Source organism: Pelodiscus sinensis, chromosome 11 (assembly GCF_049634645.1).
Source record: "Pelodiscus sinensis isolate JC-2024 chromosome 11, ASM4963464v1, whole genome shotgun sequence".
Taxonomy (NCBI): Eukaryota; Metazoa; Chordata; order Testudines; family Trionychidae; genus Pelodiscus; species Pelodiscus sinensis.
The window spans coordinates 14,167,304-15,320,736 of NC_134721.1; the positions used below are offsets into that span (position 1 = coordinate 14,167,304).

At 41.7% G+C, this 1,153,433-nt stretch overlaps 4 protein-coding genes and 1 long non-coding RNA gene across 31 annotated transcripts; 2 read left to right on the forward strand and 3 right to left on the reverse strand.

Moving 5' to 3' along the window:
- Window positions 1-52,175: 52,175 nt before the first annotated feature.
- LOC102454172 (contactin-4) lies at window positions 52,176-783,685 on the forward strand. 17 transcript variants are annotated; one of them, XM_075938679.1, is made up of 24 exons: window positions 52,176-52,375; window positions 144,788-144,828; window positions 427,349-427,487; window positions 508,753-508,879; window positions 510,258-510,433; window positions 572,590-572,685; window positions 622,846-623,049; window positions 632,510-632,612; window positions 635,569-635,753; window positions 655,119-655,255; window positions 656,831-656,960; window positions 663,251-663,401; window positions 708,505-708,632; window positions 755,142-755,317; window positions 759,579-759,696; window positions 767,266-767,424; window positions 768,947-769,096; window positions 771,859-771,929; window positions 774,700-774,934; window positions 775,252-775,367; window positions 776,211-776,397; window positions 776,881-776,993; window positions 778,790-778,958; window positions 781,831-783,685. In XM_075938679.1, exons 3-24 carry the CDS (start codon window positions 427,433-427,435, stop codon window positions 781,929-781,931), a joined length of 3,087 nt encoding a protein of 1,028 aa, XP_075794794.1. In that variant the 5' UTR covers window positions 52,176-52,375; window positions 144,788-144,828; window positions 427,349-427,432; the 3' UTR covers window positions 781,932-783,685. The 17 variants fall into 17 exon arrangements, with proteins under 17 accessions (XP_075794794.1, XP_075794798.1, XP_075794787.1 ...); XM_075938672.1 differs by having other exon boundaries at window positions 52,177-52,375; window positions 759,576-759,696; XM_075938681.1 differs by having other exon boundaries at window positions 52,177-52,375; window positions 755,142-755,215; window positions 759,576-759,696.
- Window positions 783,686-791,384: 7,699 nt separating this feature from the next.
- On the reverse strand, window positions 791,385-825,074 carry IL5RA (interleukin 5 receptor subunit alpha). Of its 5 annotated transcripts, none has more exons than XM_075938691.1 (13): window positions 824,936-825,074; window positions 824,024-824,133; window positions 819,919-820,062; window positions 817,877-818,042; window positions 816,045-816,190; window positions 815,578-815,716; window positions 811,935-812,067; window positions 811,671-811,858; window positions 809,572-809,717; window positions 808,354-808,492; window positions 803,449-803,557; window positions 794,751-794,835; window positions 791,385-792,055 (listed from the first exon to the last, which is right to left on the reverse strand). In XM_075938691.1, exons 4-13 carry the CDS (start codon window positions 818,007-818,009, stop codon window positions 791,942-791,944), a joined length of 1,332 nt encoding a protein of 443 aa, XP_075794806.1. In that variant the 5' UTR covers window positions 818,010-818,042; window positions 819,919-820,062; window positions 824,024-824,133; window positions 824,936-825,074; the 3' UTR covers window positions 791,385-791,941. The 5 variants fall into 5 exon arrangements, with proteins under 5 accessions (XP_075794806.1, XP_075794808.1, XP_075794804.1 ...); XM_075938693.1 differs by having other exon boundaries at window positions 808,354-808,489; window positions 824,799-825,074; XM_075938689.1 differs by having other exon boundaries at window positions 824,799-825,074.
- Window positions 825,075-827,989: 2,915 nt separating this feature from the next.
- TRNT1 (tRNA nucleotidyl transferase 1) lies at window positions 827,990-844,827 on the forward strand. 5 transcript variants are annotated; one of them, XM_075938695.1, is made up of 8 exons: window positions 827,990-828,129; window positions 829,120-829,279; window positions 835,961-836,154; window positions 836,561-836,699; window positions 836,961-837,087; window positions 838,737-838,930; window positions 839,106-839,359; window positions 842,641-844,827. In XM_075938695.1, the coding sequence occupies exons 2-8, from the start codon at window positions 829,120-829,122 to the stop codon at window positions 842,884-842,886; spliced, it is 1,314 nt and encodes a 437-aa protein (XP_075794810.1). In that variant the 5' UTR covers window positions 827,990-828,129; the 3' UTR covers window positions 842,887-844,827. The 5 variants fall into 5 exon arrangements, with proteins under 5 accessions (XP_075794810.1, XP_075794809.1, XP_075794812.1 ...); XM_075938694.1 differs by lacking the exon at window positions 827,990-828,129 and adding an exon at window positions 828,538-828,662; XM_075938696.1 differs by lacking the exon at window positions 827,990-828,129 and adding an exon at window positions 828,674-828,963.
- Window positions 844,828-861,042: 16,215 nt separating this feature from the next.
- Window positions 861,043-902,536, reverse strand: CRBN (cereblon). Of its 2 annotated transcripts, none has more exons than XM_075938700.1 (11): window positions 902,380-902,536; window positions 895,828-895,934; window positions 894,302-894,504; window positions 892,395-892,544; window positions 889,890-890,052; window positions 878,665-878,727; window positions 877,215-877,299; window positions 876,101-876,216; window positions 872,707-872,771; window positions 869,600-869,731; window positions 861,043-864,313 (listed from the first exon to the last, which is right to left on the reverse strand). In XM_075938700.1, the coding sequence occupies exons 1-11, from the start codon at window positions 902,444-902,446 to the stop codon at window positions 864,130-864,132; spliced, it is 1,335 nt and encodes a 444-aa protein (XP_075794815.1). In that variant the 5' UTR covers window positions 902,447-902,536; the 3' UTR covers window positions 861,043-864,129. The 2 variants fall into 2 exon arrangements, with proteins under 2 accessions (XP_075794815.1, XP_075794814.1); XM_075938699.1 differs by having other exon boundaries at window positions 895,828-895,937; window positions 902,380-902,535.
- Window positions 902,537-962,690: 60,154 nt separating this feature from the next.
- Window positions 962,691-990,341, reverse strand: LOC102461500 (uncharacterized). 2 transcript variants are annotated; one of them, XR_332707.3, is made up of 5 exons: window positions 989,528-990,341; window positions 984,568-984,662; window positions 982,121-982,340; window positions 980,867-980,941; window positions 962,691-965,556 (listed from the first exon to the last, which is right to left on the reverse strand). It is a non-coding gene; the product is annotated as an uncharacterized LOC102461500 (long non-coding RNA). The 2 variants fall into 2 exon arrangements; XR_012906459.1 differs by having other exon boundaries at window positions 984,568-985,597.
- Window positions 990,342-1,153,433: the final 163,092 nt, after the last annotated feature.

A 1,153,433-nucleotide genomic window follows, 5' to 3' on the forward strand; every position in this document is an offset into this window, starting at 1 on the left:
TTCTGCAGGTGTGGTGAGAAGACACTTAATGAAGCACACTTTGGCTCTGAGCCAGCAAAGCAAAGAAGTCTGTTCAGTCTTCATACTGAAATGGCTTACCTTACACATTTTGCTATAGAAAACCCGTAGGTAGCAAATTATCCAACCTAGTTCTAGCTTTAAAATAGCACAAACAGATGATATATACAAATGTTTACATGCATAACCACATAGTCTAGTGAATTTCCTCTGATGTTTCACTGCAAGGGACATTAAAATGGTTTCTCTAATGTTATGTTATCCACGCTAATAAGATTTAAAGTACAAGTAACCTCTTATAAACATTTAAGCAACCAAAGTTTTACGGTTGCTTTGGTCTTCTGAATAGTACTGAGCTGCTGAGTTCAGTTCTGAAAACTAATGATCTCATCAACCAATCAAATTTAAAGGAGATTATTAAACCTGAAGGGACTAAGATGATCAGGCCCATAGACTATAAAATTTCAAGAAATTGCAATTTTTATCTACTTAAAAATAGATAAATTGAGAATTACTTTGTAGGAAGTAAGTTTCCTTGTTATATTGTTTGACTCCCCTTAAATAGGCACACAGTATTTGGCGCAAATAAATGTTTCTCTGCCATACAACATATATTTATTTCAATTAAATAAAGAATAACAGGCAAATTAGATTACCAGTTACATCATCAAATTAGAGATGTTATATTCTAAGAACATAACATTGTGTCTCTCAAATTATCTTCCAATCCCACCTGCTCTCCGATCTTTATATCTTGGCTATCTGCTTCCCTATGATTGCTCCACAGAAAATAAACAGATGGGGCTGAGAAAAATCCAAAAAAATAAATGGGGTAGAAACGGCCTCAAGCCTTGTGAACAGCATAAGGGTGTTTTTTCAAGTGGGGAGGGGACCTACAAACCTGCTGGAACATAAGATATGATGTGATTTATTTTTTAGCCATATTAAAAGAAGTTCTAGTTTCTTTTGGTGAAAGAGAAAGAGAAATTCAGTTTTTCTTAAATGAGACAATTGCACAGGCAACATGCAAATTGTTTTACATGCTTACCTGAGACAATTGCATGATCAATATTTATATTTGAAGAACATTCAAGAATATTGAAATCTACATTCAAATATGTGAAATTCTGTGTGTGTGTGTGTATATATATTCATTTCATCATACTGAAAAATTTAGTAATCTGATATATGACAAAGATAAATTGCACCTGGGAAAGGCCTGTATTGTCTAGCATGTGTGTGCAATTTATGCGTTCACTTAAGGAAAGCCTCGCTAAACATGTTTCTTTCCTCCTATGCTCCCATGATACATCAGTGTATTGTCTGAGGGAAGAATGCTCTTCCTCTGTTTGTGGCATTGTTTACTGACTGTATATCAGAGGTGACCTTACTAGTGCCCTTTAGAGATTATTTTCTCTTGTCAGTCTTTTCCTAACTTTATTAACTAATTTACATAGGGGAAAGAAAAGAGAGAGGTAAAATTGTGATTGTTGAGTGACTGAAATTTGATATTTAAACAAAAAAAAAAAAGGATGGAAAAACCAAACAAAGCAGATGTAGAAAAGAACACTGGTGGGTTTTTAGACTAGTTTTGTTTTGTTTTTTTATTTGATAATTACATGTCATTCTGAATTACTACTTAATTCTGATGGTGTAGAAAGGGTACAGGAGAAATGTTATTACTCCAATAGGCAAGTAAATCCCATCTTTGCAAGGGGCCTGGAATTTCTGGACAGAAATAGCAGAAGAGTGTTTGAGGTTAATAATACATGTAAGGGCAACTTCATCTTTGTTGAAAGAAGGTGTAACTCCATTGAAATCATTGAAACAATTCTTGTTTTTGTGAGACCAGAGGGGGCTGAAGACTCTGGCTTTCACTGTATTATAGGTGACCCTTGCCCCATTCCAGAAAGACCACTCAAGGCATATGCATCATTTTAGTTTTTTATGTGCCGCTTTTGAGGTGCACTGGGGTTTGTACTGGCCTCTTGTGAATGAATTGGTTCCTTAAAGTTTAAAGTTCACATAAACTATCATTGTGTTTCTCCTAATTGAGAATAATTGCAATTCTCTTCACTTCTTCATTCAACCAAGCCAACATACTGTCATGGAAGCCAAACAGAATGATGACATTCTGGAAGCCCTTAAGTCTCATTTAAGTCTCACTTAAACCCTCTAAATAGGACTAAAGAGGCCTATGTATGAAGTGTATTTAAACCCTTGAGTACTAATTTCACCCTAGCACCAACAGTATGGAGTTATTTTAAATGAAAAAAAATATTTTTGTCAAATTGAGGAAGGTAGACGCATGTCTGAAAGCACTGTTGCAGATATATGCTAAATAGGTAGGATAGAACTGAAGATTAAACTGGCAATGTAGATATTTTATTGCTTTACCTTGAGATAGGCACCTTTGGCTACATCTACACTGCTTCCTTCTTGCACAAAAGCCTATGCAAATGAAGCACGGATTAGCATATTATCATGCTTCATTTGCATAAATAATTAGGAGCCGTTTCTGCACAAGCAATTTTTGCGCAAAAAGGAGCTGTCTCCATAGCACCTTTTTGCACAAAACCCCCCTCTTGTGCAAGAGCTGTTCTTCCTGAAAAAATGAGGAAGAAGAGCTCTTGCGCAAGAGGGGGGGTTTGCGCAAAAAAAGACACTGTGTAGATGGCTCTTTTTTGCATAAAAATGGCTCCTAATTAATTATGAAAATAAAGCACAGTAATATGCGAGTCTGTGCTTCGTTTGCATAGGCTTTTGCGCAATAAGGAAGCAGTGTAGACGTCATGTGGCCAGGAGGTCATCTTTGAGAGAGCAAGAAACAGGGCGTGGGAGGAGGAACATGTATACAAGAGTTATGAATGTTTCAGGAAGTGAAATTCAAGGTGAAAAGTACTGAAGTTCAGTGGTCATGGTCTAATATTTATATGTATTATACATGTGCATAATGCTTTACAAATGTAGCATGATGAGTGGAATTAGAGAAAGGTTGTTTGGTTTCAGGAGGAACCTATTTTGAAATAACACCAGGGTCACAGAATATGTGCTGGGATGAGATTGATAACAGGCAAACTGTAGAACTTTAATATGTAATCCTAGTCACTCAGCACACTTGATAAAACTTTCTTTATTGCAACTTGCAATAACAGCTCTTATTGCTAATGAAATATCAGTATGAAAAAACCCATGTTCCCTGACTCAGAACTGACAGTCTACATGAAGGGAAGGAAGATATGATGGTTACACCTCAGCTGCGTCTAGACTGGCAAGTTTTTCGGCAAAAGCAAATGTCTACACTGGCCGCTTTATTTTGTGCCAAAGCACTGATGTTCTACTGTCCGAAATCAGTGCTTCTTGCGTAAATGCCTTTCGGGCAAAAGCCCTTTTCCGGAAATGTTTCTGCACAAGAGGGCCAGTATAGACAGCTAAAAACTGTTTTGCGCAAAAAAGCCCCGATGGCGAAAATGGCACTAGGGGCTTTTTTGCGCAAAACCGTGTCTAGATTGGCACGGACGCTTTTCTGCAAAAAGTGCTTTTGCGGAAAAGCGTCCATGCCAATCTTGATGCTCTTTTCCGCAAATGCTTTTAACGGAAAAACTTTTGCGTTAAAAGCATATGTGGAAAATCATGCCAGTCGAGACATAGCCCTCATGTTTTGAGAACCAGAGTTTCTAGGTTTACTCATCACTGTCAACCATCCACCAGTGGGTACAGCATAACAATGATGCCATAGAATCAGCCCTTATTTTATACTCCTTACATTCCTCTTGAAGTAAACATCTCTTACCTGCTCTGAATTAGTGGAGCAGTTTTATGAGGTTCCCCAGTTAATACCATGGTAAAGCATACATCAGTCATCGAGCAGATAGCTTCCCATGTGACAGCTTCATATCATCCTTTGGTATAATTAAAGCATGATCAATATCTGATGATACTGAAATTGGCAGAGTACAGTAGCAATTGTACAGGGGAATTGAACCAAGCCACAAAACTAGCTGTTGAGAAGTGGGTGCTGTAGGCAATGAAATGTGATTCAGAATTAAAATGTCAAATCTTACTCCCACGGGAAGGATTTAAACAACACGGATAAAAATGTGGGAACTTACCAAGCAATCATACATCCCCAAATGAAAATGAGTGTATATTTACCTTGGTGCTGTTCTAACATTACTGTTTCAGGTAACTATGGTCTCTCTTTGCTGCAGGGATGATGTGTATGGGGGGTATTGAACAAATAGAATGACAGGTGATCTAGAAAAGTGTCTCTATCTTAAGATATGGTCCATTCCATGTAAACGTTTATAACTCTGCCTGTTAATCAATGTGTAAAGAAGAGATACCACTTATGAATTTGACCTGACATAGGAAAAGGGATCAAATTACCATGATCATGGAAGTAAAAAGATGAGACCTATATAGGCATCTCAGATTGTTGATGCATTTATCTTCTCCTGGCTACATTCTTGCTATATTAGGCTTGTTGGACTCTGGCCCACATTGAGGAAGCAATGAAGGGTTGGCAGCATCAAGAGGAGCTTAGAGAAAGTCCAGTTGCTCCACGGGCTGCACTCTGTGGGTGTGTCTACACAGCAAAGTTATTTCGGAATAACAGCCATTATTCTGAAATAACTATGCAAGCGTCTACACAGCAATTCCATTATTTTGAAATAATTTCAAAATAACGGATGACTTAGTTTGACTTCTGTAAGCCTCATTTTTCGAAGAATAACGCCTATTCCAAAATAGCTGTTTTGAAATAAGTCATGTGTAGATGCTCCACTTCTGCTATTTCAGAATAGCCCCTCGCCAGGGCCATTCTAAGTTATTCCTCCTGAGGTTCTATATCGAGATAGAACAGCTTCATTAGTGAAGCCTGCCTCAGACTAATTTTGAGGCTTCCCTGCAATGTAGATGTGCAATTTCAAAATAAGCTATTTTGGAATAACTGTTCTGGAATAGCTTATTCCAAAATAACTGTGCAGTGTAGACATAGCCTGTTTCATGCCGTGCATGGTCTTGCATGCAGGTTGGTGCAGATAAGATGGCAGACCCATAGCATGCCTGCAGGATGAGTAGAAAGAGGAGTGGTTGTTGACAGGGACTGCAGTGTTCACAGGCTCTAGCAAGGGTTATGCACAAGAGGGAGAGAGATTTCATCAGCACACCACCTCGGTCTGTGCACTCACACAAGAGCCTGCCAGAACCAATGTCTTTCTCCCCTCCCTCATACTCAGTATGTGAAACAGTAACAGCCAGGAGAAGACAAATGCAGGACTCCCAGTGGCACTAACAAAGCAAGAGAGTAGTCAGCAGAGTTTAAACTGGAGAGAGGAGAGGATCTGGTTGAGAGGTGAGACGATATGGGGCTGAGTGGCATGATGTTGCTGAAAAGGAGCAAGATGAAGAAGGAGTCACTTCCCAGTTTGAATCATTATTGAGACCACAAGGAAAAACAAAACAACATGAGTGTGCAACTTTTTTTTCTCTTTGGGTCAAAAGGGTAGTTGCAATGCAAGCTGCTGTTTGTGTAGAAACTGTGCCAGTAAAGACAAGACTGGGAACGTCTGCTCTAATATGCCACCTGCAAACTAGCTATAATGTGGCAGAGACATCTGCATGCAAAAATCCCCTGGCCAGTGTATGCTGAGAAGACAAATCACCAGAAGGCTAAACAAATGTTCTTAATTGAGATGAGTGCAAATCAAAAAGGGATCAGAACATTCGAACCTGGGGTCTTAGTTCAGTATGCCATAGAGATAAGAAATGGTGATAAAATGCAGATCCAAATTCCAGTTGAGATGTAGGACACAGGGAGGTCATGATGCGAACACAAACATACACACACACACATTCCAGTCGCTGTGTGTGAGCATACACACACAAACCAATTGGTCTGATACTGTTATTTTATTTTTTACCTTTGTTGAATTCTTAAGTAGAATACAGTAATAAATTTGCTATCTTTTCCATATAATAAGATACCTCCTGACCTTGGTGGGAGGCTCCTGCATACATTTATGTGAGTAATACATATTTACAGGATTGTGTGCAGAGACCACTGACAATAATGACCCTGGTGACCAATGATAATAGTTGCAAGTCTTCTATTGTCTATGGTATTTCTGGAGTGCTGACTCCAGAATGTTAGCTGCTGTCACATTAAGAATAGTCTCCTCCTTTCCCTTCTCCTTTCAGACTCAAAATTTAGGTTTCTGTCATTATTAACATACCTGAATACCAGAGCTGGATTGTACTGAATGTTTCATTTCTGAAAACAAAAGGGAGCAGAGTTGAAAATCAGAGAGTGACAAGGTCCAGTTCTGTGACTATTACTAACTGTGGGTTGCACTTTACCAATCTGAATAGTATCATGGATGGCAGCTGGTTAAAAAAAGAGGGGTTTCTTCTCCCCATGAAAAAAAATTATATTAAAATTTATTTTTTTTCATCTTCCATGGAAAACTTTGGTTTCTGGCAGAAATTCAAAAACCATACCCTGAAATATTTCCATTTGAAATGCTGTCATAGTTCCACATGGGACTTGTAGATTGGGTATCACAAGCTTCCATTCGCCCCGTCTTAGTCAGGTCCTCCTTCTTACAACAGCCCCATGCCACCTGTTCTTCCCTCTCTGAGGAGAGAAGAGGCATCTGGTCATGGTGCATCATGGGAAGCATGGCCCGGTTGGTGAGCCTAACCAGGAGAATAGATGAGGACATGAGGCATTGTGGCAACATTTCCAAAATGAAATATTTTGCCTTCCAGCTGAAATATTTCAGGTTTGGGGCATTTGGTTTTTCAAAAAACAAACAAACCAACCAAAAAAACCCCACTACACACACACAACCAAAAACCCTGAAATTTTATGCAAAAAATAGTGTGCAAAAATCCAATATTTCATCAAAAACAGTTTCAATAAAAAACTTCTGATGACTCCTATCGTGACTTCAATTGATTCTTTTATATTCTGAGCATCAGGGTATGGAACAGCCATATAATTCTGATTGGGGTTGAAATTTCCCTTGAAATTTGATGTGTTCTGATCTGAGACTTGATATGAGTCTGTGTCTAATTTTGTATGAATATGTAAATTGCACTGTCTGGAACCTGAAAAATATCTTAAGTCAACAGATTCACAAATATTCCAATTTAATTTGGGTTCAGTTCCAAAATATATTTCTCTGTAAAATTCAGACTTACAGATATATTTTCCCCCCATTATACTATCTGCAATCCTACCAAAACTTCACATCACAGATTTGTGGCAGACCTAAAGAAAGTCTATTAAATAAAGAAGTATCATAATTAATTGTAAATTAACAGACTTAAGGGTTTCTGAGACTATTAGGAATAATGGTGATACTATCAGTGCCTGGCGTTAGTTCAGAAGCACTGAAGCTGTAATATTCATTGTTTTCCAAACCATTATTTTTGCTCTACTGAACAACAGCTGCTGCATGGCAGTATTTTGAGCTATCCTGTTAAAGATCCATTCACTGATGCAAATAGGAAATGTTATGTCTTCTATTACTTTTGATAGATCTCCTGTGGATTTTTTTTTACAGTTAAATATAAATCACATGTGAAATCCCTTCTTGTAAATATAGCATATGTACAAGAAGTAAATCAAGTTGATACAATCTATTCCATTGTTGTAATGCATCTCCTATGTGGAATATGTAAGAGAGTGATAAATAATATTTCATATATTACTACACCTGTGTGATATTTCACTAGGAACAGGCAGATAAGGGGAGAACAACTGCTGCAGAATTCTTAATGAAAAGTTAAAAAAAAGACCCCAAAAAAACCTCCAAACCTGTAGTCATTTGGGGATTTTGTACTGTGTTTAATATGGCTGCAGTTGTAGGGCTAAGTTATCTTTAGGCACATCCCCGGGTAATAGATGGAACACTGGAAGAACCTGAGAAACATCCCTCAAACAATTATTTCCATGATTCCCCTGTTACCTTGCAGTAGTTTGTGGCATTCATTTCCCTTTCCTCTCCATGCATTTAGCCAACTGTGTCCAGGAGGGAAACATCAGGATGAACTTCTTTCAGGACCAAGAGCTCAAGTGTAGATAGCCCTAATGCCTCCAAGTATGAGCAATTGCCCTTTTTGCCTTCTCCTCCCCCATCAAAGGGCCTCACTAAGGCTCATCTACATGACAAAGTTATGGTGACACAATTTACACTAGAATACAGCAACCAGTTATTAAAAAACTTTGTGTGTGTGTGTGTGTGTGTGTGTGTGTGTGTGTACACTTGGCTCCTTGTGTCAGTGTCCTTACCAAAAGCACGTGTCAATTTTTTTGTCAGTGTGGAGCATTGTGGGATGGCTCCTGAAATCCAATAACAGTTGACATGAGCAACCCAGTATCTATCCTGATAATGCATCAACTGAATTACATGAGCTCCGCCTCTGTGCCACTCAGAGAGGTGGTGATACCAAAATGGCATAGAGACGTCTGTGGGGCCAACCTTAAATGAAGACACTCACATGGCCAAGTTGACTCAAGGCAGTCTATTGTCAACCTAACCCTATAGTGCAAAGCAGGCCCAAGCCTATTCCAACCTCAGCTCTGAATGCTGTACAAAGCTCAGACAGATGCTTACTCCAAGGGGCAAGTGGGTAGAGAACAGGCAGAGCCACAGATCAACTACTCCTCTTCTTCTCCCCCTCCCCCCCCCCCATCTATTAGTCATTGGAGCTGGCTAGCTACAGAGGGTCAGGAGAAACCATGCTGCATCCCCCCAAAAAAGTATGTTGCGAGTTACTGTTCTTCTCTGTCTTCCTCTTCTATCTCCCATCCTGTGCAAAAAACACCTAGAGGGCAGTGGGAATGGGAGGGAAGGTTGTGCAACAAATATACAACAGTGAGTTTATTAAAAGCCCCGGAATGTATGAGTCACAGTTAGGGAGAGAGAAATCTCTTTCTCTGAAAAAATCCATCCCACAAAGCCAAGTGTACCAACTAGGGCTGTCAGGCGATTTAAAAAATTAACCATGATTGATTGCGTGATTAAAAAAATTAATTGCAATTAATGGTGTGATGAATTGTGCTGTTAAACAATAAAGGAATAATATTTATTTAAATATTTTGGATGTTTTCTACCTTTTCAAATATTTTTATTTCAATTACTACATAGAATATGAAGTATACTGTGCTCACTTTATTTTTTATTACAAATATTTGAGCTACAAAAAACAAAAGAAATCATATTTTTCAATTCTCCCATTACCAATAGTGTAATGCAATCTCTTTGGGTATGTGCACACAGCAGTTTTTTCAGAAAAATGGCCGTTTTTCCAGAAAAAATATCACATACACTGTGCAATCATGTTCTTTCAAAAAAAAATCTAAAGAACAGAGGGATTTTTCTGAAATTGGTAAACATCTTTCTACGAGGAAGAAGCCTTTTTCCGAAAGAGCTTTTTCAGAAAAAGGCATGTGTGGACGGGGAAGAGGGAGTTCTTTCGAAAGAAGAGGAAATAGGAAGAAGCACAGATGCCCTGGTAGCCACTCCATCCATAGTAATCACAGCTTAAATACGAGATAGCGTCCATTCAGTTCTTTCAAAAAAGCAGATCGCTTTTTCAATGTAGTTTTGCTGTGTAGATGCTTTTTTTCAGAAGAAGTTTTTTCAGAAGATCTCTTCCAGAAAAGCTTCCAAAAGAAGTCTGCAGCCTAGACATAGCCTTAATCATGAAAGATGAACTTACAAGTGTAGAATTATGTACCAAAAATAACTGCATTCAAATATAAGACAATGTCAATCTTTAGAGCCTACAAATCCACTCAATCCTGCTTCACATGGCATTGTTTTAGCCAGCATCACAAAATACTTATGTGCCAGATGTGCTAAGATTCATATGTCCCTTCACACTGCAACCACCTTTTCAGTGGACGTCCATCCATATTGATGATGGGTTTTGATAATGAGCCAAAGCAATGTGAACCATCACATGTTCATTTTTATCATCTGAGTCAGATTCCACCAGTAGAATTTTTCCTCTTGGTGGGGTTTTGGTTCTGTAGTTTCCACATCAGAATGGTGTTCTTATAAGACTTCTGAAAATATGTTCAATACCTCATTTCTCTCACATTTTTGAAGGCACTTCTGATCCATAAACTATGGTCAAGTGATGTGGCTATCTTTAGAAATCTTATATTGGTACCTTCTTTGTTTTTTCTCAAATCAAATGTGACATTGTAAATTAGAAATGGGAAATATTATCTCCTGAGAAAATGAACAAACTTAGAGATTGGCTGAACAAGAAATAAGACTGAGTGGGCTTGTAACCTCTACAATTGCATATTTGTTTGTTTTTGAGAGCAGTTGTGTAACAAACTACATTTGTACATTTCACTTTCTCAGTAAAGAGGTTGCACTATAGTACTTCTGAGGCAACTTGAAAAATATTATTTCTGTTATTGTTTTTATAGTTCAAATATTTGTAATAAAAATAATATAAAGTGAGCACTGTGCACTTTGTATTCTGTGTTGTAAATAAAAATATACAAAAATATACAAAATAATTAATACATTTCAATTGGTATTCTATTTTTTGGCAGTGTGATTAGAACAGCAATGAATTGCAATTAATTTCTTTTAATCACAATTAATTTTTGAGTTGATTATGTGAGTTAATTGTGCTTAATCGACAGCCTTAGTACCTATGCTGGATCATCACTGAAACACATTTTGTAAGGATCCAAAAATATACATGTTTGCCCCCCTCCCTCCATACTTCTCCCACAAATATATTGTGCCTTTCTGTACTCTATATTAAAAGATGCACAGTGAAAATGCAGGCTTAAATTCTGAATACAGCAACTTGACCTGATTGAATTCTAAAGTGAGATTACATATTGGGCCACTATCCCACTGTACTATCCCACAGGGCTAGGTTGTGTTGTTTCATTGAGTTTAATTTTGGTTTCAGGTGAGAAGTAGAGCTGGGCTCTCAGGGAGCCAGTTACAGCTCAAACCTATATCTCCACCTATCAGCAGTTCAAGTTTTTGAGCCACACAGAGCTCTCCTGCAGGTTGTTTGCCAGTTCTGAAAATGAGTTCTGTCTAAGCTCAAAAGCTTGCCTCTCTCACCACCACCAACAAAAGGTATTACCTTATCCACCTTGTTTCCCAAATAGGAAGCCTAGTTTAGAGAGGAAATTAAGAACACTAGTTTGGACACAGGCTTTCTGTGTGTGTGAACATTGCAAGTCACTAAGTCTCCTTGGTGTTAGTTTCTCCTTCTGTAAATTAAGATTAATACCTCCCTAGTTCATGGACATGTGAGGATAAAAACTCTTCATGATTGTGAGGTGCTCAGATGAAATAAACACCTCAGGCAAAACTTACCTATTCATTAATTGCCTAAATAACTGGGCACAAAAAAAACTGGGTATTTTTTGGCATGCATGAAAACTCAGATTTGTGTGCACAATGTTATGCAACTGCAAACACAAACACAGGTTTGCAGATGTAAGAGGCATGCAGATCTCTCATGAAAATCTGCTATGCTACTGCTGCAGCTAAATGACACATCCTTTGCTTAGTCATTTCCAAATTATTCTCAAACTATGTAATGTCATTAATATTCATGTAGTTGTGCCTTCATGTTGTATTTATTACTAATCTGTAATTAACCCAATGTTATATGACAAATGTTAAATGCTTACAAATATTCATTCAGTGCTAGATGTCTCCTCTCATAAAATATTGGGTTTCACTGCTGTCCCTCTTGTAACATTAAAAGGATATAAGTAATTATAGAAAGTACATTACAATAATGACTGGCTGTGCTTACAGCTGGGATATTTTTCAGGTTTAGCCTTTTAACAATCTACAATTCAATGCTTTCTCCAGAAATATTTTCATTAGTCTAATTACGGCAGGCAGTGAAAAGATCAGCTTCAATTAATTTCAGAAAGAAGAAAGGTCAATGGAAAGAACTGTTGTTTGAGCTCACTTGTCATCTTAGCTTTTCAAATTAGCATAGCCATTCTTTCCGAAAGTGCAAGTATGAATGCATCAACATTTACATTACGGGGCATAGGTAAACAACTTATTACAGTTTTTGGCTTTTATCATGTACCATTGACACATTGCATTTCTACAAAGAGGTCAGAACCCAGTCACACACAGGAACTGCTTGTATCCATGAGAAATGGGCAGGTACAATTATTGCCTCAGTATTATCAATATATAACGTACCTAGTCTGTCAGGCTGATAGTCTAACAGCTGCCATCTCAGATCTTTTGCTGCCAGTGGCAGCCCATGCTGTTGGAAGTGGGAAATAGGGGTACATACTGAACATGTACTTGTGCTGAAAGGAGGGTCTGTCTTTTAAAAGAATGGATCTTGGGCTGGCCAAATACATGGCAAACTCTTCCTGTTGTTCTTCCTTTATGTCCTTAGTGGGGTGAGGAGAGTATAGAAAATGAAGTTGTGAAAGGCTGCTGCTGAGAAAGAGCCTGTTTGTTTCTCATGCTCTGGACAGACTGTTTCAAATTGCCGACACAAGTGATATTGCAACAACCACTAGTTTGCCAATGTTTTGAAGACCTTTGATTATGTGCTAAGTAAAGTTGATCAAGCAAATTAAAGTCGCCTAGGGTGGCTTCTCCATATATAACAAATTTATCTTAAAATCTTTCTTTCCAAGTTTAGCTACGTAGCCTCCTCTGCAACTTTCCAGAGATTCAAGAAGGATTCTTATTAGCATGTGTGGCATGACAGAGCCCACATAGATTTAGAGGCAAACCTGGTGAGCAACCAAGGGAATGGGTTACAGTAGCTGTGTTTTGCTTAAAAGAAGCACAAAGGATCTTTTTCATGGGGATAAGGCAACACACAATATTTATTTATAATATAACAAAGTACCATATACATTTACACACACACACATTCTGGGTACATCTAGACTACAGGCTTTTGTCGACAGAAGTTTTGTCGACAGATACTGTCAACAAAGCTTCTGTCGACAAAAAGCATCTAGACTACATCCAGTTCTATCGACAAAGCAAGCCACTTTGTCGACATGTGTAGCCAGACAGGAACCCCCCTAGTAACATCCATTTTTGCTTGCCTGGAGCATACAGGGCACACAGAGCAGAAGCCCAGGCTGTGTGATCGTGAATGGCTGTAAACAGACATATGCCAATTGCTAAGCAAGAGGCTGCCAAGGAGTGCCCTTGACTCAAACCCATATTGGTACGAACACTCAGCCGTCCGCGGGGGGAGGAATCTCTCGCCCAGTAAAAAAAAAGTCTACTATTCACAATTTAGTTATCTCTCTTGCAAGTGTAAATTAACATGAAACTTGCTTGTAAGAACTGGCACCACAAAACAGACCAGTACAATTTGGCATCTTAAGATAAGAAAGAGGATACAGGCCCCCAGGGGTATTAAGATGGGTCCAGCAGCACATTTACTCTGAGTGTCAATCTACCATCTATCTGCTGGTCGGGTTAGGTGTTTGATCTCCCGAGGTTCCAAGGGGACACCCACCTCGTATTCGTCTTTCCTAGGAATTGAGAGACCAGCCCTGGCCTGACACGCTGGAGTCAAGAGGCACAGAAGGGGGGGTAAAAATTGTACCTGGATGTGGTCCTTTGTCTTAAGTGTACACATTGATTTAGAGCTCTTTAAAGATTAAGCTGTCACTTGGTACCATTATTTCTATTTTCTATTTTTATTTTCTTTGTAACTATTTTTTTTAAACTATATTTGTTAGCAGTTAAAAAATAGAGCAATAGCCATTGTAACCATATGCTTTTATAAGTCTTTTTAATAAACCTGTAACTGTTGAAGTTTTTAACCTGACTCCTTCAGTTGCTGTAACAGAACCAAGCACAATTTAAAAGAACTTCAGCCGGTCATAAGGGACAGGTATAGGAAGAGCTTGGGCGTTTGGATTTGTGTCACTCCCAGGTGACAGATCCATTGGGGCATCTCTCAGTCTTTCCCAGACTGCCCGCTACGAAGGGATTCTGCATCCTAGCAGCTAAAATCTGAGGTGTAATAAGCTCTTCCTATAAAGCAGACCTGTTGGTCTGCTGGCTACCCTCTGCGATGGCACCCCAGTCCTAGCAGTAAAGACACGGACGTTAAACCTTTTCTCGGAAACACACACACACACACTGCCCTGACTGTCGGCTGACAACATGACAGTGTAGACAGAAAGGACAGTGTACATGCAGTAATGCATTCAGTCGACAAAACTCTGTCGACAAAAGGGGTTATTCCTCATGGACTGAGGTTTACAGCCGTTGGCAAAATTTCTGAGTTCTGTCGACGTTATGTATACTATATGCAGGTATACTATAGGTTATGTATACTATACGCAGGTATCGTTTTGTCGACAAAGTCCACTTTTGTCGACAAAACCCTGAAGTCTAGACACACACACACACATCCTGCTGATGGAATAGTTACCAGTGTGTTGCTTGGTCTAACCTATTGGCCAGATAAGTCAGGTACGAGGAAGGAGTCGGGTTCATGTCAGTCCGGACTGATGCTCCTCTTGGCAGGGCAAGAGCCTGAAGAACCATACAAGACACCCCATCTTTTATAAGTTTTTCTTTCCTTGCAAATCGATGTGTTTTGCCTTGTCAGTCCTTAATCTATCATTCAGCATCACAATCAGTTTTTCTGCAACATATGTTTTTCCGGAGGTTGTTCCCACTGTCATCTGATATCAGTATGTTGACGAGCCCTCCTGGGTGTTGTCTTCTGGCAAAACTTGTTATTGGTTCCCTATCAAGGGGTGTTTGCCACTAACTTCATCAACTTCCACTAACTTCATCAATCTACCCTGGTAGTCTACGTCTTCAGTGGGCTTTTACTTAGTTGATAATTATTTGATGCTTCTGAGTCACCAGTCCCTCCTCTGCCCATTTGAGCATTCAATGGCCTTCACACTTATCTCTCCTAAAACAGTCTCACTCTTATTCACACAAACAATACAATTACACAATTGCAGCATGCTACAAAAGGGTACTTCTAGTCATTTTAACAAAGTTACAAAGTCTTTCAACATTAAACTTCTTTCTATTACAAGGCATTACCTACTATTAACATCATTATGCATTACAATATTCCATCTCTTCACTAGTATGTCAGAACATACTAACATCAAACAGAGCAGGAGCTAAGTTAACAAAGCCACCTGGCCTGTCTGAGACCTACATCTTGGCTATGTCTACACTGGTGGATTCTTGCGCAAGAATGGCCGTTCATCCGCAGAGCGTCCACACTGCCCGCCTGCTCTTGCGCAAGAAGATTTACAGTAAAGCATGGTAAAAGAGGGATTCTTGTGCAAAAGCTATGGTCTTGTGCAAGAGCTCTTTTGCAAGAAGGCAATGTGGACGCAAGGCAGGGGTTCGTGCGCAAGAAAGCCCTATGGCTAAAATGGCCTTCAGAGCTTACTTACTCAAGAGAGCGTCCACACTGCCATGGATGCTCTTGCGCAAAAGCACATGACCATGTGGACATGTTCTTGTGCAAGAGTTCTTGCTCAGAAACCCGCCAGTGTAAACATAGCCCTTGGCTACGTCTACACTGGCCCCTTCTCCGGAAGAGGCATGCTAATTTCGAACTGTGGAATAGGGAAATCCGTGGGGGATTTAAATATCCCCCGCGGGATTTAAATAAACATGGCCACTGCTTTTTTTCCGGCTTGGGGAAAAGCCGGAAAAGAGCATCTAGACTGGCTCGATCATCCGGAATACAGCACTTTTCCGGAGGATTTCTTATTCCTACTTGCAAGGGCTTTATTCTGGAGGATCGCGCCAGTCTAGACGCTCTTTTCCGGCTTTTCCCCAAGCCGGAAAAAAAGCGGCGGCCATGTTTATTTAAATCCCACAGGAGATATTTAAATCCCCCACGGATTTCCCTATTCCAAAGTTCGAAATTAGCATGCCTCTTCCGGAGAAGGGGCCAGTGTAGACGTAGCCCCAGTGTTTAAGTTTAATCCAAAACTTTTGCTATAACATACATCCATTATAACTAACTAACTTATTAGCTACAAAATTCTACGCCTATAGCTGCATGAAATAAATTTTAAATGTTGTGAATTTAGTGACAAAGTGTATAGAAATTGATAATCTCTTTCTAGCAATGGAGAAAAAAATGACTGAGATGAGACAGGAAATTAGCAGTCTATTTGCCTTCCCAATAAATGTGGCTATATCATTGTCAGTAATGAGTCCTTACAGAATGAAGGGGAAGTCAGAAAGCAGGCTCCTTTAAAGAAATGTGGGCCTGTTAGGTAATTTTGCATTTGCCACTTACTATTTAGATAGGAGTTGATGTTATCACTTGTTTCTGAGAACAAGACAGATCTTTTGGTTGGTTTTAAATCTATCTGATGCTCTAAAAGTAAAGGCTCTTTAAAACTCTACCATAACCTGTCATGGTTCAGTGAACTACCTGAGTTCTCAAATATAATGCCTATGATACTACACGCAGCACTGTAACTCCCAAGGGCTGCAATACCACTTGAGAGCATCATCCAAGTTAAAATGGAATTTGTGTAAAAAATAATGAACTCTGGAATTATGGAAACGCTGGCACAGATTTTGACCACAGTTATTTCAGCCATGATTGTATAAACAATGGAACATATCCTCAGTGTGCAGTGTAGCCTTTAGTGAAGCTACACCAGTTTATACCAGCTAAGTGCCTAGCACACTAATTTGTTCTTCATCATAGCAAAAGTTCTACCCAAAACTCAGCTTAGAATTCAATTTTTAAGAGGTGGTGTCAAGGATAAGAATCAGAAGGACATCAGGTTGTCCCTTTCCTACAGCTTTCTTCCTGAAACCTGAATTCAGGAACAATTCATCTAATTTTAGGATCAGTACCAGTAGCTTTAGTGGATGACAGCTGAGTTTGCAGTGCATTTGGCTCAAGATTTATGGCTTCAGGTGGAAACCTGGTAAAATCCAGCTGTTTGGATTTTTTTGAGTCCGTTTTTGGTTGTGGTTGATCTGAAACTCCAAGCACATTTTTTATGGGAAGGGGGGGCTAAAACAAACAAAAAAGGTTTGTCACAAATCCCTGAAAAGTCACATATCTTGTTACCCATAGCTCAAGTTATGATCCTATCACATGGTGGATGTTAGAGATTTGCAGGGACATAGTGGAACAGTTTACACTTTAAGTACATTTTTGTGAAGCTATAAAAAGCAAAGCAGTGTAATTAGTACAAATATGGCATTTGTGTTTTTTCAAAACTAGTAGATTTAGCATGATGTAAAAAAATCATTCATCAAATAAGTGAACACATCTCATTGAATGGCTACTTGGGGTCATGCAAAATTAAGTCTAAAGGCATGGTGGAGGTGCAGGGAACACAAGGTTGATTTATTTCATATATTCACATTATCTATTTTGCATTAATTTAGGACCAGATTCTGATGCCTTTACCCACAGCCACTTTATTTCATGACGATCCGTAATGAGTAAAGAACTATTTCAGATGAGTAAGAGTACCCTAATATAGTTCTTCTTGAATGCCATAGTGCTGTGAGTTACAGTACTGGTCACAGAGGTCTGTTTTCTGGCTACTTTATAACTAGAGATTGCCACTTATTTATAACTAGAGCTTAGCAAATGTATTTTCATAAACCTTTTATTCCCCAAGAAATGCAGATTCAGTGAAACCAAAACTTTGTGTGATTTCATGAGATTTTTGTCAAATTGTTTTAGTCAAAACAACAAAATGTGCCGAAAAAGAGAATCTAGTCATTTTTTTTGGATTGTCATAATTTCTAACAAAAAGAACAAAATTACCCATCTCTATTTATTATTGTATTAACTGCAAGTGGATGGATGGGTTCCTCCCGCTTCCTCTGGAGTTGTATCCAACTCCTCCTTGCTGCTTTTACCTGAATTTTTGGAGCTATTTCAAAATATGCACCATATCTGCTAAAATGTTTGATATTTTGCACCAAATTGGACTTAACTGACTTGGATAATTGTGGTGGGATGGCTTAGGCCCTGAAGCCACCTGCTGGAGTCTTGTGGCCTTACCATGCTGCACCCCAGAAGAGAAGCCATGGAGAAGTCTTCCAAGCAGGCTAGAGTGGCTTCAGGAGAAGTGGCCACTCAGGAGCCAGGGAGACCCTAGAAAAGGAGATGTGGGACCACGCAGCAGCCAGTGCCTCTGGAGACCTCAAGCTGTGAAGATTGGATGATTGGTTTACTGGGGGAGTGGCAGCATTGCAGACAGCTCTGCATGGAGAGCTTAGCGAGACTGATTAACTATGATGGGACTCTGAGATAAAGCCCTGAGGTGAAAGCTATCTCCAGAATTAGAAGCCCTTGGGGGCACCACTCTTTTCTGAAATGGAGAATGGACTGAGGGGAACGGACTCAGAGACACTATATTGCAGGCGTTATGATGGACCCCTGTTAAATGTGTACCCTGAAAGAGGGTTGTGTTTGATTGCACAAGGGGGTGATTCAGCCAGAGGGCTGAGTTGCTGAAGAGTCTCAAACCAACATAGTGCAGGTACACACACTTGTCCAGAGAAGGGCACTCGAAAGAGGAACGCAGACTCATTACAGTAATGCTATGCATCATGTTTTGGATTGCATGCTCTGTGCCATTATTGTTTCATTTTTTAAAATATGTGCACAGTAATGTCCATTGTGCTCTGATCTTAACTCTTATGTTGGCTCCAGTTTCTTGTAGTTATTATAAACATACACAAACCACTTCACCCGCAGGAGAAGTGAAAACAGCTGGATAATGCAACCTTTTTAAGCAGGGATAAAATAGGAGAAATGAGAGAGCTGAAGGTTGTTTTTATTTGTTTTTAAAGCCTTCCTCTAATTTGCCATAAATAAAAAAGATGCTGGGCAGGTCTAAATTATCTGTCTCTCTAGCCATGCATCACAGGATGCAAAAGAAATATCACATATTAACATTTCTCATGGTCAGCTACTGACCATGGCTGGGAAGGCGCTTTATAGCTTCAAGAATAAGTGGATTGTGATGGGACATACAGACTCCACACTGAAAAGGAGGGATTAATGAGTGCTTAGAAGATGTCAGGAAGGACATCCAACCCTTCTTCACTAGGAAGCAGAGGAGAGCTCTGCCATTTCTCTTGCTAAAGAAAGCATGGTTTCATACAAGAGTCTGGGACAGCTTGCTGCCTAAATGAGTCTCCTATTGGATGGGGAGACCAGGCCCAAGAAGACTAAAAGGACTGACATGAAGACAAGGAGGATGAGGATGGGGACCTGCAAAAAGACTTCTCAGATAACACTGGTTTTGAGTTTATAGTATTTGGGGTGTAGGCTCTTTAATACTTGTAATGGGTAAACTTCAAACATGATGGCCAGAGGGCTGAGTTACAGGGTAAGATAGGTCACTGGAAAACCAGAACAATTGTCAACAGGGAAAAGATCCATTACACCTCACCTAGAAGGTGCACATGCTGCAGGAGTGAGTCTACTCTTTCAGGTGGGTCTTGCAGAATATAAAAATTATCCACTGTTCAATCCAACTGGGTATATTTGGGTGAAGGAGGTACTTTCACTATACTCTCAATCCACTCCCCTTCAGTTACCTCCACTGCATTTCCAAAGCCTTTTAGACCACATGGTGAAAATTGCTAAGAGAAAATCCTTTTTATCCTAGCAAAAGTGTTCTGTCCTGATAGTCATGGAGCAATTCCTGGTGGCTATGTCAACAGGTAACATGAAAGGGAAATTTCTGGGTTGTATTCCAGGCAGACAAAAGAGTCTCAACCTGCAGAGCAGCTGTAAGGAGAGAAAGTGAGACAGGATATGTACGAACAGAAAGGAAATCAAAATGTAGCCAAGTGAATTCATGACACAGAAGTTAATTTATGACAAATTGTGTGGTACTCTAATGCCACAGCATTTGGAGTTCCCTGTAAATTATGAGGAAGCATTGAGTATTTGTATATGTACACACAAATTCTTTAAAAACTGAATTCGGGTTGGTTAATTTTGGCAGTGACCTCCCTCCCAAATGCCAACACAAATTGTTAAAAGGAAGTAAATGTGAAATCACGGGATACCTATTAACCTAGTACAGTTCTACTGACTATGATAAGGTAATTTCTTCAGTCTCTAGCAGAGAAGAAAATGAACCCTAACCAATATCATCACAGTATTACACACATCCCTACCTACAGCCTCAGCAACAACTGCAAATATTCAGCACTGACATATGTATGCGACTTCAGTATGTAGGGTGATGTATTTTTCAGAAAGAAGTATGATTTCCAAATTAAGTCTTAACATTCTATACTAAACTGTTCGTAAAAATCAGTTGAGACAAACTTTTCCCATTTCCAATGATGGTCAGATAGGTAATGGATGAGAGAGATCTGTTGACCACTAAACTCCAACCATTGTATCATTTAGTATCACATGTGATTTCACTGGAAAGATTTGTACTGCTATTTTGATATTCTGGAGTTCATAATTACAAAATGATTCACCACATTACGTTCCAAAAATATATGTGTAAGTGAATATGTTCTTAGCACGTCCAGCAATTAAGGTTGGAAGTCCTGCAAGTTTTAATTTTGCAATGGTCCAGATTGCATGATGAGTAATAAACTATAAGACTTCAGACCAAGGAATTTGAGGAATTAGTACCTGAATTGGAACTATGTCATGTTTTCCATTGATCCAGTGTTGGTCTGACTGAAACTTTAGCTTTCCAAGGTGTCTTCACAACAGAGACATCCTACCATCACCATTTTAACAGTTAATATTGTGCAGCTATAGCAGCATAGCCGGGCTTGCATGTTATTTTATAAACATGAATAAGCGGAGTACTTTATTGATTATTTGTTAAGATCAAAATCTGTTCTTAACACAAGAGGTGATGGGATGACTGTTGCAAATGTGCACAAAATGTCAGGGGTTGCTTTTAGGATGTATTGAGTATATAGACAGTTCTTTGTTATACAAATTTTTAAATTTCCTTTTAGTTAACCATTTAAACCAAAGCTGTGTAAACATGACAATGACTTACCTTCCTGAAATCGGATGAGAGTCATGACTGAACTTCCATCTTCTTTGCCTTAGATACTGCAGGCCACCTTGTCTTCACTGCTGATGGACCCTTTCCTCAAAGCTGGCATTGATAGTCCCACTGTCAGCCTTCCACAAAGTTAATCATGTGATACTGTTGATACTGCTCTGCTCCTCCCTAGTGCAGAGATAAAATGGTATATAACTTCTCTATGGTCCCTCTCTTGTAGAGTACTACAGGTCTCCATCTTATTTTCTCTCTCATGCCATGTATGATGCATGTGAAGCTGCTCAGGAAGACTGATGTGCTATTGATTCCCAAGTCCAACCTTTATCCTTTAAATCCACACTCTATGATGGCTGTGTTGTTCCACAGTTTGAAGGAAATAAAAGTTCTGGGGAAAAGCTAGCTCAAATTCAATAAGCTAAAATAGTGCTGACTGGAGGAAAGAACTACCTGGCGTAACTTGCAGAAATATCAGTTCCCCTTCTAATAAGAATATGTCTCCTCTTTTTGGTTAAGATTCTTGGGGTCCTACGATACCAGTCCCAACTCAGGACTGCAGTGACAACAGCTATGTTGCACTTTCACATTTTGAATAGTAAGGAAACTGTACCTATTCCTTAAGGTGATCTATACCTATTCTTTAACATAATCTAGCCTCAAGGCTAGATTACTGCAATTTAGTCTACTTTGACCTAATCCTGAAGGCCTTTCATAAATTAAACAAATCCAAAATGCAAAAGACCATGTCAATTCTACCCCAGGTAAAATTTAAACTCCTGGACCTGCTCTCAATATAATGATAAATATTTCTAATCTTTGGGTATGTCTACACTTGCACCCTAGTTCGAACTAGGGATGCAAATGTAGTCATTCAAAATAGTCAATGAAGCGGAGATTTAAATACCCCGTGTTTCATTAGCATGATCTTGCTGGCGCGTTACACCAATCAACAGCTGTTTTGAAAGTGAAAGTGTGCACCGGGACCGTTAGTTCGAACCAAACCCCTTGGTTTGAATTAACATTACTCCTCATTTTTTGAATAGCTATGTTCCTTGTAATCCCTAGGCAATTTGCAATGGATTAATGAAGGAAACTTCTGATTTAGCAGTGAATCTTCTAACCTGCACTTTTAATGAGATATGTGAAATATTCATAATGAAGCCTGAAACCAATTAAACATTTGTCTGGTTTTAATTTGTTACAAACTCCAGTTTGACCCGGTTCCTAGAAAGGTGTGTCTAATGTGTCCCCAAAAGGTCTGTGAACTCATAGTGAAATCAATGTCTCACAAGATGCTATAGGTATATCCATATTTTACAGTAAAGAAACTGGGGCAAGAAAAGATGATGTTTATACCCCAGTGTCACATTCTGAATTCATGACAGAGCCAGCATTAGAAGTTCTTTCTGACTTTCAGCTGGATGCTTCAGCCCATGTATGCCTCCCATAATTCTATAATCATTTGAGCTGCTTGGAACCTTTTTGACCCAATGGAATTTTGCTAAACGAAGCGGCTTTGGGGGAAACCAAACTGTGTCCACTTGAATGAACATTATGTTGAAAAAAATATTGATGAAAGAGAGAGAGAGAAAAATATGTTTCCATGTACTGGCTATGTCTAGACTGCAGGCTTCTTTCGGAAGAAACTTTTTTTGGAAGAGATCTTCCAAAAAAACTTCTTCCGAAAGAGTGTCCATACACAAAAGCACATGGAAAAAGTGATCTTATTTTTAGAAAGATAGTGTCCACACTGAATGGACACTATCTTGCATTTAAGCTGTGATTACTATGGACGGAATGGCCACCATGGCACCTGTGCTTTTTCCTCTTTCTCCTTTTTTCGAAAGAACTCCTTCTTCTCTGTCCACACACTCCTTTTTCCAAAAGATCACTTTTGGAAAAAGGCTTCTTCCTCATAGAAAAAGGATTACCAACACCAGAAAACCCGCTCTGTTCTTTCGATTTACTTTCGGAAGAATGCAATTGCAGTATGAATGTAACTCAGGTTTTGTCGGAAAAACAGCTGTTTTTCCAACAAAAGTCTGTAGTGCAGATCTAACCAGTGTCAACTGGCAGTTAGGGTACTGGTCTGGAAGATGAGAGACCTGGCTCTGCTTGAATCAGAGAGAGCTGAGATAAAAAACAAGGGAGGGTTTTTGAACAAGGGAGGGCAAGGATCTGAAATAACAGATTTTTCTCTTCAAGGGCTGAGCTGAAAAAGCTAAAGAAAATATTCCAGTTTGAGTCAAACTCCAAACAAGTCTTGGTGAATCTTTTTTCCTTTATTTGAATTTTTTAAAAAAACGAGTAAAACAATGACTCAACGCAACACTTTTTTTCTTTAAAAATAAATTGGATCAATTGGAATACTTGCAATTGACTCAAAATAAGATTTGTTTCCAAGTTTTCACTTGGATTCAGCCACTTTGCCTGGCTTACAAAAAAAAAATTGCCCAAATCAACTTAAACTGAATTTCCCACTTTTCAGGCCAGTGTTCTAGCCACAAGTTGCTGTGTTCTGTGACATTTTACCACCTCTACCTGAACCTCAAATCCTCTTTGAGAACTAGCAAGTCGGTGCAATTCAATTTTCATGAAAACATACTGATGGTTTTGTTTTCATTCCAATGCCAAACAAAACCAAATGTTAAAACCTTGAAAGTTGTCACAAGATGAAATAGTCTTCTCCCTAGCTCTACTTTGTGCTTCAGAGAAGGGAATTTAGGAGTAGGAGACAACACTTAATAGCAATATGAAAGAGTATTAAGGGATTTTTTGCCATTCTGAAAGGGGGGACACAGATGTCAATGAAAAAAAGCAGAACTGACTTCGAGAGAAATCCTGTAGTTTTGCGTTTGCCACTCTTATTTGTTTTACAAAGCCCATGTGCTAATACTACACCAGGAAATATGTGCATTTGAGAATTGTTGCTCTTAGGCTATCTCTACACTGCCCTCTCTTGTGCAAAAACATATGCAAATGAGGCAAAGCGTGGAATATTGCTGCACCTCATTTGCTTAATTAATGAGGCTCTATTTTTTCATGAGAGGCTTTTGTGCAAAAAGGAGCTGTGTAGACCCCTCTTGCGCAAGAGCCATTCTTCCTGAAAAAAATGCAGAAAAATGGCTCTTGAGCAAAAGCCTCTTGCGCAAAAACGGAGCCTCATTAATTATGCAAATGTGGTGCAGCGATATTCCACGCTTCGCCTCATTTGCATATGTTTTTGCGCAAGAGGCACTATAGTGAAGACACAGCCTACAGGTATTACCACACTGGATCAAATACAAATACATCAAAACTCTACGTAGTTTCACTTTGCTTTGTTAGGAAAATTCACTGTGTCATTTCTTCCTTGTGGCGTTGTAAGAAGTGTTTATTGAGTTGATGTATACAAGCTGGAAGGGCACTGCTTCAAGACCTCAAAGACCATCTTAAGAAACATAAAAAATAAAACAAAAATCTGTAGCCCTATCAGGTGTATCTGACCCCACACTACCTTTGACTCTGTCTCTGATATATGCTCTAAGACTCATAAAACAGCAAATATGTCACTGGTGATGTTATATATTTATCAGTTAAACACTGTGCTAAGTGAAAAAAAGAGACCGTGAATGAAGAATGATCATAGAAATGTAGGGCTGGAAAGGACCTCAAACTTACCAGTACACCCCCCTCCCTTTGTTGTGGTAGGACCCAATAACCCCAGAGTGTCCCTGACAGGTGTTGGTACAACTGTTTGTTTTTAAAAGCTTCCAGTGATGGGAACTTCATGACCTCCAAAGAAAGCCTATTCCAGAATTTAATTGCCTTTACGGTTAGAAAGTTTTAATAATATTTAATCTAAATCTACCTTGCTGCAGATTAGACCATCAATTCTTGACCTGCCTTCAGGTGACATGGAGAACAACTGACCACAGACCTAACAGACCTTAACATATTAGAAGACTTTTATCAGGTCCACCCTCAGTCACCTTATCTCAGAAGTAAACCTGCCCAGTTTTTTAACCTTTCTTCACAGGTCAGGTTGGCTAAACCTTTTATCATTTTTGTTGCTCTCCTCTGGTCTCTTTCCAATTTGCCCATCTTTCATAAATCCTGGTGCCCAGATTAGGACACAGTACTCCATCCCAGGACTCATCAGTGCCAGTTAGAACAGAACAATTACCTCCTGTGTCACACATACAACAATCCTGTTAATACACCCCAGAATAGTATTAGCCTTTTTTTGCAGCTACATTATATTGATGACTCATATTCACACGGTGGTCCCCAGATCTTTTTCTGCAGTGCAGCCACCTATACAGTTATTCCCTATTCTGTAGGTTGTCAGCCGATGGTCAGGGAAGTGTGTGTGTGTGTGTGTGTTTCCGAGAAAAGGTTTAACGTCCGTGTCTTTACTGCTAGGACCGGGGTCCCATCGCAGAGGGTGGCCAGCAGGCCAACAGACGCCTCGTTATAGTAGGTGCGTATTTGTTTTTTTTTCTTTCAAAGTGCAAAGAAAGAATACACTTTTCTGTATTGAATTCCATCTTGCTGAGTTCAGATCATTTCTCCAGTCTGTCAAATTTGTTGAATTTTAAATCTGTCCCCCAAAGTGCTTGCAACCCCTGCAAATTTTATAAGCATGCTCTCTATATCATTATCCAAGTCATTAATGAAAATATTAATGAATACCAAACCCAGAACTGACCTCTGTGAAACCCCACTAGATGCACCTTTCTAATTTGACAACACACTATTGAGAACTGAAACAAGACACGGATGATACATATCTACTTTTCAACATGTAACACTGTAAACAAGCCTATTAACAGAAACTGGTAAAATGGTTTTTGAAGAGTATAATGGCTTGTTTTCACAACATATTTATCGTAGGTGGAACATTCATTATCATGCAAACATTTGCCATTTGTACCTTTGGCAATACTAATGCCAGTTAATAACAAAGTTTCAAACACCATTATGCCGTAAAGCATCAAAGTGATGTGCTCATAGAAACATAGAATCCTAGGGCTGGAAGAGACCTAGGAGGTCATCTAGCCCAGTCCCCAAATCATATTAGATTTAAATAGATCTCTCAATTTATTTTATGAGGAAGGAAAGTATTATTACATCCACTTTACACTTAGATAAATGAAGATACTCTTGGCATCCATTGGTTTGATAATTTTCCACTTTTGTTTTGGGAGATACTTAGGTGATCTCAGCAAGATGCAGCCTTCCACCTGCAAGGGGACAAGGACAGGGGAGCTCACCTGGTACAGCAAATTCTCTCATTCAGGACCAGTTAGGTCCTGAGGGTGCCAGACCAGGGAGATGCAACCTGTATTTGTCCTACCCTTGTTGGATGTGGGGAAGAATTGACCACCATATTCAAAAAGAATTTACTTATTTGAAGACTATTATTTGACTACTATCTGAAGACTGTCCTTGTTCAGCCTTCTCTTCTCTAGGCTATCTAGGCTTAATTCTTTTGATCTATCCTCATTTGTCATATTTTTGAAACCTCTTATACAGTGTGTCAGTGGCAGAAAACAGAATAGGTTCTAAATAATCTGATTCCAATGCTAATTCTTCCAAGTTAGAATAAGGGTACAAATGTAAGTCAAAATTGACTCAGAGAGTTCATAATCCCTAAAGTTTGAAAAAAATTGGGTAGGATTTGAGTTAATTTGTTCCCCCATAAATCTTAAATACCTCAACATTTGGGTTTTCAATGGAACTGCTAGAAAATACTTTGGAAAATATCATGGGACCTGCTCTGTGGAATGCTTTTCAGACTACACAATTCAAATTATAATTATACTAACAAATACAAAATTCATATTGTCCAAATGTCCAGATAAGAGCGAAAGATGTTCATATTTATTTCTGATTATGAGCTTACAGACATGAACACATTTGTGGAAATGATCCTAGTTCCCAAAAGTTAGGTTAAAAGCAAATCAAGGCTGCATTTCAATGACGCTTCAGTTAGAGTTGAGTGTCTCTGATGCATCTGTAACCAGTTAGGCATTCCCCTTTGCTTAACTAGTACATTTCCCTTCTAATTAATGAATGGGCCAGGACAAGTTGTGCATGCTCAGTGTGGTCCCAGGGTGAAAATCTCAGAAAATGCACAAATGGCTAAGACACAGTCTAAAAGCTAACAAGTATTTCTCTCTCAAGTACAGGTTTCAATAAATATTTGCTGTTGAGCATTCAAATTCCACTGCCATTCCCATTTAGAGCAAATGGCATAAAGCAACATTTTTTAGGGACAGAACTATCCTACAGACTGTCAAGGTTGGTAGGCACAAAAATTGGATTCTGTTTAGGCTGGCTTTAGGTCAGATGGGGACTCCCTTACTCACACTGGTGAGCCATCACTCTGTGAACTATTCCATTGGAGCCGAGGGGGGTGGTTTAGACATTACTGCTGTAGGTACTCCAGAATAGGCTAGGTATGAATTTCAAGAAGGTGGATTGTATTGCCTGGAGGCATAGATTCTACAGATCTCAAATCATAATAAACACTCCCTTGCCCTCCCACACCAGATGCTTCTCTAAACTAAAGCCCTCCTTTCCCTTGTAGGGACTTGGAGAACAATGGTAGCCTGACATCCCCCCACCTCTCATCACTTTCTTTTCTACTTCAGAGAGCAGCAGCAAACAGCTCTCCATAACACACACTCAGGAACCCTGTGACGGGGGGACTCAGCCCGCACTCCCGGCCTCAGGATCCGAAGCCCCGCGCCCTGCGCGGACGATCAGCTGGCGCCGGGAGTCCGGCGCGGCATGACGGCGCGGGCTGTGGAGCCGGGGGAAACCGGCACGCAGGTGCCGGGAAGCCCGGGCGATAGCTGGCCCGGGGGCGGCCCCAGGAGGGGCGGGGACCAGCAGGACGCCGAGCGGGGAATTCAAAAGGGCGGAGGGAGGGGCACGGAGGGGGGAGGCCATGGGAGAGCAGGGGAGATGCTGCTCTCGGCCTCCTCCGCAGGACCTGAGAGGGACGGCCGGCCCGGAGAGGATTGGGACGGAGCGGAGCAACCCCGAGTCGACGGCGGTCAACAGACAGGCAGCTGGAACGACGGCCCGGAGATCCGGGCTCCGACCAAAGCAGCCAGCGGGGTTGGCAAGCTCGCTGGGAGTCGACCGCAAAGAGTGGACCGTGGGAACGGAGAGGTAGAGGCCGGGAACAGGGGCGGCTTGGGGCCGAACGGGGCAAAGGCCCATGAACTGGGGGCGGCCCGCGACCCGGATGGATAACCCAGCTACAGACCCATAGGCTACGTCTAGACTGGCATGCTTTTCCGCAAATGCTTTTAACAGAAAAGAGCGACTAGACTGGCACGGACGCTTTTCCACAAAAGCACTTTTTGCGGAAAAGCACCCGTGTCAATCTAGACGTGCTTTCCCGCAAAAAAGCCCCGATAGCCATTTTTGCTATCGGGGCTTTTTTGCGCAAAACAATACCACGTCCGGCCCTTTTGCCTGAATGGGAGCAGCATAGTATTTCCACAAGAAGCATTGATTTCAGTGTTCTTGCGGAAATTCAAGCGGCCAGTGTAGACAGCTGGCAAGTTTTTCCGCAAAAGCAGCTGCTTTTGCTGAAAAACATGCCAGTCTAGACACAGCCATAAAGTATAAGCCACAGTCTGCATAAGACATTTTGACATGCATTGTAGAAAGCATCTACACTACTGAGAAACTCTCCTACCCTTGCCAACTTTGTTCATGAATTCAATGGCAACAATGTCATTTCATCTCCAAAAAATGATTGCTAGTATGTCCCTCTGGGGTTTCAAAAGAGATTAGAGTGCATCTCTCCCCCAGCCTCAGAACAGTGGGAGTGTTCCTTGGTAAGTGTGATTATGTAAGAATAAATATTACTATGATCAGAAAACCTCCACAGGCTCAAAACCTGTGGGTGGAAGTGAAAATGTACAATATGTTACTAGCAAGCTGTGTCATCTTTTTTTTTTTTCAGCCTCCGCCACTCAAACCCTATCCCGTTTTTTTAATCATACAGTTGAAAAGGACAAGTATGTGTGGAGCTGCTTTTTCCTAATTAGAAAGCAGGCAATGGTTGACTGGAAATATTGACGAGATAAATTAATACAAGATGTACAAATTACCTCCTAGACTAGAAGGAAATTGGAGCTGTGCCCCGACCCCTTTTGCTTCGTTTAAAAAAAAATATTTGCTAATTCGTCATGTTCCAACTATGTACTTAGCCCTTTATAAATAAATAAGGAAACAAAATTCCTCCTCCAAGGAGCTTATGCTAACTACACTGACAAAACAGAGCAGAGACAAGTAGCAAGTTGTGCGCCTTTGTGAGCTGATGGTGATTTAAAACTCAGAAGCAGAAGTTAAATATCTCTTACAATTACAGACTTGTTTAAAATACATTCTCATTTTAAGGTTCCATGTGTATTAATGTTATATCTGTATGCAATATTCTGCAAAAAATTGTGCTGAAGAAGACTGCATGTGGGGCCTTCAAATACCTCAATGCACAGATACATAAAGACTTTCTTTAGGGCTTTGTGAGCATCAGTTGAAAACATGTTTATAGGCTACATAGTCTTCTTATCCTCCTGTAATCTTCTCTTTAGAAGAAAACCTAGCATTTCTGGTGGAGTGGATTTATTCCAATGAACACCTTTTTGAAAGGAACATATTTAGCATACTGCAGTCACTTATTTCCATTAAAATCCTTTCTATGATCTATTTTAATGCAAATGACTCGTTCAGGATGTATTCACATATCCAAAACAATTGGAAATCTGTGGATCGGTTGGAAGCATCTACAAAGCTAAACATGTTTGGACCCTCTTTGCTTTTCTGGTTAGACATGCATTGAATAAAAAATGTTCAAAGACATTATTATTACATATTACCTGCATTAAATATTTTAATGTGTAATCCTCAGTAAACAGTGATTTTTAAGAGATAACTATTATATTTATGGGGAGGAAGGTAAAGGTTTTGTGGGTTTTGTGCAATGTTTCCTATAATGTTTTCCATCCATGCATGGAATACATTTTGTTACATGCACTGAGGCATGTGAGGATGTGCACTGAGGGTACGTCTAGACTACACCTCTTTGTCGACAGAGAGATGTAAATTAGGCATGTCGAAATTGCTAATGAAGCAGGGATTTAAATATCCCATGTTTCATTAGCATAAACATGGCCACCGCTTTTTTCGACACAGAGCTTTTTTGAAAAAAAAAAGGCAGTCTAGATAGGGATCTGTCAAAAAAGAAACCCTTTTTTGACAGATCCTGTAAACCTCATTTTTTGAGGAATATGGGATCTGTCGAAAAAGGGTTTATTTTTCAACAGATCTCCATCTAGACTTCTATTTTTTTCGAAAAAGCTTAGTGTCGGTGTGGGGGGCCCCGTGGCACCCCCTCCCTTCTGTAGTCCTCCTGAACTACGTGTCTATAGTTGACAGCAGTTCTTCGGGCTCATTACGCCTTGGGTACGCAGGGTGGGGGGTCTGGGCCCACCCTCACTCCCAGACCCCAGCCCAGGGCCCTAAGGACAGGGTCTCTTGGACCTGTCCCACCGGAGGGGTATATCCCCTTAACTCACCGGTGCGCCGGCTCCATGCCCTGCCCTGGGCTGCTTCCACCCTGCCTGCTTGAATTCCCCTTTCCAGTCGTCTTGCGCTCCTAGCTCCTCTATCTCTCCCCCCCTCCCCTGTGTACTCACTGGGGGTCTTTTTATTCCCCCTGTGGTCTGCCTCCCCGGGCGTCTGACGTCACCTCCGTGCCCGGACGTCACTTCCGGCCGCCATTACTCCCCGCCCATGCGGGGCACGTTGCCTAGCAACGCCAGCTGTCCCGCTGCCCAGCTGATGAGCGGCAGTGCTACACCGCCTGCAAGCGGTCAATTCCCGCCGCACTGTCCCCAGGAGCGAAAGGGCGATTGCGGGGTCAGTGCGGGGTGGACCCGCTTCAGGGGGGTAGGCGGGTCCCAGCCCGTCACAGTCGGGAAAAAGCGGATGCCATGTTTCTGCTAATGAAATGCAGGATATTTAAATCTCTGCTTCATTAGCAATTTCGACATGCCTAATCTACATCTCTCTGTCGACAGAGAGATATAGTCTAGACACAGCCAGACAGTAGAAACACATGTTGCAAGCTGTGTGCAATGTGGGTGTTCTGCTAATCACCGGAATCTCTCCTGGGTGGCCACCCAAACACTCAGCTTAGATGGAACACTGATTTTGTGTGTTTGGGGTTTTTTTGGATTTCTTCTGGAGTGTGCATGGATTGTTGCACTTAGAATTATCATATATATATATACACACACACACACGAAATCAAGTTAATAATTATAGGCATTATAGCCTCACACTGTACCCTGAATGGCAAAATGTATGATATGTAGACTGCTAAAACAGGACTTTAAAAATGACCTGCAAATTCCTGGGAAGAAACAACCACAGTAAGAAGGCAGCTAATTGCTGTACTTTCCACAGAACTAAAAATAAATTGGAAGGCAAGACAATAGTGAGACAGTCTGCATGCAGCTATATACAATAGTGACACTTGTAGCAAATGCAGAACCTTTATAAAAGAACTTAAATTAGCTGGATCATTCCTCTCCAGAAAAGATCCTATTGCCTTTTATCTATTTTACCAGTCCCATATTTCCTCTCTTTCCTTTCAAAAAGACATTTAGCACTAGTCTCTATTTTAAAATATTCTTCACTGATAAGCCTGACAAAAGACCATTGTCACATGGATAGTAAGCTTTCATGGCCATCTACAGAGGCAGCTTTCAACTGCTGTTCCCTTCTCCTCTTGCAACTGAGATAAACTTCTTTGGTAGTTGAGCCCTCAGCTCTAATTTCCTCAACATCCAATTAATAGGAGCTCTACATATGAAGCACAAAAGGATCTTTCTGATGGTCCGTATAATATGACTTTCATGGACAGTGTCATCAATTTCATGTCACACACATCCATGATTGCATGTTCAGTAGCCAAACAAAATTGATCCAAATGAGACCAAGGGCAGATTCTCTACAGCTACAACTTTTCTCTCCCCTAAGTAGATGCAAGGGGATCACAATGAGGCTAAGGGTATATGTCAGAGAATGTTCCTGTTGGAGGAAGAGAAAAACTCCCTGTGAAGATGAGTGTGCTGGATCTGGAGGCCCTGAGATTGCAGTATCCTTTTCACCCATACCTTGCCCAGTGGAGTAGGAGGAATGCTGAAGGTCCAAATATGTGCTAGAGCTTAATTTCACTATGCCAGTCCCCCACTGGCGGAGACTGTTAAAGACCCCACACCAGTGACATGATTTAGAGCAGCCGGGGAGTTGCTCTAAGGCTCTGTCTATAATTGAGATGGGAGGTTTTATTCCCAGCTCGCTCACACAGATGTACCCATACTAGCTCTGCTTGAGTGAGTGCCTAAAAAGAGCAGCCTATCTTCAGCAGCATAGGAAGCTGCTCATGTTAGTGGCTCAAAACACAAGCCCGAGCTGCTTCCCGTGTGTCATGGCCCTATTTCTAGGAACTAGCTCAAGCAGAGCTAGTCCAGGTGAGGATCTACATGAGTTAGGAATCACATCTCCCACCAAATTCAGATGTACTCTGCATTGTGCTGTGGCCAAACTCAAGGAGCTTTCCATTAACACTCTGAAAATATCCCCTCTCCTCCCACTTGAGCCCTGGTGAGATCTGACACAAGAGAGTATCTCGTGCAGAGCTACAATTCTGGGGGGAAGGGTGTAAACTCAACTTTCCTTGACAGTGTTCACTATTTGACCCAGGATTGGGCCCAGTTGACACAAAAATAAACTGAAAGCCTACGTAAGGACTTAAGAACCCATGTGATGGATGACACATGCTACTCCTGTTAGTATCTCTGAGAAGCCAGCTTCCATGGGAACAAGGAAAGCTGACAGAGGACAGATGGAGAAACCAATTTCAGCCCCCACCTAACAATTAGATATTCAACTTTTTGCCTAGTTCTTCTCACCAATACTCATTTGCTAGCTCAGCAAACACATGTAGAAGTTTTAAGAGCTCTTCTCCACTTGTTCCACTAACGACTAATACCAACTGGCAGAATACCGTTGGCAAAATCTTAAGAAAATGTTCACTTCCTTCTCATATGAGTCCAATTTAATGGGTTTATTTTGGTCTCTAATGCCCAGCATGGCTTCAGCTTTAGGTGTCTGAGAACTCTGCAAATGAACTGCTGATGTGCACGAGTGTTGCTGTAGACCTGTCAATCCCAGGATATTAGCAAGACAACGTGGGTGGGGTAATATCTTTAATGGATCAGCTTCTGTTTGGTGAGAGACAAAACTTTTGAGCTACATGGACCTGAAAAGAAGCGTGTATGACTGGCAAGCTTGTCTCTCTCACCAGCAGAAATTGATCCAATAAAAGATATTACCTCACCTAGATTGTCTCTCGGGTATGGAGGAAGTCAGCAGCTAACAGTCCCAAGACTGAAACATGAAGAGGGTGATGACATTCTTTTGGAGGGAGAGGTACTTCCTAGAAATAGTTACCACATTGGACTGACAAACCTGAGTTCTCTTGGCCATCAAGGCTCAGTGCATTTTTTGTTTTCTCAGTTGCCTGACAGGGTTTGATCTGGCTGTAGGACTGGTTTCTTATTCACCTCTGAAAGATGTTAAGTCGTATTCACTTGAGAGGGTCCACACTTCCCGATTTTTATGCACACTTCATAAAATGCAATGAACAAAAACAAGCTGCCTCCAAAACATTCCCATTTGAGCATGCTCTCATTCTAGCTCAGCATCCTGTACTCAAGCCTCAAAAGATCAGTACAATTGCTTTCCTTCATACGCACTGAGCCTTCTATTGGCCCTGAATAGCTGTAATAGAAGTAGATTCTTCACTGATAAGAAAGCCTGGGAAAAGACCATTGTCAAATGGATAGTAGGCTGTCACGACCATCTACAGAGGCAGCTTTCAGCCACTGTTCCCTTCTCTTGCAACTAAGATAAACTTCTTTGGTAGCTGAGCCCTCAGCTCTAGCTCTAATTTCCTCAACATCTGATGAGTAGCAGCTCTAAATCTGTCAATACGAAGCACAAAAGGATGTTATTGATGGTCCGTATACGATGCCTTTCATGGATGGTGCTATCAATCTCATGTCATACACATCCATTATTGCTAACAATTTATATTGCATGTTCAGTAAGTCATATGTGGTGCTTTCTGACTTTATGCTGCTGTCCAATATACCATAGTCTTTGTGCTACATTTATCAGACTTAGTATATGGCTGAAATACATTTTTGGGACACCATTCCTATTTCTAAAGTAGCTAGACATGAGGTACTCTTTATTTTTCCATATAACTATTGTGGCACACCTTGAATTATTCTCCATAGTTTGACTCTCTTCCTCAGAAGAAGCCCTGTTAATTAAGGCTGTGGTCTAATACTCATAAATCAACAGAAGAGCCTCAATATAAGCTTTAGATTTATCCTTAAACCTTCCACAATGCATTCTTCCTTTCTTTGGGCTGTTTCTGTTTATCAAAGGTTCATAGGGTTCTGAAAGATTCCAACTGCACTTTTCTCTACCCTTTTGTAATAATAAAATACCATCTGAATCCTACACTGATGCAGTGAGTATCATATATCATAATAGATTACCCAGAAGTAGAGTACAGGAACAAGATGTGTGCATCCATTATATTAATTATACTCCCCTCTTATGCTGCAGGGAGACTCTCTTGCTGTTGGCTTTCTTTCTTAATCTGCCCGTATGGATCTGATTTGCAAAATGAATGGCTGGGTGAGGAATTTCAAGATGTGTGGCTTGCTCCACTGCAGCTCTTCTGGGGAAAAGCCTTTTGGCAGTTGTAATTCTCAGTTGCTGATGGTGACATGGCAAAGTGATTGAATCTCTGAAATATTGTGTCAAGGTGGCAATTAGACAGGATTTTGTATAGAAGTTAGCAGTATGTATCATAGAGAATGAATGAAAGAAAGCATGGTCTCATGGCAAGGGTACTGAACTGGCAGTACTGAGTTCTTCGCCTGGCTCTTTTTCTGATCTGCTGCTTTATAACTAGAACAAGACACTTATTCTCTTGGTGTCTCTGTTTTCCACCCCACTCTTGGGGGCCATGTCTATTTGGATCATGAGCTCTTTGCAGCATGTACCATCTATTGGTATGGGCCCCATTTCTGGTTTAGATCTCTAGTAAAGAATTAATATTTTTTAAAATAAATCAAATCTTTCCCTTCCTATAAGCCCTCCTAAAATTTCAATATTTCAGGTGTTTCATGAGTAGGAAGAAAAGATGTGAATGTTTCAACATATATTTGAATATAATTTCCCAGACATTACATAATTGCTTCATTCACCATTTTTGTAAAAATTACAAAGAAATGGTCCTTGATTCAAGTCCAATGGACCACTTCTATTCACAGCTGCCATTTGCAGATAACTCATGTTACGTCTTATACTAACTAGTGATAACATTCAGTAAAAGGTGAAATTTTGTAGAGTTTAATAGGAAACCAGTATGATACTAATGCTGCAGTACTTTTACCATTACTGAGAAATATTGTAGAACCTCTATGATAGTGTGTCTTTAGTCAATTTTTTAATAGTCAAAAATTAAGCTTAGAGTATACACTGTATGTGCTGAAACTACTAAAGAGCGTCAAAATTTATTATCATGGACAGTGTTCAACCTGAGACATTATTTTCAGAAAAAGACCTTAAATAGGAATGTTTAAGTTCACATATTGCTAATTGACAAATACTAAAATATGTCTCTGTTAGCAAACCATACCAGCACATCTGCAATTTATTATTTGAATGATGTTACTGCTCTGCAGTATACTTTTAGAAATGATTGTTAATAATTTGCTTATTTAATATCCCCTCTAACCCTGGGGAGATTGATGGGGGAATGCATCTGAGTTTGTCTTCTAACTGCTACAAATGGATTTGTCTTTACCTTTAATACTGACAGACTACTACTCTTCAACAACTACTCCCCATCAACAACTAACTGTAAGTTATCATTACTTGAATCAGGCTTATCTGTTATTCATAAGCTAGAAAAAGATGTTTTCCCCTACTACTTTATAGTTTTCATTTTCTCTCTCTCTCTCTTCACAGTTTGCAATGGCCTCCAGAGAAACCTTTCAAATAAAATTTCTTTATGCTGTTTTTCTTGGCACAAATGTATTTTTCTCTCTGTTTTTGAGCGAAAATTAACATTGTTCTATTTTGGTCCCTTTTTTGTCTGTATATTGACAACAGACTTTCTAGCTTAAAATCACCTCTGCGACTGACGGCTCTAGAGAAAATTCAAGAAGTCTTACAATACAATTCTGAAGGGATTCATCACTCTTCCTAGGAGCCACATAAGACATGGTCTTACATTGATAAGTAAATGGGAATTTTGCAGTTGACTTCAGTGGGAGCAAATACAAGCCTACAATGCTAACTTTAGATCCTCACATGTGAAATCACAGGGTCTGCCTGTGATAGTGTTCTATATCTGTGTGTATGTTACATATGCATGTGTGTTGTATAAAGTATGTAAATAGTTAAGGTGCCAGTAGATGGTGCTCAAGAAGCAGTAGCATAGTTTCTGGGTTCTGCAGAACCAGTAAACTGGTTGAGCATTGCAAATGGCTTCCTCTTGTCAAGCTTTTTACATCAGCTCTTAATGGGGCCCAGTCCAATTTCCAAGCTAATCGCAATTATTTTCATGGGAATAATGTTGAAGGGAGCATGACATCTTTTCAAGAGGTAATCAGCAGGGTGCCTCAAGATTCCTTGCTAGGGTCAGTATTTAATGCATCTATTCATGATCTGCACAGGGATTGAACAGTGAGGTAGTGAAATTTGAGTTATTTATGTTATGCAAGTCTAAGGAGCATAGTGAAAAAATTCAGAGGGACTTAGCCAAGCTGTGACAAAAGGTAACACTCTCCTAAATGGAAGTTCAATATTAATAAACACAAAGTAGTTCACAGTGGAAGGAGACATTTAAAAGTCTTGCACCTTGCAAGATTTAAACTCTTTGTATCATCTCAAATAATGGCCTTGATTATCAGTGCAGACAGCTCTGTTTGCCATTGTGGTCAAAAAAGGAATCTATTTAGCTTAACAAAGAGAAAGTTAAGGGATCACTTAATCACAATCTATAAGAACCTACATGTCAAACAAATATCTGATAAAGGTATCTAACAGACAAAGATCTAACATGAGCCAGTTCCTGGCAGTTAGTTAGATGAATTCATACAGGAAACAAGGCATATTTTTAACTAGTGAGGGGGAATAGCCACTGGAACAAATCACCAAGAATTGTGATTGATTCCCTATCATTGGCAATTATAAAATAAAGATTTTTTAAGAGATGTTCTAGTTGAAAAGGAATTATGTTGGTGGAGTGCTGTTTTACAGGAGGTCAGACCAGATAATCACATTGATTCCTTCTGGCCTTGGAATCTATGAATAGTGACTAATGACTAAAAGCCACACAAAAAATCTTCTATGAAGACAAACTGGAAAGATCAAAATTTTGTAACCTAACAAAGGCGATGAAAAGTAGAGCTGACAAGAATCTATAAAATAATGAATGATCTAGAGAAAGAAGATGGGGGAATGTTATCCTTGTTTCATACACAAGGACAAGGGGAAACGCTATTCAATTAAAATATGGTAAGTTAACTGATATAAAGAAAGGCTTTTTCACATAATATATAATGAATTCCATACTCTAATTGCCACAAAATAATTTTGAAACCAAAATTTAGCAAAGTACAAAAAAGCGGAATTGGACACTTATATGGATAACAACCATATCCAAAATTCTAGTAGTGTTTATATAACTTTTATAGTGATATTAAACCAGATGCTTAAGGACTTCAGCCTCTTCCTAACTAGTAAGGGTTAAGAGGGTTTTTCTTTTTTTAATCTTCCTTGGGAAAATGTGGTGCTGGCTCCTCTCAGAAGCAAGATAAAGGATTAGGTGGACCAAATATGATCCAGTAGGGCAAATGCAATGACCTCTGATTATCAAGCCTCCTGTTTCTTGACATAAGTTCTCCCTAGCCAATCATTGAACACTTCATTGGCCTGAAGATCATATCTTCGTGGCTGAGCCTTCTTGGGAAGAAAAGCCATCCCTTCAGCAATACTCCTACAACATGATCCACATGGGACCACAGAGAGAATCACTGAAAATAAAGAAACACCTAAAAGCTGGAGGCATGTCAATCAGACTACAGATTGTAGCCTTGACATGGAATGCTAACAATTTCTAATGCAGCACTTATGATGGAAACTGACCTCAAGTGCCTGGATATATTTAAACTTTTATAAAAAAAAGCAGTATGATTTGGATTGATGAGGACAGGGTAAAAAATATGTTTTCTTTCCTTCTCCTGTATCTCCGCCTTCCTCACCCTCCTTAGCTACCCCTTTTCACTATCCACCAGTGTTCACTCCTGGCAGCCACCCAGGAAAAATTCAAACCTGACCAGCTGATTAGCAGAACATGCATAGTTTCCCACAGACAGCAGCCTGTGTTTCTACTGGTGGTGCACATCTTGCATACCTCAGTATATATAACACAATTTATTCTGCACATATTAGAGGGAATATTACTACTCACCCAAACTGTCTTTTTATCCCTGTAGTGACATGCTTTCTGAATGTAGCACAGTGGCCACAGACAGTTTTGTTTTTCAGTGAGACTCTGGCCGTGCACAGGTATTTCATTAAATTGATTTTGATCAATACATCCCACTAACTAATCTTTGGACAATCAGTGACCACAGGCATCTGTGATAAGTGTTTCTTCAACTATAGTAACACAATATTTTGTTTTCCATTTAAAACATTTACAAGTAGTAAAGTATTCCACTGGCACTAGGCTGTACATTTACTGTCAATAGAAGATTAATAGGCTTGATTATGTAATGATTTTGTATCTCTTCTTCACGTGACTTTCAGAAAGGTCAGCACCTTATCATGCCAACAGTCTGGACGTTGTATGTGCCTGTGTTTAAATGTATTTGCTTCTGATTTACATTTTTCCATACATGTTTTAAAATTCAGAACTTCTCTTTTGTGCTGAACTCAAATGACTGTTGAACTTTTCTTTTAATAACGGAAATAATGTTCACAGCAGATTATAGTATTCTATATAAATGTGATTCTTTATGTACAATGATATAGAGGTGGATGTCATCTTAGAATCTTAAACAGGATTAAAAATAATTTACAGCCCTTGAACTGAGAAGCCGCAAGGTTTTCCCACATTGCTTTATTTTAATGTGCTAATTTACAAATTGCAATTTGGTATCGTTTGCAAATTACTGTATTTCCATTACAAAATCCCTAATTTCAGGATTTGGAAATTCAGACATAAAACTTTGCTTTGGACTTGGGGCATACGGGCATTTTGTTCAACAGCTGGGGGCACATTTGGCTGTCTTCAATGGATGAATATGACAAAAACAAACAAAACAAAATCAAAAAAGGCCTGGATTCTCGTGGGCTGTGTTTCACATTTTAAGATTAAAAACAGTGTTTTGCTTTTACAACTCTAGTTTAGGATACAAGACTGCACGTCTTATTTCAGGAATGCAGAATCAGAATAGTGATTAAGGTGACTTCTAAAAAATTATATCTTGAAAAGTGAGTGAAATCTTCATGCTACACTTTTATGTCCATGAACAGCAGGGACATAAATAGGAACATCTGAAGGCTCTATTCCGGCTCTAAGGATATTAAATGAATTGTTTGGTTTCCATCTGTTACAGTTATGGCCATTTCCTATGATATCTTTGGTAGACTTTACTCAATTTAGTTAAGACATCATCTATTGTATTAAATGAATATGTTATTGTTGGCTAGGATTGTATCTAATTTTGCAGAAGGCCGATTTGACCGATGTGAAACTTGGGGGTTAAATAACTATATTGAACACTGTACCCAACAAGAGAGGACTTTTGAAATAAAAGGTTTGAGTGCTTTTCCTGGAGGAAGTGAATGCAAATTCCCCATTTCGGTCAAGGCAAAAAAATCCAGCTCTTTGAAGCTACATCCTGAGGACTGAGACATTGTCTATGGATCACCATTACATAAGGCGAAGATCAAAGGCCCAAACTGATGTAAAGGAAATACTGAAATAATTATGGTTTTTCTGGTCCTGATTTGGAGAAAGTTATGAGCATTCAGATATGGGGGAAAATCCAGTTATGAGTTTTGAAGGAATGACAACTACCAGAGCTTGAGGCTGGAGTTGGGGGTGATCTCAGATAAACTTTATAGGATGTGAGTAGGTATTTATGGGCTTTTAATATGTTTTCTTTGTAATGTTTTTGCTTTAAGAATAAATGAGCTTGCTTATGAAGCTCAGTGCAGTCATTTGTAACTGGGGGCAATTACAATGGTCATAAAAAAGCACACTGCAGATACTGGCCTTTTATGATCTGGCTTGCTGGTGATATATCACAGTGTCGGTAAAGATCAGTGCAGCCTAGGAACAGGGGCTGATATAGGGCAGGGCGAGAGGGGCGGCCACCCCGGGCTCCGCGCTTCAAGAAGCCCTGCGCATGCGCTGTGGCGCCACCACGCATATGCCGTGTCAAAGGGGGGGGGCCGTGAAATTGTGCTGTCCTGGACCCCGCAAAATCGTCATCTGCCCCTGCCTAGGAAATCACCAGTCTGATGGGAAAGAGATCAGGACAGGCGATAACTGAGGAGCGAGTAACTTCAGGGTTCCCTCAAGAGATCATGGAGGTCAATAGCATCTAGCAACATTACCAAGACTCCCACTGCTTGCTGGGCTCTTAGAAGTAATTCAGGGGTAAATTAGAGCTAAAGAATAGCACAAAACACTGAGGCTACATCTACATTGGCCCCTTTTTCGAAAGGGGCATGCTAATTTTAAATTTCGGAATAGGGAAATCCGCGGGGGATTTAAATATCCCCCGCGGGATTTAAATAAAGATGTCCGCCGCTTTTTTCTGGCTTGGGGAAAAGCCGGAAAAAAGCATCTAGACTGGCCCAATCCTCCGGAATAAAGCCCTATTCTGAAGGATCTCTTATTTAAGAGATAAGAGATCCTCCGGAATAGGGCTTTATTCTGGAGGATCGGGCCAGTCTAGAAGCTTTTTTCCGGCTTTTCCCCAAGCCGGAAAAAAGCGGCGGACATCTTTATTTAAATCCCGCGGAGGATATTTAAATCCCTCGCGGATTTCCCTATTCCGAAGTTTAAAATTAGCATGCTCCTTTCGAAAAAGGGGCCAATGTAGACGTAGCCTGAGAGTCAGTGGCTGGAAACAAACATTATGGGATTGTGGGAGACTTGGCCACACCAGGCTGTGGTAAGTGGACATCTGGCTAACTAAAATCATGCTGGACCACAGATATTGCTGGACCAGAGAGGGCTGGACTAGTGAAGTTCAACCTGTAGATAAATGTCCATCTTACATAAACTCTCCTCCATAATTGGCATTAATTGGCATATTTTTTAGGATTATCGCCCAAGGCTAAGTTCTGAATCAATTTGGAGAAAGAACAACTGTTAGCTCCTAGATAGGATTCCTGAAACAAGTGTCAAAGCAGCTTGGCATAACACCAAGGTGCTTCTTCCATTCTGTTCCTTTTCATTTACTGGACTTTGGCCTCCAGGACTTTCAATTCAGCACCTTTCCGTCAGTCCTAAAATCACTTAAAATGTTGTCTAAAAGATTTATACTCCCAGGAGTTAGTGCATTAGTGTCATAGTCTTTGAAAACGTTGCCATTTATGTTGTCACTTATCTGTGAACTCTAGAATATTTATACATTATGCTGCAAATAATGCTCCTGAAGAAGTTAGTTACAGTCTAGTGCTTTTTAAAATCTCCTTTAAAAATGCGTATTTGGAGTATAACCTCTAACTGTGCGTGAACAATTATTTACATGAAAGGCACTGCCATGGCCAGTGTCAATTCCTTTTCTTAGAGCACTATTAAGTAAACACACACACAGGATATTAACCTACATCAGTGGTTGCCAAACTTTTTACATCCAAGATCACTTTAAAATGTCAGAACAAGCCAGGATCTTTCCTGAGACCCCACCCCTTTCTTGAGGCCCCGCCCTCTTCAAACCTCTCCACAGACTACCTGCTGCTAATGGAAACTCACCATTAATTATACCCAAGCCATTTTGCTAGGGCTGCAGCGGGGGAGAGTGGTTTAATTTAAATTATTAAACAGACAAAGTGTTTTAACTTTCTCATATTAGCTGATCAAACTTCATTTTAAATAAAGTAAAACATTATGTGCCACACAAAATATTTCAATGTTTTCTTTATTTATGGCAGGGATGAGGAAACTTTGGGTTGGGGGCCACTGACCCACAGAAAAATCAGTTGGGGACCACACAAATGAGAAGCAAAAAAACTCCTCCCAAACCCGCCAACCCTCACTGATGTGGCCCCCAACTGAGACGCCTCACTCTTCTGCCATTCCAGTCCCCACAGGACTGAGGTTCAGGGCTTCCCATAGGCCAGATTTACTTCTCTGGGGTTCCAGAGTTAGTGGATTTTGTGACCCCCCCTTAGGCTCTGAGGTGGGAACAAAAATGAGGGGCTCAATGTGAGGGACACTGCTGCCAGCAAGAGGGATCGGGATGCAGAGTCTGGAAGGGAGTTAGCAGCGGGGGGGGGGGGGGGGGGGTACGAAGGGAGTTTGGGAGTTGAAAGGGGTGAGGTAGTAACATAGAAAAAGTTGAAAAGGTGAGAGTGCAGCTAGTTGGGGAAGGGGGCAAAGAAGTGGGGAGTAAAGGAAAGTGCAGCTTCTGCAAAATAAAAGTGTATCTTTCCTCTGCTACAGCATCGTTCCCCTCCGCCCCAGGATCCCCCCAACCTGGTCCTTTGCACTGTCCCATGCCCCTCAGTGCAAGCCCTGCCCTTCCCATCCTGCCTCTGCAGCCTGATCCCCTGCATCACCTCATGCCCATCAGTGCAAGCCCGGCTTCTCCCATCCTGCCTCCGCAGCCTGATCCCCTGCATCACCCCATGCACCTCCGTGCAACCCCTGATCTGCCCCATTCTTCCCCCCATCCTCCTTCAACCCTCTCCTGCTCCCACATCCCTGCGCCCCCAGCGCACTCACTAGCAGGACAGCAGCGCTGGGACTTGCGCTGCTCCCTGGAGATTGCTGGGGCGAGGAGGAGGAGGGAGAGGGGGAGGGGGAGTTCCTTCCCTGCGTGGCCCATCCCTTTGCCTGCAGGCAATGGCTCCAGGGCTGGGGCTGGGGGAAGCAGAGCCCGGGGCCGCCCAGGGCTGGCTTCAGCCAGGCCAAGCGCAGTGGGGCATTGGGGAAGGGGCTCCCCGAACCCGCCCACAGCCTGCCTGGGTGCAGTAGGGCGCTGGGGAAGGTGGCTCTCTGACCCCGCACACAGTCCATAGGGACCAGTGCAGGGTAGCCCTGTCCCCAGCGCGCCACGTGTGCCAGCCGCCCAGCCCCCCTCCCAGAGCAGGCGTCTGCGCGATGCTCCAGTTGGGCGAGATCAAAGAAGAGCAGCTGCTCGGCCAGCAGCCACGTGGTTAGATGGCCAGGTGGCGGCCCCTCTTGGATCCAGGCCAGCTGGAGTGCGGCGCAGCCTCAGCAGTCTGCTCCAGCCCCCCTAGCAATAGCGTTCAAACAGGGGCAGCCACCCCGCGAGCTGGCTGCGACTCTCAGCCTGACGAGCCTGCACCAAGCTCCAGCGGGGCTGGGTCCAAGAGGGGGAGCCAGCTGGCTGCAGTGATCGATCCTTCCGGGCGATTCTAGGGCAGAATGTCAGGACAAGATGCATGAAGGCTGGGGTGAAGGATTCAGAACCTACCACCCAACTTCACCGAGCAGTGGCTTCTTTATCTTATAGCGTGCCGCACAGTGATTTTGCCATTATTTTGCTTGTGCACTGAAGCCTTCATTAGGTAACCCTGTCTTAAGTAACAACTTCAGAGTATCCCCAAGGTTCGCCGTACAATTTTGTTTGACCTTTAATTAAATACCAAGACTATCTTCACTAGGCAAAAGGTATTTGCTACTCCCTCTGGGGGTTTTTAATTCTAGTTCTTCTTTTATGTCAGTGGTTGCAATGAACAGGGATTCCTACTTGTATGCTTTTCTGTTTTGATCGGTGTGAGCTTGTACCCCATGAGTTTCACTCTGTTACAGGTTCAAATGATCCTCCAAAAACACTCAAAGCAAAACTCAGATAAAACAGCAGTTTCGCATGGTTTGACCTCCTTTCTAGTTCAAAACAAAGCTCTGATATGCTTGAAAACAGATTTGGGTTTAGATACCTTGTAATGAATTAGGGGTGAATTCTTCATTTGTGACACAACCTGAAACCAGGTCAAGATTGGCAATGCACAATGTAGATCAGTGGTCACCAGCCGGTCAACCTTTGCAGAGCCATACAATGCAGGGGATGTGCCCCTCCACACAGACAGTCACAACAGGATACACAATGAAACCACAATGAGGAGGTAGGATCTGAATTTGCAACACTGTACATGTATGCCAGACTCCTTTTTAATTCAATACCTGGACATGATAGAACAGGTTAAGGATTGTGCCAGCATTTACATTTTACTTGGATTGGCTTGCCAGCGTGTGTTATAGCATGCGTTGTAACCTTCATGGTAATTAAACATTGTTTGTGTGTGTTTAATTATTATCACCATGACACGTACAGTTGTCGTTAGGATGTCCTGAAGCTGATATCCTGATTGTCAATCATCTAGTCCAATTATATAGAGGTATGCTCCTGAAGGTCGGTCTGCAAGGCATTGTCCAAAATGTCAGCCTTATTATTACAATTGATCTTAAAACAGTCCGCATGGCATTCTTGTAGCTGAATTTATCATCCTGTTTATGAAGTATTTTAGACTATTTTCTAAACAGAATGCATCTGAATGTTGAGCCGGCACCTTTGATTTGTGACTACTTTTGTCTACCTTTGACTTTTTTAAAATGTATTTAGAACAAAGCAGGTGGACTTGTTCAGTGATGGGTGATAAAATATGCACAGAAAATATGCATCAGTGAAATGCTGCTTAAGCAAGTCATCCCTTTGCACAGATGTCCCATGATTTACCTCACGCATCTTATTTGCTTTTGCTCACCACCCAACAGAGGGGAGGTGATGTATTTCACCGGTGTTTGCAAAGATGTTGCATGCTCAGCTGGGCTATGATGATGTATTCTACACATGTCCCTTCTGAAAAATTCGGAAGCATTTCCAGCGTTGATTTCCCCTAAGAGTTATTATCCCCCACACAGATCGGCAGTGCAGTGCCGCACTACCTGGATTTATGAGGTGACCTTGGAGACACAGGCAGTCCCAAATTGAAAACACTCGGCGCTAAACTTGAAAATATATATATTGGATTACTGAGCACCCACTACCATTGTATAAATCAGAATGAGATTATGCAAATAATAAATAACATTTATGGAACATTTCATGCAACACTAGAATTCCATCATGTGCTGGTCAAATGCATACCTCTCACATCTACCTGATCTGGCCCCCCTCCAAGGCTCTTTATAAACTGAGCGCTTGAGTGACCACTCAGGAGAGATTTAAATGCTGCCCAACTGATTAGCAGAGCACTCATAGCCAGCAGCATATGTTTCTGCTGGTGGTGCATGTCTGCACATACCTCAGTGCACATAACAACATTTATTCCACACATGGATGGAAAAAATGAAAGGGAGCATTGCTTCCATCCAATCTCAAATATTGAGCTGATTTCAGTGGAAGCAGGACTGTGCCCCCCTTAAATCCACTGTGGGAGGCTCTTTACTTTGATTATATGAGTTTGAGTCTGTTTCTTTAAATTATTCTCACAGATGCTGAGCAATGACCACTTCCATCAAAGACTATGGAGGATGCTGGTATCAGGCAACTCTCTGACGCTACATCTAGACTAGAGGGGTTTTGTGGGCTACCAAAAGTATCCCACAAAAACCCCACTACATCCAGGGAAGGCGTTTGCTCTTCCACTTTTTTTCGCAGAAAAGCAAATGAGCTCTTTCAAGGAGCCCTGTATATCTTGTTTCACGAGGGATAAAGGCTCCACCAAAAGAGGAGGCTTTTCTGCCATTTGGCCCCATCTAGACTGGGCCAAATGGCGGAAAAGCCTCTTCCGCAAAAGTGCTCGGAAAAAACTATGCAAATAGTGGAGCGTAATTTGTGGAGCTTTTTCTGATAAAGCCAGTAGTCTAGACCTATCCTCAGCATTGGGCCTATAGCAGAGATTGGGGAGAGGGGATGGACCCTGAGACAGTGTGATTCTTTCTTAGTGCTTGGGGACCTCACATGTGATAATATTTTCTCTCCCATACTACTTGTTATAACATCCCAGGCTATGTAGTCTGAGGATGCTGAGTCCCTGCAATTTGTTAGAGAAAGCTCCCTTGGTTTTTGTTTGGTCGTTTGGTTGGTTTTTGGCTTTTGTTTTTTGGCAGAAAACTAGTCAGATAGTTATTAGGAGCTTCATCCTCCTAGCTGTGTGGGGAAACTCAAGTGCTTTGTTTTTAAAGTCAGGAGCTGTTCCAATAAGGAGGTGCTGATAAATGGCAATGAAGCAATAGAATAGAAGCATGTGGTGCGCAGACTTAGGAACAGCAATAAATGCAAACCCAACCTGCACTAATGTTAATTGTCATTCGGTTGATATCAATGTGCAGTTTATTAAACCATAAAGCAAGGCAATGAGCACAGAAAGCTGCACTGAAGATAATTAAATATAATCACAGCTTCAGTTAATCCAGCAAAACCCAGGAGATGCACAGTTCAGGGTAAGCACCCTGTTTGCACTACAGACACTGCTGGAACAGTCATTAAGAACATGCACTGAACTGAGATTGCAACTCACGTGTAAAGGCAGGTCCCACCTACAGCTTTAAACCCAAATTTCCATCTTTCTGGCTTGAAATAATTTTGAATCTCCAAGTAGCTGTGGGCTTATTTATTTGGTTTGGGGTAACAACAAGTGCAGCAGATCTGACACAGTGGGACCCCAACACCAGTTCTCCAGGGATGGAGCAGGCTCTGGCATTAGGAAGGCAGGATAAGGGCTGTCCTGAAAGTAGGGTGCTGGAATGGCCTAGTGGATAGAGCATTTGCTTGGGGAATGCTATTTGATGGGTTTAAGTCCTGTCCCCCTCTTTGCTTACCCAGGCAGCCACAGGGGGCAATACCCCCTGTCCTGGCATTACAGCTGCTGGGCCCAGGGACCAAAGCCCAGTGTCTTCGGCCCTGGGTGGCAGAGCCCAGCCACAGGCCCCCTGCCTCGGGTTGAAGCCCAAAGTCCTCAACCTCTGGCTTTGGATCCTCAGCCAAGGGGACTCAGGTGGGTTTAGATTTTGGTCTCCCATCCTGGGGTAATTAATTTTTGTTCCCAGAAGGAAGTTGTGGTGCAAAAAAATTTCAGAACTCCAGAGCTAGAGACTCTAATCAGGACTGAAATCTTCACGGTATCAGGTGACCTACTGACATAGGAAGAGAGAGAGGTTATTGCTCCAAAGAGCTAAAGCTACATAGGAAAAAAAGGGGCTGGAGCAGTAGAGACGGATACATTATATCTGCAGAACAATCACAGTGATGGAAAATGTATATGTCCTATGCTTCTTACATAAGAACATAACATAAGAACATAAGAACGGCCGTACTGGGTCAGACCAAAGGTCCTTCTAGCCCAGTATCCTGTCTACCGACAGTGGCCTGCACCAGGTGCCCCAGAGAGGGTGGACCAAAGACAATGATCAAGCGATTTGTCTCCTGCCATCTCTCTCCAGCCTCTGAAAAACAGAGGCCAAGGACACCATTTTATCCCCTGGCTAATAGCCTTTTATGGACCTAACCTCCATGAAATTATCTAGCTTCTCTTTAAACTCTATTATAATCCTAGCCTTCACAGCCTCCTCTGGCAAGGAGTTCCACAGGTTGACTACACGCTGTGTGAAGAAGAACTTTCTTTTATTCATTTTAAACCTGCTACCCATTAATTTCATTTGATGTCCTCTAGTTCTTCTATTTAGGGAACTAATAAATAACTTTTCTTTATCAGCCCTCTCCACACCACTCATGATTTTATAGACCTCTATCATATCCCCCCTCAGTCTCCTCTTTTCTAAACTGAAAAGTCCCAGTCGCTTTAACCTCTCCTCATATGGGACCCGCTCCAAATCCCTAATCATTTTAGTTGCCCTTTTCTGAACCCTTTCCAAGGCCAAAATATCTTTTTTGAGGTGAGGAGACCACAACTGTACACAGTATTCAAGATGTGGGCATACCATAGTTTTATACTGGGCAGTAAGATATTCTGGGTCTTATTTTCTATCCCTTTCCTAATAATTCCTAGCAACCTATTTGCCTTTTTGACCGCCGCTGCACACTGCATGGAAGTTTTCAGAGAACTGTCCACGATAACTCCAAGATCCCTTTCCTGATTTGTCGTAGCCAAATTAGCCCCCATCATACTGTACATATAGTTGGGGTTATTTTTCCCGATGTGCATTACTTTACACTTACCCACATTAAATTTCATTTGCCATTTTCCTGCCCCATCACTGAGTTTGGTGAGATCTTCTTGGAGTCCCTCACAGTCTGCTTCTGTCTTGACTATCCTAAACAGATTGGTATCATCCGCAAACTTTACTACCTCACTGCTTACCCCTTTCTCCAGATCATTTATGAATAAGTTGAAAAGGATTGGTCCCAGGACTGACCCTTGGAGTACACCACTAGTTACCCCTCTCCAATCTGAAAATTTACCATTTATTCCTACCCTTTGTTTCCTGTCTTTTAACCAGTTCGCAATCCAAGAAAGGACCTTCCCTCTTATCCCATGGCCATGTAATTTACACAAGAGCCTTTGGTGAGGGACCTTGTCAAAGGCTTTCTGAAAATCCAAGTATACTATATCTACTGCATCCCCCTTATCCGCATGCTTGTTAACCCCTTCAAAGAACTCTAATACATTAGTAAGACAGGATTTCCCTTTACAGAATCCATGTTGACTTTTGTCCAACAAATTATGTTTTTCTACATGCTTCACAATTTTATTCTTTACTATTGTTTCGACTAATTTGCCCGGTTCTTATCTGAGTTGATTTTATTTTGGGATTTTCTTAAGCATGCAACGAGGGATCAGATAGGGTGATGAAAAAGGCAGGAAAATAGGGATGAATTCACAGGAGGAAGAGAGTGGGAAGGACAAAGGAAGAGGACCAGGGAGTTTAAGATGAATGGAAAAGTGGAGAAGAAAAGCTGGTGAGAAGCAAAGTGGGCAAGGCATGTGAGGCAGGGAGCAGAGCAAATGGCCAAAGGTAAAATCAAAGGTCCACAATTGTAATTTAAGAAGTCAGAGTCTAATGACATCACCAACATTCAGAGGTGAAAAAGCAGAGGGAAGGGAGAACAGTAAGAGGGTTATTAGGGCTTCATCCTCGGACCCTTGTGAAGAGGATTCCTTCTAGCTCTTGAAATTTGCTTAGACTCCAAAAGTGACTGCTTATACTTCCACTAAGCCCAAAAAGTGGGCTTCATAGGCAAAGGGGGTTGAAAAATGTTTTGACATTTTTCCTTCCAAAACTCCCATTTATGTCAAACAAAGTGTTTCATTGAACTGTATTAGTTCTAAGAAAATGTCACTGGGATGGCTTCTTTGGTCCAGGGTGCAGTTTCACACAGACACACACAGAGAAGAATTAAGAGCTTGTCAGTTTGGGCTCTGAATCAATGAAAACAGGGACTTAAATGTGAGTCTCTCACTTCCCTGCTAAGTACCCCAAATCACATTGACTATTTCAGGGTGTTTTTTTTTCTCGCGCTTTCTCTTTTTCTCCATGAAAAATTTTGAAATGTCTCATTTTTGCTCCTATGTAGGAAAAGAACAGTTTGCAAAATGGAATTGTTGTTTTCTCATCAGTCCTATGCATAAGACCTGCTTCCCTGCATATGCTCTCACCATCATTAGGTCTTGGGAAGGGAGGGTAAGTCAGGGAGGGTATGTCTACACTACCCCCCCTAGTTCGAACTAGGGGGGGTAATGTAGTCATACAGAGTTGCAAATGATGCCCGGGATTTAAATTTCCCGGGCTTCATTGGCATAAAACCGGCCGGCGCCATTTTTAAATGTCAGCTAGGTCGGACCCCGTGCCGCGCGGCTACACGCGGCACGGACTAGCTAGTTCGGATTAGGCTTCCTAATCCAAACTAGCTGTACACCTCGTGGAACAAGGTGTACAGATAGTTCGGATTAGGAAGCCTAATCCGAACTAGCTAGTCCGTGCCGCGTGTAGCCACGCGGCACGGGGTCCGACCTAGCCGGAATTTAAAAATGGCGCCAGCCGGCTTTATGCAAATGAAGCCCGGGAAATTCAAATCCCAGGCTTCATTTGCAACTCCGTATGACTACATTACCCCCCCTAGTTCGAACTAGGGGGGTAGTGTACACATACCCGGAGGGAGAGGCAGTTGGCCTCATCCTCTACCCCAGGGATGGAAAAGCTCAGGCCTGGGGGCTGGATGCAGACCCTGGCTTGCCAGGATCTAGTCCCCAAGGATCAGGGATCCCCTGCCACTCCACTGTGGGGCTGGAGCACACAAACTCTTACTTGTGGGTGACCTGAAACTAGTTTTTCAGTGAACCCTGACCCAAAAAAGATTCCTTACCCCTGCTCTACCTCCTTTCACTAAATAGATGGCTGTTGGGCATTTCCTTTGGGTAAACTTTAAGGATTTTCAAGGTACATCTTCTCTGAGTTAAAGTAAATAGAGAAGGTTTTGGAGGGTTTTTTTTAATAGGGTGGAAACATAGACTTAGAAGAATTTGATTTTTTTTTAAATCCAATGATAATATCTAAGTTCATTTTTAAATATTTGAAAAGATTTTTTTTATCTGTTTACATGTTCACAGTTGTGCCTAACTGTATTTTAAGCATATTTAAAAATTTGTATTAAGATAACATTTAAGGGAAATTAAGAGTGTGTGTGTGCCCGGCAATCATTATTATAATGTCAGGTTGAGATTCCAAGAGTTAGCTTTACAACCATTGTAACACAAATTGGCAACATCACATTTCAAAATACACCAAGCAAAGTATAATAAGTTCTCAAACAACATTTTTCTTACTTTGCCTATCTATAAATTTTACTTGTTACGGAGGGAATGGGGAGAGAAAGAAAAAGAGTGTTGAAATTGACATTTACTGATGAATATCGAACTCTTCCAAGCCTAAGCTTAGGCCAGTGGATAAAGCATCAGCCTGGGGACCAGGAGCACATGCATCTAGTGCCACTGAACTATGTGGCTTTGACTATATGTCTACAGTGAGAAACCAAACCCTGCTACAAGCCATTCTCAGAGCCTGGGTCTACAGATTCCAGCTTGCCCTGCCGTGCTAACTGGAGCTCTGTGGATGCTCTGGTCTGGCTCTTAAGCCTGTCCAGGGATGAGTTTCAGCGCTCTAAAGCCAGCCCAAGCCCCTACCGCTACCTGACTATTTTTCGCGTGCGCCGGAGTCTCTAGACCCAGGTTCTCCAGTTGGATGTAGGGTTTTTTGGTTTTATTTTGGTTTTGGTTTTTTGCTCTGTAAACATACCCTAAACCACTTTCTCGCTCCGGTCCTCTTTCTCCGCTTTGCCTGCGCGTTTACACTGTATGCTCTTTAGGGCAGCACACTGCCGAACGGGATCCGAATCTGGGAGGGGGTGTCTCCAGAGGTTATTGTCACGTCCGTCAGGATCAGGGAGCGGTGACCCCCTCGAAAGCAAAGGCGAGCGGACTGACTCTTGCCTGCAGCAAAGCTGTCACCCCTGCAGGGGGGTGTAATGGAACCACGGTCAGCGGGAGCCACGCGAACCTGCCCCCTGCAGAGAGCCGGCTGAAGGGGGATCCAGCCAGGGTCCCGGGCTCCCCACGCAGGGCTGGCGGACCGGGGTCCACGCCGGAGGCGCGGGTAGTTGGCACACACGCCTGGTCTTTCGTTCTCTCCTCCCCCACGGGCGGGCGGCCCCGGCTCAGGTTTGGGGGGTGGGGTTTGCGCGGCGCTCACAGGGCTCCCCAATCTCTGACGTTCAACGCCGCGGCCAAGGGCTGCTCGGTGTAAGAACAGCCCTGCGGGCTGCGCGGCAGAGCGGGGAGGCAGCGCTCGGGCAAAGGACGCCTCGGCTGCGCCGCTGCACAGAGCCCGCGTCTCCGCTGCAGCCGCCGCCGCTGATCGCCCGGCCGGGGGGCGGGGGGATCGGACCGCAGCTCGCAGCCTGCTCGAAGGTAAGCCCGGGCGGGGACTGGAGCGGGGCGCCGCGGATCACCCAGGCTGCTGCTGGCGCGGAGAAAAGGCGGGGAGAAGTAGTGGGGGGGGGGGGGGGGGTCAGATGGACCAGACCTGCCGGGGGGGGGGGGGAGCTGCCGGCTTGGCCCCTGCTGCCCCAGCCCGCTCCGGCTGCAAGCGAGGAACTAAGTTTGTTTGTTGTCGGACAGCCCTGCCCCCGCCCCCAGCCCGCCACCGCCGGGGCCAGGACTCGCCCTTGTGCAAAGGGCCCCAGTGCACCGGGCGTAGCAGCGCCCGCAGCAGCCGCTCCCCGGGCGGTCCCTGCGCTGGCGGAGGGTCCGGCGATTCGGAGACTTTGCCAAGGAGCAGGTTTGTTACGGGGGGGGGGCGACGCGCAGAGAGGGGATCGGCCAGTGCTGGATCCTGCGGGACCCCGGCAGCGAGCACTGGGGAGGCAGCAGAACTCCAGGGGCTGAAGTTGCGTGGTGGCAAAGGGGCTTGGGAAAGAGACCCAGGGCATCGGCTCCCCTCCCTTCCCGGCTGATTCCCACCGCCCCAGCCAGACTGCTCCGTTCCACACGGAGGGCTCACCCGGAGAACTCCCGATTTCCCGCTCCGCTTTGCTAGACAGCGGCTATCTGGGCAGCCCCTTGGCCACCGAGCCCAGCCAGCGGCACCCGGGCGGGCTGGCTTCCGCGCCGCATCGTGCCTCCCCGCCAGGCGCTCGGCAGTGGGTCGCGGCGACGGAGCCGTTCGTGTGATTCAGCCCCGAAGGGAACCGCGTTCGCTCCTCCTGCGAACTTCAACCTGGGGGAGCGCTGGTCGCGGCTGCCCCCTTGGAGCCAAAGAACCAAGGGGCGCGAGATCCCTGCAGCATGGCGAAGCCCAGGCGCCTAGGAGAGGAGCCTGGTGCAAGGGGATGGCTCTCCTGTGCTTCGCAAGCCCCGACCGACACGCCTGACAGAGATCGATCAAGCCAGTGTCCTTGGGAGATGCTGGAGATGCTGAGTGCAGCTCGGCGAGGAAAGGACCAAGCCGAGCGTGTGTGCCGGGGGGTGGAGGGGCTTGCCGTGTCGCTACCTAGTACAAACCTATGCAGAACTTTCGCGTGTTGCAAACGAGTGTTTCTTGATGCTTAGGGGGTTTGGCAGCTCTTCCTTTCCGAGGGCTGATGTTAGCTCTCCGTGTGAGGAGTAACATAATGCAGCATGTTGTTTTATTTATCCCCGAGAAGCGTGCCTTGCTCCCTAACCTACAAATTACACGATGTTGCTTGCATAACAAGTGGAATTAGTTTGGATCTTACATACTAATGTTAGGTCACCTTTTGGAATAAATGGAAGCAGATTTCTGCAGGAGGAGATAAAAGGAGGCTTTTGTCTGTGGCCATGTATTTGTTTTTTTCCGCCCCTTAGCAGATGAATGAAGGTAAAATATTAAAGAGATGCCAGCCACATGTATGCATGTACGATTATTTTCCCCTCTTTCATCTTTTGTATCTGCCCTCATTTTAAAAATCTATGGTTCATGATTTTTATATGCTAACAGATAAGTCACCGGAGTTGCATGCAGTAGAAGTTGATGCAGGCTTCCTATTAAAACAGTCCTGCTATTTTGGAAATCCATTATTAAATAGTTATTTTTTAAAAATAACTGTTTCAACTGCTGGGAATGCCATGGGGCATAAGATCAGAGCATGTTTAACAAGGGTAGTTTTCCACCTGAAATAACCCACTCATGTCTCTAGTTATCAGTAATTCTTCCTAGCATCTCTTTCTCTGTGTAGAACTCAAAACTAATATGCAAAATCAGGTGCTAGATTGGTGGTGGGAGAATGCAGGGGAGAAAAAATTCCTGGTGCGTTTGCTGTTTTTCTCTGCAGGAAACTTTGTCTTCTCTGTCTAGGCTCATCAAAGTTTTTGTGTTATTAAATTGCATTTGCCAGTTACTGATCCTGCATAAATGACTTCTCAATAATCTCTTAAAGTCCCCCCACTCCTTCATCTGCTGTTATAACTTCTTATTTTTCAAAGATTACTCCCCCCTCCTAGTTCTATTAGGTTCCCTACTTCCTCCTTTAGAGGAATGTATGCTGCTAATTTTCCCCAAACTCCTGATTCTTTTAGGCAATGGCTTCCAGTGCAGAATACACTACAGTGTATTTATCTTCATAGCTTCTGTGTGCACACCAAAGACAAATTAAAGTCATGATCCAAACACCACTGAAGTCAATGGAAAAAGACTTTGATTAACTTCAACAGGCTTTGTGTCAGTGAACTGTTGAGGGAGGGAGAGTAGGGGTGAAGCTCTAAATGTATGACATTTATAAATAGTTGTACATGTGCTCAAAAAATGTGCATGTTTGAAAATGGTGCCCATTTACACCATAGGTTGTTTGAAGATCATGCTTAAGTGAAATCATACCTAAAATGCCCAGATTTCTTGAAGAGCTCTTTGTTTTGAATGTATTCAGAGGAACTCTGATGACTAGAACTGAAGAATTTGGAAATCTCTCTTACAGTTTAATTTAAGGGCTCCATTGTAGCTGCTTTCATTTTCCTGAAGCTTAAGCTTTTCTTGGATCATGAATGGAAGTTAAATTGCTTTTTCCTTAACAAGAGGAAGTCCAGGGAGCTTTGCCATGGCGTAGGGAAATTGAGCAGTAAAATAACACTTGAGTGCCTTAATCATGAACTTGCATGACAACTCCAGTCATGTGCTATTGAGATATGAAATTCTTTACTGCTGGAGTTATGTGCAACCATTTAGTGCCTCCAAACCTTGTGCTATGAGACAAGTTACAGCTAGTAGCCTCTAGTCTTCTTTTCCATGACTTGAAGTAATAATACGGGGCAGCACTTTTTATCATGACCGTTGAAATGTCCACCATCCTGTACTATGGCTGACTTATTTATATGTGTAGTCTCTCTATTGTCGGTTTTCTGGATGCGGATGTTTTCCTGTCAGCAGAGACTCACCTGTGCTGGAGTCAGAAATAATAGCACTGCAAGCCAGGAGACAAGTGCTGTCATTGAGCTGAAACAGCTCTCAAAGGGTATATCTACACTACAACGTTAATTCGAACTAACTTAGTTCGAATTAGTTAATTCGAACTAAGCTAATTTGAACTAACGGATCCAGACTAAAAAACTAGTTCGAATTGGCGTTTTGCTAATTCGAACTAGCATGTCCACATTAAGTGGACCCTGAACCAGGCTTAAGGATGGCCAGAAGCAGTGCCGGCAGGGCATCAGAGGAGGACTTAGAGCGTGGAGATGCTGTCTCAGGCTAGCCGAGGGCTGTGCTTAAAGGGTCCCGACCCCCACCCCGGACAGACAGTTCTCAGGGGTGCCCCGCTTGCAAAGCAGTCCTGGCTTGGATTGCCCAGACTACCCACACTGGGCACATCACACCACTCAGCCATCAGCCCGGCTGCACTTGCCACAGGCTGCCATCTAGGGAGAGGGGCCAATTGGGGGGCTGCAGGAGAGCTTCCACCCCCAGAAGCCCGCAGAGCCAGCCCAGTCCTCCCCATTGGGGGCTCGTGCCCCATTCCTCCCTCACCTCCTTCCACTTACCCTTCCCTAGCCCCTCTTCTTGATGTACAAAATAAAGATAACGTGTCTTCCAAAATGGAATCTGTCTTTATTGAACAAAACTGGGGGAGACTGGGAAAAGGAGGTGGAAGAGGGGAAGAGAGAGGCTGGGAGAGGGGAGGGCAACTAAAATGATCAGGGGTTGGGAACAGGTCCCATATGAAGAGAGGCTAAAGAGACTGGGACTTTTCATCTTAGAAAAGAGGAGACGGAGGGGGGACAGGATAGAGGTCTCTAAAAGCAGGAGTTGGGTGGAGAGGGTGCATACAGAAAAGTTCTTCATTAGTTCCCATAATAGAAGAACTAGAGGACACCAAAGGAAAGGAATGGGTAGCAGGCTTCAAACTAGTAACAGAAAGTTCTTCTTCACAAAGCAAAGAGTCAACCTGTGGAACTCCTTGCTGCAGGAGGCTGTGAAGGCTACAACTAGAACAGAGTTTAAAGGGAAGTGAGATCAAGTCATGGAGGTTGGGTCCATGGAGTGGTATTAGCCAGAGGGTAGGAGTGGTGTCCCTGCCCAAGGTTTGTGGAAGGCTGGAGAGGGATGGCATGAGACAAATGGCTTGGTCACTGTCTTTGGTCCATCCCCTCCAGGGTCCCTAGGGTTGGCCGCTGTCGGCAGACAGGCTACTGGGCTAGATGGACCTTTGGTCTGACCCAGGACGGCCATTGTAAGCTCAGGGCTCAGGGTCGGGGGTCTCAGTGGACCCCCTTGATTCTCTTGCACACCTGCTCCTAGGTGGCCAGGCTGGCAGCTCTCCTGCCCTAGCCGGCCACTTTCCTGTGCCTAAGTGCGGAGATCGTGGACGAGGTCCACGATCTCCGCACTAGCCCAGGCGGGTGCCCGCCTCTTGCGGTCCCTGGCAAGCTCCCGGGAGCCGCCAGCCTGGTCCTGGGAAGAGGGGGAGGGCTGGGTGGCATCGGGTGGGTGGCTCGATCCGTGCCAGGTGCAGGGTCTGCTGGCTGGGTGCTGGCAGGCTTGCACCTGGCACGGGCACCGTAGCCAGCCCGTGCCCCTTTAAGGGGTCCAGGGCCGGGAGGGGGGCAGACGAGTTTCCCTGGTGTTGGCCAGAGTGGCCACCAGGGAAACCTGGGGAGGGCTAGCCTCCCACTAGTTCGAATTAAGGGGCTACACACCCCTCAATTCGAACTAGCTAGTTCGAACTAGGCTTAATCTTTGTAAAATGAGGTTTTCCTAGTTCGAACTAAGCGCTCCGCTAGTTCGAATTAAGTTCAAACTAGCGGAGTGCTAGTGTAGCACCTATCAAAGTTAATTCGAACTAATGTCTGTTAGTTCGAATTAACTTTGTACTGTAGACATACCCCTGGTGAGTGGGTGACCTCCATGACACGTGCGCCTCTCAGTAACCTGGAAAGCAAGAACCTCTGTTAGCGATTAGCTGGAAAACAATGCTTGCTGCTGAGTTTGAGGTTTATTTTTTACACTTACGTCACTGTTGGGTTAAAATTCATATATATATATAGGAAGTTGGCAGAATTCTTTATCCATGTTATGAGTAACATAAATGTAATGCTGTTAATTTTTTTCCATTACTTTTAAGCTGTAAATAGCTTTTCTTATTTTCAGCTGCATCAATTTCACATGAAATTATAGCCACGTTCATGTTCTGCTTATATGTAACTATCTAGATCCGGAGGTAAACTCCTAGTGGAAGACATGGCCCAGGTAGTTTGCATGTCTTTGTAACTAGTTGAAGTCAAGACTATGCTCCTGCCCTCACTCCACTGGATCCACATCCACTAGCTTCATCAAGGGGGGAAAACTCCCTGTGCTTTGTAGCTGCTGCTAATGAGATAGCTCTCTCAATGTAAGAACACGTAGGCGTAACCCTACACTGAAGTGTGGATTTGAGACACTGCAGGAGAATATTATTTATTTAAAAATACAATATTTTAATTAGAATCACAGAATCAAGGCAATGTAGGACTGGAAAGAACCAGCCTCCTGCGATGAGGCAAGAACAAGCAAAGCTAATTGAAATTAAGAATAATCATGGTCCTATTTCTGCTGATGACAAATTTTGTAAAATCTGGCTTTCTTACCACACCTGTATTTGTGGCTTACTTTGACCTGGCAGCGTTCCTTTAAATATTATCTCTAACTGACTTTCATGTTAGCTGTGATCTGCTTCTTACAGCTGTGCACTTGGGTGGTGGAAATTTTGTGAAGTGCTTGGGGAACCAGATGGGAATATTCCTTCAAACACAGTAATTGTGTATTTTTGTTGCTGCATGAGTGATGTCCTTGCAGCGGGGCAAAGGTAACCACAAACACAGAAAAGTAGCACAAATCAATGAGGGACACAGATCTCAGCTTTAAAACTCTAAACCAGCCAAATTATGAGTTGAAGGTAGTTTCACTGTTATTCAAATATAAATGTAAGTAGGAATGTTGTGATGCTAGTGACTCATTCTTTTGATTATTCATTAGATAAATACCTTATGATGATGCATAACAAATCTAATGAGTTATCTGGCAGTATATAATCACTTTCCATTCCCTCAATAATACCCTGCCCCTGCCCCTGCCCCTGCCCCTGCCCCCGCCCCCGCCCCCATTTGGGGATTATGGTAAGGTGTGCAACCCATACCATTCTTAAAAGGATAGATGGGCCAATTAACAGCATAGGCTGCACCTGGATGGAAGCCAAGCCTCAGTAATGCTTAATTAAGGAAGAAGTTTACCTGGGCAGGGACAGGTGGGACTTTTATAGAGCTAAGAAGTTAAGAACAGAAAAGCAAAGCAAAGGATCCTAGGCTCGGAACCTGGAGTAGGGGGTGGGTTGGGTAGGGTACCCTTGCTGGACAAGTGACACAATTTAGGATTTATGGCAGAAGACTACCTAGCATGGCAGAGAGACCACTAGTCCAGAGAGATATTGGCAGACCCTGGAACAGAGGGGCTGTAGGGACCTGGCCAGAGGGCCACATCATAAAGAGTCCTGGAGGGTGAGATTGGGACAACAGACTGAGTAAATGCTGGAAAAGGTGTCCAGCCTGAGTCAAGCCAGTCCCCAGAGAAGCCACAAGGAAGTGTTTCATTGGTGAGTAGCAAACCCTGTTGCAAGGGCCTAGAAACCTCATTTCCTCATAGAAGCAGAGCAGCAATATTTCATACAGAAAGCAAAGATTGCAAGACTGCATGTATTGTAGTGAGCAAGTAATTTTGTTCTTTGTTTCTCTCGTGATATAGGCACTGTTTTGTTTATATGAGGGGAAAAAACCTATTTTAATGAGACACCAACCAAAAATAAAGGCAGGGACTTTGGAGTTGTTGAAATGGTGGCTGTGGTTATCAATTGACTCAAACTTTTAAAAACACTTAATTTAAAACTTTCATGATTATATGCATGATGCATAGATAATATACTGCCTAGTAAGGCAAAATGTGCAGGCTAGGCTCTGTTAAAATAGATTGGGATTTGTAAAGAGCATAAAGCGTCTAAACTGCAATATCACAGAGTAGATATAACAACATGAAGGACTTAAGCAGGGTAAGCTCTTCACATTGCTATGCCATTTAAAAGCAGTCTTGACTAATTTATTCTTAGCAAATATGGCCTATTTTCTTGAATATCTAATCTTTTAAGATCAAGGTCTCAAAGGTAAACCAAATGATTGCATTAAATAGCTTGAAGGGGTAAGAACTTGATCTTATAAAATGTATTGTTCTGTTAACGCTTCAATAAAGAACCATACACTGAGACTAGTACTATATAAAATTTCATTAAGGGTGAAAGTATTGGGATAAAGCATTCTTAAGCAATATAGTGGTTTGTCTATGTCTGTATTCAGAGTGTGAAAAACAAGCAACAAAGTGACATTTAATATGCAAACAAAGCATGTATTCAGGGAGTAACCATTCAAATGTATTTAGTTTAATTAAAGGTAACACAACATTTTTAAAAAAAGAAACACTCCTTCGTAATGACTTTATAGTTACCATAAATACATTTAGTTGAAATGAACCTTGCATAGCATAATTCAATAGAATGATAGATTATGAATTCACATCAACCAGGTATATGTTAAGTACCAAAATATGACTGTTAATACCTTATACTGTACCATATTACCCCATTCATAGGTTTTAATTGGATCACCCTTCAACAATGAGGTGGTGCTTTTGACCCTTCTGTGGGGGTATTTCTCCATTCTTGAACATTCTTTGTGCCTTTTTACTTGTCCCTTGCTCTCACTAACCAAATCTGTTCCCCTTCTGACATGAACATCTGCTCACCTCAGAAAACTGATCTTTTTCTACATTCTGCTTTCCCAAATTGAGGAGGACAACATAATACTCTCTCTCACAATGTTCCTGTTTCTCACTCCTCTGCCCAGTCTATGGTTTCCCTCACCCATTTAACTATCCCTCTCTAATATCCATTTTTTGTTTCTGGTCAAATTTCTTGTCTATATGCTGTCTTCAAACTTGCATGTTCTGAGAATTCCCTGACTTCAGGGAGTTCTAGAATGTATAATATAGTGGAAGCCAGAACATCCAAGATTAGAGAAGAGCACCCAGGAAAACTAGATTGAGTTGGCCCCTTGTGAATGACACATAACGAAGTAGCAGGGACTTCGATGAGCAGAATAGTTATGCTAGAAAAGGGGTGTTCTTACTAGAATCATACATGCCTTCATTTGAGTGTGATGGCTGCTCTAGAAAGTTCATCCCAATTCTACTTTGTTTGTCCATCTGTGACAGGATAATCAGCTATGAAACAGTATCTTCTAGTGGTCATCCCACCCTGCCACCGAACATGAACCTTTAAGGCTTGAGACAGGAACAAAAGATACATTAAGGCTTTGTCTATGCAACACATTTTTGTGGCAGAAAATATGCTAATGATGGACTCATTAGCATGAGTTGTGATCTCATTAGCATATTTTCTGCTGTTTCTTTTTATGCAAGGGGTGCTTAGGCAAAAAGAAGCCCTGTAGCCACTTCTATTTTGCACAAAAACCTTGTTTTGCACAAGATGCTTTTGCCTGTCCTGGAGAGACATAAGGATCTTGCTCAAAATGGAAGTGGCTACACTGCTTCTTTTTGCGCAAAAACTCCTTGTGCAAAAAGAAGGCAGAAAATATGCTAATGATATTGTGACTTATGCTAATAAGTCCCTCATTAGCATATTTTCTGCCACAAACTTGCAGTGTAGATTTAGCCTATAGAGACTAAGTCCTGGGAATCAATGGTGCTTAGAAGTAAAACCCTGTGCAGATGCAAAATTTTGTTTAGCATCTGTATCTGCAAAAATGAGCCTTGGCTATCTGCATTCACATCCCCAAATGTGGATTCTCACATGTATCTGGATTTGCAGGGCTCCACAGAGAAGGCATCAGGCTACTGTTCCTTAAAGGCTCTGAAACCCTTGGAAGAATGTAGGGAAGAAAGGGCAAGGCTCCCCTCTCACCCGGTGAACTAGGAGGAGGTTGAGAGGAGACCTATAAAAGCTGCCTTCTCCCTCAGAGCAAGGGGATGCTGGCAGAAGAAGCTTAGCTTGTTGTACCCTCCAGATTGGAAGGCTAATTAGGCAGGGGGCTCAGTGCAGGCGAGCTGGCAGAAGGCCTCGCCACTGAGTGACTGAAGGCAAGAGGCATGTGTCCAGCTCCAGGGAGATAGCTGGGGGGAGTGGCTGCTCAAAGGAGAGAGCTGCTGACTGCTTTAAGGCAAGGGGGGGGGGGGGGGGAGGAGCTGCTTCCTGAGCTAGTCCTGGGAGATGCTGTGAGGAATCAGAATGTCTACATGGCAGTGAAATGCCCATGGCTGGATCATGTCAGCTGACTGTGAGGCTCAGTCTGTGGGGCAACTCAGTTGCCGTTTAGACATTCAGGCTTGGGTTGGACCTTCCTCCTGCCCCATGGGATTTCAGAGCTTGAGCTGCAGCTAAGGTCCTGAAATCTCTATTGGACAGTCACATCCCCACAGCCTGAGTCAGCCGATGTGGACCATCTACAGGCAATTAATTGCTGTGTAGAATAAGGAGTCCCTGGGAATACTAGTGTCTGCTGATCTTGTGGCAATGCTGATCTTGTGAGGATACTGCTAAGTGAAGTAAAAGTAGGAGCAGCCTGGGGAAGAATGGTGGAGGGATAGAAGGAATGGTCCTTAACCACAAAAATAGGGTCCCTTGCCTAGAATCCAGAGGTAAGTGCAGGGTTGGGCTTCCCCTAGATCAAGGGAGAAACATAGTCAACAAAGATCAAAGTAGCCAAGAACAGCACATAGAGGCTGGGAAATGGACTTGTCAGCCATTAGACTTTGAATTTTCTGTTTTAGGGGCTTTCCAGTTAACTGCAGGAGGGGAATGGACTGGACAGTGACTTATCTGGAGGGCCAGGCTGCACGCAATCTCAAACTATTAAGACCCCAGCATGATGGAACAGGGTACTAGTCTGAGATAATCACTGCAATGCCTCATGTTGGCACTAGGTGACACTACAGAGCAGAGATTTGATAATGCCACCCTAAATCATATACAGTAGAAGGCAATTGTAGGCTTGACAACTGTATTTTATTTATATGAAATATTTAACCCAATTTATATATTTCTTATTTAAACCTGATATATGGCTTATCAAGTAATCTTACTTCTAGAGAACTAAGATAATTAGTCAAACAGTAAAGTTTATTTTGTTTATAATGGAAGAAAAATTGCATTACAAAAGTAAACCTTCACTTAACTGAGTGGCAATGACATGCAAGAGTGTCAGACCTTTATCCTCTATTATACACTTATTTTGCAGGTGATCACAGGATATTATCACCAATACATATAAATAACATCAGACCTAAATAGTCACTCACATTTTCATATCTGTGCTTCAATTAACACATGGTCAAGACCTAAAATAGGTATTGGTGAAAGGTCAGAGTGTATCTGGATGTATATTGCAGGTTTGTTTATCATCCTATAGGGTTAGTTCATTGTATTCTCCAGCCTTTGTCTCTTATCTATAGCTTGAAGAAAATTGTGACCAGGTCGCTTTCTGAATTTGTTCTGCAAATGCAGGCCTCACTTTAGAGTCCAAACCCACTTCCTCTTGGAGTTTAGCTTTTACTAGAATTCAACAATATGATAAAGTTCTGTTCATGCTGCATTCAGCTGTTATCCCCTCTAGTCTACTCAGTCCATTGCCTTGTTCTTGACTCTCCCTTATACCAAGATTAGAAAGTGACTCACCTCTCTCAGGAGACAGCAAAACTGGCAAATGATGCCAAGAGGGTTATTGTGTGCAATGTATCTCTGCATTTGATTAATGTGATTAAATATTGGGTCAAATTCTGAGTTGATTTAAACCTAATGCACTCCCATTCCACTTAGTTACAAGTTTTCTGGACATGGTACTATAAATCAGGGCAAGATGTGGCTTCTTCAGTTTCTAATATTTCTTGAGGTGAGTTTACTCATGGAAAGTGACAGACCAAGAACTCTGAAATGAAATTCCTCCTTTAGCCACGGGATAGGTCTAGTGGAGTCATTGGGAGAGGCAGATTTGTACACGTTGAGTCCATCCAGGACGGGGATGACTCATCAGAAGGTTCCAGAAGTTATTTTAGTTGTCAAGCCTCCCAAAACCTTGACTCCCTTGTGGGCTAAACAAGGATATGGATGCTTCTCCATTAGGCCACCACAACTATTTAGGCTACTGAATGCCTGTCATCAAATACTAGCCTGTTCAAATACTAGCCTGTTCTAGTGCATGGGGATAAAAGCTCTTTATTCCAGTCTTTTGAAGTAAATGCCTGACTAGTACACAACTCTTGCTCTGATGCTAAACAAGCAATTCTTTTGCAAGCCAGAACACTTGCCTAAAGTAATTTTGATTTTTTCAGAATCACTTCTATTAATTGCACATATATCGTTCAGTTAGGAGATGTCTAATGCCCTCTACTGTGCATGCATAGCTAGAAGTAGAAATCATCATGTATTTTTTTCCTCCTGCAGTGCATTTCAAATATCAGTTCTTGGCAACATGAAACAGGATTTCAAACTAGCCCTTGAAATATGCATGTAAATAGAATTTTTGTAGATACAGCAGATTGGTAATTTGTGCATGCAAATTATTTTGAATTACAATATTTTTCATTATTCTGAGCATATTTGAGTGACCACTGCTTCCAAATCATTATATAAATGTTTTAATCTGAAAGAAGCTCTCAAACATTGCCCAGTGTTTGCAATTGACTGGGAGCAGCTTGTCGGGTTTTTTTTTTCTGAATCATTTCATTGCCTTCATTTTCAAAATGCATGTGTCCAGCTCAGTGGTCAGTTACTGAGTATGTGCAAACTGTTAAATTATATACACATGGAACCCCTTTTCCGTTAGATGGTGGCAGCCAATGCATAGTAGAGGACCTGTGTGTTAGATAACATTGATTGTGGCATTTATCTAGTCATTGGCAACTGGATTTGAGTGTGGTTATTTTTGCAGGTCTACCAGCTCTCATGGGGGGGTGTGCATATAGTGGGCATTGCCCAGGCTTGTATACCAAATTTAGTATCCAACATAACATGCACTGTCCTCCAAGGAATCAATGAGCCAGTCTGGATACACAAGTTTATTTTAGGGCAAGATGTTAGAGGGAGAAGTAGCTTGAGGAAAAAGGACCCAAGGGAAAAGTAATACCGTGCAAAGCACGCAGCAGCATCTTGCTGACCAGTGAATAAAAACAGACAATTCAGCTCTGCCTGGCTGACTCTTCCCCCAGATCTTTGAAGCAGACTTGTCTGCCTAGACTCAAGGCACATTTACATATATGCAAACTGTATGCAAATCTGCATGTAATCCTTAGCAGTATATTCAGCTACTCAGCTCTGCATCATAATGTTCCCCAATAACAATCAGTTAAATCTACCCACCCATCCATTCCTTTTCTCTCATTCCATCAGCTTTCCTATCAACCCGCAATTTGTCTCTCCTCCTTTGTTACCCTTCACTACTCCTGACCCTGGTTGCTCCTCCCCATAAACCTTATTTACTTATGATGTCCTGGTGTTGAGCTAGTCTTCCCAACAGCGGCAGCACCTGTAGTGATTTGACTGATGGCTTAGATTTCCTCCAATTGTCCCTGCCTCCGCTGTTTGTTCAGATGACCCTCCTTTGCTCTTTCCCAACTTCCTTGCTCTTCATTGGGAGGGAACTTGGAGCAGGCAAATAGGGAGTCTTAAGGTATGGCTACACAGCACTCTAAACATGAAATAAGATATGCAACTTGCTCTATGCAAATCGTGTCTCATTTTGATTTAATTTTGAAATTTGGCGTGTCTACACAGCACCAAATTTTGAAATATGCTATTTCAAGACATCCCTTAACCCTTGTGGAACAATGATTACAGGAATACTGAAATGGCGCATGTGCTATTTCAAGACTTCTCTAAATAGCAGATGTTCGCTATTTTGGGATACTGCACTTCCAGTATCATGAAATAGCCCTGCTATATAAAGTTACCCTTAGATACTAGCCCGAACAGCTCTTGTAGCTGGCAAAAAATATGAAAGGATCAATGAGTCAGGGGCTGGAAAGCCAGAAGTTGAGGATACCCTAGCAGTCTTGTTAGAACATGAATGAACAGCTCTCAGAGCAAGCAGTATATTCTCTGGATGGAATGTTGGCAGATGTCTGGCTGAGAAGTGCAGATCAGAGGTGAGAAACAGTTTCAGAGTACAGTAGGAACCCATATGAAATGGTGACAGCAACCTGGGTGTTTGTTATAGTGCAGATTCACATGAAAGGCTCCTGTACTGAAATGCAGGGGAGTTAGTACTGAGTCCTGGACCGAGAATAATCCCAGTACACAGGCTCCCTGGAGAGTTTTCTGAATCAACCGTGCTCACTAGCCAACTAGCTGGAGAGGCATCTCCTTCTAGGTGCTCACAAATATACCTACATCTACACTGGCAGCTTCTTGCACAAGAACAGCCATTATTCAGCAAAAAATTGCTGGCTGTCTACACTGCACGAGCGTTCTTCCAGAAATAAATTTACAGTACAGCGTTGTAAAACAGGGCTTCTTCCGGAAGAGTTATTCTCTCCCCATGAGGAATAAGCCCTCTTGCGCAAGAGCTCTTCCAGAAGAGGCCAGTGTAGACAGGCACTGTGAATTTCTTGTGCAAGAAGTCTCTATGGTTAAAATGGCCATCAGAGCTTTCTTGTGCAAGAGCATCTACACTGCCATGGATGCTCTTGCGCAAAAGCACATTGCAGTGTAGATGCTCTCTTGTGGAAGAGGTTTTGCACAAGAACTCTTTCACAAGAGTTCTTGTGCAAGAAGCTGCCAGTGTAGACATAGCCTGGCCAGTGTGTAAATAACAGCTAGCCTGGTATTTCAGAAATCAACCTGGGCTTGGGAATACACTGCTCAAGTCATAGGAGACAGGTCACTTCAGCTTTCCACTGGGGTTAAAGTGGTGCTCGCAGTCCACAATATGAATCTCCCTCATTACTCAAGGAAACCTGTTTATTAACTGGAACAACACATCTGTGTGAGGTTTAATTTTCCAGTTTGTGGTGAAGATTTCATAGCTTCTTCCCTTCCATCAGTGCTAGCAGGAAGGTCAGTTAGATAAAGCCAAAAGCCTGCAGAATTCATTCTCTCTCTCTCTCTCTCAATACTCCTGTCTCTTTCTTTCCTGTTCTCTCCAACACTACTTCTTTTTCTGTATCTCTTTGTAGAAAGTTTCGCTCATCCTTTCCACATTCTCAGTTTCTTTACCTGAAGAAACTTCTTCTTACAGGAGGATTCTGTACTGGCATCCAGAACTTATTTCCTAGTTAAGTACCTGCTGTGATAAGATGTTTCTTGAAGGCATAAAGCACACGCTAAGAGGAGTTACATAGAAATGCATTTCTGTTATGGCAGTTGCTCTCCATTTCTGTTTTAAGTCAGATAGTTCCCTGCTGTCTGTTTCCTGGTGTCTTGTGTACATACTGCACAGTATATATTACATATTAAACATTTTACTGGGGGATAGTTTGAAACAGTAGGCATATTATCTTACTATATAATTTAGAACTGTCTGTCTCTGAGACTATTTGTTCAAGAAGTCCTCCTAAACAGTAAGGGCTAGGACCATCACATTTGGCATGTAGCTTCCTCTTAACTTAAGCAAGATCAGGGTTTGGTTGTACCTGGAAAATGGGATGTGCCTGGAATGGGATTGTAGCATACAAATGGAAAGGGAGGAGTATGATAGCAGGGACAGTAATACTTATGAATTACAGGAGGGCAACAAGTGTTTCAATAAGCAGCTGCTGGTTGGCAGCATAATCCTGCTGCCCTGGGCCAGAGAGCACTGGTTGGTGGCTTGCGTGTTCCCCCCGTCCTGCCCAGCCCAGCTCTGGGGAGCACTGGTGGGAGGGGTGGAAGCTGGCAGGTGGAGTGCAAGCCCCAGCCCTGGATTGGTTCTAGGCAGAAGCTGACAGATACCCCCACTCCTCCCAACCCCTTGCCTTAACTACTGCATCCCCACCCCTGCCCTAGTCCTTCCTTACCCCAACCCTGACTCCCATACCTCCCACATCCCATAACCCCTCCTCAGTACCCAACCCTGCCTCCTTCCCTAAGCCCCCACCCCACACACACATCCCTGCCCTGACTCCTACACTCTCCAGACCACCAGCACCCTGCCCAGAAGGACCTGAGCAACACCACATAAGTCTTCTAATATCTTTTATATGAAATGCTGCTAATACACTATTTTGCATGAAATGATTGCTCAGGTGAATTTCAAGTCGGATATGCTGACTGAAATTGCAAATGTAGGGAGAAACCACTAGTCAAATAGATCTGAGAATGAGGAGCACAGAATGTAGAGTGACTCAATATTTTCTCAAGTCAAAAGTGGGGGAGGGGGAAAAACCTAGTACTAGAATCCTGCAAAGGTCAAACTAATTTTTTACTCATGTGACAATGGGTAATCCTCCTCGCATTGATACCATGATTGCAAAATCCCTCTTTGTTCGTCACTAGGATTTACTTGCTGGTAATTTAGGGGAATTAAAAATAAGAACCTTTTCCCCACCAATTTGATGTAGTTTCTGATTTCCTTGGAAAATTGGCAATATTGGAAGTCCCCGTCTACCCCCCGAACAGTTACTGATGCTGGGGGTCTTACTGATAGCCTTCTGTCATCAGTGGAAGTCTTTTTATGACTTCACTGGGCTGTGGGTGGGGCCCATGATGAAGATCTTAGAGGGTTTTATAGTCACAGGTGCAGTTTTAGCCCCTTTCTTTCGATCGGAACCAAACAGCAAACTTGATCAAAACTTGCAATAATGTTTTAGTCCTTTGGCTGCAGACTTTCTTGTTGGGTTAATAGTGTAAATGGCTAATCATATACAATTGTACCACGGAGGTAGGAAAATGTATCTAGCAGCTCACAGCGCTCAACTAACTTAATTAGCCATGATCAACCATAACCTTCCCTCTGTCTCTGATATCACTGCCTAATGTTTGCAAGGGCTCTGATTTCTCCCAGTAAAAGTTAATCCTGGTGCATAATTTCACACAGATCCACTTTTTGTTGGTGGAAAGCTATTACTAGATCCTTCTGCAGCACTGGTATAGGATGAACCTCTCTATTCTGGCATCCTCAGGACCGGATCTGTGTTGGACCAGAGAATTGCCAGACTGCAGGAGGTCAATGTTGTCTAGCATCATTCTGAGATAAATAGGATGAAGTTTAATAAAGACAAATGCAAAGTTCTCCACTTAAGAAGGAAAAAACAATCAGTTTCACACATACAGAATGGGAAGTGACAGTCTGGGAAGGAGTACAGCAGAAAGGGATCTAGGGTTTATAGTGGACCACAAGTTAAATGAGTCAGCAGTGTGATGCTGTTGCAAAGAAAGCAAGCATTATTCTGGGATGTACTAACAGGTGTGTTGTGAGCAAGACACGAGAAGTCATTCTTCTGCTCTACTCTGTGCTGGTTAGGCCTCAATTGGAGTATTGTGTCCAGTTCTGGGCACTGAATTTCAAGAAAGATGTGGAAAAATTGGACAGGGTCCAGAGACGAGCAACGAGAATGATTAAAGGTCTAGAGAACATGACCTATGAGGGAAGGCTGAAGGAACTGGGTTTGTTTAGTTTAGAAAAGAGAAGATTGAGGGGGGATGTGATAGCAGTTTTCAGATATCTAAAAGGGTTTCATAAGGAGGAGGGAGAACTTGTTCATCTTGGCCTCTGAGGATAGAACAAGAAGCAATGGGCTTAAACTGCAGCAAGGGAGGTTTAGGTTGGACATTAGGAAAAAGTTCCTGTCAGGGTAGTCAAACACTGGAATAAATTGCCCAGGGAGGTTGTAGAATCCCCATCTCTGGAGATATTTCAGAGTAGGTTAGATAAATGTCTATCAGGGATGGTCTAGACAGTATTTGGTCCTGCCAGGAGGGCAGGGGACTGACTCGATGACCTCTCGAGGTCCCTTCCAGTCCTAGTATTCTATGATTACCAACACTTATACAGCTTATGGACACTTATTTAGAGGACATTTAGGGGTAAATTAGAACTTAAGAATAGCACAGAACACTGAGAACCAGGCCTGGTGGCTGTACACAAACTTGACCACACCCCAGATAAGTGGACCATGGATGTTGTCAGACCAAAGAATGCATGACTAGAGATGCCAAACATAGTAATTGTAGGCTATGCAGGAAATCATTTGGTAGGCTCATAGCCATTTATTGATTTAGTATATGTATTTCTAGGTGTTTTTTTGGCTAACTGTAGCTGCATTCATCATTGTTGCAGAACTCTGACAGTGAACAAAAGGTGCTGCAGGGGTCTATAACTCATGCAATGAATTAATGGATGCCAAGCTTCATTACTTTTTCCAGCTAAAAAGGAGCTTGGTGCCATGTGGTACTCCTATCCAAGACTGAAGATACCTATAACAAGTTGCAGGGTTTTCCTGCCTTATATTTACAAAAGATGAGTGTCACATGTTGAATGTGACTTTTCTGGTATTTATGGCCACGTTGGTGTGATGTGTATGTAATGTTTTAAAGGCATCTTGTCATACAAGATTTTTTTAAAGTGGAGTTTAATTATCCCTGACTAAGTCAATGTTGTAACCTTCTGTGTGAAGGTATGACATATTAAAAAAGAGTGGGTTGACTTTTCCTCTAGATGGCTTGCTGTCTAAACTATATCACATGACTCTACAATTTTCCTCAAAGCAGATGTATAGGTCCTATCCTGTGAAACTCAGCACACCCAATAACTTCAGTGGGAGTTCAGTGACACCCAGGAGAAATTACTATCTCAGGGGATTAGGCACATTTGATTCACAACTGCACCTCAGAGGGTGAAACTTGGAGCTTGTTTGTCAAGGCTGTTCCTCACTCTGGCATGATAAATGCAGAAGTGGGGGGCCCACGAGATCTCCAAAACCTTGCTTTGGTACCAAACTCTCCCCCCCCCCCCAAAATCCTAATACTCAGATTTTGGAGAAATCTGCTGTCACCACCCAAGTAATTCCAAGAAAACCAGGGAAGATATCACTTGGGGAAGCCTCCTCCCTAAAGTAATACTCTCCCCTGCCCCAACCTCCATTTTACTTGGAGTTGGGGAAAAACAGAGGGGATTCAAAGACAACAATGGTCTCTGCCCTGATAACTAGGCACTGAGTCAAAGGACACAACAATCCACCAATACTGGTTAATTAGAAAAAGAAAACAAACTTTTATTATCAAAACAAACCTACAGTTCCAAGCATAGTAAAATGGCTAGATGGAAAGAGCCATCAATTGATCTAAGTACTCAGGGGCCAAAACTTTAGTTACAAAAGAACACAATTACCAGCTCAGACATTAGTTCCAAATTCCCAAATCAGGAAAACAACAAAATTCTAATGGACTATCTAAACTTTGCCCTACTTACACATTGTAAAGAGTCTCTTCTTTGAAGGAGAGTGGAGGCCCATCTCTCTCCGTCTTGGGAAAAAAATGCTCTTCCTCAGACAAAGGATGGAAAGATAAAGACTCCTTTGTCCGAGTTCGAAATTCCTACCTGTATTGTTATTGGCTGACCACCCAATACCTTGCTAGATACAGAGTTAATCCCTTAGTCACCAGGTGCTGGTCAGCACTCCTGGTTATGACAATCTTCCTCCCACAGAAGCAGCCGTGCCCAAGAAAGCATTCTCCCTGGTAAGAGAAGGTCAATCGGGGATAGACAGGAGTGGAGAGTAAGCATCTTTACCTCTGGCTGAGGCACCACGAAGCAATTTTAAAATTCTTCTCCGTGTGCACAGTCAATGCATCTCCAACATGCTGTGTGTGGCTTTGCCCATTCCTACCCAGCCCCAGCTGTTCAACTGAGCTATACCAGCTGGCTACAAACTTGCACCTCTTTGGGCTCTTGTGTGCCCTCCTTCTGTACTAGTGAAAAAGCTCAATAAAAAGTCATGAATCCAAGATCGTTGTCTGATTTCATAGATGAAATTTGTATTCTCTAATTTGTGATTGCATAACTGTATGAGGCTGATTCAGTGTTAGTGACAATATCCTTTTGTGCATTGGCTTGATATAAATCAAGTAGTTTTGGTTTCTTTGATCCTCTGGCTTAATGTTATGTCCTGCTTCCATTTTACTAGTTCTCAAAGGGAAGAATAGAGATTTTTTTTAAAAAAAAAGTTTGAAGGTTAATCTGTATTTTCTGGTACATGTATCCAGTCTGACTAAACTGTGTTATCAGCTTGTCTACTTATTTTTAGCCTTCTGGAACATTGTAGGCAGACTCTGAGCATAAGACACAGAAGCTGAAAATAGTTCAGGAATATATACACTCTCTAACTTGTTCAGTCCAACATAAGAGGTCACAATGCAGCTGAATAGTGCACCTCAGAGGAATCTAGACTAGAGTGTGTGAACAGAGTACTTGGGTAGATTAAGTGATATAGTATGGTTCCTGAACAATGGCACATTAAGGACTTTGAAGACACTATCTGTAATAATGGGCGTAAATGGGCAGACATACAATATTTGTATTGCTGTTTGTTTAATTATATTGAGGTCTTTCTTTGTGAATCCTCACATGAATAAGCTAGTCTCTAAGGCCCCTTCAAAACAATCTGCCAACAGAGGAACAAAGGAGCATGCAGGGTCTGTGAAAAGAAAACGAAACAATTAGACACCCTCCTGATAGGGCAGCCACAGGGAAATGATGAGATGGAAAAGGTTTGATAAACATGGGACAGAGCAAGAAGCAGGGAAAGGAATACGAAGGAGTGAGTGGGGATTGATCAGTGGAACAATGAGGATTCCTCTTCAGTTTTTCTGCCATCACTGGCATCTGTCTCCTCCCTGCTGAATCCTTTATTTATAGTTCTGATGGCTCCACTGCTACTTTAATCGGAGCATGAAGAGATCTGATTTGAAGGGAATCTCCAGTTCCTTAGAGGATTGGACATAGCTGCGATGTCAAAGGAGAAGTAGCTTGGGGGAGGGGGGAAGGGGACTCCCGCTGAACCTCTTTGAGGGGGATCATTGCTAAAGAGTGGACTGCTAATTCAAGTAGCATTAAGGTAGGCTAAAATTCAACCAGATGCACTACAGCCTGAGGGGGACAATGGTAATAGATTCATCTCAACCCTAGCCCATACCCCAGCATGGATTTATCGGTACTGAGTTCTTCTGATAGGCTCTACAGGGAATAGGGGCCTGTGTGGTAGAGACCTCCTTTCCCCTTATAAGCTAAAGAATGTCAGCAAATGAACATGAACCCCGAAGCAACAAAACACTTCACTTCTATGGGATGTCTCAGGTGCTGCTTCAAACTAAGCAGGTGTTTAAGCGCTTCGCTGGATTGGGAACTTGTGCCATTGTCATGCAAGAGGCACTTACTGAGTGCCCAATGGAAAGGGTGAAATACACTACAATTCAAAATGACACTTGGTACGTTAAAAAGAGGGAAACGCTTTCAAATCCTATTCAAAAGCATTTTTAATGTGGAATCTGAGAACATCTATATTGCATACAAAACCCCTCCCACCTCAAAGTCCAAAAGTCTGGGTTCTCTCCCAAATCTGCAAGTCTACCCTACAATTAAACAGCCCTGTTGCCAGCCCCCAGGCAAGGTAGGGAGTGCTCTGGAATCCCATAAAGGGGTGGGACCTTGGGTGGAAGGGGTGGGGCTGAAGGTTAGCCTCTAGTGCTGCCTGGAGTGTCAGCCTGGTTCTGGCAGTAATCTTAAGGGCTTGGGGCTCTGGCTGCTACCTCCACCACTCCAGTGGTGGCTGGAGACCGGGCCCTTTTGAATCACCTAGCCTCAGGGTAGTTGACACCATAGGCACAACAACCCCCATCACCCCATTGGTAGGCCAGCCCTGAAAGCCCAATACAACTAGCATGGGCCAGCCATAGGTGTCTAGTTATGCCTAGAGGGTATTCAGAATTAAAAACGTATTGAGGACCAAATGCTTAACCATTTACTTCCATTTATTTCCACATACAGGGAAGTTTTGTGGCTCTACTAGATTATTTGTTCAAGACAAAAAAAGTTTGCCAACTACTTCGTGGACTGAACAACATCCCTAGACGTTTTTCACTGTGTTTAGAGAATATGGCAGATCTGTTGGTTCCCCCTGTTTGCTATCAGAGAATAAAGTGTCTCAGAACTACTTTATTATTATTTATTAGTGTATTTCAGTATTGGTGTACAAAATGTGGAATCACTACCTCTAGAAAAGTAGATTATCTCTTCCTGGATGGTTAATTTCATTTCATTCAGCAAAACTTGATTCATATTTCTGAACTACCACAGCCAAACAGCTTTCTAAGCAGAGTTGCAGTGCTAGACAAAATTAGATCCAAGTAGGCTGAAGTGAAATATCATTGTTGCAATTGTCCAAAGGGGATGAATGAAAATAATATAGATCAAACTTAAATTGAGTTCAGATACTACAGAAATAACAGTTCTATATCTATAAAATCAATCTGTCAACCTTAGGGTCACACTTGAAAATGGTACTTCTGTTCTTGGATTACCCATCTTTGTCTGTAATAGACATAAGATGTTAGTTCCTTAAGCAGTTTGCAGATTTATATCACTAACAAAGCTGCATGGGCCTTTCCATAAAACAACCAAAAAACTCCACACCTTCAAGGAGTTATTAAATTGCTAAGCTGTTACAATTTGTAGAGCCCTGCGTGGATACAAATTTGTATCCATGCAGAGATCTACCAAAAGTGACTGTTTGGGGGGGGGGAGGGGAAGGAGACTCCTAAAATTACACTAGTGCATTTTATTATTTTAAAAGACTGAAGGAGGAAGCAAGTTCATTGTTCTTATGTGGGTGGAGTGAGAAGGATAAATAGAAGGAATTTATTGAAGAAATAGGTAGTATAAATAGACGCTATCTCTATTGCTTAACTCTTCAAAATGGGCAGAAATGCACCTAATATTAACACTTCATATCAGCCATTGATGACATTATAAATCTATATTGTACGTGACTTAAAATAATAAAGGTCTAGAGTTGCAAAGTTGCATTGTCTCTTTTGACTTTGGATCCAGCTTTAGCTAGTATAGTCCTCATTTTCAGTTTAATTTATCTTACATACTCCAATATCTCTAAAGCAGAGTGTCTTTAAAATTTGTTGTACTGCCTATATTTGAAGGACTACATTAAACTTAAAAATTGAGTACCTAATCAAATACTTGCGATACAAAATGTATTTTTTCAAAAGTAGAATTAAATTACATGTACTATGAATAGGAATAAACACCATAGGGAAACCTAATAATAACTAGACACTAACATATTACAAACCCTTACATTACAGTGGTATAAATCTGCAAATTACTTAAGATTGTGCATAAAACTTTTTTATAATACCTCAGTCGAAGTGCAGCTATCAAATCATGTAGCTGGTTTGACAGCTTTAATTGATTACATTCCCCATAACACAAGAATGTACCTCTCCATTGGAATTTACTTTAGTGGTGATGAAAATTATATACATTATCTTGCTCAGATCATCTTTATCCAACAGCACAAAGAATGCTGTCCTGTAATTGAAAATTCCACCCGTGAACTGTTTCTTAAGTCCTTTAAAAGAGAACCATAAGGCTATGATTGCAGGTAAAGCTAAGCACTTGTATGTTTGCCATGTTGACAAATGCACACTGTATTCACATCCTACACACTTTATAAGAAGCTTTGAACAAAACATGCTTTGTAAGATTTCATTGGAAAACTAATAGTTTGCTGGACAATATTATGACAATGTATGTAACAATGTTATAAAGTATCCTCTGTCAAGCAGATTTGTCTTAAACCTAAATTTACAGATAAGCTTTAAAAAGTCTTCAGCCAGCCAGAGGCAAAAGAAAAGACAAAGAAAATCTGCATTTCATTATACACAGGTGAAAAGAAACAGCATGAAGCTTCCTTCCTCCACTGGACTCCATGTCTCCTTGCTCTCAGCTGGAAAGAACTTTAACTAGGGATCACACAAGAAAATGCTGTTTAAAAGATGGGCAGTACAGGCAGTCCCCGGGTTACGTACAAGATAGGGACTGTAGGTTTGTTCTTAAGTTGAATCTGTATGTAAGTCAGAACTGGCGTCCAGATTCAGACACTGCTGAAACTGACCTCCAGTTCTGACTTACATACAGAATCAACTTAAGAACCCCAGGCGTCCCCAAGTCAGCTGCTGCTGAAACTGATCAGCAGCTGATTCCAGGAAGCCCGGGGCAGAGCAACTCTGCCTGGGGCTTCCTGTAGTCAGCGCTGGTCAGTTTCAGCAGAAGCTGACTTGGGGACGCCTGGGGCAGAGCAGCTGGGGTGCTGCTGGGTTGCTCCAGTAGTGCCCAAAGCGGGCACTGCAGGACCAATCGGCAGCGCCCCAACTGCTCTGCCCCAGAGTCCAAAACAAAAGCCTGGTCTGCTGGGGGGGGGGGGAGAGCACACTAGCTGCGCCCCCCCCCCCCCAGCAGACCAGGGACACGGGGAGCAGAGCCGCAGTGGAGTGCCGCGCCTCTGAGGCTTTGCTCTGGCAAAGCCTCAGAAGCGCGGGAACCCGCCCGGTGCCCCTGGTCTGCTGGAGACGGTCTCCAGCAGACCAGGGGCACCGGAGCAGCTTACGAACGGGGCTTTCTCGCCCCGACCTTTGGGGCGAGAAACAGCCCCGTTCGTAAGTGCGGATCCGATAAGTCGGATCCGCGTAAGTCGGGGACTGCCTGTACTGTATATACAAATAAAGGACATGCGGGGGGAGGGGGGAGAGATCCAAGTTATCTCCTCCTTTCCATCTCTTTTCACCTTAAAACAAAACAACCCACTCCCCTGCCCCGCCCTTGGACATTAGCCTGAAAGTTTGGGTAGCAGTGAACTGAAAACATGGGTAAGGGCTTCACTTTGAAAAAAGACTAGTTAAAGTTTAGAAAGTGTGTTTTTTTTTTTTTTTTTTTTTTTTTTTTTTTTTTCCCTGTAGCCATTTCTTACTTGAATGCCCAATTACTTGGACTCCATTTTTAAAATCTTCATAGTTTTCACTAAAGAATAAAACAAATTTATTTAATCTAGTCTTGTGAATTCATAGTAAGTAAATACTAGAACTGGGAAGGACTTCAAGAGGTCATCAGGTCCAGTCCTCTGACCTCACAACAGGACCAAGCACCATCTAGATCATCCCTGACAGATGCCTAACTAACCTGCTCTTAAATGTTTAGTGATGGAGATTCCACAACCTCTTTAGGCAATTTATTCCAGTGTTTAACCACTATGTCAATTATGAAGTTTTCCTTGATGTCAAATTTAAACCTCCCTTGCTGCATAGCCTCTGAAGATAGAACAAGAAGCAAAGGGGAACAATTTTTTTCACCCTCCTCCATGTAACACCCTTATAGCAGATTCCAGGTATCCAGCCAATTATGCGACCACCTTATAATAGCCCTGTCATGATCAAGCATGCTGACCAGCACCTGGTAACTAAGGGTATGTTTACACTAGAGCGGTTAATTTGAGTTATCTTAGTTAATTTGAATTAACTATTTTGAATTAACACATCTACACAAACTATTTCAAAATAGCATGTCCATACTGAGTGGATCCTGAACCGAAGTTAAGGCTGGTTGGAGCCAGTGCCAGCAGGGCATCAGGTTAGGACTTAGTGTATGGGGCTGCTGCCTCAGGCTAACTGAGCACCATGCTTAAAGGGACCCTACCCCCACCCTAGACAGACAGTTCTCAGGGTTCCTCGCTTTCTTATCTAGCTTGATGAGGGAGATAGCAAAGCATCCCTGTCTTGAAGTGCCCTGAGTGCCCACACCTGGGACACCACTTGGAGCCAGAGCTGCCCCTGGGCATGCCGGTGTGTCTCGTGGGGTCATTGCCATCAGCCTGGCTGCATTTGCTGCAGGCTGACATGCGAGGGGGTCCAGCGGGGGGCTGTCAGGATCTAGGAGACCCTGTGGGAGAGCATCCACTGTGAGGAGCTTTCAGAGCCTCTTCGGTCCTTCCCACTGGGGGCTCATGCCCCATTCCTCCCTTACATCCTTCCACTTACCTCTCCCTAGTCCCCCGTTCCTGATGTCAAATAAAAGATATGTATGTTCAAAAATAGAAACTGGGTTTATTGAACAAAACTGGGGGGAGGGAAATGAACCTCTGGGGAGACTGGGAAAAGGAGGTGGGGGAGGGGAGGAGGAAGCTGGAAGGGGGAGGAAGGGAAGCTCAGGGTTGCGGGGGGTTCACCAGATCTACCTGATTTTCATGCAAACCTGCTCCTGGCTTCACATGTGCCCAGGCTGGCAGCTATCCTGCCAGAGACAACTGTGTTCCTCCATCTAGTGCAGAGATCATGGATGTTGGCAAACATCCCCTACCCCAAACCTGAATAAGGTCCATGATCTCCACTCTGGACCAGGAAAGCATTTGCCTTCTCCAGCCCATGTCAGGCTCCTGGGAGCTGGCAGACTGCTCTTGGGGAGCAGTGGAGGGCTGGCTGCCAGTGGCTTGCTGGCTCATGTTTTGGGGCCACTGGGTCAGGGGCCCTGGTGGCCACTGCTGGCTCTGGGGCTGGCAGGCTTTGAGCTGGCACAGGCACTGTGGCCAGAGTCTACCCCTTTAATGGCTCCGGGGCTGCGGGAGAGGAGAGGAAGTTTCCCTGGTTGTGCCCAGAGTGGCCACCAGGGCTCTCTGGGAAGGGCTGGGGGCCCCCTATTTTGAATTAAGTGTCTACACAGCACTTAATTAGAAATAGCTATTTTGAATTTGGCATTATCCTCGTAGAATGAGGTTTACCAAATTTGAATTAAGCATGCCGCTATCTTGAATTAATTTCGAAATAGAGGTTTGCATATAGAGGCTATTAAAGTTAATTTGAAATAACAGCTGTTTTGAATTAACTTTGCAGTGTAGACATACACTAAGGGTATGTCTACACTACCACCCTAGTTCGAACAAGGAGTAATGGTACGAGGAAGCCTAGTCCGAATGGCAGTGCCCGGCTTTATGCAAATGAAGCCCGGGAAATTCAAATCCCGGGCTTCATTTGCAGCTCCGGTTGCCTACATTACCACCCTAGTTCGAACTAGGGTGGGAGTGTAGACATACCCTAAGGGGTTAACTAATACCTCCTATACCTCGCCAGGTATTCGATGGTCAGCCAATGACAACGCAGGTAGGAATTTCAAACTGGAAGAAAGGTTTTTCTCTCTTCTGGGCTTGAGGCAGACCAGTCTTTTTCCAAGACTGAGGGAGATTGGAGAAAACAGACTTCTTAATGTGTAAGTAGGGAAAAGTTTAGATAATCCATCAGGTTTTGTTGTTTTCCTTGTTTGGGAGTCTGGAAATTGTGTGTGTGTGTGTGTGTGTGTGTGTGCGGTTTTTTTCTTTGTAACTAAGCTTTTGGCCTAGGAACTTGCCCTGTATATATCAGTTGGTGGCTTTTCCCATCTAGCCACTTTAGTATGCTTGCAACTGTAGTTTTGTTTTGATAAAAGTTTGTGGTTTTTTTTAAATTAACTGGTATTGGTTGATCTTTGTGTCCTGCAAGGTTTGTCTGTGTGTAAATGCATGCCTGACTAAGAGGTCAGCTACCATAGACGGCAGCTTGTTTTTCTCTTTTCAGGCCTCTTTGGGGAAAAGAACTTGGAGTACCCCTGGGGTTAGTTTCAAGTGTCTACCCCTGTTTGTGGATTCAAAAACACTTGGTGGCAGCAGATCCCCCAAAATCTGGATATTAGGATTTTGGGGGGAAGTTGTACCAAAGCCTGTAGAGGCAAGGTTTTGGAGTACTCTTGCAGGACCCCATTTCTGCATTCATTGTGTTGTGCCAGAATGGGGAACAGCCTTGATAAGCCTATTGATACCATGTCCCCTGCTTCTCCCTTATCTACAAGGCTTGATATCCTATCAAAGAAAGCTATCAGATTAGCTTGACATGATTTGGTTTTAAAAATCTATTCTGGCTGTTACCTATCTCCTTATCTTCCAGACGTTTGTAGATTAATTCCTTAATTACTTGCTCCATTATCTTCCCTGGCACAGAAGTTAAGCTGACTGGTCTGTAGTTTCCTGGGTTGTTCTTACTTGTCTCTTACAGATGGGCACTATATTTGCCCCTTTTCAGTCTTCTGGAATTGTTTGGGTAACTTTTATGTATTGATTTCCCTACACATATAGAAACACTTCTCTGCCAATTTTTGAGTTTTGGGGTTCGATTTCAACTAAAAAATGTGGCGGTTGTACCCATATGATTTGAAAATAGGGGGGAAAGGTTGTGTAAATCCCTGGAAAGGGAATTTGCCAAGTCTCCCACAGTTTCTAATACTGCAAAGTACATTTTGTGTATTAGGTGTATAAATGAATGGCACCACTTATTCATGCTTCATATGAATTTTATCATTGTTTCTGGTATCTTTACCTGTGCATTAGGCATTGTACAGAAAACTTCAGAAGACTGTCACTGTTCCATGGACTATACAATCCAAACAGGGATGTGATTAACATAGGGCATAACATGCAAGAGATGGCATCAAAGTGATGTATGGCTATGTCATGATTAACATAATGGTTTGTTTTATGGTCTTGTGGACTACATAGGAACTTAATACAAAATTGGAAGTGATCTCTTGGGTTATCAAGTCCGATCCCCTGCTGTCACTGACAACATCGTCCTGGATCTTGATAAATTTATGAAGAAGGTTACATCTAAAATTAAAGTTGCTTCCCTTCCCCCTTACTCCTAGCTCTCAGCTGAGACCTTCTTTGTGTAAGAGCCATCTGAAAGGCAGCACAGAAATGATAGTTGGAGAACAGTGTGCTCATGTCCACATCGCTGGTGCAGAGGAGAGACTTGGAAGGATCATCCAAAAAAGAGACAGAATGGAGGCTATAAAGCTAGAATAAGAAGCTTGAAAAATACAGTAGAAGAAAGAGTAACAGGCATGGAAGTAGAATTGATTGGCAGTTACCCAACCATTTTGTTTTGTCAGAAAACATTTCACCTTTGACAAATTAATTTTTGAAAGACAAATTGAAATATTAGGTGTTTCATAAGATTAAAACAGACTTTGAAATGGAAAACAAATACTCTATTCAAAGAGCAAGAATGTTTCAAACTACTACACTTTAAAAAAAAAAAAAGTCAAAATTGGAACAACAAAAAGCACCCTGATATGTTTCAACTCCAAATATACATATTTGGGTAATTTCATGGCATGGGAAAATTCCAATTTTTTTAACCAATTAGGAACAGAAAAAAAATTTTAAAAAATATTTACCCCATCCCACCAAACAACAATAACAAATCCAGATCCTGCCCATGGAATTTAATCATGGTGACTGTATTACAGCAAAACTCCAATAGTCCAGCATCCAATTGTACGCCACTCCCGATAGTCCAGCATCAAAATGGCAAGAGCCTAGTGAGTGAGCTTCGGCAAAAAATGAGTCACAAGGCAGCAGTTGAACCAAGCAAAACTGGATGGGATCAAGTCAGTCAGCCACTGGCATTGTGTGACACTGGACAGTGCTTGTGCTACAATAGTTAAAAACAATTTATATACGCTGTGTGTGTGTGTGTGTGTGTGTGTGTGTGTGTGTGTGTGTGTGTGTGTAAAATACATAAAACCAGTTTATAGTACCTCCTGATAATCCGGCACCTAGGTCTGATAATCTGGAACCTTTGGGAAGTCTACTGTACATGGATGGAAAAGAACTACTGAGAGTTTTAGGAAGACTATAAAGATAAGTAACATCAAATACATAATTAATCTAGTTGTTCCAACACACAACTATAAAGTAAAGGCTTTAAATTATTTAAGCATGTCATTCTATCATTCTTATTGGTTTTTCAGAATGAGTCAAAATGAAACCTTACCTTTCAATAAAATCAAAATACTTTGATAATTCCCCAGTATTAATTTTCTATGGAAGACTTTGATTTCTGTCAAATCAGCTTGTTGCAAAGGGAAAATATTTTCAGGGAAATTTCAATTAGCAAGTGTCTGGGGTCTTTTGCTGCCCTCCTTCTCAGAGGGAGGGACAGGATGCACTTCTAAGCACCCAAGGTGGTCTCAGGAGATCTGGGGAAGAAAGGGCGGGTGGGCTCTCTGTCTGGACAGTTTGGAACAAGGGGGCAGTTACCCAGTTCAGGAACCAGTCATGTGGAGCCCTGTCAGCAGTATGCTGCTGGTGCAGCTCCCCTAGTGGCCACACTGCAGTATTTCATCCCTCTTCTCTGCTCCCTCTCTTTCCATGTTCTGGAAAACATTCCCATTGAAGGTACTTCCCATTTTTCTAGCACAATGAAACCCTGACCTTTTTTTTTTTTTTTAAGTTAGGGTAAGAGGAAGCTGCATACCAAATTTTGGTGGCCTTTGCTCTTACCATTTAGGAGGAGTTCTTAAACACACTTGCAGACAAACCGACAGATGGACTCACAGACTCTAATATAGATAGCTAGATGGCTTCACTTTATCAAAACAAAATGTTTCCAAATATTATTTTCCATTCCATTGGAAACTTCTGACTTCATTTTGAATAAGAATGAAAACAACTTTTTGAAAGGTTGAAATTTTTAGAAGAATAACATAGAAACAACCATACTGGGTCAGACCAATGATCCATTTATCCCAGTATCTGCTCTTCCCACAGTGAGCAGTGCAAGGTGCTGCAGAGGGAATGAACAAAACAGGGTAATTAGCCTGTGATTCATCCAATCACTGCTTATGTCAATAGAATTTCCCTTTCCCAACCAGCTGTAATTATGACCCTTAGGTTATGCTACACTACAGAGTTACAGCAACATGGATGCAGTGCTATTAGTGCAGATCCTCTAAGATGGGGTGTGGGATAGAGCTTGCCTATTGATTTACTTCAGTCCCTCTGAGTGGTGATAGTTTGGGGGGGGGGGGGAGAAAAGGAAAGATCCTCTCCCACTGATACAGTCTGTCCACACCAGCACTTTAGGTCAGTAGAACTTGTATTGCTCAGGAGAGTAGTTTATTCACATCCTTGAGAGACTGAACTTACACCATTTAAGCTGTGGTGTGTACTCCGCCTCAGGGAACATACTAAGTATAATAATATGGAAGCAAATTCCCTTTTCTAAAGAGAACAAATATACAGTTAAGTCAAAGTTGAAACTGAGCTTGGATTATACATGTATTCAAAGAATAGTTACAATATTTTCAGTACATATTTCATAATTCTGTTCTTTAGAAAGAGGGAACTGATAACACTAGCTTTATCAAACTATAAAATTTTCTACTGCTTTCACAGATCTAGCCTTGTCCCTCAGTAGATCAAGGTAAAAGTGCTGGAACTGAAGCATGGACATACTAACATTAATTTTTTAAACTTTAAAAAACAATGGTCTGATACCATCGATATGTTTTGTTAGTCTATAAAGTGCTATCATGAGTTTTCGTGGGCACAGACAGGTCATCTGAAGAAGTAGTCTGTGCCCATGACATTGAGTCACCAATGATCTATAAAGTGCTACCAGACCAGTTTTTATTTTTTAAGTTGATCCTGTACAGACTAACATGTGCCTCTAACCTACTATTATCCAGTGGTTATCATTAGACGATTTCATAAGATAATGAAATTGCTAATGTATGACTAACAGGTGTAACAGATGTTTCTTAGTGCCATCTCTTGGTACTGGGACATATTTCTCACTGAAATCAACCCATTCTTCATTATGGTAACGATTAATGAAGGGGAAAGAATGTATTGACTGCATGACCTTGTTCTGTTAAGTTCTGTCCATCCCTCACACCTACTGTCTCTCACTCCTTTCATTTTCAGACCTTATCATTTAGTATTCCAGGTATCCGGTTTGATCCATCCTTCAGCTGTCACTAAACTGGCAGATACACTAAGCATTTCTAGATATATATTCTGTGCAGACCGTGCAACAAGATGAGAATCTCACTGGTAGAACTTGGCAAATCATTGATTTGATATAACTCTGTCCTTTCTATTTATAGTTGTTTGCAAAAAATTGAGTTTTTCAAATGTTTGGTGTTTTTTAAAAACATTCAATGACTAATTCCTGGTCTGTAGTTCATTTGGGAACATTTTGATGTATATTAAATGAAAAGTATTTTGATGAGAGACTTAAGGGAAAATTCTTCCCTCCTATAAGACAAGGGTAAATGCCTTTTTAAATTTTTGTTAACTGTGGCATGTGGTTGACTTTATTTGTTTCTGACTTAATTCAAATTGTATTTTATATCCAACCTCTTTGCATAATAAGTGGGCAACAGCAAAACATGATAGCCATTAGGTCTCTTGTTCTGTTTCTGTCGCTAGATTCAAACCTACTACAGTACATTCTTTCATTAAATAACAATCTTTTCTAGGCCTTTAACTCCATGTGCTCTTTCTTGATAGAGATACATGGGAAACAATTTTGTCTATTTCAGAACAGGAATTATTTTTTTTGAGAAGAAAATAGAAAAGTCAAAATCTCTCAAATGTATTCATGAACCAGAGTTTAAAAAAAAAAAAATCAATGTATGGTCAGCTGAAGCATGTTCAAGTTCAAAAGTTGAGAACTTTATGAAAACTGACACTTTCCTGAGGAGAAATTTAATGTCGGTGTGAATCAGTGTTTTCCAACAAAACTGTTTAAAAATTTAAATTCTTGAGCTGGTCTCCTAAAATTGAGAACAGAAGCAATAACTAGATCAAAATCTTAAAGGAAATAGCCACTATCAGTTCCAGGCCAACATATCTAGGAATGTAAGTAAACTTCTGTAGCCTGCATCGATCCTTTGGGGCAGGGGCATTGGTAGTTATTGCATTGGTGGGGGAAAAAAATAATAATGGCAGGGAAAGGCACTGTCATTAATGGGTGGGTTGAAAAGGTTTTATCGTATGTAGGAAACATTTTGGCAAAAGACTGGACTTCTGCATTTTATCTTTCAAATTATGAAGTCATGATAGGTTATTGGTTGATAGAGATCCTGGATGTATGCCAGGGTGTACAGCCTTATACTTGACGCATACTTTTAGGTGAGAAATCTGAGGGACTGTCCCATATTGAAATAGCGTTAGGGAAGGTTTTGGAACAAATTGATTTAAATAATACTAAGTCACAAGGACTAGATGCTCTTCATCAAAGCATTCTAAGGGTACTCAGATATGTTATTTCACAACTACTAATTTTGCTATGTAACTATTGCTTAAATCTCAAGTACCATTTGATTGGAGGATAGCTAATGTAATGCTGATTCCAGAGATGATCCTGCCAATTACACACTAAGTCTAACTTCAGTATCCGTCAAACTGGTTGGTTGAAACTATACTAAACCACAGGATTACCGGACACACAAATGAACACTCTATCTTGAGGAAGAAACATAGAAATCAGTTTTTTTTAAGAGTTCTTTGAGAGTGTCAAGATTCTGGTAGACAAGGGTGATCCAGCTTATATAATCTACTTAGACTTTCAGGATTTCTTGGTGGAAGTTCCTCGCCAAAGGATCTATAGCAAACTAGTCTGTGATAGGATGAGAGTGAAAATGGAATCAGTAGCTCATTAAGACAGGAATAAATGATCTGCTGTCAAAAGAGCATGGTGCTCAGGGATCTGTTCTGGACCAGTGCATTTCAACAAACTCAAAAATGATCTGAATGAAGGGGAAAATAGGTGGCAAAATTTGCTATAATGCAAAATTACTCAAGATAGTGAAGTCCAAAGCTGACTGTGAAGAGCTACAAAGGGATCTCACAACTGGGTGACAGACAAAATGACAGATGAAATTCAGTGATGATCAGTGCACAGCAATGCACATAATGGCAGGGGGAAAAAGAACCCCAATTATAGATATGAATAATGGGGTCTAGATTAACTGTTACTACTGATTGAAGAGACCTTGGTGTCATCATGGATAGTTTCCTGGAAATATCTGCTCAATGTGCAGCAGATGTAAAAAATGCTAATAATTTTGGGAACCATTAAGAAAGCAAGAGATAATATATCATAAAATATATTGTATACAATTCCATGGTACATCAATATTTTGAATACTTTCTATAGGTCTGATTCCATCTAAAAAACTATATACTAAAACTTAAAAGGGTTGTGTAGAAATGGGCCATAGGGCATACTCCAAATTATGTTTATCTTCCATCTGAGGAAAAACTTAATGACACTCTTCAGATCTTAAAAAAAAAATGAGTAAGAGGGATAGAAGATCATAAATTATGTGGAGAATGATGGCAAGGCTAACTCAAATTGCCCTATTTTGTTCAATCCCTCTGAAATATCTGGCACCAGTCACTGTGGGATGTCAGGATACTGAGCTAGATGGAACACTGTTCTGACCCAAGATGGCCATTCTCTATATTATGTTCTTTTGCCACCTTTTATTTACAAATGTTTTTTATAGACATTGTAACTATACAAGTAATAATTAATGCATTATGTTTGTGTCATTTTTGTACCAGGAGGGAAGGAAGAATTAAAGCACATTCAATACTTTTGGGTAGTTTATTTGTCATTCTAACTGTGACTTCTTTGGCCTCAATAGAATTTCTAAGAATAGAATCAGTTTATGGCAAATACTTATTGAGAGAGGAAAAAGAAGAAAAATTTCTTGGCTTTGTCTACACTGCAGGATTTTTGCGCAAGAAGCTTTTTGCAGAAGAGATCTTTCACACAAACTTCTTGCGGCAAAGCGTGTCCACACCTCAAAAGCGCATCACAAGTGATGTGCTTTTAAGCAAGAAAACATCCACACTGCATGGACACTCTTGTGCAAGACAACTCTGATTGTCATTAACAAATGTCCATCAGAGCCCCTGTGCTTTTTCTGATAAGCTCTTTTTGCACAAGAAACCCCTGCGGAGCATCCACATATGCCTTTTTGTGCAAGAGCTGAAGCACGAAAAGGAATATTTCTCGTGGGGAGAGGAATATCTCTACTGGCAAAAGCCCTGTGTCCTGTCAATTTACTCGTGTGTCTGCACAAAAAACGTTCTTGAGGTGTGGACACTCCACCATTTTTGTGCAAAAATGGCTGGTTTTGCACAAAAGCCTTGTAGTATAAACATAGCCCTTGCATTCCAAACTTAAATGCAGAGGCAATATGTCTCTTCATACAAAAATGAAATAAGATATAGCATGGCAAATCAGAAAAACAATGCTCTCTTGAGACAACTAAGACAAACTGATTTAAAAATCCTAATTGACAAAAATAGCTAAGAGAAATATAGTGTTAATATAATTTCAGCTTACATTATTAAAATATTGAGGACTATGGTTTTTATTATGCAACATAAATATTTCATATATGAACAACATCTTGTTTGGAAGAGAGAGATTTCCAGAAAACAGAGCAAGGAAGACCTTTGAGACTCAGTGAAGGCTTAATTTCAATGTGTCTTTGAGCAGCCTAGCAGCACAATAAGTTTTGGATGCTAACTGAGTTACCCAACTATTTCATCAAGCCTAAGGCAAATAAAAAGTAGCACCAACACTCAAATTATCTGTGTGTACTGATAAGCAAAATGCATGATTCAAGCTTGGCTTCTTAAGAAATAAACATTAATATTAAACAGTTACCCCCATCTCCCGCAAATACACACTTTGCATGAAATACTGTGAGTTTGCAAAACAATCTCCTACAACTGACAAGTTTATGGCTGTGGTTGACTAATGAAACAGGAGTGTAGCAATATATTTCTAAAAAATCTCCAATGGTCTAAAAGTACTTTAAAAAAAAAATTAGCACACGTTGTTAAATGAACAGATCAGGGCAAAAAAGTGGGTTTAGTTCTCAAGGGTCCATTAAACCTTTTTCAATTTAATTTGTATATGTTCGCAGTCCACTGAGTTTGAGATTTGAGGTTTAAAAGTTAAACTTAGCCAACATAGTCAAATTATGCTCAGCTCGGTTTAAAAACCCTACCCAAAAATTCCCCCTCAAACCATATGTTGGCCGAAGTTCTAGTTGAAAATCAACCCAGTCTTACTCAAAACCTGGAGTAACTTTGCTGAAGGGGTCCTACAAGTGTGTTTCCCCAATTTTGTTGATCTGTCTGAAGTGTTTGCAAATTACACAATAAATCCCCCCTTCCCCCCCCCCCCCCCCCCCCCCCAGTACAATGAATAAAATGTACTTAATTTAAATAGTGGTGAATATTCAGTAATGGTAATGACCTAAATATTGGAAGTGCTTTCATATGTATTTCTGGAAAATTGCATTAGTCCTTGACCTTTGCTTACTCATTATTTTGTCCTACACATAATTAACACATTCATAATACCACATAAATGCCACTTATTGATATCGTCCCAGGGGCAACTAGTTATCTAGCAGGAACAGGGACACATTAACATTTACTGACTCATTTAGCTTCTCTTCCACATTAGCTGAAGAAATCCCTTTGTCAGATCATATAAACATGTATATTAATAGGCAATATTGGCATAAGTATAGCAAAGACAGTGTTTGGAATTCTGTCAGACTTCAGCAACACTAATTTAAAAGTACTGCTAAACAGTGTGTGAGCCAGTACGGTACTTGTGGGATATAATGAGTTGATATTTAGTTTGACTGATGGAGCATACAGGCAGAGGAAGATTTCGCTGAGTTTGTGATCTATCTATTAAGTCCCATATAACTACTGTATTGATCCTGATATCCTTAAAAATCATCTTGACAGGAGAAACCAAAAATGTCACCTGTAGGTAGGTATATAGGGTCATGTCCTCTTTTGGTGTAGATTAGAATAGCTGTAGTAACTTGAGGGTACGTCTAGACTACATTCCTCTGGTGACAGAGGCATGTAGATTAGACTACCCGCATAGGAAAATGAAGCAGCAATTTAAATAATCGCCGCTTCATTTAAATTTAAATGCTGCTGCGCTAAGCCGATCAGCTGTTTGTCGGCTCAGCGCAGTAGTCTGGACGCTCCGCGGTCGACATCAAAGGTATGCCTGGAAGGTAGACAAATGCCTTTGCACTCCTATCTCTCTCTCTCTCTCTCTCCCCCCCCATTACCTGCCACCTCTGCCCTCGCTCCCCCTCCCGTGCTCTTCCCCAGCTTTTATCCTCCTTCTCCCTCGCCTGCGCTTGGTGGGTGATGTCATTTCCCCCCGCCGTCCCTTCCGCCCTTGTCACGCAGGTGACGTCACCTGCTGCGCCCGGCAGGGCATGCTGCCCAGTGCTTCCCCTGTCCCCTCCTGCTGGGCTCACACACCCGTTGCGCCAGCCCCCCTCCCCATGCGTCTCTGCTGGCGCTCATGCCGCCACCTCTGTAGCGGCTCGGGTGCAAGTTTCTCCAGCATCCTGACTCCCCTCCTGCTGGTCACAGTGACGGGGTTGCCTCACCCCATCACACCATGTATACTCACAGCATCCCCTAGCAATGAGTTCCAAAGGTTGATCATGCATTGTGACACAAGTATTTCCTTATTTGATTTAAAGCTGCTACACAGTGAAATTAATAGAGAGCAGTATCTCCTTGTGTTATGTGAATAGGAAAATAACATTTTTCTCCACAAATTTTATAATTTTATAACCTTTTATCATATCCTTAGTCATCTCTTTTCTAAATTGAGAAAAGTCTTTTTTATTCTCTGAGGCTGTTCCCATATCTAATAACTGTCTGCACTTTTTTCAAGTTCTAATATATCTTTTTTCAGATGGGGTGAGCAGAACTCTGTGCAATCGTCAAGATATGAGCATACCATGGATTTATGTAATGACACTATATTAGCTATCCCTTTCTTAATGTTTTCTAACATTGTTTGCTTGCTTGTTTGTTTGTTTTGTTTGCTTTTGACTGCTGCTGCACATTGAGCAAATGTTTCCAGTGACCTATCCACAATGAGTCCAGCATTTCTTTCTTGAATGGTAATGGGTAATTTAGAACTCATCATTTTGTGTATATATAGTTGGAATTCTGTTTTTTGACGTGCAGTACTTTGCACTTATTAGCACTGAATTTCATCTGCCGTACTGTTGCTCTGTCACCCAGTTTTGTGGGCTCCCTTTGCAAATCATCAGTCAGCTTTGAACCTAAACTCTCTTGTATAATTTTGTATCTTCACTGTTTATCTCATTTTCCAGGTTCATTTATGAAATAGATGAGGAAGACTGAAAAGGGGAAGGGGATTCTGTTGTTTAGTCACAAATTCATCATTATATTTTAACACTAGTTAGATGATTTCAAGTGTCATAATGGTCCCCAAATTCTCATTTAGATTTTAGGATGGTTGATCCAATCCCACTTATCCCAACAGAAAGACTTTTGTTGACTGCTCTGGGTTTTGGATGACTCCATAGGCTGTCAGGGCAGGGACCTTGTCTTTATATGTGAGTAAATGGAATCACACTGTTGGCATGACACAGAAAACAAATAGCAATAATGATAATAGTCTCCTATACACTGCTCTCTTGCATGCAAAAGCAGCTGACAAGGCTGTGACCTATTCCTTTAAATCAGGAAGCAGGGGGATGATCTTTCTGATCACATTAATTTGTAGGTTTTTAAAACCTACGTGTTTGACAAGGGTAAATAAGAAAGTTTATGCAATACTAATTACACTGTCACTGTAAAGATCACATAATCTTGGACCAGATTGTCCCTTCACTGATTCTCTACCATCACCTTGCGATGAGGGCAGATATGTTGAAAAATGCCTAATCTTCTTGAACATCTTCCATTTTCTTACATCATGTGTTTTGACTATGCTTGGAAATTGCCAGTTACTGACACCGGTGGTTGGCCGTAAGGGCAGCTGAATGGCATTGTGGTGTTAAATGCTCTATGCCTTGCAGAGAGACAGAAGGCATGACTGGAGCCTGTTCTGAACTGATTCAAACCGGTGAGCTGGGCTGGGGTCCTTACATTCATGGGGCACTCCCATCACTGCTGTCAGTGGTGAAGCTGCATCAAGGTTAACAATGGCAAGGGATTTGTGTGAGAGAAGCTGAGTGTAGACATAGCCCTTGTGTCAGAAAGGAATCTCTTCCACTGGTGTAAAGCTAGGGGAAGAGAGGGCATTGTCTACTTTGCTAGAGGATGGGGCACTTTAATGGTGGGGAGGTGACAGCAAAATGGGTCAGTGTCATGACACCAACTCATCCCCAGGGACTGGAAGGGATGGGGAGTTGATAAAGGATAACTCAAGTCAGAGAAGCTCCTTTTCCCTGGACCAGATGGAGCAGTACCCATCTGGGAAGTGGCAAAATACCATGTGCAGACCTTCTGTGGGCACTGTTCTAGCTGCTCTTCTCTCTGGAGACTGGGAAGAAATCTTTCTTCATCACCAGATTGACCAAGGTGGAATGAGGTTTTTCACCTGCCCAGAGGTGAACACCTATTCAAAGGAGGAGGGTGTTGAATAAGAAGGGAGCTAGGCTATGATGTCATTACTCATTATGTAAGGTTGGGACAATTGCCCGGTGCTGGTATTCCTTATCTAACCCCCTTTTTCCTCCCTGGGTTACTTGGGAGCAGGCCACACTCACCTGTGTCTCTGGGTGCCTGATGTTTTTAACATAAAAGGAGATCCTGAGTATCCTAGTGGTGAAGTTGTTTAGTTGCTTCAGTCTCTTGCTCCTAAAGGAATATACAATGGTGGTACCTCCACCTGGCTGGCCCTTTACATACTCAATGGTGTGCTTTGGGAGCCTCCAGAAAAAAAATTATTCCAGTAATAATCTGGATCTAATGCCAAGACCACAATTATAAATAATATATCTAATTTAGTTAAAGTTGTGTTAATTCTAATTTAACAACTTAAAGAAACAGGGTTTAACAGATAAGTGGATACCATCAATTAACAAAAGCTTCAGGGGGTAGCCAAGTTAGTCTCTACAGGGTAAACTTAAACAACAAATAGTCTGGTAACACTTTAAAGACTAACAAAACATGTAGATGGTATCATGAGCTTTCGTGGGCCCAGCCCACTTCTTCGATTTGGAGCACCTATGACTAGCACAGCATGGAGACAACCCTCTACCTGCTTCTTTGATAGCGCACCTTAACTCCCAATCAAAAACTGTCTCTCAAATGGTTGGGCTGGGGACCAGCACAGGAAAAGTTGGAAGCCCTTGTGAAAGGATCATGGAGTTACCTGCACTGCACACTTTTATCTGTTGAGTAGCTGGCACTCGAGGATCAGAAGCTGGCACTGGGGGGCTTTGGAAGTCAGGGCTTTTTATACTGTGGACAAGCAAATAATTCACAAACTTTTGGTAGACCAGTAAGAAAGAAAGGAAACTTATCTAATTGGCATTTACACTGCCACCATTTATCCCACTCCACAGAGTGAGCTCTTCTGGATTCAGAGCCCCAGATGCCTGCATGGGTGTGCTTGAAGGTCTGCAGCTGGACTGGAGACAGCACTCGACAAGTTGTGTGTGTCAGTCCAAGCTAAGCAGCTAGCTGCAAAATCCTTCTGCCACTGGAACAGGCCCCACCAAATACCAGCAGCTCTGGTTCACTGGGAAGATCACTCAGGCTCTTTGGACTCAGAGTCAGTTTGTCTTCTGTGCTCTGTGCCAGGCGGCACTTTCCCAAAGAGCCACAGTTACACATACTACCTTCTATGCAGGGTTATACAGGTCCTCCCAGCCACCGCCAAACTCTCTTCCCTCCAGGGACGATCACCAATAGCCTCTGAAACAGCCTGCTAGATCCAAGCACCAGCAGGCTCTAGCTTCAATACAATAGTGTCTGGCCTGGAAAAGGCTCCATACAAGCAATGTGTCTGCTCTCTCCATAATGCAGCCCAACAACTCTCCTTCTCTCCCTTCCTGGAAGCGCAAGAATATCCCTCCTTTTTCCGAAGGGCTCATGAAAGTTGTAGTCTCTAGGGCTAGTTTGCAGCACACAGGATCCTCCCAGTAAGTCAGAGGCTCCTGTAGTAAAAGGGAGCCTGCACTTAGGGAAGGGATACAGTGACCAGATCGGTGGCTTGGTAGAGGAATTTAAGGAGTGGTTTTAAAAAGGGGGCAGTGAAGAAGGATTTGGAGTACCTATGACTAGCATGGCAGGAGACCACCCTCTACTTGCTGCTTTGATAGCATACCTTATCTCTCATTCAAGAACAGGGTCTCATTGGCTGGGGACCAGCACAGGAAAAAAAGTTGGAAGCCCTTGTGAAGATAGTGAAAAGATCACGGAGTTAACTGCACTGTACATGAGTAGCCCTCTAAGTTGCTGTCTGATTAAATCATATCCAGTGTCACTTGTCCTTTCAGTACAGCAAGATAAGAAATAGAGTTGGCTCTTCTTCCATTTAATAAATCACTTCAATGTTGAATTTTGTTGCATATTGTTCAAACACTTTTTCCTGGGTTCCTTTTGGAGGCCTAGCAGCAACTGAATCAGTCCCATGTCCAAGCAATATAGTATATTGACAAGATATCATTGTGCAAGTTTCATTCATGAGCTGAGGGATTTATGCATTGCTTCCATTAAAGCCATACTACCTAGCTTTTTGTTATTAGAAACCACAGCCATTTGCATCTCAATGGCATGAACAGTTTAATTCCAGGAATACAGTCAATTGTATACCTTAAATTGTTGTTCATTGTTTAATTTACTTGCATTAGTATTTATCCCTCTGCCAGACTATCATTAAGCCACATTAACCTTTCGTTTTCTTTCTGTTCTGGCAGTACCCCTGGTGAACTGCTGGTGTTTTTAATGCAAAATGCCACTGCCCGGTGACTTCCCAGGAGGACAATATTCTTTTCACATAATTCCTCCTAATTACTGGCAACATTTTTTTTGTAAATTATATGGCATATTTTTGTCATTCTAATGAGTATAATCAAGTCAAGTATAACAATTGTATATAAACCAAGACTTTTCCCCCCTCAGGTCACTGTCTGTATAACCAATAGAATAAAGCAAATGAGAGAAACAGAGGGCATAAGAGCAATAACTGAATGAAGCTTTTACCCTCATCACAAAGGGATTTGCTAGGCTGCAGTAGCTTCTCCTGCATTCCACTCTCCTAAAGCATTGCTCATAATTTGTCTCTTGCTATCTGCCTCTATATCTTTTCAGAATCCATGAAGTGCACGTGTACCTCCTTGGCATGGTCCCAGTTGTTTTCAAGGACCTGCTTTTAAGATAAAATCAGGCCTGTAATGCTCTAACCTTCACACAAAAAGCATACTGCTTTTTCAGAAAAGTGATGCTTGTCAGCGATGAGCTTCTATATTTTCCATTACTGTAGACTTTCCAAAGATTTTAGCATGATTTCCTGATAGCTGGCAATCTCTAGAATCACTTCTTTAAAAATAAGTTGCTCTGAAAGGCACCTTTCCCTGCAATAACTGCCTAGTAGTTTGTTACTGTAAAGCATCATTCACTCAGGAAGTAGAGTGGTTCAGTGCAACGGTTCCCAACCACTAGGCTGCAGACAAGCGCTGGGCCACAAACCGCTGGCTGTAGCGGCTCTGGGGACTGGGGCTCGGGGGCATGGTGTGGAGGGAGGGTTTGGTAGCAGCAGGAGGTGCGGAGCCAGGTAAGAAACCTTCATCTCCTCCTGGCCAGACCCCCCCCCCTCCTCCCCACAGTCCACTCCTGCACCCAACTTCCCAGCCAGATGCTGCACTCCCGCCTGCTCTTGCACCCATTTTGTTGTCATGCGTGGATGGCTGGTGGCCTGCTGAAAGGTTTGAATTGGGTAGGGTGGACCTTGGGCTAAAATGTTTGAAAACCACTAACCTAGCCTAATGAGTAACTGATCTCCCTTGAGACCTCTGAGAGAGACCCATCACACAACAAATAAAAGGTTAATTTTGAAAATTGGTTTTAGATTCAACTAAGGTAGACAGCGGTGCATCTTGGAGTATCAGACAGCTAGACTAATTTTGTTTTCTGTAATTACATTAGAAACATATTTTCTGTAGATGATTCCCATGTTGTGGAATTAGCTAGCTACTTGACCCTGAATTTCTATAAATAATGTTATTAGGTGGCAAGGATGTGGAAGGATTATTTTTGAAAGACCTATGAATGACTCTACTATCCCTTTAAGGAACGGGTTGGGGCCTTTGCTGAGGACAGCCTGTGTAATCAAGGAGGTCCTGTGCTAGGACTGAGCTTCATAAAGAAGAAAAGGAAGATGAGGGAGGGAAGGAGTAGAAATCTTTTAGGCTGCTGTGGTTTCTCTTAGGCTTCAGGAGATTAGCCTAGTCAGACTCCGAGACTTGGTGTTATGGATCTTAAGTCTGGGGATTCTGAACCAGGGTCTTGAGGTGAGAAACTTATCAACTGTTTACTTTAATTGCTCCATTGCTAGAGGATTATGAAAGACGATCTGCTATTTTCTTCATGTGTGTTTGACTTCTTTTCCTGGGCTTATAAAGTGAATCAGTTGCTGCCTCACTTGAGGGAAAATTAAGATGAGGCTCCCTCACAGTGCAACACCAAATCACAACAGGGTGCATGGAGATGCCCCCACACCTTTTCAGGCTCATTATTTTGAAATTCTCATGTGGCTGCTTGCTACATATAAACTGCTGCAAATCTATCCACTCTCTGACCTTCAAGTTCATTAATTAGGCATGAGTAATGTCTTTAAGATTATCTGATGTCCACATAACTTTTTTCCTCTCATTACCGAAACACCTGTTAAAATACACGTACAGTTAACATTGCTCTTAGACTTCATTGGGGCTAACTAACTGTAAAAGGTCTCCATTTTAGTTCCAGTAATTTCAGGCTCCATGTGAACCCTGGTCAATAAACTTTTTCTCCCCTCAAAAGTGTTTGCTTGATATGCAGAAGGCAGTTGCTCTGTCATCACCATTCAGCCTTTTCTTTCATTTGTGCAATGTCTGCAAGTAGAATGGAAAAAAATATCCCCTTACTTACCTTGAAATTGTCTGTAATCTCCTTTCTCAGGTTCTCAGTTCTGTTTAATATCACAAGTCAGGTGAATAGCTAGAAAAATAGCCAAACCCATTTAGACCCTTTTGTTTTGATTCCTGTCACTGAATGATTTCAGATATTTTCGTATCTCACCATGACAGAGATCAATTCCTGTTTTTATTTGATATTTTTGTCTCCCAAGAAAATAATAGACTCTGCAGATGAAAAATGACTCAAAGTTACTTTTTTTAAAAAAAGTATCTTACCTGTATACAAATATATTGTAAACTGAATAATCCTACAGTGAGTTCAGCTGCGAGTAAGTTTAAAAAAAAGACTGAAAAGCACAGGAAAGCATACGTTTCCTAGTAGTGCTTGCCACTGGAAACACAAATATGTGGTCCATTCCCATTTATATAATAAGTCAGTTCAGTTCTCCTGTCGTAAAGGTATCCTGAATAAATAAGGTTGGAGCCAGTGCCTACGTTATTACAGCCCTCCTATTCCTATCCACTACTGACAGGCCCGTCCAAAGAGTTTGCAGGGGCCAAGGTGCCATGTTGTGGTTGGCTGCACTGTGTGGCCGGGCGGTTCCCAGCCAGGGCAGCGAGTGAGCAGCCAGATTGGCAACTGTCTTGCTCACCTTGCCCTAAGGCTGGGCCTGACAACTGATGGGATAACAAGTAAAGAATGCCATACATGTTATTGATCCTGCCTGTACACCATCCCTCAGAGGACTATTGTACAGCCTTCCCATGATGGATGCCATTAGAATCATAAAATACTAGGACTGGAAGGGACCTCGAGAGGTCATCGAGTCCAGTCCTCTGCCCCCATGGCAGGATCAACTACTATCTAGACCATCCCTGATAGACATTTATCTAACCTACTCTTAAATATCTCCAGAGATGGGGATTCCACAACCTCCCTGGGCAATTTATTCCAGTGTTTAACAACCCTGACAGTTAGGAACTTTTTCCTAATGTCCAACCTAAACCTCCCTTGCTGCAGTCGCGCCCATTAGGAGTGACTACAGTGTGAAATATCTCTACATGTTGGTAAAAGACCACATTATTGTTTGGAAGCTCCCTCAAAAGCCATGCCTGTCATCACTCAGCTTTGACCTTTTTGAATCCGGACAAAAATAAGGTCAGTTGGGTACAGCATGAGGGTTCCATCAAATAGTTCAGTCAGACTCCTAACAAGCTTTACAATCATGCATGTTTAACCTTCGGGTTACATGCGCTTGCTAGTTAAATGACCTACAAATCAGGGTACTGCCACTTCCTTCTTTGTGACTGAACAACACATCCCCCGCAGATTTCTCAGTCTCCCTCTCCACTTTCATCTCACTCACATATACAGTCCCTTCCTGAGCGCATATGCTACTGCTCCTTTCAATTTGGTCTGTAATGGCTCTGTTGTCTTTTCCTTTCTTTCTACTTAAAACACACCCTTCACAAGATCTATTCACATTAATACCGTCTCCCCATTGGGAGACTTCTTACGCTGATGTATCAATCTAAAATACCCTGCTCTTTGTATGCAGGGAATACGATGGTTGTCACTATTGCCCCATATTACTATGCATATGAGGTAGGGATTGCTTGTGGCTTACACACTCTATGCAAAGGCACACTGTGTTGCATGCACCGTAGCCTGGAAATGCTGTAATTATCATGAAATTGACATTATGAGTAATGTTGTTCAAGCTAAAGAAATACCTTCTGTGCACTTTGAAGTGGGTTCTGCTCAGAAGTGAGATGTTTACACAGTTGTGTAAGAGAGACGTGTTTAGCCTTGCAAAGCCAGCACCGCTACAGGACAGTGAACTGAATTCTTTTATATAGCATATCAGCACAGTTGTGGGCTAAGTTTTACATTAGGCTATATCTACACTTGTGACGTAGTGGGGGTACTTGCTGGGCTGTGGTGACCCCTGCTGTCTGGAGCAAGACCCAGCAGGGAAAGCCTCACTAGGCAAAGGTGCCAAACTTGTTGAACCAGTGGCCAGACACCCCCCATGGAGAGGAACAAAGGGAGGTGGAATGCTGCCCTGGCTGGGGGGCAGGGCTGGTAGAGGGTTAGTTAGTTCCTGGCTGGAAGGCAGGGAATAAGGAGCTGGGTAGGGGGCTGGGGCTCCCCTATCTCAAGGGGGGGCACTGAGGCCTCTTAGCCCCAGTTCCTGTAACCAGATTACATCTGTGCTGTGCTGAGCTGGAGGAGCAATAAACCACCCTCAATTCCACTGGCTGGTGCAGTCTGTTTGTGCCATTGCGGGGTGCAGGAGATGGGGAACCCCCAACATGCCATCACAACACTACAAGGTTTTTTGCACAAAAACAGCTGTTTTTGCACAAAAACCGGCAGAACATCCACACCTCAAGCACGTTTTTGTGCAAGAAAATCGACAGAACAGAGGGCTTTTGCTGGTAGGGTTATTCCTTTTTGTGCTAAAGCTCTTGTGCAAAAAGGCAGGTGTGGATGCTCCGGAGGGGTTTTTGTGCAAGAAACCCCTATTGGAAAAAGCACAGGAGCTCTGATGGCCATTCTGTGAATGGCCATCAGAGCTTTCATGCACAAGAGTGTCCATGCAGTGTGGATGCTCTCTAGCTCAAAAGCACATAATTTTTGCCATGTGCTTTGAGGTCTGGATGCATTTTTTGCCAAGAAATGTTTGCGCAAGAACTCTTCTGCAAATGGCTTCTTGTGGAAAAACCCTGCAGTGTAGACACAACCTCTGTGTTGATAATGTCAGTGTCAGAACCAGTTCTTACCATGGCTTCAGGAGCATCAGCTAAGTCTGCAGGGCTGGCAACTTGATTCATCAGATTTCTTCTAGGATTCACTGACAGATAATAAACATACATGCCTTGGCTGTGCTGTTTTGATAGAATGCTAGAAAACTTATCCGGCACTGGCCTGGAGTGGTGGGGGTCGGGCAGTCTACTCACTGGTTTCTCCCAGAGGCTGGCCTGAGGTGACTAGTGTTGTGTGGTACTGTGGCCTGGTGTGGTAGGGGCTGCACAGCAGCTATCAACTGCGCCCCAGGGCAAGCTGGGGGTAGCAGGGCTATGCTGCCAAACAGTGGCTGCTTCCCAGGGCTGGAGTGCTTGCTGCCCCCCTGTGGTCATTCATGAATAAAATTATCCCTCCTATCACACCCCTCCATTTCCATTTGATGCAAAACAATCACATTCCACATAGATCTCGTTGCTTTGGCACAATCAAACTTTTGGTGCTTTAAATTATGGTAAGAGGAAGCTGCATATCAAGTTTGCTGGTCCTACCTCTTACCATTTAGGAGCAGTTCTTGAACAAACACACTCAGAAGGCCAGACAGACAGGTGCACAAACTCCCTAAAGTATATAGTAGATCTCTTTGAATTGTATCTCTACTCTGAGGATTTTAGGGTGGCTTTCCATTTTTATTCTTTTTATGTTTGGATTTGGGGAGACAAGTTGCAAGATGCAATCTATTGGTACCTGTGAAATAATTATATGCACAGGAATTTTCATTCAAAATGTTGAACTAGAAGATTTACCCGGTGTTGATTCGGTACTAAACTCAATTTTTTTTTTTTTTTTTTTTTTGGTTTTTGGAAAATAAAATGAACATGCTACATTAAATTGTTGCTTGGGAGGAGGCTGGAGATGAGGGGTTCAATATGCAGGATCTTCCGGAGAAAGAGGACTACCCCAGCCCTCTCTTATTGTGCAGGTTGGAGCCAGGTAAGAAGCTCCTCTGCATGGTCACTGCAGTTCCAGTGGGCACAGCTGAGGGAGGAGTGCATGTTCCCCAGCTGGGGAAGGTCCAGGTTTGATTGCTCTTTGCGCTCCTCAGCCAGCATAAGGAATGCAGAAAATTGTGTACTTCTCCCTTGCTCCCTGACAAAGGGGAACAGCCAGCAATGTTCCTGTAAGAATCTGGCGGGGTAGCTTCAGCCTTTCCCCTCCCTGAAGGGTACTTGTGGGTGAGAGGCTTGGTTCTGGGGCAGTCCTTGGTTCTGGGGAGATGTGTCTCCAGCCAGCCCCTTTCACCTGCCTGGTTATTTTGTCTTTCCTGAATGGTTTTATGAAAAGCAACCTCATTCCAGCAACATCCCATTTTCCTGGCCCAACCAAAGGTGATGAAAGTCAGTCAGGATAAGTGAAAATTGTTCAAATTCAATGGCAAACAATTTTGAAGAGTTAAGTGGTCAAATTTTTTTAGATAGAGTTGAATGCTAGCAAATGTCTTTGTTAACATGGATGTTAAATTTTAGCAAAAGAGATGCCTAATCTAAACTATGTAATTCGTAGTGCAATAAAGAAGCCAGAGAAAAAATAATCCACGAAGCACCAGTAATAAATTGATTTTAGACCCTCAGTGCATACTGAATTAGTGTTTTTAAGTGTACAGCAAGGAAACACAAAAACATGTATTACTATGCACTGGACTCAATATGATAGATCTTTAACTGCATCACACTGAGGTAAACACCTGTGAACCATTCCATTTTTATAGAAACTCCATACAGTTGAATAGAATTATCACCCCAGTACAAAGATTCTTGAATTCTCAAGTCCATCCCAGAGCAATGATTTAAATGAAGAAAAACCAAAATTATTTCAGGTAAGGACTTGAGCAATGCTGTGTAAATACTCTATTAAATTCATAAAAAAATGAAGTTTTTGTTCTTTGTACGGTACCTAGCACAATGAGCTCCATAACTAGGGATTGTAGATGCTATACAAATAATAAAAGGTAGTAATACTTAAAGTCTAATTGCCATGATTGAGGATTACCAACACATTATATGATATTGCTCACTACTTAAATACGGCAGTATATTGCTTTATCATATTCATTCAGGAATCATACATAAATATCACTTAATACACTATTTAATACAGACATATTTTTAAGGCAAGATGCATATCCTAGGTAAACTGTATCTTAAAATCCTAGTGATGACTGTGCTGGAAGTTCCTAGATATAAGGGAAAAAATGTTCAGATCATAGAAACTGAACAAATTCAGAGATGCATACAACACATACTAGCTTTCATGTCATCCAAAAAGCAACAACACACAGGCATGGATCGAGTAATAAGATCTATGCTCAACATAGGCACTAATAAAAGAAGAAATAAACATCATTACAAGGTCAATGTAGCTAAATTGGTATCCTCACTGTATTATAACAAAGTAATGAGAAACACCTTCAGCTTCAAACAGAAGTCAATAGAACATCAGCAAGCGGCTACTGCAGGCATCCTTTATCTAGCAAGGATCTGACACAACATGCAGACATTCAGGAATCACGCAAACACAAAGAAATGTTTAAAAAGAGGACAAACCACTGCTAGTAAGCAGCAAAAACAACCATTCACATTTTTTAGGTATAGATTGCATTTCTTTTTTTACTGCACGCTGGAGAAATAATGAAAGAAATACAGGTCAAAGCAGCATGTTTGAGGCATAACATTGTAGACAATTGGCTGATCGCTGTAGATGGCCACACAAGTGAAATGAAATTGAGTGCTGGATAAAGGAATCTGAAATGAAAGTTAAAGACAAGGTTGCAGAAATTTCTCTCTAAACCAAATTGTAAGTCACCTGTTGCCAGCAGCACCAAGAATATAACAAATAATGACAGAAATTATGCAGAATAATTATGGTCTAAATAATATAAAAGTGTAAATGTGTAAACAAAAAAGTCATCCTTCCCCTTGGTTTCACCCCAATAAAGGGTGTGAGCTGTCATGTTTAATGCACAATGCAATGATGTATTGAAATAAAGATAAGTGATTAACTATGCATTATACTTAACATCTACCATAGTACTCAAAGTGTAATCACCCTAATTTGCAATTGTAAATCTCCTATCAATTAATTTACACCGCACAAGTAACCATCTGATTATCTTTTTACATAGCTGTATTTACACAGTAATTAAACGCTAAGTAATTAGCATGTAATTGCACATACTTATTTGCACCTTGTAAAGGGAATGGTGTATTTATGCATCATTAAATATTTGGATTTAAAGGAACTATCCACAAATCTTTCACCCATCTTCTTCACCACACTTTCTGTCAAACAGTGGCTGTGACAAGATTTTCACTACGAATTTTTTTTTTTGAGTGGGGAAAAGTGTGCAACTTGAGTACCCTTTAAATTCAGGGCCCCTCAGTATCTCAAGATGGGCAGCAAAAACATCAAGGTACCCAAAATCACTGTTCATGCATGAACACTTTAGCCTGAAACTTTATACCATTTTAAAATAATGGCCATCCCTCCATGCCATCCATCCCCTGCCTAAAGGAAAGCAAGAGAGAAACTGCTAGATCTGTTTTGATAGAATTATCAGTGCATCATATAAGGATACATTGAGACGATTACCTCTGTTCTTAGCATGGATAAATGTTTTCAGTGTAGCATCTTTAAACAAAAGCATTACCCATTAAGATACCAGCTAAGGGCACACTCTATGGATGTCACCAAAGGTAATGGTGGCTTTTATGTCAAGTGTTTCTAATGGGAATTTTATTCCCCTCACGCTGCTGTTCCTTTTTGTTTGGTCTAAAATTATTCTGATAAGACTTTTAAACAAACATAATGTGGCCTATGCAGAAAAATGGGGCTGGAGCATAGTTCTGTCAGTATAGAGACTATTATGTGTAATTCTGTTATATCCTGTGAAGTTGGCGGGGGCAGTGAGTGGGGCAGATTGGCCTATGAACAACAGGGAAGGGTCAACTAAAGTCAGGAGAGGCAACTGATCCCCTTCCACACTAGCAATTTCTGCCATTGCTCTGCTACACCCCAGGACATGGTACCCTTGTAAAATAAATTAGCACTGGCCAATAATTATCACAATGCTGCATCTAAGGTCCACTTAATTACTCCTTATGCTTAGAATAGGGAGGATCTCTGGTAATACCTGGTAAATATTGGCTTTGGAGCTAGATTTCCCTTACCGTGTCATCCTCAAGTTGCTGAGTACCTTCTTTTTCCCATTGACTTCACTGCGAGTTCTTCCAGCAGAATTTATGCTAATGAGATTCATTAGCATAAGTTGTGATCTCATTAGCATATTTTCTGCCATTTCTTTTTGCGCAAGGGATTTTTGCGCAAAAAGAAGCAGTGTGGATGGGTTTTTTTTGCGCAGTTCCCCCATTGTGCACAAGATCCTTATGGATCCATAAGGATCTTGCACAACACGGGGGGTTGCGCAAAAAAAACCCGTTTACACTGTTTCTTTTTGTGTAAAAGCTCCTTGTGCAAAAAGAAATGGCAGGAAATATGCTAATGAGGGACTCTGCTGGAAGAACTCTCAGTGAAGATGAAGCCGAAGAGTCAATACCCTGAAGCCCATATCCTGACTCTCCCCATAACTAAAGGCCAGTTTAGATTAGGACAGGCAAACTCAATGAAGTTTAAGGTATTGAGAGAATATTTAGGATTAACAAAATGAGTGGCATGGAGCGCTACAGGATGATATTAATATTAGCATAGCCAAATTTCCTACCAGGCTGGAGTTTTGTAATACACAATTTTTCCTCTACTCTGCTGTTCTGAATCCCAGTGTATTTACTGAGGAATTTGTTCCCTATTCCTCAAAGATCATTTATATGAAAGAAAATCTTTGTCAGCCTCTTTTTGTTCCTTTTATCCCAGCAACACAATTTCACTGATCCCTGCCAGGCTTCCATTGTCTGGAAATCTAGGAAAGTAGAGCAATTTTCTCATTATTTATAGAAATGCTATGAAAGGCACCAATACATACGCTCTAGGTTCCTTAGATGTAACTCGAAAATACATCTTAAATGCAGCAATATCCTACCACCAGCCAAAGTTTTTTCAAACTCAAATCATCTGCCCTATCCAGCAGTTCCCATCATGGGAACTGAATGTATTGTTGATAATGCTTGCAATTTCATAGCAAATCTTGAAATAATTGTCTTTTCCTAAAATTCCAGCAACTAGAAGCAAGAAACTGTGACACAATCTGTTTTCATTTGTTAAAAAAGGAAGTTACTAGCCCTCATATTTATACTAGAAAAGCATGAATATGTGTAAAGAGTATAGCTCTGAGACAGAAGGCAAATGAAAAGAGCCTCAAATGATTATTTTGTTATCTTTATTTTTAAGCCGATCTCATAATCACTGGGGACCTAGCTATGATTTTGAAGTGATTAATGCTAGGAATATCAAACAGGAGTTTGACTAGAAAGTAAACTTACATTTATGCAGGCCAAATGGAATGCTCCATTTTTAATCCCAAACGTTTAAGTCCATCCCAAATTGAACAGAACACATTGCCCTGCCCTATTTCAAATAGCTTCCCCATATGTCCTTTTACATGTGTTCTCTCTCTTTCATTTTCATACATATAGAAAAATCACTTGTAGCAAGCAGCTGCATTAGTACACATAAAGCATAGAGGGACAAGGTGGGTGAGGTAATATCTTTTAGTGGGCCAAATTCTGTTGGTGACAGAGTTACACATAGCTCTTCTGGACTGAGAGAGGTCCTGAGAATGTCACAGCTAAATAAAAGAGTGAACTGGCAGTTTCGTACAAGAATTAGCACGTATTCTAAGGCCTTTATACATAACCAGAATACATGTGTCACTGGGCAGGGGGAGGGAATGCAGAGGTCTTTTAGAGGGTACATCAACTCAGCTAGATATTTGCCTAGTTTTACACCAGGCTGCATAAAAAACACTAGCAACGTTATTGCCAACTAAAATTTCATATAGACAATAACTTGTTTATACTGCCCTATATACTTTACACTGAAATGTAAGTATATTTCTATTCCAGTTGATTGATTTTTATAATGATATGGTAAAAATGAGAACATAAGCAATTTTTCAGAAACAGTCTGCTGTGACACTTTTGAATTTTTGTGTCACATTTTGTAAGCAAGTAGTTTTTAGGGGAGATGAAACTTAGGGGTGGGCAGGGCAAACCGGACTCCTGAAAGAGGTGCAATGGTCTGAAATGGTTGGGTGTTACTGTTCTAAAGGACCTTTCCAAGTGAAGTGGTCCATTAACACTCTTGTATTCATAGGATTAAAAGGGCAGATAGTGGATTATGGATTATTGCAATAAAGCATATATATCCAGACTCTTTAAGACCATTTTAGTGTATAGAAAAGTTATGAATTTAAACTCCTAGGCACATCTTTGGAAGATGTTGTTCAGGTTTACTTTGAAGATAAGAACTGTTATTTCAGAAACAAGTGATCTCTTTGTGAAAAGTGTTCACCCACAGGTAATATGTTGTTTGTGTCCTTTTATCATTTTCCTATGAATTCATTTGAGGGCACAGTGGAAGTCTGGTTGCACCCACCGGCTACATCTAGACTAGCATGATTTTCTGCAAATGCTTTTAAAGGAAAAGTTTTTCCGTTAAAAGCATTTGTGGAAAAGAGCGTCTAGATTGGCACGGACGCTTTTCCGCAAAAGCACATTTTGCGGAAAAGTGTCCGTGCCAATCTAGATGCAGTTTTGCACAAGAAAGCCCCGATCGCCGTTTTCGCCATCGGGGCTTTTTTTGCACAAAACAGTTTTTAGCTGTCTACACTGGCCCTCTTGCACAAAAACATTTCCGGAAAAGGGCTTTTGCCCGAACGGGAACGTCAAAGCATTTGTGCAAGAAGCACTGATTTCAGACAGTAGAACATCAGTGCTTTTGCACAAAATCAAGCAGCCGGTGTAGAGAGCTGGCAAGTTTTTGCACAAAAGCAGTTGCTTTTGTGGAAAAACTTGCCAGTCTAGACGCAGCCACCTTGTTGTGGTTGGGGCATTTAGTGCACTGGTTGTGGTACAACCATTTACCTACAACATGCACAATAATATTTTGTGTGTGTGTTTATGTATATACGGTATACTGATATTATATTTTATATATACTATGCCCTATGTACAGCTAGGAACACTGTAGGGTTTTTTTGTTTTCCCCCAAAATTTATATATTTTGGCGAGAATCTATGGCATCAGTTGTGCTGTGAGAATAGAACATATTTTTACATAGCCAGTCATTGCACAGTAGCCACAACAAATCTGTTCTAATAAAAATGAATGTTTGGAGAAACAAGGTAATTAACCAACTGGCTATTTTGCCATTGAAAGCTGCAATCAAGTGAGTAGCATTGCTGATACCATATCAAATACTACACCAAACTGTCAGACCTCCTCATGCATATGTTTATGCAGGCAACAGCCAACTATGATGCTCTTTCTAATTTCACTAGGAAGCTACAACTTATAATACAAGCATTAGGGATCACTCTAAATGAAGCCTGTGAGGCTCACCACATTATCCACAGCCATCCTCCTTTCCATATATATTTCCTTTTTTGGAGATCAAAGGGCCACAGCTGTATAACAATACACTATAGTTAACATAAACATGCCATTTTATTCTCATGGGTTCGGAAGTGTAACTTACACGTTAAATAAAACACACAAATATCGGCAGTCGGGTTGTAGCTGGGTAGCAAATGACCAAAATAAATGTAAGTTCTTTCTTTCTCTGACTTTAAGGGCACATCCACACTACGCAGACGATTGATACTGCTGTGGTCGATCTACCCTCTAAATCAAACACAAAGGCTATGTCTACACTGCCCCCGTTTTGCGCAAAAAATATGCAACTGAGGCAAAGCATGGAATATTGCCACACCCCATTTGCATAATTAATGAGGCTCTGTTTTTGTGCAAGAGGCTTTTGCGCAAAAAGGAGCGGTCTACACAGCTGTTTTTGCACAAAAACCCCCTCTTGTGCAAGAGCCATTAAGAACATAAGAATGGCCATACTGGGTCAGACCAAAGGTCCATCTAGACCAGTAGCCTGTCTGCTGACAGTGGCCAGTGTCAGGTGCCCCAGAGGGGGTGGACCGAAGACAATGATCAAGAAATTTGTGTCCTGCCATCCTTTTCCAGCCTCTGACAAACAGAGGCCAGGGACACCATTTCTATCTCCTGGCTAATAGCCTTATATGGACCTAACCTCCATGAAATTATCTAGCTTCTCTTTAAACTCTGTTTTCGTCCTAGCCTTCACAGCCTCCTCTGGCAAGGAGTTCCACAGGTTGACTATGCACTGTGTGAAGAAGAACTTTCTTTTATTAGTTTTAAATCTGCTATCCATTAACTTCATTTGGTGTCCTCTAGTTCTTTTATTATGGGAACTAATAAATAACTTTTCTTTATTCACCCTCTCCACAACACTCATAATTTTATATACCTCTGTCATATCCCCGCTCAGTCTCTTCTTTTCTAAACTGAAAAGTTCTAGTCTCTTTAACCTCTCTTCATATGGGACCAAACCCCTACTCATTTTAGTTGCTCTTTTCTGAACCTTTTCCAAGGCCAAAATATCTTTTTTGAGGTGAGGAGACCACATTTGTACACAGTATTCCAGATGTGGGAGTACCATAATTTTATATAGGGGCAGTAAGATATTCTGTGTCTTATTTTCTAACCCTGTCTTAATAATTCCTAACATCCTATTTGCCTTTTTGACCACCGCTGCACACTGTGTGGAAGTTTTCAGAGAACTATCCACAATAACTCCAAGATCTTTTTCCTGATTTGTTGTAGCCAAATTAGCCCCCATCATACTGTATGTATAGTTGGGGTTATTTTTTCCAACGTGCATTACTTTACACTTATCCACATTAAATTTCATTTGCCATTTTGTTGCCCAATCACTCAGTTTGGTGAGATCTTTTTGAAGTTCTTCACAGTCTGCTTCTGTTTTGACTATCTTAAACAGTAACATCCACAAACTTTACTACCTCACTGCTTGCCCCTTTCTCCAAATCATTTATGAATAAGTTGAACAGGATTGGTCCCAGGACTGACCCATGGGGGACACCACCATTCTTTCACATTTTTTTTTGAGGAAGAATGGCTCTTGAGCAAAAATGAAGCCTCATTAATTATGCAAATGCGGTGCAGTGATATTCCACGCTTTGCCTCATTTGCATATTTTTGCGCAAAATAGGGCAGTGTAGACTTAGCCAAAGGGAGACCCCATCAGTGCTGATACTCCTGCTCTTCATGAGTATTAAGGGGAGCCAGTGGGAGTGTTTGCTCCCATCAGCCTCCTGCTGTGTGGATAGCGTGGAAACACAATGTGAGATACGTCGACTCCAGCTATGAAATTTACATAGCTGGAGTTGCATAAATTACTTTGACTTTCCTCTGTAGTGTAGACCAGGCTGAAGCATGCCCCAAAATTCCTCATGCCTATTCTGTGGAACATGCTACAGTTCCCTCCTCAAGAGGTAACATGGCTATTTGGAGAGCTGCTTCTCCTATCTTCCTCTAATGTCCTGTGGGGTCCACGCACATATAAGGAGATGATTGAGAGTTTTTCCATAATAAAAAAAAAAGTTCCTGAAACTGCACATGATATATTGTTGCCACTTAAACTAAAATTTTGTAAATGAAACTTTTTTTACTGTACACTTGCTCCTGGGCTATACAGCTGTGTGGGGTTGGATGTGAAGTTCTTCTGTGCACACTTGAAATGGAATTTCATGTTGTGTCAATGGGATCAAAACCTAGTGAAGCAAGGTGTTCTAATTTGTGGAGTATGCATTGGGATAGATTGAGATACATGGTTTAGAATCCTAACAAGGCTGAATCCCTCAGTGCTTCATCTTTCAAAAGAAAACGAAATTAACAAGGAATTTACTCTGTGGGTAACTTTCAGCTTAGACCTTAAAGAAAGTGGTCATGTCTGATAGACAGAAATATTAGAAGTCCCTTGACACTTCTTGTTGGGCTTGTCTTGGAGTCCTAGTCAAGCCATTCCTTTCCCCCACCTCTCAATTTTTGTACTGTGTACTAGTAGCTTGGTCCTCAAATGTAGTTACATGGTAATGGTGCATATAGTTTGTGACAATGTACAGATTAAGGGGTGAATTTGCTTTCCCTATTCATAAAGGTAATCGGTTAATTTTTGCCATGCTAAATGAGTGTAACCCCAAGGAGATTAACTAGATTCCTGGGGCTCTGTCTTATGGCAGCTCAGGGACAAGAACACTGAGTTTGCCTTGGCTCCCCCTCACTAACAGGGACAGAGTCTGCCCGGCAACCCATAGGGAGTGAGACGCCCCTCCCAGGGTATGGATACACTAACCACCCTAGTTTGAACTAGGGTGGCTAATGTAGTCATTCGAATTTGCAAATGAAGCCCAGGATTTAAATATCCCAGGCTTCATTTGCATGTTCCCGGGCACCGCCATTTTTAAATGCCTGGTAGCTCGACTACCTGCAATGAGGAGTAACAGTAGTTCGAATTAAGAGTGTTAATTCAAACTACCTAGCCGTGGGCAGGTAGGTCAAGCTACCGGGCATTTAAAAATGGAGGCGCCCGGGAACATGGAAATGAAGCCTGGGATATTTAAATCCCGGGCTTCATTTGTGATTTCGAATTACTACATTAGCCACCCTAGTTCGAACTAGGGTGGCTAGTGTAGCCATACCCCCAGGGAGTTCAGGAGGAGAAGGAGGAGCCATTGTTGGAGGAGTCTGGAGCCAGCCAGGGCAAGGGGAGGGCTGGCTGTGTGGGAGCTAGAACGCCCCAGGCCTGCATGCAGGGTTCCCCCTGAGAACTAGCCTTTAGGGACCTGAAGGCAGGATTTCTCAGGTGGGTTTTATGTCTCCACTGTTGATTCCCAGTTTGTGGAGTTTGCTGGGAGGCTTCCCCAGCCAGGCTGAGTTGGCTCTTTGGCTCCCTCGGTGAGACCAGTCACTGCATGGTCAGCTCTGGTCTGTCTGCTGGTTCGGGGCTGCTGCCTGCTGTGTGTGCGTCTGAATGCTGGGCTAGGAGGTTATAGTTTGAATTTTGGTGCAGTTGTGTGGCCTGCACCTTGAGCCTTGCACCCTTTGTGGTGAGGGGAAATTCTGGGATCGAAGCAGCCTGATTCCTGCCCAAAGAGGATCCCTGCGGGAAGAGACCAGCCCCTCTGCAGTGACTGAGTCATCTCTCAACCTGAGGCTCATTCATGGAGTGTGTGAGTGCACCATCTTTTAGTTAGTAAGTCAGGGTATGTCCACACTACAAAGTTAGTTCGAACTAATGGTCTAACTTTCATAGGCGCTACACTAGCGCTCCGCTAGTTCGAATTTAATTCGAACTAACGGAGCGCTTAGTTCGAACTAGGTAAACCTCATTCCATGAGGATTAAGCCTAGTTCGAACTAGCTAGTTCAAATTAAGGGCTGTGTAGTGGGAGGCTAGCCCTCCCCAGGTTTCCCTGGTGGCCACTCTGGCCAACACCAGGGAAACTCGTTTGCCCCCCTCCCGACCCCGGACCCCTTAAAGAGGCATGGGCTGGCAATGGTGCCCGTGCCAGGTGCAAGCCTGCCAGCACCCAGCCAGCAGACCCTGCACCTGGCATGGATCGAGCCACCCACCCGATGCCCCCCAGCCCTCTCCCTCTTCCCGGGACCAGGCTGGCGGCTCCCAGGAGCTTGCCAGAGACCGCAAGAGGTGGGCACCCGCCTGGGCTAGTGCAGACATCGTGGACCTCGTCCACGACCTCCGCACTAGGCACAGGAAAGTGGCCGGCTACGGCAGGAGAACTGCCAGCCTGGCCACCCGGAGCAGGTGTGCAAGAGAATCAAGGGGGTCCACTGAGACCCCCGACCCTGAGCTTACAATGGCCATCCTGGGTCAGACCAAAGGTCCATCTAGACCAGTAGCCTGTCTGCCGACAGCAGCCAATACTAGGGGCCCTGGAGGGGATGGACTGAAGACAGTGACCAAGCCATTTGTCTCATACCATCCCTCTCCAGCCTTCCACAAACCTTGGGCAGGGACGCCACTCCTCCCCCCTGGCTAATACCACTCCATGGACCCAACCTCCATGACTTGATCTCACTTCCCTTTAAACTCTGTTCTAGTTGTAGCCTTCACAGCCTCCTGCAGCAAGGAGTTCCACAGGTTGACTCTTTGCTTTGTGAAGAACAACTTTCTCTTACTAGTTTGAAGCCTGCTACCCATTCCTTTCCTTTGGTGTCCTCTAGTCCTTCTTTATGGGAACTAATGAAGAACTTTTCTGTATGCACCCTCTCCACCCAACTCCTGCTTTTAGAGACCTCTATCCTGTCCCCCCTCCGTCTCCTCTTTTCTAAGCTGAAAAGTCCCAGTCTCTTTAGCCTCTCTTCATATGGGACCTGTTGCCAACCCCTGATCATTTTAGTTGCCCTCCCCTCTCCCAGCCTCTCTCTTCCCCTCTCCCACCTCCTTTTCCCAGTCTCCCCCAGTTTTGTTCAATAAAGACAGATTCCATTTTGGAAGACACGTTATCTTTATTTTGTACATCAAGAAGAGGGGCTAGGGAAGGGTAAGTGGAAGGAGGTGAGGGAGGAATGGGGCATGAGCCCCCGATGGGGAGGACTGGGCTGGCTCTGCAGGCTTCTGGGGGGTGGAAGCTCTCCTGCAGCCCCCCCAATTGGCCCCTCTCCCCAGATGGCAGCCTGCGGCAAGTGCAGCCGGGCTGATAGCCGAGTGGTGTGATGTGCCCAGTGTGGGTAGTCCGGGCACTCCAAGCCAAGACTGCTTTGCAAGTGGGGCACCCCTGAGAACTGTCTGTCCGGGGTGGGGGTCGGGACCCTTTAAGCACAGCCCTCGGCTAGCCTGAGGCAGCATCTCCACGCTATAAGTCCTCATCTGATGCCCTGCCGGCACTGCTTCCGGCCATCCTTAAGCCCAGTTCAGCGTCCACTTAATGTGGACATGCTAGTTCGAATTAGCAAAACGCTAATTCGAACTAGATTTTTAGTCTGGATCCGTTAGTTCGAATTAGCTTAGTTGTAGCTAAAGTTGTAGTGTAGACATACCCTCAGGGAATTTGTTTGGAGATTTTATAACCTGCTGCATATTAAACTTGTGGAGGGATTTACTGCCTTTTCCTACTTGAGTCCTTTGGGCTGTACTGGACCCAGTCAGCCCCACTGCTAAACCACTGCAGAGAAGAATTTTGCTGTCAAAAATCATCAAGGGCCCCAACAAAGTACGCGTACCAAGGGGACACTAACCTTACAGTTGCTGGGCATCGGTGAACCTAAAGATTGTGTTTTACCTTGTTCTGTTATATTTGTCTCCTGTTTAATATACTTGTGTTTATTATAGTGTATGTGTTTGTGTTATTTTCTGGGAGTCTCCAACTATCTTGCAAATACGTGGGGATTGCCCTAGGTTAGAATTTTCCTCCCAAGCTGCCCTGGTGACCCTGCCAGGAAGGAGTGAGGGGGGTGGAGGCACTGCCAAATAAATCCATAGGAAAAAATAAAGTTGAGTGGGTGGCAGGATCCATCAAAACCTATAAGCAGATTGGCCTTAAAGAAGGTAACCAGGTGGAGAGGGGTGCTACATGTGTAAGTAGAGGAAGACTTGGTAGTAAATAATGAAGAAGCCATCAAGGCAAAATGGGTGAATCTGAGTAATATTTTTGCAATTATAACCATAAAGCCACTTCTTCATTAGGAATAGATCTTGCAATCCAGGGAGAATGGGCAATTATACAGAAATCCAAGAAGAGATTTTAGCTAACTGTGGGTTTAATTTTTTTCTTTTCCCCTCTAATTTTCCCTGGAAACCCATATCATTTATTCACAATGCTGTTACAATAATTGAACAAGTCTTGAAAATAGAAGAAATCTACCTTACAAATTACTACCCAAGACCTACATTATTTTGACAGGTGTCATGGCTGGATAGCGTCACTTGCTCTACTGTTTGAAATGGTATGGTATCTTTGGGAAACAGACTAATAGCTTTCTGTACCTTTGCATGTAGATAGATTACACTGCATCAGGGTTCCCTTCCCCCAACCACCTTTCTTTTTTCCTACTCATAACCAAGCAGTCTGAAGATAGTGAATAAACGGATAGAATATTCCCAAGTACTTTACATGTCTTGTTAACACAGCAGTTTCTCTTCTGGAAGTTGGGGGAGGGGAAAGTAAAAGCAGAAAGATAATTTCCTACCAGAGTAGGTGCCGATGGTGATTTATGAAGCTCACAAAGAATTACAAAATTCATTCATCATAGTTTCTGATATTTCTTGGAAATAATCCGAATATAAAAACAGCTGAGATCTGAAATGAAAAGCTGTCTGGCTACCATATGTCCAGCCTACCAGGCAGCGATAATACAATGCTTCCTAAATATATTTGAAAAAGTATCATGATAAGTGAAACCAGAGTCAGAGGGGGTATGTTCCCTGGAGAGAGAGTTAATTCAGAGTGGGAGGCCAGAAACAATTTAGCCATATGGCAGGAGCAGTCCACAGAGTTTAATGCAGTTCCACTTGTTCAGCTTAACGTGACTTCAGCAAATTCCTTGCAAATGAAACATGGCGGCAAGGCTGGAGCTGAGAGTTTTCTGCAGTGCAGCAGCTGGCAGGATGGAACTTGGTCTGAAGCTCTCCAGAGCCCTGGAGACACAGACCTAGCCTAGTGATGGACCGAGGAGTTTGAAGTGAATGCAGATCAGGAGAAGGACAACCGAAGGAAAGCAAAACCATTTTTTACTTTATTGGGGAAGAAGTCAGAGTGGTCTGCGGTTCTTGGAACTCACCACTGCCACAAGCCTCGCTACGGTTCTATGTTGGCCCACAGAGAGAAGGGTAAAGAGGGCAGTTGCCTCGGGGCCCAGTGATTCAAAGAGGCCCAAGACTCCGGGCCGCTGCTACTGTGGCAGTGGCCAGAGCACGAGGCCCTTGAAATTACTGCCAGAGTGTGCACCACACGCTTCATGTAGCTCTGAGGGCGGGGGAGAAAGGGTACCACTCTGTGTGCAGCATGGAGGACTGATCTGCTCCCATCCCCTTCCCTTCCACCCAAGGCCCCACCCCCTCTGGGAGTATGGAGCTGGGCCTTCCCACCTTGCCCAGCAGCCTGCAAAGGCAGCCAACTCCCCTGGTTCTAGGAGATCTGGGATTAATTCCTTCCCAAAGCAGAACAAAATTAAGGTGTAACACGGGTTTCTTATTAGAGGAGTCCAGAAAGCAAGGAATGACATCCCTCTTTTATTGTCTCATGCACACTGGCTGCTACATGCAATTTGGGGGAATTTAAGACTCCCTAGGTCTGCAGCACTTGGGATCACCACTGCCAGAAAGGTTTACGCAGATGCTTAGATGTGGGGCTTGCAGTGGAAAGCAGAAGAGAGAAAATGAATGCCCCAGGAGGCAATACACCCCCAGTAGTCCATGCAGTGATGCCAGAGTAAAGAAGAGCAGGGAGCCTAGTTTTTACACCCACAGAGAGATGCATTTACTGACACAGACACCATGAGCAGGTACAGAAAAAGTGTCCCACACTAGAACAGGATTGCAAGGAATTTGACAAGCTGAACCAGTTTAGCAGTTCAGGCAACAGCAGTGGAAGGTACCAGAAAGCTTGTTAGACTTGTGCATGAGGGGAATGGCACATCAGACAACTAGGCCCGACGGGTGGGGAGTGCAAAAGGTGCAGTTGCTCCTGTGCCCAGCATTTGTGGTGGTGGCTGGAGCCCCAGGCACATTAAATCACCTCTTTAGCACCATGCAGCATACTCTGTGCAGCTGTGAAGGCATCCTAGGATGAGGGCATAGAGTGGGCACTTTGGGTGGTGCTGAGGGCCAGCAGCTTCCAGCCTTGCCCCTTCTACCTGAGGTCAGCTGCTGCAACTGGATCCATTATGCTTATCATGAAGAAAGCACTGAATAATCCAGTATACGAAGTGTTTGAATGTCTGCAGAGCTGAGGTGTCCTAACATTCCTTACCCTAACCCTACCCTAACTCTGTGATGGGAACCACTAGTCCCAATTTACAGACGCAGAATTGAGTCTCAGGGAGAATTAAGCAACTTACTGGTGATGGCAGAAGAAATTTCCGATTGAACCAAGAACTGAACCGTTACCTGCGTTCTAGATCTAGTTCTAGATCTGTTATATATCCCCTATTACAGGGGGATTCAAAGTTGGGTTGAAGGCCGACCCAAGTAATCCATGGATGGGCTGCAAGATGATTTATTGGTTTTGCTTTCTGCTGCAAACTGCAGCCAATGGGAGCTACAAGGCTCTGTGCCTATGGATGTTTAGATGAACAAATCATCTTGCAATCCACTGAGTCTTATCTGGGCAGGTCCATGACCCAATTTTGAAAACCCCTGCCCTCTACCACCCATCCTATCCTATTGGCATTGGAGCATATATAACTTACATAAAGAATGTATATATTGGAAATGGGAGACTTCTGACTTCTCTGTAAACACTTGTTTATAGCCCATGAATGTCTTAAGGTATGAAACGTCTGACTTTTTAAGATGTGGAAAACAAAAGGTTTTAAGAGTGTAATTAAAGATTTTTATGGCTTCATCTTAGCTCTCTACAAATGGCTATATATGGTACCCAAGGTTTTACAGGAGAGAAATCCAAAAAGTATCTAAAAAATTGCTGTAATAGTTTCTTTGGTATATACAGAATGGACAATGGCATGGACCGATACACAGGTTTTATTGGCATCTGAGCCTAATGAAACTATCCCAAACTCCCGTATTAATACACTTTACAAAATATTGTTTGCAAGGACAAGCATTCAAAATTAAGACATAAGGCAACCTTAATACTGACATTTCCTACTTGACTCCAACATGATCTGCCGCTGGGTGTGCGGTTGGAGCATGCCAGTGCAGAGAAATGTTAGAGGTTTTAGTAGTAAGCTTCTAATAAGCTGTGCATGAACATGTGCAGAAGGTGGATCTCTGAGGCTTATGACTTCTGAGTGGATTTTGGGGGAATGAGGGGTAGAAGGTCTCTCTCTGACACCAAGACGGAGGTGGTAGAGCTTTTCAAATTACATGGTTGGGAGAAATCTTTTAACATTCACAAAAACATTTTTTTTCACTAAGCACCTTCTTAGAAAAGGATGAACCACTTTTAGTGAAACTTGCCAAAAACATTCAGCCAGAGGATGGAAAATGTTAGCCTATAAATGGTTAAAGTTCAGCAAAATTATAAGCATCTGAAAACACAAGTTTACACTTGAAAGTGTTGTTGTAATATACATTGTGTCTTTTGTGCGGTGAACTCATATACCACAGGACCCATGCACAGAAACTACAAGCCAAATCCATGTGTGTACAAGATGGTGTTATCCTCCTATTTACCTGAGCTGTCTTTTCTCCATTACTTCCAGTATTGCATGAATCCTCCTGAAGGAACAGTATGACTGAAGTTGTAATTTCATAACATGAGGTTTCTGATTAGTGGCAGAATTGCATTGAGCAATAAATCCTGAATGCTGTCTCATAGGCAGTAAGATTTATTGTACGTTGGTTGTTAATGACATTCTCCCTTGCTTTGGAAATTTTGATGAGGCCTTCACTGTCGCCCTTCACTGTCGCTTTGTGCACTATCAATTTTATTATGATCCAGGATGTGCCTTATTTTCTTTCTTGCTTCCAGTGCACTGTTGAGAGAAACTGAACTTAGGAAAGATGAAAAATATTCAACTAGATCAACATTAACTAAGAGTGAAAATTAATATCACATTTAACTGATTGTTAGAATGGGTGTTTACTGTTTTCCAAATGCAGAATATGAAGTAATTCCGTCATGATAATATTTGCTAAGTATTATTACCTTTTTGCCCCAAGCTATGGGCCAATATTTGGGTCCTTCCCAGGTTGTTCAGGAGGTGAAATTAATGATGCAAATCAGATATACCTTTGGTGCAATTGGTGTGATGGGCTTGTTTGTTTTACAAAGAGTTTACAAAAAGTCCTATATCCTTGAGCAAAGTAGAAACCCACATCGGGCAATTTCCTTGCTCAGAAATCCAAATCTTCCATTCCAGCAACTACAGTACTCCCAAAACTTTGTGTGTCTGCTTACTTCCAGAGCCATATTCACAGCTACTTTCCTCCATGTATACTAGCTTTCCTCATGCTTTCTTCCTCTCACAAAAATAGCTGCAACTAAGCTCCCGTCATTTTTACAATGATAGGTGCTTGAACTATAAATGCTGGGAGTGCTATTGCACCCCCTGGCTTGATGTGGTTTCCATTATAAACCAGTTTTATAGTTGGTTCAGAGGCTCTCAGCACCCCCACTATAAATATTGTGCCAGCACCTCTGTTTGCAATAAGTCTCAAGGAAACCATTCAGGATATGTCTACACTGCAATAAGACATTCCTTGCTGGCTTGGGTAAGCTCACACTGGCTCTCCGGCCTCAACTTTTATTGTGGTGTAGACATTTAAGCCAGGGGTAGGGAATCTGCAGCTTGTGGGCCAGATCCAGCCCTCTGCTTACTTTGGTCTGGCCTACAGCAAGTCTTCACGTGGCAGGTCAGAAGCCCTGAGCCTCGGAGCCCCTGCGTAGGGTTGGAACACTGTCACCCAGAGCCCATCCCACTATAGGCGAGGCTGGATTAAGAAAGAGGCTTGGGGAGCCCTGAGCAGCAGGCATAAGAGCTCCTGTGCATTATCTGGTCCTGCCTGGCTGGAGCTATATCGCTGAAATTCACTTTGTCTCTGTGCTGCCTTCACCTGCAAGCACCGCCCCCATAGCTCCCATTGGCCTGGAATCATGACCAATAAGAGCTGCAGGGGGCACTGACTGCAGGCCTGCACAGAGCAGTGTGGACCACACTGAGCCACCTGCTTCCTCTATGACCGCCAAAGGCAAGCTGCAGCTGCCCCAGGTAAATGCCCTGCATCCCAACCCTCTTTCCCCAGCCCTGAGTCACCTTCCATCACACCTTTACCCTGTCATAGACCCCACATCCCAACCCTAGGCCCCAACCCTTCCACCTCACAGGGTTCCAGTCTGAGCCTGAACATCTACACTGCAGTTAAACAGACCCATAGCCCAAACCCTGTGAGCCCAAGCCATCTGGCACAACCAAATACAGGTTTTCAGTGGGAATATTGCCATGCACTCAGCTTAACTCTTCTCAAGCATGACCATGTAGCCTAGTGCCTTTAACAATATCTTTTTCCAGTGTTCAGCTATCACTACAGAAAGAAGCATATAATTGCTCCTTCCATTTAGCTTGAAAAAAGGAGTTAGCACACCAATAAGCTTTAGGCAGGTCTGTGAGTGATGGCAGCTATTAATACCTTTAAGCATTACAGTCTATAACTGTGTTTGCATCGTGTTCTCAATGTTGGGAGACAGCACAACTTCTGGTAACGCAAAACCAGGACAAGACAGCTTTTATTTTTCTTGAGATCATGTTCTATACCTTCAGCTCCAGCTCTCTAGTGCACTATATTTTGTTGTCCCTCTTCCCCCTCACCTCCCGGTATATAGATTAGGCATCACACGTTCCACATGGAGTGGTCTGGGGAGAGAAACTCCACTTCCAAAATATTTGTAGGGAAGGAGAAAATGCACTGAGTTAGTGAAGATACGAGTTCCAATCTTACTTTAACAGCTATTCACATTCATGTAAACTTAAAAACTCTCACTGAGCTAGATCATATGTACTTGTCTTAGATGGTAGTCCAGTATTATCTGCTATTTTACAAATAAACCAAGAAATTGCAGTCACTCCAGGTGAAACTGGGAATGTAACTCAGAACTCCAATGTGGAAAAAGTAGACACCATCCACTCATCCTTTCAGAGTGAATGTGCTATATACATATGCCTGGTTGGTGCTTTAGCTCTAGATCATGGTACCTTTCTTACAAGCAAATATAGAACCTAAGAATTTTTTAATCTCAATAGTCTGTTATCTAGTAAATAATTGTGTAAGCCACTGGCATAGCATCTAATATCACCTTTAGTACCTGGTCCATATGGAGGAAAAATCACTTTTTTGATCACATGATACATGTTCTCCTGTATTTTTTTAAATAGTTTGTTTAATTCACGAAGGGAGAGAATCTCCTTTGAAATAGCTTTCATAGTGAAAAACATTATAATGTATCAATGTTATATATAGCATGTCATGGAACAAAATGGAGGTATTCTATGTTTAATTGGTTACATTGGCAGATTTGGTGGTTGTTATGCTTCCCATGTACACATGCAACTCCAGTAGCATCTATGGAAAGTGACCATTGGAGGCAATTTGATCACAATCGTAACCATTGAACAAATATTATTTTTTGGATGGCATAACTTATAAATTCCCAAAATGGCATTGAATTAGTAACTTGGCCCCTGTAATACTGATCACAAAAGGTAATCCAGAAAATAATCAGAGAGTGATATACTTCAAAAGTCTCCAAAGTTTTTAAGTATTTGGTTCCAGGTTTTGCCTTGGCCTGTGATAGTAATGAGCAATGGCATTGAAATTTGGAGTTGCATCTGAAATTTGCCAGAGGGCAGGGCTATTTGGAGCCAGCATTTTGATGGAGATTCACCTATAAGACAAAGGTTGACTATTTAGGCTGGAATCTGTAACCCTATTTTCACCATGTGCATATGAAAATCAGTCTTATAATTTCAGGCACTGTGGTTATGGCTTCCACAGTATTTTTTTAATTGTGCAATTAAAGATACAAGTTTTGTTTTCTGTCATTTCATGGCTGTTCCAATATCACAGCCACAGGCCATGTTGGCTAAGTTCAACCCAGATGACAGCTTTTGTTCAGAACAAACACAGAAAGGAATTAGCATGGAAGCTGAATCACCATTGGACGCCAAGAAAAAAGGCAGGCCCCTCAGGTCATACATCCCTTGGCCAAGAGATGGGAAATGCCTCCACAAAATGTGTAAGTGCTGTAATTAGCCTACAGCATAAAAGCTTCTTTCTTTGATATTATTAATCCATGGCTCTTAGGGGCATTGATAAATGAAAGAAGCTACTGAAAGCATTGTGACTGCATATGGATTGCTGGAATCTATTGTCCTATTTTTTGTTGTTTATTTAGGAGCTGCTGTAGTAGGTTTATACAAATTGCTACTGGAAAAAAAAACCTATATCGCGAGCCATGGAGACTTATACTAAACAAACAAATCAGACCCAAAGATTTTCACCAGAGCCTCAGCTTAGTCATACATTTTCTTTCCATAATTACACACCTGGAAATAACTGCGGGGCAATTCTGTGAGGACATCTTAGAGTACATAGAGCTGATTTGTTTGTGCAATAACACTACAGGTCAGATTATAGTCAGAATCAAGTAGCTCTTTTACTGTCATGAAACATAGAACCTTCCACCTCCCACTCTGCTGGCTGGTGTGTGAGGATACTTCCAGAAATGGAACAGAGGCCTGGAGGTTTTGGTGTGAACAAAAAGGTGTTTATTTTATCCACAGCCAAAATCTGTGATTTGCCACCAAATGCCTTTAATCTTTTAACACCACGAGAGTCAAATAAAATAGTGCATGTCTAAAGGAAGCAGAGCAAAGTTGAGGTGTAAACTAGAGGGTTGCACACATAGATACTGACTTTTATTTTTCCCCAGGAATGTTCCATCTATTCCCCTGGGCTCTCTTCCCCTCTCCCCCCACTCTCCATCCTCCCACAAGTGCCTTTCCACAGCCACTGAGCATATCACCGGATAGCTGTGGCTAGTGGTTGCTGAACTAGGGATGTAATAGTGTAGTCTATTAACCAGTTATCTGATAAGCAAAAGCTTATAGGTTAATGCTATAGACTACATGCATTTCCCTCTTCCCCTTTCCCCCAACAGGGGCTGCTGCTGCCCTGCACTGCTGCCTCTGTATCTGAGGCAGCAGCACAGGGTGACAGGCAATTGGTCCCTGAGGGGAGCTGGTTTTTAAACTGGCTCTCCTTGTGAACCAGGTCCCACCTGGCACCCCTTGCAGAGTGGCAGGGGATGGCCAGAGTGCACTGGCTGCCAGCCCCGCCACTGGGGACTAAAGAATAGTCGACTAACTGATCAGAATTCATGAGGTTACTTGACTATTCAGTTAACCAATATTTAACATCCCTATGCTGAACACCCACTATTTTTTTCTGTGGTGCTTCAACCCCGGAGTCAATGTTGCACACATCATTACTTCTATAGGCCAATCTTATTGCATGTGCCCAGTGCTCTTTGAATCCATCCTTCCTACCTCTCCTCCAACAATTGCTAATTTGTTCAATTAGATCTTTTATTGGTGTCTGGGAGAGAAGTCACTTGAGGTGTCCACATTTCTAACTCCTGGAAAGGACAGAGCAGAGATGGGGGCCAAAGGTTGTTCTGCTAGAAGGGCTTAATGTCAGTCATCAAATGGTTTGTTGATCAATTACAAACCTGCATAGGGGTGTGGAGGAGCTGTTGCAGCACCCGTAGGTTTTCATAAGAATGGCCATACTGGGTCAGACCAAAGGTCCATCTAGCCTGGTATCCTGTCTTCTGACAGTGGCCAATGCCAGGTGCCCCAGAGGGAATGAACAGAACAGGTAATCAACAGACCCTTCTACTGTGACCCATTTCCAGCCTCTGACAGAGACTAGGGACATCATTGCTGCCCATCCTGGCTAATAAGAATTGATGGACCTACCCTACATGAATGTATCTAGTTCTTTCTTGAGACCAGTTAAAGTCCTTGTCTTCACAGCATCCTCTGGCAAGGAGTTTCACAGGTTGACTGTGCGCTGCATGAAGAAAAAATTCCTTTTATTTGTTTTAAAACTCCTACCTATTACCCATTGTTTCACCCAGTAAACCTACGCAAAGGGGCTGACCCTGCCACTGGTTCTACCAGCTCCAAGTCATGCCAAACTAATCTGATAGCTTTCTCTGATAGGATAACGAGCCTTGTGGATAAGGGAGAAGCGGTGGATGTCATATACCTAGACTTTAGTAAGGCATTTGATACGGTCTCTCATGATATTCTTATTGATAAACTAGGCAAATATAACTTAGATAGGGCCACGATAAGGTGGGTGCATAATTGGCTGGATAACCGTAGTCAGAGAGTTGTTGTTAACGGTGCTAAATCCTGCTGGAAAGGGATAACAAGTGGAGTTCCTCAAGGGTCTGTTTTGGGACCCTTACTGTTCAATATCTTCATCAATGATGTAGATATTAGGATAGAGAGTACGCTTATTAAGTTTGCAGATGATACCAAACTGGGTGGGGTTGCAACTTCTTTGGAGGATAGGGATATAATTCAAAATGACCTTAGCAAGTTAGAGAAATGGTCAGAGGTAAACAGGATGAAGTTTAATAAAGAGAAATGCAAAGTGCTCCACTTAGGAAGGAACAATCAGTTCCATACATACAAGATGGGAAGCGACTGTCTAGGAAGGAGCATGGCGGAAAGGGATCTAGGGGTCATAGTGGACCACAAGTTGAATATGAGTCAACGGTGTGATGCTGCTGCAAAAAAAGCAAATATGATTCTAGGTTGTATCAACAGGTGTGTTGTAAGCAAAACTCGTGAAGTCATTCTGCCGCTCTACTCTGCACTAGTTAGGCCTCAGCTGGAGTACTGTGTCCAGTTCTAGGCGCCACATTTCAAGAAAGATGTGGAGAAATTGGAAAGGATACAGAGAAGAACGACAAGAATGATTAAAGGTCTAGAGAACATGACCTATGAAGCCAGGCTTCATGAACTGGGCTTGTTTAGTTTGGAAAAAAGAAGATTAAGGGGGGACATGATAGCGGTTTTCAAATATCTAAAAGGGTGTCACAAGGAGGAAGGAGAAAATTTGTTCCTCTTGGTTTCTGAGGACAGGACAAGGAGTAATGGGCTTAAAGTGAAGCAAGGGAGGTTTAGATTGGACATTAGGAAAAAATTCCTAAATGTCAGGGTGGTCAAATATTGGAATAAATTGCCAAGGGAGGTGGTGGAATCTCCCTCTCTGGAAATATTTAAGAACAGGTCAGGGATGGTGTAGACAGAGCTTGGTCCTGCCTTGAGGGCGGGGGGCTGGACTCGATGACCTCTTGAGGTCCCTTCCAGTCCTATGATTCTATGATTCTATGTCCTGGCCTGTGCCTGGTCTCTCCATGGTCCCACCAGCCTTGGGTCCTGCCCTCCAGATGGCCCTGCTGTGGTCCTGCTGGCCCCAAAGGCAAGAAACCCTTAGGATCCTGTCACCAGCCATCTCTGTGGGATCTGTAGCCCATCATCCGTGGGGTTCAGGCTACCATCCCTGGAGGCTGCGCTGTCAGTCCATGTCCTGCCACTGGCCTGGGGCCCGAGATCCACCTTAAGCTGTAGCTGGGTTGTCAACTCTCCCAGATCTGATACCATTAGTGGCAATGGCATGCAGTCCATCCAGGAGAGTTGGCAACTGTAGGTGTGACCCCAAGCTAGGGCAGTAAGGGATGCAAAAATGTTTGGAGGGAGCACAGCTCAGCACCTCACCTTGAAAATAGTTTCACTGCCACTGCCGACATGGTTAAAACCAATAGTTTTGCTAAATAGATGCCAGAAGCTCTGTGGGTGTGTGTCCACTTTTTTTTTTTTCATTAAATCAATAAGACTCTGCCTACTGATGTGTAAAACGTTCCCTGACATTTTGGATTTAACTTGTGAACACTGAGTCTGTTTATCACTGTCCATCTCAACAGACAAGCTGAGACATACCATCCAGATGACTGTAAAATCTCACTTTACTCGGCCAACAATATAATAGAGACCTGCAGTAGTGAAGGCCCTATCCCTTCTCCTACTGTGCCCTGCCTGTAGGTCTAAGAAATGGTAACCATGCAGCAAATTGTCCTTAGTTACTGCATTCCTGAGGGAAGATAGATGTTTCCACTCCCTTCCCTTTCTCTTCCCTCACCCCCCATTCCAAGACTTCCAGCCTCAGGCTTTAAGAAATTGAATAACAAGCAGGGCTATATGTGGATGCTGCTTCAACTTAGAAACGGTGTTTTCTGCTTACAGGTGTATGCAAAATTAGGCCCACTCTTATTCCTAGATACAAAATGGTAGATAAAAATTTGAAGCTACTTTACAAAATTAAGTTCTGAGGTTTATTTTATAATTATGTGGGAGGTGGTGGTGTAATTCTCTGTCACTTAGATTGCAGGTAGAAGAAACACAAACTACAATTTATGCAGAACAAAGCAAACTGGGCCCTCGGTGGAAAAGCCGCAGCGAACACATTTGACTAGTAGTACTCCATACCTTGCATTAGCTATAAGATCCCTTTTGATTCTGGTATTTGGCCTTGGTTCTTATATTCAAAGCCATCAACCCAGCTATATCAGAGACAACCTCTCTATCCTTGATGCTTCACAACTGCTGAGCAATACTGAGTCAAACCAGTTAGCAAAATACAAAGTTCAAATTCATAATAAATCTCATTCAATGGGGGGTCAAGGTGGGTGATAGAAATTATCTGTGAATTATCTGTGAATAGAAACCCAAGATAAGATAAATTTTCAAGAACTTAAGAATATAATACTGGAGACTGGTTGATAGGAAAAAAGTCCAGGTGCATTCCAGGATACATATTTATTTGGAATAATAGAGATGAAATTGCTACATATATGAAGAGAATTTGTAAAAGAGACAGCCATGTAATATTATCCCACCCTACAATCAAATATATTAGCCACTTCTTACAGTATTGATCTGGATATTGAAAGATGCTAGTCTAGAGCTTGAGTCTCCCTATTCTAGCCGAGCATGAATACATTTTGATTGACTCAAAATAAATTTCGGGGAATTGTGGGTTTGCAAAACATTCAGGTATGTTGTCTTTTCATCACTTTTCAGGGTATGAAAAATGTTCAAAATCTCAAAAAAATCCCTGTAGGTTGGAAAACATTACGTCTTGACAAACTGTAATGAAAGAGTCTTGCCCAAGGTCATACTTCAGGTCATTTGATGAAATGGGAGCACAATGTGGGTCTCTTGAGAGTGCAAATGGTACACGGTTCATTGGAAACATTTTGCCTTCTCTGTTTCAGGGTGTCTGCATCATCTAACGGTTCTAGTCACACACCAACCTAGATGTCACCACTTTGTTTCATTTACTAATTGTTGGAATTGGTCCATGGTTGAGTTTAAGGAGTATTATGTTTCATTTAAGGAAGCTGTCACAGTAGCTATTGGAGTCAATAACCACATTATATAAAGTCTCTCTCCCATACTCTTCTGTGTCCAGACTTCTATTACGGGGGGGGGGGGAAGAACTTGATTTATTTTAATAGAGTGAACTTGTCAGATTTTGTGAAATTCTATGTTGATTTCACATATCTGGTCATGGGGCACAGACCCATTCACTTGCAAATTTCTATGGTAAATTGATGAAGGAAACAAACTGTTCTGTTTTTTGTGGAAGAGAAGGCAGGTGTATGGGAGAATGTGTGTGATCTGAGATTTACTTTTAGTTTTCTTCTGGGAATAAATTAAAAGGAGCCTTCAGAAGAAAAGGAACAGTTAAAAAAAAAACCTACACAAACTGAGTGAGAGCTCAGGAAGGCCAGAATCTGAGTATGAATTCATTTGATCTTCTTATTACAGAAAAGTGAGAGAGCTGTCCTAAAATCTCACTTACCATAGTGACTATAGTTCCTTGGTAAAATGTTTAACTAGCATTAAATATTCAAGTCCTTCATTTGTGGTAATCAATGGACTAGCTAGATTAATATATTAGCTGGCAAAGAACCACTAAATCGCCACTTCAAATAAACAGGAGTTGAATTCTAAAGAAATGCAAAATGGAAGATACAAGGAAGTCAATAATTGCTGCAGATGCTGTCAATAAAACATAGATTGTTTAGGCATGTGTCTGAGCTCTTGACATCTGGTGTCCTGTTACACTGATCTTACTAAGGGCTTGTCTTCAATGCCAAAAATTGCCTTTTGGTGACAAAATAGTGACAGTGCTTGCACTGCAATGCGACTTTTGTTGGGAAAAACACCCAGTTTTGGGGACAAAAAATTTCCAGTCCTGTGAGCAACTTTTGTCTTTCCCCTCCTTTTATTGTTGACAAAGCAGAGTTCACGCTGGCTCTATTTGTTTTGCCGAGAGAACTGGCTTCTGCCAGTATCTGACAATGCTTGGCCTGATGGCTGTGCTCAGTGTTTTGGGATCTCTGCCGCTCTGCAAACATGTGCCCTTTCCCTTTCCAAGCTCTGGAAAGTGTCTGACAGTTGAGTGAGCTGCCTGCTCCATTTGGGGAACAAACACAAAGTAAATCATTGGAATGTTTCTGTTTTGCTCTGCTGCAGTAGGAAAGACTGCTGTGCACCATGGAGAGCTCACAGAGCTACAAGGGGATCCCAAGAAGCACAGAGATCAGCTTTGCCTTCCCACCACACTGTACTGTAGGGCTATGTCTACACTATGAGTTTTCTCGGCAAAAAATACGATAATGAGGGACTAATTTGCATGAATCATTATCTCATTTGCATATTTTCTGCCAATCTGTTTTTTGTGCTGGGTTTTTTGTGCAAAAACAAGCTGTATGGATGTTTTCTTTTTGCGCAAACCCCCTTTTTCCACAAGATCCTTATGCCCCGAAAAAGCACTTTTGTCACCAAATCTTCCAAGTGTAGACATAGCCTAAGAATCAAAATCAAATGCATACACATAGACATGATCAGGTAAATTCTAAAAAGATTCTTAACCACTTTTTCCCCCTTACAAACATATCTGAAAATGAGAAAATTATAGATAGGGGCTAGAAATGGGGAAAAAAACCCTGATGGCCAGCTAGATAACTACTTTGCTAGATCAAGATTTTTGTCTACTCTGTATTTTCTTTCTGATGCATTTTTTTGAAGATGATGTACTGAATTGCCATGGAAAATCTTCTTTGCATTGCATCATTGCCTTAGTACAGTATGGTTCTTGGGCAAAGGATTTAGAAATACAACTATTTGGGAATATAAGTGTGGGGAAAAGAAATACAGAATTAGGAGAAACCTGCTTCTGTTCTTGACAAGTGATAGTCATTTTGGATTTTTGGAAGATGTGAACTTTTCCCTTCCTTTAGCCACCAATAGTTGGCTGGGGGTTATTCCAGGGGGCTATTTAAGATCAGTTCTCCGAAATGGGGCACGTAAGAGAACTGATCAGCATTGTTCTTTCTGTGGGCAGAGGAGACATTCTCACTCCCCTTCTTTTATAGGCCAACAGTGTCTTGGAGACCTCCATGACTATTTTGATGCTCTAGAACAGTGTTTCTTAAACTTTTTAAGACCGAGGAACACCAAACAATTGTTTTTTTTCATGAGGAACACCAAAGATTTTTTTTGTTGAGGGGAAAAAAAAAAAAGGTCAGGGGAGGGGGGTAGAGTCAGGGAATTCCCTCAGTTATTGAGGGGAAAAAAAACCCTGCTCCTTAAAGGGGGGGCATTTTGAATTCTATTCTCCACAGCACACCCCCGACTGCCTCACGGTGCACCGGTGTGCCACAGAACACAGTTTAAGAAACACTGCTCTAGAAAGCAAAAGACTAGGATGAGGAACAGAATACTGATCCTCCTAAAGAGCAGAGTTCTACCATTTACCATCAGTTTGGCTGTTACTTATTAGGCATCTCATTAAAATTAATAACAAATAAATCAGTAGATTAAAATGATAATGTATGAACCCTGGTAGTTCTTCATGGATAATTGTCTACCATCTGATGCAACCCATAACCCTCTGTTTCTCTGAAAACCACTGGCTATTGCAAGATGCTGCTAAATGTGACAACAACTAAATAAATTCAAATAAGCAAAGGAGGATTAACTTTATCAGCAACAAACTTCTATGTTTAGCATTGGAGTCTAGCATTGGAGTCTGGCATACTGTTAAATAATCTTTCATAAGTGTCAAGGTTGATGTGCTGTATGCAGAGAAGCCAAGAATCACATACTCAGCAGTTCAGAGGCTAGTGTATCACTTTGAGGCAATACAAAATGATATAAAGCATTTCATTGAATTTAAAGTAGAAAGGAGAGGAGCATATGTTCTAATCCAAACTGAATTCTTTTGCAGTCATTTATTAGTATTGACAGAAATACTTTTCACCTGTTTTCACACACAGCAAATTGTTTTCCAAACATTTTTCTGCCCTGAATGAAGTGCACCATGTATCTGCACTGCTCCCAGAGCAAACCACTGAATGGATTTTGACTCTGTCACAATGTGCTCTCATTTTCAGAGTATTGTTGTGTGCTGAGGTGTGGGGAGTCACTGGCCCCTGCATCCCCATCCACAGCCAGATGTGACTCTCAGCCAGCAGATAAAACAGGTTTATTAGTTCACAGAGACACAGTGTGAACAGACTTCTTAGCACAAGAACCCATATTCCTCAAAAAATGAGGTTTACGGGTTCTTTCAAAAAAGAGTATTTTTAATGAAAAAGCCGTGTCTAGTCAGCATTTTTTGGCGAAAAACCTCTTCTGCAAAAAGGGTCGGCAGAGGATATGCAAATGAAGTGCAAGAATATGCTAATCAGTAGAGCTTGACAATCTATGTAATCTACTCTCCCCGGGTGAGTAGATTACAACCCGGAAGAGCTGGGTTCGGGTGATCTGTGCATACGCAGAACGATCTGCGCATACGCAGATCGCCGGACAGCGCAGCTGGCGAGTGGGGCTCGCTGTGGCTTGGCGAGCCCTGCTAATCAGCACTTCATTTACATTTCCTCTTTCGAAAGAGGAAAGCAGTCTAGATATATCCACAGAGTTACCGCAGTACAGGACAGTAGAAATCACATGACTTCATGAATACAATCCCCACTTAGTCCCATGAGGTTAGCTCAATGGAATTGGAAAGCCCACTGTAAACAATATAGGAATTAAACATTCAAGTGTAGATGGCTAATATCTTCAGTGTATGACTCACTCTGTAATCATGTCTACATATTTGACAATCTCTAAAGATTGTCATTTACCCACGTGCAGTCAAGCAGCTCAATGTCCATTTTATTTGTAAAGAAAATCAAGAAAATTTCATTTTGAACCCTCAAAATCAATAGAGATTTTTAATACTGCTCTCAAACTGATGATGTGCATTCTCCCACCTTTAAAAAACATTTTCAAAGATCGAATTTTCACATCTGAGAAATTACAAACCATCTGAGTTCTTTGTTTTGACAACATTTCTCTTTGAAGTTAAACAAATCAACCCTGTGAGAGCTACTGTGGCGATTAGACTGAGTCCTCTTTCTGCAAGACAGATTGCACTTAGAGTGCTTTTACCGAATGTTTAGATGAACAAGAAATGTGCTTATGACAAATACATACAGGATTTATATTTCACCTCTCAAATCGTGTCTCTTCAGTTTTAGTTGCCATCATCAATCTATTGCGTTAATGACAATGTATGAATTCAGGGGTAGGAGGAATGCTGGGGATTCAAATAGCTGAGAAAAGTGTTCAAAATTTATCACTTACACCTGTAGGTGAGTAACACGTGGTATTCCTTTTAGGCAAAATGATTACTTGCTGTGTAATGCCTGGTTTTCTTCAGACGGAATCAAACCTGGGTGTTTTATAGCTTAGAACATAAGCCTCTATGGCGGGACTGGGCAAAATATGGCTGGGCTGGGGTGAGTCTGGCCTGACAAGCCACCGGATCTGGCCCGTGGATACAGCGGGAAGCCTCAGGCAGACTCCCTGCTTGCCTCATGTTCCCCCACACCACTCAGAAAAGTCGCTGCCATAGCCATTTCTCTTTCTCAGCTGTGAGCCTGGGGGAAAGAGGAGTGGTGCTTCACATGCTGCTTCCTCCCCTGTCACAATCCCATTGTCTGATTTCTGGCCAATGGGAGCTGCCTCTTTTGAAGAACAAGCAGAAAGCAAAGCAAACCCTATCACCCCAGCCCCCCAGCTTTTATTCACCAAGGGTATGTCTACACTAGCTCGTTAATTTGAGCTAGATAGGCATATCAGGCAACCGGAGTTGCAAATGAAGCCCGGGATTTAAATATCCTGGGTTTTACTTGCATATTCCCGTCCGGCCGCCATTTTTAAATCCCCCTTAGTTCGAACGAACTGCCCGCGGCTATATGCAGCAGTTTAAAGTTAATCCGAACTAAGGACTAACTGTTACTCCTGGTGGACTTAGTTCAGATTAACTTTAAACTGCCGCATGTAGCCGCGGGCAGTTCGTTCGAACTAAGGGGGATTTAAAAATGGCGGCCGGATGGGAATATGCAAATAAAGCCTGGGATATTTAAATCCCGGGCTTCATTTGCAACTCTGGTTGCTGATTTGCCTACCTAGATCGAATTAACGAGCTAGTGTAGACATACCCCAACATACATGGCCTCTGTAGCCTGTGTGGGAATAGGGTAGGTAGACTGGCTGGCTGAGAACCCTACTTGGCTGCTGGCCAGGAGTCACCCAGGTAAGTTTTCCGGCCAAAGCTTGCCTCTGGCACCTCAGTCCCTATACCCTGCCCCCCACTCCTGTCTCCCCATGTGTGAGAGGGTGATCCCTTGATGTGGCCTTGGATGTGGTCTGACCAAGCTCCCAGGGTTCCCTTTCTTGGCTTATTCTAGCCGTATTGGTGCAGTGCCCCCTGGCATCAGGCAACCAATGGCTCTGTCATGGCCCCCTTACTGAATGGGCACAGTGACAACCATCCACCCTTGCCCCAGCAGGGCTAACACCCAGTGTCCTCAGTCTGGTCCTTTGTATGGTTATTCCTCCCTCTCTCTCTCTCTCTCTCTCTCTCTCCAAAGTGCTGCCTCCTGTAGCCTGGCTCCCACAGCAGCCGGTGCGGGACAGTCTCACCTATCGTTCACCTGTGGGGTAGGAGGACCCGGGACTGCCCTCACTCATGGGTCTCAGCCCAGGGCCCTAAGGACAGGGTCAGCGTGGTCCCTGCCTGGCTGGTGAGGGATCCTTCCCTCAACTCTCCAACCCACAGGCTTTAGCACAGCCCTTCCCTAGGCCACTTCCTACCCCTACTGCTATTCTCTTATGGCCATACTGGGGCTATGGGTCCATCCTCAGTGCTCCCCGACCTGCCCCCCCATCTCCAGTGCGCTCTCCTCCCTGCTCTTGAGTTCCAGTATGCTTTTCATCCCCCCACCATCTCTGACCCCTCCTCCTGTGTAGTGTGGGGCGCTGTTGATGTGGGCATCACCGCCTTCTATGTCGGGCGGGCCACCGAGCTCTCATTCAACCCTGCCTCCTCCCAGCTGCACCACAACTGCTGAGCAGGTGGCACAACAGATCTGGCACATCTCCCGTCAGGCATACTGTGTTGCGATTGGTTCCGAGGCCCACCAGAACACCAGCGCCCCATCACACCATGTCCCCCTCCTGAACTGATACTCCCTCATAGACCCTGAACCCCAACCCCATGCCCAGAGTCACCACTCAAACCCCTGCACTCTAGTTCCCTGATCCAGGTCACAAACCCCTCCCTCCTTCCCTAAGTCATAGCCCAAACTCCTGTACCCCAATCCCCTACCATAAGTCACAAACCAAACCCCTGCACCCTAGTCCAGTGCCCCTGGTCAGAACTGCCTCCTTCACCCAAACTCTAGCATCCCACACCCACTCCAGCATCCCAATCCCTTACCCCAAGTTCCTTTCTGCAGCCAACCTCCATCCCAGACCCTACATCTCTTCCGTTAGTCTCATGGAAGAGTGCAGCTCTTTACCACTTTCCAAAATCTTGGAGTGGGCTCCTAGCTAAAATTATTGCCCATCCCTGCTCTATTGCATGAGCTAGAAGCCTGCTGGCTAGTAGCTTCAAGTGTAGAGCAGAATCAATATTCTCTCTCTGTGTCCTCCGTGTCACCAGTTGCAACTGTGAACGACACCCAGAAAGTGTGTGGGTTACATGTGCATTGTCATAGGAGGGTAAAGCTTGTCATAGTCTCCTTTGGTAGCTCAAAGTGCAGGGTAATCTCTGCACGGTCCTCCTTAAGTGTGGTAGATGGGCTGACAAGAGTAGGGGTTGAGTGGAGCCTTCACTCTTTCCCAGTAGCACAACTGAGCCAGCATGAAGAAGAAGTGATCAGCTATGACTCGGTATGTGTACCAGAACGTTTTCTCCTGGAGCCAGAAGAGAACCAGGAAACAAATTGAGACTGAGTCAAAATAAATTCATTCCTTGGTCTGCTCTGGAAGCAGTGCAGCTACGTGCTGCACTGTACTCAGGGTAGGTAAGATCACACAGTCTAGCCATTGCCAACAAATAGTTCTAAAAAGGAACCGCCTATTGCCATAAATGGACTTTTCCTCAGTCTTGTTTCTTTTAAGAAACGAATAAGTAAAAACCTAAACAAGTGGCTGCATGCCAGGGGTAGGCAATAACATGGCAGCAGTCTGCCAGTGTCAGCCTCTGGTGGGGAACCACCACTGTATTTACCTGCATAGCTGCAGGTCTGGTAATTACTACTCCAGTTGGCCACGGATCACCATTTACAGCCAATGGGGGCAGCAGGAAGTGGTGTGGACTGGGACATTGCTTCCTCCAGCTCCCGTTGGTTGGAAGCGGTGATCTGAGGACAACTCGAGTTGGGATTGCTGGGATCTGTGGCCATGCAGGTAAATATAGTGGTGGGAACCTGCCAGGAGCTAATCCTGATGGACCAGATCCAGCCTGCAGGCCAGTATTTGCCCATCCTTGGATTAGATGCCCAAAAATGTCCAGTGGATGCAGCTGAGTTAAATCTTTGGGATGAATGGCTTATTCTGGCTTATTCTTCTCATATTGCAGTTTAGGATCAACTAAGTCTACATTGGCATGTTACAGCACTGTAACCTTCTGGCACAAGGATGTGAAAAAATACCCCCTTCCAGCGCAACATGTTACAGCGATAAAAAGTGCCAGTGTGAATCAGGCTACAGCACTGGCAGCTGCAATCCCAGTACTGTTAGTTGCTCTCCTCATGGAGCTGGTTTACACTGAGCGTTGGAAGAGCTCTTTCCTTGCACTCATGCTGGGGCCACACTTTCAGTTTATAGTGCTGCCACGGCTGCACTTCAAACTGTTAAGTGTAGACAAAGCCTGAAAGAGATTGTGACACATTTGCCAAACTGTTCTGCCAGTCCCTTTCAAGCTCGACTCACCAGGGAATGTAAATTCCATTCAGAGAAGCAGGGAGGTCGGGATGCAGATGGATGTCACCATGGCAGTCCCTTTATGCCTAATCTCTCCTTGTCTAGGTGCTCCGTTGGGAGGTGGGAGATCCAGTCCTACTGTGTTGCAATTCCTATGTAACGCATCTCCTGAGACTGTCTAGCTGTATTCCACCTTTACAGAGAATGAAGGTTCAGTCTGCCCTGAGTGTCATATATGCTCTGAGAACTTGTTGGCATTTGTCTCATAATTTATTTATTTTATTATGTTTGTTTCACTTACTTATAACAAAGAAACAAAACCTGTTCCAGGCTTCCTTCTCAGAGCTGAAATCTACCATTCTTACAGTTTTTGAGGGAGATCTATAGGGTCAAATTCTTGGCTTTCCTTTTCCCCCATTTGCTTATAAAATACAATATGAATTAAAATAATTGTGTTGGAAGGGGTGAGTGGGCTAGGAAAGTCTTTAAAGCAAGTTATTCCTGCTCTGTTCAAACTAGGGATTCATCAGATTCCTTTTCCAAGCCAGAGGAATTTAGAATAGAATGGAGACTTCTCTAAATTATTTCAAATCAGACCCCAACGTCATTTGTATCCCACCCCTCGCATACACAGTGCTACTCCAACACTCCTGAAGATTTGACACCTACAGCTGTGTGGCATTACCCCAAGTTGCTGGGAGGGCAATGATTTTTTATAACTTAACATCTGTAACAAAAGCATTAACTATCTAGTGTGCAATTATGTGTACTGTCATGGCAAATAGCATAACAGTGTTGGTTGCATGTAATAACCTGAACTTCTAGATTCAAGAGTTGAGAAACTCAAGGGAGGTTGTATTCTTTTCATTGTACTCTGAATCCCTCTCACAGACCAAAAGAACTTTCTCCATGCTCTCCACTCATCCAATCACTCACAAATCAAGTATGAGCAGGAGTAACAAGATTTATCTACCTCATCTGGTGAGAGGAGAAATGCACTGAAAACTGTGATGCACTCAGATACTGTGATTATTGGGGCACATTAATATCTCAGGGTACAGCTACACTGCAACACTATTTCAAAATAACTAGCGCTATTCCAAAATAACTTAGTCCGTGTCTACACAGCAAGCTGTTATTTTGAAATAGTGTCAAAATACTGTCAAGTTGGAGTTCTTACTCTGACTCCTGTAACCCTCATTGTACGAGGAGTAAGGGAAATCAGGGGAAGAGTGCTCTATTTCGAAATAAGTGCTGTTTAGACGCTTCTTATTTCAAAATCAGATACACAATTGACATAGCTCAATTTGTGTAACTTATTTTGAGTTAAGCCCTGCAATGTAGATGCACCCTAAGATAGATGTGAATGTGCATTAGCTGGAGTATAGCTTCTTTCTGTTAAGAAATACCAGTCTGCATTAATGTCCAATATACACAAGAATTGCAGACTTCCAGAACTCAGTCGATGCAGAGTTCAGCATAAAGATTTCTGTTGCCAGCTGACATCAAATGGTCTTCAGGCGGTTGTCACAGCTCCCAGTAACCAGCCACCAAAAAGCTGTCTTCACCTGGAAAAATATATTTTATTTTTGTGCAATTAAACAGCAGGTCTGTGACATGAAGCAGTGTCTTCCTTCTTCTTTTTTCTCCTGAAGTGATTTTTTTCCCCTTGAAGCATGTTTTACTCTTCTATATAAAGTTCGGATCACTTACAAATGAATGCTTGGTTTCTTGGAAAAGACAGCTGAGAGAACAAAATTCAGGAGGAGTGACTGGGGAGCCATGTTAAAGAATTGTTGCAAAATATAAAAGGAATGACAACTTTGTATCTGCATTCTGCAGCTCCTTGTGGTGATTTTCAGAGAAAGGGATGCAAAAAATTTTGAGCATCTTAAGAACTCAGGCTATGTTATAGTGCATTATATAGTGGCACCTAGGAGAGCATTATGTTTGTTTCACAGTAATTTCATAGATTTGAATTCCAGTGTGTTTCCCACCTGGGTATAAAGTGAGTTTTCGAGTTGATTGGAAGCTATGACTGATATTTATTCTAAAGCAAAATTGCTCAGGGGTTGCTGGTTGTTAGGTGGTAATGTAGTTTAAATGCATTAGATTTTCAAGTGTGGAAATCTGCGTTCGCTGTGGCTTGTGAGGATACAAGTACAATTACTTTAATCACCATCTCAAACATGTGTCTACCAGAGCACGATACAGTTTGGGTTAGAGCAAGGTGAAATATTTGCAGTGAAATTAAAGCACTATAAACTTGTCCCTCTTCCCAGGTTTTGAGTCAGTGTTTATGTAAATGTCGTGCTTTGCATGAAACCATCTACAGAATCAATGCTTCTGTTTTGAACCTGACATTTCTTTTGCTTTGACTACTGCACGCAGCTAATACAGTGAAAGCTTTGTTTTCTAGCATGCAGAGGGAATAGGGGTTGCCAATTAATTGAATGTGCCAGATAACAAAGCTTATTGGTCTGCCCCCTCTACCCCATTGCTGGCAAATCCGGCTCCTGACAGCTCACTGTAGGCTGAGGGGGAAGGAGGCTCCTGCTGATGACATGAGCCAGCAATGCCGGTTCTCAGTCAGCTGAACAGGCAGGAGTCAGGTGTGTGTGCCTCAAGATGTGGCAGTATTGTGGTTGGGGGCAATGCCGGTAACAAAGTTTTCTGATTAAGAGCATGGGTGGTGTGTATGCTAGGTGAGGGCTTCCCAAGCTTCCAGACTGGCCCTGCCCACACTCTGCCCCAAGAATGCCCACTGGCCATGTACTAGAGGCAGAGTGTTGCTGTCCTTGAGCACCCGCTTTCCCTGTGCTCCGGGGCCAGGGAGGCTGGGGCCACACGCCAACTGCCTCCAGCTCTGCCCTCCCCCACCGCCCATGGTTAACAACAGAGTGCTGGATAATAAAGCTTTCACTATAATATTTTGGTAACACACAAGCCATCATGGCAGGAAGAACGACTAGTTTCCTTCTCGTATTCCACCTTGTGTTTTGTGGCCATGGCTACTGTGCCTCATGACAAGAAGACAGTGTGCGGTGTCAGTTTCTGTCGGCTCATTGCCACGAGGGAGTTCCTTGTGCTGAGAGGATGTGGCTATAATACAAATACAATATGCAGATATGCTCCCACGGTGCTGAACAGCAAACCGAGTAAAATATACAAAGGTCAAAGGAATACTTTCAAACTGAAAGTATCTGTCTGTGTGTTTGGGAACAGACACAAACATGTAGGTTTTAAGTTTTCCCTCTGATTTGTATGTATTGTTTCATAAATAATATGAAACTAACAGTGGGGTCCAGGAACATAGCGAGGAAAATTATTTTAAAAACCAGGAGAATGAAAGAATAAATGGAAAGGAGAAATGGACAGAGGCCACTCAACAATGTGCTGCACTAGGCAAAATGTCAGTGTGATGCCCCCCTCTTACTGAGATTCTGTGGGGGCACAGTCAGCCTTCGGTGGGTATGGTGAAAGGCATCCAAAGGAAAGGGGGAAAAGCCACAACTTGCAGCCACACTCACTAACTCTCTTACTCACCTGTCTGATTAGGTAGCCCAACCACTTGCTCCCTGGCTAGGCAGAATCTGCCTCAGTAGATAATTACCTAATTTTGCCTATAGCTAAAGCAGCTCCTGAATATTTTTAAGGTTTTATAATACTTTGATCATATTTTTTCCTTCATATATTTATTTTCTTTTCCAGACAGGTCCTGAAATTTAACAAAATCATTTTGGGCTCAAATATGTTACCTTTACAAATATCACATTAAGTGGACCCAATTGCAGCCAAATGCTTTTTTCTTGGCAGTGAGCAAAATCACAGTGCTCAGGAGTGAACTTCACTTTAACAAGCTCCTGTATGCTTTTCATCTTCTTCCAGGACACTTAACACAACAATATGGCCTGGAATGGTGAGGGAGTATAATAATCCTAAACTGAAAACAGAAGTGTTTGAGAGGAGGATGGGTAATGGAGGAGGATGTGTCTGTGTTCACAGCAGCACTATCCTGTGAAAGATGGTGGGGGAGAGGCATAGGAGGAGCCTCAATCTTTTGTTTAAAATCTCCCTAAGATATGTTTCACTTCCATCATCTGCTGCTCATCTTATCTAATAAGTAACAAGATCTGCTGCTGTGCAGGAATGCAGAAGTGGGACCAGTCTTAGGATGTGGGTAATCAAGGTGATTATTTTCGGCACACATCTCTGCCGACTTTAACTCAGTGTCTGGGAGTAGGAGGGGCACATTGATTGGTCATTCAACCAGTCAACCTTAGGCAATTTGCTTGGGGAAAAATTTAAAGTTTTCCATCCTAAGCAGCATATGACCTAGAGCAGGACTCAAAGGGGGGGGGGGGGGGAATTAAGTTTACGTGCAATGTTAATTGTGGTATTTCTTGACTTAGAGTGCATAACATCTTAACGTAGGCTTGGGGACTTCCTGTGGGATATATCTTAATCTCACATGCACATATACCTCCACACACATGTACAGTTAGATATCTTATTGAAGTTATTAGAGTGCAGTTCAGTGCTCTTTTGAAAGAAGCAATACGAGATAAATAATCAATTAAGGTGATGTTTTCTAATTAGTTTTTGTATCTGATGTGGTGGTTTTGTCATTCTCTTCTCCTCTATACTAAATGTAAATGTATGCTTGAACATAGGCAGCTAGTTTGCCACTCAATCAGCTTTGCCTTATAGTGTTGTGTTAGGGAGAAGTTGTGACTATGGAGGGATCTAAATAAAAATGACACCAATTAATGAAACAGCAAGAGGATTTCTGCTGTTAATACTTGAAAACATGCACTACAAAATGCGTATGAAACATATCAGGCACCAGCATATCTCAAGAGTAAAATTAAATGAGAAGTTCCTTGAGAGTTTTTCTGGTATCTTTTTAAGTACTACAGGTTGGACCTCTGTAGTCCAGCACCCTTGGGACCTGATCAATGCTGAACCAGAGAATTTACTGAACCTTAGGAGGTCAGTATTGTCTAGCCACATTACCAACCCTTCCACTGCTTACTGGGCTTTTAAAAGATGATTGAGGCAAATTAGAGCTGAATGACAGCACAGAACACTGAGAGCCAGGACTCATGGCTGCAAACAAACTTTATGGGACCATGCAAAACTTGGCCACACCCATGACAAGTGGACATCCAGCTAACTAAAACCATGCTTGACCACTGATGTTGCCAGACCAGATAGTGCTGGGCCAGAGAGATTCAACCTGTACTCAATGAAGAGTTCACGTAAAGGAGAATTAGTTACAAGAAACCTAGACAAACGCAGGACCCATATGAATGCAAGATCTCAACTTTGATAACTCAGAGCTACTTCAAGAGATTTTCAGTTATTTTTAAACATAGCTGCGTTTAAAGGATGCAACCCTAACATAGATTTTTAAAGGCACAAAGGAAGCTTGGGCATTCAGCATCTATGTCTCTTCAAGTGATATGTTAGGGTAAAATGCTGACAGCTTCTGATGAAGCAAAGGTTATTTGAATAAACAAGAATCTACACTTCAAATTCCAATAATGAATATATGCACTTCTGGTTATAGCAACTCAGTCACACATCCATAGTGGAACCTGTCTCTGACAAACACTTCGATGCTCTGAAATGGTTTTCTTCTGTGATGTAGTTGTATCATTTAGACTAGAGTTTCCATTTGCATGAGTGCAAGATGCCTTTGGTTTTACCACTGATGAGTAACGCATTCGTTCCATACTCATGCTCTTGTGCGGATGGAAACTTCAGATCATGTACCATCCAATGAGTTTGCCCTCCTTTTTCATTTAGAGATAAACAGAGAATACGCTTTCAAATGTTATTCTAAGGTCACAAAACTCTTTTTAGTGCACCAATTTACATATGGTTCTCAGGAATGAAAATTAATTCTCAGAATTGTATTCCTTAACATTAGTGGAGTATTTAACAAAGAACACAGACTAATGACACTTGTTATAGTCTGAATCCCAGGAGAAATTCCTCTAATAAATGTTTCAGAATCTGCAGATCAGTTTCAGTAATACTCCAAAACAGTGAAAGGAGGAGTGGATTAAGATCATGCTAGACTGAACTGATTTATAGGAAATCAAAAGAAATTCCTAATTAAAACAATGGGAATCCAAGAGCAAAACCAAATGCATAGTAGAAAATATAACTACAACATGAAAATATGTAATGTCTAGAACTCAAAAGGTGTTAAAGACAGGACTTCAGAACTCATTTCTGAGCTTGATGTGACAGTTTTTATGCAGGAAAATTTCCATCCAAGTCCACACTTGGCTGTTCTTTATAGGACAATTCTTGAAATACAAAGCTGTCATTTAAGCATGTCTGTAAACATACAAATCTTGCAAAGATTTTCATGCTGTAGAAAGTTGTTAGAATGGCAGTTTGTTTTGATTAATCTTAAAATTGTTTTAGATAAAATCATAAATATAAGTTTGCCTTTGCATTAAAGTACTCCCCTAACTTGCAGTTTTATTCAACCCTTCAGGTAGATTAATTTAAATCAAAGCAATTTTAATCATGATTTAAATCAGGAAGCAGTGAACAATGATTGTAATCATTTTTTTGTTTGGACTTTTTAGTTATTTTCCTAAATAAATTTGATTTTTCACTGATGATAAACCATGAAAACATTGATTTGTGTCTAAAGATAACCTTTGCACATTTGGTGTTTCCTTTTGTTAATCAGTAGGATTTATTTATTTAATCTGTTTTATAAATTTATTCTGATTCTTAATTTTTACACTTGTATTATGTTAGAAAATGGTGAATGATGTATTGTTTACTAGACTTTCTTTTATTTGTGATGTGTCTATTTGGTTGTAAATTCAAATTGAATTAAAGTGCACAAAATCATTTATTTTTAGAACCAGTATTAAATATCTATTAAAAATGTCTTGGATACATAAGAAAAAATTGATTTATCAAACAAATTGTGATTAGTGAAATGAATTGATTGTTTCTGTTAACCATGTACGGAAGTTTTTAAGAACTAATAGCTCTCATTTTCTCACACCTAATTTTAAGTTAATAGATTGGAAGAGGAAAACAGATGTCCCTGATTTTTTAAGCTCTTATTGGGTTTTTTTATCTTTGAATGATCTAGCTGAACACACTGAAATAACTCAAGTTTGCAAAAGAAGCTTCTATTGTCAAAATTTGTGTTAGCATTTCAACTGCTTCCAAAGGCTTTAACCATTTACTTCTATCAGGTCCATAATATGACTTTCATTAAAATTTGGCAGAAAACGTGTAATTTTTTTGTATTGTATTCAAATAATTTAAATTCACTAAATTTAAATTAATTAAATTCCCATAGTTTGTCAGTTTCAACTAAGCTTATTTAAAAAACTAGACATTTTTATTTATCCTGACCTTTTGCTAGAATCCATATTATTTAACTTATTACTTAGCAAGGTGCTCAGTTTGTCTGGATTCTGATCTATATGGCTGAGTGTAAAGTTACTCTAGATCAGTGACTCTACCATACTTTCAGGAATCTTATTTGTCTTGCATATTTCAAGTTTCATTTCACTAAAAAACCTGCTTGCATATAAAATCAGGCATCAAAATACAAAAGTATCAACATATTATTACTGAAAAATGGCTTCCTTTCTCATTTTTACCATAATTGTAAAATAAATGGAAATATAAATATTGTACTTACATTTCAGTATATAGAGTAGTATAAGCATGTCATTGTATGAAATTTTAGTTTCTACTGATTTCACAATGCATTTTATGTAGCTCTTTGCAAAACAAGGCAAATATCTAGATGAATTGAAGTGTCCCTTGGAAGAATTTTGTGTACTTTGGGGTACATGTATCCCTGGTTGAGAACTACTGATTTAAATGTGAGACGGTGTAAACAAATTCAGAATTTCCTCCTTTTGGGTATAGGAATACATGGAATTCTACTCAAACCATGAATTCTAAAAGAATTTTATTATTTAACTGCAGATTCTTTAAATGAATGAAAGTCATTGTGAATAAATTGTTCCGTGTACATTCTTTTTTCCATCTCTGGTCATATGCATTCTTCTCAACATCCACGGATAGATTCTGAGATGCTATATATCTCTTGACTGCAGTGGAGTTATGATGACTTTCAAACACTGTCTGAAACAGTGTCAATCGGTCCCCTAGAAATAAAGTATAATTACATGTGATAGATATTTGTAAAATGTGTCTATTACATTTCAATACAGAGCAGCAACGTATAATTTCTGCAAATGAAATTACAGCCAGCAAAATTGTTTAATAATCTAGGAAATAATTTAGAGCTTGAACTTGTTTCCAAGGAATTAAATGGGAGATGTCTACCAAAGACTTAATAGGAGCAGGCATACAACACACAGTTGAAAGACATACAATTCCTTGTTTCTTTCTCCTTCAGTATTGTGCCATTACATTAAATAATGCATCCAGGGATACCTGCCAGCCTCTCTGTCCCAAACTTTCATTTAAAAAAAAATAAACAAGCAAAGTTTTCCATATTCAGAGCAAAGTACCAGACTTGGGTTTGAAAATCAATGAAATACAGTGCAGGGAGTGAGGCTGGTGATATCAGAAAGTCCAACTCCATTAATACCGGGCCTTGTGCTAGGGCTCAGTTTGGCCAATAATTATTAGTTTTTGGCTGTCTTGAAAAGTTAAGAGTAAAAAGTGCTCTGTGCTTAGATCGTAGTATTTCTAAAGTACTACCCACCTACATTTTGTATAAACATTCTTTATTTCATATGGCAACTTGAAAAGCAACATTAATAGTTAACATCCAAATTTGTCACCCACTCTATGGCTTTTGATGGCATTGAATGAATCAGTTAGAAGTTCACTAGATGTTCCATGCTTTGCATATCTTCTCTAATGACAAGATTACATACTGGACTGTTCCTCTTCATTTGTATAATAAGTAACTGCAACACTCTAGGTGAGATTCAAATGCAGATTGCTACAATCTATATTTTGTAGCATAGAACAAGCAGATGGTGGTCTCTAGGGGTACGTCTAAACTACATGGCTCCGTTGACGGAGCCATGTAGATTTGTTGTTTTGGCAAAGGTAAATGAAGCCGCGATTTAAATGATCGCGGCTTCATTTACATTTACATGGCTGCCGCGCTGAGCCGACAAACAGCTGATCAGCTGTTTGTCCGCTCAGCGCGCTACTCTGGACGCTCCCCTGCCGACGTCAAAGCCCTTTGTGGGCAGCCCCATTATTCCTCGTCCCACGAGGAATAATGGGGCTGCCCACAAAGGGCTTTGACGTCGGCAGGGGAGCGTCCAGAGTAGCGCGCTGAGCGGACAAACAGCTGATCAGCTGTTTGTCGGCTCAGCGCGGCAGCCATGTAAATGTAAATGAAGCCGCGATCATTTAAATCGCGGCTTCATTTACCTTTGCCTATGTGTCTAATCTACATGCCTCTGACGACAGAGGCATGTAGTCTAGACACAGCCTAGGATCTGTCATCAAGTCTTGGTGTCACTGTTTTTTCATGGCTTCCAACACTTGTCTTTTGGTGACCATCCTAAAGCAATGAGAATTTCATCTGCTAACCAGAAGTAGGTTCCTGGATTGAAGGTGGAATCTCAGTGTTTTTGAGATTTTCATGAGTGGGCAAGTCTGAGTTCATCGTCATAGAGACATATTTTCCTATTGCTTCTCTTTGGAGGCATTATGGTAAGATCTGCATGAGGATAGAAAGTCAGTCTGTGATGTCAGCAGTCTGACAATTTTCATAGCAGTGTTCAGTTGCTCATTGAGAGGTTTCACGTGCATGCTACCTGTTCATCCTGGCACACAATATCCAGCTGCTGAGAAGATAAAACCTACAGTGGCTACCCATGAGGTGTGAGCTCTGCTTCCCAACTAGTCTTGGCTAGTGTGTGGGTTACTTTATTCCTAGACTTTATCTCGGCAGCATTCCTCATCAGATGCTGTCAGTATGTGAGGCTATGATCCAGAATCATTCTGAGCTCTTTCTGGAAATTTGTGTGGCTCAGTGTAATGTTGCAGAAAGTGATATTCAGGCACCTCATTGTAATTTGATTGCTCTGGTAGAAAATTGAGACAACTGGGGAGGGTGGTTTGGTCGAAGTTGCCATGACCAATAGTACTCCAGTTTTTTAGATCATCTGTGAGGATGTCTTCAGTGAAAATGATAAGTGCTTCAATGATAAGTGCAAGATCATCCATGTATGCAAATTTCTGTAACTTGGTTAATGACATATCATTGATATAAATATTAAAAAGCAATGGTACAAAGATGGATCCCTGTGGGAGCCCATAGTTCAGTAGTTAATGTCTGCTGGTCTGTTCCATTAATTGTGTGTGAAACTTACTGTTGTTGGCATGACTGTCAATAGGTACAGCGTTGTTCTGGGACACTGTTTTCAACACTTTTTTTTTGGTTAAGTAGACCACGAAGTTATACAAAAGCTCCTTTTATCAAGCAACTTATTTTTGCTAGTCCTCTAGCTGCATGCTATACTTAGTATATTACAGAAATATTATAAATCCTTTCATTCAAATTGTTTCTGCATCTTTTACTTTCTACTTTTCGTAATGTGTCCATATGTTCAGTTATTTACTGTCATGGGATCCACTCACTGCATGCGGTACCTCCTCCTCGTGGCTCTGAGTAGTAGCTCTTGTGGGGCACTGCTTTGCTTACCTGGTATGTCTGCCCATATTTTTCACTGTGCTCGCTTTCCTTTTTGTGGCTTGGTCCTTTGACCAAGTCACTAAGGTCCTCCCTTTCTAGGAAATTCAAAAACCTTGCAGACTAGCTGCCTGTCTGGTGTCACCACTATTCTGTGACACTTTCCAATGGCTGGTAGGGGAATCTAGGCCTACCATTTACACTGGGTTCCAGATCAGGGACCATATAAGAAGCAGCAAGTCTATACAATCCTACCCCTTGCTTTGGTTTCCCTAGGTTCCTTCCTATCTATCTGGCTTTCCCCTTTTCCTGGGTTTACCAGCCCAAACTCCTGCCCCCCACCCCACCCCAGGAGTGACTATAGACTGCTTCCCAAAAGCCTCCACCAGCTAACAGCTTCTGGAATTTATATAGCCCTCTCTTATTTTTGCTCAGCTAAGCCCATTTCCAGTTCATGGCCTGGTCTTTGTATCCTTCTTCAGATGCAACCTGGGCAGTTAATTGGCCTCTATAGACACTTCAGTCCCTCTTGGCCTTGTCCTATTGGGTGCGCCCTGCCATCACATTTCACCTAAACCAAAATTTGAGCAGATGGCAATCTGGAACAATTGGCTAACTGCATATCTGGAACTTCTGGGAAGTGGACAGGAGAGTGACCCCTAACCCAAGCTTTGGGGTGTTGGGCCTCCCCAGCTATGAGCTGTGATCTCAAGCAACTGAAAGTCCTCCTAACACTAGCAGTGAAGATCTGCGAGTTTTGGCTGACGGAGAATATTTGTGCAGCGGAGGAAGCTGGGTTTTACTGGGATGTCTTGGCAACTGATAAGAGCTTGTTCAGTCCACAGTTAAGTCCAAGCAGCTGAAAGCTTAAGTTCATATAGCCACAAGTAGAATTCTTGAACTTGAATGTAAGCTACCGAGTGCAGTGAGTGCTCGATCTGAGAGTCATATGCCACTGCCGAGAGCTGTTCAAGAGAGAATTATTTCAAGTAGAAGGGAGATATGAATCATATGGTGGAAAAATCCAGTGAAGTACTTGGCCTCGCTTACTTTTTTTAAACACATTTTGTTACTTTGTTCAGTTAACCCTTTGCTCTTCAAATGGTAGGTTTTTAAAATTACATTCATAATTCCAAAACGTATATGGATTAGGAGAAATACAGGGAAAATAAGGGTAGTTTTTGAACTGGGGAGGGGATGATTGCATTCAGTTGTTTATGCTTGACTCTTGTCATCTCTGGATATATTTATTTAGTGTGTATGGCTACTTTCATGTACATTTCCACTGAATACTAACCACTTTTTGCATCTTAGGTAACTTCAGCCCATCATACCTTTGTGTAAATTTAATTTCCAGCATTTCAGTTTAATGTTGTATTTTCTGAAAACATATGAATGCTTCTTCCTAACTTGCTTCCCCCCTTTTTCCTGGGTTTACTCGTCCTCCAAGGAATAACTATCTTGACTCAAGGCAATTTCCATCCAAGACTTGCCCTGAGTAAAAATGAAGGATGTAGAAATCTGGTCCTTGTAATACTTTAGTTTTCAACTTCATAGACAGACATTTGGATACCTGCACATAATAAGTCCTCTATGATATAGTCTCATCCGCCTTCATTGGCAGCACAGTAGGTATTCCATGTGTGCTCATTTAACTGTCTACTTGTCATTGTAATATTTCTTATTTTCTGGTACAGTTTGAATTGCTAACCTGCAGGTACCCTAACTGTTTCATGTTGTTGTAATAATTGTAGATTATATTCTGTTTTGCACTTGCAAATAGCTCTACTCATTCTACCCCGCAGGTAAAAATGATGTAACACACACAAATAATCATAAAACTCAGTATGCGTTATTTTCTGTATTAATTTATTTTTTCAGGTGGTGGTGAATTGAATCAAGACTACGTACCATGCATTGGAGTAAGTGTAGCTTTTATATTTTAATATTTATTGTTGATTCATCTCTTATGGCTTGAATGCTGGTTTCAGAGGGGTAGTTGTATTAGTCTGTTTCAGCAAAAACAGTGAGGAGTCTTGTGACCCCTTAAAGACTAACACATTAATTTGGGCATAAGCTTTCATGGATTGGAACCAGTGTTCCCTATAAACTGTGTGGTCACTCAGAAGAGATTCAGATGCTGCCCAGGTGATTTAACAGAGTCCCCCCAATTTTTGTTTTGTTTTGTTCTGCACATGGATGGAGAAGACTAGAGGGTACATTGTCTGGGATCTACTTTGACAAAATGAGTTCCAGCCCATCAAAATGTATGCCTAAATAAATTTGTTATTCTGTAAGATGTCACAGGACTCCTTGTTATTTTATGTGCAGTGTTCCACTATCGTTTCTCAGAATTCAAACTACATGAACTTATTGATGTTAGTTTAATTGGTAGATAAGACCCTCTTCATGGTGGAGAAATTGAGTGCAGATATTTTTGAGCAATATAATTTATATTACAGAAATTAGGATTAGAAAAAAAATCCTTACTATATTCATTTTAATTCCCTGCCTCCCCACATTTTTCCAATAGTAACCTCATTTGAAAATCCAGGGCTGTGTCTACATTGGCATCCCTTTCCGGAAAAGGGATGCTAATGAGACACATCGCAATTGCAAATCCGCGGGGGATTTAAATATCCCCTGCGGCATTTGCATTTACATGGCTGCCACTTTTTTCCGGCTTGGGGATAAGCCGGAGAAAAGCGCCAGTCTAGACGTCATTCTCTGGAAAATAAGCCCTTTTCTGGAGGATCTCTTATTCATACTTTCAAGTAGGAATGAGAAATCCTCCGGAAAAGGGCTTATTTTCCGGAGAATCTCGTCTAGATTGGCGCTTTTCTCCGGCTTATCCCCAAGCCGGAAAAAAGCAGCAGCCATGTAAATATCCCCCGTGGCAATTTAAATATCCCCCGCGGGCAATTTAAATATCTGCGGGCAATTTAAATATCCCCTGCGGCATTTGCAATTGCAATGTGTCTCATTAGCATCCCTTTTCCAGAAAGGGATGCCAATGTAGACACAGCCCAGGTGTTTACTTATGCAGGCTATATTTTATTTTTCTTCCCAAGGATCTGTAATAACACTTTTTAAACTTGATGATTATTAAAATATTGAGAATGTAGATTAAGACTGTGTTTATTTTAAGTGACTGACTTTACACTCAAATGACCAATTTTAAAATACTGGGTCTTGAGAAAATTTACGTCACCTGCATTTGAAAATTTACTACAGTAGTTTGAGATGAGATTTTGGCCTCCATGTTTTGTGCTAGGGCGGGCATGCCAGAGCATTGACTGATTTCAATGGTGCAAGGTAAGGCTTTAAATGAGAATTTCATTGTGAAAGAAGCTTGGGGCCTGAATCTCTATTCTCATTCAAATCAAGATTGGTAGCACGAGCTTTACCTATGTTCCCTGTCACTTGTTTTGGATTAGCGATGTTAAAACTGTGATGCTGTTGAATGCTAGCATTTAACTGGCTAACAATTTCACACAACACCTGTCACCACGGGCATGGGGTCCCACTGCAGAGTCCTGCTGCCCTGCCTATTGGCCCCTAACAAGCCAGGACTTCTCTGGCCCAGCCTAACTGGCTGCGAGTGGAGTTCACCATGAGATGCTGCTTAAAACTTTAACATCCCTATTTTGGATCTGATACAGTATCCCATTATATGTAGTCTGGTTTTCACCTCTAAAATTGTGGTAGCTATTTTAGAGGTAAAATTGGCTATGTACTAGGTGTACTCATGGTACTAATTATTACAGTCAGTAGTTTTGTTGGATCCATACAAGCTTTCTCCAAAAGACATTCTTTTATTCATACTGTGGGGGAGATGTATATGAATTCCCCTGTGCTTTTCCTCTAATCTGAGATATGATTACTTTATCTGTACTAGGTGGTTGCAGACAGCACATCATTAAAATATTTATTTTCTTAGTTGTTCTCCTTTTCTAGATTTGAATAATTAAAATGTTTCTCCTGGGCAGCTTGCATCTTGAGTAGAATTCTAATTGAAGAATTTTATATATTTACTTGAATTAGAAAAGAGTACAAATGCCAACTGCATCTAAACAATGGGGTGCTATGAGAAATTGGATTTTTTTTTAATTATATGATCAAGTTTGCTCCAGTGAAACATGTCACTTTCTAATTGTCAGAAAGGAAGAGTTTTTAATTTACTTTTCCAACAGGAACAATCTGTTGTTCAGAAATATTGTCCTGTAGTGTGTATATATATATAATTCTTAAACTGATGCTGTAGGCCTTCCCCAAATGAAATTCCCATTGCTATCAATTTCTGTGTAAAATGAGGGATAACAATACTAATCTCCTGTTGTAACATGCTTTGAGATCTACCAATGAGAAGCATTTAAGAGCTACGTGGTGGTATTATTACTATAGCTCCTCCTACTAAAAGTCATGGAAATTTTACCTGAATAGGAACAGTAGGATCAAGATCTGTGTTACATGAAAAAGGTGTTCACATTTCTCTAGGTTTACGTTTTGCAATCTGAATATCAATTTGATTGAAAAAAAAATTATGCGACTGTAATAGACAGGCTACTACAGGGTACGTCTGTATTGCAACACTATTTTGAAAATAATTAGCACTAATTCAAAATAACTTAGTCCATGTCTACACAGCAGGTAGTTATTTCGGAATAGTGTCAAAATACTTTCAAGCTAGAGGACTTCGTGCTCCAACTCCTGTAACCCTCACTGTATGAGGAGTAAAGGAAGTCAGAGGAAGAGTGCTCTATTTCAAAATAAGTCTGTGTAGTCGCTCCCTATTTTGAAATAAGCTATGCAATTGACATAGCTCAATTTGCGTAGCTTATTTCGAGTTAAGCCCTGCAGTGTAGATGCACCCACATGCATCAACAAAACAACTGCCCTATTTAGTTATCTTCTGTTTAGCAATATTATACTAAATATTTTTACACAAATGCTGACTGTTTTCAACTAGCATATGTTTTCCATTTGTTTTAAATGCTTCCTTAACTGCATGTTTTCCCAAATTTAATATATTTGACTAGGAAAGTATTTTAAAAATAAGCATTTAGTCTCCAAGATCATTTGGCAACTGTTGAATATTTGTAGTCTAATTCTTCCATGCAGTCATGCATGTTGTATTCCCTTAATGAGGCATCATAACTGTTTTGTGATAGACATGTATCTTTCTATGGTCCAGTATGTAAGCAAGATGCTCAGCATTAGCTTTTCATTTTCAGAAAAAAGGTCCAAAAAGTAAAGATCTGGAAGTAAATATTTATGAACACACTTACAATGATGTGGAATCTGTTCTTTTATTACCTGTTGAGGTCACTGGAACATCTGCTTGCAGACAGTAATCTTAGAAAGCTTTTAGCTGAAATACTTTGCATTCAACAGCTAAGCTGCCGGTGTAATTTAATTAGAAATATTGCCAGCAAACATACTGTACTATTGTACTTGAGCTTCAGTATTATCATTTTCTGTCTGGAAATGCTGAACATGTTGGACAATAGCTCTAGGATAGGAAACTGTAATTAGTGTACGTAACAATCAGTTATTGAAAAGATCTGAAACTATTTTTCCCCTCAGCATTTATTGGCAAAGTGATAATTCTGGGGTGAAGGAGTGGTTGTGACAGTTGAACGTTAATAATTGTCACAGACTGACTGGTATTTCATTCAGTTTGGAGACATTTTTCTATTAGCTCTATTAGTCATTAGTCAATGCCATTTAATGGATTATTTGAGATGTACATCACCTCTTTCTGTCTTCTTCAAAGGCACCACAAGCTTTGGCTGTTCTTCTGTTCTTCTCTGCCTATGCTTCTCAAGTCCCACAGAAGAGAAGTATTTTTCCTCTTAGGACTATTTGGTCATTACTGGGCAGTCTCTCTCTCTCTTTCTCTCACTCTCTGAACCCCTATCTCCTCTTTATTTAGGTCTTTTCTTTCTCCCTTGCTTCCATTGCTTCCTACTTGTTTTCATTTATCTTGACAACTCTCCTTACTTTTTTTCTCCTCAGTATTCTTCTTGAAATTATTTGTTGGATTTCTGCTGCCATCATTACTCACTCTCGTGGTATTTTCTTATTGGGGCTTTTTATGACAGGCTAGTGAGAGGTTCTCTACATGCTGCTACTCAAAATACAGTTTTCAATGTCCCTGGCTTAGCCTGGTGTGTTTGTCTATGGATTTTTTTTTTTTTTTGGCCTGGTTAGGCAAACATGTCTAATGGCAATTGTTTTGAAGTAATGTAAAAAAAACAAAAAACAGTAAAACTATTATATGACCTTATAGCTATGGAAGTACTACTGTCAGAGGAAGTGGGTCCCATAACATTCTTTCTTCTATTAAAAGTTTATGCACTATTTTAATAATTTTCCAAAATGGTAGCATTAAACGGAACCCAAAGATGATGCTGTTACTGCAAGGTGCTAGTTTCCATTTGCAAGCTGTTTTTTCTTTACTTAAAGTTGCACTTCTGTAGAGAGATCAAGAGGAAGCTGTCTGTGTTCACAGAAGAACTAGATGAGATCCTTTTGACATGTGCAGTTTGCTCCACACTTGGTAATAGTCTGATGGTATTTAGCACTGGGCTCATCAAGATTTGGGGAATGAAGAAAGGAGGAAAACTATCCGGGGTGGTGTTCATTGCTTGGCTTTAGTTCAGTGATTTTGCCCACTATGGTCACAAGTTAAGATATTTGAACGAGCTCTGCAAGTAGTTTAAATTGAAAGCTGTGGACATCTATCCACCATAGAATAGTGCAAATATATATTGAAAGTTCTTAAATTCCTCATAATGGTTATCTGATTTCAGGGTTATTTCTTTTGCTGTCACATGCAGATTCTTACATTGATCACTTCAAGTCTGGTTTTCAGAATGATGGCATTTGAGTTCTTTGGTATTTACTCTCTCTGAGAAGAGTGCATGGTGCTCAAAATAACACCAAATATCTATTAAATTAGCAACTTGCATGTTTATGAAATCAGATGGAAAAACAATTTGTACATCCGAGCACTTGGTTGATGTACAAAGAGATTACCATGGTCTTCTGAGAAGGTTAAACTGTCATCTAGTTAAATATGTACTGAAAGTAATGCTGCTAAAACTGCTGCCACTTGTGATTGATACTGATGATGGATGGTAGGTATAAATCTTTGTGTGTGCATGTGTGTGTGCAGATGCACACAAATTGCCCATTTTCCAGACATTTCAAGGTTCCTTCCTTAGATTATGATATAATCTGAGTTTCTTGTTGCATTAGACATCTTTTCTGATTAAGGAGAAAGTATTCGCCATGCTGAAATAGCACTAAAACTGATTCTACAATGTAGGCTGTAGTGATTTATTGCCCACTTATTACATGAATAACAGCATTATATTTTGGACAATGGGGGGTCACCCCTATGAGGATTGCTTTTCTATGACAAACAGCTCATGGCTCCTGCATGATAATGGTGGAGGCACAGTGTTATTTTTTTTTCAAGTGCCCATTAATATGATAGATAAAGTCCTTGAAGTGAATAATAAGGTTTAAGTCATTATTAAAGGAGGTCTAGTCCTATCATATTTATTTCTATAATATCACTGGATCCTGGCTAGGCCCACCAATGGGAGAGGGAAGGAGGGGCAAAGAGGATAAGTATCCCAAGGTTTTGTGATTCTACAGGGGCTGGAGCTCCCAGTTGCTGCCACCACTACCATAGCAACAGCAGCGGCGAGAGACCCAGGCCTTTTAGAGTTGCTGTCGGAGCGCCAGTTGACCTGCTGAAGAGTTGCGTGCTCTGGCTGGCTCTGAGAGCCAGCATGGAGGGGGAAAAGGGGAGAGACCATGCCGCCTAGGGTGGGATGAGGGCTGGCTGCCTCAGCCCCACCCTTTAGGCACAAGGCCACACCCCTTTGGGATAAGGGTGCTCTCTTCCCCCCACTTTGCCCAAAGGTCTGTCAGTCCAGTTAGTTCCCCTGATCGTGGTTCTAGCACACACACACACACAGTGTCAAAAGTCCTGGCTGATTTAAACAAAAGGGAGAATGAAGAAAAACAGTATTAAAAAAAAGGCCAAAAATGTTTGTATCCTTTTAGTAAACAATATCAATCTAAGTTTTCCCAGCTTTACACGGGCAGTTTCCTTAACCAATACATTTATGCCATGACTATTTATCAAATCTGGGAGTTTAGATGATGGGCTTGAGCACTCTCTCAGGCTCACAATAAAAATAGCCTGTTGGCTGTTTTCTTGAGTGAGCGCTTGAAAATGGGCAGAATAAATGGGTTCTTCTGACATTGCCTCTCAGAGCTTGTTTGTGTTTTAAGGCTGGTAGAGTGCTCCCACTGCAATCTCTGACTGATCTTTTGGAAAGCACCCTTTTGTAATACGGCAGTCAGAGCAGGTTTGGGAGTTTTGAAGAAATGTACATCATTTCTACTATCACCTACTCAAAGACTAAGGAGAGAGTCTTCTAATGGGTATGAAAGTGGTTGGGGCTGAAAGCAGAGAGGTCTGTTTCAGATAAACTACATTTATTAAATGACAGAGGGAGAGAGCCTTAAACAACAATGATATAGGTAGCTGCTGTCATGAGCACTATTTAAAGGGAATAAAAAACTGCTTCTTGGAAAGAATTACGGTATTGAAAAATGAAATGTTGAATCATTGTAAGCAAGCATGTGGTATTGGTTCTAAAGGGCACTGTGAAACAATATGTCTGGGACAATCAGGAAAATTAAAATTGCTAGAGGAGCTGTTATTTCAGATATTGCATCAATCATCCCATGTCTCAGGACTGTAGACAACTCATGGGATAGTTAAGTGAATTTAGTGCTCATGAAAGATGCTAGATTGACAGTCCTGGAAGTGAGGTTCTCTGTTTACCCCCAGGATAGGTACAGCAGATGCAGAAAAATATAAGTTTTTTCTGTGCGTACTAGTACCTGATCAGAATGGATACACTTTTAGGGCTAAGGAAAGTGCAGTCTCTGTGTATCTTTTAAAATGAGCCTCTGATTTGGTGGCTTATGTGGTTGGCTCCATTAATGAGTTTGCTTGTATAGATATGTGGGCAGAATTGGCATCGTGGCTGATTGCAGGGATGGGTTCCTGGAGGTTTATGATGTAGCTTTGTAGCATGGTTATTAGAATCATAGAATCATAGAATAATAGGACTGGAAGGGACCTCGAGAGGTCATCGAGTCCAGCCCCCCGACCTCAAGGCAGGACCAAGCTCCGTCTACACCATCCCTGACAGATGTCTATCTAACCTGTTCTTAAATATCTCCAGAGAGGGAGATTCCACCACCTCCCTTGGCAATTTATTCCAATATTTGACCACCCTGACAGTTAGGAATTTTTTCCTAATGTCCAATCTAAACCTCCCCTGCTGCACTTTAAGCCCATTACTCCTTGTCCTGTCCTTAGAAACCAAGAGGAACAAATTTTCTCCTTCCTCCTTGTGACACCCTTTTAGATATTTGAAAACCGCTATCATGTCCCCCCTTAATCTTCTTTTTTCCAAACTAAACAAGCCCAGTTCATGAAGCCTGGCTTCATAGGTCATGTTTTCTAGACCTTTAATCATTCTTGTTGCTCTTCTCTGTATCCTTTTCCAATTTCTCCACATCTTTCTTGAAATGTGGTGCCCAGAACTGGACACAGTACTCCAGCTGAGGCCTAACTAGTGCAGAGTGGAGCGGCAGAATGACTTCACGAGTTTTGCTTACAACACACCTGTTGATACAACCTAGAATCATATTTGCTTTTTTTTGCAACAGCATCACACTGTTGACTCATATTCAACTTGTGGTCCACTATGACCCCTAGATCCCTTTCCGCCATGCTCCTTCCTAGACAGTCGCTTCCCATCTTGTATGTATGGAACTGATTGTTCCTTCCTAAGTGGAGCACTTTGCATTTCTCTTTATTAAACTTCATCCTGTTTACCTCTGACCATTTCTCTAACTTGCTAAGGTCATTTTGAATTATGTCCCTATCCTCCAAAGAAGCTGCAACCCCACCCAGTTTGGTATCATCTGCAAACTTAATAAGCGTACTCTCTATCCCAATATCTACATCATTGATGAAGATATTGAACAGTACGGTCCCAAAACAGACCCTTGAGGAACTCAACTTGTTATCCCTTTCCAGCAGGATTTAGCACCGTTAACAACAACTCTCTGACTACGGTTATCCAGCTAATTATGCACCCATCTTATCGTGGCCCTATCTAAGTTACATTTGCCTAGTTTATCAATAAGAATATCATGCGAGACCGTATCAAATGCCTTACTAAAGTCTAGGTATATGACGTCCACCGCTTCTCCCTTATCCACAAGGCTCGTTATCCTATCAAAGAAAGCTATCAGATTAGTTTGGCATGACTTGTTCTTCACAAACCCATGCTGGCTATTCCCTATCACTTTATTACCTTCCAAGTGTTTGCCTATGATTTCCTTAATTACCTGCTCCATTATCTTCCCTGGGACAGACGTTAAACTGACTGGTCTGTAGTTTCCTGGGTTGTTCTTATTCCCCTTTTTATAAATGGGCACAATATTTGCCCTTTTCCAGTCTTCTGGAATCTCCCCTGTCTGCCATGATTTTTCAAAGATCATAGCTAAAGGCTCAGATACCTCCTCTATCAGCTCCTTGAGTATTCTGGGATGCATTTCATCAGGACCTGGTGACTTGCTGACATCTAACTTTCCTAAGTGATTTTTAACTTGTTCTTTGTGTATCCTATCTTCTAAACTTACGTATTAGAAAGAAAACGTTTCAGGTTGGGGGATTGTCTGTAAGTGAGGACTCGGCTTTCCCTTGATATATTTTTTACCCACTGCCTTTTCTTGTTCCCCACCTCCCAATTTTCCCTTCTTCCATCCCGCCTCCCATCTCCCCTATTTATTTTGTTCTTAGACATCTAGCACTCCGGTCATCTGAAGAAGTGGGTTGTGCCCATGAAAGCTCATGAGACCATCTATATGTTTTGTTAGTCTATAAAGTGCTACCAGACTACTTGCTATTAGACTATATGTTGTACAGATAAATAAAACCGAGAGAGAGAGATTAAGTGATTTGTTGCAGGTCACATAGTCAGTGTGGAAACTGAGAATAGAACCTTGAGTCTCCTGAATCAAACACATTAAAAATGGATAAAACAAGTTCACCTCTCTCTAGCCTCTACCAATCGGTGCTAAATTTGGTTTGGTGACCTTGATAAGAAATGTTCCATATCGTACTATTCATCTGCTAAACCAGCTAGTCCCACTGCTCATTTTAATTTAATATTATTTGCACTACTAGTAGTGTGAATGCTTGTTATAGTTAAGAAGAGTCACTAACCTTTGTGATTCAGCATGGTGAATTCACTCACTATTTCCATCTTGTTAACAATGAGGTAAATGCAATGTCTGTATTCCCAAACGTCCACATTCCAGTAATTTAAATATTTTCAGAGTTAACTAGGGCAAAAAGTATTAGTAATCTAGGAAGCCCTTGTGAGAATGAAAGAGAATTTAGAGGCAGCAAGTAGTTTGATTAGAATCTGCATCAAAATGAACATGAAAGAGCTTTCTTGGGAGTGAAAGGCAAGCAAGTCAGAATAGAACCAAAGCAATCTTGAATGCAAAAATCCTACTCAGTTCTGCAAAGTTGAAAGAGGAATCTCTTCTTTGGCTGAAGCAATGGTTGTCATAATGATAAATATTAAAAGAAATAATTCTTTCAAGCTTCAGAACATGAGAGAGGTTGTAGGCAATCTACTTGAAGAAGGTATGCAGCACAAAGAAATGGAGGGTTAAAGAGGTAAACCACAGATTTAGTGAAGTTTCATAATAATCCCTCTGGGCAAGTTTACACAGCAGGGCAAAAGCCAAAATAAGCTACGGAAGTTGAGGAATGTCAGTTGTATAACTTACGTCGAAATACTGTATTTCAGCTTTTTGGTGCTATCTACACAGCAGGAAGTCCAAGGCAGAGCACTCTTCCTCTGACTTTCCTTACTCCTCATAAAATGAAGCTTACAGGAGTCGGAGTAAGAAGTCCTCCAGCTCAACATTATTTTGGCATTATGTAGAAATAACTGCTTGCTGTATAAACACGGACTATGTTATTTCAAAATAACGTCAGTTATTCCGAAGTAACACTGCTGTGTAGACGTAGTCTCTGTGATTGGCTGTGGTCAAAGAAGACTTCTTAGGATTATTCCCTGGTGTGCTGATTATGCCTCTGACACTCACTGCCTTGCTTCTCAGCACCCTGTCCTTCTGGGCCAGATTCTCTGGTCTCCCCTAGACAAGACACAGAGTTGGGGTTAACACCCCCCTGGAATGCAATGCAGACACTGAACCACTTCAGCTCTGGGAGGATGCAATTCTAGGGCACAACATCCAGGAAACCAACCTTCAAAAGGGATCACCCCTCCCCCCCCCCCCGTTTCCCCGCAAAAAATCCATGTTTCTCTGAGTAAAAGTTTTCATGAGGATGTTCACCCTCTGATTCAGTGAAAGAGAGAGCTGCACACTGGTCACCCCCCCCCCCTCCCAACATGCACAGTTATTTACACTGGGCCTGATAGTAAAGAAAGGCACTCTTTATTAAGAACAAACAGCAGTATTTAAGTGGTTGCAAGTGAAAACAGAGATCAAAATAAATTACTTAGCTAAAAGTTCTTCTGAGGCTTTAGGAAGGAGTAGGTTTAATGGAAATATACCCCCCTTCCTCTTTTGTGGCATTCCTTACCTCCTCTGCTCTATGAACACATTCACATGCACTCACAGGCTCTCAGGGGTTTCTACCTTCCTGTGTCAAAGAGATGGCATTAGCTTTGTTAGGTGTTACCAGTTCAGTACCTGACACTAGTGTGGTTTGAATCTGTGGAGTTCCCATAGATCTCCCAGGTTAGGCTTCCAAAAGGCTAACAGCAAAGTCATCCCGCCCTTTCCCTCCCTCCCCCCCCCCCCCGCCCCGTGGGAGTCTAGAATGACAGGTGGACAGCTTGGGTGAACAGCTCCAGCCCCAGCATTCCTCTCCCGGCCCCACCTACCAGAAATGTGGAAATAGTCTTCCTCCCCCTCCTCTGGATCATCTGCCACCTGTCCAGCTGTAGGCACATAGCTCCCAACTATGACAGACCCTTCCTGGGAAAGCCCTGCAGTCTTTTCTATTTTTCCATTGGGTAAACTCATCCATAAGGACTTTGGATTCCTTAGCTCCCACAGCAGTTTCTTAGATTCCAGCTTCTGTCTTAAGGTTTTGCTCCAAGACACATACCTCTGTGCTTCCTGTGGTCAGACCTACCCCCTGCTGTTCCCATGCCCCTCCTGGACAAATTCGCTGGTGCTAGACAATAACAGAGAGTCAGGGCTGCCTTTCTCCGCCCCTCCTCCTTGTTGCAATTTGCCTACTCCTGCTGGAGATGAATCCGAGAGACACTTTCTTGTCCTCTCCGCAGCCCCTGTGGCATTTCCCTCCCCCGCTGGGATTCCAGCACAAGATTCCTTCTTGCTGCTAACAATCCCTGGGATGGACTCCATCACCTTGAAAAAGTCATTTGCCAAAGTAAATAATGCAAAATTCTCTGGCAGAGAAGCAACCGTCAACTCAGCTTGTTTATGCTCTGGCTACCTGTACTCTGGGCAAAGGTGCAAGGATCTTATGGCCACCAACCAATTCTAATTCAGCCAAGTCCCCAAAGAGGATATCTTTCCCCAAAGAGATGAGTTGTACTGGAGTGAAATTTGGCCTCTTCAGTCTATTGACCAAATAAATCAAATGGTCCTATTATCTATTATTATCAGACTAGCCATGCTGGATCAGATCAAGGGTCCATCTAGCCCAGTATCCTTTTTTCCTTCTGTGGCCAATGCCAGATGCTTCAGAGGAAATGAACAGAACAGGGCAATTACTGAGTGATCCAATACCTGTCATCCACTCCCAGCATATGTATGCATTGCTTTTATTTGACCGGGATGCAACTGTGATGGGTCTAGCACAAACGGCGAACCAAATGCCTCCCTGCCACAAAGAGCTTACAGTTTAAGTCGACAGTATTGTCTTGCTTAAAAACCCTGTTCACTAGGTAGCTTGATTCCTCTTGTGTGAACACTTATGGCAGCATGAAGATAATGCTCATTAGTAGATGAGAAGGATATAAAGGCAGAGTCGTACTATCAGGTACCGATGGACTCTGGCACAGCTATCAGAAAGTATCCTCAACTCCTTAGTTAGTGAGGCACTTGACACTTCCTAGATTCAGGCTGGAAGCCAGGCCTGCTGACAAGAGAGGGGTGCAAAAGGAACAACTGCCTTGGGGTCTGACTATTCACAACTGACCCAGCAGTTCCACCATCACTGCTACTGAGGCAGCAGCAGCAGCCAGAGTCTGGGGCTTTTTAAATGGCCACTGCAGTGCTCTGAGGGAGGCGAGGAGGGGAGGGTACAGCACAGCACTGAGGGGTAGCTGCTCCAGTCCCACCCCTTCTGCCTAAGGCCTTCTCCCTTCTTGGGAACATGGATGCCCCCTGACACGCACCTTGTCCAGGAGCCCAGCCATTCTATCAGTCCCACAGAGCCACAATTAAAAGTAGCCCTATCTTAACATGAAACAGGGAAATCAGGCTTCTGAGACTTGTAATGTTTTCTGTTACTCTACTTTAAATCAGCTTCACTAGCTTTTCAACAAGCTAAATAAGAATGAATGTTTTGTGCCTTGGATAATAAACCCTCACCGTATATGTCATCTTGACCAGTTATTAAAATAGTTGCCTTCTTCTATCAATTCTCCTGTTGTTAATTGTCTTGTACACCTTGATTATGCCTCTGGCAGTTTGTAACTGTGTCAATTAACATTTCGGAAACTCACCACAGCTTCAGGAATGTGAATAAACATTAAACAGTTAAATGTTTGTTCTAGAAATATTAATAGTGTATTGACATTGTGTTTTCCAGGCCCTCCCCTGCCCAGCTCTGCCATAGGTGCATGTTACCAACCCCCTGCTCCTCCCCAAAAAAGTATTTAGACCATCAAATATAAATATGACGATTGCTAAATAAATGGTAAGGAAAGAGATTTACAGTGTTGGATTTTGATCTCACACCGGTATAAATCTGGAATATCTGCACTCAAATCCCTGGAGTTAGGCCATTGTAAAAGTAGGTTAAATCAGATCACTAGCTAAGAGTTGAAAAAAAAATCCAGAATATAATTAACAGTAAATCATATATAATAGTCCACACACCCAACCTGTGTCTCTGCAATGTCGGTGTTGTTTTTCTCCTAAGAAAAGAGTAGAAATGTCTAATATATTTAACACTTTTTTTCTAATGCTCCGTACTCCACTGAATTTGATTTTGCTTCACTGAGCATTTATCTGTAACACAGAATTTACTTAAGACTGATTCTATTAACTTTACTTGTGCTAAGTAGTACCTTACTCTAAAGTAAATCTGATTTTGGTACTCAACAGGAAGAATAAGCATGGCATGGTTGGATCCTCTGCTAAAAATAATAGCAACAATAGCAGTGTGTGGGTAAATGGCTTCACTTTGGTTTACAAGAGCAAAGTTTGGTCCCAGTACATTTCAGCTCATATGTTCTTAGGCGTCTCTAGTGCTGATGTCTTCATCATACTCTTTGATTAAAACAATGGAGCAGTGCATCAACCCATCGTTTAAAACACCATACAAAATGTCCTTTTTCAAACCTTGTAGTTTGTTCTCAGGTACGTTTCTGAAGGCAATGTTACCCATTGTATCTGAAGGACGTTTTGCTTGAGAACTTGAGGATTGGATCCTTTAGATCATGTTTTTTTTTTTTCCTTTTTCCTGAACAGATCATTGCATCTAGTTTTGCCAAGGTAAATTTTGTAAACAAACATCCTGTGTTTTTTATACTATTTGCTTTCAAGTAATTTTTCGTTGCCCTACTCTTCCTTTTGCCTGTGATAAAAGTATAAAATGACTTTATGTTCTAGAGTTATGTTTACCTCTTTCGCTAACAATGATCCAATTTTCTCTGACTAGGAGTAGCCGTATTGTTATCAAGGCTCCACGAGGCATGAGAAAGGTCATGAGAATAGGGCCCATGTTTTGCCTGCAATATCTAACTGCTCCCATATGCTGCAGTCTTGTTACTCCCTCCCCTTTTCATTTAATGTACAACTTCCTGTCACCCTTTAAGAACTTATCTCTAAAGCCACATCGACCTTTCCATTTTCCTTCTATTTTATCTAGGAAAAGAATTGCTTTCTGCTGATTGCCTTTACTATAGCATTCTCACTATATTCCAAGCTTTCTCTATCTCTCTCCTTTTACCTTTTCTTGTTTCCACCCATAGAATGATGCACACTAGTTCTCCTAAGCTTACTGAAATCAAGTACAGTATAGTAAACATTCCCAATTTGAATCTCTTAATACAAGGCTTGATCATTGCAGCCCGTGAAGTATATTGCAAAACTACATTGATCTCAGTAATGCACAATCCAACTCATGGTGTTCAGATCATAAACTCCTCTACATCAGCTCTAAGATCTCATTTATTTCCTCTTTAATACATAGTACAAAATCTAAAACTCCATTTTATCTCCTCACTCATAGACACAGGAATTTATCTTTTGTGCTGTCCACTGACATCCTTAATGGCTTTACTCTAAGTAAAAGTTTGAGTTAAAAATCAGTCATGAGTAATACTGGCTTGTGATGTGAATGTGTGTGTGTGAGAGAGAGAGAGAAGGTGAGAGAGAGATCTATGTGTGTTCTAGAATGAAATTATCATTTCTGCCGTGACTTAGGAATACTACTGCAAATTCCTATACCTTGTCTTTGTCTCTTCTTCTGTCTCCTAATGCCACTTATTTAATTGTCTGTGTTTTTAAGTAAGCTCTTTGCACACACTCTTGTCCCTTCAACACAAATTGTACCCTGCAAGACTGACAATCCAATGATCTGATTGTTTTTACCTCTCTTTTTGGGGTATACCAAACACCACAAGATATAAGGATCAGAATTCTTGTCCTGTATCTTTTATCTTTACTTTCTCCCCCCCCCATTGTCTCCTAATATGCTAGTGTAACCCACACACCTACTGTGATACCCTGTACCATGTAGTATCACTTAGACCACCTACAGCAAGAGATAAGAATAAGGGAACTCTACAGCCTAAGCTAAGAGCCAGCTGACTTTATAACTCAAGCTGTAGAGGCTCCTACACTAAGCTCCAGAGGTCCCAGGCTCAAATCTGCCCAGTGGTGGTTATATTAGCACCTAAGAAGGGTCCCTTCTTAGATCTTTCTTCTGTATTTTTGGGCAGTTTCTGCTCTTGATGATAACTCCAGTGTAAATTTAAGTTAATTCCACTGAGGCCAATGGAGTCACCGTGGATTTACAGATTGTTCCTCTTCCCAGGAGGTGGGACTTTCCACTGTGATGTTTCCTGCACGTATTCAGGGTTGTGATAAAGCCAGTAATCCGTTCCTCAGTCCCACAGCCATGGGCAACAATAACTGCATCCAGTCCATGAGTTAGGCATTTATAAAAGCAGATCAAATCAGATTACTATCCTTCTAAGACTCCGAAGTAATCCAGAATATAATCCACACTACATCAAACACAATATTTCTCCCATCTCTCCGATTTCTCTGCAATTCTCCTAAAAAAAATGTAGAAGTTTCTAATCTATGTAAAGCTTTTTCTAATGCTCTATACTCAGCTGAATTTGATTTTGTCTCACTGACTATCTTATCTAGAACAAGCGAGTTCAATACAATGGTGGTGCTTTGCAGGGTTATCCCTTGGGGTGTGTCTACACAGCAAAGTTATTTCAGAATAGCAGCTGTTATTCCGAAATAACAATGTAAGCATCTGCACAGCAATTCCATTATTTTGAAATAATGGATGGCTTATTCCGACTTCTATAAACCTCATTCTACAAAGAATGCCTATTCCAAAATAGCTATTTCAAAATAAGGCATGTGTAGACACTCCACTTCTGCTATTTCAAAACATCCCCTTGCCAGAGCCATTCTAAGTTATTCCTCCTGGGGCTCTAAATTGAGATAGCACGCCTACATTAGGAAAGACTTCCATGGACTAATTTTGAGGCTTCCCTACAGTGTAGATGTAGCCTTGGTGGGCTGCCACCACTATATTTACCTGCACCTCCACAGGTAAGAGCGATTAGCAGCCCTTGTTGGATACGGATTGCCGTTCTTGGCCAATTTGAGCTATGGGAAGCAGTATGGACCAGGATGCCACTTCTCACAGCTCCTGTTGGCTGGAAACATTTGTGGCCAAAGGAGCTGCAATCACCTGAACTTGTGGAGGCAAATGTTCTATAGTAAACTAACTAAAGGTTTATTAGCTAAGAAAAAAGAATGAGAGTTCTTAAAATGTTAAAGCAGGCAAAATATATGTACAGATGAATCAGCTGGAAATGCCAAATGGTGGCAGAGATGTAATAAGCTGCCAGTTTTCCAAAAGTCTTTCAGGATACCCAAATTGTCTGTGGGGATCTTGGCTTTGTAATTCGGCATACTTCCTTGTAAGAGACCAAACAGTCAGAAATAAAGGCTCTTTGAATCCACATTTACATTTCCTCATGGAAGACAAGTTGACAGTCTCTCTACCCATGTTCTCTGATGACATGGAGTGTGGAATCACATTGAGCCTGTGACCTCAGTTCATCATCACAAGGGCCATTTGCTTTGGAATTAAAACCTTGCTGACAAAGTTCCTCATTAGCATTCTCTAAGGCTTTTTTGATGTCTAAGTTATTTAGTTACAATCAGATTTGCAATGTAAATGTTTGCTATTATATTATGACAGGAACAGGTAAGAGAAAACAATGCATCCCATTAGCTGTCTAAAGTGTAAATACCCAAAATAGGAATCGCTTTGATCTATATTAATACACAAGTGAATTGGCCTGAATACCCTTTAGCCTGAACTAGTCAGCCAGGGTCACAACATTAATGATGAAAATAAGGAAAAGTTTATTTAACGGTGTGTATAAGATCTGAGATGTCACAGGTCAAAGCAGTGGAAACAAATGGCAATACATAAAATTGCAATATGCAACCTACAGCATAGCCTTGATTAGCAAAATACCTCCTTGTGTTTAAAGATGCTGAGTTCACCCAAAGTCTTTGCAACATTTTCCAGACAGATTGGTTACAATCATAGAACCCTATGGTTATAAGGTACTGTGAGGGTCAACTAGTTTACCTCCTTGTCAAAATGCAGATTGGTTCGGTGTAAACCATCCAAGACTTTCTGTCCACTCTCCTTTTGAAAACCTCCAGTGAAAGTATTCTACTCAGCTGCCCTACTGTTCTCACAATTAGGAAGTTAATTTGTGTCACTGACAGTTTCTTTTCATTGCACCCTCAGATTTAACCCCCCCTCCAGTTCTATTATCTTTACTTATAGCTCTTAGGCCCCCTGCTTCTTTTTTTCTTGCATATCTTCTCATGTTAATTCAGTTGTTTCATTAGTATCAAGTTTAGCAATGCAAATAGACTTACATTGGTCCATTGTGGGTCTCACAACTAGAGAGAGTTGAGACTATGTAACACTTTAAAGACTAACAAGATGGTTTATTAGGTGATGAGCTTTTGTGGGCCAGACCCACTTCCTTAGATCAAATTATGGAAGAAAATTGGCATGACCATATATACCAAAGGGATATAATAAAAAAAAAGTGAACACATATAAAAAGGACAAATCAAATTTCAGAACAGAGGGGAGATGAGGGGAGAGGTTAATGTCTGTGAGCTAATGATATTAGAGGTGATAACTGGGGAAACTATCTTTGTAATGGGTAAGGTAATTAGCATCTTTGTTGAGACCCAGGCGTAAAGTGTCAAATTTAAGCATGAATAACAGTTCAGAGTTTTCTCTTTCAAGTCTGGTAAGAGTGCGTGTCTACTACCACCTGTCTTGATAGAACCTGTTTATCTGTCAGAACTCCCACCCTTTAAGTATACAATTTTCATGCATAACACTTTAAATATCCATCCATCCATACATCTAATAATGATCAGGATGATTGGTGCATTGTTGCCTGTTGGTTAGACCTCACATGTAGCCTTTTGGTGCCTTATTACATAGACAATAGACTTAGATGACCACTATAAACCCCCTATATATCCCTTATGCCATCTACTAAAGGCACCAATGGGTCCCTGGATCACACCTTTATTTTTTCTTTGTTTGCTTACTCATTCCTGTTTTACTTTCAGTGTGTATAGCTCCTGTATTGAGAACTGTGCCCTTTCCTCATCAGTCCATAGTATAAATCTTCTAGACAGCCTTTAAAATTGGGTTAAGCTGAGCCCACTTGAGCAGTAAGAAAAGAGGGAATGTCTGACTTCTGTACCAGAGAGTCCTGCAACAGAGGTTGAGCTTCATTATATACAATCCTGGAAGCAGAAATTCTGTGTTTTCCTTCAGGAATGTGATGCCTGGTTTAAAGGTAATCGTAATTATTCAGTGACATTCACTCTTTGGGCAGGAAGGGCATGTGGCATTGCTAAAGCTCCCAGCAGGGGCGGATATAGGGCAGGGTGAACGGGGCGGCTGCCCCGGGCCCCACGCTTCAAAAAGCCCCGCACATGCGCCGTGGCACCATTGCGCATGCGCCGTGGCACCGCTGCGCATGCGCATGACGTCACTGCGTATGCGCCGTGGCAAAAGGGGGGGCCCCGTGGACTTACGCTGCCCGGGGCCCCGCAAAACTGTCATCTGCCTCTGGCTCCCAGGGTGGGTGTGTCATGGTTAACATATCCTCTAATTTCATTACTCAATTATTTTCTTCCTTTCTTTGTTCAGAAAAAAAAAGTCAGGAAGGAGTGAATAAATTATGGAGGGTCCAATCCTACAATAGAATTTCACGTGAATTAATTTTTTCCACTAAACATGCAACTTCAGGGAGACTAATAATGCGGGAATGTGGGTAGATTTCAATTAATTGTTTCGGTTGCTAAATAATTTCATTTGAATAAAGGACAAATTCAGAAATTTTGAAAGGGGATTGTTTGAGCATTTCTGAAAGGAAATGTTTTGACTTTTTTTTTCTGGGAAGATGTTTCAAAATTCCATTTCAAAAATTCATTTTTTATTTTAAAAACTATAAAATGCTAAAAATCTCAAAACACTGATTTTTGGGTCCAGTCATTTTAACTTCTTTTGTTTTGCTGGAAATATCATTTTTAATTTGGGTTTGAGTCAAGCTAAAGCATAGTATTATTACGCAGGGTGAGGAGAGAACTACCCCCTGCTCTCACCCCAAAATCAGTTCTTTCCAGAGCTCTATCAGGAGCTCAGTTTGAGGAAGAGGCTCCACAGAAATGCAGCATTGCAAATAAATGCAGCATCTTGGCCCAAGACTCTGTACTTTTGATTTATCATGGAGAATATGGAAAGCTGCAAATTATGATTTTCTATAGATGACTCATGTTGACATTGTCCCATTTTCCTGGTAATCATCAGCCAATTTCCATTGGGTACTCCATCATATTAACATAAGGATTGTGAATGTGTTTTAAACAGGAATCAGAGTATCATATCTATAAAGACTTCTGGTCCCGTTTACCTTTTGACACACAGAAGCGTATTCTTAAGCCAGCGCTTCCATGCTGTTCAGATACTGTCTTCAAGAGCTAAAAATAATTGTGCAGTGTGTTACAAGTAACATGAAACAGGTGGTATTCTAGCTCTCTCCTGGCAATGGACTATTGTGAGTCAGAAGTTAGCAGTTTAATTTCTGGACAAAACTGTTTACCTTGAAGATATCTGGGTATTTTTGTTTGTACTGTTTTTTTTCTTATTGTCAGAACTGATCATATAAATCTGCTTCACTGCATATGTGAGATGCATGCTAAACGTGATTTTATTATTTGCACAATGAGTCTCCAACATCCTGTCGTCTTCATTTTATTTTCATTCCTTTTTCCTTAGTGCTTTCTACAACTTACTGTAACTCACAAATCATATTGTCTCTGCTTATTACCCAAGCCTTGCTCCAGCTGGTGAAATGCAGTCTCTCCACTGCTATTTCAGGATTTTTTTCTTCATCATGTCCTGAGTTTACTCCATGCATTTTTATATACAGGTTTCAAGTATCTTTATAACCCCCTTATACAGCCTATTCCATTAAATTGTTTGCACAAAATTCACTCTATAAAGTAATATACCCAGTGGTTGCTAGGAAAAAAAGGATGAATTATATTTCTGTTCTGCTGCTACAGCCAGATATGATTTTCACTTTAATTTCTGTTCCAGCTTTCTCATATATAATTTTGAATTCCAAAGCCATCTCTGCACTAAAGCACTCCCATGATGTGTAGGATTTTTGACTAATGGGGTGTGGCTAGTACTAGCTTGGAATTTCCAAAAACTACATTTCAGATAGCTAAAGTTCCTGTTAAAGGGAGAAAAGAGGCAGTGAACGTGTAATGCCAAAGAGTTAAAAGGCACGTTCATTTTCAGGTATTCATGTGTGAAAAGGGCCAAGTTTTGTTTAGTGAAAGATGTCAATTAAGAATTGATAATAACTTCTATCTGAACTGTATCCTGGATAAAGAACAACACCTCTTTGTGAGCAAGTGATTTCAGAATGTTACTGGAATTTTGAAGAGTTGCGTAAAGTTTTAGGATTCGGTCTTTTACTTTTGAATGCTCTCTCTAAGCAGCCTTATCATTTCCAATTTTACAATTATGGATCCCAGCATCATTAGCCTGACAAATTTTCTGCTTGGGATTACTGACACCAGAAAGTCCCACATCATAGTGTCAAGGGGAAACTTGTGATAGTTGTTCTTGTCCCTGGCTTTGCACGAAGAGGCATAAATGAATGTGACACTGTTCGTTATTACAGAACATTAGGTGAAGTGTATGCATCAAACTGTATGGTGAATATTTAATGATCCTGACCCTGTGCCATGCAAAGGAAAAGGAGACAATGTAAAGAGAACTGGGCTGGGGAAAGGGTCTAGTAATATTATAAAGTCAAAGTTGAGCTACAAATTGAGTCACAAGGCAACTTTCAATGGCAAAGTGCCTGGGGGGGGGGAGGAGCCATTAATAATCAATCATATGTTTTCACTACTATTTCCCATAAAAGACTTGAAAACAGTTCTGCTTCACTGTTTTACATCTGTGCCTTAAGCCAGTAAACTGTCATGTGTCCTTGTGCGATTTCTAGATTAGACAACTTCAGTAATCATTTACTGATGTAATACTGCCCTCTGCTTAAGAAATGCCAAACTTCATTGAATAATTATAAGCCTGTTTTTTTTTTTAAAGGGATGAAAATATCTGCAAACAAAAAGTGAAAGGTTTACAGATGGACATTTTTATCAGGAAATGCGACTCAGGCTCAGATGTAGAAGTTGAATTCTAGAATCCAGGTGTACAACACAAAATAAGGCCAGAAAGAGCACTACTGTCTGAATCTAATATGTTAACATTAGATCCTGTTACAAATATTGTGTCATACTCTTCTGCATGACCATTAAAGTCAGAGACTTTGTGCAGGAATAAATAACATAATTATTAGTCCATTAGGATATTCTTGATTGGGAGATATCATTCTGCATAAGAAAGCAGCTAATTTACATCTGTATGAATATCAGAAGGCTTCATTGTGATTAAATATCAAAGGGACTCTTTTTTTTTTTTTTTTTTTTCCTGTGCTAACTCATCTGGAATGACCTAATGCACTTCTTGGTTCTGCCTCATTCTGAAACAGAGCAAAATGACTATCTCAGAATAATATACATAGATTAGGGATGTAAAACTCTGTTTAATTGGTTGTCTGGAGCAGCTCCTCTCCGGTGGACCCCGTGCGGGTTAACCCGAACCAGCAAGCATCTCCCATTAAGAGTGATGCTTACCAGTTAACCTTTTACATCCCTAACATAAATATTGTATTTCCTTTTTAATCACTTTATTAATATAGTATTAAAATGACACATGAAAATATCCTAAAATCTCATTTTTAAAGATCACATGGGCCGTAGTTGTTAATCACTGGGAAGGAGGTTCACTCAACAACCTGACTAACTGAAGTAACATAAATTCTGAGAGAAGGAAACCTCTCCTTTATTGTTTTCCTTAGAGGAAAGAAGGTGAATACACCACACAGCAACTGTGTGTGCTGGGAGAATGAAGATGTATGCTGGGGAGGAATGGAGATCCTCCATGAATTGAGGGAATTTCATGTTTTCAAACAATTACCTTTTCAATGTGGCATCTAATTTTCATCTACGTTTTTCTGCACATAATTTTCTGGGAGTGCAACTCTGCAGACAAACAGTGGCAGGTTCTGTGCTAGACTCTGCAAGTCAGCCCCCTATATGTTGTAAACAATTTTCTCAATTTAATTCCAGCTGAAGCTGCAAAACTAAAAGTTTGTTCCAAATGTACAGTTAATACACATTGCATTCACAATAATTATGTACAGCATTCACAGCGGGAGAAATTTAGTTAATTGTTATTTAAATATGTAAATTGAATTTGATCTTTTATCTTCATTGAATGTGACTTACACATCATCATTACTGGTACTCTATACTGACCTGATTTATTTGCACTTCTGTATCCCTGTTATTTTGATTTAGAAGGAACTAAAAACATGCCAATCTGAGACGTTAAGCGCACATCATATTATTGAGGGAAATCAAACATCTATTAGCAAATGCTAATGTGCTCTGGAGATAATACATTATTCTTAGATAGTCACAGTCATGCATCAGCCTCCTCCACACAAAGCTGGTAAAAAGGGTGATTTTTGTAGTGTGTCCTGAGGATTGACAGGAAGAGGTTGTTTTGAACCAATGGGACAACCTCCAAAGTCTAGGATTCTTCACAGACCTGATTTCACCAGGATTTTACTTCCTGTCCAAGGGAAGGAGTCAAGCTTGGGTATCTTTATGGCAGTGTGGGACAGCAAAGTATGAGGTGTCTGAAAAAGCAGGATCCCAAGGTCAAAACTATCACCAGTAACTGACAAGCAACCAGAGAAGACCTCAGAACAGCAATGTAATACTGTATACTTGCAGTGAGAGATCCTGCTTATCAGCAGGCTGTTGAATGCCATATCGGGTTTGCTAAATTGATTTAAGATGAAACCCCAAGTAGGGAAGATTTCAGTAGAAGTGACAAACTTATGAATCAATAAACTGAGACCATATCAGAAAAAAAAGTCAGATATGAGGGAAAGATTTGTGCTGATATATGAATACAGAGCAATAACTAGAAATCTGCTGAAACTTCCAGGTTGCAAACTCAGATTTTTTTAAAAATTAGGCAAACACTTGCAATCAGAAATCCAGATAAAATCACCCCATTGCACCTTGGGTTTGCTATCCTCATTCCATCACATCAGGTCTTTTTTATTTATTTATTTTTTAATCTGGATTGACCATCAGTTTCTTAGCTATGTTACACCTCGATCTCAACAAAGCGGGATGGGACACTAATCTGTGCCATTTAGGCTGGAAGTGAAAGACCTGTCAAAACAAATATCAAAATTCAGAAATGCACCATAGTTTCCTTTTCCTCCTCATTAAGGCATGATCTCATTCCTGTTGAAGTGAATCGGAAAATTCCTATCAAATAAGCCCTTAAAGCATCCTAGTGATCCCATGTATGTTTCTGTCTTATTCAATAAGATGAAATGTTATAGAACCCCCAACAGTGTTTTACAATAATCAGACGCTTTTGGAGTCAGAGCCTTATCCAGTATAAATCAGTGAAGCTATATTAGCTATTGTTTTATCTCACCTGAAGATCTATCCCAAAATCTTTAATGGCTCCATTATTAAAATGGCCCAGAAAAACAAGCCCATTTCGAAACTCCTTTTTATGTCTACTTGAGGTGAATACAATGAGATAGGAACTTTAAAACTGGGATGCAGGTGTGATTCTATAAATATTAGATGCAACATTCTATTCTGCTTTTTGAAAAAAATCTGTTTGGCACTCTGTGGTATGGAGTACATAATTGGGTCCATAGCAAGTGCATAAATTAGATCTGCCTTATGTGGTACTGCTAATTTATGCACATCAAGTTTTGAAAGTTTTGATAATATTATACAGTTCTTTGGAATTCAAAATGTGCAACTTTGGTAACGTAATACAACTCTTTACAGAATTCTGCCTATTTCCTCTATAAGACAGATGCTGTGATGTATCGAAAACTCTGTTAAAACAGTAAGCTGTTACTTTAAGTGGTTTTCCTGTTTGCAGGTTAAGGGGTTCTGTAAGGATATATATCATCTGGGCTTGGGAACAGTCAGTCTGTAGATGCCCCTCCTGTAGTAAGGCTTTAGGGAGCAGCCTGTTTTGTCTCTTTCTGGGGTTCTTGTATGTTACCATTCTGAATACTAACAGTGTTACATTGTACTTTCCAGTAAGAGTGTTTATTTATGTAACTTCTTTACATATATGCTGTAAGCATAACACACACTTGCATGCAAGAAAGGAAGAGTAGTTAGAATCCTGGATAGTGACAGATCAAGGATAATTAATAAAAGATCATGTAGACCAAGTGGTAGAACTGCATAGGGATAACAAATAAGATAATGAGGCCATCATTGCCTCTGATCTATTACTAGAGCTGATTGAAAATTCACAACCTGAATTTCATTACATGACTGCAGTATCTATTTGTTTTTAGCAGAATGTATGCAGGAATTTAGTTTCTCTAATTACTCTATGAACATCTTTTCGGTATTGAAGTGGACAAGGAAGCAATGAGACATACACCAGAGAAAGGTTAATGTTAAGGATGTAACTTCATTAAACAATTAACCAATGAGGAACCACTCCTCAAATTCTCTGACAGAGCAGATTTTAACTGAACACCAATGATCCTGCATTCTATGCACCTGAGTAGGGCCATGAGTGCAATATTCCTTCCTTCACAATCCCCAAGTCTGTCTGGAGATGATAGTAGGAACCAGAGTTCTCTGATATACCCAAATAGTGAGGAGAGAAGGGCAAGGTGGTGCTTATGTGCCCATATCACCCTTTTTTACTAATTGCACAACCCAATTAATATGGTGAGTCTGTTTAAGCTCTGGATTGATCATGAATATCTGAAATATCAGCTGTGCTGCCTAGCTGTGTGGGTGATAGAAGTGACACTGTTGTTGCTTGCTTGGGTGTCAGTGAAACTCCAACACCTAAATGGACTTGGAAAGTGAATATAAAAAGGGCACAAACAGGACTAAAAAGCAATCTTTAGTCCTCAGCACAGGAGCTAACTGCTCCTCCATGAAGCCCCACTAAAGACAATCCAAGTGCATAGAGCCAGTTAGAAGATGCACAAGTGCAAGTATTCAAAAGTATTCATCAAATCAAAGAACAGAAATGATACCATGAAATTTATTTGATTTCAGTGGCATTCTGTGGGGGTATACAATGCCTCCATGCTGATTGCCATGTAGAGTCAATGCCTAAGGGATTATTGGCCTCATCCAGCTGCCATTAAATTAATGGAAAAGCTCATTTTGATATTAATGGACATTGGATCAGACCTTATCTCCCTGACTCTAAATCAAATAGACTTGCAGGAAATCCTCTTTCTTCTCAGGGATTCCGTCTGTATCTAATACATAAAAGATAAAGAGACACTATCACCTTAGAGTTTCAGTAGCGCTATGACAGCCGATTGCCGCCAACTTTTTGGATATACTAGCTGTGCTATTCTACTATAATAAGTTAAATTATATTGTTTTCCCTCTAGGTATTTATGTACCCTCTATTAATGTTTATTGACCTTATCTCCATTTTATAGATGATAAATTTAGGCAGGGAGAGATTACACAACGCTCTCCAGGTTCCTTAGGAAGTCTGTGTCATAGCCATGAACACAGCCCTCAGCTCCTGTGTCCCAGTCTAATGCCTTCACCACAAAACCATAAATCATTTGAGGAATTTAATCTACTTCTTTTTTTTTTTTTTTTTTTTTTTTGAGACATATTATTCAATAGCAAATTGTTCAGAATTACACCCTGGTAATTAAAAGAAAAGCATGAGAGGAAGTAAAATAAATAAATAAACCTATAAAATGACTAAGTGCTTACAAAGCTTCCATTTAATCAATAGCTATGTCACTGGTGATTTGCAAAACTTTACTACATGAATTTAATCAGAGAGGTTTTTCCTGGTACGTGGGAGGCAAGTATACTGATTAATTAATTTCTATTCCGGGAATGAGACAGCCTCTCAGCAGAGCAAATCTGAATAGTTTGGTGACAGAGCAATATGTAGTAAAAATGTAAGCGGACCTTTAGTTTATGTTGTTAGACCCAAGACAAAAAGATAGCTACTGCTGCAGCTAATTAACAAATGCGTGTAGTCCAAAACAGGAAGAGGCATAGTAAAAGTGTGCATATGTGATACAAAGGAAAAGAAAATATAATATATTCAGTATTTTCTTGCAAGGCAGTATGGGAGAGTGCAGATTTTTTATTTCATGGGCATATTGTGGATTATTGGCCAGGAACTTTTTTAAAATCGTGTTTTCAGTTTAGTGCTATCTTAAGATACGTACCATTCCTTTCTGATTTGTATAAAGAACTTTGAGTCCAATATTTTGCCATGTCTAAATAAATTTGAAATTAAAGTGTTGAGAAGAGAGCATTAGAGACAAAATTTGGTATGTAGGTTGGACAGGAAAATGTTTGTGGCTTAGATGGGGTTTTTTTTTCTCCTAATTATCTGCATGTTGAAACTCTCTAGTCTGGCACTCAGTGGTCTGGCAAAATTCGTGATCCAGCATGTTTTTAGTTAACCGGATGTACATTTATCATGGACGTGGCCAACTTTCCCACATTCCCATAACATTTGTTTACAGCTACCAGTCCTGGATCTCAGTGTTCTGTGCTATAATTTTAGCTCTAATTTACCCCTACATGTTTTCTAAGAGCCCAGTAAGCAGTGGAAGCATTGGTAATGCTGCTCAACAATATTGACCTCCCGTGGTTCAACAAATTTTCTACTTTGGTACTGATCAGGTCCTGAGGATGCTGGACTAGAGAGGTTCACCTATAATAGATTTTTTATTGCTGTGTCTAAAATCTGATATGTTTCATGCATGTAAAAAGAATGGACCAGACCCTCAGCTGTTGTAAATCAGTGTAACCCTACTGCCTTCTCAGTTCATGAGGTGGTAGGTTTGGTTTAAGAACATAGGTGGACCTGAATTGGACAGTTCACAGGAAAGAATGGTGGCAGAGTAAAGATCCTGTTTACTGTCAGTCTGATCATCTCCATTACCAGGGCTCAACAATCTATGTAATCTACTCACCCATGGCGAGTAGATTACATCCCGGAAGAGCTTGGTTCGCGTGAGCTGCGCATGCGCAAAATGATCTGCACATGTGCAGAACGCCGGATAGCACGGCTGGCGAGTGGGGCTCGCTGCAGCTCGGCGAGCCCTGTCCATTACCAAGAAGACCTAAATATATAAAACCATATAGGGATGTCTGGAGTGAAGCTTGATTCTCTCAACAAAAGAAATTGGTCCAATAAAAGATATTGCCTCACCCACCTTGTCTCTCTGCAGATCTATTGGCCATGTAGTTCCTATAATTTTCTCTGTTCTCAGAATATTGGGGCTTATGGCAATTTCATCCCACATAAATGTATTCTTTTTCCAGCATGTGTCTGAAGCATTGTTATACATTTATTTTAAACTTCTTGGACTGAACTTCCAATGATAACTGTATAGTACCTTAGAATGATTTTGCTTCATTGTGTCACAGAGAAAGAAAGTGGCAGCCCATTCACTCTTTCATAGTCATTTCTTTATACATTGTCTTGCTCCATTTTTTCATGAATCCACAGTTAACTTTTGTTTTCAAATTCCATCCAAGGAGCTCTAAGATGGGCAATGAAAATTACTGGAAACCTGGAAAAACGTCTGCATAAAGACAGGTGGAAAAGATTGGAACTGTTTAATGTGTGCATGAGTAAATAGGGACATGATGGAATATTCTAAATAATGAATGCTATGGAGAAGGAACTCATATTCACCCTTTCTTACAATACAAGATTAAGGAAAAGATTCAATTCAATGGATATTTTTTTATCACTTTAAAATCTAACTTGTGGAACTTACTGTCACAAGATCTCACTGGGATGAAGATCTGTCTAGGATTCAGAAAAAAAGATGCAGAAGTTATATGGATAATGAGACTACCTGCAGGTTACATTAGTTAAGTAATGGGCAACCAAGGCTAGTGAATGGGACCACAGTGGGACACAAGATTGTTGCAACCAAGACAGTCTCCTGGGATAGGGTAGTCTTGCTAACTGCACTTGTGTACCTAGAATTTGCGGGGTGTGCCAATTGAACTGTAACTGTGCTTTGATTGAATGCAGAGGGAGTTCATGGCTCTCAAGGCAAAGTTATGTGCAGTCTACATACACCTCAGTTCATGTGCCCTTGCTTTACATGCATGTCACTTGAGAAATATCTGTAGGAAAAAAAGGTACACATACAGAAACCAGTGAAATAGGGCAACCTCATAAGCAACGGTAAACAAAATGTCTTGTGGGCCACCTATAGAGCTCCGTTGGGCCACATGTGGCCCACGGACCATATGTTGCCCACCACTGTACTAGATAATAGGTAAGAAAAGGAAACAAATCCTAATACAAACTACTTCTAATTGAAGAAACATTTCTCTGAGCTGGTGGTAGCATAATTCCGTAACTGCACTAGACACAGTATCCTGCACCTCCCTCTGTAGCATCCAGTGATGGTGAGACACGATACTGCATTAGATGGACCACTGCTGTGGCACACTTTGGAAATTCCTGCCTTCCTACAAATTCATTGAAAAGTCACAGAATTAATCCCATATTATTTATGGTCTGTTCTATTGCCCTTTTTTGATGCCTCTGAATGATGCTTTGAAATTTTCTTCTACTTCATTACTCTTTGCAGAATAATTAAAAGGTATTCAAATGCCAGAATTTTTAATTTCATCATATTGTCTTGATAGAACCTCTCTCTAAATTTAATCATCCTTTAACATTTGCTGTATTGTCTATAGGTGGCTGAGATTATCCCATTTCTTACGATACGTCTACCCAGCAGGGGTAAAGTCAAATTAAGTTATACAACATCAGCTACATCAATTGCTTAGCTTAAGTCGAAATAGCTTAAGTCTTCTTTTAGTGCTGTCTATACAGCAGGAAGTCGAAGGAAGAACACTCTTTCTTCAACTTCCTTATTCCCCGTAAAATGAGCATTACCGTGAGTTGGAGTAAGAAGTCCTCTAGCTCAACATTATTTCATAATAAAGGCTTGTTGTATAGAGGTGCGCTATGTTATTTCAGAATAACACAAGTTATTCTGAAATGAACCTGCTGAGTAGATGTACCCTTAGGGAGCTATAAGAGTAGAGTTATCTCTAATAGGTGTTAAAGATGGAAGAGTGCACCTACCTTTAGTTCCACCTGGTAAAGACACTGAGGCTGTGTCTACATTGGCAAGATTTTGCACAAAAGCAGCTGCTTTTGCGCAAAATCTTGCCGCCTGTCTACACTAACCGCGAGTATTTGGGCCAGAACACTTGTGCAAATACTCTGATGCTCACGCTCAGGGATAAGCCCTCTTGCACAAGTATTCTTTGATAGCAGCCTTCAATTTCATAAAGGGATGTTCCAAAAAGGTTCCACTAGACTAGGTTGCCCATCGCTTATCTAATGTGACCAGCAGGTAGTCTCATTATCCAAAGCAGGACCAACCCCAACTAAATTAGCCCAGTCAGGGCTTTGTCAAGTCAAGACTTAAAAACATCTAGGTATGGAGATTCCACCGCATCCCTAGGTAACCCATTCTAGTACTTCACCACCCTTTTACTGAAATAGTTTTTCCTAATATCCAACCTAGACCTCACCCACTGTAACTTGAGACCATTGCTCCTTGTTCTGCCACTTGTCACTACTGAGAACAGCTTTTCTCCATTCTCTTTGGAACCTCCCTTCAGGAATTTGAAGGCTGCTATCAAATCCATCCCCCCTCCATCACTCTTCTCTTCTGCAGACTAAATAGGCCCAAATCCCTCAGCCTCTCTTCATAGGTTATATGCTCCTGCCCCCTAATCATTTTGGCTGCCCTCCACTGGACCCTCTCTAATGCATCCACATCCTTTCTGTAGCTTCTCTTAGTTGTCTGAAGAAAGCCTTGTCTACCTCATCCACCTGATCTGGTGATCTATAGCAGACACCAACCACAACATCACCCCTATTGCTTCCACCTCTAAACTTAACCAATAGACTCTCAACAGGCTTTTCTCCCTCTATATACTGGAGCTCTGAAAATCATACTGCTCTCTTACATACAATGCAACTCCTCCTCCTTTTTTCCCCCATCTGTTCTTCCTGAACAGTTTATACCCTTCCATGACAGTGCTCTAGTCATGTGAGTCATCCCACCAAGTCTCTATTATTCCAATCAAATCATAGTTCTTTGATTGGGCCAGGGATTCTAATTCTTCCTTGTTTCCCAGGCTTCTTGCATTCGTGTAAAAACACCTTAGATAACCAGTTGGTTGCCCTACCTAGTAGAAGTTCATTCTACTACTGTTCTGTACCTAGACAGGATGGTACAAAGCACTTTCACAGCATCCCACGAATAAAGGTAGTTCTGAAGAAGCGTGCAAATTGCAATCAGACACTTTTGATTTTAGTTTACATGCATGAAACCACTAAGAATTCAAGCTGAACTCCAGTATTCAAAGAATTGCAATAGTCAAATAATTCAACTGACCATGTTCAAAATTTCCATTAAGTATCATTGTCAGCACTGACTCTGAGTGCTCATTTCTATCCACATTAAAGAAAAAAACCACCTTTACTATCATCAAAACCGGACTCATTTCTGTGAAATTAAGAACATACATTATAAAGCTATACAGAGGAAAATATGAACAATTCAGAATGTCCTCTGCATTGGCCACTGTGCAGTTTGAACACTCCAATTTTATAAACAACAAATAGACTAGCAGCTCCTTAAAGACTAACAAAACATATAGATGGTATCACCTGAAGAAGTGGGTTGCACCCGTGGAAACTCATGATACCATCTACATGTTTTATTAGTCTTTAAAGTGCTATTAGTCTATTTGTTGTTTTTTAAGTTTTTCCCATTACAGACTAACTCGGCTACCGTTATGAAAAGCAAAATCTTATGAAAGTAAAATCTCCAGCTGATTGCGATGTGACTTTTGTCTTTTTAAAGTTTTTGTGATTCAATTTCAGGTGGCATTTTGGACTTAAGACAATTTTTCCTGAAGACCATGGAAATTGCATTAGGGGCCTGAATCAAAGCCCATTTTCATTGGCTTCAATGGGCTATGGATCATGCCCTTAACAACTTTATTGTTTTGTAAATGTTTCTAAAAAACGAAATCTAGAATTTAGATTAAATTCTTCAAAAGTGCTCCCATTTAATCCAGATGCATATACTGTGTCTGGGTATTGCACATGCCTCATTTGGACCCAAGTAGACACACTTTTTGTTAGTGAATTTTAGAAAATGTAGGTCGGTTTTTCTTTTGCACTGGGATAAGAAGATGTAGTTGTGAAAGCTATAACTGGCTTAAATATAAAATGGAAGTATATTATCATGACATGCAATATGACTAATCAAGAATGGAAATTGTATCAAATATACATTTTGATAACAGATTTTTTTTCTTGTTTGTAAAAAGAGATAAACGTGAATGGATTAGAATAGAAAAATTTCAAGACACAATTTTTGGAAATCTTGAAATGAGAGTTGTGTAAAGTTTGGGAATAATTTGGTTGATTTGTTTTCTTCTTCCTTTATACCAACCACCCCCTTTTCTGTTTAAACCTGGTTGCTGTTCTCTTGAATATTTCTGCTCAGCCTTGTCAGCCACTGTGTCTCATGACATGATGAGCTGGCTCAGAGGACTGATAACTAATAATCACACAATCAGTGATCAAATGGAATAGGTAACTGTAAACATTTTGGAGCCAGGTCTACCACCTGGTTAAGAACTCACTTGTAAAGCAACAAGACTGTAATTTCCCCTTATTAGGCACTTCATGCACAGCAATTAATAGGTCTGTAACTTTGAAACTAGACAAAATGTAATGTGGCAGAATTTGCAGTAGACTATTTTATTATTTTTTTAAAAAAAATATAACTAGTCTTTGAACAGTGACTAGTGTTTTCCAGAGATCAAGCAAAAAAGACGTTTTTATTTGACAACTTACGAGCTGGCTGTAAACTGGAAGAGCCAGAAATCTAACACGAAAGTATGTCCTTGAGATTTCCAGCCCAATTTTCATAACCATAAGGTATTGAATAAATTCCCGTATTTTTTCAATAAGTCTCTGAATTTTCTGGGTGTTCAGCTGGACTGAATCCTGAATTCCAAATCTATAGGGTTTCATTCATCACTATTCATTACACGATGTCATTCGGGTCAATAGTGAACAGAGAGAAATTCATGAATATTAAGGGAATTAATTATGTTAAAAGCAAATGAAGTTTTTCAAAGTCATATCAAGGTTGCTCTCTGTGGTATGTGTCTTCTGTGGAGCTTATTATAAGTTTCACAGTTTGCAGGCTTGTTGGAAAACATACAGATGGAGTCTGCAGAGTGTCTGTGAACTCTGCCAATCTTCCATAAAATTATTTCAGTTTTCTCCAAGATTTTATGTCACTTTAAATAAGCAGAACATTACAACTTGTTGAGTCAGATGCAGGAACCATGGCTGGCTTCAGGGTATAGGGATGGCTGTAAATGTGTTTTCATTTTAGAAACCCAGTGAACCACTAGTGTCCTGATCCTGCAAACTACTGTACTTGAGAGACACATTAATGCAGAGCCGTAGTGAGGTAAATGCAAAACATTAAATATTCCAGAATAACAAGTAAATTTTCCTTTTCAGCAAAATAGTAGAAGTGTAGAACTGGAAGGGATCTTAGGTCATCTAATCCAGTTTCCTCCACTCAAGATAGGTTTAAGTAATAAGTAGGTCATTCCAGACAGGTGTTTTCTAACCTGTTCATAAAATCCTTCAGTGACATAGATTCCACAAACTCCCTATACAAATTGTTCCAGTGCTTAACTACCCTGACAAGAAAAATCTTTCCTAACAATGACACCTCCCGTGCTGTTGTTTGAGCCTATCATGTCTTGTCTTCTTCTATGAAGTTAAGGAGAACAATTTTTTACCCTCCTCCTTGTAACAATTTTTTATGTAATTGAAAATTGTTATATCCTTCATCACAAATATGTGCAGCTTTGTGACAATCCCAGTTTCCATTGGGAATAAAGAATAAAATGAAATAGAATTTTGGTCTGAAATAACTAAGACTTATGACCATGTGTCATGCTGTATTTCAATCAAAAGGTGTTTATGTGGGAATTACAAGAAGTTGTATGGTTTGTTATGTAGGCGGTAAGGTGACATGATTATAAAGGTCCTTTCTGCCCTCAAACTCTAAATGTATGTTATTTTATGAATGGCAATAATTAAACTATACAAGTGAAACCATCATGTTACAGAAAAAATACACGTTTTGTTTTGTTTTGCTTATACAGGTTGAACCTCTCTAGTCTGGCACTCTTTGTCCGGCAACATCTGTGGTCCATCATGATTCATGTTAGCTGGATGTCCATTTATCATTGCTGTGGCCAAGTTTCCTGTGGTCCCACAAAGTTTGTTTACAGCCACCAGTCCTGGGTCTCCATCTTCTGTGCTGTTATTTAACTTTAATTTACTCCAAATATCTTCTAAGAACCCAGTAAGCAGTGGAAGTGTAGGTAATACTGCTAGATAATATTGACCTCCTCTGGTTTGGCAAATTCTTTGGTTTGGCACTGGTCAGGTCCCAAGGGTGCCAGACTAGACAGCTGCAACCTGTATCAAAATGTAACCAAATGCACATTGCTTTAAAACAGGGAAAAAATAAGAAAAAAATGAATTACGGCTGAAGTCAACAGTCCGAGTCTCAGCCAGACTAATAGAGTGAAGTTCAGGGAGGAATCTGAACTCCTTGAGGGGCTGGATACATTACGGGAGTTGCCTCATTTGACAACAGTCTAGTGAAGGCAAGCTGTAGTATATGAACAGCTAATTGGTTCCTAGAATGGCAGTGGCATTGCTTCAGAAGTGGCATTTGCTTGACCTGACAAGGCGTGGTTAAGTTGTGATAGTATTCTTAAAAAATCAAGACAGATAAAAAAGTGGTGTAAATTAGATTAAAAGGACTGAATAATAGCACAAGAAAACACAGGCCACCGTTGCAAGTATTTCTTTGTGAATTTTTAGCAGGTAACAGCAAATTGTTTAATTTGTGCCTCCTCTCTAGAAATGTCATTCATGGAAAAGCAAGCAAACTAAAAAGACAGAGAAAGCGTCCCTTTGTCCTTCAGAAACCTCTTGCATGCTGCTCTCCTAACAGCGCAAGGACTGTAATTTTCATGATAGAACCATTATAATCAACTCAGACAAGTTATTCCCTATAGCCCTGGTCTGTAGGGCTACAGAAAATTATTTTCTCAGACACATGATGCAAACATCCAGTTTTAGCCTTTTGTTTAAATGTAGGTGAGAATTTTCAGAGGCATCTCTCTTCATTTTCTCAGTGTGGAGCAGTTGTGGATCCATTTCTTATTTCTTTAACTCCTGCAAACACCCAACTATTCAGATTCAGTCTCATTACAAAAAAATGATTGAGTAGAATGAGGGAAACCTAGATGCAAACAACTGGCAATAGAAGGAACAGATTCACAGGGAAGGCCCTCAGAATGTGAGAAGAGACCAACAAGGAGACCAACTCCCTTAAATCACCAAGATGAAGGATTGTTTCTGTGTTACAGGATCTGTAGCAGCGTAGTTATGGCACCATCGCTATACCGGCAGATCCCCACAGAGTAGGCATTTTTCCATCCCTGTAGGAATGACACCTCCCCGAGTGATATGGCTAGGTTGATGGAAATATTTTTTTCTTTGCATTGGGTGTAGGTTAGCATAGCTATGCCTCTTGAGGAAGGGTGAGATTTTTCAGACCTCTGAATACTGTAGCTCTATTGACCCCAGTGTAAGACACTAAACTTTTCCCCCTCACAGACCTACTTAGACAGGACCCACTTAAATCATCTACTAGGCAGGAGGTGTCAACAGGTGGTTATTGTGGAAGCAAATTCTAGAGTTAGGTAAAATGAACCATCAACAGCCCCCTTTTCTGTTTCAATCTGGTTGCTGTTCTCTTGAAGATTTCTGCTCAGCATATCAGCTATTGTGTCCCATAACATGATGAGCTGGCTCAGAGGTCTGATAACTAATAACCACACAATCAGTGATCAAATGGAATAGGTAACTGTAAACATTTTGGAGCAAGTCTACTACTTGGTTAAGTTGACAGAACTCACTTGTAAAGCAATAAGACTGTATTTCCCGTTATTAGGCACTTCTTGCACAGCAATTAATAGGTCATTGTTCTGTAACTTTGAAACTAGACAAAATTTAATGTGGCAGAATTTGCAGAATACTTTTTTATTCTTTTTTTTAATATAACTAGTCTGTGAACAGTGACGGACATTAATTGGCTTGACATGAATTCATTAAAGAGAAAATTGTGCCAAGCCATGAAAGGTCAGTGAATGAGACCCATCAATATTGAGGTCAAACAGCAAAGGATGCAGTTAATAACCATCTGTTAATAAGTTTTCTCCAAAGAAAAATTATACAAGTTCAAAATTAGCACTTGTTTTTGACAGGCTATAACAGGTAAACATCATTCTTGCACAACGTGAGGTCAAAATTTGGATGTTAACATTTAATCATTTAAATCTCTCTGTGTGTATTTAAATATGCATTTACAATAGCGTAAGAAATTCAAGCCTGAATCCATATTTAGGCATGTAAGAAGCCTGACTTTCTCAGAGATGTGCTGATCACCCACACTCTGAATAAAGTGACTGTGAGTTATGAGTTTTCAGCATTTCAGGAAGCCAAGCTATTTTCGGACTGATCCAAAGCTCATTGAAGTCAGCGGATATACCTTCAGTTCCACAGGATTTGGATCATAGGCATTTATTTATGGCTAAATATGGATGTAGGTGGCTAATATTATACTCTCTCTAATGTGAAAGTGTTGTTTCAAAACTAGAATAGCACTGGTCTAAATTATTTCCCTAATATAAAAAATACACATTTATTTTACAATTGATGTAATAGTGAAATTAACTGTAAATCTTCCATTTTCCCAGTTACTTTTAAAAAAGTTTTTATTCAGTTTCTTATTCACTTAGGCTATGTCTGCACTGGCATGATTTTCCGGAAATGCTTTTAATGGAAGTTTTCCGTTAAAAGCATTTTCGGAAAAGAGCATCTAGATTGGCACGGACGCTTTTCTGCAAAAGCACTTTTTGCGGAAAAGCGTCCGTGCCAATCTAGACGCGCTTTTGCGCAAAAAAGCCCTGATCACCATTTTAGCCATCACCATTTTAGCCATCGGGGCTTTTTTGCACAAAACAATACTGTGCTGTCTACACTGGCCCTCTTGCACAAATGATTTGCGCAAGAGGGCTTTTGCCCGAACGGGAGCTGCATAGTATTTCCGCAAGAACACTGACGATCTTACCTGAGATCGTCAGTGTTCTTGAAGAAATTCAAGCGGCTATTGTAGACAGCTGGCAAGTTTTTCCACAAAAGCAGATGATTTTGCAGAAAAACTTGCCAGTCTAGACACAGCCTTAGGGTATGTCTACACAGCAAAGTTATTTCGAAATAACTTTACTAGCATCTTCACAGCCAAACCGCTATTTCGAAATTAAATCAAAATAGTGGAGGGCTTATTTTGAAATTGGTAAACCTCATCCCATGAGGAATAGCACCAATTTTGAAATTGCTATTTTGAAATAAGCATTGTATAGATGCTTATTTCAAAATAGGGGGCCTCCAGCCCTTCCCAGGCCACTCTGTGCACAACCAAGAAAACTCTCCCTCTCCCTCCCCCTCTCCCCGGAGCCTTTAAAAGGGTAGACTCTGGCCACAGTGCCTGTGCCAGCTCCTGCCAGCCCAGACCCAGCAGTCGCTGCACCTGACCCAGTGGCCCCAGCATGAGCCAGGCAGCCAGTGCCAGCCAGCCCTCCACTGCTCCCCATGACCAGTCTGCCAGCTTCCAGGAGCCTGCCAGGGGCCGGAAAAGTTAGGCACCTGCCTGGTCCAGTGTGGAGATCAGGGACCTAATTCAGGTTTGGAGGGATGTCTCCAACATCCATGATCTCTGCACTAAACAGAGGAACGCATCCGTCTATAGTCGGATGGTTGCCAGCCTGGCCACCAAATGCCACATGCAAACCCAGGAGCAGGTTCCCATGAATATAAAGGAGTTGAGGCAGGAGTATGTCAGGGCCACAGGGGGCAGCTCCCAACCAGGGGCAGACCCAGACCTCTGCCCCTATTTTGATGCCATGGACCGCATTCTGGGGCGCAAGATAGTCTGTGCCCCCCAGGTGGTCATCGACCCTGGGGCAGAGCTTGCTGCCTCCTGCTGCTCCTACCCCTGCTGCCTCCCCAGCTACCACACATCCTCCCCGCCCTCCCCACACCCCCAGGGACACCGATGCATCCTGAGGCCCCTGCACTCATGGTGCTGGAAAACAGTTTGGCCGGCAAGACTCCCAACCCTGAGCCCTGAGCTTCTCTTCCCCCTTCCTCCTCTTGCTCCCTCCTCCCCTCTCCCACCTTTTTCCCTAGTCTCACCTTAGTTTCATTCCCCCCCTCCATGTGTTCATTACAATAAAGCCTATTTTATTGTTCAATAAAGAGGCTTTGTTGTAATGAAACATGTCTTTTATTGTACAGCAGGAAAGGGGGGTTAGGGAGGGGTAAGTGAAAGGATGTAAGGGAGGAATGAGGCACAAGCCCCCAGTGGGGCAGACCAGGGAGACTGTTACTGCCTGCAGAATGTGCTTTCAAGCTCACAGCATCACGTCCAGGAGAAGCACCAGAGTGCCTAGGGGCGGCTCCAGATCCATGCTGCAGAGTGCTGTGGTGTCCTGAGTGAGGGCAACCAGAGCACACAGAGAAAAAAATGCTTTGGTGTCCCTCAGTGAGGTAGGCAAGCAAGCAGGGAAACCTTAGAACCGGCTGTCCAGGGGGGTCCCTTTAAGCACAGGTCTCAGCCTCAGGCAGCAGCCACACAAAGTAACTCCTGACCTGATGCCCTGCCAGAACTGGTTCCGGTCAGCCTTAAATGCAATTCAGCATCCTATCAGTGTGGATGAGCTATTTTGAAATAGCAAAACGCTATTTAGAAATGCATTTTGTGTGTAGATGTGTTTTATTTTGAAATAAGCCATTTCAAAATAAGCTATTTTGAAATAACGCTGTAGTGTAGACATACCCTTACTTATTAAAAAATTCTTTTTTTATAATTCATTTGTTCAAAAGTCATATTAGTCATATGTTTTATATAAAAAAAGCCAAGGTCTAATAAATTTCTTCAATATTTCTTTAATACTTTAGAGATTTTCTGAATTAACAATTTTAATTAAATATTCATTAACTCATATTAAATCTTTGTAAAATGTGTGTGGGTTGTTATATATTGAAAAAAATCTACCCATTTAAATTTTGCATCACTTGCCATTTAATTTTTTCATATGAGGAAGCTCCACTTCTAGCCACCCCCAAAAGTAATGGGTTCCTTAGGGCTGTGCAAACCAGTCATGGTAAAATCTGGCCCCATCTAGGACTTTTCAACTAGACACTCACGCTAGGTTCATGGAACAGTGCAGTCACTGAAGTGAGCAAACCTTTTGAGTGGACTTGCCCTGCTTTTTTTTATTTTTGCCTCGAAACTCACAATAAAACTGAATGAGTTCCAAAAACATAAAATCAAAACTGAGATGAAATGTTAAAACTCAAACTCATAATACAGAAACAAAATACAGGACTATGTAGCACTTTATTTTATTTAGTCCTGTATTTTGTTTCAGCTACACCAGACTAACACGGCTACATTTCTATCATAATAAAGAGTTCAACTTAAAAGCCGGGCAGCACCAGAACCCAGTCCTGAAGATAAAGTTTGAACAGTGCTCTGTATAGCAGAAGAGATGTTTTTTTCCCCCAGTAGACTCTTTGTCATGGACTAGGTAGCACCAAGACCTTGGCATACTGTGTATAATCCAATGGCAGCTTTTAAAGGAAATCAAAGATATATAAAAAGCAAAGACCCTCTAGTCAAAAGTCTGAGAACTATCCTGAAGTTCTACTTTCAGAAGTAATAAAAGCTTTTATCATTTCATTGCAGCTACCAGTACACGGAATGAATTGCAAAAGAGTCATATGGCTTTCCATATTAGCTAGGGGTCAGGAAGCATTTAGGGTAGATAGGAAACATGCATATATTAGCTTTCTGGGCAACTTGATCATAAATGCTTTTAACGTTATATTAGATTATTCATTTTGCATTAAAAATGTCTAGGGGCTGTTCATCGTAAACTGCCAACATAGGTCTGTGTGTGTGTGGTGTGTGTACAACGTTTCTTGCTGTTAAATGCTTTAAAAATGCTTTAAAAATGCACAAATAGATTGTTTAGAAAAAAAAAGTGTGTGTCTACATAGACACACACACATCAAAACCCTATAATGTAATATACCCATTCATCCATATCTATTAGCAATAGAGATTTTATGATCCTCTTATACCTATGTGTGTTTGTGTATATCTACAACACTTCTTTCTAAAGTTAATCTATTTGTACCTCATATTGTTTTCCTTTTTTGCTCTAAAAAGCAAGAAACGTTGTTCAATTTTTCATCAGCATTATGAAAAATGCCTTGTAAAAGTAAATTGGAACACCAATTACTTTAATAATTGTTTGTATTGCTTACCGAGATGCATTTTAGAGAGTTTTAATATAAAATATTCATTAATAGTATTAGAAACATGTAGTCCTTTAGTCTGGTGTATCTAAAGGTTCATTAAATGTATTTCAGATAGAAATGGTACTGTACCAGAATTCAGCTCAGAGCGCTAATTAGGCATAAAAGCTTTGGTTACGCTAAATGTTCAAGTACTTGTTAAGAATGTACTATTCTCCATCATCATCTTTACTATGGATGTCATTAAAGAACATTAAAGTTTATCAGAAAGAAGTGCTGACACTGACTTGATGTACTATTAGAGATATAATAGTTATCTGAAGATGGAAGTAGGAAGGCTGAGCTTAAAAGGCTTTTGGGCGGTCAGTAAATTCTCATGACAAAGATCAGCCAAATTGAAATGGCCAAACAAGCTTGGAGGTTTGGTAGGGGAGTTAAGAGGGAGAGAGAGGACTTTTCAGCTGTCCAAAGTGACAGGTGCTATAAGCATAATTGCTTTTAGTTAATACCTACTATAATTTACCCCCCCTCCACCCCCTAAGAAAATTTCACTGAGCTGGAAAATTGGACATTAAGGACAGAATCCTTTTCTGAAATATGCACAGTGTATTCTGGAATTTCTCTGTACCTGGACTTTGATACTCTTTTGACTCTATATTCCTGGAACTTATGAAACCTGAAAGGAGAATTTTGGCCCGAAAACCTACAAAATGGTCCTCTCTTATACCAGTTAATTTCAATATCAGTTTTATCATTATAAATATTGGATAGACTGAATATTCTGAATTACCTATAATACTTTACTGGGCTTGGCATAACCACGGCAAGCTGGTAAACAGTTCCCTAATCAGGTCTTCTGCTTAAGAACTTCCAAATGGGTACAAGAATGCCATGCGTCACCTGCAATGGAGAACAAGTTAGTGGAGAGCCAGTCTAAGGGGATTCTAAACATGCTCCAACAGAGCTGCAGAAGACTTCCCTAATGGCTCTCCTCCTCCTTCTATCGATAGGGAGAGGGAGAAATGACCATGATGAAGAGTTGCTGAATATGATCATATATAGTATGAAGAGCCAGACCTTATGTTCTAGTTGAATAGCAGGATATCTGCCTAGCCAGGGCTTAAACGAGTCTGATGGGCATTCTGATTCCTGTAACCCTGATACGTTCCAAGCAGTTCCCTCTGAAGTATACCCCTTGATTTGTCTTGGCTTCATCTTCAGAATATGGCCCATTCTGTGTTTAAGCAAGTACAGTGTCAATAACTCTGAGCTTGAGTTACAGTATGTAAATTCTGAATTAAGTGCCGCAGAGAACTTGTTATAATTATTTAAAAATTTCTTGCCAATGGAACCAAGCTGCTGAAAAAGAGCTTTAGGGTCTGTAGGATGTCAGGCAAAAATGGAGCCCCACACTCCAAAATGGGTTGGTTTAGTGTCTGGCTCTAGGGAAGGGGTGGGCAATAATTTTCACAGGGGGACCACTTCATGACTTGAAGTATGTGGTCATGGGCTGGCTCCAGGCTCCCCCTGAAAGGGATGGGGCCCCAGAGGAAGGGGTGGGTGGGTATAGGGGCTTTAGAGAGAGAAAAAGAGCATGTGTGAGTGTGACACACACACTGTGGGTATGTCTACACTACAGCACTAATTCGAACTAACTTAATTTGATTTAGTTAATTCAAACTAAGCTAATTTGAACTAGTGCATCTAGTCCTAAAAACTAGTTTGAATTAGCGTTTTCCTAATTCGAACTAGCATGTCCACATTGAGTGAACCCTGAACTGAAGTTAAGGCTGGCCGGAAGCAGTGCCGGCAGGGCATCAGGTTAGGTCTTAGAGCGTGGAGCTGCTGTCTCAGGCTAGCCGAGGGCTGTGCTTAAAGGGACCCGATCCCCACCCCAGACAGACAGTTCTCAGGGTTCCCCCCTTGCTTGTCTACCTCAATGAGGGACAGCAAAGCAGTCCTGTCTTGGAGTGCCCTGAGTGCCCACACTCGGCACATCACAGCACTCAGTCATCAGCCCAGCTGCATTTGCCGCAGGCTGCCATCCGGGGGGGGGGGTCAATCGGGGGACTGCAGGAGAGCTTCCACCCCGAGGAGCCCACAGAGCGACCCCAGTCCTCCCCATTGGGGGCTCGTACCCCATTCCTCCCTCACCTCCTTCCACTTACCCCTCCCTAGCCCCCCTTCCTGATGTACAAAATAAAGGACGTGTGTGTTCAAAAATAGAAACTCTCTTTATTGAACAAAACTTGGGGAGACTGGGAAAAGGAGGTGGGAGAAGGGAAGAGAGAGGGTGGGAAGGCAAATAAAATGATCATGGGTTTGGAACAGGTCCCATATGAAAAGAGGCTAAAGAGACTGGGACTTCTCAGCTTATAAAAGAGGAGACTGAGGGAGGATATGATAGAGGTCTATAAAAGCACAAGTGGTGTAGAGAGGGTGCATAAAGAAAAGTTCTTCATTAGTTCCCATAATAGAAGGACTAGAGGACACCAAATGAAATGAATGGGTAGCAGGCTTCAAATTAATAACAGAAAGTTCTTCTTCACAAAGCAAATAGTCAACCTGTGGAACTCCTTGCTGCAGGAGGTTGTAAAGGCTAGAACTATAACAGAGTTTAAAGAGAAGTTAGATAAATTCATGGAGGCTGTGTCCATGGAGTGATATTATCCAGGGGATAGAAATGGTGTCCCTGGTCTCTGTTTTGGAAGGCTGGAGATGGATGGCACAAGACAAATGACTTGGTCATTGTCTTCGGTCCATCCCCTCTGGGGTAGCTGGTGTTGGCCGCTGTTGGCAGACAGGCTACTGGGCTAGATGGACCTTTGGTTTGACCCGGTTCTAAGCTCAGGGTCGGGGGTATCACTGGACCACCTTGATTTTCATGCAAACCTGCTCCTGGGTGGCCAGGCTGGCAGCTATCCTGCCCTAGATGGCCACTTTCCTGTGCCTAGTGCGGAGGTCTTGGATGAGGTCCATGATGTCCACACTAGACCAGGCGGGCTCCCGCCTCTTGCGGCCCCGGGCAGGCTCCTGGGAGCCGCCAGCCTGGTACCGGGAAGAGGCGGAGGGCTGGGTGGCAGCGGGTGGCTGGTTCGTGCCGTGCCAAGTGCAGGGTCTTCTGGCTGGGTGCTGGCAGGCTTGCACCTGGCACGGGCACCGTAGCCAGACCGTGCCCCTTTAAGGGCTCCGGGGCCGGGAGGGCGGCAGAAGAGTTTCCCTGGTGGTGCCCAGAGTGGCCATCAGGGAAAGCTGGGGAGGGCTAGCCTCCCACTAGTTCAAATTAAGTGGCTACACAGCCCTTAATTCGAACTACTTAATTCGAACTAGGCATTAGTCCTCGTAGAATGAGGTTTACCTAGTTCGAATTAAGCGCTCCGCTAGTTCGAATTAAGTTCGAACTAGCAGTTTGTATGTGTAGCGCCTATCAAAGTTAATTCAAACTAACAGCTGTTAGTTCGAATTTACTTTGTAGTGTAGACATACCCTGTGTGTGAGAGACTGACTTTGTGACACAGATTGAGTGTGTGTGGCACAGAGAGACTATGACAATGACACAGAGTGTATGTGCTGGCTGCTGCTGGGTAAGTTTCTGAGAGAAGCCATGCTCTGTCTCTTTAAGATTGTCATGCTCTGTTGTCTTCCTTCTCCCCCACTCTGCTGAGATGGTTCATGGGGAGGGAGAAGAGAGAAGGAACAATGAAATCTTAGAAACCTCTTAAGATAGGTACCCTCCTCTGACTCACCATCCATGCTTCAGATTGGAGCAGCTCCCATGTGTGCTTCCCTTTCCCCAAATCCTGCTGTGCAGAGATGGGGGTCAGGGACAGGAAACTGACTTTAACTCTCCTCTATCCTACATCCCCTCTCTCCTTGCTCTGCACAGCTAGCAGGAGAATCCTGGCAGCAGCTTGGCTGCAGGACGGAGCAGGGTGGGAGAAGGGGCAGTAGAACACAGGCTGCTGACTGTAAATATGAACCTCTGTTAATCAGCTGAGTGAACTGGAGAGAAATGCTGGGAGAGATCTGGCCACCTGGCCTGATTTTGCCCACCCCTGCTCTAGTGACACATAGGCAAGTCTGGTTGATGTTGTCTCCTCCAGTACTGTCAGAGTTGGTGATGGTGCTCATAAGTTACCAAGTCCATGTGTGGCTCTTGGAAACATTAGACCCTACACAGGTCTAAAGCTAGCGGAAAAATGAAGTAAATTTATATCAATTCAGTGGTGTTCACAAGGATACGGACAGTATTCCACTCACCTCGAGTGCTAACAAATTGGATAATTGTGTGTGTGTAGGGGAAGGGACATTGTAAATAGTACAGTTTTGAATCAGATTTGAGAGTACTGGATTTGTGTGCAGGCATCTTTGGTACACCTTTGTCCCCATCTCAAAGTCAATAAAAGTTCATCATAAAGAGAAGTAAGCAAAATAAATACAATGAAATTGACCACTTACTATGTGAGATAGTATTGTGAAAACAACCAGATGTTCTTTTAGTACCTGTTATAAAATAAAGTCTTTGTAAACAAACACTAATTACCTCTGTGATGGGAAAGTAAACAAAAATCTATATCAGTTTAGGATATTATGCTCATTGTAAATTGTGTTCATGAATAATCCAGTTTCCGCATTTATTAAGCAATGAATACATTTTTATAAATCTAGTTGACATTTAGCTCTTTTATTAAACATGATAAATGCCAGAGAAAATTGAATTAAGAAAGCTTGTCACATGTTTTACTACTGGTTTTGAAATTTTGCCGAGCTGTAAATGGACCTGCTTTATATCAAGAATAAATCTGTTGGAAGACTAGGGAGTATTTTTTTTCTTTCATTGCCAGAGGCCCTGACCTTTTTGTTGATGGCTGTTTTTTAACAGCTTCACCTTATGGCTTTATTCCTTTTGATTCACAAGAAATTTGATTATCTGCCCTGAGCAGTAGTCATAATCACAGCAAGAAGAGACAAGCTACAAAGGGGATAGTACAAAATGTTTTCAAATCCTGATAGAGGGAGAGTTTGGAGAAATCTGAACAAAACTCTAAATCAGACATGATGCCATAAACATCTTGTAAAATATAAGTGATTCTCTAAACATATGCAATCCTTCCCTACTGTCCTTGAAGCCACTATAAACAAGGGCTCTGAATCTGTTTTGTGTGTCTCTCCTCCTCTTACCAAAAAGTATCAATGAAATGGTATCACTACCACCATGATGTGTGGTTCTTTTGGCACCAGCCACAACTTTCTGTATTATTGCAAAATAAAATGCATAATTTGTGAAATACCGATTGTTTAAAAACTGTTGTCATGGACATTTCTCCTGCAGGAAGTTAATTATTCTTTGGATTATCACTTTCTGGGTATTTCAGAATTCATCCTCTCCTTCATTATGCTTTGCAACAAGCACTGAGTTTGTAGTTTTTTCTAATTTACATGTAAACCATAGAGGCTTTCAGCCACAGAGAGAGAAAACACTCATTTTCTCACATGAGCATGTATTTCCATTGTATAGGTAGATGCGTGTGGAAGGTGTGTGGAGTTCTGCAATTATTCTACTAAATAGGAGAATTTTCCTTTTGATGAGGTACAGTCACACTCTACATAGACATTAGATTCATGGCTATTTCATCTTCTTCATCCAAAGTCCAAAAATGTTGTTCCATAGCAGCATAACTGAAAATGGAGTTTAGCCTTCAGTATATCAACATGCCATTCAGAAGTAGCAATATAAATGAATGGAATAAGAAGGGTAAAAACCTCTAATTCAGCTGCTGAGTTTTTCTTATTTAATGTAATTAAAGTCCCAGTTTAAGGAAGCATCCCTATCCAGGGCAGCACTGAAGCACACGTTTAATTTTAAACATGTTTAATTGTCATCACAAATAAGGATGAACTTAAACACGTACTTTAGTGTTTTCCTGTTTACGGACCCAGAGAGATGAGGCTTATGGAATATTGCAAATACCATCCTGCTTATTTCAAATACCATTCAGCTTGTTAGGAGGATTATTAACCTAAAATACATTATACTGATATAATGCACTATAAATGTGGGCTGGATTTTCTCCCCGATGTAAATTGGTTTAGCTTCACTGGCTTCAATGGAGCTTTGCAGCTATTTATTGCCTTTTGACCTGACCCATTCTGTGTATGTAGTACTGTTCGTTCTACATTTTTTAAGCTTGAGAGCCCAAAGTTACACAGCTACATCCATGTCCTGAATGTTAGTGGTGTGGAGCACTTGCAATTTCTGCTGATGGTAAAAGGATATAGAAGGACCACTCACAACAAAGCTACTTTTTATTTTGGTGCGTAAAATTAAGTTGAAGTAGTTTTGAAGTGATTCCATGTAAATTAAAATACCGATGTTAGTTATCATAGTTAATATAGAGTAAGAGACAAGAAGAGTGAGGGAAATAAGTGTTCATTTATGCACATACAAAACACTTAAACCATCCTTTCATTTCAGTGTACAGTGCAATTTAGATCTTGCACTGCTGGTCTCAGTAATTAGGAAAAATAATGAAGTGGAAAAGCCAGACTCATGTGACCTGACCCAGAAAATGAGATGGCATGTGACATTCTATAATAGTTTGATATATAGCACACCAAAAATTACCATATGCATGTGAGAGACTGTGTAATTTATTCATGTAGATTTCATTCTAATGCAAGCTTCATACCAATGGGTGACCAAAGCTCCAGAAAATTTTGGCACCTTCCCATGTTAAGTAACAGATCACAGCAAAACAACACACACACACACACACACACACACACACACACAAAGCCTTAGGTGGCAGAGCGAGTCAGAGCCTGGGTCAATTGAGCTGGCCTTGTGGGCCTTATGCTGACTGGCCAAAAACCACAGTGTAGACTTGTGGGCCTGAGCTAGGCTCTGAAACCTGCTGTGGGGTAAGGATCTTAGAGCCCAGGCTGCTGTCTCAATGCAAACTGCCACACTACAATTTTTAGCCCCAAAGTGCAAGCTCCAAGCCCATCTGTTGCTCCAGGCTCCAAGGATATCTGCTGTAGGAGGGGGGTTGGGCCATGTAAACACAACCCCCAAAATGGGTGTCACTTTGTTAGTTCATGAGTAATCTAAGTCGTACTGCTGTGCAACATCCAATTCTGCTAGATTTCATGAAATTGTTCTGGCATAAGGGGAGTCGCGTTGCTTTCATTCCTCCACAATCAGTACCTTTAAAACTAAGTATCCCGGTGACCACAGGACTGGTTGTGTAAGGAAGTCTCACACTAGGTGAAGACCAAGAATGAAGATGACAAATGCAAAGCCCTTCTTTGGTTGCATCTTGCAGAGAGAATTCTGTCCCATCCAGAATACAAGTATAAGGGTACTTGTCATGTGTGGTTATTGCATAATTTTGTTAATCCATTAACCCTTAGCTCTCACTTCAAGAGAATGTTGGCATGGTTTGTTTTAGCTGCAGAACAATTCATCTGGTACAAACCGTGGTTTTTATTGGCCAGTAGCTCTATTTCCTCAGACTCTGAGCCTAAGGTAAAATGAGCTAATTCTGGTTAATCTTGAATATAAGCCCCCTGAGAAAAATGAGGGCCAGTATAGGTTGTGAAGACAGTGATTCAAAACATAGCCGTCTTCTCTCTCAATAAAAGACAGAACTATGTAGCACTTTAAAGACTAACAAGATGGTTTATTAGATGATGAGCTTTCGTGGGCTAGAACCACTTCCTCAGATCAATATGTGGAAGAAAATCGGCACAACTATATATACCAAAGTGATACAATCAAAGAAATAAACACATGTGAAATTGACAAATCAAATTTTAGAACAGAGTGGGGGTGAGGAGGGGAAGGTTAGTTTCTGTGATGTAATGAAATAGGGGTGATAATAGAGGAAGTTTCTGTGAGGTAATCACATTAGGGGTGGTAATTGGGGAAGTTATCTTTGTAATGGGTGAGATAATTAGAGTCTTTGTTTAAACCCATACATAAAATGTCAAATTTAAGCATGAATGACAATTCTGAAGCTTCTCGTTGAAGTCTGGAGTTAAAGTCTCTTTGAAGTAATATGCATGTTTTAAGATCATTGAGGGAATGATCAGTCTGGCTGAAATGGCAAGCAACAGCTTTCTCTCTGTGAAAGAGTCTTATGTCTGTTTTGTGTGCATTGATGCTTTGGCGAAGTGTCTGAGACGTTTGTCCAATTTACATAGCAGATGGACACTTTAGGCACATGATGGCATAAATTATATTTCTGGATGAACTCGGAGATAGCTGAGAGTGTTGGTTGCATAGGGTTTGAGAAGGGAATCTACATACCTGGATAATCCAGTAGTGAGCATACCGATACCTGAGATGATGGGGCGTCCGGGGTGTCCAGGTTTATGGATTTTGGGAAGCAGATAGAACAATCCTCGTTGGGGTTCAGAAGGTATGTCTGTGTGGATTTGGTCCTGAGTAGAGGTGGGGAGTTTTTTAAGGAGACAGCGTAGTTTCTTTTGGTATTCTGAAGTAGGATCAGAGGAGAGAGGTTTGTAAAATGTGGTGTTGGAGAGTTGTCTAGTTACCTCCTGGTCATAGTCAGATTTATTCATAATGACCACAGCACCCCCTTTGTTAGCTGGTTTGATTATAATGTCCAGGTTGCTTTTGAGACTCTGAATGGCATTGTGTTCAGCACGGCTGAGATTGGATGTCGCTTGTTGTTTGTGAATAATGTCAGTCTGTGCCTTGTTGCGGAAGCTTTGTATATAGAAATCTAGATTGTAATTCCGACCATCAGGGAGAGTCCATATAGAATTGTTTTTCTTTTGATGTTGCCATTACAACATGATATACCATTGGTTCTCAATGAAGGATACATGTACTCCTGAGGGAAACAGAAATCTTCCAAAGGGGCACATCAACTCATCTAGATATTTGTCTAGTGTTATCAACAGGCTACCTAAAAAGCACTAGTTAAATCAATGCAAACTAAAATTTCATATAGACGATAACTTGTTTATATTGCTTTATATGCCATATGCTGCAATGTAAGTACAATATTTATTTGTCAAATGTTTTAATTGATAATTATATGGTAAAAATGAGAGAGGAAGCAATTATGCAGTAAAAGTGAGCTCTGGCACTTTTTTGTATTTTTGTTTAACTTTATAAGCAAATCGTTTTTAAGTGAGGTAAAACTTAGGGCACACAAGACAAATCAGACTTCCAAAAGGGGTACAGTTGTCTGGAAAGCTTGAAGGCCACTGTTATAGAGTATTGCTGTCTTTTTACTGTCAAATATTTGCCAAATTTAATCTAAGGATCAGGCGTATCTTTGTGGGGGAGAAGTGATTCCCATAAAGTGTGCACACCAATATACAATGTACAAACAAAGCATATTATGGATTATTATAGGTTCTCACTGTAAATTTAAGATATTACTATAGGCACACAATAGAATGAATGGGTTGTCAAAGCAATAGCCTTCATTGATAAAGCGGAAACTTTAGTTATATTTTCAACATGTGCAAGTAGAGCTAAAACCGGGAGCCAGGTTTCCTTATTGTGCATTAGGAACAAGCAAGTGAAAGCAAGAGAGAGAACTTTTCCCAACAACTTAGGCCTTGATTGAACTGGGAAGACCTACAGTTTCCCACAGGAAAAATGTTTGTCACAATGTTTGTCGACACTCTGGGTAGCACATTTCCAACAGATCTATCACAGGTTCATTATCTTCTTGGTTTGGTATTCCTCTTTTGCTTGCTGCCATTTGTTGTTTTGTTTGTGCCAAGAACCAAGGGGTTTGTGATAGAGAATTAATAAAGTAATATCCTGAAGTTCCAAAAGCAAAGGAGTGCTCTGGCTTAGTTGTGTGGAGGAGCACCGTGTTTCTGCTTTTCAGTGAGTCAATTGACCTATAATGTTTTCCCAAGGAAGTAAGTGCTGAGGGATGAGAAGAAAACAAATCAAGTATCAATTCCTCATCATTCCTTCTCTCCTCCCCCACCTTAGAAAATGAAAATGGGAATAAAAGTGGATTTTCTGAAACAGTTTTTCTGGCATGTTTGACTTGGAGGGCAGAGAAGGAGGAAAAGTATATTTATAGCTTCCTCTGGGATGCTGGTGATCACATGAGGGTGTCTAAGACTAACAATACTTTTTTATACCATTCTGTTCACTGTGAAAGCTTCCCTTTGCAAGTATTGTAGATGTGATAGGAATGTTCTTTTCAGCCCTTGTGCTTTTCAAATAGAGCATGTTCAACAAAGAAGAGTCTTCTTTTCTCACATAATGTAGAACACCTGTCACTCATTATTAGTATAAGTAATATCCTCCATGATTTAGGAAGCTACTGTGGGGATGTGTCCTACAGGAGCAATCAGAATGACCACTGATTCTCTGCACTGCTCTAGAAATCAGGACACATACTGCATTTCCCTGTCATTTTCAGTTTGTGTCATTTGCAGGATACACAGTGGCAAGACCTATCTATTTTTTATCCCTGGAAATTATGCTGACCCTTCTTCTTCTGTAAGTTTCCTGTTTTAACCCCTGTGTCATCCCACTGCTGAGTGGAAGCACATGTGCAGGACCATACAAGTTAGCTCTGTTGTAAGATAAATCAGTGCAGTGTAACCTGGGTATATTCTAAGGCCACGTCTCCACTTACCGGGAGATTGATGCTGTGGAGATCGATCTCCCAGGGTTTGATTTAGAGAGTCTAGTATGGACACACTAAATCAATTGCCAATTACACCTGCATTGATTCTGGCACTCCACTGAGACACAAAGAGTAAGGGAAGTCAACAGGAGAGTTTCTCACCTTGACCTCCCATAGTGGTGATGCTGTGGAAATTCAAACTAGGGTACATTAACTTCAGTTACACTATTCATGTAGGTTGAATTGCATATCTTAGTTCAACTTTGTCCCCTAATGTAGACCTGGCCTAAGTGGAACTCTCTTTTTATTTGCAAATATACACATAAGTCCTGAAATAAGATGATTAAACACCATTAAAATGATAAAATACCTCAGGGCATGTCTACATAGCAATGTTATTTCAAAACAACAAAGTGAGTGTCTACAAAGCAAGCCCGTTATATCAAAATAATTTTGAAGTAACAGACTTCTTATTTCAAATTCTGTAACCCTCATTTCACGAGGAATAGGGTGTGTGTAGACAGCACAGCTATGCTTATTTCGAAATAATTGGCCTCCAGGGCTTCCCCAGATGTCCTGGTGGCCACTCTGTCCACATACATCAAAACTCTATAGTTCCCCTTCCTCCACAATTCTTAAAGCTGCAACCACAGGGGAAAGGGCTTGTGGCACAAAGCAGCCCCTGCCAGCCCAGTGCCACACACTAGCAGTCGTCACTGCATTCCCTGCTGCTATCACAGAGCACTGTGCTCCCTTCAAGCCTCCCACGGCTGCAAGAGAACCAGCCGCTAGCTTACAAGCTCTTGGCTGGGGGCAAAAAAGGAGGGCTCCCTCATGGACTGATGTGGAGACCCCAGGCCTCATTGAAATCTGGGGGGGATCAGTTCAACCTCCAGCATCTCTGAACCAGATGACAAAATGCTAATGTCTATGTTTAGATGTCCAACAGCCTGGTCCAGAGGGGGCACAGTCGCACTCTGGACTGGGTTAGAATTAAGATTAAGGAGCCTACACCAAGTCCAGGGAAAGAAGTTCCCAATCAGGAGCAGCACCCTAGAATTGTCACTTCTATGCCCAGCTGGATGGCATCCTGAGAGGGGGGCAGGTTGCCTCCTCTCCCATTATCATTGACTTTGGCCAGGACATACCTGTCATTAGCCTCCATGAGGGCAGGGCTGTGCAGGAAGATGAGGAGGAGTCCAGGAGCAACACCATGACCGCCAGCCAGGAGGTCAGCCTGTTCCTGGAGCTGCCCTGCCCCCCCTAGGATATCACCATCGCTGCAGAAGGCCCATCAGGTGAGATGCATTACTTTCCCTAGACACATGTAGGGGGAGGTGGTGGGCAGTGAGGAGCTGCGTGCTCCTCACTTGGCCTTCTCGGCCTGGGGATCACACAGCAGCCTGGGGATGTGGGTGCACATGGAGCGCCAGTCCAGAGCAAACAGCTGCAATGAGGCTGCCACATAGGAACCTTGCGCTTCTGCTCACAGGATTCCTGCACAGGCCTGCCTTGCTCCCAAACCTGTGGTGGGACATCTTTCCACCACAAGCCATTGCTGAGGAGGATGGGGTTCTGGACACACACAGCAGTGCCACACATGGCACACAGGCATACCCACACTCTTGGGGCAGCGTCCGCTCCTGGGCAAGCATGGCGAGTTGGAGGACACTGAGCCCGTGCCAGGAGAGCCTGCCAGGAGTGGGAGGGAGCGGAGGGGACCCCAGTAGCACCCTCCTCAGCAAGTGGCATCCGCCGTTCAAACACACTTCCCCCAACACCCTCCCCACCTCTGTCCTCAAGCAGGCAGTGATACAAATCCTCTACCAGTGGGGTGCCACCACTGCTAGACCCGACGTGTGCACAGCATGGAGGGAAACTGAGCCGTCCCATCACTCCCCTCCCAGCTGCCAGCTCCTGGGCTGGCCAACACCTTCCTATGCCTCTGGCCTGGCCAGCACCTTCCTATGCCTGCTTGTCCCTGGGATGTGGAGGTAGTGAGGCTCCTCCCCCCGGGATGTCTGTGCCCCTGAAGGAAAGTGTTCACTGCCTAGACCACAGATGGCCTTGCTTAAAGCACATCGCCATCATCTGACCCGAGACCTTACTGTGTCACCTCATACATTAGAGCTAGGCTTTAGGCACCCTGTCTCCTGACCCTTCTCACTTTTCTTCACAGCTGGATCAGCAGTGAGTGAGGCACATCCACCTGCTCCCATGCCATCCTCCCAACACTGCAAGACCCTGAAAGACCCGCAGGCTCCGAAGTCCCCAGGAAGATCTGCAGTGGGAGCACATTGTCTGCCTACGCTCCCTGCGATGGTTTCTCAAGTGGCAGGACTGCAGACTGGATGCCGACCTAAAGCTGCGACGCATCACCTGGCAGGAGATGCTGCAGCAGGCTTGGGTCATGTGTGCAGCTTTCACCACCACCGTCAATGGCCTGATGGCCACCATTTAGTGGTCCAGCAGCCACCATCCTGCCCAGGCCCCAGCTCCTGCTCCAGCTCCCACTGCTCCTGCTCCCTCCAGGTTCTCCCTCTAGCCCCCAGATGCTGAGGGCCCTGCACACAAGGTGGTGGGACCACCCAAGGCAGCTGCTAGTCCCAGCCCCATCCCTGAGCCTCTCCTCCATCCTCCTCTTGCTTCTACCTCCCTCCCTCCCCCACAGCTTCCTTCCCCAGTCCCTCCCCAATTATATTTACCCCAATTAAAAAAAACATTTTATTGGTACAAAACAAAAAGTTGATTGTGTTGATTGTATCTGAAGAGGAGTGGAACAGGGAGGAAGGGAACACAGGAAAGGGAGGTGTGGGGGAAAAGGGTCACAGAGGGGCACTGCTGAGTCCCCTTGTGGGGAGGTTAAGGAGAGAGTGTCACAGGCGTTCCTGGCTGAAAGTCTCCCTCAGGTCTTCCAGAATGGGCACAGCCATCAAGGGGCCTGCTGGATCTCAGCCATGCACGGCTGAGATCCAGCTCAAAGGTTCTCCTGAGCTGCTTGGACTCTGCTCCCCACAGTGGCAGGAACGTCTCCCCATTATTTTGGCACAGGTTGTGCAGGGCACAGCAGGCTGACACAACAAGGGGGATGTTCCACTCGCTGAGGTCCAGGCAGGTGAGGAGACACTGGAACCTCCCTTTCAGATGGCCAAAGGTGCCCTCCACAACAATGCAGGCCCTGCTGAGCCTACCATTGATGCATTCCTTGCTTTGATCAAGGTGTCCCATGTACAGCTTCATCAGCTAGGGGAGCAAAGAGTAGGCTGCATTCCCCACAATGGCATATCCACATCTCCGACCCTGATGGTGCGGTCAGGGAAAAAAGTGTTGGTCTGCATCTTCTGGAACAGGCTGGAGTTCCTGACTATGTGGGCCTCATGTGCTTTCCCCTTCCACTCAATGTTGATGTCTGTGAAGCAGCCTCTGTGGTCCACAATGGCCTGCAGGATCACAGAAAAGTACCCCTTCCAGTTAATATAATCAGGGGGCCCGGATGGGGATGTGGGTGCCATTAGTGCTTCCCCCACAGTTGGGGAAGCCCATAGCAGCAAAGCCAGCAATGATAGGGTCCACATTGACCAGGATGATGATGCTGCGGGAGAGCTTCCACCCTGAGGAGCACTAAGAGCTTCCCTGGCCTGCCCCACTGGGGGGCTTGTGCCTCATTCCTCCCTCACGTCCTTCCACTTACCCCTCCCTAACCCCCCTTCCTGATGTCAAATAAAATACACGTATTTTCATGAACACAAACTCTCTTTATTTAACAACACTGGGGAGGATGGATTAAACTCTGATGAGACTGGGGAAAGGAGGTGGGAGAGGGGAGGGGGAAACCTGGGAGGAGGGAGCTGGAAGGGGGAAGTAAGGGGAAGAAGAGGGAGGGGAAGCTTAGGGTTGGGGGACTCACCAGCAACTTGATTTTCATGCAAACCTGCTCCTGGGTTCACATGTGGCCTTTGGTGGCCAGGCTGGCAGCTATTCTGCCATAGACAGCTGCGTTCCCCCATCTAGTGCAGAGATCATGGACGTTGTGGGCATCCCTTCCCCAAACATGAATAAGGTCCCATGATCTCCACCCTGGACCAGGAAGGTGCCCGCCTTCTCCGGGCCTTGGCAGGCTCCTGGGAGCTGGCAGACTGCTCCTGGGAAGGAGTGGAGGGTTGGCTGCCAATGGCTTGCTGGCTCATGTTTTGGGGCCACTGGGTCAAGGGCAGTGACTGCTGGCTCTGGGCTGGCAAGCTTAGAGCTGGTACAGGCACTGTGGCCAGAGTCAACACCTTTAAGGGCTCCGTGGAGGGGGGAGGGAGAGGAGTGTTCTTGGTTGAGGCTGGAGTGGCCACCAGGGCACCCTGGGAAGGCTGGAGGCCCCCTATTTCGATATAAGTGTCTACACAGCACTTATTTTGAAATAGCTATTTCGAATTTGGCGTTATTCCTCATGGAATGAGGTTTACCAAATTTGAAATAAGCGCTATTAATTTTGAAATAGTGGCTTGGCTGTGTAGATGCTAGTAAAGTTATTTCAAAATAACAGCTGTTATTTCAAAATAAGTTTGCTGTGTAGACATACCCTAAGTCTTGTCCTGCCTGGCTATATCAGCATGCATGAATCATGCACCATTTTAAAATGTAGCTTCATTGGATTTAGTTAACAATAAATTGTCCATTTGGATGTGAAATAAATGCTCTTATTTTTTTTAAATCAGTTCATAAGATCAATTTATAACACTTTATATTGGTTGATTTTCTGCATGGTTTTAATTGTATAATTGAAATAAAACATAAGAAAGAAAGTGCTTTAAATTCTGCTTACACAGGAATTGTTAGGGTTTTTTATTAAAGTGTTAGCAATTTCCTCAACTTCATATTATTAACCTGTTAATAGCACTTTGTGTAATGAGAACCCTGCAGATTGCATCTTATTCTAAGAATGGCAAACTTTATTGCTTCGTGAGAATGTTGCTGAAAATCCTGGCAATACATGGTCATCATAATTGCTTGGAAAGGAACTGTTATATAAATATATGTACTCTAATTCAAATAAAATTTAATGTGTTGTTTTTAGAATAACCATGAAGTAATTCATAATATAGAATGTAATGTGTATGTGCATTAGCATCTGTTATGAAAGTTCCTAAATGCATGCAGTGTTCCTTTTCAACTATAAATAAGCTTAGTTATATTTTCATTTGGTTTCAAGTAATGAAAGAACTGAGACCAGGTGGTGAAATAGAAGACAAAAAAGTAATTTCTGAAAAGAAAGACAAGGTTATACCTATCTTGATACACGGTACATGAGAGCTCCCCTAAATTCTGCATTCCCAGCCCCTAAATCTAACCTAAAAAGTCCCAGATGTATGTCATATGGGGCAGTAGAATATTCACTTATGCGCAAGTATACAGGAGAACCAAATCTATAGCTGACATTTGACTCCAATTTCCATGTCCAAAGATGCTTCTAAAAAAGAGTTGGTCAAAAAAAAAAAAAAAAGGACCAAAACGTTTAATGGAAAAATCAAATTCAGTTTGATAGAAACATTGCTTGGCCTCTGTCAAACAGCTGAATAATTTTGTTAAAAAAAATCTGAAAAAAAATTGACATGTTGATCTTTTTTCAATTCAATTTTTTTATTTCAATTTTATTTAAAAAACTCAAAGCATTTTTAGTTGAACATTTTGTTTTCCTCCAAATTAATTTGTTCCTGACCTTTTAGTTTGCCTAAACATTTCAAGTATTTTTTGAGTGACCCTGAAACAACTTTCCCCCTACCACCCAATTTTTTGTGAGAAACACAAAATTAGTTGTTTGCAAAACTCTACTCTAAACTTGTTTTGGTTTTGTATTGGACAGTGCTTCAGTTGCCATTTTCACTGTTGTACACCAAACTCACGCCATACAGAGAATGATCCAGAAAACCTTCTAAGACCTGCTTATCTTTATATATTGTATATAGGGGTATGTCTAGACTGCAGAAGACTCTGCCGTGTCCAAATTTTTTTCGAAAGAGCAGACGTGATTTTTTTGGCATCTCTGTAAACCTCATTTTACGAGGAAGAAGGGATGTTCTGAAAAAGGTTTTTTTTCCTGACATTTGGCCCGGTGTAGATGGGCCAAATGTTGAAAAAGCCTCTTCTGAAAAAAAGAAGCGGAAAAAGCTACTCAAATTGTGAACCGCATTTTGTGTAGTTTTTTTCCAGAAGAACTGTGTAGTCTAGACACAGCCTAAATGGACCCAATGATTCCAGTTACTTCACTACTTTGACATTCTTCTTTAAGTCTCATTCTTATTTTTATAGACACTTCATTTTGGAAGGGCTTCCTAACTTTTTTTAGCCGTCACTGCAATCTTCTAGTCTTCTAGACTTCTTAAGAATGGTATGAAAAGAGTTAAAGATGGTTTAGAAAACTGGGGTATTGAGTCCATTGATTTCTTTTATTTCATCAGCTAAAGAATGCAGCCTATCTGGAAATCAAAAGGTGTTCACCAACAATGTATAAATTTAACTTTTCCTGTCAAAGCTCTACAGGTGGTAGATGGCTCATTATAATATCCAGTTCCTTCTTCCTTTAAAAATGGTGAGACATACAGAAGAATAGTTCAGCTGCCTGGGCAAGCTTTTTTGAATGGCTCAAAGATTAGATTAATGATAACCTGCTCATTTTGTCAGCCTGTGGAAGGGAACAAAACACTTACTTGTGTGCTGGAGAGCTCCCAAAATGACACTTGAAACCATGGACACAGTTTTGATATTCTTTTAACAAGTGTGACTGTTCAAATTGCACTGAAGCATTGGGTTTGTAAAAAGAACATATACATATATGTGCAAGTTTGGGAACATGCTGTTTCAAGTCCCTGTTTACATACTGATTTGAATTGCTGAATTAATGGAATCCGTGATATACTTCGGACTAAAGCTACGATGCATGGCAATACTCTAATACATAGCATAATGTGGTGTCAGTTCAAGTAATAAAAAATATAACAAAATGTTTTTCATATCTTGTCTATCCAATAAGGTTAACATCATAACTGGCCTTTGAAGTTGAAAAGACTCATTCTCTGGTGCTTGTAATTCTTTGGGAACACAGCCTAGATTGAAACTGTTTGTGATATTAATTTGGCCATTTAATATATTTATATCAAGTTAAATAACACATGTAGGCACATGTCATGAGCACTTAGTCATGTGCATGTCACGCTTGTTCAAGTAGTGAACTTCCCATGTTTTGGCTGGCTTAACACTAATGTCTGCAGTGAAGCAGTAGGGGGTTCATTTAGCTTAGCATCATCAATTTCTGTTAATATCAGATTTAAAAAAATAACTTGAAGGACAGCTTGAGAATTCATTAAATTAAAACTGCAAATACCAGGAAAGAATCAATAACTAAATTTCTGTTCTAAGGAGAGGTTCCACTTGGGGTGCTAAAGGTTACAATTGCTGGAGTAATGGGGTGTGTGTGTGTGTGTGTGTGTGTGTGTTTGTTTCTATCTCCAGAAGCTTTATAGCACCACCAGCTCCTGTTACATTTGATCGCCAAAGCATTCCTTAACATGGTATTCTGAGAACTGTAATCCTGTTCTATTGGGCAGCCATAGTTTACAGTTGCTTTTGAGGCTGCATTCTATTTAATCTGCCAATTTTTCTCATATAGTGTAACTGCTGTGAAAGAAATTGGAGCTGTTACACTGTTCGCTTTGATACACTTTGTAAAATGCAAGGTGGGAGACAGTAAACCAAACACAGCATGCCAGTAATTTCTTTAAAATTGCTGATGTTCCAGCACTGTGATTCCGTATCCTAGTAAGTTGTCACTACTTTCCCCCCCAAAAAGGAAAGCACTGTTTAAATGTTTCCTTTTCATTTGCATTGACATTGTGGTACTGTATATTAAATGGAATTCTAGACTGAAGTTGGGAGGTTTCACACAATTTCTTGTTTCTAATGAGACCACTCTTGTTGTTATGTGATAATACAGGTCAAATCCCAATGTATCTGAAGGAAGCGTGTTTATCCTTGGAAATATCAATGAACTTAATTATTTAGTTCTATAGCAAAGGGATGGACAATTCCAAGCTCATTAGAATTTCCAAGCACAGACTGGGAATTCTCTTCTTTTTCAGAAAGAAGAGTTTAACTTTTGGTAGTAACCATAGGAGACAGATCCACAACTGGCTTAAATATTCATGGAGGCCAGAACAAATTATAAAAAGACACACTAGATGTCCAGCTTGAAAGCATGTCTGATTGACACAGCAACTGGGAAACAACAGTCCCTGACAGAGGAAGGCAGTATCAGATTTGACATACTGAAATTAATTAGTTTGAAGCAAGGTGCATTAACACCTGATGTGGAAAATGTGAACCATGCAAAGCAAGGATGCAATACTTTACACTGGTCACTGACAATCCCATCTGTCCCTCACTTAACAATGTTTGTGGTTCTTGGGTTGATTTGACCTAGCACATGCATATTCACTTATAGTGTTCACTGAATCCTCATATGTTGACTTTGACATGGGATTCCACCATCAAATTGTCCTAGCTGTATGGAAGTCAGTGGAGTTACAACTACTTATGAGAGGAGAATTTGTTCTAAAAATCTATGGGTATACTACAAGAGCCAGGTACCTGACTCAGCTGTCTTTGGACTGCGGGAAGGCTATTTCTGGCATTGGAGAACTGAGTAGTTCCGGGCTGCTGGAGTGATAAATCGAGTTAGGTGAAAACAAAGATGACTTGATCCTCCATTTCTCTGTCTCCCTTTCCCCAGACAAGCTGAATCTTTTATAGCAAATTTGGCAAGTTAACTAGAAAATATACTATGTAATATTGATGAGAGTTGAAAGTTCTCAAATACCTACAGTATTTCACCTGTTACTTAGTTTGGCCTTTTAGGTGGATAGTTTAAGAATTCTACTACAAACTGCAATGTAAAAATAATGAGCCAGGATATATTCAGCAGCAATGCTTTCGAAACTATATACAGAAAGAAGGTATATGGGATGCACAAAGTGAAAGGAAAAGTGTCTGGAAAAGTGAAAGGAAAAGGAAGTCTGACTCCATGAATCAGATCGAGAGCTGTGGAGATTTTCCTTGTAAGACTGTCCTTCAGAATTAATAGAGAAGAAATGCATAGGATTCCAGAGAAATGATAGAGTGCTCTAGAACTTTTGAAATTTTAGAACCACAAACAAACAGATGTTCAGTTAGCATTTTCAAATACATTTTCTTAGACCTTTGCGATACAAGTCTGGTTGTGTTCATTCTCAAATTCTCTGTCTCTGTGTAAATAAAGGAGCAGGGAAAATACATCTGTTCACATCATATGTGACTATACATTTTTTTTTACCAAAATTGCTGTATTCTAAACAGAGTGACTGGAAAGTACAATCCGATAGTCTTCTAGAAACCAATTCCAGTGTGGTTTTATGTTGGGACATACTATATAAGAGCAAGACTGAATAATGTAAAATATGACAGATTGTGTCTTTGTACTGTTGCATGTTAGGGAGTACTGCTATTGCTGATTTTGTGACACACCTACTATTTATTATGCTAGGCAACAGGCAGAGCTGAACCTGGGACCCTTGGAGCTTAGTGCATGAGCCTCTACAGCTTAAGCTCTCAGATAAGGCTGTAAAGGAAGCTCATTCTTTTTCTCTGTAAATGGTGTAAGTGCCACTACATGGGACACAGGAGGAGTCTGGTTATACTAGCTTGTGAAATGTGGATGATTTCTTTCTTTCCTCTTTAATGCCACTTATTTAGCTACTCTCCTACTTTTTTCATTCATTCCTGCTTCTCCCCCATATGCTCTGAAACTGTTTTAAAGTTCATGAAGAGGAACTTTCACCTACATTGTCAATCCGTCTAAAGGGGTCCTCTATTCTGTAAAATCATCTAGCATTTAATAGGAAATGGTAAATTTATTCTAGGTTTGTTTTCACCGTCCTCATTAATTCTGTCCTACCTTGTGTGATACTTGAAAAACCCATAGAGGTTAACTCTTCACGATGAAATTCTAGATTAATTCTGTAGATCGTTATATTTTTTTTTAATTTCCGGAGAATCTCTTTAATTTGATCCCAAATAATTCTATAAGGCTTTTAAATAAGGGAATTAAAGCATAGAATCTAATTTCTAGAGGGAATTGCTTCTGACATTACGGCTTGTATGTACACGTTTTTTCCTGGTTTTTTTCTCTTGTGCATTTTCTGTGTGCCAGCACAGAAGCATTAATGATGGAATATGGAGCTTTTCTCCTTGACATCACAGTCACAGTTTCCAATCCATCCCATGTCAGGAACAATTACCATCCTACCCCCGCTCTCGCCCCTTTGTTCAGTGGTTTGTTTATAAATCAGTTGGTAGTTCTCAATTTACCTCCTACCTGAATTTATATTACAATAGTAATCCTCACAATTGGCATTAATATGGTACCTTTAACAGTCTCATCAAAGAGACCAGTTAATGGATTGAAAAATGTTATTGAAGTGAATGTTTCCAAGGAAAGTTAAGGCATGTGCAAGTTTACAACAAAAGGCAAAGTGAATCCGGGGGTCAAGGGTGGTTAAAGGGGAAACAAGAAATCATAACACATTAAAAGCATTATGTGTAACTTACCTTGTCCCAGATGATGGTGGGTAGCTTTTAAAAACTCAGTTCAAAATGTTCTCGGGGGTGCCACCCATAAAGTAAAAAAAGAGTTTTAGTCGCTGGCAAAGTTCATAGGCTCATGGATGGAGTGTGCCCTGCAATGTGATGTGTCCTAGGTCCTCTTTGGTCTGGAGAGTTTCCTGAAACAACATAAGAATGGCCATAATAGGTCAGACCAAAGATCCATCTAGCCCAGTATCCTGTCTGCCAACTGTGGCCAATACTAGATGCCACAGAGGGAGGGAACAGAACAGGTAATCATCACGTGATCCCTCTTCTGTCATCCATTTCCAGACAAACAGTGGCTAGGAACACCATTCCTGCCCATTCTGGTTAATAGCCATTGATGGACCTAACCTCCATGAATCTATCTAGCTCTTTTTGAACCATGTTGAAGTCCTAGTCTTCACAACATCTTCTGGCAAGGCGTTCCACAGGTTGACTGTGCACTGCATGAAAAAAACTTCCTTTTGTTTGTTTTAAACCTATTACCTATTAATTTCATTTGGTGACCCTTAGTTTTTTTATTGTGGGAATAAATACATAATTTTTCCTTAAGCGGAGAGGAGTCCTGTGGCACCTTATAGACTAACTGAAGTGTTGGAGCATAAGCTTTCGTGGGCAAAGACCACGACTCCTTGCAGCTTTTGCAGATTCAGACTAACACGGCTACCCCTCTGATACTTAATTTTTCCTTATTCACTTTTTCCACACCAATCATGATTTTATAGACCGCTATCATATCTCCCTCCCCTTAGTCTCCTCTTTTCTAAGATGAAAACTCCAAGTCATTTTAGTCTCTCTTCATATGGGACCTGCACCAAACCCCTAATCATTTTTGTTGCTCTTTTCTGAACTTTTTCCAATGCTAATATATCTTTTATGAGATGAGGTGACCACATCTGTATACAATATTCAAGATGTGGTGTGGGCATACCATGGTTTTACAAAGAGGCAATAAGATATTCTCTGTCTTATGCTCTATCCCTTTTTAAATGATTCCTAACATTCTATTTGCTTTTTTGACTGCTACTGCACATTAAGTGGGTGTTTTCAGAGAATTGTCTAGAATGACTCCAAGATCTCTCTCTTGAGTAGCTGTAGCTAAATTAGTCCCCATCATCTTGTATGTATAGTTGGGATTGTCTTTCCAATGTGAATTACTTTTACATTTATCAACATTAAATTTCATTTGCCATTTTGTTGTCCATTTTGGTGAAATTTTTGTGAAGCTCTTCACAATCTGCTTTGGTCTTAACTGTCTTGAGCAATTTGGAACAAGTCAGAAGAATAAGAAACATAGTCAGGGATGGAAGCCAGTATGATATTAAACAAAACTATTTTTATACACCTAAAAATGATCCTTGGAGGGTTGTTTTGGTGAAGCAGTGTGAAGAGATTTGTATTATTTCTGCTTTATATGTTGATAAAGAAGACTTTAACCTCCAGGATTGTCATTCCAGCACCTTTTACAAGCACTAAATTATCTTTAAAATGTATAAATGAAAAAAGGAACATCACATGGTATCTTGATGTTGAAGAATAACTTGTTTCTAAGTTAATTTTTTATGATATTCATCATCTTAAAGCAATGATTGTCTCTCTAATGCTGTCAAATTAAAAATCAGCATGTCTTTTCTACCACACAAGTGAAAATGAAGCAACTTAAACCTGTCTGGTGGTTGGAGTAAATTCTGTAGCCAAATCTGTGTTCGTTGTTCAATATGTATTTTACAGTCTTGGTTCCAAATTCAGCACTGGTAGAAGCAATTGTAAATCCTTTGAAATAAATGGAATTGGATCAGACCTGAATTTGTCTTATAATCTCCTGTTTATGATCTCTTCCTTTCATTTGTCTGTGAAACTTCCATACTGCAGTTTCAAGTGACTGGGCTTCTGCCAGCAACTTGATGTGTCTCCAGAGTTTGTTTCCTCTTGCTTTTGACCTTCATAGTGTACCTTTATTGATAAAAATAAGCTCAATAATGTAATAATTTTATACAAGTTATCAATAACGCTTTCTTCTTAATTTACTGTGATAATATCTGCTAGTATACTGTGCTCCTTGTGTAGCACTTTACTGCAGTAAATTATCATGAAGCAATTATCGATATGAATGCTGAAATGTTCATGTTGATGTGTTCTAAAACTAATGTTATTGTTCAGGACAAATGCACAAAATTTAGGTTAAATAGTATTTTCTGTGGGATGTGATTAGTATATTTATAGGAATGTATATTATCGTTCCAATGACTTAATAGGAACATCATATACATATTGGTCTGAAGGAGAGTTTTAATAAATTATGAGTTTGTTCCCTATTAAAAGATCACAAAAGCTATGTTAAAAACTTTACTAAGGTGAAGCATTGAAAAGTTAGGAGCATCAAATGTAAGGTCACATGTGCAACCTTATTTCTGCCTTTCCTGACATTGTCAGCCTGTGAAACTCCTTAACAGAGGAAGTTGTTAAGGCCAGGACTTTAACAAGGTTAAAAAAAAATCTATATACATTCATGGAGGATAGGTCCATCAATTCCTGCAGGATGGGCAGGAATGGTGTTTCTAGCCTCTGTTTGTCAGAAGCTGCAAATGGGCAAAAAGGCATGGATCACTTGATGATTTACCTGTTTTGTTCATTCCCTGGGGCATCTGGCATTGTCCACGGTCGGAAGACAGGATAATGGGCTAGATGGACCTTTGGTCTGACCTAGTATGGCTGTTCTTATTTTCTTATGCATGTATTCAATATAATGTTCTCATTAGTTGCATGAAGATATGGGCTACGTCTACACAGGCCCCTTTTCCGGAAGGGGCATGTAAATTTCAGCAGTCGTCGTAGGGAAATCCGCGGGGGATTTAAATATCCCCCACGGCATTTAAATAAAAATGTCCGCCGCTTTTTTCCGGCTTTTAAAAAAGCCGGAAAAGAGCGTCTAGACTGGCCCCGATCCTCCGGAAAAAGCGCCCTTTTCCGGAGGCTCTTATTCCTACTTCAAAGTACTTTGAAGTAGGAATAAGAGCCTCCGGAAAAGGGCGCTTTTTCCGGAGGATCGGGGCCAGTCTAGACGCTCTTTTCCGGCTTTTTTAAAAGCCGGAAAAAAGCGGCGGACATTTTTATTTAAATGCCGTGGGGGATATTTAAATCCCCCGCGGATTTCCCTACGACGACTGCTGAAATTTACATGCCCCTTCCGGAAAAGGGGCCTGTGTAGACGTAGCCATGGTGTTTTTCACACAAGTTTCCTGATCTCAGTCTTCTTCTCCTTTCCCCTCCCCCTTTCAGGTTCCTTGTTTAAGTCTCTCTGCCCAGCCAGTGTGAATGAAGTTGTTTATGCTTCAAGCCTTGTCTACCTAAAGAAATGTTGCCAAAAGTTCCCACAACACCTAGACTAGTTCATTTCCACAAATGTTAACAGCATTGAAAGTCTTAGTATATCTGGGCCACAAGCTTCAATTAAAATTTGCAGGATCTGTATTTTAATCTGTTTTATTCACTTGTTTAAAGAACTACAATCAAAGGTAAATATGATTTAAAAGCTGAGGGCTGAGCACTGTACAGTGTCACTGAAGCTTACTGTCATGAGTTACATGGTTCAGCTCCCTCTGCTGCTGTGTGAGTCAGGAACTGTAACGACGACTGCCCAAAGCTTAAATGCATCACATTGATAAGCAGAGGCATTCTTGGTTAAGGCAGCTCTTAAAAGAATCTTGAGTGATTTTCAACATGAGCAAATACAGACCCAAGGAATGAAACTGTTCCCATTTAATTTAATGAGCATACATGCAGCTCTGATTACTGCTAGTTGGGATCTACTGCTGGAATACTACTACCACTGCAGTGGTATAAAAACTTAACTCTGATATATTGGCCAGTGGATCAATGTAAATAGGAAGAAGAAACACAAGAGCAAAGAAGAAGGAAAAAAGGTATCTTATGCATGTCAGCCTCTTTATGTCATGTTCAGTGAACTCATCAGTGGAACCTAATGAGTGAAATCTTCTCTTCTGTAACCACTTGAAACTTAGAAATGACAGTTATGGCATCCCTCATCCTTTCCTTCTCAGCATCCTTCTTCGTGTGACAAGGTGACACCAAGAGCCTTGGCTTATACAGGCAGTCCCCAGGTTACATGGATCCGACTTACATCAGATCCCTACTTACAAATGGGGTGAGGCAACCCCGCACTAGCTGCTTCCCCCCAGCAGACCAGGGAGACGCGAAGCTAGTGCCCCCCCCCTCCCAGCAGACCTGGGAGACGCAGAGCGGCTTTTCTCAGCAGACACCTCAGCTTGAGAATAAAGGACTGAGGGAAGTGAGGTGTGGGAGAATAAAACTGAGTTCTGGAGAATTGTTTGGCTAGAGTTTTCCCTACAATATGTACCAGTTCCGACTTACATACAAATTCAACTTAAGAACAAACCTACAGTCCCTATCTTGTACGTAACCCGGGGACTGCCTATAGACCAACTTTCCCACTCCCTGTTGGAAGAGCTAATCAACCTACTCCCCTATACCTCTTCTCCCCTTTTAGGCTCTTGGACAAGCTACAAATGAAGTTATCCTGACAGCCTGGCAGCTTGTCACACATTGTAGTGGGCCTTTTTTTTTTTAATTTTCAGGGCCAACTGTAGATATTACTGATCATAGGTTCATAAAAGTGTACGTCTGGAAAGGAATTTGAGAGGTCCTCTACTCCAGCTACCTCTAGTGACGGGGATTCTACGACCCCTATAGAAGCCTATTCTGAAGCTTAACTATCCTTATAGGTAGAAAGTTTTTCCTTATATCTAAACTAAATCTCCTTGTTGCAATGAAGCCCATTTCTACTTGTCCCTCCTTCAAAGGACATGGAGAGCAATTGATCACAGTCCTCTTTGCAGCAACCTTTAATTTATTTGAAGCCTATTATCATTTTGCCCCTTCTTGTTGTTTTCTCAAGACTAAACATGCTCAGTTAGAAAAACACTGTCTTTCTAAACCTTTTGTTATATTTGTTGCTCTTCTCTGGATTCTTTCCAGTTTGTACCCATCTTTCCGCAATTGTGGTGCCCAGATTTGGATGTAGTACTCCAACTGGGATCTCACCAGTGCTGAGTAGAGCTGTACACACCTCTGGAAATATAGCCATGAAAGGCTGGAGTAGGCCTTGAAGCCCCATGCTGGAGGCCTTGTGATTCTGCTAAACTCTACTCCAGAAAAGGACAATAGAAAGATCCTCTGAGATGTCTAGAATGGTTGTGTGATTAGCAGCTAATCACAGGCCAGCAGGTCAGCATAAGAAGGGCTGCAAGGCCAGAGCCAAAGAAGTTCTTTGCTAGAACTAGAGAATGGTAGCTGGTGCTCTGGGCAGGCTGCTGGGACTCTTCTGAAACAAAGCCCTGAGGTAAGGGTGAAGAATTTGTTGGAGCCATGGGGAAGTGGCCTAGAGAATTAGAGCAACAATACAGTTATTTAAAGTTATCTACTGGGTCTCTGGGCTGGGACCTGAGTAGCAGGTGGGCCTGGAACTGCTCTAGTACTGGGAGGAAGTGACCTGGACAGTGTGGTACTCCAGTGGAGTGAGGGGAATTGACTTGTAGCAGCCTCCCTGGAGAGTTGTGGCTAGAAAGGCCTTAAAAGGGTGAAAATATTACCTCCAGGGAAGGAGCCCTGGGGCACCATTCTATTCCAGAGTGAGAACAGAGAAAGACTTACAAAAGGGCACTGAGAGTCTCCTGTTGGAATTGTACCTTGGAACGGGCTTGCTTTAGTTCTCATATGACTGTGTTTTGTCTTGGCTTGTGTCTCTGAAGAACCACCACAAACAGGGAGTGTGCAGGCACACTCACTTGTCATGGGCTGTGTGCAAGAGGTGAGTGCACAATGACATTAGTTCTTTTTGCAATTGCATCACACTGTTGAAACCTATTAAATATGTGACCCACTATAACTCCTCAGCTCCTTTTCAATAGTACAACCATCTAGCCAGTTATTTGTCATTTGTCATTCTGTGTGCTAACCTGACATCAAGGGGGTCCTTTAAATGTCGCATAGCATACTCCCAGAGAACAGGTAAGCTACCACCTGGTTTAGCCCAGAAAGAGATATGTCAAAGCATCCAACTTGTTCCCCTTGCAATCTCCATCCTTAATCTTTTACCAAACACTGCTTGGTGAAATTCTGGGTCAAAAACTTGCGATAGGAGAACTATATAAAATATGTCTCTACAGCTCACAATGCTCTTATTGCCTGTCTCACAGCTTGTCTGCACTGTATTCAAACACAGCCCTTTGGGGGAGAGATGTTGAGCCAGATTCATATCTCAGATAGGTACAAATTGGATGTAACACCATTGTCTAGAGGAATACCTTGTAGGCACGTTGAAAAAAAGGTTTCACATTTGGAAACAAAGTGAATATATCCACTCAGTATGTAGCTAGTTTAATTAAGGATAATAGCTCATTATAACAGAACATAGGGACTTTAGAAATATTTAGGAAAACCTCTAACATTTACACATGAGGGAAACCGTTGATGTCCAAAGGAAGGATCTTTTATGTTAGTAATGCATCACTGTATCACAGAACAGTATATTCTGGGTCATAATCCAGTGTTTTTACCATCTTTTCTCTTTATTAAAGTTATAATTATTCTGAAATAACAGATTTTAAAAAAACCACCTGTTTCATGGATTCTTTACTCTTCAAGGTGAAGTCCATTGAGCAACACTGAGTTCTTATACACCCCTCCTCAAAAGAAGACACATTCTTTCTGCAAGAAGAGAAGCATTTTAACTTCCAAGAATACATAAAATCATGTTGCTAAAGGCAGAGAATTTGTTGTAATAGCCCTTAATTCACTGAAATAGTCTGTTCTGTTTTATGCCATTCTAAATCTAGATAATGTGTTATGTGCCAGCTATGAAAAGAAGTCTGATTTTGATCAAGTTTGGACATGCCTTGAAATGACCTTTCATATATAACAGAAACATAATTCAGATAAGAGAAGCATTGAATCATCCAGTAAGAATAGTTGCCAAAGTGGGTAATTTCATCTGTGTGCTTTATTACCCATGCAAATATTCAAGTTAGCTACTTCCGATGTGAGATGGAGGGCACATTCCTGCAGGAGATATTATGTTTCAAATTACAATATATTATTATAGCACATCTCATGAAGTGACATATTAATCAGCTGTGATGTGACACAAATTGGCATGATAGAACTAGAAAATACAGAGTGACAGGTTTCCATTAGAGCTGAGCCAAGGGTTCTGCACTATTGGTGAAATCAGCAGAAATTCATTTCCCTCACTAGATTTGTGAGAAGTCAAAGCTTGGCATTCTCCTGCTATCTTTCCTAAGGGGGAAAATCTGTTCCTTGTGGGCACAAAACTTGTCTTTATGGTTGATGGAGTAGCCAGCTGAGAACCTGGCATAAATGAAATGAAGCACCTTTTCCTAAGAATTATTCTCTTTCTGCCAGTACCTCTAGAGTTTCTTGCTTTGGGGCTAAGCTGTGCCTGGAAGGCACCACTTGTGTTGGGGATGGTACAGAGATAAACCAGGAGCTCCTATAAGCATTGTGTCTGAGGCAGACACACAGCACCATCAGTCTTTGGCTTGGTGAATTCTGCAGTCCCTCTTGCATGAGGCCATCTTCACTGACTGATCAGAGGTCATATGTTATACCTCACTTTTTACTCTGCCCTTGCAATTTACGGTCCCACAGTCAATAAAGAGATCCCAGCTTCTTGCACGAAGGGAACACAAGGTCAGAGAGTGTGCAGGATGAGGGATAGCTCTTTACATACTGTCCATCGCTCCTTCCTTTTGCACCTTGCTAAGGCCAAATAAGTTATTAGATTATTAAACTAACTATCCTCAGGCAGACTCACAAAGAAGGCTTGATAGAAACTCCTTCTTAATGTCAAATAAGCCCAGAGGGGAGCCACATATGGCAGCTCCCTAACCTCACACTCTGTACAGGCTTCTAAAAAGGAGCGGGGGAGGGGTTCTCTACCAGGATGGCTCTCCCCAGAGAACCTTTAAGGTTTCACAAGGAACCTCTTATGTCCATAGTGATATGAAACAAATTAATTCCTTGCTTCTCCCAGGAAGACAAGGAAAAGAAAACCCAGAATATGCTGCAAAATAAACAGCAACCATAAGGCACGCTTCTGTCTGCCTTGCAAGATAATTCTGAGGTGATTCTCAGTTCATTGTCATATAATTAATTTACTACTAATTACAGGTAGTCTACTGCCCCTTGTATGTCATGAGGGTTAATGGCTTAATTGGTTGCTTTGCCAGAGTCTAAAGTAAATACAAGTATTTTGAGAGGAACATATTCATAGACCTCCCTTTCTACCTTCATTAGTACTGAAGAAGGAATCTGTCTGGGATCATCAGTTTTGCTGATGTAAACTTCTTGCCCATGCCTCAGAAGATGGTAGCACCCATCTGCAACTCCGCTAATAGGGAAAGAGAAACCCATTGTATTACTTCATTGCTTGAAATGGTCTGTGGAAGTCTGTAGTTCTGTTTTATTTCTATTTGGCAGGAACTTGCATGAGAAACTCTAAGTCTTGAATATTCGGGGGGGAGGGGTTGTTGTTGTTGTTGTTGTTTTGAGACAAATCACTTGCATGCCATTGTAATTGGACCATTTCAGGATTGGGGGGTTGTTAGTAAGGTATAACATGTTCCAAAAGATGCATTTAGAGAGAGAGAAAGGAATCCATGCCTTTTTTTGCATAGTGATCTGAGGCCAAGTTGTCTTCTGCTTTTGAAAAGATAAGTTGTTATACAAATAACACATGCTCTGATACATGTTTGTGCTTAGAACATGTTGTGTTGTATTTTTGCAAGTGAAAATAAAGAGCTGGTAGGGCTAAGTAGCACTGGGCCCTATGACTGTCATGTGAAATTTGACTTAGGGGAGAAAGTGAGGGTTCTTATATAAACAAGTAGTGTCTTTCTTTTTATTCATTTGTTCTTCTCCAAATTATCATACCATCTGACCACCTCAAACCTGAAAAAGTTTATTATAACAACATGACACAACAAAGATGCAGTGGAGTATAACTATCCCCATCTCAAAGAAAGAAAAGTGAGTCAGTGAGATTAAGCAAGTGGCAACAGGTCTCCTGAGACCTACTCCAGTGCTTTTGCCACAGGGTCATATAATTAATGTTGTGGCTCATATGCATTTTCACCCTTTGGACACACAACTTGTCCAATAATCAATTATTTCACTGAAGAGCCTCTAAGGGCTGGAACACATGAGAACATAGGATGGTTTAGTTGTAAAACTTTTTGGACTAATGAATGGTTCAAAATGGCATGACTAGCTGGGTCGCATCAACAAATGACTGTGGGTATTGCAAGTACAACTGCTGCTCAGTTGTCTAATATGCTAACTTCATGTTCACAAACAACAAATACCCATTTTCATCCCTATAATGAGTTTTTATGCAACAATGTGAAAACTCCAGGGCCTCTTGTTATCAAGAGATAATCGTATTCTGGCAGTGGCACTTATCATACCTAGTAAATGTCCCAAGGATGTGATTATCTTTGGATAACTTTATAGCCTGCTATGTTCTGTTGTTTACTTAGAAAGACTCTGTAATATCTGTCTATAGTTTATAATATTCATTGTGATAATGATAAAAGAATAAAGTGACCATTTACTTGTTAGTGTCAGGCATTGTGATTAGAAGCCCAAAGCATATTAAATGTGTTATTGCAGAAAAGTAAATGCATTTAAATATAATCTCTTTCCTGGCCTTATTTCAGTAACCCTCAGTGTTCATATAGTTCTAACCAGCAAAATTAATAAGAATTCTGGAAACAAATAGATATTTTAATATCAGTGTGACCTTTCCATCCCATAGCAAATTTATATTGGTTCTCAAATACCTATATAGGAAGCAATTGAAATTTCTGAAGTTTCCCACAATTTATCAGATGCTAAAAGAGTTTCTTAACAAGATTAAATATACCCAAAACAACATACTTGATTTCAAGAAGACAGGGAGGAAGCCATTTTGAAATGATATTGGTGTCTTTGTGAACAGCAGCGTGGATGGGAGTGGACAGGTTTAGACTGAAAGTGGACAGACCAGAATTTTATTCCAGACTCTATTACTGATGCATTTTTGTGATGTTGGGGGAAATCAGTTTACTTCTCTCTACTTTACTTTTCCTATCTGTTAAATTGGGCTAATGCTACTAGGCCAACTTTGTGTGCAAGGTCTATGACAAAAAATAAGATATACTTGACGGATATTAGTAATCAGTATAATTAAGACTGCAGATTAGTTGTATATTCAGGCAGCAGACCTGTTGCCTGTATTTGTTCTCAAATAGTTTCCACCCCCAAAGAGATTATTATAATGAGGCTCTGTTGATCCTGATGTTTGATTACATGGAACTCAGAGCCAGTGAATTCAGTTCCATCCCATCTTGCACAGCAGCTAGAGAATCCTTGGGTGTTTCCTAGCTTGAGGAGGTAGACTGGATGCCACGTAAATTTGACACATGGTTCCTGGTCTCACGTTCCCATTTATGTGTCTGTGCTCAGTGCATCAGTCACAGGAAGCATCAGCAAGAATATTTTTGATGCTTGGAGGGTAATCCCTGTGCATACTGTCCCTTGAAGCGTGCTTAAGGATTGTGGATCAGCAGTACTTACCTTTCCTTCCTCCTCCTCCCACTGAAGAATTTATCAAGGGAATTGATTGGCTTTCCCTGAAGACATCAAGTAACTTCATCCCACAAACCTCAGATTGGAGCAAGGGGGCAGTTCAGGCCAGCGGCCTCCCATGGGCAACAACGTAAATGTCTTGGGCCCTTCAGAAAAGGAATGAAATGGAGGATGGATGGGTCATGCAAACATCACCATCTGAGGTTCATTTCTTGCTTTGAAACCTGGACTAATATTTGAGGTTGCAATCAAACTCTAGTCTAAATAAACTGTGATACTTAAGCACAACTGGATCTTTCCATAACCAGGGTGAAATCAATAGAGAGGCTACCCAACTGCATAGCAGAATGGAGAACTAGATATTTCCTTACTCTCTGAAGACACCCTACATAATTTTATAGCAGGGTTGCAATGGATTATTTTAAATTGGATTGTTCAAGAATTCTATAGAAATGTTATCATGTTCCTCTCTGTTTTCAAAGACTCCTGATGTTTTCTCTTCAGTCCTTCCCCCTCAGACTTTTTTCTTCTTTTCTTCATTCCATCTCTTCAGGGATTTTCTGGTACTAACAATCATTCACTATGTTTGTCAAAGGGTCATCGCCTTACAGTTTTTGCTACTTCAAGCAGAAAATATGAACAATTTGGGAATTCTAAATGGGTGCTCATAGGGATAAATCCTGCAGCAAATATTAGCAAAGATGTGTCCTAGTACACCCTCTGCAATAGACATCAGGCCAGCCAGGGAGAATGCTACAAGGCAATCTTGGGGATTATACCATGGGGCATGTTTTTAGGCTACTTTGAACATGAGCAGTATGTATTCTTATCTGGTGGTTGCTAGAAAGCCTCTTCTCATCCAAACAGCATGCAACATCCACTTGTCATGCCTCCTTCAAACACTAAAGCTTGATCCTGTCCTATTACTGCATGATGGGGATGAATGTGTTTGCAGAGGGCAGTGGTTCAGTCCATAAGCATAAGTTACACTCTGAAGTCATGTTCTGAAAATGCTGCCACCTTTCGGGCTGTTTCAAATCAAGATTTGAAATGTGCCACATTTGGTACTGTTTTACATACAATGTATTAGCCCTTTACTGCTTACCAAATAACAATAAAAAATTAGGGAAAAAACTGCACCTCATTGATTCCATTACAATAATTGGAAAAACATTAGAAAGGGGGATATTTTGAAAATGAAATGAAAAAAAATTCAACTGGAAATATTTTTATTTGATCTCGAAATCTCCCCAGAATAATCTTCAAAATATGTTCTCCTCTTTCCCCAAGAATATTTCCCCATTTCTTCAACAGAAAAATGTTTTGGTCAGAAAATTTCAACCAGATTTAAAGACAGCTCTTCTGATGGAAGGATTCCAGAAGTGATACTTCTCAAATGTCTAAATCCCACCATTAATTTTTTGTTTTTGCATAACTCAAATGCCATTTGAATTTCACTGAAGTGTTTGCCGAATGAGTTTTTGTGTGCAAAAATTGATTCTACCATTGTAGTGCAAAGCTCAATAGAGTCTTAACAAAGAAGACCCGTAATACTTTAGTAGCTAACAAATTACGTGTGTAAATATTTTTGGGAAACAAGAAGACTAGATGCCACTGGAAGATTTAACTCATGTCTAACAAACAATGCTGATTCCGTAATTTTAATCAAATTACTGAATTGGGGGTATACATTTTACTTTTTGTTAGCTTTTCCATATTTTAAAAATATTTTTATCTTGTATATTCCTTTACATTTTCTCCAAGAAACACATACCTCACCTGCTCAGAAGCATTTTTGTAGCCATTGCATTAGTGGGGGCATTATTAATCATGCTGCTGAGGACTGCCTACAAACCAAATTCGGCAGTGGACCATGAGAGCTCCACTTGGCCAGTAAGAATGCTATTGATTGGCTCAATAAATACATAAATCATTTAGGCCAAATTCTATTTTTTTATTGTTTCTGTGGTATACATCTGGTGGGACTGCTCTGAAATCTGCAATTATTTTGGATTTATTGCATTAATTGAAGTAAGAGTGGAATTTCACAGAGTGCCTTTCCCATGGCCTTTACTATGGCCTGTTTACTGAATCTTGTCTTCACTTACCCTGAGATCAGTCTCCCAGGGTTCAATTTAGTGGGTCTAGTAAAGACTCACTAAATTGACCACTGAGGGCACCCTTGTTGATCCTGGTACTCCACAGGCTGCGAGGAGTAAGGGAAGCTGATGGGAGAGATTTTCCCATCGACCTTCCACAGTGGGGATGCTGCAGAAATTCAGCATAAGGTACGTCGACTCCAACTGTGCAATCTTCATAGCTGGATTTGCATATCTAATGTCAATTTTCTCCTATAGTGTAGACCTGGCCTGATATATACATTGCACGTAATATACATTTCTTACGCATGGAACTAGATTGCATAAATGTAATTGCATGTAAAACTCAGCTGCAGCCAAGAAAAGATGAAGCTCTAAAGCATAGAGGGAAAATATCTTTACACGTAGGCTAATTACCATGTGGAATGGATTAGCAAAGTCACAACAGAAACTGCAAGCATGAAGATATTTAAAAGAGGAATTAGACATGCACTTTAAAAGAAAAAGAAATTACAGGGTATTAACATTAGTAATATAGGTAGATGGATTTGCATGAGCTGTCAATCCTTCTTACTCCTCTTAAATAGCATAGTTTTAATCCGATATAAGCCTGGTGCACACTGTTTTGATCTGCATCCAAACTCATATTTTCTCTTAAGCATTCAGGTGTTCAGATATAGAAAGTTTTGACTGGGGCCAATCTCTAGTACTAGACAGAGACTTGTGCACATCAATAATAGAGTCATCCCAGATCAGTGAGTTCAGAGAGCCAGAGGTTTTCATTCCTTTGAACAATGCCCATTCACTTACATGCTTGTGAAACAGAAATGACCTTCAGTGTCCAGTTAAATCTCCTTTGGGATGGTATATAGATATGTTCCTGTTGTGTTGTGTTTTGTAAGTTAAATATGACTAGTTTGAAAGTATTCATTCATTCATTTGCCATGGGGCCCACCGTGATAGGCTCTCTGTGTGGTAAACAAGGATTGATTGTGGATGATGATATAAACTATGGACGTTTACATTAATGGCAAAATTCTTGTTAAAGTGTTGAAAACAGTCTGCTATCTATGTCTATATCCACCTATATATTTTAGGATATTGTCTAGGGTTACCAGGTGTCCGGTATTCACCCAGACAGTCCGGTATTTTCAGCTTCTGTCCGGTAAAAAAAAATCAGAGAATACCGGACACCTAAAATGTCCGGTATTTTCTGAATTTTTCCCCGGCCAGAAAATTTTTGGCGCCCAAAACTCCCCGCCCTCCGACCCTAGCCCCGATGCTTACCTGGTTCCCCAAGGCTGCCGGCACAAAATGTTTTAAGTCCTTTTTTTTTTTTTGCTCAGCAACTTTGGTCCTCCCTCCCTTTTTTCCCTCTTTAACAGAACTTTTTCCCGGTGTTATTTTTATTTTTTGGGGGGGCGGTATTTTTGTTTCAACCATCTGGCAACCCTATTTATGACTCAGAGCTCAGTGAGAGCTTCGTATGTAACAACCAAAAACATTGGTTACAAAATATTCTTCACAGAGAACTTCTGAATAAAGGTGCAGTGACATGGATAATTGTCAGGGCTTCCTGAATGTATTTAATCATTAATTTAAATAATAGAATATCCCTTTAAAATCCTAATATCAGTCACTCACTTTAAGTATGAAAAATGCTCCAAACCCTTCGGAACAAGTAAAGAATGCAAATATTGTAGCTTAAGTAAATGCAGGTATTGTGAATGGAAGATTTACTGACACTGCCAAGGAATTTGTCACGAACTTGTATTTCATGTTTTTTAAAATATATAGCACTGAAATCTGGTAACGTGTATGTTCGTCAAACTCAATATGCAGCATACACATTAAAAACTGTAGCTCTGTGGTATACAACCATCAGCAGAATCTTAGCTCAGAATCAGGCCCATAAGTGGGAAGTGTTCACATCATGCACATAACATGCTTGGTTTATCAGATATGAAAATATCATCCACTTTTTCTTTGGACTTTCACACAGAGTAAGACTGAAGTTATTTCCTGTGAGACCTTGCATCTCTGATAACATTATTGTACTCTGTGGTGATATGACAGGGATCATAAGGTAAAAAATAGATTCACTGACACAAAGTACCATACTGAGAATGTTTGTACTGTACTTGAAATGCATCATCTGTACTAACTTGTTTCCAGAGAAGATGACTGCAAACATGGTAAGTAGGTGGAACAGGAGTCAGTTGGTGCCCTGTAAAAAAGGTGGTTTTAACATGCAAAAGACTGCAGGATAAGTCTTAACGGCAACAACCAGAGTGACCATCCATTTAATTGAGGCCTAAAAGATTAACATTTTAAGGCTTTGTCTGGGATAATGAAAGAATATGCTGTGGTTAATTTAGCAAAGTAATTCATGACGACAAGCTTTGGAGATAATGCTTTTGCTCCTGATTTCTGGGTGTCAACTCAAAACCATTTTTCTCTTGATAAAAGATGTAGACGGCTTAGAAAGTGAGATTAGATTCTAGACACACATGAAAGACGCAGATAGGGTGAAAAAGCACTTTTAAATCTGCCTAGACATTTAGAAAAAAAATTTACTCAATGGAAAGACATGCCCTTTCATTGGCAGAAAGCGGGTCTTATTACTTAATATACAATGCATCAGAAGTCATCTGTTGCAGCTAGAGCAAATGAAGAAGATACTGTACAGGCATTGCTAGGATTTACATTACAAGTAAATGAGACCTTATTATTTTAAGCCTGAATTCCATTATTGATTATAACATACTTATAATAAATCAGGTAAAAGCCTGTATTTAAATTTCAAAGACTGCAGATTTTTTACCACAATTTCTGTGTGGCACACATCTTTTAATGAATGTTAAAAGGATATTGTTCCTAGATAATACCCACTTATTCATAATTGTGCAAGTAATTCAATTGTTAATTTGCCACATCAGGTGTTAGACGAATGTGCATTTACCATTTGTCAACATATTGTGATGTTTTTCTGATGCTTTTAAATATGTCTCTTGTCTTACACTCCTGCTGTATAGAAATCCAAGTCAAAGTCTCATTATGTAATTATTTCTTTTTCCATCCCTATGGCATTGGAACTCCATTATAAATATTTTAAACCAATGGAGTCAATTAAACTGCCATGATTTTCCATTTTATACTTCCTCAATCTCCCAGAATGATTTTTTTCCAATTATGTTCCTTGCTCAAACATTTGAATAAAAAAAGATATATGTTTTATACTATGCCTTATTCGCTAAGCAGTTTGGTTATTTGTCTATGCATCTTGAATAGAACCTATATCAGAGTATGCAATTAATCTTTTTAAAATATCCAATTATTCTCTATGGCCAATATAATATCCTCTTCCAATTCCCCATTGCTAAATGAAAGTCAGAGAAAATATAAAATCAATTAACTGGAAACATTTGTACAATGATTTTATGGGTAACACATAGTATGGTAAACTCTTGTGCATGTAAGAAAATAAGGAAATCATAACCTAGTAATTGGGGATACAAGCTTGGAATCATTTAAATGAATGAATGTTTTAGATTTAGTTTTGTGGGGAGCTTAGGAACATGGACCACGCTCACATCATGTGAATCACATGTATGCATGGCCTAGATTTTGAGTGCCTCCATTTTTGGATGTTCAGTTTGACCCTTTAAAAGGGCCTTATTTTCAGGAAGTACTATTCATCTCCTTGTGAATATCTTTGGAATTTCTAGTTGAGCATGAAAACTCCTTAGTCCTGTTAGAAGTTGTCAGCCATGTGTCTGTGTAATATAATTAACTAAGCAAATTTAAACAATAATTTTAATCTTTTATTACAAACATAAATTATGGTCTTGTCTAAACTAATTTTGTGTTTTTTCATGATTGTGTTGAGATCGACCTTTACAATGATATTGGGATTGCCTGGTTTTGCTAAGAGTAGTTTTAGGCCACTTAGAATCCACATAATACATTATTAAAAAATTATTAGGCATACTTTGTGCAGTTACAATGCCTTCAGTTACTCCTAATTCAAGACAGTTAATGGTTAATGAGGCAAAGAATTTCTGGGATCCAGGTGAAGCAGTTTCCGTAAGAGAAATCCTGACATTGATCACCATATTAAGAAAAGCTGCAAAACTTCATATTTGATAAACACTTTTTACCATTACCAGAATGACATTCACAATATCAGTTGCTCCTTCACCATCCCCTTTAAAATAAACCAAGAAAACATAAATAAATGAAACAAACCCAAGCCAAGATTTCTATAACCTAAAAAGGTCAGCTGCTAAAATGTCCTGATGCTTCACTACTGCCATTTCCACAGAGAGCTTAGATGTGGTAATGGGCAGCCCTACAAAACTCAAAGGTAGTGATGGGCAACGTAACCTAGTGAGTGGGTTGTATGAGTGATCCTCCTTCATCTCAGTGGGCTGCGGGATTGTTGTGACAAATGGTTTCCCAAGAGAAAGTAGTTTTGCTAACTGCATTTCCATAGCTAGAGTTTGCAGGGTGTGCCAATTGAACCGTAGCAGCGCTTTGATTGAATGCAGAGGGAGCTCACGGCTCTTGCAGTCAATATTGTGCGCAATCAGTACCTCACTTCACCCACCTTTGCTTTACGTGCGTGTCACTTTAGTAACAGTGGTAGGAAAAAAACCCTACATGGATGAAAACTAGCAGAATCAGGTGACCACGTGTGTAGGCAATAGTAAACAAAATGTTTCGTGGGCCATATATAGAACCCCGATGGGCTACATGCAGCCCTCCACTGCTCTAAGGGTTTGTCCACACAGTACTTTCATGCACACCAATATGGTATACATTTTAGTATGCATTAACTGGCCCATGTGAACCCTACTGGTGCACAGTAAAAGTTTCCTAATGAATATTAATGTAGTCCTGTTTCGGACTTTATTATGTTAGTTATCATTAGGGAACTTGGAGTGCACACCAGCAGGATTCACGTGTGCCAATGAACATGTGACTAATCCACTATTTAGACCAGTCCTAGGACTCTTGAGTGAAAGATGATGACTTGCTTTCTTTGTTCACAGATTTTTTTCATTGTTAATCCAAAATGAATATATTTTGTATAATAGTTATTGGAAGGATTTTCAGAAACAGAAAATAATATGAGGAAAAGACAACCTATGCCACACTTTTAACTATAATAAAGGTTTCCACATTAATATATAGTGGTTGTATTTGTACAGGAACAAGAGCCTATACCACAGGATTAAATGCTCCCTCTGCCTCTAAAAAGTTACTCCAACTTAATATGGTTTGTTCCTAAATAAATATATTACATATATTACGCTGGGGGTTCCCTGATCCTGCACCCCCGTAGCAGCCAGAACAGTCTCCACCAGCTAAGAGAATAGTGAGGGGTTTATTGATTTTCCAGATACAGCACAGCACATACATGATGTGGCTACCGGGGGCAGGGCCAGGATGGCTCAGGTCCCTAGGGTTAGGGTCCATCACCGCTAGCCCCCAGCTTAACCTATTCTCTCCATGTTTCCCAGACAGCCACTGCCTCCCCCCCAAGGTCCTGCCCCTCAGCCAGGTGCTGGTCTCCACCTTCCTCCCTTTGTCTCTCTCCCTGGGAGGCTGAGCCTAGGTGTCTGGGTTAATACACATTTGGGTGAGTCAGTGGGAATCACATCACAGCACAGGGGGACACTGGGTTACAGAGCAGACAGCACCCCCTCTACGCCACCATGGTATCATCAGAGAGTCCACTGAGAATGAATCCCACGTAATGTGGATAAATCTATTCCATCAAGGCATGATTAACTCTGTGATCATGGGCCTGAGTGAGAATTTTACAGTTATCATTGATTAGGAACATTGCATGGTAATTTATGCATTTTCTTCATCTTAGGTAGCTGGAGAATCAAAGTGTTGAGAGCAGTTCTTAAGTTAAAGGGGAAGACACTAGTATTACAAGCGTATTTAAAGGTGGTTAGCAGTGGTGATGTTATCTGATCCATACATTACTTATAAAATTCAGCAGGAAAGCCATCCAACTCTGAGCTCCTAAAAGACTGCATGGATTTTATGGCCTCCTTTATCTTCCCTGCTGATATAGCTTCCTGTAATCCATCTCTGTGTTTGTTATTTAGCATGGGGACCTGAAAATCCCATGAGGAAGAGGCTCAAATGTGCAGGCTCAGATATATATATACACACAATGCAAGGTCTCAAAGGCCTCTTATTTCCTCAGTTGATATTACCTCTTTAGCATTTAGAAATACAGTATTTTGTATCTATTCCTTCTTTTCTAACCCTATCACACAATAAATCTGTGTATTCTCCATACTGCCAGTGGTTTTCTTATGACTGAAAAAAAAAACCTCAGGGGCTTACATTGTATGTCTTATTAATTCCATATTCTGTCTGTGCAAACCTCATCAGAGTGGTATAATTTAATTTGCCAGCATTGCCTTTATATAAGTCAACTTTACCAGTAAATTTGAGAGTAAAAGGATCTGGCCTAATGTTCACTGAAATCAATGGAAATATGATACAAATTGTAAAATACAGTTACTGCCTCAAAGACTTTACAATCTAAATATGTTTTACATACTGTGGCCAGCAACACACAATTTTTCTTTCTGCAAGAAATTCTAACATAAAATAATAATGATATTCAAAAACTATCATTTTTTATTTTATCAAAGACATTGCAGTATTAAATGAAATATTAAACAGGATTTGTTATTTACATACAATAAAATTAATATTAATATAATAATAAACAAATAAAATGGTAAAGTCAAAATGAAATATTGCTATCTTTTTTAAATGAAAGGATTGTTCTACTGAATGTTTTCAACTAGCTCTTCTTTTTCAGATTACCCTTCCAAGAAGACATATTTGGTTCATCCACACACTCAATGTCTGATTAAAAAGTTGCATTTCTTTCTTCCAAAACTTATGATGAGGGAGGAATTCAATCATCATTTAGGAATGGTTTTCAGTACATTCCTAACTACTGCTAAGTCAATCGTTTTATTTTATTACATTTAGGGAAACCACACAGAAGTTTCATTGAAAATAAATGTGGCAAACTTAAAAAAAGAAAGAAATTTTTGTAATAGACTTTGTCCAGTTCCTTGAATATGGGGACATGATACCTGTATCCCTTCCTACACACAAACAGGAACTCAGCATCATTACAGACCCTTGCATTCAGGTTAGCAAAAAAAGATTGTGAGGCCAATCCTGCAAGATGCTGAGTACCAATTAAGTGAAACGAAAAATTGTGGGTTTAATTTTAAGTATGTGTGCAATCCCAGTGACTTCTGGAAATTACAAATGGACTTAAATTGGCTATGTTGTAATGGGCCCAGCGTGCTTAGCATCAACCAGCATTGAACTATCAGCATTAAGTCTCAGAGGCATCTGGGAAGGGGGCCAGGCTTTGCTTCACATCACTCCCCCTTTGTGCCAGTCAGTAGCTCTGATGTAAAACTCCTGTAGACTTCAATAGAAAATAATAAACTGTCTTTAGTTGGGAGTTTTTTCTTCCCATGTTACTCTATAGAGAATCTATTAGAGAATTATATCCTGGGTATATAATTCTACAGAAAGTTCAGCAAGCTTATGGGGAGGGTTTCATTCTTTGCTGAGTCCTCTAGGAGTTTTAGCATCATTTCTATAGAAGCTAACTAGGTCCTTCCCTTTTAACTTCTTTAAGAAAGTAATTCATGCTGCATTCCATTGAGATATGGTTATGTCAGTTTGTAACACTATCTGTGTGGTGATAATCACCATGATTTCTAAGAACCTTACTGTCATAATCAGGAGTGCTGACCAGCACCTGATGACTAAGGGGTTAATTCTGTACCTAGCTGGCTTGGTGGTCAGCCAGTAGCAATGCAGGTAGGAATTTCAAACTGGAAAAGAGGGATTTTTCTCTCTATTTTTTGTTTCACAGGCAGAGCAGTTTCTTCCAAGTACTGAGGGAGATAGGAGACACTTCTCTTTCCAATAATGGACTTCCTACAAGTTGTAAGTAGGGAAAAGTTTAGCTAATCCATCAGAATTTATTTTTTTTCCTTGTTTGGGGATGTGGAAATAATGTCTGAGCTTGTTAAGTGTTTTTTTTTTCTTTTTTATAACTAAGCTTTTAGCACAGGTACTTTCCCTGAGTATTTATATCAATTGGTGGCTCTTTCCATCTAGCCACTTCACTATGCTTGCAACTGTAGTTTTGTGCTGTTAATAAAGGATTGTTTTCTTTTCTAATTAACTGGGATTGATTGATTGTTGCGTCCTTAGGACTCGGCATCTAGTTACAAGGGCAGAGTCCATTGTTGTCTGTGAATTCCCTCTGTTTTTCCCAACTCCAAGTAAAATGGAGCTTGGGGCAGTGGGAGAGTTTTACCTTAGGAAGGAGAATTCCCAAATGATTTCTTCCTTGGTTTTCTTGGAATTAATTGGGTGGCAGCAAGATTCCCCAAAATCCGGGTATTAGGATTTTGGAAGGAAGTTTTTGTACCAGAGCTTGTAGATGCAAGGTTTTGGAATTCTCTTGCGGGTCCCCATTTCTGCATTTGTCGTGCCAGAGTGGGGAACAGCTTTGACACTTACAAATTCTGAAACAAAACCCATTAAGGATCCACTATGTCTCTCCACGATTTGACTGGTATGTGATATCCCTGCTGGGGTGGAGGCCAAAAAAGGAGGACTTCACAGTCCAGTCTGGCAATAATGTAGCTTCTGCAGTGTCAGGCAAGTGGAATTCCATGCAGAAGGCCATTCACTCCTGTGACTGATTTGTCCCATTGGTAATTAATGAGCTCTCAGATGACTTGGGCTCATCCAAAGGAGGACTGTGAAGATCAAGACTCAAATTGCTCCTGTTTGTTTTTGAAAGAGAGCTAGTATGGAGAGCAGAGCAGGAGGGCATGAGGTTCTAAGTAAGCTTGCGTCTGAGTCCTTTCATCCACTGGGAATACTGCACTGTTACCAAGGCGAGGTAATCTTTATAAGGCATTATTTTGCCAGACGTTTCTTTTCATTGACCTTGGTAGTCTCCTAAGGTCAACCAAGTTTAAGACCTTGTATCTTATAATTACAACACTTTTCCTCAGGAGTGTCTATATTTCTCACTTGCATATTTCTAGCATCCCATTCTCCCCCCCCCCCCCCCCCCCCCCGTGGTTCCATGCCAGTCGTTATAAAAATGTTCAAAAAACTAATATACTATTCTGAGGGGAAAAATAAAACTTCTTTGGGCAAACCAAGAGCTAGATAATAATGATGGTTTCTGAGATTACCTTATGCCCCTGCTTTAGGCTTTGACAGCTCAGACATCCGCAACCTGAGTTGTGTTTTACTCTCTGAGACATAGCAAAAATGAATGTGCTGATGGATTTTCTGCTTGCTCTTAATGAGCTTAATAAGTCCCCATGGGGCCTTTGATATAGAAGAGAAGTCTTTTTTTAAAAAACTCATGTTTTTAATTTTTCATATATTTCTCTTAATAGTGGAGTGACTTTTCCCCATTGACCCAATATTAGCTGTCTTGCAAGAGCAGCATTAGCATGGCATAAGGGCAGTGGCTGAACGGATGGAACATATGATCCTTACCTTTGACACATTTTGGTATAATCAGTTCACAGATGAAAACAAGCTCTTTTCTGAGCAGATTGGTACTAAAAAGGAGTTTAATTTGGTTATCCATTTCTAATCCAAATCCGTAAATAATTCAGTACCTTTATGATTTTATTTGTGACTGGTAAGTAATGTTATAGGCACAGAAACAGAGCTGTATAGACTAATCAACAGATTTTTTCCTTCTTTCCTTTTCTCTCTTGAGACTCAAGAATATGATTTTCTCTTCAGCAGATTGGTTTCTTTCTATATTTCTACTATTTAAATACTGTATGAAGAAATTAAGATAATCATGTCAAGGAAACATGAAACAGAAATATACCTGATCAAATTTGACAGCTAAATTAGCCATATTTGTATATGCTTTCTGTGGATTCTTTTTTATGTGGATTTTTCATTTGTAGTCATAAAACTGTATGAAATTAGGAATTCAGTGTCATGTCTATTTTAATTAATTCTGGTAATTAAAAAGCCTACATTTTTAGTAGATAGCCAGTGAAGTATTAATCAGGGAAAATATTGGATCAGAAATATTTGATCTTACAGCAGATTTAAATGCAAACCTCCATGTGTACAATTTATGCACAGATGGGTGGGGGTCAAGATTTTCTCTTGGAGGTACCTATGCATGCCTATTGAGGCCAGTAGAACAGCAGAGAGGTGGATCAGAGCCATGATATTTATATCCCGTAACTTCCTGACCTTATAAAAGTGAATTGCCCTGTTTTATAGCTCAAAAGGTTCTTATCGTTGAGCAGCAGAGAAAGCTGTTTTTCTATAACAGTTGGGTGCAAGGAAACAGATGAGTTTCTTGTCTCTACACCCTTCATTTGAATTTTTTTTCCGTGAATTGGGGGAAAATTGTAGCTGGCTAGCCTCAAAACAGTGATTCAAGATGAAGAGCTGCTCCTCTTCATGTCCTCCCTGATGCCTTTACTTCATCCACACAGGATTGAGTTTAGTCAGAGAAGGTTTAATGCCCTTTAATGCACTGGGCCTGATTCTATGTTGCTTTATGTTTTGTGTAGTCATCTGCAATTAGGGTTGCCAGATGATCTCCCAAAAAATACCGAACGCACAGGCTAAAAATTTGTCGAGAAAAAAAAAAAAAAAACCCACCCACACCAAATACACATCCTGTGTGGCTACTACCAAGAGCCACTAATCTGGGAACAAAGGGGGAGGCAGCAGAGCCTGCTACCCAAAGCAGAGAGAGGAAGACCCTGGGGCAACACAATGGTAGGGCGGGGAGGGGCGACCATGGGTAGGAAGGTGACTCCCCCCATAGCCTGCACGGATGTCAATGGCCGTGACATCATCATGGGGCACCCTGTAACGTCATCATCGGGCGCCCAGGCCAGTGATGCCCTAGGCAGCTGCCTAGCTGCCCTAGGCAGCTGCCTAGCTCGCCTAGGCTCATGGGTGGTCCCTGTGTCTAGACTACATCCCTCCGACACCAGAGGGATGTAAATTAGGCATACTGAAATTGACTGAAATTGAAACTGAAATTGATATTGATTTAAATATCCTGCACTTCATTAGCATAAAAATGGCCACTGCTTTTTGTTGCCACAGAGCTTTGGTGACAAAAAGCGGCAGTCTAGATGTGAATCTGTCACTCACTAAAGCCTTTGACGACAGATCCCTTATGCCTCATACAACGCCTGCCCCCACCAGGCTTTTGCACACTACCAAAGGCTCCCAGCACCAATCATGGCCCCGCCTCCCAGCCACTCCCCTTGTCCCCGCCAGGCTGCCAACTGGCGCTCTGTCAGAAAAACAGAAAATAATGGACATTGCACATGTCTGGTATTTTCTGAATTTTTTTACCGGACAGAGAGTGAAAAAACCGTACTGTCTTGTAGAATACCAGATACCTGGCAACCCTATCTGCAATAGTGTAATCCATTACCATTCTGGTGTGGTAACACTTTGTGCTCCTTTGCTATGGTGTAAACATGCAGAGCAATAGAGACTTAGATCTGCCAAGTAAGGAGGCAGATCTCTTAAAATGAAGGGGTTATGTTAAGGGATTAGGACCAGTTGAGGATAAACTAGGCCCCTTTACTAAGTGATTCAGTTGTTCTAATATTTCTTTCCCACCCATCTGTATTAATTGATAGACAGTGGGAGAGACCCTAAGTCAGTGGTCTCCAACCATTTTATGCTTGCGATCACTTTTTGAAGTTAAGTGCAATCCAGGATCTCCCAGAATCTTAAATACCTTTGCCCCACCTCCTTTGTGCCCCTTCTCTGAGGCTCTGCCCCTGCTCACTCCACCCTCCCTCCCTTTCACTAGGTTGGAGCAGCGTGTTGTGGGGCAGGCTCCGGCCTTGGATTAAGGGATTTGGAATATGAGAGGGGCTCTGATCTGCAGGCTGTTGGGGTGCCGGAAGGAGGGTTCTAGATGCAGGCTCTGGGAGGGCATTTGGATGGAAGGGTGCTTGGGACTAGGGATGTAGGACTGAGGGTAGAGTTTTGGGATGTGGGCTTCAGCTGGTTTACCTCAAGTGCCTCCTGTGTGGTGGTGCAGTGGGGCTAAGGCAGGCTCACCCTGCCTTGGCCCTGCACCACTCCCAGAGTGAGAGAGGAGGCACCTTAACATCAGCACCCCTGCTCTCTCCTCTGCCCAGCAAGCAAGAGGCTCCTGAGGGGCAGCTCCAAGGTAGAGAGCAGGAGAGGCGCATCATGGGGGGAGGGGCAGCTGAAGTGCCTGCACTCGATAGCCCTGTGGCCAGATCTGTCAGGATCACCTGTCAAAGGCTCCAAGATCTTAAGTGGTTGGTGACCACTGCCCTAAGTACACTAACTGGCTACGTCTACACTACAACATTTCTCGGTAAAAAATATGCTAATGAGGGACTAATTTGCATGAGTCATGATCTCATTTGCATATTTTCCACCAATCAGTTTTTTCTCTAGGGTTTTTATACAAAAACAAATAGTGTGGGTATTTTCTTTTTGCGCAAAAAACCCTTTTCCCACAAGATCCTTAATGATCTTGCAGGAAAAGGGGGGTTTGCGCAAAAAGAAAACGTCTGCACTGTTTATTTTTTGCAAAAACGGTTCACCAGAAAATATACAAAAGAGATCGCAACTCATGCAAATGAGTCCCTCATTAGATTATTTTTTGCTGAGAAAACTCGTAGTGTAGATGTAGCCACATTGACTGGCAGTGAAGTGGAGAAGCAACAGATGTAATATTAAGACCAAGACTGTATGTCCCTAAGAAAATTAAGGGAAAAGGAGGCTGAAGGATTCCTGTTTTTAAAAACAAGGAGCTGAGGGCCCTGTGATATTGCCCTGCCACAACTGGAGTTGCAGAAATGGTTCTGTTTTCCCCAAGGATCCAAGTTATAATAGGTTTCCTAGTCAGGAAGAAGCAGTTATCACTCAACACCACATAGTACTGGAACAAGAGCTATGCATTTCCCATTGGCATTTCAACTTTTCCCTGTAGGGGTGGGACACCTTATAAAAGCAGATCATGAAACACTGCCTAAACCAGTGTTGCAGGAAAGGGCAAGTTGTGAATGAAGAGATCTAAGAGGCTCTTCAGGAGGGATCTAGGTGAGGAAATGCAGCTACATATCAGACTCAAATGGCTTCCATTTACCATATGGAAATGACTCTCAAATCAAGTCACTATTTGGGCTAGTTGAGAATTTGTTATTCTGTTCACACAACTTTACTATTACCAATATCAAATGAAACAGCAAAATCAAACAGATGGAGGTAGCCTGAAAATCGATCAGTTTCCCTGAAATGTGAATGAATAAACTATCTATTCTAGTTTAAGAAGGATCATAACCTGCAAATATGTTCGTACACATGGAACAAATGGAAACCATCTGCAGGCAGACTGAAGTGCCACAGAATCATATAAAATGCATGGACTTGATGCTTTTTAAAGCCTTGAAAGAGAACAGAAAAGGGGGGAAAAATCTTAGAGTAGAATGAGTTTATCTAAATTCTTCTAACATGGGGTAAAGTGACAGATCTGGTAAAATTCTTCCTTTTCCAAAATCTATATTATCTTCTGATTAGATCCTCAGAGGCTTATAAATTGGCATAGTTCAATTGACTTGGATAGAGTTGTACTGACTTACACAAGCAGAATCTTTTAAAGACACAATTGCAGTAAATGAGTGGGATAAATTAAAGTTTTGGAAATCAGAGTAGGAAAGTGTAGGTCTGGCTTGCTAGACCTCCAGTGAGTACAGTGTGTTTAATCTCTCAATTACAAAATCGTATGAATGATATGAAAGACAAAGACATGATCACTGGAGGAAACTATAATAGATAATGCTTGAGACTTCAGAATAGATGCACTAATCAACATAGGAATAATTTAGTTTGTATAAAAATATAAAAAATTGCTGAATCCATGACTGGTTGTCGAACTATTGTACTAAACATCAAGTTGGTTCCTGGAGTTCTGCAGGAACAAAACAGAATCAATGAGTATTATTGTCATGAATTTTATACTGCCAATGCAGAAGACTGAATGGTACGTTTGGGGAACATATAAATGCAGAACCAAATGTTATCTCGACTGGAGCTCTGATGCCCCAGTGCAGCACATTGTGCAGTCTGAAGCAAATAGGATCATCATCAATCTAGAACAGTACCTGGGAAGCAAATTACAAAACAAACAAACAAACAAAATCCATGTGAAATACAAGGGAAGTAACAGCCAATACTGTAAGCCTATGAAAAATCCTTCAATTTTAGGTTTTAGGAGCATAACTGGTAAACAAATAGTGGGAACTGCTGACCACTTATGTCTCAGTAGTACTGTGCTCTGTTCAGAAAGTTGGACTAAAATTCATAATCTAAGGTCAAGCATTCAAATATATTTCAGAGATTTCATTGCTTCCTATTTTAATTTAGAGATGCCTTTTGAAATAAAAGGCAGATGAGTAATTAGATGAAAGTTACCTAGTTGCTAAAAAGAACTGAGACCTAATAAGATCAGTAATTATAGTCTTCTTCAAACAAGATGCAAAGGATCCTTGAGGAAGTGAAAGATTAACAGAGCTGGTAATAACTGAGGCCAAGGTATGTATACAATGTATCGATCACTGGGAGAGCCAAGGATCAGGACAAGCAGGGGGAGGGATGCACCTGCTGAAAAAAATCTTCTTAATTGTGTTGATATTGAACTGGGATAGATACAAAAGGCAGGAAAACCACAAATTGCTGATGGCAGTGGGAGAAAAAAAAGACTACCGAGTTTTTGTCGACAAAAGTGGACTTTTGTCGACAAAACTATACCAGTGTCTACACTACCGCTGAGTTCTGTCGACATAACGTCGACAGAACTCAGCAGTTTTGTCGACGCTGGTATACCTCATTTTACGAGGCATAACACCTTCTGTCGACAGAAGGTGTTATTGCCTGTAGGGTTGCGTCCAGACTACGGGGTTCTGTCGACAAAGCAGCTTGCTTTGTCGACAGAACTCAATGTGTCTGGACGCTCTTTGTCGACGGAAGTTTTGTGGACAGATACTGTCGACAAAACTTCCGTCGACAAAACCTGGTAGTCTAGACGTACCCTTGGTGTTCACACCTTCAGATCAGGTGCTAGAAGTGGGCCTCATCCTCCCTGATTGAATTTACCTTGTTATCTCTAGCCTGATTCTTGCCTGCATATTTATACCTGCCTCTGGAAATTTCCAGTCCATTCATCTGATGAAGTGGGTCTTTGCCCATGAAAGCTTATGCTCCAATACATCTGTTAATCTCTAAGGTGCTACAAGACTCCTTGTCACTTTTGCAGATCCAAACTAACATGGCTACCCCTCTGATAAGAAAAAGGAGGATAGGGGAGATACTGTAGATCCCTGTTTATGTCTGTGGTTAATTTATCTTCAGAAAGACCTGGTTGATCAGTCAAAGGGAAAAAAAACAGCAACAAAGTCTATACATAAGTCTTTGCTGTAATATATATTGTTCACTAGTCCCAGGTCTACAGATACTCTAACTTAGTTGTCATACTCTTTCATGTTCATCCTGTGAACCTCCTGGGATTGAATGGAAATCATGCAGAGCTAGAAGTGTACCTGCCAAACAAGCAAACAAATCCATAGAGGAGTTATTTCAAAATAGTTTTTAAGCAAATACTGAAGGCTGTTTTACTACAATTTCCATTTTTCCCAGTCCGTGTTTATAATTGATCCCAGTATAGATTATTCCTCCAGCACCTCCATCTTCTTACACATAACATTTTAAGCTTAGCTCTCTGCAGACCTAGCATTTAGGTAGTGGTGGTCACAGCAGGTAAGCAGTAGGAGGAAGAGGCACTTTTGAAGCATTGGCTAGCTTTGCTCAAGCAGCAGTGTTTCAAAGGAAAACTGTTTGAGCTCTGAGCCTGGGCTTCTTAGAGAATCACTACCACTCCTGAGAAATTGCTTGCTATCTTAAGCTTGAACCTTGATTGCAGGAAGCTATACTAAGAGGCTCCTATTTCACTATCTTGAAATTAACAGGTCCAGTTTAAATGATGCTTGAGAAGAGAATGATTCCTCCTCTCATGGCCCAAACTCCCATTACTGCTCAGGTTGAAGTTGTCTTTTATAAAAACGAGGTAGGATGAGAAATCACAATTACTAAAATGATGAATAAGGACATAACCAGTGCTAATTATGCAGGCAAAACTCAAGGTAAATGCCAGAGCCCAAGACAGAGTGCAAGTTTTTTTGTGACTACAATTCACTGTGACAAAATCAAGAGGTTTTAGAAAATTATTAAACCTTTCAGAAAGTAGATGTTAAGGAATGTCAATGTGAATATTAATGTTCCCCATAAAAGAAGCTTTTGTGCCTGAAGTCCATGTTCATACAATCAGCAGAAAATTCAAAATTAATCTTTGGTGTATGATAAAAGGCTGAGATAGAACAAAAGAAAAGACGAACATAAAGGGAAAAGACACTGAAGAAACAATATCAGACAAAAAATACCTTGCACATCTATAGCTCCTTATGAAATACACTGTCCTCCCTTTACCCCAGTGATCAGAAACTGTACCAAAAGACAGATTAAAAAGCTCCTCTTATACAAATCAGAGCAAACCAACCCATTCCCTATCACACCCCAAAGACCTGTTCTGAAGCTCACTGAAGTCAGGGAGAGCCTTCATGTTAATTTCAGTGGGCTTTGAATTAGGCAGTATACACCTAATTTATTTTCAGAAGCAAAGCCATAAATTATGATGATCTGTCTCCATACTTAGAGAAATGTTATTTACAATTTTAAAGCATTTTTTTTATTTTGTACTGCGGACACTACCTGGTTGAGCAATTGATTGTGCAGACAGATTTCTTTGTCATATCAGATGCCCTGGCATGCTTGTCCTGCTTAAGCACAATGTCAGGCTCTCCAAACAAGGTGAGACATCTTCCCCTGCCCCACACACCTGCGAAGTGGCCATAAACTAGTCTGGGATAAATAAAACTGAAAGGCATGGCAGTGTTCAACAGTAGCATGATCAAGAGGTCTTCAGAGCTAGGACACCTGCGAATATGCTAACATGCAGTCTTGGAGAAGGTCCAGAAAAACCCAGTTCTCATGCAAAATTCCAGAATACGGTAAAAAATAGTGCAGTAACAGGACACAAATCTCTGATTTTCATATCAGTATTCCTCTCTCACAACTCTCCAGCTTGCAGATTGATCCTGCTTGCAGTTTGCCAGCCCTCTCCACAAGCAGAACAGGGTCTTGCCCCTGCTTTGTGGCTTACTAACAAGGGCTTGCCTCTCTTCCTTGGTTCCTTGACAAGGGCTTGTTTGGGCTTTCCAGCACAGCAGTCAGGTCTCTTCCCTGTTCCCTGGCCCTTACACAAAGCACTAAGTAAAGCACTACAATGTATCCCTACATGATTTATAATAAATTGAATGAAAATAACATTTCTTTGTTTTATTTCTATCTAACACTTGACTTGTATGTGGGAGGAGAACAGAATAACTGCATGTTATGATTTCCTATTGAAGTTAAAGTAGTTCGGGATCTTCAGAATCAGAACACAGAACTCAACCCATGCTAAGATTTATACTGGGGAAAACAATGAACAGTACTGGGATTTTCTTCATAATCATCCTATGATTCTCAAGTACAGAGAATTAGGTCCAGTATAGACACACTCCATTTATATACCTTGTAGTAAGTCCAGTAAAATGTATACATTGAGTATGTCTGCATTGGACCCAACTGTCCTCTTCTTTTGGTGTAAAAGAGGAGTAACTCCATTCACTCTGCTGGGGTGACACTGGTGCAGAACACTAAAGGAAGGAATCAGGTCCTTAGGAGAGTGGCATTTTTATTTTTCCTCCGCAGATCAAATCCCTTGCAGTAAATGTCAGGAAGTAGAAGTTATCCATGGATGATCAAATTATGTCACTGGAGCAAATCTCTCAGTACTCACGGGCTCACTGGGTGCTATCCATCCTAGGCTGTAAACAGAAGCCAAGGAGTAGAAAGTCTACTAACATGGACTAAAGTCAAGGAATGAGGAAAGTGGCTGTGTTGCATGCTCTTGCACTTCATTACAGCATTGGTTTGGGGCTGTGTGGGTTTAGTGAGGCATTACTGGGGTCTGAGAGCTCAGATAGAGAATAATTGCTATGTGTGGCATATTCCTAAATGGAAACATGTCAGTTGGACAGGAGCTAATGGTAGTGCCCCATACTAATTACAAGGCTTCAGTCTCTACTTAAGGAACGCATTTCTTGGAAACTCTGCAAATTTAGATCCCTTAAACCTTTTGAGTACTTCTTTCCTGCCTTCTACAGAGAACAGCAGAATTTGCATGGCATAGTTCCTTGTCCATTCTTTCATTCAATCCAGGATTTAAGGAGACCTTGTGTGGGTGACTTTTGGCACTATACTGACTGAATAGTTGTGGATCTGTCGGTGTCTAGTAGCTCAGTAAATAATCACTCCAATGAAGTATGGTCCTTTCAGCACCCTTATGCACGACTATACTATTGGTACCAAACATTGAAGTTCTTCGCCTCCGATATGTGGTTACTGCCCTTGCAATTTATTTGTACACTCAATAGGACCAATATGCCTAGTAGCACAGAATTATGTGACTGTCAATGTAAAGTTTGATACCACACACAATTTGATGCCACACACTGAATTAAATGACAGAGAAGCAATCAGTTCTGTGTCATTGAATTCAGCAATAGCCAGTAATTTACAATGGGGCTGTATTGTTTTAATAAATAGAAATACCAATGAAATGTAGTGGCTTCTATCTGTTTGAATTTAGCAAGGTCACTGGTAATAAGTTTTTTGTACTGTGTTTTGATTAGTTTTTTGTGTTATGCAGTGCCTGGAATGTATTGATGGTGTGAGGAAAAAAATGCTAATAAATGCAATTAATTATTTTGTTTTAATGTACATGCACAGATATTGGATGTATTTTGTATGTTTTATTATAAGTTTATAAAAATCTTGGGAACCCTTCAGGATGAAAAGTACCACATAAATATAAACTTTTTTTAATGATATAAGCTAAATGCTCAGTTGCTGTTAGTCTATCTCTCCAGATTTCATTTTACATCAGGCAAGTAGTCCAGTTACATCATTTGAGATTCTAGTCAACATCTTTGCTTCTGGTACAACCTGAAGCTAGAACCTATAGAAATGTGAGGGACCAAGGGAGGGATACAAGTCAATTGGATTGGTTCCAGTCCCTCACTCAGTAGCTGGTTCATAGGATGGTATTGATGGGTACTTCAAAGGTGACCTGCTAGATGGAGGAAGAGTTGTGCAATTATTCTTGCCATGGACATGAGGAAGAGTGAAGAGATAAATAGCAAGAGTACGAAAAAGGTGATCAAATTAGACCATTTGCCAATGCTAGTAATTCTCTACAAATGGGAAGATAAAAGAACCTTGTATGCTGTTATGGCATATTGTGTGTTTATTCTGGATATCTTTTAAAAGGTTCCTGTGCATAGGAATTATTATTTGAGTTATAATAACTTACAGATGTGTAGTTATTCTAATAAATTGTGTCACATTTTTGGATAGTTGATGGGTTGTGGATTCACCTCAATCTGCGAAACCCACTCAAGTTACTTGAAAAGAGCTACATGGCTTTTTGAGATAAAATATTCACTCAGCCTTTACTCTCAATGTTTCCTAAGCAAATTGAAATAATTGAGAGGTATGCCTCTCTTGTGTATAGGACAAAGTAGATGTATAGTGTGTTGTATTGTGGAAGTTGCAAGTAAGGAAAAAAAAAAATCATTCTTTGTACATTACTGTTTTCTGGTAAATGAAACTCACATTAATGGTTTTAGCCATTATATATTATCCCCTACTACTTGTATAGGACCAGACTTGAGGGGAAATCTAGGGTGGCTATTGCCATGACAATATAATGCACTGAGACTTTATTACTTTATATAATGTTGTTCAGACATTCCTCCTAGCAGGGTGAACTCATGTATTTTTAGGTGTGTAAATTAATAAGACAAGAAATAACTAAAATGTATCAAAACCCTCCATTTATTTTTCTTTTCTTTTCCCCCCGAGGAACCAGACTAACAGCAAGTGCAATAACTAAAACACTTTGCACTTTCTTTTATGTGAGGATCCTAAAACTCATTTCTTGTGAGATGCAGTAGGTTCTTAAGGTAGAACCAGTTAGTACTATATTTTGACTGTAAGTCTGGTGGGACAGGAATCCACTTTTTTGTTCTGAATTTGTACAATGCCCTAGCACAATGGGATCCTGTTTTCTGACTGGGGCTCTGAGGCAGGGCTACAACACAAATTATAAATAATAGTAATAAACCTCTGGAGCATGTACCTGCTTGTCATTATGTGTACTAGCTTAATGGGCACCAAATCCCTGACTGGAGTACAAGATATTCTTATAATATAAATAATAAATACTAATAATTTATTGTTTTGCGAATGAATAAAGACACTGGGTGGTTTGAATAAGTAACCTAGCTTCAAAGAGCAGGTCCAAGATGGAGCTGAGAGTAGAGTATAGACATGTTGATGCAAAGGTCTGTATTCTAATCCCTAAACCAAAGTCTTTTCTCTATTGAAGTATGGCAATTAATGGCCTTTTTTTCTTGAATGCAATTTTTTTTTCAAACCAGAGATTACACAAATTCTGGTGCTTTCCAATATACAGGCAGTCCCCGAGTTACGCGGATCCGACTTATGTCGGATCCGCAGTTACTAACGGGGCCGTTCCTCTCCCTGGTCTCCAGCAGACCAGGGAGAAGAAGCAAAGCGGCGGAACACGTGGGCAGCGGACAGGGCTGTCCGCTGCCCACGCGCTCCGAGGCTTGGCTCTGCTTGGCTCTGCTTTGCCCCCCCTCCCCCCCCCGTCCCCCTGGTCTGCAGACTGGGGGGGGGAGGGCAAAGCAGAGCCAAGCCGCGGAGCGCGCTGCCAGCTGACAGCCCAGACGCGTCTGGGCTGTCAGCTGATCGCGCGCTCCACGGCTTGGCTCTGCTTTGCCCCCCCCCCCCCGTGCCCCTGGTCTGCAGACTGGGGGGGGGGGCAAAGCAGAGCCAAGCAGAGCCAAGCCGCGGAGCGCGCGGTCAGCTGACAGCCCAGACGCGTCTGGGGTGTCAGCTGGCAGCGCGCTCCGCGGCTTGGCTCTGCTTTGCCCCCCCCCCATTCCCCTGGTCTGCAGACCAGGGGGACGGGGGGCAAAGCAGAGCAAAGCCGCGGAGCACACGGGCAGCGGACAGCCCAGACGCGTCTGGGCTGTCAGCTGATCGCGCGCTCCACGGCTTGGCTCTGCTTTGCCCCCCCCCCCGTGCCCCTGGTCTGCAGACTGGGGGGGGGGCAAAGCAGAGCCAAGCAGAGCCAAGCCGCGGAGCGCGCGGTCAGCTGACAGCCCAGACGCGTCTGGGGTGTCAGCTGGCAGCGCGCTCCGCGGCTTGGCTCTGCTTTGCCCCCCCCCCCCCCATTCCCCTGGTCTGCAGACCAGGGGGACGGGGGGCAAAGCAGAGCAAAGCCGCGGAGCACACGGGCAGCGGACAGCCCAGACGCGTCTGGGCTGTCCGCTGCCCCCGTGTTCCGCCGCTTTGCTCCCCGTCCCCCTGGTCTGCAGACCAGGGGGAGGGGGAGCAAAGCAGAGCAAAGCCACGGAGCCCAAGGGCAGCAGGACAGCCACGGCGCATCTGGGCTGTCCCGCTGCCCCCGTGCTCCGTGGCTTTGCTCCGGACACCTGTGGTACAGCAGCTGGGGCGCTGCCAGTTGGTCCCGTAGCGCCGCTCTGGGCGCTACGGGACCAACTGGGCAGCACCCCAGCTGTTCTGCCCCAGGCATCCTGATTCAGCCACTGCTGGTCAGATTCAGCAGTGGCTGAATCAGGACTCCTGGGGCTGAGTAGCTGGGGTGCTGCTGGGTTGGTCCAGTAGCGCCAAGGAGCGGCGGCGCTACTGGACCAACCCAGCAGCACCCCAGCTGCTCTGCCCCAGGCGTCCCCAAGTCAGCCGCTGCTGAAACTGACCAGTGGCTGACTACAGGAAGCCCCTGCCCCGGGCTTCCTGGAATCAGCTGCTGATCAGTTTCAGCAGCAGCTGACTTGGGGATGCCTGGGGTTCTTAAGTTGAATCTGTATGTAAGTCAGAACTGGCGTCCAGATTCAGCCGCTGTTGAAACTGATCAGTTTCAGCAGCGGCTGAATCTGGACGCCAGTTCCGACTTACATACAGATTCAACTTAAGAACAAACCTACAGTCCCTATCTTGTACGTAACCCGGGGACTGCCTGTAATTTTGTATGAATTTACTTCACAATATTCATTGTTTCAGTAACATTAATGAAACATTATGGGTTCCATTTTGTTGGCTAAATTAGCACTTTCCACACCCAGTAGCCACAGACTGAGTTACCTTAATTGAGAGATTCCCCAGTTCTGTTCCACAGACAATTTGGTGTCTATTAAGAGTATGCTGGTTACCTGAACATTACATATCTTTTCCTTATTTCTAGCTGCTAAATTTCATCAGAAATTAAAATGAATTGCATACTTTCATACATTTAATTTCCCATGTACAGAGTTACTGTAGTTGCCACGCAGTCAGATTTCTCTGGTGGGATGTTGTTCTCACAATAATAATAATTACAATAATAATTGTATAAAAAGTTTGAGAACCTCTGACATAGATGGTAAAGTGTTGAGGTTAGCACATCTGTGATGCCTGTAAAACATAAAAGATTAAATAGATGCACTGTGCATTCTTGAGTGGAGCTAATGCAATGGAGTATTGTTCAGGAAGCTAGCAATATGTCAGGATGCTGGGATTTTCTCAACAGTGTGTTTATGTAGGATTTGCTACAACTGCACTACTTGCAGGGTGATGTATTATGTGTTCCTTATGTAGGCTGTGTCCAAGTTTGCTCCAATAAAAACTGAAGTAATTCAGCTTGATTCAGAAAGCATCTGCCATATGTTCAGACTCTGTGAATGTAAATCCTATTGGGATTAGGGTTTGTTTTTTGTTTGTGTAAACACATCTTTGTCTACTAACTTCTCACTCCCCATTGCTTTTAGCATCTTCAAATAGTCCGCGTTTCCTTAAAACACTTCAATAGTTCCCTTTTGATTGAAGAAGCAAAAGAAACAGCACATTGTCTGATTTTTCATAAAATTCACAGGGTGAGAGACTCTTGGCATTTTGAACTCTGTAATCATATATCTAGTAGCCCAATGTCTGAGAGTCTGTAAGGCTGTAGTGTTACAGTCTTGCCTCTGGGGGGTGCTCTTACCTCCCACCGTGGCACTCGGCACAGTTCTGCGCCGCTCGGCCGGGCTGCCGCGGGGGAGCCCAAATGGCCGCTTGCTCCCCCACGGCGGCCTGGACAAGCGGCACAAAACTCAGGCGAGCGCCATGGCGGGAAGGGAAGGGAAGGGGGGCATGGCGGTGACGTCCATGGCCAGGGGGTGGGGCCCGGTGGTGTACGTCACTGCCCTGCCCCTTTCCCCTCCCGCCATGGTGCTTGGCTGAGTTCTGCACCGCTTGGCTGGGCCTCTGTGGGGGAGCCCAAATGGCCACTTGCTCCCCCATGGTGGCCTGGCCGAGCGGCACAGAACTCAGCCGAGCACCACGGCGGGAGGGGAAGGGGGCGGGGTGGTGATGTACATGGCCCTGCCCCCTGGCCATGTACGTCACTGGGGTAGGATGTAAAAAAACCTGGACACCCTTGATCGGGGCCAGGAGGGGGGAGGGACCAGCCAAGAGAGGAGTGAGGCTGGCTTGGGGGGGAAGCAGTAGCAGCGTAGCTGGCAGGGGAAAACGGGGGGAGAGGTGGCTGGTGGGAAGCAAAGCTGGTCGGGGATGGGGGTTGGAGGCCATAGGGCTGGCCAGTGGGAAGCAAAGCTGGTCGGAGGTGGGAGTCGGGGGCAGCAAGGCTGGCTTTGGGAAATCAGAAGGAGGAACTGGCTGACGGGGGGGGGGGGGGGGGGCAGGGAGAGGGAATAGGCCAGCGGGGAGCCGGACTCACCCGGGCGCATACATATCCCAGAGTGCTGCCCGCCCCATTCATGTATCCCTGATGGATACAGAGGAGAGTGGAGAGAAGTGAGAGGCAGGACGGGGAGAAGAGAAAGAGAGAGACAGTGCGGAGACAGAGTGAGAGGCAGGAGGAGGAGAAGAGAAAGGGAAAGTGAGAGGCAGGAGGGGGAGAAGAGAAAGAAAGAGATGTTAGGGAGGCAGAAGGCGCAGGAGAGCTGAGAGAGATGGGGGGAGGCAGTAGGGAGAGAGAGAGAGACGGAGCGAGAGACTGGAGGCTCAGGAGAAAAGACCGACGTGGAGGAGAGACCTGAAAATCCCATCTTATGACAGGCTAATTGGCTAGTTACTATATATAAGGTGTTTCTCTTGTGCTACTGGGCATGCCTGTGTAACTGTGCTCTCAAAGAAACAAGTTAGATGACAGGTTGTCAGATATTGTTAGTTCCAACTAGTTAGATCATCTCCCACCATCTGTATGATTGGGGAGGATTCAGATATGTCTCACTTACATGGAGTGATGGCTTTATGGCATCACTTCCTTCCTACCCAATTTCCTTATGCAATGCACTCTGGGTGCTCTGTGCAGATGGGGAGGAGGAATAGGTAGGTGGGTTGGGCTCTCTCTGCAGCTCCATCTTACCAAATCTGAGGAAAGAGCAAGCAGTATGATGCTGACAATCTTGATGCTCTGCACAGAAGCCTTGGAGACAAACATACTGCAGGAGACTAAGTACAATCTAATAAAAAACCACCTAGATCTTCATCCTAACTGATGGGACCACACTCACCTGCTCCTCCCCTCACACTTTTAAGAATGAGACAGAGACAGCTGCTCAGCAAAAAAAACCAAGAGGCTTCTACTGAAAACGTATTGCCATGGAGGGGAGACAAAATGGTAGGAATTGAAAGAACTGCCATTCCCTAACAGTAATCCTGTGTTAGAAACAAACAGATATAATGTTTTGTGTGCTATATCTAATTTCAAAGATTGCTAATTATGATACTGGGAGAGATTCTGGTTTTATTGGTGTGGGAAACGCAACTAATTTTCCATTTGGAAAGTGGACTTTGGGTTCAATTAGTATTTTTGCTAAAAATATTTCCTTTTCACAGAAAATTTTGATTTGTTTTTAATGTAAATGCCTAAATCTAGAAATAGCCCTTGAAGCATCATGGAAAATGTAACCCAACCAGAGAATCCATGCCAGAAAGACGAAAATGGGCACAGAAGGCATCCACCCCTACAATTCTTATGAGGCATGTGTTGAAAAATCCATAGGACTTCCATGAGCTGAAAAGTCCATAGGAAAAAAGTGGAGAAAAACACAAAGAATTTTAAACACAAGAAATACAGTGATGGAATGATAGTCACATATAGTCATAATGTTTTCTGAACATTTCCCTCTTTCTAATTAACTCCTTTCTTTATGTCTTCTCATATTGATGTGTGACCCAGAATCATTTATCATATATATTAGATATCTCTTTCCAACTTGATTTTGAATATTAGCTTTAAAATAACACCTCTTTATATACAATCAACACTTTGTTTTTTGGACATGACTGGTTTGGAACATAGTGCATCAAAAATTTTACAACATGTCCCTACTTCAAATACCATTCACTGAAGCCTGAAGCCAGTCATTTTCCGTAAACTCCATTTACTGTATCTATCAATCACACTGGGATTTTTCCCCCTTTAATGTGACTTTAAACTTGAAAACATTTCTAACTCTGAGGAATGCAGGGTCAGATGCAGGGTGAACGTTAATGAGAACTGGATGGATACATGCTGCATCTTCAATTAATGCTTTGTTTTCTGTTCAGAATGAATGGAAATCTGTTCTAATTTCAAGAATACTTCATTTACTTCATTGTGCTACATCATGGAGAACTGATGGGCTTTATTGACATGCATGTGTAAATAATCCATATATGTATTCCCATGGTCAAGTTAACTTACCCTGAGTTTTGTTTTGAAATAGGAATGAACAAAAGTGAGATGCTTAGGCTCTGATTAAATCAGCACAAGGTGAAATGAACATGTTTTCTACCTTGATGGGCTTTAAGAAAATGTTGGAAGGTTAAAAAATGGGGGGAAAAGGGAATTATTTGCTTAAGTCCCACCTGATTATAACACCCTTTCAGAGAAAAATGCTAGGATTTGGCACTCTGTAATGCAGCACGGTAATGCACTGCATCTTGAAATGAAAATTAAGCAAAATGAGAGTCAATAAATGAGGAATCATCTTCTATGGAGCCACAAACTTTCATAAACAACTGGTTTTTATTAAAGAATATAACAACACTCTCCAAACAGTCACTGATTACTAATTTAATCAGAAATGTATGTCTGAAAGGCAATTTGAGAAGTCATCCAGACCAGCCCCCTGCACTGTGACAAGGCCAAGTAAACCTACACCAGTCCTGCAAGGTTATGGATTCTGCAAAACTTTCACTGAAGTAATAGCTCAGCAATTTTTCTTCAGGAGGAGAGACCATACCTTTTAGTCTATGACTCTGTGGGTGGTGGTTGAAAAGACGTCTCTTTATGTCATATTAAATACAAATGTTAATTGTTGGTTATTCCTATTTTATTACTAATTAATAATATGCAAAACATGGACCTAAGCCCTGGTTCCTCATTCTGGGCAAACATCTGTCTACCTCAGCAGGAGTCAATGTGAGTCTTGTATCAGTGTATGAAAACTGAAGCATCAGAATCCAAAATTTGTAAATCTCCTTTGTATTTAATATTGGCCTGATTCTATGAGGTGCTTCTGATCACAATTACCTCTTTAAAGTTAATGAGGGTGTCCAACCCCTCATAGGACTGAGCCTGGTATGCTTTCCAAAGATTGAAGTATGCCAGTGCTTTTTTCTTATATAATCTTTCAGAGATCTTTTTAAAGACACAAATACCATGGGTCAGGAACAGCACAGATGCAGTGATCTTATGATATTTTCCAATGTAGTCGGGTTTAATGACATTTGAAAGAGCTAACTGGACTGAGGATAAGCATGATAGGGTGACATATGGCAAAGTGGATATGGGCTTACCTCCTACTGCTTGAATTCATGTTTGATCTAAGAGGAGTAGAAGGAAATCTGCCTAATGAGAAGATATGATTCCAGCTTGTTTTGCATCTTTATTTCATCAGGGAGAGACCTTCCCTTGCTCAGAGAGTGGTTCTCCCAGCTGAAAATTGGTATCTATCACTTTATGATTTCAGTGAGAAATAGGCGTTTTGAAAATATATTAAGGTGCAAATAGTTATATGCAGACGTAGCACTTAGATGCCTACTGTGCACCCTACTGAGAGTTTAAATAAAAAAGCATGTCAACATTCTATGAATAATAGTAATTGGACAAAGCATCTTTGCTCTAGACCAGTTCATATCAAGGACTTTAAATTTTGGGGTAGTCTTTATTGTGTATCTCTGTGTACACTGGTGTCCTGTCAACTAGTGGGAATAAGCATCTGAATTTGGTTTAGCAGAATGAATGAGAAAATAAGTAATACTAGAAAGGAAATAGATACCTTCACTTGCTTTTAATGTCTCACTATGTGTGATTGCATGGTTATCTTGGTGGTTATCTGAAAACGGGTGTATGTAGTCAAGGTTCATTACATTTACCCTACAGGGACCAGCTTCTCAGCTAGTGAAAACTGCATAGTTCTCTGTTGATAACAGGGCTATGTTAATTCATAGCCAACAGAGGATCTGGCTGAAAACCTCTATCCTACATAGACCGCTATGTAGGACATCCCACTAGGTTATCAGGAAGTTATAAAGATTGTGAATCTGAGTATCATAACTCCATTTTTATTTGGCCTTCCTTTCTTCTTTGTCATACATTGGACTGCCATGCATGCTGGTATTCAGTTTCTTCTTTTCAGAATCTGAGATGGACCTGTGGGTGACTTATTTTAGAAAATAAATGCTCTGGAGTTGTAGTATCAGGATATCACAAACTCTCAGAAGATCTGAGAGCTTCTAGAGAGAATCATTTTTGTGATTGCCTAGTTAGACATTATACATTGACAAAGGTTTATAGCTGCCATATTTCCATTTGTGGCAAATATTGTATGGTTCGATTGTAGATAGATAAGCACTGAGACCTAGTGTGTACGTAAATATATCCTCTCCTTCCACATATGCGTGTGTGCGTGCGCACATACACACAAACACTATCTTTATGCTTTTGTATTGCAGCTATACCCAAACATGCCAGGTACTATACAAACACACAGAAAATCACAGCTTCTGCCTCTATCAGCTTTTAAAGGAGAAATAAGATTTCAGAGGCACAAAGAGCATTTAGTTGCACAACTCCCATTCAAAATCATTAACTCAACTGCAATTAGTGATTTTAAATTCTTTTGAAAATCTCCCCCCAAGACTTTATCAAGGTAATTATCATTATGTAAATGTGCAGTAAAAGACTTTAACATATACATGCATGCATACCTTTCTTTGTAAGTTGCTTAACTTTGCTTCTTAAATATTTAAGCATGATATTGAAAAATATATCTGTGGACTTGCCATATACCAGAGATCTAATAAATTAGTCTGTACCATTTTCCTCCCACTCTCTGCCTGATATAAGAAACATGTTGCTCTCCTCACTCTGCTTCTTTTATCTTCCTTCTTTCTCATGTTTCTGCATTATGTTTCCACCTTCAGTCTATGGCAATAGCACTGAATGCTGATTAGACAATAGTCAGTCCATCCCAAGGCAAAAATGTTAAGGTCATTTCTTCATGTTCTTTTATTGCCTGGCCAGCTCGTTTCCTTGTACTTGTGTTTCAGGTTAGCCAATTATATGCACTTATTTTTATGACACTTGCCCATCTTTACTAGCCTTAATCTCTTTTCCTCTTCATTCCCAATAACATAAGCAGTTTCTATAATCTAGTCAGAACTGAAGTTCATAAAAGGAATCCCTTAAACTGACAGTTTGAAATGAACAACCAGTCAAACTCACACACAGAAGAAAAGAGGAATTTTATTGCAATAAAGTAAAAACAAGTCATTGTGACAGGCTTGGTGGTGCTGCGTGTTATATTCTGCTGCTAATAGGGAAATTTCCAGGACTTCTGTAAAGTTTGAGCTCTCGTTTCCATTTTTGTATTTGAGGAATCACAAATTTTGGCTACCAGGGCTGCCTGTCCTGAGATGTGATCCTATAAAATGTTATTTGGATAAGTAACACACACATAGATTGATAGTGTTGCCTGACATTCAGATTGTGTATTAATTATACAAATTATTTATGAATTTTGAGTTACTTCTTTGAGGATTGACAGGTTCACATCTCAGGATCAGGCCTAGTAATTAAATTATTCTGTAACTAGAAGCCCTGATGTGCACAGTTGCAACACTCACGCTATAGGAATTCTTGTATATTTGCAAATATAGTTTAATAATACATTTAGCACAAACACCCCAACTTAAGAAGATAGATTGGGAATGTACATTTATATTTCCACATACTCACACCATTCCTTCTAGAACAATCTGAAATGTTATCTGTCATCTTCCTCAGCTTCCTATCATCACCAGTGGCCATCATTCTGGCACTTCCCAAGGACTAAATCTCCTCTTACAGCAGATAGATAGGTAGGTAGGTAGGTAGACAGACACATGAGGAATTTTTTGGATCTGGCCCTTCATTTTCAAATATAGCTGGAGTATGTGGCCAGCAATTACCTAGACCTACTTAATAACTATTTTGATTTTAAGATGATCTAGTTATTCTTCATCTTAGTGTTAGTTGTTTGCTAGTATTGGACAAAAAAAATACAGACCTTTAATAAACAGAAGTGTGTGGAATTTGGACCACTCTTCTTCAGTATTATGGTTGTCTCAAAGTTGCCGCAATGGCATTTTTTATAAGGAATCCAGAAAAAGATGAAAAGTGCAGGGATTAAAACATGAGTTTTACTAAGCTTCTGTGTTTGAGGTCCACATATTGTGAAAGGTCATCACGACCAGTAAAATAAATTCCCTCGTTATCTCAAATTCAGTTTTTGGTTCTAGTTTGTTACACTCCAAATAAACACTAAATTAATGCCTGAAAGTTACAATTCAGATAAAAGAGCAGGCCCTTACTATTGCTTTAGGAACAATATAAAATAAGAACATTGAATATAATTTGTGTGTCATTTAAAATGGATGTCGGAAGGCAGCACCAATCTGCTAGAAGCATCTAATTGAACTTCATCTTCTGACAGCAGCAAGATGATGATAAAGAGAAGGAATACAATCTCCTAAAAGACCTTACAGCAATGTTGAAAATGTATGAGAGAAAGTGTTTGTTTATAGTTTCCTTGCCTAGTTCTCTATGAGAGAGTGTGAGGGAGGAGAAGTATTTTATCATGATTTAATGAGACCTCAATTCCGGTCCTGATATGATAGTTCCTACTGGTTCCAATCTGGATTGGGGCATCGTTTTGTGCTTCCTTCCTACAAACACAGCAAGGAAGGCATAGTCCCTGCTCCAGAGAACTTAAAATCTATGGAACGTGCAGGATTCTCTGTCCAAACGCAGGAATCTGACCACATTAAATAATATACAAATCCAGGGGTTAAACTAAGACCAAATCAGGCCTGCCGATGATGATGAAGCCAAGAGGGCAACTGCCCCATAGCCTGGTGATTTTAAAGGGCAAGAGGTTCCCAGTCACTGCAGATACTGTGGCAGAGGCAGTGCACAGAGCCCCAGTCTTTCAATGCACTGTGCGGCATTCTCCAGTCTGCTCTAAGGGCTGGGATATTGAGGGGGAGGGGAAGTACCATGCTCCATGAGGTGCTGAAGGCTCGGGGGGGGGGACACCGTGCTCACTTCCCAGGCCCACCCCGCCCCTGCCCCTGAGTCTCCCCTCCCCCCATACACCCACCTTGCCCAGGGGCCCAGCATATCTGTGGGCTCCTCTGGACAAGATGCAATAAGCAAGCTGCCACTGGATGCAGGAATCATGCTGTAGCCGTCTCTGTTTCCCTATATAAGAGAGAGCTCCAAAAGGCAGCCATTTTCCATGGGACAGAATTCCTGTGCCGTGGTGGGGTACCACCCCATCCTGAACACAAGGCTGTGTCTGAACCGGGGCCTTAGTTTGCAGGTTATTGGCTTTGACATAGAAAGCCCAGATAATAGTTAATATATGTTTGTTGCTGCAAGGAGTCTGTGTCAGCTCTGTAGCCATAGACAATAGATCAGAGAAAGTTGTACATTGAACTTTACCTCACTCACTTGGTCAGGAAGTCTTTTTAGTGAGGAGAAGGCATTAGTCTTTCCTTGCATGGATGTCCAGTGGCACTTGTGCTTTGCTATTTAAGTGGTTTGCCATGAGCTGGAGAGATTGAGAATCAGACTGTATAATCAAGCAGGTAGCATCCTTATTGAAATACCAATTTGTCAGTTTCTCTAGATATTAGAAATCTTTTTTTTCAAAGAGACTAGTAAAAGTTTGAACATCTTATATTTTTTTCTGGTGGGACAAAAAAAATTTTAGCCCATGTAAATGAACAATTTGCATATTTGTGTATAAATGGTGATAGTCCTAGATATTAAGATCCCAGAATTTTTGTTCCCACAAAAGCCAGAATTGTAGAAATATGATCAGTGCCACAGTATCCCCATGACGATGATGGCATCCTGTTTGCTAACCTTGCCTAGCAAGGACAAACATTGTAGAAGTTTAAACCTCAAAGATGGAAACATCATCATTAGACAACTGATTTTTATGCATATTGAATACCATAAAAGTCACTTTCAGCATTACAACGAATGAAATTTACTAAAGATACTAAATATCTCAAGCACTGGCCTTCTAAAATTTTTTATGCTGATTTATTTCAATTTATTTAAAAATACACCAGATACCACCAACCTGTTTTCTAGGCATATTCATGCGTATTATTAGAGCATAGCTGAAATTACGATCACAAACTGAATCCACCAGACCCCACCAGAAACTTTTATTCTTTCCTACTGCTCCCACCCACCTCCTAATCCCTCCACCCCAATGTCTGGGGAAACAAATGAGCCCTGTAGCATGAGGTATACCCACTTGGTTGTTAGTGCACGAATCTGGCTCACATACAGACACATAAGAAGAGAAAGCTCCATGCCATCTGTCCTCACCCACATGGGGTGCCTTAAGCTAGCTCTCTAGCCATGTGAATTACAGGTCTCATTTTCAAAGAATTATGAGACAACTACAACTCAAGTCAACTGGAGTTGTCAGCTCAGCACCTCTCAGTCTGACCCTTATGAGTGTCCTGTGCAGCCTCTATTGGACATAGTAAATGTAGTCATAGGCTTCGTCTATACTGTGGCTTTTGTTGCAAGAACCTATGCAAATGAAATGCAGATTAGCATATTGCTGCATTTAATTCGCATAATTTATTCAAGCTGTTTTTGCACAAAACCAAGCAGTATGGACTTTTTTTTTTTTTTTTTTTTTTTTGCATACAAACCCATTTTGTGCAAGATCCTTATGTTTCTCCCGGAAAGGCATAAGGATCTTGTGCAAAATGGGGGTTTTGCACCAAAAAACCCATCCACGCTGCTTGTTTTTGCACAAAACCTTGTGCAAAAACAGCTTGAATAACTTATGCAAATGAAGCATGGTGATATGCTAATCCACGCTTCATTTCCACAGGCTCCAGTGGCAAAAGCCGTAGTGTAGACGTAGCCATAGAGTGTAACAGGAGAAGAGACCACAAGATCATATAGTCCGGGGTGAGCAATAAGTAGCTTATGGGCCAGACATGGTTATCCAAGGTTAGTTACAAGGGGGCTTCTAGATACTTTATTTACCTGAATGTCCACAGGTATGGCCACTCGCAGATCCTCTAGGCAATGGTTTTCCATTCCCCGTCAATTGACGCTACGGGAAGTGGTGGCCTGACTTATAGGCTATTTATTGTCCATCCCAATATAATCTAATGTCCTATATATCCCAGACTACCAGTACCTCTCAGTGCCCAATCATGAAATCCAACAACCAAAGTAAAACCATAGGAGACTAGCCTACTATGTGCCACAGGCTAAGGAACAGAAAGGGCCACCATCATTGTTCATTTCTGCTGAGGCGTCACAATGGCAGGAAAATAATTAAGTGAGGGACACCCAGATAATCCTGTCCAGTGACCTGAACCCACATGTTGCAGAGGAAAGCAAACAAAAAAGTCACTACCAATCTGACCTCGAGGAAAATTCTTTTTGAACCCCATATCTGATGATCAGTTTGCCCCGAGCATGTGAGCAAGCCAAGCTCTTGAGAGAGAGAGTGTGTGAGTGAAATAAGGTGTGAGAGTGAGAGTACTTGGTCTCACTTCAGAACTCTGGCTCACCTCATACTGTGTCCTATCTCCATCCATGGCCATTCCTGATTCTTCTGAGTTGGGAGATAAAAAAGGAATTGGGCATGATTGGGCAGGAGGTTTGGGGTAGGAGGAGAAGGGAGCTGAGCTTGACATTCTGAAGCATGAGCTTTTAGGAACATAAGACATACACTGGAAGTGAGCACCCAGACTGTTGAGCCCAGTGCCACACCACCACAAGCAACCTTTGCCAGACAATCAGAATTAGAGCATGGAACATACTTGGGACGAACTAAGCACATGTGAACAGCTTTATGGGATTGTGGTCTTAGTGGCCTGATTTTCAAAAGTGCTTAGCACCCAGCAACGTCTATTGATTTCACGTGTCCTGCAAGCCCCATAAGAAATCAGCCAATCTACAAGACTACATAGATAAAGTTAATTAGTTGATGAAGTTCCAGCCTGCCATTGAGCCTTTAATTTTTCTCTTTAGTTGTGGCATTTAATCCAGGTCAGCTAAAACTTCACAGCTGTCCTCCAGCTTGATCTGACACCAGTAACTGAAAACAGCTGATGTCCTGCCTTAGCAAAACTACTGCTATAGCCTGGCACTGAATCTTGTGCTAGAAACAGACTTTTTTTTTAAAAGTCCAGTCATCTGTAAATGTGTTTTCTTATAAGAACACTCGCTGTTAACAGCAATAGCTGTTATGTTTTGTTGGATGGAATGATACTAAAACCAGAGTTTGGGCACCTCAAAACAATTCAGTTTAATTAAGTTGCATTACAAATATACACACAGTGGAAGAGAGACACTTTCTCTTTAAACTCTAAACTGGAATTTATCTCAAATCACTGTATGCTCTTAGAGAGCATGTCCATTTTCAACCCACAAGCATTTAGTGGATGTCATCAGATATGTTACATCAGGCACAGACATCTGACAGAGACCTGTATCCATTCAGTTGATTATAGATCCCAGCTGTTCCAAATCCCAGGGGAGGGTGGAGGGTGGCTTAAGATGGGATCTATGGATCTGTGCTTTGTACTGGGAGGGACTATTACACTTTGGATTCAGGGACACTCGGAGGGGAACATTGCCAGAGGGGGCTAAGGAGCAGAGTAGGGAGCCAGGAATCCCACAGACACGTTAGCTGAGGGGTTGGGAAAGAACCTTTGGTTGGCTTACATCTGGATCCCAATGCGGTACTGACTCGATTCCATATTTTCCAATTGATGGTTATATTTACTGAGGAGAGGTAGCAGACATGTTCCTGAGGTACCTTACAATAGAAGTAAAGTACACGTAGCTCCACATACATACTAAACATGAAATAATTTACTGTAACCTATGTAAACATGAGCACACAGAATTTGCTGCAAGTATTCCAGAGTATATGGAGGATGAAATTCTAATAGCAGAGAACCAAAATTGACCCCAGGCCTGACTCAGTTGACTTCTGCTGACAAAAGACAGCATTGACCCAAGATGTGCATTCAAAGCTTTTATAACTCTGTTTGAGCAGACAGGAATATGAGTGCATCACATCTGAAAGCATTTAAAGTTCTCTAGTGCCTGAAAAGCTCTTTAAAGGTCAACCTAATTAAGACGAAGTTTGTTTGTACCAATATAAAGTAGATACTATTATTGGAAATTCATTGCAATGCAATATATGGCATTTTCACGTACAGTTTAAAATTTTGCAAAGTTAATTTGGAAAGAGCAGAAATGATCCTTTTGCTTCCCTGATGTTTTACTTAAAAATGACATTTTAATCTATAATAATGATTTTTTTTTTGCTATGGTTAAGACAAGTTTCGCTGTTCCTAATGTGTAACAGAGTGCAATAATTAAGCAACTATTTACATATTCTTGAAAATGGGGAGGAGATATCTATAGATTACAGCTCCATTTTGTTGGAAATTTTGAATCAACTTCTGTCAACATGAGCACACAGAATTTGTTGTAGTACAGTAGACTTCTGATAATCTGGAACCTATGGGATTTAGGTGGTGCTGGATTATCAGATATGCTGGACTATCAGGAGGTACTATAAGCAGGTTATATATATATATATACTATATATAAAGTGTTCTTAACCCTTTTTATTGTACATACTGTATACAGTATACTGTAATGTTTTAGTTTTTTTAAGTCTTTTTTACCATTTTTGCTCAGGTCAGCTGCTGCCGCTGTTACCTTGTGACTCATTTTTTGCCAAAGCTCACTCACTAGGCTCTTGCCATTTTGATGCCAGACTATCAGGAGTGCCGGACTATTGGATGCCGGACTATTGGAGTTTTACTGTATTTACTTTCTCTGTGTATGTTTAACGTGTCTCATTGTTCAGGGTACTCCCCAATAGCAATATTTCCTTTTTACACTTTTTTTTTTTAATTTCAAAACATTTAGTTTGAAGATATGACCTCCATAGCTCTTGGCAGAACTACAACAAAATGAAGACCTGCAAATTCATGACACTAAATGACAAGTCTCTATATTTGTAAATCATTTCCTCCGCCGCTTCCCTGATAGCTTTTTTGCCTTCCCTTGTCTCCTCTATTTCCCCCAAACAGCTAATGTTACCATCACAATTATACAGTAATGGGAGTACAGGAAAATACTTTGTTGTGTTGTGCAGACAATAGAGAATTGTGATGTCAGTGCTTGATAGATAAGCAAAAGAAGAAATGCTTGTCAGATAGGGCTGGACCCAAAGGCCATTGTTGGCAATGGGGAGTCTTTCCTTTCACTTTATTAGATCAAGCCCATAGGGGTTTTGTTTGGTTTATTTTTAAGCAGCAAATTTGCATCTATCCCTCCCTGAAAACAAGGCTTTGTGCAAGGATTGCAAGGAACAGGATCTACCAGAGCAGCCCAGAAGGCTTCAGAGCAGGCTGATCATGTTTCCTGTTCTAGCCAGCAAGTTGGAGCAGGGGGTGCAGCTAGGCTGCTCCTAAAGCATATGGGTTTTGAGCCTCTATAACCAAACCATTATGGATCCCCTAGTCATGTGTCAGCCTGTTTGGAGCCCCCTTCTACTGTGCAGTATTCCACAAAGCAGAGGGCCCAAGAGAGTGGATTCTTTGCCCATAGAGAACTAAAACAGCACTGCTGTGGCAAATAAGGCTTCAGACAGGACATCCATTTACCGCCACGGAGATAGGATCTTTAAAATACTATTTTCCGTTAAAAAGTATTACATAATTCAGCAGAGTGGTTTAATTTTCTGATTGTTTTCTCTGTAATGACCCTACTCTGATTTCATGGTTGAGGGCAGGGTCTGAAGATGCTGAGCAAGGAGAGAATCAGTAGCTGCAGCTAAGCAATATACAGAATGCTCCTGACCTAGACTTGGATTGCTTACAGAGCAGCTTTGGGCAGGCTGGCTTTGCTTTTTTATCGCCTTCTTTACACTATTTTGATGGGGGTGACCCTGTAAGGTTTTTCCCCCTAAATTCTATAAAGTGAGACGACACTATCAGATGTAAAAATTATAAATCATCCATTTCACTGAGTTTCTTGGATTTCTTAAATACTTTGGGTTTTGTCCAGATGTTTCACCTAGCTCAGTTAAGTCTGACCTAAATATATCAACAGGAAAAGAACAGCTGCTCCTATATTGCTGGAATGCCACTTTTTCAACATATTGTTTGATGGTTTTTCTCCTTCTGCTAGCCTATTTCTGTTCCAGGTAAAACTGATCCCAGACATTTGCAAAACCTTACAGTTTCAACAAACAAACAAACAATAAAACCAAACAAACAAGCCAAAACAAACAAAAAAGCCCCTTTCATTCTGTACTTTTCAAGGCAGAGCATCTCTCTATATTTATGGATATAAAACACACGGTATCTCAGTTATTAAACAAACCCACTTAGAACTACAATAGCTGAGATGTCAAGAACAGCTGAATGTGAACAACAAAAAGTTTACAGTACAGTAACTCTGGCTGAATATGAGGACAGTGTGGAAATATGGCCCATGTCTTATCCCCTCTCAGGAACACTTGGGACTTGTCTATACTACATGGGAAGGTCAAAATAAGATATGCAACATAGCTTAAGTTGCATAGCTGGAGTTGACTTATCTTAAATCCCCATCCACACAGTGAGAGGTCGACCAGAGCAAATGCTCCCTTACTTTCTCTAGCTTCACTTACTCCTCATGAGGAGTCGAGTACCAGGGCCAACGGGGGTGCCCTTTGAGTTTGCTCTGGCTCGTCTGTTCTACTCCCACTAAATTGAACCCCATAAGCTCGACCGTGGCAGCATCAATCTTCTGTGTAGTGTACACGTGCCCTTGAAGAACATATCTTACTGATATTCAACATGTTTTACTGGTTCCTGATTACTTCTGGCATCAAATCAAAATTCTTAAATCTTAAAAGCATTATAGTAGTTTGGAGTTGGGCTGCATCAGGGTCATAGAGACAGATGTGCTTTTTCTGTGAAAGGAGTAAACCCCTTGGCTGCATCTAGACTTGCATGATTTTGCGGAAATACTTTTAACGGAAAAGTTTTTCCATTAAAAGTATTTCCGCAAAAGCGCGTCTAGATTGGCACGGATGCTTTTGCGCAAAAAGTGCTTTTGCGCAAAAGCATCCGTGGCCAGTCTAGAGGCGATTTGGTGCAAGAAAGCCCCGATCGCCATTTTAGCCATCAGGGCTTTTTTGCGCAAAACAGTTCTTCCCTGTCTACACTGGTCCTCTTGAGCAAGTATTCTTGCTCAAGAGGGCTTTTTCCCGAGTGGGAGCGTGAAAGTATTTGCGCAAGAAGCACTGATTTTGTACATTACAAAGTCAGTGCTCTTGCGCAAATTGAAGCGGCCAGTGTAAACAGCTGGCAAGTTTTTGCGCAAAATCTTGCCAGTCTAGACACACCCAAGCTTCTGAACTAGAGATAAGGTGTTCTTGTCCCAGTGTGCTTGACTGTGAAACAAGCCACTGAAGGAGAAAAGAACTCCAGTGTGTGTGTTATCAGGGCTTGGTTTTCAGGTGTGCAGATTTCATCAAAATCACTGGGAGCTGTGAGTGCTCCATAGCTCTGGAAATGATGCTGTAGTCCTCTTTTTTCCACATGCATTTCTGCTAAAACTGGAAAGAGGAATAAAGTAAGGATGCTATCTCAAAGAGTTGTAAAAACAACATGGGCCCCTCCATATGAATTTGTATTTGAAGCATAGGCAATATTGTGACTGTATCACATTGTTCCCATATGTGCCATGGTTGTGGGTTAATTTTTACTCCTTTAAAACAACTGATTCAATCAATTCATAAATCTTGATCCTGTCTCCTTGTTACATTGAGATTCAGTAGTTGCTGCCAGTGCTGTTCTTTAAATTGTGTCATTCCACCTTTATCCTACTTGATGACTGAGATGATACCTTTTATTATCCCACCCTCCTTGTGCCTGTCCATCCTTGTGAAATGCAGATGGAGAATTGCATTACTAGTGTAACAAAAATAGAAGAAATGTACCACTGTGATGCTTGAATTCCTGATACACTATCCAGTGGTTTTACATGCAGCAGATTAAGATTTTACTCTGATAGCTCTGCTATCTGATAGGTACCAAATGGAGTGAATAGTTCACTATCTAAGCATCAGTAATATAAATACCAAGTTGTGTCTTATGTAGACTACATTAATAGGATGCTCAGCAGTGCCTGCCTGTCTCAGCCTCTCTCTGTCTGCCTCTTACCCACACACATACCCTGTGGTGGCAGCGCGGATGTGCTTTCACTGTGCAGTGTTACAGCTTTTTTTCTTCAACGATGTGATGTCTGCCTGGGAAAGGTCAGGTTGGTGTCCTTGTTGTTCACGGTGACTTTCTTTTTGATTTTCAGAAGAGAAAGCAAGATTAGGGATGTGCTGAAATGTGAAGAGAAACACGACTTGCAGCAAACAAAGAAATTACTCTAGAAGGGGGGGAAGACCCATGTAACACTTTATTATTTTGTTTTTGTGTTTTTAACAAATGCCTGACCGGTGGAAAATTGTATTTAATAATCAAAATGAGTATATCATTAGCTGCTAAGTATGGACCAATGATTTAGCAGAAACTGTTGGTGTGGCAGTAGGGTACAGTGTGTATATATGTATATATACACTGCATTACCTGGAAGTCAGATCATCTAGTTTCTATCCCTGCTTGGGCTAGTGACCTTTGGCATCTCATTCACTGCCTTAGTGTCTCCATCTGCAAAGCAGGGATAATGGTGCTTATCTTCCTTTGCAAAACCCTTTTATTTATTTCAATTGCAAGTGAAATTGGAGGGATGCTTAATGGTGGACGTATTTGGGTGCCTGTCTGTCTGTACTTTTCTATACATTTTTCCCAATAAAGGAAATGCTTTCATTACAGCTGGAAAGGGCAGAATAGCTGTTGCCTGTAGCATCAGGTTTGAAATTGCTAGATCCAGAGGTTTGTATGCCTTCAGGGTGGAATACACTCTTCATCCTTCCATAAAAATAAATTGACTTCTGTGCAGTTTACTGTAGCTGGGTACTAAAAGCCAAGAATCTGTTATGCATAGATGTTAAAAATCGTATGTCACTTATGGTAAGACTAGCACGTGGCCCTGTTGTCTTTAGGTACAGAATGTTCTTCTCTCCCCTTTTGGGCAGCATGCTATGCATCTGTTGGTATCATCTACCCTGGAGTCAGATCAATTTTAAGATACACAGGTGCATGTGTGCATGAGGTGTGTGTAACTATGAGGCACTTTGGGGTTCTTTTGACATGAAAAAGCCTTATACAAATATAAAATACATTATTTCTAGAATAATAAAATAAAATTCATTGGTCAGCTTAATTTTATCCATGAATGTTGGTTTTTCTGAGTGCATAGGGGGACCTCAGTGAGGTTTATCAACATAACAAAGTGCTTTTATTCTGGGATTAAATGAACGGTCTTGCAGTGGGAACATTTTACTGTAATATTATGGATGAAAATGTTCTTTAATTACAGGGTAGGGCATAGTTCTGATGTGCAGAAGTGGCTGTCTTGGAGATTTGCTAATCTCAAAGACAAACTTAGAAGAATTTCCATAGACTCTCATGTAGACATGACTGCACAGCACAAACAAATACAGCAGTCTAAGAGCTAGATTTTTGAAATGCTGAACATCCTAGGACCAATTTGGGTCTAAATCCACTTCTGAGAACAGGGCCCTAAATATTTTTATTTTTTAAATTTGCATTAGTGCTCTCTGTTCATACTCTGCCATCTAGGATATTCTCTGCCCTTCCACAACCCCCGTGTTAATTGCTTAACATGGCAAAACAATAACTTTATTAATAGTATTTAATAGTCAAATCTGATTTTTTGATTAAAGCACTGGACTAAGGCTCAAAAGATCTGATTCAATTTTTAGTTCTAACAAAGACTACCTATTTGAACTTGGACAAATGACTTTATTTCTATATAACAGTAAATGAGAAATGAGAATGATAATACTGTCACATGAGAGTGATATTTTCTTTCCCTGTTTTCTCTGTTTACACTGTAAACCATTGGTCACCAACCAGTAGATCGGGATTAACCGATACATCTTGGAGCCTCTCACAGGAGATCCTGAATGGTTTGGATAGGAAGCTATCAAGCTCTGGCACTTCATTCACTGTCATGCTGCTCCTGCCCTCTGCCTCCACAGAAGCCTCCTGCTTCCTGTGCAGGGTGTGGGAGAGAGAAGGGGGGATTCTGATGTCAGTGTCCCCCTTGCCCCCCACTTCTGTATCCTATTGCCACACAAAGAGAAGGGGATGGAGGAAGCTTAGCAATGCAAATCTCTATCACTCTCACACATTGTCATTTTCACAAACACACATTGTCCTTCACACATCTCCTGACCTAGCACATAGGTTGGTTGTTGTTGTTACTTCTTTTACTGCTTGCAAAGTGCGTTATGTTTGGTTTTTGACTAGTCTGTGCATTTCATAATTTTCATTTTTTTCTTACGTTTACATTTAATTCGAGTAGTGAGTTCTAAAATCTTTGAGTAGTGTGTCCATTGAGAAGTGAGTTCTTTGAGAAGTGAGTCCTAACCTGTTGTGGCTGGAGCAATTATTCTTGTGGCAATTGCTGCTCCTGGAAGTGGCTGACATGTCCCTGCAGCCCCAGAGAACAAGGGCTAAAAAACCATATTCCTTTCCCCAAGAATGTTCCATTTGTGTAGCTGAACTGAAATCCCTTTTGCTGTTGAATAAATCATGACAAACTAACCTGTTAGCTTTGTTTGACAGCATAACAAGCCTTGTGGTTAGAGGGGAAGCTGTAGCTTTGGTGTATCTTAACTTCAGAAAGGCTTTTAATACTGTAGCTCATGACTTTCTCATAAATACAACCTAGATGGAGCTAGTATAATGTGGATGCAAAAGTGGTTGGCGAACCAGAGAGTAATTATCACTGGTTCACATTCATGCTAGAAGAGCATAGCAAGTGAGATCCTGCAGCAATTGGTCCTGGGTCCATTCTGTTCAATACCTTCATAAATTATTTGGATTATGACATTGAGAATTTGCTTATAAAATTTGTGGGTGATATCAACTTGGTGAGTTTGCAAGTTCTTTGGAGGTTATGAATAAAATTCAAAATGATTTGGATAGACTGGAGAAATGGCCTGAAATAAATAGGATTAAATTTAATAGGACAAAAGCAAAGCAATTCATTTAGGAAGGAGTAAATCGGACTATATATATATATATATATATATATATATATATATATATATATATATATATATATATATATATATATATTAGCGGGAATGTTTTAAGCAAGACACAAGAAGTAGTTCTTCTACTTTACTCCATGCTGATTAGCACTCCACTGGAATACTTTGTCCAGTTCTGGATGCCACATTTCAGGAAAGATATGAGCAAATTGGAGACAGTCCAGAAAATAGGAACAAAAATGAGGGAAAATAAAACATGACTTATAAGGAAAGATTTAAAGAAGGGTTGGTTTAGTCTAGAGAAGAGAAGACTGAGTGGGACATTACAATTTTCGGGTACATAAAATATTGTTAAGAATGTAAGAATGGCCATATTGGGTAAGAGCAATGGTCCATCTAGACCAATATCCTGTCTTCCGACAGTGTCAGGTACGTCAGAGGGAATGAACAGGATACGCAATTATCCAGTGATCCAGGAGGAGGGTTACAATGATGAGGCTCGAAAACTGTTCTCATTAACCTGAAGAGAATAGAACAAGAAGCAATCGTCTTAAATTGCAGCAAGTGAAGGTTAGGTTGGATATTAAGAAAAATGTCCTAATTGTCAGGTTATGAAAGCACTGGAGCAATTTATCGAAGGAGGGTGTGGAATCTCTATTATTGGAGGTTTTTGAAAACAGGTTAGAGAAAGATGTTTGGAATGTTCTAATTATTACTTAGTCCTCCTTTGAGTGCAGGAAATTGGATTAGATGACCTATTGAGTTCCCTTCCTCTCCTACACGTCTATAATCAGATATTTAAAATACATCATAGGTAACTATAGTGCAAGCCAATATTTTCTTTTCTTTTTAGCTTTTGAAAGGACATAAATGTATTGCAAAAATAAGACATCTATCAGGGTTAGATATCTTTACAATTGCTATGTTGTTTGTTCCTAATTCATTTATATGCTGTAGACAGACATGATGAAGATATGTGAAAGAAAATCTTATTTCTGCATATCTTCTTTCCTAGTGGGTATTAACAACGCATACGAAAAGGGAATGGTAATTTACATCCTGTGCATCTCTGCTGCCATGTTTCCTCCCAAATGATCCCTAACAACATTATATTATTACAAATAGATTGTAAAGTAAACAGTATTGCAGGAATCACTTTACCCAGTACGGAAATGCAGCTACCTCTGGAGTGAAAAGTAACATCTGTTGAACAAAATGACCCAACTCTTTATAATGCTTTAGGAGAGACAGGGAAGAATAGTTTGTTCAAATGATATTACATGAGGAATTTAGGATGGCAAAGTGTAATTATTGAAATAGAAATGTAACTAGAACAATGGAGCAAAGTTTTCTTCTCTTGGGAAAAGGGCCAGGAGATGGTTAATAATGACATTTGGCCAGTATTTCAGTTTTGTCTCATCAGAAGACTTGGAAAGAAACAGAGAGTTGATTTCTTGATTCAGAGGTCCCAAGTTCCAAAATACCATGCAACAAAGATAAGAATAATCGATTTTAAATTGTTCTGCTAATAATGAGTGAAGACTGAAGTGCAATAAGGTCAGTCTCTTAAACATCTCAGTTCAGAAAAATCTACTTTTCTATTCGAGCATAGGGTTCAGCTCGGCAGCATGGCATGGAAATACTAAATAAAATGATGTAGGAAACATGATGCTATTTAGAGGAAACATTGTAAATTATAAACAGATTAAATATTTAGCTGACAGAGAACATTTTCAGGGTTAACTTCAAACTTAGTGTGGCATTTTGCCAGTCTGTCTAATGCTTTCTTAGCAATGTTAGGTTCAGCTGACACATCGCTCTCACTAGAGTTGGAGTATCATTTGAAATTAACACTGGAGATATAACTGAGTTTCATTATACTTTTTTAAAAAACCTGGCAACAAAGACACTGCAGATGTAGCAATTGCTAGCAATTTTCATTGATAATACAGTAAAAAAAAAATCAGCTGAGCACCTGAAACAGCATAGATGTTCTTTAACTGGAAACATTGCATTTGCAGATTTATACATGGAACACACATAGTCTGTTCCAAAAAAATTGATCAACTTTGCTCAGCTCTGTATTTGTGCCCATTTTTTTTGTCTAAAGTTTAAATGACACATCATTGGAAACAAATCATGAAAATCAGGGGCATTTTCCAAGAACAAATTCACACTTGTGACATATGAACTCTTTTGATTTATTTAAATCCTCTTAAACAACAAAATGGTATATCTGATGTGCACACATGCTGTGCAGCATATGGAATTCAGTTTTCATGCTGGCTACTTCCCTTTAGCTATACCTACACTGCACTGCTTTTCTGGAAAAAGCTACTCAAATTATGAACCACAGTTTATGTAGCTTTTTCCTCTTCTTTTTTTGGAAGAGGTTTTTCTGACATTTGGCCCATCTACACTGGGCCAAATGTCGGAAAAAAAACTCTTTTTCAGAACATCCTTTCTTCCTTGTAAAATGAGGCTTACAGGGATGCCGAAAAAGTGCATCTGCTCTTCCAAAAAAAATTCAGAAGAACAGACATGTTCCTTTGAAATCAACACGAATTCTGCCCATGTTAAGACAGCAGAACTAGACCATATCTTAGATGACAGGAACATATAGGAATATACACATTTAAATTGTATATATTCATGTAAGTACTGTACTTGCACTTTTTATATGCACATATAATTGCATCATATTCACAATAAGGTGATAGGAATAGAGAAACACATTTAAATTGTGTATACTCGTACTTCTTTTTATATGCACATATAATTACACCATATTCACAATGAGGGGAGAATATACCTCATAACATTGTAATGGTTTTTGTAGGGCAGCAATTTTATAACTATATAAGAGAAAAATCAGACGGTGGTTTAAAACTAATCTGTCAGTGGGGAAGGATGATTTTCGTCAGATGAAGGAAAAGATTAAATTAGATTTGATTAGTTTAGACTCTACTTGAGTAGACTCTCTACATTGAGAATCACTAACTATGATGTCAAGCTCAAATCTTTGCCTATGTTTTTTATTCTCTATTGTGGCTTTGCTTTTACCTTCTGATTGAAATGTATATTATTGCATTAGTCATTTATTGTCCCATTTTAGCAACATATAAAGCAACAGTTCTTTTATTCATTTATTTAAATACAAATGTTAGTAGTGTGAATGTAACATTTGAATGGAATTTTAAAAGGCATGTAGACATCTAAAGTTGCATATAAACACCTAGTGGGTTTGTGTAGACAGTGCCTAAAGCTGAGTTAAGTTATTTCAACTTCAGCTATGCAATTAATGTAGCTGAAGTTGCATATCTTAATTTGACTTTAGCGCACAGGGTAGACATATCCTAAGTATCTATCAACACCTTTAGGCTAAATACATTTGAAAAGTCTGTCCCTCAATCACTTTTGGAGAATTTTATACTGGATATCCAAATCCTGTGGGTGCTAATAAAAATCTAAGTCTTAAAGTCTAAATTCAGGCCACACAAACTTTTCTTTGAATGAAGAGATAAGAAATTGTATATGAAATGGCAGGATGTGTACACATGGAAGCTAGATTGCAAATATTCCGATAGGAATTCATATGGCATCCATGTCTTTTATCATATCAAGGGATGCTAAGTACAGCTATGCAGCTACTAATGACTGTATGAATTCTAAAGCTACAGATTGACCTCAGTAAATGCTAGATATACATTTTGTGTAGAAGGGAATATTTTTAAATCCACAAGAAAAAATGTAGCATAAACAGAATTGCCAGTGAAGATAAATAGTCTTTGATAAACTTACAGTTCTAAATTCCCCTTGCATTTGTTTCTTTGAGGATAAGGTTGCTATTTCTCACAGAGGGTTTTATATTTCTGTCTTGCAAAAAAAAAATAGTGCTTCTGCTAAGGTCTGCCTTGCAATTACTCTCTATTGCTCTTGTTGCCTCTCCCATTATACCTGCACTGTGAGCCTCTCTAGAAGGCAGAAAACAATGTTTCTCAAGAATAAAATGTGAACTGAATAAGTTTTCAGATTGGACTGTGCTAGACTAGTACCCATGTGTTAAACCTACATAACCTTGTTCAATATGATGGGATTAGACTGCCATTTAGAAACTATTATGTTAGTTCACATAGGGTGTGTCTAGACTACAGGGTTTTGTCGACAAAGCTATACCTGGGTCTACACTACTGCTGAGTTATGTTGACATAACATCGACAGAACTTGGCAGTTTTGTTGATGGCGATAAACCTCATTCTAAGAGGAATAACACCTTTTTGTTGACAGAGTTCTGTCGACAGAAGGCATTATTGCATCTACACTGTCCTTTGTGTCTACACTCTCATGTCGACAAAGCAGCTTGCTTTGTCGACAGAACTGGATGTAGTCTAGATGCTCTTTGTAGACAGAAGCTTTGTCGACAGTATCTGTCAACAGAGCATCTATTGACAAAAGCCTGTAGTCTAGATGTACCCATACAGTGATTTGATTTGAAAATCTTATATCGGGGTCTTTCTTAGAAGTCCCTCTTCCATATGTATAGTCCAATTGCCCCAGGTGCTGAATGCTTTTTTAGGCTACATCTACACTATAGCGTAGATCAACACTCTGAGATTAATCCACCAGTGGTCGTTTTAGTGGGTCTAGGTAAGACCTGCCAAAATGACCACATATTCCTCTCTGGTGTTACTCTACCCCAAATGATAATGGTAAGGGAAGTTGACAGGAGAGTTTCTCTCATTGACCTCCCACAATATAGAATCTGTGGTAACTTGACCTGAGGTATGCTGACCCGAGATACGTTTTTCACATAGCTAGAGTTGTGTAGGTTAAGTTGACTTTTGTTGTAGTGTAGATGTAGTGTTAGATATGTTAAGTATTATAATCTCCCATTAATGTCAACAGTGTTCTTTGTATATAAATTGCATCTAAAATCATTTCATAGAATCAGTTTTAGATCATGCTTAACATGTTTAGTACAGAAAAACTCTATTGGTCTAACTTAACAAACAATGAATAGCCTAGCAACACCTTAAAGACTAACAAAACATGTGGATGGTGTCATGAGTTTTTATGGGTACAACCCACTTCTTCAGATGAATGGAGTATTAAAAGTCCAGGTCCAAAATAAATAGGGGATTGTGGTCGGGGGGTGGGAGTGGGGGTTGGAAGGGAAAAATAGTGAACTAGAGGGTTCCTGTTACATGTCACAAGTACCCATTGTTTGTTTTTTTAAGTCATTAGTATGTGGAAGGTAGTGTGCTAGCCAGGTAATGTCTTTATTCATACCTTTGTGGTGGGTACCAAACCTGTAAATGAAGTTAAATTCCAACACTTCCCTATGTATTTGGCTTGCGGAATTGGCCTGAAACAACACCGTGTCTTTGAGATCCATTAATGAGTTCCTGGGCAGGTTAAAGTGTTCTCCAGCAGGTTTCTCTGTGTTGCCTTTTTGGATATCTGATTTGTGTCCATTACTTCTTTCCCGTAGAGACTGTCCAGTTTGGCCAATATACATGGCAGTGGGGCATTGCTGGCATAGATCACATTAGTGGATGTGCAGTTAAATGAGCCTCTGATGTGGTAGCTGATATGGTTGGGTCCAGTGATTAAATCGCTTGTGTAGATGTGTGGGCAGAATTGGCACCGTGGCACCGTGGCTGATTGCAGGGGTGTGTTCCTGGATGACTATGATGGAGGTGTCCTGCATGGTACTGGAAAGAATTTGTTTGTGATTGGGGGGTTGTCTGCAAGTGAGGATTGACCTTTCCCCCAAGGCCAGTGAGACTGAGGGGTCATTTCTCAGGATAGGTTGTAGATTGTTCATAATGTATTGGAGGGGTTTACGTTGTGGGCTGTAGGTGATGAGAAGTGGAATTCTGTTGTTTTCTCTTCAAACCCCTCCTATTTATTTTGGAACTGGACTTTTAATACTCCATTCATCTGAAGAAGTGGGTTGTACCCAAAAAGCTCATGATACCATCTACATGTTTTGTTAGTCTTTAAGGTGCTGCTAGACTATTAGTCATTTTTCTAAGTTTTTCCAGTTACAGACTAACTCATCTAATTGAATCTATTGGCCTGGTTAACTGACATTTAAAAGCAGATGGAGATAGCTAGGTAGACTCATTCATTTAATAGTAGACTCATTCATTTAATTAAATGAACCTCTTAAGACTGAAAAATGTTTCAGGATTCCACTTACAAGCATGCAAAATTGACATGTTCTTCCACTACCCTCCTTCTCTCCTCCCCAATCATTCCAAGTATGTCTACAGTGCAGCTGTTTTTCTGAAAATTTTCACTTATGTCCACACTGCAATCACATTCTTTTGGAAAAAAAATGGAAAGAACAGAGATATTTTTCTGGCATGGGTAAACCTCTTTCTAGGAGGAAGAAGCCTTTTTCTGAAAGAGTTCTTACGGAAAAAGGCATGTGTGGACAGGGAAGAGGAAGTTCTTTCAAAAGAAGAAGACCCTAGTGGCCACTCTGTCCATAATAATCACAGTTTAAATGCGATATAGCATCCATTCAGTGTGGTTGCTATCTTTCGAAAAAGCAGAACACTTTTTCAATGCACTTTTGCAGTGTGGACACTCTCTTTAGGAAGAAATTTTTTCGGAAGATCTCTTCTGGAAAAGCTTCTTCCGAAAGAAGCCTGCAGTCTAGACATAGCTGTAAAGTTACTCCCCTAAACTTTGTCTGTATGAAAAGCCAAAACAAATGCCATTGAGTGGATTGTGCAGCTCTTCATTATATGATAGTCCCTTGCTTACATACTTTGTTTTGCTGTGAGATTAACAGAACAATTTAATCTACGCTGTCTACAGTTTAGGTAGATATTACTGGTTGAATTTTGTTATTTTAGAAAGGGATGAAGACTTCTTAATTTTCCATTCTGAGTGCCCATCACAGAAATGATTGACTTAGCCAACTGGGCTGTTCACTTGATTCTGAAATGTATAAAACTTGTGCACATACTTTAAAATGTATATGGCATCCTGCACGACTTTACAAAATCAAACATAAGCTTTTCAAAACAGACAAATAAATAAAAAATAGATTTAGGATAAACTTTTCAAAAGTTCCTGATTGACTCAGATTGCATCTGACGAAATGGGTCTTTGCCCATGAAAGCTTATGCTCCAACACTTCAGTTAGTCTATAAGGTGCCACAGGACTCCTCGCCGCTTTTGATTGACTTAGGAACCTAAGTTACATTTTCCAGAATGAGTTAGCCCAATGTTTTGACAATATTATCTCTACACAATATTGTCAAAATCCAAAAAGTTTTCTTTCTTTCTCAACACTCATTTCAATCAGTCATACTTCTTGAGAATACTTTTGTGAGATGTGTACAACACAAAATTAACTCTGAACAGATAACCAGGAATTCAGAAGGCCATTTTAATTTCTAAATAATGTTACCTTGTATATTGTATACACTAGGAGATTTTGCTCAGAGTCCTGCCAAAACTCAAATTTCAAATGAATCCTTTCAAATAGCATGGGGTTCCAAGAGGCATTATGTTTTTTATGGAAAATATAGTGTTGTTCAAGTATATTTTGTGGCTTTGTAAAAAATGAAGTGCCAATCAGAAGACTTCATGGATGTTATCTGGCCTAAAACTTTAATAACAGGTGTTCCTTGCAGACTTTCAATAGCTAGATTCTGATACAGCTGGCAGCTTTGGCTTTTTACAGCATTTAAATTTGGCTTTCATAGTAACGGAGTAGAGCACACCATCCTAGCATGATAGAATAGTTACAATAGAAAGAGCATCCTTATTTCAGTAATTGGATATCTAGCACGTATTCAGATAAAATAGCAGGCATCCAGTCTAAATATGCTAAGCAGATAAGAAAGTGAACTACAGGACACAATAGTGGCTTACTGAAATCTTCTGACAAACCCTATTTTATTTTTCTCCCTGAATAAATCCATGCAGTAACCCCCTCTGTAATCATTTATTCATGCAATCCTATTGTCTGTTATCCAAACATTAATTACTACTCATTAAGTCACTGTAAACAGTGAAAATTAAAAAAAAAAGATTTAAAAAAAGACATCAGGACTTTCACTGAGAAATTTCTATTTAACGTGGGTTTAGTTTACTTAGAGCATGCCTCATTCAAGCATATTATAGGGCTGATAGGCCCATTATTAAGGTTGCCTGATGCTATTATAAGGCTTTGTTTTCAGTTTCTTATAACTTTTTAGCCAAACTTTTACAATTTGAGCTGAAATATATCTTCTCAACATCTACCTCAGTTTGAATTATTTGGGAAGATCTTTGCCAAAAACAGTTTTGCTGATTCTGAAAATGAGTCTACATGCTTTAAATAGGCCACTACCTGTGACTTTGGGTATCTAATTAATGTTTAAAATCTGACCTTATATGTCACTTTTGAAAATGAGAATTAAGTACTTTTGAAAATCCTAACTAAGGGTATGCTTTGGAAACCAAAATGGAGTGGTTTTCTTATAAAACTCTTAGTCTGTCAATTTTCATTGTTTCCATGGGTGGGGCTCACATCAGAATTGGGTTTTTAGGAAAAACAAGAAGAGGTTGGAGGCAGGACTGTCTTAGGAAATCAATCCATGAAGTGAATGCATGTAAGGCAGCAGGAAAAAGGGAGCATCGAGAAGAAATTAAGGCTATGTCAACACTGGCATTTGATTAACAAAGTTTTTGTCATTCATGGGTTCTTAACCTGAATGATATAAGTTTTACGAAAGCAAGTGCAAGTGTGAAGGCTGCTAATGAATCAATGAATGGCCATATAGCATTTCTGTGATTAGAGAGGCTTTTTGGTGTGTTAAGAATTATTATCAGTATTAATATCCACGTTTTTGTGTACCCAAGAAACTTATTTTTTAATACGTTGAATATATGTCCTGAGATTTAATTAATGCCACCTATATTTATTGTAACAGAAATGTTGTTGTTGACCATGATTCTTTTGCAATGACAGAAAAAAAGAGTTCATTTCAAACCTAAAGTATAAACTTTTACTTTTTCTTTTGCTCAGGCCCCTACTCTGTCATACATAAATCAGTGGAATATGAAAGAACTAGTAAAAGTGACTGTATCCTTCTGGGGCTGTAATTTGGCTCCATGAATTATTAATTATTCAACCAGTATAGCATCAGCTCTTCAGAACTCAATATAAATGTAAAAGGCTCACCTTATCAGTCATAATCTAAGGAGCAGCAGTAATGTAATTCTTACCATTTAGCACTTTGTGGTATGTTGAAAAGGAATAGGATATTAGACCATTTAAACTTTTTGAAATGTAACACAAATTAAGGAAGTATTTTTCTTACCTCTGTGAAATACTGTAAAAAGAGAAGAATGTGCATGGATTTCTCAAGGTTTTTGGACTTGTTCAAGTGATGAAGCTGTTTCATTTGTGAGAGAGTCTGTGGTTGAAGGAAATTATCTGAAAATAAAGAGTTGATACTGCTTGTAGCCACAGCACTGGTAAGACAAAAAGAGAAAAATATATATTAAGGCTTGAAATTAGGATAAAGCGAATGAGAGTACAAAGACATCTGACACTGTAAGTAAAATTTTCCTCTAGAAGAAATATAGTTATCTTCGTTTTTACATACAATATTAGAAGCATATGCTGTCCTTAATTTTGTTCATTGTTACTTAATAGAGGTTTAAAATATGGTCGTTCTTGTATATATCATCCATGTAATATTTAAGCAGTCTCAGAAGAAATTAGAATTTAAAACCCTTCATTCTTTCTTATAAAATTATATTTGCATAGGACACTTACAGATGTATCAAAATCTTGTCCTTTTCAAACATAACCTACCTTTGATAGTGTCAGTCTGAGTGAAATAGCTAATAATAAATTCTCAGCTTCAACATTTAACGTGGATTTGGGTAAGATGTAAATATGCCATTTTTTATATTGTCAGGTGAGAACTAACATTTTATTCAAAAATTTAAATGTTTTGTAAATATTTTTTCTTCACATATGAAGGATAATTTGTTATAAATAAACAACTAAAGAGATTTTCACATGTAAAATATTATAGTATTGCCTCATTTTAAAATATGTTTTAATTTTAATAGAATATAGAAATGGAATTAATGAAAAATTGGATCTTTTTTTAGTACCTACAACTCTTTAATCACCATAGCAGTATAAAATGTACATATGGCGACATTATAGTCAAATTCTAATGTGAAATTTTAACAGGGACAGCTGAAAGAATATAGCACATTTTATAGTTAGTACCATTTGTACCTTATTTTAAAAAAATGCTTCCATCTGTTGACTCAAGCAATTCAGACATTATTAAAGGAGTAGTTCAGGGTGGTAAAGAAAGTGCATATAAAATTGTTTCTCAGAAAATTAATTACTCTATACAAGATTTCAAAGGAAATAAGCAAGCTCCTACACTAATTATGGATTTTTCCGTGATTACATAGAATGGTGAATCATTTGGTACGTGATACCATACTGGGAGGAAAAAATAGAAAATAATTTTTTAATCTTGTTAATTTTTTCTGACTTACTGTTATCCTCCAACTGTTTCTGAGAGTGTAGTGCCTGAAAAAAGAACTGATTTCCTGCCGGGAAATATAAGAACATTATTAATATCCATATTGCTAAAATATCTCTATTAAAAAGATATTTTTTCAACATAAGCAAACCTGCTGACTTGATCTAGGTATCACAGAATTTGGTTTACCATCTGCAATCCCTAAAGCCCTGTCAGGTGCCTTGCTGCAATTTAGTATCATCTTAGAAGTGCCCCCTTCAGAAAATACTTCTTTCTGGAGTTCCATTTTCGTGCTGGAAATGTTAAATCAACCATTCCTTTACATTATTCCTAGAACTACTGCCATTGTTTCATCATGGCAAGTTTAAGAGAGAGAGAAAGCCCTGCAAGTATAGGCAGCTGGTCTTTTATAGCTCTGCATCTATAATAATTAAAGTTGTTCTGTAAAGTATCCATGTTTGGACCACATGCAAGCAAATAAACATGGATGACATACACATGCTGCAATAATTACACATGCAATTTACAAAATAGAACAGTGAATGTCTTACATCAGACATAACCATTGCATTAAATCAGCAGTTCTCAATTTTTCAGTGCTAAGAGTCCCCTTTACCTTAAAAGGACACCTACTCCCATTTAATCTGGACTTAGATGAGACCCCTCTGTGATTTTGCAACCTTGGAAGGGCAGAATAGTTGTGGCTCCTAGCATTTGTACATGAGCATCTAGTCTGAGGATCCCTGTCTTCCAGAGCTTTAGTTGCAAGCAGTCTGTAGATTTGGTGGACATATCTACATCGGTTTAGGTTTAGGTCATGTTTTCAACACCCAAGTGAAGAATGACTGCATTAGTTCTTTCATAATTGATCTTTACAGCACCCCATGTGTGATCCTTATACGTTTGTTCATGTGGAGCATATTCCTTCCGTAGAGTTAATCTGTGTGCAACCTGTTCTAACTGAAATCAAATCTGTCCCGTTTACTTCCATAGGAGTTGCTTTCATTTATGTCAGGGCTGACTTTGAATGTCAGTTACCACTGTGGTTGGAAGAAGATTAAATTAGTCCTTTGTCCATGCATTCTATGAAATGCTGCCTGCGGAAATGTAGAAGAAGTTCTGATGTTTGCTTTGCTCAGGCTGTGAAGCAGAAGGTTTTTCTTTCATTACTAACTCACCACATAATTGTGCTGTGGTGAGGCACAACCTGTTAAAATAACTACTGCATTTTATTTCCGCTATAGGCAGTGGAAAAGGGTGTTTCATTAATTATAAAATCTTTCTAGGCAAGGTGCATTTGTATGCAGGGTGCTGAATAATTTAATGTGGCAAAGGTAATTAGGAATGATTTCTTCATGGAGTTAAACTTTTTTTATTATATCAATTTCCACTATGTTAAAAAGTCTTGAGGGGCATACAATGTGTGATCAGAATATTGTGTCCTAAACAGCAGACCAGTTCTTCAGCTACTTCCAAATTAGCAGGTCTCACTTGTTCACTTGTAGCTTATATCTCCCATTAGCCATTCCGAACACCTTCACATTTATATCAAAGTCAGATCAAGGAAATCAAAATGTTATAGGAGCAGATCACTTTTTTCTTTTCATAGAATCATAGAATAATAGGACTGGAAGGGACCTCAAGAGGTCATCGAGTCCAGCCCCCCGCCCTCAAGGCAGGTCCAAGCTCCGTCTACACCATCCCTGACAGATGTCTATCTAACCTGTTCTTAAATATCTCCAGAGAGGGAGATTCCACCAATGTATTTTGGTATATACTTTCATTCCCTGTCTTTGATTCTATTCCTGGTGAAACAAAAATACCTGCATGGTATCGCTGTTTCCACTGTTTTATATCTAAGTGCGGTTGCATGCCTACAGCCATTTCACAATGCTTGTACAGGCATGAAGCAGGCTAGCCAGAGCACTTCAAGAGGGTCTGTTTCATGCCTGACATAATTCTGCAGCCATCACACTACTCTGAGTATGAAAGCATGAAACTATCCTGCTACAGCACCCAAAAAAATCCTTCTTCATACCTCTCTGAATTCAGCTCCTATATTTCCCTTGTGTATCTGCAGTACTGTATCTCCAATATCCCTGAAGATGAAAAGAGAGGCCAGAGTGTTGCTATGATTGGATCTCATTCACTCTTACTCAGAATGATAGAAGGTTCCTTCTGTCAGGCAGTTCTATACTGTGGGAAAAACCCTGCTCTTATTGACTCACTTGAGTAAACCTGGTGAGTTGGGTATACTCACTCAGGGTGAAAACTAAGGCCAAATTTGGCTTTTAGACTAGAGGAGCATTTCAAATTCTTCTTCGTGCTTTAGGTACCTGGGTTAGTGGATCACATAATATTATTAGTATTTGCGTGGGCAAAGTTAGACATCCAGGGTGTGTTACAGATGCAAGAAGAAATTAAATTGCTGTATTTTAAAAGACAGTTTCAGTGGGTTCTCTTAGATGCTTTTGGGATCTTTTAAGCCCAGACTAAATGCCATTTTCAAAACACATTATAATTTAGAGTAATAGATTCCAAGGCCAGAAAGGGACCTTTATGATCATCTAATTTGATCTCCTATATAACACATGCCATGGAATTCCCCCCCCCCCAAATTCCTAGCATATATCTTTTAGAAAAACATTCCGTCTTTATTTCAAAACGGTCCATTATAGAGAATCCACCCTGTCCTTGGTAAATTGTTCCAGTGGTTAACTTCCTTCAATGTAAAAAATGTACACTGTGTTTCCATTCTGAATTTATCTTGCTGTGACTTCTAGCCTTTGGATCATGTTGCACCTTTCTCTGCTGTATGGAAGCACCTTAAATACTAGCTCTTCCTGTAGATCCTTTTAGACTTTAATGAATCCCTTAATCTTAATCTTCTCTTTTTTAAGCTACATAAGTTGAGCTCTTTGACTCTATCAATGTATGGAAGATTTTCTAACCCTTTAATCATTCTCGGGACCTTCTCTGAACCATTACCAGTGTACCAACGTCCTTGTTGAATTGGATGAGTTCCAGAATTGGACACAAGCAGCTGTCACACTACTGACAAATACAGAGGTACTCTACTCCTACTCAAGATTCCCCTGTTTACTGGTATTCCTGGTAATTTTGGTACTCCTCAGATGCAACTTGAGATTCACATGTTGTGCATCCCAGATTTGCAGTAGCTTGTTTGGCCACAGTGTCACATTGAGAGTTCATGTCCTGCTGATTGTCCACTGTGACCCCAAAATCTTCTTGAGAGTCACTGCTTCCTAGGAGAGAGGTCCCCCATTCTGTAAGTATCACATACATTCTTTGTCCCTTGTCAAAGAGGGGTGGGATAGCTCAGTGGTTTGAGCATTGGACTGCTAAACCCAGGATTGTGAGTTCAGTCCACTGGGGCCATTTAGGGGTCCGGGGCAAATCTGTCAGGGATGGTACTTGGTCCTGCTGTAAAGGCAGGGGACTGGACTCAACTGGATGACCTTTCAAGGCCCCTTCCAGTTCTATGAGATAGGTATATCTCCATATTATTATTATTATATATGTAGCCATAGTAAAATGCATATTCTCTGTGCCAAGTTCACAAGCTCATGCCAAATCAGTGACGTGTTCTCTTCATTATTTACCACTTCCGCGATTCTTCTGTCATCTGCCATCTTTACCAGGGATGATTTTATCTTTTCTTCCACATCATTAATACAAATGTTAAATAGCACAGGGACAAAAACTGTGCGACTGGGAAGAAACCCATGCAATGGTGATTTCCTATTCAGTTACATTCTTGAGACCTATCACTTAGCCAATTTTTAATCCACGTTATGTGTGCCATGTTAATTTCATATCATTCTAGTTTTAAATAAAAATATCAGGTGGCTCCAAGTAAAATTCCTTAAAGAAGCTTAACTATATTACGTCTGCTCTACTACCATTACCGACCGTCTTAGATAATCCCATAACGAAAATCAGGTTAGTGAGATAGAGTCTATTTTCCATAGACACATGTTGATTCGCATTAATTACATTACCTTCCTTTAATTTTTTGTTTATCAAATGCTGTATCAACTGTTCCCATTATCTTCCCTCGGACTGATATCAGGCTGACATGCCTATTACCTATGTTACCCAATTTCCCCTTTTTAAAAATGGGCACAGTATTAGCTTTCTTCCAGTCTTCTGGAACTCCCCCCTGCTCATTGAAAACCAACATTAACCAATCCTTTAAGCTCCCATGTATAAAATTTAAAAATATCTACCTTTAGAAGCTTCTGTTTCACATCCTCCGGATACCAGTGGAAAGGAAAGTTAGCCATAATCATCACCGTATGATGAGAATATGTAATTTGCTTTTCTTCCAAATTCATATCAACACACACACAGTTTCATTAAATGTGACTCTCAAAATGTACAACATAGAGTGTAACTTCTGTTTTCAACAGCTAGGCATTATTGCTTGATCAACTACACTTCTCTTCTTGAATATCTGTATATATTAATAAAATATTGTGTAGGTGGTTCAAAACAGATTTCCCCTAGCTTTCTCCTCCTCGGTCCTCTTAAAGCGGAGGTGGGGAACCTTCTTTGGATTGGGGGCTGCTAACACACAGAAACATCTTTTGGGGGTTGCACAAAAATGAGAAGCAAAAAAAAACCCTGCCTCATGGATGTGGGAGGTGGGGCCAAAAATGAGGGGTTCAGTGTATGGGAGGGACTGCTGGGAAGCAAGCGTAGGGTCTAGATGGGAGGGAGGGTGCAGAAGTGGGTTGAGGATTGGTTATCTGGCAGGGCAGTAGAATAAAGCAGCAGGCTGAGGGTGGGAGAGCTGAGTGGAAGATAGGGTGCAGGCCAATCAGAGAGGCAGGAAAAAACCTCTAGGCACTGCTTTATTGCACTGCTATTTCCCCAGCCGGGGAGAAGAGGCCACCTCATACCGGCTTGCCTGACTCTGTCCTGTAAGGGTCGGAGCTTCTTTCCCCCTGCAGCAGAGAGCTGCAGCTGGTATTCCAGCCCTGTGGGTAGTTCTAATAGTTCACTAATTCTGGGAGGGAGGGGAGCCCTGAACATCAGGGGCTGAATCCAGAGAAGATGGGGGCCAGATCAAGCCCCGGGCTGTAGGTTCCCTACTGCTGTCTCATAGGTAAAATGCACCTGCCTGGATCGTTCCTTTTCCTGGATTCAGCCACACCATCGCAGAAAGCTCAGGAGATTTAATGTTTGAATCCCACAAAAGCAATTTTGTAAGGCTGCAAAATGGTAGCTAGATTTCCAGTTTTTCTCAGAGGAGACCGACTTTGAATTTAAAGTATGTTAGAACTCCTCTTAGGGCAAAGAACATCTGCTAGGCTGTAATCTAATAAGACAAAATCAGCTGAAGATGAGGACTTTGACATGTATATTGCTTGTAACTGCACCTGAGTGACTCTGGCATCTTTTATACATATTGTGGAAAGGGACAGGCACACATGGCTATCGGAATAGCAGGAGGACCAGCCACTCTTTTGATCACTCTTCTGTCTGAACCAAATCCCCTAGTGAACTGTAGGAATGGTTTCAAGGATTAATGTGATTTGTAGCCTCTATTATTATCTGCCCATAAATATAATGGTGTCTAGTGGTTTATGCCCACCCCATTACGTGGCATTGACCTGTACGTTTTCGAGGGTCCCAGTATATATGCATATGTGCATGTGTGTCTATAAAAGAACCTAGGGGATCTTGATAGAAAGGAAGTGATCTTGGGAATAAGTGATGCTTGGGAGACAATCCCATCATTTTATCTATAAGGGTTCAGGGCCAGCAGCCTCACAGAGGAGGCTCAGCTCAGTTCTCACCCAGTCAACTGGAGATGAGCTGGGAGAAGGGGATTAGTATAAATGCAGCCCCTACCTCTTTGCAGGATGTAGACATCAGCAGAAAGCTGGCCCATTGAGTGCTCTGAGGACTAATTTGGAAAAGGGGTCAGCTGAGGGTAAATCCCAGCTGCTAGCTAATTCACAAGAAGGTGAGTTAGGGATTCCTGTTTAAGAAAGACCATTCTGAGCACAAGCCCAACTCAAAGGGGATTGGGAAGGTTTCTGGAACTGAGATGAGAGCTGACCCAAGACCAAGAGAATGAGAGGCCCATGTCCAGAGAAGGATAAAATGTTTTGTAGTGCTTAGCTTTGTTTGTAGTGCTAGAGTTCTAGTGAGGGGCCACAGAGAAGCAAAAGAAGAATGTAATTTGGTTTGACTTGGTAGGACTTTGCTGCCAGCTCAGGGGAAGCTGGGTGAATGATGCTAGCTGGAGAAAGCCAGCCTTGGTCTGACCATAATGCCTGGACTTGGATACCCCAGAGGGGAATGAATTACCTGGCTGTAGGGCTAAACCACAGAAGACACAGATAGAGACGGTCAACGGGAGGTAACCAAAGGTAAGGCACAGCAGCCCATATCCAGCCAGGGAGCAGCTTCTGTGCAGATGAGGCTTGGTCTGAGGTGGGACCCTATCAAACATAGGTTCTTCAAACTTGGAGGGCCAATTTCTCCTCCAAGACCTGAGTTTCAGATCCCTGAAACTTAAAGTAATTTATAGTCTAGAGGAATCAATAGAAGTATCACCTGACCATGTCTTACTAAATGATTTCCCTGCCATTGAGGGGACTCAGACATTGATTCAACTTGGTCTTTTTGTTCTCTGTCTGTGCTACACTATAGTTTAGTCTCCATGATGCTGTGATACTTTTCTCTAATTCTTCTTGTTGATCTTGATGAGGGGATCTGGCAAGGGAAGGGGGATGTTTATTGGCCTGTCATAGCAAGGAGGTTGTCATAGTGAGATGACATGGTTGTCCCTTCTAGCCCAAGAATCTAGGAATCTATTAACAGATCCTGGCCTTAAAATCTAGGAATTTAATTCTATAGAAATTGCCAGTTTTCAGTTATTGCTCTAAATATGTTATTCCTCAAAGAAATATTTTCCTTGTTTGTGATGACAACTGTATCAGAGGGTATCAAAATTCAGAAAGAAAGAACATTGGGTTTTCTTTAATTAATAAATGGTTCTTATGATGATACTTGGGAAAGGTGGGCCTGAAAAATTTAGTGAGCACAAATTACAAATTGACTTTGGAAAGAATAATTTATACCATCAGGGCTTTTTAGATATATAACCCATAGAGAGATAAAGCAGTGTTTATGCATCCCTGAACCAGACATCTGAATGCAAATTCAAAAATACCTGAATAAATTTGTAATAGTCTGGGGTACTGTGCATGCAGAAGACCAAAGGGTCTATCATATTCATCCAAGAATACAGCTGTCTTTATTAATGAAAAGTTTCAACACTGAGAACTAATTTAGTGAACTGTTCATAACCCATGCATAAGACAGAAAGCAGAGGTGGTCCCCACATAAAAGCTGAAGCTGGTGCAGTTTTGGCATGTCCTACGCCCAATTCTCAGCTGTTGGATGCCACTTCATTTCAGTTTTCCTTCGCCCTGGGTGCTGTTACAGTGGTAATCAAGGAGAGAGTGCCAGCTGGACTCTATATCTCAGGGAACAGGATTGAATTTCAAACTGAGGGGAGTGGGTATTGCTGTTTATTTTTCTACTATGTTAAATTATTTGCCTTGCTGGTTATAAATATTACACTTGAAGAGACCTTGCTGACTGTGAATGTTTTCATTCTGCTGAGACATTCCTTTAGAGTACAGCAACCTAAACCGTGAAATACCACAATCCCCACAACAGAAGATTGCAACTGCAATGTACAAATGTGTAAAGCACACACCCAAACATTCAGACCCAAGTTTTCCCAAAGCCTTATTTGGAAAGGGGCAGAATAGCTATTCTCATAATCTCCCTATTGATCTTCTGCTTCTCCATCTGACAGCGCTCAGAGCACACATACATTCAGCAAGTCCTAATAATATATGTATTTTTAAGGTCTTGTTCTACCAAGGTCCCAGAGCTACCGTTGCCCTTGCTCACTGCTTTCTAACCTCTGTTGAAAGTTATTTGGTCCACAATGAGAGAGAACACTCTGACCTACCTCACTCTAGACAGCAGCAACTCCCCTCCCCCCTCCCAGTTCCTATCAAGGCTGAGTTGATCCAAGTAAGGAGGAGTGAACTGTGTCATTCTGCATTTATATTACATAAATATGGATAGGGATATAAATTATATACATTGTGTTTTCTGGGCCACAATTTTAATATAAATATAAAATAATAGAAAATGGGAATAACAACTAAACTATTCCAGGATTTAAAACAGTGGAAATACCAATACTGTGAACAAGTAATCTGACGGATATTTAGCATTCCCAACAGGGAGTCCTTAATAATAATACTAGGCCATAAATAATATTCTAGAAATCCAGCTAAGTGATAAGAAATGAAGAAGGCAAGGGGAATACAAACCCATAGATTTAGGCAACTCAAGTAGATTTTTACCTTCTATGCAGACTGTTCTGCAGTGAAATACATCTCTAAATGAAGACACTAAAAATAATTGTGCTTTGATGGCTTTTAGATCTCACAAATTAAATCAATTTAGAATGTCTGAGCTTTTCCCTGTACAAAATTACATAGCAGAAAACTGTCTTATTGCATGTTCCAAGATGCAGAGAGAAACATATACTTTATGTGCCTAAAAATGTTATGGAAATGCATATTGCTAGAATGGAAGTACATAAGAAAATGGATGGCTATTATCCAGCTGTAACTTCCACTATTTAAATGCAAACAAAACAGGAAAATGAAATGCAATTTTTAGTTTAATCTACTTTCATGAGTCTTCTGGGAAGCCCAGAAGTATCTGAAAAGAGCCTCTGGGACCTGCTGGGTTTAAATATGGATTTTGAAGTCTGTTCAGTAATAAGTGGTATGCTACATTTGGTCTAAAAATGAAGCTTAGCAAGTGACATCTGTGTTTAAATGAATGTACAGGAAGCACATTGGGAGCAGGGGGAGGAAAAGGGGAACGTGCCAAATTAACTGTTCACTTCAGTGATGTATTACCCTTTCTGTTGTCCAGAGTTCAGACTAAATTTATCCTTGGCCCAATCCATTCTAAAACCAACACGTTAAATATAAGTACTTCACTGTACACCCTCTGTAGATTGCTAAAGAAAAGCTATTGTGGTTGAAACAGTTAAAACACACAACAAAATGCCTTGGACATTGACCAAATGATCAGAGAGCATCCGGGGGTGGAGTGGAGGTGGAGAGAAAGGCACAGTGAAATGTGATTGAGATAAACTGTAATGAAAATGGTGAATATATTTTTTCCTGCCAATGAACTAACTTCTAAAGAAAGAGTTGTAATTACATGACATGCAAAATTATGTATCTAAATATCGAGTATGGTATAGAAACTGTGTTATAACTGTCGCAGCACAGAGCCTTTGATAGAAGACTCAGTGCTTTTCTAATCACAAATAACTTCCATTCTGAGAATGGAATAGTATGAAATAGATTTTGAAGTTAATTTTTTTTCTGTAATTTTAAGCCCTAGATTGGCCTGGGACATCTCTGCATTGATGTCCTTAGAGTTACATTTCCCTTCAGACCAATTACAAAGGTTCACAAGGTTGTTTTTATTTTCCTTGATGCTTTTTTAATGAGGCCTCCTAGTAAACAGCACACATTATGCTTTCCTGTTGTATTCCTGTCTGCCGCCTTCAAACATTTATTACTAATACTTCTGGGAAATGATTTATAAATTAAATATTAAGAAAATGTATTTTAAAAGATAGTGATAGTAGTAGTAGTACTAGAGGAATTACTTATTCTTATATTGGGGGAATCTTGCCAGCAGTTTGCTAATGGATGTGTAGAGAAAGTCACGGTTAAAGGACTATCGTGGTTTTTATGTAATAAATAGAGATAATAGACAGAGAGGATTTTTAGTGCATATATTTGGACCTGTGGTTCATTTTAATAAAATGTGTCTAAGAGAGCCAATATTTGTTTATAGCAGCTCATAGATAATTAGCAATGAAGCTAGCATAAAGGACTAAAATGTTAATGTTACAACAGCTTAGCTTTTAAGCGATATTTGGTGTCATCCATGCAAAGATACAGATCTAGTAAAATACACTCCTTGCATGCCTGAAGCATTCTGTAGTCAGGGGAGAAAAATGTGGGCATACTTGCACATGCATGTGCACACACTTATACACACACCTGTGGGAGATATTTTCACATAAGACTGTATTGTCTTCTGTTTGAATTTAGAGTAACAAAGTAATATTTTTGCAAGGATCCATACCTATTTTCTGATAAAACTTAAGTTACTTTTAGGACTCTTGAGTGAAAGATTAAGTCACCTACTCAAGTAGAACTCCTTGTCAGAGGATGTTGTGAAGACCAGGACTTTAACAGGGTTCAAAAAAGAGCTAAATATATTCATGGAGGATAGATCCATTAATGGCTATTAGCTAGGATGAGCAGGAATAGTGTCCTAATCTCTGTTTGTCAGGAGTTGGGAATGGGTAACAGGGGTGGGATTACTTGATGATTACCTGTTCTAGTCAGTTCCTCTGAGGGCACTTAGCATTGGCCACTGTTGACAGACAGGATACTGCGCTAAATGGACCTTTGGTCTGACCCTGTTTGGCCATTCTTATGTGCAAGTGCCCTGATATTTATTATGGTGGGGCTCCTCAGCTCCAGCCATTCCCATTAATGGGAGTTGTGAGTCTTCATTATCTCTGAACAGCAAACTACAAACTTACTTAGGTGCCTAAATTTGATGTAGGTGGCACTTAAGTTTGAAAATTTGTCTTTAATTAAACTTGCTAACCGCTGCTGTATGGTAGTGGTGTTCTCCAAAGATTCCACATGTATATTATTCTCACTGCTGGCTCTTAGTGATTCAGCATGTGACTGATAGAATTCACTAGAGGGCAGCAAGATAATGAATATTCTCTAGGCTGCCTAATACCCACTACTCAGCACAATATAAATCTTAGCCCTGGAATGGGCCAACGAGGTGCTGCTTGATTGTGCTGCCTCTTTAGTCGCCAGCTCTTCTAGATTGCAGAGACTACTTGTCATACATTCTTTGCCCCCCATTCCCTGCCAGTTGGGTTTAATATGCTTGTATGCTAGAGTATGATAGAGAGAGCCAAGACAGTGCAATAGTCAGGCTTTTATTTCTTTCTCCGCAGGCACAGACCTTTCCATGAAGCACTTCCTGAAAGTAGAGTTCCCCATGTTCGTAGATATCACATTATGCATAAATGCACTATATTGCCCCCTGTAGGAAACTATCATAACACTCAGCATGCTGGTTTGATCATTCCTGGTTCACTCATTTTCTTGCCCCTTACTATTAAAGAATGCTTCCCTGTGCCAGGTCTCACATGTGTGTATGTAGCCACAAAACATGAGACCTTGAATAGTCAAGCATTCCTTAATAGCAAGGGGCAGCCACTAAAGGTACCCCTTTTTCTTTTATTCCCTACTCTTCCTTCTTGGGTTCCCCTCTTTCTGTGCCCTAGGACTAGGAATTTAGCAGTTATTTTCCATTTTCTATAAAGTATATCTCCTCCCTGACTCTCAGCTACTTTCAATAATTCAGGGTGTGATGTCACCAATTGAAGTGGTTCTCTGAGCAGGTACTGTTCTCCTAACTCATCTCAAAGCATCCTAGGATGCAACATGTCACCTCAAAATGGCCTGATCCAATACCCAATAAAATAATTCTATTTATTTGAGTGACAGTTGGGTCAGGTTTACGATCGACTTGTGGAATTACTTGCCAGAAGATGTTGTAAAGACCAGGACTTTAAAAGGATTCAAAAAGGAGCTAGATTAAATTAATGAAGGATAGGTCCATCAAAGCTTATTAGCCACGATGGGTAGAAATGGTGTCCCTAGTCTGTTTGTCAAAGGCTGGGAATGGGTGACAAAGGAGTGATCACTTGATGATTGCCTGTTCTGTTCACTCCCTCTGTGGCACCTGTCACTGGCCACTTTTGGAAGACAGGTTATTGAGCTAGGGATACATTGGGTGTGACCCACTATGGCCATTCCTGTGTTCCAGTATATATGCATGTGCGTGTGAGACAAAAAATCTGGAACCTCTGCTTTAACTCGGGGCTCACTCACCTCTCTCTTCTTCTCAGTTTTCCGTGCTCCTAGTCATGCATCAGTGGATATGTTGGGTTCTTTACTACATACTGTTCTTAAGGAAGTTCACTGTTGTACAGGAGGTTTTCTTTGCATTTTTTCATAGAGTTTTTCTTACGTTGCTTGCAGTTTCATTCTCTAAACTCACTCTGATTCCTTCTATTTCTTCCTTTAGTTTTTACTGTAGCAAGGGGGTAAAATCAGTTTAATCAACTCTGTGACCTTAGCAGCAATATATTAAAGACTCTGAGAATCTGTTAGTAGAACATTTAAAGACATACCATTCATTTACTATTTCATTAAAGGAAATTCCAGAGGGCTTTATATTGGTCTGTTCTTTCCTGTTAATTGCATTTTTTGGTTATGCATCAGAACACCTTTACCCTTGGATACAATATGCTTCTCACTGAAATAAGGTATTATACTAAAATGTAGGCACTCCAATAATGTGATATATGACTTTGACCATTTTCATCATTTATATCTTAACCAGTTCATCACATTAATTTGGCATATATACAGCTTCACTGCCCTGTGATGAAAACAGTAGCTTGGCTAGGTAATCAAGATGCAAAATGTTTAAAAGATCAAAGGGAAATATAGAATATATTAGGTACTATATTCTTATAAGTGAAGAACATTATCATAACATTAATCCATTCTAAGCAAAAGGAATCACATTAAGGAGTATTAACAATGTAGATTTAACCAAATCAAGTTGCGTCCCTCAGATGTCCAAGAAAGAATAAGTAGATTGCAGGGCTGGCTCGAGCCATTTCTAGCGCCCCCGGGCAGCGGGCGTGCGACGCATGCGTGGCTCTGCCCCTGGGAGCACGGTGCATGCATGGCCCCACCCCCCGGCGCGCTGCACACCTTACAGCTGCCATCAGGCACCCCCATAGCTGATGTCACCCCGGGCAGCTTCCCAGCTAGCCCCCCCTCCTTTTATCCGGCCCTAGTAGATTGGATAGTTCAGATAAATGTGTCCTTTTTTTTAACTACAGCTATATTGAAAATGTAAAGAGGTCTATATTTAAACCAGTCTAAGAGCAGTCCTTACATTATGAAATAGAGTACAGAATGTTAAACATTTAAAGATAAAAACTGGAACAATTGTGTTACAATGCAAAACTATTTTCTTATAAAAAAATCTTTAAATTACACCATATGAGTAAAGACAATGGTATGAAATTCATATTAGTCTGCCACATCAGGAAATGAAACTAGAAAATTATATAAAATTAATCCTTTCCCCTTGGCAGTTTTAATATTGTAATCTTCTATAGTCATCCTCTCTAACCAAGTTTGAAGGGTCTATAATTCTGCTGTTTTTCATATCCTGTCTCTTATCTCATTGTATAGCTGATTTCAAAGCTGATGTTCTGTGGAGGTTAAAACAAGCATGATTCATCCCATCTATTCTCAGATGAAGATGCTATTATTAGGGGAGTAAGTGGACTAGTTTTTTTGAGATTAGCATTTCTTCTTAATTTTTTGAGTGAAAAGCAATTCATATGAAATTACCAAATGACAAATATTTTCCTTTCTCAGTAGCTGTTGAACCATGTGTATGTAAATGTGGATGTGCATGAGAGGGTTATTATATTGAAGGGGTATTTCCATTAAAAGGCCAATAGTTTATTTTTAATATGATCTGTTTAATTGAGTGGCAGGTTCTGTCAGTGTAACTCCATTGAGCTGGATGGAATTATGCCAGTGTAAAATTAGAGTAACACAGAAGTGAATTAACGGAGTTTTGACTGATTTACACTTTCAGAGGTGGGATCATAATCAGTCACCAAGACTTTATAGTCATCTAAATGTGCAGTTATCACTTTAAAATGTTCACTTGACTTTAATCTATCTTTGTTTAATTTGCTTGCTACTTATGTCCCAAAGACTTCAGAATGGTGTAGTTATTCTATTCCATTTGTTCTCACTGTGTGCTGTGTTTCTTGACACACATTCTATTGGACATCAGGATTCTCAGACTTTTCCTTATTCAGTATTATTTGGTATTTATTGCTGCATAAACACTAATTTTAATTTTACCAAAATAAGGACAGTGAAGTTTTTGTTTGCATATTATTAGTTATTATCAACTCTCACATTAACAGTGGGAATTGCAGTTTCCTTTATTTCCTGTGCATGGCATAAATAATGTTGTATTGTTTATTTGGAGAAACCCATTGTTAGTTATTCATAGTTCATTGGTGATGCGAAACATTTCAGTATGTGCTTGCATTATGATTTAGAATGAATAAACTGTCTCTTAATATTTATTACAATCCATTCAAGTGCAATGAAGGGCTTCTTTTACTCTGGACAACATCAGTGGCATAATCAGGATGAGTTTCACCACACAGTTTGGCAGATCTCTATGGCTGTGTGAGAACCCAAGTCATTCAAAAGGCAGACAACATTGTGATCTCTGATTTTCATGAATTTGACCATCGATCTACTCTCATTCTGCACTTTTGGAAAATGAGAATAATGTTTAACTGAAGAGCATAAGGGCAGATTTTTCTTCTCGGGCGGGGGAACTGTTAAGGAAAAATAAATCCTATGAACTCCTTCTCGGGGAGTTTCTACCAGAGCATACAATTGTCCATGCATTTGTACCTCCCTGTCTGCTCTCCATGGAGTGGGCAGAATTTGAACTCAAAGAACCCAAAGAGGCCAGTATTGTCTGTGTACAGATGTCATGGAAACCTGCAACTCTTTTACTTCCCTGATAAAGTGAATTCTCCTAAAAGCTGCCTCAATTTCTTCTGCCATCATCCTGGCTTCCTGCCAACACACAGAGGGATGAATTAGTTTATAGACTGAGGTTGTATTAATGCTTCTGTGAACTCATTGCTGGTTTCTGGGGTGACGGATGACATGCATTGCATTCTTATTGCCATAGCCCCAAGGCATGCTCCCTCTCCACATAGATCCTTATGGAGGCCTCATTGTGGGGTGCAGTGTGAAGAGGATGATTGTGTAGAGGCAGCTGATTGCCCCTTTCCCCAATACACACCTTTTGCTTCCTAGCCAGGAATCTACTGAATTTTCATCCTCTTTGTCTAAAGGTAGATTGGACAAATCCAGGCCAGAAAACATTTCTTAGTTATCTCTTCAGCCACATTTTCTCTGTCCCAGAGGGAAAAGTGGTCTCTTTTGGTACATGAAATTCACTTTATTACTCTGTGTCTCAAATTCTCTGGAGAGTGTTTCAAATCTACACAACAGCTGTCCTGAGCAGAACTGGCCAGCACTTGCAAAGTGTCTCCGATTCTTCATTTGAATTCTTAACTACATTAATTTCAGTTGCATTTGGGTCCATTTTATATTTGCTTCTTAAAAATATTCTTATGAAGGAGGTTAATGGCAAGAATGTTCTGTGAATATTCAGTGAATATGAAACAAACACTGAATAATTCTGGAAAGCAACACTAAAATTAAGGACCATGAGTATTCATCCAGCTAATCTAATACTGAGAATTTTACACATCCAAGCAGGGAACAGAAAAATTGCACCTTACCTACAGGTGTTATCAAACTAACCAGTTCATTGTGATTAAATAATGAATACTCATAATAATTCATATTGCTTCTGAATAAACTTTGGACCACAGAGAATATTTGCTAAATGATTCCGATAGTAAATAAATATGAGAAAATTGTAAGATGACAGTTTGCAAACAAACAAATTCAGCTAATAAATTATCCGCTCTGAATAATTTTCACAGTGTGTGAAGGTTAGGCTATATCTGGCCAAAAACTAGATGGTTCTGACAGACGGCTATAAAAGCATTCTGTTGCTCCAACAACAATCAGGAATAAATCAGACTCAATACATTGGTTCCTTAATTCTAAAATAAGGAGCCATAGATGGTGTAAATTTGCAGAGTTCTACTGACTGTTAGACACACTGATTTAACTAGCTGGGGATCTTGTCCAAAAGTTTTAGAGGGTAGCACAGGAGGGACTTTAAGCCAGCCTGCATACCTTTTCTGAGATCTGCTGTTGTAGACCTGTATGAGATGTGGAGCTATAGTTCCCTCTGCTTTTGTGAGTGTGGCAGAATACTTGAGGGTCCAGCGGGCTAATATAGTTTTGCATGCCCCTCCAAAGCAAAAGGCCATTTCACACTCTGGAGAGCAATAGAGTGGAACAGTAGGCAGCACAGAGGGTATGTACCCTCTTTCAAGAGAAGGATGCAAATGAAGACATTCAAAGTTGCAAATGAAGCCGGGACTTAAATATCCCGTGCTTCATTTGCATATTGCGTTATGGTGCTATTTCGAAATAACAGATGCTGTTAAGATGCGGTTATTTTGACAGAAAACCCTTCTCTCGAAATAACCCTTATTCCTCATACAATGAGGTTTACCAGTTATTTTGAGAGAAGGGTTTTCTCTTGAAATAACCACGTCTTAACAGCATCTGTTCTTTCAAAATAATGCTATTTCGAAATAGTACCATAATGTGAATATTTAAATCCCGGCTTCATTTGCAGTTTCAAATGTCTTCATTTGCATCCGTCTCTCGAAAGAGGGTGCAAGTGTAGACATACCCTAACTCTGGTGTTACTTCTGTTATTGAAAACCAAGTTCCTTGCCTTGCAAGCCCTGAGAGCCATGAACTCCATTTGATTTCATTGTGTATTGGAGGATGTGCAATACCTTGTAGGATCAGTTACTAAGGAGAATTTCTGAAGGGTGAATGGAGACAATGATCAGCTATTTGGAGGAGAGAGGAATCAGTGGATAGTGCCATGGAACATTTGTTTTAGTTTGTTTGCTTGTTACCTTTCAGTAGTCCATTACGGCTTCTCACTACACATAACAGAATGGCCACTTAATCATACATCATGTTGTCAAATGTACTTTACCTTATCACATTTCACTCGACAGTGTTGACTTTCTTTTGGTTTCCAAATCCTTAACCCTCTCAGCGTGAAGGACCATGCCAGGAGCAAGCCTATATGTACTGGTATTGATTGTGTTGGTTTGTAAAGGCTCCTTAATGTTCCACTCAAAGCAAAGTAGAATTCTTTGAATGAAGGTAATAGCATGGATTGTGCCTCCATTATATATTACTGAAATTCATGGTTCAGATTTGTAGTAGCATGAAGTATTATGCAATTTAATTAACTTATGCTTGGACATTCTAGGCACTTAGACTATTTCTGCATTTGTCAAGATCATTAGATGTGGCATCAAAGTTTTTCAAAAGAGCAAGAATATAATCAATTTTGCAGAGAATTCAGGGGAGGTTGTAGAATTTCCATCTCTGGAGATATTTAAGAGCTGGTTAGACAGACATCTATCAGGGATGGCAGATGGTGCTGGGTCTTGTAATGAGGGCAGGGGACTAGACTCGATGACCTCTCGAGGTCCCTTCCATTTCTAGTGTTCTATGATTTTATAATTTCTTTCTGTGTTTAACAGTATTCTTAATCCAATACTGACTGAAGAGAAAAAGAAAGCCTTAAATTACCTTTGCTGGACTTACGTTAAAGCCCAAGATAGGACATAAGGATATCTGACGTCCTGTTCCCTCCTGTACCATAGAGTTTCTGTGGATGGCAAATCACTTAATCTCAGTTTTCCCATCTGTAAAACCAGAATAACGATATATATCTCACTGGGGCAGAGGTTTCAGGTGTGAAGTACAAGGATAAGAAGAGTAGTGTTCTTGCTACATTTCCTAGGCGGACAATTGGGGAAGTGGTGACATCTCTCAGGACTCAAGTTCATAAGATGTGCAGCCCTCTCTGCACACCAGAGAGTTTTGGCTAAAATCAGATAAATGCTAACCAAGCTTTTAGAGTTAGTCCATCACAAATAATTATCATCTTAAACTTACTGGTCACCTGAATGAGATTAGACATTGAGATAATGTTTACACTTGTGAGGTGGAGCTCGGAGATAGAACAGGAATGACAGTTAACCATACACAGATGTCTCAGGACAACTTCTATGAATAAAACAGGCTGGCAATAAAATCTTGTGGCAGGAGTGAAACTGACAAGTAAAAGATCCTACAGTTTGCATACAAGGCCAGATTGCAATCAGGTATGTGGGACGAGAGTGGGAGTAAGAAGCCTCCTCACCCCCTTACATGGTTAGCAGGGGGTGAATCTACACTGCAGGGCTTAACTCAAATTGTGTAGCTTATTTTGAAATTGAAACTGGGAAGATCTACACAAATTTTGAAGTAACCAAATTTTGAAGTAACGTGCTATTTTAAGCCATCCCTTGACCCTTATGCAACAAGGTTTACCGGGATGGTGAAATATTTCGAAATAACAGGCGGCTTGTGTAGACACAGGACACTTGTTGGCTTGGATGTGTGTCAATAATGCAATAACTTTTCAATGCTGCATCTCATCATTTTCAAAATTTCCGGGAATGTCTTAGGCATCTGTGGGGAGAACCATGTTGATTTTGGTGAAAATCAGAAAAACAAAAGAAGTGTGGGGCATAACTTCTGATTGGCAGAGCCACCAGCTTCAACCAGTGCCGTAACTTGAACAGCCATTAAAACATCCCAGCAAAACAATCCTTGTAGCTTCACCCTCCCTACCAACACAATGTAAAAATGCTGCCATCATGAAAGAGAGAGATGAAAAACACTTGGGGAAATAGGCATGGGATAAGAAAGTAGAGAAACAGGGGGTGCACTTGTAACCACAACAGGGTGGATTCAAACTTGGGACCTCTGGAGCTTAATATAGGAGCCTCTATAGCTTGAGCCCACCTTAGGCTGTAGAGCTCCCTTGTTCTTATCTTTTGACGGTGAACCACACTAGGGCTACGTCTAGACTGGCCCCTAATTCCGGAAAAGTCATGCAAAGCAGGTAAGTCAGAATAGGGAAATCCGCGGGGGATATTTAAATATCCCCCGCGAGATTTAAATAAACATGTCCGCCGCTTTTTTTCCGGCTTGGGGAAAAGCCAGAAAAAAGTGTCTAGACTGGCGCGATCCTCTGGAATAAAGCCCTTTTCCTACTTTCAAGTAGGAATAAGAGATCCTCCGGAAAAGGGCTTTATTCCGGAGGATCGCGCCAGTCTAGACGCTTTTTTCCGGCTTTTCCCAAAGCTGGAAAAAAAGCAGCAGACATGTTTATTTAAATCCCGCGGGGGATATTTAAATCCCCCGCGGATTTCCCTATTCTGACTTACCTGCTTTGCATGACTTTTCCGGAATTAGGGGCCAGTCTAGATGTAGCCTAGGTGTGTGGGTTACACATTCAGAATCCTTGGCATAGAAGGAAAGGGGGGACTCTGGCATGGGTGGAACAGTGAATATACAGAACCTTTAGGGTATGTCTAGACTGCATCCCTCTGTTGGCAGAGGGATGCAGATTAGGCAGGTCGACATTGCAAATGAGGCAGGGATTTATATATCCCATGTCTAATTTGCATAAAAATGGCGGTCACATTTTGCCAACTCAGCACTTTGTCGGCTAAAAGCAATGCAGTCTGGATATGCCCTTAGTGTTGAGGGGCACACAGAATCCCCAGCAAAAGACGAACAGGGAACATGAGGAACGGGAGGCCAGGAGGAGACATGGGAGCACACACATCCCTTGGCATTAAGGGAGAATGGGGGACACACAGAAACACCTGATGGGGAAATGAGGAGCAGAATGGAGAGGGAGAAATGTGGCCCACAAAAAACCCTACGGGGAAGAGGGCAGAGTGAGGCACATTGCATGGAGCAGGAGGGGGGACTCCTGTGTGATAAGGAAGAGGAGCGGGTATTGCTGTGAACTATCGTGAGGGACAGAATTCTGGCACACAGGGATGTTGTTGGGCAGAACAGAAAGATGAGAGGCACCTTTGGGGTCTGTAATCTGCTTGGCCTACAGCAGCTGGGAAGCGGGTGGAATCCTTGGTGTTATTGTGAGTTCAGATACTACTCGGCATGAGTAAAGGAAGCAGAATCTAGCCCCCAAAAGTGAACAAGACATTTGTGAGCCTTATAAGCTTGATGTAATTCAGTTCTAGCTGTGAGGACAGTCCCTTTACTATCCAAACAGGCACCCATGTACATCTCTAATAATTAGTGTTGACATGGGGAAGGGAAGGAAACAACAGCTTGGAAGCAAGCCCTCAAACCATTCATTTCCTCATATTCCTCTAACCAAAAAGCTACAAGAGGCTTCTTAAACAGCAGGCGCTCAGCCTAAAGGCATTGAGTCTGACAGGGCTACTGACACAGAGAGGGAAAAAAATGAGAGGAACAGACACAGCTGTAGCAATTGCCTTAGGTTATCTATGCCTATCACTTCACAAGAGTATTTGTAGCCACAGCACCCAGTGCGAACATGCATTTCCTCCTGGGAGATATCTATTCCTATGTGCTACCTTGTAGTCCCAAAGAAATGTGATGCCTAAATAAATAAGGAATATGCAGCTAGGACTTATTCATCTTCTAATTGTGTACCAGTTCCATTAGATCTCTCTAGCTAAGCACCATATAAACTTCAAATGAACTCCCTGAAATAATAGGGCTTCGCTGGAGGATAAGCAGAGGTAGGAGCTGGCTCTAACATCATAGTGCAGCAGAAGACAACATCAGTATAATGTGACTGTTAGCCATTGGTTGAGTGCTGTGCTCAGACTCCAGCACCCAGAATGGTGGCTTTAGTATAAAGGTGAAAGGTCAAAACACCTGATGTGCCCATGTGACTGCTCAGGAATGTGAATGATTTGGATAGCCTAGCGAAAATTATCTGTGGAAATATACTCCACCTATAACTTACTTGAGGAAATGTGTAAGTATATGCTCATACTCTAAAATGAACTTTAAATTAATTATTTTGGTAATAAACTGGACCATGTGCAATACATAGTTGACTCAGCCAAAATAAGTATTCCTACTGGCCAGGGGGGTTTCTTCCTGACATCTCATTTGAAACTGAATTTTGAAGCCTTCTTATATTTAAATGGTTATTTTGATGAGGTTTTTTCCTCCAGATATACTATTTTTGAAAAACAGATTCCTCCTAAGAGCAGTCAAGTGTCAAATGTAAAGTTATGGATCGTGCCAGCTACTTTTGGATGCATACGCTCCATTTATTCATTATGGCAGTGAAAGCTTAAATGTGCAAATATCCAGGGCCGTTTTATGTACCTGTCATTTTAGTGTTTTTAATGAACATTGATCATGTTCATCCAGTCATAGATTTGAATAAAGCAAATATGCAGCAGTTTCTAAAACACTGCATGAACTTTTTGTTTTTGCATAATGTTTCAGAGAGCCCTCAAGAAGTACCTGAAAAGATATTCACTCTCTTTTTTTTCTTCAATAAAGTATAGGCAAATATAGTTCCTAGTAAAATGCTTCTCTCTGAAATAAATAAATAGATAAATAAATAAATAAATAAATAACCCTTTGCAGAATGAGAAATAGGTTAGCACAGATTCATTTCAATTTTCTTGCTAAAATTCATCAAAAGTTTATTTCAGGATTCACTTGCACAGTATAAGTATGATTTTAATCTCCATGGGGTCACTTCATAGGTTAGCTTGCTGGGAAACTAATATTTTAAATTAAAAAAAATAGGAGCTACCTTTATATATTCGCAATGGTGCAAACATTATACAGTATTCCCTTGAATTATTATTATTTTGCTTGAGCTTGAGCATCTGCACTTCGTATTGGTAATTCCTGACTATTTGGTTCTACTTACCAGCTGCATTTGTTCAATTAAAGCCAAAATTGATCTTCTGTTTGCATAAATCAGGATTATGTAATTTGACGCAAAAACTTCTACCTGATTGTTTCTTTCATATAATGTTTTGTCACATAGAAATTCCAATCTTCCGCAGTGGACAGTCATAGTTCATCTCCAGATGCTAAAGATGCAGGTGTTTTACTATTACATTTGTATTAGGATTTGTGGACCTACAGATTGTCTGTGCCCTGGGGTACAAAAACTTGCAGGAGATAGATATGGAAATGTAAAACTACCCAATCAAACAATCTGCTGACAACCTATCGAATTGACTTAGATTAGAGTAGGTTCTTGATGCAAATTACTACCCAAGAACACTTTTCTTCCAGGTTAAGGACCAAAAAAACCCCACACATACAAAGAAGAAAGAGGGGTAAACAAAACAAGAAACATTTATTGGCAGGTTTGGTTGCCCTTGCATAAAAATACTCATCCATCTTTCTTCCACAATTAATCAATGAAAGCTTAGCTGGAATGCCTTTGATAAGTATTCAGAGAGTAGGTATGTTGAGCATTAGAGTTGTGTTAGGATGCAATAAATTTTGCTGACGTTTAAGTTTGAGGCTGGTCACCCACTACAAACACAGCATTGAATCCCTATCCTGAAATCACCAAATGTAAACCAGCCCAGATCACACATCTTTTTCTGAAAGAGTAAGATAAATCAGATGAGATGTTTGAGAGAGATTGGACTTCAAAATAATGTATCTTTCTATACAGTCTCCAAAATCTTATTTTACTTGACAGATCTCCAAATGGCCCAGGAGTGCCAAAATTCTTTTAATCTATTTTGTTTGGAAAAGACATGTGCATTTTAACTGTCTATAGTGGGTTTCTTTATTTAATTAATAGCAGGTTGGACAGAAATATGCCTTTGAAATGCTGCAATATAGGACACTAGGGCTATGTCTACACTCGTGGCTTCTTGCGCGAGAACTATGCAAAGGAGGCTAAACGTGGAATATTGCCGAGCCTCATTTGCATACCTAATGAGCTGCCATTTTTTCAGAAGAGGCTCTGGAGCCAGAAGGAGCTGTCTATACTGCCCCTTCTTGTGCAAGAAAAACCCTATTGCGCAATGCTGTTATTCCTGAAAATAATTGGTGTAATGGCATTGTGCAAGAGGGTTTTTCTTGAGCAAGAGGGGGCAATGTAGACAGGTCCTTCTGGCTCAAGAGCCTCTTCTGCAAAAATGGCAGCTCATTAGATATGCAAATGAGGCTTGGCGATATTCCACGCTTAGCCTCATTTGCATATTTCTCGTGCAAGAAGCCGTGAGTGTAGACATAGCCTAAGGGTATATCTACACTACGGGATAAGGTTGAATTAAGATATGCAACTCCAGCTACATTAATTGTGTAGCTGAAGTCAAAGTAGCTTAACTCAACTTTTGGCATTGTCCACGCTGCAGGACGTCAAAGGGAGAACACGCTCCTTTCGACTTCCCTTACTCCTTATGGAAGCAGATCTACCAGCATCAATTGGAGTGCTTCTCTCCATTCAAATTAGTGTGTCTTCATTAGACCTGCTAATTCAAACTCTGAAAGATCGACAGTGGCAGCTTCAATCTTTTCTGTTGTATAGACATATACCCTAGGAGGTAAAATGATTAAGGACCTGTTGTGTAGATCTGTACTATAATTTAGGAAGTCTGTAATCCCTAAACAGATGATCCACTTTAGCGGGAGACCACATGACTAGAACAAAGAGCACAGGGCTCAGGGTAGCAGAGGCAGGTCAACAGTGAAAGCTTTTCCAGCCCATCTTTAAATATTATTTCAGGGCTGATCCCATGAATTGCTGAGCTTCTACATACCTGAGCAGGCCAGGCACTGAGCAACCCTTTGATGTGGATAGCTACCCTTTACTTGTATATTTGAGAGGGTAAGGGATGCTGCATTCCCCTAGTTAACAATGTTCTCTCCCTTTTTGTTTTCTTTTCATAGTATAACCTTTGACTTCTGTGTAGTTCAGATGTTTGAAGAAGTGTTTAATGTTTCTAAAACTGTATAGTTGAAAACCCGATTTCTGTAGATCTCAAAGTTTGATTGATCTCAGTTTACCCTATAATGGCTTGTGTTTTAATCACAGCTGATGTGGAATTTTATATATTTTTTCCTAGAAAATGAAATCTCTGCTAAATTAAAACTGATGTTTTTTTTTTAATCGCTGGGAAATTGTAACAAAATATTTCATTTGGGGTCATGTCAAACTGAATCAGAACATTTTATTTGGGGTTAGTTCAACATTAATCTGTTACCATCCCCCAGCCCTTACTTCTGCCCCCATTCTCTTCCAGAATTAGGCTTCCTGTCCGGACATATTTCCCATGATGCATCATGGTCTACTCTCTGGATGAATTATAATGATGTCTGAGGAGTTTCACAAATACAGTGCATCATGGAAGGAGTATTCATCTCAGGGATCCTAGCCTATAGAAGAGATTGGGGCCATAAGGGACCCAAACAACTCTTCCGATGAACCACTGTAATTCGGGGGCATAGATTAAAGATGAAATAAGTGAAAATAAATGTTCCAATTTGATTCAACAAATTTAAACAAAATATTATTTGGGATAGTTGAAACAATTTGTTATAATCAGAAAAAATGATTTAGAAATGTCAACATTTTTAAACTTTCTATTTCATTAAAAAAATCAATATTTTGATTGTGTTCATCCTGATTCAGAGAGCAAAAAAACCCCCTGAAATATCAGAATTTCCTGTTGGGCCAAAATTCCATTTTTACCCACTTTACTTTTGACATACTTTGCTTTTAGCCAAACAGCTCCCCAAATTTGACATACATCTAAGCTTATACTATTTTTATTTGCAGTAACACATCATATTTTGGGATTATGAATGAAAGATACTAGAAAAATTAGTTTCAAATTCTGCCTAAGAGCACATCAGAATTTGTCGAAAAGTGAACTACAGAAAGTTTTAATTAATCTAAGAGTTTGGATATTTACACAGTTCATGTTAAAATGTATCTCTAAGTTTAGGTCTAGAAATTGGTATTGATATCTCAAAAAGGCAGGCTGTTTAAATGTTTAATAATTTTAAGATTCATTTTCCGGATCTTCTTCTGTTCCCAGATGAAACCATGATAAGTGAGGAATTAAAGCAAATGTTAAGCAATTTAAAATACATAAAGTTTGGGTGAGATTTGTTGGAATAGAAATTGTCATAGTGGAAAAGTCAGGCGATCCAGCTAATTAGCTAACCTCTTGTTGACAGTGGCCAGTGGTGATTTTTTAGCCTGATAGAATGAGTGAAATTATTCATTGTAACTAATTAATCTGATGAATTTTGGCATTTTTGTTTGAAGAAATTGATACTGATCTTTTATTATTATTTCAACCTGCTCTGTAGAAAGTCAACCAGCAAATAATTTATTCACTGAAAGTTCTTGTCAATTTTTCAACGTATTATATGAGAATAAATGTTTTTCACAAGATGCCAGCAGATATTCTGCTTTTAAATAGCTCATAATGGCTTTGATTTACAATGTGATAGCCGATACTTGTTTTGCAAGTGATTTGTCAAAAGATTCCTTTTAATTTAAATAGTTCCTCCCTCCCATAAACCTCCTATATTGTCCTTTCTAATGGTATCTAATATTTATGCTCAGATATACTGTCAGAGGAGCACTGACTTTCTGGCCTGTCATATCTAATAGGGGAAAAAAAGGAGTAAGGAGACTGGTTCTCAGCGCACAGATGCTTAATTGGTCAGCCACATGTTTGTTCAGGAATCACTTGAGCATATCACAAGTAGATTTCAAATGAAATAGAACCCACCATTTCACATAATATTGGGGAAACTCCCATTCCTGCTTTTTGCATAGTAGATAGTGCCTCCAGAAAAGCATGTTATAATTTGGGGAATCTGTCTATGTAGAACATATGAATTTCAGCTTGATTTTATTAACTCTCTGTATCCTTATGTGTTATGACTGTAGTGTGCCTCATTCTGCTTGCACTTTGAAGACAGGGAAGTGGTACTAACATGTCTGCCTATTACTAGGTTTCTCCTTAGAAATGACCAGCACCTGAGTTGCACTGGCCAGGCTAAATACATGAAAAAATGAATCTAGATAAAACCAGTTTTCTCCAGCTTGTATGTATGTTTGTTTTGGGAGCAGGGAAAGGGGGGAATTTAGTTTCCACAGATGCAGAAAAAAGAAACCTCGTGTTAATGCTAGCATGTAAAAACTCAGAGGGACGCAAGCAACTGGAGGAGTCTGCATCTCTGACCCTTCAGATTTTTCCTCCCCTGAGCAGAACGAATTTCCTTAAGGGCCCTAATTTGGAGGTGATGTATGACACGTCACCTTCATGTTGGTGCACGTAACAAAATTCATGTGGCGAGAGTGGGGCCAAAGAGTTCTGAGTGTACAATGGGGTTCAGGGTTGGTTCAGAGAGCTGGGGTGCAGGAGTGTAAGGGCTCTGACTGTGGATGTGGGTTCTGGGATGGGGCTGAAGAGTTTGGGTGCAGGGGGGCTCCAGATTTTGGGAGGGGCTGAGGGCTGGAGGTTAGCATGCAGGAGGGGGTACAAACTCTGAGCTGGGGTGTGGGCTTTGTGGTAAGGCAAAAAAAGTCTGCAAAAAACTTCTTGAGCAAGAAGCCTGCAGTGTAGACGTATCCTTAATGGCCTAGTTGGCAGTGCTGTCCAGAGCCATAAGGGTCCCTTTTCGACCAGGCGGTCAAGAACCAGACACGTGGTCACCCTATTTTAATGTCATAGTCATATGTGTAAACTTGTGAGCTCATCAACATTGGACGTACCAATGATTTTCAGTTTCTTTCTTTCTTTCTTTCTTTCTTTCTTTCTTTCTTTCTTTCTTTCTTTCTTTCTTTCTTTCTTTCTTTCTTTCTTTCTTTCTTTCTTTCTTTCTTTCTTTCTTTCTTTCTTTCTTTCTTTCTTTCTTTCTTTCTTTCTTTCTAGTGCTGACTTTTGTGCTAGGTTGAAATGCAGAGTTTTTAAATGAGGGACAACACTCGAAAGTAACTTTCCATATCCTGACTTTCCTTGTCCTAATGATGGTATTTTACTTTAACATATTCTCCCTACCAAATGTTTTACTCTTGTTTAATGACTTAACATATTCCCCTTTCTGCTAAAGTAAGTGTAATATATGACTTCTAGTAGAACTTTATGCACAACTTTTACAAATTGCTTCCACAAGCACTTTATTGCTTTGCAAACAATGACAAATCTAATATCCTTTTATGCCCATTTTTCTCTTTCCATATTAAGAGCTAGTCTTTTCAAAAATTGTATTTAACAGGAAGTATCAAAGACATTGCTATGATGTTACTAAAAATAATGGGAGAGGTGAGAGAAGATGGATGCTCTTTGTATTCAGCACTAGTGGAACTGATTAGCGTTTTTTGTCATAGTGGAAGACCCCATACGGCTTGGATTGACTGAGGCTGTGTTGTTTTCTATTGTGTTTCTCTGCAGTTTCAAATTGTTCCAATTGATATAGTGTGAGACAGAAAGGAATATTAAACCTAGGTAAATGAAAGTCAAGTCACATAGAGAGTGTTCTGCACATGGTAGTCCCTTTTACAGTCAGCTTGTTATTATATGAAATAAAGGTATATATTCTATCCTGCTTCTCAAATTTCCCTATGTAGTTGGAGGAGAGAGAGATGAGTTAGTGATAAAGATAGCCTATGGCAGAAGGTTGATGAGATTGTCAAGTCAAGTGAGAAAGCAATAAAGCACACAAATATTAAAATATTTTGATTCTTAGTGAGGTCTACTTCTAATCTTTAGTTTCTTCTGCCTGAGGCTCCCAGCTCATCTACAGCGTAAAGAGTGATCTCTAAGACCCTGCTGATTTTAACACAATATACCCTTTCTCAGGAGCTTACGAACTCTGTATGTTAAACCTTTCACATCTTGGTGGCTATTGCTTGGGGAGGAGGGGGAGAATGACAACAAGAGCCTCAAATCAAGTAAAACTATATCAAACATGGAAAATAATACATAATAATAATGACAATATTATTGGTATTGACTTTATAAGGATCAGGCCCCCCTGTTATGCTTGGAAATATTTCAAGACACACACAAACCTACTCATCCAACATTCAATAGTATTTATAATTAGAGTGGGTAAAAAGAGAACTTGTGTCCTTTTTTCCATTTGTGTGGCTATGAAAGACTCATGGAGAGACTGAAAAATCAAATGAAGGAGAAATCTATAACATTTTAAAGTTCTGTCTCTCAGTGACTAATAAGCTACGAGCAGATCCTCAAAATTAAGTAATGCCATAGGGGTACATCTAGATTACATGCCTCTGCCGACAGAGGCATGTAAAATAGGCTTCCTGACATAGTCAATGAAGCAGGAATTTAAATATCCCCTGCTTCATTAAAATAAAAATGACTGCCGCGTTGTGCCGGCTCAGCTGATCGTCAGCACACCACGTGAGTCTAGACGCGGATTGGTCGACAGGGACTGCCTTTGTCAACCGCTCCTGTATACCCTGGTTTCACGAGGCATAAGGGTTCCCTGTCGACCAATCCTCGTCTTGACTCGCACGCTGTGTCAACGATCAGCTGAACCAGCACAGCGCGGCGGCCATTTTTATTTTAATGAAGCCGGGGATATTTAAATCCCCGCTTCATTGACTATGTCAGGTAGCCTATTTTACATGCCTCTGTCAGCAGAGGTATGTAATCAAGACGTATCCCTAGTGTGTGTAAAATCAAGTATATCTTGTCTCACTGAAGACAGGAATTTGGTAGAATGAGACATAATTGTTGAGCTCTTCTCTGGGGGATCGTGGTGTCTTATTTTTAATATAGTAACACTTAGTGACACACTGTTGCTTATAGGGAAGTTCAAGACAAAAAAGGAACTATGCCTTCTCTATTTCCTGGCAGGATTCAGACTCCTGGAATTTAGCTCGTTAGTGTGACTCTACTAGAACTCCCCTAGCTCTAAAGGTTTTTGAACCTATGAGGAGCAAAATTGTGCTTAAGCTAGTCACATGCCATCCCATCCCTTGCTAAATGTAAATACTGGCCTCGAAACTTTTTATTCACTTTCCTTTCTTGCTCAGGAGGTGAAACTCTCAGAAACAAAATTCAAGATGATTGAAAACCCCCAGAATATGACTTAAAAGGAGAGAAAAAAGATGCTAGAGAAAAATATCCCTAAGGGAAAGATCAAAATGCTGAAAGGTGATGGGTGGATAGATAAGAATTCTGCAAGATGCGATGGCAGAAAGACTACACTTAGAGTAGTTATTCATAGTTTGCTATCAAAATGGCAAAGCGTATCCAGTTGGGTTATGCCAGGGTCTTTCCTGGATCCAGTATTATTCAGTAATCTGCTTACAAAAATTGCATGACAAGCTGGAAGAGCATGCAAGCACTATGGAGGACAATATTAGAATGCACATGGTTTTGATAAATGAGAGAAATGATCTGCAATCAGTAAGATGAGATTCAGTAAAGACAATTGCAAAGTCCAAAGAAGGAAAAAAAAATCAAATGCACAATTACAAAATGAAGAATATCTGACTAGGCATTAATACCTGAGAAAATGATCTAGGTGCAATTGCAAGGAAGGCAGATGTCATTCTAGGGGGTATTAACAGGAATGTCATATGTCAGACATGGACGGTAATAGGTACTGCTTTTTAGTCACTCTTGAGAGCTCAGCTGGAGTACTCTCTCCAGTGCTGAGCACCATGCTTTAAAAAGAATGTGAACAAATTGCACAGAATCCAAAGGGGACCAACAAACAAATGTGAAATGTCTCAGCTAAGCAGGGTAGCCTTAGGAAAGATGAATGGTCTCCCAAGATTGTTTTTGTTTCAGTGCTTCCTTGTTGGTATCCCTGGCATAATATTAAAATTTATGTGATCATAGAAAAAAAAATCCCAACCAAGGGTGAGTTCTAAAGACTCTTCATAAGCCTTTAAAGTGGTGGCAAGCTAGCTTTTCCCCTAATTTGTCTTATTATTACGCACACAATTAAAAGGTGTGATTAGTTGGTTTAACAATTAACATACAAACACTGGGTAAAACTCAAAACAGGAGTGGATCTCAACTACAACTATTAATAGTGATGATTAGATTACAAAGAACTGTGTACATTTTACCTAAAATAAAATAAAATAAAAAATCACCTGTTCCTCCAGGCCACCTCAGCAGCTTTCAGGATATTTTTAAAATTCCTGTCACTGAGTCCTGGTATCTCAGCTGCTCTCCTTCATAATCAGGAATTTAGTTCTGGGAAATAGCAAATGGTATGTCTACACTACAAAGTTAATTCGAACTAACAGACTTTAGTTCGAAATGACTTTGATAGGCGCTACACAGGCAAACCGCTAGTTCGAACTTAATTCGAACTAGCGGAGCGCTTAATTCGAACTAGGTAAACCTCATTCTACGAAGACTAAAGCCTAGTTCGAATTAAGTAGTTCAAATTAAGGGCTGTGTAGCCACTTAATTCGAACTAGTGGGAGGCTAGCCCTCCCCAGCTTTCCCTGGTGGCCACTCTGGGCACCACCAGGGAAACTCGTCTGCCCCCCTCCCGGCCCCGGAGCCCTTAAAGGGGCACGGTCTGGCTACGGTGCTCGTGCCAGGTGCAAGCCTGCCAGCACCCAGCCAGCAGACCCTGCACCTGGCACGGCATGAACCAGCCACCCACTGCCACCCAGCCCTCCGCCTCTTCCCAGGACCAGGCTGGCGGCTCCCGGGAGCCTGTCCAGTCCGCAAGAGGCGGGCGCCCACCTGGTCTAGTGCGGAGATCGTGGACCTCATCCACTACCTCCGCACTAGGCACAGGAAAGTGGCCGTCTAGGGCAGGATAGCTGCCAGCCTGGCCACCCAGGAGCAGGTTTGCATGAAAATCAGGGTGGTCCAGTGAGACACCCGACCCTGAGCCCTGAGCTTAGAATGACCGTACTGGGTCAGACCAAAGGTCCATCTAGCCCAGTAGCCTGTCTGCCGACAGCGGCCATCACTAGAGACCCTGGAGGGGATGGACCGAAGACAATGACCAAGCCATTTGTCTCATGCCATCCATCTCCAGCCTTCCAAAACAGAGGCCAGGGACACCATTTCTACCCCCGGGCTAATAGCACTCCATGAACCCAGCCTCCATGAATTTATCTAAATTCGCTTTAAACTCTGTTATAGTTCTAGCCTTCACAGCCTCCTGCAGCAAGGAGTTCCACAGGCTGACTATTTGCTTTATGAAAAAGAACTTTCTCTTATTAGTTTGAAGCCTGCTACCCATTCATTTCATTTGGTGTCCCCTAATCCTTCTATTATGGGAACTTTTCTTTATGCACCCTCTCCAAACCACTTGTGCTTTTATAGACCTCTATCATATCCCCCCTCAGTCTCCTCTTTTCTAAGCTGAAAAGTCCCAGTCTCTTTAGCCTCTCTTCATATGGGACCTGTTCCAAACCCCTGATCATTTTAGTTGCCCTCCCCTCTCTAACCCTCTCTCTTCCCCTTTCCCACCTCCTTTTCCCAGTCTCCCTGAGTTTTGTTCAATAAAGAGAGTTTCTATTTTTGAACACACGTGTTCTTTATTTTGTACATCAGGAAGGGGGGGCTAGGGAGGGATAAGTGGAAGGAGGTGAGGGAGGAATGGGGTACAAGCCCCCAATGGGGAGGACTGGGGTGGCTCTGCGAGCTCCTCCAGGTGGAAGCTCTCCTGCAGCCCCCTGATTGACCTCTCCCCCTGGATGGCAGCCTGCGGCAAGTGCAGCCGGGCTGATGGCTGAGTGCTGTGATGTTCCGAGTGTGGGCACTCAGGGCACTCCAAGCCAGGACTGCTTTGCAAACGGGGTACCCCTGAGAACTGTCTGTCCGGGGTGGGGATCGGATCTCTTTAAGCACAGCCCTCGGCTAGCCTGAGACAGCAGCTCCACACTCTAAGTCCTAATCTGATGCCCTGCTGGCACTGCTTCCGGCCATCCTAAACCTTGGTTCAGGGTCCACTCAATGTGGACATGCTAGTTTGAATTAGAAAAATGCTAATTCAAATTAGTTTTTAAGTGTAGATGCATTAGTTTTAATTAGCTTAGTTCGAATTAACTAATTCGAATTAAGTTAGTTCGAATTAGTGCTGTAGTGTAGACATACCCAAAGTGTCTATTAGTTTTTGGTAAGACTGAGGTTATTCAATTTGGTCAGCTATTTCCGGTTTCTCATTGGAAATCATACCAGGGTAGTTTTTACTAATGTATATTATGTAAAGATCTCATATTTTCTGTATTTTTAAGTTAAACATTGTGAAATCTGGATATAAGACAGCTCTGCCTACACATTTTATTACATTTGAAAATCTGGCCCCCGAGCAAGCTGAAACAAAAGGTTTAACTTTAAGATGTATACAATTTTGATTGGGGGTAAAAAAAGTTATTGATAGGAAAATAGTCCAGATGAAAAGATGGGAAAGGGATTTACACACAAAATAAAATGACCCAGGTGAGTAGATCTCAAAATGGAAAAGAGGATATACATCTTCAATTTGTGAAGTTTACAAAGAAAATGTATATAAATTACTGTGTAGATGGCATTTGACTCCGTTTAACATCCATCATTGTTTTAGAACTAGGGATATACAGTAAAACTCCAATAGTCCAGCATCCAATAGTCCGGCACTCCTGATAGTCCAGCATCAAAATGGCAAGAGCCTAGTGAGTGAGCTTCGGCAAAAAATGAGTCACAAGGTAACAGCGGCAGCAGCTGAACTGCGCAAAAAGGGTAAAAAAGGCTTAAAAAACCTAAAACATTACAGTATACTGTATACAGTATGTACAATAAAAAGGGCTAAGAACACTTTATATACAGTATATAATGTATACAGTATATATATAACCAGCTTATAGTACCTCCTGATAGTCCGGCATATCTGATAATCTGGCACCACCTAGGTCTCATAGGTTCCGGATTATCGGAAGTCTGCTGTATTTTGTTGGAGAGGCTTCAAGGAAAGTCACTTGCACATATAGTGGCTATGTCCAGGAATTAGACTTTTTGTGCAGACATTGTTAAAGAGATTCATGTTATATCAAAATGCCAGTTTAAAAAGGGAACTCCAACATATGTTCTTAATATTTCAGTAAAGGATCAACATTTTAAATAGAACAACAATCTAGTTGTTTTTTTAATTGTTGGCAGCAGGATTTTGTATTTCATATTACTGGGAAAAATCTAACTTTTCCTCTGTGACATAATAAAATAGATAGTCCTTGTAATGAAAAAGCTATTATGCAAAATAAAAACTCAGTCACCCTCTTCAGCAAACTTAGAGGAGGAGGGTGTTCCAGTCAATAAGGGGGAATTTTTAGAAAGGTTCACTGAATATTAACCTGATCCTGTATAAGTAAAAAGTAAAAAGTAATGTATGATGTAGTTAAGGCTTTGTTGTGTCTATGTTTTAATAAAAGGGTTTTGGTTTTGTTGTTTTTTTAAAGAGGTTTAGAAAAATCACCTATGAGGGGAGGCTGGAAAGAGTGGGGACAAAGAGAATCCCATTTGTACTGTGTTGGTGTGTATCTTTACTTTTTTTAAACTAGAAAATATTACATCCATTTCATGAGAGGTAAAGATGGAAATCATTAGCAAAGATTAAAAATAAGCAGGTGATAGCCATGCTCAGAGAATTAGCTTTAGTGTCCACAAAGCACCCCTGAAGTCATGGTGGGTACCAAGACATATTTTAATTTAGAACCTATATTGCTTTTTTGTACCTTTGTAAGTTTCCATCAGTTTATCTTTAACATTTCATCTAGAGGTAATTCTGAATTTGTTTTGCAGGTCAGGGTATAGCAATAGCTTTCTTTGTGCATTCAAAAGAATTACCAGAGAGACCAACTTTCTGTTACCTTATGCAGTTTCATATTATGGTTCTGACAAGGTATTAGAGCTAAAGAAGGGAAACTCCTGACAACTCTGCACTAGAGACTTTCCAAGATGTTACATTTGTGTTGATCTATGCTCCCATATGTGCCTACAAAACATCTTGTTCCACATATGAAAGGACCCATTAATAGTAATCATACGTTTTAAACATAGCAGTGCCTCTGCAGGTGGCACTCTTCCTTTGAGTTAGTAATGTACCATTGATGCAAAAAGGGATTAGTTGGCTAATGCTACTTGAGGTGCTGGGTACTGGATCAGATACGGTGTCAAACAGGATATGGATCCTTCTCTCCCCCAAGCAAAGCATTGTCCCCCCATTCTTTAAAACTTAATTTTATTCAAACAGAAGCAGTCAGATATGTGTGCATATGCAGTAACCATGTATTTCCCTCCTGTCCTGACACTAACTCATCCAAAGCCTGCCCACAAGCAGGCCTACTGATGGGAGGGGGGAGGAAGGGAAAGGGGAAACAACCCCAGGACCTGGTGATTCAAAGGGGCCTTGGCAATGGCTGAAGGTGGCTGGAGTCCTGGACTCTTTAAATAGCCACTGCAGCCCCATGCAATGTGCTGCTGAGCCCTGGGTGGTGTGGTCTGAGCAGTGTTAAGGGCTGGCTGTCCCAGTCCTTCCAACTGAAGCTCCACCCCTTCTAGGAGAATGGAGCCAACCCCCTCCTCCCACCTTGCCCATGGATCAAATGAATCTGTTGGCTCACCTGCCCACGAGTCAGACACAAAGGCCACTCAAAGGCTACTCAGCGCATGTCTACACTAAGACATTATTTCAAAATAACTCCCAAAATAGCATGTCCACACTACAAGGGAAGCCTCAAAATTAGTCCGAGGCAGGTTCCCTTGATGTGGGCATGCTACCTTGACTGAAAGCCCCAGAAAGCACTGGGGAGTAATTACTTAGAATGACTCGGTGGAGAAGTTATTTTGAAATAGCAGCAGTGGAGCGTCCACACTACCACTATTTCGAAATAACTATTTCAAATATTCCTCGTGGAAAGCAGGAGTTATTATTTCAAAATAATAAGCCCCTTATTTTGAAATAACTGGCTTGATAGTATGGATGCTCCTCTTGTTATTTAGAAGTAACTCTAGTGTAAACCAGAGCTCAGAGTCCTAGTTCCCCTCCATCTTCTCCCTCCCTGTCAGCCAATGGTCAGGGCAGTGTGTGCGTATGTTACACCCAAGTCTTCAATTGCTGAGACGCAAGGTCTCATCGCAGTGGGCAGCCAAGGAGGCTGTAGGGCGCCCTGAAAAAGAGTTTAACGTCTGTGACTTTACTGCTAGGACCAGGGTCCCGTTGCAGAGGGCAGCCAACAGGCTGACAGAAGCCCCGAGTTTATAGGAAGAGCTTATTACATCTCAGATTTCAGCTGCTAGGATACAGGATCCCTGCGCAGCGGGCAATCTAGGGAAGACTGAGAGATGCCCCAACGGATCTGTCACCTGGGAGTGACACGATCCAAAACGCCCAAGCTCTTCCTATACCTGTCCCTTATGACCAGCTGAAGTTCTTTTGTTTGTGTTCGGTTCGGGTACAGCAGCACGGGTTCAAGTCAGAAGCCTGACACGCACTGGCTTATTTGTAGGAGAAAGAAAGAGAAAATAAAATAAAAGAAAAGAAACTTGGTTCAATATATATATTTATATTTAAAAGTGAATGAGGGCACTCACTTATTTACAAAGTTTATAGCTAAATCACCTTACTAAAGGCAGTTTACAATAGAAATGAAGCAGTTTGACTTAAGAAACTATAATAAAGTAACTAAACTTATAACAGAGTGACAATTAAAGTGTACACACAAAGAAACACATTGCAGGTACAATTCTCACCCCTGCGTTCCAGACTTGGCATGGCCAGCGTCTTTCTCTCAATCCCTCGGGAAGAAGTAGGGTGAGGTTGGGCGTCCCACGGACCTCAGGAGACAATCAATACCTGCCAGCAGATGTAGGTGATTGGAGCTCAAATGGGGAGGGCTACTAAACCCCTCTTTATACCCCTTGGGTTATGAAGGCTTCTTCCTGGTATCAAGTGGCCAATTTAGGAAAAATGGCTTTGAATGCCAAGTTTCCCACAAAGGGTGCAAAGCATAATTCACACCTGGGAAAATGCAGACAGTGGGCACCTCTGGTATGTGATGGGCGAAGATTCCTCTCCTGGGACAGTGCAGGCGTGTCAATTACTGATACTAGCCATCAGGGTGACAGGAGACCTCCCAGTCGTCAGCTATCCCATTTACTGTCTGGTTTCTGTTTATGGTAGAGTCAGGGACAGGCAGCACACCTGCGTTCCCAGGGCATCAAAGGCTGACTGCCTTTCTCTTGCTTTCTGGGGGTGGAGGGGAGACAAGATGGGGTTCATGTTTGGCTACACTCCCACTTCCTGTAATGTAGTTTGCTGTCAGCATCAGGTCACTATCAGCAAATCTGATTAAGCCCTCAGAAACCTGTACAGCCTGCATCACTTCAATGGGGTTATGAAACCATGTAACTGAGAGCAGAATTTATTCCACTATATATAAATCAGTTTGAAAGTTTTGCTCACTCTGACGTACTCTGTATTCCATTCAGGTAACCAGTGACCCATCCTGAAGAGAGTAGGAAATGGTACAACAAATGGATGTTATACAGATTGAACTCTCTAGACTGGCACTCTCTGGTCCGGCAACATCCATGGTCCAGTATGATTTACTTAGTGGGATGTCCATTTATCATGGGTGTGATCAATCCCATAAAGTTTCTTTACTGCCACCAGTCCTAGGTTTTCAGTTTTCTGTGCTGTTATTTAGCTCTAAGTTATCCCAAAATTAAGAGCCTAGTAAGCAGTGGAAATGCTGGACAATACTGACCTCTTGTGATTTGGCAAATACTTGAGTTTGGCACTGGTCCGGTCCAAGGGTGCTGACTAGAAAGGTTCAACCTGTGGACTAATTTGTCACCCAAAGTCTGAATTGTGTCTCAGTCTATTCACCCTGCTTGTGTTTCTACCTCCACTACTCACTCATGGTCATCCATCCTCTTCTCTTTGGCTGTCTTCTCCCCCATTAACCATAATAGTGTGGCTGGCCTCGCAATAGTATCTTAACACTAACTTCCTTCAGGGTCACTCAATCTCTCTATAAGTCTCAATAAAAGCTCTTGCAGCAGAGAATGCTGGCAAACTCACCAATAGAATTAGGGTATGTCTACACCACAGTGTTATTTTGAAATATCTTATTTCGAAATAGTTATTTTGAACCAGTTCCAGCAGGACACCAGGTCAGGACTTACTATGTCGGGCTGCTGCATGAGGCTATATGAGGTATGTGCTTAAAGGGACACCCCCCCGGACAGCCAGTTCTCAGGTTTCCCTGCTTGCTTGTCTACCTCGATGAGGGACAGCAAAGCATTTTGTCTTTGCATGCTCTGGTTGCCCTCACTCGGGACACCACAGCACTTTGCAACATGGAGCCAGAGCTGCCCCTGGGCACTCTGGTGCTTCTCTTGGATGCGTTGCTGTGAGCCTGGCTGCACTTTCTATAGGCTACCATCTGGGAGGTTCATCGGGGGGCTGTCAGTATCCAGGAGGCCCTGCGGGAGAGCTTCCACCCTGAGGAACACTAAGAGCCTCCCTGGTCTGCCCCATTGGGGGGCTTGTGCCTCATTCCTCCCTCACATCCTTCCACTTACCCCTCCCTAACCCCTCTTTCTGATGTTAGATAAAATACACGTATTTTCATGAACACACACTCTCTTTATTTAACAAAATGGGGGGGGGGGGAATGAAACTCTGGTGAGTCTGGGGAAAGGAGGCAGAACAGGGGAGAAGAGAGGATGGGAGAGGGGAGGAGGAAACCTGGGAGGAGGGAGCTGGAAGGGGGAAGCAAGGGGGAAAAGGGGGAGGGGAAGCTCAGGGCTCAGGGTCTCGCCGGACCAACTTGATTGTCATGCAAACCTGCTCCTGGGTTCACATGTGGCCATTGGTGGCCAGGCTGGCAGCTATCCTGCCATAGACAGCTGCATTCCTCTGTCTAGTGCAGAGATAGATCATGGACGTTGGGGCATCCCCCCAAACTTGAATAAGTTCCATGATCTCCACCCTGGACCAGGAAGGCGCCCGCTTTCTCTGGGCCCTGGCAGGTTCCTGGGAGCTGGCAGATTGGTCCTGGGGAGCGGTGGAGGGCTGGCTGCCAGTGACTTGCTGGCTCATATATTGGGGCCACTGGGTCAGGGGCAGTGACTGCTGGCTCTGGGCTGTCAGGCTTGGAGCTGGCACAGGCACTGTGGCCAGAGTCTACCCCTTTAAGGGCTCTTGGGAGGGAGGAGGGAGAGAAGTGTTCTTGGTTGAGGCCGGAGTGGTCGCCAGGGCACACTGGAAAGGCAGGAGGCCCCCTACTTCGAAATAAGTGTCTACACAGCACTTATTTCAAAATAGCTATTTCGAATTTGGCGTTATTCCTTGTAGAATGAGATTTAACAAATTTGAAATAAGCACTCTGCTATTTCAAATTAATTTCAAAATAGTGGGTTAGCTGTGTAGACACTAGGAAAGTTATTTTGAAATAAGGGCTGTTATTTCAAAATAACTTTGCTGTGTAGACATACCTTTAGAGAGGGCAAGAAGCTTCACTGAACTCTTTGGAATCTTCTAGCTGCAGCACAAAATATTTTGGTTGTTTTCCCTTTACATATCTAGAGAGACTTATTTTTAAAAAATAAAGTGTTTTGTTTAGAATAGAAAGATAGTGAGGATTCTGTTCTCTATTATCTGGGTAAATGTGGAATAATTCCCTTGAAATATAGAGCAGCTGAGTCTAGTGTCTGGCTCAGAACAGTTTTTCTCACTAAAGTGACATGTTTGATTGTTTACATTTATATTTTAAGATATAACCTGAAGACTCCTTTCTGGTCATTATTTTCTAGGTTTGTGGGAATTTTTAGTCTGGTCTTTCTCTCTTTGGACCGTCTCCTGTGTCTACTTCCAGGCATTCCCTAAGCCCCACCTTCTTTTCTTTCTTCTCTCCACTCTTACCACACACAGGGTGTTTCATCTGATAGAGCATTTCCTGACACCTTCTTATTCAATGTACCCAAAGATGCCTCTGCTATTCAGTGCTTCTGTTCCAATCACTTCTGGAACTGGCTGCTAGAAACACTTCTCATATTCCTTTCACTGCTTCCTCCCCTCCTTGACACCTCTTAACCAGCCTACAACAATTTGGCTGGCTGAGTAGGTGCAGGAGCTAAAGGAACTATCACTCAAACTCTCACTTTCCCTTGCCAGGCAGCCTTAAAAGGAAAATGTTATAAATAGACATTGAACTTCATAATATTCAGTTCTGTTGTGAAATTTTGAACCAACAATATTGAAGTGCTTTTTAAATTCCCCAAAGCAAGTTCTTAGCATCCTTTGTAAGAATCAGTGTTGAAAAACAAACAAAAAATCCTTTGGCTAATGGAGATTTTCCTTTGTAGTATGCCTGTCAGCAAAATGGATTGCTTGGAGAAAATAACACTTTCTGAATATTTCTCTTTAGTTGGAAAAAAAGTCTTTAGGCTTTGTTCCTTAAAAATGAAAAGCTGCCATGCAACTATCTACCGGTATTGGCCGCTGTCCAAAGAGAGGAAACTGGGCTACATGGACCATTGGTTTAATTCACTATGGCCACTCTTTTATGTTTTTACACACTTTCCCTAAAACTATGTAGAAAAACAGAATATATAATGTTTCCCTTGGTGGGTTGATATTTCCTGTTGTGTGTTGCCTTTTGCTTCTTCAGATCTGGGAAATGTTCTCAGAGTATCACGGGTAAATACAAGGTTGTCCGGAAGGCTTAACATAAGCAGTTGACACATCATGAATGTGGGAGAAGAGCTGCATATTCTCAGCTGTAGAGGAGGCAGGTGTTTGTGAGTGTGAGGGCTCTGACTGCGTTTTAAGGATTACTGGATTTAAAGACAGTACGGTCTCACTTCATTCCCTCAGATGTCCCTTGTGCTGCACCATGAAACTGCAAATAGCATGGTTTTGATGCAGAGGCGTCTCTTGGACAAAGGTTCATCAGTGCTTGATCCAAGTTTGTGACCTCTATCAAACCTTTCATCCAGTGTGATCCAGATTTCATGTTTTGCAATGAAACTCCAAAGGAGGTGACTGTTTGCAGCTTTCACTGTGAATCTCTCACTGCTCTAGTCATAACTCAGAAAAGGAGAGACACTTAAGCTGAACACTCAGTTTGAAGTAGGATTTATTTTAACATATGATTTCATAATAGCAAATGTGCTTGCCATAAAATTCCTTTCATGTTCGCACTCCACTTAGTTACAAACAGAATCTTTCTCGGGCTTTTCAAGCAGAAATCATCTCACCTGTTCTTCTGTGTTGTTCATCTCTGTCTTTGATTCCGAAATGTAGTGTAATACACACAGGTTTTAAAATGATTTTTTCCCCTTGGTGCCTCATGCAGAAAATGTAATAATTTGACCAGATATAGATTTTATTTTGCTCATGCATTGTTCTCTGGCTTTTTTAAAAGAACATAGCTATCCCATTAAACTGATGCTTCTCTTAAAGATCTGTTTGTCTTCATGCCAATTATTCCTTTATTCTCATTCTGATTCCTTTCAATAGAATTCAGCAAATGCCCATCTTCCAGCACATTCTTCTTATAGTTCATACCTTCAGCCTTAGCTTCTGTGAACTGATTCAGTATCTGATGTTGAACTTTTTCTCTGAATGTGAAACATCCTCTGTATAAATAAATACAGCATAATTATCCTTAGAGTCAATACCTGTACTGGTAATATAAGTGTGTGTTCTGTGTCTTTCCATTAATGAAGTACATGGGGATCTGTATTTTCCTTTTTAAGCAAGACAATAATTAAATTTATCTTAGGATTCTAAAGAGCCATGAATAACCCTTCCTCTGCTGTTTAAATGGCTATTTGGAGAGCTTCTTCGCTTACACCATCTGAGGCACCAGATGCATAGGAAATATTCCAACAGATACAGCAGCAGCAGGCGTCTTAGCACCTTTTGCTTGAGATACTGGTTAATGGTTAACAGTAAGCAGGAGACTAAATGAGCAACCTAGCCACCATACTGGTGGATTGTATATGTGCTGATGATGTCTTGAGGGGAGGAAAGTCATTCAAAAGGGATGGCGGGTGAAGATGCATATGATACTATCCGGGGGAGGGCAGAATTACCAGGCCCTGGGCAAGGTGAGGGTGTAAAGCTCCACACTCTCAGATGCAGCAGAAGCAAGGGGGGGAAGGGGCAAGGTCAAGGACAGACAGCCCTCAGCACCATCCAGATGGTATTGTCCCCCACTCGCCACCTGGGGGGTCTCTGGCAGTGATTTAAAGTGCCCAGGTCTCCAGCTGCCAGAGGCCTGGGCTCTTTTAAATGGCTGAGCCCGGAGGTAGTTGACCTCTCTACCCTTCTTCACCAACAGGTCTAATACTGTCTAAAGCACGTGATAGTATCAGCTAGATGCCTCCTAAGTAGTAAGGAAGTTACTATGAGTAGAGTTGGTTTAAGCAATAGCCACTGAATAATTTATAGTTAAATACTTTCATTAAATTCTTTCATGTTTTATTATTTACCCCACTTGCATCACTATGGAAATAATTTGTGCATACTAATTATTGTAAATAGAAATTTCTTTAAAATTTTAAAATCAAATTTTTGTATTTTTGCCATTATTTTCAGACTAAGATTTCTCCCCAGAACAATGCCAACGTGCAGATGAAGTGTATGTGTATAGATTCTTGCCAGTGTTATTTGAGAGGAAGGAAGACCATTCAAAGGGACAGAGGGCAGAGCTGCATATAGACTTGTGGGTGGAGTAGCCTCGAGAATGGTTTGGTTATAGCTTGGTTCACAGAATACAATTTCCATCAATATTAACCAGAGAAATGAAGTGAGAGTCAGACAAGCTACAGTTTAATTTGAATACAGTTGTAGTTAGCACAGAGTCAGCTCCAGTGTAAAAGGAAAGGAAATGGTACACCGAGTTAGAAATAAGGTAGAGAATTTGTACATAATCTGCAATAAAGGTTTCAAACTACATTTTGGTCCTTTCTGCCTTCCAAAAAAAGTCAGAAATGAAATTTTTGCAAGAAAAAGTCAGAAATGAAATCTTCCATCTCCAGGAAGCTATTCTAAAATAATCTTTGTAATTTGTTTTGTCATTTCGAACGAACTCTAGTGGGGGAGAGATGTTATTTAAATGCACAATAATGTTAACTGTTCAATTTAAGAAAACAAAATAAAACCATTTGTTCACATCTTCAGGGAGAGTATATTAGAGACAGAGAAATAAACTGCAAATATCATTTGACAGTTTTATCAGCACAAGCCCAATGAAAGTAGTTAACATGCTTATTTTTTAAAAAAATCTCTTTCCTAAACAAGCAGAAAGTTCTTTCCACTGCCTTATAAAATCTCTGCGCTCTGTTTGTTCCACTTAGACTATAGCTCCCTTTTAGATTTCTGATTTCAATCCAGCTGAGGCTGGCACAAAAATCTGTCACTATCTAAAGGCTGTTTAGAGGCCCATATTGATCAATACTTTATTTTTTCTTTAAAGATTTCTTATTGGCACTGATCACTCTTTTTGTTGCTCTCTAGGTAAAGTAGCAGTTTTGTAGCTGAAAGAAAATGTGGTAGTCTAAACTTGATGCCATTGCTGGCAATTTCTAGCCCTCACAGGTAAAATTTCTCCAAGAACCCCCCAAACACAAAAGAGCCACAGTCATTTGTTTCAGTCAGTGAGAAAGGCTATCCGTGAAAAAGGATCATAGGGTTGGAAGAGACCTCAGGATATCGAGTTCAACCTCCTACTTAAAAAAATGACCAATCCCAATTACGAGTAATATAAGTTTCAGGAAATATCGGTGAGAAACACTCACTGCTATGGCAGGTCTACACTAGGAAACAATTTCAAAATAACTAAAATCAGTTTAATAACTTCTGATTTAACAAAATCAAAATAGTGTGTCCGCACTACGGGGAAGCCTTGAAAATAGTCCGAGACAGACTCCATTAATGTGGAAGTGCTACCTCAACTTAGAGCCCCAGGAAGCACTGGGGAATAATATGTTCAAATTACTCTGGGGAATAATCACTTCAGAATAGCAACACTGGAGTGTCCACAGTGCCGCTATTTTGAAATAACTATTTCAAAATTAGTGTTATTCCATAAGAAGAGCAGAAGAATGGATTTTGAAATAAGCAGCCTGCTATTTTGAAATAATGGGCTAGGTAGTGTGGATGCTCTGTTTATTAATTCAACCTAAGGAAGGTTATTTGAAAATAAAACCCTACTGTAGATCAAGGGATAGAGACCATTTTATCCTTTTAAAGTATATGACCACAAAAAAAAAAAAGAGCAAGAGCTTTCCCAGCCGAATCAGATGTGTGTGTTTAATCCCCCTTGGAATTTTTCTTCTATGCTTGGAAGGATTGACTGGAAACCAAAATTTTCTTTCAATGGGAAAAAAAATTCCAAAATGAAATGGAAAATTGAAATTTTGCAATATCCTGTGGAACAGGAATTCAAAAATTGTTATTTAGAAAAGGTTATAGTGGTGCTTTATTTAACTTTTGATCTTTTTAAAACAGAGTTTTGAGTGTAAAGATCATTCAGTGTTAATTTCACCAACCCACACAAACTAACTATTCCCATTGATGACCGTTGAAATTTACAAATAAGCAATGTAAGGAAATGTAATTTGAGGTATTATTAGAGTTTGATTAAGGGACACTTACTACGTACATATTGACATGTGATAGTGATCATTTATGTTTTAATGTTACAAACATTTCACATGTTGAAACTCAGCATCTATCATTAAATAATTATCTCATGACCATGACAATTTAAATTTATAAAAACAAAAAAGCTTAAAACTCATAAATTTGTGCAACGGTGACTTTATATTTATAACCATTTGTCATGATCATGAGGGTTAGCCAGCATCCTGGGGACAAAGGGGTTAAATATGTCCCTTACCTAAGCTAGGTGGCAGTCAGCCATTAGAAATGTAGGTAGGAATTTCAAACTGGGACAAAGGAATTTTGGGGTTTTTCCTTCCTTTGTCCTGCGTAGTTTCTCTCCAGCTATTGAAGGGGACAGGATGTCTCCCTCTAAGAAAATATTCTTCACAGTCTGTAAGTAGGATAAAGTTTAGATAAATCCGTTAGGTTTTATTATTTTATGGTTTGGGAAATGCGATCTGATTTCTGTGCATTTAAAAATGAGTTTTGCTCTCCTTCGTATCTAAGTTCCTGGCCCATGGTAAATTTCTTCTCCATGAGTATATTATTTTATTACTGTTCCATCTAGTCATTATGCTTGCAACAGGAATATTGTGGTGATAATAACAATTCTTTCTCTTTCCTTTTTATTAACCTGGTATTGGTTAATGGTTTTGTCCTGGTTTGTACTTTAGGGGTGAGATTTCCCAAGTGATCTTTCCCCTGATTTTTGTATCAATACTTGGGTGGTGGCAGCAGAGATTCTATCCCCAAAATCTAGGTTGTTACAATTTTGGGGGGAAGTTTTATACCAAAGCCTGATAGATAAGGTTTTGGGGTACTTTTGTTGTCCCCCACTCTTGTATTTATCATGCCAGAGTGAGGAAGGAGCCATGACACCATTGGAAAAAAAATTGATATAATCTCTTGAAACTATGAAAAAACCTAATTTCTGCCAATCCTAAATGTAATAATGCTTTAATTTTTGACCTTTTCAAAAAGGTTCTGAGGGCCTCCGGCTAGCAAGATCCATGGCAGCTAGCTGGATAGCCTTGAAGTCTGGGAATGCTAGGCTACCCAGGAGTTCACCAAGTAGGCTGCCAAGATCTTCCAACAGAACATTAAATTTTTCTGGCAACATTTAAAATTTTCCTATGCAAAATTTTAATTTTGTGGAAAGTGAGTTTTACCTCAGAAAATCATCACAATGAAAATTCCTGACCAGCCCTAGCAACTGGTTCTCTCTCTCTTCTGATTGTCTACACAAAAGGGGTAGGGAACCTAAGGCCCAGGGGTCAGATGCAGCCTGTAGGGAATAATTTCTTGAACATACTGGATGCAGGTGAAAACAAGCAGAGGATTTATTGGTTCACACAGCTGGTGGAGTACTCATCAGGGGTTAACCCGGTGAGCACTAACTTAACCAAAACATTAGATTATATAGGTAGCAGATGGACGGAGGAGAAGTGATTTGATAGGTATAGCAGCGGAAGTGAGATATGCACATAAGCCAATGGTCTACAACAGTTACACAGTATCTCCGCCCATTGCCAATTAAACATATTATCACTAATACAGATAGTTATTCCTAACAAGCTAAATTAGCCAACATAAACAAAGGCATATTGATGGTCATTTTGTCAGCCGGAAATATAATGCGTCTCCTGCGGGGGTGGTATTGCCTTGGCGCGATCTTTGGGATCCAAGCTTATTTTCTAGGAACAAAACAGACAATGAAAAACAATCCCGCGCAGTTGTTTGGTTGTTTGGTACCGGCCTTATCAAAGTGAGGCCCTTTTGGAATGTGATTGCCAGGGGAACAAGGGTCACAGTAACTGCTGTACTGTTTGCTTCCCAGGGCTGGCCTAATGATTTGAGATTTGAGTTTGTCAGTTCTCAGCAAGATACCATGGGCTGCCTCAATTTACCATACACAGCCCTTGGCTTGCGTGGATCTGGGCCCTGAGTCTCAGGTCTCACCCCTCAGCCTTGGGTAGTCCACTGGTGCTCCAGTCCCTCCTTCCCCACACTGTCCCACCGCAGGGCTAGAGCACAAAAATTCTACTGGCCTACACCCCCCTGAGCTCTGGTCTGCAAGGGGAATGTAGGGAACATCTTTCTCCTTCTCAGTCGGGGCCACAGCAGTGTGGGCTTGTTTTTCTTTTTTTGTGTTTAACTTGTGTGCGGACCCCAACTGATTTTTCTGAGGATCAGCAGCCTCCGACCCAAAAAAGTAACCAATCTAAAAAGGAAAGACCCCAAAACTTTGGGGAGGTTCTGATATAGATTAAATCACTGTATGTAACTCACACTGTCTGTATTTTCATGATACTACCCTGATGAAAGAGCCAATTTAGGAGTACACTTCATTTTACTGATAGTGGCAAGAGAAATATCATAAGAACACTAATATACACTATTGGTATGTTCGGTAATTGTTATCAGGTAGTTTTTTGGCTTTTGTTTTCCAAAAAGATTGCCAGTTATCGTGAGAGAAATTCAGCCAGCACTGCATTTACCACAATGCTCGAAAGTCCATTGCTGTTTGTGATATGGTGCTTTATACACTGGCACTGCTAAACCAAATTCTTTGTTATTTCATACTTCAGAACTACTGGTGCATTATAACATACTTGGAAGTACCTAAGTGCACTTTAGTGATTATTTTTCCATCACTGCAAGCATCCTTAGGTCAGGGAACCATTATTTCACTGGAAATGCAACATTGCCCATCACAAATGTGTAGTAGATACTAATTTTCAAGTGACGGTTCCTTACTTATTCCCTTGCTGTGATGTATTTGTCATCAGTGCAGGTGACCCAATTAGTTCCTCCTGTTTGTCAGTGAGAGGTCCCAGCTAAAGGGAATGAACTGTGTAGCCCTCTTTCCTGCTTCTGAAGGTCAACTCCTTCTTCTTCTGGCCAGGTTCAGAATGCGTACTGAAGATCAGTAGGTGGCTCACCACTAGGATTGTATATTTTGTTAGAAGTCCTTTATTTTCAACTGTTTTACCAAGACTTATTCAGACCTGGAGCAAATGAGGGAAAGCCAATGGCATGGACATGCTTCATAGCTAGGTCTTTCTGCTCAGTGTTGAAATAGGTTCTTCTTCCATGCATATAGGTGAGTCTCCCTCTCATCTGTGTGTGCACACACAGGGACGCACAAAATTTACATATGTGAACTTCCCAAAAGAATGAACATTCTAATTTTTCACTCAGCTCTAATGAATAAATATCTGCTTCTTCACAGCTGCCGCTAATTCACATCATTTTTGGCAGAGGGGCAAGATTGAACACATATAGGATAAAATAGAAATAATAATGAAGCAACAATAAAAAGCAACCATGATTAATTCTCTACATCTCTATTCAAAATATGTTAATGTAGACTTATGGGAGAGGGGAGTTGAATTAAGTTGAAATAAAAACTCTTACACTATGTGGATTAAGTTTAGTAAAGTAAGAGAATGGATAAGAAATGCTAATGACAATGCTAGGATCCCATCATCTGAAAGACCTGAGTTTATTTGCTATCGATGCTGACAGGCCCACAGATGGAGGGGGGCAACTGCCCCAAGTCCCAGTCATTCAAAGGGGCTTCGGGCTCCTGTCTGCCACTGCTGATACTATGGTAGTAGTATCTAGACACACCACAGGGCCCTTAAAATAGCAGAACACCTGGCCCACTCTGGACAGCACTGGGAGTGCCTGGGGGAAGCTAGCTCCAGCCCCACCCCTTCTGGCTGAGTGGAGTATAGATCTAGAGCCCCCTTACCTTGCCCAGGGACCTGGCAAGTCTATTGGTCCCACTAGATACTGTAATCTCCATGTAACAGAGAGAATCTATAGTACTGGGTGGGTGAAGGGGAGAAATACTACAGAATGCCATCTGCAGAGAAAAGCATAGGAAATAGAACACAGCAGAAGAGTTTATGGAAGAGAGACAGGTGACAAAAAGTAGAGAGAGGTTTAAGATCTGAAGCAGAAGAAAGAGATAAATTAGCAATAGGCTTCCAACAAACTAAACTATTTAGTAACAGTAATCACTTCTTGAATAAAAGTGATACATTTTAAAAAAAGAAAATGGGTCTGTAACACAATTAAGTGGTTTTTTTTAGAAAATAAACGGAAAATCTACCTACTATATTTAAATGATTGTATTTTTCAAAAATAAAGTGTTATTTTTATTAAGTTAATTTTTATTTTGGATTTTTTTTAAAAGGGAATTCTTGGTTTTTTTCCATTAAAATTTAATAACTTTTTAAATGGGAATTCTATTAAATATATTTTTGTCTTCATCTCTATAAACTCTTATCATTTGTTATGTTTTAACAAAAAAGGGCTGTAATCAATTTGGTTTCCAATAATACTTTCTTCTACATTTCAAAAAGAGCATTACTCCAAATATCTCATTTCTGTAAGGTTTATTGAGAAGCAATCCTATTCCAAATTCATCCTATTTTTCTGTCACATCTTGATTCGGTCTCTCTGAACATTTACTCACTTATGTCCATTTTTAGAACTGTACGTGGTTTGATGATTCTGTCTCTTTTTTGTTTGGTTTTATGAGAAGCAATCCCATTCCAGACACATCCCATTTTCCTGCCACAACAAACACTTAACTTTCTTTTAAATTTATGATGCAAGGAAGTGGCATACCAAATTTGGTGCTCCTAGCTCTTACTGTTTAGGAGAAGTTCTTGAACAAACTCACAAACTCTCTAAAATATATAGTAGATGATAACCATAACATTATCATCAAATCATGAAAATAATTAAGTAAGAAAAAAATAATTGGCTTTCTAGTTTTTCTCTTAATACTGTTCATTAGAACAACAGGGTAGTGAAACAAATGGAGCTACATTTGGAATTTGATTAAATAATCAATATTTATAGCAACAATAAAGAAAAATAGTGTAGTAAGGGAATTAAAGTGACCTTGAGTCCAGGTACATTATTACTGTATAGGTACTATTTGACTTTAATTTTTATTAATGTAGATAATGGCTTACACGAGCCTTATGTCTGCATTACTAGCACTCTAAAATTTAATTAGATTTTTAGAGCAGCTGTTAATGTCTTCTCTAGGATTGTATAATTCAGTGGCAATACCAGCAAACTTCATCTATTTCATGGCATTGTGCTCTGAAAAGAAGCAGAAATAAGGTACTTTATCTGCAGTACTGTCCTGGATCTTGAGCTTTGTTTGTAAAATAAGTAAGTAAATAAATATGGGCACAGTAATTGCTTGTTATTCTTGTAACGCTGTTTGTATGTAGTGTATGAAGCAGTGTTTCTCAGATTGGGCCCAAAGCTATCAATGGGTTGCTCCAGTTTGTTTACTTAACAGCTCTACAGCCACAGAGTCTCATGGCTTCCATTGGCTGCGGTTCACTGTTTACAGCTAAGGGGAGCCCCGAGGCTCCGTGTTTGCACAGTAGTTAAGTAAACAAATCCATCCACTCCCTTCGCAACTTGCTCAAAGTGGCTCATGTTGAGAAATACTGGTATGAAGCAAGGAAGGGAAATGGCCTTATAAAAAGAAAATATTTTAAAGAATGTTTTCAGAATTAGGATTTTGCTTCCCCCCCATCCCTTTCTTTGAAATTCACATCTTATAGCCTGATCCAAAATCTATTGAAATCAATGGAAACACACACATTGACTTCAGTTGACTTTGAATTGAATTATCTAATGCCTGTTTGGGTGTGGTGTAATGCTTTGTCCCTCTCTAGCACCATGAGTCTTACTACAGCCTTAGCTAAGAGGTTGATGGCTTTTAGCTCATGCAGTTGAGGTTCATACATTAAAGTTCAGAGATCTCAGGTTTGGTTTCCACCGACCAAAGACCAGGATATGTTGGTGTTATAAGTATATGTCAAAAATATGCACGAATTCCTTAGGGAAACATTTATTTTGCTAAAGCAGCATGGCCACAAACACCCAGCCCAACACTCATTCCTGAAGCATTATAGATCATCAGTATAGAATCATAGAACACTAGAACTGGAAGGGACCTCAAGAGGTCATTGCGTCCAGTCACCAGACCTCACAGCAGGACCAAGCACTGTCTAGACTATCCCTGGTATATGTCTGTCTAACCTCCTCTTAAATATCTCCAGAAATGGAGATTCCACAACCTCCCTAGGAAATTTATTCCAGTGTTTAACCACCCTGACAGTTAGGCACATGTGTCTTTAGTATATTCTCCGGTTAAGAATTGTTTGCATCATGGTCTGTCATCTTTAGGCCCACTTTTAAAATACCTTTCAGTAGCTCCTGTCATGGTCAGTCTGAAGAACTGATCCTGGCTGTAGGAGGAACCACCATTGAGTAGGAAAATATCCATCACCCTCTTTCTTGCTACTAGCTGATAATCTTCTGGTCTTCACTTATTGGCAAACATGAATGTAGTTTGTAGTGTTAATTTCTTTCTCTGTATATATATTTTAGAGATCTGTTCATCTGTCTGTTTGTTGAGTCCATCTGTCTGTGAGTCAGTTTGTTCAAGAACTCCTCCTAAATGGTAAGAGCTAGGATCTCCAAATTAGGTATGTAGCTTCCTTTTACCTTACCTTAAATCAGTGGTTCTCAATTCATTTCAGTCCATGGACCACCAGGCCAATCAAAAAATTTTCGTGGCCCACCTCCTTTTTGAGACATGATTTAAAAAAAAGAGCAGACAATGAACATTTTTGTTTGAAATTTATTTCTTACTTACAGATTTTTGGTGCCTGCTCACACCGTGTGACTTTGGACAATGTTCCTGTGGACCACCGAAAAGTCACCATGGACCACCAGTGGTCCATGGACACCAGTTGAGAACCACAGCCTTAAAGCAAGGTCAGGGTTTGGATGTGCCAGGAAAAGAGAATGTGCCTGGAATTTGAATATTTTCCATAACATGGAAAGGGAGGGGGTTCAGGAAAAGGATGCTACACTCAGCCTACGTCTAGAGTACAAGCCTCTTTTGAAAGTCTTTTTCGAAAGAATCTTTTGAAAAAGCCTCTTTTGAAAGAGAGCGTCTAGTCTACAAGCAGATTTTTCAAAAAAAAAAAAAAGCAGTTTACATTCAATAGTGCCTTTTTTCGAAAGAATAAAAAGGCATTACTCCAACAGCTGCAGGGGATAGCTATAGTGCAGAATGACCACAGGGAGCAGTTGAGAATGCAAGGGAGTTGTCATCTAGGTATGTGACTTGCCATATTGCTTCCAATTGGCCCAGGTAAGTGGCCCCTCTTCCCCAAATTCCTAGCCCTTCCTGGTCCTCAGCCCCAGTGCTAGGAGGCCTGTGTGCCCCCCACCCCTGGAATCTAGTTATAAAATAAAAAGGTGCTTGATTTTTCTCCTCTGTTGCTGCATAGTGTAATACACATTTTGTAATGCATTGTAGAACTTTTGAAGTAAGGGTTATAGGTTATATTTATCAATGTAACAAATTTTAAGCTGATTTTACATTTTCAAAACTTTTTCTGCAGGGACCAAATAGTGTCAAAATACTAAGATTAATCTATGTTGTCAGAGACATTTTTTCCACACAACTCCTACGGACTGGAGGTGGTGTGACAAGGACCAGAGAGTTGCAATTTTGGGAATCAAAAGGAAACTATCTTTCAGATCCTGAGTAACTTCATTTATAAATCTTATCTCCAAATTTTTTTTTCAACAGCTAAGGTCAATCAAATCTGCTTGACACTACAAAATTCATCCAGTTATGCGCCCTGAAATAAGTATGAACACAAAGGACAATGAAAAGATGCCACCCCCATTAGTTCAAAATAAGTAGGGGGTAATCATTGTAACTATATAGGTAATACCAGTAATGTTCACTACGTACTTGACGACTACACTGTTAACCACAGAGTAAGCCACTATTAGAAGTTTGGCACATGACTGATGTTGATATCCAAAGACATTACCAAAACATACCACTGGACAAGAAAATGACAGGCATCTTAAATAAGTAATATATGAAAAATTATCTAATTTATACATGTTTTCTTTCTATTTTGGATACTATTGGCAAAAAGTATTATTAAGACTGGAACTAGCATGTGCATAGAACATTCTCATGACCATATCTTTTCCTTTCTACACAGATATGAAATAAAATTAACTGTGTGAGATTAAATGCTCTGGTTTCAGTCACTTTAGTTCAAATTTTGCCCACGGACACTCACATGCAACTGCTGCAATGAGTGTCATACCTACATATTTAATGTTTTCCCATTTCTCAATTAACCATGAGCAGTGTATTATTTTATATTATTTATTCATTATTCTAAAATGTTAGCTGAGTAGCTTTAGTGAACAATTCTTTGTCTTTAGATCAGGGATGAGACAATAAATGGCCCATGGACCAGCTGTGGTTCACTACGGTTAGCTATGGTACACCACCAGCACCTTATTTACCATATGTGCAGGTACGGCCACCTGCAGCTCCTGCTGGCTGCAGATCATCGTTCCTGGCCAATGGGAGCTGTGGGAAGCTGTGCAGACCAGGACACTGCTTCCTGCAGCTGCCATTGGCTGGAACAGCAATCCATAGCCAATGGGAGTTGCAGGTGGCTGTACTGCTGATGTGCAGGTAAATAAAGCACCAGAGGCTAAGATTGGAGAACCATCTGCATCTTATGGCTCAGACTTGCTTTAGATTGTTTGCCAGTACTTCGTTGTGGTTTTCCCATGTTTCCATAATATATATCTCCATAAAAACAAGCTGACACGGTTTTATTGTGTTATCTTTAAATGGTTATGAGAGTCTATTTTAAACACTTTATTTATAATCTCATTTTTATTTACTCAGCCCTTTGATTAAAAATGTAGCAGAAGAAAAGGAAGGGCTTGGTCCACTTTTTTTTACTATACTTTTTTCTTAAAAACAGCTAAGAACTCAGGAAAAGAGGAGAAAGGGGGCACTTACTGCAGTTTTTCATCCCTTTCCTTTAAACAGAAAACTATAAATTGTGTCCTGCAAGCTTTCTTCCCTGTTTATAAGTGATTAACATCTAGTCCAGGAAAGAAATATATTACCAGTATAGAGGGGGAATTTCTTGTTTGTTTATATATGCTCTGCAGTTCATTTGGTCAAAACCTCTTATACAGGTTAAGTCAATAGCTCTTCACTTCCTTTGAATACAAAAGACGGTGCTGAGTAAAGGCAATGAGGGAAACTGAAATAAAGATTAGGCATCTAGTAAAAGCTTTAAATCAGATGCTAGATGGACTGTGTAGAATCTTCCCTTCCTCTCCCCACCCCGATCCTGAACAAATTAAAAAGGACTAAGGTAAACTGCTAAATTTACTAATGTTTCATAAAAAGATCAATATCTAATCTACGTAAGGTTTAATTTACATTTTAATACACTGCAATGTATAATTCCATACAAGAGTTAGAGAAAACCATCAGATTTTCTCAGGGCTGTTGACATGGGAGAGGAGCAAAGGGGGCAGCTGCCTTGGGGCCTGACAATTTAAAAGTTCCCGGCCACTGCTACCTTTGCAGATGCAGCAGCAGCCACAACCATAGGCCCTTTAATCACCACTGGAGCCCCTAGTCCCACCCCTTCCACCTGAGGCCCTGCCCCTTTTGGGGAGCTTGGAGCCAGCTCCCCCTGGGCCTGCTGAAGTCTCTCATCAGCCCTAGACTTTCTCAAAAGAATTTGGTGCATTTGAATATTATATGCTACATAATTCTGTAAATTATAATGCATTTAAATAATCCCGACTCATTGGCAAAGCAAATGGAGCGTGTTTTTCCATGCTCCCAAATGCAGGATTTCTGATATCAAGCTTTCATCCCTTAATGGGATTAGCTGTTTTTCTTTTCTCTTTCCTCTGCCATTTTCATATATACGCTTTCTCCGACCACTCTGAAAGTAAGTTTTCTCTTTCTGGCCACATTTCTCAAAGGTTATGGAGCAGCTGCACTTTGTCCACATTTTTTTCCCTCACTTTGCGACCATCATACATTAACTTGAAATGACATTTAGAATTGTACTAATTGCATGAGATATTTTTTTAAAAGAGAAGGAAGTTGCTTGATATATGTATATCCACACAAAAAGTCTTTTTTGGGGCATTAGATTAAATAATTGCACAGTCTCATTTAGAATTGTACTAATTGCAGAAAAGGATATTCTCTAAAATGAGGAAAATCCAATAAAATACATGTTCCTTGTGTATTCCTCACTTATAAAGCCTTTGTGCAGGTATTTAAGTTATTTCAAATATTACTAGCAGTTTTATGTAATTATTTAAGAATTTTAAATAAATTTTCTATCTGCAGAAAGAGTATATTTTCCTCTAAAATGGAGAAAATGGTGTGGGATCTATATATATTAATTTATTTTCAATTATTACTTTAAGGGTAAACTAAATAGATTTTTTTTAAAATTTTTTTTTTTTTTTGAAATTGCCGCACAGTGAAATAAATGCACATATGGCCAGAAATGAAACTTAGGGTATATCTACACTGCAGATATCACTAGCTCCATTCACACTAGTGTACTAAAAATAGTGTAGCTGGAAGCAGCTTTGATAGCAGCACCAACTAATGGCCCCAATGTGAAACCAAGGGTGCATGAGGGTTTGTACTTGAATGGCTAAACCAAGCACAAATCTGCCTGGACCCACTAGGTACAAACTCAAGCAGCTAGCCAGAGATGCCACATGTGCTATCATAACCTGTTTAAAAGTACATGATGAGAAAAGATGTATAATTATAAATTCTCAGCATCTTTGCTTAAAGACAGTCTAGAAAGAAGTAATAGCACCCAATTTGGACTTTAAACTCTGTAAGTGCTGCGGTAATTGCTTAGAACTCCATTGGAAACAGAACAATATCCTGGAAGACATATAGACATGACTATTAGCTGCTGTTATGAACCGTCTAATGAGGAAAATTAAACAGAGAGGGAAGGAGGGCATTTTCCGGACTTCGTAAGATCTTGTCAGCTTCCTTCTTCTTCATTGCATCATGATAATTATCAAGAGTAAATATTAACTGGAAAAAGTCTTTCAGAGTAAAAATGGATGTTAATAGATTAAAAATATCGGCTGTGTTAGGTAGTGTGTGTGTGTGTGTGTGTGTGTGTGTGTGTGTGTGTGTGTGTGTGTGTGTGTGTGAGATAGTGACCTAATTCCTGGAACAATTTTCCAGTATAAAATAATCTACTAATTTGTAATTATATGATTAACTCACCAAGAACAAAATCAATTACAGGCAGTCCCTGGGTTACGTACGAGATGGGGACTGTAGGTTTGTTCTTAAGTTGAATCTGTATGTAAGTCAGAACTGGCGTCAGCCGCTGCTGAAACTGATCAGTTTCAACCGCGGCTGAATCTGGATGCCAGTTCTGACTTACATACAGATTCAACTTAAGAAACCCAGGTGTCCCCAAGTCAGCTGCTGCTGAAACTGATCAGCGGCTGATTCCAGGAAGCCTGGGGCAGAGCAACTCTGCCTCGGGCTTCCTGTAGTCAGCCGCTGGTCAGTTTGAGCAGCGGCAGACTAGGGGACGCCTGGGGCAGAGCAGCTGGGGTGCTGCTGGGTTGCTCCAGTAGCGCAGCTCCTCGGCGCTACTGGAGCAACCCGGCAGCCCCCAGCTGCTCTACCCCAGGGGTAGGCAAGAAAAGCCTGGTCTGCTGGGGGGGGCACTAGCTGCACCCCCCCCCAGCAGACCAGGGAGACGGGGGTGGCGGGACCGCCCAAGTCCTCCACGGCTTTGCTCCGTCTCCCTGGTCTGCTGACCTGGGAGACGCCGAGCAAAGTGGCAGAGCACGCGGGCAGTGGGACAGTCCAGGCATGCCGCGGCTGTCCCATTGCTGGCGTGCTCCGATGCTTTGCGCCCCATCTCCCTGGTCTGCTGGTCAGACCAGGGAGATGGAGAGCAAAGCCTTGGAGCACGCCCGCAGGGGGACAGCCCAGACGCGCCCAGGCTGTCCCGCTGCAGGCGTGCTCCAAGGCTTTGCTCCCCGTCTCCCTGCAGAGCAGGGAGACGGGGAGCAAAGCTGCGGAGCACGCCCACAGGGGGACAGCTCAAGCATGCCTGGGCTGTACCGCTGCGGGCATGCTCCAAGGCTTTGCTCCCCATCTCCATGCAGACCAGGGAGGAAAGATAGAAAATATGGCAAAAGACCAGCTTGGCTTAACAAGAAGATCTTGAATGATCTCAAAATAAAAAAGGAGTCCTATAAAAAGTGGAAACTAGAACAAATAACAAAGGATGAATATAGGCAAGCAACACGGGAATGCAGGGGCAAGATTAAAAAGGCAAAGGCACAAAATGAGATCAAACTAGCTACAGGCATAAAGGGAAACAAGAAGACCTTTTATAAATACATTAGAAGCAAGAGGAAGACCAAGGACAGGGTAGGCCCACTGCTCAGTGAGGAGGGAGAAGCAGTAACAGGAAACTTGGAAACGGCGGAGATGCTCAATGACTTCTTTGTTTCGGTCTTCACCGAGAAGTCTGGAGGTGTTCCTAACGTAGTGAATACAAGCAAAGAGAGGGTAAGTTTAGAAGATAGGATACACAAAGAACAAGTTAAAAATCACTTAGGAAAGTTAGATGTCAGCAAGTCACCAGGTCCTGATGAAATGCATCCCAGGATACTCAAGGAGCTGATAGAGGAGGTATCTGAGCCTTTAGCTATGATCTTTGAAAAATCATGGCAGACAGGAGAGATTCCAGAAGACTGGAAAAGGGTAAATATTGTGCCCATCTATAAAAAGGGAAATAAGAACAATCCAGGAAACTACAGACCGGTCAGTTTAACGTCTGTCCCAGGGAAGATAATGGAGCAGGTAATTAAGGAAATCATATGCAAACACTTGGAAGGTAATAAAGTGATAGGGAATAGCCAGCATGGGTTTGTGAAGAACAAGTCATGCCAAACTAATCTGATAGCTTTCCTTGATAGGATAACAAACCTTGTGGATAAGGGAGAAGCGGTGGATGTCATATACCTAGACTTTAGTAAGGCATTTGATACGGTCTCACATGATATTCTTATTGATAAACTAGGCAAATATAACTTAGATAGGGCCACGATAAGGTGGGTGCATAATTGGCTGGATAACCGTAGTCAGAGAGTTGTTGTTAACGGTGCTAAATCCTGCTGGAAAGGGATAACAAGTGGAGTTCTGCAAGGGTCTGTTTTGGGACCCGGACTGTTCAATATCTTCATCAATGATGTAGATATTGGGATAGAGAGTACGCTTATTAAGTTTGCAGATGATACCAAACTGGGTGGGGTTGCAACTTCTTTGGAGGATAGGGACATAATTCAAAATGACCTTAGCAAGTTAGAGAAATGGTCAGAGGTAAACAGGATGAGGTTTAATAAAGAGAAATGCAAAGTGCTCCACTTAGGAAGGAACAATTAGTTCCATACATACAAGATGGGAAGCGACTGTCTAGGAAGGAGCATGGCGGAAAGGGATCTAGGGGTCATAGTGGACCACAAGTTGAATATGAGTCAACACTGTGATGCTGTTGCAAAAAAGGCAAATATGATTCTAGGTTGTATCAACAGGTGTGTTGTAAGCAAAACTCGTGAAGTCATTCTGCTGCTCTACTCTGCACTAGTTAGGCCTCAGCTGGAGTACTATGTCCAGTTCTGGGCGCCACATTTCAAGAAAGATGTGAAGAAATTGGAAAGGGTACAGAGAAGAGCGACAAGAATGATTAAAGGTCTAGAGAACATGACCTATGAAGACAGGCTTCATGAACTGGGCTTGTTAATTTGGAAAAAAGAAGATTAAGGGGGGACATGATAGCGGTTTTCAAATATCTAAAAGGGTGTCACAAGGAGGAAGGAGAAAATTTGTTCCTCTTGGTTTCTGAGGACAAGACAAGGAGTAATGGGCTTAAAGTGCAGCAGGGGAGGTTTAGATTGGACATTAGGAAAAAATTCCTAACTGTCAGGGTGGTCAAATATTGGAATAAATTGCCAAGGGAGGTGGTGGAATCTCCCTCTCTGGAGATATTTAAGAACAGGTTAGATAGACATCTGTCAGGGATGGTGTAGACGGAGCTGGGTCCTGCCTTGAGGGAGGGGGGCTGGACTCAATGACCTCTCGAGGTCCCTTCCAGTCCTATGATTCTATGATTCTATCAAACATTGTATCAAATTGCTACAAGTTTTGACACCGTGCATTGATTGCCATGGAACGTCTGTTATCTTTCCTGAAATCTCCTTTTGAATTCGGTGTGAAGAATAAAATGCAAATTCAGAGGTCAACAGCTCAATTATTTAATATTACCACTAAACAGGGAAGGGGAAAGAAAAAATGTATCTAACATGGAAATAATTGTTTCTAGGCTTTTCAGGGAAAAGATGTAGGCCATGTTTGGTGAATCCATGTAATGTGGGTTTAGAGCTAAATAAAGAATACACAATTTGAAAGGCAGGTGAACCAGAGTTATCTATCAACCGAGAAGGTGCAGCTGGTCATGTTACAAAAGCAAGGTTAATGGTAGTAGGCTTGAGAAACTTTAGGAGGAGGCAAGAATGGGACTGAAATTATTCTTAAGTCGGGAAGCTGTGCATTTCTCTTGCTGTTATTTTGCATCACTATAACATAAACACACACAAGAAAAAGAGGATAATGTTGTCATGTTTGGAGTAGTGCTCTGCAGAATTGTTGAACTAATCAGAAACTTTTCCCTGTAGATATACAGCCTTTAAAGAACTAAACTCCCTCCTCCCAAAACTGGATTTCACTTGTCAGAATATTACTGTTATTGCCGTAATACTTTAATTAGACATACTGTAAGCCATTTAGAAATAAAAAGCCAGACAGATTTGAGTGCACTTCACCATAAATATCTAAGAGCAGTGTCTAAATCACTAAGCATTAGCTGCATTGTATCTGTCGGCAACTGCAGAGACAAAAATCAAACCTGTAAATACAGCATGGAAACAAAAAATCGTTTTACAGTTAAGGATATTTAGCAGACTGTAATGATTGTGGGTGCATATTCTTCTGTTCAAGATAAAAATATGTAGTTTGTTCCTGCCAAATACAGTGAACCATGGGGAGTACTAGACAAAGGGCACGTCTACACAGCAGGGCTAATGCTGAAATAAGCTACGCAACTTGAGCTATGTCAATTGCATTGCTTAAGTTGCAATAGCTTATTTTGGCTTTTGGCACTGTCTACACAGCAGGAATTCCAAGAAAGCACTCTTGCTCTGACTTCTCTTACTCCTCATAAAATGAGGGTTACAGGAGTTGGAGTGAGAAGTCCTCCAGCTTGACAGTATTTTGACACTTCAGTGGATAGCCAAGTTAGTCTGTACAGGAAGGATAAACTTAAAAAACAACAAATGGTCTGGTAGAACTTTATAGACTAACAAAACATGTTGATGGTATCATGAGCTTTCATGGGCACTTCTTCAGATGACCGGAATTTTGAATTTAGGATGTGCAGACCCAAAATAAATAGGGGAGAAGAGAGAAGGGGGAAGGAAAAAAAAGGAAGGAGGCGGGAAACAAGGAGCAGAGGGTATGAAAATATCAAAGGGAAAAACAAGTAGGCAGAACTGGTAATCTATAAGCACCTGACGACTGGATAATTAAAAAGAAGCAGATAAGGATCAAAGGATAGCAATTATATAGGAAAGGTACTAACGCAAGAATCTACACAGACAAAGAGCTGTTGGCGTTATATTGAAATAATGGCTTGCTGTGTAGACTTGGACTGTGTTATTTTGGCATAACATCAGCTATTCCAAAATAATACTGCTGTGTAAACATGCCCAAATTGTTAGGAAACAACATGCTAATGACCATACCTTTAAGCAAGGAGGAATTTGACTGGCTATCAGAATGAAGGGAACAGTGCTTTATGGCTGGATGAAGGGGAAGTGAGGAAAGAGTGGGAGGGGGGGAAGAGAAAATGCTCTTGTGATGCTGATATATCTTCTGGAAACCAGATGGGTGGAAGAGTTAAAAGGAGGGTACTCCTGTGTATAAAGCCCTCTTTTACATGGAGCAGGGTGAGCCAGCATCAACTCTCCCTCTCCATTAGTTGTGAAATACTCTTGGCTGTGGACATTACACTAGCTGCCTCTTTTTAGACAGGCCAGGAAGGAATGTTTCCACTACCAGCAGATTACTTTTGTGCAGCTGTTCCCCGAATCCTCTCCCCCTCTTCACCACAGGCTCAGGAATGTCTCTGTTCATGCATGGAATGAAGAGTGTAGGCTGTATTTTGCAATTCATTATATAAATACTCAATAAGGAAGATGTACAGTGACTGGATAAATGCCTTGGAAAAGGAACTTTAAAAGGCGTTCATTAAAAGAATAGAACAGGGGAGGTTGGGGTCTCCTGTGATTGGTACAATAGGGAGCCAACCCCCCCTTTTTTATACCCCACCAGCCTCTGGGGGGTAGACCATAACATTCCTGTAGTGGATTGGCTGTGGAGGAACCTGGATGGAAAAAAGAGAGAGAAGTGGCAAAGCCCTATGGCCAGTTATGGAATGAACATGGGATTGTCTCCACTGTTCTCGTTCATCTGCTGGATAGTCCCAGATATCTAATAATAAATTTGCAGCCTGATTTAACCCATATCAAATGTGTCCTGCCAAGAAATTCAGAATCATAATGACTCAGATACAAAATTAGTGACATCTAAGCAAGAAATATACAAGGCGATAAAATGAGGGTTCTTTAAATACATAAGCAGCAAGAGAGAATGATGAACGAAGGCGTTAGCTCTCTATTTAGCAGAGAGATCGTGAATAAGTGATGAGATCAAAAAAGCTGTAGTGTTTAATCCTGTTTGCTTTAGCCATTACTAAAAAGGTTAATTATTACAAAATACTAAAACACTCTATATTGTCAACAAGGGGGAAGGAATGAAAGCAAAAATAGGGGGTAAAAACAGGTTAAAGACTATTTAAGGTGAATTTGATGTATTCAAATGGTAGTGCTTGATGAAGTTCATCAAAGGGTAGTTAAGGAACTAGCTGAAGCAATCTTAGGACTTCTAGCAATTGTATTTGAGAATTCCTTGAGGATGGGTGAAATCCCAGAGGTCTGGAAAGGGGGTAACATGATATCTATTTTGAAAAGGGAAACAGAGTATCCAGGGAATTATAAACCACTCGGCCTAACTTAGATACTTGGAAAGACACTGGAACAAATTATTTCAAAAGTGAATTTGTAAACACCCAGAGGATAATAGGATTATTAGGAATATTCAACATAGATTTGTCAATAATAATTCATGACAAACCAACCTAATTTCCTTCTTTGATAGGGTTTGCTGGTCTAGTGGATGAGGGAAAGTAATAGATGTGATATATCCAGATTTTAGTAAGGATTTTAGCATGGTTGCACATGATGGTCTCATAAGCAAACTAGGGAAATGAGATCTAGATAAAATTACAATAAAGAGGGCATACATTTGGTTGAAAAATGATAATCAAAGAGCATTTATGAATGGTTTACTGTCCAATTAAGAAGGCATGTTGAAAGGAATCATGCCAGGGTCAGTTATGAGTCTAGCACTATACAATATTTTCTTTTATGACTTGGATATCCAAGTAGATAGAGTACTTATAAAATCTGTAGATGACACCAAGTTGGGAGCATATGCAGGAGAGTATGAGAATTCAATACTACCTTGAAAAATTGGTCTGAATTCAAGAAAATGATATTCAATAACAAGAAATGTAAAGTGACTCACCTAGGAAGGAGAAATCAAATGCACAACTACAAAATATAGCATAACTGGCGAGCTGGGCAGTACTGCTTATTGGATCTGGGGGTTATAGTGAATCACAAATTGAACTTGAGCCAAATACGAGAAGATTGTTATCATTCTGGGGTGTATTTACAAGCCTATTGTATTTCAGACACTGGAGGTAATTGTCCTACCTTAGCTGGCATTACTGAGACCTCAACTGGAATAGTGTGTTCAATTCTGGGCACCACACTTCAGGAAAGAAATGGTCAAATTGAAATGAGTCCTGAAGAGAACAATAAAAATAATAAAAAGATTAGAAAACCTGACCTATGTGGACATTTATTTTTTTTAAATGGGAATGTTGAGAAAAGACCAAAGAGGGACCTGATAAGAGTCTTCCAATATGTTAAGAGCTGCTAAAGAAGAACAGTGGTCAAATGTTCTGCATGTTCATTGAAAGTAGGATAGGAAGTGATAAACGTAATCTGCAGTAAAGTAGACTTAGTTTAGATACAGTAAAAGCTTTGTTGTCTGGCACTCATATTGAATGGGGGTTTCCAGTTAATGGAATATACCAGATACTCAAGTTTATTGCTCTGCCTCTGTCCCCTACTCAGAGGAAACCATGGCGACCAAGTCCTGTCCTCTTTGGGAATGCCGTGGTGATCCTTACCTTTCCCCCAAGCCGCAGAGCCTCCCTACATGGCAAGCAGATGAACGGGCCAGGTGCCTGGGAGATCTCCAGAAGATCTGGCTCCTGACAGCTTGAGGCAAGCTGAGAGGAAAGGAGGCGCCTGATTATTCTGGTGACTGTCAGAAGCCGCACAACAGCTGGAGGCATGAAGCTGTCCAGCAGCATTGGCAGGAGTCAGGTGCATGGGCCCAAAGACGTGGGGGTATACTGGCTGGGGCCAATGTCGGTTAACCAAGGTTTCCAGATATTTGAGTAGCTGGAAAATTGTTACTGTATTAGGAAAAAAACTTTCCAACTACAAAGATAGTTAAGCACCAGACTAGGCTTTCAAGGAAGGTTGTAGAATCGTCATCACTGGAGATTTCTAAAAATAGATTGCTCAAACACCTGTGGTCTGGGTCTCAGCTCAGAGGCCAGATATTGATGATTTCTTGAGTTTCTTTCTAGACTTCATTTCTATGATTTTGTAATTAAGAAGGAACAGTATTAACTTCTTAAAATATACAAAGTGCTAAGGGAGAAATGAAACAAAATCCTGAGATTGCTTTGAAATTATTACAGCAGTATGTGATCAGCCATAATTCATTTAGGAATTAATTGATGCAACAGTAGACAACCATTATTAAAAGTAGAAACAGAACTACTGTGCATTTAAAGAAGTCTTCTTACCGACTCTTTGTATTTTCAAGTACTTCTCAATTTTATAATACAATACCGTCAGATAGGAAGTGTTTGTCTACATTAATCATTTTTACTCTGAACGTTGTATGACAGCAGCTTAATTTTATGCAACCATCAATGTTGCTTCAGAATAAGATACTCTTGCAATGAATCTGACTCACTTTTTAGAAAAGCTTGCTTTCAGAGATTCTGTTATAGGTTGGAGGTCTAAATAAAAAATACTTTAAATTCAAATATATCTAATTTGTAGTTTGCAGACCTTTTAAAACAAGGTTAATGAAGAAAGGCTTTTCTAGTTGGTACTTAATAGATCTGAGTTAATAATTCATAATTTCATAATGTGGTTTATTAATTTTGCCCCTTTTCCTGGAATGTCCTCAAAGGATCTAACAGTTATATCTAATGTATTTGTCTGAATTTATTCAATGATGTTTTTCTTTTGTGAGTATCATGTGCTGTATGGCTTGCTTTTTCAGCTGTATTGTTTATTTTAATTGGGTTTCTATTCCCTGATTGGGTGAGCAATGAGTTTTCTCTTGTAAAGGCTTGCTGGAACTGAATTTAAAATTTGCTTCTGATGTGCATTTTAAGTGTGTAAGTTTAGAATGCTCTTTTTGTAAGCATTCATGCTAGGAGTAGCTTGTGTACATGGGCCACTGGGATGAGTTTTATTTAAACATTCAAATAAATATTGCAGCAAAAGTTATACATTATTGGCACATCTGCGTTATGTAAAGCAAGACAAGGGAACCCCGGTAACACTCAAAATATTCAGATATCTTGCTATACATATTGATCATGGTGCTCTTTGAATTTCTGAACTGAAGAGGAAAAAAAACCTCTCTAGGAAGAACTTATTTTCCAATTTCAAATAGGAGCTTTACATTGGTCTCCCTGACACCAGCTTCCCTTGGTGTACAGCTCCCAGACAGTGATAGTTATAGACTATATATGAACACCTACTATTATGAGCATAACTTTTTCAAATCTAATGATGTCCCTCTGTTTTCTTGGAAAGTCTCTGTCCCCATTTCATTCCTACTTTTGATATAATTTCCTCTAGCCTACAGAGTAAATTTACATCAGTTAAACATATTTTTTTAAAAGCTAGAAACTAACATGAAGCATGTTATAAACCTAAGCCTTGCATTGGCTGATTGGTTGGTTTTTTCCTTCTTCCTTCCTTTGCCCATTTCCTTTTCAGCTCCATCTCTGTCTTTAACTTACCATGCTTGTAAACTGGTAAGAGGCAGGAAGGAGGCCTTTGCTTACCATATGAAGTGCTCGGCTTGTCTACTGTACTATATTCAATTGTTAAAAAAAAATAATATTTAATATGTAAGCCATATCCTATCACAAGTTTGGAGGAGTGTACGATACTAAAAACTTTCTAACTTCCTGGGTTAGCATCATAACCTCACTATCCCAAATATTTGTCCTCTGGGGGACTTCCCAAAGTATTCAAAGTAAACAGAATCTCTGTAGTTATCTTTTTAAATGATCTGGAATCATGCAGTGTAAAAAACATGTGTTGTTTTTGTTCTTATCTGTTTTGTGGAACCTTTTTTCTTAAAAAGTCTCGGGGGTATAGCCGTATTAGTCTGTAACTTGAAAAACAATGAGCAGTCTTGTGGCACCTCAGATACTGCTCATCTTTTTTCTTAAGACAGTTTAAAAGAAAATTAATTGTTTTGCACACCAGTCTTCAACTTTCACTGTAACCTAAAATCAAGATTCCTAAGACACTTACCAGCAACTACTGCTTTCTTTACTCTCTGCCATGACCACATTTCTTCCTGATATCCGGGTCCCTTTGTGCCAGTTAATACTCCATCTCTCCGAGCAACACTTTTCGTTTGCTACCACTCTCATTTTGAGGGCACATTCATGTATAATAATTCTTTTGAATTGATTAATCATGCCTTTGTCTCACAAAACCCTTATGGAATTTTAGAAATGAGTTAAACGTGTCACTTATTCTGGTATATATTTACAAAGTAGATCACAGGAATCTTGGGCTATGGATTACATGCAAATCACTTCCTTGCCAAATACCTTTTCTCACAAACCAGAGGTTAAAACCAGCCATGCTGCATGCAAATAGACAACAGTAGTACTTGCAGACACCCAAACCTTGTTCACCACTAGCTGACACAGAAAAGCTCCTCCCACTTCTGTCAATGCCAACTATACCAAATCAGGAGCCATGGTGATATTAGCAAATTCAGCATACTGTGGGTAGTACGTGGATGATTTAAGGCAGATTTGTGGAAGCAAGTCACAATATTAGAATATCATTAAAAGTTTAAAATTTGTATCCAAAATTCATAGCTTGTATAAAATACTTCTAGATTTTTGTGTTGTCATCCTGGAGACCACCAGAATTCATAGTGATCTTACTTGCAAATTATTATGAAAGGGTTAAAAATATATGTCAAAGTTTCAAAATCTGAGTGGGTATGAAATATATCAGACTTCATGTGATATATTCATTTCCCCTATTATTTTTTTTCATAACTGGAATTCATGAAGTCCCGGGTTGCTATGACTGAAATCAAAGTACAAAAGCTTCAGAGCGGTAGCTGGGTTAGTCTGTAACTAGAAAAAAATTACAAACTACGAATATTCTAGTAGCACCTTAAAGACTAACAAAACATGTAGATCCGTGGTCCCCAACACGGTGCCCGCAGGCGCCATGGCGCCCGCGGGGGCACTTGCGTGCGCCCGCCAGGTGCTCGGGGCTGGCCTGGCCCCAAGCACATGGCGCGGCGCTTGCGGGGAGCATCGGCCCCGGGAGCGCGGCGCTTGCAGGGGGGAGGGGGAAGTGCCGGCCCCGGGCGCGCGGCGCTTGCAGGGGGGAGGGGGAAGCACCGGCCCCGGGCGCGCGGCTATGGGGGGGCCCCAGCCCCGGGTAAGCGGCTATGGGGGGGGCCACCCCCGGGCATGCGGCTATGGGGGGGGCGCCCCCGGGCATGCGGCTATGGGGGGGGCGCCCCCGGGCGCGCAAGTGTCCCCGCCCCCTGGCACCCGGCGGGCAAACGGCCACACCCCCTGGCGCCCGACAACCTCAAAAGGTTGGGGACCACTGATGTAGATGGTGGTATGAGCTTTCCTGGGTACAATCCACATCTGAAAAAGCAGATTGTACCCATGAAAGCTCATAATACCATCTACATGTTTTGTTAGTCTTTAAGGTGCTACTAGACATCATTGTTTATCAAAGTACAAAGACCATGTTGTTCTGAGAATAGACAGCTCTTACCCAATTGATGAAAATCTAACCATACAAATGTCTAAGAGGATAAGTCCTTCAAAGTGTCTGGTAATGTTCCCAATCTTTTCCATTCGTGTATGGAATAAATGTTGTTATGTGCATCAAGGTATGTGTTGATGTGCGCCAATAGAAACAAACAAAAATAGTTGTGGATGCTCTGCTAATCAGGTGGGTAGTATCCAAATCTCTCTTGAATGGCCCCACAAGTGCACAGCGTTCAGGGAACACTGGAGCCAAGTGCACTGAAATATGCAGTGTTCTAACAAATCATTTATTGGCATGACATACTTTTGCATGCCTATTTTTGTAAAATTAAAAATTCAGTTAATATGCAGTGGAGTTACTTCAGGCCTCAATTTGGCCTAATGGTTGAGTGCATGCTTTTCATTATTTGTAGGTTATTACTTTTATTTCATTAATCCGTTTCCTTTAGCATGGAAAACCTATGTATGCACTTAGTTTCATGGCTTCTTTAAGTATAAAGATATTGGTTGATTATTATCATTTTACATCTCTTATGAGTTATTTATAGTGGTCATTTGGAATGGACATGCTAGGAAATTTGCATTCAATCTGCAAATACATTTTTTAAGAATTAATTTTCTCTGCTAAGACAATACCCATAAATATTAGTGATTTCTTTAATGGAGGTTAGGGACAAAAGGACATTTATGATTATGAAGATCTTCATATTATTCAGCATAGTCCAAAGGTATTTCTTGGCTGGTCTTTTCATTAGTACCTTTTGTTCTTTAATGCAAATGAAATAGTGGCTATTAGCATAAATTGCTGGGTCAAGGATGATAACTTACTGTTTTAGTCTATTAAATTTTCCCAACATACTGTCAAACCCCAATGAATTTTATTATATTGGACCTTGTTAGTATATTGCTTTTGGGTTTTATTCTTAGCAATATTTAATTTGAATAACCTTTTTTTCAGAAGAACACTTTCTTGCAGCTGAAGCAACTAAGTGGTGTCAGTGTTAGATTTTCCCTTTCAATATCAAATCTGATAAATGGATACCCCATGGTTAGGAAAATTACATATACTTAATACCTGAGGCAAGTGAGTTGCAAACTCAGCAAAAACTTAAATGATAACCCTGCTTCTTGTAGATGCAAAAGGGAGAATTAACATTTTCCTAGCAGCATTTATAGCAAGGAATTATCTTCATCTCTTATGTATACTCATGGCGAATTTAAAAAACCAAAGCATGGCTGGTGTCTTTTCAAAAAAAGTTACAGGGATATATATTTTAAGTAAATAATGTACCTCTAGCCTTATTAATCCCTGAAATTGCACAGAGAAATCGAAACATTGGAAATACCCGAGTTCTAAGGATTTTCTTATGTTATTAATTAGTTGCATATGTGACCCCCATACATACATAATGCATTCTGCTAGCTTGCATTAATACTGGCTTCAGAATGCCACATCCAGGATAGATCACATCTTTCAAAGTAATGGCTATGGCATTTCCACTGACACCTTTATTTGAACTGCTGTGTGACCATCTTACTCAATGGTAAGGCTATATTATGCCTGAAGATATACACACCCAGGATAGCAGGGGCAGATGACCATTTTGCGCGGCCCCGGGCAGCATAATTCCGCGGGGCCCCCCCCTTTGTCATGGCGCATGCTCAGTGACGCCATGCACATGCGCAGCGGTGCCACGGCGCATGCACGGGGCTTTCTGAAGCACGGGGCCCGAGGCAGCCGCCCCGTTCGCCCTGCCCTATATCCGCCCCTGCAGGATAGGAATATGGAAGTGTCATAAATGAAGCCATTCAGTAGTTGACCGGGGGTATGTCTACACTACAGAGATTTGTCGGGAAAACAGCCATTTTTCCTTCAAAAATTGAGGAACGTCCACACTGCAGTTGCGTTCTTCCACAAGAAAATCGAAAGAACAGAGGGGTTTTTCAGGCATTGTTAATCCTCGTTCCAAGAGGAAGAAGCCTTTTTGCGAAAGAGCTCTTTCGCAAAAAGTCATGTGTGGACTGGGAAGAGGGAGTTCTTTTGGAAGAAGAGGAAAGAGGAAAAAGCGCAGGTATCCTGGTGGCCATTCTGTCCAAGCAATCACAGCTTACAACCAAGAGAGTGTCCATTCAGTCTGGATGCTCTCTTTCAAAAAAACAGATCATTTTTTCGATGCCTTTTTCAGTGTGGACACTCTCTTTTGGAAGAAGTTTTTCAGAAGATCTCTTCCAAAAAAAGCTTCTTCCGAAATAAGTCGGTAGTCTAGACGTAGCCTGGGAGAACTCTGTGGAACTCTTGAAATTCTCTATTAATTGCCATTGGAGAGTCTAAAGCCAGTCTTTTCTCTGAGTCAGGACCGTACCAAAGATGTCCAATCTTGTGTTGGAGCCACAGAACTGTTAGAGTTATCCTCTTTCAGATGAGGCATAAAAGTGAGTTTATAATCCCTTGAGGTCATTAAAGTTCTTGTGACACGTTTAGTATTCTTAACTATGGTTGTTGTGACCCAGCAAAGACTAACACAGGTTTACCTATGCCTGCTGCAGCTAATCACGAATGACCTTAATCTGACTATTCAGAGTGGATAAAGATAAAAGCGTGTTAGCCATTGAAGGGAAGGGCCTAAGTTAGCCTCAGTCTCCTAACCAAAATTCAGTTTTAGTAACAACACGATACTAAATTCCATCTATAATTAAATATGATCATTTTCATTTATCATTCTAATCCCTCAGGTAATGCTTCTGTATGCTGTTAAAAATGTCAGCTACCACCCCAGAGATTGCCAAATCTCACTGGTGAGTGGGAGTCCTTTGTAGTTTGTAAAGACTTTATTATCCTATGCACTGAGACTCTGAATAAATATTGTTTTAAATAAGAACATGATCATAAAGGCCTTTTGGGGTAGGGGTGGTTGTTTCTTAGTCAGGCTAAAGTCTTTGTCAGAAGAATAAATTGATGTTATCTCCTATTCAGTGCACACCTCAAGAATGCAGAATTTCTCTTCTATATCATAGGAATTACTGTAGTGAAACATGTACTATGACCTTTTCCAATGTTTAGCATTTCAGCTGGCTGACTAAATGTCTTTTCTCTTATTACAGGCAGCAGCCTTGCCACTCTGAGAGGCTGAGGTATATGCTCATAATAGAGAGTCAGTTCTGTGCTGAGTGGTGATAGACACTCTGGGTCTTGCAGGTCAGCATCCTGTTGTAAGAGGAATCAGTGATGCAGAATATATTTTTAGTTTGCTTTATTGACAAATTGCTCATCCCCGGAGCAGAGGTGGGCAAACATCATGGAAATCTCTTCTTTCCAGAATTGTAGTCCAACAGCAATGCCCACTTTTTAGGGAGAAACTGCCTCAAGAAGTAACTCTATTCAGGAAGCCCTTGGCTACATTACAAAATTAAGTTACCCTAAGTTAGTTCTACATGCAGCCACCGCAGTAATTACTGCAGTAGTTCATGTACATAGTGTGCCCCTTCTGTCAGTGTTCCCCTTTTCCAGAAAAGCGTCCTGCCAATCTAGACGCACTTTTCCAAGAATGCTTTTAACGGAAAACTTTTCTGTTAAAAGCGTTTCTGGAAAATCATGCCAGTGTAGACGTAACCTTAGGGTATATCTACACCACAAGCCTCTTTCAAAATAAGCTTTTCTGGAAGATATCTTCCGGAATGGCTTATTTCGAAATAGAGCCTCCACATTATAGGGAAGCCTCAAAATTAGTCTGAGGCAGGCTCCTCTAATGTGGATGCGCTATCTTGATTTAGAGCCCCAGGAGGCACTGGGGAGGAATAACTTTGAATAGCTCTGTTGAGAAGCTATTTCAACATAGTAGCAGTGGAGCGTCCACATACACCATCTTTGGAGAAAGCTTTTTCAGAACAGGCCTTATTCCTTGTGGAATGAGGTTTACCAACATCGGAGAAAGCCCTCCTTTGTTTCAATTTTCTTTCAAAATAACGCAATTGCTGTGTGCATGCTAGTATTTTTTTTCCAGAATGGCTTTTATTCCGGAAATATGGTGCAGTGTAGACACACCCTTCCAAAGTTAGGTCAGTATAAGCTGCCTTATGTCAATCTACCTTCACAGTGTAGACCAAATCTTAGGTAGACTGAACCAACAGTGATAGAAATGTAGCCGTGTTAGTCTGGGAACAGTGTGTTCCTCTGATGCTCATTACAGCTCCAAAGAACCTGAAACAACAAAATTAGTGGTACATTGTTGCCTGTAAGTAAAAGAAAACAACAAATGTGCATGCATGTACCAGAACTTGTAAGGATATGCACAAGAGTGCCATCTGGTGAGTACTTCAATAACCGTATTAATTCCTTTTGTTCAGCTTATGACTAAGCTTGATATTAAGGTTGAAAAGCTATCGCAGATGTTTTCTGGACAACAGATGTGTGATAACATGTTAACTTCAAAGTTTTCATTATTAACTCTCCAGTCCACATATGGGCTATATGAAATATAACTTCCTTTTATAGTATTTATTTTTTTTCTATTGTGATAGCACATAAGTAGACTTGGAAAGATTAGACTTTTATTGGTAAATGTTGGTGAAAATTGATTTCACTGTACCCACATAAGCCTATGAAAAATATTTCCGTCAATGGTAACTGAAATGTACAGATAGGAACAGTAAGAAAAATGTTGCTTGAGAGCTTGTTAGAGTTGGATTTAAGAGTATTTACTTTGTATATTTTGATGTGACACTGACAATTTGTGTTTTAATGCTTAAAATCTTTAATTGTTTGAATCTCAGTGTTGGCTGATATTAAATAATTATCTGATTTCCTCCAGCTCTGAAAATTGAAATTGATAAAGAAAAAAAGCTTAAAATTCAAAATTTTGTGTAACTGTGAAAATTTTAAATAGATAAAAAAATTAAAAAGCTCTTAATCACTGATACTGTCTGTTGAAATTATAAAATAAACTAAAACAATTTTAAATCTTCCAAACATAAGGAACCCAGGAAGGCATCACGGTCCTTTTGTTATTAGTAATAAATAACACAATGGTAAACCCTGCCCTATAGATCTGACAGAGTGAATACTTTACCTGTGTAAATAGTCAGCCCATTCACAGAAGACTAGACATTCTGAAGGACAAGTTGTCCTCTGCAGGCAGTTTCAACCAAGGCATATATCATACCTGAGTTTCATCCCAAAGTACTCAAAATAAACTCTCCTTTTTCACCTCAACAATTTCAGGAATGATGAATTAATACACATGGAATACGTTCCACTAATATGTTTTTAATAGGAAGCAAAAGGAAAAGAAGAAAATTATTTGCAAGCAAACCTTTACATTCAGCTTTTATAATTTTAATATTGGTCAATTCCCATCTTTGCCATTGATTCACCTTAAGATCTGGGGCAAGTCATATAGATACAGTAGTAATGTGCACTGTGCCTTAGTTTCCTGGTGTGTGAAATGCTATGACATCACCTATTGAGTTCTATTTCCTGTTATGCAGGAAGTTGATGGCAGAACGTATCTTGAGGGTTTTTTTTCCCCATTTGAAAGCTGAATGTATACACTCCCCTTTTAATCAAGTGTGTGTGTGGCGGGGTGGAGATTTCTGAGAAATGTAATCAAAGGAATAATTTTACAAGATCACATTGTTTCACTTTTAAACAGGAATCCAGTCTGGTTCTGAGACTGATAACAACATTCTCCATAATTGGAGGGGTTGTTAATGCCCAAAGTTCTATTGGTAGAGAATCCAGTTTATTTTTCAGATAATTGCAGTTTCTAGTTAATTTACTATTCTCGCCCTTGAAACCTTTTCTCCACTAACCAGTATCAAAAGATTATGCTACCTGACAGATCTAAGAGGCATTATGCCTTCTAGAATAGCTGATTGGTTGGTGATTAGCATGGCTTAGAGTAATTAATTCTATTACTGTAGCAATTTGGAATTTTTAAACTTTTGGTAGATAGGAAGCTTATAAAACTTTACTTTTCTTAAAATTTAGATTTTGATTTTGGCTTTTAGTTTTGCAGAAATGGTGGTGATAATTTTTTTCCTTTGATTTCCAATAAGCAGGAAAAGATGGAACAGTAGGATGTGTGGTAAACATTGCCAATTTAAGAAACTAATTAAAATAATCCGTCATTTTATAGTTTGAAAACTTTCATTGGAACGATTTGAGTTCACTTTATTGATGAAAAGTCTTAACATTTGAAAGTGACTCTGTACCTCAATTCAGATTTTGTTATTGACAAGGTCAAAAATATCAGCAGTGCAAGTACTTTGTAATTGGCTGTCTGTTGTAAACACCAGGGGACTCAATCTATTACATGCACTTCAGTGCACTAAACTAACACCACATTAAGCCATCAGAGCATAGAATAGCTTTGCTAATCTCTCGATAGTAATTAATGCAGGTGATCCTGCTCATATTAAATAGATATTCATCATATCATGAACTTTTAAAAAAAACCGCTAGGAGCATTTAATAATCCAGCACATCTTGAACCCTTACCAGACATTACGGAAAATATATTAAAAGACGATTTTCTAAAGTAGAAATTCTGATCAATAATAATGTTTCTCTGGGCCATAGAAAATTACTGTGAACAAACACTATGGAGAGGTTTTTTTTCCACAAACACTATCATCCATTTCTGGTACCTGTATGCGAATACAAAAAGAGACATCTCTGTGTCTGTTTGCTCCAAACCACCTCTTAAAGTCAATTGAAATTTTGGGTGCAAAAAGGAATGTAAGATCTAGCCTAGTGTGTTCTATATTTAAAATATCATGGTAATTTTTACAGAAAAGAACTTGTTTATCTTTCAGTATTTGTTTCTTTTCTCATGTTTTACTTTTACATTGTAAGTGCTATGGGAGCACAGACTTTTTTGCTATGAATTTGCACATTTGTTCTATATATAAAAACATTGATGATCCATCTGTTTTGCATGTCCCTTTTACCTTTGTTCTGAACCAAAACTTTCTGGTGACTGTGTTATGACTTTTAAATGCTCTGTTTCCTGCAAATCTTTTCCAATGATATAGTTTATCAGGTCTTTTGCATGTGCTGCCAGCTATCATGTTCTTTGGTTATCCTGTAGACAAGATAATCCACTAGGCCAATGGGTATTTCATTACCTGTGACATATCCAGTGGTTTACCCTTCTTCTGGTCTTCTACAGCTCCATCTAGTTTCCCTTTTAGCAAGTAGAACTCTTCCAATGGAAACCACTGGCAAAATCCTGATGGACCTCAATGAGAATAGGATCAGTTCCTAAGATACAGGAGGAATGCACATTTTGAAAGGTCCTGTTAACCTGAAAAATGTGCCTATTTTGTGAAATCTATCAGAATAGGTAAACCATTTCTCTATTCAAGAGCATTTGAAGCAGAGATGACATGTCCTCCATATCTTTATTTCTAAACATAGAGGTAAATTATTAAAGCATCGTGTAACTCCTGTTACCAACAAAGGAATTTCTGAACAACAGAATCAACATTATACTTTGAAAATTAACCTAATGACTCTTCAGAAAACAGAAATTGTTCTACAAAACTTAATGGATGACTCTGCATAGGCAGGTTTACTATTTTGTCAAATACTGCATTCCAGTATAGTCTCTTCACAACAAAATTTTGCACCTATTCTACGGTAGCCCAAAGCCAACCACACTTCTTTCTGAGAAAGTAGAAACTGTAATCAAGAAGTAGAGAGTCAGTAAAGTAGAGGGCTGCTGACAGTCACACCAGACACATCTGTTCTGTGTTGAACAGGTCTGAATTTTACCTGCATATAAGCATAAATAGTCTCTCTCTTTTTTTAAAAACTATGTCTTGCTTTTTTCTTTTTGCAGATTTTTTTGTCAGTTGCCTTTTTTTCAGTGTTCTTTTATTCTCTGTTCTTTTCTCGTTGTTTTTTGGAACTCCTCTTGTTTTTTTTCTGCTATGCTTTTTTGAATCTGTTTTTCACATATACTTTTTCTGTGGCTTACCCTTTCTTGTATATCTTTTTTTCTTCCCTGTCTTTATATTCTTATCAATCACTTCCTTGCTCCTATTTGTTTGTTCTTGTGCTGGCTGGTTTCATTCAAGCTTCCTCATTCTGGCCACAAAGAACACAATAGGTCTTCCTTGGTAATTTTCTTGCCTGAAAGTAATCCAATCATCTTTCTAACTCAGACCATTCCTGTCTAAAGCACATTTTTGTTTGTTGAAAGACCGGGGTCTTAATATATGAAGGGACACTGCCAATTGAATTATTTTTAAAGTTAAAAATCATATTGAGAGGACACCCTTTAAATATTTTATAAAGGTTTTTCTGTCTGCTTGCTGATGTCTTGAGAGTCTCTTTAAGTGGGCCCTAGAACAAAACATGTGAAGATCCACCAGACTCCCTATCGTCCTATCTGTCCAAAAGTAAGCAAACTTGAAAAGGGGAGGGGGCAAGAAAAGAATGTTTTTCAGTTGTGGTAAATTTTAGTAATTTTATTGGTTACAATAGGCACAAAAATTACAGATTAAATTGTTTTTCTCTCTTCTTTTTCTAATCTGAGAACTTGACCCAAGACAGCACTAAGCAAAGTTGTCACAAGAGAGTGTGGTATGTGGAGTTGTATATTACTCTAAGCACTAAATTATTGTGTATCTAGAACTATAAAAACTTTACAAGGTACTTGTCACAGCAGCATTATAGTGTCCTATTAGTATTTCAAGTTTAGTCTATTGGGATACTGTGAGACATTGAATGTCATGAAGCAGAGGTCGCAGAATTGTGATGTTGTGTGTGCATAACACATGCTTGAGTGTTGTCTTTTGCAAGTTATCTTAGCTGTGCAATGCCTCTATTAAATTAATGCATAGCATTGTATAAGGAAAAATAATTATTCATGCCATAGATGATGTGCTGCACAGTATTGTGACAACATATCACATTTGAGAGAATCATTGATTTCTGTTGTGTTCTCTTCCCTAATCAATTTAACTTCAGCTACTCTTTGGTATGGGAATTCCCCCCTTTTATGAAAACTGACTAGATATAAATAAAATTCTTGGTATGACCTAAAATGTGTAAATAATGCCAAAGGAGTTTGGATCTGATTACAGATGAACATTGTCTTTTTGGTCTTTATACCATCTGTAATTATGTGCAGCATTAACTTCCAGCTAGGTCATCTTGCCTCACTTAAATCCAAACTTTATGGACCAGGATCTAAGTGTGAATGGTTCCACTACAGTCAGTGTATAGGGTCCACATCTTTTCTTATTTTGATATTTATTTGTATTACTGCTACTAAAGGACATAATCAACAAGGATTTACTCTGCTGTGCCAAGTGAGTAAAAAAACAGGCTCAAAGAACTTATAGTGTAAGTCCCCACTGAGGCCTAAACTGATGAGCAGAATAGCAGAACAAACAAGGTGAACATAATAAGAACATAGAATCATAGAACACTAGAAATGGAAGGGACCTTGAGAGGTCATCAAGTCCAGTCCCCTGCTGTCATGGCAGGACCTAGTACCATTTAGACCATCCCTGTAGTTGTCTAACCAGCTCTTAACTATCTCCAGAGATGGAGATTCCACAACCTCCTTAGATAACTTATTCCAGTGTTTAACCACCCCGACAATTAAGATGTTTTTCCTAATGTACCTCCCTTGCTGCAGTTTAAGCCCATTGCTTCTTGTCCTATCCTCAGAGGCTAAGGAGAACACCCGTTTAGATACTTAAAAACCGCTATCATGTGTCCTCTCAGTCTTCCCATTTCCAAACTAAACAAGCCCAGTTCTTTCAGTCTTCCTTCATAGGTCATGTTCTCTAGACCTTTAATTATTCTTGTTGCTCTTCTCTGGGCCTTCTCCAATTTCTCCACATCTTTCTTGAAAAGTGGTGCCCAGAACTGGACACAATACTCCAACTGAGGCCTAATCAGTGCAGAGTAGTGCAGAAGAATAACTTGTCGTGTCTTGCTCACAACACTCCTGGTAATGCATCCCAGAATCATGTTTGTTTTTTTGCAACAGCGTCACACTGTTGACTCATATTTAGCTTGTGGTCCACTATGACCCCTAGATCTTTTTCTACAGTACTCCTTCCCAGACAGTCACTTCCCATTCTGTTTGTGTGAAACTGACTGTTCCTTCCTAAGAATGGTCTGACTGGGCAGACCTAAAGTCCATCTAACCCAGTATTCTGTTTTGCTTGTTTTAAACCTGCTACCTATTCATTTCTTTTGGTGACCCCTAGTTATCTTGTTATGGGATAGAGTAAATAAGTCTTCTTTAGTCACTTTCTCTACATCAATCATGATTTTATAGACCTCTATTATGTCCCCCCTTACTTATCTCTCTTCTAGGTTGAAAAGTCCCACTCTTATTAATCTCTCTTTATATGGTTCCATACCCCTAATCATTAGCCATTCCATGCCCCTAATCATTTTTGTTCCTTTGTTTTAACTTTATCCAATGCCAGTATATCTTTTTTGAGATGAAACGACCACATTTGCACAAAGTGTTCAAGATGTGAACTACCATGGATTTATATAGAGGCAATAAGATATTCTCTGTCATTTTCCCTGTTCCTTTCTTAATGATTCCCAACATTCTGTTTGTTTGGGTTTTTGTTTTTGTTTTTTGTTTTGACTGCCACTGCACATTGAATAGATGGTTCTAGAGAACTATCGGCAATGACTCTTAAGACCTCTTTCTTAAATGGTAAAAGTTAATTTGGTCCCCATCATTTTATACATATAGTTGGGATTATGTTTTCCAATATGCATTACTTTGCATTTATCAACATTGCCAATTTGTTGCCTGCTCGCTTCGTTTTCTGAGATTCTTTTGAAGCTCTTCACAGTCTGTTTGGAACTTCACTATATTGAGCAGTTTTGTATCATCTGCAAATTTTGGCACCTCACTGTTTACCTCTTTCTCATGATCATTTATTGATATGTTGAATATGGACCCCTGGGAGACACCGCACATAACCTTTCTCCATTCTGAAAACTAACTATGTATTCTTACCTCTGTTTCCTTTATTTTAACCAGTTTTCAATCCATGAGAGAAACTTCCTTCTTATCTCATGACCGTTTGGGAAAGTGAGATGCAAATTTTTACATAACAAACTTTTAAAATGTTCTTATTCATAAAGTAACTTTGACAATTAATATGAATTATAATGGTTGGATTGTGCACTGTTATGAAGAAAAGATGCACTTAAAAATGCAAAGCCAATCTTATATTCTTCATTCATCTGTCCTCTTCCTCAACATATTTTTCCCTGATAAAATGCTGTTTGGTAAAGTTACTACAGTGTGGTTACCAGAGCTCAGTGTTGTTGCATAAACATTCTGATAACATTTGGAATTATTAAGGAATGTATTAATTGGGGTGCTATGTACATCTGTCTACTCATAGTAGTTTTGTAACCTGCTATGCTAGTTATATTGTGACTGTCTGACTTGTATAGCTACTGACAGTGATTGTTCAGGTGACTTCCATAGGGTGAAATAATGCAGAACCTTTCTGCTGCATTTCCTGCTGTGCTGGTTTTACGCTGGAGAAAAGAAATGCACCAGTGGTTTTTCTGCTTGTTTCATCTCATCAGTCCCACCAGCTTTTGCTCAAGGATTTTGTGCTTGGCTTTGTACATTCTAATAATGTCATCCTGATCTAAATTCTTTTCACCACATCTAAAACTTCATCTGTTCTCATATGCTGTGTTTATATATGTGTTCTTTACTGCAGTCTTACCAATTATTACGCTATAATCTTGGCTCAAAAATTAACTTTTTTTAGACCAATGCTGACTTATCAGTAGAAAGTTACTAGTATTTTTTCCTCCTGTATATGCTTCCCCACAGTCTTCAATGATCTGTAATGTCACAGGTCCTACTATGCACCCTCCGAACTTTTTGTGTTTCCTCACTTTCTGTAAATCTTTCTCTTTCTCTTTCTCTTTCTCTGCCAGGGCAGCCAACAGACTTTGCTGGGCCCTTTGCAAGATGGGGTAGGAGGCAATTCTGAGACTACAGAAGGGGTGGAGCAGGCAGAAATGGCGGACTCTGGGCTAAGGGATGGGCGGGGGTTGGGCCTAGCCTCCCCCAGCCAGCCCTTCAGCGCTGCTCAGCTCACACAGCAAAGGTCTCTGATGGAAATTTAAAAGGCTTGGGGCTCTGGCAGATGCTGTTGCTGATGTAGTGGTGGCCAGGAGCTCTGGGCCCTTTTAAATCACCAGGCCCTGGGGCAGCTGTCTGCTTTGTGCACCTCCTCTGCCATCAGCAGATCTCTCTGCCAGCAGTCCCTCATGTTTATTCTTCATATACTTTTCCTTCAGGTAGCCATTAGTATATTTTTAACCCAGTACAAATTTTTTTGTATCCACAATGGTCCTAAATCAACATCAGTAGCTCTCTGTATTTCAAAGTTACTTCTCTAGTGGTGTTTGAACAGGGTGAAATTGGTTTCTGTGCAGAGAGTCTGAACAAGGCTTCTATGTCCCTCTTAAGTCCACAAAATAGGACGTAAGTGGACAGGCCTACATGGGGTCAGAGAACTTTTCTTTGTACTTGATGATAAAGCACGATACACATCAAAGGTGCCGAACAGATAATAAGAAAACATGACCCAGTTGTTAAATCAAAGATTATTAATCAGGATTTCTGGGGTTTCTGCCCACATCACTGAATCACTGGATTACAAGTGCAATTTTTCTGAGCCTCTGCTTCCCCATCTGGTAGGGATACTATTATTTTACTTATCTACAGTATATTCTGTGACTTCATGAGCAGAAAATACTGTGAGAAACTTTGATGGATGGTGATTTAGTGAAAAATGTTGTTGTTTTTGGAGGGTTATTTTTAAACTAATTGAGATACACAATATTCTCCTCAGGGCCCATAGTAAAGGACTCAGAGTGTCTGTGAAATCTTCCTGGGATGCAAGAGACATCTGTATTACTTACAAATGTTTCCTGCTCTGAGGGACCTGGCAGGAAGCCTTGTACTCTTCAGCTGTCTGTCTCCCTGGCACATCACACCGCATTTAGTTTCTGAAGTAACGCCACTTTTTAATCTGATATCCAATACCTTCAGGATGGAAGCGCTCACCTCAAACCACAACTCATGTATTTGACTGTCTTATAAGTCTGACATTCTAGTAATATCACACTTTCCATCCTATAGTTGTCTTCAGCCAGGTTTAAGAACGCACAGTGAATCATTACAACTGGATTCTCCCATAGGCAGAATTTAGTGAGTGCAAACGAAATGGTTATTATTTCCTTACCACACCTGTCACAGTAGGTCAAAATAGATATCTGTTTCCTATGCACTAGGTAACTAAAACAACAGCAAAACTTCAAGCATAGTTAATGAACAGCTTCCAAAGAAAGGTAAGGTCTTTGTGTGTAAGGAACTGGGAGAGGTAAGCTAGGAGGTATGGTTGGGGGAGGAATAAGCAGGATGCAAATAAACACGTTCTTCCCAGTCCTTGTTTATGGTGATGGGTCCAATGTCTCTGATGTAACTTAGAGAACCCCTTAGGCTGTTCTAAGTTATGCTGATAGATAACTTGACCTACAACAACCTGTGGCTCATGAAAGGCAGAAAGGAAACAAACAGCCACTTTCCTCATTTCTCAGCTGACTGAAATATGAGCTGATTACAGCTAAAAATTCAGCCTATAACTCCCACCTTACCTCTGTAAGTCATTTCCACTCCATCTCCATCTCCATTTTCCAATGGCCATATTATTTTTCTGCCATCATTCTTAAAGCATCAATATTTGCATGAGAGATCTGGTAGCTTCAAGATGTAGGTGTACACCCAAAGTTCCTTACCCTCACTGGGGAATGCCACTAGTGGCATAAGAACAGTTTTTAGAGTGGGGGTGCTGAGCTGCACCCCCCCTTCCCACATTACACCTTTTATGCCCCTCACCACTCCAGGCTGAGGCCACAGTTAGGAATGGCTGCAGAGCTCCAGGCATGGGGCTGGTGACTGGGGCCTGCAGAGGAGCCCCTAGGCCTCCCAGCCATGTTGAGGCCACCGGGGGCTCAGTTGTTGCCAGGACCCCAGGGCTGACAGCAGAACTGGTAGCTTGGACCCCCAGAGGCACCGATGCCCTTGGGTGCAGGCTGGCAGGGTACAAAATCAGAAGGAGGGGGCTGTAGTACCCCCCACACTTTTACTTCATGCACCTAAGAATGACAATGAATTCAATAAGCACAAAAAGGTCAAAATGGGGGGAAATAAAATTCTGTCCTTTGCAGCCTTTAATTATCATATATATATTATCCCAATGTCTGTGACTCTGTAATGCTGTAGCATTACATGTTGCCTCTGGGGAGCACTGTGGCCTCCCGCCATGGCACTCGGATGATGTCTGTGCCGCTCAGCCGGGCCACTGCAGGGCAGCAAGCGGCGCAAGCGGCCGTTTGGGCACCGCGGTCCCCATGCAGCATGGGGGTGCTGCATGGGGACCATGGCTCCCGAACAGCCGCTTGTGCTGCTTGCTCCCCCACGGTGGCCCGGCTGAGTGGCACAGAACTCAGCTGAGCACCAGGGCAGAGCAGTGATGTACACGTCCGGGCCCCACCCCCCTTCACCTCCCATCATGGCGCTCGGCTGAGTTCTGCACTGCTCAGCTGGGCCTCCACGGGGGAGCCCAAACAGCCACTTGCTCCCCCGCGGCATCCTGGCTGAGCAGCGCAGAAGTCAGTCGAGCGTCACGGCGGGAGGCGAAGGGGGGTGAGGCGGTGACGTACGGTGTGACAGAAGCTCCAGGCCCCCCCTTCCCCCTGGCCATGAACAGATTCTGGCCACGGGTGAGCGGTGGAATGAGGGGCAGGGGGAAGTGGAGGACAACTGGGAGGCTGCAGGATCAGTGCTGGGGTGAATGGAAACAGTGCAGGGGGGCAGTTGGAGCTCATAGGCAGCCACTCAGCCGGTCCGCCGTGCAGGAGCAAGCGGCGCAAACAGCTGTTTGGGCTCCGTGCTCCCCATGCAGGAGGAGGAGAAAAGAAAGAGAGAGTGAGAGGCAGGAGGGGAAGAAGAGAAAGAGAGATGGAGAGAGAGGCAGGAGACGGAAGAGAGCTGAGAGTGAGAGGGGGAGAAAGTAGGAGGAGGGGAGAGAGAGAGAGAGAGAGAGAGAGATGGAGCAAGAGGCTGGAGGCTCAGGAGAGAAGACCGAGATAGAAAGGGAATAGGACGTGGAGGAGAGACCTGAAAATTCCGTTTTATGATGGGCTAATTGGCTAGTAAGTAAAAGGTTTTTCCAAACTAAGGAGGTTGTAAAAGAGCTTTGTAAGCTCTTCAAATAGCTATGCTTTTGAAAATGTAATATCAGAGTATAGTTCTGCTCTAAAAAGAGATGGTAAACAGGACAATGCAGGGCTGCAGGCTTAGTGTGTTCAGTAAGTTCAGTTTACAAGTAAAAAGATGTTTTTCTTTCCTCCAACTGCTATCTCTGCTGGCTCTGTATGAGATCTGCAAGTCAAGCTGTGCTCTTTCTGGCTTGCACATCTCTGTCAGTAGTAAAGAATCTGCAGGACAAATTCTGCCCTTCACTACACCTGCAAAGCCCCATGGTTTTCCAGGATTTCACAGGTGTGACTGACATTAGGGTTGGTGCTGCAGTTTCTCTGACAATAAAGAGCATAAAGAACAAGAATAGCTGAAGGGAAAGGCTCTGACGAGGGAAAGGATCTAATTAAAGTTGTACAGAAAGGTGTGTAACTGGAAGTGAAAGGTGAAAAAATAATCAAGGTAGCATTTAAGATGAAGAAATGTATTGGGCTGTAGACTATTCTCCCTAGGGGAATAGCATAAGGCCCTTTCCTTGAACATTTTAAATGAAATTGGCTAAACATTAGAAAATGTGCTAGAGGGATCAATCCTGCATTTGCAGAGATGTCCCAATACACACTTACGGGGATAAGGTAAATGATACACTTAGCTGAATGTTTTACTGACTAATATGTTGACCAACACCTGGGATTTTAAAAGAACAGTGAAAGTAGCCACTAGCACTCGATGTATTTATCATTTATGATTTTTTCTCAGTATACAATATTTTAGTATTCATAGACTTGTCAAAATAAGACCCGCATAAGACTTTCTAGTTCCACCAACTCATCTTAATTGTCCACCGAACATGCTGTTTCCATTTCTAATTCCTAGGATTCCAGGAACAGAAGCCATTCAATTTTAAGAGTCCAGTTGTGGAACTGAATGATACGGGACTGAAAATGGAATGGGGGCTTTCACTTCTAGATTGCCATTTCTAATTCAGCCAAGGTTGGCAGGGACTGAGACCATGTGGCATCTGACTGGTAGATGAAATGTCACAATTACTAATGGGCAGCAGAGAGGAAATGAATAGGTATGGGAAATAAACACCCCATTCGCCACTGGATTCACGCTGTCCAGAGATTAACACCTGCTGATGGGACAGAATGGTGAGGCCTGTACTGCTTCTTCCTTCGATAGATCCCTTTCCCTGACTACAGCATTTCAATATCCAGGAACCTCTCATGGATGCTACCGTCTTCCCCACCATCTTTGGGGAGTAGATGTTATCAAAAGCTTTTGTTTTGCATGAAAGAAGAATTATTCTCTTTTCTGAGAAGTTGACTATAAAGATTATGCTAGCATTGAGGGGATAATAAGCAGGCAAGGCTGAGATTTGTCTGATTCTTAGAAATATAAGGGCTGGATGTCAGGCAAAACACTGTTAGGGTTTAATGAGAAAAATTGCCTTTAACCAAACCATCGTGAGACAGTGATAGGGAAGTATTAGATCCATCAGACCCTTTTATTCTCATCCGACAATTGAGAGGATGAAGATGTATCAATCCCCCAGACCACAAAACTCATTTTTATCTCATCCTGTGGATATGAAAAGTTAGAAGAGCCCAGCTTCTGTATCAAGGGCTTCTATTAACAATAAACATGGTATGGTTCTGCAAGACAAAATAGTTTGAAATAATTACTGTACTCAGGAGATTGTTTCCAAGAGATGTACTGAGGTTTGAAGTGTGTGTGTGTGTGTGTGTATATATATATATATGCGGTTAAAAAATGTAATCGCGATTAATCGTGTGATTAATTGCATGCACCTCCCCTTTGAAATACCGTGGCAGTGTTTCAATGGAGTAGTGCATTAGGAGCCAGGGATCAGCTGGGCACTCCAGCTGATCCCCGGCTCCGTGTTGTAAAGCCCCTTTGAAGTGCCACTCCGATGTTTCAAAGGGACTTTGCAACAGGGGAGCTGGAGATCAGCTGGGGATTCCAGCTGATCCCTGGCTCCCCTTGCACTGCCCCTTTGAAGCACTGGAGCAGCACTTCAAAGGAGCAGTGCAGCATTAACACTTGTGATTAACGCATTAAAAAAATAACACATTAATCCTGGCCTGAGTTAATCGCAGGCATTAACACAGGTTAATTGACAGCCCTAATATATATATACACACACACACACACACACACACATATATAAGAATTATGGCAATGACTTAGTTTGCCCATATCAGTCTTATTTACTTCCAACAATCTCTGTAAGCATTCACATTTTCAATATCCAGATTAATTTCTGTGAGCAATTCATCATTGTGAAACTACATGTACCCCAGCCATTGACTCATGCAAAATAAACACAAACCTTTTGAAGTGGTAGTGCTTTTAAAATTAGAAAGGTTGAGCCAGTGAAAATATGGACTGAAGGATTTTGCTTTTATAGAAATAAGACTAAAAAATTGCACCAAATTTTAAATTAAGGATTCAGTCATGACACATTCATGGCAGTGTGAGCAATTGGGTTTCCTTAGTGGTAAAGTTGATCAGAAAGAAAATTACTTTTGCCCCACAGGCACATGAAAATCTAACATGCCATCTACATATAAATGTGCTTTTTCCGCATCACATTGAAAGCAAATAAATTCACTGTGGAACTTTATCCCTTATGCTGTAGGAGGTAAGTGTGTATGCATGTTGGTGTGAGAATATATTAAAATGCCATTTGCTGCACTGTTTTGATTCCCTCTCACAGCACAAACAAAATGGTGATTTGAAGACAGCTGCCATATCAAATCATCTGGCATCCAGCCACCATTGCTTTCTTCTTTGAATCTCCCTCTCTTCCCTCCCCCCAACACTTTTGCCCTATGGTTCCCTTTCATAAAAAAGTACTTCACAAAACACAGTAAGAAGACTAGAGTCATTCTTAATAACACATTGCTAAAAATAAAGGAAATATGCCTGTGAACTAGAAGTCCTTAAAACAAGTACACTACCCATAACAGATTAAATAAGCTCAAAAGCAGTTACAGAAATGTTATATAGAATTCAATAGCTTTTAAAATAGCCATATTTTAATTAAGTTGAATAGGTTTCTATAGATTACACAGCAGATGATGCAGTCTCATCATATGACGATAATATTCTTTCCATTCCACTAGTATCTCTGGAGAATGTAAAACAGAAGCTACTAAAGCCAGAGATTTTAAAATCATCATGTCCAGAATCTGTATTCAACTTGCATCCAAGAGTTTTCAGAGAGTTGGCTTTCTGGACAGTTAATGTTGATTTTCAATAAGCTGTAGAGCATCAGAGACATTCCAGAAGATTGCAAGAAAGCTAATATGCCTATATTTAAGAGCAAATGGGTTGACCCAGGTAAATACAGGCCCATCAGCCAGATGTTGATCCCAAGCAAGGTAATGGAACAGCTGATATGGGACTCGATATATAAAGAATGAGAGGAGGGGGATGTAATTAATGCAAATCAATATGGGGTCTCATGGAAAATAGATCCTGTCAAACTAACCTAATATCTTTATTAAGAGATAAGAATTTTGGTTGAAAAAGGTGGTAATATTGAGATCATAGACTTCTTTAAGGTGTTGACTTAATATTACACAATATTTTGATTAATAAACAGAATGATATAAAAATAACATGCCACATGTTACGTGGATAATAAACTGGCTAACTCAGAATGTAACTGTAAACAGGGAATCTTCTTGTCGGAACTGTTTCTGAGGATGTCCTTCAGTGATCAGTTCTTGGACCTAGACTATTTTACATTTTTACTAATGACCCAAAAGAAAACGAAATTATCACTGCTAAACGTTGCAGATGCCACAAAGATTGGGGGAGGGGTAAAGAGTGAAGAGGACAGGCCATTATTTAAAAGGGATTGAGATCAGTGGTGCTCAATCTTTCCAGGCTATTATACTGCTTTAAGAACTCTGATTTGTCTCATGTATCCCAAGTTTCATCTCACTTAAAAACTACTTGCTTGCAAAATCAGACATAAAAATACAAAACCCTCACAGAATGCTATTACTGAAAAATTGCTGGCTTTCTCATTTTTAACCGTATCATTTTAAAATAAGGCAACTGGAATATAAATACTGTACTTACATTTCAGTGTATGGTATATAGAGTAATATAAAAAAGTTATTATATGAAATTTTAGATTGTACTGACTTCACTGGGCTTTTCATGTAGCCTGATATAACAATAGACAAATATCCAGCTAAGCTGATTACCCCCCAGAAAACCTCCGTGTACTCCTGTTTGAGCAATACTGATGAGGATCACTTAATTAAATGATCTAGAAATGCTAAGAGGGAGGGGGAAAAGAAGGGATGAGGTACACTTGGAGGGAGGAAGCAAGGAAGAGGCTGGGTTAGTGTTTTAGAGAATAGGTGGAATGGTGGCAGGGCCTGGAATGTAGGGGGGGTTAAACAGCCCCTGGCATAATGAGAAGTGATACACATTTAAAGTAAGGGCACGTGCGAGGTACTCCACTGGCACCTTAGGGCATATCTGCACTAGATATTTATTTTGAAATAACAAGGCGAGCGCCCACACTACCAAGCCTGTTATTTTGAAATAAAGGGCTTGTTATTTCAACTGTATATGATGACTAGTGGTATTCTGTTATTTTTCTTGTTGGGCCTGGGTACGTGTCTGGCTCTGTCAAAATGTTTCTTCACTTCTCCAGGTAGGTATTTAGGTTTAGAATGCCTGATAAAGATCTTGTAGGTGTTTTTCTCTGTCTGTGAGATTGGAGCAGATCAGGTTGTATCTTAGGGCTTGGCTGTACACAATCAATTGTGCGATAGGTCTTGGATGGAAGCTAGGTAAGAATAGGGGTCAGTACGTTTCTGGGATAGGGTGATGTTTATGTGACCATCAATTATTTGTACTGTAGTGTCAAGGAATCAGATCTCCTGTGTGGACTGGTCCAGACTGAGGTTGATAATAGTGTGGAAATTGTTGAAATTCCTGTGCAATTCTTCAAGATCTCCTTCCCATGGGTCCATATGATGAAGTTGTCAGCATTGTAGTATAAGTAGAGGAAGGATGCTAGGGTACAAGAGCTGAGAAAAAATTGTTTGAGGTCAGCCATAAAAATGTTGGTATATTGTGAAGCCGTGCAGGAGCCCATAGCAATGCCGCTGACTTGAAGGTATAAATTGTCCCCAAATTGGAAATAGTTGTGGTTGAGGACAAAGTCACATAGCTCAACCACCAGGTGTGCAGTGGCATCATCAGGGATAGTGTTTGTGGTAGCTAGTAATCCATCATCATGTGGAATGTTGGTATAAAGAACTTATACAATCATGTTGGCCAGGATGGTGTTTTTAGGAAGATTACTGATGCTCTGTAGTTTCGTCAGGAAGTCAGTGGTATCTCGAAGGTAGCTAGGGTTTAAGGAGAAACTCAACATAGGGTCTGAGGAGCATATGATCTGAGGAGAAAGTCAACATAGCTGGATAATCCTGCTGTAAGGGTGCTAATGCCTGAGATGATGGGACATTTGGGGTTTCCAGATTTATGGATCTTGGGTAGAAGATATAATGTTCCTGGTCAGGGCTCTGGGGGAATGTTTGTATTGATTTGGTCTCAGGCTGTAACAGGGCATTTTCTTGAGCAGGTGGTTTATATTACTTTTATCAACAATTTAATTTGCCCCCAATATTGGATCTCTTTGGGTGTGTCTAGACTACAGAGTTTTGTTGACAAAAGTGGACTTTTGTCGACAAAACTATACCTGCATCTACACTACCGCTGAGTTCTGTCGACATAACGTTGACAGAACTCAGCAGTTTTGTCGACACTGGTAAACCTCATGGGCATGTCTAGACTACAGGGTTTTGTTGACATAAGTTTTGTTGACAGAATCTGTCGACAAAACTTATGTCGACATAGAGCATCTAGACTACATCCAGTTCTGTCGACAAAGCAAGCCGCTTTGTCGACATAACAGTGTAGACGCAAAGGACAGGGTAGATGCAATAATGCCTTCTATCGACAGAACTCTGTCGACAAAAGGCGTTATTCCTCGTAGAATGAGGTTTACATACGTCGACAAAACTGCTGAGTTTTGTCGGTGTTATGTCGACATAACTCAAAGGCAGTGTGGACGCAGGTATAGTTTTGTCGACAAAAGTCCACTTTTGTCGACAAAACCCTGTAGTCTAGACACAGCCCATTTTACGAGGCATAATGCCTTTTGTCGACAGAGTTCTGTCAACAGAAGGTGTTATTGCATGTAGGATTGTGTCTAGACTACAGGGTTTTGTCGACAAAGCAGCTTGCTTTGTCGACAGAACTGAATGTAGTCTAGACGCTCTATGTCGACAGAAGTTTTGTCGACAGTATCTGTCGACAAAACTTCTGTCGACAAAACCCTGTAGTCTAGACGTACCCTCAGTGTTGAAAAGGCATGATAAGCAAAGGGAATCAAGAGCAATGCATTTAATCGCTGCTGTAGGTGATATTTACAGGATGAGGGATTCTATGCTGGAATGCACACAAAAAAACTGGGTGACTGGGCAACAAAAGACAGATGTTGATAAATGTTCTGTGCTTGTAGACACGCCCTATATGCAGGGGACTGGACTAGATGACTTACTGAGGTCCATTCTAGTTCTACACTTGTGATTCTATATCTCCACTGCTTTAATCATCAATACCCCTCTTAAAAAATCTGTCAGGATTCATGGCTCCTACGCATGCTTATCGCAATGTGGTAAATTACAACAGAAGAGACTATATCAAATGTATAATGGTTACATGGTAGGTGACAGTCATCCAGTCAGTGTGGTACATGGAAGTTACAGAATAAGGAGGCAAAATGAGGAATTGCAGAGAGGAAAACGGTCACAATATTTTGTGCATTAAAAATCAGAACAACCCTATAGACACAGGAGGAGAACTCAGCAGGCAGGATTAAGGCAGATTTACAGGATAGAATGAAGGAAGCTTGAACAGTTGCCTCCTGCTCTGGGGGTAAATAGAGGATTTAAGTTTTCATATCTGTCAATCTGACACATTTAATGAGCATTAAATGTCACTAATAATATCTGTTAAGTGGGGTTTACTGAGTCGTTGCAAATGCTGGATCAAACTTAAACAAGTAGTGAAGATGACTTCACCCCATCTGGTGGCTGGACTTGCTTTGTTGGCCAAATCCTATAATCCTTAGTCAGTCAAAACTGCTATTTCTAGTCAGTGGAAATTTAACAAGCCTAAAGACTGCTGATTTTGGCTCTTCTGCGTCTTATCACAGCTGAGGCTCAAACTGATGGTTTGAGCATCTTTCCAGACTGCGGCAAAAGAAACTCCCTAAAAAAAGAAAGCTAGGCTTGCAGGAGTTGGTCTGAGTTTGTCTCTGCATAATGTATCTGATGGAAATAAACATATTATTTAAAAGAGCCTTTTGGCAGGCAAGCAAAAGTATTTCTGAAAAGCAAAAGCTAAATACCTACACCGGGCAGTAATAGTTTTATCCAAAAAAATATTTTTGTCTCCTTTGGCCTAGCAATGCTTGGTCCTTGAAGGCTGTACTCATAGTACAGAAGATCAATTTATGACTAGCAAATCTAGACTCTGACATGGCCTAGCTGACCCTTTCAGTTTCATTCTGCCTCTCATTCTCAGTGTGCTTTGCCAATTAGAACTCCAAAAGCAATTAAACTGTCTATAATTATCCCTGATACCAAGTTGACTTTCTGGGCATTAGCCACGGCACATTTTACAATCACTTACTCTTCAAATACAGAAACCAGTAATTGTCTACAATGCATAGGCTTAACAATTAACAATTATAAATTCTTGTTCATTGGTGAAAGTAAGTGAAGAAATTCCATACCATACAAAATGACACAATAGGAAAGCTAGCACAAATCCTAACTTTGGTATTAGTGCATTAACATCAGCCTCTGCTGAAGTGGCTTTTAGAAATGAGAGAAACAACTGACTACCATAATATTATTTAAATGGAGTATAGGCACCATTTCTGGTAATGGATAGTTTAGAATTCAAATATAAAAAGGCATAATAAATAATACAAAAGAGGCCGAATCATTCAGCTTATCATTGCCCTATAGAGATTTGCTCACTTGCATTAGCTTTCATTTGGCAAACAGCCTTGTTTTGGTTTCACAAACAATTGTTGTTGTTAGTTATGCAATGAAATGTTATTGTTTCCTGATTTGTATATATTTATTGAGAAAATGATGAAACACTTTCCCTACATTGGCTGATCAAGGTTTGCTGATAGTCTGGAAACTGTACATTTGAAATAGAGATTTTAATTTTATTTTATTATTTGATAATTGTGATTCATTTAGGAAGTCATCAGAGATGCGAGAGCAAAAATATCTCCCTCCACAGGCCTCATTTTCTAGTCTAGAATGACTTTTTCCTATTTTATTGCCTACCTAAGATCCATTTTGCGACTTCTCCAGTATGATTTTCCACTTATGCAAAATACTCTTTCAGTAGGTAGTTATCATGTTTAGTGGAAGCATTTCCCGAAGTTCAGTAATTAATGCCATTCTTGACCTCTCATATTTACTGTAGGCAACTCAGCAGGATCATAAAAGACCATAAATAAGCATAGTGCTTTCTTTGAATGGTTTCCTATATGTATATTGTTCCTGATGAGTAATGTTACAATGACGCACAGCAACAACAAAAACCTGGAATCTAACATTGCACAAAGTTTAATGATACTTTTTCAGCACCCTCAGCTCCACTAATCCAGACTGGAAGAACTATCTGTTAGGTGATGTATAGCAGCAGGAAATGCTTGTGATCAAAGTTGTTAGTGTGATCAAGGGCCTCCATGCCCCCCCCCTTTCTTTTCCTAATCTTATTCAACATAAAGAGACAGTTCCAGTTGTTCCTTTTGTACCTCCACATTATCCTCATTTTCCTTTGCAGAATATTTCAGGACTTGAATAGACAAATGCAGTAGTGAAGTGGTGATCTTCAACTCACTATAATCAAATCCGTTTGTCTTTGTGGTGCACAAAACTCCAACGCCCCCATTTGCCAGGCATATCAGGCACCAGACACCATGAAAACTCACTTGCTACATCCCTCAGTGAAAGAAGAACGCCATCCAAAGATAGAGGAAAGTTTCAGAACCCCAATCCTGCATTAGCAGAGAGTGTGGTGTCATGGAAAGAAGAAGACTGAGAGGGGACATGACAGCAGTTTTTAGGTATCTAAAAGGGTGTCACAAAGAGGAGAAAAATTGGTCTCCCTAGCATCTGAGGATAGGACAAGAAGCAATGGGCTTAAACTGGAGCGAGGGAGGTTTAGGTTGGATATTAGGAAATACTTCCTAACTGTCAGGGTGGTCAAACACTGGAATAAGTTACCTAGGGTATGTCTACACTACCACCCTAGTTTGAACTAGGGTGGTTAATGTAGTCAATCGAAGTTGCAAATGAAGCCCGGGATTTAAATATCCCGAGCTTCATTTGCATCTTGCCTGATGCCTCCATTTTTAAATCCCCGGTAGTTCGGACTCCGTGCCCGCAGCTACACGCAGCACGGAGTAGGTAGTTCGAATTAGGCTTTCTGGAACGAGGTGTAATGGTAGTTCGAATTAGAAAGCCTAATTCAAACTACCTACTCCATGCCTCATGTAGCCGCGGGCACGGAGTCTGAACTACCGGGGATTTAAAAATGGTGGCACCCGGCAAGATGCAAATGAAGCCCGGGATATTTAAATCCTGGGCTTCATTTGCAACTTCGATTGACTACATTAACCACCCTAGTTCGAACTAGGGTGGTAGTGTAGACATACCCTAGGTAATTTATTCCAGTGTTTGACCACCCTGACAGTTAGGAAGTATTTCCTAATATCCAACCTAAACCTCCCTCGCTGCATTTTAAGCCCATTGCTTCTTGTCCTATCCTTAGAGGCTAAGGAGACCAATTTTTCTCCTCCTTGTGACACCCTTTTAGATACCTAAAAACTGCTGTCATGTCCCCTCTCAGTCTTCTCCTTTCCATGACACCACACTCTCTGCTAATGCAGGATTGGGGTTCTGAAACTTTCCTCTATCTTTGGATGGCGTTCTTCTTTCACTGAGGGATGTAGCAAGTGAGTTTTCATGATGTCTGGTGCCTGATATGCCTGGCAAATGGGGGCGTTGGAGTTTTGTGCACCACAAAGACAAAGATATTTAAATCCCGGGCTTCATTTGCAACTTCGATTGACTACATTAACCACCCTAGTTCGAACTAGGGTGGTAGTGTAGACATACCCCCAAAGAGGTTGTGGAATCTTCATCTCTGGAGATATTTAAGAGCAGGTTAGATAGACATCTATCAGGAATGGTCTAAAGTATTGGGTCCTGCCATAATGGCAGAGGACTGGACTTGATGACCTCTCGAGGTCCCTTCCAGTTCTAGTGTTCTATGATTCTATGGGACTACTCTCCTCCAAGACGTAATCCCTGATCTTGATCTTTCTCTTTTTTATTTTTTTTTTATTTGCTTCTGGGCTATAGACCTGCTGGAAATTGTGGTTGTGATTCTTCTCCTTGTTGGGCTAGGACTCATCCACCTTGATTCCTGTAGCTGAGAAGGTGGAATATAACATGAGCGGTTTCTTTGTGTAAAATTCTTTCTGGTAAGGGCAAGCCAGTACCTTCTACTTTACCCATGTTGAAGAGAGGGCATGATTTATGCTAACAAGAATAAAATAATTAGAGAATTAGATTCTTTTTACCTACCTCCTCCCTCCCCCTTCTTCCCCTCCAAAAAAACAAGCCTGGTTCTTGGGTATGTTACCATCTTTTAACTCCTTGGCAGTGCTCAAAATAGTATAATGGTCCTGGCCACATTAGAATCTAGATGTCTCGGAAGATAGAAGTTTTAGCCATTCAGAGACTTCCTAGATCCTTACCACTCCCCGCCCAAGTTGCTATGGTAAGCCTGTGAGTTATCTCCAGCATTTCATATCCTAAGGTCCAAGAAGTGACCTTTTATGCAAAACAGCTTTCTATCCATCTAGATTGGTATATACAAGATAATTTACTAACAATGTTTAAAACATGGCAGCAGAAAACCTCCTTTTTAATATCTCCAACCAGGTGTAACCTGTGCAGAATAAGCATGTTATCTCAATGGAGTTATGGTATCTTCATTCCCACTATAGTGTTAGTCCCCCCATATGTCATATAGTATATAGTTTGCAACCAGGGAAGAGACTATTCCACCTTCTTTTGAGGGATGCCTAAAAAGCCTTTGGGTTCTGACAGTAATTAATGAATATAAGAGTGATAGGCTAGTTACAGTTTATTTATATTTTATATCAAGTCAATCAATTTCACAGGAAAACATTGCAGAATACAGTGTCTGGGCATGTTGAGCTGTACAGTTTTAATTGTATGAACATAAAAATTGATTACCCTTGAGCATTATAAGCTGTTTTTTATGGATTGAAAATATTTTCCCTGCATAAATGCAAATTCTTGTAAACAAGTGCATATCTTGCTTTTAATATTTTAAAGTCTTTTAATTGTAGGCATTATGGGTTATACTCTGTGATAATTCTGGCCTTTCCCAAAGGCATCAAGTGTGAGAATGAATTAAAATGGGGGCATTATCTTTATTTTATTTGGAAGGCCATCTTCTGCAGGACTCTGGAACTCAAGATGGGGGGAAAAGGGTGTTTTGCTCAAAAATAGCAAACAATCTGATGCTGAGAAGATACCTTCACAGGGGAATATAAATCAAATAGAAGCAGTGATAAGCTATTGATCTCCCTCCAGATCCCATAATACCCTTTGCACAAAGCTGTATAATATTGCAAAGTACTGAAGACATCAAGAACCTGGAAAGTAAATGAAACACCTTTCTTGACTTATTTTCTTCTTCTGAAGGGGCGATGGACTATTTTCATTTGATAATGGAGAAGAACAGTTCTTCCATCTTGTTGAATGTCTTGGCAATGCAACATTGGAAGTGAGCGTTACATGGCAATATCAATAGGGTTGCCAGATGCTCTCCCAAAAATACCGAATACGCAGGCTAAAAATTTTTCTCGAGCAAAAAACAAACAAACACGTGTGTCAGACATACAAAAAAATACCCTGCACCGTCCAGCTTCAGCACACAACCACAGGAGGTGCCACAAGGCTTCCATCCAGTGCCTGGCCAAAAAAACAGAAAATACCGGACGTTACATATGTCCGGTATTTTCTGAATTTTTTTTTACCAGACAGAGGGTGCAAAAACCTCACGTGATGCACCCCCTCTTGCCCATTCCCAGCATCTGGCAAATAGAGACCAGGGACACATCACTGCTCGACTTTGCAGGATATTGGTGTGCCTGCCAAAGCACCCTGAGATGCAGTGGAGGATTGAGGCGGGCTCACAGGGGGAGGTTGTGAGGAGGCATGTGAGGGGGGTCGGGGGCTCACAAGGGTAGTTGTGGGGTCTTCGAAGGGCGAGCTGTGGGGGGAGGGCTTGCTGGAGCTGCTTGCCCAGGGCGTGGACCAGGCGCCCGCACATGCTGTCTCTGTCCTTGCATGGTGCTTCAGGCGTGGCTGCCGGGTCTGTGTGCGGGGTGGGTTCCGAGCCCAGTCAAGCCAGAGTGCTCCCGTTGCTTGGACCAAAGCGGCGGGTACATGTCTTGCAGTAGAGGTGGGGCCCAGTGACGTCACGGGGTTGGGGCAGCCACTGGCCGCAGCCAGAGTCCAATGGGCTGGGCCCCCGGCAGGTACTCCCTCTAGTTGCTAGCAGAAGCCACTAGAAGGATTCCCAGCCACTCCCCCCACCTGGCTTCCGCATGCTACCAAAGGCGCCCAGCTGGGAGGCGGGGCCGCTATTGGCACTGGGAGCCTCTGGTTGCATGCAGAAGCCGGGCAGGGGGAGTGGCTGGGAGTGGCCCTGCCCACGCCCGACTTTTTCTATGTCCGGTATTTTCTGAATTTTTTTACCAGGCAGAGAGAACAAATACCGGACTGTCCGGTAGAAAACCAGACACCTAGCAACCCTAGGCATCAATGACAATGGTCTACACAGCAGTCTACTCCATTATACTAACGGCATTCTCAGCTTTGATGAGGGTTGTCATGGTAGCAATTCAGATGCCCCTGATTTTTTTAAAAAATCTTTGGCCATTGATGAGGGGAGCCAAGTAGAATTCCAGTCATCACCTGGAAGAGAAGAAAGGTGATTCTTCTGAATTATGCTGATAGAGAGTAAAAACAAATAAGGGTCAGGTGTGAGTGGCAGGGATCCATACCCAAACTCATCTTAAGTAAAGCGGTTGGCAAGTCCCATGTTCTATAGATGGATTAAAAGTCACAACAGCTTCCAGAGACAGCAGATGAATTTTCAGGGAAATCATCCACAGAACATTTAACAGCAATAGGAAGAAAGCAGTTTACCTCTGTGGTTTTTCTTTAATATTGGTTTTGTGGTAAGGCACAAGAGACCATAGTCAGGATCTAGATCCCATTGTTCTAGGTTCATAGGGGTAAATATGCCCAACCAGCTTTAAATGATTTATCATGTTTGCTGCCTCTTAGACATATCCGCAGGAGTGTAATCTAACTACCTGGATCTTTCTTTGTCTGTCATCACTGTAGTGCATGAGCACTTGTAAGAAAGAAGGCACCTGGAAATAACTTCCTGATTTCTTTTAACATGTCAGGCTCTTATCCTGGGCAGTATTAAACTGGGTCTGTCAAATGCTCCCAGCATCATGTAAGACATAACTCAAGTACACATTGGCTGGTTGTAATTTTTTCTAGAGGAGCTTGTAATGTCGGTGTGCCTTTTTTTATTTTCTCATTAGTTTCTTTGGCACTCCCAGACGTCCTGGATGATACTCTTTCATATGATATCCCTAACATTCACATGGGGCTTCAGGAGATGGAAGAAGGTGAATGCTATGTCTTCTGGCAATTTGCTTATTGCTTATAAGAGCATCCTTCCAAAAATCGAAATCTACCTGGGGAGGACTTTTTTCAATTCTTCCCCTGAGAGATGGACCAAGTAATGTTAAACAAGAATAGTCCTCACTTTCAGACATACATGCTTTTCCCCCTGCCCCACTGTTGTTGCTGTTGCAGCTTGCGGAATCAATGTGGCTGTTGTTGTTTCCCTAATTTCTTTTTGTCTTCTCCAACATTCTAAGAAAAGGTTGTGTTTTAAGATACACCCCTGACACATGGATCACGGGAGGTGGAGGAGGCTGAGGGCATAGCCTCTGGCACTTTGTTCACAAGAATATCCTTCAAACATAGATAGCTGCAGCGGCACAGGAGCCAGCAAACAGAGCTGTAAACAGGGGAATTTGAGTGGGAGTTTGTAAGGGGAGTTTGGATATTGGGACTTGTTTGAGGTTTGTTTTTGCTGTTGAGGGAGTGTTTTGGTTTGTTTTTGTGTTCACCGGACTAATAAGATTTTGGTGAGAAAGTAAATAAAACAGAAAGGCAGTAGTGGCCATGGCCAAAGTAGTAGAGAACAGAAGGAGGATGATTGGATGTGGTAGCTGTGGTATGTACATGATTCTGGTGGGGGTACCTAAAAGGAGTTTTGTTTGCATGAAGTGCCGCCTGATAGACCTGATGGAAGAAAAGATCTGAGGACTGGAGATGCAGGTGGAAACGCTGGTCGAGTTTAGAAGGGGGTTTGAGCACATGATGGAGCAAAGGCATGACGTGGCTGAAGGGGAAAGCTTAGATATGCAGATGGAAGCAGGATCAAGGGCCTTAGAGGGGGGACTGCTGGGCGAAGAAAATGGACAATGGAAGCATGTGGCTAAGAGAACCAGGCAGAGGAAAAGATGGGTCAGTGAAGGAAAAATAGAGCTCAAGAACAGGTATGTGGAGCTGGAGAATGAAGAAGGAATATAGCAGGTAGGGTGAAGATGGAAGGGTAAGGAAGAAGAGAAGAGTGGCTAGTCCCATAGATAAAGGGGAAGAGTTAAAGGAGACAACACCAATAATTAGCATTAGGATGGGTTAAAGAGGATTACAAGGGAAAACTGGAATGGCAAGGACTTGCAGCCAGGGGAAGTAAGAGATAGACCAGAGAATCGCACTGTCACTAGGAAAAGGCAGGTCTACGTGACTGGGGACTCCTTATTGAGAAGAATAGATAGGCCTGTAACCAGAGCTGATCCAGAGAATTGAAGGGTGTGCTGTCTGCCAGGTGCTAAGATACGGGATGCGGAACTGAGGTTGAAGAGGATTATTAAGGGAGCAGGATCCATTGATCATCCTTCATGTAGGAACAAATGATACGGCTAGATTCTCGATGGAACGAATTAAGGGAGACTATGCTAAGCTGGGGAGGACACTCAAGGAAATTGAGGCTCAGGTGATCTCTAGTGGGATTCTACCTGTTCCTAGAGAAGGGCAACTAAGATGTGACAGGATTATGATGATCAATAGATGGCTTAGGCAGTGGTACTATAAGGAGGGATTTGGGATGTATGGTCACTGGGAGGCATTTATGGACAGAGGACTGGTCTCTCGGGATGGACTTCACCTAAGTAGGGAGGGAAATAGACTTCTAGGATGGAGGCTGGCTCAACTGATTAAAAGATCTTTAAACTAGTAATTTGGGGGAGACGGTTGGGAAGTGTCCAAGTAATCTCTACGCTGGATTTTAACACTGAGAGGGAGGAAAATGAAGTAAGAAAGGATATAGCTGGGGGGTAGGAGAATGTACATGAGGAAGGGTAGGGTGGATACTAGTCTAATAGGTCATATTGGAGGTACAACGTCCATGCCAAATTGGGTAAAGAATGTGAATGAGGCCAAACAGCAAAAATTAAGATGTTTGTACACCAATGCGAGAAGCCTAGGTAACAAAATGGAGGAACTAGAGCTATTGGTCCAAGAAGTGAAACCAGATATTACAGGAATAACAGAAACATGGTGGAATACTAGGCATGACTGGAGTACAGGTATTGAAGGGTATGTGCTGTTTAGGAAAGACAGAAATAAGGGTAAAGGTGGTAGAGTCGCATTGTATATCAAAGATGAGGTAGATTGTAAGGAAATAAAAAGTGATGGAATGGAGAAGACAGAGTCTGTTTGGGCAAAAATCACATTGGGGAAGAAAACTATCAGATCCTCCCCCGGGACAGTGCTTGGGGTGTGTTATAGACCACCGGGATCCAATTTGGATATGGATAGAAACCTCTTTAATGTTTTAAATGAAGTAAATACTCATGGAAACTGCGTAATCATGGGAGATTTCAACTTTCCAGATATAGACTGGAGAACAAGTGCTTGTAATAATAATAGGGCTCAGATTTTCCTAGATGTGATAGCTGATGAATTCCTTCATCAAGTAGTTGCTGAACCAACAAGGGTTTTATTTTAGATTTCGTTTTGGTGAGTAGCAAGGACCTCATAGATGAAATGGTTGTAGGGGACAACCTTGGCTCAAGTGATCATGAGCTAATTCAGTTCAAATTCTTTGGAAGGATAAAACAAAATCTGAGACTAGGGTTTTTGATTTCAAAAGGACTACCTTTAATAAATTAAGGAAATTAGTTAGGGAAGTTGATTGGACTAAATAAATTATGGATCTTGAGGTGGAGGAGGCCTGGGATTATTTTAAGTTAAAGTTGAGAAGCTGTCAGGAGCCTGTATCCCAAGAAAAGGGAAAAATTTATAGGCAGGTGTGTTAGATCAAGCTGGATGAGCAAGCATCTCAGAGAGGTGATTAAGAAAAAGCAGAAAGCATATAAGGAGTGGAAGATGGGAGGGATCAGTAAAGAAAGTTACCTTATTGAGGTTAGAGCATGTAGGGACAAAGTGAGAGAGGCTAAAAGTCAGGTAGAGTTGGACCTTGCAAAGGGAATTAAAACCAATAGTAAAAGGTTTTATAGCCATATAAATAGGAAAAAAAACAACAAAAGAAGAAGTAAGACCGCTAATTACTAAGGATGGAGTGGAGGCTAAGGATAATCTAGGAATGGCCCAATATCTAAACAAATTCTTTGCTTCAGTCTTTAATGAGGCTAATGAAGAGCTTAGGGATAATGGTAACATAACAAATGGGACTAAGGATATGGAGGTAGATATTACCATATCCGATGTAAAAGCCAAACTAGAACAGCTTAATGGGAGTAAATCGGGGGGGCCAGATAATCTTCATCCAAGAATATTAAAGGAACTGGTACATGAAATTGCAAGTTCATTAGCAAAAATTTTTAATAAATCTCTAAACTCAGGGGTTGTACCATTTGACTGGAGAATTGCTAATATACTTCCTATTTTTAAGAAAGGGGAAAAAAAAGTGACCCGGGTAACTATAGGCATGTTAGTTTGACATCTGTAGAATGCAAGAACTTGGAAAAAATTTTGAAGGAGAAAGTAGTTAGAGACATTGAGGCTAATGGCAATTGGGACAAATTACAACATGGTTTTACAAAAGGTAGGACGTGCCAAACCAACCTGATATCCTTCTTTGAGAAAGTAACAGATTTTTTTAGATAAAAGAAATGCAGTGAATCTAATCTACCTCAACTTTAGTAAGGCATTTGATACAGTACCGCATGGGGAATTATTGGTTAAATTGGAAAAGATAGGGATTAATATGAAAGTTGAGAGGTGGATAAGCAACTGGTTAAAGGGGAGACTACAGCGGGTCATACTGAAAGGTAAACTGTCAGGTTAGAGGAAGGTTACTAGTGGAGTTCCTCAGGGATCAGTTTTGGGGCCAATTTTATTTAATCTTTTAATCGCTGACCTTGGCACCAAAAGTGGAAGTGTCCTGATAAAATTTGAGGATGACACAAAGTTGGGAGGTATTGCCAATTCAGAAAAGGATCAGGATATCATACAGGAAGATCTGGATGACCTTGTAAATTGGAGTGATAGCAATAGGGTGAAATTTAATAGTGAGAAGTGTAAGGTTATGCATTTAGGGATTAATAAAAAGAATTTTAGTTATAAACTGGGGACACATCATTTGGAAGTAACGGAAGAGGAGAAGGACCTCAGAGTCCTGGTTGATTATAGGATTACTATGAGCCGCTAATGTGACATGGCCATGAAAAAGGCTAATATGATCTTGCGATGTATTAGGCGAGGTATTTCCAGTAGGGATAAGGAGGTGTTAGTGCCGTTATACAAGGCATTGGTGAGACTCCATTTGGAATACTGTGTGCAGTTCTAGTCTCCCATGTTTAAGAAGGATGAATTCAAACTGGAACAGGTACAAAGAAGGGCCACTACGATGATTCGAGGAATGGAAAACCTGTTTTATGAAAGGAGACTCAAGGAGTTTGGCTTGTTTACCTTAACCAAAAGAAGGCCGAGGGGGGACATGATTGCTCTCTTTAAATATATTATATATTATAAATACCGGGGAGGGAGAGGAATTATTTAAGCTTAATACCAATGTGGACACAAGAACAAATGGATATAAGCTGGCTAGTAGGAAGTTTAGACTTGAGATTAGACAAAGGTTTCTAACCATTAGAGGAGTGAGGTTCTGGAACGGCCTTCCAAGGGAAGTAGTGGGGGCAAAAGATCTATCTGGCTTCAAGATTAAACTAGATGGGCTTATGAAGGGATGGTTTGATGAGATAACATGATCTTGGTAACTAATTGACCATTCATTATCAATGGTAAATAGGTCAATGGAAGGATGATAGGAGTTACTATAGAGAACTGTCTGGGTGCCTGGTTGGTGAGTCTTGCCCATATGCTCAGGGTTTAGCTGATCACCATATTTGGGGTCAGGAAGGAATTTTCCTCCAGGGTAGATTGGCAGAGACCCTGGAGGTTTTTCACCTTCCTCTGTAGCATGGGGTACAGATCACAGCTAGAGGATTCTCTGCATCTTGGAGTCTTCAAACTATTTGAAGGCTTCAATATCTGAGATATAGGTGAGAGGATTATTCTAGGAGGGGGTGGGTGAGATTCTGTAGCCTGCACTGTGCAGGGGGTCAGAGTAGTTGATCATAATGGTCCCTTCTGACCTTAAAGTCTATGAGTCTATGAGAAAGCACATTTATTTATTCGGGGGGCTGAAGTATCCAGTTGGAGCACATTTGATTCCTTAATCAGTTAACATCCTGAAACACGGTGCCTCCCACCTTTGTGGCTATGAGTCTTTCCTTAGTTGAAAAGTCACTTTGTTGTTATTTGTTATTATTGTTTTTAGTGGAAAAACTGGCAAGGTGGAATGAATGTTTAAGAAAGAGATGAGTTTATGCCTTTGGTCAGATAATTTTAGAACTGTTCATTCAGTCAAAAGATTGAAGTCCAGTAAATGCTGGGATTTTTGTTTCAAAATATCAGCTTCCTCCATACAGAATTGGCAGAATTCATTCTGGGTGAATGTAAGTGCTGGCCAACAAAATTGCTTCTGTTTAACAGGGGAAAAATTGGGCCAAATAATCCGCTATATTAAAATTAGCATAGCTCCATGAACGTCAATGAACCTCCACCAATTTGTCCTGGCATCCTTAGGAACAGGTGAAGGGGATTGTAAATATACAGGCAGTCCCCGGGTTACGTACAAGATAGGGACTGTAGGTTTGTTCTTAAGTTTAATCTGTATGTAAGTCGGAACTGGCATCCAGATTCAGCCGCTGCTGAAACTGATCAGTTTCAACAGCGGCTGAATCTGGACACCACTTCCGACTTACATACAGATTCAACTTAAGAACCCCAGGCGTCCCCCAAGTGAGCTGCTGCTGAAACTGATCAGCAGCTGATTCCAGGAAGCCCAGGGCAGAGCAACTCTGCCTCGGGCTTCCTGTAGTCAGCCGCTGGTCAGTTTCAGCAGCGGCTGACTTGGGGACGCCTGGGGCAGAGAAGCTCGGGTGTTGCTGGGTTGGTCCAGTAGCGCGGCTGCTCCTCTGCGCTACTGGAGCAACCCAGCAGCACCCCAGCTGCTCTGCCCCAGGCGTCCTGATTCAGCCGCTGCTGAAACTGATCAGCAGCGGCTGAATCAGGACACCTGGGGCAGAGCAGCTGAGGTGCTGCCGGGTTGGTCCAGTAGCGCCAAGGAGTGGTGCTGCGGGACCAACCGGCAGCGCCCCACCTGCTCTACCACAGGCCCCGGGCTTTGCTCCACGTCTCCCTGGTCTGCTGGGGGGGGCACTAGCTGCGTCCCCCCCCAGCAGACCAGGGAGACGCGGAGCAAAGCGGCGGAGGACCCGGGCCGGACCGCGGCGCTTCCAGATCAGCGCCCCGGTCTGGCCCGGTTCCTCCACGGCTTTGCTCAGCGTCTCCCTGCTCTGCAGACCACTGAGACGCTGAGCAAAGCCGCGGAGTACCCGGGCCGGACTCGGGGCGCTTCCAGATCAGCGCCGCGGGTCCGGCCCGGGTCCTCCGCCGCTTTGCTCCCCGTCTCCCTAGTCTGCTGGCTCCCCCAGCAGACTAGGGAGATGGGGAACAGCTTTTCTCGCCCCGGAGGAGGCGGGCAGCGGGAGCAGGCGTCCCACCACTCCATTCCTCCGGGGCGAGAAAATCCCCGTTCGTAACTGCGGAAAGTCGGATCCGCGTAACTCGGGGACTGCCTGTACTGTTAAACAGCTTCATCCTTTACTTAGTCTCAGGAGTGGAATCGAAGAACAGTTGTGTCCAAAGCAGTTATAAGCATTCTCAGAAGGATTCCAGAAGAGTATTTACAGAGTGTTTACAGAGTATTACAAAGGTTGAACGTAGTCTGGCAACCTTGGGACCTGACCAGTGCCAAACCAGAGAATTTGCTGGACCACAGGAGGTCAGTATTTTCTAGCAGAATTACAACACTTCCACTGCTTACTGGGTTCTGAGAAGACATTTAAGGATAAATCAGAGTTAAATAACAGCACCAAAACCTGAGATCCAGGGCTGGTGACTGAAAACCAACACTATGGGACTGCGGGAAACTCGGCCACACCCATGAAAAGTGGATATCTGGCTAACTAAAATCACGCTAGACCACAGATGTAATGTCAGACTAGAGTTGTTCAACCTGTAATCCTGTAATAAGTCTCAGTATCAGGAATGTTTGAGTACATGTGTGTGTCTATCCAGCCTAACATTTTTTCTTAGTTACATTTAATTACCACTAGGTGTATCCATAATTCCCAATATTAGAAAGGTCAATGTTGTACATGGTATTTTTCAGCAGTCAGAGATCTTTAGTCCTTACCAAACATCACCCAATTGACCTTTGTTTTATCAAGTATATCTGGAGGAATGAATTCTGCTATGTGACAGTGGCCCAGTACATTCCTCTGCGTTGGCAATGCTGTTGGAGAACAAATGTAGTGATAGCTGCCTACCTATCTGGATGGAGAGTTTGATTCAAAATAAGATGTTTAAAACCTTATGTTGTTGTGCCTACAATGCAGGCATAGAAAAATGTTTTGAAGTACTCCTGGTTTGAGAGCGTTAGCTCAGAGTTATTTTCTCATTTTTGTTTTGGATTTGCCATACCTCCACAAATAATATGAATGCTTCCTTGCATATAGGATCTGCTTGAAAACCCTTGAGGTCAGTGGAAGGACTCTTAGGGTACGCCTACACAGCAGCATTATTTCTGAGTAACTGACGTTATTCCGAAATAACAAAGAGCATGTTTAGACTACAAGCCTTTATTTCAAAATAATGTCGAGCTAGAGGACTTCTTACTCTGACTCACGGAGAGTAAGGAAAGTCAAAGGAAGAGTGTTCTTCCTTTAACTTCCTGCTGTGTAGACAGCGCCAAAAGCTGAGTTAAGCTATTTCGAATTAAGCTACGTAATTGACATAGCTGAAATTGCATACTCTAATTCAACTTCAGTCCTGCTGTGTAGGCATACTCTTATTGACTTCAGTGGACTTCACATTAGCACAAGACTTTGTCTATACACTGCCACTTAGTAAGGCAAACGATTAGCTTTGAACACTTCTCTGTTGACAATAAAGGTATTATCAATGTAGTCACTGAGGGCAGTTGGTCTGAGATAAGTGGAATATGCTGTTACATTATGAGTCAACCATAAGGAGATGTTCAGTGTGGAATCTTGTTTCCTAATTACATAGACTGGCAGTAAAAATAATAATATGCACTTATATGTAGTGCATTTTGTCCAAGGATATCAAACTGCTTTATAAATATTAATTAAGCCTCAAAAAATCTCTGTGGAGTAGGTAATTATCATTGCTGTAAACATTTTACATATGAGACAGAGAGATTAATGGCTTTGTATTCCACAAACTTTTTTTCACAAAATTAGACATATTCCAAGATGCCTAATATTTTTTCTTGCAATTGTAATTGGAAAATTGTATGTTTGAAAATGGCAAGTCATGAAGCTGTCTGTCCATACCTGACATGTTCAGGGAAAAATTAAGAACTCACATTTGGGCTACGTCTACATTGGCCCCTTTTCCGGAAGGGGCATGTTAATTTCAGCGATCGTAATAGGGAAATCTGCGGGGGATTTAAATATCCCCCGCGGCATTTAAATAAAAATGTCCACCGCTTTTTTCCGGCTTTTAGAAAAGCCGGAAAAGAGCGTCTACACTGGCCCCGATCCTCCGGAAAAAGTGCCCTTTTCCGGAGGATCTTATTCCTACTTCCACATATTCTGGAGGATCGGGGCCAGTGTAGCGGCGGACATTTTTATTTAAATGCCGCGGGGGATATTTAAATCCTCCGCAGATTTCCCTATTACGACTCGTGAAATTAACATGCCCCTTCCGGAAAAGGGGCCAGTGTAGACGTAGCCTTGATGTGTAATACTGTGTCTGACTTTTGGAATATCAGGCTTGCAAGGCCATGTAGTAAAAGTTAGTGGAAGAGGATCAGAAACAGGAGTCCTGTCACTGGTTTTTAGTTGCCATGAACTTTTGGGTGTAAAAAGTACAAAAATAATAAAATGCTGTAAAACTTTAAAAAAATTAGTTTTCTCCAAATTTCAGCTGTGTTGATGTATCCGTCACACCTCTTTCGAGTACCTCTATGGGCTCTCATACCACTGGTTGAGAAACACTATTCTAGACAACTGACTTACTTATATAGTAAGACTGTGTCTATACTGGCAAGTTTTTCTGGAAAATCAGCTGCTTTTCCGGAAAAATTTGCCAGCTGTCTACACTGGCTACTTGAAATAGTATGCTGCTCCCATTCGGGCAAAAGTCTTTTTCCGAAAGACTTTTGTGCAAAAGGGCCAGTGTAGACAGCACAGTACTGTTTTCAGCAAAAAAGCCCCTATCGTGAAAATGGCGATTGGGGCTTTTTTTGCAGAAAAGCGCATCTAGATTGGCCACGGACGCTTTTCCGCAAAAAGTGCTTTTGCGGAAAAGCATCCTGCCAATCTAGACGTGCTTTTCCGAAAATGCTTTTAACAGAAAACTTTTCCGTTAAAAGCATTTTCGGAAAATCATGCCAGTGTAGACGTAGCCTAAGGGTACATATAGACTACAAGCCTCTTTTGAAAGAGGCTTTTTCGAAAGAATCTTTTGAAAAAGCCTCATTCAAAAGACAGTGTCTAGACTTCAGCCAGTACTTTCAAAAAAGCAAATAGCTTTTTTGAAAGAGAGCACCTAGGCAGTCTGGATGCTTTCTTTCGAAAAAGTACAGTTCTCATTCAATAACACCTTTTTTCGAAAGAACACTTTTGAAAAAGGCATTATTCCTTGTAAAATGAGTTTTCTGTGATTGAAAAAACTGCCGTGGTCTTTCAATTTTCTTTCGAAAGAATGCGGTGGCAGTCTAGACGCAGGGGAAATTTTTTCGGAAAAAAACCTGTAGTCTAGACACACACTAAGAGGTGACTATCCAAGGTTGAAAATGCACCGTCTCAGCGACAAATTACAAGAACAAAAATAAATTAAATAGCTGCTAAATTTCTGGCAGCCAGCAGAGCTCAACCCCCATTACAAGCACATGACTTTCCCCCGTACAGATAGAACTTCAACTTCTGCAGGGCCTGAACAAATAGGAGGGCTTGAATATCAACAGAATAGGGCTATTTCAGAGCACAGACTTAAGCTTGGAAAAGGTTTTATATGCCACTCTCCCTCCCCATTATTAAGCAGATTGAGGACCTCTGCTGAGCACAACTGTGGTGCTACGTGTTAACTCAGATAGGAAGGTCTCAATCCATGTAAGTCCTTATAGGTAAACTCCTGGGGAAAGGATCCAATGTTTTGTTATTTGTGTATATGGTGTCTAGCAAACTGGTTTTCTGGTCTCTGACTGGAGCTCCTAAGCATTACCATTGTATAAACATTAATCAATCCATCACTTTCTAACTTCCTACAAAGCAGTAAATGTAAAACATTACCAGTTCAGATAGCTCTTTTTTTAATTTTTAATTTGTTTCAACCCATCACCTTTCACAATATCTGTACACATCTTTGCTTTGACAGCTTTCTGTTGGAGGATGTCTGTCTTTTTTCAACCGTTCCATAAATCAATTATGGAAAGAGTCCAGATTTTATGTTTATTTATTTTGTCATCGATGTTGGTATTCCACTTTCAATAAAGAAATAATTTATGACAGCACACCATTGAAGGCTTTGTATGATTGTGTTTTATTTTTGTAATAATTTGTCTCCAAGGGGATTGCACTAATGATTGATGGAGTTTAAGAAAATTGTGGTTCGTATTATCACTTATATGTTGAATCTAGTGCAAATCAGTGGGCACCAAAGTGTATGCAACCCAAACAATAATCAAAAATGAATCTAAATAACTACCAAGCAAACAAGAATTGAATAGAACTTAAAATCAATGCAATCATTTATTTTCAACTTTATTACGGAATAAAGATATCTGTATATATTAATTTGCTTCTCTTTCTATTTACTCCCATGCTTTGCTTACAGATATGACTAAGATACATAATTGCTAATTTAATTAACTTTTTTTTATGGTCTGCATCTCGTAAGCTCTGTGAAACACGTTGGCTGAAGTTCCCATAAGCCAAGAACAAAAATAAGGGACTTACCCCTTTCCTACACAGCCTTCTTATAAACTAGCTGAAACTTAAATAAAGCATCAATCAATTAACAAGTAAATTCCCATCAAGCCCAATATCTGAAATTTTGGATCTGACCCTCTGTCTCTGTAATCAGAACTGAGTCCAATCCATTGAAATCTGAGGAGCTATGACAGATTACATCAACAGAATATGGTCAAAACAATTTCACCAAAGGTGTGGATTCAGATTATTGCATGCAAAGTGAATCAATGTCATTGTTTCTCATTAAATTAATGAAGTATTATTCACTACTTGACCTGCAAATGAAAGCTTTTTCATAAAACTGAGTTATATAGTCTACTTTTCATATTGGTAGGGGCATATTGTACTCATATTTTGTATACATATGATACTTTTAGCTTATATGGGAGCTGGGCGTCAAGCCATTTGCCTCTGCTTCAGAAGACCTTGACTTGGGTTCATTTGGGTCTACTTCATCTTGGCTCATAGAAGACTTATTGTTAGACTGTTGCACTCTTTCACAGGTCCAAAACACTGATCTCATAAAGCACTCAAAGCCTTCAGTTCCCATTGGGAAAACTTGAAGTTAGCGACACTCAGCCTCTCAAGAGACTGTGTCACAGGATAGCAGCATGATAACAAATGAGGTGTACTGAGAAATCTGTCAAGAAGCTTTCATGCAGTGGGTTCAGTTCTTGACTGCTGTAAAATGCTGTGTATGCTGACCAGTATTTTCTGTTTACTTGCTCTCCCCAGCTGTATCCATTCCTTGTCCCCTGTCTTATTCTTAGATTATACATTCTTTGGTAGAAGGGACCATCTTTTGTTCTTGTATTTTTACAGCACCTGCCACTGGGCCAGGGGTTCCCCCACCCAGTCTGGGGTCCTGGTCCATCTGCAGGTCTCTAAGGCATTGTGGTAGTACAAATAATTTATAATAGTGTCTATCACTATACCTTGCCTAAACCCTTTTTATCTACAAACAGAAGAAGATATACTTTTTTTAAAGTTAGTGTTCAGTAACCAAAAGCTCACAATGTCATACCTTACGTATTGATATGTGATGTTAGAGGAAACATCTTCCAAGAGATGATTTTACACCAACTTTGAGCACAGCCTTTAAATGGCTACAATGGCTTACCTTGGTAGATATGGAAACTCTATTTTGCCCCTTTCCTACACTGCTTTCTTGTTGACTAGTAGATTTGAAACTTAAATAAAACATGGATAAAAAACTCACAATGTATTAACAAGAAAAATATAAGTACAATAGTGCTCTCATTTTTAAAAGAAGCTAGTTTTGCTTCTGCTTCTTGCTGCAGGACTGTTATCTTCTGTGAAAAGGTTCTTCCCCACTAGAGTCAGAATCCACCAAATCTCTGTTCCCCAAAGATTAAACCTGAAAAGGATATAAATGTACAGAGAAGTGGTGAAAATGATACCACAGCATGTATGGCAGCATGTAATAGTTAAACAGGGCTGCAGAGAAGACCTGACACAGACTTGGTGGATTATAACAGCATAATTCTGTATATGTAAAGCATCCAGTTTAATTATAGGGATTTATGTAATCATCTTTAATGTGGACATAGCAGATGTAAAGACCTCATTGAAACCGGTGAACAAGTACTGCATGTATGTTATGTTTTTTTTAAAGGATTGACACACTTGATCAGTGAACAAAATTGATTTCCTAATCAGAATCTGTATTCGGATCTCCAGTTAAAGATATGTGCAGCTCTCTCTGTGTGCATCTTTGATTCATGTGCTAATTGTGTAGGTCCTTTGGGGGGAATACAGCAGCGAAGCAGTGTATTTCCTGATTAATGCTGGTGAAGAGACATGCAGTGCTCAGTGGATAGCAGTTAAGCATCTCTAGTCCCAGCTGAGAATATGGTTCCATTATCTCCCAGCTGCATAGACAATCCATAAGGGCCTGTTCTGCCTGGTTGATCAACATAGTGAAAGGAGTGACTTGCTGAGAGCTGAAATCTTTGTTTGATTTGCTGTAACATGTAAAGAGAAACTGGGATATTTTTATTTTACAGTTCTGTAAGTACCAGTTTTTCCTCGATAGCTGCATGTGAATGTGACTTTGCCAGATGCATTTGATTTTCTATTCCACTGCTCTTTGTTGAATCTAACCAGTGAGACAGGATATAATCTGGTTAGAGCTTGCAGTTGTCTTTGGCTTCTTTCTATGGGCATGTAATTGATTCACTTAAGCAAATTAGTTTTCTTTTCTTCCAAAATGTTTTTTATGTACATTAAGGATCTTGTTACATAGGTTGGACTGTGTTGTTTCAAAGACTCACATGAAACTGCTTGCAGACATTTGAGTCCTTTTTACAGTTTTTCTATGCATACCAATGGCAAAAGTAAGACCAAAAAGTCTGGAACAGAATATTTCAGAATTTTGCATTCTGTCTTTTAATGTAAAAAAATACTTGTTGACACAATAGTTCATTCGCTCAAGGTAGCAGCTTTCTGTTTTCCCCATAAACACAGTATGGGGAAAGAGGGGAAGTGAAGTGTTCAGATAGTAGAGAAGTACTTTCAAACTTTCTTTTAAAAACATATATGCATATGTACAATAGAATGTCAATGGTGTTGATTAATTTCAATTCAGTGTTGACGACTGAGTTAAAATGTAAGACAGGTATGTACTATACAGTAAGAATCTCATTTTATTTGGAAGGCATATTATGAAAACAGATCTCACGAACTGAAATTCTGAGTAGGTGTTTTGGGGTTTTTTTAGGAAAAGATGCAATATATCATCATATTTTATATGGCCCTGATTACTGAATATGTAAGCAACCATTATATTAACACCTGTCGTTTACAAAGATGCATCAATATAGCACTGTACTTGCAGAACAAATAAGTTTTTTTGCAGTGAATTGCAAATGATAAGTGACAGTAGTGGCATTGAAATTAATATCAGCACTGATATTTTTCTGGCTTTCGTGGGCTTTGTCTTCCCGTTCTATACATTTATGTAACGCATGGCTTTACATAAAGTGCCCTTGGATTTCTTGTGCTATATGTCAAGCCCTGGAATGGATGAAAGTAATTCAAAATTGTTCTGATTCGTAGGATAGAATAGTCAGAAAGTTAAATGAAATCCTGTGATGTAGAAGGTACATAAGAAGCACAAATATTATTTTTTTCTTGTATACACAATAAGTCTCAAAGCAGAGAAAACCATCGGCTGTGAAGTATGAAAGTGTCTCGCGAGTGAGGGTAGAGTATGTTCTCATTAGACTTGGTTGAAGGGAACAGCACAAGAAAGAGTAAAGTCACAACAGATGGCTACCTACGGTAGTACAGATATTCCGAGATCCTCGGAAGCTAGAGAGAAACATAAGGAAAATATAACATTTAGCAAGAGTTGATGCTAGAGAGTGAATACAATCTTTCTATGTGCCTTCCAAATAGATGCTGGTATTTTAGTATGGAGGTTTCTGCTTCCAAGGAAAAGGGTAAGTCAGAATTAAGTATCACAGAAAACATGTTTAAGGTTAATTGTTCTCAGCAACTGCTTCCTAAGCATTTTTTTTTCATAATTGAAAGCAAGAACTTGTCCTCATTTCAAAATAGAAGGCAACTCCAGTGAGCACTGCTGTAGAAAGAGCTACATGGGTATTACAATAATTTATTTCTTTAGTAATGTTATTTCAGCATTTCTGTAATGATTATGAGCACATGCAGCACGAAATGTGATATTGCTCCAATATGCATTAGATAAACTAAAGTGCTTAGTTACATGTCAGCCTTTTGCAAATATGTATGTTGTCTTAAAAAATTAAAGCTATCCTTTCCATTTGTCTCAGGTTTTTACACTGGAAGATTTGTTTGCACTGTTGCTCAAATGTGACCTCCTAGCCAAACTTAGCTAGCATGTTTAAAATGTACTGCTTTGCAACTACCTAGAGCATGATTTCTACAGAAAAGTATCTTATAGCTGTTGTTTAGTTTTCAGTTTAGTTTAGATTAAGAACTAAGTGATTTTGATAATAGTGTGAGTTATGAAGGAATGTTTACTATTATTTATTTAGCCTAAAGACACAGATATTTTGAATATTAGAGAGTAATGTTTTGCCAGTGCTGATTTTTGTACTGTTTCTTATTATTTTGGGAGATGTAAAAATGTAAGCATTTGACTGCAGTTGTGAGGAGTACTCAGAAGTAGCTATGCAAAATATCCTTAAAAGGAGCTGAAATACACTTGTGGAAGGCAAAAGATGAATTACTACACAGTGTGCTGTATGCTACATATCAGGCAATCAACAATACACAGTGGTAGCATACCTTGCAGGGAGGAGTGAATTTGAAACAAAGGGTTCTGATTTCTATCCAAATGTGCTTAAAAATGTAGACCAGGAAGAAGAGGGAATTAAAAGAAATCTGCAATGCCAGCAATGCTACGGAACAGCAATACAGCGTTTTTTTACTATCCACACTGAATAATCAAATGGGGGAGTGGTTTTATAGGTCTTGTAAATAATAATGCTTAAGTGGACCAGCAAGATACTTAACATGTGAGTGGCTTTTAAGCACAGGAGTTGCAGTCAATGGGACTCTTTATGTGCTTAATGTTAAGTTCATGCTTGAGCACTTTGTTGGATCAGAGCCTTTTATAGCACTTTCCATTTGAAATTCTCAAAAGTGCTCTACACCTTGATGAAAAACCAGGCACCTGTGACATGGCTCTGCCTTATTGTCCCTCTTGTGCAGAAAGTGGAAATTGAGGCACAAATTAACTTGGCAGAGACTTGCTCAAGGTTACAAAACAGCAAGTCTGTGATGAAACCAGAAATGTAAATGTTTGCACCCGATTTCCAGTCTCTTAGTCTAACTACTGGCCTCTACTGACCTACAAAATGATAGTAAAACCAAGCCACTTATAGTAAGATTAGGAACAGTACTTGTTAATTTGATCAACTACATTGTTAAAGTCTCTTCATAGCATTCATTTCCATACATGACAAAAGAAACTTAAAAAAGCCCACAGTACTGATTGCCACTACCTAAAAAGATGGGATAAAAATTGCCAGAAATATAATACCGTTCATCCTTTCAGAGATACAGAACTTGTTGAATGTCATACAAGTCTTTATTCATTTGTTTCTTAGGGGTGGAGTTACAGGCAGTCCCCGGGTTACATACAAGATAGGGACTGTAGGATTGTTCTTAAGTTGAATTTGTATGTAAGTCGGAACTGGTACATATTGTAGGGGAAACTCTAGCCAAACATTTCTCCAGAGCTGAGTTTTATTCTCCCACACTTCACTTCCCTCAGTCCTTTATTCTCAAGCTGAGGTGTCTGCTGAGAAAAGCCGCTCCGCGTCTCCCTGGTCTGCTGGGGGGGGGGGGGGGGGGGGCGCTAGCTTTGCGTCTCCCTAGTCTGCTGGGGGGAAGCAGCTAGTGCGGGGTTGCCTCACCCCGTTTGTAAGTAGGGATCCAATGTAAGTCGGATCCATGTAACCCGGGGACTGCCTGTATATGGAGCAAATTTTTTTCTCTAATGTTAAGCTATTGACATGACAAAATTAGGTCAATGTAAATTATTTGCTAAAAATGTGTATGTAACACATGATTTGTTGCATATTACAATTGCTAACCCTGTGGAAGTTTTAACTGTGAAGCAACTCAGCTGAACTACTGTCACCAGCCTTCCCTTCCTTTAATGCCATCCCCAGCAATAATAACCCTGGAATATACTTAAAATAATGCATTGATTAGGAATTCATAGTAAGTACTTTCATACATGGGGTTCTTATATAACTCTAATTTAAACATACAGTTGATCTCTAATTGTTGCTTTATTACATGATAATATTTTAAAATGAACATTTAAGTGACTGCAAGAGGATCAGATTGCTGTGATTTAGTGTTCCATGTGCTGAAGGAAGAAAGGAAGCTAGCTATCTAATGGAGAGTGTAAACTTGTACATGTAGAATACACGCAAAAGGGAACCATAAGGAATTATTTAAGGGGCACTGATTCTCACTAACATTCAGTGCATGTATGTTGATGTGGAGGAATATGTATAATATAAAACAGGATGATGCAGTATTTTCTGGATGCTATAAGTGCACGTTGTACAATTGTATGTAAATATGCTTGATTGGCATTGTTTCATGTTTGCTATGTTGTTGTTAAGGAAGGTTAATTTTACCCCCGATTAAACTTATATAATGTAATGTATTGAACCAGGAAATAGTTAATTTTTTAAGAGATCAATATAGTATGTGAAAATCATTTGCTTTTTGTTTCCCAAGAATCAGTATGCTTGCTGGACAGCCCAAACCCAATTAACTGAAAGCAGCGATGCAAGATCTCTACCATTGTTGTCATTGCATTTTTCCCTTTCCATCCAGGCAATGCATTTCCATATTAAAGTAAAATATACTCTTATCCACATGGTCTCTAGAATGGTGACAGGGAGGATTTCTTTACACTGTTGATTCCTTAGCTGCAGTCTTATAAATTTTCTTCAACAGCATCATGCATTTGGGTTTAAACCAATGAATGAGAAGATTTTGGAAGTGCAGTTCAATATTGGTTAGTTAATAGTTCCAATGGTGTGCTAGACAGTTTTATTGTATTGTATGAGAAAGCTATAAATCATTGATAAGACATGACTGTATTTACTGCACAAGGACCTGTCCTTCCCCCCCCCCCCCCCCCATAATTAAAAAGCACATGTTCTCTAGGAAGGGATAAAGTAGTTTAGCTCAAAAGTATTAGCTTGTTTTTCAGCAAGGTAAAATCAGTGATTTAATGTTTAGAGGAAAGTATCACGAAGGACTGCAAAGAAATAAATATATTGTATGGCAAGATATAAGCTCTGGTGCTGTAGATTTTAGAGGAGATGGCAGAAGCTGAATATCCCTGGCAGTTGGCAGAAGGGACTAAAGAAGACAGATTTAAGACTTGCCAGAAGGAAACTTTATATCAGTGGGTACATTCAAGTGCCCTGCAAAGGAAATGCAAATAAGGCAGCAGAATCTGAGAGTTCTGTGGTCAAATGAAATGCGCAGAAACAGCTTCAAGCTGAGGAGGGAAGATGTGGTATATGTTGAAAAATATCAAATATAAGACCACTGGGACAAATTGAGAAGCAGCTGTCACGTGCATTGGTAAGATACTGCATAAATTATTACAAAATCTGAATAGCTCATAGTGAGATGTTAAAAAATGTTGTTGCTTCTAGCTACTTTTTGATGCTTTAACATGTTAATAAAATTATTGTCTGCTACTACTCTGTAGGAAGTGGTCACAGTGATACTAGACATTCTGTAGGATTAGAAACACTCTCCCTGCAAGGTTACTTCAAAGTAGTTGCTTGAGGAGCGTTACTAAATAATAATTTGCAATGATGTTGTAACCGAGTCAGTCCCCGTGTATTAGGGAGACAAGGTAGGATCATATATTTTATTGAACCAACTTCTATTGGTGAGAGAGGCAACCTTAAACAGAGCTTACACAAAGCTCTTCTCATCCTGAGTACATTTCCCAGACCTGAAGAATAGCTCTATATGACCCAAAAGCTTGTTTTTCTCAGAAGTTGGTGCAGTAATAGATATTATCTTGCCCACCTTGTCTCACTAAATAATAGGAAATTTATATAGATTTAAAGTATCCTTTCTATCCTTGAGAGCTTATCATTGTGAATGAATGCTTCAAGCTGAAGTGTATGTTGTGTAATTATACCACAAATACGGAAAATGTATTTAGTTAGCAAAAAGATCTTTTTTTAAAACTACTTGTATTATTACCTTCTCTGAGTTTGAGAATCCAAACCATAATAATGCATGTAGGTGTTTTAGACATTTAGTAACATGTTTGGCTTCTTTGCATATTATCAATGAGCCAGGTCAGTAATTACACAAACTTAGTAACTTGAAAGTTGGTTTTGGGTGGGGGGGTTTTCTGCTTCTTTGGATTTTTGTACATTCAGGCACCTTTTAGAATAGAAGAGCTGCTTGCACAGAAACAATTTCATGACACTAAAAGAAATCCTTGGGGCTGCTCTCAGAACAGAGCAAATATTGTGATCGAATATGGTTTCTAGGGAATGTACGTGATGTATGTTGCACAAGCAGATTCTGTAACTTGAAGTGTTCTGTTTGTCTTCTTCTACTATTGATATATTTATGGAGTGGGAAGATGCAATAGCTAAGAGATCCTCCTTGGTCCCACACTATACCTACTCTGTCAGAATCCCTTTGGGAAACCACTTTACTACTGTTAACCTTTTGTAGATATTGTGTTTCCTGTTTAAACTAGCTAGAATACAACACACTTAAAAATTACATATGCTAGATAGCTCTTTAGCCATACTTGTCTGAGAGAAAAATGCTTTTCTCTGCTATTTTGCAGTAAATGTAGCAAAACTGTTGAGGTAAATTTAACAAAATGTCTTATCTTGAAGGTTAATGCTTCCCCACAAATGAGAAATCCTGTGTAAAAATACAAATACAGTGGGGTTTTTTATCTTGGAAAGTTGCCATGTAGATGGATTAATATGTATAATACAAGCGGTGTTCAAATCTAGATCTTCACTAGGTAGATTGACTTCAACGTATCTGACAATATTGTCTTTATATGCTTCCTAAGATGGAATCAGTGTCCTACTTGAAGGGCTAGATAAAAACTACAGACCATTCCCTGAATTCTTTGTTCAAGTAAAACTAAGCTGCCTCAGTTAATGAAGAGATAGTAGATCATCCCACATCTGTCAGGGAGTATTTACCCAACAGAGTGAAGACATGGCATTAAAGGTTAGTGGGGGGAGAGTAGCATAGTTGCTAACTTGAGTAGAATAGGCAATGTTGCACTTCACTAATACTGCAATAGAAATACTTTCATAATTTTGAGCTGTGCAAGATGTGTGGTTTAAAAAAGAAAAGCAACATAGAATAAAACCAGGTAACTTGTCTCAATCATATATTGGGCTATTATAAACTTTTCCCATCTGAGGTTGAAAATTGTGAGTTTTAAATATGGGAATCAGCAAATACTGGTGTAACCTGTTGGTATAACAAACATAGTAAAGAATATACTGAGGTTTGCCAAGTTTCACTTGTATATTCATGGGCAAACACAACTTCATTCTGTTTCAACATGATTGTAAGGTATGGACTAATGGCTGATTTACTAAATTTTCAAGATACTTTTGCAAAGCTGAGCTTTATTAAAGATGGGCCTCAACTTAAAGTTCAGCTCTGAGTCCACACTTCCCCAAGGTTTAAGGATGTTTGCATTTAGAGTTTCAGCTCCAACATCTTGATAGTTTATGCATTTTTGGATTTGTTACCAAAATCAATTGTGGGGGGAGGGAGGAATCTGAAGACCAGAATTTATGAAAACTCAAGGTATAAGATAATAGTAGATAGGATGTAAAATGTTCAGTCACTTAAGTCCCATTTTCAAAAGTGACTTCAGCACATAGAAGCCTTATTCCCCTGCACTTGCAGTGATCTATAACTGTATACTACTAACTGTCTAATGGACAGATTTTTAAAGGTAATTAGGTACCAAAAGATGCAGATAGGCATTAGTGGGCTTTTCAAAATAACTTAGGTGACTCCCATTGATTTCAGTTTGTGTAACGTATCTGATTGCTTTTGAAAACTGCACTAGATGCTCATGTGCATCTTTACGTGTCTAAATACGTTTAAAAAGCTGGCTTTAAGACTCTTGAAAAATGGGATTTAGGAGCCTAAATAATTTAGGTGCTTTGGAAATGTTACCAGAATTTTTGATTATATATTTACTGGTCTTATGCAGAGAAGTATTAAGTATTTCATTGAATCTCATGAGTCAATTTCTTTCATTCATAATGTCCCTTGTTTCTACTGTTACAGTGGATCTAATCGTCTCAGTCTATCTCCAGCTAACTGTGTGGAGATTGTTGGTGTGAACTATGTTTCTGTGAAGAAAGAGTTCAGAGGCTACAGTATCATTAGTGTTGCCTTTGTGGTTGTTGCATTTGCCACACTGCATTTGCAGTTGCCTCTGGGATTTCCTAGCAATATCCAGGGCAGGAGATGCATAAGTTTTTTCCAGGAATTCTGTAGTCCCTTCTCCTGGTGGTTTGTTAACCAATAGTAGTTGTGATTGCAGGGAAGTGGCAAGATGGAGATGCTGTAGATGGCGATCTGAGATCTTAGGGTTCTTTGTTATCCTTTATCTTGTGATGGTAGCTATCTGTCACTTTACAGAAGAAAAGCTGCTGATTTAGCAATTATGTGAAAACTATGCAGCCTCCTGGTGGACGAAGGCACTGGTCCCCTGGGAGGTGGGTCTCCAATGACCTAGCACTATGGTGGCTAAAAATAGCAAAGCTGCTAAGCACTAATGGATCCAGGCTCTACTATATTCAGGTTAACCAACAAAAACAGAATTGCTACTAAATATACAATATAACCACCTTGATGCATATTTTATTCCACAACTCTTTTGTCTCACCAACTCCTGAGGTTTTTTTTTAAATGAGTAGCTTGAAATCCTGCATAAGATTTGAGGTAGCCATTGAAAATGATTTATAGCTGACAGCTCTCTTTTTGCAAAGCCCAGAGATCGAAGATTCATGTAAGATTCATAGTGATGGAGGATACTGATGTTGTTTCTTCCAGAGGTAGAAAAGTAGGGTTTGGTATTATGTGGAACGTGCCTCTGAATTCTTACCAAAAAGCCCCAGTTTTCACTGATCAAGACTATTCCTGATATGCAACCTGTTGATATTGACAGCTTTGGTTGACATATAAAGTGACAGGTCCCCGATGTTGAAAAACTGGATCACTGTGAAATATTGAGGACTTAATGGACAAAGGGATGGTAGGTAAATTCTGATTCCCTCTCTCAGAGAAAGAAGAAACATTGCACTCCACATATAGTTCTATTGAAATCAGTGGGATAACTCATGGGGTAAGGTGCTATTACATGAAAGCAAGGTTATAAGAATCTACCACTAAATGTGCATCTACTATTTTGTATTCATGATCATTGGTGCTCTCTCAAGTATTCAGACCTAATTTTGCCCTCAGCTTCAGAAATTAGGGACCAAATTTTCTGTCATTTGTGCCTGCCTGATTGGAGTCTATATTTGCTGATGCAGTCTGGCTTTGGTAGGCATATACGGTTGTGATTTCAGTTTTTAAATATAAATAGAATACACTTAATGAGCCATTTTCAAAAAGTTCAACAAAGAAGACAAAACAAGTAAAATCACAATGTTAAAATGTTTTCAAAATTGTTTTTTATCTCTATAGGATCAGATCCTCAGCCAGTATCAAATGGGATAGTACATTTAAATCAAATGAGCTATGTCCTTTTACACCAATTGAGGCTCTGACACACATTCTTAAAAATATACCAAATACTTGTTTCTTAGTAGTCTGGAAGCTCCTTTTATGCTAAGTGGCAGTTTGCCTGGTATCAAATTGATGTAGTATGTTAAAGTTAAAGATCTATATACAGAGTGTTAACAAGGTTGTTGCATTTTCCACAGAGACACTAACAAATGATGTAGTCTTAAATATCAATTGATTTAGAATATCTTTTAACCTTACATCAATATTAGAGCTTAGTATAACTCTTCCACAAGAAATCTACAGTGTAATCTTTATACTTCATGTTAGAGTGCATTTCACATACATGTTGCATATCATTGCTTTTATACCTATTCATCCATGTGACTAAATTGTTTAAACTTTTCTAGGCACAAACATTTTGTGTCTGTAGCATCGATAATCAAATAGTCAAACCTTAGAAACTTGCTTTTGTTCTGTGTTTCTCAGTCTGTGTAGCATCTTTCCACCAGGTTCTAGTGCTATCAGTAAAGGACTGACTTATTTTCAGTTCACGCTAAGGTATACCAGCTTCCCTACCCAGATCAAGATTTTCAAACTAGATTAGTGATTAAATTAGTCCCCAATTTGGCATGCCCAATTTTCAGAAAGTGCTGAACATCTGCCCTCTGAAAATTAAGATCCTAGAAGGTATCAAATTAGGAACCCAGAATGGCATAGTCACATCTGAATATCTTGCCCTAGATTTTAGGTTATACTTTTATACTGGACGAGCACATTCTGGTGCTTGAGGTATATAAACTCATTATGCTGAATTTCAAACCCATTCAAATCTGATACGTGTGAAAATCTTACAAGATTGTTTTTAGTTTTATAATCCCTTTATCAAAGACTGGTGGGGATGGAAAGAGTAGAAAGAAATCAGAGGAGAAAATATAAAGAGAATGATATTTTTCTTTAAAAAGGAGGAGGCAGGATGGGAAGAAAGTTTTTAATGAAAAAATAAATACAGTAAACATCTTACATATAGTGTGTGGCAGTGAAAGCTGTGTGATAAATTGTTTTTATATTCACCTTTGACCACTTTACCTGAACATTCTCACTAATCCACCTCTTTTGCTACTACATTCAATATTCCAAACCTATGAAAAGCCTGAAATTCTTTTGTGCGTTCTTTCTTTCCTTCTTTCATTCTGTCTGTGTAGTAATGTTTCCTTTCCTCCAAATGTGCCAGTACATCATACCTCCTTAAAAAAAGAATTAAATTGGTCTGAGCCAATAGACTAATGTCAAGTTTCAAGTCTGATTTCTCCCACTTGATCAGGGCTAGAAAATGGAAGGAGGGGTGTTTCCATCAGAATGACGTTGTTTCCAGCTTTCCCTTGCACTTGATTCTAGGATGTGAGCTCCCAGGATATCAAACCTTAAACTTACTATACTAGCACATATAAACAAAAGGCATTTTCTATAACACTTGAATATTATACGTTAGTTGTCATTTTCCTCTCCAGCAAAGTCCCATGCGGTTGAACTCTATGATGATTAATGTTCTTGGCTTTGAATATGGAGTAATCTGACAAATTTTACTGCTTTGAATTTACTAACTCTATATTTTTTTTCCCTGTAAAATATGGGGCAGGTTCCAAACGCAGGATGGTGTGAAAGATATGGTTGGCAATTACACAGGCCATTCCAAATAACTCACCAAATGCTTCACCACTTGATTGTACCCCTTCCATCTCAAAGTCATGCCTGACAAATAACTGTCTCCCACTCCATAGTAACATATTTTGCTATATATGGAGGAGCAAAATAACTTAAGATGTAATCTTATGATATCATTTCAGTTAGAAAACTGAGTTGTTTTTTCAGTTAACCCACTAAAGTTAGGGAGAAACAGTACAGGAGAAAAATATGTACAAACTGAAGTAAGTTGGAGCTGTTTTAAACTCATGGGACCTCCTACCAGTAATAGTGATTGCTTATAAAAACTCAGTTAATGAGCTCTCATGGCTTTCAGGCAATGATCAGACTGTCATCAAATTTGCTGCAATATTTCTTTAGAGTTACTGCAGGAGGGCAGGGAAAAGAGCAACTTCTCTTTTTGAGAGATGGAAACAACAAACACTGAGTTTGGATGGTAAAATTAATTACAGATGTTTCATAAGCAAAACTTGATTTGCTCCTACACAGTATGTTGTGTGAGCTGACTAGGGTCTCCTAAGAGCTTTACATCCTGGGACTCCCCCCAAAATGTTTACTTTTCTTCTGCATATTACGTATTTCATTGCTACTAGTGCCAACTCTAGGGATAGAGGGACACTTAGTTTTCCCTGCTATAGTGACATGACGACAGCTGCCATGGGATTGGGAAAAAATAAAGTGATTTTTCAAAGTTCTCCAGATGAAGGTACACTCAGCACTATAGTTTAATGGCAGTTGCTTCAGGAGACACTGCAATTAAAAGCCTATAGCTGTCCTGTGCCTGCTTGTTCAGGTTAAGGGGACTGTTTAATTGGCGTATAGATAGGCTCACCACCAGGAGGAGGCAAATGGGGCAATTGCCCCGGGACCCAGCAATTGAAAAGAGCCTGGGTCTCCCAGCCATTGCTAGGCCTGGTCTACACTAAAGGGTAAAGATGACTTAAGATATGCAGCTCCAGTTATGTTAATTATGTAGCTTAAGACGAGTATCTTAAATCACATTTTGGCGCCATCCACACAGCGCATGCTCCTACTGACTTCCCTTACTCCTCATGAGGAGCAGGACTACCCATGCCAAAGAGGGCACCTTCTTTGTTAGAATTAGTGAGGTTTCACTAGACTCGATAATTCGAATCCCAGAAGATCGAATGCAGCAGCAGCGATTTTCTCCGTAGTGTAGACAAGTCCCTACTGTGGCAGCAGCTGGATTGCTGGGCCCTTTAAATTTCCCTTGGAGCCTCAGACAGTATGTACTGAGCGTTGGCTAGGGGTGGGAGTGGCATGGTTCAGACAGTGCTAAGACTGGCTGTCCCAGAGCTCCCCCTTCCAAAAGAGCGGAACCAGGCTTTCCTACACCTTGAACAGGGGCCTGGCAATTCTCCTGAGTGTAGGCATTTGGCCACAATTTAGATCCTGGACTCTAGTATCCTGTGAGGTGGGACACTAAGTTCCAAGTCCAAATATCTACAACACAGTTAAATAGGGCCTTAACCCAAACCTCACAAGCCTGAGTCAGCTGACACAGTCCAGCTGCAGACATCTCATTGAAGTGTAGACATACCCTTAGTGGTGTAAAGACAAAGGATCCTTTTTGGACCTCATACAGGGCTACAGGATGTGACTTTCTTATCTAATGTATTAAAGGCCATTTTTCACTACCTCGAAACACTCATTGACCTATGAAAGGAGCTTGAATGAGTCCAGAGTGATAGACAGAGAATGTGCAGAAAATGGAGTGGTCAAAGGTAGACTTAATGTATGCAGAGTATAACACAAGATCTTACAATTCTTGGCAAAATGAAAGGGGTGTCTGTAAGATGAACTGTTCTTAGTAAAGGTCTCTGAAGAGCAACATTCAATGCAAAACATTTTTAGCACCTGTGTTTCCTTTTCCACAAGAAAATGTTTTCATTTTGATCATGTAAGAAAATTCCCCTTCTCATTTCCACTCTCTCTACTTTCCACCCTTTGGACAAAATGAATAAGAACAAGTGAGGCAGGAAGATTAAAAAACTTGGGAGAGCTACCCAGAAAGAAAAGTTCTGTGAAGATTTGCTCCAGTTCTTACCAGTATCCAATATAGTGGGACCAAATTGTGTTTTTCAGTAGTGTTTAGTACTCAGTACAATGGGAGCCACTTGGTGCTCAGAGCTTTTCAAGATCTGGTCATTTCATTTGAGCATCTAAATGGGAATTTTGCTCCTTGGAAAAACTTTCCAGATGTGATTCCTGAAAGTCATACAGTGAATGCATCTTGTGCTCCTGCGTAAGCCAACAGTAAGAAGAGAATGTGATACCTGTAATATCAGAGAACAGCATAAGAAAGGAACTGCTCAAAACAGACTAAAATAAGAACAACATAAGCTTCAGCCTAAATGCAAACTAAATGTTTAAATTTGAATGTATTTTCTTTTTAACAACTTGTTTCTGGCTTGGTCCGGACATGCTATTGTGAGAATACAAACGTCTAACTTTAGGAGAATGGGTTACCATGGACATTTAGAAGCTCTGATTTAAAAAATTACTTTTTCTGATAAGGTCTGAGTCGCAAAAAAAGGCTTTCTACTTTGTTCATAACTCTTCTAAAGAGATGTCCATTAGAGCCAGGTACTGATATGCTTACACATGTTGAGTAGTACATCACTTCTCAGGACATCCCATTGATTTCAGTGAGGTTGGCAGAACAGAGTCCATAGTATAGTGATCTGGATATAGCAGAAATTCAAGAAATCTGTATCAGTAATAGATGTCTTATGATGACATCCTGTTCAGAGGACCTGTTTCATGGATCAGTGCATCCTTTTAGCAGCAGAGTTTATTACTTCTGGAGTTTTTGTTGTGTATTTGTGGACAAGGTCACTTGGATTTAAATTGCGCTAAATAAAAGTGGTCTTGCTTGCAGAAGTGCTGGATTACCATGGGTTTCCAGTTCATTTTTCATAGCTCATTTGAGGGTCTTGGGCTAATAGTTATTAGTTTAATTGTGATAGTACTGGAAGCAGGATATTTCAGTGACAGATTTGTGACATCTTGTAGTATTTTCTGCATAAATTAAGGCTAATTTAGGACTAGCCCTTATTTTTTCACATTCTCTTATTTACTTCTGGAATCATAAAACATCTAATATCTAAATGATGCTAGATTTCACTTAACTTTTCAGGTATATAATGCACTGTGATTATTCAATAGAAATATGTACATGTATCTCTGTATCTGTTTCTCTCTCTGTCTCTCTCTCTCTCTGTCTCTCTCTCTCTCCGCGCCTCTGGCATGTATCCCGTTGGGTGTATATGTGAGCTTTCCTTTCCCCCAGGTTGCTAGGAGATATTTTTCTTACAAGATTTGTCACTATTTCTATGGTCTGAAAATGGAATTAGAAGAATTGACTTTCTGTTTGTGATGTTTGAAGGACTATTGAAAAGAGGAATTGTTAAAGATTAAATGGTTCAGTACTCAAAATACCATAGGGAATTAATTTGAGGGTATCTTGGTGTATATATTTAAAAAAAAAGTTTGGATAAGATGAGAAAATATTTTGCCAATCTGTGCTATTTCTGTACAGTGAAACAATTCCTACTACTGTACCACTGTATTGGGGTTATTTCATTTTAAATTCCAGCCATTTTATTAACATTTGCTTAGTTCACGTGTAGCAAGGCTAACCAACTTGCAGTGACATATAAATGAGCTTCAAAATGTAACATATTGTGGAAGAACTACCTCCAGTTTTATCCATAGTCTTCCATGGTACATCTCTTAGGAAAAAGTGATAAGCATAATGTTCCTGTTAGGGCAAAATTCTGACTGATAGGCCCTTTGGGCCTTTGGATTTACAGATTGTACTCTTATTTCCAGAGGGGACCCTCCAATGGCTACGGCTTACACCTTTCAGGGAATATAACCACAGACTCGGCAATGGCCTTAGGCATGTAAGCCTGTGTATTTCATCTTTTGGCAGGTAGCAGCACTGGCAGATTATGCACCGGGAGATTACGCACCAGGAGGAGGGCAAACTCACATTAATGCTATTTTTATAGTACTATCTGTATATGTTTGTTTGGCTCTGTGCTAGTATGTATCACTTGCTATGAGTTTGGCAGTTTCTGTGTTTCCTTGTCCAATAAATAGAAAATCTTTCTGCTTGTCAGTGGGTCTGACTATCCATAGTGTCCCTGCTGGACAAATGTTGCACCGCAGGGGCCCTACCTCAGTTTCCCTTCCTGGGGTGGCTTTTGTCAGCTCTCCACGCATCTGTCCATTCTGGAGAGATGGCTTAACCCTCCAGCCCCATCTCTCTCTCACTCAATTTCTCTCTCACACGCACATAACCAAATCTACAAATCCAAATTAAAAAATCCTAACGAAAAGTTTCTTCTGCTCTTTGGGGCTTATCTTCAACCTTTGCTCTAGGCCCTATTCCTAGTCCCCTTCTATGTTACCTTTGAGAGTCTTTTTCTGCTCTGGGCTAAAACACTGGCCCCAGGCTGGTTCCCCTGAAATAACCTTTTCCCTCAAAACCCTTGCTCAGTGCCTTCCACCAGAGCCTACCTGCCCGCTCTCTGTGGCTTTGTTTACAGTACAAGATTTTTGTGGCAGAGAGTATGCTAACGATGGACTCATTAGCATGAGTCGCAATGTCGTTAGCACATTTTCTGCTGATGCTTTTTGTGCAAGGACTTTTTGTGCAAAAAGAAGCAGTTTAGCCACTTCTGTTTTGCGCAAAAGGGGGCTTTTGCACAAGATCCTTATGCCTCAAAAAAGGAGGTACAGGCAGTCCCCGGGTTACGTACAAGATAGGGACTGTAGGTTTGTTCTTAAGTTGAATTTGTATGTTAGTCGGAACTGGTACATATTGTAGGGGAAACTCTAGCCAAACATTTCTCCAGAGCTCAGTTTTATTCTCCCACACCTCACTTCCCTCAGTCCTTTATTCTCAAGCTGAGGTGTCTGCTGAGAAAAGCCGCTCCACATCTCCCTGGTCTGCTGGGGGGGAGGAGGGACGCTAGCTTCACGTCTCCCTGGTCTGCTGGGGGGAAGCAGCTAGTGCGGGGTTGCCTCACCCCGTTTGTAAGTAGGGATCCGATGTAAGTCGGATCCATGTAACCCGGGGACTGCCTGTATAACGATCTTATGCAAAAGGGGTTTTTTGCACAAAAAGGAAACATCCACACTGCTTGTTTTTGTGCAAAACCCCTTGCACAAAAACAGATTGGAAGAGATTATATAAATGAAGCATGAGAAAATGCTAATGTGCACTTCATTTTCACTGCCTCTTCCGGCAAAAATCATAGTGTAGGTGTAGCCTGTTTTCAACTCCTAGTCTGATCCCGCTGTCTGTCATTTTATAAGGCCCAGGTGTCCATTAATCTGTTATCTGACTCTTCTTAGTCCTTCCCTCATAGGTTGGAAGCAGCTGCTTAAATTATAGGTGTGGTTGACTCCCATTTCTCCTTAAAGTGGCCAGTCACCTGGTGACTCTGCTGTAGTGACTGGAAGTGGAGACCTGCTTGGCGTTGGAGTTTCAAGTTCTTTCAGCTGTTAAAGTCAGAGCGCAGCTCACAGTGAGAGCCCCTGAAAAAGAAACCACAAGAATCTGATAAAGGAGGAGAGGTTTTGAAATCAAGCATTTGCCCATCTCTAACACTGACACACTTGAGCCCCTGTGATTATTACTGAACAGAGTTTCCTGCTGTGAGTTCGCTGTCATTTTCATCCTCCTGTGCAGGGACTTCAAAAAAAGAAATAGGATTCTTCCTTACACCCTTTGTAGCCTTATGCCAGTGCTGTTCCTTTGCCATCTGTCTCCAGATTTTTCTGAGTCAGGTCATATCTTCTCTCCTCCCCCACCCTCCGTGTGCCTGCACTCTTCCACTGCAGAAATTGAACACAGCATATCTGCAATACATATAGCATCTTTTTCTCTCTCTGAAGACCTGAATCTCATCCCAACTTATTTCCTGCTGCCCAGTGCCTGGCTCATATAACACTGCTGATCTGGCTATGCTACAATCATCATTTAAAAAAAATATTTATCTTGCTCCTATGTTATTTATGAGTTTTTTGGTTCTCCTCTAGTAATACTTTGAGTTCCCCCTTGAAGAAGTATCATAGCCATGAAATATTGGGTGTGGTAGGGTTATTTTGGGAATGCTTTTGAATACTGCCTTAATTTAATAAAAAGCAGATAATAAAGATGTTCATTTAATTTAAGTGTAGGCTTTGCCAGCTCTCGGCCCCGGTCTACGCTAGGACTTTATTTTGAAATAACCCTCCCAAGGTCGAATTTATAAGCGGAGTGTCCATAGTACCAAGGCCATTATTTTGAAATAATGGACTGTGGAATTTGAAATCTGTACTCCTGCTTTTCATCAGGAGTAACACTATTTCTGAAATAATTATTTCCAAATAATGGTAGTGTAGACACTCCGGTGCCGCTATTTCAAAATATTTACTCTCCAGAGAAATTCTAACTAATTACTCCCCAGTGCTTCCTGGGGCTCTAAGAATGAGGTAGCACATCCACAAAAACAGAGCCTGCCTCTGACCAATTTCAAAGCTTTCCTGTAGTGCATACACACTAGTTCAAACTAGTTAAATCGGGAGTTAAGTCAAATTTACTCATGTTTACTCCATGTAGACATGGCCTCAGTGTTTGGTCCATTTCCTCTCTCTCTGTGTATATTATTTGCACACACTTACCAGTTTAGCTGACAGCCTGTGATTTACCTCATTGCAGCCCACTCTTACACCCCCATGCAGACAGACAGACACATACACACACATATTAAATGCAGATTATATACCTCTTTGCAGTATGGGTCTAATCCAAAGCTAAACGGAGTAAATGGTTGTCCATTAACATCAGTGGTCTTTGGATCAATGGACTATGGCTTAAAATGGGTCACTTCTACCACAAGATATAGCTACTTCTGGTGGCTGTAACTATGTTAATGTGATGGAAATTTAAATACTAACACTCTGCGATTTTTAAATAGCTGGATCAAAGTTTATTATATCCAGTAATTCTTATCTGGCTCCTCAAAAGATTGCTTCAATTTTATAGAATGAAAAAGAAAGAAATACAAAGAAATAAACATAATCAGAATCACAACCTCCAGAGTGAAATGAATTCCCCAAAGCTGGATTCTCAAGCTTTCCCCTTTAACCTTGGCTCTTTCATTTTAGAGCCTTTTCTTTCAATTCTAAAGGTCACTTTGCTTCTTGTGTCACAACTTCCAACACCCACACTCTCTCTCATTCGTTCCCTTCTTCCCTCTCCCACCACACATGTATTTTTATCTCGGGTCCAAGGTCTCTTTCTATCTCCCACAGGTTTCTATTTTGCTTCTAGGTTTCTCTCTGTCTCTGCACTTCCTGCTTCATGTGCTTATTCCTGTCTTCCCTAATATTGATTCTTGTCCATGCTGCCCAGTCATTCTTAATGATTTTTGACATATTTAAGGGAGAAGTGCTTCCTTGTGCACTCTACTCTGATTCTCCCCTGGCAGGATACAAGTAACTGCTATTGCACTCAATGAGTTATAGCTGTATCCTGTGAGGGGCCCACTTGAAGAATCTTCTTGCATTTAGCCTGATCCATCTTTGGGTTCATAACAGATGTGTCCTACTAAGAGTTTTATGTATGAAGTTTTTGCTTGATGAATGCATTGCAAAATATCCCCCTTTGATTATATTGAAATATATTTGACCATTCCAGCTGAAGGAATTACTCATTTCTCAGAGACTGTTTTAGAAGGAATTATATAATCAAAGTCAAAACTTACTTTAGGCATGAAGTGACACTACTGATGTCAAGCATTAAAAACATTCTGTCTCTTTCATGCTGCAAAACCAAGAACAGAACCCTGAGCTGCTAAATAGTCTTGCTTTATAGCTTGCCTTTACTTTTGCTATTGTGATAATTTTTTGAAAGTTTAAGGCCAGATTCTCTGTTGATGTGAGTTGAACTACATGGATTTACACTAGTGGGACATCTGACCCTAAGACTTTAAAGTGATTCAAGGAAACCACCAAGGAAATACATTTTGAAAGTTCAAACCCACAATAATGAAGTTGGTGATGTATCTTTTCATCACTTTTTGTAAAAAGTCTTAATTCTCTTGCTCCAAGCCTGAGGTTTGAATCCTTTATCTAAATCATTAGTACTACCTCCCTGATGAGTTCGTATTTTGACTCTGTTTTTTTTTCTTAAAAATCTTAAATAAGTTTTAAAAGATTTAGTCCTTATGCCATGAAGGCATTTGAAAATATTCAATCTGGATTGATAAATATATCTACATAGCAATAGAAACTATTGGCCATGTCAAGAGTTGAATTGGTACTTAAGGCCTGTAGATAAAGAACAAATGAAAGCTTAAAGGTTAAATTTTAGCACTCTTAGATTATATTAAAACTAACTTTTGACACATTGGAGAGGAGCATTTTATTACAATATTAGATATGTTTTAATCATAATGTGATAGATTGTGGCAGCACGCTATGGGTTTGCAAACAGCGGGCACTTTACAATTTAGGCTATTCCTCTTCAGAGGGACTAGAGTGGAAACTCCATGTGCATGCACCCACAGAATTTCCTCATACACTTTAAGGCCAGAAGGGACCATCATGATCATCTTATGACTTCTTTCATATGCAGGATACAAAAGCTTCTGCTGTAATGTACATCCACTGCTGTAATAGATCCATAACCTGTGGCTGAGTTACCAAAGTCCTCATATCTTGTTTAAAAGCATTACATTAAAGAGAAACCACCATTTACTCTAGTTTGAAATAGCGAGTGACCTATGCCTCATGCTGCCGAGGAATGTGAAAAAAACCAAGATCGCTGCCAATCTGACTTGGGGGAAGGAAGAATTCCTACTTGATAGCAGATATGACAATCAGTTAGATGCTGTGCATGTTGATGAGACCCAAGAGCCACATACCCAGGAAAAATCTTCTGTAGGAACAAAAAGCCCTCCCCATCTGTGCCATTGGAAATACAAGTTGAACCTATCTGCTCTGGGACTCCCTTGTCCAGGCCATGGATGTTGCTGGACCAGAGATCTCCTGGACCAGAGAGACCCGTGCCTGTGAGTCCTGTGGTGGCCAAGGTGCAAAGTGCTTAGCGGCCAGAGCAGCAGTGCTGTCCAAGGGCTGGGGGCGCATAGCCTGGCTCAGGCACAAAGCATGGTGGCTGGTGGTACAGAGCCTGGCCAGGGAAGGGAGCCTGGCAGCCAGGAATGTGGAACCCAGAGGAGGAAAGGGCACCCAATGGGTGATGCCAGTGGCTGCGGCCGGTAGTGGAGCCCAGGGGCCAGGAGGGGAGCCCGGAGTCCAATAGCAGAGTGGCCAGAATTGACTTCCCCTGATCTGGCAAACTACCTTTTTGGGGGGAACGCTCAGGTCCTGAGGGTGCCAGACCACGAAGGTTCAACTTGTTCTTGCTAATAGCAGTGGCAGATGTAGCAAATGTCACTGTAAGCAATCTCGTACCATCCTTTCATATCTTTGGCAAACTCAATCTTGGGGAAAAAAAGAGGATTTTAGCTGCCAGGCTACTACAGAACTTCCACCTGTGAAAGGTGGGGAAGGGTTTGCCACTCAGCCATGGTTTAAATCCCCAAATCTAGAAATCCATTGAGATTCAGGGAGACATCCATATAAACCCTTACTCCGTAGGCCTCTCAACTTTCTCCTGTGTTTTCCCCACCATCACTCTGCTGTCTCCTCACCTGTACAGCTGGAACCCAGCTAGTCCCCTCAGCTACTCCAGACCTGTCTTCACTGCAACATTGAGCTCAAGTTACAACAACCACATTGGGTAACAATTTGAGCTACCAAGAGTGATCTGAGTAGCAGCACAGAGTCACAGGGCTAGCAGAGCAATTGGATTAGATCTAGATGAAGTACTCCTGTTACATGCTTAGCTGGAGCATCACCGTTCCTGGAGCTCTCACACATGCATGCACACACACCAGTAAAGCACCCCTTAACTCAAGCCAGAGATTTTTTGTGTGCAGAGAGGAGTCGAGGTGAGGGCAAATCCTGAGTGAAAACTTTGAGCTACCTGTGCTGAAAAGACACACCCTATGAGGCTGAGGAGAGATGTGGAGCATGTCAAAAAAGTAGAGCTTCCTCCAACTGGGATCCATACGCTGTGGCTGCCCTCCGCTCAGAGGAGAAAAGGGGAACATGGAACCGAAAAAGCTAAGGATAACTGCAGTATATATTTCTCTTCTCGCACTGAAGAACTATTATACATAAATCAATGATGTGTCAGGCTTGCTTTCTTTATTTCCCTTTATCAGCTGCATATGACAAGACAACCCGTGGATTAATGTGACTTCTCATTCCTGAAATTCCATGCTGTCCAGATCATCTGGCATTAGGTTCTCCACTTTAGAAATATGTATCTGGCCACAGGGTTGCTTCCTCCAATAATTGGTATTCCAGTATGGGAAACAAAACAGTCTTTGCTGCTCCCTCCCTGCTTTAGTATGCCACAGCTGGCTGCGGCACACTTACCAGCTTGACAGCCTGTGGCTACGAGGGAGCACACAGACAGTTCTATTTTTTTTTCCTAGCAGGAGCCAGCACTTTGTGCAAGGAAGTCTTTAAACAAATACATTTCTTCTATGAAAAATGAAAGGGGTAGAAAAAAACAATAATATCACATAATCTGCATAGTCAATATGTGCAATGGCAAGCATGTTTTCAACCCTCTGTTGGGGCATCATAAACATGCAGGGTTTTATGGCATTCAGCTAAAGAACAGCAAACATAAATTAGATGCGATGCAATTTCTTTGTTTGCATTCTGAAGTTTATTTCCTTTTATGATAGTAATTAAATCAGGAGGGAAATGCTGCATCGTGGAATGTATCAAATCATAGCCGTAATTACATGAGACCACAGGAGCTACCTCTTTTCACTCTGGACATTGTGTAGATTGCTTCATTGGACTGCCAAAGAAGATTCACATAGCTCAGACAGGCTCTTCCAATCAAATCCAGTTTTGCACGGTTGCCCTCCCAACTCATCAAAGGGGCTTGGAGCCAGACCCGTTAAATCACTGCTGGAGCCCCAGACGGGCATGCTCCGGGAAACTCAGAGAGCTGCCTAGGGTAGACCTGGAGCTCTCTGAGCAGCCCTCAGGTCTTTCTGGCAGAGGCTAACCCCAGCCTTACCCCTTCTGGGGATGCAGAGCCATGCCCACTCACACATACTTTGCCCAGGGGCCCACTGAGTCTGTCGGCCACACTGCTTGGTGCCAGAAGAACTACCGGCTGCTAGACAGATCTCAGTTGTACTTTTAAAGTCTCAGGCCTTCATTATGGGTGTGTAGTGGTCCATTGTCCCCAGAGAAAGGATGCTTAAGCCTTTAAGGAGTAATATTTCCTAGAACTCCCAGGAGCACTCAGGAGCCTCCATTCCTAAAAAAACTGCTGGTCTCTCTTTGATAGTTGGCCAACTCCTGTAGCTAGTGGAAAAGAAGGATACTGGTCCCATGTCTCTGAGGTGGTGAGGTGTCTATTGCTGAAGGAAATGGCAGTTATTTTCAGATAGGCATTTTAAACATGTGTATAGGTTTGAAAATGCTAATGATACTCATGTGTCTAGTAAGACCAACATGCTATTAAGAAGTTTCAGAGGGATAGCCGTGTTAATCTATAATTGAAAAAACCTTAGAGACTAACAAAAAATCCTACCCATGAACCTCTCACAGTAACATGACTCCTGTGATTGCTACCTGAGAATCAGGGCTCCATTCCCTCTATACAGTAAAACTCCAATAGTCCGGCATCCAATAGTCCAGCACTCCTGATAGTCCAGCATGAAAATGGCAAGAGCCTAGTGAGTGAGCTTCGGCAAAAAATGAGTCACAAGGTAACAGCGGCAGCAGCTGAACTGCGCAAAAAGGGTAAAAAAGGCTTAAAAAAACTAAAACATCACAGCATACAGTATACAGTATGTACAATAAAAAGGGTTAAGAATACTTTATATACAGTATATAATGTATACAGAATATATATATCCATTTTATAGTACCTCCTGATAATCCGGCATATTTGATAATCCGGCACCACCTAGGTCCCATAGGTTCCGGATTATCGGAAGTCTACTGTACATTGTTTCACAAGGGACGTGCTTCTTAAGCAATGTTAAATCAACATAGAGCATGGCTAAGCAATCCCTATCAGGAAAGGAGGAAAGTCCTTTATGTGCTTCAGTTCAAAGATACTGAACATTCCTTAAATCATGTTATGAATGTGGGAAGTTTGTCCTTGATCTACAGTGGAGATGTGAGTCCCTCCAGTCTAAGGGAGGGAGCTAGTCCTGTCTGTGCCAGCAATGTTTAGGACTGGATCTTGACAGAAATGCTTACCTAGAGGTCAACCAAACACATTGGGGCAGGGGTGGAGGAAATAAAAGACATGCCTTTCCTGGTAGGATTTTGACAAATGTGCTGCTTAGCTGTTTTAGATTTTCCTAAGCAAGTATGTAATCGCTCACAATCTGTGAAGTATATAAAATGGCAAATATTTACATTTTTGCAAACTGGGATATGATGGATATGCTTTGAATTCTACGAGTGCAATCGTAGCCCCATTAACTCAATAGCAAAATTCCCATTGGTTTCAGCATGCCCAGGGTATTACACTGCTTTTCTATGATTTTGTCATGCTATCATCTCTGCTAGTATTATTTAATTCCATAATTCAAATTCAGAATTGTATTAGGGCAATTTTATAACTGAGAAACTGGTAGTCAAAAATGATGATTTTAAAGAACAACTTCAGTTTGCCTTCATGCATCAGCATAATATTTAATAGTATAAAGCGATTTAAATGTGTTAGCTTTAATAAAAGCACAAATACTTGCATAGTATTAGATTTTAATTTAATATTAATGTGTGTAATAACTGAAGTAAACACAACCAATAATACAAACTGGAATTTCTTTTGTGGCCTTCAACTGTTCATTTCAGTCCAAGAAACAGTCTTTAAATTTGTGTGCTTTCATAAGCCTTAATGAGATTTACACTGTCAGTTCATGAGTTCATTTTAATTTTTGTATTAGAATTTCCATTGTTGCTTCTTGGCTCTACAGACATATCCCACCGTATATTCAGTATTGCTCTCCTGAAATTAGATTTATGAACTAATTGAAGGTTGAGTGGTTCATAAAAGTGAACATCTCAGAGTTACAGCAGGTTAGGTACATAAGTTGCAATATAGTATTCCTCATTTCTTTCTTCTGGTTCTTCAAATCACTGCAAAGAGATTTCCAATGTACTGAAGGCATCAGAATGTCAAGGAATTGCGACTTGTAGTGTTCATGTAATGGAAGTGATGAACTCTTTTTTTTTATTGTCGGGAAAAATGGTTCGTATTACAGGTCCTGTCTAAGATTGGTGTTCATAAAATCGAGTGTATAAAGGTACAAAATGTATAGGAACATTCTTCCAACTGATATGTCATTGGTATGTATATAACATTAAAACATTTGGGTAATGAGAAGAATTAGAGAATGCAATGGGAGTGGGGGGGATAATAATAAAGTAGATGAGCCCTCAATAGTAAAAGGTTCATACTTTGATGGGTTTTTATTCTTTGGTACATGAGGATTAAAACAAAATACACCTTTTCTACCAGGAGTATTTCTATTTACAAAATGGAACATAGGTATTACAGGTATACAATTGACATAAATATCACTCTGCTTCTTATGTTTTTACCTACTACTGTTATAACAACAACGTCATGTAAACTTACTATCACAAAAGAGGTTAAAAAGAAAATAAAAATATTTATCTCTCTTTTTCAGTTTATTGATGTGCATTTGACAGGAGTTCTTGTATGTAGTTTGTTTCAGCAATTCCCCATATAATAATTCCATGCAAATTTGTACGTACACAAATAAGGTGACACACTTGAGTAGTCCCAGGGTCTGGCTAGACTACAAGTTTTTGTCAGAAAAAGGTACTCAAAATGCGAACAAGTGACACAGAGGTGGGAGTGGATGAAAGCCTGACCCTACTTTTTTCTATTCTTTTTTCAGAAGAGGCTTTTCCGACATTTGGCCTGTCTAGACTGGGCCAAATGTTGGAAAATTCCCCTTTCGGAAGTCCCCTTCTTCCTCATAGAACAAGGAATACACAGGGGTTTCCAAAAGAGCTCATTTGCTCTTCTGCAAAAAGAAAAGCAGAAGAGCAAATGCATTCCCTGGATGCAGCAGTTTTTTTCAGGATACCTTCAGTATCCCCCCTGCAGTCTAGCCATACCCCCAATGAAATGGTTAAAGATTCCTCAGTGAAAAACACCCATCTCTGTAACTGATGGGAACCAGACTGGATTAACTTGTGAGCCAACTCCATGGAACATTTCCACTCTGCAAGATTGGACAGATGCTGAGGTAGAAATGATGGGACCATTTTTGTCTCCTGCTCAGATATGACACATAACTTTTAAGAATTCTTTGTTTAATTTAAGTGGCTATGAATGAGATTCCATTACCTGGAAGCCAGTGGAACTACTGCCATGAGTAAAATGACTGCTATGAACATGTTTTCATAGTGTCAGGATTTCATCCACTCCTGCCATAGTGTTGCTTGTTCACACACAGTGGGGTGAGAAAAATATGTTTAAATAAAAATATAATAGAATTGATGAATCACAAAATTTGGCTGGGGGGCTGAGAGTCTGCTGTAGTAGCTGGAAATCAATTTCTCTCTCTTTTAAAGTCAATAATTTTCAAGTTGGCCAAGCCCCTTTACAATACAATTGACCTCATTTGACAAAATTCAAAATAAAAAATAATCTAAGTGAAAAGATGGTGTAAAGTAAAGTGAACTGTAATGTAAGGGTTGCCCACTAAAAAGCAGGAAATATATTGTAAATGTCCAAATTAAAAGGATCAGATAAGACAATTTTTCTGGAAAAATTGTTCATATTAAAGAACACTTTGAACTTCTGGTGCTTAAACTTTTTGACACCTGTTGTCAAATATTTCTCAAATAACTTTTTTGGAATATTTTTTTCCAGTTTCTGAAAGATGTTTGTTATAAATTAACTGACGGCCAATGAAAGAGGCTGTAGTAACCAGGATCATTCAAACCAACAGAAAAAAATTGCCATGAATGCACTAAGGGGTTCTGGACAGATGCCATGTAGAATTAAAGAACTCCTATAAACTGCTAATTAACTTGAAATGAGAAGGAATAAATTTGACTTGAGATTGGTGCCTATCTGAAATACATTCTAGCTACACTATGCACCCGAGACCTTGCAATACACGTTTTTAACTGTTTTAAATCTAAAATGGTAAGAACATAAATGTACTAACCTGAGTACCATGTCTTCCTGGGTTAGTTACAGTGGCTAATTTTAGACTTTTATTTTAACCTTAATCCTGTCTGAAGAAAATATTTGGTGCAGTTTAGATTAAAATTGTCTTTGCCATGCAAATTTGAGCTCAATGTTAAAGATGTAAACAATTGGAACAATAGTAAGAGGTCAGTCTTACCTCGGTTCCTGGAAAAATCATGGAAGGGAAGGGAAAGTTATTAGGAATGGTCAAGCATGACTTTCCCTTTGTGAATCCATGCTGACTAATCTGATTAGCTTCTGTGGACGTGGGAAAGTCAGTGGATGTGATATACCTTGACTTTAGCAAGGCTTTTGATACGGTCTCCCACAATATTCTTGCCAGCAAGTTAAGGGAATGTGGATTGGATAAATGGACAGTAAGATGGATAGAAAGATGGCTAGAAGGCTGGGCCCAGCGGGTAGTGATCAACGGCTCGATGTCTGAATGGCGGTCGGTTTCTAGTGGAGTGCCCCAAGGTTCGGTTCTAGGACTGGTTTTGTTCAATATCTTTATTAATGACTTGGATGGATTGCACACTCAGCGAGTTTACGGATGATACTAAGCTAGGGGGAGAGGTAGATACTCCTGAGGGCAGAGATAGGGTCCAGAGTGACTTAGACAAACTGGAGGATTGGGCCACAAGAAATTGACGAGGTTCAACAAGGACAAGTGTAGAGTCCTGCACTTGGGACGGAAGAATCCCAAGCATAGTTACAAGCTGGGGACCAACCAGTTAAGTAGTAGTTCTGCAGAGAAGGACCTGAGGGTTACAGTGGATAAGAAGCTGGATATGAGTCAACAATGTGCCCTTGTAGCCAAGAAGGCTAATGGCATATTAGGTTGCATTAAGAGGAGCATTGCCAGCAGATCCAGAGATGTCATTATTCCCCTTTATTCGGCGTTGGTGAGGCCACGTCTGTAGTATTGTGTCCAGTTCTGGACCCCCCACTACAAAAAGGATGTGGACGCATTGGAGAGGGTCCAGCGGAAGGCAACCAAAATGATTAGGGGGCTGGAGCATGAGACTTACAAGGAGAGGCTGAGGGAGTTGGGTCTGTTTAGTCTGCAGAAGCGTAGAGTGAGGGGGGATTTGATAGCAGCCTTCAACTTCCTGGAGGGAGGTTCCAAAGAGGATGGAGAAAGGCTGTTCTCAGTAGTGACAGATGGCAGAACAAGGAGCAATGGTCTCAAATTGTGGTGGGAGAAGTCCAGGTTGGATATTAGGAAAAACTATTTCACTTGGAGGGTAGTGAAGCACTGGAATGGGTTACCTAGGGAAGTAGTGGAGTCTCCATCCCTAGAGGTGTTTAAGTCTCGGCTTGACAAAGCCCTGGACGGGTTGATTTAGTTGGGATTGGTCCTTCCTAGAGCAGGGGGCTAGACTTGATGACCTTCTGAGGTCTCTTCCAGCTCTATGGTTCTATGATTCTATGAATAGTCATAATGTCTCTGTGTGTGCAGTAATCTGGAGCTGCAAAAAATTTAGTTACATGATTCTGAGAAAGATAAATATAAATACACAGGCGGCAATAAGAGGCTGATCAAGCTCAAATGGGCCTTGTAAAGATTACTACAGAGTAGAAATAAGATGTTTTAATTTTTGTATGGAAATTTTATGTGTTGATCATGATGCTATATTAAAATCCTTTACCCCAGAGCAAGGTTAAGGTTTGTAATTTGGAGGCTTTAATAATTATTTATTAATAATTAGTAATCTGGATGTTATGTAAAATGCTAAGACGAGTGATTATAAAATCATAGAGATTATAGATAGAAGAAACAATAAATGTATGGAGCCAGGTTTTTCAGCCCCTCTATTTTCAAGTGTGAACTTCAACAGATGCAGCTCACTACATCTGCAACATTAAACTTATTCCCAACTTTTGCTTAGAAACAGCTCTCAGTGTGCTCAACTTAGACGATGATTTTATACATGTGGGAGAAAGGATTGGCCAAGAGCTAGGGCTATTAGGGTGCTTGCCTGGGCTGCACCTCAACTATCTTCTTTGCTGCAGGCTTCTTACATGATCCTGGGCAACATATTTATTTTCTCTGTGCCTCAATGCCCCATCTGTAAAATGGGAATAATAGTTCCTTAGCTCACACGGGTGTTGTTGAGTATAAACAAATTTAATATAATGAGGTGCTCCAAAGTGGTATAGAAACAGATGTGCCTGCTTTTGAGAGAGCATTTTATGTAGAAAAACAGAAATGAAGGCTAGCTTGACTATACCATGAATTCATATGGTCTGTCACTCTGCCACTGCAGTAGTTTGTAAACACTAATTTCTTATATTGTAATTCAAGGAGTGATCTCTTCGAAGAACCCAGGATTGTAGGGCATAGTTCTTTTTCAGTCACTTGTTGTTTTGACTTCTAACCATGTGCGACTTGAAACAAAACTCCCTTTCTCAGAATGGAAATGTGGATGTTGCCGAGCATGCTGTTCACTGTGAAGAATGAAGCACAAATAGCTACAGATTAGTTCTAGGACAGTGAAATAATTTCACGGTATGAGAAACCTATTGTACCTGATTTGCTTTTAGGTGGTTTGGATGGATTTTGTTGTAAATATTGCCAGGAGAGTGTGAAAGCACTGCGCTATTAGATAAATTGGAAAAACAGAGCTTGGTGACTCACTGGCAGGGTGAAAGCAGAACCGGCTGTCATGTGGAGACACCTGCGTTCTGAAGCACACCCCACAGTTACAGCGCCAGCTTTTGTTTCTTGACTTCAGGAATATCAGTTTCATCATGAAAAGGAGTGATAGCGCTTTATGCTTTGAGTCCTCACTGGTGGTAGATGTGTACTGCAGAGCTGGTGTACGTCTTGAAGAAGAATATTTTCCTGCACTTCCAGCTAGATTACAGCAAAGTTTGAGGCAAATCCTGCATAGCTATATGTTCTGTTGTAAGGGAAGGGGAGAAACTCCAACTAGATATGACACATTCTGCCCTTTTCACTTTTGTGAAATATATCTGAACACACTATTTTCATGCATGTATTAATTATCCAGAATTATTTGTTCAGTAATTTCTTCAAATTATTTTAAACCTGTTTTGTTGCTGTTGTGAGCATTTGGGTTATTTTGATTAGACACGTAGGTCACACAGTATATTTCTGCTTGCTGACTGAATAAATGTAACTGTCAGACTCCCATTTTGGGTGGAACAAAAAACAGGTCTATGTAGCACTTTAAAGACTAACAGGATGGTTTATTAGATGATGAGCTTTCGTGGGCCAGACCCACTTCCTCAGGTCAAATAGTGGAAGAAAATTGTCACAACCATATATACCAAAGGATACAATTAAAAAAATGAACACATATGAAAAGGACAAATCCAATTTCAGAACAGAAGGGGGAAGAGGGGATGTTAGAGGACAGAGAAGCCTAAAGGAGTCTGATTTGGACATATGCTTTCTGCAAATATTTTGTCATGTCTCCTTAAAACTAATTGATCTGAAGGACATTCCTGGCAGTAAATTTATCCACTGGAATTTTCCTAGAATATAATCACAAAAGAGGCACATTTGTTTAATACTTTGAACAAATTCAGATTTGTTATTTTTTCAATGTTCACCCAACTCTGAACTCAAACAACATTCATTTTATGAAAGGTCGCACACAGCAAGAATTTTGGGCATGGCTATGTCAGAGGATGCTGAGAGATAAATCCTCACTATTTACTTCTGCTTCCAGCTGCTCTGAGAAGCCTATTTTTTTTGTCAGGAAGGGAAAATACATGGCTCACCAGATGCCATTAGTTTGAAAAAGAAGAAGGCTGTCTTTTTGTCTGAAAAGAGTAGAACTTTAATGGTATCACAGCAGTAATGAAGAGCTAAGCTACTAACCTTATGTTTGAACAAATCTTAAGATAAAGATACTGCTATTCACTTACAGCCATTCAGATTTACTGAAAATAAACTCAGAGGGAAAAATACTACATGCAATAAGAAAATAGTGTAAGTTGCCAGGAAGTGAGATTTCCCTCCTCTCCCTTCCTTGGAAACAGGCACTGTTAACAAAGCAGTATAAAATATTTGGACCTGCAAGCCTTAATTTTCCTGTTTGAGGACCTTTGCTGCTCTGGGCACTTCCTAGCAGAGCTGTGCAGGAGCACTAGATGCCAGAGATATTCCCAGCGATGGTCCCCCCGCCCCTGCGCTACACTAACCCTGACTCCCACCTGGCAGAAATCTGGGGGCGCACGTGACCCCATATGCCCTCACCATGCATCCCCTCTGGTTGCCAGAGTTGATCTAGTTCAGCATGCAGGACCATTTGATTTCTTCACATGGTGCTGGAGTTTCAGACAAGATTGCTCTTTTTAGTGATGGCCTATTTTGTGATGTAGACTAGGGATGTAAAACCCTGTTTAAAATGTTAGCTGGTTAAAGTATATGTATTAACCCATTCCCAGTAAACATCACCCGTTTCCATCCCTACAGTGGGCGTATTGGAAACTTTTTTCATACAAGCTGTTTTACACCCACTGGATAATAACTTTGTATACAACCTACCTCTCTTGGTCTGGACTTGAACCAATATTGTAGAGATAAAAGAATCTTTGTCACTATCAGTCCCTTGAGCCTTTCCTAGGGAAGAAGTTCAGTGGTGTTAGGCACTGAGATACTGGTCATTTATACCTTTCCCTCCTCCCCCATTACTTAAAAAACTGAGAAAGGTAGGGCAGTTGCCAAAACTAACTCTATTACCCCTTCCCAGTCATGTCTTTGAGGAATTAATCACCAGATCTTGAGACAGGGCAACACTTCTGTGGAAGCACCTCCAAAAATCTCTCACCTTCTGTACTGTATGGAACCTGATGGGCTAGTTTTGATTATTGGTGGAGGGTGAAAAAACACCGTGGACTATACCTGTTTATGTTGAGCTGACCCGGAGACAAACATTTCTTGATTTCTGCTACACAGACTGTACTGTCTGAGGTGCAGAACTCCTACTGGCATCCACGGGAATGCTACCTCTGAGTGGTGTACAGAGTCTGCATCCATGACCTCTATGGATACGGGAAGCATATGTCCCAACATTATAAGGAATAAAGCTTGCTGTTTCTAAACCCACCATGTTACGTGTAGTTTATGGTTGATTTTTTGAGCCTACAGAAAATTCATTTATTTTAAAATTGCAAAACAACTGAATGGACAATTTTATTCTGCATGTCATTGGGAATTATTTGGAGACTTGGGAGATGGTAATGTGTTCCACAAGAACACTATTTTTTTCCAGAGACTAAAATGTAATTTATAGAAAATGCTAGGTGGTGAAATTCCACTCTTGTGCGGCTTGATGCTTCTGGATTCTGCAGAACATTTTGGGAGTTCTCGTGGATGCTCCATGAAAATGGTGTGCAGAAATGGCTCTCTTAAGTAAGGAAGAACAGCTTTCTCTGTGTACGGCGAGTTGCATGTTAACTAATGGTGTAGCCTTGGCAGAGCACTCTATCTCTCTGGGCATCAGAGCATGCTTCAAAATTGAATTTTGATTAAGTTCCATTGATGGATCTAGAGGCAACTACACGAGAGACCCAATTGTTCTTGCTTTGGGAAGATTATAGCTACAATATTGGACTTTACAAGTAAGCGAGCAGGAGCGGTGAAAATGGAAGGATCTGCTGTGGTGTGTGGGTAACTTTAAAAGGCTTCAATTCATGGAAAATTCTCAATGGTACCTGCACTTTGGTTTGAAGTGTAGAAAAGGAAGTTGTACTACTAGAAATATTCAGCACTTCTCTGAGGCATACTGCTGCTTTTATTTTTATGTCTTTTTTTGCAATAAAAGACAATAGCGAACACTACAACAGGCAGCAGACAATGATTATTAATTGGTATTTTTGTTACAGTGGTGACCAAGGAGTTGGATCAGGATTTGGGCCCTTTTGTGTTAGATGCTGTACATCAATAGAGACAGAGACTATCATTGCAAAGAGCGGATTGTTTACAATCAAATAAGATACGTACAAAGTGATGCAGACCAGAGACCATAGAATATATGCACATATTTTTCCTTTTTTTTTTAAGTGTGTAGTTACACCCTGGCTTAAAAAAGTTTTGTTAACTGCCTCTCCATCACATCATTATACCGTAAAAGTATATATAATATGAGGCCTGTGTGTTCCATGCAAGCCAGTACAAATAAATTATGTTCAATTCTATGGATTTTAATCCACCAGACTGGACATCATCTCAGTTAGCACACAATCTCGTCAGTGAACTAGGGTGTTGGTGGTTGGAAGCATGTTTATTCTCTTAATCTATTGTGAATAGTCTAGCTGTTATATAGACATTGAGGAGCAAGTTTAAGCATGATATGTTTCAATAGCTGGTGCCACCATGTGTTACTCTCTGTAATATGTTCACATCATCACGTAAACTGTTTCTTTTACTAATGGAGCCTCTTTGTAAACCACCATATATTTTAAATAAATAAATACATCCTGACATATGGAGAGCAATGCACACAGATGGAGCTGAATGTGCCACAAGACTGTTTCTCTTTTTATCCGTTCAGTTGCTTTCCTTGGTCTTCTAAAAGTTCAACTGGTGAATGAAGAAGAGTTGTAGGAAGTGACGGAATCTTACTCTTCGATCGTACGACTGGGTTTGTTTATCACATCGTTGGTCGGTAGTTTTGCTTAGCTGAATCCCAAGAGATTCTGTATGAGTGAGTCAACTCAGTAGGATTTGCTGGCAATTGGAACCTCAAAGGATTTGGATCCGCTGTGCTGTTCTTCTGGGAATGCTCTTTTCATGAGCTATATCCCTGTGATACAGAATAGTAGAAATGATATAAGTCAGTATCTCTAGCTTGAATTTGTTTGAGGTGGTGTACTGAACTTTGTGACAGCCTACGGCAGATGTGCAATTGAGAGAGGAAACCTCATATGCAACGCATACCAAAGACCAAAAAAGTCTGACAAACATAAATGACTAGGGTGAGCTGGAAACTTGTTTCTTGTGGTGTTAAAACGTCTTGAGATTTAATGAAATGAAGTCTCTATCTAGTCCGTGAAAATAAATGCCCAGAAGAGAAAACTAGACAGCAAATTTGATGGGTTTTTTAAAGATATTCAAATGTATGTTATAAAGAGTATCTCTCTCCCATTTATGATGAACACATTCTGTAAATGTGGTACATATAAAGTTGTAAATCATTTGCTTTATCAGCAACCAAATATTAAAATGCATTTTATAATAGAGTTTTGGAGAGGATAATTTCAGCAAATTAACTTGAGATATTTTGGTATCTGACAAATATGCTGTGAGAATAACAAAAGCAAGTAGAATATAGTGAGAGATGCCACTGGTATTCTGCCATTACTTTTTTATCTCCTGGCTATCTCCCCCCTCTCTCTCTCTCCTTTTTTTAATTTTTTTTTAATGTGAAAGGACTGTCTATGAAAGACCAATGTTGCATAACAATTTTTACCTGGATATTCACAGCAATACAATGAGAGGGTTAAAAATCAAGTCCTGGGTTTTCAAGAATTTAAGCTCCATAAAGAAACTTTAAAGAATATAGTTTCTGTGACGACTTGGAATTCATGGGCCATACATTGAAAGCAGCTTCCATTTTGGCACATCATGATTTGTGTGGGTCACAAGATGTCACCAGTGGAAAATGAGCATGTATCATTTAGTGAAACATAGTCTACAGTTGCTGCCTAAACCTTGACACTATTGGAAAATGGTGGCTGCCTACTTACAGTGTGCTTCATGAAGAGAGAATCTTGTTTATGTTCTGTAAACTTCACAGATTGCCAGTTTATTTCTGACTGAAACTCATGCCCTTAGAAGTCTTGCATTGTGTGAATCATGGACAATATTCAAAACCATCTGAACCATCTCTTCTTGTTATCAACTCCTAACTAATTATTCCTGTGTGACTCTTGCCAGCACACTCACAAAGATGTCTAGCCTCCACACAATCTTGATGAAGAAAAACGTGAGGCAGATGCTTCCTTACACAATGCCGTGTAGTCTAGGGAAAGGTACACCAAACTGACTTGTGGCTGCATCATTTTGTTAATATTTCTGTGATCTTGCCAACCCACAGCCTCATACAAGGTGACTATCTTCCACCCATTTCACAGACCAGAGTGTCCCACAAGGATACCTCAGACATAGTAAGGGGTAGGATCCAGGTATCTGATATAAGACAGCTAAAGCTCATTTGCTCTAGCATACAGCCTTTTGGAAGGACTGTGCCAAATTAGGTGCTTCTGTAACCCAGAACAACTTCTATTGGATGTATCATAGATAAATGTTTGACTGCTATTGCTGATGCTAACAGATATGTTTAAAAGACAGAGGCTCACTCTTTTTATATCCAGATGTCCCACATTCATTTTCTGTTCACAACCCAAACAGACAGAGGTGTTACCTTTGGCTATGATATTCTGTCTATAGCCACTAGATCATATACTGTTTCCAGAGCTAGGAGCAGGAATACCGAGGCCCAGAATTTTTCTGCTGTCTTGCCCAAAAAAAAAAAAAAAAAAAAAAAAAAAGTAGTGCATCCCACTGACAAACTATATGTTGTGTTTCCTTGCATTAGTGGTCCGCATATAAGAAATCTGCATCTTTTTTACCCCACCACTTATGTCGCTAGTGAAAGTAGATGTGTGGTGTGAAACTGAAGGTTGTGAGTTTTTAAACCTTATGGAGGATTTACGTGGACTTTATATATAAAGATACACATTTTTAAATGTTAGTACAACGACTATAGAGTAATAGCTGAGATTATTATACATTGACTTAAGAAATTACTTTGAATATTATGTTAATATTTGTTTTGTTCTTTCAGTTTTACTGTTTGTCTTTCGATTAATGGAAGTCACCTTTAATTTCCCATGTTTGAGATGAAAAACAATGTGTAGGAGATTTTGTCAGTGTCCCCAGAGACTGTAAGACCCAATCTGTGCAGGATACTTTGTCAGAACATGACTTAGTAAATTTAACTTTCCAGAAAGCATGCCTTGTTCTCAAAGGCATTACATGAATACTTACAGGGGACTGGGTACCTCAGTATACTAATAAGACACTATAGAACCCCTCACTGATGTTCACTGGTTTGCATTCTGTTCAACTAAGCAGTAATGTGAAGTTGTTTCCAACTAATCAGTTTTTTGTGGCCCAAAATGAGAGTAGTTTTGTGGTTCCTAATTCCGACTCTTCAGGGAACAGTCCCTCTCTCACTGTGTGTCTGTGCAACACCTAGCACAGTAGTGTCATGATATTGGTTGGGTCTTCTAACAAGAGCTCCTGCAGGCCAAAACCATCTTTTGATAAATTTGCAATTTGGCATTACTGTAATTGTTGCATACTTTCAGGGTGGACAGGGTGAGTTAAACATAAAATGATTTTTTAAAACTTATGTTTTCGAAACAAAATCATGACCTTTTTTGTCAGACTCGTGATCACTTAAATGAAAAACTGTATTTGGGATGAACCCTTGACTCGGGAATTCAATTCCTTCCCTTGGTTTAAAAGAGCCAGGGTTTGTGACTTTCAGGGAACTAGAAAGATTCTCTCTTTCTCCCAAAGTTTCGCAGGGATATGTGTGGAGTAGGGAAGGGAAAGAAAAATAATGATTTGGAAGGACTTTGCTTATTTTTTTCAGTTTAAAATAATTCTACAGCACTTGCATGCTTAGTCCACACTTCTTTATTTGGGAATAAATTATGTTATGCATACAAAGTAGGAGAAAGTGCGTATATCCTACCAGACAAGCTGAATGTTTATGTAAAAAAAAATTTTCAGGTCCTGTTCTGATTAATATTCTGAAATTTTAAATCAGGAAGAATCAGACAAAGCATTATAGGAACTAACATACTGTCTCTGAAGATCTGATCTTATATGAGCATTCTTTATACACTCAAGGAGCAGTGTGACAAATTGAGTAAGAACTGTTAATTGAAGTAAGAGTTTGCAGGCGGAGGCCCTCCATAATCATCACAACAACAGAATGCTTCTGAAATACGACTCAGATAATTTGTGCCATTTGTGTCTCATTTATTTCTTACTCAACAAATTGGAAAAAATAAATTAAAACATTTGATTACAGAACTTAGAAACAACTCACACTCATGAGGTCTTTTTTTTCCTCAAAAGTGGTTTGTTGGGTTTTCACATCATTCAGCCCTTTGTTATTCTCAACAGGTAACCAGAACAACTGATACAGATTAGACCATGAAGGGTACGTCTAGACTACAAGCCTATTTCAAAAGAGAGCGTCTAGACTACAAGCAGATATTTCAAAAAAGCGAGCCACTTTTTCGGAAGACAGTCTAGACGCTTTCTTTCGAAAAAGCACAGTTTGCATTCAATAGCGCCTTTTTTCGAAAGTGTACTTTACCGCAATCGAAAAAACTGCCACATTCTTTCGATTTACTTTCAAAAGAACATGGCTGCAGTATAGACACACGTGAAGTTTTTTTTAAAAAAGGCTACTTTTTTTTGGAAAAACCCTGTAATCTAGATACACTTGAACTGATACAGATTCATCCTGTTTTCATGAAACATTGGTTTATTTTCAGCCTTTTTCCATGAAAATGGAATACTTTTGTGTCCGTTCATGGTCTAATCTGAAAAGTCAGTAATTTTGTAATGCCACCCAGCTGCAACACTGACTATTGATTGCGTCATGTAAAGCCAAACAATATTTCACTATTTTTTCTCTAACCTTTTTGGCACCAAGTAGCCACTGAATAATCTATTCAAGATGATAGAATCAGGATGGTAAATATTAAACTTATCCCACACATTCCAAGCTGTCTGTTACATTGTTTGTTTTAAGCATGTGTCAAACAGAGAAAGAAGGAGGCACAAGAATCTGCTCTTGGGAAGATCCTTGTCATTACAAGCCTATAGCCAAGTCTATAAAAACAGGAAAATTGTACAAGGCTGAGCAAAGTACCAAAGGAGACCCTGTGATGCAGCTGCTAGAGGGGAGGATTGGGAGGTATCTTGGGTTCTGCTACTGACTCTTGTGATCTTGCTAAATACCACCGTGCAATGCACTGTTTACATGTCTTGCCTTTATAGCTCTGTGTTCCATAGAATTGTGCTCTATGGAACCCTTTCACAGGGATTTATTTGAAGGAAGAATGGGACCAGACTGGGCCACTGTGTGACAGGCATGATGCCAATGGAGGGGAGGAGGAAAAGGGGCAACTGCCCTGTGGTCTAGTTGTTTCAAAAGGGTCTGGGACTCCTGGCCACGGCTGCTGCTATTGCAACAGCAGCAGCATCTGGAGCCCTGGGCCCCTTAAATCAATTCTTGAGCTCCATGCATCCCACTCTGGGCAATGCTAAGGAATGGGGGAAGTGATGCATGCTCCGGGTTGCGCTGAAGGATGCCTAGGGGAACTATCCCCACCTCTTTTGCCCAAGGCCCCACCCCTTTTGCCTGAGGCCCCACACCTTCTGGGGACGGGGAGCTGGGCCTCCCCCTCCCCACCCTGCCCAGTGGCTCGGTGACTCTGTCAGCCCCACTGCTTATGACTGCACAGACCCTAGCTGTGTATGTGGTGAACAGTTCAATGGGGCACTGCCATACTTAGGCTGTAGTAGTGGCTATTGAGAGGCTCGCCTCTGTTTGTACGGGAGGAATCTTTGCTCCCAATAAAACATTGCTGTACAAAACCCTTGTATTCCTGGTTGGGTGTGGGGAGGAGGGATGACTAGTGTTTGACTCATGTTGCATCCTGAATTTCTGAGTATGAAAATGACTGTTTCTGATCAAAAAAGACCCATGGCTTTCGGGGGTTGCTGTTACATGGCTTGGAAGCTAGTCTGTAAAAAGAGATGAATCTACTCTTAAATCTTTGTGCTACTCACTGCACTGAGTTGAGAGCTGTGAAAATCGTAGGGTACTTGCTACTTTAAATGTGACAACTCATATATTAAGTTTTAGAGTGTTTTGTGCTTACCCTTAGCTCCTCTTTTGTGTAGGTGATTAAAAATGCCTGTTGCTGTCTGTATGTTCAACATGCTTCATTAACAGTGATTTATTTTGGAGTTTAGGGGAATTGGCACTCTGTAGCACACCAATGGGTAGAAGAAAAAACAAACGTGAGATGATTGCTAAGAAATGTGTCTTGCTACTAGTACTTTAACTGAGAGCCAGAGGCATTGTGCAAATTTGATTTCTGAATGTCTGCAAAGTGGAGGGTTTTTATGAAGGACTATTTGTTTCATCAAAGATTATGTGATTCATTTACAGTGGAGGGAGGCGGGAAGGAGAAGGAATTCCATATATTAGTGTTCTCTTTCTGTACAATGTGAACTCACCAGCTCAAGTGCCCTGAAGGCTAAAGGCCTGTTTTGTTTTGTTTTGATGTGTTTGGTTTTCTATTCAGAAGCACTAGGCACCCACAGCTGCAGTTGAAACTAATGAGACCAATGTGTGTTCAGCATCCCTGGAAAAACAATCCCTAAATGCCTCAACATCTATGTACATCTTGTTTTTCAATACCTTACCATGCTCAAAGCGTGTATAGTCAACTTTGTCTGTTAAAATCTAATTACAAAGAAAGGCTTCTTTCAACACAAATTGCTACTGATGGTGGCATTTCCAAAAAGTAAGGTTAAAAAAGCATCTGCACAGGTGTTTCAATGTGCTGTGTTTCAGAGAAGATATAATTAGAGTATCAATCATGTGTGTGTCATTTTCATAGCTTAAAAAAATGCACGATACTTGGACTCCACAGATATTTCCTTTTAAGAATAAGAATTTCTTAGATGAGTTTACAGGATTAATGCATTCCCTTCCAGAAGTGATACCAAAGGCTTTAATTACAAAAGAAAGCATAGAAATTAGAGAAGAGAAGGATCTTTTCAGCTATCAAATCCATTGCCAAGGCTTGGCTGTTTCCTGTTCTAAGGTGTTAATCTAAACACACATACTAATAATTACAGTACCAACACAGCTGTGAGCAATGGGCCGACTGGCATAAATAATGACTATGCATGTGAGAAAAGGTTTTCAGGATCAGGCTCATTGATATGGGAGAAGACTCTGGGATTCTAAGGGTAGGAAAATAAAGTAGTATCTTAGACACCATCAGATTGTAAATATTGATGAATGTTGTTTCTAATGATGCACTTGCTCCCTGTACCCCTCTCTCTCTCTCTCTCTCTCTCTCTCTCTCTCTCTCTCTCTCTCTCTCTCTCTCTCTCTCTCTCTCTCTCTCTCTCTCTCTCTCTCTCTCTCTCTCTCTCTCCATATATTTACTTTTTCTTCCTCTCACAATTGCATTATTTCTATTAGAAGATTTTCTCATAACCCATTAGTTGTCACATTTAATAAATAGGGTGGGTATTTGCGCATGAAATGCCAGTGTCGGACTGGCATGCCAAAAGTCCAAGTGCCGGTTGCAACGGGACTTCTAGGAAAGCTGTTATATAGTACCAGAAAGATAATGCTTCTGAAACTGTAATATCATTCCAGGAAATAATTGCTTTCAGCAACAGCATTTATGGGAATTACTTCAAAACATGGTACAGGTTGGACTTCTCTAGCCTGGGATTCACTGATCCATCAATATCCGTGGTCTGGCACTGTTGGGGACCCTGTGTGTGCTCTGGTGCAGCAGGGCCACAGATGTTGCTAGACCAGAGAGCCAGGTGACATCTGGAAGTGGTGCCCAGGGACAGGGGCAGCAATTCCTGGAAGCTGGAGCTAGGGGCTTGAACCAGGTGGTGGTAGCAAGGCTGGGGTCAGTGGCTGGGAGCAGCAGAGCTCTGTCTGGGCTGATGGCAGAGAATCAGTGACACAAGGTCAGAGCCTAGTTGCTAGAGCTGGTGGCTGGGAGCGGAGCCCATCAGGGAGCTGGCATCCAGTAGCTGGGGTTGGAGTTGGAGCTCAACAGCTGGAGTTGGGGATTGGAGCCTAGAGGCCAGGTAGGGAGGTCAGGGATTAGCAGCTGGAAGCAGAGCCCGGTGTCCAGGTCCAGCAAATGCCATGGTTCGAGACCAGTCAGGTCCCGAGGGTGCCAGATTAGGAAGGTCCAACCTGTACTGGTCCATGAGTTTAGTAAATTTCTAATATCTGCTTACATCACCACAAGGAATGCATTATAAAATAGTTACTAAACTTAATATACTTCCTCCCTTATATATGCATAAACTTTCCTGTGAGATTTGTGGACATTCTGAAGGAGACAAGTGCCATCTGTAGGCAGGTCTTTAACATCACAAATGATGAGAATTTCAGCTTTGATTATGCCACGCTGTCTGGAGCAGACTCCCCATACTACTTGTACATTCTATAATTAGATTTCACCAACCCAATAACCAATGTGAATTCCTGAGGTACCATAAAAGTCTTACCACATAGTCACAGATGGTTCCCTTGGTCATTCCAGTCCCTCATGCCACCCACATAAGTATGACTAGTGATAACTGATTCCCATATACCCAAGATTAGTGAAGATTCAGGCTGCTTCCAGTCCCAAGAGCCCAGTCACATAGCCTAGGTCAATGTATACCTCAGATCTCACACAAAAGACAATGGTCGTAGCAAATAAAAGAGTTATTTACAGGTTAAAACAGACAAATTGTATAAACAAGTGAGTTGCAGTCTGTGGTTCCAAAAGGTGACTGACATGTAGTAATCTGTCAGAACTCAATGTCTTTTAAGGTTGACCCAGGATGACCTTGGGAATCTCTGCTTGTTTCCTAGCAGCAGACTTGTTCAATCAGCAAAGAGATGAAGAATTTTGATGTCAGGTATCTGTATTTCCACAATTCAAGCCGAGGGGATAAGCTACTTTGCATGTGGCACCTTCACAAGTGTAATCTTTGTATTATGATGTATTACAGCAGCCCACTTAATAGTGATGGAGATGAAAGAACCCTCTTCCTGCCTGGGCTGACAAATTCAGAAAAAGGCATTTTTACAGTTATGAAGCAAAACTTCTATATTACCTTACAGCATATGATACAGCCATTACAAACAAGAATAATTCATGTAGCAATGAATATGTGTTTTATGGTCTTATCACTAAATACATCTTTGCAAGTCTAACTTGCATCTTGGGGTGTGTCTAAAATACATGGCTCCATCGATGGAGCCATGTAGATTAGGCTGATCGGCAAAGGGAAATGAAGCCGCGATTTAAAAAATCACGGCTTCATTTAAATTTAAATGGCTGCCGCGCTGAGCCGACAGCTGATCAGCTGTTTGTCGGCTCAGCGCGCTACTCTGGACGCTCCCGCACCGACCTGAAAGCCCTTTATCGACCTCCCCATTGTGCCTTGAGGTTTACCGGGGAGGTCGATAAAGGGCTTTCATGTCGGCAGGGGAGTCTCGAGACTAGCACGCTGAGCCGACAAACAGCTGATCAGATGTTTGTCGGCTCAGCGCAGCAGCCATTTAAATTTAAATGAAGCCACGATTATTTAAATGGGGGCTTCATTTCCCTTTGCCAAACAAACAAATCTACATGGCTCCATCGACGGAGCCATGTAGTTTAGACGTACCCTTGGATTCAAAGGGGTAGCTGAGTTAGTCTATAACAGGAAAAACTTAACAACAAATAGTCTGGTAGCACTTTAAAGACTAACAAAACATGTAGATGGTATCATGTGTACTCCAGTCACCTGAAGAAGTGGGCTGTGCCCACGAAAGCTCATGATACCATCTACAGGTTTTGTTAGTCTTTAAAGTGCTACCAGACTATTCGTTGTTTTTTAAAGTTTTTCTTGTATCTTGGATAATGCTAACATGTAGATGAGCTTGTGTGGTTTCTAGCTATGAATTTGTCCATGATCATCTGAAGCCTACAACTTTGGCAAGAACTCACACCTGGTCTACTAGCATCACAGTTTACTTCAAAATATCTCTCCATTACAGCAAACTTTGACAGTTGCTGATTACATTCAAAAGGCTGAAATAAGCAGAATTTCAGGGAGATTTTCAAAGATTCCATTGTATCTGAGAAATCACTGTGCTGCATTCTAATAAATATCTGTCTCATAAGTTTGTTTTCCATTTCAACCAGGACAGTTCATTGTGATGTTTAAATTATTTTATAGATGAGAAAGAAGACACCATCTTGAATGCCATTCTTAAATATTTAGAAGTAATTTATGGCAATAAGTTTGTGTCAGTCAATGATCTACTTTTCTCTTTCATTTTCCCTGTGTATTTAAAGTTTCTATACAAATTTTGAAAATGTGAACAAAGATCTATCTGCATTCTGTGGTATGATGAATACTTGAAAGTCTCCTTATTACTTTGTCTCACTATGGCCAGACACAAAATTACTATGAAAGGTCCAAATTACTCCCTGGTTTCTGGACACCAGAATTTCTGAAAGTAGGAGGGTAGTGCTTATGACTGCCATGGCATATTCTGAGGTTTCTTTCAGAAGAAGCACCTTCACAGGAGGAGTTAGAAATAGCAGGATGAGCCTCCTAAATGATAGAGTGCCATTTGGCTGCTTTCCAATGCCTATAGAAAAACAAGGAAGAAAACGTACAGAAGAATAATCTGGTTAGCATAGATGTTCGAGATGTGATATGAATGGCTGTATCTGGCAGCTGCAAGCCAGAACACCATGCATCTAGTTCCAGTTCTGGCAGTGACTTGGTTGTTCATCAAATTTGATTGAGTTGCCAACAAACTTATCCCCAAAGCCCACTGAATCAATGGAAGACCTTCAGTCGGCTTTTTGGATGAAGCTTCTATTACCAGCAAGAGTAAGTTTCAGGGTTCTCAAAGTACCAAAACACGCTGCACAGGTATCTGTCAAACACAAGCAGTTTATTTTCTGACAGCTATCAGCTGTGCCTCTTAATTAAAAGAACAGCATGATAGGAAAAGCGGCATTTTGTATCTCTTCTGCAAGCTGGGAACCCCGTTTCAGCTGCGGATGAAGCAGGAGACTGTCTTGGCTTCCAAGGCACTGGTACCAAAGCCCATCAGTGAGGTTCAAATTGTTGTGCCCCGGTGCAGCTTTAAATACAGTGTTTCTACCTTTTTGGCAGTTTAGATATTTCCAGGAGTTACTCATTACTTGCTGATGTATGGCTTAGCTGTTAACTATCCATCTGGAACTGATCTGGTTCTACTTGTCCTTTGGCCTTGTTTGCATGATCAGTACATTAGGGTAAACAGGATTGTTTATATGTTCCTGCCATTCACCCTTATCTACAACTTGTTTTTGCTATACTGGCACCATTGCTTATCTTAAATGGTGTATGTTCCTAGAGACTTGCTTCTGGCTCATCAGATATAGGGAAAAGGGGAAGGTGGGAATGCATGTCTCCCCATCCCTAAACTTACACATACACAGTTCTTCCACAATTAATCCCTACAGCTTCTAGCCTCAGTATTCTCAGTATGTCATCTGTAAAATGGAAGCTATAATTCTTTTCCTCACAGAGATGCATGTGAACCACTTGGAAAGTTGTTTCTTGAAAATCATACTAAAGACTGACAGGGTGAATGTGTTCCAGGAACCTTGTAATTTACATCTACACAGTGGAGCTATTTCGGGTCTTTAAACGCACCCGTTATTTCAAAATAGCGTTTTGAAATAATGGGTACACTATTCCAGCATCCCTGTAACCCTTGTTCCACGAGGGTTAAGGGATTTGTTGAAATAGCACTTTTTAAAATTTGGCACTGGGTAGACAGCACCCTTAATGCCAATTGGCAAGGGGCAAAGAATTGGTGTATAGGGTACAGATATCTCCTGGGTCTGCTATTTGCATTCTAGTCCACAAAAGAATGTGATGTGAAGTCTCAAATAAAAGCCAGTGTCACACTGGTTGTCATTTTGAAATGCATGTACGCATGTTGTGTAAGGAGTTATGTATTTACACTGAAAATTATGACATTCATTGAATGTTAATGAAGGATTGTGGGAACTTCAAAGAAGAAAATTAATAGGAAAGCAAGCAGTTGTGGGAAAGGGAGAGGTGACATATCTTGAGCTGCTAATGAAGGGTTGCTTTAGTATATACAAGGAACATCTTTTTCATCCTTCCAAGGAATTAAATGGGCAATGAGTTTACTGCATGGGGATGGGATTACAACCAGGCTTGGTTGAAATCTTGGAGAGAACTTTGGATGAGAAAAGTTTCTTGCAGACAAGACAACTCCTTGCTGGTGGTTTGGTCTCTAGAATGCATGTTGTGATTTTGTTTTGCGTGTAACCATTTTGTTTCTGATATTCCTACTCACTTTCACTTCAGTCTCTGTCCTTTGATAATACAAAATATTTTTGCTTTCACTGTAGATATATCTCAGAGGTATGGTAATAAGCAGAGAAATTACCCGGAGTAAAAATCTTATAATTTGGTATGTATTGTCATTGGGAACAGAGGGCCTGGTATTTTTGAGAGTATTCAATGGATAAGAGGTGGGATACATAGATAAGACTTCATGCTAAAGTCAGGTGTTGATGAGGCACCTCAGCAACTTTGTATCCCTGTGGCTCTCATAGTTAGTCTTTCTGTATGCTAATAACTGTGTTTTTATGGCATGTGTCTGTATGTGCATTGGAGATATTTTTTGGAAATAGGATACCACAATTAATTTAACCTACCTTTGGCCTTCTTAATTAGGTACCAAAGTAAATGCTACATGTTAATTATTATTCTCAAATTTCACTCAGTTTACTACATGAAATGAGCAGAATAATCCTAAAGATACCTGCTTATTGGTGAGAGTACATTGTTGGGAAACCAGAATGCTAAGAAAAAATTCACAACATGATGTTGAACATAGAGTAAAATTCTAAGCCTGTTACACTGATTTCAATAGGAAATAACTTTCTTGAATTCTGTGGTGTTACCCTGTATTAATGTTACTGTAACAGAGGGCACAATTTGGCACATAGAGCATAACAAGCCTTTTACCAAGTATGAAATCTGTATTACAAAATTGGGTATTTTTCCTCATTAATTGCTACGATAGAGAATTGGCTCAATGTGTTAGATCAATTCGGAGGTCAGTGATGACATTTTTTAAAATAAAATTAATTATTAATACCCTAATCATTCACTTAAGATTTTATTAGTTTCATTGATCAGCCCTTTCTGCCTATCTACAGCAGTCTAATCACCATGCATGTCAGTATATCTGAATATATTCAATTAGTTTTCACCCTCTTCAAATTATATCTCCAGATCATAAGATAAAGATTCCTAGTCTTCTCTGCGCATAGAACCTGACTTTATTAGAAGAATCTTATCAATTTTAACTCACCAAAGCAACCAGGGACTTCTAATGATACCACTTCACTTTCTATTAGTTCATGCAATTTGTCTTGTAAACATGAAGGCCCCTTAACTTTCAGACGTCAGAGATATGAATAAATGATAAGAATGTATGATTTGGTTGGTTTATTGATTTATAATTTTTAAATGCCTGCTGCAGTTATTTCCGGAGAGGAACCCTATATAGAGAAGGGGTATTTTCTCCCCCTAATTTGTAATGGAGATTAGAGTGCCAAGAAAAGATCAGGTTTCATTTGAAAATGCTTGGTTGCTAAGTTCACTAAGAGTTTCCAGTGTGTTTTAGGTTCCTTACCTGAGCATGCCCAGCAAGGTGGATGCTTTAGAAAAACTTCCCAGAGAGAGGATGGGTGTAAAAGTCATGCTCTTCAGACAATTTATTACCTTAAGACAGATTGATGTAACTCTTAAATGTTTTTCAGCCCTGTGATCCTTGGCTGGCCTGATAGTCTAGTGGTAACACAACATGCAGTCATGCAGGAAATCTGAGTTTAGGAATGAGTGCCAAGATGACTGTCACTGCAAGGTCATGAGGAGAGAGAGAAAGAGTCCTGATTTGATAGGCAGAGAGAAGGCCTCACCACCCTCTAGAGCAGGGGCAGACAAACTTTTTGGCCTGAAGGCCACATCAGGTATGGAAATTGTGTGGAGGGCCAGGTAGAAAGGCTGGGGGAGTCAGTGCCTCTCCAAATAGCCAGGCCTGGCCCAGCCCCTGCCCTCTACCCTGCTCCCCCTGCTTCCTGCCACCTGACCCTCTAGAACCCCAGACTTCAACCAATTCCTCTGCTCCCCACTCCCTGACCAGTGCCTGGGACTTCCCTCATCTTATCCAACCTCCATGCTCCCTTCCCTCAACGAACCCTATCCTAGGATCTTTGTTTCCATCCAACTCCCATCCCCTCCACCCGACCATGCTGCCCAGAGGATCAGGGCTGGCAGTACAGCACCTGTGCCATCCACTGTTGAGTTTGTAGTGAAGGGGACAGAAGCAGAAGAAGCTGGGGACTTGCCACCCCTACTTGCCTGAGAATTGGGCTAGCTCCTCCCAGAAAGACTGCCTTGATCCCACTCCCTCATGGGAGCCCGGGGCCTGGACAGAGGGATCCCATGGTTTGGATGTGGCCTGTGGGCCATAGTTTTCCCTCTCTCTGTTCTAGAGTCAGTCTCCTTTGGACAGTGACATTTACAATTTCTGTAGGTAGCTACAGTTTTGCTGACGTACTTGGAAGTTGCCAAATTGTTAAGAGGGATAATACTAATTCTTTCATCTTCAAAGTGTTTTACATAAATGATGAACTAATCACAGCACCCTCATGGGAAATGTGAGGGAGAGAAGCTAAAATGCCTTGTCCAAGGTAACAGAGAAAGTGGAGGATGCAGAACCAAGATTATGTCACAAGAGTCTGATTCTCAGTTCTATGCTCAGATCACTTAAAGTACGTCTACATTTGCTCCCTAGTTCAAGCTAGGGATGCAAATATAGGCGACCGAAATTGCTAATGAAGTGCGGATTTAAATATCCCGCGCTTCATTAGCATGATCTCACTGGCACGTTACTCCACGCAACAGCTGATTTGAACCAGGAAGTGCACGCCAGGACAGGTTAGTTCGAACCAAACCCGTTAGTTCGAACCAAGGGGTTTGGTTCGAACTAACGCATCCCAGCGCACACTTTCACTTTAGAATCAGCTGTTGAGCGGAGTAACGTGCTGGCGAGATCATGCTAATGAAGTGTGGGATATTTAAATCCTCACTTCATTAGCAATTTCAGTCACCTACATTTGCATCCCTAGCTCAAACTAGGGAGCAAGTGTAGACGTACCCTTAGACAGCCCCTCTCACAAATACATTGCTCAAACATACTCGGTAATACCCAAACATACTCTGTAAATCCTCTTTTTTGTTGTGCAGATCCCGACTGATTTTATAAAGCAACAATTTCTCTCTCCCTCCAGGGGTTAATTTCATTTAGCTCACATGGAAAGATGTGCTCTCCCAGTATAAAGAACTGTAATCCTAAATCTCATTGCAATGTATCTCTCTTTTTCTCCTCCACAGATTAAAGGTGTGTAAACTCAAAAGAAGCAGCATCCTATTCACTAGTTATTGGACTCGAGCCTCCTTTAACCTCGAAAACTGAAAATGAGGTTGCTATGGGAACTGCTCATGCTGCAATCATTCATGTTGGGCCTTGCAGGTAAAGTGTCACTTTAAAACTTTTTGATTTAAAAATGTCTCTGTATTTTGCACTAATTCAAAAGTACAGCGAGTTTTGTATGCCCGTGATAAAAGTTAGATTCCATTCTCTGACCTGTCTTTACAAAGGCTGCTGAACCAATGCTCTCAACTTGCTTCTTTAATATTGATTAGTATCTCCCAAACTCGACCCTGCTATTTCAGATAACAGTTCTAACCATTTTTAATTGAGTTGCTATTGACAAAAGCTATCTTTTGCCCATGTTCCATGCCAAGCAGTTCAATGCTCAGTTAAACACTGGTATAATATAAACAGGCCCACAGACAGCAATTCTGGGCTCCAGGGCAAAACAATCAATCACATTCCCGCCTGTCCCTCCCTCCCCACAAGCTGTGCTCACATGAGAGATGTTAGCAACTTTTGCTCCAGACATTCTTTTTCCAGTATTCATGTCTCACAACCAAAATGTAATGTGGGTATGAGTGTTGTATGTAGTTAGATTGTATTTCATATGGACACTGATTTTAGATCCACACATTTTTATTCAGGCATGCTAATATTGTGTTGTTGGTAGCTATCCTCTTGTTGATGTCATCTTCATAGACGTTTTCATACAATAGAGTCCAACTACGAGAAACTGTGTATTTGCGCAATGTCTATACTATTATCGATTAGCTTTGCTTCTTTCTTGATTTCTTCCTTGGTTTTGACTTTTGTTCCTTCATTTTTAAGTCCCGTTCTATGGCGGTTGTGTACAGATAGTTGCTATTTCTTGGTTGTATTCCTCTATGGGAACAGTAATTATGATATTTTCTGCAAAGTCAAGGTGATTGATAATTTCCCCTCATTAATCTTCAGGCTCCACCAATCCTCCTGAGGGAGTTGATCAAGATTTTTTCTTAAGTGTACAGAAAAATTATTGGACTGCATATGCATCCCTATTTGACTCCAGTTTTCACTTAAAACCACTCTGTCAGCTTGCTGCTAGCTCATAGTGCATGCCAAGCTATATTATACAGACTCTGCAGTATTTAAATCAACTTGCTGCTAAAAGCATACTGCTTGATTATGTGCCACAGAGCCCTTCTGGTAGCAGAGTTGAATACTTTTAAGTCAATGAATGTGAAACAGGCATTCGTTGAACTCTGTGGGTGTGTCTAGACTACAGGGTTTTGGTTTTTTTTAAAAGTGGCCTTATTTCAAAAAAACTTTCCCTGCATCTAGACTGCAAACTTCCCCTGCATTTAGACTGTGTTCTTTTGAAATTAAATCAAAAGAACGTGGCGGTTTTGTCAACTGCGTTAAACCTCATTTTACGAGGAATACCACCTTTTTTTGAAAATGCTCTTTCGAAAAAAGGTGTCCTTGAATGCTAACAGGGCTTTATCGAAAGAGAGTATCCAGACTGCCTGGGTGCTCTCTTTTGAAAAAGTGACTCACTTTTTCAAAAGAAGTAGTTGCAGTCTAGAAGCTCTCTTTCGAAAGATGCTTTTTCAAAAGATTCTGTCTAATGAAATAGCTAATGAAATTTTTCTTTCCATCTTTTAAGCTTATAATCTTTATCTAATATATAGTTTTTCTAAACATCATGCACCTGAATTGTTTCAAGTGTTAACTTCTCTGATAGTAATCTGATTTTTTGAAAAAACCTTCTTGAATTCCTTTTGAACATACTTTAATTGCCCATGCTAGTCTTGCTTAGCCTTTTTATCCATTCTTTTTTTAGGATATTGTTGTGTTTCTGTATGGCTATGTCTACACTACCTGTTGTGTCAGAAGAGGCAATGCAAGTGAAGCACTGATTAGAATTTTCTCGTGCTTCATTTGCATAATCTAGTCCAATCCATTTTTGTGCAAGACATTTTTGCGCAAAAACATGCAGTATGGATGTGTCCATTTTGTGCAAAAACCCCATTTAGTGCTAGATCCTTATGCCTCTCTGGGAGGGGCATAAGGATCTTGCACAAAAAGGTTGTTTTTGTGCAAAATGGTCACGTCCACACTGCATGTTTTTGTGCAAAAACCTCTTGAACAAAAACAGATTGGACTAGATTATGCAAATGAAGCACGAGAAAATGCTAATCAGTGCTTCATTTACATTGCCTCTTCTGACAAAACACGTAGTGTAGACATAGCCTATTTGTTTGCTGTTCAGGACAGTCTTTAGCTTTCACATTTTCTTGATACACTTCCCTTTCCTTCCTGATGCATTTTTTTATCTGTGCTATCACCCAGCCTTTCCTCTTTGGAATTACCTCATCTCTAAAACCTCCTATGCTTGTGGCACAAATAAGGTTTTTTTGCCTCTGCCAAGAGCTGCTCTACTGTTTGATGTGACATCTGTATAAGAAGATTAAAATGGCCATAGATTGCATTCTGAAAGTTCACCATCATCATGTCTGTATTTTTGAAAGCTTTGGTGTTAAAACCTGTCTCTTTTTGGGGGGGTTTTGCAAAATGTTAAAGTATTATGTCGGATCCTGACTGTGGTGATCACTGTCCAATAATTTGAGTTACATTTAGGCTTCTATATGTAAGCGGGGGAATGGTCCTGCTCTTGTGGGGAACTTTCCTGGCTTCTATACACCCCGGTGAAATGAACCAGCGAAAGGATCTGAGTCCCCGCTCCCACTTCCTTTTCCCCACGGCTCCCTGATCCTGAGGGCTCCCCCTCCACTCTCCTGAGTAGCAGAGCCCTTGAAACCCCAACAAGGCTGGGCCCAGGTTTCCTGGGGCTTAATCCCTGACCTTGTAGTCACTAGGGGCAGGAGTTAGGGTGTCCCCACTCCGAGGTGCTCTCTTTACACTGCAGGCCTTCTTGGCCCAGTGATCACTTCATAAGGTTCAAAGCAAATACAATTTATTAAACATCAACTGATTAAAGAGAATAGAATAAGAAACAATGAGAATGGTTAAATGGGAACACACAGCCCTGCTCTGTAGCACAGGGACATCAACACAGCAGTCTGCAGAGTGTAAGGACAGTTCACAGTCTCTTCCTTAGAAGCCCTGGATGTGCTGCAAGGGGCTGCAGGCTGGACACGCTTGCACTGGCAGTGACCACACAGCCTCAGTCTCTAAGTGGCCAGACCCCTCTCCCAGTCCAGAGCCTTTCCCCACACTTTGCAGGTCCCAGTAGCTCACCACATCCAGCTGCAGGCTGTGCTGCTTGGCCAGTTCCAGCTCCTTGTGTTGTTTCTCTGATCCTTTTGGCTTTCTGAGCACTGCCAGTCTGCTGCTCAACACAGGGTCTGCACTGCTTGGCCTGTCTGTGTCTGGTTCTGTCGCTGCAGGACTTCTTCTTGTACTCCTCTTTCAGCTCTCTGTCTTTGCAGGACCCCTTCTGCACACAGCTTGTTTGTTCAGAGACAGAGCCAGAACAATCCCCACTTACAACCTGTCAGTCAGGCTGAGCTGGAGTGTTGACTGCTTTCCATTGTCTCTGGGGTCTGTCAGTCTCATGAACCCTTCCCCTTCTGAAGCTGGTAAACCAAAAAACTCCCACAGAGTTTTAGTAAGGGGTAACAGTCCCCTTACATATAGATCCTGCAGTGTAGTCGCTTGTTTTCCAGCATTGTCTTACTAAGATAAACTCAGTTGTATTTTTGTTATACATTATTAAAATTCCATGTTTCCTTATGAATTCATATGTGCTGAATGATTATAAGCTGCTTGTTGATAGTGTGGAACTAAAGCAAAGTACTGCTTGCTCCTTCTGGCTGGAAATGGCAAACCGCAGCCAATGGGAGCTGCAAGGCTCCGTGGCTGCAGAGCTTTAGAATAGACAAAGCATTGCAGGCCTGGCAGGGACTTTACCTGGTGGGTCCGTAACCCAAGTGTGAAAACAAAGGCTTGCTCATAAATGATAAAGCAGGGATCTCAGACTCTCAGCCTGCTGGTCATCCCTGGCTGAAGTGTTTGCACAATCCAGCCTGGGACTCTTGGCAGACTATGAGGGCCTGTCCATTACCAGTCCCAATGACCTACCCCTTCCTACCATGGCCATGTCCTCTGCCGCTCATAGCACCCTTCTCCCCAAGGACATAGCTTCAGGGATCGTCAGGGGCTTGTCGTTCTTCCTCCCCCCCTACTCTCTGCCCATTTATCTCCAAAGCCAAGTCCTCACAGATGGGATGCCATGGGTGGGCGAGGGCAGGGTGATTGCAGCAAGGAGGAGAGTTTGGGGTCAGTAATGGACAGCTCCCCTCTCCAGCCCTCCAGGATCCCAGGCCATATTGTACAATCATTCCACTCATGGGCTGAGAGTTTGAGATTCCTGTGTTAAAGAAATACAGTATAGACCTTTCAAACCTTCCTCCTATCTTGTTAATTGTTAATTGATAGCTTTCTCATTACATAGTATTAATAATCTTAAACACATGCTTTGTTCCAAATGGGGGCAGTTAGGTTTTAATTAATGTTTTTGTCTTCATGTTATTCATCCTGATTGCTGTAATTTATCCTCTGCTTGATATTCAGAATTCTTTAGTCAATAACTTGTGTTTTACTCCCTTTTATATTTTTATCTTTTCATGTTACATTTGAGTACAGGCAGTCCCCGAGTTACGTGGATCCGACTTATGTCGGATCCGCACTTACGAACGGGGCTTTTCTCGCCCCGGATCCCGCCGCCTCTGCGGCTTTGCTCGGGGTGTCCCTGGTCTGCTGGGGGAGGGGGGGGCCTCAGCTAGTGCGCCCCCCCAGCAGACCAGGTTTTGTTGTGGACGCCTGGGGTAGAGCAGCTGGGGTTCTGCTGGGTTGGTCCTGGGGGGACCTACCCAGCAGCGCCCCAGCTGTTCTATCCCAGGCTCCAGATTCAGCTGCTGTTGAAACTGATCAGTGGCTGATTCCAGGAAGCTGGGGGCAGAGCAACTCTGCCTCGGGCTTCCTGTAGTCAGCCCCTGGTCAGTTTCAGCAGCAGCAGCTGAATCTGGAGCCAGTTCCAGGTTACGTACAAATTCAACTTAAGAACAAACCTATAGTCCCTATCTTGTACATAACCCGGGGACTGCCTGTATTCTCTAAAAGCCAGTTGGATATGTGTTTATCCTTATGTACTCAAGACTGGCTGATGATTAAGCCACTTTGTCTAGTTGCCTAAGTATGGATTTAGGTACCTAATTTTAGGTACCCACATTTGAAAAATTTTGCCCAAGTATCTTAAATGTCCTATCTTAGGATGAAAACTAGTTACAAAGCGGTATGCTATTCCATGTGTAGTGCTAAAAATTCTAACTCCCTTGATAGTGTGTCTTAGGTATAGCTCTAGTATAATTCTGTGTTGTTTATAAATAATACATTATCCCAGTCTCACAAACCACAGGAATTCATGCTTATTTTCTATCATTTCCATCTTAAAATCTCATAAAGAATCTATTTCTCCATGAAATATGAAGTAATTTAGTAAAAGAATATTTCAGAGGATTGTGTTTAGTGTTTTAGGCCTGATGTTTTTTACTTTCCTACTTTTCCCATTTGAGATCTAATTTAAATGAAAACTGACCTTAACACAGATTGTTCTGCAGCAGCAGTTTTTTCCTCTCCTGTGCTTTGCAATGAATGTTCCCAATGACATGGTGTCACATTCTGTGTTCCGGTTAAGTTGCACTTAACCCAGGAACAGAGGGGAAGATATCAAGTGTTGGGCAAGTTTCATTTCAGGTGACTGATGAATATATGAGGCTTGGATTTTTGGCAAGATGGAAAAGTGCTGCTGCTTTGGGAATCTTTTTTTTTTTTCTCCTGCATGATTGTGTCTTTCATTGTTTTCTAAAGGTGGTCAAAGTTTTGGATAGGGACATGCTTTGGATTGGAATTTTCCCCTAGAGTGAAATAAAAAATAAATAAAATGGTACTACCCTAGGAAAGTTCTAACTTAATCTCAGCTTCCCAACTGGCCATTCTGCAACTGAAAATAGCCACAGTCTGGTTTGCTCAGGCCATGTCCCCACAAATTGGGGGAAAATGATAAAAATGTAAAAGATGACATGGTTAATTGAAATTTGTTCAATTTTAATATGGTTAATTACTAGTTCTATAGATTCCTTCCTGCATGAGGTACATTAAAATATATATAATATGCTTTAAAAAACTACTACCTACTTCAGAAAGCTTGCAGTCTTTATTTTTTTTATGTATTTTTAGACTATAAACTGTGTCTAGGCATCAAAATATAATTAAAATATAAGAGAACTAAACTTTCCTGCACATAGGAAAAGGTATAGAATGATTTAAGCTCCCTTCAAAGTATCTCTGAGTAAAACTGAGATCTTCCCAAAACAATATACTAATTAAAAACTAAGAAGATGACAGGTAAGTTTAGGAATCCCACTACCTAAATCCTTGATTGATTATATGGGATTTAGTCTTTTGGTTTTATGAATAATCCTTGTTCGGTATTACAGAGGGGGAAGGAAAACTTCCCTTCCAAATATGGCCTGGAGCAAACGTTATTGCTCTTCTTTACTGGAACTCCTCAGTTAACTCATTGTATTGTTTCTATTTGTGAAAATGTGTAAGACTTAGGGTGTGTCTAGACTACCTAGTTTTGTCGACAAAAGTGGACTTTTGTCGACAAAACTATACCAGCGTCTACACTACTGCTGAGTTCTGTCGACATAACGTCGACAGAACTCAGCAGTTTTGTCGACGCTGGTATACCTCATTTTACGAGGCATAACACCTTCTGTGGACAGAACTCTGTCGACAGAAGGTGTTATTGCCTGTAACATTGCGTCCAGACTACGGAGTTCTGTCGACAAAGCAACTTGCTTTGTCGACAGAACTCAATGTGTCTGGACGCTCTTTGTCGACGGAAGTTTTGTCGACAGTATCTGTCGACAAAACTTCTGTCGACAAAACGCGGTAGTCTAGACGTACCCTTAGAAAGACATATAGGAAAAAAAGATGGGTATCAGGGAATTCCACTATGTAACTAGCACTATTGATTCAATCAGGCATTTTGTATTTCCCTAAACTTTCAAAGACTATGTATCATTTGTTGGGTTCAAAAGTATTTTAACTCTCCCTCCCCCCGGTGTTAGCAAGAAAGCTTTGTTGATTTCACCCCCTTCAAAAATGTTCAATCAAACCAAAGATTATAATGAAGTAATTTTCAGTTTTCATAACCAATTACAGATTACTACTGTAATAGTCTGAGATGACTACAACCACAAACTCTAAATCTGAACGCTCCTCTACCTTACTATTCAGAATCCAGATTTGGTTCTAAATTTTCTCATCTCTTAAAAGTAAGGAATTCATTCCAGTGTCCAGAAATCACATTTTAGGGCATCACCAATTGTCATTTTAGGTATCCAGTTAGGAAATCAGCTGCTATTGCCTACTTTTCTGTTCATAACTATGACCTTTAAAGGTAAGAATTCTTAGCTGTTTTCTTTCCCTAGAGAGCAGTTTCTTACATGAGCAGTGTCACTGAAGTCAGTAGAACTATTTTACACTAGTGACTATTCACACAGAGGCTCATAATCTAGTTTAATATTAACTCTCAAGGTGCAATGAGGAGTGCTGGAAAAAATACATTATGTATAAACCAATCCAGGACTGTACTTAAATCTAACTTACAGGTAAAAGTATATTAATTCCTTGAGCTGTCTAGATCTGCCTACAATAAAATAAAACTCCTAACATATCCTATGCTATATACACAATGTTACCTTGGATCAGTCTTCAGAGTTCTTTTGTGCTTTGGTTGTTCCAAGATCTTTTTGATGAACACTAAGGGCATTTCTCCTGGGCATTAATTAATAGCAACTGTGACATACCAGAGTACAATCCAGTAGTACAATGAGTAGTTATGTTACCCCTACTACAATGAGTAGTACAATGAGTAGTACAATGAGTAGTTATGTTACCCCTGCCCTTTAACCTGGGGTGCCCTTTACACTGTTTCACTGTGTCTGTAACACCTTCCCCCATGTCTCAGAATTTTCCCCAGAAACTTATGTCCTGTACTGCCCAGCCCTCTTCTGGACAATACAAATATTTTAAGAGTGTTATTCATTTCATTAAATAACATGCCAGTTTATTATTTCAAATAGATACTTTGACATTTCAATTTAAATACACCGTATTAAATAAAACAGTAAAACAAATGTATTAGAGAGAGAGAGAGAGAGAGAGAGATTTTAAGTGAGTACAAGTAATGAGGCATAAAAGTCAGACATGCTTATAAAAAAAATAAAGATAAGTCTTTTACTAACTCCTAACTTAACAAATGATATTCGAGTCAAGCAAAGTTTCATGCCACACGCTGTAGCAAATTACTGATCAAACTCTCATATCATTACCCTTCCCTCAGAGTTGAACACCTGCTTCCTTTGTTTCTTTAGGTGCAGTGAATGAGAGAAGGATATAGGCCCTTCCTTTTTGTCATTATGAAAAATATGTCCAAGTGAGAACCAGTCTATGTGGAAGGATATTCCCTACTGTTTTTTTATCTGATTGAACTTCCTTTGTCCTCCTTTCCTCTTTGATGACTCTGTGTACTGTGTAAATGCAAATTAAGGCAAGCACACATTTCTTTGTTCAGAACAGACCTATTTGCCAACTTCAGTATGGGCAGAGCTGTGGGGTTTGGAACATGTGTTAACACATCATGAAGGGAATCGTATAATTTTACATGTAATATGGTCACAGATATTTTACAAGGACAGTCCTGGCATATTTTGTGCAAATATTTTTGCATTAGTGTGTATAATGTGAATAGAGGGGTGTATTTTCTGGCAACAATATTCTTAAAGACTTTGCCGTGTTTTTTAAAGTCATGCTTTGAATTGCCAACTTTGCAGAACTACACTCCCCATAATTACATTAATACTACAGTGCCCAATAATCCTGATTTGTTAGGACTGTAAAAAATCCTGATGCTAATAATTGTAAACCCAAAGAGGAATGGCCCATAAAAGAAAACACTTAGCAGGCTTTGAAGAAGATCCAGCAATCTCTCTTGGAAAGCATGGTATAGCCATATGTTACTGAATAAAATATGTATGGGCAAGGATGGGAAGTTGTGTACAATGGGCTATGTGAAGTCGAAGAAATAAAACCAGGGATGTATATGGACCAGTATGTCTGCCCTATACTACAGTTTTCCATGCAGAAAATATCGCCTCCCCCGGAAAATAAGAAAAGAAAAAAGAAAAAGAAAAAAAATCCTTCAGTTTTTTCTGCTTTAGTTTTGTGTATAAACTCTCAGAAGAATGAAGTGAGGGGGAGAAAATTGACTGTGTAGTGACTGAAACTTTGTAGTAATATATGGCTGTTAATCCTGCATATAGAAATGACACAGTCTACTTCGAGATGGTATTTAGATGACATGTGACCTTGAAGAACTAAAACCAGCCCACAAAACAAAATCTTCCAAACCCCATCACAATTTAATTAAAATGATCAAAGCATAAACAAATTATAAATTCTGCTCATGAGACTAAACTGAATCCAAGTTAACCAAAACAGTAGTAGCATAGAAGGACTAATGTGAACTGTGAAAAATCTAGGAAAGTGTTTTGGTGATAAATAAGATACGTCAAAAACTCATGGATGTAGCATAGAAATATGAGTTACTAAGATGAATAATCAAAACGCAAAGCCACTGATTAAAGTGAAATACTTCAATGTAATTGACATCTACACCAGATAACACACCAGAAAAGCACACTCATTGCTACAAAAGAAATGAATGTCAAGACAATCAACTAAGCATAAACTTGTGATTCAGGAGCAATGCACTGTAATCATTTTCAGGTAGCATGAAGATTAAACTTTACAGAAAAAAAAATTACACCAAATAGTTTCTGATTTGAGTTGAAATGATCAAATTAATTTTTACACATGGCACCAGGCCATTCAGACCTGAGGTGAATCTCCAAAATTTGGAGGGGGGGAGTATAAAATCAAATCTATCAATCTATTGCCTCTTGAGTGCTCATATTCCCGTGAAGGTGAAGGAAAATGAGAGTTGGTAGCTCTATTAGTGGAGTGGTGGAGTCAGTGTTACTTTAGTTGATTCAGCTTTTCTAAGAGTGGTACTTTGGTTTACGGTTGGCATATTGTCTAAAGCTAACCCCTTTTTAATGCAGCTTTATTTAGTTTATTCATTTCGTGAAGTTAATGTTTTTGAAAATGTTTGGTTGCCATCAGTAAGGATATATCTACACTACCCCGTTAGTTCGAACTAGCGGGGTAATGTAGGCATACCGCACTTGCAAATGAAGCCCGGGATTTGAATTTCCCGGGCTTCATTTGCATAAACTGGGCGCCGCCATTTTTAAATCCCTGCTCGTTCGAACCCCGTGCCGCGCGGCTACACGCGGCACGAACTAGGTAGGCTTCCTCGTTCCTACCGTTACTCCTCGTGGAATGAGTGCTCTCGATAGGAGGTTCGTGGTCTCTTTGGTTCCTACGTGTCAAGATGTCTTGCTCTGAAGGGTCAGGTGAAAAGTTCTTGTCTTCTAGTTATGATGAGCAGGATCTCTGGGTCTATCCTGCTTCCTTCCTCCCAAACAGATGTTTGCAAAAGCTCATTTTATAATAAAGCAAGACTTGGTTGCTTAAACCCTTCATTGCCATGTATTGTCCTAGCCAGATATACTTCCCTATTCTATCAGTCCCTCATACTCTGCCTCTTGTACTTAATTTTATTTATTCGGACCCTAATCCACACCATTATTTTAAGCTGTTTACTGCTTTTGTGGCTAGCAGTTTTGAGAAATACAAAGTGTGCCAGTCATGTCTCCCCCATTCCTGCAAGCCGTAGCATAATAATTCTGGAAATTTTAGCCACGCCTGTTATCGTGATCACACTTAGCAGTTTCGACATTTTGTTAGCAATTTACAATCAAGCCTTACCCAATAACTGAGAGCAAGAAGTTACATTTCCACATACTTGATTTACCCTGAGGCCCGCCTTCATGCTTGCCTGCACCAGACTTTAATAGGGCCTGGACTTTTTAGCCAGACTTGTCAAGCCAAGGAAGGTTATGCAGGCTCCTCCACAAAGTCACATATGGCCAGGTTTTCAAAAAGCCTCATTGCCAGATTTTTCAAATGTGTGGCACCACTGAAGGGCCAGATCTTCCACAGTGCTCAACTCCTATCCATTTTCATTGTGACAGGTAGGGACAGATTTTAAAAATGGCTTAGCCCTCCAAGTGCAGACCTCTTTCAGAAATCCAGATCCCTCTAAATGCGAGCACCTGAAAATCTGGCATAGAGGATCAAATGCCTTTGTTGTTCTGCTGCTTTATGAAGCATAAGCTGTTTTGAACATAGGGATTATATTGCACATTTGTAACATACTTGTTATTAGTGACTATGTTGCTTTGAGTTGCTCTGAGTTATTGCAAAATGTCTGACTACCACATCCTGGATTTGTGACCCTTTCCCTGCTTATGCATTAGTTCATTAGGATACACAGCACGTCCATCCTTTTTTCTTTAGTATCAAATGAATGAAACAATGCTATAATTGCTCACGGAACAGTAAGACGTGATTTCCCCAGCTATTTAGCAGCTTCCAATTAGTCTCTTTGGGTTTTTGAACGTTCTGCCACAACATGTTATCCCCTCCATTGAGACAGACACCTCTCTTGGGGGTCTTGGGACAGCATCAGTTTCCTGTGGTCATGCAGTGTGTTTCCTGGATATTCAACCTGGGTATCTGATGTCTAAGTCCACATCCTTGGTCATCTCAACAGGCTATGTCATTTTAGTATGTGTTGCTGTGGCTGCCCAGATGTGCCTGCTTTCATATGTTGGTAGTTTTACTGGTAAGTCCTGCCCTGTGTGTGGAGGTAGTTCCTCTGAGATGCTTGCCACTCATCCTGGTAAGAGATGCTTATGGTTCCATCTCAACAAAAATCCTTGTTTTATTTTGATCTCCAGCTTAATCACCTCAGTCTTATCTCCCCCAAAACTATTATTCTAAATGTTAACAGCTACTGCAGGATGCAGTTATCTCAGGCACACTGAGGTTTGGTCACAATGGAATTATTTTATACTTTTATATCTTTCTCTTTCCCTCTGCGCTCATTTGTGCATGCATTCCTGAACTGCACCTTGTTTCTTCTTCAGACGAGGATACTTAGGCCTTATTAGTTTTGCAGGTGACTTACCACTTACTAATGGTACTGCTCTGTGATTGTCAGGCAGCAAGAGGCTCTTTCATTGAATTACAGAATCATAGACTACTAGTACTGGAAAGGACCTTGAGAGGTCATCGAATCCAGTCCCTTTCCCTCCTGGCAGGACCCTGTATTGTCTAGACCATCCCGGATAGACATTTATCTAACTTACTCTTAAGTATCTCCAGAGATGGAGATTCCACAACCTCCCTAGGCAATTTATTCCAGTGTTTAACCACCCTGACAGTTAGGAACTTTTTCCTAATGTCCAACCTAAACCTCCCGTGCTGCAGTTTAAGCACATTGCTTCTTGTCCTACCCTCAGAGGCCAGGAAGAACAAATGTTGTTGTTTTTTTTAACAGCCACCTTAAAATTTTTATGCTATATTTTGCAAGTTTATTATCCACATTGCACAGCTGTTTACTGTATCAGTAAGATTTCTTTCCTGCCTGGCCAATAGGATGCTTCTCGTATCCCTCTTTTACACTTCTCTGTACCCAAGTATCCTTTATAAAAGGCCTTCAACATTTTTTTTTTAGTTCAAGTGGATTTTAACTTATGAGAAGGACATTATCAACCATAGACCACTTATGTGTGAAAGGAACATACTGTTTAAGCATGAATTGTTTTTTTTTCCTTCCAAAGAGTAGAGCATGAATCATGAACAGTAGCATCTCATCCTTCATTATAGTACTCCTTAGCTGTGCTGCATGTGAAGTGAATAAATATTTTGTCAGGTTGATGTGAAGATCTCTTGGATTCAGTTTCTAGATCCATAGTTGTCTGAAAATCATCCCTGATCCTGAATAGCATCTCTGCCACGATTAAATGATTTTCCAGAGTGAAAACGATAATATAGTCCTAATTTACAAGCTTCATTAGATGACTTTGAATTCTAAGCAGTTCCTTACACTGGTCCTTTTGAAATGGGTGCCAACAGTGTATAATCTGTTTCAATTACAAAAACTATTCTATAAATGTAGTTGTAAAAATAATACGGCCAAATACAATTCCTAATACTTCCTTTTCAATCTCTTGAAACATGTGATCTGTATTTGTAAAAGCTCTCAATGCACATGCTGTAGGACTGCAGTGATAGCCTTTCTTTGGGAGTAGCAATGCACCTTAGCAGCATCTCTTGATATCTCTGTAAGGCATGAGATGTCAAAATATTGTAGCACATAAGTAATCTTTTCAGTTTGTCATATTCACTTTCATGCTCTCTAGTCCAGTTCCTTTCCATACCATCAAGTAATAGTTTTTCTCATTTTATTTGTTCAGTTTTTGGTTTTGTCTATGAATTTGCTGAGTGAGTCACTATACCTATTATCTTTTGTTAGTCCTTTTGATTTGTGCTTGGCATCCTAAGGATGGATTATACTTTTGCTGGGTCTGGGCTAAGACTATCTTCTGCTAGGATTTACCCCAAATAGAGAAGTTCTGTGATTCACTTTTGTGTGACCCACTGGAATAATCTCTGGCCATCTGAAGAACTTTTGGCAGACAAAAAGTCTGGTTTCTGTTCTCTAGGTGCCCCAGATGAGGATACCATGTATATACACTTTGACACTTTCAGTGGCATCCAAGGGTTACAGGGTTCTTTGGAATACTTCAGGTGAAGAGGAAATGCTAAAAGGTTTTAACAGGCTGCTGACAAGGGGAGGGCACAGGGGGCAACTGCCCAGGGCCCAGCAGTGCAAAAGGGCCTGGGTCTCCCAGCCATGGCCTTTGCTGCTGAGGCAGCAGCAGTGGCCAAAGCCAAGACCCTTCAAATCCCCACCAGAGCCATGAATGGCGCACTCCAGGCGGCACACTTCAGATAACACAAAGGGCTATAGGTGGTATGGTGCAGACTGGGTGATACTGAGGGTTGGCTGCCCCCAACTCATGCCTTCTGCCCAAAGCCCTGCCCCTTCCTGTCGGCCTCCTGGGTTTGAAGCCGTATCTACTGAAAAGAGTGTTAAAGGTGCACAGCTGTGAGATCTCAGAGTGTAAGAACATTTGCCAAATCCCATTAGTTGCATCTAGAATGGCCAAAAAATGGGTGCCTGCTGTCTCTTCCAAGATATAAAGTCTGATGGGTAAGTGAAAATGCTCCCTTAATATTTTAGTGTTTCTTGGTACTGAGACACAAACACTCCGATCCAGATCTCTTTTGTACAATCACCAGTGAACAAACCGAAGCTGTAGGTTCCTCAACTCTTTCTATTACTGCCGTGGCTCAAAGACATTGCAGTTCTTGCTAGAGTCTTCCTCTCGGGGTGACAGGTACCTTCCTGACTATGTGAATAACAAGGTTTGCATCCTTCTTCAAAGTAATTTCATGCATGACTGGCAGTTTTCCCAAACCTTTGAACACAGCTGTGTCTCTCTGTACTCAGATTTTCATACCTTAAGCTAGCAGTCTAATACAGAACTTAACTTGTCTCATCAGTCCCCATTGTTGACATGGTTCCAGGCCTAATTTAGGTGTTCTGTCTCCTGTAATAATAACAAAGGTGTGATTAGTCTTTTCTTTCTTATGCGACTGCCCATCGCTGGAGTAGGGAGTCCAATGTACACTGTCCGGGTGTTTGCCTCATTCTCCAGTGGGAGCTTTCCTTTCAAAGTTTTCCATAGCATCAGCTGCTGTACCTATTCCATATGGGTATGTCTACACTACAGCACTAATTCGAACTAACTAAGCTCATTCGAATTAGCGCATCTAGACTTAAAAACTAGTTCGAATTAGTATTTTGCTAATTCGAACTAGCATGTCCACACTGAGTGGACCCTGAACCAGGGTTAAGGATGGCCGAAAGCAGTGCCGGCAGGGCTTCAGATTAGGACTTAGAGCATGGAGCTGCTGCCTCAGGCTAGCCGAGGGCTGTGCTTAAAGGGACCCGACCCCCACCCCGGACAGACAGTTCTCAGGGGTTCCCTGCTTGCAAAGCAGTCCTGGCTTGGAGTGCCCCGAGTGCCCACACTCGGCACATCACAGCACTCGGCCATCAGCCCAGCTGCACTTGCCGCAGGCTGCCATCTGGAGGGGGGGTCAGGAGAGTTTCCACCCTGAGAAGCCTGCAGAGCCAGCCCAGTCCTCCCCATCGGGGGCTCGTACACCATTCCTCCTTCACCTCCTTCCACTTACCCCTCCCTAGCCCCCCTTCCTGATGTACAAAATAAAGGACACGTGTGTTCAAAAATAGAAACTCTCTTTATTGAACAAAACTCGGGGAGACTGGGAAAAGGAGGTGGGAGAGGGGAAGAGAGAGGCTGGGAGAGGGGAGGGCAACTAAAACGATCAGGGGTTTGGAACAGGTCCCATATGAAGAGAGGATAAAGAGACTGGGACTTCTCAGCTTAGAAAAGAGGAGACTGAGGGGGGATATGATAGAGGTCTATAAAAGCATGAGTGGTGTGGAGAGGGTGCATAAAGAAAAGTTCTTCATTAGTTCCCATAATAGAAGGACAAAAGGACACCAAATGAAATGAATGGGTAGCAGGCTTCAAACTAGTAACAGAAAGTTCTTCTTCACAAAGCAAAGAGTCAACCTGTGGAACTCCTTGCTGCAGGAGGCTGTGAAGGCTAGAACTAGAACAGAGTTTAAAGAGAAGTGAGATAAAGTCATGGAGGTTGAGTCCATGGAGTGCTATTAGCCAGGGGGTACGAATGGTGTCCCTGGCCTCTGTCTGTGGAAGGCTGGAGATGGATGATACGAGACAAATGGCTTGGTCATTGTCTTCGGTCCATCCCCTCCAGGGTACCTAGTGTTGGCCGCTGTTGACAGACAGGCTACTGGGCTAGATGGACCTTTGGTCTGATCCAGTACGGCCATTCTAAGCTCAGGGTCGGGGGTCTCAGTGGACCACCTTGATTTTCATGCCAACCTGCTCCTGGGTGGCCAGGCTGGCAGCTATCCTGCCCTAGAAGGCCACTTTCCTGTGCCTAGTGCGGAGGTTGTGGATGAGGTCCACGATGTCAGCACTAGACCAGGTGGGCGCCCGCCTCTTGCGGACCTGGGCAGGCTCCCGGGAGCCGCCAGCCTGGTCCTGGGAAGAGGCGGAGGGCTGGGTGTCAGCGGGTGTCCGGCTCAAGCCGTGCCAGGTGCAGGGTCTGCTGGCTGGGTGCTGGCAGGCTTGCACCTGGCACGGGCACTGTAGCCAGCCCGTGCCCCTTTAAGGGATCCGGGGCCGGGAGGGGGGCAGAAGAGTTTCCCTGGTGGTGCCCAGAGTGGCCACCAGGGAAAGCTGGGGAGGGCTAGCCTCCCACTAGTTTGAATTAAGTGGCTATACAGCCCTTAATTCAAACTAGTTAATTCGAACTAGGCGTTAGTCCTCGTAGAATGAGGTTTACCTAGTTCGAATTAAGTACTCCGCTAGTTTGAATTAAGTTCGAACTAGTGTTTTGTATGTGTAGCGCCTACCAAAGTTAATTCGAACTAATGGCTGTTAGTTCACATTAACTTTGTAGTGTAGACATACCCTATGTGATTTGTGAGCCATTTAAGAGCGATCAGTCAATTCTTGTCTATTGGCAGTCTTTGCTTCATGGCATACACTGCTTTCTCACTGGAGCTATCACCATATTCCTGCATTGCATCCCTGGTTTTCTGTGGTCATCATTGGTTAGCAAAATGGTGGGTTCCATACTTCCCCATATTTTATTTGGGTTGGCCCTGCCATAGATTTTTTTTCTTTTCCTTATATTGACTGTTGTCAGTATAATGCATTTTTGTGTGTGTTTTCTTCTTGTCTTCCTAGACAGTGATTTCTTGCTGGGTTCAACAACGTGTCCGTACATGGACACAAGTCTCCTTGATAAACATCGAATGATGGAATGACATATCGCCTCCCACCGCCAGTGTCAGTCACTAACCACAGTAATTTTGTCAAGTGTCCATTGCACAATATAGTGTTGCTGACCTCTGCTTCTTGCACAGTCTCGCTGTTATCCTTTTTGCTTAAAGCCTGCATTTGCAGTTTTGTCTGCTCAGCTGCTTTGCAAAGTTTATGGCTTTTTTTCCAAAGTTAAATCACAGTAGATGCTCCTGCATCTTTGCATCATTGTTGCCTACCAGCCTATCACTAATCAAGGAATCTCTTAGGCACTGAAAATTGAAGGATTGGCACTTATGCTTCAAGTCTATTATGTAATTGTCAGTGCCTTTTGTTTTCCTTTTCTGTGGAGTGAGTCTTTCATACGTTTTGATCTTTGTAGGAGTGCAGTGAGTCTCCTAGATTCTTCCAGGATTCCTCCATGTTCCTTACTAATTTGAGTACTAGTATTGCTCATTATAATTTGTCTGTGTTGCAGAGGAGTTTGATTTCTGGAGCAGGGAAAGGTGTTCCTCTGATCTGTTATTTGATGTAATGCAGGGGTGGGCAATAATTTCTGATGGGAGCCATTCCAATAATTTGGTAAGTGGTTAAGGGCTGTACTCTTCCATGGTATTATTGGATGAGGTGTGGGGTCTGGGATGTAGGTTGGGTGCAGAAGGGAGCTTGGAGTAAGGGACTGGGATGCAGGAGGATGTATGGGATCTGGGAGGGAGTTTGGGTGAAGGAGAGGGCTGTGACTTGGGGCAGGGGACTGGGGTGGAGGAGGGGCTGCAGGGTCTGGGAGGTGATTATGATTTGGAGGAGCAGTGTAGGAAGGGGTGCAGGGCCTGGGAGGAGATTGTGACATGGAGCAGGAGTACAGGAGGGGGTGAAGGGAGTGGAGGGTAGAGAATTGGGGTGCAAAGTCTGGGAGAGGTTTGTGACCTGGAGGAGGGGTGTAGGAGAAAGTGCAGGGTCTGGGAAGGGTTATGGATGGGGATGTGGGAGGGGAGTTCAGGGTTGGAGGAGAAAGGGGCTGAGGTGCCAGAAGCAGCTTTTGTTTGGGAAACACTTATTTGGGCAGCTCCTGGCCAGCAGCTCAGCCTCGTTCCTCAACCAGGGTCTCTGTACCGGCTGCAGGAGCCCTGTGTGGCTGATTCTGAACACTGTGATCCCAGACAGGGGAGAGGTACTTTGTGGGCTTCCTGCCTTGCAAATGGGCAATTCCTATTGGCCGGAAAACAGCCAATGGTAGCTGCAAGATTTTGCTGGGGGCGGGGACAGTGTGCAAAGCCTTTCCCTCATCCCCTGGGCTCGCACCATTCAAAGAGCTGCTCTGAGTGTAGAGTGGGGGTGGATCAGTCAGGAAGCATGGTGAAGGCTTCTGTGGGATGGATCTGGTAGCATGGAGGGTTGGATCTAGCCCGTGGGCCATATTTTGCCCACCGCAATATAATGGCAGCTTGAATAAATCCTCCTCTTTATGTGCTGACTTGAGATGTTCTCCAAACAGTGCTTTCCCGTCAAGTAGGGATGTAAAATCTAATTTCAGATGCTAACCAGTTAAACTACATGTTTAACCAGTTAACCAACCCGTCGCATAGCAGGCAGGGGGCTGCTCTGCTTGGACCGGGCAGGGCTCACTACACTGCGGGTGGGGATGGGCTGCCCCATCTGAATCAACTTGCAGTGCCACAGATCGGGAAGCCACTCTGGTCAAGCCTGGTGCTGGCTAGCTGGTTACCCCGGAAAGCATGCCACTAAGATAATGCTCACTGGGTAACTGGTTAACAGATTAGTCCTTTGCATCCCAACCATCAAGTAGCACCCTACCATGGTACTTCTGGTACCATGTGTTGTTCTGTTACTTCGTATACTGTTATATTCAAAGGAAATATAACTATTAATGGTAGCTGTGTTGCTGACCACTGCACTGTGTCTTGGCTCTGCATTACTCAAGTTTTTATAAAATGTCTGACTACCACTTCCTGGGCTTGTGGCCCTTTCCCTGCATGTGTATTTGTTCATTAGCACAAAGGGCACAACACCGTCTCACGTCTGCAGTTGTAGCATGAAATTCACAGAGGGCCAGTGTGAAGCCTGTACATCCCTCAAGCAATCAAAATAGGGTTTAAGTGGAACATGAGCACAGCCGTCCTCATGCGGATCTTCTGTGCATGGGAGACTGTCAACAGGAGGGAATCATGTACCATCAGCACCTGTCTAGATTCAATAAATCCAGCTTCAGAAACCACATAGGATGATATTTTCCACAAAGTTAAAAATATTCAGGCCTGCTTAATCTTGTATCCCACCCACACTGCGTTTCTTTTCACATTGAAGCCTGTACGAGAGAACAGAGACAGACATTTATGAGGTATATTTTCAGTGTAATTTTCAATACTTTGTTTTCAGACATAAAAATATTGTGTCAACCTCATCTCTGGACATTCTCTCTGACACAAAGGTACAACATAACCAAAGACCTCAACCATATAGCTGTCAACTCAACAATAAAAAAGGATGATGGCCAATATTTCTCAAACATTCTTCTAGGCTTCACAGAAAAAACTCCAGTGTATTTTTCTAGAGTCCTTTTATTTTCATACCAAAAATCAATATAATCAGATCAATGTATTCAACATGTAAAGGGATCAATTATGCCTTAGATATATGGCCATAGATCACCGAGGATCCCATATATGAGCAAATGCACATGTTTGCACAGGAACACATTTTCCAATGTGAGTAAATGAATTCAAGGCAAATATTTTAAATGGGTACAAAGTCTGATACAGTATATGCATAACAAAACATGTGTTGCTTAGGTACCTATGCCAAATGTTTTAGAAAAGCACAATATATAAAGTTAACTAATATAGACACAAATTACATGAAGAGTAATCAGACTAAAAAATATACAGTCTTTTCAGTCTACCCCAATATCCCAAATAAAATATAAGGAGATTTTCAAAGGCACAAATGGACGTTTTGTAGTTTCCAGACCTCTTATTTCAATATTGACAGTAAATAGGAACTGATCAGTTTTAATTATAAATTTTTTTTAATTTATCTTTTTCCAGTCACTCCAGTACCTGACTGTTTAGTTAATGTTTGTATAGTGCTTTGAAGAGATAAACAAGGTATATTTTTATCATTGTTACTTGTCTAACATAACAGCACCTATCATATCAAAACACAAATGACATAGTCAGCTTTCAACTAATATCTGTGGGTATGTCTACACTACAAAGTTAATTCGAACTAACAGCCATTAGTTTGAATTAACTTTAATAGGTGCTACACATGCAAACCGCTAGTTCAAACTTAATTCAAACTAGTGGAGCGCTTAATTAGAACTAGATAAACCTCATTGTAGGAGGACTAACACCTAGTTCGAATTAAGTTGTTTGAATTAAGGGCTGTGTATCCACTTAATTCGAACTAGTGGGAGGCTAGCCCTTTCCAGCTTGCCCTGGTGGCCACTCTGGGCCAAACCAGGGAAACTCTTCTGCCCCCCTTCAGGCCCTGGAGCCCTTAAAGGGGCACAGTCTGGCTATGGAGCCCATGCCAGGTGCAAGCCTGGCGGCACCCAGCCAGCAGACCCTGCACCTGGCACGGCACGAGCCAGCCACCCGCTGCCACCCAGCCCTCCCCCTCTTCCCGGGACCAGGCTGGCGGCTCCCAGGAGCCTGCCCAGGGCTACAAGAGGCGGGCGCCCACCTGGTCTTGTGCGGAGATCGTGGACTTCATCCAGGTTTGGGGGGAGGCCACCAATGTCCACGATTTCCACACTACACACAGGAAAGTGGCTGTCTGCGGCAGGATAGCTGCCAGCCTGGCCACCAAAGGCCACGTGCGAACCCAGGAACAGGTTTGCATGAAAACCAAGTTGGTCTAGTGAGACCCCCCCGACCCTGAGTTTAGAACATAAGAACGTCCGTACGGGGTCAGACCAAAGGTCCATCTAGTCCAGTAGCCTGTCTGACTACAGCGGCCAACACAGGCTACCCCGCTGCGGGCCCCACGCTTAAAAAAGCCCCGCGCTTGTGCCGTGGCAAAGGGGGAGGGGAGGCGCAGAGTTATGCAGCCCGGGGCCCCGCAAAACAGTCATTTGCCCCTGCCCGGAGGGGATTGACCGAAGACAATGACCAAGCCATTTGTCTCAGGCCATCCATCTCCAGCCATCCACAAACAGAGGCCAGGGACACCGTTCCTACCCCCTGGCTAATACCACTCCATGGACCCAACCTCCATGACTTTATCTCACTTCTCTTTAAACTCTGTTATAGTTCTTGCCTTCGCAGCCTTCTGTGGCAAGGAGTTCCGCAGGTTGACTATTTGCTTTGTGAAGAAGAACTTTCTGTTACTAGTTTGAAGCCTGCTACCCATTCATTTCATTTGGTGTCCTCTAGTCCTTCTATTATGGGAACTAATGAAGAACTTTTCTTTATGCACCCTCTCCATACCATTCATGCTTTTATAGACCTCTATCATTCCCCCCCCTCAGTCTCCTATTTTCTAAACTGAAAAGGCCCAGTCACTTTAGCCTCTCCTCATATGCGACCTGTTCCAAACTCCTGATCATTTTAGTTGCCTTTTTCGGAACCCTTTCCAAGGCCAAAATATCTTTTCTGGGGTGAGGCGATCACATCTGTACACAGAACTGAAGATGTGGGTGTACCATAGTTTGATACTTCCCCTCCTCCTTCTTCCCCTGGCTTCCCCCTTCCAGCTCCCTCCTCCCAGGTTTCCCCCTCCCCTCTCCCACCTCTTTTTCCCAGTCTCCCCAGAGGTTAATCGCCCCCCACCTCCAGTTTTGTTAAATAAAGAGAGCTTCTATTTTTGAACACATGTGTCCTTTATTTTTTACATCAGGAAGGGGGGAGCTAGATAGTGCTGTAGTGTAGACATACCCTATGGGAGCTTCTTTTATGGGGCGAGATCATGATATGGCCTTTAATGTTCAATGTTTTTTTTCTGAAGCAATTTCTTGTTTCTGTTCAACAGCATATGGAAGCTGTGACTTTCATAAACCAATGTATTTGCAAAAGTAGAAGTGAAGCAAAATAATGCATGAACAGCTATAGAAACAATAGCATACTTAATATGTGATTACAGTTTTGCCACAGAAACTAATAAAAAAATTATCCATATGTACCACCCAGAACTATTTGGAGAAACCATAGTAGTTAAAAAATGTTGTCACAACACACTCTGCGTTCAGTAAGGTATAAAAATTGTCATCTAAAATTATGCTTAATATAGCCCTTAATGATAGATAACTAAGCATACGTCTAGACTACAAGCCTCTTTCGAAAGAGGTTCTTTCAAAAGAGATCATCTAGACAGCAACCAGTATTTTTGAAAAAGAGAGACGCTTTTTCAAAAGAGAGCCCCCAGGCAGTCTGGATGCTCTCTTTCGAAAAAGCGCTGTTTGCATTCAATAATGCCTTTTTTCGAAAGAGCACTTTCGAAAAAAGGCAGTATTTCTTGTAAAATGAGGGTTTCTGCAGTCCAAAAAACTGCCACGTTCTTTCGATTTAATTTTGAAAGAAAGCGGCAGCAGTCTAGACACAGGTGAAGTTTTTTCGAAAAAAGGCTACTTTTTTTGAAAAAACCCTGTAGTCTAGGCACACCCTAAGTGCTTAGCACTTTTGAAAATTAGACTGGTTATTTAAGCATTTAAATAAAGCCTCATCTTTCTAAAAAAAATTTTTGACTGTTTAGGTACAATCCATATATTTTTTTAAAAAAGACTTCAGAAATGAACTGTTTTGTCGTACTCAAATAAGTACCATCATTTTAATTATTTGCTTCATCTTAGAAGTAGAAATGGGCTTTATTGCTTTTGCATCTCTAACTTAAATTCTTCTATTTTCCCCTGGCAAACATTTCTTGCATTGGTACGTATTTAAGCAAGCTGCTAACATTTTATTCATGTGTCGGTTACCTCAGGAACTGATTGTTATAAATCCCTTTTAATGGCCTTTTTCACAAGGCTATTTCTAGATTGCAGTGCACCCACAGTCCAGCAACTTCTTTTCTATCCCTTTTGGGCTGCAAGTGATAGATTTACCTTTCTTTGATCAGGTCTTCATTGACTCCCCAGTGTTAACTGTGACAGTCATGTATTTTATATTAATGATGATGATGGCTGATCACTCATTGCCGAGTATCATCATCTTCCATGGGAGTTGCGCACCCTCGGGTGGATGATAAGGCCAGTCCTTGAACCACAAGTTCTATTACAGTCCTTGACAGATAGAGGATCTCCAACTGTTGTGGTGTCTGTGCCATTGGTTTCAAGCTCTCTATCTGCTGCATCCTTCATCTGCCTTCACAACCACTGGAACATTACACAACAGTTTTAACTCCCTTTTGCAGTTACCCTCTGTCTGCTTTGCTGTTGAGGACATCTTGGATCACACTTTGCCTGAAACCTCACCCTTGACCATTCTGCCATGGGTGACCCTAAGGGAGTACATGGCTGCAGGTAGTTTCACTCTTGGGGGTGAGGGGTGATTGGAACATGCAAGCCTCTCCACCACTAAAAGATGATGATCCATGGAAAGAATCGTATATATTATTATCATCATCAAACAGAGTCTGTCTTTGTGTGTGAGTGTTTGTGTGTGTGTGTGCGCGCGCGCGCGTGCACACACATATGCATGTGTGTGCATGTGCATCATGTAGTATATAATGATGTTATTAAGTATGATCACACAATCTGGAACAACTTGTTCCTATAAAACATGTCCTATTGTGTACAACTAATAAGAGGAAATATATTTTTCTGATGCTTTTTAATATTCTAATCACAGTGGCTTTGACTTTTCAGGGACCAATTTAAATCTCACTATCTGGCACATCTCTATTTAAAATGAAAGTTGGCAGGTGCAAATGTGTGTAACATTTTGGGCTGCAGTAGATTGAGAGTGCATGACCAGATTCAAGATTCATAAAAACTAAAGAAACTTAAATTTGAATTCAATGTAACTAAGCTTGGGAGCTGAATAGAATAGGTTGCTATATTAGTGAATAGTAGGTCAATTAGTTGATATATTTATGCATGATTTGACATTTGTACAAACATTCCCCTAACATATGTTAAAAGGATATAGATTAGTGAATCTCAATCAGAGGTACATGTACCCCTGTGTGTATGCAGAGGTCTTCCAGGGAATACTTCAACTCTTCAAGACGTTTGTCTAGTTTTACAACAGAAACATAAAAAGCACTTATAAAGTCTGGCCAAACCAAAATTTCATAGGGACAATAACTTGTATATATTGCATTATATACTGAATTGTAAGTAAAATATTTATATTCCAAAGGCTTATTTTATAACTATATGGTAAAAATGAGAAAATAAGCAATTTTTCAGTGGCATCGTGCTGTGACACTTTTGTATTTTTATGTCTGATTTTCTAAGCAAGCAGTTTTAAAGTGAGATCAAATTTTGAGGGTGTACAAGATAAATCAGACTCCTGAAAGAGGTATAGTTGTCTGGAAATGTTGAGAGCCATGGTTATAGATGTTTCAAAATAACATACATATTTTTCTGTGTCACTGAGTTACACTGTTAACATACCGTGGGATTTCAAGGCAGCAGGAACATGTACTTTAAGGTGAAATTCATCTATGAAGGGAAAAGCACTCTGCTTTGGGGCCATACATGGGATGGGGAAGAAAGAACCATGTAATGGATGCAGAAGGAGTTCCCACGATGGCTCACTATCAGCCATTGTGGAGGTCAGCAACTAGGCAGGCCAGGGAGTGATTCATGAAAAGGTCATTGTCCCCAAAACACTGCACAAGAGATAAGGAAAGAAAGAAAACTTTACTTTTGTTCATAGGCTACAGTGGCAGCTGCATGCTGCCCAGGACTGGATGAGTTTACATGACCTCCCAACCCTGGCCCACTGACGAGGGAAAATGGCACTTGTCCTATGCCCCAGAAATTAAAAGGGGCCCGGAGCTCCCTGCTGCCACTGCTACCCTGGGCACTTTAAATCACCGCTGGAGTGTCACGCATTCCCGGCAGTGCTCAGGGATGCCTGGGGACCCAGATGGCATGTTCCATGCAGTGCTGAGGTCTGGCTGTCTCAGATCCACCCCTTCTGCCCAAGTCCCTGCCCGTGGAAGGGGTGGGAGCTGACCCCCACCCCCAATATATCTTGCCCAGGGGCCTGCAGAGGCTGTCTGCTCCCTTGCCCAACCCACCAAGAGTTCACTTGTAAAAAGCCAGGGGTTTGGGAGATTTATGCAGGTGAAGTAATTTCATCCGTTGTGCGTCTGTGTATGAGTTTTCTTCCAGAATGTTACATTCCTTAATTCCCTGGTACTCATTTACAAACTCTTCCTTTTCCATGGAAACACAGCTGTTCTTTGCCCCTCTGGACGTTCGTCTTCACAAACTTACTGTTGAACATGTAGACACAATACATATAAGACTTACTATTGTTCTGCATTGTTCCTTGAGCTCCATAAGTGTAGGTGACAATCTGCAAACCTAGAAGTCCCTGCCCCAATGGAGCTTCCAGTCCAAGCAGCCACAGTTAATACAGGTGGTAGGCCAAAACCTTACATAAGGTAGGAAAGAGATTTTCAAACTGTAAGGAATGTTCCAAGCTTCAGTCCAGTGGGATGAGGGTTGTGCTTCTGCCCGGCAGGGCTCAGGTAGGGAGCAACACCTCCATCCCCTGATTCCCCTCCTTTTTTTCTGGGTGGACGGGGAGCAATCAAGAATTGCATCTCAAAGAGCAGGCTTAGATCCAAACATTTGAAAACTGCTGGGTGAGAAGGAAAGATATCTTTGTTTCATGATTGAGACATCACTATCTATTGCGTAGATCTTTGTTGAGAGGTGTACTGGAAGGAGTGAGCAAGAGAGGAAATTGTAGAAAGGAAAGAAGACAGTGGGGCTGATTTCCACAAAAGGGTTCAGGGATAATTCCAAGCAGAAAGAGAGTTATGGAAAAGTTTTAAAGACAGGAGTTGGGAAAGAGGTAAAATAGCACTTCTGATGATAATAAAATATGTGATCAAGTGAAATGTGACCCAGGTCCCAGGTGAATTCAGCTCAGGAGAAGTGTTACCTGTTTATTGGAGGAGTTTTTCATTAGCTGACAAACTTTTTTTTTTTTCTGTCTCCTAGGCAAAGTCTGGTCATTTTTTAACTCTCAATGATGCTTCAAATCTTAGCCCTCTCCCATTAGGCCCCAGGAGTACAAAGAGCCTGTGTATTCAATAAAAAGAGTGTTGCGGGATTAAGATATCAGTTCCATTACCATCATCATAGTTAAGACATGGATCAGACTTTTGGCAAAGACTCAGCCTGTGCCCTAAACTATGTTGCAGCCTGTTAAACACAGTTAGATCCTGTCAACATTTTAAGTGTGTTTTCACTCGGGGGACAATTCTGTTATAAGCAGAAGTGGTTGTTGTGTTAATAGGGCTTGTTACTGTAAAAGTAATTGTTTGTGGCAAGAAGAACTATCGGTGATCAACCAAGGAGGCCAAACATTGCAATTTGTAGCTGACAACATGTTACAATTTGAGATCACATCTCAGAGTGGTTCCACAAATGTGAAACCTCCCAGGATTAGAGTTGCTCCCCTTGTTAGTATAGAAATCTTTAAATGTTCTGAGGGGTTTTCAAATGCAGTACAAAATACTGCATGGAGACAGCTGCCAAAGGAAAACTATGCCTGCACGCTACTGATAATTGTCTGAATAAAACAAATTAGGTAAAAATGAGAATGAACATAGACATTAAAATATTCCTAAAATAATGATAATGTTTATTAATAGTAGTCCTCGCCGTCCCTAATCACTGTGGAAAGACTTTTGTTTCTTTTTTTTCACAAAAGGTTTTCTAAACTACAAAGGAAAACTTGGTAGCTGTAATGTAAAGAAGTGCCAGAATCTATAAACACATTCTAAATAGTCGTGCCAAACATGCTTCTATATTTACATTCAGAACAGATTCCTCTTTCTTTTAATTCCTTTTAAAATGGTGCCAGACATTTTATTTTCTATATGGAAAGTTCTAATGGGGGGAGGGATGCACAATCCTGCAAACTTTTTTTTTTCCTAATTCAATGAGGAAAGAGAGCAGAATCAAGTCCATCATGAGGCGGAAAAAGATAAATGGCTTGCTATATGAGCTTGAGCAAGCCCTATCCATTTTCAGGGGATAATTCTCCTGGCTAGGTCAGACACAAGACAAGATGGGCGCATCTCAAAAGATTTTGGCAGTTCAGTTCAGAAAATTACCCTGAATCCATATGTTTATCTTTTTGACCTCTTGAAACCCTGAAACAGGGCTAGTAATCTCATGAGAACAGACTTACTTTTTTTTTTTAATCTAATTTGCTTGTACATTCTGATCACACCCCAAGTACTTCATTTTCTAGTGCTGTTCAGAAACTAGGAAGTCTATCGACATGCAGTATGGCCAGAAAGTTTTTCAGTCTTTATAGATTTTGTACTATTTCCATTTCAATTTGGGGATAAAATCCAGGAATTATACTCAGCTATCTTAGCCCATCTATTGACAGCTCTGTCTCAGGGTGCTGTGTTTCCGGGTCTATCAGCAGCTTGCCGTGTGACCTTGAACAAGTAATATCCACTTTACAGGAGTAATGAGAATCATAATTAATTAATGTCTGTGAAATGCATTGATTTGGATTAAGGCACTGTAAAGATATCACCACCAATAATACATATGATGAGTCATTATTCCGTATCCTCTGGTATTCCTGATGCACAGAGAGTGGAAGTCAAGTATGATAGGCAATGCTAGCATGAAGTATCCATTTAATCCCAGTAGCATTTAATGCATGTCCTAACCATGCTCTTTACTAAAACAGCATCAGGGCTTCACCAAACTATGTTGGTTTGCAATTGATACAAAAGGCAGAATACTTAACCCAGGGTTGGTGTAGAAGACTCTCATCCCAGCTACAGCCTTTTTTAGGTAGTGACACTCTGTTTCCCCTTAAGAAAGCCACTACGAGGTTGTGTGGCAGGGGGAACCTAGAGCAAAGCGCAGGCAAGTTGGTCGGTCTGCAGGAGGGGAGCCGCATCCGCACAGCCTCAGCCAGGCACAACCCACCCTCCTCCGGGTGGGGGGAATGGAGAGTGCAGTACAGGTGAGTAAAAATAAACGAGCATACCCCGTGGACATGTATACCCCGAGGGGGGGGCGGGGTTTGTAAAAATATGTACAACCCGCGCGTTATAGGCCCTAATTCATGGTAATTCCATTGTATTAAAGGAATCATTCATACAGCTTCAGTGGCCAAAAAATGGTTTAGCACAAGAAAATATCTGACCCATAATTTCCGGCTTGTTGTATTAACTGCAAGTATGAAAGATACTGAATCCTATAGAGAGAGGCAACAGCAATATAATTTTCCAAGCTTTGTTTTACACACAAATTACTAGGTATTTTGTAGGTTTTCTCCCATCAGTCCCAAGTTTACCTGGATGTGATTCTTCATCTTGTAAGAAAAATTATTGATGAGGATGAAACACATACGGCTCTTTTGCAAGAATATAAATGTTTGGCTGCATGTTGATCCCTTGTGTATTAGATATATGATACCTCTTTTCATTTTAGTTTCTTTTGCTTGGAAAATGAGTTGTGAGGACATTGAAATGAAGTCTGTTAGGGAGCAGTAACATCGCCTCCTCTCATGTTAGTTGAGAATGAAGATGCAAAGTATTACTCTGTTGCTAATAAGTACAATGGCAAAGTATTGTTGATTGCTAGTCTTAGGTACTTTCAAAGTTCTGTGTTCCTGGAATTGTGATGGGATCACAAGCCATACTGTAATCCTTACCCAGTCATGGAAGTAAATGGGAGTGCTGAGAGAAAGCAAGGCCCAGGAAATGCTGGACTGAGAATCAAGAAATCTGGGTTAATTCCTGACTGTAATGCTGACTAACTGTGACCTTGGGGTACTTTCGAAATAACTTAGTCCGTGTCTACACTGCAGGCAGTTATTTCGAGATAATGTTGAAATACTGTCAAGCTGGAGGACTTCTTATTCCAACTCTTGTAACCCTCATTGTACGAGGACTAAGGGAAGTCGGAGGAAGAGTTCTCTATTTCTAAATAAGTACTGTGTAGATACTCCCAATTTCGAAATAAGCTACGTATTTGAAATAGCTCAATATGTGAAGCTTATTTCAAGTTAAGCCCTGCTGTGTAAATGCACCCTTGGAGAATATCTCTGCTGATTTACATTAATTCTTTTGGGCAGGCCTGTTGTCAGATTGAGGACTACAGGTTTGGATCCATAACTTGATCTCTTTAGAAGAAGTTCCAGTTGAATTCATTGCATGTTATAACGCAAAGTGTTGTCTGCTCTATTCCTGGTTTATTTAATATGGATAATTAAACATCATACTCCTTTTAGTCCCTACACATCCCTTGAACTGCTGGAAATAAAAGCAGTACTCCTAAACAGAGTATCTATGGCTATGTCATGGTCACTTTAACTTCTGACTTTCCTTCACCCATAAAGGGAATTATTTTACTTATTCTTTCCATTTTTTTTTTTTTAAAAAGCTCACCATTTATAATAGTAACAATAATCACCAAGGGCACTTAATTTCAGTTAATAGCTATTTGGGTTCAGGTCCCTTGGCTTAGCCTCATGCCCTCATCTCCTCCAGCTTATCATTAACTGCCAAGAAATTCAATTGCCATTGGACATTATAGCTTAAATAAAGATCATTCAGCCATGCAGTCAATGGATGTGTCACTTCCTAGGAGGATGGAATGAAATGGGAAAAGGGGCATTTCAAACCTGGATAATTAATGAAACCCTAGGTGCGGGGAATGATAGAATTGCCCTTTTCTGACAATATAAAGTGTAAATATTGTATCAGCAGAACAGTGCTGGCTAACATTATCTCACAGGCAAAGCAAGCTTTGCCTCGTACCCTGTTTTTAGTTGCTGAGGGCCAACCCTGCAATCAATACTTCGACCTTAGACTGACTACAAATAGGAGTTTTGCATTAGTCAGGGTTGCATGATTTTGTGTTTTATATAAGAAAAGAAAGGAAGGAAAAGACAGAAAAAATCAGTTTCACCTGCTCTGGACCTTTTGTGGGTGGAAGAGAACAGGGAATTTTGTGGCCAGGGAGCAGGACTGCTATACAGCACCTCCCAGCAGATACCCGTCCAGTCCATTTATTGTTGGAAGAGCAGCCAAAGTCATTCCATTGCATGCTGGAGTTTGGAGCTGCTGAATCTGCAATATCATAGATGCAGTGGTCTGTCTTCTGGCCCATCCTCACTGTTGTCTTTCATGCCAGCCTGAGTGGTTTCACTACTGCATTGCCATCCCCCTTGTATTGCTTGCATGCAGCTTGCTATGTGAGGGAAAGGGCTTTTGCTGGCACTCTGCATTATGGGCTAGATTGATAAAACATCTCAGGTATCTAACAGCCATGTTAGGTGCTGAAATCCCATGATCACAGCCCACTGGGATTCACAACACCCTTCCCCCCCCCCCACACACACACACACTTAGCTGCCTGTGGCCTCTGTAGGTTCCTTTAACCACTCTGCCTTAATGTGTGCAACAGAATTTCCAGAAGGGTCTATGTTTCTGCCTCAAAACATGTATACTACCAACCCACAGCAGACATCTAGAAGCTAAGCCCCAGAGTGATTCAAGTATTGAGGAAAATAGGCAATCATCTGCCTATCTTGTCAATGGCACCTGGTCCAGTAAGGTAGCTTAGACTTCATTTTTCGGATCAGATCCCTACCAGTGAATTTACATATCATGGTTTAGAGGTGGAAGGAGGATATTGGCTATTAGCTGAATAGTTAGGGCACTCGTCTATGATGAGAGACACCCCCACTTCAACTCCCCCGCTTCATCTGAGGACAAGAAGTGATTTGAACAAGGGTCTGTCCCTTGGTCTTTCCTATTGAAGCTGTGAACACATAAGAAGGGCCCTATCAAATTCAAAGCAATGAAAAATGTATCGTGGACCATGAAATCTGGTCTTTTGTGTGCTTTTACCCTCTTCTATACTGATTTCACAGACAAGGCAAGCATTTCTCAGATTGGGGGTCTTGACCAAAAGGCATTTGCAGGGGCTTACAAGGTTATTTTAAGGGGATCACAGTATTGCCACCCTTACTTCTGAGCTATCTTGAGAGCTGGGCAGCTGGAGAGCCATGATTTTTGGCCAGAAACTCATCTTGGAAGGCAGCACCCCACAAGCAACAGACTAGAAGGAACAGTGGCAATACCATACCATGCCATTCTTACCTCTGCACTGGCATAGGTGGTAACTGCCTTCAGAGCTGGGCTCTCAGCCAGCACCCACTGCTTTGCAGTTACCCTGCTTTGAAGGCTGCACCACTGCCAACAGCAGCACAGAAGGGAGGGTAGCAGTACTTCCATTCCCATTCAATATCCTTGCAGCCTCCACAATTCCTTTAGGGCCAAAATCTCTCCAGTTACAACACCACGAAATTTCAAATTTAAATAGGTAAGATGATTAAACTTACAATGTTTTTAAATCCTACAGCTGTGACATCAATCAAAATGGGCTAGCCATTCAGAAGGGGCCCTACACGTAAAGAAAGAAACATGAGGGAATGAGATGTGAAAGACAGTGGAGCAAGAGACTGACTCTGTAGCCTGATAGTTAGCATTCCCCTGGGAAGCAAGGATCATGTCCCTCTGCTTCATTTTTTAATTGATCCACAGTTGAATAGCTTCAACAGGAGATATTGAAGGAGCCACATAAGACTAAACCAGAACTAATGGTTAGAGCGCTTATCTGCCATACAGTAGAACCCAGTTCCATTCCCTTCTCCCCCTTGGGTGTAGGGAGTCTTGAATCAGGGAGTCTCCCACATTCCAGGTGTGTTTCCTCACCACAGGGTTAAAAGTGCTGAAGGAGGTTTCTCTTCCTTTCCTCTACTCCACTTTTTGCTAAAGCAGCATAGAAGCCTCATGGCAAGAGATGGCTGAGAGCTGAGAATCCCAAGTAGAGCTAGGCATCTTCCAGCAGCTCAGGCTTGGGGGCATTACTCTGAGGGAGAGATGTAGCTTTTGGCATACCCCTCCATTTCGAATGTCCCAAGGGCTAGTTTAGTCCAAGAGCTGTGTAGTGTGTTGGCTTTAATGACTCCCATTCTAAAGCACCTATTTTTTCCACATTCATTGTATCAAGAGCCCAGGCTCTAAACTCAGGCTTTGTGAATCCCAGTGATTTTTCAAAGTGCTTAAAAATTGTTTGGCATTTCCACTGCTTTGTTCCTTGTGCAACTAGCCCCATGTGTAGATTTCACCCAAAAGCCTCAATCTGAGCAGTACTAGGGTGCCCTGTACTAGCTATTGAGGATACTCAGCATCTCTCAGGATTAAGCTCTTAACATGGAAGGAGATCCTTAAGTATTCCTGCAAAGGAAAGTTGTCTGCCAAAATGGCAGGCATGAGCGTGGTTCACAATAAATACTGTTTTTAATGAGTGAACCACAATATGATACAGTGCAGCTCAATCATTTGAACATTGTTTAATGCTGATGTAGTGAAGCATTTGTCAAGTACTGTGACAACTTGCACTTTGAAATGTATTTACCCATGACAGGATGCGCTGAGTCATTATTGCAAGGTTTAGAAAAGTTTTCTCATAAATTATGATAGAAAAAACCCCAAAACTTGTAAGTTATCACCTCAGTGCTTCAATTTGTCTCCTTATTTTTCTAGTGCTTTATTTTTATTTAGCAATAAAATATACAGATTTAGCATCATAAATCAAACCTAAGACACAACTGTTAAATAGTCCATATCATATTAATTAGGCACTGCAACAAGGCAAGCATTACAACCATTTATAATCGAGTACCACACAAGTTGCTAATCAATGAAAGAGGCAACTAATTAACAAGCTGGCAGTCAGCATCTTGAACAGAAGTTGGTGACTTTCAATTTTATTTAACTTTGCAGGTGCCAGGGAGTCTATGAAAGAATTTTTACTCTGCAAAGTATCTTAATTCCACCTTTCTTGATTTTGAAAATATTAAAGAGCATATCTGTTTTAAGGAAAACAGTGTGGCTTTAAAGCAGCTTATATCCACATTGCACATTTTATTAGAAAGAAAAACAAATCACCAGCAATTAAATTGTCCTATTTGAACTCTTCATGAAGTTGGGTTCAAGCACAACTTAAGTTAAAAAAAGCTTCACTTTAGCATCTGGATGGAGTTTACTATATATCATTTTAATTGGTCCTTTCCAGATGACTCCATAATAGAAAACATGATACCGAGTTAAGTCCATTGTTGTTATCATTATTTGTTAATAGCAGACAGTATGTCTAGTTTTGTACGAGATATTGACACACAAATTATCTGTGCACCCAGGAGTTTGCCCATGTATGCAGCGTGTAACATGGTCCAGTAGTCTTTACCCTTCCCTTTTTAGTTTGGTGCCTGAGAATTTGATGTTTTCACTCTGTTTGTGGTTGTGGGTTCTTCTGCTGGAGATCTGAAGAGGGACTTGAAAGAAGGGAAGTTGATCATCAGCATAATGAGAGAATGAGTAAGTTCAAAATGTAGGGGGGAAGGCAAAAAGAAGAGTGAATGAAGGGCAGGGGGCGGTCAGATGCCCTGGTGGAGTGAAAGAGGATGTGACGTTTGAAAGATACTCAGATGTTGAAGAATTGCTTCAAGCCCCTTTCAGTGTCAAATAATTCTCTGTGAATGAAGGGAATTTTGTTCTAAAAAAGAGAGCCTTTGTTACTGGGATTAAAAAGCAAACATGCATGAAGATGACCATTCTGTTTGAGTTCAGCTGTCTTAATTAGGGCTGGTCATACTGTTACTATAGTTATACTATAGTTACTACTATACTGATACTATATTGTTAGCTTGGACTCTTAATTCTTATGGATTCATGATCTTGAGCACATAATGCAGACCCAATGCCTATAGTTTACCAGTGAAAATGTCTCCAGCATTAGTTTTGATTGTCACAAGCAGCATGGCACTTGCCAGAGACAGTAAGTAAAAATAACTGTCATTATCATTGAAAACTCCTGGGTAGATTCAGAGATTCCAAGACTGGGAGGGATCATTATGATTCTTTAGTCTGGCTTCATGGATTACACAGGTCATTCTTGTTCTGAATAGCTAGCTGTGCACTGTAAGTGCCAAGCATTCCTTATGGGGCGGGAGAGGACTTCACGCGCTCCCTCTACCCTAAGGTCAATCAGGGGTTGGGAGCGGGGGTGCACGAAGTCTCTCACCCTCTGCCCCTGCCCTGTTCAAAACAGCTGGTGGTTCACTCTAGGCACCACACACCCCTGGTGTGGGAATAAGACTTCATGTAATCCCCTGCCCCCTAGGTCTCGACTGGCCTGGAAGTGGGGGAGTGGCAGGGCCATGGGCTGGATCCGGGCTGTCGAGGCTTTCTTGCCCACCCCTTGTTTAAAGCATCTGTAGATCTTCAGCAGGAATTTAACTTGGCTTGCTCTGGAACACGGAAATATCTTCAAGTATTTACTTACAAATGTATTTGAAATGGATGCATTGGGAACTCCGGAACCTCCAGAATGTCTATTGTTTTGAAGAGAGCTTCCTGTGGTTTTTTTTCTTGGACAGCAGTATCCTTTTACAATTTTCTTGCCAAAAATTGATCATTTGAGAGACGTTTGCAGTAGAGATTTGGATACACAGTATAGCCTACCTATTGGAATATAATTGTATCTAATGTTTGAAAAAATGTATAGACCTGAGACTAGAGCTTATGCACCAAAAGACACTATCTTGAATGTGCTAGCTCCCCACATAGGCTAATGGCAATGGGCCTCCTAAATGCTAACCACTGCTGGACATGTAACTCCCCTGGTGCTACATTAGCTCATATGTTTTAGGAGTATGCTGGTGTCAAAAAATTTCTGATATGTATTAGGTCACAGGATTGATTTGATATTGGTTGCTAAGTTGGAGCCTTTCCATTTTATTCTTGTATATATTCCTGATACCTGGAGATTGCCTGGCAACAGAGCAGCATGGTCCAAAATGCAGCTTTGGTCTAAAAATTAATCCTGCAAAAATGGAGAAGCTGAACCCCCACCAATTATGGATGCCTGGTTCAGTGATATGGCTGACCTTGTAGCTAGCAAATGATCGGCATTCCATAGAAAAGGAATGCCTAAAAAATGCAAAGTAATTTGGTTTGACCTTTTAGAGGTCTATAATGTACCTAGTCTGAAGATAGATTTGTTGCTTCCTCTTCCCTCCCTTTGCCCTAGCTCTTTATTTTGTGTGCTATGATCAACCAAGTGTTTGGAATATTTGTTATATCTGAAAAATTATAATTAGAAATCATTTGAAAAAGACAACCAGACGCACGTGCTTATATGTGCAATATCACCTTTTTATCTAGGGAGCTGTATTAGCAAACACTAGGAATAAGCAAGATTTAATTTTTTTGAAAATATGTGAATGAGTGGAAGAGGAGAACTTTAGGGGGCAAATTTCCGCTTTGTGAAAAAAAAATCCAAAATCCTCCCAGTTTGTTGCAACTGGGGTGAAAAACAAATGAACACGCACACATAGACCCCTAAATCTGACTACTCGTATAATAACATCCCCTTGCATGACAATAGAAAGTAGAAAGGTTTCTTATCTGTTTTCTCTGCCTTGGTTAGATTATCTATCGATGGATCGATCGATCTATCGTATTTCACCTCGCAGCCTGAAATGCACCAGTCTATCTTGTACAGACTGATGGATAAATAATTTCTATTAGTTAATTATCATTTCATGTCTGGTTTAGATGTAATAAGCCAGTAGATACCAGTCATCCATCTGCAGATGTAGATACCAGTCATCCATCTGTAGTTATCAAAATATGAATGGGGGGGAAAGGTCAAAGAGAATCTAAACACTAATGTGTGCAAACAAGCATGATGGATGTTAGTTTCCAAAAGTGCTCTTTCTTTTGTGCAACTTCTACATTATCAGCAAGAACAGAGGGATATGAATGATAAATCACAGAAGCTTTCCCTGGTGAAATGGCAACAATAGCAACAGCAACAATAACAAGGTCTTTGGGTTGCATCATGGGAACTGGGAGTAGAGAACAAAATGCAATAATATGTATCAGCACTGATGAAACATGAAATCACAGCACCCCAGCAACTGAACAAAAAACAGATTGCACTAGGAGCAAAGTTGAATAAGAAAATGCAAAACAAAACTATGTGTTATAAACCAGTACTTCAATCACAATGATTGAGAACAGGCATAGCTAGAAGTATTTTGAGCTCTTCTCTGCTACCACACTGCAAACCTGACCATATTCTGCTTCAAGTGTGAGATGAATTTTTGTCATTGCATTCTTGCTAGTGGTATGTACATATTTTTTTTTTAAAAAAAGAACTCTATGAAAATACTTCACTAGCTACACGGTTCTCCTCCTGGGGAAACGATGACAGAGAGAATGATCCATATGCCAGTCAAATCCATTAGTGCACTATCAGAAATTGGTCAGATACTGAAGATTGAATATAACCCTGTGCTGGGGATCAGTAAAGATTGCCTACGATGGCCCAATACTTGATGCTATGCCACCTTTACAGAAATGGAATAAAAGGACTACACTACTGTAGAATCTAGTACCTGCCCATAGGACTCTGGGATGAAAAATAGATTTTTTTTATTCTTCAGGGATATCAATACATGCACACCTACCTCTACTTAACATTTTCTGCTGACATAGAAAGACATAATAGCATTTCTATGACAAAGATGTTCTCACTGAAATGATCACTACAACCAAAAATAAGTGGTATTTTTGGTAATTTTTATAAGTTCTGAATCCTCATGAACCAAATGTAACAAACTACATTGCACAAACTTGGTTGAAAGCTCTATGTTTCAATTTATTCTGAGAATCATCAAAATCCATGTGTGTGTGAGGAGGGTTGCTACTTTTGAAATAACCTTGCTGTGCATAAAATATACTTATAGCTTTTGATGCAATGTTAAAATCTGTCTCTCAGATGTTTGCAAGATTGATGTGTGAAAGGTTATTAGCCTTCTGTTAGGTCTTACACATTTGAGTCAGCAGCACAATTCACAGTTCATGGGTAAGGTGCTGTAGTTAAAAACTATCACACAGCCTTTCAACACATTTTTTTTTTAGCATTTCTTGTTGTGAGACCCAAATACAGATAAAAGCTCCCTCAAGCCCGTCACAATGGAATTTAGAGATTATCTGGAATCTTTAATTGCTTGCTTATAAAATTACTCTCTTTTTTTTTTTTACTATAAAAGAGAGGGAGAGATGCACATGAACAAACACAGCAATTAATGAGCATTTGCAGAAATTAATAGAAGCTTGCAACATTGCTTTAAAAAATAGATGTTTTTTAATATTTATCAGTTGACAAAATGTGGCCCTACAATGGATGGGATTATTCACATGAATAAAGAGCTACACATGTTTAAAAGTTTGAAAGTTTGAAGAAATAGGATTATAAGGAATACATTTCAGACTGTTCATTTTGGGCTAAAACTTTAAAATAGAACAGTGAATACTTTTGCAATGAATAATTTTGCATTCTTACTGTTGACTGTATTACCTATGTATTAGAAATCCTCTGGTGATAGCCACAGTGTTATGGGACATTCAGCAGGGTGGTCCAGGATTCTGAGGTAGGGCAGAGCATTCTCTCTGATGCTTGGCTGGGTGGTTCTTGCTCACATGATCTCAGTCTAAAGGTGTATCTACACGGCAGGGCTAAAGCTGAAATAAGCTACTCAACTTGAGCTACGTCAATTGCGTAGCTTAAGTCGAAATAGCTTATTTCCACTTTTGGCTCTGTCTATACAGCAGGAAGTCCAGGGAAGAGCACTCTTCCTCCGACTTCCCTTACTCTTCATAAAATAAGAGTTACAGGAGTCGGAGTAAAAAGTCCTCCAGGCCAACATTATTTCAACATTATGTTGAAACAACTACTTGCTGTGTAGACGCAGGGTATATTATTTCAGAATAATATCAGTTTAGACATAGTCTAACTGATCACCATATGTGGAGGTGGGAATGAATTTTCTTCCAGATTAGATTTGCAGTCACTGGGGGGAGGTTGCCTTCCTCTGCCACCTTGGATATAGGTGACACAGTTTCCAGTATTCCACTTAATCATTTCTTTGCCATTGTGAGAACCTCAGACGTTGTTGCACCATATCCTTCTTCTTCTCTGCCTGTGGCATGTAATAATTTAGTCTCCTGGGGCTGTAAAACTTTGATCTCATTTCAGTTCTTGGCTTCAGTATGTGGGTACTGGGTAGGGTTGATGGTTTGTGAAGTCAGATGAGATGATCTGCTGGTTCCTTCAGACCTCAGACACTCTAACTCCTGCTCTAAATAAAAAATGAAAATAATTTAGAGAAATAAGATGTCTTCAGCCTCAGCCTCCTTTAGTGAAATCCCACAGCAAAGTAAGCAGGTATTTTTGTAATATTGTTACAAAAGAGAAAACAACATTCTGGGATGTATTGGCAGGAGTGCTGCAAGGAAGACACAAGAAGTAATTCTTCTGCTCTACTCTAATTAGACCTCTGCTGGAGCATTGTATCTAGTTCTGAGTGCCACATTTCAGGAAAGATGTGGACAAAATGGAAAAGGTCCACAAAAGAACAAAAGAACAAGTCTAGAAAACATGACTTATGAGGGAAGATAGAAATAACTGGGTTTGTTTACTCTGGAAAAGAAGACTGAGAGGGGACATTAATAACAGTTTTTAAGTATTTAAAAGGTTATTACAAGGATGAAGGAGAAAAAATATTCTCTTTAACATCTGAGTATAGTACAGTTAGCAATGGGTTCAAATGGCACCAAAGGGAGTTTTAGGTTGGACATTAGGAAAAAAGTTCCTAACTGTCAGGGTGATTAAGCACTGGAATAAATTGCCTAAGAAAGCTGTGGAATCTCCATCCATTGGAGATTTTTAAGAGCAGGTTAGACACACACTTGTTGGGAATGATTTAGATGGTGCTTGGTCCTGCCATGAATGCAGAAGACTGGACTTGATGACCTCTAGACCAGTTCTATGATTCTATAAGTGCGGCTCCTATGAATTTCTTTGTTTTGGTGTCATCATTTACTCTGTTTGAATGTGGCTATTTTTGTTCGGAGTGAAGAACCTGACCACATTTTTTTTCCCTAGTTGACCAGAGTGTGATCTGTTTGATGCCAAACAGATTTTGATAGATTTTAAGGCCACAAAGGAGCAGTATGCTCATCTCATCTGATCTTCTAGGTAAAACAGGCCATGTCATTTCAACCAGTAATGGGTGCATCAAGCCCTTAGCTTCCTGGCTGAGAGAGACCATATCTTTCCTGCTGAACTGAAAGCACCCCCAGAGAAGAGCTTGGTCTAGGTCCTTTCTGAGGACAGGGCAAGGAGTAATGGGCTTAAAGTGCAGCAGGGGAGGTTTAGATTGGACATTAGGAAAAAATTCCTAACTGTCAGGGTGGTCAAATATTGGAATAAATTGCCAAGGGAGGTGGTGGAATCTCCCTCTCTGGAGATATTTAAGAACAGGTTAGATAGACATCTGTCAGGGATGGTATAGACGGAGCTTGGTCCTGCCTTGAGGGCGGGGGGCTGGACTCGATGACCTCTTGAGGTCCCTTCCAGTCCTATTATTCTATGATTCTATGATTATGACTTTATTCTCAATTTTGTTAAGAGTTAGATTTTTTTTGGTTGATTCACCAAATGCGCCAAGTGTTGTCAGTGAAATAGAATATTTCTCTGGAGTGAAAATGAAACAAACTGTTAGCCTAGAGCTAAAATTAAATCTGCTAGGTATGATGGGTAATATGGCACCTACTGTGCTAGGCAAAGTTAGTTTCTAGACATGGGTCATTAGATATTCTTGGATTGCTCTCTCTATCAATTTGTCCTCTTCTCTCTCTCTTCCTCCTCCTTCTTCTACCACCTCATACCTCTGTTTTCTCCCTCTTAATTGTTTTTTTAAGTCACATGTTTTGTAGATGCCTAAATTAATGAAGGTGCTCCTTTCACCAGGATGTGGCATTTGGAAGGTTAATGGTGAATTCTCAAATGGTACCACCTGGGTTCTCCAACAAGGATGTATTTTATCCATGTCCTACTCAAGAGACAATAAATTGAGACAAGGATTTGCCTGACAGTTCTTTCATTATTGCATTTAGTATAGAGAGGATATTTAGGACCTAAATAACTTTTTTTGATTGAATGGTCTATCCAATGATTAAGGATTTTTCCCCCTGCTTTTATTCTTATGGGATTCTGAACAGTGGGTTAGGGAATGGAACTGTGTACTTACTGCTTGGATTCCAGCCTTTGCTCTTCTGTATGTGTTCCAGGATGTTTGGCAACTAACTTCAAAAGCCTCTGGTTGTTTCCTTTCCTAATACTTCTCTGACTGTCAAATCTATGGGGGCATAGGTTTATCTCCTGTTCTGTTTGTACAGCACCTAACACAATAGAGCTCCTGACTCTGGCAAGGTTACTAGAAGTTATTGTATTATGACTAATAATCAGAAATCCGGGACAATTCTTTTTCTTTTAAATTGAAGATTTCAAGCATTTGATATCTGTTTGGTGCTGGTTTTAGTTGGTTTTGCATTCTAAAATGCCTTGACTATTTGAGATATGTAATTATAATAGTATCAGAAATTTCAAAACAAAGCATCTTCTCAAATTATTCTATAGAGCAAATGAAACCTGGGAAATATCCCAGTTTAATGGCACAATACTCACATAGCAGACCTGGTACCAGCTTCCATGGAAACTAACATTATCTTCTGACTTCTAACTTTCTCCTACTCACTAAGGATATGTCTACACTACCACCCTCGTTCGAACTAGGGTGGTTAATGTAGGCAACCGAAGTTGCAAATGAAGCCCGGGATTTAAATATCCCGGGCTTCATTTGCATCTTGCCGGGCGCCGCCATTTTTAAATCCCCGGTAGTTCGGACTCCATGCCCGCTGCTACACGTGGCATGGAGTAGGTGGTTCGAAGCAGACTTTCTAATTTGAACTACAGGCAGTCCCCGACTTACGCGGATCCGACTTATGTCGGATCCGCACTTACGAACGGGGCTTTCTCGCCCCGGAGGTCAAGGTGGCGGATTGCTGCCTGTGAGCTCCGGGGCGAGAAAGCCCCGTTCGTAAGCTGCTCCGGTGCCCCTGGTCTGCTGGAGACCGTCTCCAACAGACCAGGGGCACCGGGCGGGTTCCCGTGCTTCTGAGGCTTTGCCAGAGCAGAAGCGCAGGAACCCGCCCGAGGAGCGGTGCTACTGGAGCAACCCAGCAGCACCCGAGCTGCTCTGCCCCAGGCGTCCCCAAGTCAGCCGCTGCTGAAACTGACCAGCACTGACTACAGGAAGCCCGAGGCAGAGTTGCTCTGCCCCAGGCTTCCTGGAATCAGCGCTCATCAGTTTCAGCAGCAGCTGACTTGGGGAAGCTTGGGGTTCTTAAGTTGAATCTGTATGTAAGTCAGAACTGGCGGTCAGTTTCAGCAGCGGCTGAATCTGGACGCCAGTTCTGACTTACATACAGATTCAACTTAAGAACAAACCTACAGTCCCTATCTTGTACGTAACCCGGGGACTGCCTGTACCGTTACACCTCGTTCCACGAGGAGTAAGGGTAGTTCGAATTAGCCTAATTCGGACCACCTACTCCACGAGGAGTAACGGTAGTTCAAATTAGAAAACCTAATTTGAACCACCTACTCCGTGCCGCATGTAGCCGCGGGCACGGAGTCCGAACTACCGGGGATTTAAAAATGGCGGCACCAGGCAAGATGCAAATGAAGCTCGGGATATTTAAAACCCGGGCTTCATTTGCAACTTTGATTGACTACATTAACCACCCTAGTTCAAACTAGGGTGGTAGTGTAGACATACCCTAACAGTTTCTATTTTAATAACTGTGAGGGTGAGTAAGACATAGTAAAGGAATATGGAGAAAACATGAGTCTTGGTTACTATGGAATTTCTTTAGTCCTGCCTTATAGTAGAAATACATATACTGACATACTCTGTACAAACAGTATCCTACTCATTAGCATCATTGAACAAGAAACTACAGTGGTTTAAAAATGATTTGAATTGTTTTTGAGGTCTTTGGAGGATCTCATGTAAATTCATTAGTAACTCAGTAGTAACCCACACTGCATTTAAAGTAATGAAAAATGTATTAGTTTTGCTATATAAATATATTAGCCTCCACTCTGTAGTTGAATGAAAAATGTATTTGCTAAACTATACAAATGTATTATTGGCCTCTATTTAGGTTGATATGCTTATATGATGCTTAACTTCAGCTAGTCCTTGAAGTATAAACACTGCTTAAAATATACAGTAAATGCTGGATTATAAATAGCTTCCTTTGGGTTTTTTTTAAAGTGGCAGAAACTATTCAGAGAATATGTACATAGGAATGTAAATATTGCCATTGCTTATCTTAAAGATGATTTGTTAGTCTGTACTTTAAAAAAAAGTCCTGTGGCACTGTAGAGACTAACAAATGAATATATATAGTATATATAGTGAGCTTTGCCCATGAAATATCACTCTTACAGGCCTTGAGGTACAGGCCAACCCTCAGGAACAGATAACCCCCTAAACTTAAAACAAATTCTCTCCAGCGACTACACAGCACACCTCAATCACCCAGGAACCCACCCCTGCAATAACCTCTTATGCCAACTCTGTCCATACATCTATAAAAGCGACATCATCACTGGACCTAACCACATAAGCCACCACATCAGAGACTCATACAACTGTACATCCACTAATGTGATCTATGCCATCAAGTGCCAGCAGTGCCCCTCTGCCATGCATATTGGCCAAACTGGACAGTCTCTACAGCAAAGGATTAATGGACACAAATCAGATATTTGAAATGGTAACACACAGAAACTGGTTGGGGAATATTTTAACTTGCCTGGGCACTCACTAATGGATCTAAAATGTGATCTGTGGAACAACAGCTTCCTGGGATGCAGACTATTCTGGAAAGGTCACTGAAGGATGTTACTGAGGATGTGAGCCCTATTACTATGACAACCAAGGAGCCATTAACACTCAAGCAAGTTGTATAGTTACACTATACAGTGTCTAAGCTTTACTTTTGCAGTAAGCTATACAATGTGGAACAATTTTAGTTATTACAAGCCAAGCTTAAATGAAAGCCTTAAACCAGAGCCAATTAGCCTGTAATTGCATCTTTGTGGTGTGTAGCACTGACATAAATCCTGGGAATTTTAGTGTATCTGTATAGTTATTCAGGACCATGGTTCTTAACCAAGGGTACGTGTGTCCCTGAGAGTACACAATAGTCTTTCAGGGATACATCAACTGATCTAGATATTTGCCTTGGTTTACATCAAACAGGATACATGAAAAGCACTAGTGAGGTCAGCTCAAGTTAAATGTCATACAATCACTTGTTTGTAGTGTTCAGTATATTATATCAGTATTTCTCAACCTGGAGGGGTCATGATTTATTTTACAATTATATCATAAAAACAAGAAAGTAAGCAGGTTTTCAGCCCTATTGCACCATCACACTTTTGACTTCTTATGCCTGATTTGGTAAGCTTGTAGGCTTTAAGTGAGGTGACATTTGGGGTATAGTAAATCAGCTTCCTATAAGGGGTACAGTGGTCTAGAAAGGTTGAGAGCCACTGATGTAGCATGTTTCATTCAAGGACTCCCAAGGTCACTGAAACTACAAATGAAGCTTCACAGAAGTCACTTGCTATCACTCCATAACTCACAGGAATGGAGAGTTGTGGTGAAGGAGGGTTGTTGTTTGTTGTCTCAATTCCTGCAACTGGTTGCAACTTGGACCATCTAGTGCTCAATTTCTCCTACTTCCCCAACTTATGAATAACTGTTCCCCCAATTAATCCTCACTTCTTTCTTCCCTGACCTCCTTTGGCACATAGTTGAATGTTTGCTGAGCTTTTGCCATTACAGTACTGAAAATGGTATGTAGAGGAGGGTGAAAGTGTTGTACTCGACATCACTCATCTCAGACAACACCTGCTCCTTAATTTAGCAAAAGTGCTTTTTATTTTTGCTAGACTTTGATAGCAAGCCAGGATGCAGAAAATATGGGTCAAACATTGAATCATTACTTAGAACACATGTGGAATGTGAACTAGGTTTAGCAACTGCATCTGGCCCCGAACAGTGAAGGCAGCTATGCAGGCAAGAGGATGGGAGGGCCTTAGAAATGCCTGTTGTGAAAAAAATTCTTCTTCTTTAGAGGACACTCACGTACATATATATTGAAAATGAGAGTGAAAAACTGAACTGATCGACTCGGAAAGCTATTTTTTATGCATTCATTAGCCTATTTATTCAAAGATGCAGTATCTTCTCCTGCAGTGATTCATTATTATCACATACATTGTACACCTTTTAGTTAATGAGAATCAGCTAATAAATAGCTCTGACACAATAAAATAAACCAAAGGTGGTTCTTTTGCAGCAGGATACGGGATATTTTGTTGTGTAATTTCTTGTTTGATAAAATAAACTCCCTATTGTTTGCTAGAGGTAGGTATGTTGCAGCCATGAACTGCAAGACTAAAGGACCATTTTCCCTCATGCAATTATCATCTTCATTTGTGAGAAGACACTCTGAGTTTCAAGTCACAATAGTTTCTTTGAGTTTCCGCCCTTCACCTTCTAGCTATACTTTCAGCAGCACTTCTTTCTATGGCTGGACCAGAACTTTCTCCATGGCCTGGAAGAGAAGAGGCAGTTAGGAGATAAGTCATAAGCATGCCTGACCAACCTGATTGCCTTCTATGACAAGGTAAACCATGCTCTGTGGACATGGGAAAAATGGTGGACGTGATATAGCTTGACTTTAGCAAGGCTTTTGATATGGCCTCCCACATAATTCTCACTAGCAAGTTAAGGAAGTATGGATTGGATAAATGGACTGTACAGTGGATAGAAAGCTGGCTAGATTGTCGGGCCCATTGGGTAATGATCAATGGCTAAATGTCTGGCTGGTGGTCGGTATCAAGTGGAGTTCCCCAAGGGTTGGTACTGCGGATGATTTTGGGGGATGATTTGTTCAACATCTTTTTTAATGACTTGGATGAGGAGATGGATTGCACCCTCAGGAATTTCACAGATGACTCGAAGGTAGGAGGAGAGGTAGATACATTGGAAGTTAGGGAAACGGACCAGAATGATCTAGACAAATTGGAGAGTCAAAGAAATCTGATGAGGTTCAACAAGGAAAAAGTGCAGAGACCTGCATTTGGGACAGAAGGATCCCAAGCACTGTTACAGGCTGGGACCCACTGGCTAAGCTCCAGTTCAGCAGAAAAACACGTGAGGATTACAGCGGATGAGAAGCTGGATATGAGTCAACAGTATGCTCTTGTAGCCAAGAAGGCTAACATCATATTAGGATGCATTAGGAGGAACATTGCAAGCAGATCTAGAGCAGTGATTATTCCCCTTTATTCTGCACTGGTGAGGCCACATCTGGGGTATTGCATTCAGTTCTGGGCCCCCCATTACACAAAGGGTGTGGACACATTGGGGAGAGTCCAGTGGAGGGCAACCAAAATTATTAGGGGACTGGAGCACTTGACTTACAAGGAGAGGCTGAGGGATTTAAAAATGAGTGGGGATTTGATAGCAGCCTTCAAATATCTGAAGGAGGCTTCCAAAGAGGATGGAGAGAGGCTGTTTTCAGTAGTGACAGATGCCAGAACAAGGAGCAATGGTCTCAAGTTGAAGTGGGGGAGGTCTAGGTTGGAATTAGGAAAAACTATTTCACTAGGAGGGTGGTGAAGCACTGAAATGGGTTACCTAGGGAGGTGGTAGAATCTCCATCCCTAGAGGTTTTTTAGTCCCTTCTTGAACAAAGCCCTGGCTGGGATGATTTTGTTGGTGTTGGTTCTGCTTTGGGCAAGGGTTTGGACTCGATGACCTCCTGAGGTCTCTTTCAACTCTATGATTCTATGATTCTTTTAGGGGGAGAGGAGAAGATCCAATGCCCTGCCCCCTTCTGTCTATGGTGTTTGTGTGGGATGGGGAGTTGCTCCTTAGACAGAACACTCCTCTGTTCAATCTGTTCTCTACAAGTAATCAAAGGAGGGAACCTGAGGGCAGTTAGCTTTTCAAGGATAGTTAACTGTGTCCATTGGAGCAAAAACTGTTAATAATAAATCCCAGCATTTCTGTGTAAAATGAAATCTGTTTTCCTACAGGGTGAAGGAAATTCAGCCAAAGACAAGGGCTTGCAAATGAGTAAGGGAATAGTTTGACTGTTTTATTTCTTTTATTTCGTATTCTTTAACTCCAGAAATCCTTTAACTCTCCATAGCCTTAGCAGAAAAAAAGCCAACAGTATTTAAACCTCATCTCAGGAGGCATACTTGGGAGGTCAACAAATGCCTTTGATGTTGACCGCTGAGCGTCCAGACTACCGCGGTGAGCCGACAAACAGCTGATCGGCTCAGCGCAGCAGCCATTTAAATTTAAATGAAGCAGCGATTATTTAAATTGCTGCTTCATTTTCCTATGCTGGGTAGCCTAATCTACATGCCTCTGGCGACAGAGGCATGTAGACTAGACATACCCTAAGAGAGGAAGAATTATGACTGTTTCAATAAATGAGCACTTTATCATATTGGAAAACCAACACAAATATTAATGAGAGAGAGAAACTAGAACCACTATCTGCCTGCTGTTAATGTGATTCAGGGCTAAATGTTTACATTCAACGCATATATTCAAAGCAGGCATGTGGGTAGGTGGGCTGGCTAATTAGGATGCTGTCATCTTTCACTGTAGAATTGATGCTTTAGTCATAAGAACTCAGTGCATTGTGGTGTTCTTTCATTGAAGGATCAACGGTATCAGAGATCACGATAGGTTTTGCTCAAAGTAATGGTGCAGTGATTAGTTCACTTTTCAACAATGAACAGTGACATGTTACCTACAGAGAAGAAAAAAGAAATGCCTGTAAAGCAGTTGTAATGTGTTTGGGTAAAGCTGCTGCTTTCAATTTCCAGAGATACAAGATGACACTAGATTGCCTTTCTCACTGATAGATACAGTGGAACCTCTTCTGAGTCAGATTACACACAGTGAAACTGTGTAGAGGAGCAGCTTTTCCATAGGAGTAGTGGGGGCAGACTAGTTTTAAGATTGATAAAGTTATGAACTGGATTATATAACAGGGTTGACTTTGATAGCAGGGAAATGGACTGAATGTCACAGAGGTCCTTCACAGTCCTGTATTCCTTAATACAATTAAAGTAAAAATTTATTCCATTACAAAACAATGGGTACATTCACAATTCCTTTGATAGATCATTTCTGAATGGCTTGCTGAGGGTACTATCATTTGGTGGGAGAAAGAACAACCCCTCCCCCTTGTTTTCAATGAAGCAAGCATGTCTGCAGCGGAGTACAATGGGACCTCCAAACATTAAAGTGAGGCTGTTGAAGGAACATCTCTCATGTTGTAATGGGGAAGAGTTCACAGGGCTGGAGGCAGGTCTGATAAAGAGGTGAAGCAAGCAGCACAAGTGTACAGGGCCCCAAGCTTGGGGTGGGGAGGCAAAGTGGAACATCTGTGTAAATAAAGTGCAATAGGAGAAGTGGGGGGGGGGGGGGCAGTGAGCATCATGTAGATGACTCCCACATTTCTCTCATCTGGCATAGCAGGGAAGTATGTCTGAGTTTCTATCCCTGATCTCCTGCCTGTGGCATTAGAGCTGTTCTCCACAGAATAAAGTTATAGTCAACTTCCCTATGAAAGAAATATCACTTCCATGTCCCTGTGCCCCCTAGAGATAGAGAAATCTTTGTGCAGAAGGCTCTTTCTCCTATCTTCAGGCAAGCTAGCACCATCCCAAAGCTGTCAGCCAGGAAGTACCACTTAAAGCCCATCTGAGGTGTAGGGTTCACCTACGGAGAGCAGCAGTTCCTGATTCCAGGGGGAGGGAAATAAAGTTTCCGGGGCGGGGAGAGAGTCTTTGTTTTTTCATCACTCTCTTTGCACTCTGTCCTCTGGAACGTATCAGCACTGGAACAGTTAATTTTTTAATCTTGTTAATTTCTTAATTTATTTTTCTTGTATACTAACTATTTAATTGTTAAAAAAATGTAGGTGAAATGTTTGTTACTGGACTCTTTCTCTAATATATTTTACTACATTTTATTGTATTTTTTGTTAGAAATGAACAGGTGATAAAATACGTTATTTGGGGGATTTAATTGTCTCTTTTTATGAATTGTCTGAAAACAGATTGGGATTTTCTATGTTATTTAATTATGGTTTTGTTCATTGTTTGCCTAATAATTTCTAGTTTTGTTCATGAGCTGTTTGTTGTAAATATTTGACATTGGATCCTTGAGCTTTATTGCTTAGTGTGGATTGGAAACATGGATCACATGGTATGTTTCTGTGTTCCTGGTAGAATCATCATAACTCATAGTATTAAGTTTTTGCTTCAACAGTAAAGTTTGAGTTAAAATTCATTAGTCTGGAATATTGTCTTTAGATGTGTGGTTTCCTTGACTTTTCATGCAGGGAAACTCATTTACTGAAGTATTTGTGAAAAGAATGTGCACACATAGTCAAACCAAATTGGCTTAGAAATATGGATGAAAACATAGAGAGCTTTCTGTAGTATTTACCCAGCTCTGAGTGTTACTCTTATTAAATGGGTAAAATTTATTTTAGATGTTTCTTTTAATTTCTCTATAATTAGCAGCCCTGCTCTCCCTCAGTATCTTCTTTGATACCAGTGAAAAGGCAGTTTCCAATCTTTTAACTGAATGTGCACAGTATATTTTCCTGACCATCATCCCATCTGTGAAATTATTTTCATGTCCGATTTTAAGCTACTTATTTCCCTTAATAAAGGAAAAGTAAGTGGAACAGGAAGTCCTGCAGACTTCAAGAGGCTACCTGTGCCAGTAACAGTTCAACTGTTGGAATAGGCATCATAAACTGTCCCAACGTTATCAGAAATGTCTCTTTCTCTAAGGAATTGTTTTCTCATTTTTTCTTTGCATTCTGTTAATATTCTCCTGTCCTCTTTTATTTTCTCAAATGTGCAGTAGTAAAAGTTAAAAGGTAAGCTGATTTTTCTAAAGGGATCACCTAATACACTGTGCTGGTGTTGGGGTCATTGAGCTCAGTGTTAATGTCAGATTATTCAGGATGTTTGCAGTGTCCCGCCTCTCATCCAAATGAGTTCTATCTTCTATTCCTGCATTTTCTTAAGTCAAATGAGAAACAAAAAGTTTTCTGCTGAAATACGTTTTTGGCTCTGAAAATACAGAGTTTTTAAAGAACAGTAAGTTTTGTTTATATTTTATTTATAGCTGATATTTTTAAAAAAGGAGAAGTTGTGACTATTTTAGTATGTAGTAGATGACTAATAATGCTATATTGTAAATAGGAAGTGTAAGCAGGATTCCTCTTAAGAAGGTACTCTTGACAAGATCTTTGAAGAGTGTTTCATTATTAATGCTGACAATGACGGCCTGTAAAATATGGCTTTTGCATGGCACTTTATTGTGCTACAGGTGGTTATTTAAGACAATCAATTCACAAAGAACAATTTATTCTTTTTTCATGCTGTTAAAGCAAATTGGTATGTAATTAGATTTATATACTGAATAATCTCATTTGCATATCCAATTAATTCTTTCTGTTTTAATTTGCTAGGGTTGAATTCACATTAGTAGTAAAAATAACACTTAAATTATCAAGGACTCAAATTTTCCTTTGCTATAATTTGTTCAAGATGTTTCATTAAAAGTTAGTCCTGAGCATCCCTTTTCTTTTTAAAAGCCATTAAGTAAAATTAAAAAAAACCAAAGCCAATCACACCAAAACAAAAAAATTAATCCTGTATCAGAAAAATATTAAACTTCTTTTTTACACAGACCAAAGCCAATAAATTTTGAGTTTAGGTTGGTGTGGTAAATATAACAGTTGCTCTGGATCTGAGTGTTTACCTTTGAGGTTAGTGATACAACTCACAGGTCTTCATGGGGTCTAAAACGTGTTTCCAAAACAGTCCCTTCAAATCATGAATTTCTAAATCTGAACATAAAAATCTATGTGAAAATTGCCTAATTTGCAGAGGTACTGAGAACATCCAAATTTCCCTTGCTTCAACAAGGGATGGAATTACTCATGAAACTTTTTCAACTTGCTTTTTCTACATATATTTTTAGGTGCCCAACTTTAGGAGCCTGTGTAAAAATACTGACTGAAGATTTGTTTCCCACACTCTTATTTAAACCTTTGTATTTGGCATCCTTAGTAACTTTAATATTAAGACAGCATCGAAACATTATGAAAAAGAAAAGCATCTTCCTTTGATGTGCTTTGGAACAGTAAGTTGTTTAAAAAGACTTAGAAATTTTATAATTCAAGTGATGGTGATATCAGCCTCATGTGATATTCCATAGTAAAGAATGTTGTTTTGAAACCAAACATATTAATGCAGCTTGAAACATAGTAGAGATGTACTTCATTTGCGTTAAAAGCACATGAAATAGTCTGAGTGGTAAGGCTGGTTTAGTGCTTTTATTTAAGATCAATTAAAAATAAAATCTTTTTTGGAATTATAATGTAAATAAAATAAGTATCAAGCTATCCATGCTATTGGAAATCACTATAAGGAGGATTTTGTTTTGAACAACATTGGACTTTTATAGTTCAAGATTTTTAACGGAAACTCTGAATGAAAGTGGCAAGGGAATTGTTCTGCGCTATGTACCAACCATTGCTTTCTCCCAAATCAGAGAATACTGTAAAAAATTGAAAAGATGTTCACCTTTTTCATTTTCCCCTTACACTGACAATAAATACACTTCACACAGTATCTTCATGGCTTCTAGGTATTGTATGAAGTAAGTGATATTTTTTCACATTGCTTATGCCTGCCTAAGACAGTGTGTCCAAGAAAAATTTTTAACACAAGATTTCTGGTCTGGATGAAGTTGGGAAATACTTGAAATGCCATGATAGCCTGTACTTCTGAGATTTGTGGGAGTTAGTGACCTGATAACCACTCAGACTTCTAGGCTCTGATCCAAAATCCATTGATACCCAAAATCCATTTAGGTCTTCTATTGATATCCTCCTTGCCACAGGCTCTAATCTATGTCTCTCCCACTCCACCCTGTGACCCTACCCACCAGTGGAATGGAATGCTGCAGGAGAATGTTGAGCTGTTGACATGTAAAAGTAGGGAGGGTGGTGAGTGCATTCAAGAAGCCAACTCTCACTTTATGGCAATGTCTACACTACTTTTTTTTGTGGAAGAGGCAATGCAAATGAAGCGCTCATTAGCATTTTCTCATGCTTCGTTTGCATAGTCCCTTCTGATCCTTCTCGCGCACGAGGTTATGGGGCAAAAACAAGCAGTGTGGACATGTCCATTTTGTGCAAAACCCCCATTTTTGCACAAGATCTTTATGCCTCTAGAAACGTCCACACTGCTTGTTTTTGTGCAAAAACTTCTTGCGCAAAAAGGATGGGAAGAGACTATGCAAATAAAGTGCAAGAAAATGCTAATGAGTGCTTCATTTGCTTTGCCTCTTCCACAAAAAGTTCTTAGTGTAGATAAAGCCTCCGTGAAGATGCATCAGCACAACGTATTTTCAGTGCTTCCAAGCTATTCTCAATTGCAATCACCAAGTTGGGGAACATGAACATAATGGGCCTATAAATAAATTTTCTGTTTTCTGTGACATGACTAATGACCAGGAGAGGTGAATGGATTGAATTTTATTATAAAACCTATTTTTATTTTATAGTTCTTTTTTCATACACAGTATCTCAAATTAATGGGATACCTGTAATACAGTGAAAATCTAGGTAATTAAAGCAGTGTACAAATTCTCATCCAGATGAGCGTATTAGAACCTATTGTACTGAGAGTGGGAATGCTGGTCAGAACAAGATACCTAGTTATTTCAAAAAGTGAGTTGAGACATTTAACTTCTATGTGGGCAGGTAATGACAATAGCAAAATGGATATCACTGAGGGTCTCATCTGAAGAAAATGTAATGACCTAATAACGAGTCAGATTTTTAAGATCCAAACCCAAATACAGGCTGCAATTATAGCATGTTGGTGCAGGTGATACATGAGTCTAAACTTCGTTGTGCAATATAAGCCTCTGACCTTTTGTCTGAGAGGTGAGTGAGCCACACTGATGTAGTGGCTTGGGCCTGTCATCATGGAACTCTTACCAGACGGAGGTTAATGGGGATACACATGGATCACAAGCGTTAGTCCTTTCATTTTTCTCAAATATGCTAAAAATATGTTATTTAAAATAATGTACTTATCGGGCCTCCTGACCAGAGGAGGAGGGACAGTGGTATCGGTTGGAGCCCTGCACTTCTTAAATCACCGTTGGAGCTCCATGTGGCTCTAAGGGTGTGTCTAGACTACCTAGTTTTGTCGACAAAAGTCCACTTTTGTCGACAAAACTATACCAGCGTCTACACTACCGCTGAGTTCTGTCGACATAACGTCGACAGAACTCAGCAGTTTTGTCGACGCTGGTATACCTCATTTTACGAGGCATAACACCTTCTGTCGACAGAACTCTGTCGACAGAAGGTGTTATTGCCTGTAACATTGCGTCCAGACTACGGAGTTCTGTCGACAAAGCAGCTTGCTTTGTCGACAGAACTCAATGTGTCTGGACGCTCTTTGTCGACGGAAGTTTTGTCGACAGTATCTGTCGACAAAACTTCCGTCGACAAAACGCGGTAGTCTAGACGTACCCTAAGAGAGCACGGCATGGAGGACTGGGTGCCCCAGCCCACCCCTCCCAGCTGTAGCCCTGCCCCTTCTACCTGATGACCCATTTCTTTTGGAAGCACACAGAGGTGCGCTCCTCTCCCCCAGTACTTATACAAATTAAGAGGCAAAGATATCCCATGCAGTTAGCTACATGCAATGCAGAAAAATCAAAATGGCTAAAGAGGACTATTTGTTGTACTATTGCCTGTGTCTCCTACTACTGCATCCACTCTCTGACGTTGTGCTGTTTCCACTAAACATAAAAGGTGAAGTTCCCACTGAAGTGTTCATGCCTTTCAGGGAATAACAAATACTTCATTTGTGTTCTGCACACCAGTGTGAAATACAAACAAGTTGGAAATCAGTGACAGCTATAAATAGGACAAACAATTTCTATGTGCTAGTCTTACTTGATGGGAAATACTTCACCTATTCCTACTTAGTAATAAACAAATAAATTACATAATGGGACCAGGAACTGTATTAGCTTTGTAGGCGGATATAAGAAAAAAATGTATATAGATTAATGCTGTAAACTATTTGACCAAACTACAAACACAGCTTTCAAATTCTAAGGAATAGAACAGTCTGTAAACATTTCTATGTATCAGGAAACTAAGCAAAAATGACCTCTAGCTCTGAGGCACTTATTGAAAACCTATTTTAAATTGAATACACAAGCCAACATAATACAGGCAGTTTGATAAGAAACATTAGAGAAATCCATAACATGAGGCTTTTTATTATAGGTTTATTACATCAATCTCTCCAGTGGGTAATGGAACTTGTAAATATACTCTTATGTAGGAGTCTCCTTGCGGGCTTTTTATTCATGCTGAAGTAAGCACAGCAAACTTATTTGCTGTCAGGGTACATTGAATTTAAGATTAGTATTTATTTTGGTTCTAAAGAGGTTTAGCTTTTGTGAATTGAAAGTTGAAACAGCTACATGAAAGGAAGATAGAAGTACAGGGAATGCAGGAAACAAATTAGTTTTCTAAGTGTTCTGTAAACCACTATTGCACACAAGGTGTTGGTGTGTGTATGCAGTATTTGTGTGGTTTTGTATGCATCCTGGCTCTGTAATATTTTTCTTGTTCTACGGGAAGGAACTATTTGATTTTTTGTTTCATTCATTAGGAACTGAATGCTTTTCAGTGAAATTTACCCAGCAGGGGAGGAAATCACATGTGGGAGTGTGTGTGAATAAGTGAGTGTGTACACATGCATGTGTACCTCTGTACTATTATAGATGGAGCAGCAATGATGCTTATAATGGTTGCCAAATACTTTTAATTATAACCCAGTTTCAGCTGCTGCTAGCTTTAACGGACTGTAACAATTCAAGCTGAAATTTTTCTGGTTGATCTGAAAGAATCATAAGAGTTCATCACATCTCACCTACTGTATATGACAGGCCACCTATGTCACCCGCACACTAAACCCAAAAGCAAAAATTAGATGGAAGTAGTATCACCTACATTATTGTTTGTCACAGACAACCTCATATTCTTACTTTTGAAAGTTTGAACAAAAAATGGTCCAGCCACTCCCAAGAATGACACAAGTGAAAATGGGCAGTGTTTCAAATATTTTAAAAAGTGACCGTATTGAAGCATGTAGGGCATCCATAGTTTGACATGGGAAACTGTAAATTTGGTAGGGAGATCACCCTAAGGTCAAATCAGTGTCTTTCTCCATCCCTCTGAAAAATTGACAGGACTGAGTCATGAGTCACCGGAAACTGCAATTTGCACACACACAGTGGAAGTTTCTCAGTAGTTCTTCCTTCTTTATCTGAACTTTCTACCTGTACTGTAAGTGCTCCCTGAGTTCAAATCATCTCCTACATTGAAGACTCAGGAGACCTTCTCTTGTTTTCTCCCCATCATATAATGCTCTAGAAGCCAACACACAATGAATTTGAAGGTTAGACTACATGACCCTTCTAATCTTAATATTCTGTTATTCTAATTTCTCATCTCAATTCTTCCAGCAACTCACGTTAATAATATTATGCCATAGTCCTTATTATTGAGCAAGTCTTCACATCCTACTTTGGCAGGCATAATTCCGCCCTTTTGCAAATTAGGCCTAGATTTTCAAATCTGACCAATGATTTCAGAAAATATTGAGCATCCACCTTCTGAAAAGTCAAGCCCCTTTAAGGTGCCTCCATCTGGACATATTTTGAAGTATACAAAGTTACTAGTCACCTTTGAAAATCTTGGCTGAAGCAACTGAAGTCTAAGAGGTCATTTCCGACAGAGCTGGCAATTTAACCCAGTTCCCTAGCAGACCAGACATAAGTTATTTCTTCTTCTAAGTTATTTTCCTTTGTTATTTCTCAAAACCACAATGAAGTATCTATTAATAAGTGGTCTATTTTTTTCAAAATTATGACCATTGAAAGTATTTTTTCATTTTAATGTTCATGACATTTCTGTGAGGTGGTATTATGGGTACAATGACATTATAAAAGGATTGGATAAAATTTCATACATTTCCTCTGAAAATTTATGTAGAAGTGAAAGAAACGAGAGAAAAGCTAGTTAAAAGTAATTAAATAAACTGAACTGAAATTGTTTCTGAACAACATTTAAGACAGTTTATTATAGGATGAATCAATTTAATTACAGCTAATTTAGTCTGAGGACAAAACTGCTTAACTGTGGGATGTTAATTGTTAAAGGGTCAAAAGACATGATAAATAAAGTGTCAGCAAAGTTAACACTTACCACATTGTGGCAACTTGGATATTGCAGTTAATTCCTAATAGAGTATAATGCTATAACTCTTGCGCTATGTAAAAACTGTTGGTAAATATTTTTGATTTGGTTCGGGGGGTTTTTTATTGGAATATATTTGACAGTTCAGCACTTAACATCATGTCACATATGCCTTGCAATCTTCATTCATTAGACTTTCTGAATGCTGTTTGAAGTCCATCTTTATATTTGTCTTTCTACAGAACAGAAGTTCCTCAGATCTACTTTTCATTTGTAGTCATCAGAATATGTAAAGATTATGAATATCACTTAGCATTAATATTGCTCTAGACACAGCTTTCCCACAATCCCTGCCAAGAACTCCTCTTGAGGGAAAAGGATCTCGCTGCTGCTTCCACAGTGGTACACTCTGGCCTTAGTTGATGCTCGCGTGCATAAGCTGGGGAACATGAAGAGCATTTCTCCTCCAAAGTGCAAGTCTTGGGCAGGCATGGAATTAGCTGCCCTGCACACACACACACATGCCCTGTTGGCATTGACCTCTGGAAAGGCAGATGTTAACTTATAGCTATGCCAAATATGTAGTAGCTCATGCTTTTAGTTAAATCCCAGTATGTCAGCCAAAATGGCAGCTGTCACACAAATTGGGGCTTGTCTAGTATTCAAACTCCTGAGGCCTTCGTGCCTAAAGATGAGTTTTCTCTGCCTGTTGGTCTGTGCATCTACATGTTCTGCTCTGTGACTGATCCATGGAAGATGTGAATCTGTAATAGCTCCCTACCAAAGGACCTCGATCTTTAATTCAGGCTGTAGAAACTCATGAATTTTGGCTATGGAAATCCCCAGCTCAGTCTTCTCTGTTGGTCAAAATGGTGGTAATCACATTTTCATATTCTTTGGAGTGTCAGTCCTTTCTTCAATTACTCATATACGTTTATAGATTGTCTTGTAAGTGGATGTCTCCACCACCACAGTGCAAACCCCAAAAAGCAATGATGTAGCAAGTCGTAGGTGGAACATTGTTAACTACTTATATCCCTGACACAGTTCTACTGACAATAACAAGACTCCACATTGTCACAAGGAACTGCTTTTTGCCTGCAACTGATAAGGAAGCAACCCACAACATATTAATTTCTCCCTCAGTAGAATGCAGTCTGACAAACAGTCTCAGCAGTATTAGCAAATATGTAGGGTTGACATGTATAAATAAGTTATTCACAGAGTGGGCTATATATTTACATGGGAAGCATGAGTCGGAAACTTAAGTTTGCCTCTACAATACAGAAATCAGTGCATAAAAAGCACTGAAATGCAGCTCCTTTATTGTCAGAGCTTGATAGTAAAGAAGGTAATTAGTGTTCAGCACACTGCAAAACAGTGTGTGTATGTGGGGGGGAGGGAGTAGAGCAGATGGAGGAGGCTTTTTTTTTTTAAAAACCAGGATCCTAGTTAAAAGCCCCTATTTCACAAAAGGGACCTGGGATCATTCATGTCAGCAGCAAAGATATGACTGGAGAGTCTCAACAATCATTTCCTATTTTGATGAGGAACGTTCCATTTTAAAATATTTTTAATCGGAAAGACCATTTACAAATAAAGCAGAGATATGTTAACTACCCTCATTGCATTTTGTGGGTGTAAGAAATCCATTTACGTTAAGTCTGCTAATCCAGCCATCAACACCACAGTCTTGTCCAGCTAGCCTTCCTCTCTATTTAGAATGTGCTTATCAACTTTTTTTTTTTTCAGATGTAATATTGATGCCATATGTTTCTTCTGGGTTCATTGCCTCTTTACTGAGAAATCTTAGGAGAGCTCTGTTTGAAGGTATATTCTGCACATAGCGGTGGTGGCAAAATTAATGAGCATTGAGGTGCTAATGACACCACATGTATATGTGATAATTCTGCGGTTGATGTGGGTCACTATTACTAATGTATTATTTTCATTAAGATTTAATGAGATATTATCTTTACAGTCCATTCAGCTTTTGCAAGGTAAATGTTGTTTTTATTAATTAAAAACATATTAATACTCTTCACATAAAGCTAGTTTTTGGTAATCCTCTAAATACTATATAGACTTTTCTTCTTCCTAATAACCAAAATCTGATACTTTTTAAAAAAAATTCTATTTCCTATACAGCAAGTTGCGAAACAAACAGGTCATGAAAAACCCTTTGGAACATCTTTGATTTTCTGCTATTTTCTGAACATTCTAATGAGAAAACAGAGTACAACCAAAGCAGTCTATAAATAGTTGTTCTTAGTTTAATTACTTTGTCTGTATATTTCTCATTATGACATGGAATGGCTTACTTTTTAAATAAGTACAGTGTAAAGTTAAAATTAAAGCTCTCAGACAAAATAAAAGGCTACTTAGAGAAGTTCTTATTTGTCTTCAAGGCATTTAAAAATAATCTGTAGACTCTGTGTAGTGCAGTTTTCCATCCAGCATAATCCTCTAATTTCAATATCGAGAAACCCATTATTTCAATTGTAATGGAAAAAAAATTGCTGAAGCAGTGCATACATTTTGATTACCTACTGAGCATTTTTCTTACTGAGTAGGAAATGATATTTTTTCTTTAATCGGCTTTCTTTTCGTTTTTATGACTTGTAATAGACATCTCTCTCCAATTGGTTTGTGACCACCTGATAAAGCACTGGAGGTCATAATCACTCTGACCAGTAATGTAGGTATATTAATATTCTTCAGTTTTAATGCCTTAGGAATGTTTTGTCCCTTTTGTTATTCTTTGACCTATTTTACTAGGATTAACATTTGTTATTTTCTATTGAAATTCTAGTCCAGGGTTTTGATGATTTCCTAAGATCTGCTGATTTACCACAAATACAGAGGGTTTAGTGCTAATTTACTTTAGAGGACCATACCAACCCAGTAGAAATAGCATTATGTGTTATACTTACACCAACTGTATTTGTTTTATTGTATTAGAAACCTCTGGTTTTAAACTTTTATTCTGAAGATCTACATAAATTCTCCCTGCATTTCATTTATTACTGCACTGCCTTTATTAACAGTTGATCTGTTTTTTATCTGTGTATCAATTTTATTGTGATGCATTTCTTCAGAGATTTTCTTAACATAACGTCCTTCATTATAACATCAAAACAAGTGCTTCCACAGGGGGCAACTAGCTGTGTTTCATCTCTTGAGATACAATTATTTTGTGTTTATCCATAATGCCTTGGGGGGGTGTAATGTAGGGAATTCTCTATGCAGGTATACAAAAGACTCTCCTTATTTGTTAGTGCTGAAAATATTAATTCAGATGGTCTTGCATCATACTTAGTTATCATTGTTATTAACTCTACTGTGCAAAAGTTTGACTTTGTCATTAGCCTGGTTCAAAGGCCTTTGTAGATTTGATAGATAGCTGTGCATCTGTTATCCTTGTTTGCGAGTGGTTTAGATAGAAAGACTTTTTCCCTGGATTTATGTATCTAAAGCAATTGTTCAATATTGCTCAATTAATATTGAAGTGTAACTCAAAGTACATATCTGAAGTATCAGCATTAACAGCTTCAAAGTATATGTAATAACATATATTAATATATATCAATAGGTATTATATAAAAAGTTGTAAGATATAAATCTCTGGGAAACTATTTTTAATGAGAAACAGTTTTTCATCTCTCAGACCCATTTAAATATTGTATTAATCCATTTTTGACCTGACATGAGTCTCTTGTCACAAGAACAGCCATGAATGAGATTCACCTTGTTGGATACCTGAACAATGGTCAAGGTTTGAATGGACCACTGAAAATGAACAGATTTTCACCTATCCAAGTGTTACTACCACATTAGGAGTATGTCTATACTACATGCTTCTGCTGACAGAGGCATGTAAAATAGGCTACCTGACATAGTGTCAGCCGATGGTCAGGGCAGTGCGTGTGCGTGTGTGTGTGTTATACACCCGAGTTTTCAACTGCTAGGACACGAGGTCCTGTCACAGCAGGTGGCCTTAGAGGAGGCCGACGGGCGCCCCGAGAACTTTTATGTCTGTGTCTTTGACCACTAGGACCGGGGTCCCTTCGCGGAGGGCAGCCAACAGGCTGACAGACGCCCCAAAGTTTGCAGGGAGAGCTTATTACACCCGTGCTTTTAGCTGCTAGGACTGAGGTCCCGTTGCAACGGGCAGCCTAGGGAAGGCTGACGGATGCCCCTACGGATCTGTTCCCTGGAGGCGACATGATCCAAATGCCCAGCTCTGCCTGCATCTGCTCTCTATGACCTACTGGAGTTCTTTTAAATTGTGCTTGGTTTTGTTACAGCAGCTGAAGGAGTCAGGTTAAAGCTTAAACAGTTACAGGTTTATTAAAGAAGCTTATAATTTATATGGTTACAATGGCTATTGCTCTATTTCTTAACTGCTAGAAAATATACATCTTAAAAATGGTTACAAAGAAAATAAAGATAGAAAATAGAAATAATGGTACCAAGTGACAGCTTAATCTTTAAAGAGCTCTAAGTCTATGTGTACACTTGAGACAAAGGACACATCCAGGTACAATTTTTACCCCCTTCTGTGCCTCTCAACTCCAGCGTATCAGGCCAGGGCCGGTCTCTCAATTCCTAGGAAAGACGAATACGAGGTGGGCGTCCCTGTGGAACCTCGGGAGGCCAATCACCTAACCTGACTAGCAGATAGATGGTAGATTGACGCTCAGAGTAAGTGTGCTGCTGGACCCATCTTTATACCCATAGGTGCCCGTATCCTCTTTCTTATCTAAGATGCCAAATTGTGTTGGTCCGTCTTTGTGATGCCAGTTCTTACAAAGGAGTTTCAACTTAATTTACACTTGCAAGAGAGATAACTAAATTGTAAGTACTGGACATTCTTTACTGGGCAGGAGATTCCTCTCCGCACGGACGGCTGTGTGTTCGTATCAATATAGGTGCCAGCCAAGGCAGTTCTCACAGCCTCGAGGTCAACAATTGGCATATCTCTGTTTACAGCCATCCAGAGTCACTGTGAGCTAGCATATCTGGGCCTCCTGCTAAGGCTTCAAAGACTATGCTGATTTTACTGCTCTGTGTTCCCTGTGTGCTTCCAGGCAAGCAAAAATGGATGTTATAGGTGGGCATTCCTGTCTGGCTACACACAGTCAATGAAGCGGGGATTTAAATATCCCAGGCTTCATTAAAATAAAAATGGCCATCATGCTGTGCCGGCTCAGCTGATTGTTGGCACAGTGCGGCAGTCAAGATGCAGATCGTTCGACAGGGAAAGCTTTTGTCAACCGCTCCTGTAAACCTTGTTTCACGAGGCATAAAGGAGCGGATGACAAAGGTTTTCCCTGTCGACCGATCCGCATCTTGACTGCCACTCTGTGTCGACAATCAGCTGAGCCAGCAGAGCACGGTGGCCATTTTTATTTTAATGAAGCCAGGGATATTTAAATCCCGGCTTCATTGACTATGTTGGGTTGCCTATTTTACATGCCTCTGATGGCAGAGACATGTAGCCTAGACATACGCTAGGGCTGAAGCACATTAGAAAGACAACAGCAAGAAGTTTAAACCCAGTTGTATCGATGACTTCACTTTCCCATGTCGTATATCAGGACAGCTTTTATAAGCACTACATTATACAGAAAAAGATGGAAATAATAGTGGTTGGGTATCCAAATTACACAGAGGGGTTGTGAAGATTAATTACAGTTTCTAAACCCTTTTGAAGGTTAAAGTATTTATATTATACGTGCAGAAAGGACCTTAAGCACTCAGATACATTTTAAATTTATACCAGTATCTTCACAGAAGTCAATGGAGTTACTATGCTTTTATATTGGTGACTCAGAACATTAAAGTACATGGTGTGATTGTGTGAGATTGTTTGTGGAATGTGTTTACATTTAGTGGGTATGTGTTTACTTCAGTCCCTCTACAAATGGAACACCAATTAGAGTAAATGGGCATGTGAAAGAGTCTGGAAGATTGGATCCCATAAAAGAAAGAAATGGGTTGATCAAACATTATTGGACAGTGTTGTGAAAAATCTCTAATGCCTAGACAACTTTGCTCATACTCAGCAGACATAAAGGAAGAGTGCTGAAATATGCTTGCAATCTCAAATAGAGTATTTTGAAGTAAAAAAAATCCAGAGAGAGTTCTAAAGAAAGTGCTTTTAAAATCTATTGTTCAAAAATTGTACGCAAATGATTCAGCACTGCCCATATCCATTGCAAAGTTTGTCTGTGTAATGTGCATTAATTATTGTACATCTGAGGAAAAGTGGAGTGTCTTATAACAGCTCCAGTTTTAGGTCAGAGTCTCTTTCTTAAGATTGACTCATTGCCCTCAGACAGTGTAAATTTGTGTAACTCCAATTACTGCAGTAGAAGTACACAGATTTACCTCAACTGAGAATCTTTCTCCATGTCCACACAACATATCTTAAATAACATAAATCCATGTATACAAGGTAGTCACTTGATATTGCAACACTGGGTGCTGTTTTGAGGATTAAACATTTCCTTTATTTAGGAGAAGTAAGAAAGCCTAGTGAACATTCACAACTACCCATAAGCCTACACCATCAGCTTTTGAAGCTATGTAATATATGTTGGCCAAAGCATCTGAAGATGGAACTTGATATAGTGAGGAACAAAATCAGATAAGCATTGCTTTGATATGACATTAGGCCATAATAGTATAAGAAGTGGTTTTTGTTTTCCCCAGTCAGTTTTCTTTAGAGTCCAACACATAGCTGGTATATTTAGGTTAGGAGATAAGTAGGCATTCTAGGAAATTAAAAAATCAAAGAGGCAATTGCAGTCAGCTGATGCCTAGTTTTGCACCAATGAATGAATGAGGAAAGATGAGCAGATTGTCCATCCCTGGCAATTGTTCCAATTGTGTTTGAACTTTGGGCATAAAAATATGTCTTTATTGTGCCTTCCTTTGTTGAGTGATATACTGTAACTACTGTAAATAACAATGGAGGGCCATATGCATGGTTTAGAGTGTAATATATCAGCCTGATTTGTGTTATGAACAAGTGCTTAGAAGCGGAATTTCCCTAGCGTTATAATGTAATAAATTGATAGGTCTGACTGGAAAACAAAAATCAGGCAGAGAAGAATCTTTAATCTCAGTCTCCCACCTCCCAAATAAGTTCCATAACCATTGGCTATTCTGGAGAGAGAGAAAGAGAGAGAGAGAGAAAGCATCCTGGATATGAAGAATCTATTCAAATAAAGTTTTGTTAAAACCAATATTTTTTGGTGAATTGGCATTTTTAATGAATTAAAGTTTTGCCCCAAAAATCCCAATCCACTCTAATAAAGAGTTTACCCTCCAGGTTCCTGGTGTTATTGCCGCCTTCTCTGATGTTGCATCCCACAAGTTACTGCAAAGCTTTTCCCGTGTGACCAAGACCTAAAACATAATGTTTAATTTGTAGGACAGACACCCTCTGAGTCACATACTTCCCAACTGAGGGAATTCTAATGGAGCTATTGACAGATCTCTCCCTCTAAAGCATAAACATATTGTTCCCACTGGCAACTTAAATATATAAAAAATTATTAATATTATCCATAGTAATTGTAGATACAAATAAATCTTGGGAAAGACTGTGCTTATCTCCCTTGTGATCATTCTGTATTCTCTTCTTCCTTGAAATTCACCATGCAAAAAATGCAAATCCCAATCTGTGGATTTGGGAATCTGTGTGTGATTTAATTCAATTACAGACTTTTTATAAAAGCAGCTGTAATGTAAACAAACAGGGCCTGCTAAAAGTGTGACTGTTTTTACAATGATCTGTATAGTTTTAAAGGATTAAATGATGAGGGTAAAGCAAATCAGCTTCATTGATTTATACAGGGAATAGCAGAACTGTTTTCTCGTCGACCTACTTCTTTGAATCCCTGCTTTGCCAGATCAGATTGTTACTGTTTTACTCAGCACATTAAAACAAGCTGTTTTAAGCATGAGCTAGGACAGCCAACATTATAGTAGTGAGTTTGACAGGTCAGGTGACATCAATGAAAACTTACTTTCTGTTGCCAGATATCATTCCAAAACTGACTATGATGCCAATGCAAATGGTCTGTTTAATGTAGCATTTTCTCGAGCAATTAAATGTGTTAAATTAAGAGATTCTCCTGTGTAAAATAAAGCAAGAAGAATTCACTCTGCTCCCTCTTTGGACTTCAACAGTCTTACCCCTTCCTGCAGCCCACACTGTTCAATCAACCTTCCTATATTTCAGAGAGCTGCTTTATACAGTGATGGCTACCTATAAGTCAGACTTGACCAATAAAAACATTTATATTTGGTGTGCTTCCTCCTCAGGAGTATCTCCTGGTTAGCCTGCTCTCATGTATAACAGCCAGTGATGCATTGCTTCTTGTCTGCCCTTCCGTGTCTCTTTTAAAATTATATATTATACTTATATTTTTTTGCTGTAAAAAAAAAACCTTTCCATTCCATTCATTATGTGATTGAGGATATGACTATAACATGTAAACATCAAAGACACTATACATGTATAGACATACAACATCCAGTGATTGTCATAGCCAAAGGGTGAGATATTCAAAGGAGCCTAAGTGAGTTAGGAACATATCTCCCTTTGAATTTTCAATGATGCTTAGGTGTTTAACTCACCAGACTATTGAAAAATTCCACCCAGACCTGATTCTCTCAACACAGGATACAAGTAGACTATTTCCGCTGTTGTGTGGTGGGAGAATTGTGGTTCTTGCTCTTCTGTGACATCTCTTGACAAGAATTAGTGTAACTGAATTAACATGCATTTTTTTAAAAAGAAATAGAGGAATTCTCCCTGATGAAAAAGAAACATTTCAAAGGCCCATGACTATGTAGTTATTGTTATCTTATAATAATGACTTACTATTTATGACACAATAGCACCTATGGGCCCATTATGGCTCCGGAATGTATTGTGCCAAATGCTAAACAAATACTCACCAAAAATGGTCTCTGTCCCAAAGAGTTTACAAATTAAGTATAAATAATTATACATTTAACTTGTATTAATATTCATATATAGCTATAGTTATCTATCAGTAATTGAAGCACTACTCTATGTGGTAGAGGAAAACCAATAGGAGATCCCTGGAACCGTTACATTGCTCAATCTTCACCCACAAAAGATGGCTCATGCCAAAACAAAGTGGTAATGGCAGGGAGTTATAAAAATTGGTCCCGCCCTCAAGGGCCCTGAATGAGAGAGGAAAAGTATTTATGCCCATCACAAATCAGCCACATGTCTTTTAGTCTCTTTCTGGAGCAGTTGGGGGATCAGGATTACCAGAAGTCAGATTACAGTTCATTGGTAGAGCTGAAGGAATGTTGGCACGGAATTAGCTTCGGGTACTTTTATCCAAATCTGGAAGAAACGGGGAGAGAGGGGAAGAAGAAGAACATGAATCAATCAGATGCCATCTGGCTTTTTAATGTTGGTCTTCGTATTAAAAATAACAGTACTTTTCTTTTAAACAATATTTCCACGATTTCCATAATTGCACATCAGCCTTACTTGTACTGGATGCAGCCTAGTACATATTTATATGAGTCACCAGCTCACAGTTCTCAGATGTAAGCACTGATCCTCTTAAAATTTTACAGCTATAAACAACTAGGGCCCATAGCACTCCTACTGTATCCTGTTGCACATATTGAAGCAAGGCTAGCAAAGGCTAGTATTGAAGCAAGGCTAGTAATATTTGCAGTATTATATCATGGGTTTTTTTTCTGCTGAACTTACAAAATGTTGAACTATAACACAGAACAATGAATTTTGGTTGCTCTGTTGGCAAATGGAGCCCTGCACAATTGCTATCCATTGAATGCAATTTAGGTTCCATATCCTTCCGTGAAATAATCATGACAGACATATTATCTAGAACTTGCTCCTATCCAAGAAAAGTATTAAATTGCTCACAAGGCACTGGTAATTTTATCTGCTTATTCACAAATATTTGAGCACTGAATCCCTTGCTTAAACCTTTCAGTAAACAGCAGGATACAAAGTTGGCAGGAATCAGCTTTGGTGCCTGACGTACTTTGACCTAAAAACAAAAACATTGGGGTCTCCACTGATGTTGTTATGATTGAAAGAGAATTCCTTTCACCTTGATGACTTCTGCAAAAGGTTGTTCTCTTTGATCAGAGAATCTGTTCATATATTTTAAGAATTCATTTTACTTTTTCTAACCAGTAGATGATACAGGGATTAACGGCCACTCTAGTCTCCAGTATTTTACACCTTTGCATAAGGTGGTTATTCCATAACTTGTATTGACTAATGTTTTATTTTGTAGAAAAAATATTATACGTAGCCTTATGTTTATTATCTAGATATTTTGAGTTTAAGGACATCAGGTAACCTAACTTGTCATAAAAACATATACAGAGAGATGCAAACTTTCAGCTAGACAGGAAGCTATTACATCAAAGGTAACCCCTTGAATTATTCCCAGAAATGAATAGCAGACCAGGGCAGTCCCTGGAGAAAATTGATAACTTATCTAAAAACTTTCTGTGCTAGACCAAACTCCTGAGTGATTTTTAGAGTAGATGCAAGTAAAGTTCAGTGTAATAAGTTACATGGGTTGCTGTGGAGAGAGCTCGATCAAATAGGAAAGGCCACATGCCAATGAAAAGATGTTCTTGGTTATCTATTTGGATACACTGGTAACTGAAGTCTCTAACTGTGTGTACAAAATCAAAACTATTTGACAAAGAAAGGACATGCTTTCTCAGAAACAGAAGCAAGGACGATTTCTCAGCAGTCAATCCTGTCACCCTTGTCAAGACTGAACAGCCAGTTTGTCCCAAACCAAATTTCAGTTCCCTAATAGAGAAAGAATTAATGAGAAATTGGTTAATAGAGTATTTTCTGGTGTATATAAGCAATTAGCTTTGAATTACAAAAACTCATGGCCACAGTTCCTCATGTATGAAGCATGACTTGCACCTCTGTGCAGTGTCTATGACAGGTCATCAGCATGATGCATGAGGAAGAAGAGTAGAAAGAAGATGGTTAGAAACAGCTGTCTAAATGGTTGAGAGCAATGACGTTCTCGGAGCAGGCTACCAGCAACAAAAAAATTTTCCCTCAAAAAAAATTTCCCTCAAAAAGGTCCCACTATCAGGGTATGTCTACACTACCCTCCTAATTCGAACTAGGAGGGTAATGTAGGCATACCACACTTGCAAATGAAGCCCGGGATTTGAATTTCCCGGGCTTCATTTGCATGAAGCCGGCCGGCGCCATTTTTAAATGCCGGCAGTTCGAACCCTAATCCGAACTAGCTGTACTCCTCGTGGAATGAGGAAATTCAAATCCCGGGCTTCATTTGCAAGTGCGGTATGCCTACATTACCCTCCTAGTTCGAATTAGGAGGGTAGTGTATACATACCCTCATTGATTGACTTCCCCAATTTGGAACTACAAAAGCCAAGATCTGGTAGAATTAACTATAAAATATGTGGTAATTTAGTTGAAATTGTACGTTCACTATAGATGTGCCTGAATTCTAATACTAAAATAAATGTACAACATTTTTCAACACCAAACAACAGAACCCATTTTTGTTTTAATGTGCTAGGCAATTATACCAATTTGAGGAAGTCCAGCTACAACTGGTAAAATTTGAGGCATGTGAATGTGCGTGTATACTTCAGAAGAAATTCAAACGTAACCTTTATTTCTCCCTCTGCTCACAAATATGATAGTTTAAATAATCCTATGCATCAATTTCCTATAATACTGTATCATATCTGTTTAGCGTGGTTCTGCACATGCTAGTGGAGGAGGAGCTCATGAGAAACTTGTTGATAGAATGTTTTCTGATGTATATAAGCAGTAAGTTTGAATTGATTGGGCAGATAGCAAAGTGCCTTCCATTTTTACTGCATATACATTTGGGAGAATGAAAAAGGTCAAAAGAGAAGGAATAACCAACAACTAAAAACCAAGTTTCACAGTATGGGTTTGGTTTGGTTCAGACATGCACCAAAACTGTGGATATAAAGTCCAAACTCCATGGTCTACACTACAAGTTTTTTTGGTAGAAAATATGCTAATGAGAGACTCATTAGCATGAGTTGTTACATCATTAGCATATTTTCTGCCATTTCTTTTTGCACAAGGGGTTTTTGTGTACAAAGAAGCAGTGTGGATGGTTTTTTTTTCAAAATTGGGTTTTTGCACAAACACGAAAATTCTACACTACTTCTTTTTGCACAAAAACCCCTTGCTAAAAAAGAAGTGGCATAAAATATGCTAACGATGTTGCGACATGCTAATGAGCCCCTCATTTGCATATTTTCTGACAAAAAGCTCATAGTGTAGACGTAGCCAATGATTTTCTGGCAATGATGGGAAGAGCAAAAGCTAATAAGACGGGGCACATGTAAAAGAAACATATCAGATTTTTAAAAAAAGCTTTAAAAACTTCTAGATGCAGCATCTTTAATTCATGAAATAACCCAATGCTTCAGTGGTGTTTTTGACTTTGACTTATTTCACTAAAATCCCATACAGATCAACTGAAGAATAAATTCATTCTCCAGCAGCTTCTGAAGATGCTGCAAAAACTACTATCTTATTTTGCTTCTAAAAACAGAATCCATATTTATGATAGCTTCTCTTCTTGAAGTTCTTTGTATTTTTTCTTTATCCTATAGTATCGCTACAGATATTGCTATAGTTAAGCAATAGCATTTGGAATATCCCATTATACTTCTGCATTTCCATGGTTGTACATCTTTACTCTAATTTCCTCCAGGCTCAAACTTAACTAATAAGACAACAGCACAGGACTGATTTTGTTTTTTAAACTACTTTTCAGAAATGTCCCTTGGGCAATTTCTAACTTTCAGAAATTGAAAACAACAAATAAATATGCGATGGGTTTGTCTATCTTTCATAACTTATCCCATGTTAAAGGATTTGGAGATATACCCTTGTGCTTTATCTATTCTTAATATGCATTGTAATTGTGCATTGTATCATGTGTTATATTGGGCTAACATAAGTAAACCCTAACAGAGTAGTGTGACTATATCTGCTTGTCAGCTGTGGCATGCCAACTTCAGGGAAGTTTGGTGTTAGAACGTTTGGGTCAGTAAACCAGACACTTCATGTTTTTTGTCCTGTAATGAAGAGAAAGCATCTGTGATCATAAGCTTAGTGAGGAACTGTTGGGGTGACACAAGTTACAGTCTAATAAAATAAAAAGGTGGTTGGAAAATGCTGATACAATTAATTTTCACATTTTCAAAATGAAACCTTTTAATTTCTCAGGCTAGATTCACAAGAAGACTGATGTAGCATACTCAAAAAAAAAAAAAAAAAAAAAAAGAGGAGATGGGGAAAGGGGTAGTAGTGTTGACCATATATAGCCAATAGTCCAGCAATTAGGGTACTTACCTGGGAGGTGGCATACCCACAGCTGAAGCAGGGACTTGAAGTCAGGTGTTCCTTGTTCCAGGCTAGTAGCTTTTCTGAAGTGGGATGCTCTTAGTATCTCCTATAGAAACAATTCCACTTTATATAAAAAGTTAAATAGTTAAATATTAATTGGATCAAGGACTGTCATCCCTACCCCCAGATGAGTGCCCACCTCCCAGACTAGAGAGCCATACTTATTCTCCCTGGATCAGTGACTGATCAACTCTGCTCAGTGAGCTTTGAGTAAAAGCCCACTTACATTGAGCTGGATGTACATTTAACCTTGTCTTTGACTTTGATTCTTATCTTTCAGATACTTAATTTACAAACATACGGTGGTCTGCCCATTCCCTCAACCAACTCAGTGCCAGCACTCTTCCATACCTGCATTTGTACTGGACTAGTTTTGTTTCTTTGCATCCTCAGAAGCAGAGGAAAACTATGGATTTTTGTGGTTCTTTTACTGGCCACAAGGTGTATTTGACAACACTCGCAGCTGAAGTGCCAGTTGGCTCAATATGCAACACCACTTCTCTCGATTCCACAATTGCTTACACTCAGCATAATCGTGATCTCTCAGCTGGCTTTGTAGGCTCTGGGACTGGGCCGGGTCTTGGGAGCCACACTTTGGAGCCAGTGGAACTGCGAGCAGCTGCAAGCTGACCAACTCGCTGAGCTCCTGGACAAGATGAGGGAGTGCTGGCTCCATGCTCCCAGAAGGGATGGGGTTGTCAGGTGGAATGGCCAGGGCCAGGGAAGCCCCCTCAGTGCCACCTGGATCGTGTCCCCTCACCTTCAGCACCAAAGCACACCTTGTGGGGCTCTACAGCACGCCATGCAGCACTCTGGTGGGGATTGAAAGGCTAGCAGCAGTGGTGACCAGGAGCTCTTGGCCCCTTTAAATCACAGGGTCCTGGGGCAGTTTCCTCTTTTGTTCCTTCCCCCCATCGTCACACCTGTCTGTGGGAAGTAACGGAGAGACAAGAGTGGAGATGTCTGGTGGAGCTGCTTGGAGTATGGTCCTGTAGGCCTTTGCTCAGAGTTGCAGAAGTGCAGTGAGTGAGGTCAAGAGTAATTGCTTGTCCTAACCTAACTTACAGGAGCCACCAGCTGCTCCCACCCCATGTAGGAGTTTGCCATTTTACTAGGCTGAGTGCCTCAACTTGGTAATACTCTTTTCCATTATCTGTGATGAATTTGTAATGATCTTAGTCACGGCTAAGGTCAATTGATTGTAGGTTGGTGTTGCCAGATCCTTTATCTTTGAGATCTGTGGAGTATGACAATGTTGACCTCAAAGGATTCAAATTGGTTTATGTTGAGAATGTTCATGGTTGCATGTCTGGTCTTAATCATCTTGGTTTCTTAAAAACAAGTTGGCATGGCTATTATGCAGCAAGGGAAGGATGCCAAGCATCTGCAAACATACAAAGGTCAGGAAACCATCCTCCATGAAACAGCTCTTCTTGCAGGAACATTTATATTCATTTTCAAATACATTTTAAAGTTTTTAGCTGTACTCTATCAAACTAAAAATTCCTGGTGCAACTTGTTTTTTTTTCTTTATTTGTTTTTTAAGTCTGCATTCTTAGCAGTATGATTTATTTATTTTATTAGAAATGTCCTTTGTGAAATCTCATTCGAATCCGTTCAATATTATTAGCAACATATGTCTGTGCACTTGATGTAATGAAAGGTAATTGAAGTGAGACAAAAAAAAAATAGAGAAAAATTGAGAATGAGTTTAGCTCATTCTTGATCTGGAAGTCTTCATATAAGTAACTTACTTGAAGAGCATTATGTTGTTTTAATCAGTGATGCCCTTCAGCTGTCCTATCTATCGGGCTTTTTATTTTCCTGAAAAGAGCTGCTGTTCCCAAGGCACAATTTTGTCTTGCAGAAATACCGATTTGTAACTCTGTGTGAAAATACATTGCAATAGGTAGTTAAAATTAATTCCCTAGGAAGAAAACAAGGAAAGGATTTTTATCATTTAAACTGGATATATTCCAAGAATTGTCTCTTCAATTTTATTAGCTTTCCCTACAGTGTGAAATATTCAATTAAAGCGTCTCTCAAATTGGCCATAATTTTCAATGGAAATTTTAAAAGTTCCACTTAGCTAACAGTATCAATCACTGAGTGTAATGTTCAGAGAGAATAAGAACAACTTCCACCTGTTTGTTTGAACTAAAATGTTTAACCTCAGTTTACTTTAAAGTCCTTTCAAGTTTCATTTTAATAAATGTACGGACAGACAATGCTTAGTACTTAGCATCATGCTGAATGTTGTCTTACTTTGCCTGTCTGGTTTGAACTACTCCTTGATATAGAAAATATACAGTAGATTATTTTTTTAAAAAAGCTTTCAAGATCTTTAGGGTTATTTTAACCAAATGTTGGATCTGATGTTATGAGGAAACCTATACATTTAAAATTGTAGTGTAAATAAAATATGAGTTTCAGATACCTAAACAGAGTATATATTTTATATGATGCATTACTGACTCAGTAACATATGAAATAGTAGACTCTCCTTCTTAAAATATCTGAGCTAATATATGATTGAACATAAAATGAAAATGTCAGATATGAGCAGCATATATAGTATTTGCATATAATTTAAATACTATATGGTTTTTCCATGTGGAATATATTCTAAGAAGCCTCTTCCACAGTATCTTCCAAATATGTGTGCATACCCGTGTTGGTTGGTCAATTTCTATGCTTACTCTCATGAAATGGGTAATTTTATTGATTAATATAGGACTTTGCAAATAAGTAGTCTTGCAATTTTATAGACACACATTATGAGAATATAGAGAAATTGCCCCAAAATCAATAGAGAGGGAAAATATGCAAACAGATTTGCTTCTACCATATTTCCTGTTGTTTGTAGGTTATTTATGGAAAAGCAAGTAGTGGGAGGGTCAGATCAAATTGACCTGAAAGTTTAAATAAATTAATAAGGTGGTGGGGCTGGAAGTGAGATCTGTGGGGATATAACTACAGTACTAACTTTAATATTCTGTGCTTATCATAGTTGCATTTTTTTAAAAGTATGCAATATTAATTCAGGTTTCTTCCATAACAATTGGTAATGAAGCTTCAGTAAAAGTAGCTGAGGTGAATTAAATATAGAGAGGTGGAAGAAAACAGGGAAAGGGCTTTTTACAAATGGAGAGCTTAGGTATTCAAGAGGAGAGGTTTGAGTAAAATAGGGTGAAGATGATAGGATATTAGACAACCTTAAAGACATTTGTTGATGTAAGATTAAGTTACATCTCTCAGGGTACGTCTACACTACACTGTTATTTTATTTTACATAATTTATTATTACATAAATAATAGCTTATTTCGAAATAACACATCTACAAACAACATACATTTTGAAATAGCATTTTGCTATTTCAAAATAGCACGTCCACACTGAGTAGACACTGATTCACATTTAAGGCTGGCTGGAACCAGGTCCAGCAGGACATCAGGTCAGGAGTTACTTTGTGTGGCTGCTGCCTGAGGCTATCTGAGGCCTGTGCTTAAAGGGACGCCCCCGGACAGCTGGTTCTCAGCTTTCCCTGCTTGCTTGCCTACCTCAATGAGAGACAGCAAAGCATTTTGTCTCTGTGTACTCTGGTTGCCCTCACTCGGGTCACCATCGCACTCTGCTATGTACATCTCAGACACTTCGCCAGAGGATTAATGCCCACAAAACAGATATCAGACAAGATCACAAAGAAAAAACAGTTTCTTGCCATTTTAACCAGAAAGGACACTCTCTCAATGACTTAACCACCTGCATTCTGCTACAAAGACCTTTTACATCTGCACTTGAAAGGGAATCCTCTGAACTGTCATTCACGTTAAAATTCGACACTCTCCGGGAAGGAATGAACAAATGCTCAAACTATCTTACCCATTGCCAAGATAGCTTCCCCAATTATCACCTCTAATACCATTAACTCACAAACATCCCACTCTCCCCACCTCTAATATCATCAATTCACAGACACTTACCTTCCTTCCTTCCCCCCCCCCCCCGCATCCCCCTTCTGTTCTGAAATGTGATTTGTCCTTTTCATATGTGTTCATTTTTTTAATTGTATCTTTGGTATATATGGTTGTGACTATTTTCTTCCACTATTTGATCTGAGGAAGTGGGTCTGGCCCACGAAAGCTCATCATCTAATAAACCATCTTGTTAGTCTTTAAAGTGCTACATTGTCCTGCATTTTAATACAGATAGTGGCTCAGGTCTGGGCTTTCCTGCAATCCCAAGACAGTGTATTGGAACCCAGACATGAAGGGTAAAAATATAGATACATTCCTATGTTCAATGTATACCTGGGACCTGATTTTCAGCTATGTCTGAGACTGTGGTTGCAGGAGGCCAGTTGTTAATTCACAGCTGTCCCGCTTCAATAGAACTTGGAAGAGAAGATGACTTTCTTCTGCAGTATTTGTTACGGGACACTGTCAAAGACAGGATGCTGGTCTACATCCAGCTTGGCAGTCTCTGTACTTTTGTGTGTCTCCTTAAATCCAAGATAATGTTGTACATGTTGAATGAAAGCCTCTCAAGTATAAGAAAGCATGTACCTTTCAAAGGAGTTAAAACCTTGATCTTTGCTTCTGGTTATTTCTGCTGATAGGAAAAAAAAAAGATGCTTTATGGAGGTGAATCACTGTTCACAACTGGCCCTAAGCTTAAGGCTCCTCCATGTTCATTTTGGGTCAACTGACCCTGTACTGAGTAACAGATGCAACTCAAAAGAAATCTAGGATTGTGAGAATACACAAATAGAAAGAATAACTTATCCATAAGGGTATTTCTTGTGCTTTCACAGAAATGTAATAGGTCTGTAAAGAATGACACAGATCACACAGTAGGTGCTGGAAAGTGAAGGATCAAAGAGAGCACTATGAGAGCACAAAGAGAGCATCTACTACCATATGGTAGTAGATCTTTGTAAGGTTATTGAATCATCGTTTTATAGGAGTAACTGCCTAAAAGAAAGTATAATTAAAATAATCGCATACATGTTCTCCCCCACTAAGACAGATGCAAAGCTTACTAAACTCAATAGAAGGACTTCCATTGATGTCAAGGATCTCAGTTGGTAAATCATGGCCCATGGGTAGCTGGTATATTTTATATATTAGGTAGGTAGGCAGGCAGGAAGGTGTATAGGTGAGTGAGTAGGTAGGTAATTTGGCTATGGGTGTGTATGTGAGAGAGAGAGAGAAACTAAAAAAACTAATACTAGTTTTATTTTTATCTTGTTTTTAACAACTTCATCTAGTAAACTTGACACTTTATGTATGGGTTTAAACAAAGACTCTAATTATCTCACCCATTATAAAGATAGCTTCCCAATTATCACCCCTATGTCATTACCTCACAGAAACTTACCTTCCCCCCTCACTTCCACTCTGTTCTAAAATTTGATTAGTCAATTTCACATGCGTTCATTTTTTTTTTTTTTTGATTGTATCACTTTGGTATATATGGTTGTGCCGATTTTCTTCTACTATTTGATCTGAGGAAGTGGGTCTGGCCCACGAAAGCTCATCACCTAATAAACCATCTTGTTAGTCTTTAAAGTGCTACATAGTTCTGTCTTTTGTTTCAGCTACACCAGACTAACACGGCTGCGTCTCTATCAATATCCTTAGATAAGTAAGCCTTTTAGTGCAAGGACCAGGTTTTTGGTATATATTTATACAGTGACTAGCCCAGTGGGCTTGTATCCATGATTCAGATCTCTTGCCATTACTTCCATATAAATAATCATCATTTGTGGTGATAAATTTGAAAGCTACTGATTAATTTACAATAATAAGCATTGCATAACAAATCTCTTTTCACAAAATGACACATTATAGTAAAGTAAAATGTATTTGCCTCATAATATACTAGATACTGCATGTATTAAATTAATTTTTATCCAGCAATATTGTAATTTAAGCAAGACTATCATATTTATGGTGCAAATACTAGTTTTCCACATACAAGAAAATAGACAAGCAATTTTATCCTGTTTATTAATTGCTGCGAAGTTAGAGTTCTTTAGAATGGATCTTCAACTGGCATAAATCAGTGTAGCTCATTTGTTATTACACACAATCAGAGGACCATGTTCTGGTTTCAATAATACATGAGTTTGTGGCAACATGACTGTGTGGACTATGGACTAAACAGATTGGACCTGCATATCTTGGCTATATACAGACAGTAATTAGGAAGAGAAAGAAGAAAGAATAGCCACTCAGAAATACATTGGAGAAATAAATTTAATTGTGCTTTGTAATTTTTCTCTCTCCCTTTTGTTCTACTTTTGTTCTAACAGCTGCTCACAGAATTTCTCATTTATTTTCTTTAACCAATGCAATTTTTTTTTAAATCCAACTACTATTTTTAGCTGTGTCTGTTGTTGTTGTTAAGTATCAGAAAAGTTGTTGTTGGGATGGGATGGAGGGTAAAAGAAAAATGTCAAGTGCATGCATTTCAGTATGTGGAAAGCAACTTACATTTGGTGTCATTTTGTTCTGGGTTTGTGTGGATTTAATACATGTTAATTAAATCTATTATCAAAATCCTTTTTTTTCTGAGGTAATTTCTATCTTTGAATTTGGTATCTTTGTGTGTTGTGACTAGTTTGCTAACTACCCAGCACAATGCCTACAAATGATGTAAATAAATTGCGCTTATTTCTTAAAAGTATAATGCCAAATTTCACGTGTCTACACATTTTATGAACCAGTATGGTTGATGCTTAAAAAATGTCTCTCATCTGTTTGTCAAAATTGGTGCACTAGCTGAGGAGGAAAATGTAAATTCTTGGATCTGGACTTCTAACACTCCTGTCTTCTGAAGAAGTGGGTTGTGCTCATGATACCATCTACATGTTTTGTTAGTCTTTGAGGTGCTACTAGATTATTTGTTGTTTTTTTAAGTTTTTCCTGTTACAGACTAACTCAGCTACCCCTCTGAAGTAAATTATTTAGGCACCAGTACTGAAATCTGATCACTGTAGACAGTTCATTGGGTCTCTTTGGAACTGGGGCTTATGGGAAGGGACAATGGAACAGTCTATGAAGCAACTAATCCACTTCCATGGTCTCTCTCCAGACATGCTGCATTTCTGGTGGACAAAGACATCCTTAGGATTTATGGGCTCCTATGCAGTACAGGACCTCTCCTTATCTAGCAAATTCTCTCATTCAGGCCTGGTCAGGCTCCCAACAGACCCAGTCCAAGGAGGTCCCCTGCCTCCAGTCTTCAAGCTCACCACTTGTTGCCAGCTCCCTGGGCATCCCAGGCACTGACTCCTGCCATGGTGCTTTGGCCTCATGCTCCTGAGCGCTGCCACAAGGCTCCAGCCTCCGACCTGCTCGCCCCTAGCTGATGCTGCGAGGCTCCAGCCCCAGCCTCACTTGCTATGGGCTGCCATGGGGCTTTAGCCTTTGCCCCATGCTCCTAAGGGCTGCCAATGGACTCCGGCCTTGCTTGGACTCCTATTGCTTCCAGTCCTGCTGGCCCTCCTGCCGTTAGGCTCCTGGAGACTCTGGTCCAGATGCATCTGTGGTCCTGTCAGACTACAGATGTTGCTGGACCAGAGAGTACTGGTTTTTCAGAGGTGCCACCTGTACTATTAAACTGATGCCCCTGTGCCCAATGGCGGCCTGGGTTAGGGGGGATGATGATTTTTTTAGGGATGTAATTTGGTAATTTTCAGAAACAAACTAATCAAATATTTTTAAAGCAAATTTTAAATGAAGGTACTGGAATTTAGAAACTGACAGCATATACTTGGAGTGGACAAATGCCTGTCAAGTGGCTTCCTTAACACTTGAATGACTTTTTCACAGGTTCAATGTTCTGCTAATAGGTCTAGTAGGCTTTTTCACTTTTAAGTTAATTAAATCCATTCTTGAGGAAATAGAGCTCCAGAACAGGGATAGGAAGAGGTGAGTGGATGGAATGGTACCCCAGCTTTTCAAGTGTCCTACATGACTACAGATCCTGTATATGACTAAGGATGGCTCTGGTAGAATATTGGCGCAGAGTGAGATACTTATGACCCTCTGGAACACTGAGGTTTTTTGCCCCACCTTTCATACCAGAACCATATCGATTTCTCTGCCAAAGAGGAAATATTGACCTTTGTAGGAATAAATCACTTTAAATATCCTTAAAATTGTACTTTGATGCCAACTACCATATCTCCCTGGAGTCTTCCAAAGACCAGCAATAAAAAAACAAGTTTTCTGTGTTCCTTTTTATTAGTTTGAGTATCTGAGTTTAACAACAACCATCCCCTTTTTAAAATGAGGTATATTTTCATGTGATCTTGTGACCTTCAGTATGATGTGGTGCAATGTAAGCTGACACATCACACTTGAAATTGAAATAATATGAAACAACACCACAATGTGAGTGAACTATCTTGATGTGGTGTAACATAGATAATGTGGTCGATATAATAGATATCTACATCAGCAAGCTTCCCTGACTAATAGAATTTCCCCTATTTCAGCATGATCGATCAGTTTGTCTATGATATTTCTTGGCACCCATTGCCCTAGAATTTGAGCCTTAGAACAACATGTCTATTGAAATTAGATGCTTAACAAAAATAGAATTAGCATTAATTATTGGGAGAATCTGAGAAATTGAAACATTCTTTAATTTTAGTTTAGAAACCTAGTCAGTACAGGTATAAATGATGAAGCTATAATTTCTATGGACTACATTGCAATTCCTTTACTCATGCTGCAAACTTTACTCTTTAACTAGTCCATCTGATGCCTATAAAGCTACTCAAGGAGTAAAGTACCTATGCATAAAAGAAGTGAGTAAGGATATCCCAATCTAAACCTAAGATGGTTGTTGTATTTCTATTTCTGCCACCAACAGTAAAATGCACACTGCTATAATTAAAGAGTAGAGATTATGTGAAATTCGTTTTGAATAATATATGAATCAATCAGACATATTTAATAGTATTTAAAAATAAAGATAAATACAACAGGTGAAGGTATTTGCTTAGAGCATCCCCTTTTGTGCTGAGTAGAGGAGATTTGGGAAATGTAGCTTTGTGATAATCTTTATGCAGTGTCTTTTTCAAAGGCAGAGTTTTCTTTCTGAGGTAATTGCTGCGGTTGTTCTGAAATCTCAAAATAACTCAGCAGAGTTCTCAAATATATACCATAGGTCACCTACATTGGCTCTATGCTCTCCCAGCTGCCTGCCCATGATCTGCATGGATCCACTCAGACACTTCTTCCTCATATCTGATCGCTTCAGGGTTTTTTAATCAAAGTATTACAGTTCCTTGGCTTATTTCTAGCCTCACCATCACTTCTTTCTTTCTCCCACCCTTGCCAGTTCTCTTGAGAACAGAGAGCCTGAATGATGTGCAGGAGCAATACCAGGAAGTCTGATCGCATAACTTAATGTAAAATAAATTACTTAAATGGCTAATTCAGTTGTGAATCCTTATCCTTCTTAATTAGGAGATTGGAGCCACTCAGAAGGCTTCAAGTTAGAACTATACTTAGGCCACAACCTGTAGTGGTAGTTGAGAATAAACATGAGTAAATGGAGTTTATTCCACTTCTAATTTTGGGCATATGGAATTTGGGTTACGTTAGTTTATCACATTCTTCAACACCAAAGTTGTAGCTGCTTTGCTAGCTCTTCTGCAAGAGCAGAGGCCCCCAGAAAATTCCTGTTGACTTGACTAGGACTCTACAAGAGCATAAGTATTTGCCATGCAGATTGTGTTGTAGCATTAAGGGCCTATTCCATAAATTTTATAGAGGGACAGATCAAACTCCTCTTAAGGTTAATGAAAAGGCTCTCTGACTTCAAATGGAATCCAATTGGGGCCATATGACATCTAGCAAAGAACTGTTATTTACAATACTGATTAGCAATTTAAAAAAAACAGCAAAAGCTGTTTGACAAAAGGAAAAGAAAGGTGAACTAGCTTTGAAAGAAAGAAATTAGCTTTCTTTTATCTACAATTAATATTAAGATAATATCAAATCACTCAGAAACATGATCTGTAATGGTAATAAATTTATATCGTAATACAAACTGTGTGTAAACATAATAATGTTGGTGTTACTTTTTTAAATACTTTTTTATGTTTAATTATGACATGATGCTGGTGATTCCAAGAATTTTCTATTAACATATTATAACAAGTTATAAAGCTCAGAAATTGTCTGGATCATTGTTAAAATGTGAATCTTTTACAACACTTTAAAAAGTCCAGTTAGATCACAATGGGAGTTTGCCCTAATTTGTAGTTTTAAAATATCTTTGGCCTGAGTTGTTAGTTGCTAATCTTTGTTTGTGAGAAACTAGAGTAGTATTTGCATTTCTAACAGTTGTATCTAATATAACTCCTAGAAAACAATCCAAAAAATCATGGATAATAATAAATCTAACATACTGATAGATTTTTAATTCGGATTCTGATTATGAAATCAGGACATTCTGTGGTTCAGATAAGCATGCAAATGCAGATGTTTTTCCAGTTCTTATCCAGGCTTATCTATTAAAGCTTAGGTAAGGAAACTGGGCCACAAATCTTGTGATAGCTTTTTTGTGAGTTTTTTTTTCTTTTATATTTTTGAGTTGCACTTAGGTCAGAAGTACCACCTGCTTTGTCTCCTTCACACAATTTAAGTTCTGCTGCCAATTTTAGTCTAGAAGGCATAGGAGCCTGAAAGCAGAAGATTGGAGATGAAAAGCTAAATTAACTTTTTAAACTCTTCTGGAAGTTCTAATAGTCATTGTTTGGTTGACGGTTTGCATTGCTTTTTATTTTCACTGAACCAGATAGCCTCTTAATATTGTACAGTAATTTAGGGTGGGTGGGCATGGATGAGAACCTATCCAAGGTTGTATATTATTATACCCTCTTTGCTATTGTTTTTAGCTCTTTTAATCTCTCTATTCTCTCCTTCCTAATACCTAACCTTCTCCATATTTTTTTTTGTACTTTTATTATGCATGGAGCTAAATATTAGCATTGCTAAGAATAGGCTAACACATTCGTTGCATAATATCTTCACTCTTACCCACCAATCTAGGACTATTTAATTTACACCTTGGAGGGAAGGAAAAGGAAGTGCATATTTATTTCTGAAAAGTTCAACACCTATTTGCCACGATCTCCACTTAGCCATTTTTCTGTGGCTAAACATGTAGGAGCTTATCCTACAATAAACTTAGACCTGGTCTATACTGGAGAATTTAAGTTGACTTAACTACCTTATACAGTGGGTGTGAAAAATTCATACCTTTGAGTGGCATAATCCCTAATGAAGCCAGCACTATGTCAATGGAAAAATTCTTCTGCAGAACTAGCTACTACCTCTTAGTAGCTGGGCATTAGGAAAAACTTCCTAACTGTCAGGATAGTTAATCACTGAAATAAACTGTGTAGGGAAGATGTGGAATCTCCATGAATGGAGATATTTAAGAAATGCCAAGGATGGTCTAGTTGGAAATTAGTCCTGCCATGAGTGCAGTGACTCAATGTCCTATCAAGGTTCCTTCCAGATCCAGTATTCTGTGATTCTATGAAGACAAAAAATAGAGACAGTATCTATGCCCTTATAATATGAAAGGTATTTTACAATACCATGGCCAAAGAATCTCTTTGAAATGACAATATTTCAATGAACCCATTCATTATAAAATCCTCAGTACACAGAGGATTAACAGTACCCAATTATCATGCAGGATTTTATAAGGCCCTCTAAATACCTGTAAATCAATTGCTCACGTTTTAATACCAAATTTAAATATGGCTTCAGAATAAAATACTTCTGAAAGATGATGTCTACATCAAATTATGTTAACCATAAACACAATAATTTTAATAGACATATGTGTCGGCCAGGGGGATAGGCCTGCTCACAATCAATTGCAGAACTGAGGACTATGTGAAATTCTAATCTGCCAACTAGTTATATTTGTGTTCCCTGTAATGAAATCCCAGCAGTCAGTGTAAAAATAGTGACATAAGAGATAATATAATTGTAAGATTAATCTTTTTGGCTTCTTTCCCAGTAATAGAGTTGCTATATGGTCATCTCTAGGGTTAATGATATGCTATATACACCTCTCTCTGATACTTTATATTTGTAATATTATGGTTCTGTAACTGTATTAAGACATGTCACATTTCTGTTCCATATAACACAGATGACAATATGCTGCATGGGCCAGTTTTCATTCAGGAACCAAACAGTATGATTTTTCCACTGGATTCTGAGGAAAATAAAGTAAAGTTGAACTGTGAAGTAAAAGGAAATCCTAAACCAACAATCAGGTTTGTTATGTATTTTGCTATTCTTTAGCATAGTCTGTCCATGATAGTGTCTACCCAAGGCACGCATCTGTATGCATCTCACACAGAGAAGTTCTTTTAAAAATTGGGGTATGATGTATTTGCTGATGTGTTTCGCTTTTGAATTTATAAAATTGATTACTCTGGCTTAGCACTTTTAAAACCCATGGAACACACTAAACACAATAAATGAGTTAATTGCATCCTATTCGTATATTGTTAAGGCTTCTTAAGAGTTGCTTTGATCCATTAAATGAGATTTTTGTGATTAAAATCTTTATTGCAATACACTGAATTTGTCTAAAATCCCCTAAACTTTAATGTTTAAAAACTGGTTTTGACACCTTTCTCCCTCCCTCCCCCCCCAAGAAAAAATTGCACAGTAGCGCTGTGTGCAAATGAGCAGTGTGATGTCAAACTTTCTGGGCACAATCATGATCATTTCTGAGCAAATTATCTGCATGTAGAACTGAGAATCTGTTCCTTAAGCTCCGTGTGCTCCCCTGTCTTAAAAAGATGTAAAATTTCAATAATGCTATTGGCTTTATAAAGTACTTTGAGAACCCTGGATGAAAGACGCTACAAAATGTAGTGGTGCTGTTGTTATTGTACACAATTCATCTTGTTCTAACAAATTTAACCTGGTGTTCTCCTTCTTATCCCTCCACCCTTTCTCCCCCATCACAATTTTGCTCTCTAGTATAAATGCCACTTTGAAACAGATTCAAATCATAAGACCCCAATCCTGTTGCTGTCTTCTAGCAATACTTGGCATTTAATGTAGTAGAGTTGAGTGATTCACTCATACAAATATATTCAAATGTCTTCCCTGTAGGTTCTAATAGAGGGAACTGATCTGAGGATCTAACCCTTTATATGTTCCATCATGGGCTGCTAGAGATGGCAGCTGTATTTGGGGAGCTGTGCTGTTAGAAAATCTTGATACTCCCGTTTGTTAAAACATCTGCTGTGAGTGAGTTTTCTTAAATGTAAAAACAAACAACTAAGACAGAAAAAGAAAAAAAGCTACTATGGAATTGAGTGGTTCAAAAATACTTTGGGGGCTTCCCCTTGCAAAATGATTAATTCAAAAAACTAACAACATCAATAACAACCGCAAAAACAATAAGAACATTAATCATATCAGTGACTGAAATATATGTTAACGATGTTGCTCTAAAAGTGAAATATTAGAATGTTTCAATGCTGTGCAGGAAACATTCATTTTCATGCTGGTTTTAAATATAAGAAATCAAATGGATTTAAATGTTTTCTGTATTTACTACACGTTGCTTTAGAAATGCACAGAAACACTGGTTTATGTTAGCAGAATTCAACTCCTGGCATTTTTGTATTCTAGGTGGAAGTTAAATGGGACCAATGTTGACGTTGGTATGGATTACCGCTACAGTGTAGTGGGAGGCAGCTTGTTGATCAATAACCCCAATAAAACCCAAGATATTGGAATGTATCAGTGCATAGCAACAAACTCATTTGGGACCATTGTTAGCAGAGAGGCAAAACTTCAGTTTGCTTGTAAGTAGCAATTATATCCCATGGCAAATACTGCATTCTTACAGCATAATGCTGGAAAAATGGTAAGGCCTAATGGCTGCCTTTAACAACAAAAAAACTCATCTAATTTGTATTCATTATTCTTTGCTTAGCTGCTTGTTTTGTTTAGAAAATAACTGGAGTGAGAAGTGGAAATGTTTTCTTTTGTGACTATTTAACTAAAGGGGCTTACCGCACATAATGGGTATACTTGCATATCTGGGAAAGACAGTGGAAGTGTGAGCATGTGGCAATACGAAACCTGCTACTAACATTTTTTTATAAATGAAAAGTAGAACTGTTCAAATGTGATTTTTTTTCCTCCTCCATTGGAATACAGAGATTTTAAAGGTTCAAAGGTGCCCAAAGGGACATGCCTTTCAGAAACAGCAGTTCCATAATGACAATTTTCATCACTGTTGTGACACAAGATCCATATGGGAGGTACATACCCGACAGAGTTTTTAACTGCTGACATCCTGTGTGGGGTATGCACATACACAACATTGACATTAATGTAAAGGTGATGCACAATTCTGAGTTCATTATATGTGTTGTTTATGTATTATGTATATTGATTTATTTGAACATTTTAGAACAACCATAGTTTTTAAGGTGGCTTTATAATATTTACTCAGAGCCTAGTCAGCATTTTTGACACCTTCATGAATGAGGAAAGCTAAATAGGTTTTATGGGAGCAAACCTGCATTGTTTTAAACCAGTCAGAATTCTACATTTGAAGATAGAGTTCAGGATGAGGATCCTTTCAAATATAGACCTGAAATAATAAAGAGCTATGGCCAACCTCCTTGGCTAGCTGGCATAATAACACTGAAGGAAATCCCTCCTTCATACCTATAAGCTCTAGGGTATGTCTATACAGCCAACTAGATGCCTACAACTGGCCCATGGCAGCCAACTTGAGCTTTGGCTAAGGGGGTGTATGTGGTTGTTTCATTGCTGTGTAGACTACCTGGCTTGGGCTCAGGCCTAGGCTCTAGGATCCTGAAAAGTGGGAGGGTACCAGAGCTCGAACACCTGCCCAAAAATCCTCATAGCCATGAAACAGCCTTGCAGCCCAAGCCCCATGTGTCCAAGTTGATTGGCATGGGTCAGCAGTGGGTGTCTACTTGCTGTGGAGATGGACATTCAGGCTATGTCTACACTGGCATGATTTTCTGGAAATGCTTTTAACGGAAAAGTTTTCCGTTAAAAGCATTTTCGGAAAAGCGTGTGTAGATTGGCAGGATGCTTTTCCAGAAAAGCACTTTTTGTGGAAAACAGTCCGTGGCCAATCTAGACGTGCTTTTCCGCAAAAAAGCCCCGATTGCCATTTTCGTGATCAGGGCTTTTTTGCGGAAAACACTACTGTGCTGTCTACACTGGCCCTTTTCCGGAACAGTTTTCCGGAAAAAGACTTTTGCCCGAATGGGAGCAGCATAGTTTTTCCGGAAAAGCACTGATGATTTTACATTAGATCATCAGTGCTTTTCCGGAAATTCAAGCGGCCAGTGTAGACAGCTGGCAAGTTTTTCCGGAAAAGGGGCTGATTTTCCGGAATAATTTGCCAGTGTAGAGACAGCTTCAGAGGCCTTGTGCCATGGCAGTTGCAAACTATACCTTAAGAATAATTTTCTCCATGTGCTTTTTTGTGTGTCAGGTCCTAGTGTTTCTTAGGTATAACTTACACATCAGTGGAAAGCTAGGCTTTTAATATAATACAATATGTTTAATGGACTGGCTAATGTCTACAATTAATGTGATTTTATTACTCTACTAAAAGAGTAATAAATTTATGCCAGATTCGTGATATGCAAAAAGGTGATTTGTAATGAAAAATAGAAATGAGGGAAGGTAAAGTCTTCCCTCTCCCAGAGTAGTTCACACTTTATTATCAGTTTTTCTTATGCTCTGTTTGTATTTTCCCATGACTAAAGATGCTCTGTCACTGTAGAGGACTAACGAACAGTGTCCTCAAAACTAATCTAATAACATCAGATTTCAGTATGTCAAGGGGATTGTTTCATAAATATTATTTTGGGTCTGCATCTCTGCATATCACATGCTTCACAGCAGCTCAGATCTTGCAAATCAAGGATTTCCACTATCCATCAGGTTAAGGGTTTGCAATATCATTATTCATAGCTAAGCACTTGAAAACAGTCTGTGCTGTAATCCTGTCATTTATGGAAGTCAATAGGATCTCAGCTTCTAGCTACCTAAAGGACTAGAGCTGATGTACTAAGATAAAAGTTCAGTGATGTAAAGCAAGGTCTTGCTCCCATCAAAATCAATTGTCAGACTTCCACTGACTACTTGAATGGGAGCAGGTTGTGCCAATATTTTCATTAAGCCATTTTCCATCAGTTGACCATTAGCTGGTAATCACAAAAACAATGCTGTGTTTAAAAAAACCAACCAATCATAATATTTTATATTTATTTTCAAAGAAGGAACTTCAGTGTCTATGATGTTTATAATGAATTGATTTATCTTTCTTGACAATAATAAATCTGGACTGTAGTTGGAGTTTTGATAGATGACCAGTCGTAAGACAGGCTTGACTGATTCTTAATTTAGAGGATTGCTTTAAGAAGCAAAGTTTGTTTCTTAGCACTTAAAGTGATGATGGATGAGGGCTTGGATAAATAAATTGTTCAAATTTAGATCAATTAGATTTAATCATGTTAGGAACATTTGGCTTGGAGATGGGAAGAAAACAGGCATTTGTCAAATCAGACTCTGCTCTTTTGCATAATAGTAAGTCATTCTTCTGAGTTATATAATCAAAGAGACTGCAGACAGAACAGGCTGAATTCTGTAACTCTGACTATGGTTTAATTTTATCACACAAGCTCTGACTCTGCACAGTATAAATCTGTTTTAATAATGCATGTGTTTCAACATGGTCATTTCAAGATATGTGGATGAATTAGTGCTATTTAATACAATGAAATAAACAATAAGAGGCACTTGTTGCAGGAACTAGGAGTCCTACCTAATTCAGACACATAACCTCTTTCCCTTATACTTTTTTCAGACATTATCATTTTTGAATTGCACTCTGAAGGTTTTTTATGGAATAATCTAAAAATATTTCCTAGCAAGAATCCATTCTAGTAACTTGAAGTGTCTCAGTAAAGTCCATTTGCCCTCAATTCCTCTCTGGATTTTTTCCTTTTACCAGGGTCATTTACCCTGAATTTAACCCCTTTGTCTGTCATTTGGAGACCTAGAAACTTGCTATTATTACTTGCAATCTCTGACCTACCTGCAGCTCCTGCAATTCAACTGTGGTCTCTCAAGCATTGTTACCATTACGTGTTATGACATTTTCAGCTGTGGAAAGCCATTTTGTTATAGAGTCCAAGCCTCGGTTGTTTTACCAACCAGAACCTTTTTCTGCTTTGCCTTTAAAATGAACAATCCATCTTTCTCTAGGCTCTGCATTTAGTCTGTTTGCAATCTCTTTTTTATTTGTGAGCTAAGTTATTGCCAGCCCTTTTGAGACTAGCCCTCGCTTTTCAGTGCAAGGGTTAAACCCTGAATCCATGGGCATCATTAAAAGATGTTCATTCTTATTTCAAGGGCTAAATTATTCTTCTCTAGCCTTTTCACTGCAGATTAAACTCTGAAGTAGCTACTCAGCCTCCCATGGAGGTCAAAGAGGGTCAGCAATTTATCCTGAAAATATGTATTTAGGTTACAAACTAATTATGATGAAAGTGCTAATATATGCCCCCAAATACTTGCTTTGTTATACATTATTAACATTTCAAATTTGTTCCTTTTTTCCTTAACATGCTAGTTATCTCTTAAATTGAACACATTTTCGAAAAGTAAGGCGTCTGCTATACCACACTAATGGAATATGGATTAAGGATTCTTTAAATCCTGTGCTTGTGGCAATACAGATTCACAAGGGGAGGAAAAAAAGCCTTAAACACTTAATACAAGACCCAACAATTGCTTTTCAAAATGATACATGAAAACATACTTAAACTAAATTAAATTGTGTGTGATTGTGGGACAATTTTATTTGCTGTACAGTAACCTGTGTTCAGAAATAAAGGGCCTGAAGCTGATGGGGAATCTTGCCTAGGTAAGAAATGCAGTTCATGTACTATAGTTTTAAATGTATTCCTCTATTCAGAGATAACAACAAGTGGGGTTCCTCAGGGATCTGTTTTGAGACCGGTTCTGTTCATCAACGATTTAGATATCGGCATAGAAAGTATGCTTATTATTTGCAGATGATACCAAGGTGGAAGGGGTTGTGACTAATCTGGAGGATAGGGTCATAATTCAAAATGATCTGGACAAATAGGAGAAATGGTCTGAGGTAAACAGGATGAAGTTTAATAAAGACAAATGCAAAGTGTTCCACTTAGGGAGGAACAATCAGTTTCATACACATACAGAATGGGAAGCGACTGCCTAGGAAGGAGTATGGCAGAAAGGGATCTAGGGGTTATAGTGGACCACAGGCTGAATATGAGTCAGCAGTGTGATGCTGTTGCAGAAAAAGCAAACATGATTCTGGGATGCATTAACAGGTGTGTTGTGAGCAAGACACGAGAAGTCATTCTTCCGCTCTACTCTGTGCTGGTTAGGCCTCAGTTGGAGTATTGTGTCCAGTTCTGGGCACCAAATTTCAAGAAGGATGTGGAGAAATTGGAGAGGGTCCAGAGAAGAGCAACAAGAATGATTAAAGGTCTAGAGAACATGACCTATGAAGGAAAGCTGAAAGAATTGGGTTTGTTTAGTTTAGAAAAGAGACGATTAAGGGGGGACATGATAGCCATTTTCAGATATCTAAAAGGGTATCATAAGGAGGAGGGAGAAAACTTGTTCATCTTGGCCTCTGAGTATAGAACAAGAAGCAATGGGCTTAAACAGCAGCAAGGGAGGTTTAGGTTGGACATTAGGAAAAAGTTCCTAACGGTCAGGGTAGTCAAACACTGGAATAAATTGCCCAGGGAGGTTGTGGAATCTCCATCTCTGGAGATATTGAAGAGTAGGTTAGATAAATGTCTGTCAGGGATGGTCTAGACAGTATTTGGTCCTGCCATGAGGGCAGGGGACTGGACTCAATGACCTCTCGAGGTCCCTTCTAGTCCTAGTATTCTATGATTCTATATGACCCCAGAAGTTATGCTTCCATTGATGCCAAAGGTTCCATTTACTTCAGTGGAGTCAGATCAGGCCCTGCTAGAGCACAACTGTATCACAATGTGCCCGATCCTTCAAGAAATTGAGAAAAGTGCCTGATCCTGAAATTCTTAACCCTGTCTGTATCGTGCCAGATCCAACTCGCATTAATAGCAATAGAATTCTCACCACTGATTTTATGGAGAGGCTGATCAAAGCAATGTAACCTACTTTAGGAGAGAGAAGTATGTGTGAGTGAAAGAGCACTGTTCTTACTGTCCATGGGGTTTGGAGGCAATAGCTGAGGGGATATTTGGAGTGTGAGTGTGATCTCTCAGTCATTTTTTATCCTCAACTCAGATTGTGTGCATGCTATTAACAATAAACAAGGTGACATGTGAGTTTAAGATTTATTTCTACTTGTCTGGGGACTCTGCTAGTGCTTAAACTTATCTGTGCATAGTTTCTTCTTCTCAGATTTATTCTAGAATTCACCAGCAATATCCTGGGCTAAATGTTGTCCACAGCTTTTCTAGAAGTAAGCCTCAAGTTGCCTCGTATGCATGAACCATGAGGGTATGTCTACACTACCCCCCAGTTCGATCTAGGGGGGGGTAATGTAGTCATACGAAGTTGCAAATGAAGCCCGGGATTTGAATTTCCCGGACTTCATTTGCATAAAGCCGGCGGGCGCCATTTTTAAATGCCGGCTAGGTGGGACCCCGTGCCGCGCGGCTACATGCGGCATGGACTAGCTAGTTCGGATTAGGCTTCCTAATCTGAACTAGCTGTACACCTCGTTCTACACCTCGAGGTGTACAGCTAGTTCGGATTGGGAAGCCTAATCCGAACTAACTAGTCCGTGCCGCGTGTAGTCGCGCGGCACGGGGTCCCACCTAGCTGGCATTTAAAAATGGCGCCCGCCGGCTTTATGCAAATGAAGCCTGGGAAATTCAAATCTCGGGCTTCATTGGCAACTCTGTATGACTACATTACCCCCCCCCCCAGTTCGAACTAGGGCGGTAGTGTAGACATACCCTGATTCTCAATACTCAAGGGCTGCTCAAAATGCTTGGACCAATCTGAGTGCTTAATTGCTGTTCTCAGCATAAAAATTAGGTGCTCGGGTATCCAATCCTCTCAGTAGCCCTAGAATGGAAGAGCAGCTGTGTGACTAAGAGAAGATTGTAGACCCCAGTACCAGTTAGAGAGACAATTCTTACAGGACGTGGGTCTCCTATTACTACATAAACACCAAATGAAACTTTTGGTGGCATATATGCAAAATACCATAAATGTGAACACAAACAGGAAATATTTGCTTTTTAAGTAGTTGATACTGATTCATGGAAAGATACTTTCACACTGACTTTATTACTGAATCAGATGATTGACATCAGTTAACACATCAGATAGATATTGGTGTACAAGAGTGACATTTGTTCACTGCGGGCCTGCTGATCAGGGGGAGGGGAACAGAGGGCAGTTGCCCTAGGGCAAGGGTGGGCAATAATTTTTGACGGGGGGGCCACTCCAAGATTTTGGAAAGGAGTCAAGGGCCACACTCTACCATGATGATAATGTAAGAGATGCAGGGTCTGGGATGGAGTTGGATACAGAAGTGATCTTGGGGAAAGGAATACTGAGGTGCAGGAGGAAGACTGGAGTCTGGGAGGGAGTTTTGTGATCAGGGGCAGGAGATTGGGGTGACAGATCTGGGAGGATGTATAGGTGCCAGAGGGGGACAGAGAGTTTGGGTATGTTGAGTGGTGGGGCAGAGGATTGGGACAGAGAGGGGTTGGGGTGACAGAGGAGGCTGTGGCCAGGAGACTTACCAGCCAGCGGCCAAACCAGTCTGCCTGCCTGCAGAGCTAAGGCTTACAGAGCTTAAAACATTTCCCAACCAGCCAGACTGCCTGCTTGCCTGGCCATATGCTTCATTGAATAACTGACCCAAGGAGAGGGGGTATGGTTATTCTTGGCTGCCTGTTATTCAAACAAGCAGTCCTATTGGCTGGCTTCTGGCCAAAACTGGCCAATGGGATTGTGCTGGGGGTGGAACGGTTCCTGAAACTTCTCTCCCTTCCCTCCAGTTTTGAAACAGCAAGGAAGCCCGGCAGCCACGTTTCTGCACAGAGTGCATGGCTGTGGGGCAAGCAGAGGAGCCTGCCTGGGTCTCTCCGCTGCCTCTGCGGGCTGGATCCAGTGGCTTGTCAGGCAGGATCTGGCCTGCGGGCCGTATTTTGCCCAGGCCTGCCCTAGGTCTTGGCAATTCAAAAGGCCCAAGGCTCGTGGCCATAGCTGCTCCTGCTACAGTGGTGGTGACTGAAGCACTGAGCCCTTTAAATCGCTGCTGAAGACCTGCACCATTCTGCTTGGGGTCCACAGAAACTGTCATCTCTCTGGTTCATTATAATATTATTGGGCAGCCATATGGTGGTTGATTTGCAATTTTTTTTAAAAACTAGCTCTGTTATATGTCTGAACTAATTGGAGCCCAGTTCATCTGAGAGGCTAACCTACTTTTGGTATATCGATCTGGTGGGGTGCCAGAAATCTCATTTGTGATGTTAAGTCCAGGCCCCTTTCGAACAGAAACTGTACTGTTCTAGGGATCTTGACCTTCTTGGCAGAGATCAAAACCCAGGGCTAACCCCCATGCCTGCTCTCCTGGAAGAATCCAAACCATCACAAACATTTTGTCCAGTCCCTTTCAATCCATCCATCGCTAACCAAAGAATTAACAATAAAAGACATTCAGGTACTTTTATTCATGCTGAGTAGAGATTGGGAGGACTTGCAGAATAAAAAAATTCAGAATCAGACCCTCTGCTCCCTCTACAAAAAGAGGACAGCTTAGAAGAGCTGGTAAAAAAAAAAGTGTGATATTATTTCAGTTCCTCTGGTTTTGGTAATAAACTTTGACATTACATTAGACAGATATTGATTGAGACCTATAACAGAGCTGGTTTTATTGAATTTCAAATCAACCACAATATGGCTGCTCAATAATCAACTTTTGTTCAATGATTTGAAAAAAATTAAATCTTTTATTTTAAAACCCATTTGAGTTAGTGGAATGAGGGTGAAGGATGACAGTAATATCTCTGTCCCATACTCACACACACTCAGGCGTGTATAATATAATGCTACATTTCAGATTGCTCCCTTTATTTTCTGTAAAGCAGTCTCCTAATATGATCAAGTTTATTTTGTGAAATGCTCAACTGTGACTTTCCCAGCAGGCCTGAGTAAGGCCTCAGAAGCAGCCCCAGAAGAAGATTCTGACTCACTCTCGTATTTTCCCTTCAGGCACCTGAATTTCTTTTATTGTTCTTTCTTTGGTCCGTGATGGCTGGATTGAAAGAGCCTGAACAAAATGTGTGTGATGGTTTGGATTCTTCCAGGCAGTGTATGTATGTTACCTGACATACTGAGGATGCTGAACCAAGGTTCTGCCCAGTTCTGCTGCCCACCTGGGAAAAGGGTAGGATTTAGCCACTCTATGAAGCCTGACCTTCACTGCTATCCATAATGCTGGAAGCCAGTAGTGGGATGCAAGAGAAGGCCGGGCTCTGGTGTTGCTGAGGTAGGCAGGGTAAAACTTGGTCCAAAGTGTTGGACCAAAATTTGACCTCCATTCTTCAACAAGATGGACAGCTAGACATGGAAAGATGCAAAGGCAGTAACTATATGCAGTTGCTTTGATGTAAATATAGACTACACACATTGGGATTTATTATAAAATGTCTATATAAAATGAGACAGGTTAATACATTTTTCACAACTACATGTTCTCATCACGATGATGATGATTTTACAATAAAAAAATCTAGAGGTACAAAAGCAACCTACAGTTCATTAGTCATGAGGCAGTTAACTCTTCTAAGTTGATGTGACTAAAAGATGAGATTGTATAAAAATGCAAGTGTAGCCAGACAGGAACCCCTCTTGTAACATCCATTTTTGCTTGCCTGGAGCATACAGGGCACACAGAGCAGAAGGCCCAGGCTGCTGTGACCGTGAATGGCTATAAACAGAGATACGCCAATTGCTGACCAAGAGGCTGCCAAGGAGTGCCCTTGACTCAAACCCATATTGATACGAACACACAGCCATCCGCGGGGGGAGGAATCTCTCGCCCAGTAAAAAAATGTCTAGTATTCACAATTTAGTTATCTCTCTTGCAAGTGTAAATTAACTTGAAACTTGCTTGTAAGAACTGGCACCACAAAACGGACCAGTACAATTAGGCATCGTAGAGAAGAAAGAGGATATGGGCCTCCAGGGGTATATAGATGGGTCCAGCAGCACATTTTCTCTGAGTGTCAATCTACCATCTATCTGCTGGTCGGGTTTGGTGTTTGATCTCCCGAGGTTCCAAGGGGACGCCCACCTCGTATTCGTCATTCCTAGGAATTGAGAGACCGGCCCTGGCCTGACATGCTGGAGTCGAGAGGCACAGAAAGGGGTAAAAATTGTACCTGGATGTGGTCCTTTGTTTAAGTATATATATATACATAGTGTTAGAGCTCTTTAAAGATTAAGCTGTCACTTGGTACCATTATTTCTATTTTCTATCTTTACCTTTTTCCTGTAATCATTGTTAAGACATATATATATATATTTGCTAGCATTTAAGAAATAGAGCAATAGCCATTGTAACCATATGATTTATAAGCTTCTTTAATAAACCTGTAAGGCTACGTCTACACTGGCCCCTCTTCTGGAAGGGGCATGTAAATTTCAGCAGTCGTCATAGGGAAATCCGCGGGGGATTTAAATATCCCCCGCGGCATTTAAATAAAAATGTCCGCCGCTTTTTTCCGGCTTTTAAAAAAGCCGGAAAAGAGCGTCTAGACTGGCCCCGATCCTCCGGAAAAAGTGCCCTTTTCCGGAGGCTCTTATTCTTACTTCAAAGCGGCGGACATTTTTATTTAAATGCCGCGGGGGATATTTAAATCCCCCGCGGATTTCCCTACGACGACTGCTGAAATTTACATGCCCCTTCCGGAAAAGGGGCCAGTGTAGACGTAGCCTAACTGTTTAAGCTTTAACCTGACTCCTTCAGTTGCTGTAATAGAACCAAGCACAATTTAAAAGAACTTCAGCCGGTCATAAAGGGACAGACATAGGGAGAGCTTGGGTGTTTGGATCTGTGTCACTCCCAGGTGACAAGATCCGTTGGGGCACCTGTTCAGCCTTTCCTAGGCTGCCCGCTGCGAAGGAACCCCTGTGTTCTAGCAGCTAAAATCTAAGGCGTAATAAGCTCTTCCTATATAACGGGGCATCTGTTGGCCTGCTGGCCACCCTCTGCGACGGGACCCCGGTCCTAGCAGTAAAGACACGGACGTTAAACCTTTTCTCGGAAGCATATACACACACACTGCCCTGACCGTCGGCTGACAGCAAGTTTCTCTATTTCTGTCTTAATTTAGCTTTGGAATATGGACATATCCCATTCTGTGTGAACAGCCAGTATGACTGGGCCCTCTGCAGATTCACGGGTACTCACATCCATGAATTTGAATGTGGTTATCCCCAGCTCATTTTTGCAGATATAGATGTAGATGCACATTTTGTATCCGTGCATGTCTCTAACTATAATTTAAGTCTCAATCCTTCATCAGGATCCTTTGATCTCATATGGAGTCTCCTCTGAAATCATCACAACTTATTTAATCTGAGCCTTACTTAATCATTTCCCCTTTTGTTTCTGGAAGTCTACCACACAGAAGCAGAGGAGGGGGAAAACCACTTTGAAAAAGAAAATAAAAGGAAAGAAGATGTGATTACAAAGCCACCTATATTAGCAGAACTCTGAGAGGTGTTTTTCCTTCGAATTAATATTCTGAACTCACTTTTTGTTAAATTGGGTAGATTTCATGTTGACACCTCCATTTGAATGTCAATCCATAATATTTCTGGGACTTCAGTCTAAGGCTTTGGTTTTGCTCTGGGCCTTGCTTCCTTTCTCCTTGCAGAACTACTAAAAGACTCAGGGATGTTAAACCTATGTCATTCCTTATGCCTGTATAGATTCTTCCTGGTGCTTACTTGGGTTTGCAGTGTGGGGAAATATGGAGGGTTGGAAGGGTAGGAGGAGACTCACTTAAACCTCTGTAGTCCACGTATGAAGACTTTTCAGTCCCCTTCCCAGGGACAACTGGGATTGCTCACTCTCTGTTTCCCTAAGTATGCATGGCACCCAAAAGGGCCTGCAAGGAGGTAAGGGTGTATGCCTGATGTGAGCTATTCACCAGTCATTGGAAATCTGTCATAAAGGGTGGTAGCAGCAGGTGCCCTAACTCAGCACATGCGGAGGCTCTTCCTTGAACCAGAATGTCTCCCAGTGTTCTCTCTGTGGTAGTGCAGCTCTGCGTGGCAAGGCTGTGCCCACAAGGAGCCCATAATCAGGACCAGGCTAACTCCTCTTGGAATCTGTGGGGGATTGTTACTTTCTCTCGGAGCCCAATCTCTGTTCTCGTTGACGTCACTGGGAGTTCTGCTATTGATTTCAAACCTCTAGTGAATTCTGCTGTTTGTTGCATTTGAGCTTGATTTCAGTGTGAGAACCTCTGCTAAGTTGTTGCATAGTGTATTTTCACTCAAATTATACATGTGTTTCCCCTGGGATTCTCACAACCAGTGGAATCTTTTCAGAGGGCACCTTTGCCTACCTAGTTTCACATCAGATACATTGTAATTTTTACTTGATGTTTTACATTTAGTTCTCAACCTGTCTTTTCACCAGCTCCCATATACAGTAACTGTCTCCTCTCTCTTTTAAGCAGTTGTTTTCTAGATACATGTAACGCTGACAGGCAGCACTGAACCTGGGATGTCTGGAGCTTAGTGCATAAGCCTCTGCTGCGTGAGCTAAAAGCCAGCTGGCTCTCAGCTTAGCTGTAGAGTGAGCAAACTCTGTGGAACTGGCCTTCTCATGGATATTTGACACACTCTCATGATCTGAACAAAAACTTGAACTGGATAGACCATTATATTCAACACCCAATTGACATCAAAAGCTAAATCTGGGACTCTTCCAGCCCACTCAGTTAGCCTCATTAGCACCGGCACTACAATTAACAGGTACTTTTTTCCTCCCTCTCCCTTCTTTTTCTCTTATGTATTGTGAGGTTCCCCCTTTTTTCTCCACTCTGCTCATCTGGGGAGGTGAGTTTTGCCCACAAAAGCTCATATATATATATACCTTAAACACACCTTAAGTGCCACTACTTGGGACAGTGAGCCACACCCAGAAGGTATATGGGTTACATACTTTCCCTAGCTGAGGGCACACCTCCCAAGCTTCAGAGACATCCCATTGAAATCCCAGACAAGCCCCCACTTGTAACACTGACAAGCTGAACCAAACCTGCCACCTCTGGAGCTTAGTGCATAAGCCTCTACTGTTTGATCTAAAAGCCAGGTGGCTCTCAGCTAAAGCCATAGAGCACACTCATTCTTCCCCTCTGTATAAGTGCCACTACATGAGACAGTGTACCACACTCAGAAGGTATCTGGGATACATACAACCTACCCCAAACAGGACAAGTGAGCTTTTCTCGCTAATGTTTGGCCATTTCTGGTTGAAGATTGTGGAGAGACAGTCTGGTGGGTGCTGCCGCTTATTGTGCAGTTTTACACACACCCATCACTGGCCCATTGCCAAGTGAGTCCGCTCTTAAGAGTGCTTGTGCACTAATCTTGTTAATAGCAACATTCTCATTGATCTCAATGGGAGTAGGATAGTGCAGCTACGTACTCACACTGCTTAATGCTCTTCTGGAAAGCATTTAGCGTAGTACTATGATGAATGTGGTATCTGAGCCTGGATAGAATAGAATAGCTCCTGCCAGTCTAAGACCCAATCTTTCTCTCCTTAAAATCAATAGCAAAATTCCCATTGACATCAACTGGAGTAGAATTGGGCCCTTGAAGAGAAATAATCCTCAGGAATTTGCCTACTTGCTGAAACTAACAAATGTAAGATGATTTACAGAGTCTTATGGCAAGTGTTTTAGTCTAAATTCTCCAGGATGCATTTATTCATTATTCATGGATCATCACACCAAGTACCTTGAAGATGAGAATGGGAAGGAGGCGGGGAACAAGAGAGAGAAAACAAAGCTCATGATAGTGCAGATGGTACTGGGGAAATGTGCACAGCAAAGAAGTTGTTAAGAGCACGCATAGTGTTATGTGAGAATGAAGAGCATTTGGAAAACCTGGTGCGTTGGGAATAGCAGGAGTCCAAAACTAACACATAGTTAATAGCACAATGCCAAGAGAGACCTACATTGCCAGCAGTGCTTGGCAACAGGGAATACAAAGTCACAAATATACTAGATGCAGACAGATATGTAAAGCCAAATTTTATTCTGCTGCTGAGCTGTAGGTAACAGGCAAATTCAGAAGAGGATTATTTAACAAGGGGAGGAGGGATCACATATTGGGTCCGATGCTTTCCTCCACTGCATAGTGCCGGAAACACAAGGAAACAAAGCTGGAAGGGAGATGAAAATTGTGGGAAGAGGAGTGGAGCAGAACTGATGGATGTGCTTTCTTTGAACTGCCAGCACAATTGCTGAGTGCCCTCTGCATGACTGGGGGTCCCCTGTGAGTTTGAGGAGTGTGGCTGGCAGAAGGAGGAAAGTGCAAATAGGAATAATAGGATTAAAAAAAATAGGGAGACTTTTACAAGTGCAACATGGTAGGCTGCGGAATAGTCCCCCAAGGAGAAGTAAGGAAGCTTCCTTGCTGTGGATATCCAAAACAAATCTGGACAAAATACTAGATGTGCAGCAGGGAACGAACTTGCAATGGCCACTGGGGATGGAGTGGAGAGGTCTTTGAGTGTAATGGGTCTTTTCTGTCTCTAATTTCTATTATTTATGAAACGTGTACAGACATCCTAGTCAGTTTGATTTTTTTTTTTTTTTTGGAAAAGCATAGCTTTTCTGATCCACATTAATGCTTCTCCTGCACTGATGTATAGAAACTGAGGAACCGCGCTAATGGAAGATAGATGTGGCACTCAGGCAGGGCTAGGGCCAGGATAGCATACAGAGGAAAGTGTTCTCCAGGCGGCAGACCTTTCTCTAATATTATAAGAAAGAGAAACTCGATATGCCTTGCTCATTGTCTTCATAGCATTCATTTTTTTCGTAACTTTGTTATGCTTCTTCTTATTGTTCTCTTTTCTAAACTCAAATCATCCTCATCTTCTAAATTTTTAGTATAGAACTCATTCGGGCTATGTATACACTGCAGCATTATTTTGGAATAACTGACATTATCCCGAAATAACAAAGGGTATGTCTACACTGCCACCCTAGTTCGCTAGGGTGGCTACTGTTAGCATTCAAACTTACAAATGAAGCCTGGGATTTAAATATCCCGGGCTTCATTTGCATGTTCCTGAGTGCCGCCATTTTTAAATGACCCGTAGTTCGAACAACCTGCCCATCGCTACACGCGGCACTGGCTAGGTAGTTCGAATTAAAGCTCCTAATTCGAACTACTGTTAAACATCCTTGCAGGTGGAATAACGGTATTTCGAATTAAAGCTCCTAATTCGAACTACCATCTAGTCTGTGCTGCGTGTAGCCGCGGGCAGGTTGTTTGAACTATGGGGCATTTAAAAATGGCAGCACCCAGAAACATGCAAATGAAGCCTGGGATATCTAAATCCCGGGCTTCATTTGCAAGTTCGAATGCCTACATTAGCCACCCTAGTTCGAACTAGGGTGGCAGTGTAGACATACCCAAAGAGCATGTCTACACTGAAAGCCATTATTTCGACATAATGGCTAGCTGGAGGAGTTTTTACTCTGCCTCCTGTAACCGTTATTTTATGAGGAGAAAGGGAAGTTGAAGGAAGAGTGCTCTTCCTTCAACTTCCTTCTGTTCGCCAAAAGCTGAATTAAGCTATTTTGACTTAAGCTGCACAGTTGACATGGCTCAAGTTTTGTAGATTAATTCGACCTTAGCCCTACTGTTTGGATGTACCCTCTCTGACTCTGAACATTTTTCTTACACTCTTTGGGTGTTTTTCTACTTTACAGAATAACACACAGTTTTGTAGAAGAGGGTTGTATGATATTTTCAGTGCTAAAATTCTGGGTGATGTATGGAGGGTGGGTCATTATTGTTTTGTTAACTTAATGGTCAGACATTAAGGGTTAGAGATGTGAGGAACTATTCATATGGTTGGTGCACAGAACTTGCTTTAAAATGGTATTTGTCTGAGCGTGTCACTTAACCTCCTGCCTCAGTTTCCCTGAATGAAAAAAGTGAATTAAACTGATGCTTTCCCTGGCTTGTAGTAAAGACTAATTAGCTAGCATCTGTAAAAGATTTTGAAGCTGAAGGAAATAGCCTGCCTATAAATGCCAAACTTAAAAAACAACAAAAGGTCTGGTAGCACTTTATAGACTAACAAAGTGCTACCAGACCTTTTGTTGTTTTTTAAGTTTATGTTGTACAGACTAACTCGGCTACCCTCTGAAGTTTATAAATGTTACATATTTTCTTTGCAAAACCAACCAACCATTTTATCCTTTTCATTTGTTGCTGTTCACTGTATGAACAAAATAACGGTTAACATAAGAACAGCCATACTGGGTCAGACCAACAGTCCATCTAGCCCAATATCTTTTTTGCTGACAGTGTCCAATACTAGATGCCCCAGAAGGAGGGAACACAACAGGTAATCCTCACGCAATCCCTCCCCTGTTCTATTATCATATACCTTTGTTTAAAAATGCATTGTATTCACATTAGTATGCTGTGATTATGCTAGGTATTGCTAAATTCACTCATCGTATGTTACTTCATTGCAGGACCTTAAGGGCTAGTCCATGGTGGTTTGTTTCCATTCCTAATAATATAAATCATGTGATATGTAATAGTGATCCACACATTGCATACATGTCTGACCATTAAAATATAGTAAGTGTGGGGACTTATTAATAAATAAAGTATTTTTTCGGCGCTGGTGTGATGGACTATACTTGCAGTTGAGGTAAGCAAAGTCTGCTGAGCCAGGATCATAGTGTCTGGGACTCCTCTAGCAGGGCCCATCTCTACAGTAGCTTCTTCTTTCCCAGTGTAGGTTAAGGTAGTTGATGAAGCAGAGGCAGATGGGGGAAGAAGCTAAGCTGGAACCCATTTTGATCCGCTTGCAGGGGTTGGGGTCAAACAGCCAATAAAGCTACATTACTGAATTACTGAGCTTACATTAATGGTTGTGGAACACCTGGAGGGTCTCCCTCCTCTCCCACTGTAGTGTAGACCAGGCCTGAGACACAGACCCAGCATGTCCCCAAAATAATTAGATTGGGTTAAAAATCATGAGAGAGTTTTAAAAATTAAAACCTCCAGCCATAATTACTGTGTAATAATTTCATTTAAAAAATTTAGCTATAGATGCACAAAAAGTGAAGGTGGAACTTTGTTCTTTAGGAGAAGGAGATTCCATTTACACCCTTTTAGCATTTTAGGTTTGGGAATCTACCATGCTATCATGCTTCATCACCCTCAGAGACATATCCCATACACATTTGTCTCTCTTCAACCTATTCCCGGTGTAGACCCTTAAGAATTAAGAAGCCATCTTATTTGAGGGCCTCATCAGTTCAGTCCCATTATAAATACTAGACGAAAGATGGTTCTGTACCGGTGGTAAACTTTCCATTCATAAAAACAATGAGGATTCCCGTGGCACCTTACATCTAATTAGATACACGGTTACCTCTCTGAAACTTCTTTAATTCACAGGTTTTAAAGAATCAGCAACTTAGCTCAAAGTAATGGGAGCTGGTAACTACTTTCAATAAGGGTAATGTAGCATTTCTTCAGGAGAATCTATTTGAAAAGCACTGAAAGTCATCAGCTTTATTGTTTTCAAGCAGGCTTATTGCTGACCCAACTTTGGTGTAAATCAAGAGCATTTCCATTGCTGTGATAGAATTACTAATGTAAATCTGATGTTAGAACCAGGACCAAAACTGGTTCAATGCAAAATATTTTTTTAAATGGCCCTTATTTGGATCCTTAATTGTTTGGGACCCAGCACAATATATCAAGGGCCTAATTTTCAGAAATGCACTCCCATCTCATTCAAGTGAGAACAAAGCATTTAAAAGACAGGCTTTAGGTTTTCCAAATTGGGTATCCAAAAGCAGAGGACATTTTTGAAAATGTCATCCTGAGTGACTTGCCTATTGCCAAAGGCAGGAAAACACAGCCACAATTTGAGATTAGGATGCATGCGTTTTTGATTACCAGCCAGAAGCTTAGTCCATTACAATATGTTGCATCACATTTATTTTGCTTCATTGCTTCCATAAACTTCTTAAGGATAAGATGGTTCAGACTGCAGAATAGCTGTTAAAGCCCCCCATTTGAGACATTTAAAACTAGACTGGACAAAGCACTAAAATAATAATCCTGCACAGGTGTGGTGATGAAGCAATTAATTTACCAGAGTCCATCTTTGATAAGTAGGGATCAAGTCATTTCTAGTGAAAGTTCTGACCCATAATTTTAATATCTCTTTGTTGTGATATCTAATTAGATACAATGTTAATATAGAAGTATAGATGTGTCTGATACTTGGTTTCTTATCTTGTTATTCAATCCTTAACTCTCAGAACTGATTCTGATATTGAAAGGTATGTGTTCAGCCAGATAATCTCTCTTGTGGAAGCCATTTGTGCCAGCAACACTTCTGCACAGTGAACACCAACATGAGTTCTTGCACTTTGTACCATCTGCTTGTGAGTGCAAACTAGAGATAAAACATGAGCATTTCATTTCCGAGGGTGCCAAAATATTGATTTTTTTTTCACCCACCAAACAGAGGTTGTTCCTAGGGCTGGCTAAATATTTTCTACATGACATACATATTTTCTTTTTTTTAAAGTAATGTTTTATGGGGGAGATTACTGAAAATCTATATTTTGATGTGCTATTTTTATGAAAATGTGAGTCTCAAGTGGATATTTTTATGGAAAATGCGGTTATAAACTCCCTGGAGAATTTAATTTTAACAGATCCACTCACATTTTTTGGATATTTTCTCTATTCTCTAGTATGTTCTGTAGAAATCCCTATTGATTTCATTCAGAATCATACTAGAAATGTTTATTTGCTTTAACCAAGAGGATTTTTTTTAAGTGCAGCGAATGGCTTTGAGACCTATTCCTCTCCCCCTTTCCTCCCCCCCCCCCCACACACAGTTTATTAAAGGAATTTGTTTTATATAAATGCTTCTTTAAACATAATTATTATGCATGACTTAACAGATAGTGTTCAGCACAGTGCGACGCAAATGGCAATAACAAACACAATAATAATGCACTTGTAATGAGACTACTTTTGGGGGTTGACCTACCAGTCCCAAAATAATTTCACTATGATAGTGGAAAAAGAAAATTATTCCCAACCTTATACAGGAAACGATTTTTACAATATTCCCAAAGCTGTAATGATTTCTGTAATGTGTGGTGGTAGAGCAAATCCCATAATTTTTGCTATTAGTTGCTAAGAAACAAATCATAATTGCTGTTCAAATTCTTTACTGTTGTAGCCTCTTATTGCCATGAAGTGCATTCATTTTCTTTCTGAAGATTAAATGATCAATGAAGTAATTCTTTCAACAACAATTAATAATGAAAACCTTTGCAGAAAGCCACCAATGCCTCTGAATTTTTCAGGACAAAAATAAATATATAAATAAGAAACACAACAACAGACCTCCCTAATTAATTTATTGACATTGCTGTATGAAACTGAATGAAGCTGTTGGCACATCTGAAAGAAATCATTTCCAAGGTGGTAACTGTAATTTCTGGCTGTTGAAGATGATGCCTTTAATAAGCAGTAATTTAATTACCAAACCTCTTGAAAGTCATTATATTGGATGAAAAAATCAAATCTGGAAAATAAACCCTCATGAGCTGGTGGCTGTCTCTTTGGCCCACAAACGTTTGGCAAATGATTTCTTGAGTTCATCTCAACTTTGAACTTACATTCTCATCCTTCCCCAAGATCTTGCAGCAAGGACTAGAAATCTAGTTCTCCAGGTTCCTCTTTATCTCCTTCCCTTTGTTCAGTTGTTTTCTGTGGCTATTCTTTTGAACCTCCATGTGTGTCACTCAGGCATTGAGTTGATGGAGTCACTGGCCCAGGAATTTTGGCAGATTGCCCAAATCAGCTGAGCAACCAGATGGTGTGGGAAGCAAGTCATCTTAGGGAACTGGTTATGCTGAATGCTGATGGAGAGAATGTAGATCGTATGCAACTCCGATACAGATGGCCAGTGGAGCCTAACCAGTCAGAAGGAAGGGCCAAGAGCTAAATAGAGTGAATAGGTGTATGTTAAGAGTAATTTGTGTCCAGAGCCAAGGGCCTGAGATGAACTCAGATGATCATCTGCCAGACTCCCTGGGCCTGCATGGGTGTGTCTAGACTACTGAGTTTTGTCGACAAAAGTGGACTTTTGTCGACAAAACTATACCTGCGTCTACACTACCGCTGAGTTCTGTCGACATAACATCGACAGAACTCAGCAGTTTTGTCGACGCTGGTAAACCTCATTTTACAAGGCATAACACCTTCTGTCGACAGAGTTCTGTCGACAGAAGGTGTTATTGCCTGTAGGCTTGCGTCTAGACTACAGGGTTTTGTCAACAACGCGGCTTGCTTTGTCGACAAAACTGAATGTAGTCTAGACGCTCTTTGTCGACAGAAGCTTTGTCGACAGTATCTGTCGACAAAACTTCTGTCAACAAAACCCTGTAGTCTAGACATACCCCATGTGTCCATCATCTCAGGAGCTCTGCTACCCAAATGTCCAAATGTTATAATTATTCACTATCCACATCTCATTAGCAGGTGTGTGTCATTGTTTCTTGGAAGGCTTGTGAAAGGAACAGGATTGTTGGAGAGCTAATTGTACAAGTCCCAACTTGCCCACATAGTGACTTAGTCGCATGCTCAATCCAAGATATAGTTCATCAGAGTGAATGTCTGATGCTTAGTGGGCAATTTTTTAAATTCCCCCTCTTCCTGAATCCCCTTTTTTCCCCATGGGATTGTAGTCTAAAACATTAGCAGTTCTGTGAAAACGTTGGCATGTTATATTTTTGATATCCTGAACCAATATTTAGCCCAGAGGAAGGCAATAAGCAGCCTGCGGGCTGGATGCAGTTCACCAGGGTTAGCCGTGATGGGCAGTCAGATGTTTTAATTACCAGTGAATCTTCAGGTATAGTTGCTTGCTGCTCCCATTGGCTGTGGATCATTGTTCCCAGCCAATGGGAGCTGCAAGAAGCAAGACACTACCTCCCGCAGCTCCCACCGGCCAGGAACAGTGATATGTGGCCAATAGAAGTTGTGAGCAGGTGTACCTGCAAATATGCAGGTAAATAAAGTATCTAGTGGCCCGCTAGGAGTAGCCCTGATGAATTGAATCTAGCCTGCAAGCTACTTATTGCCCACCCCTGACTTTGACTTACATTTAACTATTGATCAGGCACAAACGGTCTCTTTCAGCTCCAGACTTTCCCAGGAAATAAAACACCAAAGTGCATTTTCTAAACTGTAGAGGCTGTTTTCTTCCTTTCACTAGCCACTGCCCAACAGACTGCTGCCCCACACATCTTATAGATGAAGAGACATCCCTTATAAACATTCGGTCAGGCCTGTTTCCAAGCAATACTCAGACAAACAAGCAGTCACATAGTGCGTTTTGTACCATCAAGTAGGTGAGGCCCCTTAAAAATAAGCTTCATTTTTTGTACAGCTTGCCCTTTAGTAGTTTGAAAACCCAGATGGACACTTGCCCGGTTCACAGGCTGACTGCCTGACCAAGGCAATCTCACAGCTGAGCACAGTTTAGATTATCCAATTTGAATGGCTTCGGCATGTCCATGTTCTTCCCGATCACTCAGTGTGCAAGCTGTTCGCAAGGTAATTTCATGAACTAGGCTTCAGATGAGGTTAAAGGCAGCAAATCCTGGTTTCCCTGCACATGGCCAAATAATTGCATTATTGCAGCATCGAGCAGCAACACCATATGCAGAAAAACACCCCTCTCGCTGAAGGAGCTCTGTGCCAAGCACAGGTGTTCTCCAAGGAGAGTCTGGCAGGCTAGATCTCAGGAACCATAAAGCTGACATATACTGCACCAGTCCTCCCAAGCCCACACTGGTATAGGTGACTCGTGGTAGCACTTAGGCACTGCACCATGTCCCCACTATTTAATTTTAATTGTTAATGGGATGCCCCCTCAATGTTCCTTTCAGTGACCCTTCCCCAACATGCACCAGTCTCCTATACACATTGGGCATGTTTATACTGCAGGGCAAAAGTCGAATAAAGGTATGCAACTTCTGCTACTTCAATTGCGTAACTGAAGTCGAAATAGCTTAATTTGGCTTTTGGCACTATCTACACAGCAGGAGTCAGAGTAAGAAGTCCTCCATCTTGACATTATTTCAAAATAACAGCTTGCTGTGTAGACGTAACCATGGACCACATACCATTGGGATGTAGGGCAGTCTGTCCAACATAGCAAAGCCTGTTAGTCGCTCCGGGTATATCTACACTGCCACCCTAGTTCGAACTAGGGTGGCTTATGTAGGCATTCGATGTTGCAAATGAAGCCCGGGATTTAAATATCCCGGGCTTCATTTGCATCTTGCCGGGCGCTGCCATTTTGAAATCCCCGTTAGTGCGGACTCCGTGCCCACGGCTACACGCAGCACGGAGTAAGTAGTTCGAATTAGGCTCTCTAATTCGAACTACCGGTACTGAGGTGTATTTAAATCCCTGGCTTCATTTGCAACTTCGAATGCCTACATTAGCCAGCCTAGTTCGAACTAGGGTGGCAGTGTAGACAAACCATCCCTGTTCCTAGATTAATAGGAAAGCATCCGTTTTGTGAAGATGGGTCTGGGTTTGGTAAACAGAGCAAAATCCAGGAGATAGGAGGAGAGAAGCAGCATCTGGAACATTTTTGAAAGAACAGGTCTCTTCCTTGCACTATAAACTCTTGAAGAGCAAGGAACTGTGTCCTACAATCTGTAGGTGCACTCAACACTTAGCGGGGTGGGGGCCCAATTTTTTTTTTTTACACTTGCTGATGTTTTTACTACAGTTGGACTTAAGATATTCATCCAGAATTGTGCTGGGTCCCTTGTGATCATGTTTCTATGATGCAGGAGAGTATGTTCAGTGAAAAATGACACATGGAAATCCCCTTCTCCCCCCCCCCCCCCCCCCCGGAATATCTGCTTAGGCAACTGCTTCCAAATACAAATTTTCTTCTTTGCTCGCATCATCATTTCACACACAGCTGTAATAAGCACATTAGCAATCTTTCTAGTGTCAGCTGTACAACTTCCACACCTCTTCAACCACACACTCTAATGAGTACGAAGCTATTCTAAGCGCCATGCGCTTTTCTGGAAGAATAGGATCAATATGCCGTACACAACAGAGGTGTAAGGATTTATATTCAGTTTGTTTCTCGTTGAGGGATATAAATAAGATAACTGTGTTATTACTTAAAACAGTTGGAGTGTTTGTAAATAATAGGCTCACCCTATCCCAGAGATAGTAATTTTGTAAGCTTCTTTTGATATTCAGGAAATGGTTTTCAATTTATATCATACAGAGAGTCTACTATTGAAACAAGAAAACAATGCACAAGGGAGTGTTATGTCCTAATATAGATGCAGTTTAAAAGGACTATCATGGAAGTAGCTACTCTCAGTGTTTGGATGGCTGCCATCAATTTCTTTGTTGTACCTGACACAGCAATAAGTTAAGTAACTGTGGGCCAGTGTAAGCTAACCAGGTTGTTAAAAATGTGCTTTTGACATACAGACAGAGATGCTGCAAAAGTGGAATATCTATAATATTTGTCCATCTTATCTATCTTGGTATTTATAAATTATGCTTACATCTGTGACTGCAATAGTGCCCACATTTCAAAAGTGGCCTCAAATTCTAGAGGCCTCCATTTCTAGTTGTTGGAGTCTATACCACTGTAAATTGAGATAGCTTCACAGTAGCCAATAAAGTCAACTTACCTCCCCCTGTTTACACCATTTGAGGATTTGGGTCGCAAGTGGGCATTGAAAGACAGATGCACTCAAAACTGAAGACAAGTTTTGAAAATCTGGACTTGAATGCTTATCGGATCGCTAACATAGTGCTTGAAAAATGTATTCAGAGTTTTATAGACACAATAGAGTACATGTGTCCCTGCCACACTTGTTACTCAAAATTTCTATTAATCTTTGCTTTTGTGAAAAATAGCCACCTACAATAACAAATCAAAATAAAAAACAAAACTCAGGACACCATAGGACAAAACAGCAGATAAACAGGTGACCTGTTTGAATTTAAAATTGAAAGACTACAGTTAAAATGTGATTGAAAGATCCTGCATTAATGGGTAATGAAAAATGTTATTGTCAGCTGAATTTTTTTAGGTATACTGAGAGATAGTGGACTCTGAAGTGAATTCCCTTACCTGAGCTTTAAGCACATAATCTCTTGAAAGTGCCTGTAACAAACAGAATTACTGTCATTAGAGCACTAAAAAAAAGATAATCGTTCTTAATATCTAAAATGACTGGCTCTTCTGAAGGCAAGGTGAGGTAGAGTGAGGTGGTAATATCTTTTATTGGACTGTCTTCTATTGGTGAGAGAGACGAGTTTTCAAGCTTACACAGAATTGTTCTTCTTCCAGTGTGGGAAATGTGTTAAGGCTAAGTGCACACTGCCACTTTACTGCACTGTAATGTTCTCGCTTGGGAGTGTGAAAAATCACCCTCCCGTGAATGCAGCAAATCACAGCTCTGTAAAGCGCCAGTGTAAAATGGACTCCCAATGCTGTTAGCTACTCCCCTTATGGAGGTAGTTCACACAGAGCCCTGGGAGACTCCCTCCCAGCTAGTGATGGGCAACCTAGACTAATGAGTGGGCTGCATGTGCAGGCCTCTTTCATCCTCGTGGGCTGCAAGATTGTTGTAACCAAAACAGTCTCCTAGGACAGATTAGTTTTGATAATTGCACTCCTGTACCTAGAATTTGTGGGTTGTGCCAAATGAATGCACTTTGCATGCATAGGGAGCACACAGCTCTCACAGTCAGTGTTATGTGCAATCAGCATGCACCTCACTTGCTCTTGTGTTACTTTATTAATACTAGTAGGGGAAAAAAGCTACATGGATGGAAACCACTGGAATCATGGGCAACACAGTAAACAGAATGTGTCATGGACCACACACAGAACCCCAATTGGCCACATGCAAACCTTGAGCCACAAGCTGTCCACCACTGCTCCCAGCACTAATACTGCTTTCACACTTTCACTTTAAAGCCTCATAAAGTCATAGCTAAATACAAGGTGAAACAGATTGAGTATAAGTAGTTAATACCAAAAGTTAAGGGATGATTCAAATTGAAGTGGTCCATTAACACCCCTTTAGCCATTGGGGGAGGAGCAGGGAGGAGGAACTGGGTTGGGGAGTTGTTATTGAGTTATGGTTTATTACTACAATCTCTAAATCCTATGTCTCTATTCAGTCCATAATTTTTAGTGTCTTGCAAAATTACAAATTTAAGATCCCAGGATCTTTTTAAAGTTTATTTTCAGTGGCATTTCTAACATGGAATCTGACCTGATTACATGTTGTGGTGATTGTTTTCACATGCATTAGATCTAGTTCTAAGTTTAAAAAAATCACAGTTCTTTTTCCCCATCTCATTCATCTCCTGTTCTTACTTGAAGGAAGATTCTTTCCAGACTTGTTATAACATCATTATTTGTTCTAATTGCTTCTTCCTTTTATTAAAACAAATAAAGGTGCAATTTCTAAGTAGAAAGTAAAACAAAGAAATCAACAACAAAAAAATTCCGTATGTTTAGATTCCTAATCAGTGTAAATCCCTTAAATTAATGAAATTAATTGGGCTACAAATGGTATATGAGTCAGGGTACAATTTGGAAGGATTTCCAAAAATCTGTTCTCTGAGAACTCAGATTTGTCAGTTACTTCCATAGTTATTTATTAATAATTGTTAATGAAGTTAAGGACTGTAACATTTTTTCTGGGAAACGAAGTAAATGGAAAGGCTGCCAATGACTTCAGAGAGCTGTGGCCCATGCTGCTTATTAAACTGAAGGTAAAAGAGCACTCATTTGAACACAGCAAGGCTAGGGATAGAGATGTTAAAGTTTTTGCAAAGCTTTGCTAATTAGACTTTATGAGTTACAAAGCCTGCCACTGTTTTCAGTTGCTAGCCACGCTGTACATTGTTGTGGTTTGTGGCAAAGTATTATGATTTACTCAGATTATAACTGAATTGAAGCAAATGTAAAACTTCCCATTTTTTTCTGATATATCTGAAGCACATGCTTGATCCTGAATATTCAGGACAGTTCTCTCTTTAAACCAACCATATTTTTAGAGGTCATTTGATCACCACAGGTTTAATCAGCCAGTTACACATCACTAACATTAACTAATGGCTCCCTGCTCCAGTTTTATATGTGTATAATTTCTCGCTCATTCAGTCACTCACACTCACACACAATTATATATATAAATATACTATATTTAAAAAGTGAATGTAAAACTTCAGTAATAAGATTGAGGAAGGTCAAGGTGATTTTTACCTTATACCTGTTTACCACAGTCTTGCACAGAATCTCATATTGTATTATTATCAGCGACAATTCCTGTTCTCTTCTATCTCATTCCAAAAGCCTTTGTAACCTATCTGTATTACCACCAAGTTAGTTCTAGTTCGTGGCCCATTTGGCTGTTTACTTGTAGATTATTAGAGACTCGGTGGAGTTTGTTTGAAATCAAGCTCTGTCTTTGAAGGCAAAAATAAATAAATGAAATGGGAATGATAATAGTCCCTTAAAGTTCAGTAGCCAATTGTGAATATTAATGTCTCCTTAGCTGTGATGTTAATCCTCTGACCATGAATAGGTTTACTGAATATTTTTCTGGGCTTTTTTTTTTTTTTTTTTTTTTTTAAACAAATCAAAATACAGGAGAGGAGTATTGAGTAACATCGATTGCTAGGTAGCTTATATTGGACGGCTCATCTTTATGTACATGGAAAAAGTCATGCTGTAGGCATTAATGAGTATAGTACATCTGGAATTTATGAATGCTCACTTTATTTTATGCAGTGGAATAAGAGGGATAAATAAACAGAAGAAGCAAACATACCATCAAATGATGATATTTTGAGAATAAATAGAACAGTCAAGCAATCCAGGTGATCCTTGTCATTCCTCAGGGATTCTAATTATTCAAAATGAGAAAACTTAGGCCAGGTCTACACTACACCAGAAAAGTTGGCTTCAGGTACACAGCTCCAGCTATGCAAATAATGTAGCTGGAGCTGACATACCTTAAGCTGAGCTTGGTGACAGTGAGAAGTACTGGTGCTGGCGAGGGCACCTTCAGTGCTTGATTCTGTGGGTATTTCCTGACAGCATAGTATCAACGTGCTTCTGTGAATATTTAGAGCTCTATTTTGTAAGGGAATTGAGAGGCAGTTTTGAGAATTTGCAGTAACCTTTGATATCAGTGGGAACTGACCACCCCAGCACCCAAGTTACCTGGAAGCTGCCTGGCCTTGCAGCTGCCTATTTAGATCCTCCCAGGTGCTCAAGGAACATGTCGGGGGACCTGCCACAGCTAGAGGAGAGCTGCCTCACTCCCACCCCCAAGCTAGCCCAGACTCCGATCTGCTGTGCCCGAGCGATGGCTTGAAACCAGCACCAGCCTGAACCTGCTGTGGGAGGGGTGCCCCTCCCCTAGCATGAATCCAGCTGTGACTGGGGAAGCTCAGCCCTGGACCAGCCACAACCAGAGCACAACCCTGGCCTATCCCCAGCTGCAGCCAAACCAGCCTAGCTCTGCCCCAATTCTATTTGTGGCCAAGGTGGTGTCCCCCAACTCGAACCAGCCCTGGCTTGAGCTGCTGCCTCTGCCCAGGAGCTGCCATATCAGAGAAAGATGCCTTTTCCTCCAGCCTAGATACTGTCACAAGGAGAGAGAGTCGGGGGAGGGGAGAGTCCTCTCTCCCCACAGTACCCCTGGAACATCCTCCTTCACCCCAGTCCCCAAGACCCAGTTCCAACCGATAGCCTGCACCCCCAGCCAAATCCCTCACACTTTTGCATCCCACCCTCTGCCCCAGACCTCAGCCCTCTCACACACTCAGAACTCCTTGGCCCTACACCCACCACATGAATTTTGCTACTTGCACCAATATGACGGTGATGCATAAACACAGAACAAAAAATGATCTCAGCCCCAAAAAGAGTATAAGAGAAGAGGCCCAGCCCTTTCTGGAAGGGCAGAATCACTCTTCCCCCCTCTCCCTTTGCCCAGGGGCACTCCCTCTTCCTCCCTCCCCTCCTGCCCCCCTGCTCCCCGTATGAGAGGAAGCAGAAAGGTACTTGTCTGAAAACTTTACAATTGGCTAGTAGAGGCTGACGTCATAGGCTGATAGGGTAGGGAAAGACTACGAAGGGCCTTGAACATTCTGGTACATGTACTGGTGCCAGCGAGAGCACTTTCCGCATTAGATTTAGTGGGTCTTTCCTAGACAGCATAGTATCAAGGTGTTTCTGAGATCCCCCTTTGTTCCCCCACCTGACTATCAACAGCTGCAAGCAACTTATGACTGATATGATAGAGGATAGAGAGCCAAAGAAGGATGCAAAGAGAGAAGGGACACAGATTAGTGGGCTAGGAGAAGGGTCTTTCCACCATTGCTTTTATCAAGATGAGAGAAAAGGATGTTGCAGTAATGGAGATGTGAAATGATGAGAGCCGGAACAAGAGTTTTAGCCATCTCTTACAGATACTGTGCAGCAAGAATCTGAAAAATTTAGAAATAACTTGGGATGTGAGAAACTAGAGAGAGATCTGAGTAGAAGCTGACACCCGGTTATGGACAGGATGGTAATGTTGTCCACAGTGATTGAGAAAAGAGGTAGCAGGAAGGCTTGGGAGGAAAAATTAAGATATCTGTTTAAAGTAGATAGACATTTTTTATTACATCCCTCTCACTAACCTATCCCATATTGCTTGTGGTCTTAGGACCCCAGCAAAGTCATAAGCATGTGGGTGCATAACTAGCTGGATAACCATTCCCAGAGAGTAGTTATTAATGGCTCACAGTCATGCTGGAAAGGCATGACAAGTGGGGTTCTGCAGGGATCTGTTTGGCAACTACTTCTGTTCAATATCTTAATCAACAATTTAAGTGATGGCATAGAGAGTACGCTTATTATGTTTGCAGATGATACCACGCTGGGAGGGGTTGCAACTCCTTTGGAGGATAGGGTCAAAATTCAAAATGATCTGGACAAACTGGAGAAATGATCTGAGGTAAATAGGATGAAGTTTAGTAATGACAAATGCAAAGTGCTCCACTTAGGAAGGAACAATCTGTTTCACATATACAGAATGGAAAGCAACTGTCTAGGAAGGAGTACTGCAGAAAGGGATCTAGGGGTCATAGAGGAGCATAAGTTAAATATGAGTCAAGAGTGTGACACTGTTGCAAAAAAAGCAAACATGATTCTGGAATGCATTACCAGGAGTGTTGTGAGCAAGGCACAAGAAGTCATTCTTTCACTCTAATCTGTGCTGATGTCTGGAGAAGGTCCAGAGAAGAGCAACAAAACTGATTAAAGGTCTAGAAAATATGACCTACGAGGGAAGACTGAAAGAAATGGGCTTGTTTAGTTTGGAAAAGAGAAAACTGAGAGGGACATGATAATGGCTTCCAAGTACCAAAATGGGTGTTACAAGGAAGAGGGAGAAAAATTATTCTCCTTGGCCTCTGATGGTAGAACAAGAAGCAGTGGACTTAAATCGCAGCAAGGGAGGTTTAGGTTGGATATTGGAAAATCTTCCTCATTGTCAGGATGGTTAAACACTGCAATAAGTTGCCTAGGGAAGTTGTGGAATCTCCATCTCTGGCGATATTTAAGAGCAGGTTAGACAGACACTTGTCAGGAAATATCTAGACAGAGCTTGGTCCTGTCATGAGGGCAGGGGACTGGACTCAGTGACCTCTCATGGTCCCTCTCAAGGTTCTTATAGCAGGTTCTACTATATTATGATTCTATGTGATTAAGTTCCATTAATTTCAATGCAGCTAATGTGCTAAACTTAAGGCTTTGTGAGGTCTTAAATTGTACATTTTTTAGGCGAGGGACTTCTTTTATGATTGTACAGATTTTAGCACAATTAACCCTTCAAACAGATTGAATTTTCTGCATATTACTGCAATAAAATAATGATTAGCAAATATTGTATAGACATATTAATTACCCTAGAAAAATTAAACAAGAAAATACATATTCTGCTTGGTAATTAGCACACTCAGTTTGTAATTAAGTGAAATCACCAGCATTTACTGAAAGGAACCAATGTGTTCATTTAATAAAACCGAGTTTTATAAAAACAAATCTGTAACAGAAAATAACAATTTTCAACCATATATTGTATCTTGTTTAATAAACTTGCCACTCTAGATGCAGCCTCATAACTGTGTTTTCACAGTGGGCAGAAGAGCTGGGGGCCTAATCTCTTGATACTTCTTTCTCCTCTTCCCCTTTCCCCCAAATAATTGAAATCCCAATGAAACTTCTATTCCAAAAGTCAAATTAGAAAGCATCCATCCCAAACCTTGTAACTATTTCTCAAATCAGTGACTAAAAGTTATTCATTAAAACACAAACTCTTAAACTAAAACACTATTAAGCACTGTATCATCACAGCTTTTACTCTCAACTACACAGGCAGCTATTCCATCCTGACACCATAGCAAGGACATAGGCAGAAGAATTTATCTTTATGTATTTGTGAAAAGGATGACATAAAACCCTGTTTTAAAAAAAAGTCAGTCACAGGTTTTATAGAGACAGTGTTGAGCTATATTAGACCCATAAATATCAAGAGGCAAATCTTGTCTAGTGTTTCAGGAGCAAAAAGCTTTAATGTTTTTGGGTGTTAGTCATCAGTTAAAGTGCTTTCTGCCCACTTACTTATAGACAGGCTATGATTTCTTTTAAGTTATGTCCTCTAAACTTTAGTTTACTGAGCTGGTCTGGGGTATGCTATTTAAAGTCTGCATTATGGGCCAAATTAGAAGATTTTGTAGTTTCCATACAGTGAAATTTCAGTACTTCAAATGCAGCAATGCAAATGCCTTCTTTTTCCCATCTGGTAGTGTATTTGTGTCCAGGATATAGAAGCATGGGTCTGCTGAGTGTGTTAGAGCTATACAAATCTGGTACAAACAATTTGGAAGACTGTGTATGAGCAATCTCTTGATAGAACATGTTTTATCCAATCTAAAATGAGCAGATATGCCAAGCTCTCTGGTCTGTGCTTTCAATAATATGTCATTTCTGACTTACTCATAATTGCCTGTGGCTGAATTCTGTGGTTCGTAATCAAGCAAAATGTCCATTGACTTTGTTGAGAACAACAACATTTTGCCTTAAAAATCATGCTACATCATAGATCCAACATTGTTTACATCTGAAAAGGTTATACACTATTGGAAACATTTTTTTACACAAAAATAGCTATGGGGTATACAAACACAAACCATTGACTAACAATGGGATTTGAGTTCCTAAATCTTAAGCTGTTTTGAAAATCCCATTGTGTTTATTGTCTATGATAAACCTGAAAATGTAGCTAAGTGTGAAGTACAATAAATTTGCCTTTGCCTTGTTTAGTAAATTACCATATTAATTATGGCCTGGGTCCTCAGTGAAAGATTAGATTCTTAATATGGGAAATGGCTGGTGACATTTTTAAGTTTGCAAAAATATATGTTACCTATATTTTTACAGGGTTGCCAACTGTTGTTACATCACACTGTTTTTACACCACTTGTGCTGCTAGAAACATACTAAGGCCTGGTCTACATTACAGTGGAAAGTCAAAATAAGATATGCAACACCAGCAATGTTAATTATGTAGCTAGAGTTGACATATCTTAAATCGTGTTTCTGCACCGTCCACACAGCAGGAGCAAACATTCCCACTGGCTTCCCCTACTTATTGCAAAAGGAGTACCAGACGCCAGCCAGAGCTGCCTTCAGTCTTGGATTGATGGGTCCATTCTTGACCCACTACATTGAACATCAGAAGATCGACGTCTGAAGCATCAACCTTCCATGTAGTGTAGACATGGCCTTTGAGTATGGGTAGACTGCAGCAAGGAGGATGCTTTCAAGCATATGTAAACTAATGCATATTAGTGCACTAGTTTGAGCAGAGCTAAAATTAGCAGTGTAGCCGCAGTGATAGTCAGCAGCTTGGGCTACATTGTTGGGGATTCTGTCAGGATTGTACTTGGGCAGCTAGTGTGATCCTAACCATATTGCTATTTTTAGCTTCTAACTTAAGCAGAGCTAGCATGTCTATATCTACCCATGCTGGGAACCATCCTCTCAGATGCTGTATACGTATATCCCTTGAGCATAATATCATCCAATATTTTTCCTGTAAGCCCTGAATCATGTTCTATCAGGATTTAATAATGTGTAAAGAATTGATTGATTTAAGCATCTGCAGCTGTGATGATACATCAAAATGAGTAATTATTTCTCATATGAGCTGTAAATTTTAAAAAAAGAAGGTAGAAGTGTAGTGGATAAGAAAGAGCACTGAAAATTTTTTATTTCAATCATTATAAAACACATTTAATTTAATAACAAAGGGTTAACCAATGGATTATGATTTTTTGACAGTGTGTTATTCAACCAAATGCACAACTGTGCTTATTTCAGCAAGATACAGTCACAGAAATTGGCTTTGTAAAAGACATGTAGACACCTGTCACAACCAGTTTGAATCATTTTTCCCGTGTGTTTTTGTTTTTGCTAATAGTTATGAAATATTCTTCATATGTATGTAGCACTCTTTTAGTTTTGGAACTGGAATAATTACAAAAAGCATTCCAGATTCTAAAAATATGCTAAATATTTTTTATACGAGCTTAAGGAGAAACAACCATGGAAACACTCCTCTGGCAAACAAAGAAATGCAAAACAGAGCTTGGCTTTCGTAAAAGATAGGGAACTCTTTGTCAAACCCCCAATGACCTGAGACATGCAGCCTCCTTAGGGAAGTCTTACTGTTTTCATTCTTGTTTTCAGGGTGCCTGGAGTTAAGTTGTTGAATTATTTCCACATTGAAGCCAACAACAAGAAGCAAGTGGGTTTAGTATAAAAATGCTTCAGATTTTAAATTAGTTGAGCATAAATGAAGATGGGCTTCACTACTTACAATAGAGGTCAAACATTACGTTAGCTGTGTCTCATGCTACTTCTGGTCTCCATGAATCCTTAGTAAAACAAGTTCCTCAAGCCTTTCTCTTGCTACTTGGTGCACTTTTGATCTCTACAATTAAGCTATGCAACCTTGGCATAAAAGATCAAATTGTGAATTTCAAGACCTTTCTGGAGGTAAAAGTTATATGCTAGAGTTTCCAGATTGCACGTTGCTTTAATCTCTGGCCATGTGGACTTTAGTCATATAATTAAGGAAAAATACAGCAGCCCTAGTTTGCTGATCATTTAATCTTCTTAGCCTATAAATATTGATGATTGTGTTTGCTGCGAATCTTAAAATAAGGGGAAAATGTTGCCTACCCTAGCCAAAGTTGGATAATTATAGCCATCAAATGCCATATGTTCCAAGTTAAAATTTCTGTATGAAGTTTACTGAGGTAAACTACACAGGCTTGTGGGTAGTTGGCATTTTTAAGTCTTTTTTTTTTTACTTTTACTTTTATTCCATCAGCTATGATGTTTCAGAAGTGAGTCATGCAATATCCTCTATAAACTTGATAAACTATAAGGTAAAGTTAAATGTGTTGTGGTATCATGCCAGTTGCAGCTGGCAAGTTCAATGACCTTGGATATTTTTCAGTGAGTTAGCATGGTTTAATCTACTTCAGACTGGCATCACTTCATTCTGCCAAAATAAGGTGCATTCATAAAAGTAAGGAGTTTGAATATGGCATGTTAATAAAGGTCACAGCAAAAGCTTAGTATTGCACTAAAAGGAAATTTGAGTTTCTGCTAAAGGAAGGGTGTTAATGCATGCATGCTAATAATATCTTGCACTTATCAGGTTTGTTTCATCCTAGGATGTCAAATCTCTTTGCATATATTAATTAATTAAGTTTCTTTTGAGCTAGATAGTTCAAATTTTATTATAACCATCTTTACAGATGAATAAACTTTAACACTGAGAAGTTAAGTGACTTACCGAAGGTCACATATTGAGCCAGAGGAACAAATCAACATTTTTTTCCACAGACTAAACATGTCACAAACTTTCTTACAGCCGCATGGGTCCAATGACAGTTGATTAAGGGTGACAGCCCTATGGAGATGATATAGTCTACGCAGAGTTCCTCAATTTTTATAGGTTGCTTCTTCATTATTAGAGACTTATCCACAAAAATTGTGGTGTGTGTGTGTGATTAATTTTTATTTTCATAAAGAAGCCAATAGTTAAAAAAAAAAAATACAAGAAGTAAATGACCTAAAGCATGCGTGTGTTACCAAATACATTGGATATTTCATACAATATCCAATAAAATGATGGAGTTATGCAATTTTCTGACTTGTCAAAACTGCAAGACCAGACAAAATAAAATCAAACAATATGACATAGACTTAAGAGGTTAGGAGTCAACCTAGAACAGGTGCAGAGAAGGGCTACTAGGATGATCCAAGGAATGAAAAACCTACCTTATTAGGCTATGTCTACACTGTATTGCTTTTTTGGGGATACCGGGAAAAAATTTCTAAATACTTTTCAAAAGAACAGATGCGCTCTTTTGCCATTCCTGTAAACCTTGTTCTATGAGGAATAAGGGATGACTCAAAGGAGCACTTTATTTTACAATATGGCACCATGTAGATGCACCAAATTTCAAAAGAGCCTCTTTTGACAGTAAATTGAAAAAAGATACGTCATTTGCTTACTGCAAATGGCTAAATTTTTCCAGTTTTCCAGTGCAGTCTAGACATAGTCTAAGTGGAAGCTCAAAGAACATGGCTTATTTAGTTTAACCAAAAGAAGGCTGAGATTGCTTTCTATAAATACATCAGTGGGATAAGTAACAGGGAGAGAAAAAGAGTTATTTAAATGCCAGTGGGCACACAAGAACAAGTGGCTATGAATTGACAATCAAACTAGTTTAGGTTTGAAATTAGGGGGGAAATTCTAACCAGGAGAAGAGTGAATTTTTGGAACACCCTTTCAAGGAAAACAGTGGGAGCAAAAAACTGGCTTCAAGATTGAGCTTGATGAGTTTATGGAGGAAATGATATGAAGAAACTGCCTACAATGGCATGCAGCCTCTCTTTGTCGGCCAGTAGCAAAAATCCCCTCTAACCAGAGATGGGACACTAGACAGGAAAGGCTTTGAGTTATTTCAGAGAGAGAGGATTCTTTCCCAGGTATTTACCTGTTGTATCTTGACCATACACTCTGGATCTAACTGAGCACCACATTTGGAATCAGGAAAGAATTTTCTCCTGGATCAGACTAGCAAAGACCCCTATTGGGAGTTGGGGGAGTGGGGAGGAGGTTTGCCTTCTTCTGCAGCATTGAATACATGTCACAGGTCTGAGCTAGGGTAACCTGAGAATTCTCAATAACTTGAAATGTTTAATCCATTATTTGAGGATTTCAGTAATCAGCCAGAGGTTATGGGTCTATTACATGAGTGTGGCCTGTGATGTGCAGGAGGATAGACTAGATAATCACAATGGTCCCTTCTTACTTTAAAGTTTATGAGTTTACAAGCAGTAGGTAACAACATGTACATGTGTGTGTGCCTGCACACACACGCGCTCACACACAGACATACACAAGAGAGAGTGGAGCGGGAAGAGGAAGGGAAAAGGTTGTGGTCTGGAATAAAGAGCTGGTGTTATTTGAGCTATCTCAGCATTCTTTATCCAAATTTATGATGAAACAAGATCTAGAGTTGTTTCATATATATTATTTCTCTTTATATCAATATTGCTGCTAACTCTGTCTGAACTGAATAAACTTTTCTATTCCAGGTAATCATTACAGTTCCCAAGAACTTTTGTGGTGGAGTTAAACACAGTTTTGTAATAGGTACATAATCTAGGATATAATGTTTCAGGTGAGATTTGGTTGCTAGAGCTGTGCTCTGTTTTCACCTTTCTGTTTTTCCATCGTTTCCTGAGAATTCCACAGTATATGCATCACACTTCCTTTTTTCTTTATCACAGCACCAATGAATGTTAGAGGACAAAGCCCCCATTATCCATAGTCTCTGTGACATCCAGTACATTTTGAATAGCACCCTTTGCTATGTTAGGTGTAGCCAGAGATCCACACAATCTAATTCTCTCAAATTTTGTCTGTTGCCTTAAATATATTTGGAAGACTTAGACTCTCAAAACTGGAAGAAACCTTGAGAAATCATCAAGTCCATCTAGACCATCCCTGACAGGAGTTTGCCTAACTTCTTAAAAAACTCCAATGATGTAATTCCATAATCACCCTAGGAAATTTATTCCAGTGTTTAGACACCCTAATAGCTAAGAAGTTTTTCCTAACATCCAGCCTAAATCTCCCTTGATGCAATTTAAGCCCATTGCTTCTCGTCTTATCATCGGAAGTTAAGGAGAATAATTTCTCTCCCTCTTCCTTTTGACAGCCTGTTAGGTACTTGAAAGCTGTTATCATGTCTCCTCTCAGCTTCTCTTTTCCAGATTAAACAAGATGAATTATTTCAGTCTTCCCTCATAGGTCATTTTTTCTAGACCTTTAATCATTTTTGCTCCTCTTCTCTGGATCTTCTCTCCTTTCTTCACATCTATCCTGAAATGTCAAGCCCAAAACTGGTTGTAGTACTCCAGTTGAGGCCTAATCAGTGTAGAGCAGAGTGGAAGAATTACTTTCTCATGTTTTACTTACAACACTCCTGTTAATACATGTGTGACAGGGTGTACCAGGTCCCAAAGCTGGAGGCTTGTGGCCTTATCACACCCCCATCCCAGAAAACCATGGAAAAGTCCTCCAAATAGGCTAGAGTGTCTACAGCAGGAAATGGCCTATAAAAGGAGCTGCAGGACCAGAGTCAGCTCAGTGCTGCTGTAGATTTCAAGGAAAGCAGACCATGGGTGACTGACTGGTGAGGGAGTGGAAGCACCACAGAGAGCTCTGTGTGAGGAGCTATTGTGGACTATATGATGAAGCGTGATAGAGCGCTGAGGTAAGGGCAAGGACACTGTTTCCAGGAGAGGAAGCCCTGGAGGCACCATTCTCTATGTGAGCGGGGACTGAGAGACCATACAGAGGGCACCAGTGGATGTTCAGTGACTCACACAGGACTATGTCTTGGCAGGAGGGCTAAGTAGCCGCAAAGTCTGAAGAACAGAAGCAGGGCAGGCACATGCACTCAGCCAGATGGGTGTACTCACAGGAGGTGAGTGCCACCCCATTACAACATGCCAGAATGATGTTTGTTTTTTTGCAGCAGTGTCACACTGTGAATTCATACTCAGCTTGTGATCCACTATGACACTTAGAGACCTTTTTCAGTCTTCTGCAATTTCTCCCATCTTCCTTAACTTTTCAAAGATAATAGCTAATGGCTCAGCTATCTCCTCAATCATCTCCTTAAATATTCTAGGATGCATTTCATCAGGCCCTAGTGACTTGAAGACATCTAGCCAAGGACGTCCTTACGATTTATGGTACTACTAAACTGGTGCCTCGATATTCAATGGCAGCATGACAATATTTTAGAGATGTAATTTTATAATCTTCAGCAACATATTAATTGTTAAAGCAGGTTTCTAAGTAGTGTCCTGTAGACAGACTAACAGTAAATTCAGAGACTGACTGTATACACCTGGGTTAGGCAAATGCCTGTTAAATGGCTTCACTACCACCTGAATGGCTCTTTAATGGGTTTAATGTTCTGCTAATAGGTCAGCATTCTTTTTCACTTTCAAGTTAACTAGATCCTCTCTGGAGGAAGCAGACTCACAGAAAATGGATAGGAAGAGGCAGGTGGGTGGGCATTAAGATCCAATGGTGTGCCAAATTTTTGGGTGCACTAGGCAGTTGGATGTTCTCTGTATTAGTAAGGACAGCCCTGCATCTAACTTTTCTAAATAATTTTAACTTTATTTTTCCTATTTTAACTTCTCGACCTACCTCATTTTCACTGGTGTTCACTATGTTAGGCATTAAATCACCACCAGCCTTCTTGCTGAAAACTGAAATGAAGAAGTCACTAAGGACCTTTGCATTTCTTCATTTTCTGTTATTGTTTTTCCTTCCTCCTTGAGTAAAGGGCCTAACACAATTTTGTTACCCTTTTATGTCTTTGGCTAATTTGAGCTCATTTTGTTCTTTGGCCTAACTATTTTTATTTGTTTTTACTCATCCTTTTAATTTTACCTAGTTTTCACTTTTTGGAGGATTCTTTTTTTATTTTTTTAGATCATTCAAGGTCTCTGGGTTAAGCTTACATAGTCTCTTGCCATACTTCCTGTCTTTCCTATGCAGTGGAATAGTTTGCTCTTGCACCCTTAATAATGTCTCTTAGACCACTTTATAGCTAACTTAGATTCCATTATGCTCAGTCATTTTTAGAGCTGATTACATCCATTCTACTAATATATAAGGGAATCTAAGTCACTGTAAATTACACAGTAAAGAACTGGAAGGAAAGCATAATTTAAATAGAACAGAGGCTACTTTCAATTACATCTTCTTACAACATTGGCTGGGCTTTCGATGTGTATGCAACAGTTATTTACCCTCCCTTAGACATTAGTAGAATAAGAGAAAGAAAAAGGGAATTGAAGTCAATCTAAAGGGATCATAGGTATTGTAAAAGGATTTGAATTACACTTTCACATTTGAATCTGGTTCTATGACTTTATAGTCAGAGTCTGAATCATTCATTCTAGTTGGAATCTGAATTGGCATACCATAAATAATGAGGGAACTTAATTAGCTTCCTTTTAGGTTTTCCTAGGGTTAGGATTCAAATCTAAATTTGTAACTTTTGTGAATTCTATGTCCACATCATGCAAGGCCTACAGTATTCTCCTGATATTTAATAATATTGGAGTTTTTGAATTGTTAGATTGAAATCTGTTCTTGGTTACTCTTGATGTGCACCCATTTAATTGGGAGCTGAATTTGGCACAATTAAGAAATCCTATTTTGATTGCTGTTGCTTGATTTTATTTTAACCTGAGCTTCTCATTTTCTGAAATATATATCACATAATTAAAGCTCCTCACTAAAGGTAAATTAGTCTCAGAAGGGTAACTGTGTTAGACTGTAACTTAAAAAAAGAGTGGTCCTGTAGCGCCTTACGGTACGTCTACAGAGCAACGTTATTTCAGAATACAGCTGGTCCCCGAGTTGCGAAAAGTCAAGTTACGACCGTTCGCATTTACAACCAAAGCTCCCATGGAGCAGTTGTAAAGGTGGTCCCCAAGTTATGAATGCAACCCACGCTTACAAACAGCTATGTAACTCAATGGAGTCCAAGTTACAAACAAATTGATTTACAGCCAAGTGTTTGGTCTGTAACTCATTCATAACTTGGGGAGAGGCTGTAACTGGCTGAAAAGGAGGCTTAGCAGGGGCAGGTTTCCCTCGAGGCACATTCTCTCTGTGCACAATAAAGGGGGGCACGTGGCACCGGTGAGCACTACACCTGGACCTTCGTGGTAGAGTCAGCACCGCTCTAGTCTGAACCAAGACTCCAGCATGACAGGGGACTTCCTGGAGCCCTCCACTCCAGATACTTTTGAGGCAGCAAGGGATTTGATTGAGCTGACCTCTTCCCTGACCTCAGCACTGAGCCCAGCCAAGAATGTGAGTCCAGATAGCAGCACCCCGCGGTCTCGGCACCTAGCACCCCGGCAGCAAGAGGGCACCATCACCCTGCCCTGGTGACAGCAACTTCGACCCCAGTCCTAGGTACGGCACCGCCTCCAGCCTCAGCATTGGCCACAGTGCTCACTCCCTCCTGTATACCCTTCCAGCACCAACACAGGCCCTAGCACCAGCACCAGAATCGGCACCAGCACAGACCCCTCGGGTAGCACCAACCATGGCACCAGGTCCTGTGAACACCGGCCCTTCTCCATTGGGTGCACTAGCACCACCACCAGTCATGCCCCTGCCTCCTCTCTGGCACTGGGGGAAACCGGAGTTGATAGCCCGGTATGCTCCAACCGGGAGGTCGCCAGCCACAACTGCTACTGCACTGCCCTAGTCGACCTCAGAGTACTTTACAGACTGGGAGATAGAATCAGTCTGGTTGTCCCGGGGCTTCTGGTCTAGATCCCAGCACCGGTCCTATTCCCGCCATCAATCGCAGCATCTCGACACACCACCAGCAGCAGTGGCCTCAGCCTTCCCCAGTACTGGTGTTACAGAAGCCCTGGCCACTGCTCCAACCCAGTGGCCTTTCTAGACCCCCAGGACCTATCACCAAAGCCAGGGAATGGGCCCTTCTAGACCAGAGTCACTCTTCTCAGGGCCATGAGCTCCTCCCTCAGTGACCCCACTGACTCGCTCCCTAACATCAGGCCAGTCTCTTCCCCCGAGCCAGGCTTCCCCAGAACCCATTTTGGAAAGAGGATCCCCCATTGCTCTGCCCTCTGCCGTGGTTCCTTCTGCAGCCTCACAGGCCCCCTCATAAGCCTGTGATCTGGAGGCAGTGGGCCATGAAAAGGTCCTCGTCCTCCTCACCTGATGAGGCACTTGGTGGGGCTCTCCCCTCCCTGGAATCAAGGTCCCATCAGGAAATCCATTGCCACCTGCCTCAGAGTCTAAAAGTCCAGGCAGACAGGGTGTTGGACGATTCAGACCCTATGGTTGACATCTTGCAGCCCGACACCACTACCAGAGTAGCCTTACAAATCAATAAGACTGTGACCAAAATCACAAAGACCCTCTGGCAAAACCCGGCCTCTATCCTGCCGACAGATAAGAGTCGAGTGGAAGTACTTCGTGCCGCAAGAGGGAAACAAGAACCTCTTCTCCCACCCACCTTCGGGGTCCCTGGATGTTTAGGTGGGGAACCAGAGGGAGAGGCAGGGCCAGCCTGGCACTACCCCTAGGAGCAGGGATGCCAAGAAAATGGACCTCTTGGGCAGAAAGGCCTATGTATCTGAGGGCCTTCAACTTCACATAGCGAAACAGCGGGTTCTGCTGAGTTTCTATGCATATAACACTTGGGCAGCCACAGACAAGTTCACTGAGCTGGTCCCCAGGTACTCTTGGTCTGAGTTTAGAGCCCTTGCAGAAGAAGCCAGGGTAGTCTCTTGGGACGCCCTCCAGGCCACCCTGTATGAAGCTGATGCAGCTGCCCGCACTTGGCCATGGGGCTGGTTTTGCCTCGCAGCTCGTGGCTGCAGGTGTCTGGAGTGCTCCCTGAGTTCTAGACCACTATTCAGGACCTCCTGTTTGAAGGTCCATCCCTCTCTTCCGAGCAGACCAACCAATGCCTGCATGATCTCAAGGATCCCCAGGCCACCGTAAAGTCTCTGGGAATCCTTACACTTGTTACACTATGGCGTTCCCTGTCAGGCAGGAATGTTTCTAGGCCCTCTTAACTGGGTACCCACCCTGATTTCTCCCACTGTAGGGGGAGAAATGGTAATGGGAAGAATGGCAGATGCTGGTCCTGACCAGTCCTGAACCATGGCCAGAGCCCATCCAACAAGCCCTCAGGGCCTTGCTAAGGTTTTTGAGGGTATGCATGAGGACAGCTTACAAACCTCACCTCTCCTGTTCGGGGACCACCTATTCCCTTTCTGCCAGGTCTGGGAATCCATTATCTCAGACCATTGGGTCCTAGAAACAGTAGGAAGGGGGTACACCATTCCCTTCCTTTTAACCCCGCCCTTTCACCCCCCTGTCCCTGCCTCGTCCCTCTTCAGGGACTCCTCTCATGAGCATCTCCTCCAGGAAAAGGTTTAGTAGCTCCTAACTCTAGGGGTGGCCAAAGTGGTCCCCCAAAGGGTTCTTGGGCAAGGGCTTCTACTTCCAGTATTTCCTGATTCCCAAGGGCAAAGGAGAGTTTCAACCCATCCTAGATTTCAGGGAACTCAACGCCTTCATCACCAAAACCAAGGTCAAGATGGTGACTCTTGTGTCTATCATCCCCTCCCTAAGTCCCGGAGACTGGTTTTGCTGCCCTCAATCTAAAAGGTGCCTACTTCCATATTTCTATTGCACTGCACCACAGGCAATTCCTCTGTTTTACGGTGCGCCAGGACCACTATCAGTTTATGGCCTTCCCTTTTGGCCTTTCTATGGCCCCTCAAGAGTTCACAAAGTGAAAGGCCATTATTGCTGTAGCCCTGAGAAAGAAGGAAGTCCTTCAGCTCTGAGAGCTATGCATCGAGGCGGATATTCACCCAGTTGCCTCTTATCTCCTGGGGTCCCAGAACACTCTGGAGGATCAGCTGAGCAGGTCCTTCTCCTGCCACAAGTGGCTGACAGTAGCAGAGCTACAGTGCTCAAAGCATGTGCAGGGAAACCTTCCATTAGGACCACTTACCTGGACAAGTAGAAGCACTTCTCTATCTGAGCTACCCAGAAAGGGGTATCACCCATGGATGCCCAGGTCCTGGACTACCTCCAAGTTCTTAGATTACAGGGGTTATTCTCCTTCTCAATTAGTGTACACTGGTGGCCAGGTCTGCTTTTCACCTGGGCTCCTGAGGCCAAAACCTCTTTGCCAATCCCCTGGTAGACAGGTTTTTGAAAGGGCTGGACAGACTTTATCTGCATGTCTGTCAGCCCATCCCTTAGTGGGACCTCAGCCTGGTCCTGTCCAAATTCACGGGGCCTCCCTTCAATCCCGTGGTGATGTGCTTGCTGCTACACCTTTCTTGGAAAGTGTCTTTCTTGATGGCTATCATGGTGGCCAGGCATGTGTCCAAACTGAGAGCCTTCACCTCAGACCTCTCCCCACTCCATATATGGTTTTCTTCAAGGATAAGGTGTGGGGTGGACATGAACAATACATCTCAAAGAACAACAGTTACAGAGGTAAGTAACTGTTTTTTCTTTTTCGAGTGATTGCTCATGTCCATTCCATGTAGGTGACTCCAAAAGCAGAAACCCTCCAAGCCAGTGTCAGAGTTCTAACCTTCAACTGAGCAGAGGACAGCCCTACCCAGGACTGCATCCTCCCTAGCCTGATGGGCAGTGCGTAATTATTGGCAGAAGTGTGGACTGAAGACCCTTATCTCTGTAACTGTTGCTCTCTGAGATGTGTTGTTCATGTCAATTCCAAATCCCACCCACCTCCCCTTCTTCAAAGTAGTCCAGTAAGAAGGAGCCAATAGGGTGTAGGGCCAACAGGGGTATATATTAGCCAACATAGTAGTGCCACTCTAGTGGGTTCCCTTGCAGGCCCAGGGGGCACTGCTAAGGGAAAAACTTCCAACAATGCATGCATGCAACACACACACACAAGCAACACATCTTGAAGAACGGTCATGAAGGTAAGTAACCAATTTTTCTGTCTTGTTTGTATAGCCTTTTTGGTGGTTATGAAATGAATGTATCCTCATAATAATTTCTCTGCAGTATAACTTTCACCCTTCAACATTATCATTACTTAACAACAAATGTATACTATTTTGGAACACTCAGATTAATACAGCCAAAACTCACATATGCATATCGATGTTAATTAGGTTTTTTAAAGCAATTTTAAAAAAGAAATCCTGTCTTATTTAGTTTGAAATCAAGGTTCTAAAAATAATAACCTGCTTTGAAAGTAGGTCCCTGATTCACCTCTTTCTTCTTCATCTTCATTTTTTTCCAATCATTAAATAATCACAAATTATGGGACAAGACAATGCATAAGTTACTAACGCTCAAGGGCCATAGAAATTTACATAGAGTATAATTTATGCAGATTCTATGTACCTAGTTGATTTTTATTTATTTCCTACATTTTAATGCTAACGTAAAATGTTTATTCTCTAGAGTAATTTTCAATTACAGTTCTTTTTATTTCATTTAAAATGCCCACTCAGTGGAACAGTTGTTGTACATGTGAGGGCTGGTAAGAACATAAGAACATAAGAACGGCCGTACTGGGTCAGACCAAAGGTCCATCTAGCCCAGTATCCTGTCTACCGACAGTGGCCAGCACCAGGTGCCCCAGAGAGGGTGGACCGAAGACAATGATCAAGCGATTTGTCTCCTGCCATCCCTCTCCAGCCTCTGACAAACAGAGGCCAAGGATACCATTTTATCCCCTGGCTAATAGCCTTTTATGGACCTAACCTCCAAGAATTTATCCAGCTTCTCTTTAAACTCTATTATAGTCCTAGCCTTCACAGCCTCCTCTGGCAAGGAGTTCCACAGGTTGACTACACGCTGTGTGAAAAAGAACTTTCTTTTATTAGTTTTAAACCTGCTACCCATTAATTTAATTTGGTGTCCCCTAGTTATTCTATTATGGGAACTAATAAATAACTTTTCTTTATCAGCCCTCTCCACACCACTCATGATTTTATAGACCTCTATCATATCCCCCCTCAGTCTCCTCTTTTCTAAACTGAAAAGTCCCAGTCGCTTTAACCTCTCCTCATATGGGGCCTGTTCCAAACCCCTAATCATTTTAGTTGCCCTTTTCTGAACCCTTTCCAAGGCCAAAATATCTTTTTTGAGGTGAGGAGACCACATCTGTACACAGTATTCAAGATGTGGGCGTACCATAGTTTTATACAGGGGCAGTAAGATATTCTGGGTCTTATTTTCTATCCCTTTCCTAATAATTCCTAGCATCCTATTTGCCTTTTTGACTGCCACTGCACTCTGTGTGGAAGTTTTCAGAGCACTGTCCACGATAACTCCAAGATCTCTTTCCTGATTTGTTGTAGCCAAATTAGCCCCCATCATACTGTACGTATAGTTGGGGTTATTTTTCCCGATGTGCATTACTTTACACTTACCCACATTAAATTTCATTTGCCATTTTGTTGCCCAATCACTCAGTTTGGTGAGATCTTCTTGGAGTCCCTCACAGTCTGCTTCTGTCTTGATTATCCTAAACAGTTTGGTATCATCTGCAAACTTTACTACCTCACTGCTTACCCCTTTCTCCAGATCATTTATGAATAAGTTGAAAAGGATTGGTCCCAGGACTGACCCTTGGGGTACACCACTAGTTACCCCTCTCCAATCTGAAAATTTACCATTTATTCCTACCCTTTGTTTCCTGTCTTTTAACCAGTTCTCAATCCAAGAAAGGACCTTCCCTCTTATCCCATGGCCCTGTAATTTACACAAGAGCCTTTGGTGAGGGACCTTGTCAAAGGCTTTCTGAAAATCCAAGTATACTATATCTACTGGATCCCCCTTGTCCGCATGTCTGTTAACCCCTTCAAAGAACTCTAACAGATTAGTAAGACAGGATTTCCCTTTACAGAAACCATGTTGACTTTTATCCAACAAATTATGTTCTTCTACATGCTTCACAATTTTATTCTTTACTATTGTTTCGACTAATTTGCCCGGTACTGAAGTTAGACTTACCGGTCTGTAATTGCCAGGATCGCCTCTAGAGCCCTTTTTAAATATTGGTGTCACGTTGGCTACCTTCCAGTCATTAGGTACGGAAGCCGATTTAAAGGATAGGTTACAAACCACAGATAATAGCTCAGCAATTTCCCATTTAAGTTCTTTTAGAACCCTTGGATGAATGCCATCCGGTCCCGGAGATCTGTTAACATTAAGTTTTTCTATTTGTTCCAAAACCTCCTCTAATGACACTTGGATGATAATTGGATGAGTCTTCCCCTCAACCCCAATATGATAGCTGATTTTTGTGTGTCATTATTTGATTTGATGAAAACAAAAACATATGGGAATTAATACTCATTTGAATAAAATACAGCATAAATTGTAGCCACTGATCATGAAAGCCGTGGTCGGAACATTTTTAAGAGTGGGAGTGCTGACACCTCTTTTATCTGTCCTTCCTCCACTCCACAAGAGGTCAGGTGTAAAGTCTTGATGTGCAGGGCCAGCAGCTAGGACCTGTGGCATGGGGCTGGCAACAAAGAGCCCAGTGCACGGGCTTGAAGTAGAGTCTCCAGGCATGCAAGGACTGGCAGCTGGGACCCAAGGCCTGGAGCTGCAGCAGAGTCCCCAGCACACAGAGAATACAGCAGAGCCCCGGGTGCATGGGGCAGCAGCTGGGAGTCTGGGTGTGGAGCTGCCAGCAGAGCCCATGGGCAGATGGCCGTCAGCAGATGTGTCGGGAGGCAGCGGGCACCCTGGGCTGGGAGCCCAGAGGTGCTGCAGCACCTTCCTGAGCCCTAGTTCCCATGCACATGCACTCAATCTGTGATGAGCAGGGATATGGGATTTTTCATACATATTCAGATCATCAGTCCATCAAGTTAAACATCCTTTTGACAGCGAGGAGTCCTGTGGTGCCTGACAAAGTGGTTTTTGCATCTCAGTGTTTTTTACCCCCGAAAACTTATGCCCAAATAAATCTGTTAGTCTGTAGGGTGCCAAGGGACTCCTTGTTGTTTTTGCAAATATAGACTAACACGGCTACCCCTCTGAGACTTCTTTAAAAAGGGGTCAGTATCTGAGCTTTCAGAATAAATTCCTTAAAAAAAAATCTGTTAAACCAACACTGAAGTGCAGCATCGGATTATAAAGCTTCTTTCCTTAGCATGTGACTAGAAAGAGTATTTTCTCCTCTTCACACATGACCTTGCTGCCACAAAAAAATCTGGACTACCCTGACGTATCCTGATTGAGGGTCTGATCTTACAATGTATTTGAACACACAGAGAGCTGAGGCGGCTAGAGTATGATTTTTTTTAATCATCTCAGGGAGCCCCAATGATAGTCACATTCTATTTGTCTTTTATAGAAATGCTCATATGGACTTGACATAAAATATGACTTTGACACCCATCCTTCGAAATAAATAAATGAAATATCCTCAAACCAGTTTCACCGATATAGAATCACCTTCCCACTCACTACTGCCCTGGGTACACACCCAAGAATCACATTAGCCCTCTTTTACCACTGTGCTGCATACAGAGCTCAGGGATAGCTGCTTCACCATTATGATCCCTAAAACCTTTTCTCATTTACTCCTTCCTGGGATAGTCTCCCATTCTGTCATTACGGCTCACATCCTTTGTTTCTAAGAGATGTAACTTGCTCTTGGCATTATTAACATGCACTTTTGTGATAAAGTGGCAAGTACCTCCGTGGCATCACAGTGAAGAGGTTAGGCCAAGTTGTAGGGGCCAGTTATAATCCCTAAGTGTGGGTGTCTCATGATTTCTGGTTCCATGTGGGTCCCCCAAACCGCTACTTATCTGTAATGAGGGATGACCAGCTGGGGAGCAGCACCCAAGGAGTGCTGGTCCCAGCTGAGGAGTTCCCGCTCTAGAGCCAGGCTGCTGCAGAACTCCCTGGTTGCCTCTGAAACTAGAACTCCACAGCTGCCTGGCTCCATGGCTGGGGCTGGAGCTCCGCGTTTGGGACTGGGGCCAGAGCTCCCTGGCTTCCTTCCACTGGGGCTGGAGCTCCCCAGCTGCTGGGGCCAGAATGGAGCTGGAGCTCCATGACCAAGGACCTCCATCCCCAGTAGCAGCCAGAGAACTCTGGCCCCGGCTACAGAGCTCCAACCCTGCTGTGGAGCCAGGCAGCTGCGTAGCTCCAGCCCCAGCCGTGGAGCTTTGGCCATGGTACTCCAGCCCCAGCAGAAGCTTAGCTGGCAGCAGCTAGAGAGCTCCGGGGGGCTGGGGCTGTAGCAGGGCTGGGTTGGAGCCCTAGCTTGGGGCCACTAGGGCAGCATAGGCCAATAGGGGTGGGACCTCCCCTGGTCCGGAAAATCCCCTCCTTTGAAACCGGCCAGGTCCCATGGATGCCAGACCAGAGAGGCCCAACTTGTATTATGTTCATGGCATATAATTAGGGTTGGCAGGTGTCCGGTATTGGCCTGGAGAATCCGGTATTTGCGATCTCTGTCCGGTAAAAAAAACAGAAATTACCAGACACGTAAAATGTTTCTGTTTTTCTCGGATGGAAGGCCACATGGGACATTTTTCCCCTGATGCATCTGGCGGGGACGGGGGGAGAGGGGAGATTTAACTAAGGTCAGACTCAATCTGTAAACTTTCTTCTTGCCTGAATTTTTATAATCTTCAGATAAAGCTTTTTCTTTACTTTAGTTGTTTAAGAAGTCTGATTTAAATGCCTTTAATTTCACCTGCACTTTTGTTTATTTTGGTTATGTGAAGTCATCTTAAATTTGTTTAAACAAATAAAATTGTTTTGAAACCAAAGGAATCAAGAAATCATTGGAGATTTATACTCATCATGATCGAAGCCTTGTTTCTCTCATAAAGCTCACATAATCCTTTGTGGTTGTGATATATAGTTTAATTCTCAATGTCATGCTTGGTAGCCTATTATGTTATAAAACTCCCAGTGTAAATGAAGACCAAATAATTGTATGATACATCACTGACAGCGTCGTGAAAGTGCTATACCACTGGTAAACATATTTGTATATTTTCATGATGCTTAATGTTTTATTCATCTCAGTCACTTCACATAATTGAGTTCTTCTCATTGAGAAGTTGATTTGTTTATGACATTGGGAGCATTAACATTTCTTGCATCTCAGAATTTTCATTTTAAGACAAGTTAATTATCCAAAATCTTTTTATAAAGAATATTTACAAAAATTCAGAACCATCTCTTTTTCTCTGTCAGCATAGCTGAGCTTAACCCATCCAACAAGTCTTCGTGCCCATTTTACCAAAGCTCTACTATCACCTGCTAAGTGCTGTAGAAATCTGGACATTATATTCTGTTTGGTAGCTTGCTAGTGAGGAGGGGAAGAAGTTACCTTGTGTTGCTGTGGGGCTGCTGAATGAATTTGTTTCTCTGGTTTCCTCCTTCTGGCTTCTGTACTCTTGAGTGCATGTCTCAAAATTGAAGAACCTAGAATGGACTGTACAAAGATGAGTTGACTGATATCCCCTTCCTTCAGTGTGGGTTTCAAAGGAAGGGAAATGATGTCTTCATGGGAAGGAGGTGCTTGGAATTGCTGATGTACAATTTATAAATCCTGATATTGTGAGGTTGTACTATGAAAAACTGTTTTATTGTATGTGGGTCCACCATTGCTGACAGCACCTGCAGCATGGGCACCCCTGACAGATACAAGTTAAGGATGGGGGTTTACAGCTCACAGGGGATATGGGAAAAAGCAGAAAGCAGCTGCATCCTGAGACACAAACAATTTCCCTGGTTCCCTGGTGGAAAATAATCGGGAGAAGAACAAACACGAGATTTAAGGTAAATAAACAGGAAAAAAAGTCAAATAGAAAGCAGAAGCACGGAGGAGGAGAAGGCAAGGTGATAGCAGCTAGATATGGGATTCCTTGATAGAGACTAGCTAGCATGCAACAGCCTTCATGAGGTAGAGGAAACCCTACATTCCTGGATCCAGATTGTGCCCCAAAGTCTCACAAGAGAACAAGGAAGTAAAAAATAAGAGACATTTGTGGCTTCAGATGTTTGTTTTGCATGATCTGTAGTCTCCTGTGCTTTGCATTATTATGTATAAAAAGAGCATAATAGTGCTAGAATATGTTTTGTGTGTATGTGGACTGCTTCACCGCTTCTGCATGCCTTCAGGAGAGTTAAACTGTAAACCAAAATCTTTACACCGTTGAGATGGAGTTCTAGGAAAGAGGTGTGATTATGTAGCTGGGGTATCTTTGGTGTCATTGCTAGTCCTGGAGGTCCCAAGGAGATGTGCTGAGAAGGCCCATTTCTAAGAAAGAAGAGCAGACCAGGAGTCAATGTCCAGAAAATGTGCCAGACAGGCCACGGTCTTTAGAAATATTAACACACCTTGGGGGATCCTAATCAAAGAGGCTTAGGTTTCCCTCATAGCAATCTAGTGCAAGGGTGGGCAAAATATGGCCCATGGCTCAGATCCAGACTATCTAACATTTCTGTTCGACCTGCAGTGGGGCTGTGGGCTGCTAAAAGACCACAGAGCAGCACAGCAGAGCTCTCAGGTAGGCAGCAGTGGCCCTTATGTGGTCACTCAGGAGAGATTCAGATGCCTCCCAGATGATTAGCAGAGCACCCACAGCTAGGTATTTTGTTTCTACTGCTGCTGCACATTCACATATGCTTCTGTTAACATAAAAATTATTCCGCATGTGGATGGAAATAATCTGCACATGGCGGAAAAAGATTAAGGGGAACATGGGTAGGCAGCCTGCAGGTCGTGACCCCATGCCACTCCACGAAGCAACCAGATGCTGCTGGCATGTCTCTGCATGCCCCTGGCAGGGCAGGGGTGGCTCCTTACAGTGTCCCTGCCCCTAGCACTATCCTCACAGTTCCATTGACTAGAAACCAGCCAATGGGAGGTGGTGCTTACAGGTGCAGGCAGCACACAGACATCCCCCCCTCCCACCAGCAGAGCTCGGAGTCATGCCAGAATCACTGGTCACTTTCAGGAGCAGTGTCGGGCCACCAATGGCAGCCAGCCTGCCTGAGCATCCTGCTGAAGTGAGAGCCACCTGTGATAAGCACCTTCTGGTCAGATGGTGCATCTCACACCCCCTCCTGCATCCAAATCCCCTGCCTAGGTCAGAATCCCCTCCTTTGAGAGGGAACCCAATCCCGACCCCTCTAGACCAGGCACCACTCCCTGCTTTCCTATCCCTTCCCTCAGGCTGGCGCTCCATCCTGCATCCAGACCCTGCATCCTTTCCATTAATATAATAGAAATGTGCGGCCTGTGACAACTTGCCACAATTGGAGGAATGGCCTTGGCATGTGAAAATTATGGTCCAGTCTTGGTCTAGTGTGTGGCTGGCAAGGAGCTGTGAAAGGGAAAGAAAAGAAATGGGATTCTTGAAATGAGTCTAAAGTTTTGAGCAATGGGGGGGAAAAGAAGATGGTGGAGGAAAAAAAGTTGAAAGGAAGAGAGATGGGGAACTTGGGTCAGTGGCTAACAGAAAGGGAGAGTGCAAATGGCTCTTGGCAATAGGAGAGAAGCATCCAGGAAGAGTCAGCAATAGAATGGTATATCCAGGCACCAGACAACTGAACATGGGCAGCAGGAGTGGAGGGACATAAGAGAGAGAGAGAAATATTGTGATGCTTAATTGATTCTCTTAATTCAGAAAATAGCTGGCTCTACACTATGCATACCGTCACCTCACTCAGTGTAAATCTAAGAACAAAGTTGTAATTAATTTTTTTATTGAAAATCTTTAATCATATTAACAGCCTGTCAATGGTGAGTAAAGTGATAAACTCACTTGTGAGCCCTTGAGACCAGTGAGAAAAACAAAACAGAGCTAAAATCAAGGCTAGGATTAAACAAACATATCTCAGCCATCAAGAAAAAATTGAAGCCTCTGCCATTGTTACTATATCTGGTAGCTAATGGAAAGCCTTACACAGTGTTAGGCACCTTCTCAATAGCTCAGCATGCACTTAATTCCGGCTCTCAGGAGGTGTTTGTTGTATTGCAGCATCAGTGCCTAGACATACCATGGTTCTTTAAAAAAATACTCAGATGCTATAGTGAGAGAAGTGATTATAAAAATCTAGATAGATTATTTTGCACTGATCTTCGTTGCAAAGTATGTGAGTGAAACCCCCATCCCTGACTCATTGTTTTAGGCGACAAATCTGAGAGACTGTCCTGGATTTTGGAGTCTGTAGAGGAACTTTTGGAGCAAATTAATAAATTCAGTGGTAATAAGTCAGCAGGACCAGTTGGTATTCACCCAAGACTTTAGGAGAAACTCAAATATGAAATTGCTGAACTGAGGTATGTCATTTAGGGCATGTCTACACTACAAAGTTAATTCGAACTAACAGACGTTAGTTTGAATTAACTTTAATAAACGCTACACATACAAACCGCTAGTTCGAACTTAATTCAAACTAGCGGAGCGATTAATTCGAACTAGGTAAACCTCATTCTACGAGGACTAATGCCTAGTTCGAATTAACTAGTTTGAATTAAGGGCTGTGTAGCCACTTAATTCGAACTAGTGGGAGGCTAGCCCTCCCCAGTTTGTCCTGGTGGCCACTCTGGGCACCACCAGGGAAACTTGTCTGCCCCCCTCCCGGCCCCGGAGCCCTTAAAGGGGCACGGTCTGGCTACGGTGCCCATGCCAGGTGCAAGCCTGCCAGCACCCAGCCAGCAGACCCTGCACCTGGCACAGCACGAGCCAGCCACCCGCTGCCACCCAGCCCTCCCCCTCTTCCAGGGACCAGGCTGGCGGCTCCCAGGAGGAGCCTGCCCGGGGCCGCAAGAGGTGGGCGCCCGCCTGGTTTAGTGCGGAGATCGTGGACCTCATCTACACTAGTCCTGTAGTGTAGACATACCCTTACTGCTTAAATTGGTCTCTGTACCAGATGACTGGAAGATCCCCAATGTATCGTTGATATAAAGGCTTTGGAGGTGATGCTGGAAATTATGGCTAGTAAGCCTAACTTTCAGCAACAGGCACATTGATAAAAACTACAGTAAAAATAGAATGATTAGTCCTGTAGCATCTTAGGGTATGTCTTCACTACAGCACTAATTTGAACTAACTTAATTCAAATTAATTAATTTGAACTAAGATAATTCGAACTAATGCATCTAGACCTAAAAACTAGTTTGAATTAGCATTTTGCTAATTTGAACTAGCATGTCCACATTGAGTGGACCCTGAACCGAGGTTAAGGATGGCCGGAAGTAGTGCCGGCAGGGCATCAGATTAGGACTTAGAGCGTGGAGCTGCTGTCTCAGGCTAGCTGAGGGCTGTGGTTAAAGGGACCCGACTCCCACCCTGGTCAGACAGTTCTCAGGGGTTCCCCGCTCGCTTGTCTAACTCGATGAGGGACAGCAAAGCTGTCCTGGCTTGGAGTGCCTTGAATGCCCACACTCGACACATCACAGCACTCGGCCATCAGCCCGGCTGCACTTGCTGCAGGCTGCCATCCGGGGGGGATCAATCGGGGGGCTGCAGGAGAGCTTCCACTCCGAGGAGCCCGCAGAGCCACCCCAGTCCTCCCCATCGGGGGCTTGTACCCCATTCCTCCCTCACCTCCTTCCACTTACCCCCCCCCCTTCCTGATGTACAAAATAAAGGACACGTGTGTTCAAAAATAGTAACTCTCTTTATTGAAAAAAACTCGGGGAGACTGGGAAAAGGAGGTGGGAGAAGGGAAGAGAGAGGGTGGGAGAGGGGAGGGCAACTAAAATGATCAGGGGTTTGGAACAGGTCCCATATGAAGAGAGGCTAAAGAGACTGGGACTTCTCAGCTTATAAAAGAGGAGAGTGAGGGGGGATATGATAGAGGTCTATAAAAGCACAAGTGGTGTGGAGAGGGTGCATAAAGAAAAGTTCTTCATTAGTTCCCATAATAAAAGGACTAGAGGACACCAAATGAAATGAATGGGTAGCAGGCTTCAAACTAATAACAGAAAGTTCTTCTTCACAAAGCAAATAGTCAACCTGTGGCCTCCTTGCTGCAGGAGGCTGTGAAGGCTAGAACTATAATAGAGTTTAAAGAGAAGTTAGATAAAGTCATGGAGGCTGGGTTAATGGAGTAGTATTAGCCAGGGGATAGAAATGGTGTCCCTGGCCTCTGTTTTGGAAGGCGGGAGATGGATGGCACAAGACAAATGGCTTGGTTATTGTACTCGGTCCATCCCCTCCGGGGTAGCTGGTGTTGGCCGCTGTCGTCAGACAGGCTACTGGGCTAGATGGACCTATGGCCGTTCTAAGCTCAGGGCTCAGGGTCGGGGGTCTCACTGGACCACCTTGATTTTCATGCAAACCTGCTCCTCGGTGGCCAGGCTGGCAGCTATCCTGCCCTAGATGGCCACTTTCCTGTGCCTAGTGTGGAGGTCGTGGATGAGGTCCACGATCTCCGCACTAGACCAGGCGGGCGCCCGCCTCTTGCAGCCCCGGGCCGGCACCTGGGAGCCACCAACCTGGTCCCGGGAAGAAGCGGAGGGCTGGGTGGCAGCGGGTGGCTGGTTTGTGCCATGCCAGGTGCGGGGTCTGCTGGCTGGGTGCTGCCAGGCTTGCACCTGGCATGGGCACCGTAGCCAGACCGTGCCCCTTTAAGGGCTCCGGGGCCGGGAGGGGGCAGAAGAGTTTCTCTGGTGGTGCCCAAGTGGCCACCAGGGAAAGCTGGGGAGGGCTAGCCTCCCACTAGTTTGAATTATGTGGCTACACAGCCCTTAATTCAAACTACTTAATTTGAACTAGGCGTTAGTCCTCGTAGAATGAGGTTTACCTAGTTTGAATTAAGCGCTCCGCTAGTTCAAATTAAGTTTGAACTAGCAGTTTGTATGTGTAGTGCCTATCAAAGTTAATTCAAACTAACGTGCAGACATACCCATAGAGACTGACAATAGTGTGGCAAGGTTAGTCTCACTTCTGGATTCCAGATTCCTCTTCAGTCCATAATCTCACACATGGGGCCCACTTGCCTTTACTGGGGTTTGGGCTTCTGTCCCTTGGCTAAAAAGGGTTCTGGGCCAAGTGCCCCCGGTCAGCCAGGGTGGAGTAAATAGTCCTCCCCAGCTACCGGTTGAACTCTCAGGCTAAGTGGGGGAAAGGGAGCAGAAACACTCCTTATTGGAGCTCCTCATCCCCCTTGCTGTCTCTGGGGATGCTGATGTTCTCCTTCTCAGTTTCTCTGATTCTCTCCTTATCTGTTATATTCTGTCTCACTCCAACTTTCTCTCCCTTCCTCTAGGGAAGGCTTTTTTAAAAAAATTAAAAGAACACCCCATCGCAACCTCAAGTGAGATCAGCTGACCTTAAATGATTTATAACAGCCCAGTCTCATCTGTTCCCACTCCACCTGTGATAACTCCCAGGTCATCTGATCCTGACTGCCCTGAAGTCACCCTCTCCTAATTAGCAGGATGATTTCTGCTTTTTAGAGCTGTCTCTCTCTCTAATCTAGTCCTCCAATCTCCCTTGTCACAATAGTATAATTCGCTCATCTGAGGAAGTGGGTTTTGCCGATGAAAGTACATGATACTTATATAAATATATATATATAAATATATAAATATAAATAATTTATATATATATATATATATATATATATAAAATTTGTTATTCTCTAATGTGCTACAAGACTACTCATTGTTTTTAAAGTTAACAAACTAACACTGCTACCTCTCTGAAACTTTTAAACAATAAAGAATAGAATTATTGCATGTGCAAATGAACACCATATGTTGAAGAGTCTACATGGCTTTTGTTAAGGGAAATCATATCTCACCAATGTTTAGATTTCTTAAAATGTATCAAGAAGTATGTGGATAAGGGTGATCCAATTGATATATAGTATCCTTTGATATTCATAAATGACCTGGGAAAGGGGGAAAACACAATCCCAATTATACATACAAAATGATGGGGGTCTAACTTGCTTGTTACAACTCAAGAAGGAGATCTTAGAATCATTGTGGACAGCTCTCTGAAAACATCCATTCAATGTGAAGCAGTGATTAAAAAAAACCCGATCAGAATATTAGGAACCATTAGAAAGGGGGCATAAAATAAGAGAAAATGTCACTATATAAGTCCATGATATGTCCACACCTTTAACATTTTATGCAGTTCTATTTTTTTTAAAAAGGTACATTAGAATTAGAAATGGTACAGAGAGGAGCAATAAAATGATTAGGGGTATGGAACAGCTTCCTTATGAAAAAGAGATGTAAAAGATTGGCCCTATTCAACTCTGAAAAGAGACAACAAAGGAGGCATCTGAATGAGGTCTATAAAATCATGAATCATGTGGAGAAAGTTCATAGGTTAATTTAAATGTTATTTACCCCCTTTACGTAACATTAGAACCAGTGGTCCCCAGATGAAATTAATAGACACAAGGTGTAAAACAAACATATGGAAGTACTTCAGAGGATGCACTATCCACCTGTGGAATTCATTGCCAAGGGATTGTTAAGGGCAAAAGAATAATGGAGAACTAGATAAGTTCATGGAGGATAGATCCATAAATGGTTATTAGCCAAGAGGGTCAGGAACGCAACCCTCTACTTTAGTGTTCCTAAACCTCTGACTGCCAGAAGCTGGGACTGGATGACAAGGGATGGAGCTCTTGAAAAAAAATTGCTCAGTTATGTTTATTCTCTCTGAAGCATCAGGCACTGGCTACTGTTGGAATACATCATATTCAGTTAGAATGACCATTGGTCTGACCCAGTATGCCCATTCTTATATTCTTATATATTGCTGCAAAGCCGTCGCGACTCCATAGTTAAACAAGAGTTCTGTTTTGCAGAGGACTTCATCCTCTGTTTCTGTATGAAAACCACAGCACAACTGCCTCAAATTTTCAGCACGTAATCTCAGAGTGAAGCTTGAATTTATGAAGGAGTTTCAAATAAATCTGTTAATTACTTTTCAAGTTCTAATTAAAAATTGGCTAAAAAAAGTTCATGTTCTGAATCTCATGACTTTTAAGGGCTCTTCTAGCTTACAAAGCGCAAACTGTAGAAAGTCAGACTGAAGCAAGAGCTCTTTTACTAATGTAATTATTTTTAATTAACTAAAAGAAAATCTTCCTTATGTTGTCTAAAATCTATGAATTTGTGGGCAAGTCAGACTATATGAGAATGTGCCAGGTTAGGAGTGATAGCTATGGGGGGAGATACACATAGCTGCACCATTTGCGCTGTAATTCACAGTAATCTGAAATTGTAAAGGGTTATTTTCACTTCTTCTCTGGTACCATCCCATTGATCTTGATGATAAAATGTATAGAGCACAGTTTCTCATGTACTTCTTCATGCAGGGGTGGAGAGTCACTACAAAGTTGTGCTGCCTCTGATCGAGGATAGCATAAATCAAAGAAATAAAATGTAAGAGTGACACTTATGCAATAAAGCTGCATCAGGAGCACTTTTCAGCAAGTGCATTAAACTTTTGTATGACAAGTGGTCTTGCTTCCATGTATTGATTGTTCAATTGTGCAGAATTTAATTCTGAAATGGAACATTTTGTACCTATTTGAATACGAGTTTCTAGGCAACATTCTCCTGACCCACTTTGCACAGCATCCAAGAGTACAACAGAATCTCTTTAATCGGCACTTCATTAATACTGACACACACACACTCACTCAAACACACATATATATTTATAAACAAGCCCCCAAAAGCTATACATTGCCCTCACTTCTCACAAATGTTATACTAGTAAGCAGAATTCCCTGTAGGCTGAGCATTTGGGCGGCCACTCAGGAGAGATTCAAATGCTACCCAGCTGATTAGCAGAGTGCCCACAGCACCCAAAATCGTCAGCACGTGTTTGTGTGGGTGGTGCACATCTGTGCATGCTTCTGTGTAGAACACAAAATTTATTCTGCATGCAGATGGCAAAAATTCGAGGGAACATTGCTAGGAAGATACTGTTTGCCATAGTCAATTAATTTTTACTCTATGGAGATGCATAAATAAAACAAAACTCTGCTCTTAAAAATAAAGGAATTAAATGTGTGAATAACTGTTCACAAGCAGACCCTTCTTTACAATATAAGGCCGAGCACACCTCGAGTCCTGCAAATGCCCATGCATTCATTTACAAAATTCAGTCATTTGCAACGTGAGCATGAGTGATAAATGATTGTCTGTATTCATAACCCGAAAATTACCAGGAAATGCGCTGTGACCATTACTCTATTATCTCGCTAAACTCACTCATGTGCAGACATTTTTCATAGTTATAACCATTTTCTTGTCATAAATAGATTACTGGTTTTTCTGCCAACACACTGGTGTCCTCCAAGTGATTTTCTCACAGCCACAAAGACCAGCTCTGGGTTTAAACTTACCATGATGTTGTGTACTTTCTCCCATGCTGACAGAATAGAGTTACTGGTGACATGACAAATGACCTAAATACTTTTTTTAAAATCACCCTTAATAGCAAAATCCCCAAGAGCAGTAAATCAGAATATTTATTTTAAAAAATTCTCCCATTGCCCAGTTGAGCTGCGTGTCAGCTCGTAGCATGCCCTGCCGTCCCCCCCCCCCCCCCCCCCCGCCTCCAGCCCAGCTGAGCCACATACTGGCTTCTGGCCCCACCTCACAGCCCAAATGAGCCATGAGCTGGCTTCCAGGCCCTACTCTCCTGCACTGTGTCAGGACTCTCTGATCCTGGAATATCTATGGTCATGCCAGACCAGAAAATCCTGGATTTTAGATGTGCAGCCTATAGATATATGTATTTAAAATGTCCATCTATCTCCCTCGGTTTTTCATTAGTACCAATAGTGATCATAATTTTTTTCTCCAGATGGTTTCAGGTGTGCAGTTTTAACTTGGAATTTCCCAGATGACGATACTAAATGGTATTAATAGTGGCTGTGGTAGTGTCATTATTATTTGCTAAATGCACGTTCATGTATACACATGCGCACACACTGGTTTTGCTTATTAAAGGCTTGATTATGCAACTCGTAATCATGTTGGTGACCATTACTCATGCAAATAGTTTACTGGCCTCAGTGGGACTATTTCAGTGATGATGTTCAAAACAATATGAGTAAGAGTTTAAGAACCCCTACCTGTACAATACTGGTAACCTCAGAAGTTGAAGCCTGTAGAAAAAAATACTGATATTGGCTTAAAAAATCATGCAATTTTTTTTAATGTTTTTTATTTTAAAATTTGGCTTCTTATTTCTGAGCCTCTGGTACGCCCTTGCTTCATGTTTTCAAGCTTTTTTCCACAATCCCAAAGGCTGGAAACTGACTTTAACATAAAAATGAGATCATCATGTCATGACTTCATTCATGAAGTGGACAGTAATCAAGTCGTGCATAATTTGTGATAAAATAACCAAAATTTAAATTTAAATGATACATTTTAATAGCTCTAGAATCCCATATTTTTGTTTGTGAATGCAATGTGAAAAACAGTTCCCTGCATTTATTTGCTGATTTTTCACTAATCCTCTTCATCTAACATCATTGTTAAAACTTTACTTGTTGACTTGAAGAGAAGTGATGTTGGTGAAGTTTTATACCTGAACAAAGATGGCTCTGTGGATGAATGGAATCACAACTGAACTACCTGAAAAGAATCTCCTGAGTCATCTAGTCCAATTGTTCTCTGTCTTTCCAGATGACTGTACCCTTTTCAGGAATCTGGTTTATTCTACATACCCCAAAATTCACCTCACTTAAAAACTGCTTACAAATAATATTAAATAAATCCATTGGAATACAAATATTGTACTTACATTATATAGAGCAGTGGTCACCAATCAGTGGCTCAGGATCTATTGTAGATCTTGGAGCCTGTGAAAGGTGATCCTGACTGGTTTAGCCAAGAGGCTATCAAGGACCAGCACTTCAGCTGCCCATCCCCCTATTGCTGTGCACCTCCTGCCCTTTGCCTTGGAGCTGGCCACCTCCAGGAGCCTCCTGCTTGCTGTTCAGGGAAGAGAAGAGAGTGCAGGGGGTGCTGATCTCTGGGTGCCCCTTCTCCTACCCTGTATTCTAGCTTCACAGAATGGAAGAAGGGGCACAACTGGGCTTGGGATAAAGGGAGTTTGTTGACTGCTTTTGAGAGTGGTACAGGACCAGGGCAGAGGTGAGCCTGCCTTAGCCCCGCTGCACCACCACCCAGAAGCCACCAGAGGTAAGGGGCACAAAAGAGGCAGGACAAGGGTATTTGGATTTGAGGTAGATCCTGGATTGCACTTAAATTAAAAAAGTGATCTCATGCTTAAAAAGGTTGGAGATCTCTGATATAGAGCAATATAAACAAGTCTTTGGCAGTATTCCCTGTAGGCCGAGTGCTTGGGAAGCCACTGGGGAGAAGTGAAAATGCTGCTCAGCTGATTAGCAGAGTACCCAACGCTGAAAGCAGTCAGCAACATGTGTTTCTACTGGTAGTGCACATCCACATATGCGTTGGTGCACATCACAACATTTAGTCTGCACACAGATGGAAAAAAATTAGAGGGAACATTGGTCATTGGCTGTATGAAGCTTTAGTTTGCACTAGTTTCAGTTGTGCTTTTCATGGAGCTTGTTTTAAAAGTAGGCAAATAGCTAGATGACTAGTTGTACCCCTGGAAGATCTCTGCATACTCCCCAGGCATATGTGTGCTCTGACTGAGAACCTCTGATCTACTCAGTCCCTCTGCTTTGGGAAACTTTTATTGCAGCCCTTACTCATACGCCTAGCCCAATGATCGGTGACTACTTCACATGGTTAAAAGCTGCAGTTCAAGCCCCTGAGGCAGAATTGCCCTACGACAAATTCTTGAGTCTGTTTTGAAAGTCACTGATGTTATTATTTCAGCAAACCTCCCTTGGCAGATTATTCCACTGTCACACCAGCTCTAGTGTAAAATATCCTATTTAATTTATTCTCCCCCAGCCCCTATTATGGTTTCAGGCCATTAGTCCTTATGTTACCATGTTCAGTGGGAATGAAATTCAATCATACATTCCTTGAACAATCATAAATCCCTTTGAGTCAGTGGGAGTTTTGGGGGAAGAGAAGGAATGTGGGAATGCATCTTTAAAGGCATTACTTTCTCTTTTTTGTATTCTTAATTCTGAAAGTGTATTTTTCCCTGCTTAAAAAGACATCACCATTGCTTTTCTCTAGGCTACAACCAAAGCAATAGGGTGTGAAGGCAAGGGAATTCTCTCTACCCACTACTGTCTGTTACTTGATACTCAACATTCAGTAATTTCCCAGTCAAGAAATATCACTCTATTTTTTTCTTCCTTATTTATGCATGGCTGTGTGTTCCCTATTGTTGTTGCTACATATGTTCACAATCTTTAATGAAGGTCTGTCAGTATGAACTTCTATCTCCATTTGGAGTCCTGTTGCAGTGACCAATGCCAGCTGATACAATGCAGAATTAGCACCCAATTTATTATGACACATTATTTAATTTGGATTGAAGCTTTGAGATCTTTGTGTTGCTTTCATTTTCCCCAGGGGTCTGGTCATGGAAAGGGCTTAACCAGTTGCTAAGAGTCCTCATTTTATTTATCAGCACCTTAATCTGCTGACTCCAAAAGGAGCTGAGCCATGTTAATGTTTTGGACTGTTATAATTATCACAACTCATTCACAGCAGCATGTGCATTTCCTTAATCTCCCTTCATGAGACATCCATGCTCTGAATACTGTGCAATATTCTTCATTTAAAAATACAAATAGAAAAAAACTTATATAGTACGAGGATTTTTTTAAAATAAATGTATAGCATAGGGGCACTGCGGAACTTTGCTAAAATGCATTTGAACCTTGTAAGTAACTGATGTCCATTGTCTGCATACTGATCACTCTTTTTTGTTTAGATTGTGAGATCCTTTGGGCAGAGACTGATTTTTGTGTTCACAATTTGCGCAGCACTTAGCTCAATGGAATTTTTAGGAGCTCTCCTAAGACTAATTATGATTTTATTATTATTATTATTTATTATTAATTAATCCCCTGCCTCATCCCCAAATAGACTTTCAGTTTTTGTGTGTTCAATGTGACAGAGATCAGGGAGAGCACTCAGGCCGTGAAGCAAGAGAGAATGAGGCCCCTGTCTTGCAAAAAGTTTGACATTGTGTATCCCTAATCATCAGAATAAAACTATGTGAGTGTGTAAGTGTTTTGCAGGTTTGGAATCTAAGACATTACTGTGAGATTAATAACTGAATATCACCATGGTTAAAATGAAAAATTGAGGCTTCTTAATAGCCAAGAGCATGATCTAAAAACCTGTGTTACATCTACAGTCGCATTAAGATCAAAGGGGAATAAAATTTAAGTCTAACTTTTTGCACTTTCTATCGGCATAATGACATTCCTGCTGTTCATTTATCCGCAATGTTTTTTTCTGTGGTTTTCTGCTGTGCCAAACAGCAATTTGGGGGTTGGCAAACAATGGCTCAGCTGCACTGAAAGACAAAAACAAAATGGAAATTTGAAAGCAAGCCACTCTGCAAGATAAAAAGGCCATTGGGGTGACTCAATATGCTAGAGCTCTTGCACAGAATTCCTGTGGCCGCTGATGCTGCTGATCAATACTTGGTGCTGCTAGTTGGGTCACAAATTGTAACCTCAACAATTAATAGTAACTTTCTCAAGCTCACTGTGCAAGACACGGGGGGCGGGGGGGAGCACGTTCTCACTGTGCCTAATACCTCAGGGAAAGGACGGGAGAGAAATGGAGTGAGGAATGTAGTGCAATAAAGCTTTGTGCAGCTAGCTTATGTTGGTGGATCAATGTCAGTATTAGCAGGGTGCTTCACTATGGGGAATCTTCTGAATTGCAGATTTGTGTCCAAATATGGGTTGCCTGGGACATCAATAACAAGACTCACCCAAAAGGGGAAGAATGATCGTCTGTGGGGGAAACAGGCATGGATTATAAAATCAATGAGGGTTCATGGCAATGGTTTCTTTCATAGTGTGTTAGAACATTAACTGCACAAGCATAATACATTGGCACCGTCATTTCTGTGGGTTTCCTCTTCCCTAGGTAAATGTCCACCACTACCAGTCCATAATTACCCAAATATTTATTGAACCTTTTGCTTCCTCCAATGTTTGGCTGCTCTGGATAACAACCTGTCCTGCCTGTGTCATAGGAGCAAACTTCTGCAAGCATCTTTTCCAAATTGGTGTTCATTTTGTATCTCCATCAGAAAATAAAATAAGCAGCCCTCACATATGCAGTCCTTCCAGAAGAGAATACTGATGCCATTTCATGCACTCTTTCTTGCTAACAGACCTTGAAAACTTCAAGACAAGAACAAGAAGTACAGTGTCAGTCCGACAGGGTCAGGGAATGGTTCTGCTGTGTGGACCACCACCGCATTCTGGAGGTAAATCATATTAATAAATCCATTTTCAGTATTCAGTGACAATTTGCAGGTTTCTCCATCTCTTGCTCTAGTACCTTGTTTCAAAGAGTTCTTAAAGTTTCCATCCAGAGAAGAAGCAGGTGATAGTTTTGGATTGAGAGAATGATCCTTGCTGGACATACAGATGCTTTGGTAAATCTTCATACAACTTGGTTTGATAAACCCAGACGAAGAACTAAATTACGTCATCTAAATGCATGCACGTAGAAGATGAAATTAGTGCAGAGTATGCCAAAGTGGAGCAGATGCACCTCATTACATGGAGTTCATGGAAGCCTGTCTATTTATGCTTTGCATGTTTGATCTTTCGCAAGTTTTCAGCTGGCAGGGAAGATCAGGAAAGAGGATGGCTTACACGTTGAGCCTTTTTCCATTGCAATATTATTTCATTCACAATGGTAAATTTCACCCTCAGGGCAGAGAACTTATATCCTGTACACCAAGCTTAGCCCTGAGGTACACATCAACTCTGAAAACTATAATAATTACTTGACTACACTGTTGCTTTAAAGTGGTATGGTAAAAAAATAGAAAATGTAAAGCAATTGTTTTCAATTAAAATGGTATAAAGATCTCTCATTTAACCTATGTAGATATGTGATGAGTCGTGCCAAAACTAGCTTGGTTGGCTGGGTGTTTTAAATGTGTATTTTCTATGCTGTGATTCTCACAAATCAGGCATTGGAAAGATAATTAGTTAGCTGTCTATTATATCGATTGATTGATATTGGACTTGATTGCAAGCAGTGCATTGTGTGCCCAACAGTCAATGAAGTGTATTATACAACTTCTGTGTATTGGCACTAATCACTGTCATCAACAACCATTTTGGCTGGATATACAGCCAAATGATGTTTACAGTAATCCACATATAATTTTCAGGTAATTTCTCTCTCTCTTCCCCCCCCCCCCTTTTTTTTAATTGTAATCATGTTTGTACTTACTGAACCCATTTGATTTTGACCAGCTGTCAGGAATTTTGTCGGGTCTGCCAGACTTCTTTGGCCCCTGGGCTTCACAGGCCTCAACTAGACTGCTACTCGAAACAAACAGAATTTTAAAAGAATGGTTTGGAAGGCCTATGGGTCTGATATAATGAACTGTAGGATATGCTACTGCTTGCAAATCAAGAGAGCTTTTAATTCTGAATATCATCTGTAAGTTTTGACCAATCTTCTTGAATCAGGAAATCCCATTCACCCCCTATTGAGCATAGTAGTTATGACACCAATGACATTGTTCTGCATTTTAAGTTTGGAATATTTTCTTCACCAAGTTGCATTCATTACCATCACTGTATAGGGAAAGGGGAATGCCACAATGAGGATATCCTTTTGCTGATGGGTTGTTGTTGTTTTTAAGGTTTTCCTTCAGTTTAGAATATTGTTATCAGACTTACAACTTCTGGAATCTCTGTGGAAATATCCATTACAAGGACATGGTTGTTTCATTTGCAATATAAAGCACTTTGTTCCTACTTAAAGGTTAAATTTGGGACCTACCTACACCTAGATTGTGCCCTAATGGGGCATCTGCATTTATTAACTGCAAAAAAATCTAGCATATAATAGAATGGCTGAATCCCATCAACTCATGTAATCATAGAATCACAGAACTGGATGGAACCTCGAGGGGTCATCAAGTCTAGTCCCCTGCCCTCACAGCAGGACCGAGCACCATCTAATCTACCAGCGTAAGGTTTTATACATATCCCAGTGCATGTCAGATTACCCAGTTTTTCCAGTAGAGGTGAGGGGGCCAGCAAAGATCCAATTAAGCTTGCAATTTTAAGTCAGAGGGACTGGCACTGGAGGGTGCTGCGAGGAAAAAGACCCAGAGGTTGTAGTGGCTGACATGTGAAAAGTCAGAAGTGTGAGAAGTTGAAGAGTCAGGTAGGCATTTGTCCGTAAAACATGCTCTGAGCTGAATCCTGTTACCCGTCATGCCCAGATACTCAAAGCCTCCATCACCTGCCACGCACTACCAACTGCTTCAGTTTTTTCTCTCTCCCTCTCCCACCACAGCTTTAAAGAGGTTTGTCTCCTTCCCTGTGACAAGTTTCCTGACTTGATTTCCCCAGTGTCAGGCTGCATATTTCCTACCCCTGTGATCGGTCCCCTTTACTTTGAATTTAGTTCTTGATAATGTGACATAATCATTTTACTCCTTTTTTATTGTTGTTGCCTCCCAGGTGCTCAGAAGTCTGTTCATCTTGTGTTCATACCGCAGTCTTGGGAGGAGTTTTTTGTTTTCTTTATTTTGATGAGGGTTAAGGGGGTCTTTCCCTTCTGGACTGTTTTAGTGTTATGATTATGTTTATTACCGTACTGAAACCAAAGATGTGCTGAACTTTGCAGGAGGCTGATACTTGATCTGCATTCAAATCTCTGTTTTTGAATAGAGGAATGGGATTTAAACATATCTCCTGAGATACTAATAATGATAACATGTCTATTATAATCATACCAGTAATGCTGAACCTGTTGCTTTGCAAAAATGCTAAACCAACATTACTCTAATGCTTAAAATTGTCTTCTTAAAGATACAGGCTTCAGATAGTTTCAAGCTGTATGTGTGTAAGTGTGTCTAACCTTTCATTTATAATAAGTTCACCATCAGAGTCTAGGCATTTCTCACCAAAAATAAGAAAAAGCCTATTACTGTCTAAAGGCACCATATTTCCTCATCACACCCTAGTTTTTCTTCTCCCTCCTCTATTTCTACCTTACTTTGTGAGCTGTCTGCAGTTAGTTTCTGTGGCTGTATATTGGTTACCTTGGAAACTGCTGTAGTCTGGAATATGAAAATGCTACTGGACTGAGTGTCAGAATGGTGGCCTGTGTTTCAAGTGATGCATGAGTGCATGTAAAACCAGGACAATTTTATTATAATTTGTAACATAAAATATTGTTACACTCTTGTGCCAAATCCATCCTTGGTAACTATATTGGTGAATTTGGCCCTCTGTTTGTTGCAGGCTATCAGTGCCAGTTAAACCAAAATGTACACGCCTAGAATCAGTGATACTTTTCCTGCATACTTCTAAAACACATGTTCCCACAAAACCAGCTCTAACCATATTAGGCTCTCTCCTAACATCATCAGCCCTCACAACTTATCACCCATCCCTACCCTGACGCTGTCATCACCAAGTAAAGGAGCTGCCATTTCTCAGTTGGGGCAGGAAATGGGGAAACTTCTAAACAACAAATAAGACATAAATCATGTTATCTAGAATGACTCTCTCTCACACCCAAGAATTAATTTAGCTGCCTTAGAAACAAACCATCCTCCTCCTATCCTAACCTTGATGAGCCCCGCCTCACCCTTATAGAGGAGTGATATATATATAACAAAAACTCTTCTGCCATGAAAATTAAATGTGTACCTTAATTTAGTGCAAGCAGTGAGAAGGCCAGGGGAATTCCAGATTCTGTGCTGAGTTGTTTTTTTGATTTGGTTTGGGGTTTTTTTGCTGTGAGGAATTTTTTGCTATTTTGCAAATAAAATGGCTGAAATGCAGATTGAACTATGTGTAAGTGACTCAGAAAGACCTTTTGAATGTAAATGTATTCGGTGATGACAGTAATGCTCTAAAGAGGTGATAAAGCTATTTCCCATTACTCTGGTATGAATATATACAGCATGTAAGGAGAGGCATGTCATGGTGACTGTGAGATAAGCACATTGACTTCTAGAGCCCAGCAAGGCAGAAGACGGAGAATATTATTACTAGATCCAGAGTTAGTGTAAATTGGCCCAACTCCAGTATAGTCAGTAGGGCTGTGCCAGTCTACAGAAGCTGAGGTTCTAAACCATTTTCAATGAGAAGACATTTTATGAAAGGTGAAGTAATGCCAGCCTATTGTGACCTAGATCCTGATAATCTCACTTGCTCTGCATGTTTGTTTTTTAAACAGGACCTAATTTGTATGTAATATAATTCACCCTGCTCAGCAGGGAATAATCTGAAGAAATGGTGGAATTTTTAGTCTCCAGAGCTAAGGTGGTTATTTCCCAATTGTGTAGATTACATTTCAGTTAACCAACTAGCTTGCTCACAATATTCATTAGAAACCATTTGCTAATGATTACTGAACACTAACTGCAGATACTTCCCTTTCCCACTGTGAGATGGGCATGCAAATATCTGGTGTTTCTGGCAGGCACTCTTTCTAGGGAAATTCTAGGGCATGTTTACACTGCATTCCTCTTTCGAGAGAGGAATGCAAATGCAGACAAGCGAAATTGCAAATGAAGCGAGGATTTGAATATCCCATGTTTCATTTGCATAATTGCGTCCAGATGCTATTTCGAAATACCCTATTTCAAGATAAAAAATGTCGTGTAGATGCGGTTATTTTGAAAGAAACCCCTTCTTTCGAAATAACCCTTACTCCTTAAAAAATGAGTTTTGACGGTTCATTGCAATTTCGCTGTCTGCATTTGCATTCCTCTCTCGAAAGAGGGATGCAGTGTAGACTTATCCCTAGTGTTTTGTTAGTGGAAAACTATAACAGCTTCCATCCCATGGGTATCCTAAAGTAATTTTTACAGACTAAAACTGTCGCGGTCACTTCGTCCAACGCTGTTGTTCTGCCATCTCTGGAATGTAACGCAGCAACTGTTAAATGCTTTCCTACAGCAATACACAGCCGTTTTAGGCTAGACATGAAGAATACTGTATGTAATTGAAAATACAAGAGCAATTTAGATAGAGAAAATACAATTATCTGATTTAGAATTTGATTAGGACATTGTGCTGAATGCCATCTCCTGGCAGATAGTGCCAAGGGACCTTAAATTACTTACTGAGGACTAGGGATGGCCAGAAAAACAAGAAATCTGTTTCAGGAAAAATCTAAGGTGTCAACATTTGTTTTTCTTCCACATCTAGATCTAGACATTTTGAATTTTTTCTCACAAAGCCCACAAGAGAGACAGACACCACCCTCTTCTCCCCCAGCATAGGTAATGATGCAGTAGGGTAGGCATTCATGTGTGAAGAGGGAGACCCAGGTTCAAGTGCTTATTCTGCCTGATTCAGAATAGGCAGTTGCATCTGGGCTTCCTAGGTCTCAGATGAGTGCCTTAATCACTGGCCTATTACCTATTCTGAGGTGAGTCTCTCTCTTTGACAAATTGACATTTTATGACCAAAACAAAATTATTTCCAAAAAATCCCAACTACCTCTAGCTAGGACAGTGGTTTTACATATACAGTACATATATTTAAAAAGAGCATAGTGCCCTTAATACTGTGACACACATGGACAAGCACCATCTAGAGACTCATCTCCACTAGCACATTCTCAACTATTCCTTGGAGAAAACTCAAGGTACACAGTGGCTCAACCCAGTCCTCCTTGGCACCTCAGACAGGGTGAAAGCAGTAGGTTTATGGCAGCAGGATAATTTTTCTGCTTTGTTTTATCATTAAGAAAAACTAATAACGGTTCATCGCATTTTTTAAAATGTCAAATGTTTCTACTTTTTTGCTTCCCCTCTCCTCCCTCATTCCTCGCAATTATAGTTTGCTCTATGTATGTAAACAGAAGGTTGGTCTTAGGGACATATCTGTTGGATTTCATGTGCTAGTTGAGCTTTGAGCCATTTACTATCATACAGATACTAAAAGAATCAGCTTTCTTCTATTAAAATACTAGCAGTAATTTATCCTCATATGAGGCAAATGATTAACAAGTAATTTCAGCATCTTAAAGTGGACCAAATACAGTTTATACAGAAATATTTGGCCATTCCAATGTAAGATACAGCATAACGATTCTTATTTCAAAATGAGCTGGAAATACCCTCTGTGAACCTAGTCCTTTTTTCTCCAGCAGAAAAAAGAAATGTGTATTTCTGAGGATACATTTTCGGCAGGGAGTCAGCATTTAGTCAGATCAGTGCATCAGAGTGTTCCATTGTGTTAAACAGTATAATGATGCGACATGCTGAAATGCTAAAATGCTGGTAGAGCACTGGAAATTTGGAAATAGACACCTATTTGGAGCTGAGGAATAAAGGCAGGAATGGACAGAAATCAAACATTTGCCATTGTCAGATGCTCAGCCCTGGAAACATTACATAGATGTGCACAGAAGATTGGCTTGTCCTGTTTACAGGACTCTGTCTTTTAGAAGTTCACTTTTTTCTCTTTCCCCATTTGTTCACTCATTCCTATTAAGCAAATATAAAATAGGGAAGAAAAAAACTACGAATAATAAAAAACTGCCCACGTTATCGTCTTTGTTCCTTAGCCAATTTATCCTATCACATGCATAGATTTCTTCCCAGTATTTCTCAGTTCTCTCATCATTAAAAAGTCGATTTCTAATAATTCCTCCATTCATACCACCACATCTAGAGCCACTGGGAGGTGCTGACAAAGTCCTTTATCAAGATGGACCTTAATAATGGCAGTGCAGTCAGTAACTTTCATTCAGTGGAGGGGAATCAGAGTGATGGATATGTCTGAGATCAAGGCTACTCAACTTTGGAAGCCCCGGGGGCCACAATGATACTCACAGCACATGCCGAGTGCTGCAATTTAAGTGCGGTTGCACATATATGCAAATAGCTTCTTTGATACTGATGGGCATGAATACAAAGATTAAGTCAAGACTACACAACACACAGGGCCCATTTAAGTCAGATCTGCTGATATTAATAAAATGCAATATGTACCCGATTTCCACCCATACGACAGCACTTTTAATGACCAATAACAGGAATTTAACTACTAAAACGCTTATCAACAGAAGACCATTATATTGACTACTTTTTTGTTTTGGCGTCACAATTTTAACAAATCAAACAAAAAACGCCAAAACAATATTTACTGAAATATAAGTACAATCAATGTGACGTTAAAGGCACCGAGCGGAGAAGTGTCATGGCTAGAAAAGGAACTCAGGAATCCTGCTTCCCAGAATCCCTTCCTTTCCCCTGCCCATCCCACCAAGCACCAGCTCCCACAGTCCTCACAGAGCAGAGACTAGAACCCGCAAATCTAACCAACAGACCCACGCCCATCTACAGGAAAGAAGAAGCCAGAAATTTTAACACCCAGTTCCCTGCTCTAACCCAGTGCTCCTGCCCTCCCCCAGAACCAGGCACCCTCCAGCTCTCCTGTTTCAATCCAATGCCCCTCCCTTCCCCCATAGCCAGGTATCCCACAGACCCCCTTGCTCTAACCCAATGCACTCACCCCTCTCCCAGAGCCAGGCACCCTCCAGTCCTCCCGCTCCAACCCAATGCCCATCCCCTCCGCTAGAACCAGGTACTCTCCAGCCCCTGCTCCAAACCACTGCTCCTCCCCTTCCCCAGAGCCAGCCGCCCCAGCCTCCCTGCTCTACTCAATGCCCTTTACCTCTCTCAGATCCGGGGACATAAATCTAGTAGGGCAGAGGGTAACGCCCTGGGTCTCACCAGAGCCATGCACTATTCCCTCCAGGCGTTGGGGCCTGTGAGCAGAGCGGCAGTGAATGGTCCAGGCGTGCGGCTCCAAACTTTCCACTGAAGGCATGTGCCACTGCCTCCTCCCCAATCCCCTTTGCAGGGCAAAAAATCCCAGACCTTTTTTGCCTTTTAAAAAACCTGTGCAGACGGCGATTTAACATGTAAAAACAAATAATGTCTGAGAAAAACCAGACGTATGGTAACCCTACCCAAGCCACAGCACAGACCTTTCTCACCCTGGCCTCACCACCTGGCTCCACCGCCGTCTCGCTGCCCAGTTCTGCCACTGCCTTGCCACGTGCCTTTTGCTGGCCCGGTAGCTCCTGCACACATGCCGATATGACTTGGCACGGGGAGGCACTGCCACTGTGGCAGATGTGGCAGGCTTGCTTTGCCACCACCTTTTGCTACCACCCCTCCCTCTGCCGGCAGCTCCCATGCACATGCCGATGCAGCTTGTGTCAGTGCCATGCCGCGTGGCTCTGCTCACAGGGAGGCGCTGCTGCTGTGACAGATGTGGCAAGAGTGCTCTGCTGCTGCCTCTTGCCACTAGGTTTGCCAGGTGTCTGGTATTCAACCAGACAGTCCGGTTTTTGGGCCCTCTTTATGGTAAAAAAATCAGAAAATACCGGACATGTGCAATGTCCGGTATTTTCTGGTTTTCCGTCTGGGTGCCCGACGGAAGCCTGGCGGGGGGAATGGCTGGGAGGAGGGGCGCAATCGGCGCTGGGAGCCTCTTGTTGCGTCTGACATAGGAGTGATGCCTTGGGGAGGAGGAGAAGCTCTGTCAGTGCTCCTGAGCGCTTTTCAAGTGCGTTGTGTAGTGGTAGCCGGACTCACTCGTGTTTTGCCAGGACCATGCACGCCCTGGGATCTGCGTGTGCCTGGGTCAGTCCGCTCCCTGCTGGCAGATTCTCTCCCCCACTCCCCCAACCAGCCCTGTTTACCCCACCCCCCTTCCCGGCCTGCCCCGCTCCCCTCCCGGCACTCAAGGAAAGAGCAAGATGAGCAACCAAAGTCACAACTTCAATCATTTTACATTGTAAACACTTCAGACCAAAAACATCACTTTTTTCACAATATTGGACAATATTGGATGCTGATTGCAGTCTCCGTGTGCTACCATAAAATTAACTATAGGTTGAACCTCTTTAGTCCAGACCCCCTATGTCCTGACCGGTGCCGAACAAGAGAATTTGCCAAACCACGTGAGGTCAGTTTTGTCTAGCCGCATTGCCAACACTTCCACTGCTTGCTGGGCTCTTAGAACACATTTAGGAGTAACTTAAAGCTAAATTACAATACAGAACAATGAGAGCCAAGACTGGTGGCTGTAAATAAACTTTATGGGACCACAGGAAACTTGGCCACACCCATTATAAGTGGACATCCAGCTAACTAAAGTCATGCTGGACCATGGACGTTGCCAGACTAGAGTACCAGACTAGAGAGGTTCAACCTGTAATAATAAATCCTAGTATCTCCTACAAAGTACTTTAAAAATAATGGCACTTTTAAGGAAAGTAAAAGACCTCAAAAAATTTGGGTGGCTTTCTTGATGAGATAAGTTGTGGATGCTCAGCATTTCTCAGGATTAAGCCTATCAAATAGATAGCAAAAATAATATTTATAGTGCGTTACATTTTTAAAGTTATGTGCTATCAATATCATTTAAAGCTCTATACACTCCATAGGGGATAGGACCCACTTGGAAATATTTCAGGGATTCTTTCCCTTTAAATGGATTCCAGTACAAATCTTCGTATTTAATGTCTTTTCACTAATTCATGTCAAATCAGTGCTAATACACTGGTCTTTATTCTGTGCATTTATGGAAATTGGGACATTTAACTGTCACATTTACTGGATCTATGTTGTTGCTGAGTGCTGTGTTACCTACTATACAAATAGTAATTTAATTTTTGAATACTTGCTAACAATATCTCTGCTATTTCATTATGAGTGTGTAGATTAAATGGTGACATTGAACTGTTTACGTCTGAGCCTATTTCAATGGCATTGTTTTACAGAACACTAACAATCTCTGTTTGTAACTCTTGCAGTCTATAGAATGGAATAACTGCAAGGATACTGGACACACTCATGTAGTAAAACCCACAAGAGTGGGACAGAGGGCCTAAGACAGTTCATGTGATTCTCCATTTGGAGTTTCTGATGTACAATCCTTTTAGGAGCAGTGCACACAGGAAGCAGGGGCAGGTAGCTCCCAAACATTAGTGACCCTTAGGGCTATAAATTCTGTCCCCTGGTTCTCTAACCTGTTCTAGTTTGGGGTGACTCCCTTCCTCCAAGAAGTATAGTGCTGCAAGAATCAGGTTTGGCTGCCCCCTTCCTCTCCTGCCCCTCCTTTCTCCCCCCTCCCCCGTATCTTTGCTATTTTTCTTCTACATGAGGAGAGGAGAGTGTGGAATCCAAATACATCCCAAAACATTAGTTCTGGTTGATTTTTGCCGTTATTGTCCCTGCCGTTCATGAATCCCCTCTCAGAAAGTAATTATTTGTCCTTGATATATTCCTCCCATCATCGATTCCTGGCAGGGAAGAGTTAGCTGCTGCTGCTACTGTTGTAATTGTTTGTTTTTTGCAAAAGAACTATGCTAAAGATTATTAAAGTTGCAAACTCAAGCACTCAGAAATTGGGAAATGCCAGAAATAAGTTTGCCTGTGCAATTTTAATTCACCCCCTTAATTATATGTATTTTGATACTGTCTTTGATTACATGATCATATATAATTTTTTTCCACATCTCCCCAGCCTCATTTCCTACCCAGGATTGCAGAACATTGTGTAGTGAACATTGTATAGTGTAGTGGCAGACCCCTACATCATTTGTTGCAAATTGGAAGGTATATAGTAAATGAGACAGGGTACAGAAGGAAGAGAAAAGACTGTTATAGAGTTGAGGACGTTGAATGATGCCCTGGAGAACTGAATCCTGTCCCTGCTTTTGCCACAGCATTCCTGTGAGATGCTAGTCAAGTCACTTAAACTTCTGTTTTCACAAGTGGTTATTAATGATGTGTTCCTGACTTCGGATCCTGCGTTTGCTTTGCAGAAGTGCTTACAACTGCAGCTGAACTCAGCAGGAACTAGGCTTTGAGCATATAAAGTGCTACAGAATGCTAAGTGCTCTGCAAGACCAGGTCCAATGTGCCTCAAATTGGCACCACAAATGCATGAATATGTTTTTACCTTTCTTTCTGTGCCTCCATTCAACAGCTGCGCAAAGGGAAGCATGAAAATTATTTTCATTATTGTGTGAGAAGTACTCATATTCTAAAGTGATAAGCACCCCAGAAAAGCTCAGGAGGAAATTAATAATTCTGTCTTCAGAGTAGGGCATGAATAGTGTGACGTAAATAAGGCATGAGGCCATGCATTAAGCATCATGGAGAAAACAAAATATTGACTCTTCTGTACACTGAATGAGGCATGATTACAGCGGAAAATATAGTATCAGATCAAAAAATTAACCCATACACACAAAGGGGCCAAAATAAGATTGCATAGGTAAATTTAGTTTGGGCATTTCCTAACATTTGGTGCATTACTTGCAATCTTAATAATCTTTTAACATGGAGTTTTGTATGTGGTTTCTTAGCTCTTAAAAAAAGCAAACAGAAAAATGGAAATTCCATCATTTGGCATCATATTGAAATACATATAGACCATTAGCAGGGATGGAGCCTTTAAATCTGCCAAACAGACTTCTGCCACTTAAACTAGTGGGATAACTTAGACCAGTGGTAAATGATTATTCTCCACATAGGCCAGCTCTAGAGGGATATGGGACACATTGTCAGTGGGTTTCACAGATATTCGCTGACCACGGAGGGTGCAATTCAAGATTCTGGAAGTGTGTGAGCTCTAGCGGACTGATCATTGCCTACAAGCTTGCCCCATTCTCTCTAACAAATCCCTATTTGAGTCCTATCTCTACCCCATCACTACCCCCACATCCCAATCCAATTCTCTTTGCCTACTGCCTCAATCCTAGTCTTCATTTCTCAGGCTTCTGATCCCAGTCTCTGGCGTCTCGTGTTATCTGCTTAAACGAAGCACACGAGATCTTTTATAGGGGAAAAGGCAGTACGCTGCATTTATTGAGAATACAACAGTTGTATATGCTTTTCAATCACTCATACACACAAACAACATACACGCAAAATCTCACCAGACGATGTCATAGTTACCAGTCCAGAGTCTGTGTCAATCTAGGGTCCAGCTAGATTGAACACGGGGGAGCAGGGCCTTTGTCGGTCAATCAATTCGATGCTCCTCTGGATTTGGTGTTGCCAAGACAAACCCAAAGTTCCATAGCAAAGCACCCTGCTTTTATAATCATTTTCTCCTTTGAAATCAATGGATTCTGCTCTGTCAGCCTGTGACCGGAATGTTATCTTGTTGATGTCAGTCGTTCCCAAACATCTCTTGAAGGCTCATCCCGTCCTGGATTGTTAATCAGTTGTTTTTAGGGGTGCCCACCCTTCACCTTCAGAGCCATCAATTCTGCCAATCTGATCCATTCTTGACCGTGGGTACGCACTGACAGTTTCTCTGCTCTTCGCAGTCTGTCTTTTACAGTTTGTCTTTACCCCATTTTCTCCCCTTCTCTTTTCACTATCTGACTCTAACCATGACCTTCACACCATATCTCATTCATACAAACAGTCTTTCACACAGAATCCTTCAAAGGTAAACAATACTGTTTTATATTAAGCAAAAGCAAAACAATTCACATCAGAGGCCCGGGCCTTCAATATTTCTATCTCATTAACATAGACACAATATGAGATCCTGTCTCCACTAGGAGTAACGGTAGTTCGAACTAGGAAGCCTAGTTCGAACTGCCTAGTTCGTGCCACGTGTAGCCGTGCAGCACAGGGTTCGAACGAGCGGGGATTTAAAAATGGCGGAGGCCCGCTTATGCAAATGAAGCCCGGGAAATTCAAATCCCGGGCTTCATTCGCAAGTGCGGTATACCTACATTACCCCGCTAGTTCGAACTAGCGGGGTAGTGTAGACATACCCTCAGGTAGAAGAGGCGAGGGAAGGAGATTAGTGCCAGCATGGACAACCCTCCCTTAGAAGCATGAGTCAGGAAAAGCCCCTAACCCCGGTGAAAGGGGGGCGAAGCCAAGGTAGAGGAGGACCACCAAAAGGCACATGTTTTAGATGTGGCCAGGAGGGACCTTTTCAAAAGGATTGCGCTTACATGGACTGTACATATGCACAGGCCTTAGCAAGTGAAGGAAGCGGGGAAGATGGAAAATTTTGAGAAGGGTTAAGGTGGGGGGACTGCCAGTGAAGGCCCTAGTTGATTCTGGGTGTGGTCAGACTACAGTACAAGCAGATGTACTGAAGGAAGGAGGGCCCAGAGGACCGCCAGTACACATGCAGTGTGTGCACGGGGATGTCCACCCATACCCCACAACATGGGTACAGATCACGGATGGCCCATACAAAAGCTGCTGCTTTGTAGTGGTGGCTCCGAGGCAGGTGTATCCTGTCCTGCTGAGGCACAACTGGGAAGGATTCGGACATGTGATGGATGAGTGGGGACAGCAGAAGAAACATGGGAGACAAAAGGGTATGGTGGGAGAGGCATCAGACCCCCGCGAAAACCAAACCAACCAACCCCGAACTCCCTACCGGATGGAGACCCTTGACTCACTAGCCCCACATGAGCTATGGAGTGGAGACTCCCTGCAGGAACAGAGAGAGGATATGGTGTTGCAACGAGCCTGGACAGAAGTCATGGAGAATTGTGCTGACTGTTACAAATCAAAACTTTGAAAACATCTGTCTACCACCCTCAGACAGATGGCCTGGTAGAGAGGTTTAACCGAACAGTAAAAAACATTATTGATGAAATTCGTAGAGGAAGACCCCAAGAAGTGGGATAGACTTTTGCCCGCCCTGTTGTTCAACAGTGTGGGAAGTACCCCAAGCCTCCACAGGGTTCTCGCCCTTTGAGCTTTTGTATGGGCGACAACCCAAGGGAATATTAGATATTGTCAAGGAAAACTGGGAAGAGCAAGGAACACGAGTCCAGGGGTTGGTACAATATATATTGAACTTGCAGAAAAAATTGCAGGCCTTGGGGGAATTCATTCAATCCAACTTGGAGTCGGCCCAGGCGAAGGAGGCAGGGTACTATGACAGGGGGACACAACTAAGAACCTTTGAGCCAAGGGACAGAGTATTGCTCCTACTCTCGACACAAGATTCCAAGCTGCTTGCCAAATGGCAAGGCCTCTTTGAAATAGTTAGGTGGGTGGGAGAGATGGACTATGAGGTACGGGTATCAGAAAGCCAGAAGGACACTAAGATTTACCAGGTAAATCTTTTAAAGGCGTGGAATGCGAGGGAAGGGTTAAGGGTTGACCCGGTGATGCCCGACCTAGATCTGGGGCCATGGGGGAGGTGGGGAAGGAGCTATCCCCTCATCTCTGCAGGTGGGAAAGAAGCTGACTCCAGCCCAACGGGAGATACATGACCTGTTATGAAAGTTCCCACGAGTCTTGAACAATCAACCCGCACACACAACCCTGGCGTATCATCATGTCGCAACAGAGCCCAATAAGAAAGTGTGGGACCTGGTCCGGCCACTTCTGCGAAAGATGTGGGAGACAGTCAGTGAAGAATTACAATGGATGCTGCACTGGGGCATAGTTGAAGAATTGCACAGTGAGTGGAGGAGCCCGATAGTACTGGTCCCAAAACCCGATAGGTCAACCCAGTTCTGCATCAATTTCCACAAAGTCAACAGAATATCCAGGTTTGATGCCTACCCGATGCCACTGGTGGATGAATTATTAGATCATCTCGGGCTGGCACAATATATATCAACCATTGATTTAACCAAGGAATATTGGCAGATCCCCTCACTCCTACGTCCAAGGAGAAAACAGCGTTCTCAATGCCATTCGGGCTGTACCAATTCATAAAGTTGCCATTCAGACTGCATGGAGCGGCCTCCACCTTCCAGCAATTAATGGATAAGGTGCTGCGCAACCATGGTTGATATGCAGCCGCCTATATAGACGATATAGTGGTTTATAGTACCTCCTGGCCTGAACACCTACAGAGGCTGGAAGCTGTCTTGAGGTCGCTACAAGAGGCAGGCCTCACTGCGAACCCTCGTTAGTGACATTTCGGAGAACAAGAGGCCACCTATTTAGGGTATACACTGGGGAGGGGTCAGCTAAAACCCCTGATCGACAAGGTTGGAGCCCTAAGAAACTACCCCCTGTCAACAACCAAAAAGTAGGTAAGTCAATTCCTGGGGCTCGCAGGCTATTATAGACACTTTGTGCCAAATTTTGGGACATTGGCTGCCCCTCTGACAGACCTGACTAGGAACTCGTTGCCTAAGAAGGTACGATGGAGCCCAGAATGTGACTAGGTGTTTCATGGCTTGAAAGATCGGCTGACCCACACCCCCATGCTGGCACAACCAGACTTCGAGAAGCCCTTCACACTACAGACAGATGCCTCGGAGAGTGGGTTGGGGGCCATGTTGTCACAAGAGAATGCGGGGGAGGAATACCCTATTGTGTACATAAGTCACAAATTGTTCCCACGGGAGCTCAAGTACTCTACTATTGAGAAAGAAGCCTTAGCAGTGAAATGGGCCATTGATATGCTTTGCTATTATCTTTTAGGAGACCGGTTTTGGGTAGTCATCCACCACGCCCCGGTGTAGTCTAGACATACGATCTGTGAAGACTGTGAGGGGGCTATCCAGTCATGTGCAGGAGTCACGAGGGGCTAGATGCTAGAGCACACTCAGGGTATGTCTACACTAGCCCTCTAGTTCGAACTAGGGAGGCTAATGTAGGAATTCAAAGTTGCAGATGAAGGCCGGGATTTAAATATCCCGGGCTTTATTTGTATCTTCCCGTCCAGTCGCCATTTTGAAATTTCACTAGTCCAGACTAACTGCCCATGGCTACACGTGGCAGGGAGCTGGTAGTTCGAATTAAAGCCCTAATTCAAACTACCTGTTATTTCTCCTGCAGGGGGCTCTGAGAGGGTATGTCTACACTACCACCCTAGTTCGAACTAGGGTGGTTAATGTAGGCAACCGAAGTTGCAAATGAAGCCCAGGATTTAAATATCCCGGGCTTCATTTGCATCTTGCCGGGCGTCGCCATTTTTAAAGCCCCGGTGGTTCGGACTCCGTGCCCGCGGCTACACGCGGCACGGAGTAGGTAGTTCGAATTAGGCTTTTTACACCTCATGGTGTAACGGTAGTTCGAATTAGAAAGCCTAATTCGAACTGCCTACTCCGTGCCGCATGTAGCCGCGGGCACGGAGTCCGAACTACCGGGGCTTTAAAAATGGCGGCCCCCGGCAAGATGCAAATGAAGCCCGGGATATTTAAATCCCGGGCTTCATTTGCAACTTCGGTTGCCTACATTAATCACCCAAGTTCGAACTAGGGTGGTAGTGTAGACATACTCAGAGTGAGGGGTCATTTTCCAGGATAAGCTGTAGATTGTTGATAATGAGTTGGATGGGCTTAAGTTGTGGGCTGTAAGTAATGAGAAGTGGAATTCTGTTGTTTTCTCTTTTGACCCTGTCTTGAAGAAGTTCATGTCTAGGTACTCTTTTGCTCTGTATAAAAGGTGTACATTTTGTTAATTAAAATAGAAATATGCACCAGTACGTTCAGATCTGGATGCTTGAAATGAGGTTCGTACATTTCGATCTTGTTTCCATTTAGGAGCCTAACTTTAGGTACTCAATTTTCAAAATGTCGGTGTTGATTAGTAGAGTGTTATTAAAGGAAAGTGAGTTGACACCTTGTTCTTCTGAATTATTGTATCATACGTGTTACAAAGCTCCACTTGCATATTTCCATCTTCACAAGGGGAAGGGAGTTATTAAAGACCAACCTGTTTAAGTAACTCTTAACTATCTCCACCCATCACTTCTGAATTGTGCTTGTATGGTCTGTGCTTTTGAGCTGATATGTTGACAGGGAATTATTTTCATATCTTTTTCACATAATGGATGAGCTGCTATAGGTGCTATATTTTTTCCTTGCCTGCCTTTTTCAATAGCGGAGAGAACTTTTGCTTCTGTTGCACAACTCAATCAAGTAGAACTAACTAAATATTAGCATTTGACAGAAGGGACGGCAATTTTGATTTCATCTCAATCTCAGCCTTCCGTGCTACATGGTAGGAAGTGAAGTGCAGCTGCCAGCCCAGTTTTCAGAAAGCACTGCCAGTTGCAGCAACAAAGCTCTTCAGAAAAGTCCTTAACAGGGGGTGTCACTCAAGGGACATTCAAGGGTCACTGGTCGAGGAAACATTCAAGGGTGGTCTTATGGATGGGCCAAAAGGGTGAGCTCTCAGGGCACCATAGCCGAGGGGGAGGGGGAGAAGCACAGTGGTCAAGAAGGTAAGAGGCCCATTAACTGGGTTCCATCCCCTCCTCTGACTGGATGTGTTGACCCGCACAGTATCCAGGCTTGGCAGAAGGGAAAAGTAGACTGGGACAGCTCCCAGACAAGGGAGGGATATGAAAGATGTTGTTACAACTTGTGACTGAGGATGGATCTGCAGGAGCCCCAGCAGGCTGGAAGAGCACCCTGGAGCTAGGACTGGCCTTTCCCACTGGCCATGAGCCACTCCACACTGGGCTGGGGGGTGAGGTGAGCAAAAGGTGGAGAGTTGCTTCCAGCCAGTGCTCCTGAACTCACCTCAGGCTGCCTGGTGCAGCTAAGGTGACCAGATGGCAAGAGTAAAAAAATGGGGGTGGGATGGGGGTAAATAGGCACTTCTATAAGAAAATGTCTGCCCCCCATAGTAGCTTCTCACCCACCCTGAATGCCTAGGTCAGGGGAGGATGGGGTGTACCCACGCTAGTGTCAAGCACTCCTGGGGACACAGAGTAGTATCTGAAGTTGAACAACACTGAGGAACAGAGGTAGAGGAGCTCTCTCAGCAGGTTTCTAGCATATTATGATAACAGACCCTCCGCCAGGTTCGTGCTGTGCTACACTTCAGTTAGTGCCTTTCAGCCCTGCCATCCCCATGGTGCTTTGAACAGTCACCAGCCTGGCATTCTTGCTCCTGGTTCCAGAGGCTTACATACTACTGGGGGCCAGAGCTGAGTCTACAGGCAGCCTGTGCCATTTTCAGTGGGCTCTGCTGCAGGTGAACACCGTCCCTCCTGCTGTTTAAAAGCTTCTTTAGTGAACTCAGTGTCTGTGACCCTCACTAAGAAAGGGCTCCAAAATACAAGTTCACCCAAAGCACCAATCTCCTGAGGCCAGCCCCCAAAATGCATTTGTCCCCATCAGAATTTTTCTGAAAACCAATGATGAGAATTTCACAGGCTGAAAAACAGTACAAGATTTTTGTTTGAAAAAATGTGGATGATCTATTATATGAAACGAATAATTTTCTGTTCAATAATCTCTGCATGGACCATATCCCAGGGTTTTCCTCTCTTACCCAACTCTGCTGAGGATAAAGAGGGAAGGGAGAGGAAAGCAGGAAAAGTTGAGCAGGTTCAGTAGGGCTCCCTGCTAAATAGAGGAAGGTACTAGAGGTAGAACCACTCTAGTCCAACTGGCACACTCTGGCCTGGCAAACATCTGTGGTCCGGCGTGATTTTCATTAGAGAGATGTGCAGTTATCATGGGTGTGGCCAAGTTTCCTGCAGTTCCATAAAGTTTATTTGTTAGCTGACAGTCCCAGCTCTCAGTGTTCTGTGCTGCTATTTAGCTCTAATTTACCCCAAATGTCTTCTAAGAGCCCAGCAAGCAGTGGAAGTGTTGGTAATGCTGTTAAGTGTAAGCACGATTTTTATGTTTTATCTACTTATTTCCTTGTGCCAATATAGTAAAATTGTGTGACAACATGAACACTTTGTTATGAAGAGAGCTGATAAGTCATGGCTTGGCATAGGCTTATATAGAGTATATCAGTACAGTCAGACATTACTAAGCAGCATTGCAATCATAGTTTTGTTTACTCACCTTGGAGAAATAAAAATAAAAAGAGACCAACTCACTAAAATATTGACCTCACGTGGCTCGGCATCCATCAGGTCCCAAGGGTGCCGGATTAGAAAAGTTCAACCTGGACTCAAAATGAGAAAGGATGTACAATCTAGCCTGGATATCACAGTCTGGCTCCAAATACTGCTTACCAATGCCTGTCTCCCAGCCCCCAAAAAGAGAGGTCACAACTTGTATGAAGGTGCCATTTATAAAGAGCTAATAAATTATTAATAGACGTTTCAACATATATTAGTGTCCACCACATTTAAAAATTGCTTCTAACAATGGCTAATCACTATTTTGTGACACCCTCTTCTGATAACATTTGTAACCATCTGTTCATAGGCTGCTAATGTCTGTAACATTTTGTCATCATTTAAAACCATTTGTAAATGGAATTTTAATATCATGTGTGGCCGAAAAAGCCCAAAATAGGCAAAGAGAATGGGCCACGGTAGAATGAGGAAACAGCCCCTTGAGACAGTATGAAAGAGCAAACATGCCAGGCAATGCCCACTGGGAAATGAGGAATTCTTGAAGAGCACCTACTGAGAGATATTCATTTATCCTCCTTTTTCTGAATCCGTCATGCAGGGAACATGGAGAAGAGCATGGTACAATAGACCCAGCCATGGTTCACTGTGGGTGTGTCTAGACTACATGGCACCATCGACGGAGCCATGTAAAGTAGTTTACCCGACATAGTCAATGAAGCGGGGATTTAAATAATCCCCGCTTCATTAAAATAAAAATGGCTACCACGCTGTGCTGACAATCAGCTGATCTCACTAAACGAGGCTATTTTTATTTTAATGACTCAGGGATTATTTAAATCCCCACTTTATTGACTATGTCAGGTAAACTACTTTACATGGCTCCGTCGACGGAGCCATGTAGTCAAGACAGACCCTGGCTACGTCTACACTGGCCCCTTCTTCGGAATAGGCATGCTAATTTCGAACTTTGCAATAGGGAAATCCGCGGGGGATTTAAATATCCCCTGCGGGATTTAAATAAACATGGCCACCGCTTTTTTTCCGGCTTGGGGAAAAGCCGGAAAAGAGCGTCCAGACTGGAGCGATCCTCCGGAATAGGGCTTTATTCCGGAGGATCGCGCCAGTCTGGACGCTCTTTTCCGGCTTTTCCCCAAGCCGGAAAAAAAGCGGCGGCCATGTTTATTTAAATCCCGCGGGGGATATTTAAATCCCCCGTGGATTTCCCTACTCCAAAGTTCAAAATTAGCATGCCTATTCCGAAGAAGGGGCCAGTGTAGATGTAGTCCCTGTGACATGACTTAGGATTCCTTACATTTAGGATTATTTCAGGCTCCCATGCAAAAGTGGGATGCTGCATCAGAAAAAGTGCTATTTTGTCATGTACCTTTTGGGATCCGAATTCTGTTTATTCTTTTTGTTTAGATGGAAAGGAACACTGGATTTCTATACATTTTCTGTTTCTCTGGCTCTTGTGTCCTCTAACACAAGTTTTTGAAAAGTCCTATTTTCTGTAGGAAACAATCTGTATATGTGCAAAAATGAACTTTGCAATGAGCACACAGAGTCATCAGAATGGGCTGATTTAGAACAGAGAGTAACAGAGCAGCCTGCATCAGTGACCTGTATTTAATATTAAAAGCTATGCTAAAAAAAACCCTCACACGATTGTATTCAGTCAAGTTAATGGGGAGGTTTGATTCACTGGTTTCACAGTTGTCAAACTGATGAATCTGAAAAATCGAACTTTCATCACAATCAAAAATGGAATGAAAATGTGACCAGGTAGGTCATTCTTTGATGACTGGGAGGTGGAGGGAGGTACCGGTAGCTATCACTAAAACTGCTTAAATTAGCACTAATGAGAGAGCTTCTGCCTAGAAACATTTAAGATCTCAAATGGTGAATTTTCATTTGTGTCACTAAGACACATGTTTACTGAGGTGCGTGAAAGATAGAGGGAAGAATAGAATACAAGAGGAGATGAAATTGGTAAACAAACCCTAGCCAGATAATAGTATAGCCCATATTAGAGACCTACATGTGGACAAGAGAGCTACTTTGTGAGAAGAGGACCACTTCACCACTTCACACTCAAATTAAAGAATTCTACATTGAGCTAACTTTCCCACACCCACATGTTTAATATTATAATTCTGGATTACACTTCCTGGAAACTGGTGGTCGTGATCCTAACTTTATTCAGTATAAATGTGGGAAACAACTAGGCTCCTTCATACAATAGATATCTGACACAGTAGAAGACACTGTCCAAAACACAGGCCAGGCAGCATTGGTCAGTGGCTGAGCTATGTTGTTAGAGGTTTTCCATTGGGTATTATTTGCTGAAGCTGTGTTTATTAAGGTATGGCCAGAAACATCATCGAAGGAGACAGAGAAAGCACCCCAAAGAAGCACCAGACATAGGTGCAGTACAATTAGTACCATGACCTTGAGAAAAAGCTAAGAGAAAGATAAGAACTTTTGACTAAGTGCTATCCAGAAGAGCAGACAGCCTCTACGGGCCCCTGAACAACGTGGGAGTGTGGGGCATCTTTGAATTGCCAGGCCCTGGGTAGTTGTCCTTCTCTTCCTCCCCCCCCCCCCCTTCGGTGGCCCTGATGCTAGCTGGAAAGGAACTTGGTACTGTGAGCAAAGAATTTTGTGATCATTCTTTGTAATGAAACAAGATTTGATCTATCGTAGATTTCACCACATAGTGATGATGACCTGGAAGATCCTACATTTTATCCAACTACTTGGATCAAAATAGTAACAATATTAGAAACAGCAATGCAGCACAATAGAGTTCCGGTCCGTGACTGAGATTCCTAGGTGCTATGACAAAACAAAAAACTAATAATTAAAAAGTGCTCATGTATTCTGAGGAATAAATTGCTAGTCTCTGAAAGCAATCACATGACATAATGCAGACAGAGAACCCCAAAATCTCTGCAGTAATATTTTTTGGGCCAGATCCCCAGCGGTTGTGAATTAATACGGCTGCATTGAAGCCAGTGATGGAAATCCTGTGTATCAGGTGCAATCATTTATCAACAGAACAAATTGAATGTAGGTTATCTCATTAGGTACTAGTATTACAGATAGCCTGTAAACAATGAGTCAGAACAAAGAGTCTGTTACTGGACAGTCCCATAGCATATGCCTTAGAGCAATATTTGGAAACACATACAAGCTATAAATCATTTACCTTTTAATACTTTTTTGTCTATTCCTTTATGGAAATCAGTTTAAAAATTACAAGAAAAGGAGCTATTGATTAATTAAAGATGACAGCACAAGGTTAGGCAAATGTACAATCAAACATAATTCTGTTCTCTCTGATTTAGCATGTTGTAGAAGTCTCCTAACCTGTATAACAGATTTCTTGAAAGTTAAAATCACTCATAAAAATCTCTACTTCAATATCAATTAGAATGGGTTGAAGGTTGTAACTTCCCTTTAAAGTACATGGTCTATCATTTATTTTTTATATCCTGCTATGGCCACGGTTTAAATTATTAAGATCAAGTAGTGAAAAAGCTTCTCAGGAGATTGACAAAGATGAGATTAAAATTAATTCTCCATAATCCTTGTTTTAAAACTGCTCATTTAGTGTGTGTATACATTTGTCAATGTATTTAAAGGTGGGAGGGAAATAGAATAAATATTTTGGTGTTTGGAACTTGTTTTTATATGTCCTTTCACATATGTGTCCTTGAGATGTATTTATTAGTGTGTCATCAATATGATTCTGACAACATTCTAATTATGGTTAAGATTGTTTTGTTGTTGTTTTGTTTTAATTAAGACTTCTAAGAAGTTGCAAAACACTGTTTTAGGTTACAGTGGGGCAAATCCACTTTACTTTTGATTTACACTTCCTTACCTACTTACAAGGCCTTATCCAAGTCAGTAGTCCCATTGATTTTAGGGGGGACAACTTTTGTGAGCTAAAGTTGAAGGAGTGAGGCATAGCTGAGAGTGGAATTTAACTCAGACATTTGGAGCTAGTTGGTGTAAATTGATTAGCACCTTTGACTTCAGTGGAGCTTCGCTGATTTATGCCTCTGAGATTTAAGAGTTTCTGTTTATGAAATGAGGCAATACATTTGCATACAGTTTCCTCTTACAGTTCCCTTTACCTCTTCAGGATTAATATGTAGAATGTTTTGGTATGGTAACCCCAGTATGTATAATTTATGCATGATTCTTGAAGATTTTTACCCTTCAGTCACTTAGGAGCTGCAACTCTTCATGCAGACTAATGATCTCCTGCTGACTGGCTGCCCACTTGCAGTTCTATCTTCAGCACATCTGTCAGTGTAGCTTCCCTAGGGATCTGTATTCAAGTTTGAAACTGTGACACATGTGCATTAACAACCCAGTGACTTTTCTTGTTAATAACTGACTAAATCTTTGAAAACAGCAAGTTTTCTCTCGGAACACCTACTATTTTCCCTTCTATGCCAGTTGGACTGTAGGACTGTCAAGAGATAGACAGCAAGAGAAAAGACATCTGGCATATGTAACTCATGCTGCGCTCACAAAAACTAAAACATAACGGATTCATCTCCCAGGTAAAGATTATGGCTGATACTGAAATAATAAGGAACAAAATATTAATGGAATTTTTTATTCTTTCTCAGTGACGGCTCATGACAAAAAACCAAACAAATATTCTTTTAAGTTCAGCATGTGCATAACTATCTAGCTAAACTGGGGTCTATATTGAATGAATATTGAGCAGAGACTACTAATAGCTGAAACCTTAGAAGAAAGGGCACAGACTGTAGGCAACCTTCAGGCCCTTCTAATCAGTCCTCACATACCACAAAGCACATGAGTGCGACAGTTCTCTGAGTACGTCTACACTACATGCCTCTGTCGGCAGAGGCATGTAGATTTGTTTATTCAGCAAAGGTAAATGAAGCCGCCATTTAAATGATCGCGGCTTCATTTACATTTACATGGCTGCCGCGCTGAGCCGACAAACAGCTGATCAGCTGTTTGTCGGCTCGCCGCTAGTCTGGACGTTCCCCCTGTCGACATCAAAGCCCTTTGTTGGCAGCCCCGGTAAACCTCATTCCACGAGGAATAACGGGGCTGCCGACAAAGGGCTTTGATGTCGACAGGGGGAACGTCCAGACTAGCGGCGAGCCGACAAACAGCTGATCAGCTGTTTGTCGGCTCAGCGCGGCAGCCATGTAAATGTAAATGAAGCCACGATCATTTAAATCACGGCTTCATTTACCTTTGCCTACAACCCTAATCTACATGCCTCTGCTGACAGAGGCATGTAGTGTAGACACAGCCTCTGTGTCCATGTACCCACATGTTATATATGCAAAACACTGCACAGAGGCATCTTCAATCTTGCAGTCAGATTTGCTTGCCCCTGTAGAGTCACATTTAGGTTAATGTATCTGAATGAACAGACATTTATTCACATAGAGGTATTATGTTAACCCACATGGAATGAGGTAGTTGAAGGCAAAATGTGACCTTCAGTTAAAAAAATTATGAGCAAGGTCATGTTACAGCGAAAATTGCAGCTTTTGCATTTCCTCTGTGAGTGTAAATTGGTAACCTTAATATTGGATGAACATTGGATAATTTTCATGTGTTTTTAAAGAAAGAAAACAAAAAGAAACTTGCTGTCTTGTAAATAAATATTAACCACAGTACAGAAAGGGGTTTTGTTTTTCAGCAAACAATGTGTCTTAGAAAAGTCCCAACATAACTTTATTTACAGCAGTTAAATCCAGCTCATATATATATAAATATGTTTACCATGCATGTTACAATAGCATCATACACTGTAAAGTAATAATAATATCTACACAGATACAAAATATTTTTGATAGTCTGTGTGATAGTCTGTAATATTTTTGATAGTCAGTCACAGAGATCCCCTTGAGGCTGTCACTGATGTGGTGAGATACAACTGAGATACCCCTTACCTGTACCCTATCCTGCTGAGTCAGTCCCTCTGATCTCCTCCCCCGATGGCACAGAGTTGTGATCACAGCCCACAACAGAGTAGCACAGACACTGAGCTCAACACACAGTACCCAGATGCACCACTCCCATGGGACAGAAGTGAAGATAAATCCATTTTGTAAAAGTTTTATACAGTGCAAGCTCATGAATTGTTTGCCCCTTTATCAATGAAAGAGAGATATGCCCAACCGTTGCCCCCCCTCCTGGTAACAATTATTTGCACTGGATTCAATAATAAAAGTGACTGTATTAGGTATAAAAAGCAAGATTTAAGTGGCTACAAATGAAAGCAGACAGATCAGAGTAAGCTACTAAACAAAATAAAATAAAACATTCCAGTGAAACTTAATACAGGCTATGTCTATACCGTGCCCATTTGGTGCAAGAAATATGCAAGTGAGGCAAAGTGTGGAATATCACCATGCCTCATTTGCATAATTAATGAGGCTATGTTTTTGAGCAAGAGGCTTTTGTGCAAAAAACCCCTCTTGCACAAGAGCTGTTCTTCCTGAAAAAAATGTGGAGAACGGCTCTTGCACAAGAGGGTTTTTGGTGCAGAAATTGAGCCTAATTAATTATGCAAATGAGGCACGATGATATTCCATGCTTTGCCTCATTTGCGTATTTCTTGCACCAAATGGGCGCGGTATAGACATAACGTAAGAGAAGTTATTACAAGTCATAATTTCTCATCCTACTTCTTATTTCAGGTGAAGTCCTCAGGCCAGAAATGTCCTTTCTGGCCTGGGTCCAGCAGTCCTCCATACCTCTCATTATAGTCCTTTTGTTTCCAGGTGTTTTCATGTATTCCTTGGGGTGGGAAGGCACTCTTTAAGTCAGCTGAAGACTATCACTGTTTACTTCACTGGCCTTATATAGAATTTTCCTAGGGTGGAAAGTCTTTGTTACATTCCCTAACACCTTGGTGGAAAAGTATAAAACTCAAGATGGATTACAGCATCTGGTGAAATGGGCACATGTCTTCGTAGTAAACAGCTCTCCCCCACTCAATTGTCTGTTGCTTAGGGGCTATTAGCTCTGTGTCTGTCATCTTCATTGTTGGGCTGGAAATAGGCTTTTCCCCACATGAGCACGTTGATAATAAATCTACAGTCAATATTCCTATTTCAGATACAAAAATGGTACAAGCGGGCAAATAAAATATATACGTTCAGTGGATTGCAAACTTTCTAATGATATGTTACATGAAATATTTAGCATAAAGCGTATTTGAGTTAGGCATGTTCCTATTCAGAAGCACATTTCTGTAAAGACTATAGGATGCAAGCTCACAGTCTGATGTTTCTGAAAAAGGACATCTCTCTCATACCATTTTGCTAACTGTTTCAACCTTGGAGCTGATATTAATGCACATCAGTAAGAAAATTCTCCACAAGCAACTTTCTTTTAAAGGTTTGATCTAATCTCTCATAGCTACAGTAAAAGGCTGATCAAAGGTAGCGAAAGCCTGGTATTAAAGGATTAGCTAGGTCACATTGAAATATGTTTTAAAACAAGCACAGGGCCTTTTAGATCAGTCTTGGCTCAAGAGAGCATACAAAAGAAAGGCTTCAAGGTAACTCTCGATGACTTTAAACAGAAAACAAACTGACAGATTAAATCTGTGAATTTCTCTTTAAGGTGATATGTATAGCTTTATTAGTACACATAATAAACTTGGAAAATATAAGTAGTGGTTGAATTATGTAAAGGACAAATATATTCTAGTGTTAAAGTACACAGCTAACTTGAGGCATCTGGACTCTTCTTTGAATTCAGTTTGTATGTCATTAGCAGCTCCTAATTTTTAAGTCAGTCCTGTCTTGATTGTTGTTCTCTCTTCTTCCTATTTAATACTGATTAGATCCACTATTGAGATACCTTATCTCTGCTTGGCAGAGTGGGATGAGTGGTTTTGTTCTATCCACTCTGTGGGCCATATTGTGCTATTATTCTTTTAAGGAATATTTTCCCCATAAAATCAATGGGGAAGTAAAAACAGAGAGAATCATATGGCCCCATGCATGATTCAGTAGGAATTGCTGTGAAACCATCTTGGCTTAAATAAGGCTATGTCTAAACTACATCTCTCTTTCGAAAGAGGGATGTAAATTAGACAGATCGAAATTACATATGAAGCCGGGATTTGAATTTCCCATGCTTCATTCGCATAATGGCGGATGTGCGTTCTTTTGAAAACAGATATTTCGAAAGTGAAACCGCTGTCTAGATGTGGTTCTTTAAAAAAAATAAGCTCTTTTTCGAAAGATCCTGTACTCCTCAAAAAATGAGGAAAATAGGCTCTTCCCCACATGAACAAAAATGAGGAGTACAAGATCTTTCGAAAAAGGATTGGGTTTTTCTTTTAAAGAACTGCATCTAGACAGCGGTTTCACTTTCAAAATACCCATTTTCAAAAGAACATGTGGCCGCCATTATGCAAAAGAAGCATGGGACATTCAAATCCCAGCTCCATTTGCAATTTCGATCTGTCTAATTTACATCTCTCTTTTGAAAGAGGGATGTAGTTTAGACATGCCCTTAGAAGAAGAACATAATTGCAAATACAGGGAAATTGGCCCATTCATGAATACCTAGTGCTGGTCTTGTGGAGATAACTTCATGAAGTTATATGACACTGTCCTGTGCAATAAAATTTTCTGGCAATCATTATTTTAACATTTGGGGACAGAGTCACACCAAACACACATAGAGTGCAATTTGCAATGCTTGTAGCATTGCGTGGAAGCAGCTGTGCCATGTGGGGTTTGACTCAAAGGATACCAACCCAGAAGTCCTAAGAAAGGAGACTAGCTTTAAATTCTATAGACCTGTCTACAAAGTTTGCCTAGGAGAGACCCTGAGAGAGTCTGCTGGCCTGGTCTGGCCTATCCTTTCCCAACCCTGTTAACTTTGGGGTCTGTGTTCTACCCAGATATAGATTCCTCCTCAACATAGTAGGGTACTGGGCAGTGTTAGTAGTGTTATCTCTGCTTGAGAGGAGACCCAGTGGTCCCATTCCAGGAGCAAATTGAGTTCAGCTTAAATGAGATCCGCACAAAAATGTGTGTAATAAAACCTGCAACCAGGGAGTATTCAGTTGTTTTTAAGTTTTATTACAATCTGGACATTGGGGAAAGATTGTCACAAGTTTCCTCAATTATTCTTTCCTTTATTTACAAAATTGGATTGCTTTTTGAAGCAAACCTTGGTCAAGTTCCAAGTGAATTTGAGACAATTTATGGTTATGGCCGCAGTCAGACCAAAAAACAAAAATGTTGTGATGTCAGTTGTTGTGTGAATTGACACTGGAAAAAAGTTTTCTATCTGAAATTATCAACAAAGATTTTCACAGCTATAGAATTACTAACCTTTCCCCACCACCATTATCCAGTTGAGCGCAGAAATTAAATAAAGAAATTAGTTTTAAAATGCAGAAGGTTAAATTAATTGGGGCTGCAACAATGTTCCCAGAAGGTACTGGTTCTGATAGCAGTTTGTTTATTACATCTGTATACCTGTGACAGATTGATAATATCTTGTGTTATCTTGAATAAATCTTATGGAATTAAGTTAAACTTTAGTAAGTTAAGTTTAACATCTTTGGAGTTCATTGTATTAGAAATGTGAAAGTTTATGTCCTATTGTGAGATTGCATGAAATTCCTTTACCAAGAAGGCAAGATTAATTCTGTCTTTGTATAATGTTGGAAACTTCAGAAGCCTTTTTTTTTAACATGTATGAGGTAGATTTCTAAGGAAGTACCTTGGGATGAGGGGAAAGCAAACTCTCTTCTCAGAAATCAACCTTTGGAAGGTACACACTGGGAAGAGAGTCCCATTGTGTAGTAATTACCTGTTTCTGGAAACTCCAGATTAAAAACCTCTAAACTGTATAAAGAGTGAACTGAACAGATTCTGAGTGTGCTTGTTCTGAGCTGAAGCTGTGATGACTTATAACCACAAGCATACCCTTAGGGTGGAGGATTGGAGGATTTATCCTGGGCGTAGGACATGACACACAGAGGACATGAAGGGGTGCATGCACCCCAAATACCAAGGTCAGGAGGGGCCAGCAGCAGTTGGGGCCAGAGTCCTTGGGCATGTGGGGTGGGGACTGCTCCCACATTCATGGGTGAGAAACAGTGTGATGTGGCCAGAGCAGGAGAGCAAGCTCGGGCTGGACCTCCTACTGCTAGTGCCAGCCCCCTGGACTTGCTAATCCCCCAGGCTGCACTGCTTAAGGTTAGGTGTAGGGAAAGGGGCTAGGAGAGGGCGGAGCCAGGGCAGGGTGGAGCAGTGTCAGGGAAGAAGTAGGGAGGAGTGGAGCAGGGGTAGGAAAAGGAGGAGCCTGGGACAGAGGGGGGTTATTCCAGCCCTTCCCTGGGCTGGGGGTTTGGGCATGTGGCCAGTGGCCCCCCATGTTCTCCCCTCACCAGTTGTCCCTGCATGTCAGAATCTGTTAGAACTGGGGTTAACTCTGGTAGGCTTATTAGTCCAGTGGTCTCCAAACTTTTAAGCACAAGATCACTTTTTGAATTTAAGTACAATGCAAGATCTACCTCAGACCTGAATAACCTTGCCCCACCTCCTCTGTGCCCCTTCTCCGAGGCCCCATGACCCAGCTCGCTCCACCCTCCCTTCCTCCCCCACCATCCCTCATTTTCACTAGTCTGGAGCATAGGGTTGGGGGTGCAGGATTAAAGTATTTGGAGTGTGAGAGGAGCTCTGAGCTCAGCTGGGGTACCGGGGGGTTCTAGGTGCAGGCTCTGGGAGGGTGCAGGCGCTTTGGGGTGCAGGAGGAGTTCATGACTGGGGTAGGGTTTTGGGATGTGAGCACCAGCTGGGCACTGCTTACCTCAGGTGGCTCCTGGGGAGTGGTGCAGTGGGGCTAAGGCAGGCTCATCCTTGTCCTGGCCCTGCACTACTCCCAAAAGCAGCCAGCAAACTCCATCCCAAATCCTGCTGTGTCCCCTCTCTGCTCTGTGGGGATAGGATACAGGGTGGGAGGGGGGCACCTTTACATCAGCGCCCCCTCCTCTATGTCCCCTGCCCTGCACAGAAAGCAGAGGCTCCTGAGGGGACAGCTCCAAGGCAAAGGGTAGGAGGATGCACAGCAATCTGAGGGCGGGGCATTTGAAGTGCGAGGCTTGATTTGATAACCTTTTGGCCAAACCAGTCAGGATCACCTGTCAAAGACTCCAAGATCTACCAGTAGATCCTGATCTACTGGTTGGTGACCACTGCCCTAGTGAGAAGAGAGAGAGATGCGAGTCTTCACCCAAGGGAGACAACAGATAGGGACCTGGAAGCTGGAGACTGGGTGCCCTTGCTGGGCCACTGAGGGATGTAGTTGCCCTAGTCTGTGACTGTACCCATGAGTCCTGTACATATGATGCATTTTTTATCCACAGTTTACTCCAAGCACCATTTACCTGCTTGCTCGGCTGCCAGGGAAAAATCTGCTACCCATGAGAAGTTTCTGAAATAGGTTTGTGTATTTATCTGTAATAAATACAGTAACAGGGGACTTTTGGTCTTGCAATGTTTTCCATTCTGTCATAGATGGGGGCTACTGATGACTTTTCTCCCTGAGGGAACTTTGTTAAGACTGTGTCAAAATCCCCAGTGGCATCTTGGGATAATAATCGTTAATGTTTATTGTTGCTATAGCAACTAGAATAGCAACCTGTTTGTAGGAGATAAGCTAGGTCAATTATTGAACAACTGTCAAATATTTAACATTTCAGAGATATAGAAAAGCAGAGATAAGGGATGGGTCTAACTGATTATTGACTCAAATTCATGTAATACCATAGTTCTTACACCTTTTTAGTTCCTTAATGAAAAAAATAACTAATTAGTGTATTCACAATATTGTAAGCAGAAAAAGATAGATTTTAATACAGAAATATATTGTACAGGAAAGTGTGTATATGCATAATGTGTGTGTATAAGTGCATATATTACAGTATAGAATCACTTCTATCACTTATTACCATGAACTTCTGAAATGTATACAATTAGCACCATTGAAGTTATTACAGGATACTTTTAAACACGTGCATAAATGTTTGCCGGACTGCGGCCTATCATATTTATACACATCTTTATTATGAATATTTCCTATCAGATAGGCCTTCAGTTTGCAATTTTCATTCCTTTAAAAAAATCCCTTGTTTTGCAACTCAAAGCTCTCAGGTTTGAGGAAAGTCCTTAAAGAGAGAGCATTTTTAAATATGCTTCGTGAGTGCTCTATTCCTTGTGTGAGTCACCAAAATCGTCTGTCATTGTATTTATTGAGGGCCACATCATATCCTTTTATATAAAACTGGTCATATACAACAGTACAAAAAGGCGATTCATGGATTTTTTTAGTCCAAAAGTAGTAAATGCTCTCTACTGCTATTGTAGGGTTTTTACCATTTTTGTTGCAAATCGATGGTCATTGAGTATTTGTGACAATCGTGTAAGTTTTATAAACTTTAGAACACATAATTTTTATTCTGAAAATGTATTATTTTAATTTGTCATCCCGTTAGGGGGCACAAACCCTGGCATGTGGCTTAATGACCAATCACATCCCATGGTTAATGAGTAGCAAATAGTCAATATGATGAGTAAGTGAATAAATCAATGGTCTTAAATTTGGTTCTTAAAGCAGTTCAGTTCTCTGTACTTCTCGACTCCTTTTTCCATTTACCGGGGGTCAGAAGTACCCATGTTTCTTATCTACTGCTTCCAATCCGTGGCATGTTTTCTTCCATTCTACTTTGCACTGATTAGGCCTCAACTACAATATTGTATCCCATTCCAAGCACCACATTTCAGGAAATATGTGAAGAAATTTGAGAAGGTCCAAAGAAGATCAACAAAAATTATTAAAGGTCTAGAATTCATGGCCTATGAGGGAAGATTGAAAAAACTGGGTTTGTTTAGCCTGGAAAAGACAAGACTGAGAAGGAATAGGATAACAGTTTTCAAGGACTTAAAAACAGTTCACAGTCATGCTCAAAGTGCATGACAAGTGGGTTTCGGCAGGGGTCTGTTTTGGGACCAGTTCTGTTCAATAGCTTCAACAACGATTTAGATGAAGGCATTGATAGTAAACTTATTAAGTTTGCAGATGATACCAGGCTGGGAGGGGTTGCAAGTGCTTTAGAGGATAGGGTCAAAATTCAAAATGATCTGGAAACATTGGAGAAATGGTTTGAGGTAAACAGGATGAAGTTTAATAAGGACAAATGCAAAGTACTCCACTTAGGAAGGAACAAACAGTTTCACACATACAGAATGGGAAGTGACTGTCCAGGAAAGAGTAAGGCAGAAAGGGATTTAGGGGTCATAATGGACCACAAGTTAAACATAATTCAACAGTGTGACACTGTAGCAAAAAAATCAAACATGATTCTGGGATGCATTACTAGGAGTATTGTAACGCATTACTAGGAGTGTTGTCGAGAAGTCATTCTTCCACTCTACTCTGCACTGATGAGTATATTATTTTGTTACTTTTCAATCTAGTTATTATGCTTGCATAATAACAGGAATATTGTGGTGATAATAAAAGTTTTCTCTTTTTTCTTTTTATTAACCTAGTATTGGTTAATGGTTGTGTCCTGGTTTGTGCTTTAGGGCTGAGATTTTTCTCCCCTGGTTTTTCACATCAATACTTGGGTGGTAGCCATGGAGATTTTATCCCCGAAATCTAATTTGTTAAGATTTTGGGGGAAAGTTTTCTGCCAAAGCCTAGTAGATAAGGTTTTGGGGTACTTTTGCTGGTCCCCACTCCTGCATTTATCATGCCAGAGTGGGGAAGGAGCCATGACACAAATGAAGAGAAATATCATTGCTTTTCTCACCTGATCCTTTTGTGGTTTCTCTGCCAGCTTCATTCCTTATGCCTCTCTTCTCCAAGGGGAATATTGGTACTAGACCAGGAGCAGATCTAAATTTTAACCTGTGATTCCAAGTTGTAGCAAATTCTGAAAATTCAATGATAGTAAAGTGAGAGCTTTTTGCAGGATCTCTTCTTTTATTTTAAAATTGAATGAACATCAGCAATAAATGTCAATTAAAGAAGTGGGGGATTCATGCTTTAAAATGTGGCTTGAAACAGTCTAAGAATAGATCAAGGTTGCCCCCATATCATACACATAGGAATTTGTCAGGTTGTAATAACAAGTGAATATTGACAGCAGCCATATTCTCATCTTTGCACATGAGCTTTGTGAGACAGTGTCGTGTGACTTGGTGCAGTGTTTGCTCAGAGTAATATCTGTCAGTAAACAGATATAGTCCAATGCACCTCAGCTCCTCTCACATTTTATGTTACAAAATAGATTATGGTGGAAAGAAATAAAAGTGAAGGATAGCAACATTTGGGAGAGGGAATGGAATGGTAGATACCAGAGACAGCTGGGATGTGTGTGATATGTCAGTTCTGTGTTCTTGTTACCTCTGTTTGTTGCTGCTTGGGGAAATACAGCAAAATACCGGCTCCTGTTACTTTGTTAGGTAAGTCTCCATGGAAATTACTATGGAAATTCAAGCAAGTGTATTAAATATAATGTTAAGAGTCTGATTTCAACCCTCCATAGTCAAGAAATTTACAGATAAATCTGTCATGGGTCCTTTTGCTTGGCATCCTTGAGGCTTGGCCATGAGAGCTTACAGCACAATATATGGTCTTATATCACAAGCTGCTGTATTATGTGAATGGCAATAACATATTTTTATCCATTACCTATATCCCAGCAATAATCATCAGTTATCAAGGCAAATGCAGATCTGTTCTCTAGCCACAATGCCAGGCCCCTAATATCAACTTATGTAGGTGGTTAGTTCTGCACATTTGATTTATTATTATCTCGTGTGAGAAAAACAAATATAATCTGTGATAGAGAGCTCCAGAGTTTACAGGAGCTAAGGGAGTGGTTCTTAGGATCACTAATCTGGAGTACTCAATGCAACATGTGCTGTTCTCTCTCCTAGGGGATCAGCAGGGTGCTCCTAAGGCAGTGAGTGTGCTGCTAGTCTTAGGAAGCCCATGGGAATGTAGGGCACAACCCTCCATGGATTGGGAGAACCTTGAACAGCCTCAAGCCCCAGGAGGAGGCCTAGAATTTGTAGTGGAGGGGGAGAAAAGAGGTGACGCCCTTCCTATTGGATGAAGTCATTACAAAGCCCTCACTTCCTCTTTCTCCTGCCTCACTCTGTGGAAAAGCCCAGCTTTGCGGCATCTTCATGCTCAGAGTTCAGCTAAAACCCTGCAGATTGGGGCTGGAACTTCTTATCGATAGAAAAAGACTGCGTTTAAGGGGATGGAATGCATGCATATGGGATGCAGGAGAGTTCCATTTCTAGTATCCTCATGCTTCTTTTCTCCAACTTCTCTGTTTCTTCTCCCCTAGTTCCTGAACCTGCCATTAGGTTTAAACTGGCAACGGGGAGTAAGAGTAACATCCCCCCTTCCTCCTGGCCATATGTTCCTGTACAGAGACCCAGAAGGGAAACAGGCAGATGAGGGAGAAAGGGAATACAGACACAACTGGAACCTGGCCCACTGTTGAAGGGGTGACAAAAAGGGCAGTTGCCCTGGGGACCCTGATTCAAAAGGACCCAGGGCTCCCGGCCAGTGACGCTGCTACTGTGGCAATGGCAGCTGCAGCCCTGTGCCATTTAAGTCACTGCCAGAGCCCCGTGAGCTGTGTCCATGTGGTTCTGAAAGCTGGGGGGAGGGGCATGTTGCTCCAGGCTGGCTGCCCAGACCCTCCCTTTCTGCCTGATGCTCCACTCCTTCTGGGAGCATGGAGCTGCTCCCCCACACCTTGCCCAGAGGTCCACACAGGCTATCAGCTCCCCTGGGTAGAAGGCACCCAGTTAGGGCTCTTTCAGGAAGATTGCAGAGAGTGTAGAGCTGTGTGCACACTACAGTTTAAGTTGGTACAAACTATATCTCTCCGGAGTGTGAATGTACCACCCCACTGAGATGAGTGTAACTTACACTGCTAAGCAACACTGTGGACGGCGCTATGTTGATGGGAGAGATTCTCCTGCCAACATAGCTACTGCGGCTTGTAGGGTCTTGAGTAATTAAGTCAACAAGAGAGTTCTCTCCCATCATCCTAAAGCAGCTGCATCAGTGCAGCGTTGCCTCTGTATGCTCTGTGGGGGAGCCACCACCTCCGAAAACTTGGCTCTTTTGTGGGGATGGAAACTTCAGCCACCTCTAGAGTGGGAAGAAGTTAGAATGCCTGTGGCAAGAGTAGAGGGAAGTATGGGCCACATCCATCTCCCGCTTCTTCAAAAAGGGGCTTCAAAGCCAAAACTAATAATGGTTCGTTTGTTCTCAGCAATGTCAAATCATTTGTATTATTCATATGATGCGCCTTAGCTAACTGAAAGGTGGGCAGAGTGGTTTGTTAAACTGATTGCAGAAGAGGCTGTGCAGTTGTGACGAATGCTGTAAACAATTATGCAGGTTGGAAGCCTTTTTCTGTCTGCCGTACCAAGGCTTTAATCTAAGACACTTTTAAGGAGAGAGGAATACATTAATTGACATTTTCCCTTCATTTTGATCACATCCTTATTATTGCAGCAGCTTGGAGACTTGGCTTACTCTTCAGAGAGTACAGGTATGTTTGTGTGCAATGAAAACAGCCAAAAGAATTGTCTCTTTCTGCAGAATTCAGCAGAGAGAAATTGTGCATGTTACACATGAATCCAATGAACTCTCTTATAATGCTGTGCCCTATAGTGCGATCCGTGTCTGATGTTGTGTGAGTGGCATCGTTATAAATGCACAATCTCTGAGCTTAAGTGAAGTCCCTCGTGGCATAAAAAATCTTTTTTAGGGTAGGGGTTTTTTTTTGTTTTGCTTTGTTTTTATTTTTATTAATTTTTAAGGTTAATTTGTTTTTGCTTGTTTGTTATGCTTTCAATAATAATAAGGTTTACATTTTCCATTTCAAGTTTATAGCTAGAGCTGAAAACTATCTGAAGATGAGAATAAATAATACTTGAGGCTTGACCCATCTCCTGTTGAATTTAATGGGAATCTTTCTCTTAACTCCACTGGTAGCTAGATAAAGCCTTCCCATACCATTCTCATCTCAGGATTAAAGATAGTTTTTAAAAGCGCTGAAAGTATAAATATCCCCACTCTACCAACGATAAACCAATCACAAACAGTCTAAATGATTCTCTCAAGATCATACGATGAATTCATGGCAGAGTCCTTATTGAGGCAAAAGACCACTTCTCTGTGGTCAGGTGAATATCTTATTGTATACTTTTTCACAATATTGAAAATCTTAGGGAGTTTATAACCTCCTTACTCTGATTAGAAAACAAAATATTTGAAATATTTCCTCTATTTTTAAAGTAGTTTATATACACCCCACTACATTGTCATTGTTCCATACATGTGTCTTTAATGAGTGTTTCATCAAACAAGGTAGAATATGGCCAAAAATAAATACAGATTTGATCTTAAATACATAAAAACATAATGCCCTAGATTCAGTCCCAAATTACATCCAGATAGTTATTGCAGATGTAAATCATAGTTGCATTCACATATGTAGGGTTACCAACTTTCTAATGGCACAAAACCAAACAATTTTGTCTTGCCCCTTGCCCTGCCCCTTCCTTGAGGTCCTGTCCATGCTCCACCACTTCCATGAGCTACTGCCTCCTCTCTCTCCACCCCCTACATTCCCCTCCCTCACTTTCATCATTCTGAGGCAAAGGGTTGGATTGCGAGGGATGGGCTCTGGGGTACAGCCAGGATGAAGGGCTTAAGATGCATCGGGGCCACTGTGTGGGGGCCAAGGGGTTCGGAATGTGACGGGGGGACAGACTCTGGGTGGGAGTTTGGGTGCATGAGGGAGTTCAGGTTTGGGCCAGAGGGTAGCGGGGGTGCAGACTCTAGGGTGGGGCCAAAGACGAGACATTTGCAAGTGGGCACCAGGAATGGCTTTAGGCTGGAGGTAAAGAATTTGAAGTGTGAGACAAGGGGGTTGGGATGTGGAGGCCTATGCAGGATCTGGGCAGCACTTACCTGAGGTGGCTCTCAGGAAATGGCTGACAGGCCTGTGTGGCTCATAGTCCAGGGGCCTGGGAGGCTTCAGGCTCTCCCTGCACTCACAAGTACTGCCCCTGCAACTCCCATTGGTTGTGGTTCCCAGCCAATAGGAACTGTGGAACTGGTGCTCAGGTGCACTGTGCAGAGCCTCCCTGACCCTGTATGCTTAGGAGCTGCAGGAGCCTGCCTTAGCCCAACCGTGCAACTTTTAATGGCCTGGTTGGCGATGCAGAATCTCTTTTTGACCAGACGTTCCAGTTGAAAACCAGAGGCTTATTCTCTGTACATATAGCTGAAGGTAAAATTGGTATCCATCCGTCTGGATATTTCTATATTCTCCACCCTGGTAGGGAGAAGATATATAGATTCTATGGGTGTATGTACAGAAACAGTTGATGTGCAGCAGCCAAGGGTGTAAATCTATCCTGTATTAGCATACCGTGCACTAAGTGTTCACCTGGAACCTGCTACAATTATAAGTTCCCTACTATGTATTGACCTGCAGCCATTTCAAAGTGTACTAGGGAAACTTGCATGGTAGCAGGGTCCATAAGAATAATTGATAACTAGCACATCAGCATGCTGTAGATTCATATCCCAGCTTCCCCCACACTAGCTATTCATCTAGACAAGCAGTACACAACCCCAAAAAAGACATATTACAACCTGTGGGATATTTAAATACAGAAATAATAATAATTTAGTAGACATATATGGTCAAAAATGCAACAGTCAAATTAAACAGATGTGAGTTGAAAATAGAATAATTTATAAGATAGAGCGGTAAATTTGGTCTTTTACATTACTTTCCCTTTGTGTGTGTGTCCTATATGATTTGGTTTAAATTTTAACTTTGCTCTTTGCTCCTTTTAGGGATTAAATAAAATGCTCCAAAATTGTGCAATACGGTCCCTAAATACCATAGTAGCACAATAGTAATCTTAAATGTTTGGGGCTGTTACTATGAGAAAAATGAGTCTTGATTGATAGATAGATAGATAGATAGATAGATAGATAGATAGATAGATAGATAGATAGATAGATAGATAGATAGATAGATAGATAGATATTCATTCTTTTAAAGATCTATATACATTTTTCATGTATATGAGATTTTACAGAAAATGTTGCAAGGTCTGTGATTAAAAGGGAGTCACAATTTTTACTCATTCGTTGAGGATGAAATGTTGGATGACAGTATATAGAGGAATTATTAATGATCTGATATAGCTTTGTAACTTTCAGTAAAGCCTATAAAATCGAGCATTGCATATTACAACACACTCTTATTAAAAGTTATAAACATTCCCCGTTTTGTTTTTAATACTCAATTTAATTTTTTTATTCTTCTGTTTAGCTTTATGGTACATGTAATCCTGATGTTTTAATTGTTTTAATAGCCTTTTCCATATTCACTACATAGACCTTTTACATTTGCTCAGTGGCAGGCCTACTTTTATGGAAGATGTATATTTTGTCTAAAAGCAATACAAAAATGCTGTTATTGCTATGAGACATGAAACATGTGTTTTGTATTCACTGAAAGATTTAAATGACATGGGAGCCTAAAAGAGCATTATTTTGGCAAATCATCTGTTCTAATTAAAATAATAATTCAAAGCATAAGTCCTATTCAGCTTTCAGTAACATTTTTGACAATTTTGTAAAAGTTATTATTTGAGAACTTTTTGCAATTAATGCTAGCTTCCTTTAAGTCTGTATCTTTTCCTAAAGTGGAAAATATGCTGCAGTTTTGTCCTGGGGATGTACTGGGGATTATGCTCCATTTCATATAGATTCTCATCAATTAATTAGAAATGTAATGAAATGTGACTCTCATCAGTCAAATGCAAATCTTCCCTGGCTTTGTGCCATGCCACATATGCTGGGCCATTCCACATAACCGGGGAGTAATGGAAATGTGAAAGGGGAAGGGTATATACAAAAATGGAGAGACACCATTTAACTATTAGTGGTTTATATATTCAGTGATTACTCTAAGAAAAAAATTCTCTTGTACTATTTTACAGAAAAGTGTAATGCAAAGAATATAGTTCCCAAATGCTGTGAGCCAGATTCTATTCTCATTCACACCAGAGTAAATGCAGAGTAGCCACTGAAAACTGAGAGAATCCACATTTAAGGTGTAACTCTCAGCCTCTCTGGCAGAAAAGGGCAAGAATGTTGGGTCAATAGTTTATTCTCCAAGAATTGCAGTTTCAGTCAACCCAAAATTATCTGTGAATTGTAATATTGTTATTGGACGAACTTCTGAGAGAGAGAGGTTTTTGAGGCAGACACAACTTTTCTTCAGGTCTGGGAAAGGAGCCCTAGCCTCGTGGAACAGATTGTTTAGCATAAATATTTAGCTCATATTGTAAGGCACCATTGAAGATATCGGTGGAACAGCCTGTTAACACAACTGAAGTCAATGGACAAAAAGAGGGAGTTAATGCTAATAAACCATAAATCCAGGATCTGTTCAATCCATGATCTTTGGTGTCTAGTAGAATAATAAATTTAAACCCCCAGGTTTGTCTTTTCAAAGTGTAGTGCATGTCCTTAGAGCAGACGATATCTCCAATATAGACAGTAATTTCAGTCAGAAAAAAGTTTTTTCAGGGTCCATTTCGGAAGTCAGCAAAAGAGAGAGACAGTGTGTCTATGTGTCCATTCACATTCCTCCACCATAACCTTAAACCCAGTGATTAGGGTGTGTGCCTAAGATGTGAAAGCTCTGGATTTGAATCCCCATCCCAGATTAGGGACTTGAACTCAGATCTTCAACCTACCGTACCATCTTAACCAGTGAGTTCTATTCTCTCCTATTGAAACCATTCTACCTTTTATTCATATTTGTATATTCATTAGGCCAGACTGAGAAAGTGAGGACTATTCTATAATCTGGTCATTAAAAGCACTGACACTGGAAGTAGGCTCTGTGGTTTCTGATCTCTCTGCCTGATTAATAAGTAGGGATTTGCTATAGAATCTGGTAAAGTCACATTTCTAGTATAACTGAAAGTGTTTCTCAATTTGGGCAGAGGTTTGACATACTGGAGAGGAGTGTGGATTCTGAAGTATTCCTCAGCTAGATCCTGCCTTTCAGGACAATTGAATACTGTGGAGAAGTATATATGATAATACCCATGGGATTTCCCATAAAGCCATACACCGCGAGTACACCTAGAGCAGGATAAAGTCCTCAGGAAAATGGTACAATGCTCACAACTTTATTGTTGCAGGTCAGGAAAAAGTTATTGTGAACAGTGATTGTCACAGAGTAAAGACAATCAACGGTTGCTTACCTAGTAGCACTTCCTTGAACCAAATAGAGAAAATAATTGGGTGACTCCATCCCTAAACTCTTGTGTACAATGACAGGACCATTTGTTCATTGGCATGCCTTATAGCGCCTACAGATAACAAGAATCTGTGAGGCTATGTCTACACTGCTCTGGTTTTGCACAAGAAATATGCAAATGAGGTTAAGCGTGGAATATTGCTGAGCCTCATTTGCATAATTAATGAGCGGCCGCTTTTTGTGCAAGAGGCTTTTGTGCAAAAAGTAGCTGCCTACACTGCTCCTTCTTGAGCAAAAACCCCCTTTTGAGCAAGAGCCGTTCTTTCGCAGTTTTTTCCTTTTTGCTCCTTTTTCACAAAAAGCAGCCTCTCATTAATTATGCAAATGAGGCTTGGTGACATTCCACACTTAACCTCATTTGCATATTTCTTGCGCAAAACCAGCGCAGTGTAGACATGGCCTAACAGAGGACGGGGACAGACACACACACACACACACAGAACAACACTGGACTAGGATGCAGGAAACTGGCTCTGCTTTGCTGGGTGACCTTGGGCAAGTCAGGTCCTTGTGCCTCCATTTACCCATCTTCAAAATGGGATAAATGATAATGATTGTAGGAGAAAGAAAGTGCCTGAAGCATGGATCTGGTGCTTGAACCAAAGTAAGCAAGAGTTATACTATGAGTAACAACACAGGCCACGTCAAAAGCAAATGTTTGCCTGCAAGCCAGAGTCTCTCGTCACTAGAACTGCTAGCACTGATAAAAGCACATGAAGTATGTAAATACATTGCATCAGGACAGTACAGGAACACCCATCTGAGTACATGGTAAAATAGTTTGAAACAACAAGAGTGAAAGCATAACAAGGGATAGTGAATGCTTTGAAGGAAAGTACAAGGGGAGGTACAAAATGTGTCATTAGTGCATAAGATGATATGTATAGTGGCTATCATAGATTGTTCATTTCTGTCTATAAATATAAGGGTACCTCGACTTAATTCTTTGGCCAGCCTAGGGGGACGATAATGAAATCCATACTATCGACTGCACCCTGTCCATTGTCCCCGGGTACAAATATGTGGGGGCTCGGAGGCCATCTGGCTACCGACAACTATTCATGTACTTTGTTCAACAATAAACCTGTCTCAGGTGCCTTCGTATCTTATTTGAGTCTGTGGTCTTTGGGGGCTCTCGTGAAATCTATTATGCTAGCTACCTGTGCAGAAGTGGCACGATATACTGAGGGAACATATGAAAATGCATAACACCAAATGTTTATCATCACTGACAGAGAAGGAGACTAGTCATGAGGCCACACCAGTGAATCCTGAATTTACTGTATCGAAGTCCTGAACTTCTCTAATGATTACCTTTGTAAAGCACCTTGAGGTCTACTGATGGAGAGTGTCATCTGAAGAAGTGGGTTTTGCCCATGAGAGCTCATTATTCTCTATATTATTCTCTATATCTATATCTATATCTTGCCACTGGAGAGAATTATTATTTGCATGTAAGAAGGTTTCTGTTGTCCAGGGTATTATGCGTGACCTAGCAAAAGTAACTGGGCTTGGCTAGAATGCATATATTTTCAGGTCATCCAGCTCAGCTAGCCTCTGAAATCCAGAAACCATGGTCTTAAGATGGTTATTTAGTAAATCTAGCATGCAATGGGATGCACAGCATTTCAGAGAGGATAGGGAATGGCAAATCATATGCTCACAAAATGTATAGTTATAATTCAAGGATTGCGTTTAAAAAATAAATTGTCTGGTCTCCCACCAGAAAAATAAAATGAGTCACAGAGACTCAGAGTCACATGTCAGTGACCCAGAAAACCTTTGCCAGGTGGAAGAGAACTATAGTTCTTTAGCTTGCACCATGGAAGGAACATCAGGTGTTCACAGTATCATGAAAGCTGCATAAAAGAGCCATATGGGGGTTATCTCTTTTTCAGCAGATTCAGCTCTGTCAGAGAATGAAGACTGAGCACCCCTGCAGCAAAACTGTTCTCACAGATGCAAATGTTCCTGAAGAAACTGCACTTCCTACCTATATTATAAAACCCCTGTGAATTGAAAGAGATAAAACTAAGCATGCCCTCTGAATGGAAGGTACTCTAGAGTAGCCAGACAGGAAGTAATGACATAGACAATAAATCAAATAGAAGGCACAGACATCTCAGTGTGAGACAGCAAGTGGATGCAGCTAGCAGAAAGAAAACACAAGAGGCAGGATGAGGTTACTTATTCCTTTCTGTCCTCCACCATTGCCTTTCTAAAAGATACCATTTGCTCTGTGTTTGTATCATGCTCTGAACACCTTTCTGTAATTTTGCATCTCTGCACTTCCATTTCCTAATGATATTGTTTCTATCGCAGAGTGATTCCTGTCTCTGCTTATGTCTGTAGACTCTCTCATGGCTACTCGTGTGAGAGGGCTCTGCCGCAAAAAGAGGAGCTCTGACTGCAGGTATATAACAAGCCAGAAAAAGAGACAGTATCTGGAACAAGATTTTTAGAAACTAATGTCTAAAGTTAGGTTCCAAGATCTTTACTTAAGTAGCTTAAATAAGTGGTCTGTTTACTGAAGTGTTAAATAAAGTCGATGGGAGTTATTGGGTGTTTGGAAAATCAGGTCATTCATTTAGTTATCTAGGTATGGACTCGAGTCTAAAACTTTTTGTTTTCAAATCCTGGCTGAGATTTGTCAATGTGTTCTTTTTGTTTGTGGCTTATAGCATTTAATAAGGATTTGTGATCAATATATTCGATTCTGAAATGTGACATAGTCCAAGCTGATGTGAAGCTTAATTATCACGCATAGGGAGAGGGCATGTAGTGGGGGAGAATCTATGGAGGTGATGAAAGAATTGAAAGAAAGGTTCCTCTCTTTTGATGTGGCACCTGAGAAGAAGCCAGGAATGTTCATGGGGCTTTGAACTGGGATAAAGGTTGATGTTCCACTGATGGATGCGTTTGAAATGTATATTCCACTGCCGGTTGCTAATCCGTAACTATAAAATTAAATACTAATAATGTTAATATGTTCCATGATATCTCTCTGTGCCTGAACTTTCCTTGCAAACTTATATTTCCCATTCTTCATGAAGTTTGATGATGGCTAACTATATGAAGTACATTCTTTGGTACTACTGTGTGGTGCATTTCTCTGTCATGTGTTTGTGTAGCTTCCATGTCTGTGACTACATGTCTCTGCACTTTTCTTCCACTATTTATTTCAGCTATAGAGAGACCAAGTTTCACTCAACAATTTCCCCACCTTTTGCTTTACTAGTCTTCACTTGTACTGAATTTACCAAGGGTTCCCTTGAATTCTGAGGGATATTATAGGGTTTTAACATGCTGTTCCATATCTACATTATCTTTGCTCCCAAGCCACAGAGCAGATGCTAGTATCTTGTGACCTTTTGCACAAAGAGGTTCATTCTTTGAAAAAAGGAAATCTCTTTTCCTTCTCTTGGTATGTGATAAGCTTATTGCTATCGCACTGAGCATCCAAGTGTTTACAGGAACACTAACAGAATAAGCTCAGACCACCAGTTTTCCTTGATCAGTAGTTTGTGTGCTTTGGGGAGAGATGAGGGTGTTGTGTAAAAAAAATTTTTTAACATGGACTGCGTAGGAGAAAAAGTTTCTTGTTTAATACCCTGAATCCAGGTGAGTTTTAAAAAATTGTACAAGCCTGTGATCATGCCTTAAAAGTTCTGAAATAGCAGTCTTGAAATCCTTGCCAAAGTGTCAATTTGCCAGAAGTCTTTTAGGATTTTTGACACGGCTTTATCTCTTTTGGAAATGCATGCAGTCAAGGCACCTCCCCTCATGGAAAGTGCATCTCCCTAGAGCAGTGGTCTCCAAACTTTTTAATCACAAGATCACTTTTTCAACTTAAGTGCAATGTAAGATCTATCTCAAACTCAAATACCCTTGTCCCACTTCCTTCACACCCCTTCTTTAAGGCCCTGTCCCAGCTCCACCCCTTCTCCAAGGCTTCACCCTGCTCACTCCATCCCCCTTCTTTCATCCTCACTCACTTTCATCAGGCTGGGGTAGGAGGTTGAGGTGCAGGCTCTAGTCTTGGGCCAAAGGGTTCAGAGTGTGGGAGGAGCTCTGGACTTAGCCCAGGAAAGAGGATTGGGGTCCAGGAGGGGTTTCAGGGTGCAAGCTCTGGGAAGGAGTTCAAGCCCTCCTGCAATCACATCTGGGGCAGGAGATTAGGTGTAGGATGAGGTTCAAGGCTGGGACAGGGGTTCAGGAAGCAGGTTCTGGCTGGACACTGTTTAACTGAGATGGATTCCAGGTGAGAAAACAGTGGAGTTAAGGCAGGTTTACTCCTGTCCTGGCCCTGCACCACTCCTGAAAGCAGTTGGAATGTACAGCAACGGCTCCATGGTGCCATGTGCAGCCCCTCATCTACAAACACTGAGCCCACCGCTTCTACTGGCCACGGTTTCCCATTATTGATCAATGGGAGCTGCAGGAGCGGTGTCTGCAGGCAAGGACAGCAAGTGGAGACCCCTTACTCTGCCTTTCTCAGGGGCTGCAGGGACATGCCAGCCACTTCCAGGAGCAGCATTTACCATAGGTATAATTACTCCAGCCAACTTCCTACTCAAAGAATAAAATTTAAGTATGAGAGAAATGAAAATTATGAACTGCACAGACCAGTCAAAAACCAAACATAACCTACTTTGCAAGTAGTAACAACAAACCCCCACATATGTGTTGGGTTGGGAGATGAGAGTGAAAGGACAGTGTGTGTTTGTGAGAATGACAGAGATTTCCATTGCCAAAGTCTCTCCAGCCCCTTCTTTCTCTGTGGAGATGGGGTTTAGGAGTGGAGTCAGGGAAGACACCTTGACATCAGCGCCCCCTCCCTTCTCCTTCCCAGGCTCACAGGGAGGCAGTTCCAAGGCAGAGGACAGGAGCAGCATGACAGTGGATGGAGGTGCAACTGAAGTGCGAGTGTTTGATAGCTTCCTGGCCAGACCAGTCAGGATCACATGTCAGAGGCTCCAAGATCTACTGGTAGATCCTGATCTACTGGTTGGTGACCACTGCCCTAGGGAGAGGAAGGTACATTATGCATGAGGAGCCAACAAATCAGCTGCTATCAATCAAATTAAAACCAATCAAGCTCCACAGATTAGGTACGTCTAGACTACAGGCTTTTGTCGACAGAAGTTTTGTTGACAGATACTGTCGACAAAGCTTTTGTTGACAAAGAGCGTCTAGACTACATCTAGTTCTGTCGACAAAGCAAGCCGCTTTGTCAACATAACAGTGTAGATGCAAAGGACAGTGTAGATGCAATAACTCCTTCTGTCGACAGAACTCTATCAACAAAAGGCGTTATTCCTCATAGAATGAGGTTTACCACCGTCAACAAAACTGCTGAGTTCTGTCGATGTTATGTCAACAGAACTCAGCAGCAGTGTAGACACAAGTATAGTTTTGTTGACAAAAGTCGACTTTTGTCGACAAAACCCTGTAGTCTAGACACACCCACTGTTACCAGTTGTTACCAGTTGCAAATCTGGCTCAAAATGCATAATATAGTGCATCACATTTGAGGGATCTAGTTCAATGACTTTTAAAAAGGCAAATAAAAACATTGTATGCAGTGCAGTAAAACATTGTCTGTTAGCCAAAATTATCTGAGAAGGGAAACAAATTGGAAAACAGAATGTCACAGTAAGTTCTTAAAATATAATTGGTATCATCCATGAGAAACTGTGAACTATTCTGTGGACAACCTTTAGACTGGAAGGCATCTTGTTATAACCCACGTAATGAATCAGTCACCTACTCAGGGTTGTCCCTATGATGCCTGGTGTCCTACGCAGCCCAAGGACCTGCATCCCCCCTGCAGAGGCGGTGACCATTCCATGGGGGGCAGCACTCAAAGCTGCAGGGACACAGTGATAGGAGTTGTCGGGAAGCAGGCCCAGAATTGTGCGGGGTCAGGTCCAGGGCAGGGAAGCTGGCAGGAGAGCAGGAAAGAGGTACCAGGTAGAGAGTAGTGCAACCTTCAGGGCAGAGGCCAAGCACGGGGTGGCTGTGCAACCAGCCAGAGATGGGCAGCAGTTTCCCCAAACAGTTGGTGGATGGTAGCTAAGTGTAGCCCACCAATAGTGGCTGCTTTGGGGTCCAGCAGATAGGACTACCCAGCACTGCCCATGCCTTGCTGTCCCATCCCACCAGTAACCCTAGCAATACACAACATGCAACTGCCGAGGGCACCATGAACTCTGGGGCACAGTGGTGTCCCAAATTTCGTGCTGCCCTCAGCAGCTGCGTATACTTCATATGCCTAGGGATGGCCCTGCACCCACCAGAATCACCAAAAGCTCTTTCATACTGTAATTTAAGTGTCTGTTTTCTTAGATGTTACAAATTGCCTATGGGACAGGAACTGTCTGTCACTTCCAGAGCAATTAGTCTGTGAAACCTTATCAAAAGAAATCCATCAAGTTTGAACAGACATAAATATTGCACAGGGATCTCTACAGAAATCAAACGGAGTATTGTACCGTATGTGTTTACATGTTGCTACACAAGGAAATGTACTTAAGTCTTCTCCAGTCTGCTTTATTTCCCATCTTTTTTATTATATCTTTTGATTCCAAGTCACTGCAATACCACGATAATAAAAACTCTGCAGTTATTTTAGATAAAATAAATTAGAATGATTAATTTCAGCTTTAGAAATTCAATCAATTGTTTTAAATACTGTACAGCACAGCTGCCTTGATAATGCTGTTTTATCTCTTATAGTTATAGCAGTTAGTAGTTATACAGATGTAGTGCTCTGCAGTGTAACTGAGGGCACATCTTCACTCGCCGTGCCAGAGATTAATGTTCTGGTTTTCAATTTAGGGGGTCTAGAATAGACCCAGAAATAGAACACTGAGGGCAGCTCTGGCTGGTGTCTGTACTCCTCGTTGTTGCAAGGAGTAAGAGAAGCTGATGGGAGCATTTGCTCCCATTGTCCTCCCACAGTAGGGACAGTGCCAAGCTCGTCTTAAGGTAAGCCGACTCCAGCTAATTATTCTGTGTAGCTGGAGTTGCGTACCTTAAGCTGACCTTCCATTTCTAGTGTAGATCTGGCCTGAGTTATAATCAGAATAAAGCCGAGATTTTCAAAACTGGTAGTGATTTGGAATGCCTGCTGCTTTTAGGAGGGAAGAGTGAAATCCAGCTTGATTTTTCAAAAGTGCCTGAGCATCCATTCTCTGAAAATGTGTTCCCTTGCAGTTGTCTCAAGATGGACTTCCACAATTAGAAGTTGGTTTTTAATCAGCCTTCTCTATTGCATACAATGTCCACACAGCCTCCTTCACTCTTGCAATCTGTTTGATTAGGGTTTCTAAGCTGACACTGAAATTGTGGAATGTGTTATTAATTGGCCATGCTGCATTAACTACATAACATTTTTGGTCTTTGGCTTTTTCCTTGTTTTGCCAGGGGACCAAGGTCTGTAGATTCAGTCAAAGCTAAAAACTGCTCTTTGCATTCTAAAGCAGAAATGTTTGTCTATTGTTGGATGCTTCTGGGTAAACAAGTTAATTGTTCACCAAGAGTAAATTAAAACAATTATAAATACTTTCAGAAAATAATAAGCCTGCTGAGAAGTGCTACCTTGTTTACTCCAAGTATCCTCTTGACATCAGCATGGGGTTACTTATAATTAGGTGCACATGTGTAAATACAATGATTAGATAGTCCCATATAAGCATAATTATATCTTCCAAGAAGTCTAAGCAGACTTATAATCCTGTCATTAATAAATAAATAAATTAATTAATTAAATGAAAAACACAACAATCTGCATACCCCCTTCTATGTGTGTAAACACTGGAACATTAGGACAGAATGTATTTCCTAAAGTACATAACAGTAGTTGAGGTCAATTACAATTATGGCTCATTAGAATATTATACTAAGAATATGCTTTTTTACTATAATTAATGTTCTCTTCACAAAGTTACAGTGATCTTTCCTTACTGTAATTTCTAACGTTTTCAGTGTTTGGGTATTAGTCTTAGACAAATATAATAGGGTTATATTACATTAACCTAACTTACAAACTCTGCAATCACTTGCAGTTTGTCTTTCAGTTTTTTTCTTTTGCAAAAAACTTCCAAAGGCATGTTATAAATTAGAATATTATGTAATTAGTCACACTGAAGATTATAGCTACTTAATTTCATGTATTAAAAAATCCCAAAGTATAAAACCATACAGTTCAAAAGAACAGATTAAGGTGGGTTCTACCATAATTTATCTTGAAAAGAAAGAAGCAATTAAGCTAAGAGTATTATTCATGATGCAACAAAATGAAATTGTCATGGAGTGGTCCCTTCTGAGTCCTTTCAGGCCTTTATCACAGACCACAAACTTTCCGGGTCTCTTTTACCACCATCTTTATTTATTTTATTCTGCTAGCAAGCCATAGTGTGTGGCGTTAACGGGGTAAAAGGAACTTAAGCTACTGTCCTTTCATAACCCAGGTCCCTGCCGGCTCTTTAAGTAGTTCCCTGCTGGCTTTTGCCACAGCTCATCCAATTCTTTCTGGAGCTGTGTACTGGGCACACCCCTTTCCTTTCACTTCTGCATATATTTACAATTCATAGCCAGCTTCCTCACCTGCTTCCAGCAAAGGGAATAGTACTACTAACAGCAGTCAAGCCTGCCCACCTCTGTTTTCCTTCAGTCTCCCAGCTCTTCCTGCTACATTCCTTCCGGTCTACTTACATGGGCATAGTTGTTGAAGTTACTTCTTCCCACTTTGACCCCCTGAGCTGTACCTCACTCAGTTAATTGGCCTCTTCTGTCAGACAGGACTCAGTGTAAACAGATGGGGATTTGAGTGCCAGAGTGCTGAGTTAGCTCCTGAATCAGCACACCCTATTACAGGTATGTTCTTGGTGAAAAAGGCATGACAAGTATTGTCTCACACTTAGTTTCCATTTGATAAAACTTCCTGAACTGTCAAACCACAAAGTCTGAATTCTCTGTGAATAAGGCAGATAATAAATTTAAATAAATGGATGTGCATCCAAGTGAATCATGTGCACACACAAACACCATCACCCCTGATTTGGATGTACCTTTTTGAAAGATGTAGAATTTGCTTGTGAAAGCTGGTTCACTGTCAACAGTTCTTAAGAGTGAATTACAAAGTTTCCCTGCCACTGACAATTGTTTATGATGGTTCTATATTTCATCAGCATAGTGGTGGAAAGCCTGATGCTGCTATCTGATAAGTGCAGAATGACATTTATGGAGCCTTGACTTGGGAATTCTATGTGAGCATAAACATCAGCTGGCATGATAGGTTTGCAAATTTGGGACCAAATGCTATGTCAGCAGTTGCTTTATTTCCTACTATACTTTGTGTCAAAAGCTTTCAGTCCTTGCAGGAATAAAATAGAAGCCTGAATTTAAGCCAGTATAGTAGGATATTATATTTAGTTTTAACATTTTTCTTTGTAAATATATTAATAAATATATGACTACATACATGTTTTATTGTAGTAACAGGATATTGTGGCTATTTGTAACAATTTTTCAGATTACTTTGAACTGATGATGCAATATACGAAGCTGGGAATTTGGTGAAATTGCTTAAAAACTGAGTTTTTGCATATAAATCAAAGAATTCCCATAAAAATCAGCATTACAATTGATGTAAAAAGTCCAAAAAATGAAATGAGATCGAGAGTAACTTATAGAATAGAGGGTTCTTAATTCTGCTTCTTTGCAAAGCCCTTCTAGTTTATGCCAGGCTGTTCTTGAGTCGTCTTTGCCATAAATAGCTCCAGTGCCTGCCTGTCCTACAGCTCATCACTTTTCTAAGCCATGTGAAATTGGCATGATTCTTGAGAGTTTCAGAAAAGCATTTATGAAATTAGTGAGTTTCTTATTAATTTAATTTTGTTCTGGTTTGGAAGAACTGAGGCACAACAGAGACACTGGAGCTAAGAGCTATCTGTCTGAAGACTCAGAAAGACACCACTGCACCAGTATACAAGATTATATTCATATTTGTACAAGCAAGACGTTTTCATTTCATTATGAGTTAGTGTCCCCTTTTTCTAACTACAAGAGACAAGGAGAAATTCATTAATAGTATTTCAGTTCTGTTCTGGGATGGAACCATATTTAAAAAAAAAAAAAAACACTTTTCTTTTCTTTCCAGAACTGACGTATGCATGGATCTTCAATGAATATCCATCATTTGTGCACCAGGATAATCGTCGTTTTGTTTCTCAAGAGACTGGGAATTTGTACATAGCAAAGGTGGAAACATCTGATGTGGGCAACTACACGTGTGTGGTGACAAACACTGTAACAAATAATAAAGTGCTGGGGCCTCCAACTCCTTTGATATTAAGGAACGATGGTAAGATTTCTGCTTTAGGCATTTCTGAAGCAATCTTTGCACTTCATTCATAGTAAAGATAAATATATAATCTCAACTTTCTAAAGATCCACTGAGGATCTGAAGAAGGCAGTTTGTGGTTCTATGTCTCAGAAATCAGTATTTGTAAAGCTGGTTTTGTGAATGATCCTTTGTCACTGAAAGATTATACATTAGCAGGGGATGGTTATAAAACAAAATAACTTGGAGACACTTGACCTGGGACAGGGAAGAAAACTGATTTTAGTGAATATGCTGCAGTTTTGCTCATTTGATACAGCCCAAAAAAGAACAGACAAACTGTTCATTGTTTCTGGAAGCTATATTTCCCAATATTTTTCAGATCGAATGAATGCTATTTTTAGTTGCCAGTGGAGTGATACAAGAAGGAGAAAATAACGAAAGATTTCTAATTTTAAATGTAAATGTGTCTGTATCATATTCATTTTTAAGAAGATACATAAAACTTGTAATTGCTTGCAGTCATCAATTTAGGCCGTAAGAAGTCAATGGAGTAATGGGGAGCCGAATTTGGCTTTTTAAATCCAGAAGAAGTTACCCCAGACATGAAAGAAAAAGATGAAAGCTAAAAGCTGTCAAGTCTTCCATTAGTATCTACAGAATAAAAATAGCCTGTATGTTATTTAAGATCTTCAGTAACAATATTTTACACAAATCATATCATGCTCTAATTCCACTTACTTCAGTGGAAGTGAGATTGGACTCTGAATCTGTGGCTGGTCTTGAAATGGAGCATAATGTGATGGTGCTTGCTTAGTGGTACTTGCTATGAAGTGCATCGCCATGGGCTTTACCCTACTGAATTGTTTCACTGCACTCACGCTATCATATTTACAGGGCCCAATTGCCTTCCTGAAGTAATTCACACAAATATACTCCAACTCCTTTGAAGTGTACTCTAGGGATTATTATGGATTTGACATTTTAATTGAATTGCTGAGGAGCCCTGGAAAACATTGCATTAAATAGGAAAGGTGCTATGATTTCCACTATATGTTCAGATTTCCCCTAACTCAAAAGTTAGTATCTTTAAGTTGTGCCCAATTTGTGTTTTCAAACTAAGTTTGTCACAAACATTTATTTCAAATAATTTCCAGCGTAGTTTCTAATACAACTAGTGTTGCAATAAAATGCGGACTTAATGTGCTATGATGCATCAAAAGAAAAAACACAGAACATATCAGATCTATAAAGATCATGAATGAATGAAATGGAAACCACAGAATAGCCGCATTGCATTTCAACTGGCAAATATGTTTTTCTTATCTTTTGGATTTATGCCGACATGTCCAGTACATCTTAATATATGACACATTATTCTCATTAGACCACTGTGTCATTAAATTAGCAGACTAAAAGGTCAATTCATCAACAATTAATGTCCCAGTTATGTCTAATTTCAGTTAGAATTTCACTGTGTATCTCCCACTTTACTTAAAATACACTAAACTGTTATTCATCTATCTACTGTACCATGCATATGATTAAATACGCAGCCATATGGTAGCATTCTTGTCTATGGTGAGATGGAATAAGAAGCCTCCCTTCTACCACCAGACCCCCAACAAGGGGGCTAGACTATGGATGAAATCCCCCGTGGAAAACGGGAGCTTGAGATCCTTTTTACCGCTTTGGCTCCTTTCTGCTGGATTGAAGGGCAGCATAAAGTGGTGGGAGGGGGAGGCTTTAAAGCCCCAGTTATGCCTAGGGAGAATTCCCCCAGAACTGGCACTGTGGAAGATGGCTCTAAGATTGTCTCCTGAGGACCTTCTCGCAATCCTTGGTGTACGATGAGTGTCAGGAGCTGAGGTAGGAAGAATATGTCTGGGGCAGAGCCACAGCACTGCATACATTCAGAGGTAGCATTTCAGCCAGTTGTGAATCTTGACACTCTTAGGGCTGTCTAATTTATGCCAGAGTTCTCTCCAACTCCTGGAGCAGTATGGGATCTGGTGGCACAAATGTAGCCTAAAAACACTTTGTCCCTCTGTGCAGTGGCTCTCATGTCCCCGTGAGTCCCAGTCACCTCATCCAGCCATTCCTCCAGCTGCTAGATCATTCTCAGAGTTTCTCCACAGGTCAACTGGCTCCCAGTCCTGTTCATTTCTATCACTGGCTCCCAATCCTGGTTTCACTGTCCAACTAGTCCCATCTTCTCCCTCCCTCTCCTAACCAGTTCCCAGGCCCTGTCTCCTTGCTAGCCAGTTATTGATTCCCTTTCCCCTTGTCTCCCCAGTGCCACCAAATCCCTTGTCCTGAGCATTTTCCCCTCGCCCCAGATCCAGCTTCTGTCCCCACTGCATTGAATCAGATCAGGGGTCTGCAACCTCTGGCTCTAGAGCCAAATATGGAACCAAATATGGCTCTTTTTGTCAGTCCCAAAATACATGCAACTTTTTAAATTAAAATGAAAGATTAATTCAAAAAATTAAAAACACGTAATTACTCATGTCAACCTGGCCTTTTTTGTCTGTTTCACCTTTAACTGTTTATTTTAACAACCACCCATCCTCTCCATTCATTGGAAATCATGTATATTCTCTTTTTATTTGATTGATTGAGAAATCTTTCTATCATCATACATGATGGTGAATGCTGTGAACCCCAAACAGTAAAAATGGCAAAGAGAAAGAGAGTGATGAACTTTGTAAATGAGAAAGAAGTACAGATGGATAATCTTGTGTCTATGTGTATGGACAGTGCACCTAGCATTGTCGGCAAATTCAGGAGTTTCTTTACTGTTTTGTCAGAACAGCTGAACTACCCACTTTTGAACTTTCATTGCAACGTGCATCCAGAGGCACATTGTCTGCAGTCTTATGGAACCAAACTCAGGCTACATCTAAACTACACCCCTCTGTCGACAGAGGGATGTAAATTAAACGTATCGAAAGTGCAAATGAAGCTGGGATTTAAATATCCCACGCTTCATTTGCATAAAGGTGGCTGCCGCTTTTTTCTGAAATGGATCTTTTAAAAAAAAACCAGCAGTTTAGATGGGGCATTTTTGACAGAAGCACAGGATCTTTCAAAACGGGGCATTTCTGTTGAAAATACCCCATCTAAACTGCCGGGTTTTTTTGAAAGCCCCGTTTCGGAAAAAAAAAGCGGCAGCTGCCATTATGCAAATGAAGTGTGGGATATTTAAATCCCGGCTTCATTTGCACTTTTGATATATCTAAGTTACATCCCTCTGCCGACAGGGGTGTAGTTTAGACATAGCCTTAGAAATATAATGGAAGTGGTCATTCGCATTGTCAGTTAGATTTGTGCATGAGCCCTTAATCTCTGTCGATTTCAGTCACTGCTCAAGGAAGTGGGTTCTGAGTATTCAGATCTACTAATGCACAGTATAAGTTTGCTAGTTGTCTCATGGCAAAGTTTTGTCTCATTTTGCTGTCTTCATTAATGAGATTTAGTCATTTTGGGATATGAAGGGTGTCGAACATGCTGAGCTTTCAGACTATGACTCGTTACTCAAGTTGTACTGTCTCATCAGCATTGCTGGTGATTTGAATGAGTTGAACCTGAAGCTACAAGGGCAAGGAAATAGAGTTCTGACTCGCCTGAGTCAAAATTGACTGTCTTCATCAAAGATATCAAGACAAGCAGACTCGCAAGTTTTGAAAGACTATGAATGTTTCGTGATTTGTATCAGAGAAAGAATCCAAACAGCAGTCTTGATTTGCAGTAGCTTGCTGGGTTTGTTTCTGAGCTCCTGATGGTATTCAAGTCTTGTTTTGTTGACTTTCTCAAACACAGTGCTCTGTTTAAGTTTATGATTCGTCCACATAAAGAGTCCGTCGAATAACTGGATTTGACAGTCATTCCAGGCATCTCAGTCAGGCTGTGTCTACATTGGCACCCCTTTCCGGAAAAGGGATGCTAATGAGACACTTCGGAATTGCAAATCCACGGAGGATTTAAATATCCCCCGCGGCATTTGCATTAACATGGCTGCCGCTTTTTTCCGGCTCGGGGTTTGGCCGGAGAAAAGCACCAGTCTAGACGCGATCTTGCGGAAAATAAACCCTTTCCCAGAAGATCCCTTATTCCTACTTGAAAGTAATGGAACATGGCATGGAACATGCCGCTTTTTTCCGGCTCGGGGTTTTGCTGGAGAAAAGCGCCAGTCTAGACGCGATCTTGCGGAAAATAAACCCTTTTCCGGAAGATCCCTTATTCCTACCTTTCAAGTAGGAATAAGGGATCTTCCGGAAAAGGGTTTATTTTCCGCAAGATCGCGTCTAGACTGGCGCTTTTCTCCGGCAAAACCCCAAACCGGAAAAAAGCGGCAGCCATGTTCATGCAAATGCCGTGGGGGATATTTAAATCCCCCGTGGATTTGCAATTCCGAAGTGTCTCATTAGCATCCCTTTTCCGGAAAGGGGTGCCAATGTAGACACAGCCTCAGTGATTTGGAAATTAAAATAGCAGATTTCAAGGAGTCAGATATTTGGGTGGAAATATTCATAAAGCTGAATTCTGATTTAGAATGCCTTGCTCAACAATGTGCAGAATTGGCAAAACCACAAAATGGGGTGACATGAAAAAATTGGATCACAATGATAATCTGAATCTGCAAACTTAGAAAGAACTTCCCATTCCATACAACACCATATATAACGTCAGCTTGGCCTTACTTTCAATGTTTGGCTCTGCCTCTACGTGGGAGCAGGCTCTCTCTCATCTGAATCCCATCAATGGTACTTTATGCTCAAGGATGACAGGAGACAGCCTGAATGGGTGCATGAAGCTGAATTTCACTAGTTATGATGTAAACTTCCAAGCATTGTGTGAAAAAATGCAGCAGCAGAAGTCCCATTAAATAAAGGCTATGAATACAATGTTTAAATTATGCTATTATTAATCATCATGTCAATTATCAATAATATTAAGTTGTATATTTTCAGTCTTGCAAATGGGCATTCTTATACAGCTCTTTCTTGACCACTTGTTCTGAATTTTGATGTAGTTTGGGCTCTTTGGTTTGAAAGGGTTGCCGTCCCATGACTCAGATAGTTTCAACTTGCAGCTGGGGTACCAATGTAACCTTTGGGTGGGTTCTTTGCTCTTCTGTAGTACTTAAAAAACCCAACTCCCATAAAAAGCAGCTGGAGATTCTGAATTTAGTCATTGTGAACTTTCAGCAAAGATTTCACTGCATCCAAAAGGACTTTCAGCAACAGTTTCAATCAAGTCCAAAAGAACAAAAGGAATTTATATAATTCTTAAGTAGTAACTTTATAAAATCTTATGATAAAGAGCATAATATTTAATCATTTCATTTTTACAGCATAACATGGCTACTTTATAAGCCACATATATTGTCTTCACAGTTCTATATAAACATAAATAAAGAAATTAAATCTGAATTGGTCAGTCCCCACAAAAACACATTGAGAAGAAACTGTGGTTGAGCTCACCAGTCTCATTTGGAATCTTTGATCACCAAATCTATACAGTCTGCTGAGTCAAAAGCAACATCCTTCCTCTACTTGCATGTAGAAATCTTCAGCTTCCTCCTCCTGTGCTGAAATCACTCAGTTAATTAGTCAGCTAATCAATTAACCAGCCACCAGTTAAATATATAGATTTTTAAAATCTAGTTACAAGAAAAAACAAAACTCAGAATAGAAAAACAAATGACTCGTTCTATATTATCACATCTATAAAAAGAAATGTCATTGAATCATACTAGTTAACAGTTAAACTAAAACAGTTTAGCTAAAATTAAAAATTTGAATTATACAATTAAAACAAAAGACATAGTTTTCCATGCCAGTTTCCTTTTACTATAATTAACACAGCCAGGCTTCCAAGTAGGAGAGTTAATGATCTCACTAACATGCTGTAAAATGCTTCACAGGAAAAACAGGCCACTTTCTGCTCCTGTAGCTCAGTTTCTCAGCACCTACTCTGTGCTCATGTGGTCTTTTGCAAAACAACTGCCTTAACTACTTGCCCCCATGTAGCCTGAGTATAGCAACAAGGAGACTATTGAGAATGCCCAAAACTACCGCATCCAGTTCCAAAAACTTCTGGATGTGGAGTGCTAATTGTCCATCTGCTTAGCAATGATGATACCACTCATTCCTATCCACCATCGCCGCCACCACCACTTTGATAAATCTCTTTATAGGATCTGTCCCTACCAGGCACATGGGTTATACCAGAAGATGGCATTGAAAGCGCATTGAACTGCTCTCAGTTCCAATCCTCAATCCTGCCCCAGGTCAGAGCAGCTGAGATCCTGTGGTCTGGATGGTGTGTGCTCATACAGGGGGATGGTTCTGGCACAGTCTGAGCAGCAGTAGGAGCTGCAGAAGTCTTGTGCATGCTCAGAGAAGATGGAATATTTAGAGATTTTAGAGATTTGAATGTGTTGAACGGTAAGCTACAAGAGGAAGGAAATGGAGTTCTGACTTCTCTGAGTCAAAATTGACTGTCTTCATCAAAGATATCAAGACAGGCAGACTTGCACATTTCAAAAGACTAGGTCTACGCTAAAGGGGAAGGATGAATCACGATACGCAACTCCAGCCATATTAATTATATAGCTGGATGCAAGTTTCCCCACCGTGACCACAGCAGACAATGCTCCCATTACTCCTTTCAGGAGCAGGAATACCAGCCACAGATGGAAGTGCCTGCAGCAGCATTGATCTTCCACTTAGTGAAGACATGGCCTAAGTCTTTAATGAAGCATGTGTGAAGGCCGATATTTCAGAGGCCTTCAAGTTGGCCAAATGTTGGTAGATTTCCATGGGCACAGCAAACAGCACATCCCAGCACAAAGGTCATGCTTCTGCAAATTTCAAGTTTCTTCTCCGATGCATGATGGCACTAGAGCTGTTCAAATTAAAGGTCACCAAAATATTTTTATCATCCAAAAAATGAAAGACTTCTTTTTTGGAAACAGCAAACCTATTTTGGCTGATATTTTTAACAAACACAGCAAAATCATCATGAGGCAGACATCCAGAAGAGAAAATGTCCATCCAAACAGTTAATTTGGCCAGATTTTAAGCAACTAAAAACAGGGTCTTATATTGAAATGTGTCAGGCAGACTTAATAATGAACAGCACTGTCAGCCCCATCCATAATGTAATCTCCAAAGACTGAAAACTATTGGGTCTAATAATTCATACTGAAATGCTTAGAATAGTGCCAATGCTTATGAATAGAAATGTTTATGAGTTCCCTGATACATGTATGTGTCTTGTTAATACTAAACTGCTCAAGATAGTTAAGACCAAAGCAGATCGTGAAGAGCTTCCAAAAGATCTCACCAAACTAAGTGATTGGGCAACAAAATGGCAAATGAAATTTAATGTTGATAAATGTAAATTAATGCACATTGGAAAACATAATCCCAACTCTACATACAATATGATGAGGACTAATTTAGCTATAACTACTCAACAGAGAGATCTTGGAGTCATTGTGGATAGTTCTTTGAAAACATTCACTCAGTGTGCAGCGGTAGTTAAAAAAGCAAACAGAATGTTAGGAATCATTAAAAAAAGAATAAAGAATGACAGAAAATATCTTATTGCCTCTATATAAAACCATGGTACACATGGTTAAATAGTGTGTACAGAAATGGTTGCTTCATCTCAAAAGAGATATATTGGCATTGGAAAACATTCTGAAAAGGGCAACAAAAATGATTACAGATTTGAAATGGGTCCCATATGAAGGGAGATTAAAAAGACTGGGACTTTTCATCTTAGAAAAGAGAAGACTAAGGAGGGGTAAGATAGAAGTCTATAAAATCATGACTGAAGTGGAAAAAGTAAATAAGGAAAAGTTATTTACTTATTCCTATAAGAACTAAGGGTCACCAAATGAAATTAATAAGAGCAGATTTAAAACAAACAAAAGAAAGTTTTTCTTCACGCAGCTCATAGTCAACCTGTGAAACCCCTTGACAGAGGATGTTGTGAAGACTAGGACTTGAACAGGCTTCAAAAAAGTGCTAGATAAATTCATGGAGGTTAGGTCCATCAATGGCCATTAGCCAGCATGGGTAGGAATGCTGTCCCTAGCCTCTGTTTGTCTGGAAATGGATGAAAGGAGAGGGTTGACATGATGATTAACTGTTCTGTTTACTCCCGCTGGGGCATCTGGCATTGGCCACTGTCGGCAAACAGGATACTGGGCTAGATAGACCTTTGGTCTGACCCAGTATGACTCTTTTTATGTTGTTTTCATAGTAAGTGTTAGTATTAATATTGTTAACAAATATACTTTATTCAGATGATCAAATTTATATGGCAGATGCTTTTTATGTAATATAGAGAAAATGCTCATTTGAACTGGATTGAAGGAATGTTATATAATGTATTGTTGTATCAGAACACATAATATATAGGTCAAAGAGTAAAGATGGATTTGATGCAAAACTTAGCCCCCACACACCTAGCCTAGGCATTTTTAGATATAAAACAATCCCACTGTGAAAACACAAAGCAAATAGCCTTCCTAGCTTCTTCTTGCTCTCATTAAACTTGCACCATACCAGACTTTTATAAAGCAATGACACACACATGGCACTAGAGCAAAGAAAAAGGACCACCAGAGCTACTTCAATACCTTTGATTTACCAACTCTGTGGGAACCTACGCTTCCTAAATTCTGAATCAGTCTGTTCTGTTAGTAGTCATTTTTCTTCATCAGGTGTGCTGTTCTCTATCCCCAAAACTGCAGGATTGTCTTCTTGAACAGCCAGTTCTCCTCTTTTGTATGTTGAGTTCCCAGGGAAAAACAGTTAAGATTTAAACTACAGTCATCAATTAGTTTATAATCACTATCAGTGAAATTATATGTACCAGTTTTAAGGCTCTGCAATCCACCAAAATGTGGCAATTTATCATAAATATAATAGCTTTTTATGTGCACAAATTTTTAAACAATTTCATAAAAACCCTGTCATGATACATGATTTAATAAGATAGTTACAGATCAAGAAATTACTAGTACAGTATACGCACTCTGCGCATTTAAATCCTTGAAGTTAATAGGAGCCCTGATTAGCCTCCAGTGCTTTTAAAAATTTGTGTAGTGGCTATTTGTTCTGCATTACATTTTCCAAAAGGTGGTAATCTGACTGTATTATCTTTCATTATTTTACATGATACCTGCAAAAGAATTGAATATTCAAAAGAAAAAAGTAATGGAACCATGAAGAAATTTAATCTTAGGCAGATGGAGGGGAGCTGTGATGGAGATTTTTCCTCTGGCAGTAAATGGGAAGAGAGCCCACAGTGCTCAGCTGTTAAAGACAGGCCCTGTTTTAAATGAGCAGATTAATTGGGCAAGTAATGATGTATAGAACAGCTCTGTGATAATGCAGAAACACTTGAGAATATATTACAAAAATTCAGCCGCACTTTAGCATCTATTATATGTTCACAGGGGTGATGGGTGAATATGAGCCAAAAATAGAAGTGCAGTTCCCAGAAACTGTTCCTTCTGCAAAAGGAGCAACTGTGAAACTGGAATGCTTTGCCTTGGGAAAGTAAGTTTTGGTTCATTATTATTACTTTAGCTTGCATCAGTCTAACAGTAATATATATTATAGTGTGTTTTTTAATCATTTGTTTTATTTGTGGTATAGCTATTTGCTGATTTCCTTTACATGTAAGAGACTTGTCTTAGCTTAACCTGCCATCAAAAGTGTGATTGCTAAGTGAATATATTCTGTTACTAAGTTTCTTTTGGCACCTAAGAGGCTGTGAAAAGTGTCATGTGTTGCAATTAATGTACATTTACACAATTAATACATGGGGAGGATGGGAAAGTAGAGTTGTTGGTGCTTGCTCAGTGTGTGTGCTGAAATGGAAACTCTGTGAATAAAGTCAGTTTCTAGGACATTGACTTTTCTCTCCAGGCCACTGCAAACAATGTGAATAATGGCCTAGCTGATAGACCAATTAAAAATTAATTATGCAATCAGTGACCAAATTGCTCTGGTTCCTGGGCAAAATATTCACCCTGGGGAAAGACAGGCCATCATATATGAAACAGAGGAAGCTGACCAGAGAAATGGTTATCTTAATCAGGCCAATACTAGGCCTACAAGGGACCCAAACCTGCTCCCTCTGAATTTCAGTGGGAGTTTCAGTTTAGGCCCATGGATACATAAAATCAAAAGAATAACGCTGTTCACTTTCCAAAAGAAGTATTAGGAATATACATTTGAGCGTTTTGGTGATCAAATCAAAGAATGAAAATTAAGCCTGTGAAGTACCTGTTGAAATGTTTACAAGATGGTAACCAGCTCTCACTTAGCACTATACATAAATCAAGTTGAATCCCTCTAGTCCAGCACCCTCCTGACCTGACCAGTGCCAAACTAGCATGAACAAGGCCACCACTTTTTTTTGAAACAAAGGGTTTTTTCGAAAAAAACGGTAGTGTAGATGCGGATCTGTCAAAAATAAAGCGTTTTTCGACAGATCCTGTAAACCTCATTTTTTGAGGAATACAGGATCTGTCAAAAAAGGCTTTATTTTCGACAGATCCATGTCTAGACTGCTGTTTTTTTTAAAAAAAAACCTCCATTTCGAAAAAAGTGGTGGCCATGTTTATGCTAATGAGACATGGGATATTTAAATCCTGGCTTCATTAGCAATTTTGACGTGCCTAATTTACATCTCTCTGTCAATAGAGAGGTGTAGTCTCGATACTCCCTTAGAAGACATTTAGGGGTAAATTAGAGCTAAATAACAGCACAGAATACTGAGAACACTGTTAAATGTAAACAAACTTTATGGGACCATTGGAAAGTTGGCTACACTCATGATAAGTGAACATCTGGCTAACTAAAATCATGCTGGAGCATGTGTAACCCACACACTTAGTGTGGATACTGAGCAATGCAAGTGGAACCTAGACCACAGCAACAGTTAAGATCAAGAGACCTCTACAGCATGGGCTGTGAGCCAGTTGGCTGTTGACTCAGAGGGTAGAGGCTCTTATACTAAGCTTCAGAGATTCCCAGGTTCAAATCTGCCCGGTGGTGGTTACAAGCGGGAGCTTGTCCAGGATCTCAACTGGGTCCCTGAAGCTCGGGACATACTTTCTCATCTAGGGGAAGTATGTAACCCACACACAGTGGCTGTGTCTACACTCGTGGCTTCTTGTGCAAGTATGGCCATTCTTGCGCAAAAATCCGCAGAGTGTCCACGCTGCCTAACCACTCCTGTGAAAAAAAATTTACAGTATGGTGTGGTAAGAGAGGTCTTCTTGAGCAAGAGCTATGCTCTTTTTTAACAGGTGTAAGCCCTCTTGCGCAGGAGCTCTTACGCAAGAGAGCAGTGTGGATGCTCAGCAGGGATTTCTTGTGCAAGAAAGCCCTATGGCTAAAATGGCCATCAGAGCTTTCTTGCACAAGAGAGCGTCCACACTGCCATGGGCACTCTTGTGCAAAAGCACAGCTCGCACATGGCAATGTGGACGTTTTCTTGCACAAGACCCCTTGCGCATGATGTTCTTGTGCAAGAAGCCACCAGTGTAGACATAGCCCCTGTGTGGTTACTGAGTAAGGCAAGTGGTACCTAGACTACAGAAACAGTTAAGATCAAGAGACTTCTATAGCATGGGCTGGGATCCAGCTGGCTTTTAGCTCAGAGGGTAGAGGCTCCTATACTCCACTTCAGAGGTCCCAGGTTTCAATCCGCCTGGTGGTGGTGGTTACACATGCAGGCAAACACACCTCCCGTGGTCCTTCATGGTCTGCCATAGGGCCAATTCTGGCCACTCTGGGAAAGGCAGAGGTGGTGTGCAGTCTCGCTTCCCTCCCCTGGGCTCCAGCCAGCCAGGAGAAAGCAGAGGCGGCGTGCTGCCAGCCTCCTTCCCCTGTGCCCTGGCTAGCCAGGGGAAGCCTGTGGTTGATTCCTCCCTTCCTCCCGCAGGAGAGAGATCGGGGGCAGGGCTCGGGCGTGGGGGTGGGCGTGGGGGTGGGAGTGGAGCAGCCACCAGCTCCTCCCACAGCTCTCACCCTCCACACACACACATACACACACAGAAATTCCTATGTACGGGCCTACTACAGATTTTGCTGAACCATAGAGTGCCAGACTAGAGAGGTTTAACCTGTACATCAAGTTGAGGTGAATGTGCATGTGTAACCACCCCTCTAGTTCCTGGCCCACAGAGAGAATAAAGGACCTATTATTGTAGCCAGCTGTTGAATATCTCTTCATCTCACATGGTACAGACCTGTGCATTTGGAGCTAATGACTCAAGGTTCTAGACCTCAGAAGGGGAGGTAGGGAGTGGCTTATCTGAGGATTGGATGTGCTGCCTGCAGTTTGAATTCATTGCCATATATATATAGTGTATGAACACAAATTATTGATTTTAGAGAAACAGAACTTCTACTGGTTTTACAATTTAAAATAAGAATTAATAGCCCAGTAACATAATGTAGCTTTTATTATGAGATTCTTTTGCTTTATTCTTCTTCTTAGCCCAGTTCCTACTATTAGTTGGAGAAGAGCAGATGGTAAACAAATACCCAGGAAAGCCAGGAGACACAAATCGAGTGGCGTTCTCGAAATTCCTAACTTTCAGCAGGAAGATTCTGGTTTGTACGAATGTGTGGCTGAAAACGTGAGAGGAAAGAATGTGGCACGAGGACAGCTTACATTTTATGGTAAACAGCATGTCAACTTTCCTTTTTTTTTTCTTTATTGCAGCACAAGCAATATGTAGTAAACATTTTGTTAGGATGGCTTTGTTTTTTAATGTTTTTAAATTATTTTATTTTGCCAGTAGTTGTGCTCAAAGAGTGCAATTTGAAATAAAATAAAATCTTTCTGAGTAGGGCATATTGATCGTGACTAAGAAGTGGGGGGAAATGAAAACATGCATTGTGGAAAGGAGACGGGCATGGTAACACACAGAAAGCAATTGTAAAGCAATTTATTTGCTTTTCCCTACAAATAGCTGCAAACCTAACACTCCTATGAGGCATTCTGGTTGTTATGATTTGTGATTTATTATGAGAGCTATGTGCTGCCCTTCATTAATCATTGGTAATTGCTCTTAGCTGGTTAAGGGCAGGTTTTAGAAGGGGTTTTGGTAGAAACACTACACTGAAAACAGTTGGTGATTAACCATATCAGTGCCTGACCAATTCTTCCCTCTGAAACAACCATCTGTATCTCTTATTATTATAATCAAATCACAGGAATTTTTCTGAGCACAATGTAAATGTAAAATTTCAAGCGCATGAGCCTGCTATTAACCTTGTGTTAGTACCTCTAATCCTACCAGAAGTGTCTGTAGATATATGATCATCTGTTAGAAACTCAGCTCCATCATTCAAATTGTGTCAGGCTTTAGGAAATGAAATGAGCTTGCAGTTGCAAAATATAGAATCATAGAATCATAGGACTGGAAGGGACCTCGAGAGGTCATTGAGTCCAGCCCCCCACCCTCAAGGCAGGACCAACCTCCGTCTACACCATCCCTGACAGATGTCTATCTAACCTGTTCTTAAATATCTCCAGAGAGGGAGATTCCACCACCTCCCTTGGCAATTTATTCCAATATTTGACCACCCTGACAGTTAGGAATTTTTTCCTAATGTCCAATCTAAACCTCCCTTGCTGCACTTTAAGGCCATTACTCCTTGTCCTGTCCTCAGAAACCAAGAGGAACAAATTTTCTCCTTCCTCCTTGTGACACCCTTTTAGATATTTGAAAACCGCTATCATGTTCCCCCTTAATCTTCTTTTTTCCAAACTAAACAAGCCCAGTTCATGAAGCCTGGCTTCATAGGTCATGTTCTCTAGACCTTTAATCATTCTTGTCGCTCTTCTCTGTACCCTTTCCAATTTCTCCACATCTTTCTTGAAATGTGGCGCCCAGAACTGGACACAGTACTCCAGCTGAGGCCTAACTAGTGCAGAGTGGAGCGGCAGAATGACTTCACAAGTTTTGCTTACAACACAGCTGTTGATACAACCTAGAATCATATTTGCTTTTTTTGCAACACGTCACACTGTTGACTCATATTCAACTTGTGAGTAGACTAAGTTACATTAGATTTACTAATTTTGGGAGTGAAGTGGAATTATGTTTTTTGGGGGGGGGTTGTTTGTTTTTTTAAGTAAGAAAACACTGCTTAATAATGCTCATGGGTTTGGATTTATTTTCATTTTGTTTCTTTTTTGAAACCTTCAGAATACACGTGTGTGGGTATGTGAGTGAAAGTGCACACGTGCACACACACACACACAGGTGTCCTTTCTTTACACCCCCAACAGTCTTCAAAACTCTGTGTCATGTCTACACTATAGAGTTTTGTCAGAAAAACGGCCGTTTTTCCCACAAAACTTGCGGAACATCCACACTGCAATCACGTTCTTTTGCAAGAAGTTTTAGTGGAAGATCTCTTGCAAAAGAAGCCTGTAGTCTAGACATAGCCAGAGTTACCAATCAGTTTCTAGACACAGCCTTTTCTGGAGAATGTTGGTGTCTTCTACAGAGGGACTGCTTGCTCAAGAGTGATTCATCGGTCTCTCTCCTTCACTGGTACTAAGCATGGTTATTCTTTGTGTGACAAGCTCTATCAGCCATGGAGGCTGGATTGACCTCTAAACCAAATCTGTGTTCACCACCAGAACAATACAGCATGTCATTGCTGCACAGCTGTCATAACCTACATTAGAGTATAGTAAGTAAACATGATGAATTTGGTGACCTTAGTTCAATAAGAACTAATACCATAAGAACAGCTATACTGGGTCAGACCAAAGATCCATCTAGCCCAGTATCCTGTCTGCCGAGAGTAGCCAATACCAGAAGCCCCAGAGGGAGGGAACACAATAGGTAATCATCATGTGATAATCCCTCTCCTGTCATCCATTTCCAGACAAACAGAGGCAAGGGACACCATTCCTACCCATCCTGGCTAATAGTCATTGATGGATTCAATGAATCTATGTAACTCCTTTTTGAGCCCTGTTAAAGTCCTGGTCTTCACAACATTCTCTGGCAAGGAGTTCCACAGATTGAATGTGTGCTGTGTAAAGAAAAACTTCCTTTTGTTTGTTTTAAACCTTCTGCCTATTAATTTCATTTGGGGACCCCTAGTTCTTATATTATGGGTACAAGTAAATAACTTTTCCCATGCTGGGAAGCTTGTTCTACCATTGTCTGTGCTCCTACCTTTTCTTTGAGTAAATAGAGGGTTTTGGTCTCCAGACCTGCTGATTTGTTTCCATTCACGAATGCTAATTCCGCTTTTTGTTTTAAACTTTTTATCCTTGGTAATATCATTTTGAGGTGGGCATCCTGGGTGTCAGGTATAAAAGTAGGGGGGAAGGCATTGCCTTTCTAAACTGCCAAGTGTGGCCCCACCCACATTCTCCCCCTGCTTCAGCATGGCTCCTGGGCTGCCCTCGGGCTTCTGCCATACTGAGGCTGGGGCCATGTGCCACCCTTCCCATGCTCTGGAGTTGGGGAGGCTCACAAGCAGGGCCAGGGAGGGGGACTTGGAGACCTACCCCTGCAATGGGGATGACTTTCAAGGGGAAGGGGAAGGGGAACTGGAGCCCTGCCCTCTGGTGGTGGGGGGCTTGGCTCCTGAAGGGGCCAGGGCCTTGGGTGGAAGAGGCAGGGCTGGGGGGGGGGGTTGCCTTCCCCAGCCTTAGGTTCACCCACCACCCATGGCTGGCATAATCTGACCAGTTTTCAAAGATAACATTTATTTGGCAGACATTCAATGTTGAAAATGTTCCGACCATTTTCGAAACTTAGACCCTGAAACTTCACCTTGAGTTTCATAGAAAGACTCAAAATTTCCTCATGAAAGTAACTTCACGTCACTATTGGTTGTTTTTAAAGGTTTTTCACATCAATAGTTCAATACGAGTAGCTAATACCGAGAAAAAGCATATTCCTTTAATCCTTTTTCTTTTTAAAGATGAGAAATACATCTTTATGGAACTATAACTAAGGTTGTTACCACTTTTCAGGTTGTTTTTAGTGGGTCAAAGGTTCACATCCTGAAAAGAGGAACACTCCAGAGTATTTGATATGGAAAATCAGACTTGTCACTTACTTGCAGTATTGCTCAGTGAAATGTTCTATTGCAATGCATGCCCTCAGAGATTAAAATCTGGTTCTAACAGTGTTACTCTTTTAAACTGAGTTATCTGCCTCTATGAATAGTGAAAAAAAGAAAATGAAATTCAAATTGGCCTGCTTGCTGTAGATAATCCAGGCATACCTCGTTTCCGAAGCACCAAAAGTGGTTGACAAAGTTGTCAGGAAAGGCTGGCTTTTGTTGTATTTATTTATTCTTTTGTGGATTTTCCCCCCCTCCGCTGGCATATCAGTGACACCACAGTTGTTTGGCATTCTCATTACATCAGGAAAGGATAATTAAACATGAAAGATGTAGCCTTCCATCAATTTCTCTGCTTTGAGACACTAAAATATGTTATGTTGCTTTCCAAAGGCATGTATTCCCATTATCCAGCTGTCCTATTTTATTATTAGAAAATGTACCAAATTGATATAATTATAGTAAGTACTTATATTTCTCAACCAAAAGCACATGACAAACCCTTTGCTTTCCTTGTGTGTGTGTCCGGGGGGGGGGGGGGGGGGGGGGGGATTTTTTTTTTTTTTTTACTGTAAGATGCTATCATAACATACATGATACCATGTGTCTTATGTCTGTGATTAACTCTTAGGGTACGTCTAGACTACAGGCTTTTGTAGACAAAAGTTTTGTCGACAGATACTGTCGACAAAGCTTCTGTCAACAAAGAGCGTTTAGACTGCATCCAGTTCTGTCGACAAAGCAACCCGCTTTGTCGAAATGACAGTGTAGACGCAAAGGACAGTGCAAATGCAATAACTCCTTCTGTCGACAGAACTCTATCAACAAAAGGCGTTATTCCTCGTTGAATGAGGTTTACAGCTGTCGACAAAACTGCTGAGTTCTGTCGACATTATGTCGACAGAACTCAGTGGCAGTGTAGACGCAGGTATAGTTTTTTCGACAAAAGTCCACTTTTGTCGACAAGTCCCTGTAGTCTAGACACACCCTTAAATACTAGAAGCTTCAGGGGGCAGCCAAGTTAGTCTGTTACAGAAAAAAACAACAAATGGTCTGGTAGCACTTTATAGACTAACAAAACATGTAGATGGTATCATGAGCTTTCATGGGCACAGCCCACTTCTTCAGATGACTGGAGTTATGAGTAGGGGATATGAAAACTCGAAATAAATAGGAGAGGGGAAGGGGAGGGGAGAGAAAAAGAAAAAAGGAAGGCGTGTGTGAGACAGAGCATCATTAAGTATCTGGAGAATGGGTACTTAAACTAAAGCAGATAAAAATAAAAGTCAATAGATAGATTGCTAAGACAGGAAGGATACCACTCGGGGTATGTCTACACTACAAAGTTAGTTCGAACTAACAGACGTTAGTTCGAACTAACTTTCATAGGCACTACACTAGCGCTCCGTTAGTTCGAACTTAATTCGAACTAACGGAGCGCTTCGTTCGAACTAGGTAATCCTCATTCCACGAGGATTAAGCCTAGTTCGAACTTACTAGTTCGAATTAAGGGCTGTGTAGACCCTTAATTCGAACTAGTGGGAGGCTAGCCCTCTCCAGCTTGCCCTGGTGGCCACTCTGGCCAACACCAGGGAAACTCTACTGCCCCCCTCCCGGCCCCGGACCCCTTAAAGGGGCACGGGCTGGCTACGGTGCCCGTGCCAGGTGCAAGCCTGCCAGCACCCAGCCAGCAGACCCTGCACCTGGCACGGATTGAGCCACCCACCCGATGCCCCCCAGCCCTCCCCCTCTTCCCGGGACCAGGCTGGCAGCTCCCGGGAGCTTGCCCGGGACCGCAAGAGGCGGGCACCCGCCTGGGCTAGTGCGGACATCGTGGACCTTGTCCACGATCTCCGCACTAGGCACAGGAAAGTGGCCATCTAGGGCAGGAGAGCTGCCAGCCTGGCCACCCAGGAGCAGGCGTGCATGAAAATCAAGGGGGTCCACTGAGACCCCTGACCCCTGAGCTTACAATGGCCGTCCTGGGTCAGACCAAAGGTCCATCTAGCCCAGTAGCCTGTCTGCCAACAGCGGCCAACCCTAGGGACCCTGGAGGGGATGGACCAAAGACAGTGACCAAGCCATTTGTCTCGTGCCATCCCTCTCCAGCCTTCCACAAACCTTGGGCAGGGATACCACTCCTACCCCCTGGCTAATAGCACTCCATGGACCCAACCTTCATGACTTGATCTCACATCCCTTTAAACTCTGTTCTAGTTCTAGCCTTCACAGCCTCCTGCAGCAAGGAGTTCCACAGGTTGACTCTTTGCTTTGTGAAGAACAACTTTCTGTTACTAGTTTGAAGCCTGCTACCCATTCCTTTCCTTTGGTGTCCTCTAGTCCTTCTTTATGGGAACTAATGAAGAACTTTTCTGTATGCACCCTCTCCACCCAACTCCTGCTTTTGGAGACCTCTATCCTGTCCCCCCTCCGTCTCCTCTTTTCTAAGCTGAAAAGTCCCAGTCTCTTTAGCCTCTCTTCATATGGGACCTGTTCCCAACCCCTGATCATTGTAGTTGCCCTCCCCTCTCCCACCCTCTCTCTTCCCCTCTCCCACCTCCTTTTCCCAGTCTCCCCCAGTTTTGTTCAATAAAGACAGATTCAATTTTTGAACACAATTGTCCTTTATTTTGTACATCAAGAAAAGGGGCTAGGGAAGGGTAAGTGGAAGGAGGTGAGGGAGGAATGGGGTATGAGCCCCCGATGGGGAGGACTGGGCTGGCTCTGCGGGCTTCTGGGTGTGGAAGCTCTCCTGCAGCCCCCCAATTGCCCCCTCTCCCCAGATGGCAGCCTGCGGCAAGTGCAGCCGGGCTGATGGCCGAGTGCTGTGATGTGCCCAGTGTGGGTACTCAGGGCACTCCAAGCCAGGACTGCTTTGCAAGCGGGGCACCCCTGAGAACTGTCTGTCCGGGGTGGGGGTCGGGACCCTTTAAGCGCAGCCTTCGGCTAGCCCGAGACAGCATCTCCACGCTCTAAGTCCTCCTCTGATGCCCTGCCGGCACTGCTTCCGGCCATCCTTAAGCCTGGTTCAGGGTCCACTTAATGTGGACATGCTAGTTCGAATTAGCAAAACACTATTTCGAACTAGTTTTTAGTTCTAGACGCGTTAGTTCGAATTAGCTTAGTTCAAATTAACTAATTCGAACTAAGTTAGTTCGAATTAGCGCTGTAGTGTAGACGTACCCTCAGAGAGCTGTTAGCAGCTTCAGTTGTTATTAAGTAGGTAGAGTCCCCACCAGCCCATATCACAATTGAGTCCATTAGCATGTGAATTGAATTTGTGGATAAACTGTGATTCCAGTCCTTCCCTATGTATCTGACTTGTGGAGCTGATCTGTGACAAGACAGCCACCTGCAGGTCTGTTAAACTGTGGTTAGGCAAGCAGAAATGTTCACCAACAGGCTTCTGTATGTTCCCTTTACGTATGTCCGATTTGTGTCCATTGATTCTTTCCTGCAGAGACCGTCCAGTTTGTCCAATATATAGCAGTGGGGCACTGCTGGCATTTGATGGCATAGATCAAATTACTAGATGTGCAGTCAAATGACCCTTTGATTTTGTGACTTATGTTTGCTCCAGTGATGAATTCGTCAGTGCAGATATGTGGGCAGTGTTGACATCCTTTTTGGTTTCAGGGCTGGGTCCCTGGAGGCTTATGATGTGGTTGTGTGTCATGGTTATCAGAAAGAATACGTTTCAGGTTAGGGGGTTGTCTGTAAGCAGGAATAGGTTTTTCTCCTAAGGCCTCTGAGAGCAAGGGATCATTTTCCAAGATAGGGTTGTAGATTGTATATATGCATTGGAGGGGTCTGAGTTGTGGAATGTAGGTAACAACAAGAGGAGTTCTGTTATTTTCTCTTTTGGGTCTGTCTTGAAGTAGTTCATGTCTGGGTATTTTTTTTGGCTCTGTCCATTTGTTTTTTCACTTCCCCAGGTGGGTATTTAAGTTTTAGGAATGCTCTGTAAAGATCCTGTGAATACTAGTGAATAAAGTTCTCTTTTTTAGCCCTTATACAGGCAGTCCCCAGGTTACGTACAAGATAGGGACTGTAGGTTTGTTCTTAAGTTGAATTTGTATGTAAGTCGGAACTGGTACATATTGTAGGGGAAACTCTAGCCAAACATTTCTCCAGAGCTCAGTTTTATTCTCCCACACCTCACTTCCCTCAGTCCTTTATTCTCAAGCTGAGGTGTCTGCTGAGAAAAGCCGCTCCGCGTCTCCCTGGTCTGCTGAGGGTGGGTGCTAGCTTTGCGTCTCCCTGGTCTGCTGGGGGGAAGCAGCTAGTGCAGGGTTGCCTCACCCCGTTTGTAAGTAGGGATCTGATGTAAGTCGGATCCATGTAACCCGGGGACTGCCTGTATATTGCTTAGCCATACACAAGTTTAATAGTCACCGGTATGCTGTTCAGTATACCTGGCTTTGCAATCTGCTCTCTATTGAGCTGGAAAAAATGTGCTTTCCTAGCAAGATGCAGTTTGCACCTCTCTGGCTGAAGATTTGCAAATTCCCCCTGCAATGCAGTGCACCTTCACACTTGAACCTATTGCTACATCCAGGGCTCCCAGATGGTAGGAATGCATTATTGCCTTATCACTGGACTCGCTCCTGGGCTTCTAGCTATGGCTTTTTCATTGAACTGATTGAACTTGGAAGTGAGGGTCCTCAGAAGTCAGAGCAACATGTTTTGATCCAAAGTATTTTTGAAGTATTCATTTTAACTTGAACTCTATTTTTAATCTAACCACTCCTAAATTTTAAACTTGATAACCTTACATGAAGCAGAGATTTATCTCTTACGCGGAGTTGTAAATCCAACCTTTGTAGGGTTTTCCAAGGTGACTTTTTTGAGCTAATTCTAAGAGGAAGCTGCTTTTCTTCTCACAAAGCCAGCATCAAGATCATTTTTTATTTATTATTATTTATTATTTGGCATGGCTACTGGGAGCTATGCTCATGAACCGGATCACGTAAATTAAAAGGCAGTTTATCTCTCAAAGAGCTTATATCATAAGTATAAAACAGGAGACAGCAAGTGGACTCAAATGGTCTGAGAACACAAAAATAATGGTGATACCTTTTCGACTACTGTGGTTAAAAATGGGAAAATGGCCAAGTTACAATTAGGCTATAATTCTGCTGAAATCAGTGAGGCTGATTCTCTACTATCCTGTACCCATGGAAAGCAAAATGATACCACATCATAATATTTTATACTCACATTGCATTTTTTTAGTAGAACTGTAAAGATCTTGAGCTGAGCATAATTTTTTAGCTGAAACTGTTTTCAGCCAAAAAAAATGCTATTAATTGACACTAAAACATGCCCATGTTTGTGCCAGTTTTGACAAATAGTGTCAAAAAACAAAAAAAATCAATGTTTTGTTTTAACTTTTCTTAAATGAAATGTTTCACATTTTTGATACAAAATGATTTTTTGTTTTAGAATTTCCTTCTATATTATTTTTTAAAGTTAAAATCTGCTTGAAAATAAAATATTTTTCCATTTTTCTATTTACTAAAGATTTCAGTGTGAGGTTGAGCCAAAACATTTTTTTTTTAATTTTTAGAACATAAGCATGGCCATACTGGGTCAGACCAAAGATCCATCTAGCCCAGTATCCTGTCTTCCAATGCCAATGCTAGCTGTCGCAGAGGAAATGAACAGAACAGGTAATCATCATGTGATCCCTCTCCTGTCATTCATTTCCAGCCTCTGACAAACAGAGTCTAGGGACACCATTCCTATCCATCCTGGCTAATAGCTATTGATGGACCTAACCTCCATGAATTAATCTAGCTCCTTTTTAAACCCTGTTAAAGTCCTAGTCTTTACAACATCCTCTGGCAAAGGGTTCCACAAGATGACTCTGCACTGCATAAAGAAAAACTTCCTTTTGTTTGTTTTAAACCTGCTACCTATAGAATTTTTAATGTTTTGAATTTTTAAAATCAGTTGTTAGCACAGCTCTGTCAATGACAAAAGTCTTAAGTATATTGCACTAATGCTATTATCTTTGGTGGAGAAAGACAATAGTGCTGACTTTATATAATTGGACTTCCATAAGACCTCTGATTTGGTATTGCATGACACTTTGATTAAAATTAAAACCCCAAGAACAGTACAACATGAGCATGCTACACTTAAAGGGATTTAAAAACTTGTTAACTGAATCATCATTGGACAGTGTCTAGTTGGATCATGCTAGGAATGGTTCTTGGCCATATGCTGTTTTAGATTTTTATCAGTGACCTAGAAGACAACATAAACTCATTACAGAATTTTTGCAGATGACACAGATATTGGGGGTATGGTTAATAATCAATAAAACAGGTCACTGAGATGCAATATTTTGGATTGCCACAATGATTTGGATTGCCTGGTCAGTGGAGTATAATATGTATTTCAGTAGCCCAGAAAAACTATTCATAGAATCATCGGGCTGGAAATTGGCCTGGAGAGGTTAGCCCATCCAGTTCCCCATGCCGAGGCAGGAACAAGTAAATATATATTGTCCCTGATAGCAGTTTGTCTAACATGTTCTTAAAACTTTCTGATGACAAGGATTCCATTTCCATAACCAGCCTTAGTGACCTATTCCAGTACTGAACTGTCCTTGTAATTAGAACATTTTACCTAAATATCTTACTTAAATATCTATTGCTGCAGATTAAGCCGAAAGTATTTCTTGTGCTATGGTCAGTGGACATGGAGAATAATCCCCATGTGTTTGATACGACACTCCTATTAATACATGGCAGTTTGATATTTCTCATTTTTGCAGCTGCATTACATTGTTGGCTCATATTCAAGTTGTGATCCACTATAATCCCCAGATCTTTTTCTGAAGTACTCCCATTAGCGAATTATTATCCATTTTGTATTTCTGACCAATTCTCAATGTTATCAAGGTCATTTTTTAATTCTAATCCTGTCCTTCAAAACACATGTTATCCCTCCTGCTTGGTGCCATCCACATATTTTGTGAGCATAACCTTTATTTTGTTACCCAGGTTATTAATGAATATATTAAATAATACAGCACCATGAGGGAACCCACTAAATACAACCTCCTAGTTTGGCAGTGAGCTATTGTTGGATTGTGAGGGACCCGAGGCAGGGTGGTGACTGCCCTTTATTACCTTTATCCTAGAATCATAGAATCCATAGATCATCCTTGAGAGATCATCAAGTCCAGTCCCCTGCCCTCACGGCAGGACCAACCACCATCTAGATCATCTCTGATAGATGTCTGTCTATCCTGCTCTTAAATATCTCCAAGGATGGAGATTCTACAATCTCCCTAGGCAATTTATTCCAGTATTTAAAATGACAGTTCGGAAATTTTTCCTACTGTCCAACCTAAACCTCCCTTGCTGCAGTTTAAGACCATTGCTTCTTGTCCTATCATCAGAGGCCAAGGAGGACAATTTTCCCTCTCCTTTCTGTGACACCCTTTTAGATACCTGAAAACTCCTATCATGTCCCCTCTCAGTCTTCTCTTTTCCAAACTTCTCTTTCCCAAATCCTTCAGCCTTGCCTCATAGCTTGTGTTTTCTAGAGCTTCCGTGTTTCATTTTTGTTGCTCTTCTCTGGACCTTCTCCAATTTCTCCACATCTTTCTTGAAATGTGGTACCCAGAACTGGGTACTATACTCCAATTGAGGCCTAATCGGTGCAGAGCAGAGCAGAAGAATGACTTTTCATGTCTTGCTCACATCACTTCTGTTAATTCATCCCAGAATCATTATGCCCTCATATGGGAGCACTGGGAGGCTTGGGGGATGTATGTGACTCAGCTCTTATGAGCATAAAATGTATGCACTCCTACAATGGAGTCCACCTTGATGATATCATGAACAAACCTTGTTAGATAGGAAACTGTTTTTAAAGATTTTCTCAAAGAACTGGCACATGAAAGCCATGATTCTACAAACACTTACGCATATCCGTAAGCCCATGTATAGCCCCATTAGCTTCAATAAGAATAAAGTTAATTTAAATCCTTGCAAGCTGTGGGCTGAATGTGCAAGACAGATAAAGGAAGTATTAGGTCATGTTTACATTTGAGACCTCACAGCTGTGCCATTGCCCCCCAACTTGCTCCACCTTTGGAAGATCTCCCATGTTAGCTACTCTCCTGTTGACATAATTAAATCATCACCAATGAGTGAAAAAAGTGTCTCCCGCTGACTCAGTGCTGTCCACACCAGTGCTTCTGTAGGCATAACATATGTCACTCAAAGAGGTCTTTTTTCACACCCTGGGGGACATAAGTTATACCAACAAAAGTGCTAGTGTAGATGTGGCCTTACCATTCTAGTTATACAGATGGGGACTGGAAGAACAGAAAGATTAATTGACTTGCCCGGTGTTCAGAAAGTTGGTAGTAAAAATGGGAATTGACCCCAGATCTCCTAAGTGCCAGTATAGTCCCTTAATCCCAAGACCACCCTTCCTTTCGGAGTTCCTTAACACTGCTGCCAAACTTGCTGGTGTAGTGCAGGTCTGAATTTTGGAAACTTTAAAAAGAACACATAAAGTATTCAAATGACTAAACAAATTAGGGTACTACTAAGAAGTAATAATGGAAAAGTTCCAATAGATAATACTTTCTATAATCTCATTTATTTCTATGTAGTATCTATTTCTATAGTACATGAGCACACCAAACAAATCTTTAAACAAGAAAACCTGATGAGGCTGAAGAAACATTCAAAGAGCTGCTTAGTTTATATCTCCCTTGAGATAATGTTCCATACAGAGCACTTCACTGTTGAAAAGGATGGGGGGAAACATTAAGGTAGTAGGCATTATGATTTCTAAAAATGGCAGGATAGAGAAAGTACAACAGTCTTTTGTCATGAATTGTATCGATTTACAACATTTGGTAATAAAAACTTAATTGGAATGGCCCTTTATTCAGAGTCAATGGCCTTCCAATTCAGTCTCTAATCCTGCAAAAAAAAATGTTAGTCCTTATCTTTACATACATGAGCAGTCCTGTGCTACTGTAATCAGGCCCCATTTTCATTTATGCTAAAGCAGTGTTTCCTAAACTTTTTAAAACTGAGGAACTCCGAACAATTTTTTTTTTAATGGGAAACAGCAAGGATTTTTCTGTTGAGCAAAAAAACCCCCCACATGTGACCAGGCCCCAGGGAAAATTTGTCGAGCAAAACAAAAAAAACCCACCAAACCAGGAAGGAGAGTAAAGGAGGGTCTTGAGGCAGGGTGTCTGGCCAGGAGAGAGGGTAGAGAAGGGAACTCGGGGCAAGGAGGGTGCAGGAGGGGACTTGGGGCAGGGTGTCAGAGCAAAGTCAGAGAATGTGGGGTCTTGGCACGGGGAGGGGTGTGAGGGGGGGTTGGGTGAGGGGTCTGGGCATGAGGGGGGATGTTTACCTGGCTTGGCACCCTGCTGCAGCAGGGAAAGCCTCCGGGGAGCATGATCTTGTTCCTCGGGGTGGTGAGGGGAGAGCTCAGTTCCCACCCATGCAGCAGGGAACCAAGCGTAGCTGCAGCACCAGGCCAGGCTTCCCACTGGCAAGGTGGGGGGAGGAAGAATAGAAACCCTGACTGTCCCCTCCAGATTAAACTCTGCCACTTCCCCAGCAGGGGGCATGCAGAGCCCAAGTGCACCCCGAGGGAGGGGGGGCAGCAGAGCCTGAGCCGGGTTCCCCACAGGGAGCAGTTTTAAAATGCCGAGGTCCAGGAGCGGCTCCTCCGCTCCGGCCACCCCTCCCCCACCCAGCAGCAGTGACCGCTGTAAAAGCTGCCGCCTGCACACGTGAAGGAGGAGGAGGCTGCGCAGCAGCGGAGGCCCCGTCGGACAGGGGCTGTCCTGTGGGCTGAGGGGGAAAGAGGGTAGCTGCAGCGGGAGCTGTCTACGGGCTCTGCAGGGGGTGTGGGAGCAGAATTTTTTCAGTTTTCTCCACGACACACTGGAGTACCACGGAACACAGTTTAAGAAACGCTGTGCTAAAGCTTCTTTATCACATTCTGGAAACGTAAAGCAACCTGAAATGTAAATGATACCGGATTCCAGATCTCTTCTGCGCTGCCAGATAGGTGCAGAGGGGTTCTGGTGTATCAAGCACAGTAAGGCTTTGTAGAGCTGGGCTTGAAATCATAGGCTATTGTTTTCAGTTCAAAATGACCAGCGGTGAAAGAACAGTACTGTTAGGCTAAAATACAAGAATATCAATTTGATATTTAGTATAGTTCATTACAGGTTGGACCTCCCTTGTCCAACACCCCTGACCTGTCCTGAATGAGGGAATTTGCCAGATCAGGAGAAGTCCCCTATCACTGGCCTCCTAGGACATTCCTCCTCCCAGCAGCTGTCTTCGCTCCAGCCTGCCACTGAGCTCCAGCCTGCAGAGCTTGGACCTGGGCTCCGACCCATTGGGGCTCCCCAAGGATGGAGCTCCCCAGCTGCTGCAGCTCCGCTTCTGCCCCACACGACTGGGAATCCCCACAGATGGGGCTTGCCAGCTGCCCAGCTATTGCTGCTCTCCGATGAGGATCCCGGGGAATGGGGCTTGTCGGCTGCCCCACTTCTGCTGGCTGCCCCATTACTGTCCCACTTAGCCAGGGCTCCCAAGTGAGTGCGCTTGCTGGTTTCACTGGCCAGGACTCCCTTGGGTGGGGCTCCTAGCCAGTTCGTACTCCTGGGCACTGGGGCTTTCTGGTCCAGCAACATCTGTGGTCCTACTGGACCACAGATGTTGCTGGATGAGGGATCCTAGATTTCAGAGGTTCAACCTGTATTGAAAAACAAGATTTGGAATGATGATCATACGACCTTCCAACTTCCCTCAGTCTTTTGCATTATATGCAGTCAGATGTATCAGTGAATGCACAGCAAAAACTTCAAGCACTGGGGCCCTCTGCTTCCCTTTATAAAAATACATGGAATCTGGAATACATGGGTGATGGTTCACCCTTCCCCCCTTGCTTTATGAAATGGATTTATGGAAAGAAAGATACATAACTCAAAGGGCTGGCTGGACACACTCGAGGAGGGTGAACCAGAGACCCCAGGTGAGGGACAGCTCTGGTTTGGGAAAAGAAACAGTTTTAGGGTGAGTTTACAATAAATTTGTGCTGAGAATTTTAGAGTTAGAATTAGCTAAGCCTTTTTGTTGCTTTTGATTTGTAATCTACTTTGCTCTGCCTGTTCTCGCTTAAATCCTACTGCCTGTACTTAATAAAATCACTTTTATTTTCTATTAAGCCCAGTGTAAATAGTTATTACCTGGGAGAGCAATCAGTGTGTGCATTACCCCTTTCATGGCTAAAGGGGGCTTGCCCAAATAATTCATTTGAGGGTTTTGATCCCATTTGGGGAGTGGTATCCCAGGAAGCTGGGCCCAAAATAGCACTCTCCTTGGACCTGAAGAGGTTCAGTATCTGTACTGCTTCTCAGAGAGGGAGAAGAGATTTTGGCTCAGGACCTTGGCTGAGAAGCTCCAAGGAGCAGGAAGGTGGGTGGCAGTGGTCATGTGAGCACTCCAGAAGGCACCCCCAAGAAGTCTTCTCTGACCTCACCCCATCACAATATGACTGTCATTACAAAAGGAAAAAAGAAAAAAAGAGAAAGTATGTAATTGTACAAAATATTTAATGAAACAGGAAATAGGCTGGTATAACTAGGATACACTATGTCAAATGAGATGCACTATAGAAAAATATAGGTTGAACCTCTCTAGTCTGGAAATATCTGGTCTGACATGATTTCAGTTAGCTAGATGTCCACTTATCATGGATATGGCCAAGTTTCCCATGGTTCTGTTTCTACAAAACGAGGGGAGGAGAGGGAGCAGAGCCATCTGGGGAGACACTTGGCGACCCTTTTGAAATGTAATGGCGACCCATATTTGGATCCTGACCCATAAGTTGGGAAACCCTGATCTAGACAGTGCTTGGCCTTGCTGTGAGGGCAGGTGACTGGACTCAATGACCTCTCGAGGTGCATTAGAAAGACCAATTTAAATAGTATGTTTTGTTAATTCTTTAAGTTCTTCCTCTCCTACTTCTGCTATATTATGATATTGGCCAAAGGATTTTGCGCGTGCTGTACAAACAGAGAAGAGACAGTCCCATGCCTAAATGAGTTACTTTCTCCAGAAGCAAACAGATGAAAGCTAGGTGTTGAGGATACAGCAATCAAGCAAATGAACCTGCTGAAGTTGCTTTTTTAGGGAAGATAGAGAAAAGGAAACAGCTTGTTACCTGCCTCCACTTGGTCACCACAAATGTTAACAGATTAAGGATGTTTGAATTCACGAGACTATTTTCTTCTTTGTCCCAGTCTAATATGTGTGCTTAAATGTTACTAATAGGATACAAACATCATCTATTATGTAAATGCTTTAGAATAAAAAAATGGTTGAATTATTTTGTTCAGCAGTTTTGGTTAGTACTTACATTTGGCTCTCTGGTCCGATTCCCAGGTTACTTTCAGTCTCTCCATAAAGGATAGCTATAAGAATAGGCAATCTTCTAGGCCTTCAACAGAATATCTGCGGTTAATGATGAATTGCACAGCTTGTCCCAGACCTTCTGCTGCTATAAATTGGCTTAGCTCCACTGAAGTCTATTATACATCAATTGTGAATCTAACAATATGTGTATTAATTGCTCTTTTGCTTCAGACACATCTTTGCTAGTCTTATCCAGTCAACCATTTTTTTTGTATTTTTCCTGCTTTTTTTTCCTTTCTCTCATAAATGTGGCATATGCCAATTTCTTGTGATGTTAATATTATTAATAAATTAGCCTCCATGCTACTTCCATGATTTCAGGAGTTCTTCAGGGGACTGAAGAAGCTCTACCAACAAAGAAGCAGCTTTTTCAGTGTAGCTTCCCTTAAACTGGCAGCTTGCTGCCATGTCAATCACAAATCATACTTCATCGCACCCCTGACCTACATAGTTATGATGTCAAAAGTTTGTAGGACACACTTGGCCTAGTGCCCTTATTCTGGTTTTTTAATTAGTCTGCTTGAAGTTTTGTATCAATTTACTGCTCCTTTATATGATCCCCAATGGGAGACATCAACATTTCATTATATTATGTCAGCTGGTGTTGGTGGCTCAAACACACCTACTTCATGAACTACCTCCTTGTATTACTTACAACTAAGTTAGGAGGATGTCTTGCATTCTCTAGAACAAATGCTTCTATAGAGAGTTTGACCTAATTAGGAATGTCTCCCAAAGAGAAGCACAGAACTGCATTCCTCTGAAACAATAGGCCCTGCTGTTGTCACTGAGATTTATTGTTGACCTACTAAGCTTTCACTGTAGCTGTCTACATCATAAATAGCTTTAGGATAAAAAGCTTAACAAGTTCACATAACTAGAATGGATGAACACGGATGATATGGTTCAAGTCTATGGCTCACAGGTGCTGCACAAAGGATGGAAATGAATAGCTTCACTTGCTACTTGGATCATTTCCAGCATCAGAAGTTTGAGTCTCGATGCAAGTACTTGCATTAGGATGTATGATTTTGTACCCTGAACAAAATAAAGGCTGGAGCATTTTAAAAGAAGGGGTCTGATTACTCCTTCCAGTTCATGAACACAGGCTCAGTCCTTTAGTCCGGGACTGGACAGGCAAAAAGCTGCCCTTTGCCTGGGTGAAATCTTACCTTATTCAAAAAGTGTAAGATTAATAGCTACAAAAGGAAAAATTTAGCAAGATTTAAAATGTCACCTATTATAGAATGAGCTTTTATCATTCACTGGAGACATTTATAAGTGCCATTCCAACATAAGTAATAATACCATATAGCGCACTGTGCAGATTATGTAGATTTTCTTCATCTAAGAGGTGCTTTTGATTACTTTGTCCATTTTTTAAAAAGAGCAACTAACTTAGGTTAGCAGCTGTGAAATGAAGAAAAGAAAAAGGAGGATTTATAGAGCACCTTTCGTAACGACAAGTATCCTAAGGCTTTCTGCAAAGTTATGAGGTAGATGCTAATAGTAACCATGTAGACAAATTGTGAACTGTAACTTGGAAATAGCATTGATTCTTGGCACTTGTTGCATCGAGAGGAGGAAAACTTAAAAGTTGAAGTAAGTAAAGCCAGTACTTTAAAAACTACTATATTAAGGTCCTTATCCTCTGAACCTTATTGATGTGAGATGCCTTTTTCTACATGTGTATCCCTTATTCACATGAGTAGCTGGAATTCATGACCTCATGTCTTATTCAATACAGTGCGGGACAGTTGCCACCAATCTTACTATGTTTCACAGCCTTCCCATTTTATATCTCTTGAGATACAAGCCTAAAGTAATACAGCAGGGAAGTTGTCCACCTCTCCATTTGTCATTGTGAGGTCTATTTAATTTCTACAGTCACATCATTTCACCATATTAAGTTTGCTTTTCTGCTTTTCTAAGTTCCATTGAGTATTTCTGTGGTGTATTTAAGATTCTATGCAAATTTCTGTTAATTTTTTGCATTAGTTTGTTGTTTACAGATGCAGCGGAATGGGAAATATTCAATGTAGCTCATGTAGAATTAGGTACATGTGGATCATGAACAACAATGCCAGTTAAGACTTATTCCCCAGACAGAACATTAAAAAAGTATCCCAACTCTTTGAGATTTCTTAGGTATATCAGCAGGAACATATAATGACAGATATGGCAGTATTTAAAGTATAGTGAGGTCAACTTTCCATTCAACTTCACATTTGGTGGTTGTTACAAAGTTTGATTTTTTTTTTACCTATTCTTTCAAAATTTTCTCTGATCCCTCATCTCAGTCTAAAAGGGATTTATAAAGCTGTTGGCTTTGTTTGAGAAATTTTAATTATTTTATCTGATTATAGAAGGAAGGTATTAAAAAGTATTATCCAGGTTCTGAGAGACCTCTGCTGGTAATATTTTTTTAAAAAAAATCCTTTCAGGTGTGTGTTTGTTATTTTAAAATAGGACAAATCTACCTTTAAGATAAACCTGAAACACAACTAATTTTAGTACACCCTGAAACTCCAAATGAGTTTTTTTGAAACATTCACTGGAGTTTTGTGCAGTACGCTCGAGGCAAATCCATGCCAATGTGAATTTGTTTAGGATAACATGAACTGAGTGGTTTTTCCAGGTTTCCAGCAAAACTTGAGAGTTACAGCTCTAGAAATTATTCTCTCAGTTTTGAGTATGAATAATCTCAGCGTGTGAAAACCTACCTGACACAAAACTTTAAAAAGTTATACAGATACCTACAAACAACAAATGACAGTTTTCACATGATATCTCTTTAGAAGTTTAAGTATGTGAAGCCAGTACTCTAAAAGCTACTGTATTAAGGTCCTTATCCTCTGAACCCTTATTGACGTGAGATACCTTTTTCTAAATGTGTATCCTTTATTCACATGTGTAGTCCAGGTTTTGCAGGATCAGACCCTGATAGGCCAAGATGGTGTTAAGAGCTGAAATTAGATCTGAATACAAACTATCCAAAATGTGAGTTTAGGCCCATTACAGAGAAATAAATGAATACAGTGCTTGAATCTGGATGTTAACACTCCCAAATCTTAAAGCTTTGGATTGAAAGCCCAGTTCTATTGAGCTATTTAGGCCCAGTTCATGAAAATATTCTTATTCAGGAAAGTTTTAACTTCAAGCACCATTTATTTTAATGTCATTACTCATGTACTGAAGTATTTCATTTCTGAAGATGCAATTTTTTGTTAAAACGTATTAAAAATAAAATTTTAGAAACTAGGTTATGATCCTGTTCCCATTGTCTTCAAAAGCAGAATTGGACTCCTTGGGGGGGGGGGAATCTCCACAAAGAATCCAGTGGTATAAAACATATGATTTTTTTTTTTCAAGAAAAATATTCAGGAGTTGCTGGCATCTGGAAAATAGACTCTTGTTTACAAACATGTGGGTTCATTCATTACTTTCTGCATTCCAGCACCACCCAACTGGATTCAGAAAATAAGTGATGCTCACCTAGCTATAGAGGAAAGCATCTTTTGGGAATGTAAAGCAAATGGAAGACCGAAGCCTTCATACAGCTGGCTAAAGGATGGCGAATCACTGATGCCTCAGGTAAGATTATTGCTGAAATCTGTGCCCTTGTTCTTTGGATGCAATGGTGGTTTGCAGAATGTTCTATAAAGATTCTGCTGATTTGGCAGCTTTTTAAGGACTGCATAGTTCACTGCCTTTAAATAGAAGTGCAAACTGTGATGGCACCTTAAAATTCAAGTCATAGCATCTTTTCTATCCTCTTGGGTGAGTGCCATTGCATGACATTGAGTTCCTGTATTACAAAAAAATAGTCCATTGCTTTCTGTAGGTGGATAAGGAAGGCTTCAGGACAAGTTTCTAAGAGATTTGTATTAGAGCAAACAGGGTGCATGAAACAACCATATTCATAACTTTCTGTAGCTCTTTGAAATGAGTGATTCATAATGCTATTGTGCTGGTTGAGAGGCCCCAGTAAAATCAGGCAAATGGTTGAATGGTACCATGTGGCTTTCCTATATAATGTTGTTTTCATTTGATAGTTTTCAGATGAACTTCAGATGTTAATGAAACTTTGGCATTTCCAAGAGTCTCTGAGCAATAAACCAAATTCCCCTTGTTCAGATTTGCTCCTGTACAGGCAGCTAGAGACCTGGGTTATCTTTAGCTGTGCCTGAAAAAAATGCCTACAGATTAGAAGTGGGGGGATTAAGCTCGCTTACCGCCCACACCCCCAACTCTTTCTCTCATTAGAGGGCAACTTTGAATCCCATGATTATCTCAATTATACAGCATAACTAAAGCAAATTATGAAAGCGTTATCAGTGCAGCCTTCATTTTTCTCCCTCTACTTAATGTGAAGAACATAGTTGCCTAGATTTGATCAAACCCTAATAAAGATTGCACAAACATTAAATTGCCACCCTGCAGCCAACTAGAAAGCAAATAGCTCTTTATAGTACTTATTTTTTAAAAAAATGGTAGAACTCCCAGGAGGAGGGAACATTTTGCTGTACTTATTAAAATTGATAACATGAGTTCCATATCCTTAGGCTGACAAATGATACCATGGTCTTTTGTTCCACACGCTAATTTTACTTCATGCTGGTCACTAGCAGATGGTCTTGTTCTTAAATCACGTTAGTGGCAGAAATAAAGTAAAGGATCATTAAATTATTAACATCTACATTTTTCCCTGGTAAACTGCAGCTGATTTTAAATGTTTCTTTCTGCAACACCTAAAATGATTATTATTCCTATTACACTTCAGAGGGATACACGCTAATAACTCAACTGTTTTAAATGCTCTCAAGAATGTATTTGACCATCATGATACACTACCTTAAAACAGAAGTGCATTTTTAGATTCCAGTTAATCTCTTTGAAAGGGATATTAATCTGAATGGTTTAGGTATTAAATCAATGAGAACTCAAGGGAGAGTCCTCCAATTTAAATTGCATTTACCAACTACGATATTGGTTTTTCCATTTAACGTCGAACCTGATATAAATTTAGTTGACAGACAAATAGATTGTAGCATGTAAATTGTTCATATTTCTTTTTTTTCTTGTCCCCTGTGATATAATATATGACCCAGCTGCTGTAACATATAAATTCTAAGGTGGGCTTTCCTTATTTATTTTGCTGTTCTACAGGACAGAATTCAGATAGAACACGGAGCACTTACAATAACAAATGTGAATCTGTCAGATGCAGGCATGTATCAGTGTGTAGCGGAAAACAGGCACGGAGTCATTTTTACCAGTGCGGAGTTGAGTGTAATTGGTGAGTTTGCTTTCCTAAAAACTGAACATTTCTTGTAACTTATACCGGTTTTACTAAGCTTAAATGTTTCAGCCAAGAATACATCAGTATTTCTCTGATGCCAAGGAAACGATTGTAATAAAAACTGAGGCAGAAAGAGGTACATGGAATAAAGAATTTCCACATCACTCCATCTTGTTATTAATACAGGTACCTGAGCATGAAAAGTTGGTGGCATACCACACATCTCTTGGTGTTTAGAAGCTCCTATATCAGACTTTTAATAAAGCATTGGGAACCAGTGATAGTGCAGTTGGGACCTGATCCAAAACATGTTGAACTCAGTAAATCTGTCTATGGAATACAGAGCTGGAATTGAATCCTCTGTAGGAAATATTACAAAACTTTTCTCTTTGACTTGCCTTTTCACCCTACGAACGGCACTCACAACACCAGCACCCTCTTCCACTCCTAAATGCCTAGAAGACTTGTACTCTAAAAGAGTTTTGACCTCACAAAAAGGGAGGTGCCAGAGACTCCCTGCTGTTCAAAGGGACTTCATTATTGCTCATGACTTGACGTGGAAAGCAGTATAAAACCCCAAGGCAAAAAGAGTTTGACTTCTGGGGTCATGCCCATGTTATAGATCCATATTAGTGAGTATAATGACAGCTGTAAATTATAATAATATTGCTGTTCTTCCTATCTATCTGCTTACAGTGAACTTGTTCAATGGCTATATTACAAGAGGGTTCCACTGTATGCATTTTTCTTTTGCAGCTGTCTACTCTGAGTATGTGCTGAGCAGCTCATTTGTCAAGTGTGTGTCAATCAATACATGGGATTTAAAAAGTGTTATGCACTCTGAGGCCCATTCTTCAAGTAAACACATGGGCCAGATCTATTGGCCTCGGTTACACTGGAGTATGTTAAGAGTGACTCACTGAAGTGAAGTTACACCTGGTAAAATTGGCGTAAGCAAGAGGAAAATCAGGGTCAATTTGTATAGCAGTAGACCAGTGGCTTTCAAACTATAGGTTATGACCCCATACTGGGTCATGAAATGTCAGGCACTGGGTCTTGTTGCTGCAGGGGGATCTGGTGACTAGCAGTTGGCTAAGGCAGCTACCTGCCTGTCCTGCCACCGCAGACTGCACTGTGCCCTGGAAGCGGCCGGCAGCAGGCCCGGGTCCTAGGTGGGGGAGGAGAGTGTGCACAGGGTTCTGCGTACTGCCTCTGCCCCGAGCATTAGCTCCGCACTCCCATTGGCTGGGAACCTGTTGCTGGCTGCTTCTGGGTGCAACATAGTCTGCAATGCCAGGAGGGGCAGGAAGCTTGCTTTAGCATCCCCTCTGCACTGCTGACTGGGAGTTGTTCAAGGTAAGCCCCTCCTGCCCCAGCCTGATCTCCTCCCCTCCAAGTCAGAGCCCACTCCTACACCCCATACCTCTTATTCTCAGCCTCACTCTGGAACCCACACTCTAGTCAAATTATATTGGGTCATGAGCATCAACAATTTTTTTCAACTGGACCATGAGGAAAAAAGTTTGAAAGCCACGGAACTAGAGCAAGTTCAGAATGTAGAGAAGAGCTGTTCCTTGTATATTATACAGTCCCATTTAACCAGGTGCGGTTGGCTATCCCTTCGTGCCTTAAAAGACTTTCAAATAACAGAAGCCAACTAGCCTGTTTTACAAGGATCCATGAACTGAGCCTCACCCCATCACTTTGAAGTGAAATCTTATCTCCTTATCTGCAAAAGGGAAAGCGGATGAGACTCAGGAGTAGCTCCATAGTATTTCTTGGCAGCATAAAACTGATATGAGATCAGAATCTTTCCTAAAGGGACTTCCAGGAGGTGTATGTCAGAGTCAGGGATAGAACTCATGTCTCCAGATTCCTTGTTCTGTACTGAACTAGAAAGCTGCCTTTCCTTCCTTCAGTTTAAGCTTGAGAGTAGCTAATTTGCTCACTGACATTGCTGGGAAAGTCCTTCCATCAGAGAGAAAATAGGGGACCAATAAAGAGGTCAGATTGCAAGCAGAATTTCAAAGGTGAAACTAGAATTTCTTATTAAATGATATAGTTTAAGGAGTTTTTAAAAAGAAGGTTCATACTACTGTTTGATTTGCTTTGTCCTTAAGAACAAGGCATGAGGTGTGTTCTGCACATCACATTTCAATGTAGGGCATCCTTTTATCAACCTGAGAGATGCCTACATAGAAGGAAAAAAAACCTATTTTCATCCTGAAGATTGTCACTGTTGCTGCTCAAGGAAAGTACAATCATGTTCAACAAATTAGGCTTCACAGAGATAAGATTTATTAGGTATGTTGCCTACTGTATAAAAGAAATCCAGATAAAGCCACTGATGCTTTTCCAGTCTGTTCAGCACTGTTACACAAATGAGCCTTGGAAGGTAGGCAGAACCTAGCATGAGCTCAAGTCCCAGATTCCTCTCTGCATACAGGCTCCACTTGGCATAGGGAGCATGTCCAGCATGTCTCAGTAATCTCTGGACGGTAGAAATGGCCTTTAGGAGCTGTTGGCAGCTGATGTCATTTAGAATAGCTCTGAGACTGTTTTCTCATTCCTGTGGACCGGACAAGTTCACAACCAGCCCTAACATCAGGAGTACAAACACATGGCTGAAAGTTAGTGTTGGTGGGTGTTCTTGACAATAGCCCAAGAGAGCACAGAGAGGAAAGAATATAGTGCAGTGGCTTCCCATATCCCTTCCAGAAACATGAGGAGATGGGCTACAACAATAGTGGTGAGCAGGGACAGCCCTAAACTAGCTGCCAACAACTGGTGCCATAGGCGAACCATGCAATCGGCACCCCTACCTCCAAACCCCTCGATGATATTGTGCCACCATTTGTCGCCCCATTTAACTTGGCGCCCTAGGTGACAACCTAGTTCACCTATATGGACGGGCCGCCCCTGGCAGTGGGTTTAGATGCATTTTACCTTGATACTTTACTTCTTAGAAAATCCTGTTCTTCACAAGGTCAGCTTCTCTCAAAGCGGCAAGCAAAAATCCTTGTTTCTCTAGTCTGCCTGCCTCTTCAATAAATCCCTACACTAGTATGACACTCTGCCTCCTTATACTGCATTATGTCGCATTTCATCAGGCCCTGTGCAAAATATAATAGAAGCAAATAGTGCCAGGAAACATACAGTGTTTTCCATTGTCCCCAAGCTCAAATATAGAACAAGTATGAGAGTGCTGCTCCGTACATAACTAACAAAGGCCTTAAAGTACTTGTCTTTAACAACCTGCAGACAGAGAGAAAGATATTGTTAATTCTATATTGTCATTCTTCCTCTTAATGTTGCAGTGTCTCTGTGCTGTTAAGGAACTGATCTTCCTTCTAAATACAGGCCAATTATTTGTTCCAGAATAAATTCTTGAATGGAAGAACTGGTAGAATATTGAAAAACCTGCTTTATAAGATGTATTGGCAAATCCCAGACCTGAGTTTAACTCTCTGTGATTCCTAGGCTTGTCTTATATGTTCACAAATAGCTTTGGCTGTTGCTGAATATTCACTCTTTGCTGTGTAAGTCATAGTAGGCTTTGTGGGGATTTTCCCTCACACAAAATGACAATTCTCCAATAAATGTGGTGCTCATTATTTTCCAGTTTAAAAAGTCACAGCTATCGCCTACCATCGGGAAGTAAAAAAAAATACAGTGTAACTCAGGCTGCCATACATAGATAGGCCCACCGATGGGGTGGGGAGGGCACCAGAGCCAGGGCCTCTAAATCACAGCCAGAGCGCCACGCACCAGGCTGTAGCCAGTTCTGACAGTTACCTGGGGAGGGGGGGAGGGATCACGGTGCAGCACGCTCCAGGCAGTATTGAGGACCGGCTGCCCCAGCTCCGCCCCTTCTGTCTGAGGCTCCACCCCTTCCAGGAGCACAGACCCGGGCCCTCATACTTTGCCCAAGGGCCCAGCATCTCTGTTGGCTCCCCTCTACATAGAACACATGTATAACAGTAACAAATAGGGAATAGTCAATACAAACACTTTGCAAACAAACCATACCTTGAACATCAATTGACTAAACTGTTCAATAAACATGTATAAGTAACTGATCTGTTCAAGGATTCCTCAGGTCTGGCCCACGAAAGCTCATCACCTATTAAACAAACTTGTTAGTCTTTAAAGTGCTACATAGCTTTTCCTTTTGTTTTAGCAAGATCAGACTAACACGGCTACCTCTCTACTACTATTCACGGATTGATTTCCAAATTTTTCAACAGAAAAAAAGGTATATTTTATTTTAAAGTTGGTAATTAATATTGCTCTCAAAGAGCAATGTGATCAGTTCTGATATATGGTATATTACTATGTAGTGGTCCTCACAGTGCACCTTCTATTTAGAAAGGTTCTTTGGCTCCAGTGTTGTTTTTCAGGTGCTTTAATAATCTTCTATATAACATACCTACTTTCAGCTATGCCAAAATGAAACTATCCATGATTACAGAAAAAAGGCAGGACAACTCAGAGATTAGTTGACTCTCAGATTCACAGAAACTGAAGATCAGAGTTTTCTTAGGTCATATAGTCCCCCCGTCCCCTCCCATTCAGCATGTAATTATTCCTTACACTATTCTTTTTGCATTGGGAGGCAGAGTGGATGGCAGAAAATTGAGTGGCAGAGCAGACACTTGAAGAAAATTGAATTTCTCATGGGTTCTACTCTGCAGTTTTGTGCCACGCTGCTGCTTCAGAAGCATTTTAGACATAAGTCGAGTTTGACTTCTATGTTAGGGGGCTAGGTAGCTCCAGTCCAGACAATGGAGTTATGCATGAGGAGGGCACATTTCATGCTTTCCTGAAGATTGGAGTTTGAGGGGAGGGGGAGGGGGGGACAATGCACCACCCTCCATTCCTCTCCATACAATACCCATGTATTTAGATCATTATGTATAACATTTACTTGATGTGACAACAGTGAACTAAAACTCTCCTGAAGTAGCAGGATAACACAAAACTGTAAAGCTAAGCCAAATCTTTGGGCTCATTTCTAGAATTACGTGCCATAAAAAGAAAATGTCACTGATTTTTGGCCATATAGCATTTGATGACCAGATTTGATGTATTACCAATAGAGCCCTACCAAATTCATGGACCATTATGGCCAATTTCACAGCCATAGGATTTGAAAATTAGAAATTTTCACATTTTCAGCTGTGTAAATCTGAAATTTCATGGTATTATGATCCTGGGCTCCTGACCCAAAAGAAATTTGGGGTGGGGGGAGGGTGCAAACCTGTTGTAGGGAAGTCATGGGATTGCCACCTTCACTTTTATGCTGCCTTCAGAGCTGGACTCTAAAGGCAGTAGTCTCAGAGTTTCCTGCAACCGCAGGAGGTTCCAAGATGTAGAAGTGGGTCTAGATGTAGAACTGATTTCCCCTGTGCTGCTGGGAACACCCAGGTAGGGGCTCTTCACTTCTAGTCCTGGCCAGCTTGGGAGGGACAATACATGCTCTCTTTTTGCAAAGCTGCAGAAAGCTCTGCACCCCATGCCCCACACTCAGCCGCAGGAACCTCTAACAGAGGTCCCAGAGTCCTTCAGCAAGGGGAGGCATCTGGAGGTGGATCTATCTGGTCTCTCCTCACCCCCAGCAGTTATGCAGGGGTCCTGTCCCTCCACTGCCCCATCAGAACTAGGAAACCCCTTTTGATGGGGCGCTTCCAGCAGCATAGGGGAGATACAATCTAACTCTACAAGTCTCCAGCTGCAGGAACCTCAGGCTGCAGCCCAGTCCCAGACAGCATCCTGCAGCAAGGGGAGGAGCCAAGAGGTGGGTCTTGTCTGGTCCACCACCACCACCAGAGCAGTTTGCAAAGGAAGGACAAGTCTCGTCCTTCCCCTGCCCCATCGGAGCTAAGAAGCCCCTTTGATAAGATATTCCTAGGAACAAAGAGACACCAGATTTCAGGGGAATAGAATGAAAAATGAATGTCATAACTCTTAAGAGTCAAACATGGTCCCAAAGCACTGTATTACAAAATATAGCTGTATGAAATGTATTGTGGACTGGTCCATGGTCTTTTGGTTTTGTTCCCTTTACGTTTTTCTACTAAATATATTTTTCCAAATAATTTAAGCTTTTAAACACAGAGGCATCTATTTTCCTCATCAATATGTATGCAAAGCTCCTGATGCTGATAATTATGGAAGTTACAAATGTAAATTGGTGAAAGGATATACCAGAATATTCTAATGTTAAAGGAAAGCTGATCACTTCTTTCCAGAGTGAATTCTAAGCTGCTTCTGCTTTTCTTTTTCAGCTGTGGGTCCGGACTTTTCCAAAACCCTCTTGAAAAGATTAACTCTTGTTAAAGTGGGTGGTGAAGTCATCATAGAGTGTAAGCCAAAGGCTTCCCCCAGACCTACTTATACTTGGAAGAAAGGAAAAGAGATCCTAAGAGAAAATGAGAGGTAATCTCTGAAAGTAACCACTAGTTTTATTAGCTTGCTGCAGCCCATGGGCTTTCTGCAATGAGAGCTAAAATTATCATTAATAGTTTCCAGGAAATGACTTGCAAATAAATATGAAAACAGCATGTTTTCATGAGTGGTATTTGGGGGTGAGTCTTCTATTCCCCTTGTGTTCATCCCAGTCTCTGCAAACATCCCTACCAAGAAGCTTATCGAGTAAAGATACTGTTTAAAGAGCACATATTTTGCCTTTAGATTACTCAAAATAGTGTTCGTTCTTTAAAAAGATTTTCAAGGAGATTCAATTCCTGAACCTCTTTTTACTGCAAATTACTCTCCCCTTGTAAATTATTCAATCTCCCAGCACACATCAGTTATTTATGGTCAATAACTAGTTTGGTAATTATAATGTCTAACTTAAAGACAATACTTTCTGAGTGGCCAAATCACATTTATTTTATACCAGGGATGATATTTGCAACCAGCCTCAACATAGCCTCTAAATTTGCGCACACACATTTTGCATATGAAGTCAGTTGATATTGAATATTTTAATACCTGTGTCTTTTTCTATCCAATTTGTGCAACAGTTGTGCTTGCAATTGTGCACCAGAAAAAATTGGAAACCATTCTTTGAAATTTGTCTCTAGTGAATTTATGAGATTGTGTTACATGCCAATTTTGGTGCTCCTTTATCAGGACAGAATCCTGAACTGCTAGCAGAGAGCTGGCATTGTATAGGTCTTAACATTGTTACCCTGAGTTCTATGTGTTTATTAAAATGTTGTCAACAAAAATATCATATTTACATTCAAGATTTCTGGTACTATTGGTTTTCATCTGCTCACAAAGATGATTTTATCCTTCATCTTATGGAATTTTCAGTCAGTCCTTGACAAAATCAGCAAATACAGAAGTGCCCAAATACTACTTTGAAAATATGTATCAATCTTTTCAAAGCTTAGAATGGTTCAGGTTTTGTTCACAATAAAATCATGCTTTGTTTTATCTGAACTGCTAACCTGTAATAACCCCATTCTCGTTATCAGTAGAATGGTATGTTGGAATTTAGGTTAATTTATGGCCAGATGCTGAAATTCGATGGTAAGACGAAGTTGTTCATTCGCTTGCAGTATCTAACCTTTATTTATTAAGCTCTTGCATTATGTACTCTTTGCTTTGAACTCTTGAGAGACCATTTTCAATTGGCCAATCATTTGGCTTCACTGTCTCTTTGATCTCATTAAAGTTGGTGCAAGTTTTCCTATCCTGTGGATGAAATGTAGAACTACCTGTATCAACTAGAATACAAGGCTAATTTAAGTTAAAGTTATAAAAAAAGGGCTCAAGATATATTGGGTTTTAAAACTAAGATACCTTGTTCTTCAGACAAAGGCTGTTGAGAATGGAAAATGTTAAACAATAAAGCCTTTTCTGTCTGAGAATTGTGAGCTCACTCTTCTTGCATTCTGCTCTAATCAAACTCTGTGTCTGGATAAGCTTTCCTGTGCACATTTTTTTCATGATGTGTGGTGGCAGAGTTGAGGGAAGAAGGGAGTGATGAAGGTAGGTTTGTTTGGATAGAAGGCTACTATATAGAAGGCAATGAACACAAATATACTTTTCTCATCTAAAGATGTACTCTCACTAAAGGTACGTCGAGACTACAGAGCTCTTCCAGGATACCGGAGGTACCCTGGAAAAGCTCTGCTGCATCCAAGGAACACATCTGCTTTTCTGAAAAAAAAATTCGGAAAAGCAGTCGTGTTTTTTCGGCATCCCTGTAAACCTTGTTTTACGAGGAAAAAGGGATGTTCCAAAAGAGGCTTTTTTTCTGACATTTGGCCCAATGTAGACCAATTGTTGGAAAAGTCTCTTTTGGAAGAAAAGCAGAAAAAGATACGCAAATTGAAGTTTGCGATTTGCATATCTTTTTCTGATAGAACGCTGTAGTCTAGACAAAGCCTGTGATACCCTGCTAAGCTCAGTTCTTTGGACTTCAACTTTATCCTCCCAGATGAAAATATGAATTAAAACATGAAAACTGTACTTTGACTCCTATAGTTATTATTAAAAGAAGTTTACATACGGAACAGCTAATCTGAAATGTTTGGAGCTAGAAAGTAATAGAGGCCATTTGAATTTAAGCAAGGGTGGTTCACCAAAATATTGCTCATCTATTTATAAAGGTGGCATCATTTCAGCTTCTAGTAGGGAAAAAAATTAATAGATGAATGGTTCAACAAGACACAGATTAATTGTGATATATTAACTAATCATTCGTAAAAGTCTGAGAAAATCACAGTATCACATATGGTCCATGTAACTAACCCATAGTCACTGGAGAGACCCAGGCAAGAGCCAGATGCAATTGTGGAGAAATAGCAAAGATAATGATGACTAATGCAAGATCTGACACATGGCATCATATGGCATTCTTTTGTATGGACCCAAGTAGAATTAAAGTTCTTCCAATTATTTCTCCCAGACCTAATGCTTTAAAAAGACAATTTTCCTTCTAAGAGTCACATATTGTATTTATTAGTACAAGATATTCAGTTCTACATCTCAGCAGATAGGCTATCAATGGGATTGCAAGCTGCTTGAATACAAGATAAACTCTCTCTTCGGCAACATTTCATTTATTGTTAGAATGAACTTCAAACTCAGACTTTTAAAAGGCACTTAAACCATTGAGAGTTGGTTTTTCTTCACCCTACACCCCACATCCTGCTTTTCAGTTTTTCATAGCATGACTGTCTGTGCTCCTATACTCTTTCTGGTTCTCTAAGCGCACCCAGCTCAGTTCTAGTCTTTTGCACTTGCTTTGGGGTGGAAATATGCTATTCTCCCATTCTTAGGGCTCCTCTATGCAATGGGTTAGTATGCAGCTAGCCATTGTGTGGCTCTACAGTGCGCATGCCTGCTGCACACTAACTAGCCTATTTTCAAGCATACCAGCCATATACACAAGCCCTTAGACCAGGACCTAAGTTCACTACCCCATATACACTAACCAGTTACCACTCTGCATGTCCACATATATTTTGAACATCTGCTTGATCCTCTCTGTAGGAACCTCTTATTTTACAGCTGGAACAATGTGTCCAAGAAAAATGGATCTTAGAAACAAATAGCCTCTGTACACATTTTGGTTTGGCTAGTGTTCCCTTCAGGCTATGCTAGATAGGTTTTCCCTGTAAGTTACAGGAATAGAGCTGATCCAGTTCTCGTTCTACCAAAGCCCAGAAGTTCCAGCCCGTTTGTCTCGGTTTCTGAACCTACTTACCATAAACTAACAAGATGGTTTATTAGATGATGAGCTTTCGTGGGCCAGACCCACTTCCTCAGATCAAATAATGGAAGAAAATAGTCACAACCATATATACCAAAGGATACAATTTAAAAAAAATGAACACACATGAAAAGGACAAATCACATTAAAGAACAGAAGGGGGATGTAGGGGGGGGGGGGGGGGGAAGGAGGTGAATGCCAGTATCATTAACTCACTGGCATTCACCTCCTTCCCCCCCCCACATCCCCCTTCTGTTCTGTAATGTGATTTGTCCTTTTCATGTGTGTTCATTTTTTTAAAATTGTATCCTTTGGTATATATGGTTGTGACTATTTTCTTCCATTATTTGATCTGAGGAAGTGGGTCTGGCCCACGAAAGCTCATCATCTAATAAACCATCTTGTTAGTCTTTAAAGTGCTACATAGTCCTGTATTTTGTTTCAGCTACACCAGACTAACACGGCTACATTTCTACCACTACTTACCATACTGATCAATAGCTTCTCTGCTTACCAGCCAAGGTGTGACATCTTTTAGTGTTTCAGCCTGGGTTTTTTTTCCAGTCAGCTAGATCTTAAACTGAAAGTCCACCTCGTGTTCAGCTGCAAAACGCATACATTGTGCATTGCATTACATTGTGCATTGCAGTTAAAAACAGAAGAGATGCTGGCCATATCACTCCCTTGTGTACTCTTGGCTGTGAAACTAAAGTGCCTTTCCCCTGTCACCAGGATGAGCCATTGACTCAGGGGAACTTTGACTTCTGACCCGTCAGCAGGGCTTCTCCAGGAGAATGCCCCTGCAATTGCTTCAGCTCCATTGTTTGAGCAATTACACCCATTGATTCTCAATGAGTTATAATCAGAGGCCTGATTGATGTCTCTGCCCTGCAGGAAGGTGTTGAAACTGCCTGATCCCCTTGCTCAATCTAACATTTCATTTTAGAAGTCAAGCACACAGACTTCCACACACTGTGGTTTAGATCAAAATAGGCAATTTAATACAGAAGCCTTGTGGGCATATTTGATCTGACCCTGGCACACCAAAAGTGAGATTGTTTGTTTGCTTTGCCTGGAGGAGTCTCAGCACAGAACTCACTGCCCCAGAGGAAGGGGAGGCTAAAGTAGCTATAAGCCATTTTTGCATCCTCACAGTCCAGTTGCTGGATCAACTCCTCCCCTCCATGTAATTTACACAGCTTTAGGAGCCCATCTAAGTTGCCGCAGCCACCCTGGGCTACCCTATGGGGCAGCAGCATGGTTCAGAATCTGCGAAGCCATGCCATTCCCATCCTGCCTCAGCTCATCCCTATCCCAGGGATCGCAAGAGGCCCTCATAGTTAGGGTTGCCAGGTGTCCAGTATTGACCCAGACAGTCCTATATTTTCACCTCCTGTCCGGTAAAAAAAAAAATCAGAAAATACTGGACACCTAAAATGTCAGTTATTTTCTGATTTTTTTTCTCTGCCAGGAGGTGAAAATACCAGACACCTGGCAACTCTACACACACTCAGCAACTGGGCCCGGCCCCCTCCTCCCTCTGACCGAGCCCCTCCGGGACCCCTTTCTCCTTCCCCCCCCCCCCTTCCTCTTACTCTGTGTCGGAAGAGAGCAGGGGAGCTTTTTTCCGACACAGAGTAAGAAAACAAGATGCTGGGTTTCTTTTTATTTTTGTATTTTTTTTTCTCAATAACTGTCAGGGTCCTTTTTTTGTGTTTTTGTTTTTTGCTCAACAACTTTGGCCTCCCCCTTTTTTTTCTCATCAGTGGTTTTTTTTTGGGGGGGGGAGAGGTTCAGTATTTTTGGTTAAACCATCTGGCAACCCTACTCATAGTATAGTCTTATAGATGTCTTCCGCAGTGCCTGTGCCAAAGGAATTCTTTGACAGGAACCAGCCCATCTTAAACCCCTTTATGCCGCTGCATCTCTCTTACCACGCACAAAAGGAGCCAGAGCTGGAGTGAATTTTTGGGTTCAGACTGAGACTAAAACTGCCAACGGTCCAAAGGCTTGTGATAAATCCTTCATCAGCTGGTGCCTTTAAATCCAGGCTGGATGTCTTTCTAAAAGATATGCTTCTGCTCGGCCATAATTGGCTGAACTTTATACCGGACTGATTGGTGAAATTCTCTGGCCTATATTAAGTAGGTCAAAGTAGTTTATCAGGGCAATCCATTCTTGAAATCTATGAAGAAAAAAAGCAAGTGGCTGAGATATTTTCATTGGAGGCTGGAGCCAGAAGTTTAGGGTAGCACACGAGAAAAGCTGCTTCCACAAAATTTCCAGTCTAACCAGCACTGTAGGTTTGTGAAGTTTGGATGAGTACCTGAACTGCTAAGCCCTTTTCCTAACTGAGCTTCAGTTCCGATGCTGTGAAAACTAATTGATGTGGACAGCCCTTCTAATTCCAAGAGGAATTATAAGATGTGTGAATGTGCCAGATCCCTGGGTTTCTTTGAATTCTGCCATGTCATGGCAATTGTTCAAGTTCTTACTTCTAGGCTCTTGTGACTTTGCAGACAAGAGAATAATATTAGGGAACAATGTCTAGGGGCTGCATTTAAGATGTGGTCTACGCTAGGGAGTTATTTTGTAATAACTCCCCACTACCAACCCTTTTATTTTAAAATAACAGGCTGGTTATTTTGGAATAATTACTCCTGCTTTCCACAAGAAATAATGGTTTTTTCAAAATAGTTATTTTGAAATAGCAGTAGTGTGAATGCTCCATTTCGGCTGTTTCGAAATAATTACTGTACTCCTCAGGTCATTCAAAGTAATTACTCCCCAGTGCTTCCTGTGGTTCTAAGTAGAGGTCGCACATCCACATTAAGGGAGCCTGCCTTGGACTACTTTCAAGGCTTCCCTGTAGTGTGGACACACTATTTTGAAATAGTTATTCTGGGAACTATTATTTCAAAATAAGTTATTTTGAAATAATTTCCTGGTGTAGACATGCCCTGGCAAAGTGATTTTTACCCATGAAAGCTTACACCCAAATAAATCTGTTAGTCTTTAAGGTACCACAGGACTCCTACTTATTTTTGTCTAAAGGCAAAAATAACATACACTGTGGGCTACTGGAAATCCTGCTCTAGAGGCTACTGCTATCTAGGAGGCAGAGCTAAATGTGATGCTTGTGGTTTGCCCAGAAGGTGCAGCCTATCTTAGAAATGAGAGTTTTATTGCTTTAGGTTTTGTATTTTTCTCTGGAGGTAGAACTACTGTGTACTGTGCCCTTAATGAACAACCTGCCCTGGAGGTATTGCTGACTGGTGTTTGAGAGCTGTACCATTGTGTTATTAGGAACTCTGCCCTGAGGTACAATTATATTATTGCGGTCATTAAAGGTAGTTCATCTCCATTATAATGGAAATCCTGCCTTAGAGGCACAACAGCATCAAAGTAATGTTAGCAGCCTGGTTCCAGAAGCTAAATTATATATAACTATAGCATAGATATAGCTATATTGCAAATTCATCCTTGGAAATAAGGACCGCTTCTACATAGCTCTGGATCCAGAGTTCATTACCTGTACTTGGTGCCACCCGAATGGTCAAATGCATTATTCACTGCCAAGAGCCTGTTACATTTTCTAAATGCAACAGAGAACATAATCCTTGTGGGAAACTTTAAATATGGCTAAAGCAGCCCAGTGGAGGATTTCACTGCACTAGAGTAACTCTTATTAATGCTGTGCTACCACAACAGCTCCCATCTTCCGAGTCTTCAACATAGACTATGTCTAGACTGCAGGCTTCTTTCAGAAGAAACTTTTCTGAAAGAGATCTTCCAAAAGAGAGCATCCACACTGACTGGACGCTATCTCGCATTTCAGCTGTGATTACTATGAATGGAGTGGCCACCTGGGCACCTGTGCTTTCTCCCCTGTCCTCTTCTTTTGAAAGAACTCCCTCTTCCCCACCTACACATGCCTTTTTCTGAAAGAGCTCTTTCAGGAAAAGAATTCTTTCTCATAGAATGAGGATTACCAATGTCAGAACAAAACCTCTGTTCTTTCGATTTTCTTTCGGACAAAAGCGATCGCAGTGCGGACGCAATTGAAGGGGTTTTTTTCGGAAAAACAGCTGTTTTTCTGAAAAAAACTCTGTAGTGTAGACATACCCAAAGGCTGTGTCCAGGACATTCTAGACTTTGGCAATTCCTGGTTCTCAGAGTAGACTCTTGGGACTCTGATCACCTGGCTTAATGTAGAGTTGTTCTATCTTATGCCAGGTCTCTGGATAAGGAATAGTAGGTTGCAGACTTTTGCACTACCCCCTCCCTCAAACAATTTGGCCATATAATTAATTAATTTTTCATAAGTATTTGTAGACTAGCAGCAGGGTCTGAACATAATCAACAGATCCCAGTGCAATAGGGGGAAGAGAGAAGATTTAGGCCCTGCCTTTCTTCTGCCTTCCCCCACCCTTTTTGAAACAGAGCCAGGCCTGTAAATATTGAAACAGTTAATGAAAACTGTGGTCAGAAGAAAATGTGAATTGAATCATGGTTACAATGGAAACTGAGACACATTCAGTCACTGGGCCTGATACAGCTCTCAGTTACACCAGTGTAAATCAGGGAGAACGTCATTGGACTTAATTGTTACCCCAGTGGGGAGCTGGTCTGAAAGAGGAGATTCATATTGTCAGGGGAGACTTTTTTTAAACGCTTGCATCTTTAATGCAGGTTTTTGATTAAGTTATTTTATGTTTCAACTTATTCCCTATTTGTAACAATTTTTTCTTATCATTAAATCCCATATACTGTTGGTCAACAAGACTGGGTGGGGGGAGTCATGACAAACTTGTTCCAATGGTGTTTCTTAATCCTTTCATAATAATTCAATTTCAGCTAATGCTACAATGTTAGATTTGCTATCTAAACTTCTGCTTTAAAATCTTTGTTTCAGGTGGTCTTATTATAGCAAGCTTTACATTTATTTTTAATTACAGTATGGTTCCTGCAGAGAACTTATTCTGTTACAATTAGATGCCTGATTCAGCTCTTGCTTTTACTGGTGTAAATCAGAAGTAATTCCACTAAAATCAGTGATTGTAGTGCTTACCCTTGGTTTACAATATAAAGGAGAGAGAATTAGGTTCTGGGTGACTACAGAAAAATCCAGGTGGTACATAGAGAACTGTCAACTAAAGCTCTGATGTTCACTCACAACCATGTCCATATTCCAAATTGAGACGAAATATGCTATAATTTAGTGTAATTATCCACCTGGACCCATGTTGTTATATCAGAAAGCATATAGCAAAATCTTTTTAAAATATACGTTCCCCCTTCATTTTAGCATAACTTCTACATCCCAGATAATTATAACATGGCACAGTCCCAAAAGCTTGCAAGAAGTACTATATACACTAAATGGATAAGGTTCGGCATGTTCAGCCAAAGGAGCATTGTAGTTAGCACAATATGATTTATTAATCTGCATTACCAAATTCCCTGAAGCCTCAAGGTTGGTGTTTCTCTAAATACCTTATTGCATTTTGTGTGTGTGTTTGCAATGTTATATAGAAAGAAGATTTCTGTCTGAACTGCTCTTATTCCCCAGAATGTACCTCGCTGTTGGGGTGTGTCTAGACTACAGGGTTTTGTCGACAAAAGTGGACTTTTGTCGACGAAACTATACCTGCATCTACCCTGCCGCTGAATTCTGTCGACATAACATCGACAGAACTCAGCAGTTTTGTGGATGGCTGTAAACCTCATTCTATGAGGAATAATGCCTTTTGTTGATAGAGTTCTGTCGACAGAAGGTGTTATTGAATCTACACTGTTCTTTGCATCTACACTGTCCTTTGCAGTTTGCTTTGTCGACAGAACTGAATGTAGTCTAGATGCTCTTTGTCGACAGAAGCTTTGTTGACAGTATCTGTCAACAAAACTTCTGTCGACCAAAGCCTGTAGTCTAGATGTATCCTTGGTGTGAAATCATGGAACTGTGGAAGAGTATAAGACAAGAATTAGAGCATAGGTCCTGCAGGTTCTTTTTCTTGTTCTGCTCTTGATGACCTATGCCACACTCTCTTTCTCCCTCCTTTCATCAATGTAAATGCCTAAGTATCTGGGTTAATCACACTTGCCCACTTCACTGGCGAGCAGGGGATTATGAGGCTGAATGAATGTTTGTAGAGCATTGGGAGATCTTCAGATAAAAGGCACTGTATTAAATAGTAGTATTCATTTTAGAATGTCGGTCTGGCTGCACATGTATCAAAGTGTAACCCTCTCTCATGGCCAATCACAAAAAACAGAATTTGTAGTAACTGTCTAAATGGCAAATGCGACTCTACAGACATTTCTGCATAGCTCCAGTAAGTAACCTTTGCGGGGATGATCCAAGAAGGGTTTAGCTAAAGGAAATTTTCCCCAAAGCCTCAGGGTTTGTGGTGGGGCTGCTGTGCAGCCATTCCTCTGATGTTTCTGTAACTGAAGAACATTAGTGGCACATGGAGCACTATATATCCTCTCTCTGAAAGAATTTAGAACAGTGGAACTGTATAATGATGGATCCACTCACTGCTCTCCACCTCCTAACTCCTGCTGTGTATGGCTTCTGAAGACAGGCACTACAGAGCTGAGCTCCACAGCACATAGGATGTACCCGATCTGCTTTCATGACGGTTCACAGCTAGTCACCCCCTGCCCCGCTACAGAATTATAGTGATTCATTTATGATTTAATACCTTCTATCCCGATGAAGGGGATGACCACATTTGGCCCTTATGCAGCCTTAGATTTTAACATACTCTCTTTCTCCAGGTGTGGGTAAGTGTGAAATCATGTCTTCCTTTTTCAGATGTAGAGTTGTGCAATAAGCAGAGAAAATGGCAAGAGACCTGGTGCTGTGCTTTGCAGGCATTCATCCTTGTCTCCATCCAACACACCTCGAGTCCCATGAGCTTTTACAGTTACAGCACTCAGTTTGCCTGCTGATATAAAAACCAGAGCTTGTGCATTTCCAAACTAGTTAATTTTTTGCTAAAATAATTAGTACAGTATCTACAAAATTCCCAATGTTTTCTGAAAGGCGTTGAATTAACTGACCCTGTTACCAGACACACACATACAGTGGAACACAAAACTAACTTTACTTATATGCCAAAAAAATTTACTCTCCTCCCGTTCTGGCTCATGTTAAGCTCCTTTACCATTAGAACTCTCTCCTTTGTAGGAACATACAGTATGTGAATTGTTTATTCAGTTCATTTGTAAGGGAAAAAAGGGATAAAAAATAAATGGTGTTCAGAGCTGCTAGCAAAGAATGGGAAAGTCTCCAATTAAACAGCCGCTCACAAGGACTTGTATAATAGCAACATCTGTTATCTTAATTAAACAAGTTTCTTTATAAAGGGGCCTTCACTGTGCGCTTTGTTACAGCACGATCTGACCTAGATACTCCCGGCATGCTTGCTATCTTCATGGGAATTTTCCCAGTTGGGCCCATTTATGTTGTAGCTTTGACAAGCTCTGTGAAATATGAGCGCACAGGCACATGCACAAACACAAAACCATATTGTTCATGTCCAGAAGGTTTTTTTTAATGAAAACCGGTGAAAACAAAGAAATGCAACTTTCAAACTGATATTCTTCTGTTTACTCACTAAACATAGGTACTGCGGAGCTTAGAGTTCTGGTACATTGCTTTGTAAATGTATACAGGTTGAACCTCTCTAGTCTAGCACTCTCTGGTCTGGCAACATCTGTGGTCCTGCATGATTTTAGTTACTTGGATGTCCACTTAACATGGGTGTAGCCAAGATTCTCATGGTCCCATAAAGTTTGTTTACATCCACCAGTCCTTTCTTTCAGTGTTCTGTGCTGTTACTTAGCTCTAATTTACCTCTAAATGTCTTCTCAGAGCCCAGTAAGTAGTGGAAGTATTGGTAATACTGTTAGGCACTATTGACCTTCCATGGTCTGGCAAATTCTCTGGTTCAGCACCAGTCAGGTCCCCAGGGTGCCAGACTAGAGAGGTTCAACCTCTACTTCTGTCTTATGAAGACTTGAGGGGGCAAGCTAAGGATAAGTATATTCAAATGTGCATGAGGGCCAGATTTTTAAAGGTAGTGGAAGTTAGGCATCTGTCCCTAAGTCCAATTTTTAAAGTAATTGAGGAGTGAGCCCAGTGCTTTTTTTGTTTAAAAAAAAAAAGTGCTGATACTCCAGGGGAAAAAGTTGTTGAGCTGTGACTGGAGGTGCTGGAACTGCGTCTGGAGGTGCCGGTACTGTGTACCAGGCAGTACCATCACAAAAAAAGCACTGCATGAGCCTATATCTTACTGAAAGTTACTTAGGCTCCTTACTCGCTTTGCTTGGCTTTTGGAAATGTTACCCATAGTGTCAGCATTGATGTTTGGATTTCACTGTATTGACTCCTTTGTGTTACTTAAACACAGAAGACCACAAATTGTATGAGAGTCAACACTGTGATGCAGTGGCACAACAGGCAAATATTACTGAGGGATGTTACTAACAGGAGGCCCATATGCAAGACATGGGTGGTAACAGTTACATTGTACTATGTGGTAGTGAGGACTCAGCTGGAATCATCCCAGGCAGAGCCTTCCCAAAAGTGGTGGGACCAGGGACTCTGTCCTCTCTGTAGCCACACCCCCATCCTGCCTCTTCCACATGGGGCCCCACCTCCAGCCAACATGAAAGCAAGAGCAAGCTGAGAGCCGCAGACCCTCCACCCACTTGAGGTGGGGGCACCAAGAGCATCCCTTGACCAGTGTCTCCTATTCTGGGCAAGTGGAGAGTTTGCAGATCACCACAGCTGAGCACACGGTTCTTATCCAGCCTGTTCTGGCTGGGTTATGGGACCTTGGAGCCACAGCCCAACCATGGTCAGAGCTGAGTGGCTATGCAACTGTGAGGAGTCATGGATCCTCTACCTGCCTGTACATGACCCAGGGGCTACTTTCAGCCACTCTGAGTAGGTAAAGGGTCCACAGCATGCCACCCCTGCTATCTGGGCTCCAGCTGCCAGCCTGGCTGGGAGGAACAGGGCATCGGGGGAAGAGGAGGAACAGGGAGAGGAGACCACGATGAAAAGTGGGCAGACGAGGTCCAGCCACTTTCAGAAAGTCTGAGGACCATGGTCCCCAGGATTTCCCTATGCCATCAGTGATGGCTGGAGCACTGTTTCCAGTTTTGTATTAAAAAGAAAGAGGTGAACATATTGGAGAGTCTGAGGAAGAGCCACAAAAATGTTTAAAAGTTCAGAAAACCTGACCTAGTAGGAAATATTGAAAGAACTGGGCACAAAGTGTGTATGTTTAGTCTAACAAAGACGAAGGGGAATTAAGTCTTCAAATAAGTAAGAAAAATAGTTATAAGGAGGATGGTGATCAATTGTTCTGCCTCTCTACTGAAGGAAGGACAAGAAGCAATTTCCTTTGTTTGCACCAAGAGAGATTTAGGTAGGATATAACAAAAAACTTTCTAACTATAAAGATAGTTACACTCTGGAATGATTACCCAGGAAAGTTGGATAGACGTAAGAACCAGTTAGATATATACCTGTGAGGAAAGATCTAGGTAGACTTTATACTGCCTCAGTGGGAAGGGACAAGCTTAGATCACTTTTTTAAGTCCCTTCCAGACCTACATGTCTAGTATTCTCTAGTTTTTCCATGCCCGCCTAGTCTCTGCTATAGTTACAGGTTTATTGAGCACTTCAACTAAACAGGAATCCCTAAATCATTTGACACTTACATTTCACCAATACTGTTAAAAGAAGAACATCAATCACATTCTGAGGTTGAAGTTGAATCAGATATTTCAGCTCTTTCTTGGTGTCCTTTCTTCACTGAGTCACCAATTAAATGACTTGCCCAGATTACCTCACCAGCCAGGCGCTGGAAAGGAATCCAGTCGTGCATAAGCACAGCACCCTTGACATCACTCCATAGGCAAAACAGGCCTAGGATCTAACAGGGTATGGCTACACTAGCCACTCTAGTTCAAACTAGGGTGGCTAATGTAGTCATTCGAACTTGCAAATGAAGCCTGGGATTTAAATATCCCGGGCTTCATTTGCATGTTCCCGGGCATCGCCATTTTTAAATGCCCGGTAGCTCAAACTACCTGCCCGCGGCTACACGCGGAATGGGGTAGGTAGTTCAAATTAACACTCTTAATTCAAACTACCGTTACTCCTCCTTGCATATTTAAATCCCTGCTTCATTTGCAAGTTCGAATGACTACATTAGCCATCCTAGTTCGAACTAGGGTGGCTAGTGTAGCCATACCTACAGAGACTCCCTTTGTCACTTGAATAGGGTTTTTCTGTAAAGAAATATACTGCTTATTGAAACATATAAGAAATGGCACAGTATCATATAAATTAAAGTTACCTCATCAACGCATGTTTTGAGCCATTTCTGATTTCTTGCTCCAGCTCCAGCTCCAGCCCCGCTGCCACTGGGCTTGGGCTTTGTCCCCCCTCAACCCACTGGCCCCAGGACCAGAGTTACTCTAATATGCTGCTGCGGGCTGGGCATGGAGCTCCCTAGGGATGCCGCTTCCAGACTGCTGCTAGCCACACTTCTGCCGGTCCAGCCGGCGGTCTCCAGAACCAGGGCTCCCCTGCCACAGCTGGCCACGGCTGGGGCTCCAGGCCACTAAACTCCCAGCTGTCTCCCACTCCAAGCTGCTGGGGCTCTTTGATCCAGCAACATCCATGGTCCTCCTGGTCCACAGAGTCCTGGATTTAGGAGGCCAACTTGTACTTTATTAGTTTTATCCTACTGCAATTCATTTTATTCAGAATAATGAATCTATTGACTGCTCATATTAATAGACTAAGAAGAATTTGGCCTGTTATTAGAAATCTAACTTATTTTTACATTGACAGTGTAATGTACACTCCCCTTTAAAAAAAAAAACCATAAAAAACCTAGTTTCTTAAAGAATCTCAAACGAGCAGCAGTCAGCCAAGCTGTTAGTTTTTATATTTGTTGTTTTGCTTACGCGATTGAGTGTATTTTCTTAGCCAGATTGGTTATTTAAGTTAAGCAAGTAGGTCCATATTCCATAATAACATATCAGGGAGCTTAAAATTTGACCTATAACTTTAAACAAGGATATATATTTGTACAGCTTTCTGCTTTCTCTACAAGATGCATACTGAGTGATAGAGAGGCAGAGATTTTTCTGTTCAGCTTTTACTAGGGGGCTGTGCCCCCTGCTCATTACACTCGCCAACCCCCATCTGTCTAGGGGTAGGTGTGTGACCAGGTGGGAGGTGGCAGGAGCAAGCTTGGTGCCTGGCCAAGGGAGAGGAGGCAAGAGCAGGCTGGGGGTAGGTATCTGGCTGGGGCGAGGGGCAGGAGCGGGTGAGGGTGCGGGATGGGAAGCTGGGGTAGGGGAGGAGGGTTGAGCTCAGAGGTAAGAGGGGACACAGTTCAGCCGGAGGGGGATCACGCTCGGATGAGGGAGGGTACTTGGTGCAGCCCAGAGTGGGGGTCGGGCTCAGCTGACGGAAGGGATGCAGGGTAGCTCAACGGGGGTGGTCAGGCTCGGATGGCAGAGGAGATGCAGGCTGACCCGGGGCAGGGATCAGGCTCAGATGGCAGAGGGGCCTGGTATCACCCGGGGGGAAATGAGGAGTGGGCTTGGATGGCAGAGGGGACCCAATCCTAGCCGCTCCTCCCCAACAGCACAGGCCTCCAAGACGTGGAGCTGGAGCAGCCCATGCCCAGAGGGGACGGTGCCAAGGCTGAAGGAGAGCAAGTGGCTGAGGACTGAAGTGGAGGTGGGCAGCGGGCGCTGGCAGCATGAGGATGCAGATGACATGATGATGTCACTCTCTTGTCCTGCAGGAAAAAATTTTTTATAGAGAGAGACTTTTTGAAACTTTTGTTTCTTAAAGAGCTTTTAACAACTTTGCTTTTCTGGGAGGAAAGTTATATTAATTGCTATTTGCTCCCCAAACCTGCAACACTGTGTTTTAAAGAGTAAAATTTTAAGACTTCTTCTCAAGTCACTAAAATTAGGAAGATTTTGCTCAATGGAAATTCTGACTATCTTAACTACAGTTTTATATTATAACTGTACCATTGCAGTAAGGGAAACTCACAAGTCAGATAAGAAAGAGAAAGCAAATTTACTTTTCCTCACAGTTTAGATGTGTCTTGAGTTAAAGAGGATTAATACAGATTCGAGGATGGGTTTGCTGGTTGCCTTGAACCTCCTTAATTATTTCTCAACTATTCTGAACATCAAAAAGAAAATGACAACAGGACAGAAAACTCATGTTATCCACATGGTGCTTGTGTGCAAACAGAGATGATGATAGTTTCATATTGATAACGTGACAGATGGAGTGTAAGAGTTTGTTTTGGACATGGAGTCTAGTGGCATTCCGGCGAAGACCAAAACCGCAAAGGAAGCTTCAAACCATTGTCTGGCATTGATTGTGTTGGCTATTTCTTTTTCATAAAGCACCCATGCAATTTCTTTTAGGAGAGCGGGTAGCCAAATCATCAATAACGTGTCGTTTTTTCATTACATCCTGCTGTGGTAGAGTGAAAAATGACACTGTGTAAATAGCTTTCTGAGGTTTGAATTGACGTTACAGCATTTATCTTAGTTCTCAAAGAGGTGGCTTTCCCTTGTCTGAACATGTGAAGTAACTTACTTTAACCCATTTACTACAAAGGAGAGCTAAAATGAAGAAGTTAACTACTTGATTGGACAGAGAAGACCAAAATCACTGGGTATCCATTCCTTAAAAGGAGTCATTTTGACTGATTATTTCCTAGCAGAACCTGTGTTTCTCTGTATTTTAGTCCGGGAAGGATCAAAGTGTATGATGTCACACAAGCCCACGGACATGAGTTCAGCACTTTAAATCTACTTTGTGGCGGGTTTTTGTTTGGTTGGTTGGCTTTTGGGGTTGTTTGTTTGTTTGTTTGTTTGTTTGTTTGTTTGTTTGTTTTGATAAAATACCTTGGCTGCCTTTACTACATGCTTAGATTAGCTGGCATTTGGAAGTGACTCTGAATCACACATGGTTTTTCTATGCTCTGATGAGCAGCCAAAAGTGAGCCACGGAGGCTGAGCCGTGAGGGTCTTGACCTTAGCAGTTGCAAAGACTGTGCAGAGTTCTAAGGAATAATACTTTCTCGGAGTCTAGTTCTGCTGCTCCACACAAGACATTTGTGATACTGTAGCTGCCCATTCCTAGAGGTAGATTCCATGAGCCAAATTCTGCCACCAGTGACAGCCGAGCCACTGTGCTGAGTCAAAGGGAACTCCATGCGTTTCACTTAATGGCAGTATTCAGACCTGTCATTCCACTTTGCTTTATCATAATTACGATAGTTGAAACATTGTAAAGGATAACAAGAAGGGCGGCTGTAAATAACTGAATATTTAGTTCCCACATAGGTCTGACAAAAATATTTTGGCTCAACCTAAAAGGAAAATGTTTCTAAGGGTGTGTCTAGACTAAATGCCTCCTTCGACGGAGGCATGTAGATTAGCCAGATCGGAAGAGGGAAATGAAGCCGCGATTAAAATAATCGCGGCTTCATTTAAATTTAAATGGCTGCCCCGATCTGCCGATCAGCTGTTTGTCGGCAGATCGGAGCAGTCTGGACGAGATGCGCCGACAAAGAAGCCTTTCTTCATCGGCACAGGTAAACCTGGTTTCACGAGGCTTACCTGTGCCGATGAAGAAAGGCTTCTTTGTCGGCGCGTCGCGTCCAGACTGCCCCGATCTGCCGACAAACAGCTGATCGGCAGATCGGGGCAGCCATTTAAATTTAAATGAAGCCGCGATTATTTTAATCGCGGCTTCATTTCCCTCTTCCGATCTGGCTAATCTACATGCCTCCGTCGAAGGAGGCATGTAGTCTAGACACACCCTAAATGTTTGGGAACTACAATGTCAAAAAAAAGTGTTGGTTTGAGGGGCGAGAGGAGGTTGAAACTTGGAAGATGTTTTTAAAATAAAATGGGGGTGGCCAAAACAAAATGTTTTGAAAATATGGAAACAAACCCTTTTGACATGTCCACATTTCTTATTTTTTTTAACAAAATCTATTCACTAACATTAACAACATTAATTTTGCAAATTGTTTCAGTGGGCCTGTATGGGCCTGTATCTGATCTGCATTTTTTTTCTTCCAAAGAGAGTTTTTTTGCATGACAAACTTTGCCCAGCTCTAGACGGGACTCTGAGTTCACTTCATTAGTGAATTGAATGAGTTCCAAGATTTCCTAACATGGGAGCAGCCTTTGCTTCTCAAGCTGACTGAAGATCATTAGTTTAAGGAATTACTTTAACAAGATTAGAGTCTAAAGGTCGGACTCTCCACTGGTGTATATCAGCATAGCTCCATTGAAGTCAAGGGAGCTATGCTGGTTCCAACAGCTAAGAATTTGACTCTATGTGCACTTTGCTCTTTTTAGTTGACCGCTCTCTACAATACCTCGGGCTCATGAGATGGGCAGGAATCCACTTACAGAAAAATATGTTTTACTGGTTTCCTGATTCAGCTTTAATCCTCAGAGCCAATCCATTTCACTCACCTAAAGCAGCAAATGATTATTAGTTTGCCTAGGACAAAGGCTACAACTCAGTACTTTATTTATACAATTATTTTCAAGTATCCCAGTATAAATCTTCATTAAACTGACCCCTCAATGGACAAGTTGAACGATGGCCTAGGTACTGGAACCAGGGGTGCAGGAGAGGGGGAGATGCTGCAACACTCCCCACTGCCACCTTGGAGTGTTTTCCATTACATACAGAGTTTACAGTTTGGTTCAATGGCTTTTAGTATTCCCACTATAAAGGCTGTTCTAGCACTCATCGAAGATGTGCTTAGAATTAGGTATGTAAGCAACTAGTTGACTATCCGATAAGAAAAAGTCGGTTCTAAATACATTTAAAAATCAGAAGCGCAGTGGGAAATACCTGGCACAAGCCAGGAATCAGCTGGCCCAGCTCATGCCCGGTCCCCTCTGCTGCGCTTCGGCATTTTAAATGTATTAAGAGCCTACCAACTCTTAATACATTTAAAAGGCAGAGACGCACCAGGGCTAGCTCCTGGAGTCGGGAGCTAATCCCACAACAGCTCCCCCGCTTATCAACTAATTGACATGTCAATTAGTTGATTAAACTAAATTTAACATCCCTACTTAGAATAAGGCAGAATATGGGAAATGGTAGATGTATCTTATCTCTTACACTTCCATTTAACATGGGCTGGACAAGTTTCTCTTTGCTTTAGTTATCTCTGTTGCAAGCAAAATATTACAAAAAAAGACAGCTATGTTGTTCTAGGATGTAGTTTACTGAAGTCTTCAGCCCTTCCCAAGGGGAGGCTCCGCATCCTTCACTCTCGATTAAAGACTCCATTCAGCAAGTTATGAAGAATATATGCCTAACTTTAAACATGCATTTGTGCTTTAATACCTTGGGGTATATCTATATTTGCCCCCTAGTTCAGACTAGGGAGTCAAATGAAGCATACCGAAGTTGCTAATAAAGCACGGGATTTAAATATCCCGCACTTGATTAGCATATTGTGGCCAGTCGCCATTTTAAAATGCCGGTCGCCCGATTTAACTTGCCGCATGTAGACGGAGTAGTCCGATCCAAAACCCTTCCCTCGAATTAACTGTTACTCCTCATGCAATGAGGAGCAACAGATAATTCGAGGGAAGGGTTTTGTATCGGACTACCATGTTTACATGCGGCGAGTTAATTCGGCGACCAGCATTTTAAAATGGTGACCGGCTGCGAATATGCTAATCAAGAGCGGGATATTTCAATCCCGCGCTTCATTAGCAACTTCAGTATGCTTCATTTGACTCCCTAGTCCGAACTAGGGGGCAAGTGCAGACATACCCTTGCTGATCTGGGGCCTGCAGCAATGGGAATTAAAGGAGCTTAGTGCCTCTCCTGAGGAGCCCACAGGATAGGTGCCTGATAACCTGCACTTGGAATAACATAGAAACATGGAATCCTGTTTTGAAATTACAAGTCTGCTCTTAGTCCCCATGTTGTTTTGTACATCTACTGGGGCCTTAAGTTGTTTCCCTACAAATTTCACTTTCCCTTGTGAAGGGCATCTCCACAAAGACAATAATTTGAAAAGCAGATAAAAATGTACTGTGTTAAAAGTTTACTGTATTCACCATAATTAGATTTTTAAAATTCTTGAGAAGCATATAATACTGTGGCACCCTCCCATTCATTGTTTAAACATGCTGCAGTGCACTTGATACAATGCAGGTCTCCCTCTACTCTTAAATAAACTAATTTCTCATTGAAACCTCATGCTAGAAAGGGCATCACATTATGTCAAATCTTCATTTAGTGCTGTTCTCTCCTCTCTGCAACCCCTGCCACCTTTGTAAAATAGTCACAGCAGTCACAAAAATGAGCTAAGTCTGCCACCTCATTTTACATATCACTAGTAAATGGTTTACCATAATCATCCACAAAGTCTATAGAGAATTAGGAACACAATCAATTTCTATGAGGAGACTTAGGTCTAGACCTCCCTATTAAATTGTCACAATGTCGGAAGTATGAGCGTCAAAATGCATATTGCAAAGAAATTGCAATTATATTTACCTTTTTTTTTTCATTGACCCTTGAATTCAGTTTTCCATCCCCATGGCTGAATTTTAGAACACGCTATCAAAATCAATCTGACTGAAAAATGCTTACTTCATAGCCCCATAAGGGCTCGTATACTAAGGGTCATTCTGGAAAGTTAATCCTAGCAAACTAAGAGCTGGACTACAGTTGAAATATACCCCAGTATGTCAAGAAGTTAAAAATTCACAGTCATGAATAACATAGTTTAGCAGACCTAATTACTCATGTAGAAGGACTAGGTCGACAGAAGAATTCTTCCATCCATCTGGCACTGTCAACACCAGAGACTAGGTTCCTATAGCTATTGTATCTCTGGGGCAAGGAAGTTCAGAGACAAAGCTGATATAAATTCTTAAGGTAGACCAGCCAACGGAATTAAAGTGGCCTTAATTTAGCTGAGCTTAATTCTCAATTTAAAAGGTTTAAAGTGAATTAAACTAAACTGAATGAAGGTTATGATAATTATGAATCTGTCCACACAGTGATTTAATTCATTTTAACAAATTAATTCACTATAAATACCCATCTTTAGCTAATTTGGAATAATTTTTCTGTGTGTGCCTGGAGACAAGCCTGAAATGTTCTATGCATGGGACAGTAGTATGTTTTCATTATAATTTAACCATTGTACAAACTATAAAATGAATTAGTTCTCCTAATGTTATAATTTTATGGATATGGAGAATTTGAACTTTACTTATTTGCATGTTATATAGATTTTGTGGCTGTAGCATTTAGTATGCTTTAAGGTTTGAAATTGTGATCCATAGCTCATTTCTAATATTCTTTGATGCAAAACTTCTCATGATTAGTTGAAAAGTAAGGGGAAAAAAGTAAATACGCTTAGATTTTATGAACACACAGTTCTTAAGAACAGCCACAGTGGATCAGACTAAAGGTCCATCTAGCCCAGTATCATGTCTTCCGACTGTGGCCAATGCCATGTGCTTCAGCAGGAATGAACAGAACAGAGAATCATCATATGATCCATTCCCTGTCACTCATTCCCAGCTTCTGCCAACAGAGGCTAAGGACAATATCCCTGCCCATTCATGCTATTAGCCATTGATGGACTTAGCCTCCATGAATTTATTTAGCACTTGTTAGAACCCTGTTATAATTTTGGCCTTCACAACATCCTCTGGCAAGGAGTTCCACAGGCTGACTGTGTGTTGTGTGAAGAAATACTTCTGTTTGTTTGTTTAAAACCTGCTGGCTATTAATATAATTTGGTGACGCCTAGTTCTTGTGTTATGAGAAGGAATGCTTCCTTTTCTACTTTCTCTATACTAGTCATGGTTTTATAGGCTTCCATCATATTCCCCCTTCAGTAGCCTCTTTTCCAAAAGTCCCAGTTTTATTAATTTCTCCTGATATGGAAGCTGTTCCATACCCCTAATCTTTTTTTGCCCTTTCCTGAACCTTTTTCAATTTCAGTATATCTTTTTTTGAGATGGGATGTCCATATCTACATGCAGTATTCAAGATGCGGATGTGACATGGATTTATATAGAGGTGATATAATATTTTCTGTCTTATTCTCTATCCCTTTCTTAATGATTTCTAACATTCTTTTCACTTTTTTTGACTTCTACTGTACACTGAGTAGATGTTTTCAGGGAACTCTCCACAATGATTTCAAGATCTCTCTCTTAAGTGGTAGCAGCTAATTTTAGACCTCATCATTTTATTTGTACAGTTGGGATTATGTTTTCCAATATGCATTACTTTGCATTTATCAACATTAAATCCTATTCGCCATTTTGTTGTCCAGTCACCCAGTTTTGAGAGATCCTTTTCTAGCTCTCTGCAGTCTGCCTGGGACTTAGCTACTATCTTGAGTAATTTTATATCATCTGCAAATTTTGCCAGCTCACTGTTTACCCCTTTTTTCAGATCATTTATGAATGTTTTGAACAGCACTGATCCCAGAACAGAACCCTGGGAGAGACCACTATCTACCTCTCTCCATTATGAAAGCTGAAGTTCAATGAAAGCTAATGGGAGTTTTGTGCATACATTAATAGAACAATACAATTTCCTTTGGACATTTTTTAAGTAAAATACAAATACATTCTGGAAATAATTATAAAATATTTTTATCAACACCTCTGCCGTTTTACAGATATCACATTTACCCATAAAGAACTAATTGCCTCTTCCTTGTTCATTATATTGAATAGACATTTGTGTCATGCTATTGACATCAATACTGGACATTAGAAACATGTCTATTAAAAAGTGCAAAAAATGGATCTTTGCCCTACCCCAAAATAAGAAAACAAAAGAAAAATCAGAAAATTTCTCATTGAAAGCAAAGATGTTTTCCAGTTTTATTAATATCGTTACTAATGCTCAAAGGCCCTGAAATTATGAGTTCAGAGTCATAGCATTCTTTTTTATTAGAGGATTTAAAGAGTTTCTAAAAGGGTCTGGATCGATAGGCAGGAGAACACAGTCCTCATTTTATCTCCAGAAGAGTTATAATATTAGCAATAGTCATGCAATCTTCACCAACCAGTTCTCAACTACACAACTGGAAAGGTCATCTGTAAGTTTCATGGAAAAATTCAGTGTCCGGGCATCTGAAGTCCAGTTAAAAATTAAGGACAGATACAGGATCAAACTAATGATCAGCATTCCCTGTAAACTGAGTGCTTGGGCAACAGCCCAGCAGAAATTCAGGTGCTATCCAGTGGATTAGCAGAGCACCCACAGCTGCTCACAGTAGACAGCATGTGTTTCTAGTGGTGGTGCACATGTGCACACTCCTTGGTGCAGATAACAAAATTTATTCCACCCAATGATGGAAAAACTTAGAGGGTACCTTGCAATGGTCCCTCTAGCTCAATATCCCATCTTCTTACAGTGGCCAGTGCCATATGCTTCAGAAGGAAGGAAGGGGATAGTTATTGAGTGATCCATTCCTTATTATCCAGTGGGAAGTGGGCAGTTGGAGATTAAGGACACCTAGAGCATGAGTTCCATCCAAGCATCTTGGCTAATAGCCATTGATGGACTTTCTGGTTTCCAGTTAATGCTTCTTTAGGGCCAGATTGTAATTATACAACTTACCTTGAGGAACAGTCAGACTAAACAAGTCTGAGTTACAATTCCGTCTTTGGCACCACCTTGTTCCATGGAGGAAGTAATCTACCCCAGTCCTTTGCCAGGTAAATGCCATCGGAATCAAGATTTGCATGCTTCCCTCTCCTGCCTATGACTCCTGCATGAGGGATGGAGTAGCAGCTTCAGAGAAAGTACTTTTCCCAGGTTATCCCACCAGCAAGTGTAAGGGTAACCCACACACCTGTGTAACCCATACACCTAGTGTGGTTTACTTAAGCAGGCATCTTCTACCCCCTTATTCTACTGTGCAAGTGCATGGGACAAGCCATGTTCTTATTCTTAGTGCGATATCTTATTGACTTGGAATGGAGCTGTTCCATTCATTTTATGGCGGTTGCCTAGCACAGTCAGGCGAGAATTAATTTGTTAATACCAACCAGAGCTGACAGACTCCATTGCCCCGTGGCCTATGCAGTGCTCTAACCTGTCAGAGATGTTTTAATATTGAGCATTTTATGAATATTATTTTGAACAGACTTCTTTAAAAACAACACACAGTCCTGTGGCATCTTAGAGGCTAACAAATTTACGAGGTCATGAGCTTTTATGGGTAAAACTCACTTCATCAGATGAGTTGGAGTGGAAATTATAGAATCCAGAGTATATATAACAGCAAAAAAGTTACCTGTCAATTGTAAGATCTGTGTTAATGAAGCTAATTAAATCCGGCTGGATGTGTCCCATTCATATCATGTGTTATAGAAATACAAATATCAAAGGTTGGGAAGGTGCCTTTGTAGTGTGTTAAACAGTTAAAATCTTTATTCAAAACCAAGTTCATAGTGTTGAACTTGTAATTGAATTCCACTTCAGCAGGCTCCCTCTGTAATCAGGTGATAAAATTCCTTTGTAGAAGAATGGCTATTTTCACATTGATTATTGAATGTCCAGAGAGGTTCAAATGTCCCTTACAGATTTATCTGTGTTACCATTCCTGATGTCTGATTTGTGTCCATATATCCTTTAATGCAGAGACTTCCCAGTTTGGCCAATATACATGGTAGAGAAACATTGCTGAATGGCACTTGATGGCATATGCTACATTAGTGGATGTGCAAGTGAATGAGTTCCTCTCTCCCTCTCCGTTCCAGTAAATTTTTTAGCAAGTTGGCCAGCAGCCTGGCTCAATCCTTGCTTGCAATGGGTTCAGGACTTACCCCTGCTGCAGCTCTGCATTTAAAGTGTATTAGCAGCTGGGAGGGCAGGCGGTCCGGCTTAGTCCTGGCTCACCCTGGATTTGGGTGCCCATATCCCCCCCGTCCTACACAGGGACTGCTGCCATCTTCTCAGAAGCAGCAGCACAAGGTCTATGTGGGGAGCTGGTTTTTAAACTGGCTCCTCTTGCAGACCAGCTTCTTTCTGGCACCCCACACTGCTGCCTCTGATACACTGGCTGCTTACCCCACCCTCAGGGACTATAGAATAGTTGACTAACCAATAAAATTTCATGAGGCTACTCGACTATTCCGTTAACCAATATTTAACATCCCTATTGCAGAGGTAGGTTTCTGAGTTCCTGTGGTGTTGTGTGTGGTAAGTATTTGTGTCAGGTGGAGGGATCTGTAGGTGAGGACTTTTTATCAGTGGGCTCAGCTGTGACATTTCTCAGATGGTACCTGGTGGGGGCACAAGGGAGTGGAGGGGCAGAGGGAAAGGAATTGGTACTTTTCGGTAGCATTGTCTCTGGCAGGCAGCACACCTCCTGGATACAGTGAGAGGTACTATGGGCTTACATCTTCCTGGGAAATAGTGTCATTTGCTCTCAGCTATTAAACAGCTGTTACTTTCTATACTGGCTATGGTTACATTTCAGTGACTGTGAAAGTGATCCCAATGTACTATATGTAAAGCTAAATTATTCTTCCCACCTTGTGAGTGCCCTATAGCAAAAGATAGAACTAGCCATTCCCTGCAGTGCAACAGTGCAGGGAATGGGTGTAATCTGTCTCCAAGTAGCAGAGAACTTTTCATAGGAGAGTGCCTAAGCCACACGCACACACACTCCAAAATTTTAAGAAATGCTAAAGTTATATTCCTAAAGCCAAGTTCAGATTCATTCATTCATTCATTCATTCATTCATTCATTCACATATACACAGTATTCCCCTAATCCAAATAAATGGATTTCAGTAACTTTTTTATACATTTTAAAAGAAAATGTTATTAATGGTTGAGAGTTTCTTTTCTATAATTTTTTCATAAATTAAAAAAAATATGCTGATTCTACATTCAAGGCTAAGCTTTAAGAAAGTCATGTGATGAGTTTAAAATCTGAAGAAATAACTATATGTCTGGATGAGAAAAGGATTTCTAAAGAACTTTTCTCAGATATACTAGCATGCTCTCATAGTATTTTTGATGAGCATTTAAATATTATTTCTATGCCATTTGGAACATGCTAATGTCAATTATAAGTGAAGTGGGTAATATATCTTTGTATCTTGGACATTTTTCATGGAAACTAACAAAAAGAATGTCTTGTATTTGAAAGACTATGCCTTTGGGCTTCCATTCAGATGGTATCAGCTGGAACAATAAGCTGAGAATGCATTTACTGCTTCTGTTCTAATTTCATGAATGGTTCCGCAAATGGTTTGTGTCAGCAGCTGATTCACACAGAAAATCTGTATGAATGTACGTATTTTCCACATAAGAAAATAAGTTGTTTTTACAAGCATCTGAGGAGTTTTATTTTAATGTTTCTGTCCTTCATCCCAGCATGCCTGCAGTACATAGAAAGGATTAGAGCTTGCCATTCCAGTCGGTAGAGTTGTTACAGTAGGAGGCTGGAAATCACAATGCTTAGGGTTTCTAGTGCTTCTACTGAATCTGAGTCACCTTGGGAAAGTCACTTATTCGCTGTGCCTCTGATTACAATAAGTTATTCACTGAGCCTTTGGTTACAATAACTCAGATAGGCTGGATAAATTAGTTTTTGTAAAGCACCTTGTGTGGAATTCACTTCATGTGCATAAAACTTCAGGTAATTGGGATTATATAGCAATCATGTGATGTGTGAATTCTCTCCAAACCATGGCCTGTCCCCTGGTCCTGCTAAAAGCTAGAGTAGCAGTTCTAGCGCCAACACTCCATTTAAAATGTATTTTGTGGTGACTGAATCTATACCATGTAAGACCTTCCACTGGCCAATTTCCACACCCCTTTCCTAGAACGTAAGACTATAAGAATGGTCATACTGGGTCAGACCAAAGGTCCATCCAGCCCAATGTCCTGTCTGCCGACAGTGGCCAATGCCAGGTGTCCCAGAGGGAGTGAACTGAACAGGTAACGATCAAGAGATCTCTCTCCTGCCATCCATCTCCACCCTCTGACACCATTCCTTACCCATACTGGCTAATAGCCATTAATGGACTTAACCTCCATGAATTTATCTAGTTCTCTTTTAAACCCTGTTATAGTCCTAGCCTTCACAACCTCCTCAGGCAAGAAGTTCCACAGATTGACTATGAGCTGTGTGAAGAAGAACTTTCTTTTCTTTGTTTTAAACCTGCTGCCCATTAATTTCATTTGGTGGCCCCTAGTTCTTGTATTATGGGAACAAGTAAATAACTTTTCCTTATTCACTTTCTCCACACCACTCATGATTTTATAGACATCTACCATATCCCCCCTTAGTCTCCTCTTTTCCAGCCCCTAACCATTTTAGTTGCCCTTCTCTGAACCTTCCTCCCACTTGCTGCCCAGCTCTCATCAGTCTAGGAAAAGCCAGCCCAGAGATCTCATCTAGGAAACAGAAAGGGGCTGAAGCAATGCAGTGCAGTTTCTCTGCTCACAGCCACCAGCACCTGGGGGGTCAAAGACTGTGTGGGTCTGGTGCTCTCTGGAGAGGGGAATCTGGAAATGGAAGATGATAGGAAGGCAGAGCTCCTCAATACTTACTTTGCTTCAGTCTTCTCGCAAAGTATAGCATTTCTAGCTGACTAGTGAAGCTATTGGAACCCATACACCTAGGCTATGTCTACACTGGCGCGATCTTGCGCCAGAGATATGCAAATGAGGCTAAGCGTGGAATATCGCCAAGCCTCATTTGCATACCTAATGAGCCGCCATTTTTGCAGAAGAGGCTCTTGCACTAGAAGGAGCTGTCTACACTGCCCCTTCGTGTGCAAGAAAAACCCTCTTGCGCAATGCCGCTACACTGATTATTTTCAGGAATAATGGCATTGCGCAAGAGTGTTTTTCTTGCGCAAGAAGGGACAGTGTAGACAGCTCCTTCTAGCGCAAGAGCCTCTTCTGCAAAATGGTGGCTCATTAGGTATGCAAATGATGCTTGGCGATATTCCAAGCTTAGCCTCATTTGCATACTTCTGGTGCAACAACCTGCCAGTGTAGACATAGCCCTAATGTGGTTACTGAGCAATGCAAGTGGTACCTAGATGACAGCAACAGTTAAGACCAAGAGACCTCTACAGGATGGGTTGGGAGCCAGCTGGCTTTTAGCTCAGAGGGTAGAGGCTCCTGTACTCAGCTCCAGAGGTCCCAGGTTCAAATCCGTCTGGTGGTGGTTACACTACCATAGACAATAAAGGGGAAGGAATGCATATTGGAGTAAGTAAAGAACAGTCAGAGATCTTCTGGCCCATAAGCAATGGCTCTGTGGGTTCTCTGAGACTGGAGCACCCATGTGGGAAAACTGGTAGATGCTCAGCACCCACAAGCACACTCTCCCCCCCCCCCTCCCCGCCACCACCAATGCCTGCTGCCCACCAGCAGGCCAATGGATCAACACTTCCTTCTCCCTCCCCCAACCTCCACCAGTGTTCCCTGGAAGCTAGTGCAGTTACTCAGGAGAAATTCCAATGCCACCCAGCTTATTAGGTTTTTGGTAGGTTTTTGTTTCTACTGCTGGTGCACATTCACACATGCTTCGGTTCACTTAAAAATATATATTCTGCCCATGGATGGAAAAAAATCCACCCCTGGGTGGAAAAGATTAGTGGGAACATTGCCACCTGGCTGCTACAATCCACTCTTTTGCAGTATGCCTGAGGTTGGGAGGAGGAGAGAGGATGTGGTGTGCTCAAGGGAAAGGGCAGAACTGGGTGGAAAGAGGAGGAGCAGAGCAGGGGCAGGGAGAGACAGGGTGGGGGTCTGTCCTTGAGGGACTGGATGGAGTTGGGGGTAGGACTTGGGGCAGAGCCAGAGTTGGTGCCTGTGTTTTGACCAATTTGAATGAATTCGAATCAGTGAGGTTGGAGAGTACTGCTGGAATTAGCTGAAGAAATCTTGGAGTCAGTGGCAATAATATTTACAAACTCTTGGATGCCAGGAGGGTACCAGAAGACTGGAGAAGGGCTAACAGTTATGGGAGTTTTGTGATTCCTTCTCCATCCTATCGCAAAAGGGAGCTTGTGCCTGAAAGTGAGGGAGGGTGGAGGAGACGTTCTCGCCTGTTCACCTCAATCTGAAGGAAGCCCTGACTTAGGCTATGTCTACTATGGCAATAGAATGACAAAATTTTGTCATTCAGAGGTGTTAACATCCCCTCGATAAACAAGGGGATGACAGCCAGTGTGAACAGCACATTGGGGCTAACCCCACGAGTTGGAGCTGAAAGTATTTTTGTCAGCAAAAGAGCTGACAAACAGTAACTACACTGCCTGATGTCTAGCAACACAACTGTAGCATCACAATCATATCGCTAAAAGCTGCATAGTATATACAAAGCCACAGGCTATTTGTGGAACTGATGGGAGTTAGAAAGAGGTCAGGTGGGGGGGGGGCTGAGAGACAAAGAGAGGAAGTTAATATAAATCCAAGCTGTACTGACTTCTGCTGGTGTGGCTGCTCTGAACTGTGGAATTTCTACTGAGGGATGGGGATGGGTTGTTCCTGGGGAGATGCAGATGGCAACCGGCAGGTAACTGGCAGGTAAAGTGATTTTGAGGGAGCCATACTGGTGGCGGGAAAAGCGTTGGAGATCTAGCAATGGTGAAGTGTCACAAGATTTCTGATGGGTGGTTAAGTCTCCGGAGAGCACGTGTATTTGACTGGCTCTAGTGGATCCTCTCAGATCAGTGCAGTTCTTGGGAAATCTGAGGGTTCTGGTCTGCTGGATGAACCTTTCATTTCTCTGTGGGGAAAACTCCTCCCTTCTGACAGAAAAAAAAATTGTGAGACAAATAATTTTTTAAAGTATTTTGTAAAATTAGACCAATTCCCTAATACATCTGAATTCCAGTGAGGAGTTTCTTTCACTTTGAACTAAGGGCATTTTCAGTGGGGTGAGGAATCTAAATTTGAAATTTTGTTTTGACAAATATTAGCTTTTTCAGGAAAATATGAGAAATGTCCTGCATCAACGGGGAAGCTACACTTGGCAACATATTGAAGAAGAGTGTCTTGTACAATTTGTACTTGTGAAGAACAATCACCTGGAACATTGATTCAGTTATGTAGGTGGTAAATTGGTTAGAAAACTCTGAGGTAAACTGAACCCTGCATCTTTCAGTGGATCTGGCTTTGGGAGTGCTCTGAGACCACAGAAGGAAAACAAAGTTAAAATAAAATGAAACTTCCAGGAGGTCTTTCTAATTAATAATCACATGGGAGTGCATTTACCCTACTGCATTTAAAAATAGGCAATCACATTTTTTAATATCCCTGGTTTATAGCTAATTCCTGATACTTATCTCCTACGGAACACAAAATGGACTGCCTTCAAAGAAGTGAATTGTGGTTTCAGAGCTTACTTCCACTTTAATTATACTATTGTCAGATGGGATAGTATACTTAAGGCTGAGGAAGATGTAAGCTATAATTTTTCCAGGTTATTGTTCAGAAGAATTGCATATATTATTCTAAAAGGATAAGAAAACATGTAAACCTTTCCTGAGATTGTTTGTCACTATTAAAAGACCTGGCAGTTGTGCAAGATCCTTATGCCTTCCCAGGGGTTTTGCACAAGAAAGGCATAGCCACACTGCTTGTTTTTGCGCAAAAACCCCTTGTGCAAAAACGGCTCGGTATAGATTATGCAAATGAAGCGCAACAAAATGCTAATCAGCGCTTCATTTGCATTGTCTCTTCCAGCAAAAGCCGTAGTGTAGACAAAGCCTAGGAGGGTCATAATCTGAACCAAGGCCTTTCACACTAGGTTGAGCAGTCACCCACCGTCTCACTCAGTCCAGTAGCAATCCATCTGAGAGTCGTTACTCAGCTTCCTGAGTAAGATACTCCCAGTCTGCCCTATCAGTATTTTGAAATCTCTGCATATTTTACTGAAATAAATCAATGGTTAATACTTGTGTTGCAGGACCACTTTAATAACCTCAACCTTCCGCTTTGTTCAATGGCAAAGAAAAAGAAAAGGGTAACCAACTTCCCTAAGGCTATTAGATAAAAATAACCCAAGAGAGATACTATAATAAATAAGAAAATTCATCTGAATCATGCAAGATGCTGAGCACTTCCTAAGAGCCTCAGCACTCTTTCCCCTCCATTGAACTTATGGCTGGATTTCAGGGAAGGAGTCAAGCTCGCAGAAGGGGTAGGGCATTAGGCAGAAGGGGTGGAGCTAGGGCAACCAGCCCTCAGCACCACCCAGAGAGCATTGCTCCAGTGGGGATGTAAATACTTGTTTAATTGGCTAACTTTTTAAATAATATAATGTTAATCATGTAACCATGGAGAACTGGTGCACAGTGGCTGAGGTCCCCTGGTTGGCGTGGGTGGTGGGTGAGAGGGGGCCTGCTCTGGCCAACTGGGGTCCTGCTGTGCTGCATGATGGTTGGGGGACTGCTCCAGACAGCCAGGGTCCTGTTGTGCCATGCTGCGCCACGGATGGGGGCTGCTTCAGTTGGCTTGAGTTCTGCTACACTGCACCACAGATTGGGGACTGATCACACAGGGGTTGCTCTGGCTGGCCAGGGTCCTGCAGTGCCATGAGCAGGGGACTGCTCCAGTTGGCCAGGGTCTTGCCTCACCGTGTCTTGTAGGGTTGCCAGATAGTTTCACAAAAAATACCGAACATGGCAGGAAAAAAATTGGTTGAGCAAAAAAAAGTTGTTGAGCAAAAAAACCCTGCCTTTAAATCCTCCATGCCCCCACCAGATGCAGCAGGGGAAGAATGTCCCAAGAAAAACAGAAAATACCGGACATTTTACATGTCCAGTATTTTCTGGGATTTTTTGCCAGACAGAAGCCGCAAATACCGGACACCTGGCAACCCTATGGGCAGGGGCTGCTCCTCCCTCCCAGCCCTCTGGTTAACCATTTACCGGGTAAGCATGCTGGTAAGGTTAATGCTTACTGCGTAACTGGTTACCTGGTTAAACTTTTACATCTCTAAGGGTGTGTCTAGACTACATGCCTCCTTCGACGGAGGCATGTAGATTAGCCAGATCGGAAGAGGGAAATGAAGCCGCGATTAAAATAATCGCGGCTTCATTTAAATTTAAATGGCTGCCCCGATCTGCCGATCAGCTGTTTGTCGGCAGATCGGGGGAGTCTGGACGCGATGCCCCGACAAAGAAGCCTTTCTTCATCGACACAGGTAAACCTGGTTTCACGAGGCTTACCTGTGTCGATGAAGAAAGGCTTCTTTGTCGGGGCATCGCGTCCAGACTCCCCCGATCTGCCGACAAACAGCTGATCGGCAGATCGGGGCAGCCATTTAAATTTAAATGAAGCCGCGATTATTTTAATCGCGGCTTCATTTCCCTCTTCCGATCTGGCTAATCTACATGCCTCCGTCGAAGGAGGCATGTAGTCTAGACACACCCTAAATGCCACCCAAGCCCTGAGTGCTACCTGGAGTGCACCATGTGGGTCTCTGGCAGTGATTGGAAGGGCTGAGGCTCTGGTCACCAGTGTTCCTGTGGTAGTGGCAGACGGGAGCCCGGGGTCATTTTGAATCAGTAGTCCAACGGCAACTGCCCCCTTTGCCACCCCACCCCACCCCACTCTTGTTGGTGGGCCTGCTGGATTGGGTCATGCATTAGGATAAATAATATCCTAAAATGTTTTTGAGCCAATACTGTCTGTAGAATTATAGCTAGAGCCTGGACAAATAAATTACTAGGAATATAGAGTCTGGTCTGTCTGATCGGTGCTTCTTTTTTTTTTTTTTTTTTCTGCTAAGGTTCAGAGGATGGCGAGTGAGCCATTTATCATGCAGGCTGAAATACAGGTGCATTTAACCTAAATCTTCCCACCAAAGACAGATTACCTTTTAGAAGAACTCTGTCACCACAGTCTCTTTTCAATAGCCATGTCAACCACTGTCACAAAGGCTGTACATGAAGGGATCAATGGTAGTTTTATCTGAAATTGCACTCAGTGTGTGTTTCTTCCAACTGACATTCATTTAAATTCTTGCTCTAAGACATCATTTCTCCTCGTAATAGAAAAAGGATCAGGCATCTTAAAAAAATGTTTCTTGGGGAGCTAAAATTAAAAATGTTTACTTGGCTAAGCATGAAATCTTTCTGATTTATATGTTTAATCAACAGCCAGAGCAAGAAAAGATCTGCTTGCATTTCATAAATTGAAATACTAATATTATTATTATAAAAGTAGCAAGATAGCTGCTTTCGTTGCAGAAGAACTAATATACCCAGTTTGGAGAAAAGCCACCATATAATTGTGAGTACAGACTGGATTTCCCAAAACCGTCCAATCCAATCTCCTTCATACAGAAACAGCCAGTGTCCAGTAGGAGCAGGGTGTTCCTGGACCAGGCAATTCTGTCTGGGAGTCCCAGTGGCAAGAGGGCTGGTGATTCGGAGCCCATCGGGGTAAGGCTAGGACTGGCGCTGGAGCCAGAATAGCACAGCAGTAGCTGCAGCAGCCCCAGTAGCAGGGCTGGGTCCATGGCAGCCTGGGGTTGGGGCCCGGGCAGTCTGGGCTGCTGGGACTGCAGTAGCATGGCAGCCCAAAAGGAGGGTGGCGGGGGCCGGCATCAGGAGAGAAAGTGTTCTGGGGAGCTGGTGGCAGGGGACCTCTTCTGGACCAACAAATTCCATTGTTCAAGACAAGTCAGGTCCCGAGGGTGCCAGACCAGAGAGGGCTAACCTGTACTTCACTTTGAAGAAACCATCCTATATATAAAAAATCATAGCCCAAAAATCTGCATCCATACCACTTGTTCATGGAAGGCAAAAATGTGACTGTTGCCCACTTAGCCCACCATATGCATTGCCTTCCTTCCCCGTTTATACCACAGAACAGTGAAAAGAGGCATGTTGAGAATCGTATAAACATAAATACCTGCAATATCATCAGATTTTTCAAATATTGATGCAGTTGCATGTGCTTTGCAAGATAGTAAACAAATCAGAATGAAATATATTAGCATTTTGCATGCCAGCAGGCACCCACATGCTCAGGTACAAGGGCATCCTTCTCTCTGAGCACTGCAAGGTAGGGAAAAGCTGTTAGATTTAGTCTCACAGACCATGTCTACACTAGGAAAGTACTTTGAAATGACTACATTCAACTTAATAACTCCTGATTTTAAAAAATTGAACTAGCGTGTCCACACTACAAGGAAACCTAAAAATTAGTCCAAAGCAGGCTTCATTAATGTGGATGCGCTACCTCAGACCTAGAGCCCCAGGGAGCACAGGGAAGTAATTAATTTGAATTACTCTCGGGAGTAATCATTACAAAATAGCGGCACCAGAGTATCCACACTACTGCTATTTTGAAATAACTATTTTGGAATTAGCATTACTCCTCATGACAAGCAGGAGTACAGATTTAGAATTCTGTGGCCCATTATTTTAAAATAATAGTAGCCCAATGTCTGAGAGTCTGTAACGCTGAAATGCTGGCTGTTCCCTCTGGGTGGCGCTGTTGCTGAAATGCTGGCTCTTCCCTCTGGGTGGCGCTGTTGCCTGAAATGCTGGCTGTTCCCTCTGGGCGGCCCGTGCTGCATGGGGAGTGCGGGGCCCAAACAGCCGCGTGTGCTGCTTGCTCCCCTGCGGTGGCCCGGCTGAGCGGTGCAGAAATCAGCTGAGTGCCAGGGCAGGAGGGCATGGGGGCGGGGCGGTGATGTACATGGCCAGGGGGCGGGGCCTAGACGAGTGTGCATCCCCGTCGGAGACAGAGGAGAGCGGAGAGAGGCAGGAGGGGGAGAAGAGAGAGAGATGGAGAGGGAGGCAGAGGAGAGCTGACGGGGGGGGAGTTGGGAGGCAGTAGGGGAGAGAGAGAGAGAGCGAGAGACTGGAGGTTCAGGAGAGAAGAGCGAGATAGAAAGGAAATAGGATGTGGAGGAGAGACCCGGAAATCCTCTCTTATGAAGGGCTATTGGCTAGTTTTAAAATAATGGGCTTAGAAGTGTGAATGCTCCACTTATAAATTAGACCTTGGTGGGGGATTATTTTGAAATAAAGTCCTAGTGTAGACCAGAGCTGAATCCCTGATAGATTTTTTTTTTTTCATTAAACATGCCCTTCAGGACTGGATTTTACAGTACATAGTGCAAGGTTGGTATTCCTAAGTGAATATCAGATTGAAATAGGGGTTTGCATGATGATGTCTTCAGACACACACAAGTTCTGTCAGATTTTCTTTGAGAGTTGGTAGGGGCTATCACTGATATCGAGGTTTGTGATAAGGTTAGGAGATCTTTTGTCTGAGTAACTTCAAGTCACCAGGCATCAGGAGTCACTCCTGGTCACAAGGGGGTGCTCAGTAGACAGGATACTCATTTATATAGCCTGATCCCGTTTCCATTAAGTCAATGATAAAAACTTGCAGAATCTGATCCTAAATTCATTACTTGTTGAAAAATATAACTTCTACTGAAAGTTCAGCTTGAAATCTTTACATTTCTCTTTCTTAAGGAGACTTTGGCCTGTAATTCTCCTTTATGTGTTCTACTTTCTGAGATCTATGCCAGCTAAATGAATAAATGCCTTAAGGCATGTTCTCCTGTTGCTTCAAAGACAGTTAAGTATATTTGCAATCACATTGGCTATGGAGCATCAATGAAAATCTGTCATGAAAACTGTGCATGTATCAGTTTTAGGATAGACCTCTTCTTTAGGGTGACAGGAAGTGTGCAGTTTTGTCCTTTGCTGCTGCTGCAGGGGAAGAAAAATCAGCATTTTTACCATCTCCCCTGACTGGTTTTGATTTACAAGAAGAACAAGGTCAGCTCTTCAGTAGTTAGAACCCAAAGTCTCATCATAAGAAACAGATTCAGTTTATCTCATAAGTCCAGATATGTTCCTACTTTCGATGGATCTGAAATCTCTAGTTGATAGCCAAGACCAGAAGCTTCTGTACGTTACAGATAATGTACTATGATGCAGATAAGGTGACCTGCCTTTACATAGGGGTGCCGAAAGTATTTGTATTCTCTTTATTTTTCCACCTTGATAGTTTTATCTTCTTTGACTTTTCCACAATAGTATCAGTGATTAAAAGGCAGGCCTGCAGCTTGGTCAGTTTCACTAGCCTATACAAGAGTAGAAGCAGATTTACATTTTCAATTCTTATCTAATGTTATCAGGATTCCTGGGAATTAGTAGGGAACCCGGTGCTCAGTATCAGATGAATAGTGGCAAGTTAATCAGTTGTTGAAAATTCAGAGGCCTTGAAATATATCAACCCTGGAATCTGGAAAATACCGCCTGGACCACAAACTGACTTCAAAAATAAAAATCATCTAAGCATGAACAAGGGGAGTTTATCTGGCCTCAGTGGAACCTTTCAACTTCCATGATACTCATGGAGAGATCAAGTAAATGTGGTTAAGCTGCTTAATTATTAGTGTATAGTCATAATAAAATAATATGATATTACTTACCCAGCTAGTAACCATCTTGCAGTCCTACGTATAGGGTAAAGACATGATTGAGGTAGATTCTAATGGTCCGATTCTGAAAACGCGTGAGACCAAAGGGAACACTCTATGGGATCTTTGAGAATATTCACATGCAACTTTTCTTGGTTCAAGTTACAACCGATGCTAAAGTATTCCGAAATAGTGGCTTAAGCCATTAGTTTAAAAAACCCTGCTATGTCCAGTCCTTTTTAAGAGGACACTTAAGCCTCTAATGATGGATATTTCAGATATGAATTATTCATGAATAGGATGAAAGTGCTCTGCAGTTTGCTTCCTCTGGTGGTGACCTTCACAAGCCTCTTTGCATGGGCCTAGTTTCACTGAGTGCCTTCTGTAAGAGTAGTTAGAAATACAGTTTTAGCAGATCTGGAGCATTTGAAATGCTTATCTCAATGGTAGGGTTGCCAGATGGTTTCAACAAAAATACTGAACACACTTGACATTTCATCACAATCTACATTACATCTTATTTAGAAAATACCGGACATTTATATTTTCTCATGTATAGTTTCTCAATTTGTTTCCCGAAGAGAAAGCTCAAATACTGGACTGTCTGGTTCAAAACTGGACACCTGGCAACCCTACTCAATGAGCTTGGCCTAATTTTAAAGGGTGCTGAATTCTTTGTTGTAGAACACAAACACACACCCCCAAAAAATAAGATATACTTTGACAAGCCACCCAATATTTGGTTGAATTGGGCCTAAAGTTGCCAATTTTTGTCTTTAAGATAGGAGGGATGGGTGTCAGGTAACATAGGCAGGGGAAAACTGTGCCTCTCCCAAACTAACTCCACACTCCAACCCTAGGCACCCTCCCACCTTCTTCCACTTCCCCTCCTTTGCTACTCTTCTATAGCCGAGAGGCTGGGGCAGGCAGTTGAGGGCCAGTGTGCACATCACCCTGAGACTGGTGCCACACTGCGCTGCTCATCCATTCTCCTGGTGGTGGGGGCGCTGGGACTTTGCTGCCTTGTCAGTGTTCTGAGGCTAGGAATGCGCCAAATAAACTTCAGCTTTTGCCACTCTGTTGTCCTGTATCACCACTGCCAGGTTTCCAGGCGTTAAAGTAGTACTTGGTTCAGCCCAGTCATTCTTCTGAAATATTTGAACTTTTGCTGAGTGGAGATTCTGCATTTCCTAAATACCCGCTTAGCACTTTGGAGATGAGGGGAGAAAAGAATAGGAGAAGAGAGGGAAATGAATGGTGAAAAAGATAAATCTGTCAAACCTTTCCAGGGGTGAAGTTACAGTAAGCCTGGTGATTTCGTGAGAATTAGACTTGCTTGATGTCCATGAAGTGATTATTGCCAGTTGAGTCTGGACAGATACTTCTATAGCCCTAATAATCTGTCACTTGTGAATCTTTAGAATAAGAGTAACTCTTAGGCATGTCAACACTAGGAAATTATTTTGAACTAATTTAATTTGAAATAACTCCCGAAATAACAAAATTGAAATAGTGCCCCCACTACAAGGGAACCTCGAAATTAGTCTGAGGCAGACTCCACTATTGTGGATGCACTACCTCAACTTACAGCCCCAGGAAGCACTGGAGAGTAATTATTTCAAATTACTCTGGGAAGTACTTATTTCAAAATAGCAACAGCAGAGCATCCAAACTACCGCTATTTAAAAATAACTATTTTGAACTTAGCATTATTCCCCAAGGAAAGCAGGAGTACAGATTTCAAAATAACCAGCCTGTTATTTTGAAATAACAGGCACGGTAGTGTGGATGCTCTGCTTATTATTGAGAAATAAGGGGGTTATTTTGAAATAACTCCCTAGTGTAGAGCAGAGCTTAGAGGCCTAATCCAAAGCCTATTGAAGTCAATGGAAGCATATTAAAGAGTAATATTTAGATAACACCGTGTTTGTATGGAACTATATAAATAATAATGACTGCCAGAGACTGAAAAATCATTGGCACTGAATTGGAGTAAAAACCCGGCAAACTTTGTGGAAACTTCTCCCATTTTGTAACTATGTTGCCAAATGCCTATAACTGTAAATTAACGTCAGAGGGGTAGCCGAGTTAGTCTGTACAGGATAAATTTAAAAAACAACAAATAGTCTGGTAGCACTTTAAAGACTAAGAAAACATGATGATGGCAATGTAAATTAACTGTAAATGGTAGCACTGATAACATTCTTCAGGGAGAACTACTGGTGATTTTTTTTTCTTATTTTCAAGTTGAAGCAGTTTTAAAGGACTGTTTAATTTGAAGAAAAAAAAATGTACTCAGCAGTTGACATTTGATTCTCCACTAAAGCAATACATGCATTTACAGAGAATGTTGCTTTTGTTAACATCGTTCCTTGCAACTAATTAGAAAAAGTGTTGTTGGGTATATTTTAGAACAAAATGTATGCTGAGCAATGCTTCATTTAATTTGAACTTCTCATCTCGAAAGAACTTTTTTAACCAAACTGCTGAAAGTAGTTGATGAAAACATGTTTTCTTGCAACCCAATTAGTAGTTTGAGAGCCTTCAGTGGCCTGTAATGAGCCTGTTCCTTTGTTTTAAAGTGACTACATCTATAAAGAAAGCTTGTGAAGCAGCTAAAGTCATTGCTACTTTTTGAACTCTTTTGAACAAATTTAAAAGTGCTGAAATGATTGTTCCTGTTAACTTCTATCATATGAATTTCATACTGAGGGCCAAAATACATAGGCTAGAAGACTACTTCCAGCAAAATGGACCATGAGGCCCTCTTAATCAATGCATTATAGTTCAAACAGTAAGCTTAAGGGTCTGATCTATTTACAAATATACATTTGTCTTACATAGCCATGTGCCAGTTTTAATGTAAAACGTTAGCATGAAAGTAAAGGGATTACTTATCAGAGTGTGGTTTCAGAATTAAGAGTGTATTCCCAGCTTTTAGAATACATGTTGAGGGGTTTATTTAGGTACTTATTGGACTGTTCACAATCTCATATCATCATTAAGAAACACCTGCCTGTCAGTTTTGAGAGCCCCATGCATCAACCTCAAGTTTGGAAACACAAGTGACATAGATCCTCATTCAGTAGAGCAGCTTTCACCCTCCCCTGAAATGTGCATCAAGCTGATATTAGACTCACTGGCATCAACCAAAGGTCACTTCTTTGGAAGCTGAAATCCACAGTTCCTTTCAAGTGATCAGCAAACTGAATTTATGCTGTGAAGGGAGCACGTACAGACAAGGAAAGGGTAGCATTTGGAAGCTGGAGAGAGAGAATTAGACAGAACTCAAAATTAGAGCCATTTGAACACTGGATAAAATTAAAATGCATTATTCATGAAATACACTATCTGATAAATAGCTTCCTACTAGCTCTACGTGAAATAAAGATCTACGATCCGTCCCCTTAGGAGCACTGTGCTAGTGCTTAATAGCACTTATCTAGCACTTTTAATCCACAGACCTCAAAGGGCTTTCCAAGGTACATATGGAGAAACAGATACTGAGAGGGTAATTGACTTGCCTACTATAAACAGGAAATCAGAGGCAAGGCTAGGAAAAGAACTCTGACATATTGGTTGTGCTCTGTTGACTAGGCAGCACTGCCTCTTGGATTCAGTCTATTCTGCACTCCATGGAATCCTGTCAGACTCTTTTGTTCACCCTTGATCTTGCTTTGTCCCTGTCTGAAATCTAATAATCACCTTTTGAATAAATATGCTCCATCTATTTTGTCACCTCGGCTGCACTTGACTCTTTTCAGCTATGGCCTCATCCCATATTGCTTCATTCTTCTCTCTTTACAGCTTCAAAGTAGGAATAAGATCCTCCGGAAATGGGCACTTTTTCTGGAGGATCGGGGCCAGTGTAGACGCTCTTTTCCGGCTTTTCTAAAAGCTGGAAAAAAGCGGCGGACATTTTTATTTAAATGCCGCGGGGGATATTTAAATATCCCCCGCGGATTTCCCTATTACGATCTCTGAAATTAACATGCCCCTTTCGGAAAAGGGGCCAATGTAGACGAGCCCAAGTAGTTTATTTCCTGACAGCTAATAGCTGTGCCCCATAAATGGAAGAACAACATAACAAAGAAGAGGCATATCTTACGTCCCTTCCTGCAAGCCTGAGACCCTGGGCAGGATATGGATGAAGTGGGAGGTTGTCTCAGCTTCCGAGGCGCTGGTACCCAAAGCCCATCGGTGAAGTCCGATTTGCTAGGCTCTGAGGCAGCCTTAAATACAGTTTTCCCTGCCTTGTTTGGCAGTTTGGAAATTTCCAGGATTTACTCATTACATGCTGATGTAGGGCTTAGCTGTTAGTTATTGATCTGGTTCCAATCTGGATCTTCTTGTTCTTTGGCCCTGTTTATGTAATCTGTACATTAGGGTAAACAGAATTGTTTATGCGTTCTTGCCCTTTACCCTTATCTTATACTTGTTCTTGCTATACTGGCAACAATGCTTATCTTAAGTGGCGTATGTTCCCATAGACTTGCTTCTGACTCATCAGTAGTAGGGAAAAGGGAAAGGGGGGAAAGAATGCAGGCCTCACCACCCCTAAACTAACATGTACAAAGTTCTTCTGCAATTGACCACTACAAGTGGTGAGGGTTGGATTAGGAGGATAAGGGTGTATGTTGCGGTGGGAGTCGATGGGTAGGATTCACTTTGGGGGAATGAAGAATAAATTTTGCTCTTGCATTTGTTGTTTATGTCAATTTGAATTTTTAATGCATGGCCACCTTTCAGAAAAACCCTTCTATGTTTCATATAAGTGTTCCTGGACTGGAGCCCACTTCATCAGCTATATGAAATGGAAACTTCAGTTTGGCAGGGATCTATACACATGCAGAGATGGAAGTGTGACATTACTATTCAGAGTACCAGTGCTAATGTGTAATGTCACACACTCATCTTTGCATGTGTATATATACCTACTTCATGTATCTAATGAAGTAGGCTTCAGTCCACAAAAGCTTATGCCTGAATAAATTTGTTAATCTTTAAGGTGTTACCAGACTCCTCGTAGTTTTTGCATAAGCAAACTGACATGGTTACCCCTCTGAAATTTTTATGTTTGCGTTTTAAGACTTGAGGTGAATTATAGCATCAAGTGCTTCCTTTGAAACAGCTGGTACTAGCCTCTGCTGGATTTAGGATACAGCACAAGGTGGACCATTGGTCTGATCCATTATGGTGATCTCAATGTTCCAATGTACAGTTCACAACATCGCACATCCACTGATAGGTAGCAGCAGACTTGTAAAGACAAGTAACAACATACCAGTCACCTCTAATTATTAGGGAGGTAGCACAGAATCTAATAAGTAGCACTAGACTTCTGCAACAAAATGAAAAAAAATTAAAGCTCTCTGCAATGACCTGATGCAAATCCCTAAGCTATTCAAACTGCACACACTAATATATACACAATATAGTCTCTAGCCTGCCAAGTACTGCATAGATTTCTCACAACTCCTGCTATTTGGCCTCCATGAGGTGGCACGGCTACTGTTATAGGTACCTTGTACAGAGAACTCAGAATCTCCATTGCTGCTTTACCCAGGTCCATGCATCGACAGCGGATATGCCAGGTGGTGTCTGTCTCTTCATTGTGCATGCTGACAAAGCACTCAAGTGGCACGGGGGTTGCACTAGTGCTGGCTTTTACACTTCCTCAGTCTGAACAGTGGGAAGGAGCATGAATTGTTGGTAGGAGCATGCACAGTTGGATGTGATAGCTGAGAAGGGTAGGTAAATGGCTCAGGCAGATTTGCTTTGACCTCCTTTTGAGCCCTGCATAAGAAATATTTCCCAGTATTTCACCTGGAAAAGAGGCCAGATGAATATGAACGCATGATAAATGGCAAGAAACTCACATTTGTAGATGGCATGACAGAAGGTTAGACAATGACTGAAATGGTGGATTGTAGTTCAAAATACATCACAGGATTTTTCTGCTGCTTTTTAAACACAACTGTGCTTTTCCCTGAACATGTACAGCTCTGTTCTTTTCCTCACATTTAATATCTAGTCTTGCTGGCATACATTCACCTCCCTCAATACCAGTTCCTCATTCTTCCTCCAGAAAATATCTCTTGTGTTCCAAGTGCTGGGGACTATAGTGGATCACAAACTGAACCCGAGTCAAAATTATGGTGCAGTCACTGAAAAAGATAATGTCATTCTGAGGTGTATTGACAGAAATATTGTATGTAAGACATGGCAGGTGATTGCCTATTTGCTCAGGCCTGGTGAGACCACAGCTGAAGTACTGGGTCTAGTTCGGGTCGCCACACTTTAAGAAAGACATGGGCATATTGGAGAGTCGAGGAGAAAGCAACAAAAATGATAAAAGATTTAGAAAAGCTGACCTGTAAGTAATCTTAAAAAATGGATATATTTTTAAAAAAGAGAATTGAGGAAGAAATTAAGTCTTCCAATCAAGAGGACAGAGATCAGTTGTTCTCCATGGCTATGTCTAGACTGCAGGCTTCTTTCGAAAAAGGCTCTTTCGAAAGCATCTTTCGAAAGAGCCTCTTTCAAAAGATCGCGTCTAGACTGCAGGCGGATCTTTCGAAAGAGAAATCCGCTTTTTCGAAAGAGAGCACCCAGCGAGTCTGGATGCTCTCTTTCGAAGACGGCCTCTTTACATTGAAGAACGCCTTCTTTCGAAAGAGGAACTTTCGAAAGAAGGCGTTCTTCCTCGTGAAACGAGGTTTACCGCCATCGAAAGAAAAGCCGCGTTCTTTCAAAATAATTTCGAAAGAACGCGGCTTGAGTCTGGACGCAGGGGAAGTTTTTTCGGGAAAAGGCTACTTTTCCCGAAAAAACCCCTGAGTCTGGACACGGCCCATGTGTTTGAAGATAGGACATGAAGTAATTGTCTTTGTTTGCAGCAAGGGAGATTTAGGTTCGATATTAGGAATAAATTTCTAACTATAAGGATATTTAATCCTCCAACAGAGGTTGTGGAATCCCCATCATCTGAGGTTTGTAAGACCATGTTAAAGAAACACTGTCAGGAACCATGTTCCCTCTAAACTGCATGGAAGCATAGCTTCACAGATGATTAATCAGCCCCGTCCATTCAGTCAGCTCGGTGCATGGAGCCCTGAGCCTCTGACTGGGCAGGGCTGATTAATCACCTGTGAAGCTGTGCTGTCATGCAGCTTAGAGGGAACACTGGTCGGGGCAATCTAAGTTTACTTGTTATGGCCTCAGCAAGGGGGCTAGACTCAATGACCTCTTGAGGTGTCTTCCAATTCTATCTTTCCTCGATTCTATGATCATCATATAAGGAAAAAAGGTAACTTGGTTCTGAAAACTTCTCTTAGGGCACAGCTTCACTCACCACACTGGAGATCGATGTTCCAGTGTTTGATTTAGAGGGTCTAGTATAGACCCGTAAATCGAATACAGAGGGCAGCTCCAACTAGTGCTTGTACTCCTCACAGTCACAAGGAGTAAGGGAAGGTGACGAGAGCATTTGCTCCCATCATCCTCCCAGGGTGTGTCTACACTACAGGGTTTTGTCAACAAAAGTCCACTTTTGTTGACAAAACTATACCTGCATTTACACTGCCGCTGAGTTCTGTCGACATAACGTCGACAGAACTCAGCAGTTTTGTCAACATCTGTAAACCTCATTCTATGAGGAGTAATGCCTTTTGTAGACAGAGTTCTGTCGACAGAAGGCGTTACTGCATCTACACTGTCCTTTGCGTCTGCACTGTCATGTCGACAAAGAGGCTTGCTTTGTCAACAGAACTGGATGTAGTCTAGATGCTCTTTGTCGACAGAAGCTTTGTCAACAGTATCTGTCGACAAAACTTCTGTCAACAAAAGCCTGTATTCTAGACGTACCCACACAGTGGGGACAGTGCCAAACTCAGCTTAAGGTAAGTTGCATACCTTAAGATGACCTTCCAGAACTAGTATAGACCTGGCCTTAAATTCTGTTGACTTACAATGTGGAGAATATTCCTGAAGTCTGTGAACAAAGAAAAGCCAGTGTTTGCTGGGTCTTAACACATTTAGCACATCATGGAAAGCTGCTTATAACTGAATGGATAAGATATGAGTTCCATAACATGAGTGTGGATGCTGGGATTCAGGAGGGGTAACAGCACACAAAAAAGCTTCAGTGCAGAATACATGAGCATTATTACAGACGAGCGGATGCCAGATTTCCCGTAAGTGTGGTGCTCAGTGGGAAAATGAATAACTTTAATGGAAGCTGGGCTGTGATAACACCACAACATGTGAAAAAGTGCCAAATAAGCAGAGTTGCCACACAATCAGCGATTGGGCTTCAGCATACTGAATTTAGGCATAAAGTGGCAGCACACAAGCACACGTGTCTGCCAACCTAATGGTATTGGGATCAACATCCTAAATGCTTTTTGGAGCTCCCATTTATGCACATAACCTAAGGTGTAGGGAATTTCAGTGGTAGGAATGGGGATATTCGGTGTCCTTACTGAGAGTTGCAGCAGTGAAAATGAGCACAGAAAAGGTAAAGTGTTGCCATATGGTGAACAAGCCCTAAAGGCCAGTCCTGGCCTAAATGTAATAAAATATATAGAAGAGAATAGCCAAGGATCTTTTCCCATGCTCTGTGTTAACATTCAGTTCTCCAGCTGCCCTTGCTGTGCATGCAAGGTGTAACTCTGCATGTTTCAGGAATTCTTTTGCTACAGAAATTTTATAGGACTTCCCAAACCATGATTGTATAGGGCAGTGCTGTCAGACAGGCCATGAATGAAAGTGCAAGGAAAACATCTAGTTGGTAGGTGTTCAATAAGCAGAAAATGCACCCTGATTTAGGTACATTTTGGTAAACCTTTATTTGAGAAACCACAAAGTGTCTTACAGAAAAAAATTACAGAAAGCAAGTCTAATTCTGTAATGACTCTGTTTTCCAGTATTAAGAAAGTGACTCTAGATTTTTAGCTATAGCATGTGCACCACATATTGCAAAAGTTGTTCTAGTGAGCACTGAATATCAAAGTGCAGGTTTACATAAAACTTACATGTGCTGCTGGAGTGTAAATTAAAGTTGCCCTCAGGTAAAGACACAGAAAATTCATGTAAATGAGGCCTGCGTTATTTATAAATTGGACCCTGGGAGATTTCTGTCAATTGAACTCCCTCTGTAACTGGCAATGGATTGTGTAGTGTTCAAAATGAAAATAAGTGACACAGACTCAAAAGAATTTTATGCTACCTTTAAAAAGACCTTCATGCCTGATTGTCTTTCCAGAATCAATATTTTGGATGATGGAAGCCTCCGAATTGTCAATGTTACTAAGGCGGATGCTGGAAGTTATTCCTGTATAGCCACAAACCATTTTGGGACTGCTAGCAGCACGGGAAGTTTGGTGGTGAAAGGTAACAACAGTTCTTATTATACATCGCTGATACTTCCACCTTAATCTCTAACAGAGAAAGAAGATGACACAGATGTTCCATGCTCTTTAATTTCTCTGATCCTGAGTGGTTCTGAATTCCACCAGCTCCCAGTGAAGTTAATGGGAGCTGTTGCCACCCCACCCCTTCTGTTGTAAAGCTGTATGACTTGTACAGAAATTGCAGATTCTCACATGTCAAAGTTTCCCAATGATTTTAAGTATCACAGAGAACAAAGAGATGGTAATAGTAAAATCTGTTTGATGTCTTGAATAATATTTATAGCGAGGTGGTACTATGTTATGTCATACAAATAAGATTAAATGGAGTGAAATATAGGAATATAAGAATTGTTGGACTGCATCAGACTAATGGTTCATTAAGTCCACTGTCCTGTCTCTGACAGTCACCAGCACTAGACACTTCAGAAGTTGCCTCCCTAATGACAGCTGTGCACTACAGCTTCATTTTAAGTCTATTAAAGTCAGAATACTCATGGAGGAAATTTCTTACCCTAGACAGTTAATGGCTAGCTTCTGTCCCTATAAAAATGATTATCTAATCTAATGCTTCTGTAAATGTCTAATCCTTTTAAAAGTCCTGGTAAATTCTTAATAATTGCAGGTTTATGAAATAATGCGTAACTTTTGCTCTTGCAATATATCTTTTTATTTTCCAAAATACAAGAAGTGTTTTGTAAGTTTTGATTTATTTATGAATTTATGCCACTGGGTAATATTCTTTATACATCCCACGAATCCCAATTGTATGCCCAGAAATTCTCTCTCAACAAATATTTTTAAAAAGTAAATATAAAATGTCTGACAAAAGGATTTAAGATTCCAGCTAAAGTTAAATGCAGTGACACTGACAAATATCTTAAAGATAACTGCTCATGAGAAGTTGTGTGTCTGATGAATTATTATAGGCCACAGGCGTATAGATTATTACACTGATAAACACTGTCCATCTCTCTTATTTGTGGGAAATGTTATATTGGATAACAGATCAGGAGAAATTGATTTATTATTTTGTACTCAATCATACAGCTCTAATGCTGTCATTTTTAATTTTCCCATATATTGGCATTGATGGACAGTATTGGTTTAGAGGTTCTCCCTATCAATTATTTCTGCAGTATACAGAGACTTCTTAAATATGCTTTTAATGCCCATTTAAACAGGTGCTTTTTATAATCAGAGTATATTTAAACAATCAGTCTCAGGACACCAGCCCTGAGAAATACAGTGATCCCCCCATGATACTATATCTACTACCAGCAGTGAAAGTAACTTCAAATTTCTTACAGGTACTGTCCTATTGCAAGCTGGGTCCCTGCCAGCTCTTCAAATAGCTTCCTGCTGGCTTTTGCCGCAGCTTGGCCAGGGTGCACCAACTTACTTTCACCTCTGCCTGCTATATGCCTGTCTGTACATACGTGATGCAACACATTAATGCTCATGGAGCAAAATCTTCCCTAAGATACTGGGTGTGCATGCATGTCTGAGGCTAGGAACTATCCATATTACACTACAGGTTGAACCTCTCTGAACAGAACTCTCTGGTCCAGCAACATGGGTGGTCCAGAAGGATGTTCCGGACCATGGGTGTTCTAGGACCAGATAGTTCCAATGAAGGGCTGGCAGCTGGGTTCCTGGCAGCTGGGCTGCAAGGCACGACCCAGCTTGGCTTCCCGGCTTAGCAGGGAAGGTGGTGGTGTTGGGAAACAAGTAGGGCAGTGGAGCTGGTGGCGGGCGGTGGAGAGAGAGAGAGTGGCCAGTCCAGGACTCGGGGGAGACCAGTAGCAGGAGGACCAAATATAACCTGTCCAGGTCTGGAAAAATTCCTCATCCAGAACCGGCCAGGTCCCGAGAGTATAGGACCAGAGAGGTCCAACCTGTATTAGATCTTTTTTCTCTTTCTCTCTCTCCTTAATTTTATATGCTTCTCTTTATATTGGAAATGTTTTAAGCCTATTGGGGCGATCTTCAGCTGGTGTAAATTCACATAGCCCCAGCGAAGTCAAAGGAGCTTCGTGGAATAATACCAACTAAAGATCTTAATGTTCTTTGCTTCATTTCCCCTCTCTGCCACGCACACACTCTCTCTCTTCCCCCTCCCCCCCCCCTTGGGACCTCTGGATGCTCAGTGTAACTTCCTGTCACTTTTGCAATACCATCTCAAAATTCAGCTGTCTTTTTCCAGGCAGATCTCCCATTGATGAGGCTGCTGCATGTGTGAGAATTGAAGGGTCAAGCCCTACAGCAGGACTGTGTTAGGCAAATGCACCTGCACAATGCATATTTCTTTTCTTTCCACTGTGTACCTTTGTGCAATTTTTATTTTAAAATGAAGGCCGGGGGGGGATGATAGTATGTCTTAGAGATAATTAGACTTAACACAGTCACTTCCAGTTTGTGCAGCTTGTGCCTCAGCACATATTAGTCTCTTTGAATAGGAAGTCCCTGAAGTTAGCAATAGGTCTGTGTCTAAGGTGACTCTGGATATTTGAATCTGTTTTCAGCATAACAAATGAGTCTGAGTGTAATTCTGGAAGCTCCTGGAAATAGGACAGCAGGAAATGGTTGTACCCCCACATTAAAGGTTCTGAACACCTCCTATAGGAGGCAAAAGTCTTTGTGCCCCACCATGAGGTCAGCGGGAGTTTTGGACTTCAGTTGGGTGCAAGAGTCTTGAGTGACCTCTGCTCTCATTAATTTTAGTAGAAGCTTCAGCTCCTTGTCGATTTAGAACTCACCTTTTCTTAGAGAAAAGTCTAATTTGTGAATCCTTTGTAAAATAAGATACTAATTTAAATACATTATTATAGTCTGGAAAATATACGCAACAGAACATAACAGTCTTATTGACTTGGAACGATACAGTTCATGAACCCATTATAAAGAAAGCAGATAGGCTGGGAATGTCATACAGAAGTTACTGGGTGGTGCAGGGGCCCTCCCATAGAATGTGATGAAGTTACACAAATTTATGACAGCAGTGAAATTGACCTTGGGCTCATGCTTTGAAAATGGACGTATCAAACGACTGCGAATCCCCATGTGTGAGCACTCATTTGTGCACATCACAAAAAGACCACGGCATTTGCCACAACTAAAGCTGGTTGTAAATCTCAGATCAGGAGAATGCAGGGGCTAGACTTGAGACATTTGTCCAGTATTGGGTGCAGTGGTGGATTTATGTGAAACAATTCTTTCCTGAAACATAGCCAGCTCAACTGGGACACAATTTTCTTTGGGGGTCAGACCAAGGCTGTGGAATGAACTCTCCCAGGAACAAAGGACCATCATAAACCTCCCCACTACTGCTCCAAGTTCAAGTGCATTTCTTTGACTTTGACGTCTCTAAAAATCATGTTGCCCTGTTTTGACCAAAAAGTTGGTCAAAGCTCAGAACCCTAAAGATGTTCCAGATTAATGTGTTCTATATTTTCTTTGGTGCCATTTTGGTTATTTATAGGGAATTGTACAAAACCTTGTGTCTCTGAACGCAGAAGGAACCATAGTTTACAGAGTGCCAACACCAGATCCTGCATTTGTCCATGGTTATACTGTGCACTCAGGCAGCTCCTGCTTGGCTTTCTTCCCTCTTGCTTCTTCTGCTTCTGTCCCAATGGCATAGTGAGGGGCAGGCATGGGGGGATAGTTGCCCATGGGCACCAAGCTAGGGGGCAATAGTTTAGTTCCCCCCTGTCATCCCTCAGCTCACCTGCTCTTCCTCCCCACTTCTCTGCCCCCAGCCCGACTCTCCTCCATCTCTGCCAGCAGGTTAGTGAGGGCAGGGGTCTGGCCCCAAACTGGAGGGGGCAGAGTAAGATGCGATACAATTCCCCCCTCCCTCACAAGAGTCGGGCTCAGCCATGTGCCAGGTTCGGGGGCCCTGCCATGCGGCAGTGGGTAGGGGAGCGCAAATTTTGCCTTTGCCTCGAGGTGCATAACACCCTCGCTACACCTCTGTTCTGTCTTTGTCTGTTCTCAGTTTTTGTGTGATAACTTTTCCCTATTCACTCTCTATACATCCTCATCCAAAACAATACTCAGCCAAAATCTCTTAGATGGGTTCATACACTTTTTATTTTACACAGAGGCTCATGCTTGCAATTACATGAATTGAAGGGTGATTTCACACCTATCAGTCTCAGTGGGGGTTTAATTCAACCCTTTACAATAAACAGAGCAAAATGTATATGTATCAAAAACAATCAGAACAAGACTCTCCACTCTACATGCCTCTCCCCCTGGAGAGCAGATGAGAAAACAGTCCCTGACCGATGTCAGTCACATTGCTCAATATAGTACTACACGGTGCCAGGATACTATGGTAATGGGAGTGGCATTAGAAACTAGGTACATAGGTGCTCAGACTGTGGCTGCTTGGGACACTTCTGCACCCTGTGGCTTGAAGTGGTTTCCATGATAGACAAGTGAGGTCCCAGCACCTCTACCCATATCGATAGAGAAGCATACTTTCCTCGTTTGTGTATGAACTGTAGCATCATGTTTTAAAGTATAATAATAATAATGGATCTGTTTCTGAGGATAAATGTGACTCTAATCAGCTCTACTGAGGTGTAAGTGTAGGAAGAATTTGCTCTAAGTCCTTCTTCTCAGCATGGGTAGACAGACACAAGCTAGCATGCTAAAACTAGCAGTCTGGCTGCGGTGGTTTGGGCTAGCGACCAGGGTTCAAACCCACCCAGTTTCCTGGTGCCAAGCCACCTCCCGTGCTGCCAAGGCATACTGCTATTTGTAGCATGAGCTAGCACAGCTCCCTGCTGGTGCCCCGGCGAACCCTTAGGGATTGATTCTGATCTCACTTGGATGTAAATCAAAACGAGCTCTATTGAAGTCAAAAAAAGTTACACAGCCATAAAACTAGCATAAATATGATGAGACGCACACCCTGGATCTTTAATGTAAATATAATTGATACAGGGTCTAATTTTTAGAAATGCTAAGACCCACATTTCCTGTTGAAGTCAGGTGCTCAACACCTCTACCAATCAGGTTGTTATTGTACATCCATAAAATATTTAGAAATATTACTTTGTTTAGCTAATGCCATTGAAAAGCAGTAATTTTGTAATGTAAGACTTATCTGATTCTTCCTTATTTATTATTCCTAGAGGCAGCCTGTTTGCTACTCAGGGGAAGAGTATATATTACATCTGGCCATTGTTTATTGGTCATGTGAAATATAAGGTCACTTTATGTTAAGGTTATAAGAGATTAGCAAGTACTATTATTTCATCTTCAATGCTCAGTAGTAACTTGATCCCATTAACATTAATGGAGACGTACATATGTGTGTGAAATGCAGACTATAACCTGAGGTCTGAGACATGGATATTAACAATGAATAAAATTCTAGAATCTAGCTCACAAAAAGTGTAAAAGCACATAAAACTCTTCTGAACTCTGACTTGTGCATTGTGTTTTTACATTGAAATGTCTGATTGTCTATGTCTTAAGTAACACATGTAATAGTTGCAGGGGGAGAGGGGAATATTGCTGAATGCCATATTTTAATTCAATTTTGTGGTCTACAAGAGGCCTAATTTATCTGACCTTAAGTTTTTTTAATTCTTTTTGATCTCATTGATTAGAAAACCATGAAGGTCATACATCAGAAAGACATCTTTTTACAATCTTTCTGTGTTCTTCCATTAACAATAAGCATTTTTTCTTTTTAAAGTCCTATTTCCCTCTTTCTCCACCAAATTAAAAGAGAAATGCTGATGGTATCATATAGAGGATGAACAAAGGTAGAGGATTTGGAAGGGAAAGAAAGGAAAGATAATATCTCTTATACCAAATACAGGGAGGTTTAAAAAAAGTCTCTAACAAACAAACAGAGAGGTGAATAAATATTTGTATTATGCATGAGCAGATGTCTTAAAATATAGCATTGAAACAGGTGCCCATAGGGCTGTTTAGTAACACGCCATTGTCAGATATTCCGAACTTCAGTGGTTTTCAGAATATGCTTTTGCTTTATTCTCTTAGTTCTAAATAAAAACTGTCCTGGCCAAGATTTTGAGACCTAAAATCTTGAAAACCTTGCATGTTTGGTTTGACCTTTCCATTAAAAAGCAGGGATTGCATCTATATAGATAGGAAGCAATTCAACAGATATTATTAGGAGATATGTAGAACATAGGTTGTGTTTGTTAGTAGTATATACATATTAATTTTCCATCTTTTTTCTCATTTTTGTTTTACCTGAGACTAAATGTTCTAATTCTTCCATGACATAAAAAGACTTAGTACCAGAGTGTTTACATGACAAATAGAATAAATAGTGTCTGGCATATACTGTAGAATACTGACTTTATTTGTACTTGATGTAGTTGCATCAGTGGCTTTTTATAGTGGCAGCTCTGAGAGGACTGATTCTGATATTAATTACAAAGCTGAATACATTAAGTATAGAAGCTTCAGGGGGTAGCCGGGTTAGTCTGTACAGGATAAACTTAAAAAATGACAAATGGTCTGGTAGCACTATAGGCTAACAAAATATGTAGATAGTATCATGAGCTTTCGTGGGCACAGCCCACTTCTTCAGATGACCAGATTTTTGAGTTTACGATGTGCAGACCCAAAATAAATAGGGGGAGAAGGAAGAGGGAAGGAAGGAAAAAAATGGAAGGGGGCAGGAAACAAGAAGCAGAGGCTATGAAAATATCAAAGGAAAACCAAATAGGCAGAACTGGTAATCAGTAAACACTTTGGCTACGTCTACACTGGCCCCTTCTCCGGAAGAGGCATGCTAATTTAGAACTTTGGAATAGGGAAATCCGCGGGGGATTTGCAAGTAGGAATAAGAGATCCTCCGGGAAAGGGCTTTATTCCGGAGGATCGTGCCAGTCTAGACGCTTTTTTCCGGCTTTTTCCCAAGCCGGAAAAAAAGCGGCGGCCATGTTTATTTAAATCCCGCGGGGGATATTTAAATCCCCCGCGGATTTCCCTATTCCAAAGTTCTAAATTAGCATGCCTCTTCCGGAGAAGGGGCCAGTGTAGACGTATTCCTTAAGAAGCAGATAAGGATCATAGGATAGCAATTAGAGAGGAAGGGTACTAACACAAGACTCTACACAGACAAAGAGCTGTTGACACCTTCATTGAATGTTTGGTTGATAATGTCCCAGCCTTCGGTTATCTTGATAGAGTAGGGCATCAGAGTGAGAGTTGAATTTGTGGATGAACTGCAATTTCAACGCCTCTCTGTGTATTTGTCTAGTAGAATTGGTTTGTGACAAGACAGCCACTCAAAGATCTTTTAAAGAGTGATTAGGTAGATTGAAGTATTCTCCAACAAGTTTCTGTATGTTCCCTTTATGCCTATCTGATTTGTGTCCATTGATTCTTTCCTGTAGGTACTGTCCAGTTTGTCCAATGTATATTGCAGTAGGGCATTGCTGTCATTTGAAGGCATAGATCAAATTACTGGATGTGCAGATAAATGATCTTCTGATTTGGTAGCTTATGTTGTTGGCTCCAGTGATGAATTTGCTTGTATAGATATGTAGGCAGAGTTGGCACCACAGGTGATTGCAGGGCTGGGTTCCTGGATGCTTATTATGTGGTTGTGTAGAATGATTACCAGAAAGAATTTGTTTCAGGTTGGGAGGTTGTCTGTAAGTGATAATAGGTTTTTCCCCCAAGGCCTCTGAGAGTGAGGGATCATTTTCCAAGATGGGTTGTAGATTGTGTATAATGCATTGGAGAGGTTTGAGTTGTGGACTGTAGCTAATAACAAGTGGAATTCTGTAATTTTCTCTTTTGGGTCTGTCTTGAAGTAGTTCATGTCTAGGTACTTTTTTGGCTCTGTCAATCTGTTTTTTCACTTCTCCAGGTGGGTATTTCAATTTTATGAATGCTCTATAAAGATCCTGTAGGTGTTTGTCTCTGTCTGTGGGATCAGAGAAAATCCGGTTGTATCTTAGGGCTTGGCTGTATACAATAGATTAAGAAACGTGTCTGGGATGGAAGCTGGAGGCATGAAGGTAACTGTACCGGTTGGTGGGTTTATAATTTAGGGTGATGGAAATTTGTTCATTATATAATTGTACTCTAGTGTCCAGGAAGTGGATTTCTCATGTGGACTGGTCCAGACTGAGGTTGATGGTGGGGTGGAAGTTGTTGAAATCTTTGTGAAATTTTTCAAGAGTCTCTTTTCCATGGGTCCATATGATGAATATGTCATCGATGTAGCGTAAGTGAAGTAGGAGTGTTAGGGGGCGAGAGCTGAAGAAATGTTGTTCAAGGTCAGCCATAAAAATGTTGGCATCTCTTCCTTTTTCCCTATTTATTTTGGGTCTGCACATCCTAAACTCAAAACTCCAGTCATCTGAAGAAATGGGCTGTGCTCACGAAAGCTCATGATACTATCTATATGATTTCTTAGTCTATAAAGTGCTATATTGTCTATTGGCTATATTGGTTAATTGTTTGGCCAAGCAGTAGAGTATAGCTTCACAGTAGAGGCCTTAGCACTGTTCTAACAGAAAATATTTATGCTGAAAGTATTATTGCTCCAAAGGCTGGTTAGCTGTAATTGCATTATAGATGTTCCTCACTGTATTGCACAGTGTTATGTCAAACACTACAATAGCATACACTTTGACCTGATGTAAATAGCTAGATTAATTTCAGGACAAGGGAAAATCTATGGGGTTTGGAAATAACAGTCTGGTTCGAGTGACTTTATCATTTCCTGGGGTCCTAACCCACCGTGAGTAGAGAATGGGGTAAAGTCGGTATACTTCTATAGACTGTAATTTTTCTGCTTTCCAGAGTAGATTTTAACAGTAGTTTGGTACTTTCATGCAACTATGGCAATGACAGGTTCTGGTTATATTATTTGCCTGCTTCATTTTGGGAGTAGTTTTCCAGCTATCATCCTGCCCGAACTCAAAACAGCAAATAAGAGATTTAAACAGTTGTTTACTTTTATTTGTGTTTGTGTCTCAGACTAGTTTGTACCTATCTCAGATTGGCTGCTTCAGTTTTCAACTACTTGTACACAGCATTAAAGAGGTCTTTGCAAATAGTGTCAGCTTTCTCTGGGGCTATGTCTAGACTAGAAGGTTTTTTACACAAAAACAGTTGGTTTTGTGCAAAAACCGGTGGAGCATCCACACTTCAAGTGTATTTTTGCGCAAAAAAAAAATACAGGTGCTCTGATAGTGTCAAGGCTCCTTCCCCCCTCTGGCATGATGAATGCAGAACTGGGGGCCCACAAAAGTACCCCCAAAACCTTATCCTTCCAGGCTTTGTTTAAAAAAAACTTCCCCCCAAAATCTTAACAACCTAGATTTTGGGGATAAAACTCCGCTGTCACCACCCAAGTAATGATAAAGAAAACAGGGAGAGACTACTTGGGAAATCTCACCCCTAAAGTACAAACTAGGACACAAAAATTAACCAATTCCAGGTTAATAAAAAGAAAAGAGAAATAACTTTTATCATCACCACAATGTTCCTGTTGCAAGCATAATGACTAGATGGAAGAGTCACGAGTGATATTCATGGGGAAACTCCACCAAGGGCCTAGAACTTAGTTACAAGGGAAAGCAAAAACATTTTAAAAAAGTGCACAGACATCAGTTCCCATTTCCCAAACCATAAAACAATAAAACCTAATGGATGTATCTAAACTTTACCCTACTTACAGAAGAGTGAAGAGTCTATTCTTGGAGGGAGACATTCTGTCTGATTCCCTCAGCAGCTAGAGAGAAAAACTGCCCAGGGTAAAGGAGGGAGAAACCAAACATTCCTTTGTCCTTGTTTGAAATTCCTACCTACATTCCTAATGGCTGAATCTACCTAACTTAAGTAAGGTTAACCCCTTAGTTCCCAGGCTGCTGGCTAACCTTCATGTTCATGACAGATGGCTATTCTGTGAATGGTCATTAGAGCTTTATTGCACAAGAGCATCCATGAAGTGTGGACACTCTCTTGTGCAAAAGCACATCACTTTTATGATGCACTTTTGAAGTGTGGACACGCTTTTGCACAAGAAGATTTTGAGGAAGATCTCTTCCACAAAAAGCTTCTTGAGCAAAAACTCTGAAGTGTACACAAAGCCCAGCAGTTTGGGGTTCGATTCACCCAGCCCCACCAAGAATGTTACTTTGTAGATACACTAGACTTAATGAGCTGTGTTTAAAATTCTGTGGTTTGACAAAATTCAGCAAATTCTTCTGAGGAATGTATATATCCTTTGTCTAAGAACTTTTCAGGGATTCCATATCTGACAGTTCATGGATTATTGTAATGTTTTAAATAATGTCCTGGCTTGTAGTTTATAGAGCGTTGTATTAACCAGTACTAATACCGGCTTTATTGTTTCACATAAACCACATCCCTGATCTGGATTAGCTTGCAACCTCTGACTCTTTTGTATGTCACGTACACCTTTTCTTCAGACACTTTGAAATAAGTGGTCAGCTTGCTACCTTGTGCCAGGCTGAGAAAATATGTTCCTGCCTCACATTTTGTACTATATCCATAAGTCCATTGTGAATTTGCTTTCTTGCACCTTATTTCAGTGGGTGTGAAATAACTATTTTCTCACCTTCAAAAATTAAGATTACTAACTGCCTTGCTCCACAACTTTTCTATTCTAGAAAAACAATGTTTTCTAATGTCTGGCCATATATGCAATAATTCCTGTTTCCAGGTACTACTAGACTGCAGAGTTCTTCTGGGATACCAGAGGTATCCCGAAAAAGCTCTGCCGCGTCAAAGGAATGCATCTGCTTTTCTGAAATTTTTTTTGGAAAAGCAGATGCATTTTTTCAGCATCCCTGTAAACCTCATTCTATGAGGGAAAAGGGATGTTCCCAAAGAGGCTTTTTTCCCAACATTTGGCCCAGTGTAGAGAGGCTAATTGTCAGAAAATCCTCTTTTGGAAGAAAAGCAGAAAAAGATATGCAAATTGCAGTTCGCAGTTTGAGTACCTTTTGCCAATAGAACCTTGTAGTCTAGACACAGCCTCTGAAATGTTGTTCCAAAAGTGGCTGATGTTGAATAATTTAGTGTGTTAGAATTTTCTTCAAGGAGTTTAATATTATTGGGCAGGTACTAATGATCACACTTGCAATCCAATAGAATTGTTTGTAGCTTCTTTTCTGCTTGGGCTTAATGCTCTTCAGATGGGTCTGAGTGACTTAGTAACACTCCGTAGCAGTCAGCCTGTTTGAGGCACTACTGAACCAAGGCTATTCATAGAACTAAGGTAGTTCCTGCTTGGCAAGGTCAACTTTTCAAATAAAAAACCAGGAAAATACTGAACCAGGCTGGTTGCAAAAAGATCTATCATATTATGGAAAACAATGTCATGTTCTTTATCTTAAATTTTATTCATTGACTTGTTTTAGTAAGGCCATGGTGGAGATTTAGCTTCAAACAGCGTGGTGCACACTTTGCCAGCTATAGTAGATAACTATAAGAACAGGCTGTAACTCCACTCCTTTATGTGCTTGTTTCATGCTCTTTATTGGAATGATTTAAACTGGATTGGTTCAACTTCATTTCCATCAAACAATGTTCCAATTAGCTCATCTCCAATACACACAGCAAGCTTTTTTCTGGATTCAGATGTACCACGAAGGCTGCTTAAAAAGAGACTTTTGTTAGTGTTTAGCTTCTTTCCCACAATAGCATTGAGTAGAGTTTTCGGGCCCCTGAAACACCTTTATAGATTTTAACAGTCTTCCATTGCAATTCTTTTCATGGTAAGATGATGTTTAGATTGTCAGGTGGTATGTTGTCAACTGAAACTAAAGATAAACCCAGTTTAATTATTGCAAGATTTAAACATGTTTCCAGTTGTGTACCTTAAGATGCTTGAGTGTTCATAACAGAAATCTCCCTCCTTAGCATATCTGTGCCTTATGCTTTAAGTTACTTAGGGTAGGTCTAGACTGCATCCTTTTGTCAGCAGAGGGATGCAGATTAGGTAGGTTGACATTGCAAATGAGGCAGGGATTTAAATATCCCATGCCTAATTTGCATAAAAATGGCCCCGCGGTTTGCTGACTCAGCACTTTGTCGGCAAAAAGTGGCAGTCTAGAGGAGGATCTGTCGAGAAAGAAAGCCTTTTTTGACAGATCTTGTAAACCTCGTTGCTGAGTCGGCAAATGTGGTGGCCATTTTTATGCAAATTAGGCACGGGATATTTAAATCCCTGATTTATTTGCAATGTCGACCTGCCAAATCTGCATTCCTCTGCTGACAGAGGGATGCAGTCTAGACATACCCTTAGTTCCATAGCCATAGAAACTCTTACTTGTACAATGCAATGGAACTAGAAGGCTGAATTTGATGAATACAGCATGTGCTTTGATATAAAGTTTCTTTGGGCTCTCTGGTGTCAAGTTAAATCTAACAGTATGACCATCTGAATTTACTGAGATCAGCAAATGGTTGTCCTGTGCATGACTGATCTATTTCTCAAACATTAATACAGACTATTGTAATACAGATGTGTTACATTCTTCAACTTTGTCCTTATCAAGTGTTGATCAACATATAGGTGGGTTAGTTTGAGTCATATTTACGTGTCTCTCCCAAGTTCTTCAATGTATGAAGTTTAGAACAATAACTGCTATTTTCAGGGTATATTATTTCATTGGCAGTGCTTTAACTACAATATTTCTGTACTTTAAGGTATGTCTACATTACAAAAACAGTCATTTTTCCTACAAAACTTGAGGAACGTCCACACTGCAATTGCGTTCTTCTCCAAAACAATTGAAAGAACAGAAGGTTTTTTTTCCAGCATTGGTAATCTTCATTCCATGAGGAAAAATCCTTTTTGCAAAAGAGCTCTTTCACAAAAAGGTGTGTGTGGACAGGGAAGAGGGAGTTATTTCAGAAGAAGAGGAAAGAGGAAAACATACACGTGCTCTGGTGGCCATTCCGTCCATTGCAATTTCAGCTTACATGAGAGTGTCCATTCAGTCTGGATGCTCTCTTTCAAAAAAGTAGATTGCTTTTTCGATGCAGTTATGCAGTCTAGACGTTCTCTTTCAGAAGAAGTTTTTTCGGAAGATCTCTTCCATAAAAAGCTTCTTCCAAAAGAAGTCTGCAGTCTAGGTGTAGCCTACATGGTGCAAATTTTATGCAAGTATTTGGGCTTACTGTAGCCTTTTTTTTTCTCTTTTCATACTGATGGTCCATGCATTTCTCCAGCTATTGTTTCTAGTTATGACTGAGGTACTTCCTGGGACATAGCTTTTATAACAGTTGTTTTTCACCTGGAAAAACTTTATTCCTTCACCCAGAAGATATTCCGCCGGAGAGAATTTGCATTGAATACTTTACTACCTCTAACCATTTTATCACTGTCTGCATAGCATTAGCCGTGATGTTTGACTTAAGAATTCTAAATCACTAGTCAAATATCTCTTTGTATTATTCCCCATAGAATTTTTGTCTGAAAAAATCTGAATTTGTTCCAGACATAAGGCATATTTCATATTTACCAGAATAAGATTTTAGAACTTTAATATCCTCTTCATGGATGTTCTGTGAATTATGACCCAGTCTTCCATCATATCAGTATAATAAATTGCTGCTTTTTTTTCTTTTCTCTGAGATCTGTTCTGAGGTGATGATGCTTTGTGACTCTCATTTGCTTTACATCTCTTTCCCAGCTGACGTGATGTACACTATCCAATTTTAAACTCCTAAAAAAGTTCAGAATAGCACCAACCAGGAAGTTTGCTTTCAGAATGAAAGGTGGTATGGCCAGTCTGTTAATTTCAGGAACCAGCTGCAAGGCTATGTCTACACTGCGAAGCTTTTTTGGGATATCAGAGGTATCCCGGAAAAGCTCTACCATGTCCAAGGAACGCGTCTGCTTTTCCGAAAAAAATTTCAGAAAAGCAGATGCGTTTTTTCGGCATCCCTGTAAACCTTGTTGTATGAGGAAGAAGGGATGTTCTGAAAGAGGAGGTTTTTCTGAAGTTTGGCCCCACGTAGACAGGTCAAATTTTGGAAAAGCCTCTTCCAAAAAAGAGTGGAAAAAGATATGCAAATTGAGGTTCGTAATTTGTGTATCTTTTTCCAATAGAACTCTGCAGTCTATACACAATGACTACCCCTAAGGCTGTGTCTACGCTACAAAGAAAAGTCAGAAAAAGATATGCATATTGCGAACCCCTACACGAGGCCAAATGTTGGGGGAAAAAACCCTTTTTCAGAACATCCCTTTTTCCTCGTAAAACAAGGTTTACATGGATGCCAAAAAACGCATCTGCTTTTCCGAAATTTTTTTCAGAAAAGCAGACACGTTCCTTGGACATGGCAGAGCTTTTCAAAACACTCTGTAGTCTAGACATACCCAGAGAAGAGAACAAGTTACAATGTACACTTAATGTTGAAATCAGCAAGGGAAGGGGTTATACCTGTCACACTGTCTGGTCTGTCTCACCACTAAGAATGCCACATTCAATACAGACTGTCAGAAACAGGACAGGCACACCCCAAAATAGGTGGTAAATTTGATATTAGAGTTCACCAGGCTGGTAAAGAAACTGAACTGGTGTTTTACCGCACAGGTTAACAAGAAGCTAAAAAGATAATCCCCTTAGACATCCCAGTCTAGTTTACCACCCACGCAAAAGGACTTCTGTGATAATTAGAGCCAGAAATCACATGTAAAGGTCTTGCAATCCCAAAGGATCAGACACACAACCCAGATCAAATTCAGATCTTACCCAAAAATCACACTGATAATTAAATCTTTAGTAAATAAAAACTGTCAGTTTAAAATATAAGAGAAAAGTAAAGAGAATTATTAAGAAATGAAATGAATCATATACATCATAGCTGACTTCAGATTTTGTAGATCAGAATAATAGCAATGATGTTAATCTGGTAGCTTGGAATAAATCTTTCTTGATCAGCGGTTCTCTGACTTCAGAAATCCTGGGACCCCCATTTTGTTTTTAATTATTTCACAAACCCCCCAACACTGACTGATTCTTACATTTGAAGAAAAATCCATGTTCATTAAAAGCTCTATTATTATTATTATTATTTATAAACTATTGAAGCACTAATGCTGTTATTTATTTTGTTATTTATTATTAGACAGAGATACATAATATGTCTGGGTAAGGAACTATTTCTTATTTTTATTACCATTAAATCTAAATAGATAGAAAACTATACCTCTTCCCACCCCCACCTCACCTGCAATTCCCCTTCCCTGCTTCTTTCCACCCTCTATTGCAGCACCTCTTGCATGCTGTGAAACAGCTATTCCACAACATACAGGAGACCCTTGAAAGGGAGCTGGAGGAATTGATCAGTGGGGTCACTGGCCACAGATACAACTTGCAGACCCCCCAAACTACCCTCATGGCCCCCCAGGGGTCTGTAGACCCCAGTTGGAGAAACGCTGTTCTAGATCATCCAAAAGATTGGAATCCAAATAATAGTTTAACTATAGAATTTCTTAGTGTATGTCTACACTGCATTCCTCTTTCGAGAGAGGAATGCAAATGCAGCTGAGCAAAATTACAAATGAAGCACGGATTTGAATTTCCCATGCTTCATTTGCATAACTGCGTCCAGCCGCTATTTCAAAATACCCTATTTTGAGATGATAAATGCCGTGTAGATGCGATTATTTTGAAAGAAGCCCCTTTGGTTATTTTGAAAGAAGGGGTTTCTTTCAAAATAACCGTGTCTACACGATGGTTTTTAACTTGAAATAGGGTATTTCGAAATAGCAGCTGAACGCGATTATGCAAATGAAGTGCAGGAAATTCAAATCCGCACTTCATTTGCAATTTCGCTTGGCTGCATTTGCATTCCCTTCTCGAAAGAGGAATGCAGTGTAGACATACCCTTAGACTCCTTGCATTAATTACATAGGGCAATCCTAGTAGTTAGCCAGCTCCATCCAGTGGCTTAAACTTTCCCTGTTTAAAGTTCAACAGAGTAGAGATGATGCCTATGGTCCAGTATTTATTGCTCTCCCACAGGCTGACAAGCCTCCTTACAGAAATTGTCACAGCAAGACTTTTCTCTGAAGACGAATAGGCAATGCAGACAGTTTGTAGACCTTCATTATATAACCCCTCTTTGAAGTTAGCCTTCTACTTAAACAAACCAGATACTCAGAGAGGTAGTCATATTAGTCTGTAGCTTTAAAAACAATGAGCAGTCCTGTGGTACCTTAGGGTGTGTCTACACTGCACTGTTATTTCGAGATAACTAGTGTTATTTCAAAATAACAATGTGAGCATCCACACAGCCATTCCATTATTTCAAAATAATTTCAAAATAACAGATGGCTTATTCCAAAATCTGTAACCCTCATTCTGTGAGGAATAACACTTAACCCCAAAAATTTTGAAATAAGGCGTGTGTAGCTCCATTGCTGCTATTTCAAAATATCCTCTCGTCACGAACATTCTAAGTTATTCTTCCCCAATACCTCTTGGGACTCTAAATCAAGATAGCATGTCTACATTAGGGAAGCCTACCTCGGACTAATCTTGAGGCTTCCCTGCAGTGTAGATATGCTATTTTAAAATAAGCTATTTTGGAATAACTATTCCAGAATACCTTATTTCAAAATAGCCATGCTATGTAGATGTACCCTTAGAGACTAACAAATATATTACATCATGAGCTTGTGGGTAAAACCCAGCTGATGAAGTGAATTTTACCCACAAAAGCTCATGATCTAATATATTTATTAGTCTCTAAGGTGCCACAAGACTGCTCATTTTTAAATCAGAAACTGTACATTTGATTTGCATAAGGAAATTGCTATTCATTATAGGGATGCAAAACTGACAACTATCAATTATTATAATTAGTCATGCACATTATATATGCATCTTTGATTTTAAGGCTGATTGAGTACAGTCACATACATAATGTAAAGCAACATGAAATCTGCAAGATGATTTGGTTACATTGGTAAACTTCTAACAGGGTATAGGTCAGCCGTCTCCAACCTTTTCAAGCACAAGATCACTTTTTGAATTTAAGTGCAATCCAGGATCTACCTGAAACCAAAATGCTTTTGCCCCACCTCCTTCGTGCCCCTTCTTCAAGTCCCTGCCCACTCCATCCTCCTTCCCTCCCCCATCCTCCATCACTTTCACTAGATAGGGGCAGAGGGTTGGGGCGCAGATGATCATCTTGGGCTAAGAGATTTGGAGTGTTTGAAGGGCTTTGAGCAGAGCCTGGGGCAGAAGTTGGGGTGTAGAAGGAGGTTCAGGGTAAGGCTCTGTAAGGGAGTTTGGGTCTAGGAGCTCTCAGGGCTAGGGCAGGGGCTTGGGCATGCAAGAGGGGTACATGACTGGGACAAGGATTCAGGATGCGGGCTCCAGCTGGACACCGCTTACCACAGGTGGCTCCTGTGTGGTAGTGTAGTGAGGCTAAGGCAGGCTCCCCCCATTCCCTGGCCCTGTACCACTTCCAAAAGCAGCCAAGAAACTCCCTCCATCCCAAATCCTGTTGTGCGCCTCACCTTCGTTCTGTGGAGATAGAATACAGGGTGGGAGAAGGAAACAGCTCCAAGGCAAAGGGCAGGAGATGCGCAACAGTGGGGTAGGGGGAGGAGGAGCAGCTGAAGTGCCAACCAATCAAGATCACCTGTCAGAGACTCCAAGATCTACCAGTAGATCGCAATCTACTGGTTGGTGACCACTGGTATAGGTAAACACAGGCAAACTCATTTAGCATTTACTCTTCCTTCTTATCACTACACATAAACAGGTTAGCGATTGCTAGTCTAATTATCATTTCTTTGATACTCACACACAAGTTAATTGTCCTGATTACAATTGCAATACTTCTTTTTAAGCCTGGAAGAGTCATACACAGGTTAGCGGGTTTGCCAGTGTCACAATACCCATTCAGAAAAAGGCATAGCTTCTATAGACCCGCAATCAAAAAGAGGCAATTTGGACTACCTATGGTTTGGCTGTTGGTAATTACATCTGATGTCACCATGTGTTCAGCTAGTATCAGAGCCAAAATTATGCACTTTCCCATCCCCCTCTTTTGACTGTTGCAAAGTTCTTGATGATGGGTGAGACCATTTTAAAATATTTTGAAGCTTTAAGGGGTAGCCATGTTAGTCTGTACAGGATAAACCTAAAAAACAACAAAAAGTCTGGTAGCACTTTATAGACAAACAAAACATGTAGATGGTATCATGAGCTTTCGTGGGCCCAGCCCACTTCTTCAGATAACCAGAGTCATCTGAAGAAGTGGGCTATGCCCACAAAAGCTCATGATACCATCTACATGTTCTGTTAGTCTATAAAGTGCTACCAGACCTTTGTTGTTTTTTAAGTTTAAAATATTTTGTTAAGTAATGAGGGGCCATTTTTATGGAGACTCATTGTATATAAGTAAGATGAGAGCAGTCGATAAAAGACAATACTAGTTTAAATAAATAATTTTGGGTAGAGAAATCCAATTTTGGATTAACATTTTAAAAAAAAACACTATTGATCTCATGCTTCAACTAATCCAGATTCTTGTAGGTTAAAATTCTATGGCAAAAAATACAGGTGACATAGAGACATTTGATCACTGATTTATTCATGGATTTTTTTTCTTGTTTAGATTTGGGGTAGAAAAATAAAATTGATTCCAACTTTGGTTTTCAGTAGAGATAACATCTCTGCATTTCTTTATCACTTTCTAAAGGAAACTGTTACCATTTTCACATAGTCTGCTGAAGCTAAGCAATATGTGTGAACACTGAAAAATGTTTCCTGTCTTCTGACTCACAAACAATTGGAAATCAGTAATGAACACTAAATTTTAGCAATTAACAAAAGCAATAACGTTTTGCCATTAAATTGCAACTGAATTCATTCTCCCTAATTGGACTGTTTCCAATGGCACCAACTATTTTTCTAGGACACATTTAAGTATCTTCTAGTAGAATTAAATAGGATCCAACAGTGGGTTTTGACTTTTTTTTCATTTGCGGAGCCCTAAAAAATGTCCAATGAAGTGTGGACCCTTTTGGAAATCTTAGACATAATCTGCAGACTCTCCGGGATCCGTGGACTACAAATTGAAAACCACTATTCTAAGCTAAGCCTACTTGGATAGAAGTGACGGGTGTGTTGTCAATGTCCAGTAGGTGGCACTCTTGCCTGTGCGAATGGCATACCATATCATACTCTTAAGGAGCACTGTATTTCAAAACATACCTTTTATCAAATGACGCAATAAACCAAGTTCCTGACTATTTTTGGCAATTAAAAATCCAGTGACATTTTTTCAGGAACAGTACTGTAATTTCAAGCAGCATTCCATTGTGTTGCCTATCTACATTTCCTCCTATAGTTTTACTTGGGGTAAGTTATTCTGCACTTCTTCTAAATACAGTAGTTGAATAGTCTCATTGTATACAACTTTGGGATTTTCATGGTGAGAGACAAGTCATTTCCATTCCACATCATATATGTAGGGTCAAATATTCAGATATCCTCTTCAGAAATCAAAATGTGTTGGGGATATGCATATTATGCATGCAAAACCTGCATTTAATAATACTTACAACTTAGACATCTCATTTCAGCTCAAGATCTAAAAAAAGTACTTTGGAAACATTGACTAAGGTAGAGTGAACACCTTTTTCAGGTAAAATAGATTGTATTATTTTAATAGCTCCATTTTTTTCATGTGAGTAAATTAAAATACAGCAATTGCAAATTGCCCAGGATCATACAGCAGCACCAGGCTGGAACCTGGATCCATTCTATAATCTTTGGACCATACTCTCCTCCCCCTCAAATTTTGCAGACACAGTTAAGGAGGACTGCTGAAAATGTGACCCATAGGCTAGCACAGTGATCTCCAACCTTTTAAAGTATGAGATCACTTTCTGAATTTAAGTGCAATCCAGGATCTACCTCAAACCCAAATACCTTTGCCCCACCTTCTTCGTGCCCCTTCTCCAAGGCCCCACCCCTGCTCATTCCATCCTCTCTCCCTCCCCCATCCTTCCTCCCTTTCGTCAGGCAGGGGCAGAGGGTTGGGGCGCAGGCTTTGGTCTTGGGCTAAGGGATTTAGAGTGTGAGAAGGGCTCTGAGCTGAGCCTGTGGCAGGAGTTGGGCTGTAGGCGAGGGGGTTCAGGCTCTGTAAGGGAGTTTGGGTCGAGGGGGGGCTCAGGGCTAGGGCAGGGACTTGGGGTACAGGAGAGGGTATATGACTGGGACAGGGATTCAAGATGCAGGCTCCAGCTGGACACTGCTTACCATAGGTGGCTCCTGTGTGGTGGTGCAGTGAGGCTAAGGCAGGCTCACCCCTGGCCTGGCCCTGCACCATTCTCAAAAGCAGCCAGCAAACTCCATCCCAAGTCCTGTTGTACCCCCAATCCCTATTCTGTGGAGATAGAATACAAGGTGGGAAAAGGGGAACAGCTCCAAGGAAAAGGGTAGGAGATGCACAGCAGTGGAGAGAGGGGCAGCTGAAGTGTTGCACTTGATACCTTCTTGGCCAAACCAGTCAAAAGCACCCATCAGAGGCTTCAAGATCTACCAGTAGATCCCAAACTACTGGTTGGTGATCACTGGGCTAGCATATAACATGGGTGCATGCCGTGGAATGTGTGATTTTACCATCCGCAGAGTTCTAGCTAGAATGTCTTTTGCTTTTGGCTTTCTTAATAGCAACATGACAAGCAGTGCAGTCATGGACCATTAGTACTGTGTTGTACTAGAGAAAGGTCAGTAATTTCTCATAACATTTGATAAAGAGTATAGCAAGCATAATGGCTTACTGAGATTTGCCCTCTTTCAGGGCCTCATCCAACTACCACTGAGTTTTTCCATTGACAGCACTGGGAGCTGCTTCCCTCCTATAATTGGCTGACTGTATATCATTATAAAACAGCATTGTTTTAATTTATGATCATTGCTGAAGAGAAAATGCTTTGAGAAAAATTCTTGTTTCTTGCCCTTTTTACATTCAATTCCAACACCTAAAAGATGTGAAAAGTGAATAGAACACACTCAGGCAGCTGAATTAAAGTGTAAAGTATAGTACTTAGCAATTAGGAAAGGCTGTTCAAATGAAATAATTACTTTTTTTCTTGTAAACACTTACTGATCATAAGAAATAAAACTGGTAAACATAATATGACTGTTTAGCTTCATTAAACTTGTAGCAGGCACTTAATTTTTTCAGGCAATTCAAATGGTCTTCTGTAGTACTGATTCACTTTAATTGAACATATTACCATGAACAGATAATAAGAAATATATTGAAGATATCCATCTGGCTTGCACTGAAAACCTTGTGCATTTCATTCTCCATGGCTGTCACTGGCCTTACTAATTGCTTCATTTTGGCTGTTTTACAATCAGTATGATTTAGCCATTAATGTGATAAAAGTCATACTGGAGAAACACTAGATATTAAAAAGCATAGATCTCTGACTTACCTCACTTGCCAGTTTGGAACTTATCTCTAGCATTATTAAAGTTATATTTTTAACAGCGGAAATAAAAATATATTGACTCCCTCTTTTTTTTCAGTTTAGTTTCTTATTTTGCCTATCTGATTCTGGTTCACAGAAAGCTGCAAAATGTCTATTCTATTCAGAAGGGTTTTCTTCCTCCATTTACTCTTTCAGTCAATTAGTGGTTTTAAACCAGATAATTGCACAGATAAATAAGCATGTCAAGACGGGAGCATATAGCTTGTGTTTCTAAATATCGGTTTCAGTACGTAAAACTTGTGGGGAAATGACTTTTTTAAAAGAGGTCAGCCAGACATCTACATTCACTGTAGAAAAAGAGAGGGTTTTATTTTTCCATTTGTTGCCCTGTATTTTCAGTTTAAACCCACAAGGCACAGCTAACAAATTTACACAAGCTCACGTGTTAAGCCTAAGAATTATTACAACCTCTCCTACCATAAAGAAGCTTGGAATAATTCATGAAAAGGTTCATGACTTCTGTTTTAGGAATTTACTTACCCTCACAGTGAAAAGAAGAGGTTCAAGAGTTCTCACTCCATTTCACTGTCAATAGATGATTCAGTCGATTTGCTTGTTGTTGAACATCAAATTCAGACATCAGTCCAAAAAGGAGATGACCTTTAGGTTAATCATAAATGCTCAATGAGATGAAAGCAGGTTAATTAACGCTTTTTCATCAACTTGTTCCAATTTAATTTAACATGATCCATTTCTGAAAAAATTAATATTTTGCCATTTTCTTGAATACAAATGAAAGTTCAATGTTGCTAACATGAAAGCATTCTCAAAGCATAGATAGTGGTTTTCTGATCTCTATCTGATGCCTACTTATGTCTACATCTGAGGGTGTATGTGTCTGAGCTCAAAATATCAAGAACCAGTTACTTTGCACATGGCCAGATGAAAGCTGTTTTAATTTCTTAGCTTGGGAAGAGCAGCAATGGCCCGTTAACTGAAGATTATGAGCACAGTGAGTGTGTTTACAGGAAAGCACATATATTTGTTTTTTCCTACCCACTTTCTTCAACTATCAGCAGTAGAAAGTTAGCTCATCTTATTCTGGGCTCTGACAAGCAAATGAGAATATTTGTAATTTTTAGTACAGGTTGAACCTCTCTAGTCCAGCACTCTCTGGTCTGACAGTATCCATGGCTAGGCATGATGTTAGTTAGCCAGATGTGCATTTATCATAGGTGTGGCCAAGTTTCCCATGATGCCATAGAAGTTTGTTTATAGCCATCAGCCTGGCTTTTAGTATTCTGTGCTGTTATTTAGCTCTAATTTACCCCTAAATATCTACTAAGAACCTAGTAAGCAGTGGAAGTGTTGGTAATGCTGCTAAACAATATTGACCTCCTATCTTTGGCAAATTCTCTGATTCAGCGTGGCATTCTCTGGTCCTGAAGATGCTGGACTAGAGAGGCTTAACCTGTAGATGAGAGAATCTTCAACTCCAGGAAGTCAGGCAGTAACATCCTGGGGAGAAAGCCACAAATGTGTTTGACAGATTAAGGCATCCAAGGAATGCGTCTGCTGTTCTGAAATATTTTTGGAAAAAGCAAATGCACTTTTTCGCCATCCCTATAAATCTCATTCTACAAGAAAGGAGGGATGTGTCAAAAGAGCACTTTTTTCCAAAATTTGGCATCGGGTAGATGCACCAAATTTCAGAAAAGCCTCTTTCAAAAGTAAATCTAGTGTGGTTCCCTGTCCTGTATAGTGGCACTTACACCACTTACGGTGAGAGATAAGAATGAGTGAGTTCTATAGCCAGGTAAGTCTCCCAGACACAGCCTGCCTCTGGCACCACAGTCCCTTCCTCTCCCAACTCTCTGCTCCCCCTCCAGCCCTCATACCCCACATACCCCAATCCTCTGACCTCCTCCTTCACCCATACCTCCTCCCAGGCACCTGCACCCCAACCCTTTGCCTCAGGTCACAACCCTTCCTGCCCTAGGTCATAACCCAAACCCCTACACCCACTCCAGCACCCCAGGCCCTTGCCCCATATCACAATCTCCTCCTGCATAAGATCACAACCCAAACACATGCACCCCCTCCTGCACTCAATCCCCTGCCCCAGGTCACAACATTTCCTTCACCTAAACTCCCTCCCAGAACCCAAACCCCCTCCTGTACTTCAGACCTTTACCCCCAAGCTTTCTTCTTCACCCAACCTCCATGCCAGACCCCACACCCCCTCCATTAATATCATGAAAGAGTGCAGCCCTTGACCACTTTCCAAATTTTTGAAGTGGCCTCCATCAAAAATTATTGCCCACCCCGATCTATCACAGTTACTGATCTAATAAAAAGCATTATGTGAGAGCTAGGTATTATTATTTTTATTTTGTTTCCTAGTAAACATATAAAGAGAGATGTGGAGTAGTGATTCACTTATTGGAGTCCTAAATTAATATCCTGATTTAGGTTACATTAGAAAGTGATCTTAGTGATTTAAGGTTTGACACAAGTTGTCCAGGTAACCAGAATGTCTGGTATATTTCCAGATGATTGAGCTTCTGTGCTCAAGAGAGCCATGAATGAAAATGACAAGGAGCGGTGTTGCAGAAAATGATTAAAGGACATCAGTAGAGTCATGGAGGATGGCTACTATAGTAGCTACCAAAACAGGGCCAAATTCATCCATGATTTAGCTGCACTGAAGTCAGAATGAATGTCCCATTATGTCTTGGAGCAAGTACCATCATTTATATGTGCGTGCACAGTGCCTAGTTCAGCTGAGCTCAAATCCCAATTTATTATTTATGCCCAACTCAGATAGTTTCAGCCAAACTTTGTGCTTTTAATTTCTCACTTTCATGAATGCTAAACCCATTCTTAAATTTAACCCTTTTAAAAAAATCTTGAAAATAAATTTGAAATATGAAAATAATGTGACATGTTGGTACACAATGTGTTTGTCTCACTTTGTATACCTTTACAAGTTAGCTCTTGAGTCACATTATGAAGTGATCTACATAAGGAAACCTGTGATCATTTTGGAGTCAAAATCTGTGAAAGTGTGAAAGGCAAGTAATGGTAGGGATGATTTTAAATAGTGCTTCATATTGCACTGTTAGTCAGGAGTGAGAACTGGAGATTTTCAGCAACCCAGGAAGAAGGGATGAACTTGAGAATTTTACATGTGATTCTGCATTGATTCGTCTGCTTTTTTTCACATCAGTGCCAGTAGGTTATCAGTAACAGAATAAAAGCTCAGCTATCAAAATAAAAGTTGGCTGTCTCAAGATCTGTTGATAGAACAAGGAAACATTAATCAGTACCTTGCAGGATTGCCAACTAAATTGAGAGGAGGTTATCACCTTCACCAGAAAACAAATTACTGTACATGGAAGTGTTTTAAGGGAGGTTTGTTTTGAAGGGTTTCATTTGATTGGGCTTCTTTCAATTCTTGGTGTTTGTTCCTGTTAGACCAACGTGTTTTGTCTTTTGTGTTGGGTGCAGTCATAGAGAAAAGGATCAATAGGATAGAAAATAAAGGTATATTTTAAACAAGAATTATTTATACATATGTGATAGTATCTCCCTCTGTTATGCAGTCATCTCTTAGGCCCTGTTCTCTACTTGGTCCATATACAGGCAGAACATAACTTTACATGGAAGACCTGACCCCATATTCCTTATCTTTTTGTGCAAATCAAAATTGTGGTGGTGTGGAACCAAAGTGAGATGTAACAGTTACAGGAACTAATGCTCCCACAGCTTCCTTTACTCCTTGCAACTGTGAGAAGTACAGACACTGGCTGGAGCTACCCTCAGCATTCAATTTATGGGTCTACACTAGACCTACTAAATCAAATGCCAGAAGATCAACCTCTGAAGTGTCAATCTACCGATAAGTATAGACATGACTCAAGTATAAGTTGCTATCTACTGCAGTCCAGATTGTTTCTTTATTGTACAGGAAATGCACAGCCCAGCTGATTTCTCTTTTTTGTGTGGTACTGAAAAGCTTAAGTGTCTTGGACTTGGCATTTGTGTTGTAGAATCATTTCTCTCGGGAGCTATTTGCGAACACTTCTACTCACTTTATTCTAAGTATAAAATAGTGACAGCAGATTTTATTTTAGAGGAATACTTTGGTTGAAGTCATCTCTGGGATTGACTCCACAGCCCAGTCTACAGAGAAACCACTGCAGTCACTGTAGACTGTTGCTATCCAATGCTAAAAGTGGAGGTGATACAGCCAACAATATTTTAGCCATGATTAACACAGCACAACCTCTGAGCAGGTAGAGAAAGTAATGAGTGAGAGAAAATGGGGAAAAAGAGAAGTAAAAGAACTAATAGGGAAAAAGCAGAAGAGAGAAGCATCTAGTTTTGTCCATTGTTACCTTGTGTCCTCTCTCCTTCTCTGTTTGTATGCTTTGTCTAAGGCCAGGTCTAAATTAGGAAATTAGGTCATTATAATGATGTTGCTTGGGGGTGTGAGTGACTCAGTTAAACCAACCTGATCCCTGATGTAAACAGTGTTAAGATGACAGAAGTCTGCCATGGACATAGTTATTACCAGGCCCACTGACAGGAGGGATGAAGGGGGCAACTACCCTGGGGCCGAGCAATTCAAAAGGGCCTGGGGCTACCAGCTACCACTGCCAGTGGATGGATCCCTAGTGGTTTAACTCAACACAGGAGCCCAGAGTGACACTTTCTGGGTGGCATTGAAGGTCTGGTGGGGGGAGGCTAGCACCTTCCTCTACTCCTTCTATCTGAGGCACCGCCTGTTCTAAGAGTTCAGAGCCACCCCCATCCACCTTGCCCAGGGGCCCAGAAATTCTGTCATTCCCCTTGGCTATTGTCCCTTGGGGAAGTGGAGTCCCTGTAAAACAGGAGAAGCCCTTTTGTCAGCAGAGGTAGTGTCTTCACTGAAGTACTACAGGGGCACTGCAGCAGCGTTTTACATATGGACCTGCCCTAATACTTAGACTTTGAGCTCCATGAGGCAGGGACATCTATTTATTGTGCTTTTACAGCACAGTGGGACTCCATCTATGACTGAGGCCATCTGTGGCTATCACACTACATATCATAAACCATAATAAATTTGCCAGCTTCTGATAAGATTATTGATATATATATATAGTAATTGATTACAGCAACTTCAGCTTTCTGGGGAGTGAGTGCTACCTGTCACTCAAGGACAACTCCTCATAGCAGTTAAGGAAGTTGGAGCAAGATTGGTGTGTTCTCACACAGTTCTCAGACAAAAGGATAGTGGCTGAAAGTGCCATTGTCTGGTAAATGTCTTGGAAGGTTTAGAGTTTTGCCTATTCCTTGAGACTAATGACCAATTCATGGTATGTCATCCATGAGACGAAGGATTAGAAATGAACACTTGATTATGTTTATTGGAAATCCCTGTTTCCCATTGATGTCTAATGATGTTCTCTAGCTTTGGTGATTCCAGAGTTATTAGACTTTAAAAATAGTTTGTTTTGCTCTTATGGTTGCATATTTACTACATTCTGAGCTTTAGAATAACATCTTGGTCTGCATCCTGGCTATGGAGGTAACAGAACAGAGACAAATGTGGGGACGTGATGGGCATAGAGAGATATGCAAGAATACATACAGCTCCATGCAAATGCACATACTATATCAATACCTTATAGCTGATGTGTTTGAGTGCATACATATTATTGCTTAGGGCCCCTTGAAAATCTAAGCCTAATACTTTTCTATATTTATGATCCTTTTCATTCTAAATATGTTTTAAAACACCACAAATCAACAATCTCAAATGGTCAAAATTCTTTTGGATGCTGCACATTTGACACGTAGAACCCATTGCATGGCATCACGTTTGTGAAATAACAATGGCTTGTGGAGAGGGAGGGACTGATGATTGATCCTTGAGTGACTTGTAATTTATCAAAGACCAGATATGATTGCTCCTGTATCTGATTAACCTTCTTCGTAAGATGGCCATCTTTTTTGTAACGACAGTAGATTATTCCATGCTTGCAAAGATGGATATCAGCTAGTATTAATCAATAACCCACAAAAAGTGACACCCCTAATTCACTGGATTATCTATAAAGTCTGTCACAAGTGGTACAATCATTTGTCAAATATTCCAATTTCACATAAGGTGCCTTGGAATTAAAGGGCCTTTTATTTTAGTGTGAAGCAGGTAAAGCAAAAGGTGTGCTTTGTTTTTAAAATGAAATCAGGCACTAATGCTAACTGCTATATAAAAGCAAGCAAAAATTTCCAAGAGTGACAGATTTGATTGTCATTTCTAGACCCCATTACATATGATTCTTTTTGTCACATTTGTACGGCGAGAGTTTGATTTAATAAGATAACATTGCCCAGGATAAAATGGAGGTTAAAATGAATCATTATTCTCTGTTCTTATTTAAGAAATGCCCTTTGTGCTCTCTCTGGACCAGATATATTTTCCATTTGCTTTGTCTTCATGGTGCTATAATAGTGCATCCCTCCCCAGTATCCTTTGAAGCAATTCCATTCTTAATGTGTTTTCAGATTTAAATTAACCTTCATTTACTATTCAGCCACACAAAGAGCACATATTTCAGTATGCAGAAATGTTTGTTTGGTGATTGACTGCTTGGTCCCTTTCTGGGAGCTGGAAGGCATTTATTCCTGGGAGGGAGACTCTTACATCATGTTTAAATAGTTTTCAATCTGTGGGAAGCTTTTTTTTTTCAATGTCATTTACGAAATGTGTTAATAAGTTGAACCAAAACTGCCATTTGGATATGAATGAAGCTAAGACAGAAACTACCACTCTTAAAAGTGAACAGATGGGAAGCTTAGACCAAAAGGCAACAGAACAGTATTTTGCTCAAACTCTATTTTAAAAAGAAAAATTGCCCACATTAAAACAAAATGGATGCCTCGTATCAGAAAAATGCCTCAAGAGACTCACTGTAGCATATATCTAGAAAGTGTAGAAACCCTCCCTTTATAAAATGTGCTTCTAACGTAGCAAAAGAATAAACCGTATTTAGTTTCCAGGGTTGAAATCATGCAGTTTCCTGCTCAGAAAAGCATTAAGCATGTGCTTAATTGTTGAATTGGGGATGAATTGCTGAATCAGGACCTTTGTTCCTTTAGGAACAATTGCTTTTCTCTCCTGCTATGCCTCACTCCCAATTATATATATAGCCATAAATCACTGCCAACCTTTATTACAGAAAAGTACGGTAAAAGTGTATCGTCTAGAACAGTAGGGGTTAATGTTTCTATTTTCAAAAGGGACTTAGGAGCCGAAGTTGCATTGGCTTGTCATGAGAAATTTTACTGTACATCTAAGCAGTATCATGCTACTGCAGCAGATAGTCAATAATAACAGTAGAATGTTAAAAATTTTCTTATAAGAGACGTGTTCCTTATAAATCTGTTCCTTTGCTTGTGAATACATCTGCACAATGGTTTATGGCATAAAAGACATAGCAATGTATACTGGGTATTTGAAAACAGCAGCCCTGAGTCTTATTTATTATATGAAGACCATTCCGTGTTGCCTCCCTGTAAGATTGACAGCATATAAGTGAAAGCAATGCAGCTGGATGTTGTGATCCTGTAAAGCAGAAGATTTTGTTTAACTACTCACCTTTGTTCTGACCTTTCTTCATTCCTTACTAAAAATGAAGTTTGGCCATGCCCCATGAACTACTCAAACAATCCATTAGGATAGCTATGGAAATTAGCATAGCAAACTATCACATGTTAGTTTAGCTTTTCACCAGTTATTAATCTTCTCAGTTCAGGGTCACATTTTCCTGTCTTCAGCATTTTTCACGGTACCTGATGATGTGTAGCATGTTAAGAGACCCTAGAAGTTTGATAGTCACTAAGCTTCAGATGTTTTTGACTTTATGCTCCCTCATTATAAGTAGGTTCTTGTGCACATGTTGCATTAGGAAATAAAAAGGGGGGAAATGTTGCATCTTGTCTGAATATTTAGTGTGTTCTTATGGGTGATTTCCAGTCTTTGAACACATATCAAAAGCAGAGTGAGTCCAATTCTACTGATTTATATTATCTCCAGTCACTCCCTTGTCCACAAGGTCTTTCATAGACTGGAAGATTATAGAAGAGACCATTATGAACACTTGTCTGACCTCATATATAATAGGCCCTAAAATTTAATCCAATGAGAGCCCTGCATTATGTACAATAATTTAGAAAGTCTTCCAATCTTGATTTAAGGACTCCAAATAATGGAGCACATACCACATCTGTTCAAATGGCTAATTATTCTTGCTGTTGAGAATGTGCATTTTGTTATGCCTTTGAGAGATGCAGTCATATGCTAGGGGCCTAGATGATATTTATGGATTATTAGGGCGAAGGTCACAGGTGAGATAAATGGTAGCATACGTTTACATGTCCCCTCATTGTAAGTGGGTGAATTTGACTCAATCATTGCATTTTCATTGTCTTACAATCTTGGCCCCTTTAGCTAAATATATAGGTATCGGGTCAGTGCCACATGAATGCTGTGAGCTTTTAACACTTCAGGTTAATCTGTGTCTGCTATCTTAAGGCAGATATTGCCACTTTTAAGGCAAACTTTATTTTCTGTAAAAGTTTGGCAAATTTTATGAGGCCACAAAGGCTGCTGTTGAGAATATTTGTCCAAGCTTTTATTCTGCCTGCCCAAAATCAAAAGTGTAGCATTCTATCATCACTGTCTGCACAGGCAAACGTCTCAGAGGGGTAGCTATGTTAGTCTGTACCTTTAAAAATAAGTAGTCCAGTGGCACCTTAGAGACTAACAAATATATATATATAGTGTCATGAGCTTTTGTGGGCAAAACCCACTTCCTCGGATAAGATGAGCTTGAGTGTCTGCACAGGTGAAAGTATCATCCAGATGTGCTTGTTTAACACACACAAATTCATGTGTCCTTTTAGTCTTTTTTTGTTGTCACAATGTTGATTGTTATTAGTCTGCTTCTGGGGGCTTTTCAAGCCATTTCATGTGGTTCCCCATCTGCTTAATTTCACACCTTGTTTGCCAATATGCCCTTTTGTCATCAGCATTCTGTTTCTTGACCAAATTACATTGGCAAGTGCTTCTGATTCCATCACATTATAATCTACAGAAACAGAAAAGAGCTTATTTAGTTTCTACCCAGGCTAATTTATACCTGTGATGGGTTGGATCACAGAGGTTCCCTTGCAGCTGTCACCCCATGAGATGATCATACCACTGTGCCTGTTTGCTTGTCCTCTGGAGCACCCTACCATGCTGCCCTGCTGGGCCAGAATCTCTGGTCTTCCCCAGCAGAGGCACAGAGTTGGGTAACGGCCCCCCCCCCCCCCCCAGCCTGCAAAATAACACAGAAACTGATAACAGTTCAGCTCTGGGGACTTGACAGCACCCAGCAATACAACTCTCAAAAGGAACCAAACCCACACATAAATCCTTCTTATTCTGTATAAAAGTTTTTACGCAGACAAAGCTTATACAGTTTGCTCTCTGTAGTAATGAAAGAGATATACACAGTTGTGGCTCCCCGTCCCCTCAGTAACAATTATTTATACTTTGTTTGGTAAGTGGTTTTATTAAGTACAAAAGGTATGGTTTAAGTGATGGCAAGTGAAAACAGACCAATCAAAGTAAGGGTATGTCTACACTACCACCCTAGTTCGAACTAGAGTGGTTAATGTAGGCAACCGAAGTTGCAAATGAAGCCCGGGATTTAAATATTCCGGGCTTCATTTGCATCTTGCCGGGCACCGCCATTTTTAAAGCCCCGGTAGTTCGGACTCCGTGCCCGCGGCTACACGCGGCACGGAATAGGTAGTTCGGATTAGGCTCTCTAATCCGAACTACCGGTACACCTCGTTCCACGAAGAGTAACGGTAGTTCGGATTAGAGAGCCTAATCCGAACTACCTACTCTGTGCCGCGTGTAGCCGCGGACACGGAGTCCAAACTACCGGGGCTTTAAAAATGGCGGTGCCCGGCAAGATGCAAATGAAGCCCGGGATATTTAAATCCCGGGCTTCATTTGCATCTTCGGTTGCCTAAATTAACCACTCTAGTTCGAACTAGGGTGGTAGTGTAGACATACCCTAATTTACTAAGTCAAAATGAAAAAACTACACCAATTGTTACAGATCATAATTCTCACTGTAATCCTTATTTCAGTAAAAGTCCTTCAAGAGAGAATTGATCTGTTCTTTGATCTGGGTGTAACAGCTTCTTGTCCTCAGAGTTCTTTGTTTTCAGGTTTCTTCATATGTATCCTCTTAAGGTGGGGAGTCCATTTCAAAAGCCAGCTGAAGACGATCATTCATTGCTTCCTTCCCATTCCTTAAGTAGAATTTCTTCAGGGCCCTTTGGAAAATACCAGATTCAAGATGTATTCCAGCACTAGGTAGCATGGTCACATGTCCTGGCAAACTCCAAAATACCCCTATCCCAGAAAATTAAAGTCAGCCTAACGTGGCAAGGGAAAAGGCCACTGCTTTACATAATTCAATAATGTAGTCACAAACTAAGACTGAGTATAAACATCATTCATAAAATAGATCATCGCTGATTCCTACTATTTTCATTTTCTGTGTCTCTTTTTCTGCTTTATTCTATGGTACAGGTGGATATTTTATGTTCCCAGAGATATTATAGCTTTGTAATTCTCTTATTCTTCTGCTTACCTTTTTCCCTAGTCCTAGAACAACGTTGAAAGTATGTATTGAAATCAGCCCCCTTGTTCCACAATAGATGTCCTGTTAAACTTGTATTCCCTATCAGTCCCCAAGTGTGGCTTACTACTACTACCATATCATTGAAATATGCCTGGAAAATGGTGAGATCATCTATAAGCTTACTGGTCTTTTGTTACACCTTATAGCGACATAGTTTTTAACACCTGATGTTAAAGCCAAAAAAGTCAGCAAATAAAATTTCAGCAATGATACCAGAATGACCTAAATTTGGAGGTGAGAACATCTGCTCACTCAGGTGAAATTCATGTGCTAGGAAAACTTTAAAAGTCTGCAGCTTACAGAAAGGAAGCTAAGATTTCGTTTTACTTGAAATCAACATCATGCTGTACAATGTAGGGCAAAATCTCCTTTCATAATAAATGTCCAATGAATGTCAGACACATCCAAGACCAAAATGAAAAGGCAACAGACATCTAATCACCGGCCCTTGTCAACTGAAACTAACTATTGGAAATCTTTGAACAGCTACTTACTGCAGAAACAAATAAGTCAAACAAACATATTTCAAAAATCATCCCCCAAATTCTAGGGTTATTATTTATCTTTAAAAGGTTAAATTTAAATCTAAATCCTTGCAAAGTAAAGCTGTAAGAGTGCCCAAGCAAAAATTAAATAGTAGACATATGGCCCAGAACTTTGAAAGTTAACGCTGATGTTTGCATCAGAAAATCGGGTAGCTAAGTGGGTAGGCACTAATATTTGCACTTGAAAATGATTCCAGTCCACAACTGCAGGCACAATTGTTTGCATCTACAAAAATACATGAGGAATGGAGGCCATAGTAAAAATATGGCCCTATGTCTGCTTTTCCTATGGGGACATTTCTATTAGGATGACCAACTTTCTAATCACATAAAACTGAACACCACTGCCCAGCCCCATTCTTTCCAGCCCCTCTCCCTCCATCACTCGCTCTTCCCCACACTCACACACTTTCACTGGCATGAGGCGGAAGGTTGGGGTGGAAGGGTGAAGGCTCTGGCTGGTGGTATGGGCTCCAGGTGGGACCAGAAATTAGGGGTTCAGGATGTGGGAGAGGTATTCAGGCTGAGGCAGGTGTTGGGGCATAGGAAAGAGGTGAAGGCTCCAGATGGGGGTGCAGACTCTGGGGTGGGAACAGTGATGAGGGGTTTGGAGTACGGGGGTGGAGGCTCAGGCAAGGACAGGGGGCTTGAGTATGAGAAGGTTGGGGATGCAGGGTGCGGGCTTCAGGAGGCAGTTTGGGATACAGGCGAGAACTCCAGGCTAGAGCAGGTAGAGGAGGTTCAGGAGGGAGTATGGGGTCCCAGTGGTACTTACTGGGTCTCCCAGGAACTGGTCACCTGGTCCCTGTGGCCTCGAGGCATATGGGCAGCCAGGGAGGTTCCATGTACTGCCCTTCTGCTCATAAACACCACCCCTGCAGCTCCTATTGGTCACAGTTCTGAGCCAATGAGAGCTGCGAGCCAGAACTCAGGTCAGGGTCAATGAGCAGAGTCTTTTTGTGCCTAGGGACCACAAGGATCTGATGACTGCTTCTGTAAACCATGCAGAGTTAGGGAGCCTGCTTTAGCTCTTGGTCCTCATTGTGCCTCCAACTGGACTTTTAACAGCCAGATTGGTGGTGCTGTCTGGAGCCTACAGGGTCCTTTTTTGATCTGATATTCCAGTTAAAAAAATGAACACCTTGCAACTGTAATCTCTGTGCACTTCAGGATCAGTCGAGGCCTATGAAATCAGCTACAACAATGACTCAATATAATTTATTGAACTAGCTTTTCAGTATTGTTAATCAAAGTAAATTCCTCCAGTATCAACCGTGATTACACAATCAAATGTGATAACTTTATACATTTGAGTGAAATGCAGTAAAACTGGGATCTGTTATTCTTCCCATTTGCATGGGTTTTATTTTTCCTATCATTCTCTTAAATACATGAGTCCATAGACTGTCTGGCCTCAAATGTGCAGCTACTGCATAAATTTCCTGCCTCTCACAGAGGATGCTAAAACCTTCAGGGAACCTTCTGCATAACCCTGTTGTGTTTTATCTGATCGCTGTACATCAACAGCTGTACATTCTGTCCATTTTCAATACTGTTGGACTTGACCCTTTGTGCTTGGCGTTGCTTTCCCTTGTCTTAGCTCCTTGTTTGAAGCATCTGGTAATTGAACAGAAGCTTTTGTACTTGAGCATTCATGCTTGAACCTGAAATTACTTTGTCCTCCACATTGGCTTTCATTAAACATCTAATGGATACCCTGATGAAAATACATGGTATGGGAAGTCAGTACCTTGTGTACTGAAATGGCATTGGCCTATATGGCACCCTCCTTTCCAACTCAGAATAATATCCTCTTCGTTGCATTCCCTAGCAGCCATTTGGCCATTCTGTGCCAGAGCTGCTCTTGTTCTCTCACGCATTGCCTCTAAGTCTGTTACTAATATGTGGGTATTAAATGGTCCTGATGAGCTTGAAGAAAACTTATATGAGTTACGTGAGCAAAGACTCACTGTGGGTATGTCTACACTACAGTGTTATTTCGAAATATCTTATTTCGAAATAGTTATTTCAAAATAGCTTATTTCGAAATAACACGTCTACACACAAAATGCATTTCAAAATAGCATTTTGCTATTTCGAAATAGCACATCCACACTGAGTGGACTCTGAATTGCATTTAAGTCTGGCCAGAACCAGTTCCAGCAGGGCACCAGATCAGGACTTACTGTGTGAGGCTGCAGTATGAGGATATCTGAGATCTGTGGTTAAAGGGACCCCCACCCCCACCCTCCGGCCAGCCAGTTCTCAGGTTTCCCTGCTTGCTTGTCTACCTCGATGAGGGACAGCAAAGCATTTTGTCTCTGCATGCTTTGCTTGCCCTCACTTGGAACATCATGGCACTCTGCAGCATGGAACCAGACCTGCCCCTGGGCACTCCGGTGCTTCTCTTGGACACATTGCTACGAGCCTGGCTGTACTTGCTGCAGGCTGCCATCTGAGAGGTCCATCGGGGGGCTGTCAGTATCCCGGAGGCCCTGTGAGAGAGCTTCCACCCTGAGGAGCACTAAGAGCCTCTCTGGTCTGCCCCACTGGGGGATTGTGCCTCATTCCTCCCTCACATCCTTCCACTTACCCCTCCCTTTCCCCCTTTCCTGATGTCAAATAAAATATATGTATTTTCATGAACACAAACTCTATTTAACAAAACTGGGGTGGGGGAACAAAACTCTGGTGAAACTGGGGAAAGGAGGCGGGAAAGGGGAAAAGATAGGGTGGGAAAGGGGAGGGGGAAACCTGGGAGGAGGGAGCTGGAATGGGGAAGCAAGGGAAAGAAGAGGGAGGGGAAGCTCAGGGCCCAGGTTTGGGGGTCTCACCAGACCAACTTGATTTTCATGAAATCCTGCTCCTGGATTCGCATATGGCCTTTGGTTGCCAGGCTGGCAGCTATCCTGCCATAGACGGCTGCAGAGATCATGGATGTTGGGGGCATCCCCCCCAGATCTGAATAGGTCCATGATCTCCACCCTGGACCAAGAAGGTGCCTGCCTTCTCTGGGCCCTGGCAGGTTCCTGGGAGCTGGCAGACTGCTTCTGGGGAGTGGTGGAGGGCTGGCTGCCAGTGGCTTGCTGGCTCATGTTTTGGGGCCACTGGATCAGGGGCAGTGACTGGGCTGGCAGGCTTGGAGCTGGCACAGGCACTGTGGCCAGAGTCTACCCCTTTAAGGGCTCCGTGGAGGGGGGAGGGAGAGGAGTGTTCTTGGTTGAGGCTGGAGTGGCCACAAAGGCACCCTGGGAAGGCTGGAGGCCCTCTATTTCGAAATAAGAGTCTACACAGCACTTATTTCAAAATAGCTATTTCAAATTTGGCGTTATTCCTCGTAGAATGAGGTTTACCAAATTCGAAATAAGTGCTCCGCTATTTTGAATTTATTTCAAAATAGCAGTTTGGCTGTGTAGATGCTAGTAAAGTTATTTCAAAATAACGGCTGTTATTTCAAAATAACTTTGTTGTGTAGACATACCCTGTGTTCCAGGTAAAGAGCCAGGACAGGTTTATTCTTCCTCCATGAGCTAGTGTCAGTTCCCATGTGTGTAAAACATAGGAGGTAACTGTCCCACTCCATTCGGCACTGGGGATACCTCAGCTAGAGGACTATGTCCAGTCCACTCTAAGGGTATGTCTACACTACAGTGCTAATTTGAACTAACTTAGTTCGAATTAGTTAATTCGAACTAAGCTAATTCGAACTAACGCATCCAGACTAAAAATCTAGTTCGAATTAGCGTTTTGCTAATTCGAACTAGCATATCCACATTAAGTGAACCGGGGTTAAGGATGGCCGGAAGCAGTGCCGGCAGGGCATCAGATGAGGACTTAGAGCATGGAGCTGCTGCCTCAGGCTAGCCGAGGGCTGTGCTTAAAGGGTCCCGACCCCCACCCCGGACAAACAGTTCTCAGGGGTTCCCCGCTTGCAAAGCAGTCCTGGCTTGGAGTGCCCTGAGTGCCCACATTGGGCACACCACAGCACTCAGCCATCAGACTGGCTGCACTTGCCGCAATGTGCCATCTGGGGAGAGGGGGCAATTGGGGGGCTGCAGGAGAGCTTCCACCCCCAGAAGCCTGCAGAGCCAGCCCAGTCCTCCCCATCGGGGGCTCGTACCCCATTCCTCCCTCATCTCCTTCCACTTACCCTTCCCTAGCACCCCTTCCTGATGTACAAAATAAAGAAAATGTGTGGTCAAAAATAGAATCTCTCTTTATTAAACAAAACTCGGGGAGACTGGGAAAAGGAGGTGGGAGAGGGGAAGAGAGAGGGTGGGAGAGGGGAGGGCAACTAAAATGATCAGAGGTTTGGAACAGGTCCCATATGAAGAGAGGCTAAAGAGACTGGGACTTTTCAGTTTAGAAAAGAGGAGACTGAGGGGGGATAGGATAGAGGTCTATAAAAGCATGAGTGGGGTGGAGAGGGTGCATCAAGAAAAGTTCTTCATTAGTTCCCATAATAGAAGGACTAGAGGACACCAAAGGAAAGGAATGGGTAGCAGGCTTCAAACTAGTAAGAGAAAGTTGTTCTTCACAAAGCAAAGAGTCAACCTGTGGAACTCCTTGCTGCAGGAGGCTGTGAAGGCTAGAACTAGAACAGAGTTTAAAGAGAAGTGAGATAAAGTGATGGAGGTTGGGTCCATGGAGTGGTATTAGCCAGGGGGTAGGAGTGGTGTCCCTGCCCAAAGTTTGTGGAAGGCTGGAGAGGGATGGCACGAGACAAATGGCTTGGTCACTGTCTTCGGTCCATCCCCTCCAGGGTCCCTAGGGTTAGCCGCTGTCGGCAGACATGCTACTGGGCTAGATGGACCTTTGGTCTGACCCAGTACGGCCATTGTAAGCTCAGGGCTCAGGGTCGGGGGTCTCAGTGGACCACCTTGATTTTCATGCACACCTGTTCCTGGGTGGCCAGGCTGGCAGCTCTCCTGCCCTAGATGGCCGCTTTCCTGTGCCTAGTGCGGAGATCGTGGACAAGGTCCACGATGTCTGCACTGGACCAGGCAGGTGCCCGCCTCTTGCAGTCCTGGGCAAGCTCCCGGGAGCCGCCAGCCTGGTCCCGGGAAGAGGGGGAAGGCTGGGGGGCATCGGGTGGCTGGTTCGAGCCGTGCCAGGTGCAGGGTCTGCTGGCTGGGTGCTGGCAGGCTTGCACCTGGCACGGGCATCGTAGCCAGCCCGTGCCCCTTTAAGGGGGCCGGGGCAGGGAGGGGGGCAATAGAGTTTCCCTGGTGTTGGCCAGAGTGGCCACCAGGGAAAGCTGGGGAGGGCTAGCCTCCCACTAGTTCGAATTAAGTGGCTACACACCCCTTAATTCGAACTAGTAAGTTCGAAGTAGGCTTAGTCCTCGTACAATGAAGCTTACCTAGTTCGAACTAAGCGCTCCGCTAGTTCGAATTAAGTTCGAACTAGCGGAGCGCTAGTGTAGCGCCTATCAAAGTTAATTCGAACTAACATCCGTTAGTTCGAATTAACTTTATAGTGTAGACATACCCTAAGAAACATGTATAAAGTGGAGTGTTCAGAGGAAAAGCACGAACTGTCTGACTGTGAGGGTACTTAAGCACAGCAGCAGACTTTCAAGGGAAGCTCTGGAATCCCCTTCACTGCAGGTTATAAAGCAGGGGTGGAAAACCTAAGACCTGGGAGCCAGATGCGATCCCCAGTTTGCCTGGATCCAGTCCCTGAGGCTCAGAGCTCCCCTCCCCCCAACATTGGGGAGCCCATGCAGGTGCTATAGCCCATCTGCTGCCCCACTGCAGGGCTGGAGGACATAACATGTACTAGCCTGGGGTCCCCATAGGGCCTGATGGTGAGGAGAATGTGGAGCGTGTCTTTCTGCTTATCAGTCGAGGGCCATGTCAGTGAGGTTTGGGGTTTTTTTAATTCTGACTTGTGTGGGGCTCCCAACTGATTTTTCTGTGGGTCAGTGGCTTTCGACCAAAAAAGGGTTTCCTGCCCCTGATGTAAAGAATAGCTTAGATTAACACCTGTCAGGGATGGTCTAGATATACATTGTCCTACCTCAGTGCAGCGCACTGGACTTGATGTCCCGTCCAGGTGCTTTCTGGCATTCTATAATAGTCTAGTCTCCCAAAGGCAATAGTACTTTGATCTCTGTTTAGGTGTTGGGTTTAGTGTGGTAGTGGTGTGTGATGTTGAGGGCCTATGATATCCAAAAGACAGGCTAGAAGATCTGGTGGCCCTTTCTGGTCTTAAACTTTGACTCTATGAAGCTCTCTGGAGATCAGGGTCTTTGTCTACATGTATGCTTTTGCAGGGCTGAGCGAAATGCCATTCTTCCAGAGATGTTTAATAACAGTAGAGAGCAGAGTGACAAGGCTCCTCATGAGCCCAGTCTGAGCCATTCTTTACTTCAGTTCAGTGGGGTTTTATGATAGGAGCACATGGTCTAATGCAGCAGTTCTCAGACTGTGGGTCGGGACCCCAAACTGAGTCATGACCCCATATTAATGGGGTGCTAGTGCTGGCTTAGATATGCTGAGGCCCAGAGCTGAAGCCAAAACTCATGTCCCAACTTCTAGAGCAAAAGCCCATGTCCAACAACCCAGGGTAGTGGGGCTCAGGCTACAAAGCCCCTGCTTGGGGCTGTTGTCATTGGTCTTCAGCTTTGGAGTTCCTCCCAGGGCAGTGGGGATTGGGGCTTTTATAGTAGAGCTCGGGTGGGCTCAGGCTTCACTCCCCCATCTGGGGTCATGTAGTAATTTTGTTGTCAGAAGGGGTCAGAGTACCATGAATTTGGAGAACCCCTGATTTAGTGGTTAAAATATAGGAAGAGTGGTCACTGCTCCTAGGTTGTTATTCCATTGAGTCTTGGTCATGTGACCTTGAGAGAATTGTTTTGGCAAAAAATGTAAATGTAGGGATTTGAAGCTAAGTAGCTAAATCTGTATATACATATCTAAATGAGCTGTCTGATACTCAGAGGTGCTATCTCTGTGGTGCCAGTTGTTGCGATGATTTTTATTTATAATATAGTCATGCATGGAGGCTCCAATCAAGATTGTACAATGTGGGTCATATACAGAGGAGAGAGAGAGAGAGTTCCTGCTCTGAAGAGTTTAAAATATAAATAGACAAGATTAAAGGTGGGAAAAGGGAAGTGCTTTTTTCCCCATTTTACAGATGCAGAACTGAGACACAGAGAGACTGATTTGTCCAAAGTTTTACAGAGAGTTTGTAACAAAGCCAGGAACTGAATCCCCTTCTCATGGGCCTGAGTCCAGTGTTTATGTCACCAAGTTTGCCTTTTTCAGTCCAGTACCCTAAATTCGTATTTTAATCCCTAAGGGTACATGTACACTTGCCCCCTACTTCGAAGTAGGGAGGCAAATGAAGGTGACCGAAGTTGCAAATCAAGCGTGGGATTTAAATATCTTGCACTTGATTAGCATAGTCGCGTCTGGTCACCGTGATGGAAATTGGCTAGCTGCAATGAGGAGTGCAGTTAATTCTAAGTACGGGGTTTTCCCTCGGAATACCGTGTCTACACGTGGCGAGTTAATTCAGGCTAGTCAATTTCCAACGTGGCGACCGGACACGACTATGCTAATCAAGCGTGGGATATTTAAATCCCACGCTTGATTTGCAACTTCGGTCACCTTCATTTGCCTCCCTACTTCGAAGTAGGGGGCAAGCGTAGACGTACCCTAACTTTAGACACTCACATATGAAAATATTGGCCTCACATCTCTTTGTCACCAGTCACTTGACATGCTCAACTCCTTCTGAATCACAACTCCTTTTGTTAGTCTCAAGTCCTGAACAATGTTGCATTTTGGGATTTAAAATACTCTGTTCACCCATCACATTCAGGACAGAGGAGGCTTCATTCTTTGTTTGCTAAGCACTTTGACATTCTTGAATGGAAGACACCACGGTTATTAACATTATCATATTTCTATCCCTTTGCAGTCTGAGCACATAACCTTGCCAAATAAGAAGTGGACACACTTAAAATGCAACATTATATGCCAGTGCAATGCAATGGACTCGCAAACCAGCCTAGTTGTCGTTAGTAATGCCCCATTCATCTGAGAGCTTTTTGATCACTAGGGATAAACTGTTTATCCACTGTGGAGTCATACTCAGTTGTTGCTCAGTCGTTTCATGTAGAAGCTGACACAATCGCATGGAGCACTGACTTGACAAAAACGCATCTGCCTCTCCCTGTCTGCCTCTGATTTATTCATGTTGCTTATTTTGTGCCACAGCAGATTGTGTCCCACTGTGTCACGTCCTCTAGATCAACATGACACAATATAGCACGGCATGATCGACAACAAGCAAATACAGCAATGCGGAGCTGTTTATTCTAAAACAAACAATCCCCCTAATGGACACAGAATCAATAAAAAAAATCAGGGAGAGCTGGTTTCTTTTCAAATTGGATAATTTTTCCCCCTGCAGATAGTATCTGTGATACATACAACAAGGTGGTTTGTAACTATAGATGCATCGCAACTTCCTCAAATGAGACATAGAATCCAAATAGTGCAATTAGCCAGAGATGATTTTCTTCTGGTAGAATAAAAGTGACAAAAGCAACAGTTACAGCAGGGACATTGATGACAAATGCTACCCACCTCTTCTCACTTCAAGAGTTAACAGGAAAACTCTTGCTAAAAATTAAACTGAGCTAATCAGGAATGCACCCAATTCTGGTAATCTGCAATCAACAGTAAACTAAGAGAAACAAGGAAGCTCAAAAGATAGGTCAGAATAGCTTGAATACTCTCTGAGCAGTCTTTGTGTGTATTATAGGCCAGATTCTTAGCTGGTGTCAATTGGCACAGCAGCATTGAAATCAATAGAATATTTGATTTATACTAAATGAGGATCTCATAAGCTTTCTAAACACACTGGAAACTCAGCCAGTGCCTCATCTGTCAGATATTGTTGGCATGCAAAGAAAAATGGTATGTAAAATAAGAAAATGAAGTTTCCTTTGCATGATAAGCACTAAAACTGTGGTCTTGAAAATTGCTGACCTGAGGGGGAAGAAAAGAAAAAAGCTGAGTTCCTATTCTACTGAGCTTTCAGTGACACCTACAGACAAGAGTGCTAACTACTCATCAACACTGTTTGTAGCAGTGAAGCAGATCAAACTGTAAATCTCATCATTTACTGTCGGTCCTCTCAATACTTATCGAGAAAAACCTTTCTATTAATTATGGTTGAAATCCCTCCCATGTCAATGGAATTTGAATTCTTTCATTGTATGTCTGAGTTGCATTTGTCCCCTTTGTATATTAATCTACAATATATGCTCACATATATGCACACAAAACACACTATTTCTTTCAATTGCTCTTTTTTTTAATCTGTCATTAGTTCCTTTTCAAAACTGAAGAGTGGATTTTTTTTTACCCATTTGGTAAATTGAAGAAAATAAAACTTACCCTAGAGAAATTGAAAATTACTTTTTTTCAATTAAGTATTCAGTGGTATTTCTAATAGTATCTGTGCAGTAATAATAGCTGAAAATTCTCAGAACTCTCATTCAACACTTTTTATTGCTCTTATTTTTAAAGCCATATCAAAGTGCATAAAAGAGCTTTAATAAACAAATGTTCACTTGAATCACAAATAAAATCCCTTTCAGTTTAACAACTTTCTTTAAAAAAAAATAGCTGCCTTTGGAAGCCTTCTTCTGTGTGAAAGTTGCTTAACAATAAAGATTGCTGAGGAAAATAATCTGTATTTTGGAGATCATCATGGTGGAAGAAGAAAAAAGCCTAGCTCTGCTGTAGTATATAGGTAAATTATTTCTTGTGTAGGAACTGAGGGTATGTCTACACTACCCTCCTAATTCGAACTAGGAGGGTAATGTAGGCATACCGCACTTGCAAATGAAGCCCGGGATTTGAATTTCCCGGGCTTCATTTGCATGAAGCCGGCCGGCGCCATTTTTAAATGCCGGCAGTTCGAACCCCGTGCCGCGCGGCTTCCTAATCCGAACTAGCTGTACTCCTCATTCCACGAACTAGCTACTCCTAATCCGAACTAGCTACTCCGTGCCGTGTGTAGCCGCGCGGCACGGGGTTCGAACTGCCGGCATTTAAAAATGGCGCCGGCCGTCTTCATGCAAATGAAGCCCGGGAAATTCAAATCCCGGGCTTCATTTGCAAGTGCGGTATGCCTACATTACCCTCCTAGTTCGAATTAGGAGGGTAGTGTAGACATACCTTAAGAGCAATAGAGAATGAATAAATAGTTATTTCATAGGAAATTTTGACTAGCTCATAAAAATCTTTGTTTTAACCAACTTTGAAATTGGGAGGTGAACCAGAACAAGTTTGCTGTCACTGAAACACTTTCTTTGATTAAATAGGTGCTTCAAGCTACAGATTTTAACAATGTAAATTAAATAACTTTGATTGCTATTTATCTTCATTGTCAAGGTCTGTCCACTTGACTGTCCTTAGCTGGTCTATGCTAACACTTAACATTTGCTGCTGCACCTAGGGCTATTAAATAAAACATTTTTTAAACTTTTCAAGTCCTTGCAAACACATCGATAAGCATTCTCCCCTCAGTGATTTGTAAATTGCATCACAGAGGGATCACATCCATGCTAAATATGATGATATTCTACATCTCAGGTGTCATTTGTCATCAGTCTGTACCAGCCATTCAATGAAAAACAGTATGTTAAAATATAACATTACTGTGCTTCTCTACATTAAGGGCATGTCTACACTGTGGACATTGACCCTCTGGATGTCAATCTTCTACCGTTTGATTTAGTGGGTCTGTGGGTCTAGTGTAGATCCCCAAATCAAACACTGAGGGCAGCCGCATATCGGTGTCCTGTATTCCCCATTCTTTGAGGAGTAAAGGAAGCCGATTGAAGCATGTACTCCCATCAGCCTCCCCCAGTGTAGATGCTGCAGTGGCTCAGGTTAAGATAAGCTGAGTCAAGCTGCACATTTTGCATAGTTGGATGGCATACCATAAGCTGACCTGCCTGGTCTAGTGTAGACCAGGCCTAAGGGAAAGGAATTAGGAAACTGAGGCATGGGCTCCAGAAGCTCCTATTGGTTGCAACTGGGATTATGCTTAGCATCTCTGAGTATGCTCGTGTGTGTGTCTGTGTCTGTGTCTGTGTGTTTCATCAGTCAAAAAGTATTACTCCATGCACTTCCTTTTGGTGATAGTCTCTTGCATTTTTGTAGGATGTCACAGGAATCACAGACTAGATTCTGCAAAAACTAGACACTAATATTTATTTATCCTTCAAGATAAATTATAGGACATTAGTAGTAGCTGAAAGTGATGAGGACAAAAGTTGGAGGGAAAAAAAAGAATTTTCATTTTTTACAATTCCAAAGAGTTAAAAAATCATTTCTGATTATCTAAAAAAAAATGTTTTCACAAAATAGTTGATTTTGATTTTATCATTTTAAATATTTTTAAATAAAATTACTGTAAATTTTTTAATTAAAAGAGGTCTCTCATTTTTATCTTGAAAATGTCAAAAACTGGCCATTTTGACATTTTTGTAAAATTGTATTGACTCTTTTCCTAAATAAAAAGTGCAACAAAATCAACATGAATTCAAGAAATATGCTGATGTCCCTAAATCTGCATTTTAAAACTAAATGAAAAGGTTGGTACCAAAAAAAATCGGATGTAATCCTGCTAGGATTTTAGTGTAACATTAACTATGTGTTACGGCACAGAACCTATGATAGGTGGGGTTTGGCGGGGGGGGGGGGGGTATTATAATTATATTAAATTATTTGGGGGATGGGTGGATAGAAATTATGACTTTAGTTTTCCTTTGAAATGCAGTATCCTCAACTTCCATTAACTTTAAATCACAGGATCAGGCCCACAGAGAATTTTCCATCAGTATAGCAACATCAGTGTAACCCTAACTGATATAAAACCTAGAGTAACTTGCTAGACTGATGTAACATGTACTTTCAATCTAGTGTGACTTAATCCATTCCAGAGGGTTTGTGTGTTGGGAAGGGGGGGACCAATATGCTTAATCTCTCAGACTCTGAACCTCTAGTTAACACATACCCTTTATGATGGAACACAGCAGTCAGTACAGATGTTGTGGCACTGCTCATGGTAATACTATACTTGAGTTGTGAGGTACCATACTGTATTTCCTTATGTGTTCTTCTTATTTTCCTGCTACTTATTATGGAAATCCATATTACCCAAGTCTTCCATTTCTTGATGTATTTATGTAGTTAGTAAAAGAACAACAGTCCAACTGCCTTCTAAAGTCCTTATAGTTTGAAAGTAAGATCCAAACCCTAACAAAATCAGTGAGACTCTTCCTGTTGACTTCAGTGGGGTTTGAATCAGGCCCTAAATACCCAGATTTTAAACATTTACGTTTGGATTAGATACCTCATGTCAGAGATTCCTAAACAATAATTTTATCATCTTACTGTGGGAGGCCAACCTAGGTATTTCAACAATCTGCCTGGTCTTCATGAACCAATGTAGTGTACTCTGAACCCTTATCAGATTGGGCTCTTCAGGTGAGTTAGATGGCTGGACACCAATCTTCCTGTGTTTGTGAATCACTCTGGGGCCTGGACATGAGATGAACTCCCAGGAGCCTACAGGAAGGCAGCAGTTTGCATGCTCAGAGGCAGAAGCAAGGACAACCTGGGAACTTTTACTGCAAAGGCTTAGGTGTCAAGTAGGTTTACCAAATTTCTAATCACACAAAACCAAATACTTTAGCCCTGTTCCTTCCCCAGGACACTACATTTGCCCTCCCTCGGTGGCTCACTCTCCTGCATCCTCACTCACTTTCTCTGGGCTGAGGAAGAGGTTTGGGATGCAGGAAGGGTGAGAATCTGGGCTGAAGGTGCTAACTCTGGAGTGGAGTCAGAGATGAAGGATTTGGGATGCAAGAGGGGGGCTCCAAGCTGGGTGATGTGACAAAGGGATTCAGACTGTGGGAGGGGGCTGCAAGTTGAGGTAGGGGATTGGGGTGGTGGAGGGGGTGAGAGCTCTAGGGTGGGGGCAGGTTTCATGGTGTGAGAGGGGGCCCTGGGCAGGGACAGGTAATTGGCAGGGGAAGGACTTAAGCTGGTAGTGAAGGTGCTGAGGTGGCATGCTTGGAGTGCAGGAGGGGGCTCTGAGTTTGGGGGGAGGGCTTAAAGCAGAGGTTTGGGGTTCAGGGCTGGGGTGCTACCTTGGGCAGCTTCCAATCAGAACCAGCCAATGGGAGTGTGAAGCCAGCGCTTGGCTGCTTTCAGCGTGCAGCATGATGTCAGGACAGGTGGAGACTAGCCTCCCTTAGTCCTGCAGCACCTTTCAGATTTGCTTCCCCTTCCTCCCACACACTTCCATACCTGGTCATTACTTTTTATTTTCATACTCCTCTCCCGACACTTCCAGTCTATGGTAGGACGCAGACATCCTGAAAGATTTGCCGGTTATATTTTCTACTGAGCTCAGTCCTCTGAGTGAAACAGAGGGGACTCGTGGGCCTGTTCCAACAAAATGACCAGCCTAGTTTTACAAACTTATAAGTTCAGTTGTTCCATTTAATATCCTTCTAACTGTAAAGTTCTTGCCATAACCTTCTAACATTGTAAAATGTTCACCCATCAGTAAAAGAGTTGCCACAAGCTTCCTTGTGTTTTAATCAGTTCTGGACCTCTATATATTCCTAAAGGAGACAGGATTCATTCTTTTCTTGTGTGTTCTCTCTTTATTATTTACAGATCCAACACGGGTTGTGGTGCCACCTTCCAGCATGGATGTCACTGTTGGAGAAAGTATTGTTCTGCCTTGCCAGGTATCTCATGATCACTCGCTAGATATTATGTTTACTTGGTCATTTAATGGACACCTGATAGACTTTGAGAAAGACGGGGATCACTTTGAAAGAGTTGGAGGGGTAAGTATTAATACTAACCACTCCCAAAAGCCATTCACGTTACACTGAGACATATTAATGACCACAAAGAGCATAGAAAAGGATTGTCTATACAGAACCAAACTTAAAGGGAAAGAGAAAGTAGTGATATATCCCTGATAATAGTTAGAATTTTCTTGTGTTTTACTGGCTACTAAGAAAAACAGTAAACATTTTGTAGTAATTCATATAGACCAATATGACTGAGATTTCTCAAGATCTATTTTTTTATGGATTCTTGGGGGGCATATTTTGTGCTAAATAAAGACTAACGAGACCTACAATATAATGGCAGTTGCAGTTCCCTTTGCATAGAATAGATTTCTTAATCTTCCCCAACGTGAATAAATTCCTCAATGCTAAAACAACAAATATAAATTGAATGCAATTGTAAAAATCTGTATTCACATAAAAAGTAGAAGGAATTTGGGGAATGTACTTTTCTGGAGCACTGGAGTCTGTTTGATTAGCCTTTATCATTGTCAGAATGTTTCTATACCTTCATGAATCAATATGTATTCACTCTTGTGTCCAGTTTGCATTTTCAAAGTAAGTATTTCACCCCCATAATTACATAATCTGCAGAGTATTATGGACATTGTTGACTGTGGGATCAGGTTTTCTTTCAATGTTTTACCATCTAATTTTCCTGTATGGTTGGTTGATATTAACACAATTTAATACTTTTTTGTTTATCTGAAATATAAATGGTGACACTGGCTAATGCAAATATTTTTAATGCTCAAAGAATGTGCTACTCCTAGGACAGAAAGATTGTCCATGAAAAGATGTTATTGAATAAAAGAGTCAGGTTCGCCATTATGGTCGCATTCAAAATGTAAAGTAGCTCATTATAGAATAGATTATGGATTCGGGAAAGCATCCATAAATCTCTCTCTGCCCTATGAATTACATTGTTTCATTTCAAATGCACTTAACTAGTGACCCCCACAACTTTCACCTCTAGGTGAAATTTAAATGCAGCCCTGGAAGTTGTTACTGTCTGGTTACTGCCCAGCAGCCTTTGTGAAATGTGTCCACTTTCTTCTAGAATTGTTTGGAGCATGTCAGAAAGCAACCGCTGTAATCATCACTAATTAGCATTTTGTTAGCAGTCTAAGAGCTAAATGGGCAGAGAGCATGAACCATCCTCTCTTGTCTGCTGAATGAGGCCTGATAAATGAGTGTGACAGTGTAGGGGAGTTTGCCTGACTACTATTTGTTGCAAACTTCTTCAGTCTGTCAGTAGAAAGCTTCTGTCTCCTTAGCTGTAGAGCTAATGCCCTTGTGGCCATTGAGCTCACTGAAAAGACCTCCAGGCCTTAACCTTACAGTATTATTTTGTTTTTAGAACTTCAGGAGGTTGGGCCCAATTTTATCCTAATTGAAATCAGTGGGAGTTTTCTCAGTTAGCTGAATGGGTTCAAGTTTTGGCCATTTTTATTGTACTAATGGGTCATTTTCTTTTCTCTTAAAGGATCCCCTGCATGGCAGACAGTACAGCAGGAAGAGCACCATGAGTCAGCCAGTCTTTCTGTGTGGTACCTTGTCTGTGACACTATGTTTGAGGTTTGACTGAATAGATGTAGGTTGGCATTTTCAGAGGAACCCAAAGAGTTAATGCATCCAAATCTCATTGAAATTCAATGGAAGTTGGGTGCTGTTTAGGGATGAGCCCGTTTGAAGATCCCAGCTGCAGTGAATAGATATCAATTTTCAAAGACACTAAGTGGAAGTTATTTCTCAAAGTCTCAAGCCTTAAATATTCTTTTGCAGTCAAGGTCTTCTATATGAAGATGACAGTCTCATGGTGCTTTTGGTGTTCCTTTCAGTGTTCACAAGCAGGTTTCCTCGTGGGGCCTGTAGGAAAGAAAAATGCCATACTACTTAGGTACAAAGTCCTAGAGATGCCTTTGAAAAGAAAACAAGGGAGCAAGACAGAAATAGACTCTATTTCATTACTCACATCAATGCTTGGCCTCTTTACTCAGATTATAGGCATAGGTAACTCATTTGAAAGGGGATTTAATAGTGTGAAACCACTCCCAGTAAGAATGAGACCACATTACACACAAACCCATGAACTACCATCCTGAGGTAATAACTTCCAGTCAGTTTCAACAGTATTCAGGATTAAACTGTTGACCTAGAGGTGAAAAGATCCTCTGAATCATCCAAGGCACCTTAACATCTAAATTCTTAACAGTCATCTGAGGCAATCGAAGACATTATTGTCAATATTTTGAAATATGAACAATACACTCGCTGGTTTCATGGGTTTTCATCTGTAATCGGTTGGGTTTTTTGTTTTTGTTTTTGTTTGTTTTGGTTTGGTTTTTTTTGTTTTGTTTTTAATTTTCATCCTTTTTGAAATAGCAACCATCTATGGAAGTCTCAAACATTTGGGTACTATAAAATGTATGTGATTAAATCATTACAATGGAGGTTTAAAAATAGGAATACAGCCGCTCCCTGAGTTACGTCCACCTCCACTTACAACTATCTGCCCTTATGACCAAAGCAGTCGTAAATGTGGATCCAAGTTATGAACGGCGATCCGCGCTTATGAATAGCGCGGTCGCCATGTAACTCTATGGGATCTGAGTTACAAACACTTTGAGTTACGGACCAAAAGTTATGGTCCGTAATTTGTTCATAACTCAGGGAGCAGCTGTAACAGATTCATTAGTCTCTCTCCACAACCAACACATTATTCTTCTGATTAAAAAGAATTGATAACATAGATGAAAACTTTTCACTCCTTAAATTTTCGAGCAAGGGGTTAGTTATGTGTGACTTCTTTTGAAGTCACCTGAGCCCACAGGACCAAAATTCCTTGGAGTTTATGGAAAATAAAAGGTTTGGGTCCACTTCTGTCTCAGATGAATAAAAATGCTGATAAGTGGGTTGTGTGAAGGCACAGTACCGTATTTCATACGATGTAAAACTCCATGTTCCATATCATATTACATGCTTATATACCCGACTGTGCTAGAAAAGATGAAATATAATGAAATACAAAGTATTGCCCCAAAAAAGCATTAGCTATTGTATAGGCTATGTTCATCACACAGGTGGAAATTGCTTTCATTTTGAAATTCTGTGCTGTTTTTCACATTTCTGATTTTTAGTTTAACCCACTACATTTTATGCAGGTCTGTTGAGGGTTTACTCTCTAACCTAGTTGCAATATAAAAGTGTTTCTTATCATTCATTCATCCTGAAGATTTTTTCCATTGTCTGCTTACATTCAGTGAAATCAAATACAGACTCACTAGAATTGGAGGAGGGCAAAGGTGACTTTTATGGACATTTCACAAAGGCAGAGTCACTTCTAGACTTTAAACAAAGTGATGGTCTCCATTTACATTTGTCGAGAATGAAAAAGAAAATGCAATATATGAGCCTTGTTGTTATCAAGAGGGAGGGCTTGAAGAAAATGAACCTGGAGATACAACATATCACTCAAAGATCTGCACTCTAGAGTACACCACAACAGTGACTGCTATTTCTAATAATTGCACTTGATAGGGCTACACAATTAAAATTGCAAAATTGGTTAGTATTCTTCAATGAAAATGCCATAATCACATTGAGATTACATTGAGATTTCTAATGTTCTGAAAGCATTGTGTGTGCTGAAAAGTATAGAAATACAGAGATACATATACATATGTAAACATAATTAGTTCTCTTCAGGTGTTAATCAGACATGTATTAGTATTGTCCTATGTAAGGTTATGCAAGATTTCCTTGGAGAATGCTGTTCTCAGGATCTTTAATATAAATGTTGGGCAATCAAAATGCTGGCTGTAAGACAAGGTTGTCAAACTATTGCAGATGCCTCATAATTTAGGTTGATTTTCACCTATGAAATGCCTGTAGGCAGAACAGAGTTATCTGAATGCCAATTAAGTCTATAAATTGGATGGCTGGAGAGATAAATAAGGAACCACAGAGAACCCAGCTCACAAGTTTTGTCACTTCATTTTAATGGTAAAAGTATCTCACTGACCTAAACCCAGGCTCCCCCATCCCTTGTAGAAATTATAATTTTAGAAATGCTACTGCTCTTATCTTCAAGTCAGGTTCACATATTTTTAATAGGCCACAGCTTCCCTTACTAATGTTTTCATCAGACGGTGTAAAATAAATCCATTAGTCACAGTGTCCTTCATGTGATAATGATGTTTAGAGCTCATTAAAAAGTAATTGTAACCACTTTTCCCTACTTTATCAGCAGGATTCAGCTGGTGATTTGATGATCAGAAGCATCCAGCTGAAGCATGCTGGGAAATACGTCTGCATGGTGCAAACAACTGTGGACAAGCTATCAGCTACTGCAGACCTGATTGTAAGAGGTATTTGAATTTTGTTGTTGTTGGCAAACTACTTTTCGCACTATCTGCTGTTCTTAGTAGTACAATGCATGGTCTCACAGAAATTCATTCAAATCCTTACACGTTATCATTATTGTAAGAAATAAGCTCCAACAGTACAGTTTCTAAACACTGCACACAAAAATCCTACCGTGTGTGTGTATATATCATCACAAAACTTTCATAACCTGCAGAAACAGGATTTTGTATTGAATTATTTTTGCATGTGAAATACTCTCATGTTGATTCACTCATTTGGTCGTTGTCAGTCATTCACTGCTTCTCCAGATTAATCGTGATTTAGTAAAGCCACCAGCATGGTGAATTTTGAGATCAAATCCTTAATGTTCTTATATAATAGGTCAATGTGGCCTTTAATTTGAATGTATTGAATCTCCATTCTGGGTCACTAGTAGGAATATAGCCTGGATTCATTGTGCAGTTGCTCTGTGGGAAGAAAAAAATTGGTAGGATAGACCAAGCCAGTCCCTAACATGCCCATTCTACTCAGCAAGGTGCTGAGCAATTCTCAGTTCCTACCAACGTCCGCCAAACCTCAATACCTCATGGGAGTGGACTCTGTCCCAAAACCCAGACCTGCAACCTGCACTAGTTGCCTTTGTTAGGTGGCCTCAGCAAAACAGTTATGACTGGGATGGCAATTGAGATCAAATCGGACTTACACCCCACTGGGTCAAGGTAAGGCACAAACATTTTGGGCAGTGTGAGAAGCATTCTGATCTGCCAATGGAAGGCTTTACTTTTTTTTTGCTATCTCACAGTGTATTCCACAAACTTTCATTTCCCTCCAAAAGGAAAAAGAGAGAACTGTGTAGGTATGGCTAAACCCTGCAACCCTCGCCTATTGGCAATGTCAATTTTGTCAGATTAGAACATACAAGATTAGGCCATAAACTCACCATCGTAAATGTACCCCTGAGATCAACATTCTATTTTACGCGTTTAAATATATTTACTGCTTTAGGATGTGAATGCTGAAGTTCTTAACCACAGGCAAGCTGTCAGAGTCTAGCGGAGTAGAAATTATTATTTTCCATTTAAGAAAACAACCATGGTTTGTCAGTCCTTCCCTTGTGGCATAGAAGATATAGTTGCTGTTCTGATTGTATACTCCATTTAATGAGGATGATGCTCAGATTAGCACTTAAATGCCAATAAATTAAACTAACTATTTAAATTAGTAGTCCATGAAGTTGTTAAATGATATTGTATACTTCATTTTACAGGAAGGAATTTGTCAACACCATCCTTAGGCAAAAACATATTCTAAAGAGCCCAGCGAAAGCAAATAACACTTAAGGTCTTTTGTTCCTAAACTCTGAATGTCTCTTTATTGAATTAGCAAAATAGTTGAGAAAAGCTACACCTAGAGGAAGAATGACTGTAACATTCATGTTTTCTCATGAATCTACTAACACATGCTGTTGACAGCTGTTGATAAAATAGTATGTGCCAGATCAAGTCATTGTCTGTGAGAGCATGTGTGAAGCAAAAACACATTCATTGCTATGCCTGACATCCCCTATCTAATAAGGAAAGTTGCTACCCTGTATCCCCAGGGAGCTCAGTACTCCAGTTACACTGCTGTTTTATAGTTTTTGTCCTTATTGTTTCAAATAAACATTTCTGCATAACCATTTCAAAACAGTACACTGATAAGAATATTAGTTAGGTAACTTCCTATAAGCCAGCCCTGTAAGCAGCCAACAAGAACATGATTCTCACAACAAAATGACCACAATGATAGCAGAGTGTGACCTTGCCACCACAGAAAACACCCGTCTGAAACTTTTCCAGCAAGATTTTGGTCCCACGATGACTACACGTACTCTTGTTGATTCTGCCGCCTCAGTTGAAAAGTAGTGATATTTTTGTGACTCTTTGTACCAGCCTTACCAAAATAAAGAAATGTAAGTGGAGGGGAAGAAAGGGCCAAGGAAAAAATTGGAACTTTTAGTATCAGGTTGGGTGAGGAACCAGAAAGTGGGTAATTGATTGATAAGGATTTATATATGCCAGAAGGGCAGATAAATATATTGTCTAAACATTAGGGTATGTGGCTGGGAGCCACACCTCCCAAGCTTCACTTTTGGCTCTGCCACTGACCCTTATGAATAGTCACTTATGTTCTCTGTACCATACCCATTATTAGGCTGAATAATACCTATTGCACCACTGCGAGGCATATTGAGAGACATCCTTACTAGCAGAGCTGGGCAAAGTTTCTCAGTCTAACCGTGTATTTGACCAAAAACATGCAGTTTCAGCCTGACCTGTAACCATTCGTAAATGGACATAAATTATTTTAAAACAGAGAAGGAGGAAAAGGTATCAATGCTGTTTCCCACCTGACAACCAGGGATTAGGGCACAGACCTGGAATGTGGGTTCAAATCCCTCATATTCAATTGACTTTTTTTTAATTCACCAAAGTTTCTGTGATTCAATTCCATCCAAACTCAATTTTTTTTCTTGAACTGCCGCTGAATTGGTTAATCAGTTATTTGCCCAGCTCTACTTACTAAAGGTTGATGTGGAGTCACACCAACACAGAGGGAGCTGTTTGTGATGATTGGGCTATGGGTGGTCAGACAAACTGGTCACAATCAGGAGTCAAGCCAAGGGTCAAAGCCAGAGTCAGAGTCATGGATAGAACCAAACATCAGGGAGTTATGAACCGGGAGAAGAGGAAGATTTCAGATGAAGAGGAATTAGGCAGGGCTCGGATGGTATGAGTTTAGGAAGGATCCAAAGAGGCAGCTCACCGGGGATAGACCTAGTCATTCAGATAATTTCCTGGGCTTCCTGCTGGCTTAAGAAGTACATACAAGACACTCTGTGGTGTCAGACATCTCTCCCAGTCGGGAGATTTTTGTGGGCAGAGCCCTGAGTGAGCTAGAACTCTACTAGTCCTCTTCTCGAGTGATTCCAGTGAGCTGCCAGAACCGCAGTCTGGATACTACTTGGAACCTGTAGGACCATGTTCAAGAACTGCACGTCCTAAGGCTATTAAAAATCAATATGTCTTCCAGAAAAGGAAAGCCATCCTTTAGAACAGGTGTGGCCAGCCTGAGAAGGAGCCACTGTTTACCAATGTACATTGCCTAAGAGCTATAGTAATTTGTGAGCAATCCCCATCAGGTGCCTCCTCTCCCATCTCCAGCATCTTTTGCCCACCAACAGCCCCACCAATCAGTGCCTCCTCTTCCTTCCCTGCACCTCCTGCCCACTGCAATCAGCTGTTTCGTGGCACTCAGGAGGCTCTGTGAGGGAGGGAAAGAGCAAGGGCGCAATACGCTTGGAGGAGGAGCTGAAGCCAGGAGTTGGGCACTGGAAATTTGGTACCTGGAGCTGCAGCCTGGAGTCAGTGCCTGAGCAAGGAGCCACATATTAACTTCAGAAGAGCCACAGGTGGCTCCAGAGCCACAGGTTGGCCACCCCTGCATTAGAAGATTGCAATCTATACTTATGTAACAGAGGAGCAAAGGGAGAGTCATAGCTGTGCTACATTCTGCCCGTCTGTACTCATCCTGGAGAGGCTACCTCCAAAAAGACAGTAATCCCTGCATGGGCAACAATACTGGCTCTTTCAAGACCTCCTTCAATGTTCTTGAAGCACAGATGGTCTGTGCTTTGTCTAGATGAATTTCCTTCTCATTAGAATGATACTCTATTCATATTTTGCCCTTGCATAATATGCAGAATGATACTTTCCACACAGAGAACTCCCTGCACCACCCAAAACTAAAGAATAAAATACAAAATCCCATAACAAACAAATAAATAAAAAAACCATAGTTTGAGCCCAGAAAAGAGATGAGTCAGAGACTCTATGAAATCTACTAAGGACTTCATTGTAGATACCAATTTTCAAGTAAGACACTCAGGGCACCTTTTTTTTTTCGAAAGAGGATCTTTCGAAAGTGAAAGTAGTCTGGATGTGGTTTTGTCAGGGAAAAAAATCCTTTTTTGAAAAAACCACGAAAACCTCCTTTTTTAAGGAAGAGCATTTTTTGCGGAAATTGCATATCCTCTTTTGAAAATTCTACATAGTCTAGACATAGCCTCAGATTCTATGGTTAGGGGTGAGAGAATAGAAACAAAGGATAGATTTTTGTTCTGTTCTTCCCATCTCCCCACCTTACAGGGGCGTACAAAGATTGTTCCTGTGAAGAAAGCCACTAAGGTACTGTGGAGATAAGCCTGGGGAAAGGGAATACATCCCACAAATGTGTATTAATAAATGCAAAGAAAGCAAGCTTTAATAAGTATATAGTATAGCCTTTCAAATTAGGTTAAATTAATTATATGGGTTAGATAAGATGTGTTATTCATACCTAGAATTCAAATAAATTCAAATAAATTATGTTAGAGGGTACAAAACAAGAAAAAATGATAAGCTAATACTTAACAAGCATATCTGTACCGTTATATAAATAACAAATAAGCCACTCATTACAGGCTTAGAGTTCAACTCATTCTGATTCTCAAGTAAAGATAGTGTCTCTTGTCTGTTCATGCCGGCAGCTAGGGCAGGCTCACATTGCTGTAGAGATAGTAGATTGGTATCTTAATTTCATTTTTTTCTTCCCTCCCTTTTACAGCTATGTCTGTAGTTTTCAGTAGATTTAATTAGTATAACGTTGAAGAGCTTCTAGGGCGTTTTCAGACCATCTTGTCAAAGGAGAATTATATTCTCTCAGAGTTTTGAAAGTAAAATGTGTCACAGTCCTTGCTTCAAAGTTTGTTATTGGAGAGGGGTTGTTGCCTAATTTGTAAGACAATTGACTGGGCTGGCTATGAAAGAAGGAACTCTTACAGCAGATAATCTAAAATGATATTATATTGGCTATTTGAATAAGGCACTAGGAGAGCTACCTAATTACATCTAATTAATTTAGATTTAAAAGCTGGAAAATCTTGTAAGTAAATTTCTGCTAAATTTTGAAAAAAAATTGTTTTTGTCTTTGGCAGCTGGCAACAATTTGGAGAAAGAGGGGGAAGAGTATTATAAAACCTTGTGTGTTGTTTTTATTTTAGATTTTTGAAATTTAATTGAAGTTTAAAATTTTTGAAGCAACTCTAGTAAAGCATTTTCTTAACCAGATTTTAAATACCGTATTTTCTGGTGTATAAGGCGACTGGGCGTATAAGACGACCCCCTAATTTTCTAGTTAAAACATAGGTTTTCGCCTATACTCGCCGTATAAGACTACCACCCCTTAAGAGGCCAACCGGCAGCGCCCCAGCTGCTCTGCCCCAGGATCCACAACAAAAGCCTGGTCTGCTGCGGGGAGGCGCACTAGCTGCGCCCCCCCCAGCAGACCAGGGACACAGGGAGCAAAGCCGCAGCGGCAGCGGGGTGCCGCGCCTCTGAGGCTTTGCTCTGGCAAAGCCTCAGAGACACGGGACCCCGCCGCTACTGTGGCTTTGCTCCCGGTGCCCCTGGTCTGCTGGGGACCGTCTCCAGCAGACCTGGGGCACCGGGAGCAAAGCCACAGCAGCGGTGGGGTGCCGCGCCTCTGAGACTTTGCGAGAGCAAAGCCTCAGAAGCGCGGCACCCCGCCACCGCTTCGGCTTTGCTCCCGGTGCCCCGGTCTGCTGGGGACCGTCTCCAGCAGACCAGGGACACCGGGAGCAAAGCCTCTGAGGACGCCGGCAGCGGGACAGCCACGGCGCGTCTGGGCTGTCCCACTGCCGGCTTCCCCCGAGGCTTTGCAAAGCCGCGGAGGGGCTTGGGCAGCGGGGCAGCCCAGGTGCGCCTGGGCTGCCCCGCTGACGGAGCCCCTCCGCGGCTTTGCTCCGCGTCTTCCTGGTCTGCAGACCAGGGAGACGCGGAGCAGCTTTTCTCGCCCCGGAGTACGCGGGCGGCGGGACCGCGAGGTCTTGCAGTCCGTGTCCTCCGGGGCGAGAAAAGCCCTGTTCGTACCTGCTAGTCAGGGACTGCCTGTATGTTTACACCCGGCGTATAAGACGACCCCCGATTTTTGGGGGATGTTTTTTAGTATAAAAAGTCGTCTTATACGCCAGAAAATATGGTATGTCTTTATAACGTATTCTTGCCTTCCTTCTTCATAGAACAAAATCAGGGAAATCAGAAGCTTGGTGCCTTTGACCTTTTTCTATACACATACATTCTACCTATGCAAATCATGGCTTGAATTTGCAGAAGAATTATCTCTTTTATCACCAAAGGAAACCCAAGTGGTTATCAGGCAAAGTTTCCCCCTCCCCACCCCAATTTCAATAGCTAGTGGAAAGGAAGAGTCTGACTTCTTGGAATTATGAGACCAAACTTTTGTGTTTCGTCTTTTGAACATTTGGTCCTATTGGTCAATTTTTTTGGGGGGGGACATTGCTATTGAATGCTTTCTTGTAATTGCTGTTTCACACAGAGGTCTGCGCACATTCTAAACTAATTACACAGGATTATTTCTACAGTGAGGTGACTAACCTGTATATGCTATTGCTTTAAAACCCTGGTTCTGCAAAACATTTAAGCATGAGTTTAAGTTGTCTAAAAAGCTTTTAAGCATGTTCTTATGGTTTTTTTAAATTAAATTCTCTGCTGTAGCATCTACATCAACTGCAGCAATTCTCTTTACTGTCTTGATGGGCTGCAATGCTGGTCTGTCAGTAAGGTCACTGGCAGCTCTGGGTGGGGTTTGGTTTTAGTGCTGGGCAAATTGGATGTTTGCCTAGGGCACCAACTTCCTGGGAACACCACCGTGCCACTTGGTGTTTCTTGTCTGCTGCGACTGGCTGCTTTTGCCCCACTCTGCTTAGCCATTTATTTATGATCTTCTCTGATTGGCCAGCCTTTATTTTGCTCTGCTGATTGGATGATTGTGTAGCTGTTGTGGGGATTTTCTTTGTTTGATTTAGGGAGGTTTTGTTTGTTTGTTTTGCTACACCTCTGCTGTGAGCAGTTATGAACCAAAAACAGTTTTTCACTCTGGCTATGTCTAGACTGCAAGCCTCTTTCAAAAGAGGCTCTTTCGAAAGATACTTTCGAAAGAGCCTCTTTCGAAAGAGAGCGTCTAGACTGCACGCGGAACTTTCAAAAAAGCAAGCCGCTTTTTCGAAAGGAAGCACCCAGTGAGTCTGGATGCTCTCTTTCGAAGAAGCCCTATTTACATTCAAGAACGCCTTCTTTCGAAAGAGCACTTTCGAAAGAAGGCATTCTTCCTCGTGAAATGAGGTTTACCACCGTCGAAAGAAAAGCCGCATTCTTTCGATTTAATTTCAAAAGAACGCGGCTGCAGTCTAGACGCAGGTGAAGTTTTTTCGAAAAAAGGCTATGTTTTTCGAAAAAAACCCTGAGTCTGGACACAGCCTCTAAGTGGCAAAACAGCGAGGGCTGTTCCTATGTCTAGATGCCAGAGGCAAAAACCACAGACTAATCCCATCCTAAGGCTAAGCTTCCTGTTCATGAATCTTAAATCAAGAATAGAACATTCCTTCCTTAATGTTCTATATTAGATCACCTCAATGAGTTGAATTGAACTGTTTTGTGTGTATTTTATAACAGGTCCACCAGGCCCACCTGAAGCTGTGACAATAGATGAAATCACTGACACTACAGCTCAGCTATCCTGGAGGCCAGGAGCAGATAATCACAGCCCCATTACTATGTATGTCATTCAAGCAAGGACACCATTTTCTGTGGGATGGCAAGCAGTGAACACAGGTACATGCAGCATTCTGTAGAAACTAAAATTGACCAAGAAAGAATTCTGTACAGATAAAAGCTGTAAACACCTATACAGGATGACTAAAATTATCAATGCAGCCAACACGTGCCTCCAGTATGGTGATTATAGCTGGTTGGGAACTTTTCTCCAAAACCTTTGTCTGAAAATGCCAGTTCAGTGAAACTGAAACTTTTTTTCCAGTGTAAATAAGACTTGTCAGGAAACATTCCTCAGGTTTGGTAAAGGAGAGAGAAACAGACAGATACATGTGATTCACCCACCTGCTTGCGAATAGCCTTGTTGTTAGGTCATTTGTAGAAGATGCTGGTTAAAGTCCAGGTCTGAATAAGGAATTTCTGTATGGATCTTCCACATCCTAGGTGAGTGCCTTGCTTATTACAGGGTAGGTCTCTCTTATTTTTCACAGAAAAACTTCAGAAGGTTTTGGATCTGTGGAAAATGGAATGGGAAAAATGGCCAAAATCTCAAAAAGTTTCATCAAAGGGGAAAACCACTTCCCTGTCAAGCTCTAACAGCAATACATTTGATCTTTCTTAATCCTTTGTATGGTTTGCCAACCTTGCAGTGGTCTGACTCAACCAGTTTTTCGCATCCATTTTTATGCATTTTGTTATTGGGGAAAGGTTTTGTTTTGTTCTTTCAATCTGCTGTGCTGGAGATGTACAATATGACGACAACAATGGTACTTAATGTCATCTTTCGGGTGACAGACAGCATCATCTGGAGGACTATCTCTTCTGGCAGAATTAGTTTTTCAGTGGAGGAAGAACAAGATTCCACCATATATTTGCTCATTCTTTAATATGTTCATTTGATTCAGCTACTTGTCGTGAATAAGTTACAATTTGATTCAGCTATTTGTTGTGAATTTGTTACAATTTGAAACAGTTGTCTCAATTGTCCTAAGCAAAAAGTTTACAGTGCTACAATGTGTATGTAAAGCCAGTATAAACTATGCAACTCTTTAGAGTGAACATAGTAATGCTGATATAAATAAGCTTATACCAGTATACTACTTCTTGCATGGGAAGGGAAATAAACTATAATACTGTAGGGCATCTGTATAACTGCATCCACACGAGGGTTTGTACTAGTTTATCTCAATACTTAAACCTAAAAATAATCACATGGTAAAAAAAACTTTGTGTAGATCAGGCCTAAGTTGTGTTACCTTTTAATGAGACCCTATAAGGATCCCAAGGTATTTCTTTGTGGATGAAAATCAATTTCTAAAGCATAGATTTCCTTAATGTCTGCATATTGTTTGTTTGCAGCCTGCTTTGCTTCCTCCTTACTAAGAGTTGACAAAATGGGAAAACACACTAAGGGCCCAGATTTATAGTCTGTAATCATTCTGCCCTCAAGGTGATCATCTATTATTTTAAAGCTTCAAGACTGCACCTATGGATTAAGAGACTACTGTTAATCAATGACTGAATAAGTATAATTGCTCAAAATGTACAATTCTCAGTCTCCTAACCTGTGGGTATATTTCAGTTCCAGATGTCATTGATGGCAAGACGTTCACTGCAACCGTGGTGGGCTTAAACCCTTGGGTTGAATATGAATTCCGAGCAGTCGCAGCCAACCTCATTGGGATTGGGGAACCAAGCAGATCATCTGAGAAACGAAGAACTGAAGAGGCCCGTAAGTAGTAGAAGGGAAGCCCTATAAAGTCTTGTTAAAAGAGCACTTGACCATAAGCAATAGGTTACCTGGAACAAGGTTCATTATCTAGTTTCTCCTCTGCCTCATGGTATAATATTCACAAAGAACTCACATAAATAGAGTAGAATAGAATTAATACAAAAGTTAGGCTCAAGATGGGCTTTACTCCATGCTTTCTAGAAGTAAGTGACTAGGAATACTTCCTCCAGTTCCCTCATGTCTGTGTTGCCCAGCTGAGAAGAGGCATTAAAGGTTAATTCAGCTTCCTCTGAAGATATGATGGATCACTGATGTGAACCAGTCTAGCAATTCCTGTGTTAGCCCATATTTGTGTGGAGGAAACACTCTAGACAGTAGGGTGCAAGATGCTGACTTTTTTCTACAGGTCAGAGGTGAGTTTCTGATCTACTTCTTTCAGGGTATATCTATACCTAACAATCCTTTAGGCAGAGTATAGAGTACATACATTCCATACCCTCCCAGCAAGGGATGTAAATAGTAGTATATCCTGAGGCCCTGATTTGGTGAGTAAAGACACAACTGAACTTTTAAGGTATGTACCCTGCATAACAGGCTACATCTACATTGCATCCCTCTGCGCAAAAGCCTATGCAAATGAAGTATGGATTAGCATATTGCTATGCTTCATTTGCATAATTAATTAGGGGCATTTTTGTGCAATAGGCTTTTGCGCAAAAAGGAGCCATCTACACAGCTCCTTTTTGTGCAAAAACCCCCTCTTGTGCAAAAAGGAACTGTGTAGATGGCTCCTTTTTGTGCAAAAGCCTCTTGCACAAAAACCGTCCCTAATTAATTATGACAATGAAGCATGACAATATGCTAATCCACACTTCATTAGCATAGGCTTTTGAGCAAGTGGGATGCAATGTAGACATAGCCATAGTGTACACAGCCAAGCAGTGCCTCCCCCAACAGGGTAACATCACAGAGAAGGGCTGTAGCCCATGGGTCAGATGCAGTTCACCAGGATTAGCCTTTGGCAGAGTGCCAGTATTTCATTTACCTGTGCATCTGCAGGTACGGATGTTTGCCGCTCGCATTGGCTGCAGATCACCATTGTTGGCCAATAGGAGCTATGGGAAGCAGTGTCCCGGTTTATGCCACTTCCTGCAGCTCCCATTGGCCAGAAATGGAAACCTATGGCCAACAGGAGCTACCAGAGGCCATAACTGCAGACATGCAAGTAAATAAAGTGTCAATGGCCTGCCAAGGGCTAGCCCTGGCAAACCATATTCAGCTTGTTGCCCACCCCTGCTCTAGCAAGGAAAGGCTTGGATAGTGAGGAAGGCAGCAAAGAAAGGCTCTGACAGCTCACCACTGGCTGGAGCCTTTCCCCACTGCAGTGAAAGACTCCAGCTTTGTGAAAAGGCTCCCCCAACTAGGGCTTTTCCCTGTAGTGATACATCAGTGTGGTGGCAGCTTGCTTTTCACTGCAATATGTAGCTGCCCATACTCCGCACATTGCTTCTAGCAGTGTGCTGTGTTGGTGTTGCACAAGAGGCAGACTACAGAAAGTGCAGCACAGAAGCAGAGAAGAGTCTAAGGTAGCTTTTAAGTCATCCTGATGCCTTCTTGGTCCTGGGCCGTGCCATGTTCAAACAGCTCAGGGGACTCTGGCGGCATGGTGGTGAGGGATGACCAGGAAATATAAGTTCCTTTAGCAAAAAATATTATTGCAGTTTGTTTTCATTCTCATATAGAAAAAAAGTGAGACCTTTAGAATTTTTTTTCCACAAAAAACCCACAAGAGACAAAGCCATCCGTGCATGTCAGAAGAGCCAGCAGGCTGGTGGCTAGAGCACTCACCTCTGACATGACAGAACAAAGACGTGAACCTGAGTCTCCTGAATGCAAGGAGGCAAACTTCACCACTAGGCTTTTGGCTTCTCTGGGGTGCATTGGTCTTGAAATTCTTCTTGAAACCAATATGCTTCCATGAAACATTTGGGTGAGACAAAATAATATTTCCAGCAGAAATGCTTTTTGTAAAAAAAAAAAAACCCTTTCAACCAGTCTTAGTTACTGCAACTTCTGTAAAATCTTTAAGCAGGATATGAGGTATCGCTTCAGGCAATTATCACCAGAATTATTCATTATGGCTATGTCTACACTACGGGTTTTGCCAGAAAAGGCTCACCCAAACCACCAAGGACAGGAGCTAGGACGGCTTAGGCCCTCCCTAGTCGTGGGGACAGAAGAGCTGCAGCCTTGGCCTGGCCCTTCTCGGTGGCTGAGGGGATAGCTGGGCCTGGTGCAACTTCGGCTTAGGCCTAGCCTGGCTTCACCCAGCTCCTCCCGGTGGCCGGCAGGAGGCTGCAGAGCTGGGGCTGGTTGGGAGAGGACCAAAGAGCTAGGGCCTGCCGGGGGGCAGGGGACCAAAAAGCCAGGCCGGCCTCGGAGCCAGGCCCTCCCCAGTGGCCAGGGGTCAGGGGGAAGAGCCAGGGCCGGAGCATAGCGAGCAGGGGGCACAGTCCCCTAGTGGAATATAAATATTTAAAACTAGCAGTTAGCACCTAGATACATGGATTATAAGTATGTTCTTTGTCCGTCTCATTTACAAAATATGAAAGGTATCTGTTTCCTGTGCTCAATTTGATAGTCAAGCTCATGGTCCCACTGCTAATTGTGCCTCTTTCTCTGAAAAATCAATCAAACTTCTAGCTTCAAAATTAATTGCTTGTGCTTTCACTGCTACCCACTGTAATATTTCTTTTACACAGTTCCTGAAGTCACCCCAGCTAACGTCAGTGGAGGCGGAGGGAGCAAGTCAGAGCTGGTCATTACCTGGGAGGTAAATTAAGTATAAACCAATGAGAGAAAGAATGCACACGATAAGAGAGATGCATCACATGTGCGATGTTGATGCTGACTGATTTTACCCCAGTGTATTCATTCTCCAACGGGGTTATGGCTGACTTACCCCTATGACTGTGGCACAATAAAGGTCCTTTATTGAAAAGGTTCCTGTCTTGGATTCAATTAAATGAAACCCGATCTGCTTTTCTATGCCCATGGAGACTCTCCAAGCAATGGCACTAATGCATATTTGATGTGCAAGGGGGTGGAGCTGACTATACATGGGCGGTGCAGGAAGCATACACTGTGTAGTAGTGAGCTCAGCTCCACAATAAACCCTGCGCAACAGCACGGATAATGCAGAACACAGATGGGATAGGGCAGGGGGTGGATCCTTTTGTCCCCCACCTCAGGACCAAATTCAGAAAGGTGCTGATTTGCATGAGTTGTGGCTGATTTGCGCCAGGCTATTTTCACTGAATAACAGTAAATGATCTCGAGGTGGCTCTAATAAAGGTACGTCATACAGAACTTGCACTAGTAGTTGATTTCAGTCTATCACAAAGGCTAGAGACGAAAACCCAGATAAAAAATCTTGAAGGAAATTGTGGGTGAAACATTGGTGGTTTTGTCTGCTCTTATTTTCATATTGTGGTACAATGGAGTGAGTTAAACTAGTCATCAACATCTCTAGATATGATACTGCCCATGCTCAATATTTCTTTTTCAGCACCTGGCAGCTATGAGTCACCAGGGGTATTTTTTAAGATTATTAAAAATCTGCAAATATGGTTTTGTCCTCAACATGTGGCTCAGTGTATTGAACTTTATCCTCCCTTGAACTAATTTGTTTCACTGAATCTCAATATATTTTTTAAGTCTTAGAGATGTTAAAAACATCAACCATGACTTTGAATCATATTTTGTAAGTACCTCAGGGTATGTCTACACTAGCTCGGTAGTTTGAGGTAGGTAGGCAAATGAGGGCAACCGGAGTTGCAAATGAATCCCGGGATTTAAATATCCCGGGCTTCATTTGCATCTTTCCGGGTGCCACCATTTTTAAATCCCCCTTAGTCCGAACTCCGTGCCGCGTGTAGCCGCGGCACGGAGTAGGTAGTTCGAATTAGGATCTCTAATTCGAACTACCATTACTCCTCATTCTAATTCGAACTACCTACTCCGTGTCACATGTAGCTATGGACACAGAGTTCGGACTAAGGGGGATTTAAAAATGGCGGCGCCCGGGAATATGCAAATAAAACCCGGGATATTTAAATCCTGAGCTTCATTTGCAATTCTGGTTGCCCTCATTTGCCTACCTAGCTCGAACTACCGAGCTAGTGTAGACATACCCTTAGTTTTAAATTCCTCTAATCAACACACAGGCTATGTCTGGACTGCAGGCTTCTTTTGGAAGAATCTTTTTTGGAAGAGTGTGTCCACACTGCAAAAGTGCACTGAAAAAGAAATTTGCTTTTTTGAAAAATAGCGTCTACACTGAATGGATGCTATCTCACATTTAAGCTGTGATGACTATGTATGGAGTGGCCACCAGGGCACCTGTGCTTTTTCTTCTTTTCTCTTCTTTCAAAAGATCTCTCTTCCCCATTGACACACACCTTTCTCCGAAAGAGCTCTTTCGCAAAAAGACTTCTTCCTCGTAAAAAGAGGATTTCCAGCGCCGGAAAAAACCCTCTATTCTTTCTATTTACTTTCAGAAGAATGCAATTACAGTGTGGACGTAACTCACATTTTGTCAGAAAAATGGCCATTTTTCCGACAAAACTCTGTAGTGTAGACATACCCACAGTCATTTTGTTTTCTTTTTTAATCCATGTAATGCTAATTACGGAACACTCACTCAAAGTTATTCCCCCCTTCCCGTCTCCCCCGTCCCCCTGGTATTTAGAACACACTTAAGACCTGTTGGCTTTAGTGAGACTAAAAGCACATAACTGAGTACAGTCCTATCCTCTGTTGGGTTGCTTTTATTGACTTGAGGCTTTTATTTCTTTTGTTTCTTTTCTAACTTTAAAAATATGAGTGTAGGCAATTGCAGCTGTTCAAGAGTGACCTGAAAGAGACATGTTTCTTCAGGACGTGGTACTTGATTTGCCTGCCTTTCTCCATCCCTTTTAGGACATGTCACTCTCTGCTACCTTACAGCTTTTAGTATACATCACATTATGCTCTTTGTCTGAAAACAAGTTTTGACCAGAAATTTGGAAACTGCACACAGTGTAGCCAGAAGAGCACACAGGCTAATGCTTTACATAGTTATAAAGTCGGAAATTTCAATAATACATACATATGTTTTATGTCAGTTTATATAAACAATGGAGCCATATGTTAATTTAGATATGCAGATGGGAAATTAACTGGAGAAAAACAGGAGCAGCCCTGCAGATTTAATTTACCTGGAATAGGCTAAAGAAATAGGGGCTATTACCTTGCTGTAGACAGCCCTAAGATGGGTAAGCAGTTATGTGTGGAGGTAGAATGTAGCTCAGCATGTTTTATATGGGAATTTCTATAGGGCTTTGAGGAGCTGCCTTGCAGATTTTTGGCAATTAAGTGCTTTGGCCTAATTATTAGCTGCTCATATTGTAGAGCTCCAGTTGTTTTCTGTTTTGAGTATGCCATTCCGGGTGGGATTTTGTAAATGGAGCAAACCAACAATGGAAGAATGTGATATGGAGAAATAAATCCATGCAATACCTGACACCACTGATTATACTGTGTATGATCTGCCTTCTTTATAGACAGTGCCTGAAGAGTTACAGAACGGAGGTGGCTTTGGTTACGTGGTGGCATTCCGGCCCTTTGGCACAATAAGCTGGATGCAGACAGTAGTAGCCTCTTCTGATGCCTCCAGATATGTGTTTCGAAATGAGAGCTTGCCGCCATTCACTCCCTACGAAGTTAAAGTGGGAGTGTACAACAATAAAGGGGAAGGTTCTTTTAGCCCGGTGACAGTTGTCTATTCTGCAGAAGAAGGTACAGTATGTTGCACGCTGCACTTCCTTCTCTTGCATTGTCTGATGCATGAGGTGTGCTGCTAACTGTCTTTGGAAGGATTTAATATCCACATTGACACCTCCGTGGATATCTAATCCTTGCTCTGATTGATGGTGAGTCACAACCAATTCTTTTGATGGTCATTAAAGTAACATTGATCACAGTGAAATCTTTTGCTATTAATGGGAACGTAACCAAGCTCTCTTCCAATGAGAGGAGTTTGTAGTTAAACATAAAAATTAAACATAAAACATACATTGAGACCTTTTTTTTTCTCCTCCCATCTGTACATACAGAACCCACCAGAGCACCGACCAATGTCTTTGCCAAAAGCCTTTCTGCTTCAGACATTGAAGTTTATTGGGCCTCTCCACATGAGACTCAGAGTAAAGGAAGAATACAGGGTTATGAGGTATGTGATATCAGACTGGAACAGACTTAATACAGTTCAATGAGAAGATCATAGCAATATATAATTGAAGGTTGCTCAAACACTGCTTCTTACATGTGCATCTTCTGGCTGGTGATGAACTAAAGCAGCCCTTGCTCACCTCTTTTTCCCTGCACACTGGAATGTCTTTTTTGAAAGTACAGCCAGAGGTGAAAGTAAGTGGGTGCACCCTGGGGCACAACTCTGGCAAAAGCTGACTGATCTGCGGCAAAAGCCAGCAGGGAGCTATTTAAAGAGCTGGTAGAGTCCTGCATTGCAGTAGGACAGTACCTATAAGAAATTTTAAGTTACTTTCACCACTGAGTACAATAAATATATATATATAATCCATGGTGAAAATGGGTATCAGGCTATTGCAGTGAGGGGTATCTAGCATCCCTAAGGATTTGTGAAGGCCAGAGTAGTCCGCAGTGAGTGAGTAAGTGCCATTGTGTGGACAACTGAGGTCTGTAAATTGTTTCATTTTCTCTACTTCAGAGTCCACTGCTGGTAAGAAGCACTGGCCTGTGCATTTATGAATAGAAATCAGCATTTCCAGGTGTGGTCTTCTGTAAGACTGAGACAATGGCATCATTTACAGAGTGGAGCAGGGAACATTGTCTTCATAGGAGTCTCACTTCCAGGATGGTGAATGGCCCATTTGACGGTAGTTAAGGGCAAGTTAACCATAGAGATAAATTTTACATGATCAGTCTCGGGATTTCACTGGCTGCAGTTCCATCACTATGAAGAATTAAGGCATGGATAGGCTCAATTACACTGAGTTCAGGAGGTAAATGTACATATTCTTGTGGTTTTTTTCAGGTTAGATGTTGGAGACATGAAGATAAGGAAGAAAATGCTAGAAAAATCAGGACTATTGGTAATCGAACATCTACAAAAGTCACTAATTTGAAAGGCAATGCACTATATCATTTAGCTGTCAAGGCATACAACACTGCAGGGTTGGGACCCTCCAGTGCCACCGTCAATGTCACGACCAAAAAGCCACGTGAGTATCCATTATGCTCATGGTCTGACATCAGGATGCCAACATGCACTTTCCTTGCTGGCAATTTCAAAGTCTCTCTTAGTTTGAAGGTGCTATGAGATTCTTCTTCTAGCTCTATTCCTCCTGCAAGAGCTTCTTAGGGTTGTTGTCAGTGTTCCCTCTAAGCTGCAGGGCAACACAGCTTCACAGGTGATTAATCAGCCCACCCTGTCAGTTAGCTCCATGCATGGAGCCCCAAACCTCTGACTGGGTGGAGCTGATTAATCACCTGTGTAGCTGTGTTGTCACCCAGATTAGAGGGAACACTGGTTGTTGTGGTTTGTTTTGTCGGGGTTTTTTTTTAAACAACTCTTCGGAAATCATTGCTGTACAGGAAACAGCATCATTCAAGGTGCCTATCTCTTCTGGTCATAGTCACATCAAGGAACTGAATCCCTTTACATTGCCACTTAACAATATAATACTTTGTATATTTTAATATAGCACCAAGTCAGCCCCCTGGAAACATCATATGGAATTCATCCGACTCCAAGATTATACTGAACTGGGATCAAGTAAAAGCACTGGATAATGAATCGGAAGTGAAAGGATACAAAGTGGGTAACTTCTTAGCCCGGGCACTTCAGTGTTGTTATTTATCTGTCTTTTCTGCCTCTTGACACTGCTCATCAGATCAACTCATCAGATTCAAATCCTCTGGGATTTTCACGTCCAGTTTTGGGTTAAAATGACTTTATCCATGAATCCAGAGCTGAGTTTAGAATAAAATCAGAATTCAAGAGGAGGGTGAAAATACATCCAGTATTGGCTAGAACAGTCCCATTTTTAAGCCCTGTCCCAATCCTCAGTTGACAAAAGAAGTTGCCAACTAGGAGACCTTCAGCTTCCTCTCAGGATGACCTTTCCCTGCACCTGCCCCCATGTCTTACTTCTTCCCAGTCTATATAGTCACTGGCTCGTCAGGCTGCAGGAGACAATCCTCAGGCCTTTTCATCAGCCCTACTCTGTTCTCTTTAGTTGGATCTGACAGGCCAGGGGCTAATTATGTGCTCTTGCACCAGAACTCTGTTACCCTGGGCAAAACTCCATAATCCCTCAAAAATTCATTCCAAAACCCAGGCAAATCTCAACCATTTGGGCCAAGTTTTAATCCACATTGTTGGGTTTAAAATTCAAACCAAAAGTCAGCCTGAAATGGTAGAAGAGAAGTCCTCACATCTAACAGGGTGGCTTTTTTTGTCGTTCTCTTTTTCTGTTGTGTTACAATTGCATAGTCACATCATTGCACTTACATGCAGAGAGCAAAACTGCTGCTTCCTTTTTTTTCTGGAAATATGCCTATTTTGTGACAGGATTGAATACATAAGTTGAATTTCCAGATCTTAGGAGGACAGAAGTTAAATCAAAGAATCAATTTATTCTGTAGAGTTGCTTCTGACGCTGTATCAAATACCGCCAGTCCAGTTTTCTGAAGCACTATACTAAGAGATTTGACATCTCTAAATAAGCGAAAGGATTTATTTTAGTTTGATCCTTAGTAAGGACTAAAATAATGCTGAATTTGATGTCTCTGGTGCCCAGAATTGAGAAAGGAGGCTTAGGAGTCTTTCTAATTTAAGGAAAATCATATTCAGCTCCTTGCATTTATCAGGTATAAATTAAGGTGTCCTAATACTAGATTGAAGGAGGAGGGAGGTATCACAGTGATTTTGAATAATGTTCATATGTACCTGGTTAGCACTGGGAATGGAAGGGTGATTTATTCCTGGCTCATCTGATTACAAGTCAAAGCAGAATCACCTTTGTTTTTTATCTTCCTGTAGAAGTGCTCTCCCCTGCTCCTCCTAACAAAGCAGTGAATAAAGAGCACAGCAGCACCTGTTCAGTACTGTTTCTGAGGGCTGACCCACAAATTAGATTGCACTTTTGAAACACCAGCATGGCTAGAGCTAGCTGTGCTATAGAGCTTCTGAAATTGCTCCAGCTGATGGGAAAATGAAGTTTAATCAAGCTGAGAGGCAGAGGTGCTCTGCCAATTACAAGGGCCTCCGCTGAGTGTCATGTGGCTTTATGACAGGGCCACATATCAGAATGCCAACAAGAGCCGCGTTCAGCATGCTCCTGCTGTAGTTATCCCTCAATGCCCAGTGGTTTCACATCAGCACAAAGTGAAGAATTCACAAGTGTGGTTTCCTAAGGCTCCCGTCAGGTTCAGACCAACACATCTATGAAATCTGCCATAACAACAGAGACAATTCTGTGTGGCTCAAGGAAGGAAAAGATCAATAGTAAATATGCAGACCATTATGGAGATGATCCTTTCAGCTATTTCTTTTTTCTCTCTCTCCCCCTTTCCCTCCATTTTCCACTGCCCCTCTCCAATGTCTTGTAGGTTTTATACAGATGGAACAGACAGAGTAGCACATCTGTAATTGAAACAAATAAAACATCTGTGGAGCTTTCTTTGCCTTTTAATGAAGATTACATCATAGAAATAAAGCCATTTAGTGACGGAGGCGATGGTAGCAGCAGTGAGCAAATACGAATTCCAAAGATATCAAGTAAGATTGTTGTCATTGTGAGGGTTTATGCTTGTGTTTCCAGACCACAACGCGTGAATTCTTCATGCATTTTCAGATGGCATCCCATTTTTTGCACACTGAAATTGAGCTCCTGGCAGAGTCATCTTTATCTGTACACAGAATACCCACCCACTTCTTCCTATCCTTGTTCTGTGGCTCTACTTCCTCCAGAGAGGATATAGGGTGTGTCTAGACTACAGAGTTTTGTCGACAAAACTGGACTTTTGTCGACAAAACTATACCTGCGTCTACACTACCGCTGAGTTCTGTTGACATAACGTCGACAGAACTCAGCAGTTTTGTCGACGCTGGTAAACCTCATTTTACGAGGCATAACACCTTCTGTCAACAGAGTTCTGTCGACAGGAGGTGTTATTGCATGTAGGGTTGTGTCTAGACTACAGGGTTTTGTCGACAAAGCAAGCTGCTTTGTCGACAGAACTGAATGTAGTCTAGACGCTCTTTGTCGACAGAAGCTTTGTCGACAGTATCTGTCGACAAAACTTCTGACAAAACCATGTAGTCTAGACGTACCCATAGTTAACTTAAAAGTGAAAAAAGCCTGCCAGACCTATCAGCAGAATATTAAACCCATGAAAGAGCCATTCAAGTGGTAATCATTTGATAGCCACTTGCCAACCCCAGGTATATGCAGTCCATTTCTGAATGTACTGTGTTAGTCAACAGGACCTTAGATTAACGTTTGCTTTAAAAATATTTCATTGGTATGTTCATGAATATTATAAAACCACATCTCTGAGAAACTATCCTCCTCCCCTGGGCTGCCTTTGACCCAGAGACTCCTGTTTAATAGTACTATGTAGGACCCTATAAATCTTAAGGATGTCCCTGGCTGTGTGTGCCATTTCGCATATGCAGAATACTTTGTTGCAGCTACAAAAAGTGGCTGCAAACTGGAGCATTCAATCATAGAATCATAGGACTGGAAGGAACTTTCAGAGACCATTATAAAGGTAGGTTACAAATTTGCGCATGTATGTAGATAGTTATGCTGGGAAACAACAAACCACAGATGAGATTGAGCTCCCAAAGCTTTGTATTAACCCATCCTCAAGAATAAACTACATTCAACAGCAGAGTAAAAAGAGTTCTATTTTACTGAGCATTTCTAGACCAACACTCTCATGGGGTTTTTTCATTTGTCATTACAGGTTTTGATATCAGTATATTGTATCTGTGGTTTTGGTGCAATCTGACCACAAAGTGTACAGTGTGATGTGCAAAAACCATATTAATTTATACTGTTACCGTATACCAATACTTCAGTGTATGGTGGGTGCATATTTACTTATTTAGGGAAATGATGCTTTATCTCCATAGAGAGGAGCTGCTATTACATTGCATTGGTCTTATAAGATGTATCCCACCTTCCCAAGGGATTTCCACAAGCAATGTTAAAGCTGACAAACAGATTTAATCAGGTGGATGCGGGGGAGATTGTGGCCAAGGGCCAATCCTGCCATCCTTACTCTATCAAAACTCCACTGCAATAAGGATGGCAGGGTTTGACACACGCAATGGGAAAGTCAGAAGAGCCCCAATCCACTTGAGCTGGTAAAATACTCCAAGCAGGATTCGAACTGATGGAGCAAGACACTGAGCTGCAAGTTTAGGGACGTGTTGCTAGGCTGATTGTTTTTGCAGTTTCTGCAAGGCTGACCTTGGCATAAATTTGTCAGAGGGAAAAGCAAAGCAGAGGGTGTTTATGCATGTTCCGAAGGGAATTTTTAGGGCCATGTCACTTTCATTTGAGTATGTTCGGATTTAACTCCAGATTGATGGTTTTACTGGGAATCTTTTAATATTTCTCAGCACTCTGGATGCTATACTCATACACAGCCATTCTAAGGGACTGTTTTGCCCTTATGTACAGAATAATTCCACTGAAGTCAGTAGTGTTGCAAAAAAGGCAAACAGCATTCTGGGATGTATTAACAGGAATGTTGTAAGCAAGATATAAGTAATTTTTCCACTCTACTCTTCACTGATTAGGCTGCAACTGGAGTATTGTGTTCAGTTCTAGGTGCTACATTTTAAGAAAGATGTGAACAAGTTGGAGAAGGTCCAGAGAAGAGCAAAAAATGATTAAAGGTCTAAAAAACATGACCTATGAAGGAAGATTGAAAGAGTTGGGTTTGCTTAGTCTGGTAAAGAGAAGATTGAGAGGGGACATGATAACATTTTTCAAATACCTAAAAAGTTGTTAGAAGGAGGATAGAGAAAAATGATTTTCTTTAATCTTTGATGATAGGACAAGAAGCAATGGGCTTAAATTGTAGCATGGAAGATTTAAGCTGGACATTAGGAAAAATTTCCTGTCAGGGTGGTTAAGCACTGGACTAAATTGCCTAGTGGGGGTTGTGGAATCTCCATTCCTGGAGATTTTTAAGAACAGGTTAGACAAACACCTGTCAGGCTTGATCTAGATGGTGCGACTGGACTTGACCGCTTAAGGTTCCTTCTAGTTCTTTTCTATGATCCTATGATTCCATGAAAAAAGTAGGTCCCACTAAACAAACTGAATCTAGAAATGGAGAAGCAGATGGTTATGTACAAGAAATACTTGCAGTACTTGCAGTATTTCATGAAGGCTGCTATAAAATTCATAGGCCAATTTGCAGTTTGGATAAACTTTGCAGGATCATCTGAACTCTTGGGTCCAAAGACAAACTAACTTTGAACTGACCTTAGGAGATTACATCCTCCTCATTTGTGATTTGTTACCCATTTAGCTGAAAAAATGCATTTTGGACTCATTGTGGCAGGTTTAATGGCTACAGACTGAATCCTGTTCTCATTATTTCTTTTTCTCTCTCTCTTCTTTTCTCAGATGCATATGCGAGAGGATCTGGTACCTCTACTTCAAATGCGTGTACGTTGTCAGCCATCAGCACAATAATGATATCCCTCACAGCTAGATCCAGTTTATGACAAAAATTGCATAAAGGACTTCCTGTTTATAATATAAGCAACATTTAGCTAGTTGTTTTGAAGACACCCAGTACTAAGTAATATTGTTGTTCAAGTACATCTTACTACTGGAAAAAATGTTTTATGCTTCTTTAGGAATGGCATTATACAGTACTTCCTCAAAGCAAATATAGCTTTGTTTGAAGTTTCCTTGGAAACTCTGCAATGCACTGAAAACATCTGTAATACGATGTTACCAAAGCAGTTTACATATGTCCTTATATGCATATTTTTTATTATATATTTAGTGTTTTATAGAATTTTTTAAAGTTAACATATGATGTAGATATTAATTTTTCCTCTGCTATAAAATGCTACAGACAACACTATCATAAAAAAATATGGTTTGGAATTTTTTCCTTTAGGATTAAGGGTTCAAAGTTGTTGTCAGTAAATTGGTTACAAATTTAATGTACAGTTTTGCAAAGGAATACATTGGGAAAACTGTTTAGGATTTGATTCGTAACTCAAGGCAGCTGTATTTAAATATAAGTTATATGGTTCCTATGTTAAATCAAGTGCTTAAGATATTTTTCATTTTGGATCAGCTGAGCAAGCAAGATAAAATTGAGATAACTTTCAAGAACAGCTACAAACTTCAAAAATGAACATACAAATTTATGTTCTAAGCCAATAATTTAATTGCAGATTAAACTTTCATTTTACTGTATTTAAGTGGTTTTGTTTTTATCACAATTAACATTAAATTGGACATTATAGTTGACATTACTTAGTCATAATCTCTTCCTATAATAACATAACCAAAAGTTACTGGAGCAAAAGAAAGACCAGATTCTGATCTTAGTTACCTTGGTATAAATCCAAAGTAATGCTAGTTTAAATAAATTATTTTTGGGGGGATTTACACCAAGGAAATTATAATCATAATATGCATGTCTTTAAGATTTAAAACTAAATCTGGCTTCCACTGTCTGAATATGTATTTCTTTTCAGAGTACATTTTACATGTAATTCATAAATCTTCATAATTTAATTACAAAATAATGTTTGCTTATATTAATGAGTCTTTTAAGTGTAGGTCATAAACTTAATCTGCAAATGCACCACATTTCTAGTGAATAACTCTCTAAAGTACATTTTTTTCATGTGTATGGTCCCTCAATAGTTCTGTGCTAAGAAGTCTTTGTTTCTTTAGAGACTCTTCATACAAATGTTAGAATCATATTGGAAAATGACAATACCAACAGCAAAATAACTCTTCTTGAGTAAAGGACTGTTTGTTACTATGGGATAATTTTGTAAGTGCGCTCAGATGGACTGATGCTAGTAAAAAGGCAATGGAATTTTCTATAAAAATTTTCAAGTTTAAATGCGCTGCGGTGGTTTATTTTTTTTCCTGATAGCTTGAATATGCCTGTAACTTGTCTTTTTTGCTTACAAAATAATACAAGTTAACTTTTAAACTTCTAAATATATTTATTCGGTAACTCATAATTGGGATTCCACTTGTGTAAAAGGCAGGGGTGTTAACCAGAGAAATATTGTCAGTATTTCAAGCTGTGTTCCTTTCTTAGTTTGATATGGTTACTTCTATGTAAACACAAAAACAAAAAAAAACACACAAAAACAAGAAAATAAAGAAAAAAGCCTATGTAGTTTTCTCCCCCCGTGTAAATGATATTTATCAGTGATCTAGCAGATGTAATCTTTTTTTAAAGGTATTGGTAATAAATATTCTGTCATTTGTAAAGATACTTGTCTTTCAGGATCATTTTTCCTAAATACCCGACTGTAATTTGAGACAAACTTCAGCATTACTGTACTGGTTATCTTGGATTGCTAGTTATTAGAAAGTGGAATGGGCCTTTGCAGTCCATCCCAGAATTATGGAGGACAGAGAAATCCAAGCACATGAAGTTTCTTATTTTGCTTCCTCCACTATAAAAAAGACTATCTAATGAATTTTGAATGATTCCAAAATCTTATATAGCTCTTTGACCTTTCAAAGTGTATGGGAACTAATATCAGAGGCCATGTCTACACTATGCAGAAGAATGATGCTGCTGCGATTGATCATCCAGGATTCGATTTAGCAGGTCTAGTGAAGACCCGCAAATTCAAACTCACCTCTAGTCAGCACCAGTAATCCTATTTCCATTGATCTCCTGCTGTGTGGATGGCAATTTAAGATATATGGACTCCAGCTATGTAATCAACATAGCAGGAGTTGCGTATCTTAAGTCGCGTATCTTCCGCTCCAGTGTAGATCAGACCAGATCAACACTGACAGAGAATCTCAGCATCTCATTTAGATATGGAAAAAAGAAACTGATGAAATGTTTATTTTCACAGATCCACTGAAAACTTATAATAGTTAAGGAGGAAGAACATAAGCTACAAAAATTAAGCCACAGGCTTGGCAGATAGGAAGGAACTGCAGTCAAAACAAGTACACGTGTCCAATTTGCTGAGAATGTTTGCCAATAGAGTAAATACAGCCCAGAGGCAGGGGACCTTGCTTCTGAAACCTATGGGAATATTAATTCTGTACATAAGGATATAGAATCTTTATCAAGATTCTTGCTGGCTCTTGGGGTCATTGCTAAAATTTTCTTCTGACTGTTTGTCCAATTCTAAATAATACACAATTTCAATTAATCTGTACCTGGAAGGCTGCTGCTTTGTGTTTTACAATGTGCATCAGGGTAGTCAATAGGCAGGCTCTGGGCCAGGTCCAGATCACCAGATGCTTTTGAACAGAGACCAAAATCTTTTTATTTACTTATTATTTTCATAATCTTTTATTATTTTTTTCTGAAGTCTGGACCTTGACTTGACTATATCTTGCCAAAGAAAGAAAGAAGAAAGACTACCCCTGAATTTGATGCTTAGGATATCAAGAATGTATATATATCACTATTAATATGGTAAGGGTTCACCTTGATTCAACCATATCTTCAATATCTAGTATTATAGTTTGTTGGTGCTGCTGGATTTAGGGTAATGAAGATGGCATTAAAATCGTGAGTTGGCTCTTACACAGCCCATAATGTGGCTTCATAAACTCAGTTTTCTGCTTGCAAATATGTTCTGGATCTGCTCTCACTAGATGCTATGTGTTCAATTGATCAGCAAACAAACACTTCTCAAAAGGGTGTGGAAGGGAGCTCATTCAGTCTTTATGGGTACTTAAGAGTCATTGCTGAATGGACCAACCAAGAGCTCCACGCTGTGCAAGCAAAGGTGCAAGATTTCCAGACAGCTCTTCCCAGTTTGATGCTCTCTGGTTCAGCACCTCAACCAACAGAGCTCTTCTTACTGACTTCAACTCTCTCCGCAAACAAACAAGAAAGGGGAAATTGACATCCACAAAGCTTCTCTCCTTCACATATTTCAGCAGAATGGTGTGCTGTGTGTATACCTTGCTGCATTACATTTCTAGCATTGAATTTCAGGTGCACCAGTGTGTGAAGGTGATAGGATTATAGCACTCCAATGATGCTGTACTTTTTCAAAGGAACCAATCTCTATTTTGGGATCAAGGGAGCTTAAAAATCAAATGACCTGGTAGCATAACTCAATTTTAAATTTGCAATATTCAATCACACTAAGAATGGAGTGGTAGGCATTTTCCATGCTGACTCCAGCTGATGTTCTCTCAAACATTTGTGTTTATATGTAATGAATATATTGGGTTTGTGTGTCCCTATTAAAGACCAAATTTGCAAGAAGTATTCACTGGGTGCCTAGCACTAACATACTGAACCAATTTGTAGCTCAGATCTAAAAACACTGGTATAAACAGGCCCAAATTTTATTTCAGCACAGCTGTGGCCAGCCTGACAGTGATAAATCTGGCCCATCAGCTCTGCCGTGTTACACTGTAAAGAGGAAATAATCATGAAATGGTGATAGTGATAACACTCATGGTTAATTGCACTATATCAGAAACTTTTCAGTGACTAAAATTGCTGTCTTGTGGCTTAAATTGGTAAATGACAGTAAGGACTGACTTACTAGAGTGTTGTTTTATTGTTCTTTTTAAATAAATGGCTAGTCCCTTTAAGCCATAAGCAAAGCTTCCCAATATACATCAACATGAGAGAGGCAGTATTGTGATATCACCAACAGCAAACACAAAGGCCTACAGCCTTTGCTGGTAAAGTTAATGGTGCTAAGTTGATTTATACCTGCTTAGAATCTCATCCCATTAAAAGTATGAACCCAATATAAATCTGTGCTGTTGGCAATAAAAGGTGCTGTAAAGAGGAAAAAAACAGTGATTGCCTTGAAAAATACGTTTTTCCTATTATCAGATACACAAAAACATTTTGTCTTCAAAAGGAAATTTACATCTTGAACATTTTTGGCCGTGTAATAATAATAATTATCTCTTCCATACTTCTGTTTATCTGCAATTCTCAATGTGCTTTATAAGGGCATGTGAAATCATGATGCCCTTTTTACAGAGGGGGAAATTGAGGCACAGGGAGGCAAAGTGACATGCCCAAGGTCACACAGATAGGAATAAAACATAGGCATCTTGATTCTCAGTCCAATGCCTTTTACAGTGATCAAACTGTCTCTTATTCCTGGATTTCATTTCAATTATATTTGCAATTCACCTGATCAGACTTTATTTCTAGAATCTTAATGGAAATTGTGGGGATTAGACAAGACAACAACCCTCTGGATTTCAGAAGAGTGTATAAGCATAAATACATCGTATTGCCCATCTGTGGGAAGAACATACACATCTAAGGGACGTCTACACTTGCACCCTAGTTCGAACTGGGGATGCAAATGTAGGTGAATGAAATTGCTAATGAAGCGGGGATTTAAATATCCCGCGCTTCATTAGCATGATCTCGCCGGCGTGTTACTCTGCTCAACAGCTGTTTCGAAAGGGAAAGTGCACGCCGGGATGCGTTAGTTGAAACCAAACCCCTTGGTTTGAACTAACATTACTCCTAATTTTTTGAGGAGTAACATTAGTTCGAACCAAGGGGTTCAATTGGAACATTTGCATTCCTAGTTCGAACTAGGATGCAAGTGTAGACGTACCGTTAGATACCAGACTCTCAACAGTTTGTTGCAGGATATATTGTTGTCATGTTATATTTAAGTGGGCTAGATTAGGCATAATATCTTACACCACAACTAGTGTTGCAAGTAAGGTTTTTGCAATCTGGTCCTTCTTGAGTAAGCAAGTCATTTCTAGAAGAACTAAGAAACTAAAGCACTATTTCTGAAAATCTATACACGTTCTTGCATGTTTTCGTCAAATCTTCACAAATGTTTGTGTAATTTCATCATGCACCATCCATCTGCCTCATGCCAATAACACTAAAACTTCAAGGATTGTCTTTCATTTTTATTTGAGATGTTTATCAGAAACACAAATATTTGTCCTGGTATGCCAGCCAAATATACCTGTCTTTTATGTTTGATCAAATTTTTTTGGCTACATCACTAGCGTGGCTGATACAGTCTGCGCATTCCAGACAGTTTCTAATCACTAAACCTACAGTAATACAATGCAAAAATTATTTAAATATACTGCATAATCCCTGCTGTAGCTTTCTGTTAAAAAGAGCTTAAAGTAGAGAATTAGATTTAACATTCTAATATAATAGAATCCTAGATGGCATAAATCAAATGAAGTACATCCATAGCAAATGCATTCTCCTCTGTTCTTATTGTAAGCTTCTGTTGCTGTAACACGCTTTGTTTTTAGGCTATTGTAGCTCGGCTCCTCAGATCCATTAAAACCACCTGAAGGGAGATTTTTAGGCACAAAAATTCAAGAGAGTCATGGCAATTTATACCAGTTTGGGAACTTGCTAATTAAATGAAAAGTAAGTCACATATTTGTAGAGCCCTGCCACTCCGTGGATATCCGCTTCAGACCAGGTTTGTGAAGAGTGGAGCAGATGCAGATACAACCAGTCAGGGCTGACTCCTCAGTGGCAGCTGGGTCAGAGCATCTGGCTCAGGCAGCCTGAGGAGGGGCGGGGGGAAGGTGCACAGGGGCCGGCAGTCAGTTGGCTGGGTCTGTGGGGCAGTTAGGAGTCAATGGTGGTCTAGCACCCATTCTCTGCACTGCTTCCCAAGCAGTGGCTCAGGACTCTCAGGAAGCATTAACATGTCCCCCCATGAGGGTTCAGTCCCACAGTGCTGGCTGCACTCACGGCCCACCAACTCATGGACAGTAGAGCCCACCCCAACTGCGGGAGTTGGAGCAGCACCTACATGAAAGCTGTCTCATCCATTGGATGAATCAGGGCAGCCACTCCAGGCCCTGTGCTTTTGGGAGCCCAGCGGTGGCCGCCCCAACTGTCCTATGGACGGGAGGGATCCGGTGGATTATGGAGGCCTGGCACAGAGCCATAGCAGTGGCCTCCCCACCATGCAGGCAACAGCAGCTGGAGCAGTCTGGCAGACTGCTTCACGCTGCCCTCTCAGTCCGTTGTGCTCAGCTTCTCCATGGCGGGGAAACCAAAGCGCTCCAGCTCCAGGGTGCTCCACTTCCTGACTGTAGAGAAGTGTGGTGGAGTGGGCCAGGAGAGAGAAGTACAGAGCAGGCTGCCAGACTGCTCCAGTTCACCTATGTGGTGAGCATAGGGGGAGGACCCCTGCTGTCCCACCACACCAGGCTCCCTTAATCCCCTGGGCTGTGTTGCTCGGGGGAGGGGATTAGGGGGCAGCGCAGGGACAGGGTTTGTGGAAGGGGTGGAATGGGGGCAAGGCCTGTGGCAGAGGGGTTTCCCCAGGCCTTGCACCTTCTTTGGGATGACTCTTCCCCCACCCCTCTGCCTCACTGTGATACAACACGTGCTACTGCTGTCAGGTGCCATTATTCGCAAGCCCACGGGAGGTAACCCACACACCTACTGGGTTTGGCTCTCAGTCCCATGTAGGTGGCATTTAGACCACTTACAGAGAGAGAGAAACAATGAGTTTCTTCTACACCCTTAGCTGAGTGGCAGCTGGGTTTTAGCTCAAGTGGTAGAGACTCTCCAAGGTCCCACGTTCAGTTTCTCCTGTTGACATTACACCGCATGCAGTGTGACACCCATAGCCCTTCACTCCATGCTATCTCTTCTCCTCAAAGATCCATGTCACCCTTTACCCCCAAGTCCCACTCTTGCACTGCCTCTTCCTTGAAAGACCTCACATCTCTCTTCCTTACCTCCTCCCCCAAAGGCAGTTTGCTGCTGCAGGTGCAGATAGAGGTAAAAGATGGCTAGAGGATGACCATTTGATCCTGGTATATGCAGATCAGATAAGGATCCACATTTTTTGTAACCAACGCAGGGCTTTCCCTATTTAACACCTGCCCTGGATGGTGGCGGCATTAACTTCCTGATAGTATTAGGAAAAAGCTCTGCACAAGTTGCCACACCTCAAGCTCAAAAGCAAAACAAGTTCCAAAACAAAGTTGCCTGTTTGGTTCTGAGATGCAGTTTTATTTCACAGCGTGCTCTGTGGATTACTCAAAACGAGCATATAAATTGTAAGGGAGGCAAAAAGATTAAAATAAAAGGTTACTAAAAAGAAGGCACTTGTGGCTCAGAGTTTACAAACATTTATAATTGCAAGTTAAGATGACCAAAATGAGCCTTATCTACCATTATCCTACACTCTGCTTAGCAGGGATATGAAAGGTTAACCAGTAACCTGTAGAGGCTGGAGCAGCTCTCCACCTGCTGTGGGCAGGGAGTTGTGGACAGGGGATGCTCTGGACATCCAGAGCAGCCCCTGGCTGCAGCCGTCCCAGGGGCCGCATAGACAGGGGCTGCTCTGGTGTGCACCACACACCCCTTTAATCAGTTAACCCGTTAAACATAATGATTACCCAGTTAATCAATTAAACAGGATTTTACATCCCTACTGCTTAGTCAATAACAGCAGTGCAAAAAGCATGCAAATACAAAGGTTTACCCCGGTTTTGCACTATTGTAACTAACTGTACAAGCCTGCAATGGGACACCCAGAGCCCTTCACCCCATGTCATCTCTTCTCCTCAAGACCCATGTCACCCCTTACCCTTATGCACAGGGTAGCGGAGACTCAAGCCCTGATGTTTGGACTCTGGTTAACTACTATGAAACTAAGATCTTCCTATCTATATCTCACACACCATTAAAGCAGTTCTAATAGCCAAAACAAAAACAAAAGAAGGAAAAAAGCCATATTTAAATTAAATCTCTGAGTACAGTTTTGCTAATTAGGTAGTTAGGAAGTTCCCTTATCCATAAGTTGTTAGTATTTGCTTATACTTCTGTTGATATTTTACAGATATTAAAACACAGCTTTTGCAAACTGAGAATCTTACAACTTAAGATGAGTTCAACAGAGAGAGGCTGCTGGGGGAATTAGTATTAAAAAGGGGAAAGCTGGCGGGATAATGGAGTTCATAGTACCAGGTATCAGGGCAGACAAAGGGGGAACCCTCAGAATGTCCCTCTGACATGTATATGGGCCAAACTGGACAGTCTCTATGACAAAGAATGGACACAAATCAGATAGTCAAAATGGTAACACACAAACCTGTAGGGGAACATTTTAATCTACCTGGGAACTCATTAATGGACTTAAAAATAGCCATTCTTCTACAAAGTAATTACACAAGCCAACTACAGAGAGAGAATGCAGAATTGACTTTCATATGCAAATTCGACACCTTCTCACTTGGTTTGAATAAAGACTTGAACAGGTTAATACATTATAACACCAGCTTTCTTTACATTCAACACCCTATTGACATCAAAAGCTAAGTATGGGACATTTCCAGCCCATCAATTAGCCTGGTACTACAATTGACAGTTATTTTTCCCCCTCGCCCTTCTTATTCTGACAATTCTCCTCCCCCCTTTTTTTCCCCCACTCAAGATCATCTCATCTAAAGGAGTGGGTTTTGCCCACTAAAGCTCATGGACACGCATATATTTTTGTTAGTCTGTAAAGCTAAGCCTAGACAGTGGCACTATTTCAAGATACCAGAAGTATCCCAAAATAGCTATTCTGTGTCTTTAAACACACCTGTTATTTTGAAATAAATTGAAAAATAGTGAGCGTACTTTCCTGGCATCCCTGTAGCCCTTGTTACACAGGGGTTAAGGGACATTTTGGAATAGCGCTTTATTTCAAAATTTGGTGCTGTGTAGATCATGCCAAATTTTGAAAAAAGCTATTTCAAATTTAGATCAAAATAAGATACTCAATTTGAGCAATGCACAGTGTGGTGTAGATGCACCTAAGATACCACAGGACTACTTGGTTTTAAAGTTACAGGCTAACCCAGCTACCCCTCTGGGACGTTTAAAAGTGACAAAGGAACCATCATAATTGAGTTCCATTTTATATCATGAGGGTTGTTTGTATGGGAAAAGGTGAGTTTAAAAGGGGGAGTAGAAGGAAAAGGATTTGTGCAGATAGAACCATTACCTCTTGAAAAAGTTAATTCACTGTATTTGATTTTTGAGCCTTTCTGGCCATGTCCTTCCTTTGCTCAGAAAGAGCAGACTCAAATACGGTTTGTACCAGTGTGATAACTCCCTATCTCCTTCCTTAGAACATAGGGTCCTAGGAAGAAAATATTCCAGTAATCAGAGAACCAACCCCAATGGAAACCAATTTTCCAGCCCACTCTTATAGAACTGGTTCCATCTGGCCAATTTCAGCTCCGATATAACTAGAGGCAGCTTCACTAAGGTTAGTGGTCTTCTGTCTCATAGCTGCCAAGCAGAAGGTCTTTGGCTCTCGTGGAAATGAATATATTTTCTCATGCTTTGATGATAGATGCTTACAGAACAATCACTTTTCCTCTTAAAAAGTGACATATTTGTATGTGCTAGCTTGTAATTAAGCAATTGTATCTTAGAAGCAACACATTTTTCTATCTTTGAAGCGCTGATGAAGTATGACATGAAGGTTCATCTAATCTAAGCTGTTGTCACTTACAGTAACACTTCTGTAAGTTTCAAGATCATGGATGGATTAATATTTTAGATCACAGAATCCTCAAGGACATCAAAATAAAGGTCTTCACTATAACTTCCGAAATCTTCAGGACAGCTTCCAGTTTCTGTTTCAGTTTCACTGGTGCAAATACGTGCTCTCTGAAACACAAAGACTGCTTATAGTATCCAACCTGATAGGTGAAAAATGCTTCCCAGATACCATTCATTATGAATATCGAACCATTACACCATACTCCTTACCAACTTCCCTCTTTTGTTCAAAGTTCACTATGATTTAAAAAACATACACTTACAAAATATAGAATTTTGCTTGAGATTTAATCTCTGAAATTAATGTATTCCAGAAGCAATGCACCAATTAACTCATCCAAGAAATATGAAATTTTGCAGGGTGCAAAGTCTGTCTCAGCAAGGAATAAAACTGTGTAAAAGTTTATACTACAATTAACCCATTTCCTAGTTGTGGCCATTTTGCTGACAAATGTCACTTCTGGCACTGGAAGTGTGACATCCATTGGCAAAGGTCACAAATCCAGCTTTGCACAATATTTCCTTCACTGGCAGAAGAAAAATGCTAAAGCACAGACTGTGGGAGAAATGGCACTATCTGACTCCACAGACCTGCCACAGGTGTATTTGGTGTCAGATCTAATTATTTTCATTGCAAAAATCAATGCTTGACTACTTTTTAACTCTGTCCTGCTAGCACCACAATGCTAATAAGGCTCTGAGAAGGGCAGTGTGGTGCACTGTACTAGCATGTAAGAGACTTGGAGTTCTATCCTGCTGTAACCTTGGGCAAGTCCCGTAAAATCATGGCCCCACTGATCTTCCATAACATCAGTGTGTCCAGATTTTCATCCTTCATCTTTACCCTTAGCTTCCCCATTTGTAAAAGGCAATAACAGACCTGCTAGTCTGGGGGCATAAAGAGGGTAGCTGCCCCAGAGCCTGGTGACTCAAAAGGGCCCAGGACTACTGGCCACAGCAACCACCACAGAGCCCTGAGACCTTCAAATTACCACCACCATGCTGGCTGGCATGCCCCTGAGGCTAGCCATGGCCCCACCCCTTTCGAGAGTGTGGAGCTGTCCCCCACAATACCTTACCCAGGGCCTGGCAATTCTGTCAGCCCCCAGGCAATAATGATACTTTCCCACCTTTGTAAAATGCATTGAGATCTACAGAGAAAAAGCATATGAATAGTATTATAAAACAGGGAGTCCATCATATAGACACAATGGTGGTGCCAGATGGGGTTTCACAGGTGCAATCATGAGTAAAATATAGTCTTTCTTCCTGGTAATTAATCAAAGAACACAACTGGACTTTCATGAGCCCAAGCTAAGTTTGTAGGGCTGGCAGTGAGATAAAATAGCTGTTTATTTGTACACTGACTAAAGTTGCCTTGGAGTCATTACCGGGATGCCATTTTTATACAAGTCCTTTTCTGAGCTGAACTACAGTCTTGTGTTAAATATTTAAGAACTGAGGGCCAACACAATTGCACCCATACTGGCAATATTACAGGAGACACCAGTATTGGCCTGGCAGTGAAATGGTCCCATCAGAACAAACTAAAGCATGTTGGAGGGGGTAGGGGAAAGTTTGTACTGATGCTGCTCATGTTGTATTATAATATTCTATTGCTAGACAAAGACCTTCTGCCTCTGGGGTTGTCAATCTGGTATCTTTTGCCTGCACAAATTCACTTTACATAAAAAGATTGCTAAGTAAAACCCAATGCTGTTCTTAGCAATGTAAAATGCTCTTTGTCTCTGTTCACTTTTTCTAAAGATTGCTTAGCTGCTATGTTAATATTTGCTATTTCTCTTATTCTAAACTCAGTTTGTCATATCCAGTCATGTTATTTTCCACAGTTGACTTTACTTTAATTAAAAACAAACTGAAAGCTTATACAATAATCTCTTAAGCCTGTTTCCTTGATCAGACTGTGGAATAACAAAAGAAAACTTTTCAGAGTGGGGACTTTTGATGCAAGTAACTATAAGGCATTCTCCATAAGAAAAACAAGGCAAAGTTACTTATTTTTTTCAGGAAGTAAGAGCAAACATAAAAAGGCATAAAAACTGCTTAGTATTAGCTCTACAGTGGGCAAGCTATAGGCATGGCAAGATCAGAGTCTGTAGTGTCATGCTTCACATTAAAAGGTGGTAGCAGGTCACATCCACCAACACCTGCTACCCATGCGCCATAGCCAGCCCTAGTTTAGCTCTGCAGATCTGTTGTCTTTGAGGATATTTCTTCAACCAAAGTTTTCTAGTCAGGCTTGGTCCTTTTACCAGGACTTGGCCTTATACCTTTAACTTTGTGGTTTATTTTTAGCATGTGTTTAATATACTAGAGCTATGCAATCTCACCCCTTTAGGATTTCACACAGATACACAATCCACAAACAGGGCAAAGCCCTCACTAAATTCAATGGATCTTTGCTAATTAAACTAGCTTGAGAATCTGGCCACAATTGTGGTAATTACACACTCAGCCTCACTAACTGCATGTACAAATGGCTAATTCAATGTCTAGCTCACCATTTGTGCTTGCAGTTATGATTGTGTGAGTTACTGCATTAATTGCACACAAATTACGTGCACACATGTCTACATACACTAGTCTGAAAAATATGGGTCCCAACTAAAATTTACATGGAACGTTATAATAATAAGACCAGATCTTAATCAAATAAATGTTAATTGCTCTCTAGGAAGACAATACAAAAGAATAACATGCTTGGCATATGTCTAGGAAAGAGGCAGCCGCCAAAGCCAGTTAATAGTTTCTTCTTTATAAATAATGTAACAATGTCTTTTACCTGATAGTTGTTATTTAGAAACAGATTTTTTAAACTGTTTTTGGGTGTTGGAATTGGTGGAAAGAGTCTCCTCCATAAGTGGCACCTGTGGAAACAATAAAGCAGGCTTATGAAAGAAATCAGGAGTTTTCTTCTCTCTGCCGTGAATAACAATGATTTTATTCTCATGGGTTCTGTTGTCACATACACAGCAGGGCCCACAGCCTCACCACGCTCCAAGGCAAGGTGGTTAGGATGGTTCCCTGCTCCCAGAAGGATCAGAGTCTCAGCCAGAAGGGGTGGAGCCTGCCGTCAGTGCCACCTGGAGCACACTACCACACAGCCCAGCCCAGCCCTCCCTCCCCAGCCTGCAGAGCCTCCTGGAGTGTGCACGGATGCATTCCGGTAGTGATTTAAAGGGCCCAGGGCTCCAGCTATTGGGCCCTTTTGAATCACCAGGCCCCAGGGCAATTACTCCATTGCCTCTGCTTATTAGCAGGTTTGCACATACACTAGACTCCTCTGACCCCATTCCTGCTCAGACTGATTCCTCCTACAGGAAGGAGAGCTGGGCGAGAAGAGCTAGGTTGAGGCCAGAGCAAAGAGGAAGGAGATGCCACTTATTCCTACTGACTGGTCAGAACAGTTGACCTAGCACACAATGCGTAGAGAAGGGCTCAGTGAAAAAGAATGCAGAAACTTATGCTTTCCCCAGGGCAAAGGGCAAGGAATGTGAGTTTGTGACATAACCTGTTCTATGAGATGCTCCTGGATGGTGCAACTGTAATCAATGGGTCTAAATAGAGATCTCTATAGACAAGTGTGGGGGCGGGTGTAGGAAAAACTGGTGCTTGGCAAATGCAAAATTAGTCCTCAGCAGCTAGTAGTCCCTGAAATTGGGTGTAGTTTGGGGCATACTCAATAGGTTTCTGTAGCTGGACTCCTCTGGCTGCGCCTAGATTGGAATGATTTTCCAGAAATGTTTTTAATGGAAAAGTTTTTCCGTTAAAAGCATTTTTGGAACAGAGCATCTAGATTGGCACGGATGCTTTTCCACAAAAGCACTTTTGCGGAAAAGTGTCCGTGCCAATCTAGACATGCTTTTCTGCAAAAAAGCCCCGATCGCCATTTTCGTGATCGGGGCTTTTTTGCGAAAAACAAATCTCAGCTGTCTACACTGGCCCTTTTGCGCAAAAGCTTTGTGCAAAAGGGACTTTTGCCTGAATGGGAGCAGAATAGTATTTCTGCAAGAAGTACTGATTTCTTACAGTAGGAAGTCAGTGCTTTTGCTGAAATTCAAGCGGCCAGTGTAGACAGCTGGCAAGTTTTTCCGGAAAAGAGGCTGGTTTTCCAGAAAAACTGGCCAGTCTAGACACAGCCCACTGAGTGTAAGTAATCAGGACAGCAGTTTTGCAAAGAGCCACATGACCTGTATGAGGCCATGTGTTCACTAAGGGGAAGACTGACACTGCCACAGTCGATCTTCAGGAGTTCGCTTTAGTTGGTCTAGCCCTGAGGTCTTTTCCAATTCCCAGACTCACTACATCAAACTCAGAAGGCACCCTTCCCCCATCAGCAGCCAATACACCTACTCCTGTGAGGAGTAAGGGAAGCTGACTGGAGCATTTGCTCCCATCGGCCTCCTGCTGTGGAGACATCTGGAAAACTGGTGTTGTCTCCAGCTATGTAATTAACATCTTGATCATGATGCACATCTTGATTCGACCTTCCCCTTTAGTGAAGACCAGGCCTGAGTTAGGAGAAATTAAGCCTCATTAGCAGACAGGAGATTGGCTTTTTCCCCTAAGCATTTTGCAGGATATTAGTGATACTGTTAGCCTCCAACAGGGAGTCTTTGGCAGTATTAATGTCATAAAGGGGAAATTGGGAGGAAAAACATTTCTTTTGATTGCATGTTTTGTTAGCCAAAGAAATGGGTTATACCCATGAAAGCTCATGCTATCTTATTTTGTGTTAGTCTCTAAGGTGCTGCAGGACTAGTAATTGTTTTTTACATTTTTTTCAGTTACAGACTAACATGGCTACCCCTCTGAAACATTTGATTTTAGCTTAGCTGTTTTAGTTAAAATGTCTCAACCAGTATGATTCACCAACTCTGCTCTTATTTAAATGTGATGATGGGGAAAGAGTCATTTTATACTTTGCTATTCTTAGTTTTGTATTTTTCTTATGTCTTTGTTTTATTTATATACCAAATCAGAGGGGGTGGTTAACTAGTTGGCCGACTAGCTGAATAATTTTTAGCAAAGGAGGAGGAAGAGTCTGCATGGATGCCAGTTGGATTTCTTCAGGCAAGAGGAGGTAAGGTCTCATTGCAGTTCAAGCCCTGCAAATCCAGAGATATCCATGGTATATCTGCAGATACTTGCATCCACAGACACAAATTTTGTATCTGCACAGGGTTCTAGTTGCAGAGTTATTTTTCTCAGCATACATTATAGATTTTCATTGTGGTGATCAAAGACTGTAACTGAGATTCTGAAAAACTCAACCTAAACTTTTGAGTTACTTCTCACTGTGTATCTGTGGGGACTAACCTGTTTAGATTCCTTTTTGTTTATGTATAACTGTGAAGATCATGTATGCGGATTATAAAGGTTGCCTTCTTATGTTGCAGAAATAGCATTATAAGATTTTATAAAGTTAATACTTGAGAATTAAGTTCATTCCTTTTGGACTTGGCTGTGAGGAGGTGACCCTGTGCAATCCTTGCTGAAAATCTTCTGGGTCTCCATGTGCTTTTCTATCGAGGTTGGGCTTTTTTTAAGGCACTGAAGAAGGGCAATGAAGTAAACTCTAGTCCACCCAAAAGATACACAGCTATATTAAAACTTTCTCTTTTCATTTTGTGAAGTTACAATCTGGCCTCAAGATGTTAAAAACACATTTTTGTGATAACAAGCACTGCAGATCCATGTGTATTTCAAGTGACCATGCTGCTGCCACAGAGCATTCAGAACTCTCTGGTTCATTTCTCTCTGAAACCTTTTCTTTCCCCTTTTCTCACCCTATCTACTCTTTCTGATCTTAGCTTAGCCCTAAATAAAAACCTAGGGCCAGATCCTGCAGTCTTAAATGGGAGAGAGCTTTGCCTGAGCAGGATTATAGACGTTATCCCATAGTAATTCAGATTAAGATTTTGTCATGTTTTTGTTTTTGTTTTTTAAGTAAAAGTCATGGACAGGTTGCAGGCAAGACAAAAAAATCATGGAAGCTTGTAACCTGTTCCTGACTTTTACTAAAAATATGGAGGAGAGGAACTAAAAACCAGGGGCTCACTTCTGGCTGCTTCCCAACTCCCTGGGCAAGTTGTGCTAAAACAGGGTCAGACAGCTGCTTTGGCAGGGGCTGGAGAAAAGGAAGTCATGAAGATCTGTTAAAGTCATAGATTCCGTGACTTGTCTTTAATATACATGGCCTAATTCTCCGTCCCATAATATGCTGGTATGATTTAAGAAAAATGGCACTGGTTTTAAAGCAGGGCCACAATTAAAGCAGTCTCTGTAGATTAGATGCTCAGGTCGCACTATATCTGCCCCAGTTTCATCTGTGTTGGTTGGGACTGAAGTGAGAGCTGCCTCTCTGCTGCACTGTGTTGTGCACTGTTTAAGAAAGAGGCATCCTGTACCATACTCACTAAACTACTGTAGGTGACTCGTGGCAGTACTCTAGAGGTGCACCCTCTTCTGTATCCCCATTAAAGTTTTAATTTGTAATTGGGATGTCCTGTTATGCTCCCTCCCTGTTTCTCAGGGTGGCCTGTACTTCTTTCTCCTGCAGATATTAGTCCCTCTGTAAACTACTGATCTTTTTTACAACTGTCCCAGTTCCTGGGGGTTGGTCAAACTCTTGCATTACTATCACTTTGACCCTTTCAAAAGCCTTTTTGATTTCTACTAAGCTCTTTGTATTCCTTCTGATCAAAGTCTCTAAAGTAAATTCCTGCTATTAGCTCCTTTTCATGTCTCCCACTTAGGCACTTAATACTATACCTCACAGATAATCATGGCAAATGTTGAAGGTGCTACTGTGCAATAGGTGGCCATTCCCTGGCTAAAATTGCTATTGCTCAGTAGGTCAGTGTTAAAATACATATTTGTGCTTAGCTAATTATTTAGTGACAGGATGATGCAAATTGCAAGTCACAAAAGGGAAGACTGAATAATGAAATAATGAAAACACAATGAAATCACTGTTGTACAGGCAATAAGGAACAGGAAATCAGTGTTGCACAGGCAATAATCTTATGCCTGGGGTGTGTGGCCAAGGAATCATTGGGAATGGGGAAGAAAGAAGGAGCCTAAGAAAGAGATTTCCAAGGGACTAGGCACTTTCTCTCTTTCCAAGAAGAAAAGATGGAACATTCTGCATGCTCCTTGGAATACGATTTCACACAATGATTTGGAATGTGCATGTCATTCAGAGTAAGGCAGCTGGGGATCCAGCTAAAGAATGAGATAGGGCTGACTGGAGATGGTCCTTCTGTACATGCTGCTATCATTTCAGCTCTTGCCAGGTGAATTGTTTGAAACACTTAGGATATGTCTACACTGGCCACAATTTCCGGAAAAGGGATGCAAATCAGGTAAGTCAGGATAGGGAAATCCGCGGGGGATTTAAATATCCCCTGCGGATTTAAATAAACATGTCCGCCGCTTTTTTTCCGGCTTGGGGAAAAGCCGGAAAAAAAGTGTCTAGACTGGCGCGATCCTCCGGAATAAAGCCCTTTTCCGGAGGATCTCTGAAGTAGGAATAAGAGATCCTCCGGAAAAGGGCTTTATTCCGGAGGATCGCGCCAGTCTAGACGCTTTTTTTTCCGGCTTTTCCCCAAGCCGAAAAAAAAGCGGCGGACATGTTTATTTAAATCCGCGGGGGATATTTAAATCCCCCGCGGATTTCCCTATCCTGACTTACCTGATTTGCATCCCTTTTCCGGAAATTGTGGCCAGTGTAGATGTAGCCTTAGGCTATGTCTACACTGCAGGCTTTTTGCACAAGAACAGCTGTTCTTGAAAAAACTTGCAGAGCGTCTACACTGCATGCACATTCTTGCACAAGTAAATTTACAGTAAAGCATCGGAAAAGAGGGCTTTCTTGCAGAAGAGTTATTCCTCTCCCCATGGGGAATAAGCCTTCTTGTACAAGAGCTCTTGTGCAAGAAAACAGTGTGGACAGGCAACATGGATTTCTTGTGCAAGAAACCCCTATAGCTAAAATTGCCATCAGAGCTTTCTTGCGCAAGAGAGCATCCACATTGCCATGGACGCTCTTGCACAAAAGCACATGGCAGTGTGGATGCACTTTTGCACAAGAACTTTTGCACAAGAATTCTTGCGCAAGAAGCCTGCAGTGTAGACATAGCCTTTAAAGGATATATCTGCACAACCCTGTTAACGTGAGTGATTGTCACCTAGACTGAGCACTTATGGTAGGGATTTGCAGTGTGGCTGCTCATTATCCTAACCAGGTGTGTGCACTCACACTGCAAAGCCCTACCCTACTTACCAGGCATGTCTACATTGCAATAAAAGGCTTGCAGCATGGCCACAGCTGGTCTGGATCATCTGACTTAGGGTGTAAAATTGCAGTGAAGAGACGCAGGCTGAAGTCCGGGCTCTGAGACGCCCTGCCACACGGTCTCAAAATGTGGGCTCCAACCTTAGTTCAAACACTATTAGCCTCCCAGCCTGAACCCAAGTTAAACTGACCTGGGCTCAGAGACTCTGTGCCATGGGGTTTTTTAATCACATTATAGAAATATCCCAATATGTGTGCTGCACTCATGTGCGTGTATGGCTAGGACTGCAGGGGCTTCAGCATGTTCTTTGAGCTTACACGAGTGGTGTTGCTCTGTAATTTCTTCCCAATGAATTGTGAGAGAACTGATCTGTCCTAGGCACAAAAGGGGAATTGTGGGAAGGCAGTGGAGGACTGACAGCACTCAAACGAGTGAGCCTGTGTCCTTATTTCAGAGGGGGTGAGCTATGAGCCGGAATGAAAGTGGAATTGGGAGTCTAACTCACACCTCCAGTCATACCAGCTAGCTTAGGTTAAGTCTCTATGTAAGAGGGGTTGGTGTGTTTGATAGGAGGGGAATTAGAGCCATCTCCTGAATTAACTCTGCACTGGAGACATCTACAAAGTGATTTTTTTCACAACCAAGCTTTTAGTTTGAAAAGAGCAACTTCCTGGGAAGAAAATCAGCTAAGGACTTATCAGGTGAGAAGCTAATTTAGAAGCCATTAGGGAAATTAACAGGCAGTTAGTGGACAGTGCTTAAATTACTGGGAGCCTTTTTATTGTGAATCTGATGGCTGCTGCTTGATATATCTCTGAGGGAGAGGAGTTTGAAATTGCATCATATTGATTCTTTGATTCACCATTGATGAACTGACTTCTTGATTGATTTATGATTCTGTTCCTTGATCTCTGGGTACTGCCAGAAATCCAAAACGCTTCTGGGTTTGCTCACAGAGGCTGCGTCTAGACTGGCAAGTTTTTCCGCAAAAGCAAGTGCTTTTGCGGAAAAACCTGCTAGCTGTCTGCACTGGCCACTTGAATTTCCGCAAGAACACTGACTTCCTACTGTCTGAAATCAGTGCTTCTTGTGGAAATACTATGCTGCTCCCGTTTGGGCAAAAGTCCTTTTGCGCAGAGCATCGGAAAACTCCACACCCACAAACCTGCCAGCCAGCATTTCAATCAAATTGGCCATTCCCTTAAGGACCTGACAACATGCATCTTACAACAAAGAATAGTGATAGAGATGCAGCCGTGTTAGTCTGCTGTAGCTGAAACAAAAAACAGGAGGACTATGCAGCACTTTAAAGACTAACAAGACTCCTAATATCATTACCTCACAGACACTAACCTTCCCCCCTTATCCTCCTCTGTTCTAAAATCTGATTTGTCAATTTTATATGTGCTCACTTTTTTTTTTTATTGTATCACTTTGGTATATATGGTCGTGCCAATTTTCTTCCACAAATAGATCTGAGGAAGTAGGCCTGGCCCATGAAAGCTTATCACCTAATAAACCATCTTGTTAGTCTTTAAACTTACAACAAAGAGACTTTAACACCAGATTGCAGAGGGAGACCTCAAAACTCTTATTTATGCTAAAATTCAACACGTTGCAAATAGGCCTTAATTGAGATAATAATTGTTTTACATATTACAAAGACAGCCTCCCCACCTTCTGATATTTGTAGTATCCCCAGAGTAGCCACTTAATTGACTCTTACAATAAGCAATTTCCTCCTTCCTTGTCACTTCCTCCCCCTCACCCCCAGCTTCTGTTCTATGTAGCTGATTTGTCAGTTTAATAATTGTTTTACTCTTTTCCTTGTATCCTTCCATTATATAATGGTTGCGTCAATTCACTTTCAGCATATGATCTGACGAAGTGGGTCTGCCCCACGAAAGCTCACCACCTAATGAACTATCTTTTAGTCTTTAAAGTGCTATATGACTGCTTTTTTTTTGTTTTACCAAGATCAAATTAACACAGCTACTTCTCTGTTAAGACACATACAGTGTGTGAGAGTGACAGAGATTTGCATTGCCAAGCTCCCACCATCCCCTTCTCTCTGTGTGGAGATAGGGTCCAGAAGTGGGGGGAGGAGGGACACCCTGATATCAGCACACCGCCCCTTCTCCCTCCCACACCCTGCACAGCAAGCAGAAGGCTCCCGGGGGGGTGGGGAGGGGTGCAGCTCCAAAGCAGAGGGCAGGAGCAGCAGGACAGTGGATGGAGGGGCAACTGAAGTGCCAGCACTTGGTAGCTTCCTGGCCAAACCAGTCAAGATCACCTGTCAGAGGCTCCAAGATCTACCTGTAGATCCTGATGTACAGGTTGGTGACCACTGACTTAATGGCTCTTTCACAGGTTCAATGTTATTCTAATAGGTATGGCAAGCTGGAAAGCTTTTCACTTGTAAGTTAACAGATCCACTCCTGGTGAAGAGTCACCAGTCTGCAAACAGCAACAGCTGCTGTGGGCGCCTTCAGGAACAGTCTGAATAAGGATAGGAAGAGGGGCCAAGTTGAGCTCTAGACCCAGGGAGGCATTGTCTCCTCTTTCCTTTTATACCTGCCACCTATGGATCTGCTACCAAATACGTGCCAAACCAGTCTGAGAAAATAGTTAACTGCTAAGGGTGAGAGTCAATACTGGGTTGGATTTCTGATGGAGCTGAGCATTTTTACCTCCCAATGAGGTCAGTGAAAATCAGGCCACATGTACAGGTGCCTAAATATGGATTTCAGATGCCTGTTTTAGGCCACAAGTTTGCAAATATGAAACCTGTCCTTTGTCTTTAACTGTGAAAGATGGCTTGTCTTAGCAGCTTTTGCTGGGCCTAAAAGAAGCATTCTTCAATGGAGATAAATGGCCAGCAGAGTCTACCTTAGTGAAAACTAAGCAAAGTAGACAAGGTAACTTCCTGACAGTCCATCTCACACTAAGACAGTTTCAGTCTCTCTTTCAACACATGGCTTTGGAATTGAAGATTAAAATTAATCATTCACGATTATTAGTATCAAATTCACTGAACTTTTATAATTTAATCTATATTCTTGATACATATTAATCCATATTTTAATGATTTCTCATGAAGATTTAAATGCATTACTCTGTACTCAAAGGGCTTTTACTTTGATATTAATCTATAGTTATCCCCTAATCAACAATACTTACTTTCTGCATATTATAGCAATCAGCAGTGCCATGGAACATATGAATACTAGAAGTGCAGTGAGAACTCTGTAGACCTTGGAATCCACTGAAGTCCTCAGCTGGTCTTTTCCTGGATTTAAAAAAAAAAGAGAGAGAGATATTTTTTTTTTCTTTGAAAAAAACACACTGGGTAAAATTCTTCCAATAGATAAGCTCTTGGAACCAAACTGACTTCATTCAGTGGGTTTATACAAGATCATAATTTCTTTCTCTTTCTCTCTCTCTCTCAAATCTTTTATACCTATGGCTGGGGAACAAGCTGTAACAAATTAAGCTTCACAGACTTCTTCCACATAGTTAGGTCTATATTTATGCACAGAAGAAAGCAAGCTAAAAATTGGCATGAATCAGGGCCAAAGTCATTATCAGTACAAAGCACTCTCCTATGTTAACCTACTGAGTTGTGCAATTGCACCCAAGAGCCAACATGTCTGAGTATGCAATAAAGACACAGCTTGCTTATGATCGTGGTCACAAATAACTTGCTTTCCGTTAAACCACCTTTCAGTTAATAATATTAATCCTTTTAAGTCAGGAGTTGGATTTTCCTGGCTTAATAGTCATGGCCAATAAAACATGCAGTGAGACCACCAATTTTTCTTTGAAGTCAGTTGTTTATTGTCCCTCAGGCAGAAGTCCCTGCTCCAACTACTGGGGAGAAGAAACATGTATCAAGGGAAATATTCCTATTTGACAAAGATGTCCCTAATGTCATGTTTCATCACTCAGAGCTATATAAGGAAAACATTTAACACTTGAACATTTAGATTTTTAAAGTTCAAAGATTGCCTGCTACCCATATGTCTATGAGAACTGCACACAACCTATATCAAGGTGACAGAATGACTGTACCTGGATAATTGAAAGGACTGGTCAGCAGAACAGTATTCAGGTTTCCAGAAAAAATATTATTCAGCTTCAGTACAGATTCTTTTCTGTGAAATAAAGGACTAAATGTCTAAGCCTGCAGATCTTTATTTATGTGCGTAGTCACCCTGTAGTCCTTGGGACGATGGATGTGGATTATCATATGAAAAATAACTGTGGGATGGGGGTCCTGTACTGTTGCAGTTCAGAGACCGGGGCAAACAGGTCCATATGCAAGAATTTCTGTGCGGGGAGGGTGTGAGCCATGGAGAGGGGCTGGTGCCTGCCCTACACCCGTGGGCCAGCCCTGCCCCCAGCCTTACTCCTGGTGGAGGGAGGAGGGAAATCAGCCCCAGCCTTTACCTGGCCTGCTAGAGCATTTGGGGGATTGTGGAGGGGGGCTGCGTTTGCACGCTTTGCACCTCCTCCACGTATGGGTCTGGCAAACTGTGTGCATATTAAATACCGTCATTGATGTAACTAGTTTTAAAAAAATTGGTTATAATTATATTTCCAAAAAATGAGGTCAAAGAATGTAATGCTCTGTCCTGGCCAGCCGTACTCCATGCAAGTTTGAAGGGTGGCGTGGAAAGTGTCACTAAGATGCATTGTCAACTAAGTTCTAAAACTGAAGTGAGCTATTCCTGGTTCCCTGAATGAAGTAGAATAGTCCTGAAACTTCTCTGTGTTATTTTGGTTGTGTGTGGTCCTAAATTGCCATAAAATAAGGCAGAAATACAAATATCTGATTGTAAATAGGAAAAATCTAGCAAGCTTAGCCAAAACAGTGTTTTGTCGGGAATTTCTGTGTTGGTTGGGTTTCTTCCAGATTTTAAATGAATGATTGTGGTGGTACATCAGTTTTGTCATCTGTTTGAATACATTTCATGTTTACAAATAATTGGTGATGCAACATGTAAGCTTGCACGTTCGAGTTCTGCAGAAAACATGTGAAACCAGGTCTCTACCGCAGACTCACTGATGCGTAAACAGTTCATTGTCGTAGGCTAGATCAAAGCTAATACATTCTTCACAGACAAGCAGACTAACAGTTTATCCAGTTATCCTCTGCAGATTCAGTGAGTGCCGAAGTTACCACATTTTCTACCCAAGACAATACAGTATTTCTTCATACTTCAGATAAGAAATAAGGGCCCAGTTAATGGAAGCTTCAAGAACTCATAACTGGGTCTTAACCTTGGTAACTCAGATTTCGTGAATGTGGCAAATAGGGTCAATTCTGATCCCTGATCCATCGCCAAAGGATTAATGCCCACAAAACAGATATCAGACAAGATCACAAAGAGAAAACAGTTTCTTGCCACTTTAACCAGAAAGGACACTCTCTAAATGACTTAGCCACCTGCATTCTGCTACAAAGACCTTTTACATCTGCACTTGAAAGGGAATCCTCTGAACTGTCATTCATGTTAAAATTCGACACTTACCAACAAGGACTTAACAAGTCTTTGAACTTTCTCACCCATTATCAAGACAGTTTCCCCAATTATCACCTGTAATACCATTAACTCACAAACATCCCACTCTCCCTACCTTTAATATCAGCAATTCACAGACACTTACCTTCCTTCCTCCCCCTTCCCACCCCCCCGCATCCCCCTTCTGTTCTGCAATGTGATTTGTCCTTTTCATATTTGTTCATTTTTTTTAAATTGTATCCTTTGGTATATATGGTTGTGACTACTTTCTTCCACTATTTGATCTGAGGAAGTGGGTCTGGCCCACGAAAGCTCATCATCTAATAAACCATCTTGTTAGTCTTTAAAGTGCTACATTGTCCTGCATTTTGCTTCAACTACCCCAGACTAACACGGCTACATTTCTATCACTGATCCAGTACCTCATAGCAAAGTTACACAAACTGGGGGGGGGGGGGGGGAGGGAGGGAGAGATGCAGAATGTATTCGGGGTGTGAGAAGGAGAGGGGTATCTGGTGGCTGGGCATCTATCTATGAAGGTAGTGCTGCTACCAGTAGCAGTGGAGAAGAAAGGGTGGCATGGCATGAAATTGCTCATCATTATTTCTGCTCTGCTGCTGCTGGCATGGCCTTCAGAGCCTATGCCTAGCCAGCAGCCACTGCTCCCCACTTTGTTTTCAGAGCTGGACTGCCATAAACGTACTTTGTAGTGGATTTGGGGTGCAGGGGGCCATAACTACTACAGGAAAAAAAAGGGAGGCTTCAATCAAATAAGTTTGAGAACCATGGCTTATAGGAGCTCTTTCAGTGAGCCGAATTTGGTCAGAGCCTTGCACTGCTTTGGCCCCATGTCTGAAGGATACTGTGTTACCAGGAGCAGGTGAAGGTACCCACAAAATCATTAAGGCCATTAATACATTAATGTTCACTAGAGAATAGGTATAAGGATGTTGGAGAGTTTGGTAAACAGGAGAGAGCAAACTGAAGAACTTTTTTTTTTTTTTTAAGAAAATCAGGAAGTAAAGAAATGTAACTCCAGAGATAAGAGTGAGAGGAGATGGCTGAGCACAAACAGTCGATAATGTGTCATGATAAGATAACTGCTACTTTTATGAAAACATGTTCCGCAATCAGGAAATGCAGTGTCAAGTGGATCACATGAAGGCATTAATGTCTGCCAAAGATACTAACCTTCACAGACCCAATGGGAGTTCGGGTAACTTCTAATAAGGTGCACCTGACCTTACGATTTGCTCTGGCGTTTGGCATTAGCACACCAGAACCCATATCACATGGGTGTGGCAAGCACATTTCAAATGTAAAGAAATATATCAGCTAGTAGGGCATGCTGATATTCTCTGGTGTGATGGATCTCAGACCCAGGTGTGCCAACTTCAAGCAAGCGTCATGTCATGTGGAGAGTAAAATTGTGCCAGGCTAATAATAATATGGAGACACCTAAGGAACTGCAGGTTACTACAAGAGGTAGTTTTGGTACTACAAGAGGTGACCTTCATTTACCTGATTCAGTATTGTCCCCTTGCTCTTCCACTGTCAGTAGGCAGGATGGAGCACTATATTGCCTCCTAGAACCCTCATGTCATAGGTGCCAAGTAAGCACAGCTCTCACTGAACCATACCCACAACTCTTTGAAATCAATGAATCCTTTTCAACCAGCTCTAAAATTCGAACCAGAGAGTTACACTTTCTGGCTCTTCTGTATTAACAATAGCATGGCATCGTGTTCACAACTCCATGTTCGCTTTTATTAAGCTGTACTTATTGATTTTTTTTAATTACAAGCTGAATTTGTATCTATTTTAAAGCGTCCCTTCAAGAAAACTCTTCAAACAAATGTTTCAAGTATCCACATGCCTCTTTGAGGATGACCCACAAATAGCAAAGAATAGCAACAATTAAAAGAGTCAGTGTGTATCCTCAGATACATTTGCATGGCTTTCATCAGGGGTACAAGTGCCCCAGGGGCCCAACAATTCGAAAAGGCCTGAGGCTCTCAGCCACCACTGCTGTTACTGTGGCAGCAGTGGTGGCTAGATCCCCGGGCCGTTTAAATTAACACCTGATCCCCACAAAGCACGCTCTGGGCAACACTGAAGGCTAGGGGTAGGTGTGGCATTCTCCAGGTGGTACTGAGGCTGCCTAAGGGAAGCTAGCTCCAGCCCCACCCCTTAAGGGGACACAGAGCCTGCCTCCCCTCCCATCTTGCCCAGGGGCCCAACGAGTCTATTGACCTCACCAGCATTCATTGAAGTTAATGGTAGATGTACATTGCTTTAACGGTGTCCCAGGCCTCTGTGTGTCAGAAACTGGGAATGGGCAACAGGAGGGTGATCGCTTGATGATTATCTCTTCTGTTCATTCCCTTTGGGGCACGTGGCATTGGCCACAGTCAGAAAACCAGATACTGGACTAGATGGAACTTTGGTATGCCCCGGTATGACCATTCTTAACTTCAGATGCACACGCTTAAACAGAATTTAACCTTCAGTTACATATGCACTAAAATAACTATTAGACAACAGACATTTTGGTTCTTACCAATATAAAGAGGTTCAGTCCAGTCACTCCAGAATCCTTTCCCACACCATGACTGAAGATTAGCTCTTATCTGTATGGAGTTTCTACAGGTGTCATCAATCGTTAAACTGAAACTGTTTAACTTAGTTTTCAATATCTGCTAAAAACAATGCAGCTCTGTCACAGAGTTCTTAAAACAAATAAGGTCAAGACAGCAGGTTACATTGCTTCTGTTATTAAAATTCAAAAATGATTTACAATATTTACTTATGCATAAATACAACCATTGTTACAAAATGATTTATTGTGTTTGTTCTTTTTGTAAACTAATTTTAATGGTCTAAAGATGGATACCAAAACTTGATTTTCAAACAAAACCTTGATATTTGTTGCTCTAATTTTGCACCTGCAATGAATTATCTCCACCAGCAATTCATTCTGGCTGAATTTTTCATCCTGATGAATCTAGGTCCAGCCTGTCAGATTTATACATGCATAGCACCTTTGAAAATCCAACATTAAGAATCATAAATTGGGCTAGTTAAAAAGCCCAATTTAAGACTCTTAATGTTGGATTTTCAGAGTTGCTAAGCACCCACACCTTTGACAGACTAAACCTAGATGTGTCAAGATGAGCATAAAAAAAAAAGGATGAATATTTTATATTGTTGCCTTAGGCTACATCTAGACTGCCCCCTCTTGCTCAAGAGAATATGCAAATGAAGCAAAATGGTGAATGAGCCGCCATTTTGCGCAAGGGGCTTTTGCGCACAGCTACTTTTTAAGCAAAACCCCTTTCTTACGCTGCTCTTCCTGAAAAAAGCGGCAGACCAGCTCTTGCATATTCTCTTGTGCAAGAGGGGGCAGTCTAGACATAGCCTTAGTGTTTTCCAAGTTAAAAACGTGGGTACAATTAATGGTAAGATCCAAAAATGTGCTCTGACAAGAAAACTGACAAGAAAACTGATTTTAAAATTAGGAGTTAAATCCTTGCCCCATTAAAGTCGGTGGGAGTTTTGCCACTGATTTCAGTGAGTCCAGGATTTGACCCTACGTCTCTAGATTTTAGAGGATGGTACCTGGAGTTTTGGTTTCATGCATCATTTAAAACTCAAAAGTTCTCAATGAACCAAAAGATTTTTTCACTAGATTACATATGACTATATCCTGAATATATGAGAGAGACAATTCATTGGTGAATTCTGTATAGAAATACCTCAATTTTTAACAAGCAGTTACCTGTTGGTCATCTCTCTTACAGTTGTAGATATTAAGTTCGTATTCAAAACATTGCTCGAAGAGAGAAGAAGCCGGATTTTTCCACTTGACCAGACAATTGTTTTGTTTTAAAACCACAGTGACATTTCTGGGAGGATTCACTTTCTCTACAAAATTAAAAAAAACAGTAAAGTCTTAGCCATAAAGCAATTCTCATGACAGAGTGTTGTTCAAAGATTGGCTAAGGTTTGGACCTGGTTGAATTTACAGCCCATGAGTTTCACTTTGAGTTTGCTGTATGGTAGAAAGAGGGTTAAGAGAACAGAATAAATTAGCAGAAAAATGAACACTGAGAAGTAGGTAAAGCCACTGATCACATATATAGTAGCCCAATGTCTGAGAGTCTGTAACACTGAAATGCTGGCTGTTCCCCCTGGGTGGCCCCTGCTGCATGGGGAGTGCGTGGCCCAAACGTCCGCTTGCGCCGCTTTCTCCCCCGTGGCAGCCTGGCTGAGCGGCGCAGAAGTCAGTCGAGTGCCATGGCGGGAGGGGAAGAGGAGCAGGGCGGTGACGTACATGGCCAGAGGGCGGGGCCAGGATGTGTCCATCACCGCCCCCCTTCGCCTCCTGCCATGGCGTTCGGCTGACTTCTGCACCGCTCAGCTGGGCCACCGCGGGGGAGCCCAAATGGACGCTTGCTCCCCCGTGGCAGCCCGGCTGAGCAGCACGGAAGTCAGCCGAGCGCCACGGTGGGAGGTGAAGGGGGTTGGGGCAGTGACCATTTGGGGGCCATTTGGGCTCTGCGGTCCCCCGAGTGAGAGGCGGAAGGGGGAGGAGAAGAGAAAGAGAGACAGAGAGAGGCGGAAGATGGAGGAGAGCTGAGAGAGAGAGAGGGGGAGGCAGTAGGAGGAGGAGAGAGAAAGAGACAGAGCGAGAGACCGAAGGCTCAGGAGAGAAGACCGACTTGGAGGAGAGACCTGAAAATCCCGTCTTATGACGGGCTAATTGGCTAGTATATTAATAATAACTAGAAATGACTGAGAAAATTATCTCCTTTTGTTAAAATTCTTTACAAGATTTTTTGAAATAAACTTTTAATTATTTCATGACATGCAAGATTTGACAAAGAGGAGGTAAAAAGCTTTTTTCATGAAAAATAGGTCTTGTTGCTATAACTTTTTCCCCACTCTTCATCCTCCAACAGCCTGTGCCGTCAGATATCATTTCATCTTGTCTGATCTTAGGGTTGGATCATGCCCCCTATAAGCTGCTCTCCATACACAGATCTTGCCTCTTCTGTGCCAAAGATGCATCTACATGTTTTGCTGAGTCCATCTGCATTGTAAGACCTTTCCATTTTTCAGCATCTTTTTGGAAATATGGTGACTGGAACACAATTCTTCCAGACCTCATGTTGCCATAAAGGTTCTGAAAAACTGAAAGATGTTCAGAGAAGAGCATCAAAACTGATTATGTGGATACTCCTAAGAAGTAAGTTTAAACAGTTAAATATGCCTTTCTGAAAGCGAAGTATGAAAGGAGATGTGATAAATCTACAGCTAAGTGAAGGATATAAAAATTAAGATAAGAAAGGAATTATTTAAGAGGATCCCAGCACTATAAACTAGAGCAAAAAGGTGGCAGTAGGAAAAGGAAAATTAACCTGAATATGAGGAAAGGCTCCTTTCTAACAAAATGTATTAAACTGTAATAAAAAGTGGTAAAAGCTGTATTGCTTAAGACATTTAAAGCTAGACTGGATAAAGCAGTAAAAAATATTATGGGAAATCATATGCTGGCAGACAGATATATTAGATGAACCAATCACTCTTTTCTTTATCTTATTTTTATTGTACTACAATTTAAACCAAACTGTTAAAATCACACTCAGTTAAAATAATCATATTTCACCTGATTCCACTCTTACAATTCCAATTTCAGAAAATATCCATGCAAAACCCTAAATTGGACCATGGATTAGCCAAAATATCAGTGAACTTCAGCAAATTTTTAGAGATTTTAATGCCAGACTTTTTAAAGCTTTCACTGCAAACGTTTCACAAAGATTTAAGAAGTTATACTTATATTTAAATATGTAAAAAATGAAAATATTTACTCACCAATGGCCTTTTGATCAAATAACTGTTCATAAGGTTTAATTGCAGTATATTTGCTTGACCCATTAATGTGTATGATGACTTGGTCAAATCCACTAGTCTTTATATAAGTGTGTGAAATTTGGCAACCAATATTTCTTCCCCATTTGTCTTTATTATATTCTTGACACTCTTCAGTGTAGCCATTATACCTAAATTAGATTAGTTTGTAAGACATTATTATCTGAAAGAAACTAATAATTAGTAAAAATAGAAGCAGACACTTACCTGTAAAATAGAAAATATTTTGTGTCTTTTGGGGCTGCTTGGCCAGCAAGCCAGGTGCAATGAAGAGATGCAGAGTTATTAATGCTGGTGTAAATCATACAGGACAAGTTAGCGACAGAGGTCTCAACAGCACCTATACCACCAAGAATACATAAAAGTTCGCACTTGTAAGGTAAGAAATGCTAAATATTTACTAGCATGATGACTAGTAAATATTACGACTCATGAGTCTTAAATAAAATAAAATACAAATAATTACAATCTATTTTTCTTCTATATGTTTACATTTGATCTAATATGTCTATATCAAAATATTTATATAAGATTGGGATGTCTCATTACTCCTGCGTGGTGAAGCACTTCAATACAAACACTACAAATATTTTTATACCGCGGGACATCACCATGTATTCCGTGCATGCCCCTCAGTTACAGGAAAAACGTTTTAGGAAGTTTTAAAATATTTTCTCTTAGCCCCATTCACTTGAAGAAATTTCTTTAAACCTCATTCCAGCAAAACATTTAAACGTGCTATTCTAAACTTGATGGTCTATTTATGAGTACGACCCTATTTTATATTACCGAAATTGCAGATCCTCCATCTTCCACTACAGTTTTGATTGTAATGAGCTTACTTTGCACGGCCCATGATTTTGCATAGATTTTGAATGTGTAGTTAGTATTGCACTAATATTCAGTGCTATAAAACATTAAAAAAAGCTAAAGCTGCTGAACCTGATCTCTGTGAAAGTTGTGTTAAGACTTTTAGACTTCTGAATTTTATATTGCATCAGTCACTTTTTTAAAAAAATCAGTATGATATAGTTATAGTAAAATGGCTAATAAAAATAGCAGAAATAACAATACTTTTCTCTTAAACAACTAAGTCTATTATGGGGTTTTTTTTTCAGATTACTACCATTAATAAATATCCATTATATCATTTCCATGACTTTTCCAAGTCTTGTTTGCAACTCAGCTGCAATTAGTTGAAGATTGTCCTATGATTCAAGTAGGGCCTTATTTATGAGCCCAAAAAGTTAAAGGTGTTAACATGATCTTGTAACTTTCCAATATTAAATAGTTTTTAAAAGTTTTAGCATTTGTTAAAGACCTCTCCCTGCTTAGTACTATGGCAAACACATCATTATAAATCTCTTAAACCTGTTAAAGATACAGAAAAAAAGGGAAAACAGTTAAAGCATTTGAAATTTTAAGTATTAAGTAAGACTTTCAATTTAACAACATCCCTTATTCCCTTTTCCTTTGCCTACAGAAAGTCTTTAAAAGGAGGGGAAAAAAACTTGTTTGATAGGCTCTGAAATGGTCCTTTTGGGGGAAAAGAGAAAAAATTAGTTGAGATGGACTGGAGAGGTTGTTGCTGTTGTTTTGCTTTATAGGAAATGGGATCAGACTTTTAAAACAATACTATTACATACAAGAGGAGAGAAAAGAACAGAAGAGATAGAAAATGCAGCTTCTGTTTCTGGTATTGACTCTCATTTTCAACTTTGCTGTAGGAGAAACACAGGCATAGCACAGTCTAATCAGCCTCTTCAAAAAATGGCAAACTTGTAACATTGTAGGACTATTTAGGCATTGCTTTTATCTGCCTCTCTGGTCAGAGACTTACCTACATGTTGAAAAATATGCAGTCTGGGTTGACTTTCATTAAACAGGAGGCAAAAGAAGAAGCATAGGAAAAGGAAGAAAGAAGGTCAGGAGGGCAAAAGACAATGGCTGCATCTACACTGGCGCTCTCTTGCGCAAATACTTTTAACGCAAGAGTTCTTGCTCTAAAGTATTTGCGCAAGAGAGCATCTACACTGGCATGTGCCTTTTGTGCAAAAGCTGTGCTTTTGCGCAAGAGCATCCCATGCCAGTGTAGATGCTCTCTTGTGCAAGAAAGCTCCAGCAGCCATTTTCGCCATCGGGGCTTTCTTGCGCAAGAAAGTCCTGTCCCTGTCTACACTGCCCTCTTGCGCGAGAACCCTTGCACAAGAGGGCTTTTTCCCGAGTGGGAGCGTCAGAGTTCTTGTGCAAGAACACTGACGATCTTACATTAGACAGATCTTGCCAGTTTAGACAGCTGGCAAGATTTTGCGCAAAAGTAACCGCTTTTGCACAAAATCTGGCCAATGTAGACACAGCCATGATGTTTGGGATTTAGCCAGAGTCAGTGGAGGTTGTGATACTATCTAAGTCCCTCTCCTTAGCTAAGTCTCTTCATAACATCTTTTGGTATTAAGAGGATCACTGGTGTCACAGTATATCCCAGGGGTCCAATAGGCTTTGAGAGTGGCTGCCATGAAGATGATGAAGAAGCTTCCATGACCATGTGCCTGTTCTTCCATGTCTTAGTCAGTGCTTACTGGCAGACAACTGCTGTTTAGGCCCACTAACGGAGTGGAAGGGGAAGCGGGAGACAAAGATCTTACACATCCTGTTCAGGCCCGCCAACAGGGGTGGAGGCACAGGGAGTAATTGCTCTGGGACCCAGTGATTCAAAGGGGCCAGGGCTCCCAGTAACTGCTGGGGTATAAAATTGCTGCCTGAGCTCTTAGTGCTGACTGCCCAGCCTCACCCCTTCTACCTGAGGCCTTGCCCCTTCCAGGAGTGTGGATTTGTCCCCCGTCCCCCCCAACACCTTGCCTCAGGGTCCGCAGAAGTTGTCAGCTCTGCTGATTACCTGATACCTCTGCCCCACTCCTTGCTCCAGCAAAATGATCACTCAACCTTGTATTGGTCAAACAAGGGTAATCTTGGCTGAAATTTAGAGTATCAAGTATCTTCTGATCTTAGGGGGTTATGTGTTGTCTAAGGATGTTAAGAGTGGGTAAGTGACTAATTGATTAGTTGATAAGAGGCCCCACTGTGGCTCTGCAGTTTAAATGTAGTAGGAGCCGGGTGCACAGGCAGCCCTGTTCCTACTGCATTTAAACTGCAGAATCACAGTGGGGGTAGGTCTCAGACTCAGCGTGAGCCAGGACTGAGCCATCCCACCTTGTGCCAAGTCTCAGACAACTTCACCTCTGTATTTTAATTGTAGTAAGAACCACCCGGGGGTCACAGTGGGGTAGATCTGGGACCTGGAGCGAGCTGAGACTGAGCAATCCCAGCTCCACCAGGTCTCCGACCTCTGCCTCCCCTGCCCTCCCCCCCACTTCCCTGCACCACAGATATGGTGCTGGGGGGGGAGAGGGGAACCAGCTTTTAAGCCGGCTCCCCTCAATACCAGCTCCTACTTCCCCTTGCTTGCTGCCTCTGATACAGAGGCAGCAAGAGTGAGGGTGGAGTAAATAGTCTTATCAGATATTTGACTACTCAGCTAGTTGCTTACATCCCTTAGTTGTCCCTCCTGAGGGTCAGATTCTAATATCCATACTTAGACAGAAGTGTCTTGCTCCACAGGTAGTGTTACTGATGGAAAAGAAGGGTAAGCCATGGAGTTATAATCAAGAATAAGATACTAATCAGTGTGACTAAGGGTCTTGGAATCTGGACCAAAATAAGAAGGATGTCACACAAAGCAGGGAATATGCCATCCATTTGTAGTTTTTAACATGTCTTCCATTTCATGCTTTCATTGTCTGCAGACTAGACCATAACATAAAATTAAATCCTTATTAGTACCACATCTTACCTGATGGGGGTTGGAGTTCAGCTGTAACCCAGTTACTTTCTATTTTAGAGTTGTTACACAGAAGCTGTGTTTGAAGACGTGCAGAAAAGCCATTATGAAGCACAACTGTACGGGTACTGTGAGTGGAATTGGTGGTATACTTGAAAAATAAAACAACGTATGAGTATCAAATGCAATGGAACTTAACCTAGTTTCTCACTCAGGGAGCCAGCAAAGATAGCTCTTACAGAAGTGGTCTTTAAAGGTCAATTCATATTGTACTTCAAATCATGTGAAAATACTTCAAATGTGTTGCCTGAGATATGAGAATTTCCTATTGGGAATGGATTAAATGAAGATTTCCCTGTATAGAATTTTGGTGAAACATGGACCCAAATACTATTTATATACTGGCATCAATCCGCATTAAATGCAGGGAAATCAGTGTATTAGCCCTGCCTAGACAGTCCAGAGTACTTGACACTTACTTTTTCACTCTCAGGAGTCAGAATTTCCACGTCATAACTGACATGACAGTTCTTTTGTTCTTGACCAGGGTTTGGTTTCCATTGTAAAAGTACTTCTGCTAGAGCACTGACAGTGAGAGTGAAGTTCACAGGTGGGAGAACCTGAACTGTTGATTAACAGAGAAAACAAAATAATTGATGATATAGCAATGAATATATTAATAATAGTGAATGGTGAGTAGTTCAGAGAATAGCTACTTACAATATAGGAAAATGGTTACAGGCTTAATTTAAATGTTAGATTACATTCTTTTCATTAGCTTCTTATAAAACATGTCTCTTATACTTGGGTAAAAGGCTGCAAGTTAGGTGCAAATAGATAATTAAATAGGAATTTAATTAAAAACTAACAAAGTAATCTAGTTTTCATGCAAATTTTAGCTTGAAGATCACAAAATTTAATAACCTGCTATTATATCTGGCTTGTTTAAAAAAAATAGTTTGGGGTTCTTCAAGTTGATTTAGATGGATGGATGTCTGTGAGTAGATCTCTCCTACGGTTACAATGAAATCCATGGGCATTTGTGATGGCCCAGAGCTATGCTGCCCTCCAATCGATTTGTACAATCCAGGCCTTACAAACAAGAAGGTACTGAGTTTTATCCCTGGGAAGACTATATATTACCCTATAAAAAGATAGCTAATTGAAAATTACAAGAATGTATATGTGTAGGTTTTCAAGGATTTGATTTTTATTGGTAAACAGCGTATACATCAATTTCACCAAACACATACAAACCAACAAAAAAATATTTCCATGAATACTGTATATACTCGAGTATAAGCCGAGTTTTTCAGCACATTTTTTGTGCTGAAAAATGCCCCCCTCGGCTTATACTCGAGTCAGCGTCTCGAGAACTGAGGAAAGTGAGTACGCTGGTCAGGTTCTAAGGCATCCAGGTTGTTGTATCTGTCAGGAGGTGTTATTGTTATGGACTGCGCTGTAAATTCATCATCAAAGTATCTCGTGTCAATTTCTGAGGTCTGAAAGCTCTATGTATGTGCGATGAACAGCGCACATACATAGGCTTGTTGGCTGCACAGTGACTGCCAGTGATTGGCTTGTCACTGTGCTGTGGGCAGGGGGCGGGTCCGGAGGCAGAAGCGCGGCTCGGCGCAGGCTGAAGAGAAGAGATAAGGTAAGGGGCCTGAATGGAAAGGATAAAATCCTTATGGAAAGCAGGATCTGCCCAGGGATTGTGGAAATATTTTATCCTCTGTGTCGGGGGAATGGTATATGTGGAGAGGGAGTTGCCATCTGCAAGTTTCCCTCAGCTAAAAACACGAAAACAGCTAGGAAGCCGGGACACCTGAGGAAAAGAGCTATGGGGAGCTGATTGAGCTTGGTTGCTGATTGAGCTAAGGTTGTTGTACTTTTAAAGTTACGGTATTTTTGATACCATATTGTTTTTGTTGACCCCCTTTTCCACTTACAGAGCTAGGTTATTGTTTTTCTTTGAAATAAATATTCATGCAATTTTATTGGTATCTATCTTCATTTTTTACATTTACCAGTAGCTGCCTCATTTCCTACCCTAGGCTTATACTCGAGTCAATATTTTTTCCCAGTTCTTTGTGGTAAAATTAGGTGCCTCGGCTTATATTCGGGTCGGCTTATACTCGAGTATATGCGGTAATCAAAATTTACAGATAGGCAAACTAAGACACATGCCACTTGAAAACTTATTAGAGTTTGGCTTAAGGATTTTTACAAATCCACAAAGAGAGAAAAATAAGCATATAGATAGCAAAACAACAAAATATTAAAGTTTTAGGAGAAGAAAATGACTCACTTCCTTTAGCTTCCAATAAGTTTGTTTGAGATGCCATTGCTGTCCAAAGGAGAATTGGAAAAATGCTCAACACAATGGCCATATCCTCCTGGTAATCAATGCTAATCGTTATCAGCACATGCTTCAGAACCATTTCAACTTCAAAATACAAGAGGTAGCTCTTTACCTACAAATTAACACACACAAAGTTCATAGTGTAACATCTGCAGTTGCTACATATGTAACAACAAAAGTGAGAAATGATGCTTTCAACTTACAATGCTTACCCTTACTCCTTCCCATATAAGCACACATCTTGCCATTCCCAAATTTCTGTTAATCACATACCCAGAGGTGGTGTGGGAGGGGTGGGGACAGGGTGCATCATAGTCACATCCCCCCCCCCTCCAATTTCTGCCAGAGCTTGTTGTTCCCTACTCAGTCATATGATGTAGCTGAGTCCCCTCCTTGCATGTCAGTGCAGAGGAAGTGAACTACACTCAGAACCCTTCAGGGAGTGGCAGGAGCAACAGCTGATAGCTGCAAAGAGGAGCTGCTGCTTTCCAAGAGGGGAGACTGAGCAGAAGGGGAGGGGTGGACCTACCTATGGATTGAGCTGTTCTGGGGGTGGCTGTACTATTAAATTGTGCTCTCCCACCCACTGTCAGAAAGTACAATAGTCTCTGCACACACCACAACCCTCACTCTGCCCTCCTTCCCTTCCACGTGCTTCATTTTACCAACATACTCCCTGTCAACACTGTGATTGCTGGATGTGCAGGAGGGTGGGGGGATTTGGGTAAAGGCAATGATGGAATCCTGGTATCCCTGGGCAGAACCAAAGTTGTGGTGTGAGACCTGTTGTCTACAATCTCCCCAGAATTAGAACTGTAAGGCTACGTCTACACTGGCATGATTTTCCGAAAATGCTTTTAACGGAAAACTTTTCCATTAAAAGCATTTTTGGAAAAGCACGTCTAGATTGGCAGGATGCTTTTCCGCAAAAGCACTTTTTGCGGAAAAGCGTCCATGGCAAATCTAGACGCGGTTTTCTGCAAAAAAGCCCCGATCGCCATTTTCGCAATCGGGGCTTTTTTGCGGAAAACAGTACTATGCTGTCTACACTGGCCCTTTTGCACAAAAGTCTTTCGGAAAAAGTCTTTTGCCCGAACGGGAGCAGCATAGTATTTCCGCAAAAGCACTGACGATCTTACATGAGATCGTCAGTGCTTTTCCGGAAATTCAAGTGGCCAGTGTAGACAGCAGGCAAGTTTTTCCGCAAAAGCAGATGATTTTGTGGAAAAACTTGCCAGTCTAGACACAGCCTAAAAGTAAAGGCTCTGCTGTTATAAAATGATCACTCGTTAGAAATTACTTTCAAGCTTGTTTATGGTTTACCTTAAATGTTGGATATACCTTGCATCAGGAGCAGAATTCAAATCCTACCTTCTTGTTGCCTGATTTTTTTAGGGGTTAATATTATATTGTATGATCTGGGCTACAGGCTCCACAATTGATCTGATCAGAAGCGAATGAGACTGCACATAGTCTTGCAAGGACCCTTGGGGTACATCTACACTGCAACGCTATTTTGAAATAACTAGAACTATTTTGAAATAACTCAGTCCGTGTCCACACAGCAGGCAGTTATTTCGAAATAGTGTAAAACTACTGTCAAGCTGGAGGACTTCTTACTCCGACTCCTGTATCAGTCATTTTATGATGAATAAGGGATGTTGGAGGAAGAGCGCTCTATTTCAAAATAAGTGCAATGTAGATGCTTCCGATTTCAAAATAAGCTATTTTTGAAATAAGCTACGCAATTGATGTAGCTCAATTTGCATAATTTACTTCAAGTTAAGCCTTGCTGTGTATATGCACCCTTGGAGAATATGTCAAGAACACTCATGCTGAGCACAGAATACAGGGTTAGAGACTTGTGTATTAAAATAAGTGGAAAAGTTAGCAAACCTGCAAAGCACAGAATAAAAAAGAAATGATACAATCCTGGGGATCCTTGAGGTATCATCCCTTGCAAAAGCTACCTAGATTAACATACTCACACTCTTCCTTGGGGAACTGGTGGGAAGACACAAAGGGCCAACCTCATCCCTGGTGTCTTTTGATCCAAGTTCTTTAATGCTCAGATTGATGGGTGAATAATGAAGTGGAAGGGTCAAATGCAGAACAGCCAAGAAATCCAAAAGCTAAAGAAAACAAAAAGCTATGGAAAAGCTACTCCCACATGGTGGTCTGCCCTTTTAGAGGGTTGTGGTACCATTCTGAATATGCAGGTCAGGGCCCAGCCTTTCATGCCCAAATCTAATTTCCTCAGCTACATTATTTTGAGAGTGCACATACTCTATAGGCTAACATATTCATTCATATTAATAACAGATCCATACATATTAAAGCTAATTATTTCATTCTCAAACCTGTTACCTTTGACATAAACAATTACTTCTATATTCTTGCGGTGTACCTTGTGGTTACCAATAGGTCTAGGGTTCTTTGGTAAACACAGTCAGTTCCCTAAAATCTAAAGAATAACCAATAGGCCATTTATTCATAATGAAGGTCAGAAAACTACTAATCATACGTGTGCTGTCTTCAGCTAATCCTACAGGACACAAGCCTATAGGTTCCTTGCATTGCAGCCAGACATAATGAAGTGATGTATAATGAAAGGGTTCAATAAATGAGAACTGCGTTATAAGTAATCAAACAGCAAACCAGTAAATAAAGAGAGGCTATAATAAAACAAGCTAGCAGGCTAGTCCTATGAGCTATATCCCAGGAACTTTCATGTTTGCGTTTATTAGCAGGTATAAGAGCAGCCATTTTGTTTCTGTTAAACTGACATGAGAGATTACTTGAAATTGGAAGCAGATTTGGCTTAACACATGATGCTCTTCTGCAATCTATGAGAATTGCAAAGAATCATGCCATGCAATCCACATGCTTGCACAATGTCTCCAAGATCACTAACCTCAAAGGCATTATAGGTCCTGAAAAGCCACACTTTCTGTGGAATTCACCATTGGCTGCAATTACTGTGGCAGCTATAAATTGATGGAACATAGGTTGATTTAAGATTGTAGTGCAGACATGCCCTAAAATGGGTTATTTAATTGTTGCCTAATCATATATATAGTGGCCCAGTGTCTGTGAGTCTGTAACGCCGAAGTGCTGGCTGTTCCCTCTGGGGGGCGCTGTTGCATGAAATGCTGGCTGTTCCCTCTGGACAGTGCTGTTGCTGAAATGCTGGCTGTTCCCTCTGGGTGGCCCGTGCTGCATGGGGAGTGTGGAGCCCAAACGGCCGCTTGCTCCCCCGTGGCAGCCCAGCTGAGCGGCGCAGAAGTCAGCCGAGCGCCACGGCGGGAGGAAAAGGGGGGCGGGGCGGTGATGTGCGGCATGACAGCGGCTTCAGGCCCCGCCCCCTGGTCGTGAACATCACCACCCCACCCTCCTTCGCCTCCCACCATGGAGCTTGGCTGACTTCTGCGCTGCTCTGCCAGGCCGCCACATGGGAACAAGTGGCACAAGCGACCGTTTGGGCTCCATGCTCCCCATGCAGTATGAGGAGCATGGAGCCCAAAAAGCCATTTGGGCTCCGTTGTCCCCCGAGTGAGAGGCAGGAGTAGGAGAAGAAGAGAAAGAGAGAAACAGAGAGAGGGGCAGGAGGTGAGGAGAGCTGAGAGAGAGGGAGGGGGAGGCAGTAGGAGGAGGAGAGAGAGAGAGAGGCCAGAGGCTCAGGAGAGAAGACTGACATGGAGGAAAGACCTGAAAATCCCATCTTATGACGGGCTAATTGGGTAGTCTGTATGCAATGAGATAGAAATCATACCAAAAAAAAAATGTCTGTGTAAGAGAAGACCAAATGTGTTTTTCGAAAATATGAAATATAACATTTTAGGGATTTAACTATTGGTTAAAACAGTTAACCAGTTAAACAATTACAATTATGTCTTTTACCCAGTTAACCATTAACTGAGGTTGATCCAGTGAGCTGGGGCAAGGCAGTCAGGGCTATGGAATACAGGGGAGCTGGGATCTTGCTGGCCACGCATGGTTGAGGCTATTTCATGAGCCACTCTGGCATGGTCATGGCCAGGGTCCTATCTGCCTGCCAGGGCCTCTTCAGTCTGACTTGCCCATTGCAGGCAGGTCCCTGCCTGTGGTCTGCTGCACTCAGGTGGGCTGTGTGGATGCCAGGCCTGTCGCAACTTGGGTCCCTCTGGCTGGCCAGCAGCCCAGTGCATCCAGGACCAGCTCTGGGCTGGCCTGGCTAGTTGACTGGCAGGGTTTGGGCAGGGTCCGGTTAACTAGTAAGTAAGACTAATGCTTAACCTTTTACATTCCCTATAGCCCTTTTTTTAAATTCTGTTTGCAGATCCACATAAAGACTGTTAGTTTTAGTTTTCCAATAAACTAAAGGTACAAAAAATCTACAGACACTGGCCAGATCATTGTTCTGCTAAAATACATTCCAGTTACTGAAAAACTGGACTACAGAAGTATTAAAACACACATAAATCCTAACAAAGGGAGGTCTGAGCCTTACACGGGCAAAACAACAGTACTTACTGTTTAGTTCAGGTATTATTTAAACCAATGTAATCAGAGTATTGAACTGGATTTCCACTTATGATTACACTTATTATCTATGAGAAGTGCTTTATTATTGCATATCAGTACAGCAGTATCCTGAGATAATGTTTTAAAGAGAGCATTATACAATTTCTCTGAGTAAATGGAGAGCACAAAATAGGGGAACCTTTTTTTCAAACTTAAGTGCCTAAAATTAGCTTTCTAAAATCCCCAGCTTTTCAGATGTTCTAGAGACCCACTTCTTATTGGCTATATCTACTTTGAAATGCTATTTTGGGATACAGGAGTATCCTGAAATAGCTAGCCCATGTCTTAACAGCAAGCCCGTTGTTTAGAAATATAACGGACTTGCTATTCTGACATCCCTGTAAAACCTCATTCCACGAGAAGTAAGGGATGTTTCAGAATAGCGGATTATTTCAAATCTGGCACTATGCAGACAACGTCAAATTATGAAATAAGCTATTTTGAAATACGATTAAAATAAGAGATGCAATTTGCATAGACCAAATTGTGTATCTTATTTCGAGCTATGGTGCAGTGTAGACGCACCCTATACTGACCAGTAATTTCAGAAGGCTGACTTGGATGGAGGCTGCTAGCATTCAGGAGTCCTGCAAATCAAACCATCTATATAGTAGCCAAAAGATGGATTCAGATGCCTAACACTCATGTTTGTAAATTTTTATCTTGGAGTCAAGCGATTGGGGAACTCATGTTCAGCTACTTATCCACCATGACCCCTAAATCTTTTTCAGAGTTGCTGCTTCCCAAGAGAGAATCCCCACCCAATCCTGTAACTGCAGTCTACATTCTTTGTTCCCAGGTGTACTGATTGACATTCACTGTACTAAAATGTATATTGTTTGTTTGTGCCTTGTTCATCAAACGATCCAAATCACACTGAATCGCAGATCCGTGCTCTGTTATTTTCCATTTCCCCCAATTTTTGTGTCAACTGGCAACTTTCTTAGTGATTTTCTTTTCTTTCCAGATCCTCCTTGAACATCATGTAAATGTGTGTCTACACATCCCCTCTTTAAAATAAAGGTTCTTTATGGGATGGTGCAGTGTGGCTGCTGTTTTGTTTGTGAGTAATCCCTGTGTATACCATTTGTAATGGATTCAAGCTTGATCCAAAACCTACTGAAGTCATTTGAAGTCATTCCATTATTCTTCCACCAGGTACTTTCCCTAGGACCGAAGGACACTAAGCCCTGGTCTGCACTACAGAATTATTATGGTATATAATTACATTGTTCAGGAAAATGAATAAGCCAAACCCCTGTGCAGGTAGTTACACCAACCAAAGCACTGGTATAGAGAGTGATATATCCCATTGACATAGCTACCCCCTCTCCCAGAGATGGATTAACTAAACTGACAGGAGAGTGTTCTCCCATCATCTTATGGTGTTTTTATTAGTGACCCAGTGATACTGATGCAGTTGTCACGAGCAGCATTTTAAGTGTAGACATGCCCTAAGATTCCTGGAATCTCTATTTCCCTATTTGAACAGTTGGAGAAAAATATGATAAATAATCCAGATCTGTTTACCTTGACTGAATCTTATGTTGTTTTCTCCTTGAATCCATGTTGTTTTAGCTCCAAATCTTTTCCTTCCTCATTTCTTTTCTTATTTCATACTTCATTTTTCCATTGTCCCACTACAGACAAATTAAAACTTGTAAGGAGTCATTTCCATACTCACATGATTACTAACTTTTTAGATATATTTCCTATTGAACTTCATCACCTACTGGCAGGGTCGTACATTAAATTACATAAAATGCAATCGAACAAAAATGTATGCCATGTAGTTGTAGCAATGTTGATCCCAGAATATTTCAGAGACAAGGTGGGTGAGGTAAAATTGGTGTTAGCGGGCCACTCGATTTTGAATGGTCCTTTATACTATGTGCTATTTATGCTAAGCAAGCCTTTCCTCCTTGCATTTTGCTGTAACCCTGGTTGTCCCTTTCCCAAACTTGAGGAAGACCTCTGTGTACCTCCAAACTTGTCTCACTCTCAGACAGAAGTTGGTCCAATAAAAGATATTATCTCACCCCTCTTGTCTCCCTAATCAAACAAAATATCATTTAAAATAATTAGACAAACTGATTAGATATCTACAATAGCATTAAGTGCCTATTCACTAATAACCACGATAAATATTCACAGTGAAATAACAGGTAAATACATTTTGATTGTGTATGGTATAAAGTAAATACTGTAGAAGATGATAAATACTACCTTCCATCTTTTAAAAAAAAAAAAAGGAAAAAAGCCAAGGTTGCAGAGAACATCTGTTAAAAATTATGGTTTTTCTTACTTATTAGCACATCTGCAGTCTAGACCATTGTCTAGGAGTTTACTGACTGGAAGCAGATTCCAGATGCTCATTTACCAGTGCAGAGAAGACAAGGGGATCTGTAAAAGGGATACTCTTGCACTCCTCCAAAAATGTACCTTGAGGTTCCCCGCAGAATCCCAAGGGTTCACTTCAGTCTCTTTGCTCTGTTTCTATAAACTGCCTTCTGGGAAGCTTTCTCTATGTTTCTTTTATAACTCTGCTCTGTGTTTAAATGCAACTCTGAGAGGTACGTTAGCAATGATGACAGATGACTAAGTAGACGAGGGTGCAAAAAAAAAAAAAAAAAAGGAACTGTGCCTATAACCACAGAATGAAGAGCTTTCTTAATCAGTGAAATGTTTGTAGTTCTACCTATATTGATTTAACTATATACCCTACTATGGTGGGTCTATCAATAATGTGGAGTAGAGCAATATGATACTATGCACCACAATGATTTTTGTCTTTCATACAAACTGCATCCCCAAATGCTCTACAGGATTAAAGAATGCTGGCACAAAGTGACAATTAAAAGTTATAGCAGAGAAAGTGAGAAATTAAGAGGCAAAGGAAAAACATATTTGGAGAACTGATTAATAGGGAATGCAATTCTGTCCTTATCAATTAAAGGTTTCTGTAAAGGAGTAAAAAGGAGCCTAGTTTTAGGGTCAGCCTGCATTTAAAACAAGTACAGGCATAGCTATGTTGCAAGACCACCTCTGTATAGATGCAGCTACATTAACAGCAGAATACTTCTGTTGCCATAGCTCATAGTACTTGTAGAGATGATTTTCCTGCATTGGCAGAAAAACGCCTTCATAGCTATGTCACATCAGCCAGGTCTACACTTAAAAATTAAATTGGCATTCTGAGGCATGAAAAATTCACACCTCTCAGGCCACCTTTCCCCAGTGTAAATGTGCATAGGTTGATAACAGAATCCTTCCATTGAACTAACAGAGAATACCTGCAGTGACAAAATGCTAATGTGTCAGCTTACTTTGCTTGAAATCTTCAGAGGAGTAGCCGAGTTAGTCTGTAACAGGAAAAACTTAAAAAACAACAAATAGTCTAGTAGCACCTTAAAGACTAATAAAACACGTAGATGGTATCATGAGCTTTCATGGGCACAACTCACTTCTTCAAATGAAGATTTAAAATAGTGTTCTCCTAGTTCAACAGCTGCCTGAAGATTAGTATGAACTTGTATTTATTTATGGGAATTTTTTACTGAATGCAATTATAAATTCATTATAATTATTTATTAAATATACAGTTTGTTTCTTTTGTTATCATGGTTTGTTTGGTTGGGTTTTTTTTTCACTAAGTAGCTGAAGTCATGACATTGCTGTTCCTTTCTCTTGTGTGTGATGTTTTCCCTGGTTATTCATTTATATTTTATTAAAATCTCATTTTCTCAATCCTTGATACTTGCGTGATTTTTCCTTTACCATATGAGTATTTAACCTGTCTGTAGCTGTTCTCAGGAGCACCTGTAGCCTGCTGCACAAGGGAAGCATTTCCTACTGTGCTCACCTTAAGAAGGAGGTCAGATGCTATATTTGCCAGAAGTCCAAATGTTTGCATTATGCTAGTTCAGTGAATAAGAAACAATCTGGGTCAGAGTTTGTATTAAGCAAACCTCTGTAGTACTTTCCTTTGTGATTATCTTAAACATGCCAGAGGATGGACCAACATCAGCATCTTCCCAAATTGATTATGGACAATCATTGGACAATTCTGACCCTGAGTTAATCATCTAATACCTGGAGTATCAACTTCAATGGACTTGTAACATTACCTTTGAAGCTGTATATATTTTTTCTGGTCACAATATTATCCAGGTGATTTTTTTAAAGCCAAAGGCAGCATATAATGTCCTGACCTTCTGTATTAGTGAATTCAGCTCACTGACTATAAACAGTATGAAGAAGTATTTTGTTTTATATTAAAATTACTAACCATTATTTTCAAGTGACCCCTTGCTCATGAGAGCAAAGGTAAGGAGTACACTGGAAAATTACTTGGCTAACAACAGGAAATGAATCCATGAATTTATGAACTCTGAATTGAAAAGACCAGATACCTTGTTATGCTCTTTTATGAGGTACTTTGTAAAAAAAAAACCAACCCCCCTGATTTTTAATTTTAAAGACCTCAAGTAAGTGCTTATATATCTTTTATGGTATTTTTAATATACCTGTCCCCGCGGTTTAGGTAATTATATAAAGCTGTTGGAATGTTTATATTTTTAAAACTTTGCCTCAGTTTTTCCATCTGCATATTACCTACCATACAATATAGTTTAGAGGATTAATTAGTATCTGAACAGAGAGGTTAGGTGACTTCTCCTAGGCCAGTTACTAACAGCTGAGATTAGAACACAGGGAACTTCTGGCTTCTGTTATTTTATTATTCATATTCAGGGCTGGACATGGAAGGTGGGGAACTCAGCTCTGGGTTCCTTGGAAGGGATGTGGCCATAGGCAGAAGGAGGGGGACGGTGTGAGGGTAGGGGCAGTCAGCTCTCAGCACCATCCAGATTGCACCACACAGAGCTCTGGCAGCAATTTAAAGTGCTCACAGCAGCAGCTCCCCTCCACCTTTTTAAAATGCTGGATCCTAGGGCAACTGCCCCATTTGCCCCCACCCATCGCAGACCTGTTTGTATTTGGTGCATGGTGTATGGAGTATTAGGTGTATGGTGTATTGAAAACTGTATTAAAATAAGATGCTGTCATTTTAATTGGTAAGGGTTTACTGGTCCTACTTGCAGGCTAGTGGGCACTATAGATGAGTATGTGATGTGTGTCTTTCTCAGTAGAGAGTCTGCAGAGAGTCCGCTCTAAGTGGGGTGGGGCGCCTTATGCCTTTCTGTTTAAGAGGATCACCAGTTTTGTGTGTGTATTTTTGAGTGCTTGTGTGTACTGCTTAGAATTCTGAGCAATAAAGTAGTGTTATGTTGCAGTCTTCCAGCAGCAGTATTTTGTTTTTATATGACATATATATATCATGGCAAATACTATTATGTTCAGCACCAATCCAGACCCCGACTGAGATTCAAGTCCAATTTTGACACACACACCTATAGTAGGAGGCAGTCCCTGCCCCAAAGAGCTTACAATTAACAGTTGAAATATGTTCTGTTTTATTTATATCCATAATGCATTTAGACATGTCTGTTTTTACAACTGTTGCTGCACACAGCACCTCTGTTTTCCATGGGCTCTAATGAAATCAAAAGACTCGGGACATCTCAAATTTGATCCATGGAAATACATCTCTCTCTCCAGGCAGAGCCCCACTCAAGGTAAGAGGGTGTAATAAGTGATAGAAATGTAGCCGTGTTAGTCTGGGGTAGCTGAAGCAAAATGCAGGACAATGTAGCACTTTAAAGACTAACAAGATGGTTTATTAGATGATGAGCTTTCGTGGGCCAGACACTCATCATCTAATAAACCATCTTGTTAGGGTGTAATAAGGCAGCTCCTAGCTGGAGTTCTAGCCCCAAGTCCTACCACAGAACCCCAAGTCCTGCCTACAACTCAGCAGCAGCCTGGCCAGTTCCAATGGGCTCACTGTGAGATTTGCAGTACGTGCTCTTTGTCATAATGTCCCAAGCAGGGGATTGCATGGGAGTCTCGGCCCGCACCTCCCCCAGGGGCCAGCAGGGGGCGCGCGGTCCCCCAGTCCGCACCTCCCCCAGGGGCCGGCAGGGGGCGCGGAGCCGTCCTCCTCCTGCCCCGCGAGTGGCTCCGCCCTGCTCTCGCGGCGCTCAGCGCTCACGCGCGCTTCTTCCCGGAAGCGGCGGTTTGGGCGGCGCGTGGGAGCTCGGCAGGCTGGGTAAGGCCAACCGCCGGCCGGGCCGGGACTGGCTCTGGGGGGGGCCGCGCGCCCGGCGGTGTTTGCCCGGGGCCGAGCCTTCCCCCCAGAGCGGGGCCGGGGTGGCTGTGGGGGGCGCCAGGGGAGCGGGGTTCGGTTCCTGGCCCCGCCGCAGCCGCCCTGCCCGCCGGTCCCGATCCGGAGCGGCGGGGCGTGTGGACGCTCTCGATCCGGATCCGCTCTCGAGCAGAGGCGCCGGTGTTCTGGCCTGGGCGTCGCAAGCGGGACGCGCTCCCTGCCGTGGCCGGGCCGGCGTCCCCGGGTCTGAGCTTCCCTCTGCGAAGGGGGTGGTGCCCGCCGGTCGGGCCGAGGCTGCCGTTGGCGTCGCCCTGCGGAGCCTGCCCCTTCCCCTCGCAGCGGCTCCGCAGAGAAGCGAACCGGCCCCCTCCCCGCTGACTGGCGCGCTCCTTCTCTGCAGATGTGGTGGGAGCGGTTCCTGCAGCGCTGCAGAGCCGGCCGCCGCCTCCTCCCCCTCAGCCGCAGCGGGGCCCAGAGCCGGGGGCGGCGCTTGGTCACCATGAAGCTGGAGTCTCCCGATTTCCAGTCTCTCTTCACCCCAGGGCTGAAGAGTGTGGCAGGTGAGCGCCCCTCCCCGCGCCATCCCGGGCGGTGACTCCTGCTCCAGTCCCCCCCTGGCAGCGGAATTCAGACCCAACACTGTTGCTCAGTAGCGAGGAGCGCTGTCAGCGCGGATCGGAAGTTGGGGGAAGGGGGGTCCATGCTGCCACCCAATAGATGAGCCTAATGCAAAGGGAAACTTATCTCAGCCTTGTGTTGGCATATCATGCTTTGAGTAATCGCTGTGTGTGGGCACAAGGGTATTTCTCACCAGTGGAAGTACATATCCATCAGAGTGCCCTCTCTGAGTTGTCTAGGCCTGGATGTAGAGAGGTGTGTCTACTGCATGCTGGAACATGTATGCTTTCATTTAACTGTAAAAATGACTGTGTGAATTGTTCCGTATTCATTCCATAAACTCTTTATTCCGTCACAAATGAGCTCAGAAAATGTAAGGTGGAATCATGCCACGCAACGTGCAGATATTGTTCTGTATCAAGTTGCCTTGCAGAAGCACAAGACTGTGAGTACCAACCTCAGGGCACAGTGTCAGAAATCAATGCGCAAAGTCCCAAAATTGTTTGTAGGATCTAGTCTTAGATTTTACCGACAGAATTCAGAACATGAGAAGTAATTTTTTATTTACTGTATTCATCACTGTTAAAGCCTTAACTGGTGAATTGTGTCCAGTTCAGGGCACCACACTTGCCGAAGGAAGTAGACATATTGGAGACATTCCAGAACAGAGCAACTAAAATGATTAAATGTGATCTGTGAGGAATGATTGAAAAACGGGTGCATTTAGTTTGGAGAAGAGAAGACTGAAAGGAAAGATGGCATAACTGTATACACAATTTAAGACTGGCATTATAAAGAGGAGAGTGATAAATTGTTCTCCTTAACCCAGGAGGACATGGCAAGAAATAATCATTTAAATTGCAGTAAGGGAGATTTAGATTAGACATCTAGGAAAAACTTTCCAATTGTCCAGGTAGTTATGCACTGGAACAAATGACCTAGGGTGGCTGTGGGATCTGTCATCAATGGTTAATTTAAACCCTGTTCGGAATGGTCTCTAGATAATACATAGTTCTGTCTCAGTACGAGGGACTGGACTAGATGATCTCCCTTCCAGTCGTAATTTACTGTGATTCACATCAGATATGCCTAGCTTGCAAGTAAATATATATATATATATATATATATATATATATATATATGTTTGTATGTATGTATGTATGTATGTACAGGCAGTCCCCGACTTACGCGGATCCGACTTACGTCGGATCCGCACTTACGAACGGAGCTTTCTCGCCCCGGAAGTCGGGGCGAGAAAGCCCCGTTCGTAAGCTGCTCCGGTGCCCCTGGTCTGCTGGAGACCGTCTCCAGCAGACCAGGGGCACCGGGCGGGTTCCCGCGCTTCTGAGGCTTTGCCAGAGCAAAGCCTCGGAAGCGCGGGAACCGCTGCTGCTGCCACTTGGGTGCCGGTGCCTGTGGTCTGCTGGGGACCGTCCCCAGCAGACCACAGGCACCGGGACCCAAGCGGCAGCAGCGGGCCGGTTCCTGCGCTTCTGAGGCTTTGCCAGAGCAAAGCCTCAGAAGCGCGGGAACCCCCGCTGCTGCCGCATGAGACCCGGTGCCTGTGGTCTGCTGGGGACGGTCCCCAGCAGACCACAGGCACCCGGACTGAAGCCGCAGCCGCGGGGGGGTCCCGAACCTCTGAGGCTTTGCCAGAGCAAAGCCTCAGAGGCGCGGGGAACCGCCGCTGCTGCCGCTTCAGTCAAAGCGGCAGCAGCGGCGGTTCCCCGCGCCTCTGAGGCTTTGCTCTGGCAAAGCCTCAGAGGCGCGGGACCCCCCCGCGGCTGCGGCTTCAGTCAGGGTGCCTGTGGTCTGCTGGGGACCGTCCCCAGCAGACCACAGGCACCCTGACTGAAGCCGCAGCCGCGGGGGGGGGGTCCCGCGCCTCAGAGGCTTTGCCAGAGCAAAGCCTCAGAGGCGCGGCACCCCGCTGCCGCTGCGGCTCTGCTCCCCGTGTCCCTGGTCTGCTGGGGGGGGGGGGGGGGGGCGCAGCTAGTGTGCTCCCCCCCCCCCAGCAGACCAGGCTTTTGTTTTGGACTCTGGGGCAGAGCAGCTGGGGCGCTGCCGATTGGTCCTGCAGCGCCCGTGGGCACTACTGGACCAACCCGGCAGCACCCCAGCTGCTCTGCCCCAGGTCCTGATTCAGCCGCTGCTGGTCAGTTTCAGCAGCGGCTGAATCAGGACGTCTGGGGCAGAGCAGATGGGGTGCTGCTGGGTTGGTCCAGTAGCACCCCAGCTGCTCTGCCCCAGGCGTCCCCAAGTCAGCTTCTGCTGAAACTGACCAGCGCTGACTACAGGAAGCCCCAGGCAGAGTTGCTCTGCCCCGGGCTTCCTGGAATCAGCTGCTGATCAGTTTCAGCAGCAGCTGACTTGGGGACGCCTGGGGTTCTTAAGTTGATTCTGTATGTAAGTCAGAACTGGCGGTCAGTTTCAGCAGTGTCTGAATCTGGACGCCAGTTCCGACTTACATACAGATTCAACTTAAGAACAAACCTACAGTCCCTATCTTGTACGTAACCCGGGGACTGCCTGTATTTTTTTCCCCTCATCTGCACAAACCCTGGGCTGTCACAGTCAAGCTGGGTTCTTTTATTTTGATCATTGCCATCTTCCAAATTGCTCCTTGGCAGCCCCTTTGTCTTCAGATTATAGGCAATATCTTTGCTAAATTATCCAAAATTGATAATCTGTAGATTATGGGGGCTGTATGCTAGGGATATGAACTAGCTAGTCAGTCCCCTCCCCTTGATGCCTCTATAAGAAAGAGGCAGCAAAGGGGAGTAGAGGAGAGGGTCCTTTAAAGCAGCACCACCACCGTGTGTAGCCTATGGCCAGACCCTGAGCTCCATGCAGTGCTGCTGCTTTGAAATGTCGCATGCAGCCCAGGGTCCCCAGCTGACCCACGCTGCACGTGGAGTTTCAAAGTGGCAGCACTGTGTGGAACCCAGTCCCCAGCTGACCCCAGGCTCCACGTGGCGCTGCTGCATTGAAATGTTGCGGGGGGCTGCTTGAGTCCCCGACTGGCCCCATGCTCCCCACAGCGCTTTCACCTTTAAAGTGTAGCAATGGCCCTAGGGTTGTTGCTACACTTCAAAGGCGGAGGCACCCTTATGACCAATCGAATAGTCGATGCAAATTGCATCGACTATTCGATTAGCCCATTAATCTAAATTTAACATCCCTGCTCCATGCATGAAGTTACCTTTGGACAGAAGGTTTCTTACTGATGGTGATTTATGAATTTATTAAATGGTAGGCAGTTGGGATCTAAAGTGATTTTGTCACTGAAGATGGCCGAAAACTAAGAGCGTAAGAACGGCCGTAATTTTGTACCTAAATTATTATGTACGCCTGTTTCTTCTTTTACATGAAGTGGTCTAAAAAACCCACTGTTTTGCTTTAGCACAACGTTTCCCGAACTATGGGCCGTGGCCCGGTACCGGGCCACGGGGAAAAAATACCGGGCCTCGGCATGGCTGCCAGGGTGTTCTGGGCTCCCGGACTGTCCGTGCAGCGCTAGGTTCCCCAAGCCCTCAGCCGGGCTGGGCGGATGCAGCCGTATGTTTCAGACTCCTGGCAGAGGCATAGTGAGGGTTACCAGGTGAGCTCTTATTGCTGGCTGTGGAGGGGGGTGGAGGGGTTGGATATGGGCCACAGGGAAGCAGGGTCGGGGCAGTGGAGGTGCCCAGGGGAGATAGGGAGGGGAACCGGGTGGCGGAAGCAGGGCTGGCCAGGGGAGATCGTGGGGGTGGGAACCGGCGGGCGGAGACAGTGAAACTGGCTGAGGGAGATCGCGGGGCAGGGCTGGCCGGGGAAGATCGCGGGGCGGGAACTGGCTGGCAGAAGCAGGGCTGGCCGGGGGGCGGGAGCGGTGGGGCTGGCCTGGGGAGATCGTGCGTGCGGGGAGAACCAGCTGGCAGAGGCAGGGCTGGCCGGGGGGGTGGGAGCGGTGGGGCTGGCCTGGGGAGATCGCGGGGGTGGGAACCTGCTTGCGGGGGCAGTGAGGCTGGCTGGGGGATACCGTGGGGCTGGCTGGGGAACTGGCCGGCAGAAGCAGGGCTGGCCGGAAGGGGGTGGGGGGACGACAGTGGGCTGGCCAGGGGAAATCGCGGAGGGTGGGGCGGGGGGGACCGGCTGGCAGAAGCAGGGCTGGCTGGGGGGGGCAGGAGCAGTGGGGCTGAACCAGGGGAGATCGCAGGTGCGGGGGGAGCCAGCTCGTGGGGGCAGCAGGACTTGCCAGGAGAGATCGGGAGAGAATCGGCTGGCGGGGACAGCCGGGGGGGGCGTGTAAGAATCAACCAGCGGTGAGCAGGACAGTTCAGGGCGCACGTAGATCCTAAATAAAAATTTAAAAGCAGTGCCTTTTAAATATCCCCACTGCTGACAGTGAGGTTTAAAGGCACTATAATGTGTCAGAATGGAGAGAACCTGGTGCATTCACCATCTGGAATGAGAATATGGATAAAAAATTCCAAAGATGTTTTCAGCTTTCTGTAAATAAATGAGCCTCTTTTCAATACATGATGTAGTGGTGCAGGATTTTATTGGATTACGGTCCATTTTTCCAATCCATATTCTCTTAACTTGCTGGTAAGAATATTGTGGGTGGCCATATCAAAAGCTTTGCTAAAGCTGGCTCTGGGGGCTTTGGGAGGACCAAAACCACCATATTTGCATATTTGTAATTTGCTTAATGAATATGCAAATATGCAAATGAATGTTACTGGTCCTCCGAAAGCTCGTGAATGGATTTACTGGTCCCCATGTCAAAAAGTTTGGGAACCCCTGCTTTAGCAAGTTGTGACATTTTAATACATTTTTAATACATGTTTATATATAATACACTGTTAGTGCTCTCTTATTTTTAGTTTAAAACAAATCTTCTTGAGTCTGAGTTTTTCTTTTAAGCTTGGGTTGGAATAACTGAATTTGATACATTGAACTAGAGTATTGCATTTGATCTTGAATTAATATGTAGCAAATTTCGATGTTATTGCATCAGTAAATTTCTAAAGAAGAAAATTTTAGAGGTTGTGAAAACTGCACAGTAATAATATTTGGTAAATTATAATGTCACTTGAAGAAGTGTGATAGTAGTGTACTGACCATACCTCTCAACTTTGAAAGGAGTCTTTTTGAAAACCTATTGTAATATATAATATATATATAAAATTCTAGTAAAATTAACTTACTGCCTGAGAGAAGATACCTATTTGGTTTTTAACACAAGAATCTTGCAGATGTTCTGAAATAAAAGTACTGCAAGGCTTGCAGGAGCCACTTTTGGTAATTAAATGAGGAAGTTGCCCCTTTTCGGTAAAATAATAAGACAACAGAGAGATGTACTTTGGAATTTATACTAATGATTGTCACATTTGCCACTGGTTTAAAAAAGAATATATAGCAAAGAAGATAGTGCAGCTCATAATTTGTCAAGAAGTGGCTGAAGGCAGCAAACTAACTCTGACTAGTTATTTTAGTTCTTTAAGGCAATAGGGGCATTTCTTCATCTTCTGTGGAACAGTTCACACAGCTTTGGCTCTTTTGGGTAATGTTGTTTGTAAATTTGGCTCCTGAATCAGCGAGGGCTGAGTATCATTACTTTATACTGTTGTTCACGTGTTTTAAATTCACACAGACCCAATGGTAGATGTGTGTTTTTTCAGGCACTTGCACAGTTCTTCTTCTTTACGTTTCCAGTGGTGTTATTCAGGCTTGATAGCAAGTATAACCATATCCAAATTACAGTACCCTAAATACAGGTTGGACCTCCCTGGTTTGGCACGCTCAGGACCTGACTAGTCCTGAATGAAGGAGTTTGCTGAACCAGGACAGGTCAATTCCATCCCTCTACTGACAGGACTTTGGGCTCTCCTGGGATCTTTCAGTAGACCTAGTGCAGCTCCCTTGTCCCCGGGCCACCAGCTCTGCTAGCCATTCCATGCCACCGCAGCTCTGCTCGCCCCAGGGCTACCATGGCTTCAGTGTCCAGGGACCGGTGGGACTCTGCTGTCCCAGAGCCGCCACAGCTCTGCAGCCCCACGGTCACTGGGACAGCCGCAGCTCTCAGGCACCTACACTGCCACAGCTCCAAGATGCTGGGGCTGCTGCGGCTCTGGGGCCACCGGGGCTGCTGCGGCTCTGAGGCCACCAGGGATCCGCTCCTTGGTACTGCTGGGCTCTGGGACCACTAGGGTTCCGCTCCTTGGGGCTGCTGGGCTCTGTTATCCTAGGGTCACCGCAGCTTCTGTTTGTGCCAACCCTGTGGCCACTCAACCTGCTGGTCCAGGGGCTCTCTGGTTCAGCAACATCCATGGTCCTCCTGGACCAGGCATGTTGCTGAACCAGAGAGTTCTGGACAAGAGAGGTTCAACCTGTATTTATTTGCTGAATGCACAGGGTCTATATTGTCTCTGTTTGTATTTTATGCCCCAAAAAAGCCTCTGTTAACATGGTCTACTTGGCTAGATTTTCAAATGTGTATATGCCATATCATAAATTCAAACATGAATTTACTTAACTGATCACCTTTACGTGTGAGCCAAATCTACAGCTGGTTTAAGATGGATATTACATTTTTAAAAGAAAACAATTTTTACCCTGATTTTTTTTCCCCCTGCCAGAGTTATTTGAAAAGGAAAAGTATGAATTAAGAATAGCTGGAGGTGCTGTCAGAGATTTATTAAGTGGAATGAAACCACAAGATGTGGACTTTGCCACCACTGCTACACCTACTCAGATGAAGGAAATGTTCCAGTCTGCTGGTATTCGTATGATCAATAACAGAGGAGAAAAACATGGAACAATTACTGCCCGGGTAATCACAAACTTTGTTTATGAATTATGTTGGCTCTTAGTAGTTAGGAAAGATCTGTTAGTTGTCCCTCCCTGTATAAAAGCAGGATATATTGCACCCAGTACAGGACTTATCCAATAGTAAACTGCTACTATGTTTGATCTTACCCAAAGAACGCATTGCAATTATTTCTTCCAAGATTTGACTTTGTTTTGTGAACAAAAGTATAGTACCCCAAGTAGCATCAGACAGTTAAAAATGAAACCTCAGCTGGTTTAAAGGCAATGAACATTTTCTAATTTTTCTGTTCATCAAATTCATTATATATCTGTTTATATGCTGGATATGCACAAAGAAACATTTAACTCTTGTACATCCTTTTCGCTATTGTGTTTGAAGATAAAACAAAGTATTGTGTGAATTACAGCTCCATGAACAGAACTTTGAAATTACCACACTTAGAATTGATGTAGTCACTGATGGACGACATGCAGAGGTGGAATTCACAACTGACTGGGAACAAGATGCTGAAAGAAGAGATCTTACAATCAATTCTATGTTTTTAGGTACATGATTCCAAAAATAAAATACAGTTTCTGTCTTAATGCAAAGATTATGTTTTATCTAGCCTTCAACCAAAGCCACAATCAACCTCCACTTATTCCTATGTAATTCCCCTATCTAAACTGGAAGTTGCTCACATAGGGGAGATCTGACAAATCAGAAGACATCTTAGCCTTCATGTCTTCTGTCTCAAACATTTTCTTCATCTACCTAGTAATAGAGTATCTTGTTAAAACTAAGTGTATAACCCTTTTTTGTACTAGGTTTGGATGGCACGCTTTTTGATTATTTCAAAGGTTATGAAGATTTGAAAAACAAGAGAGTCAGATTTGTTGGACACGCAAACCAGAGAATACAAGAGGATTATTTACGAATACTGAGATATTTCAGGTAGTATCATTTTGCTTTTCTAAATAAAGAAATGATTAACATTATTTTCAACAAAATCTTCACAAGGACACTACATTCCACAGCTAGTTGCATAAATAGAAACTTAGTGCATCATGAAAAACACACAATCCAAGCTCATATAGTGCCTTGTTCTCGGTAAGGTGCTGAAAATCAAGAACTAAATGTGATTTTCGTAATCATTGTCCCTCTTCAGAGAAAAACAGGAAAATAGGCCTTGCCACATTAAGGTTTTCTATAGCCTCATGTCCCAGTTGTTAACAAAAATGTAGATGGAGAAACATGACTAGGTTACATTTTAGGGATGTAAGCAACTGGTCTACTATCCAATAAGCAAAAGCTTATTGGATAGTCAAGTAGTCCCTCGAGTAGTTGCTCCCCCTTTGCTGCCTCTATTTGAGGCAAGAAGAGCAGGAGCTAGTGCTAGGGGGAGTTGGCTTAAAAGCTGTCTCCCCGCTCCACCCCTCCAGCACAGTTTCCGCAGAGGGCAGGGGAGGCAGTGGGGGTAGTAGGTATTGGGCGCAGGCTGGGAATCAGCTGCACCTCTGCTTTTTAAATCTATTAAGAGCCTACATTTTAAGACTGGTGTACAGCAGGGGGACCCGGCGCTAGCCGGAAATCAGCTGGCCTGGCTTGTGCTGGTTCCCTCCCGCTGTGCTTGAGCCTTTTCTGGCTCTTAATACATTTAAAAGGCAGAGCTACAGCAGGGTTAGCTCCTGGGGTCAGGAGCTAACCCTGCTGTGGCTCCCCTGCTTATCAACCAATTAATGGAAAATCCATTTACTAGTCAATTAGTTGATTCAATGAAATTTAGTATCCATATCACATTTAGAAATATGAAATTAATTGATAACATGAAACTCAATTTACTTGTTACTCTGTGCTCTCTCAATGGACCTAATGTTACCATGCCTAGAAATTTTCAGCAATAAATTTGATTTTCTTTTGTGAATGCCACTGATTTGGTAGCAGATGTGCAGAGTACACTGCAGTAGCTGGGAAAGTTAGTGGCTGTGATAGGTGTGTGATTCTTCTATTGAGCAATGGGAAGTTTTAGCATTTGTTTCAGGAGAAGTAAGAGTGGAATGGTTTATGAATGACATGTTGTCTGAGAACATTCATGGAAAAAGGTATTAAGAAGACAAAATTGGATAATCCTTAGAAATTTCTTGGCTTACTGTGGTAATAGGTCATAGCAGTTGAGGGCTAGATTTTTAAATGTATGTAGCCATCTAAAGATACAGGTAGGCACCTACTGGAATTTTCAAAAGTGCATAAACAGATTAGGTGTCTGACTCATCTTACGCATCTAGTCTGTTTAGGTGCTTTTGAAAATCAGGTCCTAAGACTAGTTCTATCCGAAGTTCTGCACCAACTTTCTGAGAGACCTTTTGCAACTGCGCCACCATTTCATCTGTAGTATGATGGTTCCTTTGAAAATGCAATGTACTTTGATATAAATGGATATAAAGCACTATAGAAGTTCTAATTATGTAAGTTTAGTTGCACTTTAATACTCTGTGAATACTTTGAGATTAGGACAGTTTAAATATTGCCTAAGGTAATTCTTTGAGAAGTAATAAACAGGAGAATCATCAATTGTAATAAGATTTAGTATTTTTATTTTGTAGGTTTTATGGAAGAGTAGCAGAAAAGCCTGGTGACCATGAATCTAATACTCTGGAAGCAATTAAGAAAAATGCCAAAGGTTTGGCTGGAATATCAGGAGAGAGAATTTGGGTGGAACTGAAAAAAATTCTTGTTGGAAACCACGTAAATCATTTGGTTCGACTTATGTATGAGCTTGATGTTGCTCATTATATAGGTAAAGTACAATGGGTGTTGCATAAGAATAACTGCAGAACAGCATATTAAGATGGTACTAGTCTCCATAGTCATTTATGTGTTTGTGCAGTACCTGATTAGACCATTTCTTCTGGTGATTTGATAGTTCCTTTTGTAACAGTATTTCATGATGCTTTTTGTGTGTCCCCCTTCAGGATTACCTGTTAATGGGAATTTAGAGGAATTTGACAGAGTCAGTAAAAATGTTCAGAATCTGTTTCCAAAACCAATGACCGTTCTAACATCACTGTTCAAGGTGCAGGATGATGTCATAAAACTCGATTTGAGGCTGAAAATCTCAAAAGAAGAGAAGAACCTTGGCATTTTTATAATGAAGCATAGAAGAGACTTAATCAAAGCTACAGATAGTCCAGAACCACTTAAACCATATCAAGAATTCATTATAGATGTAAGTGTGTTTCACGTAGCTATTTTATTTCTTTTATTAAACTCAAAGGTCTCATTTAAGACAGACAAAAAAAGATGCATTGGATTGTGCTGCCTAGGACCTTCAACAGGGAGTTGGGACTCGGGGGTTCTAGTCCCAGTCATGTCCTTGACCTGGTTTGTGATTTTGAATTAGTTACTTCTCTCCACACCAGTGTTTCCTTACCTACAATATAGGGATCATGATACTTTCCTTACTTTTAAAAAGTACTTTGAGATTTATGGATGAAAAATGCTATACAGCAGGGGTTCTCAAACTTTGTGATACCGCGACCCTGCTCTAAGTTGCTTGTGACCCCCCTCTGTGTTGCTGCAACCCCCTTGTAAGTTGCTCACAACCACCCTCAAAGGCTCATGACCCCCTGCAGGTCGGGACCCACAGTTTGAGAAATGTGGCTATACAGCGTTAATTATAGTTTACTCCTGAGGAAACTCTGTGCTAAAAAAATTAAAATTCTGTTAGGGATATTTGTGTGTATTTGTTTACACAATTAACTGAAGTCTAGGCATAGTGGTTAATCCTATCAGTTACATGTGCATGCACACACAACGCACCCCTTGCTGCTTTTGACAGAGATAGTGGTGGGGGGCAGGCAGGAGCAGTACTCAGAGGAGCCAGCTTAAAAACCAGCTCCCATGGAGCCACCTCCTCCCCCCCCCCTTCTGATAAGAGGCAGCAGCATGGGGGATGGGAGGGGCAAGCGGGAGCCAGTACACACAAGAAATAAGCTTTCAAACGGGCTCCCTGCACTTACTCCCGTGGAGCCACCTACCTCCTATGTGGCTGCCTCTCCCTGTGAACACTGGCTCCTGCCTGCCTCCCTGCCTGCAAATGTGTAACTGCAATGGTTACACATTATTTATTTTTATTTTTTTAATATATAATTTATTTATTTAAAATATTTTACCCTGCTTCTCTATTTAAAATATCTGAGGTGGCTAACAAAATTAGACACACACAGTTTTTAACATCCCTAAATTCTGCACACTATTATAAAAGTCTGCAAAATTCTGCATATCTTATTTATCAGAACAACCAATAATTACACCAATTTCAATTATTTTGGTAATATGCTTCAAAATACCTGTCAGCAAATATGTCTAACAGTACAGCCAAAAAAAAAAAAAGATTTGGTAAATATTTGACAAATAGATTCCTTACTAGGCAAATTAATACAGAACTTTGAGTACCGTATTTTAGCGAATATATCCCGCACCCGAATATACCCCACGGTTTTTCCGAATTGAGTAGAAAAAATCTTGTATACCCCACGCACAAGTATAACCCGCAGGGTATATGAAACTTTTCTTTCAAACTGTGCCGGAGTATATTAGCTAATTTATGGTGCCAGGGGGGAATTAGCTAGCCTAAACGCCCCGGTTCCTGCGCAGCCTCCAGCTTCCGGGCAGGGAAGTGTTCATCCCGTTCGTTCCTGCGGCTGCGCAGGAACCGGGGGATGAGCGCTCCCCCACCCCTTTCTTTGGCTGCATAGGAACCAGGGGGGATGAGCGCTCCCCCGGCTGGAGGCTGTGCAGGAACTCACCAGGTGAGAAGAAAAAATATTGTATACCCCACACCGGAGTATACCCCATGGGGGCGGGCAGGGTTTGTAAAAATGCATATAACCTATGGGTTATATGCACTAAAATACGGTAGTTCATTTATACTATAATATAGAAATGTATTTCTCATACCCCTCTGAAAAAGAGCAAAGGCTTTGAGGGAATCTGGGGTAACTGAGCAGCTGAGGGAAGAGAGAAAGAGCCTGGGAGTAAACCTGGAAGGCTGTTGGATATGGGTGGAAGAAATACGGAATCGTACAGGAGATTAAAGGTCAGAAAGGAATTGTTAGGGAGTTAATTACTATATTGTAGCATTTGTAAAGTGGAATATCAAGGTCTGATATTTTGAGGCCCTCTCAGTGTCAGAGCTACCATTCACATGGTCACCTGTATCACATTTTAATACTTAAGCCAAAATTTTCAAGTGTGATTGTTTTGTGTTACATACATATAGATTTCAGAAGTTTATGTCCATAGAAGTAATATAATTTTTAGCAGTGCTGTGCTGTCCCAGCTCCTTAAGATAGCAGCTTTTGCATGGGGTTTATCAGCCTAACTTGAAGGCAGCCCGCTTTGAAATGTTGGACTTGATCATCTGAAACAAAAGTTCGTCAGTGCTGCACAATTCTTTTCAAATGTATCTGGCAAGTTTTTTAATTTGGTTGAGACTATCCAAGCTGATCTCTACTGGTGCATTAACACCGAAGAAAAAAGGTTGATCTCAGGGGACCCTATATCATGGAAAACGTTATGGATCAAATTCAACCATTTGAATGGTGCACAAAATTAACTGGAAGCTAGTGCAGTCTCTGAAACAAAGGTATAAGATGCTCCCTTTGAGAAATACTATTAAGTAGGCAGCCCTCCCCATTCTGTTACAGCTGAAGCTGTCACTGCAGTACTCTAGGCTCGAGATGAGCAAAACATGGATCACTTTTAGTCAATTATATATTGAAAATATTGCCTACCCCTGTCTGGGTTTCCAGAAATTCTTCAAAGATCAGCCAAAATTAGCAGGTTGTAAAGCTAAATAATAAAAGACTGGTTAACTCGGGATGAAAAATACCACTTTCACTGTTTGTTCTGATTTATTCAACTTCTTATCTTAGTCAGTCTGGTATCTACAGTATGCATCTTGCAAGTGGCAATCTTAGTTAGCTTCCCAACATCTAATCGCCTACATCAGGGGTGTCCAAACTTTTTTCAAAGAGGGCCAGATTTGAAGAAGTGAACATGCGTGAGGGCCGGGTCGGAGGCGGGCAGAGAGCACAGGGCACGCCGGCCTCACGGCGACCCGGGGGCAGGGCGAACCCGCAGCCGAGCGGGGGAGCGGGGCTGCGGATGTGCCCTACAGGGCAGGCTCTAGGACCGCGGAGGCCATGGGCGGCGGCGCGGCCGGAAGCAGCGCGCTGGGCGCGCCAGTTCAAAAGAGCTCCGGGGAGCCAGGAGAGGGGGAGGAAGCGGGGGCCGTATTAAATTGGAACACGGGCCGCAATTGGCCCGCGGACCGGACTTTGGACATGCCTGGCCTACATAATCTGAGTCTACCAAAATGTAAATGTTATGTATGTATCAGTAGGGTACCAGTTGTGGTGTGTGTTTGTCATGTTGAATAAGAATGGATCTGAGACTAAGCTATTTTCTGGCATTTAATAGTTCTTGTGTGTTTGTGTTTTTAAGTCTAGGGAACCAGATATGAATTCCAGGATCTGTGAGCTTCTAAAATACCAAGGAGAAGAGCATCTTCTAAAAGAAATGCAACAATGGTCTGTCCCTTCTTTTCCTATCAGTGGACATGATTTAAGAAAAATGGGAATTTCTTCTGGAAAAGAAATTGGAACAGTGTTACAGCAGTTAAGGGATCAGTGGAAGAAGAGTGGTTACCAAATGGATAAAGAAGAACTCTTAAGTTGTGTAAAGGTGTAGGATTTGATGATAGTTTAGCAATGCACATAATTGTATTTACCTTGTTACAGGGAGAGTCAAAATAGTTGTAAATATAGTGCTGTTACCAGCCAGTATTGCTTTTGAGTTCTAGACATTGAGGTGTGGAACTGTTTCATGTTCAAAATTCATACTAAGCTCTGAAAGCAGGAGTTTAGCTATGTGGTAATGTGGGGCTTTATTTCTGCCAATCTGACTGAAAACCTACCTCTGATATGTTAAAATGGTAAATAGTACATACTTTGGTTTTGTATCTTCTATGTTTCTAATGGCACCCAGAGGTCACACAAGGATTCTTGTTGTTCTGATTTAGCTACAAACAAGGTGAATGACTTCTGAGCTCCAGATAAAAATCTCTTTAATGCATTATTTTTGCCTGGAGGAAGTCTTGTACTTCTATAAGTAATGAGATCTAAATATTTTTTGTAGTCAAAGCTGAGTATCAGATAGAATTGCTGAAGAGAACATTTTACAAACAAATGATGTCCTGTCCTGTGAAACAACCCTGTTTTCCTAAAGTTTTTAGTTATTTTAATTCCAGAATCAACTGTAGATTAAAAAGATGTCTAGGTCAATATCATAAGAAGTATCTACTTGGGAATAAGTACTTTTTATGTGTCTTATGATTTTTTCAGTCTTGTTTCTCATTTTACAAGTGTACAAATTTATTGGAACCCCCTGCCCTCTTTCAAAAGTATATTTTAATTTTTGTGCATATAACATTGAAGTCTAGAACAGAGCCAGTGCTGCTGGTCCAGTTTTCTCCTCCCGGTGTCAGGTATGTTGTCATAGTAAAAAGAAGCACCTCTTATTCCCCTAATTGGTTAGAAGTAATGCATTTCCCTACAATCACAGTTACCCAAGAGAGCAAAAGGGTTAGGGTGTTTTTCACTTGACATACCATGTGCAAAATGAACCTGAACTTTGTACAGTAGTGATCTCTTTGATGTACTGACATTCCAATGAAATATGAGCATGGAAAATCATCTAGCATTTGAGGGGATAAAAAACTGACTGTACAAATATATTTAGTACAGTACTACTCCCACATCTCCCAAAATAACTGACTTAGGGCCTAATTCCTGTCGCCCTTACTTATGTTTTAGTTCCTTTCAGGGAATAGTTGAATTTAAATCAATGGGGTTATTTCAACAAAACAGACGACAAAACTACTCACTTTAGGTGGCAGTAAAATAGAGCAATTATACAGCATACTGTGTATTCATGTACTTTTCTATATCTAATTATTATTGGAGGGAAGGTGGTTGGAATTCCAGTTATTTACACAGTGAAAACATGATACATTCTGTAGCTATATAGGGCCAGTGATCAGAAATTGAGCAAACCAATCCTTGTCTGCTGTTTTTGTTATTAAAAGTCTGGTTGCATTTTGTTAGTCTGATTTGCTTATCACAGCATTCTACCTGCACAATGTGTTTAATTTTTTAAAAAATTTGTTGGGGGGAGGGGGAAGAAATGTGATACAATGTAGCGCTGAAGTAGATCCTTTCCTAAGGAATTAAAATACTATATAAACCTGAATTTAATCCTTAAAGCAACCCAGTGAAGTAACAAAATTCTCTTTTCAGGATGAAACAGAGAGGGTTTGGTGTCTGTAACCTTCCTATCCTTAAAACTTCACATTTGCAGCAGATTCAAAAGCATGTTGCTTTGATTGTAGTGTGATTAAAAGCAATCACCATGTTTTAATTGCAACCTACTTAACACCTCAGATCAAATAGCCCAGTTATAGTTCTTAGTCAGTTTGGGGTCCCTGCCTCAGATGCACTGCATACTCAACATTTGCTTCACAGAATTTGGAAAAAATTTAAGATGTGAAACTGTAAAATCAATGTTCATATTTGTAAATGATTGCATAACATTTTAAATGAACTATTTTATTAAATTCTACAAAACATTAAAGCTTGCTCTTAGTAGTTCTATATTCTAATGTAGTATGAAGTTTAATTATATTAAATTCCACAATTAAGCATCAAAGCTGTTGTAGATATGGGCAAAATAACTTTGTGTATTCCCTAATCGTGGTTTGTTACACTATTGTAAGTTCTGAATATCAGCCACTTTAAAACTCAGCTTCTGGATTTTATACACAGTGATCATCCCTATTCCTAAATATTGTGGGTCTTTCTCTGAGGTGGTTGCCCACATTATGGTGGAATGGATTATTTCTCATGGCTCTGAAGCCAGAGTAATCAAGTAAATTTAGGTCTGTTCGATGTAAGATGCCTTGCGAATACCTAGATGCTTGGCCCCCACCAACATTATGTGCCTCTCTAAGCCTGTTGTAATAACACCTCTGAGTAGCATAGAGTCCTGATCAATCTAATTAGGTCCACATACTGTTGGTGCAGACATGTTGGTTATGTTGACTGTTACTGACCTTTACAAGCCATCCTGCAATGGCCCACTGTGACAGTACAAGCCCTGCTCGTGAGGATGCATGCTAGTGACAGAAGCCAAGCGTGCATCCTCACAAGCAATTTAATAACTGCAGTGGCTGTCTGATGGTGTAAGTTAGGTTGATGTAATTTTGTATTATAGATTTCGTGTACCTGGCCCCTTTTGGTGAGAAGGCATGCTTCCTCAGGTGTTGTCCTGCATCATCAAAAGTGACTACTGATTCTGGTTTGATACACCATGTTCCTTCTAGCCTTCAAAGAGCTCCCAAGCAGCAGAGGAAGATTCCTCACAAAGAAAGCATGGAGGAAGGAAGTGCTCTTTATAGCTACTCCCACACTTGCTTCAGCCTTGTAGGACTGACTACACAATCAACTAGAAGGGATAGAGGGCAGAAAAGCTGCAAACAAGGCAATGATACTCCTCTTCTGTAGTCTTCCAGGGTCCAGCTAGATGACTGATCTGCCTGAGATGTCCATTAATGGGAGGCTTAGGGAAGGGCTAATATTTAGAATGTTACCAAAGATCTGAGGCTGAGGTAGCAACCATCATGAGAGAGAGGAGTTCTTTTCATTCAAGATTCGTAGTGTAGCACAACATGACAGATTCAGCCTTTCTTGGTGCACCTGTTGGACTATCTCAGGGCCCCAGTTGGTTGCAGGTCTATTGGTTCCTGTGCAGGGCTGGAGTAGTGCAAAGCATCCAGAGCAAATGCGTGAATCCTGTCCATCAGATCAATCTTAAGAAACCCATTGATCTCCTATGACCCTAAGGCAGCCAACTTGTCTCCATCTTCACTGTCCTGCCAACATTGCCTGAAGCATCCCTGGTTGTCTTTGCCTTACCCAGCTGCATCCAGCTCTACCTTCTTCCACTCCCCAGGGTGGCATGTCAGCTACCAGGGTGCCACTGAAGTAACTAAATGAGTCAGCCTCTGATAACGCAGGCTGGGGCTCTTGGAGGGCTGAAGTTTCAGCCACTGGAGAAATTAAAACTCCATTTCTAAAGAACTGAGACTCTCCAGCAGTCTCTGAATCATCAGTGTGAAAGTCTCCTTTGTTCACAGCTTGGGCAGCATCAAACTGCATGTGAGCGATATTGTGTAAGTGTGGGACATTCCTTAGCTTGGTGAAGGAATGCATCCTCCCAGCTGGGCCAGAACAGCTCATCTGCCACAGACTGTACTTCACCTACTGCTGAAGTTGCTTAAGAGAGGTGCCTAATTTTTGTGCTCCTGCTTCTAGCCATCTGATTTGCCAGGCTTATTCCGGTAGTACTTTATTGTATCTATTCGCCTCTACGCTACTTGCCACTTCAAGCCAGTCCTATCATGGTTGGGTTTTTCTATAGCCCCTGTCACTGCAGTATTTCAGTTCATACACACACATGCACGCGGGTAGGAGAATACACAGAAGTGAACACACAGCATGTGCGCATGCCAAACCATTTACCCATACAGGCCTGCACACACACAGGAGTACACCCACACCTCTCCCCCCAGATATACATTTGTTTGTGCACACCTACACCCAGGCCCACACACAAAGCCAAGGCCATGTGCTCTTGCTCTCTCACACACACACACATCAACTCAAAAGGCTTTGTTTTACCTCTGCCTATGCAAAAGAATAGTGCAATTGGATGCTCACCCTTCCTACCTAGCAGGCTCTCCCACTGGCAGTGAGCCAGATCCTTTCCCCAAAGGAACCTGAGGTTAACTAGGGTGGCCCGAGCATTATCTGTGGCTGCATAGCCACATGCCAGTGTGGCCCTGCACATTCTCCTATGGTGGAGGAAGCATCATGTCTTCCACATGCAGCTTTTCATGCTTCACCTCTGCCTGGCAAATTATGGGTGCCTATTGCCAGGGATTTCCCTAGCTGTACGAGGTTTACTTACACAAGTGGCAATTCCAGCCCTTCATCTGGTCTTCATCTGCCCTCTGCTATTAGCTTCCTTCTTTGATCCCAGTCCGGCAAGTAGATCTGCCAGCCCCACTCGCATCCTCTCCTCTCCCATTGCACCTGTGTACTGCCCTAGAACCTCTGTGCTGGCTTAGAGGGGCACATTAGCAATTCTGCCTGCAGGACCAAAGCCTTAGTTTGCCAGCGTCCAGCTCTGATGACCTTCAAGACATACTGCAATAAACACCCTACTTTCCACAGAGTGGGAGAGGCCAGCTGGCCTGAGCAAAGCATAGAGTGATGGGCTCCGTCCCTCTGGGTACCAAAAGTTTATTCTATGCCATGCATATCCCCCCAAGAATAAGGGATTGGCACACTGTAAAATCAAAATAAAGCACTCATGTCTTATTGGCTTTTAATTAAAGCGACATTCTCAACAAGATGCTTCAATAATATTTCATATAATTGCTCTTACTCATGGGTAAGAGGTTTGCAGAGGCTAAGTGTCGCCAAAATTAAAATGGCTGACTATGCAGAAGGCCGCTGCTGGATGTGGGTGTACGTGCTTTGGAGGCATGCCTAGCTTGCCTGCCTTTGCATCCAGGGAGCAGAAGTGTCAGAAGCTCTCCAGAAGTGGGGGGCACTGTTCCATTGTGTTGCCATCCTCACTCGCCTCTTGCTGCTTGCTCCTCTTCACTCCCTTCCCCTGATTCCCACCGCTCACTATTAAGGCAGGGCCTGGGATTTAGCTATGGAGAGTGCAGGGGGATCTGGCTGGGCTCACCGCTCTCCCTCTCCCCTGCCATCATACTTGGCCTGTGCTGCCGTCTCTGGCCCCAGGCTTCAGCCACATGGTGGCAGGTTTCATCTCCTGGATGCAGGGCCTCAGACTGAGCACGCTCACTCACTCCTGCTGCCCTGCTACCATCGCTAGCCTCAGGTGGGCATCATTCCCCAGTGACAGGGATTTGGGCCTGGGCCCCGGGCTCTAGCTGTGGGGCTTTGGGTGCCAACCCCTAAGCCATGTGGTGCTGGAAGCCAGCCCCACTCTCATCCTCTCCTCTCCCAGGCTATGTCTACACTGGCGAGACCTTGCGCTAAAGTAGTGGCGCAAGCGAGCATCTACACTGGCATGTGCTTTTGCGCAAAAGCATCCTGGCCAGTGTTAGACGCTCTCTTGCGCAAGAAAGCTCCGATGGCCATTTTAACCATAGGGCTTTCTTGCTCAAGAAATTCATGTTGCCAGGTTACACTGGCCTCTTGTGCAAGAACAGTTGCGCAAAAGGGCTTATTCCTGACCGGGAGCGTCAGCGTTCTGGTGCCAGAAGCCCTGAGTTCATGCATTAGAATGTCAGCTTACTTGCGCAAGAACATGTGGCCAGTGTAGACAGGCAGCAAGTTTTTGCACAAGATTGTGCCAGTGTAGACACACCCCCGTTGTTTTTGGCCCCCAGTGCTGCCTGCTTTGGTTGGTGCTAGTTTAAGAAAAGTCATCGTCAAGGTGCAATAGTTTATCATCATGTAGATAATTATCACTATTGCTCAAGATTTATCTGAAATGCATAGTGCACCTAGTAATCAAGAGAACTAGTGTCTCCAGGGGAAAAAGATAAGAAAGAGCGCAGTTCATTACATAGCGAAGAACAGTTTTAAAAAATGAATTAGTATTCTACACACCATACTGGTACTACTGCACAGGACTTGAAGCTGTGTGTTTCGGAAATGTGAACTAGCTTCTATATAAAAGTAAGCCATAATGCGGGAAGTCTTACAAGGTGTCAGAGTAAAAATAAGGAAATTGAACTGTAACTGGATTTAATGTTTTTCAGTTGACCTGGTTGGCTCTAGAATGGCAAAACAGAACTAACAACAGCTGGGAACTGTCAGTGCTGGAGTTTGAGGCACTGGGAATGCTAATTAATAAAGGGTGGTGTGAGGGTCACAAATCCTTTTTGGAGTTGACTAATCGACACAACCTTCATTCAGAACTGTTACACACTGAAGATCAGACCTGCTGGCACCTAAATGGAGTAGGCAGCTATGGTTTCGATCATTTTTTACAATAATTCCCAATTATTTCATCCTCCCACCCTGCTCACCCCATGCAACTGCAGCTCATTAACAAAAGCAGAATGAACAGATTAGAGGGTGGTGAGAAGGAAATTATACCTGCTAATTTGAAAAACCTTTCATTAAGCACTGACATTTAGTTGAAAAGTGAGGAGCCAGTACTGTAATATTACTTACTACCCCAAAACAGCATTAACGCGAAGATGCCTAATACCCATCTAGCACCACAAATGTGCCTATTCTTAGTGCCCTGGATACACGGGAAATACAGAGTGAAGATACACATTGCCATGATGCCGCTTCTCACCAGTCCAACCTGTGAGGCTCAACCAGGCCTACTGAGAGCGGAGGGGGGGAGCAAAAGGGGGCAGGCTCCCCAGCATTGCTACTGCAGATGCGGTAACAGCCTGAACCCTAGGCCCTTTAAATCACTGCCGGAGCCACACACTCCATGCAGCTCTGAGGGCTGGGGGAGCAACCTGCTCTGGGCAGCACGGCGGGCTGGTTGCTTCTGTTCCACCCCTTGTGCCCAAGACCCCACCCCTTCCAAGACCATGGACACACTCCCTGCTCCCCCTCCCCCCGCCCCTTGCCCAAGAGCCGGCTGTTGGCGTCAATGGGCTCAACATTTCTACCCACTGTCCAACAGAGCCTGAGAGGGCTCTGGTTGACCAGTTGGCTGAACCCAGTTGAAGCACTTAGGCTGCCTCACTGTTATGGCATCCACACCCAGCTACTGAAATGAGGCTACTCATTTCAGTGCCTGCCCTGCTGGTGACTACGTTGGTATGGCACACGACAGACATGGCCGCTGTCTTGCTCTAGCATCTCTCTTCCACTTGAGTTACCATTTGTCAGTAGCTCATCACATGGCTAGAAGAATCCACTCTCTGCACCTTTTGTCAGCATCCCAATCAAATCTGGAAGCCAGTCAGAAATAATCCCAGACCACATATAGCAGTGACATTTACTGCTGGGCCATGATGGCTGCAGGAAGGATGGTAAAACTGGTCCCGTTTAAATGAGAATTGGCCCTATTGATGGGCCTGAGATGTATAGGACTGGAAGGGGACTGCAGTTCCCTGCATAGGGATGATATAGGCAATAGTTAGTCTTGCTAACGGGTGTTTGTCTAATCTGCTCTTATAAAGCTCCAGAGATGGAGATTTCACAACCCCCTAGGCAATTTATTCAAGTGCTTAACCACCTTGACAGTTAGGAAGCTTTTCCTAAGGTCCAACCTAAACCCCCCTTGCAGCAATTTAAGACCATTGCTTCTAGTCCTATCCTCAGAGGTAAAGGACATTTTTTTCTCCTTCCTCCTTTTAACACCCCTTTATGTAATTGGAACCGGTTATCACAGCCCTTCTCAATCTTCGCTTTTCCAGACTAAACAAATCCACCAGCTTTTCAATTTTGCCTTTTTGTTGCTCTTTTCTGGCCTTTCTCCAACATGACCACATCTTTCCTGCAATGTGGTATCCAGAACTTGCAACACTGGTTGCCAGATTGATGACTCCCATTGAGGCCTAATCAGTGCAGAATAGAACATGGCTCTTCCTGCCTCACCCTCCGTCACCCTCCCCCCGAACCAGGCCTGGCTGGCCCTATGCCTTCAGGACAATGCCTGGCGCTTGGCCGCTCACTAACTCACTGCCCGGGCTGGAAGCGGCCCAGCCACATGGTGCAGCCAACTGCAGTGTGCCCCCTTGGGCCCCGCAAACTCTTTGGCCTAGAGCACAGTTCTCACTTCAGCCTACCCCAGTAACCCTCTGACCCCAGGCGCACAGCTCTCCCTTCAACATCCTGCCACTCATCTGTCAACAATAGACTACAGACTTTTGTCAACAGAGGCTTTATTGACAGATACTGTTGCCAAAGCTTCTGTCGACAAAGAGCGTCTAGATTACATCCAGTTCTGTCGACAAAGCAAGCTGCCTGTCGACACGAGAGTGTAGACGCAAAGGACAGTTTAGATGCAATAACGCCTTTTGTCGACAAAAGGTGTTATTCCTCATAGAACGAGGTTTACAACCGTTGACAAAACTGCCGCGTTCTGTCAATGTTATGTCGACAGAACTCAGTGGTAGTGTAGAGCAGTTATAGTTAAGCCTATGAAATGAGGCTTACGGGATCTGCCAATGAAGGGTTCTGGGGTCGGCAGATCCGTCTAGACTGCCGCGCTGTGCCAACAAACAGCTGATCAGCACAGCGTGGCAGCCATTTTGATTTAAATGAAGAAGCGATTATTTAAATTGCCGCTTCATTTCCCTTTGTCGAGTAAACTAATCTACATGGCTCCATCAACGGAGCCATGTAGTTTAGATGTACCCTAAATGTAGACTGTGCTACAAGATCTCCTTTTTGCTGACGACTGCACCCTGAATGCTGGATCAGAGCAGGAAATTCAAGCCAGCATGGACAAATTCGCAGCAGTATGCGACAACTTCGGCCTTCTCATCAACATAAAGAAAACCGAAGTGATGCACCAGCCAGCTCCAAAAGCCCAACATCAAGAGCCCACTATCACAGTGAAGGGACAAAAGCTGCAAGCAGTGGACCAATTTACATACCTTGGCAGCACCCTCTCCCGCGCAGTGACAATTGACATCGAGGTCAACTGCAGAATCGCCAGGGCAAGCTCTGCATTCGGCAGACTGCTGACCAAAGCGTGGGACCGCCGTGGAATAAGCCTTGTTACAAAGCTTAAAGTCTATCGAGCAGTAGTGTTAACTACCCTGATGTATGCCAGTGAGACTTGGACTGTATACAGGAGGCACGCTAGGCAACTGAACCACTTCCACACGATTTGCCTCCGCAGACTTCTGAGGATCCGGTGGCAGGACAAGGTGCCAGACACAGAAGTCCTTTTTAGAGCAGGCCTGCCGTCAGTTCACACCCTGCTGATGAAAGCCCAGACACGCTGGGCTGGCCATGTTGCAAGGATGCCAGACCATCGCATCCCTAAACAGCTCTTCTATGGTGAGCTGTCTCAAGGAAAGCGATCGCACGGGGGACAAAAGAAGCGATACAAAGACACGCTTAAAGCCTCTCTCAAGTCCCTGGATATCGACACCACCTCCTGGGAGACCCTGGCACAAGATCGATCGACATGGTGATAACTGATCCACCAAGACTGTCAAACATCTGAAGCCAGAAGGACAACCATAGCACAAGAGAAGCGAGCACTCCGTAAAGTCAGAGTTGCAAACGCTGCAACAGTGGTGCCTACACATGTCTGCCCAACATGTGGCAGAACATTTCGTGCCCGCATTGGCCTTATCAGCCATCTGTGGACACACCGTGGACAGCCCATAACCCGTTAGATGTCAAGGTCCTCTTCGAACACAATGGACGAACATCATCATCAAATGTTAACTAATTCCCTTCTTAAGGATTAGGCTCCGTATAGCAGCTTGTAGCTGAAGCACCTGGTGAATGTTTGCAGTGTTCCCTGTAAGCTGAGCACAAGGGCAGCCAACCAGGCAAGATTTAGGTGCCGCCCAGCTGATTAGCAGAGCATTCACAGATGCTCAGTCAGTACCATGTGTTTCTATTGATGGTGGACATAACAAAATGTATGCAGCACATGGACAGAAAAAAAGAACGGGAATACCATTAGTGAGTCTCATTTTTAATGGGCAAACCATGTGCTGTGGTGCTGTGAGAGACTTGCACAATAATCATTGTGCTAGAGGGAAAATGATAATACTGAGAAAGGACTTATTGGGAGGTGGGTGTCAGGGTATAGCCTACATCGCATATCATAAAAAAGATTAAACAAGTTATCAGGTTGCATAAGGAAAATAAATGCCATGTGCAAGCAGAGATGTCTTTTTCCTAATAGGTTAACCCCTAACTTGACTTAGCAACAGCTAATACATTGGAGTTGATCTGAAGGAAGACAATATAATCTATTTTGCTTGCAGAAAATGAGCCTAGTTCCTCTTGTAGCCTCATTTTCTCTGAGATAATATTTCTACACCAGGACTGCATTAATGAGGATTAGGGCTTTTCTTCTGATGGGTTTCTGGCAGTACTATTAATTTGCTATTTAAGCATAACTCACAGCGGTGTGTTTCTTCAAATTACCATTTTTATCCTTTCCCATTACTGAAGCAGAGAGGAGTAGCTCTGGCTAAAAATGCATGAGATGGTTGTTGCCTTAGCTTTCTGTTGGACACTAATCACACAGTAGAAAACTGGCCATATGCGTGTTTTTATATGCACCCTCTCTACTTCAGAAGGACTTTGAGGGTGTTTGCTCCTTTATCTGAAATTATCTCAGATAAAATCAGTCAAAAAGGTATGTGCCAGCCATGCCTTTCTTTCAAGACACATTCCAGTCAACTAGCATTGGTCCTATTTTGGGTAGACAATCTTAGCCAACATCGTCCAATCTTCTATCCTGTGTAGTCAATGGGAAAGAAAATTTTCAGACATGAATGGACCAAGGAAAACCATAGAGTCATAGGATGTCAGCATTATATCCCCAACAAAGGGCAGGTTAAATTGAAGACTGTAACTGGTGAGATTATTAGCAGCAGAAAATGTACTTGAGCAAATATCTAACAGTGCATTTTGTATTTACATTGAGTATGACTAGGATGCTGGACTGGGACTGCTGTGCCATAGATATTCATGACAAATCACTTAAACCCTGTGCCTCAGTTTCCTATCTGCAAAATAGGGGTAATACTTCCTGATCATGCAGAGGAGCTGACAAGACAAAGCCTTTCACTCCCACTGACATCATGGCAAAGCAATGACCTATCATATACCGAGAACAAGAGAATGCAACCCAGACACAACAGAGACTGAATTCTAGTTTTAATATGATCTATGGACTGGGTTATAAACCCAGGACTTATATTGCCCTCAGCCCCCCTAGAAGAGCTCCTGCTGATGGCAATGGGAAGCCAGTGCAAAGATCAAAAGTAGAATGCATCTTGTGCATGGTATATTAACTTTAGTTGCGACTTTTGTGTATGGGTACAGTACCCTATAATCACGTAGTAGAGGGAACATCTATTTCACTTTAGGACTGTGCTATTTCTCTTCTTTCCCTGTCTTCCTTTCTCTGCTCCTCTCCCTGCAGCAATTCTTTGTTTCCCAAATGATCCACTAAAATGATAAGCAATTAAATAGTGTTGGTATTGTTGATAAATTGTATAGTCAATTACTTGACCACACATTGGTTTGTTAGTTCAGATGTTGGTGTGGTACAGGAGAAAGTTTCTATATAGTACCACACTCTGAAGAGCAAACTTATGCAGCAATGTTATATTCACAGTATGCAGCAGGTGTGTTCCCCAAGTTAGTCATGTCAGCTGGCATTATTTATGTGATGTTACAAATTACATATTTTCTTTACATGCCACTAGAATCCAGCCCATCAGTTTGTTTTAACTGCCTATACTCATTCTGTTTTTTTTATTGTGTTTTGGATACTAGCATTCCAGGTACTGAGCCATGAAGATCCTCCCCTAGCTTGTACTAAGACATAGAATTAATGGATCTTGATTTTGACAAGTTTCTGCTCTGCTTGTGCCAGGTGCTTACTTCAGCAATTGCAAGATGTTATGGGATACTTAGCAATAAACAGGATTATAAAACAGGCTATATCAGTTACAATATTTGGTCTTAATGTTATAATATTTGGGCTTAATCTAGTGTGTGTACATCCTACCCCCCAAGCACTGCTCAGATCCTTAACCCAATTATTTATTTTTATTCATTTAAATCATTGCTCTGGGTTGGAGTTGGGAAGGAGGAGTTCAGTATACAGGCTGCCCCAGGAGAAAGGACAACCCCAGCCCTCTCTCAACAGAGCAGCTTAGGGCCAGGTGAGATGCACCTCTCCATGACCACTGCAGCTCCATCGAGCACAGCTAGGGGGAGGAGTGCACGTTCCAGAGAGAGATCCAGGTTCATTTGCACTCCCCAGCCAGATTGAGGAATGGAGCAAACTATGCACTTTCCCCTCACTCCCTGATGAAAGGGAACAGCCAGCAATGTTCCCATATGAAGGGGAAGGGGAAGGAGGAACTGGAAGTCCACCACCCTCCTTAAAGGGCACATAGAGAGTGGGAGGTTCAGGGCTGGGGCAATCCCAGATGGGAGTGCATGTGTCCAGCCAGCCCCTTTCACTTGCACGGTGATTGTCTCTTTTCTGAATGGTTTTATGCATCCCCATATGGATGGTGGGGGGGGGGGGGAGGGGAGCTTCAGCCCCCTCACCTCCACCCCCACAACCAAACCCTGTCCGTTATATAAGTTATGATAAGAGGAAACTGCACATCAAATTTGATGGTTCTAGCTCTTACCCTTTAGGAAGAGTTCTTGAATAGATGGACAGACTCACTCATTTGCTCATTCACAAACGCACTGATTATATATCTAGTTATACATGTTATTAATATGCTATTTATGTATATGCAAGCCAGAATATATTAGTCAACAATATTATCACATCATTGGGATCCAGGGTTGCCATTCCAATGAGCGTGGCAATGAATTCACACATCTATGACTGTTTCAGGACACTTAATCTGACAGGAGACCCTCACTGCATTGGTCACTGTTAGAATCTGTTCAGTACCATGAGGGTTAGAAACTTGGCTCAGTGTGTGGATGGCAAAATAGGAACATCTCATGGGTTCTACTCTTGATTCTGGCATTGACTAACTCTGTGACATGCCTCAAATCATGCCATATCACTTTGCCTCAGTTTATCTAGCATAATGTAATATGCCTTCCTTTACAGAGCATTGAAGATTTATTATTTTAAATATCTTGAAAGTTTATTGCATAACAGAAGGGCAAGGTAACATCTTTTAAGGCAGCAACCTTCTTTTGCAGTTGTATTTGTAGTTGTATATTTGTAGCACAGCTGAGCAGTTGTCCATTACTAAAGCTCCTAGATGCAACAGCAAGGCAAGAAAGAATAATATGATGACTTTGTTTGGCTTCCTAAATTGCAAATATGAAAGAAAGCATACTCCAACAAATCCAGAGTTAAATCATTACGATTTTGCAGCTGCCCAGACAGTACACTAATGACAAAAGCAGCATTTTTATTTTTTCTCCTCTCTTGAAAGTCTTATCTCTTATTCCTAGTACAGGATATAGAATTCACCCACAAATAGACACAGTTTGATTTATGAAGGGGCTTATCCAGCATTTGCCATAAGATGACTTTTAAAAAAAAAAGACAAACCTGTTTCCTTTACATGAGAAAATGATTATTTAAACCTAATTTTACTTTCTGACACAAAGTTTAATTGACACCTTACGCTCCCTGAAAGCAACTGTTATTCCTAGGTGTTGGGCAATGTCACAGTACAACAAATACATTTCTAATGTAATTGTAGTATATTTTATCACAAGGACCACACACTACATATTCAAACTGACCAAGACGGTGCTAACATGGCCCCAGTACATTACAGCTCATGGATGCAAGTTACAATCGGCAGGTTCTTACATTTTGTGTTATTCTCACTTTTCCCTCCAGCATTTGTTCTCAGCAAGTGGCAGAGTTGGTCTGCTAAAGCCGTTTTGCACAAGGCAGTTATAACATAACTACAGATTATGGGTAGAGAATTTCCTTTCTGCGGTGTAACCAGAACTAACGGCAGGGGAAAGGGCAAGGCAAGTCCTTGCAAGGGGTAAGATGGAAAACAGTGGAGTGTGCTAGTCCATTATGGACCTTATGCCACTGACCAAGCTCCCAGACTCTCCCTGTTGTTCTAACTTCCACAAGGGCCAGGTGTCAAAGGATTAGTAGTAGCAAACAACTCTCTGCAACTGCCATTATCCTTCAAGCACAGCTCAAGAATCAGGGTCATGGTACTGATTGCAATGCATAATAAAACCAAAGAAGCAGTTTGTAATATTCTTACTATTGCTCATTGTGTGACATGGACAGCCTCCTTCACCGTAATACAGTTTTCTTACCTATAGCTTCATTCCACTGTTCAAACACAATATAAATGAATCTTTTGCTTGCCTTGGAGTTGAGATTTTTGAGCTGTATTGTTATTTGAGGAATAACAATAATACTATGGGCCAGATCTTCAATTGGTAGAAACTGTGATCGCTCCATGAATGAATTTACCAATGTACAGGAGTTCATGTTCTGGCTTATTTGTGCAGTCCCGTATATCCTTTTTTTATTAATGAGAGTCTATTGGGCTTGGCTCCTCAATAACTCAAACACTTTAAAAAAATACCTATTGTCTTTTGAATGAAATATAGAACATGGCCCCTGTTTGTGGTCAGCACAAATGCCATGAACATTTCCATAGAAAAGCTTGGTCAATTATACTGTGCCTACCTGGATATAAAGTGGCTCATAGATAGAACTCTTGCCTGTATCCTGCACCCTGAAAGCTGTTCTTGCTTCATACTGAATCATTTGATTACCTCGTGCAAGTCACTTCTCCCTTCCTCATTCACCAAAAGAAAATGACAATACTTTAGCCGCATTTTAACAGCAGAGGCCTATACCTGAATATTAACTAAGTATTAACTTCTCCCCTATGCTTTCATTACTGAAAGTTAATCTTTACTCCCTAAATTTTTGTGAATGCCTGTTGTGCTCTGGTAGAGTGTTCTGTGTTTTACCTCATACACTGCTATACTTAATTTGGAGAAAGAGTGATTGATTGATTCCTCTATAGCATGTACAATCAGTGTTTATGCATTGAGATCCATTTGGATGAATGCGAAGGCAAAGCATTATCCTTATTTTACTTGTCCATCTGGTATAGATATGAAGGCTCATTAACTTCAGTGGGATTCTGTCAGTCTCAGATGATAGTTTTTATGACAATACTAACCTTTTTGTTCCTACATATTACAAATGGAATTACTACTGGGTGAGGAAAATGTGCACAGAGAATAAAATACAAATTGCAGCCTTTTATAGACAAGTGCTGTTGTATTCAGACATAGATGAAGCTTTGCAATCAATTTGTCCTCTAAGTCCTCTAAAAGTCATATTTATCTTTTTAAAGTCACACAAAGATTAAGGAAGTCATAGAACATGCTGCCATTCCAGACCCCTTGTAATTTCTCTATGGATTAAATAAAGCCCGTGATATCATCTTTATCCTTATCAAGTATTTTATCACTGATTTTATTCAGGTGGTTGACCTTTCTTAGAAGCGTCAATAAATCAGCAAATCCTATAGAACACTTTGACGCATGACTGGTTATAGTCTAATAATTCTCTCCCCCCTCCAAAATCCTTCTCAAATTTCAGTGGAATAGTAAAGATTGTTACTTTAACAGACTGTTAGTGCTAAAGGAGCTATCAGCACCCTTCATTATCAGTACCTGAAAAAGGACAAGGATTTAAAGTCTTGACATTTTAGGTAATTTTTTTATAAACTGATAACACAATCGTTCTTTGAAAGTCTGAAATTCAATTCAACATGCTCCACTACCTGCATATAACCTTAAGTACAAGTTGTAGAGCCTCATTTAATCATAATAGCTTTAGACAACTCTACCTAAAATGCACATACAGCTTGGAATCTGGTCTCTTCGCATGGTGTATGCTTACATTTCTAGGCAGAATCTATGCCCAACATAATAGTTGTGCATTTAATCCTGAGTGGATTTGCACAATGCTAAAAAGTGTGAGATCTTTCCAAAAAAGAAGTTGTACAGCTTACATTTGTACAACTTGTTTATGAGAAAATGCATTCACAGTTTTTCCTCGCATGCTAGATCTTTTGGGGCCAGGAAGAAGCTAGAAATGCATAAATGTAGCTCTGAATAACTTTTCAGCCATGTGATTATAAAGTGCTGGAATATGCTAAAAATAGCAATCACTTCCACAGTCTGAACGCTGTCTGATCTGAAAAGCCTATGCAGAAACTTAGCTATATACCAGCATTGGTGAAAACAAGGAATGGGGCAAGATTCACCTGGAATTTGGCAGTAATACAAAATGCTGCCCTGGTGTCATTCAGGCCAGGACTGGGACTTAAACTATATTTCAGGATTGTCTCCTTCAATTCAGGGATGTGTGTCACCCTAAAAGGGCTATAAGGTAAAGAGCTCATGGAGAAGGGAAAAGCAGTAAAGGAAGAAGGACTTTAGTGTTTCATCTAAACCCCCCTCTTCAAAAACAAAACAAATCCAGTAAAACTGCTGAGCTATGTGTGCACCATTTTGTGTATATATTGTATGATTCTTACACCTTTTGTCCTCCTTTGCCTTTTCAGGCCAGGTCTATACTATAACTGGATGGTCAGCTTAATATATGCAACTCCAGCTACATAAATAACATGGACCTGACAGACCTTAAACCAAGCTGTCACGTTATTGGATTTTAAAGTGAGCAGACAGATCACTGCTGTGCCCATTTGAGGGCCGGGGGGGGGGGGGGGGGTTCCCCAAATTTGATACAAAGTGAGCCAGGTGAGGTGTCAAATGAAAGCTTATGTCCGATTCTATGTATGCTACTCTTGTACTTGTGTGATGTTTGTATGTGGCGTTATAAATATGGATTCTGTGCGGATACTGTGAACGGACTGCCTGTCACAAGGAAGGAATGTCCAATGAGTGACTATGCTAACTAGCACAGCTCCAAGGACAATGGCTCTCAGGGTGGCCAATTCACACCTGAGGAATGCGTCTGAAAACCAGTCATGGCTGCCAGCACGTGAAACAGACAGGTCACCTGACCATGTGACCTGCTCCAGCTTGAGACACACCAGGATGATGATGATGGATATAAAATGCCATGAGGTGGTCTCCACCTTGTCTTCAATCTTGCTACTGATCCCAGATGCAGCCTTGCTAGGGACAGGAAGCCCTAAAGGATTGCTGACCCATCCTGGCATAGGCTGTACAACGAAGACGTCTAAGCTAGCTCTTTGTAACATCTTTACTAAGAGCCCGCATCAGGAACTTGGTGATTGATGTATGCAATGTATTCTCCTTAACAACCTTACTTACAACCTTTTCTTTCTTTTGTTAATAAACCTTTAGATTTTAGATTCTAAAGGACTGGCCCACAAGTGTGATCTTGTGGGTAAAATCCAAAGTATAAATTGGCCTGGGATTTGTGGCTGGTTCTTTGGGACTGGGAGGATTCGTTCGGAGTAGATGAGATTGAGTTCTATAACTTCTCACCTGTGTGTAAAGCTCAGGGCTGATTGTGGCACAGAGACAGCTGGGATGCTCGAGGGGTTTTGCTCATGAGGTTTCCTTGCTGGCCAGATTGGCAGCTGAAGTACTCTGTGTGACTGGTTTGTGACTTGTTTTGGAAAGGTTTCCAGTCTAGGGCTGTAAGGAGCCCTGGTTTTGAGCAATTCGCCCTGAGCAGACGCCCTCAGCGGTGCCCAGACCCGGCCTGGTCAGTCACACAAGCTTGGTGCCATTTCCACAGCAGGACAATGGGAGAAATGCTCCCGTTGAATTCCCTTACTCCCTGCGACAGCGACGTGTACCGGTGCCGATGGGAATGCTATCAGTGTTCAATTTAGTGGGTCTTTACTAGATCAGCTAAAATTGAACCCCTGAAGAACGATCACCAGAGCACAGAGTAAGTGGAGATATGGCCTTAGTGTTCACACTCTTGGAAGTGGAAACAGTATCCTCTGTATTTTAGAGCACACCTAGGGGATCTGGATGCCAACACAATCTAAATAATACAAAACTGAATGCTATCTTTATTTCCCAGCCCAAGTACCACCCAAAAACATTATCCTAGGCATTTGTTTTGAAATACGTTTGAAAGAGTTTTATTTTTTACAAATGTCTGCAAGCAATGAGATTTTCTGAAAACTTGTTTCAAAAGGCAGAGAAAGGAACAGTTAAAGCAGAGCGTGCTACCCTAACTGCAACTTTTAAAAGGAGTTTTAAACAGTCAGATGAAAAACAGGTGGATGAACAAAATGTTTCATGTACAAAAATAGCATTATTATAAAATAAAAGATATAGAATTCCAAAACACTTTAGAACAGAAAAAGCTGCATGCAACAACGAACCATTTCATTATGGTTCTGTTTCTGCACCAAAATTTAAAAGATATTCTGAAATCTTGATATTTGTTAGTGAAATAGTCTATCAGATCAATGTGGTATCCTAATGCTACTGCAATAATGGCTTTAAACCGATGAATGTGAAACAACTATTTTCATGATATTTACTGATTTGTTTAGTACTTGGATCTTAGAAGTAATTTCTGTACAATATTTGTGAATAATTTACTGATAACAGCTGACAATCCTAACATTGTAGTAGTTCTTCCCCCAAAAAGAAACCCCATTTTTCTAAGCATAGAAAAATCTAACTAATGTACAGAGAACCTTTTACAATTCTACTTCCATACTATAAAACACATATTTTACATAATAAGGATCCCTACAACAGTGGTAGATTTTAATGGCTAGGTGTCCCTCAACAGGATTTATCTTCTTTGCAATTAACCTGACTCACACATGTTTTCAACTTAGAAAATGCCATGAACTTTGGTAATGGTAAAAATTACACAGAAGTTTAGACAGAGTGAAAAACTTTAAATTAGTGCTAAATTAACGTCTGACTAACCTCACTCAATTATATTAGTTTTACATTTTTATATATGCACAATACCAAAAATATGCCTACTTCATGGTCAAATATTATCGCACAATGTTATTCTGATATTTTGAGTTGAGGCAATCTGATACAGACCTAGCCAAAAATAAAACCATGCTATTAGGTTTGGTGATAGCTGAAGACAACATTCTTTCTGGAAAAAAAAAAAAATCACTCACCGCAACTCAGTGAACATTAACAGAAAATGACTTGATTTTCAGAAGTGCTAGGCATCCACAAAGCTCATTAATGTCAATGGGAACCTCAGGTGCTTAGTACCTTTGAAAAAAAAAATCTAACTATATGTTTTTGTGTTTACTACATTAGGAAAAACACACCCTCAATGTGATTCAAATGAGTATAGTACAGATAGCTCAACGACTCTTGCTCTTTCACACTAGCACTTAACATTATTTCAGTTTTTTGAAAGCTGAGTAAAAAAACCGAGGAAAATCTAGAATGCTTTAAGAAAATGAATAATCTTTAACCCTCTATCTGTTCAGAATTATGTTTCAGCTAATATTGCTTTTCCCAGCTCACTGGTAAGAATGTTGTAGCATAAACTTAAATTTGATTTTACCAATGTATATGGGATAACAAAAAACATCATAGAAACACAGAGGTAGAAGGCTTCAAGAAACTAAACCTGAGTTACACTATCATTTCTCTTTAGATATCTAACAAAGTTTTCTAATATCCTTTCAGCATACAACATCTTGTATTACCTGAAAATCTGTTTTTGACTGCAATACAATAACACCATGGCATTATTAGTAAAGTCAGCTTCTGGTCTCAAAGATACTTGTCCTTATTCCATTACTGGAGTTACATATTAATACTACGTAAAATATACAAACAATCATAGTATGTGGGGATGGATGAAACATTTCATAAATATAATGTTAAGCATTCTAGTATAATTTTGCTTTAACAATACAAGTAACCATACACACAGGATTTCTAAGATTTAGTTTGAACAAATAAAGAATGAACAGAAGAGCCTCACAAGAAAAAAATATATGGGAGAAATCTGTCTTCTTCAGATTCTACCAACAAAGTGCATTCTGAAAAAAACTGCAAAAGCTGCACCCTTTTTGGCACCCTTTTCTGTCGTGCAGTGTTTCAAAAACAAACCTGCCTTTGATTTCTACTTTATATAGAAACATTACTTCTTTATCAGGAAAGAATGATAAATACACAGTCTTTCACTTATGATATGCAAAGGTAAAAAGCAGTAAAGATATGCTGCTCTGCCCTCGTCAAAATGTGAGTGATTTCAAATATTAAGTAATCTGTGAAATACTTCACCAAACTTTAGGCATGTATAAAAGATAATTAAGCTTCAGAAGGAAATTGTTTTATAAATGTAAACCTATTTAATTTTACTGACTGAAATGTATTAATATATTATGGAATTAAATGGCAATATATTTTATGCACCGGAATAAACTTGTACATTTTAGTAATTTTGTTTTTAAATGATTGCTGATCAACATGTCAAACATGCTAAGTATATGAAATAACTGATAAGGACAAAACAATTGATACAGGATTCCTTTAAAAAGGAATTTTATACAGTAGTTGCTTTAGCAGCGGATATCAGTAAGTGCTTGGCTTCTATCATTTACAGCATCACTACAAGGATGACACTAACCAATGGAACATCAATCAGTAAAGAGGTTTAGACCTCATACATTCTTTGATATTTGGGCAAACATTTAAAAAGAGCAGTGTGAACATAAGAGTATTTCATATAGTTAGAAACAAAAATTTCTCAGCCAAATCTACTTAAAGTATGCTAGTAGCCAATATCCCACAAACAAAACTTGATATTTACTATCATACGTAAATTGTATGAATCAAATACTGTCTATTTGATTTATCTTTTGCCTTAATTCAATAGCAGTAAATATCTTCTTAAATTATACAGTGGTAAGTTGGAGTAACTGTTTCAGCATTTATCTAACATTCCTAGAATCAGATGCATTTGCTGGTCTCTCACTATGCTTCTCTTCCCAGTGGTCAAAATTTGAAAATACAACATTCAATTCCCAGAGTATCGGGAAATAACAGTATTTTGTCTGTGCACCAAACCCAATTTTAATGATGCCTGTCTGTCTTTGCTTTCATTTCTTAAACTTATTTAAGAATGCAAGCATCAGAAGTAACATTGAGCATATTCAACTGACACACTCTGGTGATTGCTTTTTCATTCCAAAAACAGATTACTAGATTACAAGCAAAGTAATGGTGATCTATTATGGACTGATCCATCTTCCATTTCTGGAATTCTAGGCAGGAGAGCAGAGCGGGTCAATCCCCAGAATTTTTGAGGAGACAGATCTTTTTTAGCAGCTGTGAACTTCCACCCCATGTGATTCCCACAGATTCTGCACTGGGCTATAGTCCATGCATATCTTTAAAAAAAAGAGAGAAGAGTATTTTTAGTAGGAGTCACATTATCATTCATCAAAACATTTTAATGGAACTGAAACACAGGTAAGTAATTCAGTAAGAATAAAATATATGCTTCATTTGGGATTTTCAAATGGGTTTAAGGGATTCAGGCACCCAATTCTCATTCATTTTTTAACAGGACATGGGCACTAAACTCAGTAATAGGACTAATTATTGTATGCCAGTACAGGAGCATAAAATACTTAAGTGTATTATGATTGACTTGCTCTAAAGACATTAAGGAGATATTTAACAGGAAAGTGGGGGGAGGGGGGTTCGGTTTCTGATGGATTTAAAAAAAATGTGGCATCTAGCTTGTCTGAGCAATAGAATTTTTCTCTTAAAAGCTTCAAAAGGAAGAACACAAATATTCTCTAGAGGAGAAAAAGGACAGAGGAAACATCTGAGGGTGAGAAGTAAGAAGTAACTTTGGAATAGATAATATGAATCACCAAATGACTTCTGTGATGAATGTGTGAAAGGAAAAAGGATCCTCTGAGAGCAGTTAGTAAACTGGTCGTTCCATAAACCCTGCTAATCTCCTCCTATCTACATTATTCAGCTCTGACAGGTCAACTTTGAGGTAAACTAAGCAGCAAGGTGAGAAAGCGCAATTTTACATGTGTGCAAATTAGTCAAGTACCATGGAATAGCTATTATGTTAGCTATATGTTTAAGTCAACAAATGAATGCAAAATCCAGTTTCTTTGAGAGACAATAGCTTACCATAGAGAACTTGCTGGTTTAAAGTGAGTTAAATCAGATGAGGGAATTATTTCTGATAGTATGGGACCGAAAGAGGCAGAAATCCATTTATGGATTAAAGTTAAGGACAGAGTTGTAGAACACAACCTAAATTTTAAATTACAGTATATGTGAATTATGATGGGGTTAAAGGTTTGAAGTTGATTTTTAAATTATTCTAAAATATGCTTGTCTATTCAAACCAAAAGGTTGAATGGTTGTGGGATGAAAGGAGGTATGGATAGCAGCTTTAAGGGACCATACATTTCAGTTGAAAGGCTCATATTGGTTGATTAAGAAAGTAAAAGATAAAGGACAGAAATAAAACAAACAAACAAACAAAAAAAAATCAAACCCTCACATCCAATAGGTCCATATCCTGATATTTTAGAAGAGAGACCTCAGGACAGGCTGAGGTAATGGGGAAAACACTTTAATACAGGAATCCAGTTATACAAATGCAACTCTTATTGGTTGCACAAGTTGGAATCAAGCTTTCAAAAAATCATTAATGTAATTTTATCTGAGAAACTGATGTGCATCACTTCCCCTTACTAAGACTTGTTCTTTTTAAAATAAAACTCCATGGATAAACCATGAACAACTTTGGTCTAAAATTTGTTCAGTTTCTCCTCTGCTTTTTGGAAGGATTTGATAAAAATGTACAGGTGCAAGAATTGTATCTCCAATTTAGTAAAAAAGGATTTTATTTGCATCTTTTACTTGCAGAAGTTTATTCACTTTTTAAAGTGCTTGGAACTCAATAGCTTCAAAATTAGGCAGCTAGTCCAGCAGTGTTACAAGTGCTAAAATGATTATTTCTAAAATGGTTCATGAATAAACTAACAAAAATAGGTAATTATTCCAGCCACACACTACATACAATAGAGGTTACTTCTACAATGACTCAGAAATAAACACCTCTGTTATTTTGAAAAAAACAAATATTTTACTTTCTCAAACAGGAGCACTGCATATTAAATCAATATCCGGATATGGTAATATTTCTATTTTTCCATTATTATTAAAGCATAGCAGACAGTTCATGGATTTTTAAAATATTCTATATAGAAACAATTCCACTTATGCATCATATTTTCTGCATTTGCCTTTCAATTGTTTATCACTAAAGATAGATACACAGATATATGGCATTTCTCCAGAATTTATCTGTTTATGCTGTATTACTCCCCATTTAAAATTACAATCTTGTTGTTTGTGCTTTTTGTAGGGACAAGACTGGCTCTATAGAAATAATTAGACAAGTTTATGGAAAACACTCTGTATGTCACAGACAGAGAAACTCTTGGGAAATAAATATCCCACTGATTTGCTTCAGAAGCTGAACTGTTTCTAAATCAGTGGTTCTCAAACTTTTTGGCCTGTGGACCACAGGTTGCTAATGGAAACTCACCGTTGATTACATAATTACACACAAGCCATTTTGCTAGTGTTGTTGCTTGGGAGAACAGTTTAAATTAAATTATTAAACAGATTAAGCCTTTTAACTTTCTCAGGTTAGTTTATCAAACTTCATTTTAAATAAAGTAAAATATTAATTTATGTCCAACACAAAAGGTTTCAAATGTTTTCTTCACTTATGGCACGGGTGAGGAACCTCTTTTGGGTTGGGGGCCACTGACCCACAAAAATATCAGTTTGGGACCACACAACTGAGAAGCAAAAACAAAACCATACCCCACACAACTCCTGCAAAAAACCTTCAATCTTCACTGATGTGGCCCCTAACTGTGACACCTCATTCCTCTGGTATTCCATCCCCACAGGGTGATGGGAAGGGACAGGGAGTCTGAGATTCAGGGCTTTCCATAGGCCAGATTTACTTTTCTGGGGTTCTGGAGATACTGGATTTTTTGGACCGCCTTAGGTTCTGGGGTGGGGAAAAAATGAGGGGTTCAGTGGGTGGGACAGGGCTACCGGCGAGTGGGATAGAGATGGGGTGCAGGATATGGGCAGGAGGTAGGGTGCAGAAGCAGGCTGGAAGTAGAGTGTCTGGCCAGGGGGAGGGAGCAAAAACAAGGGAGGGTACAGTGTGTGGTCAGGAGGGAGGGTGCAGGAGCAGGCTGGGGGTAGGGTGTCTGGCTGGGCAGGAAGGTGTCTGGCCAGGAGGGAAGGTACAGGAGCAATGGGGGGGTGCAGGGTCTTGGCAGGGGGGGGGGCAGTAAGTGAAGGGGATTGGTGTGCGAGGGTCTGAGCATTAGAGCGGTGCTCATCTGTCTTTGCACTTCCTTTGTTCCCATTGGTTGGTGGTTGGTAGAGAGCTGCTCTCTTGTAAGACTGTGCTACTGGTAGTAGGAATTGCTCCTACAATATATTGTTATCAGAAGTAGCACAATCCTGCAGGCTATTGTTTCTAAACAGAAGAACCAAATGTTTAGAATCACTACCTGTTTCAGTGCTGGAGGGCTCCTCTATTGTCCTCTGCACTGGTTTTTTGTTTATGGCAACCTAAATGGTACCTTGTCAGCACAGAAATTTTGATATTCCAGATAGTTTTTCACGGTTGTATAGAACAAGCTAGGGGGTGAGGCTGCATAGGGCACAGAGCAATACAGAAGCGTTTCTTGATTTACACCAGCTCTTCAGTGATGGCTGAAAGTGAGGGACAGAGTTCCCTAGTAACTCCACTCCTTGACATGCATCCTCCTGGCTTCCTGGGGAAACAGGCAGCCCCCTCCAGTGGCTTCTGGAGGAGCCCCACTCTGCACGGCTGCACTATAGAGCAACTTGTCCCCCCCGCCTCGGAAATGCAGCTGCCTGCACCACTGAGCAGAAGGCAGGATGGGCAGGTCTCGAGGGGGAAAGACCTTCAGTCTCCTCTGGATGTTTCCCCAGGCCTGTAGCGTGACAGTGCAAGCCCTACTGCTCCCAGGGTTTCTCCAGCAGCTGGCATGACATCTTCCACAGTCAGTATCTGGAGGTGACAGAGAATGCAGGCAGATGCCACGGCACAGCACGGGGAGGTGGATAACGATCTCCAATCTAGCAGAGCCTGCTCACCGCAGGCAGGGCTGGATGCTGGGTTGCAGCAGTGCTGGAGGGCTCCCAGCAGAGGCGAGGTGAGCGGATTGCTGCTTCCCCACCGGGCACTGTCAAGACCACTGCCCAGGTAACACCAGCCAATGGCAGCAGTGGGGAAAGCCTCACTGCCGTTCCCCCAGCAGGGCGGAGGGAAGAGCTCAGCCCCCCTTCCTTTTCTACCCAGCGGGAAGACAATGCGGGCTCCCCACCTCATGGGAGAAGAGGAGGGGTGGGGGCTGAGATTGAACTATGGACCATCTGAGAGGTGGCCACAGACCACCATTGGTCCACGGACCAAACTTTGAGAACCATTGCTCTAAACAGATAATTTAAAAGTTGTCCTTGAAGCATTAGCTGATCACTATCCAGCAGATTTTCCATTTTATTTTAAAAGGTGGGTATTCAAAATCTCCATCTTATTTAAGAAGTTAATTGTCCACTTGTATGATTTATACATGAGATTTTCCTTGTAATTTTTTTTTCCAGACAATATGAGTAAAATCACATAATTCTGAAATTATAAATACAATAAATATTTCACTTGGCATTTTTAAGAACAGAGCATTAAAGATCGATTGAGGAGACTGAGGGAGAATATATGTAAATTACATTTAATCCCTTTCAAGGATAGCGATGAATCAGTAGTCAGGAGTCAGTATTAAAGTGTGCACCACTTGAAGTACATAAGATGAATGTACTTAACATGAATAAAATGTATAGACATGTATACATTTTAGTTCATGAAAAACAGAATTCCCAACCACAAGCAATATAAACAAGCAGTTGAAAAATAAGATCCTCAGAGACGTAAATAATCTCTAGTCATAATGACATTCATAGTTTACTATGTGGAAAGTTCTAGCGCTGCAAATTACATACAGAAGGCAATTTAAATGGGGACTACAGGAGGAAGTAATAGTAATATTCTGGAGAATGTTTTTAGAAAGAATGAAAGATGTATTTCCATTGCTAACAGATATTAGCTGCTGGTTCTTTCTCTAGCTCTGAGAAAGACTGCAAACCCTTTGGGGACACAGTGTCCATTTTATAATGGAGGTCTGACACCTGACTGAGGTCATTTGGCTACACTCATTTATCAAGTTATTTATCAAGATGTTAGTTGGATAATTCAAAGAAAATTATTCCAAAACAACTTCTCAAATGTGGTAAAATGTATACAGAATTTAAAAGGCACAAGAGAATTCTGAATACATTTTATCCTACTTCTCTAATTTATAATAGATTAAGGAGGAATACTAAATTTACTTTTTCCTTCATTTAGAATAGTTTAACGATCATTTAAGAGTTTTAGAAAATAACAAAATGTCTGCTTCTCAATGTTTGCAGGCCAGAATGCACTGAAGTCAGAAATATGAACTTCTATTATTTGCTAATAAGATTTCTGAACTGTATTTTGTAATTCTGGACTAGATTATTAGAAGAAAGAAATACTATTTTACCCAGGAAACCAACTGTGCTCTGTAGAAGGTCGGCCATTCAGATTCAAGTTGCAGGCTTTGTATACTGTAAGGGTCTCATGGACATATCCATGAGGATTCACATATGCTGCCATAGGTCCACACAAGGATAAACTACAATGGAGAAATAAGATCCAGTTATGTAGTTTAAGATATATACATATATATCAAAAAGACAGACACACACACACACAAAAAAAAGGAAAACAGCTGAAAAAGGTTCATAAAATTAAAACAACTCTAATCAGAAAGTGAATAGAAGCAAATTGCCAAATACTTATACTATATTGCATAACAAGCAGTCTAATAAGCTTGTAGATAAGATTTATTGAGTTACAGTATTAAAAATTAAAATATGTATGAACATCTTTATTACATGAGCTAATATACAAACTTATTTGGAAAAGTATTGTGATACATGTAGGATCCGACCCTATGATCCTTTACTCAGGGTCAGTAAACTTTACTAATGAGAGCAAATTCTGACAACTACTTTCTAGGCCCTTTTTCAGGAAAGACCCTTAAACACATGCTCAAATATTAAAATAATCTCATGCTTAAGCCCTGATTCAGGAATGCACTTAAGTGTTTCTTAAAGGTACCAAACTACAGACCAGATGGAAAGTTGACATGGAAAATGCCTCATTTGGAGAGGCTGGTGGTCTTTACCTCATCAATGTATAAACAAAACACAGCGTAGTTTTCCATTCACTTTTTACTTGCTTATGGTAAGCTTTTACTCAGTGGAAACACAAATAGTAACACTACTCATCCTCTTAATTCTGCTTTTAAAAATGAGCAGTCAGCAAAAACAAGCAATTACTACACTAATGTCTCTCAATTAAAAAAAGTAGTTAAAAGAAAACCCACAAATTAACAACATAGTAGCAACTAAGGGTTTCTCACTATATCATTTAGATAAGGAATGAGCTTCAATTACCACTGTCACTAACACACTGATTAACCCCCTCCAACTCCTCCCCCACCTCGAGCGCGCGCACACACAAAATATGAAGAGCTTTTGTTAAGCCAAAAAAACTTTTAATGTTCATATCATCATAGCTCATAGACAGATACAGTAAAACTTCATTAGTCCAGCATCCAATGCTCCGGGACTCCTGATGGTCCGGCACCATCAGGAACCCGGAAGTGCTGGGGCAGCCAGACAGGCTTCCCCCATTCAGCTGCTGCTGAAATTGACCAGCAGCTGAATCGGGGAAGCCGGGAGCAGAGCAGCTGGGGTGCTGCCGGGTTGGTCTCGTAGCGCTGCCCCTCGGGGCTGCGGGACCAACCTGGCAGCACCCCAGCTGCTCTTGGGGACGCCTGGGACAGAGCAGCTGGAGTGATGCCGGGTTGGTCCCGCAGCCCTGAGGGGCAGCGCTACGAGACCAACCCGGCAGCACCCCAGCTGCTCTGTCCCAGGCGTCCCCAAGAGCAGCTGGAGTGCTGCTGGGTTGGTGCCGTAGCACCACCCCTCAGCGCTGTGGGACCAACCCGGCAGCACCCCAGCTGCTCTATTGCAGGCATCTCCGATTCAGCTGCTGCTGAAACTGACCAGCAGCAGCTGAATCAGGGACGCCTGGGGCAGAGCCGGACTATCGTAAGGGGGGGCTACGAGGGGTCTGGGGTGGCATCCCCTCCCATCCCCTCCCGGACCACTTCTGATAGTCCGGCATATCTGATAATCCGGCACCCCCTGGGTCCTAAAGGTGCGGATTATCGGAAGTTTACTGTACTAGTTATCTTGGATAAAGCTGAGATAAGGCTACCATCAGTAGTAACTGTTTTTAAGAAGTACTATCCTGAAATACCTACTAATGAGGACAATGGAAAGGTCATGCATACAAGAATGAATTGCCTATTATAGATTGAACCTCTCTGGTCCAGCAACATCCGTCCAGACACCCTGGACCAGAGAGCCCTGGGCGGGGCCAGCAGCAGAGAGTAGAACCAGGAGCCTGCAGGAGACCTGCAACCTGGAGGCAGGAAGCCCAGAGACAGGGCCAGCAGCAGAGCCAAGGGGCCAGGAAGGGAAACCAGCCAGGTCTGCTGATGGATCTGGGAGAGCCTGGAATCCATGACCAGGGGAGCCAGAACTGATTTCCCCAGGTCTGACAAACTCCCCCCTTTTTTTCCCCTATTTATTTTGTGTCTGCACATCCTAAACTCAAAACTCCGGTCATCTGAAGAAGTGGGCTGTGCCCACAAAAGCTCATGATACCATCTACATGTTTTGTTAGTCTACAAAGTGCTACTAGATCATTTGCTGTTTTTTAAGTTTATCCTGTACAGACTAACTCGGCTATCCCTTGAAGCTTTCCTTCTTAGGGACCAGTCAGGTCCCTAGGTTGCCAGCAGTGTTCCCTCTAAGCTGCCTGGCAGCACAGCTTTACAGGTGATTAATCAGCCCCGCCCAGTCTGAGGCTCAGGATTCCCAGCACAGTTGACTGACTGAGCAGGGTTGATTAATCACTTGTCAAGCTATGCTGCCCTGCACCTTAGAGGCAACACCTGCAAATCTCTTAGGATGATTTTTAGACTGTTTGATGTCACATGATTTCCAATGTGACATCTTCCTTGCATCACAACATATTAATGGCACATGTAGGATATTCAAATCACATACAGTAATCTAAAGTCACTGCTTGTTAAAATGTAGAAATATAATGCGTAAGATTTTTTTCTTATTTTTGTGTTAGACTCAGAATATTACAGTGATATACAAGAATTCATACTCCAAAATTCATCAGAAGAATAACCCTACAATGGCCAGATGGTGGGCCAGATAATATAACACAGACTTTCAAATTTCCACTTCTAATATTCTAAAGATAATCATAAATAACCATTTTGTTAAATGCGGACTGGATGATGTCAGTTTATTTTATCAATTTGTTTTACACTGAGAAGTCCCTATATTTATTGATCAGCACAGAATGATCTCAGAAGAATAAAATTCAAAGACAAAATGAGAGTTGTAAGAAGAGCAAGACTATTAATACATATCTAATTTTCATCTACTGTAATGTGGACGTAAATAACAATTGTATCTCTTCCAAAAAAAGAGATTAAACTGATTAAAAACTCACCTGAATATTTCATTCTTGGTTGTTATTTCTGTGTCTTGACATTGCTTACAACAAAGAGAGGTACACTTAAAAAAAATAAATTATACAATTAACAGGACAGCTTTACTCATTTCTGCTCATCTCCCAAGTATAATATAATCCCAAAGCCTGCTTTTTTTAAAATTTAAGAAAAGGCCTCTATGTAACTGTAATACATTATGAAATGGTCTATTCTTTCAGGAGCTTTAGAAAAAAACTAGTTTTCTAGAGAAATAAAAAGATGTCACCATTTAATATGTGAGATAGAAAAGGAGGACAAATAGAAACATGTGTGATCAGGTTCTGAAGTACTGGGAGAGAGTACTTTTAATCTCTTGAAGATAAATATTTTGTAAAATTAAAAATATTGATTCCCCATTCTTCTTCCTCCACCCCCTTCCTCCTTTAAGGATTCTAACAGACTAACTGATCATTTACAATTACTACAAAATAAGATGGAACAGAACAATTCATTACTGACCTTGCCCAAAAAATAAGTCTTTAAAAATCATTTTATTATAATACTTTATTCCAGTGTATATTTTTCAGTGTAAAATATTTTTTTGAAAACATATACATATTTTTCAAATTGTCAGTGACACAGTTTAGAAGGTTTATGGAACACAAAACTCCTTTAAGTATGTTCCCTTATAACAATTTATGTAAGCCACAGTTTGAACTTTTGGTTCCAACTAAGTTTTGACCCCTAGCCCTTGTGCTCTATGGTCTGCTCACTGCAGCATGTTGTTCCTTTTGTCTCCTCTTACTTATGCCTTTCTTTGTTTTTTTCTGTGATGTACACTAAACACAGAATGACTTCTATCTAATAATGTGCCTACTTTTTTTTACATTTCTTCATGTCTCTCAACATTCATTACTTTTTGCTGTATTTCCCCACCATTCACCTATTCTCATGTGCCATCTCCTATTGTTCTCTCATTCTACTGCACTTAGTTTAAAATAATCAGAAGAACTGAAGCACCAGACTCGACCCATATTCTCCTTTATTCCTGAATAGTGACATGCACATTTTAGCTCTATATAAATATTAAACAATAATAAATTGTTTATCATAAAAGCAGTTCAAGTGTTATTCACAAAAACCCATTACTAATGCAATATATTTCATGTTCATTGAATGGCATAAAGACAGACCAGATTCTGATCAATTACATCAAAGTCAGTCAGGAATAAATCAGAATCTGGCTCAGTGTGTACATTATCAACTTACTAGCCTTATGCAATATATTACTGCAATTAATACAGTACTTGAAGAGATTTACATAATCCACTTTTGTCCTATAATGTTGGGTCAGGAAAGAATACAGACAAAAAAGTCATTACTACATATTTTGTAAGGGCAATTCAGGCCTTATGTCTTCAGTCTTTCCGGATTAAGATGCACCACATACAGTAGATGAGCAGTTTTTGGAATTGTATGGATGATAACATTAGCGCAGTAGCGCAGTTTTATAATTTCAACCACCGCATGGGGGTGACTAATCTTCTAAATGATTAGAGAAATACCACCTGAAAAATTTCCGAATGCAGAACTAAAATCGTTGTAATGTAGGGCGGGGAAGTAATCATGGGATACAATCCAATCAGTCAATCCTTCCACGTTATGGCATAATCAAGCATGCTCAGACCATCCCAATTTGTAAAATCCCCATTTTTAAGGACAGATTAGACAACCTCCCATGATAAGCTATTCCAGTATTTAATTATTCTTATAGGTGGAAAGATTTTCTTAATATCTAAACTAAATCTCCCTTTCTTCAGATTCAACCCCTTATTTCTTGTCCTACCCTCCAGTGGAGGTGGAAAATAATTGATCACCATCCTCTTTAAAGCAGCCTGAAGAGCTATGAGATGAGGGAACTTTGAGTTAATATATTTTCAGCAGTTACATGGTTACTTAATTACATGTATTTTAACATCCCTAGATCCCACTCAATGCAGCCTCCAGCCAGCATCAATGGAGAGAACTATCGATAACTACCCTTTGAATATGGTCTTTCAACCAGCCGTACACTCACTTTTCAGTAATTTCATCTGAACCATGTTTCCCTAGTTTGCTTAAGAAAATGTTATGTTGAATCATGTCAAGAGCCTCAGTGAAAATCAAGATAAACCACATCTACTGCTTCCGCAGCAGTAACCCTGTCAAAGAAGGAAATTAGGTTGGTCTGGCATGATTTTTTCTTCACAAATCCATGTTATTTATTACTTATTATCCTATTTTCTCTAACTACTCACAATTTGTTTAGTAATTTATTCCAGTTTCTAAGTTAGGCTGGTTGGGATATAAGTTTTTAGGTTCTCTTTGTTCCCATTTTTAAAAAGATAGGTACTATGCATGCCCTTCACCAGCCCCTTAGAACCTCACCTATCCTCCAAGTTCTCAAAGATAATTGCTAATAGTTCTAGATCCTAGTATGGTGATATGAACACATCTAACACATTTATATTTTTTAACTAATTACTTCCCTATTCTGGCTTGTGTTCCTTCCCCCTTATTAGTATTGATTGTATTAAGCATCTGGTCACCATTAACCTCTTTAGGGAAGACTGATGCAAAATAGCCCTTAAATGCGTCAGCCTTCTTGGTGTCATCTGTTAACAACTCAAATGCTCCTTCACTCTGTGTATTTCTGGTAGCTCTTTCATGTGAAGTTAGCACATGTTCTCTTGGATAGCTCATTTGAGCACATAGCTACTGTAATTCCTGCATTAGATGGTCATGCTTAATTTTTAGTTTCAGAAAACCCATATAATGTGCAACAAGAGACATTTTAAATCATCTTGGAATCTTGCTGCTCATCAGGATAGTGGATGTTTGAACATAAAAATAATTTTAATCCAATATTTATATAGTCTTAACACTAGAGGGATATATATCACACTTTACAAAGCACCAAAATCCATTCCACTTATCATAGACCAGCAATATTTCATTACCATATGTTTTACTGTAAATGCAATGTGATTTTTGAAAAGATTATACTAACTGGATCAGCCTTCTAGCACCATCTCTTGGCTAGCAGAGTACAATGAAGTGTTCGAAGATCATCATAAAAATAATTGTCTCTCTTTCAAGATGATAAAAAGACCTCAAGTACTATTTGGTACAGAAAAAAAGAAAATACACTGCGAGACTGCTGCTACATATAATGTGGCAGCCAATATCAATGGAATACATCTTCCAACAAAGTAAAAAATAAATAGAAAAAATAAAAAGATCAAAAATGCCACCTTCTAAAACACAGCTTGGAATTGGACAATTTTTTTGTTATAGATTATTCAAAGTCTACTCTTATTACCTATTGACACAAAAACCAAAATATCATACATTAAATATATATAAGATACTTACTTTGTTCATAATATCTAATTCACACCGTAATCGCTGAATAGCGCTACCTATTTTAAGCAGCTGAATACGTAACGAATCATCAATTGGCAGGCATGCAGCAACTCTGTAAGAAAAATCTGGAGAAAAATAGCATGTCTGTTACAGTGTAAGAAATAAAAAGATAAAATATGGGTATCTTTTATTCAGTTATCTATGCCTGCAAAACCCTTTTGTAAACAAGAAAAGCAAACCTGTACTGACAAAAATATACTCAGTATCCAAGTGGCACGGTTGACTCTAATATGTCAAAGTTTGCTTGTGTGTCAGGGGAAAGATAGGCATTTTCTGCATGCATTCATTTCTGGGTTTTTTTTTCTTTAGATTAGTACCCAGAACAAACATATAACCAACAACTGTCAAGTATATGAAATGCGTAAATGAATGTCATCAAAGCACTGTTATACCGCAGAATAAACACAGGCCTAATATACTTCTACTAGAGATGTAAAATCCTGGTTAATCAGTTAAACATAAGGCTGGCCAAATGTAGCATTGGTTAACCGATTAAGTGGGATCTGGGCAGCGGACAGCCTTCAACCCATGGGGCTCCTACTCTCTGCCTCATGCTGGGTCCTGGGCTCCCCGCAGACAGAGGCTGCTCAGATGCAGGAGCAGCCCCTATTCACAGGCAGGCCCCCCCATGGCGCTGGAGCAGCTCCCTGCCTACAGCAGGCGGGGAGCTGCTCCAGTCCTCCCCAGTTACTGGTTAACCAGAACTGGTAAACATTATCCATTTAGGGTGACGCTTACTGGTTAACCAGGTAACCGGTTTCGCTTTCACATCCTAGCTTCTATAGTCCCATCTCGTGGTCAGATGATTCAAAAGCTGGACTTCCCAGCTTTAAACAATGTTTAGACATTCAGGAGAAAAGTGCTAAAAGCATGTTAGAAAAGTTTTGTAACACAGTTTTGTTAATGGATCAGCAGTGTTCATGCTTTCAATACACAACATTTGTTCCCAGTAGTAGTCATGGGCTAGCCAGCAGGAAAAGAACACCTGTTCATTATCTTTAACAAAATACAAGAGAAGAAAATACAAATTTGCTGAAAACCAAGCAACATAATTTTACAGTACCTATTGGATTTGATGGAAGAGATTCGTCTTTAAGATTTTCATCCCACTCATGCAGTTGCCTCTTGACTCTTTCCATCAAGGTTTCCTTTCATTAGAAGAAAAGGGTAATTTAAATACATTTTTTCCCTTTAAAATAAAAGGAAAATGGGGAGTGAGCTATGGGCCTCTAGTGGACATTAACTTTTGAAAAAAATTGCATGAAGACAGCTTATATATAGGTCCACATATTTTAAGCTATTAAGTTAAAAATCAGCCTAGGTTTCCCATCAGGCAAGGCAATGACGCTACTCAGAAACAACGGATGATCTAATAAGTTTTGGAAAAGAAATTAACTGCCTTTAAAGGATTTCTATGCTAGGACAGTATCAGGGTAGCTGGTGGTAGAACTGTTCCCCCTCGTCCTGTGATCAGACTCAGTCTACTTCCTTCCACTGACTTCAGTGGGACCTTAAGATTTCATCATACAGGAGGTAGTACACTAATAACCAGGGCTGGTAGTGTTGAAATTCTTCACACAATGTATACTTTATTCTGTTTATAATTCTGGTAAAAACTGTACAGACTGTATTGGGAGGGAGGGGAACAGCTGATTGATTTAGTACTCTTGAACCACCAAACTCTGGGTGTCCCTAATACAGGCTTGCCAGATGGAAGAGGTTCACGTATATTAATTAAGGCAGAGGTAGAGAACCTTTTTTGGGTTGGGGGCTGCTGACCCACAGAAAAAAAAAAATCAGTCAGGGGCCGCACACAAATTAAAAACAAAAAAACAAACAAACAAACAAACCAACCAACCAACCCCAACCACCCTCACTGACGTGGCCTCCGACTGAGAAGGAAAAAGACACTCCCCACATTCCCTTTCCATACCAGAGCCTAGAGGGGGCCCAGCCTAGTAGATTTTGTATGCTTCAGTCCCATGTTGGGGCAGCAGGGGAGGGGTGGCTGGAGTGCCAGCACAGGCTCCCTAATACTGGGGGAGGGGGACGCCTGAGCCTCGGGGGCCGGATCCAGGGAAGCCATGGGCCAGAGGTTCCCCATCCCTGAATTAAGCATTCTAACTGTGTATTTTTTTAAATTAATTAAACTGAACTTTTCAGTATTAGATCAACTATATGCGTAGGTCATATTCGGTGATAATTAGTGGTTTCTACTAAAGCCACATACAAAATCTCTAAGATAGCAAATAAAAATCCAAACTACTGATTTGGAAATAAAAAGAAACAAAACCAGATATTGTGTTTAATATTTTTGCAGTACATTTGTTTAAGTCTGTTAAATATATTTTAGAATACATGTCATTTTGGGTAATCTTTTAATAATGCCACAGTCAGTGCTTAAAAAGCACAAAATAAAAATAGATTATATGGTTTTGTGCTACCTAATAATGAAATATCCCAGAGCATAAAATTTAATATAGATTCCTGGATAAGATCTGGTTTATACTTACAGCATCATATAAAGAGTAGAGCCACGGTGGCCAAGAAGTCAAACTAGCACAATGAAACTTCCGCTGAAAAAGAAAACATAACATTTATTTTTGAATTGTAACAGATGGTTTATGTGGATCCTCTACAAACAGATATGGGGGAGAGAGGGGAAGAATTATCTAGGAAGATGTCTACATATTTAAAATGCCACCAATTGTCTGAATCAAAATAGCACCACTGTGGACTTGTTAGCACCTTCAATCCAAAAATCTCAAAATATTTTTCAAATACATTAAGACCCATAGTATCCAAGTTGCAGATTTACAAACAATTAAACTGAATCAGAGATTAAATTAAATTTAATGACAAATAAGTAACAAACAGGTGTAGGCTTTAAAGATACAGCAACACCCTCAAATCTAGTCAGTTTTATAAAAAGTTATCAATAGTTCCAGGTAGTTTCTCTGTCAATTTTTGTGGGCTTTTACAATCATGTCTACATCTTCCCTTGCAATATGAATGATCCCCTCCCAGCAACAGTGAACTGACTGACTACACAGGGCAAACAATGGGCCACATAATTACCAGGTGGAAAATGTCCCTTTGACTTCAGAAGAATGACAGTTTTTAAAAAACTTAACAATGGTAAGGATTACTTGTAAAAACTACAGGTAAAAGTACAGTAAACTTCCGATAATCTGGCACCTTTAGGACCCAGGGGGTGCCGGATTATCAGATATGCCGGACTATCAGAAGGGGGGGGCTATGAGGGATCTGAAGTGGGGTGGGAGGGGATGCCATCCCAGACCCTTCATAGCCCCCCCTTACGATAGTCCGGCTCTGCCCCAGGAGTCCCTGATTCAGCCGCTGCTGGTCAGTCTCAGCAGCAGCTGAATCGGGGATGCCTGCAATAGAGCAGCTGGGGTGCTGCCGGGTTGGTCCCGCAGCCGAGGGGCGGCGCTACGGCACCAACCCAGCAGCACTCCAGCTGCTCTTGGGGACGCCTGGGACAGAGCAGCTGGGGTACTGCCCGGTTGGTCCCGTAGCACTGCCCCTCGGGGCTGCGGGACCAACCCGGCAGCACCCCAGCTGCTCTGCCCCAGGGGTCCCCGATTCAACCGCTGCTGAAACAGATCAGCGGCTGATTCCAGGAAGCCCCGGGCAGAGCTGCTCCCCGAGGGGCAGCACTACCAGACCAACCCGGCAGCACCCCAGCTGCTCTGCTCCCGGCTTCCTCGATTCAGCTGCTGGTCAGTTTCTGCAGTTTTGTGTCAGTTTCTGCTGGTCAGTTTCTGCAGTTTCTGTCCGGCTGCCCTAGCACTTCCGGGTTCCTGATGGTGCCGGACCACCAGGAGTCCCGGAGCATTGGATGCCAGACTAATGGAGTTTTACTGTATTCACACAGATGTATGATTTTTAATTTGCCCCAAGTTAAACAAACAAAATCTGTGGACAAGCCAGGAACAGAGCCCAGATTGTCTGAGTCACAACCCTGTAACAGCTCCCAAAGTAGATCCAAGAAGTGCTTCCTCATAGTAAAATCAGCTGTTAAGGACATCTCATATTAAAAATAAAAAACTGGTCAAATCATGAGTCCATTGCTACCTCAACATTACTGAGGAGATACAAATATTTGTATGTGGCTATCATCAGTGCTAAGGTTATTTTTACGAATGCTTACCAAATATCAATATGTATTCCCAATCTATAGAAAACCTATTTAAACAAGATAGGCACTTATTATTTCAGCTTAGACATATTAAGCATGGCACGAAAATACTTATACCTCACCTGCTTAACAGCATACCTGCTTAACAACTAAGGTTCAAATGAAGTGGAATGGGAAACATGTCTCAAAAGAAGATGAGGGAAACTTTAAATAAAAGCATTGGGGATTTATTCACTGAAGATATAACAAGCAGCTTTACTTTTTTTAGAGGAGTAGCCGTGTTAGTCTGTTTCAGCTAAAAACAACAAGGAGTCGGTTGACACTTTAAAAAGACTAACAAATTTATGAGGATATAAGTTTTCGTGAAATACAACTCACTTCATCTGATGAAAAGCTTATGCCCTAATAAATTTGTTAGTCTTGAAGTGCAACTGGACTCCTTGCTATTACTTTTTAAAAACCAAGTAATTTTTGCATTATAGATACCATGAGTGTGGTTCAATGCCTACAAAAATAAGAGTACATACACACAAGCGCAGTTGGAGAGGTACAACAAACCATAAAAATTACAGTAAAATTCTACTGTCAAGAGTAATATGTGCTTGCTGAATTGTTATCAAATGTGAAAATGACTAACATGTTCATTTGATTTCTGCTCTAAAGAAACGGTACCATACAACAGAGGAGGGTTTCAGAGAAAAAGCATGAAAGGGAAAAGGCTCAGCAACATCATCTCTCAATGTTCAGCCTGTCCAACAGTAACACACTGCTTTTCAGTTAATAAAATATCAAATCTCTGCAGCAAATGCTTTTTTCAAAGAATTAACAAGAGAAAGAGAGATTAAGATATCAGCCATAAAAACAGTTACCTACTTTTTAAACTTGTTTTTCAAGATGTGCTGCTTATGTTCATTCCAAGTACACATATGCACATTCACGCAAGGTTTTCAGAAGGTATTTCCCATAGTGGTCCCCATCAGGTCAGGGGTGAAGCCCCCTGGACTTGCACCTTCATGGCGGAAAATGGGTTCCTGTCAAACCACTGATTCCTCAGTTCCTTCTTGAAGGAGTAATCCAATAGAGGAGTAGGTGGTGGTGGTGTCTTGGAATGGACACGAGCAACACAACTCAAAGAACAACAGTTATGAAAGGTTACGATCCTTTCTTCTTCAAGTGCTTGCGCACATCAAGTCCAAGAAACTAACTCCCAAGAATTTCCAGAGCAGAAGGGGTTGAAGTTCACAGATTCACAGACTGCAGGACTGGTCTGCCAAATGCAGCATCATCTCTAGTTTGCTGAGTAATGGTTAAGTGTGACATAAGGGTATGGCTCAATGGCCATGTTGCCACCTTGCATCTATTCTGAATGGGGAACTGCGCCAGGAAGGCTTCTGAGGAAGCCTGTGCTCTTGTGGAAAGCACCATTAAAGCTGGGGCAAATATTTAAGCTAGGTCCCAGAAAAGCTTGACCCGGGATGAGATCCCCTTTAGAATGATACCAGGAGCCCCCTCATCTATTCATTAACCGCAGTGAAGAGCTGCACTGATTTTAAAAACAGCTTTGTCCATTCAATGTGAAAAGCCAGTGCTCATCTGACATTCAAGGAGGATCATCCATTCATGGTTACTAGCTTAGGGAAAAAAAAAATAAACACTGGAAGAAAAATGTCCCAACTCATGTGGAATTGCAAAATTACCTTTGGAAGGAAGGGCAGATGTGGCTGCAACTGTAGAATGGCCTTGTAAAAAAACAGTACAGGTTGAATGTCTGTGGTTGGGCAACTTCTATGGTCTGGAAGGACCACGGATGTCACTGGACCAGAGAGTCCCAGCCACAGTTGGAAGCTCAGCCAGCAGGCAGCCTGTAGGGTCAGTGGCCTAGGGAAAGGAATCCCAGCCAGTGGCCAACAGTAGGCAGCAGCTGGAGTAGAGTTGGGCAGGAAGCCTCTGGGTGGGGGAACAGAGACCCTGCAACTGGAGGAGAGCAACCGCTGCTGGCTGGGGGAAAGGATCCCCACGGGCTAGAGCAGTGCAGCAGCTAGGAGTGAACACTACTCTTCCTTCGACTTTTCCCTTACTCTTCGTAAAAAGAGGGTTAGAAGTCCTCCAGCTCACAATTATTTTGAAATAATGGCTCACCGTGTAAACACGCTCTTATTTCGGAATAATGTCAGTTATTCCGAAATAACGCTGCTGTGTAGACATAACCTTAGCGTGCAAATAAGGAGCAAGGGTTTTTCATAAATCCCTGCTGAAAAGCACAAGAGATCTGTGAACCATTGCTGTCTGGCCCAAGTGGGTGCAATTAGAGTGAACTTTGCCTTGTCCCGTTTTATTTTCTTTTTAATCCAGCAGTTTAGGTTTATAGGAGGGAAGGCACAAGAAAGACTGGCATTCATGTGAAGAAGTGAGTTATGCCCACAAAATCTCATGATACCATACATGTTTTGTTAGTCTCGAAGGTGCTGCAAGACTATTCGTTGTTTTTTAGGTTTTTCCAGGACATGAGTAATGCTTCCAAAATATATATCTCACTGTTTTAAAACAAAGCTTGACATTTTGCATTGTATTTAGTTGCAAAGAGGTGGGGACTTCCTGTATCAGCATATGGAGACTTCCTGTATCATTGATGTTTTCAGTAACCACTTCTGGGTATCTACAGTGATTCACTTACCTGGTCCATCCAATTCTTGCTCTTCCCTAATAGATGTGTAACTGGAGTGTCTACACAAGCAAATGTACCTTTCCCAAAAAGTCACTGCTTTCTTGCAAAGATGAGTAAAATGGAAACTCCCTGACACTTTAAATAAAGCATTGTCTTTATCAAGGTCTAGAGAACATGACCTAAGAAGGAAGACTGAAAGAACTGGGCTTCTTTAGTTTGTAAAAGAGAAGATTGAAGGGGGACATGATAGCAGTTTTCAGGTATCTAAAAGGGTGTCACAAGGAGGAGGGAGAAAAATTCTTCTCCTTGGCCTCTGAGGATAGAACAAGAAGCAATGGGCTCAAACTGAAGCAAGAGAGGTTTAGATTGGACATGAAGAAAAACTTCCTAACTGTCAAGGTGGTTAAACACTGGAATAAGTTGCATAGGAAGGTTGTGGAATCTCCATCTCTGGAGATATTTAAGAGCAGGTTAGATAAATGTCTATCAGAGATGGTCTAGAGAGTACTGGGTCCTGCCATGAGGGCAGGGGACTGGAGTTGATGACCTCTCGCGGTCCCTTCCAGTCCTAGTATTCTATGATTATAATTACATGGACAACTTTGTGCTGGAGATGAAGTAAGAAAGCTCATGATGTCCAATTAATGTTTCTGAGCTTTCTTCAGACAGCTAATGGAAGCCTCTCCCTGTCAACTCCAACCTGGACCTGCCCTAGACTTGCTGCAGCCAGAGGAGAGACACCCTAGCCCCAAACCAGCTCTAGCACAGACCTGGTACAGCTGGGAAACAGGTACCCGTGCCCTAACCCAGCCCCAGCACGGACCTGTTGCGACCAGGGGAGAGGTCCCCCTCCCCTGGGCTGGCCCCGCTGGAATTGCCATGGCTGCAGAGGCACCTCTCACCTGGCCCAACTGGCTGAGGTGAGAAAGGGCTGGGGTTAGTCCTCATCCCCACCCCAAGCCCTCATCCCCAATCCCACCACAGAAACTGCATCCCCAACCACAGCCTCTCTCTCTACCCCAGTCATGATGCCCTCTCACACTCTCAAGCACTCCGTCACACCCTGATAACAAAATTAACTCCACACATGGACATAAAAAATTAGAGTGAATACTAGTCTGTACGTTGTCAGTAATTATTTGACAGCCAATATTATAAAGTACTAATATCGAGATGGACATGTGATGATGGCAGGCCAAATACTTGCTCTTGCCCAGGCTGCAGGTGTTAACTAAGAACTGACAGCATCACAGATGGGGACTAGACCAGGTCAACCTATGTGTTAGTTTTGTTCAAATAGATATTAAATCTTACAAGAATGTACAGTAGAACCTCAGAATTAAACACCAGAGTGCAGAAATGTGTTTAAAATAAACTACTAAGAAAAAGAAAAGAAATTAAAGAGATTTGACACGGTAAGGAAATTTTCTGTGCTTGTTTCATTTAAATTAAAATGGTTAAAGGCAGCATTTTTCTTCTGCATCCTGAAATTTTGAAGTTGTATTAAGTTAATATTTAGTTGTGAACATCAAAAGAACCATCATAATGTTGTGTTCAGAATTATGAACAATCTCCAATCCTGAAGTTCCTCTGTATATTAAAAATTAATTCATATATTCTTTATTCTCTCAAATTCTTTATGGTGCTAAAAAATATTTTTGAGTAGTAAGGGTAGAGTACTGGTCCGTACCCTGTGAGTGACCTATATTCAGGAACTTCTTGTGATTACTTACTATAATCCATACAACTTTGTGGGGAAACAGATGTGCAGGAAGAGATCCACTCACACTACCAAAAGACAGCTTGATTGGTAAGGAACAAATATTACTGCAGAGGATTTCTACAGGATGAAATGGGGATCCATAAAAACAAGGTTTGGGGGACTTGCCAGTTGCAAGGACTTGGTTAGATTTCTTTTTTTGCTTATCAATCATGTAGCCTACAGATACTATAAAGGAAATTCTATAAGTAATGAGGCAAACAAAAAATGGTAAAACATATGGTAAAAGTCAATCATGGGAAAATATTTTTCCATCCGCAAAAGGGATTTTTTTTGTCTCATACACCATAAAAAGAGAGACATATTAGGGATTAGATAGGAAATTGAAACTGCCATCACTGCACAAATTACAGAAGGAAGACACACAAAGGCTAGCTCTTTAACTTACAGTCATGATACTATCTAGATTTTGTTAGTCTCTAAGGTGCTACAGGACCATTTGTTGTTTAATTTTTTTATTTTAAGTTAAAAACACGGCTACCCTTCTGAGACTTTTAAAGGTGGTAATGTATCTAATTCTTTCTAAATGACACTGAACTAATCTCTGATTAAATCTTTGATTAAATAATTCCATTTGAGCTTGTGATTTGGCAATCTCAAATGGTTATTAAATTCAAACACGCAGCAGCAGCACAGACTGATTGTATTAGTAAACTGACTGATTAGCTACTGTAACTTGAGCTGATACATACATCTACTGCACTACTAGCTCCAGCAGCAGCATCACTTGCACTTCAACTCACTTCCTTGATAGGCCAAACAGATCAATTTTAAAACACCTCTTAATTCAAGCCAGTGGGTTTTGTATGAGGATGATGGGAATGAAGTTAGAGGCAATACCTATGCAGCGGCAGTCAAAAAAGCAAACAGAATGTTAGGAATCATTTAAAAAGGGATAGAGAATAAGACAGAACATTTTATTGCCTCTATATAAAACCATGGTATGCCCACATCTTGAGTACTGTGTATAGATGTGGTCACCTCATCTCAAAAAAAAAAAAAAAAAGATATATTGTCATTGGAAAAAGTTCAGATAAGGGCAACAAAAATTATTAGGGGTTTGAAACAGGTCCCATATGAAGAGAGATTAATAAAATTATATATATAAATTTAAATTTAAAAAAACAATCTTTCTAAAAGCACACCAAAAGAATAAAAAAAGTGCACTAACAGGTCAAAAATACAGTTTTAAGCTAGCAATGTAGGAGAAAGATTGGATGGCTAACAGTTAGCAACTACCTGGAATCATACTTAGCTCAAACCACCAACCCTGCCCTCCCAGGCAAACACCGCTTCCTCTAGTCCACTCCAGAACCCAGAATGGCTGGCCTCGTTTGTATACATATATGCATGTGTTGAAAATCCCATGACAGACAGACAATAACGGTGGCCATTTAATAGAACGATTGTCTAAAAAGACTGTGACTTTTCAGGTTAGAAAAGAGGAGACTAAGGGGAGATATAAAGGTCTATGAAATCATGACTGATGTAGACAAAGTGAATAAGGAAAAGTTATTTATTTGTTCCCATAACATAAGAACTAGTGTCACCAAATGAAATTAATAGGTAACAGGTTTAAAACAAATGAAAGGAAGTTTTGCTTCACACAGTGCATGGTCGACCTGTGGAACTCTTTGTCAAAGGAGGTTGTGAAGACCAGGACTTTAACAGAGTTCAAGAAAGAGCTAGATAAATTCATAAAAGTTAGGTCCATCAATTGCGAGGATGGGTAGGAATGGTGTCCCTAACCTCTGTCAGAGGCTGGGAATAGGCGACAGGAGAGGGACAGCTTGAAGATTCCCTGTTCTGTTCACTCCCTCTGGGGCATTTGGCATTGGACGCTGGCAGAAGATAGGATGGTGGGCTACATGGACCTTTGGTCTGACCCAGTATGGCCGTTCTTATGTAACACTTGTATCAACTTCAGTAAATTGTGCTGCAATGACACATCCTTAGGGTTTTTTGAAATTTTTATATTGTAAATTATCCCAATTTCAAGTCACTAGCATGATGATGCAACCCTACAACATAGAGAAGGAAATATGCTCCGCTGATGCAAATCCTATTTTGGGGAAATGAGTGAAATTTAAGTTAAATTCCCATCAGTCAAGACCAACATCTTATTAAAGTTCAAGATTAGCTTCTCCTCTCCTGTATTTTCTTTTAAGTGAATTAAATTCTAAAATCTATATTTACAGCAGCATAAATATAGAAACACTAATTCATATATATTATTCTTTCTTTCACTAGTAATTAGAACTTGAAGAGTAGATGCAACATAGGGAAAAAAAGGTTTCTATGTGAACCTTGTTTTGCATGTTCTGTTTTTAAATATGTAACCTTAATATTGCATTACAATTAATTTTCTGAATTTAAATTTCAAAATAGGTAATAAAAATATATACTGTCTCTTCTGCAAATGAAATGTGTGTTGAATATATGCCAAGAATAACAAAGTAGCCCCAGAAACATAGTTTGTCCAAAAAAAATTGGACCCTGAAAAATTTAGGCACTGAAGTTAAACACTTTATATAAAAAATTCAGACATGGGTATCATACTGCAAATATATGAAGAGATATGTAAATTACAGCATGAATGTGCTCAAGAATAGGCACATTTCAGCTTCTTTGAGTTAACTACCAAATTCTCAGATGGGATAATGAAGATGCAAAGAATCTAAGGAGCACTACACACCTGATTTCTTTCGATTCTGCAGAGGTTTGGTCTTCAGAAAGGCTGGATTTGCATTTTCTGTAGACGAGTAACTTTCTGCAGGTGATGAACTCTGGCCATAAAGCACCTGTTTTCACTGCAAAAGTGTGGGGCAACCTGATTAGCATATGCAGGGAAACAGGAATTTGCAATAAGATATGCCCTGCCTTCTTTCTGATTCTTTTTAGTAATGAGGATGAAACAAGATTATATTTAAGTGAAAAGACGTTAAGCAAATATCCGTCTGGAAGTAGTCAGGATCCTTGTGTTATTCAGCAAAGGGAATATTAACATAATTTGTATTGGATTAATACTCAGAGCCCTCAATCCTAAAACATGACACCATATTTTTTTAAGAACCAATAAAAAGACTCAGAAACTCCTACTTCTTGATATACATATTTAGCCTGTTTACGAACCCCATTTATATAATTTCCTTTACAGTATTTAGTAGAAGGCAGTAACATGCACTCAGAATGTGAGGTTGTCATCTGTGCTTTAGGATTTAACATCACAAAGGAAAGATATGTACTTAGATATAAAAAATTAAGCACAATAGACCCTCACTAACTTGCACTTTGTTAAACTGCACAGCCACAAATGGAAAGTAGACTCCCAAGTTTGCTTGAGGACGACAGAGGCTCTGATGATGGGAAAGTTGCCTCCCTGTGGATAGCTATAGGAACACAGTGTCACATAAAGATGACCTCTTACTAACATATCAAATGCATGGAAGGAAATTAGAGTACCTGCAGATGTTCCTTATGCTACTTCACTGGTGCACGTTCTCAGTGCTCCCACAGATCAAGCAAAAAGATTAAAGGCAGCTTAATTTACCCAGTCACAGAAAAAAAAAGAGGAAATTATAGCACTCTACAATTTTCCACTATAATTCAGTTAACACATCCCTCCTTTCTTCCACAGCCAAACCAAAGCTCTGGCACTTGCACCAAGACAGCAGCAGAAACAGTAGTAATAGTAGCAGCAGCATTGACTGATAGTTTTCAAGACAAGGCATGTTAAGAAGTCCTTCTATGTGCCCACAAAGATCATCTCAAGTTGCTGATCCTATTCCCAGCTCTCAGTAATCAGCACTAAGATAGTGGGATTCAATGATGTAAATGATAAAGCAATCAATTTTTTTTTTTGGGGGGGGGGGGGGGAGGGGAGGAGGAACCAAACCAGATACACTTACAGAAGTGGCCAGAAAAACAATGCAGAACAAACATTTGCTAGTTTGCTTATGTGATTGTCTCATAAGACTGTGTCTAAAGCCTTACTAAAATCAAGATGTATCACAGGCATGCTTCCTCCCCACTCAGGAGGCTAGTAATCCTGTCAAAGAAGGAAACTAGGTTGATTTGACATTTTTTTGAACAAAACTACGCTGGCTTTTCATTGTGTGCTACTATGCTCTAGATGCTTACAATAATCTGATTGCTTACTAATTTGTTTCAGGATTTTTCCAGGTATCAAAATTAAGTTGACTGGCCTATAATTCCCCTCAAGTACCAGAAGTCAGGGTGATAATTAAAGAGGAAAGAAACTGATGGATGTTCTTTGTACATTTTTTTTAAAAAAAGAACTGACATCAGAAAGAAAAGTAAATTGTTGTGAAAGGAGCTAGAAATCAAGCCCTTAGATTTATTTCTCATTATGTAGCAACCACCACAATCTCCTAACACTGACCATCCCAAAACACAGAATGCATCTGTAAATAATGTCTTGGCAGTCTGAGATTCTTACACATAAAACAAAAGAAAGCCATTACAAACATTAACAGATTTCATGTGGACTTAACCACTTAAGCTACCTAAAAAGGCATTCTTGTTCCTGAATGAAAGTGTCCACATGGGGAGTTAAGCCAGTATAATTATAGCATAATAACTGTAATAATTGTAGTTCTGCTGGTGAATTTTCCCATGTACACAATCCTTATACTTTCCTAGCAATTCAGCAAGATGCGCACATACACCATTACTTCCTAAAAATAAAAATAATGGAGATTGCCTATCTCCTAAAACTGGAAGGGATCTTGAAAGGTCATAGAGTCCAGTCCCCTGCCTTCACAGCAAGACCAAGTACCATCCCTGACAAATTTTTGCCCCAAATCCCTATCTGGCCTCCGCAAGGTTTGAACTCACAACCCTGGGTTTAGCAGACCAATGCTTAAACCACTGAGCTATCCCTCTCCCAAAAGCAACAACATGGTAATTAAAATAATATATAACTAATCTAATACAAAATGTGTAGCTGCCCACACTGCTGTCCATTGAAGAACAACCCACACAATCTGCAGCAACAGCTGAAAGTTTACATATATGGTCCAAGTTCGTGCATTTTTCTTTAAGGAAACAAGTAGAAATTATTGATTTTTTGAAATGCCATCAAAAGTTAAACACACAATTAGCTTCTGACCTTTTGATATTTCTGCCACCATTGATGTATGTGTTGGTCCTGCCATGTTGTGGGTTTGGAAGAAGGAAATATGTGGCATCTGTTGAGAGATTCCAGCTGTACTGCTGACATAGTTGAAGGTAGCACTCGCTCAGGAAGGATCTGTACTTTAGCCTGTTGGATGCTGATCAAGGAAGAAAAATCATGAACGTATTAGAAGGACAACAGTTTGGATTCCACCACCTATATAATTACGTACAATAGAACAAACCTTGATGTAGCACTGTAATACTTTCACATTTAATGAAATGGCTTCGTGTTTGAAGTTACTTAAGTCTAACTTGTATAAATTAAATTATTGCTGTGATTACACAGCATAGAATTTATGTATCTGAAAGTAAACAGAACATAGATTAAGGTATCTCACATCTTTGCTATATTTATTTCAAAAAGTGTGGTCCACTGAAATTTGTTCAGATAATAAACAACCAGAAGCACCTCTATGTGCTGAGCGTATCCCACATTTTCAAAACAACATACTGAATAAAACATCACTGTTTAGGAATAGTTGTTTCTTAATCTCTGGTTTTTGTTTTTCTTTATAATTAATAAATATTCCTTTATCAGATCTTTTTATGCAAGAATATTAAACTAGCAGTCAATTAATAGATATCAAATTCTTAGAAAGGAAGTTTACTTTCTTTAAACCCCAAATCTTCTGTGAAGAGCTAGATCTCAAAATCAGCAGAAAGAGGATAAACTGTATCTTTTAATACTGTACTTATACACCAAATCACCTACTCCCTAAGAAAATTAATGTACTAAAAAAAAAAAAAACCTACCAGGAATACTGTTTAGAAGAGAAGTATTGTATACATTGTATTCTCTTAACAGTGCCATGCATCAAGAATGCTAAAATATTACATATTAGCTTAGACGCTGATTTGAAATAACATGTGGAATCACACAAGAAAAACATGGGACTTAAGTTTCTGCTTCTTTTTCTAGTATATTTAATGTGTATTTTCCCATTGCACATTTTAGGAGTAACTGATGCCTTGACCTACAAATGCAGATTATATTACAAAGTGATATTTTACTGTTTACTGCAGATAAATAATAGGAAGAAAGTGAGCAATATGAAAAAGAATGGCACCCATTAGTTTGAGATAGTCACTTAACATGACAAAACAACAGAGCAATTTAAAATGTTCAAGAGAAATATACTTAGGTAACCTTTGATTTTTAACTGTGGTTCAAAAGTCATACTGGGGAAGTTTAATAGAGCACACTGGCGTTATTAACTATGTATACATTGCAGATACTGTAAATGCAGGGAACAGTTTCAAATATGAGAATGCCTCCCCAACCATGCAATAAAACTAAATGAGTGTTGGAAACTATATTACAAGATCTGAAAAATAACACCAATAAATGTAATCTTTAAAAACTTTTACATTTTAGAAACTTAACACACAAAGTTCCTTAAGATTTCACATTTTCTTGATTCATATTATGCTGTTGAAATCCAAATCACATGTAGACTGTAATTATCATAATAAATCACTCTCTCAGCAGAATAAAACAATTGTATCTTTACCACCTTCAGATATTCAATTTTCATAACTACAGTAGCAATCATATCTATTAACTGTGTACTGCCATCTTGTGTTCAAACAACAACTTTGTTGTTTCAATATTCAAATGATCAGGGCTCGACAATTAGTGTAATCTACTCGCCGGTGGCGAGAAGATTACAAGCCGGCACAGCCGCGCAGCGCGTGCAGCGCATGCACAGCGTGCCGAACCATGCAGCTGGTGAGCAGAGCTCGCCGCCACTTGGCGAGCCCTGCAAATGATAAGTGACAGATAAGCAAACCCATTAGAAGGCTCAGCAGTACTGGCCTTTGTAAATGGCAACACATTATTTATTTTTTTATTTAAGATTACTATAAAGTAACAGCATGATTAGTTAATTAAATACCTCAATTAACTGATATTCTAATGTGTCTTTTTTAAAACAGAATGTTGGTGCACTGAACACTGAAACCAAACATTTATGTTGCTCCTTTTACGCAGGTGGAGAGGAATCTCATTTCTAAATGTAAATTTTTAAATGAAAACATTATGGTACCGCCCATAGTACTCAGTAGGGATCACAAAGCACTCTATAGCAAAGTACAGTCTCTCCCAGGTGATTACATTTTAAATAAAAGATCCAACAATATAGAACATAACAGAAGGAGAAAGGGGAAAACATAGGTGACAGTACCAGGTATACATGGATGACCATACCAGAAACACAAGGTTACATATACTCTCAACAGAGTATACAACTTAAAAGTGTCTAATATTCAGTGACAATAAAAGATTTCCCACCATTACAGGTAAAATGTGGCATTGGGAAAAACAAATTTTCTTCAAAGAGAAAAGCAGTGTCACATATTTTACAAAACAGTTACAAAAAATAATGGAAGTCAATAATTTTGCTGTACACAAAGATACACATGTTGTCTATTTTCTTACCCATCTGATTGGGTTCTTATTTCAAGCACTTTGAATCTCTGTCTTCCCACTGCTTTCACTTTCACTGTTTCAATTCCAAACTCCTGTTCTTCTCGGTAGGCATATATTTCAGCTGTTGTTCCAAAATGTGCTTCCCTTTCACGTATATTGCTGGGGGGGGGGGGGGGGGGGGAGGAGGAGGAGAGAAGAGTATAAGATGCGTGTTACCTACTCTACAAATTACACTGTTCATACAATTTCCAATAACCCTCCCCCCTCAATTTTTCACTCATTCATCACTTTCTAAAAAGTCTCCTTTACAGCTAAAAATATCCCTGCTTTGTCTCAACTTACAAAACAACAAATAGTCTTGCAGCATCTTAGGGTACGTCTAGACTACATGGCTCCGTCGACGGAGCCATGTAGATTTGTTTGTTCGGCAAAGGGAAATGAAGTTGCAATTTAAATAATCGCGGCTTCATTTAAATTTAAATGGCTGCCCCGCTCTGCAGATCAGCTGTTTGTCGGCAGTCTGCACACTCCCCTGTCGACATGAAAGCCCTTTATCGACCTCCCCGGTAAACCTCATCCTACGAGGCATAATGGGGAGGTCGATATAGGGCTTTCAGGTCGTCGCGGGAGTGTCCAGACTAGCGCGCTGAGCCGACAAACAGCTAATCATCTGTTTATCGTCTCAGCGCGGCAGCCATTTAAATTTAAATGAAGCCGTGATTATTTAAATCGTGGCTTCATTTCCCTCTGCCGATCAGCCTAATCTACATGGCTCCATCGACGGAGCCATGTAGTTTAGACACACCCTTAGAGACTAACAAAAAATGTACATGGTATCATGCCTGGAATAGGATTGCTTCTCATAAAACCAAACAGAAAAGAGTCAGAACCAGCAAACTAAGTACAGTCAATTTTGAGGACATGACTAAGCAAATGTTGAAAGAGAGCTCAGGGGAGCCTTAGGGTGTCCAGGGCCTCAGGACAGGCATGCCGGGTGCAACCTCTGTCTGCCAGTCTCAGCACAGAGCTGCCACAGCCGGTCAGTTCTGGGTCAGCGGGGGGCGGAGGCGGAGGGGGGGGGGAAATGAAGCTGTACCTTCCTTACCTTTCTCCATCCGTGTCAAGTTTCATCCCTTCCCCAACCATGACAACTCCGTGCTGGTGCAGGGAGAGTGGCCCCTCCACTCCACCACATCTGCTTCATGCGAGGGCTAGAGGAGGGGGTGTCTCCCACCCAACCTGGAGCTGTTCCCAAGCTCCTGGGGAAAGAGGGTTCTTCCATGGCTCCCACCCAGCCTAACCTAGACTTGCTCTCCATCCCCCCCAGCTGTGCCCACTGGAACTACAGTGGCCATAGAGAGGTGCTTCTCATCTGGTCCCAAGCTGTTGCAGCGAGAGGAGGCTGGGGATCTCCTCTCTCCCCTGGGGTAGCCTGCACATTGAACCTCTCATCCCTAGCCACACCCCAGAACAACGATTTAAAGGAAACATGTACATTTTCATTTTATTCGTCAAAAAAACAAAAATTGAGTTAATTATCCGAGCAATGCTAGATAAATCTTCTATAAATAAATAAAGTTCCTGAAAATAAGAAGCTAATCTCTGGTTTGTGTCCTTAGGTTCCAGACCCTGAGACTTTTTATTTTAAGCAAAGTGGGGCACTGCATTGAAACATTTAATGCAATCAATAAAATATTCAAATAAAAATGAAAATGTATTTTTCCTTATTGTAAAGGGGATTATTTCTGTTACGTTATAAAATAAATTAAGTCTTTTTATAATTAGGCATACTTAGTTTTCTAACACACCACTTAATCATGTAATATACTGCAGAAGTATTTCAGCCATCTGTTCTGCCCAAGGAAATCAGTGATAAACATAAGCTTCATGGCATCAGTAACTACTGAGTATTTTACCTGTACGCAAGAACAGCAAAGGTTCTGTCTTTCTGAATTAAATTCCGCACCATGCTAACCTCTTGAGGGCGAAAAAGCTGAAGAGGCAAGGTTTGTCCAGGAATCAACATTACCACCACATGAGGCAACACTGGAATAACTTGACAGCTGTCATCATCATGCACTGTTCTCCCATGAAACTCTTCCATATCTGAACCCAAATACTACAAAGCAAAAGATAAACATTGCAGCATATTACCCTCAAAAGTAAATAAGTTTGGTGCTTTGTAGGTATAAAGCAAGACCAAATGTATAGCCTGAGGAGATGACAATAGAATAATATTGCAAAATTTCTAAAAATATTGAACAATGAAGAAATTATGGATTATACAAAAATGGTTCTAATGGAATATAGGTTCTTTGTGGACTATATCTTAATATTAATATGGCACCATCCCTCAACATTCACAATCACGTGTACCCATCTTCCATTAGTACTCATGTAACATTCCTGTGGCAACACCACCAATTGCTTACGTGGAAAAGTAATATTAGGAAAATATATAATGATTTAGCAGCTAGAAATAAGCATGAGAACCATCACCAAGTGATCATTTAGTTCCCTGCAGCTCACCAGAAAGCACTCCATAAGGGCTCTGGCCTGCAAACTGCACTTAAGTTACAAAAACGTCCATGGGATCTAGTAATGCTGTAAAACAGGTGGAAGGGAGAAGTATAATATTTGTAAACGGTGTTACTGCTATGATTTTAAACATCGTTTAGTAGAAACTAGGGCATCATCAGGTATCTATAAAGGACAACAGTGCAGGAATCCTGTAACACTTTAATATCAAAAGAATATTTTACAAGCTGTTCTGCTGACTCTTCAATAAACAATCTTGCATATTCTTATCTTTGGATTGGCACCCATTCAGCTTATATTTTTTTAAATGCTTGGTCTTTTCAGTATGTAAAAACTTAAAATTTAAATTAAAGATTTTTCAATTAACTCGGAAAGGGTGACATACTTTTTCTGGAAGTATGAAGTATTATTTCCAGATAAAACTGGCACACCAGAGGTTGCAGCAGTGAACCCTTACTTTTAGTGCTTTGTCAGAATGCCTCAACCTTAGTCTGGGAGTATGAGAGGGTGGTGGCTTCAAGTAGCCATTCAATTTTACGCAGAAAATAATGGTGTCAACTGCAGCCATTCTTAGGATATAATCTCTGGTCAACTAAGCATACAGTAGAGTTCACCAACTAGAACAGTGCTAAATTAAATACCCACCATTTGTTTCTTGTAGAAGTTCAAGTTAAGTCATATGTTCCTCTGGCCTCTATTTCATTACTACTATAACTAAAAGAAATGATTCCTAGGACAATATTTGAAATAATAGGGTAAGTAACCTGATAACAGTAGGAATACCACTGTATGTATTTAGAATCTTTATTTAAATCACAGCCTGTACATTTACATACAACTGGATCAAACCTTCTTCACAAGGATGCTCATATTGCTGTGGAAGGCACAAAGAAAAACCACATACCACATGTGATGTTGGCAGACTGGTGTCAAAATTAATATTTGGCTTTTCAGCATCTTTATTATCTTGATCTTCAACTTCCATTTCAATGTCATCCTCTTCTTCACTCTCTGCTAGCAAGAAGGAAACAGAATGTCATAAAAAAAGTCAGTGTTAAGCTGCCTCAAAAACTCAAAGCATTAGGAAAATGGGAAAAATAACAACCAAATAACCCTCGTATTTATAAATTGGTGAAAAACAAGTGTGTTTTACTTTTATGGGAAACTATTTTCTCACTGTTGCACAGAATCAAATTTTCAGACACAGTCATGAGTTAGTAATATGTTTTCAAGGCTCCAACAGAAACAGGTACAGCAATTATTAAATGAGCCAATACTGTCACCAAAGACGTTTGATTGTAGTGAAAGCAGTACTTCACCTTAATTCCAAATTCCTACTCACATTATGCAAAGAAATAAATTGGAAGAATCCTGAAGACTATGATATCTAACAAGAGGTTAAATATTTTATTAAATGTATTGTACTTTGAAGTCTAGATAATTGCAAAATAGAAGTTAGTAACAGTATGTACTCAAAATGAGTATTTTACTCATTTGAGCCCCTCAGACAATATTTCTGCCAAGTTTTTTTGCTGCTGTTAACCTCTCATCATGATATGAAACACCCACACCAATCAGCAAATGAAATCGTGTTACTACAAAGGGAAGCAATTAATCTCATTCTTTAGAAACAGCTGTCAAATATTGAAGTAAATAATATATAAAATGGGAGGAATGTAGTAATCTCTTGCACTGCAGTAATTATTGCTGTTCCTTCTAAAAATATTGTCAAACAGAATTTTTAAGTTGGGAATGTCCTTTGTAATCCTGTGTCCATAATCTATACACAGTAAATATATCTTTTACATAAGAAAAGTATTTAGTCATTCAATGTTTAGAAGAGCTACTTCACTTACATATAACGTGTTTAAATCGGTAAATATTTTCTAAAAGTTGTATTAAATGTAAGAAACAGAGGCAAAAAATCAAATTAATACGTATCTCTATAAAATGCTAACTAGTAATTATTGTACACATGACCACTGACTATCTAATGTTTACCTTAGTTTGCATCCAATATACAGTGCATTGAGCTAATTTCACAATAGTTCTCTTTTAGATGTAGGGCACTCATATTTTTTCTTCAGAATAGGAATGAAAGTAACCTTGATATGACATATTCATGCTTAGCTTTCATATAAGCTTTCTAACAGAGATTTAAAGGATTCTAGCAATAAATACATTTGGATCTCTCTGATCTGGCACCCTCTGGTCCTGACTGGTCCCGGATGAGGGATTTTGCTGGACCAGGGGAGGTCATATCTGGCTCCCCTGCTACTGGCTCCCCACCAGCCCTGGGCCAGCCTCCAGCCTCCTCCCCAGCTACCACTTGCCACCAGTCTCACTGCCCTGCTGGTCCCCCCACTCCCACCTCCTTCCCTGCTATGCCACGCAGCCCAGCTCCCCACTCAGAGTTAAAGGGGCACAAGAAAACAGAAACCAATGGCCTTTCCAGGACTGCATTATAATGCATGACACTTTGTCTGTAAATTATCTTAAAATAAAGTAAATATTGAATAGATTGCAAAACACTGAACATGACATTTCTCAAATTCTTTTCACCCATCATAAGTGTATGCGACAAATGCAAGCTTTTCCAAGTGCTTAGCTGATAATTTTCTGTTATGTGGAACATATAATTACATTTGAAAATGTTTTGCTAATATATTTTACATAACTTTCCACATAGAAATCAGATCATGCCCTCCTCTTGTGTTATGAACCTCGCACATATCACATTTCTTCCTCTCATATGAATATTTTAACAAGCTGGCTCAATTCTAGGTGCAAAATGCACACTAATGGAAAATGACCAGGTCTGACAACCCACTAATCATATTTCCTATATTGCTTTAACTCTATTCTGGAGTGGTAAACACTTAGACATCTTCCCAGTTATTGTTCAAATACATTTAATTTCAATTTAGAGTTGTTTTCCACTGCCTCCTGGGAAAAGTCCTGTATATATTATAAAATCAATTGTATTCAAGTCAGCTATAGGTCTCCCACTTGCAAAAATCTTTTGGGTATAATTTTTTTTTAAGTTGATAACCTTCCATCTAAAAATGAAATTCTGGTTTAAATGAATTCTAATTAAGTTATATTATTAGGTAATTTTTTTTGTTGATCTTTTTTTCCTTTTAAAAGAGGCAGGGAGAAAAGGAGGAGATGCTTTGTTTGTTTGTTTGTTTGCTTGAAACAGAAAGACTAGAAAGTCACATTTGTAGATTAAAAATCAGTTCTTCCCTGCAAGTTTTGCATAGCATTGCCAAAATACACATGAACTGCTGCTGTGTGCTGACCGAGTGAGCCTGGATGCCTGTGAGGAATGATGACTCATTTTACTGCAGTAGCACAATGTGAACGTTGAAAGAGCATCAATGTCTTTACTTTTCTACAACATTTTAATCACAAAAAAAGGAAGGCAGAAAGTGTGCATTACTTTCTCTTAAACTATTTGATTTTTTTTCAGTTGGATGTAAAATGTGACCGTTAGTATATTAAAACTATTCCAAAGTCATGGCTAGCACCCAAGATAACATTCAAACCATATGATATGAGATACCCTACATTTACTTTGTAGGGTAAGGCAGACCACCATTCTAGGTATTCAAACTAATCTCGTTAATCACAAATACTAATGAATTTACTCTCCACCTTTGTGAAGATTTTACAGCAGGGGAAAGCAGGTGCCAGGAAAATATTAAGGCAGGCATTTCAAAGTAGTGTAAAAGATTTAGGTATAGACTCACTGCAGTTCAGTGGTAATTAAGCACCTAATACTCAGTAGGGATGTCAATGGTTATCATCCTTATTGCGTGATGCTAATCAGTTAATTGGTGGCCCTGCCACACTCCCATCTTATTTAAGTGAATTAATCATTATGTTTCACTGGTTAACTGATTAAATGGGATTTTACACGCCTAATTCTCAGGATTTATCCACAATGAAACTTTTACTATTATAACTATACCAATATGGCTGCCCATATGGCCACTTATTCTGGAATAGGAATTACTTTTTCTAGATTTATTTTTAAATGAATGCCTTTCACCATGTTAGTTTAGGTTTGTTTGGAAGTGTTATAAATTAGTGTGTCCAAGTGGAGAGTTACAGAAGTTTAATTATTAGTGGTTTCCTTATGTTGGTAAATTTCCCCGTGTAGACAAGCCCATAAGCTGCTTTAAAATTCCTAGCTTAACTTACTGAGGCAAGCTCACAAAGGAAGTCTGTGGCAGGAGGAACTGACTAGATCTCAAGACTAGTGCTTTAAACACAAATCACTGCAGCTTTCCAGTTTATTAGCAGAATTTGAGAATTCAGACTGTGTATTAACATCCTGAACAACAACAACAAAAATCTTCCTGGACTTCAAACTGTTATAACTACTTCTGATCTACAATTAAATGTATTTGGAGTAGGAATGTAAGTGACTAGTCGACCATTCGATAAGCAAAAGCTCCCAGTCCCAGACACTGCACCTCTGCGCCCACTGGCTCTTCATACATTTTAAAATCAGAAGGGTGGGAGGAGGAGAAGAGAGGCACAAGCCAGAACAGCTGATTCCCAGCTTGCAATGGTTCCCCCAGTTGTGCTTCAGCCTTTTTACATTTAAGGCTGGTACACAGAGGGGGAGACCCCACGTAAGCTGGGAATCAGCTGGCCCAGCTCATGAGGGGTCCACCCCCTGCTGCCCTTCAGCCTTTTAAATGTATTAGGAGCCAGTAGCTAATACAGGCAGTCCCCGGGTTACGTACAAGATAGGGACTGTAGGTTTGTTCTTAAGTTGAATCTGTATGTAAGTCAGAACTGGCATCCAGATTCAGCCGCTGCTGAAACTGATCAGTTTCAACAGCGGCTGAATCTGGATGCCAGTTCCGACTTACATAGAGATTCAACTTAAGAACCCCAGGCGTCCCCAAGTCAGCTGCTGCTGAAACTGATCAGCAGCTGATTCCAGGAAGCCCGGGGCAGAGCAACTCTGCCTCGGGCTTCCTGTAGTCAGCCGCTGGTCAGTTTCAGCAGCGGCTGACTTGGGGACGCCTGGGGCAGAGCAGCTCGGGTGCTGCTGGGTTGGTCCAGTAGTGCGGCCACTCCTCGGTGCTACTGGACCAACCCAGCTGATCTGCCCCAGGCATCCTGATTCAGCCGCTGCTGAAACTGATCAGCAGCGGCTGAATCAGGACTCCTGGGGCAGAGCAGCTGGGGTGCTGCCGGGTTGGTCCAGTAGCGCCAAGGAGCGGTGCTGCGGGACCAACCGGCAGCACCCCACCTGCTCTACCACAGGCCCCGGGCTTTGCTCCACGTCTCCCTGGTCTGCTGGGGGGGGGGCGCACTAGCTGCGTCCCCCCCCAGCAGACCAGGGAGACGCGGAGCAAAGCGGTGGAGGACCCGGGACCGCGGCACTTCCAGATCAGCGCCGCGGGTCCGGCCCGGGTCCTCCGCTGCTTTGCTCCCCGTATCCCTGGTCTGCTGGCTCCCCCAGCAGACCAGGGAGACGGGGAGCAACTTTTCTCGCCCCGGAGGAGGCGGGCAGCGGGACCAGGCGTCCCGTCGCTCCAGTCCTCCGGGGCGAGAAAATCCCCATTCGTAACTGCGGATCCGACGTAAGTTGGATCCGCGTAACTCGGGGACTGCCTGTACATTTAAAAGGCAGAGACACAGCGAGGTGAGCTCTCAAGGCCGGGAGCTAATCGTGCTACGGCTCCCCCTCTTATCGACTAATCAACTAGATGACGGAAAATCCATTGACTAGTCGATTAGTTGATTGAACTAAATTTAACATCCCTAATTTGGAGTTCTCTGTGAATCAATGCTCAGCACTCCTGTAAGTCATATCTATGGATTTACACAAATTTTATATTGAATAACTAATTCTCCTTTTTACAGGGGTATAGGTATGAACTAAAACAAAGTTTCCATTCCTACCTTTTAACTATGGATGTTAGAGTGTACATGACACTTTAACTGATAAATGGATATTTATTGGTTAAGGGTGTCAGTTACATGCAGCCTCCCAGGGAGGTGGCTTCACTGTGGTAGGGCAGTGAAGCCTCCTCCCAGGGAATTGGGCCTGCAGGGGCTGGAGGCCTTAATCCCAGGAAGGCTTCACTGTGGGTTCTGCACTATAAAGCTAAGATTTATACTGCAGAGCCTGCAGCACATGCAACCACTGAGATTTTCAGTGGTTACACAGTTCCCCTATTACATGATTTTTAACTTAATTATTTTGCCCATCTATCCTGCCTAGCTGATGTTTAACTTCTGCACATTCCCTGCTGTAAGCAAGTCAATACTAAACAACTAAATGATATACGAAGGCTGCAAGACTGCAGCTTCATTCATAAAACATTGTTTCCTCTGCATACCTTACCACCTGCTTAAATACGGATTGCAATTAGGTGAGCAGCAGTCAAAAAAAATCAGTGAATGCTTCCCATTTCTGCTCAAGCTTCACTACACACAAACTAAAGTAAAAGTAAAACCAGCAGTAGATGCTGCTGCTCCTCCTTCTGCCCAAGAGCCTTCTGCCAGGGCTATTATCCTGGTAGCAGACTGAGTCATCCCTGAAAGCAGGAGGGATGGCAGTACATAAATATCAGATCCTGATACCATGTGTATGCCTTCCCTGCCTCCACACCTCACCCTCTGCCAAAGCACTTTCCCAAAATATGATCAAGCCTAGTCCCCCAATGAAAAATCTCTCTCGATATTATGTCCCTCTAATATTATTATTTGTATACTACCACAGCAATCCCTCCCCCACTGCCAAGACCTCAGGCTCCCTTTCTAGCACTCCCCAATCTACTCAGACATCCGACAGGACACTTCCCTGGATCTGGCTCTCATGTGCCTCCCCACCGCACCACTGCTGCTGTATCCCACCACCCGGCATCACTTCCTATTTCCCAATATTGTCCCAAACTTGCGGACCGCAGTGACATTTCCAAGACAAACTGCACCCCCCTGCGCCAGACGCCTGCCCCTCCCTGCAGCCCCACATCTCACCAAGCCAAGCCCCCTCCGTGCTCCCGCTCCCCACCACAGTGACAGGCACCCCCCCCCCCCCACTGCATGACAGGCCCCCGCCCCACTGCAGCTCCGTGCCCCACCACATCCCCAGCCCCCCTCCACATCCCTCTGCCGCCCCCCCATTCCCCTCACCCCCCCCGCACCACTGCAGCTCCGTGCCCCACCACATCCCCAGCCCCCCTCCACATCCCTCTGCCGCCCCCCCATTCCCCTCCCCCCCCCCGCCCCTGCCCTCGCGCCCCCTGCACGTGCCTCTCAACCCCCCATTGCCCAGGCACCTGCCCTGGGCCGCTGCTCCCTCTGCGCCCTCACCCGGGCCCTGCCCCCCACCGCAGCCCCCTCCAGCCGCGCGTCCCGTCTCCTCCCCCTCGCCCGCCCCCCCCCGCGCCGGGACCCCGCCTGGGGCGACGGCAGCGGCCGCTACCGGGTAGGAGCTGCAGGTGGTTCCCCATGTTGTCGTCGGGCTCCCCGCCGCCTTCCTCGGCAGCCATCGCTGTTTACCCGGAGAGGAGCCTGGGAAGCCGCCGGGCGGGAGGCGGAGCCGCGAGCACAGCGACCCCTAGCGCCGCTCTCGCGGCAGAGCCCGGGGCGGAGCGCGGCGGGGCTCAAATGGGCCTGGAGCGCAGCCCCCGCCCCCCCCAGCGCTGCCCTGCGGGACCGCCAGAAGCCGCCGCGCCGCGCGGGGGGAGCGGACCTCTCCTACCGCTCCCTGGGACCTCTCCGCCTCCCCCCACCATCCTGGGCAGCCCGCAGCGCGGCTCCTCAGCCCCGAGGGGTTTATTTGCTTCAACCCCAGACCGCCCTTTCCCCTCCTCGCGGCTGCGCTCCATCTGCTGCCTTCCCTGGACCCCCTCTTCCCTCCTGGAGCTTTCCACTTAGCGACCCTACGCCTGGGAAAAGCACCCTCCACCGCTCACAAAGAGAAAACAGTTTCTTGCCATTTTAACCAGAAAGGACACTCTCTCAATGACTTAGCCACCTGCATTCTGCTACAAAGACCTTTTACATCTGCACTCGAAAGGGAATCCTCTGAACTGTCATTCATGTTAAAATTCGACACTCTCCGGGAAGGAATGAACAAACACTCAAACTATCTTACCCATTGCCAAGATAGCTTCCCCAATTATCACCTCTAATACCATTAGCTCACAGACATCCCACTCTCCCCACCTCTAATATCATCAATTCACAGACACTTATCTTCCTTCCTTCCCCCCCCCCCATCCCCCTTCTGTTCTGAAATGTTATTTGTCCTTTTCATATGTGTTCATTTTTTTAAATTGTATCCTTTGGTATATATGGTTGTGACTATTTTCTTCCACTATTTGATCTGAGGAAGTGGGTCTGGCCCACGAAAGCTCATCATCTAATAAACCATCTTGTTAGTCTTTAAAGTGCTACATTGTCCTGCATTTTGCTTCACTTGCCAGGGCTTTGCCTCCCCCCCCACCAGCTTCTTAGGGGGGGAAATGATGCCCTAATCAGACTCTGGCAATCTACATTTCTAATCATCTAATAAACCATCTTGTTAGTCTTTAAAGTGCTACATAGTCCTGTATTTTATTTCTGCCACTGTATGTTATATATGCTGTCCCTCTCTCCTACCCTCCCTCTGTCCTGGTGCTTTCGATTGTAAATTCTTTTGAGCAGGGAGGGGTGGGTTGTTATTTTGTACAGTGTTTAGCGCACTGGGGCCCCAGTCTCAGTTGGTCTCCAAGCGTTATAGTAGCAACAAAAGTCTTCAAGTTAACCAAAAGGCCTGCATAGTAAACACACTGCAGGGAGCAAAGAGAAAGTGCAAGAACCCATTCTGGCTGCTAATTCTTTACATTCCAAAAATACACTCCCTTTTTTCTCTGAATAGATAAAACCCTTATCTCCTCTCTTGAGTTCTATAACCTCCTTTTAAGGCCTTCTGGATATCCACTTCCGTGCCACAATTTCAAGGTAATTGAACTTGTAGCCTCCTGTTGCAATCTCCTTCAAGAGTCCCCAGTGCAATCTCAGGCCTCTAGCTGTCAATTGTCACAACGGTACCTGTGATTCACTACCTTCTGACCAAGGGTTTTAAGACTGTATATTTCCCTGCCATATACTGTAATATCTCTGGCAAGCCAATTTGTGATGTGACATGTTTTCTCTCCCAGGACTATGACCTGCATATACCAGCAATTATAAATTATCACAGAGTTGCATGTGGTTGCACTGTGTGTCATTCTCTCCACTTCCAAATTCTGCTTGTTAGTCATCTTTGTGGCCCTTCAGACCATATTATTATTATTGTATCGTATTATTTACTGCTGTTTTGTTCCCCCAGACTTTTACATACTGCATCAAATACAAATATCTAAGGCTTAAGGTAACTTATTTAGTCTGGTGTTTAATCATATTGCTTGTCTCCACACACACACCTAACCAAGGATACCAGCTTTGATCTCCCATTTGTCTATTCCACAAATAAATATTTGCACTTTAATTTCATGCTGGTCCATATGCTTTATGTGTCTTCCCTTTCCCCTAACAGCATATTTATTTACACCACGATACTTAATTTAAAAAAAACTGAGAAAAAACATCTGTGAGAATTATCTACCAAAATATGAGATGGGATTACAACATCTAATGGCCTATGTGCACAAAACTGCTCTCAAGAAATATTCTTGGCTCATATTTGTAATACAGGGATTTTTGTTGTTGTTGTTGTCAAATTCAGATGAGTTAATCCATCATGGAACAAACCAAACTGGTCTTTTACACAAAAATATACTTTGGATAATTATTTGTCATTAGGAACAGGATTCATATACTCTCAAGAAAGAAACTTATTTAGGAGTCATTAGGGAGTCTACTGTGTACTTTGAGGCCAGACCTTATAAAACTAGAGATGAAAACTAAATTGAAGACCAAATAGGACCATGCTAACCTCGTTCGATATTGGAGGATGCTTGAAACATAAACTCAGATTAGTATTTTGTGGGCCAAATCCTCAAATGGTCTAAGCACACCAGCTTTAGTGTAGCTATATTGATTTACACAAGGAATACCTAGTCCTACGTATGGCCCATGCTTTATAATGAGCCAAATCCAAAATACACATCTTAACACCTCAAAGGTCTGATGCGTTTGAATCTTGTTTTTTGGATCAGTACGTGGATCATTTCTCAGCACTCTTAGGGTACGTCTAGACTACAGAGTTTTGTCGACAGATACTGTCGACAAAAGCTTCTGTCGACAAAGAGCGTCTACACTACATTCAGTTCTGTCGACAAAGCAAGCTGCTTTGTCGACATGGCAGTATAGATACAAGGACACTTTACATTCAATAACGCCTTCTGTCGACAGAACTCTGTCGACAGAAGGTGTTATGCCTCGTAAAATGAGGTTTACCAGCGTCGACAAAACTGCTGAGTTCTGTCGACGTTATGTCGACAGAACTCAGCAGTAGTGTAGACGCAGGTATAGTTTTGTCGACAAAAGTCCACTTTTGTCGACAAAACTCTGTAGTCTAGACACACCCTTAATGTAGTCCCGATGATAATGCTCATTCCTGTCCAAATAGTTTAAAAATAACATTGTTCAAATGAGTTCAAAACCTACATCCTCATCTCAGGAGCTATGTTTTTGAAATGGTACAGTCTGATAGGAAGTTTGGAAATCCTCAGGGAATTGATATTTTCAATCTTTTATTTACAAAAAAGTATGATGTACCTTTAAGTGTTTCCCCAGTACTACTAAAAGATTTTTCAGAATCAACAAAAAACCAACAGGCAGTTTAATGAGCATCTGGAAGTTGGAATAATCAAATAATATTCTAGTGATCCATAATGTGGACTGGTCTGCATTTTGAACCCAGATATATGGTTATTACATGCTAACAAAAACAAAAAATGTCAAATCAGTATGACAACATGAGCATCCATAACTCCAGTTGGTATTGCCAACCTAAAGTATTCAAAAATACCGAGGTATTTTTATTTGCCCTTTGGTTTTTGCATCATAGGTACATGCATGCTTGGGTCACATGTTCAGCTTTTCTCCTCAATAATGAAGGCTAGGGTATTTGAACTAGGTGCTATGATATCCCCTTAAACCATCTGAGCCTTTTATTTGGCCTCTTGTTATTTGTTTAGAAGCCATTCAGAAGCCTGCTGGGGCAGCAGTGCACTTAAGTAGCTATGTGTTGTATATTTGTATTGAATTAATAAACACAAGTTATTTGAAATCCAGTCATACTTTTTTTTTTTTTAAATCAATACTGTGTAGAAAGGAAAGACACAACTAGGAACATTTTTTAAAATGAAAGCTGAGATCTCAATTTAAGAAAAACACAAAATATTTAGACTCGTGATAAAACTGTGAGTACTGAGAATGCAGACTGCAAGACAAGAACTCTTGAGTTATAATCCTGGCTTTGTCATGGACTCCTTGGATAAGTCATTAAGCAGTCATAGGACCTATTTTAAAAAGTGCTGAGCATCCATAACTCCAGTTGGTGTCTAAGATTAGAAATCCAGAATTAGACAATTGAAAATGTAAGCCTTAACCTCTGACTTCGTTTCTCGCTGTGTAAAATATGGATCTTTTTTCCAGCTTTCTGCACAGTGGCTTTGTCTGCAGTTGTTAGATTGAAGGGTACTGTTATTTATTTTGTTCTTAATTTTGGTAAGTGATATTTTATTTCAATATTGTTAAAAGTAATTTCATTTTTTTAAATCAATAGGTTAATATCAGCTTTTGTACAACATCAGGCAATCAAAGGTTGAAAGGTCTGATATCACAAAATTTAATTCTTTAATCCATTCCAGAAGAGATTAGTCTACTCCAGAGTTTATATTGAATTATCAGAAATCAATTTAATTTGTATACTTACTGTTGTACTAACCTAGGTTTGGTAGAGGACAAGCAACAAGAGTGTGTATTCTTAGAGGGTATGTCTAGACTACATGCCTCTGCCAGCAGAGGCATGTAGATTAGACTACCTGACATAGTCAATGAAGCGGGGATTTAAATAATCCCCCTTCATTAAAATAAACATGGCCGCCACGCTGTGCCGGCTCAGCTGATTGTTGGTGCAGCATGGCAGTCAAGACGCAGATCGGTTGGCAGGGAAAGCCTTTGCCGATCGATCCCTTATGCATTGTGAAACAAGGTTTACAGGATCGGTCGGCAAAGGCTTTCCCTGCTGACCGATCCGTGTCTTGACTGCTGCGCTGCGCCAACAATCAGCGGAGCTGGCACAGTGTGGTGGGCATGTTTATTTTAACGAAGTGGGGATTATTTAAATCCCCGCTTCATTGACTATGTCGGGTACTCTAATCTGCATGCCTCTGACGCCAGAGGCAGGTAGTCTAGACATACCCAGAGGGTGCATCTACATGCATCCAAAGGTCGAAATAAGATACACAATTTCAGCTATGCAAATTGCGTATCGTATTTCAATCTAATTTAGAAATTGCTTATTTTGATATTTGGTGCTGTCTCCCTTAACCCTCATGGAACGAGGGTTATAGGGTTGTTGGAATAGCAAGCCTGTTATTTTGAAATCTATTCCAAAATAATGGGCTGATTCAAAAGATGCAGATAGCTATTTTAGGATACCTCCGGTATCCTGAAATAGCACCGTAGTCTAGACATACCCAGAGAGACCAGAAAACTATAGTAAAAATCTCAAACTATTTTACTTAATTTGGTTTGAGTCAGTGAGTGGGTATACATATCCCGAGATATTTTAATTAATCTGGTTAGTGCCAGACTGTCTAGGAATACCTTAATTTATTGTTATTCAAACTAAGTTAATGCATTTGAAGGAGCCCATATTGCTCTTCCTTCATTTATTCTTTTGACTTGTCTATTGGAAAAACACAGAGACAGCTGCAGTGAATTTGCATTTTATTATTTCAGGAGTACTGTGTTTTAGAACTCTGGGATATGTGGAGCACAGCAGGCAAATGTATGTTATCTGCCTGTGTCCTAGAAGACAGTGTTATAGTGGGGGGTTAATGGCCATATGCTACTTGCAAGACTACTGATGACTAATCTGAATGGCTTTGGTGTCACAGAAGGGTAATCACTTACCTTCCCAGAGGAAAACAACAGAAGAGGAGTAGCAGTTTAAAGGAAGTAAAAAATCGGTAAATTATATTTCCAGAGATTAGTTTGGCATTGGCAGAGTGTGACATTAATAATACAGAAAATAAAGACCCTGCCTCTGAGTAGACAGTACATGAACATTAACATCACATGCAGTCTGCAGTATTTTATGGCTGCAAACATATGCCAACATTACCACACACATCAGCAAATTATAAACATGAAACAGAATTTACATTCTTTGGCTACAGAAAGTAAAAGTCTACTTTGAAAGCAAAAGAGAGAATTCTACTTCTCTAAGTATGGAGTAGAGGAAGTTGATATATTCACTTGGGGCCTCATTTATGATTTAACTATTCGCTCAGGCCAGGTCTGCACTAGGGGGATACATTCAAATTAAGATAAGCAACTTCAGCTATGTTACTTGTTTAGTTGAAATTAAAGTATCTTAACTCAAATTTTGGTGCTGTTCACACTGCAGGAAGATGAAGGGAGCACACACTCCCCTAACCTTCCCTTACTCCTCATAGAAGCAGGACTGCCGGTCTTTACAGGGACCCTCTAATTCAAACCCCGGAAGATTGACTGTGGCTGCTTCAATCTTATCTGTAGTGTAGCTATGATCTTACAGAAATTGTCCTATAATTACGATGACCATATTTTCCTAACCAAAAGTGGGGACACATGATATAAGGACCCTACCATCAATCAAATATTAGCCACACTCCCTGACCCCCGTTAGCCATGCCTCCTAATCCCCTTTAGCCACGCCCACCTGGCACAGGTAGTCCCACCCCTGTGATAGTACTTCTGGGGTAAAGATGGACACATGACCAGAAGTAAAAGATGTCATGTGCTCCCTCATAAGTCATGTGCTTCTGCACCTTAATCATTTTTGTTGCCTTTTGCTAGATTTTTTCCAATGCATCCACATCCTTTCTGTAACGGGGGGCGCAGAATTGGATGCAGTACTCCAGATGTGGCCTCACCGGTGCCAAATAGAGGGGAATAATCACTTCTCCAGGTCTGATGTTAAAGCTCTTAGGATATGTCTACACTACAGCGCTATTTCGAATTAACTTATTTCGAATTAGTTAATTCATAGAATCATAGAATCATAGAATAATAGGACTGGAAGGGACCTCGAGAGGTCATCGAGTCCAGCCCCCCGCCCTCAAGGCAGGACCAAGCTCCGTCTACACCATCCCTGACAGATTCGAAATAAGCTAATTTGAAATAACACATCTAGACACAAAAACTCATTCAAAATAGTGTTTTTCTATTTCGAAATAGTGCGTCCACACTGATTGGACGCTGGATTGCATTTAAGGGCAGCTGAAACCGGTTGCAGCAGGGCATAAGGTCAGTAATTCCTTTGTGTGGCTGCTGTCTGAGGCTATCTGAGGCTCATGCTTAAAGGGACCCCCCTGGACAGCCAGTTCTCAGCTTTCCTGCTTGCTTGCCTACCTCACTGAGGGACAGCAAAGAGTTTTCCTCTCCGTCTGCTTTGGTCGCTCTCATTTGGGACACAGCATCACTACGCACCATGGTGTCAGAGCTGCCCCTGGGCACTCTGGTGCTCATGTTGAACGTCTTGTTGCAAGCCTAGCAGCAATTACTGGAGGCTGCCTGACACCTTCTGCTGCAGGCCAGCCCCCTAGCCCTCCCCCTGCTCCCCCTGGGGGCCCTGGAGGAGCGGTGCCCAGACGCCAGCATGCCCTGCCGCATCTGGCGTCTGGACACCAGCAGCGACTGGTGGGACCACATCGTCCTGGAATGCTGGGGAGACCAACAGTGGACCCAAAACTTCAGGATGAAGAAGGACACCTTCCTCAAGCTCTGCGAGTGGCTCACCCCTGCTCTGCGGCGACGAGACACTCTCATGAGGCCCACCATTCCCCTCCACAAGCGGGTTGCCATCGCTCTCTGGAAGCTCTCCTCGCTGGATAGCTATTGATCCGTCGGCAACCAGTTCAGTGTGGGGAGATCCACCGTTGGAGCGGTGCTCATGCAGGTATGGCACTCACCGGCCACTGGGCCAGGAGGGGGGGCTGCAAGGAGGACATGGGCTGCCGCTCCGTGCCGCGTGTAGCCGCGGGCACGGAGTCCGCACTAATGGGGATTTAAAAATGACGGTGCCCGGCAAGATGCAAATGAAGCCCGGGATATTTAAATCCCGAGCTTCATTTGCAACTTCGAATGCCTACATTATCCACCCTGAGTTCTTTTGGAAATGTGGCCCTAGGGTGTACCCTGGGGCCTGCAAGAGGCTGCATTGCTGTGAAGGGCTGCAGGCTTCCAATGAGGGCTGACTTCACTCAGGGTTCACACCGTATAATGCTGATGAAAGCTCTGGCTGGATTTGGACTGTGACAAGGCAAAGCGGCTGTAATCAGTATGGCCCAATAAACAGCCACACTGGGGAGGAAGTAGGTGAGAGCAGGCAGGGCTGGTAGGTTGAGTCACTCGCTGAGCACCTGCTTTAATTTGTACTGAAGGAGAGCAGCTCTCAGGGGGAGCATTGAACTTGGTCTTGTTCCCCTCAACCTTGAAATGTCCCCTTTGTTACAGTCTGGGAGTTGGCACAGGGTTCGTGTATCCTCGGCTGCTGCCTTAACAGGCCAAGAACACATATCAAAGTCTGTGCATCTGGCTCTTGGACTTTTGCAATCAAATAAAATTTCTATTTTCCTATATTATTTCATTATTTTGTATCACTTGTCAGATAGGGCCAGATGCTTAGCAGGTGTAAAATAGAGTAACGGTTGAAGTAAACAGAATTACTTCTATTTATACCTGAAATCAGGCTCATAGTTTTAAAATGTGATATTTACTTCTCTCTGTCACTATAGCTCTTGGTTTGGGGCACCTCTCTCAGCAGACGGAATGCTGCATAGTTTCAGACAGTCTTGTTGCTGCAGTAGAAGCTCCGACCAGCTCTATCTGAATAGAAAATGAAGTTAATGTAGGACTCACTTCTGCCATCCCTGCTCAAAATGAAATCAAGGGAGGGGGGGGACTACTGGCAGCACACTGAATGAAGTGGGATGTAAACGGTCAATTTACAAAGCTTATCTTGGATGTGTAAGTGTTTCCAAACAGCAGTTTAAGGGAACAAAAGATTTAAACAAGGCACAGTAAATCACTGAGTAAGGGAGCATGAATGTTATGCTTACACATGTGTATATTAACCAGCAAAGTCAAAGATTAAATTGTTTCCATACATTATGTAGAATGGTTTAAAATCTTGGTTTAAACAAATTTATACTAGGAACTGATTCATAAATTAGACTCAAGTGTAAAGCATCACTATTTACTTTAGGGCAGTGTTTCTCAAAGTGTTCCGCAAAACCACTTTGAGAAACCTGTTACCTGACCACTCCAACGTGTTTACTTACCGGCGCTGCGGCCAGGGAGCCTCGTGGCTCCTATTGGTTCCATTTTGCCATTAGAAGCCAAGGGGAACCACGGGAATCCTTACCCCTCCTGCACCCCAAGTCTCTCATTTCTAGTCCCACACCAGAGCTTCTGTCCCCAGTTAGAACCCTCATCCCTTCCCACACACCAACCTCCTGTCCCAGTCCAGTGAAAGTGAGCAGAATGGGGGAAGAGCAAGTTAGCAAGGGAGGGGAAATGTACTGAGAGGGGTGAGAAGGGCATTGGGGAAAGGGCGGGGCAAAGGCATTGGCCTCAGGGAAGGTGCAAGCCTAAGAAGTTAGGTTTTGTGCAGTTAGAAAGTTGGCAATCCTAGTTTAGATGCACAGTTCATATTATGTTACCACCATTTCTCATGCAGAGAAGTCACTCAATAGTGAACATACGTCAAAAATCGTAATGCAAGCAAATCTTTACAACAGTATTTGGCATACAAAAGTATTTATAAAATACACCATGATTTGACTTGAGGATTGCTTCAGATTTGGCTGGCTTCACAATGGAAAAGTTAAGTTTAAGGAGAAGGCTGTATTTTAAGTGTAACCTCAGCAGACCACAGAATTTAAAATGCATTACCCAGACACATTTAACACCGACAAAAGACTGGAACAGGTGCAATGATGGTTTTTAAAACAAGATGGTTTTTAAAACCTCGCATATAAAAAACATTTGAAATATACATGCAAGTACTAATGGGGACCCCATGTTATATTCAGTACATACTACTAAGAAAAAGTCTTTCCAAACATCAAAACCTACCGGTTTGCTTATACCAGTATTTCTCAAACTGTGCTCTGCAGAGTCCCAGGACTCCGTGAGACATCTCCAGGGGCTCCACAAGGTTGACAAACTGGAAACGTCGATAGGTACAACACAAACAATCAGTGGACCGCTGGGGCTCCACATAAGTTTTTACGCATGTAAAGGGCTCCGGAGCCCAAAAAGTTTGAGAACCACTGGCTTATACTATGCTACTGTATAGCTCAATGAAGTGTCATTCTGCATCCCATGCTCGATAGTACTTGCTTTTGTGAGGGATTATTTTAGGGGATTAGAAGTATGCTTATAAATTAGTAGCCCATGTGGTGATACAACTTTTGCCATAAATGGTTCAGTAGCTAAAAAATCCATCCTATGTAAGCAATTCAAAGATTTGGTAAGGAACCATTTGGCTAATTATTTGCCAAATTGTGCTTGCACTGTTCTTGCCTCACCTTGCTTCTTTAGAATGATTAAGAATCAAGATTAAGAACCAAATTTTGCTTCAGTTTCATTAGTGCAACGTTTGTTATAATTATTGAAAGACTGAACTGTGTTGCTGATATTAAAATAAAGAAATTGTGCTCTTTCTTACATTCTCAGTTTAGGAGATTTGTGATAATATTATTCTCCATCCTGTTCTCCCCTGGGGCAAATCTAGTTCACAAAGAGTACACCTACACAGCAGCATTATTTCGGAATAACTGGTGTTATTGTGTGCGTCTACACTACAAGCCTTTATTTTGAAATAATGTTGAGCTGGAAGACTTCTTACTCCAACTCCTGTATCCCTCATTTCACAAGGAGCAAGGGAAGTCAAAGGAAGAGTGTTCTTCCTTTCAACTTCCTGCTGTGTAGACAGCGCCAAAAGTTGAATTAAGTTATTTTGACTTAAGCTACGCAATTGACGTAGCTGAAGTTGCGTAGCCTAATTCAACTTTAGCCCTGCTGTGTAGACATACCCAAAAAGTTTTGCCTATAAAGCTCCCGACTGGGAGAGATGCCCAGCCCTACTGTTTGCTGGGATGCACTTCATAAGCCAGAAAGAGGCACAGGTGAGTCCTGCCTGACCAATTAAGTGAGTCCTTGGTTGGCCAGAATCTTTCCCCTTGATTAAGAGTAAATATAGGCTAATGCTCAAAAGAAACAGATATTTTGACATAATCATGACTAATTCAGGGGGATAATTATTTGTAAATACTAAGGTTATTAGGATTTAATACCACTATGTACCAGAAATGAAAAAAAATCACAGTGTAAGGCCTATGTGTCACATCAGCCCCATTTTAGTCCTTTTCTTTTCAATAGCTTTGAGAGTAAAGTGGGTTTTAAGTGATAAACAGACATTGTTTTGCTGTCTATCTGCACAGGGCTGAATTTAATTCTGTGTTTTATTCCCCAGCCTACTTGCTTGACTCTTGGTTCCTGCACTCCTCATTCTAGATCCTGTCTGCTTCTAGTTCCTCCTTTCCAGCCTCATACCCAGACCCTGCTCCTACACCCTACTTCTGACTCTGATCCCAACTCCAGTTTCAGGCTCTTTACCCTAACCATTAGGCACGGCTCCCTATGCCCCATTCACTACACAGAATTAATGCACATTGCTTCTTCTGGCTCTAGAAGGTATTTATATTAAATTATGGATTGTATAAGGCAACCAGTCCCTCTAGATTTGAACATGCTACGTACACAATGTTCCTTGCTCCTGACAGCCCAAAGAGTGAAAAATGAAGGAATGAACTCAGTTCTCCTGGATAGCCATCCACAGCCCTATCACTAGGCCAGCAGCATAGCCCAATCTGCAGATTATGTAATAATACTGATTACTTAATTCCCAGTTACCACTTTGAGGTTAGATAGGGTCTTGTCCCAAGATCAGGCCCAGTATTATTAAAATTACTATACAATCTCACTACGGTATGTGCATCTCACACCATCCCTAGCAGGACGATTTAAACAGTTACCATTATCGTCCTCATTACCATCACCTTCCTCCTAGTCATCAGGCACCTTCCCAGGGCTACATCTCTGTCACCTACTGCCCACAGGCTGGGATGCAACTTTTATAATATGCTTCTCTGATGCCACTATATCTCATGCACATTCACTAGGGGTTTCTTCCCTTTTCCTTATTTGTATTTCATTATCTTACTAATGCTGAGGTGTCTTTTTTCTATAGGTTAGTATGCTTATATGTGTAACTCCCATTTCAGCTCACGAGCACACCTGCCAACCCTTGTATAAGTGGATTTGTGGTTATTACTTCCATGTTCTTTGTGGTAGTACTTACTAGAACATTCTAGCACCTCTCATAAAGCAAGCTGTCCTTGGTTCCTAAAATCTAAAGCTAACCAACCATAGACCTATAACAAGGGTTCCTTAACCACACTTACACTAACACACTTCAGCTAATGTCTTACAGGACACAGGCTATTGTATTAGAGCATAATGTGTTAGTCTTTAAAGTGCAACTGGACTCCTTGTTGTTTTTGCTGAAATAGGCTAACACGGCAACCTCTTTGAACAATACTATAGATTTCTTCCATTACCCCTGAATATAAAGAAAACAGCTAAATATAATCAAGGCAAGGAAGTTAATATAGTAAAGGCAAGCTAGCCCAATGGCAGCAGTGGGCAATAAGTGGTCCACAGGCCAGGCACTGTTTGCCAGGGTTAACTTTTGGCAGGCCACCAGATGCATCATTCACCAGCATGTCCACAGGTGTAGCCATTTGGAGTTCCCATTGTCTACAGGAAGTGGTGGCCCAGCCCGCAGTGCTTTCCACAGCTCCCACTGTCTGGGAACTGCGGACTGCAGCCAATGAGAGCCGTGAGTGACCATACCTGCAAAGACGTAGGGAAATAAAGCATCTGGTGGCACACTAGGGGCCAACACTGGCCAACTGCATCTGGCCTGTGGGCTGCTTATTGCCCTGCCCCATCCTATGTACTATAGCAGGCAGATTCATCATAAAGTTTTCTAATACAATAAATTGGATATTGGGCTTATTTTGTTCTTGGTTACACTGGCTCACACTAGTGAAGTAACTCTTCTATAGATGAGACCAGAGCAGGTCCAGAGCTATTAGGTGCAAAGCAGAGCACTCTGGGTGAAAAGCTAATGTTTAAGGTAACTTATATTATTGTCTTCCATTTTATTTTAAAGTAAAGTCCCATGTAAGAGAACAAAGTAGAAACCGTTATTGTGTTTTATTCAGAACGGACCATTAAAAAAAAGAAGAGAGGCCAGGTGTGAGGGGGCATCTGCCTCGCACTGGCCCTATAAGCTAAAACCCAACCCTGGGCTAGGACTGGGAGCAAAGCTCACAGCTGAGGCTGATATTGCCCATTAGGGCCCAGCTGTGAGCTATATAAATAAGGGCTCCAGGAGGCAAAGCAAGACAGACTCTTGCTCTAGCTGGGGAACAGGAGGAATCTGGTGCCAGGGAAGCTGGGGGTTTTCCGAGACAAGGCAGGGCAGGGGAAAGGCAGGCAGAGCTGGGGAGCCCTGGCCTGGCCTCGCCTCGCCTCACTCCCTGGAAGTGGGGCCTGAGGCAAGGCCCGAGTACACTGGGCTGCAGGGAATAGGGGTGTTAAGGACTAGTCAACCACCTGATAACACATTATATATTATAACACATTAATACAATGTGAGTTGGTAGATATTGATACACTCCCTCTCAGGAGTGTCCTCTTTTTTGAAAATTCAAATATGGTAACCCTAGTTTTGCCTATGTGTTGTTGTGTTGTAATACAAATATTATGCAATGGCGGATTTTACAGCCTCAGAATGCTTGATGTCAAGCTTGGAATAAGAGAAATATATGCACTTGCTATATATTTTTGACACAATGACTTTTGCCCAAAGAATGATGCTATTTCAAAATCTTTTTGTTTTTTTTAAATTTTTTGCCCATGAAGAAACAGATTTAAAAGTTGCTCAATAAAATATGTGAGAGAAATGCATTTTAGAAATTGTTTTATGACCCAGGAAAGTTTTTATTGAGTCTAATAAAAATGCACTAGATACTGATAAAACCATAAACTAGTCCATTGATCTTTAGTTTTAAAGCTTTTATAGTACCCTAGTGAGGAGCTGGACACATTTATGAAAGTTGTGGTTCTATCCTGTTTTGGTGTAATCTTACAAGACTATCATCCCTCTTCCAAGCACTAGCTCTAACAGAGCAGAGGAGGAGGGAAGTTGCCATTAACCCATTGAATGCAAAGGCAGAATATTTCCCTCCCAGTCTTCCTGCGGCTGCTTCCCCTTAGTGAAGACTGATGAGGTGGTGTTGGTACAGCTGATTCACTATTCAACCTGTATTATTATTAGTAGTAGTAGTAGTAGTAGTACTGCAGGTTGGACCTCACTGGTCTGGCACCATCAGGACCTGGCCAGTCCCAAACGAGGGGATTTTCTGGACAAGAGGAGGTACCTCCCCTCATAGCAAATTCTGAACTGCTCCCCCCCAGCTCGGCCACCAGCCTGGCCCCGCTGCTTCATGGTCAGCTGTGGCTCCTGGGCCTGGAGCTCTGCAGCCAGGAGCCCGGGTTCCATGGTGGGGACCCCACTACTGCCTGCCTGCTCCCTGTCCTCCAACACAGGGCTCCCGGCTGAATTGCCAGCCCCCCTCCCCCTCCTCCCGCTGCACTCCTGCCCTGTGGCCAGACCTCCTTATATCTGGGGCTCTGTGGTCCAGGAACATCCATGGTCTATGGTCCTGGGATGTTTCCTGGACCAGGGATGTTGCTGGAACAAAGGGTCCTGGTTAAGGGAGGTACAACTTGTAATAGTGGTATAACATAGAGTGCCTAGACCACAAACCAAGACTCATTTTTCTTGGTGCTGTACAAATGCATGAATAATAAGGAAATAAAGAGACAGTCCCTGCCCCGGGGGCTCACAATCTAAGCATAATTTAGACTTTTTTTGTGAATGCAAAACCAGAGGATGTGGTGTAAAATTTAGTGAGAGAGAGATTTCTAAACAAGAAAGCAGACAAGAAAAAGCTCATTAAGTGGATTTCTCAGTTGAAATATTTCATTGTTGAAATAACAGTATTGTATGTCTAAAAGTATTGTACATGTTAACCATATGATTTCTTCAATCAATAGATTTCCAGCCAGACAAGGTCCTTCGTCCCGGAAAAGACAACATTTAAAAAAAACCCTACACAAATACAAAAAAACCACATTTTAAAATAGGCTTGTACAGATGGTCAGGTCATTGTGTTCAAGTTTACACTGTCACTTTGTGGACTGTACATGTTCTGCAGAAATCCAAAAATTCAGTTCCCAGGGGTACCCTGCCAACATCTTTCACCCTGACAGAGTAAATATAGGCTGATGCTCAAAGTAAACTGATGTTTTGACATAATTACAGCTGATTCAGGGGGATAATTATTTGAAAATATGACATTTCATAGGATTTAATACCACTATGTACCAGAACTGAAAAATTCACCACAGTTTAAGGCCTATATTGCACTTGAGTCCCATTTTAGTCCTATTCTCTTTAATAGCTTTGAGAGCGAAGTGGGTTTTAAGTGATGCACAGGCATTGTTGTGCTGTCTGTCTGCACAGGGGTGAATTTCATTCTATGTTTCAAATGACAACTTTCTAAAATGGGAAATTTTAAAATCTCCAAGATGTAAAAATTTGCCATTGATTTTATATTGCATTTTGGATGATTTTATTCTTTCACTGGTTATTAAAGCTGTTATTAAAAGCCTGTTAAAAGCCAGTGGAAAATAAGCATCACTCCAGTGAAAGCAAAGAGAGATCTTCTACAAAAGGACATAAAGACCTTCACACAGACAAGAAGAAAAAAAAAAACACCTGAGAAGCTCTGATGTATCCCAATGGAACCTTTAGTTTAATTGGTAGAGAAATAGAATCCTACAATGGCTTGCAACTGGCTCCGCTCAATTGCTCGGATGATCCCCAAACAAATTCTAACCAATGGAACCAGTCCAAAATCCTCCAGATTCACAAAGAAGAATTTTATGGTTCACAAGTTTTAAGGCCATTGAAAAGTCAACAAAAATATTTCCACTATGAATTGACCTTCATTTAGTGATACAGTAATTCCTCATTTAACACATGCCCGCTTAACACGTTTTCGCGATAGCACAATTTTTTTTAAGGAACGTATTTTTAATTACATGACCATCCCCAGAATAACACAATTTCCCCAGCTGGCCCATTGCTGGCGGCTGCGCGGGGCTTTCCCCGCCTCCCTGCAAAGCGGCGGAGGGTTCGCCGCTCACTGCTCTGTTCCCCACTGACTCCCCCTCACTGGATGCAGTGCGGATCCCAGTAGACCCGTCTCAGAGGCATACTCCCAACCCAATCCCCTCCCTTCTCTTCCCCTTTTCTTCCCCAGAGCCAAACACTTCCCCTCCTTGCTGTAACCCAGTCCCCTTTCTCCCCCAGCCTTATGTCCTGGTCCCAATAGACACCACCGTTTGAAGCGCAATCCCCACCTTTTCCATTATTTTTAATGGGAAAATATAGATTAGTAAAGTCCCTAGGACAGATTGTCAGGTGTGTGTATGGGTATGTCTAAACTGCAAATACACACCAATGGCTTGGCTAAAACACCTGACTTAAATTCTCAGAGTTTGGGCTAGGGGGCTGTTCAGCTGCTGGGTAGACATTTGCGCTTGGGTTGTTGCCTGAGCTCTGAGACCCTACTACCTTGCAAGGTCCTAGAGCACAGCAATTAAACAGCCCCTTAGCCCCTGTCCTGCAAGCCCAACTCAGCTGCCATGGGCCAGCCATGGGTTTTAATTGCAGTGTAGACATGCTCATTCTCTGTGCAAATTTCTGCTCACAAATAATAGCACCTTTTTTCATAGATGTAGTCAATTGCACAGGCATATAAAAGCTATGTGTCTAAAGTATGTGAAGCACTAATAAAAGCAGGATCTCAAGTGTCCAACTATTAATAGTAGCAAAGATTCCATTTTGTAGGTGCAGTCATTTTCCCAGGCATACACTTGCATACATAGAAAAGGAGGTCAGTTCTGAAAATCTTGACCTAAAGTTCTAAAAATTGAATTATCCAATGAATCTTACAAGCAAAACAATCAAGTATAAAAACGTACTCTTAGAAAATCAAAGCAGAATAGAAAACCCAATTACTGTCTTTATAATGATGCTGCATTCTCAAACTTATTGTTGTGAGAGCCCCTCACCAGGATGTCTGACAGATTTGTTGGGCCTCTGGGCAAGATGAGGGTGGAGGCTCTGTGCTGCTGGAAGGGGTGAGGGACTAGCCTTCCCCAGCCAGCCCTCCAGCGCAGCCTAGCGCTTACGGCATGGGACTCCAGTGACAATTTAAGGGGCCCATGACTCTGGCCACTGCTGAAGTAGCAGTGGTGGCAGCTGCTGAGATCCTTTTCAATTGCCGGGCCCCAATGCAGCTATCTCCTTTGCCTTCCCTATTGGTTGGCCTGGGCACACCTCCCCCCCGCCCCCATTATAGTCAGTATATATAAAGGCTATAAAATGAAAGGTTTGGGGAGGTTTTTAAAGGCACAGGTATAGAGTTAGATACCCAGGAACTAAGAGCGTCTCAGCATCTCACTCCACTGGTGCTTCAGAAATCTTCCCCACAGAGTCTATAATGATATAAGGAAATAAAAAGGGTGGAGGAACAAGAAACTTCGCTGGGGGGAAAGTGGTTTAGAAAGGCAAGAGAAGGCTGTGTAACTGCTATACATTGTGAGGCAAACAAAATTCAGAATATATTTCTACTTTTAGGTAAGAGGTGTTTGGGGGCTGTATTTGAATTTCAGTAGTTTGATCAGTAGGGTCAGATAATGAAACGACTAAATCTAACTGTTTTGCATGCCACAAAACTGATTAATTCTCTTTTCATGTCCTGGTTATAAGCAGCTGTTAAAAAGGATAAGCTGGCTTCCTGGAGTGCATGGAGCTCATTTTATTATGCTCAGTTCAGACTAGCCATGACAGCTAGGGTAAAAGAGCAACGAGAATCAATGAGCCTTCCATGTTGAGGTTGATAGGTTTACTATCCATGAGACAGGGATGTTTTCTGCACAAGAAGTTCATAGACAGAACAGGATTTTTACACTGCCAAGCAACCAAATAGTCTGAGAATGTTGGTTATAACTTATGGGGGTGCTGTCTATTTAGAGAATCCCAAAGTGCATTGCAAATTGACAGCATCAAATGCTTCACACACTGCAGCAAGGGTGTGACACTCAAGAATGGTAGCAAGAAACTACTAACTTCTGTGGGTGGGAAATGATGGGGGCAGGTATTAAGCCCCAGCGCTCTTCCCCCCGCTCCCAGCCAGAGCACTGGGCAGATCAGGGTCAGCCCTGCTCCCCAGTTGGAGCGTTGGCCTGAGCAGGGTAACCCCACTCCTGGCCAGAGCATCAGGTTGAACGGGGTAAGCCCTGGCACCTTGGCCTGTGTGGATGGGCCTGGATGCAAAGTGGATGAGCTACAACCCATTAAGGCCCACGCACAGCTATGCCACTGCTTTTAGGGTAGGCTTTTCAAAAGCCTTCAGCACTTCTGAAATTCTTGCCCTTATTTTCCAGCTCTAGTCACCTGACATGGATCACAGTTTCAAAGATTAATGTGCACCCTGTGACACTATCCAGGGCTGTGAGGCACCTTGCTACCACCCATACTGAGCATGAGGTAACCTTGTCCGTGCCTGCCAGGGATTAGTTCAACTCCAGTGGCCACAGGAACACAAGCACTCCCTTCTAGGCCTCTCTCTCTCCAGATTAGCAAGAGGCACACTCCAACCCCCAAACTCTCCACGTGTCTGCCTCCAACCCCCAAACTCTCCACGTGTCTGCCAACTCCTGTTCCACAGGTCACTCAGGCTACATCTACACTACAAGGCGGAGCATCCACTCCTCAAGCGCATTTTTGCACAAGAAAATCAACAGAATGGATGGCTTTTACCGGTAGAGTTATTCCTTTCCCCATGAGGAAGAACTCCTTTTTGCGCAACAGCTCTTGCACAAAAAGGTGTGGATGCTCCGGAGGGGTTTTTGAGCAAGAAACTCCTCTTGGCAAAAGCACAGGTGCTCTGAAGGCCATTCTGTGAATGGCCATCAGAGCTTTCTTGCACAAGGGTGTCTATGCAGTGTGGACACTCTCTTGCGCAAAAGCACATCATTTTTGTGATGCACTTTGAGGTCTGAATGCGTTTTTGCGCAAGAAGTTTTTGCACAAAAACTCTTGCAGAAAAGGCTTCTTCTGCAAAAAACCCTGCAGTGTAAATGAAGCCTCACAGTATAGACAGGTTCACTGCTTTGAAAGAAGGAATACTCCCCCATCTCATCCGTGCCATCTAAGATCACAGCTCCTATTGACACACAGCACTTATATATTTATTTTTACAGTAAAAGTTTAGTGTTGGGAACAAGTGGTTACATATAAAATAAAATTATAAGATGCATGCTAGCCCCTAGTCTTACTTAACTAGATACTGTCATGTCTTACAGAGCAATTTTTACCCTAAAGTCTTTCTAGCATTATACAGCCCCACTTTACAGTAATCTACTGTAACTTGCCTCCTCGGTGAAAGATAAAGGGAATCGGTTTGCACCCTCATATATCAGAACAGTCTATTATTCTGAATTATAAACAGGACCATCTCTTTGTCCACACACTGGTTGTTTTTTTCCTGTAGAATTCATAGTCTCTTAATCGACATCTGGCTCAGTGCGCAAATAGGCATTCATAGACACACAATGGCCAGACATGGAAATAGGTATCTGCTGCCCTTGTGCCTGAAAGAACCTCTCTGAGGGTATGTCTACACTAGAAAGTTAGTTCGAACTAACGGACGTTAGTTCGAACTAACTTTCCTATGCGCTACACTAGCGCTTCGCTAGTTCGAATTTGAATCGAACTAGCGGAGCGCTTAGTTCGAACTAGGTAAACCTCATTTTACGAGGACTAACGCCTAGTTCGAACTAGCTAGTTCGAACTAAGGGCTGTGTAGCCCTTTAGTTCGAACTAGTGGGAGGCTAGCCCTCCCCAGGTTTCCCTGGTGGCCACTCTGGCCAACACCAGGGAAACTCTATGCCCCCCTCCCGGCCCCGGACCCCTTAAAGGGGCACGGGCTGGCTACGGTGCCCGTGCCAGGTGCAAGCCTGCCAGCACCCAGCCAGCAGACCCTGCACCTGGCACGGCACAGAGCCACCCACCCGATGCCCCCCAGCCCACCCCCTCTTGCCGGGACCAGGCTGGCGGCTCCCGGGAGCTTGCCCTGGACCGCAAGAGGCGGGCACCTTCCTGGGCTAGTGCGGACATCGTGGACCTCGTCCACGATCTCCGCACTAGGCACAGGAAAGTGGCCGTCTAGGGCAGGAGAGCTGCCAGCCTGGCCACCCAGGACCAGGTGTGCATGAAAATCAAGGGGGTCCACTGAGACCCCCGACACTGAGCCCTGAGCTTACAATGGCCGTCCTGGGTCAGACCAAAGGTCCATCTAGCCCAGTAGCCTGTCTGCCGACAGCGGCCAACCCTAGGGACCCTGGAGGGGATGGACCGAAGACAATGACCAAGCCATTTGTCTCGTGCCATCCCTCTCCAGCCTTCCACAAACTTTGGGCAGGGACACCACTCCTACCCTCTGGCTAATAGGACTCCATGGACCCAACCTCCATGACTTGATCTCACTTCCCTTTCAACTCTGTTCTAGTTGTAGCCTTCACAGCCTCCTGCAGCAAGGAGTTCCACAGGTTAACTATTTGCTTTGTCAACAACAACAACAACTTTCTCTTACTAGTTTCAAGCCTGCTACCCAGTCCTTTCCTTTGGTGTCCTCTAGTCCTTCTTTATGGGAACTCAGGAAGAACTTTTCTGAATGCACCCTCTCCACCCAACCCCTGCTTTTAGAGACCTCTATCCTGTCCCCCCTCCGTCTCCTCTTTTCTAAGCTGAACAGTCCCAGTCTCTGTAGCCTCTCTTCATCTGGGACCTGTTCCCAACCCCTGATCATGTTAGTTGCCCTCCCCTCTCCCAGCCTTTCTCTTCCCCTCTCCCACCTCCTTTTCCCAGTCTCCCCCAGTTTTTTTCAATAAAGACAGAGTCAATGTTGGAAGAAACGTTATCTTTATTTTGTACATCAATAAGAAGGGGGGCTAGGGAAGGGCAAGTGGAAGGAGGTGAGGGAGGAATGGGGTACGAGCCCCCGATGGGGAGGACTGGGCTGGCTCTGCGGGCTTCTGGGGGTGGAAGCTCTCCTGCAGCCCCCCAATTACTCCCTCTCCCCAGATGGCAGCCTGCGGCAAGTGCAGCCGGGCTGATGGCCGAGTGGTGTGATGTGCCCAGTGTGGGCACTCAGGGCACTCCAAGCCAGAACTTCTTTGCAAGCGGGGCACCCCTTAGAACTGTGTGTCCGGGGTGGGGGTCGGGACCCTTTAAGCACAGCCCTCGGCTAGCCTGAGACAGTATCTCCATGCTCTAAGTCCTCCTTTTATGCCCTGCTGGCACTGCTTCCGGCCATCATTAAGCCCTGTTCAGAGTCCACTCAATGTGGACTTACTAGTTCGAACTAGCAAAACGCTAGTTCGAACTAGTTTTTAGTTCTAGATGCGTTAGTTCGAACTAGCTTAGTTCGAATTAACTAATTCGAACTAAGTTAGTTCGAACTAGCGCTGTAGTGTAGACGTACCCTGAGACATACTGCCTCCTAGTTATCTGCCTTAAGACCATACTATTCAGAATAGACACAATTCCTTTACTGCTGTCTGTACCTATGATTCATATGGATTATGATGACCAGTGGGCCTTTAGCTCTCAGCAGAGACCTGCCATGCCACTCACTAATGAACTATTATACATATATCTGACCCAGAGAATCCCCATAAAATCCTATGCAACGGCTAGCACCAAGATATCCCTTGCCAAAGTGCCACTTCTTGTTGCCAGTCTGCACTTAGGATTGGACTGTTGGTAACCAAATCTATTGTGGCAAACTAATTGGAGCATAAATGGTTCAGTGTCTTCACATGAGTCATGCTGAACTTCTTTAAGGTTCCCTTGCACTTATATTCCTGCTGTTCCAAACTATTTTAGTTTCAGTGCTTTCTGGGTATCTATCCTGCAGTTCCCAATACAGCTTCCAGAAGTAGTGGATTTTGGGAGATATCTAGAGGAGGTCACTGGAAACTTACAACCAGATTATTACAGATCCTAAGAGATGTATCATAGTTCCATTGGTATGCCAGCTGTGAACTGTCAGAGCAAAGCTGTGTTGCACCCTATGCCTCCCTGCCCCTAAAACTTCCTTAAACTGGGGCCCATAGTCATAAGTACAAGCTCTGCTGGCTTTGCAGCAGTGGAGAGCACTCTCAGCTAGGTAGCTAGTTTCTCGTCCCCTATACATCTCAGCTAAGGCAAAAGGGATGGAAACAAGCCAGAGCATCTGGCTTAGTATTTTCTGATCTAGCACTCATAAAGTAAATGAATTCATCAAGTAGCTAAAGCTGTTCTTTCCTTATCCATTGTCATTTATTTAGAAATCTAGCAATGACTGCTTTAAATTAACTCTGTACTTAGAAACAATAGTTTGCACCAGTCATTTTTTCATACAAGAAGAAATAAACTGCTATGTTACACAGTTCCGATGCAAACAGATTGTATTTTCAGACATTAGGGATCTCTGATGATTATTGTCCATAACTATATAACTGATTTGCAAGTTTTTCCCTTCTTGACTAGATTCAATGGCCATGTTTATGATTCAGTTAATTACAAAAGAACTAAAGAACATCATTCAGCAGTGACATTAATTTAAATGATTGCCATGCATTTCCACAGTCAAGTTCTTCCAAGCTGTTAGACAAACTTTACCGCCCATAAAGAAGGCAATGCTCACAGAGGGGCAGATTTTAGTCACCTTTGAAAATTAGATTTCTCATTATTCATTCCATCTCCCAAGTGCCCTTTTATACACATTACATGCAACTCTTGGTGCACACAAAGAACTTGAAGGACCAATTACAGAGACCAACTTTCAGACTGGCTGAAAATGTGGCCCAGTTTTAATAGCATATAACTTCTCATACCAATGTCAACACAGTCCCTTTCTGCTTCCACATTACAAAAGGGTCTTTGACCATATGATCACTCAACATAATTCAAAATGTCGAGGCAATAAAAATTATTTTCCATTACTTGATATTATAATTTCCCAGATGATGGAACAGTGACTGCATTATAGTACCCTAATGATATAATTCATATATCCTCTTTTTTCTTGGCAATTTCATTTTTAAGTACTTACTAAATCCACCTGGCTTAACTGGCAAGAGCTGACAAGATCAGAGTCAGTGTATGATTGCTGTAAGTTACTGATTGTGTGTGTGTGTGTGTGTGTGTGTGTGTGTGTGTGTGTGTGTGTGTGTGTGTGATTGGAATCATTGAAGTGCTTAGATCTGTAAAAAAAACCTAAGTTTTGAGGATTGCAGCACCAGTGACATGAGAAACTCACCTAGTTCAGCAATAAACTCCCTGATATCCAGTGATGAACATAATACCAACAGAATTTGTAAACAAGATCCTGGCTGTGAACTACAGATCTTAACTGGGAGTATGAGATTAGGTCCCTGGAACAAATCCTGGGATAAAGTCAGTCAAACGTAGCCCTTTTCACCCTAGTGTGGGTCAGTGGATCCCCAGCCACTCAGAACTAGGCCATCTGTATCTCCTAGCAAAAGTATCTGAAATAAATAGCAGTCCAAATTCATTCACAGCATAGAGTTTTGTGGACTTAAGTTCTGTCACTCTAGAGAGATTAGGTGGGTAAGGTTTTTTTTTTTTTTTTTGGCATAATTTCTGTTGGTGAGAGACACAGGCCTGTGAGACATAGAAAGAGAGAGCTCTTTGTCATGTCTGGGAAAGCTATTTTGAGTATTTTGAGTTGTGATGCTCAAAGTAACTTTCACAGATCTTGAAGAGGAACTCTCTGTAGTTTGAAAGCTTGTCTCTCTCACCAACAGCTATTTGTCCAAAAATAAAAAAAGATATTACCTCACTGGCCTTCTCTGTTATCCTGGAACTGATACAACTTACAACTACATTGCATGCTCCATCATCCTGGCATTTAACCTCTCTCTCTGAGGGACATCTGTTCATCCAATAACTCTGTCAACGGATAGATTGTACAAAGTAGGAACCTGAGGGATCCAAACCAACTGGCATAAAGGGGAAACAAACTGAAACACATGATCAAACGCCCCTCCCCCCCAAAAAAAGACTCTATAATTGACAGTGTTTTGATAGAAATATAGATTAAAACAAATGTGTTCCTATGCTTCTGAAGATTAACCTACGTCCTGTTCACCATTATGATCTTCATCCTAGCTAATAGCTGTAGAGACAGACACACAGGATCACATTCTATTCTGCGCGAGGAATGCTTTGTATTGCTAATGGAAAAATAGCCTCCCAGGTAGTGTAACCAGCCCTGAAAGCATCTTCCCAGTGAGAGTCATTGTAGCAACTCATGCCATTCCTTGTTAGTTTAAGGAGAGTGCTTGGAAGAAGGAGATGTACGTGAGTTTCCCTGTGCCCTTGTAATTCTTGGCTGTTTTCATGGGCCCTTTGTCCAAATGGCTCCCACTGCAGACTCAAACAGCCTCCAAATGTAGGATAGGGGACTAAAAAGGGCTGAAAGCCACCTTTATACCGCCTTCTCTTGAGACGCACTGTGTGCTACTCAGCTGCAGCCCAAAGGGGTTACACATGGGACAGAGAGCACATCTTGGGCATGGCACTGGGTAAAGATAGATATCAGTGTGGTAACGTTTTGCTGGGGAAAAAACTGCACCTTATCAGCAGGCTTTACTTGTGCTGAGAAAAGGCAAACTTAGTTCTGCTGACTAAGAGACAGGTCACTTATTAAACCATTCAGCTACGAAGGAGGTGGGTTTGGTGGTGGCAAAATGATCAGGAGTGGTCCTGACAGAAGAACCCTTAGGCACACCCATGTTTGACAAGAGGATATGAACTGATTTTTATATATTATTGTCAGTGTAATAAACCATACACATGGTCCCCTTAAAGACTCAGTATCTCCTCTGAACCAGGGAAAATGAATTTTACTCACTGTCAGTAATAAACCATACCCCCAAAGAAGGGAGTATATTTGGATATTATGTAGTGTGTATGTTGAAGAACAGGGCACACTGCAAGTTAAAGGTTGCTTTCTTGCAGCCCTAAGAACACTGACAATAAATAAGCAGTGTATTGGATCCACTTAGGTCTATTGAGATTAGACTCACATTAGACGTATGCAAGGTACTATTACATGACATGGAGAACTCTCTGTTCTGTGGGAAATTCCAAAACTTTTCATTCCAGTTTGGAATACAACCACATATTGAAATGTCAGAATGTCCTGGGCAACTTCTGCTTTTTGACCAACTCTAATCTTGACTTGCCTGGCTAAGGAATGCAGTACTGGGCCCAATGGCAATACACTGGAAGTGTTGTTCCATTTCCCTGACACAGAATAAAAGGCAAAGAATCTCTTCCTTCAACTAAAAAGAGTGAATGTATTTTAGTCACTCTGAATGTAGACTAATACAGAGCTGATTGATTAAATAGTTAATGCCAATTAACTTTAGTTAATGTATGCACACTGCTTTTAAATCATAATATAATACTTAAATACTAAGTATTATTTGAAAGCATTCTACTTAAGACTTTTCTAAAATGGATATTAGAGTATTATTGTATTGTTTATTCAGAACAAACATCACTGTGGGGGATATTCACATACCATACCAGAATTTTCAGGGGGATGAATTTTCTTTTGGAGAGAGAACATGAAAATAACTATTTACTCTAAATGAAACACCATATGAACTTAGCTTCAACAAGCCAATCAATACTGATCAAATGTATTATTTTAAATAATGGTTCTCTATATTATTATTGATTCCAGTAAAATGATTAAAGTAAGAGTATGAATAAGTTTCAGAAGGAAAACAAGATAGATATTAATGTCATCTTCCATCTTCTTATGAGCTAATACAACCGGAAAGTATTGATTATTTAAAAGCTCCAAGTAACCCGAAACCATTAACTTAGTACATACCAACCATTTGCTGGACTTTTATATGGAATTTTACAGTAAATACTGATGTATTTTCTGTTAAGGATCTTAGGGTTGAAGTATATCAGGTACTTATTTGAAGTGCCAAATATGCAGGTGGTTATATACTGGCTCACAGCTTTGTTAAGCAGGAGTAGGGGCAGCCATAACTCAAAAAAGTGTGACTTTTTTTTAGAGCCATTTAGAAATGGATAAGCCTTGAATTCAGTTTATGGTTTTCTTTAATTCCATAAACCTGTCCTTTTTAATTGTATATTTTGCATTACTTTTTATTAATTGCTGCTTACTCTCAGGAATCAGGGAAGATTAATGACAACTGGGATGGATTCATCTTCCTTTTTAAGGAAATGCAGTGCCGGACACGCTCACCGGAGTGTAGGAGGAGCTCCTGTCTACATTCCTTCCGTATCCCTATGACAGCTACTCCTTAGCAGCCTCTTGTTGTCAGATTTCTCTGTGTGGTTTTGGTGGCTGAATTCTTCCATTCCCATTGGGTTGCATATCTGGCCCCACAGCAGGGTTCCCTTCAGTGGGTGGCATATCCTTGATGCCTGGGGTGGGGGTTGAAGTAGGGGGAGAAGGAGTGAGACAGACTCATTCTCCAGCTAGAGCCAGTCTCAGAAGATTCTGCGAGTTTCAGCAGGGCTCCCATTACCCAATGGGAGAGTCTCAGATGGGAGGATTCTTCTGTCAGTGTCACTTTTCCACTGGATCCCATTTCCAGCTGGGTTTCCTTACCTCTGGCATAGCAGCAGTTTGTGAATCCAGTAAATTCCCTCCCTGGCTAGCTGCTCAATGTCCTTGGCTGGGTCACTGATGGACAGTGGCAGCTAAGCCATCAAGTTCCCTAGTTTGGAGAACTGTGCTGAGTTCTAATGGAAAGGAAGGAGAGGGGGCTCCATTAGCATTCTACTGTCAGCTCCCAATCTCCCCTGGGCCAGCAGTCCCCCAAGTCCCTCTGCTGGAAACACTGGGGGAGAAGAGCTAGACCCTCAGTCCTCCTGCCCCCAAGGGATCCTGGAGCAAAGGCAGGAGACAAGAAGGGACCCATGGCCAGGCATAAACCTGTCTGGAGCAAGGTTTGGAACATGGTCCCCTTAAAGACCCAGGATCTCCTCTGAACCAATGAAAAAATGAATTTTACTCAAGTGTATCTCATTCCCTTCTCTGACTCTGCCTTCCCAGCTGCAGGTCCTACAGCAGGGCTAGGCAATAATTTTTAATGGGGGGCCACACCAAGATTTTGGTAAGTGGTCAAGGGTTGCACTTCTGTGGAGAGGGGTGCAAGATCTGGGATGGCGGAGGGGTGTAGAAGGGAGTTTGGGAAGAGGACTGGGGTGCAGGAGGAAGTATGGGATCTGAGAGGGAGTTTGTGTGAAGGAGGAGATTATGGTCTGGGGCAGGGGCTTGGTGTGAAGGATCCAGGAGGGGTTATGGATTCAGGAGAGGATTCTGGCTTGGGGAAAGGATGTAGGAGGGGGGTGGGGTATGGGAGAGAATGGTGACCTGGGGGAATGGGTGCAGAGGGTTTTGGTGGTGATGTGAGGGAAGGGAATGGGGTTTGGGGTCAGGGAGGAGAGGGATTCAGCAGGGGGTTCAGGATCTGGGAGGGGGTTGTGACCTGGAAGAGTTGAAGAGAGGGGATACAGAGGGTTTGGGTGGTGGTCTGGGGCAGGTAGTTGGATAGGGAAAGTGTGCGTGGGGGGAGGGGGGAAGGGGCGGTACCAGAGGCAAGCTCTGTCTGAGAGGCACATACCCAGGCAGCTCCCAACCAACAGCTCTGCAGACTCCCTGCCTGTGTGCTGGGCAGCTGCTCCATGTGGCTCTGCTCCAGCACAGGGAAGGAGGTGGGGTGAGGAGGCTTCATCTGTGGCTCCTGCCTTCACCAAATTTCTTAACTCTTATTGTCCGGAAACTGGCCAATGGAAGCTGGAGGATTTTGCTAGGGGGCGGGGACAGCATGCAAAGCTTTCTCCTCCCTGCCCAGTCTGCACCGCAATTAGCAGTCTGCATTTAAAGTGGCTGCAACTGCCATGTAGTAAGGGTGTTGGCAAGGTGTCCATGGGCCAGATCTGGTGACTTGGTGGGCCCTGTCCTACAGCCTACTTTACCTTGTGCAGAAGTTGACACACTGTTGGGGAAGGAGGCACATAAGGATCAATGGATTGGTGTGCGTGCTGTGCCAACGAGCTCACCTCCATCTGCAGGGCTGAGACATTGTGCTCAGGGAGGAATAGCTTATTCATTGATTATGGCACTTGAGAAGGGGACTGTCACAATTTGTCTTGGTCTTTTTACAGTAGGACAATGTTCAATGTCTGGGCTGGTCCCATCTTTTCTGAACTCCGGATTCATGAACAGCTTTTCAGGATGGAGAAGATCCCTTGCATCTCACTGGCTTGAAAGCCCATAGTCAGAGGAAGAGAGTGACTGTGAGGGCAATTTCTCCTTTCCTGCATCTCAGGGCTGGTAGGAGAGAAGAGCTGATTCCCTTTGGGCCGCCCAAGTTCTCTTGTGAGGAATCTGTCACTGTTCTGTGAGCACCATCTCCTGGATCTCATGGCGGGAGCAGAGGAGGTTGGGTAAGGTTGGAGAATTTAAAGCTCTTACTGCCAGCCATTTTCTTCCCCATCCTTAAAGGAGGAAGGGTCCAACATAGCACTGCCTTGACTAAGGATGGCTCACTGGGGTGCAGCCTAAGAGGACAGACTGGAAAATGGATTTCCTGACTATGCTCATCTCTAATATGTATTGGAACCTGTTGGTATCTAGGGACTATGCCAGCAGTTTCCGCAGCATGGCATGCCTGATGTTAGACAAAGCCTTGTGCAGAGCCTGTCATGGGTCATAGCTGGGAAATTCAGAACTTCTCCTCCCTACCAATATCCCCCAGTTCGACCAATCAGCATCGATTCTCTGAAATGTGGGAGGCTGAGGTCTCACCACACATCCTAAAGGAAAGTCCAAATCAGTCTGAGAGCGTTGCCAGCCCCACATCTTTGGGACAGCCTTACACAAAGCCACAAGGAGGGTGTCTCTGAAGTTGCCCGTCTTGCACCTCTGCCCTGCCTGGCTGATGTCAGAATCTCTCTGTGAGGCCACCATCTCCCCACCTCCCCAATAGGCTGAGATACTGCAACAGGCTTTTTCGATGTCCCTGCCACATCAACCCCTCCCCTGCAAGGCTGATGTCCTGCCCCTAGCAGATAGATGAGAATAAATTGCTCTCAAATAGGCTACAGACCGGCAATAGTTCATAATCATTTTACAGCAAGTATTTGAAAAGAACTGGAATGTTAGAGAGAATCAGGAACTGCACAGAAGCAGTAATTGCAGAGAAGTAGCACAATCAATCAAATAAATGATTGCTTGTGACTTATTATTTTTGGTCTTAAAAGAGAACAAAAGGACCTGAGTCTTCCCTGCCAATAGCCTCTTCAGCAAAAGTCCAAAAGGATGACCCAAGTCTCTGAGCACTATGCCAGCCCCACCTCCTTGTGAGGGCCCTCACAGTGACAGCAACCCCTCACCTCCGACAGACCCTCCCTCCTTGGTGAAGGTAGGGAGGAATCCAAAAACTGGGGGGAAGAGGCGAGAAGCAAGAGAAGAGAAAGAGGGAGGGAATGAGGAAAAGGGAAAGGATGCACACTCAATGTCTCCAGTTATTCTATGGGATAAAGTTGTTAGGAAATCCAATCTCCTTAACTTAGTGATTTCTATGCCTAGAATTTAGCTGGTACCAGGTGGATCAGAATCAACAAGTTCCAAACGTCTCTGAAGCAGTAGTAGGGAAGGAGAAAACTCCAATGAGGTTCCTTCTTATACTCACACTCATTAATCGTAATTATCTCTCAATCAGGAACAGATGATGATTTTGCAGGGACCAGGGCAGCACAATTTCATGGGGCCCCCCCTTTAACATGGAGCATGTGAGGTGGCGCCATGGAGCATGCGCGGTGGTGCCATGGCGCATGCGCGGGACTTCTTGAAGCGCGGGGCCCGGGGCGGCCGCCCCACTCGCCCTGCCCTATATCTGCTCCTGCTCTCAATGCCCAAGGAGAAACCTTGAGAAGGAGCCTGCCTGCTGCAAAGCCACAGGAATCTCTGAGGTTGCCTCTGCCTAACATCTCTGACCTGCCTAGCTGTTGCCGGGGTCTCTGTGTGAGGTCACCATCCCCCCACCACTGTCCTCCAATAGGCTTAGGCCCTGCAACAGACTATTGTGATGTCACTGCCACACCGACCCCCCCCCCCCCCCCCTTGTAAGGCTGACTCTGGCCAGCCTCTCTGGATGCTTGAGTGTTTTCCTCTGGCTCATCCCACTTAATAACAGCTGAGTCTGGGGACCAAGCCAGCTATACAGTAAAGCCCTAGAGGCTGCTCCCTATGCCATACACAGTTTTTTATGAATTAGTAGACTTTAAGGCTGGAAGGAACCATAAGAGCATCAAATCTGACTCCTGCATATCCCAGCCCCCCTGTGTATCACAGTAGCTATGTTCTGATTCAAGCACACACTAGGAAAGCATCTACTCTCTATTAGAAGCTATCAAGAAATGGAGAATATATTAGTTAGTTACTTTGTTCCAGTGGTGACACATCCTCACAGGGAAATAACTGTGCTTTATTTATACTATGAATTTGTCTGTTTTCACCTTCCACCCACTGGTTTTATTCTGCCTTTTTCTGTGACATTAAACAGACATTTAGAACCTGACATTCTCTCTCCAGGAAGGCACTTGAACACTTCAATGAAGTCACCTCTCAGTCTTCGTTTGTAGAAACTGAACAGCCCTCAGTTTGTCTGAAATCTGCTGGGCCCACCTTGGGCAGAGTTGTGAGGAAGGTGTGCTTGGGAGAGGCCATGATCGCTCTATGGGGTGGGGCAGTTATGGGATTGTTTTGCTGAGGCTTCTGCCCCCTATGCATAAAGCAGTGCTCTACAGTTCTCTCCTATCATGAAGGAAACCACCCATAGGGCTGAAATGATCAGGGTCTCTCCTGAAGTCTCTCTTGTTAGTGGTTGAGTTCCATTGTCACGCCATGAGGGAGAGACAGTGGCTCTTATGGTATGTCCTGCGTAATCCTGCAAAGGCAGTGGCTCAGGAACAGTGGATATTACTCATTACAGCTGCCACGCAGTTGGGCATAGTCAGTGTTGTGCTTATATCTCTGTGCACACTGGTAGGTGGTACCAAGAAAGCAGCACAATGCCACTCAAAGTCTAGAACATACACCCTTTGTGCCAGAAAACCACAGAGTTCATTGGAGAGATCATCTGTAGGATATCAGACAATGGTAGAGAGCCCCAGTCTCAGGAGTGAATTTAATCAGAACAATGGGAGGGTATGTTTCCACTAGCCCCCTAGTTTGAACTAGGGAGGCTAATATAGGCATTCGAAGTTGCAAATGAAGCCCAGGATTTAAACATCACGGGATTTATTTGCATCTTCCAGTCCGGGCGCCATTTTTAAATCCCCTTAGTCCAAACTAACTGCCTGCGGCTACACGTGGCAGTCAAATGTTAACTCAAACTAAGTCCTTAGTTCAAGTTAACGTTTGATTGCCGCGTGTAGCCGTGGGCAGTTAGTTCGGACTAAGGGGATTTAAAAATGGTGCCCGGACGAAGATGCAAATAAATCCCGGGATATTTAAATCCTGGGCTTCATTTGCAACTTTGAATGCCTACATTAGCCTCCCTAATTCGAACTAGGGGGCTAGTGGAGACATACTCGGAGGGATAATTGGGAATGGTTTAAGAACAATTCACTAGATACCCCAAAAGGCACAACTGAGGGAGGAGGCCACATTGGTGAAAAATCAACCTGACTGAGAGGAGTGGTGAAAGCAGTTGTAAAACACTGTATATAAAACAAATGGAAGAAAGGTGAAGTGGATAATAATAAATGTAAATCAGAAGCTGAGAATTTCTGGGGAAATATGACAAAGACCTAGCATGTGATATCCTCCAGACATATTAATTCAATGGAAGGAGAACTATAATACTGTAGCTACTACAGTTAGAGAGTGTTAAATGAGCAATCCCAGATAACTTGCAACCATAATTATAAAATTGCTGGCTGATGACATCTTTGGACAATGAGTGTTGATTTCAATAAGTCCTGAAATGCTGGGACTGTTCCAGAAGATTGGAAGGAAGCTATTGATAGGTCAATGTTTAATAAGAGTAAACAGTATGACCTGAGTAACTATAGGCCTGTCGTTCTAACATCAGTCCCAGCAAGAGAATAGAGTGGCAGTCACGGGGCACATTTAAAAATTGTTAAAGGAGGGGAATGTAAAGAATACCAATCAACATGGGTTTATAGAAAACAGATCCTGTCAGACTATGATGATATCTTTTTTTGGTAAGGTTCCAAGTCTGATAAAAGGAAATAGAGTTGTTGTAATGCACTTGGACCTCTGTAAGGCCTTTTTCCTTAAAAATCTAGAAAGATAACAAATTTGTATGGCACACATTCAGTAGATTAAAAGCTGGGTAACGGATAGGTTGTGGGCTCATCAGAGTCTGATTGGTGAGCAGGGCAGGTTTGCTATTTAATATAGTTATTATCTCCATCACAAAGTCCCCTTCAATCTAGCTTCTGTTACCAGGCTCCTGATCTGTCCCAAGTGCTGAAATCTGAGCAGAATGTCCATCATCAGTGAATGTTTCCCAGGAACACTGAAGCAGCTCTTGGCTGTCTGCTACCCTATAACATATGGGCTCATGTGGCACTGCCCTCTACAGGAGGCAATTGGAACTGCTTGACTGTGTGTGCCAGACCTCAGCCTCTAACCAACAACTGGAGATTCTCCTTTAGCATATGTTGGAGACAACTGGGATTCTTGGAGTCAAGTGTCTGATGCTGTCATAGCGAATTCCCTAGTGGCTATGCTGGATGGGGTAGTGAAAAATGACACTCTTGCTCAGTTTGCTGGCTTTGGAGCTTGCAAATGCCATCTCCCAAAAAAGTTGGGTTCTGATCAGCAGCACCACTGGCAGTCCCGAGCCCTCAGCCTGCTCATTTGCCTGCAGCTGGTGGTGCTTAAATCATGTCTGCTCCTGGTCTCATACATCACTGATCCCCTCATTCTCAGGCAGAGATCCCTGCCCTACCGAGCTTGTAATCTAGGTGTAAATGCAGCTGCGGCTTGGGCCTCTTTACCATCAGTCTGTGTAGACAACACAGAGGTGAAAACTGGGATGAGGCTGTGTCACCCTCTCAGCCTCCCCCTTGGGGCGTGTAGGCCAGGATTTCCCTCATATGAGGCATCCTGTCCTGGGTTAATCTAGGCCCATTATCACTGGAGGGCCACTCGTACTTTTCGCCTACCGGCGACTCAAGGGTCCTGTCTCTGCAGCCCGTAGGGGCAAAGTTCCACAGTCTCCAGGACCCCACCTCAGTGCCTCTGGGTCAGTGACCCACCTATTCTTTCTCTTGAGTTGGGCTACTTCTGAAAATAGTACAGTTCAGTTTCTGGTGGGGTAGAGGAACTCGGGCCCTCCCTCTCAACCAAGTTCCAGCCCAGAACCCTGAAGGACAGGATGCCTCCACATTACCCAAGTGGGGAGGTGTCATTCAGTAACTCACCACCCCTGATGGGGGGGGCTCTCCTCAGCTCCCCATCCTGGGTTACTTCCTACTATGCCTAGACGCTCCTCTGATACCCGCCACTCATCGGCCCCATCAAGGAGCTTACCCACTGACTCTGGCATCATCTTTGCTGGGGTAATGGTCCTTGAGGCACAGGCTCCTGTGGCTCCCAGGAGTCCCCTGATGTCCTGATGCTGGACTTTGGCTCTTCCCCTGAGGGGTCTCCATGACAGCCACCCAGCTCTGCAGGGATTGGAGCTTTCCCCGTGGCCGCTCGCCCGGGACACTCTACACCCAGAATCTGTGGCTGTCCCCTCCTGGGGCTGACGGGCAGCTCTCCCCTCCGTCCTGCATCACTTCCAGCCCTCTGTGGCTGCCCCTCCCATCGCCCGCCCCACCACTGTGGCATTGACGTGCTCTGTCCCCCAGGCCAGCTGTGCTGGACTGGCTTTTAAATTGGCCGCGGGGCCACTGGAGCATGCACAACAGCGCCAGAGAGTGCTACGTGGCTCGTTCCCAAATGTTGGTACCCTCTTGCCTGGGGGACAGGACAGGGGTCACCCCGTCACAAGCTGAATTACAGCCAGTGTACTTATTAATGTTGCTGTAGTGCCAGGGATCAGGGGCACAGCGTGTTAGGTGCCAAACAAACAGAACAAAAACCATTTCTGCCCTCAAAGAGCACACAAACTTCAGTGGAAGGGCTCCATGCTGTTCCTGGAAACCCTCACCAGGCCACTTGCTGAAGTCCTGGGCACTTGAGAGCTTATCTCTAGGACATGAGAGGGGAAAGGACCATGTAACTGTTCAGTTTCCATAATCCTTGTCCGCCATTTCTTTAATCTGAACCTTTAGTAATAAAACTCGGGATTCTTTGCATTATCAATCTATATGAGGGTATGTCTACACTACCACATATTACCAAGGGTAATATGATGCTATATATTTGTGTGCATCAAATGTATATAACATCATCTGTCCCTCGAATTAAAACTGCCCAGCTGATGATGGCTAAAAATCTTTACTACATATTAGATTCAAGCATGGCCAAACTCTGAGGTGGGGTGGAAGGAGGACCGGGGCTGTAGCAGGACGGGCTGTACCTTGTTGGGATGGCCCTGATAGATGAAAGTGACATTCTCACTCGTTGGAAGCCACAGGAAGTGGAAATATTCTGCGTCTGGGCATCGCCTGCCCTGGCCAGTGCCCGCTGTGCCCTTCTGCCTCTGGTGCTGCCTTAGGGTATGTCTACACTACCCCGCTAGTTCGAACTAGCGGGGGTAATGTAGTCATCCGCACTTGCAAATGAAGCCCGGGATTTGAATTTCCCGGGCTTCATTTGCATGAAGCCGGCCGGCGCCATTTTTAAATGCCGGCTAGTTCGAACCCCGTGCTGCGCGGCTACACGCGGCACGGAATAGCTAGTTCAGATTAGGCTTCCAATGGAATGAGGTGTACATCTAGTTCGGATTAGGAAGCCTAATCCGAACTAGCTACTCCGTGCCGCGTGTAGCTGCGTGGCACGGGGTTCGAACTAGCCAGCATTTAAAAATGGCGCCGGCCGGCTTCATGCAAATGAAGCCCAGGAAATTCAAATCCCGGGCTTCATTTGCAAGTGCGGATGACTACGTTACCCCCGCTAGTTCGAACTAGCGGGGTAGTGTAGACATATCCTAAGGCAGCACCAGAGGCAGAAGGGCACAGCGGGCACTGGCCAGGGCAGGCGATGCCCAGACGCAGAATATTTCCACTTCCTGTGGCTTCCAACGAGTGAGAATGTCACTTTCATCTATCAGGGCCATCCCAACAAGGTACAGCCCGTCCTGCTACAGCCCCGGTCCTCCTTCCACCCCACCTCAGAGTTTGGCCAAGCTTGAGTCTAATATGTAGTAAAGACTTTTAGCTATCATCAGCTGGGCAGTTTTAATTCGAGGGACAGATGATGTTATATACATTTGATGCACACAAATATATAGCATCATATTACCCTTGGTACTCAACATTATTGTTGTGATTAACATCTTTCCTGAAAGCTCTGGAACAGGCGTCTCAGATTCCTGACCCACGGGCCATCCCTGGCTGGAGCAATTGCTCAATCCAGCCTAAGACTAATGGAGGGCCAATGGGGGAGGGGGAATACACCTGTTCATTACCGGCCCCCAAATCCTGCCCCTTCCCACCATTGCCCTGCCCTGTCCCTCCATGGCACCCAAGGACGTAGTTCTGGGGATAATTAGGGAGGTCTGGTGTAGCGCAGTAGCAGTAGTTGGGCCCCCACGCTCGTCATGCAGTGGCACGAGTGAGTGCAAACCACTTGCCTGTGGCTCTTGATGCCACAGGAAGTGAATGGGGGGGAAGGGAGCACAACTGTTACCATATCCCCTTGGTGATCTCTAAAACTCAGAGAAACTTGGTGTCCTCAGAGACGGGTGCCATGTGGGGAAGAAAGCGTGGCAATGATGGGAAGGGGTCGGGCTTAAAGGGACAGTCCCAGAAAGCACCCCCATCCCACTGGGAGTCTTGGCCTGAATTGTGTAATTCCTCCAGCTGGGGATGGCCTTCGGGCCGGGAGCTTGAGACCCCGATCTAGAATCTTCATGGAGATCCTCATTGGTAAATCAATGGATTCTGAAGTCTCATGAAAAGCCAGGACAGAAAGTGTCCCAAATGCTTTTTTCTAAGAAGTTGTCAGAGTATCTACCTCTTTGCAAAGTAGAGCACAGAAGACTGCAAAAGTAAGTGTTTAAACATTGGCTTTTAATGGCTCTGCAAACATGTATATGTGAACATAGCATTGGGCTATAAAAGCACTGTATAATATGGATCACATTTTCAAAAGTGACCTATACATTTTCAGCTGTGCTGTTCCAAATTCACATTTATGCCCACAAATCAGGTGAAAATAGACTTGCTTGAGAAGCTTAAAATGTAGATTTTTTATGCTCATGTGAAGGAAAAAAAGGAGTGACATTTTCAGAAAGTGTGTTTTGGACCCATATGATTATAATTAGAGCCAAGCAAATAATTTGCAATGGAAAATTTGTTCAAGGAATCCAGCTTTTTTTGTTTTTTTGCCCGTGGAATAACTGCAAGTGGCTCACACTCTCCTCAGATTTATTCATCATGTGAATTTATTCAGCAATCACCTTTTCATATTTTCTTCTCTATGGTAGGATCACAGATATTCAGATTTCAGGTTATGCTGCTCGCCTTAGTCAGTATTTGTCACATAGCATTGTCTCCTCGATAAGATAACTGCTCAATCTCTTCTAGCATGAATACTTGCAAAACAAAGTAATAGAGATTTGCTTACCGTTAAATGAAAACACAGGTCTCCCAATCACTTGAAAAACTCTTTAAGTCAGCTGGGAGCCGATGGAGCATTCATACTTTCCCACAGAGAAGAATAGTGGTCTTGTGGTTGAGTCATTGGAGCGAGGATCAAAAGCAGCATTAATCCAATGCTTGGCTCTGACGTAGGCTTCCCAGGTGACATGGAAAAACCAAAATACACAGGACCAGAAGACCTTCCTGAAATCAGTGGAGTCATATAGGAACAGATTCTCTGCTGGTGTGTGGAAAACCTTATCAACTTTATTATAAAGACCTAAATAGAGTAAAACATTGTTAAAACATGTTGACTTTTCTCTCTGGAATCCAATCTTGGACTGGGATCCCATGATTCTAGTCATTATACAGGTTTCAGATTTCCAAAGCATAGTAGAGTTCCTTTGCATAGTTATTATTACTAAAAATACTATTGTTGAGGTCCTAGCATAGTTCTTTATTGCTAAAACTTGGTCGGGCAGCACTTTACATATACACACACACCCATACAGTTAGTCCCAACAGGGAGCAAGGCGGATGGCTTTTTTCCAGCTTCTGCTTGAAGTTGTCCACCAGTGATGTAACAGCACCTATCATGCCACCTGGGAGGTTACAATCAAGGCTGAGGGTCATGACAGCACTGTGATATCTGAGGATGTTGCTAAGCAATGACTCCAAGCTCAATTATACTTTTGTTTAGACAGACAAATATTCAATTTGCATTATTTTAGATTTTTCTTAACTACAAATAATTAAGTCTGTAAGACAGTGAAGTAATATTCTGATTGTAGCTATCATTCAAACTGTATCTTTTCTCCTAAACTGATAAACTAAGGATCCAAAATGAATCTCACTTCACTAATTTTGTTTTTGCTCTTTACCACTTGTACAACACAACTACATGATTCTTTGTGCCTCAGAAATAAAGAAATGTTTAATAGGCAGGGTTGAATCAAATTAGTCACATTCTATTGTCTGTGGTCCGAGTTATTTGGAAGAAACAATGATTTACTGAAGTTTTAAATATCAAATGTGTTTTCAAGTAAGCTAATGACAACTATAATCAACATTTCCATTTTACACATTTACATTGTCTTAATTCTTCCCAAAGTACTTTAGTAAATGAGTTTGCTTTTAGCTCACTGAATGAAGTTTATCATAACTCAGTTTGCTGAGTCTTACATTTTTAAATACAATCTACAGATATTTTAAATAAGGTAACAAAGTCACATTCATAATCATATACTGGGTTGTGTTTGAACATTTTTTAAATACATACATGGAACAAATACCCGGGGTAACTTTGAGGACTTTTTATTTCACAAGCAAGGAGAGACCAGGAAAGCTAATTGCCTATCAGATAGTATGAAGGTGAGAAGGATGGAGATGGGAAAAATCTGGTCTCAAAGATAGCAGATAGTGGTCTCAGAAGAACCTGAGTATCCTATATGAAACTAAATCCTGCAGGTCTTATACCAGACTGTAGTGGGAACGTTGCTTGGATTATAAGGACTGCAGGATTTGCCCTATTGGGTAGGAGGGCTCATTTCTATCCAGCAAACCAAATGGGTGAATAAAAGAAAAAGTATCTGAGTCAGTACTTGGGTTCCAATGGTTTTCTCCATGGTGAAAACTCCATTAGCATTAACAGGGGATAACAGTGGTGCAAACTGCATGACCTCTACACTGCCAGGTGACCAGGAGCCAGATGGGGCAGTCCAGAATGTCTGAGTGAGACCAGAAGGTAACTGTTGTTGTAGATATAGGGAGGAATTAACCATCTGCCAATTTTGCTGGTGTTTGGGGCCAAACCTAGCTCTGGCAGAACATTTAGGAAAGCCTTGTATTCAGTTAAGTCTCGCTGTTACCTTTACCCACTGGTTGAGAAGTGTCAAGATTAAAAGTGGGCAATCAGATACATTTCCACCATTTTCCAGAAAACAGTCAGATTCTGACATCCTTGAACATCTCCCTGCTTTATATAGGGCTCCACATGAGTAAGGAAGGCAGAATCAGGCCTCTGGCAGATGATGGTTTGCATTATCTGGGGTGCAAGAATCAGGAGAGATTATAAGGCAGGTGCATACTCTGTGCCCTTTTGAAGTGTGATCGAGCTGCCTCGCTAGAATACTCTTCCCACTTGCACTGAAAGAATATAGTCAGCCAGAATCACGCTTGGGAATTTTGCTGCCTCTTCAGTCATAAACATAATTTAAGTCCTGGCTCAAACCCAGTCTAGTCCTTTGTTTCTTTGTACACATTTACATCCATTTGTCAGTGTCATACCTAGGCAAGAGCCCCAGCTTTGCTTTTTGAAACATGTACACTATTTATGGTGATTTACATATGAAATGCCAACACTATTATTTCAGAGAATCAGCACATTCTTAGACTGTTTCTTTTTAAAGCTTTAGGGCACTCACTTTTTTTTGTTAGAGGAATAGCTGCAAACTGTTTGCACATTTGCATCCTAATATTCATATAAGTAACAGAAGGGAATCCAAATTCTCTCAGAGATATGAGTAACTCCACTAAAGTCCAGTGAAATCCAATGAACACAATGCAAAGCCTAATGTGAATAACAGCAAAATTTGTGCCATTAAAAATAAAGAGTAAAAATCAAGGCTGCAAAGCCTGGGAAATACAAATCTAATGCATCTAAAGCACTCAGCCACCAGGTGGTGCAGGTGACACTTGGCCAGGCGGGTAGGGGCCTCCAAGCTGAAATGGACAGATTTTTTTAGCTTTCTTTTAGAAAAGTAAATTAAAATCAGTGTTTGGTAAACAGGAAAGGAGAAATGAAAGATGTTAGCAAAAGAAATGTTGTTTATTTTCTATAGCCTAAGAATACTTCACACAAGGAGAGCAAAAATAATAAAAAAGCAAAACAATAATGTTACTGGAGAATCATTGCTCATTCATTGCTCATGTTAGCAGCTATGTATTTTAAAACAACAGTGCTAATTATCAGGCTTCATAGCCATCAGGAATCTGAACTCTCTTCAAAGTACTTTCAAAGATTATATTATATTTTAGTGGGGAGCTAAGTTCTCTTGACTTACTGCCAGAGCATCTAATATTTGTAAAGATGGTTGCTATCCAGAGACTATCAAATTGGCCTGTTGCATCACATCAGGAAATATAATGTCTTCAGTTTTTCATCCTTAACCTCCTCTCTAAAGTCAGGAGCCAGCTGGCTGGTGACACACAAAAAATCTTGCTATTTCTTCATCTCCTTATGCCCATCAGCATGAGAGAATGGACTTATTTTCGTTTTTACTTCTGTTTCTTGCAACTAGTTTTGAAAATTCTTTGCTGGTACTTACATATTCTCTGCAATTTTCCATCCAGAGACAGATTCTCAGTTGGTGTAAATTGATTTTCTGCTCCTGTTTTTCTCATCTTCATTCTTCTCCTCACTCTTTCATATTTTAATCATTCTACCCAGAAGGCAGTTTATTGCTTTTCTCCTACCTTTTGCTAGTTCTCCTTTACAACCCAGTTTAAACATATTGCTCCTCTTGCCCTTTCTTTGTAAAAAATGGACCAGGATGAAGTCTAATTGAAACCACTGCCTCCATCTGAGCTAACCCCATGCTCCTCCACATTTCCTGTTTTCACCCTCTTGATCCTCCACACAGTTTAAAATTCCAGTAAAATAATTAATGCCAAAAAGTCTTTTGACTTCAGCATTCTGCTTTCTTTACAAGTGTAGCACTACCATGTCCATGGAGATCTATGTTCTCATTGTCTAGTTCTGAGAGGCGTGTGTATCCTTACAGCAGTACTAGCCAGCTACACTATTAGAAATTAAGTTTTTGATTTTTTTTCTTTTTTTTTTCAGTGAAAAATTGGATATTGTTGAAAGAAAAAATCCATTAACATTTTCAGCTTTAATAGTTTGGGGATTAATTTTTTAAATACAATTTTAAATAAAAAGTCTGGCTTTTTTGGTATTTGAAATGTTTTCTTTTAAATTTTTCCTTTCCTTTTTTATCTCCAGTAGAAAGCATAAAAAAAAAGAAAAAGTATTTTCTGACACTTAACTGCATATTTCCCATGAAAAGTTTAAATAAACATTAAAAGTGATAAAAGTAACACTTTCTCTTGCTCTCTTTTTAATAAGAGGATGGGCAAGGGGAACCCAGAAAATCTGAAAAATGGTCCTCTCATAAAAATTCAGTTAGAAGTTTTTTCAGTGGAAAAACAAAAAGTGAAAAGTTTCAAAGGAACCCAAATCATTCACTTTCTTTTGAAATTATTCGTGCTCTCACCTGCTCAAATTCTTAAAGACATCACCCTCAAATTTCTACCAGCTACAATGGCAATGCGCACACAGTGTGTAAAACACTGGTTCCGTTAGCTGGTTTTCGTTACCTGGGTTTGAAAGAGGTTTACTCTGCTTTAGTGCCAATGCCCATAGCCACTGACAGAAAGAATTACCATGCTGAATTATTTAAGTGTACCCTGCAAGTGCCAAATCCAATCCTTCTTAAAGGCATTGGAAAGAATCTCATTGGTTTTGACTGTGTTCCAGTTTATCAAGGTGCATCCTATATAGATTCAGGTCCTCTGTACTAAAAATGATGGGTGTAGTTATAGCAGCTCGAAGGTTGGGAGGAAGTAAAGAGGGAGTAAAGGTTCTACAGGGATTTGGATGACTCTTGTAATAATAGCTAAAGCATTTAAGACTCCATTCACTAAAGTTAGCGTTTGTGTGCTTTCCCCTAGCACTCACCCCCATTAGCACTACAGACATAATGATACTGTAAGCTTATTTATTCATGCTTGGCTCACGGCCAAGCAGGAAATTTGAAATAGCTTATAACTGTGTTAAATGTGTTTATAAACAGAGACAAGGCAAGGTGGCTTTGTTACTGTAAACATCCCCTAATAGCTATTTGACTACTTGTTATCCCAATCAATAACTAAGTAATTACAAATACCCCTCCCCATACATTCCAACCTTCCTACAGGCATTTTATCTGAAAAAATGCTTGCCAATCTGCCGCCTCTAGCAAGATTTAAGTCTCCTCAGCCACTGCCTTTAAAAGCCTACATTTCTCTTTAATCTATAAGGCAACTAAAATATGTGCACTATGCTAATGATAGCTGGTAATCGAAACCTGAATGCAAGATGCCAAAGGAAACCCTTTACAAGACTCTGCAGGTTGATAGACCACTAGAGAGAAATAGGCCAGGTCTACACTAAAGGGGAAGGTTAAATTTGCTTCTGTTCTAAGCAAATAAGATACACAACTCCAACTATGTTAATTACATTAATTAATCCTCACAGAAGCAGGAGTACCAGCCATCGATGGGAGCATCCTCTGAGTTTGTTTTAATGGGTCTTAATTAGACCTGCAAAATCAAAATCTGGAAGACTAATCACAGCAGGTATGGATCATGAAGACATAGCTCTAGAGCAGTGATTCCCAACTTTTTTCCCATGTAGGAACCCCTACAATAATTTTTCATATCCCAAGGAACCCTTATCTATGAAAATGTTTGCTTAGCCAAAAAAAGTTGACAGCAGGGAGCGCAATTCAATTTCTGCTAAATTATTGTCAAGAAAATGTATTTGTAAAGAGCTATTATATACATATGTCAGCTTACATTGTAAGAAAAAAAAATTGAGCATTTTTCCTGTCTATTTTTGTATTATCTAATCTTTTTTTCAAATATCAAATTAAAATAAAGTTTACTTAAACATCAAAATAAAGTTCACATCCAAAGTCAATATAAAGTTTATTTTCAGTGAGACACTTGGGCTTGTTTCTTTTTGGAGAAATGTTCAATTCTTGGCCAAATTTTTGACAAACACACTTGCAGTTCTTCCTCGACAGACAGCAGACGATTTCTTTCTTTGCTTTTAATGTTTGTAAGACATGAGAAAGCTTGTTCACAGAGGTAAGAAGTTGAAAACTGGAGTAAGATGTTCACTGCTTTTGCTGAGATCACAGGATACTCTCTTCTTATTGAAATCCAAAACACATCAAGTGGCACTTCATTGAATTTTATCTTCAAAGTTCGATTGCACTGTAGTTCAGTCAGTTCTTCTTCTTCTTGTAGACTGAGTAAATTTTGTAAGAACTCAACAAAAGGGCCCCTAACCCAGTCATACATTTCTGATGACAAAGAAGGAAAGTATTGGTCAAGTTTTTCTGTCAGTGATTCCAAATGACTGGTAATTAATGGAATGACTTCTTTATAACCTGCCTGACTCTGAAACTGAAGTAGGAGTGGAAACATTTCAATATTTCCACTTGAAAGGTGTCTTTTCCAAATCTTGAGTTTATTCTTGAATGCAAGAAGTTTGTCTGTGGAAGTTAGAAGGTTTTCTTTTGGGCCCTGCATGGTGGTGTTCAAGGTGTTTAAGTGCTGATAAATATCTGCTAAGTAGGCTCGTTACAGCAGCCATTTTGTATCTTCAAGAAAGTCAGAAAAACTGGCTTTATTATCTTTGAAGAAAAGCAGTAGTTCCTCTCGCAGCTCAAATACCCTTGTTAAAACTTTACCTCTTGAAAGCCATCTAACATCGGTGAGTAGAAGGAAAGTCATGTGGTCTTTTTGCATATTTTCCCACATCTTTGCAAACATGCGTGACTTAAGAGGGTGCTGCTTTATAAAATTGACCATGTTCACAGCTACATCAAGGACTTGTTTTAAATCCTCCCCAAGAGTTTTTGAAACATGAACTTCCCGGTGGAGGAAGCAGTGGGTCGTTATGACATCAGGGTTTTTTTCTTTGACGAGTGTAACAAAACCTTTTATTGAGCCGATCAGTGAGGGGCACCATCAGTGCAAATTCCAATACACTGGCTCCATGACAAACCACAGGATGCCAAATAAGAAGACAAGATGTTGAAAATGTCTTGACCTTTGGTCGTTTCTGGCAGCTCTTTACAACAACAAAAATTTTCCATTATTTCACCTTAGTTTTCAAATTGTATGAATGCCAACATCTGAGCTTTAGTCGTTAAGTCTGTTGACTCATCGACTTGGATAGCAAGTTAGTATATTTTAGTATTTCAGACAAGACATCTTCAATGTTATGTGACATGTCATCCACACACCTAATAATAGTATTATTAGAAACAGGAACTTTGTCAATTTCACTTTCAGCCTCTTTGCCTATCATTGTACTCACTATTATTTTACAAGCAGACATTATTACGCTTTCAGCAATTGTGTGACTTTTCATTTTTTGTGCAACTAGATCAGCTACTAAATAGCTTGCTTCTTGAGCTTTTTCACTGATAATTACCTTCTTCTCAAAAACTTTACGTTGTTTTCCTTGTGAATCCATGGTTTCTGTAAAGGGAAATCATGTCTCACTAATCTGTTAGGGTATGTCCACACTACCCTCCTAGTTCGAACTAGGGGGGTAATGTAGGCATACCGCACTTGCAAATGAAGCCCGGGATTTGAATTTCCCGGGCTTCATTTGCATAAGCGGGGAGCCGCCATTTTTAAAACCCCGCTGGTTCGAACCCCAGCCGCAACGCGGCTACACGGGGCTCGAACTAGGTAGTTCGGACTAGGATTCCTATTCCGAACTACCGGTACACCTCGTTCCACGGCTACACGGGCTACATGGCTACACGGGGCTCGAACTAGGTAGTTCGGACTAGGACTAGAGAAGCTAGATAATTTCATGGAGGTTAGGTCCATAAAAGGCTAGTAGCCAGGGGATAAAATGGTGTCTTTGGCCTCTGTTTGTCAGAGGATGGAGAGGGATGGCAGGAGACAAATCGCTTGATCATTGTCTTTGGTCCACCCTCTCTGGGGCACCTGATGCTGGCCACTGTCGGTAGACAGGATACTGGGCTAGAAGGACCTTTGGTCTGACCCAGTACGGCCGTTCTTTTGTTCTTATGTTCTTAATCCAAAAGTCGTTGAAAGTAATCAACTGTTTTATTTGACAAGCGGCCGTGATTAGTAGTGAAGTGTTGATTTAACTTGGCCAAGGCCATAGCTGTGTGTGTTAGTTCCCCCCCCCCCCCCCGCCCCCAAACAATGCACAATGGAACGGGGCAATTTTTGTCTCCAGTCCATGTAAAACCCATGGCCAAGTAACTTTCATTGTAAAGGCGATTTTTTTTAACATCAGTCACTTCTCTTCCTGTTTCACTCATACTTAGCTCTGATAATTTTGATTAATTTTCACTGTCCTCTCCTTCACTGATGTGCCTTCTTTTCATATACTTCCACATTTTTTTTATTTTCAATGGCCATGTGAAAATACTGTTATGTAGGTGAGATTTTAGATACGTGAAAACAACCACAGTTTCGGTAAAAACGTTAATTACAAAACTGCACAAAGACTACAAATCTAAAAAATAGTGAATGACCATAACATGCACTAGAAAAGACTAGAAACATGGAGAATTTTGGGAAGCAGAAGGGCAGGCACAATACAACTAAATATAACCTTAGATACAACCTGACCAAAACAAAACAAAGAGGCAGTTGGTAGCGTACGAAGATTACTCCAGTATTGTCAATTGCCGGACAAAAATTCCCGCAATATTTTGAGGGATATTTGGAATTGTTTGCGGTATTTCAAAATTTATTTATTCCACTATTTCTCACGGAACCCCTAACGATGGTCTGCGGAACCCCAGGGTTCCGCGGAACCCTGGCTGGGAAACACTGCCCTAGAGAGTAACTTGTTGTAAGACATTCAAACAGAAACAATGATTGCCTGTGTTGAGGCAGTGCACATATGGATTCCTGTCTGGCTATCAGCTCCCCAATTCCACCTGCTGGAACTGGTGGCAGATACAGAGCTGCAACATAATAATTTTCATAAATCCTGTATGTGAGAAAGTCAGTGAGGTGGCTCTTGTATATTAGCCTGTCCTGCATGAATGTCCTGCCTAAGGAAGCACGGCTGGAAAAGCAAGGCAGGAAGGCAATGACTCTCAGATAAGACTACCAGGCACACACTTAAAAGACAATGGGGGAAATCTTCTAGTTTGAATATTCAATGGTACTGTCTCTGTCAAGTCACAATCCTTATTTGCCAGTACTGGGAGCTAACAAAAGAAGAGGCTATAAACACTAGTGTGTGTGGGGAGGGGTGCTCACCTCACATGAGCACCCCCATTTCACCACATGTGGGTCATTTTTAAAAGCTTCACAGCTACTCAGCTCTCTGGTCAAGTGACACTCTGTGCAATCGCAAACCCCTTCTGGGATACACCTCTAACACAAGCCCATCCCAGTGCTCTCCATAGAATGTCTTTCAGTTCAATGCCATTGCCTTAGTTTGTTGCCTCGCTCTGAACAAGAGTGGCGCCTCCAGGGCTTCCCTTCCTGGAGACAACTCCTTTGCCTTGCCTTCAGGGCTTTACCTTCAAGTCCATCCCTCTCTCAGCAGCTCTCCCCTGGGAGCTGTTCCTAGTTAGTCAGTCAGGGTATGTCTACACTACCCCCCTAGTTCGAACTAGCGGGGTAATGTATGCATACCGAACTTGCTAATGAAGCCCGGGATTTGAATTTCGTTCCTCGAGGCATACAGATAGTTCAGATTAGAAGCCTAATCCGAACTATCTAGTCCGTGCCGCGTGTAGCCGCGCGGCACGGGGTTCGCACTAGCCGGCTTTTAAAAATGGCGGCGCCGGCTTTATGCTAATGAAGCCCGGGAAATTCAAATCCCGGGCTTCATTAGCAAGTTCGGTATGCATACATTACCCCCCTAGTTCGAACTAGGGGGGTAGTGTAGACATACCCTTCGTCAGTCCATCCACCTGCCGCCCTGACCTTCTCCCTTCCAGGTTTGGGCTGCAATTGAGCTGCCTTTAGTCCTGTAGCTTCTTATATAGTCCCTCCTGGCTCCTGGTTGGCTGATTTCCTCCTAGCCATTCTAGCCACCTGGAGGACCTCTCTATGGCCCTTTTGGCCTTGGGGCCTAACCCCACTACAGCTGGATATCCTAGCAAGCTAAACATGTCTTTAGGCTGTTTATTGTTTTAAGGCCTGTTTTCTATATGCTTCTGTTTTAAGCAAATAAGACTTTGCTTTAAGCTATTTGGTTACTGTACTGACCACTGCTCCCCTAGGGAATAGACCTGCAGAGTCTGAGCCCAAGTCTGACCTGCTGAGATACTCATCGTTAGTACTTGGCAACGGCAGACCAAGGTTTAGTCTGAGAGTGGCAGAATTGTGTGATTACACATCGAGAGAGGAATGGTGGCTTGAGACCCAGCATATGAGGGGAATGTATTGAAAAAGACCCAGAAGGGTCAGAGGTGCAGCCAGCCCAGTCTCTTGTGACAGACCTATCTTTTGGAAGTCTCACTGTACGAGCTTCCAGAAAGGAAAAAAATTTCCCCTCTTACTTACGTCAAAGAACATGTATAACTCTGCATTTGGAAAAACCTGTTTTGGGCCTTCACAACCTCATTTTACTGATATTGGGAAAGCTTAGCTACTGATCAACCAACCCAACAATAAAGGGCTAGTAACATTGTCATTTGTTTTATAAAAAGAGGAACTAAGAAGAACGTGCTATTTAACATGAACTAAAGTCGGGCCACCCCTGTGTCTGCGCCTTGGAGAACAGTTTTATTTGCATGCAAATGTGTCCCCTGACTGCAGGGCCATGTGAGAAACATCTGTACTACTGTGACATACCAAGGCACGATACAGACTAATGGGGAGTGAGAGACTATGTCAGCACTGCCCTGCAACTTTGGGTGCCTTACAATGCCTTGCTATAGTAGCTCCCACCTGGGAAGCTCACTAACAGCATTCCAGCATGCAAGCCACACCCTGAGTATCTATGCATAGTAGCAGCTGGCCAGCTACACTCTGGCTTTTACCAGCTTTGATTATACTTCAGGGTGACCTCAATCCTGGAATCGTCTCCCAGAAATGTATGTGCTGATCTTTGTCACCCTTTCCCGGCCAGTACAAATATATTCAATCCATTATTTACTTAGGGGAATAATGACAGGTACTGTAAAGAGTTACCCGACTACAGTGGATTAGATAGAACAATAAAACAAGTGTATTAACTATGAAGAGATAAATCATAAGTGAGTTTAAGTAAGGAAGCATAAAAGTCAGAAATGGTTACCAAGAAAAACAAAGATAAAATACATACTAATGCCTGCTTGGGAAACGTAGTTGCAAAGCAAATTTTCTCACCACAGCAAGGTTACGGACTAAATTCTTGTCAGGATCCCGCAGCGTCCAATTGCTGTTTCCTTTTGTCTTCTCAGGTGTGGAGAGTGGGGGGAGAGGATTGCCTTGGGATGTTTGCCCTTCCTACTTGTAGGTTCAGTCCCCGTCTTGAAAAACATTTCCAACTGAGATCTAGGAGCCATACTGTCTATGTGGAAGGATATTCCATGCTGACATTTTTCACCTGTTTGAATTTCCTTTGTTTTCCCTTCCTGGTTGATGACTCTGTTTACAACCTAAATCCAAATTAAGGAAAGTGAACATTCCTTCCTTTGTTAAAGACAGATCTGACTTTGGCCTGGCTAGGACTGTGTGGTTCAGGACACGTATTAATAACACCATACAGGAAAGTCTGATAACTTCACATACAATATTGCCACACATTTTACCAAACCAATACTGACCAGTGAATTATGAGTTTTAAAATGTATCTTAATTAGCCATACATCATACAAAGATTATTATGGTAATGTGTAAGAGCGTCTTCTACCACAAATACCAAGTTTATTTATTAGGAATAATTATCAGTTTTTCTCTGCATCACATTTTCTAGAACTGTAGTTATAAGCACAAGTCCAGGGGGGTGAGCAAACAAATTGTTGGCCACTTTTGGGTGACTCAGTGCTAGTTTTCTCCCTAGCATCAGCTGAGAAAAATCTAAGAGCTGCTATAAATTGAACTGCTGATAAGCCGTTCTTCCTCCTCCCCCTGCCTCCCCGGAGCAGTTCCAAATGTGGCTGCATAAACTATTTATATCAAGAAGGATAGAACTAAAATGTTCTGCCCCATAGCACCAGCATATGACATTTGAACAAAAGAAAAATCCCCACTAGCTGCAGTAGTATTAGTTCATATGTGTTAGAATGCAGCCACAAGAAAGCACTGTGATGCATTTACATGAGAGGTCTGTTATTCCATCCAGCAGAGGGCAACATTTGCCAGCTTTGTGTAATGCCAATTGCATAATGCAAATTCTAGTTTATGGTAGCATGACAGGTGTATGCACATTTATGCAGCCATAGCTACTGGGTACTCACAGTGTGGTGTGTTTAATATTGGGTAAAAGCATCCAAAGGCTTGAAGAAAAAGACTGTAGAAACCAAAAATAAACATTTATTTAAAAGGGATGAAGGAAACACTTATTTTAGCTCAAGGCCTCAATTGAATTATTAACATAGCTAGACATCTGAATACTTGTTTGACATGTATATTTTGCTATTTTAGCTACATTTCAATCTGGAATGCACTTTCTACTCTAAGAGTTGACTGTGGGCTTGTCCCTGAGCAGCCCTATTGCACAGAAACAGTCCCAAAACAGAGGTTATTGAAATATTTTGATTGATGTTTCTATGGGGAAACCAGGCCCAAAACACATTCAAAAGGGCAGGGGAGTTGACAGTTCCACCAGGTCCCCAAACATATGGGTGGAAAGGCTGGGGCCTTGGGCGGAAGGGGTGTGGTTGGGACAGCTAGGTCTCAGTGCAACGCAGACTGTGGCACACCCCTCAGCCCTCAGATCTGTCCAAAGCATGTCATGCAGCACTCCAGCGGCAATTTAAGAGGCCTAGGGCTCTGGGCACTGCTGCTACTTCTAATCACCAGGCCCTGAGGTAATTTCTCCCTTTGTCCCCCAGTTGGAAGGCTTGCAAAAGGGTATTTTGAAAGAAGTGTCAATCAAACCAAACTAGAAATGCTTCAGTTTTGTGGTACAGGAGAATGTTAAAAGCATGGTAAAGATGAGAACACAATCTTGAGGCACATGTGACTCCTAAAAATGAAAAAGATTTCTACTTTTTCAATGTCCTTGGATAGCACTCAATTCACTACAACTCAGCAGCTTCATGAAGCTCTTTGCCAGTTGACGCAACCCCTTCCTCAGTTTAATTTCATAACATCAGAACAGACATTCCTAAATTATAAGCAGTCCTGAAAACGTTTCAGAGAGGAGTGCAGGTTCCCAAAGGCACACAATTCAAGTTTTCTCTTTATCTTACATATAATAGAGCAAACCCAAACATTTTAAACTTTTCTGCTTAGGATCCCTCAAAGGTCAAGGACCTTGAACAACTCCACCTTCATCTGCACTTTTGAAGGCTACATCTAGACTGCAGGCTTCTTTTGGCAGAAGCATTTTTCAGAAGAGATCTTCCAAAAAAACTTCTACCAAAAGAGCGCGTCCACACTGCAAAAGTGCATTGAAAAAGCGATCTGCTTTTTCAAACGCTAGCGTCCAGACTGAATGGATGTTATCTCGCATTTAAGCTGTGATTGTTATGGACAGAGTGGCCACCAGGGCATCCGTGCTTTTTACTCTTTTCTCTTCTTCTGAAAAAACTCTCTCTTCCTGTCCATTCATGCCTTTTTGCCAAAGAGCTCTTTCACAAAAAGGCTTCTTCCTCATAGTATGAGGATTACCAATGCCTGAAAAACCCCTCTGTTCCTTCGATTTTCTTGCGGAAGAACATAATTATGGTGTGCACATTCCACAAGTTTTATTGGAAAAATGACTGTTTTCTCGACAAAACTCTGTGGTGTAGACTTACCCCTACTCTCATTTCATCCTATTGCTTTTTTGTTGCTGTGTATCCACTCTCATAAATGTTCCCTTTGCCTCCGTTACGATTCATGTGCTTAGAACAGCCTTCCATGTTCCATGCATCCTGCCAACTCTGCCTCCTTCATTATCATACCCCACCTTAAAGCCCATTTCCCTTGCAAAGGTTTCTTATTCTGCTCTCCATAGTTGAGGGTTTGTCTCTGTGCTGCCTTGCCCTTGGGGTTGTCATTCACACCTACGCAGGCTGACTGCAGAGTGGTGAATGCTGATCTGGCGGTGTTATATCTGGCACACGACAGTGGAGAATCAGGACTTGTCTCTCCTGTCCACCTCTTGCTTCTCAGCCAATGCCTCGTGCTTTAGAATTGTTTTATACGGTAATGTCCTCATGGCTTTGGCTTGTTATGTATTTTGAGGAATGACATGAGAAGGCCTGCTGATGGGGGAAAAGAGGAGACTGGGGGCAGTTGCCTCAGGGTCTAGCAATTCCAAAGGTCCCAGGGCTCCTAGCCACTGCCACTGCTACCACAGGTACCATTACATCGCCAATGGAGTGCTATGTGGCATGCTTCAGGCTGCTCTCAGGGCTGGCTGGGGGGTGGGAGAGCCAGCACAGCACACTCTGGGTTGTGCTGTCTCTGAGGTAATTCTCTGAGGAGAACAGCGGAGTTTTGTCTGCAGCTGAGGGCAGTAATGGAGAAACTGAGGCGGGATTGGGCCGTGCACGTGAAGCAATGGATGCAAATGGCAGAAGACGCCACGTGCGCATGCGCAGCCCAACCAGCTCCTGCTAGGCAAAACTCCAACAAATGGTCCCATTGGGACACTACTCGAAGAACCTCAAAGGTATTTAGAAGCCTAACTCCATCTGGAATCAGTGCCTAAGTAAGAATACCTAAATATCTCTAAAGGTCGGTGAGTACATGCTTTGTCATTTTTAAAACGAGATTTAGGAGCTTCTGGAAATTTTACCTGATATTTTTAAGGATTTAATAGATGTTGCTTCTCAGCCTTTTGGCTAGGATCAACTGTAGTCACCCATGAGCTTATGAACTTTGCTAGAGACTAAGTCTCTTTGCTTTATGGGTGGTGCCCCTGAGGACAGTTATTGACTGAGTTTTAAATACCCATCCACCTATATCCAGGACAAGGCAGGTTATGCCTATTGATTTTTAATGTGTGTTATACTTTGTTGTTTACCCTTAACCCACCCTTGGCTCCCAGATTCACTTTGCCTTTTATTGTAAACTCACGCATGCCTTAACTTTGTTTGATACATTCACTTCAATAAATCTTTACATTTAAGGATTACTAGGTAGCTTCTCCCCTTGTTCACTATGCTCACCAACCCCCCTCTATCTGGACATAGGCACCACAGCTCTCTCCCCAGTTGCCGGGGAGGGCCGTGCCAAGGCATGGCAGCCCCAGCCTGCCCCTTCCTTCCCCTCATCGTGGCTACTGGGCCGAGGCCGGCCCAGCCCCAGCTCTTTTCCCTCAGCCACTGGGGGGGGAGACACTGGGCTGAGGTGCACCAGTCCTGGCTCTCTGCCCCTAGCTGCTGGGGGGGGGGGGCGAGACTGGACTGAGACCATGGCGTGTCAGCCCCGGCTTTCTCCCCCTGAGCACTGGGGAGAAGGGAGGAGGGAGGGCAGGAGGAAGCAGGTGGGACACAGAATGACAGGTGTCACTCTGTCATCCCACAGGAAAAATATGTTTATATATGGAGAGAGATAATTCACTCCCAAGAAAGCCACATTAACCAATGAGTAAAAGGACATAAGACCAACGTGGTTTTGCTTGGAGACAAAGGGGTGGCTTTGTAGAGGCCTATAGAGGAACCCATTTCCTGGGGCCTGACCTGAAGAAATGCTCAATGTAAGCTCAAAACCTTGTCTCTCTCACCAAAAGGTCCAATAAAATATATTGCCTCCCCACCTTATATCTCTAATTAACTTAATGTCAACTTAGAAATGTATTTTAAAAGTAGATAATTAAATCTGAAATAATTCCCCTGTAAACTTATTAAGCATGTTCATAATTATTCTGCAAGCAGACACTAGATTGCAGTTGCACATCTGTCTTTTTAATTCCTGAGAATTTCATTTTCTTAAAAAAAATCTACTCATCATTTCTTCATTAATTCTGAAATCTGAATGTACGTAATTCCCTCCTTCTACCCCATGCCCTTTCTCTTGTGACTATTAAGATGATGTTCAGAGTCTGGATGCAGGTTTCACCCTTTTGTTATTCCAACACTGCAGAAGGGGATGGAGAGTTGTCTTATGCTTGAAACAAGGGACTAGAACCAATGAGAAATAAACCGAAGACCCCTGAATTCTAGTCCCCAATTTGTATCTAACCTTCTGTGAGATTTTTTTTTTTTCAATTCAAGTAACCTCTTGTCAGGAGAGATTTTGGCAAATCAATAATGTTTGCAATTCTCACCAACTCCCCACTCTCTGGATGTAGGCTCCTCAGCTCTCCCCACAGATGCCGGGCAGAACCCGGCCAAGGCATGGCAGCCCCAGCCTGTACCTTCCTTCCCCCCATCCTGGCTACTGGGCAGAGGCCAGCCCAGCCCCACGACTACTTGCTGCTAAAGGTAACCAAGCTAGCAGACCATAAATAGGGAGAGGGCTGAGGTACCACAAAAACGTCAGCTTGACCCAGTATTCTTCCTGATGGTAAGATCTCCCTTGAAATTGCTGAGATATGCATTTAGAAAACAGGAAGGTTGCTTACATGTCAGGAATGTGTCTGTCAGGGCCTCAGGGCATGCAAGCATCTGGAAAAAACACATCTGGCTAATTGATGATCAGAAGCAAACCTCTTGCCTATCCTTTAAAATTGCTTGCTTAACAAGTCAGATGAGTGCCTTAACCCCCGGGGCTATGAGATGGGGCTTCCTCAGTTTCTCTTTGTAAAGCCCTTCCACGGTGGATGAAAATAATTGGAGAAAAGTGACTGGGTCTTGGGTCTCCCACCTCGCTCCACGAGGAGTAACGGTAGTTCGAATTAGAAAGCCTAATTCAAACTACCTACTCCGTGCCGCGTGTAACCACGGGCACGGAGTCCGCACTAAGGGGGATTTAAAAATGGCAGCGCCCGGAAAGATGCAAATGAAGCCCGGGATATTTAAATCCCAGGCTTCATTTGCAACTTCGAATGCCTACATCAGCCACCCTAGTTCGAACTAGGATGGTAGTGTAGAGACATATCCTGACAGACTAACATGGCTACTCTTCCAAAACCTCAGGCTACAGTCATTCACATATTTTTTCCCAACTCTGCTCCCCTCCCAATCAACTTTTTTGAGAAGGTAGCTACTGAGAGAATGCTTTCTGTATTGGGCCCTGAAGGCAAATTAGACTAGGGTTTATGCATCACACTAGGGCTTAGCCAGGCCCCTGGACAGGAGGAGGGCAAAGGAGGTAGGGCCTGGTCATTCAAAGGATCCTGGGGCTCCCAGCCACTGATGTTGCTACTGAGCAGTGGCAGTGGCCCGAGCCCAGAGCCCTTTAAATTGCCACCAGAGCACTGGGCACTCCAGGCAGCTCTAAGGGCTGGCTTGGATGAGAGGGGTGCAATGTGCTCCAGGCAGTACTGAGGGATGGCTGTCCCTAGCCCCATTCCTTCTGCCCAAGACGCTGCCCTTTCTGGGAGCACAAAGCTGTCTCGCACCTTGCCCAGGGGCCAAGCTATTCTGTTGCCCCCGTTGACTTATGTGGCCACACACCTGCTGTGAGACATGCCCAGAGCCAGACACACAGGTGCCTAGGGAATTTTCACAATGCAACTGTAGGTGCCAAGAGATTTTAGGTGCCTATAGAGTTTGGTGGCAGCTGAGCACAAGACATGGGACGTACCCAAATGGAACCTAAATCTGGGACTGAGGTACCCAAAGAGTCAGGTGCCTAAGCTGCTTTGTGAATCCAGCCCAGGTGACTTCCCAAAGAGCTATAGGAAGTCTATGGCAGCTGGTTCGTGGCATTCCCACTCTGGGAGGGAGTGGGAGAAAAAGAGATGGAGCACAAATGGAAAGGGTAGGGGCTGTTGGAAGGGACGCAATAGTCACAGTGGCCACTGGAGGCAGCAAGCACGCAGGGGAGAGACCATTGGGGGGACAGCCACACCACCAAGAAAACGGCCAGCAGGACTGGGGCTGGACCATCTTGCCTGCCAGAATACTAGGCAAGTGGAGCCCCGCTGTCCAGGAGACAGCCACCTCCCCAGAGGGGAGGGAGAGAACTCCTGATGCCCCCCATCACAGGAGGAGCCAGGAGAGAGGGAGAGAGTCCCTAATGGCCCCCACCCCCCATCTTGGGAAGGGCCAGGGGAGAGGGAGAGCTGCCACCAGTTTCTCCATCCCAGCAGGGGCTGGTAGGAGGGAGAGAGGACTCTGTCCATCCCTCTTCTATGAGAGGGGTCAAGGGAGGAGGGAGAGTCCACACTGCACCCCCGCTTCCCCATGCTGGGGAAGGAGGGAGGAAGAAATCCCTTGCTCACCCCTGGGGACAAGATGGTAGGTGGGGTGCATGGTCCCCGCTGCCATGGTCTATCCCCAATGGCTTCCCCCACCCCCTGCCCTGTACCCCCCTTCTCCAAGCCACTGTCCTGAGCCCCCTTCTTCCAGCCCCTGGCCCTGAAACCCTCCTCATCCCCAACTTTCACTCTTACAACCCCCCCATCACATCCTCCCAGCCTCCTGCCCTGAGTCCCCCCACATCTCCATGGCCCTGCACTTACTCCTGCAACCAGCCTCCTGCCCTAAAGGACTCAGGCAACTTTGAATAAGTCATCTAGTGTATATATGAAGTCATCAAGTGCATATAATTGTGGTTAATGACACTGGGGCTATGTCTACACTGGCACCCTTTTCCGGAAATGCTTAAAACGGAACAGTTTTCCATAATAAGTATTTCCGGAAAAGGAGCGCCTACATTGGCCCAGGAGTTACCATTATAATGATGCACTTTTCCGGAAAAGCAGAATCCCGGAACCATTTTGAAGAGGGCAAAGGCCACCAGACCTTTCTGGGGGCAGGGCCAGAGCTCCGTTCAGACACGTGCTTAAAGGGGTCTCGCCGGACAGCCGTTGGTCTCCTGCTCCCCTGCGTTGGGACCTCTGCCAGGGACTGGCACCCTTAGCACATTTGGTGGTTGCCCTCTGAGTTTTGGGGACACCACCCTTTGGCCCCCAACTGCTTTTCCCTGAGTTTTGTTTTTTCTGCCCTGCTCTGTCTTCCATGGAGCCGTGGGTGGCCATGTGCCTGCTCGGGCCCCTGTTGCAGCTGTACAAGTGCCTGCTCCTCGTGCTGCGGCCTGGTGCCCTGCTGTTCATGTACCAGGAGGCAGAGATCGCCTTGGACTCCCTCACCAGGGAGGCCCTGGCAACCCTGTCGCATCAGCAGCCCACCGTAGAGAGGCCCGTCTGGAGTTTGGAGAGCAGCACCGACTGGTGGGACCGGGTGGTCCTCGGACTATGGGACGACCAGCAATGGATCAGGAATTTCCGGATGAGAAAGCGGACCTTCCTGCAGCTGTGCACCTGGCTCACCCCCACGCTGCAGAGAGCCGCCACCCGGCTGCGGGCACCCATCCCCGTGAACAAGAGGGTCACCATCGCGCTCTGGAAGCTGGCCACACCAGACAGCTACCGCTCGGTGGCACAGCAGTTTGGAGTGGGAAGATCAACCGTCGGAGTGATTGTCGTGGAGATAAGTCCCAGGGGGAGTGGGATGGAGAGAGGGTGCTGCACTCCAGGCCCAGGGACAGCCAAGACTCCAGGCTGGGTCGCCCAGGGGTTTGGGCCGTCCCTCCCTTGCACAGGCCCGGTGGTGGTGGGGGTGGCCGTGGGGGAGGGGGGCCCTGGGGTGTGTGTGTGTGTGTGTGTGTGTGTGTGTGTGTGGGTGGGTGTGTGAGGACAGAGGGAATCAAGGGGGGGCCCAAGGGAGCGCACACTCACCCCTGCCGTATGTGATGTGTTCCCTTGTGTTTCTCTGCACCCTTCTGCAGGTCGTCCACACCATCAATGACGTCCTGCTCCTGCGAGGCATCCGCCTGCGCGACGTGGATGATACCATGGCCGGCTTTGCAGCCCTCGGGTTCCCCAACTGCCACCCACATCCCCTTCCGGGCCCCGGAGCATCGAGTGGGCCATTTCATGAACTGCAAGGGGTACTGCTCCATTGTTCTGCAGGCCCTCGTGGACCAGCGGGGCCGCTTCCTGGACATTTACGGGGGCTGGTCCGGCCGGGCACATGATGCCCACATCCTCCGGAACTCTGGACTCTTTCGCAGGTTGGAGGCGGGCACCTACTTCCCCCAGCGGGACTTGACTGTCGGGGATGTGCCTATGCCTATCTGCGTCGTCGGGGACGCGGCCTACCCCTGATGCCCTGGCTAATGCGGCCGTACACAGGGCAGCTGGACCAGAACCGGGCCCAGTTCAACGACCGCCTCAACCGGGCCTGAAACCCAGTGGAGCTCGCCTTTGGACGTTTAAAAGCCCGCTTCCGTTGTTTGCTCACCCGTCTCAAGATGGGTGAGCAGAATGCAACGGAGGTACTGGCTGCATGCTGCGTGCTCCACAACATTGTGGAGCGCAGTGGGGAGGCCTTCCTCCCTGCATGGATGGCAGCCGAGGCACAGACGTTGGAACAGCCCGACACAGCTGCCGTCCACCAGGCGTGCCAGGAGGCGGTGCGCATCAGAGGGGCCCTGGTGGACATGTTTGCCCAAGCCCTGTAGTAGGGTCGCCTGGGTCTCCCCAGACTACTCCCTCCCATCCTCTACCCTTCCCTACCCCCTCCCCTTACCCCCCCCCCCCCAACTGCAAAGCGTCGGGTCAAAGCACATCGGCCGTCATCGTGACTGTTCATCGGGTGCATCGGGCTTAGTTAGGGTTTTTCTTTTTAGTTTAGGCTAGGGTTTAGGCCACCATCGCCTTCCTGAAGAACAGCCAAGAGGATTCAGGGTTTGTGCGGAAGGCTCAAGTCAGCGTACCTGATTCCAGTCATCTTCGAGGGATCTCCTGGCTGTTCCTCTCCTGAGGCCCGGAAGGACCAAAGGATTGAGGTGGCCAGCAACACTACCCAATTGTCCTCCCTGCACCTAGACTATGTTTAATAATCTGTAGTGTGCATCTTTTAACCGTTCTTGCTTGTTAGCTATGTAAATATAGTTTGTGGTTTACATTTTACTGAAAAGTCTCAGTATTTCTTTATGCGCCACAAACCAATGAGCACTTACAAAGCCCCCCCCCCCCGGTGATAGAGTAAAAAAGTTGTTGTCCACAGTTTGTAACCCTGTTAAATTTAAGTGGCTAGTTGGCATCTCAAATCATTTCTTACAGTTACTAGAGTAACACAATAACCAACACAAGAATGAACTGAAAAATAGAAAACTTTTTATTTACAAGGGAGAAGAGGAGGGGACCTTCAACTGGGACAGGGAGGGGGGGGGACCTTCAACTGGGACAGGGAGGGGGGGGGACCTTCAACTGGGACAGGGAGGGGGGGGGGACCTTCAACTGGGACAGGGAGGGGGGCAGCTACTGGGACGGGTGGCCCCTGCGAGCGCTCCTTCGGGAGAGGACCTGCACACGCTGGACAGGCCGCATTGGGGCAGGCTGCATGAGGAGGTTGGCAGGAGTAGGGGCAGGAGCAGGAACAGGGACAGGAGCAGGGGTAGGGGCAGGAACAGGGGCAGGAGCTGGGATAGGAGCAGGGATAGGAGGGAGCATGGGCTGTGCTACGGGAGGGATGGCGGGGGCATGCAGTCCGGCCATGCCATAGTGGATGGCATGCACTAAATGTGCCGTGAGCACATCCATTGAGCTGCGCATCCCTCTGCACTCAGTTAGGAAGGCAGCCCAGCCCTCCTGCCGCCACTGCAGGTCCCCCTGCACCCGCTCTGTAATGGAGGCCTGGATTCCCTCCACGGCGTTCACATGGCGGCGCAGAAGCTGCTCCCTCTGACGCAGCCTGTGCCTCTGGGGTTGGCCAGTTGGGGGTGCCACTGCTGCCACAGTGGAGGGTCTGGTGCTGGGTCCCGCTGCAGGGAAGAGAAGAAAGGATGGGTCAGTCAGGCAGGCTCCACCCCGAGCTCAGGTGACCCCACAGTTGTGTGGCTTGGGCCCACTCGGTTCCCCTCCTGCCCCCGTGTTGTATGTTTGCAAGGAGGACTGCCCCTGGAGTAGGGTGCTCCCTCCAGTATTGTAAGCACTGGTCTGTATCCTGGCCCCATGGAGGGCGGGACGGTGCTTGTGCTGCATTCACCTGTGGAACTCCCTGCCGGTGGAGACTATGAAAAGTTTTGGGCTAATCACTGGTGTTTGACAGGGAGCGAGATGCATCCCCACACAGTGCCTGGGAGCACATCTGGTAGAGGCGGTCTGGGCTCTCAGATCCCCTCACATGGGATATCTCCTGAACGGAACCAGAAGAGTGACTGGGTGGGGGGGTGTCCCATCCTTGCAGCAAAACTCAGGGGCCCTTGTCCCTCCCACTATCCCTCCCGCAAGGCCAGTAGCCCAGGGACATGTGTGGCCACAGTGGGGACTTCCCTCGGGGAACCAGCCAAGGCACCGGGAGCAGGCGAGGGGCTCGGTGGGGGTCACGGTCACAAGACTGTGATGCTGCGGTTTTCCCAGGAGCAGCTGGCTGTGCCTCACAGCCAGGCATGGGACAGTGTGCCGTTCTCCGTGCTGCACCCTTGGCGGAGGTGCGGACTCTGGGCTGAGTCCCTGGGGCCCTGGCCGGTTCCAGCCGGCATCCACCCTTCCCCCTCGTCCCGCCGAATGTGTGTGAGCAGCACGGTCCCAGGCGTGCCCTGCAGCTTCCTGCTGCGGCCACATGCAGCTCGGTCACCAGGCTGCACATGCTGCTAACTGCCTCATGCTATGCAGCGTGCAGCTCACGTGGCCTGAGTGACATGCTCTCCCCCTCCTCCCTCTGGGTACCTGGCTCCACCCCCGCCTTCCGCCCCCCGCCCTTTGGGAGTGCAAACTGAAAAGACTCACCAGTGGGTTCCTCCCCGGCCTCGGCCTCGGAGGAGTTGCTGGAGGGGGCCTGCTGGGCGGTGGCAACGCTGGCCTCCTCTCCACCGGATGCGCTGCCGCTCTCCTCTCCCTCCCCCGCCTCGGCGTCTGGTCCTGCCCCCCTGCCCTCGCTGGCCTGCACGTACCCCAGCCGAAGATCTTTTACTTTGGAGCGGAACTGCTCACAGTTGCGGGCGGGGTGTCCCTGCTGTGCCAGGTTGTCGGCCAGCCGCCTGTATATATTGATGTTGCGGCGCCTTGAGTGCAGGTCGTGGAGCCCCTCCTCCTCCTGCCAGAGGTCCAGGAGGGTCTCCAGCTCCCTGGGGGTCCACGATGGGGCCTCCTCCACTGGGGGTGCAGGTTGCTGATTGCCCGGACCTGCCATGCTGGGTTGCGAGGTGGCTGCTGGGCAGCACAGCAGGGTCTGCGGCACGCTCCTGCCACGTGTGCCCAGCAGCCTCTGAGCTCTTTAAGAGGAAGTCCAGGGCTCCTACGGGGTCTCGCGGCGTCCAAACCGCTTTTTTCCGTTTCTTCTGCTTTTCCAGAAAAGCTTTTTACACTGGCCCTTTTCCGGAAAAGCTTTTCCAGAAAAGGACTTTTGCCCGAGCGGAAGCAGCATAGCTTTTCCGGAAAAGCGGACGATATTGTACAGTAGATTGTCGTTGCTTTTCCGGAAAAGCAAGGGGCCAGTGTAGAAAGCTCGCAACTTATTCCGGAAAAGCGACTGCTGTTCCGGAATAAGTGGCCCAATGTAGACACAGCCTGAGAGAACGTATATTCAAGAAAACACTAAAACAGATTCTAATTCTCTACCTTTTGAAACCATTTTTATGCCATGGCAACTCCCGTGTAAAACAGGTGTAACAAGGTGGAAAACTGGGGCATGAACTTCCATTTCATCGGGACTTGCAGCATACACACCAAGGGAATACTGTGCTCCACTTTTCATATTTGTGTGTTACGAATTGGAAAAATAGTTGCAGCATCTTTAATGTGACCAGCACAAAAAAATGAATAGTACAAAATAATGTGGATAATTTCCTCCCAGTTATCTGCCCTTTGCTGAGAATTACATTTATTTGATTTTTATGCTAAGAAAAAGAACATGTGATAAAATAGTAATGAGGGGTTTTTACTTTTTTGTTGGCAGTCTAAGCTCTTTATACACCAAATTAAGTTAGAAGTAAATTCTGAGTCACTATCGTTGATGTGAAAAGTTAGATGTTCTGTGCTGGGCTAGTGGTATGCAGTGAATACCCCCATGCCATCATAAATAATCCAAAAATTGATCCTGCCATCATTCACCCTTACTTTTAAGTAAATTGCCCATTGATTACCATACCATAAGTATGCACTGTTGTAGGAGTTGATCAGATGTTGCTGTAAACAACAGCATTAGAGACAATGTCTCCTGCATTATTGCTTTGTTGCCATGGTGATGTTGCAAGGCCCAATTTCCAAAATGCTTCAAAGCACTCTGCATTTCCCATTGTTCTTAATGGGAGCTCCTGGTTGCAGACCACTTTTGAAAATCTGGCCACTTCGTTTAGGTACCTCAGTGAGAATGGAGGTCTTTTGAAAAGTCTGAACCTGTTGCAAAGATTGAGTGCTTTGGAAATCTGCTATAATGTTTTTTTCTTCAGAACATATGAATACATTCTTTGTTTAGGACCTCATCCTACAAGCTGAATGGACAGCAAGAGTTCTCAGCGCTATACAGGAAATCCGCAGGACTGGACCCTTAAACTATTTTCATCACATTGAATGTTAAAGTTTTGCAATTAAAATAGCAAATTCTCACACCAAGCAGATAGGCAATTCCCTTAAACCAGACTTTTCTCAGTGAGTTGCATACATGTACTGAAAGGAATATTTACCCTTTGTGGCCAGTTTGGTTTAACTACAAAGAACACAGAAGTAAATGATGTGATCTTTAAAGATCATTAACAAGTGTTTATTCTCATTTCAATGTAACTGTTAAATCACCCTTGCGGTTAGTCAAAATATTAGACATGACTTTATTTTACAGGGCACAGGTAACATTTGATTATGTTCAGCAAATTGTGTAACAGCTATCTCAGAAATCAATGTGTACATTAGGGATTGGTGAAATAGCTTTGAAAATTCAAGAACTCCCCCATCAATTTCTGCACCTTGGCTCATTTTTAGATACAACTGATTCTTACCTGGATGTTTGAAAATAGTTATTCACATTTGTATCTCCTACGTCTCATTTCTGTGAGGTTCCACATTTCCAGATTCCAAATGGGACCAAAACCTCGCTTTGTGAGAAAGGCTATTCCAATCCAATCAAATAGACAAATCTCAAGATCCAACCACATAATAGAGCTCTGACACTGTGGACGGTAGCCCATCAATACCTTTCAGCAACTGAGCAAAATCACCCTGCTGTGTACATGCAACTAGTACTTTAATTCATAGGGAAGATATTACACATGACAATGTAAGCTTGTCTCTCTCATCAACAAAGATAATACCTTATCCATCTTGTCTCTCCAATATCTTGGGACCAGCCTGGCTATATAATACTACTGCAGGCACATTGCAATGGCTGCATCTGTTATCTAGTAGGTCAAGCATAAGGCTGGAAATTAGGAGACCTTAACTGTAATTCCCAAAATATCCCTGCCTGGCTATGATAAGTTAGGAAAGTCCTTTTACCTCTCTGTACATTAGTTTCCCCATATGTAAAAAAAGATATATGGATACTCAGAACCATCCTGAGGGGAGCGCAGGGTCTGGGCAAACCTCCTGCCCAGTGCCCTAGGCTTAGGGCCAAGGGAAACCCTTCCCACCCCATGCCTCCTCCCCTGAGCAACGTGGCCCAAGGGATTATGGGGGGGCCTGGTGCAGCAGCAGCAGGGGTGGAAGCTGGAGGTCCCCAGCAGCCTGCTCTGCTGTGCCATCCTCCTGGCCCACTGCGCCCCACTTTCTGCCGAGAAGCTGAATGCCGCAGGCCAGGAGAAGTTGGCTTCTGGGTCACTCTGGGTATGTCTACACTGCCACCCTAGTTCGAACTAGGGTGGCTAATGTAGGCATTCAAAGTTGCAAATGGAGCCCGGGATTTAAATATCCCGGGCTTCATTTGCATCTTGCCGGGCGCCGCCATTTTTAAATCCCCCTTAGCGCGGACTCCGTGCCCGTGGAACGAGATGTACCGGTAGTTCGAATTAGAGAGCCTAATTCGAACTACCTACTCCGTGCCACGTGTGGTCCATGGGATAGTTGGGGCTGCTTCTGTGAGTCTGCCACCCCAGATCGTCCTATGGATGGGATGGTTCTGATGATACTTATCCACCTATGAATGAAAAGTCCTGAGTATCATTACTTCTGGGGGGGCCAGTTTTACAAAAGTGCTCAGCATCCTGTCGTACCCATGACTTTCAAGTCCGGTGCTTACAGTTTAGCATGCACTTAAATCCTTTGGGGGTTGGGGTCAAAGTGGTCCGCACCTGAAAGTATAAAGGGAATCACATAAGTTGGTCTTAAAAACCAATTAGGTGCCCATTCTAAAGGCTTCACTTTTCTCAAATCATTCGGGCAACTGGGCGTTCTGAAAGAGTTCAATGCACAATGGGTTTAGAGGCATACACTAACTGCACATTTCTCCAGCCCTTTTCATACCACTGTATATCAGCAAGTGCAAGCCTTCAAGAAACTGTAAAAATTGTATGTTCACTAAATGTTCTTGTCTTCCACCTTCCTTCTGGAAGGGCCCAGGGATGGGGGTGTGAGATCAGATTTGCTTCTGGCAGAAATAAATGGTGAAAAATTCTGATCATTCACTTTCTATGGGGGTGGAGAATTGTGCTCAAATAAATACTTTTGATAGAAAGGTAGTGAGTTTAAATAGTTGTAGGAATTAAACTATACCTTTAACTGGTGCCAAAACTGAGTAATGTGTTTGATTCTACAAATCATTTTACTTAAGGGAATAAAATCCAATTTTGCAGTGATTACATGGAAGATATAACTCATTTTGCTTCTGTGAAAAGTGCATTGCGTCAACTTCTGAACAAATACAGATCTTCCAAAAAGTGGACTTACAACATGCATTTATATAAAATTCTAGAAGAGATTTCTCTGGACAAAATAAATCTATAACAATTAGGCTTCCATATAGCAAAATTATTGTTAAAACAGAATTTTATTAAATTAGGCAGATGCTAAAATAAAGCTATGATTTATTAAAACCCACATTTGATTTTTTTTAAATAATGGAATAAAGCTATTTTTTTTCCTCACAATTACAGCAGCAAACACATCCAGAATATGCACATATTGCCTGACCCTGGCCAATCGAAGGTACTCTTGCTATCCAACTCGATAGAAAACCATAATTCATGTGCAGTATCACATTTATGACCGTTTTACTTGCAAACTGCATCTGGGTTGGCTGGCAGCCAGTGTGAGAAGCAGCTTTCTACAATGAGGTTAACATGTTTATTGATGGAAATTGCATATTAAATTACTAAAAAATAGGTTTCTATTTCAGACTGGAACAAAATAATTGTTTGGCCATGTTTTTACAAAAAACACAAAGGAGTCCACTGCCGTCATACTAACTTCGCTTGCAGTTTAGCACTTCTAACTAGCTAAGCTATATAGGCGTGTGCCTAGTACATGCATAAATCTATAACGTCTAGTCGAAACTTCCAGCTGGGTTTGATGATTCAGGATGTAGCCCTCTTCCTTCTGAGCTGTGTACGGAGCCAATTCACAACATTATGCAAAGGAGAAGTGGTTTGTTGAAAAGTCCATGTTTCAGATGGGTACGTGGGTACATTGGATTAGAGCAAGGCCACCCAAGTGGGAGGCAGTAAAGGAGACAGTTGCCCAAGAGCCCTGCAATGTACAAGGGCTGCGGCTCTTCACTGCTCCTGCATCATCCAGAGACCTGAGCCCTTTAAATCACTGCCAGAGCCCCCCATGGCACAGTCCAAGGTGTGCTGAGAGGGAGGCACAGTCCAGACTGGCTGTCCTAGCCCCACTGCCTTTCACCCAAGTCCCTGCCCCTTCCAGGGAGCCCAGTGCCGAACCCCCATCACATTGCACAGGGTCCAGGGAAGTCTGTCACCAGCCCTGAACTAGAGGTCTTGACAGCAAGCACATAGGGATTAGGAGTTACAATTATAGTGCTAGGAGTCAAATGAATTTCAGGTCAGTAGGCTAACAGGATCAGGTCTAAAGTCTTCTTTTTACCCTCCCTCCCAAAGTGATCATGTTTGCTTCCGGGGCACTATTAAACAGCAGCTACATTCCATCCCAATGGTGGCTACACTTCTGCGGTGGGTGAAACAATCTCACTTCACCAAAGGTTCATTCCTTCCTCTGTGAGAGCCAGAAAAAAAAAGGAACTCATTGGGTTTCTTTCCTCCTTTCTTTGACCCAGTTCATGTCCTACAAGTGAAACAAGTTGGGTCCAGGGCATGGCTGCTTCTGGTGGCACTGTAGCTACAGAACCCTGCAGGGAACCATTCAATACAATACTGTAATGCCAATGGTGTCTGCATTATCGCATGCTCTTTCCCGGCCACAATGAATGAAACTCACCTCAAGCTATAATTCAACAGCAATAGCAACAGGAACAGCTATGCAAGATTTCTTCCCCAATCCACCAGTCCATTGCCACCCGGCCCCCAACAGTGCTAACTTTCCATCTGATCTCACCTTTCTGGTAGTAATGCCTCTTCTAGTATTAAAGATGCCAGCAGCAGCCTCTCTCACCCTGGGCTAAGGCTTTTTGCTAATACCGGTAACATACCCAGTGGACTTTAAAAGCTTACTTCTAAACTCATTTTATAAATGAAGATATTCTTTGGTAATTCTCAGCTGGGGAAATCCTCTCCTGCCAGGAGCCCGACAGGTTTTCACACAAAATAGGTTTCTTACAAACAGGTTTAACATTTTGACATCCCTCCTCATTTTGACAGATAAATCTGTATCAAATGCTAGGTAAAAAATAGATATATTTCACAAGGCAATTGGCCTCTAAGAGTCTCCTCTTAGAGAATCTTTACTATAGGGGGGGAAAAAATCAATCTTCAGATATTCTTCCCTCACCTGTGTTAACACCTTGGATTATTAAATTGAATGTAAGAGAATCTAGCTTCTATGCCATCATCTGTGCTGTGTGAATCTCATTCAGTGTGGGCACCATAATGAGGCCACTTTATTCTTGTCAGCAGGGATGTGACAAATGTCCTTTCTCCACTATTTGGGTGTATGTCACGCAGTAGCAGTTTGCACTGGCTGAATGGGAATAATCGGTAACCTCCCGATAGGTCCCTATTTTTTGTTGGAAAATTGGCTTTTCAGAAACACTAAAGTTTTAAAGCATGTGATACGCAGGACCTGTCACGTGTTCTTCAAAAACTTTTTAACCACAAAGTTTTGGATTTTTTTCCTGTTCCTCAATGGAAAAAAAATCACAATTTTCATCATTTTGATGAAAATGATTTTTTTCCTTTTTGCCAAAATTTCCCCATGTCCCCCTCCCCAACCAGCACTGCTCTCCTGCTACGATGGAGGTTCCAATAAATGGCTACTACATACTGTATATGGCAACACTCTTCTACCTGACAGGAAGGAGGGAAAGGATGGTACCTGATTAACTGTAGCCTTTCACCACTGAAAAGACGTGATTTAATGTAGACACTCTATAAAGGGCAGCCTATGAATTAATTCCGGGGGAAAGTTTCAAAAAGCTATAAAGGGATTTAGGATCCTAAGTGACAAATTCATGGTTTTCAAAGGGATGCAGGCTCCTGAATGGTTTAGGTCCTTTTAGAAACATTCCCATTAGGCCTTTTAGAAATTGTTACCTAAGAGATTCAAATAATATCCACAGCTTTGGAATGGGGAGTGGGGGAGGGGCATAGAATGTATACTTACGCAGGGAAAAAGACCATGGGCATGGACGCAAGTGAGCCGGGTCAGTTAACTCAGACTCATGGGGCTTGAGCTGCGGGGCTAAACATTGCTGTGTTTAAACATGGTCATGCTTAGGCCAAGACTTAGAGCTGTGTGAGGAGGGAGGGTTACAGGACTGGGGTTCTAATCCAAGCCTAGTGATTTTTCAACCGCGGAGCCCAAGACCCATAAGCCTGTGCTAGCTGCAGGGTTTTTTATCCATGTGTAGACATAATCTTAGAAACAAATAAGGAAAGGCAAGGTTGAATTTCAATGGCCTTTGGGAGCCTAAACCACTTAGGGTCTTTTGAACATGAGTGTAAATCAGACGGAGATGGGAGTGAAGAAGGAGTCTATGGCATTGGGGAAACTAGCCAAATACTGTAACTGTTCATATCCATATTTCCTAACATCTGTTGTTGTTTTTTTAATTTTTGCAATTGGTTTCTGGATAGTACTGGGACTCCACTGCAATGCTCAACATTAATTTTTGATTATAGGCTTCTGTTTGGAAAGAGAATAATGATTTATGAAAACTTTCTCTATCCATGGCAGTTATATGGCCCCTCACTAGCACAGTATCAAAGGGTACATCTAGACTACATGCCTCTGTCGATGGAGCCATGTAAAGTAGTTTACTCGGCATAGTCAAAGAAGCGGGGATTTAAATAATCCCCGCTTCATTAAAATAAAAATGGCTGCCGCGCTGTGCCGACGATCAGCTGATTCGGCATAGCACGGGAGTTTAGACGCGGCGCAGTCACAAGGGAAGCCTTTGTTGATCACTTCGGTATGCCTCGTGAAACAGGCATAGAAGCAGGACTATCGGCATAGATGGAAGCATCCTCTCAGTTCAAATTAGCATGTCTTTACTCTACCCACTAATTCGAACCCTGAAAGATCAACTGTGGCTGCTTCAATCTTATCTGTAGTGCAGACATGGCCTAGAAGTGCAAGGAATTAAACAGATTTCCCAAATGGTAAGCTAGCATCCCAATCATTGGGATCATCCTGCTATTTGTGGCCTTGCTCTTTAAGCTCTCCAGATACAGAATTCCTATCAATTTCAAGGAAGGCTTTTCATTCTATGACACTTAACAAAATTCACACTCTTTTGTGCAGCACAAATTCAGCATTGAGCCTTAGTGGGAACTGTATTGCCAAAAAATAGTAAAAATCAAAATAGTTCCAGGCAAGATTCCTCTTTGTACAGCTACAAAATGGAACAAATGTTTTAGTGCTCATCACAGATCTAAGCAAACACTATGTCACAGAGGAATAGTCAATGTTTTGCTTGTTCGTGGGAAAATGTATGTCAATGCTTTTAAGATTCGGGATTAATGTATTAACTGAATATAAAATCAAAATTTCCTCTTCTCTCCTTGTCAGTTTCTGGTTTTATGCATGAATGCAAGGATCTTTAATTTGGGCTGCAAAACACCAAAGAGGGAATGCTTATATTCATAAAACTATCATACACTTGTCACAAAGGTTGTTTTATAAAAATCCACAAATACTGATTTTAAACTCTGGATTTTGTAAAATATCTATTTTAATACAAACCTAATGTTGGGGCCTTGATGTCTTGATAGTTTCCCTTTCAGGATCTTTCAATTGTTAAAACTTTAAAAAAAATTCATGAATCCACTATTTTCAGTATTAGATTTTTGTAACTTTTCTTCTTCAAAACGACTCCAATGTTTTCAGCCTTGATAATTTCAAAGTTTCCCTTTCAGAGTCTTTCAAAAATTAAATCTCCCAAATAGAAGGGATGAAATTCCAATGCCTAAATACACACCCATTACCAGTGGGGCAGAGAGCCACCACAGGCCCTGGGGCAAGGTGTGAGGAGGTGGTGCTGTGCCCCTGAAAAGGACAGATCCGCGGGCAATCAGCCCTTAGCACTGCCGAGAGTGGTGTGTGGACCCCCAAAGAGTCAGAGCTTGTGCAGAGCAGCGCTCTGGAGACAATTCAAAGGGGCCCGGGGTTTTGGCTGCCGCTGCAGCCACTGTAGCAATGGTGGCGTTTGGGAGCTCCGAGCCCCTTTGAATCTCCAAAACCTGGGGCAATTGTCCCCTTTGCTGTCCCTCCCCATCAATGGGCCTGTCCATTACACTAAAGAGCATGACAGTAAAGAAATATATAATGAGAAATAGGAAGCTTCACTCACCAACATTAAAGGAAAGCAACATGAAAACATGCCACAAGATGAACGGAGCTTATTTCCTTGGCAACTCAGCAGAAAATAGTAACCTGTTATGTAATAAAACACATAGATTTACTCACTAACCTGATTGTAAAATGAAATGGGATATACAGAGCAACGCTTTCAAATCCATTAACCACAAAGGATATTAGCTGCAACAGTAAATTTGGTGTTTTAGTATTGTTTAATATGGTTTAGCATTTACATGGTACCTTTCATCTAAGGACCTCAAAGTGTTTTACTAACCTCATTTGAGCCTCATAAAAACTCCTTTCCAAAGGGGAAGCTCACTCACTTTATAAGACTTTTCTATAGTGACACAAATGGAAATAGAATTCAATTCCCTGGGAGAAGTATTATAGGTACAGATCGGAGTGATACTCAATCACGCTCTCATGACTCAGCCTGATTTTGATATATTTTTACAAACATGGGTAGAGAATGTTTATACAATGAGAAACAGTCAAAACTCCTGTGAGAACATCCCCCTGCTAGCCAGAGTTTCTGTCCACCTCCCCCTTTTTTAGTAAATCCAGTGACCTTTTAAATGACAGTTCCTGCATTCTTGCTTGGGTATTGTTGTGAACTAGCCAGTTGAGACCACCAAATTAGCTGGATTTTCTAAGAGGAGCCCTGGATGTAGTTTCAAGCTTCTTCTACTTGTCCTTTCCCCCACAAATACAGAGAGCAGAATAAGAAGGAAACACATCTTCTTCCACTGCAGTGACTGATAAATTAAATTAAAGAGATATCTTTGTGCACTTACTGGAAATGAAGGCTTTAGAGCTTCACTTCCTGGAATTTAGCTGTTAGAGATGCCTTTGTATTCCAAAGTTACTTTGCCTTACTAAGACTTATGAGGAGCATCATAGTTCAGGACAACTACGCCTTTATTCCCCATGTGTGGTCTAGTAAGGGATTTTGTGGATCCCCAGTGAACACCTCACAGATATATGCATCTTTCTCTTTCTTCTAATTGGGGTATTTCCAGGCTGCTGTGTATTCCCAGCAAAGTCAGATTGCCTCAGCAGGCTTGCTTACTTTTCTCCTTAGAGAAGTAAATGATATAATTGCCCCAGTTAGGTTACCACACAGCTCTTTCTAAGCAAGGACATTTATTCTTAAGCTAAAAGCATTATGCTAACAACATATTAAAATGATAAAAGGACGTGCACACTTGCTAATAAACATTCCAGTGTTCATTCCAACTCAGATTCTGACCAGGCAACCCCAGTTCCTACTAATTTTTTCTGTGGGATTTAACCGAAAGTCCTTCCTTTGCCGATTGGTCCCTGAAGAGTCCAATTTGAATCAGCATATGGGAGCTTGTATTCAGGTTTTGTTATCTCTCTGGTGGTGTAACAACCTAGTGAATTTGCCTAAGAATCCATTGCTGTTCTTAGTTCCTGGATGTCTACAATCCCTCTTTCCCATGGAAAGGTATGTCTAGACAGCATCCCTCTGTCGGTAGAGGGATGCAAATTAGGCAGATCAACATTGCAAATGAAGCAGGATTTAAATATCCCGTGTTTAATTTGCATAAAAATGACCACCATTTTTGCCAACAGCACTTTGTTGGCAAAAAGCAGCAGTCTAGAGAAGGATCTGTCGAGAAAGAAAGCCTTTTTCGACAGACCCCGTAAACCTCCTTGCCGGGGGATGCAGTCTAGACATACGCTAATTGCATAAATACCTGACCCATAATGATACATACAATTAATTCTATAAGCTTTGTCCAAGAAACTACCATCTCTGTGACAGACAGATTTCTGCACTCCAGCTGCAGCAGTGGGAGCAGTAAAGCCACTACTTGATCCCCCTGCAAACAGTATTTGTAGGTTAGGGTCAGCAATAATCCTGCCTGTCATCCTATCTAAAGATTCAATAAAGGGCACCAAAAGACCCAGGAAGGGCTCATCCCAACTCAAGAAGCATCAGAATATACCAGGTGGTTACCAGTTTTCCCAGAAACAGGAAGAGTGACAGGGGTCATTGGTGAAAGTAAAATAGAGAACAGCTTGAGGAGTGTGTGGGGTGGGGGAAGAGAAGGAACCCCCCAGGCATAAGGAAGTACCTGGGAGTTCCTCTGGAGGCTTAGATGTGCACAGTTCTCTCCTCTAAATAAGCATGAAGACATTGGTTAACTTCCAACCCCTTGTAACCCAAACCTTGTAGTTTTCACATCAGTGGATAATTAAAGTGTCCAAGCCAACTACATGGCAAAGGCCATGGAACTGAGCAGTCCACTAGATAAAAGAAACTGCACTTGTAAGAATTTGCATTTTCATTTCACACTTCATAGGACATAACTTAATTAGCAGAAAAATGTCTGGAAGTCCCAGAACAATTCATGAGTTTATCTCAGTTTTATTTTTTGAGCTAGTGGGAAAAAATAAAATTATTTTGGAATTCATCGTTTTCTCCTCATGTTCTCCCATCCTTGGTAGAAGCTGTAAGTATTTCAGTTTGGCACATACATATTTTAAAACTAACCGGGGGTATGACAACTATCATGTAGTCATTGAGATGGAAAGGAGTGATTTGGCATTTTGGAGGCATCTGTCATGTTTGATGAATGTGTCTGGTGATGAAGGACAATGAAAATGCAAGATTTCCAGCTGGTGTGAGGAAAAAGTGTGTTTTTTGATGTGTAGAGTAGACGTGATATCACAGAACTGGAAGGAACCTTGCAAGGTCATCAAGTTCAGTCCCCTGCAGTTACGGCAGGCCCAAACACCATCTAGATCATCTACGACAGGTGTTTGTCTAACCTGCTCTTAAAAACCTCCAATGATGGAGATTTCACACTCTCCCCAGGCAATTTATTCCAGTGGTTAACAACACTAACAGTTTGGATGTTTTTCCTAATGTCCAACTTAAATTTCCCTTGCTGCACATTAAGCCTATTTCTCCTGGTCCCATCATCAGGAGTTAAGGAGAACTATTTTTCTCCCTCCTCCTTATAACAATCTTTTAGATAGCTGAAAACTATTATCACATCCCCTCTCAGTCTTTTTTCTAGACTAAACAATTATTTCAATCTTCCCTCAAAGGTTATATATACTAGACCTTTAATTATTTTTGTTGCTGTTCTGTGCACCTTCTTCAGTTTGCCCCCATCGTTCATGAAATGTGATGCCCAGAAATGGACACAATAATCCAGCTGAGGTCTAATCAGCACAAGCACAGAACAGAGTGGAAAAATTGCTTCTCAGGTCTTGCTTACAGCACTCCTGTAAATGTTAGCATTGCTTTTGCATTGCCCGGTCAACTCTTCATGGAGCTCCCAGACAGAGCTCCCAGCTGGGAACCTGGCTGTCTGCAGCTATCAAGGCCTTCCTCCGCCCCCCACACACAGATCTACTTAAGGTGGTACAAGCACTCCAGCTGAGGACATGCACCATCAGCAGGGGGAGGGTAGTGTGGACATGAAAAAAAACTTAGTATAGGTTGGACCTCATTTGTCTGGCACCCTTGGGACCTCTTTGGTCCCAAACAAGGGGATTTACTGGACCAGGGAAGGTCCTTCCCCTCATGGCCAATGCTGCCAGTGGGCTAGGGCCCCAGCCCACCAGGGCTCTACATGCCACCAGCCCTGCTGCTGCCAGAGCCAGAGCACCACAGCTGGAGCACCACAGCCAGGGCAGAGCTCCAGCTGCCAGGCTCCATGACCAGGGCCAAAGCTTCATGGCTGCCACTGGATCTGGGGCTGGAGCTTCCAGGCCGCTCCAGACCCAGAACGGCCAGAGCTCTGTGACTGCAGGGACAGGACCAGATCTCCTTGGCTGCCGCTGGGGGTCAGAGTTCCTTGGCTGAGGCCAGAGCTCCACGGCGGCTGCCTGGCTGGAGCTCTCCCGTTGCTGGGGCCAGGGACCTCTGCTGGAGCCAGAACTCCCCTCCGGGATGCCCATCCCACTTGTACACCCTCCCCTGACACTGGGCTCCCAGCTAAGTCTCTGGTGCTCCTGACAGTACTCTTGGCCCACTGCCAGACCTCCCTGTTCCTGGGCTCTGTGGTCCAGGAATATGCATGGTCCATTGCTGGACCATGGAGTACCAGATAAGGGAGGTACAACCTGTCATTACTCAAGTGTATGGTGAACAAAAGGCTTTATACTGTAAATTCTTTGGAGCTGGGGGTGGGTGTAGTAAGATGAAGACCTAAAACATAAGCCCGTTCAGCACAGGCCTGGTTTGAGGCTGAGGCTTAGCTAACAATGGACAAAAACATGGCTAACATAAGGCAAAGCTAATCTGTGAGCAAAAGGCAGGCCCCAGCTCACAGAACTTGGCACAAACAGGGCTAAGAGTGCAAAACACTAATTGGTAATAGGCCCTGGTGCAGAACAATAATTGGTACTGGTCATAAGTGGAAAGCACATGATATCATTAGCTCATTAAAAAAAGACCTTGGTACCCACTCCTCACAGATACAAACTCAGGTTCAGGAAAGGGTCTAAAAATGACAGCATGATGGATAGAGATGATCTAATCAGACCACAAGGTACAGGGTGATGTGTGGTATCTAAGTAGTCTCAGAGTGGCAACCTGATACGTCAGAAGTGAGGTGTGATTTGTTGTACCTGTATATAAGGGGGTGCCTCAGGGGGGACAATCCTTGTATGACCTAGGGGGCAGTAGAAATTTCCTACAGAGTCATTTCATTGTGGCAAGTACATTTGTGTAGTAGTTCAGTAGAGTCAACTGACAACTATTACTGTATTTCGCTTTACAATAAACCTGGCCAGGCACCTTCAATCCTTATCTGGTTTGTGGTCTTTGGGGAGTCTCTGTGGAGACTAATGCTACATCTAGACTACAAGCCTCTTTCAAAAGAGGGTTTTTCAAAAGATACTTTTGAAAAAGCCTCTTTCGAAAAAGAGCGTCTGGATTACAACCAGTACTTTCAAAAAAGCAAGCTGCTTTTTCGAAAGAGAGCATCCAGACTGCCTGGATGCTCTCTTTTGAAAAAGCACAGTTTGCATTGCATAGCGCCTTTTTTCAAAAGAGCACTTTTGAAAAAAAGGCATTATTCCTCGTAAAACGAGGTTTTCCGCGGTCAAAAAAACTGCTGCGTTCTTCCGATTTACTTTCATCACTGATCATACACGCAAGCAGCTTTCTGGTTATCATCACCAACAGAGCCAGAGACCTGTGAGGACACCTCGGCAGTCAATCCCGATGGCCCTCCCTGAATAACTACAGTGGGGTTGTTTTGGTTGTAAAGCGCAATGTAATCTTGGGTCATGCCTAACATACCATTGCATAATAAACAAACAAACAAAAATAATGAATGCTGTGCATGTCTACACTGTCTGAGAAGGCTAAAGCACTTGCTGAATTATATTGCAATAAAATGTGCAACTATGTCCTTTTTTTCTTTTCCATACATATTCTTTTCCCTCCACAGAAGACCCATGTCCTAACAAATCTCATCAATACTACTTGGTTTTCTGAGGCAAAGGACTTCCAGCAAGTCTGGTGACATTGGTGGATAGCAGTCCTTCTCTTCAGTCCAGGATGATGGTCTTCAGAATTTAGAAGACAAAACAATCCCCTCTCCCTTCACCCCTGCTGTGAGCAATAGGAAGATGCTTCCAGCTGCTACAGGCATGAAGAGAACCCTTAAACTCTTGTGAATAACTCAGCGAAATTCTAGGGTTCAGGACCCTGGAAAAGTAAGACACACATTTTGTTTTTGATTCATCTGAAAAGAGCACACTGGGGTGCATCTAGACTACGTTTTTCTTTCAAAAGAAGGTATGCAAATTCAGCGTGAATTTGCATATCTTCTTCCGATTGCTTTTCCGAAGGAGGTTTTTTTGAAAAAGCAAGCAGCCTAGATGCGGTTCTTTCGAAAAAAAAAAAAACTTTTTTGAAAGAACGCTGTAAACCTCATTTTTTGAAGAAGAAGGGTTCTTTCAAGAGGGTTTTTTTTCCTGAAAGAACTGAATCTAGACTGCTTGCTTTTTTGAAAAAAAAAAAAAAAAAAAAAAACTTTCAAAAAAGCGATCAGAAGAAGATATGCAAATTCATGCTGAATTTGCATATCCTTTCGAACAAACAAAAAAAACCCCATACTCTAGACATGCCCAAAGAGTTTGATCCAGTGCCCAATGGAGTCAAGTCTTTTACTTCAGGCACCAAATGCTGGCATTCCCTTTGAGAAAACAAGTCAAAATGGCTTCTCGAGACAGGTGTGGCCAATCAAGACACCAGAAGAAATGCCTCGTTACGTCACCTATTTCACTTCCACCATATAGTTATCCAATTTCCACTGGAAAGTCAAAAGGACTTATACTATAGGAATTCTCTGTGGAAAGCTGCCTCAGAAACATGGCAGATAGTCAGACAGCACACAATATTTTATGTTCCATTTTGATGAAAAATTCAGTGATGCAAAAGAAAAGCTTATGGACCAGAAAAAAAAAACTATTTTGGACTGTGTTTAGTATTTTGCTTCAACAGTATAATGCAATTCCTAATTCTTACAAGAATCACTACAACCACTATGAAATTCACACCTTGCCCTCTGGAACATAGCAGACAAACAATTTTTTTGTTTGCTTTAAAAAGGTTTTAACTGGGATTAGGTTCCATAGTACAGATCCAGACTGGGATTCTGTCTTCCCTGATATTTCTCAGTTGATGAATGATATGTTGACTGATAAATCACAAATCTTAATAGAATGACTAATGATGCAACTGCCTCAATAGCTGGTAGATAATATAAGACATTATATATTTGCATCATGATTGTCTGTCATTTATTCCACAGTGATTGATGGCAAGTCGGGAAGTTACACACTTTTGCACCCCATTCTAGTGGGCTTATGGGGCATCCATGTATTGTGGTATTGTCTTTCTGTCTAAACTCTTACCGCACCCTTACCTCGAAATAGCTTATTTCAAAATATCCCTTACTCCTTGTGGAATAATGAGCCCGTTACATTTCAAAATAATGGGCTTGCTCAAAAGACATGGAGTAGCTATTTTGGGATACTTCAGGTATTCCAAAATAGCTCCGCAGTGTAGACATCGCCTCACTGTTCTAACACAGCTCCTATCCCATAGCTGCTGATTAGTGTTAGAGGAGACTCAAGAGTGAGGTTCTGGTTACTTGTGGTTATTATAGGTGACTTGACATATTTTCCAAAATTGGGCTGTAAGCCCATGTGTCCTACCCAATTGCCAGGTCAGGCAATTACATTGCCTAAATTACCCATTATAGTTTCAACTGTAAGGTATTCATCACTTCCAAGCCTCAATAGTTGTCTAGCAGAACAATAGCTTTTCACACCAGAGGAGGTTATATTCCAGTGTGTCAAATATGTAAATTCTTTTGGGATCCTATGGAATGAAAAAACACTATGTAAACACAAAATATTATTCCACTGAAATCAACACAGCTATTCATTAACTAGATGTTCTTTGCCTTGTGAATAAGAATCAGAATCTGACCCTTTACCATTGATGAATGTTTACAGTTAATCAGTTTAATTGAGCCTCTTCATGATTTTGGATGTCAGACAGGAAGCAAATTTCATTTCAGAGTTTGCTGAAGTTTCTAGTATAAGTAAGAAAGGTATTTTTCATGTTACAGCAGAAGGTTTACATGCATTTGTTGAAGCTTTTCTTGAAGTATTAGGTATCCAAGCAATCTCATTTGCTTTTCAGTTGCCCACTTAATACACATTTCAACTTCCATCTATAAGATCCACTGAGAAATAATGCCCACTAAATCCTCTTTTTATCAACTAAGCATGTCTAGTATATAGTCCCAATGTCATCAGTCAGTTCTGAAAATTTAATAACTGCATTCCGCTGTCAAAATGAGTTCTTACTTGAAGGAAAAGGTCAATATGAGAGTTTTCCCCTCCTTTCTATAACATTTCTACCGCTTCTGATTTCTGTGAGGTTGAATAACATCTGCCTTTCTAGATGCTAATGCACATAATACAGTGTACTACAATGGACAGATTATTAGCTATTCCTAATGTTCTTACCCAGGCAAAACTAATACTGGCTTCAAAGGTCCTGGTCCTCAAAGGTACTGAGTGCCAGCATCAAAAGAAGAGCTGTATTGAGCTTTTCAGTAGCTAAAAATCACCAGTTGTTACTGCTGTTTCCTTTAATGGGATAATACAATGATCCAGCTCATTCACTGTGTTTTAAAACACTGAATTAGAACTAGATTCTGTCAATTTTGCTCCTGTTGAATAATATCATAATCCACAAATAGCCCCATTGAAAGATCAATGGGGCAGCTGACTCATTGGGACTAAAGGTGGCAGAGTCTGGCCTATAAGGAATAATTATATAGATATTGATCTAGATTCAGATATAGATATTTTAGAGTGCATCTGCCTGTGTCTGTGTCTCTCTGCATGCCCGTTGGGTAAGAACTAGGGCCACCTTCCTCATCTCATAACTTAAAGCAAGGTCAGAGTTTGGTTGTGGTAGGACAAACAGAAGTCCTGGGAGAAGGACAGTTTTCCATAAAATGCAAAGGGAGAGGTTGCTGTTCAGAGGGCCACAATAGAAGCGTGGCCACTGGGGGCAGCCAAGGGAGTGGCCAGTAGGGCTGGCACTCAACCATTGTGCCTGCCAGCACCCTGGTAAGTAGCCTCTCTGCCCCAAATTCTTTCCGTCATCCATCGGCCGCAGCACTGGGGTAGATAGAGACCTCTGGTGGCTGTGGAGAGGGAGCCCTGGGGGAGCGAACAGGCCCCAGGAGGGTGGGAAGGCTAGGCGGGTGGGCAGGAGAGAATAGGTCTCTGGAGGATGGGGAGAGAACAAGCACCTGTCCACCAGTCTTCTCATATCCCCAAGGCCCTGCCCTGGAGGACCTGGGCAATGCTGGGTAAGTCTGCTAGTATTTTGTTTATTGCCTTAATCAATTTGTGAATGTAAGATTTTAGTTTTGCATTTACAAATCTCTAGATGTATTGTTTGCATCCAAAATTGCTGCTATTTTGTGCCATCATCATTACATGCAGAAATAAATCTATGATTTATCCAAGAGCTGAGCAAATAATTGAACTGGTGGCTGAAATGAATTGAAATATTTTTTAAATTTCATTTTCTTAGGTTTTGGGGTTGTTTAGGTTTTTTTTTTTAACATCAACATCTTTTTATAAAAACCCAGCTAGATAAATTTCTAAACAAAACACTGTTTCAATATGAAAAATCGAAATGTTGAGATTTGAACATTTGAAAACAAACAGTTCAAACTTTTAAAATTGTTTTATTTTTATTTTTTATTCAGCCAAACCTCTTCCTGAATTCATACCAAATTGATCAACCTGAAACTGTAATTTTGGGCATTTTTTTTGCCTTGCTATATTGTACATTTATTGCAACTGAGCTAGCTAGATGCACTCTACTAAACATTTGGCCCTTTAACACTAACATATGCCTTTTGTTATTTCGTCATTGCCGAATATAGTTCACCATGAACATTTCCTACCTGACATTTTTCCTACGTATCAATCTTAGGTCCTTATGTGGCCCCCAATATACTTGGAATTGGAGAGCATCACATTCTTTAATGTACTTATTTTCACAGCACCCTTGCGAGGTATGGAAGTGCTATTATCCTCAATTTACAAATGGGAAATTAAGAGATAGAGACTCATACTTACCCAACTTTACACAAGAAGTTAGAGGTAGAAAAAAAATAGGAATCAAACTCTTCCCTAATCCCAAAGTTTTGATATCTGGAACAGAAATATATGCCACAGATAAATAAAGTCCCAAAAAGTCAGGTAAGCCAGATTCAAATTTTTTCATCGTGACAGAAGAAAGGAAGTCAAGGAAGACATTAATACGAGGACAGAATAAATTATAGGACAGGAGGAAATAAAAGTTAAAAACAAATCAACCCACTTACACACTGAGACAATTGTAAATAGATATAATGAGACCAAGACTCTTTTTTAATTTCTTTACTCCCCATTCTTCACATACAATTATCCAGAGGCATTCTGTGTATTTTGTTGTCATAATGCTGATTGTTTGTGGTTTTAAAATAAAACATTTCTTTAGTTTTCGGCTGATGACCAATCACAGAACCCTACAGTCTTGGCACTGAGAAAGGCTTATTTGCTGATCCTAGCTGAACCCTAACTGAAATTGAAATTGTTCACTCAACATAGCTAGTTATAGACCCATAATGAAAGCGCCAATAGACACAGTAATGCTTAAAATGAAAACATTGATTTTCTCATTGTTATATGTTGGGTGAAAAATGATTTGATTATATATTTGGCTACTAATGAAAACTCATTAGCAGAATTTTATTTCTTGCTTATATGCACCTGCAATCCATTTTTCTTGTCCTAAGGATTGTTTCATTTAGTTTGCAGGCTATAATTTCTATTTCTCGCATTTAAACAGATATTGGCAGTCAAAATTCAGTATCTGTGGTCTGAAATAGCTCTGGGCCATCTTTCTGACAATATAATCTTCATAGCATTAAACCTCCTAGGATTTGTCTCATAGACTTTAAGGTCAGAAGGGACCATTATGATCATCTAGTCTGACCCCCTGCACAGTTCAGGCCACAAAATCTCACCCACCCCTCCTAGAATAATCCTCTCACCTGTATCTCAGATATTGAAGCCTTCAAATACTTTGAAGACCCCAAGATGCAGAGAATCCTCCAGCTGTGATCTGTACCCCATGCTACAGAGGAAGGCAAAAAACCTCCAGGGCCTCTGCCAATCTACCCTGGAGGAAAATTCCTTCCCGACCCCAAATATGGCGATCAGCTAAACCCTGAGCATGTGGGCAAGACTCATCAGCCAGACACCCAGAAAGTTCTCTATAGTAACTCCTATCATTTATCATCATTTTGTCATCATTTATTCTTACACATTTTTTAAAAAACAACTTACCTCTTAGTTTATTAGTTAATTTTCTTTGTATTTATGTGAGCTAATGATAGATTCTGATATCTTGGTCTGTAGTTTCCCACAATTTGCTTTGTGGATCACCACAAGTCTTCTCTCCATCCTCTTTTCCCTGACAAGCAGGACACGCAATTTCATCTCAGATACTAGTTTTATCTCATTGACTGTCAGCAGAGGAAAACAGCTTCTCTGTGGCACAGGAAACCTAGGAAAACAAAATGCAATGGGACTTCCACAATTTTTCCCTGGTGTATGACTCCCACATTCCAGAGGCAAGCTTCCAGTCTCCACTCATGCAAGTCAAATGGCACAAAGCTGGCTAGCTCCATTGATTTGTAGAAAGTGATGTCAATTTACACCAGCTGAGGATCAGGCCCAGTGACAATATTTGTATGAGCACAGACAGCAGGGGTTTATATCACTGTCATTACTATAATCATTATCCTAGCAAATAACCCGTTACTCAACAAAATACTGCTAAAACATATGGTCAGTCGCCTTCTTTGCAGGGATATATTGTTATTTGTTCTTCAATTAATTCTAATACAAATGTAATTTTGTTGCGATGCCATCTGTTTCTGTTTATTTGTATAACTTTTCTGTGTGCGCGGATGCATTTTATAGCCCAGAAGAATGAATTACTGTCCTTAAGAGTATTAAAAACGAAAAACACCTAGGCTTGGTGTACACTACAGGGTTTTTGTGCAAGAAGCTTTTTGCAGAAGAGATCTTGGGCAAAAACTTCTTGCGCAAAAGCACGTCCACACCTCAAAAACGCATCGCAAAAGCGATGTGCTTTTGTGCAAGAGCATGCCCACACTGCATGGACAATCTTGTGCAAGAAAGCACTGATGGCCATTCACAGAATGGCCATCAGAACACTTTCCTTTTCCTGATAAGCTATTTTTACACAAGAATCCCCTGCAGAGCATCCACACATGACTTTTTGCGCAAGAGCTGTAGCACAAAAAGGAGTTATTCCTCATGGGGAGAGGAATAACTCACTGGCAAAAGCCCTCTGTCCTGTCAATTTACCATAGTTTTTTTGTGCTGGTTTTTGCGCAAAAATGGCTGGTTTTGTGCAAAAACCTTGTAGCATAGACAAAGCCCTAGTGGTCTCAATTGAAGTTAATGCCATTCATGTCCATGGATCCAGCCCAATACTGGACCAAGACTAAAGCAAATTACTCAAAGAAGATGAGAGGTGGTGGTGGTGGTAGCTTCAACCTCTCTAGTGAAGACAGAAGTGGTTAGGACATTTAGATGGTGGACAATGTAGCAAGCTCAAACAATAGAGAAAAAGCCATGACTCTGAAATCATTCTGCAGAATATGAACAGCACAATGAAGAGCTGCATCTATAGAACAGCCATCAAATGGCAGGCTTAGTGGGAAAATGGCAGGCCTACCGCTAGAGCAGGGCAAAGGAGGCCATTACTCAAGGGCCCAGTGAAGTAGCAGCAGCAGCAGCAGCAGCAGCAGAACCCTGGGTTCTTTAAATTGCTGCTAGAGTTCCACCCCTTCTGCCCCGCCCAGCCTCTTTAGGAGCATGGAGCCACACCTCCCCTCACCTTGCCCAGGAGCCTACATAGGCTGTGAGCTCTGCTGTGCCTAAGATATTTTAAAGTTATTTATCCTGGTGTGAAAAGGAGGGGATAAGAACATTCCGTGCAGCACCCCGACACTCATCTCTAAGATCTCCCTGGAATCGAGGAAGATGGGAATGGCCAAACTGGATTACAGTGGTGATCCAAGCAGTCCCATCTCCATCTGTCGAAAATACCAGATGCTTCCAGAGGGTGGTGCAAAAAACCTTTTGAAATGGACAGTCTGGAATAATGTGTTCCTAGGGGAAATGTCCTCCTGACTCTTTCCGTGAGTGGCTGGAATGAGATTTGCTTTAGTTCATGACTTTTCTGAGAGAAGATAATCAGTGTGAAAGCAGGTTTAATTTGTTATAATATATGCAGCTGAGTAGTAGATTTTGATTTCTTTGTTGCCCTTTCATCTTAATATTGTAGTAACATCTCTGGAGACTTGCACAGTTATTGTAACACGGGTAACATGCGCCACACCAGTGTCAAGCTCCACCCTGTTCCCACTGAGCTTACTGAAAAGCTCTTGCTGACTTCAGGGGGGACAGGATTGGGCCTTTTTGGGCAGGGGGCTGGACTCGATCTCCTGAGGTCTCTTCCAGCCCTCGGATTGTAGGATTCTATATTGTAACAGTTTCCCGGTGACATGCCAGTCATAATTTCTTTAACTGCATTGTGTTAAATATTTTAAACTATTAATTACCCCTTCCCCCCCCCCCCCGCTCCTATTTATAGAAAACAACACAATACCAAACACAGCAAAAGGCCAAGGCATTCTAATGGCAACCTCACTGTTACCAAACCATAGCTCAAAGGGAAGCACCATGTAGATATCTACCAAAGGGACACATCCAGTCTCAGCAGGTTGACGAGGGGCTGGAAAAGAGGGCAGAAGCCTTCTTTGGTAGGTAGTCCTGGGCCTTTTTTCAGCAGCTAGAATGAAAGATGAATATGGTCCTTAGATTCTGGTTTTCTTCCTTGAGGAGAAGAACCAAACTGATAAAGGAAGGGTCCCTGCAGCATTATGGGATCATATTAGTTATAAGTGTGATCCCGTGTGCATAGGCAAGAGCTATGGCTCTCTCTTAATATCTCCTGTCAGCATCCTGTAGCTGCTCATCTTTTTGAGGTGTCTATATCAAAGGGCTCTAAGGCAGATGCAGCAGCAGGACATTTGGTTCTAGGTGAAGTGAACAGAGTGCAGTTTATTTGGCAGAGTGCTGTACCATGTTTTAAGTGGCTCTACCCATATCTCTCTAGGCACCCAGAGAGGGCAAAGACTTCATGCACTCTCCCATCCCCAGGCCAGTCTGGGTCTGTGGGCAGGGGAGCATGGGAAGTCCTGGTCCCACCCCTTCACCCAAGGCCCTGCCCCTTCAGGGGCAGCCTGGGGCCATTTCAAAAATTTGTGAAGTGGCCCCCACTTCAGAAATTATTGCCTGTCCCTGAACTACACGGTGAGTTCTAGAGATACTAATGTTTCCTATTCTTTCACTTTCTTCAGCCTCATTTTCCATTTTCGAGAGGCAAGATATGACTGGAACAAAAGGAACAAAAAGGAAAATTTCCGAGCATTTACAGGTTAAGTACATATCACATTGATCTATGTGTCTGAGTCCTGGCTGCCAAGGGTCCCTAGGCCCAACGTAAAGCCAGTGATTCATTGATTGGGGATCATGGCTCATAAAAAGTGGAGGCAAGAGACACCAAAATTAGACATACTGGTAGAGACAGTGGATGTCGTCAGCTGAAGCCTCGTGTCTTTTGTGTTTGATTTTAGTTGTTGGATTTATTCATTTGCCAGATCAGCAAGCCAGACTCTGATTTTATTTGGACACGTGAATTAGTGGAGTTCCTCTGAATTCACTCTGGCATAGAAGAGATCTGAATCAGTGACTTCCACATGGATTGATAAAATGCTTGCTCTATAAACACCTTCCTATCAATTGACTTCATTAGCTGAGGGTCTGATGCCACTCCTACTGAAGGCAGGAGCAGAGCCTACATGTGTTTGTTAAATGTTAATGTTTCAATTAAATCGATCTTTCACTTAAAGAAAAGTCCAGAAAAAGACTCAAATGAAAGCAGATACTGAAATATAAAAATGGTGAGGTTTTTGCTGCCTCTTAAATCAGACAGACTAGCATGCAACTGCAGTTCTCCTGAACTCTGCAGATTAAATTCCCTTGCTGTGATGACCACTATGAATTAGTGAAACTTAATCTTCCTTCCACCTGCTGTGTGTGTGATTATACAGAAGTCTAATCCACCTGGTCCTGAAAGAAAGCAATTTCTGTTTTTAGTTTATATTTCTTTGTTGCCTGCTTTACTTCTCTTTTGGACTGTAAAACTCCTTACCCTACATTTTAAAGCAGAAATAAGAATTCAATTAAAATGTGTAAAGGGAAGCGATGGAGGCCGATAGTAATTGCTTTACAGCAGATACCACAATTGATGCTCTGAGGATTTATTTCAAAGCACAGAAGTCAAATTAGAAAGCTGGCTTTATCTGGATTTGAGTTGCTTTGATGAAGTCACTATGTCTTTATGTGTCTTGGTTTTTAGCTAAACTGTTTTTAATGAGAATGTTAATAATTGCATTAACACTAAATCATTTTATAGACACAAGAGGATGAAATGCAAATTATGCCTTTCACTTAAATATGTGTACAACAAATGCATCCACTCTTTTGCAATGAACGATTTGCAGAGCCCTAAAACAAGTTACGAGGGAAAAGAGAATTCATCTGTTGTACTACTGGTGAATAATGAATATTATCAAACTCAAACATAGTTGTTTAATATATTAAAGGCAAACAGAGACTAAAGAGACTGTTTCATGGTATTTTTCCTGATGGATGTGTTTAACAAATGTAGGACTTGGAATTTCCACTTGAGTATGAAGGTGAAGTGAAGGTTGTAGGCCTGTCCATAATAGTTGTTTTGAATGTGTATTAGTTTGCAAGGTTAGTAGATTTCCTTTTTAAAATATATGCTAGAAACCTAGGAAATTCAGATATAAGGTTGCAAGAAAGCCAAACCTTGAAAGTATGGAAACTCACATACTCCTCTGCCACCCTCCATAGCAATGCCCTGGAACCACTAGAAAGTCACACTATCTTATCCAACCCTGATGAACAGTTTTATTTTATTAGTGACCACAAAGACTAGAAATGCCGTAATCTTAATTACACTGTGGTTGGGTTGCCTTATGACCTGTTTTATAGTTATACGCAGTACATAGTCAAGAATTTTACAACTCTCTGATTAAACAATAAACTATCAGATTGCCTGATTCTGTGTGGCTGCCAATTATTGTAGTGTCATTAGACACAGATCTAATATTACTCTATATACAAACCTAATAAGCCCAGAGATGTAGGAAGCAAATTATGAAGCTAATGTTCTGTAGTGAACATTTTCAATAAGCTGCATACAAAGAACAGATGGTATGCTGGGATCACAACGGGGGCAGAGTTAAGGTAGCTGAACTACCCAAAAAGTGCATTTCCTTACTTTCACCAGTCAGGGTTTTTTTGCAAGCTTTAGCCAGAAGTCTGAATTTCCTACACTTCTAATTTTTCAGAATTGTTTATATTTTAAGGCTATTGTTCCTTAAAAATACATTCTGAATTTTTAATATATACCTGAAACTTTATTTCACTTTAAAATAAAAACACATTGATGTTTGGGGATTTCCTTATTAATTGTCCTAAATTGGTCTGGAACTTGAAGGAGTTTGGAAATGGTGGTGGGAGGATTCCTGATGAATGCAGGAGAGGCTTCTCACTAACGAATACCTCCTAAGATCCTTAGGACAGCCTGTTTTCTGTGGATACCAGGGCTATGTCTAGACTGCAAGCCTCTTTCGAAAGAGACCGTCTAGACTGCACGCGGAACTTTTGAAAGAGCAAGCCGCTTTTTCGAAAGAAAGCACTCAGTGAGTCTGGATGCTCTCTTTTGAAGAAGCCCTATTTACATTCAAGAACGCCTTCTTTCGAAAGAAGCACTTACAAAAGAAGGCGTTCTTCCTCGTGAAATGAGGTTTACCGCCGTCGAAAGAAAAGCCGCGTTCTTTCGATTTAATTTCGAAAGAACGCCGCTGCAGTCTAGACGCAGGTGAAGTTTTTTCGGAAAAAGGCTACTTTTCCCGAAAAAACCCCTGAGTCTGGACACAGCAGGATGTGCACAGCAATAGAGTTCTGCCTGGATAAATCCAGCAATTCAGCTGGCAAACCTCTCTGGCCCACAGCTCTCTCTGCCTCTCTCCTTTTGGCTTTGGCTAGCAAGTGGACCCAATCCAGAGCTTTTGGAGACTTACCACATCATTATCCCCTAAGATGGGGAAAGGGAGGAACAATACATTTTGGAAGTGGCTCCGGGACACCCCAGAAGAGGTAGGGCCAGGAGAGTTCTCATGCTTCCCTGCCAACAGACCCTGATTGGCCTGGGGATGGGGGAGAGCATGAAGTCTTTATCCTCCTCCCCCAGGGCCTAGAGAGAAATGCCAGCTCTTTAAAAACAGCTGGTGGTTCTCTGATGCCATGTGCCCCTAGCGGGGGTAGGAGACTTTGTGAACTTTCTCCACCCCCAGGCCAATCAGGGTCTCAAGTCAGCGGGAGCATATGAAGTCTCTCACCCCTACCCCCGCCCTGTTGGGGCACATGGTGGTTCCCTCTAGTATCACATGCCTTGGCAGGGGAGGAGACTTTGTACTCTCCCGCATCCCCAGGTCTTGATTGGCCTGGGATTGGGGAAGTGCCAGGACAGCCATGGACCAGACCCACTGGCTTGGTGGGCTGGATCTGGCCCACGGAGGCTGTCTTGCCCAACCCTGCCCTAAGTGATAGGAGTTGCCAGCTCTTTCCAGCCTTAGGCCCACTTAGGCTCTAGATCTCAGCTAGGATACCCAGCAAACCAGATTGTGTCTCTTTTTTTTGTGTTGGAAAATTAAACTTAAATTGAAACGCAGGGTATAATAATTTGTAAAGCATTTGCCAAGTCATATCAAAGTCTGTAGATGAGTTCTACCTAGACCCCAGAAGTAATGTATCACTTTTGAGGTCAACATGATTGCCACTGATTTCAGAAAGGAATGGTGCTGTTGGACTGATAATGAAAAGTCAGTTGTAACCTTAACTCTGGAGTGGTTACCACCTTCCGTATCACTACGTTCTTTAATTCACTAGAAAAGTGGAACTTTTTCTTTGGTTCACTAAACTCTAATAAATTAAACATTCTTGTATCTATACCACCTGAGGTTCCATGGGAGTGTCTTTTGAAGAGAATGCATAAATCTGTCCAAGGAATCAGAGCATGTGAATTTAATCAATATTCTGATTGAAGTGGCTTCACCACAGCAATTCATTTAAGAAGGTCAGAGAAGGCGCAGGGCTTTCCTTATGAGTGGGTAACCATTTGGGTATCGTGGTTGGGGGTCACTGTGTTCAAGAGGCAAGGAGCAAGGTCATCATGGGGCATGGGGCCATGGAAGAGAGTTTCAAAGGAGGTCAGGGGAGCCAAAATACAAGCTGACGTAGCCTAAAGCTGATCCTGACAAAGTGGCATCACCACTGCCCGTGGAAGCAAACATTCATGCTGCAAAAGCAGCAGTAATATGTGTTTATATAGCAGCCAACGTCAGTCCCACACTCCACGCTCTTTCGTTATATTTCCTCCTTTCTCTCCAACACCTCAGAACAGATTGCTCTTGCCAGATGCCTGAATAAATTCTCTATAAGTCTGTGCCCAAGAGCCACTGGTGGAACAGGGGCCATACGAGTAAATCTATGGATTACCTGTTTATCTCTTGATGCCATGCTCACTCCACATGTAGTGCTCCCGTTGTTTTAAATTGGAACTCCATGCTTGCTAGCTGACAAATGAACTTCTGTTGCATTGATAAGCTTAGTAGATGAAGCATCATAAAACTATGCATGATCCACACTCAAACCTCCAGCTGATGTCAATAGGAGACTAGCACAGAGATGAAGAGTTCTGCTTCTGCCAACCTTACTGGGCAAAACTCCCAGGGAAGGATTGTAAGACTGGACTCCCAAGGCTGAAATGGAAGTACTGTTCCTTCTCAGACAGACTCCAGGGGCAATATCACTGGCCCATTGAAGTCCATGGACTGACTTCAGTTGAGCCAGGATTTCATTGCTGCCAGTAGTTTAATTTTCTTGGTTATCCCCTTCATAGCTTTTGAAAAGTGCAAGGCCTTGTCAGAATTCTCTCATTTCCTCTGGTTGGCGTGGGCAATAAGAAACTTGGTGGCAGAGCTGCCTGCGATTACTCATGACTGTCACAACAACGGCGTTACTACTTCCCGTAGCTTCAGAGAGAGACACAGAGAGAAACAAAGGGCGATGACAATTGCAGCAAAATCATCCAATTAATTTGAACTTTTCATTTTTTCAAAGTTCTTCATCTTATTGGCAAAACAAATACAAAAGATCATTAATGTTGCTTCTCCTAATGACACACAATCTCCATTTTCCCCTTTAAGGCAAACTATTATTCACTGCATAAAGGAAATTTAAAAGGACTGTATTTGTCTAAATTCTTACATCAGTGCTAAAACTGTTAGTTTCAAGGTGATGGTTCCCGATCAACCTTTAATAAAACACAGGGGAGCTGACAACCACACCAGGACCCTGGGTAAGGGGTGGAGGTTGCTCTGCACTCCTGGATGGGGTGGAGCTTCAGGTGAAAGGGGTGGAGCAGAGGGAAGTTGGCCCTCAGCACTGCTTGGATCACGGTATCCTCCCCATGCTCAGAGCATGCCACGTGGCACTCCGGTGGTGATTTAAAGAGCATGGGGATTTAAAGAGAAGCAGGTCCAGTGGCGAGAGCCCTGGACCCTTTGAATCACTGGGTCCTAGCACAGTTGCCCACTTCCCCCTCCCTGGCAGGCCTGATAAAAGGGCATGTATAGAATCTATGAGGTACATTCTCCCCTCACTTGAAACAAATGGGAGTTATCCAAGGATAATATAAGCTATAGGTAGGATGCATAACTTTCCAGAAACATGGTGGGCAGAGGTCAAGCTGAACTCTGTGCAGTCCGGAAAGATGAGGAGCTAGATTAGCTGTGTGAACTTTGAAGGCACACAGGGAATGGGGCAGTCCCCAAAGCAAGTTAGGGTTTCTTTTTGCTGTGTTGCAACAGATCCCTTCCAGTGCAAGTCTCCACATGGGAGAGCTATTTTGTGGTTCCTATATATTACAGAGGTACAGGGACATCATAGCACTGAATCTGTCTGACAGGGCCTGAATTCTGTGCTTCTTTATACTCTGTTTAACCTTATTCATCTCACAGAAGGTGGGACTGAATTTGGCATACTAGACTGTATTGCCATTGATGTTTTTGCAAAGTGTGTCGGTTTAGCCCTATAGGAATAGCCTGGACATTGCAGGTAAAGTTTGAGAAGAGCTTGCATGGCATCTGTCTCTCTCTTTGGTGCCTGATTATATAAGTCCCGAAATAAAAAAGCAGCCCTTGAATGTTAACACACAGAGAAAATATCCTCACTTTCAATCTTAGCCTGCAACTGTCACATTGGCAGTATGCTCATCAAAATTCCTATATGTGGGCCCAAAGTAGGAGCATGTTGTGCAGCCAGTAAATCAGAATTGTTCCTTGAGCTACAAATAACTGGATGCTCAAGTCAGCTGGATTAAATATGAGGCTATCAAATCCCCCAAAGCAAGATTCTGAGATTCATTGCAGGAGTCTGTTGGTCTGTCTATTACAGTGTCCCACAATACACCACTTCTTAGACATGACCACAAAAAAAATGCAGCTATGCAGCCTTTCCTCATTTAAACAGACATTTCTTTGCTTTGAAGGCCTCTTACATCTGCCGTCCCTTAATGAGCTAATGTAAAACCTTTAACTGAGTTTCCCTAATTGGATTTCAAGCTTCTTCCAAATTGCTCCCATATATTCCATCTTCTAAAATAACCTCCACATGTTCTCCCATTCCAATAGTCCTTTAAATTTAGAACATGCTGAGACGGGCTAAATTCTGTTCTCAAAAACTTGCCTGTAAATTCCGCTGACTTCAGTGGTCTTTGTGCAAAAGTATTTGAGGACAGAATTTGTCTCTTAATCTTTTAGAAATCCTATGTGGGGTTTATGAAAACATTGTGTTACAAGAGCACTCTATTTCTGTATTTATGCAAATAGTTAATAGATGAACTGGCAGCAGATGGAGCACAAAATATGCATCTGTGTTCGTGGATTTGATAGGAGCAATAAAACTTGTGAACTGCAAAAACCTTCATCTGTGCCCCTCTTTACAGAGAAGTTATAACAGTCTTACATGTTCTCAAGTTCATCCCTTGAAATGTACAGTGACAATGCAGCCCAGTGAAAACACAGAATTGATGCATTTCCAATAATTATCAGTTGTACTGGCTGTAGTTTGTTAATAGCAATTGAAATTATTTCTAATTTCCCAGCTGCTTTACCCATCATATATCACATTTTACACAATGAAACAATAATATAGGATAAAATACAGTTTGTAACAATGTCCTTGGGTAATAAATGGACTAAAAGGGTTACATGTGTAATGGGAAGGGGGAAGCATGAACATGTTTCAGGCCCTCCTGGCCCATAATTCAGAAAGTATTAACTTTGCCAGCTGGAAAATGTCTTTTATTTCTCCTTAAGATACAAAAGATCTTCCACCACAATTTCTGTGAAACACCTGTGTATCTGTGGGAATACCTCAATGCACAGAAACTGTTCTAACTATTGCAATGTACACTTGAATCTCTTTAATCTGGCAACCCTGGGAAACAGGGTATGCTAGATTAAGGAGATTTTGTAGATCATGGAGGGCACTGGGCAGGGTGTGGGAGGGAGGGAGAGTGTGAGGGGTTAGTGGTAGGGTGCTTACGTGGCTCCATGCTTCTCTCCCAAGCACTGTCCCCCACCACTTGGGGAACAGCAGGGGAAGCCTGCAGCAAAATGCTTTGTTGCCATGCCATTCCCCCAGCTGGTGGGGAGCGGCAGCACACATAGCTGCTTCCTCCTTCACCTGCCAGGGTCCGTACAACAAGGTGTTCACGGATTAGGGACACCTAGGGTCTGTCTAGACTACATGGCTCTGGCACCAGAGCCATGTAGATTAGTTTACTAGACATACCCAAATGAAGCGGCAATTTAAATAATCGCCACTTCGTTTACATTAAAATGGCTGCAATGCTCAGCCGATCAACTGTTTGTAGGCTCAGCGCGCTAGTCTAGACGCTCCGTGGTCGACATCAAAGGCATTTGTCGACCGCCCCATTATGCCTCGTGGGATGAGGTTTACCGGGGCAGTTGACAAATGCCTTTGATGTCGACCGTGGAGTATCCAGACTAGCACGCTGAGCCAACAAACAGCTGATCGGCTAAGCGCGGCAGCCATTTAAATTTAAATGAAGCAGCAATTATTTAAATCACCGCTTCATTTGGGTATGTCTAGTAAACTAATTCACATGGCTCTGGTGACAGAGCCATGTAGTCTAGACATACCCCTAGAATACAAAGGTTCAAGTGTATTCTTGTACTGTGGGCATACTTAAGAGGCTCAAATCAGGATCCCCACAATGGGAGTATTGCTCAAGTAAGAATTAAGAAGAGATTACAAGATTTCACACACTGGGGAAATAAGGTTGTGGATATCCTTAGCATCACTGTTACATGCACATAATTATATGCATGTTAAGGCTCATGGCCTTGTTAGAGTCCACAAGACCTTCAGGGAAGAGGATATACCCCCTTCCCCTGCAGGCTAGATGTGTTGTGTCTTTTGCTCTCTTTACACAAAACAAGGAAATGAAGATGCTACATGGTCACAGCGGGGAGCCAGATAACTGTATTTGTCAACATGCAAGGCCCAGCTGTACACACACTGCTGCTCTGATCTGTTCCTGGCATCAACTAAAATGGAAGATACTCCTGGTGAGTCTATTTTCTGTTTGATTTTATGAGAATCAATCCCATTCCAGGCACATCCCATTTTCCTGGCACAACCAAACTGTTACCTTGATGTAAGTTATGATAAGAGGCAGCTGAATACCACATTTGGTGGTCCTAGTTTTTACCATTTAGGAGTTCTTGAACAGAGAGACACACAGACAGATGCATGCACAGAAACACTCTCTCTGATATATGGTAGACAAGTATCTAATACTGCCATGCTCTATACATATCAGTGGCAGCCATATTATTATTTATTTGAATTGCAGGAGCGCCAAGAGGTCAACACCAGTGTTCCCTCTAATTTTTCCATCTTTGTGCAGAATACATTTTATGTGCACCAAGGCACATGCGGATTTGTACCACCAATAGAAACACATGCTGCTGGCTGTGGGCACTCTGCTAATTAGCTGGACAGCATTTGAGTCTCTCCTGGTGACCACCCAAGTGCTCAGCACACTGGCAAGTCCCCATTGTGGTAAGCACTCTACAAACACTGAACAGAAAGATGTTCTCTGTCCAAGAGAATAAAGTTTTTATGGGATGACAACAGTCTTGAGGTCTTGATTAAGAGTAGGAGTATCTCAATGCTGCTCCCACTGAAACAAATGGTAAATCCCTCGTTTATTTTGATGAGAACAGGAAAAGAAGCCAAACGTGTTTTACTGAATGCCCTCAGACACTGAATACTACATACAAATGCTAATACTAGGCAGAGCTAGCCTGATTCAGTGGGTGCACGACACTAAATGGCTGAGGGGGTATTGACCAACTACAACAGCTCCCTCTGCCCTGGCACCACACCCCTAATCCTACCCCAGACTATCCTGCCCCCAGGAGCAGCAGCTCCTGTCCTATGGGCTTGTGCCCAGCTGGCCACTCTGAGCATTGTGACATGATACATGAGGTCACAATGCCACTCATTCAGATTTGGTCTGGCCACTCTTCCATCATGGAACTATCGAAATGGAAGGCTGAAAGGACCTCAGGAAGTTATCAAGTGTAGTCCTCTCGAGGAAGGACCAAGTAAACTGAAACCTTCCCTGACGTTGCTTGAGATAGGGACCCTATTCAAGTGTACCCAGTGCCCACTGGCTAATCCAGGCCTGATTTCTGAGTGTGAACCCCAGCGAATGCTGCCCTGTCATCTTAAAGACATACTGACAATTTTTGAACAGATGTCTTCAGTTTATTAGAAGGTGGTTCTGCAAAAAGTTATCTAATGGCAGCAAAAGCAGCATGACATTTCTTAGAGAGAAAACCTAGTTTAGGAATTATTCATGGCCTTACATACACTCCTGTGGACAGCCAACTGACTTGGCGGACTGAACATACAGTAATTGGGTTTACAGTAGAATGAAGCTCTGACTGAAGTGCCTAGTCTTTTGAAAAATGAGTAATCCATATTATATATCTCATTACTCATAAGCAAGTACAAAAGCCACCCCATCGATTACAGAAGCACAAGTGCAGGGTGTTGCTAGTGTTTTTACAAACCACTGCTCCACAACTATTTTTACGGAATAATTTCTGAATATTTGATGTATCACATTGTGATCCATAATTCAGCTGTTGCAGAAAGGCTGTGGGGGGGGGGGGGGGGGGGGGCGGGGGACTGACATTTCAGTTTGCATTTGTAATGCATGAAGGCCCTGCAGTTCCCATGTGGCAGGACCCTACCCAGGCAAGGGTGGCCAGGGTCCTGAGAGTTAATGCACAAGTTATAAAAACCAGGAGAATAGAAATTAACATTGCCCCAGGTTTATAAATAAAATTATTCTAACTCTACTCTAGTGATATATGCAAATACAAGGGACTTCTTTAGCAAGCCCAGCAGGCAGTAGGTGTTTCCATTTTTGCATATTAACAGCAAGAAGAAAAGGGCATGAGATTCTTCTTCATCTGAATTGTTTTTTCCACTTGGCTTTTACAGTTTAAAGAAGAAGTGTCCAAAGTGCTATGGGGCTGTGAGTGGTTCAACAATTTTACTACTCAGGAGGACATACAAACATTTTCTTTTGAATTTACCCCCCACTAGTTTGGACTTTCATCTGATCAAGTGGAGTTTTGCTTATGGCAAAGACTTAGAGAAGCAGAAACATTTAATAGGGCTCTGTGGAAATGTCTTTCAATAGATGACATCCGTGCTATTGTCCTATTCGGGACAGTACTTAAGCACATGCTCATGTCAAGCATATGCTTACGTGATTTCCCAAATCAATGTCTATAGGTTTTTTAAACCATTTTATAGGATTCTCTGCAGGGCTGTAATTCTCTATGAAATTCTGTTGAAAGATCCAAAACATTCATGCAACAGTTATTTTCCATAAGGAAATGCAGGGAAGATGGGGAGAAAGAAAAACCATGACAAAAGGGAATAGGAGCTTGACAGAGGATAGGAATGGGAAGAGGGGAGGAGAGAAATGGAGAGAATGGAAATGGAGAAAGAAAAAATATAGATGAGAGTGGAATGGAAATAGAGAAAAAAAGAAAGAGGAGAAAAGAAGGAGATAAATAAGTGTGAATGGATTCCATAAGAATGACAATGCTGGGTCAGATCAAAGGTCCACCTAACCTACTACTCAGTCTTCCTATTGTAGGGGGTTCACTCACTTTTTTCTTTTCGCCCAGCTCCTCCCTCCAGGGTGGCCAGTAGGGGGAAGTAGCTGGCTGCTCGGACGTGGCCAGTTTGGGTGTGGTGGCGGCTTCAGGGCACTGCCCTCTGGCAGCGACCACTACTTGGCTGCTCCGCACCTCCCTTCTGGGGGAGAGTCCATGTTGTTGTAGTCTGCTTCTCCTCCAGGGTCCTCCCGATGCTCAGGGACCCCCAGTTCTTCTCCTTGGGTACTCCTAACTCCCCTCACACCGTCCTGGCCTCAGGCCCCCTGCCAGCCCCTTAACAGCCCCTCCGGGCAGGTCGCAGGATCTCCAGGCCCCTACTCCCTGATCACAGGCGCACCTCTGCCTGCCCTGTTGCCTTCTGGACTTATGGTCAGGGCTTCCCTGGCTCAGCCTCCCCCAGCATCCTGTGCAGCTGTGGCTGCCTCCTATGCAGCCCAGCCCTTTAGGTCTGCCTCCATTGCTCAGTCTAGCCCTTCATGACTGCCTCCTAGGCAGCGCTGGGCCTCAGGCCGTGTAGCCTGGGTTCCTCCTACCTGAGCCTCCCCAGTCCCACTCTCCTCCAGTGAACCTCCTTTTTCCCTGGCCGTCAGATCTTAACTGCTCTCTCCTCCAGAGCAGCAGGCATGTCTCTCTCACTCCTCCCAGGAGTTGTTCTTATGGCCCTCAGCTGGGCCCTCCTAACTGCCCACAGCTGGGCTCTCTTCCCTCCAGCTCCTTGGCCCCTTAAAGGGCCAGGGCAGGGCAACACCCTGCCACACCATCCAGTTGCATATGTCCCAGAGGGAATGGAGCTATGCAAATTGCGTATCTCATTTCAATCTTATTTGAAATAGCATCTTTCATAATTTGGCGTGTCTACACAGCACCAAATTTCAAAATAACCCACTATTCTGAAATATCCCTTGCTCCTTGTGGAATGAGGTTTATTGGGATGTTGGAATAGGAGCCCAAAATAACAGGCTTGCTGTTAAGGTGCAAGATAGTTATTTCGGGATACTCTGGTATCCCAAAATAGTGCTGCAGTGTAGATATAGCTTAAGTGTGCCATCCCCTGGTGCCCATTCCCAGCTTCTGGCAAACAGAGGCTATACTGTATGACAGCCATTAATGGCTGTCTCAGACAGGAGGAAAGCAAGAATATGGGGGGGGCAGGGTACAACAAAGCACATAGGGATGGGAAACAGGATAGGTTGTGATCTAAGACCAAAATGTCAAGTGAGTTTATTTCAGATGATTGTCTTGTATTTTATAGCATTCCCACAGGAAACAGATTTTTAAAAAATAAAACAATGCTGATGAATTGACTTTGAAGCAATGTCAGGGAACCATCCAGGAATTGTTCTGCCTCTGCAGGAGTCTCCAATTGAAAAACAGCCACGCTGAGGGTGGAAAGTGGCAGCTGGTGATAGCAAAAACCAGCTCTTGGAGAATCAAAGAAAGGAAAACTCTGGGGTCCCCAGTGACATGAACAGCCTTTGGTTCAAAAGTGAAGAAACATGTAGCACTTGGATTTCCCTATTGTGTTCTTTTCTTCCTTGTCTGGTGAGTTGAAACAAAATCCTTCCCCCATAAAAACCCAGTCTTCAAATCCAATCATCTACCCTTCTGCCAATTTTATCTATCAGTGTACACTTAGCTAGCCTGCTGCATGGGATCATCCTAGAAAGACAAAAAGTCATCTTCCTAATTGAGTCTCCTATGGTTCATTGTGGGAAAAGGCCTAATTGAGAGAAGACAACATTTTTTAAAGTACATGTTATGACACTCTCTATTAAAAAGAACTAGGCAAAGGAGAGAGAGGCATGAGGCATACATCACAAGAGATGGACAAGCACACACATAGGAAGAGAATGTTCAATGTAAACTGATGCCTAGGAGAACCTTGAATTAAAAGAGGTTTCGACTTTAAAATTACGTTTTTCGTGTGCCCTTGGTTTGCTGCCTGACAGCAGGATTCCCCTGAGAGGCTGCAGAAAGATCTTTGCAGTTCTGCCCACAATGCAGTGTCATATCGAAAAATCTCCTAGACAGTGATTGCAGATCAGAGATGCTGAGAATTATTAGAGCAAGCAATTTACCACTATCCAGATGCAAACCAGGATAACTCACTGCACATGCATTAATAAACAAAACTGCTATTTGAAGGCTGTACCACATGTGATGGCATTGAAATTCAGATTTTTTCCCTTGTAATTACATACAAAACAGCATATGAAAAGACTCTTTCACAATTACATATTATGCCTAACAACAACTTTAAAGACCCCAGCAGCCTCACACCAGCTAATTATTAGCCAAAACACCAACAAAAAATTCTCAGTCATCAAGTGTACTAATGAACCAACATTCTAATTTTGGAGACATGACTATTGAAGAAATCCTAGAAATCAGTCAGAATGCTGCCAAAATGCCACTGCCACAAAATAACAGATTGGAGTCAGAACCAGAGACATGATTAAGGCCCTGATCCACGTAAGCACATGCTTAATTTTAAGCATATGAGTGGTCCCATGGGAGTCAATATGCTGGAACAGGCAATAACTGAACTCACCCAAACTGCTGAAAAATGACTGCTTTTGGTTCAGTTCAAGGGATAGGAAAAGGCTTGTCTGGTTTTTACTGAACTTGTTTGCCTTTCACTGAATAATTCACCATAATCTCTGCTTTTAATAAGTTCTGCTCCGACATATACATAGTTGGTCCTCTTATGCCTGTTTTGAATAACACTTAGCACACTAATTACCCTCATTATGTGATAAATAACAGTAAGAAGAAGATAGGAGTGAACATAGTTTTTCTATTGAATTGAACAGTGAAATCTTTTCTATTGAATTTTTAAACTGACCTATGTCATTACATAGGATGAGCTACAAATTCTATAGAAAGGATCTAAATTCAGTGAGCCAGCTTCTTGGCTGGTATAAATTAATGCAGCTCCATTGATTTCAGTGGTGCTGTGTCACTTTACATCAGTGAAAAATTTGGCCTGACAAGCTTTTAGGGTGGTTCTATCGCTCTATTTTGGTCCAAGTTCAGTGGGACATTCAATGAGAGCACTCACATACTCAGTGTGAGGCATGTTTATAAGCCAGGAATGGGGAGCCTCCATCCCACAGGCTAGATCTAGCCCCCTGCTTAATTTCATCCAGCCCCCAGAAAGTCTCCGCACCAGAGGCCAGAAGCCCTGAACTTCATGCCCTCTCCTGGACCTAGAACCGTAATCACTGGCTCATGCAACTGTTGCAGGGAAGCTAGAGTACTAGGTTGGTCATCTGTCCCTGTGGACCATAGGGATGGGTGACCAGGGAAGCTCTGAGTCCACATGAACCTGTCCTCATAACTCCCATTGGATGGAAACTGTGACCAATGGGAGCTTCAGGTGTGGGCAGAGCATAACACACACACAGCTGCCTGACCACATCATGGGAGCTTCCAGGTGTGACACAGGGCAGTGGCAGGGGGGAGCCTGCCTTAGCCCTACTACATTGCCGCCTGGGAATCACGCAAGGCAAGTACCTATTGCCTGGTGCCTGGTCAGAGCCAGTACTCCTCACCTTCTCCTACACTTCAACTGCAGTCCCGAACCCCTTTCCAAAACCCCAACCCCCTCCCAGAGCCCACATCCCCACCCCAAAACTCTTCCCAAGGATGGAACCCCCTCCTGCACCTTAACTCCCTCCAAGCACCTGCATCCCTACCTCAAACCCTCTGCCCCACCAGCCTGTACCCTAACCCCCTGCCCACTTCCACACTCCAAATTCCTCAGCCCCAGTCTGGAGCCTCCTCTTGCACACTGAAGTTCACAGTTATAACCCCACCCCAGAGCCCAGGGGAAGTTCCAAGCCTCCACACACACCCATGGGGCTGTGTGTGGCCCACGACTGATTTTTGTTGTGAGTCAGTGGCCCCAGAAAGAAAAAAGCTTCCTCAGCTGTGGTTTAAGCCTCTTCCTTGAAGGTTTGGGATCTAAACTTCCACTCATGTTGGGCATAAAGATAGATTTCTTTTAAATAGCAATTTCATTAATGCTTTGCCATCTGTAAATGGGCAGCTGAGTTACTTACCACCAGAATGGAAGAAGAATATTTTGATATATTCTCTAAACACAGTACAAACTAATGGGGCTTTTACAGAGAATTGTGATGGAATTTCATTCTAATGATCAGCTGCACAGTCACCAACAGATGTTGCTGTGGCAATTGGAAATCATTTGGCTAGCACTACAAATAAAGAAATAAATACATACATTTCCTGGCTGTTGATGGTCATCTATATTTGGAACATTCAGTTAATTTGATTGGCTGTTATGAGTGAGGGGATGATTTGAAACTATAAGTCATTTTTCCCCTGGAATTGTGGATAACCCAGTCTATTAATCTGACAATACATTTAAACTGAGTTATTGTGACAAGGGACTTCCATTATCCATTTCATCTTGTTGCAAACTGTCAGAATAAATCTCAGGGGATTAGGGAAAAAAGCTGCCTTCCTTTGTTTGCAATTTTTATGTGCCACAACAGTTTAGATTTGGTTCACTTTAACTCATGATACGGTATAAATGTACACGATGGAGATTCATTGCAAGCTCAGTAGAGAAAAGTTTACAGTTATGGGAGAGTTTGCACTAAATAGTTTGGAGATTCTTTTTCCTTCAAGATATTTATATTTATTTGTGTTAGAGAAGCACTTACCAGGTACATATATAATACCCAACCTCTAAGTGACAGTTCCTGCTCTGAAGATCTTATAGCTTAATTACACAAGGCAAACAAATGGTAGGAGATTGTTAGTTCCTGTGTTACCAATCCAAGAGCACATTGGAAATCCATGGCAAAGCCAAGAATTTAAGCCCATCTTGGGGTACGTCTACACTGCCTCATTATTCCAAAATAACTAGCGCTATTCCAAAATGAGTTTGTCTGCATCTACACAGCAGGCAGTTATTTCAAAACAGTGTCAAAATACTGTCAAGCTGGAGGACTTTTTACTCTGACTCCTATAACCCTCATTGTACGAGGAGTAAAGAAAGTCTGAGGAAGAGTGCTCTATTTTGAAATAATTGTTGTGTAGATGCTCCCAATTTCGAAATAAGCTATTCCGAAATAAGATACGCAATTGTCGTAGCTCAATTTGTGTAGCTTATTTTGAGTTAAGCCCTGCAGTGTAGATGCACCCCAATTGGTGTCTTAACCACAGCAACACTCTTCTTTTTGGCCTTAATTTGGTTGATTTCTGTTCACAGAAGTTTTAAATGTTTAAAGTGACTTGTTTTGCAAGCCAGTTAAAAGTAGATTAGCGCAGCTTTGGGAAAACACACATTTTCATTTTGTAATTATTTATTAATTGGTTCCAACGGGAAAAAAGATGATGCTCTAGTTGATATGCAGACATATTTGCTAACATATAACAACTTTTTAAAACAATGAGTAGTCCTGTGGCACCTTAGAGAATATGAAAATGATACTTTATTTATTAGTCACTAAGGTACCACAGGACTACTCATTTTTAAAAGTTGTTTTTAAAGTTACCGACTAACACGGCTATCCCCCTGAGACTTGCTAACAAATAGTAACTGAAATCAAAGTTCAGATAAACCAACAATAAAGGTTCAGATTCTGTAATCCTTACTCATTTAGAGGAATACCCTACTCATTGAGATTCACATGGCAATCTTGGAGAGCAAGATATGGCTTTAAGATTTTATTAAGAGATAGGAGCTTAAAATTATTCTTCTACAGCCATTCTTCTGACTGATTTTCAGAGAATCACTTCCAATGACATCACCAAGAAACAGAAATACACAAATCTTCTAAACAAAAGACCAAATTTTGGTCTCAGATCCATGAACAAGGCTTCTAGTAAAGTCCACTGATTAGAATAATGCAATGTTTAATGTGAAAGTACCATCATCCATCCAGGATGACACAGAGCTGGGAGGTATTGCCTTACAGTTGGGAGGACAGAGTATCACATAAGAATATCTGGATGACCCTGAAAACTGGTGTAGTAGAAATGGGATGAAATTTAATACTGCAAAGCCATGCAGTTAGGGTGCATCTACGCAGCAGGGCTTAACTCGTAGCTTATTTTGAAATAGCTTATTTCGAAATTGAGAGCGTCTACAGAGCACTTATTTTGAAATAGATCACTCTTCCTCTGACTTCCCTATGTAATACAAAACACAGGAAATTCCTAGTGTGACCTTCTAGTCCCTGACACACAGCACGGCTGACACATCCTAGCGATCTAGCAAATAGACTGAGCAGTGTACACAATAAGTTAATAAATTAATCAAAAAGTGCTATTTGGGGCCACTGAATCTATTTGCAAATTTGGGTCAAATTCAGAGTATAGTTTCGGCTAAAAATAAATGAGTGAAAAGATCAAAATAATCGCCCTGTAATGTTTTGACATTTTGAAATGTGTGCATTAACAAAATTGCCCTTCAAACAAAAAAGGGCAAAAAAGTTTAAAAACTCAAAATGTAAGGAAACACGTTTCAGGTTGAATGAATGGTTTAGTGTGACCCATGGCAAGCATCTCTGGCTGCTGGCATAGCCCCTTTCTGGCCAGTCTTTAGGTTGCTTGACTCTAAACCAATGTTTCTCAAAGTGGTCTGTGGATCCACTCAAAGAAACCTGCTAACTGGCCACTGAGGTTTTGTTTATTTACCAGCTCCGCAGCCCCAGAACCTTGCGGCTCCCATTGGCTCCAGTTCAACATTTGCAGCAAAGGGGAGCCGCGGGAAGTGGATCCGTGGACCACTTTGAGAAACTCTATCCTAAACCAGTGAAGAGTTTACTGGGCAAACAAGATAGCACTAATGGCTTCTTTATAGCTCCAGCTCTGTGCTTCAATGAATTCTCAGTGGCAGCAACTCCACCAGAGGTACAACAGAGGAAGCTGAGTGCAGACAACAGTCACCATGAACAGACAACATGATATGGATGAAAGCAACTGAGTCCTATGTACACTATAATTCACACAGTACCACTGGTGGGGCTACATCTGGTTAAGTATGGCTATGATCTTTGTAGTGGTGGTATTCTTTAAGGGTCAGATTCTGTCATCCATGGTCATTTAAAAACAGTACTTGACAGCAGCAGCAGTCCTACTGAGTTCAGCATAAATGCTCCCAGAATGAGGCTCTACTAAGTATGAGTAAGAATAGCAGAACACTGAAATATGACAGGGAATGAGTCACTATGTAATGTCTTGGGGACAACAAAATATCCAGTTGAACTGTATTGTCAAAGAATAACCAAGAGGGAAAAACGCTAAATAGATACAGTTTATTCCATCACCTATTTTATTTAAGTAAGAAATTCTATAAGTACACAACTGCTATGAGCTTGCTATCTTTGTGTATGTATAAAAGTAGCTTAGCATGTGATGCGGCTCTCCAAATATTCTGATCAAAGACCAAAAAAAAAAAAACCAATGGCTATTCCTCTTTGTAGGTTGGGGTATGTCTACACTACCCTCCTAGTTCGAACTAGCGGGGTAATGTATGCATACCGCACTTGCTAATGAAGCCCGGGATTTGAATTTCCCGGGCTTCATTAGCATAAGCGGGGAGCCGCCATTTTTAAATCCCCGCTGCTTCGAACCCCGTGTAGCGCGGCTACACGGGGCTCGAACTAGGTAGTTCGGACTAGGGTGCCTATTCCGAACTACCGGTACACCTCGTTTCACGAGGAGTAACGGTAGTTCGGAATAGGACCCTAGTCCGAACTACCTAGTTCGAGCCCCGTGTAGCCGCGCTACACGGGGTTCGAAGCAGCGGGGATTTAAAAATGGCGGCTCCCCGCTTATGCTAATGAAGCCCGGGAAATTCAAATCCTGGGCTTCATTAGCAAGTGCGGTATGCATACATTACCCCGCTAGTTCGAACTAGCGGGGTAGTGTAGACATACCCTTGCTGACCTCTGTTCAATGACTTATAAGTGTTCTAGCCAGCACTGCCCTGGGATTGTGCTTAATTTGGGAAGCCCATGCAGGTTTACATGTGGTCTGCACATGAAAAACACCCATTGAATTCAAGCAAATTTTTATTTAAAAAGGAAAGTAGCTTGCAAGTAGCAAAGCCCCATGAGCCTGCTTAGAGAGCTTGCTTTTCACCAGTCCCAAAGGACCATATTGCTTGTGCCCTTGCTGATCCATTACTGAATTAGAGCTCTGAAGGTTGCTTCTTGCAGTAATGATACTTTCACCCCTACCAGGCACTCAGTCATTAATTACCCACCACAAGCTCATTTCAGTGTCTCTGTAAAAAATCCAAGGAATGGCAGATATAATGTGCTGAGAATCTGCTTGTTTATGTTATTTAGATATTTAATAGTGAACCAGAATGGTTTAAAAGAAATTCTATAAACTGCCAAAGATCTCCACCAAGACACATGCACAGGCTCTTGGAAGACTGAAGGCATTAGCAAAATATGGAAAATAAAAGCTTTAGGATGGTAAATAAAGCACACATTAAAAAAAAAGAGGGGTATAGTCTTAGCAACTGTTGTTTGAAATACTTTAAGCGTAGGATGCAGTATGTGTGAGATATTGAGAAAGGCTGCAGAGTAAAGATACCTGTGGCCATTGTAAAATTTTCTGTATAATGTTATCTGCCAGTAGACAAGAAGCTGAACTCTTGGGTGGCCACCCAGGACGGATTCAAATGCCCCCCAGCTGACTAACAGAGCGCCCACAGCCAGCATGTGTTTTTACGGGTGGAGCATGTCCGCACATGTCTCAGTACACATAACATTTATTCCGTACATGTATCAAACAAATTAGAGGAGACTTTGCCTTGTAATGTGAAACAGTGAAAACTCTAATTCATGACCATTCCCAAAGTCATCTTTTGGTCTCAGTGGGGCATCAGAATGCTAAATACAAAACATTACAACATCACAGTGCCACACTTTTCTTTGATTGGCCTTGGGAGCAGAGAGAAGATGCAGCGCTTTATTGCCATTGCAAAGTATTCATTAGTTTTAATTATTTTTTAAGTCCTAAAGGGAACCATTAAAAATGTAATCCCAGATAGAAGGGAAAAGCAGCATTATATGACCATAAAGAACAAAGCAGTTTAGGATATGCACCGGGGTGGGCAATAAAACAGCAGCAGTTTGCCAGGGTGAGTCCCTGGCGGGCCACTGACACTACTGCATTTCCATAGTTCCTGACCATTATAGCTCCTATTGGCCATTCCTGGCCAATGGGAATGGCAGAAAGCAACGTGGACCAGAACACTCACAGCTTCCCGCTGCTCCCATTGGCTGGGAACACAGATCACCTGTACTTGTGGAGGCACAGGTAAATATAGCAGTGGTGGCCTGGATGGGGCTAACCTTGCCAGGCTGGATCCAGCTGGCAGGACAGTATTTACCCACCCCTGATACACGCACTTTTAATTTATACTCATACAAGGATAAAAGGTAACATGGCAACTGTCATATAAAGTAACATTTACTATGAAAGAGTCAATGTGAAGCTCAGCTGCGCTGTCATATGGAGCGTTCCATTTATTTTCACCCTTTCAGCTTTTTCACCCATTCAGCTTTTTGCCATAATATCAACATTTTGTCCATTTTCATGGGATTCCATTCCATTTCTCAGCCCTGATCCAGCAGGTGTGTAATTTGATTGACTTCAACTGAATTACTCATGTGCTTAAATTCACACAGATGCTTAAGGGCTTATCTGGAATAGGTCCCAAATTGTGCAGTCTATACTCAAGCAAAGGGCTGATTGAATGGCAATGGGAGTTTTGCCTAAATAAAAGACAGCAGGATTTCATCCTATCTTTTTTTTTTTTTTTTGGCCTCATTGTACTCTCATTGTAATCAACAGGACTTCTATCATGGAGTTCACTAGAAGGAGGATCGGGTCTATTATCTCATCATTATGCATCACTAAATGAGGATGAAAACGTAGGGAATGTCTACACTACCACCCTCGTTCGAACTAGGGTGGTAATGTAGGCAACCGGAGTTGCAAATGAAGCCCGGGATTTGACTTTCCCGGGCTTCATTTGCATAAAGCCGGGAGCCGCCATTTTTAAATGTCTGCTAGTGCGGACTCCGTGCCGCGCAGCTACACGCGGCACGGACTGGGTGGTTCGGACTAGGCTTCCTATTCCAAGCTACCGTTACTCCTCGAGGAATGCCTAGGAAGCCTAGTCCGAACTACCTAGTCCGTGCCGCGTGTAGCCGCGCGGCACGGAGTCCACACTAGTGGACATTTAAAAATGGCGGTGCCCGGCGAGATGCAAATGAAGCCCGGGAAATTCAAATCCCGGGCTTCATTTGCAACTCCGGTTGCCTACATTACCACCCTAGTTTGAACTAGGGTGGTAGTGTAGACATACCCAGAGAGACAAAGAGTCTGAAGCAGGGCTGGGCAAAATATGGCCCGGGGACTGAATCTGGCCTACCAAGCCACTGGATCTGGTCTGTGGACCACCCAGCCAGGACCCTCAGGCATGCAGCAGCCATGGTTTAAAGTGCAGTCCATGCAGATCTCTGCTTTGCAGGGAGAGGGAGGCTGCATGTGATCTCCCAGGCCTTAGCCCAGGCATGGGCAATAATTTTTTCCTAGAGGCCACCCCAGAAGGGGCGCGGCCTAAACAGGGAGGGGCAGGGCTACCCCATCCCTAAACCATGATTGGTCTAGGGGTGGGGGAGCCCCTTTGCTCCCCCTTCCCACTAGGCACCCATGCCCTGGAAGAAGCTTGGCACACTCCCCCACCCCCAGGCCAACTGGGGGAGGGGGAAATGCAGGAAGGCCCCATGCGCTCACCTGCCCCCAGGCCCTGATTGGCCCCAGGGTGGGGGAGCGCGCAAAGCCCCCTTCCCCCCCGGCCCTGCAAGTAGAGCACGGTGCTTCAAAGTGCCACATACTCCTGGCAGAGCGGGAGGAGGTTTCGCGCCTAGAAGCACTGCGTGCTGTACGCAGGGCGGGGGCAAAGCGGAGAAGGCTTTGGGCGCTCCTCCACCCCCAGGCCTTAATTGGCTTGGGGGCGGGGGAATAGCAGGGCCTCCGCGGGCTGAATCCAGCCCACTTGGTGGGTCGGATCCAGCCTGTGGAGGCCCTTTTGCCCACCCCTGCCATAACCCAATCCTCAGCTCCTATAGGCTAGAAAGAACCGGGCAATAGGAGCTCAGAGATTAGCCTAGGAGAAAGGGCCAGTGCAAGACTCTTTCCCCTCTGGGAGTTGAGAGCCATGAAGAGGGAACAAACCTGCATTTTAAAGTGAACGGGGGTTGCAGCAGGCAGGGAGCCCAGCCTTCCTTGGGGGTTCTGCAGGGCTGCTGGCTTAGGTAAGTGCCTCCCAGTCAAAGCCTGCCTCTGGCACCCCAGCCCCTCCTGCATCCCAACTCCTTCCCCCAGGGCACCATCCGAACCCTCTGCATCCCCTGCCCCAGGTCAAAACTCCCTCCCAGACCCTGTACCCCCTTCTACATTCCTCCCCCAGGCCAGAATCCTCTCCTGCACCCAAACACCCTCTCAGACCCTGCACCCTAATCCAGCGTTTCCCAAAGTGTGGTCCGCGGCCCAGTACCGGTCCTTAGGAAAAAAAATACCGGTCCTCAGAAATATTTTCGCACATGATTCTTGTGAGAGAGCCTGCCGCCATGGTGTCTCTGCCAGGCATGCTCCCGGGTGGTGGGGCTAGATCCGGCGGGTGCTAGAACCCAGGGAGAAAGTCGGGCACTGTGCGCACCGATGCAGAATGCTCAGTGCCGGACTCAGCCGGGGGAGCTGGCACCGGCCGATAAAACGGCCGGGATTGGGGCCAGGAGGGAGGATGGAACAACCTGCTGGACAGATAAGGCCAGTGCCACGCCCCAGGGCAGGGTGCGGCCCATGGTTTCACCCACAAATGCAGGCGCGACTGGGGGAGGACACGGGGCTACTCACCTGACCTCCAGGGCCCATACGAGCCGAGTCACCTGACAGGCCTGAGAGGGACCTTCTTAACTTACCGGTCCCAAACAGGGGGTGAAATAGATACCTCAAGGTTGGAGTCGGGAAACGGCCCGGGGTACTCCACTGGGCCCACTCCTGTTGGCACTGGGGGCTTTGGGAGGACCAGAAACAATTTATTTGCATATTCAACATTTGCTAATGAATACGCAAATATGCAAATACATGTTACTGGTCCTCCAAAAGCTTGTGAATGGGTTTACTGGTCCCCAGTATCAAAAAGATTGGGAATCACTGCCCTAATCCCCTGCTACAGGTCACCACCCAAACCCTCTGCAGTCTGCACCCCCTTCTCCCAGGTCACAATGCTCTCCCAGACTTTGCACCTCCTCCTAGAGGCCCTCCCCCAGGCCAGAATCCTCTCCTGCACCCATACTCCCTCCCTGACCCTACATCCCATCCCCTGACCCAGATCACAGCCCCCTCCTTTGCCCAAACTCCCTCTCAGAACTCACACCGTCTCCCTCACGCCAATCCCTTACCCTGTGTGCCCTTCTGCACCCAGCCTTCACTCTAGGCCTCACAACCCCTCCACAGAAAAGTGCAGACCTTGACACTTTCCAAAATCTTGGCATGGCTCACCACCAAAAATTATTGCCCATCTCTGGTCTGAAGGGTATGGAGCTGACCAGATTTCCTGTCACAGGAGACCTGTAGTACCAGACTGAACAAAGCATTAGAAAATGTACTGCAAGAACAATTCATCCCTAGCAGCAGAATGGATGTATAACCTAATGGATGTCTTCTATTTTTAACTTGGAGATCTCTGTTGTTTTCACTTGTAACTTCCAGCAACATTTATATTCCTGCCACACTTCTGGATTCAAGGGGAACTTTGCCACAGCATTCCTGATTAGCTGGCATATTTTTTGAGGGAAAAAAAAAAGATACCTGGCAGCTCTCCATTTTGCCATTTTAGAATAAGCATTAAACTCCTTCTCTCTTTGTCACCTATGGCACTTCTTTTCCTCCAGTATTTGTTTTTACAAGAATATTGAAATTCAAAAGCTAACCTTGCAAACCCTTACTCAGACAAGTTGTCCTTATGGCATATAACACAGGCAATTTTTGGTGGGGGGCCACTCCAAGATTTTGGAATGTGGTCAAAGGCCGCACTTTTCTGTGGAGGAAATGCGAAGTTTAGGGTGGAGGTTGGGTGCAGAAGGGTGCACGGGGTAAGGGATGGGGGTGCAGGAGACGATGTGAGGTCTGAGAGGGAGTATGGGTGAAGGAGGGGGTTGTGACCTGGGTCAGGGGATGGGGTGTAGAGTCAGGGAGGGAGCATGGGAGCAGGAGAGGATTCTGGCCTGGGGGAGGTTCTCTAGGGGGAGGTGCAAAGTCTGGGAGGGAATTGTGACTTGGGAGAAGGGGGTGCAGGCTGCAGAGGGTTTGGGTAGTGACCTGGGGCAGGGAATTAGGGTGCAGGGTCTGGAAGGGTGTTCGGGTGGAGGAGAGGATTCCGGCCTGGCGGAGGGGCATAGGAGAGGGTGCAGGATCAGGGAGGGAATTGTGACCTCAGGCAGGGGGTGCAGAGGGTTTGGATGGTGACCTGGGGGAGGAAATTGGGGTGCAGGAGGGGCAGGGGTGCCAGAGGCAGCCTCTGACTGGGAAGTGCTTATCTAAGCCGGCAGCCCTGAGTAACCCCCAAAGAAGGCTGAGTTCCCTGCCTACTGCAGCCCCAGATCATTTTAAACTGCAGGCTTGTTCCCGCCATGTGGCTATCAGCTCTGGAAAGGGGAAGAGGCTTGTGCTGTCCCCATCCCCCAGGCCAATCTCTCAGCTCCTATTGGCTGGAAGTAACCTATATTGGTTGCTTCCAGCCAATAGGAGCTGAGAGATTGGCTGGGGTCAATTCTTATTCGCTGGTTGTTTCCAGCCTATAGGAGCTGAGGATTGGGCTGGGGGATCACTTGAAGTCTCCCCCTACCTGCAGAGCAGAGAGCGCAACAGCTGTGCACTTGAGGGTCCCGGCAGGGTGGTCTGAGGGCCGGATCTGGCCCCCGGGCTGTATTTTGACTTAAGCCTTAGGGTATTTTGGGCACTTGAGTGACATAGACCTTGTGTGAATCATCTGCAAAGGGGCAAATTTTACCCTATAAAAAGCAGTCTCATTGTCTTGAAGAGGTCTGCATACAAGTAAGGATTATTCATCTGAGTGAAGGTTTGCAGAATCAGACCTTAGCTGTGGCTTCACCATCTTGGACTGGATTCCAAAGTAGTTATAATAAATATTCAAAAGAGAAACAGGATTTAAAGCCAGCAATGTCTTTAGCTTTTATTCACTGACTAACCCTATCATACGGCGAGGGAGAAACATAAGAAAAGCAAAGATTTACAGGAGTGAAATCTTTCCAAGAAGCAGCCACTAATATAAAGTACATCTAATAAAATCTGGAAACCATAAAATCATAAAACTTTAATATACATTTTATAACTTTTTTAACTGTATGTCAAGGACTATGATATAATATACACTGTTATTGTATGTGAAGAGGAGCAGAGATAGCGCTGTATCCTCTACAGTCTTGTTAGAGGAGATCATATTAAATAAACTGTGTAGAACAAAGCAAACTGGGACTTCTTCATATTTCTCCTCCAGACTCCTCTACCACCATTTGTGATCTAAACCATCACAAGTCAGCAGCAATTCAGTCCCTAAAATCAATGTGGATTATACAGATTGGACCTCCCTCATCCAGCATCCTTGGGACCTGACTGGTCACGAAAGAGGGGGTTTGCCGGACCAGAAGAGGTACCTCCCAACTTGTCCTGTGATGAACTGGTACCTCTGCTGCCTGCTTGGCTGGGAGCTCCACAGCTAGGGCCGACCCCTGCTACCTCCTGGCTGCAGGGAGCAGAACTCTCTGCTGCACAGCTGAGTTGCTGGCCCCGCCCCCTCTCCCGCCCCCCCCCCGTGCTCTTGCCCCACAGCCCGACCTCCCTATACTTGGGCTCTGTGGTCCAGGAATGGAACATCTCTGGTCCTGCTGAACCATGGATGTTGCTGGACAGGAGAGTCCAAGTTAAGTGAGGTACAACCTGTACATGCTCATGCTTTATTACTGTAGGTCCCAACCTTTTCGAGCATACAGACCCTTTTCAAGCTATTACAATTTCACAACTCTCCCCTCCCCCCCCCCCCCCCCCCGGCCTGGAAAAAGAAAAGAAAAGAAAAGAAAAGAAAAGAAAAGAAAAGGATTGGGCCTACCATGGTCCCCCTGCAGTGCCGTCATGAACCATCGGGGTCTGTGGGACACAGGTTGGGAACCACTGCTTTATTATGATAATCTAATTATTAAATACACTTAAGGCCTGATTTAAAAGTCCATTAAAGTCAGTGGAAAGATTCCTATTGCTTTCAATGACTTTGGCTTAGTTCCCTAATACATTTTTATTATAATGCAGGATGAATGGGTTAAATGTCCTAAAGTAAACCATCAAACACCCTTCCAGGTTATAGAAAAGAAAATATAAATAGGAGCATAAATTACAGAAGGCAACATTTTAAAATAAAATCCTCTGTAAATGAACAGTGTTGGATTCTTAATTATTGGTATTGTTTCTTAGGCAGCAAGTGTGCTCCATACTATACAATACACAAAAATAAAGACAGTGTCTGCTGCAAAAAGTTTCAGGTGAGGTCTTAATGCTAATTTTTTTAAACCATTTTCAATTAAATCCATGGGATTTAGGAACATCGGAATAGCCATAATGGGTCAGATCGCTGGTCCATCTAATCCAGTATCCTGTCTTCTGATACCAGAGGCCAATGCCAGAGGCTTCAGTGGGAATGAGTCGAAAAGTCAATCACTGAGTGACACAGCCTCTGTCTTCTAGTCCCTGCTGCTTGGGAGACCCAGATCATGGAATCATGTGTTCGACCATCTTGCTTCATAGTCACTGATGAACCTATCTTCCATAAACTTCTCTAATTCTTTTTGGAACCCAGTCATAGTTTGGGCCTTCAAAACATTGACGTCCCAGAGGTGACTTGTGCACTGTGTGAGGACTTACTTCTTTTGTTTGTTTGAAACATGCTGCCTATTCATTTCATTCGGTGACCTCTGGTTTTTGTGCATCTGGTATCAAGTACAGTAGGCGTATCATGAATGTATATAGAGGCATTATATTTTCTGTCATATTATCTAGCCTTTTCCCAATGGTTCCTAAAATTCTGTTAGCTTTTTTGGCCGCTGAGTTTTACCTAATTAATGTCAGTGGGAGCAGGACTAGACTATCACTCTGTATTTTTGATGATCGTTCCATAACATTTAGAGGACATGCAGACATGCATAGGTGTGAGTAATTTTACTTACTAGAGTAGTTCTGTTGATTCAAAATAGAGTTTACCTTGGCATTTAGAGGACTGTAGAAGCCTTATGCTAGAAGTATTCACAGAAAAGATTTTTACTCAAAATAAAGATTTTTTTTTTAAAGAATGAAGTTTAAACTGGGGAAGCTTAAATATTAAATCCTGCAGTTAATCTCCCTACATCAAGTCAAACCTGATGTAACCTTATTACAATGAAGATGAATTTAGCCTATTAGTTTTGAGAGATAATAAACATCTAAGACAAATACTGCCTTATCACACATTCCTATCTGAAGTAAATATTCAAACCTAGCAACTGAAAGACATTAAGGGAGGAAAAAGCCACATCACCTGTTTGTGTGTGTGCATTTATAAAGACTACAAAAGAACATTTATTTCTGCTGTTAAAGGGGTACAATCAAGCTTTCTTTACAAATGGCCAGTAGAAGTTAACAAATGAGGAAAAGAAGTACAAGGGGCTTCTTGCGGCTTTTAAAAAAATCTTGATCATTCAACATTTCTTCATTTATTAAATGTCTAAGTCAATATTTTTAATTCCAAAATTCAACTTGAAGCAGCATAAACAGACAAACTCTAATGTCAGAGCAAAGCACCAGGAAGCACGTGAGCTGGACTCCAAGACTTTCCTTCCTCTGGGGAAAGACGCCAGCTTTAGAAATGCAAAAAAGAGTTGAGCTCAGAGAAGTGACACAGGTGCTTCTCATTTCACAACCCTAAGCAACAGAAGGAATAAAGGTCACTGACTACACAGGAAAAAACCAAACATCCACTCAGTTGGGACTGGAAACAGACTATACGTAATGGAGCTTGTGCTTTAACCCTCAGTATAACTGCCTCATTTCCAACAACTAAATATTTATAACAACCCCTTCATTTTAGACCCTCTTCTAAAAAGCTATCTCTGCCTTAAACTACGTACTGTACTGACACCATGAAGTTAATCATTGCTGGTTGTTCTAATTTACATTAAGGCCTCTCTACACCTCTTTGGAAGCATTAAGCACTTTAAAGTGTGCGCAACTACAAATTATATCTACTCTATATCCTCATTAGGCTGACGATATGGTGCTTATTATTAATGAGTTCCAAAAAACAAGGTGGGTGAAGTATAGCTTTTATTGGACCAATTTCTGTTGCTGAGATAAAAGTTTTTGAGGTTACACAGAACTTTTTTCAGGTATGTGTAAGCTTGTCTCTCTTGCCAACAGACATTCATCCAATAAGAGATATTAACTTCACCCCGCTTGTCTAATATCTTGGGAATGACATGGCTGTAATAGCACTGCATCAGAGTTCCATGGCCTCTAAGTTTTTGAGAAACATGTCATCATGCCTGACACTGATTAAAATGACACCCGTAGTAAGTGTAGAACAATCCTCAAATTTACACTCTATTCCCTTCCTCCAAAGTGCAACTGATGGCGTTCGAACCCTGATGGCATAAGCAATTGTTCAAAGTTTTACAGTGTCCATTGGCTCCTCCTCCTCAACCTCTCTGTGGTGAAGAGGAATTAAAAATTATAATTGGAATTATAACTGAAAGTTGTCTGACAGAGAATCATTTAACTCGCCAAGAAACAGGACTAAGACACTGATACACAAAGCCCTTTGCATTTTGATACAGGTGCCAGATTCCATTGATCTGGTCCTTCACTCTTTAAGAGTTGGGAAAAACAGACAAGCACTTAGATCTATTATAAAGGCTTCAAAATGCTAATGAACTTGGAAAATCAGCTAATTAAGCCTCCTACATTAACTGTCCCCTCCCAAGATATCCCTCCCTTGCAACTGGCCATTTTTCCATTTCTTTTCAGCATGACACAATACAATTAAGATGTCTCTAAGAACTTATTTCATGAAGAGCAAGAAAGTTAATGAGTGTTCCGAGGTTATTCCATACTCCTTTAGAAAAGCATTGTGCTTCTCCCCCTCCCCCCTTTGCTGGATGATCAGGACAGATGAGGACCTCATTTTAAACATTTCGGGCCAGATCCTCAGATGGCGTAAATTAATATAGTAAAGTTAGTGTAAATCCAGTGATTTCAGTGGAGCGATAGTAATCGACAATGGCTAAGAATCTGATCTGTCATGTGATTAGTGCATCAATTTGATTTTACAGCACTGAATTCATACTTTTCCAGGACACAGTTTCATCTTACCCAAATGAGCTATAGTTCCACCTGAATGTCTTAGTTATCCCCCCTGCTGATTGGATACAAATGGAATGAACTCATCAATCAGCAGAATAGTCAAGGTAGCACATTATGTCATGTCCAAAATGAACAGAAACACTTACTTTCACACCGAATGAGTCATCTGTAAAAACAGCACAGTTGTCAAGACTAATTTGATTCTCAACATACATTGCACTGAATAGATACATTTATTTAGAAGATTTAAATGAAGGAAGCCATAAGTATATTTACGTAATGCATGCTAAAATAAATCTGCTCAGATAAGTGTGTTATTTTTTGCTTATGACAGTTATCGCCGTCTTTAGAGCCATTTCATTCAAAGTGATTAATTTATTTCAATAAAGTATCATAAAGCATCAGACCCATTCAGGAAATCAGTTTGTTTGTAATGATTCTATATTAGAATTGCACTTGATCCTGAGCGCTGTGTTGTAGCCAGACAGTACATGAAATTAGGCACAACTGGGAGAAAGAATCAATCAGTCCCAGCTATGGAATTGAGATAATAATGACTCATTTGACTGGATCACTTTAGAAAATTAATAATGACAGAGGTAATTACTAACCGGGGATAGTGGCCGTGCTCATTATTCTCCTCTTATTCTATTGAATATTAAGTATTATGGAGACATTTTGTCTCCAGGCTTTGAATCAGTGAAGGGATTCCTTTCACAAAAAGTCTGGGCTTCTTTTTGAAATCTTAAATCAATTGCAACATTTGAAATGCACCATGCACAAGGCAGCAAATAACACACTCTTCAAGTATGAGAACATGTCAGACAGGTTCTTGCAGCAATGTGTTAGAGAGGCATTGGGCAAAATCAGCATCCCTCCATTGTCTTTAATTTACATCAGCTGAGAGTCTCTCTGGGTTTGGTGAACGATTTCTCCATTTCTCAGAAGATCCCATCATTTCATTAAAAGTTATATCCCCTGTACTGCAGCCACCTCATCCTCACCAAGACAACAGAATGTGGCTTCCTTTACAGTCCATCAACCTGACTCCTTAATAGCTAGACAAGTCAATGTCATGGGATACATGGCACTCCCTCTCTTCAGGGGCTGAATACACTTTTTTTGCAGTGATCTCAGCCTTTCCAGCCCAGGGGAATCAGATCCAGACTTATAGCAGACTTCTAAACACTTCATCCTTAAAATGGCCTGGTGCACATTTCCAGCAGAAAATAGTCTTTAATATCTTGTTTATCTTATGTTGAACAGAAAACATAGAAAGTAAATATCCTGTCCATATGCAGAAAATTTGAATTCACTTCTTAATAATTTAAAGCAGAAACAAATTTATGATTCTATAAAAGATCAGGTATCCATTTTCTTTCCATTATTTCACTATTTGCCCATTTTTTCCTAGAATAATCTGTGTCATATCCACTTGTGTTATGGAATGGAGTAAATAATTCTTATTTATTTACTTTTTCCACACCTGTCCTGATTTTATACACCTCTATCATATCCCCCATTAGTCATATATTTTCCAAGGTGAAAAGTCCCAGTCGTATTAATCCCTCTTCATATGGCAGATGTTAAACCCCTATTCAATTTGTTACCTTTTTCTGAACTTTTTCCAATTCCAATATATATTTTTTGAGATGAGACAAACACATCTGCATGCAGTATTCAAGATGTGGGTGTACTATGGATTTGTACAGAGGCAATAAGATATTTTCTGTCTTATTTTCTATCCCTTTCTTAATAATTCCTGGCATTCTGTTTGCATATTACTTTAAAAAAGTCTAACTTTAATAGCTATTATTTAACACACTGCTGAGTTACTGTTGAAATGGAAATTAGTTCCATATTATAATATGATACGAATAGTCATTGATTTTCCCCTTAAACACAGACCCAAACTGTTTATTGAGCCTTTTCTTCATTATTATTAGGCTTGGAAAGATTAGATTTTTATCAGTAGATGTCAGTGTAGGTTGGTTTCACCATACACACAGAAACAGATGAAGAAATATTTCAATCATTAATCAAACTGTAGAGATGGGCAAAATAAGAAAACTGTTGCTCGAGAACTAAATGGAATATGATTTAAGGATATGTAATTTGTTTATTTTGGAAGATAATGTTGACAATTTGTGTTTTAACAGTACAAAGTTCTAACTCTTTGAATATTTACATCTTCTGGCATTAAATAGTTATTAACTGCCTCAATGTCTCACAACTGTGAACATTTGAATTGATAAATATGGGGATGGGGAGGGAAAAATGCTTAAAAATAAGCATTAATATTATTTGTTGAAATTACAAATTCTATCAAGCCAAAATTATTTTTGACTATTCCACCATTACACATAGAAATAGTCTAATGCTACAGTTGGTATCCTTTTTGTTCTTAACATGCTTTAAAATAACTCACTCTTATTGTCTTTCATTCTGCTAGCCATTGGGTTCTCCTTGGTTATGTCTAGACTGCATCCCTCCATTGGCAGAGGGATGCATATTAGCGGGGCTCAACAAACCGTGGTGAAATCCACTCTCCAGCCCCTCACCGTGCATGTGCCAGACCCGTACTGTGCATGCGCGCCTCACCAGTGAATGGGGCGACTGGCTGAAATCTACTCGCCACGAGCGAGTAGATAAACAGATTTGTCGAGCCCTGCATATTAGGCAGGTCGACATTGCAAATGAGGCAGGGATTTAAATATCCCGCACCTAATTTGCATAAAAACGGGCATCGCATTTTGCTGACTCAGCACTTTGTCAGCAAAAAGCAGCAGTCTAGAGGGCGATCTGTAAAGAAAGAAAGCCTTTTTCGACAGATCCCTTATGCCTCCTGCAAGGCTTTCTTTCTCGACAGATCCCCCTCTAAACTGCCACTTTTTGCCAAAAAGTGCTGAGTTGGCAAAATGTGGCAGCCATTTTTATGCAAATTAGGCATGGGATCTTTAAATCCCTGCCTCATTTGCAATGTCGACCTGCCTAATCTGCATCCCTCTGCCAATGGAGAGATGCAGTCTAGACATACCCTCTGTGTCCTTTTGCTTCTCTTTTCAGTATTTTGTAATTCCAAGCTTCTAATTCATATTCATTATTATCAACTTCCCATTTTTCCATATACATTTTTAAAAATGTATAACTGCTGTCACAACTCCCCTAAGACAGGTTGTTTTTAAAATCAGAACAGTTTGGGGAATTATGGTGTCACAGGGTGCGGTCACAGAAGTTCCTTTAGGATTGCTCCCAGTGTGCTGATCATGCCACTGACGCCTGCCTTCTTCCTCTCTGGGGCTTACCACCACCCTGTCGTGCTGGGCCATATCCTCTTCACTCCCCAAGACAAGGCACAAAGTAGGGGTTACTGCCGCCCCCACAGAGCAATGCAGACACAGAACCACTTCAGCTCTGGGAGGATGCAATTCTCGGGCTCAGAACCCAGGAAATCAAACCTCCAAATGGGACCAAAAACCTCCAAATAAATCCATCTTTCTCTGTGTAAAAATTGTACAAAGGGAAAGCTTTTCAGGTAAGCTCCCTTTTTCAATGAAAGAGAGATAAGCACAGTGGTTGTTCCTGCATGATAATAATTCTTTACACTGGGCCTGATAGTAAACAAAACAGTGGGATATAAGTGGTTGCAAGTGAAAACAGATAGATGAAAGTAAGTTACTAAATTAAAATGAAAAGAAAATGCAAAGCTAGTACTAATTCCCTATGGCTGTGTCTACATTGGCACCCTTTTCCGGAAAAGGGATGCTAATGAGACACTTCAGAATTGCAAATGCCGTGGGGGATTTAAATATCCCCCGCGGCATTTGCATGAACATGGCTGCCGCTTTTTTCCGGCTTGGGGTTTTGCCGGAGAAAAGCGCCACTCTAGACGGGATCTTGCGGAAAATAAGCCCTTTTCCGCAAGATCCCTTATTCCTACTTGAAAGTAGGAGACTTTCTGGTCCAGGGTGGAGATCATGGACCTTATCCAGGTTTGGAGGGGACGCCCCCAATGACCATGATCTCCGCACTAGACGGAGGAATGCGGCCGTCTATGGCAGGATAGCTGCCAGCCTGTCCACCAAAGGCCATATGCGAACCCAGGAGCAGGGTGAGACCCCCAACCCTGGGCCCTGAGCTTCCCCTCTCTCTTCTTCCCCTGGCTTCCCCCTTCCAGCTCCCTCCTCCCTCTTACCCTCTCTCTTCCCTCTCCCACCTCCTTTCCCCAGTCTCCCTAGAGGTTCATCCTCCCCCCCCCAGTTTTGTTCAATAAACCCAGTTTCTATTTTTGAACATACATGTCTTTTATTTGACATCAGGAAGGGGGACTAGGAAGGGGGACTAGGGAGGACGTGAGGGAGGAATAAGGCACAAGCCCCTGGTGGGGAGGACCAGGGTGACTGTGAGGGCTCCTCGGGGTGGATGCTCTCCCGCAGGGGCCTCCTGGATCCTGACAGCCCCCCGATGGACTCCCCCAGATGGCAGCCTGCAGGAAGTGCAGCTGGCTGATGGCAACAACCCCACAAGATGCATCGGCATGCCCAGGGGCAGCTCTGGCTCCATGTGGCTGAGTGCTGTGATGTCCCAAGTGTGGGCACTCAGGGCACTCCTAGACAGGACTGCTTTGCTGTCCCTCATCGAAATAGACAAACAAGCAGGGAACCCTGAGAACTGTCTGTCCGGGGTGGGAGTAGGGGCCCTTTAAGCATGGAGCTCAGTTAGCCTCAGGCAGCAGCCTCACACATAAGTCCTAACCTGATGCCCTGCCGGCACTGGTTCCGGCCAGCCTTAACTTCGGTTCAGGGTCCACTTAGTGTGGACGCACTATTTCAAAATAGCAAAACGCTATTTCAAAATAGTTTTTGTGTATAGATGCATTATTTCGAATTAGCTTAATTCGAATTAAGTTAATTCGAAATAGTGCTGTTGTGTACACATTCCCTAAGAAACTTATCGCATGCAGATTCTTACCCTACAGAGCTGTTCTAATTTCAGGTATAATCTTCAAGTCAAAGACAAACTCTTTTTTGCTCTAATTTGGCTCTCCAGCCCTTATTTAAAGTTCTTTGTATCCTTTTGGGGTGTACCAGGCAGTTTCCCCGGCCAATCGAAGACAAAAGGGGCAATGGCTCAAGGATGGAGCTGGGAAAAAAACAAGAAAGCCAATATCCCTGATAGGAGCTACCAGGCTTCTCACCAGGAGTGGGGCCCATTTTTGCTCCAGCACTCCACAGGAATGCAGTCCAGCTGCTCCCAGGATGCTGAGGGCAGTGAAATTGACAAGAAAGCTAGCAGCCAATATAAGTAACATGGTGTCTATAAAGATAAAGTATTGCCCTAACTACACTGATGTAAGCCCTACACCTCTTGTGGAGGTGGAGTACTGATGCCAGTGTCGTAGGGCATTTACATTGGTGGCACAAGGCTATAGTGTAGACATTGACATAATTAGCTGCTTTATCTTGACCTGTGTAGTGTAAAACAGGCTTCAGTTGGAGCTCCACCATGATAATACAAGTTTTTCCCCCCCTACACATTATGGATAGGTGCTTAAGGAGCCAATCATCCTGATATCTACCATGATTTGGTGATCCGTAGCAGACACCAACTAGTATTCAATCTTAAAGCATGAGCCTCTAACTCTTCAGTTAAAAGACCAGCTCCAGTAGCCAAGGACGTAGCAGGTTCATCACACTTATTTGTATCCTACCCACCAATAGAGGAGTACCACACAATTTTAATTGCACATGCATGTTGGATGGCAGCATTTAAGACTACTTGATTTTTTCAGCGTAAAGGTATCATGGGTACCTCTACACTAACTCGTTAGTTCGAGCTAGGTAGGGTAATGAGGGCAAGCGGAGTTGCAAATGAAGCCCGGGATTTAAATATCCCGGGCTTCATTTGCATGTTCCCGGGTGCCGCCATTTTTAAATCCCCCTTAGTTCGAACTCCGTGCCCACGGCTACACGCGACAGGGAGTAGGTAGTTCGAATTAAAGATCCTAATTCGAACTACCGTTACTCCTCATTCCACGAGTAGTAACAGTAGTTCAAATTAGGATCTTTAATTCGAACTACCTACTCCGTGCCACATGTAGCCGCGGCACGGAGTTTGGACTAAGGAGGATTTAAAAATGGCGGCGCCTGGGAAGATGCAAAAGAAGCCCGGGATATTTAAATCTCAGGCTTCATTTGCAACTCCGCTTGCCCTCATTACCCTACCTAGTTCGAACTAACGAGCTAGTGTAGACGTACCTGTAGGGATTTCATCACATGCAGAATCAGTACAATAGGCATCCAGTGGGCATTCACCCGTGGAACTCTTAAATCCCAGTCAACCACTAATGTAAAGAGTCATGGCTTTTATATGAAAACTGTGGTATCATTAACATTATTTAGGTTTAGTTACATGGTTGAGTTAAATAGTTTTCTAGTAAGTCAGGAACATTCCATCTATGTCTTCAACTGAGCGTGTGGTGATTTCCTGAAATGTCAAGAACAACAGTGACATGAATTCAGCGGGGGAAAATGATGATTATTTTAATTTTTAACTATAGCCAAAGCTTTAAAGCTTCTTATTTAGCTGCATGACAAACTCTTATAAATACTGTCACCAAGTCATACGGGAGACCGGTTGCTATACAATGCACACAACCAATTATTCTGTTGCTGACAGTCTGGCATGGCAAAACAAAACTCCTTCTCTAGCAAAAAGAGGAACAGATTTTCAGTTTATATCCTGCTCCTTCCACCTGGAAAATCAATATTATAATTCCCATTGGCAGGATCAAATTCTTGATGGCACCATACTGCCAATTAAAGATTAAAAACAATTTAAGACCACTGCTCTCCCAGCAGCAGGACCAGGTATATCAAATGATTGATTTTTTATTTGTATGGCATCATAAAATGGGTAAATTGGCCAAGTGCAGATGAACAAGCTTTTCTTGTAATGCTGAGACCGTGAACAATCCATCTATTTCCACCCCCACCATAATTATGATACCTGGTTCTAATATAGTGTTTCTCTTCATTTTGCAGATGGGGAAACTGAGGCATTTAGCGATTAATTGACTGGGACCAGATGAGCCAGGAAACCACTGGCAGAGCTGAGAATAGAACTCGTGCTTAGAGCCCTGCACAAATTCAAAATTTATATCTGCATTTGCATCCATGAAAATGAACTGTGGGTATTTACATCCATGGATGCGGATACCCATGGATATAAAGCGGATATCCACGGATTTGCAGGGCTCTACTCATTCTTGACAGATGTAATCCCTCAAGGGCACAAAGAAGTCAATGGCCTAATTCAAAACTTGTTCAAACTGATGGGAGTCTTTGTGCTTTAGAGCTACAACTGGATTACATAGCACTGGAAAATATTTCAGGCTGCATGCAGCTTCATACAATTATTCTGAAATTCACCAGACCACTAGGGCCAACATTTTCTAAGGGCCTGACACCCAAAGATGAAACCAGATTTTACCAAACAGTTCAGCACCCTGGCTGCTGGGCTCTTTGGAAAGTCTGGCCATAAAAGTCTAGTGGGAGCTGCCTCCTACTGAGCACTTCTGAAAATCTGCCCCTTATTTGTCTAAATGGGAATCAAGCTGTTTTGAAAATCTGGCTCTAATTTCAGGGCCAAGCATTTGACCATCTGACCCAAGTATACAGCAAGTCAGCAATTTGGAAGCCTGGGGATCCTGAAGGTGGGATGAACAAATTAATCTGGTAGAATGAGCATTTTAGAGTTTATCAGAACTGTAGACACTTTCCAAGTTCTCCATCTCCACCTGCAGCTGTTCTTCGCTTACACACATGTAGTGCTCTATACAGCCATTTAGGAATATGCCAGTTTCAGGCAAGCCAGCCCAAGTTTTGTAAACCCACGATCATTACCTATTATAATATTTTCAATGAGCCATGTCTGTTCTGTGCATTTCCTTTTCCAGCACCAATAAAAGTACCACATTTCTGTTCAAAAGTGCATGCAAACTCAGGGAGTTAATTACCAACTGGCAACGGAACAGAATGCTAATCCGTTATAAAGTGGACTGTTAATTGGTGTTAAACTGCCATTTCCCATATTATCAAACTGACCTGGAGCACAGCAGTGTTAGAAAGCCAGCCTGCCTCTAATTTCTGGCAAATGCAGATTACAAACTTTAGGAAGGAAAAATAAAAGACAAACACACCCCATTAAATTGAGACTATGCTGAAACACGCCTAGAATAAACCAAAATATGATCCCACTGGTTAAAATGACAGCACTTTTATCTGATGCATATTGTACTGTGTTTTCCATCAATATCTTCTTACAGCAATTAAATGTAATTACAAGCAGGAGGGAAAAATGAAGTAATTAGACTGCCAGAATCTGATACTTTTAGTTACATTGAAGAGCACTTGGCTCTTCAGGGAGTTTTGTGGATTTCACTTGTGGAAATGCCCACAGACTGCAGAACTATTCAACAGGAAGCTGGCTATTAGAATAGGCCCCACAGGACACAGCATATGTTATACTCAGTGCTCTGCATTGAAAAAATGAAATCTGAGGTAATTGCTCTAATTTATGCAGTGTGCTTGGCCATATTTTCTGATCATTTTTAAAGTGAGCACACACACACACACACACACACACACACACACACACACACACACACACAAAGGCTACTAAAAAAAGTGTAAGGACCAAAATAAATGTCCTAGAAAAGTGTTTTTAAAAAACAATGGTCCTAGAGTACGTTAGGCTATGTCTACACTGCAGGCTTATTCCTAAACAACTCGTGTTATTTCAAAATAATGGAGTGCACTTTTACACAGCAAGCCTGTTATTTCAAAATAATTTTGAAATACGGGCTTCTTACTCCGACTTCTGTAACCCTCATTTCACAAGGAGTTATGAAAGTCAAAGGAAGAGGGTTCTTCCTTCAACTTCCTGCTGTGTAGAAAGCACCAAAAGCTAAGTTAAGCTACTTCGACTTCAGGTTTGCAATTACTTAGCTGAAGTTGTGTATCTTAACTCAACTTTATCCCTCAGTGTAGACGTACCCTTAGTATCATGAGTTTTTGTGGGCACAATCCACTTCTTCAGATGACAAATATGGAGCAAGGGACCCAGAGTTTAAAATATAAAGCAGAAAAAGGGAGAAGGGGAGGAGAAAGAAAGGAAGAAAAAGGGGGGGAAAACCTGCCAATTAAAGTGTCTGTACAAATGAGGCTAATAGAGTAGGCTGCCCATGCCTGATACGTACCTTTTGATGTCTTTGTTCATGCCCTACAAAATAGTATCAAATTTGCATATGAAGGCTAGTTGCACAGATTCTTTCTCTAGTTGACTCCTGAAATTGTTTTGCAAGAGAATAGCCACCTTTAAAACCATTAGTGAGTGCCTGGGCAAGTTAAAATGTTCCCCAACTGGTTTCTATGTGTTAGCATTTCGATTATCTGATTTGTATCCATTAATCCTTTGTCATAGAAACTGACCAGTTTGGCCAATATACACGGCAGAGGGGCATTGCTGGCACTTGATGGCATAGATCACATTAGTGGATGTGCAGTTGTATGAGCCTCTGATGTGGTGGTTTATGTGGTTAGGTCCTGTGATGATGTCGCTTATTTAGATGTGTGGACAGAGTTGGCATTGGAGTTTATTGCAGGGGTGTGTTCCTGGGTGGGTATGTTTGAGGTGTGCTGCATGGTTGCTGGAAATAATTTGTTTCAGGTTAGGGGGTTTTCTGTAGGCAAGGACGGGCTTATCCCCCAAGATCTGTGAGAGTGTGGCTGTAGATTGTTAATGATGCGCTGAGGGGTTTGAGCTGGGGACTGTAGGGCTACGTCTAAACTACATGGCTCCATCGACGGAGCCATGTAGATTTGTTTGTTTGGCAAAGGGAAATGAAGCCGCGATTTAAATAATCGCGGCTTCATTTAAATTTACATGGCTGCCGTGCTGAGCCGACAAAGAGCTGATCAGCTGTTTGTCGGCTCAGCATGCTAGTCTGGACGCTCCCCTGCCGACATGAAAGCCCTTTATCGACCTCCCCGGTAAACCTCATCCTACGAGGCATAACGGGGAGGTCGATAAAGGGCTTTCAGGTCAGTGTGGGAGCATCCAGACTAGCGCGCTGAGCCGACAAACAGCTGATCAGCTGTTTGTCGGCTCAGCACGGCAGCCATGTAAATTTAAATGAAGCCGCGATTATTTAAATCGCAGCTTCATTTCCCTTTGCATACAACCCTCATCTACATGGTTCCATCGATGGAGCCATGTAGTTTAGACACAGCCATGGTGATGACTAGTGGTGTTCTGTTAGTTTGTTTGTTGGGCCTATTTTGAAGAAGCTGATGCCTGGGTACTTGTCTGGCTCTGACAATCTATTTTTTTTCACTTTCCCGGGTGGGTAATCCTACAGACAGAGACAAATACCCACAAAATCTCTATCGGACATTCTTAAAAGTTAAATACCCACCAGCTCCAGCTCCCACCCTATTCAGATGGTAAACTGGGCTCTGAAACCTCCTTTCTCTTCTGGCCTTCCCATAAGAGGCCCAGCACATTTTGGGGGTTGGAGAAATAAATAATCCCAATTTGGATCATGGTGCATTGCCATAACATAAACAAGAAAAGCAATATGAGTAATTGAAAACTGGCACAAGCAGAAGCATTACTTGGGGTTGCAGCACAGGGATGGATGTCAAGGCTTCTAGTTCTAACCTTGTCTCTACCACTGATATGCTGTGTGGCTTTGAGTAAATCAATTATCTGTCTGCCCTCGTAAAATGGGGACAATCCTCAGATGCTTCCAAGAGGAAAGGAACAGGAAAACAGACTGAAAATTACTGAGGGCTGGAAATCATGTCTTCTTACATCTCTGCTCATTATAGAGTTTTTTATAGTGCCCCTTGGGATGGTTTCTAAGCACATCTCCTAAGTGTCTACAACAATTATGCACTTCATAGCCTTTACTGTAGATTAAAAAGAAAACAATCTCCCTTGGAAAGCCAGTAAACACAAAGCAAATATAACCAACCCTACAGATCATATTTTCAAACACTTTCTTTACGTTTGCACCTGCAGTTGATTGCACCTGAAAGTTAGAGGCCAGAGTGAAGTGGCTCTGACAATCTGAGTTGAAATCCTGGCCCTGCATCTTTAATTTGTTTATTTCTAAGCAGGAAGGCAGAGATCGAATTTCAGTTTAGCCTTCTGTGAGATTTCAATTCTAGTCAAAAGTATCTTTTCCCCAGGCACCTTTCAATTGTAGAAAGATTGCTCTAGCTCATTTATGTTCTATTCTTCTTTGGATACTTCTGTCTTTTGCTTTGTATGCCAAAAGTGCAAACTCCATCATCTGATTTAAATGAAAGCATCTGTAGGGACTTGGTTTTTCTTTTTAACAGAGGATCTTCTAATTTAAGTAGGTTGCCATTACCAGAGGCATTCCAATGGTCCGGGAAGCCCGCACACCACACCTTCCTCTATCACCAGTGCATCTATCAGTGGGTCTCCAGTATTCCTCTTCTTCTTTCTTTCCTGTTATTCTGCATTGGAAGGCCTAAGAGGATTACCTGCAGCACTACTATCTTTATTTATTTTCCCAAATCAATAGAGCTATTGATAGCCATACTGACTCTTTCATAGTTGGTATCATTTATTTCACATAGATTATCATCATGGGGAAACCTTAATATATTTTAGGTCACTGCAATATGACTGACTCACATTCTAGATGACAGTAAACCATTTTTCTGGGTACCAGCTCTGTTTGGATATTACAGCTATTGTAGTGCAAAAATGCCTACAGGCACAGAGGTGGAATATTTTTGCCAGCATACTCCATTACATTTAGATTTCCTGGAATCCACCAGATGGCACCGGCACAGTATTGTTAGTTATGTCGATCTAATTGCATGGCAAACAGCTTTTTGAGAATTGCTTACTGTCTGCTGTGATGCAGTTCTTACTTGTTTTTTCATAAAGTGGTAGCATTGCTATAGTAAAAGGTCAGTCTCCCAGGACCAACAAGAAAGCCCATCATCTTTGCTTTGTTTTCCCAAGATAAAAGTCCTGCATAAGGCCTATCATCCAGCAGTCTATGGACTTCTTTCAGAAGTCTCTGAATAGGGCCTGACCTCAGCCTGGCCTTTCTTTGAGCAGTCTCTAGAAAGGTCCTGGCCCAGGTTTTAGCTCCAGCACCAGGCAGATCATCTTTCACGGAACTAGCACAAGTGCTCTACTTTTTCTCCAAGTCAGCCATTATAGAGATGGGCTTTCTCCCTGTTTAACCCCCGCCTCCAGGCTTAATAGCTCTCTCAGCTGTAGCTCAGTGCTGATGGAGCCCGCAGGCTGCCATTAATCCCTCTGGATCAGAATAGGGTCTGTACCTCTTCCTACTTCTTTTATGTCCTCTCACAATCAGGATATAGTGTTGATGACCAGGTTGAGAGAGTCACTTGAACATTTCTCTTGTGCTCATCTTGCTTACCACTTTCAAGTGCCACATTCTCTCACCTCTTCTCTTGTTCCTTTACTGTTGTTCCATTCATTGTTTCCACTTGTAAATTCTCCAAGGCTACATCTACACTGCAGGCTTCTCGCGCAAGAACTGTTTTGTGCAAGAGTTCTCGTGCAAAGGTTCTTACACAAGAGTGTGTCCACACTGCCATGTGCTTTTGCACAACAGATGTGCTTTTGCGCAAGAGCGTCCATAGCAGTGTGGATGCTCTCTTGAGCAAGAAAGCTCTGATGGCCATTGTAGCCATAGGGGTTTCTTGCGCAAGAAATCCATGTTGCCTGTCCACACTGCCTTCTTGCGCAAGAGCTCTTGTGCAAAAAGGCTTATTCCTCATGGGGAGAGGAATAACTCTTCCACAAGAAACCCTCTTTTCTGACACTGAGCTATAAATTTACTTGCACAAGAACGCACATGCTGTGTAGACGCTCCGCAAATTTTTGCGCAAGAACTGTAGTTCTTGCGCAAAAAGCCTACAGTGTAGACATAGCCCAAAAATTCCTTCCTTTGCATTTCATCTGATTGTGCAGCCTTATTTTCTGCCGCTGACTTAATTTTTCACACTCACCCTTGCATACCTTCCTTCAGAAAAGAAAACAGCTGGAGCATGACACAAATGTAGCTCTTTTTCCCCTTTGTTCAAGAAAATGAGCACTGCAAAATTTCCACCTGAGAGAGAGAACAATCACTTGATAAATTGGAAAATGCTTGACAAGCATGCGATGTAAAAGGCAGCTGGGAAAGTGCTGTCAAAACACGTGATCTGCCCACTATAAGCACTTTGTGCTTCAGTTACTTATATTTTGGTTTTAATCTCATTTTGTTCATATAAACTGATATGCTTCAGGCTGGATCTAGGTACTGCAATGGTAAAAATATACTGTAAATATGACTATGGACTATCACTTGTGAGAATAGCAACAAACTTAATTAGCAGAGTACTTACAAATTATTTTGCGATATACGACAGCCCTCAAAACACAAAATGCATAATAGGATAAAACATGACAATTTTCCAGGTCTGCCTAAACATAGATAAGCATGTAAGAGGGATGTCTCTCAAAATAAACTGTCCACTCAATACTGCAGCAGTATTTTGTCATTCCTCATCCATGATCAAGTACAACGCCAGAGAATTCGGCACCGTGCCAGCCATCTAAACGAGATAAGAGTTTTTTTTCATTTTCCCTGTAAACACAAATGGTTTAATTTCGTGATTTGATTTGGTGATCAGAATAACCAGCCTTACAATCTCTCTGTCATTGTCTCATTTTTTGAATAGTTTTTTATATTCAATACAATTTCTTGAGTGTTGATACCTGTAGATTGCCAACTAGTGCATGCAAGCCAATGGGTAGAAATAGGTCTGCACATTCACATAAGATTGCTTGGTATATGTCAGGCCACGCGCAAAGCTAGTAAATGAAGCTCTAACAGAGAAGTTAACTGGTCATCACTGCCCATCTGAGACACACATTTGCACATTTCATAATACAAATGTGCAAATATATGCAATCGGGGGTGCATTCCAGCATAGGTGCACAAGGAGGCGAGGAAGATAGTATGCAAGAAATACAGTACCTCTCCCTGATCCACGCTCCTGCACAGGAGCTGGCCAAAATCCTGGTGGAGAACACCATCTTTGCTTCCCACTAATGCTCGCTCGTGCCTCCTAGCATTCATGTGGTGATAGCTGTTTGAAAGGGGCCATGAGTAGTTGTGTCCTCGATCCTCTCTACATAAAGCTGGCTGAACATGCTGTGCTCTGTGCAAATGTGGTAAAGCTACAGTCTCATATGTGCACCCTTTACTCCCAGAAGCCAGAATTTCTAATGGGGACTCCAGGTGCCAGGCAATGTCTCTGTAACTCCTCCAGCAAGGTCATGGTTGCCTTGCCCAAAGACAACTGCTAATCAGAATGGAAGGAGGGGAAAGATGAGTAAACAACTGAGAATGAAAGAGGATACATGGATGGAAACCTTGAGACTAAACGCCAGCATTTTCCAGGCAGGCTGGGAAATTCTCAAATCTCCGTCACTGAGATGTTTCCATTTTACTTGTCAGGTATGGCAGCGGTGGAAAGTCAGGAGCTAGGGCAGGGTTTAAGCTGTCTGGGAGACCTTAACTATTCTCATCTAATTCCACGATTACAGGAATGGTGGCACTAGAAAAACCATGGTAATGTTGCTAAATATCCACAGATTTGCTCAACTGGATTTAACATTAGACACCCTTTAACTTAATACTTTTTCTAATTCTGAGTTTATAATATTTGTGTAACAGACACTTTACAGGAAAGTTTTTCATTTGTGTTCCAATTATTCTTTTCCATTTCACACCAGAGAGTCAGCTTTTTCTTTTTTCTTTTTGTATTCCGTATATCATTGTCTCACTGCCAGAAGCCCAAGTAGGTGCAGTGAACCATTCTGCTGTGTAGAAAGGTATCCTCATGGCATGGCAGTAAAATTAGTTTAGCATTTATTATCAATCACGTTTCACAGACAAGTTGTAAGATCTTGTGTGCTATTTAATGGAAATGAAGTATGATTCAAAATACATAAAGGGAAGTGGCTCTCACATCTCGATATTGCCCTTTTAGAGTGTGAATAATCCATAAAAAATCATGTTGAACAGAGCTTTTAATTCATATTTGATCACTTTAATATTGACATTAGAATGAACTGCTTTCATTGAGACCCCTCATAGAGGAAGGTGCTAGTCCGTTGTGAGGAAGGGTATCATAATCTGGCCTTTTTGTGTTTTGGGACAAGTGGGAGTCATTGCAAGCTGCATCTCAGACATTTGTAAAAGATCATTTTGAAAGAAAAAATAATCTGGGAAGCACTTTAAAATGTAATACTGTAAGATTTCTTCTTTTTTCCAAACCTGCCCCTCAAAGATCTGCACTTCTCCTTTAATGAGGGGTTTGAAAGACCGTTCTGTTCCACTGAGAAATGGCATATTTAGGCAAAGCGTATATTTTAGCATATGCCTATGAGAAAAATCGTTCCCCAGCAATGGTTGAATATTCTTCTTAACAAGCATTTGTTTCTAATAATCAGCCTGGAAAATGTCTGTTCAGAGCTGGGAGGAGGAGAAACTTGGGTCATTATATTTTTATTTTTTCCTTTGACTAGTGATTGAATATAGTTTTTTTGCCAATTTAAAAATAAAGATTTGGATAGGTTTTTTTGTTTGCCTGTGCATGTATACATGTTAGAATCCTTATGTTCTGAGAGCCCATATAGAATCAGAGAATACTAGAACTGGATGGAACAACAAGAGGTTTCCAAGCCCAGTCCCCTCTACTCATGGCAGGACCAAGCACTATCTAGATTCTCACTGACAGGTGTTTGTCCAACCTGCTCTTACAAATTTCCAATGATGGAGATTCCACAATTTCCTTAGGCAATTTATTCCAATGGTATTTATTCCAGTTCTGGGGCCCCCATTACTGAAAGGATGTGGATGCATTGGAGAAGGCCCAGTGGAGGACAACAAAAATTATTAGGGGGCTGGAACACATGACTTCTGAGAAGAGACAGAAGATATGTCTACACTTGCCCCCTAGTTCGGACTAGGGAGGCAAATGAAGCATACCGAAGTTGCTAATGAAGCGTGGGATTTAAATATCCTGCACTTGATTAGCATATTCGCGGCCAGTCGCCATTTTAAAATGCCAGTCACTTGATTTAACATGCCGTGTGCAGACACAGTAGTCTGATCCAAAACCCTTCCCTTGAATTAACTGTTACTCAGGAGTTACAGTTAATTTGAGAGAAGGGTTTTGGATTGGACTACCGCGTCTACACGCGACAAGTTAAATTGGGCGACCGGCATTTTAAAATGGCGACCGGCCACAAATATGCTAATCAAGCACGGGATATTTAAATCCCGCACTTCATTAGCAACTTCAGTATGCTTCATTTGCTTCCCTAGTCCAAACTAGTGTAGACATACCCGGAGGGATTTGGGCTTATTTAGACTAAAGAAGAGACAAGTGAGGGGGGATTTGATATCAGCCTTCAACTACCTGAAGAGGGATTACAAAGAGGATGGAGAGAGGCTGTTCTCAGTAGTGACAAGTGGAAGAACGAGGAGCAATGGTCTCGTGTTGCAGTGGGGGTGTTCTAGGTTGGATATTAGGAAAAACTATTTCACTTTGGAGGTGGTGAAGCACTGGAATGAGTTACCTAGGAAGGTGGTAGAATCTCCATCCCTATAGATTTTTTAAGTCCTGTCTTAACAAAGCCCTGGCTCGGATCATTTCATTGCAATTGATCTTGCTTTGAGCGGGGGGTTGGACACAATGACTTCCTAAGGTCTCTTCCAGCCCTAAGATTCCATGATTCCATATATACCAAACATTCCTGAGCTAAGTGCACAATTCTCTTTTTTCCATCCATGTAAAATGCTGCATAACAGTTGTCAACTAATGTGTATAGCTCACCTCTGGCTTCCTTAGAAGACAATTGCTAAACCCATATTAGCTGCCATAGGGAGAGGCTACTCTCCACAGCTTTTAAAGTTCTGATTCACTGGCAATATTACATTACACAAAGGGAACCCCTGTGAAGCAGATCAGCTAGTCAAGGATGGGAGTTATTATGGTTACTTATTTGTGACTATTCTACTTGATTTCCCATTATTTTAATGTTCTGGCTTTTCTTTGATATATATTGATTTAAATGATGTATTTCCTAAATGTTTTGAGAATCTGAGAGAGTATCTGAATTTTAAACTATTCCCTCCAACCTCAGTCCTTTTTATTGTTATATTGAACCGGGTTCTAAAAACCATACTTCACATGAGTAAGTCCTCGCTCATATAGGGCTAGATTGTTCCAGTCCTTACTCAGATGCACAGTAGGTATCCAGAGCTTCAGAGGGTAGCCAAGTTAGTCTGTTACAGAAAAAAACAACAAACGGTCTGGTAGCACTTTATAGACTAACAAAACATGTAGCTGGCATCATAAGCTTTCGTGGGCACAGCCCACTTCTTCAGATGACCGGAGTTACTCCTTACTCTATTGCTCAGATTGTGAGTCTGGCTGTAGGGGGGGAGAGTGCAGGTCTATTTGCTCAACATGCTCTCCTGTGAGCAAATGGGCTTGAAAGAGGCAAAGAAAGGGAAGTTCTGTAGCTCTGCATGATTGTTCCCTCGAAAGTCTAATATTTTCTATCCATGTGTAGAATAACATTTTATGTGCACTAAAGCATCAACAAATGGCACCACCAGTAGAAACTAAAAACCTAGCTGTGGATGCTCTGCTAAACAGCTGGGAAGCATTGGGATCACCCATTCGCAGCTGCACAAGTGCACAGCTTACAGGGTACACTGCTCTGCACCCATGTCCAACTCCCACATGCTAAATAGAATAGCTGTGCACTTATTCCCTTAGGGCAAAGAGAGAGGGTGTGGGACTCTGGGTCCCAATTCATTGTTGTGCCACCTCTTGTGACAGTGAAGCTTTGTGCTACCCCTTTACTCAGGGCAGGTTAGAAAGAGCCCCCCCCCATGGGTTTTTTCCACATAGTAATTTCCTACTTAACACTCTCTGCTCTTCGAATGTTCACACTAGGAAATTGCTTTTGCATTAAACTGTATATCTCCAAGGAAGCAAAATTATTTATCACATTTCCTAAAATGAAGGTTTATTTTATGCTCAAATACGTGTTGATAAAAATGGAGCAATATAACAACATGCACAAAGCTACCCTCTCCCCAGATCAAAGGGAAATTTCTTATCTTTGGCACCTGCTGGCAATTAATCCTATGCCTGCCTGAACTTACAATTAGCATGCTACTGTAATGTTACTCAATTATACAATTCCAAGGTCCATTCCCAGCACTGTTTTCTCTTGGCAGTTCTGCTTTGTGCTGATCATTTGAGTACTATAAAAGTCACTAGGCACTTGTTCCAATGAACATGAACTGAAGCAATGTCTGACTTAACCCTTGGCAGCCTCCGGTGGTAATCTAGCAAACACTAGCCTGCATGATAAATGCAAGATGCCTTAGGTTATGAGGTTGAGATATCTGATGAGGGAGAGGAAGATGTGACACTTCCCAGCTGGGTTCATAAGAGACATTGGCAGATCCTGGAGGGAGCTGGCTCTGGGCTCACCAGAAGGGGCGGAGCCTCAGTTGGAAGGGGTGGAGCTGGGAGCTAGTCTTCTCCAGCCAGCCCTTCAGCACTGCTGTGCAGCGTAGGATATCATGATAATTTAAAGGTTGCAGGGCTCCAGCCACCACTGCCAAGGTATGAGTGGTGGTGGCCAGAAGCCCCAGGCTCTTTTAAGTCACCGCACCCTGTGGCAGCTGCCCACTTTGCCCCCTCACCTTTGGCAGGCCTGCTTCCCTGTCCTCCCCACGGCTGTGAGGCACCTTGCTACCATCTGCCCTTAGAGTGAAGGCGTCTTGGCTGTGCCTGCGGTGGGTTAGCTCCCAATTGGCCGTGGGCAATACCAGCATTCCCCTTTAGGTGAATGTCACTCTGCAGGTTAGTGACTGGCACAGACCAATCTCTGAGTCACCCACGCCCTGGTGTGAATTAAGCTAACTCAAATTAAGACCCATTTATTTCTGAATAAGATCCACACAGAGCTTTAATGTGGTTTAACTATCTGACTTCAGATCTTCACCATTAGTTGTTTTGGATTAATCTTCCTGGAGGTCATCATGCAGACAAGCCCCAAAACATGTAAGTAGTTTACTTGAGCAACTCCATTATTAATTTTATATACACCCTTGGAGACTTTTTCTTAGCAGCTTAATTATCAGTAAGAACATTAAACCACACATTTCAAGAAGCCTCGTTTCTGATTGTTCTCTGCTAACAGCTTAATGTACCTCTTAATTTCCTCTAGTAACCTTAGTTGTTGGCTTATTAATTAACACAACAAAGAGTAGATTCATATTTGCATGAACAATTCCATGGTCAAGCAACTCACTAGACACAAGATGTAGGCTTTCCAATGCTCTTAGCTGCAGTATGGACAAAAGTATAAAGCATCTCTAATTCCTTATAGAATAAATACACTTTCTATATTCTAGGCTTCTGAAAATACAGATGTTTCTGACATCTGTGTTCAATCCAGACCTATTCTTCCATTAGTATGACTGTTATGTTTTTTTAAGGGGTGGGGTTGGGGGGGAGTTGTATGACATAGATCGGGGAAATAGACTTTAAATGTTTACAATAACAGCACCAAACTGGCATAATTATAATGTACTAAGCGTCTCACAGATTGCAGGAACATTTGGCCTACTGTAGAGTAACAATATATCCCCTATAACACCATTGTCACAATGAATTTCTTATCAGTCTTTTCTCAAGGCAAGTTTCTTTTGTGTATTCTCAATTATGCTTCATTTGTTTTTATCACAAAATTTAATTTGAAGCAGTTGCTTTGCAGATGGGTTTAAAGCAATTTAGATGATCCAGGCAAGAGGAGACAAAACGATTACTGGTATTGTATATAAAATTAAAACCCATTATAGTGTAGAGAGAGGAAATGAGCATGTTGGGAAAAGTTCAGGTATATGGGGAGTAGCAGTGTGTGTGCACACATTTAGTCCCTGACTAGTAGCAGTTATCCCCATGTCAATGGGAGAGATTTCTGTTTGAATCGTCCTGACAAGCCCGAGAGGTATTTCAAGTGGAGGTAATTGTCCCATGGCCTTAGAAGCCATTTATGTTGATGTGATCTCTTTGTGGTTGTCTCAAGTCATTGCAGTTGCCTCTGACTGTGAGAAAGTGACATTTAGCATCTGCAGCACCAGATTTGGTTGGAAAGAGAAGATCTCAAATTTTGCAATCTCGATAAAAACATCCAAACTTTTTCTTAAAGTTACAAAATGCAAAGAATTCTGTATTGGGTTGGAGGGAGCAGACAGGCCTGACAAAAGGGTTTGCGGGCACAAGGCAGGATGCTGGGAGCGGGGCCCTGGTCCCAGCAGGTGGATGGTGACTATTCAGCAGTGCGGGGCCCCGAAAGTGCGGGGCCCAAGGCATTTTGCCTTGCCCTAAGGCTGGGCCTGGGAGCGGATTTCATTGTATTGTTTGCAGAGTGAGGATTGTCTCTCAAGCAGACTGCATTGGGCTAAGTAATCGTTAGGAAAGAGAAGAGTGCCAGGAATGGAAAAGGATATCAGTGAGAAACAGTATGAGTCTGAGGGATAAGGCACAGGTCTGGAACACATGTGACTTTGCTTCTATTCCCACTTCTACTCACCTACTGCGTGACCTTAGACAAGTCACTTCATTTCTCAATGCTTCTGTTTCCCTTTCCATCCTTTCTCCGTCTTCTCTGTTTAGAGAGCAACCTTTTATGGACAGGGACTATCTCTATACGTTTGTACAATGCACAGCACTATGGGGAGCCGTTTCATGTGGGGCCCCTAGACACTACCTTACTACATATTATAAGATAGATTTAGCCTCACATCTGGAGCAGCTTCCATAGCCCTTGTGCCCTCTCCAGGTTGACCTAGGAGGTGAATTGGATGATCCTGCATTTGTCCATTCTTTTAATCTCTAAGCACTGGGATACACCCAGCAATCCCCTAATACTGTCAGAAGCACTGACCACTTACTCAGTGCTTCTTAGGATGTAAAGTATCCAGAAAGGATCCAGATGTAAACAACAAAGATGATTAAAGGGATGGAGTGTAAGACACATGAGCAAAGGCTGAAGGGACTGGGTAGGTTTAGTTTGGAAAAGAAGGGTATGTCTACACTACAACGTTAATTCGAACTAACTTAGCTCGAATTAGTTAATTCGAACTAAGCTAATTCGAACTAACGGATCCAGACTAAAAAACTAGTTTGAATTAGTGTTTTGCTAATTCAAACTAGCATGTCCACATTAAGTGGATCCTGAAGCGGGGTTAAGGATGGCCAGAAGCAGTGCCGGCAGGGCATCAGAGGAGGACTTAGAGCGTTGAGATGCTGCCTCAGGCTAGCCGAGGGCTGTGCTTAAAGGGACACGACCCCCACCCCGGACAGACAGTTCTCAGGGGTGCCCCACTTGCAAAGCAGTCCTGGCTTGGAGTGCCCAGACTACCCACACTGGGCACATCACACCACTCAGCCATCAGCCCGGCTGCACTTGCCGCAGGCTGCCATCTGGGGAGAGGGGGCAATTGGGGGGCTGCAGGAGAGCTTCTACCCCCAGAAGCCCGCAGAGCCAGCCTAGTCCTCCCCATCGGGGGCTCGTGCCCCATTCCTCCCTCACCTCCTTCCACTTACCCTTCCCTAGCCCCTCTTCTTGATGTACAAAATAAAGATAACGTGTCTTCCAAAATGGAATGCCTTCATTGAACAAAACTGGGGGAGACTGGGAAAAGGAGGTGGGAGAGGGGAAGAGAGAGGCTGGGAGAGGGGAGGGCAACTAAAATGATCAGGGGTTGGGAACAGGTCCCATATGAAGAGAGGCTAAAGAGACTGGGACTTTTCAGCTTAGAAAAGAGGAGACGGAGGGGGGACAGAATAGAGGTCTCTAAAAGCAGGAGTTGGGTGGAGAGGATGCATACAGAAAAGTTTTTCATTTGTTCCCATAAAGAAGGACTAGAGGACACCAAAGAAAAGGAATGGGTAGCAGGCTTCAAACTAGTAAGAGAAAGTTGTTCTTCACAAAGCAAAGAGTCAACCTGTGGAACTCCTTGCTGCAGGAGGCTGTGAAGGCTAGAACTAGAACGGAGTTTAAAGGGAAGTGAGATCAAGTCATGGAGGTTGGGTCCATGGAGTGGTATTAGCCAGGGGGTAGGAGTGGTGTCCCTGCCCAAGGTTTGTGGAAGGCTGGAGAGGGATGGCACGAGACAAATGGCTTGGTCACTGTCTTCGGTCCATCCCCTCCAGGGTCCCTAGGGTTGGCCGCTGTCGGCAGACAGGCTACCGGGCTAGATGGACCTTTGGTCTGACCCAGGACGGCCATTGTAAGCTCAGGGCTCAGGGTTGGGGGTCTCACTGGACCCCTTTGATTCTCTTGCACACCTGCTCCTGGGTGGCCAGGCTGGCAGCTCTCCTGCCCTAGCCGGCCACTTTCCTGTGCCTAGTGCGGAGATCGTGGACGAGGTCCACGATGTCTGCACTACCCCAGGCGGGTGCCCGCCTCTTGCGGTCCCGGGCAAGCTCCCGGGAGCCGCCAGCCTGGTCCCGGGAAGAGGGGGAGGGCTGGGGGGCATCGGGTGGGTGGCTCGATCCGTGCCAGGTCTGCTGGCTGGGTGCTGGCAGGCTTGCAGCTGGCACGGGCACCGTAGCCAGCCCGTGCCCCTTTAAGGGGTCCGGGGCTGGGAGGAGGGAAGACGAGTTTCCCTGGTGTTGGCCAGAGTGGCCACCAGGGAAAGCTGGGGAGGGCTAGCCTCGCACTAGTTCGAATTAAGGGGCTACACACCCCTTAATTCGAACTAGCTAGTTCGAACTAGGCTTAATCCTCGTAAAATGAGGTTTTCCTAGTTCGAGCTAAGCGCTCCGCTAGTTCGAATTAAATTCGAACTAACGGAGCGCTAGTGTAGCGCCTATCAAAGTTAATTCGAACTAACGTCCGTTAGTTCAAACTAACTTTGTAGTGTAGACATACCCGAAGAGATTAAGGGGGTGGGGAAACAGCATGATAGTAGTCTTCAGATACTTGAAAGGCTGCCATAAAAAAGATGGAGAAAAGCTGTTCTCTCTTGCCACAGAGAGCAGGACAAGAAGCAATGGGTTCAAACTAGACCAACATCTCCAGAGCAAGTCTTATGCATAGAATGATTACTGCCCAGGGGAGTTTTTTTTTTAAACAAACAGTTAATATAGTTGCCCTAATATTGAATAGCATTCAATATCTTAAATCTACTTGTAAAACTCCTCTAATTATAATGAATCTAATCTGTTCATACTGTCCATTGTGAATATCTTCCATTCCCCACACCAACTCACCCTCCCTAATTCAAACAATTAAAAAATGGATGGAATCAAATTGCTGAGCCAAGAGCTTTCTAAATAATCCTCGTTCTTTTAACAGTTCGAGACAATCTTTCATGCATAAGAATATCCAGGGTTACTAGAGAATATTCCAGCACCGTCATGCAGCAGATGATGTTGGTGGAAAATAAATATTACAAAAATAAAGGTTTTTAATCACCTTTTAACTTTGTGCAGAAAAGTATCAAAGTTTTATTGAGTCATGAAATGAGTTGTATTGTAATATTCAGAACCTCTTAGCCCTTATTGCTTGAGTAATCATAAAACTGAAGGAAGAAGGATTGACTTCTCCAGGAGACTCCAAAGTTTCTTTTGGAGGGGGAGCAGAGGGAGTGGAGAGGGAAGCTGGTATTTCGGTTTGATCCAGATTAATCTCAAAGGAATGTGCCACATCTTTCCTAGCAAACAAATTGTTGGTTTTCTTAAATAAGACTCATCACACTCACCCAAATGTTTTGGAGCTTCAGTGGTGGATACAAAATGGTGTGATACTATCCTCCTGTGTTCTGTCACGTCCTCATAACAATTGTGTCACAGGAAGAAAGATGGGCCAATATAGGAGATACTGGGCTGGTCATTTATAACAAGAACAGTTGTAACAAATGAAACTGAGTTATAGCCATGAAATAATGGTTTCCGGTGTATGAATTTCCCTTTAGAGCTAATAGAGGACAAGAATTAAGGGGGGATTTTTTGTGGATAAAATATACCCAATTCACATGTTTCTAAATACAAGACTGGGGAAGGTTGCCAAATGAGCAACAAGTCTTGTGGCAGTATCTACAGGCTAGTGGGCAAGCTGAGTCTGTGATAGTTTACCTCTCTCGTGAATTCTTAATTAAGGAATAGTTTGCTATGGCTAAGCATTCATAAAGAGGGAAATTTTGTTTTCAAAAACTGCAGACATTTAGATTCATAGAATCATAAAATACTAGAACTGGAAAGAACCTCAACCAATCATCAAGTCCTTTCCCCTGTCCTCATGGTAGGATCAAGCCGGATGTTACTCATATGTCTATGTTTAAACACCTTATTAAGTGACCTGATTTTAAAAAATGCAGAGAACCCAGCAGCTCCCTTGTGGGTTCTGAAGCCTTATTTTAGACATCCATCTTTTGAAATTTTGAGCGTAAGAGATAACTCCAGGTCCCATGTAATTAATTCCAGGCTACCTAAGTTGGTAATGCATAAGTATTATTTTCCATATATTAAATTGCAAAGACAGAGTTCAGAATGGAACTGATATTAAGTGAGGCAGTCACAGGAAATGATCAATTAATAGTCCTTGACATTTAATATGTTAACCTACTGCAGCTAACTTTGCATAAGATAACTAAGAGAACCAATCATAAATCAAAGATTTATGTAATTCAGTGGCATGGGGTTTGCTTTATTATCCTCTTGAGATAGTGTGCATTTTGTGATACATTAGATAAACATACATACAATACATGCAATTACTTCAATATAAACCCACTATCTTATTTATGACCAAATGCAAGGGCTTAACATACTATAGAACATAAAGTGAAGTTAATCATTATAAGCCCATGAGACAGCTTACAACAAGAAGATATCAAGGTTTGCCACCACCCTGCCAAGTTAGCAAGATGCATGGTTCTTTCTAAGGGATATCCAGCAACAAAGCAAAGGCTGGATTTGGAGCTACTTATTGTTCCTACACTAATAATTATAGCAAGAACGCATTGCTCTGCTGCTTAGTATGAGGTTTGCACTGAGAGATGTCTTCCGTTAAGTCCCCACCCCGAAGGCCAAAAGAGGAGGAGTCCCTGAGAAGTGGTGAAGTGCAGGAAGGAAGCAGCTTGTTGGAATTTGCCCAGAAAGTTTTCACCCAGTTTCATAAAGCTCCAGTGGGACAATAGATGGGCCTGCAGGACCAACACAGCCCCTCCTCTTCCGGTCCCCCCATCCTTAGCATACCCAGGAATACCTGTACTGAGGTTCTTGTGGTAGAGTGGCATACTTGTAGAGACAGGTGTTGTGCCCCTAGAGTGTGTCCTCTGGGGTGGGAGGTTATGATAATGGGACCAAAAATTCACACTAATTGTGAACTCAGCTGTGAAAAGTATGTGAAAATCCACAGGATGTTGGTAGTATAGGAAGACACTTGCCTTTTGTGAGTATCTCCTGTCAGCTGGGTATAATCATGCACTCTCCTATTTCTGTTCCTGGTACTCTCTGCTGGTGATTGCATCAATCAGGCAGTTCTGTGGGGTCTCAACTCTCGGGCTAGTTACAGAAAGTCTAAACTTGTTCTCTTTTTGGGGCTTTCGGACTCCACCAGCAGGTGGACCCAGGCCTGATCAGTACTCCCAGTCCAAACTCAGGGACCCTAAATGTGGCAGCCACATGCTGCTTTCTTTACTAGTGACTATTGCTGCATTCCCTGCTCCCACCACTGTCCCCTCTCCCCCATCTTCTTGGGTTCTCCATCTGTTCCTTTTTGGAGCAGGAGTTCCCCCAGGCTTCTTTGCCTGAAGAGTTTCTCAGCCTGTATTCTGATTTCACAGGGTCTTCTTTCAGGCTTCTTCGCCAGGAGAGCTTGTAACAGTCCCTACCCCCTTTTAGGCAGAGTTATTTTTCCCAGGCCTCTGTATATGAAAAACTTTACCATCCTATCGCTTGTTAAGCAGGATTTCTCGCAGTCTCTTCACCTGTGGAATCTCACAGCATTTCACTCCTCCTTCACCTTTCTAGTCCCAGCCAGCAGTTGCCTTACTCTGTAGTGCTTTTTCACTGAGCCTGCTGAGCTCTGATTGGCTGCTTCCCTGCAGATTTACTAGGCAGGCCTGGAGGACACACCCTCACTGCATCTTTTCCTGAGATGGTATGTAACAGGACCACCGGGCCTCCAACTGAGTACACCTCGTCACAAGAACCTTATCAACAAAAGTTGATGGGAAAAGTGATGAAGGGGAGACAGAACGACTGAATTAGTCCAAACCATAAGAAACATATTTCAAGAACTATATTAAAATCTTTCTTGGCAAACAAGAAAATCCAAGTCCAGAAAAGAATGAACCAAACTTTGTGTGTTGAATCTGAGGCCTATTTGACAGACAAAGTAATGGCGGGATGGACTAGTCCTCCCTTTTGGTGTCCTTAAAAAAATGACATTAAGGAAGAAAAATTGGCTATTGAGGTGAGCTTCCCAGTCATGTCTGCTGCCTCCACCATCATCTCAGACTCCAGACTTTCAGCTGAATGCAGAGAGATGGTCCTCACCAGAGAGAATGACCCATATAACATCATCACCTTGACTAGCTCTAGCTGAATTCCAAATACCTTCTGAGATGAGACAGGATTGTACTTCAACAATAGCCTCATCACCTCAACTACCTTCTTTTCTTCAAGAATAAGAACAGTTATCGCTATCTTTGATACCATCTACGACTCTGTCAAACAACAAGATTTTTTTTCCTTCTGAAAACTTTCTCCAGCAAAAGAAAAGAGGTAACAAGAGAACAAGAGATGTACTTAAAACAAAAGCCTTATTCGGTGCATGTGAAAAAAGCTTCAATGTTTCCTGCCTCTCTTCTGCACTTTGATAAAGGATTAAAAGGAGTTTTTAATGGTGTGTTTCCCATGGTACTGAGGCTCAGGTCTCTGAACACTAAACCCCAGGGCTTGTTTAAAGCTGCTTAATGTTGGACGGTGACTGACTTATGTTAATAAATTTGGTCTATTAATTCTATCTAAATTAATGTAAAAGGAGGCTGTGATGGTTCAAAGACACCACTGGGTAACTGACTCAGGGCCCAGGAAGGCTCTCCATCAACCTGGTGTCGGAATATAAGGCTGGGAGATCAGAGTGAAATGTATCAATCAAAAGCTAATATTTGGATTTTGATCTAAAGCCCTGATATCATGATGTGGGCATTTTTAGTCAACTCATTCCTTTAATGGGTAGCTCCACTACATTGCGATAATGTTGGCGGTAGCTTTCAGAGTTTTGTGTAGTCTGATTAATTCTGAACATGAGCAATTATTTCAGGAGACAAAAATCACCCACAGAGGTAAAACTTGCAGAAATCAGTAACAAATAACTTACTCTGAAATCACAAAGAGGCACAATGCCAGATCTAGAAGAACTTGGGGTGCAGTTTGGTAAGGCACCATTTAGAGAGCAAAAGGAGAAGTGGGACATTGAGAGACTGTATACTCTTAGGGTATGTCTTCAGTGCAGAATTTTTTCATAAAAACTGCTGTTTTTCTGAAAAAACTTCAGTTATGTCCACACTGCAATCGTGTTCTTTCGAAAAAAAAAAATCAAAAGAACAGAGGGGGTTTTTCTGATATTGGTAAACCTCTTTCTATGAGGAAGAAGCCTTTTTCCGAAAGAGCTCTTTTGGAAAAAGGCATGTGGGGATAGGGAAGAGGGAGTTCTTTTGAAAGAAGAGGAAAGAGGAAAAAACACAGGTACCCTGGTGGCTACTCTGTCCATAGTAATCACAGCTGAAATGCGAAATGGAGTCCATTCAGTGTGGACGCTAGCGATCTTTCGAAAAAGCAGATTGCATTTTAAATGCACTTTGGCTGTGCAGATGCTCTCTTTCAGAAGAAGTTTTTTCAGAAGATCTCTTCCAGAAAAGCTTCTTCCAAAAGAAGTCTGCAGTGTAGACATAGCCTGAGTATGTTTTTAAGAGTTTTACTGTGGCAGCTCCCACTAATGCCATTCTACAGTAGTGAAGTATAAAATCAATAGCGAAGAATCAACAATCCTATTATAATCCCATTTTGTTCAGGGGGCTTATAACTCAGCCCTGAGAATTTGTACTGTGATGCAGCTTGGCAAGAAAGGTTATGATTAATTTGGCAGGAAACTTCTCAAACACACTTTGGAACTTGCGTGCCCAAAATTGGCTTTGATTTTTTTAGCAAAGTGTGATTTAGTAGATAATTAGCCCATAATGTAGTGCTGCTTTGGGAAAGTATTAAACTTTCAGTATATGGAGATTGATTCTGATCTGACTCATGCTAATGCATTATTAGTTGTATTAATGTAGCATCTAATGGCCAACTGAGATTTGCTAGGCACCGTATAAACCAGAGTAAGAGAGAATTCTTGCCTCAGAGTTTTCAGTTGAAATAGACAATACAGACATAGGATGGGAAAGGAAACAGAAAAAGAGAGACGGGGAGTGACTTGTCCAAAGTCAAAGAAGGTCAGTTGCTGCAGGCTGAGAATAAGAAGTCAGGTCTGCTGGGTCCAAGACCAGTGCTCCATCCACTAGCCAATGCTGCAGCCAGTGTTCCTTCTACATTTTTGCATCCATAGGCAGAATACATTTTTTATGTATAGCAATACATGTACAGATATGCATCCCCAGTAGAAATGCATGCTTCTGGCTGGGGGGCGTGTGAGTGCTCTTCTAATTAGCTGGGCGGCATCTGACTCTCTCCTTGATGGAGGCACAAGTGCTTTGCATATAGGGACCACTGGTGGCATGTGGTGGAAAATAGGTGCAATTTCATTAGTCACTGAAATTATACCAGTATGAAACTGGGTTTCAGACCACAATTATGCATTTTCATACAGTATATAAATATGCAATATGGGACAAATTCCATCCTCTAATATATGCCCAGGGTTTCCATAGACTTCTTTGTCAACCTCGTCGTTCATTCCAGTACAAAAATTTACCTACCCAACTTAACACTCGAAAGATGATACTGATGGTAGAAAAGCCATTATGGTCTCATTGACAATGAATGTCTCCAGTTAAGAAAAGCTAAGTGCACTGGGCCAACTGCAACACACCAGCCACCGTGTTATTTTCTCCCCCCTCCCCCGTAATCCTAAAAAGAAGCTGCAAAATATATTCCCTTTCAGAAGAAAGCAGGATGAATGAATGTCATGTTGCAACACTGCAATTATTCATTAAGTCATGCTTCATAAATGTGGGTCAAAGTATGCTACTCTGAATGGCGTCATCAGTATGGCAAATTCATGCACATTTCAGAATGCACACCCTGGTTCCTGTACGAAACTGAGGAAGTCAGCTAAGACACTTCACCAACTCTGCACCATGTCCCAGTAGCACCCCAGAAAATGCAATACAGGGAACAAAATTTGGAGCTGACGGCCCTGTATCTGTCAATTCTGTCTTCCTGGTTTAACTCAAGTGGCAGACCACCCACAACCATTCCACAGCCTGGAAGGATTAGGAAAATGAACTAATAAGTGACCAAGGAGGCATAAACTACACCAGAACTCTCGCTTTGTATGGCCTCCTAAATCCTGAACCAAAGGCCAGAGAAGGCAACGTGAAAAAAAGCATTGCCATTGACCTCAATGGATTTTGATCAGTCCTCTAGATCTTATTTCAGGAAAGCACTTAAAGATGTATTTTAATTAAGTGGAACTTAAGCACATGCTTAACCACTGTCCCAGACAGCAAGGCTTTCCTGATAAGAATCTCTACACAACAAAATGAAGAATTTTACTATAATGATAGCTGCAGATTTTCATAACCCCTATCCTCTGGATCACCTTCAAGTTGCTTAGAGACTCCATGGAACTTCTGCACCATTATCATCTGCTACTGCAGACATATTTCATCCCATAGCAATGCCATGCTTGTCTCAAGCTGTTCACCATGGGCACACATGGACGTTTAAGAAACTCTGACAGCATATCACTCATTTTGAAGTCACAAATATATAGCTGTGCAGAAATTCACTATAACCCACTTTGTTCGTAAGTCAAAAGTAATAACCGACCTTTACTATATCCCTGGCTGTAATGATGCCTTACAATAAACCAAATGTGGATGACTTTCTCCATAAGAGATGTGAATAAAATTGTTCATTCACGTATCCTATTGAATTTGGAAAGTGATACATGTCACCATACAAAATTCTGGCGCTTCAGCTATTAAATAACATAGCACTTTTAGGTTTGCAACGACTGCTAGAATAATATCCTTTGATGCAAAACTGCTCTCTGTAATACAATGATGATGGAGAAATCAATATGATCTGCACTCCGTGCATTACTGTGAGCTGTTTGGATTCTTCTGACAGTTTCATTGAGTGGTGACCTGACCCTCGCAAACACATGTAAAATACATTACACACAAAATGTTCTGCTTGCCTATCAGAGCAACAAATTTGCAACATAAAAAATCAAGTTCATGCTGGCCAGCTGAATCCCCAAAATCAGACTTACCGGACAGAATTCTAAAGGCACAATGAGCTGTAGAGTTCTGAGTGATTAAAAAAACATAAGCACAGAGTAGGTACATAGTGTATACTGGTATCAGAATAGAAGAAACATTTGATTTTCCAGTGTATGTTATTGTAGCTAGGCATTATGACCTAGATTGGAGCTGGCCATTGGGTGCAGGAGGAGAAGGAGGGTTGGTAATGAAAGGAACCATCTCCTCTTGTGCCTGTATGAAAGAGCAATCCTGTGGGCATAGAGATAACTCAGTCCTGGTCCCCCTAAGGCTCTGTCTACACTGCTTGTTTTTTGCAGAAGAGGAAATGCAATGAAGCACTCATTTGCAAATCTCATGCTGTCATTTGCATATTCTCTTCCGATCCTTTTTGGGAGGAGGTTTTTGTGAAAAAAACCTGCAGTGTAGACAGGGCCATTTTTTTTTGGGGGGGGGGGGAACAAATAAACAAACAAACAAACAAAAAAACCTTTTGCACAAGATCCTGTAAACATCATTTTTTGAGGAATAAGGGAACTTGCACAAATGGGGTTTTTTTCCCCAAGAATTGGCCTCATCTACACTACGGGACTTTTCGGCAAAAACCTCTTTCACGAAAAGGATCAGATGAGAATATGCAAATGAAAGCATGAGATTTGCAAATGAGCGCTTCATTTGCATTTCCTCTTCCGCAAAAAACAAACAGTGTAGATGGAGCCTAAGAGTGCAAGCTTCACTAAGGCAAAGGGGAAGGGTAGAAACAGAGCAACTTTCTGTTGTAAAACTGAACATTTCTGAGTTTTCAATGAACATGTATCTTTTTCATTTTTATCAACATTTTCTGAAGAAAACCATTCCATTTTACAAACCACTGTAATCATAAATAAATTTAAAACTGATCTGAATGTACTCTAATATGTGATAGAAGAAAAGCAATATAAGGTCACCTAAACCTTCACAATATTGTTCTCCTAGCATGGTGAACAACAGCCAACCACATTTGTTATTGGAGCTGGCCAAAATTTTTTGCATAAAAAAAAAATCACATTGGTTTTGAATGCGGTTTCTGTCAATGAATTTTTGTCAGTGTTGAATTTTCTGTGTGTGGAAAAGTGTTGATTTTTGACTAAATGTTTTACTTTTCCCATTACAAAATGCAAAATGAAAAAAATCATTTCAAATTGACATTCTGAAACAAAACAAAAATGTAAATTTTATTTTAAATTAAAATCTTGTTGGGCTTTTTAGAAACTAAAAAAACTTCAGATTTCCATTTTTAGATTTGTATGTTCTGCCCTTACTATCTGTATTACTCCCTCCTCCTTTTTCCAAATAATAAAAAAGTGTGATTGAAAATGTATGTTTGGATGAAAAAAAAATCTTTAGAAAACTCAAAATTTTTCAGATGAAAATTTTCAGTTCTTCCACAGAATTTAATAGGGTGGGCACAAGAGGTAAACTGTTCTGTTTTTAAAGGCTTAAACAATTGTAATATAATTTTAGTCTCAGTTCTTGCTGCTCTGCTATCATTTTTGTTTCCATATTATCAATTGATCTAGTTCACAAAGCTTTACTCCAGTATCAGACTTTCCCCAAATCTGTGACTATGAAGACGCAGAGTTTTAGGTCTGCCTCTGCAAGATAGATGGGACAGCTGTAAAGTGTGAATATTACATCGTTTATGTGGTCTATAGATCTTGAGCAAATCCCATATTTTGAAGGTAGTATTATAGATCCCGAGAATGTCCTACAGTTCAGGAGAAGTGTGACCCAGTGACTTGGTTTTGATTCAAGCCTATCTCTATTTTGCTGCTTGGTCTAGAATTTAAAATGGTTTTCATGTGTCCAACTAACTGCAAAGGTGTTGAAATCACCACACTATGCTGTACTAGCATGCTGGGTGCAGCAGAAAGTGCAGGCTTCCACCATTGTGTCTTTCTGGGATGGTGTGTGTGGCTAGCAGTGATAAGTAGACCTGTTGGGTGGCAATCTGACTTGTAAATGGGACAGTTCACAACAGACCTCTAGCTGGAGGTAGCACAAATGAACAGTTCATGTTTCACTGATTTGATGTGGTCAAATCATCTGTAAATTATATACTTAGCTGTGTTACCAGTTAGTCATTATTCTATCACTTGATTGGCTGCCAATTCTATCCCTCCTAACCATATGCATGGTTGTAAACCCTGAAAGCAGCTGTCTCCAAAGCAAGCCAGCTCAGGAAGAATAGGAAAACAAATTATATAAAAGCAGATTAACTTCTGTTTAACATCTTCTAAAATATCACCCTTTCCCCCAACAGCCTCTCTAATCCTGCTTTTTCAGTGAATTCTGTCTCTTTATTTGTTATTCTTATCAGCGTGACTTGAATTTAAAGCATTATACTTCACATTGCTGCCTGAGGGCCTATTATAGTTATAATCTTCAGTTTGTTAGGTTTCGGGGACTGCTTTTGCACCATCTCCTGCCTTTGAATTGCTGGTTTTCTGATAGCCTGGTGCCACACATATATATGGCTATTGGCTATGCTGTTCTCAAGTCATCACCACTGATCCACTGTTCAGAAACCCAGAAATTTAACCTTTTCCCTCAGAACACTGCATGGACATGAGTTTTCTGCTTAGAATGGTACAGGGAATTCACCCATAAGAACGGCTGTACTGGCTCATACCAAAGGTCCATCTAGCCCAGTAGCCTGTCTGCCAACAGTGGCCAGCACCATGTGCCCCAGAGGGGGTAGACCGAAAACAATGATCAAGTGATTTGTGTCCTGCCATCCATCTTCAGCATCTGACAAACAGAGGCCAGGGACACCATTTCTATCCCCTGGCTAATAGCCTTTTATGGACCTAACCTCCATGAAATTACCTAGCTTCTCTTTAAACTCTGTTATAGTCCTAGCCTTCACAGCCTCCTCTGGCAAGGAATTCCACAGGTTGTCTATGCACTGTGTGAAGAAGAACTTTCTTTTATTAGTTTTAAATCTGCTACCTATTGGTGTCCTCTAGTTCTTCTATTATGGAAACTAATAAATAACTTTTCTTTATTCATCCTCTCCACACCACTCGTGATTTTATAGACCTCTATCATATCACTCCTCAGTCTCCTCTTTTCTAAACTGAAAAGTCCCAGTCGCTTTAGCCTCTCTTCTTCTGGGACCCGTTCCAAACCCCTAATCATTTTAGTTGCCCTTTTCTGAACTCTTTCAAAGGCCAAAATATCTTTTTTGAGGTGAGGAGACCACATCTGTACACAGTATTCAAGTACAATGCAAAAGAGTTCTTGTGCAAGAAGCTGCCAGTGTAGACATAGCAAAACATAGAATCATAGAATCATAGAATAATAGGACTGGAAGGGACCTCAAGAGGTCGAGTCCAGCCCCCCGCCCTCAAGGCAGGACCAAGCTCCGTCTACACCATCCCTGACAGATGTCTGTCTAACCTGTTCTTAAATATCTCCAGAGAGGGAGATTCCACCACCTCCCTTGGCAATTTATTCCAATATTTGACCACCCTGACAGTTAGGAATTTTTTCCTAATGTCCAATCTAAACCTCCCCTGCTGCACTTTAAGCCCATTACTCCTTGTCCTGTCCTCAGAAACCAAGAGGAACAAATTTTCTCCTTCCTCCTTGTGACACCCTTTTAGATATTTGAAAACCGCTATCATGTCCCCCCTTAATCTTCTTTTTTCCAAACTAAACAAGCCCAGTTCATGAAGCCTGGCTTCATAGGTCATGTTCTCTAAACCAGTTTAGTATCATCCGCAAACTTTACCACCTCACTGCTTACCCCTTTTTCCAGATTATTTATGATTAGCTGAACAAGATTGGTCCCAGGACTGACCCTTGGGGGACACCACTAGTTACCCCTCTCCATTCTGAAAATTTACCATTTATTTCTACCCTTTGTTTCCTGTCTTTTTACCTGTTCTCAGTCCATGAAAGAACCTTCCGTCTTATCCCATGACAATGCTAATTTACACAAGAGCCTTTGGTGAAGGACCTTGTCAAAGGTTTTCTGAAAATCTAAGTATACTGTATCTACTGGATCCCACTTATGTTCTTATGTAATGTATAAGAAGTTCTTGAAGTTGCTGCCTAGAGCTCAGACAAAGCGTGTGTGAAAAAGGGTTCCCCATTTAATTCTCCAAATAATGCTGCTATGGGCTTCACTTAGCTCAAGGTAGACATGTCATACAAATGTTTGATTTTTTTTAATGTGTCCTATGCAAGTTTGGTAATTCCCATTTGGGGAGTTACCTTCGAATGCTCAGCTCACAAAATAGTTAGCTCTTACATGATAATTTTATCAGCACATATCAAAGTATTTCACAGATGAGAGCAGTGCCATTGTGCCCACTTGACAAAGAGGGAAACTGAGGCAGAGACGTGCTGTGCCTTTCCCAAGGCCAGGCCAGAGCTGAGAAAAGAATGCATGACTCCTGAGGTCCATCCTCTAGGCAACTAGAAGGACCTACTCCTATTGATCATTTTTATAGGAATAACATATTAAAGGGTTTGAAAAGCTATTTCTTCTAATTTCTTCTTGGCAAAGGCAACCATGCAGAAATGCTACTTAAATGTTGTCAACTTTACACATTTGCCATCAGTCTCTCTTTTCTGGGCTATGCAGAGCATGGGACTTGAATTCAATTATTTTCTTCCCCCCTACCCTCCATATCTCACCATAATAAAGTCTTGATGCATAAAGGGTTAAAAATTGGGCAAATATTCTCTCCAGATGGTTAATGTTGCTTAGCATAAGTATCTGAACAACTGTGTCACCAGGGGCTAAATCCTCTCTCAGGCACAGAACCTGAGTAGTCAAGCCCAGGGGTGGGTCCAGGACCATGCGGTTGGGATGCATGCTGGGTAAAGGAATAGGCAGCAGACCCTCTTTGCCAAGGGCCCTAGTTCCTGAGATCATGTGCTAGAATCTCAGCTTTCATTAAAAAAATCCTCTAGCCTGCCAGAACTGTGAAGAACTGGCCGAAAACAAAACAAGTGTAACAGAGGCAGCAATGTGTGCCTGAGTTTGCAGAATGCCTGTACCAATAGCTTAGATGTAGAGATGCTTCTAGATGGACTGTTTGGACCAGGCACTCTTCATTGGGAAACACTGCTAACATCACTGCCAGAGGACTGGGTGTATAGCAAGAAGAGAAGAATTAAGTGGGTCTTGTCTATTCACCCATTCATAACCTGGCAGCTGGGATACATATCGGGGATTCAGTGCTGCCACCTGTCTTTTAAGGGGTGGAGATGATCCTACAGATACCTCTGCTGCTCCCAAGGAGAAAGGGTCCATATGCCACAGTCCCTGATTTGCTTGAGAATAAGGAAGGCGCCATACCACTACGGCTGCACACGGAGGGTGTGTCTAGACTACATGCCTCCTTCGACGGAGGCATGTAGATTAGCCAGATCGGAAGAGGGAAATGAAGCCGCGATTAAAATAATCGCGGCTTCATTTAAATTTAAATGGCTGCCCCGATCTGCCGATCAGCTGTTTGTCGGCAGATCGGGGGAGTCTGGACGCGATGCCCCGACAAAGAAGCCTTTCTTCATCGACACAGGTAAGCCTCGTGAAACCAGGCTTACCTGTGTCGATGAAGAAAGGCTTCTTTGTCGGGGCATCGCGTCCAGACTCCCCCGATCTGCCGACAAACAGCTGATCGGCAGATCGGGGCAGCCATTTAAATTTAAATGAAGCCGCGATTATTTTAATCGCGGCTTCATTTCCCTCTTCCGATCTGGCTAATCTACATGCCTCCGTCGAAGGAGGCATGTAGTCTAGACACACCCGGAGTTAGGGCCAAGCAACTCTGTCCTTGTGTGCCCAGGGCCTCAGATTGCTTTAATCTAGCCCTGGGTACACAACACATTTGTTCCTGGGGCATTTGTTCCTGGGGGGTCATAGCGCTGGGCAGGCCGCCAGCTCGTTGTGCAAGATTAAAGGGGCCACAACAAGATGTTCTGGAGTTCGGGGTTTTTTTTTTTTTTTTTTTGCTTAACCAAAATTTTCTCAGACCTGGGGGTCATGAATTAAAAAAGGTCGAGCACCACTGATCTAGCCTTGGCTGGGAGTAGTCTATGCCTAACCCCTCTGCTTGTGAGGAAGAGCCGTTGCAATTAAAAGAATCCTGGAAAAGCATTGCATTTAGCAATATCTTGCTAAATATTCCTCCTATTGTCGTTCAGGAGAGCCTTTTCCAATTTTTTGATGGAAGATTGGGCTGGAGAAAAAAAAGGGAGTTTTAAACATTTTTGTACCCTTCATGAGTTCTTTAAATAACATTCAGGCAAGTTTGACAGGCTTTACATCTTACCAGAAGGAAAGAGATCACACTTTAAAAAAATTATAATTAGAACTGCCAGGAACTGTTTGGTCTTCTGTCCAAACATGACTCAAAATCTTGCAAACCTAGTGTTGTTTGATGGGTTGCTCATAGTTTGTCACAAACAAGATTTTTAAACTTCACATCAGTTCTTATCTTATGCTTTCCTTCAATCTGTAATGAAGCAATTTGCTTTGTTACACTGTCTCTGTGGGAAGATGCAATATATTACTGTATAAAATGAAAAGTAAACACAGCAAAGTAATTAATGTTGAACAGCATATGCAAGCCATGTGAATATTCTAGTAGGGTGACGGGCTATGTGCCTCCTGAATACAATTTGAAGTGAAAGCACTCAACACCTTTCAGGATCAGGCTCGCTGGGCACGCATTATTCTGAAAGTCTGCCAGAAAAACAGCAGTAGCATTCTTCCATTACATGCATTTTGTTCTGCCAAGGACTCATCCCTTCTATTGATGCTTTACCTCAAAAACTTCTGCACTCTGTGTTCTCCCCAAAACAGTTCAGCTCACATAAACTAACCTGCCATTATCCTCTTGCTTCAGTGTAGCAGCTGTATCTGACACCTCCTTGATAATGCACAGGGTAATAACAATAATAAAAGATGACAGAGGCTTCTGAGGCTTTATACAAACTTTGTACCATATTGGCTGGTGTAGAATGACTTTTTCCGGATTCACTCAAACAATACAAATAAGTCCTTCAGAACCCCAGGAAGGCCGCTGAAAGTCTCCTTTGGAGTTGTCACTTTTCACTGAATCTTAATGGAAAAATTCACAGGAAATATCCTGAGCCTATAGATATTCCTGGGTGTCCAGCTGCACTGTAGACATACTCAAAGAGGACTCACTGGAGGACCAATCTATTCTGAACAAACTGCAATAACAGTTTCAGAACACCACTGTGCCCTGCAACTTTAGTGTCATTTAACCTGGATCAATCTTTGCAAACAACCCCCAGCCCTTTAAAAATAAGAACTTTGGAATTACAGACCCATGCTATGCCATACTGGTGCAAAGAAATTAAGTGTTTGGTTGGGGGGGGGGGGGAGTGGTTTGGAATGGAGGGGCTAAGATACATGTGGGACAGCAAGTTGGCTGCATGCCTTAGAATTGGTGGGCCACACTAACAGTGACCATCTGGCCTGCCTTTGGGACATGTCTAGGACAGCTCCTGTAAGTATTAATTTTTGTTGAACAAAGCTATTCTAACATACTGTTTGCATCTGTTAGTCTATTTATATGGTACAATAATTTGAGGGGACCTGACATTTGGCTGCTCTCCTGAAATTTTGTGCATAGTCACAAGCGGGGAATTCTGAGGGACTGGCCAAGAGGAAATAAAGTAGTAATGTGGGGTTAGCAGTCTGAGGCCTGCAGGCCCAGCGAGGCTGTTTGAGACACGATATAAGAAGGAAAAAAGTAGAGACAGAAATTTGGGAAGGATGAATAATTGCATGAAAAGAAGTATGTAATTGCACATAATAAATGAGGAAGGCGTAACAAAACAACAACAGAAAAAGAAGAAAGATTAATATTTGCCCGTTTTTCAACCATTGTTCTTTACACAGGAAAACACTAATTCCTTCTGTGGATAATCCTCCACAAACCCATGTTACAAGGTTGCGGTATCAGTGGGGATTAATTCCCAGAGAGTTAATAGCACAGCTGCACTCATCCTAGCTGATAGCAGAAGTCATTTTGATATTGTGTTCATGGCAAGGAATTTTCTTTGTCTCAAAAGTTGTTTTTCACTCCCACACTTCTACCGCCTTTAAAGGAGTAGGCCCAATTCTCATGTACACTAAGCCATTTTAGTACTGCTCTGGCAACATGAAGGAGCATTAAGAACAGGGCAAAGAGAATAAGCATTAGGCCTTTAGGGCTACATCCACAAAGGGCACTTCAGCTCTGTGTTGCAGGGACTAATCTTTAGGCACCCTGACACTGGCACACTGATTCTTTGGACAATACGAAGGAGAACTGGGTGCCTAAGAATGGGTTTTATAGAAGCCAGCACACTGAGCAGGAGTCACCTGAGGGAGCCAGTAGGAAAAGCTGAAGGAGAGAGATTTAGCCTATCCCTGTCCCTCTGAGGTTCTTAGGTGACTAACTCTGAACACAAGATTCACAGCTATGAATTCCCCCCTAGAGGAAGGTGCCTAAACCAGATCAGCCCTTTCTCACAAAAACCAAAACCAAACCAAAAAACAAACAAACAACCAGAGGAGGTGATAGTGGCACTACCTATCTCCACAGTCCGTCCCACCCACCCAACTGCCCTTTATATCCTGCAGACCTATAGCTAGAGCTTTCACCCAGATACAGAGACCCACATTCAAACCCCAGACCTGCCCCATTGCAGATGAGTGCTCTTCTGGGGTGGGTCTTCCACATTGCAGATAATTACTGTGCTCTTCTGGGGTGGGTCTCTCCACCCACATCTACACTAGGGAGTTGTTTTGAAATAACAAGCAGAGTGTCCACACTTCCAAGCCTGTTATTTCAAAATAAGGGCCTGGTTATTTTGAAATGACGACTCCCTGCTTTCCACATGGAATAACGCTTATTTCAAAACAGTTATTTCAAAATAGCAGTAGTGTGAATGCTCCACTGCTGGTATTTCAAAATAACTATTCCCCAGAGTCATTCAAAGTAATTACTCGCTAGCGCTCCCTGAAGCTCTCAGTCAAAGTTGCATATCCACATCAAGGGAACCTGCCTCAGACTAATTTCAAGGCTTCCCTATAGCATGGATACGCTATTTCGAAACTGTTATTTAGGGAGTTATTATTTCAAAATAATTTCCTAGTGTGGACATGCCCTCCCGTTCCAATTTGTGTAAAGGACACGGCCATTTATTGGAGCAGGGACTGGAACTGGGGTTTTGCAAGAGAACATGCAAGCCACTGGGCTGTGGAGTCACTCTCTCTCTCAGGCCCAGTGACTGTTTCAGTATTTCATGGGAAGTGAAACCAATTCAACAGGAGCGATTGAGACACTCACTCTGAATACACTAGCCCCACGTCAGGTGAGTGGGGTCTTTTACATTCTGGACATAAAGGGAAAATGAGCACCATCGCCTCCCTCTTCTGCTATAATTTTGCAAGGGGGCCGTTCTTCTTGGTGTGCTCTTTCCTGATAGGCAGGAAGCAGGGACTCTCTAGTTCAGAGCTGGGCAAGATGCGGCCCACCCAACACTTTGATCTGGCCCGTGGGCTGCATCTGTCTGTTTTCTATCTGTATCCTGCTTCCCCCTGCCACTGAATTTCCAGGTGGTGGCTCGAGCAGCAGGATCCTATTTAAATGGCTCATGACTCCCAGTCGTGGTGCTATGCTAGCAAGGGCTGGAGCCATGAGCCCTTTAAATAGCTGCAGCAACCCAGTGTGGCTGCCATGCAGTGCGGTGGCGGCAGGGGCCAGAGCCCCAAACCCTTTGCCATTTTTGCAGTTCAAAGCCTCTGGCCCCAGACAACTCTGAGAGGAGGCTAGTCCCCAGCTCTGCCTCTTTCAGGGGTGAGGGCGGGATGGAGCCAGCCCGTGACCATGAACCAAAATTCATTAAGTGACCCCCTTGCAAAAATTATTACCCATTGTGGTCTACTTTGAGAATCATGCTGGGGCTAAGGTCATGTGCAAAGCCGCCTAAGCCCTACCCCCCCAGCATTAGTGTAGGCCCATGGGGACTTTAGGCAAACAGAGTGGTAGGTGACAGCTAAGCAGGCATTTTGATTATTTATATATTGTCTTGGGGCCCCAAAAGAATGGCAGTTAGGTGCTAAATCCTTTTATAGGCACCTAAAAATCTCAGGTCTGCCATGATGTCTATGCAGATGGATTTCTACATGTGAATTGGGCCCCACTGAAGTCACTGTAGCAATTGCAAGGGAACTGGAAACTGCCCATAGGGAAATCACTGAAATCTTCAGATCTTAGGTCTAGCAGATGTTAGCACCATTGGCTTTCATACAGTTTTAGGTTTGTTCAGAAATGAATCAGGTCCTATGACACCAATGAGAAGGGGGGAAAAAATCCACATTTACTTTTTCCCCCTTCTCTTGTGAAAGTTTCTCCGTAAATGGCCCTCAGTTCTGCAGTACAGATTAGAGAGCTGTTGAGAACATGAAATGCAGAGCACTCATGGGTAGCAGTTTCCTAGCAATGAGGGAGATGAAAAAAACTCTCAGAATAGCTCTTCCTTCCATTTCTTCTCATCTATTGTTTTTAATCTCTCACAGCAACATGACAATCAAATACTTTGCTTATACCATGTTTGTCAGGTGAAACAAGGCAGAGAAAAGGGTGCTCGAGATGGTTTAACTGAGAAGACACGAATGTCCCAGGTGTTCTACAAGCTGAATGCATTTTAAATCTTCTTGGTGCCCCAGGAGAATGAGTTATAACACATTACCCAGATTGGCTAAGCTATCAGTTTGCTTAGTCTGCTGGGGAATATAAATATTTAGTGGATAACTCAAAACCAGAAGATAATCATTTTCAACACTTCCCCATGTTTGAAAATCAGGATGGAACCATTTCATTGACTAGAGTCACCAAAGTGGAAAATTGGTGTAAGATATAAATCATGTCCTCCCAGCTGATGGTTGTTGACACTGCTAGCCCACTCTATAAAGCCTCATTAGCACTGACAACTGTACTACAATTGACAGGTACCTTTTTTTCTTCCCTTCTCTTTCTGTTATAAATTCTGAATTCCTGTTATTTCCACTCCAGCTTCCAGCTCATCTGAAGAAGTGGGTGTTGCCCATGAAAGCTCATGATTCTTTATATATTTTTGTTAGTCTTTAAGGTGCCACGGGACTACTTATTGTTTTTATATAAAAGAAACAGATGATTGCGGTTTTAAATCACTCCCATTTGGGATTAATTAACTCAAATTTAAGATGTACTAAAGGGCTGCAGAATTGGGTCCTAAAGCATCAACAGTTATAACTTACACAGACATAGGCTCACACACGACTGAACTAAATTTGTTTGCATCTTTAGAGGGGCAGCTGTACATCCTTCTGAACATTACACTTAGCTTCATATTTTTTATTTTAAAATAAGAAGCCTGAACCCCTAATTCTGGTGACTACAAGTTGGTAAAAATCTAAAAATAGCTCCATAAGAGCCTTCCAATGAGGTATACAATGGGCATATGTTCCCATATCAATTCTTAATGTTTACTTTATTTCAATATCATGAGATTGAAACACAGGACTTCTGGGAACAATCCCAGCTCTGCAATAGAATTCTAGGTCATCTTTGATAAAGCACGGGAGCACCTGGAGCAGCAGATGGCAAGACAATGAGGCTATCATTGGTGGATTTAATTTTCCTGGATTAAGAAGTGAATAGAGTATGAGTGGTCTGATCTACTAAAGACACAGTAGCAACACTGGCATAGGAAATCCTTCTGGTGTACTCGTGACTACCTGTTTGATGTCACAGATTCTGATAGGAATGTAAATCTATAGTCAGCTTGATACCATTCCTCCTCAGTTATTTCCATTTTTATCACATAGCAGCCTTTACTCTCACTATTCAGCCAAAAATAACTATTTGAAATTGAAGTGCCACAGAGTGAAAGTGTCACACATTTTTCCATTTGATTGTTGATAGGGGAAAATATAGATCCTCACTAGTTTTGTGATTTGGGGCCACTGAATCTGTTTAATGCTACAAATCTGAAGTCTTGAGCACTGCTAGATGCATGAAAGATGAGTTGGCGTAAAAACAGTGAAAAAAATAATACCAATCCATTCAAAGAAACTGCATGCTGCTAGCTATAAGGCTACATGAGTAATGCATACTACTTCACAATACCTTACTGTCTAGTACAGGGTGAAGCTCTCTAGTCTGGCACTCTGGTCTGGCTACATCTGTGGTCCGCTATGATTTTAGTTAGCCGGATGTCCACTTATCATGGCTGAAGCCAAGTTTCCTGCAGTCCCATAAAGTTTGTTTATAGCCACTAGTCCTGACTCTTTCTGTTCTGTGCTGTTCTTTAGCTCTAATTTACCCCTCAATGTCTTCTAATTGCCCAGTAAGCCGTGGAAGTGTTGGCAAATGCTGCTAGACAATATTGACCTTCTGTGGTTTGGCAAACTCTCTTGTTCTGAATAGGTCAGCTCCCAAGGGTGCCGGATTAGAGAGGTTCAATCAGTGTACTGTGATCAATGGGGCAACTCGTGTGGATCAGGACTATTCATGGGAACAACAGTTTGTAGGATTTACCCTAGGATGAAAGCTTAACTATTAGCTGCCCCCTGCTGAGCACTTTTGGGGTAAATAAAGAAAAATATTGAGTTGGAAAGATATTTTATGCAAAGAAAATATGAGCTATTGTTAAAATTAGCCTAGTTTATGATTTAAGCAAAGGTTAGCAAATGTAGAGTAACATATTTCATATGCTGTGATAATGGGCAAAATTCTTCTCTGGCACAACTTAAGTGGCTTCAGTGGAGTTACATGAATAGTGGATTTGATCCAATATATATATATATATATATATACACAGAATCACCACAGCAGAATACTAAAATAGATTGACAGATGTGAAGATTACCAGTGGGTACCTAGATTTGGAATTTATAGATGAGTTTCTTGTTTTCCTATAAAAAGGGTTATGGCAGGATTATGTGGAGAAAATTGCATGCATTCATAGTAAATTTTATGTAAGAGTGTCTCCAAGTTTTATATTAGTAAAAATAACAGGTCCCACCAAATGCATTATTCTAACAGCACACTTGGGGGGGGGGGGGAGGAAAAGTCAAATTACTCAAGTTTTCACAGTTATCATATTTAGAGGAAGGAATTGCTTAGACTGTTACTATGTGTATTATCAGGACAGTCAATGAGACATGAAACAAGGACAAACTCCATTTGCTGGGCATAACGCCCAGTTTGGAAGTAATTGCTGTAGTAGAGTAGCAGCTGCAGATACAGTCAGATCAAATCCGAAGATCAAATGCTTATTTCATTTTGATAAAAATCATTAAACCACAAATCAATTTACTTTGGGCTACAGTCAGGAAATGACTCTGTATATACCATCTGCACATAACTGTCCCCTAATAAATTAAAATGGCAAAAGTGGCTTTTCTTATATAAAGATATAGATTTCATCAAATTATAAACATTTATCATTTAGATTTTGTTTAGCAGCCAAAATAATGCATTATGTTTAAAATCAGCAATGAAGATATCACAATATGCTGGGTGTTCTGCAATATTCAGTACTTCAGGAACTCTAATGGGCAGCCTTGAGACTTTTAACAGCATTTGAAATGCTCCTCCTTCACTTTCCCATTTGATCTCATCATGATGTCTACAGAGAAACAAATGGGTTATTGATACATTCATGAAATACCAAGGAAATTTTGACCTTGAGACTTTCTTTGGGAATGGTCTAAAATGGGAGGAAGAATGTAAAATAAAGTGAGTTTGTATAGCAACGCAAATATTTGTCTAATTTAGCTAATAAAGTTAATTTTGTAATTTAATACGTTTTGGTTGAGAGAGCTTTTTCATTGTCCATTATGAAGGCTGCTTATGTTTATGTACAGGCTCAACATAGTAGATTTAGGATGACATTATACATCATACCTTAAAGGTTTCCTCAGTGGATGGACATTTTCCAATGTGACTACCAGTCCCCCATTTCCACTCTCTCTGCATCACATCAATTATAGACATCTTCTCTACTGAAAAGTAGGTGATGGTAATAAGGACAACAAAGTTACTGTGCATTATGGCTTCTTTAGTGGCTGACCTATGCATCCTAACTAAATAAGATTGAATTACAGTGCATTATGACTTCCACGTTAGCAGATATGCTGTGGATAACATCAAAGAAAGTTCCTAAAACTTGGATAAATACAGCGATACTATGCAAGAATTTATCATAGCCATAGGGATTATCATAGCAGGGCCAGATTTGATACCATTAGTTCTATTGAGTAGCTTCTTCTCCTGCCCCTCCCTTCCCCCCGCCCCAAGTAGTTCCACTGAAGACAACAGCACCATTTTCATAAAGTAAAGGTATCAGAATCTGAACCTGAGTTAATTACATTTACAAACAAATCTTAGCCTCCATTATGACTGTATCAAGGATCTCAGATGCTTTCCCTACAGAATGAGTACTCCACTTAGGAAGGACCAATCTGTTTCTCACATACAGAATGGGGAGCGATTGTCTATGATTCTATGAGCTGAATGTTCTGTACATTGATATCTATGTAGCTTCCCAAGTCCACCAATATTGACCAAAGATCACAGCTGTGTCTAATTTTAATCATTTTTGGACCAAGAATCAATTTGAATATTTAACCTTAACCTACCTACCAACAGAGCTTATTTTATTTTTGCGTCCATCCTTCAGAAAAATCTTTACACCACTGATTGATGGATACAGATCTAGATCACTAGTAATGCCACCAATAAGGAAATATCAAGATAATTCTATTTGACCTGCCCAGTAGAGCTGTGAAACATTTATTTTCTGTGTTTAACAGTAATGTTTGATGTTTCGTTTCTGCATGGCTTTGCACGCTCTCACCTAACTAATGGTTTTGCAAAAACTTTGATGCTTCAGGTGTAGGCTATAAATGCTTTGTTTATTTTTTTAAACTGACATTTTTAGTTTTAAAATTGGCCAGTACTCCCTGGTAAATGGGTCCATATGTCCTGAAGTTTAATTTGAGTGTCCTGAAGAATGATGAATTTTGAAACAAAAGGAAGTTTTTCTTCACCCAGTGGTCCTTGTGGAACTCCTTGCCAGAAGAGTTTGTGAAGACCAGGACTTTATAATAGGGTTCAAGAAAGAACTAGATAAATTCATAGAGAATAGGTCCATCAATACTTATTGGCAGGGCTCGCCAAGCAACGGCAAGGCCCGCTCGCCAGCCATGTGGTTTCCCGTCATTCTGCACATGCGCAGATCGCTTTGCACTGGCTCTTCTGGGTCGTAATCTACTCGCCACAGGCGAGTAGATTACATTATTTGTTGAGCCCTGCTTATTAGCCAAGATGAGTAGGAATGGTGTCCCTAACCTCTGTCAGAGGCTGGGAATGGGTGACAAGAGAGAGATCACTTGATGATTCCCTGTTCTTTTCACTCCTTCTGGGGCTTCTGGCATTGGCCACTGTTGGAAGACAGGATACTGGGCTAGATGGACCTTTGGTCTGACCCTCACTCCATATTCCACAGAAGGATGGCTCTTGAGTCATGCTGCTATGGCTTCTCTTTCAGTCAACTCCTCTGAGATGGAGGTGGAAGGGAGTGTCTTGTATACTCTGCCTTGAACATTTGTTAATGCATCCTGCACAATACTCGGTTAGGAAACTTCATTGAGAACAAGGCAATTCCCCACAAGGCCTAAAGCTAGACTTCTCCATGTCACTTCATGTCCTCCATTACCTACAGAGAATCCAAAGAGAAGTTTTACTGGGGTCTAAGAAAAGGGTGAGAGATGTCCCTATTTATGTAAGCTCCCTTTTTGTCATATTCCTCCAATGAGGTTCACACCAACTTGCCTAAATACTGAATGCTTTGAGGAAGCTCTCTGTAAAGTATATAACTGGAAATTATTACAATTCTTGCAATCTACAAACAGCATTCCAAGATAAAAATCAAAGTCTAAAATGAGCTTTGAAGGATTATTCTCTAAACGAATCTAATAGTATAGATATTGGACAGTTTAAAAATAACTAAACTCCACCAATTTGAATTTATATTTTTAAAATGTATTTCATCTATGCTAAGCCTAAAGCTATTCTTTCTTCAGGCCAAACCTTTCAAATATCAACCAGAAAGAAAGGTGGTTATTCTGTCGAAGCATAGTTATCATCAGGAGGCTGAAGGAAAGTTGGTCTTCTGATTGTGATACTCATAATGACATTTATGCGGCAAGAATTTAATTAGACTGAAAAAGAATTTGGAGTAAAGATGTCACAATAACTCAAGATAATGTGAAGACAGTGTAAAGGCATTCAGTCTGTAATCTACTACCTCCCACACTAATTAAAGATAAACCTGGAAGAATTGGTGGAGTGACTGGAAATTAGGAGTCATTAGAATGCATGCTGTAGATTAGATTTTTTGCTTTTTTATGCTTTGTTTAGATAAGGCCACGTGTAAAAAAAATGTAAAAATGGTGGGCAGATATATTGTTTTAAATATAAAACATGCTAGCTTTTAATATGACTGTCACAGAGTGTGGTTGTTGGCAGTGATTTGTTTTTTCTAAGCAACATGGAATAGTGACCTGTATGATGCCTAAATTGCAGTAAATTGCAGCTACTTGTACAGAGGGCATCCAGTTCATTTGTACTGTTATTCATCCAGTGTATTTCTGTTCCCTCATGATAAGTTCTGTTCCAGACACTGGCTTGCACTCTGTGCATTCCATGTACATCAAAAAATATTAAGCAGGATTCTTCTGAACTAAAGCTTAGTTAACTGAACCCCATATAATGATACTTAGCAAGCAAGTCAGGAGGCAAATGCAAAATATTTCAAGGTGGTCAGTAAAAAGATCTTTAAAGACCTATTTGTAAGTCCTTTTTTTCCCCAACAGAACACTTAAGCTCATGCTTAACTCTAAGAACATGGAAAGGCACCATTTTATATTTTTACTAAGACAGTTCAACTTTTTACATAGGCTGTTTACACCGCAGCGTTATTTTGGAATAACTGACGTCCACATCCACAAACAAGCTGTTATTTCGACATAATGTCAAAATAACGTTGAGCCGGAGGACAACTTACTCCAACTCCTGTCACCCTTATTGTATGAGGAAGAAGGGAAGTTGGGGAAATAACTGCTATGTAGACAGCACTAAAAGTTGAAATAAGCTCTTTTGACTTAAGCTACGCAATTAGCGTGACTCAGGTTGTGTAGCTTATTTCGAGTTTAGCCTTGCTCTGTAGATGTGCCCATAGTGACATTCAACAAGGAATTCAACAAAACTTCTTCACATTTTCATGGTAAATTCAGATGTAGCCCTTTCCTCGCTTGTTTCTAATAGTGCCCATCTGCACTAATGTAGAATAGTGATAGAAATGTAGCCGTGTTAGTCTAGTGTAGCTGAAACAAAAAACAGGACTATGTAGCACTTTAAAGACTAACAAGATGGTTTATTAGGTGATGAGCTTTCGTGGGCCAGCCCCGCTTCCTCAGATCAAATAGTGGAAGAAAATTGTCACAACCCTATATACCAAAGGATACAATTAAAAAAAATGAACACATATGAAAAGGACAAATCAAATTGCATCCTGCTTCAAAGGCTTTTTAAGACTACACTTGAAAGAGAATCCTCTGAACTGTCACTATATTCGATACTTTACACTTAAGTCTGAATAAAGACTCTAATTATCTTACCCATTACAAAGATAGCTTCCCCAATTATCACCTCTAATATCATTAGCTCACAGACATTTACCTCCCCCCCTCCCCCATTCTCCTTCTGTTCTGAAATTTGATTTGTCCTTTTCATGTGTGTTCATTTTTTTAAATTGTATCCTTTGGTATATAGGGTTGTGACAATTTTCTTCCACTATTTGATCTGAGGAAGTGGGTCTGGCCCACGAAAGCTCATCACCTAAGAAACCACCTTGTTAGTCTTTAAAGTGCTACATAGTCCTGTTTTTTGTTTCATCTGCATTAAGTTACCATATACACAGTACCTGCTTGCAGGCCTTGATACAGTCAAGCTTCGCTGTGGTGCCCAAATTCATCAAGAAAAAAATACAAAGGATGACTACTAATCAGTGGCGGCCGGTCAATACAGGCAACCTAGGCGGTCGCCTAGGGCACTAAGAAAAATGGCCGTTGAGGGCTTTGGAGGCAGGGGCACCGCGCTGATCCCACGTTTCGCCTAGGGAGTCAGTTGCCGGCAGCTCGTCTAAGGGCGCTCCTGCTACTAATACACCCATTTATTTCTTATATCTTAAAATGGCTTTCATCCAACTTTAAAATAATGAGTGGAATGGAGTTACCACTGACTACTTGTGCAGTTCCTGGTGTCTCGTCTGGGAAAGCCATTCTCACTGCATTAGGTACCCTTTGCTGCTTGTTGCTTGCTCTATAAGCTTCTGGTAACTTGGCCCTCTGCTCAGGTCACCATTTATTACATCTCTTCTGGGGTTACAAAGTCCCACAGGACCACCGTCCAAATGCCAATTCCTTATCGTGTTCAGTCTGGCTTGGGAATATGACTCACTCTATCAGTGACTGATCGAGGGACCTGAGCCACTCACTCAGGACCCTATAGCCAGGTCCTCAGTCCCCATCCCTCTTACTATTTCCCTGGGTTCCCTTCCTACCTATCTTCTCTGCTTCTGGACTTACTACGAGAGCGTACTATAGTCTCCATGGCTACTTCACCCTCTCTTAGCCTCTTGCTAGACTCCTTTGATTAGGGGAGGATCCCAGGGCTTACACTCTCCACACCACAGATGCCTATTCAAAACATACGAACAAAGGAGATAAACAAACAGTACTTTTGTTTGTAAATTGCTGGATTGATTTATGTCTATTTTGATGGTTAGGTACATGCCACCTTCTACATCCACGTTCATCTACCGCATATATGCACATTTCTAATATATGTACATAACTCACTGCGTATTTGTGCGTCTACACACACACAAATACAAAAACAGAGTTGATTGCCTAAGTGGCAACATGCAAATAGAGGACCTGAATTTCATGTAATTGAATGGATATTTATATGCATAAATTAAGCAAACAAGTGTATATACCAACCTCAATAACATCATCTAGTCCCCTCTATTCTTGCCCTGATTCAAGGTCACAAGTTTGTTTGTTTTTAACAGCATTAAAATGCTGTTTCCAGCTTTCCACTGTTCAGTGCATATGGTACTCCCCATGCCCATTTCCTATTGCAATCTTTCTGTCACCTATAACTCTGGCCTCAGGCTTTCTACACAGGTGTTGTACCACACTCATGCTTTATTGCTGATGTGGGTGTTGCTGGCACTGCTGCTGTTTTCCCTCTGCTCTTTTTGGTTATGTAAATTCTATTTTCCTCTACACTAGCCTGTCACACAAAGGTACGTATAGAAAGAATCTGAATAAAAGCTATACTGAGTCAGTGGTAGGGCAACCTTCAGTATGTGTAATTGTAGTATGTTGTACCCCACCCCCAACCAGCTTTTAATGTTGCCTGGAGTGCACTGCCCAGGGCTCCAGTGGCAATTTAAAGGGCCAGGGACCATGGCCAGGAACCTTGGGCTCTTTTGAAATGCCCTCCTTCCCCGCCCCCCATTAGCAGTCCTGGGGTCCATAATTACATTCAGTACATTTAATTATTACCTGACATTTGGCCCCATGTAGACGGGCCAAATATCAGAAAATCCTCTTCCAGAAAAAAATGGAAGATATGCAAATGCAAGTGCAATTTGCATACCGTCTTTGAAACCCCCCCCCCCCCCCCCGCCAGTGTAGCTGTACCCTTAGTAGCCCAGCATTGGCCAGTCATACTGTTGAATCAGTGTTGCTTACTATTTTCTGTGGGCTGATCAGCGACCTGCAACAGATGTTCTGCTGTGTTACAAGTCATGATCCCAAAGATGCTGTGCCCACAAAGAATTTGCATTGTGTAGGACTCAAAAATTGTAAGAGGTTTTAATAAAACTATAAAAAGAGAATCACAAGTACCTGTATAATTAAGATTGTGTATTTATTGTAGACAATTATTGTTATAGTAATAGTAAAGTCCTGATTTTCAAACTCAAAAACGGACTTTATTCAGTATCAAGGAATAAAGATTTTCATAGCTTCTTGAAAATCAATTCATTGAAAGAAGACAATTGCAACTTGAAATGCAACTGTTTATAGCAATGCCCAGAAACACCGTGAACAACTCAAAACAGTTAAAATTGCTCTGGTCCATGTTCCTCCATTTATGAAGATAAGGTTGACACCTACACAGAGCAGGGTCTTCTCAGCCTTTGCCCCTAGGCTATGGAATTCTCTCTGTCCCCCGGGAAATTCTCCTGGCGCCAACGCTGGCACTTTTTTGGTGCCAGGCCAAGGCCACCCTTTTTTCCTGTGCTTTTATGGGGGTTTAGTTCTCTGTGTGATAGTCCTCTAGGGATGTTTTAGCAGGTTTTATGCCCCCCCCCTTTTGGGGGTCCTATATTTTACGTGTGTGTGTATGTGTGTGTGTATATATATATATATATATATATATATATATATATATATATATATATATATATTATAGTGTTTTTAAAATGTTGTAAGCCACCTCAAATATTTTAAATAGAGAGACAGGAGAAAATATTTCAAATAAATAAATAAATAAATTAAATAAAGTGTCATCTACTACGCGGTTTACCCTATGCAACATAATTGCATTATGATTAATGAAAAGTAGAAAAAAACCCTATAAAATATTTATTTTTACATCATTCATTTTGAATGTCAAGTAAATAAAGGTAAAATTTCATTCAAGCCTTCCCGTTTTTTCTCTGCCCCATTGGTTGAAATAAGATATGCAATTTGAGCTATGCAAATTGCATATCTTATTTCAATCTTATTTTAAAATAGCTTATTTCATAATTTGGCACTGTCTACACAGCTCCACATTTCGAAATAAGCCCTATTCCAAAACGTCCCTTACTCTTCGTGGAATGAGGTATACAGGGACATCAGAATAGTGAGCCCGTTCTATTTCAAAATAATGGGCTCGCTGCTAAGACACAGGGTAGCTATTTAGGGGTAGCTCTGGTATCCTACAATAGCACAAGAGTGTAGACATAGTCTACATTTAATGTGCGGGGCATGGTACCAAAGCCAAAAACCCTTGGATCCCCCCCCCCCCCCCCCCCCGTGTCAACTGCAAAACTTTGGAGACTGGATTCCTAATCATAGAATCATAGAATAGAATCATAGAATACTAGGACTGGAAGGGATCTCGAGAGGTCATTGAGTCCAGTCCTCTGCCCCCATGGCAGGACCAAATACTGTCTAGACCATCCCTGACAGACATTTATCTAACCTACTCTTCAATATCTCCAGAGATGGGGATTCCACAACCTCCCTGGGCAATTTATTCCAGTGTTTGACTACCCTGACAGTTAGGAACTTTTTCCTAATGTCCAACCTAAATCTCCCTTGCTGCAGTTTAAGCCCATTGCTTCTTGTTCTATTCACAGAGGCCAAGATGAAAAATGTTTTCTCCTTCCTCCTTATAACACCCTTTTAGATATCTGAAAACTGCTATCATGTCCCCTCTCAATCTTCCCTTCTCTAAACTAAACAAACCTAATTCCTTCAGCCTTCCCTCATAGGACATGTTCTCTAGACCTTTAATCATTCTCGTTGCTCTTCTCTGGACCCTCTCCAATTTCTCCACATCTTTCTTGAAATGCGGTGCCCAGAACTGGACACAATACTCCAATTGAGGCCTAACCAATGCAGAGTAGAGCGGAAGAATGACTTCTCGTGTCTTGCTCACAACACACCTGTTAATGCATCCCAGAATCATGTTTGCTTTCTTTGCATCAGCATCACACTGCTGACTCATATTCAACTTGTGGTCCACTATAAACCCTAGATCCCTTTCTGCCGTATTCCTTTCCAGACAGTCGCTTCCCATTTTGTATGTATGAAACCGATTATTCCTTCCTAAGTGGAGAACTTTGCATTTGTCATCCTATTTACCTCAGACCATTTCTCCAATTTGTCCAGGTCATTTTGAATTATGACCCTATCCTCCAGACTAGTCGCAACCTCTCCCAGCTTGGTATCATCTGCAAACTTAATACGTGTACTTTCTATACCAATGCCTAAATCGTTGATGAGGATATTGAACAGAGCCAGTCCCAAAAGAGACCCCTGCCAAACCCCACTTGTTATGCCTTTCCAGCAGGATTGTGAACCATTAATAACTACTCTCTGAGTACGGTTTTCCAGCCAGTTATGCACCCACCTTATAGTAGCCCCATCTAAGTTGTATTTACCTAGTTTATTGATAAGAATATCATGCGAGACCGTATCGAACGCCTTACTAAAGTCTAGAAACCATGTCTCAAAGGGATGGCTTTTATCCAACTGAAGTACAGAACCAGGAGCCTATTGCCTAGAATATATGTTGTCATCCATAGCACACGCAAGCTGGGGATACTGCTACTCCTTTCATAAAGGATATTAAAATGCACAGGGCAGAACTCTTCTTCCTGACCCTAGCCTGGCTGTATACAGCAGAATGGCTCATCTCATGTTACTACATAGAAGGCAAGATTCTGTTTTTCCTGTCTTGTCATGTGCACAAAAACACTCACATACATATTTGCTGGGTTGGAGTCTCATTCTGTGCTAAATCTACCAGATATAACTTTGAATGGACACAAAATGTCAGGTTAGTAAAAAAAGACACCAGCTTAGTTACTTATGCAGAGCAGAGCTGAATTTGAGATGATAGTTTTCACAATGACTGGACCAGTTGATTTGCATATATTCAGATCTTCCATACCTTGATCTTTAAACAACTGTTACTTTAAAAGAGTTCTGATGACTAAACTAAACTTTCTTGTCAAACATTCCCCTTTATTTTAATTGTTTAAAAATTGTTTTTAAATATTCAAATTTGAAAGTGAGATCAGTATCTCAGTAGTTTTTAATCTACCAATTTAATTCCCTTGCTTATTTATTAATAGGCCTGCTTTCTCTCCAGTCCTACTTTCCTCCCTGGCATATTGCTAAAAAGTCCTTTATATGCAGCTCATTCCCTGTGGCAAGGATGATTATCAGAGCTAGCATTTGAAATATCTAGCCTCAATCATGCAGTACCTGTGCTTGGGCACAGCCCCACTGAGCACTTAAAGAACTCCATTGACTTCAATAAGACTCCATGAGACACTCACTGCAGGATCAGGACTAACATCTGTATTATAATCATACGTCTAAAAATGAAAGGAGAGGAAGAAGAAGCAAAGCAATGATTAGAAAGATGTCTGCTTCCCAATCTGGATTTTGCTTACTTCTTTCCCAGGACTCAGAGTCTCTCTCTCTCAACTGCTCCATTTATTGACAGATGCAAAACAAGACTAATGAACTATTGATAACCCCAGCACAAAGGATTATGAATCAAAGCATGTTTATTCCGTTGGTATTGATTTAAATGTCATAACTGCTGGGCAAATGAACATGATAGTTTAGATAAATTAACTGAAATACTAAATAGGTTGTGCCCGGTCATTTCTTGTCACTGAACAATCATCTGCATATTTTACATTTTTGGGAAGTTAATGATTTGAGATATTTTAATGGTGAATTGAAGACCTAGGGCAACATAAACATTATAGTATAACAGGACATGGTAGTGGGCAGGCCAGAGTAATAGAGCTGCTATCTGTTCTGAAGAAAGATGATGATTAAGACATACCATCAGTTTCAAGCCTTCTGGCCTTTCAAGCAGGAAACAAGAAGGGATGGTGTTTCCATCCCCAAGTGGAGATTGGTGGTCTACAGATATAAGTTTGTAAACAAGTTATTCTTCCCTGGAATTGGTTATTCTGAGTAGACACAAGGAGGAGAGTGGGCTGGAGGGGGTCAGAGTTTCGGTGTGCTGGTCATCCCCCCAAAGTGACATTTGCAGCTTACAGCTGTCATTTTTTGGGTTGTTCAGAGTAAAATTGCTAACTAGCATCGATGTACATAGGAACTAAGTCCTGTGTCTTCAGCATCAGGCAGAATCAGCATGGGAATGCATAGTTCGCACCACCCGCAGAATTGTTAGGATTTTTACTTTGGGAGAAGAATAGTCTAGATTGAATTAAGATAATCTACAGTGATAAAATCTGTTCCTTTCAAGTGGCGGGTCTGGGGACAATTTTAGAGGCACAGAGGGCAATTTGGCACCAAGCTTGAGTTGAAAGTCAATGGGAATTAGATGTCCAATGATTATTTCCCTTTGAAAATCTCCCCCTATGTTCTTTCCTAAGGCTTTTCTTCATAACTATCCTGGTTTGATAAACAAGAGTCCCTTAATCAAACCTGCAGGTTGCCTTTCCACCTTCATACTTAATAATCAAATCCCCTTAGATCATGACAAGTTCAGGCACAGAAATACAAAATGTGTATACACAAAGGAACCGAAGTTGCACTTTTTAATTAAGTCAAGGAGGCCATCTTTGTTGAATTAGCTCAGCTCAGGCAATAACAATCCTCAAGAGCCATAAAGGGAAGCCTGTGTCACTGTGGAGTCTGGAGAACTACTATTTTACTTTGATTCTATTTTAGTCATCTGTTGGAGGGGGGAGGGGATTTTAAAAATATAGTTGAAGTCATAAGAACAAGATAGGCTTTGAGCCTCATGTTTAATAGTGACAGTGGAGAACTCTCTCTAATACTGCAAAGATTGGATTATTGCATGAGAAAGATTCCTCACCATTGTTATTGCTGGTATAAAGCTGTATGTTTGTCTGGGTTTTTTATTTTTTTTAAATGCTAGTAAAAGATTAATTTGGTGCTTCAGGATCCTGAACTACCATTTCAGCTGAGCGCTGTGGTTCACAAAGATGTATCAAAAATGACAAAATTCAGAAGTCAGGAGATATCCCATAGCTCGTAAGATCTCACACAAGAAGCCATAGTCACAGCAATGGGGAACCAAGAACGTGGGAAGCATTAGAAAAAGATCTACTGCCTGAAAATAAAGAAAACAATCAAATGAAATTAGCCATCCTCCTCTGAACTGGCCTTCACTAGTTAAACAGTAGCCAGCTCTTGGCATCCTCAAAATGAAAAGGCAGGTAGAAGAAGTTATAAATTTCAGTATAGCGATTGTCAGAAAGTCAACATTTACCAGCAGTTACTGTACCACAGTCTCCAAAATGCAGAAGTTATTTCCTGTTTGTTCTGAAGGGCAATACCAGAACATGTGTAGTAATGGCTAATAAATGATGACTTTTTGTTGGCAACCACTCTACTTGTTTCCAGGTTTTTAATATTACTGAAATTGTGGGAAACAACAGTATTTGTTTTCCTCACCACTGTGAAGCTCAATCTGTCACACACACATAAAAAGCAAATGAATCACTGTGAAGTAGTTGGAAGATTCCAGCATTAGATTAACGGGTATATTCATGATATTGGAAAAGCAAATATTTATGAACCACAAAATCTTCATTTCTATTTACATGCTACCTAGGGTGACCATATTTCTCTATGCCGAATACAGGACACCTGGTAAATTTACTTGTATTCAAGTGAGTTCAATGACAATCAATCAGAGCTATGCAGTACAAACGTTCAAATTAACATCAAGTTGGCTGAGCTCCCGTTAAAAAGAAATATTGTGTAGTAGTGGGAGTCCTCCTCAAGTGATCCCTTCCTTGTCACCCATTCCCAGCTTCTGACAAACAGACAAACCTTATTTATTTTCTTATATTTAAAGTTTGCACAGAGAGAAGTAACACACACAGGGAGAGGTGAAGCACACACATTCCCTACATCTCTCTCACACGGGAATGGGGGAAGACTGAATGACCTGACCCTAACATCCCTAGTCAGTGCTCTCCACCCTCCATGCCCAGCTGGGCCCCTGGGATGGACACACCTCTGCTGGTACCTGGCACTGCATCTTCTCAAGGTAATAGTTGTGGGGCACAGAGGGTCACAGGACCCCTTCCTAGATTTCTGCAGAGTCCCCTGACACAGGCAGGCTCCAATACATTTTGGAGGTGAGCTTAGTTAGGCAGGAGAGGGGACAATTTTTACCTTAGCACTTGGGAGTACTGGAAAGGAGAGGCTGGAAATCCATTTCCCAGTCTGTCCTCCTAGCCTGCAGCCCAGTGGGCCATCCTTGGTCAGGGAAGTGCTATGTTGGGCCCTTCCTCATTCAGGGTCAGGGGAAGGAGATGGAACTTCAAGTCAGGGCCCTGGCTGGCTGTGGCAGTGAGAACTTCAGATTTCCCATCTCCCTGCCCAACCTCCCCAGCTCACGCCATCAGATGCCTTCCTAGAGAACCATGTGTGCCTAAAAGGAATCAGCTCTTCTCTCCTACTGGCACTGAGATTTGCGGGGAGGAGAGGAATTGTCACAGTCATGCTCTTTCTCTGACCAAGGGTTGAACCAGGGAGGGGCCAGGGGTCTGTCTCTCTCCTAATGAGCTGTTCATGAATCCAGAAGTTCAGAAAGGATGGGACCAGCCCAGACATTCAATATTGTCCCAGTCTAGAGAGACAAAGAAAAATTGTGACAATCCCCTTCTCAAGTGCCATGATTAATGAATCAGATATTCCACCCTGAGCACAATGTCTCACCCCTGGGATGGGGGTGGACTCATTTGCACCAGTCATTGGTTCTTACCTGCCTCCTTCCCCCACAGTATGTCAACTTCTGCATCCGGTCCAGAGTGTCCCAGGAGAGAGCCAAAGCCATAAGGAGCAGCAGAGCCCTGCTCTGATACATCAAATTCAGGGAGAAGAATGGTGAAAGTGACCTCTGACCCCAGCTTCCTGATGCCAGGCATAGACAGGCTGGTTTGAATAGGCTGTAGGACCTGAAGCGGAAGGGGCTGTTCCTGGGAATGTTCCCTTTGGGAAGGCAGAGTCAGAGCAGGGACTGAGATAGACTTAATTCAAGTTGCTCTTCTCCTGGTTTAGTGGAGATCCTGGGACTGTAAGGGGACTACGTCACAACCCCCTGCTCCATCCAGATTCCTGCCTGGCCTTAAGTCCCTTCTTGTCCTTCTGGAGCAGCTGGGGGTGCAAGGTGCCCTCATGGAGGGTCCTGCCCACATCCCCTTGCTCCAGGATCTCTTGGGGGCAGAAAGAGCTGAGGTCTAGCTCCTCTCCCCCCAATATCTCCTAGCTGGGGAAGATTGGCAGCTGACTAGAATGCTAATGAAGCCCCCTCTCCTTCTCTTCCATTAGAGCTCAGCACAGTTCCCCAAACTAGGGAACTTGGTAGCTTAGTTGCGACTGTCCATCAGTGACCCAGCCAAGGACCCTGCTGGCTGGCCAGGGAGGGGATTTACCAGCTCTACAAACTGCTGCTAAGCCAGAAGTAAGAAAACCCAGCTGGGAAGTGGGGACCAATAGAAAAGTGACACAGAATCCAGGCAATGGGAGCCCTGAAGAAATGATCCACCTCCATCTGAGACTGTCCCCCTTTGGGTAATGGGAGCTCTATTGAAACAAGACAAATCCTCTGAGACCGGTCCCAGCTGGAGGTTGAGTCTGCCTCTTACCTTCTCCCCCTACTCCGTTTAGGATCAACCCCCACTTCCCAGGCACCAAGGACACTGTACCCACTGTAGGGAGCCCAGCAATTCTGAGAGGCCAGCGATGCATCCCAGTGGGAATGGAATAATTCAGCCACCAAAACCACACAGAGAAATCTGAGAATGAGAAGCTGCTAAGAAACATGAAAAGCTTCCCTGAGAATCTGAAACCACTTCCATGCAAGTTGTGGCAAAGGGTTTGCCAAGAACTACTGGTGATGTTGGACTTCGGGGCTGTAGTGCCCTAGTGTAGTGTTTCTCAGACTGGGAGTTTTACCTCAAAAGGGGGAGTCAAGGTGAGTGCATGTGGGTCGCTAGGAGGGTCACAGTATGTTTGGGTTTTCCTAGCTACGATCTCTTCTTTAGTCCTCTGATCTCGGTCCAGCTGGATTTTGGAAACATGAAAAAAAAAGCCATGATTTGTCCTTGCTTTCAGACCTGAGTGGTTGGAATGGCAGCTTCTCTCAACTACTGAGCCTGGAAAACATTGCCACTGCCAGCAGCAGCTCAGAAGCAAGAGTGGCAGTACCTTGCCCAGCTTGCTGCACTTCCTTCCGCACTGCTGCTGCTGGTGGCACTGAATTCAAAGATGGGCTCCCATCTTGGAAGGTAGAGATGCTACTAGCAAAGGCACTGAAGGAAAGGAGGTAACACGATGCCACACCACCCTCCCCTCTGTGCTGCTGCTAGCAGCAGTGCTGTCATCCAAGCTGAGCACCTCACTAGAGACCATTGCTCTGTGGCCAACAAGCTCAGAAGCAGCAGCAGTGCAGAAAGAAAGGTGGCAGTAACGTGTCATGGCACCCTTCCTTCTGCCCTGCTACTGGTGGCCGCAGTGACTTCTGAGCTGGGGGTCCTGTCAGCAGCCACCATTCTCTAGCTGCTGTGCTGGGAAAGTAAGTGCTGCAATCAGCAGTGGCACAGAAGGAAAGGTGGCAGTAGCAGACCTTCTGCACCGCTGCTGGTGGCAGACAGCCTTGTGCACTTGGTGCCCGTTCTCTCTTGCTGCCCAGCTTAGAAGTTAGAGCCACCAGAAGCAGCACAGAAGGAAGGGTGCCAATAGCATAGCATGCTGCCCTTCCTCCTGTGCTGCTCCTGGCAGTTGGGTTGCCATCTGGAATGGGCACCTGACCAATTGCTACCACTTCCTGGCTATCACCCTGTAAAGGACTCATTGGCCCAGTTCTCGAGTCGCTGGCCCTGCCGGGCCTCGATTGCCCGAACCCTTGGCCACTGAGGGTATCAAAACCCGATTGGTTGGGCGGTAAGTAGGAAAGGAGGAGAAGGGGGACTTGGGCCCACCCTCTCTGAGTCCCGAACCAGGGCCCTAAGGTCAAGTGGTAGACTTCCATCCCTTAGACCTGACTGACGGGGCGTTGCCCTTAATGCAGCAGGCTTACATGCCTAGCCCCGCCCTGGGTCGCTTCCTCTCCCTTCCCTCTCACCGGATTCCCCATCCTTCTCTGGTTTCCCCCATGGCGTCCTCAAAACACCACATCCTTTCCTCTGCAGATCCTTCATCCCAGCTCTTCCTCCCTACGACTCCCTCTTTGCCCCTTTTGGACCACCATCCTTGCCTTTTGTCTCCTCTGTGCTCTCCCCTTCTGAGGCCTCCATATTTACATCCGGGGCCTCTGCCCCGGCCCAATCCCCTCTGTCCCCACCCGAGTCACTCCGTCCCCTACCCGCTGGGGAAGCATCCGGTTGCCTGGCAACCTCAGCGCAGCTGACCGTGGGTGTGCTGGTGCCTCCGCCAGTGCCGGCCTCCACCTCCCAGCATTCTGCAGCTTCCCATGGCTGGGACAGGCTTGGGGAGCTCTGCAGCCCTGATCCCACCGTGGGACTTGGCGGACTCACACTCCCGCCGCTTTGCTGCACTTCTCTGTCTGGGAGGGGAGACCCCATGACTGCGGGGTGTCCTGCTCCATCACACCCCCTTAGAAAGCAGTGCCACCACCAGCAGTGAAGCACAAGGAAGGAAAGAAGGCAATACCATATTATGCTATCCTTCCTTCTCTACCACTGTCGGTGGTGGCTGTGCCTCTCCAGTTGCCTAGACTAGGAGATAGAGCTATGACTAGCAGTGGGGCAAAAGGAAGGACAGCCATACCGTCACTTGCCACCCTTGGCTATGTGCTGTTGTTAGTGGCAGTGCTGCTTTCCAAGCTAGGTGCTTGGCCACAAGCTACCACTCTATGGCCTCTCAGAGTGGAATTCAGCATCACCATTGGTAGTGATACAGAAAAAAGGAAGGTAACACCACACCAGGCCACCCTTCCTTCTCCACCACTGCTGGTGATGGCACTGACTTTCCATCTGCCCAGCAGTGGCACAGAAGGAATTGCAGGAACATACCATGGCACCTTCCTCCTGCATTGCTGGTGGTGGCAGGGTTGTCATCCGGGCAAGGTGCCTGACCAGTTGCCATCACTTCTCAGCCTCCCCTTTAAAAGCAGTGCCACCACCAGCAGTGGCACACAAAGAAGGGTGGTAATACCATATCATGCACCCTTCCTTCTGTCCTGCTGATGGCAGCAGCACTACCAACCAAAGTGAGTTCCCAGACAGTGGCCACCCAGTTTGGAAGGCCAGGAAAATAATCACAGACTTTTTTAACGTTTCCAAAGTCTGCCTGGAGGCAGATTTGAGGACCAAAAAAGAGGTAATGTCTGGGAAAACATGGATAGAAGTGATCCTACTCACCGTCATCCAACACTAGCTTTGTAACCCCGTTTTGAGCTGGGCGCCTGAGTTAGAGAAAGGCTGTACATGGGGATTCCCCAGTGATCCTAAGGTCCAATACACACTGAACAGATCACAGAGCGGGCCATGCCAAATTGACAGTGCATTCTCATCAATTTCATGGCCAGTTGATTTCCATATTGGTCAATTTCACGATTTCAAATGTTTGTGTGTGAAATTTCAGGGTGTTATAACTGTGTGCGTCCTGACCCAAAAACAGGATTGTGTGTGGTAGGGGAGGAGTTTGAAAAGTTGTTGTGGGGATGGTTTCCCAAGAATGACCCCTCTGCGGCCTCTAGAGTAATTTCCACCCTCATTTCTGCACAGCTTATCAAATTAGCTCTCATCTTCCCAATGGGAAGGAGACCTCTGAAGAGTTCTATAGGGATTTCAACAACTTCCACACCAGCACCAACCTCTGTCTGGACCTGTTCACACAAGAAATCTATTTTCTGGATAACTGCAGTACAAATAAATGATGGTCACCTAAACACAACACTGTACTGGAAATCCTACTGATCATTATTCTTACCTACATGCCTCTAGCTTCCATCCAGGACACGTCACATGATTCATTGTCTACAGCCAAGTCCTGAGATACAACCAGATCTGCTCAAATTCCACAGACAGAGACAAAGGCAAGATCTTTATCAAGCATTCTTAAAACTTTAAATACCCCCTGGGGAAGTGAGGGAACAAATAGACAGAGTCAGATGAGTACACAGAAGTCACCTACTTCAAGACAAGTCCAACAAGGAAAATAACCTAACACCACTGGTCATCACCTACAGTCCCCAGCTTAAAGCCCTCCAGTGCATCAACAATCTACAACCTATCCTGGAAAACAGTCCTTCATTCTCACAGATCTTGGGAGACAGGACAGTCCTCACCTACATATAGCCCCCCCCACTCCCACCCCCACCCCACGAACATGAAGCAAATATTTACCAGCAAGCACACACCACAGTACACTTACCCAGGAAACTACTCCTGCAACAAACCCCATTGCTAATTCTGTCCACACATCTATACAAACACCATCATCGCAGGACCCAACCACATAAGCCACACCATCAGAAGTTCATACAACAGCACATCCACTAATGTGATGTATGCCATAAAGTGCCATAAAGTTGCTCTGCCCCGGGCTTCCTGGAATCAGCCGCTGATCAGTTTCAACAGGCTGAATCTGGATGCCAGTTCCGACTTACATAGAGATTCAACTTAAGAACCCCAGGCGTCCCCAAGTCAGCTGCTGCTGAAACTGATCAGCGGCTGATTCCAGGAAGCCCAGGGCAGAGCAACTCTGCCTCAGGCTTCCTGTAGTCAGCCGCTGGTCAGTTTCAGCAGCGGCTGACTTGGGGATGCCTGAGGCAGAGCAGCTGGGGTGCTGCTGGGTTGGTCCAGTAACACCGCTCTTCGGCGCTACTGGACCAACCCAGCAGCACCCCAGCTGCTCTGCCCCAGGCGTCCTGATTCAGCCGCTGCTGAAACTGACCAGCAGCGGCTGAATCAGGACGCCTGGGGCAGAACAGCTGGAGTGCTGCCGGGTTGCTCCAGTAGCGCCCAGAGCGGTGCTGCGGGATCAACCGGCAGCGCCCCAGCTGCTCTACCACAGGCGTCCGGAGAAAAGCTTGGTCTGCTGGGGGGGGGGGGGCACACTAGCTGTGCCCCCCCCCCCAAGCAGAACAGGGAGACGTGGGCGGCGGGACCGAGACGCGCTGTGGGTCCTCCCGCCGCCCAGGTCCTCCGCCGCCCGGGTCCTCCGCTGCCCAGGTCCCACTGCCCGGGTCCTCCCGCCGCCCGGGTCCGCCGCCCGGATCCGCAGTTACGAACGGGGCTTTTCTCACCCCGGAGGACGGGAGCGGCGGGACACCCAGATGCGCCGCGGTCCCGCCGCCCACGTCCTCCTGGGCGAGAAAAGCTGCTCCACGTCTCCCTGGTCTGCTGGGGGGGGGGGCTACCAGCAGACCAGGGAGACGCGGAGCAGCTTTTCTCACCCCGGAGGACGCGGGCGGCGGGACCGCGGCGCATCTGGGCGTCCCGCCACTCCCGTCCTCCGGGGCGAGAATAGCCCCGTTCGTAACTGTGGATCCGACATAAGTCGGATCTGCGTAACTCGGGGACTGCCTGTATGTATAATGTATGTATAATGGTCTTTTAACCAACAGTCTGTTTTCTTTTTCAGTAAATCTTAGTTAATAAGAATTGTCTGTAAATGTATATTAGGGTAAGATCTGAGATATTCATTAACCTGGTGAGTAACGTGTCCAATCCTTCTATTGGTAGAACTTTTTATATGATGAACAAGATTTTCAGTAATCCTTATCATAATTGACTTGGCTATTTGGGTGGGAACTCAAAGCTGGGTTGCTTTAAGGGAACTGTGTCTGGCTTCTGGGCAACAAGTAAGTTATTGTAGAAGCTGTTTGTCTCCTGGTTTGGTGAATATACATATTAGAAATGACCACCATTTTTTCAGATTGTCTGCTCCATTCCTTTCAGTTTGCACTGCCTGAGCTATCTCAGAATGGCTCCCATAGAGTCCTGGTCACAATTATATACAATTATTATAAAATTACAATCTTGTCTGACGAACAAGCCAAATCCCTTACAGCAAGAAAAGTCTGACAATTAAAAGGACAATTGCACATCCCCTAATCTCTTGAACAAAGGTGGGGAAACAAATTCCTCAGCATTCCTCAGTCTAGGAGTTCTTCATCCCCTTTCACCTTAAAAAAATATATCTAAAGAGACCCTAGGGAATGTGGTATACAAATTCAAAGGAAAGTCAGAGCAGGACAGAGGGTGGACACCTAACTTCTTCATTTAACCACTTGCAATAATTAGGATTGTACTGTCTGCTTCACTACCTAGTCCTGAACACATTTCTTTTGATTGTATTTCCTTCTGATTTACAACCAAATTGCACTTTCTTTCCTCTTCAGCAACTTCTGCGGGTCATCATGCCATTTCCACTCTGACATTTCGGTGAGACCTAAGCATGTGTTTAAATACCATGTTAAATATGGCCCCTAGACTTCTGGGCTGGAGTAAGCTTCTTGTATTTAATTTTTGGGCAGGTGAACTAATTGTGAAGATCTGGCTATCATGAGAGAGCACTTGATGGAGTATCTTTTTCTGTCCCACAGAGGTAGAAGTGCAGTCATTATAGCACTTCTTTTGTACACATTTATTAAATACTCTTGAATAGAGCACAATCTGCATGTCACATCTTAGGCAAAATACTGAAAATAAATGGATTAACTCTCATGTACAGTGTGGTGTGCCACATTCCCGTTGATTCCATTGATCACATATATCTTAGATAAGCTGTACTCCATCAGCTGATAAATTGTTAATTGTATTGCTAGGGGCTATACTGGAATGATGTCACCCTCCTCTTTGTAGTAGATACTTCACTATGCTGAAACGAGTTTTATACTTATATAATTTAAAGTGTATTTCATGTTAATAATATATATATAAAAAACACCTGACAATCCTGAAAATGTCTCTTCTCAGGGCTGACTGGTTCCCACTAAAATATCTGATGTTGGAATGATGGCTATGCAGTTAAATTATGCTGACCTTTCAAAAGAAGTTAATTTTCCTTTAGGATACACAGATGTTTTCTTTCATCATCCTGGCTGTACTACTAATGATTAAACACGAAGAGCAAATGCATAGCATAATAATATACTGTAGACTTATATAGGACCAAAACTAGCACCATTAATAAAAGATCTCTCACATAACACCCCCTGCTCACTCTCCCATCCTTCAGGTCCATTTAGGGTCAAATTAAGCCCTAGGATCTCTTTATGTATCCCCTAATGGAATCAGTGGTAGACACACACATGTCTATCTGAGGGTAGAAGTTGGTTTTTAATGTACAAAAAGTGGTGCTGAAGGAGTTTCATGAAATGTCAATGTGAACACATCAATACACTATGGTATCACCTTATGGCAAGCCATGGCATACCAACTTTCTCTTCACTGGAGGTCTCCTGCCAACAGTGATCTCTCTCTTCCTGTGACTTGGCTGTCCAGCCAGATCCCTTCAAAATCGCTCCCTTCTCCAGGATAGCTCATGAACAAAAAGCTAGATAATTATCACAAACAAACAGAACTCCTCCTCTCGTACATCAGGATTTGGCCCTTACTTCCCTCAGGGAGGGGCCTCCAGGCAGTGGCTATCTGGGAAGCCACCTTTCCGCCCTTTCCTCAAGAGCTGAAGTTTGACTATCTGTGCTCCTTCCTAGTCTGCCAAGCAAGCTGTTCTGCTCCCCCTTTAAGCTCCTCCTCCAGCCTGTACATGTCTTGCACGTGTGATGTGGCAGAGTTGGCTGAGCACAGAGCAGCTTCTTAATCTTTTATTGCTCAGTGTGGGATTTGTCTACCCATCACAGCAAGCACCATATCGTTTTTGAGATCCATAATCTTAGGCTGTGTCTAGACTGGCAAGTTTTTCCGCATAATCATCTGATTTTGCGGAAAAACTTGCCAGCTGTCTACACTGGCCGCTTGAATTTCTGGAAGAGCACTGACAATCTCATGTAAGATCATCAGTGATTTTCCGGAAATGCTATGCTGCTCCCATTTGGGCAAAAGTCTTTTTCCGAAAGACTTTTGTGCAAAAGGGCCAGTGTAAATAGCACAGTAGTGTTTTCCGCAAAAAAGCCCCGATCGCGAAAATGGCATTCGGGGCTTTTTTGCGGAAAACCGCATCTAGATTGGCCAGGGACGCTTTTTCACATCCTGCCAATCTAGACGTGCTTTTCTGAAAATGCTTTTAATGGAAAACTTTTCCGTTAAAAGCATTTTCGGAAAATCATGCCAGTGTAGATGTAGCCATATAGTATACATACCGTGTCTGAGATCCATAATCATCCCCAACAATGACAACAGGTTGTCTAAAGCGAGGATAAACTTGTAAAAGTGGTTCTGGGGGACAGGGATGGCCTTTTTATTTCATGTCTGTATAGCACCTGATGCAGTGGGGTTCTGATTCACGATTGGGGTCTCTAGGTACTACTTTAATACACATTAGGAAATACTACTCATAACACTAGGGCTGCGTCTAGATTGGCATGATTTTCTGGAAATGCTTTTAATGGAAAAGTTTTCCGTTAAAAGCATTTTCGGAACAGAGCATCTAGATTGGCACGGACGCTTTTCCGCAAAAGCACTTTTTGCGGAAAAGCGTCCGTGCCAATCTAGACGCGCTTTTCCGCAAAAAAGCCCCGATCACCATTTTCACTTTGCGCAAAAGGACTTTTGCCTGAACGGAAGCAGCATAGTATTTCCACAAGAAGCACTGATTTCTTACAGTAGGAAGTCAGTGTTCTTGCGGAAATTCAAGCGGCCAGTGTAGACAGCTGGCAAGTTTTTCTGGAAAAGCGGCTGATTTTCTAGAAAAACTGGACAGTCAAGACACAGCCTAGGTAAAAAAAATAGTATTTGGCAGAATCCACAAATATGTCATAACTGTTTCTAGTTTCACAAAGAGAACTTTCACAAAACAAAACAAACAAGGTTAGTTTTAAATTAGCAAAAATACCCTATATTAACTTGATACCTAAACCTTACTTGAATAAAAAAAAAAACTTTCTCCCCAAGGGAGAAGTGTGTGTACATCAAATACAATTCTAAAACTACAGGAGAGGTATTAGTGCCTTGTTGTGGTTTTCTAACAAAACTCACAATTTTTATTATTTGATGTGTTGAGATAAGTTGCACAACCAACTATTCAGTAACCCTGCTTATTAATTTAGGACCCCTTTGTTTTCTATTATGTTTTATATGAAACAATTATTACTCTGAACAATGGAACATCTTCTACAGAAATGTAGTCTGATCTAAAAAAGAAATGATCATTGCAAACTTCAGGACTCAGGGGATCCTATAGTTGTAATATTTTAGCACTAAGTAAGAGGAAATCAAATTATGTGCTATGAGCCATGGTACAGCGTTGGCTGGTACAGCGTTGCTTAAAGGATAAAGAAGACTGAACTAGAATATTGGTTACAATATTATATTACTAATATTGGAATATAAGCCATCTGGAATCAGAAATTGCTGTTCATATCTACTACCTCCACTCCACTGGTGTCTCAGACTAAAAATTAATGGGCCAGAATTTTCACTCCCTGCATCTTGTGTAGTCATTTAAAAGCAAAAAACTGGAGGTGTGGAATGGTGCTACTGGTGTGAATAGAGAAATCCAGGTTAGTAGCATTTTGCATTCCTCTTACACAGGAATTAGAGTAAAGTTAGCAGAACTACTCATGACCCAAATGCTACGCATGCATACAAATACCTTGCTGAACCTGGGCATAAGTTTCTACAAAGAGTGCAAAGTAGAGGTGAATCAGGCCCATTGACTTAGGACCAGACTCTATTCCTATTTAAGTCGATGGCAAAGTTTTCAGTTACATCAGTGGGATGAGGGTGAGACCATCAGTCTGTATTTTTTAATACAGGCCGTGTCTAAATTATACCCCTCTGTTGGCAGAGAGATGTAAATTAGATGTATCGAAAGTGCAAATGAAGCAGGGATTTAAATATCCCGCATTTCATTTGCATAATGGCACCTGCCGCTTTTTTTAGAAATGAGGCTTTTAAAACAAATGGCAGTTTAGATAGGGCATTTTTGACAGAAATGCCCCGTTTCGAAAGATCCTTTACTCCTCAAAAATTGAGGAGTACAGGATCTTTCGAAACAGGGCATTTCTGTCGAAAATACCCCATCTAAACTCCCAGTTTTTTTGAAAAGCCCCATTTTGAAAAAAAAGCGGCAGCTGCCATTATGAAAATGAAGCGGGGATTTAAATTTCCCGTGTTTCATTTGCACTTTCAATACGTCTAATTTACATCCCTCTGCCAACAGATGGATATAGTTTAGATGTAGCCTTAATGCCCAGCACTTACATATCCCCTTGCACCCAAAGAATTTCAAAGCACTCTGCAGACGAAAACATCCATGCCAAATGTCACATAATAGAAGAAAGCAAATCTTGGAAACCCGATGGAAATAGTCTGTGGAGCTAATTTGAAAAGAAATGTAGCTCTAATAATTTCTCAATCAACCTCCATCAAGTGTCAATTATCTACAGCAGAAATGAGTTATACAGGGCAAAAAAATGTATTGGCCAGACAGCACAAAGACGGAATCAGGAACATACCTGCTACCCTAAAAAACGCTGCTTATTCTTTTTTCTACATTATTCACTTTCTTGGGCAAAACCACTTCTTCAAATGAGCTTGAGTCTGGGTTTTGCCCATCAAAGCTCATAATACTATATATGTTAGTTTCTAAGGTACCACAGGACTACTTGTTTTTAAAGTTGCCGACTAACACGGCCACCCCATGAGATTTTTTATTCACTTTTGACATCAAAGAAGATCCATTAATGCTGGCTGCCATGCTAACTCTTCTTTCATGGCTACCATTCAGGGAAACTGACAGCCATGTTGGGCCTCTGGGCAACGTGTGTAGGGGGTGGCTTCACACTCCCAAAATTGGCAGGACTTCAGGCAGAAGGGGCGGGGCCAAGTGAAAACTGAAATAGAATATTGGTTCCTTCCCTCTCCCTCCACCCCTCAGTGCTGCATGGAGCACTCCATGCAGTGCTCCAGCGGCGATTTAAAGGGCCAGGGCTCCGGGCACCATCTTTGAATCACTGGGCCCTGGGGCAGTTGCCCTCTTTGTACCATCAACCCCCATCAGCAGGCCTGCTTCCCTTGTATGCAGGGCATAGGAGCAGAGCGGCAGCCAAGCCAGCCTTGCTGCCATTTCCAAAGTGGGAGACCGAAAGGATCAAGGGGATAAAGGCCATTCATGTGTCCAGTGAGGGATCTGCAGACTGTTAGCAGAGCTGCCTATAGTTCTTGGGTTTACTTAGTCAATTTAGGACTCTTTTCCTGGCCCTCCTGCATCTCTGTAGGCCTTGCATAAAGGTGAGATGGTGTGGTGGGATGACACAAAACTATCCAAGTTTTGGACTCCATATCCCTGGCCTGTTCATTGTGGACTTGATCCAATGCTCATTCAAGGCATTGCTAATCTTTCAGTTGGATCAAAGCTCTTTATTGTGAATGCGACTATATAAGTTATTACTGGAATTGCTTCACCCAGCACTGAAATGCAACAAGGTTTAGGGTGGAACATAACTGTTTAAACATTCCACAGCAACATTATCCAAAAGGGACTTGACCCAAGCCCACTGGAGTTTTTCCATTGACTTCAGTGGGGTTTGGTTCAGACTCTTGAACAGCAGTTGTTAAGAAGGCTGTATCCAATTGATACTTCTGGTGGATTTCAAATAAGCATCATAATAGAATTTATTTTAGGATTTGGCCAGATCACCATAAACTACCCTTTTTTTCCCCAATCTTTTAACCAGTTACCGATCAATGAGAGGACCTTCCATCTTATCCCATGACAGCTTACTTCACTTAAGAGCCTTTGCAAACATTTACTTTGATTTGGAATAATTTTGCAATTTGGCCATGTTCACATTTTTCCATGAACAGTTGTGTGGATAAATGTTTGTTCACCTGAGTGTTAGGAAAAGGGCTGTTCTTCATGCAAACACCTTTATTAAGACATACAAGGATGTATACTGCTTACATTGCAAGTGCTTGCCTCATTACAGTAGCTCCATACAGCAGCGTAAGGGATACCAGGTGCCTTAACTAAACCTATACAAAAAATAATGAATCAGCAAAGACATGCTCAAAGAATGTAGATCACAAACAACCTATCAGCTAAGATATGTTTTCATAAACATACAAGCTGAAAAAATAGCAAACAATGAATACATTTGTAGAAATCAATGTATATCTTGCAGATAACTCAAACTACTTCACAACTGATCGCTTTAGCAAAGAATCCCACAATGTCAAGCCATTTCCCAGGCTTCGAGCGGTGCTAAAACCTACAGCTGCTCTCCTGACAACTTCCATGAGTCAGGCATATACGGTCAAAGCAATATTCTGCAACACACTGAAAAATGAAAATGTGGGGAAGCCTCAAATGAATTGAATATATTAATAAAATACATACTACAAAAGTTACTGTACTGAATGCACTGCTAATTTTCATAGTGAAAATCATACACGCTATTTAAAAAATGTACCCGACCCTGCCACAGAATTTCCATTCTATTGAATGAGAACACTGTTGACCCTAGGGATCTGGGCAATATATTGGTGTCCTATACAGCCCAGCACAGGTGCATCCCATGTGGGGGGGAGTGGCCATTACACAACTGGCTTGGGCAGGGGGGGAGGGAGAGGAAGGGGAGAGGGCTGATGCCGTGGGAAAAAGATTTCCAACTCTCCCAGACCAGATGCCGTTTACTGCAGTGAAGTCTGGTCCATCCAGTCCAGGAGAGTTGGCAACCTGGAGCATGGTTGGGAAGGTGACGCAGGCAAGCAGGCTCTAGAGCAGCAGCAGGGGACTACAAGCAGCCAAGCGGAGAGAAGTGGTGCTTTTAAGGGGAAAGCATTATTTCTCTCCAGCTAACCACTGTGCACCTGCCCCCTACTCCATCTGAGTTCTCTAGCCCGTGACAGCCACTCACTGCAGCCTGGTGAGTTGGGAGCTGGGTGCTGAGCCCTTGGGGGCAAGGGGGTGGCGGGAGGGAAGGGCAGGTAGCTGGGGGATAGGGATGGGAGTGACTGGAGCCCATACATAGCATGCAGCTTTCTAAGGGTTTGTCTAGACTACTGACTTTTGTCGACAAAAGTGGACTTTTGTCGACAAAACTATACCAGCGTCTACACTACGGCTGAGTTCTGTCGACATAATGTCGACAGAACTCAGCAGTTTTGTCGACGCTGGTATACCTCATTTTACGAGGCATAACACCTTCTGTCGACAGAGTTCTGTCGACAGAAGGTGTTATTGCCTGTAGGGTTGCGTCTAGACTACAGGGTTCTGTCGACAAAGCAGCTTGCTTTGTCGACAGAACTCAATGTGTCTGGACGCTCTTTGTCGACAGAAGTTTTGTCGACAGATACTGTCGACAAAACTTCTGTCGACAAAACCCGGTAGTCTAGACGTACCCTAAGACACCATGAAATTTGGTAAATGTTACTATACAGTTTAGTACCAGTTTGCCCCTGAATAATCAGGGTCTTGACAAGAAGCCACGAAGGCTAACTCCTAGAGGATATGGACATACACATTGGTGTTGAGGGGATGGGAATTATACAGTATAGAGCAACTCCGCAGAGTTTCAGCTGTTCCGCCTCTTAGGTTAATTGAAATTTGTACACTCAGTAAGCCTTTTGGTCCATTTACCTGTTATACATTACTAAGACAACAATGCAGAACTTAGCCTCCTGAATTTTTCTTTATCTAGTTTTATTGCAAAATCATTTGTATAGAGGAAGCCTTCGAGGTTTTCTACTCTGGTCTGTGACACAATCATGTATTCAAATGGGAAATAGGAGGAAATAGTACCAACTTCATCACACAGCAATTTGGTGTCAGGTTTTATTTGAATGAAACCAAGTTGCTCAGCTTTGTTCTTAAATCACAGTTCCTCTCTCGCACTTTGAATATTTGGGCTAAGATTTTCAAATGTAATTAACGATTTGTGCTTTTGGGATAATTTTTGGTGCCCTATTTGTGAGGCTTTAAAGGATCTAATTGTCAGGCATTCAGCCCTTTTTGAAAACCAGACCTTTTTAAGGTATCTGAAGTTGGGCACTGAAAAAAAATCACAGAACACTTAATAATCTTGTCTTTTCACTCTATCTTTTCCAACATAAGGATAATTGGCTGTTCTGCACACAACACATTATTATTTCCCATAACTGCAATAGTAAACATTTGCAGAGTCTATCTTTTCGCTCCTTTAGGAGTGATTTGTTGTATTTTCTCAGTGCAGATAAATGAATGTGTGAATAATGAAACATTCCACTAGATTTCAAATTTCTCTAGAAGTCACAGAATCTCATGGACATAATTGGGTAGTAAACAAAATCAGCCATTGTTGAGGAATCCTAATAATATTGAAGATTCCTGATGATGTAGCTAATTAATTATTTGTTTTCAGTGTTGGTTTTCAAGGTGTGATGTCCTCAAAGGAGAATTAAAATAGTTATTTTAGTTCTCCCATTCTTCAATAACAATGATATATAAATAATAATACAAAAGGATTCTGCTGAGAGAAAGAGAATTCCAAAACATTGCATTGTGACCCTTAACATTTTGTTATTTCCCTAACTCTAAAAATACACTTTATTCCCCCTTACAATAAAAAAGAACTGGATTAAATTGGGTCAATTTTAAAAAAATCTACTGGTTTGAAAGATATTACCACTAATACATGGATTTACCATGTTGGCCTGAACTGAACTCCCGTTCAGGTAAATGAAGTATCTTCGGCTATGTCTACACTGCACACTTATTTCAAAATAAGCTATTTCGAAATAATAACCCCCTGAAATACCTATTTCAAAACAGCATGTCCACACTACAAATTCCCATCGAAAGAGCGCAGATTTATATCAAAATAGTGCATCCACACTGATTGGAGCATGAATCACATTCAAAGCCCCCTGGAAGCACTCTGGGAAGGGCATCAGGACAGCAGTCACTTCCTGTAGTTGCTTCCCAGGAAGTGACTGTTGGGGCTCCCCTCTACAGCCATGTCTCAGACTCTTCTCCATTGCCTACCTCCTTGAGGGACAGCAAACTTTCACCACAGGCTCTGGTTGCCCTTGCGGATGCCACAGCATGTCCATCATGGAGCTGGATCTGCTGCAAAGCAGCCACCGGCTCTTAGACCTCCTGCTGCAACTCCTGGTGCAGTTTATGCAGGATGCCCACGTGGTGCTGCAGAAGGACAATAACCAGCCTGGATTGGGGGCCTCCTTACCCAGGCTTGGACACTCCTCCTGCACCACATGCCCAGCCATCCTCCCCTGCACACTGTGCACTGCTGCTTCTAGTGCCCAGAGACCAGTTCCAACTGGTGGGACGGCATCGCCCTGGAGTGGTGGGAGGACCATCAGTGGCTCCAGAATTTCTGCATGCGGAAGGACACCTTCCTGGAGCTCGGCGAGTGGCTTACCCCTACTCTCCAGTGATGGGACATCTGGATGAGACTTGCCATCCCCCTCCAGAAGCATGTTGCCATCACACTTTGGAAGCTCGCCACTCTGGACAACTACTGCTCCGTCGGGAACCAGTTTTCCGTGGGGAGATCTACTATAGGCACTGTGCTCATGCAGGTTTGACTTTCTTATTATTGTCCAAGGAGGGTGGTGAAGCACTAGAATAGGATTCCCTAGGGAGGGGGGTTTCTCCTGGTGTGGAAAGAGGCTTGAACTCGGGGAACTCTCGAGGACTCTGGCAACCCTGTGATTCTATAGGTGCTGAAGGCCATCAACACCATCCTGCTTCACAGGGTCATCACCCTAGGCAACATGGACACTATCACCACTGGCTTTGCTGCTATGGACTTCCCCAACTGTGGGGCGGCCATTGACAGCACCCAGATCCCCATCCTGGCCTCCAACCACCTTGGACTTTATCAATAGAAAGGGGTATTTTCAATGGTGCTGCAGGCCCTCATGCACCACTGGGGCTGGTTCACGGATATGTAAGTCGGGAGGTCAGGGAAGGCGCACGACACCTGCATATTCAGAAACTCCAGAGGATGCACGCCAGCACATTTTTCCCTGACTGCACCATCGGGGTGGGGGAAGTGGACATACCTATGTGCATTGTGAATGACGCAGCCTACCGCTTGCTCCCCTGGTTAATAAAGCCCTACACGGGACACCTGGACCCATTAAGGAGACCTTTAACAATGGGCTCAGCCTCATTGTCATGGAGGGTGCCTTCGGCCACTAAAAGGGGAGGTTTCAAAGCCTCCTCACCCACCTGCACCTCAGCAACCAGAACATCCCCCAGGTGCTGGCAGCCTGCTGTGTGCTCCATAACCTTTGTAAGAACAAGGAGGAGACTTTCCTGCCAGGGTCGGAGGCAAAGGCTGAGTGGCTTGCCACGGCTTTTGAGCAACCACGCACCTCAGCTTCGTTCCATGTCCCACACACACCAGGTTCAGCAGTAGTGGCATCCCGCAGAGGGAGAATGTCTATTCCTGCCCACTGTGGGGAGGGGTGTTGGGGGAGGTGAGTGTGAGCAGCAGATACCACTTGCTGTGGAGGATGATACTAAGGTCCACCTCTCTGTGCTTGACCAGAAACAGATGCTGTCCAGGTGTATGAGCATGACCATGAGCCATGTGTGGCACTGCCGTGTGTTTCCATGACCCCAGCCTCCTTATGGTAGCTTGTCACGGGAAGGTGTTCCACCACGAAGTCGGGAGTATGGCAGGCCTGTGCAGGAACCTTGAGAGAAGGAGCGATGGGTTCCTATGTGGCAGCTTCAGGAGACTGGGTGCTCCGGACTGGCGCTCCATATGCATCCACATGTACAGGCTGTTGTGTGAGCCCCAGGCTGAGAAGGCCAAGTGAGGAGCATGCAACACCTTGCAGCCCACCACCTCCTTCCCTCCCCACTCCCTCCTTTTCTTCCCCCTCTCCCCTTCTGTGTATAGGGGAAATAATGGAACTCACTTGAAGAGCTTTCCCTGGCATTATCCAAGGCCTGGGGGACATCCTGGGAGGGGAGTACCAGCTCCAGACTGATGACCACCTTCTGGCTTTTTGGCATGGTGTCCTGGCTGGCCTGCTCCTCCTACTCCTCCTCTTCTTCATCCTCGTTGTCCTGGTCCACAGCTATGCCCTCCTCTTGGGTGTGGCCAGACTGGAATCCATGACGAGATGGGAGAAGGCAACTGGCCCCCTTCCCAGGATGGTACCCAGCTAGGAGTAGAACTGGCAGGTCTGGGATGCTGTTCCAGAGCAGGAACTTTATTCTCTGGCCTCAGTGTAGGCCTGGTGCAATTCTTTGGTCTTCATGAGCACCTGGCCCAGCATGCGCACATGGCCCTTCTGGACCAGGTTGCAGCCATCCAGCCATACATATCAGCATTCCTGTGCCTGGTGCAGGGATCCTGGAGGTTGGACTACTCACTCCAGACCTCTAATGAGATCCAGGATCTCCACACCAATCCATGATGGTGCCCTCTTTTGCCCCTGGCCAGGGACTTCAGAGGTGGCTGCTGGCATGTTGGCATCCTTTGGGGGCTTGGAAGGAGCACTGGGGTGTGCCATGGCAGCAGTGCAGAGTGCTGTTGTGAGGCATAGGGCCAACAGGGCTCCTGTGGTACCACAAGCCATTTCCCTTCTGCCTGCAGCTTTAAACCTTGCAGGAGAAGGAAGCTATAGAGTTTTGAGGGGTGTGGACAGAGTGGCCACCAGGGCAGCTGAGAGAAGCCCAGGAGGCCAGTTATTTCAGAATAAGCACAGTTGAGTGTCCACACTCACCCTATTTCAAAATAGGCATTATTCCTCATAGAATGAGGAGTTATTCCCTATAGCAAGCCCGTTATTTCAAATAATTTCAAAATAACGCACTTGCTGTGTGCATGCTCACCTTGTTATTTTGAAATAACTCTGTAGTGTAGACATGCCCTTCTTTCCATTGACCTGAATGAGAATTGGATTAAACCCATGAAATGTTGTATCAAATCTTTCCAACGGGAAGAGGATTTTAAATTTAGATAGCTGTAAGCTATTGCCAGCATGCACCTGCCAATACAATTTTTAACAGCCACAAAACATTTTTTTTAAAGTAGGTGCAGATCTAGATGAGGTCCGAAAGGGCCCGTGTCAACTGTTCATACTGTAAAAACTAGGAGTCCAGTGGCACTTTAAAGATTAACAAATGTATTAGGGCATAATCTGAGCTCCTTGAGATGCAAACACATTATTGCATCAGTTCAGTCAGTCTACAGGAGCAGAAAGACATGAGTTAATCTTGCAGGTGTTTGTGCAATCCAGAGTTGCAGCCAAGAGATGAGAGGACATTTCAGAAGAGAAAAGTAGTATGATGCATATATATACTTTGTTTTTTCACAATATATATATTGTGAAAAAACAAAGGCAAGCTTGCACTATATAGGAAGAAAAGCCAATTGTGTGATTGATTTGGCTGATTGCTATGCAGCCCACTGTCAGGATAAGCAGACTTTATCTATTCTACTGTTCTGTCAAGCAAGCAGACAAGTCTGTGCCATTCTGAAAGTTGATAGAATGGATCTTCTTCCATCTGCCAGTTACAGTGACCTTGGAAATCCCGTGGACTGTAACATTCATTCTTTTTGAGATAACTGCTTAATCACCAGGTACACTGAGAAAAATTACACAAATCAAAGATAATCAGGGTAGGAACTCTCTTTGTTCCAAGCTAGTGTGTGGATGATACAAACATTTCCTCTTTTCCTTTATTCCTCATGATTTGTTTTAAATGTTGTCAGCATGTGCCTTAGCTTATTTGGAATGCATTTGAAAAAAAAGGTATCAGGTTACAAACAGTGTTTGCCACTCCTGAGATGAAGTAATCTTTGCTGATAGGAAGCATCATCATTTATCAGTGGGGGAAAAAATATTTAAATAAAGTGTAGGAGGAAATTTCCACATAAGAAGTATGATTTGACAACTTGAAGAGCTCATGACAGTTAAATTACAAATAAAGAAAACGGCTTTGTGAGGCTCACTGAGGAGACAGAACAGAGGGAATATTTTTCACAACTATTTGTTTCAATTTGAAGATGAATTTTATTTTGACTGTCTTCAACTCTGCCCTAGGGCTTGTCTACATACTGCCTTGGTCCACACTAGCTGGGGTATAAATCCTAATGTACACCAGTATGTTGCACACAAAAGGGTCCACGTGGACTCTGCTGTTGTGGACTTAAAAGTTAGCTTAGCGTGCCTTAGGCTGCGTCTAGACTGGTAAGTTTTTCCGCAAAAGCAGCTGCTTTTGCAGGAAAATTTGCCAGCTGTCTACACTGGCCGCTTTGAATTTGCGCAAGAACACTGACGATCTAATGTAAGATTGTCAGTGTTCTTCCGCAAATACAATGACTCTCCCGTTTGGGAAAAAGCCCTCTTGCGCAAATGCTTTTGCGCAAGAGGGCCAGTGTAGACAACTGAGAACCGTTTTGCGCAAAAAAGCCCCAATGGCGAAAATGGCGATCGGGGCTTTCTTGCACAAAACCACATCTAGATTGGCACAGACGCTTTTCCGCAAAAAGTGCTTTTGCGCAAAAGCCTCCGTGCCAATCTAGATGCTTTTTTCCACAAATGCTTTTAATGGAAAAACTTTTCCGTTAAAAGCATTTGTGGAAAATCATGCCAGTCTAGACGTAGCCTTAATGTAGTCCTGCCTCAAAGGGAACTGTGTTAATGCACACTAAGGAACTTTTAGTGTGGGTGGGTGAGAGAAGGAGACACATGGTTCACTGTGCAACACAGAGGTGCACTGCTGTCTACTCTGTGTATTAGTCAAGCGCATAGCTGATCTCCTCTGACATTCCAAGGGCTGAGTTTCTCCAGTGCAAACACTGTTGAAAAGTTAATTTTAAACTCAGCAATTCATCAGTGGAGAGATTTCCAAAAGGCACAAATCTGGAACCTGAACTGTCCTTTGTGCCTTTGAAGATTTCTGTCAAAACTGAATTTAAGTTTGTATATTTATTTTAGTATTCATTATTGATGCGCTGTTGGTAAATTACTCTAATCCAGTGGTCCCCAACCTTATGGGGGATGCCAGGCACCTGGGGGCGGGGCCACGCATGCGCCGCTTGCCCCGGGGGCGGGACTGTGCATGCACCACGCGCCTAGGGCGGGGGCCACGCATGTGCTGCGTGCCTGGGACCTGGGGCGCAAGAATGGCTTGGGCTGGCCCTGATCACTCGGCGGGCACACACAAATGCCCTGGGCGGGTGTTTGCTAAACATTATTTGCTTTAATTGTATGTACATAAACATGCTTTCTTAGATGGCAGGGATCCTTTTCACTATGTGTACTACATGTTACATGTTTTGGCAACAGGTACTATTCAGTGACCGATGTCCAATATGTCCCATACATTGCTTGGAAAATTCTCTGATATCCAAAATACCATCCAATTTTTTTCATATCAAAGTGTTTGGCTGGTTTAGGAGATTGGGATTGGGATCTGGGAACTGGAATAGCTTCCAAATGCCAAATTTTAATCCATGTTGGCCTGGGCTAAAATAGAAACCAGTGAACTACACAGGAATACAGTGTGTCGTGGCAATTTGAACAAATACCCAGCCATCAGGAACACCTTGAAATAATCTCTTCCCCACCACAGACTCTCTGTGTTATTGAGTAAGTAATTTGCCTTCTACATGTCTCAATTTGCCTTCTACATGTCTCAATTTTCCCTATCAGTTACAACAATTTCTTAACATGGGAGAGGTATTGCAGGGATTAACTAAAGAATATATAGTGCTTTTTTCCCCAGCAAAGAGCTATATTCTAACTGAAACAGAACAGGATTGACATTTATTTCATAGTTTTTTCCTACATGATGTTTTGTGATAATAAAATGAATTGCTGTTTTCCACAGATAAACTCTACCCTAAAACAGATGTGTATATAGCCATGAGTGAACCTGGGTGAATACTGACAAGAATTTTCAGGAATTTTAATTCACATTTGCAAATTAACACACTTTAACTAGGTGTGTTTACTTTCTATCAATATTCTAGTAAAGAACTTCACTGGCAGGAACATTCATCAAAACAGAAAGTTTTAGCTGAGTATATTCATATTCATATCCAATAACAGTAGACAGAGAATATTCATGGGAAGTGAATTCAAAATTCACAAGTATTCACACTAGAAATCTGATTCATAGGATTATGCTCAGTTAATCAGAGAATAAAACCCTTTCATGTTGGCTGCTGAAAAAAAACCTAACCAAATTACTGAGCAAGTATTATTTACAAAAATTATTCTGCAAATAATTTGAGAAAGCCAATAAATTTGAGAAAAATCACACACTGTGCTGACAAGCACAAGGGAAGAGAAGTTCATCAAAATGAATGTTTCTTTATGAGTTTTCCCACAGGAAAAAAATACATGAATTACCCAAGGAAGAAGATACCAGTGGAATATAACCCTAACTATAAAAATTCTCCACTTACAAATTAAGCAGGATCAGGCATACATTAGAATCCATGGTTTTCTAGTGAGTGCAAAACAACTAAATATATAAACTTTTGTTTTCCTATACATCTGAAGACAGATGTAGCATTGTGGTAAAGGTTCTAGGGCTTAGATCTGGGTTCAGTTTCCATTCAGTACAACCTTCTTGGGTGTCCTTGTACAAAACAATTAGGAGCAGTGACTCCAACAGCCTTTGACTCAGCCCTTTAATCTCTCTGTGCCTCCATTCCAATCCATACAATTCAGATAATAGTTCCTTCCTCCCACCCTTTGCTTGTTTTACCTATGTACATCATAATTTCCTTGGGGGTTGGAGGGACTGTCTCTTCCAATGCGATTATACAAGAGTGCCAAACATAATGTGGCTCCAAGCACTCATCTAATCCAATGAATAAACAACAACAATAATAAAAACAACAATTTATCTGACCTTGTAATTTAATCACAGAAGGGGCTGGGCATTCTGTGGTCCTTTAGTATAGCTTGTAGCTTTTGTGTGGGCATAAGTGGGCTTGTGCGGGACTCCATTTTTGCTACACAATCTCAAATTGACATCTATCAAGCTGTCAAAAAATGCTAGAGATTCTGACTCAGCTGCATCTATTAAGCAAGATAATGGAGATAATTCTTTCAGGTTTTCAAGAGAACAATGCAAGAATGGCATATATAATATTACATTTATTAATATGACATTTATTAGAATACTAAATTAATGGAAAATTAATAATATTTTCATCTGTTTAAATGGTTTTCCTTGTTTAATTAGTATATAGATATATGGGGTGTGTGGTAACATTGCAAAGAATGACTAAAAGAAACATGTGTTTACTTGTTTTCAAGAGCAATCTTTTTATATTCAAGTAGCCAGAGTTTTCCTTTTTGTTACTGGATCAAGTTGCACTATGATAGTTGCAGTGTAACTGTCATTATTGTGGATACCTTTCTAATGCATGCAGCCTAACACCATTTAATTTTTTTCACATAAATGCAACTGTGTTGGAAGCAGCATGTGGGTGGCTAATTTTTCTCCTCACGTTTTCCTTGCCAGTAGTTAACATTAATCAAGCCCTGTAGAAAAGCTGAAGGAAATTAAGCAGCCCCCAAGGTTCTGGGTGGGAGGAAAGAGAAAGTCTTCCAAGTAACACTTCTGTTATTCACATTTGTATAACTTCATACAGATACTCTATGACGAAAAATGGAAGATTAATGAAATTTTTTTTGGCATGAGCAGCAAATAAAGATTTAAAACAGAAATATCCCTAGTCCTAAATATTTCCTAATATGGAGCCTGATTCAAAACCTAGTCAAATCAAAACAGCATCCCTTTGATTCCAATGAGCTTTTGATGGGACCCAAGATTGACACTGTGAAGATTAATCTCATGGGGTTTGAGTTAGTGGGTCTAGTTAAGGGCCCACGAAATTGACCACTGATGGCACCCCCACCAGTTCCAGGATAGTACTCTACTGGGTTGTGAGGAGTAAGGGAAGTTGACAGGAAAGTTTCTGCCATCAACCTCCTGCAGCGAGGCCACCATAGAAATTCAGCCTAAGACTTTACGTTGACTTCAGCTGTGCTATTTACATGGGTGGAGTTGTATAACTTAGGTCGACTTTCTCCCCTAGTATAGACCTGGCCTTACATCTAAATACTATCGATGAGCTTCCTCATATACCAAACACTATCAAATGAAAGTGAAAATGTGAACAAAGATCTAAGGAGTGCCATGACCAGTACAGGTACAAGGAATTCTAGTTATAAAGGAGGGAAAAGAGTATCTGTTGTTGGAAGCATTTAAATAGCAGCAAGCAATTAAATACATGTTAAGGATAGTGGCTTATTCCCAAAGGTTTACAGGGGATCTTGTACTGCCCCTCAGAGATAACACAGTTCAGTGGTGAGAGACTGGGTGAATTTAAGTGGGTTTTGTCCCATCTCAATCCTTTATTGTTCTAGGCTCTGAAGAGGTCTCCAGCATAATTTAGACAGCCCTGGGAGTTTAAGTTATAGCAGCTTCTTAGGCTGCCATGTGGGTGGGAAGACTGTTCAGAAAATCCACAGCACCTCATGCTGCAGCCCAGCCTATTTTTGCCCCATTCATCTCCAGCTCTGCCCCGGCAAGCCCCTCCCACTCCTGCCAAGCCTTCCAAGGAGACCCTTGTTTGCCCTCCCTACAGTTATCTTGTGCAGTTCCTATGACAGGGGAGTTCTCTACTGCCTGGAACAGGGGCTTTTAGGGCTTCTTTTACCACTCTGATGCCTTCATCCTGGCCAAATGAGCCAGAGCAGGAATGAGAATCTCACACTTAGGTCTAATCAGGAGAGTAAAAATGTTGGTAAAAATCAGTTCATTATTGTTCTGTAATATCTAATGCAATCTGATTCTTAAAATAAGAATCACCTACCATACCGCTAAGTTGCTTTAGCATTTTATTTGCAATGAGAACAGAGCAGGTCCTTCATCCCCTTTATTGTGCATTTCCATTGGGGATATTAACAAGGGCAACGGTTTCATTCTTATTTCATGTATTTTATGGGCTCCTCTGCATTTTTTGCTTTTCCAATCAAGCGCATCTCATTAACCTAATCGTGAGCCTGGCATTGCAATTTTCTCAGTCCAAGTACCTCATATCTAATTAAAATGAACAGTGTCAGATCCAGACGAGGTGGCACAATGAGGTAATTCAGTGTGTTTTTAAACCAAAGGCAGCTGAGTTGAGTCATCAGATAGCTTAAGTAAAACAGGTGAGAATAAACTCAGTCTGACCTGAGATTCCAGAGCACAGCACATAATCACCATATCATTCAGCACAACTGACCACGTCTACTCAACGGCGTAATTGATAAGATCACTATAGGTCCTGTCCACCATTAGGTTGGTAGGAATGACTGTGGTGCCCGACTGATTGATGTGCAGTGGTCCCTCATAGCAACACAAAGTACAGGTTGAACCTCTCTAGTCCGGTACCTTGGGTACCTGGCCAATGCTGAACCAGTGAATTTGCTGGACCATGGGAGGTCAACACTGGCAAGCCACATTACCAACACATCCATCCACTGCTTACTGGGCTCTTAGAAGACATTTAGGGGTAAATTAAAGCTAAATAACAGCACAGAACAGTGGGGCTATGTCTAGACTATGGAGTTTTTCCGGGATACCTCAAGTATCCTGCAAAAACTATGCTGCATCCAGGGAAAGCATCTGCTCTTCTACTTAGTTTTGCAGAAGAGCAGACACACTCTTTAGGAAGCTCTGTCTTCCTCCTCCCATGAGGAAGAAAGGCTCTTCTGAAAGAGGGTTTTTTTCCCGGAATGTGGAGCGCAATTTGCATACCATTTTCCGATAAAGTACCATAGTATAGACATAGCCTGAGAGTCAGGACTGTTGGCTGTAATTAGATATGAGGTACTTTATGGGACCATGGGAAAGTTGGCCACACCCACGGTAAGTGGACATTTGGAGAACTAAAATCATGCCGGACCATGGATGTTGCCAGACCAGAGAGTGCCGGACTAGAGAGGTTCAACCTGTAGTTAAGAATCTTTGGAGTAGCTCTCAGCTCTGCGTTCGCTCACACAGTAGGAATCCCTGGTGCAGGGCATGTGTCAAAGGAGGGAGGGAGGAGACACATCTGCTGCAAATTTAAATATCAGCAGTTGCCCAGCTACCATATGTCTATAGGAGCCATGCAATGTGGTAGCCACGTTGATCCCAAAATATAAAAGGAGAAAAGGGAGGTGAGGTAACGACGTTTACTAAACTGACTTCTGTTGATGGAAGGGGCATGCTTTTGAGGTGCACAGAGCTCTTAATCAAATCTGGAAAAAGGTAACCAGAGCATCTAAGCTAAATAGAAGGGGTGTCCATTGTTAAGCATAAGGAGTTCACACACAACTGCACAGGGGCTAGCCTGTGCAGAACAACCTTCAAAGCAAGCAGCACCCAACCCCTATAAGAAGCTTTGTTCTTGAATTTGGCCCATTCTGCATGATTCAACCCTCAGTCTCAGATGTATTCATAGCACATGCCCAATTCTTTTAAAGCTTAAGAAATCCCCCTCCTGTTTGGCCTGTTCATTACTGAGCTATGCTTGGATCACAGCCTGCAGCACAGCATCAGTTTGTTGTATGGCTTAGTAAAAAGAAAAAGATTAATGTCTTTCTTATTTTCAGGTACCACAGCGGGTGCTGCAGCATGTGGGAAATGACAGAAAGTAATCCTCAGCATTCTGCTTTCAATGCCCAACTGAACTAATCAGAACTGAGCAGAGCTTCATCGTAAACTCTGATTTACTTGGTTTTAAAGATTTCCAAAGTTAAGAGAAACTTAGATTTTTCACCGAAGTGGTTCACACATAACTCAACTCAAATGCAATTAATAACCACCACACAGCTGACTCATTTGCAAAGTAATCATGAAAATATGGATCTAAGGAACTCTTTAATGAAGACACTCATGCCCGTTTTAGAACACTGTGAGATTTCATGGTACCTTGTTGATTATCTCTCTCTCATTTTTTATTCCACAGTAATATTAACAAGGACGAGAACTCAGACAGAATTTCACAAAGTGTACTTATGACATAATTCATACTGCAGCTCAATACTGAGAAGCCCACTCTGTACAGATTAAATACAAGCACCATCATACACCTGATTTTTTTAATATTAAAGTTGTGTTATTTTTAATAGCCTGAAAATGCCAGGCACTAGGCCCACCCATGGAGATGGGAGGGGGTGGGGGTGGAAACAAAAGTAGTACAGGTTGAACCTCTATAGTCCAGAACCCACTGGTCTGGCAATATCTGTTGTCTGGCACGATTTCAGTTAGCTGAATGTCCACTTATGGGTGTGGCCAAATGTTCTGCAGCCCCATAAAGTTTGTTTACTGCCACCAGTCCTGGCTCTCAGTGTTCTGTGTTGTTATTTAACTCTAATTTACCCCTTAATTTCTTCTAAACACCCAGTAAGCAGTGGAAGTGTTGCTAATGCTGATAGACAATACTGACCTCCCATCATTTGGCAAATTCTCTGTTTCATCATTGGTCAGGTCCTGAGGGTGACAGATTAGAGAGGTTCAACCTGTTGTTGCCCTGGGGCCTTGCGATTCAAAAGCAGCGGCTGTATCCTCAGCCCCTTTAAATCGCCACCAGAGTGCTACCCAGGGAGCACTAACAGCTGATGACGTGGGTGTAGCAAGCTCTGGGAGGTGCTGACACCTGGCTGCCCATGGCCCTGCCCCTTCTGGGTGTATGGAGCCGTCCCCGCCCCACACACACACCTTGCCCAGGAGCCCAGCAAGGCTGTCAGTCCCCCTGCCAGGCACAGATCCTATGGGCTTTTTAATCCTTCTCCTTTAACATGTTAAGTTCAAGGTTAAAAAAAAAAAGATCAAGATTTACAGTGAGCAGACACCAATGAACTGCATGCCTACATAGGGACAATGCATCCCGGTGACTAAGACGATCTAGTAGCTAAAGCTTAGTACCAGTCATCAGAAGAGATAGATTCTTTATCAGGCCCTGCCACCAATATACTGTGTGACCATGGGCTACTCTGTGAAAGCACCTCACCTTTAGACCCGGTAAGCTCCCACAGCGCCCCTTTACATTATTTGGTGTTTCAGTATCTCAGTACGGGTATATCTATGCAGTTGCATAGCCTATTTAGAAATCTGGCATTGTCTACTCAGCCCTAAAGTTTGAAATAGAGCGCTATTCCGGTGTGTTCCTTATTCCTTCTGCAACAAGGTTTACAGGAAGCCGGAATGGGACACCCGTTATTTTGAATGTATTTAAGATGCTATTTCGGGATAGCAGACATTATTCCTAAAGAGCGCTGCTGGGTAGAGGTACCCTATCTGAACAGACAGGCACCTGACCTCTGAGGTTCTGTTTCCCCATCAGTAATATAGGGATAACAACCCATCCCAAAGGGGTGCTGTGAGGCTTAATCATTATTGTGTGTAAAGCACTCAGCAGTTCTTAGCTAGAAGGTGCTACAGAACTCCAAACTGATGCTTGGATTAGAGTCTAGAGACCAATCTATCTTAGTTAGAGGTGCTTACTGTCTTGGTTCAAGGCAACAGTTAAGACAGAATGAAATGTCCAGCAAAGAGTTTTCTTCTCTTCTCAGTGTAAGCGGGGGAATGGTCCCGCTATTGATAGGATAACGAGCCTTGTGGATAAGGGAGAAGCGGTGGATGTCATATACCTAGACTTTAGTAAGGCATTTGATACGGCCTCGCATGATATTCTTATTGATAAACTAGGCAAATATAACTTAGATAGGGCCACGATAAGGTAGGTGCATAAATGGCTGGATAACCGTAATCAGAGAGTTGTTGTTAACGGTGCTAAATCTTGCTGGAAAGGGATAACAAGTGGAGTTCCGCTAGGGTCTGTTTTGGGACCCGTACTGTTCAATATCTTCATCAATGATGTAGATATTGGGATAGAGAGTACGCTTATTAAGTTTGCAGATGATACGAAACTGGGTGGGGTTACAACTTCTTTGGAGGATAGGGACATAATTCAAAATGACCTTAGCAAGTTGGAGAAATGGTCAGAGGTAAACAGGATGAAGTTTAATAAAGAGAAATGCAAAGTGCTCCACTTAGGAAGGAACAATCAGTTCCATACATACAAGATGGGAAGCGACTGTCTAGGAAGGAGCATGGCGGAAAGGGATCTAGGGGTCATAGTGGACCACAAGTTGAATATGAGCCAACAGTGTGATGCTGTTGCAAAAAAAGCAAATATGATTCTAGGTTGTATCAACAGGTGTTTTGTAAGCAAAACTCGTGAAGTCATTCTGCCGCTCTACTCTGCACTAGTTAGGCCTCAGCTGGAGTAGTGTGTCCAGTTCTGGGCGCCACATTTCAAGAAAGATGTGGAGAAATTGGAAAGGGTACAGAGAAGAGCGACAAGAATGATTAAAGGTCTAGAGAACATGACCTATGAAGCCAGGCTTCATGAACTGGCCTTGTTTAGTTTGGAAAAAAGAAGATTAAGGGGGGACATGATAGCGGTTTTCAAATATCTAAAAGGGTGTCACAAGGAGGAAGGAGAAAATTTGTTCCTCTTGGTTTCTGAGGACAGGACAAGGAGTAATGGGCTTAAAGTGCAGCAAGGGAGGTTTAGATTGGACATTAGGAAAAAATTCCTAACTGTCAGGGTGGTCAAATATTGGAATAAATTGCCAAGGGAGGTGGTGGAATCTCCCTCTCTGGAGATATTTAAGAACAGGTTAGATAGACACCTGTCAGGGATGGTGTAGACGGAGCTTGGTCCTGCCTTGAGGGCGGGGGGCTGGACTCGATGACCTCTTGAGGTCCCTTCCAGTCCTATGATTCTATTGTGGGGAACTTTCCTGGCTTCTATACCACCCTGGTGAAATGGACCAGCGAAAGGATCTGAGTCCCCGCTCCCACTTCCTTTACCCCACAGATTCCCTGATCCTGAGGGCTCCCCCTCCACTCTCCTGAGTAGCAGAGCCCTCAAAACCCCAACAAGGCTGGGCCCAGGTTTCCTGGGGCTTAATCCCCGACCTTGTAGTCACTAGGGGCAGGAGTTAGGGTTTCCCCACTCCGAGGTGCTCTCTTTACACTGCAGGCCTTCTTGGCCCAGTGATCACTTCATAAGGTTCAAAGCAAATACAATTTATTGAACATCAACTGATTAAAGAGAAAAGAATAAGAAAAAATGAGAATGGTTAAATGAGAACACACAGCCCTGCTCTGTAGCACAGGGACATCAAAACAGCAGCCTGCAGAGTGTAAGGACAGTGCACAGTCTCTTCCTTAGAGGCCCCTTAGAGGCCCTGGATGTGCTGCAGGGGGGGCTGCAGGCTGGACACGCTTGCTCTGGCAGTGACCACACAGCCTCAAGCTCTAAGTGGCCAGACCCCTCTCCCAGTCCAGAGCCTCTCCCCACACTTTGCAGGTCCCAGCTGCTCACCACATCCAGCTGCAGGCTGTGCTGCTTGGCCAGTCTCTAGCTCCTTGCGTTGCTTCTCTGTTCCTTTTGGCTCTCTGAGCACTGCCAGTCTGCTGCTCAACACAGGGTCTGCGCTCCTTGAGCTGTGTGTGTCTGGCTCTGCTGCTGCAAAAACTGCCCCTCAGCACACAGCTTGCACTCCTCTTAGCATTCTCTCAGCTTCCTCCTTGCTCAGAGAGACCCTGAACAATCCCAGCTCACAGGGAGGACGGGTTCTGGCCTCTTGCTTTTCTCACTGGCCTGTCCAACTTGTCAATCAGGCTGAGCTGGAGTGTTGGCTGCTTTCCATTGTCTCTGGGGTCTGTCAGTCTCATGGACCCTTCCCCTTTTGATACTGGGAGCTGACAAACCAAAAAACTCCCACAGAGTTTAGTAAGGGGCTAACAGTACATCAGGTTTCCAGTGCACATCTACAAATGCATAGCTTTGCTTTTCATTTCATTTTTGGATAGCAGTTGTGTGGAATGGCTTTATTCAGACAGAACAATTTCCTGCCCAGCTTTAGACTAAAAATGCTTTTATCCCTAAAGAGGGGAAGTGGTTCGTTTTTCAGAGGTCAGATGCTCATAGAACAGATGAAAGGGGCAAGTAAAATCTGCAATCCCCATTGTTTTAGCTCAGAGCTTAAATAGCTTAGAACACCTATACGCCCAGTTAGAGAGAAACAGGCATGGGAGGAGCTACAGCTTTATGGGAAGAGAAAAGTTTCCTTGCTTCAAATGATAGGACATTTTTTCCCTCATTAGTCCCCAAAACAAAATGAAGTTAGCAAAAGGCACTGTCAGTCCCGCCGATGAGGGGTGGGGGAGGGGAGCAGAAAGAAGGGAGCAATTGTTCCAAAGCCCAGAAATTCAATAGAGTCGGAGGCTCCTGGCCACCACTGTTGCTACTGTGGCAGTGGCAGCACCCAGAACCCCAGGTCTTTTAAATTACTGCTGGAGCATGGCATGCTCCAGGCAGCACCGAGGGCTGTGGGATGCCCACTGTGGTCCAGCAGCACTGAGGGCCAACTACCCCAGCCCCACCTCTTCTGCCTAAGACCGCACCCCTTCCAGGAGTGTGGAACACCGCCCTCCCTCCCCCCCCCCCCCCCCCCACACACACACCTCCAACCTTGCCCAGGGACCTGGTGAAGCCGACAGCTCCCCCGGCCACTGCACAGTGGAACAAGACCAGGTTTGGTCTGTAATATAACTAGTAGTCCGCATGGGGCAGCTTTCTCACTTTGATAGTTTAACTTGCATGAAAGTATTAAAAGCATATGTTCAGGGGACCTGTGTGTCTTTTATGACACATGCTGGGGGGCACTGGGGACCTTAGTCCAGGAACTAAACTGCTAATCAATCAGAAAGCAGACTGCACAAGACCCCTGTGTAATGGAGAATGTACAGGAGATGTTCAGAGGGCATATAACAGACAATGACAGAGTAGGCTAAGACAAGGCCTGCTGCATAAACACTGCCTCAGGTTCCTCCAGCAAATGGAATTTACCAATTTGGGCCTATCCAATGGATCAAGAGAGAAAACCACTGAAAAGTTAAAAGGAGGAAGATCTACCAGAGAAAGGGAGGAATTGTTTTCAAGGGAAACTGACACATGGCAGTGAGCTACTGTATTGTCTCATAGCTCGACTCAGAAGCGTTTCCATAAGCTCTTTCAGGACCTCAGATCTGAAAAAAATGTGACCATGCAATATTACAGAAATAATGTATTCATTCAGACTTCCAGAAGCATAAGAAAGTGCTTTTCCAGGGTTCTAGGTGTCCTTATTATACATTAAAATACAACTAAATGAAATGCAGAAGCCTCCCTAAAAGTCAGCTCCCCTTTAAAAAAAAACACAATTAAAACGTCCCATTCCAGACCCAGAGATATCTGACATGTACATGATAACGGATACCTATACTCAGACTTCCTAGTTATTCCATAGTCTTCTGAATTATTCAGAACCAAATCTTTTGCAGGCAGAGCCAGTGCTACAAATGGTATCATGTCTTACCAGGATGGGTGAGAGGGCACATGACCACCTCACTTCTATGTGACTCCTTCCCCCTCCCCACTCCAGGACTCTTCATACTTTCCTCATCCCCTGCCTCCCTATGATCCAACCCTTACACGGGAGGTGGAGTGGGGGGGGGGGGGGGACTGTCTCTGTCCTCCCGCTGTGCTTTTGGAGCTGTAGTGGTGAAAGGAGCCGGATACCCGATTCCTATCAATATTCTGGCCCCGCTCTACTGCCTCAGTTTTTGCATCCAGGGTCTCCTCGGTCTGCACAACAGTGAGCACCTCCAGAGAATGGTAGACAGAGCTGGGGATGGTACGTCAGAGGAGCTGCCAGCGTGGAGCTGCCTGGTGACCCCACATTCTCCTTTTCCATTGTGGTTTTCAGGAGAGTCCTGAACCACGGGACTCACCCAGGAATTACAGCAGGGAAAAGAACAGAGCACTAGCAGCTCTTCTGGTGACTGCGCCATCTCCTGTGCTCTGGAGGGGATGCTAGAGGAGACACAGCTGAATGGAAGGGAGGGATGAGGGGTGGTACCACAGGACCCTCCTGGGAGCCACAGAGGGGAAGGAGCAGAGCATGGGGCCATGGGAAGGCCCCATGTCTGTACCACCCCCATCCCACCCCAAGCCCTGTCCTCCCACAGGGCTGGCTGCTGTACAGATGGAGCTGGAGGAGACTGCATGGAAAGACTGAGGGCAGTAGAGCCCCACATTTTGGTGGCTCCCTCATTTTGAACCTATGTCCTTCTCTCCTAGCCATGTGTTTCCTTAGTTGTCCCAAGTAATCTTTTAAAACCTGGGTCCTGTGATCCTTCCCACAAGTCTGGGGGAGAGGCCTTTAGAAGTGGGCAGGCTTGTGCCCACCCATCCTTCCTGGTTTTCCAATAAGGTTCCACGTTCTGCTGCTCCTCTTTCTGATATGCCGTACCGACTGTAGATATCTTGCTGGTTCAGCGTACCAGACCTTACTGCCCCATTTGCACAGCTGGGTCTAACGCCACTGAAGCCAATGGAGTTGCACTGGCAAAGAGTTTGGTCCACCGACTAACTTTGAATAATCCTGAATTAAGCACTGAAATCTCTTAAGAGCAGAGACTGGTCTCTGTTTCATAGGCACAAATTCACTGAAGCCAGCTCTTATGGATTGCAGAATGTCCTATTAACAAGGGGTCATTTGGCGATGCCGTTAGTTGCATTGAGTGGTAATTTACTCCACTGATAGTTCCATTGATTTCAATGAGGACTTTTTGTGGAGTAAAGTAAGAGAATCACAAGCTGGCATGAGAAACCTCACACTTTATCTTTAATTGTCTTAATCAGAAGAATGGTAGCACCAAGGCTATTATCAGATGCTGGAAACATTCTCTTTTCCTAGAAGGCTGAGTTTTTTTCTGTATTTTATGTAGCTCCCAGGATCATGATTAATCTTTATTTAAAAAAAAAAAAATCAATAAGTTCTCCCTACTCCCTGTTTACTTTAGGTTAATGAGTGTTGTGTTGAAAAGCATTGAGGAAACTTTCATACCAATGAATACCCTTATTGATCTACGAATTATATATTTTTATATAGACTATATGTAAGTGACCAATCCCCCACAATATTTTCATTATTTCCTTCATAAACTACCAAATGAAATTTTAAGAAAACATTATCTCTTAGTATATTTAGCCTGAATTTGAAAATGTAGCTTTTAATAAAAGCTTCCATTTCCTTTTTGTAATTTTAATCATTTTCTGAAACTAGTTGTGTACAATATATTTTTTCAAGATTATTGGGTTTTAATTATGTTTTATTGCAATGGATTTTTTTTTATAGTTTGGGCACCTAGAAATTTTCTCTGATGTTAAGATTTGTGGTAATTTCATACCTATGGAATGTAGGAAAACTTGGTGAAGGTCAACTCCATCAACCGTTTACAAGTGCACATCTCTTTCTAAAGGCTGAACTCCATGTTGTGTGGAAAGTGTCATGACTGATTCAGTACCTTAGAAAAAGTTTCAAATTACATCTGCATGGTCATGTCATCACACAGGTTGGGAGTACCCGATTCCTGTGATCAGATTAGCTTTGGTCATATCTTCTTATCACATAACGACTGCAATACTATTCAATAACAGTGACTGATTTTAGTAGCAACAATATTTAAGCACTGGCTGAGCCACATTATTAAAAGAGGGCTGTAATTTTTAGCTGAATTTTTCTACTCCTATTTAAAAGCAGGCATAAAAATTTAAGCAGAAAATTAGAGGCAAAAAATTGACCTATTCTATATGGCTCTTTCCCTTCTCAGAGCACTTGATACCAACCCTTCTTCATTATCCTAGCTTTAGTAGAGCTAACTGCCATGACTCCCAAGTGCATTTCTACCTTCGCTTGGCTTGGATTACTTCTACATGCAGAATCTTAGTAGAACCCAGTGCTCATTACTATAGTCCTATTGTGTTTCCTCTTGGCAGGCCTTCAAAAATCTCTTGCATCACTCCCAAACTTGTTTCCATGATTTTAAATGGTACCACGTAAAGAGAGAGGACACACATGGTGGAGGAGAAAGCAGTGCCAGTCAAACATGTCCAAGCCTACAACAGGGGTTTGAGGATTTGATGGTGTCTGTCAGTTCAGCTTATGAAATATGGAGTTAAGAAGTTGTTATTGACTGTGAAAACTGCTGTATCAATGAATGCCTCTATCTGCTAATTGTGCAAGCCATCATGGGATGGCAGGTCTGTGCCAAATCTCAACTAGACCAGTACAATACTGGGTTATTTTATTTTAATAAAGATGGGAAAGAACTTGCCTGTGCAGGGAAAACAGTTCTCTCCAGCTTCCCTCAGTTGGAAGACTGGTCAGTTACTGGTAGCAAACTAAAGAAATTATAGTGATAATTAAGAGGATTAAGAGGGGAAGACCCAGGAAGCCATATTGGAAGTTTTGAGTGGAAGAAAGGGAAAAGGCTGGTTAAGGTCAGAGTTCAACTGGGAATGGAGAGCTCCACTTTTCAGAACATAAGCCACACAAAACAGCAGAAGAACTCTGGATATCCCCAGACAATACAGATCCAAGGCCAAAGAATGTTCCGGAGTAGCAAGGAAACTGAGGCAGGAATAGACACATAAAGGTTTATTATTTTTGTATAGATTTGTGCATTGCATGTGTGATGTAGTAAAGAGCATTGGTTTCAGAATCCTATGCAAAAAGTGCCTCTGTGTTACACTTCATTTTCCCCTTGAAAAAGTAAACTGGACTGGAACACCACAGGGATGGAGTTCTTTGAAAGGGTGTATCAAGCTTCAGTAGCAGTCCAAGGGGACTGGGCAGCTGCATCAGGCAGAGACTCTGCACCCTGAGAGTATGCCTAGAACTCCCATACAAGGACTTTGTTTGAACTCCACAGGCTTAAAACACATGGGATTCAGTGGCTAGATCACCTTGCAGCAGTCTGGAGAATGGCCAAGAGATGGTGTCAACTGGCCTCATGACAAAGGACAAGACACTTTTGGAGGGTGGACACTAGGAGGAGACACAGGGCCTGATACAAAACCCAGCCAAGTCAATGGCAAGAGTCTCATTGACTGCAAAAGAGCTTTGGATCAGATTTTTAGAAAATGGGGGCAAGAATGGAGGGGAAAGGCAGTTCAGGAATCAAGAAGAAGAAAAGGGAAAAAAATCAATAGAAAGAAGAAAGGAACAATAGAAGAATAAAGAGGAGATGAGATGATAAAGTTGGCAAGAAAAGTGAAAGGTAATATTGGACTGAGAAGTGAGAGATACTAAGAAAAGACTTGGTTTATACATTAATGTGTTGGGGGAAAGGAGGTGAATCCATGGGCTGTTCATAGCCTGAGGTTGGTGTGGAACACATAAGATGTGTATTTTTCCATTTCAAACTCTGTCAGTTAGAGCTGTTCTTCATGACTAGTCTCTCACCTCCATCCTTGTGCATCTCATTACAAGTGATCCATTGACCTGGGTTTTTTCTGATCACACAGTGACTGTCCTGAGGGCTCAATGTCCTTAGTCCTCCGTTGGTCTATGATATTAAACTGAATCAGCACAGATTATGGGAGTCACTAGGCTTAATAGCCAATTTTCAAAAAGGTAATTCCACATAGTGAGATACGGAGCTTTATATCTGTGAGGTAAAGCAACTGTGCACGTTCACAAACATGATTTGTCACTGCATTTTGAACAGTTGGTTGTTCCAAGAATACCATGTTACATTGCTAAAGAAGCCCGACCTTTGCAGGCAGCACCACTGGCATTCTCTTGAAATGGGGGGGGGGGGGGGGGAAACTAAACTCTTCTTTTTACCTTTTGCTTTGATTTAGTTCTTTCAAGATTAGGTCCTGGCTTTAAGGAACAGCCATGGTAATGGACAATGCAGAACAGCACCACTGCAGAGAAAGCCCTGCCTCTGAAAAGCAGAGTGCTCTCAGAGGCTATGTCTATACTGCAGGTATTTGTCAGCAGCATATGCTAATGAGGTGCTCTCATTTGCATATCTCTGCCGATGCTTTTTGCACAAAACCAGGCTGTGTAGATGGGTCCGTTCTGCACAACAATACCCTTTTGCGCAAGATCCTGTATACCTCCTTTTCTGAAGCATAAGGAATCTTGCACAAAAGGGTTTTTTTTGTGCAAAACGGCCCCCTCTGCACTGCTTGTTTTTTGCGCAAAAAGCATCAGCAGAGATATGCAAATGAGAGCACGACAAATGCTAATGAGCGCTTCAGTCATATTCTCTGCCGACAAATACCTGCAGTGTAGACGTAGCCAGAGTGCTTCCTCTTCAGGTCCAGGCAGGCCTGCCAATGGGAGGTGGGGGAGGCAAAGGGGCCATTGCCTAGGGGCCTGGTGATTTAAAGGGCCCTTTAAATCACTCCCAAAGTGCCCCACTATGCGCTTTGTGTAGCTTTGAGGGCTGGAAGGCCACACCATGCTCTGGGAGATGAGCAGGACTAGCTGATCCCAGCACTGCCCCTTCCACTTGAGGCCCCGCCCCTTCCAGGAGCATGGACCCAGGCCCGAGCCTGCTCAGGCTGCCTGCTCAACTTGGTCCAGGAACTTATCATTACCACTACTTTAATAGTGCACAGCCTGCTCCAACCTTGTGCTAGTCTCATTCTGCTGTGCACAGAGTTCATAGACAGAGCACTACATTTGCCCTATCCTCTTTGGGCCACCATGCATTCCCAGGGATCCAAGAGGGGACATGAATTTGCAAGTGTCAGGAGGGAGAAAGTCTCTCCAGTACACAGATCTTGCCCTTACTGCAAATGACCCATAACACTTTTTGCTCACCCCTCTGGAACTATAGGTTCTCTCAGCAGGGGCAAGTAGGGTTGGTTTGACCCATTATAAATGCTGATGAGCTGTTTGTTCAAAATGTGGCGATGACTCAAAGCAGCTTCAAGCACATGATGCTTTGAGTCTGATTAAGAACATGGATTTTACGTTAAAACACACGAAAATGCTTTGAAATGCCTTCTAGCTCCAGCCTCCCTAGCAACAGCCCAATTTGGGGGTGTATAGTGTGAGAAACAGAGTGCTAAGAAAGGGGAGGAGGTAGAAGGACTTCTAAATTTGCCTGTTGCTTCTTAGCAACTAAAGAGGATGGAAGAGTTGAGAAATAGGATCTCACACATCAGAAATTCACTCTCAAATGTAACCGTACAATGAAATGTGTTTGCCATGATGAACCCAGATCAGGGATTTACAACAAAGATCTGTCAGTCCTCTAGTTATTTTTTTAGATCATTCCTACTCTTTAACTTGGCCATTTAACCATTTTCTAATGTAGCTACTTTTCTAGACATCACATGCCAATTCACATTTAAGTGGGTGCAGGGTTTATTGATTGCCATGACATTTGGGCATGCTTCAGAGACAAGGTTGGCCCTACAGCCTGATGAAGTTGAAATGATCTTTTCCTAACTTGGCACACAGCAACTATTTTGGATCAGACTATATAAAACGGTAAAGAACTAGAGAGTTGGGGATAGTGAAGCACTGTGCTGGCAGCCTTATACTGTGGCTCAATGGCAGACTATATACAAGACATGAAAGCTAAATTTCCCTTATTTCCAATTTGCAGGGAATGACAAATATCCAGGGACATTTGGGGGGATTTTGTGTGATTGTTCATTTGCCCTCATTCTAAAAGAAGATGAAAACAGTTTCATTGTAGCAGACAAGCTGGATTGTATCCATGAGGCATTACACATTTCCTTTAAATCACTTTACAAGTGTGCGCTTAGACAGAAAGAAAGTGCACACATTAATCTCAGCTAGCATCCTATTGGATCGTAAGGCCAGAAGTACATGTCGTACAGTCAACTATTGAAAATTCTGTTGTATTTTCAAGACACCAGTGTATGAAATGGACTAGAACAGTTGAACTGGTGAAGGAAATGCTTTAATATAAGATCTATTACAGCCTTATAAGGTGTGAGCATTTTCCAAAAAAATACATTGCAGATGCTAATCCATTTTCAAGACAACAGTGTGTAAAGTGATAGACCCTCTTAAAAAGATATGAACTGATGAAGCAAGTGCTTTACTGCAAAAGCATACAGATTTATGGCCTTGAGTTCCTTACTCCATGCAAAAGGAACTGCAAGTAGCCACAAATACTTCAGTTTATAATGCTGCTCAGAAAACTCATTCCTCCTTTGACTCAACAGTTTAACTAAATCAGTGACAACTTTGTAGCTGGATAAGCAGTGGCACTAGAAGGAAGACCTCTCAAAAATGCCAGGATCAAATGTCTCCAGGCATAACGCATCTACAGTGGACAGAGAGGGTTGAGTAATTTTATTTTTACATAAAGCACTGTAAGAGCATTATGAGAAATTAAAAGACACTTTTGTAAAGAGGCCATAATGGTCACAGAATGATTAGAGCTTCGTTATTCTTCATAGAGCAAGAAACACGACCCTCCGCCTTAAATATAAAAAGAGTAAAATGTCTGTAGTGTAACTGCTTTACCTTATGATGTACATAAATGTTCCATGTTCCATTTATTTTTGTGACAGAGGTGACAATGACTGTCAGAACTTAGCCCATTTACCAAGAAAGATGATAATCTCCAAAGAAATATTAATAACTGCCCAGTAGCTGTTGCTTCAATTTTTCATCCCTGGGGAGTGAAGGTTATTTTCATCTCCTAATTGCTTAAAGATTTCACTACAGAATTGTGAGACAATAAATTATGTCCCATCTTAAATCAATAGTCACTGGGGTATTCTAGCCGCAAAGGCAATGCTCAGGGATAAGTAAAGGTAGAATTTGGACCTTGTGATTTTGGACCTTTGATTTCACACTTTTCCTCAGATGTCCACATCTTTTGCACATGCTAATAGGAGTGCCTGTGGTGCCTGACCTCCCAGAATTGGTAAGATTCTATTTTCTTTCTCTCCTTTGATGGTCAGAAAAGAGTGTCTGAGACCCAGGGCCCCCATATTCACAACAAAATGGAATATTTACTCCCTCAGATCCTACCACTCTCTCAGATCCCCCCCACTTCTGGTGTGCTCCTCTCCAGAGGATGCAGGGCCTGTCAGAATGATCCAGTTGTATTTTTGAACTAGCTTGAGAGTGTGAACATGGGCCACGGATTGTCAGGATTATTCCTTGGGCCTGTAACCTTCCAATCCTATGAAGTATTAGAGGCCACATTGCCACAGATTGGAGTCAAAGGTTTTGGGCACTATATATTTATGTCCATGAATCTCAGGAGTTAGAGAGGGTTGATTAGACAGATCCAGAAAAGGATTCTCTGCACAGGGCTTCCAAAGAGGTGTGTGGCATATAGGGTGGATATTGATGTTACTGGGGAAATTTTGCAACTTAAATGTAGCTGGGCTGACCTGTTTGCAGATTTGGAAGGGACGGAGGAATTTATGAGAAGGCCTGCTCTTGCTCAGGTGTTTTACGTGTGCCAGACCTTCTGCCCACCATAAATACCAGACCTTCTCGGCGTCGGTCTGCATACTATGTGCACCCTGCTTTAGAATCTCCAAGTGACTTCATAACGGGGTGGAAATGGGGTGTCTAGCCATAATTCAAAAAGACAGAACTCTGCGCAGTAGAGTTATAATTGCCATTATTGATGATAACCCAGCCTATCAGAACTGGAAAACCCAGGTGTCCTGATGGAAGTTAATAAAGCACAGCAAGTAACATTCCAATGTGTGATTAGCCCTCTCTAACTGCCCATTGGTCTGGGGGTGATATGCTGAAGAGGTGGCTGCATGAACATCCACAATCTGGAATGTCTCCCGGCAGAAGTGAGACAAATTGTGGCCTTCAGTGACAGATTGTTTGATTTCAAAGCCCACAGGGCCACCAACGTGCATCACTAGCAGCTGGCCTGTCATTTCAGCTAAAGGTAATTGGTCACAGGGAATGAAATAGGACATCTTAGTCAGACAGTCTATGACCGTGGGGTCCATGAGCATGGTGTTGTGGCATAAGTACAAAGCCTCTGATAAGGAGCACCCCAGCAGTATGTATGCACTTTGTCACGACTCCATCCTCTATGGCATTCCTTTCTCAGGGAGAGGTTTTCTGGCAGAAGGGACTTCCTGCGCAGTTCTTGGAAGGAAGGTCACAAGAACACTTGCACAAGAGGGCTTATTCCTGAGCGGGAGCATCATAGTTCTTGCGCAAGAAGCACTGATTTCACACATTAGAACGTCGGTGTTCTTGCGCAAGAACTTCCTACCAGGCAGCATGTTTTTGTGCAAAAGTGGCTGCTTTGGTGCAAAATCGCGCCAATGTAGACACAGCTCTAGGGTATATTTGGATTATCAATCTCCTACTCCTTTTGCTGGGAGAGAGAACACGAAGAGTGAAGGAAGGGCTCTTACTCTTCACTCTATCAGGAGCATTCGCATATTGAGAATAACAGATCGTCAGTCTTTCGTTACTACTAGGAAACCATATAGCTGAGTTTACCGGTCTGTTCCTTCTAACAAGTTGTTACTCAATGTTAGAAGAATGAGCTAGTATAACAGAAATTGGTTCAGAGGATCAGCTGGCTGCATTTACTGTGGGAGTATTCACAAAGAAATAGACTTAAAAAAAAACATTAAAGTTGTATACACAACCTCAGCTATTTCTAACTTACTGATTTGCCACTAAGTCCAGCTCCTGGGTTATGTACAAACCTGAAGGAATCAAATACAGGTAGCATAGTCCTTAGTTTGGTAGAACAGCCAGCGTATCTACTCTTACCAGCTTCTCTTGGCAACAAAAAGCACTGGCATTTGTTTTTCCCCACTTCTATTTTCTTCTTGTTTCATGGCTCATAGCATGTGGCAGCCATGTGTTGGCTGAAGTTGAGTTGAAGGTAATGGTAATTCACTGTTATGTCTCTCCAGTTAAAGCTTTGCATCTTAGGAATCATTTCACTAACTGCCCAGTTATTTAGTCCTGAGAATGGGGAAGCAGCTTTACAAACAGGGAACACTTAAAATTTACCAACTTCCCCATTCAGAGTTTTATCGCACACCTATACAAATCCCAATTCTTTAAAAAAAAATACATCACAGACCACAGCAGGCTGAATGTTGTGCTCTGTCCTTGGGGAACACTGGTTCTTGGAATAATAGATACATGGTCTCATTACTGTGCCAGTCAGACAATGAGTGAACAACCAATAAGTGTTCTCAGCAGTTTTAATTCAGTCTCAGTTTATTAACAAATTGACCTGGCACCTGACTGAGAGACCACGCTTCCGTTTCAGAGGGAGGGAATGCAGGTTTGAATTAATTCTTTGTGGTTGAGACAACACAGTGGAATGAGTTTCTGGTCACGGTTGCAGTGTCAAGGCGTGTCAATGTTTTTAAGCAAAATTTGTATAACGAGATCAGATTTAACAAATTAAAAGCGTATTAGTCATTTCTGTGCTTGGGAGTGGTTAACATCAAATAATTGTTAATTATAATTAAGGATAAAAAGGGGAAAGCCACTGTCAAAAATTTAACCCCGTGAGTCACCAATAAATCCCAACCATGAATTGATTCCATAGATTTGAATGGTCAGGAGCGCTGTTAAACCCTCCATAGATCTCTTGCATTTTAAAGTGCTCAAATGCATTCACTCTCCTTTGAGGTTTCCTTAGAATTCTCGCTACTGTAGGCATTCCAGGGGTGGAGTGCTGCCCCGGAGTGCACGCCCTCCCCATGTTCTAGGGTCGGGGAGGCTCAGGCTTCATGCCCTCCTCCCTCCCCATGGTCTGGAGCAGATGGGCAGCATGTGGCCCATCCTCTCTGTAATAAGGACATGGCATGGGCAGAAAGGGCGGAGCTGGGGTAGGGTTAGGGGCTTGCCTCTCCCAGCCGCACATTCACCAGCTGCCCATGCGGTTACTGATTGTGTCTTGCACTCTTAATGTGTTCTTGAGCTGCCCTTTCAGACCCTTAGGGAATATTATTATTGCTAATCATACTTTCCTCTCACATTGCATGTGTGTGTGGAAGGGGAGGGGTTTGGGTTTGTGGGCTGGTGCAAAAATATTGTTCTGCTCTCACCTACTACAGTAAGTCAGAGATGCCTATGCCTGTTCCTACACTAGACCACCCCAAAGGAAGGGATGGGGAAGAGATTCAATCAGTACCTAAAAATAGGAGACTAGACAAAGAGCTGCACTGCATCTCATTGTGTCCCTGAGTCAGAGGAGGGAGGGAGAACATTAACTGTAGCTTCAGCCCTGAGTCAGTTCCTGCAGATAATTGTATTGGCAGTTAGAGCCTGTTGTTGAGGAACAACTCTGTGAGTTTGTTGGCAGCAGCGTGGGACACCTCCTCCCCCAACTCTGAACACCTGGCTAGCTGGCAAGTCAAGCAGCGAACCAGATACCTGCAGCTGCACGTTGGGACAGTGGGGTGCAGAACCACCTGCTGTACATGCCACAAATCAATTATTTTATGTGCGGAAGGACGGGACTAGCGAGCAGGTTGATAAGAGATAGAGCGTGTGTGCGCAAACCACAGTCGAGACACTTCCTTGTGACTGTTTAGATAGGAGTGGTTTTTATCACGCAGTCAAGAGGATACTCATGTTTTTAATAAATATATTCTTTCGGGCTTGGGTTTCTAACAAACCTCAGTAGTCTATGTTGCTTTAATGGGAAGTGTTAATTAAAAGCCATTTGCTCTACACAGCCTCAAGAGCACAGGAGATCATCCATTCATAGTGAAAGGGCTTGTCTATCATTGAACTACAAGCAGGGATGCTGACAGCCACTCTGGACCCCTAGGAAGGTGGGGGCAGGGCGGTTCTGTGCTCCCAGAAGGGACTCAGGTAGAAGGAGCAGGGAGCTCTCAGCACCTCCCGGACTGCACTGCACCAGTCCCCACCCCAGTCCTTAGTGCCACCTGGAGCATGCCATGTGGCACTCTGGAGTTGATTTAAAGGGACAGGGCTACAAGCAACACCACTGCCACAGAGGCACCAGCAGCCGGGAGCCCTGGGCCCTTTAGAATCTCTAGGCCCCAGGGCTGTTTCCCCCATTGTTCTCCTCCCTCCCTGTCCATGAGCCTGACCACAAGCACATATTGGGGACAGAATTTAAAGTGATCAGCACCTGAATTAAAAGCCAGATTTTCAAAAGAGCTTATGTGTGGGCCACTCTCCGGTGGCAGCTAAACTGACTGATTACAGCTTGGGCTAAAAAGCTAGGGCTGTCTGCCTGGGGGTCGCAAGCAGCTGATATGAGCACACATCCATAGGTGACATTCCTCTCCCATGTGGGCAAGCCCTAAACAGCCTGATCTGCCGAGCTCTTGTGAAAACCTGGGTCATAATGACTTAGTTAGAACTAGATGAGCTTTAAATACAAAAAGGCAAGTTTTGCTCCATAGGTAGATGCTTTTAAGTACTCCCACAACTAAGAGAACAGATTTTTATTGAAAGGCTACATAGAGCCCACTGTAAATAACACACACATAAATTTCATGGAACTTGTAAAAGTCTGCATGGCTGAAGTAAGTCACAGAGGAAATTTTTTAGTACAAAAATGTTAAGCTGCATAGTCTGTGTATACTTTTGATGTCGATGAAATGGCTCTAGCTTTTGATTTGGATCTAGGACACAATATAGGTGAAGGCAATTCTGCATACCCATGAACAAAGGGAAGTAGATCAACAATTCAAAGATTTCTTCCAGAGTACATCTTCTCAAGTGTTGATCTACTCCCCTTTGTTCATGGAAATGCAGTACTTTCCTCACCTTTATTGTTTAGTAGGCAGAAAATCTCTGGAGCGGAATACATTAACAATACGCAGCAGAAATGCTCCAAGCATCCCAAATATTCTGGAAAGACAAAAAAAAACAAAACAAAAAAAGTGGATTGCATGGGGGAGGGAAGGGGGAGAAGAGGAGGTTCAGTGGCCAATGATTGTTACATTAGAAAGAGCATTGGCAGACGATCTAGAGAAATTATTATTTACCTTTATTCAGCACTGTTGAGGCCACATCTGGAGTATTGCATCCAATTCTGATCCCATTACAGAAAGGATGTGGACGCACTGGAGGAAGTCCAGTGGAGGGCAACAAAATTATTAGGGGACAGGAGCACATGATTTACACAGAGAGGCTGAGAGATTTGAACCTATTTAGTCAACAGAAGAGAAGAGTGGAGAGGGGAGGGAGGGGGGAATTTGATAGCAGTGTTTAACTAACTGGAGGAGGGTTCCAAAGAGGATGGAGAGAGGCTGTTCTCAGGGGTGACATAACAGAACAAGGAGCAATGGTCTCAAGTTGCAGTGGGGGAGGTCAAGGTTGGATATTAGGAAAATCTATTTCCCTAGGAGGTTGGTGAAGCACTGGAATGGGTTACATAGGGAGGTGGTGGATTTTCAATCCCTAGAGGTTTTTAAGTCCTGGCTTGACAAAGTACTGGCTGGGATGATTTAGTTGGGTTTGGTTCTGCTTTGGGCAGGGGGTTGGACTTGATCACCTCCTGAGGTCTCTTCTAGCCCTAGAATTCTAGGATAGGGAGGGGTGTGCAAGGCTAGTAGTGGTAGTGCAAAGATGCAGTGTGCAAGTTCAGCTGCTCCCCCTCACTGGTGCATCTGCACAGCCACTGCTGTGTACTGGCTCTTGGCCAACAGAGCTCTGCCCCCTGCCCAGTTTCCAGCCAGCACTAGCTGCACGCTGCTGTGGCTGGTGAGTGCCGCTTGTGCCAGGTCATCCCTGCCCTAAATCATATCTTTACACTTGTAGTACAAAGGAAGGCTGTTGCTGAGAGCCACATAACACACTGTATTAACCTGCTCAAAAAAGGGACATAAGATCAATCCACCTCTTCTAGGTATTTTATGTAGAGCACTGAAAACCAGCTGTTCAAGTAACTAGAATGTTGTAATAGGAGACTAGGAAGATGCTGCTGGCAGGTGCTACTTGTAGAGCTTTTGTATCATACTGCAATGCAGCTCTTGTATAACCATCCTCTAGCCAGCTTTTGAATCCAAGCTAGAAACACACACACACGCACACACACACACACACACACACACGTGTGTACCCCCACACCACATGCATATATACTGATGTGTGTGTGTCTGAGAACACATACGTACAGTCACAGAGATATACTACTTTTGAACAGGCATGACCGACAATGATAGCATCTGGATTTGCTCTGTCCTTGCTAGGGATGAATGCACCACAGAAAATATTGAAAAGGACAAATTCCATTACTTACTAAGATGTGAGTATAATCTAGCCAATGCAGTGTAACTTTGCTAGATAACCGGCACAAAACAGACACCAGCAGCTGACTTCTGAGCAGTCTACTATGAACTTTTAGCTTCATTATACAAAAATCCATAGTAAACTGCTGTAGAACAAAATACAGACTTCAACCCTTATTCTGCAAGGGATCTGCACATGTGGGACACTGCAGATTTATAGTGCTTAAGAGTTATTCACAGACAAAAGTTTAGTGAAAACTGATATTTTCTGAAACACAAGACACAAAGAGAAGCAAATTTTATCAAACACATTGACTCTCTAAAACCCATTTGCCCCACTCAATCATTCAGTAATTTCAATAATCTAATAGCCCATTGTTTCCATACCTTAGTTCTTTAAATCAGGTATAGCTACACTTACAGCACATGTAGCCTGCATGCCCAGCCAGTGTGGATATGGACAGCAGTGTAGATGGTGAGGCACTGCTTAGGTGATTAGAAAACAGTCACACCAGAACCTTGTCCACGTCCTCTCTCTGCCTGAGCCATGCATGCATTGTCCACACTGCTATTTTTAGCAGTGTAATGTCCTGTTTCCCCACTGCATCAGCCTTTCCCAGCCACAGTAATAGCCCTGATGGTGGGAAAGACTCAGCCCATGAGTGGAAAGGTTCTTGCAACCTCTCTTTGTGGAAACTTTCCCTGCTGCTACCCTACGGCCAGCACCTTTCACTGGCACTTATAGGTAGATAATAGCGTGGTCAGTCTGATTTTCATGGTGGCATGTAACTACATGAACCCTACATGCCACAAGTGTAGACAAGGCCTAACAATGCCAGCAAACTCCTTTTACACTCACAGCGGTCAAATTTGCCTATGCTGAATATGGGGCACCTGGTAAAATTCTTCATATTCAAGTGATTTCAACAGGAATCCATCAGAACTGTGAAGTAAAAATGTTCAAATTCACATCAAGTTGACTGAGCCCGTGTTAAAAAGAAATACTATGTAGCTGGAGTCTCTATTTACCTTATCTTTAAGGCTTTAGTTTTCACACAGGGACGTGTTTGCATTTATGTGTGCGCACATCTCTTTGAGTATGTCTACTCTAGCCCCCTACTTCGAACGAGGGAGGCTAATGCAGGCATTCGAACTTGCAAATGAAGCCCAGGATTTCTGCCAGGATTCAGACCAGAGGGCATGTCTACACTGCAGAGTTTTTCCGGAAAAACGACACTTACGTCCACACTGCTAGTGTGTTCTTTCAACAGAAAGTCAAAAGAACAGAGGTGTTTTTCCAACAGTGGTAAAGTTCATTCTACGAGGAAGAAGCCTTTTTCCGAAAGAGCTCTTTGAGAAAAAGGTGAGTGTGGACACGGAAGAGAGTGTTTTTTCAAAAGAGGCCTCCAGGAAAAAGCACAAGTTTAGCAAGCTGGGACTTAAAAACCTCTAGGGACGGAGATTCCACCACCTCCCCAGGCAACAGGTGTCTCCATCCACAGAAATCACAATTGAAATGCAAGATAGCATCCAATCAATGTGGACGCTATCTTTCAAAAAAGCAGATGGCTTTTTCATTGCGTTTTTGCAGTGTAGTCGCTCTCTTTCGAAAAAAGTTTTTCTGGAAGAGATTTTCCAGAAAAGCTTCTTCCGAAAGAAGCCTGATCTAGACATAGTCAGGGTGTGTCTAGACTACACCCCTCTGTCGACAGACAGATGTAGATTAGGCACGTTGAAATTGCTAATGAAGCCGGGATTTAAATATCCCACGCTTCATTAACATAAACATGGCCACCACTTTTTTCAACATGGAGCTGTTTCAAAAAAAGGCAGTCTAGCTGCAGATTGTCAAAAATAAAAGCCTTTTAAGACAGATCCTGTAAACCTCATTTTTTGAGGAATACAGGATCGGTTGAAAAAGGCTTTATTTTCAACAGATCCATGTCTAGACTGCCCTTTTTTTTTCAAAACAACTCCATGTCGAAAAAAGCAGTGGCCATGTTTATGCTAATGAGGCATGGGATATTTAAATCCCAGCTTCATTAGCAATTCTGACGTGCCTAATCTACATCCCTCTGTCAGAGGGATGCAGTCTAGACGTAGCCCCAGAATGTGGCTAGCAGCAGTCTTTTAGTACTATGCAGGAGGGAAGGGATGGGAGCTACTTCCAACTGTAGGAGGGGGTAAGGAAAGGATGAGTTGGCCCATGTCCTTGCAGAGCTCATCTCTCCTTCCCCCCTCCCTCCATGACTAGAAGCAGCTCGTCTCTGCTTGTCCACACAGTGTCAAAAGGCATCTAATACTTCCAGGCTGCTGCTGGCCATCAACGTAACCCAGCTGCCTCCTGTCCCCTCCCCCCTATTACAGCAGGGGCAGGAAGGAGTGAAGCCCTAAGGATTCATTGTGCATCAGGGCCCAGAGAACCTGATTGCCAGGGCTTCTGCAAACTGGGCCAGGGAGGTGACGTTAGTATGGGAGGATGCCTGTGCTCCCTGGGTGGGGGCAGTGAAGAGGCTTTTAAGCTCTTACCCAGGCCCTGACTGCTGTGCAGCCTGCAGATTTGGGCCAGAACTCAGTTTGCCCGCCAATCCAGACTTTAGCTGAGTGATGAAGAGGCTTCCCCATGCCAGTGCTGGGTGGGGCTGTAGCACACAAAGGACTCATGTGGCAGAACAAGGAGCAATGATCTCAAGTTGCGGTGGGAGAGATCCAGGTTGGATATTAGGAAAAGCTATTTCACTAGGAGAGTGGTGAAGCACTGGAATGGGTTACTTAGGAAAGTAGTGGAGTCTCCATCCCTAGAGATTTTTAAGTGTTGGCTTGACAAAGCCCTGGCTGGGTTGATTTAGTTGGGATTGGCCCTGCCTGGGGCAGGGGGCTGGACTTTATGACCTTCTGAGGTCTCTTCCAGCTTTATGGTTCTATGATTCAACGACTCTGTTCCTCCTGGCCAGCACCCCAGGCTGGAGGGTCTTTAGTTTCTGAGGCACCAGCCCAGCCAGAGGCAATGGAGGAAGAAAGAAGCCTGCCAGCCAGGCTGCTAGTGAGCCGAGTGCTCTGAACAGGGTCTAGTTCTCCGCCCAGCACTGGGAGTGGAATGTGTCCTGCAAGAAGATATATGGAGAAGTGGGGCTGGGGAAGATGAAGGGGTGAAGTGGGGAAAGAACAACAAGAGGGGGAAATGTAAAGAGCTGATGGGGTCAGCAGAGGCAAGAGGTAACTGCCACCCACCTGTACTCTCCAGCCATACCAGCTTGCAGGGTGCAGCTAGTGCTGGCTGGAAACAGAACAGGGAGCAGAGTCCCGCTGGCTGAGAGCTGGCACACAGCAGGGTCTGCACTGATGGACCAGCAGGAGGAGCAGACGACCCTGTACAGTGCATTTTCACCCCACCACCAGCCTGGTATGTGCATCCTCCCTGTCATCCTCCCACATCTATGGTTGGAGCCCTCTTCCCCTCCAAACCCCTCACTGGTGGGCAGGCAGCTGGTGAGCAGGGAATTGGCCAGCATCAGGATCTGTCAGTACTGGTGGGCAGAGGGAGAAAATGGCAATTTGCCATTTCTAAGAAAAGATCAGGACACCTACAGGAAAGCTTAACTACAGGGCTGTCCTTTAAAAATGGAATCCCAGGTCATCCTATTTACATTCGAACAACACTCCAGGAGCGATAGACGGAGGCAATAGCTTGCAACTTATGTTTAATCTTTCCCCCATGCTGACAAATCAGTTGGACTTTGCCTCTGTATATACCAGTGTTCCTCAAAATGGTTCTCGAAACCACTTTGAGAAACCGGATAACTGGCTGCACCCATGTTTTTACTTACCAGTGCCACAGCTATGGAGCCTTCCGACTCCCATTGTCTCCAGTTCACCGTTGGCAGACAAGGGGAGCCATGGGCAGCAGCGTGGGCCAGGCCGCCACTTCCCATGGCCCCCTGTGGCTGCAAACACTAAACTGAAGCCAATGGGAGCCGTGAGGCTCCATGGCCATGGCGCCGCTATGTAAACACACGGGCGCAGCCAGTTAGCAGGTTTCTCAAAGGGGTTTCACAGACCTCTTTGAGAAGCACTGTATACCAGTGATGATAGTGATATCATCTACCTCTGATCGAGCATTGAGATAGTCTGATGAACATCACTCTTTGCAAAACAGGTAAGCAACATTACCCCCCAATGTACTTCAATGACAATCATGTGAAAAGGACAAATCCGCCATTTGTTGGTGTGGCTAATGAAAGAATGCCCCAAAACATTAGATATTCAGTGCCTCATCCTAAGCCAATTGCAGTGGAAAGATTCCTTTTCACTTTAGGGACATAGTCGCTGGCCCCAATGTAAACAGCAACCATATGAGTGATTGGAGGACTACAGTGTACATCCTCTCTTATATTAAACAGCCTAGAGAAGTTACAGTAGGATAGTGGTCTATGAAACGAGCAGCAGACTTTTCACATTTCAAGTTTGGTTTTTTTGCTCAGTGCAAAGAACGGTAGAATTCATCTCCTGTGTGGTATTTATAACAACCCTTATATTTTCTTAATCTGCTATATATTTGTAGAGAGTTTGTCTGTGTGATCAAGAATGCCTCCTAAATGGTAAGAGCTAGGACCACCAAATTCAGTGCACAGTTTTCTCTTATCATAACTTAAAACAGCGTAAGGGTTTGGTTGTGTCAGGAAAATGAGATGTGCCTAGAACAGGATTGCGTCTCATAAAACCATACAGAAAGAAAGAGAATTAACAGGGGCGGGCTGGCTGGGGGTGTCCCCCCCAAGGCTGTCCAGGACTGCCGCAGCCCCAATCCTCCTATCCCCAGGCAACCTTTCACGGAGACCGGGAGGGGTGTGTGTGAGAAACTGCCGCCTCTCTCTCTGCCCCTCCCCCCGACTTGTACAGGGACAGTTCCCTTACACCATTTTACTTACTGGTAATAGGTGAGTGAAGATATGCAGTTCCTCTTCATCAGGAAACAAAGTGAAAATGCACAGTTTGCTGCATTCCTCACTCTGGCTGGAGGGCGCAGGGGCAAATGAATATGAACTTGCCCCAGCTAGGGACATGCACGCACCTCCCCTGGCTGTTCCTGCTGGAGCTGCAGCAGCCATACAGAGGTGCTTCTTACCTGGCCCCAAGCTGCTGCAGTGGTCTTCTCTTCCCCGGGAAGGTCTGCATTCTAAACTCATAGCCAGCTCCACTCCAGAGCAAAGATTTAAAGGAAGTGTGTACATTTTCATTTATTTTCCAAAAAAACAAAAATTGAATTCAGGACCTGAAAAATGGCAGGTAAAATTCACAAAAGAACTAAAACCAGAGGATTTATCAAAGATAGTATTGGCCTCAGTAATTTAAAGTGAGATAGCGTGCCTGGGTACTGTGAAATCTCTGCACCTTGCATCGTAATCCTGACTGATATCTGTACCACCTGAAATTTCTGTCCTGAGCTCTTTCCAAGCAGACAAGCAAAACTGAGTCATAGGATGGTATGATATGGATAAACAAGCCATGATTTGGATTAGACTATCCAACTCATTTTCATGTTTTAAATCAAGTCTCTACTATGGAAATTCACTATATCAGCTATGATATCAACATGGAAACCAGATCTCACAAAATATATTAAAAAGCAAGACATAATTGTTTTTCAAATTGAATAGGTTAAGATTTTGAAAAGAGACTAGAGACCACTCAATAATATAAGATAAATACATTTAGAACAAATAAACAGAACAAGTTACATAAAATATGTTATCATTATGGGGAACCGACTGCAATGGGAAGTCATTTAATCTCTGTATTGTGGCTAGATATCTAAAAGGGCTGAACAATTTTTAAAAAACAAATAATATTTTTAGCTTTCCTTTGAAAAAAAAAATATGGCCTCATACCCACATATTATTGGAATTCAGCTGCCTATGGGATTATTCTGCAATCCCCAACTACATGGAAATCAATCTTCATTAAGACTTGTTAAATATATTTCCAAAACAAAATAATAAAATTTGGCAGTAAAAAAGGTCAGAGAGAAAATTCACTACTTGGATGTTCCGTAGAATGTCACTTAAAATACTTCGTTTTCTTTAGCTTTATTGATAGCCAATACAATGTGTTATGCCAAGGAATGAAACTAATGGAATTCTGAGCTGTCACTGCAACATAAAACTTTATGAAGTGCATTAGTCATGGTAAGCTATTCGTTCTTATAGTGTCTGATCTGATGCCCATTCAAATCAATGGAAAGTCTTTGGATGAAGTCCACAGTGAATATTATACTATGCTAAACTCTCTTGACACAAGCTATTAAAGCAAAATAATCCATTATTTCAGTCTGATAATTGGATACTTAGAGCCTGAGTCAGAAGAGTCTGAACTGGTGTTGCAGGTCATACATAAGCAAGCTAGTATGAGAAAGAACCTATAATATTCCCTTACACCATTTTACTTACTGGTGATAGGTGAGTGAAGATATGCAAATAATATGGTGATACAGGCCCGTACACAGGAATTTCTGTGGGAGTGTCTGTGCTTTTTTTTGGTAAACGTGGACCACAAGAGTGTGAATGCACCCTCTATGGTCTCCTGAGTAAATGGGGAAATCAGCCCCAGCCTTTCCCCAGCTGGTCAGAGCATGGAGGAGTGAGGCTCGGACAGCATGCTGCTCCTGCCTTCCCGCTGCCAGCCAGACAGTGCTTACTTGGGAGACCATGGAGGGAGAGTGCTTTCGCACCCTTCTGCATATGGGCCTGTGATAAGCACAGTCCAAGAACCTGAATAAAATAATCGATTTCTTGATACATCCTCCTCCCCTTAAGTTTGAGTTACCCCTGTTTACACTCATTCACAGATAGTCTATAACGTACACCAACACTATGACATCCGAACCAATTTTCTTCTCATGGAAACAGAAGTAAATAAGGAGTTACTCCATTCAATTATATGGCGTTACACCAGCATACAAGTGGGGTAAATGAGATAAGGATCAGACCCTTATGTTTCCAAAAGGTACTATTCTTAATGCAGAAATTACACGTGTTAATGGTTTGCAGTGCAATGTTATTGGCATTGTTGCAGGAGTGACTAAGTTCTATGAAAAGGACCAAACTGTATCATGCTCACACTGAGCAAGTGATGCTGCTCTCGGATGCTGTTATTCAGAAGGCCTCACAATGTCTGTATAATCTCACCACTCAGGTGAACACGGCTGACTCACTCCTTAAGACCTCTACCACGAATCCAAATCCTGCGAGGTGCTCAGTATTCTCATGTCCCATTGACATGAGACTGCTCAGCACCTCATGCAATCCAGCCTCTATTGTGCAATGGACATTACATTCTATTTTCTGAAGCACCCCTTTTTAACTGGTGTGAATTTCCTATTTGACTCTGGATAAAGTATGAATGGAATTCAGAGACCACATGAAAATAAAATTTTGCCCCAGTGTTATACTTTTCAAGTGAGAAGGGTTCTCAGGTACTGTAGACTCTCAGGCTAGAGCAGGATTAATTTTTATTGAACAGCTTGCTTCTTTTTGATTATTTAGCAGCTTACTATATATAGGTGTGTTTAGGGAATGACTGAAGTATTTTCTGCAGTCCTGCCCCCACCCCAAAGCTCAGCATTAAGTTTTGCAAATAAGCCTGAAGTTTTCTATTGTGCTTGATGACATATTTTCCCCTCTCAGGCCTGCAAAAGGGTTGGGGGAGGGAGAGGGGAGAGGAGACAAATGGGGCAATTGCTTTGGGGCCTGGTGATTCAAAAGGACCTGGGACAGTGGCAGCATGCAGAGCCCCAAGCCCTTGAAAATGCTGCCAGATCACAGTGTGGCATGCTCCGGCAACTTGTAGGGCTGCCTGGAGACATGGTGGCACTGTGCGGCATGCTTTAAGCAGCTGTGGGGAGGGGTGCCACAGTCCAGGCAGTGCTGAGATCCAGCTGTCCTCAGAGCCACCTCTTGTGATTCAGGCCCTGTCTGGGAGCATGGATCTGGCATGGCTGTCAGCTCCCCTTTCGCCTCTGATCCATATGGTGAATCACAGCTCCGTTTTCTGCTATCCCAACTGAGTTCTAGTCTCAAAGCCTCAATCAAAATAATCAGAGTAATGACCCATCATCTATTTCTCGAAGCAAAAAACTCTAGTCATATGGACTGACCACCTTAGAAGGAAAGATGGCTTCTTGTAATCACAGATGAACAGGTCTTGTTTTTCTGTAAACTACTCCCTTGGGTAGAAATGGTGTCCCTAGCCTCTGTTTGTCTGTAACTGGTTGACAGGTGAGGGATCACATGAGGATTACCTGTTATGTTTCCTCCCTCTGGAGCATCTGGTATTGGCCACTGTCGACAGACAGGATACCGGCCTAGATTGACCTTTGGTCTGACAGAGTATGGCCATTCTTATGTTGAAGTTAGGAGATACATAAAACTCCACTGGTTATGCTACAGTCTTGCTTTTAGTAATATTACCCTACAGAGCTCTGTCATTGATTTCAGCAGAGCCAGAATCTCAGGCTATGTCTAGACTACGCTGAAGTGTCGAAAGGGAATATGCAATTTCTGTGGGAATTTGCATATCTTCTTCTGATGTCACTTTCGAAAGCAGAGCTTTCGAAAGTGAAAGTAGTCTGGACGCGGTTTCTTCAGCAACCTCTCCCTTTTTCGAAAAGCCACTTTTCCTCAAAAAATGAGGTTTATGCAGCTTTTCGAAAAGTGTGGGGGGAGGGGATTGCTTTCGAAAGCTCTGCTTTCGAAAGCGAGATCGGAAGATTATATGCAAATTCCCATGGGAATTTGCATATCCTCTTTCGACACTTTAGCGTAGTCTAGATGAGCCCTCAGACTACCTCTTAGGCCTTTTTTTTTTTTTTTTTAAAGGATAACATGTACTTGGAAAAACAGATGTACTAGCATTGCCACACCACATGCAGGTAAACAGGCAGGAAGGATTCAACCTACCAATGATTTTCTCCGTTCAGACTGAACTTTTCCCAATATGAACTATTAAGGGTCATTGAGGTGAAGTCTGAAGAAATTCTACACAGCACCATATTCTTCTAGTAGCACTTAGAAATAAGCTGCATAGATGAGCCTAATCGTGCTTGCCTTACTCATGGGTGTAGCCCCTCTGAAGTCAGTAATGAAGAATGCAGCTTGTTTAAATTCAGATAAAGAGGAAAACGCACCATAAGGCTTAAAAACATTCTTTGATGATACCATGAATCAGAGAAAATGCAAACATAATTTAGACCATCAATATGTAAATGAACAAGATGGCTAGTGTGAGTACAGGATTTGGAGCAATATGTTTTACTACTATCTATTCAATTTTAGTGGAGTTAATACCCCATATAAATCCAAATCCCTCAGCTGCATTATACATAAATTTCTATAGAAGTAGATAATAGATCATCATATAGTGTAATAAATATAAAGTATATATTTAAATAAATCTGCAGCTATTCTCTCAATTCTGTTTTTCACCCTTCTGCTTTCTCCTTTTCTACGTCATATCATTGTGCTCTTCATGCATCACTTCTATTATATTTCAGTTTTAATTTAAAGTGTCTATAACTTCATTTTTAAGATTGAGATGTTCTTAGGAGCAGTGGGTGTATAAACCTCTCAGTACAAAATTAATTTTAATAATTAATAATGGGTGAAGGTTTCAGAGGGAGGATGTTTTGTATATTCTAAATTAAAATTTGCTTGATTAATGGTGTCACCTAGCAATAGATTCCATCATTTATGTTTTTGCTTTTCATATTCCTCTAAACCAGTGACATACCTAATCTATTAAATAATCATTTACTTTTTCATTTTGACATAGATGGCTGTTGGACAAGATAGTTCCATCAGAATAATGTAAATGGAAGAATATAGGAGATCTACTCCATAACACCGTATAAAACTTCAAGACCATTTTGCACTGAGGGAGTAGCAAAGAAAAATACCCTGCTTTCATTCGTCCTCTAGTTTACTTTAAAATACATTTTAAAGTTAGTGATGTATTTTGAGATATGATTAATGGATTTACAAACACTTTTTTTCAGCCTGCACATCCCAACAAAGGATTTAAAATTAATTCACATCTTCTAACTTCTTCCTTAATGGATTTTTAAGGTCCATTGCAAAGAATCAATCAATATAAGGCTGAAAGCTCTGACATGTAATGCATTCTGTAGAGTCAGTAGGGGTCTGCATGAAGTAGGTTGAATTATGATACTCTGAATTAACTGGAATTATTTGTAGTTAAGAAGACTACTGACATTTACGATAATTTTTAGGATACAAAAATAGCAACTTAGTGTTGTTTTAAACTTAGGAACACAGGATATTTATGAATTTTGTAAAATCTCTTCAAGAACATGGATTTGTTTTATTTGTATGAAAGTGACTTTTGTCTGTCACTTGTGTTTATTGTGGCTACACATAACTTCTAAGGTAACTGGTAACTAAAATAAGTTCCCTAAAAAGCTGTACATTTAAAAATGTATTTATGTGATGTATTCACTAGCTTTTTATATTTAGTCTTCTTCACTATTTCCCCTATACAGTAAGTCAAAATGAGATTTTGAGATTTTCAAACGTGTTCAGCATTGGCTTAACTCTGCTCACATTGAAGTCAATAGGTGTTTTACTATTAATTATCAATGAAGTCAATAAGAATGATAGTCACATTATGCTTTAAACCTATTGAGTAAAATTTTTGAAAGTGCCCAAATCCCATTTTCAAACATGCATAAATACTTTATTGACTTCAATGAGATGTATGGTCTCAAAGTACCTATCTCACTTTTGAAAATAGGAGTTTGGTAAAATTGGTAAAAACAGTTTGAGCAACTCAAAGCAAGTTTCTTTGCTTCATGTGACCAATCCCACCTCTGAAAACTGAGTGTAATTTTAGGATTACTGTCCATATCCTTCAATAATTAGCTTAGTTGTGTAGTGTTATAGTTTTTACATATGTTAGGCATTTGTACAGTGATTACTCTTAAAAACCTAGTATTTATCAGCAACTATCATACAATGGTATCCTACATTTTCACTGAATCATAGTATCTAGGATACTGCTGTTCAGTATTTTACAACTATTGAATTGGTAATGGCAATGTCAACTCACTGGCATGTTCATATCAACATACAGACACATCTTTCAAATTAGAACTCCGTATATTGGGATGACCAAACTTAGAAATGCATCCACAAAACAATCCACCAATACTTTTTGGGATCAAGTAAAGGCAAAGAGGTAGAATATGTCAGTGAAAAAAAGAGCAGTTTGTCAACATGTTTGAAAGTGAATACATCCCACAGAAATATCAAGTTACTCCTCTTGAAAGTCCTAGAAAGGGAAAAGATCAAGTGCACCATAGCCAAAGAAGTTTAAAAAAAATTCAGATTGTTTTTTGTAAAGGAAGCACTCTCACTTTGACTTTCTTCACAACAATAAAATAACTTGAAATGTTGAAGGGTAGTCTCAAGCTAAAGCTCTGAAAATAACTACTCAGAAATAAAAAGCTTCAAAAGAAAGTAGACTACTAGCAGATGAAATATCTGGAAAAATAATGTTTTTTTCTTAAAGGGTATTCACACTCTTTAATGTGGTTCTGTGACGGAATTTTGGGGTTCTGTGTTTATGATTTCTTAATGATCCCCAAGCCAAATTTACTGACTTTACAAGGTTATATCCATTTTTTACCATCAGCCTGGAAATACTACTCTAGGATGAAAATCATGCCAGGTTCTCTCACATATGCATCAGCATAAGTAACAAAAATTCTGAGGGCGAAATTTTCTGTTTCTTCATTATGGTTGCTGAGGTATCAGTGAAGACAAAACCTTTCCCTTAGTCAATTAGTAATTCCATATATTCTTGCCAAGTAAACATAATCGGCCAAATATTAATTCTGGACCGGAAGTCAGGAATCTATAAAATGTACCAAAGTAGTTTAGCAAAGCAAGTTCATGCTTATATAAATTACAATCAGCAAAGTACATAAGCACATGCTTAATTTTAAGCACTATTTTTTAACAAGACTTAAGCACAGGCTTGGTACAGGCATATTAGGTTAGAAGAGCAAAGAGTCACAAAGCGTGTTTACCAAGAGATGTCGCTACATGTTGTCAACCACCAAAAGCTTCAGTGGTATAAAATGATAGCCAGTGATGGACATAGTCTGGCTTAATAGTCAGTTTATCTTATGGGCCTACCTAGAGACTGGTCTAAGTGGTGCTCAAATTGCTTCAAGGAAGTTGTGTCCCTGTGGGATCTGTCATGATGATTATGATCATTATAAGCAGGTTAAAGTACTTTTCAGAATGGAGCTAATATTATTTAATTTCAGCAGAAGTTATCACCACAATGAGTTTTCCTTCCATTACTTGATGGTAACCAAAGGACATAGGGCATTAGAGAGATCTTAGGCATACATAATTAACTTGATTTTGCATAGGAGGTTGGCACATTATGTACAATCTGTTCACAATATGTAAAACTGAAATATGAGTACAATTAATGTAGGTTTTGGTGAGTGAATTAAAAAAAATAGGACTAGGAAAAAGGCCTTTCTGCTGCCTATTAAACTAGGATTGCACAAAAATGGGAGTGATTTAGCTTAACATCTACAAATTTTGCTGACTCACTTCAAATAGAATCCAGACCTAAACAACTGCTGCCTTTGCTTTTGAAGAACAAACAACTGGCCAATGAGCTTTGCAAACCCAAAACTAATAGTACTACCACTGTGGTCATCAGACCTCCCTGTTTTGTTTTAACTTTAAAACAAATTTCTACTTTCTTCTTTTTACACCATTTCTAGAAGTTTGTTAGTTTTCTTTACATCAATTGTTTTCCTCAGTAAGTTATTGCATGTATTTCTTTCATTTGGAGTGAAGCAATTCCACACAAGTTCTTTATTAACTGCTAATTACAGGGCAGAGAATAAACCTGACAGCTGATTTTATTTCAATGGATGGGAAGAAATCATTCTTGGAGAAAGGCAGAGGGATTTGGTAACTGATCTGAAAAGAAGCAAGAAAAGGGACAGAGAGAGAAGAGAAGAGAAAAATCTTAGCAAATTTAAGAAAAAATAGATACATTTAGATAAGACTTGGATGCCTTCTCTAACTTGACTGGAAACCTTTTGAGAAATTTCCATCTCTATTTTCCTAGTATTTCCAACATAAGCAATACGGTTTATATTTGACTGGGATCCAATATAGTAAATTATAATCACATCTATTGGGGAGGAAAGTTTAGTTTAACAGCAGAGTTCCAAACCACAGGAAACCTTACTGATGAATTTGCCACTTGTACCTTTCAATTAAGGCAGTGGTCCCCAACGTGGTGCCCGTGGGCGCCGTGGTGCCCGCCGGGCCATTTCAGTGCACCCGCCAAGTGATCAGGGCTCGCCCCGGCCCCGGGAGCACCGGCCCCTTGGTGCGCAGAGCATGGGCAGCCCCCCCAGCTGGGTGTGCAGCACAGGGGCGGCACCAGCCCCTGGTGCGCAGCACATGGGCGGCCCAGCCCGATGGCACAGGGGCAGCGCCAGCCCCGGGCACACGGTAAATGGGCGGCCCTGCCCCATGGCAGACGGCACAGGAGCAGCACCAGCCCAGGCGCGCAGCACATGGGATGTACCCATCCCGGGCACATGGCGTATGGGCAGCCTCCTCTGCCGGCCTCAGGTGCACCACACATGGGCGCAGCCAGCTCCTGGGCGCGTGGCGTAGGAGCGGCGCCGGCCCCAGGCATGCGGCGTATGGACGGCCCCGCTCCTGGGTGCACGGCGCAGGAGTGCCCCCGGCCTCAGATGTGTAGTGCATGGATGGCCCCACCCCTGTGCATGTGAGCAGCCCCACCCCTGGGTGCCCGGTGCGTGAGCAGCCCCGACTCCAGGCGCCCGGCAACCCAAAAGGTTGGGAACCACTGAATTAAGGCATAAAGCTATATAACAAGAGCGGTTGTAAACCAACTGCTTTAACTGATGCATGCAGCATGGATACATTGTTGCTGTGAGCATTCACTGCACAGTGACAGTTCTATTTGGTGTTGCTATGCGTTAAATCCTTAAGGTAAATGAACAGTGGTGACACTGGTTAAGGTGAGATTTTTTTTTCCATTGAAAATTAGAGCCTGTAATATAGAACATCCTCAATTTAAAATTCTCAGAGGAGTAGTCATGGGTATGTCTACACTGCCACCCTAGTTTGAACTAGGATGGCACTGTAGACATACCCCATGTTACTTTAAAAAAAAAAAAAGACACAAGCAGTATATATTTTTATATATATTATCATGAGCTTTCGTAGGCATAAGAAGTGGGTTTTGCCCACAAAAGCTCATGATACTATATACATAATTGGTTACTCCCTAAGGTGCTACAGGACTACCTGGTTGGGGTTTTTTTTTTTTTTCAATTTAAAGTGTAACTTAAGAATGAAAGGAAATGTCGTTCCATTTTCTCTGTATATTAGAAACTCACATGTGTATGAGGTATGTACACATGTACCTAATTAAAAGCATTCAGGATCATAGGAGTTAGGACCTAGTGGGATTTTGAAAAATGCCTCTGCACCTAACTATATTTTTAACTGTCTGCATATCTTTAATAAACTGGCCCTCAGGCACTATGCAGTTAACTGCCATAGCAAATATATTAATAGTATAGGCACAATGACATTTCTTTACAGGAGAGACTTTTTCTTCTCTCACTTAGTTTTAGCACTGAGAATCCTTGCCTAGTCTAAACTAATTCCAAGTATGTAGAATATAAATGCTAACATCTATAGGAGCACCATCTGCAGAATGTGCAGAAAGCTGCATAGAAAGGAGAATTTTGTAATAGGCATTTACCAAAAAAGGCAATTAGCTAAATCACGAAAGCAGTGTTAAGTAATTACAACAAGAGAATAATATCAAAACTGTTGGATCCTGTTCCTGGTTCTGCCGCTATCCTGCTAAGCAACCTCAGGCAAGTTATTTAACCTTTGTTTGTCAGTTTGTCTATCAGTAAAATGAACACCACCTCCTGCAGTACAGCAGAAGGTATTGTGATAATTAATATTTATCAAGAACTCTGAGAATCAATAGGGGTTATAGAATTTCACAGTTCAACTTTAGTTGAAGAAAGCACAAATCAAGGGTAGGTAAAATGAAAAAACTGTCTATACTTGTATCTGTGTAATGGATCACTATTAAAAAACACATTGATATAAAAATGCTATAGGCATTTTAGAATGTGATTTAGAAGGAGTCAGTATTTTCCAAATACTGCTCTAGTTACCTTACAGAAGATTGATGGTCTATCATGTTTATGTAAATAGGAGAGGTAAGAGTCCTGTGCATCCTCATTCATAAATTAAAAACAATGCTTTTCTACTGTTATCACAAAAAGGCAAATAGAGCTTGACTAGATGTAATGAGGCATTTGTATTCACCATAACTATAATTTACTATTACTGCTTGAAGAGCCATCGGTTCTTGTTTAGTCTGTTAAGTGATAATAAGTGAGGCTAAAATAAATTCTAATGAACACTCCCGGGTCACCTTACTGAATTTATGGAGCATGATACAACATTATATTAAACAACTATAATTTTGGTGCTATGTGTGATAGTAATAGCCATTTGTTTGCTTTTTCAAGTCGTATATCTGCTGATACAGAAAGTGCACAACTTTGAGGGATGACCTCTGATTTAACTATGACTCTCGGATTAGCACTGTGCAAGGTTATACAACTGTTCACAATGGATGTCAAATGAATCATGAAGCAGCAGTTACTTCCTGTCTCGGGGAACTATATTCAGCAATAACTGAGTTCTATCGGCACTATACATAGTCCCAGAGCACGTAGGCACAATTACTAGACAAGATCAAATGGAACCAGTCATCCCCCTGATTCTATTTTTTAAAAGAACAGTTTGGCATCTACTTACAAAAGTACCAGTGGCCTTGTTTACCCTTGTATTTTTTTAAAAAATGTGATTTTTTTTTTCCTCAGCCACCTGGACAAATCCAGACGCAGTAGACCATGGTAAGAAAGAACATGTGTCAAGAGAACAGCAGCCAAACTCAGTTAAAACAGTAAAATTGTGTCTAATAGGGCTTATCTATAGCCAGCCCCCAGAGCCATTTCAGCTTGGTTATCCCTTAAAACAGAACATCAAATCAAATATATACTAGAGTTTGTCAGAGTTTTTTTAAACTATTTTTATTCACACATTTTAAACTAAAGATAGGGGTGACATTTTTTCAAATCCCTTAAAACAAAATGTGTTCTGTTTTTTCTCCAGTAGTTTTCTCTGCCCCATGCCATTTTTGGTGGCACAGAGGGTTAATAAATACAATTAAAACATAAAAAAGGAGGAGCAGGGGAAGAGATAAAGGGAAAATGGAGGGGGAAAAAAATCTGAATCTGTAGAACAAAAGTCATTTCAAACACTTCCAATCATTTTCTCAGAAACTTCTTTCCCAGCTCTAAGTAAAACTCACACGTGTGCACATATAATCCCATGCAAGATCAGATTGCAATCTGTAGCCACAGAATTCATTTTCAGAGAGATGCTGCAAGTATGCAGACACACGCAATATACAATTTTTCTTTAGTCTAATAGCTACATTTGTGAGTTCACTAAGCATGTTGGGCAAGAAGCACGCTGCTGCAGAAGTAGCCAGCAGAATATTATTGTTGACTCTCTCAGGTCCCCTTCCTGGCGTGGGCACTATTTGCTCCAGGAGAGAAATAAACTGCCATGGAAAGAAGACTATCCACACACTTCATTGGCCGTTGAGGAGAATGGAGCCACTCTACCCACTTGCTTTAGGGAGGAAGGCAGGGAGGGAGGAAGAAGAGTAGATGAGTAAGTAGCCCCCAATTACTTGAACATATCCAGACCCAAGGGATAAAATGCTGGCTCCACTAGTGTGAATGGTGGAGAGGGGGATCCTGACAGGCTCCTATTCCTCTCACAGGTCCAGGTCACAACCTAGACGTAAATTTTAACTACATTTTAATTTTCAATTAAAACCACATGCTGGAATTATGTGAACGTTTACCTACTTCCACTCTCCTGTGACTTGTCTTAGTTTAACAGGCTTATCTCTGTAATCCAGATTTCTTTATCCACCTTTGTATCTTAGTCTAACAGAGTTTGACAGAATTTCAATAAAATGACAAAGCAATTCTTAGAACATGCTTCCAGAGTCCAGACCCACAATATATCTGAGACAAAAGGTATATGATGGATGTTATTGACATTTTAGCTTTCCTCACCTTTCTGAGAAATTAGATTTTAAAAGTGGCCGAATAAGATCTTTGAACCTCATTTTTCAGGAAAATAAATATCGGAACTACTGACAGCAACCAATGATTAAGCTGAAAATGAAAGCAAAGATCATTGAGTCTGTCTGTTTAGGAGACTTGGGAAATAATCCACAATGAAACATTGCACTTGTGTTGACTTTTATGGATCATGCTTTTCACAGTTATGAAAAAATTATATTAATACTACTTAGTGTTTGCTTAATGCTTTTCCTTTCCAGAGCAATTTGCAGACATGAATTAGTTTATTTAACTACTCCTGATACTTCATGGGACTTCCGTGCAATACTCCAACTAAAGTCTTACCTGGTGCAAGGAAGCAAGGAAGAAAGAGCGGGTACAAGTGCTTGGCACAAGAGTCAGGCATACCTGCAGTCCCTGGAGCACAAGGACTGCGTCACACAAGCAGTAGCAGTACCCTCAATGGGGGCAATGGAATACTGGGGTCATATCTTTTGCCCTTCATCTGCATTCAGATAGGTGTAGCAGTTGTGCCCTTTCTAAGGATGCTGTGCACTCCCTTTATTGTCCTTGAGACACAATGCTCCCAAAGAGTCCCAGGAGTGTGTCTCACAATTGCCAGATCAAAGCCCTGGGGAAGTCCATGTGGACTTAGGGTTTCCTGAGTTTTGATTGTACTGTGAACTGGGCCTGAATAGCTTGATACCCTTCCAATGTATTCAATGAGAGTTGTGCCAATGACTTTAATAGAAACAAGAGCAAGCCCTAGATGCACAGGCTAACTTTCAAGACTACTACTTCAGCCTCCAACATCACTGGTATTTGTTGCAAACTTCACAGTGTTAATTTAGTTGTTCTTTGTTTACTTCTGCTTTATAAGATCGTTCTATTGCAATCCACTACATCAAATTCCATCTGCATATAAAACATTGCAGTACAAAAGTCCTCAAACTTTTCTACAGCATGGCCAACATCTGAATAGAGAAACTGCACCACCACATCCCTACCAACTTGTGACATCCCTATGTTAACTACAGAAGTTCTTTATCTTTCATAGAGAGGTATATGAATATGTAATGTGTTTTCAGCTGTCTTTTAATGCCACATGGTAGCTAGAAATATGGAGGGGGAACCATTTGACCAGCCAACTATCCATGTACCACCAACAAACTCTCCACTCATCACTGTTTGAGAACTACAATAGTAAGATATTGGCTCACGTCTTCAGACTGTAGCAGTAATTTAAGAATGCATCAGATTAAAAAAAAAAACAAACCACTTCTCAATATACTAGTCAGCCAACGCAGTATTTTGTTGCCCATATGATAATGAAATCTCTAGTAAAATTACATTTACTTGTGTTGTTAATAACAAGGCGACATTTATGAAACTAATAAACTGTGAAGTCCATTATGGTTTATTGCACTTTCTTCAACGTGAACCTTGTAATGTATTCATTTATATAAACTATTTGAGTCATTTAAATATTATTAAGCCATTGCAGAAGTGAAATTAGTTTTCCTCCTGTGGTCTCAGGTGTACAAGAGCAAAGTTATTATTTTCTGAGGGCTTAGTCATCACATTATTTTTGATTATTTTATTAAAGCTGTGCGTCATTATTCAGAGCACATATTGTGACTAATCCTGTCAGAATTTAGCAATTTTATACAGTTTCACTATGAAAGGCATCATATCTGACACTCACCTCTCTGTGACCAATAGAAAAGAAAGATCAGGACCCGAAGAAACCTTGACAAAAAAAAAAAAAAAAAAAAAAGACCTTCTTCTGGATAGTCTTCTAATCCTAGTTTGAATCTTACCTATTTGGCATGATTAATATATTGGTAGATATTGGGACTGACATGTGACATGAGTCTATTCTTGTGTCAGGTGTGATTATCAGATGCATTAGACAGGTTGATAAAGTCCACCAGTGGTTTTATTTTAAACTTATTTTCAGACTTGGACCCAGGTCTTTGCCTACACTGTAATGTCTTAAAGGCACCAGTGTGCAATATTAAAAGAGCAAGGGACAAAAATAATTTTTTTGAAAGTGTCTTCAATACTCCGAAAATCTTGGATGAAATGTCACAGATCTTGTGACAGTGAAACTGGCCAAGGCCAATATTTTGCTAGATTTACCCTCGGGTAAATGAAATATGTTGATACACGTCTAATGATGTTTCAGAGTACATACAAAAAACATCACTGTATGTCTGTGGCTTTCTGGTCCACTAACAGGCACTTGGTATTATTTATCATTTAATAAATAAAATGACATTTTTGACCTTGAGATCTATCAAACATTTTCAAATGATGTTTTTTTCCCCCCCAGAATACATATACTCTAAAATATACAGCAGTGTACTCAAAGGAAAAAAGGGTATTGTACCTGATAAGGTGTACAACAGTGGCTTTCCATTGCAACTTTTCTGACTCAAGGTCATCTGAAGTGGGTTTTGCCCATGAAAGCTCACTATTCTATATATATTTGATAGTCTCTAAAGGTGCACAGAACTATTCGTTTTTATACCGACAATGACAGCAATTGTGGTGCCTAGTATCTGCAGGCAATAGCTGCAGCCTTCTGTTTGTTTGAGGATGTTGCTGCAATTCTTTACAGATTACCTGCTACCATAGGAGCTCGCAAAATGTACCTGACACTTGTTTACACTCACATCTAATGTGAGAACAAGGAGGGGGAAATTCTGATAGCATATAGGATGCAATGTGCACTTATTACCTATGAAACCACAAGGTGTTCTTTGTACTGGTCTCAGAGAACATATTTTCATGCTTCTGCAGTCTAAAAATGCACTTAGCCTAATCTGCAAATTTACCACTTCTTATAATGAAATATTGGCCAAGAACCTACACTCATTTATTTAAACATATGTATTTGCAATATGTAAATAAGATCAGGTAAAGTGAAATTGGTAGTGAGACCCAGAGGAGGCAGAGGATAAATAGCACATGCTGAACACTATATGTATACACCATACTGTACTTTTCTGCTCATTTAAAAGCTGCCTGAAGATCTGTCACAGCTTCCTAAATACATCCTTTACATGACAAAATTGCTTTCTCATGACATGTTCTGGGGCTGCAGAGTTGTACATCTCATTATTACATTCTGCACCAAGGAAAAATGGAGCCACGGAAAGGTCAATCTGCGTGAGAAGCTACTGTGATGTTTACTATCACCTAAAATCCAAAAGTACAAAGTGAGAAAATTGAATGTACTCCCATGTGCTTCAAAATGGGCAATATGAACATCACTTCAGACAAGAGAACAGCAACTGCAGCTAAATTCTATCTGCCTTGCTTGCGTGAGTAAGTCCTATTGATTTCAGCAGGATTTCCAATGCAAAGATGTTAGTTATATCCACAGCTTTGTTCACATGAGCACTTTCATTTAAACCAGTGCTCCATTGACAGGGGGAACCAAAGGAGGGGGGCAATTGTCCTGGGGGCTGGTAATTGAAAAGAACCCAAGGTTCCCATCTGCTGCCAGCATGGGACCTTTAAAAATTGTCCTCCATAGATCTGGGCAGTAACTCTGTGGCCTTGTGAAACTCTTAGGAAATTCATAATGAAAGAATGGATGATGTATCAATGGATATACATATGGTGAGAGAGAGGGTTTTTTGTCTGCATCAGAGGCTGGTTTAAGGGGACATAAATAGATGTTAAGAACATTGAGACTCTACAGAGATTAGAAGTAGAGTTTGTTACTGGGGTGGGGGAAGGAATCAGGAAAGTGGGGAGGAGTGAAACAGAAAAAGAAAGTCTTGTGGACAATAGGCTTTGCCCTCATGGGCCTGGGACGGGAAATACATTTGTAACTTCTTACTGTGAACGTATTTGCTTTTCCTGTTAGTCTGCCTTATAATAACCTAAGATGGAAGTGATTAAATCTCCCCCCTGCAAAAATGGGTTTTAATGATCTTCCTTTGCATCCTTCCACCTGTAGTCCCCTTTCTAAAGGGGCCTCTGTTTTATTCTAAAAGACCCTGGTTACATCTAGACTACATGCCTCTGGCGACAGAGGCATGTAGATTAGGGTACCGGACATAGTAAAATGAAGCGGCGATTTAAATAATCGCTGCTTCATTTACATTTACATGGCTGCCGCACTGAGCCGACAGACAGCTGATCAGCTGTTTGTCAGCTCAGCGCGATAGTCTGGACGCTCCCCTGCCGACATCAAAGGTATTTGTCGACCACCCAGCTATGCCTCCTGGGATGAGGCATACCTGGGAGGTCGACAAATACCTTTGATCTCGGCAGGGGAGCGTCCAGACTATCGCGCTGAGCCAACAGCTAATCAGCTGTCTGTCGGCTCAGCGCGGCAGCCATGTAAATTTAAATGAAGCGGCGATTATTTAAATCGCCGCTTCATTTTACTATGTCCGGTACCCTAATCTACACGCCTCTGTTGCCAGAGGCATATAGTCTAGACGTACCCTCTGTGTGCTACAATCCAAACTAAAATTCCCATGAGCCCTTGGAAAGAAACAGGAAGGGAGGACTCTGGGGGGAGAGAGGACTGCTCTCTCCATGTGCATGAAGAAAGAGTCTGGGACTCTGCCTTGGAGTTTGGAACCAGAGGGGGAGCCAGGCTGCTGCCAAGGACATTGACCCAGTGCAGGGGGTGTTGGAGTGCAGCTACTACATGCCTGTTGGAACTGGGAGTTAGCAGGCTGCTTCCTATAGGCACAACATGAGGCAGTAAGTTTGGGCCTTGCTGGAAGAGTGCTGCCTGGGACAGAGCTGCTGTTTAGCCTGGACCAAATCCTCACTGCAGCTGCAACATCAGCGCGCCAACGCAAGCAAGTGTCTGGGACTGAGTCTAAGGGTGTGCACACTCTGGGGTGGGGTCACTGTCGTCTAGCTGTATAAGCTTCAGTTATTGTTATGTGTTTTGTTAATGCTATTCCTTGCTATTCTGTTAATCCCTGTTTAGTTAAGTTGAGTAAAGATGGTTTATTTTAAAGTATTCTATTAGATCCAGCTTTATGTTGGAATGAGTATATTCCTGGAGGCTCTGAAGGCACCAGTGTGTGTACAAGGCCAGTCAGGTGGAGGCACCGCCACTTTACATTCATTGCCAGCAAGGGACTGCAGCAAGGGGGTGGATAGGGCTTTCCCCAGCTAAACACCATCACCACTGGGGTGCTCAGGATCTCTTTTAGGTTAAAACATCTGGTGCCCAGGCACACCTGTGAGTGTGACCTGCTCCCCAGTAACCCAGGGAGGAAAAAGGGGGTTACACACCTTTGTCGTCAATGATAGAAGGGATGAGCTCAAACCAGAACACTGGATCCAAACATCCTGAACTCTGGGGGTGTTGATTCTGTCTTCAAACCACATAGTCTGCCCTGCTATCAAATAGTGTGAGGCTGTCTTCTTCTGGCAAAAGGAGTGATTTGGCCCAGCATATTCTGCCACCTGTATTTTTATGATACAGGATTTTTATGAAGTAGAAGCATCAATGCTCTGGAACAGTGACTTGAAATTTGGTAGGGTGGTTATCCTGGTAGAAACATATGTTTGCCATCCTTATGAAAGTCTGCCCAGATTTGGCCAAACAATCAGACTTTCTGCTGGGGTTTCGTTTAAAAAAAAATATGGGGACTTGGCGGCAACAGGGATTTGTTTCAGCAAATAGAACATTATTTTATTATATCCTGCATAGACTGATGGGGACAAAAACTTGAAGAAATAATGAACCATAAAGACCTATAAAAGGCCATGGTCAAAGCAAGGTCTGGGGTAGGTGGGTAGATAAATTATGCCCCTACTTCATCTGTTTGCACATCCTCAGTAGAGGGTTGTTAGATGCTGGTAGCGAATTCCCCAATGATACCATCTGCATCAAGCTCACATACCTCCTATGTGCAAACCAGTTCAATCATGTCATCCCATAGCTCCTACGTAGAATCAGAATTCATGTGCTGCAGGCTCACAAAATGACTGATGATGCTCTGTTGCAGGGCTGCAAGGGTTGAGTAGTACTGTATCCGACATCCTCCTTCCAGCAGCTCTGGTGCTTAGCACCCTGGCTGTCAGGAGGGACCCCATCTCTCCTGTGCTCTCAGGGTATGTCTACACTACCACCCTAGTTCGAACTAGGGTGGTAATGTAGGCAACCGGAGTTGCAAATGAAGCCCGGGATTTGAATTTCCCGGGCTTCATTTGCATAAAGCCGGGCGCCGCCATTTTAAAATGTCCGCTAATGCGGACTCCGTGCCGCGTATAGTACGGACTAGGCTTCCTAGTTTCACGAGGAGTAACGGTAGTTCGGACTAGGAAACCTAGTCTGAACTACCTAGTCCGTGCCGCGTGTAGCCACGCAGCACGGAGTCCGCACTAGCGGACATTTAAAAATGGCGGTGCCCGGCTTTATGCAAATGAAGCCTGGGAAATTCAAATCCCGGGGTTCATTTGCAACTCCGGTTGCCTACACTACCACCCTAGTTCGAACTAGGGTGGTAGTGTAGACATACCCTATGTGTTTCTGCTGCTGGTGCCAGTGTAGTAAGAGGTAGAAGGGTGAACCAGCATGACACAAATGACACTGTAATGAATCTATCATGAGGCACACACACCAGGGGGCCAAATTAAGGTTGGAAGTGAAATATTAATTCTAGCATTTCCTAAATTTTTAGTACTTGAATCTTAGCATTCTTTCAGCAGCTGTTTTGTACAAGATAGGGAAATAAAACCTGCAAGGCTTGGTTCTAGCAGACATTCTCTAGAGTCTCACCAGACAAGCCATGCCCATGGTAGGAAGAGAAGGCAGAAATGGGTTGGCATTATATTGGCTCACTTACAGAGACACTGGTGAAACTATTGCCAGTGTGGCAGAGAAGTATTTTGGGGATCTAAGCAGTAATGGGGCATGTAGTTTTGCCCCACCTCCCACCTTCAGAATGGCAATGACTTCCATTCATAGTCCCCCAACGGACTATTTCTGTTCGTGGAATGAGTAATTTGAGGCATGGAGCCATTAGGAAGCATTCAGCCACACCCAAATATTCATTCCTACTCGTTTTTAGCAGCTATTTACATCATTTCAGAATCTGAACCACCATTTTTAAACATGTTTCCAGAAGGATGCTCAAAAATATCAGTTGTGACTTTCAAATGCATTCCATAGTTTTTATTTGGAGTCGGGGGAGGGGAGATTGGGGTTCTTACTTTCAAACAGTTGCACAGTTCAATAGAGGCACAGTTCTACTTTAAAATTAATTTACCTGTGGATAATTTAAAGTAGAATATACCGATTCATAATGTGCAATTTGTTGAAAGCCTTCTTTCAATCTGCCTTTCTGAATTTAAAGAACTCAGAATTTCAAAACAGAGTTATGTCCTTGAATTCATGTTTTATATACTTGCACAGTGCAACTTGTTTCTATTTCAGTTATGCTCTTTTTCTATTCCAAGGTGTGTAGGGGCAAATCCTCAGATGATGTAAATTGGCATGACTCCACAATCATCAATGGATTCATGCTAATTTAAACCTGCTGAGTCTGTAGCCCAGAAACACATCACATGATCAGTACTTTTTGACTTAGCTGAGGCAGTGTATTAGTTAGATACCACCTCACAAAGTATTATTGATACAGAAATATTATATGTACTCCCATTTGTGCCTTTGAAAATCTGTCTTCATACACAGCACTGTAACTCAAAATAGGATATGCAATTTCAGCTACACAAATTGCATATCTTATTTCAATCCTATTTTGAAATAGCTTATTTCATCATTTGGCACTGTCCACACAATGCCAGATTTTGAAATAAAGCACTATTCTGAAATGTCTCTTACTCCTCATAGAATGAGGTTTACAGGGACATCAGAATAGCAAGCCTGAAATAATGGGCTTGCTATGAAGACACAGGATAGCTATTTTGGGATACTCCCATAGCCTGCGCGCCTGGGGCCGGGGCCCCCTCCAAGGGCCGCGGCCCCCACCAAGCGCCACGCGCCCGGGGCCGGCGCCCCTCCCCCCCGTCAAGCGCCACGCGCCCGGGGCCGGCGCTCACCGTGCGCCATGTGCCCAGGGCCAGGCCAGCCCCGAGCACCTGGCGGGCGCATGCAAATGCCCCCGCGGGCGCCATGGCACCCGCGGGCGCCGTGTTGGGGACCACGGCCTTAGAGGCTCATTATGGCCCTCCACATGGCCTCTCACTCCTTATTAGGAGGCAGGAGCCACAGCCTACTGAGCTACACTCATCACAGGCTAATTCGTAAATTTTGGGGAAAATCTGCTCAGAAGTTCTGATCTCCCTTCTCGGGGGCAGATCTTCGTGATGTCATGGGGAGGTTTGGAGGAAGCCCAGCCCATCCTCTACTCCAGGTTGCAGCCCAGGGGTCCTAAGGCAGTGGCAACAGACAAGATTACTGCCTCTCTCCAGCTGGCAGCTTTTCCCTGGGCCACTGCCCCCAAATAATCCCTCCCAGTACTTTCCCTTTGGTACCTGCTAGGGAGCCAGAGCCCACACTTCCTCCTTCTGGTCCTTTGCTCTTTTCCTTCCCACTTCCTTGCCTGGAGGGAGACCTTTTAAAGCAGCACCAGAGGTCTTAATTGACTGCGGGTGTCTAATTAGCCTGTAGCTTCTAGCAAGCTCTAATTGACTGCGGGTGCCTGCCTGATCATGCTGCAGTTAGGTTTGGCCTTCTACTCAGGGAAGAGAAAGCTGTTCACTATACCCCAGCATGGTCCTCCTTCCATTTGTGTGCGGCAGCCAGTTGCTCTAGGCCTTTCAGGCAATCTAGAACATACAGGCTGTGTCTACACTGGCACCCTTTTCCGTAAAAGGGATGCTAATGAGACACTTCGGAATTGCAAATTCCACGGGGGATTTAAATATCCCCCGCGGCATTTGCATGAACATGGCTGCCACTTTTTTCCAGCTCGGGGTTTTGCCGGAGAAAAGCGCCAGTCTAGACAGGATCTTGCAGAAAATAAACCCTTTTCCGGAAGATCTCTTATTCCTACTTGAAAAGGAAAAGGGTGCCAGTGTAGACACAGCCACAGTGTAGGGGGAGGGGGAAGTCACTGCAATTCATAGCATTGTTTCCAGTGCACTTGGAAAATTTGCAATAAATCAAAATAGAGGTCTTGTGTGCTCTAATGCCAGTGACAAAATGTCAGGGGCCTGATTCAAATCTCACTGAAGAAGTTAATAGGAAACACTTAACTAATTTCTATAGGACCTAAGGAAGTTTCAGGTATAATGGTGTCCTGATACATTTTCCTATATATTAGAAATACTGTTCCACTAAGCTGTTTTAGACCCACTATTGGGCAAGAAATGCTGCCCACCGATTAAACCCACCTTAGTATTCAGCCACTAGTTGGCAGAGAAAATAGAAAGGAATTTCTCTTTCATCATCCACATGAGCACACAAGAACATCTTTTAAATAAATGCACCTGCTCTTTGCATACTGCACTTCAGGAATATGTGTGTGTGTTTGTGTGTGTGTGTGTAATTGCTTTTAATTAAATAAAACCGACTGCAAGAATAATTTTCAGGCCATCCACATTTAAGTGAGTCATTTGAGAAAGATTTAGTACAATTAAATTCCAGTTTTACAGCTTGCTGATATTTTTCATTGCCAACACGACAACTCTAGTAGAGCAGAAAGGTAGTGAAGCAGTTTTCCTATTTACTGTTTCAAAATATTTATATTCCCCTAAGTAAAACACGACAGGTTTTAATATACATGGTTTAAGGGATATGAATTGGCTTTTATGAAGTAGAAGTGGAGTCTCAAATGGTTTGATTTTCTCACAAGTATCTAAATACTGATTGTTTCCTTATTCAGTCAGTTATGTATAATTTGACTCAGAGTATATTTCAATAACTGCATAGTTGAAGTGGAAACTCTCCCAAACTATGTTTGCAGCATGCCTTGCTTAATAGGGTCCTAAATCCTACGTGTGCTACCATAAATATCTATTGTATATTCCACAGAGTTTGTGTGTGTGTGTCCCCCAGACACAGAACATGCACTCCTCCCCATTTCTACCCTCTTATCAGACAGTTACTATACCAGATTAAGGACGTTTATTAAAATAACTACTTTGTCAAAATACTACATTACTGCTTCAGTAGTAAATCTGGAATTACGTCACTAAAGTTCCTGTGTGTGCCAAAGGAGGGTCTGTGTTCAAACACCCATACCCAAAGAAGAACAAAAGATCTTTATGGTAAGTACCAAAAGCATCTTTCATTAAACCCTCAAACTGCAATTACCACAATGAGCAATATCAATACATCTGCAAATTGTTACTAGATGTGGTGCCGGTAGATGGCACTGAAGAATATGTAGCACAGTCCCTGAGGTTTTTAGGACCACTATAACATCTTGTGCACAGGAAATGGCTCCCTCCTGCAGTTTACATGGAGCTTTTATGCATCATCCTTAGCCCCTTGTATTATATGTAATCCTTTATGTGCTTGTGCTCAGTTTGGACTGCAAGACCCTTGAAAATGGACCCAATCTATGCAATAGTGCAAAAAGAAAAAAAGTAATAAAATATCAGTTCAATTTAAACTCTTGCTCTAATATTGATACTCTTTGTTGAAATAGCCATCATTGTTCAGAGGCAAGTATTAATACAATTATCAATAGTGTGGAAAAATACAAGTGATAAACAGTGTATTGTTTATGCACTATAGATGTTTCCTTATCACATCTGATTTTTAACCTTAGGCAAAGAACACAGTGGGCTGTTAGCAAGTATGATAACATATTTAAACACAATGGAAATAAAGATTTATAAAAGCACTGTACTAACTTTCATATTGGAAAGATAAATTTTCAACAGTTTAAAAGAAAGTGTGTAATCCAACATGTAATTTATGTCATAAAATGGATGAACCTTGATTATAGTTCATCTGTGTTCTGTGAAAGTCATAAAACCTTTTTTTTAAAAAAGACCAAGTGTTTTAAATTTTCTGTGTAGTTGGGTTTAATACATTAGCCAGTTAGTGTTTAGATATATTTGGCTATTCATGAAAAGCTATATTTTGGATCATTTAGTTTATGCAGAGAATACATTTTATGATCTTTCCCACTTGGAAAATCTGAGCTCGCAGCCTGCCTGAAGCCTCAATTATCTTTATTTAAGACACAATTTTCAAAAGTCTTACTAAGTATTCAGTTGACACTGGTGTCTGCCAGGCATTACAATGACATATTAGACAATCTACCATCTGCAAGGTTACCCTGGCACATTCCACTAGGTGAAAGCACTGGTGGACTGGAGGGCAATGCAAGACTAGCAGTCCAAAGTTTGGATTAACTGCACTTCTTTTCAGTCAGCTCAAGAAAGTCCGTATTTAGTCTGTTCACCCCCCACCTTCCCAAATCCGCAGCATGAACAGAGGTTTTAACATGATTGTTTAAAGATATGTGCATCTGTAGCCCCTCTTGGCATCAATATGTCATGATACCACTGTAGCGTAACTAGGCTTGTTGATGGGAGGGAGGAGCATTAACTCATATGCAGCAGCAGGCCAGAGCCCCAGGCTCATTAAATCACTGCGGGTATGTCTACACTACAAAGTTAATTCGAACTAACAGACGTTAACTTTGATAGGCGCTACACTAGCGCTCTGCTAGTTTGAACTTAATTCGAACTAGCGGAGCGCTTAGTTCGAACTAGGTAATCCTCATTCCACAAGGACTAAGCCTAGTTCGAATTTACTAGTTCGAATTAAGGGGTATGTAGCCCCTTAATTCGAACAAGTGAGAGGCTAGCCCTCCCCAACTTTCCCTGGTGGCCACTCTCTCCAACACCAGGGAAACTCTATTGCCCCCCTCCCGGCCCCAGACCCCTTAAAGGGGCACGGGCTGGCTACGGTGCCCGTGCCAGGTGCAAGCCTGCCAGCACCCAGCCAGCAGACCCTGCACTTGGCACGGCTCGAGCCAGCCACCCGATGCCCCCCAGCCCTCCCCCTCTTCCCGGGACCAGGCTGGCGGCTCCGGGGAGCTTGCCCGGGACTGCAAGAGGCGGGCACCCGCCTGGGCTAGTGCGGACATCATGGACCTCATCCACGACCTCCGCACTAGGCACAGGAAAGTGGCCGTCTAGGGCAGGAGAGCTGCCAGCCTGGCCACCCAGGAGCAGCTGTGCATGAAAATCAAGGTGGTCCACTGAGACCCCCGACCCTGAGCCCTGAGCTTACAATGGCCGTCCTGGGTCAGACCAAAGGTCCATCTAGCCCAGTAGCCTGTCTGCCAACAGCGGCCTACCCTAGAGACCCTGGAGGGGATGGACCGAAGACAGTGACCAAGCCATTTGTCTCGTGCCATCCCTCTCCAGCCTTCCACAAACTTTGGGCAGGGACACCACTCGTACCCCCTGGCTACTACCACTCCATGGACCCAACCTCCATCACTTTATCTCACTTCTCTTTAAACTCTGTTCTAGTTCTAGCCTTCACAGCCTCCTGCAGCAAGGAGTTCCACAGGTTGACTCTTTGCTTTGTGAAGAACAACTTTCTGTTACTAGTTCGAAGCCTGCTACCCATTCCTTTCCTTTGGTGTCCTCTAGTCCTTCTATTATGGGAACTAATGAAGAACTTTTCTTTATGAACCCTCTCTACCCCACTCATGCTTTTATAGACCTCTATCATATCCCCCCTCAGTCTCCTCTTTTCTAAGCTGAGAAATCCCAGTCTCTTTATCCTCTCTTCATATGGGACCTGTTCCAAACCTCTGATCATTGTAGTTGCCCTCCCCTCTCCCACCCTCTCTCTTCCCCTCTCCGACCTCCTTTTCCCAGTCTCCCCCAGTTTTGTTCAATAGAGAGAGATTCTATTTTTGATCACACGTTTTCTTTATTTTGTAGATCAGGAAGGGGGGCTAGGAAAGGGTAAGTGGAAGGAGGTGAGGGAGGAATGGGGTACGAGGCCCCGATGGGGAGGACTGGGCTGGCTCTGCGGGCTTCTGGGGGTGGAAGCTCTCCTGCAGCCCCTCAATTTCCCCCTCTCCCCAGATGGCAGCCTGCGGCAAGTGCAGCCGGTCTGATGGCCTAGTGCTGTGATGTGCCCAGTGTGGGCACTCAGGGCACTCCAAGCCAGGACTGCTTTGCAAGCGGGGAACCCCTGAGAACTGTCTGTCCGGGGTGGGGGTCGGGTCCCTTTAAGCACAGCCCTCGGCTAGCCTGAGGCAGCAGCTCCACGCTCTAAGTACTCATCTGATGCCCTGCCGGCACTGCTTCCGGCCATCCTTAACCCCGCTTCAGGGTCCACTTAATGTGGACATGCTAGTTCGAATTAGCAAAACGCTAATTCGAACTAGTTTTTTAGTCTGGATGCGTTAGTTCGAATTAGCTTAGTTCGAATTAACTAATTCGAACTAAGTTAGTTCGAATTAGCGCTGTAGTGTAGACATACCCTGCCAGAGCAGTGCTGTGGCACACTCCAAGCAGCTGAGAGAGCTACCTGGGTGTGGGGAGGCACAGGACAGTGCCAAGGGCTGGCTGCAGCAGTCCTGCCCCTTCTACCTGAGGCTCCTCCCCTTCCAGAATCACGGAGCCAGCCCCCCTCCCACCTTGCCAAAGGGCCTCATGAGGTTCTTGGTGAGCAAACATAGCAAGAGACAGTCCCTTACCTTAGAGTTTATAGTCTAAAATCCCAATCCTGCAAACACATCTGTGTAATTTTATGTGCATGTGTAATCCCATTCTAGTCAATGCTCACATGCTTAAAGGTAAGTAAGGGAATGTCTACTTAGTCGCATTATTTCAGAATAATTGACATTATTCCGAAGTAACATAGTGCACATCTATACTACAAGCCTTTATTGTGAAATAATGTCAAGCTGGAGGCTTATTCCAACTCCTCTAACCCTCATTTCATGGGTAAGGGAAGTTGAAGGAAGAGTGTGCTTCCTTTGACTTCCTACTGTGTAGACAGCACCAATTAAGCTATTTCGGCTTCAGCTGCACAATTGATACAGATGAAGTGGCATAGCTTAATTTGACTTTAGCCCTGCTCCACAGACATATCCTCAGTGTGTAAATATTTCCAGGGCGAGAAACTAATCAACAATACAGACCATGGGAGTATTTTCCCCATTTTTACAGAGAGGAAACTGAGTTATAGAACTCTTAAAGACCTAGTGAAAGCTTACACAAAATCTATAAACAGAGCTACTCAGACTGCTAATCAACAGAACAAAAAATAAAAGCAGCTCATGTTGCTACCTCTTACTAACAGTCACTCTGACATTTAAAATACTAACTCTACTTTAAATTAGTAGTAAATACGAAGGATGTAAAGGGTTAACTGGATAACCAGTTAACTGGTAAGGCAACACTTACAGGCATGCTTACTACGGTAAGTGGTTAACCGGCACCTGGCAGGGGGCTGCTCCAGCCTGGCCAAGCAGGAACAGATCTGCACTCTCACAGCTAGCCACAGGCATGTTTGGGGGTGGGAGGTTCATTCTTTTTTAAAATTGTCACTGGCACCAGGAGAAAGGAAAAACTGGAAATAGAATTCCATGTTTGGTTAAAACACCACAAATCTGAAACAAAAACAAACAATTTATACTTCCCCTTATTTTGAACAGTCAATTTTTCCAATAAAAATTTTTTTGGATCAAATTTTAGGCCAACTCTACTCCAGTCAAAACAATTGCAGCTTTCGTATCTCTGGGTTCCATAGTCTGAGTTCCATAGTTTGGCTATGAAGCTATTCCCTGTCATACTGTAGCAGGTGCATTCTTGGCAGTTGTTGCCAAATTTGTATGTGTGCCAATAAGAATTCCAGTCTTACTGCTGAAAGTTGCATTACTGAATAATTAAGTGGGCGTTATTGATCATGGGTGCCTATCTTGAACACCCACCTCTCTTTAAATTAGTCTCCTTAATAATACTTCACACTGATAACCCAAATTCACTAGTTGCTCCTGAAAAACCTTAGCCAGAGTCCATAATTCAGATTCCATTACTTTTTTGGTGTGGAAGTTACTACAACCAAGTGATCTTTCAGACACATCAGTTTTATCTCTGTGGTAAACTCTCATTATATGGGTTTATCCACCATACCTACTGTTGCAGAAATGAAAATACTCTATGTGCTTCCATCATTAAGAAGCAGAGGACAGATTATATTGGGCACCATTGGATTGGCCGTGAATAGGCTGCCAACACTATGAAGACACCTCGGCTGATTTTTTATTCCAAAATTCTGATCTCTCCAGCTGCTCATCTCATCTTTTAAGAGCTTGTTCACTGGAAGAAGAGGGGCTGAAGTCCATGCATCCATGCATCCAGTGGTATTCAGCAGTGTGACTCATTCCATCAAGTTGTCAGCTGCTACTCCCACACTCCTGTTGTTCGGCAGGTGTTTATCATCAGGCTTGGTATAGTCTTCCATGGAATCTTTCAGATTAGCTTGATGAAACAAAGGTCCCACAGGAGTGACTGGCCAGCAGGCTCTTTTGTAATATTTCATCTTTCTTCAGGTTGAGACGCAAATTAGATTGAATATGCTAGTTTAATAGTCTGTGGCATTTGGCTACAGGAGTGGAATGGCTGTGCTATATTATTTTCTATGTCACATAACACGACACTCAGCTCGGTCAGATATGCAGGTAGGAAAGCCAAGGAGTCACAAAAGACCAGATAGTAAAACTACAAACACATTACTTTGCTGCAGTTTTTCAGTATTTAGTTAATATTGCCCTCACTTGCTTCTTCAAAGATTCTGGGCAAGTCTCTAATGTAAGTCTGAAATAGCTCTCTTTGGAAAGCTCATATTGCTCATGCACTGATGACTAGACATGTAAAACATTTCTGAGAATATTCATTTTTAACACTTCTGGTCTGGCTTTTTTTCCTTGAAGTACACCTAGAATTTCTATCTGATTCAATGGCATGAAAGCGCCTTTCATGATGTTTTTGGCTTCTTTCATCGATTGAATACACTGATCTTTCAAAGGACGGTATTTAATTTTATAATCATGCCCATTTAGAATGATTTTTATAGACTTTAGTTTTTCACCCTTTTGGCTTTTATGACTCCTGAAGGGCCTCCCCCCCCCCCCCCCCCCCCCCCCCACTCCCCGCTCCCTTCTCTTGCTCCAGAACCACATTTACTAGGCAACAGGAGCAAAATCATTAGACTGTAGCGCTGCATTCAGAGCTTTATACCTTAATTTTATTGGAGAGAGGCAAAAGGAAAATGAATAAATATCTGTTTATTTTAATAACCTCTTGCAACATGATACAGCCATTTGGTGTCAGCATCATCTCCATGCAAAGAAGGAACAAATTCACAAATAATAGTGAGGATTCGGGTACCTGGGGAATTGTGGTGCCTAGGATAGATCTCCATACCTTTATTTAACTTAGTTTTATAATTGTTCATTTGGGTACTGACATTGAAAATCCTTGTTCTTCATAAACCTCTAGGAATTAATTTTTAATGAAGAGACAACCACTGTTTCAGACTGCTGGTGTAGGCTGCTTACTTTGTACTAAATTTAGCTTGACAACACATGTACAAATTTGGTATAGAGTCATTAGTTTAGGTCAAAACCCAGACGATAATTATTCCTCAGTCTAAGATGGCAAGCTCTGTAGAATTGTGTTTCCATAAATGATGTATTGATGAATAGATATTTCTCACATAACTACCTGTAATGGTTACCTACAATTGGATTGTCAATACAAATGCTTGGTAAATTAGCAGGATAATTATGGACATTGCCTTAGAGGAAGAAGTATGATGGTGATTAAGTCACTGAACAGTCTGCATTCAGTCCCAGGGTCTTCAACAGTCACTATATGATCCTGCCTGTGAATCATTAGAACTATAAGAACAGCCACACTCAGTCAAACCAATGATCCATCTAGTTCAGTATCTTATCTTCCAACAGTGGGCAATGCCAAATGCTTCCAAGAGAACAAACAGAATAGGGCAATTGTGGAGTGATCCGTCCCTCGTCATTCAGTTCCAGCTTCTGGCAGTCAGAGTTTTAGGAATCCCCAGATCACAGGATTGAATCCCTGATCAGTGTGGCTAATAGCCATTGATAGACCTTCCCTCCACTAACTTACCTAATTCTTTTTTTGTATTGACTTATATTTCTGACCTCATAAGATCCCCTGGCATTGAGTTCCACAGGTTGAAGTACTTCCTTTTGTTTGTTTTAAAATCTGTCACCTATCAGAGTCATTGCGTGACCACTGGTTCTCATATTATTTACATAACACTTCCATAGTCATTATCTCCACACCATTGGTGATTTTATAAATCTCAGTCATATCCCTCCTTCATGGTTTCTTTTCTATGCTGAACAGTGCCACTCTTTTTACTTTCTCTTCAAAAAGAAGCTGTTCCCTATCACTGAGGATTGCTTTGGCCCTCCTTCATACTTTTTCCAAGACTAATACATCTTTTTAGAGTTGGGGTGACCAGAACTGTAAACAATATTCAAGGTGTGGGTACACTATGGATTTCTATGGTGGCATAATGATATTTTCTGCCTTATTATCTGTCACTTTCCTAATGATTGCTAAAACTGTTAGTTTTTTGACCAACACTATACATTGAGCAGATGTTTTAAGAGAACTATCCATTATGACCCTAAAATCTCGTTCTTAAGTGGTAATAGCTAATGTAGACCCTGTCATTTTGGGTGTATAGTTGGGATTGTTTTCCCTTATGCAGTTAAAATGGCACATGAAATTCAATGTGCCATTTTGTTGCTTAGTCACCCAGTTTTGTGAGATCCCTTAGTAACTCCTTGCAGTCAAACTGAAATGTAATTATGTTAAGCAATGTTGTATCATCTGCAGATTTTGCCAGTCATTGTTTATTCCTTTATTCAGACTGTTCCATTAGAAATTAAGGTCCTGATCCAACACATTCCTGCCTATATGCTTTACATTACAAACTGTGCACAGAACCATAGTCAGAATACACAGCTCTGTAGGGCACCCGGAATCTTGGGGCACCACTGGGTCTTAATGTCCACGCACCTTTTCCTCTCTCTCTTCTGTGGCTCTGCTTCCTCCGGGCAGGATCTAGTTAACTTAAAAGTGAAAAGGCCTGACAGATCTATCAGAAGAACCTGTGAAATACCCACTCAAGTGATAATGAACATGTAACAGGCATTTGTCAACCCCAGGTATAAACTATCAATCAGTTTCTGAATGTACTGTGGTAGTCAACAGGATCTAATTATTTAATTTTTTTTAAATCACAGTTCTAAAAAATAGCAATCCACCACAGCTGACACTGGGCACAGGGACACCAGCCTAATAGTATTTATGGTGCCCTACACCAGTACAAAGGATGGTCCTCACTGTGCATAGTCCTATTGAACTCAAAAGTGTGTTAAGTAAAACATATGGGCCCAGTCTTACAAGGATCAGGGTCTTACTGTCTTTTTCCTCCACTATAAAATGAGGATAATACTTCCCTTCTCCCACCCTATGTCTGTGC

Bases quoted from the DNA above. Each gene is read 5' to 3' on its own strand.
- LOC102454172 (XM_075938672.1), top strand. From the start codon at position 427,433: ATGAGGTTGCTATGGGAACTGCTCATGCTGCAATCATTCATGTTGGGC. The intron at 656,961-663,250 runs GTGAGTTTGCTT...TTTCTTTTTCAG, and splicing joins TGCGGAGTTGAGTGTAATTG to CTGTGGGTCCGGACTTTTCC. The intron at 774,935-775,251 runs GTACAGTATGTT...CTGTACATACAG, and splicing joins TGTCTATTCTGCAGAAGAAG to AACCCACCAGAGCACCGACC.
- IL5RA (XM_075938692.1), bottom strand. From the start codon at position 818,009: ATGGTTCTGAAGCATGTGCTGATAACGATTAGCATTGATTACCAGGAG. The intron at 803,558-808,353 runs GTAAGAACCAAA...TTTTAAATCCAG, and splicing joins GACTGAACCTCTTTATATTG to GAAAAGACCAGCTGAGGACT. The intron at 792,056-794,750 runs GTAAAAGACATT...TTTGTGTTTCAG, and splicing joins TTCTAAATAACAACTATCAG to AGAGCACGTATTTGCACCAG.
- TRNT1 (XM_075938695.1), top strand. From the start codon at position 829,120: ATGTGGTGGGAGCGGTTCCTGCAGCGCTGCAGAGCCGGCCGCCGCCTC. The intron at 829,280-835,960 runs GTGAGCGCCCCT...TCCCCCTGCCAG, and splicing joins AGGGCTGAAGAGTGTGGCAG to AGTTATTTGAAAAGGAAAAG. The intron at 839,360-842,640 runs GTAAGTGTGTTT...TGTGTTTTTAAG, and splicing joins ATCAAGAATTCATTATAGAT to TCTAGGGAACCAGATATGAA.
- CRBN (XM_075938699.1), bottom strand. From the start codon at position 902,446: ATGGCTGCCGAGGAAGGCGGCGGGGAGCCCGACGACAACATGGGGAAC. The intron at 877,300-878,664 runs GTAAGTATAAAC...TTCTAATGAAAG, and splicing joins TCTACTCTTTATATGATGCT to GAAACCTTGATGGAAAGAGT. The intron at 872,772-876,100 runs GTAAGTATCTTA...ATTTTTTTTAAG, and splicing joins AATTAGATATTATGAACAAA to TGTACCTCTCTTTGTTGTAA.